At 44.9% G+C, this 992,753-nt stretch overlaps 69 protein-coding genes, 4 long non-coding RNA genes and 1 pseudogene across 131 annotated transcripts in view; 39 read left to right on the top strand and 35 right to left on the bottom strand.

Moving 5' to 3' along the window:
- Positions 1 to 25,746: 25,746 nt before the first annotated feature.
- On the top strand, positions 25,747 to 39,302 carry wnt4 (wingless-type MMTV integration site family, member 4). Its single transcript, XM_085923504.1, has 6 exons — positions 25,747 to 26,288; positions 35,952 to 36,033; positions 36,164 to 36,317; positions 36,478 to 36,609; positions 37,102 to 37,244; positions 37,323 to 39,302. The coding sequence occupies exons 1-6, from the start codon at positions 26,074 to 26,076 to the stop codon at positions 37,791 to 37,793; spliced, it is 1,197 nt and encodes a 398-aa protein (XP_085779630.1). The 5' UTR covers positions 25,747 to 26,073; the 3' UTR covers positions 37,794 to 39,302.
- A 2,838-nt stretch (positions 39,303 to 42,140) lies between these two features.
- Positions 42,141 to 48,478, top strand: rtf2 (replication termination factor 2). The gene is made up of 9 exons (XM_085924956.1): positions 42,141 to 42,293; positions 42,637 to 42,731; positions 43,130 to 43,223; positions 43,325 to 43,464; positions 43,690 to 43,768; positions 46,480 to 46,590; positions 47,194 to 47,248; positions 47,793 to 47,858; positions 47,952 to 48,478. The coding sequence occupies exons 1-9, from the start codon at positions 42,225 to 42,227 to the stop codon at positions 48,152 to 48,154; spliced, it is 912 nt and encodes a 303-aa protein (XP_085781082.1). The 5' UTR covers positions 42,141 to 42,224; the 3' UTR covers positions 48,155 to 48,478.
- On the bottom strand, positions 42,882 to 45,509 carry gcnt7 (glucosaminyl (N-acetyl) transferase family member 7). Its single transcript, XM_085924957.1, has 4 exons — positions 45,294 to 45,509; positions 44,476 to 45,217; positions 44,230 to 44,325; positions 42,882 to 44,131 (listed from the first exon to the last, which is right to left on the bottom strand). The coding sequence occupies exons 1-4, from the start codon at positions 45,507 to 45,509 to the stop codon at positions 43,896 to 43,898; spliced, it is 1,290 nt and encodes a 429-aa protein (XP_085781083.1). The 3' UTR covers positions 42,882 to 43,895.
- Positions 48,479 to 49,837: 1,359 nt separating the features above from the next.
- On the top strand, positions 49,838 to 63,383 carry tfap2c (transcription factor AP-2 gamma (activating enhancer binding protein 2 gamma)). 3 transcript variants are annotated; one of them, XM_085924784.1, is made up of 9 exons: positions 49,838 to 49,927; positions 50,226 to 50,326; positions 53,073 to 53,558; positions 54,610 to 54,661; positions 56,320 to 56,391; positions 57,093 to 57,315; positions 58,995 to 59,113; positions 60,169 to 60,310; positions 60,656 to 63,383. In XM_085924784.1, exons 1-9 carry the CDS (start codon positions 49,900 to 49,902, stop codon positions 60,942 to 60,944), a joined length of 1,512 nt encoding a protein of 503 aa, XP_085780910.1. In that variant the 5' UTR covers positions 49,838 to 49,899; the 3' UTR covers positions 60,945 to 63,383. The 3 variants fall into 3 exon arrangements, with proteins under 3 accessions (XP_085780910.1, XP_085780912.1, XP_085780911.1); XM_085924786.1 differs by lacking the exons at positions 49,838 to 49,927; positions 50,226 to 50,326 and adding an exon at positions 52,106 to 52,410; XM_085924785.1 differs by lacking the exons at positions 49,838 to 49,927; positions 50,226 to 50,326; positions 56,320 to 56,391 and adding an exon at positions 52,226 to 52,410.
- Positions 63,384 to 85,370: 21,987 nt separating this feature from the next.
- LOC147049538 (uncharacterized) lies at positions 85,371 to 88,735 on the top strand. Of its 2 annotated transcripts, XR_015067627.1 has the most exons (4): positions 85,371 to 85,470; positions 86,305 to 86,425; positions 87,050 to 87,151; positions 87,208 to 88,735. It is a non-coding gene; the product is annotated as an uncharacterized LOC147049538 (long non-coding RNA). The 2 variants fall into 2 exon arrangements; XR_015067626.1 differs by having other exon boundaries at positions 87,050 to 88,735.
- A 45,080-nt stretch (positions 88,736 to 133,815) lies between these two features.
- On the bottom strand, positions 133,816 to 212,764 carry cdh22 (cadherin 22). 2 transcript variants are annotated; one of them, XM_085924645.1, is made up of 15 exons: positions 212,532 to 212,617; positions 212,096 to 212,184; positions 199,351 to 199,423; positions 171,273 to 171,977; positions 167,052 to 167,346; positions 160,266 to 160,385; positions 157,260 to 157,427; positions 155,856 to 156,037; positions 155,053 to 155,309; positions 153,109 to 153,245; positions 147,847 to 147,968; positions 143,388 to 143,505; positions 141,026 to 141,175; positions 140,724 to 140,825; positions 133,816 to 135,709 (listed from the first exon to the last, which is right to left on the bottom strand). In XM_085924645.1, the coding sequence occupies exons 4-15, from the start codon at positions 171,477 to 171,479 to the stop codon at positions 135,171 to 135,173; spliced, it is 2,397 nt and encodes a 798-aa protein (XP_085780771.1). In that variant the 5' UTR covers positions 171,480 to 171,977; positions 199,351 to 199,423; positions 212,096 to 212,184; positions 212,532 to 212,617; the 3' UTR covers positions 133,816 to 135,170. The 2 variants fall into 2 exon arrangements, with proteins under 2 accessions (XP_085780771.1, XP_085780770.1); XM_085924644.1 differs by lacking the exon at positions 199,351 to 199,423 and having other exon boundaries at positions 212,096 to 212,764.
- A 49,141-nt stretch (positions 212,765 to 261,905) lies between these two features.
- tbc1d20 (TBC1 domain family, member 20) lies at positions 261,906 to 265,320 on the top strand. The gene is made up of 8 exons (XM_085925086.1): positions 261,906 to 262,287; positions 262,710 to 262,886; positions 262,967 to 263,047; positions 263,125 to 263,311; positions 263,571 to 263,672; positions 263,918 to 264,059; positions 264,232 to 264,410; positions 264,641 to 265,320. The coding sequence occupies exons 1-8, from the start codon at positions 262,236 to 262,238 to the stop codon at positions 264,897 to 264,899; spliced, it is 1,179 nt and encodes a 392-aa protein (XP_085781212.1). The 5' UTR covers positions 261,906 to 262,235; the 3' UTR covers positions 264,900 to 265,320.
- A 1,382-nt stretch (positions 265,321 to 266,702) lies between these two features.
- On the top strand, positions 266,703 to 276,755 carry LOC147049541 (N-terminal EF-hand calcium-binding protein 1-like). Its single transcript, XM_085924318.1, has 13 exons — positions 266,703 to 266,837; positions 268,165 to 268,189; positions 271,217 to 271,325; positions 271,683 to 271,708; positions 272,299 to 272,396; positions 273,283 to 273,419; positions 274,173 to 274,240; positions 274,405 to 274,472; positions 274,572 to 274,616; positions 274,888 to 275,000; positions 275,227 to 275,304; positions 275,389 to 275,480; positions 275,603 to 276,755. Exons 1-13 carry the CDS (start codon positions 266,703 to 266,705, stop codon positions 275,629 to 275,631), a joined length of 1,023 nt encoding a protein of 340 aa, XP_085780444.1. The 3' UTR covers positions 275,632 to 276,755.
- An 8,079-nt stretch (positions 276,756 to 284,834) lies between these two features.
- LOC147049542 (short-chain dehydrogenase/reductase 3-like) lies at positions 284,835 to 291,805 on the bottom strand. The gene is made up of 6 exons (XM_085924264.1): positions 291,462 to 291,805; positions 287,376 to 287,519; positions 287,079 to 287,198; positions 285,703 to 285,941; positions 285,500 to 285,625; positions 284,835 to 285,424 (listed from the first exon to the last, which is right to left on the bottom strand). The coding sequence occupies exons 1-6, from the start codon at positions 291,654 to 291,656 to the stop codon at positions 285,340 to 285,342; spliced, it is 909 nt and encodes a 302-aa protein (XP_085780390.1). The 5' UTR covers positions 291,657 to 291,805; the 3' UTR covers positions 284,835 to 285,339.
- A 5,555-nt stretch (positions 291,806 to 297,360) lies between these two features.
- Positions 297,361 to 301,280, bottom strand: klhdc7a (kelch domain containing 7A). Its single transcript, XM_085924261.1, has one exon. It carries the CDS (start codon positions 301,166 to 301,168, stop codon positions 299,108 to 299,110), a length of 2,061 nt encoding a protein of 686 aa, XP_085780387.1. The 5' UTR covers positions 301,169 to 301,280; the 3' UTR covers positions 297,361 to 299,107.
- A 2,737-nt stretch (positions 301,281 to 304,017) lies between these two features.
- igsf21a (immunoglobin superfamily, member 21a) lies at positions 304,018 to 405,615 on the bottom strand. 2 transcript variants are annotated; one of them, XM_085924180.1, is made up of 10 exons: positions 405,434 to 405,615; positions 374,118 to 374,230; positions 353,419 to 353,540; positions 348,067 to 348,185; positions 329,239 to 329,354; positions 318,501 to 318,981; positions 312,077 to 312,162; positions 310,905 to 311,097; positions 309,702 to 309,740; positions 304,018 to 305,243 (listed from the first exon to the last, which is right to left on the bottom strand). In XM_085924180.1, exons 1-10 carry the CDS (start codon positions 405,489 to 405,491, stop codon positions 305,164 to 305,166), a joined length of 1,407 nt encoding a protein of 468 aa, XP_085780306.1. In that variant the 5' UTR covers positions 405,492 to 405,615; the 3' UTR covers positions 304,018 to 305,163. The 2 variants fall into 2 exon arrangements, with proteins under 2 accessions (XP_085780306.1, XP_085780305.1); XM_085924179.1 differs by having other exon boundaries at positions 312,062 to 312,162.
- A 43,574-nt stretch (positions 405,616 to 449,189) lies between these two features.
- Positions 449,190 to 516,473, bottom strand: arhgef10la (Rho guanine nucleotide exchange factor (GEF) 10-like a). 2 transcript variants are annotated; one of them, XM_085923990.1, is made up of 27 exons: positions 516,174 to 516,473; positions 510,199 to 510,447; positions 509,099 to 509,126; positions 505,967 to 506,061; positions 504,763 to 504,834; positions 504,560 to 504,690; positions 503,601 to 503,696; positions 502,193 to 502,301; positions 501,601 to 501,701; positions 501,405 to 501,482; positions 500,162 to 500,341; positions 498,925 to 499,041; positions 496,998 to 497,090; positions 496,716 to 496,886; positions 494,391 to 494,536; positions 493,415 to 493,590; positions 490,727 to 490,842; positions 489,309 to 489,436; positions 481,424 to 481,524; positions 473,655 to 473,776; positions 465,893 to 465,979; positions 460,254 to 460,471; positions 459,778 to 459,935; positions 457,885 to 458,027; positions 453,602 to 453,773; positions 451,485 to 451,607; positions 449,190 to 451,306 (listed from the first exon to the last, which is right to left on the bottom strand). In XM_085923990.1, the coding sequence occupies exons 2-27, from the start codon at positions 510,440 to 510,442 to the stop codon at positions 450,756 to 450,758; spliced, it is 3,756 nt and encodes a 1,251-aa protein (XP_085780116.1). In that variant the 5' UTR covers positions 510,443 to 510,447; positions 516,174 to 516,473; the 3' UTR covers positions 449,190 to 450,755. The 2 variants fall into 2 exon arrangements, with proteins under 2 accessions (XP_085780116.1, XP_085780117.1); XM_085923991.1 differs by lacking the exon at positions 503,601 to 503,696.
- A 687-nt stretch (positions 516,474 to 517,160) lies between these two features.
- Positions 517,161 to 537,898, bottom strand: chd5 (chromodomain helicase DNA binding protein 5). Of its 3 annotated transcripts, none has more exons than XM_085924260.1 (40): positions 537,743 to 537,898; positions 537,381 to 537,593; positions 533,824 to 533,981; positions 530,563 to 530,784; positions 530,193 to 530,311; positions 529,273 to 529,508; positions 529,085 to 529,197; positions 528,871 to 529,000; positions 528,594 to 528,760; positions 528,121 to 528,342; positions 527,737 to 527,946; positions 527,302 to 527,513; positions 527,060 to 527,191; positions 526,887 to 526,986; positions 526,624 to 526,815; positions 526,308 to 526,508; positions 526,099 to 526,236; positions 525,617 to 525,738; positions 525,257 to 525,430; positions 525,009 to 525,150; positions 524,802 to 524,933; positions 524,619 to 524,736; positions 524,386 to 524,510; positions 523,894 to 524,143; positions 523,542 to 523,714; positions 523,290 to 523,464; positions 522,623 to 522,688; positions 522,235 to 522,323; positions 521,836 to 521,969; positions 521,589 to 521,733; positions 521,349 to 521,508; positions 521,179 to 521,249; positions 520,827 to 521,088; positions 520,465 to 520,617; positions 520,244 to 520,352; positions 520,043 to 520,175; positions 519,757 to 519,952; positions 519,515 to 519,678; positions 519,303 to 519,429; positions 517,161 to 519,174 (listed from the first exon to the last, which is right to left on the bottom strand). In XM_085924260.1, the coding sequence occupies exons 2-40, from the start codon at positions 537,445 to 537,447 to the stop codon at positions 519,056 to 519,058; spliced, it is 5,958 nt and encodes a 1,985-aa protein (XP_085780386.1). In that variant the 5' UTR covers positions 537,448 to 537,593; positions 537,743 to 537,898; the 3' UTR covers positions 517,161 to 519,055. The 3 variants fall into 3 exon arrangements, with proteins under 3 accessions (XP_085780386.1, XP_085780384.1, XP_085780385.1); XM_085924258.1 differs by having other exon boundaries at positions 522,623 to 522,709; XM_085924259.1 differs by lacking the exon at positions 537,743 to 537,898 and having other exon boundaries at positions 522,623 to 522,709; positions 537,381 to 537,728.
- Positions 537,899 to 538,760: 862 nt separating this feature from the next.
- On the bottom strand, positions 538,761 to 540,518 carry LOC147049547 (large ribosomal subunit protein eL22-like). The gene is made up of 4 exons (XM_085923894.1): positions 540,367 to 540,518; positions 539,945 to 540,058; positions 539,431 to 539,555; positions 538,761 to 538,944 (listed from the first exon to the last, which is right to left on the bottom strand). The coding sequence occupies exons 1-4, from the start codon at positions 540,376 to 540,378 to the stop codon at positions 538,803 to 538,805; spliced, it is 393 nt and encodes a 130-aa protein (XP_085780020.1). The 5' UTR covers positions 540,379 to 540,518; the 3' UTR covers positions 538,761 to 538,802.
- A 955-nt stretch (positions 540,519 to 541,473) lies between these two features.
- LOC147049548 (RING finger protein 207-like) lies at positions 541,474 to 554,869 on the top strand. The gene is made up of 18 exons (XM_085925024.1): positions 541,474 to 541,589; positions 542,535 to 542,725; positions 547,154 to 547,286; positions 547,357 to 547,501; positions 547,760 to 547,841; positions 547,999 to 548,074; positions 548,311 to 548,436; positions 549,062 to 549,108; positions 549,833 to 549,905; positions 549,997 to 550,065; positions 550,150 to 550,218; positions 550,302 to 550,408; positions 551,503 to 551,665; positions 551,725 to 551,910; positions 551,972 to 552,023; positions 552,323 to 552,440; positions 552,796 to 552,891; positions 553,239 to 554,869. Exons 2-18 carry the CDS (start codon positions 542,535 to 542,537, stop codon positions 553,297 to 553,299), a joined length of 1,794 nt encoding a protein of 597 aa, XP_085781150.1. The 5' UTR covers positions 541,474 to 541,589; the 3' UTR covers positions 553,300 to 554,869.
- On the bottom strand, positions 544,281 to 546,572 carry zpr1 (ZPR1 zinc finger). Its single transcript, XM_085925028.1, has one exon. It carries the CDS (start codon positions 546,384 to 546,386, stop codon positions 545,052 to 545,054), a length of 1,335 nt encoding a protein of 444 aa, XP_085781154.1. The 5' UTR covers positions 546,387 to 546,572; the 3' UTR covers positions 544,281 to 545,051.
- Positions 554,391 to 559,103, bottom strand: agtrap (angiotensin II receptor-associated protein). Of its 2 annotated transcripts, none has more exons than XM_085925025.1 (5): positions 558,740 to 559,103; positions 558,192 to 558,226; positions 557,931 to 558,039; positions 557,568 to 557,778; positions 554,391 to 555,551 (listed from the first exon to the last, which is right to left on the bottom strand). In XM_085925025.1, the coding sequence occupies exons 1-5, from the start codon at positions 558,764 to 558,766 to the stop codon at positions 555,427 to 555,429; spliced, it is 507 nt and encodes a 168-aa protein (XP_085781151.1). In that variant the 5' UTR covers positions 558,767 to 559,103; the 3' UTR covers positions 554,391 to 555,426. The 2 variants fall into 2 exon arrangements, with proteins under 2 accessions (XP_085781151.1, XP_085781152.1); XM_085925026.1 differs by lacking the exon at positions 554,391 to 555,551 and adding an exon at positions 556,071 to 556,543.
- Positions 559,104 to 559,641: 538 nt separating this feature from the next.
- draxina (dorsal inhibitory axon guidance protein a) lies at positions 559,642 to 567,200 on the bottom strand. The gene is made up of 7 exons (XM_085924583.1): positions 567,024 to 567,200; positions 561,184 to 561,584; positions 560,885 to 561,072; positions 560,700 to 560,817; positions 560,498 to 560,590; positions 560,328 to 560,417; positions 559,642 to 560,104 (listed from the first exon to the last, which is right to left on the bottom strand). The coding sequence occupies exons 2-7, from the start codon at positions 561,557 to 561,559 to the stop codon at positions 559,992 to 559,994; spliced, it is 978 nt and encodes a 325-aa protein (XP_085780709.1). The 5' UTR covers positions 561,560 to 561,584; positions 567,024 to 567,200; the 3' UTR covers positions 559,642 to 559,991.
- Positions 567,201 to 568,562: 1,362 nt separating this feature from the next.
- Positions 568,563 to 575,638, bottom strand: pank4 (pantothenate kinase 4 (inactive)). Its single transcript, XM_085924582.1, has 19 exons — positions 575,496 to 575,638; positions 574,933 to 575,015; positions 574,375 to 574,583; positions 573,943 to 574,126; positions 573,764 to 573,856; positions 573,465 to 573,618; positions 573,215 to 573,396; positions 573,066 to 573,147; positions 572,796 to 572,896; positions 572,048 to 572,203; positions 571,849 to 571,961; positions 571,661 to 571,748; positions 571,417 to 571,568; positions 571,230 to 571,285; positions 571,102 to 571,151; positions 570,877 to 570,981; positions 570,427 to 570,527; positions 570,286 to 570,354; positions 568,563 to 570,176 (listed from the first exon to the last, which is right to left on the bottom strand). The coding sequence occupies exons 1-19, from the start codon at positions 575,623 to 575,625 to the stop codon at positions 569,948 to 569,950; spliced, it is 2,337 nt and encodes a 778-aa protein (XP_085780708.1). The 5' UTR covers positions 575,626 to 575,638; the 3' UTR covers positions 568,563 to 569,947.
- Positions 575,639 to 578,319: 2,681 nt separating this feature from the next.
- LOC147049553 (transcription factor HES-5-like) lies at positions 578,320 to 579,233 on the top strand. The gene is made up of 2 exons (XM_085924584.1): positions 578,320 to 578,424; positions 578,528 to 579,233. The coding sequence occupies exons 1-2, from the start codon at positions 578,320 to 578,322 to the stop codon at positions 578,873 to 578,875; spliced, it is 453 nt and encodes a 150-aa protein (XP_085780710.1). The 3' UTR covers positions 578,876 to 579,233.
- A 643-nt stretch (positions 579,234 to 579,876) lies between these two features.
- Positions 579,877 to 582,801, bottom strand: LOC147049554 (uncharacterized). The gene is made up of 4 exons (XM_085923884.1): positions 582,792 to 582,801; positions 582,552 to 582,570; positions 580,945 to 581,097; positions 579,877 to 580,451 (listed from the first exon to the last, which is right to left on the bottom strand). Exons 1-4 carry the CDS (start codon positions 582,799 to 582,801, stop codon positions 580,214 to 580,216), a joined length of 420 nt encoding a protein of 139 aa, XP_085780010.1. The 3' UTR covers positions 579,877 to 580,213.
- A 1,659-nt stretch (positions 582,802 to 584,460) lies between these two features.
- On the bottom strand, positions 584,461 to 585,062 carry LOC147049555 (transcription factor HES-5-like). The gene is made up of 2 exons (XM_085924822.1): positions 584,958 to 585,062; positions 584,461 to 584,869 (listed from the first exon to the last, which is right to left on the bottom strand). Exons 1-2 carry the CDS (start codon positions 585,060 to 585,062, stop codon positions 584,543 to 584,545), a joined length of 432 nt encoding a protein of 143 aa, XP_085780948.1. The 3' UTR covers positions 584,461 to 584,542.
- A 3,267-nt stretch (positions 585,063 to 588,329) lies between these two features.
- Positions 588,330 to 588,837, top strand: LOC147049556 (transcription factor HES-5-like). The gene is made up of 2 exons (XM_085924868.1): positions 588,330 to 588,434; positions 588,523 to 588,837. Exons 1-2 carry the CDS (start codon positions 588,330 to 588,332, stop codon positions 588,835 to 588,837), a joined length of 420 nt encoding a protein of 139 aa, XP_085780994.1.
- A 1,951-nt stretch (positions 588,838 to 590,788) lies between these two features.
- On the bottom strand, positions 590,789 to 601,839 carry LOC147049557 (uncharacterized). Of its 3 annotated transcripts, XM_085924088.1 has the most exons (9): positions 601,025 to 601,839; positions 597,735 to 600,908; positions 595,896 to 596,283; positions 595,549 to 595,781; positions 595,367 to 595,469; positions 595,193 to 595,288; positions 594,564 to 595,072; positions 593,347 to 593,771; positions 590,789 to 593,128 (listed from the first exon to the last, which is right to left on the bottom strand). In XM_085924088.1, the coding sequence occupies exons 4-9, from the start codon at positions 595,698 to 595,700 to the stop codon at positions 592,233 to 592,235; spliced, it is 2,181 nt and encodes a 726-aa protein (XP_085780214.1). In that variant the 5' UTR covers positions 595,701 to 595,781; positions 595,896 to 596,283; positions 597,735 to 600,908; positions 601,025 to 601,839; the 3' UTR covers positions 590,789 to 592,232. The 3 variants fall into 3 exon arrangements, with proteins under 3 accessions (XP_085780214.1, XP_085780213.1, XP_085780215.1); XM_085924087.1 differs by lacking the exon at positions 595,896 to 596,283; XM_085924089.1 differs by having other exon boundaries at positions 595,367 to 595,437; positions 595,549 to 596,283.
- atrip (ATR interacting protein) lies at positions 599,969 to 605,719 on the top strand. Its single transcript, XM_085924090.1, has 17 exons — positions 599,969 to 600,333; positions 600,661 to 600,981; positions 601,138 to 601,220; positions 601,298 to 601,468; positions 602,202 to 602,305; positions 602,428 to 602,528; positions 602,598 to 602,672; positions 602,771 to 602,909; positions 603,008 to 603,124; positions 603,352 to 603,544; positions 603,619 to 603,660; positions 603,745 to 603,893; positions 604,411 to 604,547; positions 604,628 to 604,719; positions 604,793 to 604,867; positions 604,956 to 605,241; positions 605,462 to 605,719. The coding sequence occupies exons 2-17, from the start codon at positions 600,663 to 600,665 to the stop codon at positions 605,533 to 605,535; spliced, it is 2,157 nt and encodes a 718-aa protein (XP_085780216.1). The 5' UTR covers positions 599,969 to 600,333; positions 600,661 to 600,662; the 3' UTR covers positions 605,536 to 605,719.
- A 229-nt stretch (positions 605,720 to 605,948) lies between these two features.
- LOC147049559 (snaclec botrocetin subunit beta-like) lies at positions 605,949 to 609,350 on the top strand. Its single transcript, XM_085924092.1, has 7 exons — positions 605,949 to 606,383; positions 606,468 to 606,515; positions 606,606 to 606,633; positions 607,369 to 607,454; positions 608,054 to 608,182; positions 608,453 to 608,549; positions 608,666 to 609,350. The coding sequence occupies exons 1-7, from the start codon at positions 606,381 to 606,383 to the stop codon at positions 608,770 to 608,772; spliced, it is 498 nt and encodes a 165-aa protein (XP_085780218.1). The 5' UTR covers positions 605,949 to 606,380; the 3' UTR covers positions 608,773 to 609,350.
- A 276-nt stretch (positions 609,351 to 609,626) lies between these two features.
- Positions 609,627 to 614,102, bottom strand: LOC147049560 (tribbles homolog 3-like). The gene is made up of 4 exons (XM_085924430.1): positions 613,761 to 614,102; positions 611,826 to 612,101; positions 611,429 to 611,721; positions 609,627 to 611,262 (listed from the first exon to the last, which is right to left on the bottom strand). Exons 2-4 carry the CDS (start codon positions 612,099 to 612,101, stop codon positions 610,764 to 610,766), a joined length of 1,068 nt encoding a protein of 355 aa, XP_085780556.1. The 5' UTR covers positions 613,761 to 614,102; the 3' UTR covers positions 609,627 to 610,763.
- A 5,659-nt stretch (positions 614,103 to 619,761) lies between these two features.
- On the top strand, positions 619,762 to 622,710 carry LOC147049561 (purine nucleoside phosphorylase-like). Its single transcript, XM_085924431.1, has 7 exons — positions 619,762 to 619,887; positions 620,720 to 620,883; positions 620,949 to 621,052; positions 621,690 to 621,865; positions 621,936 to 622,126; positions 622,218 to 622,297; positions 622,437 to 622,710. The coding sequence occupies exons 1-7, from the start codon at positions 619,865 to 619,867 to the stop codon at positions 622,593 to 622,595; spliced, it is 897 nt and encodes a 298-aa protein (XP_085780557.1). The 5' UTR covers positions 619,762 to 619,864; the 3' UTR covers positions 622,596 to 622,710.
- Positions 622,711 to 622,847: 137 nt separating this feature from the next.
- LOC147049562 (B9 domain-containing protein 2 pseudogene) lies at positions 622,848 to 624,307 on the top strand (annotated as a pseudogene).
- A 1,201-nt stretch (positions 624,308 to 625,508) lies between these two features.
- Positions 625,509 to 626,567, top strand: hesx1 (HESX homeobox 1). Its single transcript, XM_085924993.1, has 4 exons — positions 625,509 to 625,542; positions 625,983 to 626,116; positions 626,197 to 626,298; positions 626,421 to 626,567. Exons 1-4 carry the CDS (start codon positions 625,509 to 625,511, stop codon positions 626,565 to 626,567), a joined length of 417 nt encoding a protein of 138 aa, XP_085781119.1.
- A 475-nt stretch (positions 626,568 to 627,042) lies between these two features.
- ergic3 (ERGIC and golgi 3) lies at positions 627,043 to 636,559 on the top strand. 2 transcript variants are annotated; one of them, XM_085923803.1, is made up of 14 exons: positions 627,043 to 627,217; positions 627,726 to 627,796; positions 628,285 to 628,372; positions 628,556 to 628,675; positions 628,753 to 628,849; positions 628,933 to 629,098; positions 629,262 to 629,319; positions 630,196 to 630,210; positions 630,923 to 630,954; positions 631,255 to 631,351; positions 632,637 to 632,701; positions 632,770 to 632,906; positions 633,002 to 633,057; positions 633,139 to 636,559. In XM_085923803.1, exons 1-14 carry the CDS (start codon positions 627,130 to 627,132, stop codon positions 633,216 to 633,218), a joined length of 1,170 nt encoding a protein of 389 aa, XP_085779929.1. In that variant the 5' UTR covers positions 627,043 to 627,129; the 3' UTR covers positions 633,219 to 636,559. The 2 variants fall into 2 exon arrangements, with proteins under 2 accessions (XP_085779929.1, XP_085779930.1); XM_085923804.1 differs by lacking the exon at positions 630,196 to 630,210 and having other exon boundaries at positions 633,139 to 636,557.
- On the bottom strand, positions 631,394 to 632,469 carry romo1 (reactive oxygen species modulator 1). Its single transcript, XM_085923806.1, has 3 exons — positions 632,307 to 632,469; positions 631,909 to 632,045; positions 631,394 to 631,620 (listed from the first exon to the last, which is right to left on the bottom strand). Exons 2-3 carry the CDS (start codon positions 632,043 to 632,045, stop codon positions 631,512 to 631,514), a joined length of 246 nt encoding a protein of 81 aa, XP_085779932.1. The 5' UTR covers positions 632,307 to 632,469; the 3' UTR covers positions 631,394 to 631,511.
- Positions 635,334 to 639,480, bottom strand: LOC147049566 (uncharacterized). Its single transcript, XM_085923805.1, has 3 exons — positions 639,140 to 639,480; positions 637,428 to 637,923; positions 635,334 to 636,842 (listed from the first exon to the last, which is right to left on the bottom strand). The coding sequence occupies exons 2-3, from the start codon at positions 637,915 to 637,917 to the stop codon at positions 636,331 to 636,333; spliced, it is 1,002 nt and encodes a 333-aa protein (XP_085779931.1). The 5' UTR covers positions 637,918 to 637,923; positions 639,140 to 639,480; the 3' UTR covers positions 635,334 to 636,330.
- Positions 639,481 to 649,144: 9,664 nt separating this feature from the next.
- LOC147049567 (uncharacterized) lies at positions 649,145 to 653,387 on the top strand. The gene is made up of 3 exons (XM_085925052.1): positions 649,145 to 649,702; positions 650,853 to 651,403; positions 651,988 to 653,387. Exons 2-3 carry the CDS (start codon positions 650,860 to 650,862, stop codon positions 652,515 to 652,517), a joined length of 1,074 nt encoding a protein of 357 aa, XP_085781178.1. The 5' UTR covers positions 649,145 to 649,702; positions 650,853 to 650,859; the 3' UTR covers positions 652,518 to 653,387.
- Positions 653,388 to 670,335: 16,948 nt separating this feature from the next.
- On the bottom strand, positions 670,336 to 690,055 carry mtss1 (MTSS I-BAR domain containing 1). 5 transcript variants are annotated; one of them, XM_085923901.1, is made up of 14 exons: positions 689,319 to 690,055; positions 684,282 to 684,343; positions 683,119 to 683,192; positions 679,556 to 679,640; positions 679,138 to 679,229; positions 678,976 to 679,050; positions 676,009 to 676,166; positions 675,841 to 675,948; positions 675,603 to 675,700; positions 675,441 to 675,516; positions 674,766 to 674,933; positions 674,235 to 674,345; positions 673,842 to 673,995; positions 670,336 to 673,288 (listed from the first exon to the last, which is right to left on the bottom strand). In XM_085923901.1, the coding sequence occupies exons 1-14, from the start codon at positions 689,388 to 689,390 to the stop codon at positions 672,192 to 672,194; spliced, it is 2,430 nt and encodes an 809-aa protein (XP_085780027.1). In that variant the 5' UTR covers positions 689,391 to 690,055; the 3' UTR covers positions 670,336 to 672,191. The 5 variants fall into 5 exon arrangements, with proteins under 5 accessions (XP_085780027.1, XP_085780026.1, XP_085780024.1 ...); XM_085923900.1 differs by lacking the exon at positions 674,766 to 674,933 and having other exon boundaries at positions 673,842 to 673,974; XM_085923898.1 differs by lacking the exon at positions 674,766 to 674,933.
- A 1,589-nt stretch (positions 690,056 to 691,644) lies between these two features.
- Positions 691,645 to 698,973, bottom strand: osgn1 (oxidative stress induced growth inhibitor 1). Its single transcript, XM_085925038.1, has 7 exons — positions 698,796 to 698,973; positions 696,191 to 696,256; positions 695,135 to 695,463; positions 694,971 to 695,062; positions 694,551 to 694,750; positions 693,905 to 694,245; positions 691,645 to 693,786 (listed from the first exon to the last, which is right to left on the bottom strand). The coding sequence occupies exons 2-7, from the start codon at positions 696,246 to 696,248 to the stop codon at positions 693,229 to 693,231; spliced, it is 1,578 nt and encodes a 525-aa protein (XP_085781164.1). The 5' UTR covers positions 696,249 to 696,256; positions 698,796 to 698,973; the 3' UTR covers positions 691,645 to 693,228.
- Positions 698,974 to 704,688: 5,715 nt separating this feature from the next.
- ccdc51 (coiled-coil domain containing 51) lies at positions 704,689 to 707,626 on the bottom strand. 2 transcript variants are annotated; one of them, XM_085924068.1, is made up of 6 exons: positions 707,534 to 707,626; positions 707,095 to 707,148; positions 706,868 to 707,012; positions 706,344 to 706,481; positions 705,608 to 705,979; positions 704,689 to 705,491 (listed from the first exon to the last, which is right to left on the bottom strand). In XM_085924068.1, exons 2-6 carry the CDS (start codon positions 707,097 to 707,099, stop codon positions 705,051 to 705,053), a joined length of 1,101 nt encoding a protein of 366 aa, XP_085780194.1. In that variant the 5' UTR covers positions 707,100 to 707,148; positions 707,534 to 707,626; the 3' UTR covers positions 704,689 to 705,050. The 2 variants fall into 2 exon arrangements, with proteins under 2 accessions (XP_085780194.1, XP_085780193.1); XM_085924067.1 differs by having other exon boundaries at positions 706,868 to 707,018; positions 707,534 to 707,625.
- On the bottom strand, positions 707,575 to 712,889 carry dnase1l4.1 (deoxyribonuclease 1 like 4, tandem duplicate 1). 4 transcript variants are annotated; one of them, XR_015067567.1, is made up of 11 exons: positions 712,723 to 712,889; positions 711,485 to 711,579; positions 711,318 to 711,406; positions 711,166 to 711,252; positions 710,991 to 711,103; positions 710,804 to 710,916; positions 710,462 to 710,619; positions 710,292 to 710,388; positions 710,158 to 710,220; positions 709,783 to 709,945; positions 707,575 to 707,723 (listed from the first exon to the last, which is right to left on the bottom strand). XR_015067567.1 is itself a non-coding variant. In XM_085924069.1 (10 exons), exons 2-10 carry the CDS (start codon positions 711,563 to 711,565, stop codon positions 709,779 to 709,781), a joined length of 1,038 nt encoding a protein of 345 aa, XP_085780195.1. In that variant the 5' UTR covers positions 711,566 to 711,579; positions 712,723 to 712,886; the 3' UTR covers positions 707,992 to 709,778. The 4 variants fall into 4 exon arrangements, 3 of the variants coding, with proteins under 3 accessions (XP_085780195.1, XP_085780197.1, XP_085780198.1); XM_085924069.1 differs by lacking the exon at positions 707,575 to 707,723 and having other exon boundaries at positions 707,992 to 709,948; positions 710,091 to 710,220; positions 712,723 to 712,886; XM_085924071.1 differs by lacking the exon at positions 707,575 to 707,723 and having other exon boundaries at positions 708,002 to 709,945; positions 710,091 to 710,166; positions 712,723 to 712,883.
- tma7 (translation machinery associated 7 homolog) lies at positions 707,656 to 709,570 on the top strand. Its single transcript, XM_085924073.1, has 4 exons — positions 707,656 to 707,820; positions 708,072 to 708,127; positions 708,274 to 708,361; positions 709,202 to 709,570. Exons 1-4 carry the CDS (start codon positions 707,805 to 707,807, stop codon positions 709,234 to 709,236), a joined length of 195 nt encoding a protein of 64 aa, XP_085780199.1. The 5' UTR covers positions 707,656 to 707,804; the 3' UTR covers positions 709,237 to 709,570.
- A 309-nt stretch (positions 712,890 to 713,198) lies between the features above and the next one.
- On the bottom strand, positions 713,199 to 735,513 carry flnba (filamin B a). 3 transcript variants are annotated; one of them, XM_085923245.1, is made up of 48 exons: positions 734,913 to 735,513; positions 729,959 to 730,065; positions 729,747 to 729,882; positions 729,573 to 729,670; positions 729,347 to 729,494; positions 728,800 to 728,918; positions 728,635 to 728,709; positions 728,400 to 728,562; positions 728,105 to 728,305; positions 727,708 to 727,845; positions 727,386 to 727,512; positions 727,104 to 727,240; positions 726,826 to 727,019; positions 726,495 to 726,608; positions 726,261 to 726,404; positions 725,384 to 725,507; positions 724,976 to 725,136; positions 724,667 to 724,757; positions 724,433 to 724,587; positions 723,994 to 724,111; positions 723,842 to 723,921; positions 723,487 to 723,672; positions 723,088 to 723,402; positions 722,898 to 723,000; positions 721,834 to 722,034; positions 721,562 to 721,735; positions 721,216 to 721,378; positions 720,987 to 721,147; positions 720,599 to 720,890; positions 720,362 to 720,515; positions 720,088 to 720,277; positions 719,518 to 719,765; positions 719,286 to 719,369; positions 718,945 to 719,053; positions 718,711 to 718,851; positions 718,245 to 718,373; positions 717,912 to 718,085; positions 717,469 to 717,831; positions 717,246 to 717,398; positions 716,928 to 717,050; positions 715,980 to 716,246; positions 715,686 to 715,823; positions 715,473 to 715,588; positions 715,270 to 715,402; positions 715,013 to 715,186; positions 714,646 to 714,864; positions 714,310 to 714,546; positions 713,199 to 714,226 (listed from the first exon to the last, which is right to left on the bottom strand). In XM_085923245.1, exons 1-48 carry the CDS (start codon positions 735,202 to 735,204, stop codon positions 714,039 to 714,041), a joined length of 7,857 nt encoding a protein of 2,618 aa, XP_085779371.1. In that variant the 5' UTR covers positions 735,205 to 735,513; the 3' UTR covers positions 713,199 to 714,038. The 3 variants fall into 3 exon arrangements, with proteins under 3 accessions (XP_085779371.1, XP_085779370.1, XP_085779372.1); XM_085923244.1 differs by having other exon boundaries at positions 724,433 to 724,599; XM_085923246.1 differs by lacking the exon at positions 734,913 to 735,513 and adding an exon at positions 733,969 to 734,181 and having other exon boundaries at positions 724,433 to 724,599.
- Positions 735,514 to 737,045: 1,532 nt separating this feature from the next.
- Positions 737,046 to 757,494, bottom strand: slmapa (sarcolemma associated protein a). 4 transcript variants are annotated; one of them, XM_085923294.1, is made up of 26 exons: positions 756,053 to 757,493; positions 750,627 to 750,774; positions 750,167 to 750,239; positions 748,600 to 748,636; positions 747,527 to 747,589; positions 747,253 to 747,348; positions 747,021 to 747,092; positions 746,785 to 746,925; positions 746,561 to 746,698; positions 746,199 to 746,367; positions 745,823 to 745,873; positions 745,255 to 745,416; positions 744,741 to 744,806; positions 744,334 to 744,393; positions 744,182 to 744,247; positions 743,813 to 743,893; positions 743,554 to 743,613; positions 743,266 to 743,388; positions 743,008 to 743,082; positions 742,667 to 742,722; positions 742,383 to 742,587; positions 742,006 to 742,123; positions 741,487 to 741,658; positions 740,805 to 740,939; positions 739,748 to 739,835; positions 737,046 to 738,523 (listed from the first exon to the last, which is right to left on the bottom strand). In XM_085923294.1, the coding sequence occupies exons 1-25, from the start codon at positions 756,248 to 756,250 to the stop codon at positions 739,752 to 739,754; spliced, it is 2,649 nt and encodes an 882-aa protein (XP_085779420.1). In that variant the 5' UTR covers positions 756,251 to 757,493; the 3' UTR covers positions 737,046 to 738,523; positions 739,748 to 739,751. The 4 variants fall into 4 exon arrangements, with proteins under 4 accessions (XP_085779420.1, XP_085779419.1, XP_085779421.1 ...); XM_085923293.1 differs by having other exon boundaries at positions 743,266 to 743,391; XM_085923295.1 differs by lacking the exon at positions 745,255 to 745,416 and having other exon boundaries at positions 743,266 to 743,391; positions 756,053 to 757,494.
- A 1,114-nt stretch (positions 757,495 to 758,608) lies between these two features.
- On the top strand, positions 758,609 to 766,981 carry dennd6a (DENN/MADD domain containing 6A). The gene is made up of 19 exons (XM_085923297.1): positions 758,609 to 759,288; positions 760,058 to 760,096; positions 761,012 to 761,054; positions 761,335 to 761,447; positions 761,906 to 761,986; positions 762,073 to 762,178; positions 762,282 to 762,361; positions 762,430 to 762,489; positions 762,550 to 762,605; positions 762,724 to 762,846; positions 763,071 to 763,166; positions 763,321 to 763,415; positions 763,502 to 763,567; positions 763,783 to 763,847; positions 763,914 to 764,003; positions 764,080 to 764,243; positions 764,328 to 764,430; positions 764,577 to 764,651; positions 764,742 to 766,981. Exons 1-19 carry the CDS (start codon positions 759,052 to 759,054, stop codon positions 764,871 to 764,873), a joined length of 1,824 nt encoding a protein of 607 aa, XP_085779423.1. The 5' UTR covers positions 758,609 to 759,051; the 3' UTR covers positions 764,874 to 766,981.
- A 450-nt stretch (positions 766,982 to 767,431) lies between these two features.
- Positions 767,432 to 774,205, top strand: appl1 (adaptor protein, phosphotyrosine interaction, PH domain and leucine zipper containing 1). 2 transcript variants are annotated; one of them, XM_085924358.1, is made up of 22 exons: positions 767,432 to 767,680; positions 768,386 to 768,484; positions 768,638 to 768,697; positions 768,916 to 768,987; positions 769,082 to 769,169; positions 769,237 to 769,278; positions 769,401 to 769,459; positions 769,533 to 769,679; positions 769,756 to 769,838; positions 769,908 to 770,069; positions 770,457 to 770,645; positions 770,750 to 770,792; positions 770,857 to 770,913; positions 771,004 to 771,095; positions 771,169 to 771,348; positions 771,670 to 771,722; positions 771,827 to 772,001; positions 772,112 to 772,148; positions 772,230 to 772,370; positions 772,461 to 772,511; positions 772,587 to 772,676; positions 772,902 to 774,205. In XM_085924358.1, the coding sequence occupies exons 1-22, from the start codon at positions 767,627 to 767,629 to the stop codon at positions 773,055 to 773,057; spliced, it is 2,130 nt and encodes a 709-aa protein (XP_085780484.1). In that variant the 5' UTR covers positions 767,432 to 767,626; the 3' UTR covers positions 773,058 to 774,205. The 2 variants fall into 2 exon arrangements, with proteins under 2 accessions (XP_085780484.1, XP_085780483.1); XM_085924357.1 differs by lacking the exon at positions 767,432 to 767,680 and adding an exon at positions 767,811 to 768,224.
- Positions 774,206 to 774,552: 347 nt separating this feature from the next.
- On the top strand, positions 774,553 to 786,603 carry il17rd (interleukin 17 receptor D). Of its 2 annotated transcripts, XM_085924576.1 has the most exons (17): positions 774,553 to 774,744; positions 779,197 to 779,272; positions 779,369 to 779,429; positions 780,636 to 780,758; positions 782,199 to 782,317; positions 782,487 to 782,607; positions 782,679 to 782,723; positions 782,817 to 782,971; positions 783,042 to 783,110; positions 783,177 to 783,231; positions 783,474 to 783,584; positions 783,647 to 783,831; positions 783,913 to 784,028; positions 784,134 to 784,415; positions 784,921 to 785,433; positions 785,496 to 785,746; positions 785,819 to 786,603. In XM_085924576.1, exons 3-17 carry the CDS (start codon positions 779,369 to 779,371, stop codon positions 785,932 to 785,934), a joined length of 2,322 nt encoding a protein of 773 aa, XP_085780702.1. In that variant the 5' UTR covers positions 774,553 to 774,744; positions 779,197 to 779,272; the 3' UTR covers positions 785,935 to 786,603. The 2 variants fall into 2 exon arrangements, with proteins under 2 accessions (XP_085780702.1, XP_085780701.1); XM_085924575.1 differs by lacking the exon at positions 779,197 to 779,272 and having other exon boundaries at positions 774,554 to 774,744; positions 785,819 to 786,601.
- Positions 786,604 to 786,954: 351 nt separating this feature from the next.
- Positions 786,955 to 796,833, top strand: arhgef3 (Rho guanine nucleotide exchange factor (GEF) 3). 11 transcript variants are annotated; one of them, XM_085924484.1, is made up of 14 exons: positions 786,955 to 787,031; positions 787,383 to 787,647; positions 791,152 to 791,214; positions 793,111 to 793,218; positions 793,285 to 793,596; positions 794,114 to 794,176; positions 794,255 to 794,351; positions 794,432 to 794,508; positions 794,773 to 795,030; positions 795,168 to 795,338; positions 795,411 to 795,600; positions 795,699 to 795,929; positions 796,189 to 796,266; positions 796,462 to 796,833. In XM_085924484.1, the coding sequence occupies exons 2-14, from the start codon at positions 787,630 to 787,632 to the stop codon at positions 796,617 to 796,619; spliced, it is 1,824 nt and encodes a 607-aa protein (XP_085780610.1). In that variant the 5' UTR covers positions 786,955 to 787,031; positions 787,383 to 787,629; the 3' UTR covers positions 796,620 to 796,833. The 11 variants fall into 11 exon arrangements, 9 of the variants coding, with proteins under 9 accessions (XP_085780610.1, XP_085780609.1, XP_085780613.1 ...); XR_015067593.1 differs by lacking the exons at positions 786,955 to 787,031; positions 787,383 to 787,647 and adding exons at positions 787,677 to 788,860; positions 795,997 to 796,112 and having other exon boundaries at positions 796,462 to 796,533; XM_085924483.1 differs by lacking the exon at positions 786,955 to 787,031 and having other exon boundaries at positions 787,307 to 787,647.
- LOC147049579 (uncharacterized) lies at positions 787,362 to 789,496 on the bottom strand. Its single transcript, XR_015067595.1, has 2 exons — positions 789,274 to 789,496; positions 787,362 to 787,686 (listed from the first exon to the last, which is right to left on the bottom strand). It is a non-coding gene; the product is annotated as an uncharacterized LOC147049579 (long non-coding RNA).
- A 460-nt stretch (positions 796,834 to 797,293) lies between the features above and the next one.
- On the top strand, positions 797,294 to 808,727 carry tasora (transcription activation suppressor a). Of its 3 annotated transcripts, none has more exons than XM_085924475.1 (28): positions 797,294 to 797,728; positions 798,287 to 798,432; positions 798,709 to 798,801; positions 798,933 to 799,005; positions 799,354 to 799,445; positions 799,521 to 799,652; positions 799,723 to 799,853; positions 800,085 to 800,116; positions 800,199 to 800,304; positions 800,395 to 800,504; positions 800,583 to 800,686; positions 801,020 to 801,092; positions 801,205 to 801,279; positions 801,721 to 801,899; positions 802,009 to 802,254; positions 802,563 to 802,749; positions 802,836 to 802,964; positions 803,434 to 803,591; positions 803,655 to 803,796; positions 803,965 to 804,321; positions 804,405 to 805,303; positions 805,389 to 805,511; positions 805,955 to 806,114; positions 806,201 to 806,309; positions 806,419 to 806,591; positions 806,739 to 806,879; positions 807,052 to 807,445; positions 807,518 to 808,727. In XM_085924475.1, the coding sequence occupies exons 1-28, from the start codon at positions 797,452 to 797,454 to the stop codon at positions 807,792 to 807,794; spliced, it is 5,118 nt and encodes a 1,705-aa protein (XP_085780601.1). In that variant the 5' UTR covers positions 797,294 to 797,451; the 3' UTR covers positions 807,795 to 808,727. The 3 variants fall into 3 exon arrangements, with proteins under 3 accessions (XP_085780601.1, XP_085780602.1, XP_085780603.1); XM_085924476.1 differs by having other exon boundaries at positions 803,661 to 803,796; XM_085924477.1 differs by having other exon boundaries at positions 802,563 to 802,743.
- ccdc66 (coiled-coil domain containing 66) lies at positions 808,672 to 815,004 on the bottom strand. 2 transcript variants are annotated; one of them, XM_085924479.1, is made up of 19 exons: positions 814,909 to 815,004; positions 813,534 to 813,592; positions 813,432 to 813,454; positions 812,847 to 813,101; positions 812,543 to 812,774; positions 812,390 to 812,448; positions 812,045 to 812,137; positions 811,830 to 811,964; positions 811,319 to 811,545; positions 811,002 to 811,086; positions 810,770 to 810,934; positions 810,610 to 810,682; positions 810,358 to 810,411; positions 810,117 to 810,273; positions 809,877 to 810,024; positions 809,486 to 809,520; positions 809,291 to 809,412; positions 809,096 to 809,217; positions 808,672 to 809,004 (listed from the first exon to the last, which is right to left on the bottom strand). In XM_085924479.1, exons 2-19 carry the CDS (start codon positions 813,544 to 813,546, stop codon positions 808,924 to 808,926), a joined length of 2,079 nt encoding a protein of 692 aa, XP_085780605.1. In that variant the 5' UTR covers positions 813,547 to 813,592; positions 814,909 to 815,004; the 3' UTR covers positions 808,672 to 808,923. The 2 variants fall into 2 exon arrangements, with proteins under 2 accessions (XP_085780605.1, XP_085780604.1); XM_085924478.1 differs by lacking the exon at positions 814,909 to 815,004 and adding an exon at positions 813,746 to 814,777.
- Positions 814,010 to 821,322, top strand: ip6k1 (inositol hexakisphosphate kinase 1). Of its 3 annotated transcripts, none has more exons than XM_085924491.1 (10): positions 814,010 to 814,289; positions 816,194 to 816,279; positions 816,498 to 816,669; positions 816,729 to 816,877; positions 817,078 to 817,204; positions 817,846 to 818,083; positions 818,193 to 818,389; positions 818,834 to 819,009; positions 819,096 to 819,329; positions 819,600 to 821,322. In XM_085924491.1, the coding sequence occupies exons 4-10, from the start codon at positions 816,761 to 816,763 to the stop codon at positions 819,987 to 819,989; spliced, it is 1,479 nt and encodes a 492-aa protein (XP_085780617.1). In that variant the 5' UTR covers positions 814,010 to 814,289; positions 816,194 to 816,279; positions 816,498 to 816,669; positions 816,729 to 816,760; the 3' UTR covers positions 819,990 to 821,322. The 3 variants fall into 3 exon arrangements, with proteins under 3 accessions (XP_085780617.1, XP_085780618.1, XP_085780619.1); XM_085924492.1 differs by having other exon boundaries at positions 816,732 to 816,877; XM_085924493.1 differs by lacking the exon at positions 816,194 to 816,279.
- Positions 821,323 to 823,181: 1,859 nt separating this feature from the next.
- Positions 823,182 to 824,893, bottom strand: rps23 (ribosomal protein S23). The gene is made up of 4 exons (XM_085924497.1): positions 824,742 to 824,893; positions 823,922 to 824,081; positions 823,440 to 823,560; positions 823,182 to 823,363 (listed from the first exon to the last, which is right to left on the bottom strand). Exons 1-4 carry the CDS (start codon positions 824,830 to 824,832, stop codon positions 823,217 to 823,219), a joined length of 519 nt encoding a protein of 172 aa, XP_085780623.1. The 5' UTR covers positions 824,833 to 824,893; the 3' UTR covers positions 823,182 to 823,216.
- On the top strand, positions 823,429 to 828,698 carry atp6ap1la (ATPase H+ transporting accessory protein 1 like a). The gene is made up of 7 exons (XM_085924495.1): positions 823,429 to 825,811; positions 826,898 to 826,920; positions 827,123 to 827,250; positions 827,417 to 827,571; positions 827,761 to 827,811; positions 828,046 to 828,283; positions 828,359 to 828,698. Exons 1-7 carry the CDS (start codon positions 825,540 to 825,542, stop codon positions 828,614 to 828,616), a joined length of 1,125 nt encoding a protein of 374 aa, XP_085780621.1. The 5' UTR covers positions 823,429 to 825,539; the 3' UTR covers positions 828,617 to 828,698.
- A 302-nt stretch (positions 828,699 to 829,000) lies between these two features.
- On the top strand, positions 829,001 to 832,789 carry pde12 (phosphodiesterase 12). Its single transcript, XM_085924490.1, has 7 exons — positions 829,001 to 829,847; positions 830,165 to 830,595; positions 830,845 to 830,950; positions 831,136 to 831,280; positions 831,341 to 831,419; positions 831,510 to 831,632; positions 831,987 to 832,789. Exons 1-7 carry the CDS (start codon positions 829,255 to 829,257, stop codon positions 832,328 to 832,330), a joined length of 1,821 nt encoding a protein of 606 aa, XP_085780616.1. The 5' UTR covers positions 829,001 to 829,254; the 3' UTR covers positions 832,331 to 832,789.
- On the bottom strand, positions 831,533 to 834,387 carry LOC147049586 (uncharacterized). The gene is made up of 3 exons (XR_015067594.1): positions 834,164 to 834,387; positions 833,232 to 833,475; positions 831,533 to 832,326 (listed from the first exon to the last, which is right to left on the bottom strand). It is a non-coding gene; the product is annotated as an uncharacterized LOC147049586 (long non-coding RNA).
- Positions 833,150 to 837,982, top strand: gmppb (GDP-mannose pyrophosphorylase B). The gene is made up of 10 exons (XM_085924496.1): positions 833,150 to 833,286; positions 834,189 to 834,417; positions 834,534 to 834,614; positions 835,029 to 835,077; positions 835,355 to 835,497; positions 835,631 to 835,789; positions 835,865 to 835,943; positions 836,792 to 836,919; positions 837,004 to 837,186; positions 837,288 to 837,982. The coding sequence occupies exons 2-10, from the start codon at positions 834,289 to 834,291 to the stop codon at positions 837,417 to 837,419; spliced, it is 1,083 nt and encodes a 360-aa protein (XP_085780622.1). The 5' UTR covers positions 833,150 to 833,286; positions 834,189 to 834,288; the 3' UTR covers positions 837,420 to 837,982.
- Positions 837,983 to 838,915: 933 nt separating this feature from the next.
- lmcd1 (LIM and cysteine-rich domains 1) lies at positions 838,916 to 844,588 on the top strand. 3 transcript variants are annotated; one of them, XM_085925233.1, is made up of 7 exons: positions 838,916 to 839,028; positions 840,923 to 841,008; positions 841,121 to 841,376; positions 842,175 to 842,324; positions 842,439 to 842,639; positions 842,735 to 843,048; positions 843,204 to 844,588. In XM_085925233.1, the coding sequence occupies exons 1-7, from the start codon at positions 839,011 to 839,013 to the stop codon at positions 843,205 to 843,207; spliced, it is 1,029 nt and encodes a 342-aa protein (XP_085781359.1). In that variant the 5' UTR covers positions 838,916 to 839,010; the 3' UTR covers positions 843,208 to 844,588. The 3 variants fall into 3 exon arrangements, with proteins under 3 accessions (XP_085781359.1, XP_085781358.1, XP_085781360.1); XM_085925232.1 differs by having other exon boundaries at positions 842,735 to 842,953; positions 843,204 to 844,202; XM_085925234.1 differs by lacking the exon at positions 838,916 to 839,028 and adding an exon at positions 840,688 to 840,736 and having other exon boundaries at positions 842,735 to 842,953; positions 843,204 to 844,202.
- Positions 844,589 to 844,787: 199 nt separating this feature from the next.
- Positions 844,788 to 848,993, top strand: LOC147049589 (monoacylglycerol lipase abhd6-A-like). Its single transcript, XM_085925235.1, has 9 exons — positions 844,788 to 845,060; positions 845,959 to 846,084; positions 847,010 to 847,169; positions 847,228 to 847,341; positions 847,518 to 847,650; positions 847,786 to 847,943; positions 848,015 to 848,069; positions 848,144 to 848,244; positions 848,432 to 848,993. Exons 2-9 carry the CDS (start codon positions 845,966 to 845,968, stop codon positions 848,597 to 848,599), a joined length of 1,008 nt encoding a protein of 335 aa, XP_085781361.1. The 5' UTR covers positions 844,788 to 845,060; positions 845,959 to 845,965; the 3' UTR covers positions 848,600 to 848,993.
- A 56-nt stretch (positions 848,994 to 849,049) lies between these two features.
- On the top strand, positions 849,050 to 851,602 carry rpp14 (ribonuclease P/MRP 14 subunit). 2 transcript variants are annotated; one of them, XM_085925239.1, is made up of 6 exons: positions 849,050 to 849,186; positions 850,210 to 850,322; positions 850,395 to 850,479; positions 850,916 to 850,992; positions 851,047 to 851,125; positions 851,455 to 851,602. In XM_085925239.1, the coding sequence occupies exons 2-6, from the start codon at positions 850,234 to 850,236 to the stop codon at positions 851,509 to 851,511; spliced, it is 387 nt and encodes a 128-aa protein (XP_085781365.1). In that variant the 5' UTR covers positions 849,050 to 849,186; positions 850,210 to 850,233; the 3' UTR covers positions 851,512 to 851,602. The 2 variants fall into 2 exon arrangements, with proteins under 2 accessions (XP_085781365.1, XP_085781366.1); XM_085925240.1 differs by having other exon boundaries at positions 849,066 to 849,186; positions 850,198 to 850,322.
- Positions 851,524 to 852,114, top strand: LOC147049591 (hydroxyacyl-thioester dehydratase type 2, mitochondrial-like). Its single transcript, XM_085925238.1, has one exon. It carries the CDS (start codon positions 851,524 to 851,526, stop codon positions 851,992 to 851,994), a length of 471 nt encoding a protein of 156 aa, XP_085781364.1. The 3' UTR covers positions 851,995 to 852,114.
- Positions 852,115 to 852,378: 264 nt separating this feature from the next.
- On the top strand, positions 852,379 to 861,045 carry pxk (PX domain containing serine/threonine kinase). 2 transcript variants are annotated; one of them, XM_085925229.1, is made up of 19 exons: positions 852,379 to 852,693; positions 853,943 to 853,993; positions 854,421 to 854,468; positions 854,767 to 854,953; positions 855,038 to 855,115; positions 855,187 to 855,260; positions 855,366 to 855,440; positions 855,510 to 855,614; positions 855,783 to 855,884; positions 855,958 to 856,119; positions 856,338 to 856,455; positions 856,560 to 856,638; positions 857,283 to 857,331; positions 857,408 to 857,485; positions 857,670 to 857,756; positions 857,819 to 857,882; positions 858,052 to 858,111; positions 858,593 to 858,622; positions 859,561 to 859,706. In XM_085925229.1, the coding sequence occupies exons 1-18, from the start codon at positions 852,403 to 852,405 to the stop codon at positions 858,607 to 858,609; spliced, it is 1,725 nt and encodes a 574-aa protein (XP_085781355.1). In that variant the 5' UTR covers positions 852,379 to 852,402; the 3' UTR covers positions 858,610 to 858,622; positions 859,561 to 859,706. The 2 variants fall into 2 exon arrangements, with proteins under 2 accessions (XP_085781355.1, XP_085781354.1); XM_085925228.1 differs by lacking the exon at positions 858,593 to 858,622 and having other exon boundaries at positions 859,561 to 861,045.
- Positions 861,046 to 861,701: 656 nt separating this feature from the next.
- On the top strand, positions 861,702 to 864,761 carry pdhb (pyruvate dehydrogenase E1 subunit beta). Its single transcript, XM_085925237.1, has 11 exons — positions 861,702 to 861,830; positions 861,911 to 861,970; positions 862,316 to 862,423; positions 862,532 to 862,594; positions 862,702 to 862,737; positions 862,815 to 863,005; positions 863,416 to 863,510; positions 863,572 to 863,682; positions 863,750 to 863,841; positions 863,923 to 864,064; positions 864,373 to 864,761. Exons 1-11 carry the CDS (start codon positions 861,792 to 861,794, stop codon positions 864,516 to 864,518), a joined length of 1,083 nt encoding a protein of 360 aa, XP_085781363.1. The 5' UTR covers positions 861,702 to 861,791; the 3' UTR covers positions 864,519 to 864,761.
- Positions 863,273 to 868,888, bottom strand: LOC147049594 (uncharacterized). The gene is made up of 5 exons (XM_085925230.1): positions 868,332 to 868,888; positions 867,655 to 867,866; positions 867,104 to 867,447; positions 866,638 to 866,887; positions 863,273 to 865,966 (listed from the first exon to the last, which is right to left on the bottom strand). The coding sequence occupies exons 1-5, from the start codon at positions 868,588 to 868,590 to the stop codon at positions 865,664 to 865,666; spliced, it is 1,368 nt and encodes a 455-aa protein (XP_085781356.1). The 5' UTR covers positions 868,591 to 868,888; the 3' UTR covers positions 863,273 to 865,663.
- A 2,630-nt stretch (positions 868,889 to 871,518) lies between these two features.
- Positions 871,519 to 875,928, top strand: ccdc71 (coiled-coil domain containing 71). 2 transcript variants are annotated; one of them, XM_085924832.1, is made up of 2 exons: positions 871,519 to 871,685; positions 873,972 to 875,928. In XM_085924832.1, the coding sequence occupies exons 1-2, from the start codon at positions 871,630 to 871,632 to the stop codon at positions 875,050 to 875,052; spliced, it is 1,137 nt and encodes a 378-aa protein (XP_085780958.1). In that variant the 5' UTR covers positions 871,519 to 871,629; the 3' UTR covers positions 875,053 to 875,928. The 2 variants fall into 2 exon arrangements, with proteins under 2 accessions (XP_085780958.1, XP_085780959.1); XM_085924833.1 differs by lacking the exon at positions 871,519 to 871,685 and adding an exon at positions 871,702 to 872,866.
- Positions 875,929 to 879,991: 4,063 nt separating this feature from the next.
- stab1 (stabilin 1) lies at positions 879,992 to 901,995 on the bottom strand. 3 transcript variants are annotated; one of them, XM_085924291.1, is made up of 69 exons: positions 901,756 to 901,995; positions 900,635 to 900,881; positions 900,387 to 900,472; positions 900,000 to 900,069; positions 899,806 to 899,901; positions 899,145 to 899,258; positions 898,866 to 899,053; positions 898,676 to 898,812; positions 898,450 to 898,577; positions 898,293 to 898,369; positions 898,083 to 898,208; positions 897,832 to 897,990; positions 897,423 to 897,494; positions 897,236 to 897,349; positions 897,113 to 897,166; positions 896,821 to 896,901; positions 896,580 to 896,738; positions 896,429 to 896,491; positions 896,276 to 896,368; positions 896,056 to 896,142; positions 895,795 to 895,906; positions 895,539 to 895,725; positions 895,141 to 895,234; positions 894,901 to 895,059; positions 894,622 to 894,717; positions 894,456 to 894,551; positions 894,310 to 894,357; positions 894,107 to 894,240; positions 893,895 to 894,006; positions 893,732 to 893,809; positions 893,563 to 893,664; positions 893,368 to 893,472; positions 893,148 to 893,282; positions 892,927 to 893,055; positions 892,777 to 892,830; positions 892,592 to 892,705; positions 892,167 to 892,362; positions 891,794 to 891,889; positions 891,659 to 891,704; positions 890,897 to 890,976; positions 890,633 to 890,758; positions 890,471 to 890,544; positions 889,885 to 889,956; positions 889,637 to 889,756; positions 889,512 to 889,559; positions 889,354 to 889,431; positions 889,110 to 889,256; positions 888,513 to 888,641; positions 888,284 to 888,343; positions 887,851 to 888,027; positions 887,702 to 887,791; positions 887,351 to 887,497; positions 887,050 to 887,106; positions 886,807 to 886,984; positions 886,505 to 886,654; positions 886,285 to 886,389; positions 886,105 to 886,221; positions 885,833 to 885,965; positions 885,431 to 885,491; positions 884,652 to 884,796; positions 883,959 to 884,092; positions 883,543 to 883,708; positions 883,350 to 883,456; positions 883,156 to 883,275; positions 882,837 to 882,971; positions 882,658 to 882,762; positions 880,670 to 880,819; positions 880,275 to 880,379; positions 879,992 to 880,165 (listed from the first exon to the last, which is right to left on the bottom strand). In XM_085924291.1, exons 1-69 carry the CDS (start codon positions 901,810 to 901,812, stop codon positions 880,097 to 880,099), a joined length of 7,686 nt encoding a protein of 2,561 aa, XP_085780417.1. In that variant the 5' UTR covers positions 901,813 to 901,995; the 3' UTR covers positions 879,992 to 880,096. The 3 variants fall into 3 exon arrangements, with proteins under 3 accessions (XP_085780417.1, XP_085780416.1, XP_085780414.1); XM_085924290.1 differs by having other exon boundaries at positions 889,354 to 889,428; positions 897,113 to 897,349; XM_085924288.1 differs by having other exon boundaries at positions 897,113 to 897,349.
- Positions 901,996 to 904,979: 2,984 nt separating this feature from the next.
- On the bottom strand, positions 904,980 to 915,654 carry nisch (nischarin). 7 transcript variants are annotated; one of them, XM_085924453.1, is made up of 27 exons: positions 915,478 to 915,654; positions 915,243 to 915,349; positions 914,866 to 914,949; positions 914,387 to 914,569; positions 913,318 to 913,366; positions 912,938 to 913,101; positions 912,771 to 912,866; positions 912,377 to 912,472; positions 912,147 to 912,299; positions 912,009 to 912,077; positions 911,683 to 911,868; positions 911,465 to 911,593; positions 911,259 to 911,372; positions 910,899 to 911,058; positions 910,642 to 910,736; positions 910,449 to 910,513; positions 909,830 to 910,374; positions 909,158 to 909,746; positions 908,774 to 908,946; positions 908,587 to 908,647; positions 908,171 to 908,303; positions 907,891 to 908,065; positions 907,549 to 907,671; positions 907,220 to 907,381; positions 906,839 to 907,005; positions 906,613 to 906,758; positions 904,980 to 906,541 (listed from the first exon to the last, which is right to left on the bottom strand). In XM_085924453.1, the coding sequence occupies exons 2-27, from the start codon at positions 915,321 to 915,323 to the stop codon at positions 906,217 to 906,219; spliced, it is 4,323 nt and encodes a 1,440-aa protein (XP_085780579.1). In that variant the 5' UTR covers positions 915,324 to 915,349; positions 915,478 to 915,654; the 3' UTR covers positions 904,980 to 906,216. The 7 variants fall into 7 exon arrangements, 6 of the variants coding, with proteins under 6 accessions (XP_085780579.1, XP_085780580.1, XP_085780583.1 ...); XM_085924454.1 differs by having other exon boundaries at positions 915,447 to 915,654; XM_085924457.1 differs by having other exon boundaries at positions 907,549 to 907,668; positions 907,891 to 908,041; positions 915,243 to 915,654.
- Positions 915,655 to 916,743: 1,089 nt separating this feature from the next.
- LOC147049598 (uncharacterized) lies at positions 916,744 to 917,922 on the top strand. Of its 2 annotated transcripts, XM_085925138.1 has the most exons (2): positions 916,744 to 917,184; positions 917,280 to 917,922. In XM_085925138.1, the coding sequence occupies exons 1-2, from the start codon at positions 917,132 to 917,134 to the stop codon at positions 917,809 to 917,811; spliced, it is 585 nt and encodes a 194-aa protein (XP_085781264.1). In that variant the 5' UTR covers positions 916,744 to 917,131; the 3' UTR covers positions 917,812 to 917,922. The 2 variants fall into 2 exon arrangements, with proteins under 2 accessions (XP_085781264.1, XP_085781265.1); XM_085925139.1 differs by having other exon boundaries at positions 916,746 to 917,922.
- A 735-nt stretch (positions 917,923 to 918,657) lies between these two features.
- On the bottom strand, positions 918,658 to 924,172 carry hgh1 (HGH1 cochaperone). 2 transcript variants are annotated; one of them, XM_085925029.1, is made up of 11 exons: positions 923,968 to 924,172; positions 923,487 to 923,596; positions 923,285 to 923,423; positions 922,935 to 923,072; positions 922,000 to 922,151; positions 921,642 to 921,742; positions 921,354 to 921,452; positions 921,193 to 921,284; positions 920,901 to 921,023; positions 920,356 to 920,525; positions 918,658 to 920,190 (listed from the first exon to the last, which is right to left on the bottom strand). In XM_085925029.1, the coding sequence occupies exons 2-10, from the start codon at positions 923,594 to 923,596 to the stop codon at positions 920,388 to 920,390; spliced, it is 1,092 nt and encodes a 363-aa protein (XP_085781155.1). In that variant the 5' UTR covers positions 923,968 to 924,172; the 3' UTR covers positions 918,658 to 920,190; positions 920,356 to 920,387. The 2 variants fall into 2 exon arrangements, with proteins under 2 accessions (XP_085781155.1, XP_085781156.1); XM_085925030.1 differs by having other exon boundaries at positions 918,662 to 919,168; positions 923,968 to 924,162.
- Positions 924,173 to 924,356: 184 nt separating this feature from the next.
- rbm12 (RNA binding motif protein 12) lies at positions 924,357 to 932,448 on the top strand. The gene is made up of 2 exons (XM_085923369.1): positions 924,357 to 924,494; positions 927,130 to 932,448. The coding sequence occupies exon 2, from the start codon at positions 927,158 to 927,160 to the stop codon at positions 929,867 to 929,869; it is 2,712 nt and encodes a 903-aa protein (XP_085779495.1). The 5' UTR covers positions 924,357 to 924,494; positions 927,130 to 927,157; the 3' UTR covers positions 929,870 to 932,448.
- LOC147049601 (uncharacterized) lies at positions 932,277 to 934,328 on the bottom strand. The gene is made up of 3 exons (XR_015067532.1): positions 934,178 to 934,328; positions 932,753 to 932,793; positions 932,277 to 932,565 (listed from the first exon to the last, which is right to left on the bottom strand). It is a non-coding gene; the product is annotated as an uncharacterized LOC147049601 (long non-coding RNA).
- Positions 934,329 to 934,380: 52 nt separating this feature from the next.
- Positions 934,381 to 940,793, top strand: cpne1 (copine I). Its single transcript, XM_085923370.1, has 16 exons — positions 934,381 to 934,545; positions 935,183 to 935,311; positions 935,776 to 935,955; positions 936,065 to 936,139; positions 936,207 to 936,278; positions 936,594 to 936,677; positions 936,774 to 936,863; positions 936,946 to 937,044; positions 937,122 to 937,208; positions 937,491 to 937,550; positions 937,695 to 937,828; positions 937,954 to 938,008; positions 938,493 to 938,547; positions 939,104 to 939,237; positions 939,302 to 939,538; positions 939,620 to 940,793. The coding sequence occupies exons 1-16, from the start codon at positions 934,528 to 934,530 to the stop codon at positions 939,728 to 939,730; spliced, it is 1,620 nt and encodes a 539-aa protein (XP_085779496.1). The 5' UTR covers positions 934,381 to 934,527; the 3' UTR covers positions 939,731 to 940,793.
- Positions 940,794 to 945,892: 5,099 nt separating this feature from the next.
- On the top strand, positions 945,893 to 952,241 carry rims4 (regulating synaptic membrane exocytosis 4). Its single transcript, XM_085924415.1, has 6 exons — positions 945,893 to 946,004; positions 948,258 to 948,402; positions 950,493 to 950,605; positions 951,031 to 951,132; positions 951,559 to 951,698; positions 952,023 to 952,241. Exons 1-6 carry the CDS (start codon positions 945,908 to 945,910, stop codon positions 952,239 to 952,241), a joined length of 816 nt encoding a protein of 271 aa, XP_085780541.1. The 5' UTR covers positions 945,893 to 945,907.
- Positions 952,242 to 954,293: 2,052 nt separating this feature from the next.
- On the bottom strand, positions 954,294 to 957,418 carry abraa (actin binding Rho activating protein a). Its single transcript, XM_085924572.1, has 2 exons — positions 956,823 to 957,418; positions 954,294 to 955,588 (listed from the first exon to the last, which is right to left on the bottom strand). Exons 1-2 carry the CDS (start codon positions 957,390 to 957,392, stop codon positions 955,151 to 955,153), a joined length of 1,008 nt encoding a protein of 335 aa, XP_085780698.1. The 5' UTR covers positions 957,393 to 957,418; the 3' UTR covers positions 954,294 to 955,150.
- Positions 957,419 to 960,446: 3,028 nt separating this feature from the next.
- On the top strand, positions 960,447 to 962,236 carry lsm3 (LSM3 homolog, U6 small nuclear RNA and mRNA degradation associated). Its single transcript, XM_085925141.1, has 4 exons — positions 960,447 to 960,601; positions 961,201 to 961,311; positions 961,487 to 961,582; positions 961,949 to 962,236. Exons 1-4 carry the CDS (start codon positions 960,581 to 960,583, stop codon positions 962,027 to 962,029), a joined length of 309 nt encoding a protein of 102 aa, XP_085781267.1. The 5' UTR covers positions 960,447 to 960,580; the 3' UTR covers positions 962,030 to 962,236.
- Positions 962,237 to 967,840: 5,604 nt separating this feature from the next.
- LOC147049606 (sodium- and chloride-dependent taurine transporter-like) lies at positions 967,841 to 979,885 on the top strand. Of its 2 annotated transcripts, none has more exons than XM_085923310.1 (15): positions 967,841 to 968,075; positions 971,607 to 971,836; positions 971,904 to 972,038; positions 974,126 to 974,214; positions 974,335 to 974,480; positions 974,759 to 974,891; positions 974,961 to 975,095; positions 975,169 to 975,272; positions 975,339 to 975,463; positions 975,552 to 975,664; positions 975,835 to 975,972; positions 976,522 to 976,624; positions 976,708 to 976,808; positions 976,888 to 977,077; positions 977,161 to 979,885. In XM_085923310.1, the coding sequence occupies exons 2-15, from the start codon at positions 971,608 to 971,610 to the stop codon at positions 977,478 to 977,480; spliced, it is 2,061 nt and encodes a 686-aa protein (XP_085779436.1). In that variant the 5' UTR covers positions 967,841 to 968,075; position 971,607; the 3' UTR covers positions 977,481 to 979,885. The 2 variants fall into 2 exon arrangements, with proteins under 2 accessions (XP_085779436.1, XP_085779437.1); XM_085923311.1 differs by having other exon boundaries at positions 967,842 to 968,075; positions 976,907 to 977,077; positions 977,161 to 977,461.
- Positions 979,886 to 981,363: 1,478 nt separating this feature from the next.
- The window catches only part of grip2b (glutamate receptor interacting protein 2b), a 19,266-nt gene continuing 7,876 nt past the window's right edge, over positions 981,364 to 992,753 (bottom strand). The window contains exons 2-24 of the mRNA XM_085923885.1: positions 989,665 to 989,800; positions 989,450 to 989,595; positions 989,232 to 989,318; positions 988,937 to 989,012; positions 987,322 to 987,467; positions 987,069 to 987,216; positions 986,861 to 987,006; positions 986,619 to 986,765; positions 986,397 to 986,549; positions 986,135 to 986,321; positions 985,891 to 986,036; positions 985,739 to 985,819; positions 985,410 to 985,473; positions 985,076 to 985,221; positions 984,757 to 984,901; positions 984,548 to 984,687; positions 984,160 to 984,363; positions 983,774 to 983,933; positions 983,540 to 983,654; positions 983,242 to 983,398; positions 982,910 to 983,121; positions 982,674 to 982,820; positions 981,364 to 982,495 (exon numbers count right to left, since the gene is read on the bottom strand). Coding sequence (XP_085780011.1) covers positions 982,355 to 982,495; positions 982,674 to 982,820; positions 982,910 to 983,121; positions 983,242 to 983,398; positions 983,540 to 983,654; positions 983,774 to 983,933; positions 984,160 to 984,363; positions 984,548 to 984,687; positions 984,757 to 984,901; positions 985,076 to 985,221; positions 985,410 to 985,473; positions 985,739 to 985,819; positions 985,891 to 986,036; positions 986,135 to 986,321; positions 986,397 to 986,549; positions 986,619 to 986,765; positions 986,861 to 987,006; positions 987,069 to 987,216; positions 987,322 to 987,467; positions 988,937 to 989,012; positions 989,232 to 989,318; positions 989,450 to 989,595; positions 989,665 to 989,800 — 3,230 coding nt within the window. The 3' untranslated portion in view covers positions 981,364 to 982,354. The remainder of the gene's footprint in view (positions 982,496 to 982,673; positions 982,821 to 982,909; positions 983,122 to 983,241; positions 983,399 to 983,539; positions 983,655 to 983,773; positions 983,934 to 984,159; positions 984,364 to 984,547; positions 984,688 to 984,756; positions 984,902 to 985,075; positions 985,222 to 985,409; positions 985,474 to 985,738; positions 985,820 to 985,890; positions 986,037 to 986,134; positions 986,322 to 986,396; positions 986,550 to 986,618; positions 986,766 to 986,860; positions 987,007 to 987,068; positions 987,217 to 987,321; positions 987,468 to 988,936; positions 989,013 to 989,231; positions 989,319 to 989,449; positions 989,596 to 989,664; positions 989,801 to 992,753) is intronic.

Below are 992,753 nucleotides of genomic sequence, written 5' to 3' on the forward strand. Positions count from 1 at the left end.
GTAAAGTGATGATTTGATAGAGGGGGGAAGTGGTGGAGACGTTCTGGTGAGGGGAGGGATGAGGTGTGTGGAGACGGGCCACGGGGATGGCAGCGTGTGAGTTAGGAGCTTTATCCTTCTAAATTAAACTCTCGCAGCCGGGGGGAAGTTAAGTTCTGACTGCTCTTTCACACCGGCAGCCCTGAACACACAAACTCACCACAATCTCCGACTCTGCTCGCCAATCCGCCACCAAAACAGACACACGCGGCATTCATACTCCCATGCAAGTGCGGTGTGTACAGACCCCCGTGGACATGTAAGTCGTTGAGGACTAAAAATAAATGACCATGGCGGCTGTGCCTAAAATAACCCACATGCATAAACGTACGCTTACTGCACACGACATAGATGCTATTCCCTTTAGATGATCCATCCTTCCATTTTCTATGCTGCTTTTTCTCACAAGGGTCGCAGGTGAGCTAATATTTGGGTCACCCGGCCAAATATCCATGGACATAAATCTCCCTTATGAATATCCGGCTTCAAATGAATCATCGAGTCCCGACTCCAATTTGTTTGTTATAAACCGAGTTGAGTTAAGGTCGAGCATTGGCTATTTCACATCGTAGCGACCTACTAGCATGTTCTCTCATTTGCTCTTCTGGTGTCGAGCTCAAGCGTCAAATAAAGAACGTGTATTCATTACAACAGAACCGTGTTTTGCCCTTAAAGTTACAAATGGACCTTTAATTGCTGTCAGTCACCTCGTTCAAGCTCTAAGCCGCCACTTGGACCCGCGTTGAATAGCGGAGGGCAGGCTGATGAAGGCAATGGCCGCGCTATAGGACAGAAGGGAACAGTGGATCCTTTAAGTCCACGTTGTGACAAACAGCCAGGTCAGTATGCTTAGCTTGCTGGTTTTTGCCGCCATTTCTCTTTCTCACTCTCTGTCCCAAGTGTTGCTTCTCATTAGGCTTATTGGTTTTGGCCACCACACAGCGGCACTATGCAATAACATGGCTAGTAAGCAGTGCATGCGTACACAAGCACACACAGTTTTTTGTTTTGGCACTGATCGGGTCCCCACTAAGACGAGCCTCTAAACAGCGGTGTTCAGCAGAGGCAATGTGCCGTTTGTATTAAAGTATGGCTGTGGTCATCTTGGAAGTGTGTTTGGGGTTGTTCCCTTGTTGAAGCGTAGCTCCTAATGCAGGCCCAGAGCACGAACTCCCACCACCACGCGTGACTGTCGGCAAGGCGCATTCGTCTTTATAGTCTTCGCATGCTGGACCTGGAGTACTTCGTTTTGGTCTTATCAGACCAAAGAACATGGTTCCACTAATCGAGAGGTATCATCCCATTTTTCCAATCAGCTCTTTGCCATTTGGAATTGCCTGGAGATACTAATGTTCCTCCACACATAGGCACGCACTCTCACACTCACAAATGCACACAGAAGCAGTGTTTGGTGTGTTTATGTTCGTCTGAACAGTGAAACCCGTTTAGTCTAGATAGAATCAATAATAACCCTTAAAGAGCTTGTCACTGCGAGGCTGCTCTCGTCCACACTGGGCCAAGTCAGAGAAAACATATGCCACGCGGCCCAACACACACTCCGTTACTGTACACATGCCGAACACACACTGTGGGAGACAAATGCAGCGTTCTCTCGGCGAGTGCAATTTAGAACCTTCCCCTCCCCTTGCCCTCCCCAATTTTCTGTCTGGGACAGCCTGTGGAAAACAGCAAGCTTACAGCCGCTCTAGGCTTAAGTTTCCTCGCTTGCTTCCCTCCACGCACAGGGAATGCGATAAACAATACAAGTATTCTCACTACCTGGCGCACGTGCGCGTTTGCAGACACATATAGGGATTATAAGTTTGGCTGTGCAAAACACAACGCGCCGCATGCTCGTTATTCAGCGGTTTTTGCTACTGCTGAAGCATCACACTGATTGTTAACCAATATTTATTGGCGGGGGTCGCTCAGCTGACCAAAGCAAATGGAATCTAGTTCAATAGAATCTATGTTGAGTATAGTTTACTATGCGTACTGTATTTTTATGGTTTCTCCAAAATTCACAGTCGTCATAATTAAGGCTTTAAATCTCAGTTTAGGCCAACCTGTATGCAGTTTGAATATTCTCATTCCGCTTTTATTGGTTGCCTTTTGTACGGATATTAAATTGAAGTTGAATCGACGTTGACCCACTTGATGTGCAGAAATGTGCCTTATAACCAGGCGTGCCTTATAGTCCAAAAAATACGGTGGTGATCATTTCTATTCCCCGCCAACAGAATAGATTCTATATTCGTCTAAACATTTTGGTGGTGCTTCTTGTCGTTTGAAACACATGTCTATCAATCTAAAAGTGAAGAGTGAAATTGAATTAAATCAAACTGACATACGTCACGCGAAAAAAAAAGTAGGCGTGACGTATGTCTCACTTTGGCCTGGTAAAGTTGCGGCTGAATTGAGAGCAGTGTGTGGCTGCCGGCGTGTTGCCGAGATTGAAGTGTGAGGTCAAAAGGTTACGCTTTCTATGGGACGTCTGAGGACACGGTGCCGCCTGCTTCGACCCAGCTGTCAAAACATATACACGCGACCATACGCACAAAGAATTACGCACCCCGAGACAACCGGGTGTCTTTGTATAAATGACTGTAGCATAAGCCAGCTGCACACACAGACACCAATAAACACGCGGTCACTAATTTCATTCCATAATTCAAACAAGTCAAGTCAATGAGCTGAATTGAGGGCAAGGGGTGGCGGTGGCGGCGGCGGTGGCGATGACGTCGCACATTTGCGAGATGGCTTATTTTTGCCTCTACGAGTTGAGTTGTACTTGTATCTTTGTTGAGTCTCACTCGCGCTATCTTGAGCAGACAGTATATGCATGCGTGCCTGCTCCGTTAGATTGGTCTGAAGGGAGGTGATGTCGAGACTCTTTAAGCATAACAAGGTAGCGGTGTCGTGGTTTGCACATCTGGCTTTAAATCTTAGCTCAGGCCAACCTGTGTGCAGTTTGAATGTTCTCGCTCCGCTTTTGTCCGTTTCTCAGGCTTTTCAGGTTTGCGCGGTAGGTCGACCGAAGGACATAATTGCCTAACTCATCTTTTGCTGTTTGACATTTTGTAATATCTGTATTGGGAGAGTCATTTCCTGCAAAAAAAACAAAAATGGAAAACTCGAAACTGCATGGAAGGAATGTTACAAGTCAAACTAATGAATCAATCAAGGTAAAATAAATTTTTCAACGAATTCTGCCCGTTCACAAACCTTACAATTCTTTAGATTAAAATCACATATTTGCCATAAATAGTGCATCATGAAACGTGACAGGTGGTGCAGGCGATAGTTGCTCAATGCAGGCGCCGTTTACCGTGTACTCAGCAACTCGTCTGGCTGCCGCTTCCAGTGGACGAGTACAGCAGCAGGGTTTACTTAAAGATGGGAGCGTGACAGATTCTGGAATGCCTCTGCTCTGCCCACAGAGAGCAAGACACGGGTCACACCGGTTTTACAGCTACGCAAGCCGAGGCGGCACAAATGGGCCGTGGATGAGACGGGCTCAGTCTTAACCTGACTAGATTCTGTCTGAACACTTCTGCATGATGGGCAGGATTCTCTAAAGGTTTGCACATGCCAAAACAGGCACAAACTTAATCGGGCATGCAAATGGATGCTTTATGTTTTACACTCAAGAAACATGCATGCTTAATATCCTAAAAATGTGATGTCATGACAAATGAACTATTTGTCTCTTAATTCCATCGTATATGTTGGTAATTGTGTTGGCACAAATGTTCACAGGAGACCAAATACAAATGGCCGATGGTCTTCTCCTGATACTCTTATGTCCCGGTTGCCAGTTCAGTCATAGTGCAGGTGGTTTGTGTGAGTCACGGTTCCTTTGGAGATGTTTCTGACAGCTTCTCTTGGCCTAGCTTTCACCTGAACCACAAACCCGACTGGACATTCAGCACATCACATGTTTTCATGTGCAGTCACAAAACGATAATTTGTAGGCGTTGCATAAGTGTCTGACACGAACAGAAAATGAGACGAAATGTAATAAAAATAATATAATAGCAAAAATGACAACGCATCCCTTTCCCACATCTCATTAACTGTGCAATATTTTGCTGACTGTCATGCAAGAGCAGAGTTGCCTGGGCGGGGGCCAGACAAATACTTCAACATGAAATGTGAGGAGGCCTATTAAGTAAATGAATAACTGATAAAATGAATTGATGACATTCAGTGTGAAACGGGCAGTCAAAAAAATTTGGTGCCAGACAGGCAGGCCACTCATTCAATCTGCGTTAGTGACAAACACACACAAACAGAGAGGGATTCGGCACTGAGGCATGTCCACAGCCCCTAGTGTCAAGTTCAAACTCCACAAGATAACAACTCGGATAGGTCTGCAAAACCATAGGTGGCTGCAACATGGCAAGGAATAGGAATGGGCATATCTAAATATGCATATGTACGTATATGTGTATGTATAAGTATGTGTGTGTGTGTCAAAGTCAAGTCAAAGTCTGCTTTATTGTCAATTTCTTCACATGTTAAGACACACAAAGAGATCGAAATTACTTTTCCCACCGTCCCACGGTGACTAGACACATTACACAACACATCCAAGCAAATAGCACAAAGAGTAAAAACCAATAGACAAGAGCGATGAATAAGTAATAAGCAAATAACCCAATAAATAAACAATAAATAAATAAATAGACAAATAAGAGGAGCAAAATGGAGCAAGCGTGCATACAACAGACAGCCAGAATATAGCGCAAAAGAATATATATATATATATATATATATATATATATATATATATATATATATATATATATATATATATTATACATAGTATAAGTATGTATGGAAAATGGATGGATGCATGCATCCACAACTTGCCAGAAAAACCAAAGACGTGGAGGCTTTTCTTCCCCCCCTCACCTTCTGACGGTAGTGGAACTATCATCCTTTCATCTCTCCACAGTATGCCGTTATTTATTTTCAAAGTTTGCTAAAGTTGGAAATTTGTGCTTGTGTTTGCTGGCACACAAACCGTCAGAGCCGCTCATCACTTGGACCTTCGCACGAATGTCTACCTGTCCAGAATAAAGTGATGCCCCCCCAGAGCACCACTCTCCTTTTACCGTGCAGTTTACAGTAAGGGAATAGTCAACATGCGGGCGATGTGTGCCGTGTGAGTCACTATAAATCATCGAGCATCTGATGCGAGTGATAACGGTGAGAGCTGTATGGGCTTTCCAACTTTTTTTTTTCCCCTCAAGTTGCTTTAAATCCGGGCAGTGTTTGGCAGAAGTGCCCAACATTCAGCATATCACGCAGTCCATCTCATAAACTGCATTTAACTATAAACATAAAAAAAGGCATGCTTTAACTGGAAACGTGCGTGTGAATCTGGAGAGATGACATTTCAGAGCTGAAACCACCTGGGGGGAAAAAAATAATGGCGAACACTGGAGTGACAATTCCATGTTAGTATGCTCCCTGCTTCTTGGGGTTTTTCTCCAACTATTTTGTTTTACTACGATATTGTTCGGAATATAAGGCACACTGGAGTATAAAGAGCAGTTTCAACGAACATGTCTGCTCTTGGAAATTTCCATCAATCGAGTGCACCGGCTTATAAGGTACACCAGTTATAAGGCACATGACTGCAACGTACAATCTGGCTAATTAAAGCAACCACTGTATGGAATTGAACCTTATAAAGGTATAGCAAGTGGATGGATGGTTATGTCGCAATATTTCAAAACATTTTTGTTTATTGCATTGACATATACCCTGAAATATCACGTCTGTGTTAATGTCAGGCTAACCTGCTCGTGAATCACTTGACATAAATGATTCACGAGCAGAGCTTTGCAAAGCAATAACTCTTGAGTAATTGCGGACGTTTGGCTTGAGAAAGATTGAGTCAATTAAAAAGTTGGCGAGATCTCTGCAAAGCTTTCAGTCTTGATTAGCATAACTTACCGGCTGAACAAGACATGTATTGTGAATGTCTGCCAGATAATCATCTTGACGATAATCATTTAGATTCATATGGCACCTTTCAATGGACTCTGTACCGTACTAATATGATCCCTAAAACTATTTTTACATGGACTTATTTGATTTTAATAATCTTGCAATGAACATTTTTCAGGCTTTTTGGGTATTGATTTTTTTTCTGACCTGCTGGTATTTGTTGGCTTGTTAGGTATGACTGAATAACTTTTGGTTGGACATATTGAATTTACAAGTTGACTGTCTTCAATGTTGCCAAACAAACAAACCAACCAACATTCTTCAATCAATTTAATATCTGATATCCAAGCAATTATAAGATCAGGTTGAACATTTTCCCAAATCACACGCCGGCTGTTTAGAGTTGAGACAGAGATAGATGTGTAAAACAGGCCACGAGCTGTCAAAAGCCGAGACGCGCTGCAGGACACTCTATAAATCCTCCTTTATGAGGACATGGGGCACAACCCATCTCCCTCCGGACCTTCTCGTGAATGAAGCACTCAGCTTTGACCTCATCTGGTTTGCTGCGTGAATGTCCGTCCGTGTTGAGCACAAGGTGTAGTTCCTATATTCAGTTTGTTTACAATTCTATTGGGACCCAGGCGGCGCTTTCCTCACTTGACTTATGATCCCACTATTCCCAGATCGTGACCTGTGTTAGTAAACGCACCGTTTTTTTTGTTTTTTTTTCAATACCGGAGTGCATCTCTGTAACTGGACACAATTACAGACTTTAACATGTATTTGGCCTATTCTTAAAAGTTTTCTCCATTGGCAAACAGTTTTACACTGTCATCAATTTCTGTCTATGTTGTTAGAAACAGCCTGAAAGCCTAATTCTGTCCAGACCAATGAAAATATTGACTTTAATACGGTACATAATTTGTTTTGCAGATAATCTCTAAATGTGTGGGTATGAGTGTGGAGAGCCTAATGACAAACCAGCCTTTTTCTGTCCCTCTCTTTAGTTCCTTTAAAGAGCATTTTAAAGCCGGGGACGTGACATCACGGTTGCACCGCGCCCTTCTGTGTGAACGCGTGGATGTGAATCAGAATGCAACGCTGGTGAAAACCATATCAATGAATTGGAGGAAAGAAACAGCAATAACAAAGACAAGAAACACCACAGTCACTTTCCACAACTCAAATGCGCAAAGATACTCAGACGCAAGCTTCATTTTGCTGCATGGTGTCACAGCTACAACGTGTTCCTTATGACTAAGCCGTCGAGCAGCATGCGAGTGTGTGTTCGTGTCTACCTAAAGGTTAACAGCCTGTGGTTTCACTCACATGCAGGGCCAGCCAAATAATTTTGGTTTGGCTTTAATATTGTTAAACACAGGATATGCACCGCTAGTGATACACGCTTGTATGCAGCAGGCACAGGTTCGACAATGCCACAACGGCCAGAAACAGTCTCTCCCCAAAGCCCACCTTAAGCTCATTTCAAATTGGCAAGTTGTATTAGGAAGGTCAACAGTACTTTATGAAACACAGGACTAAATTTGATGTGTGTGTGGGTTCTCTTATTGCTGTATTAGTGCACAGCATAAACAGCAGCTATGCTAATCTGAACCATCCAAGCATCCCACCGAGCTACGTATGAGCGCTGTTTTCTCAGCTGTTGTGGGCTGCTGGAGCTCTGTATGCTAGCCGCAAGCCACCACTAAATCTGGGCCCGGTGTTGCCCTACGACAAAGGGCTGCTTGAATGCAGAAGTTCTCAGTCGTACCTGGTCCAGATCTCAAGCAGGTTTTTCATTAAATCGACTGAAGTAAATGTATGTTCAATATAGATTGCAAGGTAAGAGCTATACATGCTAGAAACATGAGAATATAAATAAACATTTTGGGAGGTGCCTGCTACTTGTTTGGAGGTCAGTACGTCCCAAACCCCAACCTCAACCTCAACCCTTCAACAACAGGCTGCTTAAACACTGAAGTTCTCACTCATAACTGGTCCAGCGCTCAAACAGATTTCATTAAATCTGGCAGAGTAACCCACCACGGTGGTGTGCTATTTTAAAAGCTATGGTAGCTACAGAAAACATCCATTGCCAATTGTCTTGTCTGTTTTGCTGGAGTAATTTACACGACATATTTGGCGGTTGCCATCTGAAGTAAACACTACATGGTGAAAACAAAATAAAGATTAAAGTTGAATGTTTTAAAGCTACAGGAATGCCTGCTGGAAATGTGGCCAAGGAATCTGTTTCTAGCTGTCAAGGTGCACTCTACCCCAGTGGTGTAGCGTAAAGCAATAAATTGTACTAATTTGAGGCGCAACCGCTGCCGCCTTGGTAACCGAGACTCCCGATGTGGGAGTGCAGGTGACATTACGCTTTCTTTGACTTGAAGCCTAATCCCCTCCCCATGGACACAAAATAGCATCGTACTTGATGCGGTTGTGGATTTCTTTGGGGAGTATTCTTCACGTCCTCACTGCACGGTGCATTGAGCATGTTAACACCTCAGTGAATGTCAAAGTCTTGCTATTTTGCCCTTCAGGGGGTGTTGTTCAAAGATAATTTAGGAATCTTAACTTTCTAAATTATTGTCCGCAAGAACACCTAAACTCTCACCAGTCTGACAAAAATCATCTTTCAGCATGTTAAGCGTGTTTGCACGTCACGTATTTGCTGACGATTCAGCTTCCCTCGGTAATTGAATTAGGAAGTGTCGGGAACTTAAAGAGCCACAGAGAGCCTTGTAAGTAAACAGACATGACCTTTTAATCGTTGCCCGTGTTTGAAGTGAGTAAAGCCCCTCGGGCTTTTATGAGGTGTACTTCTCTCCGTGTTGTGCTGTGGAGGATTGAGTTTCACAAGAAGGGTTAGTCAGTTTATTTTAGAGGAAAGCAATGGAGGTGGATGTTGATGAGGAAAAAATGGAGCAAAAGTAATGACGGATGGATGCAGCAGTTGAAATATCAAATTGGGTCTCAATCATTTGTTTTGGTGGTCAAAGGTTCCAAGTTAGATTGAGATTTATTTCCTATAATGCACCAAGGAGAATCATATTCAAGATATTTCATCCAAGATTAATGTGGTTAACAGGATTTTTAGTAATATTTATTGACCAGGGCCGGTTCAGGCTGTCCCTTGCTTCTCATCTCAAAGTCAGATGTCATGTACCTGCTGGAAACTAAGTGAGCAAGTGTGGCACCAAAGGATTTCTAATTTGCTCTGCACCTAAAAAATTAGGCATTGTCATTTAAGATGTGACTGTAAAAGCCTCAAGTTTGAGTGGTGAAGTCACCATTGAAAGATTATAGTGTCGGGAACTTCAGAACAAGCTGCTGTCTGTCTTGGCAGTGAACATTCTGGACCAACTTTACTGAGGGAACCCGACTGGGTACATCTTTTTTCTTTTTTTAATCAGAGGGGCACACTTGACTTGAGATTTTATCCATTAACGATGGAAATTCAATTGCAGCTCTGCCAAATGTATCCAAGTGTATTTGTGACACACAAGTTTCTAATGGGCTCCTCAGTGTGAGGTCTTAAAGCCTAAAAGCCACACAGAGAATTTATGACAGAGGACTTGAGCCGCATACCTTAGATTTCTCTTCAAACAGATCCATCTCCACATGAGTACACGCACTCTATAAATCAACCTGATGAGCGGTGGATGTACAACTACGAAAACAAAAAAAGATAGCAGTACTGTTGCGACTGATTTGGTGGATCAAAAGAAGTCGCAATCACATTTTACACAGAATGCGCCCATCTCGTTGTCGTGACATGCAGCTGAGGTTAGGTCAGCGTATTGTTTTCAATATCAGAAGCTAATGTCGCTTTCACAGTGCATAGAACAAAAATTGCAGGGGACTGCATCTGCCTCAGTAAAAACCTACCATTTCTTTATTTTTTTATTTTCAGAGAGCTGTATTCCCCTAAAAAAATTAGAAGGTGGCAGTAAAGCTACCAAATTAATTTAGTTTCCATTTGTCATGGTGGTTCAAGTAGTAACCGCACTGCTGTCAAATTATAGGGCAGCAAAAAGATAAAAAAGGTTTGAGGAAGCAATCACAACAACTCCGGGAAGAGGGAAAATATGATGGAAGGCAAGTGTTGAAGAGTGAGTCAGGTCACCGCTTGGGCTCTGTGAGATTTTTGGGCCACTCAGCAGAAGGCCATCGAGAGGCAGCTGCCACACATTCGACGTGTGCTGTGAACTCGCTTGATCTCACTGTCTTTTTTGGCTGGCATGACCTACAAGACACTCCAGCCAAGTTAAACAGCATTCACACACACACACATTGGTAGTGCACTCTATTTTCAGTGAAGGATTCTCAGTTGTTTTTGAAACGTATTGATAAGAACCAACGACCACCAACGCCGCACTGATGGAACAGTGTCGTTGAATTTAACATTTAAGCGTCACAAGTTAAGTGATTGAGCAAAACAATGTTGACAGGCAAATGAATAAAACGAGTAAACCTGGTAACCGGAGCTCGGAATGCTCAAGCGTGTCAAGTGAAACTTTCTCTTACCGTTTGTGTGTAATTGTAATGTTAGTGTAGGTGTCAGTCAAAGAAATACTGGAAACTTAAGGAGTTACTTGAGTGAAATCATTTATTATTCTGGTGATATGCGCAGAGACAAACACGAGGGAGAGAGACTCATTAGGGAGGTCGTAAATCAAACGAGTAGTGAACCATTACTCTCCCTCTGTTTAAACACTGCTCTCAGTCTTATTAGCAAGATCCCACTCCAATTTAGGCTACAGCTACACCTATAAAGATGCTATCGGGAACTGAATAACTGTTACCGGTCGTACCAGGTAAATCCCCGGTGTGATCTTGTTGAGGTATTCCTGCATCAATCAGTTTCATTACTCTGGAAAGCTTTTTTCACGGTGCCATCCGTTTTCGAGACATCCAATAATCAGGATTTGTAACGCGATTTTCCACGGCGTTCAGTGACACTCCCATCAATCTGGGCATTCCTGGGTGGCAGCAGATGGCAGTAGAAATGAATGCAATTGTTTGTTGTTTACCTGGCCAACACAGGAGTTCCGTATAGCTGACAAAGCCTTGAAACATGCCACGACAGAGACTTATGAGTTGGGAAACAGAGAAACACAATTTTCTTCACAACTGTTTTGAACGGGGACTCCTGGGAGATTTGGGAACTATTCCCAGGCCAGGAACTTGCAGCCTTTATTCCTGTTTGGCAAAGTGTCTTTAAACAAATTGCTTAGGGTAGGGGTGGGGGGTAGGGTATACTTCTTTTTGCAGCTGTCCCTCAACAAGAAAGAAACATGCTTGGTTATTTTTGAAGATGGGAGATGTCATTTTTGTTGAACACATGTCAAATGGGAAGTTCGATGAATACGCTTAGACGTTTGTATTTACAAAAATTGGACGGTATGAGCAGGTATCAATTCCTGCACGTGTAAAGAACACCAGTGCCGCGTGGTGATTGAGCTTCATCTGACTCCATGGCGGAGAAAAGGATGTATTGTGCCCTTGTCTTGAACACGTCCACTTCTTCCACACAAGCACACCTTTCTCACAGAGTTAAAACCCACAGAAGTACACACAGGCACACTCGCGCTTGGGTTTTCCCACAGTGCTCGCAACTCCGGGGGGCGGGGGGGGGGGGGACATCATCGTAATCCTGAGCAGAGAATTCAGCACGTGATTGACATTTGCCTGGCTTGTCAGCACTTTTGATGCAGACATAAAAATATAATTAATTCTCTGTCAACACCATTGAAATGCACTTGAACAAATCTGTGTCAAGTGTATCCAATCTGTGAAGTTGATGGAATATTTTATGTATGTTTGTAAACAACCTGAAGAAAACATAACTACTGTTTGAAACACATGATAATAAAATTTCAGACGCACATTTTGTATTCTATTGTGCTTTTTTTTCAAGTCAAGTCAAGTTTAATAGGCAAGTCTCAAAGGGCTTCACATATACAAACAATTGACAATTATTCTCAAACATCCCCTGATCTTAAACTCCCAGGAGGGCAAGGAAAAACTAAAAAAAAAAAAAAACCCTAATGGGGGAAAAATGAGAAACCTTGAGAAGGACCCACAGATGGGAGGATCCCCCTTCCAGGATGAACAGGCTGCGATGGATGCAGAGAGGGCACATAAAATACATAATGTAAAACGATCCAAATAAAAAGTGGATGTCCAATTCAAAGTGAAGAGCTGCAGGAGGTGCCATCGATTGTTCTGGCAGTGTCTTTGAGGGGGGTAATCCACTGCAGTTCCCTCATCCTGATTAGTCCGCAAAAAATCCACTCAAATCTCTTAGATTTCTTCTCACTTATAATCCAAACGACTTCCTTCTGTTTTTCAGGTGCCCTAAAATGAATTGAAATGGGTCAAGTTTGCAGAAACATGAAAGTGTAATTGTAAAATGTATTGATTCAATTAGATTGTGCTTTTCTTTTTCTCCACATAGCTTCCTTTTGTGTTAATAGGAGAGATTTAGGATTGCACGCGTAATCTTTTAATGCTTTCTAAAGTGATATGTCATTGATGGGTCGAACCTTGTTGAACCTGAATGTTGGGCTCCAGCTGAATCTTATCTCCCCGCTTGTTCTATCCTTTACGGCCCAGCTGGTTCTTTTCTTCATGTGACTGGACTTATACAGACTATGGCTACTGGCGAGTCTGTACAGGGTGTGACTTTGTTCAATGTCCTGAAGATTGCAGACAAAAGGATAAAAAGCAATTGCCAAGTATACAGTTTAAGGCACGATTTTTTGTCTCACTGATATTGGGTTTTAATCAGATGCTGGCAAATTTAGATCTAATGAAGCGAACCTTCCATTTCCATCCACAGTTACTGAAAGTCGTAGTGGAAATTGTGAAATAATTCCGAATAATTCTTGACGGAGGCCTCCAAAAGGCAGCACGGAAAAGCAAAAAGCTTTCCTCATCAGTAGCTGACCACAATCCAATTAGATTTCCCATCTTGCTTAATTAACTGCAGATGTGATTTTGTTTAGTGAATATCATTTTCATTTTGGCACATTGGGAATGTAACAGAAATGCCTTGCAGCTGCTCAACACCTTACACTTCTTTATATAACAAATGCTCGAGTCGTAAACACATCAAACATTTTGATTGATTTCTTGTTTGTTTATTGTATAATTAAAGGATGCTATTTTGGAAGCAAGTTCAAATGAAAGGAAAAAAGAAGAAGAGTAACGTTTTCACATCATCGGTCCGAATGGAACCAAACGGAATGCCGGTCCAAGCTTATTTCAGTTTTACCTAAACAAAGCAGACAGACCTTTACGCAGGCTGCCGCAACATCTTTCATCATGAAGCTCGATTGCCAGAATAGACACACAACGACTAAACATTTCATTATGAGTTCCGTAAAAAGGAACGTTGACTCACAGGCACATTTTTCCAACTTGAGCTAAGACATAAAAGTGATTCCCATGAAGGTTGGTGGAGATGATCTTAACCAGATCGTCAAAGGAGATAAAACTTCATACTGAGAGAATGCTTAAGACACCTCTTATTTATTGGAGGAACACCATTGAAATAACAGCGCTCCATGTGCAACAATGCTGTAAAATGACTGCTAAAAAGCATTCCCAATTCAACAGGTCTACTTTTTAAAAAAAATTAAAATTATGGATTTATAGATGAAAATTTGGGTGCAACCTTGACCGAGCCTTGATTCTTCTAAGATGAACCAGACCAGAAAGTGAATGTGTGTGTGTGTGCAGTGCATGCACGGGTGCGTGCAAGAGCGGGAGGTGCTGAAGGGTCGGATTATGTTTTAACTTCAGGGCATTTCCCTGTAAATCTGCAGGGACCGCAGCGAGTATGAATGGTGCAGGTCAGATTCGTCTCAGGTAGCCTGGTGGAGTCCCCATCACCATAATACGACTACTCATCGGCCACGTCAGTTGACTGAGTCCGCATCTGCGAGTGCTTGTGTGGTTTTTACCTAATGCAGAAACAGCATCCCGTGGCGCAGCAGTTCCCACGCAATCCCATCGTCAAATTGGGAATATCTATGCCTGAAGAACAAATATATATATATATATATATAAAGTAATTTATTTTGAAAACCAAACTTGTGGAGCTCTTTCTGAGGAAATGTGAGCGGAGTCACGTTTGAGAGTAACTTGAGATTTCTCGGGGAACCGAGCTCCGTATTTTGATGTTTTGCCTTGAACATGCAGGTGTGTGTGTGTGTAGTTAACAGGAATGCGCTCCATGCAATGATTGTGAGATAAGATCTCAGCAGAGGGTTCAGGTGCTAACAGACAGACACGGAGTGATGGGCCACAGAGAGAATCCACAGTCGTGTATTTTCATTTCCATGTTAGGTGGCTCAAACTGACTCGCTAACAGGGAATGCTTGATAAATGAATGACCAAATAATTATTGGTGGTCAACAGCGCTTGTGATTCTCTTCAATTATATTTGTTCAAATATTTCTGTCCCTTATACTGCTATGCAGGGTGTCTTAATTCAAGACTGTAAATTGTCCAAATGAATGTAAGTGTGAGTGCGGAAAGTGGAAAGCGTGATGGCAGTGAGAAGAAAATATCTGCCAGCCTGTGGAACAGCAGCACGAGGAGGTGTTCTCCCCTCCATCACTGCCACCACACAGGTCTTACGTGTATTTTTTTTTATCACAGAATTTCAAATATCAGGAGGCTATGATTTAAGATGACTTGTCTCATTTAACACGAAAGCACAATTTAGGAGGGAAAGCTGGGAATTGAGGTAAAGTGGTGCGGTTGAGAGGGGAGGCATCATTTGAGAGCTGTGGATAAAGTTAATCTGTGTGAGAGCGCAGCGGCTCAGTGTCAGGTGTCTAACACTGAATGGGCCTGTGTCACTGCAGTATCACTGCCATACGGCCGGGCCCGATTGGAAATACAGGAATATATATATAAGGAAAACACCTCAGGAAGGAATGTGTCGATGAATTAGATGAAGAGAAATTCAAATGAGATTTATGCAAAACCAGGAAAAGTCTGGGGAAAAAAAAAACACTGGCGGTCATCTTTCTCACGTGAGTGTCTGTCATCAGCAGAATTCCGGGTCCTGAACCGGAGCCAATTTGTTGAGAATTAGTAACCTCTTCCGCCGTCTCGATTCAATCTGTCTGCCTTTTGTAGGCATGAGGATTGTTGACACAATACGGCGGTCTGACACAAACGCACGCACATGATCAGGAATGAGTGTAAGTCAAATTCTTTCGTCAATGCCGTTCAACATGTTTCAGCAATAACTCATTAGTTTCAGCTTGATATACTGAAGCATCACATTTGAGATATGTCTCCTTCCCACTGGGTTTCGACTGTCTACGGTTAGAGACAACATCATTTAAAACTTGAAAAGAAATGTAAGTCCAATGAGTCACTTCTCGCCGCTTTATAAAAAAATTCACATGAAAAAAAACATGCTAAAGATAAAGAAAAACAGATGGACATCTCAGTCATCAATCCTAGCTAATGCGAGCTCTTGCAACATTTGCCGACATCTCGTGTGGTGTCATGCATGCCGGAGGTTCACACCCCAAACTTTTGTGCCACTTTAGTATCATATTTGGTTTTGGTTGAATTCTTGGGTTTATGAGTTCGGGGGTACTAGGCTTTTAGAGGTTCCGCACGATTAAATTTATTGCCAGCACTACATCAGTGGTAGAATTTGCCAGATTTCTCTTCAAAGGTCAGGTTTTCTCAGCGTACCCTAGAAGGTCACTGTAAGTAAATGCAGATGAGCATTTCTCAATCAAAAGTCACAGATGTGTTGAAGACCACGTGTTTGGCTTAGGCATTGTCTGTCCCATCGTCTGGCGCGCATCAAGCCAATTTCCGCAGATTTTGGGAACTTTGACTTTCTTCACATTCAGAGCAGCAATGGAGCTCTTTTAAATTCTAAAACTATAGATGAGACATGTTTCCATTTTGAACTCTTCTTAAAGTGAGCCCCCGCCAGGAGCCCAGACCTCTCCAAACATTGGAAGATATGTCAGTGTGTGTGGTACTAATTACACCGATTCTGTCTACAAAACAGCTTCCTCATTTTTCACCTGCCCAACACACACATTCCGACCTGCCACGCATGTCCACCCCCCCCCCCCCCCCCTCCGCCTCCTTGCTTGCTGTCTCACCCCATCTCATTGTTTCCTGTTCATTTCATTTGTGTTTGTGTGGGTGCACACACGACCGCATGTGCGTATTCATGTGAGCAAGAGAGCAGAGAGAAACTGTATTGATGATGCATTGAGTGATATCCATCTGCACTGGGAGATGTCTAAGGTGTCACTCAGCGATACTCAGAAGCTATCATTCATCCTAAATCTGCCCTACAGGCCCAAAACACACATGCGCTCACTTAAGTACTTCACTTGCCATATTGTGATTATAACAGCATCTCGGTAGGTTGACACGCCTCCCTATAGCCCGCCCGGATGGACAAGACAACAAAGCTAGCGAGTCTGTGACTAGCACCCCAAACACAGATGCATAAAAACAGTGCGCCTGAGGCAGATTTTCAAGAGCATAGCATCATCATGGGTGGCGAAATTCACATTCACATTGTCGTGTACGTAAGAACACATGCAGACAGACACACAAATGCACACACGGAAATGCACAGCCAAGCGTCAGTGATGGATCAAATAAAGCTTCCGTGCAGTGACGGTCATACTTAAGGAAAACCATTAAGACTCCAGTCTGTGTGTGAATGTGTGAGGTGACTTGGTAATTCCATCCGAGACCCTCAAAGTGACCCCAAAACACACACTGACCCTCACCTCCTTTGCCGCTGCCTGAGGCCGCACACAAGCCAAAACATACACTCAGCCAAAACACCCACAGCGAGTAACACTCTGAACCGCAACACATACAAATATCTCTCTCTCACACACACACACACACACACACACACACACACACACACACACACACACACACACACACACACACACACACACACACACACACACACATGCACACACACACACACACATGCACACACACAAACACACACACACACACACGCATGCACGCATGCATGCACAGTATACCCCCCCACACACACGAAAACACAAAAACACACAAAAACACACAGATTTAAGTTAGATTTGCCCGTTTGCCTCTTCGTTCTTTATTTTGGTGGGTTACCCAATCAAGCATAATCCTAACAGACGATGCCACGAAAATAATTGTCACAGACATTTTCGTTAATTGATAAACCAACTTATTTTGTGTTTATATTTGTGATGGGGTCGTACAGCAGGAACATTCCACCAAAAAGAGATTCTAAATGGAAAAAAAAAAAAAAATCCTTAACGTAGCAAGTTATTAGCTGCTGAGATGGTTGTATATATCGTGAATCTTCCTGATGGCCTCTCCACAACATACTGTTTATTCAACTATGCCAAGCAGGCAGATCCATTGCAAGTAAAACCTAAAAATTGCACTTATTGCAGTCAGATGTGATCCTTTGCTTATCAAAAGCTACGATGCGAGCCACCCAGATATTCCATAAAAGCACATCTGCTCAGCATATGGCCACGCGGCTGTAATATGGAGTGCAACACAGCAGAAAGAGAGCGGGACGACGCTCTCTGATCCACGGGCAAAAATGAGTCAGTGGAAGAGACGCATAGTGGATCACCCCGTGAGGGACGAGGCAACCGTGCCTTGCAAAGAAATCAAAGTGACAGAAACGAGACGCATATCATGTTTGATGGACGAACATGCCACCCACACAGTACCATTTTTATATGTTGGTGTTAATCCATTTTCGGAATTTCCGCATTAAATCCTGTCATCCGGCTACTGTCTATCCACCATCTATGAAATACAGAATTTGGTTTCGACGCTTTTTTCCTGCTTTCGAATATGTCTTTATATGTGCCGTCCACAATATATATCCTTTTGTGTCTGAGTTTTTTCCTCACTACCAGTAAAGTCCCATTAATCACTGGCACAGCCATATGACGAAGCTGGACAGTGGATGGGGCCATATATCTGTAACTTGAAACCACAATGCCTCATCGCTTGTGAACACTGTCCGTCCACTATCGATCGCGCATCTGGATCTTATTGCCTCGTGCCCTCTGCACCAGACAGTCATCTGGAGCCCATGGAAAACGATTGAGGAGCAAACGTTAAGGCAGCCGTTACTGGAAGTGGGATTAATCGTGAGCATATCGGTGACAGGACGAGGGAACGACAGAATTTGACCACAGGCAGGATAATAATGGGTGGTCTGTTGGGTTGTGGATGGTGAGAAGTCTGGTTGTAATTGGGGAGTCACGTAGATTTAGTGTTGGGTATATGTTAAGTGCTGGAACATTGTACCTAAAAAGTAAGGTCATACCCGATTCACCGACTCGTCTCCCGAAAGAGTCAAGACGGACTCCAACAACTTCAATCACCCTCCCCCAAACTGTCCTCTGAGCTTTACTCTCCAACTCCCCATTTATTGACTCTGTGGTGATCCTCTCTACTTCTCAGGAAAGGAGAAGATCTGCAGTAAGACTGGCTCTCTACCTTGGCATGCGCTTGCATCCGGCCATGTTGAAAGGATTTCAGTGAAAAAATGGAGTGTGATATTCGGCTGACCTTCCAAAACCTTTCGTCCTCAATCCTTGGAGTATATTTTGCAACAAACTGTGATCGCTGGAATAATTTGATGACTGATCTTTTATTTTTCTAGATTAAATAATAGGTTTGGGTGCTAAGCGGTGGCCAAGTCCACTTTTAGTGTCCAAGTTTCCTCATCCAGATCTGAATGACTCATTACCACCACCACCACCCCAAGCAACTGCTGAGCCAGTCAGACGGCCCCAATTCGGCTCTGGCACCTCTCTTCCTGCCATTTCAAGGTGATAAGCCCCAATTATGAGTGCCCTCTCTGGGAGTTCACACACATATGAAAAAAGACATGCTAGCGAACAAGTGTGTTCACAAACAAACACACGCAGAGAAGTCTGACAGTCAGGTGCCCCAGACAACATTCTCTCGTATGATTGGGCTTAGTGAGCCATCTCCGCGCTCCAACCTGTCGCCAGTAGCTCTACTTGGCCTTAACACCCAGCCACTCGGTTATACAACACCACTGTGTCCGTGTGTGTGTTTCTCCGTGTGTGTGTGTGTGTGTGTGTGTGTGCGTGTGTGTGTGCGTGCGCTAAAACTGTCGGGATTACAGACGGGACCCCAACAGAGCTTGACATGGCTTTTCTCTCTGGAGCCCAGTGGTTTTATGACTGAGCTTGCTCCTGTGTGTGTGTGCGTGTGTGTGCATGTGTGTGTGTCTGTGTGTCTTTGCAAGCCAAGTAGCAATCATACAGTGACTTTCCAGAATGATTTCCCAATTTGACATTATATTCAGAGGAAGGTTAGAGAGACTGAGGGAGACAATTACATGTGCACTGATGTGTCACATACATATGGATGATTTGGGAGTGCAAGGCGAACTTCAATCATCCATGTCACATACGTGGTTGACATTATCCAGAAGGGGAGATCTTGCATATTACCCGTATAACTATTCCTGCCCATTTCGGCTTCTGAAATGTCAAGCCATATACATTTTCACTGTCCTGATTTTAATGCCACCCTACAATGGCGTAAAAACGCCATATTCGATCTACGTTTGTCAAGCAAAATACCAAAAGAGAAAGTGTGTGTGTGTGTGTGTGTGTGTGTGTGTGTGTGTGTGTGTGTGTGTGTGTGTGTGTGTGTGTGTCTGTGTGTGTGTGTGCATGGCAGTAATTGGGGATCGTCTGACTGACGCTGCATTTTTCCATGGTGTGAGTCCGACTGGGAATGCCAGAGCTGTGACCTCAGGCATCAAAGATCTAAATGGAACAGCCCAGTCTGCCAACTGATAGCACAACACAAAGTTACACGGAGAACAGCGCTTACAATTGCATCAACAACGCATCTACATGACATCAAGATTCGTTTCAGTTTCTACAAAAAGACAGGAATCGTGGAATCATGTCATTGCACTGCATTCTTACTATTAATGTCTAATGGAAAGTGCTTTGTTGTGAAAAGCGTGACATAAATAAAATTGTTAATTCCATTCTTTCACTTGAGGTCAGCATTGGTAACTTGTTTGTTGTTGTTGTCGTTTTCACAAACATTCAGATTATTTTGTCGTTTTGTTTGCATAGCGAGCCAGGGCAGTTGAAGAAGTGCGCCTTTGCGGTAAACACCCTTTGGCTGAGTCTTTGCAACAGTGAGAAATGACGCAGTTCAGCGCCCTAAGAAAACAGAAGCCGGAACAAAATTAAATTCTGCCATGTGTGTTTTTGTGCGGGCCAAAACGACATTGGCTTGGATGGTGAAAAGAGACCCATCAGCCCCAGCCGCCCGGAGCTGTCGAGTGTATGCCTGGAATATTCGCACTGACCTTTTGCAGCTGAATGCAACTACAAGCCGATTTCCTGTTCTAAGTAGAAAATGACTGATCATAACATTGGTGAGCATCGCCTAAGGAACTGGAGCTTTGAATCTGAACGCTGCCTCACAGGAAATTGGAACTCCGGGCGGCAACGTACGGTGACCCTGCTAGAGAAAAACGCGTATGCACGGTAACAACGTCTCCCCATTTTGCTCCTGAGTGATGCGTCGAAGTAAACACAGGCGTAGTTGCGGTTTCTGTCGAAAAACAGCGGAAGTCCCAGCCAGTAAACTTGTGCAAGGAGATTGCTAACCAGGGTAATCAACTGCATTTTTTTCTTTTCTCTCATATTTAAAAAGACTCATTTTTAGCGCACCGTTGTCTTCGCCTACTTTGTTTCCAACATATAAAGTCATTTCCAAAATTTAAAACACTTTACAACAATCCACGTTACGGTTTTGTCAAACCAGTCTTGCGTGCTGTTGGAAAAATTCTGAAAATCATCAGTACAACTTTTACGATCTGTGTCTCCATTGGCATTTGCACCAAGACCAGGAGCATTTTTCCCCCTAACCAGTTGAGTTAGTTGTGTGGTCAGAGCAGGCCCTTTGCTTGGAGCCAAAGCTCCTCCAAAGCCACAGACAAAGCCACAGCAGGTGGATGGGTTGCATTGCGGAGGAAAAAGGGGGGGGGGCATGGATTACAGGAGTCTCTGTGCCTCTCCTCATCACGCTCTTCGACTCTGAAGAAAAGGTTGATTAATCGGAACCTAATAGGATGGATGGGCCACACTTGCCCTTTCACTGTGCTTGGATAGGCCTTCAGGACACCAGAGACATAATACTGGAGGACAAGGACTCGTTTGGCTCACACGGTGAACAAAAAAGTCCTTATTTTTCCATCATGTCCGCTGAATTAAGAATGGGAATTGAAATGAGTCAGTACAGCGCATGCTGTACTCAACATTTAAACAAGTAGGCTTTTGCTTTAAAACCAGAGGCAAAGAAAATGTTGCCAGGCTGTGGGCAACGTATTTTCTGCCAAGTTTTCAAATTGATGTGATCTGACAGCTTTATTGTAACGCGGTTTGGAAAAGCAACCGGGTCTGTTTCTCGTGCAATAAACGACACAAACCAAAACATACGATGCAGATGGGTTCTTTTTTTAAAACGTCATGAAATGAGAATGGCACGCAGTGGAGCGCAAACCTTCGCCAAGGCCGAACAGCCCTAAATTTAGATCTGCACCTGATTGTGCAACATCATAAATAGCGACCTCTGGGTATAATGTCGACTCATTCACCGCGAAATAGCAAATATGGAAACATTTAGAAAATGCGGTGACCAGCAGTGGCTCATCGACCACTCTCCGAAACGTTATGTCATGTTCCTTTCGGATGTTTTCTCCAATCTTGTGATTTTTCACAGCAGTACCACTGTGCTTCAATATTTGCCTTAATGAAGCAGCAGATGTATTTTTTATTTTTTTTTTGCTAACTGCTGAGGAAATAGTATGTCTCCTTATCTTGCAGTCGTCTTGTTCTGATCAGATAGGGCACAGTGAAAACCACCGTGTCATTACACTGACGACAAGCTTGATAATAGAAGTGAAGGTTAAAATGGGTCACGGGCTGTAAAAGTTAAAAAGTGAATGGAGAAAGATTCCTTACAGATAACGGCTGTGTCCTTTGTGGTTTCGCGGTGAGCACACGTACTCTGCCTGTTTTCAAGGAAATCCATCCCCCTATCTTCCAAACCTCTTATCCTGTTCACAGTCTCTTGAGCCTGTTTTCTACACCCTCGATTGGTCACCAGTCAATCGCAGGGCAACGTGAGACAGACTACCATTCGCTCTCACATTTAAAGATTGCTTGTGATATTTGTGCATGATATTCAAGACTGGTGCCGTTTTTTTTTTTCCGCGGATGACAAGACGAGTCTCACTTGCTGTGTTTGACAGGCTTTGTAATGGACACCTCATTGGGTCTTTCAACCACGCTCAGTCTGGCCCCTGGACCTTCACAAGACCTCTGGGAGCCCTCCGTTGACTCCCTATTGTCTGCATAAGTGTGTGAGTGTAGCAATGTGTGTGTGCATGTGCGTGTCTTTGGATGCCTCCCGGGGGCCAGGGACTCCTCTTTGTCTCTGCTTGGCCTGCTGTCAGATTGTGTCTTTGTTATGACAGTTGAGCTGCTTCTATACAGACTAAATCACCTCTCTCAGCTGTTCATTTACTGACCTAACCCCTGACAACACACACACACACACACACACACACACACATATACAACTCATACTCTTCTACTTCACTGCACCAAGTGAAAATCTTCACATTTTCCAAGGAGGAGAACAGAGGATGGAAGACAACAAGAGGATGAGAGGGAGGGGCAGGCCAAAGGGCATTTGTGTGACCTTTGTGACCTTTGTGTTGTTGGTGGGGTATTGGGAGCCAGTGGAAACAACAATCCGAGCTAATGAGTAACTACACGCTAGGTGCGACGCACAAACAGGCAGAAAGGGAGTCCAATTTGAATCAGATTCATTTGAGTGATAGTAACCAAATCTCTGCTGTCAATGTTAAATTGAGCAGCATTCTAAGATTGTTGAGTCAGCCAAAAAATTATACTGTGTTAGAGGCTTAGGTTTGAGTGTTATCAAACCCCATTTTTTAAATCCGCAAGTGTATAAGGTCCACTGTATCTCAGGCTGCATCATGCAAAGAAGATAAAGATTGACACCAGGAAAGGGTTAGAAAGTGAAAAGAGGAAGAGACTTGTCACAAGTGACATAACTCTTGCTTGTGTTCACGTTTTCTTGATGCCGACATGTGAATGTGTGCTTTTGTTTGTGGCTCACAGGAGAGCAAATGTTAGAGAAGCATTGACGTTACCGGGGCGATGGCCCAGGAGCGTAAAGTCGACAGCAATATAAAACCTGCGCTTTACCAGAATGCCTTTGTGCCGACTATGTGTGCCAGATCCGGTTGCCATGGAGACGAGAGGTCGATAGGGTAACGCGTCCTGGCGCAGACTTTCTCTCTCATGACCCTCTTTGCAGTCTTGATCTGTCACACACAATCATACACAGATGTTCACTCAGGTGTCTGTTGAGAAGTTACAACTTATAATATTCATTCCTCAAGGTGTCAAAGTCAAGGCCCAGAGTTCAAGATGTTACTCACTAGGCCACGCCCCCTCGCAGACACAAATCCTACAGTTTGGGTGACTTTTGGCAGAAATAAACTTTCATGCAACCTATTTATTTCTTTACGTTCTCTTTTATCATGTATTGTGTTTTCATATTTATTTTCTGCAATACTTGCCTTTATTTAAAACAGGTCAAAGAATAAGGCCATTTTTATTGCAAATTCATTTTATTTACAAATAAAACGAGTTACAATCTGGAATCAATTCCTTTATTTTCGCTGTAGATTAACAACATTTGGATTTGACTTCAAAAGATGAATATGAGACACCATTTCGCCATTGTCACCATTCCAGCTTTTATTTTCAAGAATTTACATCTGGATCTAATACAGCAACGTAAATGATAGCATTATAGGACACAATTTTAGGTGGAAAAAAACAACAACTACTGGAACAGAAACTGGAAACTGATTTACATTTGTGTACGATAACTGCATCAATCCTGGGACCCACTCAAGTTTTGTATTCTTAATATATTTGCAGGCTGTCTACAGCACCGCTTTCAGTTGTTTTGGAGTTTCACTTGGCTCAAATGCATGCTCCTATACGGTCCAGTCAAAAATGTGCCATTTATTGCAGCAAATAAACTGCTCTGATGCGTTGGCTGTTTTATTTAATTTAATTGTTTATTCATTTAAATCAGCAATTTGTAGCATGATGAATTGTCTTCCAATCATTTTGATTGCAGACCTTTATTTTTCCTTACCGGACCTCTTTCCAAATTCTTTTATTATGTTTAGATTTTATAATACAGTGCTATTTTTCTTTATGAAAAACATCTGCCTGTCATTTGTTGTTTGATTCTCAGTGTCTCAGACTTACTAATTGTGATCAAGTGAATTTCTCGATTCAACTTTTTTGACACTTTTCCCCAAACTGTGAAGACTTGTTATATGATTATAAGGAGGCCTATTGAATTTCTTTCTTCAGCAGTGGGCTGCTTTGCTCACTTCCGCCCTCTGTTGGCTAACCAATTATTCCGCTGATGTCGGCAATCCCACGGGCCTAGCCACTATATTAACCGAACCTAACCACCAATATTTTAGTTTTTCTAAATATCACTTAAAAAATGGACTCAGCGGTTTTCCTCTCCTACTGAAAAAAGTGAAGAAAATATTTGTTCGGTGTGATATTCCACCCTATCTGAAAATCTTGAAATCTTGAAAATGGGACAAGTCAGCATTTGAAAGACCATTCTGACACGTTCCTCTGTGGAGACTAATAAAAAGCATTTTCATGTTTGAAACACTTTCATTGGGAAAATAAATCACATTTGAGCTAAAATATTTATAGTGGTCCACGGATTGGGCTGCTTTTCCTGCTGGTTGATCTACTGCTGGTCCCACTGTGCAATCACTCTGTCAACAACACTCGATGCCGGACGTTACAGCAAGTTGAACTGGAGGGATATACGATTATTGATTTAATATTGGGAACCATAAACACATTTAAAAAAATCAGCCTTTTCAGGTGTTGAGATAGACAGGCAACATTATGCAGTCATGAGAAGTCATGGTCGTCTTGGCAGGACGAGCATCATCTAGGGGACACATTTTGCATTCTTAAAATATTTTTCTCATGACAGCTATTAAGCTCTTCCTCCTCACGCTGATCAAGTCCCCATGGCTTCAACAGACCGAGACGTTGACACTATTCAATAGTGTCCCTCACATTTGTCATCTTATTTGGGATTTGCGGGGTTCGAACGTAGACATTTTGCTGCCAAAGCTTTAAATAGCCTGTTGACCGCAGAAAATTTGGTTGACTGTGTGACAGGGAGCGTGAGCCTCTGCCAAGAAGTGGTTTGAGGAGCGTGTGTGTGCATGTGTGTGTAAGTAAATGCGAGTGTGTTTATGTGAGTGTTGGAGAGGAGTGGGGATAGCTGGGGAGGGCATTAGTGAATGGCTGCGCTATTGCATCCTCCCAGGAGACTTCTAAAACACATAGTGCCGTCTACACACACGCACACACGCACACACACATACGCGCACACACTGGCTCGTGAACCCGCCCCACTCATCCCCCTAAAACTCCCTGCATGTCTCCGCCATACCTCCACATCCTCGCACCGCCCCCTCAACTAAAGTCACCATACACGCTCTCTTCTCTGTCAGACGCACCGACAGAGCCAAGTGTGTGTGAGTGCGTTCATGTGGATCTGTTAGTGGGCTACTCGCGCGCTTAGTGCGTGGTCCCCAGGGGCCCGATGACAGGATAGCCGCGTGGCGTGACTTAAGCACCATCGGAACTCTTCACTTGTATGGTTGCTCCTTATGTGTTCTCTGAGGGGGTGAAGGTGAATGCAAAGTTTGGCTAAACTTTTGGAGAGCATCCTATATCTTCCTCCGTCCCCTGTGGCAGTGGATGCGCTCAAGGAGCGACGGACGCGAGAAGTGCGCGGACGCGCTGTGAAGTTGCGCGGCTGTACGGCCGGACGTGGCCGAAGCGCTGGATGCGAATGCGATGGATTAACAGCAGCAGCCTCGTCCGAAGCGCTCCCCTGTTTCCCTCCATTCCCCACCCGGACAAGGACTCTCCATCACGGGATTATTTCCACTCTCGACGACTTTCTGCTCCCCACCGAGCTGAGATGACAGAGGAGTGTGTGTTGCGGTGTGTGCTGATGCTCTGCTGTGCGCTCCTCTCGGCCAATGCCAGCAACTGGCTGTAAGTTCAAATCTCATGTTTTCCTCATTTTTTTTTTTTGAAGAAACTTTTGATGTAGCACCTTCACGTTGACCCATTATTAGATTCTCATTAATTAGCGTGACATCACTCATCTTCCCATACAAGCGCGAGTTAATCGTTGAATAGTCAGAATTCATAATTTACGAAACTCCCTTTGTGCACGCCCCCCCCCCTCCAAAAAATAATTGCAAGCACCTTTTGCATCTCAAAAAAAAAATAAAAAAATCAGGCGTATGCAGCTTGTCGTTTTAAAACTGCGCAAATGATGACTTGCCGTTTTGCAAGCAATCTTATGAAACTCGTATTCCAATAATTATTGGCTGTGTAGACGAATGGGTGCAACAGGTCTCTTGCATCACACCAATAATTCTCGTTAAAGAAGCCTTAAAGGATGACGAAGAGAGACACAGTAGACAGGCAACAGATAATTAAAACTACAAATCCTAAACGCCATGTAAATGGCAGAATTAAGAGCACTTCTTCACTCTCTGGGATTCGAGCCAGCGAGACACACTTTGATGTGAGGGATTCTGTGCTTTTCAGATTTATTTTTCAAATCACAATGTGAAAAAGGAGGCAGTCCTCCAAATGATCAGTCATTCACCAGCCCATGTGTAATTTATGATAGCTTGCCTGTGATGCAAAAAGACTTGAAATAATGCTTTGGAAGTGAGGGATTCTGTGCTTTTCAGATTTATTTTTCAAATCACAATGTGAAAAAGGAGGCAGTCCTCCAAATGATCAGTCATTCACCAGCCCATGTGTAATTTATGATAGCTTGCCTGTGATGCAAAAAGACTTGAAATAATGCTTTGGAAGATCAATTCTGCAAGTGGACAGCAACCCAACAACGAAGATAAGGAATGCACGATGTATAATCTACCTTGTGCAAAGTGCTCGGGTCGCATGTGTGTGCCTGCTCTTCCTGCGCTCGGAGGGAGGCGGATGGGATGGGTTCGGTGGCTTTCTTGCATTCCTCTGCACAGGCGCGATTCCACGTCTCTTATCTTCCAACACGTTTTACTTCAGGAGGACCATTCCATTTCATTGCACAAAATCGAGGCCCCAGAGTGGCTTTCATGGGCCAAATGAAATAATACTGATGAGTTGTAGAACATGTCACGGCACGGTGCGCAAGCACGAGTAACCTTACAACCTGTAATTTGTAATTCATTATTCCGCTTGTCAATTCTGTTGAAACCGTGTACATTTAAGACTAATCTGATGTTGACATTAAGATAACTGCATACGGAGTGGCTGTAAGAAGAAGAAGAAGCCACGTGAAAGCTTTGCCAAACACCTTGAACTCTGTCACCGAGTGCAGAGTAATTGTGCTGTTTGTGACTGAAGGCGTGGTGACAGCAGAGGCATGTACAGGCAGGCTTGAGGAGCTGCCAGTCTGCTTGCTCGGTGGGATTACTCCTCTGCGATGGCTGTGCTGTGTGCAATGTGCGTGGAACTGTACACGTTGATGTTCACTTTCACCTTCCACCTTCAAATGCAGGTAGAGGCGCCCGACATACGACGCGCGCAATTAACTTGTTTCCGTGCAAGTATATGACGCGCCTCACAGATATCGCCGCATCTAACTTTTCTGATTTGATTTTTTTATATATATATTTGTGGACTATAATTCTCTCTCAAATGTACACTTTTTTTTTTCAATGCGTCCAATTTCCGTACTTTTACATTCGGGTGACTTTACTTTTCCGTTATGGGAACAGCAACCTGCAATCAGATTTGGAGGCAATTGAAAGCAGGTGCTGATGACTGATTCAATTCAAAATGTTACCAAAAAAAGTAAATGATTGGAAGTAAATGAGCTATTTTGACATTTGACAGCAAAATAAAAATAAAACTTTTTTTTTTTAATTGTAATATTGACAAACTCACTCAGTAACACTTCTTCTCACTGCGTACATATCTGTGTGCGCAACGCCATTTGGAGAATGTACTGGCAGGAGTGCTCACTGAAAAATGTTGTGATTTACTGTGGAAGAAATTTGGTTCTTTTTACAGGGGAGGTGTAAATGTTAGGTGGACCTGGCCCAGTGCAGGTAACAGCTGTGTCGAAGAAGAATTTGGACCTGTGGGGCCTCGTTTTAGTCATGCTGCAGCAAGAACCAATGCAGAGCAGTAAAGGAGATACAATTGCTGTATGGTGGTTCGCAGCAAAAAGAAAGTTTTGGAATTGAGATTTTTTGTTTTTTTTACATTTTTGTGCAGTCATTGCTGCTTTTAAATACTTCAGGGATTGACATGTCCCATAAAATTATAATTTTGAAAATATGATATGCAAGAGAAAAAACGTGGGCAGATTAGGAATCATCTAGAAATGTTAACTTGCATTTCTGAATAAATTTAGTTTTTACCCGTGTAATTAATATACATTAATCCCTTGCTACATCACGGTTCGATTATCGCGGCTTCAGTACATCGCGACCCTCCCCCCAAAGAAATTCACAAATTCAAAATAAACCTTCTAGATTGAGAAATTATGGCACAAAAAATCAAGACAGGGAGTGTCCACACAATTGCAGTACATTCACTTGTACCTTCTTTTATAAAAAAAAACTTGTGATAATAATAAGAGCTCTAAAAACATATTTACAGATGGAACGTTGTCATAAATAAAATGCTATAATAATAAGCGTTCCAAAAACACATTTACAGTATGTACACGTGTACCTTGTTATAAAAAAGGATATAATGATCAAATAGTTCTAAAATCATATTTATAGTATGTATACTTTCGCTACATATACATATGTCACACACACGTATCATATTTATATTATTTATACATTATTTTCTGTATGTCATTTGTACTCCATATCAATATAGTATTTACATGTTTGAAACTATTATATAATGTTCTAATGATAACATATGCACTTATATGGTTTAATATACACTTATTGATACACAAACAATGTATGTATGTTAAAAAAACGGGTGACACTACTTTGCAGACATATCGTGGGTGGTCTTGGAACCAATTATCCGCGATAAACGAGGGATTACTGCAATCCTACAGGAGAGCGACATTGTTAATTTATCAACTGTTAATTCATGACATTTTGAATGAAATCTTTATTAATAGTGAAATGGCAATGCTGCTCCATTATATCAATTAGCTACAATGGAATGTGGTGAACAGGACACGCATCAAAAAAAACAGTAGACGGCGTTCTAACATTAGATAGGAATACACGATGATGCAAATAATATTCCCCTTAATGTCCTACGAGTAGCGTGAAGGTGTTTTACATGTCATTGTTGGCTCAGTGTGTGTGCAGTTGAGCACATGTCCCATCTAACCATGGTGAGGTGCTAAAGAGATGCCAGCGTAACCAGAGAAAGCAGCAGAGACCTTGGCAGCACACGCTGGCGCCTCACACTTTGTTCCCCTTCACATGACTGCAATGAGGTTGCGACATGTTATTTCAAGCCCTCTTGTCACCGCCGGGCGCGCAATTATCATGGCACACTTGAATCAGCGGGGGGAATCGCTCGCGTTGACCAGATTAGGACTCGGATTAGTTGAGGGCAGATGGGAGCGACGGGGAACCGGCGAGCGGGCGGCCTCACTGAAAGATGAGATACAATTGTGGCACTCGGCAGAGAAGTGCGGCAGGCTTTCGGGAGACATAACACACCATCTGGCGGCGACCGAGGAGGCCCAACGAATGGCTGCATGTGAGCAGCTGATTGTGCACCGTTCTGCCTCTTAAGATGAGTGACTTTCACTGTGATTGTATTTCTTTTACGGGCAGCAGTGCCTTATATACAGTTTGTGCCAAAAGTATTGGAACAGAAGATGTTTCAGTTCTTGTTTGCGTCTGGGCTTCTGTCTCCTCCTCAGGTGGTAAAACGCATGCTATATTGGGTAAAGATCCAGTGATTGATTGATTGATTGATTGATTGATTGATTGATTGATTGATTGATTGATTGGCTGCAGACCGTTAGTTGAGCTAGTTGACCCAAAGCAGCGGCTAAAGGCTGCAGCTCATTTGTGATAGCTATCAAAAAATGTATGGCTGGGTTAAAAATATAAAAAGAATAATGCTTTTGTGTTTCTGTTTTCAGATTAGATGATGAGAATACATATTTCGCATAACTAAGCCGTGGCATCGTGAGGGTTGCAAGGGCTTGTGACGAATCAAATATTTGCACAATCTATCATCTGATCCAGCAGCTTCTGGGCATCTACTATTGAGATGTTTTTTTTATTATATCTGTTTTGTTGGTTTACGTCCAAAAATGTGAAAGTGAGTCGCAAACGGCGAACTCTTGCTCCACCACATTCTCATCAAGGCTGCAGAGGACAGTACGGGACCAAAATGCGCATTATTGTTTCGCATTTCTCCAGGCTGGCCTTAGTGCGTACGCACATACCTGACCCTTTCATGACCTACATCCGCATTTCATTCTGATCTAACGTTGAAAAGGCTACGTTTGAAGAAGGAGACTCGGCGGTGATGAGGTGGGAAGCAAATATGTATTCTAGCCTCCCACACAGATACGTCTTTCTCCATACAAATATGTGCGTACAACACAGAGTTTACACATGTGCGATAACTGTGTAAACAGAAAGCTGGATGGTGCGTGTCCACACTTGCCCACTTGGTGTGACTGATCGCAATTCCGCAAGCGAGGACATTTCTGCATCTTGCAAATGAATGAACTTGAGTCTTTTATGAACCCTCAAAGAAAAATGTCATACAAATTTGGCGTAACATTATTATTCTAATACTTTCACTTAGATCCTCCTAATAATGGAATCCAGTGGTGAGCCAGATTGGCCAGTCGATGAACAACGTTCTAATCCACACATCCTTTGTCTGCCACTTATTCAGGTGTGTTTAAGCCTTCACCGGCTGACTTTGGACAAGAGGCAGGGTACGCTCTAGACTGGTCGCCAGTTAAGAGGACACACACAGCCAAACGATTAACAAATAATTCAGTGTTTTTCTTCTTTTTTTTAAACCCAACACGATTTTTTTTGTAATGTGCGCACGCACGGACACCCACACAGGCCTCCAATGATTCCGAGCCTTATTGGGCAATGGCACGGATACCCTGGCGAGAGGTTAGTCCATGGGTTTTACTGTCTTTCATTTGTTTTCCCAAATTGGCGTGAAACGGTGGAGATGTGAATGTGTCTGTGTTTCTGCGTGTGAGGCTTGTGCTGTTGGCAGGACACTTTATTTTTAGGGGGCAATGAGCTCTAGTGGAGCCACCAGCATATAAATACACCCAGACACACGTGTAAGCACATAAACACACCAACAAACAAACATATTACCATAGTATCGGGCTTGCCTCACATTTTTCCGCCTATTCACACCGCCTGACTTCCACCTTCTTGTTTTTTTCAACTTCAAATATACCCTGCACACTTCATTCTGGATGAGGTCATTTAATTGACTACTGCAGAGAACAGAACATTTCTGTAAAGAGATTTTATCAAGGCAGATGTCACAGCACCTCACAAGTAGGGCGTCACAATAAACTAATGGCACAGCGCCCTCTACAGGTGGCAGTACATACAAGTACAAATGGTTACTGGAATAGTCTCCAACTTGAGGCTGGTACCTTCCCAAAAGTTTGAGAAAGTAAATCTAAATGCTAAGTTGCCCAACAGAATTCTCTCCATTACCTTTCTGTAGAGTTTACACGCAAGAAAAATGTGCTATTTCAAAACCACTGCCAAAGCATCGAACCAAACCGTGACCCTGAACAGGAGTAATTGATTTACAAAATAGATGCACAGAACAATTTTGGATGGAAACAATATAAATTGCCTGTTTTAAAAACACAACCATCATGTGGATTTCTCATGGTGTCCAACCGTTTCCCTTCTTGTCAGTATTTTCTGTGCAAGATAACAGCAAAAGTCATAAAAGTCTCCCCCGTCTGGATTTATCTGTTATTTTCACAAGGTTGCGGGGGGTTCCAAGTGGGAGGCTTGGTTCATTCCACCTGGCCCGAAGAGCATCCGTGGGCCGCTGGTGTGTTTGTGTTGTATTATGGCCTTCACAGCGCCGCCGGCTCCAGCGGGTTTAGGCCCGTGGGATTCATGCAAGGAAAGCGGGAGAGAGGGACGGGGAGGAGACGTGAGCTGCCAATGTGTTTCTCCGCGCTGCCCTTCTATGGGTTGACTCCTCTGCTTGTGGGCTGGGATATTTTGTCAACCTCGTGGAAAGAAAGCAACGGTATACAATGCAAAATGAGCAGATAAGAAGATGCAGGGTTGAAAGTGAAATACACCCGCTCAAGGTCTGTCTGTTCCTTTCCCATGACTTGACATGAAAACACGCATCCTGATAAAGTCTCATGAATAGTATTAAAAAAATCTCAGACAGAGGCCTTTATTTTGATCAACTATATGTATGAAAAATAATGTCCATCAAATGCAATGCCATTCTGAATGATCTGAAAAGTCAGCACTGAAGGAAATTTTCTCATTGCCTTTTTTTTTTAGTGCAGCTTTCTAAATTTTCAATGCACATGTGACACTCCAATGTGTCCCTAATAGTTACGTCTACACATCCATTACACAAAACACTAGCCAGTGTGTAAAACTGAGGGTTCAGGTGTCCCTCAGGGTCAAAATGAACTCACTTAGTCGCTGGCATTATTTCCGTGATGCTGGAAATGAAGACGCCAAGTCGCAGACTTTTTGTGCGCTTGCATACCAGACTCCCATCATGGAAACTGTGTCCGCCTTCATAATGAAGACCTTCTAAGTAAATCGCAATAAAGTGAGTGAGTGTGAGGTCACTTCCAAGTGTGTAGTGTATGCTGATGGGTCTGGCTGAGATGCTGTGGAGTGGCAAAGATCGGGGTTATCGCGCTGCTGAGTGCTGAATACTAACATTCATTGTCTGCTTGGGTCCAGCGTGGCCTTCAAAGAGGCAGCGGGAGAGGAGGATTATCGGCGCTGTTGAGAGGATGAGATGAGAGCGGAGCTGCAAAGAAAGAGGTGTTTCACCTCTCCAACTTTTGAAAGGATGACAGACAGGTTACCTGTTGCTCTGCAATTTGTCTTCCCATAAGATTGGAAATCCATTTCAGGCTCAAATTGTTGTTTTCATTAAAACAAATTAATCGGGTTTTTTTCAGTTTTGGGAATTTGATATTGTTTTGAATACATTTCTTTCTTTCATTTTATGTTTGTTTGTTAGTTTTTTTTCTTGTTTTTTTTTCGGTGTCCTCAATAGGTTTTTCTGTGTTCACCTGTTCTTGTCGGCCAATCAGCTCCCTCGGCCTCTCGTGTCTTGTTCAGGTGTTCCTCGTGGTCTCGTCAGTATGTTTGTATTTAGTTCCCTGTTACCTTTCGGTCATTCTTGCTTTTTGTTGTTATCATGGTCCCCTTTGTGATTCTGTTACAAGTTTTGCTTTGTACCTTGTTTTTTGTTTCTGAGTTTTTAATACTTTGGTCATTGAACTTATTCCCCCAATGATTCAGAGAATTGACTCCTTGAATGTCCATGAAGCTCAGAATCTGTCTGCCTTTGCCTAAATAAAATCCACCAAAATAGTGTTACCCCACCTGCGCCACAACTTAGACCTGCTTTTAGCTGGCAGTGTGTAATAGAAAATGTCAGATGGAACACCCAGCAAGGCACAACGTCCCAAGCACAATAAACTAGACTTTAAAAAGAAGATATGCCAGTTTTGTGCGCCTGTCTATTCAAATAGCCGCTCAGATCTTTCTTTTGAAGAAGTGTCAAACAAATGCTCCGCAAAGCAAAAAGCAAACGTGCACAGATTAAAGCTTTTAATACTGATCTGAGTCGTGAGCATCTTTGAGGTCTTGCGCGATTTGCGGATGTCACGTGCGACAAATTCAATTGAATATGATGTTCTCGTGGATGGCATTAAAACGGGAGATCTTTTAGCGTGTGCTGTAACAATTATTTTATTTACAAAATGGGAAAACCAATAGGTTAGTATTTAGAATATCCCAGTAAAGTGCTATCAATAATTTCAGCAGAATTTGCCAAGCCTTGGATATGTGCCACTCCATTCCACTGAGACAGACACACAAGGGCTTTGCAGAGGTATGTGTGGTCTTGGGAACTCATAAAACGGGCTTCAGAAACCTTAAGGAAAACCATGCACACTCCAAGAGAATAACAGCCTTCAAGTCCGTCCCAGGGCCATTTGAATGTACTCGCGTTACTTGTGCTGAGCTCTTTAGAGATGTTTTTAGGCTCATCTCTATAGCAAATTCAAGCCCTGCCTTCTGTTCTTTTCGCAAATGGTGTTTTGCATCTTCTGTCATCAAATGCAGCTGTTTTCCTCGCTCCCCCCCCCATTCTACATCTGTTTCCTTGTACACCGATGCGTTCTCTGTTCTTCAGGACATTTCGAACGAGTGTATTAGCTCCGACCAATGTTTTTGCACTGGCTCTTCTCTTACCTTCATGATCTTGAGCTTTCATATTGTTTACAGAATATTAGGTTGATTAATCAATGCAAGAGGTCACACACACCTCTGCAATCCTAATCAAAGTTAACATATGTTCCTATGCTTTGGCTTGCATGAAAATGCCGTAATTTCAGGACTATAAACCACACCAGCAAAAATTAGGGGAAATCCTGTTTTGTTAATATATAAGCAGCAATATCATGTGTTTTCATATTTAATTTCCATATATAAGAGAATATGCACAAATCAAAAAGTTATGAAAAATCCAAAGATAAATCACACTGGACTAGAAGGCACAGTCGGTAGAATAAAATGATAAGCAGTCTAAATTGTAGTGTACTGAGAATACATAGGCTCTGCTTATGATAAATGTGTTATTGTGTTTGTTAAATTTAAGATGAGCTTGATAATGGACTTTGTTTTGTCAAACTGTTGCTTCTGCCACATTTTTCAAACATGAGCAAGAGCAGGGGACTCGTTTCAGACTCAACAAGCAATCAAACATGTCAGGAACCTTTGAGCGCTTTAGACGGTACATCATCAAGGCTCCGACCTCAAAGGGGAATTCAGCGTCGGAAATTGTGAAAGCCTATTTCTGTAAAGCGCAGCTGGGCCTGCAGATATGAGAGTGAAGTGAGTTGGGGCGGTTGTGTGTGCATGTGGAGGTGAGGGGGGGGCATCAACAGCGATGCCATTTTCTCACACGTCTACAATTGTGTGTGTATGCGGTATATCTTTCTGACCTGTCTGGCCTAGAGGTGCTGTCTGTGATAAACCACTTTCCCTCCTCAGAGTGTAGTCACAGCCAAACCTTCATCCAAAACATTCTCACAACATCATGGGAACTGAGCCTGCAGGACAAAATCTGAATGACGGTTTATAACAAAGACGCGCATCCCTGTTTGAACCACAATTGCAAGCAAAAACTACACGCAGGAGACTTGGTGCAGCTGTTTTTTCACGACTCGGATGCTTTCCTTATCGCTTGATCCATTTTAATTAAACCCTAGTTTGTTTACCCACTTGGTGATTTTTGATTTACGTACGCATCTATAAGGTGCACTTAAAATAATTACATTTTCTTAAATATCGATGGTTCGGCTGATGGAGTTATTTGAAATTGATTTATTTGCTGAACTACTGCAGAGCTGTTGGCTTTTTATAAAATGATTTCCGTGTCTTTTATCTTCTCTTCCATCAGGTACCTGGCCAAGCTGTCGTCAGTCGGAAGCATCCGGGATGAAGAGACGTGCGAGAGGTTACGAGGCCTCATTCAAAGACAGGTGCATTGACCCACAATGCTGTTTTCCATTCGTACGAGTTTATTCTCAGTGTAGCGGTAGTTAGGATTTATTTCTTGGTACGTCGACTGCATTTGTTTGAGATGTCTTCTGAGATTCTATTCCGCTGCAGGTTCAGATCTGTAAGCGCAGCGTGGAGGTGATGGACGCGGTGCGCCGTGGTGCTCAGCTGGCCATTGATGAGTGTCAGTTCCAGTTCCGGAACCGTCGTTGGAATTGCTCCACTCTCGAGAGCATGCCTGTGTTTGGCAAAGTGGTCACCCAGAGTAAGTTTATGAGAAAAGAGCTCGATGAGTTCACTAATTGTCATACTTCTTAAACGCGGTCTTCATTTGTCCGTTTTTGTGCATAATGAGTCATTGTGTGTATGTGCGCGTGTGTGTGTGTGTGTGTGTGTGTGTGTGTGTGTGTGTGTGTGTGTTCTAGGCACCCGTGAGGCCGCCTTTGTGTATGCCATCTCAGCAGCCAGTGTGGCGTTTGCGGTCACAAGGGCCTGCAGCAGTGGAGAGCTCGAAAAATGCGGCTGTGACCACAACGTACATGGAGTCAGTCCAGAGGGTGTGTATCGCTCACTCCCGCTTGCAAATACATAAGCAGAAAAACGACGACGGCAGCAACACATCGAAGCAATTATACTTTGAATATTTGGAAAGAACAACTCTTGAATATCTAATTATCTGATGTTGAAAAGTTCAGAAAATAGCTTGTTTAATTCTTCCATTATAAAGCCCGAGCTATGTAGAAATATCAACTTAAGTACCAAAAATAAATAATGCTGTTGGTGAAATGTGTATTAAGTCAAAGTGGTGCTTGTGTGATTATCACTGAGTCAGTGTTGTGCTGGTGTCAGGCTGCGGTTGCAGCCAGACAGCAAAACAATGAGACCTCTTATAAGTCAAATGCAAAGCTGCTGACTTGTGGCTAACACTTTGCTGGTTCAACACTATGAGGATCACCTCAGACATTTCTCTGTCATTCGATACCATATTTTGGGGGGGTTAGCTTTTTTTGGGGTATGTATTTTAATGATATTCTAACGTCTTGTCGCAGGATTCCAGTGGTCGGGCTGCAGTGACAACATTGCTTACGGAGTGGCTTTTTCTCAGTCCTTTGTGGACGTGAGGGAAAGGAGTAAAGGCCAGTCTTCCAGTCGGGCCCTCATGAACCTGCACAACAATGAGGCCGGCAGGAAGGTAACTCATAGCGCGACCTGTAGAATCGCATGCAAAGTCCTTGGATTTATTCATTGATTTATTCTGTCAATTTTTCAGGCCATCCTGGCTCACATGCGTGTGGAGTGCAAATGTCACGGAGTGTCCGGCTCATGTGAGGTGAAGACCTGCTGGAAAGCAATGCCCCCCTTTCGCAAAGTGGGCAACATCATCAAGGAGAAGTTTGATGGGGCCACTGAGGTGGAGCAGCGCAAAATGGGCTCCGCCAAAGTCCTGGTCCCTCGTAACTCCCAGTTCAAACCTCACACTGATGAAGATCTGGTCTACTTAGAACCCAGTCCAGACTTCTGCGAGCATGATCCCCGCACGCCGGGCATGCTGGGTACAGTGGGGCGACAGTGCAACAGAACCTCAAAGGCCATCGACGGCTGCGAGCTGATGTGCTGCGGCCGCGGCTTTCAGACGCAGCAGGTGGAGGTCGTGGACAGGTGCAGCTGTAAATTCCACTGGTGCTGCTACGTCAAATGCAAGCAGTGCCGCAAAATGGTGGAGATGCACACTTGTCGATGATGAAATGGACACTGCTGACCAACTTCACAAACCATCACAACTAGAGAGCACACTGAGGACACGTAAAGCTCCCTCTTCGGCTGGGTAGGACCAAAGCTTTGTGCTACTTGTCGACGGAAACACGGCGAGTCACAGAGAAGTGCGTGGACATCCACTTCCTCATCGTGCCGTTTGTGTCGTCTCAATTAGAAAGCGTTGTCTCCCTCCCTCTACGTCTTCTTGTAATGTTTAACTTATTTGTTGAGACTGAGGATCTTATCTGAGATTGACTAAGAAGGAGGGAGCAGTCTGCTGGAGATAAGGAGAGACAAACAGCATCCCTGGATGGGTGGGGTTGAGGGGTTTGGGTCGTTGGGGGGGGGGGCTGATGGCACTCCGTCCTTGCTGCTCCTACTGCTGCTGCTTTGGGGACTCAATCAGTGCCGCACGTCAAGGGAGCATCAAGAAAAGACTGAACCAGTCGTACATGGACTTCACATGATTTGCTTTCTGTGTGTGTATGGCTGCACTGAGCTAAGATTTTATCACGTCGAGTTGTGTGGTTGGCACCACGCGGCGCCGTGATGCCGCTCTACTTAGACACACACATGGGGACACGTTTTCTGCCAATGAAAGCCACTATCATCTCCTTCCTCTCCTGTAAACTCACAGCATGAGCACTAATGGTTAAAAAAAAGAAGAAAAAAAAACACTCACACTCGGAAAATATTGCTCAATAAGATCCGTACCCATCAATGGATAATAGAGAAAAGAAATGTCCACCCTGTTTACACCGAGCGGCACGGTTTGGTTGAGGTCGGAATGAAATGAAGTTTTCCCGCTGTAAACATTTTATGACTGGTGCCCAAAAATAACTGAATTGTAGAGGACCACAGGCATTGCGTTCCACAGGTCATGGTCCTCTTCTTTGCGCTGGGTAGAAATCAACATCCTTCAGGTCGCAAGGTTATTGATCCCCTATCGTATGTGGTTTGCCGCATGCAACCAACACATGAATCAGACCCAACACAAACACCAAGACATTGGAAACGTGCCGGTTGGTCGCTGAGCATGCTCATCGTGCATGATGACTGAAGCACTTTCTGTTCGACCGCACATGAAGCCCCCACTCCGCAGCAACTGACAACATGTGACCACACGCGGCCAATTTGTCCCAGCGAAAAGCCACGCTTGCCTATAATAATGTGCTATCGTAATCATAATGTAGATCTGTAAACACTGAAGATTATAACTGCCTATGAATGTATGTTCATCTTGAATATATGCTGTGTCAAATACATATGTTGTCCCCGACTGCTCTTTTCAAATGTCTGGATGTAATCAAGAGAGAAAAGTAAGAAAAGTGATGATGGAAAAGAACGGATCCCCCACTAACACTGAATAGGCTCATAGACATTTAGCCTAGCAAGCCACACCCACTACGAAAGCGACGAGTCGGGATTTCCGGCCTACGTCGATATAAGAAGAACCACCTCAGTTTTGTTTGGATCCATTGTGACATTAAAAACAACGAAACGATGTTTTTGTTGAGACTTTCTTCGTATCAGCGCACAGCGAGACGCTACCGTGTGTGAGGTTCTCTCAAGGTAGCTCGCATCACATGACCGCAAAACCACATATAGATATTTAAGTGGGATTTGGAAGAAGCAGGGCAGCCGCTCACCGTCTGGTCTGCTTCGGATTCACGAAGGAACGGAGGCAGGAACATTGGGATAGACGAGGATTTCAGCCAAATGCAGACCACATGGCACGAGCTTTTACTCTCTCTGTCCCCATCAATATCACACACACACACATCCAGTGTATTCCACAATAACTTTGGTTCCATTGCGGTCCCCCACTGCGGTAAATCTGTCTGTAACAACGGCGACAGATGGGATCTGTCCTTCATTAAGCCACCATGACGGCTCATATAAGGTGTGGGTGGCCACACCGATTGGTGAGCTTGATTTTTCCGCACTACCGAGGGTTCGACCAGGTGTCGGTGAATTGGCGGAATGCATTTGAAGAGCCACGTTGCTTTGGAAGGGTTAACCGTGCAGGTTGCCTGGATCTTAATACCGCTCGCTCAGACACCCGAAGACGAGTGGCTTTAACGCAGCCTTCTCCTTGGCCCCTCGCAAACTCCGAGATCTTCTCAGGCATAGTTCTCATATTAAAAGAAAACAAGTTACACAAATGAGACAGATGGTTCTTGTTTGTGATGACAGTTGCACGACTTTCTCCTGCGGCTCTCCCACCTCCTGCCACCCCCACCTTGCCCCCCCCCCCTCCCTCTCACCTTATCCCTCTGAGTTTTCTTTCTCTGATATCTTTGATATTTTGTTTGTCACTAAAAAACCCTGAAGGCTCTCGTTCATATTTGCATGAACAGAAAACAAACGCTCTGTTCTCACAAATTAAGCCAGACTTTGATTAGTTTGGAATAATAGCCGACTAGACCTGGACCCAAGTCAAAAGTCAAACAAAGCTTGTATGCACTCACGTCACTTTTGTACGTTTTGACATAACACATTTTAAACAGGTCACAGCTCCAGTGGGCCTTTTGAGCTCAGTTTGCAAATCAATTGAAAGACCTCATCTGGAGGCTTTTAGGGCAACATTTATCCCAGCCGAGATAGATTAAGATTCAGATCGATCAGCAGAAGGAATGTCTCAAGCGTGACAGTGACAAGTTGTTTCGGAATGTTGATGGGGGCTTTACCTGCTGTGAGTCCATCCCAGCTAGCTTACCTTTACGTGCACACGCTCTAGTTACCTTTTAGCTGTGCGTCTGTCACCACAGAGATTTCACATGAACTACAATGAACCTTCCCTTCACACCTGGATACTAAATGTACTCTTACACCTGAAGACATGCGTGGCTACAGGTGAAAGGAGAAGGAGTATGTGTGTGCACGCGTGTGCGTGTTACATGTATCTTTAAGTCAACAGCAATCGGCCGTGTCAAAATGATCCTTGCGTTGACCGGTAAAAGTGTCATTTGATGGCCACCTGGCTGTCGAAGGCACGTGACGGCACAAAACACACCCTTGTGTCATTTAGAAGCGAGAGCAGCAACAGTTCACTACGTGACGGGTGGAGATGGAGGGTGGACCTCAATATTTTCACCGAGGTTGGTGCAGCTGAACAAATAAGAATTTCAGCGACGTGACAGTTTGTTCAAGTTTATCGTCAAGGTGAAGGAAGCAAGCCGCAATGAGATATTGTGAATAACACGTTTTTTTTTTTATGACAAATGATGGCGGCCGATCAAGGATGAAATATTCGATCATGTTTTAAATTTTCTCCAATTGCTTGATCTAAATGTGGGGGCCATACTAGCAGGCACTCGTAGGATATTGAAAAAACAGCTTAGCCCACCGCTTTTGCAAGTTTGCAAGAATTTGGAGCACGTTCATGGAGCAAGACCTAATGGTGATTGGATTCTCCCAGAGGACAAAACATTTTGACTCATTTGTCAAACATGATGAAGGCCAATGGAGGCCAGGTGTTATTCCTCCGTGAGCGTGTGTACGGGACGTAGAACAGAAGACGCAGACATAGCAGACGGCGATGCCCTTCGTTCAGCCTGCGTGATAATTAATGGCTGTCAGTGTCTCTTTAGTGGAAGAAGGTGTTGACAGCCAGCACTTGAGAAAGGCAAGGAATGTGTGAAGCCCTCAGAGATTCATGCGGGTGAAGGAGCGCCTGAGGTGAACAACCGTTCAACATCACTGATCAAACGTCAACTCGGCGCAAGCGATGCAGGTCGCCTCGCATGATGATGCGTCACCCTCATTTGCTGCCGTTTCAAGAATTATGTGCATTACATCTGTGCAGACTTTGTGAAAGTGTAGACTGATCTCTCACTATCCCAATGACAGATTCTGAAAATTGCACGGCTACATTTTTAAAGTACATTCATTCCATAACTACAAAACTTAAAAAAAAACTTTAAACTTACATAATTTTTATTCAGTGCTTTAAAAAAAGTTTAGAATTACAAAACTTTTCATGCAGTGCCTCAGTAAATAAATACAAATCATCTAAAGATCACTATATAACGAGCTGGCAGTTAATGAGTTAGGAAGAACTCCAGATGCTTGTGTCTCTTGAGAGTAGATCAAATAAATACTGATTCAGGTGCTGCACTTGAGTAAAAGCTAGAAAGAACAAATTATTTGCCGCGAATCATGATTATCTGAAATAAACAGGAAACTGAAGAAACATGATAGGTCTCTTTTTTTTTCTTCCATGGATTTGTAGTTCGGTACCGGCTCCGAACCAGTAGTTGGCAAAAACGCGCAATTTCGTTGTTGACATCGGCCGAAGGAAAAAGAAGATGACGTATTTCCGGTTCAATCCAGGAAGTGTCCCACTTTGTTGTTTATCTCGGTGGACAGAAACACTTCGACGTTACCTGTCAGACTTCTCCACTCTCCTTCCAAAATGGGATGTGATGGTGGTACTATTCCCAAAAGACACGAGTTGGTGAAAGGTCCCAAGAAAGTCGAGAAGGTTACTATGCGTCGTCTTTTCAATGTGTTGATTACGTGGGCAAATATTGCCAGGTAGCTAACTGCTAGTTAGCTAGTGGCTAAATAAACGTACTTTTTAACTTGCTGTCATATTGTAACCAATCCTCGTAATTAAGATCCACTTTTCTATGTAAATAAGTACAAGGTATTCTTCCTAGTGTCTATTTTTCATCTTTTGGGGTTTATGTGCAGGTCAAGGAGTCTCTTAAGATGTAACTGTTATTGTTCGTCTTTCCTGATATGGTTTCGGCGTGATCAAAAATTTGATCTAAACGTGTGATTTCACTTGCTGTGTGACTGAAGTTACCTTCCCTGCCGTGTAGGTTGACAAAAATGCAGAGTTGGCTGCCAAATGGAAGTACTGTGCCCTAAGTCAGGAGAAACTCAGACGTCCAATTGTTGCCTGCGAACTGGGAAGGTCAGTGATTTCGTATTTGTTCATCAATTGCGTTTTTGTCACAATACCAATTTTCAGTTTTTGATAGTTGCTACTCTACCTGTGTAAAGAGATACTGAAACAAAACACCTCAGCCAAAACGTACAATGTCAGTGAAAAGCTCAGGAATGAAAGATGACAAGACAGAACTTAAAATTCCAATTTTTATTCATTCAAAACAATATTAGCACTATATTAGCACTGTGTGATACGTAAATAATGAAAACAATCTCGTTTTGTAATATTCATTTGATGATGTCCTACAGTAATCAAAGCCTAATCGGGCCACTGATAGCACTATAACAGCAACTGGATTAAAAACAAGGCAATTAATATATGCACACTAAGGACACTTAAGGCAAAACTATTCTCTTTTGAAGACTTTATAACAAAGATGCTGTCATCGAGTATCTTCTGGATAAATCTGCTGAGAGACCCAACACCGATGCTGTCACGCACATCCGCGGTACCAAGGTATGTTTATGCTTTGTCTGATTTCTCATCGGTTGAGTATTCCACCCCTTTTCAGTTTACACGAGGAATCTTTGCATCCTTTTGCACATCTCTGTCTGTAGGACATAAAAGAGCTCAACTTGACCGATAACCCCGAGTGGGGAGGAGAGAGAAGGAACACCAAAGGAGACGTATACGAGGACGTCCATTGTGGAATGTTTATTTGCCCCGTTGTTGGACTAGAGATGAACGGCAAACACAGGTAACAAAAGCAAACTCGAGTCGGATGAAGTTGTGCGGTTCGACAATTCCCATCAATCGCACAGTATGCATCGTGGCAACGCAAAGTGGGAAAAAAATACCGACACGTGAATTCTGACTTCGGTTCGGGTTTTTCCATCATGTGAAATGTCTGCCCATGTGAGAGGAACTTAAACGCGCAGTACGTGTACATGCATTTTCATGTCGCCCACGTTTGTGTTCTCAGGTTCTGTTACCTGCAAACGTGCGGTTGCGTCTTCTCTGACCGCGCCCTCAAGGAAGTCAAGACGGAAATCTGCCACAAGGTGAATGCAATTTTTTAAGGGATGAGGTGCAATTTTAAAAAAGGGTTAAGTAAAACAATCTAACAGAACGTTGGCTGATAAACATTGCTCAAAGCAATCGTCACGTCATCCCTTTAGTTCTTGTTTGTTACTCCCCGGGCGACATGTCCTCGTCGTGGCACTTTCTCTGCGTGGCCAGCAGCCATGACAACTCTATGGGAACGCTGGCGTTGCTCAGCACCTTGTTCCTGTGCCACTGCTCCAGGCAGTCGAGGGCCTCTGGCAAAAACTGGCTCTCAAACTTGTTTGCGAACATTGCGTTGCTCCGGATGAGCCAGGGCAGGTCCTTCATCCCGTAGATGCAGATGGAGCGCACGTAACGGCCTGAGAAACCAGAGGTGATAAACAGAATACAGTGACCTCAGATTCGTTCGGTAGCAACAAATCAACCATAAATAGAGTGGAGTTGTTTTGTGGCGTACCGTGGCAGCCGTCATGCAACGTTCCTTCATGCTCCGCCCACTTGATAGCACGGACGCTTCCTTCCCAGCGACCACCTATGTTGTTGCCTGGTGCCTCTTCAGATAGAAAACAGAAGCAGGCAGAGTGGCTCAGAGTGTCGCACGGCTTCGTACAAGCGGAACATAACGGCGATAATAAAGACCGCTCATTCATTTGAAAGAGTCATTTGAAATTTGCGCCTTTGCTCTTCTGAAATCCATACTTACCTTTGATGTGGTTGAGCGTCACCCAGTAGTGCTCATCCGGACTGTATGTGTCTCTGGACCACTCGAGGAGGTCTCGAGCTTTGGGGCTCTCGAGAACAAAGTTGACGAAAGCTCGCGTGAGCGCGTAGTAGGCTGTTCCGAAATATATTTCAAGGTTGTGAGGAGGCACGTCTTTCTCGGCTCCCGCTCCAACGAGAGCTACGTGGGAACCAACGATCTCCTTGTATCGGAACTTGGTCCGTATTCTGATATGCGCCGGTTGCTTAATCCCCGGCGTCATGTTCTTGTCCCGCCACTCTTTGCTCTGCAAGTAGCGCACCAGCTCCAAGTTGCTCCAGAGCGGGAAGTCCTGCCCACACAGGTTGATCACTTTCTTCCAGTCGACTTCGGACGCGACCAAATCGGTCATGCAGTTCAAGTCCGCCTTCAGGCGTGAAAAGCCGCCGTAGGTAATCGTTTCGCTGCGGTTGGAAAGGAAGACGTTTTCAAAACAGCCCGCCAGATTCTGCACGGCTGCCCGGTACTCTTGCGGAGCCTTGGCGTCCACGTGGATGCAGTAGACATTCTGTGGAGCATAAATGGCCCGCAGTAGCCGGACTAAAAGTTCCAGTTCTTTGTGAACAGTCAGGATGAAGGCCAACGGGTACTCCTCCTCCTCCTGGCTCAGAGGTCTCGTGATGAAGTGAAGCTCTCGCATCAAATCGGAGCACTGAAGCTTGCTGTCGCTAACGTAGCTTTCGATCTGAGGGGGCAAGCGCACGACCATTTGCAATCCAACATCATCTTTGAGGAGGAAAAAAGGATCACATATCTTTTACCTGACAGTCACGCCGATGCCATTCCGTCCGTTCGACGGGAAGAAAGGCTCGACACTGGGCGGAGAAGGGGCGGCACGATGGGGTTGGGGTCGAGGGCTCGCTGGGCGTCATTTTTGTTAAGTGAATCACCAAAAAGACTGCGGCGCTCATCGCGAGGCACAGCAGGAAGCTGCATTTGGACCAGCCAAGCTGGCACACGGCAGACCTTCTTGTCATCCCGATAGCATAATGCTTCTACATTCTTTGGGCTCCCGTTCACTTAAAAAGAAAAAAAAAAAAAGAAGAGTGAGTATGAACTTATTTGCAAATACGACTCCAAGTACCTTGCCTAGTGAGCACCTTGATTAAAATAGCCTCACATTTTCTCTTTGAGATTTGTTGTAAATACACATTGCCCGTTGGGAAACGTTACCTCTGAAGCAGTCCAGCTGTTGTTCCTCATCAATAAGGCAACAAAAAGTCCATTCAGGAGAAAATAATGATAAAATAGAAAATGAAGTAGACCAACTTTATATGTCAGGGTTCTCTCCGACATGAGCTCTTTGTTGATCCCCCTGAGATCCAGATAATGCTCCCTACCTGGTTACTAGCAGGTGACGCACACACCCTACCCCTTTGTTTATCATCCTCCTGGTTGCCTGCTGACTGCTTTGCATTCTTTTCTTCTCCTCGGATGTTTAGTTTGAGTAAAAAGGCGCGCATATCCCGATAGGTCTCCCCCTTTTGGATGTCGTCCGCCCTGGACTGTGTGCGTTTTGTTAGCTGCTTGCTCAGCTTCTGCGATGAGCCCTTCTGTGTTGCGCAGAGCACATGGCAACAGCTCACGCCTACCGGGCCCGTATTGCCAGGACACAATGGAAAGCGGCCCTGCCCTCCTGCCGCTCGCTTACTGTGAGCTGCTGCACGTCGGGCTTGCCGTCTTGTTAGCCGGAGCGCGTTCTAACACTTATCAGTTGGCCGCATGTCATGTTGTGCTTCCCGGACCTGCCTTTGTTCTATTGTATCCATCATTGGAGATAAAAGCAAGCGATGCGGAATTATCCGGCGAGCGCTCGCTGCGCTTTACTGGATGTTTTGCCCTCTATTTCATTCATGTTGTTGCAATAAGATCTCAATCAGTAGAGATTGTCTTTCGACCGTTTGATGTCGCGTAACAATGTGTACGTCTGCCCTGTGCGGGTTTCAGTGCGGGGACCCCTTCCAGAACACGGACATCGTCGTGCTCAACGGAACAAAGGAGGAGGTGGAAAAACTGAGGGAGAAAATGGAGGCGAGGCGAGCCATAGCCAAAGCTAAGGTGACTTCTGCATTCAGCCGTGAAAACTCAAATGGTTACTGAAATAAAGGAATATCTTGTTTTGTCATCGTGGGATAGTGGGTAACGCAATTTTGATCTCTTTGTGTGTCTTGGCATGTAAAGTGATTGACAATAAAGCTGACTTTGAATTTGATCTTAGCATACAAAAGAAGTACCGTATTTTTCAGACTATAAGGCGGACCGGACTATAAGGCGCGCCTTCAATGAATGGTCCAATTTAAAACTTTGTTCTTAGATAAAGCGCACCATTAATGCATCATGTCAGATTTCTCATCCAAATCAAATCATTCTCCTTTTTATCTTTATTTCAATTTCACATGCAAAAAATCACTTTATAATCACAAAATAATGATCCATAGTCTATTTGATTCGTGATTCATAGTCTTCAGCGGGCCACTTATGATTGATTTCATGACACAATGCTTCGGGCCAGTTTAAATTTAGGAATTTGGTCCATATATAAGGCACACCGGACTATAAAGCGCACTATCGCCTTTTGAGAAAATTGTAGGTTTTCAGGTGCGCCTTATAGTCCGGAAAATACGGTAATGCCATTTTGATTTTTTTTTTTTTTTCTTTTAGAAATCAAAGAAGAGCAAAGCTGCAGCAAGTGCGTCCGCCACATCACAAGCAAAAGGTTTGTGCAAGCCGCAAGCAATTTTCCATCCTTATTTGGGCTTGGCTTCTGAATGGACATGATACTGGGGTATTCAAATTACTTTAAACAAATGATTTACAAGTGAGCCAACACCATGAATACTGCCCTTATTTATTCGTGCTCAAACAATCAGAGTTATCTTTATTGGCCAAGTGTGTACAAACACAAGTGATTTATCTCGGTAAATTGAGCCGCACGATAGCAAGCAATTAAACAAAAATAAAATCTATTAAAGGTAAGATTGTTTGAGATCGGTGGCCTCCCGACTCCTGCTCTACTCTGCTGGTGTGGTTTCCTGTTTGGCTCTGGGCTGCCAAACACCTGCACTTTATTTGTTTAGTGTGAGCTTCAGTGAAACGAGGCAACGTGTGCACCCTTTCCTCTTCCTGCACACACAATGCTTTCTTTTGAGCTTAGAATGCGCTGGACCTTTTTTCATTTCGCCTTCAATATGTCCTCTCGATCAAATGCATAACATTTCAGACAGCTTACATTCTTGCTGTGAATTCTCTACGCTCTGCAGATGACGCAAAAGTGGAGGAAGCGCTAAAGTGCTCACTGGAAAATGGAGGCGCAAGCAGCCAATCAGGTGTGAGAATTCATCCTGCTCAATCCAATTCAAGATCTGCATGTGTGCTTCCCGTGCAGCTTCTCATTGTTGCGTTTGCCTTCCTTCTCTCAGTGAAGGCAGGAAGCTCGGGAGCCTCTCACCCGTCCTGCGCCCTCAACGGCGACGGGCCTTTGGTGACCGCCTCCAAGCGATCCATCCAAGAGATGGAGGAGAAGTCGGAGACTTTCAAGTCCATCTTCACCACCCACAGCTCGGCCAAGCGCACCAAAGATCAAACCTCCAACTGGGTCACCCACACGCCGTACCACTTTTAGCTCTCACACGGGTGCAACCGTCCCTGGCATCCGGCCGCGTGTCAACTCATTCCCGGCGCCTACACCTTTTCTCGATCTGGACAGTTTTTTTAATGGCTCCCCAGGCTCCTCACACACTCTTGTTTAATTTGCATCATCCTCCACGCGTCCCCTCCTCCTCCAGGTGCATTGAGAATTAGTGGGGTTTATTTTTTACCTTCTCTGTAACAGCGTTACCCTTTTTCTGCTCAAGGTTTCGTCTTGTAAAAAGGATATGATAATTTCAGCCTCTTCCTTTGAAACAGTTTTTTTTGCAATCATAAAACGTTTTTCTTTTAAATCACACCATTGCTCAGGTTATCATGCGTACCTTGCTTTAAGTCTTTTTAGGATATCTATCCATCCATGCATCTTCTGTACTGCTTGGCCCCAAGGGGGTCACGGAAGTGCCTGGAGAAAACCCACGCAGGCTTGGTAAAAACATCCAAACTCCACACAAGAAGGGCATTGCGGTGAAATCTAACCCGTGACCTCTGAACTTTGAGGCAGACATGCTAACCTATGCCCTAATGTGTTGCCATTACCTTTTATGTCTCTTTGTATTAGTGCATCATTTCTAGCATTAGAAAATAGTCAAAATAAAGTCAGTGTGTGTGTGTGTCAAAAAAGTCCTCATTACAGTTTGTGATGAATGCATAACAAGCAGGACGTCAGCACCCCAGCAGTGAAACGTCACGACTCGCAATGTGCATATACAACCACAAGAGGTCAGCAGATGATTGGTCTTATTCTGTACTTGTGGCTATGTTGAAAAACCAATTAAATGACGTCATATATTACGGGCAACGTCCTGTACAGCCAACTTGGATGTCAACTGGGCCAGAGCAATAAAATCACGGAATAGTTGATTAAAATAAAAAGCTTGTATTTTCCATTCGTTATAATGCAAATCGAATACACGTGGGCTTCCTATAAACTACATTTGGAAAATCTTTATATTCGTGTGGTTTTGATTGTGATGCAGATAACTAAAACAAGTGTATGCGATGCCTCAAATCATTGTTTCCCGATACTACAGGCCTTTTTTTCACGCCCGAGCGGGCCATATTTTTTCTAGACAATAAAACAACAAAATCCAACCATTAATCATCCAGTGATACCTGAAAATAAATATCGATCATTTAATTCCAGTTAAAATTTATTTTTGCAACCATTTTAAATTAAAGATTTGCAAATTCTATTTTTATACTCTCTTTGTGCGTTTATCAATTGTTGTTGCTATTAATATCTTTGAACTGAAATCACTAAAAATATAAAAGAAATGTCGGATTAGTAAGAGGCAACGCTTGTATTCATAATTGCATGTACAGTGTTTCACTTTTATTTCAAAAGGCAGAAAGAAACTACCCAGTCAGTCCATGTTACAACCTACAAACGACTTGCAGAAATTTTACCGTTGCATATTTTCCACCAAATTGTTGCGCACAATTTGTTTATTTTATTTTTTTCGTCCTTTGTCACTGAAGTCATTTGGAATGCAATTAGTCAATTCCGTATAAATAATGGGGCAGTTGGGCGAGTTCACAGAGGTAAGTTTCTTTTCTTTAGAGGACATCCAATAGCCGAGCGTCGTGACGACACTTTGATGTGCTCATTAATTACAGTCAAAGCATTTGTGAGATCAGATAACAGGTTACTAGGGCTTAAAAAAAAGAGAGAGAAATGGGTGGCTTTTGAAAACGGATTCTTTGGGTCACCCTGAGGCGATGCGGCCTTCTGAGGGGGTGGGAGATGGTATGACTTCATCTTGAAATGTCCATGCCGGTGATTTTACCCAATATGATATATTCCATCGCGATTAACGATATAAGGAGAATATAATTGATTTGTGTCAGTATTTGACCGTGCATTCTCAATTAAAAAATTTCGCCATTTGGAAACGAGTTCAATCAGCTTCTATTTACAGGAAGGGAAACAAAAGAACATCAGACATGCTCGCAACAAAAAGCTTAATGTAGGGGTCAATGTTTGGATTTTACTCGATCAGGTGTGTTGTGCTCTTGGCTGGCGCATGCGCATTGATTGTGACCAGGTGAAGAGCGAGCTGCATGCATGTGGAGTTCGCGTGTGTTTCACTCACTGGCCGAGATCGGAGCCACGCAGATGTCTCTGCTGGACAGGATCGACTGGAGGGTGAGTACCGTGAAAGATTATTTGCATTTTAAATGGGATATATTTAAACTCTTATTTTACCTACCAATCGACTTGAGCTGTTTGGGCCTGTCATTTGAGTTATTTGACATAAGTGAATGTGCATTTTTCAATTAATGCAGTTTACAAATATAATCCGTTTGTTTCGCAAAGTAACGATGTTGTGAGATTGTTCGGCAATTTAAAGCAATTGATTTTAGTACATAACAGTCATTGTAAAGCCACAAATATAGTCAAACATGCAGCCTGAATAAAAAGATCTAATTTGTGACTAAAATTTACGCGCGCGCATTTTATTGAATATTTCTGCTTGTGCTCGCTTTTCCCCCATAGCAACCAAGTGGATTATTTAATGGAATTAAAACTAGCTAACTAATGAAAACAAATTATTATTTATTTACGCATGTCCGCTACTTAAACATTTATTCATCCACTATATTATGTTCTGACATCCGCAGAACCCTCTGCGGTTCGTAATGTCGTCAAAGAACACACACACGCGCACAAACACGCGCACACGCACGCACGCACGCACGCACACACGCTCACACTCACGCACGCACACACACACACACACACACACACACACACACACACACACACACACACACACACACACACACACACACACACACACACACACTGCTCAAAACATGAGGCCATGCGTGATTAAGTGCCTTTGAGTCGCTCCTGTCCACTCTGACGTCAAATAACATTTTAATCAGCGCCCATATGAGTTAATCTCGAGCATATTTGCTGTTCCCATGCACCCTGGCACCCTGGCACCCTGGCACGCATGCATTGCTCAACACCGGCTGTTCTCTCTCAAATTTGAATCTGAACCAGTTTGAAAGGACCTTTTAATGGTTCGGCAATCAGTCTACACATTCGTGCAGTTTGAAACATTTTTTAAATGCAAACAAATGTTATTTTCAAAAGTCTTTGCATGCCGAAGTTTCAAAGCGTGTTTATGTCGGATCTTGCAGAGCTCCACCAGAAATGCAAATGAGCGCAAGGAGTTTCGTGGTGAGTGAGTGAGTGACGCATGCTTCAGCCCCCTTTAGGCGTACTGCAACTTTAAACAGGCTCTCAACCACCACTGAAAAAGTCTATAAAAACACCTTGAATGCTCATTATTTAACTGAGGATTTCAGAGTCACAATTTGCGATCCATAGATAAATAAATAAATAAATAAATAAATAAATGAATAAATGAATAAATAACACCATTCAACGATTTTTAAGGAACTTTCAATACAGGATTATGACAAAATGGCAACACATTTAAACGAATTTAAAGAACCTTCAATACGGTACGAATACAAAATTGCGAAGAAAATATTTCTAATTGCGTAGCAGCAAATGAAAAATGGCAGACCGTAAATTGGGAAATAGTTTAGCTAATTTTAAATGTCAGAAGTTATTAGTTGGTCTAAATGATGTATCCTGTAATTTTGTTCTCCTTTCTGGCAACGGACCGACGCACAATGTTCTTATTGGCCATTTCCTTAGCCAATCAACGATCGCCGCTTTTTTTTCTTAACCAATGGTTGCAGCCTTGAGTTTCCCTTCCCGGTGACGTCCTAGTGCGCGGAAACGCCCACCCGTCTTGACTGCGCGACTTTGGAGAGCTGCAAAAGCAGCCTGTGCCTGATGTGCGCGTCTGCGCTGATTTGTCCATCAGAGGGAGTCAAGTTTCTTCTGTTAAATGCACAGCCTGACTCCGGTTGCTCAACAGACGCGACGAGCCGCTGCAGAGACCACAAGAGAATTCATCTTTTTCTTTTCACTGGCTTTTCGTGGAACAGTCTCCGGTTGGCGGCCGGATCGCTGTCCGCTCTTTCCGTTTTTATAACAGACGCTCGCCGGGATGTTCCCCACCAAACTGGATTAACTCCAAGGCATTGAAAGCAGATTTATTCGCTTTGCGTGTGCGTGTGTGTGTGTGTTTTGGTTATTGTTTTTTGTTTGCTTGTTATTTTTCGGGGGTGACAAACCCTTTTCCCCCGGGGGTCAACATGTTGTGGAAATTAGCAGACAATGTCAAGTATGAGGACGACTGCGAGGTGAGTTCGGGGACAATTTGAGTGAAGCACAGAAATTATATTAAAGAAAATGTCCAACTGTGTGGGTACTAACTTAAAATATTTTAACTAAATCTAATCATCCAGTCAAAAGCGCATATGAAGCAAATATATTTTCTGGACCATATATGCCTTTCAGCTCAACTGTTTGTTTAGATTCGGAGTTTGCACATTTTAAAAGAAGTAATTTGACATTTATGTGGTTTGTAGAACTTAAAGGTGTGCTGTTGCACCAGGCACACATGATATGAAGATTTGGTATTATGTAATATTTTCTGCATCCGACAAAAAAGCTCAGCAAAAACGCAAAACGTTGGCTAAATATCAGTGAATGTTCTCAAGCCATTTTAAACAGTGTGTTTTTTTCAAAGTTAAATTCTTCCCAGTTATTGTGCTGTTTTTTTTTATATAATCGAATAACAGCTTAATGAATCAATGGAAGGAAGAAAATAAAAATAAAAATACTGTGAATATATGGTTCCAAAACTTTATCACTGTTTATTTAAAGTAAAAAAAAAACACACACTTTAAGAGGCATTTTAATCTTTTGGGTTTCGCTCCAATTTCAAAACAAACCAGAAAAAAATATGTTTCAAGAAACCTTTCTGAGAATATAATTATATTTGTCGCCCTCCATCCTGCAGGAGCGACACGACGGCAGCAGCAATGGTAACCCGCGTTTGCCCCACCTGCCAGCGGTCAGCCAGCACCTGTACAGCCCGCCTCCCTCTCTCTCACACTCGGCAAGCTCAGACTTCCAGCCGCCCTACTTCCCGCCCCCCTACCAGCCCATCTCCTACCCGCAGTCCGGTGACCCTTACTCGCACCTGGGCGACCCGTTCAACATCAACTCGCTGCACCAGTCGCCGTCGTCCAACCAGCAGCAGCCGTGGCCGGGGCGCCAGGGCCAGGAGGGGCTGGCAGCGCACGGCCGCAGCGGCCTGGCCGGCCAGATCCTCGGCCTGGACGGGGGAGGAGGAGGAGGAGGCGGCTCGTCCGGGTTGAGGAGGGAAGGCTTCCGCCGGCCGGAGCTGCTGCCCCCGCACGCCCATGGCATCGAGGCGTCGGTGATCGGGGAGAACATGCATGGCATGCACGACATGCAGGGCCACGGCATGGACGACGTACAGGTGGGTGTGGACCCTGCACGCCTCGCAACCTCACGCCCCCCCCCCCCAAAAAAAAAACACGATTGCGTGGAGATCACACACCAGTGTGGTTCCGAGGCCCAATTTCAAGGGAGCCACATCCCTAAATCATTAGAGAATAGCCTACTTGTACAGTATGATTGGCTAAGCCTTTTCTACAAGTAGGAAGGAATTTCTTGATAGCGCACAAGTTGAAGTAGCCTGTTGCACTTTGCATTGAATTCATTTATGGAGAAATTGAAATTATTTTCATTTTATTGTTAAGAAGAGCATACCAGGAATAATCTAAAAAAAAATCAATGTGCTTCATACAAGCAAAAGGACAACGCCTGAAAGCATTTTCAAACACATTGGCAAAAGACATTCAAAAGCAAAGTAGATAACAAAAGTAGCTGATTAAAATGGGTAAAATTTGAAAATTAGATTTTGACGTCCCTAAATATGGGCCTCCTTTTACATGTTTGAAATTCTTTGCAATTAGGCTGATGCATGCTCCATAATCAGCATCATCATGAATTATTTCTAAATATACAAAATATTTAATTTAATGTGTAAGACTATCTTTTAAGTTACTTATTATCACAATGTAACATATGCACAATTTTTGGAAATCAGCATAAAAACACTGCATTTGTTACTGCATTTTTAAATTTGTATTCTGTAAATTAATTTTTGTGATGTGCCTATAAGCGAAAAAGTTAGAAATTACAATGTGTTCCAAGAACTGCATAAAAAATCTGCCTCTTGGGTGATAATACTTCTTGACACTCGTAAATTATTATCCCTCTGTAATCATAACCAATGAGTGTAGTGTGAATATGTTACTTAATTCATTAAACTCCATGCACAAACATTTTAGAAACACTTGTTTGATGTAATTCATTTGTGCAACCACATCCTGGTAACCAAACCAAAACGAAACCAAAATCATTTTTGTCAACGCCTACAGTTTTTGTATTGGCTGCCATTTGGTTAACCTGTGCAATACCTTCTTGATCTCATTTCCGATTGCGTTCTTTTTTTTTTTTATCAGCACGTGGACGACCACAGTATTATCATGGCAGATCAGACGGTCATCAAAAAAGGTACGTTTCCAAACACTCCTCCTGCCCTGCCCGAGTCAAACGTGAGGCTTCACGCCATCACTTCCAATGACTTGCAACTACTGCTCTTGAGTTGTACAGAAAGCAGAGTACAGACAGTATATCCTTCTGTGATCTTTCCCCCATGAGCCTTCATACCTGCGAGATGTACTTAGCTAAGCTCCTTACAGGGAAGGTGCTTGACAAGACGTCCAGTGGGTGGAAAGAAAGTGTTAAAATAATAGCATTTGGTTTGTCTTTTGAATCGGCCAGGGCGCGGCAGTGGGCTCGCATGTGAAGGACGGTTTAGTAATTTGTTGGGACACGAACTGTTTTGATTAAGGATCTTAATTCCCCAATGTTTTGTCATCAGGATTCCATTAAAGGGGCTTTGAGTCAAAGTGACTGCACGTTGACTAATAGCACTTGTAATCATAGACTTACGTGCAGAGAGAAAGATGGACGTCTTACGTAATCTTGGTTGTTGTTCTTTTGTGTTTTTTCTAATATTGCATTCATCGTGCATCCAACGTCAAGGAAACACGAAGTTACAATGCGAACTGTTTTTGTATTGTTTAAAAATTTTGTTACAGTGAGCTTGTCGTTGGGACTGCCACTTGCACAACCAAACCACCAAGCGGGAAAACCTGTTCCGCATGGAGGGAATTTGCAATGTTGTGAAACAATTCCCTACTCTTGGTCTGAGGGTTGCTGAAAATGCCGCTCGAGTTTGGCTTCTTTACTGTTTCTAATATTGATGCAATAAAGGCTAGGCAACACTGTACTGAAAAAATATCAACAAACAATTGATGAATGACTTTCACTAAACTTTCATAACATTGTAGTGTCAACCCCTAAAGATCTTTAGTTCTAGGTGATTTAAATTGACAATTGACTTGAAATCAATTAAAGGTACATTACTTTTTTATTTTTAAAACAAGTGTGGTGTTATGACTAAATAATCACAAATGTATTCTCATATTCCTTATGTGATTTTGTAGATGACATATGGAAGTTTGAATGTCTCAAAAATCTGAAAATGCTAACTTGGTCTTTAACATGTTTATTTTTTTATAAGCATTTCAAACTTTCCTCAGTTGCTATGGAAAAAATGAAAGGTGTTTGTTTATTTGGTATTGTCACAAAGATTTAGAATTTAGACTGAATATTCACTGATGCCCATGTTGCATTTGTTTTCATGTTTCATGTGTTCCCTATTGACTTTTGTCAAGGGGCTGAGACGTATTATGGGTCTTAAGCACCTCTCAAAAGATCTAAAAGAGAAAATAAAAACAATACAGGCTTTTGCGTTTGTAGATGGGAAGCAACGATGACTCATGGTGCGGCGTTCCCACGCTTGAGGGCACGCTGTGGGCCAACTAGGCTTCCCGCGAGCAGGCAGGCAGGCATGCAAGCAGGCAGGCAGGCAGGCAGGCAAGCAGGCAGGCAGGCAAGCAGGCAGGCAGGCAGGCAAGCAGGCAGGCAGGCAAGGGAAGGCAAGCAAGGGAAGGCAAGCAAGGCAGGCAGGCAAGGCAGGCAGGCAAGGCAAGGCAAGGCAAGGCAAGGCAAGGCAAGGCAAGGCAAGGCAAGGCAAGGCAGGCAAGGCAGGCAGGTAGGCAAGGCAGGCGCCGCATGTGTGACTCTTGTGATTTTTGTCTCAGTATTAGGACTGCGAGGGGCCAGGAGCCTTGATCGCGTACAGAGGACTTGTTATCAGGGGGGCATCCTTGCGGGTGAGGATTGTCGCCTCACTTTTGTGCTCTATGTTAGTGTGCTGTGCTGTGGTTGTATGTTCAGTGACTGTCAGTGCTTGCACGTTTTCTGTAGATCTTCAAGGATAACTGGAGTTGATGTACATGACTGTCTGTCTGTTTACGGAACATATTTGTGGGTGGTGGCTTACTGGCTGTTGAATGAAGCAATCTGTAGTTTACAACCATTGTAGATTTCTCTTGAGGTGACCCTGAGTTCCTCATATCATCATTCTGTAGCATTTACATCTAGTAGGAAGACCAACAATAACGCTAACCAAATAAAATGAGCAGAATCCACAAAATGGCGCACTTCCCCAGCAAGATTTACAGCAGCATCTTTGCCCTGAAACTTGTTTGTGGAGAGTTGTGCACCCAAACTCTAACACGAATGGCTTAGAAATGGTGCAGAAACTCAATAGTGTGGAAAAGATTCCATTTTTGCAGCCATGTTTGGACAATTTGAAAATGCAAAGATCTATTTTCTTTGTGAGGGGAGGTTTGAGAATTTGGTCCAAATGATTTTGCTCGAAAGCAGTCCGGTTCAGAGAGTTGTACTATTATGTGCCACTCCCTTCTAAATTTGAGTGCAGACACATTGCGCCGCATGATTACGATGGTTTTGATGAAGCACAAATTGTTACGACTCATGGCATCTTACCCACATTCTCCTCCCCACTCAGGGCCTGTGACTCTCCCCAAAGGCAATGCGCTGGGCCTCCCCTTCCAGAAGGAGTCCCTGCTTGGCATGGTGTCCAACCCCACGGAGGTGTTCTGCTCCGTCCCGGGTCGCCTCTCGCTGCTGAGCTCCACCTCCAAATACAAGGTGACGGTGGCCGAGGTCCAGAGGCGACTTTCGCCGCCCGAGTGCCTGAATGCATCGCTGCTGGGAGGAGTTTTACGCAGGTCAGAGTGCAAACCTTCCAAAACAAATTGCAAATTGGTGTTCCCATTGCAACTTTAGATATTTCTTTATTATTTTGCATTTATTTTTATACTGCCCCCAGGTGGTCAGGGCTTGCACATCAGAAGGAGCAGCACAATGTCTGATGAATGGAATCAAAAAAGTGGCAAAAAATAAGATGGACTGCCACTTAGTTAAACTTATGCACACATGTTCATGTGTGTTTACAGTGTTTGTGTGCCATCATGTGTGACAGTCCAATATACGTACACCAGACACTGGAAAATTTGTGCTTGGAGCGCACGTTTGCTGTTTCCCAAGTGCCTTGCGTTACTGCTGACATACAACAACAGATTTATAAGCATTTTTAAGTGGGTCATATAGCAAGTGGAGGGGGATTGTTTGCGGAGGGACGTTGCACACACACCAAAGGTGCTGCCCATTTTGCAGAGAGAGCTGAACTGCCACTCATGCAGAAAGTGAGTCGTGCTCTTATTGCACAGACAACGTTTGACTGCCGCTGTTGCTGCTCAACTGTCTTGTGGCATTTTCACTTGACAAAAAAGCGGGATGGTTGTTTTGGATAAAACTAACCTGTCTCACTAACTTGTCTTTTTTGCCCAAAGCCAAAGTCTTGCCTATTGAGGGATGATTGGCCTCCTTTTTAGTGTTTTTAGTGAGACAGGTTAGTTTTACCCTACTGGTAATGTGTTGTCGGAATTAGCGGAATTATCAAAGTCACTTTGATTCCAAAGTCGTCGTCACATTTCATAAATTATGTGCGGGCGGGACGGAAAGTTCCTCGACCGGCAGGTTCGTTTCAGTGCAGCGTGTCCCCACATTCTTTTTAATTAAATGCTTGGAAAAAGTCCAGGCTAATCAGTCTCAGTTAAAATGTCTGCTTTGGCTTCTTCGCGTGCTTGCACGTTGCTTTTTTTCCTGGGTTGTCCAGGTTCCTCCCACATTCCCCAAAACATTCATGAGAAAAATAATTGAAAACTAAATTATCCATCAGTATGACAAGTTGAGAGAGTGCACCTCTGCTCACCAAAAGTTAGATGAAATGTGGTGCTATTACAACTTGACCTATGAAAATGAATGGATGAATGAATAATTTGGTCTGGTGTGCCTCAGGGTTCCATACGTGGCCCTCTATCATTCAATCATGTGGCGATGAGGCTGATATTATTCTGTTAAACTAAATGCATGCAACTGATCAAGTCAAGTTGGTCAATGCACTTTGGTGTGGAAGCAACTCTATTTTGGAAATTGTTAAGGTGCAACAGTGATCCAAATTATTTTACACAGCTACGACAGTTGCGCATGCTAGGTTAAGGGTAATTGCCACACATTCACATGTCGGGGTAATTGAAGATGAATTTTCCATTGGTGTATAAATGTGAGTGTGAATGATTGTTGTCGACTGTTTATTTGTGATTGGCTGACGGACCAGTCCAGAGTGTGCCTCCTTTTTCACTCACAAAGGCAGCTGGGATAAGTCAATGACCCTAGTGAGGTTGAGCACTTTGAGAAATGGATGGATGAATCGATGGAATCATGCGAGCAGACTATTAAATGTCATGTTCATTTCTCAATGCACCGTGAAGAGATTTCTCTAAAAGTCAGCTGGGTGACAATTACTTATGTCTTTATGGGTGCGTGTATCTGGGTGTGTTCGCAGAGCCAAGTCGAAAAATGGAGGCCGCTCGCTGCGTGAAAAACTGGACAAAATTGGGCTCAACTTGCCTGCAGGAAGAAGGAAGGCGGCCAATGTCACTCTACTTACCTCACTCGTGGAAGGTGAGAAGCGTTACTCCCTAATTACTCTCTGGCTGGAATGTTGTTCTCATAAAGCCAGATTGTGGCAACGTCAATCATACTTTAACATCTGAACGCCATACTGCAAATGTCACTCAACAATAACAATAACTGACTCCAAACACTGCTTCCTCCCACATTCCAGAAACATGCATTTTGGCTTCTGTATTCCAAAATAAATACATATATACTATTTGTATTAATATATATATACTAACTGTATTAAGAAATAAAAATACAGAAACAAAATTGATAGTTGACAATTCTTCTGAAAAGACTCTTAAACCAAACCAAACCAAACCAAACCAAGACTGCTTAGCTTTATGCTATCAACCGATGCAAAACACCATAGACAGGCCAATGAATAGCCTCAACGTTGCAGCACTATAACCTCTTAAACCGCAGATTACACACATAGTTTGAGGGGAAACAGTCTGAAAAGAAAAATATGTTGTTGTGTAGTTCATTGAATTTATATGCATGAAATTGTCATCACAATAAAATTGTTAGGGAAACTAACAATTTATCGATTAATAGATAATTCTTTAATAAAACTCCAAATGTAGCCGCAAGTATTCGGTCTGCAGTTTTTCCACAATGTGTTTTGCTGCGACCTGTGCTAACTTTAGAATGTCTGACTGATCAGCTGACAGACAATCACTGCCCTCAAGTCCTCCCAAAAATCAAACTCAGCCTTTTACCTCGTTGTGGTAAACATAGACCGGTCATGTTTTGGCCCCACAGTGATCACAAGAATGGTTGCCCTCTGTTTTCCTCCTTGCTTCACTTTGATTCCAAAGTCTGATGACTGTGCGATGAGAATGTTTGGAGCCTGCCTGCTGCTATTTCCAGACCTCGCAAGTTGAATCGGGCCTTGTTATCTGGTGCGGCGCTCGCCGGGAGGCCCGGCTGACCTTAAAGCTTCAATGCAAAGCGCTCGGAGCGAATAGCTGATGCGGCCCTCGTGCGTGTGTTGACGTTGCTACCGAGCAAATCAAAGACGCTCTTTTTCATTCCACCTTTCTGTCTCTCCTCAGGTGAAGCCGTTCATTTAGCTCGTGACTTTGGTTATGTGTGTGAGACGGAGTTTCCCGCCAAGGCCATTGCGGAGTACCTGGGCAGGCCCCACGTGGAACGTAACGAGGTTAACTCTCGCAAGAACATGCTCCTCGCTGCTAAGTGAGTTGTAATCTTTTGTGCTAAGAACCCTTTTGCTAAATGTTGACAGAATTTGGGTTCTCAACAATCTTGTCTTTGATATTGAGGAGAATACCTGATAATTTTTTGTAATTGTCTTAGCTATTATTATGGATTTTATGCTAGTTTGGTGAGACGATCGGCAGCCAAAACACATATCTGAGGGAGGACTGATTTTGTTCATTTTTGAATGTATATTTGTGCAAATTTGCCAATCTTTGGTCCCATGTACTTGTAGTTTGAAGCCTGACAAACATACATTTTCCACTAAAAAAGCACAACAATATAAAAATGTGAAATGAATTGTAGCCATCCTCTTTTTCACAGGCAAATCTGCAAAGAGTTCACCGACCTGCTCACTCAAGACCGCTCACCGCTAGGCAACTCGCGTCCGGCGCCTATCCTGGAGCCGGGCATTCAGGGCTGCTTGACCCACTTCAGCCTCATCAGCCACGGCTTTGGCTCACCGGCCATCTGCGCCGCCATGACCTCGCTGCAGAACTATCTGAACGAGGCCCTCAAACAAGTGGACAAGATGTACCTGAGCTCCGACGCGCAGGGAGCCTCCGACGGCGGCGGCAAATCCGCCGACAAACTGGACAAGCACAGGAAATGAGACCCCCCCCCACCAGCTTTTCCCCTGTGAATTCCGAGACCGCCGCCTACCCAATGCCCCTTCCAATATAGTATTGTTACGTGCGGCTGTGTTCAAATTCACTCCCTAATCGCTAATGCACTATTTCATAATAAACTCAAAATAGAAATAATTCAATAAACGAGTGGGGTGTCGAAACTTTTTCATCCGAGGGCCGCATACAGAAAAATGGAAGGATGCCAGGGCTACTTTGACAGTTTTTGCCTTTCATATACTAAGCACATATAGAAACCCAATTTCATATTTTTAACCTGCCCCCATGTTGTGGATGTTTTTTTATTTTTTTTATACTGAACTCGATAAACATCCACAAATAGAGATTAGGGAGTAGAAAAGGAGTGAAGAATTCCGAACACAGCCATTGTTTCCGGCAACTTTGAGGCTGGGAGGATAAGCGCATGCTGCTATTCTCCCCCATCAAGAGGACATCATTTCGAGATGAGTTGCTGTGACCCCCCCCCCCCCCCCCCCTCCCCTTCCTCCTCAGTGGCGTCTGGAGGCAAATCCTCTGATTTCCTGTGTCTCGACAGACTTGCAAAAGGACAACTTTTTTTTGGGTTTAATTTTATGAGAAAGAGATGCAATTGCCCAGCGTTGTTTTTTCTGTTATTATTGCTCATGCTTTGTTTGTGTGACTGTGCGGGGAGGATTCCAGTGTTGTTTTATGCTGTCTGAATGGGTCACTCACTCAACAGAAGCCTCAGTGATATTGTCTTGAAGGAGACATATTTTGTTTTGGAATTGTTTCAACGTTTTGAAATGCTTTGAAGTTCCCAGGTGTCTCATTAACACATTTGGGATATACTTTTGACCAATACACTAAAGATCGAAACTCTTTGTGTCCTTTTTGACACAAATGACACAGAAATCACCTTGTTTTGAAAGGGCTGTCCCGTCTGATGTTTTCCTCACCCCGCTCACTCTACTGCGGGGTGCACCATTGCTTAAGTCATATTTGACTTTTTTTCTTTTTAACCAGTTACTTTGAGTTGTCTTTTGCAAGTGGCTATGACCTGGATGACTGTGGAAAATAATTGCAGTGGAAGTCGTTTTTATGTCAATTAAATTTTTAGAAGGGCTCGCTCACAGACGCATTTTCAGAAATAACAAGACAGCAAAAGATTTACTTGGTTGTGTTTTTTTCGCACTTGATTGGGCCACCCAAATATTTGTACATAATTGGAAAGTCACGTTTCCATCATATGACCCCTTTAAAAGGTCTTCGATTTGATACCAAATGTGTTTGTTCAGCCTTTTAGTGTTTAAAAACTGGGGTGCGAGTCAACCTATTGTTGAGTTAATGCCTATGTGTGTGCTTGCATCTGTGTGTGTGTGTTGCGAGCGCATGGATATACTGTAAATATTTTTTTCTAATTAGTCATTAAATCCCAATACATAATTTTATTCACACAAACTTGTCCCCCAAATGTAAATATTTTCTAATTTATGTTGTAATTTAATGGGCTGATTTTTTTTTGTAAATAATGGTAACGCTTTTTTTTGGTGTGTGGTTTTTATGATGATGTTTTTTCTAATAAATGGGTTAGGTTTTTTTTGTAAATCAAGTAGCGAGGTTAGCTCTTGTGGCCATGATGTACTATTTTTGGCTTTGGAAATGATGTAAAGATGCATACAAACAAAAGACAGCAGGAAGAATAAATACCGTTCAAACCTGAAGCTTGACAGCGACTCGCAGGTTTCCTTTCAACGCTATTTACCGAATTGGATCACTCATGACTTTCTGGAAGTCAAAAGTGGGAGCAAGAAACTGGAAACCTTTAATTGGTTCCTTTCAGGCGTCGTGTGACTGAGAGTTTATAATGTTTTTTTGTTGGATAGTTTGGTTATCTCATGTCTGTCTCTTGTTTCGTTGTTGGTGTGGTTTTACGAGGTTTCCTCCAACTGGCGGCGCCAGGTTTACAGTGCTGGGCTTGTAACCTTTGACACCCAGGAAAATGACCTGCTGTGTTTGCATGGGGCAAGCAAATCGCTCATTCACTCATGACTGCACTGAAGTCTGCATTTGAAAGGTGCATCATGGATTTAAAAAAAACAAAAGTAAAGAAAAAAACATCCAAGGCGTGTATGTCAGCCATTAACGTTGGTAGTTTGAGCCTCTCACCTCAGAACCTGCTCAACCAGAAGTGTCAGCATCTGCGTCTCAGCGGTTGACTGCCCGTCTTATGTTCGAGATCAGATAGTGGAAGGAGGATGTAGTTGTTGGGAAGACGACGACGTATGCTAAGTATCGACGAAAGTGTGTGTGTGGAGGGGCAGCCTTTGATGACCTGTTTAGCACAACACAGCCGTGAGGTCTTATTGGATGCAGTTGAGCGGGCTTGTCGATACTTTGCTGGGTGGGGAACTAATCCAACAAGGGAACCACTATATTACAATTTGTACAGAGTATAGATTTGATGGTGAACATGTGAAAATTATCTCATCTATTGACTGAAATTGTGTTTGCCTTTGTTCCGTCGTGTTTTGCGGATCCGATCAAGGAGGTCAAATTATATTGTTAACTATTGACCAATTTGACATAAAATGCAAAGTACTTGGTGATCCGATTCAACCAGGAGTTCAGTATTTTTCATTCTTCCACTTAAATTAAACATAAAATTGTTCTATGAAGCAATTGGGCACCTGTTCAACACAACCCTGTACCATTCCTTCTCATTTATTTTTCCAAATTCTTGGAAGAAGGTGTGTGCCGTGGGAGTGATTGTACTGCGACCCGCCCAATAAAACAGAGAGTGAGAAAAAAGTCAGAGCAAGCACAGACTTGCGTAGCTTACCTGTAAACTCCGTCACGTCTGCTCGTTAGACAAAAGAATCCCTCACTGCGCCTTTTATGTGAAACGGCTCAACCCGAGTGACCCTCCTGCTACACAGGCCGCAGCACATGACGCCCTCGCTGCGTTTGATTTCTTTTCTCGATTAGCCCCGTTGACAAGCGTGACTTCACGTCATATTGTTTGCTTGGAAACACCGAAAGCCGAGAGGACACAAACAATACAAGTCATACATTCAGGCCAGTCCTTCATAAATGGACTTTGACACCTTAACAAGTTTCTCGGATCCACTCGTTAGCCATAAACACGCGGGACTAATCGGCTGCCTTGCCCGTGTCACTGTTCCGATTCCAACATGCAGCAACACATTCTTGTAACCCCTCGAAATAATCTGCAGTTGAGCTTGAGTCAATTGCCAGCACAGGAAACAGATGGCCCCACAAATTTAGATGAGTGTGTCCAAAGGATAAGAACAATGTGAGCGTTTATAATTGAAGTTTTGTCATAAAAATGTCTCAAAAATTCAATTGAAAGACTTTTCACGTTTTAACAGAAAAAATATACAAAAGAAAAATAAGACTGGAGAATGTTTACTTTTTTTGTTTTAAATCAGAATTTAATTTTTTTGTATGATATTTTTGTGCTTCATTTTTGGGTGAGCGTGCCATGCAAGTATGTTACCATGACAACAAAGGACAAAATTACAGTATTGCGTACTCATTTACATTTTCGAGGCTACTATTTTGTGAGGAGCAACATTCATGGCATCTTTCTGTGGAGTTGTTGTTCTTGATCAAAATATGATTATAGCTCTTTTGATTTCTGCTTGGCTTGCTGTCTTTGCAGTTGTTTTAGCGCTAATTTTCCATCTGAGTCATCCTGTCCGCCCCCTTTGTGACTCACAGGTAAAACGCCTGCAGTCTGCGCTCAGGTCATCGTTGTCTGGAAAACCTTGCTTGATTTTTAGCTCATTCTTTTTTTTAAAAATATTGCAAAATAAAATCCAAACATCCCACCACAGTGAAAGCCTATGAATAATGAAATTGTGGAATCTGATGACATAACCAATGATGTCACTTTTTTAAATGGATCTGAGAGGGTATCAGGGTGGGATCGGATGGGTTTAATTTGTCCCCAAAAAGGAACTGTTGTGATGGTGTGGGGGTCTAAATGGGTCCACAGCCTAATCCCAGAGGAAACTGTGGAAGAAATTAATCTAAATTACAAGAATGAGTCTGGAGTCTGGAGGGGGCTACAAAGGCAGGGGAAGCGGGGCGTTTGTTTGAAGGGAGCGTGGTGTTGGTGGTGGGGGGCATTTCTTTTCTCCGACCAATTAGTCGCCAAGTGTAGCGCCGGACCCCCTCGGCCCCTGCGCTCCTCCGTGTACAGACAACAGATGTTGCCGGTTCTCAGGGAATGTGCGCCTCTTTGCAGGCCTGCTCGCTGTGTGCGTCATCTTCCTGCCTGGATGATGTCACATTGTCGACCAGGCACAGCAGCCACATGCTCGAGCCAAAACCGCACTTTATTACTGCTCCTTGAAGTATTTTATCAAAATATTCCACGCCTCAATCGCGGATCGATAGGAAAGGGGCATATAAATACAAATGAACGGGTTTTCAGAACGCCGCCTTTCATTGTTGACTGTAATAGGATTAGAGATTATGGGGGGGGGGGGGGGTGATTATTGATCCGTCTGCGTCTGCCTCTTTCTTTGCTTCTCATTGGGACCTCACACATGGTCCATTCCCAGGAACCACGGGATGAAAATACCTGTCGACAGGTTTACACCCGGGTTTGTTGTATGAGGAAGGCTCAAGACAACATTTGTGCAAAATCTCAGATTCTTCATGTGTATTTTTTTTCACCCACGGACAGTTCTGTGGTTTTCATGCTGGTCACACAACTCACTTAGTAGATGTAGTCATCCCAAGCAAAAGCCAAATGGAGTAGCGCACTGCCTTGGCAACAGTGCTTTTGCTCTTCTGCTTTTTTGGGGTGTCATAATCTGTTTTAGTTGATTTGGTTTTGTTATAGAATTTAGTTTCGTATTTGCTTTGTGTCCTTTGGTTTGTCTGTGCCGTTAGGTTCTTGGGTCCACCTGAGCGTGTCATTTCAGTACCTCGTCAACCAATGAGCTCCTTCTAACTTTTAGTCTTGTCCAGGTGTTCCTCATTGTCTCATCAGTTTGTTTGTACTTAGTGTTCTTCTTTTCATTCAGTTCTTGTTTGTTCATTGTCCGTGTCCTTGGCATGTTTAGTTGTTGTTGGACTCATGGTGTCTCAGTCCTTTCTTAGTCAAGTGTTTCTTACTCCTGCATCTTATTTTGGATTTGTGCTAGTTGTTGAATTATAGTATCTAAATTTACTTTGTTAGTTTTTTTTAATTAATTGCATTTTGTTTTGGAACATCCTTGTGTTTGGGTCCTCCTCCAATCCACAAGTAAAATCTGTTTGAAGAGTCGCAATTTCCAAATCTCATCCCTGTTGGTTATGAAAGAAGCCTTGCAAATGCATTGAACCACCTAAGATTTTCATTTTAATTTGTAAAAAAAACCACAAAAAAAACCGAGTTGTATAATTTCCTTTTTGGAAACCAGTGCTCAAGGCGTTTGATTAATTGGGCCATGATATAGAAATAAAAACATTCTAAGCTTTCATGATGATTATCAAGGTCATTTCCTCGTAAATGTTGATGGCCCGTATTACATAGTGTCGGGTAATTATGTGCAAAAGAATAACGAGCACAAGACTCTGAGCAATTTCAGAACGGGTCAGGCTCAACGGGTATTATCCAATCCCATGCCCATTTGTCTTATGTTACCACGTCACTGACCTTTAAATCATTCATGTTGACTTGTGTCACTTACAAACGATTTATGCCGGTCATAAGATAGCAAATGTGGGGTTATGCACTTTGGTGTTCTACTTGTGTGGATCAAACCACGTATGTTGTTTACAACGTACTGTCGCGTACAGGGCAACTGTTGTTTTGTTTTTTGGCTAGAGAACATTTAGGGCTTAGGGAGGTGTCAAATTCTTAAGAAAGGTGCCCCAATATTCATTTCTGTGGCACTTTCCAGTGGCTGGACCTGGGGTTGTGGCGCATACACCGTGCACGTGTACGGTTGGCCATGGTTCAACTGGAGGTAAAGCTCATTACCGTGGCTGTCAGTCCTTAAACAGCTGTACGCCACCGTTTGAGCTTTGGCCTCGGGTGCTTTGACTCTGACTGCTCAAATACCGGAGAGACACAAGCATGTTGGCTTGCTCTCTAAAACAAAAGAAGAATGATATGAATTGGATGTTTTTGTAGAGTAGATTTTCAATTTGTCAAAGGACTGAGACTTTTCACTCAAAGAATTTAAAGGGAACTAGCTTGGTCAGTCGTGTCTAATGTAAATGCGCAACAGAGGACGGCTTTGTTTACAATTTCGGTGATATCAGCTCCATGCGCCACATGCGCTCGTACGGTGTCGTCATTTCCACGACGGAGGATGCATTTATTCCTCACGCCTTGCATTTTGTCAGTTACTTAAAAGGGGCAGATTTCCACCCAGCCAAACTGCTGTCACGCTTGGAGAAACTCAATGTAGGGGCGCCATCATGTAAATTAGCATCACGGCTCATCACAAGCCAAACACAACTCAGTACAACTTGCTGACAGACCAATTTTAGGTGGCTCGCAGATGAATGACTTTATAGCGCGGAGCCGTTATTGAAACACGTCAGTTGGGCAATGTGCATTTCAGAGGTCCGAAAGCATCCGTATGGAAAGAGTCCGTGTGTGCCACAGCAAAAGAGAAAATGAAAAAGCCAAACACGCAAAGCCAAAGCCCCTTTGAACGGAGCTCTGTGACAGCAAATGCTTCCAGTATGGAGTGAATCATTGTAAAACCACATTCATTTCCTGCATGTGTTTATCCAAAGAGGAGGATGAGATACAAAGCGAGACCAGACTTGTTTGCAAGCTTGCAGCACGGCCGCTGTGTGTGTGTGTGTGTGTTTGAGGATTTGAGTGTGCGTGCGTGTGTGTTGAAAGGGAGATGCACTCATCCTGCTGTGGGAAAGGACATACTTAAGCAACTGGAAGTAACACTTTGCACCTTGGTAGTTTTATGACGAATACGTCGGACATTTGAGGATTGAGTCTGTTTTAGTTTCAGAAATTTGAATACATTGCTGTGCAAAAAGTCACAGGTTGTTCATACATTTGGTGTGTAATGGTATGGTATTCCCAAAAGATGTTGGTTTAGGGTTGGGATGCAGGGTTAGGCTTTGGGATTACGGGTTTAGGGTTCGGATTAGGTTAAAGCAGGGGTGTCAAACTCATTTTTGTCGCGGGCCGCATTGTACTCATAGTTTCCGTCGGAGGGCCGTTATGACTGTCAACGCATGTATTATATTCAGTGTAGGCTACACAACAAACGAGCTTTGAAATCAGACACTAGTAAATATTGTTCAAATAATTTTAAAAGATGCATGATAATAAAAGTTTTTAAAAGTGAAGAGAATTTGCAATTTTAGTATTGACACATGAAGTCAATGCGCAATTTGTCTTTGCAGGCCACATAAAATGATGTGGCGGGCCGTATGTGGCCCCCGGGCATGGAGTTTGACACCAATGGGTTAAAGGGATGTTTCAATGTGCTTTTACTCGGATTTAACTATTTAATCAAGTTAACAAAATGCAGTTCCTCTCAATTATGTTGGTTGGATTACTCGGGATCTTACATTTATCTTTTGATAATGTATATTTTTCCAGTAACAATGTTCCCCATTGTGAAGGATTTTTATTTATTTTTTTACTGATGCAGCTGGGATGATTTGCACTCGCCGATATTGTTTATTCTACAGTAAAATATGTTTCTTGAATCTTCAGGTTTCCTAAATTATTAATTTTTATGTTGAGTAAATGAATTAAAGTAATTAATTCAATGCCTGGAGGGATATCCATTCAGTTTGAATTGGAGACACTCAAGTTGAATGAAAGAGCAACACAATGAAGAATTAATGTCCGCAGGCTGTATTTGTGTACGTGAACATTGCGTGCTTTGTTCCTTAAACCGACAAACGTACATTTGAATAAAAGGCATGTTTGACCAACCCGCCCGTATTTCCGTCGCTCAAACGGCTATGACAAATCTAACCTTGGCAAATATGAAGAGTAATGAAGCGTGTTTCTTTCCTTTCTATTTGTGAGGGCGCCAGCTAAAATGCACCTGCCTTTCCGTCAGAGAATCGAAAAAAAAGACTGAGCGAGTTAAATGTGCATGACTTCCACGACACAGGCAACCGTTCTGCTGATGCAACAACCCTTGCACAAACTGGCACGTGAAAAAGACAATACACACTACACCGGGGAGAAGGAGAGCGAGTGACGGCAGATGTGTGAGATATCAGGCTGATAAAGTTACTATCTCAGCATGTTTACGCTGCGCAACCGCTGCTCTTCACTCTCTCCTGGTACTTATCTGATGAGGAGCCGCGATGCTCGACGGGGCCTTTAAATGTACGTACATCAGAATATGAATCAGCAGGACCTCTATCGGCTCATTGAACCGGTGAGATGTTTTCAAATGATTGCTTGGCTTTATTGGCAGGTTGATCGCAACACGATGTCAGGTCCAGGATCATGACCAAATACAAACACAGAAATACGGGAAACTTTCTTTTTATGTAAATGTAAAAAAAATGAGCAGCCGCAAAAAGGAACTCAAAGTTCTGTGCAGTTTCTGTCTTCAGGCGGGTAACGGCTGTTCTGGCGGATTTGACAAAGGCCCAGTTTTGTTAGAACCGGAGAAGCCTTTGAGACTAAAGGTGAGATAGCTTCAAAAACAAAAAAATTGAATTTGAGCCGTTATTATTCCGGCTAATTCTGAACAGACGTCAAGTAAAAATTGTGGCAAGCTTTCACAGGCCATAAAAAACAAAGACGTCAAGGTCGTCTTCAGATCAAGTTTGTGCGCTACCTGGTGCAAAACGCAAACTTGGCACGAGAGCGCTTCTTGGGTGTGGAACTAACTATGTGGACCGGAGCTGCTACGAGACACTCCATATCAAGTAACATTGTCTTTATATCGCAGGTCTTCATCTTGTTCCAATAAAGCTTGCCACCAGGATACACATCGTTTTGTTTCCATCAAGGGATTCATCAATAAGACGTGTTGAGTACACATAGATGTGTGTGTGCCAATTGTTTTTTTTTTTTTCCCTTTTGCATGCATGAGTGAGCCTGAATGTGCGATTACACAAGTGTGCAAGTGTATCTACGGTAGAAGCTTGAACGTACACTCGCGTGCAGTTCCTTGTGTGAGTGTGCGTGTTCTATGCTTTGTCCAAACAGACAGACACCAGTCTGCAGCAAGCGAGAAAAAATGCGCCTACTCAAAAATATCCCTCTTGTTCTGACACGTTTTATCATTTTCCACTCCAACCGCCTTGCTTAGGTTTTCACACCGCTGTCACTGGTGAGAAAGGAGGAAAAGGTGGGGCAGTTAAAGAATCCTAAAAGTTACCCCAACCCTAACTGAGTATTTGGGTCAATCTATCAGTTCCAACAATCAGTTCTTTGCAGGAGCCGATCTCAAAGTATTAACTTATATCCCGTGTCTGCAGGTAGACCGCAGTCCTTCTGTCGTTTTCTTTGCCTCTGAGGGACAACTTGGTCTCAATGGTCTCATCGCCATCTGATTTCCATTTCCTGAGTGTCCCATTGGAAGTTGTCGCAAAGGAGTGACCAAGGAACCCAGAAGGAAGGAAGGGAGGAAGTCGCTTACCGCTCGACCTTTTGACGATATGCATCTTAAGGGAACTTAAATAATCGGTGCGATGTCCTTGTACAATCAGGTGTAATCTCAGGATGAGCTTCGGGGCCACATCTTCTCGATTTTGTCTCGGAATTGAGATGTCCGTCTGTCCTCATTTGACACAATGATTTTCAGCCGCTGCAGCCATAATATGCTCTTCATGATGAAGAACGCACACTTTTCTGCCCCTCCTCCAAAGGTGCTAGTCTGTATTTTATATCACAAAATAATCCCCAAAATGCAAATAGATGTTTAATGAACATTCTTGTGCAATAAAAGAAGACATTTTTGTTTTGCGTGCAAATAAGCCTGAACTCTGAACTTTTTCTCACATATCTGACTGACAGCAAAGGCAATTTGTTTTTTGCATGCTTGGGTTCATGGCCTTGTGAGCGTATTCATCGGCACTTACATCTCTTCTTTATGACCGTTCTTGGGATGCCGCACATCATGTCATTGTGTTACGTGCCAGCGCAGGCCGCAGCTCATTGCTCACAAGTAATAAAGTCAACGCATACGTTGAAGGCAGCGTGAGAACAGAGAGAAGGCAAGCTGCCCCGTAATCTTCTGCAGTAGGAAGGGGAAGTTGAAAGGGAACGCTAACAAGTACCGTTTTATTGGAGCCTCCCCAAATGCCACATTCAACATGATTCACAAGTACCAGATGGGCACGTTGAGGGACCAAGATAAAGAATTTCAAAGTGATATATAACAACTCAAGAAATTTTTTTTTTTGTTTCAACAGGAGAACTAAAAATCAAATGACTGAGCCAAAGTTGTTGCAAAAGTCTGCATACCCCTATTATCAGGAACATGACTGCATTCAGTGAGCATCCACCTGCCACCACCTAAAGTGCCTCAGTTGAACCCCAAATAAAGTTCTGATGTTCTCGTAGCCTTTCCCTGACATTTTTGTAGTCACATCTTCCAACGTTAATGATTGTACACACACAGCTTCCACAGCAGGGCTCCGACGCTTTGTAGACTTTTACGTTCCACGGTGCATTGTGGCTCATGTAGACAAAGTATGGGTTGTGTGTGTTTGTGTTTGTGTGTGTGCCCCCCCCCCCTTTCTCTTTTTGGAAGAAGAGCAGAGGAGGAGGGCTTAGGGTTAGCATGTACACACATAAACATCCTCCGGGCAATGGGAGTCATCCTGGGAATATTTATCTTTGCTGGTAATGCAAAGAGGCAGCCAACCTCCAATCTGGCCCTCGGCTATTTTCCGTGAAATTTCCCAAATGGGAGGAGGGAGAAAAGTGGGAAGGAAATAAGGAAGGAAGGAAGCTAGGAAGCTAGGAAGGAAGGTGGCAAAGTAAAAAAAGATGCTGAACTCGTCTCGTCCATGACATCCACATGGGTGAGCGCGTGTGTTTGTATCGGCAATTTATAGATGTTTGCGTGTTGCTGCTGCATGAGTGTGTGTATTTGTATGTGCGTCGGTCCAGGCGGGTCAGGAGTGGGCCCGAGGCGGGGCGATGAGTCGTGTTGGGGACCTTGTGTTTGGTGTGTCTGCGAGGCAAAGTGTGGTAGGGTGATGAAGACGTGTGTGTATTTGTGTTTGTGTAAGTGCGCGTGTCAGTGTGTGAGTGTGTGGTTACGCTCCCACACCCCAGGCCATGCGGCATCTCTCAGGGTGCGCTTGATTCAAAGTGAATGGCAGCGTGCCGCGTGGCTCCATTGTAGCCAAATGACTTGTGACACTCCTCGCCTTGTTCCTCTGACGTCTGAGGACAGACAGACAGACAGACAGACAGACAGACACACACGCACGCACGCACGCACACACACACACACAACACACAGGCAAAGAAACGTGGTAAAGTCAACTGATTGCCCAGATATTTAGAACGTTTGTTACTATTTGTTGATTGAGTGTCCCAGTTGATGGCGAATCAGCTTCGAGGAAATCCGATTGAGCATTTATTAAATTTCCTTGCCAACTTTCCGTTTAAGGTCCATGTTCTCATGTTTTTGTCGCCACTTGTCCACACTTGTAATTCAGTGCACTTCGAGAATGTCTCGCTCTGTTTTTGGCCTTCTAGTAGATGACTAACCCTGGCTAGTAAAGAAGCACGCTGTGCTCGTGACGTGCCCGTCCCAATATGCATGCGTCACCTTCTCGTAGCTTTCAGAGCCCTACTTAAAGTACCAAAATGACCCAAAATAGTTTTACGCTACCTCGTGAGTAGTACAAAGCCAAAATGACCCATAATAGTTTTATGCTACCTCGCGAGTAAGGGCAGACAAGTGCATCGCATGGAAAACTCGACATCAAGGATATTGAATAAATGCTCAAACGGTCTGCTATACTTTCTTGTATCTGTTTGCACGACATGTGTTTTTCCTTAACATCTCTGACCTGCACCAGCGAGGGCCTGAGGCACAAGGAGGGGATGCACACACACACACGCACGCGCACATAAAGCAAGTGTACAGCTCCATGGCCGTGTGTTTAATGTGCACGGTGCAACATATGTGCACGCCAGGACTATTTCCAATGACAGTCGCTGTGTCCATTTGGGCGGCTTCAGAACTCTGTCACGTTGCATGAAGTCTTTGTCGTCCTTGCCGCAGGCTGGCGCCCGCCAAGATATGCATTGCTTTTGACTTGAGCCTTGTTTTTTTAGGACTCCCACTTTGGGTCGGGTGAAACATTGCGAGAAAATAACGGGCTGCTATTCCAGTTAAAAAAAATGGTTTTCTTATTTGTCATGTGGAAGGAAATTTTAAAAGCAATTGGAAATGAAACTAAAAACAATTTGTATATAAATGTGTCTGGAAATATGACTGCCAATATGAATGGGAACATTTCCCAAGGAATATTGTGGAATAAATCAGTTTGATTTTTGACTCTTTGTTTCCTTCTGTCAACGAATCAGCTCACGCGAGCCGGCTCTCTTGTACAGGTGGGCCTTGTCTCGTCATTGTGATGGTATTTAGTTTCCCGTTTTCTTTTAGTCTGTTTTGGTGCTTTGTTGTTGCTCATGTGCATTGTTGTCACTCATGTTAACCAAGCCATGTTATGTTGTATTTATGGTTCTTGCTGTTGTTGAAGACTTTGTGTTCAATACCAATGTCCAAAAAGTCAAAGGTTATGAAATGTTACTTTTTTTTATTAGATTACTCTTTGAGTTTATGAAAAAAAGCCACATGTGAAAACCAACCAACCCAAAAAAAATTTTTTCACAAGAATGTCACTATGTTACAGAAAGCCAAAGTTGTGAGAGGAAAGTCAGATTTGTTTGGAAAAAAGTTGAGTGGGATTGGGGAGCAATGAATTTTCAAGTGAATGTTAAAAGGCAACATATGAGTCAAACAGACACACTTTTTTCCATGAACAGAGTTTTACTTTTGAAACTTTCCCAACTTTATTCTCATCCGTATTCATCAAACTCTTCAATTTGGATCCTCTCACTATTAAATTGATTTTGATACTTGTGACGCGCACAGGAGCATCCTCATTTCACCCTGTACGTAGAAGGGCCTATTACAAAAGAGGCCATTATGTGTTGTGTTTCATCCGAGGGCAAATTACATACTTGTCTCTTTCTGTAAGTATCACAGAGAGAGACGCGCTATACACGGATGTCCTACCCTCTGGCCCGTTGTAACCCTCGTCTGCAAAACGGGACACCGCTAAGGGTGTCTTTGGAGAAGTCCGAAAGACCAACAGCAAACGTGGGAAACCATCGAAACTCGAAATTTTGGCGAGCAGAGATTTTCAGTAGTTTCAATAAGAGTATTTCAGTCATGTCTTTGAGAGGTTGTTGTAAATTTGGTCCCTACCAGCCTCTCACGTGATCCTCAGAGCAACGAGGTCATCATCAAAGTCCTCGTTATCCTTTCCGCTCCGGGTTCTTGTACCTCAGATGAGGGTGAATTAGCCAATTATTAGCGGAGTGCCCCTGGGAGGCGTTTGAGGCCCCCCAGCCTTCATTGTGTCACGGCTGGCGCACGTATTCAGGGTCTCAATTAGCTGCCTGCAAGAGCCCGAATGACGAGCCGTGTTCATCTCTTCCCTCTGAGTAGGTGAGGGAGATTTTAATTCAATTAGGATTACTTTCCGCATGTCCACTGTTCCCGCAAGCCTCTTCGTCTCGCTGCCTCCTTCTTTCGGTTTGGGAAGCTCCCAAATGAACAAAGCAGACAGTGCACCCATCTAACTTTATTTTGCCGAATGCTCCAGGCAACAGAGGACATGAAAGCTTTGTGTCTTCATAAATATCTGAAGGGAAATTCATATTATTTTTTGGGTCACTAAGTTGATATCTGGAATCTAGGTTTTGAATTATCTGAACATTTGGGGGGTAAACGGGCCTTTGAAGTCAGGAATAACCACCTCAATCTTGCAAGAATGTAGCTCAGCACGTATAAACTGTATTCGCAATGGGCACTTGGACCTGTTGCGTAAATCCATTTTTCAGCAGTTAGTGGAAAGGACAAAGCCTTGTTGTCTAAATGAGACCTCCTGCTTTTGTGGCTGTGTGTGATGCTGCAGAAAGGAAGGAAAATGATCTTTTATTGAAAAAGTGCCCTGGGTTGTGATGGATTAAAGATTAAAGATGTTTGCGTTTCTTGTTTGCAGAAGTCGCCACACGCACAAAAGCAGAGCTGTGTTTTGTTATATTTCGTTCCTGTTGCTAAGTGGATTAAATGCATAAACATGTCAGGTTCTGTTCTGGATTCCTGGACATTACGCCTGCCAGTGTAATTGAGCCTCATGTTCTGACCCGGGTTTGGAGGTCGAGACTCAGCAAGTCGAGTCTATCTATTATCAAGAGAGAGGTCAACGAGGCGTTTAACAAGCGTGTCTGCGTGCCGTCCAATGCGGGTCACATGTTCTGACTCCAAGTGAGCAGACAAATGAGAGGGGGGGGGGGGTTGTCTTGTCACATCTCCTCCCCCGCTGCTTCAAAACGTCCCGGGCAGTGCTGACAATCAGCCGGTGCCTGTCGCTTTGGTGTGGAAAATGCACAGTGTACAGCTTCGCCTGCTTCCTCACATTTAGGTACACTTCTTGCGCACCCTTCACCCAAACTAAACGGCACAAATCTGTGAGAATGGTGTGCTGAAGAGAACAAAGTGTAGGGCTCCCACGAATTGCGGCATCTTCATTCAGTCTAGACAAATGGCGACTGTAATCATTTGTTTTCGTGAAACTGGTCCAATTACACAACAAAGATTGAGAACCACTGCTGTACAATGAATCATATTGAAAAACAGTAAGGCCTTAACTGTCTCCAAAAAATTAGCCTCCTTTTAAACATTCCAAAAATGATCTAAAAAGCAGAACCAAAGTTCTGTTTGTTGATTAATTCTGAGTACCCCCCCCCCACCCCCCATCTGTTAGTGATCTCCTGGTCCACCACCGTGAGCACTGTGAAGAACGGGGGGTTGTTGAGAGCCAAGAAAAGTTTTTTTTTAACTGCATCCTAGTACATCCTGCCTTAATGAGGCCCCCTCTCTGTCTGCCCATCTGTCCCCAGCAGGATTGGTCGCACGGGGCCCCCGTGTTTGTGAGGTATGCTGACAATGCACAACACTGTGTGTTAGTGTAACTTCATGGTGGACAAGCGTCCCTTTTGCGCAGACATGTCATTTCTCACAGATTACTCCCCAGGAGGACAGAGATTAAGACATTTATCTCTCAGACCACACCCCACCACCACCACCTCCGATGACCCCTCTCTGGGGTATAGTCTCATTAGCTTGAGCTGCAGTGGCTTGTTAACCTCACTAATCGAAATGGGAACGAGTATAAAGAAGCCAAAGAATTTATTGCCAGGTCCGCACTTCAAAGAGGGGAGTGGGGAGGCGGCATCATCAAGTCGTTCGTGTGTGTGTGTGTTCCCTTGTTGGCAACAGTGTGAATTCCAGATCACTTTCTAATTGGCTATCGTTCCATTTTACGTCACAATCCTTGGAAGTACAAAACTTGTGTCGGATTTGCAATAGTAAATATTGACCAAAGTAAATGTTTATGCTTGTCAGCCGGGAATGCTTTCCAAAGCATATCAGGGAGGAAAAAGACATCCCACACCAGATGACGATTAATATTTTTGAGAAATCCAGTTATCGGGCCTTTGCTGACTTTGATTGTAACAGGTGCCCCACTTAAATAGTAAATGGTCTTTGACAACGTCTATCTTGCTTTACTGAAAAAAAAAAATCTCAGGTTAAACTTGCACGGGAGTGAACCCGCTGTCAGATTCCCCCGTAGTGGAGCTAATGTATGTTTTACAGGGACGTGTTGCAGCCTGCCTCACGCTCTGATCATCTACCAACACGAACACACTCCCATACAACAAACAACTTCGACCTTATTAACGTTTTTAATTGAGGAGTGACATGCCACATGCCTGCTTTGGCACAAACTTTACCACTCTGGTTTCAGATACTGCCACCATTTTTTCTTCTCATTTCAAAGGTCCTCGCTTGCATGATAAATGCATGAAATGCTTTTTTTTTTTTTGCCTTAAATGGACCTGACACTATTAACTTACACACAGACATTTTTGTGCTATGGTCCCATAGTCTCCTGTACATTTTTAACTAAACTGGTGCTTTCAAAAGCAATAAAGAAGTGGTGAAAAGCACATTCAAGCACATCGAGCTCCGTGGTGTGAGCGTGTTTCCTTGATAAAACAAATGTATTGACTGCTGATAATAGCCAAGCATTACGGAAACCGCAGCAGTCATTCAGCGCGGAGTTCTCCTCGGAATCTATTCAGCGAGGCCGGGAGTGGCAGTCAGCACTTAGCAAACGGCGAAATCCCCGAGGTGCAGAAAGGTACTTTGTCGAGGCGAGCGGGTAATCCATTTATTCAATGCTACATGTTTATCTTTTGGATCTTTGTGTCACTTACGCTGCGCTTGTGTGCTCGCCGTCGTACTCAGTGACAGCACAATCCTCTTTTTAGATGGGAGTCAAACAAAGCCAAACGCTTTGGTTTGGTTAGGTAGGCCTGGGCAGGGATTTGGCTCGTCCTGATTCACGGGCGCACACCACAATAGATGCAATGAAATCTGTTAATACCGAGCCCGTTCGCTATTATCCCGTGCCTCGCCTTTTAGGTGCGAGGCAATTCAGCAAGGATGATTGTTATTTGTACAGACAGCCCGACTTAGACACACAAACAGGCTGACTGACAGCAAATCAAGAAGGAGGGCATTTGGAAGTGCACGAGCCTTGAAAACTCAGAACGCATAGTTGGACTGTTTTTATGCATGGTCGGAATTTCCTAAATAAACACTGCCGAACATCAGGTCCAGTTATTCCTTGCTGCTTGTTGCTGTCTGTCTTGAATGGAAACCCTTTCAATTTTGGGTCACGACCTCACATTATAGATTCTTTTAATTGACCCAGGAATATTATGTCTGGAGAAATGACATTAAAAGCACATGATAGGCACCAATGAACAAACACATACTTTAGGCTGTAAATTAATGAGAGAAACAATTGGCCAATAAATACGGTGGGTAATAGTAACCCACTAATTGCCTTTTCTATGTCTTTGGCTCGTCTATTAATTTCTTTTTTTTGCCCAAATGTAATAAAAAGAAAAAAAAAATCAGTCATTGCACTTGTCACTTTGTGGCACGTCAAACAGCAGAGAATGTATTCAAGCCCGTGGCCAAGTGTGACCTTTTTAGGGGGCGCTCGGGCGCAGTTTTCCTCTAATTAAGTCGTCCTTTTTTCATGCATACGCAAATTCATACACGTACACACGCACACACATACACCACGAGATGCCTTGCTCATTAGACCGACTCCGGGATCAACAGATTAATTTAATCTGCATAAATGCAAATGTCCTGCTTGGGTTTTCTGAGCGCAATATGACAGTGGTTAGCACTGAGGCTAACCCAAAGGTTAATAGAAAACTCTAAACTATAAAAATGATTAATCTAACATAGAATATAATTATATAGCAATAACGCATTACATTATTCATCTGCATGATATATATATTTTTTTACTTCTTAGCAGCCGAAAGCATTCTACAGTACTTCTCAGGCAAGCGGCGCGCCTAATTGGTTTGAGACAATGACCACTTGATGACCCCATTAAGACGCTAACAAAATAATAACCTCGTCACTGGCGCATATTAACCCAATTCTTGAGGATCCTGCAACGAGGCCCGAGTGTGGACGACGCTGGCAAGTCTGTGCCAGCACGCAGGCGTGACAAAAGAAGTCTTCCTGCCTGCAGAGCTCGTGTGAAGTCAAGCATAGGCGAGGTTTTCCTCATTAGACATGCAAAACAACTAAACACATGTTTACTCTCATAGGCCACATGGAAACGTCCATTGACCAAAACACGCAATCCACAAATCTGTCAAACTGATTTGGGATCGGCTGTTCTTTTTTTTTTTTTTTTTTAGCTGTGAACATTTATCGAACAATGAATACAAGTATGAATTGTGTCACTGTCACCTGGACAGAAAGTTGCCTCAAAGATGCAAAAATAAAATGACTTGCCATAAAAATAGCTTCACATTCATGCAACTGAACCTAGATTGCCTTGTAGCTGTGCGTGCGCCCTCGTACATGGCGTCAAAGCACTACTGTGGCATTTCAAGAGCCTTTATGAGTGTGCTGGTGGTGATACCTACAAGGCCCTCAGTCGCACCAGTGGGCACGGCGGCTTCCACGCCCCGCACGCCGACCCGTGTCCTGTTGTGCTAAGCGGGGCCATACGGACGGTCGTTTAACAAGTTCCCCTCGCGTTTTTTTAAACAAACACGGCTTTCCCCCTTTTGCATCTGCCGCTAGCCCTCCCTTGGAGCGAGCCGCAGTGTGAAAAGGTGGGCCGGGGCTTTTGCGAGCAAGAGAGAGGGAGAGAGATTACAGTGAAGGGAGGAGTGAAGTGTGTGAGAGTGTTGACACACTACAGGCTTGGCCTCTAGTAAATACACGGGATATCACACAAGGGGGCCACTGGATGAGTGGAGCTGCCTCCCTGGAGAGTAGACACACCGGGCCTGCACTCATTAGTTTCCCTGAGTCAAGGCGGGAGAATAAAAGGAGGCCGGGCGGGCTTTCCCCTGTGACGCCGCTGCCGCCGCCACAAAAGAGGGCCTTCATGGGTGTGTTTCTCAGTTGGGGTCCCAGTGAAATGGAAATACTGTAATTGCCATGAGCTGATAACTAGTCACAGACTACATGAGATTCCAAATCAATCATTGTTTCAATTTGTGTCCTTTTTTTTAATCCTTTTTAAACAAACTTAAATAGTATTTAGGCTCTCACACACTGTTTCAAAGAGTGTAAGCAACCCGTGTGCTCCCAGCTGAGGCCTTTTTTTGTCTCGACTTTTGCTCGTCACGTTAAGCAAGACGGACGTGCCTGTGAGTTTCCTCCAGCTCGCCTAATTGTGAGCCACTGCATTGGGGAGCTACGGGCCTCCTTCCGCTTGCAGACTCCTTGAGGTCTCCCGCACTCAGCTAAACTGGCTTGGCAGCCGGCGTGTGTACGGTGCCAGACTGGAGGGCGAGTGTTGCTTCTGCACGCTTGAGACTTTTCTTGCAAGGAGACTCTGATGAATGCTGCTTATCTCCTGTTCTTTTGTAAAAAAAATAAAAAATATTTTGGCACGCATCAGTGTATGACTTGTGAAAAGCGCCCGAGTGAGGATTGTAAGTGAGCAGGACACCCGTCACAGGTCCGCCCGTGAGACCCAGTGACACCTGTCATCACGGCTTACATTGAAGACCTGCTACGTTGCACCTCCAGCCTTGCCTCCGTCACTACCACACCAGGCTGGGTCGGGGGTGCGGGGTAGGGGGGGGTCTGGATTAATAGATCCGCTCTGCATTCTCTTCCCTACTGGTAGCAAGGTTAGCGGGCACATTGTGAGCGGAGAGGAGGGAGCGAGGCATGAGGAAAGTCGGCCTGGTTTGTCCTTCAGATGATGCGTTTTAGGCCCTGTGGCTATGCGGCCCACATGACTGCGTGCTTGGGACAAAGAGGCTGTGTGTATGTGTGTGTGTGTGTGTGTGTGTGTGTGTGTGTGTGTGTGTGTGTGTGTGTGTGTGTGTGTGTGTGTGTGTGTGTGTGCTACTAGGATGCTCCACAACAACTTCACTGTACCAGTGTCACTTTGAGATTCTTTCAAAAACATGTAGTAGACAATTGAAATATTGTAATAAATACAAGATAATAAAATCTTGTTCCTCTTTTTCTGTGGATCACTATGTCAGTAATGTTGCTGTTTAAAAGAAATTGTGCCGGTCACAGTAATATCCAAAGCAAATTTTACCCAGGAACACAGAATTGCTAGCTTTAGGGCTGCAAAGAGCAAACTTTACATTTTTAGACTGAAATAAGCACAAATCTTAGTTTATTGATTCATTTAGGAGCTCAATTTAGACCAATAGGTATTCTATGTACAATTAAAATATGAATTAATTGTAAAAGTAACTATGCATTTATCGCATTATTCTTATTAAGATATACATTTTCCAGTGCATTGCAAAGCATTTTGAGTGCCTAAAAGTATACAAGCACTGCAGCATGAAGCCTGTACATGAAACCTCTTCAGGTATCAAATGTTGTCGGAACTTAATTGAAACCCTTTGTCTCGTTTTTAGTCTATGCCGAAAAACTATTTCATTGGGGGTTACTGTACTGCGGCTGGCGGTACTTCATATCCCGGCAACGCAGAGCCGATTATTGCTCGGCCGTAAGTCGCCATGCATAAAGTAGCCGAGACAGAAAGAAGGAAGGGCGGAATGAGGCCTGTTGGCTTCAGAAAGCATTTAACAACTTCCCCTGGAAATTGAAAGAGGAAATAGTTTTGGGCTGGATTGCAGCGGGGGGCGAATGAAGCCCATATGAGGACCAGATGAAGACCGAGCGTGGCCAAGCTGGCCTGACAGTGGGAGAAAGAGGGGGAAACCGTGGTGGGGGCGCGGGGGGGGATTTATGCTTTGATGTCTGTCGTTAACATGTTCCGACAAGAACAACAAAACATGAAAACACAAAGTGGGATCATCGTGTATTTGTGTACAAGAGAGTGTTTATGAGGGCATTTAGCAAACTTTTCAACATTCCCCCCTCCACCACAACCTCTCCACTTTAATTCTCAGCTCTGTTCCACACTAATGACTTCCATCCACTTTGTGTTTTCATTAAAACGTGAATATGTGTGTGTGAGTGTGTGTGCGCGCGCTCGTGAGTGTGTGTAGGCTTGTACATACTGTAACAAAACATGCCGACTCCCCTCACAATGGGGACAGACACAATTTTCTCAGCAGATGCTGACCAACGTCGGAAATTTGGGATTTTGTAGGAATTTACGTTATTAAATCTTTATAATGAAATAAAACTGTCAGTTAATGTAAAACAAAGAGTGCTTGAACTTGAACTTGGCAACTTGAAAGTGACTCAGGACCATCACCCAGCCTAGCTCTTGAGTCACTTGAAAAACTCAATAGTCTCTAATGGGTGCTTTGTTGTCATGGCTTTTGTTTTAGTCGTAAAAAATTCAATTGAGGTCCTGACACATTTTCACCTTTCCAACCGTCACGAACTCCAAACTGACTTAGCGCAGGTGTGTTCCTTGATGCTCGTCCTATTGCTTGTTTTGCAATCAGTCATGGTGTCATGCCCCCTATCCGCCGTTCTGCCTTAGTAAGCGGCGGTAAAACAGGAAGGCGACTGGGAAGTGGGCCAGAAGGCTTGATGATGAGCACGTGACATCCCAATGGATGTTTGGGCTCTTCTCTGATCCATGCACTTTTGGCTTGTAGTCTGGCATCTCGCACTGGCTGGCGGTAGGGCTTGGATTCTTCTGGTGTGCGGCCCGCCCGCCCGCCCGCCGCCGTGCTCTTGGATCAGCGCATGACTAAGGCACGCGTTGTGACATTTGGTGGTATTTGCATATTCATTTTTGACATTAAAAATCCTTCTCTGGTGCCTCAGGTGTTCTCCACGCTAAGGATCCAGTTCCTCGCATCCTCACTAAATGAAATTGACCCGACAGTGGGGCTGATAGCGAATCTGAACCACCCAGTTGGCGAGAGAAAAAAAAAAGGCGACAGAGCACTCAGGGAAGTCTAGCTCTGACTCACTCTGGCTTTAATCAGGTCGGAAAAGTTGTGTTGTCATGCGATGCCGAGTCAAACTCTCGCCCTCAGGTTGGCACGTAGGTCAACGACGGTGGACCCTGAGAGACTAAGTCCTGGTACACGCACACTCATACTTTGGTACATATTATACGATTATTTTTTATTAATTAAATGTTGGCGATCAAAGTAGTGCTTTGGCGCCATTTTGAAAACCATGTTGAGAATTTTTGCCGTTTTGTTCCCAGAAGCATTCAAGTATCACATGAGCTACACACGTAAAACAAAGTGGAAAGGAAGCTAACCGACCAGTGGCAGAAAAAAATAGACGAGGGGAATGGGTGAGCCAGACGGGAAAGGAGGGTGAGGGAGAGAGTGTGGGTGACCGCGGGGCCTGTTTGTGAAGGCGGCGTTGGCGGTTATGGGTTTGGCCCCGAGCACCGGAGCTGTCACTGAGAATTACAGCGAGGGTAAGAGTGTAAGCTGCCCCAACGCTGCTCCACGCAGCCTAGAGGGGCACGTGGGGTCGGCCGCCCGACTGCTTGAAGGTAGACGGAATGCCCGTTTGTGTCTAACATTTATCGTAACACACCTTCCGATGAGCTGACGATTAGTGATCGAAATTATTGAAGTGGTTTAATGTCTACAATTGTCAGCCCAACTGTTTTCTGAGCATACGAAGGCATAAAAAGAAAAGAAATTATTGTTGATTGTTTGTCTTAATTGTATTAAGCTTAGTTTAGATCAGCACGTTGGCTAATGAGCTATTAGCTGGCACATATTAGCTAAGCATCATGTCAACCCAATGTCAAAATGCAATATTTTGCTTTTCTAAACCTGCTCGTGCAACTTAAAAAGTAAAAGTGCAAGACTAGCGCTGCCTACAAGACAAAATATTTACTTTTGCCAGCGTCAACTCGATCTGAGATGGCATTTATTAAAGATGATTGAGCTTGTCAGCGGCCTTTGATAACTACAACCGCTAATGTGAGTGCTTCACCTTGTGGCTGCACTAATTGCTATTACGCAAAGCCCATGGGCAAAAGTGGCTGGCCAACCATGGCAAGTTGCCGTAGGCTCGTTTGGGGGGGGGGGGAAATGTGTCGTGCATTCCCAAAGATTGCAGTCATATATGCATTTTTACAATGCACTTCAAATACTTTATAGGCCTCTAATGAAGACACGTAACACGTAATGCACACATTGAAGTTATTCAAGAGTTGTTTTTTTGTTTTTTCAAATAATAATTTCGGGACACTTTGTTGGCAAAAACTGATATAACATGATAATTTGTTGGTAGGTTGTCAAAGATAAGAACAAATAAATGCCATTAACCAGTCCATAATTCAAAATAATGTAAAGACTGTTCACAAAATTTTGAGAGAAAGAGAGCCCCCTAGTGTTGCTGATGGGCACCACATTCATTTAAATGCAAATGATATCCTATTCGTAAATCAAAAATATAAATGCATAAAGACACACTGTCGTACGTATATACCATTTAGTAAAAAAATCCAGGTTGTAAAAATTAAGAATATCTTTTTTGTTATTTATTTATTTATTTATTTATTTATTTATTTATTTACAAATACAGTCATCAATACAGTACATACATACAAGTGGCATAGAAAAATGGATAAACAGATAAAGTGCAATACAGTATATGGTTTATATATTATAAATAACATTTGATATAATTCATAAAAGACACTCACATATACAGTCGAACATTAATATTTGTTTTTTTCTGTCGTGACCTTCAGAGGAATTCTTTTCAACTCATTCATTTTTTATGCAGCTTGTCCTGGTGCCTATAAATACTCATGAGTACTATGTATGTGTTGAATATTGTCACTTCCCCAAACTGATAAGAACAAAGTAAAACAAAAATAAAACAACACATCGTCTGTGTCTTTACTTGAAATGTCCGTTCGCAGAAAATAAAAAAAAAAACAGATGCAACTTAAATGCAAGACTGCAAATCCATTCACATGACATTGTGTCATGATTTACGTAATGGAAACGCTGTAGGGCAGGCATGAGAATGCGGCCACAACCCTAAGCATTCAGGTGTGGAATTCCAGGTCTACTAAAGGGTTAAAAAGGGGGTCAGGGGAAGAGGTCAAAAGGTTCTGCAGGTACCCCCGCAACCTTTTTCTCCCCTCTGTCACACGCACGCAGGCACGCAGGCACGCAGGCACGCAGGCACGCACGCACACACACACACACACACACACACACACACACACACACACACTTGCGCGTGCACATGGGGCTTTGAGAAGCTGTCTTTTGTCATGCACACACAGCTGGGCAGGGCTCCAAAATGCAGACGACATGCCAGGTTAAGTGATGGGTGTGGCCAGGTCACAAAGATCAGCATCTCTTTTAATTACCCAGGACATGCAGCCATATTTTAGCTTGCGTGCGTGTGCGAGAAAGCAGAAGCAGGGGGTTGGGAGCGCTTTTAGACTCAACAGCATTCCAATAACAACCTGCAAAGGCCGATTTGTGCCTTGCTATGGACTGACTAGAAGGAGACAATGTGCCTTTGACCCACTGGGCTCCATGACAACTATGAACATGGGCAAAGCATGAAGATGCAAACTTAATGAGTCGTCTTCTCGCCTACTTTCTTATTTCTTGTGGCCGGAGGCAACGGCGCGCTGTTCTGGAGCTGTTTGGAGCTGTTTGGAGCATTACAAACGGCCTCCAGCTCTTGCCGTTTCGTCTTGTGCTTCAGGTGCACAAATGCAAAGTCCCGCAGCATTTTTGTTCAACTTGTGTTTTACAAATTGGAACAACAATACTCATATGTAAGTATACAGTATGGAAGGAGATTAATGGCTTTAAAAAAACAGCCGAGGATGATCTGCTGCCAGCTGCTGGATTAAGATACGCTCATTTCTGGTAGTGATGTTATTGTTCTCTCTACCAGTACAATATGTTCCATTATTTCAGAAAGTGCAGCTCAAACACATCAACATTTAAATATATATTCAAATAAATTGCTCAAATTTTAAATCGCCTGGCATTGCCTGCAATTGCTTGGTCTTTGTTTGCAGTCAAAACTGAAGAATACGTACATGTGGAAGAGTCAAAATGTAAACTAGACCAAACTCAACTCTCCTGCATCATATTAGTGTTCATGATATTATCATTTGAAACGTTTTGGGGGACTTTTTGGCAACTCCCTTTTCTAGTCAGCTAACGAATGCCCCGTCGCCAGGTAACACCCCTTTTCAGCTGTTTACAATAAACACTGTGATAGGCATCACACAAGACCGGCCCCTCAGGCAGAGGAGAGGGAAGATTAACAAAGAAAGAGGGAGGAAAAAGAATACAACCAAATGCATCACTGTGATGATGTGTTTGAAAATGGAAAGGTACTTCATTAATAAAGCATTAGTAATGAATGCAAATTGTATGAAGAGAAATTGGCCAAAATTGTTATTATTATATTTCTGTTTACAGGTTAAAATTGATGAAATCCAACAGCCGATTTTTTTCAACTCTTCATATTTACACTGAGTCCATTGCGTGACTGCGACAGGGAAATATTTTGACAAGCTGACTGCTCAGTGCAACACAATTATGGTAAGGCAGATTCTTATGTGGAGGCCATCACTTGGAGTCTTCTTATCTTTCAGAGTGAGTGGCAGCGGGCCCCGAGGCCAAGCGGCGGCAGCGGGAGGAACGCCGAAGATCAAATCCACGCAGCTCTATGACGCGCTGAGGACGTTGAAGTGGCAGTAAAAGAAGTTGAAATTGGTAAAAGTGCTCCAAGTGTGTGTGTGTGTGTGTGTGTGTGTGTGTGTGTGTGTATATGAGAGTGTGTGTATGTGTGTGTGTGTGTGTTATATCTGTGTTGGAAGCTTCAGGGTAGGCATCAATGATGTATAGTTTATAAAATACTTTATATGTTGTATCATGCCAATAACAAATGTTCACTTTGCAAATATTCTTGCCAGGATTGTATAGGAACTTTAGCTGCCTGCTAATGTGACTTATTCCCTCGCAACAATTAAGCAGACTGACATTCAGTGGCGAGGGCTTGCATTCTGAGTACTGAGACTTGGAGATTGCAACAAGTTCCAACTAGACTGTATTCCAACGCACAAGAAAGGTTTTTGGGGTTTTTTTACAGTCGGGGTCACTGCGCATCCTCCCAAGGCCATAATGATGGCATTATGATCTCATCATCAATTCGCAGCTCTGAAAAATATCAGCTGCTACTTTTCATTTTTCTGATGTGACAATTTTTACATGTTACAGTGTATAACGTTTTGTAAACTTCTCACGAAAAGCTTTCTTTCACCAAGCACTCTTGACGTTTTCTGCTAATCAAAATGACGATTTTTCGTGGAGTTGAGTTGTGAATCTGTCGTTGTGCAGGAAGGGCCCCCTCCACAAATCAGGCATGTAACACCTTTCTTCTGCCTTGACAAGGTCATCGCTTTGCCTCCGAGGCACCAACGAGTTAGCGGCGGCTGTCAGGTGAGAACGCACTGATTATTTCATTGTTTATGAGCAAAATATTGTAAATGTCGCAGAGCCTTGACAGAAAGCGGCCAACCAACAGTCGTCAACGTCCTAGCCGCACCTGCAAATGACACATCTGCTTGGAATGGGTGAAAAGTGTTCACCACTTTGGATAATTGCTGCAAATCTGCCACAATGTGTTATGTTGTCGTTTTGAAGTCACAAAAGTTTCAAACTGAACGACAAACGTTGCTTATAATTTGCAGTTGTGAGAGGCTAAAACATCAGAAGACGTTATGCAAAATTGACTTTTGATTTCACTTGTAAAATCTAAAAATGTGGGAAGTCTCCAGAAAGCCCCAATAACACCACAAAATATCACTAGTTTTGTTGTGTGCCACTTTTAAAGAAAAATAGTTTCGTAATGTTTTAAATCAAAGCTTCTCTTTGACAACGACCAATCGGCACAGTGACACAATTAGCGACGAGCACTGTTGACGAGCGCTCTCCTCGGCCTTGATGCTGATGAGTCTGCTGGCGGTTAACTGCGGGCCAGCTTTGAAATGTCACTTCCAGTTGAATCTGTGGCGTGATTCATTTCGCCGACTCGCCCAGCACTGCATGATACTGAGCGTGCAGAAATGTCAAAGAGGATGGATTTTTCAGAGGACATGCCAGAGTTTTGTCATTTGTGTAGAAACAAACATCAACAGACTCTCAGTAGAGAAGATATCAAATGAAAATGCGAATGAGCAAAGAGATACTCACTGTGTATTGATGCTGCTGTGACCCATAAGCCTATAAGCAGATTTTTTATTTTTTTTTTAATGAGCATCACCTTCTCTCTTCTTCTTGATGTGAATGATTGAGCAATAGGGTCTACCATTAATGATAGGAATTGGATGGTGGCCAGTTGGGAAACATTTGGTTCGGTGTGCCTCAGGGCTCTAATGTTGGTCCTCTGTTCTTTAATCACGACTGTAATTCAAATCAAATGCTTGCAATTGCTCTTGCTATGTTTATATATGTCTATTTTTTCACGTATCCACTGCAACCTGGTGTGGCTCGGTGGCACACTGATTAGCACATCCACCTCATAGTTGTGAGGGTTTGATTCCACCTGCCCCCCCCCCGTGTGGAGTTTGTGGAGTTTCGTAAATATATTTAAATGCAACTATACAAAATCAGTGATCACTTCATTTTAATAATTTAATTCTGGTTATGTTGTATTTCGGTCACTTCGTCACTCTCCTTATTTTCAAATTCTCTCTCCAACTAGTCTTCTCAAGTGCAACTTAATGACTTTTGGTCTCCAGGGCATAACATGCGGCTAATTCAAATTAGCCACCCACTGGATAATTAGAGGGCAACGTTTCCAGACAGGCCTGTCATTATGTGTCATTCTTTTACGTTTATTGTCCAAAGGCCTATGGATGTGATGTGTGACTGCACATACAGTATCATTGTCATTCTTCAATTCAAATGACAAAATCGCAATTGATGCACATAAACACGCATTGTTCATGTATTTTAAAGCCAGTTTAATATAATGTTTGTTCACATTTTCTGTGATGTTCTTTTGATGCTCGGTGTTGAGGTTGTTGGTGCTAATTAATATTACCAGGTTGGATTTTCCAAACTTGTATGAGTTAATTAAAGGTGTGAAATGTTGGAGCCCAGCTGTCAGTTGGATGACAGGAATCTGTAACACGCACAACACAACACACTTTTGGACGGTTGAACTGTAAGAAGTTAATGTTGCCCGTTAATTAGGAATAGTCCAACGCAAACTTGAAGAGGATCTGCTCAGACTGGTTCCTGAGGTCTACAGACTGCTTGTGAGAATGAATCGTTCATTTACAATGTCGTGTCTTGTGATTACCTCTTTCGGCCACTTGTCCCGCGAAAGCAACCACAATTGCTTGAGTTTAAACCAACCAGGGTGGGTGTACTTTGAATATGATTATTTTCACATTTAACAAGGTTGCTAGTCCATCATTTTTAACCATCATGTTCGTTTGATTGGTATAAGTGAGAGTTAAAAAATATTGCATCTGTCACGAAAGTAGGCAGAGGACAAGATCCCAGGAGCGCTTCAGCATCAGCATTCTTTTGTCACATTGTGTGGTTTGGACACTACTAAGGCATCCCGACACTAACCCCCCCCCCCCATCAGCACCACTCAGATCTATAACTTTTCTGTTCAGGCCCTGGAGCTCTCCTCCACTTGCTGCTTTTGTATGAAAATGCAGCCTATGTGTCTCCAATAAATCTTCCGGAGTAATGACGCCCTAGCTAGGTGATTCATGAGCCGGCTGACAGCTCAAATTGCCGGTGTGAATCTCTGGCACGGCATGAGTCGTTCTCCCCGCCAACTCTCTCTCTCCCCCTATCTCTCTCTCTGGCCTTGGGCATGCAAGGCGGGTCTTGGGAGGGGGAGGCGGAGGTCAAAGCTTGTGCCGGAGTCAAAGCTTTACCCTGTCACCTCCGGTCTGAGCAGGATAATGGCGAAAAGAATTGCGTGCGTAGAGATTATCATCTTGTTAACCGAAGCCTATTCGCAGTGAACAATATGTACAAAAAGTATACAGTATTTTTATATTACACAATTTATACTAATTATCCAATGCAATACCTGAAAATGTAGGTTTAGAATTAAATCAGCCATTCATACTTTGGCCTGTCCTTGTCAGCCTCCCTAGATGTTTTTATGTGGACACTGATACTTTTAAAATTCAAACTGGTTTGTATAAAATCTTCTTAGCACCAGAATAGGAATAAAACCTGAAATACAATTTAAAATATAAGAAAGCATGCATTATGTAGAGCTAGCATTAACATATTCCCTTTTGTGCGCATCGATCCAACTGTCATAAAATGTGATTACTGTAAACATCCTTTGGTGTGCACATGAAGGGCCTGAAATTCCAAGCTACAATCGACTGAAGAGAATGCGGTTGTAAAAAAAAGCCATACATAAAGTAAATTCACATAAAGTTAATTATAAGGTACACTGACAGCTCTGGCGTTTGATCCCTAACACATTTGATGAGGTCCGGTGGATGGGGAGCAGAGCTGGTTCAGACTACCATGGGGCCCTAGGCAAAAATATGTCAAGGGGCCCCCCTAACTATAGTCGTCCAGCATTGTGCAAGATTTTCACTCATGTTCCATATGAAATTGACCACAGAAGAAGGGCAGTGGGTAGCCTAACCATATAAAGAGAGGGCTGACGTTGCCTTGCTTACCTGAATAAAATCAACGCTATGGAAATAGTAAATAGTCTTTTTAAAATATGTCTGCCTCCTCTTAGCCCAATCTCAATATTGCCTGACAAATATGTCACGTAAATAAAAAAAATAATAAATACAAATTGTAGAAAAAAGAAGTTGCGTCCTCCATATTTTGCAAACCTTGAGTCCTCTCCAGCAAAAATTTCCTGCAAAAGTTTCATTAAGTTGCTCAGCAATGGTTAACAAAAACGCCGCATTACTTCCTGAACAGAGGCTTAGGGAAATTAATGAAAGCTTTGGTGAACAAAATAAAGGCTCTTTTTGTTAAATCCACCATTTCCCCATCATGTTGTTCCAATTTGTGTTTGTCCTGAAGGACCCTGGTCCCATACGAAAAACACATTTCCACAGTTGCATCAGTGCAGCCATTCAGCTTTTCTCTCTACTTTTCATTTGTGTGCTCCCCTTTGACTTTGCGTCTACATCAAATGTAGTCATAATGTTTAGGACATCAAACACCCCCTTGAGGGGTTCTTGCGGTCGGTATTCCCAGAGACTTACTGGAACAAATGACAGACTGGAGCAGAAGGGCTTAGATGAAGAGATCAAGACAACTATTTTGTGGGGCTCAGCATTGCCACCACAGTTGTGCAGAAACGTGGACCACAAGAGCATCACACGAGAACTCGGACTCAAATTCAAACAATACACTACGTCACAGACAAACAAAGAGTATTATCCTGTCACATGAGGTGTCATTTATGAGAAACTGTGACAATGTCTATAAAACAACAACAAAATATCAATAACAACAACAAATATGTGGTTTAAATATATTCATTTAGGTCAAGTAAAGGTTTTTTACCCACTACAATGCATTACATTACTTTGCGGCCTAACTTTTGACTGCTTATTTTACGCTCATTTTACGTTTTTGTTCAATAAATATTAAGTTAAATGAAGTACTGGTCTCTGCTGCTGCTGTTCTACTCTATGCAACTGTACACCTGCTGAAAAAAAAACTTTGAACCTTTTTGAAAAAGTAGTGCAAAAATTACATTCCCTAGTATTTATGAGGGAGTAATTCAATTACTAATTCAATGAGTTTTAGGGAAAATTCAATAACTAATTAATTACATTTTGGAGGTAATTGGGCCAACACTAAAAGTGACAAAGAAAATCTTCAATCCATTTATTCATCCATTCATTGTGCCGTGTCTTGATGAATACCACTGGAGCACTGAAAACAAAACAAAAAACTTTGGATTCTTTGGATTTACTTAGTTCAGACGTTTACATCGATTGCACATGATAAAAATGTGTTAAACTAATCTAATTTATTTGAACAATTTCAAGGGAAACAGTAGAAAATTGTCAGTTTAATCATATGCAATAAAAGGTGTTAAAAAGTACTAATTTATAGATTGAAAAATGAACATTTTCCTGTACTTTTCGTAATGTTTACCTATTTGACTGACCATAGCACTGAATAACAGTATTAAAAAAAAAACACTGTAGGAAGACCATGACGAATTTAACCACTTGATGGCAATATTGTTGCAGTCTTGCTATCGGTGCATGTTGGCTCTGACAGGGGGAGCCACAGGCGCAACTTCTCTGTCAAAAGTCAACTCCTGCCTATCGGAAAGGTCCCAGGTCAATGCTCCATTCAACTTCTTGTTTTTGTAGAGTGGTGCACTGAGGTCATTTGGGACAAGCCAAACTATTCCTACAAATGAAGCAAACGTCTCGAAGCTGAACAATGAAGGCACAAGCTCTGTCTCCATCTTGTGGTGCTCAGATAAAAAGGACATTTTTACATTGGGTTGATTGGTCTGAAGCTTCCAAGTATATGTACATAACATAGATATGTTTAGGTCCAATCAGATTTCTCCCACCTCACCGCCATGTGATTCTAATGTGAATCATTAGTGGTGGTTGCTAAAAATGTTTGATTCCAAGTACCACTTAAAAGACCACTTAGCTTTGTTGGCTGGACTTTCACCAAAACATGTTTTTTTTTAAATCTCAATGACATGCCGAAAATTGGACAATAAAGTATCCATCACTGATTCATTGCTTGAGGACAAAATTATTTTGTCCTTGTTACATGAAAGCAAACATAGAACTTGGTGAGAATTTTTTTCATCAGAGCAGCAATGCAAAAAGAAAACGTTAAGCCTTTGTAGGCCACTTGAAATGTTTATTAGTATTTGCCGACCGGGGTATTTCATCTCAAACGGTCAGCTCCATGTTGCACCACAAAGCGGGGCGACTGGCAAGAGAACAGGTGGCGCTGTCACACAGGCGATTTGCCAGGGACTCTGCTAAATCGTCCCTTCAGTATACAAAATCGACTCTGGCGTTCTCCTCTCGGGTTGATGTCGAGTGATGGGCCGAGCAAATTAAGTGGAAAGTGCTGAATGACTAATGGCAGCCAGATGGAGAAAGGGAGGTGTGTGTAAAATGGTGTTTGAATGGCCAGGTTCTTAGTTCTCTAGTTCTGTTGAGCCAAATGGGTTGAGACAAATTGCATCTTTGATCCCCCTTGGGAATGAAATCCAGGACTAATGAAAAAAGATGATTTTTGACTGTTTTATACACTTCTGTGCAACGTCTGTCTCCCCCTTGTGGATTTGAGTTGAATTGCCAGCATACATTCGAATTTATGGGTTATGGGGAACTGTCCCATGCTGCTTGCTTTGGGAAAGACTAAAAGGCATGTTGCTCATTTTGTGCTGAGGCCACAGCTATTTCTCATAAAGAATACTGCTGCTGGTATTCTGGTGTCAAACAACGACATTGTCAAATGTGAGTAGATCCTTCTTATTAGGCCATAGCCTTGTCGAATGGAAAATTTGTGCTTTGCTGCTATCGTGAGGCAAACATAAACTTTGCTGGATTCGTTTCCTCATTCACTTCCTCCTTTGAAAATCTACAGAACTTTTTGTTAAGAAAAAGCTCGGTTAATTTTTGCTTGTTCATTTCCCCTTTGTTGGTCACCGGTTTCAAATTTGCATCTGTGTCATTCAGTGGTAATTACCAAAGCTTTGCACGGATGACAAATCGGTTGTTGCTCTCATTTCTGAGCCTGATTTACATTTTGACATATTAGCTATGTCATAGTCAAAGTTAAACCAAGTATGTCTTCTGTTGGAATATTAATGACCCAACTATAAGCTTGTTTTCCTTTCTTCTTATTGTCCTGACACCAACTTCTTCAATGTTGGCGGCAATACCGCGGGCATAAAAAGCCTTAATAAATGGAAAAGAGTCATCTGTCATTCCATCTAGCCTTGCCGGCACTTCTCATTCTTTTGTTTGGTGTGGAGTGAACTCCATTTAGTTTGAGATTTAGCAATCTCTGCGGCTAGAGTGACGTTTAAAAAGCCCACAGAGAGGAGAATATATTGGGAGCTTTTTACGATGCCTCCAACCATGTTTTGTGCTATTTTATGATTTTTCTTGTTGATGTTTATTTCCTACACAGCACTGCTAAATAGATTCTTTTTCCCCAGTTGTAAGAGAAAGCTCTGCAGACCTCCCACTGATGTGTCCGACGAGAGCGATGTTCCCACATCCCTGAAACAAATCCTACGAGTGAAAAATAGCAGACGTCACTTCTCCTGTCTGGGGGGGGAACCAGACAAGTGTTGTAGGCCATCGCTTATTCATGCACCTGAGAGAGCTGCACACGAATCTCATGCGAGCTGATCCCTTAGTCGGGCTATAAAGTACAGCCAGGCAGACTAAACCTCTTTGCAAGGCCCTTGGAAAAATCGGAGCGGATTACCCGCCTTTGCCTTGCCCCACATGGCCGTCAGAAGCCGTACAGGAACGTAAATCGTACGAGCTGATGTTCACGAAAAGCCGCAAAACCTAATTAAGGGGAAAGATGCCGAATGTACGTAAATCTGCAAAATAATCCAAAACAAAAAATCATTTTGGGAGTCACGCGTTTTCCAGAGAGCTAACATTGATTTGTAATGTGAACACGTAGTACAAAACACAGAGTATAATTTCCGTTTGCTTTTTTCACCGTCTCCATGTGTAGCTTTTTTCTGTAATGTGCCGGAGTGGTGGCCTTTCCTGAATCAAGATGAATTGCCCATCACTTTCTTCCATCTTGGTTGCCGTGTCGTCAATGCACGTGCTATGAAATGTACATGGGATAAGCGAAAGGTTCTTTGGCTGCCGTCGATGCTTTTTATACTCTCGCTGTTTATTTTTTTTATTATTTTTTTGCCTTTGTCACTTGCATTTCTCTTGTTATGTAATGATTCACAAGCCGACGGCCAATCAGCATGATCATTAGTCACCACTGCCCGACAACGGCTGACTCTTACTGAGGGCACAGCTCTAATAGCCGTGTGATGCATTACTGCAGCTGGGAAGACTCCAGCTACAAAATGCTCACGCTGAAAACAACAAATGAAGGTAAACACGCTTAAGTGGTATATTTGTATGCTTAAATGATACCATTACATTATTATTTGTTGTTTAAGTGCACTTCAAGGCTGGAGCACACATTTAAAGCTTTTTTCCACTCAAACCATTTTCACGAAGTTGAAAGAAGAGAACTTCTGAGAAAGTATAACCGCAATCTACTTTGAAGGTGGCGAGCTGAGCATTTCATAAGGACAGTTGAGCACTTCAACAAGTCAACACATCTATACGAGGAGGTCTTGGATGCACGTGAGGCTTGACTTGAATTTGCAAAAGCAGAGAGCGGAGGCAACGGCACCATTGAACAGTGTGCATCATTTCAATTGCCTCCAGCGATAATTGCCAAAGCTTCAGTCAAGTATGTGAGAAGATACTCACCATGCCATGACAACCTGATGCAGGGAAATCTTTCGTCCAGGATAGGAAGGCCTCTGGCTGGCTGAATGGAGATGGAGGAGGTGGACAAGCAGCTCACTCAGGAGATTCAGGAGGTAGGGGCTAGCTTGCCACTTTCTGACAACACACCAGTGTGTAGGAGTGTTCCATCAACACCAGGAAAATAATGAGCTGGAAAGCACCGCCAAAACAAAAGGCACACAAGCGAAGGGGCCAACACGGAAGGTCGGCGGCACAATTTCAAAAGCCAGAAAGATTCTGGTTTTCTCTACTGCTGATAAACCTCCATTTAACGCTGCCTGGCTATTTAATTGCGGCAATGAATAGAGCGCTTCAGTAATAAGCACTAAATGGGAAAATTGGCACACACACCAACAAAAAGAAAGTCTTTCACTTTTCAGACAAGTCGGCAGGTTAAGAATATAATATGGCAGGGGCTTTTGGAATTGTTGCTTTGTGGATTGTCGAGCTTTTACATGGAATTCATTTGACAATGTTACTGTGGTAAAAAGGAATAAACAGCAGTCCTGTTGTTTTGATTAAGCAACAGCGTTGTAGCCTAAAGACATTAAGCCAAATGCATGAAAAGGTTGTTCTATCTACTGGGAGGGGGGGGGTGATTAATTCCAAAGTCATCTCACGAGAGTTTGACAAGGTTAGAGGAGAAACGACTGCAGTGGAAAAACAGTTGAAGTCGTTGACCCCCAAAGAGGCGACCATTGGACCAGAGTTAATCAGATGCTGGTGAACCCTGAAATATTATAATGACGCTTCGCGGGGACAAGGTGGATACTATTTCACCCTCCGTGATTAGAATTGTTCTCTTTCCCTAATTGACGAGGAGCAGCAGTTTGACAGGAACACCCAACAGTTTATTAAACATAAACAATTTTTGTCCTGTCGTTGATGCAATTGTGTGCATAGTAATGAGAGCAACACTACATGCTTTTGCCTTTTCACCAAATAAAAAGTGGCTCATCAAAAAGTGATGACTTTGACACTGTGTTATTGTATGTAGGACGCCGCTGCGTCTATCCGTCTTGCTGTGCCCTAATTGATAACCTTGGCGCGTCCAGTCTTCTCAGCCACTGACTGATCGGCGGAACCGTGGGGATCATTATTAGCGAGATACCCGACTCCTCCGCCCCACCACCAAACGCTATTCATCACATCAAGACTTAATTGGATTGCTAATTGATGTGTAGAAAGCCATGTAATTGCACTAAAAGGCACTTTCTGGTGAGTGGCAAAGGGGGCGGCGGCAAACGCTTGCTCTCAGACAGCGTTTGTCCGTGGCGTGGTCACTCAGCGGAACATGTATGACCATGTGAAACAAGTATGAAAAGGGCGACAAACATTTAACCCCAGTGTCATATGAGGGTCAAAGGTGATCATGTTTCTATCGAATGTTGACTGTAATGTTAAAATTCCATTCTGTGCCCATTTGAAGTATGCACACAAGTGTATGACTAATGATTGACATCTCATATGTGGTCTCTGCTTGTTTTTTTTTTGTAGTATTGTGCACATTTTGAATATTTCGATGATTGTTTCAAGTACCACTAGAGAGAGACAAAATTCATTTTACTACATTATCTTTACACTTACAATAACGCACGCACACAAACACAAACACACGCACGCACGTACATATTCATTGAGTGAGTACGTCCTCAACAAACAGCTCATCTGTCTTCATTCTCTGTGATTACTAAGAGGGTTGTGCACTGCGGTCCACGTGCGTCCAAAGTGGAAGCGTGCAGCTAAAATAAACACGGTCGATGAGCCACGTAATGGAGCACAATGAGGCACCATTCAGGCTAATTCTGAAGAAACCTCCACATAACACAGCCATTCATAGGAAGGAGGTGCTTCAACTCAAGTCCTTTTGACCTTCTTTGTATCATTTGTACACATTTTGGTGTGTTCAAGATTGTGGAAGTCCTTTTTGATTTTCTGGAAGTTTTCCGAAAATAAAACGTTTTCATATTCCCTGCTGCTTTTTAATATACACTATGCATGTTCTGTGAGAGTCATGAATAACATATTTCGCATAAGCTGCTGTTGGCCTGTGCTACCAGCAACACATTTTTAATGCGTTCAACTTTTGAGTCACATTTTTGCAAGTTGCACATGCAATAGCTTGGGGCTTGATTTTTTTTTTTCTTGCCAATTTATTAAGATTGAAAACTAATAAGGTTGGAAGTTCTGTTGACCCACGGAGGTAACAATACAATATAAAGAATGATAGAATTCACAATCAGTGGAGGTCTTGCTACGAAAACGATCCCTGAGGGTGGGAGGATGGGCAAAAATTGCAAATTCTATTATTTCAATTTGCATTGCATAATTTTAAAAAAAGCTTCAGGGAAATCCACATGACTGACACAGCAGAAGAAATCATTTCCCTATGTCAGTAAAACAAGACTTTGCCATTCTTTAGGGAAAAGGCGCTGCCCAACCCAGTTGCACAAATGTCAACATCAGCTTCCATCTCCTATCCGGACAAAATCTCATCAACAAATATTTGCTGGGGCCGAGGACTTTGTGTGTGCTTCTGTGTGTGTGTGTCACCTGTCACCCCGTCACACATTGTCAGCATCCCACTCAACCGGGTGGCCCAAGCGCGCAGAGCCAGCGAGCTGTCAGGTGCAGGACATCAACACCTCATGGGGCAAAAATGTCAATCTGGGCCGACAAGTGCTCATCACCGTGCCGGAGATGCGACTAACATCCCCCTGGAGGGCATCTGAGGTGTGCCCGCGTGTGTGTTGGTGCGTGTGTGTTGTCAGCCGCACAAAAAATACTCTGCAGACTCAGATGCAGATTCCATGAGCCAGTTTTTATTTGATGAGTGATGGAGCAGAGGTGCCTCATAAATGCACTGACCTTTTGAACTTGAGTCCTAACCTGTATATTTTCCTACTACACTCATGCTAATGGTGGAGGGGAAAAAAAAGAAGTTGCTCCTGATGCTGCGTCATCAGTTGGTGAATGTGAGTGTGAAGCGCTTTTAGTGCCTGAGTAGGTGGAAAATGATTATTATGATTATTTTTTTTTTTATCTGCCGGATGCGCAGACAATGGGGTTGCTTGTTCTTTTCTTTCCCTGTCACACGCTCTAAATTCCTTTTCCCCTTCCACCTTTGCTGTCGCTAATGTGACAGCACAGACAATAGCTTGTGTGGCCTTAACAAGGTTCCCCAACTAATAATTTGTGAGAGCTTTTCATCCCATGTCCCCGTGTTCTGGATGACTTGCTGGTCTTTGAAGGTGCTTCGGACACAAAAGCTGCTTTCAACTATCCAGAATCTTTTGCCCGGGTGCTTCGTCTTTGCTCACCACGGGCCTCTCAGGGGGAAAAAACCTGCCCCGGTAATTGTGGCAAGTGGATGGCAAGAGAGACTTATAGAAGCCAGGAATCCTGCAGAGCATTAGCAGAATTTAAGGAGGGAATGAGTAAGCCATATCCCCCCATGCTGTGAACGTGTTTTGAGCCAAGTCTCCAAATTTTGTGTTGAGCATGCAGCCTGGATCTCCTCAGCGGCAATTTTGGATTCGGGCAAGTGCAAAGCTTGTTAAATTTTACATTTCAAATTACTTATTGATTTGCAAAATCGATCGTAGGACACAACAATGTTTACTATGCACTTTTCAAAGTAATTTCCCCAGCATCCTACTTTGACTGTGTTCTTGCCACCTTTCCCTAACCTTTCTCTGTAAACTTTTACAGGGAACAGCTGTGTGGGCGCGACAGTTATTTGCCTCATGCTTTTGTTTTTTGTTTTTAAACTGGTGTCATACTGTACATACTGCAAATGAACCATGAGTAAGGAGGCCCCTCACCGCTAGTTATTTACTCACAATGGTTTACATTACGATTGGCTGGCAACCAGTTCAGGGTGTCCCCCGCCTACTGCCCGATGACGGCTGGGATAGGCTCCAGCACGCCCGCGACCCCCGTGGGGACTAAGCGGTTCAGAAAATGGATGGATGGATGGTTTACATTACAACCTATCAAATTCAGGGTGTAAGTACAGCTACGTAGCTAGCGAATGCCAACAAAGATGTTCAAGTTCCTAATGAAATGGGGAAGAGGCCACCCATGCCAGATGCGTTACTCCATTTGAACCACCCTCAAAAGCTATTGTAGCAACAAGGTTTTATTGTCAAAAATCCATCTGGCACGGTGATGATCCACTTTGTGATCCCTCATTTGCCAAGACAACAGGAAAGAGAGCTCTGTAACTTCCACTTGTGTTTAATAGCTTTGGTGATTGTTGAGACTGAGTTTGTGGCAACTTAATCATTCGCTCAATATACGCCTGGTTGAATCATTAATGGCCAATGTTTATTCATTCAGTCCAGCAATGCGCTTTGCTAACAGTCAACTGTTGTCCGTTATGCATAACAAATGTCGGCTAATGTGAATGTGGCTAGGGATGGCAAGCAAAACACGTTGGGTTGCTAAGATAGAGAATATTTTTCACTCCAACCGGCTTGGTTTTCAACATTCCTCTTATCATGCAAGTGCTACACTTCCCCAGGTGCACAGAAGCGGCACAATGCAGGATAAAAGGAAATGGCTCTTATTCATTTTCAAAGGCACATTCCAAGCAGAACAAAAGAGCGCCGTTTACAAATCATAAAACCCGAAGGGAAATGTACCAGCGGGTGACATTGAAGGCAAAAAGTTGGTCAACGAGACCGTTCCAAAAAGGAGACGTCTAAAAGGTTTACGTCTTCATACTTGGACGAAGTGGCCAAACACAAAGCGGCGGCGGGTGTGCGCGACACATCATCACCACAGCAAACACGACACAGGCCAGTTTAGCAGCAGTGCATCAAATCTGTCTCCAGGACCTAACCCTCACTTGTCAGACAACGGTCTCGCCACACCAAGCTACCTCGCGGTCTTCCTCTCACGTTCCGTTCAGTCCGGTACCAACTCAAAGGAAATTAAGTTCAAGGCTTGAGCTCGCGTGAATTTGTTAATGTGGAATTATGTGAGCGTGGTGCGGCGTCGGCGATGCACACTCGGATGAGTTTTGTGTTTTGAGGCGTGAAGCGAGTTAAACCGTCATGACGGTGGAACATTGTGTTTTTGTGCTGAGTGGAAATGTTCAAGCCTCTAAGATGCCAAATGAGTTGTGTCATTTCACTGGCTTCAGCCATTTTTGTGACACGGTGTCACCTTGTGTGTAACTGACCTTTATTTACAACAGTGTTCCGGCATTTTCAGTTTCTCATCTGTGCTCTCCATTTGCTATGTTAAGCGATGCTTAACAGTAAAGACCAAGTCAATGAAAAACAAATATTTTGCCTCATATTTGTTTTACACTATAATAATTCATCATGTGGGATGCACCTCCCACTTGCATAATGCAACCTTCTCTTCCCATAAAAGTCATTTGCAGCAGTCGCCATGGCAATAACGGTGGCACATAATTAGGGTTTCATATCCCTCAGCTTCTTCCATAATTGCACGCTCCCAAGCAGAAATCTTCATTTGCATGTTTCTCAATACAAGGGAAACTCATTAATGGTAGACAATAAGGATTAGGAAATCACTAAGCACAACGGTAATGTGGGAGCTAAAACTCAATTGGGGTCTGGCGTCGTTGAGATTTCAAGCGCCTCCTCTTTGCGACTCCTTGTCACGAAGAATGGAGGAACATGTAGCTTTGCTGCCTCTGTCAATGGAGTGGAACAACTACGTGGAGTGGAGCCATTACCCAATGTCTGATGTCTCTTTCAAACTTTGACTTTGAGTCATTCGGATTGTACTGGCTCTCTCGTGGCAAACTATGTTATGATGCCTCTAGTGCCACCACTATTAAACAAATGCTTCAATGTCATTTGACAATGTGACTGACAAAACAATTTACAGGTAAAAATGGCTTGCAATTATTATTGTAGCCTACTTCTTTCACGCCAAGTTTTGATTTGTCGAGTGTCTGTCAACTGTCACCCCGTCCCACATTGCCAGCCACTTTGGTAAGCGGACATGCAAATGTGAGGCCAGCACAAGAGGACGACATGCATGAAGAAGAACACGCACCTTAGCTTAAGAGACACACCGCCAAACAAACTCCCAGGAGCGGAATACATTTATTACCTTGAGTTATTCTTTGAGATCATTTTTCAAATGAAGTAAGCAGTACTCTGTTGCTGTGATCGTGGCTGCGTTGTAAAGTGGGTGAAAGATTAATCAGGGAAAACTCTATTACTGAGGCTGGAATTAATGTGAGAGCAAGCAGCGGCATGATGAATGGATATTTTAAACATGGATTGGGGGGGGGGGGTATTTGCGCTAGGGTAAAAAATGCAGACGAGGCCTACGTGCTGTGACACAACTAGTCAGCAAATCCCAGTGTGAGCGCCCTGGCGCTCCCCGGGGAAGGCGAGTCCTTCTTTGGGGAAGGCGAATGCCACTGCCTGCTCTTCACCTAATGATAATAAAAGACATGATTAAATTGCTCAATTCCTTTCTATCTCCCGGAAACACATGACAACTTTCGTACCTTTCGTCTTGCTTGCAAGTTTTGAAAGCCAAAGGACCCCGTGTAGTGCTCATACTGTCAGTTAGTGGCTTCGGATAAGTAGATTGCACAGTCAATATTGTTTTATTATGTTCTTCGCTGAGCCTTTTACAGTTTGAGTAAGTTGTTATTTTTCTTTGTTTTGTTGTTTTGTTCACAAGGTTAAAGCGAAACGGGTACAGCGAGAAGCTCACCTTGAAGCTTCTAATGCTCGTGTCTGAATTCTTGTTCTGATTCTAACACATATTTGCCTTAGGGGTTCTTAAACAAATTGCTCTCACACACTTGTAATGAAATGGAAAATACAATTTTTCTGGCATGCATTTCAGGAATGCAGTCCTGCTTTGGTATGCATTGAGCCTTACATTGCAGATTGTTCAAACAGATGAAAATGGATGAAGGCTACGCTATTCAGTTCTGCCCAATCTGAAACAATCGAATAGAGATGATGTAACATTTGCTCTTGTGAGTCTGGGGAAGAACAATGAGCAAAAGAAACTTTTGTGCAGCTAGTCGGGTGGAAAAATATTAGAAACAGAAACTCGTCATTTGCCCTGCGGTAACTCAAACGAGTTGACTTCTAAATTCTACCAAGTTGCAGAGTGAATATTTCTGAGTCAAGCTCTCGAGCAAGGGCAAACTTCAATCGAGGCCGATTCATTTCAAACTCACGTTGAACCCAAGTGAACTGCACAACCTCGCCAAGTTGACTACTTAAGTTGGTGTGTGCACAAAAAAGCACAGTGTGTTTGCCATTTGCTTTTCTAAAACGTAACCCTATTGCTCTGTCAAAAACGATCAAAGCATCCTTTTGGAAGACGATACCACCCAAGTTGCTCCCTTTGCAGATACAAATGGCATTTTGTCACAGAGAAAATTTCCAAAGGAATAAAAAAGTAGACCACATAGACGTTGTTATGATATAAAAAAAATGTTGGTAGAAGTACCTGAAAGCTGCTGCTATTCCTCCGAGACCAAATGAAATACTTTTCAAACAGACTTGCAGCGCAGAGAGCCTTAGGTGTAAAAAAAAAGAATATTTAAACAAAATCCTCTGATGAATCTCACCTTTGCCAACCCAAGTTTGTTTACCTAGCCGCTTGTCTACGTCAAACTCTTTCGGAAGGGTGACTGTGACTGACAGCTGTGAAGCCAAGTGGCAAAAAAGGACCTTATTGATCATTCCCGTCGAAGGCGGGCGACTGCTGAGCTGAAGAAATCCAATGTGTCGAGGATGAGTGCGTCTTGACTGAGCGCCGCAGGTCAGGGAGTGACAACGGTTCAATTTTCTCTGATATAAGATACTGCATGAAAATAAAATCACAGCCGCTGCTTTCCAAGGTTAGTGGAATGACAGAAGTTTACCTTCAGAGAGGACAAGTGCATGAACAGACCACACTTGAATATTTTTTTAAGCAGTTTAATACTAAGTTAAGATTTAGTAAAAGATTTTTTTTTTTTTAACTTCAGTTTGGTAGTAGGTATGATTCATCTATAACTCAAATGCGCAAACATTAATTCAAAGGCGGGCTTTTTGAGCTTCGCTCAACTGAGCCTTCATGGTTCGTGTGAGTGTGTGTGTGTGTGTGTGTGTGTGTGTGTGTGTGTGTGTGTGTGTGAGCAAGACTCGGACGGTGTCATTGGAAGTGAAGCCGCGGTTTATTTTGGGACGCATTAATCTGTCATCAGAGGATGGTCCAAGTTGGAACATACTGTTGCCGAGAGGAACCCTTCAACCGGTGCACTTGTCGGATATGTGACCGAGTAAATACTGACGGGCAGGCTAGTGTTTATCTGAATGCCCTTGTTACACGGCTGGGACTCCATGTACTATTTAGTTTTGTTTATTTGTTTTGTATTTTTTGTTTCACCCAGTCACCGATTTCAGGGGTTCTCAAACTCCAAATTTTCCAAGACCGCTGTCATAATCTACTACTGTCATGATGTGTGTTTTTGTTGATTTAATTTTTTTTTGTCATGTTTTGTCATGTTTTTCTGTCCCTTGTTTAAGTGAATTGGTTCGTTCTTTGTGTCGACCAATTAGCTTCCTTCACGCGCTGGTGTGTTGTCCAGCTATGCCTCATTGTCTCGTCAGTTTGCTTATATTTAATTGCCTGCTTTCTTTCAATCTGTCTGTTTATTGTTGTTGCTGTCATGTTGTTTTAGTTAGGTCATGTTATTGGTTGTGGAAAGATTTTACCTTCCAATGAATACCAATGAAATTTTTAACTGACAGTCACATCATAATTTAATAAACAACATGCAGAGAATTTGAAATGTGATGAAGTATGTCTGCTCTTTGCTAGTCATGCTGCCAGGCACAAGATAAGGCCCTAACAAGAAAGGCAATTGTCTTTTGGCATTGTGTGAAATCATCCCAATCCAATCTCAGGGCTTCTTTGTCGACTAAATCGAAAATCGCCTTCCGTGAGGAAAAAGTAAAGTTTCATTAATTACAGGGTGTTAATATTGCTGGCGGGGTGCCGGTGATGAGAAGGAGTCTCGGAATGGTCTCTGTTGCGCTTTCTCTCAGGGGCTGTCTTCATAAAGGTACGTTTTCAATTCAAAAAGGCTTTTGTGTCATCATTGATGCAGAAATGTTTCTGCTCGAACGTACGAGAATGTGATATCACACTTGGGTTATCAATTCCTCTCAAGCGTCTGTGCCGGAGAGAACATAATAGGCCCCCCCCCACCCGATTATGTCAATTTGCTCCTCGCAGCATGACTCTACAGTGGCCTCCTCAGATTTTAAAGACCCAATACCCAGTGTGGTGCCATCTTGAGATAAATGTCATTCTTCAATGTCTGGCGTTTTCCTGATTGGGAAGAGGCGTCTTTTTTTTTAGCGCAAACGCCATTGCTGGTGATCTTAACTACTGGAGCCAAGTTTTAATGGCCCATATAATGTAGTCACTAATTGATGCAGTATAAAGGGCATGGAGCACTTGCTGTGAAAGGGAACTTCTTTTTAATGCAATCATGTCTTGCAAGAACGCCATTTTACAATATTAAATGTTGTGTCACACGGCCAGAGTAATGAATTACTGGTGCGATAAAAGACACCAGCTAAACGTATTTACCGAGTGATGATAATGAGTTGATTTGCTGGCAATTATGACACAATGTTTCCAAACGACTGTGCTTATTTTTTCTGTGCTTCTGGGGTTTCTCAGTTCTACAGGAACCTGATAATGATCCTGATTAATTGAATCAGGTTTGTTTAACGAGGGAAACTTCGAAAACATGCAGGACTTCGGCCCCTGAGTTAGACCACTGTGACAGTTGTGTGTTTTTCTTTCTTTCATGGCAGAGCACTGCGCCTATTGATTCTCAATATGTGACACAAGACGGCACAAAGGTTCCTGGGTTCAAAGACAGCTGAAGTAGCTTGAGGGTTAGGCTTCGTGTTTATTTTTTGTTGATGTTCAGACTCCGTATTTGGTTTTGTGTTTTCTATAATAGCTCATGAAAATTAGGTCAGAGTAGTAGGTAAAATGAGTCCCTTATGAGTGCCCTGATGAAATGTTTTAATGACTAATAGCCTGGCGTCAAGGTGCTTCTTTGACATCCCGACGAGACTTGAATGTATCAAACTCTACCTTTTGCCAAAATCTACTCCATCTGCATACATTATGACTTATTAGCTAAAATGTAGCTCCAAGCATTTATTTATTTATTTATTGTGTCCTTGTAATAACTTGCCCCTTGTAAATCAAAACACATTTTAAGGCATCTCATCAAGCGTTTTGGAGGAAAAGCTTTACGTCTTTATCAAGGTGAAAGTGACACAATGAAATGATTTCTTTAAACATTAATATGTGGAGTAGATATATATTGTTGATTCATTAAAGTTTAATGAATCAACAATATACTCTACCTTGGCAAAATTGCTTTTCGTACAAATGGGCAAATGTTGATTTAAAAAAAAAAAAAAAGCATTAAATTAGACGTCTTTACCAAGGTGAAAGTGACACGACAGGATCTATTCCTTAAAGTTATTAAATTAATAAATGATTCAAAGTTGACTAAATCAACAATATACTCTACCTTGACAAAATTCCATTTCATACATAACCAATTTGCAGGAGCTCTTCAGGTAAATGTTGATTTAAAAAAAAAGAAAAGCATTAAATTAGACGTGTTTACCAAGGTGAAAGTGACACGACATGATATATTCATTAAAGTTATTAAATTAATAAATGATTCAAAGTTTACGAAATCAACAATATACTCTACTTCGGAAAAATTGTTTTTCATACATCATCAATTTGCAGGAGCTCTTCAGGTAAATAGATGTTGATTAAAAAAAAAAAGAAAAAAAAAGGAAAAGCATTAAATTACATGTCTTTATCAAGTTGAAAGTCCATCCATCCATTTTCTGAACCGCTTAGTCCCCACGGGGGTCGCGGGCGTGCTGGAGCCTATCCCAGCCGTCATCGGGCAGTAGGCGGGGGGGACACCCTGGACCGGTTGCCAGCCAATCGCCGGGCACACAGAGACGAACAATCATGCGCACTCGGACTCATACCTAGGGACAATTTAGAGTCTTCAATTGGCCTACCAAGCATGTTTTTGGGATGTGGGAGGAAACCGGAGTGCCCGGAGAAAATCCACGCGGATTCGGGGAGAACATGCAAACTCCACACAGGGAGGGCCGGACGTGGAATCAAACCCGCACCCTCCTATCTGTGAGGCGGACGTGCTACCCAGTGCGCCACTGAGCCGCCCAAGTTGAAAGTGACACAATGAAATAATTTCTTTAATGAATCAACAATATGCTCTATGGCAAAAGTGATGTTGATTTTAAAGAAAAAAAAAAAGAGAGAACAGGAATATTTTGTTCTTGCAAGACTTTGACAAGTGGGTAAACGGGTGCCACAGGCGAGCCAGTATATGAATTATTGGAGTTCCCAAAATGTCTGGCGGGCTTTGCCAAACACACTGACTTGAAGACACAACCGATGTCCGATGACAAACGAGGGCTTGTGTAAATTTGTGTGTCAGCCACAGAAAGATTTGACATTGGTGCTCGCTTTAGCTTCTAATAAATATTCTTATGCGAACAACGGCAAAAGATTGAATGCCCATAAATAAGTAGCATTGTTCTTTGCTCACAACCGAGACATGCCCTAATATCTCTCCGTGATCTACCAATGGTGGGTGGAAGAATATGATTAGTGCCGTGAATTTACCCAACTATTTAGTGTTAAAAGGTAGAAAGAAATGGGCTTGTTTGTTTCTTGCACAACACAACTCAGTTCATTCAAGTTCTGTTTTGTATATTATGCGTCTGTTTACCACAGGCTTTCCTTTGAGCTCTGTTTCTGAACCCCATTTTCCCTATTATATTCTTTAAAAAATAGGTTTTATATTTTTAGACTGATGACACCCAACTCAACCTAATTTGCTTCTTGTCTGTGATATTAGAGAGAAGGCATAAATGGTCATGAATTCAGTTTTGATTAATTCTGTGCTAATTCCTCACGACTGCAATTTTTATGGTTTCATAGAATCCCACTGCCATCTAGAAAATATTACTTAATTTTGCATGATCATGGAATGTTGATAGTGACTCATAACAGAGGGTTCTGAATATACTGTGAAATACATAAATGTATAAATATGAGTTTTCTTTTAAAAAATACATCAATGTCTTATTCATATATATTTACGGAAGATGATTAGGGCCAGTGAAGCACAAATCTCAGACAATGTCATATGTAATTTGTTCAACATTTTATTTACAACGCTCACAAAGTCTGGATGGTTTCTGCTGAAATAGTGTTTTCTTCAACTTGCTTAAGTCCTCTCGTCAACGTGTAATGTTCGACATAATCCTGTCTGTACGTTTCATTATGAAGGCAGCTGTGTCGTTTGCAGAGCCAAAACTAGGGCGGCGATGAAATTCACAACAGACAATTCTGCCCCAAATTATTTGCGTACAAGCACAGCTTCTCTCCAAGTTTCGACATTGTGTGAATTACTTAGCCCTTAGCTATTCAGAATGATGCTATATATCCTGTCCTTGTCTGCGGCGCTCTGGGATTTGTGATCGCCAGCCGGGCGGATAACTGTGTGATGATGCATAGTGCTCCTTATGGAAGCATAAGCTGATTTCATATTGCTTTTCTCCTGACATACCAACACAAATATTTTATCTTCTTTTGTCTGTACAGGCCCGCTGGGAAGTAAAATAGTAAAGGTGGAGGAGCCGCCAGCGACTGCAGGTTTTTGCAATGTGGCTAAAAGGTGATTTTCTCCTTGGCGACATGGCTAGTTAGCAACACATTCATAAAAATAACCTTTGGGCAGTCCTTCTAAGATGACGTTGATCCCTAATTTAAACATGTTTTGTGGCTATGTCTGGAAGAACGTTGCTTTTTCTTGCTTGCCGAGACTGTAAAGCATGATTTTTGCATCAATTGCATAGTTTCAGATTGCAAAGCAGTTGTGGGTTTGCATATTCTAATTAGTATACTCAAATTGCTTTTCAAATTTTTATGCTCTCGGAATAATATCACAAGGACTTGTTTTTAGGATAAGAAGCTAATTTGCAATCATGAATAACAGTCAAAGAAATTAACAAAATAAAAGCGTCTCTGACAGGACAATAAAAACAAACCATCAAAATTTACTCTGCACAAGAAAATGTAGTGAAAGTCAAATTGTGAAAAACTCCACAGTTAAGAAGAGTCTTGTTTCTCCTTAATGGTGTCTTTGTTGTCGTTTTGTCACGCGTGCTTACGTTGATCTTGAACTGATTATTGTTGACGAGGATCACAAAATGGTTTGCTGACACCCTGCCATCAGATCTGCAGGCCCAAAATTAAAGCACGTGCAATGCGATGCCACTGCTGCTGCGACGTGCTGTTTGTTTGTTTCGCACGACTCCTAATCCATCCTGTGATGAAAGTGTGAATAAATTAAGAGCGCATCCATAATGAAAACACTCACTGATCAGTCACAATGCTGAGGCCAGTGACAGGTTTACTAGCCAAACAGAGGCGCAATAACTCCTTTCCTCATGAGACTTTAATGCTCGATTTTTATTGCATGTTTAAAGGAGGGGTGTTAAATTATTTTAATAGGCAACGCACTGCCTACAATTTGTAGCACTGTTGAATTGTAGAGGTTTGGACTCTTTTTTTTTTCACCATCATTCATCTAAATGGGGCACACAAAATGTTATTAACATTATGTTTGGCCAACTTTATAAACTTTGTACTCTAAGTAAGACGGAGGCTTCTAAGAAAAAAGGACAAGCTTTATTGAACCTTGTACCTTAGATGGACTGTTTTTTTGTCTGTGCTTGAAATGATGGGACAGCACTGAGCTGAAGGCTAAAAGCGAGAGTCATCTTTTAGCGGGCCACCTGCTGCATAAAATTGCTGCTTTTTGTGCGCATTTTCTCATGCAGCATATTTCCCATTTGGAGGGCCACGTCAACTAGGAAAAATGGAGACAATGACAAATATAATTTGCCAGTCAAAATATTTTGCGGGCGGTACGGTGGGGCACTGGTTAGCATGACCGCCTCACAGTTCAGAGGGTGCAAGTTCGATTCCACCTCCAGTACACCTTGTGTACGCATGTATGCATGTTCTCCCTGTGTGGGTTTTCTCTGGATGATTGTGCACTCCAAATTGGCCGTAGTTGTGAGTGCGAATGCGGATGGTTGTTCGTCTCTGTGGGCCCTGTGATTGGCTGGCAACCGGTTCAGGGTGTCCCCCACCTACTGCCCGATGACTGCAGGGATGAGCTCATGCATGCCCGGGACCCCCGTGAGGACAAGTGGTACAGAAAATGGATAGATGGAAAATATTTTTACATATATCTACCGTAATTTTCGGACTATAAGTCGCTCCGGAGTATAAGTCGCACCAGCCATAAAATGCACCATAAAGTGGAAAAAACAAACATATATAAGTCGCACCGGAGTATAAGTCGCACTTTTGGGGCAAATTTATTTGTCAAAATCCAACACCAAGAACAGACATGAACCACCAACAACAAGCTAAACGATATGGTATGCTAACGTTACATATACACAAACGAAGAGCTGAGAACGGGCCTGACGTAACATTCAGTTATTCAAATAAGTATTACATAAATAACACGTTTATCAAACCATCTGTGTCACTCCAATTCATTAAATCCATCGATCGTCCTTTATGTAAACAATGCCGCGTATGCGCCGCATATGCGCCGTGCCGCTGACATTGGATTTGTTGTAAGTTCCATTTCTAATTATTTCACTGACCCATATATATAAAGTATATTTCAAATAACTATCATATAACAACAATATTATCAAACCATCTGTGTCACTCCTAATCATTAAATCCATTGATCAAATTCTTCGTCCTTTATGTCAACAACGTCGCGCGCGCGCCGCACAGATCTAGTATATAACTATATTGTAGCGTGAACAAAGTACCAGGAAAGACGTGACTATGGTAAACGACTCTTTATTTAACAAAACAAGAGTTCAACGAGCCAAAAACTACTGAACTGTAACGAAAAAACATATACGAGTTGCTACATGAAATAAAATATATCAAATAACTATAACATACCTGCGATCGAATCTTTTGTCCTTTATGTAAACAACCGCTGCGCGGCACCGGTGACGTCACTTGCACTTCAAATGACAGTAATCCCTTGCTACATCGCGGTTCGTTTATGGCGGTTTCACTACATCGCAAATTTTTGAATTTTGAAAATTTGTGAAAAAAATCACATATAAGTCGCTCCTGAGTAGAAGTCGCCCCCCCCCCCAAACTATGAAAAAAAAACGCGACTTATAGTTCAAAAATTACGGTACATTGGTAGTTCCACGCTTGCGTACGTTTACACTATATAGTGATCTCAGTTTCCAAGTGAGGGTCGTCAAGTGTTCGATCCCAACAAATTCCTCTATTTGCTGAAATGGTTCCCTGCATTGTGAGTCGGAGGCCTTAGATATCTATCTCACATAGAGAAAAATGAACTTCCACTCTTATTTTGCTGTGTGAAAAAAAAAAAACTTTGAAAAGCTCTTTGATAAGTGCTGAATATTGTTCTCCCTTGGTAAAGCCTCTTCTACCACCAGGGACCCACAGTACCATAGAGGATGTGCAAAGCTGTTTCCTTTTAGAGGGAAGATAGCTGAAGGTCAACACATCTCCAGTTAGGGAGTTTGCCGGTAAAGATGTAAAACAAAATGAAATGAGGACTGAGAGTGGGAGAGCGTACGTCGACTTTTCGCCGGTTGCACAGAAGAAAGAAAACTGCATCCTTGTTTGTTCTCCAGGTCTCATTGGGCCCTATTTTTTTCTGCCAATCCACCAAAAACTGTCAGTGTTCAGTTGACCTGGGTCTCATTTCCTATCATCTTAATTGCCAGCTGGCGCGCAATGAGAAGCACTGAAGGTTGGTGTTGGGTCACACAAGTAGGAGGCCTCGTGGTAATCTCAAACTGCAAACTTTGTTACGCTACTCTTGTATCCATTTTTAGTTCTCCCCTTAATCCATAACAACACATAACAACCCGTATGGAAGCATAACCTTTTATTTGTGTTGGATTTTATGGATGATTCTGTTGTTAGTGTTTGCATGGATTAACATAACTAGTTTATCATGCATTGTTATGGCACAGCTGGCAACAGAAGTACCTGAAGAAGCAGAATTTACACAAAAGAATTGCCGATAGTTAAAATAATAAATGTTGTTTCTGAGGGTGTTTCTTTATGGCACTTAATTGCAGATAGGAGCATATTAAAGAATATCAGTAAACCTCCAACATTTTCAGTGATATGGGCCTACTGCAAATAATGAAAAACCCCTTCAAATTTGACAGCCTGCCTAAAATGTTTATTGGCTGTTTTAATAATTACAAGCAAACTATATAACAAACTACCAAACAACCCAATTTAAATTATCTTATATTATCACCCATTGCTCAATAAATGGATATAGAAAAGATTGCATCTAAAGTGCTCGCACGTGTCTATTTTGTACCCTATAATAAGAACAGTTCTCAATGAGACCTCCGGTGTTGGCTCGCTTTAGCTTTTTGATAGCTACTCAGAAGAGAAAAATAAAACACCTCTTCAATTCTTAAATACACATGCAGAAAATGCTCTACATGACAACCCAGGCTAAACTTGACTCATCTTCGATATGCAAAGAGCAGTTTACAGTTATGTTGTATCACTTCAGCATCCTTCCGTGACACAGATAACTGGGTTCCCATTAGTAAGGGCTTTGATTGTATTGTGTAAAAAAAAAAAAAGCGTGAGCCTTGTTGCTGTGTTTTCTTTTCTTGTGAAGAGTGGATAGTCTTTGTGTTAGCATCAGTTTTGGAAGGTTTTCTGCCATATAATGCTCTCATTATGCTCAGACAGACTGTTGAAATGATTCCAGGTGTCTAATGGGGTTGATTTGTGCTTTGTCAACTGTGTATCTGTGCCTGGCTGCTTCACCTCAGACAAGGAAGCACAGATAGAGAAGACTCATCATCGTGCTTTTGCAATGTCACAATCACAAGGCACCTTCATTTCTGGCATTTTCAAGTCTGGGGTGTATTCTTGATAAAACAATCAAGCTTCATGAAAAGTTCTCAGACATGACCATATCCCTCCTTCTATAAATATACATCAGTGCTGCTTGAAAGATTTTGTAGTAGATGTTTTGCCTTTGTCAACGAATGATGGCGCATTTGCCGCATTGCTTTCATAACGAAGGTGTTTGTGAGCGAGTGTGACCAATTTTTCACACGTCTCAGACAGAGTGACTCACAGGCAAGTGCCATTTGTGAACAGGCGGACGGCGACAGATTTCCTGTCCAGCCTGGCAAGTGTAATTAGCACAGTAGAGAAGACAGGCTGAGAGAGAGCAACTCCTGCCGGGGCTTGCCAGGGTCAATGGTTCAATCACGTATTCAGCAACATGGCAGCGCACCAGTGACTGTGTCACGCTGTCAGAGCCCATGCAAGACTTCCTCTTATTTGCCATGTTCAGTGTCGCGCCCGTGCACATGATGAAGATCAACATTGTGTCATTAGAACAGTGTAAAGTGTGTTACAAATCCGAGTTTTCAATAGCCATGCTTGGATACATAAAATGATTTTTCATTTTTGTGTGCATGTCTACAAACAAAGTACACACATGAAACGCAACTGGAAAAGGTCCCTATGAGTCAAGAGTCGTGAGTCATGCAGGAGTTTTGAACCCGAGGGAGCGAGCTCAGTCTGAGGGATGTAATGTGCCCCCCCACGTGCGCTCGCCCACTACCCAACCTTAGTCCTCTTCCTCCCGGCCAAGTGTGGCTCAGCTGCTCCAGCGCCTGCCTTGACCCTCCCTCTTCAGCAAAGCGATATTCTTTAAAGGCTGTCACCGGCAAGGCCAGTTAGCTTCTATTCAAGTCGACAGCAGAGCTGCCGGCCGAGAAGGCCAATGATCTGCTGGACGTCCGTTCGCTTGCAAACACCCAAGACTGTGTAACAATGACGGGCTCATTGCCACACACGCTTCACATTTTAAAAGTAAAGGGGTTGAAAAAACCATTAGCAGCAAATGACTCCAGAAATAATTACTGTATTTATTTCCAGAAATGTGTTTTATATTCGAGCCACTATTCATAAATAGTTCATATTTATAGAATTCGCGTGGAATAAAAGACACAAACAAGAAGACATTTCTTCAAGCAAATAATGATATTTCCTACCTTTCATCACTTTTTGTTTGCTTTAATTTCCAAGCCTTCCTCCTGTTCAATGCGGCCATGTTCATTTTGAAAAAGTGGCGCTTGTAATTAAGTACCTTAATTAGTCAGGTTCAAAACTAAATATGTGCAGCACTCTGTTTTAGAGCAGGTTTATCTTTTACTTAATTATAGACACATTTATTAAAAGAATTACAAATATTGTTATAATTCATATTCACCGTCATTGCCTGCATGTATAAAAAGCCACTAATTGGATTTTACCTCTTGGCTTTTTGACCCATCGATAGTATTTTTTTATTTTGGTTTAATAGCTAGGCCAATGGCACTTAATTGACGACACCTCCGGCTCTCAAAAATCTCATTACACTATGAGAGACATTCTTAGGGTATGAAGGGAATTTCCCAGAAAACAAAAATTGTAATCCTCTACTTCTTTAAAGCTTAAGAGAAGAAGTGTTCTAATTTCATATGTAATAAGCAGATGCCTGCGCGTGACATTTCTACTCATCCAGATGAGCCATGGGATTCATTGGAATGCATTAGCAGTCTTAATTGGCTGTAATTGAGCCGGGCCTGCAAGCGCCGCTACAAATTTCGGACCTAAACCCCATCTTAGCATTTCATTATTATCTCATGCTCAAATTTAATATATAAATGAAAACTGATGTTGGGCTTTTAATTATTATGCACAGTTTGTGTGCGTTCAGTAGAAGATGGAGGCTCAAGGTAGCACTGAAACGTAAAGAAAATTAACACTGGTACCTCGAGGTCCAAGTGACCTGGTTGTTTTTTTTTCCCTGATATAAGTTTAGCATTTTTGAGGAATGTATTTAGTTTATTTTGTATTACAAAAGTTGATGCTTCCTCTTTCGTAATTCCAAGTGCTCACGTATTAGGCCTAATGGTGATAAACTAAAGGAACTTAACAAGATGAAATTGACCCTTATATGGTGCTACCACTGCTGCGGGATAATCCACTTTTCGTGACCCGCATGCTTAGTCACAAGTATTGTATCATTTTCAGCTACGGAAAACATCATTCTTTTGTTTCAACTCCCAAGGATGTGGTAAGTAAGAGTGTTTTCATTATGCTTAAGTGTTCACGGTTCACAAGTTGCCTCAGGCTTCAATTACGTCTGGCTTATGTACTCCGTATCGGGGCTTAGGGCCACAACATTATGCATAGGAAATCAAAGAAAAGCGTTGTTTTCTCTTTATGATATTCGTTTTCCTCCCAAGCAACTTTTTTTTGCTCCAATTAACCATTTTTCAATACCGCCATAATAGTCATTTCACGGATTCATAAACTGCTATTAGCCTGAGAAGCTCGATTATATTTTGCTGAAAAAAAAAAGTGGTTTGATCATTTGAATCAGGTGTGTTGGAGGAAGGAAACATCTTGAACAGGCTCTCAAGGACCTCTGTTCTAAACATTGAAATAGTTCACTTGGGCCAAACACAAGCGATCTGGATAAGTGTGAACAAAATACAGTCAGCGACTCGAAAAATTTAATCTGAAGGTAAAGCTGATAACCTCTGCTTTAATGATCCTGACCAGGTCATTGAAATTAGAGGACCGACGGTAAATGAGAATGAATTGAGACATAATCCCCAAACACGGCAGACTTCATCGGACAGACACCGGTGATACATCTCTTTTAAAAGGTGCTTAATGTAGACGTGTGGACACTTGCCTATGACGAAGCCTATTATCTGTCACTTCTCAAGGTTAAAGCCGCGGGATTCGGGATTAGTAAAAAAGGCCATTTCTGCATCAGCTTGTTTTTTAGTATTATTATTTTTTTATCATATCTGAAACGGTTATGGATGATCAGTGCCAATATGAATGATGAGTCTTCTCTCGCTATTCAAAGGCGAAGCCAGAGGTGACTTTCAATTCCTTGGCCTGATAGGATCTTCATGGGGCTTGCACATGTAGATGCGACAGACAATAAAAATATGTGACCGAGACTCAAGGTCTGCTTGATTGCTTGTTCAGCTAAGAAATAGAGGGACTTTTCACCTTAAATTATCCTGCTGATATTAGGGAAAAAGGCAGCCATATCATTTGATGTACTTCTCAAAAACATCAATTATTTAGAGGTATCGTTTTAACACTGTGGGGATTAACCGTGGCGTGCCGACATTCTTCAATTTGATCTTTCAGGAACAAATTATAGCCGTCACATCTAGGACATAGCACACGCCGAAGTTAATACGTGCTGTACTTTTTCAATGGGATTTTTGTCACGTGTCTCCAAGATATGACTTCTCAATGAAATGATAATTGTGATGCTGGTAATCCAAATTTGTTGTAAACTAAAAAGTAGGTCAAAAGTTAGTCAAATGGGAAAAGTGCTACAAAGTAAAGACTGCATAGTATGCAACATTTAACTTAGCTTGAACAAAACCGTCAGAGTGCCTGAAACTGATTGGCTTGACGACGGTTCGTTATCAATTAGCTTTTGTTTTTCAGCCCACCTTCTTCCTGATCACACAAGTCGACTCCGAGGGTTGGAAGCGAGAGGTAATAGCCAACACCTAATTGGATTCCTTTTGCAAGTGAGCACAGGAGAAAATTAAATCAAGACTAATGAGCGCCAAACAACACAAAAAGGAAGATAAATGGTTCAATGGATGAGAGACAAGAGAAGATGGTGAACTTTCTGTCTTTCTAATTTTCTCTGCTCGACCAAGCGGGGACGCCAGAGAAGACTCGCTAATCAAACACATTGCTCTTCCATGTTAAAGGTGCGTTCATTTCACTATAAAACAAACACTGCTCAGGGCAAATCGGTACTCGGTCATGACCGATAGTGACTTTGTCGTATGTCGGCACACGAGAAGTAACATTGCTGGTTACGAGCATTCCGATTTTGAGACGTGATGACTTTTTTCTTTTGAATTGTGTCAAAATTCAACAATCTATTGTCAAAGTGATGAATATGATTCCATGTGATTTGACAGTGGTGCAAATACCGCAGCTCTGCTGAGCGGCTTACAAAAAGCTCAAGCTGTGTTTTTGTTGTTTTACAATAACTACATAAAGACAGTTTGTGCATTCATTAAGGACAATTCTAAAGTTGTCATCATATTGTTACGCTTAGTCTTGTTTGTTCCAAGTGGCATCGAGTCAACATCCGTAGCACATGTCGCTGAATGGCAATCGGCAATTACTCCCAATCAAAATCCAATTGTCCGGGCTCAAATCTTGGAGCATTTCATCTATCTCTAATGTTCTCACTTGGGATTTGAGACCTATTATCTGATTACTTTGTCCCCACTTGGTCTATTCTCTCCGTGGGTGGCACGAATGTACAATTACAAAGTTTAGATACTTGCGTTAATGAGATTAAAGAGACAGCGTGGGGTGGGGGGAGAGAACGTTTTGAGCTAGCGTCGTTTAGCCGACGCTCATACAGATGAGCTCACATGCCTCTATTGGACATGTCTGGAATCTTAACCAAAACGTTTTACAATCAACAACCCAGATGGTGACGAGACACATGGGTCAGCAGGCTGTGGCCTCAAAGGTCAATTTTCTCTTTGGCCTGTAAATAAAACATTCATAAGTTGCCAGCAGAAGTTTGTGTGGTGTTTGCTGCCTAAAGAAAAAGCACCGTTCTTTTGGTCTGATATTCTGTAACTTTCAATTTTAGTATGCTAATTATTTCTTTACCTCAAAATCTTAAAATCTCCTTAAAAGTTGTATTTTTTTTTTTTTTTAAATGTGAAGTTACCTTGTATAAAATCTGTCATAAAAAAAGCTGCCTTGCCACGTGTTCATACATTTTACTCTTAATTATTATAATTATTAATAAGAATAATCATAAACATCAGGTCACATATTTTTATTGTCCGTCCCATCTACAGTTTTGACTGCAATTTCTAGTTGGAGGCATCTGTATCATGGGGGAAGCCGAATAGAAACATAACTACAGTAAATAAGTGGCGTACCTGATTTATTAGCAGCGGCTGACTGGGCTGCAGGTGCAACTGAAGTGTGCGTGCACTACTATTTTTGCTCGCCCTCGGGCATGTACAACAATGTGAGCGGTTTAAAAAGAGATTTAAACAGGGCGACCTGGATGCAAATATAAATCAATGTATCCATAAAATCCTTTCTGTTCCTTAAGTTTGGTGTGGAGACCTAATTTTTATTACAAATAAACTTTAGGAATCTGTATGAATCGTTCCTGTATGTGGTTTTTTTCTATTTTTCTATTTTACTGAATCCAAACAAGCACAAAACTTTGGCAAATTCACTTATTTTTTTGTAACCGCTTGTTGCCCAACTGTTACCTATGGATTTAGACTTTTTCTCAAGAGGGACTGACTTCTTCTTTGAACTTTCACACATCCAACATGGGAGCAGTGAAGATCTTTTACATTAAAGGCTACATGAACTTTGTGCAGATTTAGTTGCACATTCCTTTATTCCTATTATTTAATATCTACTACGTTAACACGGATGTGCTAAGGTTTTTGTCGTTTTGTATCTGTTCACATTTGTGAACTTTTGTCTTATTCTGCCTTCATTTAATTCAATTGAAAGGTTCCTGTCAAATAGGTTAATGCAACTTTTCCTTACAACTGAAGCAGATTATTAAAGTTTCGCTTGAAACGTAAACACCTTTATTTCGGTTTTCAGCCTAGAACTGTAGTAACCTTTTCCATTCATCGATTCCATGAAGTGAAAATTTATATAATGTGAACAAGCCACTGAGGGCAGCAAAAGGTCAGTGATCAGTTATTTTCAAACCAAACCCAAGGTAAGCATTTTTTTTAAAAGCACAATTACTCACAATAACATTTGTAACAATGTTCTTGAACACAAAGACAGACAAGTCATCCTTTCCTTCAAGTCATCTTTTCCTTCTTCTCATCTTTCAGCAAGATATGAAAGAGAGGCATGCCAGTTCTTTCACGTTGGTCGAGGTGAGCGGGTCATAGCTTGGCCGTCCTAATTCCTTCCTTACTTGCCTCTGATGTGTACCTTGATCTTTTCCCAGATGGATTGCTCCATTAGCACCACCCCTCCCTCGCTGCCGGGCATAATGGAACGTCACTGCGTATCTATTTCTCGAGTGTTTGCAAACGTGTGCTGCCCTTTGCAAGCAACTGTGTTTTCTTGACTGCAAAGGATGCTGACTACCTTCATAAAAGGATGAAACCTTTCACCTCGTTTGGTGTTAAAACTCAATTCTGCCTTTTTCAGGTTATGTTTATTTTCTTCCTTTCAGTTACTGTCAATGGGGGCAAAGGGCTAGTCTTTAACCTCTATTCTCAGAGGACTTCAAGCACTGAGTTCAGCCCTCCAGTTGAATAGGAGGACACTATAATTTGCCATTTCCATGTAGTGGGGTGAAGAAGAAAAATCCTGATTGCTTTGGAAGATTACCCCGAAAGCAGATCGCTGGGCTGATTGAGACCAAAGGTGTAATGACGGGTGCTGTTGACTGAGCAAGTCCGCCTTTCTGCTCACATTATCAAGGCCATCAAAAGAGGACTGCAATTTCCCAGCCTTTCATTTCATGAGCTATGCATATCAATGTACCATTAATCAAAAGATAAAGTTCTTCCCTGAAAACCATCCTTCTTCTTTCCTTTTCGACACTGTAAACGATACCAAGGATTACCCCGGATATGAAGTGATAATGAATTCTGGATGTACCTTCAGGTTTTAATGTGTTGTAATTGATAGGACAAAATTAAGAGTTTTTCTGCTACTTCTTGGCTGTTGCTTAAAGATGCAATTTAGTTCCAATATTCAAGAACCTTCCTTTTGTTCTGAATGATCAATTGCACAAGAATGAATGAAGAAATAGCCCAAGATCACTATATGGAGATTGACAGACTCTAAAATGCCCCCCCCCCCCCCCCCCCCCCCCCCCCCCCCCCCCCCCCCCCCCCACACACACACACACCTTCCCTCAGGGTTAAGACTGTCTGCAGTTGGCAAATTAGAACAAAAATGCTTTGGTTGAAAGAATGGAATGGTGTCCTTCATCCATTTCACGGCTGGCCGGCGTGACAGGTAGGCAGCGTAAGGTGTGATTAATTGCTACTTTGTTCAACAAATCAATTAAGTTGGATGGAAGTTCAGAACCACCACAAAGGCCCGAAACTCAAATTAAAATTGCTGATCGAATGTCCATGCAGATTCATGGGAGATTGTGATAAATGTACGAACGTCATATGTTTCTGTGCTTTAAAGAGACACTCTGAAAGATCACGTTGGCACAGTGATGCCCAACAACTTGCTCTGGGAAATAATCCACTTCCATTTAAATTACCCCAAATTATTCAGATCTTGTCTTTTTTCAATTCCTGCTTTTCAGTGATTGACATGAGATGTATGTCATGAACATATGAACAAGAACAATAGCATATTGCCTCTATTGGTCATATCTGAAAATGCCGCCATTGGAGTAGTGCGCTCTGTGACCCATCACTCTCCCATCGTTGTCTGTAATTGTCCGCTGTCAGCTACTGGTGTGACATTTCTTTTTCAGCTGTCAAACTTTCACGGATCCCTCTGGAACAAAACAAGAGTGATGCTCATTTTAATTGACGTCTTCACTAGATGGCTATGGCAGCAGAGGTAAAAATAAGTTTGAAATGCTCGATATTACTTTCTTAGATTTTTCATGTGGGTGTCTGCTCACTTTTGTTGAATTGAATGACTGTTTCTTGAGTTATTTTGGCAAAGGATTTGGAAATTGGATGGCTAGATGGATGGATGTCTTCTTGACAGTTTCCTCATTTACAAAAGAAAAGTGCCAAAACTGATACTTGAAACAGATGGAAGCATTTGCAAACATTTAGAATCCGAGCAAAGCGCAAAGAACGAAGTGAAGCTAAGTACTTTTGTCAGAGCACAAAACGACAAGCTTGAAGAACGGGGAGGTGAGTAGCGCCCCTCCGCAGTGGACAAACAACACCAATTTATGTTCTTGTCAACAACTCCTGAACAACTTGCGCTGCCAATTAAAGTGTTCGAGCCAAACCTTTCAATCAGGAGAAGCAAACCGGCAAACAGGAGTTCAATTTACCGCTAAAATGGCTCACACGCTCGTAGAATCGCTGAGGTCACACTGTGAATCAACGCTGTTGATTCCTTGCTATTAAGATGGTCAAAGGGTAGTTTGAGCCGTTCCTTAACAAAGTTGAGAAAGCCTCAGTCTTTTCGCATTCCAATCGCAACAGTGAAATACGACAAGATGCTTTGCAAAGATCAATTACGTCGACAATATACAAGTATTCTGTTCGTGTTTGCAAGTGGATCAAATTAGCCGTATTACAACACACTCACACATCCACGCTTGACCTTCGTTGGACGTTTGACAGGCTAACTGTGAGAACCTCCACGTTTGTCCCTTGACATGACGGCAGAGCGCAAAAGCAGACAGACCTTGTTAGCTCCCTTTGCTAGAGGCTATTGATCCAATATTACCCGCCATTCTCTCCTTTCTTTAAGAGCACGACGCAATTTTGCCAGAACTTGAAATGCTCTTGAAAGTGATGAAGAACCTACGTCATGGAAAGGCTTTACTGAATGCTACAAACGGACAAGGTCAACTCAACGATGTAAAAGTGGCTGATGAAAATGCTGGAAGGAGATTGATTGCCTAGTGGTGTAAAATAATAATAAATAATAATAATAATAATAATAATACATATTTTTTATTATTATTTTATTATCTTTATTATTTTTAATATTTTTAATGTTTTATTATTTTTATTATTTTTATTATTTTCATTTTTACACTTAATGGCTTATGTAATTATTCTCTTAACACACTAAAAATATATGAGAGCGTGGAGGCCAAGAATAGAGCCTGAGCCGGATGATTAAAATGTACAATACGGGAATACGAGTGGCCTTCTTTATATTTTAATGCGCCCGACTCGGTAACCTTCTCCTATTCTCCGCCCACACAGCCTGTGGCCCTAAGCCACTGATTCAGACTTTGCTTTTTCATCAGTCAACATGTCCAAAAGCAACATCATGGGGGCAGACCCCGCACTGTCACAGGGAATATTATGCGAAATAAAAGCAAGGGAAGAGGGCAGACATTTTGCCCTCAGTTTGCGTCTGAGGGGAGATGCTTAAAATACAAAATGACTGCGGGCGGAAAGTACGAAAAGAGGGTTGACGGGGAAAAAAACATCCCTGACAGAAGACAGAGGTTTGTTGTTTGAGATATTAATTGCCTTTGTGGATGACTGCATGAGCAAGCCTTTTGTCCGGTGCGCTTCTTATTCCTCCCTTCCTCAAGTGCCAGTCTGCCGAGGTTTTGGCGCTAACGTAGCATTTTCCCCATAATGCCACGAGGTATTTGTACAAATGTGATACCAAAATGTTTGAAATTTAAACAAGCAAATTGTATGGATTTATTATGTCAGCGGTGCATTATTTATGTTCAGGATTTCTAATCCCATAATGCACTGCAGAACTAATACATTTGGTTAAAATTGTGGGAAACAATTCCATCAAATCTACATCTTGTTCTTGTACTTCTGCTCGCCAGGGGATACAATTTGAACAAATAAATCGCAATTAAACTGGAACTGAAAATATGATCACACGCACACAGTGATACAGTGCCTGTGAGGATTGGTCCCAATCTCCTGTGGAAAATTGCAAGCTTCTAGACACGAGTGAAAAGTAAATTTCATGGTTAGCTGTCTGCCAATCTCACACCTCTTCCCCCTTCACGCTACGTTCAGTAGTGATTGATGGAAGTCATCTGTCCCGACGCTGCAAGAAAGTTTCCTCGCAGCTCGGCATTAGTCCCTCCTGGCCAAGGTCGTGCAAGTTAAACCGGGCAAGTCTGAAAACGCCATTCTGCTGTCACTGTTGCAAAGTGGACAACACGCTGTTAGAGTGTTGTGTGCCGCATCGACTCGAGCAGGATGATGGCCAAGCGTGACTTTTGATATCCTTTATTTGCAGTTTTAATGTGGATTTTCAGAACAGAATGTCATATCTATAATTCGAAATACAACTCTAACCCTGACATTGGTAAATTACCGACCCTCCACCAAAGATGGAAAGCAAATGAGGGAAACTTGCTGTTACTGCTCCCTCACCCAATTCTAAACGCCCCAGGCGTGAATTAACATTTTCCATTCAGAGCAGAAAGTGGCTGGAGCTTCCTCTGCTGAGGGCTTGATGAACTCTCATCAACTTGGTGAGCTCTGTCGGCTTCAACGCTACCGTTTATATTTAGATGTTCATACACAGCCCGAGGGAGACGGACAATGTGTTGCCCTTATTATCATCTGGGCTGGCAAATTTTAGCACCTTGGCAGCGAACGCGCATCAGTGTTTTAGAATAAGAAAGTAGAGGGGAGAAATGTCCTTGACTACATCACTTTAAATCAGTGTTGACCAACTTCTGTTGAAGGCATATATTTTAAATATGAAAAAAGAAAGCAAAATACATAATGTCACAAAAAGTAATGTGTACATTTAAAATTAGACTTTTCACCAGTAATTTTGAAATATAAGGGGAGGCAGTCTGACTTTTTTTTGTTTGCTGTAAAATAATAGTGTGATTGCACATATACTAAGATAGGTGGCAGTGGTGCTTTTATTTTTCCCATCATTTATTTATTTATTTATTTATTTATTTATTTATTTATCTAATGTTCTTTTTAGTTCTTAATTTCTTATTTATGAGCAGACTTGGAAAGAATTTAATTATTTTTAGGTGTCACGAGTGTTTTTTTCTATATTTGCTGGAAGATCTACAAGGATAAAAAAGGATGCATTTCTGCGACTGGGGTGAAAAGTCATAGTGGGACATGTTGGTTTTATTGCTTTGTCAATGCTTTATCCGAGTCAATAATCAGGAACAACACACCGTTCTTCGCCTCAGTCTGTTTTCTTTCAAGGCAGAATTAATACTACAATATTTGCATATATATTCTTGTTGATGAGACTGAGGTCAAGTTGGCATTGACCTTTTATACTGAGCACCTTGCATTGATGCGGGGCTGCAGAGGCGGCGTTCCGCAACCCCCGCGGCTCACTTGCACTGAACGATATAATGACCCGCTCAATATCACAAACAATGTTATCAAGTACAAAACAATGGCCGCCTCCCGCTTCATTGATGCCGGAGATAATTGTTGCCCAATTTGCATGAGAAATGTCGGACTCTCCAGCAAAAGCATTCTTGGTGCTTTTATTTTTCTTGTTATACGTTGCTCCCACAATTAGGCACCAGGAGTTATGTGACCTTCAAAAATATCAATCGAGATGTTATTGTGTGATCAGGGGCCAAAGGCAACGTGGGCGTGCATGTTGTGAGGCCAACATTCATAATAAGTTGTATTATTGACCTTTGGGATGCATGTTTGTGCCCGCCGCTGCAAAGCAATGCAACTGCAATTCATTATCGTTCATTAGGTCGAACGTTCTCGGCCGAACGTAGGTTAGATCAAATTAATTGTGAAAAAGACAATTCGGCCCCTACCTCTCTCACCCCCCATCCCAAACCCCCTTTAACTCTTTCCAATTTCATGAACTCGCTGTAATTGATCTCGGACTGCCGCCCACTGGCTGGCGTCAATCCATCAGTGCTTTAGCCTACGCTGCATGTAATGCACCCCCACCCTTCCCCACTAAGCGAGGCGCAACCTCGTCCGGCTCCTCGTGTCCGGCCCTCTTTCAAAGACGGATTAGATTGACCTCCTCCAAATACACAGCAGCCAACAGTCGTCGGCTCTGGCGCAACAAGGTGAAAAATCTATACAAAGGCTTGCGCAGCCAATTTGTGACATGCACACATCCTCTGCACTCTGACTCGTATCGTGTCGCTGAAGAAATTCGTTTTCGTCCTTTGCCTTACAAACCTGACTCAAATTGACAGTGAGCCATACAGTCGGTTTTCTAACCAAAATTATGTCGGTATTTTTTTCATGTGTATTCAAGCACTATTTTTCTTCTAGAAGGTGACAAATAAAATAATAACTCAAACATTTTTCAAATTTGATTTCAAATGCAGAAGTGGCAAAAACACTTCTTTGTGTTTTTTTTAAACCACTTTACTACTGATTGAAAGCTTTTTAAGAAAATGTAGGATTGAGTGGAGAATCTTTTTTGTTCACACCCTTGAACCCGCCTTGGCATTCTTGACTTCTTCCCGCATCCTTTTTGTTTTCTTTTCATGCTCTGGATGCACTCCTCCGCCACACCAGACATGTCAATCAGAGCTCTGAGAAAGAGCACTCATCTCTCAGGGAGATTATATGTCATCAGAGGATGGGGGAATTTGCAAATCTCCTCTTGTGTGGCTGAGAGCTGGCGCCGTTGCCCATCTCCTCCTCGGTGATTAAAAGGGGAGATCGAGTGTGTTTGCGTCGGGCGCCGAGATGCTCATTACGATGCGCTCGCATGCGGTTGCAAACGTCCTCGGCCAGGAGCTGTAATCCCTGATGTGCTTAATGGGAGGCCAGCCGGACTCTTTTCGAGTGCGAGAGGGCCAGTCCAATATTCCTGTTCATGATGAGTGAAGTATTATAAAAACAGGGATGATGTTGGGGCCTCTGTATCGAACGTCCCAGCAGGTATGTTTAAACATATCCGTGAGTGTGTTCGTCCTCAAGTCAGTACCCCGTGGCATTATGGGAAAAATGCTTGTCGCCGAAAACTTCTCAACTCACTATGAGTCGGACTGCACTCCGAACTGGTCGCCAGCCAACCACACGCATCTGCACCAACCTATCCTGCGCAAGCATTGCTTCATGTACGTGCTCTTGTGTCAATCTATAAGATTTTAGACACAACCATAAGAATTTTCTTTATAGCTTTGTTTGGCCTTGGCAAAGGTACGAACTCAAGACTTCCTGATGCTGAACCGCTTCCTTGTTTTTGTCAACAGTTCGGCCTTGGTAGAGTCTGGCGGTGTGCCGTGGTCACATTGGTATTTCAACACTTGTGCTGTCAGGTGACAAAATATACTTTTTTATACATGAAGAAAAATACATATTTAAGGGGCTGCCAGACACAAAGCAGGCATCATTTGAATGCATGCCACAAAAATTCCAATCTTCCGATGAATGAACATAACTATCCATGCAACAATAGTCTGCTACCTAATTGAGAAAAAATTCAGTTTTCGAAAATACATCTGCTCTCAGGAGAGTAACGCTGTTGCCTGAAATCCACTGGGTTGCCCCTTTTTATCAATTAATTTGCTTAATACATTTTTCAACCTCCGGCTTGCCTCCTTGTTGCCAGGAGACTGCGAGTACTGTCACAGTCATCCATCCACCATCCTGGGCTCTCTGTGGACGTCGCTTGTTGTGCGCTGACATACTGCTTGTCCTCTGCAGCTCCCGCATTAGCCAAACAATTACTCACACCACAAATAGGGCTGGGGCCGCTTGGGACTACTTTTAAGAGGAACACAATTAGGACTGGGTAGGAAACGGCGCCATTAAAATCTCAAACAAGAAAAGTTAGTGGACATTCAAGCAAAGTATGTTGGTGTTTTCCACTGTGCTGGTGGTGGTTGAGGTAGTGACTAAGCTCCAGAGTTGGCATCAGTAGACGGAGTAGATTGCGCGATAAATGTAGTAATTTCATGGATTTACCAGGATGGTCAAAAACAAGCATGCTTTTGTCAGGAACGTAATATAGATACTGATGGATGTCAATGTTGGCAGTTTTAGCAGTGACTCTAAACCAGTGTGAAGAAAATAACCATACACAGTAAGGATTTTTACAGTAAAATATTTACCATGGCTTTTTTTTCACAATCCTTAGCCTAACCCTTACCACTAAACCCAAACTCTACCTTCAAATCATGACCCTAATTTCAAACCCAAACTATAAACCTGACCTGTAACCCTAACCCAAACTATAAACCTTACCCCTAACCCGTAACCAAAAACCTAACCCAAACTCTACCTTCAAACCTTAACCCAAATTTCAAACCCCAACTCTTAACCCTACCCATAACCCTAACCCAAACTATAAACCCTCTAATAACCCTAACCCATATCACTAACCCCAAACTCTACCTTAAACACCAACGACAAGCGGAGAAATGCCTTGAGAAAACTCTTGTTCTGAGCAAGCGCCACAGGTTCAACAAAACGAAAAATGAAATGAAATTGTGTTCCAGAAATAAATGAAAGCGTGTAATACTTAGCCAATGACGCATTGTCCCATTAGAACATATTTCTTGGGCACACCCGGCGTCTCCCGGCTGTGGACAGGAATGAAATTTCCTCAGGTCTCTTCAAAGTTCATTAGGCGGGAATGCTGGAGCCATGCCGAGCAACGTGTAAAGTATGATTATTCTTGACATTTGGAATGTTTTGCAGGAAAACACATCAAATCGCCAACATGCTGAAACGCAGCAATAACACGCCGTCAAGCAGAAACCTCCGTCCCGCTGACCTCTTCCCGGACCCATTTCACAGTCTAACAGATTGCTTTTCAGAAATGGACTGGAATTAGCTCTGACCCGGCGAGCGCACCACCGGGGATGAGATGGACTCGTCGGTGGCCGCGCGCCAGGTGAAGCCCGGAGAGGAGAGAGGGCGAGCCAAAGAGCCGTGTTCCAATAAATCACAATCTCGAGATGACTTTTATTCATCTATAAATCTCTTTAAAGCAGAGAAAAATGCTGTGGGACCAGCAGAGGCTTCTTGTAGGGAAGCAAAAGAGCAAGTCACTTCAGTCTACTGCAATGTTTTTCAACACGCTCAAAGTGTCATTTTGATGTTAGTCTGTGAGTCCAAATTGTAATGTGGAGCAGTTCCTACAAGTAAAACAAGCCTATCGTTACAAGACGGTTGGAGACGGGGAACGGCAAATGAGCTAATTAGCATGTGCTGCTAATTGCACTTGTCAACAGCCCCAATTTGCATAAGCAATGGAATACACAGATGGGGATGGACATATTTCAGAAAACTGACCACCATTCCTTCTATATGTTTTATTCGGCATCCCGCGATGAAGATCTTTTCTTTTTTTTTTTTTTTGTCAGGTACACTCAAAATATGATGTCTTTTGAACCAAGGTCCCCCAGGCAGCAGGGCACAATCTTGAGCACATGGTCACATCTGCTACAAGTCGCTATTCGTCTCACTCTTTTTTACTTGATCCTTAAGAACAATTCCTTTACATGTTTATTTGTAACATAAAGAACACTGTGTTACTTGAATATGAAATGTGCTGTAAATAAAGCTACCTTTGCCTTGCCTTAAGGCTGTTGGAAAACTTCAGTTGTTTTCTTTACATTCAATAACAAATAAATAAATAAATAAATAAATAAATAAATAAATAAATAAAACAAGTGATTCAAACAATTTGGTGCATAAAAAAACAGTGGTTGTCAAGTTTGCCAGCACGACACGCACAAAAGCATTCTTTAAAAAAAAAAAAAAAAGACCGAGACATTTAAGTGCCTTGAGTTAGACTTGAATCAGGTGAATCATTTGACTTGTATATTTAAATTCTGAGGATTCCACTTTGGATGCCATTCTGCAGCTACTTCTAGTGCAAAGCGTCCATCCATCTTCAGGCGCTGTAAAGAAATCACTCTGCATTCAAATGCAACAGCTCATATGCACTTTACAAGCGTAGTAAAGGCGGTGATGTATGCCTGAGGCGGAAGTGGTCAGTCGCTGAGCGGGCGCCAAATACATCATAAAGCAGCTGTGGCATTTGAAATAAATGAAATGATGTGGAGTATATCTGCTAATAAATGGGACGGTTTATGGTAATTAGTGGAACGCTTCCAAAAAGCCTCCTCAAAGTAGTTCACCATGTCAATTCAAGTTTGTTCAAAGTTTTGCTTTCAAAATGGCTTTTTTTTTTTCAACACTTCACTCTTAACATAAGAAAGACTAATGACCTGTTTGTCTTTGCCTCATAAGAGCACGGAGAGAATTATTTCACCCGCACTCATGAGCCGACTCTAATAAAAATTAATGATGTACAAACACTGGTAATTAATTGCACGCCACATCGGCTCCTGCACCACCATCTTAGTCGGCGGTGTAAAAAAAAAAAAAAAGTCCAGTTTTCACTCGGCCTTCCTTTGGATAACGGTAATGCAATGCCATTGTCATTATCTGCAGCTTATTCAGGGTAGAGAAGCTGAAATTTAAGCACGTGATTCTGTGACAGCCTTGCCAATGGCATTGTGTGTATTTGTGAGTGCGAGTGAAAAAATCGAAACATTTTATTCCATGATGATACAATTGTGACCAAAATAACAGAAATCAGAAATCTTTGAAATGCTAAAAACATGCAGTGTGCTAACCATATTCCATTTACTGTCTTTTATTGCCTGTGTGCGAGTGTGTGTTTGGCTTGCTGTGACAGCTTGTGCAGATGCTTGTCTACGCCGGGCTCCCATCGCGCTGCTCACCTAAACACACCGCAATAAAACAACAAAGCCTGCAACGATAGGATGGTTTCACGTGGAGAACAAGTGCGACCTTCTTGCCACAGGCCTTCCAACCACTGAAAAGTGAACACAGCAGCTTAGCAAACACACACATAATAAATTCCTGAGCGAAATTTAACAAAATAAATAGGTTTTTTTTTTTCATTTTATTACATTTGCATTGTGATTTTTCGCCGTGGTGCGTGGTTGTAAATATTACAGCGACCTCATCATTGAGGCAGTAATTGGCCTTGAGGGCGTTTTCGCTCTGAGATTTACAGTGTTGACTCAGTGCACGAGACGGAGAGGGATGATGACCAGGAGGCAAGTTCTACCTTGAGCGCCATCTGTCTGTAATACCGCTGCGCTACGCCCGAGGGTGCGCTTGTTTTCGTATAAAACTGGTGCTGATCAAAATCAACATCACAAAAAAAAAATTATAATAAAAGCTGCAAATGAGTTCAAAGTTAAATACACCTGAACTGCATCTGAAACTTTCACGTACCACTACGGGAGCCCTTCTACCATCCACCCATGCATTATCTAAACAGCTCATCCTCACAAGTCACGGGAGCCTTTGTACAACACTTTGAAATCACAGCTTGAATTGAGTTGAGTTGTCAAGTCGTTTGACCTCTCCGGTTTTGCGTGATGAACAGCATTCAAATAGGTTAGACAGGAAATAAAAGTGTTGAAAATAAAAGTGTCTAAAAAGAGATATTTTTCTCTGAAGTGATGACGGAGGTTGGTGGAAGGCAGGAACAATAAAATGCAATTACTTCAAAGCCATAATCCGGAGAATCACAAGTTATGTCTTTTAATGAAGGCATGCATGCTCATTTGGAGCTTTTCAAATGGCAAAGTGTTGAATCTCAGCACGTCAGCCTGCCCTCTCTTATTCTTCTTACCATTGACATTACCATGAACATGTCAACGCAAGACAAAGGTCAACAAAGACGCAGGTAATTGTTCTTGAATTTGTTCCACATTCTAAGCTATTTCAAAATCGGTTTACTTCCAAATCTTCAGAAAAGAGTGACTGGAAGACAAATGTGACCGAAAATTACTTTTAAAGGAGACATACCAATGAAGATTTTTTTTTCATCATTTCAGATGGTTCCCATAAGAATCGGTGACACGATTTCATTGAAGTACTTTACACCAGCGATTCCCCATATTATTTTCAAGCGGAACATACATTCCACATAGGAAGGGAAGAGCTGACATTTGAACCTCGATCCTCAGAACCATTGATGATCTTAACTAATTATGCTTTTTTCACTTTAGAGAAGGTCACGATCATTTTTGTTTAGGTCAGGTGTATTTTATTCATGCATAGCATGCCTGACAAAATGGGAGGTATGCATACACAGCATTTTATTGATGTGTGTAAGACAAATGCCTATCTCAAATTATACACAATGTATCTTACATTATATTGATCTGATAGATCAATAGAAAAAAAAGTTCTATTATTAATAATAGCCAGTCACAACGACATGGATGTCGGTGCAGTTTAAAATCTGCACACAAGCTCCACTGTCTTTTACTTGGCTACTGACATTATTTGTCTTTTCCTGATCTGAGCTAACAAGCTCATAAATGCTATTTGCTCACAAAGATATTGCAGCCAAATGTTGCCCAGATGTGAAAACAAAGTGTTGGTAAAAACACAAAAAATGATGGCACCCAACACGTTGGGATAAAACATTACATGTTTTTAAATCTGAAGATTTCCACAGCTTTCCACGTTTTCCATAGTTAGAAACAAAGACTAACAAAAGCTTGCATTGGTGGAGTTTGAACATAACAAAAAAATTATTTCAACCTGAGTTTGGTACGAGTGCTCATGTGACATTTGCAATGTGCAGAAAACATAAATTTTACATGTAGAATACAAATCAACCCCAAAGGCAATTTGAGGTGTGTTACCTTCTGCTACACTCCATCATTGTGCAAGCTGCATAAATGAGCAAGGGTCAAATTTATGATGTGCATTGTGATTGTTTATGTATGCAAAAAATATGGTAGCTACGTCCAGATGTATTTATGCAACAGTGCTGAAATATTGCAAAGACATAATGACTGCAGGTGCTGGAGCTGTATGTGCAAGTTAAGACCCTGTGACATTTTGCGAGGTAAAAAAAAAAAGCTTTGTTTTTAACATGAAGCCAACATTTCATCAATATGTTCAAGCGCATTTTGGAAACAAGTTTGCAAATACGTCACACAAGATAATGACAGTTTAGCTTTGCCTTGGAAAGAATGACGATCAAAAACGAATAAGCATTTTTCTTTTTAAATAACATAAAATAGAGTTTGAGAAATTGACCGAAAGCTGTTGTGTTAATTTTGCATGTTTGTCGGTGACCTAAAGTGCGTACTAGTAAGAAAAGTCATTCTAATCATGGTGAGGCTGAGTGACACACTCACTAATTAGAGCTCCAGTGGCGTTAGCGGGCAGAGGGCAAAACTGTCTCATTTTGACAATGATGGAAGATGAATGAGAAGCTTGTTTGCAGACAAAATGTGACTAAATGCGACCGAGTGAGGGAGGAAAGCCTCCGTCGCTTGCCCGTGGCACGCGCTGACTCATGGGCAGTTCTCCACTTTGGCGTTCGTTACGTCACCTGACTGGAGGTTATGTGACGACATTGTCTTTTGCAAGGTGCACAGGCTCCTGATGGCTGTGCCGCTGGTGACATTTACTTGGCTGTTGTGTTGCATTGTGCTGAGCCAAAAGTTAATGTTAATTGTCGCTGTTTGGAAGAGACCCGGAAAGGAACACGCTCATTCATAATAGTCCCTAGCCAGACAGCAGTGAAATGAAAATAACACATCCGTTTGCTATTAAGACTCGAAAGCATTCTTGGAATATTAAGACCTTTGAAAAATAAATACTTTTTTGAAATTATTTTTTCTCCTAAAAATATGACTTTTTCACACAAACAAAAAATATTTTTCTTAACTCCTTGGTAGAACTATTCATTTATTTTGATACACGAGTGCTATACAGCAGAGATGGGACCAAGTCACACATGTGCAAGTCTCAAGGAAGTCTCAAGTCTTAACCTTAAAGTCTCAAGTAAGTCCCAAGTCATTTTTTTTTCTTGGGCAAGTCAAGTCAAGTCACAGATTATGACAAGTCAAGTCCAAGTCAAGTCACCTTATTATTGCAATTTTACCCGCAGAATCGGATCTTAGTAACGTGAAACGACAAGATATAAGTAATTTTAAGTAACCATCATTGTCCAATGTGTCTAACCTGTTTAAAAAATATGACAATAATTTGAATTTGCACTGTAATCGCTGATATTCAGCAAAATACACCATGGAATCAAACAAAAATTCTAGTACCTATTAGTATTTATTGACAGCTCAATCTAAACAAATTAAAGTCTGTCGACAGTGTCTGACAGATTTGAATTGCAAATACTGGGCAGAATGGCTCTTCAAATGATGGACAAAGTTTTAAGATGTGGTGTGGCTGTCTGAAATGTTTCTGTTCCATATCTTGCACTGTGCTGTCTTTTGCCGTCATAAAGGTAATTACCATCGACGAATGTTCCCATGCTTGTGCATGTCTGATATAAAGGGGCATGATTCTCCAATAAACACGTTAGGTACGTAGAGAGGCCACGACTGATTGATTGACAGGGTAGTGATCCAATCATGACAACGCCATTCTCAGCCTGCGCTCCTACCGTGTTATCGATATTATTTTTTAAAAATGTATTATTAATTTTATATTCAAACTGAAAACATAAACTAAATAACACTGAAGTCATTCAAGTCATCGTGTCTCAAGTCAAGTCCCGAGTCTATAACTTCCAAGTCCAACTCGAGTGTCAAGTTTTTTTATTTTTTGTCAAGTCACAAGTCATCAAAACAGCGACTCGAGTCCAAGTCACAGTGACTCGAGTCCCCATCTCTGCTATACAGTTGAATTTCAAGTGGAACCAATTTGATTCGGTACAACTGAGTTTGAGAGGGTACAATGCATGATGCATTTTTTTGTTGACATTTTACATCTATAAGAAAGAACTTGTCAAGTAGGCTATAAAAGTGGGATTTGTTTCAGGTATTGCTCCAATATATTCTTAAGTGGAAGGATATGATTGTATTCGAAATGATGTACTTATCTTTTCAGCAAAGAACATTTCAAAAACTTTTTGTTGTCACACCTCTACATTTTGAATGCTTCAATGCAAGTCGACAAAGGTGAAAAGTCCATCAAGCAGTCTTGTGGCACCTGAGTTCCAATTTGCTCTTGACAAATGTGAATGGTATTAGTTACCCAGTGCCACACACATGATTGTCGTGGCCGCCTGGGCTTCCCTGTCGATTGTTGCGAAAAGCTGCTCTTTTGTTGTTTTGCTTTGAATATGAACACAGATGAGGAAGATGAAAGGCAGCTCGCGCCTCGCCGTCCTCCGATGGCCACGACAATTGCGGCTGCTTGGCAGAAGGCAGCCTTTGGGGAGCGGGGGTGGGATGACAGAAGGGTCTTTGTTTGATTGTGCATGTCAAATGCTCCGTTTGTTTGCGTCCAGGATCCATCTGTGAATCCTTCCCCTCTGACAAGACACAAATTGGAGCTGCACAAAGACTCGCAACTCAGGAGACTTCATTGCAAATGGATGATGATGCATAATCAAATGCACGTGAATCCACATGACGGGAGTAAACTTGTAATTGTAAAATGATAAAGTCTATTTTTTAAAATAAAACAAACAAAAATCAATGAAAATAATTTGCTGACTGCAAAGTTGTGAGTAATTTTTTTATTTTTTTAGGACAGGAACAAAATGTGTCTATTTTAGAAAAGACAGAATATTGCAAGGGAAAATAACCATGCAAGTTTGTGTATTTAACTGAGTCCACACAAATATGTTTTATCAAAAAATTAAATATTTATTTGGATTTTTCCCTCTTTTGATCAGTTTTCCATACATTGAGGTCAACATGAATTACAGGTTGCGACGTAAAGGACGTACCTTTAAACCACTTTCCCTTCATGTACATTAAATGAAGTGCAAAGTAAACATTTCATGATACAATATTTACTTTTTTTTTTAAAACACACAAGAACAAAATAATAGAACATCAAATTGGTAATTCAAATGTTTGCAATATTTGCGTTTCAAATTACCTTTGTCAATTAAAAGAATGACAAAAAATTAAACTTAAAAATTGTTTTGTACCTCCATCCCCAAAACACAAGTGGACAAAGAAATGCTCTCTTCCTTGTTTCATTTTTTTACAAACCAGCCATTTCACATTATGTTTTTCACAAAAGAGTTCATAGAAAAAAAGAAAATTCAAATATAGTCCAAAGTTACACATGACCTTCATTTCTTGTCTTTTTTGTCTTTTTATTTCACTTCTGGTACCAAATTCCATTTAAAGTCTGTGTAAATAAATAAATACAAAAGAAAATAAATAGATAAATATCAACGACCCTCTAAAAAATATCTGTTTTTTGAAGGGTTGTCTTGTGGCATCCAGTGTGAAAACAAAAAGGACCAAATGATGCCACCCATCTGAGACTGAGCACTAAGTGGACAAAAATATTGGGACACTTGATTTTTTTTTTTTCTTCTCAAATGAATGCATATTTAGTTGCAAAATTAACGCACATTTGGTCAAACTCGCTGTGACAGATGCTCAGGTTTGTTTCTCATAAAGAGTTGATCTTTGCCTCCGTGGCCAAGCGCTTGCTCACGGAAGGTCCCATTGGTTTTCCGATATCCAAATACAAGGAGCGTGGTTCTTGACGTGCTCAATGTGTAATGTCCATGAACTTCTGTTGATATTGGCACCATTTAAACAAAACAATGGTGTGCAAACTATGAAGAGTGTGGATTTTATTTTCTCCACTACAGGTGTCAAACTTCAACCCTCGAGGCCCATTATCCTAACCTGTGTTGAAAATTCTTCGAGTCTGACTCCTAATTGAGAAACTCATTGAAGAAAATGTGTGTCCCACTACTTTTATCCACATAGAGCGAGACACACTGAGATGTTCCTGCTGCTTTCAAAGATTTACAGGAATATTTCCTGCTGCTTTCTCCTTTCGTTTGCAAAACGGCAATTCTGTGAAGCTGACATCTCTTTTCTCTCACGCCTGTCACACTCAATTCCCAAATAAAGTCCCTCAGGAAAGCTAAAACCGGGTCGGAGACACCAAGTGAGATAAGGAGGTCTTTCCGTGGTGTGTTTTGGGAGAACACAGGATAAAGAAAGAGGAGAATAAAGAAGAAGTCTCTTGGCAGGACGGGACGCTCTGCTAGGACCCGTCCTCATCGGGTTTTCCCGGCGCGTAGTAGCCCGCCAGCTGCCGGAATCGCGGCCCCCAGTCACTGAGGTAAGAGAAATCCTGATCGGACGTGGTGGACAGTGTGTGGATGGAGCTGAGCGACAGGGCGGGCGAGCTCGTGCCCTCAAAGGCGTACGTCTGGAACGAGTCATACGGCGGCACCGACAGATCGGCGTCGGCTTGCTCCACCTTTTTGCGGATGTAACCTTTGAAGAGAGAGAAGTCAGCGGCCGAGCACGATTCCGTCGCCCCGCCCGCTAAACGATTCGCCTGAAACCACTGTGGCAGCGTGTGGATTTCCGAGACCGAGTCGGCAGAGGCGGCGGCGCTCTTGGACTCGGGGAAGTCGTAGAGGTTCCTGAGGGCGCTCATGTCGTAGGCCTGCGTGTCCTGCTCACCGCCGCCCTCGTCATTGTACTTGATGACATTGTCCCGCATGTCCTCCTCATCCTCAGCCATCCGCTGGCCTTTCCGGTGGCGTTTGAGAGTCAGGATGAGTAAGACGAGGACTGAGGGGAAAGGGGTAGAAAGGGTTACGAGAGATTCAGTAAAAGGACAGTCTGAAAAACATCTCGCCTCAAGTATGGAGGTTTAATCATCAACCCGTCTGAATCAAACCTTACAGGGGACAAACGGAAAACCGATGGTTTGGGGTGGGCAATCTTTTCTGCTCAAGAGACACATTTAATGATGAAGACGATGATGAGACATGATCTCGTTATCTTTTTGCTGTGTTGTGGTATGATTTCCTGCTGCCATCTTTCTCCTGTTGTTTCTATCCAGTCTGTAGGTTTCAAATGAACACGTCTTAATGCTTCTTCTTGTTTTCGGTTTGTATTTTCTGGTGGTTGTCTCAGTCCAATAAGTTTGTTCAATCGGTCTTCTTTGATTGTCTACTTTGGGTAGCTCTGATTTGGAAACAAACTGAATGAACATTGACAGAACATAGGCATAAAAAGTACACTTGATGTTTCTCTAATAGTCTGTGTTGTATAAAAAGACATGCCCTGAGCATGATGGATTTTCCAATGAGCGGTGCATTGTAATGTTTTAGACTTCTCTGAGCACACATACAGCAAAAGGGGAGGGGGTGAGTACGGGCATTTCTGTGTATTGTCAAGTTTTTCCTCTTGAAATGCATGAGCATTGATTTTGCAGCCTCACCCAAAAATATGATTTCATTGATTTTAAAAGAGGGAGGGAGGAGCTTTATATCAATACTCATTCAAGCCTGAAGAAAGTAAAACTGTGAGGATGCATCAGCACTTTAAATGAGCCAAACAAGCATAAAGAGCACAAAGATTACTGGTGATTACGACGAAACATATACGAGACAAAACAGCTCAGGCTCACTTAGCGCTCACATTATTCCAGTGTCCCAAAATGCCACATTCAAATTGCCATTTCTCTATAACTATCAGTTTTGTTTGGTAATACATGTTGTTTATTCCTAACATGTCGTTTAAAACAGCTACATTGACTGTGAGTTGACTTGCATCTGGTTGTCTTTAGAGTTGAACAATTAAGGATGCCAGCGGAAACGGATCATTACCCATCGGGCGCCTCTGTGCATCTTCGGGAATCAATGCCTGAAATGCTGGCGGAGATAAAACGACGATAAATAACACAGCGGGTTCTGGCCCAGACGGCTACGCGGCATTTGATGCTGCCAACACAAAGACAAACGACGAAACATGCACCCAGCGCGCCCAGCGCATCAACTGTGGCTATCTGGGGAATCTGCATAGTGCCGTTCTTAGATGGAAAAGTTCAAGGTAGCCCCGGAAGTTCAAATCTTTCCATCGTTTGCCTTTGGTCCTATGGGGGTGGTCGCCAATCATTTTTCAGTAAAAATATACACTAGCCTAAAAAGAAGCACTGTAGTCAAAGTAAACAAAATGTACACATATGAAGCAAAAAAAAAAAGTATTTGAGCCATATTTGTCTCCAGTGTGAACTTCATGACTTTTATTCTCGTAACATTTGGGGAAAACACAACCTAAATGTCTACAGTTGTTCTTTATTCAAGCGGGCAATTTAGTATAACTTTTGGTATTTTTCGCAAGCTATTTCTTCTTTAAAGGTGATCTCGTGCCAAGGACTTTTTTTTTTCAAAGTTACATTGCCTGACATGTTATGACCCGCAAAAAAAGTCCCCAGAACCCATGCCCCGAATTTTTTTTTAAGTGGCCATTTGAGGATCATTTTTGGCCATTTCGAGGACTCCCGCAAAGAGCAACTTGTCCAAGACATTTTGTCTGATTTCCACCAAATTCCCGCACTTTGGTATAAAATCATCTCAGCCATCGCTGATAATGGCCACAATGTGTGTAAAAGCTGCAAACGTTTCCTTTCCTGCTCACCTAAGGAGTCTTGTGAGATGAGAAGCAGCCTTACTGAACTTGGAATGTGGATGCTGCACACCACTTCTGGCTGATAACATCCAATCACATTCAGCTCGTATTGTTTGTTGGGCTCCACTGGGAAGGCCCTCCCTATAACAATTGTGTTTATTGTTCTCCACCGTGAATGGGCCGAGTTAATTGCCACGGGGGTTTGATGGGGTGGGGGGTCGTGAGGTGAATTGTAGCGCTCACCTCGACGCATACTAAAGCTGGCACGTTGGGTTCAGCCCTAATGAGGCAAGTGTTAGCAGGGATGAAAAAAACCCTCTCGACTCCATCGGCTGTGCAGATGCGTCTTGTGCAAATATACCGGACGCAGCGGATTTAACCTTGTGACAAACCCTCGCCGAAAGCACGGCAGCGCTGCCGATTAGCCACACAGTAACTTGAACCGTGTTAAGTGTTCAAGTTCATTACGGTGTTATTTTATTTTGATTTATTTCCCAACATTCCAAGGAAATTTACCAGAAATGTTCTACCCCTTTGCAACCCAAGTAGGAATCACGTGACCCTTCTGCCCTCGTCCACACAAATCTCAGTATCCCTCCCAAGCACGTGTACAGCTGTTGCGATAAGCACTCTTGACAAGGCGGTTAATTTGCCCCCGGGCTGCTCTGCGCCGCCTTACCCGGAAGTTCATCGCCAGCAGATGGTGAGTTAATTAGACCTGAGGCATGCAGATGCTGCGGTGCGCCAGCGCCGCCGATTCATCACGCCGGCCGGAGGAACGGTGTGTTTGTAAAGTAATTAGGGACAAATTTGTTTTCATTTTCAGCCGACAAGTGAGGTGGTCCCATTCCAGGAGTGTGAAGATGCCCGCTTGAAGTAGCTGTTGTGTATAGACAAGTTACACTCTGCAATCGAGCGTGCAGTCTCAGAATAATCCATCCATCCATTTTCTATTGAGCTTATCCTCATTAGGGCCTATTCCAGTTGATTTGGGGAAAGAGACAGGTATGGGACGGAACTCAGTCACTTCATTTGCTTGAATATAAAATCAATGTGATACGTATATCAGGTGCTGATAGCATATGACACCTCACCACACAAAAGTCAAGGGAGCTCAAGCTCTGCTGCTGCTGCTAAGCCACGTTAACGCTCCTGTGACTTGGGCTGGCCGGAAGTGCTTTGCGAAGACACTCCACTTCATTTTCTACCAATCAGTCAGCCCGAATGGCATTGATGTAATGGCGACAAGAACAACTCACGCAGTTAAATGGAACAGTCGAGCAAAAAAAAAAAAAAAACAACCTCCAACTGCTCATATGTTTACACTCATTGCGGTAATCTAAATATCCGAGTGTTTTCTCATACTAATGCAGTTGAGTTTATTTACAGATGGCCCAATTTGTTACTACAGCACTGCTTGTGTACTTTACAAGTAGTGTATACTGAATACAAATCTAATATTTTCAGCCATGTTTTGGGTGACCTCCACAAGCAGAAACCCATCTTTAGGGTTTCTAAAAAAATAAAACTCTATTAAAACCCCACAAAAAACATTACATTTGTTTTGAAGTATCGAGTGAATGGTTAAAAAATGAAATTCAATTGAAAAGCAATACAAAAGAAACATTAGATTTGTTCTGGAGTATCAATTAATGGTTCTGTGAATGTTGTCCAATATTTTGGGATGTGCGTAAGTGCTAAATGTCCACTAAACAGTACAATGGAATTCTCAGAAAAAGCAGAAACAACATGAATGGTTTTGTATTGCGTTTTTGTGTCAAGCATCTCAAGGCAAATACTTTTCATCTCATTAGGACGAGCTCTTTACAAGACACTGACAGCGCTCTGAGTCACGCTTGCGAACGGCGGGGCGTCGCATCATCCATCATTCAGGTGCGCTCACCTCTGGGGAAAAGACTATTCAGAATAAGACTATTCATGAAAAGTTTGCGCAGAACAACACGGAATCGCACAGGTCTCGGCGTGTACGACATGGTTGTGCTAGTACGAGCGCTTGTATAGTCTTGCCAGTGTCAACTGGATTGCTCCTTTTCACTCAATCTCAGTAAGAAAGAAAGTGACAAGCCGGAATAGCTCGCAATAGAAGACTGATCAAGGCCAGAAAGCCGTTGACATCATTCTGCTTAAGAAGAAGAGCATCCGTTTGTGAGGAATGTTGCTACAACTTTTCTGACATGACGTTTACTACAATAAAAATCTGTGAGCACACACATGCCATTTTTTCCTTGCATCACGCCTCGATCAAGATGGTAAAAAAATCAATATGTGTGTGCGCGGCTTCACTCTTTAACTGTCGCAGCCCCCTTAAGAAATCCACTGCTCTTGGTGAGTACCGTAATTTTCGGACTATAAGTTGCGTTTTTAGTCATAGTTTGGGTGGGGGGCGACTTATACTCAGGAGCGACTTATATGTGATTTTTTTTCACAAATTTTCAAAATTAAAAAATCTGCGATGTAGTGAAACCGCAAAAAAACGAACCGCGATGTAGCAGGGGATTACTGTCATTTGAACTGCAAGTGATGTCACCCGTGCCACTGATTTGGAGTGACACAGATGGTTTGATAATATTGTTGTTATCTGATAGTTATTTGAAATATACTTTATATATCGTTATATGGGTCTGGAATAATTAGAAATGCAACTTACAACGGGTCCGACGTGAGCATATGCGGCGCGGAATTGTTTACTTAAAGCACTCTCGATGGATTTAATGAATTGGAGTGACACAGATGGTTTGATAAACGTCCTATTTATGTAATACTTACTTGAATAACTCTGAATGTTACGTCAGGCCCGTTCTCAGCTCCTCGTTTGTGTATATGTCACGTTAGCATACCGTATCGTTTAGCTTGTTGTTGCTGGTTAATGTCTGTTTTTGGTGTTGGATTTTGACAAATAAAGTTGCCCCAAAAGTGCGACTTAAGCTCTGGTGCGACTTATATATGCTTTTTTTCACTTTATTGTGCATTTTATGGCTGGTGCGACTTGTACTCCGGAGCGACTTATAGTCCAAAAATTACGGTAGTTGACGTGACCACCGCTGGCAGGCTCACCCTAATGAAGTGTACTTAGCCATTTGTCACCCACCCGTTTACATACTCTGGCATACATTCATGAGTACCTCAGTCAATTCATCCATTGGCTTACCGATGAGGATGAGCATGCACACCAGCAGTGCGATAAGTGCCCCGGGGCTGAGAGCTGCACTCATGACATAGGCCGTAGCATTGCAGGACTGGATGGTTCCAGCTGTAAAAGAACAAAATGCACGATAAATAAAATCATTATCACATTGAATCGAAAGCATTAGTTCATTTACAATTGTGACCCTCCTTTGTTGTCTCGCCTTGAGCAGCTAACAAATTGTGTGCAAAAAGCAAAACAACCCAGATGACCTTTCAGCGCGGCCGCTAGCAATGGTGATGGTGATTGCTGCTAATGGTGCTCACCTGTGTCACAGCCGCAGATGTGAATGGTCAGAGTGCCAGTGGAGCTGAGCGAAGGGGGGCCGCTGTCACCCACCAGGATGGGCAGGAAGTAGATGTTCTGCTCGTGCCGGTTGAAGCCTGACCGCTGCGTCCGGATACCGGCGGTGGTGTCTAGGTTTTGTTGAAGGGGTAAAAGGAGACATATGACGCATTTATGTCGCAGGTTTAGACAGTGATGAGCTTTCCAAGACTCTTGAGACTACAAAAGCAAAAAAAAAACAAAAAAACATTGCTGTTCCAGCAGGGTGAGAGACTGCTATGGCAGGTGGACAAAGGTTGCTATGACAACGACAGAGATGCAGATTACCATCAACATGGTGTTTTCTGGAGAAAGCTTCCATGGTTGCAACATTTATCATGCTCCCTTAAACAAACATGAAGGCAAGGGAGAAAACCAGTAGAATAAACAGAAGTTAAACATCAGCGGTTTGTGTGAGAAGCTCATCATGGAGACATAGATGGATGGATGAGAATTCCCTCAGAGGCTTTGACAAATAGAGTCAGTGCGGCTTGGTGTGCGCACTTGCATAGGAGATATCGAGCAATCCATCTTCCAGAACGTACATCACCATTATCCATGCAGCTTCGGCGCACCTCTGCTACGCAAAAACGACGATCTTTCTATTAGTGCTCGTGCACACGAACATGATGCCCCTGAAGTTCTCCTTTGGACTTTGACATGCCAGCTTTTGTCGTTCACTTAAAGGCACCACCCAAAAGAGTAGTGCTATGTATTACCAAATACTATACGTTTTGGGAATTTTAAAAATATGTATATTATTTGGAAAGTAAATTCAATCCAAAAATTAGAAAACAAGATCCATAAATATTTTGGAAGTGCGTATGAGGACAAAAGAATGGATAACATGAAAAGTGGTTGCCGCATAATGCCCCAAGCTTAACTCTATCAACACCAACGCTATTAAAAATAACTTAATCGAATCAAGCAAACTGCTTCAAGTCACTTTTGTTGCCTTGAGTGGCATGTCAGGAATCAGCCGTGTTTGCGTTTCCTGACGACCGCTGACAACATTAAGAGTGTTTATCAGCAAGATGGTGGCAATGGTGTTGGTGATAGGTAAGTGGGGGACGGGAGGAGAGTGTGTGTGTGGCGGGGGGAGGCTCTTGTCTCTCATCATGGTGTGTGCGGAGGCCCGCACACGGCATGAGGAGGAGAAGATGCGACAGATTGAAAGTGACAGGTTGACAAATGTGTCCACCAGAGGAGACACGGGAGAGGCCAATAACGAGAACGGGTGGGAGGATTACAAAGTCTGTGCACCCCCCCTCGCTCCCTTCCCTCCATTCTCACTTGGGTATACAAGGCTCACTATTGTGTGAATGTTTTTGATTAGCTACCTGGCCTACCTTCAACAAGATGTAAACAAACACGTGTTTGGTTGGTGCTATGTGTAACCTTTACATGTATTTAATAAGACACGCACACCGTGTCCCGCAAGCACTTGCTGATGGATGTGTGCGTGTTAGCATGCGTGTGCGTGTATACAAAGCTGAAGAAGCTTGTGGGAGGCATCGTGCTGGCCATTTGTGCCTGCGTGCAGGTTCACGCTTGGGCTGCAACGGGCCCGGCTCGCAACTTGAGCCAGCGCCGTGACATTTCCCCATCGCTCAGGCTGCGCCAGTGACATTTCCCCGGTGTCACATCAATCTTGATTTAGCCGCGTGTCACGTCGGCTTAAGTCCGTGACTTTAATCGAGGATCTGCCCACATGTTGTTGTTTGTTTTGCGGGTGGGGCGACAACGTGAAACGGGCGAAAGGATCCGTGGCGCAGCGATAAACGACGTCTCGTCTAAAGTTGGAAAATAGTCACTCACTGTTGCTCAGGGTGTTTATTTGGGCTGTCAGTCATATTTGTTGGGGAATGGTTGTTGTCATTTAGGCTGTGCTTTGCGTACTTTTACACGCAACAACTTTGGGAACTAGGCCATTATGTATGACTCCAACAAGTACAACAAACTTGAAGGGGACATGTTATGTAAAAATGAATTTCGAATGGCTTGGAGGCAAATGGTTGTAAAATTCAGCAAGTGCCAATATGTTCCATTTATACAAAAATAAAGCCACCTCTACTATTTGATTGTAGACTGCTGATCACATCATTGTTGCATTTCCCGACTCTTTATATTCTATTCAAAGATGATATTATTGTATGTGTGTCTATAGTTATGTTTTTTTTTTTTGTTTCTTATTAAATGACGTTATATTTATTTTTGCTGGAATAGACTGATGTCATTTCCAATGAGGATTTAAGCTTCACCTTCTCCATTCTTCTCAAATCAGAAACTTTCACATATTGTCACCTTGGACATCCCAAAGGTCAAAGTGTCGATTGCCGGAGGCTTCCGGAGCCAGCGTGAAGTAAAAGTGATGTCCGGTCTGCGGCTCGTCTTTGTCCACCACACTGACGGTGTGAATTATCTGCGGAGAGGAGCAAGTGGAAGGAAGATAAAACGCTATGTGAGAAAGGTTAAAATCACACTATGGTTGCATTCAAATTGAGTAAACAATGCCACCGCATTTTAGAGACATCATTGAAGAGCTTGAATGGCTTTTAGTGAATACCTAAAGTCAGCAAAGTATTTCAGAAGAAATTTGCATGATAAAAAATAGACAGGGGCCAAACTCTTAAAACGCCCCACTAAAAGGCTTCCCGCAACATAAAGCGACAGGAAACTGCCGTCTACACTTGAGAAAGAAGCAAAATGCACCTGCAATATAAAAGGATGGGAGGAAATGAAAGGCACAAAATGTGGTCGGAGTGTCATCCAGCAATCTTCTAGAAGAAGAATGATCCGCGTTCAAAGATAAAACTCAACTGTGATCCAATTTGGAGAACTCTGCATGGACACAATGAGATGAGATACCATTTGCAGTGAGCTGTACAGACATCAAAACATCCCCGGACAGGCTCATTGACAATTCACTCAACTTCTCTGCGGATGACATACCATCCAATCCTCTGCAGGCGCACGACACAGTCGGCCACGAAACACTTGCCGCAATGTTTGACCAAAATGAAGAGACGATGGTCGGGGTGCAGTGTCTGCACTTGAGAAGATTGGTGGAGTGTATATTTTTTGAAGAACGAGTTCCGCATTGATTGAAATAGAAACAATTATTTGGAAGCATTGATATTGCGTCGATGAATGGCGCCGTCGGCATCATTTCGGGCCTCTTCTTGTTCTCAAAGATGTTTTTTTTCTTTGCCACCTGCACTTGCCAAGTTAGTTGATTGCTGCACCATACCTCTCTGACATTTCATGAAGCCGCATCCCGTCCCAGTAGACGGAATGGTTTGGCATTTAACCACAGGGCACGTGTGACTGATGATTTAACAGCAGCTGATCATACGCCAGCTGCGTTCAAACAAGCTTTTGCGAACAACTACGCGGCCAGCCAGCGTTCTCTTATAAAGACGTTTAGAAATAGCAACGCGGTCCTTTAATGAAGACGCCAGTCCCTCAGTGCACACCAATATTTTGTGTGTGATCTGTCGCGCACAAACAACAAACTCCTCTTTGATCCATACAAGCTAAAAAGTCTCTGCCAAAACAGACGTGGTCTCCTCTTCTCATCATTCTCCAAAGCCCTTTCAGGTTTGTGCAAGTCAGAAAGTGGGGGAGGGGGATGGGTGTCATAAGCAGGAATTTGGCTCCAGCCGAGAGATGAATGTTATAATATCTTTTGAAGAAATGTATGAAGCGAGCCTTGATCTGTGTTCGACATCAGAGTCCTCAACAGGGGCGCTAGTCTCAAGGCGTCGTCTGCGGGCGGGCCAACCAAAACTCGCTGCCAGGAAAACCAGCCACCAGCAAGGTTGCAACCAATCTTAACGAATCTCACAAAATAATTTCAACTAAACACAGTGAAACAACAGCAGATGACACAGTGGGTTTGATGAGTCTTTTCTCCCCTTTACAGGAGGAGAAAGGCGGAAGAGGAGGTGAGTGCCGGTTGTGTGGGAGTTTATCAAGTAGCCTGCACAGTTCCCTCAAGCACAATCACCTAATTAGACTTCTATCCCCTCTCTCCCCTTTCTTGACCCTCTTAAATCTCCTCATTGGGTTGGAAAGCTAGAGGGGGAGACTTTCCCAAAAGCGCAACCCTCCTTACCGGGACCTGTCTGACTGCTCAAGGTTGCAAGAGGACGCAAAGGCGTTTCCATTTCAGGGGAGCCACGGGACGCAGCCAATAACGAAATAGCCAGACATGAAATGATAGATGGGACTTTCATCTCTGAAGGCTTTTGTCAATACAATCGCTAGTGGCAGGGTGAAAACAAAAAAACATTCGAAAGTCACACTAAGTTAGAAATTGAAGGTGTAATTTCGAGTTGTTGTTTTTAGAGAATTCAGAATTTTTTCTTAGTCATTTCCTAAAGTTACCGAAGATAAAGGAACATTCTGTTCTTAAATGGATGTGTTGTTCTTAAATAGAGTATTATTCCTCTTGATTATTCCACTAGATCCCCTAAACTGTCTTCTTGATGTGGCAAGGCTCTCTGCTTTGGTAAAATCATTCGAATGCACTTTAGATTCATATTGGTTTGACAAAGAGGAGCTTAGCTAATAAGGCCGGTATTGAGTGTTTCTGAGAGCCAAGGTAGCTGCGGTCAATGCTAACGTCGGTAAGTACCGAGAAAGTCCATGTCAGCACTCTGTCGGGATGGCATTTTCAAGGAATTGATTGGAATTATTCGCTTCGAATTGTAATATAACAACTGAAACTGGTGGTGGGTGTGTCCCCTTGGAGGACCATCCTGCATTACCCATTTGAATTGCCGCAAAATGACTCTTGCTGTGGAATAAGAAAATATATTTGTGTGTGTGTGGGGGGGGGGGGGGGGGTGGGGGTGTCAGGCATTTTAAAGCAACCGAAGTATATTGGCGTCCGGTTCCCTCAATATAATCTTTTTTTGATGAAGATAATGTACACTACCAAGGAACCAGTGGAAGACTGAAGATACCGTAGCTGAAGACGAGCAATAAACCATGTGCCACGCTCCAGGAGGGAGTCTCGGACCATTTGCAAAGACAACATGGATTCCAGGAGCAGCCTTCTGTGAAAGAAGTTTGGAAACTCTTTGCCGGCAATTTGACAGTTGATTTGCTTTGCGTTGATGTGAAATATAGCAGGTGTTGTGTGGGCTCCAATGCATTCTGCCAACGTCTCGGGCCTCAGACGCTTGGCACTCAACAAAAGCGGCGCCAATGCTTTCAAACGTGCCTTTCTTTATTTATTTTTGCTTTTCACAGTAGCCAGATGGAACAGAGAGGAGTGAACATTCTCCGGGTGCGTGAGGCAAGCAGGAGAAGCTTAGCAAAATGACTTGACTTTGACTTGAAGCGGAAGGAAATATTTCTTCATTTACGCCACTTTCAATGAGATGTTGGCCTTAGAAATTCTTATGCAAACTCATACAAAAAGGAAAAAATAATTAAACCTGAATTAGAACCAACCTTTCTTCACATCCTCCAGCCAAGAGTAAAATAACATGACATACTTGTATATGTAATTACTGTGCATCTTGAAATTTGGAAGAAAGAATTGAATGTAACAGAAGACCAGCATTCTGTCTTCCCCACTTTCCACCAATCTCCTCTACTATGAACACCCGCAAGCTCCGCCGACGCAACCCATCCCTCGACCTAAATCATACGGCATTTCAGTCAGACCTCGGTTTCCTATGAAAATAATAGGGAGGCGGGAAAAGTATTGTTTTCCCTCAGGCCCCCTCTTGTGAATTCCCCAGTGACTGAAAATGAATGCCGGGAAGCCTTTCGCCAAAGGCAAACACATTTTCATTCAATCCCAGCCACAGCCATCTCCACAACACCATAAAAAGCCACAACAGACAAGTAAAAATGGATCCGAATAACCTTTTGCCTTTCACAGGTGCTCACAGTTGCTAGCAAAGCATTTGCTACTATTCATATGATTAACTTGCACCACGCTTGCGGGCCAGCGTGTTTGGTGCAGGACGTCTAATCAACTCTGTGATTAGAAGCTGAAGGTTAATGCATGCTTCCTCCAGTGGGCGAAGGAGGAAAAAAATGAACGTGGCGGGCGACGATGGGAATTGGGAAAGCGTTTAAAGCTCTGTGGATCAAGAGGAGGACAGACCTGAGCCTCATTACACATGTAAATACGTACGGCATCCAGCAAGGAGGCTGTGCTTCCTTTTAAGCCTTGTTTTTTTAATTACTCCTTTGTTTTCGACATGTAATTAGGTCCAAGTTAGCCCAAGGCATTTCTCCTCATGGTGTGTGGAGCATAAAACACTCGAATAACTCTTTGAATTTTTAATGGTTATCAGCGAAAAGAGCAACAACCCCTCAAAGCGGAAATGGTCTCACCTGTGCCTGTGACTTTTCACGCTGATTACACAACTTTTTGAATCATTGTATGTATATATATTTTTTTTAATGCAGGCTCTTGCTCTACTTTGATGCAGCGTTTTTGCACATATATATTGAGCACCACCACCCACAAGATTAGGTACACTCGGGTTTCACAAAGAAAGCTTTCTCCCAAAGCCAGACTAAAATGCTCATGTTGACATTTGAAAGGATTTTTGTCATTTGAGAAGAAATGGGTATGTGCTTGATCCAAATATTAGCCAAATAATTGTCCTGCTGGATTAGCATTTGTGCAAAAACAGAACAAAACAGCCTTTTGGGAAGTAATTGGATTGATTTGTGACTCAAAAAGCCATTGTGGTTTTTGCCATCGTGCTGCTGGAAATGGCAAGAAAATTACCTGGCCGGGCATGGCATCTTCACATATGAAGACTTCGTAGGGGGAGGCCAGCTCAGGAGGATTGTCGTTGACGTCCAGGATCCGAATGCTCACCGCCGAGCGCGACGCCATGGTGTAGTTATCTACATGGGGAACAGAAAGCGCAATGGCCCGTTGAGAGTCTCCTCTCGGTTTGAGCCAAGCTCGCATCAGTGACATCTCTGTTGGCCTTCCGCTCGAATCAATGCGGCTGTCTGCCAGGGCTTATTTGATTTCATAAGTTCGTCAGCAAGCGCACGGAGCAGCAGCACTTTGGCGGTGTGCACTGTCAAAACGCTGATGTTGACAAAGGAGGGCAGAGGTGCCGGCGTGCTGACTTTATGACAGGGGCCTAATGCAGACAAGAATGCGGTACTATTTGACCTGCTACGAGTACGGAAGCCACTTTTGAGCTCCTGGAGGCGACAAAAGGTGCCATTTATCAGAGAATAAGTCATAACTGGGAACACAACATGCTAGCAGCGGCTGTTTTGCTCGGTAAAGAAGCAGAAGGAAAAGTCGAATAGTGATTGCGGCAACACAGTACGGACGAAAGCGTCTGCGTTGGCTCACTCGTATAGGTTTTTAATGCGACGCCTCCTCCATTTGCACACTAAACACCTCAGGCATCTGTGAGCGGCGTCTGGAGGAATGCAGTTATATTCATTGTTACATTTTAAAGTTAATAAACAGAATATTGAGAAAACAGGGTGTCCCCCACAAAATGACTCAATCTCATTTGATTGGCAATTGCTCCCATGTTTCATCGGGTCTATACTCGAAACAAGTCAGCTATGCTAAAGATGACAATAAATTTTGCATAATATGATGCCATAAAATGTAGTCTATACAGAGAAGAAAATATTCTACAAAATATATATTCCTATACTCTATCTTCATCCTGCTCTCCTTTTTTCTCTCCTTTTTGTCATTTGAAATCTGCTGTTTTGGTTGCTTTCTTGTTAAATATAAAGTGGAGACCAATTATTTCAATTTATGCATCCGGCGATTCACTAATATGCCGAGCGTATGAGGAACACGTCGTGACAAAGGCGTTTGTTTTATTCATCAGGACATTTAGGCTAAATCACACAGGGGCAAGAACGCATGCACTTGGGCAGCGCGCGTAATGGAAGAAAATGTCATCGTGGGAGGTGTGAGGACATTATAATTAGCACAATCAAAAGCTGCTGCAAATTACTGTGACATCTCCTTGTATCTTCATTTGTCCAGTGTCTTCACAAAACGTACAGGAGGGGTCACATGACACCTAGTCTCGAAAAAAAACAAAAAAAAAAACAAAAACTAATGTATATACAGTGTGTGCGTGTGCGTGTGTGTGAAACAATTCCAGGTTAAAAATTAAAAAGAAATGAGAGCTAAATGAGAGCCATGTTTGCTTCAGGTGTTGTCTTGATATCCGGCTTGTTTAGAGAACATTTGTCATGAATAAAACGGCATTCAATCAGTGCACCAAAGTGTGAGAATCTTCCAAGAGGGAGGGAGGGGGGGAACCATCGCAGTGAAAAGTTAGATATTTGATGTCAAGGGTTTTAATGATGCCTACGCAGCCAAAACAAAACGCTTCTTTTGGACAAGAAGTGCTTGTCAGCAATCTATCTTCTCGGCTACCTTTCTGTTTACCGAACAAAACATAAGCCCTTGCCTTGGACTTTCAGACTTTGCACATAATAGCCAGCTCTTAGTAAAACGCAAACGAGAGCATAACGACTGTTGTAAATTAGTCCTACAAATAAAGCAATTACATTTTTTTGAGGGGTGAGGGTAGAAATATGGCTTCAGTGGCTCCGCCAAAACTCGAATATACACAGTAGGGACATTCTGCAGCTCTCTGGTGCACATACAATGTTGGGTTGTTTGGGCCAGCAGCTGATGAGAATCCTGGCCGCCACTAATAGTATAATCCTCATGTCAATGCAGCCTTTTTTTTTTTTTTTTTGAAACGGGGCCGCATTGTGGCAGAGCATCAGCGAGAACAAAACGACGGAAAGAGCTCCGCCGGCAACAGATATCATTTCTGTTCTGCTAATTTTGTCTCCTCATTATGTCGCCGTCCCCGCTGAGCCGCAATGAAAAGCAGCAATCATCCCATGTTACACATTAAACATTTCAATTTCCACAATTGAAAACAGATGAAACACTGTAAGAATTTCCCACACTTATAAGGGAACGGGGAAGGGGGGGCTTTGAAAATGTCGAGGGAGACAGATTCATTCGTGTGGCCCAAGTGGTGCTGCAAGAAGAAGAACAAGAAGAAGAAAAGGATTGTGTTTATTGTTGGCATCTTTTGGGCACTCACCAGCTGCTGTGCATGTTCCGGAGGAGTCACTGTGCTGCACAGTGGCACTAAATCATTTGGACAATTGTGGGGAAAGGAAAATAAAACATTTTTGACGACGTGCATGTCTTGGATGTGTGTGTCGGGCTTCCTACTGAAAGTAAAGACCTCAGGCAATTTCAGTCCAGGACTGGTACAATACATGGAATCTACGCGTTTCATTATTGCCTAAATTTATATTGAGGGACAAAATGCCAATTAATGCATTCAGCAAATTCTTCCATGAATGATGTTTGCACCTCTTGACAGAGAATTGAGTGCTGCTGATTTTCACAAAAGAGTTTCTGTGCGCATACAACACGGGCGTTAGGCTTGGAATTTTCCTCGTTGCATGATGTCATTCTACCACTGTGCACAGTATAAACACACAAGTGTCACATCAGTAATCGGTACAGCTCACAATTAGACCGGTCACGGTCATTTTTAGAGTCTGTGTTCAGAGTTTTTTTTTTTCCTCTTCCACATATCTCTATTAGGTGGAAACCTGTGCGGCATGACTACCTGCTGGCCTTTGGAGGAGCACCATAGCGGATAATTATCTATTTCATCCCGCTGCCGCAACCTCTTGATTGAATTTGTCATGGGGACAAGTGGTGAAGCATTACGCTACGTGCGTAACCTTTGTGGCTGAAGCGCCCGCCTTGATTTCTTTCCTTGTTCTTCCATGACATCCAATATTTGGTAAATGTTTTGTGGAGATGCCAATGGGAAAGCTGACCGTTATCAAGTGGGTGACATTGCACTTTTCGGAAAATAAATTGATAGTGTTTGATTGAATGCCACAGAAGAATTGCAATTTGGCAAAACACTCGAGGGTACTTCACATGACTTCAAAGGATTAGGTAATTTTTCTTTTCTCTTTTTGTCAACACGAGCATCAATACGGTTTTTATGCAATGCATCAAGGAACAGATATTTGAAAGTACTCACTGGCATATATATTCTTTATCATTTGCAAAAATCTATTCATATCACAGCAAAACACATCTTTTCTACACTCCAATGATATCTGCACTCCTACTACTAGTTTAAACATTCTGATAATGTGTAATAATGTGTATAAACAAGATAATATAAAAGCAGGCTGACATTTTTGCAGCACCGCCACCCGCCGTCGACAGAAATTGACATCAAAGCGCCGACGGGCTCACCTGACGGACATCGCTTGACCAAAACCCCAAACGGGCGGATGTGTCGGACAAAGAGTTGCTTGTTATTTACTCTGCGTTGGGTAAAAACACATGTTCTCGATACACCCACGCACTGCTCAAGCTTTAACCGGGCAGAATCGCGTTTTGATGTTATAAAAATCCAACTGCGCACATTTATTTGCCAGACAGACAATTTATGCTGCAGTGAATCTACTTTTCTCTTGAACACTGCAAGAGATAAAGACTTTCCAACTGCTCCTGCATCTATCTAGCGAGCTATCTATCCTCGGGGTGAACCAACCTGTCTGGGTAAGACGGGAAAAAGAATATTTCAGATCTGTGATATCATACTTGCTATCAGAAAATTATATGTCAGTCTATCTTAGCTGGGTGTGTTTGGGAAAGTGCTAAATAATACCAGGAGAACTTTTAATTGGATAAATGTGAAGATGTACGTACGTGCGTGCTGGAGGAGAAGGAGCACATCCTCATGCACTTGTGTGCCCACTGACATTTAGTGTGCATCTTGCACTTTCCTAGTCTGGGTTAATCCTGCAGCTCTAACGGACCAGCACGGTCGCAAAGCTCCTGTCACTTGTTCGATAGCGGTAATACAACAGTTCAAAGGTTGCAAAAGGACGTGCGGCGTAATTAAAGGTCGAGGGACACATGCTTTGACAATGTCCTCAATACGAGTTGGCCCTGTAGCGTGTGTGGCCTTAAAAAGGACTTATGATAGAAAAATGACTTTTTAATAGCTGGTAAACAAATAAGTGTGTGTCTGAAAGTGAGTGGTTGCTTTGGAATTTTAAGAATTGTCATTCGGGCTATTTTTTATTGTGACAACGGCAAAATCAATGTTCTCAGACTACAGTCAAGGCCACCCTCTCAAACATCCATCCATCCATTTTCTGTACCGCTTTATCCCCACGGGGGTCACGGGCGTGCTGGAGCCTAACCCAGCTGTCAATGGGCTGTAGGCGGGGGACACCATGAACCGGTTGCCAGCCAATCACAGGGCACACAGAGACGAACAACCATCCGCACTCACACCCACACCTAGGGGCAATTTGGAGTGCTCAATCGGCCTACCAAGCATGTTTTTTGGAGATGTGGGAGGAAACCGGAGTGCCCGGAGAAAACCCACGCGGACACGGGGAGAACATGCAAACTCCACACAGGGAGGGCAGGAGGTGGAATCGAACCCGCACCCTCCTAACTGTGAGGCGGACGTGCTAGCCAGTGTTCCACCGAGCCGCCCCTCCTCTCAAACAAGTCATGCTAAAATATACCAAGTGTACTACAATGGTGTACTACAAGTCTTTAATGAGCATAGCTTGACAATCTACGCAGCAATATGCTCCTGAAACGAGTTAGCAAAAGGGGAGAATTTGCCTCCTCTAGTACTACATCAAATGATGGGAAATTTGGAGTCGATTTCAGCACCCACATCGATAATTTAGACCCAAGAGCCAGTTTGAGACAGAGAGCTCCTCTCATCAGCCACCTCACGGGTTACCCTTTCAGTAATGAGATGGAAAATGTCTCTGGCTATCACAGCACAAATACGAATGTAAAAAGTTGCAATGATAATCATTCTGACACGGGAAGATGACATTTAAGACACTTTCACAAAGGTTGCCAGAGACGAATGCAATCACCCTCTTCTTAATAATGTCTCAATTTATAAGTCTTAGGATGCAAATATTAGATGAACAGCTTGAGGAGTCATACCGGATTCCACGGCCTTGACGGTGATGTTGTGCCAGCCGGCTGCCTCGCGGTCCAAAATTTTCTCCAGCGTGATGGCGCCCGATTCAGGGTTAATCTGAAAGATCATGTCCCAGTCGGTGCTGTGATCGATGGAGAACCTGGAGCAGACGTGTACGACGTAAAAACAAGAGGGCTTGGGAACAGGAATACAGGAAGATATGCATTTGCGTTTCGCATTCAGGAGACAAAAAAAAGAAAAATGGAACTTTGCTCTGTATGTACCTGTGCGTTGGCATGACTAAGAACACTTCAGCTAGATGGAACCTTTTGCCGCATTTGGCAGAAAAAGACTCGTTCCAAGGACGTGTACTCAATCTAGCCTTGGTATCAATAAAAATAGTTCAACTGAGTCTTCTGGTACTTCTTGTTTGTCGAGTGAGCATTAAAGATATACGCCAGACAAGGTCAGCTACGTGAACCGCTACACTGGCAAAATCTTGCAACCAACCCACGCTTTTTCGGTTTCTTTTTTCTTCAAGACTGAATATCTTTTTTATAGATTGCAGTGGAGAAGCAACAATCTTATGCTTACATGAATTGCTCCTTTTTGATGAAAGCGTCTTGCTTTTAATCCGCCAAGCTGCAACACCAAAAACTTGACCGACAAGCGCACCCCCCACCCGTAAACCATAAACAAGGATTTATCTTCTTAAAATTTGACAGCAATCTCTTTCTCTCCCATAGCTGCTGTCGATCTGGGTTCATCTTTTGACAGGTGCAGCTGTCTGCCAGCTGTTTGATTTACCTGCTGGAATATGTGCAATGCTTTTAGCTGCAGTCATTTGAAGCTTGCGGCAGAGCACCCAGGAAGCATTGCCATAAATTCTGCCGTTGTGTGTGTGTTTCTTTTACCCACCCTACCCGTGCTCTGGCTGCGTTAATATGCAAGACCTACAGAGTGTGTGCACGACTGTGTGCGCCAGAGGCCATGAGCTTGCCAACTTAGCCCAGTTGGTGGCTTCTGGCCAGCTTTCCCCTTTCTCCCATCCACTTAATCACCCATTCATTTTCTAATGCACACGCAAACACAGGCGCAAATGTAACACATACGCACGCGCGCACGCAGCCTCGGGGCTTCGGGCTGCCTGTGAACGACAACGCTGCCAGTGTGTTGTACTTTATTACACCTGGAACCCGGGCGCCTCATGCATTTTTAATGGAGGTAATTTGCACAGGCCCCGTGAGTGTGAGTGTTACACTCCGTCAGCGACACTGTCTTAGCCCTTATCTACTCTCCAGCTTCCCGAGGCCCGCAATTGCTCTTTCCAGGTGTAAACCCAAGACCTTGGTACAGGAGATTGCGCAGCGATACTGTCTCTTATCACGCACCGTGATCATAGAGGGAAAGAAAAAAAGAGTCAGACGATAAAGCGCCATCCATTGTGCAGTTTGAGATGAAATTGGCTGCCTGTGTAGACTGCGGGTTCTTTTTAAGCCTATTTTTCATAATAAAAATCTGGTTCCAATAAATATTGTACTTACATCCGGTTAAGCATGCAGAAAGACAAAGAATTGTTGCTTTGACACGACTGTCATCATATTCAGCCTTGGTGAGCCGCTTTGCATTGCATACAAATGAATAACTTGAAATTTTGGCAAGAGACTGCTGCCCCAAGGAGAAGCCTCCCATGGTCCCACTGGTATGAATACTTTTCCAAATTGCCAAAAAGCTTATTTCCATAGTCTCTGTCCAGCTCGGAGAGGCAAGTCCTTAGCCTTCTGTATACCAGCTGATTGGAAAACGACGTGCAAAAGCCAAGCTCTTAGCTCATTTAATTAAAAAGGTAATGGGGAGGTGTGGTTAAAGGTGCAAGTAGGTTTCAAGGACAGTGGATGCAAAATCCATCAGGGAATGCATCCATCATTCCACACGTCTCACTTTGCGTTTTTTTTTTTTTTTTATACCTGACAGGTTTATTCTTCACGTCAGGGTCTCGGGCGGTGACGACGCCAACCAGCGCTCCCACTTTGGTATCCTCCTGCACCTCCATGACGGTGCCGTCGGCAGGCTGAAAGAGCGGCGGTTCATCCACGTCAGACACACTGACGCGGACTATGGTCTGATCCCGGAAGGAGCCCAGATCCACGAAGCGAGGATCCACGTGCTTATTCACGGCCTCGACCACGACATTGTGTGTGCGCTTGGTCTCAAAATCCAACGGCTGTAGGGGGGGGGGAAAAAAGCAAGTGTGTTTTGTCTCAGTTCTTCCTCATTAGGAAGATATTGAGCCAAAACACTGGAAACCTAATTCACCCCGCTGTCACGATTATTAAACAAATAGAGTAACAAAGAAGTCAAATAATTGTGCACATTTCCCACAAAATATTGGCTCATTCTGGATAGGGCTACAACAACATTATCACAATTTCCTGGACGGGTTTGCAGCAACGCAATGTCAAGATATCGAACATTGCAATGTTTACATTTTTATATAACAACTTTATAACAACTTGAAAGTCAACCAGAAGATTGTGTTTGACTTTTGAAATTCCACAATATTTAGTAATTCCCTTTGGGCTAATTTTTGATTTGGATCAGTTCAAGGACCAAAACTGGGAAATAACTGTAAAAATCAAATGTTAGTCATTGAAAATCTCGGTGCCAAGGAACTACGTTGAAGTAAGTTGCGGAGCATAAATTAAACTCAAGTAGCTACCATCCTGTGGCCTCCACAGGTAATTATGAAGTATTTGGGGTGCTACGATACCTTCTTGATGGAGACGACAGCTTCTTGGGTGGTGGCGTCTGTGGTCACCCTGAAGAGCTCACCTCCTTCCTGGATCAGGTAACTCATGTCTGTGTTCTCCCCCATGTCTGCGTCGGTAGCAATGACACGCCCCACTGGCGTGCCGATGGTGGCGCCTTCTGACACCGTGAACTGGTACATCTCTAGTGGCCAGAGCAAAGACAGGTATAGAATTAAAAAATAAATAATTTTTGCAGCAGTTTGCTTGTAGAATACTGCAAGGGCAACCTGTCGTAATGTTGCACCGGATGTATTGAAACTGGTGTCAAATGTCAGTAAATTCATAAAAACAAAATGGTTTGAAGGAGGGCGATTATGAGAAAGCTTTGAATTTATGGACCTGCACTCGACTTGCTTTTCCCCCCTTTTTACCATGATGGAGTCAATTTGGAGTCTATCAGTGCGGCAAAATCATTACCTTTGTGAGGTTTAGCTCTCCGACAGCGCAAACATGATTTAGCAAGATGAAAAAGTTATGAATACAAAAGAAATACAATGAGGCATATCGAGTTCAATTTGGGCCAGAATGGTTCTGCTCCTCAGGCTGTAACAGAAGTAAAGTATATTTTGGGAAAAAAAGAAAGAATCAGCGTGTTCGCAGTACCATTCCCCTGTTAGATGTCATGATTGTCTTGAAGCCTAATGAAAACGTGCTAGGTTTTTGTTGGGAGATGTCTCGTGTCCTACATTGGAGTTGTAAAATACGCAAACAGGAAGATTTAGCTACTTTGAGGAGCATTTACTTTGGCCAAAAGAGACATTTCATTTGACTGCAGGAGCTAAATAAGAAACCCAGAGTGGCCGCCTTAATGACAAAACTCATCCAAAGAAGTCTCTGCAATTATCACTCTCAAAAGGCATTCGAGCAAAGTTATAAGTTCTCTTTTCTAAGGTAATTAGCCACTTTTGAGAGCCAGAAATACTGCCGTGTTGGTATTTGATAGTCATTATTTTAATTTGCATAATTTTATTTTATGAACACAATATTGGATGATTAACAAGCAACAATGCTTTTAAGGAGCCATAAAGCTATCTCTAATTACAATTTTCTGCTGACCACGGTCATCTATTTATATTTCTGAGACAACTTCAGTTATGTTGTTATTCAGTGATCTTCTTCAGACCTTGTCAAAGCCAGAAAACTTTTGATTGGCGGTCAGAAAAATTGTGCATGTGACTTGCCATTTATTTTGAAATCTCAAAATTTTACAATGAGATAACTCCTGTGTTTGTTTATTTATTCATTTATTCATTTATTATTTCTGTCTGTATGTCCATTTATTTATTTATTTATTTATTTATATGTTTGTTTGTTAGTTTATTTATCTAAATATCAGTCAGTAGGAGAACTTGTCGTCCACTCACTCTGCGGGAAACGTGGCGGGTTGTCATTAACGTCTGTGATCACTATGGTCACCGTGGTAGAGCCGGAGAGACCGCCCATTTGCCCTGCCATGTCGGTCGCCTTGACGACCAGCTCGTAACGATCTTGCGTCTCGCGGTCCAGATCTGCCACGGCTGTCATTATGATCCCTAATGATAGCCGGATGGGCGGCCAGCCAGATGAAAATAAAGAGAAAAAGAAGAGAAAGGGAGAGATTCAAGAGTGGACTGGAAAGCTACAATTCAGCACATCTGTCTATTATCATAACCTTCCTAAATATCATCATCATCAGGCAAGCGCTGTTCTCCCGAATCCGACGTATTCCATCTCACCTTGTTAGAAGATTGTGTCAGATTTGCGCCAGTGTGCACACATCATTTTTTTGACACCGCTGTATGAAAAGGAATAATGTATGCCAGAAAAACATGGGAGCGCATGAGCCATGCTGTTTAAAAAAAAGTCACGGATTTCCAAAGAGCAATGGTGGGACATGGAGAAAGCGATCAAACCTCAGCTTGAGCGTTAGGAAGCATACACACGCGCTTTTATGGAATGTCCTGGTAGTGAAATCAAATAATTTTAAAGGTTTAACAGGTTAGCCAATGGAGATACTTTGCTGATCCCCAAGGAAATTTTGGAACGTGTTGTCACAGTAGTGTGAAATGATACAAATACATGTCCTCTTTTTGACAACACAAATGCGTGGGATGAGAAAAATGTTAAATGACATTTGGTGAAAGTAAACCTTTTCCAGATAGTCTTCATATTTTGTTTCTGGTCGCACAGCATAAAGCTCTATCTGCTACATTATAGCAAAGGGCTGTGACCTTTAAAATCTATGCTTTGGGAATAAATTGCTGGCCATTTTTCCATTTTGGTCAATGGCGGCCATATTTTTCAGCACAAATTCCAGTTAAATATTTTTGACTGGGATATGTCAGTAAAAACGCATTGCAGAGTTGTTTCAACGCACTGCATAGTCATTGGAACGTCTTCACAAACTTGAAGATTGTTTCAGTAAAGTCGTTCAGACGTATTTGTAAAAAGTCACTTGAAGGCATTAGTAAAACGTAGGCTCAAAAGTGTAAGCGGGGTTCAGAGAAGTGTAACATACTCATTGTCCTTCTTGGAAGAAAGGAGACCTTCTTTTCTTTGGCCCTGCAGCATGAGCATCCAGCTGCTTTACTTTGCAATAGTAATCTAATTCCTGTCCTCGTCACATCAGAATTTATTGATGCATTTCTGCAGTTCCATGTGCCGTCATCTCGCTCCCTAAGGGGCGCCGCGCTACGGTGGGAATACAACTCAATGATTCAAGTCACAGTTAGCCCTTGACTCTGTCCGATGAGCAGCCAGGCCAAAATATAGTACATGCAGCAATGCAGTTAAGATGACATGCGCCCACCCTCCTCTTCGTTCATCAAATGCCAGAGTGGTTGCCTCCAAATCCAGAGGGAATCCAAGTTGAAGCCCTGATCAACATAATGGCGCAGAGACTTCATGTAGATAAGGCTTTTATTCATGGAAGCAGTCAGTTTAGCATGTGAGATCCACATTCCAAGCTACGCGGCACCGTTGAAATATTCTTCCAATTTTATCGGTTGTGACCGTGCACACTAACTGTGAAATAAAGCCCCAGTATGCATAATATTAATTTCATATAAAAGACACAGAAGACATTCTAATCTCTTTTTTTTTGTCTTTCCTCTCTCGGCTCACTAGACAAAGGAAATGTGGCTCTGATTTTGAAAATTATCTGCCTGACATTTCAACTTGCATACTGTTTCAAGTACTGCAGAAAGAAGCGAGAGCAGTCCAACATGAGGGTCACGGGACATTTGAGGCTCTTTGTCCATGTATATATGGGGAAATATGTTCAAATGTATTTTCAAATATGTTCGAATGTACTTGCAGATAAATGTGATCGTTCTTGTGAGCTAAATGCTAAAACCTTAGCATTATTTCATTTTGCCATAATGCCAGAGGGCATTGACTTTAGCATGCTCATACCTCATATATTACCCAATCAAAAATGTTTACAATTGCTGTTCCACGTGTCCCTAGTGTTGCCCTTGCCTCATTGACTTGCACCTATTAGGCTGGACCTCCATCTTCTAAAATCTAGAGTGGGTCGGATGAACAGACCTGAGTTTGTGAGGCAGGCACCGGAATGAAGCATCCAGTCGGGGGAACGCTCCCACCGAGTCAGAATCATTTATCATCCAGGCGCTCAGGTTGGCCAAATCAGACTGGTAGCCGCCAAAATGGGAATCATTAAAACTTTAGTGCTTTTCCCTGAGGAGGGAGGGGGATTCACTCCAAGCCAATGCTAAGCTAGTCCAGGCAGTCAGCTTGTTATATACTTAGAACACTTCAACCCAGTATAAAAATAGGGGAACATTCTAAAGATGAAAAAACCAAAACGATTATGGCAGTGCCTAGAGGAGACAAGCGATCCTGACATATTGATTAATTTGTTTTCAGTTACAGAGAACGTTGAGGCCACGAATGGCCTCGGGTAATGGTCTGCATGCATTTCACCAAGTCTGCAGACAAACAAATCATTATCTGCTCACATGCGTCTGTTCTGGCAATTGTCTATACAGTCCTACATTGACTCCTGATTTATCCTTCTTATTTGTCTTTTTTTGCAAATGCACTACCCATGGGGAGGAAAAGAGTATTAAATGGTATCATCACCGTGGTAATATTGCAACTTCACAGTATGGCTGTAAGGCTTGCGCTGCCAAGATCCCATGATGCTTTGCGTTGGCTTGTTAAAGGCTCCGGGGCAAGAAATCAATGAGATTCAACTTGTTTGCTCAAATGAGTGAAAGTCATTGAGTGAAACTTTATAGGGTGCCTTGTTTTGCTCAATTGCTTTTATGTTTTTACCCACAAAAAGTTATTGGTTGAGGGAATTGCGGCCTCTAATCGTTCCATGATTTCAGGTAAAGAAAAAAAAAATACATGGAGTCATTATTTACCTGTGTGCCTGCCCACAGTGAAGAACATTTCTCCATCCAGGACACTGTAGACCACTCTGGCACTGCTGCCATATGACGGGTCGTCAGCGTCCGACGCTGTGATCTTGAGAACAGACGTTCCTGTCGACACAAATGAACCGTTTCAGTTTCACCTTGGAAAGAAACTTTGTTTAAAGGTTACAATTAGACTCAATGTGATTTTTAAGGGTTACAACGCCCAGAAAAAAAGCATGTTTCATCTGCAGTGTAATGATGGTTTGTCGCGGTGATGCACCCAATTGTCTCGACTCTCTCATTAGCACACACACAGCTCTTCAGGATGAAAGAGAACATTAAGTCAATATTATCATTTGCATCAAGTAAAGACGCAGCACAAGGCCACAGCATAACGATTAAAGACGATTACTGCCACGCAGATGAGAAATGATGACATCCAAACAGCCTGGCGGCAAGACAATCATTTGGTAGTTTTTCAGCTTGTCCCATCTGTGGTCACTCAAAGCATTTGAGTCGCAGTACCCTAATGGACAAAAGGCTGGCCTCCTCAACCAGGAATTTTGGCTTTGAGTTCTAGCTTGGTTGATTATCTTTCTTCAAGTTTCAGTTTTGAAGCAACAGTATTTTGACTGATGCAAAGTTACATCAAATCATTGAGTCACATTAAGCAAAAGCTCAGCCCAGATTCTGCAACAGTAGTTAATATTGCACATTTTCATTTTAGGAATAAATTCACAAAAAAAAAATGACGTGAGGCTAAGGCACCTCAAGGACAAAGAGTTGGCCCTTTGTGTCTGTCACTGTATGGGTAATTACGGACAGCTGTGGTGTCCACCAAAGGTCACCGCTGTAGCCTTTCTCGGAGGCCTGTCACAGCACAGCTCGGCCACCGAATGGCTATATGCTAATGATGCTAATTAGTAGCGAGTGTCAGAGCGCTGTTCACTTCACGTCATCGTTGTGAGCTCCGAGGGGGAACTTGATCGCGGTGGTGGAGGGTGGGAGTATCCAGATCAGCTATCAGCATTTGGCATCTCTTTTACAGTGATTATTTGACTTACAAGCTAAATTCATTACGACCAAACTTGTAACTCAATTTAGTAATTGTGTATCAAATTAATTTCACCCAATGAAATGAATTTAAATGTTATTTATCTTTTCCAACAAAAATGTAAAGAAATACATTGGCTTTATACAACTCTCTTTCAAAATGGCTGACTCCCTGTTCAATTTTAGATATGGCTCCATGACACTTTTTCATGCTTTGTCTATGATAGACAAAATCTAACCAATCAGTGAAACTGGTGTCAGGGGAGAATTGTTTTTCTTTTCCCACTATTATGCATTTTTCATGAGGGATCGTGATCATGTTTTTAGTCTAACACCTTTTCACACATATTGAGACCCCCACTTTAAACACAACATCAACCGTCAGGATAGCTATGAATAAGAATGCCTAAAGGCTTTCCATCAGATCTCCTTGCACCAGTTCAGCAAATCAACTATGAGCATTTCCCAATGCAGCTCTGTGACAAATCAACCAGAAGGTAAATAGCACGTTGCTTTGCCTGACATGTTCCGAGTTCGCTCAAAGCCACAATGGAAGGAGATAAAGACAGCGTCAATCCCAGTTGGGCCAAGTGAATGAGATACCTGTCTTATCGTATTGAAAACATTAGACTGGAAAGACTTCTTTTTTATTATTGTTAATTCTGCCCACCTGCTTGGCCCAACTGCAGTGAGTGCAATAAAAGCATTTCCATCTAGTGGATTAGTCTCTTATCTTAATTTTCCCCAGGTAACCACGCTGGTTCGGGCTACTGGCTGCTTGCGCTGTCAGATGGCTTGGAAGAACTATATAAATGCAAATCATACTTTATTGTGTTTGTATTAAAACACAGAAGCCTGGCAGCAGGTTGGCGGCTTGAGGTCTAATTGAAGTTGGATATTTTACATACTTGGAGTGTCTGCTGGTGTCACACTGATGCAGATTCTATTGCTGAAAAAAAGAGAATCAAAACATTGAATGCACTCGAGTCAGCATTTAAGGCTGAGATACAGTCACTTCATTTGCAGATAGCAGACGACACCAGAATTGTACTTTTTGGGCTCCTTTTGGTACATGTAATTTCTCTGTTGAATGACGTTTAAAACATAGGTTTTCAATCAGTTATTTCATTAAATTTCATTTTATCTTAAGAGGACATCCATGTAACTACAACTAAAAAAACATGCAATTTCAGCATATATATAATTGTAAGTTAAAATACCAAGTTTAAATGCCAGATTATTTTACCAAGTTTCAAATATACGTCCATCTCCCTCCAAAAATGTTCAATTCAAAAAGCAAATAAAAAAGCAGCCCATCCAAGCTTCTCAAGGCTAGCCTCTTGAGGTTTCCGAAGCCCTTAAAACAGCATGACAATAGTTTTAGTTGAGTATACTTTTTCCAAGTATATTGAAGTCAAAAATTTGTTTTAAAGCCCAAATGAAATTAAAAAAAAAGAAAAAAAATTAAATCCCTGAAAAATCTATTTAAATCCAATAGGGAAATATTTGTACTTTGTTTCTTGGTTTGACTGCTGACTTGCTGCTGTACTGGTAACAACAGCGCAGGCCCTTTTCAGTGAGAGCGATGGTTCAATTAGAGCCAGGGGGCCCACTGCGAAAGCGTGCAAGAATGACAGCTATTTAAGAGGAGGCTTCATAAAATAGATTTGTGCCCCCCACCTTCGCCTTTCACCACGCCGGCGAGGGGGCCTTAACGGCCGCAGTGGTGAGCCTCTCACCGCCGTCCCATGAGCATGACTGCGCCCCGCCTAGCATTATGGATCATTTAGCCATCATAAAATCTGAGGTGTTTTCACATGAAAAGTTATTTCAACACCACTTTCGCAGTGATTCATTCCTCCCCTGGCCACACAAACGCTTTGGGAGTCAGACAGAGACAGGGCGAGGAATAAAGAAGTGTGTGGAGAGGGGAGGGGGGGCTGGGGTGTCATAAAGATCAATGGAGTGCGTTGGTACAGTGATCCTTTTTCGAGATCTTGACGAGGATTTAGGGAGAGATTTCATCCCTCCTGACAGAGGTTGTAAACCCAAGTTTGGTTAGCCTTTGAACTCAACGCTTATAATAGATTAGATCCATCTAGTATAGTGTATTTGTTTGGCTGAAAATACTTTGCGGTGCTGAGATAAAGCTGGTCAAAAGGGAAACTTCTTTAGCTTTTTTAGAGTATCAAATAAATCTATGAAATAGTATCGGATCAAAAAATGTATTACATATTACATTAAAACAAATATTGTGTGTTTAATGGTTAGCACCAGACGAGGCCCTTCTATGTTGAATTTGCATGTTTTCTGCATCCAGGGCTTATACTTTGTCAAATTCCTTTTAGGAAATGTGTCCAAATGATCCCCAACAGGAAGCAGAGACGGTAGACAAAGGGCCATGCTAAATTGTAAAGCTTTTTTGGCTCAAAAAATCAAATGTGGGCGGAACATGGGATCCGAGTGCCAGTAAATCACATTCATTTATTCACATCACATTGTTTTTCATGTAGTTTCAATTTCACTGAAGACAACGGCAAATTAATCGGAATTCACTGATCTTCAGCATTCTTTGTCAGTCAGCAAACTGCCAAAAAAAAACAATTGTTGGGGGTAGTGAATTTCACCACAGCACTTTCCTATTTTGTGCCATAGTGCAAATAAAGCAATGAAGTATACTTCTTAGCATGTTTGCACAGAAATAATCACATTACATATTGGGTGGCTCCATTACACCCCCCCCCCCCACACACACACACACACACACACACCACCACCCCACCATGGCACTAACTCACCCGTTCTGCAAGAGCGGTCCTCCTCCCTCCCAAACGCGAGCACTGATTCAGGCCACGTGCAGATCAGCGACAATCAATTACAGCAAAGCGCCACCGGTTGAGCGCATCGCGGCTCGGACGTCGCCTCTCGTCCGGTTAAGGACGCTTGGCGGAGACCATCGATTGTAAGTCACTGCTGCCTCCACCTGTCTCATCCATTGTTAGCATGACAGACTGGAGGCATCCTAATGTGGACTGCAGCACTTTGCCTGGAGTTATCTTGGTATGGCAGAGCAACACAGGCGTGATTAGCTCTTTAATTCTTACATGGCGTACAAAATTGGCAATGCGTTACAGCGCTCACAGACTGAGAGGATGGAGCCTAGAATCAAAATGATGACACTTCTACTGCTTGTCATGAGTCCTAGAAGACTTCACTCTGAGTGACCAGTCTGTGTCTTGGATTTCTACCACAGGTAGAGAGGAACCTACCATTGCAACCACATCAAACAGTAACAACAACATCCTCCACTAAGAAGTTTCCCGGGTGTCCCTGCAGGATGCAGACTAGACGTCGAGGTGAAAAGCTCAAATGTTCTAATGCTTCAAATGTAACCAAGCAGCCTTGAGGAAATGTGGCAATCTAGCTGTTTGGCTATACTTAAATCTGCAGGCTTTTTAAACCCTCCCGAGGCCTCACTCAAGCCCCATAAATATTTGAGCATTTACTATTGATGGGGAAGAGCGCAGGGGGAACAAGCCTGGCTGCTGTTCAAATATTAACGAGGCTTTCCAAAACATAAACATTAAGCCCAAATTCCAATGTGAACCACCTGCTACTGAGTCGTGCGGGAAAGCGGCTGTTGATACAGAGATGTAAAAGTCTCCCTTGACTCGTAAAAAAACATCATGTTTGAGGCAACAGAAAGCACTTTATGCCACCAAGGCATCCGCTCACCGTGGAAATACTATATTTAACTCGAGGAATATAAAAACTAATTGGCCTGTGCGACAAAAAAACTGCAGAAATGTAGACGATATCTATTGGGCAACGTGACGTGATCAGGAACGATTTTCCACACGTGTTAAAACGCTGCTATTCTGTGGTAGGAGCATAACTATCAGTGAATGTCTCCCCGATGTACCTGTCTGTTTATCTGAGGACACAGCCAGCAACGCTCCCCCCCCACTCCTTTTCATCCTATCATAAAGACGTGCACCCTTCTCAACAACATTCAATCAAGCATGAATGGCAAATTTGATTTAGGACTGCAATTTCATTAATCGCATATTTTTCAACAAAACAACACCCGGCCCAGTCGTTCACACTTCATCAACATTGTTGCCAGTCCTATTTTATCTGCCCTCTGCATTTTTTTTAGATTCAACCAACACAAACAAGAGTGTGTACACAAGTGTTAGTTTGGTTTGATAGCAAATGAATGAAGTCGTGGGGTGCGATTCCATGGCAGCTAGCGACTGATTATTATATAAATATTACAGCCTGCTGTTTTTCACAATGATTTGCTGCACATTGGTTGCTCCCGCCTCAAAAACAGATCATGTTATCCTTACCAGCTACGTACAAAAGCTTTGACGAGTGCTTTAAATTTTGTAAAGTATTTGTGGATCGCAGAGAAGCAGACTTTGAAATGGGAAGAAGGTACACACAGGGCTAAACCACATGAAAGATTACAATCAAGACTACTACCTTTCAATTTCAAACTTGTATATTTTTCCACCCGAGGGCACAGGGATTTCTCATTCAAGCATGTAGCAAATATTTCACACCTTTCATCGTTTGCCGCAGGATGCCTTGCCACAGAAATAACCGCGTCGCCACTGATGTCGGATAATGTCATGTTTGTGTGCATCTCCCCCGAAACAAATTGTGTTCAACATCTGAGGCTCCACCGTATTCTTACTGTGAAAGGAACTTTAGCTGATATTCAGGAGGTAAAAAGCTAGCAACAGCTCATCAATACGGCTCTGATATTAGTCATTCTTCGCAGATGAGAAAGCTTGCCTGTGAGCATTATCATAGTCGTGCACCGTTTGGTATTCACATATATGTTGTTTAAAGGTAAAAACGCAAATATTTTTTAGCAGGTCTGGTTCCTTTTGTATGCTGGATGAGTATTTATCTTTGCTTACTTTCAGGGACCTTCATCTGAGAGTCACAGTATTGCAGCTTGAAGCCATTTTTGAGGAAGGTCTTTATACAAAGTACGTATATCAGCCAAATTATTGCTTTTTGTGACGTGAGTTGAATCACCGACCACAATAGGCTTGCAAGCAGAGGAAAAAAAAAATGGACGCTCGTTGGCTCGTATATTGAAAAACACCTAAATTGAAAATTGATTAAGTCAGCACTTTTTATAGGTCAGTTTACAGTTTCCCAACAAATTTGATGGGAAAAAAAATCCTTTCTTTTGTCTTTAATTATTTAGACAAGTGTTTGTCCTTATGTTCAAAGTGTGCTGCTTTTGCCACCTCTAAATTGCTTCAATTCAACGTGTCTTTGACACTTCAGGCAAACCATTTGAATCTTGCCGTCCAGCCTCTCACTGATACGACCAATAAATAATGTGTTAGGTCAGTGTCTAAGGACTTCATCAGCAAGTGCCTCTATCATCGAAATATTTGACAAGCCCCACCTGCGCGGCACCTGTAATCATTTCCCTCTTTAGCACTGTGCCAGAACACAGCCAGACGGCTCACCGGGGAGCAATGCAATCATAAACGCCTCCCCACTCCACGTTTGATTGCTCGCGGTGGGTTGTAACCGACCAGTGAGGATGCACCGTGTCGCCATCACCTACAGTTTATTTTCAGATATTGCACTGAGCATTTATTTCTATTACACACTTCTTGCCTCTTACCTGATTTGATCCACGTAGAAACTAAAATAACCACCCATTCAAAAAGTTATTTAGGTGGCCCACTTGATTCTCGGTCTTACCTATAGGAGACAGTTCGGCCACACTGCCGATGTACGGCCCCTCCGAGAACTTGGGCTCGCTGTCGTTGATGTCTTGGACCTTGATGACAAACTCAGACTCTGGCTCCAGCGGGTCGTTGCTGAGGCGATCGCGGGCCTGCGCTCTCAGCGTGTAGAAGGCCTTCTCCTCGCGGTCCAGCCTCTCCATGGCGTGGATGTCGCCCGTCAGCTCGTCGATGATGAAGATGGTGCCCGCCCCTTCTCCGGAGATGGTGTACTTGATAGCGCCCTCGCCTTCATCTGAGTCAGTGTGAATCTGCAAGTGAATGAATATGGTTTGTAATGGCTTGGGAAGTTTTCAAGGGGCGCCGGCAGTGAAATAATATAAAACTAGATGGATTGTCATTTCTAAAATGATTTGTTTTGGTTGGAGTAGCACAAATGGACCAAAACCAAATTCTGGTAAAAGAGAGGTTGATGCAAAAAAAAAAAAAGGCCAAGCATCATCCAAGCCTCACAAATGAAAGACCTTTGAAAATACTTGACATACCTTCATATCAAACTTCATCTGTGTTTGATTTCAATGGCTCAAAGTCAGATCAAGTTGACCGTTCAATTCTTGTCATCCTGGCCCCGAACAGTAATCGCAGTCCAATTTCATGCACCGGGTCAGTACACCAGTCATCATTTAGGATGTGACAAAAGACTCGACTCTTCCAGTGGTAATTTACACCTTTTCTGCAAAAGACGTCTCTCCCAAATGAGGCGTTCAAAGTCATTCCGGCAGTTGTTAAAGGTAGACGAAATGAGAACCTAAAAGAGTCGTTATAAATCAGAGCAACAGTTCCCCCTAATGTGATTGGATGTTCAGACGCTCGCCAGACGCCAATACTGGGACGCTGCGCAGTTCTTAAATCCAACTTAACAAGAACCTCTCCCACTTGCCCTGCATGCATGGCCAGTGATTTTGCAACGTGAACCACAAGAAGGTAATATTGTGAATTTTAGAGAGCATCTAATGAACCAAATTACAGCAGGTATTTTTCCTTTGATGTACACCTTATTTCTTTTGTCAACTTTATTGTAAGTGCTCATCCATGTGCAGCGCTCAATATCAATCTGGCCTCTCTTTATAACGCCGCATTTCCAAATGAGATTGCACCGAGAAGAATGTGCGTGAAATGTTGTCACCGTGCGTTAATTCAATTGCACAAAGGCTGCCACCATGTACGCATGCAACTTTTTTACCAACTACACACCTCACACACACGCACACACACGCACACACACACACACTTATACACTTCATTCACACTAAATGAGTTCCTCATTTTGCTAGCATGATGTAATTCCGCCCTTCAGGCTGGATATACCAATCCGTCTGTCAGTCTATCATCTCTGGAGTGATGCGAGTTGGCAGCTTAAACACACACACACACACACACACACACACACATGCACACATGCACACACACGCACGCACGCACACCTGCACTGTTAGCTAAATGCTACTCTGTAATCTAAAGGTCAAAGCCAAGACACGATTTAGCAGACACAAAAGTTGATGTGCAGACAGCAATTCAGCAAGCTTCTTTATATTTCATACCTACAAAGAATTAGAAATCATAATTCAGGCACACATTTGTTTGCAATGTGAAAGATAAAAAAAAAAGGTGGGATGGGAGTCAAATCCCAAAATGAAATCCTCCATTTGCTCATCAAACTCTTGCAGGTTGTGAAGTGGTTTCCTATTCCCACAAAAGGAAACATTAGTTTTACTACAAGTATGTCTTACTTTTATAAGAGGCCCACAGACACCATTCCAGCCTTGTGCCCACGCACTTGCACAAGATAATAATAATAATAAATAAAAGGGCCTTCCAGTACAATGGAGGGCAGGTGAACAATGCAAACAACACTGACTAACAAACTAATACGATGAGATATATACTTGCAAACGTGGGAGGGGAGTGGGTATCGGGTGGGGGCTAGGACACGAGACGGCGACTGCAACTTTGCAGGGCGCACCGCTCTTCCTCAGAATACCTGGACTCACACTGGGAAAGGATTGGAGTTAGGGAGGGAAGCGTAAAAAAAACCCTCGGAAATAGGGTTGTGTATTGTGTCGTGTAATCATGTGAGTGCATGCAAGTCTCGTGTCCTCGACCAGCGAAAGGCAAGCCAAAGCAAAGTCTCTTGCCATGGAGACGACCTCTCTGCATCCTGAGCACTGACATGAAGCATCGGAGAATGAAGCAGTAAGGGAGATGGGGGAGAAAAAAATAAGAGGACTTGGACTTTTATTGTTTGCCGGTGAGGAAGGTGATGCAACAACTACCCAATCCAACCACATTATGTTTGTGAAGCTGCTCTTTTTACACATCCAAAGAAAAAACAGTACCCCAAAATGTTTTCGATATTCCAAGTATCACCATCACAACTAACTTTAAGATACATATAAGTACCATATAAGTTCACATAAAAATTGTACCCGAGCTAGCTTTGGCATATTCTTCCCAATTTGAGTCAAACCAGTTTTTCTTTAAGTCGTGTTTGAATATTTGTCACCTCACACAAATCAGACATTATTGCACACCTATTCTGTAAAGCAGAGAGCTGTTCTACCTGCTTTGCACGTCTTTTATTCCAAATTACCTCACAGTGGCACTTTTTGCCCACCCACGCTTTAAGCTACTTCAGAATAATTGAAATTATATTTGCAGGAATTCCGAGCGGAGGCGGTCAGTGCTTGAGCTCCTCCGCCTGCTTGCTTGATGGAGAGCGGCAAAGCGGTAACAAATTGGCTGTCCCTTATTTAAGTCTGTGTAATCAGGAGGTGGGGCTGCTACATTTGGCTGCCGCTTGTCAGTCCCTCAGATCTCGGCCGCTTCAAAGTGTTAACAAGGTGACTATCAGACACGGCAGACGTGGAAGCTGCTGCAGAGGAGGCAAGAGAGGAGGAAGTGGTAGTAAATGGTGGCCCAGTGAGCAGACAAATAAAAAAAAGAACGTCTGGAGTTGATTGGATGGAAGTGTAGAGGATGAAAGGAAGAACATCAGAAGGCAAAAAAGGCCGTTCTGACATAAATCTCAACCTTACAGTGGAACTTTTAAGGTCACTGTGCACACAATTACATGTGTCGAGCGGGAACATCACTGCTATGGTGTACCAAAAATGACCTATCAAAAATGACAGGCCGCAAATGACACATTTTACTCCGTAAAGGGCAAAGCAGGAACATTTTTATTTGTCCTTGTGTGATATTACGTCAGTTTGCGCTAACGTGTTACGTTTCAGCCAGTGGCTATGCTAGCTAAAGCTCTCGCTGAGATGTGCCGTGCTTTGTTTGCGGAGAATAACAGGAACGCCAATCGTAAATGTTACATCTGTTGAACATTTACTATCAGAATTCATGTACGCCATTTAACGCGATTAAAGTTACACTCCCTTTCTGAAGTGAAAGGCGATGTGACATTTTTATTCCATTTCCAGCTCTTCAAAAGCAGCCATATTTCACTCATTGGAATGCTTGTCTCCTCCGCACGCACTAAAATAGCACATTTTGAAAAAATGTATTATAATGGCTCTTGGATCGTTCACCCGGCGAGGATTCATTATCTAAATGTACTGATCCAAGCTGCCAGTTTAATGTGACGTGAGTGGCCTTTTTATTGGTAAATCAGATTTCATTAGTGGAGTAGCCGGGGTGTTAGACAGAGCAAGCTTGGCAACTCTGCTGACTTGGCTCAAGTAATATTAATGGAGAGAAAAAAAACGTTAAAAACATGTCGCAATCATCCAGTCGGCTCGGGCCTAATCCTCCGCCACGCTAAAAGCGTTGATTGCCGACATCCAGCTAAGTGCATACATTTGCATGAGAGAAGGCGCACTGTCACAGAGTATGTGACAAATGATGTGATAATTGCACACGTGTCAATCTCCTAATATCCCAATACTATTGCGCATCTAGACATCATTCTTCAGTCACCATTTGAACTTCATTATCAGAACTGAATTCAATTGTGGTGCGGGGATGCCTCGGCCACTTGGAGGCAGTCACAATTACTTATTAAGCCGTACTATTGTTTATCGTTCTTTGCAGAAGATAAAGATTATATCTTGATCATTCTGGCCAATCAAATATATTGTACAATAAATATTATTCAGCAAGGCAATTGTCACACCAAAGCAACTGAAAGCAGACCTTTTTGTAAATGTGTGTGACAAAACGAATGTCTTACCTTTCCAACATAGAGGGGCTCCGTGCCGGTGTACTCCTCTACCACAAAGAACTGGTTCCACACCCATCCCCGCTTCACTCGTTCCACGGAGGAGGCTCCTTGCTCCCCCCTGCTAGAGTCACTAGTCCGTGCAGCTTCACACCAGCAGATAAAGAAAGTCAATGCAGCCAGGAACGTCCAAGCGGCAATTGTCCAGTAAGGAGCCATGTCCAATTATAGGAAACACAAACAACTAAAAGAAAAGTCCAGTGAGGGTCCACGTGTAATTAAAAAAAAAGATAAAAAAGAGAGGAATAATGTCCACGTTGCAGTGAGGTGAATATTAATCCATTGGATCAAAGATGGTCAGTTGAATGATGGCCGTTTTAGATTATTGTACTGTAACATGACCACTCAATGGGATTCTATCTTTGACCCATTTCCAAGTGAAGTTTCACATGACAAAACAGGATCTTTTGAACTAAACAAGAAGATGCTCTCTTCTGACACCTTGTCTTTCTTTTTAATTCCCCAACAATCTATTTATCCAATCAAGTTAAATGTCTTCAAAATGTCCACCTCTTGTGTTCCAGGTGGTTTCATGGCATGCTGTCCAAAAAGTACGCTTCCTTGGAAGGTTGTTTGCTTGATAAACAGTAAAACTGTAGAATAAAGCGGTCACTCTTCAAATGTCTTGTCCAACAGTGATCCCAAGAAAGGCCAAACCTGTGGGACAGAAAATATGACACGATTACACGACGGGGAAAACAAAACAAACTAAATAATTGTGGCATTTTGAGATGTTAAAGTGAGCGGAGAAGCTTCATTTAGTCAGGCCATTGGCATATTTAAAAATAATTTTAAAAAAGTGCATGTATGGCATTTATGTGACATCATTTCGTGTTGCGCTGCCCTAAGAATTTACAATGTGTGTTTGCTTAGGATTATCGGTTATTTAATGTGTTCTCAACAATGAGCTTGCAGTCAGAGGTCATTATTTGCCTCGGACTGACAGAGCGAGCCTTCAACCTCAGACAGCCGATTAATTGCATGAGGAAGCACTAATTGGATGAAAGTATTAATCAATTAATTCAATCCAATGAGGCAACAAGCACCTAATACCTCAGACAAACACTGGAGAGCAGCTGGGGGGGGGGGGGGGCAAAGGATGAGGGGGGGGGGGGGGGGTGATCTCTGTGGTTCAGTAAATCCAAAGCCGGGAGGAACGGAAATCGGCAAAAGGAAGCCAAAATGAAAGCCTCACAGCGGAAATGAGAGCTTGACGTGTTATGCGAAGAAATATTTGGAAAATCACAAACGAAAAGGAAAGTTTTCTTTGGTTGGCCTCACAATCCCAAGGGGAAGACTACGCTAAGAAGGAACTCCGCCTTGCCTGCGGACGGTTTAACCGATTGTATTTGTGTCCTGTCCGGGGGACGTCTATAATCACACTGGCTTCCCGCTTGGCCCTGTAGCTTCCGGAAATAATTCCTTCTCAAGCTGTTGGTGGAGGCAATGTGCGTGTTATTGGAAAGCAGCGTCAAATCCCCCGGAGCAAACAACCTCGAGAGCGAGTCAAACAGCTCGCTTCTCTTTGCTCACCTGCTCCAGACGATGCGTCCAAAACATTCATGCACTTTGCTGGGATTTGGAGGCTTGGCAGACATTGTTGTGATGCAGAGCGTTAAGTCAGCACCCAGAAAATGCTCGATACACAAAGTGTGTTCTTGTGTGACCTGTGACACAAGTCAGCGCTAGCTCTGATTTTGACTTCAACAATTTGACTACACGTGAAAGCTGGAAAGGGCTGCGAGAACTTGGATTTTTCCAAATAACGACTTTTTAAACTGTTGCACCTACTAATGATCTCCTCTTAGCTATGGATTCAAATACTTCGTCGGTATTGTTACTACTAGATCTTAGTGCTGCCTTTGACACTGTTGACTTCAATATTTTGTTAGAGCGTCTTAAAGGTTGTGTTGGTATTTCGGGGTCAGCACTAGACTGGTTTCGTTCGTATCTATCAGACAGGACGCACCGAGTGGTCCATGGCAATGCGTCCTCTGAGCTCTATAAAGTTACGTGTGGTGTCCCACAGGGATCGGTGCTAGGACCACTTCTATTTAATATTTATATGACTCCGCTTGGGGACATAATACGTAAATATAATGTTAGTTTTCAATGTTATGCGGATGACACCCAATTATATATGCCATTATCAATGACAGATCCGCGGGACTGTTGTAATCTTGAGGCATGCCTTGCAGAGATCAAGCAATGGATGTCTCTCAACTTCCTTCGTCTGAACCCAGATAAAACTGAGATGTTGATAATTGGTCCAGCTCGTTATCAACATTTATTTAAGGAAACCGCTATAACTCTGGATAGCCGTATTATCACTCAGAGTGATACTGTAACTAATCTCGGGGTAATATTTGACCAAACGCTCTCCTTTCAACAGCATATTAAAAATATAACCAGAATAGCATTTTTTCACCTTCGTAATATTGCTAAGATTCGCCCAATCCTCTCGACCAGTGATGCCGAAATTATTATACATGCATTTATCACGTCGCGCCTGGACTACTGTAATGCATTATTCTCTGGTCTTCCCAAGTCCAGCATCAAAAGTCTACAGTTAGTGCAAAATGCTGCTGCGAGGCTGCTCTCACGGACAAGAAAATTTGATCACATTACCCCAATATTAGCCAATTTACATTGGCTCCCGGTCCATTTAAGATGTGACTTCAAAGTTCTTTTGTTAACCTATAAATCATTGCATGGCTTAGCGCCTTCATATCTCGTCGACTTAGTTGTTCCTTATGTTCCGTCTCGTAACCTTCGTTCGCAAAACGCTAGTTTTTTAGTGACACAGAGGGCCAAGAAAATGTCTGCAGGGGCTAGAGCATTTTCCATTCGGGCTCCAGAGCTCTGGAATGCCCTGCCAATGGATATTAGAACTGCTACCTCAGTAGAAACATTTAAGACACGTTTAAAGACGTATTTCTATGATGTGGCCTTTAACCTCTCCCCGACCCCACTCCCCCACCCCTCCCCGGCTGGGGAGGTGGTTAGGTGACACCCATGCTGACGATGGCTATCTAGATTCTCGTGGACCAATTCACCATGAGGGAACTGCAGTGGAATACCCTCCTGGAGGACACTGCCAGGACAATCGAAGGCACCTCCGACAGCTCTTGGCTTTGGCCTGGGCATCCACTTTTTGGTTTCCATATGATGTATTTTATGTGCCCTCTTTGCATCCATTGCAGCCTGGTGATCCTGAAAGGGGGATCCTTCCATCTGTGGTCCCTTCTCAAGGTTTCTCATTTTTCCCCTTGTAGGGGTTTTTTGAGTTTTTCCTTGCCCTTTTGGGAGCCTAAGATCAGGGGATGCTTTGAGAATTATTGTCAATTGATTGTCTATGTGAAGCCCTTTGAGACTGCTTGTGATTTAGGGCTATACAAATAAACTTGACTTGACTTGACTTGACTAAGATTTGTGTCGAAACACATGATACATGTCTGAAGATAATTGCTAAAATGATGTGCAAGGACTGAAGACTGGAGTGGTCACTTGTGGAGATACCGTAATTTTCAGACTATAAGTCGCTGTGTTTTTCTTAGTTTGGGGGGGGAGCGACTTATACTGAGGAGCGACTTATATGTGAATTTTTTGACAAATTTTCAAAATTCAAAACAAAAAACAAAAAGGGAAACTGCGATAAACCAACCGCGATGTAGCAAGGGATTGCTGTAATTTGAATTTCAAGTGACGTCAGCGGTGTGGCGGCTGTTTACATAAAGGACAAAGATTCGATCACGGGAAGACGAAGATGACGAAGGGCCCCACGTAATACCGGCATCATTAGCGGTTTTGTTTGTAAGTAACACAGAGGACGAAGAGTTTGAAGGATTTAATGATTTGGAGTGACACAGAAGGTTTGAAAAACTATTGTGGCTTTTACGCACGCCTGGTCCTACTCTACGGAGCTCTCTTTCACCTCCGTGGATGGAAGTCGGGGACCGGCGCTCGGTTGAACACTTTCAACTAAGCTTCAATGATAATCTGGCGCAATTGCAATTTGCCCTTGCTAGCTGGCCAGCTAGCAATGCCTTGACTGAAAATACATTTTCCTTTTGAATAGTAGGATGTATTTCAGCCACTGGAAGGTTTTCACAGCTCAAAATGTAGTTCTGTGCAAAATTCCAAAAGATGCTAAACCAAGTAGCAGTAGCTATGTGATTGTCATGTATTACTTGGCTCAGTAAAAGTTGGCAGACACTGCTGGAAACATACGCAAAAAAGTGCCAAGATGCAGATAATGTGCATTCTCAGCCAAGCCCGCATGAATCTTGGCTGGGACAGCAGCGGAGGCGGGAGAATGTGACCCGTTTTGCTCCCTTAGCTACAGCATTGCCGGCAGCCATGCCACACAGCAGAGATGACAAACTATCCTCATCATCATCATTAACTTGCATCAGTGCTCCATAGCGTCAACATCAATACGTTAACAAGTACTGTCCAAAATACATGACTCCTTTGACTCCCTTGCTTTGCTTAAATTGATCCCAAATACTACGTTTCAAGTTTCCAATTAGATATGTTCCAGCCGTGAAGTGGAAACTTCAAAGCTATAAAACACACGCCGTCATGTTTATTCCTCGCTGCCTTCGAGGCAAACGGCGTCAGGAGGATGAAATTAATTCATTTTGCCTATCTGCTGCCCCCCCTCCTCTTTTTTTTTCTTACAGTAGATGACTTAACAGGGGCATCAGGCAGTTTCAATGTGTTTAATTAGAGAGCATTTGTATTAAACATATTCGCGCACGCACCAGCGGCCCACAAGTTAGTTGATTTGTAAAGTGAATGTTGAAGCGCCGAGTGCTCGCTATCTGAACACAAAACTTATCCAATGGCTCTCTTCCTTCTTCTGTTAACGCCTCCACAATTAGGGGATTTCATTAAGTGTGTACACATTTACTCATAATTAGGTCTGAAACTAAGAAACGCTAATGAGGAAGTGAGACACATATGCTAGTGTGTTGTGGCTTTCCCTCAAATTTGGCCACCGCCACGCCTGTTTGTCGCCAGCCCACGCAAACTAATTAGCAGCGTGTCAATTAGCACCCTTTCCTTTTCTGGTCGCGGCCAGCAAAATGTAGGCTTGATGATGCAAATACGGCTGCCATACTTGTCCATCTCGTTTACTCCCATCCAAGGCATATTGGCAAGCATTGGGCAGCCATTCGTGACCTATTAAGTGTGCCGGATTGATCGGAGAGCTTGCGCAGGAGTCTCATCAGCGGGCACGACTAGAACGGGCCCTTTGACAGCTGGCAGCAGGCACATGACAGCCAAGCGAGAGTGGCAGCCGAGAGGCAGGGGGCCTTTCCTCGTCACACCTTCATTTTGTAATGGTTAGCAATTTTTTTTTTCTGCGACCTGCAGCGTGTACTTACATCAAAAATTGACATGGCCTGTGTGCTTTGGCATCTTTTTACTACTTACTTTTTACACTACAGTGGGTGGCCAAGCAGAAGTGAAGGTGACAAAATTGGTTATTATCTCTCACTTTCTTGTTTTCCCCCATTTTCTGCATGCAAGTCTACTTCGACCACCCCAAAGTCCTGAAAAAGAATTTGACTATTTGTTTCATCATTGCTATCTAGTGGCGAAATCAATTATTTCTTTACCTGTCATTGTATGTCACTGGCATGGACAGATGAAAAAATATACAGTTAGAGAAAAAAATCTTTAGACACAACAATCTGCTCGAATACATACACATACATACACACACACGCACACACACTTCTCGGAGGCAAGTAACAGTTGTAATATTCCAAACCTTTCTTTGGCCCTCTGCCTTTGTCTGACTGTGTGCTTCTTAGCCACTTCTACAAACATATTGCTTTCCAGCCTTCCACTGTCTCCATCCGAGTTGCTTTGTATGCTGGGCTTCTTTTTTTCAATTTTCTTTTCACTCTTATATTTCTTCTTTCGTTACTTTGCTTTCTCACCGACCGGCATCCCAAAAAGATGGAGCGGCCAAATTGAAAGAACATTCAGTTCGAGGACACGTTGCAATTTCACGTTAAAATTATTTTAATGATTTCCTTTTCATCTCGTGTGTTTTTTTTCTTCAGTTCACTCGGTAATATGGATGAGAGAGAAATATGTCAAAATAAGCCGAAGATCAATAATTCTGGCAAACACCCACACACACAGCATTTCTAGCAGACTTTTTAGTTAATTCCTTCTCTAATAAATTATGTCGAGGGTCCATCGTCTCATGGGATGCAATGCCGCGTGCAGTGTAAACCTCCCTTTCACCGGGTACATATTTACCCTCGACTTTGAAATTTGGGATCAGCCTCTATCACGAGGTGTTGATCCGGCACATTCGCTCACGGCGATTAATGGAAAGATGAACTAAAACCACCTCCAAAGTGCTCTCGAACTGTTTATTCCTCCGAATATATTAAAAGGATTAGCCCGTGTACGTAACGTGATTACGAACAACGCGTCAGTAGCGTGAACAGGCGGAAAGTCAACACACACGTAGATAGACCCTCGTTCTCAGAAGAGTGAAAAGGTGAGGGATAAACTAAAATTATCAAGTGGATTAAGAGATTACTTCAAAACTGCCTTTAAGATTTTTTTTAGTCGAGTAAAACCATAAAATATTGACAGCATACTTACACAAACTAGATTGAATCTAATTTGAATGTGCAATGTGAGCAAAATTGTGTATGTATTTAGTGCACATATGCTTCTAAAGCTATCTATAGCCCAAAACTTCAGAGTTAGAAGTGCTAGACAGGAGAGGAATTCATTGAGTGACCTGAAAAGAATTATGCATTCATCTCAAAACACTCCAAAATAAACGGAAAAGAAATTATTTTGTTATTGTGTCCCCATCATCAGCCTGAGCTACGTGATTATGTTTTCAGAACTATCTTTATTCATTTTATACAGCAAAACAATATCTAGTCAGATGGAAAACAAGGTGAAAATGATTTCACTTCTGCTGTCTATGTTTTCACTTTAAAAAAATAATTACAAGAATGGTCAGAAAAGTTGATAAACATAAAGACTAAATTGGGTGGACAAGTGCAAGGAAGGCTTTCTGATGTCTTTCTAATGCTCAGAGCACAACTGCATAGAGTCCAAATGTTTAAAATGCAAATATCCATTAAGTCTCCCTTGATGATCCAAAAAAAAAAAAAAAAAAGAATGAAACAACCCCACCACTGCCAGTTACGCTTTGACTTGCTGACATCCTGACAGACCTCCACCAGGATCACGCCGCATTTAACATTTGCTCGCGGCTGAGTTCAAGCATGTAGGTGGTCTCAGGGGCTCCGCGCGAAGCAGAGGGCACGGCCGCTGCCGAGTGTTGACAGAAACCGCCGCTCCTCATCTAACCGACTATATGGACAGGCGTCAGCAAGCCTGGACATCATCCATCGCACTCATGCAAGCGGAAGAGGCTTTTTTTTTTTTAACCTGACCATCTCTTCATGCTTGATACCACCTCTCTCTCTGCCAGCTGAAGCTGCGAATCCAGAGCGCTGGCGACCCGTGAGACGAGCGATTTGGTAAAGTGCAGCTTGCAGCCTAGTAGAGTGCTTTGGTGCAGCACGAGTGGATACCCACCACCCGCTTATCTGGAAAAAGTCCAACAGAGTCCAGGAAAGAATAAGAGGTATACCTCATAGACAATGTTGCAATGAGTCTAAAAACATCACGGATAGAACTGACTAAAAAATATCTCAATCTGCAACCCAGATTTTGCAGGCGTGCCATTATATGTCAAGTGGGGCTTGCTTGTGAGGATAAGCAAAGAAAATTGCGGTGAGGTGCAGCGCCAGATAGGCTGCAATTAGCCTAATCACAAGAGCGACGTTTGCACGCCACCGACAATATGTCACCTTCCATTAGGGGCCGCAAGCAAACGCAGGAGCCTTAATGCGTCGCAACGCCCGTTCGTTCTCCTGCACAGCTCCCCGGTGTCAATGCGCATCTCGCTCTCCTCTGTCACGCTCGGCCACATACCATTGACTCGCCAATACCACACAGACACAGAATACAAAGTCTACTCGAGAGTGAGCGAGCCAAACAATGGCGTGGTCCAATTGCTGCTGGGCTGTATGGGATTCTTGGCAGGCAAACAGAACTGGCTGTCAAAGTGTGGGGGTGGGGGGTGATTCAGATGGATGAAATGGGTCAAATGTTTCTGCAGAGGTACTTTGGGTCAAGCATTGTAAGCTGCGGCCAAGCAGAATTCAGATGCGGGACCCACACATGAGCCGTAAACTCGGCTTTAGCGACAGCCAGGGCGGTATTTTACATTTAGTGCGGAGCAGTTGATTCAATGCTGAGTTTTTGTTCCCACTTGGACCCGTGTCTGTCATTCACTGTCAAATCTTGTCATCATTCGTCAGAGAGTTTTGATTGAGCCTGACATACTCTGCATTGCAACATGGGGAGTTTGAAAAGCGGCAGGGCCAAGTGATATTTTAAAACTTGGCTCATTTGTTTGGAATCTCCATACAGCGTGCTTGAGTGCCAGCAAAGGCACTTACAGGAATGACTGCTGTTATATGTACCAAATAATGTCTGTGGGTATGAAACATTTGTAAATAAAAAAGCAATTTAACAAATAAACTTGACTGCTGCTGTTTGGACACTTCACGGAGACAGACGTGTACAGTCTTTACAGTCAGCCCTCGGTGACGGGGCTTGCTGAGCCAAGTGACTGTGACAAATTGGGATTGGAAACCATAAAAAAATGGGGGGCTTTAATAAGGATGGCGGAAGGGATTGGACCCTGGTGTCGGGTTCACTCCAATGAACAGACTGCGTGAACGCCTTCTGAGCCTGGCTTTGATGGCGGCTTTCATCCATCTGATGGAGAGATTTTGCCGATGCAAGTTGGAGCTGGGTGTCCTTCTTGCAACTGTGCGTGTGTGTGTATGTGTGTGTATGTGTGTGTGTTTGTGACTTTTTGAAATCGGTCCCAACTTTATTTGTGGGTGCACAACTTTAAATGCATGTGGGCAGAAAAACACGGAAGGTGATGAAATGTGCAGTGTTTGTCTTTTGGAGCGGTGGGAACAAACTTGTGAACGCACTGGTGATGAAATATGCGTTTCCAAATAGTACAAAATTTAACACTCTGTAATGTTGTTTAGTAACAGGATTACAACCCTAAGAGACGCCGCTGATGTAGTTCAGTGCAGTGCTTAACAAATGTATTAGACAAGGGAAGGAGACTCTCCAGTATTGTGAAGAAATTTGCTGAGATTTTAATATTTTGACAAGGGAAGGGGATTTTCAAAATAAATATTTATGTTTTTAAATGTGTGCAGGGTAGGACAAAATTTTCAAGTGATCAAGGCACTCTTTAAAGTCATGATATGATTCCAAAGAAGTTTTTTTCCCGTACTATGCCACCGTACACATATAAAGAGTGTTAATTACCAGTACACTTCTTGTGTTCGTTATTTCTGGAGGTTTTTTCCACCTCCAGCACCGAGTCAATCGGCACGTTTCTTCTTTTTTGTCCGCTTTTGCTGTAGTCTTGACTCTGTGCCATCCAGTGCGTTCAGGCATGAGATTGCCATTAAACCTGAGAGCGAAGCGACCCTGACTTTGTTTCTCTGCACCCCCATCAACATTGTGATGGTTTGATTGTGTGCTTGCCAAATTGTGCGTGAAGATCCGCCACTACAAATGTCGGTGTTTAATTTGTTGACCGGGCGTCCTTCATCTTCTGACCGGTGTTTGCGTAACGTTCAGTCAGGACACGATGCCACGAGTGCTGCCACCATGTTGGGAGCGCACAATAGGAAATGACAAGCGCATTTTCACATTTCGGGAAGCCTGCATTATGTTTGTGGAAAGGTCAAGCCTACAAGCCTGGGGACAGCTTGTATAAGTGCGGTAATTATGATGTCGCTACTCGGGAATCAGAGGGAGCTTCATGTCCGGTGTCAACACCCAGCACACGGAAGGGAAGCTATGTGAATCCGTTGGAAATGTCAGCGACGGGGTATAAGGGAGAGCGATTGGAAAGTCATTATTTTCTCAATTGTGATTACTGCCCTTGAAGAGTGAACGGTTTCCTTGTTGCCAAGTTAAAAACAAAGCGTGCTCCTCTTCTTGACGCTGACACGATAAAGGTCAAGCCTAATGACGTGCTTCGTTAGCATCCAGAATGAGGCTCGTCCGGAGCACCCACGGACGAGAGGATAGCGCACCTTTTAGCATCTCTGCTGACGCGGCACGCAATCTCGTTTGTCGTCATATATACACGGGAAAGGATCATTGCATGCTCTTTTCTATACTGCTTGTGCTCACTATGGTTGTGAGGGAGCTGCCAATCGCATGGAGAACTTGACACGAAGAAAATGTGAAATGCCTTAAAACATTGTTTTGGGCAGTACAATGCAAGTACAATAATTCTAATATAAAAATTACACTGACAAAAAAATATGGGTACCTGTACAAGATTTTATAGTGGTGACAATTTGTTTTCCATTGTTTCTGCATCTTGGAATAGAAAGTATTCTGCAACAAAAATCAATTGAGAGGGAAGCGGTGATGTTCCTGTAAATGCCTAAAGGTGTCCGAAGTGTAAAGAGGGTACCATAAATAGACTTTTTTTTAATTAGCGTGCTTTAGAAGAATAATTTACATGCGGATATTAGGTAATTAGAAGATGTTTGGGGCTTTTTGCACATATTGACTAACTCGTTTGTTTTCTGTGCGGAGACGGGCATGATTAACATCTCTCACTGCAACTTGTAATTGGCATTGCAGCCACTACTTGCCAAAGAAAGTTTCTTTCCCAGACAACTTTTTACAAATCAATGGAAATGGGGGAACAAAAAACAAAATGCATTTGCTACCAAGGATTTCTTTGCAAACTCTGTTCAGGTTCTTTTGCCATGGCAAGGTGAGTCCATGCGCAGTGATGTGAATGGTTTAGGAAAAAAAATAAGAAAAGAAAAGCACGACTCCTTCAAAGACTGTAAGAGCCTCTTAGTAAGTCTCACACTTCATCATCATTTGTCTCCATGCTTTTTTTTTTTTCTTTTAAAAATCAATGGAAATGTGCTTCTTTGTGATGATGAGCAACTATAGAAGTCTTAACAACCGTCTCAGGATATGATGGGATGCATTAAAAGATGTGAACGTAGAGTCAGGGTGAGGTGCACCGGTTGTTGTAAACAAATAGCATGCATGCATGGCCTGCTCGGATAAGTAAGGTTTTTGTCCTTTTGTCAAGCAACATTTGATGGGTTTCAGACAACCAAATACGTAAAAAGAGCTGCAAAATATTAACCATGTTTTATACAAATGCAACACAGAAAATAGGACTTGCTGTACATCAATTTTGTGTCCGAAAAAAATGTTCCTGTGAGATGACCCTTCACCTTTGGGTTCATGGAAATTGCACACATAATAGAAAGAACATGCAGTTCAGATTGACTAATTACAGCCACTTGGCCGTCTATTCGAGAATACGCTGCACACTGTGGGCCACTCTAGTTGCAGAAGAGGGCTCTTTCATTCTGGTATAATTAAACACGCTTCAGGTAGCTGAGATCTAAGGTCATAGGAAGCCCTCGGCGGGCATACCCATTTGGCTATTAGGATGGAAACATCAATAGGACTCTGAGCATGAACTGAGTTTGAACTGCGGCAAGTAAAGCAAAGATTGATGATGAGACAAAAATGAGTGTTATATATATATATATATATATACATATATATTTTCACTGTTGTCATAACAACGATGTTTTGCATGACGCATGTACCTGTTCTTTTATATACAATACACGCCCACACTTCCACCGCCCACACTTCCCCATTCAACTTTCTCATGGCGTTCCCTATTACGTCCGCCTTACAACAACAACACACACACAGGGCGGGGCAAATCTACGCCCACAATTCTCTCTATAACGTTCTCATGGCGCTCGTTAATAGGTCTGCCTTACAACCACACACATCGGGACCAACGCATGATAGGGCGCGCCGCACATTTTGAAGAAAATCTAGGACGTTAACCAGCGCCTAATAAAATAAAATACGGTATATATATATATATATATATATATATATATATATATATATATATATATATATATATATATATATATATATACCGGATATATATGTGATATATATATGGATATATATGGCATTGTAATTGTCATATATATAATATATATATATTACACACACACACACCTGTGTCTGAAAAGTTCCAGGACAGATGACATTGCGATGTTTATAGACCTTGAATTTAAAGTTGTAAACCAGTCCATGGTGAAGACTTGCTTTTATTCTGCTGCAGCATAAAAAAATGAGAAGTAGGTCTTCTTCCTTGTGATGTCAGCGGAAAGTAAATCATACCTTAGCAATCAACCCTTTCACTCTCCTGCTGGGGTCCCTGAACAAACTATCAAGATGTCGTTGGCAGAGTGTGTTCCAAGCGTTATGGACCCCGCCATTAAGTGAGTGGCCAATTATTAAGTCAGTCACAACTCCATAAGAATCCCAGCATGTGCAGTTTCAGATGCGTCTGGCTTGTCTCATGTAGCAGAAAGAATTTATAGATTGTACTGATTGTATTTGAGATTATATTCTATATGGAAAACAGGCTTGTGCATTCCTTCCTTTTAACATCCAATTTAAAGCAGCTCTCCAAAACATCAGCCAGCCACAAAAGGGATGAGATCCTACTTGGAGGAGCGAAAGCGCCAAAATAAAAGAACATAATTGCCCAAGGTGAATAGAATGGCAATTGACATGTCGTCATCTACTTTGAGGATAAACATTGTTTCGTGTGTGAGCGCACACAATGAGTGGAGAAGTGTTTGAATTACATTGAAGTGTTATAAACAGATTTAATGGCCTTACAATTAGACAAAATGAGGACCATTTTGTCCCAAATTTGCAAAAAGGTTAAAAAAAGCTGAAAGGTTTATTTTCATCCACTTCATTTTATCAGATAGGAAAAAAAATCTCAGGAATGGGCTTTCATTAGCCAAGTGCGAGTGTAGTTACGTATTTCGTACTGCTTTGCATCCTAAATTATCGGACAACAAGATGGCTCAATAAAGATAAAGGCCCACAAGACAATGCAAGATAGTGTATCAGCTGAATGTTTACTATAATCACAAAGTCCATTTAGCAGTTTGCTGTTGTAATAGACAAGACCCAATACAAATCTCAACAACTAATTAAATACTCCACTATGATGCCAACGGAGCGCTTCTTCTAAATGCTCGTTAACTCAAACTCCACTCATTTTCGAATGGACAAATCAACTTTCTTTTCTCTCCATATTGCCCAGCTGTATGTCCTTAATACAGTAGCGCGGGAAAGTCATTGCCATGTGACCCGCAATCCTTCGAGCGAAGGGCTAATGAGAATTGAAATAAGGGGCAGGCTCTCGCACGTCCGAGCGAGGACAATTACAATGACATTGCACGTCCGTGTCACCTTTCAGACTCCTTGGATTTCTCTTAATCGCGTGCAGACTGTACCTCCCTGCTTGGGTGCCATTAGAGAATTTGCCGGGCACTGATTGATGCCAAGCAGAAGACAGAAGGACAGCCACAATGAAGCGTCTAGGGTAATACGGTCTTATCAACAGAGATTGTTTTTAGTCTTCGTGAGTCGGGATCAACAAGTCTGACAGCCAAATGACTCGAGATTACGCCTTTTGACAGCAACCCAATCTTTGCTAACGGGATACTTCGGAATTATGAACGTTAGCAGGTTATCTTCCCTGGCCAGATGCTCCTCTCATTGTGGTGGAATGTCTTTATTTTGGTGCTTGGCCATTGTTTTAGATGAGTAATGTAAAGAGTACAGAGTGGGACTGTGAGATGAATGGAAGCACACCCCCATGCCGTGAACAGAAACGATGTCTTTCAAGTCATTAATATGCGCACTTCCCATTAGCAGACAAAAGATATTGAAGGCAATCAAGCGAGCTCATATGAAGACAATGCGTCAGGAGGCAAAAATGACTCTTTTAGTTGATCACAGTTTCTCATCCCCCAAAATAAAAAGCTTTGTCATCTCAAAACCCGCTGAGACTCTCGCTGTTTTCACCAATTTGGAGACAGCGCGTTAAGTCCAACGCCTCTGGAAATTGTTCACCGTGTCTGCCTTTCTCATCTCCTCTCTGTCTGGAAGACTTCCTTTGTCTCACCCCTCTCACTCCCCCGCCTACTTTCCCCAAACTATTCTGCCCAATAGTTATTCTCAAGTCATTATCTTATTTGTGCGTCTCTGCTCAGCTGTGAATCCACAAGGTATTCCTCTCTGTTCTCCATTAGCTCGGCAGCAGTCAAGCCTCTGCTGCCAATCACGCGGCATTGCCAAAGGAGAGACGGGCTAAAGAGACAAGATAAGGAGAGGTGAAGTGGAAGCGGGGGGACGGGGCGGGGGTAGACACAGAGAGAGAAATACGAAATAGCTGTGAAACAGACAGCGTTAGAAGTAGGGGGAAGTGATACGGGGGACTTGGAGATGAAGAGAGAGCTTTAGGGGCTAATAGGGGCTATGCGAGAGTCCAAATTATGGGTCAGGCACTTCACTTGGCAGCTGCCATGGAAACAACTCCCAAAGCAAAGAGCGATTCCTTCTCTTTTTCTATGTTCCAGTGGCAAAGTTTCAGATTGGATGAGCGGGACAAAAGAAGATTGGAAAGAATAGTTAAATGCTGATTGGACTTTTGGAGTGTAAACATCTTGAGACTGTGTGTTTTCCAGAATTGATTCCGATGTTAGCCCACGACCGTTAACCAGGAAAAGTGGAGAAAATTGTGGTTGAAGTGCTGTTAGTCATCTGAAGTACACCACACACTAAAAGCAGTAAAAAAAACATTTTCACTCGTCCTGTGGGGCGCTCCCATATTTTCAAAATTACTAAATGTACACCTAAGTGGTAGAAAATAGAGTTGTGGTTGAGGCAAAGGGTGAACAAATGCAGGCAACACTGAAAGCCCAACAATTTGAACTGCAGGATCCTTGGACATTATGCTTTGCTTGAGTGGAAATGTCGAGATGATAAATGTGAACGTAACGTACTTTGAAGCATTATGGGAACAAAAAACACCCTTACTGCGCTATCATTGAATGAGCGATCTCGATTTGTATTGGCTCTTGCAACAATGTCATACAAGTTTCGTATATCGCTGCCAGCTATATTTCTTATTGCATGTTAATAAATAAATGGCTGATTTTTATTTTCCTTTTTGCATCAATCTTTTTTATCAAGCAGGGGGTGAATGGTGTCAAGACTGCTGCAAATTACAAGCAAGTGACCTAATCATAATGCCATACAATGCTGGAAATGGACAACAGTATTCATCAGATTGAATTTCATTTTGTGGCATTTTAATAAAAGTGAGTTGAGGAGCTCCATTTCGACTAAATGAGTGTTTTGTCAACATTTTATTGCATTTATATGAACTTTTATTGATTGATTTATTTTAGTCTGTATCTACACAACTGGACTAAAAAGTATTGCCTCTTTTGTTGGAACAGTAGAAGTCATAGAAATATCTGTTTCCATTTCAGTAGCATTTGAAATAATCAAACAAAATAAATTCATTGCCATTGTCAGGTCATTCATTTCAAATGCGACACGGAGGGTGCAGTCCAAACCGCTCTACCCGCTCCTTCTTGTTTGTTCTGCTCCTCTACTTTGAGATTGGTAAATACCAGCCACGTCTGTGCACTGCATGGCCAATCAGATGGGGAGCTCCCGCTTCGCCTGCCCCGTTTGCACGGATTATTAATCCCTAATGAGTCAAGGTCGGATGCGTTAAAATGAAGTCAAGGGGGTAATAAACAGATCTCAGAATTTTCCCAAATTAATTTCCAGAGCAGAGTGTGACTCGACAGTAAGAGATAGAAAGAGAATGAGAAGCATGGAGATACAGCAAACACTATTGTAGATTGTTCAGGTCAAAATTGAGACACATTGACATTTAACAGGAACAGAACCATGCCAAAAGTCATTCTGTACTTTGCGTGCATGGAAACTGAACAGTCCATAAGAGTTTATGGCGGAACGTCACCACGGCACGGCGGCAAACACTTTAACTCTGTCACCCACCCTCTGTGTCGCACATGTGAATTCAGCAATCAGACTCGTGGAAGATTTAACGAGAGCATTAGCGTGGAGGACACAAGCAATCAGTGTCCTCTAAGTTTGCCATGTCCTTGTGCCAAAACAGAGCATTAGGTCTCATCCGATCCCACTTTGCCGGATGTTAACATTAGGGGCAAAGCCTCCACAATAAATATTTTAAACATGACTGGATGAAGGCCTGGCCGTGAGTCTCGTGGGGCCTCTGTTGTGTTCCTATGAATGGTAACAAAGTTGATATCCTGCTAGGGCAAAGTTGTTAGCAGCTCCTCGAAATTGAAAATCTCCTCTTGGGTTTCAAGGGGGCTCTTGTTTTCTTTTTGCAATAAGCAGTAAAGTAGAGGCTGATCACCCAGGGATAACTCTTGTGGTTTTATTCAAATGAGAGTCGTCTTGTTTTTAATGGTTTGCTGTTAGGAGGGTAAGAAAAATCAAATGAAAATAGTCTAAGACAATAAGATGGCTGCAAACATTCATAGCCAGCTACAGCCAGTCGGACCCTTGAGGTGTTTTGGGCAAATGTCAAGAGACTGGACCCAATTCGAGGGTGCCAAATCTCATTACCGTTTGAGTACTCACAAGTATTAAATTTTTCCTAATAACAACATCAGCAAAGAAATAATCTGCTGTAACTGAATTACCTCTTAAGAGAGGCCGGAAATATATATTAGCCACTTCTAGGCACATGCTAGACACATTACTACGCACACAAAGGGGTAAATGTCTGTTCTTGGTGTTGGATTTTGACGAATAAATTTGCCCCAAAAGTGCGACTTATACTCCGGTGCGACTTATATATATTTTTTTTCACTTTATTGTGCATTTTATGGCTGGTGCAATTTATACTCCGGAGCGACTTACAGTCCAAAAATTACAGTAAATCATTTCATTATGTGTTGCTGTTTTGTGAGCAGTAGAATAAATATGGTCGCAAAGTGTTTGTGTAAAGGACCGCGTCTGTGAATTTAGATTATTTGAGGTGCTTATTTTCTTCAATTCAATAACAAACTGGCAGCTAATTTCTGTCTTAAAGAGATGGAAACTTTTACAGGGAATATGCTATATTATTGCCAATTTCTTTGATTGGCCATTATTTTTGAGTTTTAGTTTTCTGATTGTGCTGACAGTTAGCCACCTACTGCTTTGGTATGGATTGAACAGCCGCTGAATGTTACTTTTATTGTTATGACTACAATGATGCTTGCCACCTGTTGTTTTACCAGTGTGTGCTTGAATATTGCAACTGAGAGAGCGAGTGGGGTGCACTTGACTTGTGAGTCCACATTCTGTACACACACGTGTGTGTGTGTGTGTGTGTTTGTGTGTGTGTATGTGTGTGTGTGTGCGTGTGCGTGTGCGTGTGTGAGTGTGAAAGAGTAATAATGTTTCATCTCTCCTGTCTGCTTTGCTTATGTTTTATTCTACTGTTAAAGTAGGACTTATTGCATTTCTCTGGCCAAATATTGCTTTCTGGTGTGTAACAAGTTGCACAGATATTGCATAAGGAGTTGTTGTTTTTTTTACTTAGTTTATTTGTTTTGTCACAAAGATCTCTGTTGGTGCAGGGTGAAGCCTCAATCAGGACAGAAAGACAAAGAAGCACAAAGAAAAAATGCTGAATAAAACATGTCCTCGGTCGAGATAATGATCATTGACGTTACCTGAAATGCTTTTGTAATTAAATTCGGACACATACAACATCTGGCTTCAGGTACAAAGAAACAAAATGTTTCCTTTTACAGTTGCATAAAGTATCTCTATACTATAAGTCAGTGTTTCCCAACCACTGTGCCGCGGCACACTGGTGTGCCGTGAGAGATATTCGGCCGTGCCGTGGGAAATTTTCCAATAATAGTTACGGAGCACATTGTAAATAGGATTGCCAAATCACTGGTCAGTTAGCGCAAGGCCTGGTCATCCACTTACTAATCGAGCATGCATGGCTAATCGGAGAATCTTGAGATTTCATGTGTCGGTCTGATTGTTCTGCATCGGCACATATTTAGTTTGCTGCTGTGTGCATTTGATAACAGTGACGCTCTGATGACGTGGTGCATTTGCGTACTGATGGAAATCCCAGTTTGTAGTTCAACCAGAGATCCTGGATTATTCATTTTCACCAACATAAAATACTCAGTCAAGTCATGACACCTTGACTGTGATCACCACTCAGCTGCCATGCCAGAACAGCAGTGTCTTTAAACATGACTTTGGTCTTATCGTCGCAATATTTATAGGGCTAGTCCAAAACTGTTAAAGTCAAGTTGAGAATTTTGGATTTTAATCACAATCACTTTCAATAGTTTATTCCTTACACTGTCTAAAACCTTTGTAAAAAAACTCACTTTTATTGAAAAAATACAATTTACAAAATCTAGTGTATTTATTTATTTGTATGCAATTATTCCACTTTCTCTCTCTCTCTCTCTCTCTCTCTCTCTCTCTCTCTATATATATATATATATATATATATATATATATATATATATATATATATATATACATAGGAATAGAACTTTATTTATATAGCACGTTCACAATGTCTTTTGTAATATAACACATTTTATTATAGAAGCTGGTGTAACGCCTAACAGATTTTTGTTGGTGGTGTGCCTCGAGATTTTTTTCCAATGAAAAAGTGTGCCGTGGATGAAAAAATGTTGGGAAACACTGCTATAAGTTACGCAACTTCTCCAAGATTATTGAGATTTTTAAAGCATGACATTTAGTTTTAACACACAGATACTTCACTGTGGGTGCTGCCGCTTGCACATGTTTGAAGCCGCTCGACAAGTCACAGCATCCTCACGCCGCAATGACCATTGTCATGGTAACAAAAGTTGTTCTCTGTGCTGGCCCTGCAGCAAGCAGGCCTGAACAGTGGCGTACGTATTTTCATTAGCCAGGATGACCTCCTTAAAACAGGCTTCGCTCAATAAGCCTTGTGAAAAATGACAAATGGTTTGTGTCATATCTTGATAGTTGGGGTGTTTTGAAGAAAGCAAATCAAGACACCAGGAAACTGTCTTTGATTATTAAAAAAATACATGCCGTTTCTTGCAGTCACAGATTAAAATGGATTAGAAAATAGATATATTGTTTTTTAAATGGCTATGCTTTCTGAAGAATTTTTTGCTGCTATAATGGGTACAATGCTACCAAAACAAACCTGTAATTGCATCATTACTTCCTGAAAGCCACAATACATTTATGTATTGTTTTTGCTTTGCTGACTCTTATTTTCGGTTTATTCATGCAAGCTTTCCCTCTACGACTTTATTCCGACGACTGAAACTACCTTATCCTGCCAGGAAGATTAAACGACATGAAAACATGCCTCTTAAATGTCTTATCTACTTCTAAAATGTATTCGGGTAATTGAAGAGAGAAAAAAAAAAAAGAGTTCCCTGGTGACATGAATTCATCATCACTAGCAATGAAGTGTCTAAATACAACATTGCTTTACAGAGTCTGGCATGCCATTTCAATTCAAGGCTGCACATTTATCAAAGAGCCACGGGAGGCTCCAGTGGTATAACAATAACAACAAACCTGAACACATCCACGCTGGATGTCAGAGACCAGCAAAATTTAATAATCAAACAAGATGATGCTCATTTGCCCACAAATATGCGCTCACAGACAAAGCTGCAAGGCAATGGGCAAAAAAAAAAAAAAACATTCCCTGCTGTTAGCCATATAATGACACTCCGCACTGACAGTAATAGCCTGGCAAGCAGCAGTGGGATATTGTGGTGCTGCATACATTGTAATCAATGCAGGAAGTTTGTACAATCACATGGTGACACCACAAAAGAAGGCCTTAGTATTCATGACACAGAAAATACTCAAGGCGGGAGGAAATCGTGTTCTAAATGTATTCCTAATTTGTGTATTCAGACCTGCGCAATATGTATATAATGTGTATAATTACGTGAATTTCACCTTGTGTTCCATTTCAATTACTGTAAATGTCTTACAGGAAAAAAAGTTTTGTTTTACATCTTTGTCAAATGTATTGAATGGAAGAATATCTGTCAAGTAATGTAAATAGAATCATCAGTCACATTGGAATCTTGGTATGTATTTTTTATCTGTAATTTTGACCTTATAAAATAATAGTTTCACTTGAGTTTAGCATTTTGGGGAAGGCAAGCTTAAGGCCAAGAAAAAAATTACATTTCACAAAAGTCCATCTTGGGGAGGAGCAATTAACACTTCCACTTCAGTACAGGAGTAGTAGTGGTGATATTCTCATGACACATATCAGCTGCTCCAAATTGACTGGAAGCGTTTGATAATGAAGACGCCACCAAAAAGTGACACTGAACGAGATATCAAGCCATATACGCACGCACGCACACACACACACACACACACACACACACACACACACACACACACACACGTACACACAAACTCACTACTGACTTTTGTTTGCCACCCTTGTTTTAAATCTCTGTCTCTCTACGTGGCACACACTTGGCTACAACCCGTTTATTGCCAAGAAGGTTGGACATCAGCCCATGTCAAGCACAACTACATCACAGCAGCATTGTGAAGCTCAACGGAGTGGATGATGCGGGTAAGTGACAGTGGCACCGCATGTGCAGCCAAACACAGCATTTCTTCCATCTGGCCTCACGTCACTCAGTGAGACGCGGGCTGTAATGTCTACAGGGAAACGCACACATGCGAGAGATTTGATGGAAGGATGGCAGAGGTGATTTAAGTGGAGTGAAGGGAAAAAATGTTTGAGCAGGTGGCCATGACACAACGCATGTATTTTCCTGGACAACAAAGGAAACTAAGTATATTGCTGAGGGGAACATTTCCTTTAAAATGAGCAGTTCTAGCTTTGTCATAACATGACGGAATATTCTGCTTTGCACCGAAGGAGGATAGACCTACACAGGCTATTTATTTGCAGCTGTATGTCTATTTTGGGAATCTCAGCTGCATTTGACATAATTTGGATGGGTAAATGATTCAGAAAATTGGCTGGAAAATAAATAAAGACTAAAAAGAAAATAAATTTTATTTTTAGAAATTTTACAATTATTTTCCATTTCCAATTTTGCAGACCACTTGCAGTACCGCCACGGACCACTAGTAGGCCGTGGACAGTTGACAATCCCTTGTCTACCAGAATTAATTGCAGCAAAGACGTCTGAGTGAAAATTACCATGAAGAAATAAACTAATATCTTTGACCTGGACAAAAAAAAAAGCATTGGGACTTTACTTTCTGATTTAATTTTCTTGTACCCTGCAGAAATTGAAGACACTCTGTGCCAGATACAACAAAGCAGCCTGACTGAAAAGTTGGCCGACTGCAGCATACAAGTACGGCGTGTACCTTGTGGACAGCTTTTACTGTACTCGAAAGCCCGTCCTTTGTAAAATAACGTCTATTGACGATCCGTCATCTTCAGTTGTCACCTGCCCGTTCACTACATGCGCAATCATATATTTTCTCTACTGAAAGTACATTTGTGTTGTTTGCAGTTGAGCAACCTGAGGTTGTCAAGAGACAAAAGATGGAGTTGGCCTCCAAGCATTACTCCATTAAAAGACTCGCCAAGTGGAGTAACTACCATGCTGAATGATGAGTGACAAGCGCGACTCAAAAAGACAAGCTCCATCTGACAAACACAAGCGCACACTTTGCGACTTGAACACATAGTACGTTCAATTTCACTTGAAGTGCTGCTGCTCGCTCAAGTCCTCTTAGCTCAGGGTCCCTGGGAGACCAAAACAACACATTAAGGAGGCTGTTTCTCTTGTCTTCTGTAATTTAGCAGCATTACGCAAAATGTTTGACATAATGTGTCAAGGGCACAGGGCAACAGCCATCTCGTGTCGTCGGGCCAAATAAAGTTGAGGATTGTTAGTTTCTCACAGTTCCCTTTGTTTTGAATCAATTCGACGCACCAAACAAGTCCATAGAAAGTATTTGGAAAAGGGCAGGTACGTTCTCATCAAAGTAATTTGACTGAATGATCACATCTGTCACAACCATTACGGACCCACAAAACATAGCCACAGGGGACACGAATCAACTCCAGCTTGTCTTGAAGACATATTGCCCGGTTTGGATAAAAATACCGAAATAGGAGGACCCGGGCTAAAATGTTAGCCTCAAATCCATCACAGCATAAGGCTTGACAAGATAACAGCCATGGCAATATTTTCCATACTTGGGTAATAAATATTAGAGAATGCCAAGCGTGAATGGAGAAATGGCACGGAGCGGACACAGAATGCGGTTCACGAGGCCTTCTGGCTAGCAAAGCACATGAGACGCCTTATGACCCCGACATCCAGTTAACTCAGTGCATAGCAACAAGATAGAACTTTGGGTTATGGGCCACATTCTGCTTCTAAAGATAAACAGATCACGGGGGCCTCGGTTTATGACTGTCAAAATACTCTATGACATTCTGCAGTTACGAACAATGGGCGGATAACCAGAATGCACAGTCTTGTTACAATGTTTCAGTTGATTCAGTTTTATAGTTACAGCATACAAGTGTTTCCTATGCAAATATCTAGTGTGACTTAACGAGCATAGCTGGTAGCGCTTATAGTATCAGCATAGCTAATAGCTCATGTTAGACGATAGCCCAAAATGAGGAAGATAGTACGATCTCATACTATAATAACTGTTAGCTGCTAGGTTAACATTCATCTGGTTTGGCATGCTTCTTGAATTTGGCCAAAATCAACTCATACTCAACAAAGCAGGAGAAAACAGCCCTTACACGAAGGTCATTTTTCATTAGTCTGGAGACAAGCGGGGGCCGATGAGGTAGTTGCAGACACAAAGACAGCTAAAATGAACCGGGGCGTAGAAAAGAAGGAGCAGAGGCTTGGCTTTAGCCATTGTTGGCTTCTCATCCTTCAGCGGAGGCGGCAGCACGGGACTCAATCGCATTCTCCTCATTCCTGACCACGCATTAGCAAGCAGGGGATCTTGTTTGCCCTGCTCAATTAAATTCCCACCCGCACATAATTAACAACTGTTTTGTCCACAGATCAATAAAAACCCTGTTCATTAAAAGTCCCTTTGCTTCCTCGCTTCTACTGTGTCGGAGGAGGTGGCAAAGCCTGCCAGTCTGCAATCTGGATTCTCGACTGTGGGTTGTTTCTTTCTTTTTTTTCTTCTCTCAGCTAGTGTACGATAGAAACGGAAGTCAAAGGAAATGGAAGGGCAGAGGATTTGGAAAAAGATTTTGAAAAGGAGTGAATAGACTCGTGGCACAGTGGAAACGCCAAAATGAGAGTAAGATGAGCTTGGCTGTTCATCTTCACAGATGAATAATGCTTAAATAATGCTTTAACGATTCGACACGTCGCAGTGCATTGAATGGTTTCTGGAGCAGAACGGTGGATTTGTTGTTAGCCTATCTGCCTCACACTTCTAAGGTTCAAGGTTTGAATCTTGCCTTCGGTCTTCCTTCCTGGAGTTTGCATCCAAATGTTTTCTTCCACGATGCTACCATTCTCCCACAATCAAATAAAATAACTTGAGCATCGCATTTAGAAAACGAACAGCAACCTGTAATCTTCAATTCGATGGCAAAATCGCTATCCGCGTTTCGGAGCGCAAAGACAAGGCGGCAGCACGCGTTGCCACTTTGCGACGATCGGATCGATACAGGCAAGAGCTGCTGGCGAGGACATGGAGTGCCTGGCTGCCAACCACCTGCCAGGGCTCGCACGGCGAGTGATTACAGTGCCGCTTGCTCCAATCTCCATTTCTTGAGAAGTATCATGCTCTCCCATCTGCTGTGCGAGCGCAGTGTCTTCTTGGGATACACTTTAAGCGCTTATACTGTCTCAAAGCCAGGCGTCTTGCTTTTATTATTTTTATTGGGTTTGGTGGAGCATCCATCACGTTGTTGTTGATGTTTCATGTTCTCTATACGCTTTGTCACAAGGCAAGTTGGCTCATTTATATCAGCAGAGGTAATCGTGTTATGGTTGAATACCCATATTCTGTTACAGGGCAGATATAGAATGACCTTGGAAGACAAACACACTGTACCATAAAAAGGTTCATTATGCAAACGGCAAAGCACACATATTAAATCTTTATTAGCCTAATTAAGCAAAGAAAAAAAAGGCCAGTGTCGAGAAGGGTTATTTGGATAAAGAGAGACAGAAACTTGCCAATTACAAAGCATGTGAGATAAGTGATGGATTGCGCGATCTGATGTGAGCTGTGAATGTTCACTAACCATTATTACTATATTTCAACAGGAAAAAAAACTCATCAATTGTGTATGAAATCATGGATATTCTGACTCATTTCAACCTAAACGTCATCCTCTGCATACTAGACCCGTGACGTCACAAAGGGATTTGAAATAGCAGATTACTTGATACAGATGGACAACGATCAAAAAAGCCATACGTTCTTCAAAGATTAAATCCAGGACCAAAACTAATCGCAATTTCTTTGGCCGAGGGCTGAACTTTCCTCTGCGTGATTGAAATCTGGATCACACCAGGAAAGAGCTGACAATGAGTGAAGGAAAGAGGAAGTGACAACAATTTTGGCACGTATTCTTCATTTGTATTTGTATGGAAGCACCCCATTTATTTTTTTTCTTGTGAGCCAATTTTTAATCATTGCATCCTTGGTAAACCTTACCGCATACGGATTCCCTTGTGTTGCATCCGGCGGTCTCTAGGCAGCGTTCATCCCTTTTTTCACTTCCCTGCTGGTAAACTGGTGTAAAATTGGCCCCTTTGAATTGTCGCCACAGTTGACTCCTCATTCGGAGCGAACACATTCAGTGCTCCCAACAGCTCCCCTATTTGCATGCCATACTGTACGCCAAACCAGTGAGGCTCAAAATATTGTAGACGCACTCCTGGTGGTATGCCAAAGAATCACTAACCAAGCGCAATTGCCTTTAGCTTGAAATTAAATATATATGGTCTGTTTGCTTAGCTTGGTGCACGAGGGAGAGGATGCTTCCACCCCCGAGATCGCTTTGCTGAGTTCTGAGCCAGCCCGTTTGGATTATGGGACAAATGGAGGCACGTTATGGCACAAGCATGAACAAAGTGTCGGCAAACTCTCGGGAAGCTCATAAGCAGATGTGTGACTAATGGCATCTTTGTAAAGGCGACTTCGTTAGGCCAGCGCTAATTGCCAGAACAACATTAATGCACTCGCCCAGTTGATGGAACGCCGTGATTTGAACGTTTGATCATTAGCTCCATTTAATTAGGCATACCTGCGCAATCGCATCTTCCTAACGGCGCTTTGTTACGATAATATTATGGGTGTGTGACCACTATTGTGTTGGATAGAATAGAAGTATGATTTCAGATTCAATGAACCAATTAATTAGTTAATCAATTAATCACTGTAAAATTTGACTTGGAGTGAAATGTTGCTCGACTGAGGCAATAATGAAGAGTGGATGAGTTGTCGTGGAATGGGGCTGTTTCATCAGTAATTTGTTAGATTATGTTGGAATTGTATCTCATTACAGACTTTATTCATTTTTTTTTTAATGTTTTCATAGCCCATCATTTAAATAAAGTAGAACATGTAATCATTGAAAAAATTTAAATAGTGTTTAACTTAATGGCAGGGCAATAACGATTCTTCAATGCATTCCCTATGATGGACATATCAAAAGTGACGTACATATGTTCACACCTCTGCAGTCCGACTAGTGCTTTGATTCGACACCCGCTCTGTCATACAAACATGGAGGAAAGATTGACACAGTTTTGATTAAGCCAGTGCATTAAAAAAAAAAAAAAGATTTAACTGTGGGTATTTGAGATTTGTAAAAGTCTCTCAAAAGCCTCCAAACAAGACATGAGGGGGTCATTTTTTTTTATTATTTGAACTTAATCCAAATCTTCTCCTTTCATCACAGTCATCCAAAGAGTGTTGACACAAGCAACATTTTAACATGAGCATACTTTGACAATAAAAGGCCCATTAAAAATGTACTTACTATTCATCATATAAACGTTTTACGATTTATTGGATGTTGCGGACTTGAAAATGATTTAATTACAGCATATTGACCACGTTTATAGCCGGATATATATATATATATATATATATATATATATATATATATATATATATATATATATATATATATATATTTTTTTTTTTTTTTTTTTTTTTTTAATATAAAAAGATGACAGGAGGTGGTAGTTAAAATGGCCTATTGAATCAAAAGAGTGATGCAAAAAGAGACGAGCGCGCGACATACAGACGACCATCTGCACAGTGGGTAGCGACACACAGGTCAGCGACTGGTTTTATTGCTCAAGGGTTGTGTTTATTTTTTTTCATCAAGGCTTGGATGTGTATTTAGCAAATGTGTGATGGTGTGCGTGTGTGTGTGTGTGTGTGTGTGTGTGTGTGTGTGTGTGTGTGTGTGTGTGTGTGTGTGTGTGTGTGTGTGTATCTATGTGTGTATGTTGCAAAGGTTGCTTTTGATCAGTGCTGGAGGATTTGAAACAAGTAATGCCTCATCCTGGCTGCATACCAGTGACACGCTTGTGACCGGAGTCTCCCTCTGCCAACTGCAGAAGCTGTTGGGTAGTTTTAGCAAGACTTTTTGGAAAATGTTTGTTTTGGGTGTAAAACTCCAGCACCCCTCGCAGTGCTGAACAGCATAAGTGGTGTCAAAAATGGATGGTTGGATGATTCTGACGATGCTATTGGGGTCAGCTAGCATCATACTATATCGTATCAGTAATTGACAACTGGGAACAAAAACAAGTCACAAGACAGGACAACCATCACATATACAGAATGTGATGTCATCTACAGCATGTTAAATAAACTATGAGCAGCGTAAGGGGAAAACCAAACATGGAATATTGTAAATGTTAAATTAGGATAGTTTTTACACAAACCGCTACACAATATTTAGTTAGTGCAGTCCTGCTCATTAAAAAATAATATGCACATTCTTGTTGTTGTGCTTCAATGCGGCATAATACTCTCATTGGGATGGAAGGCGTTGGATCACCTTCATCAAGTGCAGAGGTTATTGACATAATAAATTCAGTGGGCACGACTAATCCCTGCAAGACTCTTCTATTTTGATTTGAGCTGAATGAGACACAACATGCACACACAATACGTACACAAATCTATCAAATTATAGCATGCAGCGCATTCAATTATATCACACAGCAGATGGCGTAAACAGAATCAAACACACATAATCTCTATGATTGGATCTGCCCATGTTTCATATTAACCCTGATATCTGAGGACGCGGCACAGGACGAGACGTATTAAGACTCGGGGAGACCTGAGCTGATGATTCAGCACTTTTGGGATGTGCAGTAATCTACAGATTTGGATGTAAACAAACAGACACGGACCTTCGCGCACACCCGGCATAAGAAGATTGATTGGGAAAAAAAGTCTGTCATTGTCCAAATTACGTTGTGCCTCATTGTAACCTAGCGTAGCATATCAGGTTGTTTTTGCTTTCTTGACATTGGAAAAAGAAAATACAGCAAATATTTGGAAGTGAAATAAAGTCAAAACTTTGAACTTTGTCACCAGCTGTCTGGAAACATATTGTAACGGATGTAATTTAAAATCCTTAATGCCCTTGCTCGGGCCGTGGAAAAATAAATCCTGTAAAGTTCAAAGACGTTTGGTCAAGATATGTGAGCGCTAGAGCGTTAACATGAAACACGGTGGTCCAAGGTTAAAGCTTGTGTCCTGTAAAGCAGCTTGTTTTTTTTGTTTTTTTTCAAAATACAAGTCTCCAGAAGATGGATGGGATTATCTTATCTCGGCGGGTACACACATGACATCAGAACATAGTCGGGCAAAATCAGCGGTGTGCTGGTCAAGCAAAACTTCCCGGCCAGCGGGATTACACAAATAAAAGACTCACCAACCCTCAGCCCGATGACCTCGCCGCCACGCTCGAGAGATGACTCTCGGGTCCACGGCAGACCGTCTCGCTTCTGCAATGCCAAAAAGAGACCCCAGAGGGAAGTTTATTGTTTTTCCTGCTTTTTAAATGAATACATTCCCCTGTTATTTTCTAATGGAGGAGTTAGTGGCCAGGCAGGGAAGCGAGAGGCGCACTTTGGCAATTTGCTAATGGAACATGATGGAAAAAATAGTCTGTATGAAAAAAGTGCTATTGGTTGCTCTGCAGCGGCTTGGTGGGGCACTGAGTAGCACGTCCGCCTCACAGTTAGGAGGGTGCGGGTTCGAGTCCACCTCCAGCCCTCCCTGTGTGGAGTTTGCATGTTCTCCCCGTGTCGGCGTGAGTTTTCAATGGGCATTCCGGTTTCCTCCCACATCCCCAAAAACAGGGTTGGTAGGCCGATTGACGACTCCAAATTGTCCCTAGGTATGGGTGCGAGTGCGGATGGCTGTTGGTCTCTGTGTGCCCTGCGATTGGCTGGCAACCGGTTCAGGGTGTCCCCCGCCTACTGCCGGATGACGGCTGGGATAGGCTCCAGCACACCCGCGACCCCCATGGGGACAAAGCGGTTCAGAAAATGGATGGATGGATGGTTGCTCTGCGTGGAGAGGGCCAGACTAAATAATTATGGAAGTCAGAAGCTGAAGTGCTTTAAAAAATACAACACAATGGTTAATTGTCATCTTCATTTTGGGAATAGTGAGGAAGAGCAGGTACGATATTAGCCCTGAACATAGGTGATTACCATTCTGCCTCACCGGTGATGTCAATTCCGAGGAGGGGAAAAAAAAATCAAAATTTTTATTGCTTGCTGTGAAGCCAGATTACAAAGCAAAGACTCTGTCAGCAAGACGAAGCTTTTGGATTTAGCCCGCTTAATTCGGTGGAACATTATTTACAATCTCTTTTCACAGGAATGGAGGTCATGTAGGCAGGGCAGATGTGGAGTTGGCACACATTAACGTAAAGAACTTAGCCGTGTTGGCCTGCGCAATTTATGTTGGTGCACTGACATTTATGAAGCAGATGTTTCCACTCTTGTCACAAATGGCTGTCTGGCTATTAAACTCGTCGTTTATGACATGAATTATTAAGGTAATCATTGACACCACTTTTATCGGTCAATCTATATTATTGCCACTTCACAAAACATTTTGTTACATTTGCACTGGGCCATCATCAATTACAAATGTACAATTGTTGCAGTGATTTGGAACGGAGTGTGTTTTCTGGCAACGACTGCAAGCTTCAATCTAAAGACAAATATTATCTCTGCCTTTATCCAGATCAAAATGCAACATCTGAAAAGAGCTCAAGAGTTTTCTAAAAAAAAAAAAAAAGTTCTCGTGCTGCGCTCAAAGGCCTCACAGGCCCCGTTCCATATCCAGTATTTTCACGCTGTCTATTCTCCAGCGTCCCGTTTGGGCGCTTAATGAGACAGCATTTGATCGTAAGGGCTCATGCACGAGTAAACAGCCACACAACAAAGGCTTCAGTGCGCGTACGTACCGCGGCGACCCCCTACGCCGCCATTAAGGAGCACTTAAGATGTTATCACACGGGTGGTTAGCCTTCTAATAGCGCACCGTGTAGTCTTGCTCAGGTTTTGATCTTGCGTCGAGTGTCACGGGTCGATAAAAATCTACCGCAGGCACTCGATGGTCAACAGCAATGACCATACAAATTGATATGGGGGCGGGGGAAATAAAATTGTTTCCTGTTCATTTTCAGGCAGGGATGTGCAGCAATAAACTCAGAAAACAATCAAACCAACCAACATTGACACCAGTTCGAGCCTTTTGCTATGCTAGCTCATGTGGGCAGGGCGTTTTTGCATTCATGATGACAAAGGGCCCTTTCACTGAAATCGATTGCTGTGATTTCATCGAGAGCTTGTCTTAAACTGAGCACTACACATCATACGGAAGACATATGTTGTTGCTTCATGGCACTTGACGCTCCAAATTATCTCTGCTATCACCCGCTGCAAATGTGATTTCATGAAGATGCGTTACGGCTTGTGTTTGTCACATATAAAAGAGTCACTTTTAATTAGCCCGGGAAGGAAACTTTGCAAGAATAATAGCGAGGGAGTCTGGCCAACCGTCAAACGCTGTCAGTAAGGCGCGTCTAAAAGAGGAAGTATCTTTCACATCTTTCATCTTTATCCCCCTTTACGTATTTCTTTTGTTGGATTAATTATTTGGCATCCTCTGGAGAACGTCGCATGCAGTCTCTGCTGCTGTTCTTTATCAGCTGGAGCTTCGAAGGAGTTTAGCACAGTTCCCAATGGGAAGGCCTTCTTTATTTAAACACTTTGTGGATGGAGCCAGACAGGCCAAAACTAGTTACACACTCTTCAGAAGTACAAGTGCAGATGCCAGTGTAGAAAATACTCTGGTAAAATATATTTGCATAATATTTTGGCAATGTGGCATCATCCCTGGAACTTGAAAAAAGTAATAAAGTGAAGTAAGGAGTGGAAAATGCCATTCCAGTGGATCTAACAAACAACAAATAAATAGGAACAATTCAGTGGTGTGGCCCACATCTCCGTTTTCAAATGTCAAGACTCAAGGTAAATCAGACAACATATACTCAAGTTGGAAAGCTGAGAAATTTCCATAAGGCATTTGTGCGTGTTTACTTTTCAGATGTAACCCATCCTCCCAGACACACGAGGGTCCAAATGCCGTCTGCACGTGAACGCCACGTCTGCGGCCGACTCAGGGCAACCTAGCGGCGGCGAGTGCATACGGTCTGCTGCACAGATATGATATGAAACATGCAAGCCCCCCTCTCCCTTCCCCAAATCCCCCGTGTGTATGTTGTGGGTATTAAGAGCTCAGCGACGGCCACCCTGCTTTAGAAGTCTTTTCCTGAGGTAGTGCTTCACGAGGCGGCTGCAGAGGAAGATAAACACGCCGCAATCCTGCAGGCCAAGCGCCTCCTCGGCTCACGCTTTGCAGCTCTCCACCTCCGCCCATGGTGCTTATACCCCCACTTTCCTTCCCATCCCTCATTATTCAGACCCCCCGCCCCACCTCCTGTTTTCTGTCCTATCCGTCCCCTCCTTCCCTCAGGCCCTTTGGTATAATTCTGCTTTTCTGTGCCTTCTTATCCCGCTCCCCTCCCACTTCATGTCCGTCCCTTAGTCCTCACATCTTCGTCTCTTTCTTTTTTGGGGGGGGATTTCAGTAATGAACAAGGCTGGCGGCCTGTCTTCCCAAGGCTGGAGTGGATGGAAATGACAGCTATATGCATTGTCTCTGCATTTGGACAGAGCGTGCCACATATTGGGAAAGTGAGAGTCAGAGGTCCGTTATATAACTGGCAATTTGACTCCTCAGAAAATGATGAGGGGAAAAATACACACACACACACACACACACACACACACACACACACACACACACACACACACACACACACACACACACACACACACACACACACACACACACACACACACACACACACAGACAGAGAGCGGTTAATATGAAGCTTTGCAAGCATTCTTGTTCAACTGGCCTGTAGCTCCATCCATTCATTATATATTTACAATGAAAACAGAGAACAACATTGTGCTGTGGAAATTTTTCCAATTTCACTGAATTGGTTCGAACATTACCATTTACTGACTCTGATGAAGGCGGAAGTACATGCCGAAACATGTCAGGTAATATAACCTAAAATTAAAATTGTTTGTGATAAAAGAACCAAAAAAAGTGATTATCATTTACTTACTACAAGTTTTATTTCGAACTGGTGTGTAATTTGGTTGACAATACTGCCCCACACCTCTTAACTGGAACACGTAAGAGGGAGCACAGAACTCTTGTTCTGGTTTGCATTGGAAGAGTGTTATTTGTCTTCAAAACTGTTCATGGTCTCACCCTGAGCTGCTCCATCTCTGCCTCTGTTGCTTCCTGGAGGAAGCCTGGAGTGAATGGAGATTTTTTTTTTTCCAGTTAGGAAAGACCTCCTGGTGCACGAGTTTCAACAAGTACCCTCCTGATCCACTTTTAGAAGCCAAATCAAAACACATTTTTATTTCTTGGCATTCTACCCAGCTTGAGACTCTGCACTTGTTAGTGTCTCGTTTATTTGTATTCTTTAAATTTTGTTTTTATTTTATTGTTTCTAAATGGTTTCCTGATTCTGCTCTCTTTGAGAACATTTAGTTAATTTCGGTTATAAATTGTGATGAGATCATCACAGAATGCTTAATTGGCCGATGGAGGATTTATGATGGTGACAGTCTGTTAGGGAATTTGTTTTGTATTCCAAGCAAATCCTCTAGAAGTCTTTAAAATGCCAGAATATACAAAGCGTTTGATTCCGATTCTTCAGAAAATGGATGGAAGAAATATTTCCCTTTACAGATGAGATGCTAAGTCTGGGAATAGGCATATTATTTACTGTCAATCCCCGGAGGAGCACATGCAATTCCAAACTGCGCACGTCAATACTTATATTGCCTTGACACAAGTTCTATAAATAAAACGAGTGACTTCAATAAGGATGTTTACAAAAGGGAAAAACATGCTTCTGGTAGCAAAATAGCTTCAAATATACAAATCTGCTCATTACTGGAGTAAAGATGCTTTATGTCATTCATGAAACAAAAATAATTGAGCTGAGGAAAGAAAATGCTAAAAATGGAAGGAAGCAGAACGCTTTAGCCTGTGGCGCTTCCCCTTGTTTGCTTGTTTGTTTCATTCCTGAGATAGGCAAGGCACTAAAATGGCGTGACTGGAAGAAAAGGAGCAAGACAGGCTGCCATTTAAGCAGACTGTGACAGACGCACATGGAGATGGAGTGAAAGGCAGATCAGGGAGGGGCAAAGCGGCCTGAATCCAAATTAAGATGTTCAGAGCTCACTGTGACTTAATCTAGTTATATGGATAAAGGATTTCCCTGTGGCGGAAAACACTGCAAGTTATGACTCAGTGTGCGCACGTGTGCGTGTGCGTCGAGGTACTGAACTTGATTCTCAGTGTGCATCGTTGTGATCTGTTAATCTCAAAATGAGCCTCAAAAGTCAAAGTAGAGTGCCTTTTCAAAAATCAATCAGTATTTCACTTGTTACCCAAGTTTGCAAAAACGACTTGTTGGAGTCATATCGTGTCTAGCAGAGTAGTACCACGTATTCATTCGGTGTTGCTTTGAGATATCAGCGACACCACTTTTTGGTTGAACTCAACGCACATCAGGCGGCTCGGTGACGCACTGGTTAGCACGTCCGCCTCACAGTTACGAGGGTGCGGATTTGATTCCACCTCCGGCCCTCCCTGTGTGGAGTTTGCATGTTTTCCCCGAGCCCGTGTGGGTTTCCTCCGAGCACTCCGGTTTCCTCCCACATCCCAAAAACATGCTTGGTAGGCCAATTGAAGACTCTAAATTGTCCCTAGGTATGAGTGCGAGTGCGGATGGTTGTTCGTCTCTGTGTGCTATGCGATTGGCTGGCAACCGGTTCAGGGTGTCCCCCGCTTACTGCCCGTTGACCGCTGGGATAGGCTCCAGCACGCCCGGGACTCCCGTGGGGACAAAGCGGTACAGAAAATGGATGGATGGATGGATGGATGGATGGATGGATGGATGGATGGATGGATGGATGGATGGATGGATGGATGGATGGATGGATGGATGGATGGATGGATGGATGGATGGATGGATGGATGGATGGATGGATGGATGGATCAACGCACATCACAACAAATACAAGTTTGTCCAATCAAAATTTGTAATTTGGAAAAAGAGGTTTCAAGCTGCTATGTCCACAAGTTAAAGTTTCATGTCAAGCTTAACAAATCAAGAGAATTCTCGCTTAACAATTTTGCTTAATGCTAACAAACAATGTAAAAATACAATAGGTGCTGTTGTGCGCAGGAGGTCCAAAAGTCAGCGAGTACCGTTCGGATTGAGCCTTATATTTTTCATTCTGTTTCATTTTTAGAGAGGAAACCGAATGAAACAACGCCGCAAGCTTCAGACTTGACAAGCTTCAGGGTTGCTCAAGTGTCTGAACACTTCAAACGGCGATAACACAAAAAAAAAACAAATAAGCGTGTCAACGAGCTAACTTTTGTTTTATCCCACAAGACAAAAAAGACATGAGGGATAAATGATTCGGAAGATAATTGTCAGCCACCAGTTCTTCGTTCCCTACTGGCACTTTTGATGAAATTCATTTCAAGGAAAAGAAAGATCGTGTGTACAGTACTCGCAGCGTCATCAAACAGAATGACGACATGGGCGGCGATGAAGCCCCGAGATTTCAGTTTGAAAGCATCAGCTTCAAAACAACACGCTCTTTTCATCAAATTCCTTCTGAGCTCCAAAATCCATGCTATGAAAAAGCATTATTCAATTCATAGAAAATGAACGGCAAAGTGCTACAGTTCAGATGGCTCTTTCCATGCCGATGCAAAAGCAAATCAATGAAACATGGGCTGTGGGCTGGAAGTGAAAGAATTGGGCTGAAAGATATAACAGGCAATGGTGTGACACCAGCACCTATCCGAGCCGACACTCGATCGTTTCATGCGATGCCCACAAATGGAAAAATATAAGTGAGGGGGGGAAAAAAGGAAGCGAAAACATTTGAGGAAGAGATAAGACGAAAAGTTTAAATATTTGAATCACTCCCAAAATGTGGAAATTAGAGGAGAGAAAAATAGAATTTTTGGCTTTGAAATGGTGAAAAAAAAAATCCAGTCGTGTCAATTTAAACAGTTTAATATGGTTGAATGGTTTAAATCAATCTAAAAAATTAGGAGTTCTGGGAGGGGATTAACTTTGGTCTTCTATTTTGAAACTGTGTATACAAATAATAATTTAATGTACTATAATTTCAGTTGCAGACATCTTTTGCCGTCTAGCATAACTTTGCAATATGAATAGTTCATTACGCATATCAGCGGCCCCTCTTTACCCACAATGCTCTAAATTCTAGGAACGTATTACACATGAAAGGCGAGGAATAGACGTATCGAGCCGCCGGCGCTAAAACGGCCTTTTAATTAAGCAACCAGCGTTTACGGACAGAAATTAATTAGGAGTAGAAATCATTTTTCACGGGAATGGTTGCTTTCACATCTCATAGTAATTCACGCTCTTCTTAGCAAGGCATTCACAATTTGTTCTCTGTTGGCAACCAATGCCAAGTGCAGACAAGCAGCTGACGTTTGCATTTAGGGTTCAGACCAGGGCCGGACTGGGAGATTTTTTCAGACGCATCTCGAGGGTGAGGCTGCTTGGCACTTTACAGTAATCCAGAAGAGCTGACATTGAATTCAACAAACTAATGTGACAGACCGATGCCAGCTTTTCGTGACGGTGCACTTTAGCCGTAGCGTAAGTTCGTGACAAGCTATAGCTATCCTGCAATGTCAGGAGCACGCATGAATAAGTGGTCTTCGAGCAATGAACAAACCACATGGAAATGTCACACGACATGTCAAGTCAAAGGTTAAGCAGAGCTGCAATGTTCGAGAGGCAGCGAACACCTCGGACTGGGTGCCAGCCAATCACACACAAACATATAACTGGCAACGTGCTGATAAGAACACAACAATGGTTCAAGTCATCACCCTATGACGCACGAGGAAAAGCATCTTTGTGAAAAAGTTCTTGCTCGAAAAAAGAGCAGAAATGCACATGAAAAATGCTTCTCCTTTGATCAACTGAACGTCTCTGGCAGTCCATCTTCCCCAGTGAAATTTGAAGTCTGCCAAGCAACGGCGACTGCAAACTGCTTTGTGACTGACAAGTGGAGGGGGCGGCCAAAACCACTTGGCCATCCTAATGCCCTTCCTATCGACTGTATTGATTCCCCATTCTGCCAGCAAGCCTCCAAGCGGGAGGAGCACCACCTCGTGATGGTCAGCAAAGTCTGTTTAAATAGTTACAGAGCACAGCGGCTCACGCCCTGCAGTATTTAAAGACACGCTCACACACAGACGAAGCACGACCAAGATTGCAGCCTCACACAGAGGTCTCCCGAAGTCGACAAACGCCTCATCATAAGTCAGTCAGAAACAAGATTCCCTCCTGGCGATTGGTAGCGATAACCAACGGTCTGTGAGATATTTGAAAACGGGCCTCACAGAGAGACTTAAAAAAAAAAAAAAAGTTTATTGATCGTCAGTGGAAGAAAACTGGGTGCATCCGCCTGCACCTCTGTAAACGTCTAAACATAAATTTTGGCATTTTGTAATTTTTTCATTTTTAATGCACACTACATAATTTGCAAATTTATAAGAGAAGATTACATGAGAATAAAGAAAGTTGTAAATGTAAAATTGTGTTCTTTAGAGGTGGTGATGTGTGTGGTATAATGAGGCTCCTTAAAGTAGACAAAATATACAACGCAATGAGATACTTTGATTAATCATGTGGCAATGGAGAGAGCAACACAACTTAAGGGCGAGAACAAAAAAAAAAAGCTTTGTTCTCCAGTCAAGGTCTGCGGCATCTGTCGGAGAACATTCAGTGCAAACGACTTGATTATTGGCATGATGGCAAATGGCAGCACATCAAAACAGCAGCTGCGTGAACACGGCATTTGGATCCCAAAATGCAGAGCGTTGGCAGACGCCAGCAATTTCATCTTCTTGTCTGAAAATGAATTTCAAGCAAAAAGGTTAGCTCTCATTTCGACACAAGTTTGGAGATGGCGCTTCATCTGTCTGAAGGAAGCGCTCCACAAAGCCAACCGAGTGTTACATGAACACTGGAAGTGGCCAAATGTTAAATATTTGAAAAAAAAAAAAAAAAAAGAATGCTGGGATGTTTGTTGATGGCTTGTAATTGGCCCAAGCACCTATTTGCTCTGATTAAACGAGGACAAGCTCTTGCTTTACAAGCACTTTAACTGGATTAGTTTACAACCAGGGAGAAGCGGCAAACAAAATATTTTACGGAGTCATCGTAAAAAAAAAAAAAATACAAGACTCATTGTAATAACGTTGCTAAATTGTGGCAGTTAATCAATTGAACAAACGCTACAAAATAAAACGGTATTATCGTGGAACAAAATCTATGTATTCTGATTACGGGGCCTTTGAAATCAGAATTTTGCGAATATTTGGCTTTTATACTTCCATCCAAACTCACAATAGACATCTCACCTAAATTGTGAAGCAGTTTTATGACAAAAGAAGTCTTCCGGGTCTTCTTACTTTTGCTCTAGCTGAAACTTTCATAAACACTCTGAAAGCCTTTGATAAATGCCCGTTCAACCTGAGCCAGTGTTCAGCACCACTCCAAACGTACAAAATACCATAAGTGGCGGTCCCTGCTGTTGCCTCTTCAGAACACAAAAATGCTACTTCAGAATCTTGTCATAGCCTTTGGCTTTCATTTAACTTTGTTCTCGTCTTGTGTTGCCCCTAATTGCCAAATGTTGCCAATTAAGAATCACAGTGGACACAGTTAAGTGCAAAACAACTGTTTGGCAAAACGGCAATGATTGTTATAACAGCCGCTCAAACTACCAACAAGCCGCATATTAAGCGCGCAGACCGCTGTCATAGAGGATTATTTTGTCCAAACCATCTTTTTTTTAAGTCATTCAATGCTCACTTGCTTGCTTAATTTATATAAACCCAAAAACCACAAAAAGCAACTCCCTTGACAAAATTCTATGAATTTTTTCCATCTCATTTTTCAATATGGCATAATTACATAATTACAAAATAAAATAAATAAAAAAAGAATTTGGAAAAGCAGTCAGTCATTTTTTGAAATTTGGTTGTATGTTGTGCAATCCCCCATTTGTCGTCTCACGGTGAAAAATGGCTACATCCCTGGAGAGGTGACCCGCTAATGTAATCTACTCCCCTCCCCTTTAACCTCGCTGTAAGCTTTTCTCACCTGTCAGATTACTCTCGGGATGATGAGTCCAAATGTGTACACGCTGTCGTGTGCATTTATTTGCCTTTGTATTTTTCTCTACGATTTTGGGAAGCTCTGTGCTGCTGTCGATATAAACCGCTGAAACGATATTTTTGGGAAGGTCCCCCAAATCCCCACATTGGTGAGCTAATGTGTTACTGTCGTCATTTCACACGCGCAAAGATCTTGACGCCGTCTTCTGGCCGGCCAGCTCGGCTGCCACTAACCCTAAGCAACTTCAATCAATCTGTCTGCTCAACTAAATCAGCAGAATCGTAACTGTAATTGATATTTACAATGTAGAAAGACGTTATTTGAGCAGAGGGGGCAGCAAAAAAGAAATTGATGGCTATCGCTTTGATACAAAGTGCAGTTTGGAGTGCAGGGAAACACGAGCGGCCTTGTTTGTGTTGTCGCCAGCTTCACATCAAAACACAGGACACATTTCTGAAAAACAAATGGGGGGGATTTTTTTGTGTGTAGTTTTATTGGCTGCTGTACCTTTGAACGAGAGGATGGGGGGGGGGGGGTTGTTTCATGCATGAATGGGTGAAGAAGTATCTGCTTGACACATGTAAAAACGGCAAAACATGTAAGGCATACATGCTGAAAATGTTTGAGCAGCATTGCATCATTGCAAAAAAATGTTGGATCCATGAAAGCCTTTTTGAGGAGTTGTGTTTATGTTGGTGCTCCATTTGCTGGACAGTCTATGTTTAAATATTAAGAACTTCACTTTCCACACATTTAGGATCAACATTAACATGTTTTGAACTTGTTTGCTGCATGCTTTGGATGGGTCAAAAGTTGTAAAAACATCGAATGTAAAAATAGTGAATACGAGTTCAATCAAGGAGTACAAATTGGAATCTGAACATGAATGAGGTGCAGTAATTGATAGTGAGATAAACACAGGCTCAAAAACTGCAGTTTTAAGTCTCTGCTGAATACTTTGAATGACTAAAAAGAAGCAAAGCCATCTGTTCGCCAAAATATTAGACTGCTGGTGGCATTTGGGAATCCAAAGTGGAATTAAAGATAAATAGGAAGGTGGCAACTGGTTCAAGGACCTTTTTTTTTTTTAAAGAATCACAAATTGGTGCATTGAATCATCAATTTGGCCAATAAAAAAACTCCAAGCATGTGATGGGGGGACCTGCAAAAGGAAGTGATGATCAAATGGTAACCCTGAGTATTCAAGTGAGAAGCTCGCAAAACTCCGTAGACGTTTTTATAGGAAAGCCGCCAGCACTGCCGGGGGTTTTGTTTTGCTATTTTGAAAGCTAATTAGTTAAATGTATCCGCGCCGCTCCCTCGACTGTGTCACGCGTTGGGAAAATATTTTATCATTTCGGTCATTATTTCTGTTCAAAGGCTTGGAACAAAATGTGCATTCTTTTCACGTCAAAGTCTTTCGGTGCCAGGACCATCACAGAAAACACCAGAAGAGACAGAGATGAAGGTCGTACCGCTGTCAACGAGACAAAAAGAATGTGTTTGGAAAAACCGTGGCACTTTTGTGGCCACTTGTCAAACGCAATTAAGGAGAATAGCGTCAAAGGGCAAACACACTTGGATGCAAATTAACCACAGGAGAGTCCAGTTTTTATTTGGACACACACAGTATTGTGCAAAAGTTTGACATGAGATTAATTATTTTAGCAGTCTTGCAATGAACATGTGGTATAAGTGGAATTTCACGAGTGGTTGGCGTGATATGCTAAACTTAAACTTGTCAATGAAGATTTTATTTTCTCTTTCAAGTGGCAAAATTGTGATATGTGTCATGACTCATCTCAACGCAAATTGACAAAAAAAAATGGTGTAAATATAGCCATATGGGTTATGAGTCATGTGGAATCTATAGTAAATAAACGGATAAATCGGATATAAACCTCACATCCAAATTGGACATTTGGAAACGTTAGGTCTGCAGCCAGAATGAGAATCTCTTCCCAATTTGATACAGAAAGGAAGAACAAAAAAATTGAATTAAAATCCAGGACCCTGATGAGACCAAAAAATTATGAAGTACTTGTCAGAAGATGCCGTGAGATTGACAAGCGCTCAAGGATGGATGGACGGATGGACGGACCAACAACCACAACATCTACGAAACAGCACCTCTTGGTTGCCGAACTTTTTGCGTCATTACTGTATGCGCAATTTACTCACAAGGAGGCCGGCCTCCCTTGACAGCACTCCGGCTTTGAGGAGTAATTAATATCCTTTCCCGCTTGTTGCTTTGTCACATGCGTTAATCAGGGGCTTGGAAATAACGGATGGGAAGCAGCAGAGAGAAAAGATGGCAACAAGAAGCCAACTAAAACGAGACTATGTGTGTCAATATGATTATTTTATGCTCGTCATACATAATAATCGAGCTTTGATCAGTCGACATACAGGCAGCAATCTATGCGTGGAATTGAATTTATTTGGGCCCAGGTAACACATTATCATTGGAAATTGTACGGAGGTGGGTCTAAGATTAATTCACTGTGTTGGTGTCTTGAGTTATGGTTTTAATTTGCTCCTTTAGGATGCTCATAACTCAAAACTCACATCACATTTCCTCAGTGAAATGAAAGGAAATGCCATATAGGCGTTCATTGTGCTCCATCAGGTGTGCGTCCCTTGCTTGCCAGAGCGCAGTAAAATTCAGACAATCACACAGACACACATGACGTGTAATAAGCGACAATAATAGTAATATTGCTTGTATTTTGCAGAAGATAATGAATATACGTACTATATTTCAAATTATTTTGTTCAGACAAATAGAAATATAATCTTTAGGTGTTACCTGCTGCTGACAGTTTCGACCAGTTCGCCAGTCTTTCTCATCCGACGTGCTGCTGACGTGTCATTTATCCGTTGGCCGGCTCTGCAGACCTGTCAAAGTCCGCCGAGCCGGCCCCGTTATGAGTTATGTTGTATTGTCCGTCTACACGTGTTCAGTCTCTATTTGTGCTCACATGCCTGTTGCTTAAAAGGTTATAACACTGCAACACTTTCGTTAGCATATCTAGGGTCATCATGTGTTATCCTTAAGATAGCAGACTGGGCAAAGATAAAGCATGCAACTGGATGATTAGTTTGACGGTCTCGACAAAAACAGCTCAGAAGCTGTGTTTTTAAATAAGCCAAGTATTACACTCAAATGGAGTGGTGAGCCAAAAGTGCTGAGGACCCAGAGACGGAGGTTTCAGGGCAAAAATAAAAATATTTATCTTTCTCACGAAAGGTGATCCAAAAGTGGATTTGAGGGAGATGGGCGGAGACACTGGTTTGCCGTGGCGAGAGCGCTGACCACAGAAGTTTCACGTCGAAGCGTCGAGCACCGTCTCTCAGGGGGTTTTGTAGACAGCCTCTGACGAGATGATCTGGAACAGCTTGTTTGATTGAGATGAGCCACACCTGTGCTGGGCTGACTGCAGCCAGCACAGGTGAGGCTGGTTTCAGGCTGAGGAGGAAGTGGATTGGCATTTGCCCTTATTTGGCATGCAGAAGAGGAACTGGGGATGAGTGGCACAACACCAAGGCAACATTATATTTCCAATTGTCACTAAAAGCCTGTTAATACAGTTCAGGCCTATTTCTTGATGTGGTAGGATAGAAACCAATCGGCTTCTGGTTCAATTCAGATATTAATGGAAAGTGAATTAAGATGAACTTAATTGTCACACTGAAGTACAGAGAGTGTATTAACATTCATGGATTTCATTATAACACATAATAATATGAAATCTGTTTAGAAATAATTTGGCGGTAAATGTTATGCATTGTGATGGGTAGAAAATGAATTTTTTTCTTAGCAGTCTGTCTGGTGTGCAAATGCGTCATCTCTCTGCGGGTCCTGGGAGTTAAGTTTGAATAACTTCAAAACTCATCAGTTGTGGCATTTCCGGAGATTTATACAATCACTCCATAAATATCCACAAAGGAGCCAGTTAATGACTTGACCAGGCGTTATCAAAGGGGATTTTATCCCGAGGGTAATTACTTGCCGAAGGTTGTTAAAATCCTCTAAAGACGAGAAGAATGTTTGTGCAACAAAGAGCCGCTGTCTTCTTCGTGAGATTTATTTGGCGCCATTGCATGTCACCACGGTGAATGCCAGCCATCCCTCGTTGTGGCCGTTTAGCGCTTGGCTTGGCTACAATGTCACCTTCTGAGCGACAAAGCCAGCGGCATAGCAATGACACAGACGACAAGACGGCCGCGGCCGAGATTATTTTTCTCCCCATCGTCTCTCACGGCATGCTGATGTCTCACGTACACTAACTTCTATTTAACAACGTTATTTACAGAGGTGGGAAGAAGTCACACATGCAAAAGTCACGAGTAAGTCACAAGTCTTTATGTTTCAAGTCTCAAGTTACTACTTTGAGAAACCTAGTGAGAGCTCTGTCACTATATATGACTCTTTGATTATCGCCACCCTCCTCCCCGCACCGAAGAAAGCCGAAGAAGCGGAAGGAAAGAAGCGCCGTGCAGACTTTCAAGCAGTTTTCACTGGCCTGAAGAGGTGGTGGTGGGGATGTGGAGGGGTCATTCTATCTCATTTTCAAGCTCTTCGTCGCCTCCACGCTATTCCTTTCTGATCTGACTTTCAACCTCCCAGCATCACACGTCCCTGGGGGCATTCGACTTCTGGTCCTGTTTGATTCTGGCAGGCCATGTGTTGGCATTGGCTACAAGACCACAGGGAACTATGAATAATGGATCGGCAGCAGGCCCAAGTCTTCCTCCTTGGACTCCCAGCTGGCCCCTCCACCACCTCCACCTCCCCTCACTGCGTCTGTGAGTGGAATAGTCAATGCCACATTAACAAGTAATATTCATAAAGGTCCACTCTGGCAGGATAAAATTAACAAGAGATGTGGAGGAAAAAAGGTAGATGAAACTCGGGGGGTGGAACACAAGGTACTTGATGGCCTTTATTTTGTATTCACAAATACAAGGAGAGATGGATCACGACAATGAGCTTTGAAGCTACAGGTGGTGTGTTGAATTATTATCAGCGATACTCAGATGTAATTATATGAATCATATGACATGGCTTTAGGTGGCTCACCCCTTAGCACGGCTGCCTCAGTTCAAATTTCGGCTCCAGCCTTCCTCTGTGTATGCCTGGAGCCAGCTCCTCAATCTGTGCTCCAATCTTGTGGAGTTTGACCACATTTTCAGAATGTCGCTCTTATTTGTTGGTATTTTAAATTGTTTCGGAGCCGTTCGAGTTACCAGTTGGTGTGCAGGTTCACGGGGGTTGTATTGTGGATGGGACTCAGCAGGTCAGAGCGGCATGGAGGGCATTTTCAGAAGAACGGACAGAAAGCCCAACACGGCTTCACAGCCACCGGCTGCTCCTCCCTCGCTTTGCCCGCAGCGGGCAAGCAAATTCAAAAGACTGTGACAGGCACACGCAGGCTTGTCATTCAAAGTGACAAAGCCGTACGCCTCCGTGTCATGCCGTTCGTCCGTCATAAAGACACAGGTGGACAGAAGCGGCGTACGCACACAATCGCAAAATGTTGCACAAAGAGTGAAGAAGCCATTAGTGACACATTGCATCATGTCTGACAACTAAGGGAGAGAATTTGAAGCCTCCAAAACTGAACAAAAAGCCCAGTGAGATTTATTTTTTAAATCAGAATAAAGGTTGGTTAGAGGTGGGCCGCTCCTTCCAAATAATATTAATAATTTCACACCCCACAGATCCATCATAACAGTCACGCTTATTTTGTATATATCTTCAAATGTCTGTGTGTGTGGGGGGGGGACAATTCCCTGTTAGATGTTGAAAGTTGAAGAAAATGCCGCAGGAAGACGCAAACATTTTTTGTACTGTCACAATCAACTTTTGACAGACAGGGTGAAAATGTCAGCTGCCAAATCCAATCTGTGTCATTGTCCGATAGCCCAAATGAGCTGTGACACCACAGCGTGCCAGACAAAAAGAATCTCTGCAGCTCTTTGAATGAATATCAAATGGCGTGAGCTTGCAATACTGGTTTTGCCTTTTGACTCATAAAGGTAAGATGGCAAGAGGAAAGGTGAATCCCAGATAATAAGATAATTAAGAAGCATGTACACACATTTCTATTCATTTAGTTCACCTGACAGTTTGGCGTGTGAAATTATTGATTTGTTTTGCAATTGTCTAATGTTTAAAAATAAGAAAATGTTACTTCGGAAATTGCTGGTCTCAGTGAAAAAGCTTTGATGGGCAGTCCCAATTGGAAATGCCTCCCCCTCCCCCTCTCCACCAGGTTTTATCACCAAGGATTTGTTTGTTGTGATTTGGGCTGATGTACAAAACAAACTAATACGTAAATAAATAAAAAGTGCCAAACTGCATGATGATAGTAATATCCTGCCCACCGCGTAAGAGTGTCTTCAACTCCCCCGCATTGCAGAGACTCTTTTGATTGAGATCTTCAAATGCAGAATGGCTCCACGCACACACACACACACACACACACACACACACACACACACACATGGCGACGCACAACCCCCGCGCACATTTATTATTCAATCTTTATGATAACTACTTTTCTGGCTTTACTATCCAAACTTCCGACACGCCCTGTCACAGCCGCTGTAAAACTGATGAAGTGTTGCTTCTTTTGTTTGTCTTTTTACACACATACTCTCCAGCAGATACCACGGATGGCACTAACTGAGACAGCCACAAAGAACGCAAGCTCGGCATGACCTCCGCCAGGTAGCAAAATCCCTCCAAAGATTTTTACCAAAACGTACAAACTTTGCTCACAATGGTTGCATTGTTGAGAATATCGAGGCCTGAGGAGGGCAATTAGTATGTCCGACGAACAATACTTATCCTATGAACAGGATTTCAGAGAGGGCCTTCGCAGTGAGGGAAAAAAAAACTTGGATATGACAAGATAAACCGGAGAGACCCCCGCCGGTGATTAATATCTTCGACAGACATACCTGCAGGTTTCACTGCCTTTCCAATCATGGCGGAAGCTCCGAGCCAAGCGGGACGGCCTCGCAATCCCCGGCTCACGCGTATTGTTGCGTCTCCCGGGTATTATCTTACAAAGCCCATTAAGCTACAGAAACAAAGAGGAGAGAGAGACAGAGGGAGAGTGACAGAGACGCACGTACGGGCTCCTAACTGTACTCACGCACACACATGCATAAAAAGAAATTTAATCTTAGTAAAGATATGTATTATCAGTATAAATCCCAGCATGTCCGGATTACTGATACAGTATGTGTGCTTGCAGCTGTGTGCCATTAAAAACTGATGCGGCAAGGTCAGACCGTACATTTTGGGAGAAACAGAAGGAAACAAATTCAGCCGTACGCAAACAAACATAAATAAAGTCATGATGCTTTTGTTCTTTTTTTTTTCTTTGGCAAGCTTGCCAAATGATAGTTGGGCTTGGCTCCAGCTCATGCAAATGAGGACAAGTGCTCAAGAAAAATAGCTGGATGGATGGATGGATGGATGGATGGATGGATGGATGGATGGATGGATGGATGGATGGATGGATGGATGGATGGATGGATGGATGGATGGATGGATGGATGGATGGATGGATGGATGGATGGATGGATGGGCGGACGGACGGACGGACGGACGGACGGACGAATGGAAGACAGCTTGGACAGGCTCCAGCATGTCTGCAACACTTGATGAGTAAAAGCTTTAATGTTTAACTGAAACGATTATTTGCATTAAGTAAAGTCTTCTTAAGCATTTCCAATTTGGCACCACTTGAAATAATCTGTTTTCATCACCTTACTTGACATAAAGCAAATAATAATATTGTATGTATGAAGAACAACAATATTAGACAAATGGTGAGTGGAATAACAAGAGTTAAAAACACCAGTGTTGGTGTTTTCGTCTAATTTCTTTTTTTTTCCACATTCCAGGAAATATGATCACGCGCTGTAATTCTATGCTGCTTGAAAATGACTGAAGATGGCCGAGTCTTGCAGCTATACACAGTTTGGTGTCAAGAAGCTATCAGCACACAGAGTCATTTTTCCCCCTCTTCTATTGAGCTGTTCCTATGTTTGGAAATAATGTCAGACTCTTGCACAGAGTGCTGCGTTCATGCCGCTTATCAAGTCTTGTGTTCCAAAATGTGAGGTGTGCAATCTCTCCTTTTCTTTCCAAGATTGAAAGAAGAATTGAACACACTTCTGTACATCATGCCATCGATGATTGGATGGGATGCCAAGATTGTCGGCTTCTTCCCTCAAACACATTTCAGACGAGATCTGATGCGCTCCATGTTTATGCTCATCTCCACGGAACCATTGATCTGGATTTGTTTTTTTCCAGTTTTCTATGAAGCCTGCCCACTTGTGCTCCCCAACCTCATGCAATTCTTGTAATAATTATATAACCTTGTAAATAAACATTAAGTAAACCTTTTTATAAATAACATTTAAAACTATTGTTCTTCATGCATCAGGACTTGTTTATAAATTTTCTCATAGAAAAGATTGAGATTCCATTTTTTTTTCTTAGAAAAAATCTTGTGATATTCTGACTAAAATTTGTAAAACAAAATAATAATTTATAATGTATAATAATTGATAAATATATTAGCATTTAAATTGTTTTTTTTTCTTTTGATGCACTATGGCATTTTCTTTTACTCAAGATATTGAGTCTTAGCACATTTTTTTTCTTTCGAAAAATTGTGCTCTTGTAGTGTGGCTTTTTTTTCACTAAATGTGTTAATTTAGAAACAAAGAGAGTTCTAAACGTCTAGTTTCTCACGAGCCAATGAGGATTCCACCAATGTCCCACGTCATCTAAGGACCTTTTTTCACATACTCTTGGATACGTGTCGGGAGCTTATTATTATTATTGAATTGTTGTTCTCCATTGCAAATCTATTGATTATGATTTTGATTATGAGCAGCCATTTGTTTGTTTGGAAGCCAAGGGCATTGTTATGCGGCGCAGAGACGACACTTGATGGATGCAATTACTCAAACCTTTGCATTTATCTGCTGGTGTAAAAAAGACAACCGAGGTGCTGCTCATGGGTCATGCAATGTATTTTCATGCGTGTGATGCATCACATATGATCTACAAATGTTTATTTGATCAATCAAAGCTATAGACTTGAATTTGTACAATGATGTTTTATACCCAAATTGCCTTTTTTTTTTAGCAATTGTTACTGGGTTTTTACAGTTAACTGACTGTAATGCTCTCACATGTGGCAAAGGCAAGAGATATTGGCCGATGCTGCTGTTAGCCACAGCTCTCACCGATACACTCACATGGAGATCACTTTTATTCCTTTCTTTTTTCTAACCAATTTAATCATGTTAATGCAAATGGAAAGCACCTGAATAACTGTGGAGAGTTTTGATTTGATTGATTTCACATTTTGTCATTTCATTTTCATTTGTCATCTTTATTTTTTTTAATGCGTCGATTTTAGATTGTTTACAATAAATTCTACTTTTGGCCCCTGTTAGCCGGTTGAAATGTTTTTTTATTTGTTGTTATTTAGAGGATTCAATCATACAATATGGGGTAAACAAGCAATCCTAGATGCAACAATGTATTTTTTTCTATCAGATTTCATCATTCGTATCAACTTGTTTATAGTATTTATTTATTTATTTATTTATTTATTTATTTATTCAGCAAACTGACGAAAAAAGGAAGCCTTTTGGGTTGTCTGTACAGCCAGTCACTCACATCCACACCTCGTTTAAAAGCCGCATAAAAGAAAGAAGTAGCTCATTTTACATTTTACAAGGAGACCTTTTGGTGACAACTTCCCCGTGCGTCTACTGCAAGTTAGGCGACGCTCCCGTCGAGTCTGTTAATGTTAATCAGAGTTATTGCATTGCCTCTCAGTGGAAGCATACATGTTTGAGCGCAGACACACTACCGTAATTTTCTGACTATAAGTCGCGTTTTTTGTCATAGTTTGGGTGGAGGGGGGTGACTGGTTCATGTCTGTTTTTGGTGTTGGATTTTGACAACTAAATTTGCCCCAAAAGTGCGACTTATACTCCGGTGCGACTTGTATATGTTTTTTTTTCCACTTTATTGTGCATTTTATGGCTGGTGCGACTTATACTCCGGAGTGACTTATAGTCCAAAAATGACGGTAGTTTGAGTTGAATCACCACCGTCACTCTTCTCTCTTGCTCTTAGGCACAGGCTCTTGCGGCTGTTCTGTGTCACATTTGAGATTCTGAGAAAGTGAGGTTGAGTTTTCAAGACCAATTTGAGATACTAAGGGCTCGAATTATACAATGCTGTTTTGCCACAGTGCTTCATCAATTTCAAGAGTAGAAGTGCTGCCAGAGAGAATGAGCAAGGGAGAGAAAATCATAAGAGGAGCCAAGCGCTCGTCAGTTGCTGGGCTGCATTCTACAGCAGCAAAACAAAGGCTTAATTTTTGACAAACATACAAAGCGACTTGTCTCAAGAAAGCTGGAGACACAGCATGCACTTCAATGCAACAATTCAACAGACTTTGACACTATTCCAGGACAAAGCAGTCAGCATCGACCATTTAAAACCTGCACATTTCACATCAGAAAATATACAATACATAATATGTGTATTGTCCTTGCAGTCAAGTGAGACAATATGAAAAACAAATTGAACATGCGTCAAGGCAGCAAAAAATAATTTCCGAATCAATATTACTTGTACAGACTACATAATTTAAACCTTATTATGAAATATATTTTAGAGATGCTGAATATGAAATGCATTAATGTAGATATAGTTGGCTTGCCACAGTTGTTTTGCTCTGAGCAACCAATCAGAGGATATTAGCGTGCTCGCTCGGTCAGGACCAATTTTAAGTCAGAAACATTGTTGATATAGCTTGAGTCGCATGGGACCAGCAGATCAGATTGACTTAGTGACTTGTAGAGACTGACATTGACCAGACAGAAATCTGAGCGTACACATAGGCTTCCAAAGGCCACAAAATCAAGACAATAAATGAATAGAAGAAATAGAACAGAATAAATATGAGGATTTAGCTTCAATGACGCTGATTTTTTTGGTTGTTGTTTTTATCTGATTTCTCGTATCAGTAGACCGATGTGGTCAACTCCATAACGTAAGATCAGCCAGGAATGGAGCGATTATAATTGCGCGCACCTCTAACCCAGACAGTGAGGTGTTTTTTTTTTCATTAAGGCCATACAAGAGCATCTCTGGAAGTATGCGACAGCGACAGGACCTATCATAAATCTCATTTCAGGGACACTCTTTATGAACGAGCCTCTTCACTTGGTAAAATGTCACCTCGTGCTGCCAGTAGATAATCAGAGATGAGGCGAGAAGGAGGGAGGGAAATCTCCATCTTCTCTGTCAAACTGAGTGAAACTCGTATTCTTGGATGTTAAAGTCCCCATTGGCGAGCAGTGATCAAACAGAGTGTTTGCTTATTAAAGGGAAGCCTGCCCGCTTCCTGAGACGCATGCGGAACATCTGATAAGAGCCCAGACACTAATATAATCACCTTCTTCTCACCTTCCTTTAATCCCTTAATTTCAATCTCTCGCACACACAAAATGCCCTCACACTGACTGCTAAATGTGAGATACTTTTGATTTTATAGCACCAACATGTCACAATTGGAATGTCAAAGATCATTTGCACTAACACTTTATGGCAGATTTTGAGGTGATCATTTCTTTTGGGTTTCAATTTCGGGTGCCGCAACCTAAAAGGCCGGACTGAGGAAGACTACGAAGAAATACGCAGTGTAATTAACAACAAGATGAAAAGGCAGCTACCAAGCTGCAGACTGCAGTACGTAATATTTATAAATATCACGGAAGAAGCCGAGTCCATGCTTATGACTTTGGCAAATATACGATGGTTAATTCACTTCCTGTGTCAGTGTTATGATTAACTCCAAATGGGGGGAGCATTCAACTGTTTGTGGCATGCGGCATCTTATTTGGGAAACGTGCAAGGGAGAGTGATAACAGAAAGGCATTAAAAAGTTTGTTGTGTTTTTTTTTCGAGTTTCTATATCACAGATTTTGTCATAGGGCTCACAACATATCCACCGCAATCATGTAATCATGTTAATTGAAAATTCACAGATGCAATTGTTAGCATAAACATCACCTTATGAACTGCTCTACGAAACACGCTGACAAGGCAGGACATATCTGGTGTGATGTTTGGAATTTGCATCAAGACTAGCAATCCCAGTTGTGTGTCGTGATTTGCAAATACACACATTCAAATCATATTCCACGCATTGAATTAATGAAAAGATGAATTAGTGTGGCTAGAATCTGGCCATGCTCGTCACTTTCAGGTTCTTCATCTTATTGCCAGTTTGATGTTACATATTCATCCGGCTTGAGCTATTGACTAAATAATTCATGAATGAAACACTAAAGTGCAATTAAAAAGTATGTGTTTACTACACAGAATTATTCAAACAAATAGGTCAACGGAATTTTTCCAGTGAAAGTGAGCAATCGGATACCCCGTCCCCTGTACGATTACCATGATGACCTGGGCTTGGTAGTCAGTCGGTCAGTCTGTCAGTCAAGTGCCCAAAAAGACAGGACGACCTTTTTTATTCATGAAGGCAGCACTTCACCAACAAATATTGTGTTGACAACTTTACAGAGCAAATTATGTGCCGTTGGAGCCTGGCAGTTGCCAGAAATAGGCTCAAGATCTTTGTCCAGCCTGGCTCAAACTCAGTGCAGAATGATTATTACAGGATGCAAGTTATGTTTAATTTCACACTCAATGAGCTGACAAGCAGTCCAGAGAATCAACTCTTTGCATACACATCATTAAATAGTCAATTTTAAATTACAGTTTCAAAAAGTAACCCGAGCTGTTGCTTTAGAAAACGGATAACCTGGCCCAACTTGGCAACCTCCACACTTTCTGAGATGGCAGCCATGCAGAAAGGCAGCGCGCCACAACAAGAGCTCTCCGTTAAAGTTACGGCGGACCTCCTCTCGGGGGGATGAGGAGACTGAAGCGTGACGTCCGGCTGAACAAGTGGCTGTTTACAAAGCAGTTGCTCTTCCGTGTCCAATGCCAAGAGGTCGAAAGTGAAGTCAACCAAGAAGCGGAGGCCTGATATGGGAGCTCATCCCCAGAGACAGAGCGCTTCCTGCCTCAAGGAAATGTACATTCGCGGGAATGCAGATGAAGGAAAGACACCCAAACCAAGCCTTAAATGAGTTAAAGTGTCAATCAATAAGCTAAATGATGCTCTGTTGAGTAATTCTTCAAAATCTCTTGGACAAATGATTAAAATCATTCAGATGTTTATCTCCATGAACGACTATGGGCTTGACCCACAGAACTCCACCCGGTCATTCTGTCAACTTCCTGAAACACTCAATGCAAAGTCACTTTTATCCAATCAAGTCATTTTGGTCACCTACCTCTGCCAGCGATGTATTCTGACAGACTTTAAGCGACGGGCCTTGTTTGCTGTGGCAGAAGGCACAATGCAAGTGTTTAATCCACTTGTTGGCTTTCATACAACAAAACAACACGAACATCATTCTGCAGGCATTAAATTGAAGAAAAAGACCACACAAACAAAAAGTGAAAGCACAAAGTTGCAGGGAAGATGAGAAGAAATCAGATAGTGGGCCTTAATGGACGGCTCCAAGTGTGCACTCGGATGGTGTGTTGGGAAGTTCGAAGCCTGACATGAGCGAGCGCTTAGCAACAGATTTCACGCAGGACAGATGGGCACAGCAGCTGCCTTATCCTTGCCGCTGCCGCGTCTTGTTGTTCTTTTCTCGTTGTCGTTGGCACACACGAGTTGCGATTACGCGACAGTCTCGCTCGCATGCTGCCCACCAGGGCAGGTGGCCCGCATGTCTTTTAATACTTTAAATGCATTATGGTCATACGGAAGGCTTAAAGCTGCTTTGTAAACGCTAATGTATCATGATGCCATTATCGTGATGTCACAGCATGATTGCAGTGCCAGTGATGAGCACAAGACATATGGTGGAAAATTTGCACATGCAGCTTGATGCGTGCAACCTCGGCTCGACGTGAAGGCCCGTCGCTTGAAGTGTTTGAAGCATCTCTACGTGGGGACACGCTGGGGATAACTGAGAGCCTCGACTATCTTAAGTTCTAATTACCTATAGGCAAGACAAAAGTGTAATCCTCTTTGTTTCATGTTTAATTATAAAGTGTATTTTAACCAAATGGCAATAAATAGCCTGAAGCAAGAATTTGGGCTATTTTTTAAAGACTTGTTCATAAAAATACAGTTTTTGAAACCGTTTTTTCTTCACAACTCCTGACATGTGAAATGGTATTTTTTTTGATAGTCTTCCAAGTTTGTTTCCTTAGATTGAGGGGGCTCCAGCTCACCAATGACCTAAATGTGGACAAGTGCTATTAAAAAATGAATGGATGGCTTTCATCATCCCCAATCAATGTCGGACAGAGCAGCGTAAAAGAGGCTCAGGAATCACCTGCCACTTGACTCTTGGATTCACTGGAGGAGGACGGAGCTTGGCGTTGGTGGGCAGCCAGCCCTCAGCTGTCCATCTCCCAGGGCCTGAGAGTTAATTGGGCCACCTTGAGGGAGGGTGTTGAGGGGCTAATGAAGTGACTGAGGGCTAACCATCCCTGACCGCCAACAAGCCACGTGAAGACTTCAACGAGAGTGCTCCCCTGAGCGTGAACCGGCCTACCGCCAGTCCGCCGGATCAATTAGCAGCTTAATTGTGTGTTGGGTGGGGGTCTTGCGGGGTTCCTCCCGTTTTAGAGCTGTGTCCGTCATCTTTATTGCAACGCCGCTGTCGTCTATCCCACCCGTTTATCTTGCCCGCTCTCTCCGGCTCTACCCCCTACCGCCTCTCCCTTAACGTGCATTGATGTTGCAGCATGGTAAACGGTAATCAATGTCTTCACAACTGTGGGCTGCTTTAAATGATTATTTTCCCCCTGCCTCCCGCCGTTGCTCTCTCAGGAGAGACGCGTCTGCTTGTATTACTGGCGAGGACATAAATGCGTCAACTTGCTGTGTGCAGACTCGCAAAGTACATTGAATTAAACTTGTGGACTGGTGGCTTAATACTATCATAAGTGCTATCGGAAAGTGAGATTCCTGCTGCGTGCGTCTTTGATTTGTAGGCTAGTGTGGAAACCGCCTGCCTCAGAATTGGCAGAGTTGTGCAGTTTTTTTTTTTTTTCCTTGCGACATAAATTACAATCAACCCTTTCTGCCATTTGGGTTACTGCTCCATGGCCTCCACTGTAATGTACACACTGCTTAAACCAACGGCCCAATAAAACAAGATTCAGTCAGGAAGTGCATTTATTTCTCAAAGCTGAAACGACCCTTTTACGCAGACATTTACAAGAATGTCAGAAAAACGCCACGTCGATAAGACCACGTTTAGTAGGCTATCAGACCATAAACCACACAATGTGTGCATACAATAGCAACTGTCAGCCATTATAACAATTACACTATATCGTTTAGATACATTCACGCCAGTTTGTATCAATGTCACCTTTAATATTTAGTTGTAGGGAAAAAAAATCTAAGCACTATGGGAGGATTTTAGTTGGAGATAGACATGAGACGGAAGATATGATGTATTAAAAATGACACGATCACATAAAACGGCATAGTTTACTGTCTTTTTAATGTGGGTATGTTTGTGTGTGTGGGGGGGGGGGACATTTTTGCTGCACCTAACTCTCCAAGTCACCAATGAAGCAAGGTTCAATAAAAGGTCATGGTCTTTTCCTCGTACCAGCCTTCATTGACAGATTCCCTCACCTAATTGGAGTCACAGCTATCGATCGGCTCCATGTGGGGATATTTCTCTCACTTTTTGCCTGAATAGCACTTAGCTCAGCTTAAGTAGAGACCTCACACACACACACACACACACACACACACACACACACACACACACACACACACACACACACACACACACACACACATGCGCACATGCACACTTACGCGCTAGAGCGCACGCACACACGCGCTCTCTCACACAATACTGTACAGTGCACACACACACACACACCACAAAGAAGTACTTGAACATTTGTGACCTCTGTCAAGGTCACAAGTCATCATTAGAAGCAAGTCACCCGAAGGAATGGGTAAATGGAGATATCATCCAGCACAGAGAAGCTACAACTCAAGGATGCGCTGCATGTAAAATGTGGAAATCCAGTCCGGTCTGCTGCCAAAACACTTCCCATTCTAATCAAACATGACGTTAGATAGGCTTTAAATGTGACTAATAAGGGTTGCTAATGCGTGCGTAGCATGCAGTGCAGCAACGTGACAGCTTTGCTTTCCTGTTTATTTTCCGCAAGGGCGATTTTTGATGAAACAGCAGCCAGTTGCACGCTAATGCGCCTACTTTGCCACTCTCTCGCTGTTTGTTGCGCGGCTTTTCGCTGCCGTAGTCGGAGTAGCGCTCGGTGGCGAGCGGCCAAGTTACCCGAGCAAAACGCAGCCCGACTTGGCGCATCAAGTGGCTGCAACAAGCACGCTCTCGTTGAGTGAGCGCGAAACTGACAAGACGGGAGCTTTGTGCAGCCTTCAAGTGCAAATGTGAGGCTTGTGTAGCCGTGCGCATATTTGTCATCCTTGATACTGCAAGTCTCACTTCGCAACATCTCAACGCACACAAGCTGCAGTTAAATCCAAGTGGCAACAAGTTCTAAACATGCTCCACGCGTCTTTCTCAAGCAAACCAAATTATACGCACATGCATGCCAAAAGCGCCAGCTTACCTTTGCGTCCGACTCAAAACGAGGACTGTGTGCGTCCCTCTCCTGCCAGGGGGCGGCAAACGTGTACGATATCCCGTGTGTTGGTGGTCTTCAGAGACTCCGCGCGCGTCCCCTCCTGTCCTTGCATCCACGCCGCGCGTCTGGCGCAGGACGAGGCAAGCTGCTTTCGGCACAGCGAGATGATACAGAAAAGCCCCTGGTGGTGATGAAGGGAAGGTACAAAAAAGAGAGCGAGAGAGCAGGAGAGCGAGAGGGGGGGTATTTTTTATTTTTTTAAATTTTTTGCAGGCGTGCAGTGTCACAGCAGTACGTGTCTCCTAACCTTTATTGAACCAAGTCATTCATTTTACGTTAGAAAACTGCCACAGCACAGCAACAAACAAAAATGTCACACAAAGTTGGACAATTGGAAATCTTGTCTCAGCTGGCCTACTCTGTTCATACAATTGAAGTCAAATTATTTCAATTTAAGACTGTTTAATTACATTTCAAAATTAAATTCAAGACCAATTCCCCTATGTTCCCAATCTCCAAAGTCACTTGAGTCCTACCTCAAAGCAAATGTATATGTAAATCTACGAGTCAGCCAACTCTGCCATTTTTGAAAATGACAGGGACATTTGCACAGCGGGCACCACAATGGCTGTTCAGTAACACACATATGAGAGAACTGGATGCTATATTGAAGCTTTCCACGTTTCTTTTTTTTCCCCTTTGAGTGTGGGAGAAGGTGAGAGTGTCGAGTACGCCTGCTGCTTTGAAGTGGATCCAGTTAACCAGAATGTGTGTGTGTGTGTGTGTGTGTGTGTGTGTGTGTGTGTGTGTGTGTGTGCGTGCGTGCGTGCGTGCGTGCGTGCGTGCGTGCGTGCGTGCGTGCGTGCGTGCGTGCGTGTACAGGAGGACAATGTGTTGGAAGGTGAGGTTGACAAAAGACAGTGGTTTGTGCAATGCCATCACAAGCATCTTCCTGATGCTTCAGTCAGTTGGTTGAAAGCTGAAAAAATAAAAGTAAGGTCGTCATCAAAATTTCAAAAGGTGGTGCATTTCGTAGTTGACTCGCCAGTCATGTGTACAATACAGCTTTAATGAAGATCATTTCAGAAATTGTGGAGGGGCACCAGCACCCCATGACCTTAAACTGGCTGTACATTTGAACTCGCCTAAGTTGGAAATGCATCTTCATGCAAGCCGTTAATGAATAATTAAACGAAAGGTTCAGAAAATTGATATATGGATAGAAATAATTGGATTGATGATTCTATTTTTAAAATATCAACCTCCACTAAGAACCCAGATGAGACCCATCCCTTTTGCCCCCTAATCAAGATGTACTATGTCAATAATTCCAGGACTACTTTCCTAATTACACAGCCCTTTGGCGCCACCTTGGCTAAAAGAGAACATTCTAGCCTAAATTGTATGACCATCATACAGACTGTTGCGGACGCAACTGTCACAACGTCTTGTAATTGTGGCCCAATGATAGTGACAGTTTTGTGGCCGGGGGCCCGCAATCGCTAAGCACAGCCAGTCCCAGCGAGTCCAGACCATAAAAAAAAACAGCTGATCTTAAATCAGCAACCAGGACGTTTTATCTGTAAATAGCCAAGTGGTAATGTCAGACGCTAAATCAGGCAACTGCAAGTTGATTCGGAATCAAAGCTACGAATGGTTGCTCATTTTCAACCCGATTCTCTGGAAAAAAAAAAAGCAAAGTTTGAACATTCCAAAGATTTATCATTAAAAAAAGAGAGATGGGTGCTATAGAATAAAGAAAATTGGCAAGCAGGGCTGGACTGGCCATCTGGTGTACAGGGCAGATTCCCGGTGGGCCGGCAATTATTTTGGGGGAGTTAGGGGCAATGCATTGCGATTTAATGATTTTCCTCCATTTCGAGAGAGCCACCCACATTTCACATGGAGCAGCTCAAGAATCCATTTACCACGTTGACTGCAATATCACACGGTAGTTAGGAGTTGTCGCGTCTGAATGGAAACTTTATAAAATCTCTTCCATAAAGAACTTACAGGATGTCGAATGGTTTGCATGGCATACAAAGTTTGGGAAAAGCCGATTTCAAGTGAGAGTAGCAGCTGCTCATCAGTGAAACCAATCGACCAAGCTGGACTCTCCCCGCCACGTTTTCATTTCTCAAGTATTTTCGGTCTCGCAGCATCAGCACGTTCATCATGCCGGAGCATGCGGCAGCAAGAAACTTCCTGATATCACAGGAGTGCCGTAGCCCGGAGCTGGATCAGAGTCCCCCCCCCCACTAGGCGACTTGCTAATCTCCACTGATGTGACGCCATCTTCTTTCAAAGCGCTCGCCGTCTCCTTCAAAGACGAGCAGTCGGTGGAAAGAACACGAAGACTATTCATTCATTACAACACCCTGGATCAAAAACTATGTCTGGTCTCCTAGCGAGAGGAGATCAGAGAAGCTTGTGAAGCTGTTTTGGAAAAAAAAAAAAAAAGAAAGAAAAAGAAAACATGGCATAGCATAAATGGGAGATGTGAAGCCAAAGTTGCCTCATTGGGTTTAATGTCATTTGGTTAAACTTTGGGAATTGGATGTTTGCGATAAGACACGACAAGAATGAATTTTTCAGCACGATTCTCAGATCTCACTTGTTGGCTGGTGAGGATAAGCACAACCAAAAATGGACCGGCGGACATTGTTGGATCAAAAACGGCCGTTTTATCCAGCAACACAAATATCACCAGTTTTTTTGCTCCTTGGCTAACAACCCATCAATTCTTCTAACCACTTAGCCGTCAAATCAATCCCCAATCCATCCATCTGTCCATCCATCCAAACTGAAAACCGTGAGCACAGATTTTGTGAATCGCTTCACAATAATTGAGATGTATGTTCACTTTGGAGCCATCCTTTTCTTCTCACTCTTTAAATAGCAGGTCCAGCTGGCGAGAATAATCTGACCTCACACTGAATGTCGTGCAGCCATGCAACACCGGTCCCCAACAATTGGACGCAAGGTCACAAAGGGAGCAGGATTGTCAAGCCCGCTGGCGATCTGCACCTTGACGCAGCTCAGACGGCAATCAGTCATTCCCAAGTTTGCCGGTGCACCTCGTTCTGACAGAAGCGGGCGAACAGTGATGGATTGACTGAAAGGGAGATGGAGTGCTTTTTATTAAAAATAATGCAGCGTACCGACTCAACCAATACACTGCAGAGATGTCAGCAGCAACACGTTGGTAGCGCTTGGGACTTTTCTCCTGATGGCTGCCTGTAATTCAGTCGTAGTCAAATTCCAACAAGAATGTCCATTTATCGGCCACCGGCTCTATGACACCGTTTTCTATATTCGTCAACTTGACTTAAGAGTTAGCCTGTTAACACACGTGACTCTGGAAAAGAGAATTGAGAGGTGCTGTGTCAATGCATTTTTTCTCAAAACTAGACAACATGCAGACAAGTTGAGAAAAATTCATTTGGTACATATTAGAGTTGTCAAATCTACTCCCAATTCAGTGCACAATTTTGGCCTGTTAGATTGTTTCTTTGACAATGCTTTGGCCCCTCAGGTAGTGGCTAGCTCCTATCTCGGTTAAGAAAAGTTGCATAGAAAGTGAGACATTAGTTTTTTTCCTGGAACATTTACATTAAATCACATACCAGAGGAGTTGTATAGTGATGGCGAGGCTCTTTTTACATCTCATGTGAGACACCCTGTATTATAGAGCAATTACAGACATGGCTCATCTCTTCTGGCTTGGCTCTTAATTGCACTAATTCTCAGAACATGGTTGTTTATTTGATTTCCAGAAGCTTCAAGAAAAGACTCCGCTTCAAACCGCAATTAAGAAAGACTTCAAAGCATGCAAAGTGATGGCCTCTTTATTTTCTTTTTCATATGACATTCATATTTAAAAAACGTTTACGCACAAGATAAAGAAAAAAGCTCTTTAGGACAAATACAAGCACATACCATACATACAAATGCTTTTGTAGACTACGTATGGCGGAATTGTAAGCCAAGTTATTATCAGTGTTTGTAGCGCCATTAAGGGCCCCTCTCTATAGCTGGCATGTTATGGCATTAATGTTGATGGAGGTGATTCGCATTCTGCTGACTGGGCGTGAAGGGGCCCAGATCAATAGGGAATGCATGTCGTGTCAGGAAATGCAGTCATTAAATCTCGCTCCACTTTGGTGCCTGAGATCAGGTACACCAACAATTGCAGCAACAATTCTCTCTCTCTCTCGCTCTAGATAGATAGATAGATAGATAGATAGATAGATAGATAGATAGATAGATAGATAGATAGAGAGAGAGAGAGAGAGAGAGAGAGAGAGAGAGAGAGAGAGAGAGAGAGAGAGAGAGAGAGAGAGAGAGAGAGAGAGAGAGAGAGATAGATGAGTTCATCCTCACATTCTGCAGGAGCCTGATAATTGAATCACGTGTTTAACGAGGGAAACTTGGAAAACGTGTAGGAATGCGGCCCCCAAGAACTGGAGTTTGACACCTGTGTTCCTAAGTATTTCTCCCCCTACTTATAGAGTGAGTACTCGTGCCGCTTCTGCTCGTTTGAGGCTTCATTTTTGCATGACTCGGCAGAGGTGGCTCAGTGAAGCTGTACATATAAGCGTTCCTTCTTCCGCCTTCGGCAAGAGCGCGGTGTTGCATTCTTAGCGACTCCTCGTCTTCATTTGCAATAAATTGGAATTGGTGGAGAATGCGTGAGCGGACTGAAGGGCGCAGATGGCAGCGGCAGCTTCTAAAATTCAAGCCAATTGTTCTCAGGACAATGTTCTCAGTGGGGATTCAACTTTTGGAATGTTAGTTGAAAAAATGTACAATGTAAAATGTAGCTTAGCTCACTGTTTGCCTCTTTCAATGTAAAATAATACTTCTCAACTGTGGGCAGGGGCCACCAGCAAAAGAAACAGCCCAATTATTCCTCCATCCATCCATTTCTATACCACTTGTCCCTACGGGGGTCATGGGCATGCTGGAGCCTATCCCAGCAGTCATCGGGCAGTAGGCGGGGACACCCTGAACTGTTTGCCAGCCAATCACAGGGCACACAGAGACAAAAAAACATTCATACTCACACCTAGGGGCAGTTTGGAGTACTCAATCGGTCTACTATGCATGCTTTTGGGATGTGGGGGGAAACCGGAGTGCCTGGAGAAAACCCACGCGGGCACAGGGGGATCATGCAAACTCCACACAGGGAAAGCCAGGGGTGGAATTGAACCTGCACACTCCAAACTGTGAGGCAGACGTGCTAACCTGTGCCTAACTCACCGTGCCACCTTCCAAATATTCCTTCCTGAATTTTTTTTCCAGAATCCACTCCGACTATTTGACTTTGCAATTAGTGGATGCAGCTTCTTTGAAATTTGAAATATTTTCAAAGGCAGATATTTGATAGAACTTAATGGTCACTTGCAGCGCTCACAGCACATGCCAGAAAGAGATCACAGTTATGTTTCATGTTCCTTCTGTGTTTGATTTGTACTTTCTCAAGTCTTGAGGGTTGCGGCGGACACAAAAAGACTATCTTGATCAAGCGCATTAATAAACACGAATGTTCTAATGGCCACTACACGAAGAATAATGTTTGGCTGCAAAAAAAACAAGCTTTTAGCGTACAGTTTGATTCTCTTTCACAGACGATAACAAACATTACAAAGTAAAAACAGCGAGTCATTTAAGCAGGATGGATTTCAGCCGACGCATGGAAAAAAAGTGATGAAAATTCAACAGCTCGTCGGCCTACAAGCGTTATTAATTCTCCGTCAGCCAGACTCATATTCTTAAAGCAAATGAATTCTGCTGACCAATTTGCTTTTGTAATAGCCTACTCGTATGCCGCAGCCTTGCTCGCTCACTCTGCCGGAACCGGGAGAGACGAAACTATCGATCGAGGGCTTGTCACTGTATGGTCAAAGATGGATTTGAATGTGTTATCAGAGTTGATCACACCATCGCAAACTTCTCTCTGATTAGCTCTGTGACGACACAATTCTTAAAGAAGCTCCCGTCAAGAGTGAATCCCATTAAAATAGAGGATAATAAGGAGATGCATGAAAGGTTAACAACGTTCACCCAGATGTTACCACAGCTTTGAATAGGATTTGCACTTTTCCTATATTTCAAGTATATTATCGGGACAAAAACCTCACGTCTCTCAACCCGCTTTGAGTTACACTAAATACAACCCCAATCAAAAAATTGGATACAGTTGCAAGAAGTCTTTTCACACTGATATTTATCAATGTGAGCTCCTTTTGAGATTTTGCTTTTATACAATAAAACAGCTCAGATGAATGTCTGATCTCAGTGAATGGAGGCAAAAGGGCAATGAAACCATGTTGTCCTTTTGTGCTGAACTATGGCGCTGACATTTTACTGCACCGCAACATGATGCCTGCATGTTGAGAGCAGGACTGGCACCGTGCGCTGGATTGTGCTACGAGATGGAGGGCACAATTTCACGGCAGGCGCCATCGTGCTTTGTCATACATCCGACACGGCACACACTGGACCAGTCTTGAAAAAAGCCCCGCTTCAAAATTGTAAAAGAAAAAAATACTCAAGTCAAGTCCCGAATAATAAAGAAAACTCTATTCCTCGTCACTTCCAGCCACTGTAAATACATTTTTAGTTTCTGAATATAATGCTGTTTTATCTCTAACTGAGGGTCCATTTCAGGCTGTTGGACCTGAGCACAAGATGATAACAATGACGTTTATTAAAGCCAACAAAAACACAAAAATCAATAACCGGATGCAAATAAAGCACTGGCAAAAAAAAAAGCGAGAGCGAGGGGAAAATAGCTGACAAAGCAGCTAGCGAAGTTTACCGACGTGACAGAGAATTAAATCCCAAAACAAGAGCCAGGTGGCAGGCGCTCCGCAATTGGCTGACGAAGCATGAGAAACAGGTGATATGAAAAAAAATGGGCCAGCAGAAGAGAAGATACTGTTGAACAATACAAAATAATACAATAAAAATAAAATACTAAAGTAACAAGAACACTTAAATTGAAGTTACAACCCATCACATGAACAAAAACATCCATCCAATATCAATTAGCGCTGTCACGAGTTTACCTTTTTAAGTTCACTCTGTGTTGGACTTGCCTGTACTTAATTCACCTTTGCTTTTGCATTTGGGCCAACTGTTTGTTTGTTTGTTTGTTTGTTTGTTTGTTTGTTTGTTTGTTTGTTTGTTTGTTTGTTTGTTTGTAGTATTGAGTAAGAAAATGAAAAACTATTTTGCTGCCCGAGCAGAGTACCCGTGCTGGTGCTTTGCGGAGTTCAGCAGTTGGTGGCTAGCTGAAGAAATCCCTTTGATTCTGTTTGGAGCAGTTTGGAGGTCCTGTGCAAGTATGACACATCTATGACATTTTCAAGCATGCTTGGAGGTTGTTTACTCCCCAAACTCTTGTTTGCGCTTCCTCAGCTCAAATATTTAGACCGCAAGTCTCCAACACGTTGAATTGGACTAATTGGTTTTCATTTGAATTTGCTTTGCCTGGCTTGTTTCTGAGAACACGTTTTATCAATATTCCTTCTTCAGAGAGCCATATGAAAGTGTCACTCCACTACTTTTTTTCTTTTCCGTTTAATGCACCGATCCTGAGTGTACCCTGTAGGCAGCTATTAATGAGTAAGTCTTATTAAAGCTTAATGGCTGGATGGATGCCAGTAGGAGTCAGGCTCAGCCAATAAGCAGCACAGAGATTTTCTCATTCACATCGGGTGGAGGGAGGATTACCCCCACCTACCTCCTCTGCGATCTTCAAGATTCAAGAATTTTTATTCGCCATGTTCGAGCGTGCCAAACAAGGAATTTGAGTCCAGTACATCACAGTCTCTGTTCAACATTTAGGTGACTAACAACACTCAGGACATGTGAAAAAGACAAATGACAAATATTCTCAGCCATCTCCTGATCTTAAACTCCCAGCAGGGCAAGGAAAACCTCAAAACTCCAACTAGGGGAAATGAGAAACCTTGAGAAGATACCACAGATGGGAGGGTCCCTCTTCCAGGATGACCAGGCTGCAATGGATGCAGAGAACCCACATAGTACAAACAGTGTCGACAATCCCAAAAAGGTGTGGAGAGCAGGATGTTATTGCACAGCAATGACTTTGAGACTCTAAGAGTGATGTGATTTCATCAGAGCAACAGCCTGGGGGAAGAAGCTGTCTCTGTGTCTGCTGGTTTTGGCGAACAGGGCTCTATAACGCCGTCCGGAGGGGAGTAGTTCAAACAGACTGTAACCTGGGTGAGAAGGGTCTGTAGAGATGTTGCTTGCACGTTTCCTGGACCTGGACAGGTACAAGTCTTGGATAGTTGGGAGGTTGATTCCATTGATCTTTTCTGCAGTCCTAATTGTCCGTTGCAATCTGTAATTGTCTTGTTTGGAGGCCGATCCAAACCAGACAGTGATGGAGGTGCAGAGGACAGACTGGATGATGGCAGTGTAGAAGGTCTTCAGCAGCTCCCGCGGCAGCTTGAACTTCTTGAGCTGTCACAGGAAGTCTGATGACAAGTCTCATGTCTGACATGGGGGCGAAAAAGGACAATTTTGGAGTCAAAAGCCGTGTATGGCTGTGGTCAAAACACAACCTTGTGAAGTTTACCTTCACGTATTTGCATTTTAGCATTTGGCTGGACTACGAGGACGAACCTTTAAAGGTCACACGGAAATTTCCAATGTGTTCGAGTTGACAAAACTACGTTTGGTCATCTCCTGGTCGGGGAATAGAAGAAGTGGTGTGCAGACAGACTTCTGATGTTATTGAGAAGTCCTTAACCGATGTTGTCAAACAAGCACTAAGAAGAAACCGCTACAACAAACTATTAAAAAAAAAACATCCGTGTCCACTTAACCTATTTTACACTGGAACCAGTGAACCAAAACTAAAATAATGCACCTTGCATGCACCTTATGTCAAGCGATGATATATTAGTGGTGATGAATGTTCACTAGCAGCCTTGTTTCCCCCTTTTTTTCCCCGCAGCCGGGCAGCAATGTTGACTTGGAAAGGAATTGCTGTGTTGTGCCAAAAGGCCCCGCCATCGCAATAACAACATCGTATCCAGTCTTGTAACGGTGTTTGTGCGCCAGAGTCACTTTTATATGCATGCAGCAATCTGGCCAGCAACTGCTACTGACAACTTTGAAGATGGCAACGTGTTTTCGTGCAACGCATGAAGCTGGAATTCAAAGCTCAAATGCCAGCAACGTGAGCCAGATATGATAAATACTAATCCAGCGTGCTGCTCTTTCCTTTGATATCATTGTAAGAAATCTATTCGTATTTTGGAGTAGTGTGCAAGCAAGAGCTTGGCGAGCAGCATGACAACCTAGCGAGGGGGGGGAGATGTTGGGGGTTACCTTATGGCAGAAGCGCAGACCATGATTCATTTGTGACCTTTCTATGCGTCTCAGATCAAAACGAATGAACACAAAGATAAAAGTCGCATTTCATTTGGTTATGTCGCAATGTGTTTAAAATATTACATGTCAAATCAACGTTTGAGCTACTTGCGCTGCATCGTAATGCTCACACTGCGTTCTTCTGTATGGCAAACTGCAACCTTTAACAATTAAACACTTCTTTTGTCATATCTCTCTAACAGTATCAATCAAAATTGAGCCCGTCATTTTAGCAAATATCGTCAGAGAGGATCAAATTCTTCTTCAGTGAATATTAGAAAAAACATTGTATTAAAAATGGAAAGGTGACTGTAGCTTTAAATTGTAAGCTGTAAATTTTCAACATGATCTCTTTTGTAGTGCCACTTTTTAGACTTCCAACGTATGAATTCATATTCACTGTGGCTTTCTTTGTACAGTGGTGAATTTTTCTACTCCCGTGCTGCTGCTCGTCTGGCAAGGAAAGACGGGATTGCGTGGGTGTGCTGCTTTTAAAAGTGGGAAAGCAACAGAGATGTTACATTAATGGAAAAATCTGCACATTTCACAACATGGCTGCACATTATTGAAAAGAGATGATAAACGATAACAATTCTCATGCCCAAACTATTTGAGACCAACAGACAAAAATGTCCGCATTTTTCTCATCATTCTCGGTACAGCAAAAACGAAGCAGCAGTTATCCTCACGTTCAAAACAGTCAAACAAGGCACCGAAAGAGGCTCTTTCTGAAAGCCTTTTAATAAATGTCAAAAGGACAGACCGGTTCAACAGTGAAACAGTAACCTTGCTCACTCTTTGACAAGCACTCAAAAGTCCAAGTTACAACTGCATCTACATAAAGGTTGAAATCCAAATGATCTTTTACTTGGATATCATTCTTTAAGATTTCAAAAAAGAAGGCTTTTCATGTCTTGGTCGTTATAAGCTAAAGATAAGCAAGCGCGTGCATATGGAGAAAAATGAGATCTCACCTTTCTCAAGGCTATATCTGCATTTGTCCTACAGTCAAGATGAAAAACAGTAGTTCAGATAGAAAGAAGGTGATGGAGATGGATGAAAGGACACTGAAGCCTCCAGCCTTAACTTTAAAAGGCGACTATCATAATTGGACCCTTGCTTAATCATTAATGGGTCCTTTGAAACCTAAAGGCTACATCATCCATCATATACTGAATTTGTTTTTCAATTCACAGCAACCAGTTTGTGGGAGCGCTTCTTCATTCAGACCAAAGAGGTTGTATTTTGCCAGTGGCGCCTAACTACGGCAAATGTCCATGAGTTAAAACGTGGTTGTCTTGTCACCTTGCCAAAACAAACAAAATAGAAGACTTATTGCAGTGAAGACAAATATTTGGCCACCTGCAGGTTCTAAGAGCCGTGTTATTCGGCTGCAGTACAACCACAATAGTGTGAACCGGAGTAGAAAAAAAAAGAGTCTCGCTGCTACCACCGCTGACATCACCCAGAGCTCTAAAAAACAAATAATAATAGTCTTTGCCAGCCAAATCATGACGCTGTCTTTCAGGCAGTGAGTCAGCTGTAAGAAAGCTTCCTTATGCTCCTCTGACAGCCGTGAGCTCAGAGTGGGTGGCTGGGATCAGACCACGACCAACCGGGAAAGCATGACAGCTTCGATGACGCACAGTCGACACTATGGCCACTTACATCTTTGGCTTAGACTGATTAAATTCAATACTCGAGAGAGATGTACAATAAACTCTGCCATTACAAAAGGAGAATGCTCTTTAACTGATGTTGTCAGAGGTTTTATTCTTTCAAAACATGAAAGCCTGTTTGGCACCATTGGGCCCAACACTGTTGAGTCCAAAAGATTTTCCTAAGCCCAAAACCATGCCAGTGCTGCAGTACAATACACGAACCATCACCAATACCAAATGTACATTTTGACAATTTGAATAAGCATTGGCTAGAAATATTTTGTCCACAATCAGGAGGCTCGAAGAACATTAAAGGCATCGCCGGAGGCCGAGATGAAGAAGAATTGTGCAGGATGTAGGGGCATTGACCCGCTTGCTGTTACGAGAAGGAAAGCCAAGGGACTATTAACCCATAACATCACAGGCCGAACGTTAGGTGACCGATAAGATCCGCTGGCCCTGGGAATTGGAACATTTAATGTGATAGCAGCGCTTTCTCCCGCCCTTGCTTCAACCTGGACGTCACCTTTGTCCTTCGCACCAAATCGGTCAAATTACAAGCCACAATGACAACGAGCAAGGATCCTTTTATCAGAAGATGGCTAAATGATCCTGCAAGGTTTTCAGAGATGGGCGGTCAGAAAGAAAGGAGGAGCAAAAGTGGGAAAAGCTAGATTTTAACATCGTGCTGTTGTCTCATGCAAACGCACGGGTCTTTTATCTAGGTCTCAATTATTCAAGAAGAAAGCCGCCCCCCTACCCCCATCCTCCTCGTGAGAAGATATTGGACTCTACATTACCTTTTCGACAAGGGAATACGGGGACTGTAGTAGATTCCACCTGAGAGCCTGTCGCGGGACCCGGCGCTGGTTGCAGCCCTAACGACATCATCCATTTCTCTGGGCCTCCTGGAACACCACCGTGGTTATTTACAATTTATTCACATCTGTTGTGTTGAATTTCTTTGCAGCCCTTTCAGATCAGCGTGCTCTACTTTGTCTCGACGCAGTGTACAGCATACTGGAACAACATCGAAGCCTATGTCCATATACACACAGCTATTTTTAAATATTGCCATTTGTCCCCACCGCTCTTCCTGCTACAAAATATCTCGTCGCGCCCATTGTGCTCTAAATATTTGCGCTGTTGAAATGTGTGTTTTGAAACCACAGGTGGTCACCAAAGGGCCCTTTTAGCCAAGATAAATGACAGTAATTCTTTAGTGGAGACGAGTCAAAGTACAATCTCTCTAATGTGACTGCATTGTTGTACAAAAATGTTATTCAAATAATAATCATTGTAAGTGTAATCATAATATTAATACGAGTAATAACAGTCACAGAAATAATAATGATAATGTGAAATATGGGCAGCTCGGTGTCGCACTGGGTAGCACGTCCGCCTCACATTAAGGAGGGTGCGGGTTCGATTCCACCTCCGGCCCTCCCTGTGTGGAGTTTGCATGTTCTCCCCGAGCCCGCGTGGGTTTTCTCGGGGCACTCCGGTTTCCTCCCACATCCCAAAAACATGCTTGATAGGCCGATTGAGCACTCCAAATTGTCCCTAGGTGTGAGTGTGAGTGCGAATGGTTGTTTGTCTCTGTGTGCCCTGCGATTGGCTGGTAACCGGTTCAGGGTGTCCCCCGCCTACTGCCCGATGATGGCTGGGATAGGCTCCAGCACGCCCGCGACCCCCGTGGGGACTAAGCGGTTCAGAAAATGGACGGATGTGAAATATATTTGATATTTACAAATTGAGGGTTGGGCTAGGAGACGTAGATTTTGGACATGAAGACGTTATACCTTTAAATTACAACACAGGGTAAAATCTGCATTGCGCAAGCTTTTATTGGTTGGACTGAAAATAAAAGAAACTCTCAAAAACCTGATGTGGGTGGATTTCTTAAAGTGGTCCAAAGGGGTCAGACAAAACGAGAATCAAACCATTGAGGGAAAGTAAAATTCCCAGAAAGGTTTACCACAGAAAACATGTTCAAACAATTTCAAAAGTGGACATTCCCAGCAACTTAGTTTTCATTCATAAAAACATCCAGCAACTGGCTCACTGGGAATAACAAAGAAAATGTAACACAAAAAGAGTCACAAAACTAATTATAGAATGTAAAACCATAATATGAACCAACATTTACAGTCCCGTCTAACATAAACAGATACTACACAGCACATCAGGAAGCGTAACCGAGCGCTGACGTAAATTCAAATAGCGGCAGATGGCCAATTTCCTGAGACACTTCTGTAGGCAATTTCAATATAGCGGACACTAAATCATATGATATGAGCTCCGGCTTGTGTAGGGATTATATAGATCACGTTGTGGCGGCCAGCTGTTTGAGTCACCTTGATTGACCTTTCCTGCACGCTTGACACAACTCGTGAACATGCTTAATAAATTCCCACATCGCTCATACACGCAAGCAGTTGCCGGGCCGGCAAAGATCGGGACTGACTCACAGTAGACGCTAGAGAATCAATCGCCAGGATTACTAGCATGGACACTGTTGCCCGGACTGCTCTTTCACCAAGATTGCCTCAAGATCACACCACAGTGATGGCCTTGTTGATATCATATTTTAAAAAGCAGAATGGTCATTTTACGTTGCCCTTCCAGGACTTCCAACTTTTGCATTCTTTGTGACTTTAGGTGAAAATTTGCAAGTCAAGGATATTGGACGTATTTCAAGGAGACATCATAGAAAAACGTACTTTTTGAACAAATTGCATGGTCTTTAGTATGCCCCCTCGAGCCTGCCCTTCAAAAACAACTAAATATTTCTTATCATTACTGTAAATATGTCTGTTAGCTAGCTATTCCTAATTCTACCAGATTGTGGTATAAAGGTATAGCTAATTTACATACATACTACCACATACATTTTCCAGCCTTGACCTAAGGGCTAGGCTGGGTGAAGATCCATTTAAAGTCAGTCAGTTTTTTTTTTACGTGACAAGATAGTCTTTGTAGTTCATCGCCCACCATCAAGTCTAGATGGGTGCCGTCGTGTCAGCTCACTTCAAATAACCCAAAATGCATTTTTTTACTAGATCTTTGCTCAGCGACTTTGGAGGGGCCCCCTATCCTTCCCCCCACTCTCTCGCTCTCCGCCATCCCTCTTCAAAGCAGCGGAATAAGTGTGGGAATGAAGACCGTAGATTATCTCCGACGTTTGCCCCCGTGGCGGCAGCGAGTCACTCCATATAAAACTTTCGACACCAAGGCAAACAGTCAGCCTCGGCTCGAATCATCAAAAAGACGTCCAGCGTTAATGACTAGATGTTTTTGATCCTTTTGGGTGCTGCGGGTACCAAATTCTGAGAATATGCCTTTGACGACAAAACGGCTATAAAAAGATGAACACACCTCTGTGAAAATTCCAGGATTTTGGTACATTAAAAAAAAATACATAATTTAAAAACTTTTTGCACCGATGTGACCTCTCTCCTGCTCAATTGATTTAACAGAAAAAAAGAACTTTTTATGAGGGAGGAAGCAAAAAAAGAAGAATTTAAGTAAAGTGCTTGCATAAGTGTCCACACTAACTCAGGATGTAACTGTGTTGGACTTCTTTAAAAAGATACGAATATGGCTGACTTAAAATAACCCCCCACCCTTTTTTTTTGAGGCTATACAAACAAAATTGATTTGAATCGAAATCAGTCCAAAGGCTACAAAATTAGCTAGCCAGCACTTACTAAAGGTCATTAATCAAATTTTGGCACCCATGTTGCTGGTTTCTTTGCCCTCTCAGCATTGTCATCATCAGCAGCAGCGACAGGTAGTGTAATATGCACACACGCACACACTCACACAGACACATGCATAATATAAGCAGAGAAATGTTTTCAATTTTGGAAGGAACATTGACCTCCAGCTCTTTAAATACGTGTTCAGTGTTCACATTGAACTATAACTCAAACTCTAAAACAGCAAAAACAAGACTGAGAAAAATGCTTTAGAAAATAATTCATTACAGACACACAACCAAGAACGGCTCGCGAGGAACATGATGGCAGATTGAAAACAACCCTAACGAGTTATTTTAGACAGGTAATTCTTCCAAACACTCTTTGTGGAGCTGTAGTATCTCAGTCCTCTGAGTTATTCTCAACCACTATTAGTACTGACAATGAAGTTCGTAAGGCAGCCAAACGTGCAGTATCGATTAAAGCCCACTGTTATAACCATTATATGAAATTCTCTTGACAAAAGCTCCCGAGGAAGGGAAGATGAGGACGATCAATAAACAGTGATGCCGAACAAGAGAAGCTTCCTCGGTAAAGCAAATAAGACAGTACATGTTTACAATGGCCAAGGATGATTAGAATATGGTCACTCTCCGTACGGAATGTTCCGCTGGCCTAATGGAGGATGATAGTGCATATGGCTCTGAGGACAAAGCTCCATCTTTGGAATGTCTCAATGACTTTTGTCCGCAACAGGAGTGTTGTGCTTGCCAGAGGCGAGGCTGATAAACATGCGCGGCATCGTGGGGAAGAAAAGGTCAGACAGCCAGCCCGAATAACATCTCATTTCCATTTTCTACAAGTCCAAGTTGCGACCCACTCTCTCCGAAAGTGGATTCTCTCGTGTTCACAGATAAAGTCCAGTCTGGTCTGCTCAAGGACACCGCTGTTTTTTTTTGTTTTTTTTTTAATTATTATTATCTTCCCGTCATTGACAGCCTCAATTGTCATCTTTTACGACAGTGTCACAGCCCGGTTGACCTTGAAAGCTTCCTTTTCTTGAGGGAAGTGTATAGTGTTACAACTTTGCAAAGCATTTGAGAGACCTCAGAGCACAATGAAAGAGATTTTTCTCTCAGATATTTATTTCAGGCCGGCTCGGTGGGGCACTGGTTAGCACGTTCGCCTCACAGTTAGGAGGGTGCAGGTTCGATTTCACCTCCGGCCTTCCCTATGTGGAGTTTGCATGTTCTCCTCGTGTCCGCGTGGGTTTTCCCCGGGCACTTGGATTTCCTCCCACATCCCAAAAACATGCTTGGTAGGCCGATTGAGCACTCCAAATTGCCCCTTGGTGTGAGTGCGAGTGTGAATGGTTGTTTGTCTCCAGTTCAGGGTGTCCTCCGCCTACTATTTGATGACAGCTGGGATAGGTTCCAGCACACCTGCAATTCCCGTGGGGACAAAGCAGTACAGAAAATGGATGGATATTTATTTCAACAGGGGAACTATCTTGGGTTCGTTTTCTTTGGGCGACCTTTTCTCACAATCACACTCAAAATCAGTGCAAGGACAAAGAGGACTGGCTCTCTTTTTTTTTTTTTTGTTAAAGCAGGCTCAATTTAAAGGCTTTGTATTAGCGTTTTGGCCCGAATATAAGACGATGTTTTTTTTCATTGAAATAAAACTGAAAAAGTGGGGGTCGTCTTATATTCGGGGTCTAGACATTATACCCATTTTCACTTGTGCAGAGCAGTAAGTTCAAGGTTGCTGGTATCGACTGAGTATGTTGCTGTGATCGTGTGCGTCTTTGACACAAAGTGAGTATGTCCATTTCATTGTTACTACTGTCCACTGTTGTGACGTTTATCCGATCGCGGTTTGCTTCGTGTGCGGGCCGTTTGATTGACAGCTACAGCGCGCTCATAATCGACTGAGTATGTTGCTGTGATCGTGTGCGTCTTAGACACAAAGTGAGTATATAGATTTCATTGTTACTACTGTCCACTGTTGTGCCGTTTGTTCGATCGCGGTTTAATTTTGTTGTTTAATCACAGTAGATTGGTTTATTTACATTACAAAAACCAGAAGCCATTCATTTACAAATGTGATTGCACTTTAGTTTACATTTTTAAATGTTTAGATATTAAGATTTGAGAGACAGTTTTTGCATAATTTGAATGAGGCAAAATAACATGCTTTTTCTCTCAAATATATTGTTATAATCATTTGTTTCAGACGAAATTATTTTCTGTATAAAAATTAAATTTGGTGTCCAAAAAGTCTTTTTTCAAACTTGAGTCATGAAAAACCTATAATCGGGGTCATCTTAAATTCGGGCCAATACGGTATGTATATATTACACATTAAATGCACGCACACCTACCACAAAACAAAGCATTTCTTCACCGGAATGACGTAACAAAATCAGAATTCAACCACTGTTGACGAGCTAGTCAGAGGCATTTCATTAGAATTTACTTTTTACCCTGAATGGTCGTGGGAGTGATGGTGACTGACGCCTTTGAACACTGCAACTGGGAGCACCACAAATGAGCCGGCATGTCGTCGTGAAGGGCCACTCGCCTAATAACGATTCGCGGGACTTGGCGTGAAAGAAAGTTCTTTTCGGCTTTTTGTAATGCTTGTGAAAAAGAAACAAAATGCTCACCGGGGTACTTGTGGGTGGTGGAAAGTGATTACAAATGACAAAATTATTGTGTTTGTACCACCAGATGTAACTCCATCCATCCATCCATTTTCTGAACCGCTTAGTCCCCACGGGGGTCGTGGGCGTGCTGGAGCCTATCCCAGCCGTCATCGGGCAGTAGGCGGGGGACACCCTGAACTGGTTGCCAGCCAATCGCAGGGCACACAGAGACGAACAACCATCCGCACTCGCATTCATACCTAGGGACAATTTAGAGTCTTCAATCGGCCTACCAAGCATGTTTTTGGGATGTGGGAGGAAACCGGTGTGCCCGGAGAAAACCCACGCGGGCTCGGGGAGAACATGCAAACTCCACACAGGGAGGGCCGGAGGTGGAATCGAACCCGCACCCTCCTAACTGTGAGGCGGACGTGCTACCCAGTGCCCCACCGAGCCGCCCAGATGTAACTCAAAAAGGTAAATCACAAAGGTAGAGTATTTTGAGTGTACCGAACAGCTTGAAGATTTTTCCCAGCAAATTTTGATTATGCTCTCTCAGAGGAACACAAGTACCATATCTCAGCATTGCTCCAAAACCCGATGAACCCAAGCCTGTAAAGGCAATTGATTTCACACTAAGTGCAATCCTCTCCGTTCCAGGTGACATTCCGGAGCGGGCTCCCAGAAGGGAGATAGCGATGGACGACGTAATCCAACACAGCCTCATGAAAAGCCTCCAATCATCAGACGCACTAAATTCGCGAGGGGGTCTTGTTACAGTTAGCAGACTGGATCTGGGGGACTCCCTCGGCCTATCAGGAGGCCACGAGGCCGTTGGGAGCGTTCAAAGGTTGGACGATCCCGTGAGAGTTTTCTCATCAAACTGAAAACAGGGAAAATGCTCTTATCATGTCACGGTTTTGTCTAGACAGGGATTAGTCATGTTGGCTTCAAGCGGTTTTCTAACGGTAACCTTCCTAGGGACCTGGATATTCATGGCGCCTGCTGAAGACTCAACTGGAGAAGAGTTTAACACAAGCAAGCTGCTTCAGCTTGCTCTTGTCTGTGCAGAGTCCTTGTATGGATAGACACACTACACATTCACACACACACACACACACATGCACATGCTGGCTCCAGGGGTCGACGCACTACCACTCCAAAGTAATTTTCACGCTGTGACCATGCCACACGACGCACACAGGCTGACGGCCCTGGCCGTGTGTAGCCATGCCAGTCGACGCACAGCAAGCAGGGCTGCTTCCTGCCTGATAGTCTGACGGCTTCACTGGGCTCGACCTTCCTCTTCTTCGCTCCAACTTAAGAAGCATAACACTGCGTGCACCGTTAGTCGAGCGGATGGCACACTTACACACAAAAAACAAAAGGAGTTTAAGGGTGGTAAAAAGTCCAGGTATTGACATTTTCGTCGATGTGCACCGATTGCATTGTAGTTTTTTTCATGCAAACCATTCTACTTCTTTTTAATGTCTTTTTTTTTTTTATAAGCGAGGAGAAAGCAAAACTAAAACTGCATATTTTCTATGTCTTGCCACCAGACAGGAAAATTAGAGGTGGTCACAGAGACAGAGTGGTTGCATTGCAAAAAAATATAGCACTTTCCTAATCGGGTAGGGGACCTTGTTGCTTTTTCTGTAATTTTTTCAAAAGCCATCATTCAGCTCCACACAGCCAGCCGAGGTTTAACAGCGTGAGGAAAAAAATGTAATGGCTTGTTTTGTGCCGCCTGCCTTCTGTTGCTTCTTATCGCCATCATATCCAGTGATGTTTCAAACAGGATTGCCTAATGCGTTTGAAATCTACGATATGGACGCAGCGATCGGGAAAACATATTCAAACTTCTACCCGTATGAAATGGGTCTTTGGAAATTTGCAACAAAAGTTATAATAATAATAGTAACCTTTGATGTTAGCATTTTCTAATGTTAGCAACTCGCACAATCTTTGTCTTGATTTATTTTGGGTGTTCCGATCACACCGCCCAAAATGACGTCGCGTTCGCTCGCCATCATTGAACCCGCAGGGGAGCACAGTTGAGGGGTTCATTAGCCCACCTGGAGGGGATCAAGAAGACGACGTATCAGGCAACTCAAGGATTGAGGCGAATATTAGGAGAGATTAGGCTCGGAAACAGAGTGCACAGTTTCACATCCCTCTCATTGGCATTCTGAGCATGCAAGCGGCGCTGTAAGCAGGTGCGTCTTTTGCCAGAGGCTGCTGTTTAGATACAGTCATTTTCTGGCGTGATGGTGGAGGTCTCGGCGGGGCGTCATTTTGCACCTTTTGACCCCGTTAAACACCACGCATTATGCAAACGGCACAAGGGGGCCACGCAGCAGCCCACAGTTGCTTTTCATCGTCTTTGAGAAACACTCACCAGGTTTCTAATAAAACTGTGTTTGTTTTTGCTTTCATTGTACCCTGGTGGTGTGGTTTCTATTTAAGAAAGGAATTGACAAAAAAATAATTTCAAGACTTTATCCAACATTAATGGCAACTTTAACTTGTAAGACTCATATCTTTTGGGATGGGGGAAAATTTTCAAAACGGGAAGTAAATAGTCGCGCAAGTCTGCACACCCTCTTGTAAATGGCAGGTGGCCGTGTTCAGACATATCCGATGGAATGATGTGATGGCGCAACTGCCAATGCAATGACAAAGAACTAGAAGTCCTTCAAAACAGGTGAAATGATGAGCACAGAATTGGTCAGGAAGGCTGGAAAGAGTCAACAGGAACAAGAGAAAAATATTTGATTTGAGAGTGCAGACGTGTGAGAGGAGCTGGGCTGCCAGAGGGCTAGCTTGAGAGATATGATATGCTTCTGTACTTGTAGATGTAAACTGAATCTTGAGATTGGTCGCAGAATAAATTGAATGAATTTAATTTTCTCTCCGGTGTCTCATTCTTGTACTGTTTTGTTCTTTTGCGATGCACGATTGGTCACCCTAATGAAAAAGCAGCAAGAAGCAAACACGACAAAAGGTGACCTTCTGGCAACACTTAGAAGTTTAGATATCGTTTGTTTACATAACGGGATGTGGAATTTCTGATTACAGCAGAGGCATGGCGTCAACTTTTGACCCCCTTCTGGCTGTCTGTGAATGCGAGACACTAAAGAATATTTTGTCACGTTAGTCAAATCAGTTTTGTCTGCACCACAGACCACAAATACGCTCCGAGTGTGCTGTGCAATTTGAGCGACTTGCGCTTGTCAGTTATTCCTTTTCACCAAGAATGCTCAGCTTGTCTTTATGTATTTTTGGAGTGAATCTTGGCACCTTCACAGATCATTTGATACTATAAAACAAAGAAAGCGAGCGCTTAAATCATTAATGGCACAGCCCGCGATGCTTCCGATGCTTTATATTGACGTAAGAGTGCGCTTTGAATGCGTCCTACTTGGAGTGATGCGGGACATAAAAAAAAAAACAAAAAAACGAGATGACAAAAACAACTTCAGGATCCTCCGCACCCTGATCACTTCTCATTGCTTACAAAAGGGCTATCATCTGTTCCTGGACAGCCTCGTGTCAGCCGGAGTTTAAGAGTCCCAAAGCGGGCTGCAGCCAGACGCAAGCAACAGGGACAAATCTTTAGTTTGATCACTGGCAGATCTGGAACATTTTTTTTTTGCCATCTGTGCTGCTGCTGGTTCTCTCTCTTTTACTCTGGCTGCTACTTTGCCTGTTTGCTGCTGCATTATTTAGGCAGCGGAGACTGGAGATTTATATGTGGTAGACAGCAGATATTAGCCTTAGTCTCCAGAAGACCAGATGGCCAATCAATATTTCTCAAGCCATTAATGGCGAGCGAAGGAGGGAGATCTGTTATTTAAAAATGAGGCAGCAATACGATTGCATATAAAAATGGCAGACAGGAGAGTGGAGCACTCATACTCGTATTTTTTCGGCTTTTATCTACCCCCCCCCCCCACACACACACACACACACGCACACACACGCACACACACATACACACACACACGCACACACACGCACACACACACACACATACACACACATACACACACTGCCTCTATCTGCCTTCTTTGGCTCTTTTCCTTTGGCTATAATCGGCCTCATCTGCAGCAGATAAATTTCAGTCCCTCAGCGCGAGTAGTCTGAGAATCCCAACCAGCTCAAATTGACCCCAACAAAACATGACATGGGCATGGCAACCAACTGCCTGCAGGGATGATTGGTACATGTGGTTTGGAGTGTTAGAAGGGCAGCCATTTGGGGATTCTCTTGCCTCTGTCAACGTGCTGGAAACCAATCCGTCAAGTCTCTTTTTTTTCACCACTACATGGGGAAAATGGGGCACGGGAATCGGCAAGTGCCACAAGGACTTGCATGCAGGCCAACCATTTATTAGGAAAAGTGGCAGCGTCGGTGCAAGGTGAGATTTGTGGTGGTTTTACTTACTTTGGTGTTCTTTACTTTGTGATTAGATACGAATGGCCTGCCGTAGCACATAAGTGTCATAAATCCCATTTCCACATCTATCAGCCTTTAACTGCAATGCTGTAGCACCATCTGCTATAACGGATGATGTATTTGACGTCCAAATGCTTAAGAAGGCAACACTATGTCTTCATTTTCGTCTTAGAACTGACAAAGTCACTTGCACGCATGGTCTACAATATATGCCTTATTTTTCAAGTTCTTTTTTTAGAATGTAAACTCTTTGGCAGTTTAATACTTTCTCTGTAGCTAATTAGCGCAAATGTGTGCTCACAAAGGACCCTCTTGAATGCATATTTCTTGGCCCCACGAGTGAGTGCTTGAAGACAGACAAATAAACAAATGGCATACAAATATGCAAATTTTAACAAGACATTCTGTATTCTTCTCCAGGCTTCACACCAACGCACCATGGCAACTCGGCTACGGCCAGGTTTGTCGTCGTACACGAAGTGGTGACACCGTGGATGCCACAGCGTGAATAATGGGGGGGGGGGGGGGGGGGGGCACAAAGGGGGCAATGAGACCAGGCAGTTACTTGATTATGTCAAGTCTCATGTGTCGCTGTTGAACTATCACTATCCAACAATTGTTGACACATTACATTCATACATATTGACAATGCGAGACAAGCCAAGATTCACCCCTAATCTTGACGAATATATACGTTCTTGGCAGTAAATGGTTGGATTTCAGTTGACAAATGCACATTGGGGCAGGGTGTCTATTGGAGAAGAGGCAACCATATGAGTATATCCAATAGGATGTACCCATTAATAATTATAAACCTAAACCTTAAGGTTGGGCATGCATCTTTTTCTATGATAACATTTAAAAGTTATTTTGGTGATCAGAGTCAAAAGACAGCATGAATATCTTGAAATCAGGTTTATCCAAAGAGTCTGACTGGTGAAAGAAGAATTAAAAAAAAATAATAAAAGCATGTAGGAACACTGTTGCCAAGCTACGCATCCACATCAGACTTTGCCTAAACCCATTCCCTTGGCTGTCATTGACAAGTACAGAATAATTTACTTTAACTGTTCCTGAAAGACACAGGGCTCATTTGGAGGCCTGCAGGAAAACCTGCCTGCAGTTTTTAGACTCTTCCAGAAGGGTTTTTATTCAGCAAGCATGGCTGCATGCCCCAGATAGCACCCGTGAGGACAGTACAGCACGTAATAAAAAAAAACCCACACACAAAATGTTAATTAATGAAACCAAACCGCATTATATTGTAGCGTGCAGTCATGAAATGAAACATGAGCTTACAGGAAAATAAATATTTGCTCACGCAGTGTTGTCAAGCAGCATTTGGATAAGCGACATCAGTTTTATTGTGATCTGTCGGACAATTAACCTCCTCAAGTCAGCTGTGATCCCCAAGAAGAAGGAAGTCCAGCCAAAAAGAAACGCCTTGTTCCTTCAAGCTGTCGGCTTTTGATTAAGTTGTGTCTCTCGGACCCCCTTTTCTTCAGGCTCGCTCTTATTCCATTGTCAGAGAATGAAGCCAAAGTCAATCCTTTCTACTTTGCACAGGTCTCGTGGGGCTTGAAAGACGATTGAGTGTGCGTCTACACAACGCCGCCAGAGCTCTTACTCCAGAAACATTGTGCTGTCAAGATAGGGGAAAAAAAAGTTCTGCAATTGTTTTAGGTTGTGTATTCCAAAAAGCAGGTCAGCCGGCTGTTTGTGGCATATTAGAGTTGAGAAAAGGCACCCTAAAAACCTAACCTCAAAATTACACTGGCACAGTCTTATGACTTCCAATACAAAAACGTTCTCACAAATTTAGCCTATAAATGGAATTTTAGCATGAATTCTAAATGCGCACATTGATGTTTATTTGCCTGCTTTTATTGTTTCCTTCCCAAGCTCGTCACGTTCTCTCACTGCATGGCTTTCACTGACGCTTCCGAAACAGGTAAATTCAAGGACCATTTTAACAGGGCTTTAACTCGCCTGTGATATTTGTGTGTTATATTTACAGCTCGTATTCAAGTTAAATGCCTGGCTATCTAAAGCCTGCTAAGCACCTCCGCAAAGTTGCGCAGTGTAAATCAGCTGCCATCAGCCAAGGACGCGACAGCCTATCAGTGGCAAATTAAAAGTTGTTGCCTCTGTTTTGGACCCACGTCTATATTTTTTCCGCTGCTCTTCGTGACAGTTGCGGGCATGATGCCAACACAGGCTGGTTTACAAAGCCGTGGAAGGCTGAACGGATATGAGCCAGGGAAAGTATATCATATCAAAGTGTGATTATATACTATTCTATCTGAGCGGATACACCTTGATGTATGAGGCAATTGGGGACAGGCTGTCAGTACAACAGCCTCTGTCCTCGGGCCCTCGGCTTTCAAGGATGCCGAGCCGGTCACATCTAATTTCAGCACCCAAATTTCCTTCCGTGTTACTTTGATAAGAACTCCAAATGTCCTCTGAGGTGCAGTGCAGAATAACATGTGCATTGAAGATCCACAACAAGGAGAGGCGGTTATTTTCAGGAAGAGTCAGCTGGAGCGTGAACACCGTCTGAATGTAAAAAGGCAGAAAAACAGTCTCTCTGTCTAGTCAGCAGAGAGTTAGCAGAGCACTATGGATGATTGTGTCAATACAAGTGACTCTTTGTTTTATTGCCACACCAGCTCGCCATCTATCCATGGCGCGTGGGTTATTGACTTAACATTACGAGCGTTGTATTTGTGCCCCTGAGCACAACTTGGGCTAAAAGCATATTTGTCCATAACGGATCTATGACTCTGACTATTAATTTTAAATTAACAACAAACCTGAACAACTAACTCATCTAAAACTAAAAACGTTGCAACACATCAGCAACAATTCCGACATAAAACGCTGATACACTGATAGACAAAAGTAACAATCGTCATTATTACAAACATCCAAGCCATTACAATTTAAAAAAAGCCTGCTTTGTCAACTTGCAGATAAGCTAACCTGGGAACAAAGAATAATTTAACTGAAAAGTAGTTGGACTGCCAAAGGTTTCTCCACCAAGACTTGGTCGCCTTTCAAGTTGGGAATATATAAAGTGAATTAAGCGCATCTGATTTTAGAGTCGGTAAATAAGATTTTGAATCAGGATCCAATTTCAAGTTAGTAAATGTGACGTGATTGTGAGGAAACATCCATTATGCCGTGTCAGCAATATGGTCAGTCACGACAGTCATGTCCAACGATGAGAGTAGAGTTACAACTAGATTTGCCGACCAGTCAGCCAATGATATATCTAGCAAAGCTGGATGCCAGAACATGCCATTAACGTCTGACAGTATGTCATCCTTACATACCCAACATCCTGTCGACAGGCTCCCACATCACGGTAATGTTACGCTTCCCAGATGCCAGGCAGCGATGGACGAGCGATTGATGAAGTTTACGATTCAGTCCATTCACCGTTTTCAAGTCAAACAATAAGTTTTCTATGCAGCCCAAAAAGTACACGGTATACTCAGTATTCTCGTTTGTGGAACATGAATTGAAAATGGCCCCACAAACCAAAAAGGCCTGTTGCTAACTTTCCAAATAGTGAACTGTAAATACGCGGGGAATCAAACCAAGGAAATTAGCCGCCAGCATTTTAATCATGGAGAGAACATCAGGATTTCCAAATGGATTTTTTACACAAGCATGCAACCTCTCCTGGGGTACACACACACATACACCAGGGATGTCTACTACTTTTAAGCAGTTGTGAATAAATTCAGCTAAGCGGAAAAAAGCGTTTGATGTTGAATCCAAAGAGAGCATGGAGCTTTGTCATGATGTCAAGTCTTGTAATAACAAGTGTGCGGGAGGAATTCCACGGAATTTTTATGTGAACATCATTTCACTGCATCCGTCCGCCCAAATGGGCTTTTCATGAACCTGCAGAGTTGCAACAAACACAAAAAAAGAAAAAAAGAAAAGAAAGACAGAAAGACAGAAAGACAGAAAGAAAGTTGCATGAGGAGGGAACGACATCGGTCATCAGTGGCTCCTGGTCAAACCTTTTTTTTGGGCTTGTTTAAAAATGCGCAGATTAGGCCTCACTCATGTGCAAATGTAAATCATCTGGTAGGGAGATGAAAGGGTTTTCGTTCATTGAGCCCTTCGGTCGGTTTGGCTTCCAATCGGAATCCAAATTGCCCGAGTTCTCCCTGGGAGGATAAGAAGCAGACTCGCACGGAGCTCCAAAGTGCCCGTGCTGAACTTTCTTCTTCTCATCCCCAGATAAAGCGTGTCCTCAGCTACACAGCAATATTGGGAAACTTTACAGAGTCAAAGATAACAAGCCTGTCTTGACTGGATATCTTATTTTCTCATTCTAATATTTTTTGCAGTGTTTCCTCGCTGGCTAATTTCCGAATGGAATCGCACTACATGTTGAGTGGGCTTGAACTGAAAAAGCATATCCAACACTTGGGAAGGGTAACGTTATCGTGACGTGGGAGCCTGTTGACATGTAAGAATGACATACTGTCAGACGTTAATGGCATATTCTGGCATACGGCTTTGCTGGATATATCACTGGCTGACGGGCGGGCAAATCTAGTTGTAACATACATAACGTGCATAAAGAACGTGGTTTCAGATGAGATTTTTTCCAAAAAAAGGCTGAGGGCTTTAGTAGAAGAGTTGACAATTCATTTTGTTTCTTGCAGCCCAGCTCGCTTTCACAACATCACATCTTAAAATAAACATCATTAAATATAGCCGTTTTGGACTCTTTTTACAAGCGCTGCAAAGAACAGAGATAAACAAAACAAAAGTAATCCCAACTGGAATAAGCGAGCGGCGTATCATCTTTCACATCGCAAAGCGCCAGGGAACAAGTCAATTTTGTTAACTCTTTCAGAAGTGAAGCTCTTGTTAATTTTATGAGTCAATTACATTCAAATGCATCAGAAGTGCTACAAAATGACTTCAAGTTGAGAGGAAGGCAGAGAAGGTAAGGAGAAATCATCCTTATGAAAATTCACTCCAGCTTGTAGAGGCATCAATAATGAATGATACTTCCATTGTTGAGTCAAAAGCAGTTTTGGCCTTTCACCTGCACCTTTCACTCCCTTACTCACTTTTTTAATTTATCTCTCAGTGCACATTTTCATTTGGACATAAGATGGTGGCATCAACTGGGTTCTGTGGGCAGTAAGTAATTAGGCCAACCAAGTAGAAATTGAGCAACCAGGTGCAATGGTTGAGACGGTCGGTGCATGGGGAAGGCAGACACGCACTGGCGAGTAGCATCGCATCACTTTAAAAGCCTCAATATCATTCACAGGTGAATTCATTGTAGTTGTAGACCACAGGTGTCAAACTCAAGTCCTGGGGGCCAGATACAGCCCGCCACATCATTTTATGTGGCCCGCAAAGACAAATTGTGCATCAAATTCGTGTCATGACTAGAATTGCAAATTGTCTTCACTTTTAAGAATATCTTCTTTTTTTTGACAGTTTTTACTCGTCTAATTTGAAAACTGAAAATTGTCAGTTTGCTTTGTAGCTTTTACTGCATATAATATGAGGTGCTCATAAATTTATTTGGGTTAACGGTCATAATGGCCCTCCGAAAGAAGCTATAACTACAATGCGGCCCGTGAAAAAAACACACCCCTGTTTTCGACTGTCTAATATGTAAGTTTCTACATTTAGAAGACTATCTAAGTGTTTGCACTTGTGTATTTGACAATTTAGCTTCATGTGATTGATGAAGTCACAGGAAGGTGAAGGACCTGGATATAATTTTAATGCATTTTTCTTAGTTTTATTTGTTTCAAGGTTTTCAACCTGTTTCTGCATCTGCGTCTTAATAAAGACAATGAACTGAGTTGGGCCTACGTTTGCTTTCTTTCTGGGTCTTTTCAAGTTGACCCGCACTGGTTCACGGTAATGTTCGTGGGTTAAGGGTTAATTTATGTGAACCTGTGGGGGACACATAAGAAATGTTAGCCGAGGAGTGAATATTCGCATACTGTGTCATGTCAAGCAAGATGTATCCGTCAGTCATTGTTGACTGTCAAAAAAATAATAAATAATAAACTCGCACTACGAAAGTAAAGCCAAGAATGTTAAAGCTAACTTTAGGCAAGATTTGTGTGTGGGAGGGGAGGGGGGTCACCGTGTGTTGTATCAATTTACCGTTTGCATAACAAGAACCATTAAAGTCAAAGTGATTGCTTTCCTGTAAAGTGTCTATCCAATTAATTGCATTGAGGCCAAATCTAGTTGGACACTGCTCGTGGGTGTGGGAAAAATACATCTGTTTACGCTTGAAATCTCAAAGAACCAAGGGGGTGTTGAACTATTGTTATAAAAAAGATGAACTAAAAAGCAAAACATGGGTGTTTATACAGTATGTGCTGCTTTAGCCTTTAACTGGATCATGTCCTAATTCCACATCAACAAAACATCATCCTATAAACTCCATCCCACGAAAGGCCACCGCCCTCAGAATTGCAAAGCAGCTCCAAAGTGCATTATAAATCCACAGACAAAAGGCAAAACGCAGCGGACAATTAAGCGCAAGTTGCTTTTAAAAGGTCTGGCGGCCCACACGCCATCATTCAAGCCAGTGACACATGGGGTAGAATTGCGCTCATCAAGCATCAGCCACTCTACAAGTCCACTTGTGCTTAATCGCCAGGATAACAAGAACCAAGCGTAAAAAAAAAAAGGAAAATGCGATTAAAGATTTAGCATTGGAATTTTGGTCATCCAGGTAGCTAGGGAGAGATTCATGAAAATTAAAAATAAAAACTTGGACAACCTTCGTGAAAGAGCATGCAATGAACAACTTTGTCCTCGGGCTGGTACATAAATGCTACGTGAAGCTCAGAATTCTCTGCAGCTTCAACATTGTATCACAATGGCTGACTTATTACGATTCAGACTTTGACATTCTATGTGTTCGCCTATTGTGGTGACTCAAGAGTTGAACATAGTTTTCTTCACCATTTGGCTTCTATGCACAACCTTTGACTAACATCAATCAACATCAGAGCATTAACTGCCACCTCACACAATATTCCTTCCATTGCACCTTCAGTCTTTTGTGTCTCATTAAACAAAGCCACGGTAGGACTCAGGGATGTCAGGCTCCTCGATTATGCGATGCAAAGTGCGGCGAATAATTAAAGCTACAATCAGCGGTGTCGCGTCATCTTGCAGGCGGTCGTAAATTAGAAGCTGATTCCAGAGCTCATGCCTGTCATGGCGCCTCGTAATTATTGTCAAGGATGTATGTTAAAGTTCGTCTAGCACCCTATCTGTAAATGAGACCAAAAAAAAAACCTGGAATGGCTGACAAGCATCGGGACATTCAGATGCACAGCTTGGTTCTGATTTTTAATTACATCGACAGTTTGCTCTCATTCTCACACTTAAGCAGGCAAGAACTTTCGCTTGGTACTTAAATGGGAGTTAAAAAATGAACCCAACATCTATCTGTTAAAAAAAAAAGAACAACAATTAAATATGCTGTTAATTAATCTCAAATTTACGTATAGCTTGCAAGATGCTTTTGGCTTGAGTCAATGTTTACTTCATTGTGTGTTTGAGTGTCAGAGAGCCCAACAAATGATCTTAAATTTAGACAGACAATTTCATCCTAGCAACAAACAGTAAATGCATAAAATTGTACCTCTAACAAGAATGACCAGATGACGAGTTTTTCCACCAGCTCCCAAACTGTTTGGTGTGCATGTGTGTTGAGCTTTTTCAGGGGATTTCACTATTACAGCAAAAAAATATCACCAAGTGTTAACACTTGATTTGTTAACCTGTTAACTTTTTAGGCAGAAAGCTAAACAAACATTTGATCAGTTTTAAATTTACCTAATCGTGACACTTGCTGTCACTTGCACATAATGATGGCTCACTGCGTGTCACATATGAAACCTCCCCCACTTCCTGTTTCTGCCTTGAACTTCCTGGCCTGCCATTATATCATTTCAACTGTAAATTCTAAAATGTGCATTTGTAGTTCCAAACTTAGATATGACTCAAAATCGATGCACATAACAAACGCATTGTCCTCCATTATTTCGCTTTTGGTCCTGTACAACACGAGGCCAGGGAGGTTTCAAAATGAGCCTTCCTTCATATGCGTCACTCGGATGATATGACAGCCTTTCCCGTGACACCGGCAGAAGGGTAAAATCAAAGCGAGTTGCCAGCGGCGGTCTCCGTCACATCCCTGGAGATGCCGCTCGCCTCTGCAAGTGCGAGCAGAAGAAGAGGCTTGGACTTTATTCATCGATACCGCCCACTGTGGTAAAGAGTTTCAAATGGGCGGAATTACAGGATCAATAGCGTGATTAGCGGAGGCCTTGTAGCTGCAGTCTGTTGTTGGCAATCCTTTGTAGCTTGTACGATCCAGGTAGGCCCAGGAGAGAGGAAATGTTGCTCCTTCCTTCGCGCGTGAGATACATGCAGAGAGACTGTAGGGGTCAATGACCTTTTTAAAAGTGAGTGTGACTTGAATAATTTGAAGTTAGTAAACTTGATACACACTTGTGAAACAAATTTGCTTAAGTTACCTTTAATTGTATGTATTTACCGTATTTTCCGGACTATAAGGCACACCGGACTACAAGGTGCACCATTAATGCATCATGTCAGATTTTTAATCCAAATCAAATCATTCTCCATTTTATCTTTTTTATTTCAACTTCAGATGCAACAAATTACTATATAATCACAAAATAATGATCCATAGTCTTTTTGATTCATGATTCATAGTCTTCAGCGGGCCACTTATGATTGATTTCATGACACAATGCTTCAGGCCAGTTTAAATTTAGGAATTTGGTCCATATATAAAGCACACTGAACTATAAGGTGCACTGTCGGCTTTTGAGAAAATTTTAGGTTTTTAGGTGCGCCCTATAGTCCGGAAAATACGGTAATCAACTCAATCACATAAAAATCAAATAAAAATTATGAACAGAATCGGTGACAAAGGGCAGCCTTGGCTTGTACCAGAGCCCAAAGTATGTGTGGAGGCAAGTCCGACTATGTCTAGTCGGAACTTATCTGCCTCACACACCAGCTCGGGCTCCTTTCCAGCCAGAGAGGTGACATTCCATGTCCCTAGAGCCAGCCTCTGCAGCCGGAGATCGGACCGCCAAGGTCCCCGCCTTTGGCCGCCGCCCAGCTCACTTTGCACCCGACCCCTTTGGCCCCTCCTACAGGTGGTGAGCCCATGGGAAGGGGGACCCACGTTTTCTTTTCGGGCTATGCCCGACCGGACCCCATGGGCGAAGGCCCGGCCACCAGGCGCTCGCCTTAGAGCCCTACCTACAGGCCTGGCTCCAGAGAGAGGCCCTTTATTCTTGCTTGTCTTGTTTTATTTTCTGAGAAAATGCTATTTTTTGAACAGGGCTGATCGCACCACCCTGGTGACCTCAGCTGCCGATGTAACTATTGTCTGAATGTACACATTGTACTCATACAGTATAGTGGGGCACTTTAAGCTGTTTTGTTCAGTCTCACATAAAAGCCACAGAGACAGACTACAGAACTGCATATCGTCAACAACAACAACAAGAAACAAAAGCAGATCCGTTCTCCTCAGTTGCCACAAGAGAAGCTGTTTAACCTGGACATTACATTCTGTCAGAGTGCCGACGTAGCTCAACTAAAACAGAATACTTGCCTCAGTAAAAGATCATAGGATATTTTTCCTTGTGACATAATGTATGCTGGGATGGATTCATGAATTTAACATTCATTTTAATGAAAGATTTGAGATGAGTGTTCTGAGTTAAGAGTCCGGTTAAGGAATGATTTAAACTCGTTTTTCAAGGCATCACTATGGCGTAAAACCACTTGTCGTTTTGCGTAGTTTACATGAGGTGGATGAGAATAAGGCTTTTCCCCCATTGGCAACACACCTTCATTTAGAAGTGTTTTCCGCTCGTTGAATGTCATTACAGGAGCAAACTGGCGGGCCGCCCCCGGGATGAGAGAGACAATCGATGTTGCCAGTATCTTGGCTCTCCTAATCTTTGTCCCCTGGGCCAGCTTTGCTATCTGTAATAGATCTTAGGGGATTAAGGGCTCCCTTCTGGAGACACTTCCCTCTCATCCCTGAAGACCAGCGGGGTGCCGGTCACGCGGAACCAAGGCCGTGCCGACGAGACAGTAAGCGCGGGATATTAGAAAAGGCCACAATGCGGCTCAGTAGTGGGAGAAAAGCAGGAGTAAAAAAAAAAGAGGGCCAAAGAGACTTTGCGCGATAGGTAAAAGATGGCGCGCAGACGAGCCGCGTGGGAAGCAGGTAGGGGGAGAGAGGAGGGGGAGAGAGGAACCGAGGAGAGGATAAGCACCCGGTCAGCCGGGGGAAAGCCGAGAGCCCATGTAATTTCTGATTTCTCTAATCCTTCTGGCATTTATACTTTCAGCTGACAGATAATGAAAATGAAAAATGAAATGAAAAAGTTCCACTCAACCAAGGCTGGCCATGGGATTTTCTTTTTCTGTCTCTTTTGTAATGCCTCGCTGGGACCATGTGCTGGGTCAGCAAAACTCTATAAATAATATAACCTCAGGTAGACGTCTAAAAGTGTAGTGAGATATCTTAATGGATGTCCAGATGTAAATGCTGTTGATGAGTAGCTAGAGATCGATGGGTTTCTATGTTTATATCAAATAGTTTTTACAACATTCATTAACCAATAAAATAACTTTGTATTCATTAAAGCACTTTACTTTTGCATTGGAAATACAGATGTGCATAATTCCCAAGAGAACATTCTAACGTGGATAAGATGCAGCCAAATCAAGATTACATGAATTATCAAATGACGTGCAATTATGTAGCCATCAGCTATCATCCGTCCAGATAGTATGACAGTAATTTTAATTAAGGCCGCTGAAACGCAGAAGCTCGACACTCAGCTCAAACTGGCCCCACCTCCTCGTGGTCGAAAGATTGATCATTTCTGCAACACCCAAATAAAACAAGACCACAAAAGAAATGGCCGACTGAGGCCCTGTCTGAGGTCCGTACTTGCACACATTGGGCTGCTGGCACGTCTGAGCGTTGTTTGTTCGAAGTGACTCCCACAGTCCATTTGGGCTTTGTTTGATAGAGGGATGCCGTAATACATATTTATTATCATCATACCTGGATGCTAATGGGAATAAACCACTTTTGTCAAAGCAACCAGGCAGGGGTAGAGTAAAATGGATTAGTCTGGAGTGTTATTTCCCCCTTTGCTCGCCGTATTTCACTGAGCCAAAGCCGGTTGCGTATAATTCATAAAAACGCATATGGTGTCGTATTAAAAAAAAAAAAAATCAGGGTTGGAGGGGCGGGTGCAGGGGGCGGGATGCTAAATCCAGAGTTATGAAGCAGGAGCAGCGCTTGGCGGCCCGCTGCACCAAAACAACTTAATGTCAGCCGCTAATCAAGTTGCAGGTGTTCAAGGAAGCAAAAGAACATTTCACACATTTATTCAAATGAGCTGAGAGTCAAGGGCTCCAAATAAGATTACACGGATGGAAATCTAGGGGAGGCCGAAGATGAGAAACATCCACGTCAACTTGTGAAAAAAGTTCTTAAATTTCAGTGTACCTATAGAAATAGGGGCTTGGCTCTGCTGTGAGTTATGGGGGAAAAAAAGTGTTCGCCCTAAAAATTTCCATAATTTCCTAGATTAATGCCTCAAAGCCTACAAACTATGAGAGTTTAATGTCTCTTCAAATTATTTACAATATTACCCTTTAAAATAAACAGCCTGCAAATGTCATGATTTAAAAAATGCACTGGATGATGTCAGCCTAACTTCTTCCGCTAACAAGCCAGGCTAACGTGAACTCTACCACGACAAACAAAAAGTTTGAGGTTGTATCACTTCAACATGCTTCCTTGACATCAATGTACTACAGTGGAGCCTCGGTTTTTGACCACAATCCGTTCCAGAAGGCTGTTCGAGAAGAGAATCGTTTGAATTCCGAATCATGTTTTCCCATGACAAATAATGGAAAATAATTTTAATCCGTTCCAAGCAAAAAAATAAAACAAAAACCCGGCTTTTTAAAGCATTTTTTCATTTGCCCATTTTTGTCCGATCGCGCAACTGCGGCGCACCGCTGAACGCGCAACCGTAGCGCGTCGCCGACCGCACAACTGCACAGCGCTGGTCGCATTATTGTGACAGACATGTCGCTAAAATTTAGAAAATATTTCTAAAGTCCTGATGTACTTTCCAGAATTTAATTGGACCTCAGTGTGCAGGGAGCTTCATTTTGTCCGATTGCGCGCGCCGGGTGCTCACTGTCGCATTGCTTTAGGAGCGTCTTTCTGTTTTAGAATGACTTTACTGCTCCCACTTGCTTCCTTTGGAGGTATGATTAGAATCATCAGACTAACGAGAATGTAATAATGAACGGAGTCAGTTGGCATGCGGGTCCTCTTGGCTCATCTTTCGAGGTTCGACATCCAAAGCAAAAAAAATCTCGAATTATTTGTTCGAATACCGATTTGTTCGATAACCGGGATTTTGTAAAAACCGAGGCTCCACTGTACTTCCCAATTAGATGGGACTTTAATGCTATCCTGTGGCATATCAAGGAATTTCATTAAAAGCACAAAAGTGTGAAAAGTGGATAAGATTGATAAACAGATTAGGCATGAACGTGGTTCGCTAACTTGTGACATCACAATTTAGCAAAATTCATGACACCTTACTCTCCGTAATGTAAAAAGGCAGATGACAAAAGATTACTTTGTTGTTTAATTTTGCAGTTGGTGAGTGCTGTCAAGTACTCCAGATACAAATTTCCATCGCTTGTGTATTGTTTTTGTCATATGCTGCATACAGTCAGTATATTGACTACTTTTTCTGAGCAGTGTTTATGTGTTGAACTGCACACCTCGCTGCAGCTCCAGCAATAATATGCATTAAGGCCATCCGACATGATGGACGAGAGCGTCCACCTCGTAGGATATTGCCATTTTTTCCACGGAGGCTCCCTCCGTGCTGCCGTCTCTCGGGCCGCCGCTTAAAAGCTATAAATACTGAAGAGAGTGACACCCCTTTAACGTTTGCTCAATTTCAACACTTGTCCTGTGACAGCAAATTGTGCTGCCCCCACCACTCCTTCTGCAAATGCCACCATTTTTGCATTCAAGCTGCTTTTTATGACAGGGGCACATCCATCATAGGGTAAAGTGGGTAGAAAAAAAAGGAAGGAAAATTGGAAGTCAGTGAGTAGGTGTAGTTATTTCAGCATTGTTTATTTTGCTTTGCAATTGGGTACACCATTTATTATAAGCAACATACTGCAGATGAACATTGGAAAGCATTGCACTAACTCTTGCTGCATGTGAGTAAAATAACCTGGAAAATTAATCCATGCCTAAATTTAGAAATGTCCTCAGCACATCTGCCTCAATACGTCTGAAGTTCCTGGTTCAAATCTCAGGTTGAGGCTTCTTACTACATTGAAGAATCTAAATTGCCTATCGGCATGAATGGCTGGCTGACTTTATGTACTCTGTGATTGGTGTTAATTTTTCCCTCTTCTTTTTTATTTTGAAATTAAACATTGCCATTACGGTGACTGATCAAAAAACAGTATTTTTTTTCCCCAAGGTGTCAGCCTTGGTTGTAACAGCCAACCAGTGGTTGTAATTTGATCAACATTGCCATCTTCTGGTTTTTACGCGTCATCGCATGACTGCGTTACATTATTTAAAAAATCGTATATAACGGACAGCAAAAAAATTTTTGTTTGTTTGTTTAATTGTTTAATTGTTTAATTGTTTGTTTGTGTTTACCTCTGTACAATTATGTATCCAAGTCCGAACTCCTTGGAGACGAGTCTTTTCTCTACGTGTACAGTATTGTATAAATAAAGTTGTTGTTTTTTTATGCCTTGTGACTGCGCATGCGCGTAACGCGCGTTTTGCTGTGATGCTCCTGTAAGCCGCCGGTCGTCCATACAAACATGTAACGTCACCGGTTTCATGACGCCACCTCGGCTCAGCTCTCCGACTCATGATGTCCGCTTTGGGGGAGACGTTCACGTCAGAGGCGCCCCAGAGAAGACTAGTGTAGCGCGCCAGCTAAGGACGAACCAGGGCTGGCCCGTGCTAGCCTAATAGGCTTGCCGTGCTAACTGAGCTGATGGCATCCGCGGGAAATTAAGTCTAACGCTCAAATGTCACCGTGGACAGATATGTCAGCCTGAAGACGAAAAAGCTGGCAACAGTTACATAAAGCGAAGGAAACATGAAGACATCAGGCACCGCCTCGTCACTGATAAATGAGAATCAAAATGACGGTAACAACCCTCCACCCATTGGGCGACATTCATTGTGGGCAGCGTTGTTACTTAGCTTTATTTTATTAATTCTGAAGGTTTAAGTGAGTACCCGATTGCTAATTGCGCTTGTACGATTAAAGACGTGCATATAATTTTGAATTATTTGATCAGGTGACCTGTTAACTCAGTGACATTGTATGTGACGTCATCATCATGCGTCGGCAAATAATCAAACGTTTTTGAGTTTATACTTTCCAAAAGCACTCCAAGATGCTACAGGATGACACGCAATTGCTGCCTATGTAGGGAAGTAGTACATTAATTCAGGAAGTATGTTGAAGTTGTATGTCACCACTGAGAGACAATTTTTGTCACTGGAATTTACACAGACTTTGTCACATATGTGCCATAGTGGGTGATTGCATATTCTGTTTTGACAGACCGGCGGCAGAAAAAGATGGCCGACATCGCCCAGGCCCTGCAGGCAAGTCCGGCCGACATAGCAGCCCTCAGGAGGATGGCCATCAGTGAGGGCGGTCTGCTGACGGACGAGATGCGCTGTCAGGTGTGGCCGCGACTCCTCAACGTCCCACCCAATATCTTGGAGCAGGAGCCAGGTAATGTGCATGTCTTCCATAATACAGTCGTTCTTAACAGTGGAACTATTTGCCACATCTATCGCCCACTTTCCGCGTAGAAACGGTGGAGCGGGACAACAACAAGGATTACGACCAAGTGCTACTGGATGTTCAACGCTCACTACGGAGGTTCCCTCCTGGCGAGTACCCTAGAAACACAAAGAACTCGGTGATGTTCCCAAAGGTTAACCTGGTTAATGCTCATTTACGTGTCCAGGTATGCCAGATGAGCAGCGGGAGGGGCTCCAGGAAGAGCTGATTGACATAATCCTCCGAGTCCTCAAGCGTAATCCTCAATTGCACTACTACCAAGGTTACCACGATATCGTCGTCACCTTCCTCCTGGTTGTGGGCGAGCGCTTGGCAACGGCCCTTGTGGAAAAACTCTCCACGCATCACCTCAGGTAACATTTTGTGTGTGTGTGTGTGTGTGTGTGTGTGTGTGTGTGTGTGTGTGTGTGTGTGTGTGTGTGTGTGTGTGTGTGTGTGTGTGTGTGCGTGTGCGTGTGCGCGTGCGCGTGTGCGTGCGCGTGCGTGCGCGTGCGTGTGCGTGCGCGTGCGTGTGCGTGCGCATGCGTGTGCGTGTGTGGTGGAGGGGTTATGAAAATCCCTCTGTATTAATGGTTCTAGAATTAGAATTTTCTGCTTTGTGTTTTTGGCTAGAGACTTCATGGACCCCACCATGGACAACACCAAACATATCCTCAACTACCTAATGCCCATCATCGAGAGGGTCAAGCCCGAGGTGCATGATTTCATGCAACAGTAAGGCAAACTTTCATCCACGAAAATTTTCCACACTAAATTGACCAAGTGTAATTGAGCAGCTCGACCATAAAGCGCTGCTTCCACAAGGAAGAGGAATGTTGCCTTGGTAAAATTGGCTGAGTCATTATTTATCATTTGTGTTATCTGACAAAGCGGTGACATAAAAAAAAAAAAACAACCCACAGTGGGTGATTCTGCTGTTGGTAAAGGACACTTGAGCGACGCATGTCTGTCCTTGCCAGGGCGGAGGTGGGCACAGTCTTTGCTCTCAGCTGGCTGATCACCTGGTTCGGCCACGTCCTGGCAGACTTCCGCCACGTGGTGCGGTTGTACGACTTCTTCCTCGCCTGCCATCCGTTGATGCCCATCTACTTTGCGGCCGTGGTGAGTCCGTTTCGCTGACATTACCTCAACGAACGACGCCCGATACTGTATTCAAGGAGAGATTGAAATTTCAGTGTGATTTAGTGACTCCAATTGCACAACCGAACGAGAGCCAAAGCGTCAAGAGTCCCGTTGATTGTGGTTTGAAAGGTGATGTGCGTGTGTGCTACAGATAGTCCTGCACCGAGAGGAGGAGGTGCTGGAGTGCGAATGCGACATGGCCATGGTCCATCACCTGCTGTCACAGATTCCTCAGGATCTGCCCTACGAGACCCTCATCAGCCGAGCGGGAGACCTGTTTGTCCAGTTCCCGCCGTCCGAACTGGCCAGAGAGGCCGCCTGGCGCGACTAGTAAGTTACCATCACCCACTATTTCTCGACGTGGTGTCAGTCTTACAATCAGGTCCAGAAATTGAAGTGTATACAAATTGAATACAAAGGAGTTGCGCCAAGCATTAAAAAGGGAACAATTGAATATAATTGGACCTGAGTGTACCCTTTTGTGTAGCAAAAACTGCAGTGACACCACTGGTAAGCTAACGAGGTGGGCTTAAAATTGTAACCCTTTTCCCCCTCCCAAGCATGGCGACCGCCACGTTTAAAGACTTTGACCTGGCCTCGACGCAGCAGCGGCCTGACTCGGTGCTCCACCACCGCCGGCGGAAGCAACAGCAGCAACAGCAGCAACAGCAGGAGGTGGCAGAGCGCTCGGCGGTGGCCCGGCCCTCTGTGACGCGCCGCTTGGTGGTCATGGGCCTGACGGTAGCCTTGGGGGCTGCGGCGCTTGCCGTTGTCAACACCGCCTTGGAGTGGGCCCCCAAGCTGGACCTCTTTCCATGAGCCTTGTCAAAAAAAAAATGAAGGACCTCTTGAAGAACTGCTGCCATCTTGTGGCTCTTTAAGGTGTTTCACAAAGAGCACAAAAATGTCTTGTTTCGTTTTCAGAGGGTAAGTCCCACAGAAAGGTTTTTTCTTTTCTGTGCAGCATACAGATATATTTATTAGGTTAGTTTGTGAATAGTAAACCACAAATTTGGGGGGATTACTGTACAACACAACTAACAATTTCTTACCCGTTATTGGTGGTTACAATGATCTAGTTATTCTAATAGGAATATATTGAGGCCTTTGCTGCCAATTCGACACAAAGTGTATATTTACATTTGTAAGGTATTTGATATAAGGACAAAGACCAAATGAAAGATTGTTAGAGTCCTCGCCTATTCAATAGTTTCTTGTAATAAGCTGTACAGAAATGACACTTAACTCATTTCAAACATATTTCCACTACTCCACCGTCCGCCGCTTCTTTACAGCTGTACTTGGCACATTCCTCCAACTAGTAGTAACTAGGTCATTTGCTTTCAGTTCGGTATGGGGAAAAGATGGGTCAGTTTGAGCCGCCTCAAAGAAGAAAAATCCTGGGTGATGCCTACCGTTTTGAGACTCAGATTTTCGGGTGATGCCTACCGTTTTGAGACTCAGATTTGTTTTGTGCAATTTGTTGTGTCACGTCACAGCCAGTCAACTCCATTCAAATGTTGTGGGTTCTAAAATTGAATAAGCACTTTTTGTCACCACTGCTGGAAAGAGTACAGGTTATTAGCATGCAAGTAAACTCTTGCTCACCTTCACCTGTGAACACATTTTTTTTCAATCCTGTAAGTTCACCTGTACTTGCTGACACAAAACTTTATTTTTGACACTGCCAGCCACCTAACTAAAAATATTGTTAATATTTGGGGGAGGAAATATTTGTCATTTTGGTCTTTGCTGAAAAGCTCCGAGGTGTTTGCCATTCATTCATGTTGCAGTACATTTTTGTGCGCTTTTTTCACCCATATAATTTTATGCAATGTTGTATTGTACCGGAGACTACTAATAAACCATTAAAGTGCGCCTATTGAGCATTTTCTTGAGAATTTACAGTTCTCAGATGTCTAAACAGACTTCCGTTGATTTCACTGTACTTCTTTTTTGATCCTGGGGGTGGCCATGTTAACCAAAAGCAGGGGTCGGCAACCTGCGGCTCTTTAGCACGCCCCCAGCGGCTCCCTGGAATTTTTGCAAAAATGCGTGAAAATGGAAAAATGTTGTGTTTGTTTTTATATGGTAATCATGAAACAACCATTCTCATACTGTAAAAATGTATGTAGTTGTAAATATATTAAAAATACCGAATTTAAGAATGGCATCAAATAGCAAAACTGCGTCATGGTCTACGACACAGCACATGCGAGTTGTAAAGAGTGATTGGCCATGGATTCAAAAGCCAAAAAGAGAAAGATTGCTAATGAGAACAGAGGCTTCAAGAAAGAATGGACTGAACTATTTGCTTTCATTGCCAATGCATGTTTGATTTGCAATGAGAAGTTGTCAAATAACAATAAGAGGAATTTGGAGCGACATTTTCAGATAGAGCATGCTAAATTTGATGCCGATCACCCAGTTGCAACTGAGTTGCACACGCTTTTTGAATGTAGTGCTTTTACGCACAACTCAAAGCGGCCAATCGCAGTGCGTCCAGCAGGGGCCGCTCGCCCTTAAAAGTAGCGTCTCACCTGCACACCTGACACAAAACCTCTCAACACGTCATCCGCATCCTCAGCTTCCCGACTACGAGAAGATTCTTTCTTTAAAAACATGTTGGCGTGCACGGAGGTGATCACAATGTGTCTGCAGTCAGCCAAGCGCAAACATGTTCAGGCTCAACAGCAACAGCAACAGCAGCAGCAGAAGCAGCTCAACAGCGAACGAGGGCTCAGCATCCTTCATGATGTGAGTGCTGCATCCATCACAATTGTTACTTTTTCGTGGTTCTTCTGGGGTGGGAAGCAAGATGCCTGCTTAGGTGCTGTGGTAATAGACGTGTTGCTCTAAGTGGATTTGCTTTTGTGATCATGCAGTGACAAAGAGGCTTGAGGACATTTTATGTGTGTGATGCCTGCCACTCATGTGGTGCGGTGTAAGTGTGTGCATGTGTGTGTGGGGGGGTCTATAAAAGGGCATCATAAAGAGTTGCAGCTGCCACCACTGCATGACAATGTTATTGTCTTCATTTTACGATATTGCCCTTAAGGTTTCCAGATTATTTGATTTGTAAAAGGGCAATGAAGACTCGATGCCTTCCACCAACAATCCAGGCTAAACTTAGCTCCTTCCTGATATGCGAACTTCTTAAACAGTCAAGCTGAATCACTTCAATTTACACGACATCAATTGTTAATTTCCTACTAGTCTGTGCTTTGATACCATCTTACCGCATCTTAATACTGTAGGTGAATTTGTGAAGAGTCAATTGAGGGTTTTTAACATCTGGTGTCCATAGCAACTGAATTTTCAAAATCCTTTCTATAAAGTGTAAATGGTTTTGTGTGTCAAAGACATGCATGGTCTCAGCCAGTCAGAATAGAAAACAAGAAGTATATGACGCCCGCAGAGTCGACATCTGCCGCCATGATACGAGGAGGCATGCGGCACTCTGGGATGCAGAGCTGACCTTTTTGCATCCTCCTGTAAAAAGCTGCATTAGCAGCCTCTGACATCGTTGCTGATGAGCCAGAACATCTAAAATGTGCTTTCTGTTCCACCGGCTAAAAAGCGAAGAGTTCATTTGATATCAGCTCTCAAGAAGCACCTTGGCAAGATGACAAGAGGGCGGGAAAGGCCAACCTTGACATTGTCGAAACAGAAAATGAAAGCAGCGTCCCGTGTTATTAATTCCCTGACAGACGTGACATCTCCCAAAATGGCAAAAGCCACACTTGGAGTCGAAATGAGCTACCGTTGCCTCCCGAGGCTCATTTGGCTGCCATTCATCCATCCATTAGATGAGATTTAGTGGGGACTGTGACGTGAGTGAGGAGGTGTCAGGAAAAGCAACAATATTTCTTTGACTATGAGTCATTGCTGTGTGCGGAGGTCAATGAAAATTTCCTGCAAAAGGCCCAAAGCTTTTCAAACATTTGTCATGAAGATGTTGTCCTTTTTACCTTCCTTTTGTCTTGGGGATGTGATGCAACCAATGTTTTTTGTAATATGCACCCACTCACTCGACTGCCATAGTGATGTTCCCCTTTAATTCTATCTTCTGTCTCGCCTTTAGATTTTCCGTCGAGCGGACAAAAATGGTGAGTGTACATTTAGTGTTCTGCTCTGACGGTTTTGTGTCCATCCCCCCAAATTTTGCTTTATTTTTGTGTCACTCCTCCAACAGCCAGGCTAGTTTCTTTACATTTGCTGTCCATCACAAGAAATGTTTTACTGTCTTTCTTTTGTTGTTGGTTTTCTTGGTCTTTCCTACAGTATCAAAAACTAAATGGCCCTCAGGCCACAGTTTGGACACCACTGACGTGAAAACTGCAAGAAAAAACACAGCTTTTTAAATGACATGAGCAGACCCACAGCTTCCACCAACCCAGTTTCGTGTCAGCCTCATCCATAATATACTGTTGAAAATAATCTTCCTGCATGTGATGTAATAACTGGAAACGACCTGCTTTCCTCTGCCGTATGCGCCGCCGCACACGCCCTGCTCTATTTATTTTCTGTCTGGCTGAAATAAGGTGCCAAAACAAATCAAGAAGCAGCAGGCGTCAGCAGGGACGTAGTTACATTTACAGGTCATGTGATCCGCATGCTTCCAAATTTGCAATTATTGCCACGACTGTAAGGGATTGTTACAAGGGGGAGCATCGAGTCCATTGTGTACTCGTGAAGATGATTTTAATATAATGTAGTCAGCTGGGGAGAGTGTCACCACACCCTCGTGTTGTGGTCGATGCAAAGACGTAGCAGAACCAAAACAACAATCTTTGGTCATCCATCTCTGCCTGCATTGACGTGCAGAGAAAGGCTGAGCAATTAAATGTGCTTCAGCTGCTTGATACAAGGTGTAATTCACCAGTTGCCATTTATGCAACATAACAGCTTTGTATTGGGTGAAATGTGCACACTGAGACTAATTGGGACTAAAATGAGACTAGATTTTTATCATATTCAAAGAAGAATCATGATTTCAAAAGGATATAAATGCAAAGCGGTGCATGGAATCAACAAAATATTACACTAAAAACAAACAAAAAATAGCAAGGTTCAAGCCAACTCAAGGAATGAATTCACAAAAAAAGAAACCATAACGGCACTTTTCTCATGCATGATTCATTTTCAAACTTGGGCTAGATTGCAGCCAATAGAAATGAGGAGCTTTACTTTTTTGTTGTTGGTGTTTTTTTTTTCTTTCTGATTACCACTGGGATGTTTGGTGCCAAATTCTCCCTCAGCATTCTGAGTGAGCTCAGACCATTTGTCTTAGTGAAATAAAAGCCATAATGAGCACTGCAGCGCTGGGAGATGAAATGGATAAGCAGCAGCGTCCCCCAGCCGGAAAGCCGAGAAAGCCGCTGAAAATCAAACAAACAAAGGAAGGACAGAGCATTGGAAGTGTGCCTCAGCTGCCATCAAACAAGCTAATCCTCCACCTGGCCATGCATCTGAATGTCGCCTACGCTTGCGTCTGATACAATCTGGCCGCGTCCGTCACACGCTGCGGTGGGATCAAGAGCGCCCGTCTTTTGCTGTAAATTCTTGTTGCTTTATTAATTGCAACTTTGCATCTAATGTGCAATACAAAGGGAATTGCCAGAAAATGGTCAATTTTTCAATCTCAGTCATTCTTTTTCCACTTTCTCATGTTAGGTGTTTTGGCATGCAGTGTAGAGGTTCAAAGAGCTGAGCGGTCCCTGCTTGTTCTCTGAGCCACTGCGTCCCTCTAGCCCGCTGGTGATGACGTTGTGGCCTCTGGCGTGTGTTTGCAATTATTCATTCCCACCAGTGTGAAGTTTTGCAGGCCGTAATCAATCATGGTGCGTTCTAATGCAAATTGGAAGTGCAAGTCGTGTCGCAATCATGAACTGGTGAAGACCTCATCAAAACGATTAACACTTGCTTCTAAAGTACAGGCAATAAGTGTCGTCTCAATCCTCTTTTTGCATTAATCAATAGCTCCATGTATCTTTAGAAATAATTTATATAAGGCACATTTTAACATGTCATACAATTAATGCATAACAGACATGGGATGGAGTGGCAACATGAAGGTGTGACCTTTTGGTGTGTTATAAGAGTACAATGTAAAGAATAAATCAGTTTATCTACATTTTTTGCTTCAGTTCAATGGACCTTGTGCTACTCCCTCTACTGTGCACGCCTTGGCCACCAGGTAGCAGCATAATACAGACAAATGAATGTACGTACTTGATACGTAGATAGCTGCAGTTGCAGTGTCTATCGTATCTGGTGGGACAGAGAGGTCCACAATTTGTTTAGCAATGCTAATGCTAATGTTCCAGTGTGCACTGACTTTCTCCATCCGCGTGGTGCTGTTAATGTTTTAAAAGGAGGAGGAAGGCGAGGAAGCGCTATAGCTACGTAAGGAGGGGCTGATTTAAAGGAACTAAGGGGGCATAGGGGCACGTCGAGGCATCGCTTCAGGGCTGAGGTAATTACAAACGTCTTCAGCTGAACAGATGGCGCCCTTGAGCCTTCTCTCTGCCCAGTGGAACTTCATGACAGGATCGTTATTGAGGCGGATCTCTCATTGGGTTGGGAGATGCACCTGTCTGCCTTTTATTGCTTTTTGCCTGACAGTCTCCATCTGTATCCCACTATACCACTTATAAAATATATTTTTTAAATCACATCTCTTTATAAAAATAATTGACTAACCGGTACCCTCAAATTGCTTGAAAATGTCAGCATCTTGTGTCTCATTTACGGATGGACACAGGTGGTTGGTGAGCAAGGGATGATTTTTTGCAGGTGACAATATGACTTATCTTTTTACTGCTGAAAAATTGGCTCAATTTCTATCACACCATCCAGACAATCACTGGATAATTAGGAGCATTCGTGTTCAGCAACAGGCAAACCAACACTGGCTTGTCAATTATTGGCAAAATATTGGACTCGCAGGACAGAAAAACAATGATACACCATTTTGTCATCTTGCATTTATTCTCATGCTATCACCTATTCCTCAACCAGCAACCAGCTGCCAGCAGGCATGAATTCAAAGTACAGAATTCAGGAAAAGCGATGATATGCCGTGATGTTCTTTTCTAAAAACGTGACAGCAGCTGTCTGTGTTGTCTTGTCAGATGACGGCAAGCTGTCATTTGAGGAGTTCAGCGCTTACTTTGCTGATGGTGTTCTGACAACAGCGCAGCTGCAGGAGCTTTTTAACTCCATCGACGGGCAGCAGAATAAGTGAGTCTGATTTGACCGCCGATGCACTCGTACGAAGAACAGGATCCAACCTGTCAAGTAGTCTCCTAACAAGGACCTAATATTACAAGGGTACATCCTTAAAAGACACTCTAACAATGATTCATTTAGACAAGGTCACATATATACGCATTGTAAGAGACAATATGTATTTTGATTCAGTGGGATTACAATTCGATAGGGTTTTGTACGGCTGTAGCTTTTGTCACGCTTGTTATTTAATAGCATGCAAAAGATTTTTAAGGTGCAAACTGTACACACACAAACATACGTAGCTTGATGCTTTGTTGTTCATTTATTTTTTGGAACTGATTTCCTTTCCTACTCTGTCCTGTGTAGCAATCTGGACACTGACAAGCTATCAGGTTGGTGCTCTTTCTTTTGGTCAATTTATGAGCAATATACGGTGTGGGTGGGTGGAGGTGGCCTGAATAAAGCCTGCAAAAGTAGGGTGAAGCTTTGAAAGCATCGGTAGCTTTATTCATGGCAGCCATTTTATTTTGACATCTATATGTTTTGTTCATATTAATCTGCATTCCAACTGCTCCATCAAAGAGTGGTGTTCATGTCGTGGATTGGAACTGCAGTGCAATTTTTTTTTTTCCACCAGCTATTATTCATCTGTTTTATGTCTGTCAAGTACAATTTTCCTCGGGTATTTAGGAGAGGAATAAGGTATAAGAGGAATTTAGTTTTTTAAATGACTCTAACGACAAAAACTAATCCCTGTTGATGGCAGGTTTAGAAAGTGGCTTGGATTTTAAAGTCAGAACATATTTTATGCAGAGGATTAGGATTAAGGCCTGAACCTCATCTTGTCATGTTGACTGCGAAATCCATACTTTAGTTGCCTCAAACTCCAACAGAGTCGAATACACACAGTATGTATAGGCCGCAACATGACTACTGATTAGTTCCGATGCAAAAACACGTGACACTTTTTTCCTGTGCGCAGATTATTTTTCTCAGCACCTTGGGGAGTACCTGAACGTCTTCTCAGCTCTGGAAAAGCTCAATGTGGCTATTTTAAAGGCCATGTATAAAACTAAAGAGGTAAGATTTCATTCAGGCGATAGCAATGTTCAAGTTGTTGATATGGTAAAAATGGGCAATCTTTAACATATTGGAGCACACACTTCTCAGGAAACTTTAAATCAGATCCTCGCCAAATTCATAGCTTCTTGCATGGCCCCACACAATGACCTGAGGATAGCTTGAGCCGTGAACCATGAGTCAAGTGTGCTCATTAGAGGAGACAAGTGGAGGGAGAATATGTGCTGCATAATTACCCAAGCTGTCTTAATGAGCTCACCTTCCCTCTGTTTTAAAGGGGCCCGAGTTGCGAGAAAATTGCAAACCGTTTGGTGTGTGTCTCGCGTGTGCTTTGACAAAGGGCCCCCGCACTGTTGCGCTACCTGTCAGCAGCCAGGCTGCAATGACGTTTACGTTGAGGGACAGGAGCGGCAATTATCATGTCTATTAAAAGCCCGACTAAATCGAAGGAGTTTATGAGTCATTGGTGTGCCAAGATAATGAAGTGTAGCGTCGCAGAGGTGCTTATATATTTTGTAAAAAAAAAAAAAAAAGCAGTTTCAACTGCTAGACTGAAGTAGAAGTAAAACACACTGTTCATGAATCATTCTTCTAGCTGACATTATCTAACTTTAACAAGTACCGTAATTTTCGTACTATAAGTCGCTCCGGAGTATAAGTCGCACCAGCCATGAAATGCACAATAAAGTGAAAAAAAAAACCCATATATAAGCCGCACCGGAGTATAAGTCGCACTTTTGGGGCAAATTTATTAGTCAAAATCCAACACCAAGAACAGACATGAACCAGTAACAACAGGCCTCCCCACCCAAACTATGGAAAAAAAATGTGACTTATAGTCCAAAAATTACTGTAATTTTTGTGCGAACAACATGTCTATTTTCAGGAGTATCAGGACTCCAGCATCCTTGGCCAGTTTGTGACCCGTTTACTTTTGCGAGAGACGTCCGCTCAGCTGCTGTCCCTACAGAGGTCGCTGCAATGTGCCATGGAGGCTGTAGACGAGGAGAGCGCCTGCAGTCTGTCAGTACCAACCCTAACACTTTTAGCCATTGCTGTTGTTGTTATTTTTTATTCTGCCTGTAAAGTTGAGGGTACAAAACTACCATGTAGGAGAACTGCATGGCCTTGCACCCAAGCAGTGTGACCTCAATATTCAACCTACCCGTCATAAATATTAGGGCTGGGCGAGTACCCTTACCAAATATTGGTATTGATATTGGGCTGATACCGGCCACCAATACTTGAGACCAAAAAAAATATCCATTATCCTTGGCAGGAGTTTCCGTTAACCCGTGGAAGATTGACACATGGCTCCCATATCATTCTGAATGTATCGTCCAATTGGTATCTATATCTTTAGTATCTATAGAACGTAGGCGGAATAATGACCACGGAGGTCAAATAGTATCCAGTTGAAAAGGTTCCTGTTTAATTTGGTCAAACTGAAGAGAAAAGAAACCTAACCCTGCTGTTCCAAAGAAGTCATTGATGATGACGTTGGGAGCAAGCAGCGAGAAGCCTCGGCTAATGATTGCCACCTACGACTGTTTTTCTTTCAATTTATGTGGCCCCGGAATGGTGGAATGTGCAGAATTCCGGTTCAAACAGTTATCTCGCTAATAGGCCCGACAGTATATAGGTTGCATTAGTGTGTGTGTGCGTATAGTGTATGTGTGTGAGTGACTTGTAGAACTCATTTCTGCTGTTTAACATTCGAAGTTTCGAATGATTCATCAAGGCCATTGTGATCTTGCTTTCCATCCATTGTGACAGAGAAGAGGTGGATACGAGTAGGCGGAGCTCCGGTCTGCTGGTCCCCAACAATGTCCCCCAAAACATGGGTAAGGGGAATTTGAGTCAGGCAAGCTTTTCACAATCAGTCTTTCAAAAGAAAAATGTTTAGAAAACTGATGCTCCATGAATACATCCATGCACATTCCAAATAAACACAAAAACATTGGTGGTCATGAACATCCAACGATTTGCAGTCACTGTCTTTGTGTAGACGAGGACGCCGAGCGGAACGCTCAGCTTGGCAGGCTCCAGCAGCTGCTCGATAAACTGGAGTGTCAGGTATGGAACGTTCAGATCGCGTCCCGGATGCAAGCCTTGACGTGCCCCGTTCGTCTTGTACTTCATGTACTTTTGTCATTTTGTTGTCTCTTTCATCAGAGTCCCAAGTTGGAGCCCCTGAAGGACACGATCATGACCACAGAGGTAAGTCGACTGTCAGCGGGGCTGCAGTCAGCTGGAGAAGCAAAATTAGAAAAGGAAATGAAAAAAAAAAATTGTCACGCAGATGAGTGAGTTTGTTGTCATCATCGGTAACTGGTGACAAAAAGTACTAATTACAAGCGGAATACACAAGTGGATATCTGTCGCTTATAAACATAGGAGGTGCTCTGACTCACCGTCTACAAAGAAGGTTGACACATTGAAGGCTGCAACTGCCCTGAAATATTTTCATGTGTGCTCTCACCACATGCAGAACATTCTGTTGGTCAAAAGGAAAATGTTAGTGAACGACAACCATGTGGACAACTTCCGCAAAGTTCTCAGGAGCTACGTCGATGCAGCGTCGGCCCACTCAGATAACCTGCAGTCAGTATCCTGATTTATCTTTTATCTTTATTTTCCTATCCAGGTTTCAAATGTTTGAATAAAATGCACAAAGGCAATGAATTCCAGTAATCTTATCAAGTTTTGGGATCAATTTTCCTTACAACTGAATGTAGTGTGTGCATGCATGCATGTGTGTTACTTAAATGAGCAACTTATTTCATGGAAATTTAATGTTGTGCATCTCTTGATGTTCTCTCGACACCAGCGTATCCGTTCCGAAGGTACCGGGAAAGTCTTCTTATGTGATTTATGAGTTCTGGCGAGACCGCCTCTCTTGGATGAAGTCAGTATTGGCGCAAATCGTTTCTCAAATTCAATACAATTAATTTCCCTGAGAGGTCTTTTATGACCATTTCTTATTTTTCAGCTACCTGCAGTCCAACAGCAGCAAAGACTTCCAGCGCTGCGTCATCACCATGCTGGACGACGCTGAGGTCGTCTCGACTATGTTGCTCCCTGGTGTGTATGGGGATATGGACGTGCACTATTGCTAATAATTCATCACTTACAAATAGTAACGATGAAGCAATTTATTGTAAGAATGTTTGTGGGTGTTTTTGTTTTCTTTTTTGTCCCTGCAGCTTCCTGGTGGATTATGACTAAGAACTGAGTGTCACATCCCCTGCCTACAAGGCTGTCATAGAGACGCCGGCACATCAAAACCTACTCATCCGCATGGCCACACAGACGCACACACACACACACACACACACACACACACACACACACACACACACACACACACACACACACACACACACACACACACACACACACACACACACACACACACACACACACACGCACAAATACACAGGTAGTGAATTCAAAATGTATCCCTGTGTTTGAAGGCCATGTCGTCATCCCGCCTCCTCTGTGAGCTTCTTGTCATCTCACCAGCTCGTTATTTCACCTTGAGATGCTACACAATGTAAATACTGTATAATTATGGACTGGAAGGTTGTTGAAGACCTTTAAGCTCCAAAAATGCATGACAATGCCATTAATAATGACTGTGCTTTCATGGAATATGCAGTATTATCTTTATGTACATCATACTGGCGAAAGCAGGGGTTCGGATTTAAAAAAAACTTGCGGGGGACTTGACTTTGACTTCACTTACACTGTAAGTCTTACAGTGAAGAAGACTTCTTGAACGACAAGAAAAGGCTTTTTAATTTTCCTAAATGGAAAAGTAGTTGTGCAGCACCACCTAGCGGTTTCATTGTGATCATGCACATTCACGACGACTCAAGACGTTCAGAAATAATTGATAACAAAATAATAATAATAATAATAATAATAATAATAATAATAATATATTATCCATATTCCTGCAATTAAAGATTTGGGATTTTGATAACTGACTCGAGGCTCCCCAGACACATAGACGGACGGACCGACCGATGGAAGGGGATAGAGACAGACAGACAGACAGACAGAGAATTTGCATGCGCGTTTATTAAGAATGTACAGTATAGAATCTGTGGTGATCTATACTATAGATCGAATCACCACATGATGGCGGTTTAGCTGCTTTAACTGCGTTAACTGCATTTTGCCAGTAGATGTCACTGTTTCCAAACAACTTAGTCTGTCCAATAGTTGAATTTCATTGTAGCGTGCAGTCCGAACTAAACTGTATTTGCAAGTTACATTTTTGATTGCTTCTTTGCACAAGTCAATTTCTGAATTTGTTTTGATTTCCCAACACAATATTGTGAAGTAAAGAATATGGACTGATAATGTTGTCATTTTCTTTTTTCTTAAGTAGCACGGTACCTGTACAAATACACCGAATCAAACATTGAGTATGAAAACTAATTGCAGCAAATGTACAATTCCATGCAAGCAGTTCTCCTACAATTTGTATGTACAAAAAATTCATTCATATAAATTGGATGGGGTTTATTTTTCATCTGACAAGCTCAGGTCAAAACAATTATCGCTGTTCCTAGGAAGCCAAATCAACAAGAGGGCTGAGGAATCAGAATGTATGAATTTAACACATACAAAAAACATCATTCGAAAAGCCAAACAAGTTATGTCTGTCTGCTTAATACTAAAAACAAATAAAGTAAACTGAAGTGACCAAATCCAATGTAGTCGCTTCCCGAGGCTGATAATATATTTAGTGTTCGGACGCATGCCTTGCACTAAAAATACGAAAGAAAAACATTTCTATTGGTGAAGATCTGAAGAATAATTGCAAGTTCATTTTCCAGAGCATTCAACACGGTAAATAACACAACACAGAGCTAACAAAACAGCAATTTGCTCGAGATTGGACTCAGTCGAAAACTGTTTGCTTCCTGTCAATTCCGCAGGTGAGCAAATTCACCACGAGATTTATAGGTTCTCAGTGCAATGCGCACAAGAGTCCCTCTAGCGGCATGGAGGATAAATTACAACAATCCAAAAATAACATCCATCCATTTTCTGTACCGCTTGTCCCCATGGGCGTTGCGGACGTGCTGGAGCCTATCCCAGCAGTCATCGAGCAGTAGGCGGGGGAGACCCTGAACCGGTTGCCAGCCAATCGCAGGGCACACAGAGACGAACAACCACCCGCACTCATACCTAGGGACAATTTAGAGTCTTCAATCGGCCTACCAAGCATGTTTTTGGGATGTGGGAGGAAACCGGACTGCCCGGAGGAAACCCACACAGGCATGGGGAGAACATGCAAACTCCGCTCAGGGAGGGCAGGAGGTGGAATCAAACCCGTGACCTCTGAACTGTGAGGAGTATGTGCTAACCAGTGCCAAAAATAACACAAAAGGACAAAAACGCTCATACAAACACGATAGCATTTAACCCCAAAAATAACAAATTGACCCAGGACCCCTTTTGCGAGTGGAAAAGTCCCAGTTATTGAGCAACTTGCCCTTCTGGACACGATGCTTGACTTTAAATTTACTTGTGATTTGAGAAATTACCGAAAATCTTTGAAATTGACTGTGATGGTCTGAAATCACACTCTTTTTTTATATTTTGATGACAACCTAAAAGTCAAACCGTCAAATTTGTTGTTTTGACCACTAAAAGAGCATCAGGTCTCATCTGGCAGGTGTAAAGAGGACTGAGCATTGGAAGCAAACTTAAAAGGCCTTTCCTCTTCACGAGTATTATTGTGCTCTGGAAAAGGTATTGGTGGAATTGTAAAAACACCCCCCCCACACACACACACACAAAAAAAAAGAAGAGAAGGAAAATTTAGGGGTGAGGGGAACCGGAGCTGTGGCCTGCTGATGAACCCATCGGGGACTTTGCTTGGTGGGGTCATTCCAAGTTCAGGTCTTTCCCTCGCTGACTCTGCGAGAGCGGAGGAGCTGTCCATGGCTGAGGGGGCCTGCTCTTGACGGCCTCCAGCCCCCGCTGCCAGCCCTCCCGGGGGCTCGGTAACACAAACCCATTTCCAGCAGGAGTTCTGTCGAGTGTGCGCTGGTGGTGGGAGCCGCACTTACATGCGGGTCATTCCGAGGCTGCAGGAGACGCACCTCTGCCTGCTGATAAATATTCCCTGGCAGACGACTCGGTCCTTTCCACTTTGCGGTTGAAAAAAAATAAATTAGATATAGACACTCAAAAAACCTGTAATAAATAAACAATTCTAATATTAAATGTAGCAGAGTATAACTGGCTATGCTGAATTGAATTACATGAATTGAATTACCAGACAATCACTTCCTTTATTTAATGCACCTCTAATCCACAGTGTTGACGTCATGCTTTCTGGACCATACTTTTGCTGCTGTGTTGAAAAGTTTCTTTTAAGTGTGTGTACATTATCCGCGGTTGTCATCCATCACATCGTTTAAATCCGAACAAACAAATCTTTTTTGTTGTTCCACCCCATTGTTGTATTTTAAAAACAACCTTATGGATGTAAAGCGAATACAAATGATCAGGCGGCTTGCAGAATAGGCCCCCAAAATGTCAAACGGAGCCCAATCTCTCAGTGGATAATCGCAGAGCAAACAGCAAGCCCGGGGTGGGCTATTGCAATTTGCACACGGCGCCCAGCATGGGGCCTTTGAGTGGATAAGTGGTCCCTCCCATAATGTCAAGCCTAAGCCCGAGTGCGAGCTTAATGACACGCCGACTGGTGGGGTTCGAAGCCCCCGTGACATTTTTGCTTTCTACAGTCAAGGGAGGAGTTTGTTTATTTGGGGCACCGGTCTGCGGTGACACCGAATTCATTTGAGTTGATATTATTGATGACTCACTGAGCTCCGGTTTACTTCTCTGAACAGAATGACAGAATTGGAATAATAAACACTCCCAAATCAGAGAGGGAAGTGCTGAAATGGCCCGTGACTCATTAAAAGGGAAAAACATGACTTTTTGCTCACAACTTTAAAATTCTGTTGTACGTGACCTTGCTGATGAGGTCATCCTTTGAATCAGCTATGTTGAAGCATGCAGGATAGTGGTCTTCGAGGACCGGAGTTGGACCCCAAATATGTAGTTCATAAAACAAGCAAAAAGCGTTCCCCGAGGCAGCTTCTGTGCAGCTAATGAGATTCGCATCACAACTTTCCAACTGCCAGACATGTCCAGTGCACGGCCATAAACGAAATCCATTTATCTGATAAGGCCGCACGGTTCTTTTCCAAGTCAGCGTTCTTATTCCCTATCTAAGATTCCATCTTAATTAGTATTCTTATTTTGTAAGTGTGAAAGAAAACGTCATTTTCAAGAGCCCAATAAGCATGTTCGAGACGTCTGGAATTTAAAGACGCTTTGTCTGGATGTTGGCGGGCAGATGCCAGCAGACAGAGTGTCTTGTTGACAAGAGTGTGATAGAAATGGAGAGCGAGGAAGAGAAAACAGGCGGGGCGGGGCGAGCCAAGTAAACAGCATGAAGGGAGAGGTTGAGAGAAGTTGAGAGGGAGGAGGAAGTTGGAGGGGGCACGAGGGGGTGTGTGGGTTTGGTTTCTGTTCATGAGTAGAGGACCTCCCCATGAACTGTGCAGTCGCGAGCCGGGTCATTGGGGCGAGGTTGTCAGAGCGTGCCTGAAACAGTACACCCGGGGGTTCAGCCAGAGTTCACACACTCGCCGTGTCGCTCTGCCATGCAGCACGCACACACAAACGAGTGCGCACACCTCCAATAAGCAAGCAGCACTGAAGAAATGTGCTCGGGCCTTTCGGCTTTCAGCAAACAGTCTGTCAGTTTGCATATGCTATGAGTGACGTCTTGTTTTCACACCGGCGCCTGCAAAGTTTATGCCGAGGAGACACGCTCAATGTCAATACGCATGCACACGGGAAAGCCATACGGCGGCCTGTCGACGGCGCGTCGCAAACCGCAGCCAGGGAGAGTTTCTTTAATTTCACTCAGTGTGCTTTTAAAGAGGAGAGGCCACTAAGCCAGATTCCCCTCGGCGTGACTGAGCTCTTTGTGGGAAAGCTGTCCGCTTGATTCCCATTGAAGACGGCTTGGCCCATTGTCAAACCCAGAGCTTGACCCGCTGTTGAACCCAATTGTCAAACTTGCCGCCGAGCTCGGGACTTTGCCGGTGGGGGGAGCGGAGTTCAGCGTTTTGGCAGGCCGAGGTTAAAGTTTCTGTCGTGACTTCATAAACTGCAGCTAATTTGCGTCGTCCTGTCCTGTCTTTTTCAAGCTCTGGCCACTTTCAACTCTCTCTCTCTCTCTCTCTCTCTCTTTTCTCGTGCGTGGATTATGTGTCATTGGAAGGCTTTTGACGGACAGGCCCAGCTGTGGCAGTCAGGCGCCAGAGCACCACGCCCTCCAAGTCCAAGGCAGACACAAGGCCCGGGCCCAGAACAATCCTGCCTTTGTGAATCTACTGGAAATCATCAGCGGCATCCAAATGACCGTAAGCTGCAGATACAAGCCAGATGTTGGAATTCCTCCACTCAGTTCAATCGCAGTCCAGTCTGGCTCATCCAAGCCCGGCAGCGCAGCAGTGGCAGAGCGAGCAGTGGGCGGGTCTCCGGGATTATTCTGTTACACGAAACTCGCACGCTCAAGTCGAGCGTTTGCTATAGCCTCTGGAGGAGCTTGAATTGCCACCAAAAAAAAGACTTAAGGTCATGTTCAACTCACCATAAATGAGGAGTACAAATGTCACAAATGTCACCCATCAGGACTTTCCTCTTGAAAGGTTGTGACGATTCAGCTCCCACGAAATTTAAAAGACATGTTTACCATGACACGGGGACTCTTTGTTTCCTTTATAACCCGGTGTGCCCTATATTCAGGAAAATCCCCAAAATAAACCTGACACTATGCCTTATAATCCGCATAATGAGGCCTCCACATGTCTTTGGAGGAAAAAAGGTTTTTTGCCGTATGACATCAACAAGACAGACCTGTGCTGACTGGAGCATTTCTGGAAAAAAGGTTCTCCTATGAACCCCCGTCCTCTCCGCACAAGGTCTAAGTAACGGCTCTCTAGAGGGATGCTTTCATCCTGACGCACACACTTTATGTTTGGTCTGTTTCCATTTAGCTAAAAGTTCAGGTGTAGTTCAGCGAGGCCGGGCCGCCTGCCCACGTGAGCCGCATCCAGGCGCCGCACTTGGGCGGGAGGCCTTTGTTTGTGTAATTGAGCTCTGCCATCTCATTGCGGCTTGTGTGTCAAAAGAACCTGAGAGAGAAAGAGAAGTCTGTGAAGCGATGTCTGTGAAGCTTGTCATTCACCTAGGTCACCGTTGCCCACTTCGCCTAAGCCAGTGCAGGTCTTCTTTCTTTCGTGTAACGTCAGAGCTCCAACTTAGTGTCATGGAGCCACGCCAGCATCTCTGGTCCCAGGTCAAAGAGGCCGGCCTCCGAGGGTGATCTATATAGGGGGCAGGTGTTGATGAAGGTCTGAAGACGTCCTTGCTGACCTGACTGCTGCATGACCTCCATGTCCACACTCCAACAAAGTCTCATGTCGCGTGACCCACATGCGATTCATCTTGAACAAGACCAGCTCGCGAGCAAAAACAAAGGCGGGTCACCGAGTTCATTCGCAACGGTGACAGTCTTGCACAATTCGAATAACTAAATCTCTGAAAGACTGGGTCCATGTGAGAAAGAAGACTTTTCGGGAGCGTTGTCCCGCTCGGATGCCCGGCGAGCTTTCCAAATGCGACTATTGCGGCAAGGAGAACTTCGCTTGACCCTCCCACGCCCTTCCCTTGCGAGTGTCGTTGCCTTCTGAAAAGCAGCCTTCACTTGGCTTTGTTTGTCTCTCAGGGCTCGCCTCCCACTTTTGCGTCGCTAACTGTCCGCGCTGCAGAACACAACACTGGAAAGCACATGTGAAACACAGCCTCATGACCCAGAAGGACTTTTGTCTTTTCTTTTCTTTTTGTTAAATATGTGCTCAGAAAATGGACTTGCTTCTCCTTTTGAAATGTTTGCTAAAAAACATTGACAAGGCCGGAGCTTGGGGGTGGGGTGTGGGGGGTGTGAAGCCCTCTTGGAATTGCTGCGTATTTTCATTCTTGCCACAAATGATTACAATTTCTCTGGCGGGCTCAACAGGCCTGACAATCTTGAACAATTCAACAAAGAGTTCCAAACTTCCCATTTCTTTAAGAGCCAACTATATGCTAATGCTACCCCAGTCAAAGAGGTAAACGCAGTATTTGAATGATCTGGAGATGCCGTGACTTAAATGCCAGGCCCCATCTCATTTCTTTCAGTGGATATATCAGCGTTTACCAGAGAACAAGAATTTTTTTGTCATCTTTATTGTGGCTCCAGCTCGCTGAGCTGCCGCTGTTCTTGTCTTTTTGCCTCGATACGATGTTCTTAACGAGCCCGAGGCGGCGCGACACGAGCACTTTGCGTGCAGCCACAAAAGATTAGGATTTATTTCAGAACAAACGTTATTTGCCTACCCCACGCTGGAATATTTCTTTATGGCTTGACTACATTTATCTGCCATGCTTGTGTGTGTGTGTTTTGACTGACAGGCTCTGGGCTTGTTGCTCCCCTTGACCTTTAACACTAGTGTGTACAATAAATCTGGCCCTTTGACAGGTGGACTGAGGCGTCTCGGCCGGCCCCTTGCCGTGGGTTAGGCCCGGCTCTTTTTATCACGCTAGTCGCCTCGTGATGGATGAACCCCGAGTGGCGAGCGGGCCGGCGGTGGGGAGAGAGGTGGCCGAGGTGTCGAAAGAGGCGCCACCTCGTTGCCTCGGCTTTGCGCAACCTCAGGACAAGGTCCACCTGTCTGCGTGCTTTATTGCAGGTGATAGTCCATCTTTAACTGGAGTCCGATAGTGCCTCGAGTGCCGAGAAGGTAACATAAATTACCGACAACATCCCAGAAGTCCCAAGTTCTAGACAAATTTTGTCATCTCAAGTATTTACTTGCAGAAAATGGAAAACGCTGAAGATATTTAATCAGGAGCAAATAAGGTGCTTTGCTTTGCATTGTTGCTTTTGCATAAAGTCTTTGGCATTTAAAACACATTCCAGTTCCCTCTGCGGAAAGCCCATTAATAATTGCCATCTCGATTCGACATCTAATAATAATAAAACAATACTTCCCTTAAAGTCAGATTAAAACTAAAAATAGAAAGCACGGGGAGCATGCAGGAAACATTACAGTCTAAAAGAGTCAAATTCCTTTGAGATCAAGTTCGCGGTTAGGGGCTAGCTCAAATCTTGGCCTTTTTCAAATGAGCAACACTCAGGAGGACAAAAGCCAAACAGTCCAACATTTTAGATGTGTACACCTCTTACAAGCGACCAGATTGAGAACGTGTGTGACTGCTGACCAAATTTAACACACCTGCTAACCCAGAGGGTCACCAACTCCAGTCCTCAATCAATCAGTCCGCATATCTAGTCTGTTTTAGGTGCAGTGCCCTTGAGGACCGGACTTGGTGACCCCGGTGCTAACCAGTCGCACCTGAGACCTCGCAACACAGATGAGTCACATTACAAAAGGGAAGCATCACGGCTTATTGGGCTCAATTTGGACGTTTTCATGTGTTATCAGCAATTGGCTGTGACGTGAATTATTGGGAGTCCAAGCTTTGCTATAACAGCTGCTCACTGACCACTTATAAAATAGAAATAAAAAAATAAATAAATAAATAAATAAATAACAAACAAGCATAAACATTGTGGCATCAGGTCACAACTGACACAACAATGAAACCCCCCTCCATTTCTTGACAGAAGAAAATAAAATCGTCTGCTTCCACCTGCGTTGGGTCAGTCACCCTGGCGCTGACGGACTTCAGCAGGGAAAAGGGCCTTCCAAGCCCGCTTTGATTTATTCACTATTTGGCTAACCCTGCACTGAACCTGCCTCGGGAGATTTCAAAACCATTTTAGTTCTCCTCTTCCACATACGCCAGCGACGCGCCTCCTCGACCTATTTTCATCGCAAGGAGCGGCTCCGTCCCGCTCGGCTTTCGCAACAGCTCAGTCTGACAATGAGAAACAGGGCCCGCAGTGGGGGTCACCTCCCGAGCACGACGCGCAGCTCAGCGGAGAGGCGGGCAGGTCGATTACAAGCGCACTCGTAAAGCAAAGTGTGCAAACAATAGCCCGTGGGCCAAATAATCCCCGCCCACCGAGCATTACATCATCAAGAGTATTTGTTGCGTTGAAAAAAACTGAAACCACCATTGACAAATTAAACACGTTACAGTGATAATGTGTATTAAATCACTGTACACTCAAATGAACGTGTCAGCTCAAGTGAAAGCATTGCGCTTCTGCTGACTCACAGCTAGTGCGCCATCCATTTAATGTGCGACATTGACTTTTTGTCCCCCTATAAAAGAGCATTCATGGCCATTTTGTGGTGCATGAGATGGGGGTCAGACACGGTGGCCACGCCAAGTACGACCGAATACGTCTTAGATCATCCGAGACACTGATGGATTCGCTCATCGTGTTTCGGGAGAATTCCACCCTAGTCCAACCGTAGATAACGCCCACCGACTCCTCGTTTTATGTCTTTAACAAGATAATAGTCGTGTTCACCGAACACACGTGGGGTGTAAATCTCAAAACCGCTATTATCCTGCGACAGCCATCAAAATCCCGAACTGCACAAAAAGAGCTCTCTAGAACTGCATTTTATTATCTGGATTTTATGCAAATAAAAACAACAAGGAGTTAAAAAAAGATCTGACTAAAACAAGGGGCGCAGGTACGGACTTCCATCTCTGTCCATTATTTACAAAACTTAACGTCAGTCCTTCGTCACGTATATTCCACCCTGCAGAAGCAACGGTCCCTCCGCGATGGCGTCTTCACCACCTCCAAGCACCACGAGGTCCATAGTTCCCTTTTTCAACTCAGAATTGGCGGGGTCACCCGCATCCAAGCTCATGTCCTTCCTTTGAACGTGTTCATGCAGGTATAGCTCCCCGTAAACTTGTGGATTTCTTCAAGTGCACCTTGTGGCATGAAGCTGGGAAGTTGAGAACGGGAACATTAGCAAGTTGAAGCGAGACTGAAAGAAACACACGGCGGGACCGGAGCTCACCTTTTGAGAACGACAAGTGCATGCATGGTCCAGGGCAGGTAGAGAAAAGCCACATCTGCTCGAACCGCATCCACAGTTTTTTGGGCAACCACCTCCGGCCTCAAAGGTGGAAACAGCTGAGGGAATCTGCCAAAACATGAATTAGGATCACATGAAGACCAAATCAGGAGTCTCCGCATCTGTCAAGGGGGTTGGTTTCCCACCTGACTCTCATGCCCTGGAACATTTCCGTGTTGGTGTGGAAGGGAAGAACTGTGGTGCAGCCAACGCCCGGACAGTCCAGCAGGCCCAGCGTCAAGCTTTCCATGAAGGCCAAAGACGAAGCCTTGGAGGTGCAGTAGTCCACGGCCCCGGGGATAGGTGACTGGGACAGGATGGAGTTGATGCAGACCACGTGACCGTGCTGAAGCTCCAGCATCCGAGGCAGGAAGGCCTTTGTGGTCTGACACCAGAACGGAGGGAGGGAAGAGATATTATGACGGGAATGAATTATAGCCAGGAATCGGCCAAGAGTCAAGCCGCAGATTATTTTTCCATTTCCATTGAAAGGGTAATTGAATTTCCGTCTGCATATTTCCGTCTTTAGATCTCCATTTAGAATAATGATGCCATGACTTCCACAGGCCCCCTCGGAATGTCTCAGGAAATGAAGCCTTCAGAAGCATTCCGCTTAACCTGAACCTCCGAACTTGTCAAGCTTGACAAGTTTGAAGGCTCGCAAAGAGGGATTCTCAAAGTCCCCGGTTGAGCCTTTTATATCCTTCCAATCTACTTTTTCTTATTTCCAGCTTCGTGACATTTGCAAAAAAAAAAATAATTTGGACTAACACTAGGAACTTTTGCACATTTATTTTCTTTGTACTATTGCCAATATTTGATGTGATATTTTTTGTTAAATTGTTGTCTTTGCAAAGTGTTTTGCTATGGCCAAGGCCATTGGTAAAGATGTATTGTACTCAAGCTGCTACATCTACAACTGCCATTCCTCACATTATTTGTCCCTTCTGCTATCATGTGAAATATCATTAAAATTTTCCGCCTGTCATTATAAACCACAGGTGTCAAACTCAAGGCCCGGGGGTCAGATACGGCCCTCCTCATCAATTTATGTGGCCCACGGGGGTCAGATACGGCCCTCCTCATCAATTTATGTGGCCCACGAAGACAAATTGTGCATCAAATTCGTGTCATTACTAGAATTGCAAATTGTCTTCACTTTTAATAATATATATTTTCTAAATAATTTGACCAGTTTTTACTCATATGATTTGAAAACGAGTTATTTGTCAATTAGTTTTGTAGCTTTTACTGTATATAATATGAGGTGCTCATACATTTATTTGGGTTGACCGTCATAATGGCCCTCCGAAAGAAGCTATAACTACAATGCGGCCCGCGAAAAAAATTAGATTGACACCCCTGCTATAAGAGAATGGCATTGACAGATAAAGCTACATTATTCATAGTGGGGTCGGGGGGGAAACCCCAATAATTTTTAGTCCAATAAGGTCAAATCTAATAGTTGCAAATATCTTGAAGAAAAACACAAACCAAGCAACAACTCGATGATCTGTCTTACCCAAAATTGTCCCATGGTGTTGATGTGTTGTGATTTCAGTAGGGCATCGTCGTCGCTGTCCATCAGACTTTTGCCGTGGACCACAGCTGCGTTGTTCACTAATATCGTAACATCTCCAACCTGAGAGCCAAGAGAGGGGAAAACACAAAACATTGGCAAGTGTCTGCTTCGATGAGATAATGCAGTTTGCGCCACCGGAGCTGTCATCAACATTTTTCGCTCTCAATTTGACATTTCACTTGAAGTATAAATCTCTACACCAGATGGGAGCGATGAAGAGGCTCGGAGGCGGACTACCTTCTCTCGAACAACCTTGGCTTGCTTGTAAACTTCTTCCCGATTGGCCACATCGCAAAGAAAGTAGTGGCATTCGGTTCCTGACTGCGAGATCTCTGCCGCCGTCTCTTTGAGGCACTTCTCCGTGCGGCCCCACAGGATCACCTGCAACAAAAGTCACCACTTGAAAATGGAAGCGAGTCATGCCCAACAAAATACTGCGTGTGCCTTGCGCAATGTTTCTGGCACTCAGCAACACTCTTCATTGAGAGAACAGAGAGGCCATTTTGATTCCGACAAATAGTTTTCAGATGGATTCATTCCGTGTTTAGCTGCCGTGTGAATGGAGCATCTCTTCATCCAGCCTGAGACCAAACGAGGGGCCAGTCATCAATCTGAGCGGGGGTAGCGGTGGGCTGGGACATGGGGGTGCGAGGCTGGGTGGGGGTGGGTGTACTAGTGATTGGGCAATTAGATCTGTCAGTCTCCGGGGTCAGGGAAAGGTAATGAAATCAGGGGGTGAGCCCTCCTCATCTCTCCAAACACAAATTCTCAAAGAGATTACACGGCCTTTTGAGCAGATGAGCCCGCTCGCTCACTTGTGCTCAGGAAGCCTGAAAACGTGCGCAAAGTGCTGAGGGCGCGAATGTGCCATTTGGCCGCTTGCCCGCCGCTCAGAATATTATCTGAGGGGGGAAAATGCGGGAGGTGAGCGCCGCTGGCTAAGACCGTACGGGCCTATTAATGACATCGCCTCTACTTTGCAATGAGGGGACGCGCGTTTCAGTTTCAATTGTTATTTTCTCTCACTTCAAAGGCAAATGGGGTGGGACTGGATTGCGTGGGGGTGCGCCACATATTTACATTTATTGACAAGGGTATTTCGGTTACTTAGCGAGTGAAGTTTTGCCTCCGTGAGTGAAAATACAATCCATGCTTTTTATTGTCACCACAGGCTGCACCGGCAGGTTCTTGACCGTTTTCATTTCAAACTGCCTCACTTACTGACATTTGGATTTTGGCCTGTTTGACTGGCATTTCTCCAACAAAGAACTAAAAATTCAAGCCTCTCAGAATAGATGTTGTACGTAGGCCTTTGCATCTTTGCATGCTCGGCCGTTACCGTTGCTGATTGGCAGTGGGTGACAGTCGGAGCCTCAGCAAACACGGACATTTGACACCACCGGTTAACTCGAGTTGATTCGGTTTTTTGTTTGCCAGGCCAAGAGAGATAAGAGCAAAGCAGACAGGTTCTGATGAATACGTGAGAGCTTTTAATGGGATTGGCTTCTTGCAAACAATGCTGACAAAGAAGCCCCCGCCCCCCCAAAAAAAATCTCATTAAATGGCAGCCCTCTAACCGTGCTCACCTGTTAAAAATAAGCACATTTGATTGATTAAGGTTCATCAGCCGTCGCAACACACAGCAAACTCAAAGCAAACAAGGATTAGCGAAATTGAAAGGAAACAGTCGGAAAGCCGTTTTAATTAACGCCTGTAGCAGCCGCCTCTCAATCAGTTGAGCAAAATGGACTCTCCAAAGAAACGTGGAAATTTAGACTGAAATGTATCTTCGGAAAAAAACATCTTCAGTGTACGCTTTAGAATTTAAACTTTGTGATTGAAATTCAAGTTTGGGATGCTGGGATGAACTTGAACTGCACTCAAGTGCAGAAGAACTCAAGGTGTCTTGCAGTATGTCCAAATGTTCAATGTCAGCACATTCAGTCCATTTTGCTGAACAGTAAAATCCACAACAGGTGTTTGAACCATGACGACCACGTCCACTTGTAGTGAACAACTTCTGTTTGGCTCTTTTGGAACCTTCGGACCATACTCTGTGACTTTACTCTCAGGAGCCGCTCCGAGACCCCGTTTGAAGCCTCCCGTTGGTGTCACAATGTCAAAAAGGAAACCACCACTCAAATTTGGTTCAACTGTAAAAGTTAAAGTGGATGTTTCGTGAGTATTGGGGATGTTACACAGCTTGAAACAAAACCTCGAAGGAGTGCCCTTCGCAACTCGACGACAGTCGCATGTTGCACCCCCCCCCCCCCGACCCCATTTCAATTTCACACCCGCCACACTAAAAGGCTGCAGAGGAGGGAGAGGGGGCAGCAGGAGTTCAGGAGGCAGTCGCCTGCCGCTGTCTAATTACTGCAGAGACAGCAAGGTCACTTGCAGGGCAATACCCAGCTGGGAGTGGTGTGCTTCCCGCCTCCGACACACATACACACGCACGCACACACAACACACACACAACACACACACACACACACACACACATACAAACCTGTTGTCACTACTGTGGCTTGCAACCATGTTGAAATACACATTTTTAGGCAATGTAGCAATACTTTGTTATTGGACCTAGTAGGCATCATTACAATAGCTGAGAAATATTTTTTTTACCTGTTTACTTTCGCTCCTTAAATCTGAAAACTAATATGCATGTCCATCCTCCTCCTCCTCACATGGTCAAAAATGTATTTTTATGTTTTCAATCTTTGCAATGAACGACCTGGCATAAAGAGTGAAAAACAAGGACAGCAGCGAGATAGAAGAATGAGAACAAGGGCACATTTAATGACGGTGATGTACCATGATAATCAAATCAAGCATGCTCTGCTGATTTGTGGCAGATATTTCTGCCAGCCTAAAACATATGGTGCATTTAGGAAAATCTCAACAACCCAAATTTTGCGAGGGCTTTTTTCAACCCATGTATGTGCGCTTCTACTTGAATGAGTACTTTTGACACCTCTGCTAAGAGGTCTCTCTTTTTGGAAGCCGTCCCTACAAATTCTTTGGTTTATTGTTTTGGAGCGTCCTTCTGCAACAGTTCTCCGCAAAGCCCATCTCTGAGGATTCATTCATCAACTCTGCAGTTTGCCTTTCATGCAGCGTGGAAGTTTGCGCAGAGGAAAAAGGAAATTCTGGGCTGACAATCACAAAGGAGGGACAGTGGGGGGGTTGGCGCCGGTTCACATCAGAGGTTAGCCTCATTCAAAATGGACCCGCTGTTTCCTCTTAGCATCTACTAGTTTGTCGTGCACACTAGCGCAGGTGTTGTTTTCATTGCCTTCGCACCTTTGTGGCAGCCCAACAATGAGGCGCTGAAAAGCGGGACGACAGCTTTTGTTGTGCAGCTGCAACCTGAAAAAGACTTTTGAAAAAACGCTCTGGATTCCTTCTTCCTTTTTTTTGTAATCTTCCTTTTTCTGGACATATTGATAACCTAAGTGCATTGGGATCACATCGTTGCAACGTAACACAAAATCAGTCCCACCACTAATTCAATATGCAAAAAATAAAATAAAAAAATCCAATCACTGATGATGCTAAATATTATGATCACAGGCACATGGTTGGCAGATGCCAAATAAAGTGGGAGGGAGGAATGTTGATGATAAAAATGACAAGGACGAGGACTCCCAAAGGCTTCTGGAGATTTGGAGGCCCAAGCGGCAGCTCCTTGGGAGGCTTGAAGTACTTGAACATGAACATGAGAATACTTTCCACTGATGGGGGACTTGAGGTTGCCATCAGAGTCACTTTTTAACATAAAAAAAAGTGTTTGACCAAAAATTGAAATTGAAGTACGTGATTCTATTCACACTGTGACTGGGTGGCAACCAGTTACAGTCAGCTACCATAGTCTCCATGCAGCTCATCCGTGAGGCAAAGTGGTCAAATCAGTGTGCTCGCCTGTGATTGGCACTTTTGGAGAAGGTTGACAAAATGTTGAGTATTGTGGACATAGTTTGCATGAGAGCTGTTTTGCTTCTAGGATAATGAGTGTCAATCAAAAGGAAAGCATCGGGCAATCATTTGGATGCAGCCCTTGTTTTGGATCGGTTTGCCGACAATAATAACGTGTCCTCTGGATGACTCCTTCACATGGGTTTACGTGGAGCGCCTACTGCCTCCTCGACATGTCAATCCCACCTCAGCCCTTCCCACAACACGCGTCACGACAGCTCCGCCGCTGTCGGCCATGAAACCTTTGCGTGACCCCAGTTGTTGTGTAACACTCCACATTGCGCAGACACAACAACATGCGCGCACAAGTGGAACAAGTCAAGTGGTCGCTGCTATTTGGGTTACCTTCCTGGCGCCCTGCTTGGCGAACTCCTTGGCCAGGTGGCGTCCGATGCCGCGTCCCCCTCCCGTGATCAAGACCACATCGTCGCTCAGCTGCTTGCGTCTGCTCGGCACCAGACAGCGCACCGCGGAGCGCAAGACGTAGAAGAGCACTTGGACCGGGAAGAGGAGCACCCGACACGCGCTCCTCAGCTCCATGCCAGCAAAAAGTCTTGGCTAAACTGCACTTTTCTTTCCAAAGTTTCACCTGCCGCCCTCGATCATGCGCACTATGAGGAGAAACGGCAAAAACTCGCGTCCAAACTTGATGACGTCGACGGCGCGCCGCTTTGTTCGCTCATTCCGCCTCGAAGCCCACGCACCAAACTCTTGTGCGCTCCACGAGCCGCCGCGCGCCGCTTTTATATACGCGCGCCTCCTGCCGAACGTGGAGCGTGGAGACGAGCCGAGGGCAGTCTGCAAAGGAGCAGGAGGAGGGGTGGAGAGGAGGACGATTCGGGATGGGGGGTAGGGGGGGGGCAGAAACCCTGATTGACATACTCACTGGTGGAGAGGGCCTCCAAAAAGTTGTCACTTCACTACTCTCCAGGGTGCAAAAAAAAAGAGTTTACCTTCAGTGATAGATGCACGATTTAATAAGCGAAGTAAAAGCTTATTTTCTTTCCCATTTCGTTTATCAGGTGAGCAAAATGTCAAAGAAATTGGGAGTCAAACACCCAGTGCTCGCCTCATTCGCTGCAGACTCCACAAGACTTGTGCCATTAGTTAAATGAATGTAAACTTTATTTTTTATTTTATTTTATTTTTATTCATTCATTACTACATTCTACATTCAATAGCAGAGGTGTAGAGTACAGATAATTGAAAGTACATTAAAATAAATGCTCAAATAATTTGGGATTAAATCGTCCATCTCATCGTTGTTGTGCCTGCCAGTGTCCACAAATGTGTCATACGCCACACTACCGACCTTTGTACTATACCTTTTTTTTTTGGGGGGGGGGGGGGGGGGTGTATTTTCTATAAATAACCATAGAAAGCGTACAAATCCAGTCAGTGTATGTGTATTAATAAATATGCCATCACTGCCATCTACAGATCAGATAGAAAAGTTCAGATAAGGCTCTCTTTCTCTCCACCTCCTTCCCCTCACACCCTCCCCACACGTATACATTATTAACGGTAATAAAAAGTCAAATAAAATGTCAAATATGAACCAGAAGAGTCTCAGTGTGCATAAACTTTGCATCATTCGTAAATAATAAATGTAAATACTATTTTTGGTGTACTTGGGTTAACACAAGAAAAATATTAATCAGACTTCAGGTTGAAAGAATGACTTTTTTTTTTCCATTTGGTTCATTTGTGGTCTCTAACGTTATCAAAGGGTCCGGGAAAATAATTCATCCCTTCACGTTTCCAGGCAATAATGAGCACCATTAAGGATGATTATTTTTCATGCCGGCCTCCACTCAGCTCAAGGTAAGCCAAACATCCACATGGTCAAAGAGGGACAGACTGTGGCGTCATCACGGAACATGAACAGACAGAGAGAAGGCCTTTTTTTTTCCGTCTGCTAATTGGTCTCATGTACTGGCGCTAATTTAGACGTCCCTGGCGGGCTGAGGATTGAAGCAGAGCTCACAAAATGCTTGCTGGGCTTGCTTGTTACCTTGGCGGCTGTGGTGGAGCATCAACGGCTTAATTGGCACTGCTTGTTAGATGAGACGCTTCATTCTTTTTATCACCGTTTTTTTTCTCAAATTCTCCATCCCCTTGGCACATTTTGTACGTCATGGATTTATTCTGTTGTGTATTTTGTGTGTTTGAGAGCGATGCTTTTCAAACAGGGGGAATGACGGGAATAGCTCACTTGTAGCGAAAAGGCAAAAATCAGTTTGCAACAAATTACATGTATTTATTCCGCAAATAAAACCTGGTGATGATAGCTTTCCACATATAATGGCATACAAAAATTCTCATAAAATATAATTGTGCTTGAATGTGAAGTGTACAATAAATCTCAAGATTTTCGAGGCATTCCGAAGTGAAGCCTGTCCGCTTATACACAGCAAAAAACAACCAAGAATGGTGCAGAACAACACAATTTCATATCTGCATATTCTTTGACCTTTTGGGGGGAGGAGGCTATTGGCAAATCAGACGCTGGTTCTTTGCTTTCCTGCGGCCGCTGATATCCTACAGAGGGAGCTGTGATAAGAGATGAAGTCTGTGAAACGTGCAGTGAAAACCAAGCTCGTCTGCGCTTTTCTTTAATATCATCAAAACAAACGTGGCTTCTCGGGAGGGAGAATGTTCACATTGACTCTCACAATCAAGCATTCTGCGTGTTTTTTTCTCCCATTATTATTTGGTCATGTTGAAAGCAACACATGCGTCAAAGTGTCCCATGTTTCCTCTCCCGGGTTCTAATTGGGCCCTGAGTGCTGTGCCTGGGCTGACATGTTAACCACAGAGTTGTCACTTCCTTTATGTGGCAGACTTTGGAGTGGACATTTGCTGAGTGTGAGGCACAATAAAACAACACTGGAGAGGACACCTTAATGCATCCTTAAACTGTAAATTGAGGTTTAAGGACTGAAGTGTTCAAGAGGGATTTTGGTACCAGCATGCACTCTGCAGTCGCACGATAATATCAGACATCTGGCTTGAGGATGTTTCGACTCTTTTGACTTCAGTACGCCTTCACAGCTGCAAGGGCTGGTTATCAATTAGTAACTCTAGACCACAGGTGTCAAACCCAAGGCCCGGGGGCCAGATACGGCCCACCACATCATTTTATGTGGCCTGCAAAGACAAATTTTGCATCGACTTTGTGTCATTACTGAAATTACAAATTCTCTTCACTTTAAAATAAAAATTAGCTATTGCTTGCAATTTTCATTACCATTTGTCTTTTTAAGATATTTGAACAGTTTTTACAAGTCTCTGATTTCAAAACTAGTTACTCTTCAGTTTGTTTTGTAGCTTATACTGTGTATAGAAGACGTTGACAATCATAATGGCCCTCAGAGGGGAAACTTTGACTACGATTCGGCCCAAAATGAGTTTGCCACCCCTGCTCTAGACAGTTCCTGAGGACAATGCCCGGATCCTGACGGGACGGTGGTGTCACAATAATCGACTTCTTCATGACCACGGCAAATCTTCTGCATATTCTGCTGCAAATTCAACTACACCAAGTCGACCCTCGCCGCATCCATAAATCTCCTCTTTGGTCTTCCTCAGGGCCTTCTACCTGGCAGCTCAATTTTCACCAATTTTCCGCTGATATAGCCACTCTCTTTATCTGTATCTCTACTGTATCTCTTTTCTAGCTTTGTCTACAAACCGTCCAATCTGAGTTGAAATCCCCGGAAGAGGGTTCCCGAACCCGGCTGAGCAAATCCTGGAAATACGACCAAGTTGTGCTCGGCAGGCAAGTACATCCATCTGAAGCTCGGTCGGCACTGTGCTGTTAAACGAGGGGCACACGCTAGATCGTTTAATGGCCTGTTGGTCTTTCTACTTTCGATTTCTCACAACTTCAATGGCTACATCTGAGGAAGTAGCCTGAGGACACAATTTGCAGTCTAAGCGTTTATCAATGTGCACTGCATTTCATTGAGCCAAGCGTGTACATACACTATTTTGCATTCCGCAAACCTTCTGTTTTACTTAACTGCGCCTCTCAGCTCACCCGCGTCATACTGAGGCCTAGACGCGTCGTCTGTTTGAGTCGCCAACCACGTCGCACTGCATCGGATCGCAATAGAGCTGGGTAAATAGAAGTGAATAGAGAGCCTCCATCAAGAGCAAACAAGGAGCTGTTAGATGACTTCGGGTCTTGTCTTGTTGTTTTAGAAGGTATGCTCTGCAACGGCAGCGCATGGCGGAACATTTGCCGATGGCGGCGGTTTAACGGCAGCATATTTTAAGCACACAAAAGCAGGTGAGCCTGAAAATGTGTGCTCTGTTGGCTTCAAAAAGATAAAAAAAAAAGACATGAATTTGCAAAGAATAACCCGCAATCTACATTTGGCTGGTCTTCAGCCAGGGACCTAAGTGATGTCCTCTGCTTCATAAGAAATGAGAATACGTCGGAAGGGTGCCTCAAAATGGAATTAGTAGGTAAAGGCAAAGTCAAAAGGAAAAGGGTCGATAGATTATTGCTCCAAATGAAGACTTGATCGGTAGGTTCCGCTACAGCCCAGATACATGGATCAGGATCTGAACAGAGAAATGCCCGTGGAATTGTAGCAGGGTGACGATCGATAGTAACTAATCCTTGCGCAACACACGTCGCTGCTCCCCAACCCCCCAACCAATGAGCCGTTTGAGTGTTCATTCTGTTTGACACAGTTGACTCGAAAGCTAACGACAGCGGCAGACGGCCAGCTGACCCGCCCCACCGGGACATTGAGTTTGAGGCGAGAGCTGCCCTGCTGCGCCCTCCAACCACTCCTTCAAGGCTTTAACGCGCTGTCACCCGACAGCAATTCGGGCTTTTAATTCCAGCGTTACACTGATAGCCAAGATAAAAAGTCATTAGGGGAGCAAATTCCTAGAATAGCCGTCAAATCATCACTTGCTGCCAATTGCGAGCCTCTTGAAGAGTATTAGAAAAGACGAGGTCATGCACCCCATCGCTTAGCGGGGAACAATATTAAGACGACAAGTATGGCAAGCAATTTGAGCGTTTATTCCATATCCTTGATATCAGACAATAAATGCTCAAATAGCTTGCCATAGACAAGTGACTTCCAGGCAGCCCGACTTCAGCCACTGCTCGTCAAAGCAGCCATACAAAATCAACGTTATGCCGGAGCTGCCCTAAAATTAACAGCACTGGAAATTACCAATTATTTTTGTATTGTTTCTGTAATGGTTCAAATACTACCATTGAATAGCTTTTTGGGTGAGATTGTATTTTTAATTATAGAATATAATTATCGGTGTGAAGCATGAATATCTAAATTTTACCCTCCAAATAAATTCAATTGCAAAGCATTGTCCAAACAAGATGCCATATTCTCGTTATTTACTTTTTTGAACACCAAAACCTGCTCAAAATGTCAGAAATGTGTCGATTAAATCAAAAGGCTGAAATTAAATCATTTCTCTATGATGCTAGACTGTTTGTCTTTTCTTTTTTAAATGACAGATGATCGAATCAATGCCTTGAACACACAACTGGACTATAAAAGTTAAGGTTAATACAGGACACTCGCTTCCTCCTACCGCTTATTGTTGAAAGCACTTGTCGCTAGTCAACAAGCTTCTGAGACTGTTGTGCGTGAAAAGGGCCGACTGAGTCAGCAAGACAAGACCAGAGTTTGCGCAAGAGTAAAACAAACATCATTATACATGAGGAATTAAAAATTAAAGCCGTGCCCTGCCCTGGCGATGAGCAAAACACACCTCGGGGTTGTATATTTGATATGCATGCAGTAGTTGTGCTCGTGAACAATGAAAAGTGTGTCCACCCAGATGCCCGTTTTATTGTTGCAGAGACGTTAATGTCTGCCGCGACTTCCTTTATGGCCCTTCCAACCAAACACGCCTTGCTCTCGTCCGCAAAGCAGCAGTCACACCCCGCCCGAGTTTGGAAAATTCATGGCATTGTATGACAATGCTCAGCAATGAATGGAAATAAAAAAGAAAATTGCTTCAATGGTGTTGAAAGATTTAAAAGGGAATATGTTTATTTCATATTGGGTAGTAATATTATTAAAGTACTCATCACAAACACAGAAAAGTTTTCCAAGAGAAACATTTTGTTTTGAAACTGTCATACTGGGCACATTTCTGGCCTGGTACTTTGAGGAAACCCAATTTAGGCATTTGACCAAATGAGCCTCGATAGGAAAGACGTATCGTAGGCTGCCAATATCATCTAACCCGTTCAGAGCGTGGCAGAAATAAAACTTTGATGATTATTACTAGAAAGGGGGATGCAAAGGAAAGTAACATTTTCAGTTCCTGGGAAAATTGTTAGGTTTGAAGCCCATCCAAAGTGAAACTGAAGTTGGCTACCATGTGGACCAACACAGATCTCTATTTAATTACCTGAATGCCGCTGTGCGGACAAGTTCAGAGACAGCCCCGGGCATGTTCCTGTTTGCCTTGCTTCAACTGTTGGTTCATATTAAGCGAGGTGCTACTTTGTTGTTTTTATTTTATTTTAACAGCGAAGAACATGCTTCTTTTTTGCGGCGCTGTTCTGTCCAATTGCTTTCGATCTTTTCAGGTTCATTATCACATTCATGTCAGAGGGCAAGGGCATAAATTATGTCCAAGATTCCAGAGGATAATGATATGGAAATTTCTCCTCTCTCAACCACAGTGCTTGCCGTTAGTATTCCCAGCCAACTTGCACAGAAAAAAAAAGAAAAACGTGTTGATGCTGGAGCTGACCCGAGTCATCCAAGTTGACGTCTGCGGGGATACGTGCAACTCCCATCCCATTAGGAGCTTAATTACATGGAATCAAAGTGTTTAATTAGGAAGAATCAAAGACGCTTATGTTTGATGGTCAACCATCTGCGAGCAAGCGGCGGCCTCGTCGCTCGGCTGTGCTGCCGCTCGCCCGGGGCTCCGCGCATGATGTTGAGGGAGATGCCGTTCCGGAGCAGCCAGTCAAGCTCAGAGCGCTGCTTGCTGTCTGAACCACATGATGGTGCTGTAGCAACGCATCTCTCCGGGGATGCTGTCCGTGGTTCAACGAGCCCCCAATGATGAATATTTACATCCCTCACATTGCTCCTCATTTTTTTGCACGATACATAATGACCCACGCTGGAATACATCGCACATGCACAGAATGCCAAGTCTGTCAACATCTTCAGATGTTTTGAGGACAACAAACTAGAGCAAACAAAAACTCAGTCACATTTTCTGGCCACCAAAGAAGAGCGACCCCGCCTGCGCCAGATGCTTCCAGAAGCGCACCTATTTATATTGCATGACACCTCCATTAACATGCATTGTGTTTACACACACTCGCAGATAATTGCGTCCTCTTCAGGTCACTATGTCGGTTATTTTTGCACCCCGCATGCAAGCTCAGTGATGAATTGTGGTCGTACTGCCTCATTTGTATAATGTATACTGACTGCGACACTTATTCATGAGTGGGAGAAGCTGAACATCCGAAATGATGTAAAAGTCACTTAATGGCAAAGCGGAGCAGCAAATCTCATGGAGCAAACTGTTTGCGAGGCAGCGCATCCTGCGTTAATCTAAGCAAACAGTGGTCAGGAGACCATTAGGCTGCTAATGTTTCACATTTATGGTCAGAGATTGCTAATAAAAGGTCGGTAATTGCAATAACAGTATAGCATGGTGGGTGTGCTTTGCATGTTTGCCAGGAACACGTGCACAAAACAGACACGTTAAGATAATAATGTCTTTATGTAAAATATAATTTAGAACAGCACACCTACTTTTAGGATATACATTTTGGATCTAGCATGAAAAAAAACCCATCATCTATGCATCCATTTTCGCAGCTTCAGTGTGAAAGCGACTCAAATGACGAAAGGGATAAACCTCAAAGCTTATAATGGCCACGGTCAAAAAGTAAGCTGAAGGAAAGCTCGTGTAAACTGGTAGGCCCAACTTTGTCATCATTCCTGAATGAATTTGTGCTACACACTGGTCTGCAGAGGCCTCTTATCAGGGAGCGCCAGGACAAATGGGAAAAGCAGGCCTTTGGCCGCAGGGGCCACGCTTAAATCGTCATCGGCGAAAGCCGGCGAGATCTCGTCTGCCTCAAATCTCAAGGTGAAGTGACGGCTGATGCAGTAAACGCGATTGTCCAGTGCCACGCACCGGAAAGTGGGGCACCGTATTAAGCGCTTGGTGGCGCACTCATACCACAGTCGAGCTACGGTGTGGTAGCGGTACACGCTGACCCCCAGCAGAGGGTTGACTTCGAAGCGATACAGAAAGGGTCCAACGGCCACTAAGTCTACCGTCCTGTCTTTGGCGCCCGCCATCAGACTCCCCCTCCAGGTGTTGTTCTTGGGGCTGTAGCGTAACAGCATGTAGCGAAGGCTACCTCCGGACACAAACAACTCCCCTTTGCAAACCGTCACGTGATGGGCCACGGCGAATGTATCGTTGGGCAGAGAGGCCACAAAATCCCATTTGTTGGATCGTGGATCGTAGCGCTCCACAGAGGAGAGGCACTCCCCACCAATGGCGTAGATGTAGCTATCCAGGGCGGCTAGTTTGCAACGCGGCCTGGCTTCATTCATGGGACTGATCTCCTTCCAAATTTCTGTCAGAGGATTGTAGCAAAACACTTGATTGGATGGTATCAGTTGACTTTCGGTGCCTTGGCAGCCCACGGCAACAAAAAGGTAGTTATCCATTGTGCACATGGCACAGGCTTTGCTTATGACTTCCTCTGGAATGGAGCAAAGTTTGTGCCAGGAGTTTCCGCAGTCGTCATAGTAGTGCACAGAACTCGGGTTCCTTCTCGGCATCCCGCTGTTCCCTGAGCAGTTGAGGGAGTCCATATCTGCCACCATAATGAATGTTCTCCCTCTTGTTCGCCGCTTCCTGATTTCTTCCCGCTCAGCTTCAGTAAGTCGCCCATAAAGGTCAGGATCCAGGAGTACCAGCAGGTAGTTGTCGGACATCACTTCAATGGCCGCTTGCGCTACTGACCTCTGACCATGATTTTTGGCCAGAAAAAGGGCCTCCAAGCAGTTGCCAAGATTCAGTTGATTTTTTAGGCTTTCCACATCTGAATGGCGTACCGAGGGACTCCTTGCTACAGCATCTAGATGAGACCATTTGTTCACATTGTTTGTGGAAGGTCTGGAGGCACCAGTGTTGGTTGAGCGATAATTGGGTGGACCTAGACTCGGCAGGTCCGACTGCTCTGCAGCAGCTACATAGCTCTGTTTTCGTAGGGGTCCGGATGTCATGGATTCCTTCTGCTTTGTGTTCCTGAGAAATAATGCTTCCTCAGTAATGTTAGGTTCCACGAAAGGAGGAGACTCTGTGAAGAAGCTGCTATTGCTTCCATTCTCTGTTTGTCGTAACTTTCTTTCATTCTCCCCCAACATAATATTTGGGTCTGTGCTACAGTGAGACGAGGATTCCACATAGTAGTCATAAATCTTTCCACGCACTACCTGGTCTCCCAAACTGTTCGGCACCAGCTTAGCATCCTCCACCTTGACCTCTGCCTTGGATAGAAAGCTGGAGTAGACGCCATGTCGCTCCAAGTCCTGCCTTAGTTCTCTTCCCACACCCAAACCTACGTCCAACTTTTTTAAAAAGCGAGGAGATCTTCTTTCTTTTGTAGTCGCTAATCCACATTTTGCTGGTTCGGGAAGGTTCATAGCAGTGTCATTCGATGAAGATATCTTTGCTTCTTCGCTAAAATGTTGATCACTGTGTGACAAGCTACATGCCTCCTGGGTGGGATTAATTTCTCTCGTTCTTTCCTTGGCGTTAGATAATGGCTCATCGGTGACGGTAGGTCCGAGTAGATTACCATCAGTGTCATTAGGCCGCAGGGTTGTCTTGCATCTCTGGCAAGTCTGCTGTCGCCTGACGGGACTTTCCTCCATGCTCCTCGAGCTGTAGAACCTGTAGGCCAATGACACGAGAAGCACTGTCGCGACAGAAAGACTGATTTTCAGTAGCAGCTGCATGTTGAATTGGACTCCAAGAAGGTCTGTGATAGCCATGGCAGCAGCAGGAGCGACGGTTGACTGATCCTTTTGTCAACGCGGGTCAACTGACAACTGTATATTGGCTGGTTTCCATTGCAGAAGAGCTCAGATGATTTGATGACTGCTGCTCTTCGCCTCCAGGTGTAAAATGAAACCTGCCGAGGAACATTTGCATTTCATTGTAGGCGGAGCTCAGGTCGGTCACGCAACACCTGTCGTGAGTCAGGTGCTGATTCAACACACTGGAGCACACATTCAATAAAGATCAATATTTGGCTGAGACATTCATTACCTCGTTTACCTCATGAAACGAGACAAAAAGATCTAGGTGCTATTTTTGTTGGTGCAGCTTTTACTTGCCGTGTAGCCATTTAATGTTTTATCATCAACGGACTCGTTGTCCAGTCCACAGCTTTAGCTGCAAGTGGAAAGTCAGGTTTAAATAAGGGGTGTATCAAATACTTAGGAACCAGGATACATTTGTTTGCACAGTTATGCCACAGTGGGCTCTGTCAGAAAAAAATGAGATAACAATCATGCAGACCTTGGTAGACAGTCGATGATGCGAGCATTCGCGGCGGAAATTGACAGCTAGATCAATTTTCAGAAGCTGAAGTACATAGAGGTCCGCCAACGTCAGGCTGTCACGTGCCACTCTGATGTGCTCGAGTGAGGTTGTAGTCCACGGGAAAACTTGACTCTGTGGGAGGTCATAGCCTCTTAAAAGACTCAATAAAATCGTTGGAAATTGAAGCCTTTGACCATGAGTCCAGTCTGTAACCGAGAGGGTCTATGGTTACAAAATATGGAAATTGAGGATGATCATGCAAGAACCTGAAAAAGTTGTTTAGCTGCCCCAAGTCATCAAATATAGTACTTTCTTAGCGGTTGAAGTGGAAAAGGAAGGGCCAGTGTCAGCGATTCCAAATGGTCATTGTTTTGTCATGTGATAATTTCCAGATAAGTACATCAAGGAAACTAAAGTCGTCAAGCCCAGTTCGACTTGTGAATAATTCACAGGTAGGCCTTTGTGACATTCTGCTGATTGTCTTGATCTTTGTCCTTAGCTCGGATGAGCAGTTCAGACCAAGATGAGGATGACGGGATAGTCTGCTTGAGAGGCCGGCACTTTCTCCTCCTTCTCATAATGATTGATTATGCATCATAAACATGTTGGGACTCCATTTTTAGGTCAATTTAATTTACATTTGTATTCAAATCTAACATTTATCTTTTGTACCGCTTATCCTAACAAATAATGGAATTTTATAACGATGTACCCTTCCACATCCAGACATTTTGCAGTTTCGACATAATCCTGCGTTTCCTCCTTTTGCAAGAGTGGGCGATTTATACGACACTTTGAGAGTCAGTGTGATTGTTATGCTACACGTAGCTTTACCAAGAGTCACATAATCTATCTTTGAGGGTGGTTATTTGACTGCGCATGCTCGTTTTGCCCCATGTGTATAAAGATACCTCACATAACCTCCATAAGCCGCCTGTGACTTTAATAACCCGAATGAGTAACATTTTGACTACACATGTCCGTGATTGTTACAACATAAAAAGTTTTACGACTCACACAACTTTAATAAATGCTACATGTAAGTTTAAAATACTAGCTAGCATTTTTTTTTTTAAATTTTTTTGAACAATTATTGTTATGCCATACATATCTTTGACTCAAAGAAACCTAGCATTGTGCGTAAGATGTAATTTGCAAAATAAAGCTGCATAGAGGCTTTTTCAGTGAACACGTTTATATTTGTTATGTCACACATAGCTCAAACCTGCCCTTCCAAAACCGACGTCATTGTTGGGGCTTCATTTGGGGCTGAAAAAAATTGTTGCCTCCCATCAGATGCTTTCTCTTGCTTGTGTTGAGCCTTGTGTAATCAAGCTACAGAAGTAAACCTTTGTTTGCTTCACTCAGAATCTAAAACAAACCATTTGCCTCTAGATATTACAGGCTTTTAGGTCCTGAGCAGCTTTGATCAAATGTTGCAAAAATGGAGTCATATGATGTGCTCAAACGGAATCATATAGGACTTAATAACACACACGATAAACTCAAATTTCCACATCCGCAAATGCAGTTGAGACTGCTTCAATCTAATTGTTTTCCCATTTTTCTTATGAAGCATCAAAAGTACCTCTTGAATTCAAACTTATGATGAGCTGCAACCAGTGCACTCCACTTTCCTCTCAGAGCTCAGGCCTCTTAATTTGGCTGTAATTATGTTGGAAAGCAGCTCTCCACCTCACAGGGCCATTTTGCAGCGTTGTACTTTTGCAACGTTAGCTTTTACAACGAGACTGTCTAGCGGACAAATATCCCTTAAAACCTCACCAGTTCACGATTTAGCTTAATTAAGGTACTGTTAGTTCATCAGAACAAATGCATCATCTTTTTGTCAATTTTTTTGTATACTTGGGGTGTATTCAGACCTGACTATTTGGCCCACTTTAAAAGCACCAGGGTTTGATTCTAAACAAATCATGTTGTGGATTAAAGAACGGACTCTGGTGCGGTTCGCTTCAGGTGTGAATACAAACAGTGTAGATCCGAACCAACTCTAAGATAGATGCGCATTTTTGGGCTTGACAAGCCGGCCTGGTCATTGCTGTCCAATGGGAGCACATATCGTCACAAGCGTGGATGTGTTTAGAAAATATACTTCACTTGCACAATGTACAGTCTGAATGGGAATCGCACAAACCGCTTTTGGCCCGGACCAAACGTGGACTAAAGGATTTTTCAGATCTGAATACACCCTTAGAGAAGTCACAATTATTCGAAAAACACACAAACACGTCGTAAGTAAAGCCAAGGCGTGTCAGTTTGATCATCTCTCCACTTTAATACAGGTGAAATGAAACAAATGCAAACAACCCTGTTTTATCAGTCTGGCGTGGGGAGAAAACGGCGGCTAGCGTGACGCGACTAATCCCGGCAAACATCCGTGAGAGAGAGACAGAGAGAGAGACAGAGAGAGAGAGAGAGTGAGAAAGAGAGACAAATTGTTACACACACACTCACACAGACACACACATACACACAATGTAGGTCACTTAAGATAGCATGACACAAGAAGACAGCAGCAGTAGTGCCGCAAAAAAAACAAAAAAAAAGGAAAGAAAAACCAAATTAAACTCACATGCATCACAATCCTGAACACATTGGACATTTGTGAGTACACTTCCAGTCAGACTGGTATATACGTATATCTAAAAAAAAGTCTAATGACCTACAGAAAAAGCAGTTCTTGTTCTGTCAGCCAATGTTTAGCGCTGATGGATGAAGTTCAAACGGCTCGGCAAGCGTCCTTTACCACGACCCCATATAACGTCTTTAATCATCTGCATTATTTACACTGATGTACACAAAATACACTCAAAAACAGGAGACTTTTCCCCCCATTGCATTTAAATTCTTTTTTGTACATTCTGAGCCAAGAAAAAGAGGAACAAAAAAATAAACAAACTAAAATAATAATACTTGTATTGTGTATAGGTTGCTCTGTTGAAACGTCTGCATTGTCCCCCACCCACGCCATCCACCCCGCTCCCTTGTGGTGCTGATGGAGCAGATGGGTCTGGCGGCTATTCTTTATTTGGGGAGGGGGGGCACTTTTCACCAAAAAATACCCCAAAACAAAAAAATCAAATCCGAATGCCATCTTAACAGTTTGAACAAATTTTATTGGTCAACAGGCAGACGTGAGACACGAAAGAAAAAACGTGGGGAAATAAGGAGGGAGCTTATCATGTTTAACATGTTGTTCTTTAGATAGAGTAATGGTGGTTATTTTCGTTTCAAAAAATGGGAAAAGTGCCGTTGGGTGGCAGCACCGTGGCCTCAACAGAAGCTTTGTTGACGGCTAGAGAACACTCGCAAGGTTGTGGAAAGTAAGCTGATGTTTGCTTGTTGTTTTGAATGTCTGTGTGTGTTTGAGAATATGTTGAGTGTGTCGAACAAATGTGTGCGAGTGCCAGCGTACGGGTTTTCACGTCAGTTCCACGGTCACTGTGAGGACCAGAGCTATCCACGTGAGGCCGCCTATAGCGTTCTTGTGAGAGACTCCACCTGGAAAAAAAGGAAGCAAAGTTACTTTGAGACTGTGACAAGAAAGTGCCTTTATTATGCTTTGTGTTTTTTCCCATTTGGTATTTTGGTGGGCGGGCATCATTAGAACCCTGTAAATCTTAGAAGCTTCGCAGGCACACGGTCTACAAGGCAGAAAGAGGAACTTGCTGGCGTCAATGCAGGTAATTGTTAGTGACGGGAAAATGAAGCTTCACATTTGCTTCATGAACCAGTTGTATTATTATTAATTTTTACTCTTTTAGATGTTGGTTTAAAGCAGGGGTTTTCAACTGGTTTTGTCCAAGGGACCACCATTATAACCAAGAGGCAACTTGGGGAACACTGCTTTGGCGGAATATTGTTTTATTTTTTTCACCGAAAGAGGATAGACCTATACAGGCTATTTATTTACATCTGTATGTCTATTTTGGAAATCTCAGCTACATTTGACATAATTTGCATAGGCAAATGATGTGTCACGATGACTATGCATGATGTCAATCATGGCAGGGGACATTTTTCTTCCCCATGCTTACTTCCTGATGGAAAAGTTTCCTCCCATACATTAGTCTTTACTGCAAAGCGTTACGTCAGTCACTATGGCGGAACGCTTTGAAAAAGTTGCCTCTTCATATCTTTTTACCTGCCATGTTGCTCAAACTTGACATTTAATATCTCCTGCAAGCAAGCCCAATAAACTGCTTTCATATTCAAACCAACAGTTACGCATCATTAGCGTTGGTTCAATCACCCTCTGTAGGCACTACACATTAACAATGTAAATGAAAGGGTAAGCTCTCACACATAGTCATTTAATGAGAGGAGCGCTCGATGAAGTGGCAAATTCATTTTAATGAACTGAATGTGTAATCGCAGCATAATCCCTTTTGCACATGTGTGACGGCCACATTTGTCGCTGTGCATCGTGGGAGCGGCTTTAACGAGCAGATGGCGAGCTGAGACGACAGTGAGACACAAATCGACGAGAAGGAACCGTGAACAGACGTCAGCGCTCACCTGAAAGCGGACGTGCTAGTGAAACATAACTACATTTTAGGGTAAGCCTTGCATTTTTGCAGTTCTTTTTCACAAATGTGCCGATTTGTGTATTTCCTCAGCTGGTAAACTCTTTTTGTTAGTCTTGACAATGCCAAAGTCCTGTCTAAATAGAAAAAGTCATTTAGTAGCTGTTGTAAAAGAATCACAATGGACCCCTGCTGTTCACGAGGGAAAGCCACTTGGCAGACCCGTAAACAGCGTAAATCTGCCAATAATTGACTCACATTACAAACGCGTAGCTATTGGCGCTGTCAATCTTTGTAGCTAATTATTTGCACAAGCTTCTGTAATTTATTGCAACATTTACTACATCTACTTAGTTTCACAGATTGTTCTAATATCTTTGATTGATCCTTGAATACAATTCTGGAAGTGTTGAACAAAATACTCACAAGTGACTCAGCTTTACAGACATTTTATATTCTTCTCATAGAATTACCAACATTTCTCGCTTACAGGTTTAACTCTGCCCACAAGTCCCTTACGGCAGCAGCGTTGATTTGCGAGACCTCGTGGAGTTAACTCGATCAGGAAATTCTTCTCTAAAATGATACGCGTGATATGTGTGTATAAGTATACATTTGGATTCATGTATGTGTATTGCAAAGAGTTTGGCCCAACGTACTGCCTGACATTAATTATGTCTACTTAAAATTGTTGTCATCTACATCCAGTCTCTGTCCTTTATTTGCTCTTCATTGCATTTGCTGCCCTCGAGCTGTGGCTTGGGGATACAAATTTGAATATTCAAATGGCAGGATGAGTGCGTGAGCAGGTGCGTCACAGCAAGGACAGAATCGGGTCATACTCGCCACAAAGCTGCACGTGCGCACCTCACATGCAAGTTAAACTGGCCTACAAGGCCCCGGGAGGTCAACGTGGACGTGCCCATTCAGCCAATAGCTCAATCTTGGGCTCCTCGGCCATCGCTCTCGCCAACAATTTCCTGCAGTTGCCAAGTAAAACGTTGCTTGCTTTGTCAGGACTCACGCCGACTTTTCTCCTCAGGATGCTGCCAATGAACTCTCAGCATCTTTCTCAGAACAGCCATTCCAAATGATTCAGTTTGTCAACATGACAAGACTACAATTATGGAGCCCAAAAAAAAAAACATTCGGAATTTAGCGTTGCCCTAAAATCTAGGTCATTTTTTTGCCATTTTTTCAAGGGCTCCTCATAATACCAACACAATTTAAGCATAAATGCAATCGAAGTTTTCGAAATAAAGTCAAGTTGTAAAATTCTTCTGAGGTAGTCATTTCTTGTTTTGTGATGCACACATTGGCAGAGTGATACTACTCCCACAAACAGGCTGGCAGAATCTCAACGCGGTCTGAGTTGAGTGTGAAAACCAACAGATGGCCGCATGACTTGCGTGTGCATGCCGGTCGACTTCATGTGGACCACAGAGGATGCCTTCGCGGTCGGATGAACCCGCTTATGGAATAGTCACAGCAGAAAACCTGTTGTTGTTCAATGTTCGACAACACGCAAACATCAAAGGTGGATGAAGGTGCCAGATGAAGATACTATGTGCAGATTGATTTGCACATGTAAAGAGGCGCACTTCCCTGAAAATTGGGTCTCATTCAAGCAATTTCACAGAAAATATTCAAATGTTCCCTTTTTTCCAACAAGGATGTGACATCCACAACTTTGTGCCAAAGAGTGGGAGCTTGGACATGCTTTTGTTTACTGACACCAATGTGGTTTGGAGCTGAATATTAATCCAACTCATCTGTGCTCACACATCATCCACAGTCCCCCCTGGAATTGGGGCAAATTTCAACACCTGAAGCCAGTTTCACAGAGCAGCATGACATTTTCAGACTTGTCTATCATTTTGAGACCCACAAAAATGTCTCAAAAAGCCATGACTGAAAAGACAAAAGGAAGTCTGTTGTCATTTTAGTTCAAAGGGGTCACTTTTAGGGGGTCCTTCAATAGCAGAGTTTTCCAAGCGATTTCATTAAAAACTAGACCACCGAGCATGGTTTACTTAAAGACATAAAATTTGGTAAGCATCATAGAGGAGACCCACTCAAAGTTCTCCAAAGCCACACTTGATTAGACACAGGAAGTCTAGCAGGGCGCTTCAAAAATGAACCCCTGAAGATTTAGTCTGATGGTTCTCAAGATGATAAGAATCCAGCCGACTATGCTGGATTTGGTAGTCAGGTCTATTATAAGCAGACCCACAAAAAAGTCCAAAGAAGCTATGCATGAAAAAAAAAAGTCAGCAATTTGTGCATTATAAGCCCATTTCCAGGGGAACTTCATAAACGAACTTGAGATTTTGCCGGGTAGATGTTAAATGTGTCAAATCCATCCCCCGAAGCGAGTTTAACTGAGGGCCATGAAATTTGGTAGACATACTATCTATCATGAGTAGGCACAAAAAAAGTGTGTCACAAAGCCATCCTCAAAAAGATACAAGTCAGCCGTTTGTGCTGGAGCCAACATTTTAGAGTCATTTACGGACACTTCCAGATATCTTTCAAAGACAAACTCAGACCAATTTTAAACGATTGGTGGCAGTTTTAAGGCACAGATACATAACAGATGGGCTAAAAAATATTCGGGACAATTGAAGATTTTGTCATTTCATGTGTGGGGGACCATAATAGTCTGAAGACTATGAACGCAGCTCCACAAAATCCAAGCTTGACCTAATGTCATGTGTGAAGGTCATGTCCTGAAGATGTTCATTGACCCCCTCTACTGGCAGAGAGACAATCAAATTCCCCCCAACAGACTGATCTTATAAATCAAATTCACTCGTCTGGATTTTATCTCCATTTGACCGACTGTCGACGCAATAAGACACCTCACAAAGGATGCCAAATCCCGGATGTTTATCCAGGATTTGGTCCTTTGGGCTCGAGAGGATAATTTGTGCTGCACGGCCCTCTTCAAAAATCGTCATCTGCGTCTCTCACCCAGCTAAATTTAAAAATAGATGCAGCGCTGCTGCAAAACAATTGTCATTGGAGAGGAAGAGGAGGGCAAAAGTGTAGGAACAGATTGAAGGCTCATTGTCACAGATTTATGGAAAGCTGTTTGAGCTAATATTCGATATCCTTCATATCCACCATAAGCTTGATGTACTGGTGCAGTCTTTGTCCTCACTAGAAAGACAATTCAGCCCACTCGTTGAACAACTTTGGCGTACAAGGACGACCACTGTAAAGAAAATTCTATGGACTATTTGAGATCTGCACACAATGATTACAGTACAAAAGGCTAAGTGCTTGACGTTAACTGGCTGAACGTTATGATGTCACCAGTCTGACAAAACCTTTGCTTTTGCTAGGGTGTTAAAGTCAAACAGTTCAGTGGTGCATTTTTATCACACTCACCCACTCATAGTTTAGTCATTTGCGTGGTTGGAAAACTTACTGTTCTGGCCCTGCGTGTTTTTCATCATGCTTGGATTTTCTGTAGGAGACAAAAAAGAAAAAAACTTATTACTGGCACTGCTGTCTTCCCCAATGAGAAAGACTATTGCCTAGTAATGGAGTTGCAGAACACGGTGCAATACGAGTGAGATTGGAGTAAATGATTTTTTTTTAACTTTAATAAACAGGATGCCAAGTGATTGCAAAGCGAGGAAAAAGAAGGTGAAAGCAACACAGCTATTTTGGGATGCTAAGAGCTCTCATCTGAAGTGATGCGTCACCTGAATGCATGCCGCAAGAAACGTAGCGGCTTTTTCTGACATGCAACCACTTTATTAGGTTGACTTCTCAGGAGAGACAATCCAAAAGACAAACAAATGTTTGGATTTACCGAAATTCATTTTCATCTTTCAGATGCTATGAACACATGTAGTAGGGATCTACATGGACGGGGGAGGTGGGGGTGGCCGATGATGCGTTAAGGGTGCACCAGGTGGTCAGTAGACATCAAGGTTATGCCGTCCTGGCATTTCTTCCTAAAAGTTGTATTTCAATAAGGCCTGACATTTCGATCCTTGTTTGCAGGCATTTAACAGACCATCAAAAGAGTTGAGGCACTGAGTAATAAAAATAAATAAATAAATAAATAAATACATTTTTGGAAAGGGGCTCTCAAGGACCAGACATTATTGTGTGTGGTCGGTTTGACGATGTTCCATGAAACACACAATTCTGACAACCAAGAGCCGAATGTATGTGAAGGTTCTACTGGGATTTTGATGTCATAACTCCAATCCTGACACACCATTTTCCTTCAATCCGTGTGGACTCGCATGGCGGACTCCATAATGGTTGTTGTCTGTTGGGGCTCGTGCAAGAGCGCTGCTACAACGCTCGCCATTGATGGACTAAAACCCTCGTTATGAGAATAGTCATCTCTCTAAGTGCGGTCTTAAAAAGAAAGTGTTGTTGAGACAATTAGGGGCACAATCTTTTATTAATCGGAATCGCGCATTAACATTAATGATTTATTGGCAAAAGTGGTGGCATAAATCTCAACGGTATCTCACAGTTAGCGTAGATAAAACATTTTGGTGAGATTTTTTTTTCTGTGTGCTTAAATGTGTGTAAAAAGCATTCCAGCTGATTCGGTTAGGTTTGTGTGGTTGAACCTGATCTGTTTCATCTTAATGGCAAAACGTACCAAAGACTATGAGGCGGGTGTGCGTGTCCGTGGAGCCCAGAGGATTCTGGGCCGTGCAGCGGTACATGGAGCCGTTGAGCTCGGCCGGAACCCGTTCCAGGATCAGATCCTTGCCCTCTCGCTCGGTGCTGCCATCCAGGAGGCGCCCGCCCACGCGGGTCCAGGTGAAGAGGGGCTCTGGGAACACCTCGTTCTAAGTTCAGATGGAACAGAGGAATGGGCAGGGCCATTGCAGGGAAAGAGATTCAGGGCAAAGGATACATGAATAATACAGCCGATCCCCCTACTGATTCAATCTCGAGTTAACAACATGCATTAATAATCCACACTTCAGTTTACAACAGTTTATTCCCCTTGCTGTTCTTAACCCTCCAGTAAACATGTCTAAAAATAACAGCACGGAGCAGATTTTGACGCGTGTCACTGTGTTAGAGAAATATAAGACAGCGTCTGTGATTCACACACACACACGCACGCACGCACACACTCACGCACACACACACATACACACACACGCACGCACACACACACACACACACACACACACACACACACACACACACACACACACACACACACACACACACACACACACACACACGCACACGCACACACACACACAAATAATAATAATAGTTATAATAATAATAATACATTTTTGTACAAGACACCTTTCAAGGCAATCAAGGTTGCCATACAAACATAAAATAGCATACACAGTTAAAAGAAAAAGAAACACACAAATAAGACACAAATAACTGCACGTGTATGCACACACACACACGCACGCACGCAGGCACACACATACACCAACTCGGTTGTATGTGCTGGAACATGAATAGGGAAAATTTGAATGGACACATTTTTGTCGCTCACACTGGATTTAAGCAATCTAATGTTTGTATCGATGATGTCACGCTGGGCAAGAAACAGACTTGATTTTACTCCAATTGGCAGAGGATGGAAACAATTTGGGACTAACTGCCGAAATGGGCTGCCTGTGCTTGATTGGGCTAATGTTGAATAGTTTGTGGTTGGATTGGCAATCTGGTTTGTTCCTTCCATCAACATTTAACTAGAAAATAACAATTCATTCAAATGGTCTATTGCCATCACACATTAGATTGAATTGTTTCCCCGTATCAGGCTGCACTTACCCCGCGAGCTCCTACCTGGAATCCTTGCACAGTGATGCGCACCGTGTCCCCGACTTTGGCCCTGCTGGGGGTCATAAAGAGCTTCGGGCCTTTTGGGGCAGCTGGAGGGAGATAAAAAAAAAAACAGAGACAAAAGGTCATCACACAGCTCATGGCTAAAAGAAGCACCTGTTCTGTCAAGGGAGAAGAGTGACAAATACAATTTCCTGTCAATTAAGGTTGGCGGGAAAAAAGCAGGGGACCTCGCAGGTCCCTTTATCAGAACAACGACACTGGATTTATTCCCCTTCAGAGAGAATAAGGGACTAAATTGGGTGGATGCTCATTACTGGAGGAGAATGGGAGCACGACGGGTGGAGTGTGGAGGCGGCCAGATAAGGGACACTCATGGAGCTAATTCCCTTGTCTGGCTGTGGACAACCGGCCCTCTCTGCCTTCCATTTGGACCCGCTGAAACAATGTGGCACAGGGAGCACGGAGCTTCTAATATTACGAGATTATACGAGGTCAGGTTATTCCCTTATGTGCTGAGTCCTGATATGAAAAAAATGATTTGCATAATATTTGCAAAGCAAAAAGGGTCATTTTCATGCAGATCCGGTGACCATAAGATATCCTTTTAGGCCTGTTCAAGAAGCTCATGTGATACGATGAACAAAGTTAACGGCGGGCACCGCATGCCGAGCAGCGGCAATGCAGTTTTAGACAAATGAACTAATTAAGCAGGGATGAGCGTCGAGCTAAGGGCCCACTATCAATAACACTGCTTGTTCTCCATCAATTTGCCGCTTTTAAGTCTTAATATAAATCACATTAGACGCTTAGTTTCATTGATGAGTGGAAACTAAGAGACAAATAAATACAAGCAAATAAATGAAATCATTGGACGGCTATTTATCTGGCCTTGGAGGCAAATGAATGAATGCATTTGTAAGACTAAAAGGCATAAAAAAGATAAATGACACTCTTTTACTTGTAATAAAACAGAGCACGCACGTGGCTAAACATAAATGTCAAGTCTACATCCAAAAAAGCATCTCAAGTGCGAATTAATTTTGAGTTGGTGGCAGGTAGAGTTCCAGAGGTGGTGTCATATTATGCAAAATATTCTTTTTAATGCTTGTGTACAAATAGTTGCACGTCTGGCATGCATCAAGGAAGACATTAACCATCAAATCAACGTTTTGCTATCAGCCTATGTCTGGAAATGTGTCTGTGAAGCTATCACTGAAATCCCGCCCCACTCTGATGTAACAGTGGGGCACAAAATCCGAAGGGCTTGCTCAGAAACACGTCTTGAATATTAATTTGCCCGACACCAAACCACGACTTGGCAGGTTCTTGGCATTTTATAGAATGCACACACACAAAAAACACACAAACAGGTCAGTTTTTCTGCATTTAGTTAAGGGTGAGTAAAACATGGATGAATAAAACATCAATCTGTGAGTAGAACCAGTAATCAGAGAGGGTTCACTCTACATCCTCATTCATTACATTATTTTGAATCCCTGCACAGGCAAAACTGCATCAGCAAAATGGCTCCCAAAGTAGGACAGCGACGTTGACCGAAAAAAAATGATAAATCTGACATTTTCAAGATGAGAGAAAACATCACCATGCTTCCCTTGGCAAAGACGAAGCACGCGTGACACGGCCTGGCGTGTCTTCTCATGCCCAGGACGGATGGCGGTTCACAGGCTACTTCTGGCAACAGCCAGCGTGATCGGAGGAGCTTCTCGCTTTTCATGGTGTTACACACGGAACGCGTCGTGCATATGGCCGTTATAAAAAGATGATGGCCGATTTCTGGGATTCGGTCCAGTGGTGACAGTTGGTGTTCAACGTCAGCCACCCTTGATTAGGGCATCGGGCGCTCAAATGGACATGAGGCCAAACAGTTCCCACCAGGGAGTGATGCAGAACCCCCTCGGACTAGGCATTTGGACTTTATAACAGATGGTCAATAAAGGGTGTTCGGCTTTTGCCGCACTCCTTAGATGAATCGACTTGAATACCAATCAAGTAAAGAAAAGAAAATATTTGAATAATATATTGTAAACTACTCTGAATTTATTTTCATGGGTGGGTTTGTGTGATAATTAATGTGACAAAGCAGGGCACGATCATCTAAAACCAAAATTTTTTTTTTCTCCGAAATGTATGGGACAACACTAGACAGCAGGAAGACTCAAAATACAACATTAACAATGTTCAACAACAAGGTTCAAAATAAGAGGCATAATAAGAGGAAAGAAAACATAACTTGACTCATGACAGAAACATTGGAGAGCCAACCTGGCAAAACAGGCATTGAAATAGTACAAGATAATTGACCAGACAAAAAGGTAAACCTGGCTGAAAGGAGCTGATTGGTAGAGACAAGATGAAACGGAAACCTGATGAGCAAGTACAAAAAGAACAGTGACAATGTGTGCTTCAAAATAAAACTTCATGAAAACATGACAAAACATAAAACAAGATCAAGTTTAATCATAACCACAGATCAGGTATATATCTTTTTAGAAGAGCAGAAAAAATGGTGGAAAATTTCTAATGAGGAAACTTGTTTTGTTTATCTCTATGATGTAGTTTAATGCTGGGGCTCACAAATCCTTAGCTTGTTTTTCACTGTTGTAAAAAGTTTGACAGTCATATTTTGGCATTATGATCTCCTCAATACAAGAGATAGGGCCAAGGTGGGGCGCTCCAATCCAGCCTTACTAATCAGTGACAGCCGGATCAGCTCTCTATGCTCTCGATTGACAGGTCAAACTTCAGCAGTTGAAACAAAGGGAATAAATAATTCACAAAAATTCACTTTTGATTTTTGTACCCGCTACATGGTAAGAATAAACTTTATATGGGCAGGTGCCATTTTGTTCATCATTACACATCTAAAAATGACACCATATAACTCACAACTGCCCCTATTGACCTTGAACTCGTAAAATGAACTCAATCGTCTTTTTCTTGGCTTTACAAGCATCGTAGTTCACGCATGCCCAAAAGACAACTTTTTGGCCGTGCATCAGGTGTGCTTGGACATCAACAGGTGCGGCCAGCTGCACCTCAGACAGAAAAAGTTTAGGGCAACTGACGCATTTACTGGAAGAGCGGCTTGGTTAAAGAAAACGAAGGCAAGAAGCGCGTGAAGCATATTTTTAAAAGGCCTGACGGCCGTATCAGACAGCAGCTCCATCCAGGTGAATCCGGCCATGTAATACCTTTCACAGGTCCGAGCGGGAACACCAAAGCCACCAGATAAGACGTATTGATGAGTGGCCAACACAAATAACTGCACGCACGCACACACACACACACACACACACACACACACACACACACACACACACACACACACACACACACACACACACACACACACACACACACACACACACACACACACACACACACACACACACACACACACACACACACACACTCTCATCGTCTATTCAGATGCCAATGCCATCTGGAGCCGAGCATCTGCTCTTTGATTATCCCCGACTGGCAAAGCAATGGTGACGTGAGGTAAAGTTGAACCCGGCGCTTGCACTGCCAGTGTAACACTATTTCCGTTGGGCACCTTTGCTCGCCAAGACTCGACGCAAAAAGAGCACCTTTTAAATATTCAGGCACCGACCTGAACTCTCCTGGACAGACTCCAGGAGCGAGCGTGACGATTCGACGGGAGATGAGCGCTCTTTTCCAACACCCTGAGGCCTCTCGTCCCATTTAATATATGGCAAGCGCGTTGCCCTTCATGAATATTCAAGGCGTGTAATACAACACTGGTTCGATTGTCAGAATGTCGCTCTGTCTCGTGTGACGATATTAAATCGCTGAAAGATTTAGCGCTCATGGCCACGGAAAGGATTGGCAATTCATTTCCTGACGAAGAGCAGCTTGCACTTATCACGGATATGACGGGCAAGTTGTCACTAAAAGTAAATTGTCTGCATTTTCTTCACAATTCAGAACGATGCGTGTATACTTCCGTCTGGCTTCGTATATGTGGTACAGGCAGCAGATAATACAGTCATCCCCCCTTAACAGTTGCTTAACAGAATTTAGCTGAGTCAAACAAACTTGGCCTGATAGTTCAGACGGAGCTGTCCAGTCATATTTGGAAACTGACGGCTTAGCTGACAAACTAAAATGTGACATTATGCAAGTTATCCCCACCGGAATGTCACAATTCAGCAGACATTCAGAAAAGTATCAAAACAATATTTCAGAAATAGGCACAAAACTAAAGATTGACTTGGCTGGTTGATTTCATATCACGCCGGCACCACCGTTTTGTATGCAAGCCAAGAAGCCATTTTTCCACAACACAAAGTCTGAAGTGAATCAATCCATACGCCCGCAGCCTTGACTGAGGAGATTTGACTCTTTTGTGACTGAAGTGTTTTGTTTTGTGCTGAGGAACGTTCGGCATTCCAAATGCGCTCTGACTCAACGGCTCATCTTCTATTCTCTTTTCTTCTCAAAATGAAAATCAAATGTCTGATGAGGAACATGATAGTGATAAACGAGCGACTTCAAACAACTTGTCATAACAAAAGCGACGTTGACATTTAGCAAGAGTTTTTACCCCTCTTGTCGCCCCTCCGCGAGTTTGTCGTGGCTTTAATCATCCATGTTGGAGGGGGCCAGCTGTTAAAATATTTACAGCGCTGCGCTTCAGTCTGATGAAGACCGCTCATGTCGTCGACGCTCTAACTGACGCTGCTGACTCAGTTTTGGATGTGATGAACTACATTTCTGTTCTCTGGGAGGACGGGTCGGCGACAGCTACTGCGCTCCGCCAGGAATTATTCTGCAATAAAATCTCTCCTGCTGTCAGATACCCCCCCCCCCCCAAAAAAAATCATATCAACCCATTAGCGATGTGATTTCAAAGCCGCCACAGATTGTCAGCAAGGGAAAATAATGGAGCAATCAGACCCAAGTGAACTTCAGTAACCCACAATATCCATCATTTTGAATCAAAAGTGACCAAGCGGATTATAAGTGGAGTATCAAACTGAACACTAATAAGCGCTGTCAATCTGGACTGATTTACCGTTGACAACAGAAAGGAGCTCTAATTGAAACTCTGTAGACTCAGCCTAATTAGCCAGGTACGTGACGTGTGGGCTCTGGCAAGAAATCTTCCTGGCGCACAAAAAAAGTCAACCCGCCTCAAAAACAACACTGGACCCGGGAGTGCTGCAAGAAGAACAGATGTTACCGCTAGCGCTCGGTTGGTAAAACGAAACAATATTAACAGGCATCATCATTTATTCCATTGTTATGTTATTGATTTTTGACAGCACAAAAGTATCTCTTCAGTGCAAGTTTCTATGTGCACGATTATGAGTGCTCCTTGTGGATCATGATGCTCGTCTGCAGAATAATGACGCCAACGTTTCGCCTTTGAAGTGTTAATTGGAAATGCTGGGAGCCATCTTTGTTTTTAGTTTACACGGAAAATACAGAGGGGGGTTGTGCGTTCACCCCGTATAAAAACAATACTTTACCCCCAAAGTTAGAGTCTTGTTTGCAACATTGGATTTATTCTTTTTGATATTTTAATCTGCACAGAAATACCCCGCTGCTATTGTTCTGTCTTGTGAAAATTAATTGATGTTTTAAAGAAAACTAAGAGCTTCAGAGACGCACGCATATTGTGCAAAGAACCTTGTGCACTGTGTCTCTGAATCGTCATCCCACGTCTCCAATTCATCTTGTCGTTGGTGCGTTAAGTGAAACTGGCGGCAGACGGTGCCGAGAATTGGCCTGCCAGTCACTGTCGTGTTTCTGCGTTCTCACCCTTAAACTCCCAATCTGCAATCTTTGTTGGTTTCAAATCACAGTTCTGAAGATGAACAAAGAAGCAGTTGTAAGCAAGAGTTTAATAAGAGAAATGAGAAATGTAATATCATTAATTGTACAAGTGAATGTTGTCTGAGGATAAGTGAATGTTTTGTATGAGTCCAGACACAGGGTTGTGTTGAGCACTCTCAGGAGGCAAATCAAGTGGACCTTCACTACAAACTGCACTTGGCATTGTCTTGAAGGTGAGTGTCTGTTCTTGTTCTGTTCTTTTCAGAATTATAGTCTTCAAAGCTTTCCACAGTTTCATTGTGGCTCAATACCACCTTGAAATCAAATCTATTCACACTATCTGTAGCTCCATTGTGTATTTTTAGGGCATTTGAATTGATTACGACCGGAGCGTTGGGTTGATTTAGAAGACTTTTGCTTGTCATGTGAAAGACTATTTCATGTTGAGATTGGACAGTGCTATTTAGTGAAGGACCTAAGCCTTTTGGAAGTTTTCTTTCTGTTCCACACACTAACCCTTACCCTATGACCATACTTGCCTACCCCTGACCTTCGGCTCTGGAGAAATGATAGTATAAAAGAATCAAACAAAGCATCCTACCCAATGTGACCTCCGTCTGCATCGGCATTGAGAGCGCCGGGTGCTTGACCTCGCAGCTGAAGAGGGCGTCGTTGTCCAACTGCGGGTTGAGGGTCCACGTGAGCCGCGCCTGCACCACCACCGAGCCGTCGCTTTGTGGGATGTGCGTGTGGCTGAAGTAGTACAGGGGGTCTGTGCTGTGGACCCAGCGGGGGAACTCTCGGCTCACCACCGTCTCCGGGATGACCTCGGTGGCGGGGCTGGGCTCGGAGGCCTGCAGGCCCTGAGTGTGGACACGCTGCGGCCGTTCCGTATACAAACGCGCCAAAGGGCTCTCAGGGTCCAGCAGGGAGAGTGAGCGCTGCAGCTTGGTCTCATCCAGGTCCCGGCTGATGAGCGGCCTGGCTCCTCGGAAGCCCGCCGCGCCGCCGCCCTGATCACCAGCTGATGGCTGAATGTAGGAGATCACCTCGATCAGCTCACCGTCCCGCTTAAAGTACACCTTAAACACAACATCGAGAACAAGGTTCAATAATTGCTGCTTTGTGCGTGTGTATACCACCATATATTTTCCCTAGAATACAAGTGTTTGCAAAATCTGGTGATTATAAGCTTGTTGAGGCCCTCAAACCATCAATTCATTTGTACGAACACTCATAATAAATACAATGATTCTAAGCCCACTTGGTGCTCGGTCCTTAATCACATTGAGGACCACTGACTGAGGAAAGGTTGCCAGCAGCACCAAACAAAACCACACATGTCTGGAGTTTCTGGTCACCTGACAAACATATGGTGAAAATTGATCAAAACACTCAACAATGTGAAAGGACAGACAGCACGACTCGTTTGAGACCAAACGGGAGACAAGACCAATGAGGGTGGTCAGCGCTCGTTTGGATCTGGCCAAAATAACCTTGTCAAAATGTGGTAGACAACTGGTCCAAACATTTGGCCCATTCACATATTTTTGTTCTTGCTTATCCTTTATTGACCAAGTCTGTAAAAGTATATGCAAATAATTTATCTCTGGCAGTTGGATCCACCTATTGATGTGCAAGGCTATTTGGTGCCGGCTTACATCTGCTTTCTGGATCTGTTCGTAATTACAGTCAGCTTTTAAATGGTGATGCCATTTAGCATGGACAAAAGCATTGTGCTCTGTTCCAATTTCCTGTAACAGAACTTAGCTCTTGCCTGCTTTTCATTTCATTTTCATCATTTTACATAGTTATTGTGTTATGTTCTTAAGACATATCAATGAGTGGCACACATTCAAAAGAGTTCCTAGCTGTCTTCATATATGGGACATTCCCTCATCAGAGCACTGTAAGGATTAAGGATAACTGTAGTAGAATTTTTAGTCTGGTGAGCAACTTTTAAGGCCCGATCTCATGAGAGTGAGCGAGCGCTTATGGTGCTTCAAGTAAATCTAAGCCAGCAACAAGTATAGATTTCGTTCCCATGACAACTAGGGATGGAGTGAAGGGTAACTACATTTAGACTGCCAAATCAAAAGTTAGTTCTGCTTGAACCTTGTGAATCTTCAACCAGCTTAGCTACCCAGTCATAGGTGGAAAATCAGGTTCTATCAAGATGTTGTATTATATCATTAGAATCTGAACAGGAGCTTGCTCACAGGCATATATTCAGAAATAGGCGGATAAAATCAGATATACAGTCTTTGTATGTGGTTGTCGCATTTCAGTTAATGAACGGGCAGGTACTCCAGCTGCCTATATACAACCACTTAAAGGCTTCACAAATACTTGATACATACATACTTGATAAAGTTCTGGAGTGCAGCTCACGTACGCGTCGTGTATAATAATAGCACTGCGGACGCAAGTGTAAAAATTCTCCAGAAACAAGTCATGTTAATGCTATTATTCACATATGCCCTCTGTCACGTCCATGTCACAGGATGCTCACTCAGCCGGCAACTTTCCTCAGCCACACCCATTTTATCACTGTGAAGACTGTCACCCGCTCCCTCTTGTTACCCCATGTTTTTAAACCCTGCCCATGTGTTTCTCCCTGTCTACAGTTACTGTCCATCTGTTTCTGCTCTCGTTGTCCTGTCCTCCCCCCCGTCTCATGCGTAGGCTCACGGTCAGTACCTGTTTTTATGTCTCAGTTCCAGGTACGAGTGGACCTTCTGTCCCCGCCACTGTCTGTGAGCCTCTGCCTGTGTCTCTGTTCACCTCTCCTCCCATCTCTTCAAAAAACCCTGGCCCAAACTGCATTTGGTCGCCCTGCTCCACTCATTCATGAAACCCTCATGCACAAGTAATAATGGGGTTACTGGTATCCATGGAAACGCAGGCACCAACGCCGAGCGTGCACTATCGAGCGAGCGCCTTTGAGCCAGTGCACGTATCGCTCGGCTCCAAGCTAATGATGTCGCTTTCGTGGCACCAAACACGACCTCAGTGACAAGATGGGTAAAAAGTATTGTGTTGCCTAAAAATAAATTGCCTATATTACCGTAGGTGGATTTCAGGTTCTCTGACTGTACGTATGGATCTGGAAACTCGTAAGCTCAACTACACTTGCGAGAGTCGCAACGCTGCCGAAGGGGAGAAACAAGTTGTCAAATAAAAGAAGACGCATTGGCCACAAAGTCTGCTCAGATTGCATAGCGGGGGACTGCACACGCTGCCCCCTATGTGAATGTAAACATATCTTCTGCAGCAATTCCTTAAAGGCTGAGTGGTATTCATATTTGTTTGCACTCATTATTGCTGTTTTCACACTCAAGGTAGCGACCCTTAAGGTGCCAAGTGTCACTAGCGGCTACATAAATTGACTCTAGTGCATATATCTATGGATCATAGCGACTTTAGGGACGCTGCCATACAACTTTCTTTCAGACCGAGTAAAACCAGATACTACTTCTTCCAATACACATATAAGACAAGGTTTCTTGACATCTTTTATTGTATGCACTTTACCAGACTTTATTAAGCCCCCATTACTGTCATGGATTGCCCCTGAGATGTCTCCCACTAAATTCTTTTAGATATTCATTATTAGGGTTTAGACAGTCACCGTAATGCTATTTAGACAGGGTAGGTCTCTGCAAGGAGATCAGGCGGTCTAAATGAAAATGGATTTGTCAACAAGACATCATGGGGAAAAGTGTCAAAGACAAGAGACGAGCCAGTCCGGGAAATCAGTGAGATATGCCATTAGCAGAGTGGGAGTTATAACTAGCTTCTGGTTTTGCCTGTGTGATAGAACTGTTTCAAAAAATAGTCCTTCATTCATCTATTATAGAACCTTCAAAGTAGTTAATATATTTTTAGACTTTTATGACCAAAAATGCACCGGTGGCTTGACTTGAGCATTTGAGTTATTCAGTGACTGATTTCTAAACTCATCAAATATTAAATGGCCAACAATTGCCGTGGTTACTGCCACCACTTTGCGGTGGAGGTACCAAAAATATTGCTCGAAATATTACCTGTGGTCTCCATAACGGTTATTACCAATGGAAAATAGAAAGTATTTTTCTTTCATTTTCAACATTTCTCAAAGCTGTCCCTAAGCACCCTTTCTTGCTAGATGATGGAAGGGAACTGGAGGATTGACAGCTTTCAACTGGAGGTGAGAGACAATTTTCTGCCAGTATTGTTGTTACCCCTGCAGTTCTTCCCACTCTTTATTTACGAGGAGAGCTCTACGGGATGGAAATGTTGCTTGTGACCAAAATAGACGTGTATAAGTGTGTTAAGTGCACTCCGTGTGGATTATATTAACTTTTGGGAATGTGAATGCTGTGTTTATTTCTGTCATTGATTTCCTTTACCACTTCTTTAGTCAGACTCTCGGGGGAGACATTTTTGTGATTGTGTAGCATTCTGGGCTCACCTTTATGTCAAAACAGACCGGAGAAGTCATAGTCCTCGGATTTTCAGAGGATCGGTCATGAAAGTGTCAACCTATGAGTCTTTCCAGCAAAAAAGAGACAGCAGCACCATACTGTGTACTTTAAATATTGACATCATTCCAAGTCCATCTAATAACCTGTTCACATTATGTTCATTCCTTCAAGCTGTTAAAATGTAATTTTCTAAATATGTGTCTCAGTTTGGCAGGCGTTGATAACAACAAAAACAAAAACAAAACACTGAAAGGTCTAGGAAGCACAAACAGATTAATTTTCCTCAAGTGATTATGTAGCTGCCAGAGGATGTCGCTCACTGTGATTTGTGTCAAAAAAATAAACATTACATCTCCCACAGTGACATGGGCACATCGCTGTTCCCCGGCCGTGTGATTTTCCAACATTCAGCATGCAATTTATCATGAGAAAAACAAAAGGAAAGCTCCAAACAACCAGACATGTCTCATTAACTTGCTGCTGAAAATAGAAAATTGTAGATAACAACATAGCCCGTTTCCCTACCTGCCACGCTGGGAGGCAGAATTGTATGCTTTGGTTCTGTGCTAATAGCATTGGGGCTAGCAGCCGGAATGTTTTTTTTTTATTTAAATGTTCTGTTTGAATCAGTCATCCATCCCTAAAATATGAACTGGGGCTTCACTTTAGAGCGCCTCATTGTTGGCTGTACCTGCATACACATCACAGAGAGAAGGGAGTCGAGAGAGGTAAAAAAAAACCCAACAACAAAGAAAACTGACTTTCCTGATCCAACCAGCCACAATAGTACTCGGCAATTTTTCTAATCATTTGAATAGGGCAGGTTGTGAACAATATTTTTCTCTGTGGTGTTGAAATGACAAGAAATGTGAATTTCACTTTCCGGAGACTTTAAGCTTCACGTCGGTTATGCATTTAATTGAGAAGGCAATAACGCAACTCAGCTGTATTTATAGAGCACTTTAAAAAAAAGCACAGCAGCATATAAAGTGCCCAAAATAAAAACGAGACATAAACACAAAGACAGTTAAAACCTAACAACACAATAAAACACTAAAACAATGCCAATTCTCATCCTGAGTCACAAGCCAAAGGATAAAAATACGTGTTAAGAAGACATTTAAAGGTGGCCAGAGAGAAGGATTGTCTAGTGTTTGACGAAAGCTCATTCCAAACGGGAAACCGGGAACGAAAAAAGATTACGAGGCTCTATTTAGTCTTCGGGACCTCCGGCAGCATCTGGTCCGCTGATTTGAAGCAACGGTCAGTAAAAACAAAGTCCAGTCCCCATGTACTACCGGCATCATTAGCGGCTTTGTTTGTAAGTGACACGAAGGACGAAGAGTTTGAAGGATTTAATGATTTGGAGTGACACAGAAGGTTTGAGAAACTATTGTGGTTTTTACGCACGCCCGGTCCTTCTCGACGGGAGCTCTCTTTCACCTCCGTGGATGGAAGTTCAGTAGTTGTTGGCTCGTTGAACTCTTGTTTTGTTAAATAAAGAGCCGTTTACCAAATCCACGTCTTTCCTGGTACTTTGTTAACGCTACAATATGGTTATATACTAGATCTCTGCAGCGCATGCACGGCGTTGTTGACATAAAGGACGAGGAATTTGATCGATGGATTTAATGATTTGGTTTCATAATATTGTTGTAATATGATAGTTATTTGAAATATACTTTATATATTGTTATATGGGTCTGTGGAATAATTAGAAATGCAACTTACAATGGGTCCGACGTCAGCATAAGCGGCGCATACGCGGCATTGTTTACATAAAGCACGATCGATGGATTTAATGAATTGGAGTGACACAGATGGTTTGAGAAACGTGTTATTTATGTAATACTTACTTGAATAACTCTGAATGTTACGTCAGACCCATCCTCAGCTCCTCGTTTGTGTATATGTCACGTTAGCATATCGTATCGTTTAGCTTTTTGTTGCTGGTTCATGTCTGTTTTTGGTGTTGGATTTTAACAAATAAATTTGCCCCAAAAGTGCGACTTATACTGCGGTGCGACTTATATAGGTTTATTTTTCACTTTATTGTGCATTTTATGGCTGGTGCGACTTATACTCCAGAGCGACTTATAGTCCGAAAATTACGGTACTTGTGTGGGACCATGAAAAACAAAGTTGTGAGTTTGCATGTACAGCTAACCCCTGCAAGTACAAACTGGCAAACGCGTGGCTGAGCTTCAACGTCTTGACTCATGACTTGCATAACCCAAATAAAAACAAAAGCAGCAGTGACGCTAAATATGACTGCAGGGGTGATGTTCATAAAGTGTGAGGGATGGATCTTGGAATGCTATTTCTTTCACTGTTATTGAAACAGAGGAGCGGGCTCAGTACAGCCAGCCGGGCTGCTGTGCTGTCGATAACGTTTACTGTCACGGTTATCAACATCATCCACCATCGTCTTGTTCCTCTGCAGCATGCGCCCGCGATCAGCAGGTCCACGCCAGCTTCGTCACGCCGCAACAACATGTTCAACTCTCTGGAACAGTCGGCAAACATTAAACTCACGCCAGGCCCGCCTTTCAAATGGGACACTCGGGGGATGACAGCGGCAATACGTTGAGTTTTTCTCCCTTTCTACCTACAGCAGCTGCAGTTCCGATGGTGTTTTCTGCAGTGCGGGTTGGTGCGCTGCCTTGCATGATAATTATTCGTCTGCGGAATGCGGACGAGGGACGATGCCAAACCGTGAGGGCACGATAAATTAATGAAGTTTTGACTCATCTCAGTCTTTGCCACAGTTGCGATTTGGATGTACAGCATGAGCTACACTCACAGAGCATCTTCTACCAGCACGGCTTTACTAGGGACGGCCCGATCCGATCGCATGATTATCAGCTGATCAGGAATCATTTGCTGAATTTCAGTCGTAATATAAAGCTTGCCAAAAGTGAAGACCTCCGCAGAGCAGCTCTGAGATTCAATAGGCAGGGAAAAGGCTCGTCACAACAACTTAATCAGCTTTCTTTCATATTATTGAGCATCTTTATCAACCATCCTTTTCAATCAGTGCATGCTTTTGCGCTAAGAAGGTGCTAATCAGCGGCGCTGAGAGGCCATTAGTGCTGACATCATCATTACCATCATCATCATGGCAACGCATGGAACACAGCCGACCTGCTTTGAATTCACACAGCAAGGTAGGCTCTCAATATTTTTCAGGGGGGGGGGGGGGGGGGGTTTGATGGTGGAGTCGACACGTGTTCAGGGTGTGAAGAAAAATATTCACGTGACCCAAGTGGCATTTTGTGGAAAATACTAATGATAGTTCTTTTTTTTATCGCGTACTGGGTAAATGATAGTCTGAACTCTCAAACTGATGGTTCTTTGTTCTGTATTTTTACATGCCATGGTCCGTTTATGATTTGAACACACCTAAAGAGCTTGTGCCCCTTAGTTGCCAGGTGCTAAGGTGTTTTAACCACCGTGAGAACTCCAGTCGGCACTTACACCCCCACAGGCACACCCCTGTGTCACCGACAGTTAATGCAGAACTGTCTATAATAGTAATATATAATATATACACGTCTGCTTAATGTGCATCAGAAACAAAATACAGTGGAGCCTCGGTTTTCGAACACAATCCGTTCCAGAAGGCGGTTCGAGAAGTGAATCATTCGAATTCCCATTACAAATAATGGAAAAAAAATAACCTGTTCCGAGCAACAACAACAAAAAAAAACGTCATTTTTTTTCATTTGCGCATTTTTGTCCGATCGCGCAAATGCAGCGCACCGCCGAACGCGCAACCGTAGCGCGTCGCGGACCACGCAACTGCACCGGGCTGGTCGCATTATTGTGACAGAGCGGCCGCTGAAATTTACATAATATTTTGAAAGTCTTGATGTACTTTCCAAAATTTAAGTGGACCTGAGTGCGCAGGGAGCTTAATTTTGTCCGATCGTGCAACTGCAGCGCATCGCCGAACGCGCAACTGTAGCGCGCCGCCGACCGCGCAACTGAACCGCGCTGGTCGCATTATTGTGCAGAGCGGTCGCTTACATTAAGAAAATATTTTTAAAGCAGCAATATGTTTATCACTTCTAAGGTCATTGACAGTTTTCATCAAAAGGACGTGAAGCTTTCTGTAAATCGAGATGAAATGAAAGGTTTCCTAGCAACAAGGAATCATTTCCATAGGAAGGCAAACAAGCTTGTTTGCCGCAACAGAAAGTTAGCTTTCACGCGAAATATTTTATTTATTTATGTATTTACTTACTTACTTACTTACTTACTTACTTACTTACTTACTTACTTACTTACTTACTTACTTACTTATTTTAATCGAAGATAACAACATTAAATTCTTGTCTTGTCTCAAAGCCGCCATGTTAAGTATATGTCAGTCCTCATGTTGTCTGAACGGCACAAAATCAGAAATCACATCTTCTTGAATTGTTAAAAGGATTTAAAAATGCATGAATCTGCTGATGACAAATTACTTTTTTTTTTTTTTTTACTTGAATTGGCGCAATTCATCTGCTGCTGCTCTTATGGGCAGCTTCCCGAGCGCGGCGCCGCTGCTGCTCTCCTCTCCCCCAGGGGATGGATCAAAATCACATGGGGATGGGTCAAATCCAGAGGACGGATTTCACCACACCCAGATTTGTGTGTGACGATGATCATTGGGACTTTTTATTTTAACTAAACAGGTCAAGCGTCCACTTTAAAGCGTGTCGTGAATGATTTGCAATATTTGGTGGTGGCATAGAACCTTACTTCCAAAAAAATCAAGTTCTTTGCCTTCATGCTTGACTAAAATGTAAAATGTAAAACACGCTCTCACAAGCTTTGACTTCCTCTCGTGAGACACAGCGAGTCCTTTACCCACAGGTGTTCTCACTCATGCTGGCTGATTAAACCTCTTCTTGCGATTTAGCGCGTGCGCGCGTGTGAGCGGGCCACATCCGCTGGTGTGAATATGTTTGGCTGATGAGCTTTTTGACAAAAACACTCGATGAAGTTGGCTGACTTTTGCGAAGTTGCAACGCACACTATTTATGATCCGTGGGCGTGCACGCACACTGGAAGAACGCTGATAGCACAATTGCTTAGAAAAGCAGAAAATGGTGATGTGTTGTTATTTTTATGGCAAGTGATTGAGCATGCTCCTTGTTCAATCAGCAAGTAGTGAGCAGTAGATATCTACTTCTACCCCTACACACAAACAATAATTGCTCTCCCTTCATTTTTTTTTTGAAAGAGCTCACAAAAGGAGAATCCAGGGTTTTTGCTCAAACTCATCATTGTTCCACTTAGGCATAAGCCTTGAAAGTTTGATGAAAATGAGTAAAAAGGTGGACCCTTTGAAATTAGTTACTTGTCTGTTGTATTGCACTGAATATAACTGCTAACGATCCATCCATTAATCCATCTTCTTCCGCTTATCCGGGGTCGGGTCGCGAGGGCAGCAGCTTTAGGAGGGACTCCCAGACTTCTACTCTGGTACTCTGAGCTGCCATTTGGTGCGTAGACACAAACAACAGTCAGGACTCGTCCCCCCACCCGAAGGCGGAGGGAGGCTACCCTCTCGTTCACCGGGTGGGCAATAAGAATGCCCACACCTGCTCGACGCCTCCCACCATGGGCAACTCCAGAGTGGAAGAAAGTCCAGCCCCTCTCGAGAGGGCTTGTACCAGAGCCCAAACTATGTGTGGAGGCAAGTCCGACTATGTCTAGTCAGAACTTTTTTGCCTCACACACCAGCTTGGGCTCCTTTCCAGCCAGAGAGATGACATTTCATGTCCCTAGAGCCAGCCTCTGCAGCCGGGGATCGAACCGCCAAGGTTCTCCCCGCCTTTGGCCGCCGCCCAGCTCACTTTGCACTCGGCCCCTTTGGCCCCTCCTCCAGGTGGTAAGCCCATGGGAAGGGGGACCCACGTTTTCTGTTCGGGCTATGCCCGGCCGGGCCCCATGGGCGAAGGCCCGGCCACCAGGCGCTCGCCTTCAAGCCCCACCTCCAGGCCTGGCTCAAGAGGGGGGCCCCGGTGACCCGCGTCCGGGCGAGGGAAAACTAGGTCCATTTGTCTTTTTCATCATGAGGGGTCTTCTGAGCCGTGCTTTGTCTGGCCCCTCACCTAGGACCCTTTTGCCATGGGTGACCCTCCCAGACAACATAGCTCCTACAATCATAGGGGCACGCAAACCCCTCCACCACGATAAGGTGACGACTCACGGAGGGGCTTAATGCTAACCGTTAAAGAAACCTCAAAGAAAATGCCAGACTGGCTAACATATGCAATGTTACAACGATGCTTTAAGAAATGGCCATTCAAACACCAAAGGTTAATTTTTGGTTCATTTGACACCATACTCGTGAAACTCAAACCTTGGCTTGAAGCCTTGATTGAAAACCCAAACTAGAAACTCTAAAATAGACCAGGAAACCGCAATTATTCAATTAATCAAACAGTGAATGTGAGTCCCTTTCACACCTGGTCTACTGATTCTTTTAGTCCACTCACATCACAGAATTTTTTGGTGGTCGCCATGGCAACCACTCAGTTCCTTTTTAGAAGTCAGCGTAGAATGTGAATGATTCCGCCTCTGTTTCCTTAAAGTCAAGTTATTTAGGAAAACGTGTGAGCATTTATTCAATCTACCTTCTTTGACATCAAGCTTCTCTTCATGTCTGCATACTTCTTTGTCTTGAGACATTTCAAGGCACGCACAGAATCAGTTCCAAGGCCTGATGATGTCTTGCAAGAGCATTTTTTTTTTCACTACTGCCTTTCACCCTCGTATGACATCTTTGCAAAGTCGTCTGTGTTGTCAGCGTACCATGGGGCCGGACCTTCACGTTCTAACAAAATGGACTATTCAGTATTAGCAGCAGTGACAACTCACGGAGGGTGCGGGCTTCCCTCCCTTGGCGGTGCAGACCAGTGTGAAGTTCTGGGCTTGATATCGACTGAACGGCGCCGGCGTGTTCTCGGCCACCACTGAGATGTTGTTTGGAGGAGCTGAAGGAACACAAACACAAACGCACACATAAATTCAACATATGACTGTCTGAAAATGTTGGAACCCAAAATTGACAGCCCGTTTCTAGTTTGCACCCATACCATGAAGCTTCTTGAATAAACCAATTTGAAAGCCTCACACCCGCCGAGGCTGCTTAAATGGCAACATGAATATTTCAAAGCTGATTCAGGGAAATATCTACGAAGAGTCAAGGGCCGAGAGTTTATTTGCGCGGAGGGGAGGAAGGGGGCTCGAGGAGGCGGGCGTGTAAATAAAAGCATCCTTCAGCTTTTATGAGCTTTTTTTTTATTCATCTTTATCGAGCGGATCATTGAAGCCTCCCTCATTCGGAAGGTTGACGCAGTCACTCAGAAAAGCTCTCAGCTGATAAAACTATGCCGTCATGAACGCAATATTTAAAACAATGAACCAAGCTTTAAATCCAAGTTTGATAAGCTACTTTAAAACTGCAATCTGACAGCTTAACCCTGGTCAGGCTGTCTTGAAACTCAAATTTGAAACCCAGGCCAAGGTTTGATGAACTGACTTGGCGTTCTCGTCAGAGACAACCATCCGGTGGCCCCCGCGGGATAACGAGAAAAGGTCACGATGGCGGCTTTAATGCGTAAATCTATCAGGTGCTTTTAAAGAGACATGTCACAGCAATGAATTGATTAAAGACAGGTTGGGGATTTGGCCGCTGGGCCGCATGCCTCATGCGGCTGCACCCCTTAATTGCTTATTGATGGCATTCATATGCTTGTAAATTAACCTTAGGACACTCCATTAGCTTCCTGCCAACACGGCGTAGCGCGACCTGCCGACAAAATATACTTAACGCAAATAGAGACACAACACTGGCTCCTTGCCTTGAAGACTTATTTTCAAACCATGCGCCGGCCTTTAAAACCATCGCCTTTGTTTTAAAGCACAACCATGGCTGAAACCTCAAGCCTTGTTTCAAAACATAATCCAGTCTCAAAAGCCCAACCCAGGTTGAAACCTCACCTAAATTCCTTCCATACTGTACTGAAGGCATAACGGCACATTACAATCTATTTGGCTCTTAAGAGGAAAGAGTTTTCTCATGAATTTGATATTAATATTCATAATACCAACAATAACTATCAAATCCCAGCCTTGGCAGGCCAGATAATCATTTCTAATCCTCTGACAAGTACCTTTGCCAGCAAGCAGCGCTCTTGACTTGTTGCCGCATAAACTGCAGGAATGAATAATTGATCACGACACGCTCTTGTTTCCCACCACACAAGACCGAGCGTCGCCGGCAGAATAATAGCCCGGACGCAGATTCTGCCGTTTGTCCGAGTCGCTACTTGAGCTCTGCGACTGCGTTCTTGCCTCGATCGGGTCGGTTCCTCAGCATGTCATGCACTCACTCGCATCACAGTCAGAACGCAGCTGACATGTTCAAGCAGCAGGGCCGGCCGGCTGTGCAAAACAAGATGAAAACTTTTCAAAGAAAGGGAAATTTCAAAAGGCCAGAAACTTTTGGGAAAAATAAATCTTTAAACATCGAAGCGCGGATTTAAAAATTCCAACTCTCGCTTTCCGCCGACATAATGAAAGCAGCTCGGCTTTCATGCAGCGCAGAGGCAGAAACATCTCAGCTGGAATCGCAATTGTCTTGGCTTCTGATATTTTGCCGTGAATTGTTCATCACGTTGACTCACATCAGGTGAGCTCTTGTGACGCCGCCTGCAGATATGGCATTCATTTGTCCTCTCTGTTTGCTTTAAGACGGAATTTATTCAAGACTGTCACAATGTCTCAGTAGCAGGACTTCATTTTTGTCCTTAAGGCTACATCCCACGGCATTCCCAAACGCTGCCTTAAACCATTACACTGGTTTAGAACCTCAATTCAAGACTAACTATCCTGTAAAAATGCCTTAAAAACTTCAAGGCACCAGAACTTGATGACCAGGATTGAAGACCACTGCCAGACAGTGTTACAAGTATTCCAAAATAATATTTGAAGAATATCCTTGACGAATAAGTCCATCAGTAGCAGTCAACAGTTGTATTCCGAATAAAAACATCCACGGCAGCAAATGAATTAATATGTGGAGCTTTTTTGCCTTGATTTTTGCCCAAATCCTGCTATCTGAACGTGCCATACTGGTTTGCTTTGTGAAAATGGCTGCTGTGCCACAGGCCATTTAAACAACAAAGCTGAGCTGGCGGTGGCCAAAGACGTGAACGTGCACAATACAGTCAAGATTGGTATCTCGGCAGAAAGCTGCTCTTTTGGATCCTCGATAAAAGTCCAATTTGTGTCCTTACTATCTGTCCCACAATTTACTGTGTTTATTGTGGGGAAGGGGCATCGAAACAACAACGCGCCTTTCCTGTATTTTATCTATATCACGCTAATAGACACGCTGGGGGCGACTTGTTGCATCTTGTGTTATTCTCGTATTATTTTGGGAAGGTGCACGCCAGGGACAGCTTGCGTGCATGTTGCCGGCAATTACCAGCCATGCCTCGCCGAGGGAATCCTCTGCACCTGCACACCCGCTTTGGGTGTGCAGGTGCAGCTGATGTGATTTGGGCAGATGAGAAGCACCGGCTATGTTTTCATTAACGCCAATAACTCCGGCTGCCCATCTTATATTCTTAAATGAGAGCATATGGGCACGGTGCTGCCGAGATGATTAGTTCTGGCTCGGGATTCAAATGATGGTTTCCCCGCAAAAATGGAGCAAAGCAGACGGTCACATGTGATGTTACACTCTGCAAAGTAGCACGTCGATCAAGGCCATTGGTGAAAATAATGTTCTTTGTAACTGGAAACAATTCTTTCAACCGGCTATTCAGAGGACCTTGGATACAGAAAGCTGAGAGCTCTTTTTATTCAAGTGATGACAGGGTCTATCAGGTTGTGGTTTGCAATTTATGTTAGTACCTATTTATTTCTATGCAGGTCATTATCAGCTCCCTGCTGAACATTCAGCTAGTTGTGGATTCATATGTCATGGATTTATATTATGTCAGAAGATGGCTGTGGCTAATTGGAAAGATGAAATTGGTGTCAAGTGAGAGAAAGCTAATGAGTCATCATCACATCCAATATATAAAAACAAATATTTGAAATACATTTATTATATTTTTACATCTTTTGTATCTCTTAAGCTTTTATTTAATTGAATTTTCTTTTGGTTCCCAATATTTTCCAAGAATTTAGGTTTTATTTTAGGGTCAGATTAGCCTAGGCCACAATGCATTTCAGTGGGTGTCAATTATATATGTTCTATTTTTCTTTTTTAACTCACTGATCAGTGATGGTAAAAATCCTGATGGTGTCAAGCCTCATTCAAGGTCAAGTAAATATACTGCGGCCACTTGTTTTCTGTAAGACGACTGTCGGCTTTTAGGCGGCTGTGTGGGCCACTCGACGCTCACAAACTATGCAGGCGGCGCAGTCCTTTTGCCCCAGCATCCATTTCGCTCACTCCCTTCCATGATCCTTTTCACCTCCTCTTCTTTGTCCTTTTGCTCTTTTGCCCTGACATCAATCAGCATGAAAAGGGAGGGAGGGGGCGCGGGGTGGGGGAAACACGTGGCAAATGGGATAGGAACAAGAGAACATTTATTGCTCCCGCGAGAGAGCTTCCTCTGGACTCATAATTAGGGGTCTAAAGCTCCAGAGACAGCTGGACTCGCAAGAAACACTCCCAACATCCCCTTTGTACGAAAAGCCAGGCCTCTAGTCCACGTCTCTGGGGCTTCATTTAAAGCGGCTAGCAGTCATCCATGAATGAAATATAGATGGGCTAGATCATTCATAAACAAAAAGACAAGTTGAAATGTGTGTGTAAAATATTTAATATTAGTCATACAGTGGCAGGCGCCTCTGAGAACTTCGTCACCAACCACCAGCAAACCCGGAAGTCTGTCTTTGTAAATATTTGGTGAGGTAGATTAAAGAACAGAACCATCTCACCCCTGGCGGTGCGTAGAAGCGTCAGCACCGTATCCCCGAATGGATGCAGGCTTATTTATCTTTTTTAGTGACATGGCAGCGGTTTTATGTTGTCCCTCTAGGCATGAGACCAAAGAGGCGTGTCGCCTGTCTGCAGAGGCATCAGGAGTGGGGGCGCGTCCACACTTGGCAAGTGCTCGCCACGGATGCCATTACCTGCCGAGCTTGGCGACACTGATGCTAAGAGACAAAGGACCTGGGAAGTCTTCAGTGTCCTTCAGTCACAACACTGCCTCCACACCCAATTTGTGCTTCTTTGTGTTTCCTACGTACGACAATCAAAGGTTGAAGGGGAATTGGAAACTTTGGAAATTCTCTTTCCTCTTTGCAGACACAAATTGCAGACACAAAGATGGGGTCAGGGTGTCGAGTGGAAAGAGAAATATCCATTACTGCACATTAAGCAATTAGAAATTCAAATTGGCAAGTTAATTGACTCTTTCACCTAATCCATTCAAAGTTAATTGCTTGAGTCTTGAGCCAGTTGTATGATCCCGCCAAATCTCACAGGCCGGAGGATGTGAGGCAAGTTGGGGAAGGCGGCTGCGGGCCATGCGGCTGCTCCCTGACGTTCGGCAACATGCTAATTACTCAACGGAGGAATGCTCAAGACGCAGTCGGGCTCCAAATCCCGTTAATCTGAGAAAAACATAAAGCCACAGCCGAGAGGCTTCTTTTGCAGATTCTGGGAGGGCAGACGCTGGAATCTGAACGTTGGAAGCCTGAGATACAACAGACGTCAACAGACCTCATCTTAAACAGCTCCGACTCGAGGGGAAATTGTTTTTCATAGGTCAAAGCCTCAAATAGCAATTTAAGGACCACCGGCCACTTGGTTTACGTATGACCAGTGACTTGCATGTGCATTGATTACGGCTGTGGAATTTCAGTGAACTTGCGAGCAACGCGCCCGTGTGCTTTGGATTTTACTCTTGAAGAAAAGCGTCCATGTGTTCATATGGGACAGCATATGGTGCCACCGAGGCGTCACTGAGCCACAGCAGCTGCTTCGCCTCCCTCAAGTGGACGTCATTTTAGGACACTTGCGGCGCTCGCGTGCACCGCTAGTCCGCAAATGCTGCTGGTTCGTAGGGAAATGACGATTTCACGTCGTCACAAAAGGAATTAAACTGTTCTAATGTATCGATAATCACATTGTTTTTTATATGCTTTCAAAACAAGACAATTGATTGTATTCCTCAATATGAAGTTTAATGATAGTTTGACCAGTTGTCTAAATTGCAAAGTTAACGTAGCGTATCTGTCTTTGTGCGTTTTATGGTGACAGGATATTCGACATTGTGTCTTGAACTGAATACCTGACACAGTGCCATTCTCCTTTTCCCGATTTTAAAAAAAGCATAATGCTTATACCCAAATGTGTTACTTGCCTAATTGGGTGCATACTGGTGGCTTGCCAGGTGTGCTTGCGCTACACACACAAAAAATAATTGCTCCAAAAAAACAAAGCGAGCGGCACGCTTCTTTGAAAATGACGCTTTTTCAAATGTGTTGTCAAAAGGAAAGACTTGTCGAGTCTTTCACGTCTAAAAGTCAAGTCTTGTATTATTTTTAGCTCAGCTACTTCGGTGTTTTAAAATACACGAGATTGAGTCAAGTTCCATGACTCGAGTCCCTAACCTTTTTGCAATGAGGACGAAGGGGACAAACGGCAGTTTGAAGGCTATGAGCGGACAAAAAAGCTGTTTGTTTATTTCTTTCTCTGCCTCCACGCGAGCAGATGGGACTCACCCTGCATACTGGCCGGCATTAATTATGCTGTGGCTGGCGCCTTCCCCCCTTAAGTCCATTTGTTTTTGCCCAAGGACGCCAGCTTTATGGTAAGCAATCTGTCCCTGTTTCGCCTGTTTACCTTTCCTCTTCTCCAAAACACACTCAAGCCCCGACCGACAACACACCTACTTGGCAGCAGTTGAGTCGACGTGCAGTTATCTCCAATATGGCCGGGGCCGGGGTCTCTAACAAGTTTCTGAGTAAGAATGTCAGCGAGGCTTGGCTGCACATGTGACATGTTGATTGTGTTCAATTTTTAACAACCCCTAATTTCAAGGGCGAGCTGGGAGAATTCACGTCAAACGCCTTCAGCTCGGCAAACATGGAAATAACACGGGCTGCATCTAAGGACGGCGGAGGGGAATTCATATTTCAAGCTGACACGCAAAGGTTGTTGATGGCGACGTGATGACAAAGACAAATTGGAGACCGTGGAACAGAGATTTGAGTTTTTTTTATTTTTTAATACACCAGAATGATGTTGATTACCTTTATCTTTTGATGATGTAAGTTATCTCGCACAATTAAGTCCAGAAGTAATTAGATGGTGTATATTTTTTTCTTTCAGGATTTTCCATTGAAACAACAATTTTGTGGAGTTCATCCAGCATCTTGGATCTTTTCAATTCCTGCACGCGTGAAGCCTTTTATTGGGCCGCGGTGATATTTTATTCCAAATGCAATGCAAGTCCACATTGCAATAATGATGAAACGCGCTAAGGCTAATGCTAAATCCCCAAGGTGGCTGTTTACCATTTTTTCACTGGGCTGGAACAGCGTGTTGTCTTTGAAGCACCTCCAATAACTGTGCGAATAACATCTTAAAAGACGCTCGATGAAGGAACAAAATGCAGATGAGCACTTTTCTTCGCAATGTCCATGAATTTCCCCAGGGATGTGCTTGAAGTGTCCGACTCAAATGCATTAGACTGATACAAAGTGGCAATCGCGACCTATGACTGTATTTCCCGCTGTGTTTATGTTTGGCAAATATTTTATGCGAGCAAGCGCCACTCACTGCAGTCACAGCTAATATTATCTTGCGGCATCCCGCTGTACACTAAGCAGAGAGAGCGGCACTGTGTTGCGGGATCGGCCTCAAGTGACTCTTCTATTGTGTCACACTCAATTATTAAGCTGAAACGCCATTGTCCATTCATGCGGCGGCCTCAAACGGATGTAAAACGACGTCTCCCTTGCCAGAAAAAATATCGGCCACTCAGAGCAGGTTGTCATCATGTGCTAATGCTGTTGCGAATGATTGTCTTGAACAAAAATCCTCTTAAATGAATTAAGAGTCTCATGGTTTTTGGTAAATGGTAAATTGGTTAGTTTCCCACCCACCCCCAAAATGGCAAATTCCTCATTTAAAAGTTTTTGTTAATTTATCCCTGCCCTCTTTAATTTGCTGTTAAAAATGTATTACACTTGAAAAAAATACAATGATCATATTGGTGAATTTCTATTAAAACAAAAGTTATCGTCCATAAACTGCATTCAAAGAGACAGACATGGTGCAACTGCATTTTGCCAACTTTCATTTCCAACATTTACCTAGCAAACATTGGAACAAACTTCCCCCCTCACAACGACTTTAAACACATTGCGGCAATTTTCTCTTAGTGCAAACTCTCCTACTCATTTAGTGACAAGTGCCAGATGACTCTTTGGTTGATCTCATTTTGTTTGCAAAGCACTTAAACATAAGTGCTTACAGTTTACAGATCTTTATCGTTGTGGGAACTTTGATGAGATGGATTTATCCAGGAGATGAAGGTATGAGGCACCACTTTGCATACGTGATGTAAAGATGTACTTGTAAAAGGTGATGTTTTGCATTTTGACATTTCCTTCAATGAAAGACATAAGTTGATACGACAAGGACACGTAAAGACAGGCATGTTATTTGTAACGTCATCTTAGCAGTTGTCTACATGTGCTACACATGAAAAAAAAATAACAATATGCATGGAAATAGTATTGTGAGCCTCCCCGGTCATGAGATTTCATTTCCACCTGCTAAACATTCATGAATGAATTGGTGTTGATTTTGTTTGCGTCTGTGGCTGCACAGTTAGCAAAGCAACAAAACAGCTCTTTCCGCATTGAAAATATTCTTCAGGAGACTCATTGTACTGTGAGCTGTTGGCAAGCCAGTAGCCAGGGCTGAATGTTTTGTGACACCCCCCCCCAATGTTTGGCAGTGTCCATCGTCAGCAAATTAAAGCTAGCCCCTTTTTTTTTTTATTTCTCTTCTGACAAAATTAATCTTTGACTAAGGCAGCCTTGAGAATTACTCTGGCCACAAATCACATTTTGTACTTGAACCATTTCACACTCGGCAGGCTGGGAAACTTTCTCAATTAGATGTGAGGCCTTTGCTTTGAAATTTTTAAGGCTAGAATTAATTGCCTAATAGTTGAAAATCCCAACAAGTTTGCAAAGGGTGATGGGAGTCAGCGAACGGATGCTTTCAAATTACTAAAAATATTAAATAAAAAGTACAACCAAAAGTCACCTTGAAAAAGGTTGCTACCGAATACGCCTTTAAGCTAATGTGAAACAAATACGAGAACTATCATGTCTTTTGATTTATTGCCTTTTTGACCATATTTTTGTGCTTCATGTATAACTGACCTCTTGACCGACCTCTTTAGTGACTCATGCACACCTTTGTTGCCAAAACTCAAGTATGTATCAAAAACAACTTTTTAAGAGCTGTCTACTGCATTGCTTGCAAAGGATGCAAGGGTTTACAAATAAATGCAACATGTGAAAAATAAGTCAATCATGTTTTTGGTTCAGTGTGAAATAATGACCAGGGTACCCTCACTCTCATGTGTTTATGCCATTTGGCGGGCATTTACAGTTGACAAACATGAAAAGAAAAACTGTTGGGCGAGTTGAAGCAACTCCCGCATTCAACATGCAAAAGCCATAACTGACTTTTTGGCATTCTCTCAACGATGGTATCATGACTTATCACCTTGATCTTAACATTTTAGTGGCATTAAGCTAAATGTGACCTCTTTATTTGCTACTATATAGCCTTGACCTTAACGTTTTAGTGGCACAAATGAAAATGATGCATAATAGAAGAGAGCCCGTAAATGTCATGTTTAAGGCTCTTTGTTGCATGAAGATAGGCTAATAAAGTAAAACATACAGTATATAAAATCCAATGTAGCATCTGTCAAAAAGCGAGGCCCACATTACCGTGAGCGAGTCTACGTTGTTCTGTCAGTTCACAGCTAGTGCCAAGAAATGTCGATTTTCAACATCCGACACTGGCAAAATAATTCATACTACTTCGAGCTCAGACTTTTTGATGAGCTGTTTTAAATGGTAAAATAATGCAGCAGCAATTGCATTTAAGACTCCTAGTGAGTCTGGAAGCGGCCGTGCTGTGAGGCTTTTTGTTTCAAGGACCTGAGTGACATGTGCTAATCAATGGGAGAAAAAAAAACAAAAAAAACAACACAAAACAAGGCGGAAGTGTTATAATGCAGTCTGTACGTTGGTTATTTGTCTGAGCACATTTCCATGCAAAAGCACACTTCTCCATTTCCCTGACAGACGTGCGGATGCAAATCGGCGGCAACGTTTGGAGTCACTGAGAAATTGCCGGGTTTTCTTCTCACTGCGATGATTATTGGCAATTCTTACCGGCGCAGAGGAGGCGCCGCTTCGAGCCACCCAAGAGCTTAAAGTCACAATATGTTACATGGTACATTATGAAGATTGTAGTGCTTCGAACCGATGAGCACTGCAAGAAAATATCTAAAAATAAATGCATCACTGTAAAGGTGAAAATCTTTTGGAAACGAAATGGGCGTCAATTACAAAAAGTATTTGATTCTGTGTGGGCATTGGCCATCTGCTTTTTGGGGGCACCTGTGAAACTTCCAAGCACAACATATGCACAAATTGTTAGCACAGACTACCGAACATGAAATTCTGAGAGAGATGAAAGGTATTATTGGAAAAGGCTTTGGACAAAGCACTCGCGAAATTATGTGATGAAAAGTAATGGCTGAAGCGTCACTTTGAGTGAGCTAGCAAATGCGACGTGTTCATATTCATGAAAGCAAACGAGAACAAAAAAAGAAAAGAAAAAAGGAAAAAAAACGATTGAAATATCTCGGCTCTAATTGCAAATCGGGTTGCGCGCCCGTTTTGATTCCACATATATTCAGTCATAATAAGAGAAAGAAAGTGTGAATGTGCTTGGAGGCAATGTCACAGGCAGCGGGCGTGTAGCCAGCGCAGAGAGAGGGAAAGAAAGTTCATTATATGGAAAATAAGGAATCATTTACAGGGCACGCTTACCGTGGTTGGGGGCAATCTGACAAACATATTGACTTTGGCACACATGAAGCTGCATACTGTATATCGGTGCACCCACTCCCACTTTAAATTTTAGCTCTGCACATTCTTCCATGAAATAAAAATCACTCCACCTGAGTTTTATTATACAAAAGGTTACAATCCCAGAACAACACTAAAATTATTGTTGAATACTATTGCGTGTAATGGTGTCCCCAAGATTCATATCTTAGCCCACTGCTATTCGCTAGTATTAAATGAATTTATTCATTTTCTATGGACTCTTTATTGTATTCAAGGCTGTGATGAGAAACGGGAGCCTATGCCAACTGACTTTGGGTGAAAAGAATGAAGTACACATTTGTCTTGGTCGCCAGAAAACACAAAGAGAGAAAACATTCACATTCACACCGTCAATGAGTTGGCACATTACACATTATATTAATTATGTCTAACTTTTAATACAATTGGTTTCCCTTGCATACCCACAGAATGTTTCTCTAGACACTATTTGATGATGTTGATGTTGCGATTTTTTACAACTTCACTTTATTACACAGAGTTTTGTCAGTGTCAGCTTTTATGTAGCGAGCTATATCGGATAGTGTTGATTTATTTACTTATTATTGTATATTTATTGTATCGTTCATGTTATTGTAATTCAGTGCCTGCCTCTGTACAGAAGATAAATGATGCTGTATTTTTTACTTCATTTAATTAGCTGTTTAGTTCATTGATATTCAATGCTTCAGTACAAATTGTATGGTGTGATACTGTTGATTTATTTTGTAATGTTTGAGTTATTATTTTTCTTGAATTTTATTTTGCCATTGCTGCTACAGATGACAAATGTAGACCATTGATATTTTTTTATTCACTTATTTATTCATTTTATTTTTCTGAATAGTGAATCCTCAGGGGTTCCCGTAGGCAGACTGGATGAACATGAGTCAACAATTTATTACTGGTTCCAGAGGGAGGCAAGATGAGGCTTTTTTAGTACTTTGGCACTGCGACTGGCTTTTTTAATGTTATTTTGAACTCTTGCTGCATTACTCCCCGGGATGCCGCGCCAGTCCCTCCGAGGGCTCATCGGGTCGACACAGCAGTCAATTAAGTTGCAGCATGATGACGGCCAAAGTCACACTGCGGCGGCATATGGCAAATATGAAGGGAAAAGATTACATGTGATATAATTTGCCTCAGCAAAAAAGTCGATAGTTGTGAATACAAGTTGTGAACAACTTTTCCCATGAAAGGAATCGGTTTTATTGTACAGTGGAGCCTCAGTTTTCGAACGTCCCGGTTCTTGAACAAATCGATATTCGAACAAAAAAATCGGGGTTTTTTTTGCTTCGGATGTCGGACGAAATTCGGTTGTCGAACCTCACTAGATGAGCCGAGAGGACCCGCATGCCAACTGACTCCGTTTGTTATTACAGATTATTCGTGCGTTTCAGTTCCATCAAGAAGTCCTTTTCTATCGCCATCAAAGCTAATACCGAAAGTCGAGCCTGCCTTGTCGTATTTCTGGCATAAGTTTTAATTCGCTTTAGAGCTGAGACAGTCCGTTAAACAGAACCAGTGGACACGGGGATGTCCGTCTTGAAAATGACTTTGACAGTAAATCTGCAACCAAATCCATTTCTTCTCCTCCTTCAGCCATTGTGGAGTGACAAGACAGCTATTAAATCAACACAACAATATCTTTGCTTGTGCAGCCCGGTAGTTGTTGGCTCGTTGAACTCTTGTTTTGTTAAATAAAAAGCCGTTTACCAAACCCACGTCTTTCCTGGTACTTTGTTAACGCTACAATATAGTTATATACTAGATCTGTGCGGCGCGCGCACGCCGTTGTTGACATAAAGGACGAGGAATTTGATCGATGGATTTAATGATTAGGAGTGACACAGATGGTTTGATAATATTGTTGTTTTTTGAAATATACTTTATTTATCGTTATATGGCTCTGTGGAATAATTAGAAATGCAACTTACGAGTCCGACGTCAGCGGCGCATATGCGGCGCATACACGACATTGTTTACATAAAGGACGATCGATGGATTTTATGAATTGGAGTGACAGATGGTTTGATAAACGTGTTATTTTTGTAATACTTATTTGAATAACTCTGAATGTTACGTCAGGCCCGTTCTCAGCTCCTCGTTTGTGTATATGTCACGTTAGCATATCGTATCGTTTAGCCTGTTGTTGCTGGTTCATGTCTGTTCTTGGTTTTGGATTTTGACAAATACATTTGCCCCAAAAGTGCGACTTATACTACGGTGCGACTTATATATGTTTTTTTCACTTTATTGAGTATTTTATGGCTGGTGCGATTTATACTCCGGAGCGATTTAGAGTCCGAAAATTACGGCAATTAACATCAGTCTGTGATTCAGATATTTTTAGGCCAGCAGAGAAGGGCTTGCACGGTCTACCATTGGTAGGAATATCCACATGCAGTCATCATTGATTGTTTTTTTTAACAGGCCTCGAAACGCAGCTTCTTCTTCTTTGTTGTAGGGCAGTTTTTTAATTTATTTATTCGAGGGGGGGGGGGGTTCTGAATGTCTCCAAAACCTTTTGTGCATCAAAGATTAGTGTCAAATCTCAAAGAGCTAAGACCGCAGTGACAGAAACTCTTTTGGAAATGTCTGACATTTTTCACACCTCAAGTGTGGTGGGAGGCTAAAGCAAAGTGACATTTATGTGCCCCCATCTGGCAGATGACTTGACTATAGCTAATCCTTGTGAAAATAATAACAAGGAAAAATACTTCTCTTAAGACATCAACACTCTGATAATAATCGACTCCAACAAGTCACATTGACCTGAAGTACACAAAAAAGAAATCCCTGACTAACCACGACCAGAACAATATATCCCAATTGAATAGTACCGTTTCACAATTTTTGTTCATGTGTTGCTGTTTTAATAAAAGATCTCTGCTTCAATGGAAGAGAGAATAAAAAGTACTGATAAGCAAGCATAGCGAAGAGATATTGACCGTGAGCAGCTGGAAATTCATCACAAAGCTGGCTATAAACAGCAGACAGGTGATTTCATATCATATTTTGTTATAATTAAAAAAAAGAAGTTCCAACAGACAGCGGGAACAGATAAAAATATATCAAATCATCCCGTGGAAACGCTATTAGAGCCTGGGCGAGTTGCACAGGCCTTCTTTCATCCTTTGCCGCACTTTTTAGCTGACATTCTTCACGTCACAGATGCCCTTGAGTTAGTCTCTTGAAAGTTTAATTAAATTTAGAAAAAATATATATAAAAAATCCACACAAGCTCCTCAAGATGATGAAGCTATTCCCTGTCACAAGAGCAATATGATAAGACCGTCTGATAAGTTTTGTCAAACTTGTGAAAGCCAGACTATTTTTACGGCTATCGCTCGGCGCGGCAAAAAGACGAGGTATCAAGCGAAGGTGATAGTGAGGTAAATGGTCGAGGGACTTTAATCTGCTTCTCCTCTGTGGGCTCCCTTGATGGAGAGGAGGGTCCTGGTAGGGGAAGCGAGAGAAGACATCCGAAAGGGGGGAAACTAAGCTTCCACTTCACAGTGTGCAGAGAACAAAAAAGGAGACATCAGGGGAGCAGTTGTGCTCCATATTAGACATCCACGTCTCAGGATGAGCGAGGGAGCCATGAAAGGAATCATGAAAGACAAGACAAGGTTATTCTAAAGTGATGCGCTAAAAGACTCTGGGAACACTTTGAAGATGTATTCTTTTATGTTTTTAACTCTGTTTCTTTGTCCAAAATTGTGCTGATTTGCTCACAGTAGGCCCAACAAGTTTGCACGAAAAGCAACCTTGGTCATTGCTTTCCACCACCCGACTTTTCCATGTCACTGTTCTGTGTGAAAAGGGAGCAACACGGGCGATGAGGGACCGTCCGACTGGCAATTGACGGACGTATCAGAGTTGTAGCAGAAAAAAATTCTTTCTATGTGGGAGAGAGAATCGTGACATCTCAATTGTCCCATGCCACTGTGTACAAAGCAATTGTCACTGTCTCACAAATATACCAGACACCGGCAGGCAAGCTGAAAATGTTTTTGCCTGTTTTGGATCTGTAAAAGCAGCATACACTGTGCCCAAGAAAAAGAGCCCCGAAAGGATTCATATGCTAAAAGAGAGTTTGCAGTTTTAAAAGATTTGAATGACGTATCACTTCACGGTCACGTGCAAACATGCACGATACTACTTAGGCTATGTTGTTAGCCTGACTTAATTGTATCATTGTAGTTTGGCAAAACACTAAGGACAGGATTTTTGAAATTTGTCTCACTCTTGAGGCCAAGGACAGGCACCAGATGATTAACGCGTCAGACGGCCGCCGCTGCGCCGCCCTACAGGTGTTTAATAAATACCTCTCAATGTCACAAGCGCTCAATGCAGTTTGTCTGCTGCAACCGCTCACACTCACTCTTCCAAACTCTTCAAGATAAACGCCAGCGAGTGACAGGAGCAGCAGGTTGTGGTTTCAAATGAGAGGCCAGCAGAGTCGGGAAGAGATGACACGGTAAGACGGCAAAATTAGCCATGTTTGATGAACTGAAAATGTGAAGCGACTCTCCTCCGGGGCAGCGATTGCTTTGCCACCAGATCTTTATGCGATCCAATTTCATCTGTTATGATGCTTCATTGGGACCACTTCGTTTGGCATACTTTTTATTTATTTTTATTTTTTTTTACACTTGACTGGCAGGTAAAGTGCGCTGCGTTCACCACACAAAATTAGTTTTGCGCTTATTCATACCATTTAACTCCTTTTTGTAGCTGTCACGACAATTAAAATGTTTGCCACTTTGAGCCTGCACCAAATTCATTTTGTTGCCATAATTTTAGTAATGTGGAAAGTTGCTCCAACATTCCAACTTAGTCGTGTCCTGGAACCAATATTCAGAAATTCAGTCAGACAGATTCCACGGCACTGTACATCCTCAATTTCCATTTCAAACGCTCAAAATCAAGACGCGGCATCCAATACTGGCATGTCAAGACTTGTTGCAATTAAGACCACTTCTTAAGAAGCCTCGTGCACTCAAACATGCCAAAAGTTGATAGCACACATTGTATCAACACATATAGTCCCATCATATGGTGTCAGTGAGCACTTTTGCTGGTTTTGCCAATTTTGGTATGGGAATTTTAGAAACCGTCTCTGCTAGTTTTGTCTCAAATACACCTCTCTGCATGCAAATGGAGCGCTGTGCAAGCTCCGCTCAAAAAAAGCAACAGATTAGAAACTGAGGAGCAGATGATGCAAGCATCCGCCGCCTGTTTCCTGTTTGCTATACAAGCAGTGACTAAAAAGGCAGTCGTCGCGGCGGTACACATTGTTGCCTCGCTGATGGCGACAAACGTTTCCAAATGGCTCTAGGTCAGTTTTGACAAAACGACACAAAGAGGTTGCGCTGATTAAACCTTCACTACTTGTTTTTGTTGAATAATAAATATCTGTTGAAGTCTGGAAATTCTTAACCACAGCCAAGCATACCAAGACTTCAATGTCGGATGAGAAAATCCTTCAGGAAGCTTGTGAACTGTTTATTTTCTGCTTCACTCATCACCCCAGGGTTTAGCTCAAAGACAAACATTTAATAATTCATCTGCTCATTCTTGCTTGTGCCCCCCACGGGGCTCTGAGCCAGCAGTTTTATTGGCGCTGTCACTTTACCCAGTCATTTAAACTGAATGTCAAGAGATGTAATGAAACACACTGGCGTATGTTTCTTCTTTTAACCCACCACCACCAAAACGAGTGGGGGGGGGGGGCGGCTTGTTGGTAGTATGAAGATGCATTGATGCCGGAGGACAAGAGAACAATAAAATTAGGGCACATCGCTTGTAGCTGCATCATCTTGACGCTTACTGTCACGTCGTTGCCTTCCGCATGAGCCGTACAAAGTAAACAGAGTACTTGAATCCTGCTGGCACACTTTGAGACATTGACAAAAAGGTATGAAACCGACTAAGTGACAAATTTACACAAATCAGAAAGCCTTGAGCAAGGAGCTTGACTGAAGAAAAAAATCAGGCCACCGTCATTGGGTCGATGGCAGCCAACATGTTCTCCTCACGTTCTCTCCCTGGCAATCCATCAAGACCCGTTCGCAGGCTCGTCTGCATACAAGGTAACTCTGACGCCATTAATCCTGGCGATTTATAGACAAGCGGAGAAATATTCACAGCTCTTGATTAAAGTTGAGCATCAATTATTCAAGCAAATCCCGCTTTTATACGATGAGCAGGTAATTAGCCTCTCCACATCATAGCACTCCTCTCCGTCTGCTTATAAATACCAACGTATTATCTTCTCTGTGTTGTGAAAAGAGTTTTTTTTTTTGTTAAAAAGGGCGGTCAGCAGACAACGGGGTTCTCAAGGTCAAACTGGAGAACGGGGAGACAAATGACCATTCCTTGTCAGTTTTGCAATGTAGCATAGGAATCACTTTGGGTAATAACAAATAATGACCCAATCTTCAACACTGGCAAAAGACATATTGATTCCTCTCAGCTGCAAAGCCTGAAATTATGACCTTAGCTTCATAAAGATGGATATGTCTCTGTCTGCACGATGAAATATCTATTTGAGGTGATTGGTGACGGGTCAGAACTCTCACCCCGACGTAATTGAATCACAATATACTGAAATGCCACCATAATGTCCTTTTGAGACGTCGATCCCGCCGAAATTAAAGGCGCCACAGACAAGCGTGGCTACATATGTTGAGAAAGGCAAACATATACACTTACTACCGTGGCATTATTCATTGACATACACTTGAGTCGAGTGAAAAGTTCAACACGATTACTTGGTGTGAAATGGTACATGCACGATGGTAATTCAAATTTGAATGCTTTCTTGTTTCGTTTCGCAAAGCCCATTTTTAAGTTCTCAATATGTATTAGTCCAGCGTCAAGATAACCTGGGTGCAAAATGCTACCGATTCTCTGTGGCCAAATCTTGCAATGCCATTCGATAAGCTCGACTAACTGGAATACACATCAGCACAAATAGAGCATCGGAACGTAAACCTGACCTCAGTAAGTCACAGTTCACAATACTCCTGCAAGGCTCTCATTCCGCCATACAAGAATCCTGGCGTCAAACCCGCACGGGAACAGTGTTTTCAGGAAAAAACAAATAGAAGTTGTCAGTGACTACCTAATCACTTTATACTTGATACTTTGTAAACAGAGTGCAGTTAATCTTTTCCACCTATTTAAAAGTATGCCAATATTTTTCATATTGCGCTCACAGATGGAACTATATTTCAACGAGTGACTTCATTTGCATGCAAACTAAGAATCTGCTCTCCGAGCGATCTCGTTTGGCGCCCGCCAAGGTTCGGATGTTGGCGTTGATGAAAATATGATCATAGGGAGAGAGAAAAAAAATCATGCTGTCAATGCTGTCAAGTTTGATTGTTCTCATAATCAAATAAAATATAATTAAGAAAGGAAGATGAACTTGCTTTGCTAGGTCACCACTTGCTTGTTGTGTTTGGTAAGAATGTACTCTTGTGGAATTTGAAAATAAATGGTTTGCTGCGCTTCATTTATATTCATGCACCGCAAAAGCGAGTAATAGCTGGCGGTGCTTATGGGCGTACAGCGCATTGTAGAAAAATGATGTTCATAATTATGTCGCTGGAACTGTCTGGGGGTATTACTGTGCTTTTAAAAAATCCAATATAATCTTAATTACTTTACATTTTAGGGTCTATACATTATTGCACTGGAGGAATCATTGTTATGGCTGAAGGTGCAATTGTGCACGATAGCGAGGTGACTTATTTGATTTCATTTAAGGTCAACGAGTTGTTAGTGGAGTCAACATTGGAGAAGCGAAGCAAGGTCTTTTCCAACTTTGCGGGCAATGGAGGGTGGCAGGAGAAGGTGGCAGCAGTTCAGGGTTTAGCCTTTTCAAATTGGATGACTGCATGTCTTGGCAGGGGCATTCATTATAATGATAACGCTTATTTATGAATCCCTTTAAAAAATTAAAAGACTCTGTGTATTGCTTGGTATTAATTAAACTTTTTTTCCTTCCCTCTGCCTGACTCATTCTGGTTTCTAGCTTGCCTCCTCCGCTCTTTTACTTCCTATTGAACTTGACACACTAATAGGTTATGAATAATTCTGTTTCAGTTTAGACGGCAATTAGCCACCATGCCAGAGGCCATTCGTCTTCTTCTCAAGGAGAGAGCTAATTTAAAGGAAAGTCGGGGGACGCTTCGGTTGTCCGAGCGACTGCATCACTCATTCCTTTGCGTTCGACGCAGGTATGGAAAGGAGACCCTTGGCCACCACTTACCAGTATGACAAGAAGAGCTGGGATCTAACTTGAGTACGGGAGGCACATGCTCAAGCTAGAATTAGCATAAGTAGCTCAGCTCCCGTCTGGGCACGCAAAACTGACATCAGATATAGTCCTGACATTTGAAAGATAGCCAGCAAGCTTGTCTTGGCTTGTCCAAACATCTTGAGAATACGATCGGGAGGGGGGGGCGACCAGGAATAAAAGGATGTAAGAGGACAACAAAGAGTAGTACTCACACATGACGGTGAGGAAAACATTCCCTGATGCCAGGACGACCTTCTCCCTGGTTGCCCGGTCATAGATGCCCACATGGCATTCGTACGGTCCGTTGTCCAAGATACGAACCTCCGGGAGCCTGGGAAAACATTGTGAGTTAAAGCCAGTCTTTGGTTTTCCAAACAACTCCATTCATATTAATTCAGTTTGACAATTCACAAACATGTTTGATCTTGGAGTAGGGGAGGATGCTGGCATATCTGGAAAAAAAATCAAGCATAAGGACAGCATGCCAATTCCTTCTCAATAATTCCCTGATCAAGAATTGTCACAGAGTCCACAAAATCATGACAAGCCTTATTACACAGAATGGGCACCCGAAAGTTTGCATTTTCCAGCCAAAAATCTCAACAGGTTCCTTTCCAAGCTTATCTGCACTTTGTTATGAAACCAGCTTTTGCTTTCAGCTTCCATCTTTTTTGTTTGTTTGCAAAAAGTGAATGTTGGAATGAATGTAGTCTCAAGAGTACTGGGCTGTTTTGAGGGATGCTTGAGCATCAAATTAAGTACAGCTCACAGATAAATATGTTTAATGATCAGCCAAAACAACAGATACAGCCTGTCTTCATCTTAGTTATTCCAAAATTGAACAGGACACTGTCTCTGAGCTCCCGCACATGACATAAATATTTAGTAATAACGACAAGGTTATCCGCAGTGTCTCGATGTTATCTCGGCCTTGTTGCCGCAGCTGCTGTTGGTCCACTATCGCTTTCAGTACTGTGGTGACTCACCCGCGATTGTCCAAGGACAGAACGACTGGTAACAATACTCGTTCTGGTTTGTTTGCAAAGGAATGCGTGTATTTACAGGGAGAAGGACTCCCCTAACGCAATCCGTGTCACTGTTAGGATGCATTGTCCACTCCCTCTACATCCAACCAAGGGCTAGAAATGCTCATTAGGCTGCCTCGGTGCAATAGCAGTAGCGAAAATGGAAATAGCACATCAGAGTTAAAGTAGACGTTGAATGAATTCCAAGCAGTCTAATTCCAAACTTGTACCAAAATCCAGACGTCCCTCAGCAACATCTGCTGTCTGCTATCAAAATGTGTGACCTTCATGCCAATGCTTCTCATTCATCCACGGACGGCAATCATCAGGAGTGAATCAATTACACTTAGTCGAATTTGAGCGCCACTCGCTCAAAGACAGCTGGGATTAGTTGTTCCGGTGTCATCACAACGCTGAACAGAAGAGTGAAAGTGTAGGAATGGGCAGCTGGAGAGATAGTTCTGATGGTTCTACACAATTGTCTCAATCCTGATGAGAAACTTAAATGTGAGAGTCTAACAATGTTCCCAGTTTACTCCAATTTTGAAAGATCCTGTTGCTTGAGTTTCAAAGCCTTGGAAAAGGACTCAAGAACCTTTAACACACTGATAATATTTCACTTTTGCTTCTCATTTGTTCTTGCATACCTTTGGATCATACGTTCCTTCTTAAGATACGCTATTTGATATGATCTGTTATGACCCAACAGACTTACTAGAGGCCATATCAGTTAAAAACAGGCCTTTCTCAACCTCTCAAGCAAATACCCATCCTTCCAAATTCTTCAATGAACCCACCGATGCCTCCATCCATCTATGCTAAGACAACCCAAGCAAGAAGTCATCATAGTTGAGATAAGACTCGCTAAAAGCAAATACTTATTGAAATGATGAACAAATGTTTGAAAAACTAAAGTAGATATATTCCAAAGAGTGAGCACCGCAAGACATGAAGTGAGATTGTATCAACCTCTTCCTCGAGGGATAAGTATAAAATAGTCTCTTTTTTCCTTGCTCTCGCCATCGTATAAAATGATGAGCATAGCACTGTGAGTCTCTTCGGAGGGGAGCTAATTGGCTTTGTCTTGGCTGGCTACATCCAAGTAAACGCTGATGTAGCCCGTTGCTTTGTTTTTACACACAAAGCCCGATCTGGAATCCACAGTCCTGCATGACAGCCACATTCATGGATTCAAACTGAGACAAGACGGAAGAGATGGACAAAATCAAGGTGAGGAGGTGCCAGAAGAAGGGTGAGGAGACCACAAGGGGCACTCTGAGTTCAGACAGACTGATGAGTGCACTCTATGAATTTGTCTGTGAGAATCAGGACCTGGAACACTCTTGATAAATATTGTACAATTTTATTGAGTTATCTTCACATGAGTTATGATGCCAGGTATTGCATGTGTTAGATGACCAACGATGAGACTCACTTCTTTTTTGGTTAATGGATGAATAGATTTAACTGCGCTTAAACGTCAGTGTCAGCACATTCCTTGAGTTAAAAGTTAGGGCAAGGGTTTAAAGAGATTAACCCAAAGCCCTAACCATCAACTCTCAATTTGGGTACTCGGGCATCACTGTGGGACTTGTTCTAGAAACTTCTGCTTGTTCCCTCAATGCACCTGATTCAAATGATCGGGGTTGTTAGCAACCGTCTACCAATATTGCTGATAAGCTGTGTTGAGGAGGGCCACTTCTAAAATAGGGAGGACAGCTGCTCCCTAGGATCGGTCTTGCTCAACTCAGAGGCAGCTACAAAAGTCTCCTAACCTGGACTCACGACTCACTGCTGCAATCACGTGACACACAGTCTTCAGTCAAACAAATGTACGTGTTTGGGCTATGAAGATGACCAACCCACCCAAAATCTGAATAAACACTATCAAAAAAGGTTGCAGCTGTGCGGTATAGTGCTGTCCAAGTCATGAGGTCATTCAACTCTTCTTAGTGGTGAATATATTTAATGTACACGACAGGAGAGTGTGTTCCAAAAATACTCAAGCCATGTTGTTGCTGTCATGATCTGTAATTGATGTTGATTTGGTTTTGATTTTTTTTATTCCAAGTGGGGAATCCAGAAACTAAAAACTCCCCCAAAGTTTGGCTCGAGCCACAAGTGCTTCCATACATGATCAACCCAATAATCATGATGTAATCGAGGAAAAGAAAACATAGACAGAACAAATTCAACACGTCAGTCTCCGTGTGCTAATATTTTGGTTTGTCGAGGTGTGAAAAGGTATTGAATAAAAAAAACTCCTTTCTGGGTGAACCGTGCACAAAAAACTGCAGAGGGGGATCGATTTTCCCCAGGGGTTGTATTGGAAAGCTCTTTTCTATTTAGGAGGCCTGTCCGCACGAGTCTCTCGGCTGCCCGCTAATGCAAGCATATGAGTCTGACTAATGGAGCATGAAAAAGAGCAGCTCCTTCACTCAATCCCTCCATCAAAATAACAAGCACGGTGTCAGATATTTTATCTGGCCTTAAGCTTCATGGATGGAATAGCAACCAATGCAGGTTAGCTCCAACATGCATCGAGAGGGGTATAAACAGCAGGTGTGTCTCCCGGAGGGAAGAACGCAAAACAAAACTGGTGAGGATAATGTGAGCGAGCGCTGAGGGATGTGTGATTGGTTTGATTTAGATTAGACGAAGCGCTGATGTGGCTCGTCCCTCTGTTCCTTTGCCACAAAGCTTCGGCTCTGTTGTTTGCTAGCCTAAGCGTTGCATTCAGAGATTCAAATCCTGCATGAATGCAGGAGAAATGTGCTTGGTGATAAAACAGAGAAGGGGTTGTTGGATGGAGTGGGGGAATCATTAATACCGCCATTCCAGGGATTCCTTTGCCTTGTAAATCCTAATTCAATCCCGCCGCTCAGACACATGTAGACACAACAGCAATGAGCATGGAGATAAAAGAAAACCTTTTCGTCAGGGGAGCAATCGGAATCACAGGGGTTGACAATTCAGGCTTCTGACTGGTCTGTTGACAACAGCCATTTTTCGATTTGCATTCTTGTTCATTTCCCATTTGAATTGAAAGTGTGCATAAACCAATTGCCATATGACATGTAACATTTCCTGGTTGGCTGCAATTTGTTGTATTTCATAATTGAGTCATGAAGTGCGAACACCTGCATTGAATACATACACAAATTGCGATGAGCCATTTTGAAATTGTTTCTTGTGGGCGTAATTTTTCTGTGATTTTATATGAGCCACACAGACTTCCTCTGTCTTAATCTGAGATTAAGCACAATAGGTCCTCTAAACCCTGAGTGTCATCAGCGCCACGCGAGCGCTGTTATCTTTCCAATAACTAATCTGGATGCCGGCACTTGAACAGAGAGAGAAAAACATCAACAGTTGCTTTGAAAGATTGCGTGGAATGGCTGACAGTTGCAAAATCATTTTCCCGAACTGATCGTACAGGCAAAATGCGCATCCTAAAATGTGAATAAAGGTCAGTGCAGCGTGGTTGCTATCTGCATGTCTATTTTGAAATCTAACTTCTTTCCACTCTGTGTGCGTTCCCATTGTAATCATGCTCCCCTCCCAAAGGGAGAGTAGGCTTGTTCAGATAAATCATCCTCATTTGGGCAATCACACCAAACAAGATTGTGTGGGGGGTGAATACAAAGCCAGAAAACACACGAGAGACATAAACACAATCACCATTAAAGATGAAACATATTGATGAGGGGTGTTGTTAGAACAGAAAGCCAGATTCAAATGCAGCCATAAATTTGACATGCGGTCCGTTCTTCGTGTACCTGTTGAACGTGTTTGTATCAGCTGGTGGACCAAAGCAGCAGGATCTCAAAATGAGTAGACATTCAAGCAGATGTTGGGCATTGCTTTGAGACCCAAGGCAACCCTGAAATCTGTGTACAACATGTTTCCAAGGAGATGACACCCACTTTCTTTTCGTCTAACTCCAACTCGCTCGCATAGAAACCTATTCTTGAGTATGCAGTGCGGACCTTAACAGAGATTTAAGTACCACTAAGAGAACACTGGGGCCAGATGTTTTGCTGATTCCTGAAGATCGAAGCCTCTATCTTCAACAGAGTCTGTAATTAGTGTTTACCCAAGCTCAATGTCCTCATTACTGATGAAATCTCAGCCTCAAGTCGGTAAGAATATCAGTCCCGACCGAGTCGTGACGTGAAAGGCCTTTCTATATGCCTCTTTCACACTATTTTTATGCAAATGTATTCACTGGAGTCGACAGTATGCGCTTCGCAAACAGTGCAAGTGGGCTGAATGCACGCAAAGTTGAAGTTATTCGAGACCATCTCATGGAACAAGTGGGCCATTTGTGTCAGTAAATGTGGATCCGACCAAATACACCGCTTTATTCGTCTTTACATGGAGCATATCTGTAGGGTATATGTGCATTTATTATTTTTCTGTTGGTGGTTTTTGAAGTCCACTTTTTAATGCGGTATCGTATTTCTGCCTCCAAAAAGTGCAGAAAAAACGTCAAATTTGATATTGGAGGGTAAATTCTACTGTTGAAATGAGGCTTACCGGACGGTGGACTGGTAGACGAGGTCCTCACGCCTGCGGTAGTCCTCCATGTGAGAGTAGTTGGTGTTAAACATGGCGTCGTAGGTGAAGATTTTCTGCTTTATGGTGCCCCCGTCCGTGACCTGTGAAGCGAGAAGAAAGGGGAGAGAGGACAGGACACTCGTGATTCTTCTGCTGATGGATGGGGCGGGGCCAACCTTTTTGCACCTTGAACTTTGCCGGCACACAACCTGTTGTCCACGGGGTCCAGAGTGGAAGAGATATGTGTAATTGCCTCATTGATTAATGTTCTGGAATGATAAGTCCGTAGAGCTCGGAGCAACGCCGGCTCATCCAACATCTGCTTATTGGATCGCATCCGAGAGTCTCTCCAGTGTGTACACGGTTAAATGTGCAGACACGATTGGCATTGAGAGTGTTGCATTCTGCACAAATAATGGCTTTCTAAGAAGGATATTCAAAGGGCTGCACTCATCCTTTTATTTTCACGGGCAGCGCGATAGATGATAGAGTCGTTCTTTCCTTCCACTAACATCCACAGGATTGCTAAAGTCACTTAGCATGTGAATGACAGTGATTTCTTCTCTTCCCCAAAATCTTCAAGCTGCCATAAAAGGAAAAAAAAAGCCTGACAGGATTTTAATGGAGCCGCTAATGCTGCTTTGAAGAAGAAAATTGTTTGGTGGGCCTGGAAGCAAGCCCTCTTTGCCTTTTTCTAGTTTAGAAGGTATCCTTCACATCAAGCCAATCCCCTTTTCTCGGGTAAATAACGTCTTGATTAGCCGTTATAGTGTACACACAAAGACAAAGCCAAATCGTATTTACAAGAGCAAACAAATGTTTTACGGAGAACCGCTTTCCTCTGGAGAAAAATCATCGGCTCAGAGCTTAGCAAGCAAAAACTAAAAGTAGGATGATTACAGAGATGAGACCAAGTTTCAACAAAGTCTCCAGTTTCAGCATGTGCCAAGTGAAGAAAGGTTTGAGTCGACTCCTTTGAGGGGTTGACTGACTGACTGACTGACTGACAGTCTTCACAATCTTGACATCTTGTCTCGTCATTCGGAATGCTGGCATATTAGAATCAATTTTCTATTTTCTTCTCTATCTTTCAACCAAATCCTTTTGTCTGAAGTCATGTCCCACGTCTTTCACTCCTAAATAGATCAAGTTTCAAATCTCCTAGTTCCTGTCAAGTGATCAAAACAGTGATTTGAGCCAACGCAAGTCCAAGTTACATTGGCTTGAGTTTCCATTTGCGATAAATTAGCTTCATGCCAGTCACCAGGAAGAAGTGACTGATAGTTTGAAACTCTGAAAATTTGATACGAGTGCTTTGGCAGATTTCATCAGGCACCTGCAAGTGTGCGTGTCTGTTTGTTCTTAAAACCAGTCAAAAGATAGGAAGGCTTCCTTTTGGCAAGCAAAACACAGCCCGACACTAAAAACAAACCGTGTTTGGAAATTGTGCAGCCTTTACATCTTGGACCTCTGCACTAGGATGCATCTCAGTTAGCGGTGACCTTTTAGAAATGCATTCACACAACATCACGTGTTTCTTTTTGTATCGGGTGTATCATGCATGGTTCATATCATATTTTCAGAAAAGAAAATACAGGTGGCACTCATGGCTATTTCCAAAATCACATTTATTTGAACGTATGTGCATGCACATGCTCAGTTTGACAGCAGGCGAGCCAAAGCAACCAATGGCGTTCAGCCTTTCCCCGACTGTCTGTGAATGCTCGTTCACCAGCGCGAGTGAATGAGTGAGTTATCAAATGGCACCGGTGCAAAATGGCACGGAGTGACATTTTGCCGGTGTCATAAATAGAAGCGGGCGCTAAGTGAAGGTAACAATAACGGCGGCTGCAACCTGGGCACAAAAGGGGAGAAGTGGGTCCACGGCCAATCACATTTCATATGTTCAGAAGCTCATATGTTAACCAAAGTAGGCCATTACCAATGTCCTCGCCTGATTGCACCACGGTTAAATCATGCAATCTTTATACATCTTCAGAGGAATCGTTATCGCAGAGTGACGCTGAGCACGGAAGCTGAGTCGCAGACCAAAAATAGTACACATGAACTTTCATCATCCTTGAACATTTTGCATTGACAATTGTCACGGGTACAAAACGTCCTTTTTTGATGTCAACAACAAGGTAGCAGTGGCCCTCATGAAATCACCTCTTCCTGAGGCCAAATACAGTGCTACCTTAACTCATAACAAAGCAAAGTCAATCTTAACAAAAATACTGATCATCCATTCCAGCACCCCCAAATACACCGCATAGTAGAAATGAAATATAAATATAAAAACATAACAGTTTTTTTTTTTTTTGGGGGGGGGGGGGGGGGCTGTAGTTCCTCATCAACTCCACAGGTGGCAGTAGTGCTAATATTTTTCTCAATTTTTTTAGGCAAAGCCCTCACAAACCTGCTGATTGATATCAAAGTCAAAGAATGTACAAATCATCTGCGTATGCCCTCTGCCCCGATTCTAATTGCTTGCAAAGAGCCTACAGATTGGGATACGCGTAAGCGGACGGAAATTCGATCGGGAGGGCGTGCGGCGACAAAGAATACCATTTGATTGCCGTAAAGTAGCATCAGTCGAGGAGAGGAAAGCTTCTCTGCTACTGTTTCACAGAATCTAGGCCACGGCGTGCACACAATGCACAGCGCCTCCCCGACACGCAAGAGCGGCGTCACCTTCTCTATTCTGGACGGCGGCAGATAACGCATTCGGGGGTGAGAGGGGAGGCCACCACAGGTGGTTTAGAATAAGGGAGGCCTGCATGAGATTTCTCCAGACGCAGCGGCGTGGCTTTTACCTTGACGCCGCACGTTAACACAAAGCCTCCTCCGGCTGCCAGTCTGGCCACACGCTATTTAAAGTCACAGCAGCAGCACGGGCAGCCGCTGGAGGAAATTGGGCCCAATTCGCCACAGGACGACTGAACCTGAATTTCTGCATCATCATCACCGCAGGCCACAAGACCACAGTGAGGCCTAATACGGTCGAGTAATCCACTGCTAGATGCCGCAAATAGCAAAAGACTATTATTTGTCATTTATTGTCGGTGAATTTGTAAATAGTGAACCGGAAATATTCCTAAAGAGGCCCTCAATTAGCAACTCTCTAAGTGTACTTTGAATTTGCACAAGGGAATCACGGTTTTACACGCTTTTCTTTGTGATCTCTAAATCTGGTCGCTAATGCCAATGAGAAGCTGCTTCACTCTTAAAAATAATTATGAAACAAAAAAGTCTTAATGAGATTTATTCCTATTGAGCCGCTCATTAGCAGCCTGCGACATGCCGCGACGAAGGAGATGATCAGAGCTTTGTCATGAAGCAGCTTGCTACTTTTTGTCCCATCCACGCTAATTTGCCTAATAGTATTATCACATTATGGGTCTTTTTGAAACAGGCGGGGGGGGGGGTCGTGTAAGGGGTGGCAAGGCGCAAAGGGTGGCATTGTCTTTTGGTAAAATGGTGATAATTGGCGTACGCAGAAGAACAAATCAAAGGGAGGAATTCTTCATAACATTTAGACCTTGAAGTCTGGATGGCGAGTGAGGGAGTGAGAGCAGATCTGTGGGTCTCTCTCATCGTATTATCCTGTAGGATTAAATTATTAAGACATTGGATATATGACATAAAAAATTCACTTCATAAAAACATTGTAAAGTGCTTTGATTTATTACATAAAAGCTGTCCTACCAATTTTCAAATACTAATCCCAGTCGAAGCCACTTATGGGAACATTTGTCAAATAATGATTTGTGACTTCAAAATGGTTGTCTATTAATCACTGACAAAGAACTCTTATAAAGCCTTTTATTAGTGTGCCCTTATCATTGGCAGTAGTACCAAGGATTTTTTTTTCTAGTACAAGGAGGGATGGGGCCACACCTGGCGAGTGGGGCCGTCAGAAATCAGTGCAGCCCCAGTTGAGCGTCTCCAGCTATATACTCGCAGTCAGCTTTTTTTGCAATGTTTCTGACATGATATTAGAGCAGGAAAAAGGTTGGGGCGGACTTTGCAGATTATGTTCGCGGATTACGTTGGAAAGTGTGCCACAGAGGGGAAGACGGAGGCCGTGTTCGAAGTATCATTCGGGCATTTAGCTGTGATGCAAGCGTGTTATTGAACGCCATCTGAGACATGCAGGCGTGCTTATTATAGCAGTCATTGTGAGAGAGACGGGCCGTCAGCTGCGAGGAGGTGATGAGGGCAGCAAACTAGGTCGGCTTCTCCGTGTTGCTTGTTATAAAGAGCTCATACAATCCACATCATTAGGTACACCTGCAGTCCAGGGCCCACTATATTAGCATTTCTATATTTTTTGTTTTTCCTGAATCATAAGCATTTATCAGTCTGGTATATGTGCTGCATTGTAGAATTGCATCTTGATAACATTAGAGAATGATTAATTGCCCAACATTGGACTCATTGTGTTTATTATACCTTGGGAAGGGCTCCAAAAGGTAATTTCACAAATCATGACAAAATTGGGTACATCAATATCATGACATGTGAAAGGACCCTTATACAAAATTGGACAAGAAGTCAGACATTTTGGTTTTGGTGCAAATTCCAAGGGTCCTACTGGAGAATCTGCCTCAATAAGATCCAATCGCAAGTATCCTCAAGTGATAGGTGATGGAAATTTTCAAATTGCTTTGGTAATATGGCTGGAGCTTGGCGATAAAGTTTAGAGCCTAACATTGCTGCTCATATGTTGGTTTCAATTTGTTCAGCTTTTGGGTTGGATCTTACTAGGCTTTGAAGGTGATTAAATTTAGATGATGTACGAATGCACTTTTTAAAAAGTTTCTCAAGCTACAACTCCATTAGCCCTGTTTGCAAGCCACCGCTCTGGTGAACTTAAGAGAACGTCACTGACAAACGCAGTGTCTGAGGTCATTGACAACACTTAAATGGTTTGAGTTGACTCCCCCCAATGTTTTTAATGGACTTTAAAAACGCAGTGCACCCAATTTAAAGTTGTGCCTGTACCATATATGTTTTTCATTTTGATTTTGCTACCGGTGCAGTTTTGAGAATGTAGCATTTGCCATTTTCTCCTTCATACATCAAATGAGCTCAAAAGAGGTCATTTGGAGTGCATCGCAAATGCTCTGAAAAGACACAAGGCGAGACGAGTCTGCGTATGTTTGCGGCCTGCCTATTTTTTCTCCCCCGCAGCCGCAACCTGCAAGTGCTGCTTGACGGATGCGCGAGGAGCGCTCTTCGAGCCATTCATCACGAAAGCAGCTGGGGAGTGCGTCGCCATGCTAAAATAGACCATATTCCCCTCCTTTTTTAAATTGTATAAGTGAGTTTAGTATGATTAAGTGTCATCTTTGTTCCCGTTGAGGGGATATTCATCACTGGAACAATTCTCAGACAAATATCATCTGAAAGAAAAAAAAGTTCTTTGAAGGTAATTTTTTTTTAAATGCAATAAGCCACAGGGGTGATTTAATTTACCCTTGGAGAATAAAATATTGAAGTTTCTGTGTGGGATGAAGTTGGAATAGTCCACTTCTGTAGAACAAATCCAATGATAAACTGGAGTTTCATTTTCCATCCATCCATTTTCTGAACCGCTTTGTCCCCTAGGGGGTCATGGGCGTGCTGGAGCCTATCACAGCCGTCATCGGGCAGTAGGCGGGGGACACCCTGAACTGGTTGCCAGCCAATCGCAGGGCACACAGGGACGAACAACCATCCACACTCGCACTCATACCTAGGGACAATTTAGAGTCTTCAATCGGCCTACCAAGCATGTTTTTGGGATGTGGGAGGAAACCGGAGAGCCCAGAGAAAACCCACGCGTACACGGGGAGAACATGCAAACTCCACACAGGGAGGGCCGGAGGTGGAATCGAACCCGCACCCTCCTAACTGTGAGGCGGACGTGCTACCCAGTTCACCACTGAGCTGCCCGGAGTTTCATTTTAATAAACGTAATTACCGGTCTACTTGGGTAGCGTGTCGCTTCTTGAAATAGAGTATTTTTTTCTTGTTCAGTATAACCAAACTTATTACAAAATGTGTTTTCACCTAAAAAAAAATGATGATTGCACGTGTGAAAAAGTCTCGACTCAGCGATGCCGATTACACCGGTTAGAACCGAGACGTCTGTGTTTTGCTTTGTCTTGGCATTTTGCTGTCTGCGCGACACTCGGCATTGGGCTTATTTCATGCATGAGTAAAATTTTCAATTCCTTAATGTGGCATGGGCCCTTTTCCATTTTTAATAAGACATGCTTGATGTCAATTGGAGAGGCAGGCTCACATAATTAACTGTTGTGAGGATGACTCGGGCGCGGCGTTCTGTTGAGCTAAGAAACCAAAGATTTCATATGAATTGTTCTTATTTGACTTGTTAATGTCATGCAAAAGTCTTCCTTGGTGCCATTGCATTACAATGCAGTCAATGTCAACACATATACTTTGGAAACACATTTTTTACTTGCGTTGGACTGCGAATTTCATTTCCCCTTGCAGAAACTGTCCTGATATATTGTTTTGCTTTTTGGATTTGATCTCATTTTTATCTCGTGTTTTGTTTTGCTGGATATGTTGTTGTGCTCGCAAATGCGGTCCTCAGCCAGGCAGGTGTTCGTTGTCTTGTTGGCTTGTATTGAGTTGCTCGTCGGTTCAATGTTTGTGATTCTGCTGAAGTGCCACCCTGTAATGGCGAGTGTGCTTTTTGGTTCCTTGTTACTTTTGCATTATGTTAGGCTTTGCTCATTTTTTTTCAAACTTTTCCTGAGCCTTAATTACTTTTTTTTTATTGATTTCTATTTTGTTCAAGAACCCCCTGTACTCGTGTCTCACTTCAAATACTTCCCTGCACTTGAGTTCTCAACGAACGTCATATTGATTTTTGTCTTGCATCAAGCAATGAGAAATGAATGTAGAGAATTTAATCAACAATATCCTGCAAAAAAAACAAACATGATGCTGAATTTTAAAGTGTCACTCGTGTTTGAGCGTGGGTTTTTGTGAAAGCTGAACAGTCAATATTTTTCACACGTGCAGGTGTGCCTAAAGTTGTGAAAGTGAATGAATTTGAAGCAGGGGTGATATGAACAGATCCAATCATATTTTTTGTCTTGTCACCGGGGGGTGCCGGCAAGCCAGAAGCCTATCGGTGCATCTCGGCCACTTTACAATTCACTTTATCGGTTTATCACTAGCGCCGCCGCTAAACCAACTCTATTTATCCTCAGAATTAATTTGAGCTGTACGTTTGGGCACCATTCCGGCTCTGATAGTGCTGAGGCGACAGCTTGCATCGGAGATAGCCGCGCAGCTTTCGAAGGATGCATTGCGAAAGCCGAGTGACAGATTTATCAGACGCTGTAAATCGTGAGTGCTTTTCCGCCTAGCCGGGCCTTTTATGTGTCCATTTGAATGGCGTAATTAGAGCTGTAAACAAGACACTTTGAATGCCAGATCTGCAACTCTGCCGCATGGACGCTGTTTTCAGCCCTGCCCTTTCAACCTTACGCTTGCTTTTCTTCTCCCTGAAAGAATGTAGTACTCACAAAATTCACTACAGTACAATAGCAACCCACATGGGAAAAAAATAGAGCAACCAATCTGTGTTGTCGCTTCTCATGTTTAAATAATAGCGTAACAAAGTAGACGACACTGAACCTAATATATTTGCGAGGTCAAGGGCACTGCGGAAATCTATCCGCGAGTGATTTTCCGCTCAGCCGCGCACGTCCAGGACACTTATGTCGGGCTTGCATCCAGCTAGATTACAACAGGTAGTTTTTAATTGGGGACTTCCTTGCGAGAGCATGCTGGCAGATGCAAATCTTTTCTCACAAGCTAAACACTTTGGGCCGACTATAAATAAATCATCCTGCTCTCCATGTCCCTCTACTGGCAATCATTCAGATTTGGAGAATATTTCTATCATGCAATGTGAGGTTTATGAGACCGTGGAGTGTGGAGCATTTTTCCAATGTGCTTTGGACTTGTGTACACGGTGCAGGACGGGTGGAGCTCACTCAACTGTTACTTTGTCAACACGGCTAAGCCCATGTAAACCATTTTGTTGGTAAATGACTACTAATGCCACAAATAAAAATGCAAATCATGGAGACCTATTTGGCATAGCATTTGCTTTTATAGCGCCTTTTTTCCACTTGAAAAAAAAATTGAGGATTTCGTATCGCCTCTCAAGCTTTCCGTGTAAGTTTGAGTACGTGCCCCGGTGTATTTGCTCATGGTCATTTAATAATCTTTCATTGTCTGTCAAAACAAGTAAAATGCAAACCAAGTGTCACATGACTTACAAAAATAAAGGAGTCATTGACATTGCTGATGGCGCCATCTGGATTAACTATCTTGCAGATTTCAGCCGACTGAAAAGTTCATCAACAATATGAAATACAGCAGCGTTTGTTCTTCTACCCCTAGAAAGCAAACGCACTTGACATTCATCATCAGAACAGCAATTTATGGCTCTGTGATAAACTCGAGAGACCAAACACCTTCCAAAACGTACAGCGCCGCTGCTTTGGGATTCTGAATGAACAGTAACGTGTGAAATAAAAATATCTCCAGACACGATATCCATATTTCATAAGAGTAATGCAAGCCTTGTCGCTTCCATACCAACCAGCGTTTTCTCTCCGACAACATCGAGACTTGAGTCAATTGTGTTGCTGCCGCTCTAAATCAAGACGCAAACAAAATGCTTTTATCTTAACTAGGACGCCTCAAAGCGACGTTCATGTATCATACATCAAGCGCAAGATTCAGCTGTTCCTTAACTTAGAGCAGCTTTGTATCAATATTTACAATTTGTAGTTTCTATGTGACCTGAAGGTTATTTGGGTTGTTGTGATTCTTCTCTTTCTATTCCAGGATTCTCGTTGACTTTTAGGATTTTGTAAAGTCACAGCGTTTTTGATCAAGGAAATAAAATAACATGTTCTGCTGGCCACTAAATCAGGCCAATTTTATGGAACAAATAGTTGTTCATGCATGTGGGCGATTCAGGTCAGCAGAGAAAGCCTTGCTGGTCCTGACCAATTACAGTTGCCAGAGCTGCTGAAGTTTGGCTGACATCTGTGATGGCTTTGTTGGACTTTAAAGACATATATTTGCAGAAAAGCCATTTTTTTTGCTACTTTGTGCATTTCTGCTTTGAAGCTTTCCGTGACACAATGTCCTCGCAGTCTTGAATTGCACCACCTGTTGCTTTGAAAGCCTGAAAATGTGTAGATGTTTTTCACTTTGTCAGATGCAAATTTTTGAAACCGACTGGGCCTTGACAACCATCCGACTCGATTTGCTTCTTCAAAATGGAAAACCGCGTTGATACATGCTGTGTAAGCAATGGCTCGCATAATAAGACATTTAACTGTGTATGAATTTTGGCTACAAAACTTTAGGAAATATAAATTTGTTTTTCATATTTCAACTGTTCAAAGTGACAAACTCGAAAACCACGACTTAGTTTTCGATCCAAGCTGATTTTGCCCATTTTTCTCGACTGTACAAGCTACGCTGTGAAAAGCCATCAGGGCAGGAAATGAAGTGTTGACCGCTGCTTTAAGTGATCTCTAGCATTCTTCCAGGTGTCCAAATTGCTCATTGGCTGACAGAACAAGTGCACTTGTGCAAAGTAGCGAGCTGATGAGAAGGGCAATGAACTCGCGGTGCCATTTGTTCGGTCCTGAGTCCGGCGTAAAAATAAGAAAGTACGTGACAAGCTGAAGTGATTAACAACACAGAGCCTCCCGCCCGTGTCTGGGGGCCTTCGCCATGCTTTTGTGTAAAAAAATAAATAAAAAGGAACTCGACTGGAGTGATGCAATCTGGAGCCCTCGGAGGCGCTCGGCGTTAATGACCACGAGGAGCAATTTTGTGATGTCCTGGATGAATATCCTTTGGCCCCCCCCGCTGAGGCCCACTACTCTGATGCAGTTAAGAGTCTCAAACCTCGAGGTCAGCGTCTCATTTTACACCGACCAAAATCTATTAGAAAAGCTATCTCTCGGCACTCGCATTAAATTCACTGGGGAGGAGAGGCTTCTTGCTAATTGTTTTTTTTCTTGGCTGCACAACCGGCCCACTTCTCGCAATGCCAGTGGACCTTCTCGCCATTATTAGTGTAATTAGTAAAGGGGTTGTGCGTTTCTTAGGATAGTGTGGCAATGTTGGTAGTCTTGTTGTCACGCCTCGTACCCAGCCGTTCCTCCATGTTGTCCGTGTCATGGTTTCGCCCGTGTGCTCGCCCCTCCCCTCCTGTGTGCCCCTGATTAGTTTGATTATGCTCACCTGCCTCTTGTTACCATGTCATGTATATAAGTCCTGTCTGCCCCCCCATGCCCTGTCGGATCATTGTCTTTTTGTCCTTTTTGTTGTTGTCGTCGTAATGTCTTCACATTTTTTGTCTCACGTCCCTGTCGGTCAGTCATCTTGTTGGTTTTGGTTAGGAAGTCATGTTGGTTTGTTAAGTCATGTCAGTTTTGCCGAGTCTGTTTTGAGTTCCTCAAATAAACCCTGGTCCAAGCTGCACTTGGTCGCCCTGCTCCATTCCTTAATACTGACACTTGTGCTGTTAATCTGGAATGGAGTCTCTTTGCCTGATTCAAGTTGAAATCAACGCCCAGACGTTTTTGAATCTATCAAACTAGTTATCTTTGGATCCCCTGACTAAACCAATTGACAACACACGTGACTCTTTAAACTCCAAATATGTTTGAGCAAAGAGAACAAAATCTAAAGTGACACTTTTGGTTGGAGTTTCAGTTAAATTAGCACAAACACTCAAGTGGCCGTCACGGGAGATTGCAAAATGTGCTTGGTAAAAAAACGTCTCAAAACAATGTCACGTTCAAAACCACTGGGTCGTGCGCATGTCACAGAGCGGCAAGTCGGAGCGTTAAGTGCTTTACGTGACAAGCGGTCATTTGAGAGGACTCAAAAAACATCAATTTCAAGAGAAGTCTTGGGCGCTTGCTCTCGCACTTTGTTCAACAACACACTCCCATAAAAGTGACATGGTAGAATCATATTCTGTAGCGGTTCCTTTTAGGATGAAACCAAAACAAACGGTGGTCCATTAATGAATTGTATCTTGTCAAAATTAACGTTTCATTTCACAATACAAAACATCCAACTACCGTATTTTTGGGATTCTAAAACCCAACAGATTATAAGAATCAGAATCATTCAATCCTGTGATGGTGGGCTTCTTGGCCACCACAGGATTGAATGATTACAGACATGTCGCCCTGACATCTGTGGTCATGTAATCCTTTGAGAGGCTAGTGTTGAGCCACCTGAAATATAAAATAAGGGTCAGTTTCAAGGAACACGTCAATATTGGTAAATGTCCATTCAGGGTTTTAAGGCACATGACTTCACGTGAACAAACCAGTCCAGAAAATGAGTCCGACTTCAAATTGACACCCATGCAAAAGGCACACGTGATTGTAATTGGATCAATCGACTCTTGCGGGTGCCAGAAAGCTGAGTGTCGGTGCAAAGAGTGAAGAGTGTGTTTTGATGCGTGAACAGAATCAGGCGAGTTCTTTTGGAGGAGGCCAGCTTAGCCCGAAGACATTTCTCAATGGCATCAAAAGCAGCAACAACAACAAAGATGAAAACAAAGATGGGGAAGGGGTTATCCCCGAGACATTTGGGAATACCGACAGAAACGTGCTTCACAAGTCAACGCGACGATTCGCAAATCAGGATTTCCAAAGACGAGCACAAAGTCAAACAAAATCAAGTTGTTTCAGATATTTACCGTCTCAGCGTGTGACTGAAGATGTGACGTACATTCCCCGATCGATGCTTATTAACCGGCGGTCTTTAGCAGGTGCTGATAAGTGATCAGACCGCTGATAGCGAGGTTGGCCCACCCAATGTGTGGATCAGAGGCCGCCAGCTGATGTCCTTGAATACGCAAACATTTGGATCAGTGTTGATAACGTTGATCCATTATTTGGGCTCATAAAACACAAAGGGTCCGTCGTTTCGAGGAAAAATCTTTCTACTGCTGCACAAACGTTGCATCATGGACTGTTAATATTTTCCCCAGATGCAATTGCGTGACTGGATCACATAAATGTGCGATTACATCATTTTCAAAGCCGCCGTCATGCATACCCAGTGCCTAATTCACAAATCAACTCTCGTTTCTTCCAACTATAAGCTGCATTTTGATTTGTATCGGCGTCATGGCTCTGTTTGAAAATCAAATTGAAACCAACGGGGGGGCTATTTTTGATTTTGATCTGAAGTCACGTAAGAATGATTTCAATTTTTTTTATTTGCTTGAAATTAATCAGTGACTTATCAGCACGACGACTGTTTCTTGCAAGATAATCCCCGTACTGTTGAGACATTCACTTAAAAGCCGCTAATTATGTAACATTTCAGATTTGATCTCAGACATTTTGCAAAGCCGCTCATTTTTGAACCGTTAAGAAACACGGACGAAGCATTGGCCATCTGCTGCATCACGACATCCTTTGCTCGACATCCGAGCGGGACCCACAATCGTCACCCCAAACCCAAATTTCAGAATTTTCAAAATGAAAGGCTCATATCAGGATAAATTGCTTGACTGTTTCAGACCATTTCAATTTCAAACTGTTCAATTTATTCCTATTTTGAAAATAAAAGCATCCAGCAATGCAATTTTTGGAGTACAGCACAGCAGTTACGGTAGGCACATTAAATACTTCCCTCTGAATGTTTCTCGTTATTATTAATAGATATTTGTATTGTACTTTTTGTTTGTTTAGATTGTTTTGTCTGCCGTGTGCTGTCTTCATCTGTGCTGCTGTTTCACTTAATTTTTGCTTCAGAGTTCAATAAAGGAGATTTTATCCTCTCTTAAATAAACACATAAAGAGAAGTTGAACTGCAAGTCTAAATGCATTCCATTTTTTTCAAGGTGACTCCTTGCAGTGACTCTGACGCCATCGCATAGGCAAAACAATCTTCACCCAAAATTGACTGACTTCCTGCACAATTTCTGCAGACTTTGTAGGTAATGTTTTTTTATTTATTTTTATTTTTTTATTTTCCAAGGACGCTACTGAGTCACAAACCCATGACATGTGACTATTAGTATTTTCTGGCTTTTTGATCCTGTTGAAACTCGAAAAAGGTGGTTCATTTGTGCAAAGAATAATTTTGAACACAGCTGGTAGTCGTCTTATAAAAAAAAAATTATAATAATAAAATAACCATGGGAACAGTGTTCTGAAGCTCATCTAGCATGGAGATGATGTCCACATCCACTGCAAATGCCACAAAAAGTGCTCTGATCCACTCCTAATCACCAACTAATCGCTTTTCTGTTTGGTCCTTCTGCAGTGATAAGAATGGATTTTTGAAAGCCGGGATGATTTGGGTTTGAGGATTATAAATTTGGAAGAAGACATATCTTAGAAAAAGAAAAGAATCAAAACAACAGCAGTGTGGCAGGTGATTAATTCATGAAAATCCTCGGCACACTTGCATTAAGTATAGCCACACATCGACCTCAACCGATTGGCTTTCCATTTGGAATTGGTTTCGTCATTAGTTGGAATTCTTGCCATTGAATCTAACGGTGCCAAAATACTTCTAAAGTATTATTTATATATAAATATAATGAAATGCAACTGCTTGCGAGACATTCGTCATCACGCAATTGTAATTCAATCTACTAATATTAGTCGTTATGAATCACAACAAGTACCAGAATGTTTCAAATTTTGATTAATTCATCGAGTACTTCACTCGGTGTTCAGCTAACACACTGATGAAATTTGTTTGTTTTTTATATGCTAATCCTGAGTAAACTTTTTTTTTTGCTCCTATGAGCTGAAGAGCAAAAGCGTAATTAGGAAAAGTCAAATGGTCTGGTTAATTAGTCGGAGGGGATGCGCTTTGTACTTGGAGATGGCAGGAACAAAGAAGACATTATTTAGTCCGGGCAGCACGAGCAAGAAAGCATCCCATTTTTACATCAGTAGCATCCATTAGTGGCCCGCGACCGCTCTCCTTGTTGCTATTAGCATTTGGGGATGAAAAGGAGGCTCGCTCTCCTCTTTTGCTGACATGAAATGTGTAATTATCATCCGTGTAGAACAGGCTGCTTAACTGCCTCACGGGAGGGAGGTGGCGACGCAATGATCCGCATCACTGTGTCTCCCCTTCGGGGCGCCATATTCGTCGTTGAGTTGTGCTTCTCTGCTGTGCTTATATAATAAACATATTTGATATACTGTATTCATTTTGTTCTCACGTTGCCTGTATGCTATATATCACCGCTAATGTGAAAACACTTCACTCATTTCAATTTTGCCCGAATCTTTAGAAATGGATCTACAATGCGGTCTGGTTGGTCTTTCCTATTTGACGGCAGAGATGCTAAACAGATGTGGAAAATAGATTTCCAAGTGTTTTGTCATATGACTCACTAAGTGTGCAGGAGACGCTCAATTCTAACCAGGGCTGAAGCGTCTGCGCCAAGTTGGACCCCCAAACTGGCGCAACGGGAGAGTTCTGAGCGAGCCGACTGTTGCCTGGGCAACCCTTTCTTGCAGATTTTTTAACTTGGCTTCGAAGAAGGCCTACGCCTGCGTCTCTTCACAAAGTGAGAAACAGGATTAGGAAAAACAAACAACTCCTGTATCTGAAAGTACAGCGAGCCCCTTTGAAATAGGACGACTCCAATGACCTCAAATTTCAAGTAAAAGCTGGACTAGATAGCTAAGGCGAGGATTTATACTGCAAACTGTGTCATTAAGTAAGATCAGTTTCCTAGCACCGCAATATTCAAAATTTTAATTGCAAGAAAGAAAAAAGGAAATTGTGTCACTTGTATTTCAAGGCACCAATGTACAGTGGAAGCACAAATAACAGTGGAGCAAATTTGAATCTGATTTAATGGGTTGCTTCTCCTATCATTTGAATATCTGCTTCTTTATCGTCACTTTTTCCTCTTTGCTCAACTGTGTGGCGGCATCTCACAAAACCAGCAAAACAACAACACATTTCAGTCAGTCGAGGGACAGCAAGCCAGCGTGACACTGGCCTCAGGTAACACACTCCTGCGCTTCTTGGCAGACAGCGGACAAGTCATTTGCATGGATGCGAGATTGAGCTTGGACCCTGTTTGTAAACACCCTTAATTGGATTTATCCAAATGTGGGCCAAAAGGAAATCTGAGGAAGAAGATGCACTGAGCCTGTGCGTGGGCATCAAGTGTCTCATCCCACTGTCGGTTTGTTTTTATTTTTTTCTTGATGTTGATGCCGTGCTTGCACTTGCACTCAGGTCAGCGCGGAAATGTTTCCAAATATAATCCTTGTGTTGTTCTCCGAGCAATTAAGACAGCTGGCCCGTGTCATACACAGCTGGGCGGCGAGGCTATAAATGCACGTGGGAAACGTTTGTGGGCTGACAGGATCACGGCAAAGAAGTCGGTCGGGAGGAACGGCAAACGCCGCATTTGGAGAGCACAACGCCTACAAAGTGACTAATGGCTGCAATCTGTTTTCACACTGTGGTGGAAGCCGCTCCACAAAACTTGAGACGTCGCCGTTTGTCAAATCTTACACAAACTAATTCAACCATACAACCCAGAAAGGTGTCGCATAAATGCAAGGAGTTATTAAGGCCCAGGGTTTTATTTATGAGCATTTTTTTCTCTAATACTGTGGACTGAAAACAGCACAATTTATTTTGTCAAATTTGAATCTCAATTTGTTGAAAAGGCAAGCGACAAGTTTGAAAGTCCTCACATTTCACTGCAAAAAAAGACCTCATACGGCCGCTGGGAACAAAATGGAAAAGTGTTGAATGTGAAAGGGACCCAAATCCTTTAGTGTTATCTCTCTTGTTCTGCACATAAAGTTGAAGAGCGTTGTGATTAATTGTGGCTTAAAAGGTTCTCTAAAGAGATCATCTTTATCTTGACGCACACGCTCGTTTATTCCGACCACAGTCTGGAAGCATTGAAAATCCTCAAACAGAATGTCAGAATGCGGAAGCCGCCGGCGATGAAATATTCTGTCTGAGCGCAAGTCGGGCTGATTGGCTGAGCTTTGATTAGACAGAAGTATTCCCCAGGTGAGTGTCAGCCCGGGTTTCTCTGGAACCGGAGGTAAAACGAGAAGTCAACACTATTTAGTCAAATAAAAGGCTGAGACTAAAAGAAAGTTTGGCTGCCAAGCTGGAGCCGCTGATTTATAATTTATCGACGGTTATGCTGAGTCGAGGCCACCCGAGAGACGACGGGGCCCCTTTTTGCAACCACCTCTTCACATTCCTCGTGAGAACGCAGCCTTCTGATGCGGCCGTCTTCAGAAGCTGGACACAATTTCCTTGCCGTCTGATGAAATGATGTACGGCATCACATAAAGGAATGTCATCAGTGGTACAGGAGTGACTTCTTTCTGACCTTGACAAGGCCGATTCTCTTTAGAATGATCGCAGACAGAACAAAGTACAAACTGTTTTAGCGATGTACTCTGGTTGATGCGTTGATGGGCTGATATCCATCTTAGACATCTTAAATGCAGTATTCTGACTGTATTAGTTTGAATTTATGTCTGTCTCACAGTATGACTTAACAAAAATGGTGCAATCATTAATTTTCGGCTTAACTGTGGTGTTGTTTGTGTTATTGAATAGCTAACGTTGGTAGCTTTCACTCTGCTCTGAAAAATCAATATTGGTGTAGTTACTAGTTGGACTACCAAATCTTTATTTGCGGATTTTGTTTCAATGTAACTCTTCTAACATATGATGACTTTACAACAATATCCAATTTGTATATAAAGTATTGTAGCCATATAGGCACAGTTTCTGAAGTAGAGAATCAAAAAGAGTTCTGGGTCGTAGATTCACCATCCACCTATTTTACTGCGTCGCGTTTTTAACTATAAACACAGTGATGATAAATGACTGTTGAAATTCTTCTGTCACTATGACTCAGCCCTCGAGTGACACTATGACTGTCGTACGGCAAAGCATGGTCACGGTACTGATGTGTCACTGTGAACGAGCGCATTATAGCTGCATCATTCGCGCAATCATAGTGTTAGTGGACAAGTATAGAGTACTGCTTCCTCTTTCACAACAAGACCACGGCACTATGCCGCAGGGGTGGGATGCTCGCTGGTTGGCCAACAACGGAAACATTTAATTCACATGACATCCTTTGACACTTTGCTGTCACTCATTCTGATGAGGCCAAAAGTGCAGCAGGAGTCAACCGGCCCATTTAAACCAGTCTCCATCACGTTGATTTGAAATGCAGCATGTTGTAAAAAGGAAATACAGTACTCCCTCATTTATCACAAATAATTGGTTCCAAGACCACCCACGATATGTGAAAATCTGCGAAGTAGTGTCACCCTTTTTTTTAAAAAGACATAATTACCGTAATTTTCGGACTGTAAGTCGCTCTGGAGTATAAGTCCCACCAGCCATAAAATGCACAATAAAGTGAAAAAAAAACATATACAAGTCGCACCGGAGTATAAGTCGCACTGTTGGGGCAAATTTATTTGTCAAAATCCAACACCAAGAACAGACATGAACGAGCAACGACAGGGTAAACGATAGGTATGCTCACGTAACATAAACACAAACGAAGAGCTGAGAACGGGCCTGACGTAACATTCAGAGTTATTCTGATAACTATTACATAAATAACACGCGTAAAAGCCATAATAGTTTTTCAAACCTTCTGTGTCACTCCAAATCATTAAATCCTTCAAATTCTTCGTCCTCCGTGTCACTTACAAACAAAGCCGCTAATGATGCCGGTAGTACGTGCGGCCCTTCGTCATCTTCGTCATCCCGTGATCAAATCTTTGTCCTTTATGTAAACAACTGCCGCGCCACTGACGTCACTTGAAATTCTAATTACAGCAACTCCTTGCTATATCGGGGTTCGTTTCTCACGGGTTCCCTTTTAATTTTTTGGGGGGGTGGGGGGGGATTTTGAGAATATGTGAAAAAAAGTCACATAAAAGTCACTCCTCAGTATAAGTCGCCCCCCCCCAACAAAAAAAATACCCTCGATTTATAGTCAGAAAATTACGGTAAACCATATAAGTGTATATTTTATCATTAGAACATTAAATAATAGTTTCAAATATGTAAAGACTATATTAATACGCAGTATAAATGACATACTGAAAATAATGTATAAATAATATAAACATAAATATGATACGTGTGCGTGTGTGTGACGTGTATATGTAGCTAAAGTATACAAACTATAAATATAATTTTAGAACGCTTTTATTACTATAACAACTTTTTATAACAAGGTACAAGAAATATGTTTTTAGAACTCTTTTATTATTATAACATTTGTTTAATTAACAAGGTACAATCCTGTAAATATGTTTTTAGAACTCTTATCATGATAACTTTTTTTATAAAAAGGTACAAGTCTACATACTGCAATTGTGTGGACATTCCCTGCCTTCTGCTGGTGCGTGGGCAACTTTTGTGCCAGAATTCCTCAATTTAGAAGGTTTATTTTGAATGTGTGAATGATGTACTGAAGTCGCAATAATCAAACTGCGATGTAGCGAGGGATTATTGTCAACAAAAATCCTTCAAGGATGCGTTTGCAAAGAATGAGGTCAACAGGTGAATCGCTGAGCCCGACATGGGAGTGTTGCAAGGGGGGGGGGGGGGGGGGCAGCTGTGCCCTCTTTTCCAGCCGCAAGTCCAAATTGGTTTTGTGCTTTCAAACCTCCACAGCGGTTGATTGTTGTTTGCTGCGAGAGCAATTGCGGGGAGACTTTTGTCCAAAACACAGATTAAGGTTTGTGCTGTAGCCATGGAAAAAAAAACAAAAAATGGTTATCGTAACCATGGTGACTAAGATAACACTCACCTCAATTTAAAAGAGGAACCAAATAATTCAGCTGGGCTTTGTATTCAAAACAGGTGAGCTAGCTGCATGATCAAAATCCCACATTGGGCAATATTTTAAATCCTAAATGTAAATAATATGACAACCGCAGTAAAGCACAGAGTCTTACGACGACAATCGTCTTATTTGGCATGAAGCACACACAAGCCTCATTAAGACTCCTCCTGTTTTGACAAAGATAATCCATGTTGGTGTTATTGAGTAGTTGAAGCTATAAAGGCAAGAATGTGAGGCCGCAAATCAGCCAACACACGCGTATTAATTTCATGCAGTGGTTTTATGGCCCAAAATAAACTCCTACAGGCATACATTTCCTTCTTCGTCTGCCCAACAGAAATTTAATTACTGGCAGCAGTTACGCGGCATAGTAAACCGCTCGGGACTTTAATAACCGTCGAATCGCCAGCTGTGAACTATTAAGCAACGGCAGTGACAGTCAGGGACGCCTCCGAGCAGCTGGCCAAAGTAAAAGTCTCAAGTTTGACATGACAGAGGGACTGTGCACATGGGAGACGGACTTGCTGCATCACAATAAAATACCTGATGAAATGGTTCAGTCACTCACCATTGTTGGATTCGTTTGAACGTCAGTATGAGTCAACAGTCGTAGTACATGATTAAATTGCTTTGTAAATAAACATCATCCCTTTCTGACCCCAGCTTGTGACTCTAATTGGATTTGCAAGAAACTCCTGCACCCGAGGGAAAATAACCAATCAGAGCCAGAAGGCGTGACTAACCAGGTGTTGAATACTTGCAAACTTATTCGTCAGGGGGCACACCTCGAACTGACTCGTTACTTTGGGCTTCAGGGGTTTGACAAAAGGTATGGTGGAATATCCATCTTGGGAAATTAATTAAATACTAGTTTGCTTGCTAGCTTGCTTTGGCCACATTTATTTGCGATTATAACCATTTCATCTTTGATATCACTGTTGAATATTGTTAGATTTAATTATTCTATCGACTATTCCATTAGGTTTTCTCATAATTTTTTTTCGCATTAAATTGTATTATTAAACCATCTCACCCATGAATAGGGTTTATTGTTGTTATATCGTTAGTTGCCCATTATTTTGATAATTGACTAGTGGTCGATGAATCGAATAATTTTGATGCTTCTAATATTAGCCGATAATTACAACTGAAAAAGAATGCACCTTCTACCTCAGTAGAAGCATTCAAGACACGCTTGAAGACACATTTTTAAGCTATAGCCTTTAATTAACCTGAGTTGGCCGATTCGGCTGGAGTTTGTGTCCTCTGTCCTTCCCCAGTTTAGGTGACACCCAAACTGAAATAGGCTGTCTGGATTTCTTGTCGACCATTCGGGATGAAGGATCTGAGGCGGGCTTACCACCCTCGCAGACACTGCCATGACAATTGAAGGCACGTTCCTGCAGCTCTTCACTTTGAATATAGACGTCTACTTTTTGTTTGAATTGTTTTACATTATGTATTCTATGTGCCCTTTCTGCATCCTTTGCAGCCTGGTCATCCTGGAAGGGGTAGCCTCCCATCTGTGGTCTCTCCTCAAGGATTAAGGGATTTTTAAGTTTTTCCTTGCCCTCCTGGGAGTTAAGATCAGGGGATGTTGAGAATAACAATTTTGCACACGTGAAGCCCTTTGAGACTTGTCCGTGAATTAAGGCTGTATAAATAAACTTGACTTGACCTTACTCTTTTATGTGTTGTCAGATTAGAGCAAATTTTTGAATGGCAGGAGCACTGCTGCACTTACCCGATACCAAACGATTTCCCGGAGCCTCCCGTCGGTCTTGAAGTTGCACTTGAGGGTCACGGTCTCGCCCACGACTACAGGAGGCAGCGGCTCGATGGTAACAGTCAAATATCCTGCCAAGACACACGCACCGGGGGGGGGAAGCACAATTTAATGTGGAACTTGAAGGAAAAACCTCAAGATGTTCATGGATTTTAAGTGTGTAAAGCAGAAAAAGACGCAGCTAATGACTTGAATTCTGTCCCATCTGTTAAAGTTTTGCCACCTGCGCACAAAGATGTCTCAAGTCATCCTTCATAATGGGTTGACTGTTGGTTGCGAATGACAGTCCTCCTGTGTTTACTGGTGTGTATAATGTTTCTACGAGCTGCAAAGAATGGACAGCTTGCCTTTTAGCAAATAGAGATCTCAGGAAGGACCTCGAGTAGTTGAATGGCTTACATAGCTGAATTTGGTACACCTGGCATAAGATCAGTAAATTATCTGATGGCTTATAGCTGTAAAGCATTGCATGCTGATATTTATCATTTGCCTAACAAAAGTGTTTTTTAGAAATGTGTTTCCTTCGCATTAGCCAAGAATTAGCTTTCAGTTTCCAAAAGGTCGGTGACCCCTGTTTTATATGTTGTCTGTCTTCAGCCTCCACTGATGCATGTCAACAGCAGCATGGCTACTATGAAATAACATGAGAACCACGGGGGGTGAGAAATGGAAGAAAAGGTTTGAAATACATCCCTTGGCTGCGGCTTTCGCTTTTTCCAGCTAAACCCTTTGAAAAACGTGAGATTGTATTTGTGTCATTTGTGAGGCCTGAGACCTGCAAGCTTTCCATCTCTGTTTTGTCATGAATTTAAAAAAAAAAGTGGAAATTTATTGAAGGTGCATTATTTCTAGCCGAAGCTAATTGGTGTGTGATGAATAATTGAGAATCAAAATAAGCCAACCTAGTTTATTTTTTGCCTGGAAGCTCATATAAAGTCACATTCAAGGACAAGGTGAGAATCCGTATCATCGCGAGACCAGAAACTATTTTATCTGATGAGCTCAGGCCACCAAGAAACCTTGATGAATTGTCTTCAAACTGATACTGTATTTACGTTCTTTTCGTTGCTTGTTTGGGCGACTGCAATCCAATCGCTCCGTTTTCTATTCCAGCTAAGGCAAAGGAGAGCAAGGCAACAACAAACCAACACGGTGCAGAAAGTCACGCATTGACGTATTGTCACATCAGCGCATTCTTAACGTGCTCATTAACAGATGCTAATCAAATCAGTGGCGTTGGATGGCTCTTGTCTCCAGAGTCAAGTTGAATGGCTAAACCTTCGCTTATCCTCGGCATTGTGAAAATCCTCAACACTTGACACAAAGCCACATAAGCAGCACTCTGGACTCATGAACATTTGTCTTGTTGATTTGGCAGCAGAGGTGCTCAGCATGCATTCTTGAAGATAATAATAATGACTTGCTTTCTACAGTGGAGTGTTGGAACCCAGATTCAAACGCTGAACCTGATACGAGCCTTTGTTAACCACTCATATATGATATATATGTGTGTGTGTGTGTGTCTTGTGAGAAATAGGAGTGTATATTTTCGGCTCCAGGTTTTTTTTAAAGGTCTAGTGGTCTTTTCTAGTGGTGCAGAAAGGCATTATTCGCAATTCAGTGCAGCATATGGGTGGGGGGATGAAGGGGAATGACGTTTTGCCAATGGAGGAAACCCTGCAGAAAAGGATGGGGAGTTTTCAAAAGAGCAAATTGCACGGATGATGCACTCGTCAGGGCGCTTCACGTCTGGAAGAGTCGCAGCCCACTCTGCTTTGCGCAAGCTCAACGTTCCCACACAAGCCAATCGCGCTCCCGTCATGAATTTCACGCCGGCCGTGTCTCTCCATATGCCCATGCTAGAACGGGCCGCCATGTGCGTGCCACAAATCGCACCAAAGGTCAGATCAGTTTTCCTCGCAGTGGCGAGAGCGAGATGTGTCTTTCTCATCAAGAGGCCTGTGTTGTCGCACCAAGCCGCCCTGGTGGTGAATTGCAATCATTTGTGCAGATGGCAACAGTGCAACGGATGCCTTGCATCACTTGTAATGACAGTGAAATTGCAATTTATTAGTGTAGCTGAAGAGACAAAGAAAAATCCATTTGTCTTAAACCTAAGACCATTTGCTAGTGCGGAGCGGTCACGTGTATAATTGGCACATATTAGCAGCTGGCAGGGCTCCGGCTTGTTTTCATCTGAGGGAACGACACCATCTAATGAGGGCTCCGTGAGTCTTTGTCGCACTAATAATGGCAATTTGCAGAAATGCACGTGGGACAAACAAAAGACTTCCGCCGACGAACCGCCACCCATGTGTGTCGCTTGCTGCGGGGCTCTATGATTTATGACCACCTTTGTTGCAACCTGATAGGAAAGTGTTTGTTCGTCATTGGTAGGCTTTGTTACATGGCTCCTGTTTCCAAGCATGGCTCGCAAACATACGCTGCTAAAGGTTTTTTTTTCAACATTCGCATTAAGTTGACACGGATTGATGCATTTTCAAAAATGTTTCATTGTATTGCACTTAATCGGGCAAACAAAATGGTACATTTACAGCCAATATTCAGTCAAAATGAATATTTGACGAATCCTCCTCCCTCACCGGCCCTCAAAATGGCTTATTTAAGTTTTAATACATTATTCATCTAAACGATCAAGGGCTGAAAATAGACCATTTCCCTAAAATGGAGTCTGCTGGTGGTTCTTTTTAAGACTGGCGGCAAGGTGTGCTCACTTACCAGTAAAATCAAGCCGTGGCAGGCAAGGTGTGCTCACTTACCAGTAAAATCAAGCCGTGGCAGCAAATGAGTTGCAATGCTTGTCAATTTACAAACATCTACATGGAACTTTGAATGGACGCACCAACCGAAGGCTTCTTTTTCTTGAGGTTTATTCAAGAAAATCCATGTTTGGAAGATTTGCATTTTAGAATGTATTTATGCATGCATTTTAAACACCAAATTCAGGCGCATATGCAGAAGAGGGGAATGCATTTGGAGTCAATCCAAATTAGAATCGATTTGACAGTCGGCCAGTTTCACAACTATCAGGACCACAAGTAACTACAACCCATAAAATCCCATTAATTATTCGGAATAAATCAAAATCCATTAAGGATGCCAGATGAGTCTTTGATCTCTAAAAGCGTTGAAACACAGACACACACACACACACACACACACAAATGAGGTGAGACTACAAGAGGAGGTTCAGGGAAGCGGCCTCCTGAGAATACGAACCGTGGACATTTCACGGCCACGCTATCCGCAGAAAGATAAGATGTGAATCCACGAGCTGGCCACGATTGCTGATGTGAGGAAGATAAATGCGTCGTTAGCGGGCGTGTGTGTTTCCTCGGGAGACTTGTGAAGACTTAAATAATCAGGCCAGAAGAGGTGGGAGGTGCCAACACAAGACGCAAAGCGAAACACTGTTGCCAGTAAAGCTTCTTAAGATGTCGACTGAATTTCAAATGTGAAAGGATTAACTCTCGGCCGGCTTTTGCATTTTTCTTTGGCTTTTTGATGTTTTTTTTTAGAGGGGGGGGGGGCATTGTGACACTCATTCAAAACGATGAAGCGGCCTACAGTAAGTGGAGGCCTACTTCAAAATGGTAAGCGTCGCAGCTGTCCTGACGTATTATCCTGGAATAGTTTCATTTATTGGTCATTGTGCGTTTGCTGCTTCATTCCTTGCGGGGGGGCGGGGGACATAATATAAACAGTAATAGTCGTCATTATTCTCAGAGGATAAAGAAAGCATGCCTTTGAGTATTCCTATCGTTTATGTCTACTTGTTAAGACTGAGGCAAGTACGCTATCTGGTAGCCTGTTTATGATTTTATGACCGTAAATTTTCAACTATGAGCCACGACTTTTTTCCCAAATTTTGAACCCTGCAGCATATAGTCCAATGCGGTTTATAGATTATTTTTTCCGTAATTTTTGTGATGACTTGATCACTTTTATACTCTCGTAAAAAGGCTGTGGACCGCTGTTGTGCAGCACTGCTTTGCTCGTGCGCATGTGCGGCTTATGGTTCGGTGCGGCTTAAATAAGAAAAAAACTAAAATATCCCCAAATTTTAGCTGGTGCGGCTTATAGTCCGGTGCGGCTTAATATTTAATATTAATACATTAATATTTCATCTTAATATATCAAAAATCACGGTATATTAAGTTAGCTGATTCTCAGGAAATGTGGTTTAAATACACAACATGGAATTTTCTGTTTGACAGTAAATGTTCAACTGGGAGTGGCGATAAAACACCTTGAAGATGTTCTTTGGAAGAACTATAGGAACAACAGCTCGAATCTCGGAATCCACTTTATTAGAGACAGCTCCTAAACACAAATTGCTCTTGGTCTTGAGGAATACGCTTTTCAGGAATATCCTCGTGCAAAGAACCACATGCTGCTTCACCAAGAAATGATCAGATCACGTGTAACATGCTACCCTGTTAGATTTCCATAAAGCTCATGAATCTTACAACACAGATGACTTTGATTACCATTACTTCCACTCGAGGATGCATTATATCCTACCTTAAAGGTTTCCTCGTCCCTGTGTGTTTATTATTCATTGATATCCATTTCGATGATATAAAGAGGATCATTTTGACATAACTGGGTGGATTCATTGGAAAGAAAGATGTAATTGCATCCCTCCTGTCAGTCATGTAGAAATAACTCAGCCATCTGGCTCCTTGCTAAGTGCATTTCAAAAACATCTTGTCATCATCGACTGAGGGGTGAATTTGCGATATCTGCGCCGACAGTTGAAGGTCGGGCGGAGATGGGGGTGAGGAAGAGGGGGGAGGGGTTCGGAAGAGGCTTTTTGCAGCCAATGATGACAAATAAGTCATCTTAGAGACTGAGACTTCTGCCAATCAGAGAAAGTAGTCGCTTCACCCTCACCATATCTATTTTATTGTCACTGCAAAATAATGAAGCTTCTTCTAAAGCCCTTCACATTAACAATTGACCTTCGTTGAGTGTCAAAGAGTGTAAAAACCACTGAATAAATACAAAGCTTTCTTCTTGCAGTACTTTCAGGGAGATAAATGAGAGCCTGTTAGCTAAATGTTATAGGTTCTCACATTTGAACGTCCGCACAAAAGCCCGGAATACAAATGAAGCGCTGGCCAAGTAGATAACGTCGGGCGGGCGTGTAATTCGCCAAATCGGCAGCAGACACAAATACATTCGGGCCGTGTCAGAACTTGTCTGTTCTGCTCAAAAGGGTTATTTGTTTGCCTTGTAAAGAAAAGTGGACACCTGCGCTGGGCCAATACAAACCACGCTCCCCACCAAACGCTCCGAGTTGATTACATCCACCAAAAAAAGCAATCTTCCAAATAGCAGTTTATCTTCTTCTTTGCTGCTTTATATTCTGATTTGCGCACAAACCTGTTTGCAGTGGAATCATTGTTTTACACGGAAATACCGTTTGGGATAAACAATGTCTGCATGTTATTTTCACCCCATTTACAAAGTGTCTGCTTGTATTTACAAAGGAGATGTTCAATTGTGTCTTTAATAAGCAACAGAAGACTCAGGTGGCATATTAACAAAGAGTCTCAGAAGTAGCAATTTGTCATGGTAACGCTGAAGGGGGGGGGGGGCAGTGAGTAGCTTGATCCGTCGCCGTTTGTGCATTCTGTGCGCAAAGCTTCGCCCGAGCACGGGTCACGAGCGGTGGCGGTAAATGAGGGAGGGCGGCGTGGAGAAAACGGCTGCTTTGAATGTCAAAATTCAGCAAGAATGAAGTTGAGACGCTGCATGCGTCATTCTTGCTGCACATTCAAAGGCTTTCAGAGTTACAAGCTGTAGAGCTCGTTGGCCTTGACATCAGAGAACGCAAAAGGGAGGCACCTATTTAAGATGTTACATCAGTTACACTCATGTCTCGTGTGTTCCCTCCAGCGAGCAGATTCCTACTGTCAAGTTACGCAATGTGGTAGTTTAAGTCTAACTCAAGTCGTGTCTCCATATTATCAAATCAAAGTTGAGTCTTCAGTTTTAGCCAATAGTCCCAAGTCCTAAAATTCTATCCCCCATCCTTTGCTATTCAACACGACACAGGCATCGAGGCGATGCACGTTGGAAAAATTCCAATGAAATGAAGTGTTGCACAAAAGCCCAAAACCCAAGGACAGGACGTATGTCTTAATTGAATTTCACCCTCATTTCATTCGACTGCATGGTGACCTTAAGAACCTGTCCTTGAGCAAGGCATGTCCGAAATGTCCCTCTAGGCTTTCTTGCCCTTTGTGAAATCCAATCTTAGCTTTCAGTGACATTTGTTCTACATAGTTTCATCTCGAGATTTTTCCTCAGCAAATCTTGAGCCTCGATGATTGTGTCAAATTAGCAGAGATCAACAGAAAACTGGAAAGACTCTTTTGATGAGTGTCTGTTAATACTGAAGCAGTGAGATGCCTTCGTTGTGGCCTGATGTGACCTCGAGTTTTGAAACTCTGGCTCAAAGCTACCTGGACCAAGCACCTACTTGGCCAACAGTTTGGCCCCCAAACAAGCCTGGCGCCGGGGGCCATGATCCTTGCTTGGCTATAGCATCAAAAGGACGTTACGGGTACGCAGGATTTCCATCGGCGTTCAGCAGTCAAACGCAGCGGTAAGAATGAAACTCTGGCGCCCATTCATCAGCGCTGCGGCCCGGATTAAAGTCCTGCCAGACCCCCCGCCGCCTGCATCGCCAGCCCGCTGTCGACATGCTTTGTTTCAAACCTCCGCGGCCTCTTAAGATGCACGTTTCAACTGAGGCATCAAAGTCCTCCGCGGCGAGTCAACTCTCTAAAAAAGCGAAGGCATGTCGACGAGTCAAGCAAAGGCTCACCATTCGCCGTCAAACAAAGGAGAAAGAGGAGAGACACGCCCAAAGCCGATTACGTGCTCGAGAGGGCATTGGTGCGCTGATCAAAATCATGAAATAAGGTCAAAAACATCAGAGATTTGTGGTACTGCCACACGTTTGCATGGGGCAACAGAGATTACATCATTCGCCCACACGACAAGCTCGGACAAACTTTTGTGAGTCCTTTACCACACAGCTCATATCCTCCTGTTGGAAGTCAATCAAGGTCAATTATCTTTACTGTCAAGTCTAATTGACAGAAATGTATTGTAATTTCTTCGCTTGGATGCACCTCGCTTATGTTCTACAACTACCTCGGCGCTGTATGGTGGCATTGCAAACATTTCCCTAATTAACTATTAGCATATTAGCGCTCTAATGAAAGCTGCACCACACGGGCCGCACCGGATTACTTTTCCTTGATTGACGTTTGGCAAAATTAAGTATCATCAATGTTTTTGGAACGCATTATTTTTAATGGGATGGGAGACCATGCGCCAACCCTCGCAGTGCATTTCACTTAACCCTTTTAACACTTGAGGAATGGTTGGTACCTGCTGTGAGCTGCTTCTTTTGTTCATTTTCTGACAACGTCAAACTATTTCACAATTGATGAAAGACTGGCAAGTACCCTTTCACCGAGCTGTCGCCAAACCAAATTTCATACTTTAGGCTAAGTGTGTTCCGATTGAACTAAAAGGGCATTGTATTCTGCCAATCACAGGTTCTCAGCGTTCAGCACCATTGTTGTCCACCGTGGCGACATTTACAGTGATCAATAGGACACGTCTCATGTCCTGTGGTTAGTTCCAATTTGCTGGATCGTTGTGTATTCCCGCATGAATATTGTGTGTCAAGTGTCGCCCTATCATTGTGCTTGTATGTCTGGCTGTATTGATGCACTAAATCGGAACGAAGCAGTCATTGTTTTAGCAAGCTCCAAATATGGCAGTGATGAGTGAGAGCGGAAGCAAATGACTTTGATGTTCCCTGTAAAAGTGTATAAAGCAGCAGCACCTTTCCCAAGCGACACAAATTCATTCACCCCCACCAAACGCATTGCACTCTTCTAATTGTGCACTCTTGCGTGCCTTTAAGGGCTTTTCTTCTTTCACCTTCTTTAACCTTCGGGAGTTGATCCATTTCTAAAATGGCTGGCTTGGGGAAGCCAAACGGCAGGGAGACGCATCCTATCACTCTTTGCAGGAAGCGGCAAGCATTGGTATTCACAGCTGGCCCTCCGTTTGGGAAGGCACTTGGAGCGAGGATGCAGCCAAGTGCAACTCTGACACATGCGCCACCCACCCATAAACCCCCAAGCCCACCCCACCAAGCTCCACTGCTAAAAGAGCCACTGTGTTAATTGGGCCAAAGCGCATTAGGGAAAGGAAGGCAAATTAATGTAAGCAGGCATAGATAGATTACATTTGGCAGGTTCAGGTACCAAAGACCACGTTCGCTCTGCAGCATCTTCGCGCCTGGTCATGGCAGCCAAATGAAAGATCGCCCTGTAACTCTCCACTACAGGACGATCTCCAATATTCACCGCATAGCTTTACAAGCCTTAAGGAGGAATAGAAAATTGGCTCACAAACCACACAGACAGTTACGGTGCTCAATTTCTATCTCCAACTTGTGCATTTGGGAGAATCTCCTTCCAGATTGCTAGATGGTATTGGCAATGAACAAAATAAGTTCCAAACTCTGTTTGTATTTGATGGACATGTTTACTTAACACAGAGGCAGTAACTCGCCACTGCGAGCAATACACGTTTAAAAAAGGGGGAAAAAAGCAGCCGTCAATACAAAGAAAAAAAAACAAGGTATTGAAAAATACTTAATTGAGTAATGATAACCCCCTCCCCATCCAAAAAAAAATCAAAACTTGCAACAAAAAGCAAAGCAGGCAAGGAGGTTATTTTCTCAAATGCAAAATGCTACGTACAGAGTTTTCTGCCTACGGTGGGAAAGAAGGATGTGGCAGGAGCTTAATAATTTCAGACAAGAAACAATCTATCACAGATCCTTCCTTCAACTCCAGCTTTTCATGTTACAGGGCAGATAACTGATCCTTAGCAAACTCCTCCACAGAAGAAGGATCAATAAGTCATAAAACGCTGTCTGACGCTTGCTGGTCGCCACACAACAAGATGGCTTTACAGGAAGTGGCCTGATGTCCTTTGCTTCGTCCCACTTGTGTTGTGGGGCCCCCACGGTTGCTTTGTTACATTTGATGCTGATCACTCTTCATTCTGTCAGTCATCTTGATTGATTGACTGAGCCTCCAGAATCTGCAGTCTTCCCAGAACAACCACTGCAATAGCCGCAAAATTGGAAGCGATTCCATCTTGAAACGTTTTGCATAGATTTAAGATCCCAAAAGAGCCGATGCCGCGATGCTTCCACTGACGTCATTTGGATCCAATTGTTGTGTGATGATGTGAGAAAAAGCGTCAGCTCGATAGAAAAGAGCTTAAAAGTTTTTATTTACCGCAAGTCGGCGAGAGACAATATTATTTTTGACAGCTCCTTTCAAGCCTGTGAGGAGGCAATAATTGTGTGCAGCCAACGGCGCGTGGGCGCTCGGGCAACTGCCGACAGGTAACACGTGTCACACCGATGCGAGCTGCTAAACGCTCGGATACCTTCTCCACTCGCTCGCCCCTTCATTTTATTGGACGACGTGCCAGCCATTGTTGCTGTTTTCTTTCCGTGTCAAAAATAATTGAATTTGTCTGAGACGACGGGTGGCTTATACATATGACACCGCGCAAGCTGCCAGGAAATAGACAACGCAATCAAACAACGAAGATAATTATCTCTAAATAAACACACAGCCTCAGCCAGTATACGTACATACATACTAATTGACGGGAGGAATCGTGGCTTTAGTCAGTCATTCTCCCACACAACCATGGGGAGAGAGCATAAACTGCACATGGGAAGATTCAGAGCACAAAGTGAGATGGAAACGATTGATCTGCCTTAGGGAGCTCAAGAAGAAGTAATGTCAAATTACTTTCTATTACCAAAATAAAGAAATTTGTGATACGGAGGCAAAATGTAGACCAAAATGTAGAGAACTGGAAGTACTACAAAAAAGAATACAAACTAAAGCTTTGTCAATTGTGTAAATTATAAGATTGGAATCATGATTTGGATTGTCGCCAAAACAAACATTTTAGTTGTTCCAGATGAATGTCTGTAGTCTGGGTGTGATGGAGTGCCGGTTTGCGTTTTGATTGTAAATCAGGCAGGCATCAACGGTATGCGCGATGGGCCGAAATGTGCATCGTAGCCGTTTTGAGCGATGGCTGCGAGTGATCACATCAAGCTCCAAGATGGAGGACGTCCTCCTCCGCCACCCCGCCATGGCCGGCGAAGCTCATCCGTCTCTACTTTCCCTTCTAAGTAAGGAAGGAGAGCGTCATCCTTGGCAAAACCGTGAACCTACCCACAAGGTCGGCTAGCCACATGGGGACATTGGATTATCGCCATCGGGGGGACGAGCAATCGGGTGTGAACGTCGCTGCTAAAGAGAGCCTATAATTCTGGAGCGGCCCGGGCCGGTGAAGGACTGGGCCATTCCTAAGAATGGAAAATCTCATACATAATTTCAGAGCCAATAATTTAGGTCTTAAATTGTTTCAGCACTTCAATGCACGGGCAGATGTGATATTAATCAACCGCCATCTTCATCCCGCCCGTTCCGGACGCTGAGATATTAAGCAGGCACAACGGCACAAATGTGCGTTTGTTTGCCAAATTGTACCGAGCAGGTGTCTCCTAAACATGACCGAGTGAGACGTTTCGAAGAAAAAAAAAAAGCAAAGCTAAACTGGAAATGGAGTCAGGGTGTTGTGATTTTTCCGCCATAACCGTGAATCACTTTGAAGTACTGACATTTGCAAACAATTATCAGCGGCTGCCAAAAAGCCGCAGCTGTTCAAGAGCAAGCAGGTTGGCCATCGCTCAAGAGAATCAACTCTTTGACCTTGCTTTGGAGAGACTCTTGTTTCAGAAATCTTTGCAAAATCATGGCGCTTGTGGTGAACATATTCCATCCTTGACAAGGAACTTGAATCTGCCACGCTTTACACGGAATTGGCTCAAACAAAATAAGGACAGCCAGATAAGATCTTATATACATGTATACTGCAATGTATTTGTAATCGTTTAAATTGGCAGTTTACAATGAAGAACATAAGTGTTTATTTTCCATCATGCTACTTACACGACAGTACAAACAAGCTGATCCGTGCACTTTGAGCCCATCTGACAATAATGCAGAGGCTTTCACTCAGGCATTCATGTTGGCTATATAATCAAGCTTTTCAAGGGCTTTTTGTAAGCTCAAGTACCTTTGAACACAATTTTTTTGGTGATATTTTTGTCATTTTTTTATATTCCAAAGCAGCCAAAGCGATTCAACGTTCTTACTCCCAAAAAAAAAGAAAGAAAAAAAGAAAACCAACATGTTGATTTAACAACTGCTATTTCTAAAATAATCCAAACAAAACAAATAGGCAGTCCCTCGCAAGTGACGGAGCAATCACACTTTTCTCTAACTTTGCATATCAAAACAAATTAATGACGCAGCTTTTGAAAAAATGCTTTTCATTTGAGAGTACCATTGTTAAACACAAGCAAAGGGAATGAAGATCAACAGTACAAACTAATGCTCCTCAAGACACATAAAAACAAATGAAACTCAAACCATGAATCTAATTGTGACGCAAGCGAGGGAGAGCCATGCCATTCTGTCTTCATCACTTCTTTGTGAAGTTTTCAAAGTCACACGGTGAAAGTTGACTTACATTCCAAATGACACCCCCTCTGTCTCTCTCTGACAGGTGACATGTTATGTTCCAAATAACAACATCTCGGCTTTTGTACGCCCATGCGCAAAAACCTGCCAGTGACATTTAATGGCTTATTTTGTGCGCCGCCTGTCAGTTAACTTGATGACATAATGCTACTGTGGCTCGTTGACTGTGAGCCCGCAACGGCGAAGGAGGGAGGACAGGCCGTGGGCTCATGCTGCTGGTCTCTGACTTGTCACATTTGTGTTTTTACGGCTCTTAAATTGTAACTATTTGTCATCAACAGCTGTTGTTTTCCCTGGCTTACTTGTTTGACATCTGTTAGTTGGTTTCATATTTGCAGTTCACAAATTCACCTATTCATATTTTAATGCCAAGGGATGTTCATAGAAGTTATAGGAAGTATTTCCCTGTGCTTCCAGTTCATTTTTATTCTATATCGAATCACAAGTCATTTATGAAATATTCCAAGCTGTTATAACGTAATTGATGGTACACTTAATTGTGTGTTGTTTTTTTGTTTTTTACTATTCTCTGCAAATAGCCCATTAGCGCGATGTGTTTTATGGTGGCCAGACAAAAGGAGAAAACAGTGAACGGAGGTGTCCATCGGGAAATATATTTGCAGAATTTACAGTGCACGGAGTGCGCATCAAAGTCATTCAATGACGAGAAGACAGACACAATAAATATTATCTTTGAGCGGAGGGTGATGCAGGATGATGACACAAAGTCGTTTGGCGCGACTGTCACTCTGTCAAGGATTGACTTTGCAGCCAGCAAACATGCCCGTGTGACCCGCCGATGAACTGTGGGGCTATATTCCCCCAAGCCCGGGTGAAAATGACATCAGGAACATCGATGCCAGAATGGGGTGAGAGGGGCGGGGGGACATTTTGACATTGCCTCTCCAACATTCATAACGCTTAAAGGACATGGCGAGCATTCGACGGTGGCGGCCTCCCCCTCCCGTCTTTTTATGACGAGCTTAGCCGCTCGCTTCACAATCTGGTGGCGGGTCGGGCAAGCCTGGCTCCAGTCGTTATCTCCCGCAACCCATTCCATTTGACCTCTGCGCTTGACACACATTATTCACGATAGGAATAGCGCCTCCTCTGCTAGGGCAGAAGAAAGATGAGGAGACAAACAAGTTGAGCGGGAGGAGTCGCACAACTCCGGGGACGCACATGAAGCGAGCACTCGCCCTCCATTAAACGGCGTGGTCACCTTCAAACAAAAATAAATTGACCGCTGAGTGTCTCCGCCCCGTTGCCAACTCCCCGCCTGCTTCCTCATTAGAGCGTAAGTAGAGCTCTAATGAGCGGGAAAAAGTCGGTGTGCTGCGAGGAAGATGAATGGACCTGAGAGGCCGCTTCACGCCCCTCCACTGGAAGCTCCAATAACATCTCCATCCTGGTGGTAGGGGGTGCCTGCTGCTAAAGCCTCCATGGACCAAAGAGCCCTCCGAGGTCCTAAATCATGCAGCCAATTATCCTCAAAGCTGTCGTCATGAATGCAGTCCTTTTTACGAACAAGAAGCCCCATCGAAACGGACTGAAAGGCTGAAAGATTTTATCCTCACGTGAGTCCATAAAGCATATTCAGCAATATTCAGGGATGGGGATGGGGGCTCATTCAGGAGGACATAAGTGTATAAGTAAAGACTTTTTTTTCCTACTGAGCAAATGTTTGCTTGATGAGCCCTTTAGAAGACACAGTTGGTGGTACAAAGAGATTTGGAAATAAATATGCATGAGATGTTGTTGAATATTCATAAGAACTTGGGGTACTGTTACACACCATCAGAAAATAAATCAACATTTAAGAGGTGATTGGGCTCTTTGGGTCGGTCGGACTGGGTTATCACTGAGGTACGATTGGTCCCCCACTAACCATAAAAATGATACCAACTAAAATGAGTCCTTTTAAAATGTGGTCGCTTGTGCTCTTTTTTTAAGTATCAAAGAGCTTCTATGCCGACGGTTGAAACGAGAGGTTTGGAAGTGCGTTAACGTCGTCATTCGGTTTCCAGACTATATTTACAATGCGCTCGGTTTTTGCTCCGGTGTGCGCCTGCTTTCCATCTGAATGGACAAATGAATGTAATGAGTGAAGGAAGAGCAGATCATTGGGCTCCAATCACTTAGAGCCGACATTGGATGCAGAGAAGTGCTTTTTGCAGAGCAGTCAGCCGGAGAGACGCCACACTCTGAATCCGATGGCTAATGGATTGTTCACTGGGTTTCTGTACAGTACAGTACAGTACAGTACAGTACAGTACAGTACAGTACAGTACAGTACAGTACGGTACAGTACAGTAGAAGACAACACGGTGGTGGAAGCGGCATTACTGAGAACCGCTTCACCTCCAACCAACTGCTGGTACCGACCCAGGACAATTGACAGAGATTTAGAGCTTTACTGGCATTTGTTTTTTAAAACATATTACTATTATTCTGAACACAACTTCGAGTCTGTAGGGAAAGGTCTGGACCACTGCAGCCTAACACGAGACCGACTCCTATAATTGGGAGTCACATTATGTTTTCAGGTGTGAAAGTAAGTCTAATGAGAGGAGCTGTGATAAAAAAAAATATATAAGGCCTGAAATAGTCTCAATTAAGCTTTGGGATTGATGAATTGAGTCATTTGATGTGGTTGTTCACTTGCCCAAAGATAAAGAAAAAAAACTTTCTGCACGTCTCGCAGGAAATCACTCTTACGTGATGCTAATAGGCTGGAACACGTGGAGAGCTGGCAGCATGAGAGCACATATAAATATCTCGCTATCAATCAAAGCGCAGCCGGAAAGGTTCAAGCGCGTGTGGAGACGTCGAGAGTGACGCACCTCGGTATAATTCGTCTGTGTCAGCACACGCGCTGACGCTGACGACAGGGGCACAATTCGGACCTACCAAGATTGGTGAGACGGCAAATGACACTCCAAAGAGGGGTCGCCGTACCAGAATGTGTCAAGCTGATTGTCTTAAATTGTGATTTGATAAAAGTGTGAGGGTGACAATCAGGCTGACTTATCTTTAATTAGAAAAAGTAAATATAGGCAATTTTTCTGCGTCAAATTAAAATATTACGTAATCCTTTATTTTTTTCCCCCTATTTGATTTTTGCAAAGAACAAATGTTGCACCAACTCATTTTCTGCTTCTGCGCTTGTCTTATTTTCGCTCTTGGCAAAAAAAAGGTTTGTCCGTCGATGTTTTGCAGGCAATGCGTCAACTTGCCTTTGTGCATGCTTGGATAATTTTTGTGTGCCGACATCGCTTTGTCTGGGAGATTAATCACCTTGGGAAAAAAAAGCGGATTTGGAGGAGAGCGGCGACCCAAATACGGTAAAGAAGGGAGGACTTGTTCCTGACTGCAATGTAAAAACGTACATTTGCTTTGCACAGCGCGGCGTCATTCCTTTATCTTTGGGTGTGGATCGTGGAATAATGGAGATTTCTAAGGACAAGCACCTTTTGCCTGTAAACCTGTTGTAACACCATATGGACCGTCTTTCAGTAACAGCCCGATAGATTCGGAATACGACGGGACAAGACGTCAGTAGTGGTACTCGTTTGGATTTCACCTTGTGCAGTTTGATATCAAAGCGGGTGGTCGTTTTTCAAACTTGTTACCCGCCGATGGCAAAAGGACGGCGCTTCTACGAGCACTTTCGACCACAGTCAAGAGGAGTCAGTCGACATTAAAATCATTTCTCGTCTTGTCGTCTGAGACGTCTCTATCACGAGAAGCCTCATTTACCGACGCGAACGCATACAGTGGCAAGACAAAAGGGCCGATGTTTCATTTATTTGCTTGGAATGACACGTGTGATGGCCGCTACAAATACAACAGCTCTACATTTCTGTGTGTTTCTTGTGCTCTTGTTCCCGCCATGTTTTTTGTCCTTGTTTTCACCTGCGGCTCATTAGTTAAATCACAGCCCTCTCGGCCCGTGGCCTTTGTCTCGCCTCCGCGTGCCTCTGCCTGTTATGTTTCTTTCGCGCCGTGCACAGCATGCACTTTACTTGTCGAGGTAGCAATTAGTTCTTGTTATGGTGTTGCTTATGTTTTTCTTGTAGTTTTAAAGATCAGGGTCAACCTATGTTAGGTCGCCGTTGAATCAGGACACACACAGGATTCTTATTAATTTGGGTGACTACGTCTGGCACCTCAGTTGTGTGGCATCTCACATGAATGGCTTGCAAATTAAAAATTCTCAGTTGTGATTTTTTTGGGGTGTTTTATTATTTATTAATTTGACCGAGCCGCCTCCTTGCACCGTCAAGGTGACCCCAGTTTGTCTCCTCCACAGCTCAGAGGGAGCTCCCTTAAGGAACGTGCTCTGCTTATGATTCTAATGACGCCTGTCAATGGTGATGGATTCGCGCATGCGTGATCAAATTGCAAATATGAACGCCAGACGCGCCGCATAACCACTGCATGTGCTTTGGTTTTATGGGCAAACCCATTTGCGTTGTTAATCAGGATCAAATTTCTCTCTCATCCATTTCCACTGGCCTGGAGTGATAATGAATCATTAAACGATGCGTTTCGCTCAAATCCGTCTCTATCTCTGAAGATATCCCGAGATGATCCGCATTATTTCAGCCTCCGTCAAAGTGCATCGAGCACGGATCCAATTGTAAAGACATCAGCGGAGCAAAAATGAGATGAATGGAATCATGCTTGGCCTCTCGGTGGATGGAATGACCTTCAATTCTTTGACACGCTGCCACGATCGAGCTGCTGGACAAAGTCGTACAAAGCGGAGAGCTCGGGAGGGTTTAGCCAAAAGTGGGATCCGCCCAGGACGCAAACTTGCTCAAATATATTGTCTACACATGACAGAAGATGTGAATTTTGCTTTGAACTTGTCAATGATATGAAAAATCACTTTGGTTCTAAAGGCAACTCAGGTCAAAACAACGCATTGATTTATGATACAGCAAGCGCCATCTTGATTTGAAAGGTTAGTTATTTGCTGATGTTCAATGATCAAAGTTACATCCACAAAAGTGTTTATTGGTTGACCACAGGGTCCAACAATGAAATACTTTTGCAATCAGAAACAGTTAAGGGGGTTGGCCAATCAAAAAAACTTCAAAGGGCAAAATGGAATTCAATCCAAGCCATTCTGTTTTCCAGTTTATCAAAGCTTCTGGTGGGGAAAAAAGCATTCCTGCCCGGATAAACATGAGATGCGATTGACGGCTGACGCAGCAGGACAGATTGTTACTCGGAAGCCTCCTGGGAGAGCTTTATTGTGGCTCTCGTCTTGTGGATGGCACATTTTGGGAAAAAAAAAAAATATGTATGTATGTCTTTCTCAGAAACCATTACGTATTGTGTGGGTGCTCTGGGACTTTGATGAAAGATCTCCGTGACCAAGACAGCTTTCTCATGGACCAATTGGTCCTTCATGGGAGAGTATAATTTGCTCAAAGTATTTATGCGCATTTTAAAGCAGCATCTTCTTAGCCATTTTGTCCGCACAAGCATGTTTACTCGGGGGGTTTTCTGCCTTTTTGCAAGGTGGTGTCTAAAATCCATCGAGTGTTTTCCATCGAAAAAATAATTGAAATGTTTTCAATTAAATTTCCCCCCCAAATGCAGTGAGGAGAAAACGCATTTCTCAAACAAATCGCTAAATATTGATATGATTTTGTTGGCATGGTAAAAGCTTCAAGACAAAACTAGCAATGAATGATCGTCAAGAGCCACAAATCAGCCCACTCGACTTGAAATGCAGACTCCTTATACAGGATCCACTTATAATACACACCATGAAGCCATGAGGAAAATGGCATGTTTTTTTTTATTCAAGGCACAAGTAGGCTTATGCTTTCAATTGTGCTTTTTTTTATCGTCAACATGAAGAATGGAGATTTGAAACCTTAAACTGCTCAACATATGAATCTGCTCCTGGTAATCATGAAACTGTCAATTTGCCGAATCTCGTACATGAAGCCGTTAGGCTGAAAATGTGTGCTTAGTTGATTGTGGAAGGCTCGATTCCAAATGTGGCTTTGAATACAACTCACTCAGTTCCAAATGTGCTGGCGCAATTCTTCTGGCTCACATGGCTCCTGCATTTTTGTTGTTTGCCCGGCCCAGCCCGGTGTTTGTGTGAATATGCATGCCCAAGCCTTGCGTGTGAAAACGCATGAAAGGCAAGAATGTGGAAAAAGGAAAAAAAAATATTTGCATATGTTTTGGAAGACGTGTGCTGCACTCCGCCTTGCGTTTAATCAAGCGTTTCATCAATTCACTGCATACAGCGGTGAGAAAAAAAATGAATCCCAAATTATCCTCGAGCTTTTTGATAAATAGAAACAAGTGTCCTCACACTCATTTTGAGTAAACGTACACGTCTATTATGATATATCCAATACTGTATGTAGTTACTAGATCCATGAGTGATACCAAAGTAACAATAAATAAAAATGGCCGACTTCCTGTGCTCTTTTGGGCAAACATGTTGAGCATATTTTGCACTTCTAAGTGAAGCTGACGTGAGGTTCTGACTTTCCAAGACATTCCAGGGCGGATAGCAAGACTTTGTAGGTTACTCGATTCTCGACAAGCTTGTCTGTTCCGTGGTAGACTCACTTGCTGTATCTTTTTGGGCATGGCTTCTTGAGAATTTTGTTGGGGCGGGTTTACTGATGTCAAACGTCAAACAAATTTTACACGCCAAAATCAAATTGGCTTCGGGGGCTGCCTTTTTAAAACATTTCAGGGCGTAAGCACTGCTGAGACTTAACTTATGTCTTACTCACATTTTGGCAAGGTAGAGTCGCCAAGCCTGTGACAGGATGTCTGAGTGTGAGACAAAATTCAAATTCCTGTCTTTGTGGGCATGGAGACTTTTTTTTAGGGTCTATTAATGATAGATATGCCTACCAAATTTCACGCTCCAAGGTGAATCTGTATTTGGGGGCGAAGGTTTTCAGAGCATTCAGTTTTCACATGCCCCATATTGTAGAAATCAGATTTTAGTTCTCTGCTGAAGGACAGCATGAAGAGGATGGTACGCGAGCAGAACCTTTGGAGTTGACCCGACACAGGTGCTCAGTGAGCGGCCCCCCTGTTGTGATTCCAAATGTGCCCAAACCCTTGAAAACGACACAAGGCCTGCAGCTGAGCCCTGTTGTGTGTACAATCGAGTGGCAGGCGGGCCTCCGTGTCGCAGCTGATGGCGGGTAAAAGTTCTGCCTGCAAATCTCTATTGATTACCTTTTGCTGACGCTTTGCAGCTGAGCGTTTGGCAAGCGCTTGATTCTGTCAGAGTGCTGCCCAAAGCACAAATACACGTGGTGATGGAAGAGCCTTTCAAAGGCACGGGCGAGTGGACTGCAAACCTCTGATGCTCCCAACAGGAGCGTGACAGTATCGGACCAGAATGTTCCAGGGTAGGCGTGCTGCGGTATCAGATTCTGACAATGTCATAAATGTGAGCACAAAATATTCAGGTTTCACGGTATTGCACTTACAGATCGAAACTGTGTTATTTTGAAATGTTTGGGCAGATAACATGTTTACATTGAACAATTATTGAATGATTCCAAATGATGTATTTTTTTTCTGTTGAACTTTTACTTTTACGCTCTCCATTTGTCACTTCTGTCCAAATCAAGTCACAAAGTATGAAGTACAACTCCAGGGAAGCACTTTGAGTGGATGCGTGTTTTGTGCAAAAGACAGCAAGCTAACACTCAGTTTCTGAAGTGTGTTGTCAATGTCCCGCCCTCACTGACAAAGGACAACGGCGACTCAGAGAGTTCCATCCGGAGAGGCTGCGGAGCCTTTGAGAATATCAAATAGCCCGCAGCTCTCTCATGTGCCACTTTTTGTGCTAGCCAGGAGATGGTTTATTCTGAAAGGAGACGTTATGCCATTTCCTAGAAATAAAAACAGTTCTCAGGTGCGTTGATATCATATCTAACATATTCCAAAGATGAAGAATTGCAGCACCACTCTGGTGAAAGCAGGCAGTGTTGTGGGCCACACTGTCCTCAGCTGTGGGGCTCGCCTTGGCTATGCCAGTACAGTTTAACTTTATTTTCTGACATCCAAGCAGCCAAGACGTAAAGAGTCGACAATGTTTCTTCCACACTTCAAGGCCAAAGCACCTTGCAGGAAACCAAACAGCTATCACTTAAAATGGAGTCAACTACAAAGCTGTCAGCAAGTAGATTAAAGTATAAACAGTCCTGACGGTGACAAAATGAAAAGTAAAGTTTACAGAAGCAAAGAGCCAACAAAGATGGAGCAGAAGCTGCTGAGGTAAAGAAAGGCTTTTCAAACTCGAATCTGATGAAACAAAAGCAGACGCATCCGAGCCTGCCTTTATGACGACAGCCACCATTTTCTAAGTGCATTTAATCTTCTGAGGGATTTGGGGCGAGTATTCGCTTTTGGTCACATGTTGATATTCTGACGATGCTTGGCATTATTTTGATTGTGTCAGAAATGAAATGCTCAAATGAATTAATCAAGTGTGTAGAGTGCAGTGGGTGTTTTGAGAAACAACAAGCTGCTTTTTCCTAGCTAATGATTGTGCAAAATGTCCCCGTGTATCAGGCTCACACACCTACAAGCAATGTTGTCAACGGCTTTTTGTCCTAAGCATGCTGCTTTGTTTATTAAGCGGCACCCCACCGAGGCCTGGTGGCCTTGCGGTTTCGACTGCGCCCTCAATCAAAGAAAACCAAAGCGGGGCTTTCAAAGTCTTCCTTCCCGGCCGGCTGTCTTCTAATCCTCCCGTCGTCTGCTCGCGAGTGCGGCTCTGACAATGGGATTAATAGAAACTCGTGTGTAGCCTGAGATGGAACGGTGAAAGGGCTGGAATTATGCAGTCCTCTGCGCTGACAACTGGGAGATAAGCATGCTGATAGCCATCGGCGGCGTCTTGCACACTTGCGTGGAGTTGGAAGCACCTTGGATAATAGCAGAGGAGTGGGGGACTCCAAGTTGCCAATTTGAGGATTTGGGACTTGCTTGTCAAAAAAGTATGAAGGACTTGACTTGAACAACGATGTGATTGTTTGAACAGCATGCATTGATCTATGAAAATCTGAATTTGTCAACTCTGATTGGCTGCGCAAGGAAAGAGCATTTCCGAGTCAGGCGCGTGACGTTGGCGTAATGTTCGCTCAGCTGCGGGAAGCTCTAATGCGGGCATTCTCTCACGCTCCATCTCGCCTCGGATGAGCAAACGATGGCGGCCGGGTGGGGGCATCTATCAAGGCGAATAAAATGACAGCAAAGTATTTCAATTTAACAGGGAGGCCTCTTTTGCCAAACGGGCGCCGCGGCATCGCAGGCTGCAAATGGCTACACAAATGCAAGGTGATGACCAGCCATTTTCTTGAATGTGAACACAACAGCAGGAAAAAGCCAAGCAAAAGTCAAGACACATTTGGGCACTTGCCGTTGCATCAGCAAATATGCTGCACCGAGAAAGGTCACACGTTTTCTTTCAAATGTTGTCATAGATTTGCAATGTATTGCTTCTGCCAATGTTGCTGTCAAGGTTTCTCAAAAGTCAGCAGATGACTGGACTGAGCATAAATGATGAATACAATAATTGAGCTTCACGCAGTCATGAGCCAAGGCCCTCGGTTGAGGCATTAAACAGCTGGTGTTGGGTGTTTTTTTTTTTTAATAACATTTATACATTTTATCACAGTGTAACAAAAAGTAGGATAATTGTTTTTCTGAACAACAAAAACGGGAAATTCAAGCATCTAGTCTAATATGTGCGTGTGTGTGTGCGTGCGTGTGTGTGTGTGTGTGTGTGTGTGTGTCTGTGTGTGTGCGTGTGTGTGTCTGTGAAAGTCATCATGGCAGCTAGGTTATAAACAGGTGATTAAAAAAGAATGTGGAAATAACTATGATACAAAAAAAGGTTGAGCAAAATGCAAATATGAGTTCCAAGATAAGCAGTTTGGATGCTTTCACTTCCTGGGCAGCCGTGGGAGCAAAAAAGGTGACAACGAATGGAAAGTCACATTATTGCGATAGTCATGCATAAATGTATGGAGGAAAAGAAACACAGCACATCAGTCGTTTATTTCTTATCCAGGACATTCCAAAATGTTTGTCTTCATGAGTAAAAGCAAACACATCTAAAAAAAAAAAAACTTTTTGTCCTCAGCTCAGACCAGAAGTGGGGAGTAACGCAATATATTTTTTGCGTTATATTTAACAAAACAACCTTGGGCATAAATTATGCTGGCCAAAATATTTATTGCAACATACTAAATATTATTTGAATCACTGTTACACCGAGCGACACTCCACTCACGACTTTTGCTTTCATGGAATTATAATTGCTCTTGTGTAGCCATGGCAGTGAAAGAACAATAATCTTGCAGATGTGATGAAAATAATGTCTGATGGTGAGGTCATGTTGATGACGTGCCGCGTTTATCCCTGAAATCTCATTCAACAGCGACGAGCTTTAAAAATTTATCACAGTTTGAAGATTGGGTAAAAATTGCGACTTTGATTCCAATGCTAGTGTCAATATTGTGACTCTCTGTTTTGGATCAACACGTCATTCAAATGGCATCGTTGGCTATCATTCCCCTCCACTTCCTCGCGACACGACTTCATTGTTTGCCGCTAATCACATTCATTGCAAACGGGATTGGATCCGGCCTGCGTCAAAAGGTCTAATATCACGCGGGACGGATGAGTTTCTGAGCTCCGACGGCACGGTCACCCCGGATTGCAATCAACACGAGAAATGCAAGATTACAGGATTTACACTTTCATCCGCAACGGGGAGACGAAGATGACACATGACGGCGACAACAATAACGGAGGCAGCTGAAGCATGTGGTTTTCCAAACTTTGCGGGAAAAAAATTCACCGAAGCGATTGTTGCTGAGAGCTGCTATTTTCAAACTAATCTATTTTTTTTAATCATCACAACAGCAAAATATAAACTTTGACAATGCATTGTTCACATTATGTTGCCTCAAGATTGGAATTCTTGAAGTTGGTGGGACAATAACAAGTGAAACTAGCTCAAATACATCAGATACATTTGGCCAAGCCTGTTGTGTTCTGAATGGATCGCCATGATGGAAACGATTAATCTTGCGCTGAGAAAAGTGATTTGTCAACTCATATTGTATCATTCATGGAAAGACGATGCCAACACTGTTGTTTGTGAAGTAGGAAAAGTCAGGACAAGGATATGGAAGATCTGATGTTAAATTCTGCTCGACTCTGGGCGCCATTTACAAAATTCCATCTCCAAATGTGGAACGCGATCCCCAAGAATTGCTAAAACCTAATTTTAGGTTTCAATCCGCAAACGCCATTCTAATCCCAAACGCGATCATATCAAAATGCCCAAAGGGGTGAGCCGTAAAGCGCTCAGCACTCAACAACACGTTCAGACGAGCTCATTGCAACGACACCTGAATGAATCTTTACGACCACAATGTTTCCACACTGTTTATTAATTGCTTAATATTATCTCACCGTAACATCCTGCGGGTGGCCGCCCAGCCGCTCGCGTTGGCTCACACTGTATTTAATAGAACGGCTTCTCAAGCAGCACTAAAATTAATTGTGAGTCATTTCAGACGCTTGGCATGGCCGTTTCATATCAGAGATTGTGCTCAGGGAGGGAAATAGCGACTCGCATAAAAGTGAAGCAAAATGGAGGCGGCCGCTACAAGGCTCCCATTAAAAGTCACAACGGAGGAGACGCAATTAAAAAAGACGTATGTTTGCGAAGTACAGTTCCGTGCGCGCTCCTGTTTTGTTAATATGCATGTTAGGCGACGGCACGCAGAGGCCAATAATGTAGAAACGTTCTTTATCCGGTGATAGCAAAGCATTGAGTGCAAGGAGGGCAATCACATCGAGTGGCTCTGCTCGCCTTACATGCCCTGGCGGCACACGCAAACAATGGAGAGAAGAACATATTCATTTAGCGGGCTGACAGCGCCAAGGCACAAAAAATACATTTTGGTGCATATTCAAAAATGTCTTTTCAGTCGTGTTAAAAGCGATGATTTTGTTTTTTTTCATTTTGGCTAGGACTTTGTTTGAATAATGCATGACTCTCAACGACAGATAGGAAGTGGCTGTTTAGGAAGTCTTCAAATCTTCAGTGATGTGCCGCTTTGGATGCTGGCTTTTGATAGGTAACAAAAAAGGGTCTGGTTGGGTTTTGACAAACATCCTTCAAGACAAAAACGCAAAGAAAAAAAAGGTCTCCTGTACTTTCCAAAGTGTCACGGGACGTCCTGGTCTTCTTGAAAAGGTTTGTGCTGACGTTCCCATTAAAGATTACAGCCATGACCCCTCGCAAGATGTGTTCAGACAACAGGTCCATTGCCGCACGTCAGAAAGTGAGCGAGAGCAATGGCAGGCGGCCGACGGTGATGCAGCTATGGAAGGTTTCCGCCATCTTCACTTTAGACCGCAATCAACACTGACAGTTTTACTAGGCGGGTATAAATGATATCATTTTTTTGCTTGTGTAAAGATGCGGCGTAACAACCTCTGCGTTACCTTAGCATCATTGACTGACGTGAAAGGATACGCGGTTGTCATTTGGCTCTTGAATGTTGGGGGGAGGGAGGGGAGTGAATTCCCAATTTGCAGCAAGTGAATCAAAGGTTTGATGATGAATGTTATCGCGAGAGGCAGACGTACGTTCTGGAATGTCCCATCCTCGCTGGCAGGACCTACTTGTGCCGTGACAGATTGATGGCTTTTATTAGTAGTAGGCGAGTATTTTTAATGCGGGGGATGTTGTGCCCCGGGGCAACAAAATCAAAATCCCCAATGGCACAAATGGAGCAAGTCAGCATGCTTAAAGTGGGAATAATCTGCCAGCATGCATGCAGAAGCCACACAATCCTCTCCTCGCTTCCTGGCCCATCTGCACAACATCCAGTGACGTCAAGTGCGCAGATTATCAACTCGCCCCCGCCCTCCTCCCACGTCGCCCCCCCCCTCCCCCTCCGGGCTTCCTCTCCCATCTCATTCCCTTTTCCGTCCGGGCCTTCCGTGTTTTTGCGTCTAATCTCAAACTGCTGCCATGCTGCGTTTACAGACGCCCATATTAAAGTCCAACTTCCGATGAGCACGCAAGGGTGACTATGTAACAAAATGACATTCGCAGCCAGTTATTGATCACATTGCAAATTGCATGAAAGCAATTTTTGAGAGTGGAGAAAGACGACGAAATAAATCTCCAGGTGTTGTCAGATGTGATTTGTGCGGCTGCTAAATTGTCTGGCACAGCGTCGAGTCTTCATATTGAAGTACAGAATATTCACTAAACGTTACGATGAAATGCATGCAATTTAAATATTGTAAAATTGACCCAGAAAAAGCGGCCGCCGATCTTAAATATCAATTCAATCGTAAAAATGCATCTTATCCATCTTTGTGTGTGGAAAGGGAAAATAGTCAGTGATCCAATTGTGCCACTGAAGATGACAGGTGGTTTCAAATGTGACGGGGGGGGGGACGGGGGGGCAGGCTCTCGTTCCGTGGCTGCATGGGGATCCCGGTTTGCTTCAAACTCCCACACCAGCCAAAGACATCAAGCGGGAAGCATTACGTCTGGGAGCGGTGGAGAAACACAAGTTACTTCACTGATTTGGCCTCAAGCTCCGAGTTGTCTCGGCTCATGACAAGATTTCTCATTTGATCATTCTAAGCGCGCTTGGAAATTGCGTGGGGGTGTGAAGTGGGAGGGACTCGGAATAATAATTTTTAAAAAATCAGCTATTTAAGTTACATGGAAAGATTTGTTATCGGGCTTACGTATTTCTTTGCATTGCGGACCCCCACTACTCCGCCAACTATCCCCTCACGGCACACCCTGGGGCATCACATCCTCTTGAATGCAAATACCACGCCAGCGTGGCTGAAAATATCTTCATCGTTTCCTGGCATCGGGCTGAGTGCAAACATGCCACTTTGTCGTGTCGCAAATGTCAACTGCATGATTGCGTTTTGCGCGTTTTGGCTGACAGGCTCCAAGCCGCCACCAATGCTAATGCAGCCCTATCCTCCAACCTGTAGTTTATTGCCGTCAAAGACATTTTGCGCTGCTCGTTGGTGCCCTTTTCTTTGAAGCTATTAAAAACGCTCTCCGTTTTGCCAATGTGTGCTCAGCCCACTCTTCTTTGACGGAATTAAAGACGCTTTGTAGTCAAAATGATTTGGAATGAATGCATATATTCTTTCAGTTTAAGAAAAAAAAAGTTGTGCACAGGGGAACCGACAAGCCAATAAAATAAACCAAATAATCCTTTTTACAAATTGTTGTTTTCTCCTGTTTTATTTGAGTGCCTTTTTTTTTTGTCCATGATTCTTCTTATGTTATTGTGTCCACCTGTGCTGAACAAACCAGCAGCCATCTTGTGTCTTGTACAAGTGTTTCCCATTGCCTTGTCACTTTTGGTTTCCCGGTTTCCTTCTGTCCTTATCGCTTTGTTGTTTTGTGTTCATTGTCCAAATCGAGTTGAGTTTTTTTCCAAGTCATGTATGTTTTAGGCTACACTGACCCTTGTTATTTGGCATTTTTCTCAATTCTCTTATTTGGGTCATCTGAGGACCTTGTTGGTTTTTGATGACTCTGATGAAGGCGGAAGTACACGCCGAAACATGTCACGTAATGCAACCTAAAATACTTTGAGATAAAACAACCAGTGAAGTGATTGACAAGTAAAACAAAATGAACTTAGTACATCTTGTTTGTTTTGTTCTTGGGGAAAATAAGCACTTTTTTTTCAACACAAATTCTTACTGCTTTGTTGTGCAGTTATGTTTGATTGTCTTTATGAAAAAAAAAATGTTGGCCATCTAAAGTCCCTGAATCCTAACTGTTTGAGTCTTAGCCAGTTATGACCAGGCGTGGTTTTACAATTCAAATATACATATATTATACATATATTATCATTTTTGTACATGTTGTTGTGTAACCAACCATGTCGGCCAAAAAATTTGAGCGCTCCCACTCGCCAAACGCAGCAAACTTTAACTTTCAGGTGGGCCAAAGCTTGCTTGGCATAAGCCTCTTAGAATCACCTTTGCTTTTTGTCCTACTTTTGAGCAATCCAATAAAATCTGCCAGATTTAAGACAATCCCTTCCTCGCTCAAATCACGCCCACAGATTTTCTTGCTTACAGTTGAGCTTCACTTGAAGTCGTTAGAGCAAAACAGTCACATCAAGAAGCGACAAATGGCCTCAAGACGCGCATGCGCGGCCTACGCACCGTTAAGCACAACGGCTGAACTTTTTTTTTAGGCTTTTCTCAGAGGCTATTAGCACGCGGGCCAAAGTGCGCAGAGCTGCCAGCGGCCGTTGAACAAAAGCCATCCTTTTTGGGTCCCCAACCTGTTTCGGGTTTTCATACACTCTTATCTCATAACATTCAGCGAGAGTTTGAGCCACAGGAGTTTGCTCGGAAAGGCACAAATAAACCTTTATTTCTGGAGATGTATGCATAAAGAAAAGGACTGCTGGATTTTATTCCAGTCCACCTGGGTCAATCGCTGAGTGCTTTTAGGTTGCTCAACGACGACGCCTCTATTCTTTGATTAAATCACTTGCTATTACAAGGTTAAACGTTGTGTATTTTTTCGAAGCACACAGCCACGGCGTTAGACTGTCGCATTAGAGCTATCAGTAGAATACATAATGGAGTGAAGGACTAATGGGCATCGCTGAGCTGTGCGGCATACTCGCTTTACTCAAACTGGATTGTGCGGTGTGGATGTAAAAATGCCTCGCAGGAGGCTTGGCAAAAGTGCTTGCGGGGTTTAGGGTTAGGGGGGGCATGTAAAATGTTTCCTGCATAACTAGTCTAGCTCCCTAAAGGCATGTGCATAGGATATCATCCTCATTTGAACAGACTGCCAGACAGCATGAAAAGGTGCACTTGTGTTTGTACTGCTTTTAAAAAGTGTCTCAAATGTTTGAGCAGCCGTCACGTCAGCAGACCAGCGTTCAGTTTGGCAAGAATTGAAGAAAACTTCAATTTTCCAAGCCACACTTCCACACACCAAGTACAGTATACCATCTCGATAACCTGTGGAATTCCTATTTTTATTTACACAAAACATCAACCGTCTTTTGATTATATAGACACAGAGTCAAGAGGGATAAAGTTGTGTAAGGAACCGCATGCTGCTTCACTTTATGAATCTAAAAATCGTGCAGTTTGTTTCTTAAAACTTAAAACTGCTGGGTTAAAAATTGAACCGACCCAAGAAGTTGGGTCAGTTTGACCCAAGTTTTGCAAAAAATAAAATAAAATAATTGTCCAAAATATTGGCTGTCTTGGGTAAACCAATGTGACCCAACTTTCAATTTTTCATCTAAATGGTGTTGTTTTGAACACTTCCAAGAGTGTTTGGATGTCAGCCGAAACGCCAGCCGACTCCTCGCGCCATCAGTCTGCCATCTTTTTAGCATTTAGCCGTAAATGCTGGATTCTGCCTCGTGTCTGTGGGCGAGGCCACTCCAGCCCAAAGCGACAGGTTGAAATGATCTGAAGAGCACTGAAGCAAAGCCTGGAGGTGCTTTGCTAGATAGTAGCATCACCAGCGCAAGCCCTTCCCGTCAGCTGCTATCTTGTCAGTGTGTCAGCAGCAAACAGTCACGCTGCGACGCCAACCATTAGAGCCCAAAGCTTGCCTCCTCGCGTCATCCATCTTTGAAGCAAACCGTTATGTTTGCCAGATTATTTCTTTTTACATTTTTATCTGGTGGACTGAAGGGGTTTGGGATCAAATTTGCTAATCTTGGATCTTTTCAATTAAATGTGTTCATTGCACATTTACTCTTCTGATTGACTTAAGTCAAACCTCAATCCCTGGTGGATGTAACGTTTGTTGGCTGAAGAAAATTCACGTCTTCATTAAGAATGCTCATTGGCAATTTTTTTTATTGAGAGAAAAATTCAAAGATCTATTATGGACCTGCAGTTGCTTGAATCCCTCTTGCATGGTTCTGACTGATGACTGCACAAACAAGAGTTTTCTAAACGCTGCCAAAGTCAACTGCTCACAAATCATGACGAAGCAATTCAGCCTCATCCTGCCGAGAGAAATCAATTTAATAGGGGAATCCCTTTGGCACACCGCGCTCGTCGGGGACGTTGTTTAGGAAGGCTGAGGTACCCGAGTAAGAACAACGCCGGCCGAGAGCATCACTCAACCTCTGCCAGCTCGCCTCGACTTCATTCTGCCACGGCAGGTTTTCTGCGGCATCGAACCGGACGCCTCAGCCTTTGCTACCTCTCGCGCACCGCTGAGCCTCAGGCATTTGTGTCTCACTCGGGTCGTCACAGGTTTTCTCCCGCGAAATTGACATATTGAACACTGGAAAGCCCTCGCTAAGCCATCCAGTCATTCCAATTTGACCCTCAAGAAACAAAGAGTCTCAACAATAAGTGTGAGGGAATGACCACAACGGACATTTGAAAACATTCTCAAAAGATTTCATATGAATTTTTGAGGAAACCACATTTAATAAATAATTAGTTGTTCAGATAATTCAAGTGGGACTCTGGAAAATCCAATCCAAAAACAACCTGTTTTAATTGTCTTCTTTAAATTTCAATTTTACCTTTCAATACATCTCTAAAAAAAAAACTACGAAAAAAAATTGTCATTGCTTGGAGAGAATGCGAGCAAGGTCAGAAAGACAAAAAAGCAACAAAACCTACACAGTGAGAATTTTGATTAATCGAATGCTGGTTGCAGATGGCTATGTAGTTGAGCGCACTCCATGGCTACAACCACCGGTGGTTGCTCTTGAGCCACTCAACAAGATTGCTAATTCAAGAAATAACAGCAACATCGAGTCTCGGGTCTTCCAGGAAGCATTTTTCAAGTTTTGCTCTTCACCAAACACGTTTAATTTGTGTACTTGTGCTCTGGTGGCTTCAAGTTCCCAAGGATGCCCTGGGCAACTCAAGAAGCCAAAAGACATTTGAAAAAAAGTCCATCACAGCCGATATAATCCATCTGTCAACCTGAATAGAATCGGGTTCCTCTTAATGAACATTTGACCTACAGCGGAAGAGCTGAGATCAATCCTCATCATAACGCCTACTTGGCTCGTGCTGAAAAAGTCAATTGGACAAAAAGAAAAAAAACACAGGCTGAAAACAGCCCCAGTGTGCCGATACATCACAACAGAAACACGTCTGCACAACTAAATCACAAAATATGGTAAAGAGATGGTTTGCAATCTGTGCAAACCTTGCAACAGTAAAAAATTGTCGTGTCCCCTCAAAAGAACTCAACTCACAGCCAATTATGTCTAAACTGCTGGTAACAAAAGTGAGCATGCACACCCCTCGGAGAAAACATCAAAACTGGGCCCAAATTGTCAGTGTGTGTTGTCAGAATATATTTATAAAAGGCTCTTGGTTGTTTTGTTTATTTTCATACATTTGTTTAACTGTTCATAAGCCATTATTAACAGAAGCATGTTTTTTTGCTTTTGCTATAGGATGCTATAGAAAACAAGGTGGTGGGACGAGATAAGTTTAAAATGCTCTGAACTATGATAACAATAGACTTTTTGTTTTTTTTCTAAATTTTTAGCTTTATTTTGCAATGTTTATGTTCACAATATCAATCAATCAACCAATCATTCAAAAATACCGCTGGACGAGGCACAGTGGGGTGTTTTCTCTTGCCCAGCATGTGAAGTGACAACTCGGAAATCAGAGCTGGATGGAATGAGCACAGAAAGTGTCGCCATTCAATCCTGAAGCTTTTTTTCCAATCATGCAGCCACTTGTGTGATGCAAAAAATCATTTCATGCGCTGTCACTTGAACAACCTCCGAAGATACAAAGGTCAGAACGCTTCATATCAGTCAAGTCATTCAAGTCGCACACAGCATTCTTATTGTGCTTGTCTTGACAACACAAGTAGATCTTTTTGTGCTGCACAAAGATACTTTTATGCATATAGCCTACCACAGCTTTTCGTGAATAAAAATCTTTAAGAAAAAACACTGACTGTTTTGCCTTTGCGCTACTGCTCATGTCTAAAGTCTTCATGCCAACGTCATTGCTTGACTGCCATGACAAGCCTCAGTAATAAATTACAGCAACCTCGCCCCCATAAAAAAAAAAAAAAAATACAACTCAAATGATGTATTCGTCTCCATCTGCCGTAAGGCAAATGCCTTAATATTTTGGGGCATAAACAGATGCATGATAGTGAAAGGTGACAGACAGGAAGGGGGAGCTGCATAGCACCACACTGCAAATTCGGGATTTTCTTATTGCTGGAACTGCATCTCATTTTTTAGCCTATAAGGTGAGGCTGCAACATTTTTTAATTTCCCAAGTGCACCTGCAGAGGGAGTTAGGTGGGTCCGGAAAAGTTGACCTCCACCCCTCCCCTGGACTGTGCCCCCCCCAACCCCCCCCATACCCCCCACCCCCCACCCCACTTGTGCACAGTTAAGCTTTTGTGCAGCTTGGACCGGCATTTTTTTATAATGCATGCATCCATGTGTGTGGGTTGGGGAACGTGGGGGGCTTGTCACTTACCCACGGCTAAATCCAGTAGATCCGCGCACAGGAGCAAGCACAGCGAGAAGACGCTCATCGTTGCTCCTTTGTTGCGTTAAATCCCAAACTCCTCTGGCGTTTACATGCTCCCCAGGATGACGCGGCCGTGCAGTGCCCACCATTCCAGAGGTACGCGGCTGCAAGGTGCCCCCGAACTCGAACTAATGGTCATGATGCAAGTCCAAGTGCAGGCAGGCAGGCAGGCGGATGAGAGCGCGCACAAGTTGCGCACGGATGCGAGCATGCACGGTGTCACGGGGAGGAGGGGCAAAACGACAGAAAAGAGAGGGAGGGGCACAAAAAGAAGGGTGTCAGACTGGTTGTGGTCCCCGGTGTGAGTCCGCTTCAAACAAAAGGCGGCCGAGGCGAGCGCAGCCGCGCAGCAGTGACAACCCAAGAGGTTCGGATGGAACAGCCGCTCTCTCTCTCTTTCTCTCTCTCTCTCTCTCTCGCTCTCTCTCTCTCTCTCTCTCTCTCTCTCTCGCTCTCTCTCTCTCTCTCTCTCTCTCTCTCTCTCTCTCTCTCTCTCTCTCTCTCTCTCTCTCTCTCTCTCTCTCTCTCTCTCTCGCTCTCTCTCTCTCTCTCTCTCTCTCTCTCGCTCTCTCTCTCTCTCTCTCTCTCTCGCTCTCATCCCAACCCTCCTCCTCTCCATCCCGCTCCTCCTCCTCCTACCGCTCCTTCTCTGCCCCTTCACACAGACGCACCATCGTTTCCCTTTTATTTCTCACATTTGCGTTGGTAATCGCCAGCCTGGATTGGACCCGTTCTAATTTTGTCCATTAAGACGATTTAGTGTTGCCTGAAGGGGACAAAACCAAAACGGCAACAACGCAGCATCATTTAAATATACGTACAACATATTTTGCATATTTAAAATTTTGTAAATGTAAAAGGCAAGTAAGTATTTGGCCTTGCGCGTTTTTTGCCATAAATTCAATCAATTCAATCAATTTAGAAGTTTTATTTTGAGTTTTGAATTTTTTTTATTTGGAAAAAAAATCCGCGATGTAGTGAGGGATAACTGTATAATTAATTATACACAACACTTTCTATGAATCTTGCTTTCATAACAGCTGTAGCTGCAACAAAGCGCTTTACAGAGTGATTACCTGCTGCAACAGATGTATGTGTTTCATAAAGCCCCACAAATAATCTGCAGTACCTCACATGTTTTAGTCGTCTTGGTGACAGCACAATAGAAATGGTGCTGGGAGAGCATGTGTCACTAATGGTCCGATGTTGCTTTCACCATGCCAGAACCTCCAAGAAATGCCGCCAAGCTGACCTCATGCGACAAACCTCTTTGGCTCCAAGTAACACTTCCTGTAATGCGCAATCAAGTGTGAAAGGCTGTGCGGCAAAGATTGTCAAGTGAATGCCACTCACGTTTGCAAATGCCACCTGTCCGTATTTCCAAGAAAAACCTCTGACATTTACATATGTGACCAATTAGTTGTATGAGGCTGGCTTGCAGCTGTGACGCTCCAGGTCGAGGACACGCCCATCCAATGGCAAAAGAGTCTCAAATGAATGGAATTGTAAGCAGCGGTCGGACGCCATCCCGGATTAGAATGACCTCCAATCTTCGAAACACAATGAATAAAAATGTGGCAGGCGGGTGATTAATTCAAGACCAACTGCCTGAACATGTTGCCAGAGAATTTGAATTTTAAATGAAAATCACAAACAATTTGGAGGTGTTCTTTTTACGTCAACCACACCGATTGGAGTGATAGGCTTGCACTTGATGCTGTTTTTCTGGGAACCTCTTCTGCTGCCTTTTTTTTTTTTTTTTTTTTGGAAACGAGGCAGTTGATGTTGAAGCTGAACTCAGACGTTATTTTGTGGTCCTGAACAGAATGAAGTGAGGCGCCACAGGCAGTGCTGTCATCTCCAAATTCTCTCCATTTTGGTATCTTGGCAGTTAGTTTTCACGAGAAGGAAAAATGACCATCGACAAATTTTGTCGATTGAATGTGAAAAATATATGCGCTGAAACATTCTTTAGCATGCAATTAAATTAAAAAAAATGCTAAAATAAGTGTCAAAAGAAATCTTTTGGAAAGCTCACGTCCTTCCAGTCTTGGTTCTTTTGACCTTGGTTTCTATACGGTGTTTTTAAATCAACCTACAGTCAATACATTGTCATAGAGAAGATTTCAAAGCACAATCAATCCACTGTAGCAACACCCAGGCGAGTAATGTTTGTTCCTCTATTTTGCAATTGACGCATTTCTCGAAACTGTCAAGGTAATGAGGTATCGAGTCGGCTATCTGCTCGCAAAATCCAATTTCTGCATCTGAGGTATGAAGACGAACGAATGAAGCCATTGGATTTCCATTCTTAGGGAAGCTCAGTCAATATATCAAGGGAATAAAGATGTATTGATTGACAAAGGTGTGACCCAAAGAGACCTTCAACTACACATCAACCCTAACCCCCCTACCAAATGCTGTTTTCAGCCACTTTAGCCATTGGAAGCTTGTCAACAAGAAGTGAATCCCACCGGAGGCAGCGGCTGTTTGATGCACGGGTGTATTGGCACCAACAAGAACCGCCGTGGCCCAAAGGACTCCCACGTGACCCGCCCTCCCCTCGCCAATTGGTCGGGGTCGCTCTGAACTAACGTGCCGTCTCATGTCCCCGGTGGGTAGTGTCAACAGCAATTTTCTGGGGTAACGGACCCGTACATGCCGCCGTGGCAGAAATGGCTTCCGTGCACTTCCTCCTCCACCGTGAGCACCAATCAATAAACTTGGAATAGCCGCTGGCTTTTTTATTTTTTGATCTGAGGAAAGGACATGTCGCACAACTTTGTCTTTTTTGTCATCATAGGTTTGTCCTTGGACTGTCGAGTCATGCATTTATGGCTGCTCCACGGGGATTTCGCTACTTTGTAGAATGGGTCGTCCCAAACATTTTGAGTTTGTGGGAGAGAGCTTTCCACTCATATTGCTGATTGACACCCCTAAAAACTGTAGAGAAAAGACATTATGTAAAAAAGAAATGACAGCATAATGTCCTCTAATTTTTTGTAAGGGAAGAAAAAAATGGTCATCTTTACAGGAACCAAGACTATTCCTAAGGCTTATTGTGTCAAATTGGATTGTTCCATTAACACAACCCCCCAAAAAATGGTCAAAAAGACCTGAGTAGAGGGCCCGTCCATCTTTTTAACCCAACCTGGGCTATTTTTGACCAGAGTGCATAAAAGCCTTTCAGTAATTTCTATAAGTGGTGCAGAAGAGAGCATTTTGCTAGTGTGAGTGATGTGTGTGACGTCAGCACGTTGCCGCGTGCGTCTCTTTTCAATGCACTCCACAAGCGTCGAAGAAGCCACGGACGGCTCTGAGTGAATTACTAGACAAATGTGCAGCATTGGAATTGGCTCTTATCGGCAGCTGCGTCGCTCGGAATATCAATGTCAATGTGTCTTCTGCAGAGAATGCAAATGACCTCCTCGCAATCTAAAGACGTTTAATTTCTCATGTACAGTCGGAGCCTCTTCTAATTCTCCTAGTTAGGCCATCTAAATGGCTTTCATTTGGCCGGCGAGAAATATTTTAATAGGACACCAGCAAAAAGAAAATGATGTGACGAGCATCTGTGAATGCCGCTTTTGCCCCAAAAAGTCAAACAATCGGCAATGGAGAGTTCAGCACAACTGTACAGAGAGGGGGGGGTGAGCAGTTAAATAAAGAGGAGGAGGGGGGCTAAAACAAAAGAGACTCTGCCAACACGGATGCGTGATTTGACCCCGCACGGCTCCCTATTATTTATATCAGCCTATATCAAAGCAAGATTCTCACGGGTTTACAAAATGATCAGTTTGGAGCTGATTTTCCTATTCAATCAGCTTTCTGCTGCCAGCCACTTCCAATTTCACATTGATCTACTCGAAACGTTTGAGAATTATTCCCCCCGCATTCAAACAGAGCGATGGTCATTTGAGATTTTGCCTGGTCCATCGTGATTGATTTGATTAAATGTAAAACAATTTGGATGTCTGAGGATCGTCTTCAGAATGTGATTGTAGAGAAAATGGTTGTTTTAGGTCACAAATGTTTACGTAACTGCTTTCAAAGAAATTACTACCAATTGGTGTTAAACCTACAATAAAAGCATGGTTGTTTTTTCGGTGAGTCATTTTCTCAGTGGCTTTCTTGAGGCCCGCAGCTTTGAGATTCTTACATGTTGCAAATGCTCATTTTCAAAGAGATTACAAGACATATCTATCAGAAGCAGAAGTGCATGGATATTATGCATGGGGGAGGGGGGCTTGTGTTTGGGCGCTGGTTAGCTGGGTTCAACACTCACACATGTCCCAGTGAGGTCTGGGATTAAAAGCAATATCCTGCACAACGGGACAAAAGCCGACCGGTGGACTTCAATCGAGTGCATAATGGTATATTGAGATATTCTCGTTTGACCCACATGTCGGCAAGGTGGTCCCGGTGAAAACGTGGGTGAATGGCCACAACCACCAGACTATGAGAGATAAACATTTATCCACGTCCCAAAAAGAGGTCAGATGTTCACTCATATGCCTCCGTCTGTCACTTAGTCGACATGGCACAAGTTAATCAGCGGATTGGGGGTGAAATTTGGAGGCAGATGGCTGTAAGCCTGCAAGGTTGACCTGGTCAAATCCCGTCGTCGGATGGCTGCCACCGGACATTTGTTTACCTTTTTTAGAAGCCATTTTGCTTCTATCAGTAACCACTCGAGCGTCTCGTCTTGATTGGGAGGTTGATTTATAAATTTGACTTGTCTGCAATTAAATAAGGAAAGAAAGAAGAAAACTTGTGATAACTACTTACACTGAGTACGGAGGAGTCGACACCTCGTACCTCTGTACTGAAAGATATACGATTAATCACCATGTGGCATAAACATCACGCACGCTTGGCTAGAAATTTGATTGGTAGCTAACGCTAGCCGACAAACAGCCATGAACTGTTTCATCGGTCGTCAGCAAAGTCACTCGTTTGATATCATCATTAATATTCTTGTGCGCTGCCACAACCAGTGAAACCAATTCCCCCACTGCGGTGCTAGCAACAGATCATGCTCTGCTGATAAATGATCAAGCCAAACAAAAGCTGAATCATGTATACCTTTTTAATCCTCCACTACTGACAAAGTAGTTTTAATGAAGTTGCGATGAATGTCGCCCGCAGCTGATTTTCCAATTGAAACGCACACGCCACCACTAGCACGGAAGAATGCGACTCACTCTGCAAACTCAACATCTAATCATATTAACATGATCATTAGGCCAATAGCAAATAAAAACATTTATGAACAGCACCAACAAGAAAGCTGATTGCGTAATACCTTCGATATTGATTGCCATTTTATTTGTATGCAAAAAAATGATGCCGAGCTTTTTTATGGCATATCCTCAAAATGATCATCAAATGTTGGCCTTTAGCTAAATAAAATGACAGTTTATTGTCACCCATCTGTCTTGAATTGCGACATCTGATTGCAGCTCTTTTGGCTGAATTTCCCCAGGGCGCCCCTTGGGATTCAGTCAATCTGATGCCAGAAGCTGTTTTTTTCCACCCTAACTTTCCAAAGCATGAAAATTATTATTATTTCTTATGACATTGAATGCTAATTAGACTGCATTGACGTTTGTCATGAAGAAGTGTACCAGAAACAACTGACTGGCGATCAGTACTTAAAGATACTCACTTGGACTACTGTCTAAAAATAGAACCAAATCAATATTCCAACAGTACCTTTCAACCCGTGGCTCAAATTAGCCAAATACCACTGCACAGTATCAGAGGCCCACACACGTTGCGCACCCGCACATACTCTCCATTAAACCCATGAGAGTTGCTAATTAAATTGGCTAATTTGATCCCAGGTGCATCTCACCCAGAGAGGTGAGCCCGCTTCTACTCGGTTAATTAAGTCCAAACATTCCATACGCAACCAAGAAGCGAGTGTCGCTAAACACCCCGCAAACACACACGCACAAGGAGTCCTTTGTCGATCCATTTCATGGGAAAAGCTTCCGGTCTTGAATTTCACAGTGACAGTCGGTAGCTGAGTCACCCAATAATTAAACCTTTTTGACTTTAATTCTGTTAGATTAATTACTTCTCCGTTATATAAAAATACAATTCGGTGTTGTAATTTTTATAATGAGTTTCTGAGCCTAATTTCTTCACAAACATGTACGATAAGATGTAACACCCAATGCTTGTTGAGGGGGACAGACGGGGAGGGGTATGAATTTCCGCAGTGGAAATGTAGAAGATTAAATTCGAGAAATAATAGATTGAGGGAATTTGCTTTGTTCGGCTTGGCTAAGGGGGAATGACGCATCCTGTGCAGGAGTGGACGGATCATTGAGTGATGATAGAAGGAAGAACAGTTGTAGCTCGAGGAAGTCATTATCTAGTGATTGTGCAGATGGAAAATGTCAAGTCTTAAGGCACCCAAACACACAATGCTAATTGTCCTGGATGAAAAGCACCACAGAAGCCTTTGGACTTTGGCGTTCATTTGTTCAAAGCACTCCAAAGTGTTTAGTTTTGTATATTCCCAATGTTACGAGATGTGATCCTGGTCTTTATCCCTAGATCAACACTTCAAAGAGTAGAGGGGCCGTTGCGCAACAAATTTATGAATGACTTTCTGAAGAATTGGAAAGCAGGAAAGCTTTGTCGCTCTGTTTCTTTTTGTAACTATCCGACATTTTCTTGCTGTGTGATGATCCATGCGCTCTAAACAGATTTAGGGCTCTGCCACATCGCAAGGTCGGACACGGATGAAACGATGTGGTTTTCTCGGTTTTTCTTTCTCCCTTTTGACTTCATTCCAGTTCATTTTAAAAGCATGCTCGGCCATTTTCTTGCATGCTACTGTGTCAGGGAACATCATTTGGGATGGATGAATGGACGGACGGGCAGAGGGACGGACGGTTGCTATTTTAGGCTCATTTGAACCAGTTCCGGTTGTCCTTTTAAAGAGGCCATCCTCTGTGATTTTTTTTTGTCTGATTGCTACCATATTTGGCCCATGGAAACTGCATAGCTGGGCCAAAACAAAATTCAGCCTTTGTCAAAGCGAGATACCAAAGCCAGGCCGCAACGTTTGATGATTTGTTATCAAACTGAAACGTTTCAAGGTCCCACCTTGAAGAGATGCTTTAAGGGCAGCCACAAAATCTTTCTACTCAAATTCAAATAACCGTTCCCTGTGAAGGTTTTATGAAGTCACATCATTGTGAATCGGAGCGTTTGCATTGGGCCTTTTGGCTTCCTTTGCATTTTTCAATCAGCACTGACATGTTTCTTTACTGTACCACTTTGCTGGTATTTCTTTATGCTTCATTTGGAGGTTCTTACAGTATCTACCTGGTGCTCAGAGACAAGACATTCGAGGCTTTTTAAAATTTTTGAGGCCCACGCTGTTGACCGTGATTCAATTCAAAAGCTTTTTTTTCTTTCTGTCAAAACAGCAGTTTGAATGCACATTAGCGGAGTGTTTGTATGTGCAGGCAAAGCCATGTGGGTGTGATATGGATTAGTTGAAGGCAATTGTGCGGCCTGCTGCGTAGCAAAAAAGCGCAACAGGATTAATTCAAGGTGGGCTCAAGAAACGAAAGAAGTCTTTTACCTTGTTTACGCTCAACTTTGCCAGCTCTCATCAAGCTGGTAATGTAACTTTATTGAACAGCGCGTACTGCGAGCGCTGTCGGTGGTGTTCATGTCAAGGATATGCATCTAGAGGAAGAGCAAAGTGATACGCCTCCATTGCTTGCACAATGTCAGGCAATTAAGCAACTTTTATGACACCTTGAAAAGAAATACACATCCACGCTTTCAAAATGACCCTTCGGGGCCATGATTTCAATATTTATTGCCAGACAGAAGGGTGAGCTAACTAAAGTTGGGAGAAATTTACAACCCTACTTTGCACGAATGGACTCTTGTCTCTTCTGAATGACTCTCAATGGGAAACAATATTCCCAAGCACATCATCATTATACTTTGATAATATAAGATAAATGCTGCGGCTCTCACCTTGTTCTTAATTGAGTTGCTTCAATGCAGGAGCTTCATCGCAAGATCTTACCAGCAGATTTCATTCTTTAGACATTCCGTAAATCAGTTTTGTTTTGTTTTTTCTTCTGGTTTTGATTATGGCAATGCTTTGTTTCATGTTATGTCATATTATTAAGTCTACTCATTCGGTTTTTGTCCACACGTGTTCTCGTTAGCTCTGTTTGTAGTGCCCACCAATCCGCTTTCTCCATATTGCGTCTTGTCCAGGTGTACCTGGTCGTCTTGTTTGTATGCTCCTATTTCGCTGCATGCTTTCATGCATGCTGATTGTGTTGTTGACGTATTTCAACACAAATCAAATTTCTGTTTACAGAAAAGAACTTCCACCCTCTGCACAAAACCATGAAGCTTTCAAATGTCCTGCAAACAGAAATATTTTCACATGTGGGGAATCAATGGCAAATAGGAGTGGTTCACTCACTGCAGAAAACGGCGCTGGCAGACTTGTGCGTTTTGCACTTGACACTTACCGTGTACCCGACCTTCAGGTGAAGGACGGACCGGGTTATCTCTCAGCCCAGTGACAGGAATCGGCCGTGTGTCTGCGAGAGGATGCAGACGCCTGTCCTTCAGACGCGTTTGCTCTGAGACGGGACGGCTAAAATCGCCACCCCTCGGGGGATAAGTGTCTTTCCCATTGCCCACTGCTGGTGAGGAATGGTGAATATCCCCAGCTCAATAGATGTCTATCGCTAACGCTCATGTGTGCTCTCTGATTTTTGGGGGAAGAGTATGTGTTGGGGGGTCAGGCATTAGAAGTTCAACTCACGATTACAAAGGTGCTAACATAAGACAGATAGTTCCACCAAGGACAAAGCACCCGGCTGGGGGTTATGTATTAATCACTGGATAAACACAATACAGTAGATGGATGGATGCCGTCAACACCAATTAAAGAATGTGGAAAATGCTGCAGTAAATTATATATATATATATATATATATATATATACACTGAGAAGGGCAGCCCCCACACCAAGCAGCTAAATCCGATCAGAGGCGTGCTAGTGAATGACCATCACACGTGCACGTTCTCAGGGTTAGGAGAGGTGTCTGGAGTGTCTGTACATGGGCAGCGTACTGTAGAGTACAAATCCGTGACTGGCGGGTGAAGACCCCTCCCTTAGAGGGGGATTAATCGGGATCACTGCTCTAATCAGGAAGCACTTGGAAGGATTAGGTTGACTCTATCAAAGTTACCTCGAACAAATCTACAGTCCTGATACAAATACAACATTTTTACAAAATTGCTTTGACATTAAAGTAATGCGAAAAATGTATTGGGTGGATGGGTGTAGCATTTAGTGCAAAGCAAAACATTATACAGTGGAGCCTCGGTTTAGAACGTCCCGGTTCTCGAACAATTCGGTATTCGAACAAAAAATTCGAGATTTTTTTGCTTCGGTTGTCGGACGAAATTTGGTTGTCGAACCTCGCGAGATGAGCCGAGAGGACCCGCATGCCAACTGACTCGTTCGTTATTACATTCTCGTTACTCTGAGGATTGCATCAACTCTAATCATGCCTCTAAATGAAGCAAGTGGGAGCAGTAAAGCCACCCTAAAATACAAAGACGCTCCTAAAGCAGTGCGACAGTGAGCGCTCGGCGCGCTGCGATTGCGCGATCGGACCAAATTAAGCTCCCTGCGCACTGAGGTCCATTTCAATTTTGGAAAATACATCAGGACTTTAAAAATATTTTCTAATTTTCAGCGACCGCTCGATCATAATAATGTGACCAGCGCCGGTGCAGTTGCGTGGTCGGCGACGGGCTAGGGTTGCGCGTTCGGCGGTGCGCTGCAGTTGCGCGATCGCACAAAATTAAACTTCCTGCGCACTCAGGTCCACTTAAATTTTGAAAAGTACATCAGGACTTTTATAATATTTTCTAAATTTCTTCGGCCGCTCTGTCACAATAATGCGACCAGCGTGGTGCAATTGCGCGGTCGGCGACGCGCTACGGTTGCACGTTCAGCGGTGAGCTGCAGTTGCGCGATCGGACAAAATGCGCAAATGAAAAAATGACGTTTGTATTTTTTTTGCTTTGAACGTATTACATTTTGTTTTCCTATTATTTGTTATGGGAAAACATGATTCGGAATTCGAACGATTCACTTCTCGAACAGCCTTCTGGAACGGATTGCGTTCGAAAACCGAGGCTCCACTGTACTCATGTTTGTCGAGGTCCCCAAAACAGCACTTAAGTCCCAATAGCCACGTTAGCAGCAAAAAATGGCCTTTCGTCCCATCTTTGCAGCAACTCGCTTTAACTGTTGCGCCACATTAAATGCTTTCACACTAACCATCCGCAGGTTTTTATGACATCGTTAGCACTGTTAAATGCCAATAAGGCTTCGTTTCAGGAAGCTCGGCATCCCAGCTGCAAAGCCTGTTAAGACATAAATGTTATTTTACGAATTAAATTCACATTACACTGAAAGCCTTTCAACAAAGTCATGTGGAACTTGGTGGAGAAGACCAGAATGAAGCTTCATTGTTGTGTCAAAATGTGTTGTCCAGCAGCCTCGCTGTCCTGTATCATGATTATGATAATTTGCCACCTGTGTCAGCCGCTTATTGCTAAAGGTAATTTCCCTTCCAGTAACATCTCGGGGGCAAAATGTACCAGCGCTAAGTGTGGCAACAATTTCCACTCCATTTTAGATGGCAAATCTTGACACCGTCTCTCACCATCAACCCGACGCACACAAGATGGCATCGGCAGAAAATAAAGGTTCACTATTTCCAACTGAGTCTCATTTTGATGAATTTTCAAGTAGGAGTTCACCAAAGTACCAGCCATGGAATTCGCAGCCTCAAACCATCATGGCCGACCGACTCTCAAACGTGGGTCCTTCAAACGTTTGCCTGCCTCCATGCCCATTAAATTTCAAGTCCATGTGCCATCATGGTAGCTGGGTTACTTTTTCATATTCTTCCAGGGGCCACTGAGGAGTGAGTTTTGTGCGACCCCTAAAATAGAGAAACTATTCATGGAGGATTGCGACTGAGCCCTACTCGAAATAACAGTCTAAACTTACTGTCGCTTCTCCCCGACATACAAAGCTGCTCTTGCAGCCAATATGTACCACTTGAACGTACTTTCTTGACCCCAGTTGCTATTCAGACATGCACAGTCACTGCATCTTCTGAATGCATCTCAGGGCATTTCAGAAAGAGCTCACCAAACATCAACATGAGAGCTTTTCAACAAATATCTGTGAATACCAAAAGAAAGAAAAAAAGTTTAATAATGCAGGTGAATGTCTGAATCGTAAACATCAGAGATGTGGGCGATTACTGAATATAAAAGTCAAGCAGCATGCGCACAGTTCCAGAATCTAATGAGCTTTATTGGATGCTGAGGTCTCCCGAAAAGACTATTCGTTTGTTGAGAGAAGAAAATTCAACAGCAATTCCTGCTACTATGGCAATGAAACCTTTAAGTGCCAACTTCATGTGCAGTTTTATTTTTTGCTTCTGGCTACTCTATCAAGTGTGGCAAAATATGTGTGCTGGCTTGTAAATGTCATTTACTGCACTCGTATAACACGATAATGCGGCTCGCATGCATGCAGCACCTGCGGGATACGCAGTCATCGAGCAGAGAAACCTTTAAAGTACAACTCACTCTGACGATGAATTGATGACGTTACCTCAAATGCACTAGAAATACGATGCTAATCTAAATGAACAAAGTCAATCGATCAAGAAACGGGAACGACTGTCAATGTGCACATTTTTAGTCCGGCGCGCCTGCGTGATCCGGCGGCACCATAGCTGGCCTGTCCGCGCTTATCCAGACGAGAGGACGTCGGGAGTTCCACCGGCGTCCAAGCGTTGCCGTGTAGAACAGCAAGATAATGTCAACGCTGTCGGGATTAATCTGCTTCAGCTCAGGGCAGAGATTAAGGCCAGCTGTGAAAGTGGGACAACGTGGCATCAGGGTGTTTTTTTTTTCCCGATTGAATTTCACCGGCTTGAACAGCGCCACCAAGCGTCTTCATCAACTCGTCTTTTGGTCCTGTACTGTGTGAAAACAGCAACATTTACAATCATGTTTACTTAAAGTCATGTAATGGATATTTGGACTATTCAATTTTCAATGGGCATAACATGCATGTTTTGACTCGGACTCCAATTTTTCACTTCAAATGTTTCACCCGGCTCACATTGTCGCCTAACCGCGTGAACTCCATTGACAGTAAATGGAAACGCTCAAGTTGCGTTTGTCTGACCACAGCACTTGGCAGGTAATCACTCATCCACATTGCTGTCCAAAAGTTCCGTTTTTGAGAGTAAATACGTTTTTGTGTGGGAGGAAAATGTCAGCAACACTGAGGGCAAAAAATGTCCTTAAAGCAGTCGAAGGAAGGAAGTGGAGCTGTCTCCGAATGTATACAATTGTGTAATCCACAAATGGATACCTGAATGGAAATGAACATATTCTACGTAGTTAATTCATTTAAAAGCTACAGTAAGAGTGGTGCAATGTGTATTGTTTAATCATTAACGTCAAGGCTTTGTTGCTTGAGTCTAATCATATAAACTACTGATAAATAACACACCGGTGGTGAATTTATTACAGCAATCAAAAAGACTTGATGATCAATAAAAGCGCTTACAGCATTTTACCACGACGATCAGCAATGCAATAAAAACAGACCCACTGGATGCACAACGTTATTGCAAACTGCTTGCAGTAAATTAACAAAATATTAATGTGTAAAAAAGCAAACTAAAGATTTAATATACAGTAAAGTGAACCACATGTTAGCACAAATACATATGTGGTTAGCTTCCTTTATTTTAGCTTAGTAAGCAGTGGCTGTATGTAAGATTTATTGAGCGGTAAGTTTGTCCTTTGGAACAACTTGCATTCACTTGACATTTTTGCAAACTTTGTTTTGAAATGGCATCATCCACATGCGACGATTCACGGTGTCAGACACCGAAAACACATTGCGATAAAATCAGCGGTGCCTCTTCAGCTCTCCACTGGCTGCACAAAGGGCTTTTGTAATATTACTTTTGAGTTAGTATCAGGTGAGACAAGTGCCCCTTGCTCAGTTCTTGGGCATGGATTTGCTGCCCTTGTGGCTGAATGAGCCGTGGTCCTTCACTGAAGCATGTCCCGCAGGCTTTGTTTTGCTCAACGTGCTTGAATAAGAAAAATCTTTCATCTTGTTTTTCTTGAAGTAGGCAAACAGCCTTCTTTAATTGCTGATCTCACATTCTCAAAACGTACGTGGCTCATTTTGACAGTTACTTTGGAATGCGTTCTAAATAAGCAGAGTCTGGTGATTAACCTCCTTCCAAGTGACAACAAGAGATGGAGAAATTGAATAAAATTGTGCAAAAGCGTGACAATGTCTACGGCTGCTGAGACGTTGCTTAATTGAAGTGTCCAGATGGTTGCGTTGAAGCTCTGGCGCCGAATGGTGACAGCGGGAAGTTGGAGTCGCCGCGCTGGTGGCGGACTCGGTATGTAAACAAATATGCCCAGATGAGTGTGTTTCCATCTGTTGTGTCGCATTGTCTGCGCCATGCTAACAGTATGCTTGCATTGCTTGTTCAAGGATTTGTGATTTGGCAAAAGTCAAAACGCCACCTATGGGTGCTCTCTGAATTTAAACAGCACAAATCAAAACTCACATTATAATAGTCACATCAGTGATGATATTTGTTAACATTATCAATATAAATATTTAATCGCATAACAATACACATTCCAGCTTCTAGGGCCACTCCTGGTTTACATACGCCGCAACAGAATTTAATTCATTTCCAATTTCTGGTCCTGTTTAGGAAGTAAGATTTTTTCTTCAAGGTCCAGACATGTGCAAGTTGAATGTTCTCCACTTTAATGCGGTTCGCGGCAGACGTAGCCTAAGTGGAACGTACTCGAGCGCTTGATTCTAGTGTTAAACAGTTACGCGTCAATTTAAGGTTAGCTTTGCAATTGGCATGGCTTTTCCGTTGTTCTTTGTGAGAACGACACTTTTCTGGTTAGGCTAACCCTAACCCTTCTTCTACAGATTTTTTCTTTACTCCCTATATTTGAAGACTGATATCTGGACTTCCAATTCCTTTTTTGTCAAAATAGGTTTGTTCTCTGATAACAACATGATGCAGAGGATAGAAATGGAGTCGTTGTTTTTCACGACTTCCTCACATTGGTGTTTTGTATGTGTAATGTGGGGGGCAAAATTGCCTCTGCTGTTCCAGCCTGGTCTGACTTATACTTACAATCTATTTGAATCATCGTTTCCAAATGCAGACAGTGCAGCAGCATCAGCATAAAGCGTAATCGTCAATTCCATTCCAATGCTAATGGCAAATGGTGGTGCATTATCAGCGGGTGATTTGTGTCACTAATTAGATGCCAGGAGGCTGGAGATGTGAGATATGGCACGGGCCGAATGCGCCAGCCTCATCTGGCAGGTAAACTGGGGGGAAAAAAGCTCTAATGGCCTCGGATGACAAGAATAGCCGAGAGCTGGCAAAGCGGTGAGTGGCTATTACTCGTAAGAAACAGGCAAATGTTGCGAGGGAAGCATTATTTTTTTAGTGCCGGGTATAAATGTAAGAAGTATTGATTGTCTTGCTTCAACAAAGACCAAAACCGTTTTTAAGGAGGGTTTAAGGAACACGACCTTTGTGCATCCATGTTGTACAAATGAACGGAAAGGATGACTGGTATTGTCTCTGACATGACTATGTGTTTCGAGACAGTGAGGTTTTCAAATTATGATAGCTTGTGACCAACAGCGAGCACCAACATGTCTTGCCTTGAGCAGTGCGGTTTCAAATGTTGAAATGTGCTTTGACGCACTGCGCTGACGACACGGAGAGATGTCGTGTCGTCAGCGCCGTGGCGCGCAATCCCCGAGTTTTCAATCAAGCGTGGCGTTTATTGGCAGCTGCCCATGTCGCTAATCTTCCCACATGACGCGGCCACTAATCGAGTCTACCCTTGCGAGCCGCAAATGTGTTTAGTGAAGGGCAGATAAGACCTGTCAAATATGAAATCTATTTTTCTCACCGCCTCACCTCGGCGGGAATGTCCCGACTGATGTAATAGCCCGGGCTGATGTCAAGGCGTGAATGTTGGGGGTGCGGCGCGGAGAGAGGGGCCAAGTAGGTAATGGAACATTCCAATTTCATTGCTGCCCTCTGACTGAGGTTGTTTTTTATTTTTTCTTACTGTGTCAACCTCTATCTGCATGTGGCTAATCAGATTGTGTCGTACGTGTGGCTGTTGCCTGTTATTTTACTTGAAAGTGACTGAAACATATGTGCTCCATAGGTGAATTTAAATTGCTAACTTGAACAATTGCAGGAGGAAATCTGAATTTGGACAACATAAATCAAATTTGTAATGTTTAATCTGAATCATTGCGTTGAAAATCTAAATCTGAATTGAACAATTTGAATTTGAATTGATTTGTATGGAACTAAAGTCCAAAAACTCCCTGAGTTGTCATGAACCCGGATTGAGGATCTTCGTTTTATAGCCCGCATGCAATCTAGCACTAATCAACATCAATGTCTGGTTTTAAGAAACGTGTGTAACATCTTGCCGTTTCAACCGCACCCTTAGCAATGGCGGCACTGGCAGCTGACAGCTCATCCGTCTCCCGCTGCTGATTTATTGAGCCGTGTTCAGCAAGCGTTTGGGATCTCCAAAAGTCTGGCAAATGTGCGCCCCCATGCAGCCCATCTTGAGAGGCGTAAGGAGACGTCTTTCCAAGATTCTGCTTGCTTGTCATTCATTGTTTTTTTTCTTCTCTATCCGTCGGTTTGACAGCATCCTGGCAAATTCCTTCTTCCCACACTGGATTCTGTCTGCCGGCCATGAGGCCCGTTTATTCCTAATATGCAAGATTACAACCCCCAGGTTGGAAGTGTAATGAAGCATAAATGTCCAAAACAAATTGGGTTAGCTTCGAGGCTACAATTCTCCTGTCGCTCGTCCACAGTCGCCACTTTGAGCAGCACTCAGTTTTCTGCAACTTACAAGGTTTCCTCCTGATCGATTTTTCTTGGTGCTTGCAGTCTCCTCCTCGATAAAATGTGTCTCCTTGAGGTTGGTTTGCTTGCTTCCCACAGTCTCCTCCTGGATAAAATGTGTTTCCTTAATAATTTGCTGCCCTCTCTCCTCAAGAATAACCTCTCTCAATTATTTACCATCAAACTTCTTTTTTTTTTTTGAAGAGCAACATCTTAAGAAAGCAAAAAGGCACGGGGGGGGATTAAATAAATACAGCATTTTAAGTAAGCAGCAGGCTGGTTAAAACATGTTTGTGGTGTGAGTTCTCACCAGTTTTTATTGACGTGAGCTATTTGCATTGCTGCAGAGTAATAGCCTTGCTCTCCTCTTATCATTTTAAATGGGAAAACATCAGTGATGTGTGTATTTGTTTTTCCAAAGGCAGGAGGCTATGATTAGTTTTTTCTTTTTTTCCCCCCTTCAATGGAAAAGCAAACTCATAAACGAAATAGGAAGTAAGCATTTTTCATTTTCCCCATGTCCTCAAAAATATCCCTTCAGAAAATGTCTCAATAATAAAACAAAAAATAATGACACCCGCACACCATATTTCTCCTGTCCATGGAGAGGAAAAGGAGAAAAAGGAGCTCACCTCCTAAAAAAGTCGCTCAATAAACTGTATGTCATATGGTCACAGTGTCTTTTTCGAGCCAGCAATAGTTTGCCGGAAAGCAAAATGGACGTTCATTTTCTTCTTCCACTATCCATCCATCCATCCATCCATCCATCCATCCATCCATCCATCCATCCAAAAATCCATCCAAAAATCCATCCATTTTCTTCCGCTTATCCAGGGTCGGGTTGCGGGGGCAGCAGCTTTAGGAGGGACTCACAGACATCCCTCTCCCCAGCCACTTCATGCCTTGGCATCCCGGGGGATGCCAAGGCATTCCCAGGCCAGCCGAGAGACATAGTCTCTCCAGCGCGTCCTGGGTCGTCCACGGGGTCTCCTACCGATGGGACATGCCCGGAACACCTCCCCCATGAGATTCCCAAGCCACCTCATCTGGCTCCTCTCAACGTAGAGGAGTAGCAGCTCTACTCCGAATCTCTCCCGGATGACCAAGCTTCTCACCTTATCTCTAAGGGGGAGCTCACAATGCACCCAACCCCTTTGGCCCTATCCACAGCCCATGGAAAGGGGGACCCACATTTCCTTTTCGGGCCCCATGGGCAAAGGCCCGGCCACTAGACGGTCGCCTTCGAGCCCCACCTCCAGGCCTGGCTTCAGAGGGGGGCCCCAGTGACCCGCGTGTGGGTGAGGGAAATCTGAGTCTATATATCTTTTTCATCATAAGGGGATTTTTAAGCCGTGCTTTGTCTGGCCCCTCACCTAGGACCCTTTTGCCATGGGTGACCCTACCAGGGGCATGAAGCCACAGACAACATGGCTCCTAGGATCATTGGTACACGCATCCCCTCCACCACGGTAAGGTGACGACTCACGGAGGGGACTGTCAATGCAAACATCTTGAAATTCAAGTTCAAGCAGCTTCTGTGCAAAACCTTGAGTGTGTTTGCTCTTTCTTGCGATAATAGACTGAAAGGTCGCACAATGTGTTGCAGAACACATCTTAGCATTTTATTAGTTTGCTAAAGACCCGAGGTCTTTGTCTGCCTGAGTGTGGGAGTCTTTGAGCATGAAAACAATACTGATGAGCTGGAAGCTCTCGTGTGTCTAAATTTGGTCGATTGAAAATATTTACACAAATGCCTTGGGCGATGTGTTATTTTTATAGATCTAAACTGTTTAAAATGGCTCGTTCTCTTTAGCTTTTCGGTTTCATTAAATGTGATGGTTTTGAAAATGTGATGACTCCAGCCAAGGGTGGCAGAAAAGTAAATTTTCAACATGTGTGACTAACAATTTTTGATATTGTCTACAGTATATGTCTTAGCTATCAATCACTTCCACACCTACTACAGCTCAATCATAAAGAACTGTGATTATTATCTAATTGATTTAATGCAATTGGCTATGGAAAAAGATTCAATATGTTGGCATGCACAAATTTCACTACTTACATTCAAATTCATTTGACCTTCTTTTAATCAAAGCTAATTTTATGTAGTAATTTCAAAGTACTTCAACATTCGTATTCTGATTGCAGGCTAAGCACTCCTAAAATTTGAATGCTTGCTCAAATGTTAAAGCTAATGTGGCACACATTGATTGCAGGTCCTGATGGGTTTTTTTTCCAAACTGCAGCCTGTGTTTGTCCCAATTTACTGTCTGCAATGACAAACTGTGCCAGCGATCTGTCAATTAGAGCTTGATTACGCTAATGTACCTCCATTAAACGGCGTCATGTTATTCCCTCTGATAGCAACAACGGGGCTGCGGCCAAGGACGACGCCGGCGCATTCAACGACTTGTCTGTCAAAGCGCATCCACGTCCTTGCGGCCAACGAGACTCGCTCCTCCACCAAAGTGCCTCGCTCAATTATTTATCTATTGAAATGTGATGGCTGTCAAGAAGCTTCTGAAAGCTGATGGCAAACATCCTCAGTCACGTCAGCAGTCACAGTGATGTTTGCGCCAGCCCGCCCGCGGCGCGTCAACGCACATCTCCGCGGAGGAGAGGAGCACTTCACAGAGCCTTTGTGTGAGCTTTCGATCCAGCGGCATCTCCTCCTTGACCTTCTCCACGGATGCTTTAAATGATGAACCTCTTCCTCCCAAGTCATCTGCGGAGTATTTCTTCCTGGGGCGCAATGCGACAGCGACTCCGTCGCACCTGGTCCAAGGCGGGAAACGCCACGCAAATTCCAACCTTGACAGGATGATTTGCAGGATGCAGTTGGAAGTATCTGGAGGCAGCAGAAGAAGGCCGAGGCCACTCACTTGTATTTGCCTTCCCCCTTAAATAAACAAACACCTTCAATTAAAGCAGTGAGCAAAGATGGGTGATCCCTGAACTACAAACTGTATTTCTCACCCTGTTTTCAGCCAAGGGACATAAAAATACGAGCAAACAAATGTCACCAAGAGTCAATGTGCTAACAGTGACCTTGGTGACATCCAACAGTGATCTGAGGGAGACGCCTTCACATATATACATTAAAATATTTCACCCTTTGCAAAAAACTGACTTTTGGGGGGGATTGTTGACGTCCCCCAAAAAGAGAAAGAGAAAAACCAAACAGCGAGAGACAGCAAGAGGGCTTTTGGAGCGTTTGGTGCTCAGGCCTTAATTGGCGCAGTTTCAAAGCCAGCCGTTTGGATATCTCCTTGCCCATTAATTAGTCCTTCTTAACGCTATCGAGCTGCGCAGATGTGACCATTGTGGAGCGAACAAGGCGATAAAAGCTTCAAGAGCACAGAGACACCGTCAGGTCAATGCCTTCGACCGAGGCCTGATGGCGCTAGTGTGATTAACGCACGGCAAGGCCCTCATTTGCTCGTCAGAGAGGCAGCCTGTAAATATTTACAGATCGTATAGATTGTTCTCTTTGAGGCCAACGACTGGCGCGGAGAATGAAGTTATCCGCCGATAGGTAAGCCGCAGCTGCGTTGGAGCTGCGCGGCGCCGCCCGTCGAGCTCTGGTGTGCACCCACCCACCCCCACACACCTCGCATTTCCATCTCGTGCAGCCCATGCATTTAAATGGGATGTTTAACTGAGCTGCAGCGGCCCCTTGGCGCCCATGTTGGTCACTTGGACTTGAGCGCAAAGTGGACCTCACATTCTTTTAGCTTCTCTTTTCATTTAGTTGCCCCAAACATGATAAGTAAAATGTTACACAAAATGTTATACAGACAACATACAAAACTGTGGCTGCAGAATACTAATTCACTTGAGATAAAACTTTGTTTAGGTTTGACTTCTATGACATAATATGACTTAAAAGTGGTTCGGAACACAAATGAATGTCTATGATTATAACTTTCTATCCTGACCCAAAAAACTGTTTTTTTTTTTTTAACCCTTGGAAAAATCTGACTTCATACGATTACATTTTTTAATCTGACAAATAAAAAATTGTTAGTTCAATATTTTTTTTTCTCAAAAATAGGCCTATGAGCAGCAAATTAGTATTTCATGTGCCCCCCCTCGACCCGCCCCTCCCTTCATGTCACGTCTACGGCTGTGGATAGTATTTGTAGCTCCTTATCGTGTGTGTACATCTCTTGACACTGGACACGCTGCGCTACCTGTTTCTTCATCTGTATTCAGGCCACATGAGTGAGCACTGCGCTCATTTGAATCAAAACAATGAAGCCTGCAGATAAGCGCCTCTGTTATGACAAAAGACAAAAGATCACACATTTGCCTGCGTGTGTCACAGACCGACCCGGTGCTCTTCATTTGTCTGCCAAAAAAAAAAAAGTTAGCAAGACGGCAAGAGGGATGGAAGCCAGTTTACGGTTCAAAGGCGCAGTGAGTGAGCGAGCATTAAAATGACTTTTCAATAACACCCAACATTGACATTGGATTTATCCTGCTTCAGAAAGGTTGCGGATGTCTGCCGATTCCTTCTACAATTACAAGAAATGAATCATACCTTTGCATTTTCATTGAGTAAAAGGTTATCTCAATATTTGGGGGGAGCCGACACTGCAGTTCACATGGAAATCAAAAAATGTGGATTCGCTACTCCATGAGGTATTATTTATTGGGGAAAACATTTTGTCATGGCGGCACGGTGGTGCAATGGTTAGCGCGTCCGCCTCACAGTTCAGAGGCTGTGGGTTCTGTTCCACCTCTAGCCCTCCCTATGTGGAGTTTGCATATTCTCCCCGTGCCTGCGTGGGCTTTCCCTGGAAAAAACATGCTTGGTAAGCTGACTGAACACTTCAAATTGTCCGTAGGTGTGAGTGCGAGTGCGAATGATTGTTCGTCTCTCTGTGCCCTGCGATTGGCTGGCAACCGGTTCAGGGTGTGCCCCACCCACTGCCCAATGACTTCTGGGATAGACTCCAGCACGCCCGCGACCCCCAGGGGATAAGCGGTACAGCTGATGGATGGATTTTACCATTGTAAATGATTGTATTGTTGTGAAGATGTAAAATGGTTGTCTTAAAATATCGAATAAAAATTGCATACAAATATATTTTAATATATCACATTTCTTTATGAAGTCAAATATATTTAAAGTAAAATCACTTCTAAAAATAGTTTCCGGGCAGTGTATGAAATGATGAAATTAAGTATTGGAAATGTATATAATGATATTAGAAAATTTTAAATAGACATTCTGTTGAAATATTTCTAGCCTTAACTTGTGCTATTTGGATCGCACTTGTTGGACATGTATCTTAACTTGTGTAGGTTCTAAAAGGTTTGCTCTCATTTTCTTCCACTGAAGGCTCAAAAGCCACAAACTCGAGGCTGGAAGGGAACCAGAAGACCAACGAGTCCTCTTGTCCCGTGTTTTCTTTTTTGTTTTTCTCTCCGTACATGAAGACAATTACGAGATGTTCCTCTTAATTACCGCGCGTCCACTTCAAGTCCACTCCTCCTTGGCAGAACCTCACTCACTCACTCACTCACTCACTCACTCACTCACTCACTCACGGCTCAGCTTGCACTGCGGGGCTTTTTTACGGTTTCATTTATCAGCGGGCCTTCCTTCACCATTGCGTTGCGACTCTTTTTCGCTGCACTCATTTAATTACAGCCGTGTTGCTGAGAGCTATACGGCTCACCTGGATTCCCTGATCTGATGCCAACTAAGGGCCGCATCCATCTCAGTGTGTCAGCCGCAGTAATGGCCACACTTCCTCTTGTCTTGAGGGGTGCGCGATGACGCAGGGGCGGCCATTCAGTCCCCTTTCATCCCGCCGTTACGCTTATCGTCCATCACGGGGGAGCCGGGCGGATGAGCTCGCTTAATGACGGGCCTACCCATGCGGAGGTGCATCATGTCCTTCGCTTAAAGAGACCTGCTGATTTGGAGCCCGCCGCATTTTCCCAAAGGGATTTGTCACCGCTTGTGGACGTTTTAATTGGACCATTAACTTTTCCAAAGACTCTTCGAGATATCTTGATGAGCTTCCCCACCCTTGATACAAAGCCCCAAAGTCAGTTTTTGTAAGACTTGTATAAAGTCCCTGTGAATCAATGAAAGTGATGGGCAAAGGTCAATGGAGAGGACTGTTAAATTTGCTCTGCTTTATGGGAGTGCTCAACCTCAAGTGCTTCAATGTTTTGTGCAAACACACACACGAATTTTGGATTTTGGACCAAAACTGTAAGTAGGAGTCAAGTGCAGTTAGAGTTTTCAACACTTAAGATCTTCTGCTTGTGTGATTGGCTTTTTGTCTCTCTGTGATTAAGTGGTGAGCAGTTGAAGGTGTTGTCTGCCTTTCACCCAATGTCAGCTGAGAAAAGCCTCCAGAATCCCTCAACTCAATAGGACGAGCAATATACTAATAGATAGATGTATAATTGTTAGAGCAAGGTGAGGCAAGTTTTTGTATCGATTTGATGGGCAAATTTTAACATTAATAAAAAAGACATTTTCCCTTTCAGTGGACTTCTTCACTGACTTGGTTTGTTTTCAAAGCCGAATGTCTCACGTTGCTTTCATACAGCATTTCAGTCTTGAGTACTAATCCATGTTATCCTTCCTTTTTGCTGGCCGCAGCGCCTTTGGGAATACGGCTGATATCGGAGCAAGTAATGTTACGTTCAACGTGCCCATGCCTTTTCTCCCTCTCACTCGTTAACGAGAAGGAGTCACATCAAGGTGTCCGGGCGTGCGCTGAAAAGAAACAAAAGCAAAGGCATACATAAGCCGACCTCCCGTCAGGGTAAAAACAGCACGTCGATAAAGAAGGGAGGCAGCGGAGGAGAGCAATTCTGGCAACCTTATTGCAAATAACCAGGCAGATGGATGAGGTGAGAATAGAAATAGAAACACAATTGAGGCAAGACGTGTTTTTTTGCTTCCGCCTCCTGTGAGTGCGAAGTAATCAGCAAGGCAGAGTGTCATCGCACACCGGCCGGGTTTGAGATGGCATTATCTCGGCCCAAATTGCAAGTGAAGCCCCTCAATCTAACAGCCAAGAAACACACTGCGGCTGGGAAAAAAATGGCTGCCGTAAATGTATTAAGCGCGTTCAACACGATTTTTGTTTCAAATTGTTCGGGTGAAACAGTTTTAAGAAAAGCAGACAGCTCCTGTTTAGCATTTGCCAACCTTTACATCGGAAAACATTTAAATCTAACAAAAATGTCACGAAAAGGTTAGATACAAAATGACACGTGATCAATCAGTTTTCCCTCCCGTATCTACACAACTATAAATGAACAGGAGACCTCCTTCCTAGAAAAAGACACATGACAAACAAGTGTGTAAATATGATTTCACAGATGGCTGAGTGAGTAAATTGGACTTCCCCGCCCGGCCCCACAAACGTGACAACAAATTGCGGTTAATGACCTTGAAATTGGTGTCCGACGTGAAGTCAGTCGTATGAAAGGTTGACGCGGACGCTGCCCTAATGTGCCGCTGACCACCCGTAAGTCACTTTGATTGCATTTTAATGCAGCCTGCAAAAAAAACAAAAGCTAATGGCCTCCGTTGGGCGGGCGGGCTGGCTGACAGAGACGTACGGCTCCCGCTTTGGAGACGAGTCAATCGACGCCAAGGCCGCCGCCGCCAAGCACGTGCCGTCCTGTAGGAGGGATCGCAGCGGTCTGCTCGAAAAAGGCCCTTCAAAGGAAGGTAATTACTCCGCTGGTATTCAAAGCCCAGATTACCATGACGCGATATGATCTCTGCTTCCCTGATGCGCAAAATGAGCATAATGGATCTTGAGGGACCTGATAGCGTTGTTGATCAATACCAATGACTCACTTATTACACCGGCAGCTTCTCGGGCTGCCGCCTCTCAAACTTCATTTTCCAGCTCATTTTCTTGAATGAAGAAAAATCTACCTTTCAACATTTTGGCTGACGTAAGATATAAATCATGCTGCTCATGTTCACGCACTGTACTTACTGTGTACGGAGCACTCTGTAGCTCACTTTAAGCAAATTTAACAAAAAAATAAAACAAAACCACAATGCTGTTATATTGACAGTAAGTGTGAGTGTGTGTGTGTGTGGGGGGGGGGCTTCGCTGCCCCAGACAACAGCAGAAGACGTAATCATGGAGAGACACCTGTTGCAAAAATGACTCAAATATGTTGCGTAATTCTTTACAAAATAACTCCATCTTGTTGCTAAGCGGATAACTTTCCGTCAATTTTCCAACATTTCCTGCTGCTACACATCTAGTGCAAATGATCAGGATTGCTTCAGGGCTCTCCAGAGTTTGCAGATGAGGATCATTTGAATCAGTTGTGTTGTACCAGAGAGACACATACAAAGCAGGCAGGATTTGGCTCTTGGAGGATCAGGCTCCCCGAAATATTCATTTGGCAACATCAACTGTGCCAGCAAATAAATATAAAACAAGTTTTTAATGCAAAAACCATCTGGATTGCACACAACCCCATAATAGCCACATGAGTTAAACATACTATGGGTACACCGATGCAGTTTAGACTTTTTCTAGCACTCTACAAAATGACTTGGCTTCTTTTAACCTGTTTGCCATGCAGAATTTTTTTTTTCTTTTTCATCAACACAAGATACAAGGTCGCAGCAAAAAAACAGTTTTGTGCACTGCCAGACAAGTCGTCATCCACGTACAGTACGGCGTGCACATCAGTAGGATTGGGAACTGACTGATGGCTTGATGCGGCAAAGCTCTGGCACCGAGGCCAGCCATCAGCCGTCTATTAGCATCCGTCAGAGGGAGCGGGTCGCACTGGAGGTGGAGTGTTGATTTTACTAAGGAAGTGGAAAAGGGCGCTTGCAGATGGCTCAGAGCGCTGCAATTTGGGGATTGCACACAATGTAGCGGCCACATCATTATGATTATAGGTGCAGCTCTGGTTAGTAATAAAGAGGGCCACCTTCCTCTTGGGAGCTTCTGTAAAAAAATTAAAAAAAAACAGGATAACTGTCAAGTTGGTGTAGAATTGTGCTGACTGCAAATGTCAATGCTTGGAAAGTACAAGTGATGTCCTGCACTGGTGCCATTAGGCGGGCATGCCGAAGTCTAAACGAATGACTTGAAGTTGCACCTCTGGTTTCTGGAGGTGTCCAACGAGCCATCTAAATTCCAGCGGAGCAGTGACTTGACATTTGAATTTTGAGGTGACCAAACTTGTAGATAAAAGGCATTTTTCACATTGAAATGAAATTAAATGTTGTTCATCTGATCCGGTGGTTGGCGATAATCATCTTTTAACGTCAAGCAGATGTGGCCTAGTGGATTCGGTTAGTTATAATCAAAACAACGACCGGTCCAATGGCCTGCCTCGACTGCGGATGCCCGTGATATTTATCTGCCAGTTATTCACTGCTCCGACACAGCCGAGATTTGATATGTAATGTAATCGTTGCTGGCAAAATACTCCAAATGTTTGGAAACGTCAAAATTTGATGCGCCTCTCCCTCCTGAAAGAATGGAAAGCGCTCAATTTGCCTCAGCACCAACATTGTCTCAAAAAAAGCATTTGGAGACTGTGTAAACAAAACATAAAAAGAAGGACTCTGTTTGATCATTTGAAAAGAAAACATTGAACGTATCGAATCCCATGTAAACATTGGAAGAGCTAGTTTCAATGTCCAAGCAAGAGGCAGGCGGATTTGACAATGCGTTATTTTCCAGAGTGATGGTTGCGACTATCCAATCTCCCACTACAAAAAAATTCAATTGATTTTAATCAACATCCAAACAAGACACCAAAAGTAGCTCAACCAGAGCAATCACAATCTTCTATTCAACCCCAAAACGTTCGTGTTTGCCACAAGACGAGACTTCAATTATGTTCCACGCTAGCAGATGTTTTGGGCTTTTTTGGGGGGTTTTTTTACTTTGGAAATAACTTTCCTTGTTTGCGAACAGCAAGTTGTGCAAAAAGTACCAAAACAATGAACAGTTGAACAAATTACGTTGACCTGTAAAGTTCATTCTGAAATTCCACCCCATGTCATTGCTGTGTTTCAAAGACACAATTGCTCGGAATTGGCACACAATTATTTTATCAGCCAGGAATGTCGGCAAGACGCCATAAAGAGATGCTAAGCAGAGACACGCCTCCCCATCTCAGAAGAAGCCAATCTCTCTCTGCCCCTCCAACAATACTGGAACCAATTCAAAGGCATGTGATTCATACAGTATGTCAGCTGACAACACCGAAGTGATTAGCAACTAGCCGTGGCCGCTTGTGACGTCAGCACGTTGTGCAGTGTTGATGATGTCCTGGCATTTCCCACGAAAACTTTTGCAAATCCTTGTCGGCTTTAATATGCTTATATCCGTTCCAGCGGTGCTTAATGTGGTCATGCAATCTCCTACTCTTGCCATTCACTTTCCTCGTTTGGCTTTTCAGGAAAAGCTGGAGTGCCCAGTCGGCAGCTCGCCTAAACTCCACACGGCGGGCGCTAATCCCCTTTCAGTAATGGTGCGCTGTCTGTATTCCAGGTGTGTCATTAGCTATCAGATAAAGCTTTACGAGTGCTGCCAAAGTGTGGCTGTTTGAAAAAGCTAAGCTTTTGTACGCTCACTCGTCTCACGGCTTGCGCCGTATTGAATTACTTGTGCTGGGCCATCTTTTTATACTGCACTCCCAATGGCAAAACAGTCATTGAGATGAATGATAGAAAACTAACTTTCAGTTGCTCATATTAGAGTCTCGGGAGTGCCAAATGTTAAATTACCTAAGTAGGTCAAAAGAAAATGTATTTGAGCAAGCCAGTTGGAGTTTGGCCCACTCTAACGTCACAGTTGAGTTCATTTTTTTTCTTAACAGCCCCGGTAGTTTCTTATCCCACAAGCGGCATCCGAGCTAGCTGGAAATGTGTCAAAGCAGAAAGCTGAGCAGAGCTGCACTGTTGTTGGCTGCACACTTTGTTTGAAGACAGAATAGAAATGTTGACCTCATAATTAGAATAAAATGAACAAATGTACTTTTTGGTTTTAAAGTCTATTTGGAAAACTTCCAAATTCAGTTCCTGCAAACCTTTGACATTTCTATATTTCATAAAGTTGTAAATATTGTCATCAATATATTTTTCCGAACTATTCTGATGCTGCTCTAAGCGCATGCATGAAATGAATGTTTTTCTTCCCTTGCAGCGGGGTTTATAAATAGTTGCTGGAATGACAGTAGCTGAGTGGGAGCTCTGTGTATTCATACATGAACTCTCCCGTGACCTCTGTCAAGTGAACCAAAGAAAGAAGGTCAGAGTCCTTCACGCTTTTTAGCCGCAGAAAACGGCGTGTCGGATGCTATCTGTGAAATCCCACCAGCAATTTCCTCCGTTCTTTTTAAACCAGTTGTCCTTCTCGTCGTCGTTAACTCTGATTCTTCGCAGCTAATCTACTTTGCCCAAAAAAAAATCAGACAGAAAGATTAGGAAAGTATCGAGGAATGATGGCTTTTGTTTAGGGGCCTATGTGACAGTCTTGCAATCTATCGTATCCTTTTTTTCTTTTTCTTTGACATAATCTGCTTTTAGCAATGTCCATGTTGCTTCTCCATTCAACTGTCAGTCACTTTCAATGCGCCGCACTGTTGTCGTCAAATTGCCTCAACAGTTTGAAATGACCAATTACACAGTTGGATGGCCATTATGACCACGTAAGCCCCTGACACCCCCGCACCCTCCACTCACTGAGTCCTTTTTAAATGAGTTTTCCTCATGCAAAATCATCTTAAAGTTCTAATCGCATTATGCAAATGAGTGTAAATATCAGGGGGACAAAGATGGTGGAAATGAGCTAAAACCAAAACAGATGAACGGCAGCAGATTTTGTCATTGTTTGACATGGATGGATGACGGACGGACGGACGGACGGATGGCGTGCATCTTAGCACCGGCCCACTGTGAAGAAATCAAAACCGAGATGAGGGTGCTCTGTCACAAATCTTGAAGTTTCTGTTGATCTGGCACAGGCCTGCGTGGCCTTATCTTTGTGGCGTTGTCGCCACGGAAACCAAGTTATGAATAACAGCCTTGAACAATGCACATGCTGACTTTAGTCCACTTGTCAATTCGCATCAAATAAGACGAGTCCATGTTCAAGGCGACACATTTGTTTACAATGAAAGCCTCTCGTCTTGCTGTTCCAATGCAATCAGAGTCCTTGGGACATAATTCAAAGGAAATCAAATGTATGCATTCTGCACTATGTACTTATACATTCGAAAAAATAACAAGGCTAGTAAATTTTGAAAGCCTAATAACTGCTCCAGAGAAGGCAGGATTCCATTAAGACCATTAACACTGGGGGAGACCATTTTTGTCAGGTTGGGTTTTACAATGGTGTGCTCATGGGTACATGCAATCCTCTTCGTTATTTGATAGCTTTCTTTTTGCAGATTTGATGGCAGTGACCTGTTGGCATCCCCACACAGCTCACGCCACATAATTGCGGCTGCACAAATAGGTTGCCACGTAACTGTACATAAAATGAAATCACAATTAGCTCTTCTTTCTTACAACTGCAAATTAGTGGAATTTTTCTTAACGAATGGAAGAAGAGGGGAAAAAGGATTCCTGTGCTTCAAGCAAAACTGACTGCAATTTTGGAAGCAGCACACCAATTGCAATTCATCAGCATTTAAATCTAACTCAGCTAAATCTAACTTTTTTTTTTTTTTTTTTTACAAATTGTTCCCCAGCATAATGGGCTGGACACATGTGAATATGTGTGGATGTCAGTTACATTCTGCACCATGCTGGGTCGTCCGATATGGAAAGGATGCTGACTCCCTTCGCCTCAGATGAGCTTCACCAGGCGCATCTTTCAAAATTGGTCACGGTCGCTGACGGACAAGCAGACTGAGCAAATTAGAATTACTCCTCATTTATATGTGATTTCCATTTTTTTTTCCTCGTGGCTCTTTTGAATAAAAGAAGAGCCAGAGTTGGACTCAATAAGAAGATTAAAAGCAAATAGTGTATATATTTGTCAAATCCAGGGTTTGGGCGAGACTTTCTCGTCAGTTTTAAGTCGTCAGGCCCGGTTGCGACTGAAGCTTACTGAAGGAATTAAGTGTCCTTTTGTTGTAGGATCTCTGAGCCAGCCCTCGGGCTGCCATTTTCAAATTAAAGAGGACATTTTATTTTTTTCTTGTATGAAGCAAGGGGTGATTGCATGCAAGTTCTGTAAAGGGAAGATGAGCTCACAGTGGCTGCATTCATGCCACATAACATACAAGTGTTCATTTAGGGCCCATTGACACCATCAAGGGTGTAGCCCAAAATGCAGGGAGATGAGGCAAGTGCCTTATGTGATTTTATTTTCTTGTATAAATTGGTTAAAAAGAGTCAGCACCATATTGAGACGAGGGTGTGGCATTTGGCACCGTCAGCCTGCGCAAGGAATGACTGGCCGCACTGGCGGGGGCGGGGCCAGTGATCCCCCGCCAAAGTTGGCGGGCAAGATTAAAAACTGTGTGCTGGCACAAGAGCAGATGTAATTGGGTACTTAACAACTTTGGAATAAAATCGCTTGTCAGCTTTTTAGCACGTCACATGTAAGCTGCGACCGACCGGGGCGCAGGCTAATGACGGCGACAGGAATTTCATTAAACGCCTTTTGTCCCCTTCTACTGTTTGACTTGCTATATTTCAAATGCATTCCAACTCAATTTCTCGCAGCGAGTTTGATTTGAATAATTCCTTGCTTAAAGCCCCTTTTGAATTAATTAAAATGCCTGTTTGTACTCATAGACCAACAGATGCCCCGGTGTTGGTTTAGCATGAAACAACAGCAGCCTGGCTTTAATTGAACACTTCACCTGTAATACATTGTGTAAACACATAAAGACTCATTAATCTGCAGCATTGCGTTATTTCTCATATAGTTTTATTACCCGGGACAAGGCGGGTGTGTGTGGCTATGTGGAAATACACAGCAAGTCATACTGAGGAATGGTGTCTTTTAGAACATTGGCTCAAAAAGGAGTTCAAAAGAAGGGCTGGGCTTGTAAAGTAGGGTTTCAAGCCACCCCATCATCACGGTTTCCAACAGTGGAAAGGTAAAGGGTTCACATAATTGAAACATTATTCAATAATTTTAAAAAAGACAATTAGAGTTGCAAACCAGGTTTAGAGATACAAGGATGTAGGTTACAATGTATGTTTTAAAGTGCCAGGTCGAGTTCAAGTTAACACTGGGCGACAGTTTTGTTGTGTGGCCGGCCTTGGGCAGATTGAAAGACTCCCTCTGGAGATGATTGCTTCACAAGAATGTATACACGTCACGTGTTTAAAAATAGACAACATTAAAGAGATGGAACGCTTATGCTGTGTGCAAAAAGGCTAAAACACTAAAGCAGATGGAGGATGTTGTAAATTTGAACCTGTTTCAAATCCTGATGCCTCCTCTGCCCCTCCCCCCAGCCCCCTGAGGTCTGTTAACGCACGCTTGATAAGCATCCTCGTTACCTCCGTGACAAAGCCGTGAACCAAACAAACATCGGACCAGAACAAAGCTGCCCCTGCACGCAGCGGCCCTGATGCTCGCCGCTGTGCTCATCAGCCCGATAAACAGCAATAATCACAGTAATGATGTGTATCCCACGGCCTTCTGGGAGGGGCATTGTGAGGTATGGGGGGAGGGGGGGGGGGGGGGGGGTAATCTGGGAGGCTTGTGCCGATTTCCAGGGGATACCCGGAGTGCTGCGTCCGTTTAGATAAGGGCAGCCAGCCCCTGCGTCCCGACAAGAGCGGCCTCCCTCTCTCCGTTGGTGGGCTGGGAGCTTGCTTGAGTGTGATAAGATGCTCCCGAGCGCAGGTATTAGTTTTGTTCTGCACAAAGGAACGCCAATGAATCGCACGTGGAGGATGAACCTGGACGTGAGCCAGACACTCTGGGTGAGCAGATAAGCGTCGGTGCTCGGACAACAGGCTGTTCACCCCCCCCCCCACACACACACACACCCCCGCTGGGCCGGATGAAGACGAGCTCCCCATGACGTCCCATCAGGCAGTGGTCCCTAAGCTGCTCTTGTCTTGATCTGTAGGACGGTCAATGGCTGAATAAAGTCATCCTGGAATTTTTGCTCAATTATGTCTCTCGTTCACAAGCACTTTGAGCTGCGTGTTGTGTGTGCGTAATGGACTCCTTGGAATAGTCAACAAATGATACTTTTGGCGCATACTACTAATATGAAGATTAAAAGCGGTTTTGTGCCAAGATTGGGCTTTAAAAGTGTGGCGTATTTGTTTCGTCTTTGAACGAAAACATATCTTTGGTATCCTGTAAAGGCTCACTGACTCGTAATAGGATAGTTGCTATAATCCAGCGTTTCCTCATGAAATCAAAATAGGGGATGAACTTTGAGTGCCGCAAGAGCAATGTGGACATGGCTGACTTGAAAGTAAAAGTAAATAGGTCGTCAAAAGAAATCAGGCACTAAATGGGAATTGGGCATTAAAAGAGCCACGGTATAAACGGAGCCTCAGATAAGAGATAAGTCAGCACCTGCGCTGCGCTGCGCTGCCCCGCGCTGCGCTGCACGTTCTGCCCGGGCTGCACTTTGGTGATTTTGTGCCGGTACGATTTACTGTTGGGCCTGCACCTCTGGCTGTGTAAATGATCTCCATGAGAGGGAGGGGGTCTGTCACCAGCACGCCATACTTCAACACAAGCAAGCCAATTCTGATCAGCGCCTCCTAATGTGAAGCTTTATATCAGCACAGATTGTGTTGTGTTGTGACGAGTCATGGACTGCTCGGGAGGACATTGTGTCTCGCTAGAGGTCGACCGCTTCACTAGGCAACTGTACCCTACAGAAATCTAGAATCACCTCTCATTATACAAAGTCAAAATCTGCTTTATTGTCAATTTCTTCACTTTTCTTCACACAAAGAGATCAAAATTTCGTTTCCCACTATCCCACGGTGACAAAACATATTATGTATTATATATATATATATATATATATATATATATATATATATATTATATATATATATATATATATATATATATATATATATATATATATATCTAAGAGGTTATTATATATATATATATATATATATATATATATATATATATATATATATATATATATATATATATATATATATATATATATATATATATATATATATAATACATAATATGTTTTGTCACCGTGGGATAGTGGGAAACGAAATTTTTGAAAAATGTTGATATATATATATATATATATATATATATATATATATATATATATATATATATATATATATATATATATATATGGCAATTTATAGTCTGGAAAATATGGTAGTGGCCACGCATAAAATTATCATACTGGGTGTGAAGTATGTATTCCATATTTTGTATGTGTTGGAATGTGTGTTGGAATTATACTGCAGACCAATGGAGGCTACTACTGTATGCATCACTCTCCGTTGTGAGCCATTAGCATGAGAGTGGTCTCTCTCAAAGGTGATCCAGATGAGGTCCATGGACCATTTAGCAGGACCTCCCACGGGGCTAATGGGCTCACGTCTCATCATTTACCCATATGGCCCGTCGCGTGTGGCACCTTAGAACAATATTGAATATTCATAGGGTATTCACTTGATGAATTTGAAGACCTGTTAACATCTCTAAGAGGTGAGAGCCCTTGAACTAATGTATTAATGTTCTTTTATTGGAGCCCGCCGTGGAGATAATTGATGTCATTGATGAAAGATCAATGATATGATCATAAAGGATTACCCCCAGACACACAATCAGATAGCAGGCCAAGTGTGACCTAGGTGTGACTTGAATATGTACGCGTGTGTGTGCGTGAGTGTACATATATATATATATATATAGCTGAGGCATCGGCCGGGGGGAAATCAGGTTTCTTTTCTTTTTTTCTTCTTTACTTTCTATTCATTTAGATTTCTATATATATATATATATATATATATATATATATATATGAGGCAGACGTGCTACCCAGTGCTCCACCGAGCCGCCTTGTGCAGTTAATATGCAATAATATTATTCACACATAATTATAATCTTATTTCAATCTTAAACAGACGTTTATTTTTTTGTACATGCTTGTTTGTTTTCTTTTTGTTTTCACTCGGGTTCTGACTGGATGCAGCAGTGCCGCTCAATAAATCACTTGGAGCTTGGATGCTACTTTCTGACTCCCATATTCATTTTGAAAGGAGCTTGGCTCGCTGTTAACTTGTGTACACTTACACACGCAAGGGTAACAGCAAATCTTTAGCCTCCCCAATTAGCAGTGTGCCAACATCTTCCTGTCACGGCAAGTCACCAACATCCTTTTATCCTCTCCTTCTCCACTCGTGGTGTAACGAGATCCTTTTCAGCTTCCAAATGTCACTCGCGCGGCACCTCGGGCTGTCGTCTTCTGCAACTGGAACTCGCACTCATCACTGAGAATTCAAATGGATTAATTCAGCTGAATTCACTGCTGGGAAGCTTGTACTGCTCTTCGAGCCATTTGTTCCGTAATAGGCCGACCTCCTCCACCTCCTCCTCCTCTGAGCGGTCTGGGCCACTTATCTCCATTTTCAAATACACTAAGCTTCACCAGAACTCACCGTGCCCTCTTGAATCATGTTAACTGTTTCCCCAATTCCCTTATGTGCTAGACTGATCATCACCAAAGCAACCCCAAAGTGCTGCCTTCCATCCTGAGACCATGTGACCATGTCAAAGTTTCCACGAGTACGGCACTGAACTCCCAGTTGCTCCTAATGGTGCATCGTCAGTTGACCAATGAGGAAAAGGGCTTTGAGTATATTCTTGACGAGTGAAAAGTGGTTATTGCCTTGAAATATGAGTGACCAGACTTTGACCATGTTTGTTTTTTCAGTGTTTGACAGGCGAGCGCAACGTTGAGATGCAAACACTGTACGGGGGCAGCAAACTCAACTCAAGCAGCAGTAGGTGAACAATGTTTGAAAGGAGGCTAGATCAAGTGCACCGTCAAAGTCGACACAAATCAAAAACAATGTCTATTAACCAAACAATTCCGCCAGAGTAATGGTTATTACACAGCGGGTATCAGTGCTAAAATATTTCATTATCTGTGCTCATGAATGTATACAAGGAGTTCAATATTTTGGATGGAGCTATTGAAATAAAGTTTTCCACAAGATTCAACTTTGCTAACATGTATCTGTGTTTTTGAAGGGAGGATCTGATCCATCTCGCTCAACTCATAATTGGTTTGGTGTTGTTTGCCTATTCAGCATAAATCAGTTGAATGAAAGCAGCAGTATGCCGGCATCGCCAAGTGAAGCTGTCACAGCGCCGCTCGTATGTGAGACACACACACACACGCTTTGTAATCGGCTGCCTCCGTGGAAAGACAATGTACCTGTCAAGTCGCAGAAATGACTACACCCCGTCGTGCAGATGAGAATGCTGGCATCTGCAACATCTGCCATGATCTCCCGAATGAATCCACGCCTGGCTGCCTTTTGGTGTCTTTGCAAAATGGAATTATGCTCCGCGAGAGTTCAGTGAGCTCAAGTAGAGCTCTGTCTGACACACACAGTGAATCCATCTTGAAAGGTGAACGCACGCAATAGATTGGTGTCTTGCCTTCGGGTGATAAATAGAATAGAATGTACAACATTGGTATGATATTGTCTGTAATATTTGTCTTCTGATTTAGAGCGGAATAGATGTGTAAGGTTTTAAAGTCAGCTTTCAAGTTAGGCTGAGGCTTTAATTGAGGACGTTAGCCTTATACAGGGGTTTAAATGAAGGTTTCGAGACAAGACTTATATTGAAGTTCAAGGTTTCAACACAACTTTAAAATGAGGGTTGTAAGCTGACGTTCGAGTTTAAACTCGGGATATCAAGCCAGTACTATTGCGAAGGATCTGCAAACAAAAGTGTCAGCCGTGGTTTTGGCTATTCAGAATAGGGTTTCAAGCCAGTGATAGGGTGTCAAATTAACATTTCAAAACAGTGTTTGGCTTGAAACCCTGCTTTAAAATCCAGAATTCTTTGTTAGAGCAAGAACTCTACCTATTCATTCTGAGACAATTTAGCTGACTCGTGACCATCTTGTGTCACTTATTGTACTTTGTCATTCTATCAACAATGACTGTCACTGTCATCACATTTTGACATATTTGTCAAAAAGATGACATATTCATATCCAGGTGGCAGACAAGTATGACGCGAAGTGAAATGATCCTCGCGCTGGAAACACAAAGGCTGTATATTGCCGAGTGTTATGATCTTGCATTTTGATGTATACGGTGAAGATGTGGGCCCGCCGCGCTTGTGCTGCTTAATGGGCTCTCGCAGCCTCTTGACTGTTCATAAATCAGACGTTCAGCTTTGGCACCATAACAAATGGAGTCATCTAGGAAAATGCGTGTATCCATGAATCTTGAGTGCGAATGTGCACGCAAAGAGCGAGCAGACAGAGAAGCCAAAGCCTGGCCTGCAGTATTCGGCATGTCACCTTCTCCGTCTGAGCTGCCCGCTTTCACCTCCACACGTTCAGGAGCAGGATTATTATTATTATTATTATTGTTGCGAGGAAATGTTTGTAGCTGCACTGTGGTCAGTTTCTTTTCACACAGTATTTATGTCATTGTGAAGGGGTGAGTGGGGTCAGCAGGGCACCAGGTGACTCTGTGTCCAAAAAGATGACATTTTCAACCTTGGCTTGAAACCCAAAATCAAATCCTTAAGTCTAGATAGAAATCCTAACCTTGGTTTTGAAACGCTGTCTTCAATTAGGATGTGAGGCCAGAGTTGCAGTTTTTTGCAAGTCGTGCTTTCGTGCCAATGCGTCGCAGTCGGAACGCGTTGTCACATATTGATTGTTGTGCGCAAGGAAGAGGCTGCCTCGATGCCCAGGGAATGATTTGGACTGGAACAACACGGGCTCTTCATCATGCTTGTTTGGGGGAACAAAGAGCGCCACAAAAGCAGACAGACGATGAGGCGGCAGGAATGCAATTGATTTTCACTCTGTCTTGTGCCTTCAATTATTTAGTTTGAGACAAGCGAGCTTCCGTCTTCCCCCAAGGGGCCGCTTAACTTCAGCGTGGCTGGTGTTTCCCACGGATTCTCAGATCAAGCGTTACATTCTGGACTGAGAAGCTGCATGCGTGGTTGACATCTCCGACCTGTAATTTTGTCTGGCTCATTGTGTTGCTGCACCTTTTGTTTTCAAATATTGTGTTATGCTGTGTGCATTGACAAAAAAGAATCGCCTTTCCCCACCAACTCCATGAAGTGGAGCTTGTGGGGCGCCATCCCACTTGCTCCTCATCACTCTGGATTATCTTCTGCAGTTGCACATTCCCATCTGAGGCGGCCCCATGGCAACATAAGTACGTGTCAAAATGTCCACTCGGCCTGTCGGTTGTGTGTCATATAATTTGGCACAAACACAAACACACACGGGAGTGTCGTCTCCATCCGGTGGCTGAAAGGAACAAGCTGCTTCTTGTCTCGACATGGGACCCAGCGTCTGGAAGTTGTTAAGAAGGAAAAAGATGTCAACTTGTCATATTTAGTCCAGATGATGGAGGCCCGATGATTCTCACGTGTCATGTCACACAAAATCCCTTTTCAAAAGCAGGGGGGGGAAAAAAGTACTCAGGATTAGGTTTTCAGGCCACAGTGTCGAGTTTCCAGATTGGCGGTTTCAATGAAGGATTTCAGGACAGGTTCAGTTTTGAATTGATTCGATTCAGGTTAGGGTCGGAAACGCAGATTTTAAGACCGTGCTTATAACCCTCCTCTTTTTGAAGCGTAGGAGGAAAATGTGATTTATTGGACCGCCTCTTTAAGTCAAGAAGAGTGTTTATAAATCTGCTCGCTTCTCTTTTTATCCCGCTGCCATTTAGCCACTGTACGGAAAAGGTTACTGTGTCACGCAGTGCAGGACGGCGGCACGTGAAAGCATGAATAGCACTGACAAGAGCAGCCAATTATATTTGAACGAGACCTCCCTGGACAGCAGGTAGCACGCTGACACTGGCTTTTGGAATAACGAGGACTTTGGCGGAACGTCACTTGTGATGGGCGTCAGACTGCACGTTAAGCCCAACCTGTCCAAAACGGGCCAGAGTGCTTCTGTCCCCTGCTGGCCTGCGCTCGCACAATCTTACCAACTGACCCGGGATGTTTTCCAGTTGTCCTGTTTATTTCTGTTCCTCTGATTGACTGACAAGTAAGAGCTGACACAACCGGATGATTTTCTTATTTTTCCTTTTTTTTTTTTTTTTTTTTTTGCTCTGACAAAAATTAAGCATGGGCAGTGAACTCAATTCAACTCAAATTACAGTGAGCAGCAGTTTAGTATAGCGAGCAAGCAACACTTCCTCCAAAAGCGGCGTCGACATCAATATGTTGCCGTTGTGATTCTGTTTCAAATATGCAAGTTGGCTGTTATCATTAAACACTGTCACATCTCGTGATCGTTTGACACATCTAGGTTGTGTTTCTGTACACTGGAAAAAAATGAAGCGAGCTGTTGTCGACTTTGTTGTAACAAAGTATCGGGTCGTGCAAAGCCACCGAGTGAACTCGATGTGAACTGCAGCTGTGAAATCCGCGAGTAAGCGCATGCTGCTTTAGGGTCGCGACCTTCCCGAGCCTTTTTTGCCGTCCTCTTTCTTTCTCTTAGCACGTGCTCAGCAAATAATGCAAAGCCAACAAGCGTGCCAGGTAATAAATTCTCCGCTGTGCTGTAAATCCGCGCAGCAAGCCGGAGGAGAGGCGTGTCATTATCATCACAAACACAAAGAGAGAGCGCGAGGAGAGTTGCCTGCTGAGGGCTGAGGTGGTTTTCCACATCGTTGTTGGCAGGGTGGCTGCTTCATTTGCTCCCTGAACGGACAATCAGATGAGCGCTTCATGAAATGGCCCTCGCTAATAACGAGCCCGCAACGACCGCTGTGAGAAGTCGCAGAGGTGGCAGACAGGGTGGCGTGCAGCCTCATTTCACTTAAAACCAGAAGAGAAATTCCATTGGCAACTCAGCGAGGAGGAATTTCGAACCATGGCAAATATGAGTTTAGTCAAATAAAAAAAAATGTTGGGCAGAAATTTAAAAAAAAAACGGGGAACAAAACAACCCATTTGTTGCATTATTTTGTCAAACTTTCAACCTGAACCTTTTTACTGAAAAGCATCCTGGTGTGTCACCACTCTTTACGAGGTCTGATCTTTACTTTATGTACAACACTTTGTAAGCAGCTGTGGATGTTTTTTTTCTATCATGAAAATCGAGCGGAGTCATTACGAGCCGAAAGAGCTCGTCAGTGGTTTTGACTGCGCTTTGATTGCGCTCGCTTTGAGGGCAGGTGTGCAGACAAAACATCCCAGTTATGCCCCTCTCGCGGCGCCTTGGAAAACTCACCTCCACGTTGAAACCCTTTACCCACAATGCTAAGACAACCACATCCAAAAATCAGATCCAGTCTGTTTCCTTTGTTTGCTGCATGCTTACATCAAAATTTTACCGGTCTCCTCTTGCTGCTTTACATGTGAACTGATTTTTATGCAAATCAGAGAAAAAAAGATGTCATCTGCCTGAAAAAAAAAACAAGAATATTAAAGCTTTGTCCTCTACATTGTCCAAGCTTTGACAGACAAGTGTTTTTAATTAGTCTGCCAGTGTGCGGCGAGGACCGAAGCGGGCTCTAATGTGAATGTATAATTTAGCGCCATTGTACTACAAAGTGTGCAAATGAATTCTTCGTGTTGGGAATGTGCAAATGCCGATCCGTGTCCGCGATGAGGTCACGGAAGAGTTCTCAACGTTCTGTATGCCGACCTTGAGATGAAAAGAAACGAAGGCAGCGCGCATCTCTTCATTATCTGTGGCAAAGATCAAAAATACGTACGATACGCAAAAGATGCGCTCGGTCCTTCCGGTAGCAAGTTATACCCTTGATAATACACGAGTATAAATGTCAGTATTTCTTTTTCATGGTGACATGAATTCAAATGGTGTACGTTATTGTGATTGCATTATTTAGATCTCAATATTTATTTAGGGTTAGGGTCTTTTGCCAATCAGGTAATACATCCAAATAAATAATGCAATAAAGAACGTTCACCCACTAATAGGGAACGTGAGCTGGGTTTAGACCGTCGTGAGACAGGTTAGTTTTACCCTACTGATAATGTGTCGTCGCAATAGCAATTCATTTATATATATATTTTTACAATGGGAGGAACAGGAATGAGCATTTTGACGGCATCTGTTTGATCGACAAACGGCAGCCGACACTTTGCACTCTCTGTCCCGCGCACGTTGAGCAAACAGTCAAAGAAAACTCAACTCAAATCAAGTTCCAAGCAGAAATGTCTCCACTAAAGTGTGACATAGCGGAGGAGGTGCCAGCGCCAATATTTCTCTTGCCGCTTTTGGGCCGCTTGCCCAGGTTTGGATGAAGCTTTGGCTGGCTGCTGCAACGGACTAACGCAAAGGCAACACTCCAGGTGCAACAAAGAACAGACGCTCTAGTCCCAAACTAACATGGTCACTTACTCCATCTGATGATACCAATGGTAGCAACCTATTCCTCTATCCCAAATGTAAGCAGTTCATCCTTGCGGCACACCGACTAATTAAGTCATGGACGTAACAAACTCAAGTTATTAGTGAGAACAGTTCCCCCCCATAAGTGCCATCTTTCTCTATCTGCCCCTTAGCGGCTGGTAATGCTTCTTGTGTCGGCGGTGTTCTTTCACAATCTCGCTCTCTCGTTCACGCTACTTTTATTGGTTCCATCCATCCCGTTTGATTTCACAATCCCATTTGCCTTTGAATTCCCAAGCGTGCATGAGCATCAAATCAAATGTTATGCTGGAAATTGATCTCTTCTTCATTGTTTTACTACGGACAGCTTGATTGTGAATCGGTTTTCATTGATGGTGAGTGACGATGTTGCAGATTAGGCTGGGCCTGCAAAGGGACAACAATCAAGGTTTACAGTCGTCCCCGCTGCATTGTGAGAATTACCTTCCGGACCCGCCCGTGATCGGTTTAAATTCAAACAGTGGTTAAGACCAAGTCCCACCTACAAAAATACTTGGCACTCTGCCACCATGATTCCCAATGTAATAAAGGAGCAACTCCCAATCCTAATCCAAATGTGGCCACTGCCAAACACCCTCATCTAATTTTTAACACAATTCAGCAACTGCAAGAGCATTTTGACTAAAAATCACAAGTGTCACCGGATGCATTGATTCTCGATAGCTTTTAAGGAACTAAGGCTCTTAACTGCTCCCCGCCTGTGCATTTATTTTGATTAAGCAGCAAAATCAATCTTAATGAGCCTGTATGCGCATGAGTCGCCTTGATTCCCCCCCCCCCCCCTTGACTTTGGTCTGCCGGATGCAACGTTAACAACACTGGAGACGTAGCAAAAGGCTCTCAAAGTGGCGTCTGAAAAATGTGCACAGTCATGGGAAAGGAAAACCCATACGTCCAAATCTTGACTTTATAATCTGGGTTCCTTAAACCATTCTGGAATTCTGCTTTCTTCTTTTTGGTGCACACTAACCCAATATGTGAGTTGCACTGTGCATTGCGTTTTCCCTTGGCAGCGCTTCTGACGAGCACCCACTTAATGGAACTACGGGCGATCTTTGTCCGTTTTTGAATAATGCCCAAGCGCACATCTCTCCTCCCCACCCTTCCCTGCAGAGGAAGATATATATATATATATATATATATATATATATATATATATATATATATATATATATATATATATATATATATATATATATATATATATATATATATATATTTAACAATCGGTCAGTGGCATGTGGGGAGAAATTGGATGAATATTACAAAATAAATTCTAAATGATATCCTTTCGAGACTAACTGACCCACAAACCAAAAACCTCTGCAGCACGGTTCAATGAGCAACTAGACAGAAAGTCAAAGAATGAAGGAGATTGCTGCGTGGGCTGAGTAGGAAGAACTTGCATTTGCACAATTGCAAAGCCTCATCCTAGCCCTCAACCTAACCTCCCGGCTGTAACCCTAACCTCCCGGTTGTAACTCTAACCTCCGGGCCGTAACCCTATCCCTGACCCTAAACCTACTGTACTTGGTAATTTTCAAACAAAGCCCTTACAACACACGGTCTTTTTTTAAAGACTTATTGCATGGTGGGTTGTTTTTTTTTCAAATGTTATCCATGTCTCAAAGCCATACTTTGAGACCCTAACATTGACTACATCCAAGGTTTAAAATGACCATTTTGAACCAGTGCCCTTGAAACCCTACTTGAGACCCCTTACCGTACTAGCTTGGAACTGTACTGCGAATAACTAATCATCATTTCCCAAAACATAAACATTAAATTATGTCATCAGTACCTCCTGTAGCACAGCACCTGGGCACACACAGGCACACGCGCACACACACACCCGCGCACACATACATACACACACACACACTGAATGGCATTATACCAGCGGTGACCTCTCTTGAGTTCCACATGATGACAATGTTATAAATATTTTAATAAGCTATACAGAGAGCATTGTGAATAAAACATAGATGACTTGAGGAAGAGAAAGGTCCATTGCGGAGGTTTTACCTGAGGAAGATCCTTTTGGAAATGTGCAGCCACTGATGCTGATGTACACACAACCGAAATAATTTGTTTGTGATAAAAGAACCACTAAAATAATAATAATAACAACTACTCACAAGACATTTTAGCAGGTAACCCGAATTTGAAAAATCTAAATTGGAACGCCAACCGTTGCTTGAAACGCCAACCCAAGTAGGAAAAGTTAACCCGTTGGTTTGAAACCTTATTTTGAAATAAGGTATCGCTCTTGCTAACATTACTTGGAAAGCCTAGTTTGAAATCTTGCTCCTAGTTCCTAATTTGGTTCCTAGTTCCTAATTTCCCTAATTTGGAAACCTTGTTTGAAACCAAGGCTCGGTGGCACACTGGCTAGCACGTCCGCCTCACAGGTCGAGTCCACCTTCGGCCCTCCCTGTGTGGAGTTTGCATGTTCTCCCCGTGTCCGCGTGGGTTTTCTCCGGGCACTCCGGTTTCCTCCCACCTCCCAAAAACATGCTTGGTAGGCCGATTGAAGACTCTAAATTGTCCCTAGGTACGAGTGCGAGTGCGGATGGCTGTTCGTCTTTGTGTGCCCTGCGATTGGCTGGCAACCGGTTCAGGGTGTCCCCCGCCTACTGCCCGATGATGGCTGGGATAGGCTCCAGCACGCCCGCGACCCCGTGGGGACAAAGCGGTTCAGAAAATGGATGGATGGATGGATGTTTGAAGCCATTATCCTCGCCATATTTCTAAACACTAACTTTGGCTTGAAAACTGAAATTAAAGCCTTTCTTGAATCTCTAATTATGATTTTTTAGTGTGTGAGTGCTTATTCCAAAGAAAATACGTCCTGCGCCAGCTATTGTCGGCCCCACCGTTCATTTTTCACCAACTGATGACTGTATTTTTGTAGCATGTGTTTGCTTTCTGTGTAATCAGAACAAGCCCTTTCAAACCAAAGTGCCTTTTGAGATGTCTTTCTTCTTTTGTGTGAGTCTACTCAAAGTAAGATAAATGGCCACCAAATTTCATCTTGCTTGATGAAAATGGTTCCCAGGGCTAAATTCTTGGAAAAAAATAAACGAGAATAAGTGTGTCTTCCAACCAAATTGGTAGATTTGCCGTGGTTATTCCTACCAAACTTCATGTTGTCAACTCGCTCCCGAGGCAAAAATCTCGAGGCAAAGTTTGTCTTTGAAGGACTTTTGGAACTGCCTTAACCAACCAAGAATGTCGTCTTCTTCAAAGCAAAATATGAAACTTTCTGTTCCTTCTCTAGTCTCTTTTGTCTTTGTGTATAATTGGCTTGTTCTGATTACACAGAAAGCAAACGCATGCTACAAAAATACAGTCATCAGTTGGTGAAAAATGAACGGTGGGGTCGACAATAGCTGGCGCAGGCTGTATTTTCTTTGGAATAAGCACTCTCACACACTAAAAAATCATAATTAGAGATTCAAGAAAGGCTTTAATTTCAGTTTTCAAGCCAAAGTTAGTGTTTAGAAATATGGCGAGGATAATGGCTTCAAACATCCATCCATCCATCCATTTTCTGAACCGCTTTGTCCCCACGGGGGTCGCGGGCGTGCTGGAGCCTATCCCAGCCGTCATCGGGCAGTAGGCGGGGGACACCCTGAACCGGTTGCCAGCCAATCGCAGGGTACACAGAGAAGAATAACCATCCGCACTCGCACCTAAGGGAAATTTGGAGTGCTCAATCGGCCTACCAGGCATGTTTTTTGGGATGTGGGAGGAAACCGGAGCACCCGGAGAAAACCCACGCGGACACTGGGAGAGGGCAGGAGGTGGAATCGAACCTGCACCCTCCAACTGTGAGGCGGACGTGCTACCCAGTGCGTCAGTAAGCCGTCTGCAAAATACATTTCATTATAAAAGAAACATCAGTCGGACGACACTGGCATTAAACAACTTCAATGACACTCATGCAGTGGCGCTTGCAGCTTTAATTATTTGCCGTGAGCACACCGTGGGAAGAAAGGAGCACTTTCATCTTGCCATTCTTTATTTTCTTAGGCGCTCACATTAGGACTGAAACACACATTTTGCAGCCATGTGCATCAAAGTTGTTTTTAAGATACAAAATAGGATCGAAATGTGGGTAGTAACTTCAGGATGCTATGAGAAAAGACGTGACATTTTGCAGTCTTATTTGCCCATAAAATACGCACACAAACACAAAAAATTGCGTCATCTTTAATTCATTATGAGTATGACTTGTATGTACAGTACACACGAGGGGTTGGCAAATAACAGGTCAAAATACATGCGAGGCATATGCCGACATAAGCGCATGGTTCAATGGTGGCAATCCGTGTTTGTTGGGCGATCATGCATGTTTTCATCTGCAGGAGTACAAACACGTAAAAGGCGAAAGAGCTCGTTGCTCGCCACGAGGGCGTGTTGCCAAAAGTGCGTCCAGACGCTCGGCACGTGCATTTCCATTTAGATGACAGCCGGCAAGGCGGCTTTGCGTCGGCTTCTCAGCGGAACGATTCCCGCCGATAGCTGGATGATGAAAGGATATGGTGGCAAGCCTCGCGCGACGCCAAGGTTAAGTCAAGACTGGAGGCGGAGATGCAGAGCGGCGTAACCTTCGCTGTTAGTCGCCTTGTATCAAAGCCCGGATATGGTTTCCAGTGGTCTCCTTTACCAGCATTTTGGTTTCCTGATTAAGTGATGATGAAATGGTTACGAATAAAGAACTGTAGAATAGTGGACCCCAACCGGGCCGCACAAGAAAGAATAAATAACATAAAAATAGGGGGGGTTCAGATGCATCACATTTATACAAGAAATGAAAGGAAAACATAGTCAGTACTTTAATATAAAAAGTTAATTTTGGAGAGGAATCTTAATTTGAGGGGGATAACTTTTGAGACAAAAATAGTCTCCCAATACACCTTCAATTTTGAACCAAGATGACTTTCTTTTTTCTTATGGCAGCATCCTCATTTATCTCCCACCAACTCTACCTTCATATAAATAACTTTCATTAGTTTGACACAGATGACAAGTGCTACATGCTCCCAAAAAAATAGTGGACACAAATGTTAAAAAAAATTCATCTTAAAAATGTGCAACACAATTAAGTTCTTTTGTTTAGTGATCATTGATTAGCTCGTGCAAGCAGCTGGGATCACAAGGAAGGTACATCCCATGATGAGAAGAGTCGGCAATGAACCCAAAATGCGTCACAAATGCTTGAGAAGAACAAAGCGTCAAGGAAAGCGCTTGACATTGTTTTACTCCTGTCCTGCAGGTGGCACTCATGCAGATTCCAAGCCAATTGTCAACGGTCAAACATAGCCAGACAATTCTGCAATCTGTCCAGTCTGAAATGTTTAAAACGTGCTTCCCTTGAGATCCTAACAACCTTCCTGACATAGTTTGTGAGCATTTTACCTGTTTTGGCAGGACTGGCTATTATTTTGGGACAAATTTGGGCCAATTTGACAATCCGTGGACTGGCAAATACTAAAAAGTGAGCTGAAGTGCTTCCCTTGTGTTCATCGCATACCATTCATCTATGTGAGAGCGCCGGAGGTTACGTGTGTTGTAGTTCTAAGTTAGACAGTCAACGGCAGTTGCCACACCAGAAGGACGTTCTCTGAGGAGTCCCCGGCTGTCCGGAGCCCGGCGGGCGCCCCTTCCCGCAGCCTGCGTAATCCCCGTCCCCCGGAGACAACGGCGGCCGACACCACCCTGTCTTTGGCCCTGGCGTCCTTTTCCAAGGGGCGCCCGCGCGCCCACGTCTCGGGGTCGTCGCTGAGCTCGTAGATAGAGCCGTCCTCCACGCTGTGCTCCAGGGACTCCAGGGACGAGTCGGAGGCCTCATCGCCCGCGGCCGTTAGCGGGCGTCCGGGCAGCCCCGAGGTGGAGCGCAGCTTGTATTGCAACAGGACGCCGCGGCCGCGACCGCCGCCTCGCGGCCGGGTCTCGTCTGGGCGCTGCAGGGATTCCTGGGAGGAGGTGTCGCTGGGATCCTCTCCACCGCACGCAGAGTCAGGCCCGTCCTCCACCGAGTCCCTCTTCAGGAGGTCCGGAGACAAGGTGCCGCTGACGGCTGCCAGGAAGTCCACCGGCCCGCAGTGGGCGTTCAGCGAGATCCTGCCCTTTCCTGGAGGAGGGCAACGCATTTGAATGAGGAGGCGTACTGCTTGTTATTTGGAAAATGCACCGTCGCTGTATTATGGCAACGTGTCTTTTAGAAATGCCCTGCTAGCTGGACAATAATGTGTTACAACATGTCATCTTGGGATCGGCTTCTTCTTGAGAAGCAATAAATTGGCAATGACCTGTTATTTTTGGTATTCCCTCCAGTTTGGGAACCGGCAGGGTGACGATGAGGCCTCGGGCGGTGCCAACCCACAAGAGTCCTTGACAGATAAGCAGGCTGGTGACTCGCATGTTCTCCTGACCTGGAACATCAAAAGCAGAAAAGCAAAGATGAAAAACAAATGCAACGGGGTGCACCTTGCTCCGCCGTGTCCTTGTGATTCAAACCAGATTCATCCGCAATAAATTACGTAAAATTATTTCGACAAAACCGATCCAAATACAAACAATGGAGCCGAGAAAAGGATTGTTTTGCAATAGCTGACGTTGATGCTGCAACATTCAAGGCATTTTACACAACAGCAAGCACCAGATTCAATTTATTCAAAGTACTCGAAGCTCCAATCGACAATGAAAACTTTTGTTTTGGTTCCGGGCTCAAGTGGCAAGTGCATCATCGCATGAACATTTGTCTGATGTCTGCGTGTGTTCTGCTGCTCAACAAGATAATTGCGTACTCTAACTCTATTATTATCTGCAGGCTTTCAGGCAGCTAACAAAGGGCAGAAAAAAACATAGCCGCTATACGTTTTATTTTTGGCACTTCCTCCCGTCGACTCCCATCGGGGCTTGGTTACCTATCGATAGTGACGTCGGGCGTAATGCCTGTAATTGAACCACAGCGAGGCACGGATGACAATTTACATTTGTGAGCATTTTTAGCGGCTCGCTCACACATCGCTGTTCCTGCAAATGACAGAGCACTTGTTTGTCAAGCGAGCGTTTTGAACTTAGTCATGGCCCTTTTATGAGCATGCGTATAAATTGCAAGGAGAAAATTACGCGCGAGCTGTGGTCGACAGCAGCTCTTAGGTAAGCACGGACTTTACCCTTTGCGTGGACAAGCGGGGCTTCGGGACATCTCCCATTTCTTTCGTACAAAGAAATAAAGTGGAAGGAAGAGGCAGAAGGTTCATCAGGGGCAATGCGACAAAGTCCTCGATTAATAAGATGGTGAATGTTCAAATATGACTAAAAAACATTCTCGGCGCTTTGAGAAATATTTGAAAAATGGCTAAGAGTGCAAAGGGAATGGATTGAATATTGAATATTTGCCATGCCGGATATGTAATCTCGGCACATAGACAATCGTCATTAGCCGACTTCAAGTTTGCTGTTGTTGCTATTCGCCACTTCTTGCCGCAACAACGGGCAAACTTTGCCATAAATATTTCATGGCCGAGGACCAGAGAAGGCACGCGGCGGGTTACGTGTGGCATCTTAAATGGACCGCAGCCAAAGAAAGGCTGGGAGCGGGAGGGCGAGCGGCACCGGGGTTGCCGAGAGGATTTACGGCCCGGCGGATGAGATGAAACGAGCCGACGGGAAGAAAGTAGGACAAACACGGAGCATCGCATTAACTCAAAGGAGGCGCGTGTTTGGAGATATAAGCAGCGGCGCACGGGAGGCGTGGATGCGTTCGGCAGGTGTTTGCACCGACGCCCCCGAGGAAGCCCTTGCATCGGAGCTGCTGTTTCGTCTCCCCGATGACTCTTTCATTCATATTAATCCCCCGGCTTTCACCCCCCGCGGCTGCGCCGTGTCCCGGCTGCTTATTTATTCATGTCGCTCCCCCACGTGCAGGAGCAAAAGGGGCGACTTGAACGAGACGAGAATAAGAAAAGGGGGGGCTTTTGGTACCTGGACCCTCAGTAGTAGTACCGTCAAATTCAAATCAATATTTAGCTAACATGATAAAAACATTTAATATACGTAAAATCCACCTTTTACGTACGCGAGATGTTGATTCGGAAACGTATCGCGTGGGGATTACCTACAGACGTGTTTTCTTAGTTGAGGTTGCCCATCGCAAATGAAAAATGGTGACGTTCTTGTCAGGCCAATTCAAATCAAATTGGTTCAAGAAACAGATCCACTCCGCAAATCTTCCACGAACATGAGAAGAGCCATGGATGACGGATTTTCTTTCCAATTTTAGAGCTTTTAAGCGCATCTAATGATATTGCAGAAGAAATGATCCTAATTGAGTGAGTGCTTTTGTCTCCTCATATAAGCGAGTATCTTTCAAGAGGACGAGAGGAGTCATGAGCCAAAGTGAATGGCCGTATGTACTTACTGGTGTCAAGCAACGCGGAGCGCGTGGAGATGTTCATCTCCTGCAGCAGCTCCAAGGTCTCTGTGTGAAAGAGACGGATGGACGAGCCCTCAGAGAACGCCATCCACACGCCGCCGCCGGCCCGCGCCACATGCGCCACGCTAACCATCGGGTCGGGATGGACCTCCACTTTCTGTAGCACACAGAAGTACTGTTAGAGAAAGAAACAAGTACAGCTGCACACGTGCATTACTTGGTAGCAATCTCAAGGAAGAATTCCTAAAAGCAGCAAGCACGGGGCACTTGAAAATGCTCCGATCAGCCCTGAAATGGCCCTTTCAAACCAAAGCGCCTTTTGAGATGTCTTTCTTCTTTTGTGTGAGTCTACTCAAAGTAAGATAAATGGCCACCAAATTTCATCTTGCTTGATGAAAATGGTTCCCAGGGCTAAATTCTTGGGAAAAAAATAAACGAGAATAAGTGTGTCTTCCAACAGAATTGGTAGATTTGCCGTGCCTTCTATATGTGATGGTTATTCCTACTAAACTTCATGTTGTCAACTCGCTCCCGAGGCAAAAATCTCGAGGCAAAGTTTGTCTTTGAAGGACTTTTGGAACTGCCTTAACCAACCAAGCATGTCGTCTTCTTCAAAGCAAAATATGAAACTTTCTGTTCCTTCTCTAGCCCAGCTGTTGATGGACATGCCTACAAATGACTTTTGGGGCTGAATTTTCCCTCAAAAATCTTGAGTGTAAGTTTGCCTTTGAAAGACCCTGAAATGGCTGCCCTGGAGCAAAATGGCAGACCTTTTCTGGCATGGCTTCTTTTTGAGAAGTGCATATAAATTGGAGCGATGGGGGGGTTGGTGCCGACTATTCCAGGTTTTCTGTCCACGATCATGATCATGATGACACTAACAGTGAGCCTGCGACTGAAGTTTCCCTTTCCATTCTGCAGTTTAGCACACATCCAATGCCGACGGCATGTGTTTGCCTCATTTTCCCATCTTGGCTCCTCCGGCGCACAGTCTCGGGGCGCTGGTGTTTAATGAGCAGCTCAAAAACAAACGCAATTATCCTTATCGCGACAACACAAGCAGCCCTCGCGGTCGGCGGCGTGACGAGGCCCGCTGTGGGGTGTCATCTCGGCAGCCGCATTGCTGTCATTGCGCAATTAAGGGGGCGAAAAGGAGCGAAACGAGATGAGAACGCCGACATCACGTGCGTGCCACGTCGACAGGGATTAGCACCTGTTTGGGCGCCCTTGCCGACGGGCGCTTCTTTGTTTCAAACGCCAGCTTTGATGTGTTTTCTTTTCTAATTGGCTATTCGGCAGTGGGCGGCGGCTCAGCTCGGCTCGACTCGGGCTGCAGCTCGTCAAAAAACAAAAACCTTGAAGTGCGCGGTGGAGACGATCGCTCAGCCAGAGCCTTGGAGATGAAGAAAACGGCTGACGGTGACTCCCGCACGGAGCCATTGCAAGCCATTCGTAAAAACACAGGAAGCCGTCATTTTGCTGTCCACCGAATATTTGACACTCCCATTTGCGGATTTTTTAAATGAAGCCCCCTCCTGTAAGCCAGTTTCAGGTGGCATGATGAAATGTAGTAGGCACCCCCAAAAAAGTGTTACAAGAGACCATGTGCCAAAAAGACAGCAACAAATTTTGTTCTGAAGCAGCCATTTTAGGTTCCTTTTGGCAATTTGCAAGGTTTCTACACATGGCCCCTAATTGGACTTATTTGTGTCCCCCAAATTGCTACCCTGCTATCTCGGTCAAAGCTGATCAGCATCTTCAAGCGTGTGATAAGTTACAGCACACAGCCAACACCCAAAATGCATTCAGCATTTCGAGTGAAACCGCTTGTAAGACAGACAAAAAGCTTGTGGCTTTTCTCCGTTGCCCGGCAACAGAAGTTGTGTGAGTGGCAGCAGTTTGCCTCCACCGGAATGTCCCTACCAGTGAGATGGCTTTCAATAGATGTGGAGCGTGTCCAATGTGAAGTAATACAGCCGCAAGCTTTGCGCAGACGAGGTGGTCAGTCAAGGTTGACGGCGGCCACATGTCCCGCTCCCGCCATCCGTCAGAAGCGGCACCTCTAAACGCTGCGACTGCAGACGCGACAACGGGTCTGAACAGCTCATTAGTTCTCGGTCACGGCGACTGACAAGGTGTCCTCCGCTAGGGATGAGTCAAGTAATGGGAAGAGGAAGGAACGAGGTGTGGCAGTCACTATTGATCAGAGGCAGAGCGGCGGCAGACGTTCTGCTTTGTTCGCGTTTTCTCACCACAGAGTACCCAAAGACTTCCGTGAGCGTGCGTGTTTGTACGGCTCAAAGGCAAGAAGCAGTCACTGGCCTGAGAAAATACCGTAATATTCGGACTATAAGTCGCTCTTTTTTGTCATAGTTTGGGTGGGGGGGTGACTTATACTCAGGAGTGACTTATAGGTGATTCTTTTCACAAATTTTCAAAATTCAATAATCCGCAATGTACTGAAACCGCGAAAAACGAACCGCAATTGATAATATTGTTGTAATATGATAGTTATTTGAAATATACTTTATATATCGTTATATGCGTCTGTGGAATAATTAGAAATGCAACTTACAACGGGTCCGACGTCAGCATATGCGGCATTGTTTACATAAAGCACGATCGATGGATTTAATGAATTGGAGTGACACAGATGGTTTGATAAACGTGTTATTCATGTAATACTTACTTGAATAACTCTGAATGTTACGTCAGGCCCGTTCTCAGCTTCTCGTTTGTGTATATGTCACGTTAGCATACCGTATCGTTTAGCCTGTTGTTGCTGGTTCATGTCTGTTTTTGGTGTTGGATTTTGACAAATAAATTTGCCCCAAAAGTGCGACTTATACTCCGGTGCGACTTGTACATGTTTTTTTCACTTTATTGTGCATTTTATGGCGGGTGCGACTTATACTCCAGAGCGACTTATAGTCCGAAAATTACGGTATGGTCTTTTTGAGGGAATCTAGCACCAAGGCCAGTCCTGTTGCTAAGCGCAGAGCGTGCACAGGTTGATACTAGACAACATCTAGGAGAGAGGATGCTAATGGCTTCAGCGGCAATCCAGTTCTGAATGACTTCTTTTTCAGTTCAAGGAAAATTTCATCAAGCTATTTTGAGCTGTTCCGTTCGTAACCTTGCAACATAATCTACTGAAGTTTGGATCCTGATATGACAGCTTCATCCAATAGATAGATAGAGGGTGGGAAATAAGCTTGAAATTTGATGAAAGTTGAGGCAAATTTTTTGAATCTACAAACCTTTCAGATTTCACTCAACGGAAAATGAGGCGCAATTCACACAGCTTCAAAAATCATCCCAAGGTTCTTAAAGCTTACGACGGGGCATCTCCATTTTTATGGCGGATGATTTATCCATGCCTGACACGTCACTCCATTGGTTTGCGGCTTTGTCAGCATTATAGTTGATTGCGTAGCCACATGTACGCCAGTGCTGCACACGCACGTTGCAACCACCCCCTTCGGAGCCCTCGTGCACAAGCGGCATCAAACGAGACAAGCGTCGACGACTAGTAACGTTGATGTCGACGTCCGCGAGCAGATATTAAAAAAGTAAAGATGATACGCGCCAGCGAGTCTCCGAGGCCCGTTGAATGATATGTTTGACCGCCAATTCTGCCTGCCGCGAGGGCACATTAGTGAGGAAAACGAGGTTAGCTCAGGAGTAACCGGCGTTGACCCGTTGCGGCAGAGGAGAGCTGTCAGCTCGGCTCATTAAGTCCTCGCCTCCTAGGAGGCGAACTTCATCCAACCTGTCGAACACCATTTCTCAATTCTTTGGACGGCCTTTTGGGTCATTACCATATCGGAGGACCCGTGACAAAAGAACATTTCGCATTTCATTTTCTAAAGGTTTCTTTGCATCCAGCACAAATTCAAAAGAGCAAAGCAGCCCAAGGACATAATAACGCCTCCTTCGTGTTTCCTGGAAGATCACATCCTTTTTTTCCCTCATTATACAGTTTGGAGCTGATGAGACTTTCTAAAACTGGGGAGGTGTTCCGGGCATGTCCCACCGGTAGGAGACCTCGCGGACGTGCTGGAGAGACTATGTCTCTCGGCTGGCCCGAGAACGCCTTGGGATCCCCCGGGATGAGTTGGATGAAGTGTCTGAGGAGAGGAAAGTCTGGGAGTCCCTCCTAAAGCTGCTGCCCCCGCGACCCGACCCCGGATAAGCGGATGGATGGATGTTTAGAATATCACAGAAAAACTGTCCAGAGCAACAAGATGAAAAAGTGCTTTGATTACCCGAGTGTTGAGGCTGCCGATGTCAACCACCGTGACCGAGTTGCCACAGCTCGCCCACACCGAGTCGTCCAGCACCAAGAGGGTCCGCACCGGATCTGAACCCAAGTTCACGCTTCTCCCGGAGTCGGGATCCCAGAGATCATCTGGAAAATAATATGCAAATCATAAATATGACATGACGGGGCATAATCCATTGTGTGACACTGGTTGCCCCTCCCTGCAAAGCTTTCGGCAGCTTCTTGTGGCATTAAACGACCTAATAAATGAGTTGCGCTAAAATCAAATAGCTGAATTTTACCTCTGGCTCTGGGAATATGCAAGACAAAGAAATCAGTGTGTACCAAAAAAAAATAATCAAGCCAAACTACTTCCCGTTTGGCAACGATCCAATCATATAAAGGGAGACTGTGGATCATTTCAGCTTCATGTTGCATTCATTAGTATCGGTTTTTAAATTTCATCTGTGTATGTAATGGATACAAGTTAGCAAGTTAACGAGCATCATGTCTGCCAGCCAGTGTCCGATGATTTCATGCTGAAGTGAGTTTTGTTAAGCAATGACGCACTGCCCTTTTAATTTTGTGTAATCAAGTTCGTGAGAGCGTTTTCACTTTGATCCCGGTCTTGGTCGCCACCTCTCTGGCGTTTTGCTAGGCCACAAGCGAAGAAAGTGGACCTTTTCCTCCTTTGAGGATCAATCACGAGGCACGCTTTAGCTGCTGCCACCGAGGCGCCTGATGATAAATTAAATTACACAAGCGTTTCCGATGCAGCGCATTAATGAAGTCAAATTAGAGAGCGGGCCGCAACCGGCCATTTAATTAACATTTGGAGTTGTTTATTTCTGCCTTTCATTGCATTACAATGCCTTTTGACTCAAGCAGGTTAATTGCTTGACGTGATGAAAAGGTCATTTTTGCCACCTTTTGAGTAAAAAAAATAAATAAATCAACTCAGAGAAGCGAAACCCGTTGTGCCGAATGCGGCAAAGTGGTACATCAGCAAGCGAGCCTTATCTTCATTTCAAAATAGCTGCGGTGTTCAATTTTAAGTCTGCCTCTTCACTAATTGCGGGGCACGATGTAAAGGTCATTTTGCCCACTTGTGGGGGAAAAAAAACTTATAGATATGATTGGCAGACGTGCGCAAAGCACTCCAATGTCAGCCATGAATCTGTAACTGATGCGCCTCCCGAGTCTTGCGTCTTGCCTTTTGATAGGCAAAACTACAAACATTCCTTTCCCCATGTAATTAATCATCCTTGTTTTTGCTGGGGGTGCAGCGGGAGCCTGTTTGCCACGATATTGCATTTCCAGGTACGGAGGAGAGGTTGCTGCCGGGAGGGCGGGACGCCTCACTGCACCTGACATGTTTGGCGCATGCTGCTGTTTTTGCACTGACAAAAACAATGCAAAGGGAAAGGTGCTTTGCCGCTGATTTCGTGAAATGCGCCTCATTTTTGGCAGGTAACATACGAGCGGCAGATTATAAAAAAATATATATATATGTGATGAAATTCTCTGGTTAATTTCCACGATGAAAGCTGTCATTGTCTATGGGTTATTTCCAGTAGTTGTGTTGATTTCCATTGTCCCAGATGACAGTTATCTGGCAACAGTAGCGAGAGGAATTATGATGTTAATTATATGATCGATGGGGCCGTTGAGTTTTTTTTTTTGACTGCGCGTTAATTATCGTAGTTTAGTTTTATTTGTTTTGTGCCAGATGGCAGCTATCCTGAAGAACTAGCGAGAGGAGCGCTTGCAATAAGAATATGCTAGAGCAAGTTGCAGTGGCAACCCTTTGTTCATTCCTATTGTGCAACGTCGACGCTATGCGTAGTAAGTGTCGAGCCGATCGACCGCGTTCAATTCATAGCCAGGGAAAGCTTACCGCTGTTTCTCCTTCCGTAAACCATCAAGGTGCCATCGCGCAGGCCCGCAAACAGGAAGCAAGACGAGTGTTTCAGGCACAGCACTGGGCAACCCCGAGGGGTGCTGAGGCTCAAGAGGCACTGAGCTGCAGTGTCCGCACTGCCATACACCAGAATTCTGGAGAGCGACAAAGTCAACATTTGGAAACAGGTGTAGTGAGCAGGAAACAGTGTTAAAAGAACAGCGACTGCATTGCGCGACATGTTTACGATTGCTAGCCTCCTCAGCGTCATTCCGTAACTGAATATACAGCAGCGGCATGCGATCAATTTCCAAAAGCGAGAAAATAAAACGTTAACCTTAATTGTGCTTAGGGCTGCAGCTATTGAATATTTTAAGTATTCTTCCGATCGCTCTATCGATTAATCGTATGAAAATAGATTTAGCACGATTGAACAACAATGGCAATAAGTGTGCACGATTTTCTCATCTCACCGTCCGTCATCTAATCCGACACAGATGCTGGCGCCGCTTCCCGACGGGACTTTGTGAGCCACGACCTCCGCCTCCTCAGCGGGAGAAGCTTCTGGCACGTATTCCAGACAGCGGACAGCGGAGCCCACTTGCAGACTCTTGATGGCCCTCGGCACGGGCCTGTTGAGGGAGAATATCTCAATCTGGCCCTGAGAGGCTTCCTCCCCACCGGAAGCCACCTGCGGGGGGGGGGGGAAAGAGCCTGCTTGAAAATGATCTAATTTTGAGACACTCCAGTAAAAAAGGAAAAGAAGTTGTTTTGTGTAGACAGCAACACCCTCACAAAAATTGAAGTGAAGGTGAAATCTATGAGTGATGGCATGAAAACAAAGAGTTATTTAGTTATTATACAGTTTATAGTTCATGCTACTTATGTTGACAGTGTTGTTCAATAATGTTCAAATAAGAGTGTTCAAGCCCAACATATATCCACTGTTTATTGGTCAATATATCAGTAATCAGCATCGGTATCACCTTAAAGAAAACAGAAATAATCCATGGGGGAAAAAAACATACTCTTAGAACGAGTGCGAGTGCAAATGGTTATTTGTCTCTGTGTGCCCTGCGATTGGCTGGCAATTGGTTCAGGGTGTCCCCTGCCTACTGTCCGGCTGGGATAGGCTCCAGCACACCCGCGACCCCCGTGGGGCCTAAGCGGTTCAGAAAATGGATGGATGGATGGATGGATGGATGGATGGATGGATGTTAGCAGTCAATTTTCAAAATGTATTTTGCTGCTTTGATGGGAATGGTATGTGTTTAATTGGACGGCCTTCACCAGTCAGCAGTTTAAAGAAAGCAAATTATCTCCAAATCAATTTTGAGTTTGTCATTGACACACCCCTGCACTGGTTTCACTCTTATCTTTCTGGCTGTTCTCAATTTATCCAGTTAAAATCTTTCACATCTCACCCCTCCCCCGTGTCCTCTGGTGTTCCCCAGGGTTCTGTCCTTGGTCCCCTCCTATTTATCATTTATCTCCTCCCACTTGGTCAGATTTTCCGTAAACATAACATAAATTTTCACTGTTACGCGGACGACACCCAGCTCTATATCTCTTCAAAACCCCCTTTCAGCCTCACAACCTCCTCTCTCAGTGCGTGCCTTCAAGAAATAAAATCCTGGTTCACCTCAAACTTCCTTAAACTAAACAGCGACAAAACTGAGGTAATCCTTATAGGTTCCAAAGCTTCTCTCAATAAACAACCCTGTTTTACTCTCACCATTGACACCGCCTCGGTTTCCCCTTCCCCTCAGACAAAGAGTCTGGGTGTCGTCCTTGATTGCAACCTATCATTCAGCACCCACATAAACAACACTATCCATTCCGCTTATTTTCACCTCCGTAACATTAATCGCCTCCGCTCATCACTCACCCCATCCAGCGCTGCTATCTTAGTCCACTCACTTGTCACCTCTCGCTTAGATTACTGCAACTCCATCCTTTTTGGTCTCCCTCAAAAACTCCTCCATAAATTGCAACTGGTCCAGAATGCTACTGCTCGCATTGTCACTGGAACCACTGTCTACCATCATATCACTCCCGTTCTACACCAACTGCACTGGCTGCACATAAAACAGCGCATTGATTATAAAATTCTCCTTCACACATTCAAGGCCATCCATAACCTTGCTCCTCCATACCTGTCTGACCTCCTTCATGTACACAGTCCTACCCGGTCTCTCAGGTCTGCCTCCAGTATCACCCTCACTGTCCCCTCATTTCATCTGTCAACTATGGGGGCCAGAGCCTTCAGTTGCTCTGCTCCTCGCCTCTGGAATTCCCTCCCCCCGGACATCAGAAACATTGACTCCATCGAACTTTTTAAATCTCACCTCAAAACCCACCTGTTTAGGCAGGCATTTGTCTAAGTTTATTTGCTCTGCTCAATAGGTCTCTTTGCTTTTAGACTTCTCTTCTTTTAATTGTGTCGATTTTATGTGTGTTCGGCGACCTTGAGTGCCGTGAAAGGCGCCATACAAATAAAATGTATTATTATTATTATTTACAGCTGCCGGCTGCTCACGAATGTTAAACACGTGATCACTGAATACATTCACAAAGTCGTCTTTTTCACCGTGGGAGAAAAAAGCTCGAGTTGAGCTCTGAAAAAGGATCTGTGTTGCTTAGCAAGTTTGTAAGGTCAAGAAAGAATTGATTACGGGAGGGTTTTTTTCACAACTTCTGCTGACATTTGGAAGTTTGATGGTTAAGATGGTGTTGGTGTTAGATCAAGGTTGCGAGGTCATATTAATCAAAACTGTAAACCGTGCGGGAGGGGCTCTTGCACGTGCAGTGTAAAACGGCTGTTGAATTTCTGCCATTTGCTGAAAGATTTCGAGGCCACTGACGCCAACTGCGCCATCTCTTGGCACCTGCAAGTCCACGTGACGACGTCCGTATCGCGTTTATGAATCTTTCCTGCGCGACGCCTCGGCTCGCACGGAAACGCGAGCGAGCCCTTCTTGACGGGGGAAAAGCCAAGATTTGTTCCCCCGCCTAAATCACATCACGCCATGGCGACAGGAGCTAAATATAGTCTTTAGCCCCTCTCTTGCACGCTCACCCTTATTTGCATGCAATCATTTGTTTGATTTGTATCAGCGTGCAGGATGTGGACAGGAAAGATCCCGTGGGCCCTGGAGGATGAGCCAGAACAAATAATGCTCTGTTGAACAGGCTGGGATGAAGATAGCGAGGACTTATCTCGCCGCGAGGGGCTCAAGAAAAAGATGGTTTCAAGTAGCGCCTCTCCACCTACACGCTCCTTCTGCCTGCTCGCCCGCCTCGCAAATTCACACGCTCACGTTTCCCCCCCTCGTGACAGCCGGCGCTACGTTCCTGGCAAAGCGCTCGCCACTCATTTAGGAAAACTAGCGATGTGGAGTCATGATCTGGAGACCGTCCCGCTCGCCGCTCGAGGGAGAGGGGGGGCGCTTCCCAGATGCTTTGCCAGCTTTAATTAGATTGCTTTGGAGAGCAGAGCGGGCAACGGAGGCGCATGAGAGAGCCGGAGACGAGGGTCACCAGTCGTCGTCTGACGCTTTTTGGCCTCGCCGGCGCTCTTCAACACACACTTATGCAAATAGAAAAGAAAATGATACTGAGAGAGAAAATATGCGCGACTCGCAGGGGATTGGGGCGCAGACTCAAAAAGGCTTCATCCTGAGAGGCCACTAGATGGTGCTAAAACAATGCTGACATTTGCAACGAAAGCAAATAGGTGAGCTTTCCAACAAAGAAGAAAAGGAGACTTTGCAAATGCTGAAAATATGCGAGGGTTACTTGCAATGCATTTGAATGATTGTTACAAGTTTGCACTGCTACCTCTTAAAAAAAAAAAAAAAAAAAATAGCAGACTGCATCATATTATAGAAAAATATAAATCACGACAATAGTACACTTCATAATATTATAACAAAATCGAGAGGTTTCTTTTTAAAACATTATGTACAAAAAATTGCCGTGTTGAGCTCCTCCGGGAGTAGCAAATTTCTGTGGCACACACACGCACACACACACACACACACACACACACACACACACACACACACACACACACACACACACACACGCCACTTAAGCCATGTTGATCACAAACATGGCTTCATTTCAAAGCCAAATTAGCGGACCTTCTGACGTAAGGCACTTTTAGCCAATGGGAAGCGATAAAGAAAAAAGAAAAAAAAAAGCAAGGACAACCGCCTTGGTTATGTGTTCCAACGCCTCCGTTGCACTGTGAGATGACGGGAGATGTGTGTTAAAGATTGGCGGCGGTGTTCAAGGCCGCGGGCTGCCTGCACGCCGCGTGCTTCGCTGGTTGCAAAGGAAGCGACAGTGTGGCATTAGGAAAAGCGTTGTGCCCATTAACAGCTGCTTCAGCGAGTCTATTAGCTTGGCAAATTACAAAGAGAGGGTGCCGTGTGGCAACTCATTAGCCCAACAGCATGATTGCTCGCGTCATTTTCCCGCAAAACAAAAAACAGACTACAAAAGTCCGGTTGCCTCCGTTCAACCTGTGACCTGGAGGACTCAGCATCGACAGACATGAAGGAACAAAACCACACATTGGTATTCTTTGTATGACAGTAAGTTAAGATACTTTCTACTAACAAACCCGGTCAAACTCTGTTGAAGTTTTTCAGCAAATAGCTGCGTCCGTGACCCCATACAAAAACCAAATCTTTTAGTGAGTATTTTAAAACAAGTCAAGTCAAGTTTATTTGTATAGCCCTAAATCACAAGCAGTCTCAAAGGGCTTCACGTAGACAAACAATTGACAATTGTTCTCAAAGCATCCCCTGATCTTAATCTCCCCCACACAAGGGGTGCAAAGTATAGTTGAGTAAACGTCAATATTGATCGATCTGCAAATCGTCCTCGACAAGCCAAGCCAGATGAGGCAGCAACTCCCAGCAGGGCTGAGATGGAAGAAGCTCCCGATTGGACGTTCAGGGCTTCATTCATATTGCTCTTTGATTTTATTGCGAGCTGAAGCGAGCGAGCCTTTGGAGTTATTGAGTGTCAAGGCGACACTCATGAGAGTCAGCACGTCCTCAAAGTGGCCTGGTTAGGGATGGCTCGGGAAAATAATGCCTGTTAAGGGAAATCACGCGGCTGGGAAGTGTAAGAACACTTTGGGCGCGCTTGTCTTTCAGGCCGGGAAAGGGTCAGGGCCTGCCAAAACCCGGCTGGCCATTTTTTAGGGACATGGTCAAATTCTGTCGAATGTGGTTATTCTTATCGTATATTTTCATACTCTTTTCAAATATTTTCTGTCCGTTTTTCTAAGTTTCAAATTATATTTGAGTTATTTTGTTCACGGGCTAACTTGACCTGAGCGTGTGTCTTTATCCTTGTAAAAGTGGCATCAATGTTTTGAATGAATGATGGCACGTAAGCCATTAAAGTGAGGACACTGTTTGCTCATGGCCTGCCTACGCCAGCTTTTGCCACTTCCTGGGCCAAGAGAGGATTACCTGATCAGCTACCCACCACAAGCATTCCAAAAATAAATACTGCATTATCTCCTTCTTTCCCTTTGTTAGCCTTTCTTCTTCTTTCCAGGCAGCCGCAGCTCAACTCCCACAAGTCGGCCGGCGTTGTGATGTGGGCCGGCGTGCGCTTCAAAAAAAGAGTCCGCAGCACATACGGTAGCTACAACTTTCCTTCATGTTATCCCAACTCACAGTTTCCTAGCAACATCTGCCCGCTCTTGTATTTGGGCTACACGCTTGCGCCTTGACTCGCGACCTTACAATGTTACGTGAGCACATTCCAAACATCTTGTTCCCGTATTTCAATGAATGGAAATGCCATTAATCTGTTCCAGCAGGGTGAGCGATGGCCCATCTTGCTAGAAATTGATACGAGTCATCCTTAAGTCAAGCCACCTTGGCACTACTTTTGGAGTTCTATTCTTCAAACGTGAATGCAAATGAGAAGAACATAGAGAATCGTTTCAAAAGTAATGGCAGTAGGGTTAAAGCGGAAACGATTATGGAAAACAGTAGAAAGTGGATTCCTTTATCTTCTCATTGATTCTCTGTACTGTTGTTGAGTGTATACGGTGCCCGGCGCGTGTGTGCACGTTACTCACCCAGAGGAAGCCTTGAGGTAAGGATGTGCTGGCTGCTGAGAAGCCCAACACTGCACAGTGAGCAGGATTGTGGATGGCAGCTTCAAGCTACAGGAGACAAAATCAATATTGATTTCTCATACATCACTTCACCACTGTTTTTTTCCCCCTTATTTTTTCCTCCTTCCTTCTTGTTTCCAAGCTGTCTCGCTGCATTTTATCAAAGCGACGCGCACATTGGCGCCGGCTCTGACACTTTCCGCAAATTCGATTTGGTTCAAAGCTTCAGATAGGCCTTGGCTAAGGACTTTGTTATTCTGTGAGTGACTGATGACACTCCAGCCTCGTTGGAGGGCAACCACACGTGGAAGTGACATCAAAAGTGGCAACGGGTCACACGATCACAGGAGTACATAGCCAGTAGGGGGCGATATCTCGATTCCACTTTAAAAGTCGACGGAAAGGCCACCAGGCTGCCAAGCTCGGTAGTACAGTCATCCCTCGCTACTTCGCAGTTCATTTATCATGGCCTCAGTACATTGCGGGTTTTTATGGAAACAAATATTGCCGATATATTCGGTGCATCGCGGCTTTTTGCGGCGTCACTTGGAGCGCGGGGCTTTGTCTGCCCATATGAATTTACAGCACACTATTGGCCGGTAGGAGACCCATGGTATCATGTTGATCTGGATCCTTGCCGATGATTGGCTTAGAGCTGAAAGAGCAGTCTTAACCAGGCTTTATCTCTCCACACCTTTTTTGGATTGTCTACACAGTTTGTACTATGTGTCTTCTCTGCATCCATTGCAGCCTGGTCATCCTGGAAGAGGGACCCTCCCATCTGTGATCTCTTCTCAAGGTTTCTCATTTCCCCTAGTTGGAGTTTTGAGTTTTTCCTTACCCTCTTGGGAGTTTAAGATCAGGGGATGGCTGAGAATAAATATTTGTCATTTGTCATTTTCACATGTCCTGAGTGTTGTTAGTCACCTAAATCTCTGATTCGCGCTTCATTTTGTCGTCACAAACGAGGCAGGACTACCAAATGCAACACAGGCTCTTAATTTGGGGAAAGTTTAAAGGAAACTTTTTGTCCTGACCTCCTCTGAGCATAGGACACACACACACACACACACACACACACACACACACACACACACACACACACACACACACACACACACACACACACACACACACACACTGATGCAAGCATTGGTGCCATAGAACCAAACGAGTAGTCGTAAAAAATGTACAGAATTTTATCCAAACGCGCTTTCTGCCATATAGTGGCAATTGTTCGGCCGGTCACTCTTATGTCGCTGGCATCGATAGATGAGCAACAACACATCATTTGCAGTACAGTAACCCCTGCACACATTTTCACGTTTTGCGACCGGGCTTGGCTGCTTACATCGCAAATACTGAGGAATCCCTGTAAATAATCGCCGTAACAAGCCGAAAGTCGGCGGTTAATCTTGACCTTCTATTGAAAAGCTATGAAAATAATCTATCTGCACTGGGCTGATTCTTGTGATATTCAGGTGTGACTGTCAAACGTGGGCCATGCAACAGGCACTGCAGCTAATCGGCGGACGGACGAGGGGATTGGGAGGTGTACGCCTTTCGCTGTCATCCCTCTCACCAGTCAGCATCAATCACAGGTGATGTATTGTCCCCGGCAAACAGAGTCCGCCCCCTTCTCTCTTCTCCAGGGTATGTTTGTAAACAAAAAAGGTCAATGGCTTCTGTTTTCTCCATCCATTACGCCCAACAACGCCCCCCCCCCTCAACCACCATCACATCATGACTGCTTGTCTCCATCATTAAACACAAGTGGACTTTACTCCTTCCTCCGGAAAACTTTTTCAACCTCTCCCTCATGCTAGTCCTGCAGCACATCACAAGAAAAGACGTTTTTTTTCTTTAGTTGATTAATTACCAGCCATAGCAGTGGACCATATGGAGGTTGGGGGCACGAGAGCGACACTGCTGGGAACCGGACCAATGCCTTCCACTAGAGTTTTATCAGCCACGCGAGAATGGCAAATAAGTTCAAATTGCTTTGTTATGTTAGTAGTCCCCGGCGTATGTGTGCCTAGAATTATGTGACTAGGCTTTTTAATCTGTCATTACAAGGCAATGACTTGATGGATGGAGGGATGGAGGGGAACATGAGAGCAAACGTAACAAAAAGACAAGTTCAAGTTTTGTGCTTGAGGAACAAATTTGTGGTTGCCCTGCAGCACCACTGCTGCAACTCAAAGGTAAGGTGTACTACCTTGCTCGTTTGACCTGCAAGCACACAGCAGCTGATTTCCTTCACAAAATATTTCTTTGGTGCCATTTTGTGCCATCTTGCCATGTTTTGCCCAAATAAAAATGAGGGAAGTCTGTTTCCTGTTTTAAAAAGAAGCAAAAAGCAATCCCACCTGGCAATGCGCACAGGTAAATAGGCACGGCAGAACGTACATATAGGGGGCTGAAGCAGGCAGGTGAGCTAATTATTTGTCAATGTAACGAGAGGGCAGCCCCGTACGTGCCGGTGAGCCGAGACTCTACGGTCTTGCCCTGACCGTTACCCTGGGAGGGCGACTGCCCGTATGCTGGAAACAGGTGCTCTGCAGAGGAGCTTCTCAGGGAGATGAATGTCTATGATTAGATTCATTGCTGCGAGCCAAAATATCCATTCATCCATCCCACCATCCATTTTCTATAGTGCTTGTCCTTAGTATTAGGCTCAGCTAGAGTTTATCTCATTTGAATTATGGGAAAAGAACACCCAAACGGTCATCAGTCCGTGGCAGGGACTATGAGGACGAACAAGCATACTTATATCTTCAGACTGATGAACGATTCTTCAATGAAAGCTAGCATGCATATTCTTACAAGAAGGTGTGGGGAGGGGGGGGTGAACCCCCAATAGTTCACTGAGTATAATACAGCAAAATAAATTCTGTTCCTTTCCAACAACTCTGTAGTCAGAGTACTTTCCAACAGCCTAGCGCAACCTGACCTCCGCACAACAATATTCTTTACACGCCCTAATGAGCACTAACAGAACATTTCCACTGCTTTATTAAATGGCAATTGACCGGTGATGGCACCCTCGCCTTTCCCAATGGTGCCGCTGGCTCCTTGTGGCTACATGCAAGACGAAAGGCTGGCAAGCAAAATACTTGTATTCATTCTTGCATGGTATATTCCACAAATGGCGAGCGCAACATTCGGCAACGCCAGTGACATGACTAACAAAGTAATTGGGGCCACATTAAGCTCTACCAGCCTCCTCAAAAATGCAACAAATATGCTCAGAATGTGTTTTTTATTGAAAAAAAAAACAGAGTAGACAATGAAAGAAAAATGTCATTTCCTCAATTGCGAACGATATACGTGTTGTGTGATGGGCAATGGGTCCTTCCTTCACACTCCATGTTGCTGGCATAGCGTGACCAACAACTTTTGTGGTAATTACAAAAACAATGTGGGAGCAATTAAGTCCAATTTTCTTATTTAGCATGGCACACCTAATGGCCCGCTAATGAGCAGCAACTCGGCGGTTGCATTAGGAGTTCCGCTGGAGCAGACCGATGCATTTTGTTGCCCTTTTTTTTTTTTTTTTTTTTTTTTGTATAATCTGTTCGCCTCACAGACAGCAAATGCACACACAGCTGACAGTCGTCAAGCTGGGCCGGCAAATTGTTGTTTGCTCATTACGGTATGACCGATACGTGAAGCTCCCTAATGAAGCTCACGCAGCGGGGCGGCCAGCAGCAAGGTTGACGTTTGTGATTTGGTCATTTGGGGCGCACAGACACCACCGCAACCTGCCCATTCAAATTTTGAGAAGGAGGCCCGATGGGGCGGCTGTCAGCACCGAGACGGTCTGAAAAGCGTGCTAATCTCACTGGAGATGCCAATGAGGCCATTTTTATTGTGTCCTTCAGGATCTGCTTGCCCAGTAAATGTGATCCAAAATTTGCCACGCTGTTGCTATGCACATTCGGACATTCCCATTTTTCTGCAAACAAGTTTTGTAATTGTACAAGTGGGCCCAACGTACACTGATGATTGTCTTTCTTCTGTGCCTGCCAACAGCACTCCGCTCTCTCCGGCACAATGATGAATCCATCTTACAAAAGTTGAAAATCCCCTACAATGAGGCTCTCAGACTCAAGACTTCCTTGAAGGCCTAGTTCCACATTGTTGCCTAATTAGGGCGCGGGAATGGCAGCAAATCATGATCTTTAGACCATTTACATGCCCCCCCTGCCCTCCCTTCTGGGTGGACAATTTATTTACACGAGGAGTCTACTAACTCTCGGAGGCGCGGCTAAAAGCATCTCTGATCCACTGTAATTGGCACGCTAAATGCCACGGCAACTGATGAAGTCCTCTGCACTCTGCATGCAATTAAATAACTATTTTGGGGCGGGACTATTGGTGAGCTTTGGCTATTTACAACCTCCATCCCAGAATAGAGGGGGTTCATTTTAGGACGGAGAAAGTTGACATGATTCCAGTTTGCAGTTAAAGCGAGAAATTACAAAGGGGGGGTGAGGATGGAATGACTTCGTCATTAGAGCTGCCATCACAGTCGCAAATTAAAAATCTCAAATCCAATTCTCCATCCCTGCTCCAGCTGTTTAGTGAATTAATTAAAGATTGAGTTCCGCAGCGGGCTGTGATGACGTGACAATATTTGCATGATGATGGCAGTGGAGCTTCTTGGGATCTTTATTGATGCTCTTTTATTTCAACACACTGCAGGTTTCATGTCGGGCATGAAAATCTGGATTTCAAGTAAAACTTTGACTTTGATTTGCTTTTATGACAATTCAAATGTGTAAACAGTACATACAGTGCATTGCCCGGAATCATAAAAAGATATTTTGACAGCAAAAACAGTGTATCTAATTATTTACTAATTGCCAAAAATAGATGAACATCGTGTTATATTCAGGTGCACTCGTGCTTATTTACTAGAAAGTTGAGCCTATCTAATCACAGGGGACTGGCCCGGACAATTAATGGCCAAAATTGGCATGGAATAAAATAGATTTCATTTAAATCAGTTTTCATTTTTTGATTGCCAATTGAAAATGGAAATGGCGAATGATAAACAAGGGGGGGGACGTGAGCTGGAGTGCGGCGTATCAAAGATGAGGAAGGAGGAGGAGGAAGAAGAAGCGGGCCAGCACCTTCCTAATCCTGATGCAGCCCAAACCGATTTGTCATTGAGCACTTGAAAGCGTACATGATGAACCCCCTCCCCACACACACACCCCCTCCCGCACCCCGAGGTATTAGAGCAACGCTGTCATGGCGGGCCCGTCCTCGCTTAATGCCTCATAAACTGAGTAGGGCGGGAGCGTGTGGGGAGAACATGAGCCTGCACTGCTTGTACACTCTGTGCAGCTTTGGATGGCTGAAATCTTTGAACAGTTTCCAAGACAGAGGAGGAGGCTCTCAGCCAAGGAATTTGAAACTAGCAGCTTTCTCCAGTAAAAGCAGACATTTCTTCAAACTGGTGGAATAAAAAAGCGACAGCAAAAGAAATAAAACCTCTTGGATGGGTTGATGATCTTGCTGAGCGGACAAATTGTTGCCTTTGTGGCGCTTTTTCGCACTTATTTGGTTTACTAGTCTACGGTAGTGTTTGACACCTGTGAGTTAGAATACTCAAAATGAATGTTGGAGTGCATGTGGCACTCTTGCTAGTGCAGTCCATGCCGCAGTCATGTTCTTTAAAGCCCCCCCCAGCCCCAACCACCTTGGTCCCTCCGGACCCGTCTGCCAAAGACGTCTTCATCACTCAAAATGGCAGCGAGTGCAGAGAAAGCAAACGTGGACTAAAAAACAATCAGCGCGCACCGGCTCTATTAGCGCCGATAAAGCCGAGGCAGTGTGAGAAAGTTTGCAAGCGAGGGAGGGAGAAAATGAAAAAGATAAACGGGGAGTCCGTCTGCTCGGGTCCACTCAGCACCGCTGTGATAAGGTTTATCTGCGCTGGCAAACAAGTCGGGCCGGTCGGTTGCGACCGTGCTGCTTCTCATTGTGGGCTGAGTCCCACGGGGGACGTACATTTTCTTGTGCCATGACTTTTTTTTAAATATATTTCAGGTCATTTTGGCCTTTTAATCTCAAATTTCCTCCTTTGTCTTCTTATGTGGGTTTGCCTGCCAGGAGGCGCTGGATGCGGGGTGAAGAGGTGGGTGCGTCCCAAAGGTGAAGAAGCACACAAAGATGGAGACGAGGTGGGACGGGTGGCAGGAGGGGAGAGGAAAGGGGGGGGGTCACTGCTTCTGCTGCTGCTGAGTTAAGCCCCTAATCAGCGTCTCCTCTGCATGAAGGGCTTAGAGTCACTCCATTTAATGCCGGCTTCTCTTTAGTCAAAAATCGGAAAGTAATACTGCCGCTAACTTGCTGACACGCTTCCCCCCCTCTTCCTCCGCCATGTTGACGTGCATATTGTGCAACCTTGCAGCTGCACTAACGCGAGTCTGTTCGCACACGAAGCCATGGCTTCTTATCATACTTCGACTTTGACTTTATATTAAACATTTGTAAAACTATTCAAATTCAAATATTAATGTATATTAATACACGCAGTACATGTACGGGAGACAAGAAGAATTTTTCACTTCAGCAAAATTCCCACATTTATGCTTGCAGATGACAAAATGTCGTTTGTTTATAGTGGACTTTTGGACTCGGGTCTATTGCCATGGTAACAAAACCTGCACTCACTATTGGCCACACCCCCAAAACAAGCAAATTGCAGCAAGACAAAAATGCGGTCTGAAAAGTATAATTCCTTATATTGGAGTAACTTGAAAAACAACACGCAAGCATGGGAAGAACACGCAAGCTCCACACATAGTCCAGATTCAAACTCAGAGACTGTGAGGCAGACATGCCAACCACTTGGGCAATGCACTGGCTTTAAAGCAGCAGTGAGCCACGAGTGGATTAACTGTAGTTCCCTAATTGAACAGCAAAATGGAATTTAGCCAGTGTCGTACGACGGCATGTGAGAATGCCAAATTGTATCTTTACAAACTACATGCGAGCATCATTCGGCGGATGCATCTCGTAAGTTGACAGTTCGGCGCCGGCCTTTGCCGCCGGTGTGCTCAGGTGTTTCATTTCTGAGAAGACGAGCGGAACCTCGCGAGACCCGGCTGGAAACATATTCATTGACTCATCGCCGCCGCTTGCAGTCAGGTGGAACGCACCTTGGATATATACGTCTGGGAGGTTCGGACTAATGCCTCACCTACCACATCTAACCTTGGCCTCCCGCTCTGCGGTGAGGCGAGCAGCAGACGGCCGGCGTGGAGCTCTTAATGGAATGATGAAACATTGATTTACGCTCGGATGTCCCGCAGCCATAAAGATAATTGTGTGATCACTTTGGAACATTCTTCTCAGCTGGCTGGAGTAATTTGACTACCTGCCTGGCCTCATCCGCTATCAGCCGTCGACTTCCAGCATAACCGCATTAGACGGCTTGACGTGCTCTGAAATATCACTTTTCAGGGCCCCACAAAGTCATTACAAAGCATTCTGACGGATTTACGGAAGCACTCCCACAACTGTGCCTGTGGTCTTGTCTGATCTATGCGTCCTGACAGGGTGCATTACGGGTGCTGGACTCAAGTCACATGACTAGACTGGAGTCAGATTTCAAATAGTTCAATCTTGTGCATTCTATACACAGAGATTTTGTCAAATATTCAAAAACATTGAATAGTGAACCTTATGTGGCGGTGATTTGACTTACCTTCCTCTCGGGGGATTTGGTAGCAAAAACGGACATGTGACAAGCCAGAAGCGGACACCTAAAGGGTGTCGTCGTCTTGTCCTCGTGCTCGCCGTACAGCCAGCCGGGAGAATTTTCCTCTCCTGAAAAATACAAAGAAGACCAAAGTTAAAGTGGAGGTGTTTTAGATTTGTTTTCCTCACAACCAGAAAAATCAAAGGATGCCAGAGCCACTTGGACATTCTTTCCCTTCTGAACTGGTTACCATATTTTCACATAAATTACAGAATGGACACTTGTTCAAATCAGAGGGATTAGCAACTGAGAAAGCAATTTGGAGTAACATTAAAGGGGAAGTCAGCCTGAGAATTTGCTTCATCGTTAAATGTTCTGTGCAGGCCAACTAGTAGAAAGCCGTATTCGGATTCACGTTTTGTTTGTGGAATAGGAATTTAACAGTCAAAAGCCACCATCTCAAGAGGCAGGCATTTTGTCACTTGCTGTCGACTGCAAGGGTCTTTCCTTTAATTCATACCATTTTGGCACATTCCGCTTTATTTTGTGCTTTGTATTGTTTGCATCTGACTTTTTCAGGCCCACTGAGATTTTTGAAGTCAGGCTTCAGGTGGAGATCAGTCAAGTCATCTTTGGGGATGGCTGGAGTTCCTCCCTCAGCGTACTGCGAGAGCTGGTTCTCCTCTCATCTATGAGTTTTGGTATGAAGGGACAGCTTTGGAGCCGTCCGCGGTGTCATGGAGCCAGCCGCAACTCACGAGACGAGAGGAAGGCGGCGGCGGGCAGCAGTGAACACAAATTAGCCTTGACCTTCCATCTTCCGAACCCGGTAATGATGATGAATAACAGTAAACAACATTAACGAGCCCACACGCAACGGCAGGTGTCCTGTCGACGTCGTGCATGGAAGATTTGTTGTTGTTTTTTTTTAAAGAAGAAAGGCCACCTTGGTGCTTTTCAACTGTGATGCAACTTTTTAAAGACAAAATGGATCAAATACGTTCAAGGGGGGAAAAAAAATGAAAGAAAAATACCAAAAAGATTTTTGTTTATTGCTACTTAAGAACGTACAGTGCAAAGAACATGACCCGTGTGCACCCGTGGACATTACGGTAAGGAAGCATCAATGCTATTTGCTTCACAAGGCGACTTCATGGAACGATTGCGGGCGCATACATCATTGTGACGAGCATAGATTTGCCATAAAGACAGCCTTAATGTCAGCTGCTTGGTGGTAATTACCGGACGCTTGCATGACCTCGCGTGCCTGCAGAGCCATAACAACCAATCAGCAAGTGTGCCATCTAATTAGAATTCAATGGATGCATTATTTAATGTTATTTGTATTAATATTTTAAAGAAAAAAAGAGCACAGCCAAGGACACACAGCTAACCTTTGGACACTCACCCAAAAATCAGCATTTTCTTAATTGGGTGGGACACACGCACATACTTTGGCCTTAATTGAACAAAATGCCCCCAATTAACTTAATGTGGAATTTGTCTGCAAAAGTAGTCAAAGTCAAGGTTATGTTCATGCGTGAAAGCGCATGCGTGCGCACAAACACACACACACACGAGAGCCACGGCATTTCCATTATCCGCTGTGCAATGATAATACAGGTTCTAATTGACTGTACCACCGTATTTGGCAGACTATAAGTCGAACATTTTTTCTTGTGACTTATACTGAGGTGCGACTTATAAATATTAAAATTAGAGCTCCGATTGGAAGACAACGACAAAAAAGAAGTCGTCTTAGTCCACGGACACTTATGTGAGACCTAAGTAAGTGGACGTGGTGGAAAACTTTGAATATTAATGATGGCAAGCGCGCCTCCGATTGAAAGCTTTTGCTGATAAAGATTAATTTGCACAGCACAATTTTTCCGTTAGCCCCCCTTCCCTGCTTCGCTTCGACACCGCCTCCATGACACAAAGGCCAAAGATATGGACTAATTAAATACACCAGTGCAATTGATATTTCAGCATGGATCAATGCGAGTGCGGGATCTGTTAATTAAATCCTTGATAATGTTTACTCATCATAAACAGTTGCCACGTTTGAGCACAGTGAGATGGGGGGGGTGTACAAATGGGGGGGGGGGGGGCATGCATAAGATAATCACAGCCGTTTGACAGGGCTTAATTTCAGGGCTGTGCAAACATCCTTCAAGTGCACGGCCGCTGAAAGCCTCTTTTGTTCTGCCGCCTGTAATGTTCGGAAGGACCAAAAAAAAAAAAAAAAAAAGTTGGAAATGACTTGATTCATCGAGGAGATATGCTTCTACACCACAAAAGAGGACAGATGAGCGTTATGTGCGAGGGTAAGCCGATGTTTGAACTCACGCGGTTGCCATGGCAACCTGGCAATCTTAATATATCGACGCCGATGACAAGATACCTCGATTTGGCGGATGGGGGCATGGGGCAGGTTACTGCCGAGTGAAATTAAGAAAGAGTGTCAGTGTGCAAGCGTGTGTGTGTGTGTGTGTGTGTGTGTACACCTGAAAACAGGTCTTACGCTTACCATAGAGCAGTGATGCCCAATTTTTGGCAGACAATATTTTCACGGACCAGTGTTTGATGACGTCACAATTTTAGCGACAAAAACTTCTCAAAACAATTCTAGAAAATATAAATCAAATGTCAAAACCATCAATAAATCAAATAATCACCGACTGCACATTGTTTCAGGAGTTTTCTTTGCAAAAATTGTCCACGTTTGAACTACAATCCCATTTCCACGAAACAGACCAACCACAGCCTTTTCAGCCAATCATATAGCGCGACGTCATCAAAAGTGTTAGGAAGCCGATCTGAACACCAAGTGGATGTGGTGCCGGCTTTTAAGGTGTGGCGGATAAATTCAACAGAATAAAATGATACAACCGGCATAAAAACAATGGCAATGTGGTGCCAAAAGAAAGGAGACGCAGGTGTGTCGCAAAAAACTTTACTGAACATACTCGTAAAAACGAGAAATAGAAAGAATACACACAACTGTCCCAACACACCCTTCAACCCTTAGTTCTGTATGTGAACACCGATGCAACTTTACTCGCAGCGTCCTCATAACATCGCGCCACCAACATGAGTAATGTTATGTTTTTTTCACGCCACGAGGTATAGGAGAGAATCGAGTCCATGTTTCAAAATAAACGATTGGTCAGAGTCAGATAAATAAAACGGAAATAACGCAAGCTATTTATACTTTGGGGCAGCTCGGTGGGGCACTGGTTAGCACGTCCGCCTCACAGTTAGGAGGGTGCCGGTTCGATTCCACCTCCGACCCTCCCTGTGTAGAGTTTGCATGTTCTCCCCGAGCCTGCGTGGGTTTCCTCCGGGCACTCCGGTTTCCTCCCACATCCCAAACACATGCTGGGTAGGCCGATTGAGCACTCCAAATTGCCCCTAGGTGTGAGTGCGAGTGCGGATGGTTGTTCGTCTCTGTGTGCCCTGCCATTGGCTGGCAACCGGTTCAGGGTGTCGCCCGCCTACTGCCCGATGACCGCTGGGATAGGCTCCAGCACGCCCGCGACCCCCGTGGGGACAAAGCGGTACAGAAAATGGACGGATGGATGGATATTTATACTTTGTAGTGCGGCCCGGTCCCAAATGATCCGCGGACCCCCGGGGGTTGGAGACCACTGCCGTAGAGCACAAGTAGGCAACTCTGGTCCTCAAGGGTCTTGCATGTTTTCAATGTCTAATTTATATTTTTAAAACTTTAAAAATGTGTCACAAAATATGTTGTGGAACAAATCCATATTCTAAAACCTTTTAAATTTACACCACAAGTGAGAAACAAACTGAAATCTTTTGAGGGGAAAAATGAAAAGGAAAGCCAAAAATGCACAAACTCCATTTGCATAAATATTCACACCTACACTTTCACTACAGCACTCGTCTTTTGGGGTCGAGCTTGATGTGGCAATATTAGCTTCGCTGCTCTTGGCAAAAACACTCCAAATCTGCTCACATAGCGGCGGCATCTACTCTATTTGGCCAGGATATGGAAAGTTGTATTTTTCCAAGATCAATTTGAAATGTTATGCGATATTAAAGTTTACCAAGGGAAGAAAATAGTACATTTCAAAAATACAACTGTATTCACAATATATGACGCCTTACAGCCTGGAAAGGTCACCTTGGGACTATATTTTCTCCCCAAATGTTTTTGTTCTTAAAAATAGAGAAAGATTATTATTTCTGCAACAATTTCCCTTCAGATTCATCCGTTGTGATCATATCAGATCTTTTTAAGCTTTGGTATGGAGAATTCTAGAGATACAACTTATTTGGAGGGTGCTTGGTTATGCAATATTGCGGCCTATAAAAGCAGGCAGCCGCGGGCGAGCCCCCCCCGACCCCTCCGTTCCCCACAGCGAGGCTGATTGCATGTCTCAATCATTCCAACAGCCCCCGTCGTTTGTTTCCCCTCCCATAATGCCTCAGCCTCGCCACCGAGACCTAGACCCCAGCTCGGCGGGGAAGCCATTCATTCCGCAAGTGGCAAAGCCCGTTAATTAGGCAACGCCTCAGGCTAGTTCATAAAACGCCCTAGAAAACAGCGGTGGTGCAGTGCGTTAACGGCGTCACGTCAGCTTATACCACAATCAAAACAATTTTCTTTTGAATCATTTCACATCGAGACTAAATGCAACTGAACTGCACTTAAAGGCACACCATATTGGTTTGGGAAACCAAAAAATCTCAAAGTCACTGTAACATTCTTCGCATTTTGATAATTGAGTTGAGTGATGTACAGTACTTGAATACGAATAAAATCCAAATTTACCCAAATAAGAAGCGAGGTTCCCATTTATTTTTTGCCATCTAATGTGGGCAGGGCAAAGTTTTCTCTTCATTTGAAAGATTTAAGCAAATTAACCACGACGACAGGTTGTAACATTTCATAATTAAACAGTCACGACGTTCGGATGGCGGCTAATGTCGTTAAATGACAATTTAGCCAGAAGCCTGCCGCAGGGGGTGCGGCAATCTGCCGTTAATGGCCCGCAGCGCTGATATAACCTTTGACCACAGTTTCTTGAGGCAACTTTCTGCCGTTCAAATATGTGATGGATGAAAGTCACCCACAAAGATTTGAGGATCAATTGCGGATCTGGTAAACACAAAACAAAACAAAAAGCAAATATATCAAGCAGATTGTCGAACAAGCGACGGTGACGAGGAAAGCGCTGTGACGGCACACCAGCCGTGAAATTGAATCAACCACTCCTTGATTGTAATTACACTTGCTTAAATGGGAAGGCAACATGTGGGCGTGATACAATTAACGCCGAAATGACCACAACGGCGCTGATTGACGTCCAAGAGAGCCTCTTCCCATTCCCTGGATACTTGGAACTTTTGAGACGCATTTCCCATAAAATGATTAAAAATTGCCCTAAATAGTAATTGCAGAATACTTCTGTAGCATTTTGAAAATAAATTACATCTCAACTACTGTATGAAGACTGAGGCCAGAAAGTTAATAATCCATGCTTTGTATTTTCTCCAAGGCCTTCGTCTCTATTTTTCATCTTTTCGTTGACTCTTGCTTTTAATTGGAATTTGTTTGCAACATATTTACCGGGTGTGTGAATGGCGCTTAGGAAATGAACTTGCCTACCTTGCCTTACTGAGTGACATTGAAGTTTAAAAGCAGCGGATGGAGCAATATAAAAACTCATTTGACTGTCATTTTATGAAAGGCATCTGCTCTTGTATTTTTTTTTTTTTTTTCCTGACCACAAGGGCGGCACGCTTGACTGGCGGTTAGCACGTCTGCCTCGCACGCGTCTGAGGTCGACAGCGTATCCGGGTTTGCTCAGCGGTTCAGAAAACGGGTGGATAATTAATAGCATGAAATGGCAACTTTATTCTCATAAGATTACGATGTTTTTAGCGTGGAAAAATACATCTGTGATGAAACGTACTTTAGATGTAAGTCATTATTCTCATAAGACTACCTTTTTTTCCCCGGCGAAATATGAATTTGTTTTTTGCAACACTACAATTTTTTTATTCCCTTGATTGCTTAAGTGGTGCCCAGAAAGTTTGTATCCACGGCTACCTGAAATGATTTTGCCGTGACTGTGCAGTTATTTTGACACGATTCTGGCATCATTTTGTCTCTAACTATCCCCCGTAGCCACACGCTGTGCTGACGCCAGCGCCCCCGTCGAGCCACCTGCTGCTGGCCTGATAAAAAGGTGGGAGCCGCGGGGAATGGGGGGGACTCGCCCGAGCGTTCCACCGGAGAGCCTGCAGATGTGCTGCAGTGAGTCAAGAGCCTGTGGCTGACACCCGAGGTTGGCATTGTGCATCGGGGGGTCGGGGGGTTATTACTTTGGCACCATTTTGTCGCATTTTGGTGTCAAGGAACTACGTTGACATGAGTGAAGACTTTTCATTTCAATTCTAAACGTCACCATCTAGTTCAAATCATTTATTTTGGGGTAGGCATCAAATCCTGCCTGATTATTGTTATTTGGAGCAAGGGCTGAGCTCCTGCAAAGTCTAACGAGCAACCTGACGGCGGCTGATGGACCGAAACATTATGTCCCAAAGGTGTTCTATCGGGTTTAGATCAGGTGATCGTGAGGGCCATTCAATTGTGTCAATTCCTTCATCCTCCAGATACTGTCTGCATACTCTTGCCACATGAGGCCGGGAATGTCGTGGATCAGGAGGAACCCAGGACCTACTGTACCAGCGTAGGGTCTGACCATGGGTGCAAAGATTTCATCCCGATACCTAATGGCAGTCAGACTGCCGTTCTCTAGCCTGTAGAGGACTGTTCGTCCCTCCATGGAAATCCTCCCCAGACCATCACTGACCCACCACCGAACCGGTCATGCTGAATGATGGTGCAGGCAGCATAGCGCTCTCCTTGGCTTCTCCAGACCCTTTCACGTCTATCACAGGTGCTCAGGGTAAACCTGCTCTCGTCTGTGAAAAGCACAGGGCACCAGTGGCGGACTTGCCAATTCTGGTGTTCTATGGCAAATGCCAATCGAGCTCCACTGTGCTGAGTAGTGAGCATAGGGCACACTACAGGACATCGTGCCCTGAGGCCACCCTCGTGAAGTCTGTTCCTGACTGTTTGGGCAAAAACATTCAGACCAGGAACCTGCTGAAGGTCATTGTGTAGGGCTCGGGCAGTGCTCAACCGGTTCCTCCTTGCACAAAGCAGCGGATATCGGTCCTGCTGATGGGATGAGGACCGTTTACGGCCCTGTGCAGCTCTCCTAGAGTAACTGCCTGTCTCCTGGAATCTCCTCCATGCTCTGGAGATTGTACTGGGAGACACATCAAATCTTCTTGCAACAGCACGCATGGATATGTCATCCTGGAGGAGTTGGACAATCTGCGCAACTTCAGGAGGGTTAAGAAATCGCCTCATGCTTCCAGTTGTGATAATGACTCTTGCTAAAGCCAACACTTGTGGAAAAACAGTTAAAAAAGATCAAGAGGGAGGAACTTGAAATGGCCTCCACCTGCAAAAGCAGTCCTGTTTTGGGGACCATCTCGTTGTTTCCCCTCTAGTGTACCTGTTGTTAATTCCATCAACACCTATGCAGATGAAAGTGAATAACAACCCCCTCTGCCACGTGCCTGACCAAAACCTTTTCAGAAAAGTCTAATTGAATTCATGCCATACCCTGATAAAAAACTGTTCCTTTAATTTTTTTGAGCAGTGTATATCATAAGTTGGATCATATGAAAAATTAATATTTCATGCGTCTGTGTGCGCTTCCACCTACGTTGCGCAATCTTGGCCAAGTGCAGCCGGTTGACCCAGGAGATCTTGCTGAGCGGGTTTGGCGTGTTGAAGACCACCATGAAGCTGACGGGACGACCGGACCTTCAGGAGAACGACAACAAGACAGGTGATTTTTATTCACATTTGAAAGAGAGCCGATTGCCAGGTGCTTTTTTCCCTTTTGGCACATATCGCCCAAGAACGCAAGCGCGAACTTGTGACCGTACAGTAAATCTAGCCTAAAGGCTGCTGCTTAACTGTCACTTAAGATACTTTTTATAAGACCTTGTAGAGGCGTTGACTTGTTTATTGGGGGCCCGGTCGCCTAGGGCATATTTAAAACAAGTCGGCGTGGGTTGTGACTGCCAACTGATTAGAGCATGACCTCGGCGGGACTGTGGCGGTTTTAAGATCACACGTTAAGTGCGCAGTTGAAAGAAAAAGGCTTCGGGGTATATCCGAGTAATGGGGGACGGCGGGGGGGCACTTGATTTTGTGGGCAACATATGAGGCAACTTGGATTAGCGATCAGGGGCAGACTTTCAATCTTTCCGTTCCATCTTGGGCAATTAGAAAGCCTTTTCATTGATTGGCCGCTTTTGCCATCTCCCCAAACTTGGCAAAAGTTGAATGAGGACGACAGCAGTGCACGTGTGGACCTGTTCATGAATTAAGTGAACCTATTTGTAAATGTAGCGCCAGTACATCCTCAAGAAACCAAATTTGAGCGGATGGAAGTTGACAGTATGTTGAAAAATAAAATAGGTAGAACTTTCTCGATTATAAGATCTTTTTTTAAACCCTTAAGTGCAAAGGGACAGACACACATGGATTTTGATTTGTAAAGGTTTTGTTTTTGTTTTGGGAGATCCAAATAAATGAAAAGACATTCCATTCTGTCGCCCCTCGAGACGTCATGAATTTGGGGTTCTGCCGAGGACCTAAAAGTTGCGGCTAAGCGCAGCTCAGACGGCCGAAGGTGGCTGCACGCGGTCACACTGAGAAAAGTGCAGCTATCTATAGGTAATAGAGAGATAACCAGGGTCCTGGACAACACTTGGCTCTTTCATTGATTTTTAAAGGGACACAAAATGCTGCCGTTAGATGAGGTCAGAGAAGCGTGTTCCCTTGCTATCGATCATTCTTTTTTCATTGGAAAAAAAAACAAAAAAAAAACACGAGCATTGTGTTACTTTCAAAGCTTTCGGTCTCTGTGCCGGCAGCTGGCTGAGATAATTCACATTTCTTTTCGGACACACTCTCATTCCATGTCCATGTCCAAGGAAGAAACTCAAAGTTTACACTTGGAAATAAACGGAAACAAATGAGTAGGATTCATCTATCGCCGAGCAAAATGTACAGATGGCGCCGGTACCCGCCACAGATCAGAAGATTTCACAGGATGACAACGACCAGCGTGTCAGTACAACATACGAGCCGCGCTGGATGAGAGACGCTCATAAGAAACAATCGCTCATTAATCTTGAGTCCGTCTCTCGGGCATTCATGCCGTAACCGGGACAAACTGCTAATGGAAGACGAGCCATACATTAATAATGCGCTCTCTGTCACTACGTGATTTTTTTTTTCGACAGCTGGATTGACAAGCAGCCAAAGAGCCACCTAGCAAATACTATGTGGGCCAAAACAAGACAAAAAGAGCTACTGATGTTTCCGCAGTGATTTTGCCGCATATCAAACTTGAAGACAAACACCTCCACCAAATTTTGGGCTACCTTTGGCTGCAAAAAGCTCTGCTGTGAGCAGCAATGCACCACCGCTGCGGTTAGTTTTCACGGGCAACGGTTGCATCAGGAAAGGTTTGAAATCACTCCTTAAACGGATAACAGGTTTTTCTTTTCAACTACCTACGCGTACAACGATTTGAAGATAAAGATGAAATTATAATAGTTTCTTTCATATACCGATTTGGTGCAAAAGCAAAACTTAAACCAAAGTTAAGCATCCCAGATTTACGTATTGTTTGTTTACCAGGACATTTCGCCAATGGGCAGTTTCCGAGTAATAGCATGTGGTTTGCTTCAATTATTTTGGTGGTTTGATAAACAAGAAACCAAGTCCGCTTTGTACAGCGGAAATAAATTTAAAAGTTTCACAGAAAAATCTTTTTGGTCTGAGCACGCCAACGTGCCCGTGCAAATGATCAGAATGGTACCAGCCGAAAATAAACTCTGTTCCCCTGCAAAAAGACATAAATGCATTAAAATCACCTCGTCCTCTTGTGGCAAAAAGCTGGACATCACAAGGACGACTTTGATGGCAAGAAGAAAGCCAAAAGGAGAGATTTTTTTTGTGTGTGAGAGGCCGACAGGTGGAAAAAAAAAAAAAAAGTACATTTTTCATTTCATGGGACTTTAAGTTTAATACACAGAATTTCTGTCAGCAGGGCAACTGCTGCATGCTTGTCACTCCAAAGTGCTCGAGTGCGGGCGGGTCGTCGTCATTCATGGCAGCTTGTGACAATCACACGTGGGGATTTGCCCAAGGTGAAGGCACACACGCACGCGTGTGCAGGCACACAAGCATGCGTGTGCGTGCGAGTGTGTATGGTTGTGTGTGTGTGTATTGCATTTCATCATGAGCTAGGAGCCCAACTTGACCTTGCAGGTCCAAGTCACGTAGCAGCTCTCTTGCTTGCAACGCCAACAACAAAAATCGAGTGAGTGAACAGATGGTCGTGGCCATGAAGAGAAGTGTGTGTGTCATGAAGAGAAGTGTGTGTGTGTGTGTGTGTGTGTGTACGTGTGTCTGTGTGTGTGCGTGCGTGCGTGCGTAATTAAAGTTTGAAATTGTTTTTGGAGCCATGGAATTATGGTGGCGTACCGAGAAGCCTCCGATTCCATGGCCTGGTCCGTGTCTTTTTTCAGGAGCGTGACATCTTTAACTGGTGTTTAATGGCGTTGGAGCACAAGTGACCGATAAGGCCATAGCACTTAGCGCTCATCATTTTCTCACACAGCCTTTTGACCTCTGAAAGTGAATGCCCTTTTTTTTTTAATCTTCAGGTGTCTGTCATCTAACTTTAACACTAAAGTGTACCGTCAAGGGACATTAGAAACCCGCTAGCCATCTTTTGTGGATTCCCGCATCGTCATTGCTAATTAATTTTTGTCATCATCTACTCATCTATTGATTTATTTGGCACCAGTATCAACATACGGAACGTTCCAAAAATAACATATTCCAAACAATCTAAAACTGCATACGGACGTCCAACACATTTGGTGAATATGCCTGCTGGATACGAATGTAGTTTGACAATAAACATCATTGATATGTTTGGGAGAGATGCCCGGAACACCTCCCCATGTCCCACCGGTAGGAGACCCCGGGGACGACCCAGGATGCGCTGGAGAGACTATGTCTCTCGGCTGGCCTGGGATGAACTGGATGAAGTGGCTGGGGAGAGGGAAGTCTGGGAGTCCCTGCTAAAGCTGCTGCTCCCGCGACCCGACCCCGGATAAGCGGAAGAAGATGGATGGATATGTTTGGGAGAGTATATCCAGAATATCGTACCTGAAATTATTTATCTAACTGTAGCGGTTTTGTAAAAAAATATATATATATATTATATATTATATTAACAGTACAAAAATACATACAGGTTTGTTATTCTCCATTGCATGCCAATTGTAGTTGTTGTTTGTCTCTGACACATGCCATCTAAAAAAAAAAAATGAGGTACCAGAAGATGCCGATGCAACAGACACACCATTTGCTGTCTAAATATAGTCCAGGCAGTTTGTGAAAGAGGGAGAAGGAAGGAGGCGTGTGAGGGAAACGCAACTGCTCACTCAGTTGGATTCTTTTTTGCGACAGCTCGAGCCCGCGGGGCCTGCGACGTGATAACGCGGCCTCTGATTGGATGATTGACAGCCGCAGTGCATGCGCGCCACACCGGCAGAAGAGATGAAGGCGCTGGGAGGTAAAGGGGAGGCAGAGCAGGAGAAGAAGATGGAGAGGGTGGAGGGATCCAGCTGATTTATGACGGCAGGTGAGCGGCGAGGCGCAGTCGTGACACCGACGCACAAGGACAAGGCCGTACCAGGACGGACGCACGAGAGAGCGGCAGGCCGACATTTGCTCGCTCATTGAGAGCCTGTTCATCAAGAAGACGCCATCATCAGAGCGGAAACATGCCGCGTAAGAGCGTCAACGTGGATTAAAGGGGACATATTATGGAAAAATTTCTTTATAATTGCTTGGATACAATAAAGTCTGGCTATTCTCTGAGGATGTGGAACACACCCTGCCACAAAGGAAGGCATTTTCGGCCTTGGGGGCAGCGCTTCAATACCACAATGACCACACATTGTTAAAGTTTGATGATGGTGTGAGTGTGATATACACTCCCAATCATAATTGAGCTCAATGGGAAATATTTTCAGTCAGTAAGCATTAAAAAGGAGTAACTTTGCCACAGTGATTCTGTGTGTAAGATAACGGCTATCTTCTGTCTGTCCACCTATCACGCCATTCATCAAATCTTCATGACAGCCCGTCAAAATGCTGCGCCCGCTTCGTTTTATGTTTGTGGAGGCGGTTGGATGAATAACAGCAGCGTGGCAAAGCTTCCGAGTCGGAGGCTGCTTGAAGTTGCGGCGGTCTTTGGACTGACGGCAGCCCGCAGCTATTGACCTGCTGGCACCGGAGCTGAATTATTTTCTGCCTCCTCCACTCTACTATGAAAAGTTAATGCAAGAATTCGCATTGAATGTTTTTGCCGGGGCTAAATGTCACCCCCCCCCGCCATCTCCATTTTGGGGTCGCCGCATAATGCATGCGGATTAGTGCCCACTTTCTTTAATAATGCATTGTCTGCGAAAACACGGCGCGACTTGATCTTTGACCTCATCTCCCTCAAGTAATGCGTCCCAAAACCTGCACTTGCATTGATTTTTATTGGGTGGCCGACCGGGAGAGAAACGCTGACGGCGATTCTATCGGTTGTCAAGTTAATGCAAACTAATTCGATAAACTGCTTTAGACAAATACAAATATAGAGTGAAACGCAACCTTTTTGCTTAAAACTTAACTTGATGATGAGCGTGCTGTTTTATTTTAGTGTATTGTTTTATCTTCTCATTTGCTGCTGCTTGACTTTTAACTAAATCTGGCCCAATGAGTTGTGCACAAGCACCGGTACTAGTAGAGGCTCCAGTACCCGCGACTGCCACGTTGACGGAAGTTGAGTCTATTTCCTTCAGATCAGATCGCTACAAGGGCAGTCCATTTATTCGTCCACGCCTCTCTCTCTACTCCTCACGGGAGTTACGGCGAGAAGTCACCGTAGTGCGCGGTCACCGAGATAAGATCACAAAGAGTCTCCGAGGTGTGTGTGTGTGTGTGTGTGTGTGTGTGTGTGTGTGTGTGTGTGTGTGTGTGTGTGTGTGTGTGTGTGTGTGTTGGGGGGGTGCATTATTTGGGCGAGCCTCTCTGCCTGGATGAACTTCCAATGAGGTGCCATTAGCAAAAGGAAGATAAAGTGGCGGCAGCGTTGGGTGAGATTTGAAGTGCGCATCGGCGGCTCCCGCAGCGGCGCGAGAAGGCGCCATATTAATGAAGCGCTGTCACACATAGCGGCCTGCTCGCTGCCTTTGAGGAGGCGTGTCGGGATTCTCCCCACGTACGCGCTGTTTGCGGTGTGCAGCCTGTGATGTGCCTGCCTGACTGCAGAGCATCGCTCGCGGCCAGACAGGAAGGCAGCCGCTCGGTAGAAGAGGGAGGTCCCTGCTGCGCTCCCGCGCTCAGGCGCCATCATGCACGTCGCACGCCAAGTTCTTTCCGATGCCAAGTAGGCCTTTGTACATTGTGACTACGGAGGGAGATTTGTAGGAAATGTTAAAAGGAAAGTTGAGATGGAGACGTTTGGAAACACACAATGGAAGCAACTCATACCATGAAAAGCTGAGTTGAGTGTTTTCGAAATGCTTGTAGATGGAGGCAAAGCGATTAAAATAGAGCTGATCAAAGTACCAACAATGTTGAACATATACAATCATGAACCCGTGTCACATGACTATCAGCGGTTTCATGATTTAAGACAAACAACCCATCAATAGTATAAAATTTTGCTATCTTGCAGTAAATTCCCACAAATTACCGTAATTTTCAGACTATAAGTCGCGTTTTTTTTTCATAGTTTGGGTGGGGGGACGACGGATGGATTTAATGAATTGGAGTGACACAGATGGTTTGATAAACGTGTTATTTATGTAATACTTATTTGAATAAATCTGAATGTTACGTCAGGCCCGTTCTCAGCTCCTCGTTTGTGTATATGTCACGTTAGCATACCGTATCGTTTTGCCTGAACCATCATGTCTGTTCTGGGTGTTGGATTTTGACAAATAAATTTGCCCCAAAAGTGCGACCTATACTCCGGTGCGACTTATATATGGGTTTTTTTCACTTTATTGTGCATTTTATGGCTGGTGCGACTTATAGTCTGAAAATTACGGTTCATGTAAACATTTTGGCAAGGAGGCCGGCAAAATCAAGTCAAAGTTTGTACGCCTGCCTGCTGTTTTGCACTCCCTTTGTAATCTGCCACTGCCACAACCTGGGTGGCATCAGAATGGGCGCCCGCTGTGCAACCTGTCACCCCCCCCCCCCCCCCTGCTCGCAGCGCCCGCACCGGCAGGGTGCAAAAACATCCCGGCACAATTTCGTTGTAAGCACGCAAGCAGAGTTGCTTCCATGACCTGGCAGGAGTTGTCTCCCCTGGAGTTGGCTTTGTTGTCTTTTAATTCTCCAGACCAATTTTGTGGAGTCGCCATCTCCGGCTAGCATTCGGGCTTGAGGTCTGCCTTCACTTCACTGAACAATGCTACAACAATAATGACTATCTTTCCTGACTCTCTGGATTATTTCTAGTCTGCTGCATAGAGGGAAAAAAGGTCCCTGAGTTTGAAAAGCCCTCTCTCAGAAAAGGGGATCCCGCCTTTTTAAGGGACTCACGCGAGGGCAACATCTGGAGCCATCAAACACGTGTGTAAGCAGATCGGCCCAGCAGGTCCGCTGTGACAGTTGACGAGGGAAACGGGAGACACGGATGCGACCAATGTGTACAGTCAAGCTGTCACTTCAGCTCGGCAATGCAGGCAGTCGGCCCGCTTCGAGCGTTTCACTGCGAAGCTCAATCATTACATTTTCTTATTCTTGTTATTATTACTGTTTCTTTCAGAAAGACTCAAGTGTAGACATCGCAATCAATGTTCTTTTTTTCCCCTCACCACGCTGAATTCTTGCTCTTTCCCCCGCCAAACGCGGAAAAATGGGATCCATTATCCAACGCCATTATTTCATTTTCCTGCGTCCTAAGTCGTCCAAAATAGCACATTTGTTAGCTGCACACAAGCCATTAGGATTCCGGTCGCTAGTTTGTGGAAATGCTTTATGTAAGAAGAGTTTCAACAGGCAAAAAAACTGTCACAAAACCCAGCCCGCATCACAAGCGTGAGCCATGTGTGCTACATGTATGTCATGCTTACACACAATGACAAAGACATTTTCTGCAATAGACAGTTTTTGTAGCACACGAGGCTCAAATTTGGGATCAATCTACCTAAAGGTCTTGTACAATGTAGCGAATATTTCTAAAGGGCCACTCCAAAAAAAACGCTGACTTTTTTTCAGGTGTGGCTTCCTGTGACTTTTTTGTGGGTCTACAAAAGGTCATGTTGCTCAGTGAACATGTCTTAAGGGCTTGAATTAAATACAATGTAGGATACTGTAATTAAAGTTAAAGATTGAACTGCATGTTAAAAGTAAAGTACAAGATTAAAAAAAAAAAAAAAAAAACCCACCAATGTTTACTGGCGGTACCCCATACCAGTGTTAGCAGGGTATGATATTTGACTCACTTGTCTGGCCTGCCGGGCAGCTGCAGGCGTAAGCGGCATTTGTTGGCACTCTGGATCTGCTCTTCTTTGATGCGAATAAGCCTCTGCAGAGCCAGACACCAGTCCTGCGCCACGGTGGTGTTCAGGTTCTTTGATGGGAGACAAAAGCAAAGCAGAGTTACAACATGTTGCAAGGGGGCGGGAACAAATGGCGCAGTCATCAGATGCCGTTCGAAAAAGGGCCACCGGAATGTGGGAGGTGATTGCATGAAGCTCTTGTATTACATGACACCAACACGCATGTTGTGTACTCTGTTTGGTGGATCTCCTGGAGTCATTTTTATCATTCTACTGCAAAGTTGACTGTCATCATCCCAGCATGCTCACTTGGCAAACTTCAGGCCCTAAGTGGGCTCACGCTCGGTTTGAATGGCTTTAGCGTGAGTAAAAATTAAATTGATCAGACTGTCATCAGAATTTGAGAGGATGCAACTGGCGGGTCTCAATCAATTTTGCCTCTTTGGCTGACAGAGCAGCAATCTCCAGAGGACAATGTGCACGCTCTTGGCACATGAAGGCAAAACTGCCACCATTAGTTCAAGAGGCTCTTCTGTGATTGCCAGATATCACCTCCATCCTTCTTCCGCCCGCACTATGCGGCGGATGACGGCGCCACGGTGTCAGCTGCTGTTCTGATTTTTAACACTGCGGGATGAGTGGCGGCGCAGCGAGTGCGACTCTGGCATCAGCCTTATATCGCCCCCCCCCCCCCCCCCCTTGATGAAAACTTTTTTCCTATTTGACACTATGGCTTGGGCAACACAATGAAGGCAACTTCACTTCAACAGACAAAAGGAAGGTTTTCAGTCATTCACTATGGCGAGGAAATAAAAAAATTTGAATACGATTTCATGAATGTAAAACAGCAAATATGGTGAAAGTAATTCCCTGCATATTGAAGGCCAAAACAAAACCACATATTTTGTTAGGGTTGATAGATTAGTTTGATCCTATGATTTAGTTGGAATGTAACCTGTAATAATTAACTAAACTTGTCCTGTCGTAGTAGAACAAAGTACTAAGCTGCAGAGGAAGCAATCAAAGTTGTTCGGTTTACACAACGTCGTAAAACACCCCCTGCTCTGATTTGATCAGAGGCCAGGGGTTCACCAAACCAGTCAACTCTCACCCCTACCGTGCTTTCTCTCAATAAATACTCTTGCAAGAATCCAAAGTCAGACTTCGTTCGAACATCGCTGTATTCACAGCGACAAACGACCTCTCCATTTGCAAGTGTTCAAAAGGCATACTGTCTTCCATGTGGTTCTTGCAAATAAGTTAAAGTGAGAACCACTCATACTTGAAAACAATACTTTTTGGAATAAAACAAATTTTCTGTGAGAAAAAAAATTTAATTGAAGTTTAAATCCTAAACACACCTGGTAGGTCCCCTCCAGGGTGCCCACAAGTAGCGTCACGTCCTCCACCACACAAAGGTCATGCTGAAGCTCCTGCAGTTCTTGGTAGAGTCGAGGAGGACCCAGGATGGATTTCCCTAAAACATTCAAAATGGCCGTCAGACTACAATCGATGAAACCAACAAGCAAACAAATTACTTAAAACACTTTGGAGTAGCCAATTTTCTTTTAACACTTTACTATTCATGACTGCACAGCACACTCTGAATAGCAGGTGAGCTAATATTTAAAAAAATGAGCAACGCGCTGTCCACATGAAACAACGTCTGGAATACTGATGACAAAGAAGATTTGAAAAACTGTGAGTAGTTACGACAAAGTTGACATTTTGGCAATGCCGAGCAAAGCCACACGAGCACGAGGAGAACATGCAAAATCCACAGAGGAAAACCAGACCCCAAAGTCGAACGCCACACGTGCTAACGGCTAATCCTGCATATGAAATGATGTCAAGAGTAAAATGTATCTTCTCTAAAGAATGTACATGCTCTTGGCAAATGGATAAGGATTTGGTAGACATGGAAAACAAATAGGAGCGGTAGTTTTCACAAACTGCAGAGGTAGAAATGAAAAAGGTGTGCTGCGTAGCGGCTGTATCGATCTTCATCATTACGGAGTGGAGCTCCAGCCATGGAATGTAGAAAGTGTTATTTGGGCCTATGATGCCCTTTTCTGGGCCAAGAGGAGCGCAGGTGTCTTATTAGACGCAAAAGACAGCATCGATTCGTAGCCGGCGCTTCAAAGTCTCGCTCGCCTACTGCCGCCAATCGATGGCGTGCCTTCGACGACTGCGCGAATGCCTAATTAAATCGGCAAGGTGCATTTGACTGCAGAGGTGTTGCGCACCGTCACTGCCAGCGTGTAATAAACAAAGAGACAGATCACAGGGTGCTGTATGCTGGCTTAGTGGCCTCTCCCCGGGGACTTGTTGTCTATCCTGGTGAGTGGAAGCGGGAGGATGTTTGGATGGCCTTGAGATGTTCATTTAAGAAGCTCTATCGGAGGGCTTTGCTTTTAATGGCATCCCGAATTTAGGGAGAACGAAAAAGCCGCCCAGCGTGTAAGGAAATCAATAGGTGGGAAGAAAGAGAGCGCAGGATTGCTTGGACTTGTTCACAGGCAGAACGAAATTTTCTGGGGGGGGGGTTCCTCAATATGGGATTTCTAAGAGGCTTCCAGGACCTAATTTTGGGTTACTCCCAGAAGAACCAAATGGATTTTGCTACATTGGTTACTTCCATTCACTGGACATTGTGTGCTGCTCCTTCTGGTGTGTGCAACTTGGCCACGTGGGGAAAAAAAACAATTAAGGCATATGACGGACAGGTCTCGACCCAGAAAGCTACAGTAACTGTGGTTCTTCGATGAGGATAAAGAAAATGTCTGAAAGTCTTGTTATATTTTCTTTCTACACATAATAGATTTAAAGATGTCTTCTAAAAACATTTTCAGCCAATCTATGGCGTTTTGCATCGTTAGTTAGCATGAATCCAAGCGGACTTTTCTTGCATTTTTTCAAACTCTTCAAGAAAACATTCTTCATAACGACCAATCATGGCTCATCTGTTTTAATCCAAATAACATTAAAATACATTAAAAGCAAAAACATCTAGGTTTGAGGCAGCCATACACTCTAGTGCAGATGACCACAACGGTAGCACCTCTGCCTCAATTTGAGCTGGGAAAAACCCTCCCGAGGTGAATGTGCTGAGTTGTAATCCAGCGTAATCCCGTAAAGACGGGATGCGGGTTTTCACGCTCTCAAATGGTCGTGCGCGGGCAGCCGCCAGCCCAGAGCGCTGGCTCTAAACATCGGCTTTTCTGCAACTAAATCGCGCCGGTGTGACGGCATTCACGCTCGCCGATGGATTTCCAGTCTCTCCGCGGGAACAGGTGAATGGAAAGCCTTGTTTGATCCGCATCCAAAACCTGCCGAAACACATGGGACGACGAAGGCACTCCAATGGGGAGGAGGAAAGTAAGATTCGCACACACTGGCTTTGTTCTCTTCCTTCTAAATATTTCTATTGTGATGATGTACGCACGTCCACGGTCACATTCAATCTGGTCACGCTGTGTCTGAGTCTCTTGGCCGCCAGTTCCAAACTAACGCACATGGCTCTCTAATTGGGCCTGGAAAATGGCGGTACAGTCCGGCCAGATTGATGACGGCACTGCGGATGCGCTTGTGGTCTATCAGAGGAAAATGAGCCGGCGGTGACGCCGCGGCTCGTCTAGCCTGGCACCTCTGTCCGAGATAAAGCAGGTCAGGGATTGCGCCGGAACAAGTGGCCGTCATCGCTATCCCTTCTTGCAAAAAAATCAGTCCTCAATCAGAGTGACAAGCAGAGCGGACTCATCTGCAGCCCTGCGGGGAATACTCGAGGGCAGGAACAGATTAGCCGCGCCGAGTGAGCGCATGTGATGAGATTAACTCTTGGGTGTCCAAACTACGGCCCAGAGAACATTGGTGGTCCACACATCTCAAGATGGAATTGATGAATTGGTTTGGAGTGTTTAGTCAAGTGAAGTCAGACCTTTTCAGTGCAGCTCTGGCTTTTTCTGTATGCAGAACTCAACTCGACGGAGACGCATATGCGGCAATTGGATGAAGCGGTTGACGTGCGCTTGATCTCAGCTCGGGCTCACCTGAGGCCTGCGCGTTGCTTTGCCGCCTGCTGGCATTCTGCTGGTAGACGGCAGCCTCCTTGCCCTGGGAAACGTCCTGGCCCACCTCCACCACCTGCACCTGCTGCAGGGGGGCGCTCCACTTCATGGTGTACTTGGGCCCCACCGGGACCAGGCTGCTTATGTCTGGAGAGCCCCTGGTGGGGGCGACATTGCAAGCATCTGTCGGTGATCGGCCCACTTTCGCTTCCACGCACACAAAAAAATACGTTTTCGGAATTTCAGCACACGACGGCTTGAAAATTTGAAACTGAACCGGCTGCACACATTTTGGGTTTTATATGCTGCATTGGGTGCGACACAGTGCGGTTTTCCGGGTGTTTTTGGCAGACAATTGAAATGTATTTTTGCAATTCCGATGTGGCTCATCACACGTGTCGCCAACCCAAACTGGACGACATGCTGCGACGACGTGCTAATTGCCATTCATGTATTTGTGCAATCACGCAGACAATCAAGATTGTGTTGTTTGTCAAGAGACTAGAAGGTGGTCAAAGTCAACTTGGGGACTCTTGAGTGCAACGATACACGGAGCGATAATTACTATGACGAGAGGGCTGGAAGTGGCATCTTTAGCAAATAAAGAAATAAAAGAAGATTCTGAATGAAAACTTCGACTCTGTGTTTTAGTCGATCGATGATGGTTCTATCACAGATGATTCGTAGGAACGAGCCCAACTCACTCCTGCAGCCGTGGTTAGGCATTCTACCATTTTTGCTTCACAAACCGAATGAACTCCCGCGCCCTCAAATAGCACCCAAAAAGCCTCGCAGACATCTGCCGTATGCACGACGCCAGAATATTCTCAGAGCGTCGTCACATTGGAGCCTGGCGTAACCTCATTGCCATTTGCCGCTCGTCCCTCGAGGAAAACTCAACTCCCGCAAATACACAAGTAGAAAAAGCCAGCATTTTGCTTCTCCCAGCGGGACTTACTTGACATTTATGTTGGCACAGATTAGGACATCGTCAAAGAGGAAGACCTTGCGCTCCTTGGACTTGAGCACTTGTCCGCGCTCGCCATACACGGTCTCGATGAGTGTCTCGCACTGGACCAGAGAGCCTTGCTCGAGGTTCAGTTGCTGCGGGGGACAATTGAATGGCTTAGATCAGAGGAGAGTCCGGTGAGGTGACCCGCAAATGTAACCCGCAAATGTATTTTTCACCTATGTGAAAACCTTCGTGCATTTTGATGGGTTATCATGACAATGCCGCATCGCGCAACTGCGACTTCGATTTTGACAACCGGAGCGGTCCAGTTGCGATCCACCTTCAGAGAGCAATGACTGGATAAAGAAGAATATCCACAAACACGATAGAGACGCACTTTGCTGCGTATCAGGTTTGCTACATACACAATTTAAGCACCCAATAACAGCGTTTTATTCAGGAGGAAGCATTTTTATCTCTTTATCCCGCTTCTTTTACGAGTGTCTAAATCAATACGTCCGCCTGCTTTTTATGCATCACGCGCCCATCTCAAGCTGCCGGCAGTGAAGACCTCAGTCAAATATGGATTTTTTGGAATGTTTTTTTTTTCCTCCTCAGTATGAGCACTATGCAAGTTCATAAAAGAAGCAAACTATTTTGCGAGCAGAGAAGTCATCAATATCGAATCAAGCTATCAAAACAGGTATTATGAATACAGTAGCTGACTGCAAATATAGAGTTTTGTTTAACTTTCCATTTGTGTTATTTGTTAAGGAAAGAAAGGAAATAAGTGTCGCATTCTATACAATGAATGAGAAGTAAATTGAATGTAAAATATTAAACCGGTTGTGCATCATAATTAAATCACTGTGACTGCTTCGGGTGTGCGTGCTTTGGTCATCAGGGGAAGAAGAAACATTCGAAGAAGATTTTCACAACTATTGTAAGTGATTCAGTAAACACAGTAATATGAGTCACTTTTCATTGAGGATAAGGGAAATATGATTGTCTTTTTTGTTTACATTCGGCAGTCAAAGCAAGTACTGGTGCTATTTGTTAATCCGTCTATGGTGTTTTGCAATCTGCCCAAGTATTAAGCTTGCACAAGGCAAAATGTGAGCATGTTTTTAATACACATTATGTGATTCTCTTTCTTCTATGCTTAGTTGAGCAGAAAACCTGACTAAACAGCTTGAAGACTTGTTTTGGAGAAATTGTTCACGATCTGCCATGTTGCTGCTTGCCAACTTTTTACCTTCAAGTAAAAAAAAAAAATTAAAAAAAGGGTTCACAACGCCTCATATCTCAAGGCACCACTGTACTTCTTTTACTAGTATTTATTTAAACACACATATCTGTCCGTGTGAGCACTTTTGCCAATTTGAAGCAAGTCTCACAATACTGCCAGCAGCGAGTAGCTCATTGAAAATTGGATTTCAAGCCTTTCATAATGTGATGTTTATATGACCAAAAAGGCGTGTCCGCCACCCGCAGTGCGGGGAAGCATCTTGGAGGACGTCCTACTACCGCAGCGTCTACCCGGCGCTTCGCTTGCGGCCCGCGCCCATAAAGGGAGTGATTGGTGGTTTAATGGCTTCCTTCCTGTGAGACCGTATCCTTAAAGTCGGCAGTATCAGGACACAATGGGCTTTGCGCCACATTTATGTGTGTGGGTATGCATTCACACTCTGACTGTTATCTGTTCAATCTGGCCAGCGTAGACAGTTTGAGGCGCAGAATGAATATTTCATTGGACAGTTATGGGGGCAATAGAAGACGAGGCGCTTTTCTGCAGTGTCACTGCAGTGAATTGGGTGCGAGGAATAAAGGCGGATCGGCCCAATCGGCTCCACTCGAAGACTTGGAACACATCGGCTGACTGGGAGGGGGAAGTAGTCGGGGGGCTTTTGGAGCCGCTTCCGTTGGGGGAGCGTAAAAGCAAAGCGCTCCTCCTCAGCTTTCAATTAAATGTGTCATTTAGCGTCTAATTCTCTTTATACAGCGCAGCATTTGTTGAGACGTGCGGCTGCAAGATCTCATTTCGGGTTGCTAATGGAGAGTGGCTATGATAATAGGCGTCATTTTCTGGAGTTAATCAAAATAAAATAAAAATGAAAAAAAACACACCTCCCCACTAGGGATTATAGCCGATGATTAGAATTCCGGCGACTGTCTGGAATTGATTCTTGATAAATTGCGTCTTAGAGCCTAACTGAGTGCACATGTAATTGTTTGCAAGACTATTGGAGCGTTATGGAAAATGGATGCTATATGTCAGATTTTTCATTTGCACTCAAAAGCGCACAAAGATGTTTTCGTGCCATTGGTCACCTTACTGAGCAGACGATCACTGACGCTGCGCGCGAGCTGCTGCGTCTCAGCAATCTGGTCGGCGACCCGCTTCTGCTCGTTGAGCTTCTCAGCCAGCATCTCCAGCTCGGTGAGGGCGAGTTGCAGGGGCAGGCGGTCCACGTGGCCCTTGGGCGTGTTCTTCAGCATGTCCTGAAGGGAAGGTTGGCATTTTCACTCACGGGAGCGGCACTTCCCGTTTTAAATGTATGGCACGGATCTGTCTATGTGGCCCAAGCAGCGCACACATTATTCACTGCCTACCTGCAGAAGTAATATGAATTGGGGGAATCGCTGAATGGGCTTCACCATCAGTCCATAGAGCGTGATGCGGTCCAAGCTGGACGCCTGCTTCTTCTGCAGAGGACGGGACCAAAGGGGGAGAGGAAGACACAAAGGCACATTGTCATTAACAGAAAATAGATGACCTGCTGCTCTACATGAGTAATCGTTTGCCCTAAATACCTTAAACCAAAACGATACAACAAACTATGAAACAGCGTCAAATTAAATTCTCATGCAGCTAAGACTGTGTAATTTCTGTCGACAACCCAGGCTACACTTAACCCCTTCGAGTCATACTATAAAGATCTCAAATAGTCGAGCCATATCATTTCAGCACGCTTCCTTGGGGTCAATTTGTAAAAAGCCTACGGCTTATTGCGGTACGACTAAAGATGGAAGCTGGAGAATCCGTTCAATTCCACTAGTGGAGACGCTTCTCAATAATTCAAAATGCTATGAATAATAGAAAATACATAAGCGGCGGTGATTAAGGACATTGCAATTTCTTAATCAGGCCAGTGATGCTCAAAGCTCAGTGGCAAAGATGGCAGATCAAGCCCCGGCCGGGAATGCCTGGCACAATAATGTACATCACCTGACTGAACATTGAGGACAGGACCTGAATTTCTCTACGGATACAAAAGGCAGCGCCTGCAGTAATCCTGCCTCCAGTAATCATTTGTAGGAGGCATCAAGCGGAGTCACAGCCACCAGCCGGCAAATGGGAGCGCGGACCCCCGGCAGGGTTTCCTTTCTGATTTGTTATTCTTCGCGCTGTCACTTCCAGGTGGCCGGGCGACAGGAGGATCGAAGTGATCCGGCTTGACGCCATGGAAATTACAAGGTGCTAATGTTCCTCCGCCACCATTAGCTTGAGTGGTCCTTTTCTCGGAGGATCAGTAAGAGTGGTGGAGCTGTAGAGAGGGAATGATGGTGGCGGGGGTGAGGGAGCATTAGCAACCAATATGTCTACAGCAAGCCTCCATCTATTTTTGGTTGGCTTCTCACAAATTCACTCCTCAGCAGTACAAAAGGCATTCGGGGTCATTGCCTGGTTTGTGCAAATGATACAAGAAGTATTTCTGTACAAAAAAAAAAGGCACTTTATGGTGAAAATGCTACGAGGATAACTTGTGAGTTCATGTAGTTCAAATCAAAGTCAAGTTGAGTTTTTCAAGCACGTACAATTTCTGAGTCAGATCATGTGACTTGTTCACCACCAGAGAGATAACAGTCTTCAGTCTGCAAGCGACGTCACGCCCTTTCATCTGTACACTTTGAAGCGAGCATTTGAAGCAAAGATAAATAAAGCGTAGTGACTCACATGGCTGACTTTTGTGCAGCCGGTGTGGTTATTCTCAATTGCCCTGTAGTTGAATGGTGACAACTTAGGGAGGCCGTGACACAAGAAATAATGTAACACACAATGATTGCTTAGCTTCATTTTGTTCACTTTGACTCCACTACTTTTATGGACTGTAATTAGTAATAAAGGGAGCCGAAAAGGGAATAATGTGAGGCAGTAAGACATTTCCCACCGTAACACGGAAGTAACCATTCTCCGTCGACCTGTGTCAAATAAACACCCACTGCTGCTTCCGAGTAAATAAACTGCCCCTGGCTGCTATTTGAGAAAATGGAGTAGATGTCCCCAAACCATAAAATGTGCCTACATCTAATAGGATCTATTTTCACAAGAGCGGGACATTTATAAAACGCATAAAAAGGTAAGTTGTGAAAAGTATTCGATTGTCTTCTTCCAAAGCCAAGACGTATGCATTATTAAAGGGCCATCTGCCTCGGGGGCACGAGAGAAGAGTCACAATCGGCCCAAAACGCCGCCGGTGAAAACAAACAACACATCTTCATTTGAGGGGAAAAAATGGCGTGTAAAACCGAAGCTCACCTTGAGGAATTCCAGAAAGGCCGGTTTGGACAGGCAGGCCTTTTTAATGAGTGCCATGGCGTTGGTGAAGTTGTTCACGTAGTCGCTGTACACGTCCAGCACCATGGACTTGGAGAACTGAGGACACACCAAGGAGCAAAGCGGCTTGAGCAGTGTTTACTCTCTTCACTCTGACGAAGGTGCTTTCACACTGAACTTCATGCGATTTATGAGTTTAATTCATTCAGGGCATATGTTGAAAGGGAAGGGGGATAAAATAAGATACATGTGGCTTGTTGTTGTTTAAGAGCTAGCTAGCTATTACTGAAATGTTCTGGAGGCTAGAAAAAGAAAAAAAAGATGACAGAATATAACCTTCCAAAAAAATCTACTCGCATACTCTACGTATTTGCAATGCTTTCCTTGCGCTTTCTTCCTGGATGAAAAGAAAGGTCAATACCATCCTGCACTTTCTTTTCTTTCCCACCGAGGCCTCATTTGGCACTCGGTCTGCGGACAGCAATAAAGCAACACTGCGTGATGCCCAGCAGAGAATTAGAGTCTGGACCCCTTGGTGCTGATGGACAAATGAGTGGAGCTAATGGCTGCGGAGCTGCACAATGAAAAAGTCCTGCTGAACACGTTCATTTTGGGGCCACAATGGAAGCTCCCCTACCTACACACCTTTGCCAATTTTCTCAATCTAATTCCTGCAGCTCACTTGAACTGTAGCAGAAGAGAGACTAAAGTTTGTTTTTGTTTTTAAAAAAGAGAGAGAGTGAGAGAACGAGAGATAGCCTGGGAAGTGCAAAGAAATAAGCAAGCCTCCTCAGTGCAAGTAATGGTCCCGTTTGAGAGGTTATCACGGATGCTTTTTCAGTAACACAGGAAAATAAATAGCACCCGCAACAGAGTCGAGAAGGTGCCCCTGTTTTGATTAGCAACAGGAATGCTGGATGAGAGGCAGATAGTGACTCAGCTCAAACATTAGGCATCGATACCATTTATGCTCATTCAGGTGAAGGGTCACTGGAGCCAGCCATGTATTATTCACTGGGAAGTCAAGAAATTGTTGACATCATGCTCTGTGAAAGGCACAAATATAACTACCAAATGTTTCAACCATCCTCCTTGATAGAGGCAACTAACTCTCAGTTCTGAGATCTTCATAGTGCACGTTCAGAGATCACTAATTGGAGATTCAAACGCCAGATCTCCAAACTGTACTGCAAACGGAAAGACGGTTTCTCATACTGACCGAGGCGACGAACAAGTCTCCGATTTTCTCGCAGCTGTCCCATTCGGCCACGCGTGACGCCAGCGCGATCTGGAACATGGAATGGCAATGGGTGATCTCCCGGACTCTGTGGAATATGGGCCGGATCTTGCGAGGACTCAGGATGCGAGGCTCGGCCTCCAGCAGAGGTTTGTGGTAGTCCTACACACACACACACAGACACACACACCCCGCACACACCCCACAGACACGCACACACAGAGAGTAGCAAGTGAAATCGGTCAGTCTGCAATGCTCATCTAAGTGAAGACACCCATGTTCATGTTTTCCTCCAATCCGGGACGTGGTGGCCATGGGGAATTTCGGGAGATTCCCAAATGACTGATCTATTGAACTTGGCATCAACTATACAAGCTCCTAAATGTGTGTGTGGCCCATTAGTTTAGCGAACAAAAGCAAAGAGTTGTGACTCTTCTACTGAACAAACACAATAAGAGGAGAAAAGCGGAGCTGAGTGATTTCAACTTGTTTAGAAGTAGAAGGTGAGCGAGGCGAGAGGACTCACTGAGATGTTGCTCAAGCCTTCAAGAAGGAGCCTGCTGGCACATGTCTTCGAGTGGACATATGTGCCAGGCGGTCCCTTTCTTTGTTTTCGTTTGCACCTCCCCTCCCAAAAAATCCATCCAGCAGTGAAGAACGTCACAACCTTCAGTGTCTAATTGAGCTTGTGGACAAGCCGCCTTTTACCACTCGACTGGACGCTGTGACAAGACAGACATTTTTCCAGCGAGCTGCACATTGCAAAGCGTCCCATCTGGCTGTGTTGTTTGTTTGTCCCGCGTGAACAATCACTCATAAAGCTGTCACGGGATCGTCTTGTGTTTGATTTCTATTGTGCGAGGCGCCGGCTATCATGAACAACTGTCAAGAGGAGCGATTGCGTTAGTTGTAGGACACGAGCACATAAGCTCCCAGGTGATCGAATGTGCTATGGACTTTTTTTTTTTTTTTTTTTGACTCCGTATATTATTTCTAGTCGTTCTGTTCATTTCTACTGCACGAGGCGGCGGTCGTAATTAATAACAAGCGAGAGAGGAGAGACTGCATTAATAGCAGGTGTGCTTGCCCATGGCTGGATGAAATTTTTGATCTCGCACTACTGTTCAAGGTGGCGGTAATGACAAATAACTGGCGAGAGGAACGATCCCATTAATCACATGACAGGTCTCGGTTGCATGTGGCGGTGGAGAGTCCCCCTGCTCACCTGCAGGATCCTCCGCAGGGACTCCAGGTAGCTGCGCTCGCTCTGGATGATGGAGCCGAGAATGTGGCGTCTGACAACCTGCAAAGACAACAGTTGACGCTCTAAGAGGATGAGACGGCGCTGCGGCTTACGGATGCTAGTGCATATCACCGTGCGGCCACAGGTAGAGGAGGATGATAGTTTTAAAAATCGCAACCTGGTGGCTGGTCAGGCCCTCCGGCATGGCGCTCAGCTGCGGCGGCGGATGCGTCACGTCCGATATCACCACATCGAGGTAGCCCGCGTCGTCCTCTTCAACTGTCGGCACAAAGACACAAGTAAGGAAAAAAACAAAAGCAACAGACTTAACTGAAAGCCTCCCCCCCAAAAAAAAAATCATAATAATAATCTTAATGTATATGATTATTTCCAATGTATTAAAATATTATTTTCCTTAATATTTGTGGGGGTGACTATTAAGCGAAAAAGGGTTTTAAATGTTCTCGCCCACTTTTGGACCTTTGTGTGTTTTTGTTCTTGAATTTTCAACTTTAAATCGATACAACCCGCAAAAAAACAATACCAGGAGGTTTAATCCAAACAGGCTTAATTCAAAGTCTGCTAAAGTGTTCAACCTTGTCTTTTAACTTGTATAAATAGTTAAGAATGATAAAGGATTTAAAAGGTCACCGGAATGGTTAATAAAGAAAAACGATGGGCCCCACCAAGACTAGAGGGTTCCCAAATAGTGAATAGCTAAAAGCTACTAGCCAAGGTAAAGCTCAAAAGAAAGATACTAAGTAGGTTACCGATGGTGTCTTTCCGGTGAAGGAAGGAGACTTTGCGCATGACGGCCATTCTGGTCTTTTCAAGTCCATCCTTGGTGTTGCTTCTGGCCGCCTTCATGAGCTGCTGCACCTGGTTGGGGGTGCAAGGGGAGGGGGTCATCAGAGCTCTGCCATTGGCTCCATGGCCTATAAACAGGACGTGAACATGGTGGGAATCTCGACATCTGCGGGTCCCCCGCGAGTCCTAATCAGACCGGTGAACGAGATGATGGCGGCGCAGGGAGAGTCACGTCTGAGGACGAGTGTGTCAGAGTCCACCCCTGAGCCCGGCAACCCGACGCCACGTGGGGCTCAGAATACACTGCGCATCACATCATTGTCATATTTTTAGATGACACGCCAGGACAAGCAAGTCGTGCATTAAAAGATTGTTAGAAAGCGGTTAGAAAATGCCACCCCCCCCCAAAAAAAATAGCATTCAACAATGAAATTTTCATATTTAACGGGACAATAGGATGAGTTGCAAGCACAAGCAGCTGAAATAAACGGGAGTGCGCTCTGCCTCACCAGATATGCACCACTCTTAGAGTGGTGTCAAGAATGAATTAGATAACACTCAAGTTATTATTATTTGTACAATGCAACTTTCAGGTATCAGTCTTCTTGGAACTAATTTACACTGATGTCGCTCCAAAAAAATTGTTTTTGTCTACACTTTTTGCTAAATCATTGCCCCTTATGAAGCTAAAGATATGAGCTAAATTCCAAGCTTTCATGTAATTCTTCCTATCATAAAGCTTCAAACAATACATTAGTTAACTACGAACATGGGATTAAAGACCTAGCGACTAGTTCTTTAGTCAAACTGTAGCTGTAGCTGGACAGTTGTTCTTGAGCATGAGCAAATTAACTTAATTTCCATGTGTCTTGCAGTATGGCTTTTTCATTGAAGAGGCGAACTTGTCGCAATTCCATCATCAACTCGCTACTGGCTGGATTTTCTGCTGAAGATGGTTATTTTGTTCATAGTGGCTTACTTGTACCAAACTGCCCACTATTGGTTTGGAGGACCAATCTAGATCAGGGAAGCGTGATACTTGCAACTAGTAAATAAAGCAAGTCATTCTAAGTTAGCAAGATCGGTGCCAAACCTTTTAACAGTGTTGTGCCCCCTGCCATTTGGCACAAGCTTTTACAGATATTTTGGCTTTTAAAAAAAACCAGATATGGCAGATGCTTAGAATGGTAGCCACCATGCATTTTGAACCAACTAGCAGTTATCACATCAGTTGTCGAATTACACACTCATTTTTTAGAACTACAATAGACATGACAAAGATAAGGTCTCTGTGACATCCAGGAAAGGCTGAGTATGGCCCGAGAGTCAGCAGAGCCTGTTGGCAAACACGTAAACACACATTGGAGATACCTTGATGTCATAGTTGTGCTTGCCAGACAGCTTGATAGCCAGCTCACGCTTGGTCCGGGCGCAGCGCTCTCTCAGCCGCCGCACTTCGGGGGACAGCTACAGGTGAGGGAAGGGTGTGGCGAGTCACCGTTAAGGAAAAACAATGGGGAGGCAGCCGGAAAGAAGAGGGTAAAGGAGGGCGGCAGGGACGCAAATGATCAAAGCGAACCAAAACGGGAGTCAGACGGGTGACAAGGAGTGAAAGCATGGAGTAGGTAATGTGTTTCGGGGAGTTTGATTCATGAGACCCGTCAAAAAGGGTCAAGTGTGAAAGTAAAAGAAAAATCAAGCCCTGCAGTTCCACAGTGAGAAAGCAAAAAACACTTAACTGGATGAAACAAATTAAAAGCAATGTGTTATGGAACTACAAAACCTAATAGTTAATGTTTCCTCAGTAATTACTCCAGCATTCCTTCTTAAAGTCAGCTCCTCTTTGCTCAGCGGACTGAAAAGTGCACAGACTTTCCCAAAGGCCTCCGCACTTTAATTACCTGAGCAAGTCATTCTGTGTCTACACATATCACGCTTTTGTTTCCCCCTCTTCACGCTGCCATCGATTGAGCGTCCCTTGAATAACAAACTCTTGCACATAGATGGGTAAAAAAAAAAAAAAAAAAAAAAAAAAAGCATAACCTCACTCATAGTAGTACATAGAGCACAGGCCAGACGGTGAGATGTGACCACAGTGCCATCCAGTGGATGAAAGAGGAACAGATGTCTTTGTGACATGTTTTTAAATGGGCAAACTTCACCAAACACCGGCCCAAAAAAACAATCACAAGGACAACTTAGAAAGTTACTTAAAAAAAACTAAGATGAGTCCCCAACACGATCAACATCGCAGAATTGGTTGAGGGGACGTATGAAAAAGTCCCAGCAACAGCCCAGGCTGCTTGGTAGATGTAACAGAGCGTAATTACCTTGCTGCGTGTAGGCATTTTGCTCTCGCCGTCCGACTGCTCGTCGTAGCTCTCAAACTCGCTGGAGCTCCATCCATTGCCTGCACCGGATTGAGCGCACGAGTCCCGCTGAACGTCCTCGTAGAGCGTATCTACAACCATGGTATCAAAAAAAAAAGATCCCACATGAGCTTCCAAGTGGGTCGGGCACATCTTGCACGCACCTTCATCGGGGGAGAGGGGTTCTTCGCATGGTACGTCGTCATAGATGACATCATCCTCGACCTCACGTGTGGCTGGTGGAGAAATGTATGCATATTACGATTAAGTGACAATTTCACCTCAGAAAATGTTTTAAAACAATTTGCACTTAAAAATACATGCCAATGTGTTGTAATGAAAGTACGTGATCAGTGATTCTTTTGTGACCTACTACTCTCACCACTATCAAGGTCGGAAAAAAAAGCAATCCATTAATTTGCTATCCATGTTGTCGCACGTTGCAAGGAGTCTTACTCTCATCACTATGAGCCAAATTTAGCCCACTAAGCATTCATCGATTTGTCATTTGTCTGCGTGGCTTTTCTCCCGAGCCGCCCAACAGACGTAATCATTGTTTTCTATTTATCTGATTAGAAAAGTTTATTCCTTCACGGATTACACAGCCGATTTCCAAGCCAGCTCCCACTGAGAAAGCCGCTGTTTTTCCTACCCAAAAAAAAAAGAGGATTACCAAGACGAACGCCCGTTTGTGCTGCCGGGGGAAAAACGACTGCAGCTATCGGAGTGTGAGCCTTCAAAATATTTGGAGGGAAAATGGCTCTTGCACGAAGCAAGGAATTTAAGTCAAAAGCTTTCGAAATTACAATCATGCTCGATCCAACCCACCAACCCAGAACACAGTATTCTGATCAATACTGTAAAAGACAAATATTTTTTAAAAATATGTGAAATCAAGTACAAAGTGTTGCTAATGTTGAAGCCTGCAAGTATACAGCAGACCAATAACATTCAGCTAAAATGAATTTGACGGTCATGAAAATACCGATTTGTATTGGAATTCTCCTTTAGGTGGCAGTCTCTTGTTTCCAAGGCAACTTTTTCTTTGCAGTTGTCTTGCATAGAAATGTTTTGTAATTGATCCTCGCCCCGTCGTAATCGGATTGGGCTCAGGTCTGTGCGGTGGCAGAGGATTACGTATTTTGATAGAAGCCACTGCCTATTTCTGGCTGGAGAAATCAATCAAGTGTGAGAAGCGCTGCTTCTATTTAAGATCAAGCTCCCCTGCCGCCCGCGTTACCGCGTTGTCGCCCGCAGCCGCTTTAACAATCCAAGCCAAATGTCGGAATGAACTCGAATCCCGAGGCGAGGTCGGCTTTAATCTACGGCGGCGATACTTTCCGTTGTCAAAGTCATTCCGACGCGTACCTTCGGGCGCGTCCCCGGAGCTTTCCTTCTCCGTTTGCGCATGGCAGCCTCCCAAATCCTGCTCCAGCGTTATTGGCTCGACTGCTGCAGGGACCCTGCGAAATGCCACAACATCAGCACAGTGAGGCCAACAGTAAAAAAAAATTTTACTCCCCTCAAAAGGTTTTACGGTATAATTAATAAGATATATTATTTGTTTCATTGGCCAATATTAGTTTTTGGGCAAAATCAGACCAATTTTTAACCAATCATTAACTGTTTTCTAAACACATTACAACATAGGACAAACACCGCCTGTCTGCAGAGCAGGGAGCTTATGGAGGAGGGGGCGTGAGAATCTCTCGGCCAATGCAAATATGGCCGACTCTGGCCCAAAGTGGATGTGAAATCCCTTGGACTTCCATCTGTTTTTCTTAAGCCCGCCGCCCTTCCTCCTGTGCTGCCCCCTGGCCTCCAGCAGGGAGTGGTGCACATTTTGGAGGCCTGAGACCGATCGACTGACATCTATCTCCCTTTGAACAACTCCTGCAATGGAGTGCAAACAGAGGTGGCAAAGGTACTCACACGCTCCACTTAAAGGGGACGTCCAAGTGATTTTTTTTATATTTGGTAGAAGGCTCATTATGACTCGACAGTAGATAAATATAAGATAAATATGAGGTAACAGGAGGCATGATAAAAGGTGTTGATCATTTGGGCTTTGTGAGCTTTGCTGAAACTATTGTGTAATATCCACCTGTGTAAAATTAATGATTCCAATCCTTTATTTTAGGGAAAGTAACCAAGTAACTGAAAGATACTTGAGTAAAATGCGTAACATCAATGATTCAAATCCTTTACTTTAGGGAAAGTAACCAAGTAACTGAAAGATACTTGAGTAGAAACATAAACATGAATTTTCACTGTCACTTGTTATCCATTCTACAAAATTACTTCTTCATGGCACCTACTAGCTAATTCTTTTGCTTGTGCAGCACATGGAGCCAAGGCGACGGGAGGGCTTTACGTGAAAGATAAACGCACTTGAAAAGAGCTTCCCGAGAGGAGCGTGAACTAGAAAAAGAGTCAAGGTGAAGATAAAGTGCTGAAAAATAAAGTTGCACTCCGTTGTCATGGTTGCCTCTTGGTAGGCTTTGTGAAGACTATCTGTAAGCGTGTAAAAAAAGAAGGAACAAAAGTAAATGTTGGCCTTAAGGGAAGAGAGGAGCACTGCCTTTAGTAACGGCTACATTAAAAAGAGAGAAGTATATCGACAATAACAAAGGGAAAGTAATGTAATATTTTTCGAAAAAGTGCTGACACTCTTGACACCTCCATGAGGGGAAGTTGCTATTGATAGCTTGCCATTTTTGGAGCTCGACTTATTGACTGAGGCAACGGGGAAATTGTGGACTCTGCAGAAATTATTCCTACACAAAAAATAGCCAGGACCTTTTCGTGACTCCTCACACAAACACACGCGCATGTACACACGCATGCACACACACAGACACACACGCACACACACACACACGCACGCACGCACACACACTGGGCCCTGTGCAGCCCTCGCATTTACATATATGATGATGATGATAGAACTTTCTTCATCCCAGAGCGGAGAAATTTGCTGTCTATTTTTTTTCTAATTTGCTTTAGCATAGATTCATCACATTATGCTCAATTACTAACCCATAATCATACAACAAACTTGATTTTGACTTGTAGGCACCAAAATTTGGGTCTGCATAGATATAAACGCCACTCCGCTATTAATGTCCTGCACAGAACTAGCTTGACTAAATGAAACCAGCAACTCGATCTGTACGTTTGAAATTGTAAACAGCAGCGACCAAAATGTGTTTTTCTTGGGAAAGAAAATTAGATGTCGTCTCCGGTTCCAATCATGTTTGTAAACAAAGTCTGTTTCTCGCCTGCTTGACTTGAGTAAAATTCCAAAGTACCAAAATGTGTCACAGCAGCCCCTGTGACCTCACTCTCTTATTAGACACAAGAATGTAAACAGGAAGAAGATTCGCCATACCGAGCGGCGATAAGCAAATGAAGCAGCACAAATAAACACAAAATGGGGGCAAAACTGTGAGCTGATTAGGTAGCTCGACAATCTCGAAGAATAGCTGACATTAGCAAACACTGTGAAAACACAAGACAGTTTTGGTCCTCCAATTACACTTCTGGATGCTATATTGCCTGAACATTATAGTTTTATTTTGGTGTATGTATATGGAGAAATCATATATGGAGAAATCCATATGTATATGGAGAAATCATATGCAAAAGGTTCTAGCTAAGTTTTATTTTTATTTCATTGTATTTGATCTTATTGTACCTGTCATTGTTGTATTTTATAATTATTTTGTATTGTACACTTGTTCCGGTTAGAATTTTGTATCTGACTATGATCAAAGCCAGAATTGTAATGTATATTTGTTTGACACAGCTGTTCAATAAAAAAGAAAGTTGTGACTTTCTGTTAGCTTTCAATGCTATCGGTAATGTTGTTGGGCCACCTGAGAACATGTTGCATGAAATAGAAGCAGGCTCCAGAGACATTTCTTCTCTGATGCTCCATAAATCTTCAGTATAATAACAAAGCACATGCTAGCTCGAAATTATCTCGTTCAGCACTGTGGACTGACGTTGGATGCCAAACTGGCCGCTGTTATAGCCACGCCTGGGAAAAAAAACGATTTAACGTTACATCTTGACCACTGAGTACTATATGCAGTAGTTCTCCATCACAATTTTCAGAATTACAAATGACATCAATCCAAAATATATACATTTGAACAAAAAGAGAACCAAAGTATGCACAAAACTGTCTAGGTGGTACCCATCAAAGTGAGAAACAAGACTACACCCAAATCGGCTTGCACCTGGGTCAGTTTTCCTAGCACAGGAAAGTCCACAGGAATCCTGTCTACCAGACTAAAGGTTTCTGAGCACACTTCCTAGAAGGCCACATTTTGGGGCAACTGGGGCAGGTGTGTGTGGTGGGGGGTAATATGAAGCGACCACGTGAGTCATCATGACCACAATTCAAATTTAAAGATGAAGTAATTCATTGATTTCCTTCTGCCATCTCGACTTTACCGGGTTAGAAAGCATCTCTGGGATGTGATAGCGACTTACCCGCGAGATGAATCGGCACCTGGAACATCTGTCAAAAAGAGGAAAAGAGAAAGACACATTAATGAAAGCAAGCAGGATGACAACATTGACCGAGTGTGAATGCGTCAACATGGTTTGTCAGTTTTGTGGCATTGTTGTGTTTCTGGATTATTTGAGCCTTTCACAAATGTACTCGGGGCTTCATTTGGACTTGGTGGTGAAAGTGGCAATGTTAAACGTGATCTGGATAAAAGGATGTAGGCCAGAACCAGATTAATTTGCTTTTTTGAGGATCAACACGTGGCCTCGTAGCTCAGCGGTTGGTCTAGTAAACCAGTTTTGTATCGCTACTCTCACTGCTAGCTTCTCAAAGAACCATCAAAACAAGAAAAAGCACTTATTGCTCATTTTCTCCATTTCCGTGTTGTTGATGTCTTTTCAAATTTGGCTGGTCAACGGCTATTTTGACATCTGTTTTGATGGTCGCGATGACAACAACTCGGGGGGGGGACTGAGGCTCAGTGATTACACCACTCACATCATTTAAACCAGTGCATGGTCGTGTGAGTTCAATTCTCAGCGGGGCCTTCCATTTTATGAAACTGCAATGATGTCAGCCATCTGGTTTTGATTTGCTCTCTTTGCCAAAAAAATGTGCAACATTGGGTATGCGCGGGAGGCCAAAGCATCCCCAAGAGGTGTTCAGCGTTGCTAAGTGATTGCAGAAGCCCGGCGAGCTTATTTCGAGCCGGGTCGTAAAGTGGGACCGGGGTAGGACATGTGTGACTTTACTGCGTCTGACAAACGTAACGGTGGGTTAAACTAGTGTCAAGAGCCTGAGGCGTAAACGTGGGTGATTTGAAAAAGGGAGGCGTACTCTTCTTCTTACATAACAGGGGCCCCCTTACACTTTATTAGAATTCCCCCTTGCGTCACTAAAGTCCAAAGTCACAACACAAAACAGGAAGATGGGAAACAAAATGAAGGTTTGTTAGAGCATGTGCCAGGAATCAAACGGTACAAAATTCCTAAGGTTCATATTTTGTCAAACACTTGGAAGAGAGTCAACAGGAGCCAAGCCCTCACTGGAAGGTCCGATATCCCGGTAAGGAATGTCTCACCTTCCTTGCCACCGTTTCCTTCCTGTGTCGTGACGTCTTTGACGTCCCGCGGTGCGTCCTTGCACGTCTTAGGGACTTCCGGACCTGACAATTGAAGCCCGTGGCTGGCAACCCCTGGACCGTCCCCGGGGAGCTTCTCCTCGTCCTCGCTGTCATCAAAAACAAACTCCTCACCTTGCTCCTCTTCCTCCTCCTCCACCTCCTTGTCCTGCTTTGGCAGTTGCTGAGACAAGGCGGTGGACATGGCTCCTAAAGAAGACATTTAGGAAGATCAAACGTTGGAAGCCATTTTTACCTTGGTCAGCACAAAAAGAAATGACTGAGAGTGGAGTGTTTGGGTGGACGCACACCACTGAAATATTACTCTACAAAAAACCTGGCATTATGGCACAACGACACAATTAGGCCTTATATTCCGAAGACTTGTTGCCTTGGCAGATTTTCAGTGCAGAAGGAAATGTTCACCGTCACCATTGCGAGCAGCGAAGCAGGAAGAAAACTATTATTTCTATCATTCGTGATAAGACTTAACTGGGTAGAGGGAATAAGGCAGACAGATTGCGGGGGCCGGAATGCCCTAAGCTTCTTAACAAAATCATATATAATGCCTTTGAGATAAAATGGCCTATTAAAAACATTACACAACTGATGTTGATGCAAAAGCTTTGGGGCCAGTAAATCCAAATAAATCGCGGAAGCAGTAAGAGTAGAAAAAGAGCAAGACTGGTGTGACATATGGTGGTTAGCAAGTCTGTCTGCTAAATCAAAAGGTCTGAAGGCGGATTAGAGACGGATTAATTAAGACGTCCGCCCCCCCACGGCCACTAACTGCAGCGTCCGACCGCGGCGTCCATTGGTCGAAAGGAATCGTTACTTCTGTGGGCAGTAAAATTGAGATAATGTGCCTGGACTGCTTCTACAGTTCGAGCCCTCCTCTTACAGTATGTTTGTTTTTGCTACACCAAAAATGTTCAAGGGTCTGCGTAAACTGCTGCGTGATTAGTCGATAAAAAATAGACAGGGTGTGGCAAACAAATCAAGATGCATTTTGTTTCATTTGAAATCATTCTCTTAATATAATGTTGGAATTTAGAGAAAACATTTTTAAAAAAAAATAATTAATTAAAAAAATAAAAAATTGAAGAAATCTAAAAACATATTTACACAAACAAATCATGACGCATTTTGTTTAATTTAAAACAATTCTCTTAATATGGTGATGTTGGAATTGAAAGAAATTTAAAGAAAAAATGTATTTGAAAAATAAATTAATTAAATTTTAAAAAATTGAAGAAATTTCAAAATATATATTTTACGTAAATGAAGGTAATAAAAGAATAGGACTGTTTTTTGTTTTCTCTTCCATTTTAAAACTTGAGAATGGGTCAATTTGGCTTGCCACATCACGAGATGCTTAACTACAGTAACTAGTTTATGAGGTGCTAAAGGACACAGGAACATTGACCCCAACGTCAATGAAATGATGTTTCTTCAACAAAGCAGCACATAAATCAAGGCTTGTGATTAAATCGTACTTTTGGGCTGCAATTTACAGTTTCAAGATACACGGGCTAATTGTTTCTCGGCGATACAAAACAGCGATTTAACGCGACAACCTCTCTGCTCATATTAACATAAGCGCCCAGTGTCGCATCTGCTTTGCATTTTAATCAGCGCCTCTCTTGCCCACACATTCGCGGGCTCCAGCAGGCCAGAACGACGTGTCGATTGTCCAAAAAAAAAAAAAAAAGTTGTCGTCAGCACTTACTGTTTCATCTAAAAGTTTGTCACCATCTCATTACGGCCCTTGTAACATTCCACCATTGCTTTTGGACGATGTAGTTTTTGAATTCGGAATCACCGGCCGTGCATGGCTCTAACGTTTTTCAATCATTTGAAAGCCGACTAAGCAAAGTGTGCAAGTGCCTTCAAAAATGTTTTCTATTTACAAGCAGAGGAGATTCTGCGGCCGGTCTCATCCTCCGGTTTTGTCCAGCCGGCCCGCTCGCTGCCCCCAGCCAGCAACAATGAGCCTTCTGTGGGGAGAAAACCTCTGGTGGGCCTGGAGCAAAGCATTGTTTCTTCACTCGTCACCGCGCTTGCTCGTTAGCTCACAGGTCATTTAGGCCACGGCTGCAAGCTGTGTGCTTTGACGCTTCTCGTGTCAAAATAGAAGGACACTTCCTGTTCGTGGGACAACGACTGAAAGAAAAGTCCAAAATAAAAGCAGAACCAACTTTAGGCTTGGGGGGTGGAGGATGGAGGACTTCAATCCTCACAAATATGACCAAATATGGAAAGTAGTTGCAGGTAGACAAGTGGTCTGTTTCCTGGACACTGCCCATAAGCCCCTGAGCAAGGCTTTTCTCGCTGAAATTCAAATAGTAAACTGCAGTCCACGCATTTTACACTGTCTGGCTTTCAGACTAGTTTAACAATTATTTGACTGACTAAAATGTTAGTGTGGTCGTCCACGTCTCAGTAGAGCGAGATGTCATGTGGTGTTCCACAGGGAACGGATGGACAGGCGGGCAGATGAATGGATGAGACTTTAGCTCAGCGCTTCCTGAGTATACGTACTTGGACCAAGAGAAATATCACCTAGGAGCTAGAATGTCACAGGAACATTGTAGCTTGGTTGCCATAGCGACCAGGAATGAAACCAAGCTGAAGTCTGACCAGACCTTGAAGGTGAATATTAAATAATCGTAAAAAAGTGAAATAAAAGGCAGTCCCGAGTACATCTACTTATCTACAGAATCAATCCAGCTAGCTAGCCAGCTAACTCGGGGTCTCTCAAACTATTTGGGTCAAGGCATCCTTGAGATTTCTTGACTGCTTTCATCTCTGATGTACACAATGCAGTCAGTTTGGCTTTTGACGACGAGCTCCGGCATGTCCTCGCAACCCGAGTCTCGCTGACTAATTTCTGGATGTTTCTGCCGGGACGAACCGCCTTAGCCTGCAGTGGAATGCACGTGAGGTGTGACTGCTGTTATGGATATGTTTGCATTAAAAAGCAACAGAACAACGGACGCCTTCCAGTCCAGTTCAGTCTGCAAATAGGCTTATTTTTGCAAATGTATATTTTTCTTTGGCAATCATTCGGAAGTGACGCGTGAAAATTTAGATTTTGTGATTGCTCCGCCGTATTACTGTTGCGATAGCAAAAATCCATGAGTGATTGGCACGACTTGATGCACAGAAACAATACGTGTTAAAACTGATCCAGGTTCTCGGTGAGGCTTGAAGAACCAATCTGACAGGTTGTCCGTGCAGATTTTGTGGGATGAAAGGCTTTTGGATGAGTCATAAAAGGACTCCAGCTTGGACAAAACAAAGAGGCTGGGAGTGAACAGAGCAAATGCTATTCTTCTTTTTTTTAAGATGACATAACGCAGATGAAACTGACTCCTACACACCCATCTCCTGACCTACATACATAAAAATAAATCCCCCCACTGTTGAGCAAAGGTGGTAATGAGTGGAGTGACCAATGAACTGTAGCAATTGGAGCGGGATTGCCAAATGGACCAAAGCGTTCGAGAGAAGTGGCAACGCCGATTGCAGCGATGCCATTGCCGGTAGCAACACGAGCCTGGTTGAAAGCAGCAGAGTTTACTGGGCCGCTTGAAATACATGAGGAGCACTTAAGACTTTGCAAACAACTGTAAATCTGCCACCAGAGGCACAAAAAAGCGAGAGTGCAGCAAGTGACCGTAAAAGTCTCGTCTCAGAACAAATGAGAGCACCGAACAAAACACAAGCAGACGAGGAAATGCAACTTTTTAGACTTTACTCGGGGCAAGCGATTACGCAAGACAAGGCTCCAAAAGCGCTGCCAGGAGCTGATGATCCTGCAGAGTTTCCTTCCGCTTTGTCTGAAGACTTCCTATCTTGAAAAAGATCATTTAGCAAACGCCGGGTCCTTGAGGACGGTCCCAAAATGTCTTTGGTTGGCAGTCCAAGACTCAATAATCTGAGTGGGAGGCTACTGGCGCTCACAGACTCCTTGGCAAAGACCCAAGAACATTTACACACAACGCCTGTTGCATAAAATAACTCTGAGTCACAAAAAGTGAATTGAAATTCATTAGAAATGCTTGGAAAATCATAGAGAGTAAACAAAGCACGATATGGTTTTGGTCTAGAGATACATAACAAATGCTGAGAGACATCGTATCATGGCAACCCCCCCCCCGGGTAAGGTGAAAACATGCCCCCTTCTGATTGGATGCTCCCAATAGTCAACACAAACAAACCATATAAGGCAAGCTAAACCTCATTATACATAATTGTTATCAAACAAAATCATCACGTGTATTGCCTAAAATTTTTCATCCAGGAAAGACTTTTTGAAGTTTGGCATTTGTTTGTTCCTAGTTCACAAAGCATGTTTGGTGAAGGCGTGTTTGGATGACTTTGGTGTGAACGAGCAACGAGACTTGTTACAAACTGCAAAAAAAAAAAAAAAAGTAAGCCCGCTCAACAGAATTGGGACAAACTACAAAAAAAGGAGTCCGGGTACGCTCTCCTGCCATCCATCAGGAAGTCTTCCAGACCAGAGGCTCAGTGTTCCCTTCCCTTGTTGTGCAGCAAGCACACATCCCCGTTGTGCAATATTTCCCAGCCGGGTGCTGTTGTCAAGCGAACCTTCGAGCCTCTCAAAGGAGGCCTTTGCGTGCGTGTGCGGGCTTCCGGGGTGCCTGAATGGATTGGGCTAGAATCTGTGACTAAGAAGATAACAATGCCATACAGTGAGTCCGTTCACCCCCAGCACACCCCCCCCCCCCCCTCCTTCAAGATGGAGGAAATGTAAATTCTTTCCCTTTAACTTCCCAGCCCAGGACCCCCAAAGACACAGCGTGACCTCTGTCTCCAGAGGGGAAGCTCTCAATTCCTTAGCTTTTGTTGCACACTGGGCATTTGGGTTTCAGATCAAAAGATGAGAGGGTGAAAGCTTTTACTTTATGGTATGTAACTTTGTGACTCAAGACAGAGTCTGTGTGGCGGATGCGGCTCAAGCAGTAGAGTAGGTCGTTTAGTAACCGGAGGTTCGACGGTTTGTCCCAGCTCTGTCACATTCACATGTCGTTGCGTCCGAGGGCAAGACTCTTCACAGACCGTGCTTCCAGGCTTCAATTGGCTTACCTGGTTGAATCCAAAAAAAAAAAAAAAAAGCCATCCACTTTTCAAGTATTGCAACAAGTGACTGCTAGGTGCCTTTAAGATCGATTGCACAAATATTTCATTTGCAGCTAGGCAAACATGAAGAGCAAAGAGCTGTCTGTGGGAGAAAAGGAAACCATTCCGAAGCTGAGAAGAAGAGGGAAAAGCCATAAGAGCTATTTGCACAAACAACATAGCCAGTATTGATCTTTTGATGGGAAACCCAAATATCTTCAGTCCTAAACGACAAAGGTGTTGACCTTGCCCTTGCACTGCATGCGACCTGAGACTGGCCGGCGATCTCTCGCCAGCAGCAAGCTGGGATAGACACACATTGTCACTGTCATATAGAATCAGCTGTAATATCATAATTTTTCATTTTGTTTGTCATATTATTTGAGTAATCAAACATGGTATGATTATAGACAGTGACACTTTACCAAAAGCATTGATTGCCTCAATATTTGATTGGCCAAATTTGGACGTTTAACCGACATGCATGTTGTGTTTAGAGGAGACCGAAACTGCCGCGCAAGTATGAAAGCATGCATGTCTATTTGTGCCCGCGCCTCGCCCAAAGACATTGAATGGACTACAAGGGCATCCCCGAGTAGTGCATGGCAGACAGGCCTTTTTGAAAAGCGTCAAGCCACCACGAGTCTCATCCTCCTCTCATGGATGGAACGTTATCCCCAAACCGAGGCCCTTGCACCCCAAGTCTCCACCGAGCCAGCACTACTCCCACCCCCATCAATGATTCCCTCTCCCTGCAGCCTCTTTAAAATGCAAAGAAAAAAAGGGCTCACCTCTTCGTCCTCTGGCTTGCTTTATTCCTGCTAAACTCCCATCAAAATGCAACTTTTCATCACTGGCGGTTCCTTGTTTGGCGTCCTGCTGTCAAGTTGTCCTCGCTCGTACGTCACCTCGCTAGCCGGCTACGGTTGTGCGTGGTCGCGCCTCTCTCCGCAAAGCCCTCGCCGCCCTTTCAACGGCGCTTTCCCCCCCGTTTCCATCCCTTTCTGTCCTTTCTTTGCTTTGCCTCTTTGCTCCCACCTTCCGCGACCCCTCGCTGTTGCCCAGACAGCCGCACAAAAGCTCCGCGACTAGGGGAGCGCTCTCACGCGACGCCGGCCAATGGCGAGGCTGGTCAAAACTACGCAAGCGGCCAATGGGAGGCGTCGTGGTAGGGATTTGGACCAATCGTGACAGAGGTTGAGGGGGCAAAGAAGGCGGGTGGAAAGGAATTATGGCCAATCTGATTTGGCAGCCACTTCCGGGTTTCGCTTCACATTTATTAAGTTTAAGGGTGGGGGTAGTTAAAATTCAATCATAGTGAAGCGAAAGCGAAAGCAGAGTGAAGATTTTATTGCCAGCGCGTTTGATTCATGTTACAAATAAGTCTATGTGTATTATTTTCCCATTACTTTTGTGTTGTCATTGTGGCCGACTCATGAATTTAATAAATTGATGCATCATAGTTACAAAGATAATTACCTATATATACTTTTAATTTTAAAATGTGAAGAAATAGTTGTACGATTTAAGGTAATTACTACAATCATATACAAACAAATAATACAAAATAATAAATTACACGAGCCTAGTATTGTTATTGCGGGATGAAATTATTAATGATTATATATTATAATATAATCATGAATATCATATATATTAGATTGCGAATGAACATATGAATGTATGAATGAATGAATGAATGAATGAATGAATGAATGAAATTTCACCTTTTCTTCAGCACTATTAGCCAACAAGAAGCACAAACCTGTCATCGGAAGATTTATTAAAACACAATGAGACAAATCCACAGTACAAATCAAAAGATGACCGTTCACTTTGTCGTCCATTCGCTTTACCGCACAAGTCAGAAGAAGTTGCCCCACCAGCCCCAAAGTGAACCGCCATAGAAAAAGCTTCAGAAGCTGTGCATTCGCTGCAACAAAAGGTGCCTCGTCAAGGTCTTTTTTTTTTTCTAGCTTTTGAAGCCGTATTCATTTGAAGCATGTACATACGCAATATTTATAATATTAGACTGCAGTCTTGCTTTGTTTGTTTTTTGTAGACAGTACATTCATCCTGACTCCAGTTTGATTGCATTTGATCAGAATATGTTGTCGCTGATGTCCCTTTGAGGTGACGGCGCGGCCGACATTCATTTTTTATTTGAATTTTGACGCTTTATTTACAGGGTTCTGAGGTTTTGTCTGCAACACCAGTTGTTTGCGACAACAACAAAAACAACAAATAGTGCAACAAAAAAAAAATATTTTTCAAACACAGTTTTCACATGAAATAAATAGTATGCTTGGGGCATTGGGGTTCTTACACATCCATAACTGGATAAAAATTCCAGAAGGTCGTCATCTGACCGGACCTTCCGTCGCAATCATCTCAAAGGGGACATCATTCCATTTGTTACACACATCTTACGCATTGTGGAAATAGATTGTAAAAATGATGGGTCCATGGTCATTGTATACCAAAACTGAGCTTCATTTTAGGGTCTCAAGACAGGATTAGGGTTTCAAGTCTTAACGACAGATTTCATCTTGATGTGACAAACTGACACAAAACCATAAAACTAAAACCAAGGCTAGAGCTGAATTTAGATGGTCTTGAAACCAGCTGGCTTAGGGGGGCCGCCTTACTGTGGTTAGTGACAAAAAAATAGGGTTTGAAGACAGGAGTGAGGATTGCAGCTGAAGTTGAAACAACTGACGGTCGTGAATGACTGAAGCAAGAAGTGATGGCCGGGTTGCATTCTTAAAGCCTCTTAGTTTGGGTTTTCTAACTCAAACTGGGATTTCAAGTTATGGTTTCAAGCCTTTAAAATGGACAACATTCTCCATTTGACACAAAACCACAAACGATTGGAGATGACTGAAGCCAAAATTGAGCTTGGATGGCAATTGGGTTGGGATTTGGATACAGGGTTAGGGTTCCGAGCCTTGAAAACACAAATCCTACTGAATCAACAAGTCCAGGAGTGTGGCCAAACTAAGCTTTGATGCTCCCATCTCTGCCTTGAAACCACCTGGCTTTCAAGACAGGGCTTTCAGTTAGGGTGTCAACCAAAAATCACAAACACGGACTTTCACGGAGGACTGAGGACACAATATAGCTTTGATGGTCCCATCGCGGTCTTAAAACAATCAAAACCAAGTAAAAGGCATCTTTTGTGCGGGGGGGAAATATAAATATCAAGAAAAAAATCTCGGAATAACAGTCCCACAAATGAAATGACAAATTAATCAGTTTCAATGAGGGAGCAACAAACGCTGAAAAAAACGGAAAACATCACCAGTATCATACGCATAAAACACGCTGCAACGCATCAAAAGTCCTGCAGGTGTCGCTAATTTGGCCATCCACTTGAGGTCAAGACCATCGCGACCAGGGGGTGGCGCAATTCCAGCCTTTTACTGCATCCATGAAGAGACTTTGAGAAAATCAACGCTAGGTCAATGACAACACATACAGTGCTCATACGTCCACTGGGGAGAAAAAAAGGAGGGAAAAAGTCACATTTTACCTCAGTCCTGACATCTCGTCTGAGGCGTTTGAGTCAAAATATCAAGTTAAAAAACCTCTGCAAAGGTAAAAGTGCAATTCTTCAGATTCGATATGTCTGAAAATGAAAAGAAAACCAAATAAAATGAAAGGAGAGAGCGTCTCAGTCCTCGATGCAGATGACGTCGCTAGCTTTGCCGGACTTCAGGTCGGGCGTGGCCGCGTCTCGCAGGGACTCGAAGGTCTTCTTGTCCAGGTGGCTGCTGGGAGGACCGTTGGACACTGAAAGAAAACCGTCCACATATCGGATGGACCAAAAGAAAAAAAACAAAGCAAAGAAAAGAACACATCTTATCATCACCAAGCTTGCTCAGCATTTCTGTGTTTTGATGACAAATGCTTTTTCTTACCACTGACGTACGGCCCCAGAGGCATCTGACTGTAATTGACCATGGGCTGCCCTCCGGGTCCCCTGAATGCACCCCCGAATGTGCCTCCGTACAACTGGGAGCATGTGAAGCCTCCCTGGCTGAAAGTCTGATTCCAAAAAAGAAAAAAAAGAGAGCGTGAGGGAAACTCTTTTTGCACCTCTGTGTTAAGTTCAAAGCGTTCGAGCACTCACCTGTTGTGGCGGAGGATCGCCGCCCCGGCTGGTGAGGCGGCTTAGGATGCTGCGCTCTGACATCTGCAGTCGAGCCGACACGGGCGGGATGCGGGACAACATGTTTGGCAGCCGCGTCACATCGGCCTTCATGTCACTTAGCAGCTCCTCCAGCTGGTTCAGCACTGCGCACACACGCACACGCTCAAATTCGATTTGCTCACCAAGATGAAGGAAACGGCATCACTGTGAAAAAAAATGACCTTTGTGCAGCACGGCATTGGCGGGCTTGTTGCCACCCAGGGACTCTTTGGACAGGTGCTGGTGGGACTCGGCCAGACACTCCATCTCGGTGAAGCGCGTGTTGAGAGCCATGGCGGGATGCCCGGGGTCCTGGCTCATGTTGAGGTAAGCGGCACGCCGGAGCTGCTCCTCGATTACCAGCGCCTGCTCCAGCAACTGCACCCGTCGCAACACAGACATACCAAGAACACGTATTCAAACACACACGGCATCTTCACCCCCGCCTCCTGTTTATCCCCCACTGGCCTTGAATCGGCGGGCCAGGAACTTGTTCTTCATCTCCAGGTAGTTGCCCTTGTGCATCTCGCTCTTAAAGGGCTCATTGAGGATGGCGTAGCGTGGGTCGTTCTGGATGTCCTGCCAACGCGCGTAGCCGTGCCTGCTCTCTAGTCAAGGGGGCACACGCGTGCGTCAAGGCGCGCCACCCGTCCCCACGTTCAAGGATACGTGACGATGCCCGCCAGCAGCCAGTAGTCGTGGCGACGGTGCCAGATGTCGGGCATCTTGCCGGACGACAGCGCAGCTCGCTCTTCCGTCTGCCACAGCGTGTGCAACTCTGAGACGAGGACACATCCGATGAATGCGTATTAGCGCGCGTGATGAGCAGCCGCTTGCTTTTGTTTTGGCTTTTTTTTTTTTTTTGGCCTTCGATCCAAAGGAGCCGCCACCTGTGAAGCCTCCATCGGCGATATTGAACATGAACTTGGTTTTGAATCCATTCTTGTCCTCCTTCCTGGTCTCCTCCACTTCGTCCACTGTGTCTTTGTCACCGTTCAGGCGAGCATCTGCAGCTGCAGCGGCGTCCTCGCTTTTCACCTCATCTGCACCGACAACACACGGCAAATCATTCTGGATTTATTCAGGGGAAAAATTTCAAGCAAGAAAAATGTTTCCAATCTTTACAAGAACAAAGAGGCAGCTTGCGATTCTAAGAGAATAAATTTCGATCGGCCCTTTTTGGAAAGAACGACAAAACCAATGAATTAATAGCAGGTGGCTATTTTGAAGAGCAGTGTCACAGCCTACCTACCTGCTTTGCTCTCCATCTCCTTGCTTTCTCCTCTCTCGGGAAGCTTTTCTGAGTCTTTGGGCCGACTCTCACACGTAGGCCGAGTCTCACTTGTAGGTGAGTTCTGACTGCCTGGCCCATCTGCCTGTTTGTCCTCCTTGTCGTCTCGTCCCGTTTTCTCCTCAGAGGCGGCCATGCTCTCGTCGCCGTCTGCCGAGTCCTTCTCCTGACGTCGGCGCGCTTCCTCCTCCTCTTCCTGTGCATGTGTCGGCGCTGTACAAGTCTGTGCAAACGCGACAAATGACGCTGTCATGTTTTGATTAAAAAAAAAAAAAAAAAAAAAAAAAGAACGAAAAGAAAGAAAACAACGCACTTCCGGCTCCGACTGTTTCTTGCTGTCTTGCTCAGCTGCGTCCTTGTCCTCAGTGGGACCCTCTGTCTTTTCTACAAATACACAAAAGGACATTTGTTGCATTCGAGGGCACTTTGGAGATGACACAATCCAGCCATTTTCAGATCTACTATGTGGTAATTTTTGGTGACCTGGCAGGTCAGGGGTGCCGGGCTGCGTGGCGATCGGGCTGGCCTGCAACGGGGTGTTGGGGTCTGACGAGACGCTCTCGGTCAGTTTCTTCAGCTCCATGCCGATCGGGATCAGGTCCGGCGAGCTCAATTTTCCATTGACGTGCTCAAACTCTTGTACCTTCCCAGGTGAACAATGGCAAATAATCATTCACAGCTACACCGACGGCATGCTATGTTTGTAAGAACTGAATGGTTGACCTTTTTCCTGACTAGCGACATGACTCCAATTCTGGTGAGCACGTGCTGTCGTGACAGGCCCTCGCGCGGGACGCCGTCGGCGAACGTCTCGGCTCCGTCGGCGCCAGGCTCGCACAGGTGTCGCATGAACAGAGACACGTAGGCCCTGGTGAAGTCACAATAAGGACAAATGGTCATGTTTAAAGGGGAAAAAAAAAACGCGCCTTAAGTGTGTTTTTCATTTGAGTCACAATGGAGCAAGTTTCACCTGAACTCGCGCTCGCTCTTGCCTCTCAGGTCTCGCACAATCCAGTGGGAAGTGAAGGCGTCCTGCGGGGGCATGCCCCAGCGCATGATGGCGTTTAGGAAGGCTTTCCTCTGCCGGGCGTTGAAGCCCAGAACCTGGACAGCAACGCACATCACACATATACAATGCAGGGAAAAACTAACATCAAAAAGTTCAACTTTTGTCTCAACGCAAGGCAAATGAATTGGTTTGCAAAATCAAATAAGAAATACATTACATTTTCACGTAGGCCCTGAAAGGTTGCCCGAATTGAAACAATTTAGAAACCAACTTGATGAACAGATGATATATTTCGCAGAAAATCCAAAAAGAGGATGGGACAAATACTTTTAGAGACGCCTCAGGGCGGTCAGTTTTTACCTCGATGCTGCCGCCGACTCGGGCCAGCAGGGGGGGCAAGGGCTTGTCTTTGTCATTCCTCAGATGGCGGCGAGAGTGTCGGCGCCCACCTGCCACAAAGAAAAACAGTCGGTAAAATCAAAATGATAAAAGACATTGTATGACTTTCATTTCCGTAATCTAAAATAAATTGACTTATTTGGAAGAGCCAAGTTTAGCCTGGGTTGTTAGCGGATGTTATGGAGAGTCTTTGTAGCATGTTAGAGCCGAATATTACTTTATCGTGTTGTACGCACGGACCGGACGCTGCATTAGGTACACCAACAACAGCTGCAATGAGGAAAAAGCTTGCGTCGAGCCTTTGCAGGTGTCCCTAATGAACGTGTCCCAAATGAAAAGGGTAGGGTACCTTCCGGCCTCTCCTCGAAGTCTTCGTCCTCGTCCTCGGACCCCACCGAGTACTCCGACTGGTTGTCTGAAACATCATCCTGCCACTCTGAGCACCACACATCAGAAACAGCACAGTACATCGCTTCCGTCGGATGCCACCTGGGGGCGTCGCGCCGGCCAGCTCAGCAAGCGCGCCCTGGCTTTTGAGCAACTCAAAGAGACTGAGCTCGTTGGGTTGCGCGCTGACGTTCTGGACGTGGAAGCCAATTGAAATGTCTTTAGTATGAAAATGCAAGAGTGCAAAAGCTAAGCTGGACTCATTTACGGCGCTAAAAGAGGACAAGGCGGCGTCCGCATGGCATCGAACAACAAAGACAAACTTGCGGCACACGCATGTCACTTTCATTTGTGGGGACAAATCCAGTGGAACGCTTGCTGCTCGTCAACCTCGAAAAACAAAATATTTTCTCCCTTTGGAAAAAAAATGAAATAAAACATTTGGAGTAGGAATTTAATACATCTTTTAAAATACTTCAAATAGTGTTCATGATGCCCCTAAGTGACGCCAGATTTCCAGTTCCACTGGAACAGTCCAAAATGTGGTCCATCCCCCACATGACTGAGGCATGCCACGAAGACGAGCGCTAACGCTAAGCGCGTCGGCCTCGCTTGGCGGCGGCTCCTACCTTGGTCCTCCTGGGTGGTGTCGTTGTAGTTGACTTGTTTGCGGATGCGCTTGCCCTTGCCCAGGTTGCGGGCCAGATCTTCCTGCTGCTGCTCGTAGTGGTGGCGCAGGAGCTTCTCCCAATAGTCCGGGTCCACGTTCTCCTCCTGCTTGATAATCTCGCGCTCCACCTCCTCCTGCGCACACGCGTCTTGCTAAGTTAACGTAGCGCTCTGTTTTTGGTCTTAACCCCCCACAAATTGTCGTTCCTCACCTCCCCGTCCTCCTCTTTGACCACGTATTGGGCCACCTTGAAGGAGCTGAGGTATTCGTTCATGTTCTGGATCTCCGTGTCTTCCGTGGCGTCCTGGCTGCGGTCCAGCAGCTTGGAGATGGCGTCATCATCGTAGTGGATCACGTTGCCCTCCTCGCCGTCTTTGTTGTCGCCTGACGAAATATTTCAATGAGATTGTTAGACAACATAATAAACCTTGGTGGCGTTTATCGATTACTGCGGTTTAATTTCTGGCTTCGCAAGAAAAACTCGTTCGAGTCTTTTTTTTCTTATTTTTGATGAAGCCATCTCTATAAAAGTGGTATGAATCTATGAATCTAAGAATACGTACCGCCCATGTTGCGAGCCGCCTCCATCTCGTCCTTAAAGAGCTCCTCCGTGCCAAACTTGAGGATGTCGTCCAGCTCCTGCTTGGACATGGAGCCCGTCTTGGAGCCCAGACCGGGCCGCACCACCAGGTGGGTCAGCATCATCTTCCTCTTGGCCACCTGAGTGATCCTCTCCTCCACCGAGCCCCTCGTCACAAATCGGTAGATCATCACCTTCCTGTTCTGGCCGATGCGGTGCGCTCTGCTGAAAGCCTGAAAAAAAGTACAAAAAAAACAACAATGCGAGTATTTAATATGCTACTTAATATGCAAAATGCTCATGTATGAGCTCACTCAAGTCAAAAATAGAAAAATGACTACTTTCCTTTGAGCCATCTAGAGAGAGCCCAAAATAAATCAGGATAGTGTTTTTGAGCAACTAGCTGAGGATAGCTATAAATAGCAAATTGTGACTAGGTGGGGTTCCCTTTCTGAAAAAATTAAATCAGGCTCACTTGGATGTCATTGTGAGGGTTCCAGTCTGAGTCGTAGATGATAACGGTGTCCGCGCTGGCCAGATTGATTCCCAGACCTCCGGCTCGGGTTGAGAGCAGGAAACAAAACTGCTGAGCGCCCGGCGCTGCAACCCAACACAAGCCATTGATACAACACATTGGCCTGACTGCGGAAGAACGCCAACCCTACTCCACTCCACTGGGTTCCTTTCCCAGTCCTGAGCGAAACCCACCATTGAAGCGGTCGATGGCCTCCTGCCGCAGGCCTCCGGTGATGCCGCCGTCGATGCGCTCGTATTTATAACCTTCAAACTCCAGAAAGTCCTCCAGCAGATCCAACATCTTGGTCATCTGCACAAGAATCCAAAATGGGGGATGTAAAAGAAAGTACTGAATCGCACTTTTTCTGAACTGACCTGGGAGAAAATGAGAACTCTGTGGCCTTCATCCTTAAGCTTCTTTAACATTTTCTGCAGCAGCGTCAGCTTTCCCGACGACTTGACCAGCTGGTTGCCGTCGTACGAGCCGTTGGGCAAAACAGGAGCTTCCTTCAAAAGGAAGGAAAGGCCACGTTAATGACGCCACCGAGCTCTTCCGGGAAACATCTCGGCCCGTAGTCGTACCACAGCGGCCACGGGGAACAGGTAGGGGTGGTTGCAGCACTTCTTCAGGTCCATCATGATGTTGAGCAGGGAGACTTGGTTGCCTCCGCCTTTGGAGTTGAGAGCCTCAAAGTTCCGTGTCAAGATGAACTTATAGTACTTCCTGATGGGGAAAACGCACAAAATCACCCGCTGTTTGAGTTCAGGCTTCTCAAACTGGGCTCAGAGCTTGTGGTTTAGCGACATCGTAGCTTGTGGCCACCACTGACTTCTGCATGGGGCTGAGCTCCACTCGCACGATCAGCTCCGTCTTGGCCGGCATGTTCTTGAAGACATCCGCCTTGAGCCTCCGGAGCATGTGTGGGCCCAGCAGGTCGTGGAGCTTCTTGATCTGGTCTTCCTTGGAGATGTCAGCAAACTCCTCCAGGAAGCCCTCAAGGTTACTGCGCAGTAGTTCAAAAAAAAAAAAGATGACTCTCATTTAGGATCAAAAGCGATGCAAAATCATTCTCAACCGAAAATAAGTTACAGTATATCGACATATTTCGGACCAATCTCACTAAAAAGTTTGATTTATTAATGAGACTGAATGAGCAGAATGGCCAACGATTTTAAGTAGCTGGACGTACTTGAAGCGCTCTGGCGTGAGGAAGTTGAGCAAGTGGAAAAGCTCCTCCAGATTGTTCTGGAGAGGAGTTCCGGTGAGCAGCAGCTTATAGTAGATCTTGTAGCCATTGAGGATTCGGAAAAACTGCAAGGGACAAGCTTAGAGTTAAATTCTTTCATAAACTGCCTTCACATGAGGCTCATCAAAAGTGTTAGCTAGAATAGCTACGAGCTTAAATAAGACTCATTGGAACTAAACATACTATAACGTCATCTCCCTCCTTTGATTGTGCTCAAGGTGCATTCAAGGACTGTCCAAAAACAAGTCAGCTTAAAACACATAAAAAAAAAATGGTGATGAAATGAATCTAAAAAAAAGACAAAGAGTCAGCTCGATGGCACCCAAGATTTCTGATGATTTTTTTCCTCATCTGTACTCATGGTTCTGTTGATTGTTATTTTCCCTTGGAAGGGACACCTAGTGGTGGCGGAGCCTTAGTTTTACCTTGGACTGGTTGTTCTTCAGCCTGTGGGCCTCATCCACCACCAGGCAAGCCCACGTGATGGATCCCAAGATGGCTTGATCGATGGTAATCAGCTCGTAGGACGTCAGCAGCACGTGAAACTTGATGGGCGTGTCTTTCTGCCGGATGGCATAACACTTTGAGATCAAAGTTCCTCATTTTAAGAGCGAGAAAGTGGACTTTGAGGAACCTTCATGCGGAAAGCTTTGCGTCCCAACTTGACGGCGCTGTCCTCGAAGGTGAACTCGTTCTCCCGGATGATGGCGCGGCTATCTTTGTCTCCGGTGTAGGTGACCACGTAGAAGTCGGGGGCCCACATCTCAAACTCGCGCTCCCAGTTGATGATGGTGGACAGCGGCGCGCTCACCAGGAAGGGACCCTTGGAGTGACCCTGGATGAGCGCAACACACTCGTTCACACACACGTTCACACGCAGCACACTGGCGAGATAACGGCGAGCGTGAGGGGGGTAAAAAAAAAAAAAAGGCCTGCGGGTCTTGTGTGACCTCTTTGTAGAGCGAATAGAGAAATACGATGGTCTGCACGGTCTTGCCCAGGCCCATCTCGTCAGCCAGAATGGTGTCGGTGCCCTGCGCCCAGGAGAAGCGCAACCAGTTGAGACCCTCCAGCTGGTACGGGTGCAGCGTCCCCCCGGTGGCGTTGATGTACCACGGCTGGTGCTCGAACTTGATGGTCGGCTGCGGAAGCAAACCCGTCGTTATCGGCGACCTGCGCTTAGCCGTCCGTCTTGTCAGACTTGAGAGCTTACGTCGATGATGGGAGCATCCGGGGGGATCTCTCGTTTGGGCCGCTCGTCTCTTTGCGTCATCGCTTTGGCGGGGCGCTGGTCCTCGCCAAGAATTTGCTCCCTGGACAAGCACACAGAAGGTCTCGGCCTGCTCTGCGAAGCGGACTGGGATGCCAAGTGTGACTTTGGCGAACCTGTGGTCCCAGTACGACACTTTATGGCTGTTGTATTCCGGCACGTCAAAATGGTCCACCTCCCACGTGCACTGGTCGTAAGGGAGGTCCCGCCACTTGATCAGGTAGTGCACGTCGCCATCTTTGTCAAAACTACAGATACACGACAGCAACCGTGCAAATTATTTTAAGCCATGCAGGTTGTTGTTTCTCAATAAAGTTTAGATGTTTTTTTTTTTTTTACAGGCATGTAGCGGGCGCACCTGTGGTTGAGGATGCGGTGAATGACCATCCATTCGGGCTTGATGCCATATCGGTAGAAGCGCTCCTCCATAGCGGCGTATTGCGGGTCTTTGCTCTTGCGCTTTTCACTGTTGAGCTCCTCCTCGCCGGAGCCATAATCGTACGGCGGCGGCTCATCCATGTCGTTCTTGCGCTGGTAGTTGCGATACATCACCGTGTGGTATAGTTCCAACTGCGCAAACACACAACAGAATGAATATTTCGTCAATGATTGCTTTTTTTTTTTTTCAATACTTTTTAGGGTTTCAATTCCGAGTTAGTGTTTCAAAAGAGGCGTGATGCTTTCAAATTACGGCTTCAACCTTGTGTTTGGATTTCACAAGTTTTAGCTCAGCTTTAGAATTCATACAAAGGAAGAAGAAGAGGGAATGGGCTAGGGTTCCTAAAATTGTCACCTGCAGCTCGCTGACCCAAGAGCAGTGCCAGTAGGAGAGTCCAGCCCACTTGACCAGGAACTCCCGCTCGGGGCGGCCCTTGAGCGGGGGCTTGCTCAGGGGATCGGCAAGCGGGAGACCGTCTGGGCCCGCCGGCGGCTCGGCGGGCAGCGGGGCGTCGCCCCACGTCCAGTGCATGATCTTTTGCACTTTGCCTTTCAGGGGTGAGCACTAACAAGAAAGTATAAAAAAAAAAATTTAAAAAAAAATTAAATTGTTTCATCAGCACAAGAAAGTGCACTACTCAGATAGTAGAAGCGAATATACACACACGTTATTAGCAATCAAATAAAATTCTTGCATTTTTGTGGGCTCGTAGTTCATTAAATGATGTGACGGGCTCACCAAGCAGCGCGGACAAATCCACTCCCCGTTGGGAATCTCGGGCAGCGGCGGGTTGAGGCAGTGGATGTGGTAGGAGGACGGGCAGGCGTCGCAACACAGAAGCTCCCCGCCGTCTTTACACACTCGGCAAAATTCCATGTGGTCGTCCTCTTCCTCCCCTCCTGCTTCGTCCTCCTCCTCGTCCTCTTCATCTTTAGCTTCCCACTGGATGCCCTCCTTCTCCTGAGGGCATACCGTTTTTTTTTTTAAAAACAAATGCTTTGGTGCGATCCGGGGCCCAAGGGAAGATCTTTGGAGTGAGTGGAGGAGCTTCATTTAGACAAAAGTAAGTGTTTGCTGCCATTTTGTGGCAACGGTAGGACATTGAAGGCATCTTTGGAAGGCATCTTGAAGTATTCACTCAACTCCGACAGATATTTGTTTGCAAATATTTGGCACCGTACAGTGCTTAAGTACAAACTCTTGCTACTCACACAGTGGGGACAGCTCCATTTGCCCTCGGGAGCCTTCTCCAACTCTGGTTCCAGGCACACCAGGTGGTACGCCCGTGGACACGTATCGCACAGGATGATTTCGCCTCCCTGCTGACACACCTCGCAGTAGTCCTGGTGGTCCGTCTCGTAGCCATCGCCGTCTTCCTCTGGAAGAACAGGAGGAAGTTCCCAAATTATTGGATGGACGGATGGAACATAATTTTTTGGGGGTCACGAGGACTGCTTTGTTTTTTTCTCATTGAGGCTCCCATCCTACTTTTCCTCTTTTTGCGTCCGCGTCTGGCCTTTTTCTTGGTGGTGATGGGCCCCGAGGCGTCACAAAGCACCGAGGCACTGAGGATGCTGATGTCGTCAAAGTCTGACTCGTCCAGAAAGTCTTCGTCACTCTGACACAGAAGCAAAAAGTCAGTTTGCACAACAACTGGAAGGAGTAACAAAAACAAAGGGCGACGCATGCCAGCAAGGCTCACCGAGGATGTCTTCTTCTTCTTGCCACTTTGTCCCGACTTGGATTTGGTCTTCTTTGCTTTCACTTTCTTCTTCATGTCTTTTGCACTTTTGCTCCTTTTTCGAGCACCGGGCCCTGACCAGACACTCCGTTAGGCATAATCCAATGCAATGGTGGCCGAACTCTACGAATCACAGGCTTTCTTTGTACCTTTTCCCTCTTTGGTTTTGGCTTTTTTGATGGGCCCAAGCGGAGCGCCCAGCTGGCCAACAGAGGTGGGCGGTGCCACGGTGACCGTTTCCACGGCGGCGGCGACAGCCGCAGCCACGGCGGTGGCCGAGGCGCCCTTGAATGGGTTGTTGGCGCTGAACTCGCGCCACTTGGCTCCCAGGACCGTCATCATTTTGGACATAGGGATCTTGGGGTTCTTCTTGGCAATAAGAGGTCTGGCAGGAAACAAGACCATTCAGTCATGGAAAAAAATGACACTGGCACGTCAAGTTTTGGAAATATTTTCATGATTCATGTTTAACTTGGACCAATGAAAGCGTGTACAAAACGGTTTTGACTGTGTATTGACATTTCAGAAAATAAATCCACCTTTTGCCGAACCTACCCCTTAATTATGGCAGTATTGTGACGTTAGAACCATTGAAAATGGAAAGATATCCGTGCTGAGCGCGGTCACCTTTTGGGTATTTGAAATGAATAAGAAACTGAAGAAACAAGCTTGGTCTTGATGAGGAAATGAAACGTCAAACAATGTCCTCCATTCAAAGCCGAAGTGGGACTTTTCTACATTCATGTGTCTCTGCATGCCATTTCTGAAAACAAACGCACGTGGTGGCTTGGAAAACACTTTTGCTGTGTCATATTTGTCATTTGTCAGGCAGCAGCTTGAGCTTTGGCACGTCGGCCTACAAGAGACCGGCGGGTCCGAGACCCCATGTCCCCCCCCCCCCCCCCTCCCATGCTTTGACAGTCTTCCAGCGACTGCACACATTGGCCTACGCGTGTGCTTTAAACGTTACAGAGCGCCCCAGGTGAAGCTGGATCGGCTTGACACAAAAGCAGCAGTGTGCGCTGCTCCACAGACACGCAGAACAAAGCAAAAAAAGTTGGACGCTTGCCTGAGGAACTGGCTGAAGGCTTTGTAGTTGGTGATAGTCTTGTAGTCGTCCTCGGTGAAGCCGTACTGGACGTCCTCCAGGCCCCACTCGTGCATCAACTGGCTGGACGATTTGGGCTCCTGAGGGGCAGTGAAATTGATGAAAGGGCGTGTCTCGAAAAGATTACCGTAATTTTCGGACTATAAGTCGCGGACAGCCACCGGGGACGGTATAGTCCGAAAATTACGGTATTTATATTCTGCATGTGGTTAGGCGTGGGCTGATATTAGATTCCGAGCAAAGTTGTCTGATTGTTGTTTTCTCATCATGTGCGGGCTCACGTTCAGAAAAATCAGTTGTTCAAATTTGGCTTCACCGTTTCACAACTCACTTTCATGCCCCCGTCGTCATCGTCCTCATCGTCGTCCTCTTCGTCTCGCTTCTTCTTCCTGGGCTTCCTCTCTTTCTTCTCCCTGGGCTTCTTCTTCTTCTTCTTGGGCAGACCAAACATGCCAGTGTCGCTCCCTGAGCCTCGCTCGGGACGGTCCGGCTCATCCTCCTCCACTTCGGATGTGCGGTCCTGTTCGCTATCCACGTTCACCTGGATGCCTCCCTGAGGACCAGACAATGCGCATTGATTGTTCAGCTTTGAGCCATTTTAGGAAATCTGATTTTTAAGGCATCATACAGACAAGTTGCAGAGAGAATAAATTCCTGTATTGTTGTATACCTTTTGCGTAGGTGTTGCTGCTCTGTGTGTTAAAGTAGCAGCTTTTAAAAAGTTGATAATTACCTTAACAACATTGTGTGTAATTTGTTTTTTAATAGGAAAATAGCACTCTATAATACTGTAATAATCTATAATATTGTATTTTAAATAAGAGGACGAATGTAAGAAATTTCTGCAACCTTCTACACTGCCATCATCCAGTCTGTCCTCTGCACCTCCATCACTGTCTGGTTTGGATCGGCCTCCAAACAAGACAAGCACAGACTGCAACGGACAATCAGGACTGCTCTCCACACCTTTTTTGGATTGTCTACACTGTTTGCACTATGTGTCTTCTCTGCATCCATTGCAGCCTGGTCATCCTGGAAATAGGACCCTCCCATCTGTGGTCTCTTCTCAAGGTTTCTCACTTGCCCTAGTCGGAGATTTGAGTTTTTCCTTGCCCTCATGGGAGTTTAAGATCAGGGGATGGCTGAGAATATTGTCATTTGTCATTTTCATATGTCCTGAGTGTTGTTAGTCACCTAAATGTTGAATAGAGACTGTGATGTAACGACGTCAAATTCCTTGTTTGGCACGCTCAAACATGGCGAATAAATTCTTCTTGAATCTTGAATCTTGATTAATTAGCCTGGCTATGTTAGCATTAGGCTAACACACTTTAAGTCCAAGTTACGTGGTTGCTTTAAAATATACAATGCGTGAATCCCTTTGTTTTGTGTAGTAAGCTTCAACTGGGAGTGGCAATAGAGCGCTCGAAACCTCTGTTTGAAAATATTCGATTTTTTGTTTTTTAACCCAAGGAATTCCAAACTGCTAAGTCGGGTCACGTGTTTCTCGAGGCTACATGGTTGTTATTAGGCTACAACAAATCTAATGCTGCTCTTTTCCATGTGGAAGAACAAAGAGAACATCTATGTCATATTAGCGAAGAGACATCTGGAAGGCTGCATAATTCGAACACTGGCCAGGTGCAGGAAAACACATCCAATGTGTGTGTGTGTGTGTGTGTGTGTGTGTGTGTGTGTGTGTGTGTGTGTGTGTGTGTGTGTGTGTGTGTGTGTGTGTGTGTGTGTGTGTGTGTGTGTGTGTGTGCATGTGTGTGCTTGGCGCAGGCGGGTGGGCGGTTTTGCGTGCGTGTGTTCCATGTTAGCTTAGTATTTTGTTTCCTTTCACATCTGCATGCATTTTCAGTCTCTCCTGTTTGTATTTCTTTCATGCTGTGCATAATAAAGTCCGGCATGTGAGTGTGTGTGAGTGTATATGTGTGCGTGCGGCCTGTTGCTTCCACACGCAAACACACACACACACACACAGACTTGCGGGCGTTTTCGCTGTGGCGCAGTGGAAAGGCTCGCATTGCCGCAGCGCCCGCCAACCCTACCAGCAGCCTGGCAGTGTTGCCATGGCAACCACATTTGAGCAGGCTCTCTCTCTCTCTCTCACACCCCCCCCCCCCCCCCCAGTTTTGCTGCCGTTCTCATCGCCCACAAACACAAAATTACACACACACACACACACACACACTAAATCACACCACTGTTCATTTTCCTCTGGTTGCACATCTCACCCCCCATTTAATTTTCTTCTCTCACTCCTTCCTATTCTTCCGTTCACCCTGGGTACATGCACACACACACACACACACACACACACACACACACACACAGACACGCACAGCAGCTAATAGAACAGCGCCATCCAATCACATAGCCCCACATAACGAGCTTGTTATGCAAAGGCCCGCGCTTCTCCGCCACCCTTTGCCGTCTAGACAAATCTCATTTATGCATAGGAAGAAAAAGAGGAAGAGGGGGAAGAGGAGGGCAGTAAATTGAGAAGCGTAAATGGAAGAGGGGAGCCGAGGTGGCTGATGAAACGAGCCGGTGAGGGCGAGATGGAGGAGGCCCGCACGTGGCATAAGGGGCATAAGAGGACAATAGAGGAGGAAGGTTGGCCCCCTCGGAGGGAGAACAATCAGATAACTGCTGATAGCCTAATCAAATTAGAAGCTCCTGCATATCGCTTCTGCCTCGAAGGGGAAAACTGCAGTGCAGTGCGCGCAGCCCCGCACAAGGCAGCCAATGAGCACGTCGGTGAATATTGTAGTGAGATCCAGGGGAAAAAAAAAAAAAAAAAAACTCTTTGTCCTCACAGCTGAACTGTAAAATCAACACAGCGGGCTGTTCTGAGGCCCGGTTCAAAAACAGCTTCGCTTGGCTCCACACTCGAGCGCCTTTGTTTCACTGCCGATTGGATAAACAAGGAAATCCCGACTGGGATTCTTGTGACTAAAGGAAGGAAGGAAGGAAGGAAGGAAGGAAAGAAGGTGACGTGCGTGAGATGAGGAAAAGATCATTCGATCAAGTCTCACTTGGTCGGGAGCTTGGTCGGATCGATGAACGTTAGTTGCGTGTGCTTGGCGGGAAGATGGAAAGGAAACTTATTGGGTTGATGGACAGCTAGCTCGCTGGTGATACCGGAGATCACAACTCGACTCAACACTATTCGAGGGCAGCGACACCACGTGAAACTCAATTTTTGTCAGCAAAATCCTAAAAGTCTGAGGACAATCATACTGTGCTAAACAACAATTTCAAAAATGTCAATAATGTCATCAACTACAAAAAATGTTTTTTCCATTCAACGTAATATGAAGTAAGCCATAACAGAAGTATGTATGTGACCAGTATGTAGCATACTATAGCATACAATACAAAGTCTCTATTACCACATATAAGATGAAGTAGCATGTATTTTGAAATATCCCATGCAACGTAGGCTACGTGTCAACTAGTAATCAGCGTGCGGCAAAGTGAAAAAGGCCAAATAAAACACAAAATGAATTTAGAGTAGTTGTAATATAAATGTAGTGCTTTGGATAAATGGATAGTGCGAAGCATGTTGCGTATGTTGGCTCACCTCCTTTTTCCGCTTCTTGACTTTGGCCACCTTCCCCTCCTTCATCTTCTTGCTCTTCTTCTTCTGCTGCTGCTGCTGCTGCTTGAGGGAGTCATCATCGTCCGAGAAGAAGCTGCCGATGGAGGCCAGGGGCAGCACCGGGCGGGCGTCCTCTTCATCTGCGTGCGTAAAAACAGGCATGCAACACAACGGGTATTTACGACACGGTGGTCTCGATCGGCTTCCTCCCACATAGCCTGAACATGAATATTAGGTTGACAGTTCGAATGCGGTTGCTTGTCGAGAGAATTTGTGGCTTGGCTGGTGACCAGTGCGGCTGTACCCGGCCTCTCTCCCCCAGACTCTGTTCAGTTCACTGCCACTCTCATTTGGACAAACACAATAGAAAATGGGTGGATTGATTCTTTTCATTTGAGGGAAAATATTGAAATTTGGAAATCAGCCAGAGGAGCTTGTGTTCCTCTTTGATTCCACGAATGGCAAGCGGTGTTGTTGCAGGAACGAGTTTGAATGAACGGCCAGAATCAGGTGTCCGAATGGGACCGCAATCGCTCGCGCGGGAAAACGAAACGTCACAGCTGAGAGAAATGGAGCGCCAAGCGGGGAGCGGGGGACTCCCTCGGTTGGACCGCAGGACCGCTGAGCCTTTCCCAGCTGCCGCTTGTCGAAGCATCTGCGTACAAATGAGCCCACTTGCTGAGTCCGCCGGCCCGCCTCGCTCGTGTGCCGGGCCAACTACATGGCTCCAAACACACAACATGAATAATACAGCGTGTGGGATCAACCTGCCAACATTTGTCTGCCTAGCCGGGGGGGGGGGGGGGGGGGCGGCTTGGGTCCTGGTCCAAGCAGACAGAGCAAAACAAACAGTTTAGCAGCGCTAGCAGGAGGCAGCCCGACTCACGCGGTCACACTGCACGTTCCACACATATCAAGAGGAGACGCTTGTTTTCAGTACCTGGTCACGTATGGAGACGTTCAAGCCGTGAAGTCTCCTGGCTTCTCTCTTCTGGGGAAGCTATCTTGACTATTGCTTGAAAACTCTCTTGCGTGCACCGTTTATCAGACACTGTTAGCTGATATGAATGCGTACATCCAATATAACTGGATGCAGCTCTGCTTAGCTTTTAGCTTTGAAAAGCGCCTTTCAGTCGTGGGAAGAAATGAACATGACTCCACCAGGACACAAATATATGAGAGAACATAAGTCATTCATGTTTCTCACAACCATACTGGATTATGTTCCACACACCTTAAATGCACACATGCACCTGAACAACACTGACAAACTACTCAAACCCGCTCACAGGTACTGAAATCTCAAACGCATGACGCTGAACGGAAATACATAATTGAGGAGGATGTTCGGAGGACCTTTCACAAGAGTGTCTGAGAACGTTTCCGTAGTGTTTGTGGGAGGCAATTTGTGAATTACAGGCGAGCCGTTATACAGATCACAGCCTCTCCCATCCAGCGCGTGACAGCGGCAGTGATAATTTGCCGCCTTCAACACCTGCCTCCCCTCCTTCGCCGCTAAATGGCCCGTGACGTCCCCTCCCGGGAACGACATCCGGCTGAGCGGGAGGTTTTAGGGTGAAGGTCAGCAGCAGGTTGTATTAGTCACGGGAGCACAGCTGGGCCAGGCTAACAAGCCTCGCACAGCCCAGACAGACGACAGACTCACTTTTGACCTTCTTGGCTGCGGGAAGGAGCCGAGGGAGATTCATGAGGACCGCCGCAGTAAAGACACTCGGGCCCCGCGTGGAAAATCCATACCCAAAGTCTTACTCTTTGGAATTTGCCCGATGTTCTCACAGCAAAAATTAACCAGAGAGCAGCTTTTCTTTTCGTTGGCAAGTCGCGACACACTGAGGACAAGAACGAAACGCTCTCAAAGCAAACTGCAACTATTTGAGTCAGCCTACTGAAACTCACTCACACACACACGAAGGATTGTTTTGTTTTTGCTCTTCTTCATTATGAAAATAATAAGCCACTGAATCGGAATGTCATACACCCTCACGCACACAACTGAAACACACACAGTGCCGAAACACTCTTAGTGTGTTGTAGACAAGTTAATAAAGTGCAAGGAAAAAAACTTGTTGGCCATAAATATATGACGAAACTAGTACGCTAACATTAGCATGTAGGTTTTATTTCCAATGAGGCAATGAACTGCTGGAGCTAGCCGGAGTGCCTCAACCAGTGATGCTGATAACGCATTCATCAAAGGGAGGAGACGGAAAGGGAATGCAGCACAGGCAGATGGATTGAAATGGTGTCAACTTTCAGAGAGACCGGACGAAAATAGACACAGTTCCAATCAAAGGGGTGGGGGTGGGACTGGTGATGTTGGGGGTGGTTTGGGGGGCATCTTTCACATCTCAAGATGGAACCAAAACACAATTAAATGCAAAATTGCGGTCAGACGTTTTGTGACGCAAAGAGTTCAACGAGCATTACGGAATGAGCTATTTGGTTTTGCTCTGATTTTGTAGCGTAGAGTGTTGCACGAGAGGCCAGTTATTATTTAGGTGCACTCGTTACTGGAGGTTGGCAACGTGGTGCCAAAAGTGTGTGTTTTAACAAAAATATAAAAATTTCCATTCTTATGGGAAAAATTTCGTGACACCCAGACTTAAATCCCCGAATGGTTTGGGTCTTAAATACATTCAAGCAATGCTTGTTGAACAAAAAAAACACACCGGGTTCTGAGGTCTGAGTACTAGGGCTGATTAGCGCAGCCCAGAACTCAAAGCAAAGACGGTGAAGCGGCATGTAACCGTGATGCTGCACACAAGCGTATAAGCTGCCGACAAAAGTGTAAATACCCAAGTTTAAAAAAAAATGCTTTATGTTTTAATCATTCTTAACTATCTACTTTTGCTCTCTTTGCTTTGCCTTGAATGTCTTTGGCTGTTTTTGTGCTTTTGGCTGTGCACAGAGTTGCTTTGTGTATGAAATGTGCTACAGATGTTCTGCCCTGTCTTGCCATGCCTGACAAATGGTCGCTCCATCCAGTGGTCTTGAGGATCATGTTGTTGACTTGTTCTAAAGTTGAACGCATGAATGCGTCTGCTTTCTTGTCTTGGCTGTAGCACCAGCAACCCCACACACACACACACACACACACACACACACACACACACACACAATCCTTGCAATCAACTTTAAAGCCCGCCCCCACGCCATTGACATTGGAAGTCGGTGGATCCCTTCTTGCTTCCAAAAGCATGCAAGCAGTTTTTTTTTTTTCATTTCTTTCCACGCCACGACCCCCCCCCCCCCCCCCACACACACACACACACACACACACTCCCCTATTCTGTCCCCTTTCAAAAATCGTGCAAAAATAACAGCATGACTGTGCGTATTTTTGCAGCCCAACCCTCCTCCTCCTCCTGCTCTTCTTCCTCCTCCTCCTCCTTCTCAGACAAGCCCTTTCTCTTTGGGCCAAGATTCAAAGCGACGCTAAATAAACTGAAGGACACTCCGCCTCCCCCTTCGCCCCTCCGCCTCTCCCTCCCTCCCTCCCTTCGTCCCTCCCTCCTCACCTGGCATCTCGTCGTCAAAATCCATGTCGTCCTGCGCCTCGTCTTCATTGCTCAGCGACCCGGGCATCTTGATCTCATCGCCCCCTCCTCCTCTTCCAAAAAGCTCCTTTTAGGCTGACAATAGTGAAAGTTAACCCTCGGCACGCCGCTCTCGTCCTCCTCCACCTCCTGGCGCTCTTCCTCCCCTCGTCAACCGCCGCTAAATCCGCAGCACTGTGATGAAACAAAAACATTCAAATGTGATGAGGCGAGATCCGCTCACGGGGCTCTCTTAGCATAAAAACAGGGCTGCCAGTCTGGAATTAAAATAAGAAACACACACACTGAAGAAAGAGAAGAGGGGGGGAAAAAATGGAACACACATGCCCAGATTGTGACGTCTGGTCTGTTGCCATGACGATGCATCCCATAATTTCAGCCACAACTAGTTAGGCATGCCTGCAGAGTTCTACTACTAGTGCAAAAGATATCAAGAATAAAAAAAGGATTCCAAATGAGTGCACACGCGAAATTAAATAAAAAAAAAAAAAAACGAAAAAGGCGCCAGAGGAGGAAGGAAGCTTTCCCGCCAGACGTCCGCAGAATTGAGCGGCAAACTTCTTTGCTGCAGACTCGAAAAGAAACCCCTCCCCCGCCGCCCCTCCGACACAGTCACCCGTCTGCAGCCATATATGGAGGCTCAGTCATCTATGCACGGGGGCTCATGCATCCATGCATGTTTTAATACTTTTTTTTTTTTAATTACTGCTTCGCTAAAACCGATGTGGACCCAGACCGAGGAAGGGGGCAGGCTCCCTGGTTGTCATGGTTACCGCAGCATCAGCACGGGATGCCCAATGCACCCCAGCACACAGTCACACAGTCTTCACTCACAAGGTAAATGTTGCTTTTTTTGACAATGGCAAAATAAACAATAATTTCTTTGTCATTTTTGAACAGTGTTCGAGGTAAATGTTGCTTTTTTGGCAATGGCAAAATCATTTCTTTGTCATTTTTGAAGAGTTCAAGGGAAACGTAGATTTTTTGGCAAACTAAAAAAATTATTTCTTTATTATCATTATTGAACAGTTTTTTTTCTGTCTTTCATTTTCTTTGCACTTCTTGAATACTATTTTTTTCTATACTTTTTCTTTTGAAACACTTTTACTATTTAAAAGATAAAGCTCAGGTTTGATGTCTCAATCCAGCATGTTCAGCGTTGTGGTTGTATCTCATCCAACTGCATTGGATCATCGATGGCTGTTATATTCTGACCCCTGAGCCTAAAAATGATAATCTGACCTCGGTGGTACACCACCTCTGCCCAAGACTTTGTTAGTATATTTGGGAATTTGGGCACCTCTTCCTGGACTAAAATGAAAATAAAAGGCAGGATTACACTTCCATCTTTGGGACGTTTTATTGAACATGTCGTCGTCGGCTTTAGTCCTCCTCTTCCTCCTCTTCGTCCTGGTTGATCTGGAAATAGCGCAACTCGTAGCTCTCCTTGGTGTTGGCCACCACACGCAACCAGTCCCGCAGGTTGTTCTTCTTCAGGTACTTCTTGGTCAGATACTTGAGGTACCTGGCAGGTGCACCCGCAATAGGAGATATTATGACACAACAGCGATAATTTTTTTTTGGGGGGGGGGGGGGGGGATTTTGACTTGCATTCATACATTCCAGAGCCTGGTTTCGTTGCAGTTTTGTGAAGGGCACAAAAAACAAACGTTGCTGTGTGTCGCCCTCTAGCGGTAAGAGAACACACTGTACGGCAAAAGACTTCATGAAAATTGAGACAACAATCCTCCTTGAATTTGAGTCACTTTGAGACTTTCTTTCGGAGATTGTAATCCGTCCACGCACGCACACATACACACATACAATCCAAAATCAATTCATTAGTTAATTTCAAAAATGCCTGAAGAAATGTATGAAGATGTCAAGAAAACAATCATCAAGTCAGATTTGAGCAGGCGCAACCGTCGTAAATGGAGGACCGCACGTAGTCACGTTCAAAACTAACAAGGTGTTGATGACATTTCTTGTTTGTAGAGAAACACGCACATACCTTTTAGAAAAGGGAACTTCAGAGTTGACAGCAATTTTACTCTTGCTCCTATCGATGGACACCACGCCGCCGCCAAGGCTTCCCGCTTTGCCGTTGACTTTGATGCGCTCGTGCAAGAATCTCTCCTGTTGAGGGAAGAATGACAGCAAATGACACACACAAGACGGAGCCAACCGGTCTGGTGGTGGGCCAGTTGATTTGAGGCACATAAACTTCACCTCGCAAAATGAGAGGATGGGGTGGGTGTAGATGCTGGACCAAGTCGAAAGACAAAAGCTACTATTTCGATACAAAATGTAAGTTGGAGTTCTTATTTCACATCACAGTATGTTGGCCTCATCTGCAAGTCTGCCATTTGTTTTGCGACTTGTTTACATCCAGCAGACTATTTGCGTCATTTCTTCTTCATTGCTTTCCTACTAAATAAACACTTTTGCGCCTAGACCTCAGACAGAGACCTGAAATTGCTCATGTTACAGATGTTAGGCAAGAACAAGTTTTGAGCTCAACTCACAAAGTTGGCAGCGTCCATGATGCCATCCTCCACCGGATGCGTGCAGTCCAGCGTGAACTTTAAGACTTGCTTCTTCCTCTTGCCACCGGCCTTCTTAACCATCACATGCTTCTTCTAATGAGACACAACACGCAGCCAGTTAAATCCACAAGATACAGCTGAAGGAGACATACATAAATTGTTTCGTTATAAATCATCACGCTACGCAACACATCTAACTAGGCTGACTGGGTTGCAGCTGTTGCTAAGCTATCGTTAGCAATAACATTTTGGACAAGCAGCGCGAAACGAAGACGCCGAGTAGTGGCAAAACTCCCCCGATGGGCAGGTGAGACATTCGGCTATTGTCACACTCTTCCGGTGAGGAAACATGTTAGTATTAAGTTATCGCGTGCGGGTAGTTTGATCGCCCAAGTACTTACAATCGGCGCCATGGCTGACACGTTCAGCGAAAAGGAAGTAGGGGGCGCTGCGCAGGACGTGTCATACCTCCCTGCGATAGCCAGCTCGGATCGATGACTCGGTGGTCGATTCAGTTAACAACAACAATAATAATAATATCCATCCATCCATCCATCCATCCATTTTCTGAACCGCTTTGTCCCCACGGGTGTCGCGGGCGTGCTGGAGCTTATCTCAGCCGTCATTGGGCAGCAGGCGGGGGACACCCTGAACTGGTTGCCAGCCAATGGCAGGGCACACAGAGACAAACAACCATTTGCACTTGGGACAATTTGGAGTGCTCAATCGGCCTACCAAGCATGTTTTTGGGATGTGGGAGGAAACCGGAGTGCCCGGAGAAAACCCAATATGTCTTGTCACTGTGGGATAGTGGGGAACGAAATTTCAATCTCGTGTGTCTTGGTATGTGAAGAAATTGACAATAAAGCAGACTTTGACTTTAAAATTTCCGCCAGTGTTCACATTTTTAAATGATAAACGATTTTTAAACACTTCTAGAAAATATCACTGCTGAGCTATTTTTAGAACACCCCTGTGGGTTACTTATGTGATCATGTGATCCTTGCGTGGTGGTGACCCCATGGTGACCCCTGATTTATGCGTTGCCATATACATCGTTGGAGTAGTATTGACAAACCACCACCAAGGTAATATTTTCCTATTAGATATGGCATTGAACACAAAAACACCATATTGGTAAGTTTTTCAGTGACCAACAGTGGAGAGGTTCTCCACAAATATCTGGCAAATTCACAATGCTGAATGTTGAATATGCAGCAAGGGGGTTCACCGCCAATTCCGTTTTTCTACCAGTGGAAATTGTGTTGGCCGAATGGACGTTCCACTGCGTTTAGGCCTTACGATGCCATTTTCACACCTTCATTGGCACCCCACGTGCACTTGGACTGAGTCCTCGTCACTTATATGTCCCTTCCCTGTTGCACGGGGTGGTGGCATGAGGCGTGTGCCGTCAGCTGCCCGGCAGAGGCGGCCCGAGGGCCTACTATTGAAGCATTGTTGTCATTCCTGCTGAGGGGGGGGGCAGGCTGATAGCGCCGCTGAAAGGTAAGACAGCGGCTGGCCTTTGCGCTTGCTGGACACTTTGGCTTTGTTCCGTCTGAGCTGGTTTCTTTTGTGTTGTCTGTGGATTTTCTCGCGCTGAAAGCACCAATCCCATGTCAAGGTAAGAGCGCAGCCCCAGTTGTTTTTATTTTAATCGCTGTGGGAGTTATTTGATTCCCGCTACACTAACAGCAAGCTAGCTGCGACTGTATGAAACATGTTACAGTTTCTTGGCTTGCGGTGTGACTTTTAAAATAGACTTCGATCCCTTTTCTATAGTGCTTAACCGCATTTGGGTGACGGCCCGGTGAGACGAGAGGCAGGGGACACCCTGGCCTGCTCGCCAGTCACTTGCAGGGCAGTGAACCACCACATTTGATATATATATTTATATTCATTTAAATGTAATATTTATATTACATTTTATATATCGATTTTTATATATCCGCATCAGTAAGCTGTGCTTAGCTTTGACGTGACAGTGTTACAAACATCGTAGTTCAGCTGTGGCTTGAAAGTGGCTCTGGAATTTCACCTGGGCCAGCTTCTAAGTCATGAATGGAGATACCTGATGTGAAGCGGTTCATATGTAAATTAGCCAAATTGTGACATTACATCTGGCAACATTACAAAAGGGAGGAACATCAAAGCAATTTAATTATAAATCTGACATGGAACACACCCTTTACGGCACTGGTGTCAAACTCAAGGCCCGGGGGCCAGATACGGCCCGCCACATCATTTTATGTGGCCCGTCAAGACAAATTGTGCATCAAATTCTTGTGTCATTACTACAATTGCAAATTGTCTTCACTTTTAAGAATATCTTTTTTTTTTTCATCAGTTTTTACTCGTCTGATTTGAAAACAAGTTATTTGTCAGTTTGTTTTGTAGCTTTTACTGTATATAACATGAGGTGCTCATACATTTATTTGGGTTGACAGTCATAATGGCCCTCCGAAAGATGCTATGACTACAATGCGGCCCGCGAAAAAAATTACTTTGACACCCCTGCTTTAAGGGAAGAGAAGGAAAACTCGCTGACTCATTTGGGGCCCCGCCACAGATGGCCGGAGGGATCGTCAGCAATTTGGACAACTTGTGCAACGTGGACTGCGCCAATGTGCACCCCCTAGTGTGCCACCTTTGCCACCAGCAGTATCAGTCGCCATGTCTGCTAGATTGCTACCACATCTTCTGCGCCCGCTGTTTGCTGGGCCGGACCAACGACAGTCGACTCAGCTGCCCCCTCTGCGGGTAAGAGATCCAAGCGTAACTCAGGAGTCCAAAGCGCCATTATTGTAACTAGATGATTTTAAAAAAGGATTTATTCCACAAATAATGTTTGCCCACGGGCTACTGGAGATGTAATAGCTAATCAAAAATGCTACTTAGTATCTAAGCTTTTCCCAACCAAATGTGGAGAGACTCTGTTCCCAAATCCACACACAATTCACAACAAAATTGACTTTTTATATACTTTTACAATATTACAGTATCATTGAAGACAAAATTGTAGATTACAAATCCATCCATCTATTTTTTGAACCGCTTAGTCCTCACTGGGGTCACGGGTGTGCTGGAGCCTATCCCAGCCATCATCGGGCAGTAGGCGGGGGACACCCTGAACCGGTTGCCAGCCAATCGCAGGGCACACAGAGACGAATAACAATTTGCACTCACACTCCACACCTAGGGTCAATTTGGAGTGCTCAATCGGCCTACCAAGCATGTTTTGGTTGATGTGGGAGGAAACCGGAGTGGCCGGAGAAAACCCACGCGGGCCCGGGGAGAGGTGAGGTGGACGTGCTACCCAGTGCGCCACCAAGCCGCCCAGATTACAAATCAACCTCGGAAATGTTTTAAATAGACAAGTATTCTCGTCCAAATTGACCCAAAGCGTACTTACACTTGTGTGGATCATGAACAATACTTCAAGGATTCCTCCTCGAAGTCTAACAAATGAAGTGTTAACAGCCAGATGTCAAAGGTCAAGGGCTGATTGTCGACTTACAGCATGTGCACTCACGATGACACAATTGATGCAATTTGAGCCGAGCACAGCAACCCCGTCCGCTGGGATCCACGCATTGGTTGTGCCGCATTTGGACCGTTGGGGGAGAATTCTGCGGCTTTCGGTGAGTGTCGGTTCTACGTTTCGGTTGGCCCACGCTCAGTCAGGTTTGAGTGGCTGGAACAGCTGCCGGGATCGAGGAGTCGGTGTGTGTGTGTGTGTGTGGGGGGGGGGGGGTCGTCTCAGTCTCAGATTTAGCTCTACGAGTCACACCGCAAAAACAAAGTGTAGCGGCATTTGGCAACATAGCCAGCAGCTTACAGCAAATCAAACGCGGTCACATGATAGCAATCCATTTCATTCCGATGAAATGGTACAGCAACCTTCAAGCCGGGGTCACGCCGTGTGAGGCGGTCTTGAGCGTGATCATGAGTTTACCGTTAATATCAAAGAAAAAGTTATGATCTTCTGGTCAACTTTACACTTTTTTTAGAATTAGAATGAATATTTTTCAATCTGGGGAAAAATAAAAAAATAAATCCCTTTTTTGAGTACTCCAAAAGAATGTCATTTATGGGAACTACTCGCATGAAATTCAGATTTTCTTCCTGCCTTGTCAACAATATTGATGCCCAAATTCACTGGAAAGATGAGACGTAAATTCAAATTGTTTGCAGTCGCATTGATTGCGGACCACCGCAAACTATAATATTCAGGTCTGTCAATCAAATGTTCATGTGTGACTGTGTTTTATAATCAATTTGGGTTGATACGGGAATACAGAGATGAGCCATCCTCAAATGTTGATAACATCATGACACCTTTATTTCAAAAGCATTTTGGACTTCAATGTCAACACATTATCTTTGAAACATGAAGCATTCGTTTCAGTGGGGTAGGCTGTCTCAAACTGTCCCAAAAATTATCAGCAGGGCATCCAAATAAAATATGACACAATTATATAAGTGCCTTCTTGAAAAAAATGCCCAGTTGAGTTTTTTACTTTGAGTGCTGTTCTGATCAATTATGTTGGCAAATCTAAAGCAAGACAAAATCCTCGAGCTCCCTCTTTTCGCTGCACCGTAACCGAAAATATTTCTTCCTGGCCAATGAATAATGATCATGGGAACCTGGTCCGAGTATTTCATTGATATCCTACTAGTGCTTTGCATTTGCCATGTACAGGCGAGCTTTATGTCCTCACTATAAACAATTAAGGACCCAAGAAGAAGGACCTGGGCGCATGAGGAAAACTATGATACGAGTGGATTGATATGTGCAAGGTGAAGTACGAGATGTTATTTGCTAGAACTTAAAAGTTGTGAACGAGTGGCTTTGCTTTCTCTCAATAGTAGCTAGGCAGAGCGCCCTTGTTCCAATTGCACACAAGTGCACGAGTGACGATGCAACGTGTACACAGGCAAAGAAGCAAGAGCACTAGTAGGGTAAAAACATCAAATGGAACTGAGATTGTCCTGCTCAACTCAAAAACGTGATGTCATAAGACACAAACATGAGATTGGAGGTAAATCTGAGATTGACGGTTTTGGGGGCAGCGCTGTCTTTTCTTCATTCGTCCTCCTGATAGCCTTCCGTCTTCATGTCGTTCAGCCCGAGCTCTTCGTTCTGCTCGTACGTGCGCTCATACGTCTCCACGGTCATCTCCGGGTCGGCCTCGGGCGCGTACACGTTCTCCAGGTAGCTGTTGCCGGTCGGGTCGTCCAGGATCAGGTGGGCCTTCATCTGCCCTGCAACGATGCTGTCGATTTTGTCGCCGAACTCTGTCAGCTTCTGCGCGCGGGTCGAGTCGCCGCTGTCCCCAAATACGAAGGGATTCTTGGCCACCACCAGGTCCTTGATGTCTGTCAAGAGGCCCTCCACTGTGGTGAATTTGCCACACACCGCCGCCATGCCCAGCTCAAAGTCCAGCTCGGGGATGGAGACCGAGCAGGTCTCTGACTTGAGCAGGTCCCTCGTCATATCGGGCGGGGCGGTGATGTTCAGGATGATCTTGGTGCCTTTCTCCTCTGTGGCGCCGCCCGACTTGACCTCGTTGGTGCGGTGGCCACAGGCGTCGCAGTTGGTGGCCATGATGATAGCCTCCTTGAAGTGGGGGATATTCACCAGCTTCATGTTGGTGGAGGCCGGTGCGTTGCACTCGGGGCAGTTGGTGTTGAAGACCAGCACCTCGCCCCGCATCGTGTCCAGGTCGTCACCGGGCGGAGGCTCGTCGTCTGGCTCGTCATCGGCCCGCAGGCCCAGCTGCTTCTCCTGCTGCACGCTGCGCCGGAATGACGACACCGTCAGGGCCTCGTCCTTGAGCGGGGCGAACGGGTTCTCCACAAAACTGTTGCCCGACGGATCCTCGATCACCACGGTGAATGGCTCCTCCACATCTTTTAATTTCTTCAGCTTCTGGAGGAACTTGTGGATTTTGCCAGCCACTTCGGGGTCTGCTTCCTGCCTGGCCGCTTGGTCTTGCTCTAGTCCGGCTACGGCTCGGTCCAGAATGCCCTCCACTGTGCTTAATGCACCTTTCTGTGAAAACGGAGGAATCTCGAAATCCAGCTCGGGTATCCTGGTCGTTGCACTGTCCATTTTGACCACCTCGCGGTTTAAATCGCTTTTACTTGTGACTTTGAGCGTGTAGCACACGCCCTGCTCCTGAATGCGCCCCGCGGACTGGATTTCGGTGTTAGACCAACTGCAATTGTCACAACTGAACGAGCTGACGATGATTTCTTTAAAGAAGGGGATTTTGGTGAGGAGCAAACGAGTGGTCCCATTTAGGTAGCAGTTCATGCACAAGCTCTCGATCTCGGTGGGCTGCCAGTCTTCGTCGTCGGCGCTCAGGTCTTTGAAGACGCTCCCCCCTCGAACGTATTCCTGGGCAATGACAGACATCTCGTCGTATCGATGAAAATCTTTCTCGCTGGCTTATATGGTTGAAATGTCGTTTGGTGCTGAGCCGGTGGACGATTCTAGAAGGCACACAGTCAACACATGCGAGCAGTGACGTTTGCACTGCGTCTTCCGCATTTTCTTCTTCGGCGTGAGCGACTTGTGAAGCCTCTGCTTCCTCCTCAGATTTTTCAGAGTACTGCAACTGCTTTGTGCTTTCCTAACTTCGCTTGTCATGGAATCTTTATGAATTGATTTGTACCATTTCCACCATAATCTTCCCTCTCTCGGCTGCTTTTTTTTTTTTTTATCTGTAGGACACATTGGTTTCTAGGAATTAATATGAATATGCGCTCAATCAATAAAGTTGAGTTTTAAAGAATATAATGTTTCAAAACGTCTTACGTTATGAAGAATAAATGAATACTTTTCATTTATGACAAGTTTTTCCCTCTGTATATACTGTATACTGAATCCGTAAAATGAATAAATGAATGAATTATTAAATAAATATGTCAATATTATTTTCTAATTGAAAAACATAAGAGTGCCTTTCAGGTTGGCATTTTAGTTCATACAGATCATTTGAGGGGGTTTGCTTTTGACTTATTTTTGCTGATATGTATTCACTTTTTTCACGGTGCACTTATTAAGTGCTTTAGGAATTCAAAATTGAGTTATATTGGGCACTGGATTTAACTTTCAACTGTATGGGAATCAGATGATTTTATTACTTTTAGACAGTTGACATTTTTTTTTACTTTTTGCAGATATCTATCCATCATTAAAGGGAACAACAGCCTCCCGCCAGAGGACCGTCTGCTCAAATTCCTGGTGGATAACAACGCAGACGCTGATGAGATTGTACAGTGTGCCAACTGCGACCAGGAGAGCAACAAAAAGGTTCAAAGCGCTAAAAATGTTTTTGTCACAAGTTCTGATTGTGATCTTTCCAACATTGCTTTGTGTTCAGGACACAGGCGTGATGTACTACTGCAACACTTGTAACCAGCCACTGTGCTGCGCCTGCAGGGAGCTTACGCACAAGGCCCGAATGTTTGCCCACCACGACATTGTTACGTTGTCCAAGCGCAGCAAAGCCAAGCACAGGAAATGTGGTGAGTGATGCTTGGGAAAACTCGTCCATGATGTCAAATCTGGCAGTGGTGAGAGGTCAACAAGACCAGCAAGCGCTTCTCCGCTGACCCAACGACTATCAGAAGCACTGAACTACATTTACAACCTAAATTGGAATATTTATTCCATGACATGTGCTTCCATTCATTCCCAACAGTCTTTCCCATGAGTGCTTCAACAGTCATTTGGAACTTTTGAGTTAAACTCAGTGAATATGTATGTGTGTGCATGTTTGTCAGTTCTGCACGAGGAGCCCTACATCCTCTTCTCCACCGAGAACAAGTCCATGCTCTGCATCAAGTGCTTCAGAGATATGCAAGTGTGAGTGAACGCGCCGCACAAAACCTATTTGACGACACAACGCTGTCCTCATTCTGACATCATCTGACATCACCTTCCCTCGGTGTGTGCGTGTGTGCGTGTGTGTGTGTGCGTGTGTGTGCGTGTGTGTGTGTGTGCGTGTGTGTGTGTGCCTTAGGGAGAGTCGCACTCACTGCATTGACATTGAGACGGCCTACATGCAAGGATGCGAAATGTTGGACCAGGCCGTACTGGTAAGAGAGGTGGCATTGAGAGCTGTGCCCAGGTGGCAAAAGTAATCACACTTGAGTATCAGTAAAAAGGACTCCAAACTGTTTCAACTCCATACTCGATACTCGTAAAGTGTACCGATCCTATCAGTCTAGATCTCAACAGGAATGGGCTTCATCTCGCTAAGAATTCATTTGAATTAATTTGTTAGTGCCCCATCTGGACTTGCGTGTAATAATTTAAAAGTCTCGACTTGCAGGTTGTTAAGGAGCTGCAGACGTCCACCCGAGAGGCCATCTTCCTGCTGAGGTCCATGATAGGCGAAGTGTGTCTGAACGTGGAGGAGGAGGAGAGTGCCATCTGCTCTCTCTTCAACAGTCTGCAGGTAATCGAGTGAGTCCATCTTAAGTGCAAGCAAAACAGTTTTTTGCAAATGTGGTGACATGGATTCATGTAGAAATGCAAGGCGGTTAATGGCCCCTTTAGCAATGTGGACAATACAATGAATGGACTATAACAGGGGTGCTCACACTTTTTCAGCATGCGAGCTAAAACAACCAAGTCAAAATGATCTACCTACACACCACAAAAATGCAAAACATAAAACTATTTTCAAATGTATGAAGGATTCTTTGTATGTACAATGTATGTTGATGTACCTTGCATAATTGAATAGGCCACTATTGCACAACACACATCATAAATATTGAATTTTTTTGTAATTATACGATGATAGGCTGACAAAAAAAAAATTAACGTCACGCTGCGATCGACCAGTACTGCCTCCGCGATCGACCAGTAGATCGCGATCGACGTAATGAGCACCACGGACTATAATTTCAATCTCGTGCGGCAAAGAAAAATGTCACCACTGGAGGTCGCTGTGGAGCTAACTGCGATACAACCGAGACTGTTGACCATTGTTAAAGCGCAGTACACTTGGTGAATATTTTCACACTTGTGAGGATGTGTTGAGCCTTCCGAGCAGTCTATGCTTTTGCGTTTTGCAGGAAAAACTGGCTGAGAGGAAGAAGATTCTGCTGAAGACTGCACAGAGGTACAACAGACTCAAGTATCATCACCACGACCAACAATAAAAAGTAGCCCGAAAATGCTCACAACAAAAAAGTCAGAGGTTTTAACTTAAAATTGCCGTAAACCGATTTAACATAAACTTTTTGCTTGGTTATAGAAAAACAAAAAAGAAAACGGTACTGATATAATAGTTGGATTAAAATGTATTCCACGTACAAGTTAAAGATGACTGATTGGCGTCCATTTGCAATAAAACATTACAGCTATCAATGTTGAACAAAACAGGTCGACTATTTTCACTGATTTCCACCATTTCGGTTTGCGAGGAAAATGGTTCGTTTGCGCCCTACGGATGTTTTGTGCCATTGGATGGAAGCGGTCCAGCTCAACCGACTGCTGGGCCGGTCGCTTCCTGGAAGGCCGAGCCAGGCTATTTGAGTTGCGATTTACGTGCAGTTACAGGAGAGCACTGACAGATCGACTTGTCAACAAATGGGCCACGTCCACAATTGCGCCTCATCATAGCGCTGTCATGAAAAAAATGATTCGATTCATCGTTCCACCTCTAGAATCAATTCTATCCTGATTTGAGAGTCGTGAATGAGCAGTTACTCACTACCAAACGATTTCTGTCGATGGAAATATTCCAAACGTTTGGCGAGGGCTGAATATGTGCAACCTGATGAAATCCCTGTAATGTATAGCAATGACGAGGTGTGTGCGCGCGTGTGCTTGTTTGTGCTCAGCCAACACGAGGAGAAGGAGAAAGCACTCAAAGAGCAGCTCTCACACCTCACCTCGCTGCTGCCAACACTCCAGGTAGTCAACAAACACACACACGTCAAGCGTAATCTTATCTTGAAAGCTCCCATTTAAAATCTTGCTTCAAACTCTTCATTCGTGCTTGCAGGTTCATCTGGTCACATGCTCGGCCTTCCTAAGCTCAGCCAACATGTTTGAGTTTCTGGACATGGGTTACGTGAGTGAGCGAGAAACGTTCCGACAGCAGTCTTCACATGGGACCGTTCGATGGGCTGGATGAAGATGTTTTTTGCTTCCTCAGCAACTGATGGAGCGACTGAAGCGGATCGTCAAGCTTCCCCACCGCCTCAGACCGGTGCAGAGCAGCAAAGTCAGTACAAAGTCCAGCGAGATCTTTGCTTTGAAATCGTCCGACTTCCCACCATAACGGCATAGCGTCCACCCTCCCGTCAGATCAACACTGACTACCGCAGTGAGTTCGCCCGCTGTCTGGAGCCGCTGCTCCTGATTGGCCAGCGGCGCGCCCCTTCGGTGGCCGGCTCTTCCAGCGTGGCCACGAGGTGAGATCATTTCCGACATTGTGTTTTCCGTGTCAATTGTTCCGGGAAAAGCCGACGAGACGGCGGGAACATTTGGCACTTTGCGAAGCATCCTGACTCGCAATCCCCCCAAAAGGTTTGCGATTACACCGGACGACGGGGGTTTTGCTAACACTCTGATGCGTCCTGAATGGGTTTGTCGACGGCGTCTCGCTAAGTGCAGTGCGAAAAGTCCTTCGATTTTTCTGTGAAGTGAGTAGAAGTAAAAAGACACCCGAACAACAGATACACAACAGATAGAAGTAAAGAGACGTGAAAAATCAATTCAAGGACACAGCGACCAAGTCTTTGTACTTGGGCACTCTCACAAGAAAGAAAGGATTGAAAACAATCAAGTCTTCCTTCAACTTTGTGTCCTTCCCCACATGTAATTCCATCACGCCGCTCACCATTCAACACGCAGAGAGGCCCGGGGATCGGCCGCGACTATTTTTATCATAATTTCACAGAACCCTCTGGAATTAATCTGCGAGTTGGCACGTCACAGCGGCTTTGTTCCAGGCCGTTTGATGTCACTGGGCGGGCGAGGCATTTATTAAGAGCTGGGCGCGGTGCGGCGCGTCCTGGAGTCCGGCTCCGTGTCTTTAGCGCAGCTTTTCGTCTTCGAGCATCCGTGACGACTGATCGATAAATCAGCGTGAGTTGCCGCTGTGCACGTTTGTCGCTCTGCGCTTTTGACCTTCGAACGCCGGTATGCCTGTCGAGCATGACTACTTCTCGATGACCTTTCGATGGAATTCAAAACGTTGCATCCTCAGCTATTCATCAAAAAGATGATCAATTTGCTTTTAAGTTGAACCTGGGTCGTCAGTGCGAAGTTACCGCCAAAATCAAACTATCTGTAACGTGTTTGATTTGAAGGGTCGTTCCACCAAATTGGTGCCATTGACTTTGATTTGTGTCTTTTGGATTGAGTTCAAATGGGTGCCTCATTTTCCCGTACTGGCGCTCGCGGTCTGCGCCGTGTTGCTGTAAAATGGCCGAGCGTGCCAAAAGAAAGCGGCAGTGATGGATATTTTCCCCGCCTCACCTCACCTCACCTCACCTCACCTCAGGCTGCAGTCGCCTCTCTCCACGTCTCTCAGCGAGATGCCGCTCGGCTCCGTGTTCGGCAGGAGGCCCACGTCTCACCGCAACATCTGCACCAAGGTGCTGCTGGCCGAGGGGCGCGAGACGCCCTTCACCAAGCACTGCAACAACTACGAGAACTCCTACAGGGTGAGTGCCCCGGCCACCATCAACCGTGACGGTTCTAAAACGCACGTGCGTGCCTGCAGACGCTTCAGAGCGAGATCCAGAGCCTGAAGGACCAGGTCCAGGAGCTGCACCGAGATCTTACCAAGCACCACTCCATTATCAACACGGAGCAAATGGGCGAGATACTGGACCGCTCGCTGCACATCGACAGCCGGATTGGGTCCCAATACACCACGGTGGAGACCATGAGGGCCATGTTTGAAGAGGTTGTCTTCATCCTTTCCAGCTTTTCACTTTGACATGCTTGTCACAGTTTTCCTTTCACAGATTTGGGACGAGACCTTTCAGAGGGTCACCAATGAGCAGGAGATCTACGAAGGTTTGTCTCGGTTGACTGACTTTTTCTCCACACAAGAATTTATGTCGGTGATTATAGTTAAATTGTCTGTCTACATGTGTCACTGCACTGTTTATGTTCAAATATTCTTTCTGATGTGAACTATTTGCCTATGCTTAATGACCGTCGAGAAACCGATTCAAATAACCGAAACCTCAGCTGGGGATAATCTTTCAGACAGAATGAGACCTTTGCTGACCTCGATCGGTGCTCTCATCTGCCACGATTGTCGCTATGTGTGGGCACCAACAGTTTCATTTGTTCCGTTTGGACCTTTGCAGCCCAGCTTCACGACCTGATGCAGCTGAAGCAGGAGAACTCCTACTTGACCACCATTGCCAGGCAGATCAGCCCCTACATCCTCTCCATTGCCAAGGTCAAAGAGCGACTGGAACCCAGGTGGGGGATTGTGCTTCACGTATCTTCCACAATGTTTACCTTCCATCCATGTCATCAAAAATATTGACTTATTTAGGCATGAACTGATTTTCTCTTCATCCTCTGTGAATTAAATGTCAACAATTAAATGGGTTTGCATCATGTGCAAAGAAAATTAATTTTGGTGAGTTTTCAATTTAGCTTAGCATTAGCGTTCTGAGACAACAGAAATGCCTTCTTCTTTTAAATGCACTCAGCTGACACCTACAGGCCTGAAAAGGATACCGCTGACTCAAATGATTGTTCCGTATCCAAAAACGAGACATCGTCCAGTGTCGCACGTCATGAACATTTATTTTTTGTCAATATTTTGTAGGCTTCAGGAGCCCAAAGAATGCCGTGATGACCGCACTGAAACCATGTTGAAGATTTACAAAGACTGGACAACAATGGCAACAGAGAGTCAAGACAGGTAAACCCAAATCCATTATGCACATCTGTTTTTTAGATTAGATTAAAATGTATTGTCAATGTACAGCACAAGTACAGTACAGCGAAAAGAACTTTGGCATCCAACCAGAAGGGCAAAAAGCAGTAAAGTGCAGAGTAAAAAGTAATACTGAGCAGCAGAGCATTTGCTCTCAATAATGTAGCTTGGGGGCCCCAAAAAATAATGTACATATATCAGTCACACTCTGGAGACAGAAGATGGAGATTGGGTGACTTATCAGAGCACAAAATGGAAGAAAAAAAAAAAGTGTTTCGAACAACAAAAGCAAATCTGCAGCCTCACCGAGCAAGTCTTCTTGTTGCCAACAGTGACAAGCAGACACACGTCTCAGAACAGGACAGGAGCAACCGCCCGCTCATGCTCAAGTGACACCACCTCCTACCAAACCTGGAGTACCGGACAATCTCCGAGGAGCAAGGCTGGGGGGGGGGGGTTGTCTGTCAGCAGGCGAGAAAACTTTGCGTGTCGGCGCTAAGTGGCCACGTCACGCCGCCGTCAGGGCCGCACTTCATTGTCACTCTCCTCAATGTCAGGTAACATGTATTGACAGAGATGAAATACTAGCTGTGGAAACATATTTCTAAGTCTAAGAGCATAATAAACTTCATGTGCAGAGAACACTAGCAACACACAAACACACACAACTAATAATCACCAATTGAGATAACTCACAGGGGTAAATCTGGCGATGCAACGCAACCTACACGTCAGGTTCCGGAGAAGACATGACCAGGTAACAAATACTGGAAAGGGTGACGCAACAGGATGTCATCAACCATAACTAGTAGCTTAGTGCCCTCTAGTGGCTGAAAGAAATATCTGCCAAGAGGTGTCGCTCCGTTCCGAAGGGGCCAAGTGTTAATGACTTCATACCAACCCAGTGTACCGTGGAATTACATTTTTTCCGCATGAAGAATTATTCCGATAGAATCAAAGCGTAGGAGATCGGCAAGGTACGAGCCATGGATTGATGAAACCAAAATAAAACTTGCTTTGGGTTTTGGGGTACGGTTTCTTGAGACTTTTTGGCTAGTTTACTCAATTTCTGTTTTGGTGAGTCTAACTTGTCTAGCGCACAAACTGCCGTGGATAATAATAAAGTCGTGACTAATGGAAGGAAAAAAACGTATTTACATTTCATTGACGGCCGTGAAAGTTGGGAAAATATCGAGTCGTTGTTTCGCCCGAGGGAAGCGCCGAGAAGGTCCGAGGTGCACGTTCATTAAAAATACATTTGTGACAGGCCGGTAACAAACGACCGCGTTCCCGCGTCGCCTCCCCGAGGTCGTTCATCACGCCCGATCCGACAGTCCACCGACCCGCTTTTCATTATTCTCCCGCTCGGAAGGTTATTCTACGCCACGGGAAAGTTTATTTTTGGTGTTGCGTTTTGGAGTATCGGGGGCAAGTGAGAAGCCATATTGCATGTTTTCAGCCCGTAATTGAGCATTAAAGATGGAGGAGAAAGATAAAGTGAAAGTTTAATCATCTTCACGAAGGGGAATTTAGGTCAGCAACGAAAGAGAAGAATACAATTACAGCAAAAAAGAAAACCCACACATATGATTATATAATGAGCAGCCCTTTATTTTTTAAATCACGCTAACAAGCCCTTAAGTGACTGAAATCTTTTCAGATAGCATTGGCCTCACAACAAAGTCAAGTGTTTCAACGTCTTAGGAAAACAAGAAATACCACAATAACATCTTTTATTTGGTAACTGTAGGACAAATATATCGATTTTTTTAAAGATGTATTTTATTTTTTTGTTCCCTGTAATTCCATATTGTGATGAATATGATTTGGGGTTAGTGTGCTAGCGTGTTTTCGACTCATGCTGTGAAGTTTCCCCCAAACGATGTGGACATTGTAGTCATCCAAAATTCAATGTTTCTATTTATTACGATGTGAGGCTTGCTTATGCTTGTATAAAAATAAAACACAAAAGGTAGCATAAAATGTGTGTACTGTTTAAAACGTGACATCGTAACTTAATGAGGTCTTTCCTTCTGTTGCTGAACATCTCAGGGGGGGGGGAGGATGGCGGCCGGCGACCGGCGTTTAGAAATTGACTTGCTGTTACCGCATCCCCCCTCAATTAGCCACGAGCGCGCGCGCGCCCTTGACTCAGAGGAGTCACGGGTGCGAGCTTGCTCTTATTAATCAACAGCTCCGGTTTACTAACCTTCCCCCACCTCTACATTCCTGTCCTCCATCTCAAATCCTCAATGAATCTTTAGGGTACAAAAATGTCATGCTTAATAAAAAAAAAAAAAAAAAAAATATTTGTGTGTACCTAACAAACTGTTGAGTGCAGACTGTACGTTAAATACAATTGTTAATTAAGTCCCACATACTAGCGCCACGGCAAATTACAAAACTTTATTTAAGATAAAAATGCAACTGGCAATGAACAATATTGATGTGAAAACACTTAAAAAATATTAAGAGCAACAACCTGAATAATAGCAGATAGGTAGCGCTAGCGTGCGGGCGTCAGTAGGCCCGTGCCGGCTTGACATCCTGCGCCTGGTTGAAGGGGTTGGCGGTGCTGGTGGACGCGTCCTGTTGGGGGTCGATGGATTGGTACGCTTCTCTGTTTCGGCTCATGGAAGGGAAACCTACAAGATGTCGGGACAAATACACACCCACCGTGACAAGACAATGAAGGCACAATGTCACAGACTTGCACTCATGTCTTTTGTTGTTCTTTGAAATCATCACTTATAGACAATGTTCATCACATTTATTGTAACATGTGCAAAGCGGGACACGCCTTCAATCAGCAACAAGTGATTGAAATATCAACAGTGGTGCACTGAGTTCCTACTTGAATCTGTACCGTGCCTATGATTGTAACTCAAAACACTTCAATTCAACATTGAAATGAATGGAAATGCATTTTATCTGTTCAAACCTTCTTTTTAAAAAAACAACAACATACGTTTTTTGTAGTGAATATAGCATTCAATAAAATGTTACTTTATAAAAGCATAGAGTAATGAACTGATGAGATAATAGTCCATCTAAATGGTGTTTTGCATCATTTGTTAGCATTAACTTAAGCTGACTTTAAATGGAAAGGTGTAACTGTCTTTGTTATGTGTTTAGTTTGGCAGCAAACCTCTAGGCGTGGCAATAAACAGCTCCAAGACTTTTTTATTTTATTTTTTTATTTATTACGTAACTGCCACTTCAAACCAAAATGTTGGCCGCATGACGACTCGTATCTCAAAAAAACTTAAGTCGGGTTACTTATATATAAAGGCACCACTGTATTATGATTACTATGCAAATATTCACACACGCGGGGCATCTGGAGATTGGAGGCATGAATAATACATGATGAGAACAAGCACCGACAAAGTCGGAAAAAACACACACACACACTCACACTTATAAATACACAAACAAACGACAGACAGAAACTAAAAAGTGTCTTCTTTGTCCTTCCTTGTTCATGAGCTCACTTCCTGCGTAGAGGGGAATGGAAGGGAGATGATTGGCAGAGAGAGTGGGGGGGTTGGGATCGGGGGGTGTCAATAGCGGCGGCCGATAAATGCACTGTCAGCACTGTCCGTTGTGCAGCGACTGTCCACTGAGGTCTCTAAGTCTGAGGTCAAAGGTAAAGGGGAGGAGGGAGGGAGGGAGGTTGGGAGGAGGAGACAAATGAGGACGTGAGAACATTCCCAGACGAGACACACACGGGGGGGCAATGTGGCATGCGAGGAAAGAAGGTTGGAAAATCTTCCACATGAAACCATTCACATCCACACAAACATTTTGCTTCATTTTCAAATATGATGCATTTTTTGAACGCAAACAAAATGTATTTTCAGTCCCTGATCATTGTCTTTTTGGGTGTTGCTTTTACAAGACTACATTTTCTTTATTTGTCTGATGTCAGATTTGAAGTGTTGTTAAGATGAAGCGGTTAGCCGGCCGGCTGATTGCGAGGCCGTTAATGCGCTTTAGCCTGCGGGGAACTCCTAAATGCTCCCGGATGCGGCGGGGCGCCAATTAAAAGGCACATCAGTCGCCGCACAGCTAATAAGCATCTCAAGTCTGCCGGCTGGCATCGGCATAGAACATCAATATGTGCTTCAATCAGCCAGCGCCACACAAACACAAAATATTCGACTGGGCAAAAACTTGGCCTGCTTTTCCAACTCTGCTTTGTCAGAGTGGAAAACTGCATAATGGACACCGCTTCGCTTTGAATGTGTCGGATGAAAGAGGACAATGCTAACCCCAACACTAAACCCAATACTGCCAACAACTCATCTTGACACCACTAAATTAAAAAAAATAAAATCTGACCAAGCCTCAAGCCAAATGCACTTGCCAGAGCTTGTTTTGTTTTCAAAGATGGATTTGCCTTCAGCGATTCCTGCGGGATGAAACCAATTTCCGATCCTGCAACGATGGCTCGCGCTTTGCGTGAAACTGTGTCTCCACGGTGGCAAAGTGGCTTCACGTGGTTTCATGCCATTTACAGTCTTGTGATTGTAAATGATCAAGTCTGTAAAACGGACAGCGTGACAATAGCGCAGCCATCTCAAAGGCCTTCACTTGGTGTGCTTAGAGGCAAAGCAAACCGAAGCCTCACCCCAAGTCCGCCAAGAACCGTCACTCACCAAAGTTGACGTTGTAATCGCCTCCTCGCTCGCGGTACATCTGGTAGACAAAGAAGCAGGAAGCGGGCTTGAGCAGCAGGCTCAGGATGGCCATACCGGCGCTGAAGCGGAACACGTCTCGTCCCTTTTCGGACGCCAGCTCACTCAACGAGTAGTAGATGCCAAAGTGGATGATATCCGTCAGGATGGTCATCGCCATCCCGATAAGAAACTTGCACACGACCAAAAAGAGAGAGAACGTACAACTGGGGCAAAAGTGAAATTCTTGAAAATTCTACAACTTCATCACAACCTCAACTTTGAAACCAATGCCAAAGAGGCCACATGTTGGTTTGGGCATGAAGAAGGACCGGTTAAGCTCACCATCAGCACGGCATCGATGGAGTCCCTGTGAGCGATGGCCCACACACCCACGGCCAGCACGCTGAAGTTGCCCCAGGCGAATGAGGTGGGCAGCCACGCCATGCAGCCCCTGGCCACGCGCACACACACACACACACACACACACACTTGAACACTGACACAGCATAGACCAACATTGGGTGCTTGTGTGGTTGGTGACCTATGGAGGGTCGACAAGGGGAGAAATTCCTCAAGTTTGTGAAGAAAAGCGTGTTCACTCACCAGACTGTAAGCAGCCAGTGCACCAGAACGATGGCCTGACAGGAAAACAAATTATAATGAGCAATTAAAAAAGAATCATAATAAATTACTGTTTTAAAAAGTAAAGAATTGAATGAATAAATTGAAAGTTAGAAAACAGAATATGTAGAAATCAATGCCCATGATAATGACCTGCACAAAACAATAGGAAGATGTTCAAGAAGTCACACTCATTAAAACAATCAAAAATATTTAATATTTCAATATTATTAGCCTGATTGAAATATGATTCAAATTCATTTGACTGCCCCAAATATTCCCTTTTGGGCCCCCAAGCCGTCGTTTGTAAACCCAACCCAGCAGTGACGTAGTGATGGTCGAGGTGTCATCAACAACCTTTCGGGATTCATTTGTTGTCTTCCCGTCACGCCCATTTGAATCCCTTGGAATTCATTCGAAATTCTCACTGGCAAAGCTTATGCGTTTTTATTTTTTTATTTTTCTAGGTGTGCTGAAGTTCTAAAAGGCGCCACGGGACTAGAAATCAAGAGTTGAAAAAGCCGACTCACCTTTAGATTGATAGCAGGAATTTCCATAACAGGCAGCAGGGCTCAAAGCTACTTGAGAGCTTGAAAATGAGGAACCGCACAGCGCACAAACTTTGTCTTTTTTCTTTGTCAGCCTCCCTCGTCTTGCAAACACAAACCATGTGACGGCACCCTGACTACTTCCCATGTGACACGCACACTCTCACAACCGCCTTCCGCTAACCCCCCCCCCACCTCTCATTAAAACGCAAACATAACTCTTTTCCACTCTTTGATGAAAATAGAAATATTTTCATGTTATCGGAAATTCAATCTGATTATTCCGACATCACTTGCATCAATTTATTTGACCTAGGGGATGTTAACGTACGTAAACAGCGTGTGGCTCACAGGCGTCAAAGTCAAAGCCCGCCACATCATTTTATGCGGCCCGCAAAACCAAATAAACTCAATGTTACAGGTTTAAATGCCAAAACTCTAAATTGTCTTTCCTCTTAATAACAGTGAGATCTTTTGTTAAAGCCACACTTTCAAAGTGAATTACAAAATTGTTCAACTTTTTTTTTACAGGATTGTGTATGTGATAATATAAGTCCTTATTGGCCCCATGAGGGAAAGCATGATGACGATGTGGCCCGCAAAAAACATTTGTTTGACACCTCTGGTGTAGCTTGTTCACTCTTCAAATTTGTCAGGCATAGTTTTACTGTTATTTAATGTTCTTTTATTGTTTTGACATATTTTCTGTACGCCAGTTAAAAAAAAAAAAAAAGCTAAAATGTGACCTGAAACATTGCCTGTCCAGTAAATTTTTATGGTTTGTTTCAATTTACATTGTTTCCTCGAAGAAAATTGTTGAATTAGTTCATCATATGTGATAAATAAATGAATAAATAAATAAATAAATAACATTTTGACCACTGCTCATTTGTTATACAACAAATAGTTTAATCTTGGACGCAACCAAGTTTGTAGAAGCACAGGACACAAAATAAATATATTAGCAATATTTCAGGAGCGGATCAGTAAAATTGATGCGATGATGCGAGTTCAACTTCATATATACAAAATGCTATTTGTTATCACGAATCACCTTGCAGACGATATTCAGGTTGGGTTGGGTTACACTTGGGTTAAGGTTAGGGGTCAGGCTTATGGGTTTGGCGTTCCCTCGTGCTTGCAAATGTCTGCCCCTTTACATCCACTCGTCACCCGTGTCCGAGCGGTCGCAGTCGGCGTCTTCCTCGAGCGCGTCGTGGCGTCCTCTTCCTCCTCAGACGGTGATGAAACCCCCTTGGTCACTACTGACCGACTCGGGCACCACGCAGCGGCCCCGCCTTCTCGTCACACGTCGCTTGCGGTGGAATTTAGCATAGCAACGGAAACCTGTGAGGTCAGAGAGAGAAAATTGCATCAAAATGTAGGAAGGCGCCTTAAGTTGCTGTATGGGAGATTGGCATATAGTGAATCAGGATACAGAAAGGAAGAACAGAAGGAGTTGGGCTATGGGAATGCAGAACGTTCCAAATATTGAACGTGTAGGAAAAGGAATGTACAGGATGTTGGCGTCCAATCAATTTGGGTACAGCAAGTCCAACTCCATCCTCACCTTCCTCACACATGCAGTCGTCGTAGCATTTGTTGTTCAGGCCTCGGTTGTGAGCTTGGCACTCGTGCTGGCGCAAGTCGCAACACGAACCTTCGGGGGGCAAAGAAAACCTTTCAAATGACAAGCATTGATCAACGGGTTGGACAATTTGCCGTCGGATGGCGACTGACCAGGTAGACAGTCCAGATGGTGGTCACATGGTTCGATGTCATCGGTGGCTGCCGTGGTGTTCCCGCTGCTGAGGTTTTTACGCCGTCTTTTGTCTGGGGAGGGAGATGACTATAAAATGAGACCGCTTCGTCTCAACATTAGAGAAAATGAATTCAGAATTTGAACAAATGGAAAGTCTGTGCCAAGATTTTGGAGCCGGACCTTTCTTCCTGGAGGACGGCCACGCGTCCACCGGCTTCATGTCTTCGTAGTCGGTCCAGTCGAACAGCGCCATGTCCAGGGTGGGCATCACCTCGCCTTGTCCCTTCTCCCGTCCGAACTGGCGGCAGTAGCACCCATCGAACGTCAATGTTGATCAGATTTTTTGACGGCTTGTTTTGGATCACCTGTAGATCGCTGGAGGCCGGGGATAACGTCGGAGGATCTCCGTTGGTCACGGTGGCAACCATGGAGGAGCCGGAACCAAAAGTCACGGAGCTTAAGGAGACACCGTCGCCCAGAGGGGCCGAAAAAGAGGAAGACAAAGGTGGGCCTTCGTCCAGTAAGACCCCCGGCTGAGGCTCCGCAAACAAGCCTGCAAAACGGAAACCACTGATGTGCTTCAAATCGCGAGGTCCGCATATATGGAGAAATCGTCGTTTTACAGAGTGACACAGAGCAAAACAGACATTTTGCCCCCACCCACCTTGTCCATGACGTCCCCTGTCCCGTCTCCCCCCTTGTTTCCAGAGCTGCGATTGTTGGCCGTGTCCCCTTCCCTTGCGCGTACCCATCAATCGGTTCCCTCTCAGGCCGGCTCGGCCCTGCCCCGTTTCCACCCGCACCGGACGCAGACCCTCCAAGCCCATCCCGTCCTCCTCCGGCCGGCTGGTGTGGCGCGGCGTCCCGCCACGGCCCTTACGCAGGTTACCGTAACCCGGCGCGGCCCGCAGAGAGTGCCGTGAACGTCCTCCGGAGTTGCGCCTTCTCTTGCCGCGAGGGACGCCGGAAGGATCGGCGGCGAGGGAAAAAGACACCAGCGCCAAAAGAAGGGTCAGCGTCAAGAACGAGGAGGGTGCCATCGTCTCTCGAGCGCAATGGTGCCACCTGACCAGAGGAGAAAACGGCGGTCATGGATAATATCGCGCAAAGATGCATCTTACAAAACGACACCAGAGCTATCGCTTTCTGTAGACTAAAAAGGCAGGATCGGAGAGGAATTGATATTCAATCATCTTCAGCAAAAACTCAGCTCCTCTAAAAATCCTCCTGCTCTTCGGTTAGCAAATCAATACAAAATACAGATGTGCTTCCGAAACATGACTTTTTTTTTTTCTCTTTCCTGACACATATCCACATAACTCGGCTGTCCGTTTGTAAGTGAAGAGGCAGTCCATCTTGCCATTGCAGGATGACCTGGCACTTTGGAAGATAAGAAGAAGAAAAAAAAAGAACTCTCAGCCGTTGACGGCAGAACACAAAGTCCCAGCCGTTATTCGTGGCCTCATCCTCTGGGTTTTCGTCTCACATTTATCTCGAGTGGACGCGGGGTCACACGCTCGTGCTTCCTCCCGCAAACAAACGACTTGTGGGCGAAATGACACAAAGCGCAGTTGGCCAGGTTTTCATTACGCGAGTCAACACTTCAGTGAGGTGTGACGGAAGCCGAATGGGACGGAGAATGTCTGCAATGCTTTGTCCCGAGGGGAAACGACGGGCGCACTACTCTATTGTCCCTTTAATCTGCAGCGCTTTCCATTTGGCCTTTTAATGGAAAGTGTTTACTCCCTCGAAGATATTTGGACTTCACACAAGGGCGCGCAAAAAGAATGCGGTGGCCTCAGCAACAACGAGCGGGATCCAAGTTGAAAATAACTCTAGCCTCATTAGCATCAGTGTCTATTTTCCAAAAATACAATTTTATTCAACTAAGATGACATTTCTCCTCGAACCATATGTAATATGCATCATAAAAATTGTATCTTTTTAATATTTTCATGATTATGCTAATGAATGAATAGTTCACAGTTGGCATGCGATTGACTGCACTGAATGCAAAATTCTGGAAATTTCTTGTGCATAATAATGTGTGTAGTAAAGCCCACACAGTCCTCGTGACTGTCTTCTCGGTGTCAAAAGACAAATGGGGCTACAGACAATCAATGCGGTGGGAGTATTGATCTACTGATGATGGTGTGTGTGTGTGTGTGTGTGTGTGTGTGTGTTCATTACGCTAACACATCCAGTAGGAAATCTTTAGCAAGGACTTATCAGTTGCTTGGCAGCTTGTGTGTGTGCAGTGAGGGATGTGGACAGCAAAGTATGTTGGGGGATGCCCAAAGGAATCAAACGAGCCGCACGGTGAAGACGTTGAGGCGACACCTTTTTAGTCTTGAGACTTTTTTAAGCTACGTGAAACCGGCTTGGGGAGCTGATGATTTTTTTTTTTAATCCCCCTCGAATGGGCTTAAGTAATGTGGTGACTATTTTGGTCAGCAAATTCGAGTCTACCATTTTTTTTCAAACTGCGCTATTTTCAAATATGGTAAACGAGATTAATAACCTCCACTGGTTTGGTGGATCTGTTGCTATTTTATGAACACAGGTAACATTCATGAATTTACTGAAGTGGACCGCATTGAGGGTTTTTATCCATATTTTAAATGGAATCCGCTTGAATGGAAATGAAGCAAAGATGCATTTGTGTCTGGTGGTTTTCCAGCAGCGCGTCTCGCGGGTGGCTAGCAGCAGGTTGAGCATCTGTTACGGGGATACCGGGCCAAGGCGCTGATGTGGAACTGATGACTTTCACTCTCACACAAGCTTATCCATCAGCGTAACAGTCACTCATCTCACAGCCCCCCCCCCCCCCCCCCCCCCTCCCCAGGGACCCCTTTTGGATTCCCAACACAGATGTCATAAAATCCCCCAGTTAGGCATCTAAACCTCTTTATGAGCCAGGTGGAAAGTGTGCACGGCCTACTCACAACATAATGAAAGCTTGAAAATGGAGTAATAGATCACCCAGGCAACCGCGTGGACTATTATTATTATTATTATACTATCTATTCTATTTGCTTAAGAATGCAACAATTTCCTCCTCTAGGGTGGCGAGCGTAATATTGGGAGGCGATTTCGTGTGAAGTGATGGCTAATCTTGCAAGAAATTGCAAAAGACGCTCACTTAAGGTGGGGGGGGGGGGGGGGGAAGCGCCATAAAATCATAGAGATGCGCAAGAGGACAAGATGAGAAGGCGTGACAGCTAGGGGAAAAAAAAAGGAAGAAAACAAAACGCCTGCTGTGATGGAAAACCTCCAGCAGCCATCTGCTGCTCCTCTTCAATTCTCTCTTAGCAACCAAAAGGATGCAGCAGACAAAAGGATGCAGAAGCAAAGAACAGAGACCCTCCCCCGATCCAGGGGGGGGGGGGGGCAGGGCTGCGCTGGCGATTGCCGGTGTACAAAAGCAGGAGGTGTAATTAGTGCCTTCACATCCATGCGCTGCCCTGGCATAACTTATTTTCACCATAACATGAGATGTCTTAAAGTCCTTTATGAATCTGCCACCTACTGTCCATGAGTGTAATTGCATCTCAAAATATAGAGACAAACTTGAATATAGCTGGACAACATCACAACCCCACAGCCTCGCTAAGTCCAACCCCTCCGTTTCAAGTTGTGTAATCCATTATTGATGCTAACGTCCATCCTGGCTGACTTGGAATCAAACACGCTAATGGATGCTCGCTCGTGGCCAACATGCCATTCATTCACTAACGGCAACAATCTTCAACCTCACGCATATCAAAGACAATTTAGTGTTGTCCACGAACCAACATACTCATTTGGGGCATGACACTTATTTCAGAAGCGCATTCAACTTACGTAGCAACGTGTCTTTGTAAACACCCAGAAGAACTTAGTGTTCTGAACGAACGTAATGTTTTTGTAGACATCAAAGACAATGTGCAGTCTTTGTAAACATCGAAGCCAACGGGTCTTCAACCGATCTTACGTGTACGCTTTTTTTTAGTAAAAACTAAGAAATTTCAAAACACTAAACTAGCAAAGTCCAGAAAAATGAAACATGAGAAGGTTCATATACTGTATAACAAGGAACCAAAAACAAACAATGACAAGCAACAGCTAAAACAACAAACAAACAGAGCCTGAGTAAAAGCAGGCCACGAAATACAAGCAGACTGACGAGACAACGAGGCACACCGTGGGCAAGACACGAGTGGCCGAAGGTGAGCCAACAAGTGTGCATTTGTAAACATTGAAGACATTTTGTAGTGTTCAATGAATGCTCTTCAGTAACATCCATCCATCCATCCATTTTCTGAACCGCTCTGTCCCCACGGGGGTCGCGGGCGTGCTGGAGCCTATCCCAGCCGTCATCGGGCAGTAGGCGGGGCACACCCTGAACCGGTTGCCAGCCAATGGCAGGGCACACAGAGACGAACAATCATCTGCACTCGCACTCATACCTAGGGACAATTTAGTCTTCAATTGGCCTACCAAGCATGTTTTTGGGATGTGGGAAGAAACCGGAGTGCCCGGAGAAAACCCACGCGGACTCGGGGAGTACATGCAAACTCCACACAGGGAGGGCCAAAGGTGGACTCGAACCCGCACCCTCCTAACTGTGAGGCGGACATGTTACCCAGTGCCCCACCGAGCCGCCCTCTTCAGTAACATTGGAACACAATTTCACATCACATCACTGGCTGTGTTTACAAGGAAGTCAATTCAGAATCTCCAATGATCATCCTGACTTGAAGTCGGCAGTGTGAACCACTCTTGGCTAAAACACCGTCGCAGTCACAACGATGCCGGTGCAGAGCAATTTTCAATCCGTTGCTTATTTTAGCAGCCATTAAGTGCGTATTGGCTGTTAAAACGGGTAGCAAAGAAAAGAAGGGGAAAGAAAAAAAAAAAAAAAAAGAGGATGGCTTCATCACAGTGGAACTCAAAGAAAACCGAATGGATGAGGAGCTTTGCACAGGCTCCCCATGGGGCCCTTATCGAGCGTTTAGCAGGGCCTCGTGTGCACCCACGCACAGCAGGGGCACCCACCCCCCCTCAGCCTCCCCACCGAGGCGAGTTCCAATGCACCAGCGACATCGGCGGCTCCCCGCCGAGCCAAGAGCGGCAAGTAGACAAAAGGATGGAGCTGGAGGAGGAAGAAATATGAAGAGGAGGAAAGCAAAGGCTGCCTTTTTTTTTTTTTTTTAATGGAACGTGTGTGTGGAAGTTTTTTTTCCCTCTCCCAAAGCAGTAACAAACTTTGCGCTTGGTCGCCTGTGAAATGTGGACACCTGTTCAACACGGCTGCAGCATACATCCCCAAGTGAGGAGTGAAAAAAACTCATTGCAGCTTCTCAGGTTTGAGGTTGAAGGCCAAGCCAAAAGGTACGCAGAGGTAATCCATCGCATTCTGGCGCTTGGCTATTCATGAATTCACTTTTTTTCCCCCTGTGGGAACTCGCCCCAGCTATTGATTGCAAATCACCTTTGCGGCTTTTGTGCACTGTCTGAAAGAACTAGATGCTGGCAAACCGTGTTGAAATAGGAATCGGTGTCAAGGAAGTATGATGACGATTTCCATGGGAAGACATACTAAAAATACATCTAAGCTTCATGTTAGTTCTTTTTTTAAGCTTCTCTGTCACTAATAGGAAATCTCTATACTACAATTATGTGTTCTTTGTTGTTTCTGTACTCATATTGATTTTTTGGGTGTAGTATTTCCATATGTTCTGTCCATCCGGTAATTTACATCTGCTATTTTTTTCTGAAGGTCACAAAATCTGGTACAATCCCTCTTGAAGAATTTTTTTTATAATATGACAGTGGTTATTTATATTTTTGGTTGAAAAAGTCTCATTGTTTATTTCTAGTGGATAAAGTTAATATGCATTGTTAAACAGGTGACTAATCTAATTACAATGGACATATTGAACTACCTCCCCCACCTCAAGAAAATGGGGTTGGGCAGGGATTCATTGCATATTTATCCATTTTCAGACACCCCCCTCCCATTTATTTATTTTATCTATCTATCTATCTATCTATCTATCTATCTATCTATATATATATATTCTGGAGGAGGGTTTTTTTTTCGTGGAAAGGCCTTATCATGGTTCATCAAGATTCTTTGGGGTTAAGAACCCCCCCACCACCACAAATAATCGTTTTCCCCAATGCGTTTATAATGAGGTCAATTATACACTGACTGTTGCAATTAACTTGACGGCCCAGACAGTATACCCTGTGAATAGCGGGGGTCCACTGTTCTATGATATCCTGTGATTTGATATTTCATTTCTACTTTTAAGTTCAACTCATCATCAGGCTTTCATTAATAGTCTGGGATACGAGAAAAATCTGGTAACTCCGAACTTTATGCGGGATGAACTAACTCTGCACGACAGACAGAAAAACAAATAAGCACACAGATAGCTTTGCTTAAATGTGTCCAAAATCGCTACTGGAACATTGAGATATTTTACAAAACACACAAAAACGTCAAGAGCGTCTCACCTGCGTTTGTTGTTCGGATCAGCTGTGTGCTGGTGACGTCGTTGCGGCTGCTGCTGTCGTTGGTGGTTGGGCTCCGCCGGGCACAGTCGACACGGCTGCGGCTTCTTCTGTATAGGCAGCAGACGGCAAGACAAGTCACACGGCGAGAGTTGCTGGCGGCATCGTGCGAGAGCGAGCGCGCGCCTGGGAGCGCGTCCCCGTCCACGCCCCGTGAAGGAGGAGGGGCCAGGCCAGTATTGACTTTTTGTTTCTTGATTGGAATCTGAGGGTCGCGATTGGGGATGAGATAGAAAATGACGCCACGTTGAAAACATTCCAATCCTCCAAAAATATTCCAAGTGAAAGATTTCAAATGCAACAGTTTTCTCTATCTCGCAGTGGATGCTGAGATGACAGCATCACACGAATGCTCGCTCACAGGAGAGCGCCTCGTAGTGGATTGCTGAGACATCCCAGTAGGTGCTGTGTGACGCTACATCGTGAATACAGAGAGATGGCTACACGTGGTGAGAGCAGGAAAACACGCTCATCCCAGAAGATGCAAAGTTTGTCACATTGCATCTACTTGGATGTGCGTATGACATTGGCTTTCACATCTGGAGGAAAATGCTTGGCATTTCCAAAATAGGCCTAAGCAATGTCTGGCTAAAAACAAATTGTTGTTCGTATTATTCAGATTGTCTTATTTGCTTTAAGCGCTTAAAGAAGAGTGTAATATGCCAAGCCTGCAGTGGACAGATAAGTGCAACTTGTAATGCTGGAAGAAATGTGGCAAAGCTAGCGGTGCGTGTGTGCGCGTCTGTGTGTTTGCGCACAAGCGTGTTCTTTGTCAAGTCTTTTTTTTTATAAGCCCATAGGCCGCTTACTGCTTTTAATAAGCCATCAGTCGGATTGGGGAATCCGTTTTCACTTGAAATTCGTTTGCACGTCAAGTCGTGTATAAAACTGCAGCGCATTTCCTTTGAAAACATGAAGCCACGACCAAATATTTGTACAAGTCTGTGAAAGGAAGACAATTTGCTCGGTCAAATAATAACCCTGCTTTGGTGTGAGCTGAGAAACAACAAATACATTTTCACCAAGTTTTTCACCATTTTCTGACTTTGACCACTGCATACAATTACACAGTAGTCAATAGTGGCAAGCCAACATCATTTTTCATGACATATATATGATTAAGTGTAAAGGATATGTCATAGTAAACACGTTAACATTCAAAACACATATGGTGTATACTCACCAACTTGTGATGGGAATTTTTGGTTGAAAACGGCAGTGCCCGTGTCAGCCAGAATTTGTGTATATGTGTGTGGAGCGAGATGAAGAGCGGGGAAGACCCCCTGGTGGGCTCCCTCGTACATTTTGCAGCCTGCAGCTTCTCAGTAGGCATCAAACGCCTCATGTGGCGCAATGTCAAGCTTGAATGCTGCTGGCAGATCACGACCACGCGCGGCCTCGGTTGTGATCCACTTTCACCAACAAAACCCAGCATCATCATTCTTTTGTCTTTTAAAGAAAAGTGAATCCGGAGAATGACAAATCAAATATGCTTTATATACATTCTTAGAACACAACAGCTGTAAAGGTGCACTGTAGTGACATGCTCGGTTTACTATTAAGGCGCTTGAAATTGTTCTTTGCCACCCGAATAAAGGTAAACTGTGATCGGGATGACAGTTTTGTCACAGTACGACACTGCCATCTTGTGGAAGAGTTTATTCAGTGCAAACATTTATTGTGGATCCCGGTTAAGTTTGAGAATGACAGTTTTATAGCACGGTACGCGGGAGTTCAAAAGTCTTCGTTCCATCAGCCCCGAGGCACATTCAACACACTTTTGAGTAAGAAATGCATGAGGGCAAAAATAACACCCGACTTGATTGGAACTTCCCAAATCCTTAGTAACACTCAAGCTGGATTTAAACTGCAAGGTTTACATGACACCATTTCCTTTGCGCTCAAGCGACACAATTGGGAGCTGTTGTGGGAGCGTGAACAGAAACAAACACACTAAATTTCATATCTTCAGATCAGAATCAGGCCTTTTTCAAATGTGGATAAAAAAAAAAAACTAATTCGTATCAGCTGTATGTCAATGCGAGCACAAATAAATACATAAAATATATCCCAAATATAGCCACTCAAAAATATTTGAATTCCCTACATTTCACATTGATAAATGAAAAAGTCCATTTGAATTCAAGTTGACGGTTGACTTGCATGCTCAGCACAAGAAAGAGTACAAAAGCTGGCAGCTTCAAGGACTTGCTGTAGGTGAATCATCAAAGTTTGGCCTTGAAGCTGATGAATACAAAGAGAACTCAAATACACAATGACTTATTTTATTCGAAAGTAGGTTTCAGCCAAGTGTTTTTCTCATCTCATGCAGAAATAAAATGTGCTCTCTGTTGAGTTCATAAACGCAACACACCACTTTGTGATACACAGCTAAAAAAAATGCAGTGTTATCCTCACTTCAGATATCAAAAGGCTTGTGTGGCTCCTTCTGCGGAAAGAGGTTCTAGACGGCTCATTGAGTACTTGCGCTTGTCAAGGCTAATATTAGCAGCACAGCGTTGATGCATTATGATACTCGCGCTTTTAACCGCTTTGCCATGACAAATACCTTTTGTGACTAATCGCCGACTTATGGCAACTAGACTTATTTATGGGGGGGGGGGGGGGGGGATCTGCATATCGGTTGCTCAACGTAAATAAATAGGCTAAAAGATAGAAAGAAAATGATATTGGCACTGGAGTGGAATTAGTCATCTGGACCCGTAGTTTAAATCCAGCTAAATAAACAAAACAACAAAACAATAAAAGAATGATGCTTTTGAAATACTGTAAATGTAATACTTGGCCTGCGCCTGTAAAACATTCACTTATCCATCTGACATTCATTACGTTGAGTCCAAAAAGGCTCACACGGCGCCGGCCCCCCCGACCGGCACCTCATACTTGAAGACCACACTGAAGAGCTTCCCGCCGAGCCGATCGGCCAGCCAGGAGTTCTTGATGACGGCCATTTTGAGGCTCTCGCAGCTGAGCGTGGCGTAGTAGTTGGTGTGGATGGCCCGGCCCATGCCCTCGATGATCACCAGGTCGGTGTGACGCTCTCGCACCACCATGGCCAAAGCTTTGTCCAGGCGGCTGAAGGTGACGCAGCACACACACAACAAATCCGTCACGTGTACGCTACAACAAACACCCGTCTGCCGCACGTGAGATGAATTAGCCTGTGACTGGCATCTCAAGCTACCTTAGATCTAGGCAAGGAGAGCTGGAGCCGCTCTGAATCAAGGTCAATCTGTCATCCCTCAGTCCCGCCCTGATCACAAGATGGCTGATGATCTCAAAGTGACAAGACAAAAAGTGTAACGGGGTCTTTATCGGCACTCACTGAATGACCGAGTCCATGGCGGCGATCCTCTCGGTCAGAATCTGCAGCTCGCCGTTTGTGACGTCGTTCAGGGCCGGACCGGAGTTGCTAGCCAGCACCACCTACGCGCAGCAAACCAGAAACAATAGTTACAAATGCGAGCGATGTAGTTTGACTGGAAAAATAAAATACAAATGGTCATCTGGGTTTCATAAAAGCAAAAAAGTGTACCGACATAATTCAACAGAATGTAAAAAGAATTGAACAGGTCAATGAACATGGTGCTGTCCATTCTGGTGTGCATAACTTGGCCACCTAGGGGCAGTATAATCAAGACAGAACTGACATTACACCAGTAATTGGGTGTAATTATCATCCCTAAAAAAGCATGTAGGCACGAGCAATTAGGAGTTGTGTCCCAATACTTTTGTCCGGGTAGCATACATGGGTAGCCCCTGGTCTTGGTCTTACCTCCGTTCCGCGAGAGAGAAGCTCCCTGACAAAAGGCATCACTCCTAGAATGATGTCTACGCCGCTATTATCTACGAAAAACAAGGCACACTTGTGAGGACGCCCCTGTAAGACACAACCAGGACGGATTGCATTCAAGCACTCATTGGCCAGCCAGAGAACGAGCCAGCAAAACAGGAAAAACAAGAAATAGGACGGCCGGCGAGGTTACAACAAACAATTGACCTTAAGTCTCTGGAGCCATTGGTCATACGAATCCACCAGCCACGGCCGCTCTGAAGGAAGAACCAGACAAACAAATGAATTGGGATGGCCGTTACCATCTTGTCTTTTGTTTTGTGTGTCATTACCACCTTCCAGCTGCCTTTTTGCCTCCTCAAAGCCAAACTCTGGGTCTGATTCCAGGACGCTGCACAGAAGGAAGGGTTGAGAGGCCTCAGCAAGTCAATCATTAGTAAGTCATAACATCGTTGAACAGAATGTCCATCTTGATGTCTTCCTTCAAATTGTTGTGTTGCTCCAGATTGGCAGCGCACTCACTCGGAGACGGCCTTTGCTCCCCAGTCGAACACATTCCCGGCCAGGACGCCCCGGACCAGAGCGAACTGTCTCTGCTCCCAGTCCAGAGCCTCCAGAAACCCGACGGCCTTTTGGTAGTACTTGAGGGCGCTGTCGTTCTCCTTTTGTTTGATCTAAACGCGTACGCGAGAAAGGCCGAGGCGATGTGAAACATTAAAGATGTACGAAGGAGCAAAGATTTTGGGGGGACAGACTGCGCTCCAACCTTGGAGTAGGGATCGGGAAAGTTGAACTCATTTAAACAGTGCTCCCGCGTGTCGAGCAGACTTCTGACCGTGAGAGAGCCGTAAGCGCTGGGTGACGAGAAAAATCGCTACGTTAGCCGTGGACAAAAAATAGCTCTGCTAACACCGGCAACCATTCCAATGCGGGTGGAGTGTAGGAACATCTTACAAGGGTTGGTGACGCAGGGTCTGAAGCTTGTGTCTGTACTTGTGGCGGAACTTCTCGGCTCGCTCCGCCGATTCGGCCATGTCGGGCTGACTGGCCACGGCTCGCTTCACCACCTACGCCCGACGACAGGAACACAAGTCCAGAAGGCATCCTATTTTGTTCCCTGGCTTAAAGAGGAGGATTCAACGTGTGATCTCACCCCATCGAGGGCCTCCTCAAAGCAGTCCAGCCAGTATTCGCGGGCCGGGGCGTCCTCTGTGAGGTCCACCGTGTCGGGGATGTAGGAAGACGGGTCCTGCAGCAGATGGAGATTCACCAGCTGCCTCTCCAGACGGTCCATCTCAAGCATGTCGAACTGGAGCGTCCCACAGATAAAATCAATCAAAAAGTGAACCAAAATAATTCTGTAAAAAAAAAAAAAAAAATCGAGTACAGGTAAAGCCATAAATAAGTTATTGCAACATAGGAAGGGGTCAATATGGGACGAAAAAAAAACAACGTCAAGTCTGCCAGGCCTCTCTTGAAGGCTGAGTAGTTTTACATCATTGCAGTTTTAGTATTACATTGACTGCGCGGCTAATAAGGGTTTGACGATAGATTCATTCGTGTTACATTTCGTTTTAGAAATTACAACAGCCACAAAAGATAGGCGGCAATGTTCAATGGTCAACTGGACGCTTCACGCGCTGCACAAAGAAGTAACAGATGCAAAACTCAAACCACGTGCACAAGAAAATGTGCAAGCGGGTGAGTCAGCGGCGCACAAAGGCGAGGCCCGGCGGAGGTACTTACGGGAAACTGAAGGACAGTGGGACAGAAGAAAATAAAAAGAAGAAGATGATGATGATGATTTCATGATTAAATCAAAGATGACAGGTAAAGATTTCAAGTAAATTTAACGGAGGGGAAATGAGATGATGGTTACGATGGGCTGTCGGAAGGCTCACCGTTCCGCTTCGTGCTCGTTGCATGGGGTTCATTTCCGGAGAAATACTCATCAGGCCGGAGCTTCCCGCGTAATTCTCCCCCCAGCTGTACTGGTTTGGATCTGGAGCAAACACAGGCCGTCAAGCTTGGAGTGTGATACAACATATATCATCACTGTGTGACAACCAACAATCGCCTTTCGGGAGCTTGTATGCAGCTCCGATTGTTTTTAAGTGCTCGAGTTGAGTTGCGAGAACAACGGGCAAAAACAAAAGGTTTTGTCTTCTTACTGTCTTCCTCGGCTCCTTTGAGAAAAGCCCCGATGGCGCCCAGATAGCCTTCGTGTCTGAGGAACAAGGCCTGCACCTCGCCCTGCACACGCACACACAGTCAATGAAGCTCGCAACGTGTGTAACCTCGGCTTCGAAGTCAGTGTTGCCTTGGTGAAGAAGTTGATGCTGTAGGTGATGGTGTGCATGGTGACCGGATGGCCCCGAATGAAGAAGCCCCCAAAGTAGACGCGCGGCAGCTGGTGGAGTTTGGCATAGAGACAGGCCAGCTGCCCGATGTCGTTGCTGATCATGTGCAGCAAACTCTTTGCCATGTCCTCTTTGGAGAATTCTGAAAGGGACCGCACGGCAGAGCTACACTCGCCCGCCGGCCACAACATTAGGTACGCGGCGACTCACCTTTGTCGGCCGTGGCGGACTTGCCGAAGCTGCTGGCGATCAAGTCACCGGTGAGGCCCAGCGAGCCGTACGATCCTCCGTAAATGTCTTTGACCAGCATGTCCACGCTTGTGTGCTGCCCCTTCGAGGCCAGTTGGAGCAACTCGTCAAACCTCTGCGGGGCAGGGGGAAAACATTCAGTCTGAAATTTGGGGACCCGATATGCTTTCGCACTCAAAATAATTTGGACGCTGAACTGTCGCGACTGCTGAGCTGCTTTAATTCATCTGAGACTTTTGACAGTTAAAAATAATGAATACCTTTGTTTTGGTGAGTAACGCCCCGAGGCCCCAGAACGTCCCCCCGCCTATCGAGCTTCCTCCAATACGCTCAAATTTGTCCTCCGATTCCACCTGTCAGCAGGACGAGACAGTAAGAAAAGACGAGCTGCGTGGATCCGTTTTCCACTCGTCACTGTGAGTTGGTAACGACTTCCAACCTTGACGATGGAGACCCCGGAGCCGATGTTGACCAGGAGGTAAGGGAAGATGTCCGGCTGGGTGGTCTGGAAGCGGAACTCCGAGTCGGCGTGCTTGGCGTACACGAAGGCCTCATGAGGGATGTTTCTCAGCACAAAGTTGCATCCCTTAATTAGACACGTCATCTCGTCCTCCTTGTCCACCCTCATACCACAAAAAACACTTTTTTTTTCCTCAAGCTACGACGCATAGTGACAATGGCGAGCATAGAGCAGGAAATTGCAACATAGGAGTAGCCCAAAAAATTGTGTGTGTCTGCCTCAGATCCTGGCTCAAATTGGACAATTAAAAACAAAAATGGCTTTACATGAAGAGACTCACCTCCAAGCCACAAGTAAGTAAACTATATCTTTTTATATTGTAAAGAACAAATTTGTCATCAATAAACTCACTTGAGTCCCAGTTTCCTTTCCAGCAGTTCTTTGAATTTGTGCGCCCCGCCACCTGTGGCCTTGATGACTTTGGTGTCGGTGTTAACCAGGTGGTCTTTGATGAAGTCCAAGCAGGTTTCAATGTAGGCATTCTCAAACTTGATAAAGTGCAGCCGCGCCGTCACCTCCTCTTGAACCGAGATCTCGTAAAGTTTGTCGCCGGCCGCCTCCTGAGAGACAAAAAAACGGCAACGTGAGCATCTGTGTCTATTACACCTTCCTTCGCTTTGGTGATTAATGGTTCAGACATGGCTATAAGCAGCATTTTAACATGAATAACTTGCACACAAGAAACACTAAACTGAGCCAAAAACTTCGGCTTCAAAAAGGTTGCAATCATGAACTACTCTTTACGTACCAGTAACATTATAGTATAGACATTTTTAAATACACACATCTCGGTGAAACATTCCCAGGACTTTGCAGACTCTACGTCAACAACAAAGAAGTCAACTATGGAGGGGAAAAAACGGGGTCAGATAATAAAGGTGGAGTGTCATAAAAAATAATAATAATTACCTTGGCCGAGTGGTCGAAGGAGCGAACTTTGGCCACTTTGTGCTGAACTGTAGAATAGTAGGCGAGTTTGGTGAGAGATCCACCTGTAGAGAAGAAGTCAAAAGTGGAGATTCATAAAGACGTGAGCCAAATAAACTGAGGCGGCAACATAAACAACTCAGCTAGCTTCAGCTGCTAAACTGAACTGCTGAATTGAAAATGTATTATTATTATTATTATTATTATTAATAGTAGGCGAGTTTGGTGGGAGATCCACCTGTAGAGAAGAAGTCAAAAGTCGAGATTCATGAAGACGTGACCCACTTCATGAAGCGTCAACATAAACAACTTAGCTAGCTTCAGCTGCTAAACTCCGCGCTCGTCGAGGATACGGAACAATTAAATTCCATGTGTTTTTTATTTCAAAAGAAGCATCTTAATGTGAGATGGTTTGGATAAAGGAAGCCTGTTTTCAAACTGACTTGGACTTGTACTCTCGGTCCTTGAACGCAACACTATTTGCGCTTTTATTTCTTAGTCGAACCGGCGTTAAGGTGAAAGTAAACGTGCACATTTGCAGGTACCTATGTCTATGGCAAAGCGTTTGGCGTTCTCCAAATTGCGGAATATCTCGTCTGGAGGTAGAGTGATGCTTTTATCCATGGTATGGTGACGGCTCGCGTCCCTGCTGTCAATAAGGCTACATTCCGCCATAGTCAACAACGTGCTGACGTAGCCAGGCAGGCGTACGTGCACTGGACCAATCAGCGAGCACGCAAGGTTTGGTGGGTGGGGTCCCGTACATTTGGGGTTTAAAAACGTTTTAAAATGTTCGACAACATATGATAACATTACTATTAGGTTGATATTTTAATGTCATTGCTGTTGATGGAATTAACAACAGGTACACTAGAGGGGGAGTGAAATCTGATGTGTTTTCAAAGTGTTCCTTTCATTTTTTGGAGCAGTGTTTTACAAAATACGAGACCAAAACTGTACCAGTGAAAATGAAGCTTTCTCAAGAAGCTCTATACGGTTTATGTTATTATTTCTTTAAAAGCAATCACACTACTGATTACTTTAGATTTTAAGTTGAGTTTTTTTTCATGTTCTCACTGCGTATTTGCCATATCATATTTTAAAATTTTAGTCAGAATCGAGTTGAAAATACAATCAAGATAATATACTCCAGAATACATAACCATTCTGGCTGTACAAAATATCCATAAATAAAATATCTGCTATTTAGGTTCGTTATATACGGAAGAGGATTAGGGCCAGTGAAGAAAAAAAACGAGGGGTGACAGGATTCTGACTTTAAAGTCAGAATTCTGACTTTATTCTCAGAATTCTGACTTTAAAACCATTTCATGCTTTATTAAAATGTCTAAATCCATATTGCATCAGCAGTAATGCTATCAACCACTAGAGGTCAGCAATGTGTTTAGCAAGAGGAAAAAAACGCAATGGATGGACGCATGCATGGATGGATGGATTCATGTTACTGTAAAAATACCCCGGCCTGGTGGCCAAGTTTTCCCCTTTTTGTATGTTTGCACTTTGCAGTCGTTTAGAAGGCACGACGTGAGTTTAAATAAAGGCATCTAACTAGTGGCAGGGCGTCAACCAAATCTCCCTGTGAAGTGTGTCAAATCCCCTCAGGGATGGGAGGAGAGGAGCGGGGCTGTTTAGTGGTGGTGGTGGTGGTGGTGGTGGTGGGGGTTGTCCATGATTAATCACACCTCATGCACTGTGACTCTGCGCTTGAGACGTTCCCACACTCCTCACAGGATTGAGCCCACGCCCGCTCAAGGGACATGTGCCTCGTTAAATGCTAATTCGCCCTCATTCGGACCCCCCCCCCCCATCCTCAGACACATAGTCCACCACCACCACCCACTTGTGCCTCTCCTCCTCCTATTCCTCTTCATCTTTAATGTCGGCTGCTTGCTAATGAGAGACAGGAATTTGGGCAAATATTTGGACGTTTATAGAGGCTCTGCTGGTTGCAGACAATGCAAATTATTTGGAGTGAGCCCATAAACCAGGATTAAACACAAAAGAGCTCCACAACAACCGTTTTGGGGAAATTTGCATTTATGGGATGTCATTCCCAATGCGTAGATGACACTCATGCCCAATCCATGGCCAAACAAATGAGCTTGACTACAATATATGCTTACAACTACAAAAACATGAATTACAGGCAAAAGCTGTATTTTTATTTTTGTTTTGCAATTCCCAGGAAAAAGAGAATTCAATTATATTTGGACTGGAAATGTGGATTATAATGAATGATCCGCTTGATGTAAACATCTAAGGAGACCAAATACCCCCCTCCCATTTTGTCTATTGTGCCTGTGGGGCTGTGAGTCTCTTTGCTTGGCCTTTCCCACACTGGCTTCCATTCAACACACCCGTGCGGGACAAAGGAAGTGTGTCTGCTTGCACATCACATTGATGACAGCGAGACTCACTTTACGGCTCCACTCCCACCGTTCCTCAATGGGGTCTCCGCAGCTTTTTTTGTTCAAGGGCCGACAAGAATGCAGACGCGTACGGGATTCCCAGCCGACTATTTATGTCGCTTGTATTCAGCCTTAATGAAGAAAGAGACGCCTGTCACTCATTGTGCTTAATCGCATGAAATGGCGTGTGAGAGTGCTTGTTTCATCAACTATGATATGGACACGATGAATTCATCGATCGAGTTGGATTTCACGAGTGACTCCCCTCGATTCTACATTTCTGTGACATTTGATACATTTCGTTCATCTGTCCGTAGTTGACAAGCAATTCAAATCCTCCTGACTAAAAAAAATGCACAAAATCCAGGACATTTTGTGAACCATTTTGTCCAGGACTTCCCAACGTGGCCCTAAACAATGCAGACATATTTACCTCCATCATCCACCTCCCTCAAAGGATTCGACAAAATTATTCGGCTCATTCTTCAAATTCACGTCTTATAGTATTATTCCACAATTTCCACGACATTTGACCTCTTTCACTTAAACTTAGTCCCATTAGTGCTCAGTCATGTTTGTGCCACATACGTAAGAGACCTTGGCCCAAAACTTGAACTGTGAGGCAGACGTGCTCGCCACTCACTGTATATGTTGCTGCCGCAGACAAATATCATTTGCCGTCAAATAATTGCAGGAATAATCCAGTTATGGGACACGTGCGTGCCTGCCCGCTCAAAGTCTTGGAAAGCAGCAGATGTGCCACCTACAGGATCAACACTTTCACACAGAGCTCAGTCAGACCCCCACTTGCCCATCAGTCCAGCTGCCACCCCGAGACGTAACTACTATTGTGACGCTGCTCTCTGATTGGCTGCCTGCCAGCGTGAGAAAGCTCAGAGGCCCACATTGATATGGAGATGCGGGACTATAAGTAGGAGGCATGAAGAGCGGGGAGAGCACATTGTGCGTGGACAGCACATACACGCAACCAGCCATGGCACCTGCAAGCCCTCTGCAAGACTCTCACCTGACTCTCACTCACAAGGTACACAAGGATTACTTTAATGCTGTTTCATGTGATGCATTTTTGGTATTTGGATGTCAAAATTTGAATTCCATATCCTTATTTTCATTTGTTTCTGTTTCAGATCCGAAAGCCTCTGGTGGAGAAGTTGAGGCGCGAGCGGATCAACAGCAGCATCGAGCAACTGAAGACTCTCCTGGCTCCGGAGTTCCTCCAGCAGCAGCCTGACTCCAAGATGGAAAAGGCAGACGTGCTGGAAATGACCGTATGCTTCCTCCGGCGACTCCAATCCGTCCGTGGCGGTTACGCCAAATGCGCCAGGGAGGCGGTCACGTTCCTTTCCGAGGAGCCAGCCGGGAAGCACTTGAGCCAGCTGCGCTCTTCGTGTGAGAAGAACCTGAGAGAGGAGGACTTGTCTGCTCTGGAAAAGGAAGAGAGCTCGGCCAAGGGCGCTCCCTGGAGGCCCTGGTAGACATTGAAACAAGTTCAACTCGCCTTTTGTGAAGGCCTAAGTGTTGCTGTGCAGACAGCTTTTGCATTATTGTTCTTTTTGTTGAAAAAAAAGTGTTCATTTGTGTAGTAAATTGAACTATTTTCATTGGGCATGCATACACATTTTATGACACCGTTGAATGGTGTATTTGGTTTTCCCTCTATGTGGGAGCATTGGTCATACATGTTGAACATGTGTCCGATTTACATGTGTGTTTTAGGGTCTGTGCAGATCACAGCAGGCACACGCACACGCACGCACTCACACGCACGCACGCACGCACGCACACACGCACGCACCTTCATTTGAGGCGTCACAATGAATGTATTGCTTTCAAACCAAGGCAATCGCAATAAAGCAATCATGAAAAAACAACACGTGTCTCTGGTGCTTCTTTTTATTTTCATTTCATTTTTATTACCTTTTAGACATTTTCTTCTCACCCTGTGGCACGAAGCTAAATTGTAAAATTGTGAGTGTGAGTGCGGATGGTTATTTGTCTCTGTGTGCCCTGCGATTGTCTGGCAACCGGTTCAGGGTGTTCCCCGCCTACTGCCCGATGACGGCTGGGATAGGCTCCAGCACGCCCGCGACCCCCGTGGGGACAGGCAATATGGAAAATGGATGGATGATTTTAGTGCCTTTACAAATGGGAATGCTTAAGATGCTATAGGAATTAAATTTTTTAGTTTTTAGTTTGAGTTTTTCCGATTCTTGTGGATGGCACATACTGCCTTACATTTCAGAGGTTCTGTGTCTGAATCTCAACTCCCGCACTACAGTGTGGCGTTTGCAGTGTGTTCTGCAGGTATACTCTGACTCACAAATTCAAATCACGTTAGCTTCACTAAAGACTCCAAATTGCCCTTCAGTGTCAAAAAGAGGAAACAAGTGAGGCGCTCATACATTGTGCATCTTGCATTATTTATTCTTTCATTTAAAAAAAATGTCAATAACACAAAACAAACTGAAAGCATACAACATATGCAAATAGGCAAAGTCCTTTTAAACAAAATAAAAGGTATATAATGCAAGTGAGCCCTTGAAACAAGGCAGGACATGTATGGGAAATGCACTATGCCACATTTTCACATGACTAAGCACATTCAGCTCCGAAGGCAATCCAAAAAAACGATTGCAGCCTTAAGAAAAAAGTTCAATTGAAAACAAAGAAAACACAACCATAAGACACTTTGAGTGGGGACAAAAATAGCAGCAAAGTCATCAACGATCCGCAACCAACGCCTCCAAAACTGCCTGAGTGAGGCAAACACGCTTTGCGGATGAGTCTTTGTGGAGTCGATTGTTAATGAGAGGCTAGCAGCAAAGTGGTGCCAGGTCCTCGTCCGCGTCAGTGAAAAGCCGTAGGAGTTCCCGGGCGGGTTTGGAGTAACCCTGGTGAGAAAGCAGTGTCCTGCGCAGCGTCAGGAAACACTTGGTCTTCTCCAGGAGCTCGGCCAGCGGGAACCCGTGCTGCAGTACCAGCTCCTCCAGCAGGGTGCGCACTTTTTCTAAGCCGCCGCTGCATTTCTTCTCCAATGTGTGCAGCTTGCACCTAAACAAAAGAAGAAAAGCATTTCATCTTTGTCAACTGGTCAAATTGGGACTGATAGAATTTTCTGAAAAATGCACCCAAAACAGAATCAAATGTTGACCCTGATGTGGTGCTTTATAAACATTGATAACAAATGTATCCAACTCAGAGCTGTTCCTAATACTTTGGTTCATTATTTAGCTCTATGCATTTTCACCCGAATGAAAGGATGTTCCTAATGTTTTGACCTTCACTATGGGGACCAAAATAATAGCAAGGATTTCACTTGCATCCAACTGGAGGCTGTTCCTAATATTTTGATGCATCTGTGTCCCTCCATAAAGCTACAAACGTTAAAAACAGTTGACGGTCAGATGTAGTTTTGGCTGTTCTAATATTTTTACCCACTTATGTCACTAAATAAGGGAACCAAAATATGAGGAGCATGACATGAAATGCCACAAAAATAAAAGCAAACAAGATGCCAATGAGTGTAGCCAAAGTGGTGCCTCACCTGAAGAGCTGCTCCTTGATGCTGTCCTGAAGTTCGAGGTCTACGTACAGAGACATGATGTCTTGTGCTTTGGAATCCAAGTGAGTGCGATGAGACGTGCCAATCCGGCGTGTCTCATTTATGTTCACCGGCAGCCAATCACAGGCCGGTGTGCTGCGGGCGGGGGGACAATGGCGTGAATGGCGTGTTAGACGGAGCAGGTGGGCCGCCAGTCGGTTCACACAAGGTCAGTGGGAAAATGTTCCTCCTCGGGTGGACACGACCCAAACGACCGACACCCCCTCCACGAGACCCCCAGATGAGGCCTGAGCGTGAGACTCAAGCGTGCGACAGAATCTCACTTGAAAACAGCCACAAGAAAAAAATATTGATGAAATATGGAAAGGATGCTTTACTATTTTGGATCGAGTGGAAGTGTCCAATCATAAATGATCATTCCAAATCGCATCAAAGAATGTGGAATAAAATGATAGATGATTCTTCATGAGTACCTGCCTTCCTTCCTTTCTTATATTATCTTTTCCCTTCTTTCTCGCTTATTTTCCAACAGCTTTCTTTTTGCTTTCATACTTCCTTCTTCCTATCTTTCTTCTACCACCCAGCCATCTGTTATTTCCTCCTCCATTACAGTGAGCTTACATCCCTCCTTCATTAATTTCCCCATAGCTCCTTCATCATCATCACTCCTTATCACCATTCTTCCATCCTTCAGTCTTCCTGCATTAGTCCATCCATCCATCCGTCCGTCCGTCCTCCATCCATCCTTCCATCCATCCATCCATCCATCCATCCATCCATCCATCCATCCATCCATCCATCCATCCATCCATCCATCCATCCATCCATCCATCCATCCATCCATCCATCCATCCATCCATCCATCACCATCATGTTCCTTCCTTGTATCTTTCCATCAAAACCTTTTCCTCAATTTATTTTTCTTCCTGTCAGCCATCATTTTCATCTTTCTTGTCAATCATTCCATCATGTTCTTGTGCTGTTGCCATGGTAACAGTTACATGACCTGTGTGTGTGTGTGCGTGTGTCTTGAGGCTGTTGTGTTTCCCACGAGCGGATCATGGTTGGGCGGTGGGCAGATGGCGGCTGAGTCAAATGGCCTCCCGTACAAGCCTGGGAATGGCGCTGAGGCTTTTGTGGGACTAGACACACTTCTATTGTGATGGCCGCTTTTCACCAGTGTGGGAAGTCGTGTGTCACCACGGCTCCCAGGTCCCTGTGTGGAGGGGTGGGGGCACAAGGGGGATACGGGACGGCACTTGGGCATGCCCAGTCACGTGCAGGGTGGGGGCAAAAATGAACCTCTGCACAGATGGAGCAGAGGTAATAACCAAGATGAGAAGTGTTTACAACAGGAATGGCCACACCTTTTCAGCTGACCGAGTCAAAATGATCTACTTACAATAAAAATGCAAAACATAAATGTATTTCTTCTATATTATCATTATTTAAGTTATTATCATTAGTATTTATGATTGTTTATTCGTTCTTTCCTTTTTCCCTTTTAGGATGAGTAAAGTATTTTTGTAATTGAATTTGAAACATACATGAACCCACATTGCACAATACAACTCACATTGGACATTTACCTTACTCTGATGACTTGCACTGAATGGCATTGAAGAAAAATCACATTAATAAGGATAAGCTTGCCACCTTCATAAACAGAACCAAAACAAAAAAATGACACAAAATGATATGAAATGTAATAAAACAATGATTAACGTCGCTGTACGTACGCATGCGCAAAGTGGGCAAGCTACTTTCGGGTTAGCTTAGCACAGAACTGCACAGAACATTTACAGAAGAAATTAAGTGCAGACTCTTACCAGCTGCCATTTGGACGTGAAACCACGTTCAAGGCAACATTTTTGAAAATGATATACCGTAATATTGTGTATGTGTCACGTTAGCATACCGTATCGTCTAGCCTGTTGTTGCTGGTTCATGTCTGTTTTTGGTGTTGAATTTTGACAAATAAATTTGTGCGACTTATACTCCGGTGCAACTTATATATGTTATTTGCATTTTATGGCTGGTGCGACTTATACTCCGGAGCGACCTATAGTCCGAAAATTACGGTAATAATAATAATCATCATCATATCATGTTAAATTATGTTATGTTCCTATTATCATTTCTGCCTGAGAGTAATTTCATTTTGGGGGTGTTGTGTGCATTTATTTTTATGTCCCGGGGTGGTAAGCTACTTCATATAAATTCCGGCATTGACGAATGTGAATTCTTTTTCTATTTATGTTATTTATATTTACTCAAGCATCGTTTTTATTCTTGTCTCCGATTTTTTATTTTATTTCAATGAGTCAAAGTTGGATGCCTATATTGATAGATGAAGAAGTTATCATTATTATAATTTTTGTTATATTTACCAATAAAAAAATAGAAAATCTGAAAATGCTATGCAATAAATTGGTAATACAAAAGCAAATCACAACACAAAGTGTTTACGGTGACTTTTTGTTTAGTGATAAAGACTCAGCAATGTGATGAGACATAACACAATCAATTGGAAACACATTTGTCTTTACAAAAGACACTACTTGTTCAAATAAACAAAACAAAGACATTGATGTGACAAAAGCCACCTTAAACGAGGTCAGAATGTTAATCTGACATTAAACTGAGAAGACAAACTTTTTTTGATCTTACAAGAGGAATCAGAAGTTTTCACAAGTGTAACACTCATGTCTCAGATTGAAGTCCACCGAATGGACAACGAAGATCAGTATGATCCAGAACATTGCTATAAAACACAATGTCCTCACGTTTGCATACAACAATGTATCAAAAGGTCTTACAACAATCAAAAATACAATTGCTAAACCAATCAGAATTTTCATGCCACATACATGATAAACATGTTATTTTAAGATATTATTGCGATGTTATTTTAAGATATTATTGTGATTGTTTCCATCGGAAAAGTAACCCAGCAAAAACTGCAGATCAATGTGATCAATAACATTATGGAGTAAACATCATTGGCATACAAAAATGTATGAAAAAGCTTTAAATAAACAATGAGTATTGCTTTTCTTTCCATGGGAAAAGTTACCCAGAAAAAAATAATCATGATCAAATGTGGTACCATATCCATAAGGTCACAAAATAACCTTGCAAAATTACAATGTGAGTCATGCAACATGCATGATAAAGAAGACCTTTGCTATTTTACCCATAGGAAAATAACTCTAGCAAACAGCTGAGATCAATATGATCAATAGCACACAAGAAAATGAACATTGTGATCATGTAAGAATACATGAAAAGATTCACAAATGGTTCATAATGATTGTCGAAGCAATTGGACTCTTCATGCAACATGCACAACAAGATATTATGATTGCTGTTGTTTCCATAGGACATCAACCAGCAAGACAAAATGATCAATATGAATGATCAATAACAAATGAACATTTTGTTATTTGAAAAAAATATGGAAAAGAAGAAAATTGCAAATACAATCAGATGTGATGAATGCATCGTGCATAACACAAGATATTCCGTCGATACGTCGTTTCCATCGGAAATAAAACAAGTGGGAGTCAGTCGAGTCTGTCTACCAGGGCCTCCAGAGGGCGCTGTGGGACGAGCGCGCCTCCTTGCTGTTGCTGCTGCCGCGGCCCGGAGAGCTGAGACGAGACAAGTCCTCCTCCGCCACGCTCTTCTCCCCACAGGAATACCCGAGCCGGCCAAAGCGTGCCCCGGCCGGAGTGACGGACTGGAGTCTCCTGAGGACGCAAACGGTCATCTCCAGGATGTCCGCCTTCTCCATCTTGGAGTCTTTGTGCTGCCGGAGGAACTCGGCGGAGAGAAGAGACTTGAGCTGCTCGATGCTGCTGTTGATTCGCTCTCGCCGAAACTTTTCCACCAGAGGCTTTCGAATCTGCAAAGGGAATAAACCAGAATGAGGACGCTTGTCCAGCAGCGAGTGCGCGACGATGATGAAGAGGGGACGATGGAGATGAACGTACCTTGTGAGTGGGAGTCAGGTGAGAGTCTTGCAGAGAGATTGCAGGTGCCATGGCTGGATGCATTTGTGTGCTGTCCATGCACAGTGTGGTCTCCCTGCTCTTCATGCCTCCTACTTATAGTCCCGCATCTCCATATCAATGTGGTCCTCTGCGCTTTCTCACGCTGGCAGGCAGCCAATCAGAGAGCAGCGTGAGGGGGGGGGCACAATAGTTACGTCTCAGGGGAGCAGCTGGACCACTGCAAGAGACCTAAGGGAGGCTTTGTGAGGGCTCTGGTGGGAAAGTGCTGACCCTGTGGAGAGCACATCTGCTGCCATCAATGACTTTGACCTGCCACACATCATTATGAGTCTTCATGATGTCAAACAGGGAGAACGCATTCCTCTATGTGCATTCTTAAGAAATAACCAGTTGGGTCATTTATTTTTTATATCAGTGGGAGTTGTGTGACGTGTCTGTTTTGACCTTTGTCAAAATGGTCAAGTTAAAATATCTCCTCGTCGGTAAGGAAAGCGTCGCATTTATTTTCGCATCGGCGCTCACGTGTCGCCTAAAAGTCAGCTGTCTTATAAAATTACCTGTGTTTGTTGTTTTCAAAGACGCAGGAGGTTTTGAAAGCCAAGGTATGGAAAAAAAAATGCTAGAAGTAATTACAGTTTTCGATCTGTCAATGTGAACGATATGGGCTGCATAATGACATTCGCTCGCATTGTGGCCGCTGTGGGAAAGCGCGCCAGAGTCTCTCTCAGGGCAGATGATCGACAATTGAAGCTGACCTTTGACCTCTGAGCTGAGCACACAATCATCAGCTCGTCAATATGACAATCATAAATGACAACAAGAATGAACGTATAGAACATGAGTCAGCAAAGAAAAAAAAAAACTAAAAATATAGACATTTTCTTGTTTGACGTTGTAGTAAAGAATATTTTGCAAGTCGTTTTTACAAACTGACAATATTTTGCCTGTGTCCCGTTTTTGCTCTGTAAGTTTTCTTTTCTACCTGATCTCGTTAAAGCGGTTCCTTGTGTCTACCAAGTATCTCTTGAGCTTGAAATGAATTAAAGTCGACTTAAATCACATGAACACAAAACGATTACGATTACTAATACCTGACACTCAACTTCAATAGAAGATATTTTTGTTTTACTTGTGTTCTACAATCACACCTGTTCGAATACAGATTTTTACTTGGGACAATTTTAGATCTTTTGAAGCTGCCCCAGCCACTTTCCTATTGTCCAGGTGTGCCTTGCGCTTTGCTTGTATTTAGCTCACTGGTTTGGGGCGCCACCAGCAGGCCGCTGCTCTCCAAACTCCAAAGGGATTTGGCACGCTTCAGGAAGCAGCTGCTGTCATCGGCCAATGGCGCCCGTTCCCTCCAGATGTCATCACTTATGCGTGTGACTCCATTGACACTTGGGAAAACGGTGACCCTGAGAGAGCACATCAATAGCTTTGACCCGGCACACGCCATGATGATGCTCGATGGGTGGGGGGGCCGTCGCTACGACAACTGATGATGAGAAACAGTGAAGAAAAAAAAATCCATCCAAAACTTGCCGTTAGCGATCTCACACTTAGCAACTAATCGATGATCAGATGAATTATTGACTGTTTTGAGAATCAAGCAATCGTTTGGTGCCATCGCCAAACTTATTAACATTTTCTGACATGTTATGGACCAAACCTGGAACTGAATAATGATGAATTTATGAGAAAAGAATGGCATCACTATTGTGTTGTATTGCCTGAGTTAATTTTTAAAACACAAACGCACACAGATATTTGGAGGCACCGCTCGAGTCGCTACTGAGGCACTTAGAAGACATTTGAACATTATCCCAAGATGCTAACAGATGCGTGTGCAAATCGGATGGACGTCAGCGTGCGTGTTTGTGAAGTCGCGTCTCCAGGGCTTTTGTCCCTGGGGGATTCCTCAGGGAGGGCCTCCCCCCCTCCTCCGGTTCCCACACTTCCACCAACGCACGCAAGCGTGTCTCATTAGGCGGGCGCCACTAAACACGCCCGCAGGGACGTCTTGACGGACAAACTTGATTTTTATGAGTCAACTTGTTGTTTGTGTTGCGGGACTTTGGTTTTTGTGGAGCTTGTCAGACATGCAGCAATCTGATGGTGACTACTGTGAGCTGCGAGCAGAAGCTCCGGTCCGCTTTCCCTCACACGCTGTTTCAAAAACAAGACCAAAGACACGGAGGGGCACGAAGGCTGATCGGGTTACACACACACACACACACACACACATCTGGAGGGAACGGGCGCCACTGGCTGATGACGGCAGCTGTTTCCTGAAGTGTGCCAAATCCCTTTGGAGTTTGGAGAATAGCAGCCCGCTGGTGGCACCCTCCTCGTTGGTCATCACCACGCACTTTCGCACGCTCATCATGTCAGGCTTTCAAAATGAGTCAATATAGAACAACAATGATCAACATCTTTGCCTGGTGTCTTGGCAAGACACGGACTAAAGCAGTGATGACCAAATTACGTTAGTATCGTCTGCATTTTCAATTTGAAATAATGTCCTGTTTGAAAAAAGGGATGGAAATTACAAGTGTCTTTTTATCGGAATGTATGAATTAAAAACGTGTGTTTAAAAAACAAACACACGTGCTAAGATAGCAGATGTGACATTGTAGCTAGTTAGTTAAATTGGGTTCTAGTTGGATCCTGATTGTGTGCTCATCCCATAGCCAGAGGTCAAAAGTCAGCTTCAATTGTTTCTCGTCTGCCCCTGAGAGAGACTCTGGCGCGCTTTCCCACAGCGGCCACAATGCGAGCGCGCGTCATTATGCGTGCGGCCCATCATTCACGCCGTCAGCTAAGCGGAGCGTTTGGCGTGTGGGGTCAACTTTGGCCCGCGGGCTCACGAGCGCTTTCCCGCCGACGTGTCTCGTGGGGCAACAAGTGGATCTTCAAACACACTTGGACAACACACACGTGTTTGATAAATGTGACTTTCCCTCCCAACGAGGAGATATTTCAACTCGACCGTTTTGACAAAGGTCGAAACAGACACATCACACAACTGATATAAAAATGACCCGACTGGTTATTTATTAAGGCTGCAAATAGAGGAATGCGTTCTCCCAGTTTGACGTCATGAAGACTCATAATGGCGTGTGGCAGGAGAAAGTCATTGATGGCAGCAGATGTGCTCGCTACAGGGTCAGCACTTTCCCACCAGAGCCCTCACAAAGCCTCCCTTAGGTCCCTTGCAGTGGTCATTCTGCTCCCCTGAGACGTAACTATTGTGCCCCCCCCCCCACGCTACTCTCTGATTGGCTGCCTGCCAGCGTGAGAAAGCTCAGAGGCCCATATTGATATGGAGATGCGGGACTATAAGTAGGAGGCATGAAGAGCAGGGAGACCACACTGTGCATGGACAGCACACAAATGCATCCAGCCATGGCACCTACAATCTCTCTGCAAGACTCTCACCTGACTCCCACTCACAAGGTACGTTCATCTCCATCGTCCCCTCTTCATCATCGTCGCGCACTCGCTGCTGGACAAGCGTCCTCATTCTGGTTTATTCCCTGTGCAGATTCGAAAGCCTCTGGTGGAAAAGTTTCGGCGAGAGCGAATCAACAGCAGCATCGAGCAGCTCAAGTCTCTCCTGTCCGCCGAGTTCCTCCGGCAGCACAAAGACTCCAAGATGGAGAAGGCGGACATCCTGGAGATGACCGTTTGCGTCCTCAGGAGACTCCAATCCGTCACTCCGGCCGGGGCACGCTTTGGCCGTCTGGGGTCTTCCTGTGGGGAGAAGTGCGTGGCGGAGGAGGACTTGTCTCCTCTCAGCTCTCCAGGCCGCAGCAAGGAGGAGTGCTTGTCCCACAGCGTTCCCTGGAGACCCTGGTAGACAGACTCGACTGACTCCCATAAGCCGTTCCCATGTCACGACCAGAACTTGTTTTATTTACGATGGAAACGACGTATCGACGGAATACCTTTTGTTATGCACGACGCATTCATCACATCTGATTGCATTTACAATTGTCTTCTTTTCCATGTTTTTTTCGACTATGAAAATGTTCATTTGTTATTGATCATATTGATCATTTTGTCTTGCTGGGCGATGTCCTATGGAAACAACAGCAATCATAATATCTTGTTGTGCATGTTGCATTAAGAGTCTGATTGCTTTGACAATCATTATTAACCATTTGTGAATCTTTTCATGTATTCTTACATGATAATGTTACTCGTTCCAATCGGGAAAAAATAGCCAAGGATCTTTTGCAAGACTGTTTTTCATGCATGTTGTATGATCTATTCTGGTGAATCTCATTTCTTGAGATTTGAATTATGATATATATAATTATATATATATAATTATATTTGCCTTTTGTGAAAGAATCCATTAAGACATGCAATCACTGTTGTTTAGTGATCATATTTTTCGTTTGTCATGCCATGATGATGTATTATTATTTTGTCCTTTCTGTGGACATCAAGTTATGATCTGCTTAAGGGTCAATGAATAATAGAGTATTTTATTCATAAAAGCTTTGAGTTGAAAAACAGTATGATCTGTTGCAATGTTATTGTTGCAAAGTAACAAACGTATAATTAGACGGAGATTTTTTTAGTCTTGAGCCCACTTGTGTTCTTATGTTGTGATGCATCATCACTTGCTGCAATATGACTTCTTGAGCAATTAAAAAAAAACATTGTAATGTGAAAATACGTTGTCATTTATGTCATTTTCATACAAGTCAAAACATATAAATAGTATTTCAAATCATGTTTCCCCAAAGCAGCAGTCGCTTGTGATCCACAATGAACCCAGCAAACTGTTTAATTTAAAAATGTGTGCACTGTGGATGGACAGTTCTTTTGAGAGCATGCTGGTACTTAAGACCATATTTGTCAGAAGAAACGAATTTATTTCACACCAAAAAAATCCAATCTGAATCTGCCTGAGGTCTAAATGACCCAGCCATGTGTTGCTGTTGCCGCATGGGTTAACACAGAACAGAACCAGAGGGCCACAGCTAATTAAAATCTCTTATGTATTCTTATTCTTAGGTACATCGTATTCCAAAAGGTACGCTGTAAAGATGCTGTAGGCTCGAATGGATGGATGGAGGATGGGTGGACAGATGAACTGATGGATGGAGGAGGAGGTGGATGAGTGTGCCGTGGCCCAGCAGCGAGACTTTCCGCTCCAGTGTGCTTTGAATTTCACATCATATGAGGACACGCTATTGGACATGCTATTCTCAGCTCCTTTGTCCTTGTGTTAGTTGTAAGAGAGCAGGGTGGAAAAAAAAACATTTATTATTCATAGTGTTTTGCATCACAGGCTGGGATGAGAGATACCCGGCGATATTTATTTATAGTTGTACTAAGTTCATTTTGTTTCATTTTGTTGTTTGTTTGTTTGTTTGTTTGTCTGTTTGTTTGAAGAAAATAAACATCAGCGTTGGATCAGGGAGGCCATTGAGATCCGTAAACGAGGCCCGAGAACCATCAACAGGGACGAGGTAGCCTACATGCTCTCCACCACCTGGAGCAACATTTTGGAGAGGTGAACGGACAGTAGAGGGCGTGTCAAATCTGACAGGTGAGTCACGCCTTCATCCATCACCTGATAAAGGCGCGTCACAACCACACCGGTGACACTCTGATGAAGGCGGAAGTACACGCCGAAACATGTCAGGTAATGCAACCTAAAATCAATTGTTTGTGATAAAAGAACCAAAAAAATGATATTTATTTATTTTATACGCAAGTAGGGATTGGTGGTGAGGACGTATGATTAAATGATCAATTCTTTGGAAGACGGCATCATTCGTCCGAGTCTTGCTAAAAAAAAAAAAAAAAAAAAAAAAACTCAACTGGAGCTGGAATTATTGTGTCAATGCGATTTATGTACAGCCTCCAAATCAACAGCAATAGTTGTACAGAATCAAACATGAAAGCTTCAGATCTTATTTCTGCTGGCAATACATTCGCCAGTACCCCCGCTGGCCGCATGTGACCAAATCAATAGGTACGCAATTACGCACGACCGAGTGACACAAAACAACAGTCAAATTTAATTAGGAGACAAGAATAATCACACAATTTGTGTTCACTTGAAGAAAAAAAAATCGGAGTCCCATCTTTCTGGAAACCAGACAATGTGCAATAAAATCCTTAAAGATTACCAAAACAAATGCAGTACAGTAAGAAAAATATTGAAATATGTTCAAACACATCAAGTGTTGGTTTTTTATTTTTAATGATAGTTGATAAATAAAACATCAACACACTCACACACACATACACACGCACACACACACACACACACACACACACTCGCACGTGTTCTATCTACAGTCATCCACTGGCCTCAGTCCCTGTGAGAGAGCGATAGGTAGGGAAAACCTCTTATAACTTTGTATAAAACGAAAAATGTGCAAAAATCCTTTGTTATCTTAGGTCCCTCTTGACATATAAATATCTACAAGGATCTTTGTGCAGCTTTATTTTGGGGGGGGGGGGGGGGTCTGCCTTTAAAATTGCAGCGCTGAGACTGAGGTATTATTGCACGATATCCTGCCTGTACCTTTGACCTGCCGACGCATCCAGATCCAAGCAGCTTGATGCACACTAATCCTTTCAGTCCGTGCATTGTTTGTCAGTAAACATGTGGGCAGGTACGGTGTGTAAACACGCAGCCGCGTCAAGCCAGATGTGCCGTATGCTCAAAAACAACACAAATGTGAATTGCTTGCACAATTTTTTGTTGTCGTTTATGACATTTCTAATCCCAGCTGCTCTGAAATATTGGTTTTGTTGCAAATAGTAGCATTTTGGGTCCTCAACAATGAGCAATCTGAGGAAAGCTGTTTGTTTCCATATCAAATTAAAAAAAACAGCAACCCGATCGGAGCAAAATAAAATATTTATGAGAATCCGAATGCCAGTCATTAAAGCCCAAATAAGAAAAGTAGCAAACTTAATTCAAGAGGATGAAAGGTTAAACAAATTAAATGAAATGGTGCCAAAAGAAGACTTTTTGTTTGGTGGTGTGTCGTGACGTGAGATTTTGGCTCAATCAAGTTTGAGCAACATCGCTCTACGGGGCTTTGTGTGTGACCCTTACATGAGGATCAATATTGGAATAAAAGTTGAAAAAAGGTGCTGTACCCTGGGGTGCTTGTGTGAATTTGGTCAACAACAGTGCTGCTAAAGTTCTGAGACCACCCGCGCATTACGATCAGACACCCGCAAAGAATGAGGAGCGGGTGGGGGTGTTGGCCCATTTTAGACGGTGGTGACGGTGAGCAGAGGGCTGTGTGCCAGCAGGGGGTGCTCGTGGCTGTCCAGCCGGGTCCCGTGTGCCAGCAGCTCCTCTACCGTGGTCCAGTCGTCTAACATCTTGCGGTTCCTCAGACGACTCAGCTTCCTCTGGCTCATTTCCAGCACCGTGTTGCACCGCCCGTCCGTCAGCGCACCGCCGGCCCGACCGTCCGGCATGGGGGAGCGGGGCGGTCCCGAGCCAGGGCCAGAGCACGAGCCGCATGGCCCCCCTCCCCTGGCTTGCTGCTGCTTCTGCTCACGGGCCAGCAGGAAGTGTTCTCGCCTCTCCGTCCGGCTCCAGTAGCGACCCAGCAGCATGTCGGCGCTGGTCTCTTCGTCCGTGCTCATCCCGCTGCGCTCATCAGCCAGCTGCGATGCCCGGTCCCTCAGCAGCTGGTTCCTGGTCACGCGTGAGGTTGTGCTGGCTTTGGGCAGCGCCTCCACTTGGTCTTTCTTTGCATCCGAAGCAGAAAGAGGGACAGCTCCCGTGTGGCCCTCCAGGGTGCTGTAAAGGCCTCGGGCTCCTCCGCCGCCGCCGCCGCCGCCACCGCCGCCCTGGGACTGGCGAGTTGCCGGCTTGGGCCAGGTGTCGTTGATGTCACCTGGCTGGGTGAAGTGGAGCGGCCCCTGGAGTTGCTGCTGCTCCCTGCCTCCTCGGCTCCTTTGCATCTCTCGCTCCGCTTCCTCTTGCATCTGTGCCTCTCTCTCCAGACTTTCCTCCATTTGTTCCCGTTCCATTTGGTCGTCTCGCTCTGCCGCCAGAGGGTCAGGCATCAAGCTCATTTGCTGCCACCATTCATGGCGGGGGTTGGGGTTGGCGTTGTAACGGAGCTCGTGAGCGCTGGGCACTCGGATGTGCACTGGGTGAAAGAGAAAAGAGGATGTGACATATTTTCATCTGAGTTTGGGCATTTAAATGACAGCTTTGGTGGCTCATCATCTATGAGTGGCCCGCAGAATAAATTGAAAACAACTTTAAAAACAAAGGTGGGGGCTATTATGTTTTGATTTTACCGGTTAGAAGTGGCCCCTGGACTGCTGAGAGTTTGACAGCCACGGTTCAAAGAATATTTAGTACCTGGGTATCGCTGTGCAGAGAGCGGGGAAGCCATAGTGGCCGCACCCATCTCGGTTTCCTCCGGTAGCCCCGTCTGCAAGGCGCCATGATGAGATATCCCTCCGCAGTGGTGGAGGGTGGCCGCGCAGTAGGAGGGCGAGGCCGGGTGGCTGGCCCTCCGCCGGTACTCTTGCTGCGGGGGACGGTGGTGCAGGGTGCGACTTCTCCTCAGCATCCCCAGCGAGGCGGAACCCTGGTGGTGCGGCTGCTGCACAGGAGCTAGCGGCCTCCGGTGGCTGGAGGGTGTGCTGCAAGTGGAGAGAACCGGGCCACTCATCCGCGGCACGGCCGTGTGGCCGTGGGAGGGGTTGAAGAGGGCCCCGCTACTGGAGCTGTGGCGGTTCAGACAGGGACGGTCCGCTTTGTGGAACTGGACTGATGACACCCTGGAAACAATTGCCTTTGAATGAATACGGTTGCATGAATGATGTTCTGCTTCATGGGCAGCACCACGATGGATGAGTGGTGAGTGGGCACATCTGTTCTGAGGGTCGGGGTTCAAATCTTGGGGTTTGCATGTTCTGTATGATTGCAAAGTTTTTCTCCTACAAAGACATGCATAGAAGCATATAATATCTATTAACTCTGAACATGCCGTCATTTTTGGACTATAAGTCCCGTTTCGGATTCGATCACGGGATGACGAAAATGACGAAGGGCCCCACGTACTACCGGCATCAGCCGCTTTGTTTGTAAGTGACACGGAGGACGAAGAGTTTGAAGGATTGAATGATTTGGAGTGACACAGAAGGTTTGAAAAACTATTATGGTTTTTACGCACGCCCGGTCCTATTTATGGAGCTCTCTTCCACCTCCGTGGCTGGAAGTTCAGTAGTTGTTGGCTCGTTGAACTCTTGTTTTGTTAAATAAAGAGCCGTTTACCAAACCCACGTCTTTCCTGGTACTTTGTTAACGCTACAATATAGTTATATACTAAATCTCTGCAGCGCACGCTCCTCGTTTGTGTATATGTCGCGTTAGCATACCGTATCGTTTAGCCTGTTGTTGCTGGTTCATGTCTGTTTTTGGTGTTGGATTTTGACAAATAAATTTGCCCCAAAAGTGTGACTTATACTCCGGTGCGACTTATATATGTTTTTTTTTTTCACTTTATTGTGCATTTTATGGCTGGTGCGACTTATACTCCGGAGCGACTTATAGTCCGAAAATTACGCTACCTGAAAAGTCCACGGTTTGGCACCTCCAAGCCGGCGGCCCCAGCAGCCTCGTCCATTTCCATCTGCATGCGCTGACACGGCGGCTGCATGGTGAGCGTTTCGGGGATGGCCTCCAGCAGCTCGCGGTGGCTCATGGGGCAGCTGTCGCGTCGCTCGCATGTCTCTCCCTGGTGCTGCAGCCTGGCGTTGTACAGCCGCATGCGCTTCTCCAGCATCCTCTGGAAGTGGCGGAACTCGCCAGTGCTGTAAAAGCCCGAGTCGCTGAGCTCCGACGACATGAAGGACTCGGAGGAAGGTGAGCCGCCGCCACCGGGTCCGAAGACCCCGCAGCCGCCGGGGCCCAAGGCGCTGTGGGAGTGGCAGTCCTCCAAGCCGGCCTCCTCTGTCTCCAGGCCCGAGAGGTCACCTTGGTGGAGGGACCCGTCGGTCCAGCCCAGGCCGCTGTCCAGTTCGTGGTGGAGGGGCAGGAAGCCCAGAGGCTTGTCCAGCATGAAGTCGTCATCGTCCGTCTGCGAGGAAGACAGTTAGTGTGAGACGTTGGCTTTGTTGCCGCGTTATAAATCATTTGTAGTAAATATGAATCCTTTTTTTCATGACCCTGCACTATGACAGAAAGTCAACCTCGTTACCTGGCTATGGTAGCCTTTGGGCTCGTCGAGGTTGATGTCGCAGCATCCCATCAGGCAGTTCTGCTGCTTGGTTCGCCGCCCACTCACTTCTGGATCCTGAGTGAGCCAGCACGCATCAAAAGTGAACAAAAGGACGGACGGCTACAAGGTGTCCGTATCGATCCACGCCGTTACCTGGTGGCTCATGTCCACAGTGTCCCTCGGAGAGTTGGAGAGGTACCCGTAGTGTCCTCTGTCGCAATGATCTTGCGGTAGAGACAAGTGGCCAAAATAATGTCTGGGAGGAAGGAGACCAAGTTTTACAGCTTTTTTTTTTTTGCAACAGTCAAACGCGTGACAATGAAGGTGCCGCTCACCTGTCCTGATAGGTTGGGCTGGGCGCATTGAGCCCCGCTGACATTCTGGGCAGGGGCAGGTTGAGGTGCTGCAGGTTGAGGGGTAGGGGCCCCCAGGTGCCCCGGGGGTCGGCCTCCACGCCGCCGCGGCCCCTCTGACTCTTGACCTGCATGGTGACGGGGAGCTGACTCGCCGCAAGGATGCGCAGGGCGTCCCGTTGACTCAAGTGCGCCAGACTGCGCCCGCCGCTTAGCTGAAACCACAAAGGTGTTTATTTGAGGGAGGGAGGTGTTTAATTTGTCTTCAGTTGATTATGCGCCCGGAATGTGAAGTGTTTATAGTAATTACAGACAATTAGCGTTACAACCTGCTATTTTCGGGAGCCGCACGCAGTTGAGGGCTGCCGTCTATTTATGTAGTTGAATGAATGATATTTCTGGATATTAAGAACTCTGGGGATCAATAACCTGAGCAGTATCCATTGCAATGGCTTTTGAGGAAAGCCTCTATTTGAGGAGAGGTGTTAATTTGTTGAAGTGGGTAACACAACTGAGCTCCATAAAACCTGACCAATATTGTCAAATCACTGGAAGCAGTCTTCACTATTATGACTTCTTGGATGATTGTGCTCAGGTGCTCCAGTTGCAGCTCGTGAGCTTTATCTTGTCTGGAGGCAAACAGCAGGTGTTCCCTACACTTCCTTCCTCCACCTCTTCTTCCTCGTCTTATTTTCTCACGTTGTGTTCTCGTCAGAGCTGAAAAAAAGAAGCCCACCCTGTCACCCTGATGTCATTGGCCGCTTTGCACATTTGAGAAGTGCGATTCAAGAACCTCGCCGAATGTCTTCTGGCAAGCGTGCCAGCGTCGCCCATTTAGTTGCGCCGCACACGACACACACACACGCAAACGCGCACGCACACACACACACGCACACGCACGCACGCCGTCACCCACATTCGTAGCTACCATTTTAACCGCGCCACAGTCGACATTATGCAACTGGGTCAGAACGCGGCGTTCTGCCTACAGACGCGCACGCAGCCTTCTTTCTGGGTTTGCTGCAGCCGTGTGACGGGAGTTAGACGGACGTGTTGGCACACGCACGGACGCGGACGGCTCAGCCCATTCCAAGACGCATGAGCTGCTGCACATCACATCTACGTATGAGTCACCAACTTTTAGCTACATACCCATACAGGCACGCACACAATTATTGAGGTCAATGCATTTATCAGCATATTCATTGTTGAACTTAGTCATACTCAAAGTGCGTCCTTATAGCTCGTCTACATTGAGCAGCTATCTTAGAGGTAAAACATAAATGCCGCCACAAAAACAAACAACTCCTGCAATGGTCAGAAGAATGAATTATATCTCTGGTGGGCCGTTGGCCTTAATAATTGTCGATTTCAACATGTAAATAGACACCAGAAATGTAAATATTAGTCAGGTTATTTTGAGCTGTTAAGTGCCTGGGTGCGTCATCGACTTCAACAAATGAATGCCTCTTCTTAGGAAAGGAAATAACAGGTGGTAGCGCTTAGCTGCAGCAATAATCATATTTCCTCATGTAGAGTTTGGCATAAATCAATGTATTGATCATTGTGACCATCCCTTTCATTACTAAACATTAAAGTGAGTGAAAAGTGAATATTATTGTCTTTTCAAGGCAGAATATTTGCGCTGAACATCATGAGATGTGTCCCTGATATTGTGGTGCGGCCGTGTGCACACACACACACACAAATACACACACAAACACACTCACATACACATTAACACACACACACACACACACACATGCAAAGACTGATCTGAGAAGCACAAAATGGCTGACGGAGAGCATGTTTCTTTGCTATTAGCAGATGTACTGTAATGACCTGAATATGTGCTTGCATCTCGAATAAGTAGCAAACACTCATGCATATAGATAGATAGATAGATAGATAGATAGATAGATAGATAGATAGATAGATAGATAGATAGATAGATAGATAGATAGATAGATAGATAGATAGATAGATAGATAGATAGATAGATAGATAGATAGATAGATAGATAGATAGATAGATAGATAGATATGCATGAGAGATTGCTACTCATTCACGATATATATGCGTACATACTCTGCCAACCTGGAGAGCCATAGAATGCTCCCATTTCACCCACACCCCCCTTTCCCAGATCTGCGCTCGGTGGTACTCACCGCTGGGTCGCCCACCCACGGTCCGGAGAGCCAGCAGCCCATAGTGGAAGATGCAAAAGCACCCGCTCGCCTCCTTGCGTCTGTTGTCTCGTCACAATTCTCCAGCGCACCCCTGGTCTATTTCCTCAGCATCTCCGCATCAAGTGCATCCCGCCCCTCCCCCTCCTCCATCATCTTGGCTCTGAAAAACTCGCTGTCGAGCCCTTGAACATCCATGTAGCACTGCGAAAGCCTGAAAGTGATGTGCAAGGCTGGGAGTCGGAGAGGAGCTGGGGGGGGGGGGGGGGTACACGCATCACGGGGAAGAAGGCGATTGGCCGCCTCCTCGGACTGGGAGCCAATGGAGGGCTGCTGCGGGCTCCCTTCGGGATGTCAGCGCCTCCGAGGGAGAAGCGACGTGCGCAAAGAGGGGTTGCCTGGATGCGGAGACAAATGCAGAGGAAACACTTCATCCATCTTTGCAGAATATGTATTTTTTTTTTTGCATCATATGCAAAGATCGTGTAAAATAGCCAAACCTGACTTTTCATGTAGAGACACAGTCAATTAACAGTATCAATTCAATGACGTCAAGACCACCGTCTGGAATTTCCAGATGGTGAAAACTGCTTTCTTCAAAACGGGCCAGGAAATGTTTGTTAAATGCCATACCTCTGGCCCATATAAGGAATAATACCAATACAAAGTTGATCCAATGTCAGGTCAGGGGTGCAAACGTTGAACATGGGACGCTCACTTTTTTGGCCCCGTTGTGTTGAAATCTGTTGAAGAGTTAAAATCTCTATTTTTGTGAACTGAGTAAAATGGTTTTTTTTTTTCTGACTCTTAATTTGGATATTCAAAGTGAAAAAAATCTATAATTATATAAATATAAAATAATATATTTTATTGAAAAAGTCTTTCAAAGCGGTAATTCAAAAAGGCACGTTCGCATATTTTCACTCTAATACAAAATGATGTATTACGGTACACTGAAATGGTCATGAGCATGATGCTGTTGGCGTGGCTCTATTTTCCTGTCGATTCCGTATAAAAAGCAAAAATGAAGGAATGGCTAATCTGCTGATATTTCACAGATGCGGCAATTTTGCGGGATCTCTGTGTGAAAGAGGCTGCTGCCTGTTCTTTCCAAATCACACTGCCTGTAAAACATGCAATTGTTGGGCCTTTTTCCACATGTTGCCATTCTGTAGACACAACACAGACTCGGAATGGGCCAGACAAAATCAGCCAGGCAATTTTCCACCTTTGCAAGTAGTATCAGATGCGTAACAGAGGTGGGATAAAGTCACGTGCGCTCACAATGATAAACCTTGCACGCGTGATGCCTTCTTTCGCAATTACCGATCCTGCCCTGGTGCTTTAGTTGCTATGGATACCAACTAAAGTAAATGTGTGTGTATGTGCAGATGTGTGTGTGCAGATGTGTGTGCAGATGTGTGTGTGTGTATACGTGTGATGGCAGTAATGGATCACGGTGTCTTTCGCTGAGCTCTGCCACTTCTGAGCTAGAGAACGGAGGCGGGGAGAGAGATAGAACGAGATGGTGTGTATGCATGTATCTCCGAGCTCTCTCACATGCACGCACGCACACAAACACACACACACACACACACACACACACACACACACACACACACACGCACACACAGTGTTTCAGACCTGCCTATGTCTATAAATGGAACACACAATTGCTGTTGCTGAGTGAGATGCACGGACACTCTTCTGTTTATGAGGAGCAGGACAGCATCCAGCAGATCACTTGGGAACAAACACAAGATAAATAACGATAGAATTCCCCACACATATATTTAACAACCAAACTGATACAAAGCAGTGGAAAATGTAGTCTCACAATTGGGGGTGGTTTCTCTTCTCACAGCATTTAATAAACAGATAAACCAGTGACTGTAGCTTTCTTTTTCCACATTAAAATACTCATACAATTTTAAAAATGATTTAACAATAATAATAATAGTAATAATAATAATATAAAATATTCGGATTAAATTTGGAGAGCATACATTAAAAACGAGTTCTAATGAATAATTTTAGGCTAAAAATGGCTCACGAAATAGACGCTGTTTATAATGTAAGGGACCTTACCATGCTGTAATATAACCAATAAATACTATAAACGTGTTTTGAGGCTCCCTTTTTTTTTTTCTTTCCTTAATGATACCGTTTGTCTTAACCAGGTACTCGTAGCAGCAGTGTGTGGGCTGTTTTCTGATTGGTCGAGGAAAAAATCCGAGTCGTATTTTGATTGGTCAGATTAGCAGCCTGCTCTGGATGAAAACTAGTTACTTCTTTGTGGTAGTCACGCTCTTTGTGTGGTTTGAACTTCTCAATGACGTCTTTAAAAAGTACATTAGCTCGATGGACATTGTTTGAGTGACAGAATGATGCGGATAGTCGGCGTACCAGTGGTTAAATATCGTTCGAACATCTTGTTGACGGAGATTGTGCCCCGTTAGCCGAGCAGCAAGCTAACCTGCCATTCAGAAGAAGTTTGGGTGATAATTTGGTGGATGTGCTGATTAGAAGTTTACAGCATCGGACTCAAGGGTGACAACACATAACAAAAGATCACTAATATGTGAGTGTAGTGGTTTGATGTGCATTTTAAGCAAACTCTTGGTTCAAACTGAGGCAACAGTAGCACTATTGCAATCATTAGCACGCGGCCTCCACTTGCACAAACAAAAACCTTTTGTGTATGATGTAAAGTATTTACGTGCATTTTATTGTTCTCCAACGTCTGCTTGTTTGAATCTTACAATATGCTAAGATACGCAAGCGAAACGTGAGCCCCGAGTTTGTTCAATACGCCACAACAAAAACATACACACGTGTGTATCATTGATTGTGGATTTGTGCTTTGGGCGACGTTCTCGAATGATCGCACATTCTCTTTCACACACAGCCATGGCCTGGCCTCCCAGCAAGCGACCGCGAGGCCCGAACCACGATGTGCCGAGGGCCGATCCTGTCGAAATCGACCCCTTTGGGGATGAAGAGGACTTCACTCAAGATGACCTGGATGAAATCGACATCATTGCCTCACAGGCCATTGGCTTGGCGCCCGCGTCGGCTTTTGGCTCCAAAGAGGCGATCAAACCCGAATGGGACCAAGCGCACTGGTCAGGATTCCATCCCTCTACCAGGCCGCCACTGGACAGAGAAAACGCGGGCGGTCAAGGTAGCAAGGGAGGACATTTGGGGTCCCTTGGCAGAGAGCCGACTGGTGGGTTTGTGCAAGCAATCTTTCTCCAAAATTGTGCACACACCTTTTGAGACATTCTTGCTTGCTGGAATTTCATGAGGTGTTTGTCATGTAAAATATGAGCCTTGGCTGGGAAACACTGATCTGATCCTCGTGGCTTTGTTTGTGTGTGTTCAGGCAACAAGGCTGGGCAGACTGGTGCCGAACGAGATGACTCCTACACTCTGCTGGAGGCTCAGCACGCGGATCTCCGGAGGAAGGTGAGCGGGCGCGTCTCAAAACGTCCAGTGTGGAGGATGAGCGCAGCAGCGTGACCTCTGCGCTGTCTTTGTGTCAGCTGAAGGAGGTGGAGGAAGAGATTGTGTCGAAAAACGGCGAGATCCGCCTGCTCCGGGACTCTCTAAAAGGAGCCCAGCAGGAGAAGGAGACCCAGAGGCAGGCTCTGGCCCTGCTGGAGAAGCAGAAGCAGAGAGAGCAGAGCGACAAGGAAAAGGAGCTCCACAAGAAGGCAAGTAGAATCAAGATTATTGAGGATGCACCTGATTACAGATTTATCCTCTGCTAGTCACTGAAAAACTCACCAATCACTGTTTTGTGGTATTTGCGTGCCGAGGCACCATGTTGAAATGAGTTGAGTGCCTTCGGCGAGATAAAAGTACTGGTGGTGCTTTGCCAAGATCTTGCTGTCGTGTATGTGTGTTGTGTTATGTTATCAAAGTCAAAGTCCGCTTTATTGTCAATTTCTTCACATGTCAAGGCACACAAAGAGATGGAAATGACGTTTGCCACCGTCCCACGGTGACTAGACACAGTACACAACGCTCACATCAAATAGCACAAAGAGTAAAAACAAACAGACAAGAGCAACGAATAAGTCATAAGCAAAGAACCCAAATAAACAATAAATAAATAAATAAATAGACAAATAAGAGCAGCAAAATGGAGCAAGCGCGCTAATAGCAGACAGAGCCAGATCATAGCGCCAAAGAGCAGGACGTCATGTAGCAGAGGGTGGAGGGAATTCAGGATCCGGACAGCTTGGAGCACCAAGCTGTCTCTGAGTCTGGTGGTGCGGGAGCGCAGGCATCTGTATCTCTTCCTAGAGGGCAGAAGTACAAACAAAGAGTGAGCGAGGTGACTCACATCACATACAATTGCGGCCGCTTTGCGGGTGAGACGGGAGGCGTTATGTTATGTTGTGTGATGTTGTGTGACCCTGTGAACAAACGTTTTGAGCACAGGTTCAGTCGCTGCAGTCGGAGCTGCAGTTCAAAGAAGCCGAGATCAACCAGATAAAGAGCAAACTGCTGAGTGCCGACAGGGGCAAGTCGCCGTCGCTAAACAGGTCAGTCGTTCCGCTTCGTCCGGGTGGAGTGAGGTGTAAAAGGCGAGCTCTGGCCTGAAGAAAAAAAAGAGCGCAAATCATGTGGCACGCTAAGCATGCGTGTGTTTCTGTGTGTTGCTTAGCCCCAAAGTGCCCAACGGGCTTTCCCAGCTACGCGGCAGTAGCAACTCCTCCTTGCCGACGGGAAGCGGCCTCAAAACCCCCGGCAAGAAACGCACAAACGGTGAGTCGCGGTAGCTGTCGTCCAGGGTGACGTCCCGACGGATGTTTCCGTGCCAATCTCGCAATGCAGAAGGACTTGACGAGCGGGAAGTAGCCGGGGCCGATCCGTTCCCGTCCGAGCGGCCGCCGCACCGGCAGCACCCGGGTCTGTGCCACACGCGGACCTTTGGCGCTCACTCCGACTCTCTTCATTTCTTCATCTTACCTTCCCATTTGTGTTGTGTTGCTTGCCTTTGCTCGTAGGAGGCGTCCTGTTGGGCTTGTTGCTGCAGCAGCCGCTGTCTCCCGGCAGTCTTTGCCTCTCGCACCTGCTGTCCGTCCGCCCGAGCGACGTCTGCGTGGCGGCGGGGCCCAACTCGGCCACTGTTAAGAGGGACGTGAGGTATACCCCATACGTGTCGAGACATATTGTGTGATCTATGCGGGAGCGCGTGTCAACCAAACTTTGGCTTTCAGCTGCTTTTCTGTCTTTGTGTCCAGGTCAAGGAAAGGCGAAGCCCTGCGAGCGACCCTTAGTCCGATCCAGAGTTTGGCCATAACAGGACTCAACATGCTGAGTCAAAGCCAACCCGTTGCAGCAGAAGAGCAAGAAAATGGGTGCTCAGTGTACACAAGTGTGCTCCGTATCGCCCTCTAGTTGTTAATTGCTGTGCACGCCACACAGTACACAATCTCGCGGTGCAAGAGCTGAGATGATCAATTCAATTGAACTTCACTACATTCCATCAATCTGTTCATTCTGCTGTCTCACCCCTTGAGTCATGCATGTACCGTATACATTCCCTCCAAGTGTTGAAAAATGAAGCTGTGTGTGCGCCTCTCAGATGTCCCGGGGCTGTGCTTCTCCTCCCGCTGCTGGACACGCACTTATCCCGCCTCTGCCAGGCGCTGGATGCACGGGACGAGGCCTCCGGCTCGTCGACGGAGCGATCGGACGAGGCGGACGTCGCTAGTGCGGAAGATACGGGGCTGGCGGCGCTGAGGATCCTCTACCTGCTGATAAGTCACAGCCAGGAGGTGTGCTGACACGCCGCTGCTGCGTGTGTGGGCGTGAACTGAGAAGCCCTTGGGTGTGCTTGATGTTCCCACAGGTGGTCCAGGCGCTTCTCCGGACACCGAGTGAAGCCGGCACGGTAAGCGAGCTCCAGACTAATGTATTGGGACACAGAAAGCGCAAAGTGCCAACTTTGATGATCATGGCCGTCAATGAATCACAGACCGGCGCGACCGAGGCACTACGCTCCCACCACGCCTTGCTGCGCTCAGTGTTGCGCGTCCTTGACGGAAAGTCGGAGGAGATGGTGGTTGACGCCGTGAAGGTCGCCGGCATCCTGATTGAGAAGACGCCGTATGCGCATGCTGACAGGTAGCCATTTTGGAAATATGTATGCGTGCATGTCTATCACTATGTCGGAAGTCATTCAAATTCTAAACATTAGCCGGCGGGCTAAGTGGCTTTTATTCAAGATTCAAGAGTTTTGATTCGCCACGTTTGAGCGTGCATGACAAGGAATTTGACTTTGGTACATCACAGCCTCTGTTCAACACTCAGGACATGTGAAAAATGATAAATATTCGCAGCCATCCCCTGATCTTAAACTCCCAGGAGGGCAAGGAAAAACTCAAAACTCTAACGAGGGGAAATGAGAAACCTTGAGAAGAGACCACAGATGGGAGGGTCCCTCTTCCAGGATGACAATGGATGCAGAGAAGACACACAGTACAAACAGTGTAGACAATTCAAAAAAGGTGTGGCGAGCAGGATGTTATTGCACAGCAGTGACTCTGAGACTCTTAAGAGTGGTGTGAGTTCATCAGAGCAACAGCCTTTATGATTTTTCAAAAGAAATAATTCACACGTTATCCGGCTGTCTGTCTGCCAGGTTGGCGTACGTGCTGCAGGCGCTGCTTGCGTGCGTGTCGGCCCACCGCAAGCCGCGTGTGCTCGCCGAGTGCGCCGCCGCCCTGGTGCGCGCGTGCGACCACAATGTGCTGACTCGCCAACTCTGTTCCCATCACGGTGAGCTTTCAGCAAAAGCAATCCATTCTGTCCGATCTGCCACGTGACGCCGTGTCAATCTCACTCGTGTGTCTGGCCAGAGCCCTGCGTCCTCCTGAAGCTACTGCAGCACGTGAGAAAAAGACCCGTCAGGAAGGCACCGCACGCCCAGCTCACCCGGATGGCCTTGCAGGTGCCCAGCCGCTCCCGGCGGGAGGGACACTTTGTTGGAGACTGCTCAAACGCTCTTCTTTCTTCCCTCCGAGGTGGTCCGATTGTTGAACCGCCTCACTCAGACGGCAGAGAACTGGCAGAGCAGCAGCTGCCAGTGCTACATCGAGGTAACACTCATGATGATGATGATGTACCAAGATTGGCCAAAACATTTGCCTCACCCTCGGCGTCCTCGCATGTGTGTGTGTGTGTCAGGTGGTTCAGACGTCAGTGCTCATTCTCCACCGTCAGTGGTTGGACCTCTACGACTCGGCAGAGCTGCCGGACACATGGACCGACGCGGGCTCCTCGCCGTCGCCGCCCTGGTGGCGCGACCGGCCGGCGTCACTGCTGCGCGAATGCGTGCTCCTCCTCCACTGGCTGCTCCACCATCACGGCGGGTTCTCGGCCAGCTGTCGCCCACTGCTGCACATGTACGACCAGGCCGTCCCGGCCCTGCGCGACGTCCTCAAGAGGATCCCCGAGCTCAGCGAGAGCGAAGGTGAGCTCAAAATGAGGGGATACGTGTTTTTCTTCGATTTCATTGGCTGATTAAGAGGCCAAAATAATACTTGGCATGTACGTCACAAATAAATAGAATTGATTGTCATTTTTTGAGTGTCAATTTAAAATAATAATAATAAATCCACAGCTTTTGTGCAACATCACATTTTTGGATGTTTGGATGTCTCAAGTGACACTTAGTCCTCCTTGTTTGTCAGAGCTGGCCTTTGAGGAAATCTCCCGTCCGGAATGTGACGATACAGATGACATGGACACTGAGTCTGGCTCCTGATTGGCTCGCCTTGATGGACACTTTTTGTGCAATAAAGTCCAGTTGAGACAGAAAAAAAATGAGCAACCAGACTCTCATTTTAAAACATGATGTATGCATTCAAATCACAGGAACCGGTTTTCCAGTCCCGTGACAATGACTTTGCTTACTGGGTTGCATCAGTACGGAATGTACCTTTATGTCTACCGTGAGTAACTTTGCAGGAATGCAGTCCTCGTAAATTGAGGGTATTTTTTTTTTTGTTTCAACGTGTGTCATTCTGATCCTTCTGCTTCAGTAACATGATCTGATGGTTGAAGAGGCACTCGTGTTTTTTTGGGGGGGGAATATTTTATTTTGTAGTTTTCAACAAGTTATACAAGAGAATATATCTACAACTCCAAACCCTTACCCCTACCCAGCCACAAACCCACTGAAGAGGATAAAAATAAGTCAACAAACCCAAAAAAAAAAAAAAAGGTTTGAGGCAAGAAAGACAACATTAATCAACAATGAGCACTGACAACATATCCATTACAAAGCTGGCAATGTGTCCATATATGTTAAATAGAGCTGCCACATCTCTTTATAATGTTTATAGTCATTCCTGATTATATATGTCATTTTTTCCAGTGGGGCACAGCTATTCATTTCTGAAATCCATCTTCCTATCAAAAGTTGGGAGTCTGATTTCCATGTGATGGCTATACAACAATTTTTGGCCAGCAGATGGCTTTTGTTTTTTTTTTTTGTTTTTTCCTCTTTCATTTTTTAAGTAGAACTCGTCAAGTGAGTCATGTGACATGTCAGCCAACATTTAAAAGGATGGCTCCTCCCTATCCTCCACATTGAGCATCTCTACTGTAATGGTAACTTTTTTCCCTCGCAAAATCATCCTGTATTCTAAAGGCGAACGATAACAATAACTTTTGTGTATTTGTGTCACTCTGCAGATGACGTCTCCTCTTGGCTTGCTGCTCTTCATTTGTGGAATCGGGAATGTGAGTCAAACTCGACTGTTGAGAATTGTTCAAAATGTACATTTTTAATATTTCAAATGTAACACCATCAGCTTTTCTTTCTCATTACAGTATGCTGTACTACTGGCACCCCCGCAAAGTATGTAGCCTATCTTGTGACTTAACTCATACTTGCTTCTCAATAATAATCTTGTCAGGTTTCAAATTTTATCCAATGGTCCAACCACTGAATATTGCACTGTATCCAAGATTTCAATGATATAATGTTACCTTCTCCCGGTTCTTGTATCTTGGATGCTCGCAAGTCGCTATGCTAATAGTAACTACCAGAAGACAGCATTCCTAGTTGAACTATGCCAGAAAGATGGAGTACACAGCTGTGGAGCCTTCTCTGCTGGCTTGCAGACGAAGGTCTAACCTCTATTCCCAATTGTCCCACCTGCCTCAGCCGCCAATAGCGTTGGACAACTATCTTTGTCGAATAAAGCCGTCAGGAACTTAGCGATATCGCCCGAACAAATTCCAGACTTGCTGTCTGTTCATTGATAGCTTCCTGAGACTTTTTTGGTGTGGCTTCATCAAAAAATTCATGTTGATAAGTAAAACTGCCTTTGGGGGGGGGGGCTGAATTTGGGAACTTGAAGCTAAAAGGGGCTCATTACAGCACCTTGTGGCACACCCTGGTTGACGAGAAGGGGAGAAACTCACCATGGTATGAGAGGAATCAAGAAAGAGCTGTTCATGAAGACATTAAAGAATGTGTGGGGGCTGTTGAGACATATTTCATTGACACCTAACTGCTTTGGCGGCATCTGCTCAGACGTGTTGACTACTTTAGATTGGATTGAATGCAACTGGTTGACTTTTGTTACAGGTGACACCAGATGCCCTCCAGGCTGGATTCAGCTGAACAATCGTTGTTTCCTGGTCACAGGGGCTCAGACGTTTGATGACGCAGAGGTTGGCAAGAGAATGTTTGACGCTGTGATACAGTCTTTGTCATACTAATGGCTCCACTCGCAAATTTTTCGAGTCCTTGGTTGGATGAGTTTTTTTGTTTTTTTTTGCTCCGGCCGCAATCTTGATTTGGCAACGAACTCCACTCAAGTCACCACCTAATAAGCAGCAGTCGAATGGTGAGAAAAGCAATTGAATGAAGCAACGTTGCTTCATGCTGTTCAAAGCCAGTTGAAGCTTACGGTCGAACTAAACCAAGAGTAAAAAAACAAACAGACAACTAGCTCGATGCTTACGTGTCATTGAAAATGCTGTTGACCGATGAGCAACCTTTAGTTGCTGTGTTATAACTTCAAACCCTTTCAGTCATTTGTTAAACACAAACTGAGTTCTTACAGGATGCTATATTCCTTGCAAAAATATGTTTTGTGAGCAAGGGGACCAGATTTGAGGTATTTATTTATTGATGTATTTTCATAAGAAGTCGATTAGAGACAAGTGTGTTAAGTTCCAAACATGATCAGGCCATAAATGAAACTTCTATCAGCTGTGAGCACTCTACTGTGCACAAATGTTGATGTTTTGTTCTTTTGTCCAAGCAGCAGTCCTGCAAGAAACTGGGTGGCAATCTGGCCTCCATCCAGAATGATTTCGAGCGGGCCGTGGTCGAAGAGCTCACCACGCTGACTCTCGATGCAAACGCCGTCTGGATCGGACTCTCTGTAGACCCTGTGAGATCAAAACGAAAAGCCATTTTTACAATTGTGAACAGCTACGAGATTTTGCGCAGCTTAGCACACATTGGGAAATATATATATATATATATATTTGTTGTTACAAATACAAACTGTATTTGTAACAACAGTTTATTCTTAATTGAATATTTCCCTGCTGGTAATTTGGTTTAAAAAAAAAAAAAACCTTTGAGTTGGGAAGCACACATTAGTTGCCCGCCTCCTTCCCTCTCTTTTGAAAACTTGTTCCAAATATTGTTCATCCAGAACGGCTTGATGTGGACTGACGGCTCAGAAACCGATTTTGCCAGCGCTCAGTTTCCTGGCATAATTCCTGTGGGCTGCTACGCCATTATTCCAGACGGTAAAAGGATTCTTCATTCACCTTGATAATGGAGAAAGTCATGTCTAATTCTGTCCTTTTATATTCTGTGAACATGGATGAAAGATGCTAAAGTTTGTGTGTGTGTTCTATTCCAGGCTTTGTATGGACTGTTACCGATTGTACCTCAATCCTGCCCTACATTTGTGCCCGGGATGTGTTCCAGTGTGTGTCACTATGCCTGCAGGAAACTTTTATTTCCTAACCTGCCATCATACTGCAACATTTTGTATTGACCCGACGCCAATCACGACCCAGATTTTCAAGATATTAGGGGAAGGTCAATAAGTGGGAGAGAATTTCCTTGATCTTCGAATGGTTAAAAAGGGTTAATTGCTTGTATACAAACGCTTGAATCAGAGTCATTCTCCCTAAATGGCGTTACAAATGGATGTCAATTTGTGGAGGAATTCTTGATCTCATTTGTGTTTTGACCCAAGAATGTCAATTTCATTTGATAAATTCACTTGAGAACTCTTGAAAATTGCATCGTGTTTTATCTTCAAGTTCTTTGGTCAAGACTTTGGCCTCAAGATGATCAACCAATAGTCAATTTGTTGAAATATATGTGCAAAAGTTATTTGAGAGCATCCATGAATCATCTTGAATACTTTTGAAATGTTAATGATGAACCACACGTGCCAAAGTCATATGAAGAGGACAGCTCAACTCACAATACACAGACTCAAATATATACACTTGTATATTTATGTCACGTCTTTTTATTACAGTTTTTTGGTGGATTATTTGTGAAACTGCTAAATATGGGACTCATGAAATGAACTTTTTTGCCTTTTTCTGCTTCTTCTAATACCATCCATCCTTCCATCCATTTTCTGTTTGAATGGGAATTTATGCAGGAGATCGCTTTAGTCGTGTATGTGGTTATTTCATGTTTTCATTTTTTTTGTTGTTGTTTCTAAATGACATTTTTTGTCATCCATTTGGTTAGGTAGGGGTGATGAAGAAATTGTGAAACTTCCATTATTCTTAGCAATCACCCAAAATTTGATGCAGTAAAACAGGAGACAAGACAGAACATTTTGCAAAACATTTTTATTCACTGCAGCTGTTAAAAGTGGGCAACCACTAATAATTATCAACTGGGGGGGGGAAATTACAACTGGACATGATGTCACACATCACTGTGGAGCAAACCGTTTTTTATGGCGGGGATGAGAAGGGACTATCTTGGAGAAATGAAGCAAAATGACAAGAACTGAGGTAGACAAGGGAGCATCGTGGTGTAGCTCCCCGGAACGTAAACGTGAACATGTCAGGCTGGCAAAACGCTACCACTGACAGGTTGTCATTTTCAAACATGCCTTTGAATGTCACACAAATTGAGGACAGTTAAGAGGAAAAAAATCTGTAATTTTCACCCCCCCCCCCCCCCTCCCAAAGGTTAATAATTACTTGCATTTGCCACAACCTGGTACAAAATCACTACTCTAAATAAAAGAAACTTTCCCCCATCAATTCGTTCCAAGGTACAATGACGCCTCAAGCTGGCGCTAAAGCACATTTTTAGCCAACTGAGATTTGGCGCCACCTTGTGAAATCTTGGGGTATTTCAACTACAGTGGCTGTATTCAGAATCAGTTATCGCTCACTTCTAGGCATGATTACCATGACCACCCTAACCACTAAAAAGTGGATAAGCTACTTTCTGGACATTGTAAAAGCACTACAAAATTGATATTTGTTGTGCACATTATACATAATCGGTGTGATATTGAACTTCATTGAAACGTTTCAGTTTTAGACCAAAATTCTGCTTTCCCACCATTTTGGCTTGACCGCCATCTTTAGGCATCAGTGAACAATGATGATGTGAGTTGTGGACTTCCATTGAGACAAAAATTACACTCTGCCACCGTCTTGTTGTCAAGGCACAATGTTGAAGTGAGTACATGACTTTCATAAAGGCGGAAAACTTGTGGGACCTTTGTAACTATATCGAATGAAGTGGAGGCCATTCATTGACCTAGAAATTTGCCACTATTTTGTGGCCAATCAATTTTGTTTGGAGGGCCGTGGGTTTTTGTTCAGGCTGAGAAATGAAGCGCTTAGCTGTTCCTTCTTTGAGACAACAAATGAGTATTTTGTGTACAGCATTTTGCTTTTTCAAAATGAGCTGATGTTGTAGAAGGCACTCGAGGCTCAAGTAATCCAGGACGCTGGAGTAGTGTCAAGTCAGAGATTGTTTTGTTGGTGCTTTTGGGTGCACGTCGGCACCACCTGGTCACCACCTTGGTCGTCCTTGTGCCTCCACTCGGGCCCTCGGCCCGCGCCGTGCTGCGCCGCTGCCGGCGGGCGGCGAGCGCTCAACCAAGGGTGCATCAGCAGCTCGGACACCCGCAAACGTTCGACGGGAGACTTGCGCAGCATGCATGCAATCAAGCACTTTGCCGGCGGCGAAAGCCAGACGGGGAGGCTGAAGGCCCCGCGCCGGATCTTGGCAAAGAGGGCGGCGGGCCGGGTGTCCTGGAAGGGGTAGCGTCCCATCAGCATGGTGTAGAGGGACACGCCCAAGCTCCACACGTCGGCGGCGCGGCCCGAGTATGCCGCCTTGCCGCTGGCCAGTAGCTCGGGGCCCACGTAGGCGGGGCAGCCGTGGCGGTCCGACAGGGAGTCCGATTCGCCGCTCTGGAGGACCACGCAGTCGTTGAGGCCGAGGAGGGCCACGCGGGTCCTGCGAGAAACAACAACATTTGGCTTTGAAACGCAATGAGGGCGGGACGAGGGCTGAAAATCCCATTTTAGATGATCGAAAGCTGATGTTTGAGTTCCTCACGGCAGTTAACTCTTCGACAGTGCCAGCCCAAAATAAAAGACCTCAGCAGCCACCGTGAGCTCACCTGAATCTGTCGGTGAAGACGAAGCGGCGCAGCTTGACGTCCCGCAGCACCACGCCGTTGCGGTGGCAGTGCGCCACGGCCTCCAGCATCTGCGCAAACAGGAGGCCCGCTTCGTCCTCGCCCAGGCGCTTGTTGCTGCGCACGTGCGCGTGCATGTCTCCGTGATGGGCGGGCAGGAACAGGTAGGCGCCGTCCGGCCCAATCACCGTGTCCAGGATGCCGCAGATGTTGCTGTGGCGACTCAGACGAGCGTAAGCCGCTAACTTCTCCTGGTGGTTGGGTAGGGGCGAGACCTGTAACCATGGAAACCGGCCGGGTTAAGTGAGGGAAGAGGGGGGTGGTCCACCTAACTATGTGGTCACTACTGTGGCAAGTAAGGAATGCACGCAAAAGTTACCTGACAGGTATACTGCCGCTGTGTGGTGGAGTGCACCGCTCTGTACGTGTCCTCGCCCTCGCAGCGCTCAAACAGGAAGTAAGGTCCGACCCTGACTTTGGATTGGCTCTGGCTAGACTTAGGGGAGGGACTTTTAGCCCGACTAAGGTGAAACACCGGGCTCGTGTCAGGAGGAGGAGGAGGCGAAGGAAGGTCCCGACAGAGCCTTTTACATTTGCGTGACGCATCCTGGGGCTGCTCCAGTAATCTCTTCAAACGGCGCTCGGCCACGCTCATCTGTAAGCGGAAGAGGGAAGGAAACAAGCTGGGAAATCAAAATTCCCTAAAAAGTCCACCCTCACCACAAGATGGTGGCAAAGCGCTACTTTAAAACCATCGTTTCACAAAAAATGTTCAAAACACAATTTTAAGAGCACAACTATGTTGAGGTGAGTTGAAACAAATTTAATTTAGACATAAATAGTGTTTTGTCGTCATGAGGTGTCATCTACTTACAATGACAGACCTTATTAACTGGGACATCAATAGCAGGGGTTGAAAAAAAGCATAAGGTCTACAATCTTCTGAGAGGTTGCTGCTGTTTTGGTTAGCAAATACAATTCAATGGCCGCCTCCAAACATCTGAGCTGAACTTAGTGCTTGAAAAGTTGTTAGCATCGTTGTGAAGGTCTAAATTTCTCGACTTAACGGCGCCCTCTTGTTGTTCCCGTAAATATTGGTACAGTAAAAAGCGGGGAGGGTATCAACTCCAACTGCGCCCCCTCACGTGCGAAGGCGTCTATAGGCTGCAATGATGCAACTTCCTGTAAGCTGTCAGACGCTTTCAGATTGTTGCATCAGGGCACAACGCTTTTATAGTTTGAACCCTTTTAAATAGCGCCGACCGCACACAGACACATTTAGCAAGCAATCAACAAGCGCACTCCTATTCCCCGAAAACGACTTTGCTTTATTGTTTTCCTTTTTTCAAAATAGATATTGTTGACTAACGTTGCTGTGGTGAAACACGCTGAGTCACCATGGTAACAGCATCCTGTGACACGCGCACAAGCTCGGGCGAGGTTGGTTTGTTGGACTTGCAGTTTCATTATGACACATAAAATAAGTGCCACGTGACTGACACTTTATATCACTTTACAAACACAATTACGCATCAGTGGAAAAGTTTATAGGGTTGATAAACATTTTGTGTTTGAGTAAGAAGAGGTTTTGCGGGTTGATTATGAACGCACATTTCTAGAGGTAAAAAGTTTGTAAAGTTGATTATGGGTGTGGCGTAGACGAAAAGAATTGAAAGAATATTTCCTAACTTTTGCCTTGGATTCATTTGTTTTAATTAGGGCAGAAGGATTTTGAAAAATAATTGGATTATGATTTTTTTTTTCCCCCTCAATATAAATGTTTTGGTTTAAGAGATAAGGCTTCTGCTCAAGTAAAGGCAAATGAACCATGAATAAATATGAAAGACGTTGTTAACTTACAAAACACCTTTGTAGGTTTGTTAGGCGTTCGGTACAAGTCAGTGATGATGCATTTCTGACAATTTGGCTTTTTTTTCTGTGGGCTATTTTGCGACATTCTAGTGGACCACGCGTTACGAAACCCCGCATTCAACTTGTCAACAAACACACTAAACAATGTGAATTGAATTATTGTTGCTGCGTATCATTTATATTCGACTTTGAGGCAGATACAAAAAGCTACCAAAGACACCGAGCTGCGCTGCCTTATGTATCTTTACAACGAATGGTTACTTTACAGGAGCGCAACGTGAAGCATTTTTTAATTCCGCATTTCTGCTATCTTTCGCTTTTGGAGTGTTATATTCTACCACTTGTGATCCACGAACTACACCTTGTCTAAGTCCAGTTGGCAAACACAAATAGCTTTTTGAATTGAAGTTGAGCTCATTGAAAGAGCCTAAAAAGAAATTACCTTGGACTGGAGGGGACCACCGGATCCAGAAGATCCTGGCGAAGCTGGACAACAAGTCCCGTTAAGGACGAGTCGTCGAGGCCATAGCAGCAGTTGCGTCCCGGGTCAGGCTGAACGGACTTGGCCGGGGTGTGACGCCCGCTTCTCGGTTGCGCAAAAGAGCGACAGACGCGCGATGAAAAGCAAGACAAAACCAAAATATTTTACATCCGAAACAGGTAACGCCAACACAGATCACTTTTAGATTTGGTTTTTGTGTGTAGTCTGGAACGGGTTTTGTAGAACTTTCTCGTCGCATTGAGAAAATCGAGAAGCGGACGAACGCCGAGCGACTTCGCCTTTGTTTAGTTCCACTCCTCACGGTGTGACGTCACCACAGGGGCGGGGTTTACATGTTGCAATCCACAGTCGATCCGTCGTCAGACAGCAGACACGTCACTCACGCGTCGATCATAATGTGAAATTCACGAACAAAACTAATGACATCAGTGTCCGAATCGACCTTTTACACACTTCCTACTTGAAAAGATCACTTATCAAGCCATAACATTGATTTTAAAACGATAAAAATACGACATCTACGGGTCATTTGCATCCAAACTATTACAAATTATTTGGAGAGATTTTCAGTAAAAATTTTAACATCCTAGCGATCACCAGTGGACGGAATTGGAGGATAAAACAAAATCTCATTATTATAACATTTTTTTCTGCAATGTGTGTCCCATCACAACCCATCACTGTGCTCAAATTCCACAGCCTGAACATTTCCGCTTTAGTTACGTAAATTCAAACAAAACAAAACAAAAAAACTCATGGACACAGTTTTGCAACCCTAAATGTGACACCATCAAGGTGTGCTTGCTTGGGTTTGGTGAGGTGTGGAAGGGCACACCCTTCCCAGGTCCAACACATTTTTTGTCCCCCCCCCTCCCCACTAAAATAATCTGAGGACATTTTCTCACAAAGGGAAGAGAGGGGTGATAGTTGCAGGAGGACAGGATATGCACAGGTTTATGCAGAAACTACAGGAAATGGCCTGGCTTTTAGGTTTCCTTCCTGTCGAGCTCACCATTCTTTGTGAGTGTTTGTGTGTGTGTGTGTGTGTGTGTGTGTGTGTGTGTGTGTGTGTGTGTGTGTGTGTGTGTGTGTGTGTGTGTGTGTGTGTGTGTCATCTCCAGTCTCAAACTCAAACTTGACTTGCCTGATTGAACACATGTGCTCATTCTTATTTTATATAAAACTCGATCCATCAATCTATACGTGACCGTTTTTCTCAGCAGTATGACATTGGCTAAGCCTGTCTGTCACGAGAAGACCCACAAAAAAAAGTCTCAAGAAGGAATATCCCAAAACACACGTGAAGTCCGCCATGGTTTGAAGCGGCTATTTCTGCAAAAGCATTCTGGATTTTGCAAAATCATTTCATATTTCCTGTGCCATAATCAATGTTTTGAGTATTGTTATTGCAATTGTTTATATTACTATTTTCGCAGTAATAAGTTCTGCTCGCCTTGTTTGGACACACACACACGCGGGCGCGCACACACACACACACACACGCACACACACACACACACACACACAGCAGGTTATCTTCACGTGGTTAGTGTGTTTTTGTGCCACATGATGAAATATTGAAGAAACACAGGCGCAGTGTATGCAGAGTGTATGTGTGTGTTTGTGTGCGCGTGTGTGCGAGCCCGTTAAACTTGACTCTTATTCATAAGCGACGTGATGAAATCAGAGGCCAAGTGTCTGACTTAACTACGGCCAGAGCGACACGCACATGTAAGCACGCACGTACAGCCCTCACTCTCTGGATTGCTGTGCCACCTGCGCTGCTTTGATCCCCACCCGATGCCACTTCCTGTGATTTGAATCTACTTCCTGCCGTGCACTCTCTTGTCTGCGTAGCTCCAGGGCATCCCACCTTGGAGAACCCCCCCACTGGCAGCTCTGAGAGAGGCCTTGGACTGCACACGAGATAAAATAAACCTCTGAGCAAACTGTTCATAGAAGTGCTCCAAAACGCTCCAACGGAGGCGTCTCATTGGCTGTCCCATCAGGCTAAATAGAATCAATAATATTGTGAATTATATATATTTAGGCCAAATATTTGAAAGACTAACATGTTCCAATCGCAACCAGTCCGTTTTTAGATTCAAAGCAGATTCAAACTAAAGTCCCAAGACATCATAATTGGTGTGAACTGTCATTTAATTGGATGAATGGTTTGTTAATTAGAACCAATCGGCTCTGCCAGATCCGAGTATTGTGATGGAGCGGTACGTTCTAACCTAATTAGGGAAACATCAAATCATTTGCATATAATTCGCCAGCGTGCATTCAATCAGCGTGTGCGTGCGTGTGTCCGAGCCTGCCGCGAGGATGAGGTGAAGACCGCTTTCTTAATAAGTCATTAGTGGCGGGCGGACATAACGAAGGAAGGACTGATGCAACCTACCTGGGGAGACGCGTCAAGACTGACGCCGGGTTGCTCGCTGGCTTACTCGCTCCCTGGCTGGAGTCTTTTCAATCAAGCCCGAAGTGGCAACATTGCAAGACAGACTGACTTTATTGCACATGATTGCCAAACGCTGTTTGTTATTTACGACGGGATCGAGGCCACGCGTGTCACTGCTTGCTTTTTTTCAAGCACTGACTCATCTTGACGCAAAAGCTGGACTGCAAAGTTTGGCTGAGCAACATCCACTTTGGTAAACGTGTCTTTTATGAGTAGATGTGCAAAAAAAAGTCTCCCAGAAAACATACAGGAAGTCTTCTCATCATAATTTCTTCTCCTGTTGTTGGATCTGCACTCACGGGAATCCTAAAAAAAATGGCCGCCTTTACCAAAGATTCTACTCATGACAGCGGTGTTGATCGACATTGCTCGAGGGTCAAAGGTTGCACACGCATGCACCCACATGCACGCAAACACGCTATGTCACCGAGGATGGAGGTGACATCCCGACAGTTACTGCCGGTTTCATCACAGAGACAATCCGAGACAGCCCACTGTGTATGGGAATGTGTGTGTGTGTGTGTGTGTGTGTGTGTTAATACCCACAAACAGAGGTCATCATGGATGACGCAAAAGTGACATAAGACGAGACTCGCAGTGCCGTCTGCGTGCATGTTGCAGTTGAACACGAAAATCTTCATCAACACCCAAATATAAAATACTAATACGTACATTTAATCAATGCATCATTTGTGTGCGTGTGTGTGTGTGTGTGTGTGTGTGTTGTGTGCGTGCGTGCGCGCGGGTGTGTGTGTGCTTCCATTCTTTGATTGCTCTCCTGCCCATCAAATGCAACTTTTGGCAATAGCCTTCACTCACTCACTCACTCACTCACTCACTCACTCACTCACTCACTCACTCACTCACTCACTCACTCACTCACTCACTCACATACACACACACACACACCTACACACACACACACACACACACACACACGCACACGCACACTCTTCATCTCCCACTGAAACAAACAAAACAAAATAAAACACACACTGGCTCCCTCCATCACCATCAGGCTGCTTTCTGTCGTAACGATGTGCAATCAACACGCAACGCTGACCAACACACACATGCTTTCTCTCTCTCTCACACACACGCACACACACACACACACACACACACACACACGCACACACACATGTGGCTGGTTGAAGGATGAAGTCAGCCTGTGATTGCAGAAGAGTTACAGTATTGACTCATTCCGTTCACGTGTGTGTGTGTGTGTGTGTGTGTGTGTGTGTGTGTGTGTGTAGGTGTGTGTGTGTGTATGTGAGTGTGTGTGTGTTGTGTGCGCGCGGGTGTCGGCAAGACTTCAATAAGTAACACTGTGTCATAATGGCTCGTTAGTTAGCCGCCATAATATTTTTGGATGCAATTTGTCATATGCTAAAATAACATTGTGACATTTAATTTCCCCAAACAGGTTATTAATCCAGCATGCACGTACAGTAAGTGTTTGTTTAATAATTACCTTGAAGGCGTTCCTTTTCACTTGAATAATTTTGAGGGGAAAATCGATTTAATCAAAACTGCGGGAACTTTAAAGATCTCGACAAAAATTTGGCCAAAGTCGGTAAAATGACCACCTTGATGTTGAACATTGTAAAGGTTGCTCCCAGTTTGAACAAAGCAATCATGAAAATTTTGTCCCAAAAGGTCAAAGGTGTTTGATGGCCCAACATGTTAGTCATTATAGCAGCAGCGCTGACGCATGTTCACAAAAAGTTATTGTGGGGTTCTATAACTTTGACGAATGGTATAGAAAAAGGAAAACAAAATGAAAAATACTAAAATGACCCATTTTACAAAATAACACAGTTTTAGTTCACTTTAATAATTTTTTTTATCTCCAAATTAAAATTATTCAGGAAGCCAACATGTTTATCTTATCTAATATTAGGGTGGAGAAATCCCTCTGTCTAGTTCAAAACATTGATTGTTTTGCTGCAGTTGATTTTTTGGTGGGGGTGGTGTGGGAGCAATACTGACCACGACCACCAGAGGACGCCAAAGCTTTAGCCAAAATGATGTCTTAGTTTTGGCCACTTCTAACCACCGACCTCGTTTCACTTGATAACGATGAACCCTTCTTAAGGCGTTTACAAACATGACGGGATTTATTTTTTTTATTAACGAGGGGCGCTGAAGGCAACACAGCAGATGTAGTCGTTCTGAAGGAAAATACTTAAAAACCTTCGTTTGCCTTTATTCTTCCAAAAAAAGGCGTCTCGAACTAGATTTAGGGTTTTAAATCTGCAATTGTGACTGGACTCATAAGGACAAGATGAGGATGTCAGGTCATAATGATGCTTTGACGTAAGACTGAATGCCTCACTGTCTGACTGGCACACATAGTTCACATTGCTGGCTGGCATTGTGATGGACATGCGGCCCAAATACGAAGAATTTCAACTGGAAGCTAACATGTGGTGACCACAATTCAAGGTCAACAAGCTCTTTTTTTTTAATTATTATTATCACAGAGACACAAAATGTTTTTACCTTAAATGCGGCTGTAGGAATAAAATAGCTATATTTGAATGATTGATTTATTTGACACAGTTCACTACTGTTATCGATGACATTGTAAGAAAAAGATACGTCACGAAGAAGCCTTGCGCTTTTCATTGACATAAATGTTGCCCATAATCCTTCAATTTCAAACATGTGCCTCCTCTTGAACTTTCCTCATTTTTTTCTCCCTGAGGCCATGCCTTTAATTTCCTCGTAACCGCCTACAGTGCTCTGCTCATTAAGCCGCTAATGTGCTTTCCTTGCGGCCCGACGACAATGCTGCATTTTTTTCCAGTATATCAAACACAATTATCACACATTGTTACAATGACACACACAATAGTGAAAATTCAACGTTAACGTGGGTTGAATGGGATGGACATTGCCGTGTTTTCTTTGTCATTTGCGTTTGAGGTCATCACGGCCTCAGGTCAGCTGATCACAGTAGCATGTGCAGTGAGTTAGCGTGTTAACTGTCATGAGACGGGGTGCAATCTCATTCCAGTTGCTTCTCATTAACCATGCCAACGCTGCTGACCCACGTGCCGCACGGGTTGCAAAAGGAGCTGTTCTCGGGTTTTTGCTAGCCGGAGATGGAGGCCAGCTCAATAAGAAAATGGATCTTGAGATGATTATTTTTCTACTTTCACGAACAAGTTATGAAACAAATCAGATTTCCTTGAGTCGCTCTACTGCACTGATGCAGAATTTTCTACATATTGATTTGGCAATTGATAAGTACTATCAAGGTCCTTCTCATTTACTCGTGTAACTGTGAGAGTAAATTGATTATTTCTGTAGTAAAACCACAAGTCACCCCCACATTCTTGTCTAGATAGGAATACACACACACACACACACACACACACACACACACACACACACACACATATTGATACGAACAACGCCTTCATTGATTGGTTGCCGCTGTTGAATGGCCATCATGTTGGCCAATCAGAAGAATGCAACCCGTTTATATGGATGCTGATTGGAACCATCCTCACACTCCATACACACGCACACACACACACAAACACACGCCAGTCAAGCGCCATCCATCATGCACAGCAAAGAACATATCAGGTAAGAAAAAAAGTTCCTTTTTTTTTTTTACATCGTATCTTTCAACATCATCATTGAGTTCTTTTGAAAATCATCTCGTGCAAGAAAGGGGCTGTTGTTCAACATGTCTTAACAGTTTTAAATATTCAATATTATTTAAATCGTGATTCTAAGTGGAAATTCGATTTTCCAGCCTGGGTTTTGATTTCAAGGTAGGATTTCAAGTCCAACTTTAGGTTTCATTTTTGCCTTAAAGCCAGTGTTGGGATTTCTAAGTTAAGGTTGGTGTTTCAAAGTAGAATTTCAGGCTTAGAGCTTTAAATGAGGGTTCAAGACAAGGTTGCTGTGTCAAAATGGGGTTCCAGACCAAGTTTTAGGTTTTCAAAACAGACTTTTTAGATTGGGATATTTTCAAATTAAAGTTTTCAAGTAGAGTTTCTACATGTATCTCTAATGTAAGCAGCATGCCCCCAACCCTCATGAGGATAAACGCTTCAGATTATCAATTGTTGGTCTGACAACATTTGATGTAGAAATGAAATGTGGGTTTCACATTTTTCCCATTTTGACCACGTTTAACCTCATGCTGTCACAAGGCGGACACGCTGAAAGGGGAAAGTACGCCCCAAGAGAAAAAAAAGTCAAACGGTAGCTCCCATGTGGACACATTTCCCGCCAACACCCCCGTGATGCTCACCGTGTGACCCGCGCTCACGGCGGGGCTTGAAGGAAATGGATGGGGAGGGCAGGCGGACGCACACGGGAAACGATAAAAACAATCATGACATGAGAAAAGCAATATGCCAGGTTAGAAACATCATCGAAACCCCCTCGGCATTTGTGTCCATGTTAGCCACGATGAATACCAGAAGTCGGCGGAGTGGCTTGAGTCTCACACCAAACATCGCCCCCAAGTGGCCATCATCTGCGGCTCGGGCTTGGGCATGTTGGCCGACGCCCTGAAATGCCAAGATTCCTTCCCTTACAGCGACATTCCAGGTTTCCCGCAGAGCACAGGTAAACTCCCCAACTCGGGCGGTAAATTTGAAACTGGGATTTTCTTTGACGATGTCACCCTTCAGTTCAAGGTCACGCCGGCCGGTTGGTTTTCGGGGAACTGAAGGGGAAAACGTGCGTGTGCATGCAGGGTCGATTCCACATGTACGAGGGACATTCGCTATGCAAGGTAACACCATACACGCACCGCGGCCTAACTTGCATCTTGCTGTCGTGATGCTCTGCTGACAATCCCCCCCGTTCCCTCCTAAACAAGGGAATGGTTGCTCATCATACATTCTTTTGAAGGGCAGGTGTTCAAGAAGGCTTTCAATGTTTTTTTTATTTGAACATTTCCGTTTAGGGTTTCAAGGCAATGTTGGGATTTCAAGGTAGGATTTGAAGTTAGGATTATGGTTTGTAATAAAACCGAAAAGATCAAAGAAAAAAAACCTGCAACGAAAAGTTGCTGGCGGCTTCGGTGGGATACACGTCTTTGTTAGCTCACCGATAAGGCTAACACTTCAACACTAGCGTTCTGTTTGACACAAAACAAACCTACTTGTGATGCTAAAGTAGCCACCGATGCTAATGTGTCACTTGAGTGAATCGCATGCTGCATTTTGGCAGGCAATTCAATGCAGCTATTGTTCTTTCCCCGTGCGAAGCTGATTGGCTTCCGAGTCGTTCTCATTTTAAAACTATTTGTCCTCAAGTGCTCCAACCACCAGCATCGTACTGATTGGACATTATGTATTGTTTTGTTCTAATACGTGTCATTATGTAAAATCTACTACCTCTGATGTGCCACCTTTGACATCTTTCAGACCACCTTTCCGGTGCGAGTCTTCAAGCTGCTGGGCGTGGATACCTTAATCGTGACCAACGCCGCCGGCTCGTTAGCTGACGGCCTACGACCCGGTGACATCATGATCATCAAGGACCACATCAACTTCCCCGGCTTGGTGGGTCTGAACCCTCTCAACGGACCCAACGACGACAAGTGAGGCGGACGCACGCGGATGAACTCCATCCTGGTTGTTTTCTCGCTAACGCTTTTGCCGTGTTTGCAGGTTTGGGCCGCGCTTCCCGGCCATGTCGGGATGCTACGACAAAGGGCTGCGCTCTCTGGCCATGGAGATTGCAAAGCAGATTGGCGTGGCCAACCTCACGCAGGAGGGGGTGTATGCCATGGTAGGGGGACCCACTTTTGAATCCATCGCTGAGGCCAGACTGCTGCATCGACTGGGCGTAGATGCTGTCGGTACGGCACACATTTTGTTTGATCTATTATAACAGATTTATAACTTATTTGATTTTGCGTGCACCTCAACAAACATGCGTGGTGTTTCCAGGCATGAGTACTGCTCCCGAGGTCGTCATGGCGACCCACTGCGGCTTGAGGGTCTTCGGCCTATCTCTTATCACCAACAAGGTAAACACACAAATGAGCCCTTTAGGTTGCACCTCGTTCTATTTTAAACATTTTTAACTATTCAGCATTTTGAGATTCTACGCAACCAACGGTATTCCAAATAAAATGCTTTATTAAGTTGACTCTGTGTTTGCGTCAGGTGGTGAAGACTTACGAGGACCCAGAAAGTGTGGACCACCAGGGGGTTTTGGAGGTGGGCCGGCAGCGCTCACACACGCTGCAGCAGTTCGTGACCGAACTGGTCGCCAGGATGGAAATCAACAACAATATCAGCGGCAGCAGAAATAACACTCTTTAAGAGGAGACACCATTCTCTTTTTTTTGTACAAATGTCACATGGTACAGCTAACCTCTTTTAATCAACCTTTGTTATTTCAACATATATATTTAGAATAAATATTTATACATTGTAATGCGGGGTGATATTAGTTGCAGGGGTTAAGAAAATGTTTATCCATCCATTTTGTGATTTTTATGGTCAACTGAAAAATGGATACTGTTTGTTTGATCTTTGTTTTTACATCATCCTTCCCGTTTTAATCGCTGCCAAGCCACCAGTGTGGCTTCTATCTGCATAACAATATGTATCTGGGGTGGTGCACAAGGCAGCCTCTCAATAATTAGCAACTCGAGATCAATTATGACAAGACTAATGACTGAATGCAATTTGTCAAAACTCCGAGGTGTGGCGCTGCAGTTAAAATGGAATTGCCTTCACGCGGTACGTAAAAAATTATCATCACTCTTGTCTTATAGGAAAGCGATTCTTTCTTCACACTATCTACTGCAAAATTATCTTAGATGACGACAAATTCACTCTTCCTATCAACGTCATATATTGCACAGATTCGTTTCTTGTGCATCTGGGGGCTTTATCTAAGTGGTGAAGAAAATTTGCCTGACAGAATTTAAAGAGGGGATACAAAGCTTGGTTGCCGTGACGACATAAGCTGTTATGCTAAGCTAATAGCATTTTGGTGAAAATGGCGGAGGTTCACATCATCGGCCAGCTCGTCGGAGCAGCCGGTTTCCCCCACAACAGCCTCTTTTGCAAATGGGGATTTCATACGGGAGGAGCGTGGCGTCTCCTCTCGGGCTCCAAGCAGGGCCAGACTCAGGTAGACGACCCTCAGACGGGGGAGACGGCGTACTGGAGTCACCCCATCGACGTCCATTACGCTACCAAGGGGCTCCAAGGCTGGCCCAAGCTTCACCTCCAGGTGTGGCACCAGGACTCGTTCGGCCGTTGCCAGCTACTTGGATACGGCTACTGTCACGTCCCCTCCAGCCCCGGGCATCACAGAATCAGCTGTGGCACCTGGAGGCCGCTCGGCTCGTGGTGGGAGCAGCTGTCGCGAATGTTCATCGGCGGAGGCCCGCAACTCCGCAGCCCGGACATCATCTACACCGGGGCGGATAGATACAGACTTCACACCGAGACCATGGGCACCGTGGAGCTGGAGCTCGGCGTCATTATGAGAAACTTTGACAAATATGGAGTGGAGAGTTAACAACAAAAGAACCTTCCACATTTCTACCTTTTTGTACTTCGATTCAAAATGTTTCTACTATTTTGTTATTTTAATAATAATAAAAAAAAGGGATTGGATGTTGACTGCTGCTTCTACAAAAATGTATGATATGCATGATTTCACAAACAATCGCCACCAAGGCCTACAAGAATGCAGGCTGGGTTAAAAGAATATATGTACACTATTTAAACTACAGGAAATATTTAAGCAAATAAATAATGACATATGAATGGGCTTCGAACTACGCACGACATTGGAACCTGAACCCGGGCTATAACCCCTAATTTGAAACCTGAACCTAGTCTAGAAACCTTGACTTAAAACCTAAGCCTCACCTCGGCTACAAATCATCTTTACTTGAAGCCACATTTTCAAGCCCAAACCAAGACTGGAAACCATAAACTAAAACCTAAACTCTGGCTTGAAAACCTAAAGTTGTTCGAAATATGTCAAGAAGCTATATTTTGAAAGCCGCGTATGAACTTCTGTCCTGTTTTGAAACCTTACTTTTGGAATTCATTAAAGGTTCCCGAGTGGACCTTCCCTGCTCCTCTATTTGTTGATCCAAGCTTTCTTTACTGGCAGTGAGGATCAAATAAACAAGTGTGCCTGTTGGTTTAAAGCTGCTCTGGGCCTTCATTAGAAACCAATTTTCCCCTGAAAGATTCTTTGCCTCCCCGCTGCTTCATCCTGCATTCACATGCTACGAGACTTCATCTGCATGACAACATGGTGCAGATTGGCCTAATAGCATTATCACTGGATCACTCGTATTGGCCGTCATTAACGCTGAACTCGTTTGCTGATTTGAATTGCGCCGGCGTGTTGCTTCCGTTAACTGTTATTGTTAATAAATAACGTTACTTTCCAATAACGTTTGGGAAAAAAAAGGTATTGCTTTACTTTGTCTTTAAAAACAAAAAGCAAGTTTATATATATATATATATATTTTTTTTTCTGACTACTTTGTTTTGTAAATTGTACCTCCTATTTTTTGTTCATTTCAATTGGGATTAAATGGGATTTTCGGACTGAGGCAATATTGAGCAACTTGGACTTGAATCTGTCGAGTGTGCTGCATGTTTGTGTGTGTTTGAAAAGAGGGAGTACTCAGCAACATAGACTGCTACGTTAGCTTAGGTCACCGCTAGTGAAAGACAGAAAACACTGTTTTAATGACACAAATAGTGTGAAAGTGACCTCTCCAGCACAACGTCTGTACTTGTCATTGCACGTAAAACGGAACAAATGCAGATTGGCATGCCCCCTGACCCCGTGTAGTAGCTCTAATAGTTTGTTGAGCTAAACCTACTTAGAATGTAAATGCGTTGTCCTTCACACACGCATTCGCCGGATTAGCCGAAACCTCAGGGAATCTTATTCACATGGAAACAAACGTCTTCATTGTTATTGGTCATCAGCCAGTCTCAATAAATCCTTCCCCTTCCATTTAAGAGTGAGGCATGTCATCAGAGCTTCTTCACACGTTCCTCACACATCCTCAAGTTGCCAAGAGCTTTACATTTGGAGAGCATTGCATATTTTTGAAAACATGTACAATGAAGGCAAAATAGCATTGATCTTATAGCGTTACCGGTCAGTAAAAATCGACTCTTATCGTTGCAAAGTTTTCTATCGAGCGCATTTTAGGTTTAGTGGGCAAACGAGCAGGAAGAGGCATGAAACTCCACAGACCTTGGGACCAGACAGCAGGTGGGTGAAGCCAGTTTTACACAGATATCCAAGAAACCTGCAACTGTATATTTCACACAGAATGCATCAAAGTCTGTTATTTACTCAGCAACCCAGCAATCTGTTGAGGAGACTTCTCCGGCAGTGACAATGGTCAGAATTGAGAAATATTGCGAATTTATTCACATGAACTGTTCATTTGGTGTCATTTCTCTTGGTTACACTGCTTCCGGTATGGGTGTGTCTGTTTTTTCTTTTTTTTTGTCCAGTCAAATCTCCTTTATTCGAATCTGTCCAACTAATCTGAAAATATATACAATGTATGTGTAAACAAGGCCTGGGAGCTTCTTGTGTAATTCTCATTAATTTATGAGAGTCAGTGCAGTTTCAGATTGTGCCGATGCATTGTATTTTAATCATCAACAAATGCATGAGCACATGGTTTTCCTGTTTTCACGCAGAGGCGGAGTCAGACGAGGAGAACAAAGCTCACCATCAAGAACATGGTCACCATCCTCCCTGCTTGAGCATTCAGAGTTTGACGTCCAGCTGGTACGTCGGACGCCGACCTCGGACTGCCTACACCAGCAGCCAAGTAATCAAGGAACCCGTAAGCAGCCTGGCCGTATAAATTATGGATTGTCTTGACCGTGTTTGTATGTGTGTGTGGGCTAGGTGAATGTTATGGAAGCGGTGTTTCAGGTAAACTTTTATCCGGGCATCCACCTGAGGGAACATTTGGCCAGAAGCTTGGATTTGGATGAGGACCGCATACAGGTTTGGAACACGCACACACACACACACACACACACACACACACACACACACACACACACACACACACACACACAGAATATGCAAGAAAAACAACAACTTTTTTTCCCCTTTCTACACTATAGATATGGTTTCAGAACCGACGGGCCAAATTAAGACGATCCCTCAGAGAAAGCCGACTAAGAATGGTTCAATCGGCCGTTGCTCATCTCGGGATGAAAGTCATTGATGAGCTGAGGAGAGATGATCTCGAGGTTGAAGTTGAGGAATGACATTTCTCCATGAATCCATCCATATACAAAACCCCATTTAACTCGCAATTAGTAATAATACATACCTGTCATCTTTTCTAACTGTTGTGTGATCAGCATGATTAAACAGTTTTACAACTGGTCATTTTGGAATACTGTATACGTATTGATCTACACTGGGATCAGTGTGTGCGTGTGCACGCGCGTGTGTGCGTGCGTGCGTGTGCGCGTGACTGCGCGCATACGTGATTGTATCTCTGCTTTCTGAGCTAAATAAAGCAGAATTTTGGTCATTTTTCATTTGATAGTTATTTTGAAATCACGGTTTCTTTCAATTTTCTTTGCTTGTATTTTCTTTAATTTATTTATAGTCTGCTCTAGTATAGTCTATATTTTGAAACAATTGTTTTTCAATTCAATTCTTTTCAGTCTGCAACCAAAATTCGAGGGGGCGGGGTAGCGGTTAACGCGTCCTTCTCTAATTGGTCCATTTTCCCGGAAGTGGAAGCCCTCGGACTGATATGTGTGATCGGAGTGCAGCGATTGTGTCGGTGTCAATGCTTTGTGGTTTCCGATACGGAAAATGGACACACTTAACAAACTCAAACAGTTTGACGCCTATCCCAAGACTCTGGAGGATTTTCGGGTGAAGACGTGGGGCGGCGCGGCCGGTGAGAAGCTTCAATTTTGTCAGAGAGCGAAACAGTCATTTGCTGCGCTAGCTGGTTCGGCTAACAACAAGGCTAGCCGGTTGCGTTTAACCTCCAAGTCAAACTTGTTATGAGTAATTGTTTTCAACGTCAACCTGTGCGTTTAAATGCATATACGGCGGGAGTCACAAATTGATGGATTGTGCTAACTTTGTGTGAAAGGTACCAAAACAGTGGTGTGAAAGGGGCTGCTGAATATCAAAGTCTACATTTCCCCACAAGGCTTTCTCATGTCGTTCTGTTTATTCTGTGTGAAAAGTACCACGCCGTAGTTCTGGGGTCTATCCCCCTATTTAGGACTCGACATTCTGCTCTGCATAAACGATATCGAATTGCCGAAAAGGCGTTAAAGCGGTCTCTTTTGAGGAGTACTGAAATGGCAGAATGAAAGGCACTGCAGTCGTATAAGTATCAAAGCTTTTAATTCCGAAGTAGGGTTTCACTAATCAAATTCTGTCTCTCTCCACAGTGACAATCATCAGTGGCATTATCATGTTAATCCTCTTCATTTCTGAGCTGCAGTATTATCTCACTAAAGAGGTGAGTGTACGTTTCTCGTGCAGGATAATTCATAAATATTAACACCTTAGAGGTACTATTGACTTAGTAAGAGTGGTAGTAGTGCTGCTCAAGCTGGCTGTCTTAGTTGACCATGTTCAGGATTGCTTTGCAGGACCGGTTCTACGGGATCAAAATTGGCCAAAATTACATGGCAGAAATACATCGAACATCATGTTCTTGTCACTTAAATGGTGTTACCTAAATGTTGTTAGTCACTTAAAATACAGAGACTTGAAGTTGATTCTGATTTGATCTCTGAAGTTGACCACACACCCCATTGAATGAATGGCAATTGAAATACAATTCAATTTCATGATTCAAACTGGCATTGGTTGGCAGCAAGTGAGTCGTATCCCACAGAGGCTCTAGCTAAGCCTAACCCGAATGGCTGTAGAAAATGAATGGGCTAGAAATCACTCAGGGGCCCACGTCATTAGGTACATCTGTCCTCTTATGTTGGCCCGCAGGTGCATCCCGAACTGTATGTGGACACGTCCCGAGGAGACAAGTTAAAGATCAACCTTGATGTGGTCTTCCCTCACATGCCCTGCGCCTGTGAGTAATGCCTCGGAAACTCCGCTTCATTTGTGGCTTTTTTTATTCATACTGAAATTTCGCCCAAAGGCTCAAATACAAATACACTCTTTCACATACTGCTGCTTAAGGCTCAAATACACTTAAGCAAGATTTCTGTGAGCAGATTCATATGTCCGCAATGTCCCCCACCCCACCCATCAGATCTCAGCATCGACGCCATGGACGTGGCCGGTGAGCAGCAGCTGGACGTGGAGCACAACCTCTTCAAGCAGCGGCTGGACAGAGACCTCCAAGCTGTCACGAAGGAGGCGGAAAAACATGGTAAGATGCTCTCCGCCATGTACTGAACCCGTTTTTCACCAGACAAACCGTTGACATCGGCTCGGATTTCCGTATAGAACTCGGAAAAGCTGACAACGGCCAAGCGTTTGACCCCGGCACGCTAGACCCGGATCGGTGCGAGAGCTGCTACGGCGCCGAGACGGAGGAACTCAAGTAAGGAGGGTTTTGTTTCATTTTGGGATCTTTCGGCACCATTCCTGTGGAAAAAAAACAAACAAATGGTGTTTTGCGCCCAGATGCTGCAATAACTGCGACGACGTGCGTGAGGCGTACCGGCGCCGAGGTTGGGCCTTCAAGAATGCCGACACCATTGAGCAGTGCAAGCGAGAAGGCTTCACACAGAAGATGCAAGAGCAGAAGAATGAAGGCTGCCAAGTGTACGGCGTTCTGGAAGTCAACAAGGTAACAACACCGATACAGGCGCAATTTCAACTTCCTTCGGTGCGTATGCACGATGGAAGTAGAACCTGAAGAAAAAGCAAGCGTGCTCGGCTTTCAGCGTGTTGACAAATTCTTTTTCGTTGTTGACGAGGCTTAGCGCACATGTTTCAACTTTGACTTTCAGGTAGCGGGAAACTTCCACTTTGCTCCAGGAAAAAGTTTCCAGCAGTCGCACGTGCACGGTAAGGACAGCCGTCAGCCTTCTCTGCTCATCAATTCACGAAGCTTTCTGAACTCTGAATGAGGCCAGATTGTAAGAATGGCAACAGGGGTCACTTTTATCTTCCACCATTCTTCACTCGACATCGCTGACAAAAAAAATAAATGGAGCCATTCTTTAGCAATTTGGCAGGAATTTGCTGTTCAGTAACTTTGGATTGTATGCATTCTCTCTCCAAGTAAGGCCACCTTCACTCCTCCCGTCATACCCGGGGGGCACAGACAAGAGACCATTCGCACCTTTGGACATGTTAGACTTGAATGAAGCAAAAATGCTTCTTATTAAAACGTGAGAGGAAGCACTGGTGCAATGGCGGCCTCCAAACTGAAAGCAATCAAGAACCTCCAAAGTGTTTGGCCCTCCACCTCATCACCATTTCATCCCATTAGTGCGAGAAAGTAGGAAAACTAAAAACACCGTGAAGGCTAGCAGGTGCCACTCAATTTGAATTCAAAGACAACAAAAGTCAGCCTTTTATTCTGACTCTTCAAGTGCTGTGAGTCAATGAAATAAATAGTGCCTTCTTTGTTTTCTTTCTGTACTTTCCTGCTTTCACGCCAACACATTTTTGGTGCTCTGCAGCGGAGATGAGACGGGAAGCACATCAGCCTTCATGTAGCCCCTCAATTTTTTTCTCTCTGGTGCTGCACGATCGATCACATTACAAAGCGGAATGAATTCCTCATTGTGGCAGAAACGTGATGCTTTTTTTGAGCACACTTTGATTGTTGACACATGCGTTGAATGCGGTGCAGCCCCAGCGAGCGCAAACATGACTTGCGCTGTGTTATCTGCCCAAAAGTCATTATGTGGTGTTTCTTCTCTCTTCTTCCTGCAGTGCACTCTGTGGAAAGTAAGTCCATCTTTTCCTTGCAGACTCTTCTTTTTTTTTAATTCTATTGCAAGATGACTGTTTATTTTCAAGTGCTGCTGCTACAGACCATGTCTACTTTCTTCCTTTGAAAGTTTGATGCTCAGTGAAACCATTTAAATTGTAGCCTTTATTAGTGCAGTGTCTATGAAATAACTAAAATGACTACTCATCAACCCAAAAGTATTCAGACACCCCCCTTTCAAATCTTATTTTGTTGAAATGTTAGCCAGACATTTTCTGTTGAATTTATAAATATTTAAATTTGGACATTTTTCATGAAAACTATAAAATGGATTCTTTGTAGAAATTGCATGTGAACGCTGAACTGAAATGCTTTAGAATGCATTTAAATTGAGAGTTGCTGTCGAGGTGCTTTTGGACCAAGTTAAAAAATGTAAGACTAATGAAAGCGCACGAGAGCAACAGCAGTACAAATTCACTTCTTTGTGAAGTTGGAGATTTTGCAATGGCAAATGTCTGTGAGATCTTATGATGCTAGTTAGTGGCCTCTCCAACCATTTTTCCTCTTGCTGGGCCACTGCAAGAAAAGAGAAGCTTGCATCCCCACCGCATGTGCACCTCACTGCTAAGTCATCACACAGATTCCAAGTTGTCCACTGGTTGAGCTCTTCAAAACAGGGTCCCAAGTCATTCATTTTGATATACGATATTTTTTCTTTTCTTTCCCCAGTTCATGACCTGCAGAGTTTCGGCTTGGACAACGTAAGTAACTTACTGTCTGACTGAACGCAGAATGTAACATTTCAATGAACTTAAGTCTCGTATGATGCAAGGAAGGTACTTTAAGAGTTAAGTATTTAAGTGCTACTTTGTGTTATAAAAATAAGATCTGCTGGTTTAAAGGAAGCTCCTTGACATTAAGATGTCAAAGCAATATTTATAGCTTGGGAATGAGCACAAAACAGCGGATGATTTTCAGGTTTGCAAACATGCAGCAGAAAGCATTGTACCCTTTATGAACTATTTGAATTTGTTGCTAAATATGGATAACCTGTGCTTTAGATCAACATGACCCATTGGATCAAACACCTGTCGTTCGGGAAAGATTATCCCGGGATCGTGAACCCGCTGGATAGCACGGAGGTTACGGCGCCACAAGGTCAGTTCGGCGAGAGGGCAAAAACTCTACAAAGCACTCTGCCATGTTTAGTTTGTTTTTAATGGAAGCGATGACGAGGTCGAGCGGACCGAAATGCAGCCGCCGTTGCAAAAGTCCCACAAGTGTTGTTGGATTGCACGGCAAAGCCGAGTTGTCGTCCTCAGCAGCGGATGCCCATCCCGATAGCCATGAAGGTGCCGAATGTGCCCCCGCTCTGCATCATGGTCTTGCCCACTCCTCCCATCAACTCCCGGCCTCGCATACCAATTCTGCGGAGGAGTTAATAGTCAGTTTATCGGCAAGGGTCGGGATAAGCGTTTCAGATCATGGCTAGATGGGTGGTGATTTCAAGACTTACAACAATACATTGCTGAGAAAGGACAGAGATGTCTTTGGCCATTGTAGAAAAAGTTCAAATTGGGATTGGTGTCAAGTAAGAACATTGGGGAAAATACATATTCTTAAACAGATTTAAAGAGCACATAATGAAACAAAGTGCTGTACATCAAGATTGAACATAAAAATAATTATTCTAACCAGAAGATTAAAATGTATACCTGAGACAGGAGAAAGTACCGAACATGGCCCCGGCAGCCATGCCCACAGCGAAGCCCATCATGAAGCCCATCTTGACCCGGTCGAAACAGCTGGGCTGGGCCTGGCCCTGACCGTAGGGTGCGACAGCCACGGGCATCTGGACCAACAAGATACCAAATAGATCACTTTAAAAAAAAAAGATGTGATTTTTGCAGCCGATACAACACAGTCGATTGTACGGTACTTTGTTCCTTGCCAGAAAAAAAACAAACAAAAAACAAGTGGACTTGACCCTGCTTGCATGCCAATGTTCAGCAATACCATTTGCGTGCTAACTCAATAGCATTAGTGGGCTAACGTATCGTGGCCTTGAGAGAATAATGCGTTTTTAAGAGCTAAAAAATCAAATGTTCTTTACCTCGAATAAATGTTACTAACGGTAGCTTGTTCAGTCGCTCCTCGGTTGAAGATTTCAGACGTACTTGAGCGCAGCAACGTTTAAACGCCTATCTGTCAGAGCTCCTCCATATCAGGATGTAGGAAGGAGAAGACAGGAAGTGACCTCGCAGGATACAAAAACGTGAAAGGAATGCAGACAGCGTCGCTTAGTGGCGCTTTGCAGTGGTGCAACCTTCACGCTCGAATTGCCTCCCCTATTCCTATCTAGAGAATCACTGTAACGGAGACTCAATTAAGGTGAATATAAATGCGTTACCCTTATGGTTTTCCTGTGTTTCTTGTCCCACAGCCTCAATGATGTACCAGTATTTTGTCAAAATCGTCCCCACCATTTACCTGAAAACTGACGGAGAGGTAAGTGTTTCATTACGCCAACATTTTTGAGCCAAAACGAAGACGTGCGCTATTTGTCTTATCGGCAGGTTGTAAAAACCAACCAGTTTTCGGTCACCAGGCACGAAAAGGTGGCCAACGGCTTGGTGGGTGACCAGGGCCTACCCGGGGTCTTTGTTTTATATGAGCTCTCACCCATGATGGTGAAATTCACAGAGAAACACAGGTAGGTGTCCACATACGCCTCCTGCAAACAACAACAAATTGTCTTTTTCGTGATTTCGACCAAGTAATGCATTCTTTGTCGTCATTGTCCTTCAGATCTTTCACTCACTTCCTGACCGGAGTGTGCGCCATCATCGGGGGTGTCTTCACAGGTTCGTCTCAACGTCCGACACCTCCGCTTGGTGTCGGGGATGAATTGTCAGCGGTCTGTTTTTTTTTTTACTCCACCGCAGTTGCCGGCCTCATTGACTCTCTCATCTACCACTCGGCGCGTGTCATTCAGAAGAAGATAGAACTGGGGAAGGCCTCCTAACCACAGCGCCTCCCGCCAGTCTCCCTGTGGCCCCCCCCCCCCGAACATGACGCACGGGGGTCCAGAGGCAGGCAGAGGACCGAGCGTCTTTGCGTCGTCTTGTCAGACAGACGGAAAGACGAATGGAGAGGCAGGGAAGGACGTTGGAACATCAGCCGGGTTTTCGACAAGCGCTAGGCCTCCCCCTGCTGGCTCAACATCACTGGAACAGTCCAAAGTGTCAGTCAGATGAGCAAGGAGGGTGCGCCGTCATGGAAACAACAGCATGGCCTACGGTTCCGCTCCTTGATGTCTTTTCATCTTGGTCCCTACCCCCAACTCAAAGGTTATGTTCATCTTGCTTTGTGTCTGTCTTTGAATTGGATCCTTCCTCTTCTTTGTGTCCACTGGATTGGGTCGCTTCATTGAGTTTCTTGCCTTGTTCTCGTCTTTTGTTTCGGCACCTTATTTTTCAATCTTTTTTTTTTTTTTTCCTTCTTTTATAATTGTCGGCATCTTTTTCCTCTGTGCCTTGTTTGCATTCTATATGTAGATCGCCCTCGCCTTCTTGGACCAGGTCTTTTTTTTTTTTTTTGTCTCGTTTTGGCTTCCTATCTTGTGGCTAGGTTGTAAGTTTTGTCCTTTGACCCCTGTCTTTTTGTTTGCATCCTATGAGGGGTTGATTTGTCTTTTTGTCCTCCATTGCCGTTTTTGCTTCACGCAAAGTCAGTTTCCCCATGACGTTCAAATGGTCACGTCAACATTTACTTTGTTATCCCAACATGTGAGCGTGTGTGGCTCGAGATCACAAAGTCAATTGCACACGATTCGATTTCCTTCAAATGGCCACACAGTATCACAACAAGCGTGAAAGGGAAAGTTTGAATCATACGTGAATAATCAGGCAAGTAAGTAAATGATGTTGATCAGTAATCCGGGCAAAAAGGTACCTCGCTTTTTATTTAGAGTCGTCGCTGCCCAAGTTTTGTCTCCATTTTAGTAAAGCCGAGGCAGTCCTATGCCGTTTGTACGGAGGTTCCTACGTACTATTAGGTGGTGAGTTCAGGTAATGAAGACCTCTGAGAACTTCTCCAGTGTGAACAATGCAGTCGGTGGGGGTACGGTCTGTGCTGTTGAGTGAATGTGTGAGGGTATTTATATTTTGGTTGTCCTCAAAACGTTTTTTAAATGACAAACAATAAATGTGGAAGACACAAGCAAACTGATCCTTTTTCTGTAACCTGGTTAGGATTGGGGGAGAGTTGGAGTTGATCTCATTGAACGCCTGGAGAGCGAGCATATGCTGTTCGATCAAATTTGTCTCTTCAGCACAAACATGTAACACGAAGGTCACAAAGGCATGCAAATGGAATGCTTTTATCCAAATTTCTATCTAAAGGTAAAATACATGCCTAATCCCCAACGTTTTTGTAATGCAGTGCAAAATGCTACCACAAGGTGGTGGTGTCCTTCCCGCTTCCTGTTCCAAGTAGCTCAAGCGGTTGAGTAACTTCCCGTCAGTATGACGCCAGCAGATTCCTCACGGGATACTTTCGTCCTGGAAATGTGATTACGCTATCGGTCAATTGTGTTTGCTAGGCTTTATGTGTGATGCCCCCCTCGTGAGTGGTCAGGAAACCAATCAAATTGTTTACACCAAGTGTCACCAGCATTTTGGGCTTCTTTAGAACAGAAGCAGGTTCGGCTTAAAGTAAGATACTCCTAACAATCCCGGCCCGGGGGTTCGGTGTCCTGTCACGCGATTCAAATGATCAGATCATCTGCAAGGTCGGCAGAAGCTGTATGACGATCTTGATCATTTCAGAGTCAAATGCATTTTTCCCTTTCTTTTTTGGCTGCTCCCGTTTGCAGATCAATAGTTTCCACATCACCCTGTCTTCTTGTATCTTCCTGTCCACATGCATGTCCTCCCTCACCAGATCTATAAACTTCCTCTTTGGCCCTCAAGGATCTATAAAAGGAAAGAGCACAAAGAAAAGTAGGCCAGAGAAGTGGAAGGAAGAGAAGGATGTGTGAAAAGGAATGAGGATAGAAGGAACTGCTTCATTTCCGCAATCAATACAGCATCCCTTGTAACTGAATGAGAGTAGTATTTAGGACATCTTGGCTGACAAGGCACTTTATTTTAAGGCATCGAAGGTTGCTGTCAAGTTTATTTGTAGTCCAGAAGGAAAAAAAACAACAACAAATGACTACTAATGATCTCATATAACATTTATTTGAGTCATATAATGGAGACTGGGCACAATCAAAATGGGAACTAAAGGTGCTCTCTGCATGACTTTTCATTCACTCATCCACTTGAAATTAGTCTTTGACTTGTGTAGTCATCAATGGCAGTGAGTGAATGAAGGAACTGCTTCAAAGCTTGTGGAAGATTGTATAATATGGCTACTTTCAAAAAGGGGAGAGAGGTCGGTGCTCCTGTGATATTTGACACCCCACGTTTGCTTTGGTAACAAACGATCCATTCAACGGGACAGCATATCTTGGTGAACATCACAGTGTTAATCAGATCAATTATGGCTAACTTTGCACTTTAAGCACACTTGGAAACAATGATAAAGAACTTTCTGAAATGATTAAACCTGACAGTGTGGAGGGATCGCTGGTTGCTATGGCTACAAGACATCCTGAATAGATGCTACCCTACTTTCCAACAAGTTGGCATTTGGCATTTTTTTTCTGATGGAGCCTTCGCCTTTCTTTACCATTATTCATACACCCCCCCCCCACCCCCCAAAGTCATCGTCTGAAACGTGACTTTGAACTTGATTGACGATGAGCCTACTCTCATAGGGACGGGAAACAGGTTTAGAAAGAGTCTCTGGCTTAGAACCATATCAGGGGATCAGAAACCCATTGCAGGAACAGAAAGCCTTCTCTCTCCCTTCGGGCAGGATGAGAAACATTCAAACTTGCAGAAGTACGGTCGACAAAATTTGACCAAACACAGTCTCTTCATATGGCAGAATGTTGGCAGCTTGAATGTGGGAAATCTGGCGAGCTATACGTGTTCTAGCTCCGGCAACGTTTTGAGACCCTGAATGACAAGAAAGTCAACAACTCGCTCTGGTCGCTCACAGCAAAGTCCAAAAAGTCTCTTCCCTTTTCACCAGCGGACCGGCCGTCTGAGTTGCCGCAGCCGTGCTTTCAGCTGCTGCTGTTTGGCGCCCAGTCGCTCCCGCTTGGCGCGTAGCCGGCGCTCGTGCTCCTCGAGGCTGTGGATGCAGTCCCGGGCCTTCTTCAAGATCACCGCCTTGGAGGCCTTGTCGTTGCGAGACAACTCGGGGACGTTGTCGCGTAGGCGCACAAAGCAGTTCTTGAGCTCGTTGCGCCGCTGCCGCTCCATCACGTTGTGAGTCCGACGCCGCTCCTCCTCCTCCTCGTTCTCAGTTTCCGCCAAATGCCGTGACGACGAGTGGTGGTGGTGATGATGGCGGCGGCGGGAGTGCTTGTTGGATGAGGAGGCCGGCGGAGGAGACATGGGAGGAAGCGCAGCGTAGTTGTGCTGCAGCTGGATGTCAAAGTGGAGTTGGCGCTGGAGAGCACCACGCTGCTCGTCCTCGTCGTGCCGCTGTCTGGACGGGCTGCGCCCCACAGTCACCACGTCGATCTCCTCCTCTGACAGAAAAAAAAAAAGAAAGGTAAGACTTCCATCATGCTCAACACGCCAACAATTTATCTGCGTTATTCAAAGTGACACGGCTACCTCAAACGACATTTTGGACAAGCGTTTGGCATTATAATAACAGGAAACTTAAAGTTAAAATTATATTACGATAATTCATACGTACTTTTTAAATGACTGTCAAATGTTCTACATTTAATATCTTAATCTAAAACTGTTGTGAAACCTAAAATAACATGAAAATGTAAAACTATAGTTTGAATTTATTTTTCAGAAATGTTTACATTTTTTTTTAAAACCAATGTATCTATTGAAAATGTTCTCTAAGAAATACCTTTTATATAGTTAATCTTATTTAATCAAGTCATTTTGGGTTCATGTTTTAAAACAAACATGATCAGTGAAACAACCGGCCACTGAACAAACAAGGTCACCACATCCTGTGTGGTTCATAGTTAGCATTGCCGCAGGGCTCGGCTCTGAAATGACTCATTAGGAGCTCAAGGATGGAGCGCACACTTATTGAGCTCAGACAACTGCCCTTAAAAAGCTTGGATGCCGCAAACATTTGCTCTCACCTGAGTCGCTGGACGAGTACGTGGACACGTCTCCTCCGGTGGAGCAAGAATCGGACGTGACCTCGCCCGTCTCCCAGCCGGTCTCCTGGCTCCCCAACAGGTTCTGGCAGTCCAGCGTGGAGCCGACGAGCCCTTCGAAGATGCTGACGTCCATGTCTGACAACATCTCCTCCAGGCTTTTGTCGGAAGCCAGGCATGGCCAGAGGCTGTCCTCGCCGCTCTCCTCCGCCACCGCGGGGGACCGCCCTCGCCCCCCGCCGCCGCCGCCGCCATCGTCGTCGTCGTCAGAGTGAAAGAAGCCACAGTTCCAGTTGAGCTGCATGTCGTGATTCTCCAGGAGCATGTCGGACACAAAGCTCAGCTGATCGCCCTTGGAGAAGCCGGCCTTCACGGGAGGCGACTGGAGATCCTTCAAACTTTGGCAGAACTCATCATCCAAGTAGGAGAAGGCTTGCGGCAGGCACTCCATATTTCTTTCCAAAATATACATGGTCTCCTGCAGGGAGAGTTATCAAAACACAGTTATTCCCAAACCTCCACTGCCATCCTCCAGACATGACACACTTTCAACTTTTGGCAAACAAACAGTTTGAAGCCTTTTTTTTTCCTTCTTCCTTTTATACATAAAAGAACTGTTTCACGGAGAACTAGTGAAGAGAGTTGTGCAGCCACAATTTAGCATGACCACAAATGATGGTTTCATGTGCACGTTATCTATACTGTGTGGCCACTCGTTCAATTTGCCAGCATGTCAGCAATTTCACACTTAAGTGCGCAAACGCCGCCGCACAAAGCAGACACGACATTTGCAGCCATTGACTCCGCTTGTCTGCAGGGCGTGGAGGGAGGGAGGGAGGGAGGGAGGGCATGTCACAATCACATGGCGCCTTGGATGTCGAGCATGCTTGCGATGCACAACAAAGACACACTGTGTGCTGCAGGCACACACACATCACATCACCGAGTTAAAAAGAACCAGCGTGGGATTCAAACGCATTACACAAACATAGGTGAGAAACAATCATCAGGAAGTGACAGGAATCCGTTTGTTTGAAATGTGCGCATTTTCTAATGAGGATTTTTGAACTAGGAGTTGGAACGCCCTGGTACAAGCATGCAACCGGTGTGATTGATTTTCTATTTGAACTACGTTTCAAACACAACGACCCCTAATCGACTCTCGAAAACATCATCTAAACTTGGTTGACACTCAATTTGCAGCGCGTGGTTTGATGCCATTTAGCAGCATTTTACAAATGCGCTTTCTTAGGATTGTTCCGCAATGGCTCAAATGGCCATGTGGACGACAAACTGTGCGTGCTGCACCCAGGTCGGAGAGTTAGCACCGTTCAAATACACGCCGATCTACTCAAGCATCGATTGCGCACAATGAGTAGAAAGTGACGCTGTACTCGAACACTTTAGTAGACTGTACCAGCGAAGGTTGCACACGGACAATGAGTTTGATTGTTTCTGTAGGAATTGTTCTTATTAACTTTTAAAAACCAAAACATACTAACGCCGATCTACTCGCTAACACATAACATACACAAATGCCCCACAATTATTTGGGATTGGCGTGTTATTTTGCTCAATTTAGCAGCAAATTTAAAATATGGGCGGTTCCTAACAAGGGTTTTGTATATGCAGAATAAAATCGTCTACTCTAGTGTCTTGTCATTTAAAAAAAAAAAAAAAAGACGCGTTCTTACCCTGCACGTTCAAAGGGAAGAACAGTGGACGTTCAACAAATTGTCCGTGTTTAAATCCAAACCTGGCGACACCCGGAATGAGGCCGCGTGGTGCGGAAGTCTTTACAAACCGGCTACTACTTCACTGAGTAGGCGTGGCCCGCCCGAGGAGCCGCAGTGCTATTTGATGAAGGCGACTCGCCGGTATCCCTCCATGGCGAAAAACCGCGCCAAAATGTTCAAACGAGCCCTCCAAGCATGAACGTCCTCGTAACCTATCAATTCTGAAACGTCATGAATCGGCCTTACTGTTTATACTCGCTCGGAAAACTGTCGGCGAAAGTGTCTGTGTGCAATCTCCCCTTCAAATCGGGTCTAGTTAATCCAATCCAGCGGAGGGATACTTACCAAGGGGTTGGGATTCCAGGAAATGAAAGGCGGTAAAAAGGGGATACTGACGCACGTGGATCGAGCGGAGATGCCAACTGTCATAGACATAAATAACCACTAGTGGGCCTCGACTGTTTGAGGACAAGCAGATCTCGTCGCCATCTTTAACCGGGAGTCCCCCGCCTTTGCTTCCATTCATTTTTTGGATTGCGGAACACACTCATTGACAATTTTATCATCGGTGCTTTTGTAATATTACTTATTACAGTAATCATTAGATTATCTGTAAAGCACCGGGTGAGGTACGATGACGGTTGCACCCGCCTACGGTTTAAAGTTCCTGGCGGATTGTTGCATAGTCCGTGAAGTAGGCACACATGCGCGTAACCACCCCCCCCCCACACACACACACACACACACACAGAGAAAGCGAGTGTGCAACGCTCGCGGTCTTCCCGTCCTTCCCCCAAAATTACGAGTTTACTTGTCGCCAAAGCGTAATGACAGACTTCCTACATTCCCGAGAAGGCAATGTGAGCGCATCCATCCTCAATTCTGAGCCCGCATCGACCCAATGAATAATAATAAGAGAAGGGTATGTTGAAAATCTTCTTGCAAACTGTAATCCAATTCCACTTTTTTTTTTCCCCCTTGGACTTCTCCTGGCAAGAAAGCTTGGACAGATAGAGGAATCCTACAGTTTGTCACAGGTGTTCCGCAGGGCTCCGTTTTGGGTCTCCTCAGGGTTTGGCTGCTGCTATGTTTGTGTTCAAAGCAGTCGTTTATTGTCACACTTGAACTCTTCCACACAATTGAATCATCAAATTCCTCGTTGGCCTTTTATTTTTTTTTGACTTTTGCTGACCAAAATGAGAAGCTGCGTTTGGTTTGGCTATTTCCCAAGGTTGCGCGGAATGCGACGGGCCTGTAACTATTGTTCCCCCCAGCGCGGGAATATTCCCGGCGCGTGGCCGCAGAGACCACCGTGTGGGGTTGCTTCTGTGACGGCTTCCTGTGGTTTGGGTGGAGTTTGACAAGGAATTCTTGACAGGATCGCCAGCGTCTGTCTGTCTTACCTCGGGACGCTGTGGAAGGAATCCATGTGGTTGCCATTATCGTGAGAATCATTCTTTCAAAGTCAGCCAAATGACCTCTAAATTTGAAATGCAATCAATTTCACCAAGTTCAAACCCTAATTTGAAATATGTCTTAAAAGTAGGTATTGTTGTTTAAGACCTTAACTTGATCTTAAAAACCCCAACCTTATCTTGAAATTGTACTTTTAGATCCTGGCCCTGCAGGGAAGCCCTAACTCTTGTTTACACCCCTAATCCAGTCTGAAAACCCAAATTGAAAACCCTAACTATAATCCCTGCTTGAAACGTTTTTTTTAAACTGGCATCAAGCCTTGAAGCCCTACTTTTGAAGGCATAACAAAGACAATCCCGTATCCGGACGTGCTACCCACTGCCCCACCGAGCCGCCACCAAATATATATATATAATAGAAAAAAAACTTTGTTTGAAGTTCACATCCTGTAAATTACAGAAAGTAAGGAACGTATGTATCTCTATGTGTCTCTAAGGTATAATGACAATAAAAACAATAAAAATAACAATAAAAACAACTTTTTATTGATTATTTCTTGGGAATTTATTTCTTTTTCATCTCTCTGATGTAATGCATTTGTTTTATTTTCTGCAGTATCTACAGTATTTATTAAAAAAGTCAAAGTCGGCTTTATTGTCAATTTCTTCACGAGTTAAGACACACAAAGAGATCGAAATGACGACAATAGCGATGAATAAGTAATTAGCAAATAACCTAAATAAATAAACAATAAATGAATAAATAGACAAATAAGAGGAGCAAAATGGAGCAAGCGTGCCTACAGCAGACAGCAAGAACATAGCGCAAAAGTACAGGACGTTATGCAGCCAAGGGTGGAGGGGGGGAGAGAGTTCAGGATCCTGACATCTTGGAGTATGAAGCTGTTTCTGAGTCTGGCGGTGCGGGAGCTCAGGCTGTCATTGTTTTTTTTTTTGGCTGTGGAACAAATTGAACAAATTACAGTGTATTTTTATGAGAATATTTGATCCAACGTACATACGACTATTTCAACATGCAAAGTACGTCCCGGAACAAATTAAATTAGTATGTAGAGGTTTTACTGCATCGGTCTGCCTCGGTGAGTGCTCGAGTGTGAATTGTTGGTCTGAAAAAAAAAGTGCTATTGAAGATCCCTATTTGAAATCATGATTTGAAAATCCCGATACCGATTGAACCAACAGCCTTGAAAGGTCTTCCTCGGATCTGGGTGGTAACAGTTAAGTTGGTCAAAGTATGTCAAAGTCCACCAATCAACGGCGTCCGTCGTCATCAAATGCGTCAAATCTCAGAGCATTTGTACTTCAAACTGTGCTTATTGCACATTTTGCAGCACAGCTCAGTGAGAATGATGAATTTCTTTTCACTTTTTTTGTATTTTAGGGGATGTGTGCCAGTTGAGATAATCTTACAAAACCCTGGGCTGGATTAGGAGGAAATCAGTTGCACTGTGTGTGTGTGTGTCTGTGAGTGTGTGTGTTAATCAGTAGTTGTGTTAGGGCAGATAAGTGAATCCTGAGTGATGATCAGACTATCAACAGTAAACAGAAATCACACTGTTCATCCCCAGAGTGCTATCAGCAGCTACATGCCCCCCCCCCACACACACACACACACACACACATAGTCAAGTCTCGGTGGTTGTCTTTTTTTTCTCATGCACACACACACACACTTGACACACACTTGAAAGCATCATTGGGGACAACCCAAAGTAAAAACTCTAATTTGCAAGTGTGACCAAAGCCCAGGCATTGTTCTGAACCCCAAGCCTGCCTGGGAACCCGACTTATTGCAGCTTGAGACTCAAATTTAAAAAACACTATTTTAACATATTTGGGGGAGAATATTCCCAATCCGACCACACACACACACAGAAAAGTGAATCAACAGGAAGGCTGCAGGAGACAAAATGTTCCTGCAGTCTGCAAACGCATCACTTCTCCATTCAGTGTGCTCGGAAGCCTCTCGTTTGCCGTTTCATTCATGACTCGGAAGAGGAAGGGGCCTCCCGCCACGCTCTCACTCTTCCTCTTTCTGCCACTGAGTGATAGCAAGCCTTATCGTGAACGTTATGCCGCCTATGTCGCAAGCGGTATGGAGGATTGTGGGTTTGTTACGCCACACCACTTTAGACAAACGTTTATTACCGCATGTTTCTATTGCTCAATGAACCAGCGGTTGATCGTATACGCAATTGAGGTAAATCGACAAACAAAAACAAATATGAAACTTTGACCTCAGTTCTGCTAGCTATCACATACCACAAAGCACCATACATAGACGGGCTAATTACCGTAATTTTTGGACTATAAGTCGCGGTTTTTGTCATAGTTTGGGGGGGGGGGCGACTTATACTCAGGAGCGACTTATACGTGATTTTTTTTCACACATTTTCAAAATTCCAAAATCCGCAATGTAGTGAAACCGCAAGATTTATGGCTGCTGCGACTTATACTCCGGTGTGACTTATAGTCCGAAAATTACAGTAATATCATTTAAGTGGCAGGGGGCTAGGGCTAGGCGATGATGGGAAAAAATTATTGAAATCTGATGAATAAAACGACCTCACAGATATTCATCCCCGCATGTCGAAGCCTATACTGTTTTCTTGGTGCTGTTCTTAGTTCTGTTTATTTTTTTTATTTTGTGGAGCTGGAACAGATGAATTAAGTTTGCATTCTTTAAAAGGGAAAGATGAGATGAGACATGCCTCGAACTTTGGCCTGTTTTACTGCCGCTTGTGCTCTCACTAAGTTCACCCGTAAAGGTTAATTTTGCCTCAAGTACCTATTTCAACTTGTTACCTGTGAACTTTGAACTCAGGCAACCCCCGGAAGGTCATGCTGAATCATTGCCAAAATGAAGCAGCTGTCTGGCAAGCTCCTTCCCATGTGTAAGAAGATCAAATAAATGTGATGGAAAGTCTTTTTGTGATTTAGCAGTCTGACCCCACCCGCCTTGGAAAGGTTAACCTGTTAAAGGCGCTCTAAGCCAACAAGACCCTGTGGTGAAGCTCAAGTCTTTACGTGTAGGTTTGCGAGAGCTGGAGGAGCTACAAAGGCACGACGAAGCAACAGACAACTCCCAGCCCAATGAGAAAGGCTGACTTGAACTCGTCGGCCCAATCCGACGACGCACATGCGAGCGACATGTGAAGCCGTGGACGTCACAGGACACCGTCCCAGAACAACCGCAGCAGGATTCTGAGAACTTGTGGAACGATCAAGGGGAGGAGGCGGGACGGAGTGGGAGAGCCAGGTTAGTGTGGTGGAGTGGTGTCACTCGCCCGCGTTATTTTTAGGCTAACTAGAAAAAAAAATGGAACACAGTTGGAGCGGGCTTACATTTCTGCTGCAGAGGGAACTCGTCCCCGTTGAATTTCTTGGAAAGCAACATATGCGACTCTGTTTGCTAACCAGAACAGCAGCACCCATCGAGGCACTCGAACAGTCTTGATTTGTCTGACAGCGATCTAAAGCCAACGTAAGCTGTTCCGTTTCCCGTCAATAAAAACAAATTGGTGTAACAAACGGCATCAGTTGTTGTCACCATTTTGTTTCGATAGACTCCAACAGTTTGGATTTGAACGAGCAAAAACTAGGCATCCGTCCTCAGCTCTTTTTATCCCGCTAGGCTTCTGTATTCGATTAGCCACTAAGTTCAGACACTGCAGACACATTTTGACTCTTCCCCTATTTGGCAGATGTGTACACATGCACGCTTTTTGCACACACGCATTCCTGCGCAGTTCCCTCTCTCCACGACTGGGCTCAAAACCAAGAACACACCCCCTTCCTTCTTTCTGCACACTTGTAAGATACTATTTACAATATAAGAATGGCAAAAATGTTTCACATGCTAACATATGGCGAGAGGTTGCAACTTGAGTTCAGAATCAGCTATGGCAACTCCATATTTATTGATAAGATGACGATTAAAATGTGTTGCTAAAATACTCACAAATGCTATGCTAGAGCCAGAGCAGAGAAAGCCATTGAGGTTGGCCATCTATTTGAAATGAATCTTGACCATATGCTAACCACATATGCGGCACTGAAATGGTGACCTTTCGCACCGCTTCTCCCTGCACCCCCACAGGCCTGACTGAAAGTAAACGTGCTACCATGTCACCAGCTATCGGGTGGACGCAAGGCAACACCGCTTGCAAATTTAGGCAGGAATGTGTTGGCCAATGTCCCCCCCCCCGACTCCCATTCTTTCCATTTTATTATAGTGGTGACGTTGGGCTGGAGTTACCCAGACCGGTTCCCAGTCAGTCTCGCCCGGGGCACGTAGAGACCTCCGGAACGAGCGGGAGTTCTGAATGACATGCTCCTAGCGCATGAAACATGAAACCGTGATGATGAAATCCGGACCTTCTTTCGCTCATGCTGACGAGCACGTGACGGACTAGGTCATTGGGCGCCGCCTCCGCGTTTCCCAGCCCCGAACACAACACGAGCGTGAAATGGAAGTGTGCTCCTTCTTCCTTTTCATGGAAGGATGCGTAGTAAAACTGCAGATGTTTTTGAGGCTGGGCGGGCCAACATCTGCAGCTCTGCTCCGAACGGCATGTGTGGTGCCCTAGCCTAAAAGGGCAAAGTCTGTCGTATGTACCAAATCACAGCAGATCTTGTCTCTGGACACTGCTCACTTGTGAAGCGATCAAGTCAGCCCCATATGAAGCCTGACTGAACCCCCGTATGAGCAAGCGGTGGGCGACAGAGGCAGGGAAATTTTCGAACCTCCACCAAATGTAACCGTAACCCTCCATCGCGCACCCTAACCCGAACCGCGGCCCCCACCTTTGCAGTCCATGTCTGGTGACAGACATGACAGCAGCCGAGCTGATCTGTCTTTCTCTTTTCAGGTGTACCCCCCCCCCCACCCCCCACCCAAAGCATGTCAGCAAATAACTGCCTCCAATATTACTCGATGTAGAAATGTTGGAATGCACCCTTGAAATGTTTTTCCTTATTCAAGGTCTACAAAGAACCATCAGTGTGAGTCACACTCTCAAATGGCTTTATTTTGGACCATGTTTGATATTTTCCATTTTTCTGAGGGAAGTGAGGATGCTTCAGATGTGAGTCAAGTTCAAAATGTCTGTTAGTCTCGAAAAAAACAAAAAACACCTTTGTCAGCATTTGCTCAAAACAGAGACGTCGTCCTGACAGGAAGTTCTAGCTTGAATTTGTAAAGTCCATCAATTGAAGTGATTCTACTCCCACGAGCTTGTTAAGCAGACACCGTCCGTCCTGCTCTCGGCTTCAGGTTTGTGCGCGCGCCAAGTGAGAGGCTGCAGTCCAATTAAAGCATAACTCAAGCAGGCCGACTGCACGCAGAGTCCTAATAAGGACGAGATGAGTGGTTGGGCGCATAGCTGCTATGCTAGCACACCCCTGCTCTGCTATGTGGCTGCAATCCCACCCTACTCACTTGTGTGTCCTGTTACAGAGTTTAGCAGGCCAGGTGGGTTCATTCACCCCTCACGCTCCATTTCATTCCATCTGTGAGGTGAATGAAGCTGGGCTTGTTTCTAAAAGGAAGCCCAAGCCTAATCCGACCTCTGGTGACCTGGCCCTGACCCTACGTGTGACCTAAAAACTAACTCCGACCTGATTAGAACATGTTATGAGGCGAAATCATCACCCTCAATGAAGCATGACCCAAACCCTGGCCTTAAAAATCCGTTCATGACAAGTCAGACTTGATGTTTGGATTAGAGTTGCTGAAATTTGTAGTGCGACTGCAAACTGTGCGGTTTGAAGTTGAAAGCTAATGGGCTCTCTTTTTATCTGCCAGCAGATGCTGATTGTTGTGCAAGCGCAAGATTCCTTGTGCGCATTTGCTAGTTTGCCAGTCCGGTTTGCTCCGAGACAGACTGTGTCCTTGGAGATGCACCTAATTTTACTGACAAGGTGATTTTTTTTTTTTTTTCAAATTTAGCTACCTTGTTAGCAACACTTCTCAGTGGTGAGTTAAATTTAGAAGACGTTTTTATCACTCTACAGGGACTTGAACCCCATTTGCTAATATTACCTATTGTGACCTCTCTGACCCCAACCCGAGACCATTATTTAGTACTTAGTATTATTAGCACTCCTCTTAACTTGAAAACGAAAATAACTTGAACATTAACTCCGGTCCTAACCCTTACCCCAACTCTGCCATCAATCCAGTTGTGTATTTGCATTCATAGCACGGTTCACAAAGAACACGTTGTGTCATGCAGAATTGCGCCGAGTGGAAAGCAAACAGATTTGCAACTGACATGGATGGAAGCAGCCGGAAAGCCGGCGCACGACAGACAGCGCCTGCTCCCCACTGAAGTCAGTCAGCCTGTAGGTGGCACATTAACCCACTTCTTGACTGGGCCGCCTCCCTTCTTTGTGTGAGAGAATGCGCCTCCAGCCCCGCCCCATCACAAATCTGGAGCAGCATCTTTAATTGGAAAGATCACGTTGCAATTTGCTGCCATTTAGGGAGATATAAAAATCCATTTGCACCCAGCAGAAATAGCTCCCATGTGTCAGTCTCCCTGCAAGGCTGCAATTATGGCCTCTTTATATTTCTATTCTACTATTATGTCTATTGTGGGCTACATGCAAACACAAAGCACAAGTACACACAGCACGTTGTGTGTGTGTGATGGGACAAACATGTTTGGCATAAAAGCAGCTTTCAAAAAAATCTCAATTTAAAAAAAATAGTCATGAGAATACAATAGATCAAAATGAATGCATCTATTGTGTATTATTAAACCAAATAAACAAGGTGCAAACACACAACTAGCAATATATTATTCAGTTACAGTGAAACTTATGTATCTCGAATAACACTTGAGATTAAAATATGAATATTTTCTCAAATAAAAAAGGCATTTTAAATCAAATGAACTTCTTTAAAACTTCATTCAAATGAGTCAAATTACCTTTAAAAACAAACAATTTTATATGAAGATGAAATCAAATTGTCCTCATTTAAAAGAAATAATGAAATGATATATTTAATAACAACAACAAAAGACTACATACATTTGATGTTCTATTTTAATGGTTATTTCCCCTCAATTGTATTTGGGGGTTTCCCCCAGTAGAGGGTTTTCCAAACTTGATGTTCTGGGTCATCAGTTGGAAAGCATTCATTCTTACGAGCTCTTTTATTTTTCATCTCATAGAAAGACTGTTTCCATTTTAATTTTTTTTACATGCATGTTTGGAGACGTTCATATGTGGCGCACAAGTTGCAATGCGTATTTTGGGTCCCGACTAGTAGTAGCAGCGGAAGGCTTGGCTCGCAGCATTCCTTGGAGCATGCCGAGCAATCACGTGCAGCGGGGCCACGCCAGCTCCAATTGGCTGCACGGGCCAGCACGTGTCCCCCCCCCCCCCGTTATGTAAGGAGGCAGGGGAAGAGGACCAAGAAAGTGGGCTGCGAGACGGGAGCTTGATTCATGCCAACTCGGACACACTTCACCTATGTTGTCACGGGACACAAAAAAAGTGGAGCAAAGTAGAGAAAATCAGGACAAAGGTGGACTCATTTTTTGTCATTTGAGAGGAAGAAACAAAAATCAAGTCACATCAACTGCTTGTAGAAAATGACAGAGTTCAATATAATAGAAGAAATGAGGAAACATTTGCATCAAAATACCAAATTGCACTTTGAAATGGATGCACAACTTAACATGGAAAAAAGAAAAACATAAAACAGTGATCCATACATCTCGGCTAGACCTTTATTTTGGAGTCAGCCAGTCCAAGTTCTCCCTCCAGCATCTCCAGCTAGACCAAAATGCTGCCGCTAGCCTCCTAACTGGAGCTCGTAAGAGGGAGCACATGAGCCCAATTTTCCATCCATCCATTTTCTGAACCGTTTTGTGCCCACGGGGGTCGCCGGCGTGCTGGAGCCTATCCCAACCGTCATCGGGAAGTAGGCGGGGGACACCCTGAACTGGTTGCCAGCCAATGGCAGGGCACACAGAGACGAACAACCTTTCGCACTCACACTCACACCTAGGGACAATTTGGAGTGCTCAATCAGCCTACCAAGCATGTTTTTGGGATGTGGGAGGAAACCGGAGTGCCCGGAGAAAACCCACGCGGACACGGGGAGAACATGCAAACTCCACACAGGGAGACCGGAGGTAGAATCGAACCAGCACCCTCCTAACTGTGAGGCGGACGTGCTACCCAGTGCAACATGATTTATTATTATTATTATTATTAGTGGTTGTGGTAGTGTTAGTAGTAGTAGTAGTAGTAAAACTCAAAAATCTCGACGATTTTACTTTTTCAATTTCGTCTTTATTTGATTTGTTTTCGTATAAAACCTTTTGTTTTGAAAAACACATGTACAACTTTTTTCAATTCATAATAAAAACACAACAATTTACTTCTTAATTTACTGATGAAATGATATTAAATGATATTTTGCATGCGGTGTTGCAATGGTGCTGAGTCAAGTACTGCCACTTTAAATAACGACGAAAGCAACAGACAGGCGTTGGCAAGAGACAGACGGACCGACCAACAGACAGGCAGAGAGACAGCCGGCTTCTTCTATCGGTCCACGTGTGAATGTGCTAACATTTACCGCCATCCTTTTCCTTGAATCGCAGCTTGCGCCAGTATCCTTGCGCCGGCGAGACGAACTAGACCCAGCTCCCACGATAGATTCAACGGTGCCGCTTCTCCCGCCGCGTTCCTGCTCAGACCTGATGCAATTGCCTATTCATGCCAATGATTAAATAATCGGTACTAGGTCGGTGCATCGTGGGTAACGATTTGGCGCGGATTTTTGTCTGCGGACGCACACCGGCGAGCCGCGCCGATAAAAGCGCTGCGGCCACGTCGGCCACACCCACTAAGTGTGCTAACAGCTAGCCGGTCGGTCAGGACAACTCGCCCCGCACCATGCTTCCTATGTGCCGGTTCAACTTTCCACGACAGCAACTGGTCTTCGCCGCCGAATAGTCGCCGTTCTCCTCGGGTCCTTCCTTTTTGCGTGGACTTTGACCTTCGTGGATGTTGTTCTTCCACTTTGTTGAAATCCGACCGTCTCTTTGAAGTTCAACTGCTGGTAAGAACGCCCGTTTTTTTGGTTTTTTTTTTTTTGTCTTGACGTCGAGTAGATTCAAAGAGTAGCTGACGACAACCGGTGCTGCTTGATGGAAAAGCTTCGGAAACCGCTCCCCCACGCGTGGGAACACGGAGTGTAACAAGCGTGTCTTTTTAAATGGCGAGAAATGTGTCGCGCAAAGGCGCCGCTTGGTGTCGTCTGCGTCCAAACCCTTACAAGAAAGGCTGCCATTTTCACAAACTGCTTGATTCCTCTAATCCACGCCACGCTCGGCAAATTGCTCCAAATGTGTTTTTTGTGTCATGTATTGGGAAGGAAATCGGCGTCCGTTTTTGGTGGTTATTACGCCATCAAATTGCCCCGCAGTCGCACACGTGGATCCCGCTTGACTCCGCACTAGGGCGTTCTGTAACTCATTGCGGAGGAGCCAAACCCTCATTAGGAAATGCGCATTTTTTTTTTTTCTGCTCGCTCCTTCATTGCTCTGAAACGGGCGTCTTTCAATGCAAACTAAGCCATGCCTGGCTTCGCCTTTTGTCATGGCGTGGACGTGTTTTGGTGAAACTTTCCATTTTACAAAGACGCGTGCATCCTGTTTGCACACAAGGGGGTTCAAAAAAAACTGAACCTCCATTCATCCGGATACAAAACGTAGTACTCGTGTGTGTCTTAAATGCATTCCCCCAAACAGTGTGGCTTTGTCCACGGCGAGCATGAAACGCATCCATCCATCCACGCACGCAGCATGTGATTGTGATATGACCTCCACGCCCTGCGGACACGCGCTGCTGGTGTGGCGGCTTCAATGCGTCTGCGTGCAAAACTACTACGAGTGTGTGCGTGTGCAAAGTGAAAGTTGTCATTTGTTGACCTCTTTCTAGCTTTTGTTTGAAACCGTAAATTGTGGAGAGAAGGTGCTGCTGACCCCCACCCCCAGCCCTCTTCTCCAGCTGTTGCTCTGACGTGGTGAGAAAAAGGGTGTGGCCTTCTTTCAAGGGTTTAGCAGCCATGAAAGGAGTGGGTGGAGCCCAAGTGATGTAAACATGGAGAAAAGGCAGTTCACTTTCACTCTTGGATTAACTTGCTTAGTTAGCTGCAGTTGAAGATTTTAACAGATTTTCTCTTCTTTTTTTTTTTTTTGTGCCTGCAGTTTGAAGATGTTGCAAAGCTTCGCCCAGTCGCCGGACTGGCTCTGCTCGGAGCCGCTGCTCTTTGACGAAGAAGAGATCTGCCAAATTCTGATGAAGGACCTGCAGTCGCTGCCCACTCCCCCGCAGTCGCCCCCCGTGAAGGAGGGCACAGCCAAACCCCTTTCTAGCGGGGACCAGCTGAGCTTCGTGTCCGACATCCTGCTGGAGGACTATGACATGCAGCTCAACTGGAACTGCGCCTTCATCCACGACAAGGAGGGGGGCGGCGGGGGAGGGGGTCCCCCGCGCTCCCCTATATTGGAGGAGGAGAGCGGCGAGGACAGCCTGTGGCGCTGCCTGGCATCGGACAAGTGCCCGGAGGAGAAGTTGGCAGCGGCCGTACTAGGCTCCAGCCCGCTGCTGTCCGACATTGACGGCAGCATCTTCGAGGGGCTTGCCGGCTCCACGCTGGACTGCCAGAACCTGTTGGGGGGCCAGGAGACAGCTGAGGTCACGTCTGACTACTACTCTGCGGGAGGGGATGTGTCCACGTACTCGTCCAGCGACTCCGGTGAGACCAAATGTTTTGCTGCTCTTTCAAAAGCCTACACACCACACACATGCTTGGCAACGTAATGGCTTTTTAAAGGCGGTATGGGTGGAATCTTGGCTGGTGACTGACAGCTCAGCTCAGCTCAAGTGTGGGAGTGCGCTCCGCTCGGTCCATGAACATGTCATGACTCATGCAGTTCTCCGGCATTACTAACTGTTAACCACACAGGAAGCGGTGAAGCGCTTTGTTCAATGTTGAATTGATTTGGCTCATTTTCTATCATTAAAAATACAATTGTAGGGAAAAGTTTTTGTTTCAAAATTTTGGATGACTAAAATCACTGAACCTATATTTTAAATGTATTCTTGTTTTACAGATTAAAACCAATTAGAATATTATAGATTAAAATAGAACATTTAACGGCATCGAAATAAACATGTTAAATCAGTATTTTTTTTTATTCATGACTTCATTTCTTTACTATATTTTTAATCATTAAAATAGCTTTCAATTTATTTTTTAATTCAAAAGATTTTGAAATCGCTTTTGGGCCACTTTTGCTGTCGAACGCACTGTTAAAGTCCTGACTTTTGATTTTTCAGAGGAGGAGATCGACGTAGTGACGGTGGGGCGCTGCCCGTCGGCCCGCCGGCAGAAGCGGCAGGATGAGGAGGAAGAGCGCTGCGCTCTGCAGCGCCACCACCTGGAGATCCAGTTGCAGCACAACTACGCCGCCCCCCGCCCGGCCTCACCGCCGCCGCATTCCTCGTGCAACAAACGCTCCCGCCCCAGCTTCCATCACGCCTCGCCATCGACCCGCCACCACCAGGCGTCGTGGCGGCACCCGGCCGAGACGGAGGACGAGGAGGAGCGGCGGCGCACGCACAACGTGATGGAGCGACAGCGGCGCAACGAGCTCAAGAACTGCTTTGTGCGCCTGCGCGACAACGTCCCCGAGTTGTCCCGCAACGACAAGGCCTCCAAGGTGGTCATCCTGAAGAAGGCCCGGGACTGTATCCACGGCCTGGAGGAGCACGACCGTCGGCTGCATGCCAAGCGGGACAAACTGCGTGCCAAGCAGGAGCAGCTCAAAGCACGGCTGCGGCAACTCCGGACACCCGCGCGCTCGTGAAAGATGGAAGGAAATGAGACTTTTTTATTTTTATTTTGTACAAATGACTTGACATTTTGCTTTCAGGAATGAGGAGCACGTGTATGCACAAAGACAGACTTTTCAGTGGACTTGAGACACACACACACACGTTGCGATGCCTTGACTGCTGACTGTTTAAATACGCACACATGATGAACGAGGTCAGTTCTTGTTAGTGAAACTTGAACCTGCACGTCTCTGCAAAGGTCGGCATTCTTGCATGTGGAATTTCAGGGTGAAGCAAGAAATGAGGTTGGGCAGGCAGCCCCCGGGCTTCATCCCCGCTTCATCCTGAACTTTCAGGCCAAATTTGCGAGTCATGTCTTCAGGATGTCTTGTAGCCATAGCAACCACCAATCCCTCCGCCGTCACAGCTTTTGACGGCCTTCGGGTCTTAACGGGGCAGGTCGAGTTCTTAGAATTTTGTGTCAGTCATTTTTGGACGAAAAGCTACCTCCGCCTCAACAGCCCCGACCGCCCGTGACCACCATCATCACCTGTACATTTTTATTTTTTCTTTATTTCAATGTCCATTCTGTTATTGTATTTTAAATTATTGTGTTTATTCTTTTTCTTAAATTGTTTTCGTTTTGGTAGTTGAAAGGTGATTTAAAAAAAAAAAAAAAATTCTCCCATCAGCACCTTTTTTTTTTTTTTTCTTTTTTTTTTTTAAATCAAAGAATAAGAGCTGGGAACTGTGCCTGCATGGATTCTCTACATGCACATACAACGGTTTTGTATTGTGCCTTTTTTTTCCCCCTCAGGAATGTAAGAATATGAAATTCCCAAAATGTACCTTGTGCTTTTTTGACTAAATGATTTTGCTTATGAATTAAAATTTTTATGGTATCACTTCATGTCAGTTGCTTCATGTTGTGCTCTTGCTCTCTTGCAAGGAATCTGTGTTGTACTTTGTCGTGCGTAGCTCAGAATAGGCCAAGCTAGGTACACTTGTATAAATGAATTTGTATGGATTCTGATTTAATTCTATTTTTCTAGCATAAAATTGGGATGTCATTCCTGGATTAGAATTCCTTATGATTTTAAATCCATTCATCATTAGATGAAGACTTGATTCCAGATGTTTTTACTTCACTTTGATTTAGAAATGTATCTGAACTTTGTCTTTCCATAGTAGATTATTTTTCTCATAAAATTAGGACCTCACGTAACCTTAAATCTGGACAGTGGTCCAATAAAATCGGATGCTTTTTTTTATGTGGTGTAAGTGAGGAAAATGATAATCACCAAACTATCCCAACATGAGTCCAAGAAGCGCTTTTCACCTTTTTCTTCTCCGGGTTGGACATAAAAATGAGATTTGACAGCTTTGTCTCAGTGAGGCTCCTGCCTGCACTGACATGACAATCATGTATTGTGCAAACATGTGGTGTGTGTGAGTTATGTAGGCCAAGGTCAGAGTCACTTTTAAGATAACAAGCAAGTGAACTGATCAGATGCTGTAAAACTCTTGAGTGATTTTCACTCTGAGCCAACAACACACTTTGAAAACATCCTTTGGATTTGTGTCAGTGCCCGGTCCGTCATTTTTGAACTCTTATCGTCATTTGTCGGGAAGATGACCGTTCTGTCAGAAACCAGTTTGGGTTTTAAAAAATGACAGACTGTCTATTATGTTTCATTTTTTGTGGACGATCAGTTGCCATACGTAAGCTTTGGTCTTTGTCACTTGAAAGCCAGATGTGTGACGTGAGAGGGGAATTTTGCAGCCTCCAAACTTGGCCCCTTTGGTGCTGCCCCTAGTTTGCATGCATTGAGCGGGACACCACCGTTTCACCTCGGGCTCCAGCAGGCTTTGTCATTTCGAGCAACGAGGCAAGAGCAGAATGAGCCGAATGCGTTCAATATCAACATCAGTGTTGGGAAAGTTCATTTTCTACATGAACGGGTTAAGTTCACAAAACCACAGGCAACCCCCACTTTGGGCTCCTTCAACCTCGCTAATACACCCCCCCCCCTCCCCCCTCACCCCTACAACGATCAGCCATCTTGTTTAGGGGAAAACCTGGCCAGCTGTGTTTGCTGTTGTCTTAATATAGTTTGAAAGAAAGCTGAGCAACGGAGGGGGGGCTCCCTAAAAAAGACCCCACCCTTGTTCTCTGTGTCAATGGCAAGTCAGACCCGCAAGTAAAAGTGTGTGCAAGAAAATGCACATGTCCGTTAAGTCATGCTTGAGTGAAGCGCCAAAAGAATTGCAACAACGATGCCCCTCGCATGTGGGCAAGCAGAGCTCCGCTCGGTGCTTTTTGGAGGACGTTGTTGACGTTGAAGTAGTCTGTTGCATATCAAACCAAAGTCCCGCCTGGTCCCTGCGTCATTGCACTGACCATTCACACGTCGGTGGCAACAAACACGCCAGCAGCTTCACATTTAAGGTTCTATAAGGTTTTATGGTCTGTATTTATTGTCTTTTAGTCCAATTAATCCATTAGGATCTCATATTGTCATTTATTTTATAGGCCATTTTTCCTCGGAACAAATTCTGCTTTTCATATTTCCTATTAATGGGTAGGCATTTTCATCTCCTAACTCTTGAACTTAACTTGAAGCGTACGTTATCTCTTGGCCACTGCATATTCCAGAATCTATTCCAAATATTATTCAAAATACTGTTGCATGGAATATATTACTGTGACAAACATTTTTGACTCGAGTTCCTCTTTGAATGCATCTCTGTAATAGCACCAAAACGTCGACAGGAAAACTACAAATATGGAACCAAACATCTTCTAAGGCACTAGTTGAACGATCAAAGCGTCTCGCCGCGTCACTCGAGCAAACTTGATGACTCCAGGTACGAGGGCTGCAAAAATCCATTAGTGACGTTTCCACCTTAGTGCATAGAAGCAAAAGAGAAAAAAAAAACAGTGGGATTAGGCAGCCATGCTTCCTGTTACCAGCCTGACTGCACTTGAGGGTCCGACATCTGTCAAAATCGCCCTAGTTTATGCAGAAGGCAAGTTTAGAATGGACCATTTGTTTCCACACAGCTGCTTTGATATCATTTCTACTGTACTTCTTTTTTTTTTTATCAGATGTGCGTGATTTTGACATTTTGCTCTTCCAATCATCCGATTAATTCTTACTCATTATCACACGCGCAGACATTATTTACAAGTGAAATTTGATATTTGCACAAAATTTGAAGTCTCAAAGCAGAATGCAACGCTGATGCTAGCAAAAAGGCAGTACCAAACGGTAACAGCCACAATGATGAGCGCACAGCTGCAACACACACACACACACACACACCCGCCGCACACGTAACACGTGTATGAACAGTTTGAAACATTTGTCAGTGGACCATACGAATGAATGGAGTCTACTCACATGCAACATGTTACAGACAGATAAGAGTGCGCAACTGTGCACACCTGACCCGAACACATTGATGCGTCACGTTGCCAAATTAGCATGAAAAATGACAATGAATTATACCTTTGAATAAATTGATAGAAAAAGAGATGGAAAGATGGGATAGATTGATGGACGTGTTTTTGTTTTTGATGGCATCGTCGAGAGTGGCAGCCTCCCAACAAGTGTTCTCTCTTTTTCTCTTTATTAAAAGAAGGGATTCTTTTCTCTTTTCTCTTTCTTTTTATTTGTAGTATGGAGTTGGCCCGCAACGATGTGTGGCCGTGGTCAGGGCCGTCCCAAGGTTTGGATGTCCATTCGGCAATGCCGGTGCCTTCTACCGCACCTCGGGGTGTGCAGATCGGTTCGGATCGGATGGTTTTCTCTGGCAGTATGGGTAAAATGGATCAATGTCCCGCTCATCCGGCCAGTGCTGCCGGGTCGGGCTCCCGCGCCTCGGCCTCGACCCCTGTGAGAGGTCCGTTCCCTCGTGCTCGTCGGAACCCGGATGTGGCCGACCTTTGCCGTGCTTGCCCCTCCTTGGTGTCTTTCAGAGCAAATTGTGACATGATAGTGGAAGCATATTGCTTGGCTAGCTCAATTGCTGATCTTTGACATCATGCGTTTGCTGGGTTACGTGTGAAGGCCAGTGGCTGATGCAGCATGCCAGCACTGCAGTAAATTTGGGGGCTCATTACAATCAAGTGAAGATAAATCTAAGCTTTGTGACAGATTTGACTAAACAGAGGCAGAAACAACATTGAAGTGTGTTGGGGCATTTGCACACTTGTATTTGTTTCTCATGAGAATCATTGATTGTCATTTCTTATCAAACAGACAGACAGACAGACCGATAGCTAGAAGGAACAATGGTCAATGCGTTTGACTTCCAAATGTGCCCCCTCTTAAAATGTCCCTCCAGGTGAGCTCTTGGGGGTCCCTCAGCAGGAGGCTCTGCCGCCACAGTGACGAAGATCAGCTCAGACACGGCGTTGAAATGGAAGTGTGAAAGTGGGGGCGGGGGCAGAAAGGCCAGGCCATTTGAATGCAGCTATGCAGGATCATCTGATGGGCCGTGAACGAGCTCCCCCTCCCCCTACACCTCCCATAGAAGAAACCGGAGTCACTCTTAATCTAGTGGGGACACCATTCTGAGCCACTTCACTGTCAGGCCGTAATCCGCTCCCAGGGGATTGCAAATGAGGGGGCACAAAGGTGATTTGGCCGTCGGGGGTAGAGCAAGTGGAGTGGGGGTCAGCAGTTAATGATCGGAAATGCTCAATGGGTCAAAGGTCTTTGAAGGATTCACTTCCGGGAAACAAAGGAGTCCTGTTCTTTAGGACCTGTGATGCCTCCAATGGAAACCTGGCATTTGGGATTCAAAGCAGCGCTAATCTTGGGCGTCGGCGTCATATGCTAAATGCAATTAGTTTTGTGTGCTGGAGACTTTCATATGTCCAAGACTTTTCAATCACGAGCATTTACGTGACAAAGTTGACATCTTGGAAAACTTAAGTGTTGCCATTACTGTGCAAATATCAGAACGGCCTATTATGCAGGGGGGGGAAGCGACAAGCTGCATTTACTCCTTTACCTGTGTCGACCCGTTGCAAGTGAATGGAATCACGAGCCCCCTGAATCAAACCAAATCGAACGTTTCCACTCGAAACTCAAACCATCCCATAATTGTATCGAATTGCCTTTTGCACATGGCCTCACAGTTCTGTGACGTTGGTGGCCCCTGATTGACAGTCACAAAGTATTTGTACTTGGATACTTCTGCCCAGTGTAAAAAAAAAAAAAAAAAAAAAAAAAGGATGGACTTTCCCATACTTGAAAGGAATCCAGATGCTGTGTGGATAAGAAGAATGTGAGAATCTCAAGACAACATGGACAGATAGCGCTTCTGGGATCACATTTACTTCATGTGCCCCCCCAACACACCCACACACACCCAAAGACATACACGCAACATTTTCCCAAGAAGCAGCCATCTTTTTCTCTGAATGCGTCCCACTGCCACCTATAGCCAAAAGCGCCTTTGAAAAAGCACGCTATAGAAAAAGAGACTCGGGGTAGGGTGGGCTTTCCGGGCTCTGTAATGTGCTGCGAGGACCACCCCTCACTCTTCATGATTGTCCGCTCTTGTTTTGAGCGGGCACCTTGAAAGTGTCCTGACTGGTCATCGTGGCTTGCACACATGATCAAACGTCTGCCATTGTTTTGGGGGGTACAATGGGCCTTGACAGCAGAGGTGAGGGTGGCGGGGGTCCTCTACACAAGAAGCTATAACAATAGGTTAATCCCACCGCCCTGCCCCTTCTTTGGGGTAGCCCGTCTTAACTAATCACAAGGTAGTCTTCGCCATGCATTCCGTTTCAACCATACGCTCGGATTACCCAATGCACCCAAAAAGATTTGTTGTGTTCAAGAGCCACATTCCATTTTGGAAAGGGACAGATGGGCCAGGTCGTTCATAATGAGATTTAAAAAAAAAAAAAAAAGTTAAAGTGTTAAGACATTATAATCTTGATGTGTTGTTGGAAGTCAATATCAACTCTGTACCACTTAAAAAAACACTCAGGATAATTTTCCAACAGGCTGAAACAGCCTTTCAGAGGCTTGCCAATATATATATATATTTTTTTACACGTGCGTATGTGCGCACTGCTGCGGGAGACCACTGGGAAGAAAGTTCAAGGAAAGAGAATATGAAAGAAAAAGTTTGGGTTAAGAAGAAGCTCTTGGCGAGGTGTCGACGGTTGGAATCAAATGAACTGTTGGATGGTGATGCGGTTGCAAGCAAATGATCACAACCAATGCAAAACAGCTGTCAGTCAGTCAGTCCGTCTCACATCTCGCCGTACTTCCAGGAATCGCGCAGACACATCGAAAGCCAGTTCAGGCGGTGCATACGCTTGGAGTACAGCGTGTGCGCATCTGTAGCGGGCCATGCATGCATACATGCAGCGGCACGTGAGGGGCCGTGTTTGACTGTTTGGCCCCTTAGCCAATGGCGTTAGAGGAAGCTCTGCTCTCGGCCAATGGGAGAGCAGCTCTGAATGCGAGACGAGGAAGAGAAGGAAACAAAGGCGATGAGGCCACTCGAGATAAAGACAGAAGAAAGTTCAGAGGTGAAATGTAAATTTTCACCTTGTGAATTTGGACATTTATTTTGCAATTTTCCAAAAGCTAACAGACACGTTTTGGCAACCTCAAAGTACACAAAAACAAGCCCAAGTGAGTTTCAAACCAGGAACCTCAGGCTTTGAGGTAGAACACTAGACCAGGCATGGTCATTGTATTGTAGTCAATAATTCTTTCCAAGGGCCATTATGACTGTCAACCCAAATAAACCTCATATTATATACAGTAAAAGCTACAAAAACAAACTGACAAATAACTCGTTTTCAAATCAGACGAGTAAAAACTGGTTAAAAAAAAAAAGATATTCAAAGTGAAGACAATTTGCAATTCTGGTAATGACACACAAGTTTGATGGACAGTTTGTCTTCGCGGGCCACATAAAATGATGTGGCGGGCCGTATCTGGCCCCCGGGCCTTGAGTTTGACAACTATGCCAACAAAAATTTCAAAGATTGCTGTGGATGGGCTAGCGAACAGCATCGATCTCATGGTTTTAAGACCACTGAAGCAACAGATATACAAACACACGGGTGGAGCAACACGTGTCGAGAGAAAATATCTCGTATCGAAGTAAAATGTAATAGTATTAGCCTTTCGAGGTTGTGAGAAGATAGAAAAGGCTAAGAGTTGCAAAGGAACACAAAGGAGCAAACCTGACACTGATAAAAAACCTCGCTAACCTTCTTGGAGGAGGCAATAAAGTTGAGCAGATGAGGTTTGCTGCTGACACTACACTTTTTGTGCCCCCCCCCCCCCCAACACACACTTTTATGCACCCTGCAGATGGTCTACTTTCTTTTAATGGCTTGTCATACACAAACAACATTAAGACGAACACATGCAGTCATTCAAAAGCCTCCCTGTGCATGTTGTGTGGTGATTGTGCTGAGAGTGACAGATGCTTCCGTTGCAGCAATGTGCCAACCAACGCACACCCTAACCGCTCTGCGGGGGTGTCAATACTCCCTTTCACGCTACTACACGCGGTCACACAGAGAGATACCTCAACACACACTTTCATTTTCTCCTGGTATGGCCCCTGCAGCCTGAAAAGCGAGCTTGATCTTTCTATTTCAGTTCACTTCAATGAGTAGTTGGCCACGTCTCACCGGGAGAAGACGAGCTGGGATGCGCTAGAGTGGTTTTTTTTTTGTCGGTATGCCTCTGCAACAACGGGACCAAACAAGTGTCTGGGGCCAGGGAAGTCGGCTGAAAACCCACGCGGACACGGGGAGGGCCGGAGGTGGAATCAAACCCGCACCCTCCTAACTGTGACGCGGACGTGCTACCCAGTGCACCACCGAGCCGCCGATTCACCTTTTAATGACTGATATTTAAGAACGCGTAGCATAGAGACTTTTCGGTTTGTTTTGCATAGACATTACCACAGATGAGCTGCAAATTGACGATTATAGTGCCCCTTAGTGGTCGAGGCGCACACACCAGAAGGAGCAGCGCATGCTCTTTGAATTAAAGCATGAAGTCAATTGGCAAGTGAAGGTAGCATTAAGTTAGCTCTGATGCTAGCAGCTTAGCAAGGCATTCCCAGCCATCCCGCAAGTCAGGTAGCAGGTGTCAGATAAACGACAGGAATGTTCCACAAGGTTGCCTCACCCACGCATGCAAATCTCAGGCAAATGTTGACCCTTGGGCCACGACTCCTTTCAATGCGGCGGAATTTGACAAGAGGAAACTTGGCTTCCCGCCCCAAAACACATTTCTGCAACTTGGAAGCACACACAGAGTGGCGCGCATCTCCAGCCGCCGCTGGCTGCACAATGTTATGCTTTCATATTACAAATTCACGTAAAACCCTGAACACACCACGACAAGACTGAAGGGAAAATAAAGTTTAAACACGTTCAAGTTGAATCTTGAAGTCAAAGCAGCCACACCTAAATGATTAGGAAGATGAGCAAAGAAAGTGGAAAAGTACCAGAAGAAAGTTGCATCTTCATGAAAGTATGGAAAACATGCAGTTCACTTGAAAGGCCTCACGAGAAGGCCCTGCAAAAATACGCACGCTAGATTTTGGGACGAGAAAAGCCCCCCCTCCCACAAGGATTTTGTTGTCCACACCAGTTTGGTGCCATTAAGCGTAACGCTTGCACACCAGCTGCTCGCGGCGGCGCCCCCAAAACGGTTACGCAACTCAACTGACTGTACACAAGGCTCACTACAGCTTTCCAGGGAATGTGTGTGCGTGCGCTTTTCGAGGAACCCCAAAGTCCAAACTGTCGAATTGGAAGGGTTGCTTGAGTAAAATACGACCAAACTGTGTCAGTCAAAACATTTTCTTTTTCACATTCAATTGGTGAAGCTGCAACTTGCTGCTGGGGACACTTTGTGCCTAAACTAATCTACATTTTCCCTCTCTTAACAATATACTCATTTAGCCCCAAAACATCTGGTTCTTTAAGTCACTAGCCCCCTCGAAACACACACACACACATTCATATGGGGGTCGTAATCACCCCCCGCTCACAAAACGAGTATGTTAAAACAGAAGGAATTTGCTTGCAGCTGTTGCTGTCACTCAAGCATTTTGCATGCAGTATAAAATATACGTTCACACGATGCAGGAGCTCTATGTAAAGGTTGGAAAAGTGGAGTGGTGTGTGTGTGTGTGTGTGTGTGTGTGTGTGTGTGTGTGTGTGTGTGTGTGTGTGTGTGTGTGTGTGTGCGGGGGGAATCCTCAAGAAGGCCGGAAAGACTTGCAGAAGTCCAGCGTGAAAGTGCTGAGGTCTGAAGCCAATCAGATCACATGACGTGGAATGTCGGTCGCGGAATGTTCGGCCCCCTCGGGAGACGCTCCGGGCGCCGCGTAAAAGTTAAGATGTCACCCAGCTTTCTTCATCTTCTTCTGGACGTGATCCCAGGGCTGATGAATGGCAATTTTAGCGCAAATGCCACCTGCAAGGATGCAAAGCCCCCTTCGTTGCTTAACTGGCATCAGAAGAATGAAGTGCATGAAGGAACGGGGACACGTTAAGTCACAAGTGAAGGACACAAAAGTCAAAAGCAAAAGAGGCACACAACTGAAGGAAGTAGAAGTCACAATTGGATGACAAGAGGAGAAAGCAAAAACAGGATTCAAAGGAAGGATGTAAATAAAGAATACAAGATAGGGACAAATGACAAAAGGATACAAGTCCACAAAAAGATGTGTACGACAAAATATATACGTATACAGATGTAAATGTAAGTATTCGGGAACTTAAACAAACAAACACACACACACACACACACACACACACACACACACACACACACTGGACTCAGCATGTTGGAATGAATGGAATACCCTTCAAGCGCTCCAATTGGTGGAGAGAGTCGTGTGGGCGGCCAAGAATGCAACCATTGGCCGGAAAAGGAAGGCAGGAGTATTTGAACTAACCTCAACTCTCAGCACAGCTGGCAGCGGAATTTGATATCCCGGTGACTAACGGACATTTTTTTCCAATTTGACATCTGAATGACTAACCTTTTTCCCGTCTTTGTTGCCACCGACGAAGGCAAACATTCGGTGCCAGGAACCACACACACACACACAAATGCAACTTAACCACTTATTTGAATTCACTCACCGGACGTGAGTTCCCACACATGACAACAACTTGACTTTTGCTACCACGATACTACAAGACGTTTAAGCGGGCGGGCGGGAAGGGCACAAGGGAGGGATGCAAATGAAGGAGTCAAGAGGACACAACCAAAGGCAGAAGCAGAAAAAGAAAAGGGATGAGCTCAGTCAAGCGATCAGCGGTGCGGCCGAGCCGAGCCGAGTCGAGTCGAGCCGAGCCGAGCCGAGCCGAGACAACCACGTGACAAAGGACAGGCTTGCCGGGTTGGGATTCTGCGGCCAGTATCTCCTTCCACCCACCATTCATCTGCACACGCACGCACGCACGCATGCACATCCTGCAACTGGAACAACACGTTGGGGAAGTTTCATTCATTCAGCCGGCTCATGTTTTCTCAGGGCACTCATTCACTCGCTGCTGTTTTCACAAGCGCTTGTCTGCACACACATTCACACATTTTATACACATGCTCCAAAAATAAATACATTCACCAAATCGCTTGCATTTCTGACACATTTTGCAGATTGCACCCACTGACACTAAGTGTGTCAAGATCACACAGAGGTTGACCGTATTTGAATGTGTCCAACAAAAGCGCTGTATTGTTTTCACAAAAAGTCAAAGACACACTTTACAGAATAGACTTTTGACTTTTGACCCGCTTAAGACAAACTTCACCAACAAATCAGGTTGAGACAAGCACAACATCAACAAACCACCTTGCGTGACATCCAATTAAAGGTCTTGATGAAACCTTCTACATCTTAATATGATCACTTAATAACCAAAAAGTGACTTTGCCATCATTTTTATGCTAGGTAAAGCCCTTTTATTTGGAGTAGCATACAAATGAGGAAACGTCTTCATCTTGGTTTGATTCGTGCATTAGTGCCATCTTCAGGATGGGAGTTTGAGATGACGAAAATAATAAACTGTATTTTAGTTTAATAATAATGTGTGTATTCACTCGTCTTCATAGCATTATAAACGTGATATGTAAGCTTTAAGAATAAACAATAAAAGTCAAGATATGGTTATTAGCTTGTAATCCAATTAGCAATTTAACGTGAAGTCACACAATTTCATCTGGTCTGTCGAAGCAAGTTTTAAAGAAAAAAAAACAACATTCAATGGCAGAAGCCTTTCTTTTTTTACAGCTTCTCCCACGGGAGCGTTTTCTACTTCCAAGAAATTCCCGAACCTTCTGCGAAAAGCTTGAATGGAATTCCTCGAGTGGCTTTTTTCCTCCTTTTTTTCTTATTTCGAGCTGTAAAAGAAAAAGAAGCTGAAGGCTTAATTTCATCCTCTTTCTTCTCTCTCTGGCTCTCAGCTCCCTTCATTTCTTCCTTCATTGCCTTCTTTCTTAGCTTTCTTTGCTTCCTTTCCACCTTCACCCGCTTGCTACTTTTGCTTTTTATGTCTTGATGTTCCCTCTTCATTCTCTCCTTTCTTACTTTTTGCCTGGCTATAACGTCATCACGTATTCATCTTTATCTTTCACACATCCAGCAAAGGCAGGATATTTTATCAACCATCTCTCTCATAAAAACACGCACACATGCACACAAGCCTGCTTCACACCGAGATTTTTGTCACATAAGAGCAAAAATAGAGTAGCGGGTGTTAATATACATACACAATTAATTTTGGCACAGAACCCAGCAAAGGCCAGTCATTTTCCTAGACCACACAAGAGCTGCTTTCACATGGTGAGTGCATATGTTTAACTAGCCTGTCTTTGCTGGGTTCTGTGTGAAGGGCTAAGGTGGATCAAAATTTGATAGTAATCATAATCATAATACATTTTATTTCTAAGGCCCCTTTCAAGGAACTCATGGTCGCCGTATAGACATAAAATAGCATAAAAAAATGACCGGAGGTAGTAGGTCTGATGCAATAGTTTGGCAAGATCTCTGTAAAAGGTGTGTGTGTAGGCATGAGTGTGGGAAAGTCTTTTGAGGAATGAGTGAATCACACTATCAGCTATGTGTGCGTGTGCGGGCGTGAATGTTTACATATGCTTATTGCAATCGCTTAATTGATGAAGCACTCTCAGCGATAAGTTGCTTGTGTGTGTGTGTGTGTGTGTGTGTGTGTGTGTCCACCACAATGGCGTTTGCATCAGCGCTGATGGTCTTACTGCACGGCTACGCACACATACACACTAGGCCTATCCATTTTCCAGTGATACGCACATGACACGTAGTGGGGCTACGAGGACACTAGCAAATCAAAGAAAAGAAATAAGTCAAAAAAAGTGCACATTTTCAATGAGAAAAATGTCATTTTCACAAAATATAAACTACAGACACATTTCATTTCATTATCAATGTTGTAGTAGAGCAGACAAAGGGGCGGGGGGGGGGGGGGGGGGCAGCTGCTACGGGCCTAGCGACTTCTCAGTAGAAGCTGGTGTGCATCCAAAAGCCAAGATGCCACGTCAAGAGGAGGCGGGATGATATTGGATGAGGCTGTGTGTGTGTGTGTGTGTGTGTGTGTGTGTGTGTGTGTGTGTGTGTGTGTGTGAGGGGGCGCAAGGAAGGAAGGAAGGAAGGAAGGAAGGAAGGAAGGAAGGAAGGAAGGAAGGAAGGAAGGAAGGAAGGAAGGAAGGAAGGAAGGAAGGAAGGAAGGAAGGAAGGAAGGAAGGAAGCGACTGTAACGTTCTCATACACACAATTGAAAAGGTCTCAAGTGTCTGAAAGATTCTCCCAGGCACGACCTAACCTTGGCCATACTTTGATACACGCTACTGAAAGGATGTCTGGCAAAAATATTTCCAGCCACTTCCCTCATGTGCTCACTACATAAACGTGTCGGGACACATGACAAAAATGCTCTCACACATGAGTGAAATGCTTTCTCATGCTTCGCATTATTTTTTACCTCAATGATGTTAGCAACAAGCCTTCATTCACATGATGCTGGCACGGGAAAACCACATATTGGGGTGGGGGCATTGAGGGCAGTGGCACGGGGTGGGCCGGGCCGGGCCAATGCAGGGGGCTCCTACATGGCCACTTTTATTTTGGTAGTATAATTCCCTCGGCACACACACAAAAAAAAGGACACACAATTGCGTCTGGGCCTGAACGATCCGGAACAAAAGGAATCAGCCATGACCCCGTTGTGTGAACTTGTGTGTGTGTGTGTGTGTACGTGCAGGAAACAATGTCTTCCTCGCTGTGTGTCATGTGAAGGCTCATTAATGATGGTCTTTGTTGTCAAGTTCAAAGTTCAGCACGAGGTATTGCATTTCGGCCCTTTCTGTCATAACCTTCCATCCCTTCAAAGTCGCCATTTCCACCACACTGGCACAAACTGAGAAGGCCATCCATCCCCTTTAAGACTTTTTGTAAAAGCTGCCATTTTCGACTTTTGCCAGAAAGGTTGTGAACTGGAATCAATCGTCAGCGTACCCATCTCAGGCTCGACTTGCCAGATGCTGCGTCTCTGTGTGAAAGCGAAGGCGGTCGCTCCAAAAGATTTCCAAGGCATTTCCCTCGTCCAGCCGCTCTCAGAAAGTAGCCGCTTGAATGTGACCCCTCTTGACCCCTGTCTCATATCTTGACCCCATGTTTGCTGCTCCTCATTGAGACACCAAGGTCAACCTCCGCTTTGGACCAACTTTTGGGTCCCTGTCTTTCTGGGAGTTGTTCATCTTTCAAGGGGACGCTTCAAAACAAAACGGCAACCTTCCACAACTTTTCGGACGTGGTGTCCAAGGCAAAAGAGCCACTTCAAGGCAAACGTTAGACTTTCTGAGTCTTCTCAGGCTTTGCTCCTGACCCTTTTTTGTGGGCCCACTTATGGTAGAAAGGTCAACCAAATTTCTTGTGCAACTCCCACTGGCGGCTGAATTCTCAAAAGAATTCCAGCGGTGGATATTTGTTGGTATGCCCTCCCTCGGAAAGGCACCGCGTAACGTAACATGGTTTATGACAAGCAGGTGTGATAACGTATCGTGTGTGTGTGTGTGTGTGTGTGTGTGTGCGTGCGTTTGGGAGTGAGTGTGAGGGGGCAGTGTGGGTGGGTCTTATCTTGCAGCTGAGGTGTGACTTGGATTTCACATGTCCAACGACATTTTCCACGAAACGGCGCTCTTTGCTGAGTGAGCCTGGCTGGAGGTCTCACACAAGACTCCTGACCATCAAGTGGGTCCTTAAAATATCCAAGGTTGCTCGTGTGTCTGCGTGTGTGTGTATGTTTAAGTGTGTGTGTCGGTGGGTGTGAACATGTGAGTGCATCAAGATGTATCACACAGTTGTTGGTAGGTGTGTGTACACTTGCACTCCCGCTTGTGTGCGTTAATATGAAACGCGACTTGTCAAGCAAGCGTGGACGCGCCTTCCGCTGAAAGACAAAGTGTTTGCTTTGCCGCAAAAAACGGGCAATGTGTGTGTGTGTGTGTGTGTGTGTGTGTGTGTGTGTGTTATTTAAAAAAATGGTTCTTTTAAATTCACGCATCAAAAAATAAAAACATTTGTTCATTCCTAAATAAAAATGACAATGTCATAATTGGGTCAATATAATACTATTTTTTAAAAGGAAAACGGTTATTATATCCATAATTACGAGTATTTTTTTGCATTTATTTTACAGCTTCTTCTGTACGGATTTGTTTTTCCAGCTTTCGTTCAATTTCTTTTTACACGCTAAATGTCGTTAGCGTTCAAACTGTAAATGCTGGTGGAGCGCCCTAAGTGTTTCCTTTCATGGCCAAAGTGCACGCGCACGCGCACGCGCGCACACGTTTGTGAATGAAAAAGTGCCGTCAGCGTGTGTGGTTGGTTCCTTCCTTCCTTCCTTCCTCCCTTCCTCTACTCGGCTCCCTTTGAACTTGTGCGCTCCCTCTCGGTGGAATGCGCAGTTGGCGGGAGGCCAAGCGGCCGCTGGCGCTCCTCCGAAAAAAAAGACAGCACGGCAACAAGTGTGAGGAGCAGTGAAAGGTCATTTCTTCAAATAGCGTCTTATCCTCAGCTAAACGTAACCTTAACTAAACTGGCGAGCTTGATAATTACTTCACCCAAAATTCAACACTAAGCTTTCGGAATTTCATATGGCCAAATCGCGTGGAAAAAATCCATATCGGTCAGGCCTTAGTCATCAAATTAACAAACAAAATAGAATGATTTTTCGCATGATAATTCATAAGAAACCTTTTAGCGTGTCTCATTTCGCCACCAAGGGCAGTATAAACAGTCACGAGGACTGAAAAGAAAAGAAGAGTTTCACAGCTACTGTTAGTGAATTGGTAAGCTGCAATACTCGCAGAGGATAAAGAATATATGCCAGTGAGTATTATGTTGGCTATCTGAGGCCTCTTAAATGCCTTAGCTGGTCTATGGTGTTTTTCCCATTATGTGTTACATGAAGCTAAAAGTAAACAGAGAGTGGCAAATAGCTTGAAGCCTAAGTTTTAACTTTTAACTGCTGCTGGTTGTGAAGTAAAAAGGTCATGGGAATCCAACAAGGCACAACAATTTGCATACTTGATGATGTTTTGCAGTAAATCTTATCATCACTTTCCGTATGGAAACTAGAGAGAAGTTTTGATTGAGTCAAAAAGTGTGCTCCAGTGGAACAAGTCATTCAGTCTCTCACTGAGTCACTTCTTACAGCACACACGAGGCCCCGCCCCCGCCGCTTGCCAATTGGCTGAAAGGCTCGGAACTTTGGCGGGCTTTTTCCTCTCCTCGTGACTAGCGCCACTGTCGTCAGCGTGGAAGCACGCAGCGGGTACAAAAGTTCAGCGGGGTAGTTGCCACGGCTGTGCATAAATCTACCCCCCCCCTTAACACACACGCGCACACAACGCCCACACTCACCGAAACCACCATCTGAGAAAGTAAAACTCTACTACAGACTGGTTTTTTTTTTTTAAATGATCTGTACGTTACACATTCAACTAGGTCTTGACTCAAAAAGAATGCTTTTACTCAAATGTAGATGGGAGGGAGGAGGCATCTGCTTGAGGCCAGCGAGGCTTGTATGAAACAATGTTTGCAGTGTTTCATGTTTTCACATTGTGAACATTCCACACAACACCATGATGCCACCACACAATGGCTGTGCGTCGTCGTCTAGGTGATGCCCACAATCACCTCGACATTCAAAGGGCGACTTTGTCAAGCACCTCTGCTCTTGGATCTTAAGAGCGAGTAGAAACATCAGTTAGTTTGATTGGTTGGTTTTTTACATGTTATCTCCCTCAAGTCTTTGCACAGCGCGCCCGGCCGGCCGAACGGCCGGCCTTCTGCTTCCTTTTGGTCTCGCCGCCACTGTTTGGTTAGCGATAAGTGGCGGTGGGGGCAACAGCGGCTCGATTATCAGCTAACCTTGAGTTCGTTAGCACCGCCGCCCGCTGTGTGATAGGGGCATCTCGTGAGCTCTGCTGAAGGTTTTTATGGCAGCAAACACACCAAGAACAGAAATGTGGTAGAAATGAATGAAACATGAAGTCAAAGGTCAAAGTTGTGTGAAAATTGGCATCAGTTTTTTCCTTGGGGTTTTTGTGCAATCTTCATTCCTGAAAGTGTGTCAGTGAAGTGTTGAGAAAAAGGTCAAGAAAAAAAAACAATGACATTGCTGTTATGAAAAGTTGGATTTTGAGGGCGAAAAACTGATTTGTTTCATTTTGGAAACAGTGAAAAAGTGAAGTGCTGTTAAAACAATTCAGATACACTATACGTGAAGTATTAGTTTTTGATGAACTTTCACAATTAAAAATAAAAATGTTTTTGCTATTGCGGTGTGCTGTGAGGGCTTCAAGCTTTGAGTTGCGTCACGGTGCGCTGCGCCCCCTACTGGTACGAGCTGGCACGCTCAGCTGGTGCAATGTAACTGCAACAAGCGACAGCCACATTTGTGCCGAGTCACCGTGACGTGGCCGCTGAGTCAGTCACTGGTCCAAACCGAGCCAGCCGTGATTCACTTTCCCAATATGCTTGTGATCACTTTCTCTCCATGACAAGGCCGGAATTGCGTCCAACCTAAGGCCCTGGGTCCAAATCTGGCCTGTCACATCCTTTTAGGTGGCAGCAGCAGCAGCAGGAGGAGGATTTGGGCCAATATGATGTGCTCATATTGCTCCAGTAGACCACTTTTTATGATATGGTGCTTCGAGTGGCGTGGAAAGTTTTTTTCTCTCATGTAAAGTATGTGCCATAGCCAAAAATGATGCCAGGGAAATGTTTGTGCATGTGACGCAATGAGGCGATTTGACTTGTACACGGTTTGGCCTGGCTCCTGCTGAGTGCATCATAACATCCATTAGAGAAGATTGGATGTTGCTATTTTAAGGAAAAGTGGAGGGGGGGGGGGGGGACGCCGTTAAGACGATGAGTCAGCATCTGCACGAGCAAAGAGGTGCGTCAGCGTACAACATCAATCTACCTGTTGTCATCGGTGTTATTGATGGACACGCTGCTTTAGGAAAAGGTCACATCATTAGAGACGCCTGAACATTCTAATGATGCAAGAAATTGAGTTCCTCTCAGTTTACTTTCTTAAGTCACAGGAAAGCAAAAATGGCCTCACCGGCAGGGCGCGGAACAGGGTTTGAATCCCTTTTGAACGACCTTGACTGACCTTTGGGGGGGGGGGGGGGGGGGGGGCAGAATCAAGAATCAATGAGTCAACTCTCCTGTTGTGTTTGTTTCAAATATTCATGGAGCAGCGTGACCTGCTCCATGTTTAATCATCAACGGAAAACTCCAGAAATAATTCAATAGACAGTAGGACAACAACCTAATTACAATATTGAGGCTTTTTTGTTTTCAATGCATTTCTAGAGCGGTGGAAAAGGAAAAAAACACACGTGTGTGTATGTGTGTGTGTGTTTCATCATTAGAAAAATGAGAAGTATACTGACTTGTAACAAGTAGCATTTTCTTGCTTTTAATCATGTTTGCTATGCACTTATAAAAAAATAAAGTTAACAAGAATCTACACCTTTTTCCCAAATCAAGCCTCAACAATGAAAGTTCTGAACTCCTCTTTCCTCAGCAACAGCCCTCCATTCATGCTCAGACATCATATTGGATTTCTTTGGACAGCAAACACAAGCGGCGACCTCCATTGCGCCTCAATTATTTTACGATTCATCTCCAGCATTTAACGATTGATGCGATTTATGAAGCCCATCTCTGCTGCGCCAAACAAGCACACAAATACACAAGTGAGGATGAAAATAAGACAGCAGTATTTTTTTTGATGAGCCCGCCCTCTCGATATAATTATGATGTGATGACACGCGAGGAGCGTGACGGCACTGGAGAGGAAGGAAAAAAAACGATAACCGAAAAAGTACATTCTATTAGTTGGTGCCCTCGCCAGGACATTTTAAGGATCTTCTACAAAAATATCACATCGGCGTCATACCTGACGGAGCCGATGCAGAAAAATACAATATGCATGTACAGATATTTCAAGAGGAATATGTACAACCAGACAGAACAAGAGAAAGTCATTTGAGCTGTAACCGCGGTGATCACTGGCCAGACGACAAATCAAAACTTCAACGTCCAACAAAGACTAAAAGTCAATTCGCCAAACCTGCACGGCATAAGCGGCACAAAAGATACTTTTTTTTTTTTTAAACTATTTTTTCTTTCTCATACTAAATTAAAAACAACACTGAGTATTTGAAAACACCTCAAAGGAACTTTTTTTTTTTTTTCTTCATAGAACTGTTGCATGAACTGAATAAAAGCTTCTCTAACCCTGAATGAACTCCATACCAATAGCAAAGAGCTCCACCTTGCGGCCAAAACGAGTAAAACAACGGGAACATTTTGAGCTTTCCTCCTAATAACCCCGCTATGAGGTCCACAAAGAATAAAACTACACTTAAAAAATTAAGCACTACATCTCAACTGGGAGGATTCTGTTCATTCCCAAAACTGCTGACTCCGCTCCTTTTCCTCCAACTTATTTGCAGTCCTCATGTTCAGTCAACATTGATGGAAAGATCTGCATTGAAAAATAAAAGAAAATGGATCCGCATTTGAAAATACAAACGACTAAAGTAGGCCTAAGTGCCATTCGTGCGGTTATCTAAAGAAAGCTGAACCAGTTGGGAGAAGCGCATCAAGCGCACCCAGACCAGACCAGACCAGACAGCCGGACTTCTTGCAAGCAGGAAGTGACTCCTCACTTACTAATAAAGACTACAAAGTTCCAGGATTTTTTTTTTTTAAGTTGAACTTTCCATATGAATTCACAGGGTTCAAGTAAATGACTGTTAAAGATATAAAAAAAATGTGGCTCTTAAAAAAGAACTTAAAGCATTTTTTTTGTATTGTTTTTTGCATTGTGCAAGCCAAAATAAGAGTGAGCAACTCCAACATCCACAAAGGAGAATTGGGTACTTCCCTCGCATGTGAAATTGGTGAGCTGAATTCCAAAGCTTCACTCCTTGTGGAAATTGACACAACATTCGAGAAATTGACTGTAACTTTGCCAGCCGACTAACAAAATTTCTACGTCCTGGTCAAAAATGCGAATCAAAAGGCAGAAAAAAATAGGCGCAAATCAGGCAAGCAACGTCTCAATTGTGATTGACGGGCGGGGGAAGCAGGGGGGCCGAGCGGTCGTTGGTCAGCGTCCTTTTGAGCTTCACACCCTTGATCAGCTTCAGCATGTCCATGTCTCCCCTCGCTTGCATCGGGACGTCCAGATCTTGGTCCGGGTCCTGGCTGGAGAGCGGCGGGGGCTGCTCCTGAGTCAAGTAGCCTGGGATGGAGTCCTCTCGCTGGGCATGGGAGGCCTGAAGCTGGGCCTTCTGCTGCTGGAAGAGCTTCTGTTTGTGCTGCTGGTTTTGAAACTGGACTTGGGCCTGGAGCTGGACCTGACTGTTGATCCGGTGCCGGTTGTGTTTGTGAAACTGTTGATCGTAGTGAAACTGCTGCTGGATTTGCGCCTGGTGGTTGAGCTGTTGCAGATGCTGCGGCTGGATTTGCGCCTGGTGATTGAACTGTTGCAGATGATGCTGCTGCTGCTCCTGGATTTGCGCCTGGTGGTTGAGCTGTTGCAGATGCTGCTGCTGCTGCTGGATTTGCGCCTGGTGGTTGAGCTGTTGCAGATGCTGCTGCTGCTTGGCAACAGCGCCTTCTGGCGGAACGGTGGGTACCGGCACCGGGATGGGCATCTGACCGGGCACCAGCTGATAGTACGGCGAATACGAGGACGATGAGGTGGAGGACAGCGGCAGGGCGCTGAGGCTCTGGGTGGAAGCGAAGAGTTTATTGTAACCAAAACCTCCTCCCGAGGTGGCGATGGACACGTTCTCGTCGCTGCCACGGGTCGTGGCCCCCGCCGGGACCTGCGGCGTGCAGATGGGAATGGGCACGCCGCCGCTGATGGTGCCCCGTCGGTACGCGGGCTTGGTCGACGGCTTGCGCCGGATGGTGGCCGTGTGCGAGGAGCTCCCCGTCGGCTCCGTCTCGGCCAGCAGGCTGACGGTGGAGGCGGGACGTTTGGACTGGGCAAACTTCCGGTACTGGATGCCCAAGTCCGAGTTCCTGGGGATAGTGGAGGACTTGTCGAAGTCCGACTGGGCGCCGCCGCCCCCGCTGCCGACGTGCGACAGGTGGTGCAGGGAGATGGAGTCGCTGTCACCGTGCAGGGAAATGGACTCGTAGTCAACTGGAAAGGTAGAACGTGACACACGGGAGTGACATCGGGGTACCTTTGTGCTCTTTTCAAAGTCGAACTTGCTAGAAGAAATAACGCCTTTATAAATAACTTTCACAAGGAACCAAGAGAATGCAATGCCCTCAGCTGTCAAGCGGCCAGGGCGCATCTGACACACACAGTCGACGGCGGCGTGCACTAATTGCACTTTGTTCAACTTTCTTTTGAATACTTTGAAATCAAAAGGTAAGATTGAAGCGGATTCGTGCCATTTCCATTCATGTGGTTTCAAGTGCAAGTCAATTGCGACCCAAGCTCATTAAACTGCAGATGGAGAAAAAAAAGGGAGGATACAAGCAGGATGAGGAGGAAGGAAAAGGGAAAACAAACAGTCAGCAAGAAACATACCATAGAGGGGAGGCTCTCTCTTAACAGCTGGAAAAGAAGGAAGGAAGGAAGGAAGGAGGGAAAACAGCAGAGAAAACAAAAGCAAAATGATGGACCCAAAGGCTCCAGACAGTGGCGAGTGCGATTCAAAGTTGCGTGCAGGCGTGTGGCTCCTTACCGTGCGTGTGAATAGTGTCCTCGGAGCAAGACGGCGTGGTTGTCTGCGTGCTGTAGCCACTGGAGCAGTGCAGTGAGTCACGGCTGCTACGCGCTGCATTCGCCGTTGTTAAGGCGCCCAGAGTCAGGGCCAGCTGATCCCGGGCAGAACACGACTGAACGGACCAACGTGAACAATTTTTGGAATGGGGGGGGGGGGGGCATCTTGATGACACATACTCAGGGAGTACTTATTTCTAGGCTTTATCAGCAAACCTTTTTCCAGACAATGTCACAAAGAGCGGGCAAAATGTTTGCCTGTGCATTGTGATGAGGCACAACTGCCGTGTGTGTGTGTGTGTGTGTGTGTGTGTGCGTGTGTGCATGCACGAGTGGAGGCGCACATATGAAGTACCTGGCCAGACGCAGACATCGCGCGGGCCCTCTCGCTGTGAGGGGGCGCCAGGAGGCCGTTTTGGCCGCTCATGCCCGCAGAAGCCAGCTGATTGGTGGAGCCCACTGCATCCTGACGCACGTGCACACAAACGTTAGCTTGATGAGCCAGCCGCTGACAACAACAGAACGACAATGAAGACAAGGGATGCTAAATGCAGCAGGGGAATGAGACCAAACATTGGGATGTGCCCCGGATGTCACCAATGATGGTGGCATGATTGTTCTGTATGCAAATATTCATTCTTAATGAAACATCAAAAGAAACAAAATGAAAAAGTCACAGATGTAGTTCATTTGAGCCTCAAAATTGGAAAACAGATAGTTGTGTGTCAGATGAAAAGGTAACCAAGCAAAACGGCAGACTCTTTCATTTTGGATGACTAACTGCAAAGAAAAGGGTGGAAGTGAAGGTCAATGCACAGATGCGATGGGGCGGACAGCTACCACCATGCACCACACCACAAAAAGCCAGAAAGCGAGTACGCCTCACAGCGGTCATGTCCCGGCGGCTGACGCGGCGGCCCGGCGGAGGGCGACGGCCGGCATAACCGCACCGAGCGTGGCCCTGTCGGGCGCCCGGGCGAGAGGGGGCGCTCCCTTCGCTGAGGGAGCGGCCATTTTCGGCGCTGCCCGTGGGAAGATAGCGGCAGGAGCGCTGCTGCACACAGGAGAAGCAGCGTGTCCTTTTTGGGCCTTTCATTTCGGAACGGCCACTTAGTCAAACATTAGCGGGTGTGCTATTGAGTAAGCGGTGGATTTTCCCAAGTTCTCCAGAATTGGACTTAAGGTGAACATCAAGTTAAAAAAAAAAAAAGTCTCATCAACAGATTTTGAGCAACGATGGTCTCATCTCCATTTTTCCTGGTACTTTCTTCCCTTGCCATGGACAACTTTGATAAATTCAATAAATTGTGCAGCCTTATGTCTTTTCATTATTTCCTTTAAGAAACGATCATGTGGCTAAAGTTTCACTGAATCCGTGGATGAACCCCCCAACGCTTAGAAGATAAACAAACCCAATGCACTCCTAAACATTATGAAAGTCAACCAAAAGCCTCTAGAAGAAAAACACAAAAAAGCATGTTCATCGAACCTTGTGAGATTCCAAGTCAGGGAGCATAGAAATGTTCATTTATCACTCACACATGGCGCTAGTTGCCGTTACCTGGATGTGCATGCCGTCCACAGCACAGCTGATAGAGTCCAAGGAAGGGACGTGCCGCACCGACCCAGACTGGTAGCTAATTAAAGAAAAGACAAAAGAGTGTTAAAGGTCACACCAAAAAAGAAAAAAAAGGTGAAATGAAGTTAAGTCCGGGCATGTCACCTGCTGACGCTGCTCTTCCTGGACAGCGTGTTGCTGGGAGAGGCCGGCGGTGTCTGGTAGGTATAGCTGAAGTCAGAACCTTTAAGGTCCAAAATCACCTGAAAAAAGGAAGAAAACGCACAATCACAATCAGAACGCCACGGTAACTCGATGACCAACAACAACTTCAATTTTCCACTAGGTGGCGCCATGTCCAGAGAGAAAAAAAGGGAAATAGTGAAACGAGGAGGACACGTACCTGCTCGCTGGCCGGTGGCAGTTTGTTGGGCTCGGCTGTCAGCGCGGTGAGATCGTCTAGGATGGTCTGCAGATGGGTCACCTCACCCAGTACGTTGATCTCGTGGTCCTAAATGGCACCGTGGTCAGCACATAGCGGCAGAGGTGCGCGTAGCACACAAACACTGACCAGCACGGGCTTCAGCATGGTGACAAAGGTGCAGTAGCGCGCCCGCTCTTCAATGAGCGCCCGGCATACGGCCCTCTTCTCCGTCTCCTCCAGGACGGCGTAGCGCACGTTGACGTCTTGCAGCGCGCTGTCCAGCTGCCCACGCACAGCATCCTTGCCTGTAGACAAACATGCAAAAGGCATTGCCAACTGATGCAAGTGCATGGATGCGCTCAACAATTCCCACAGGTCCACGTACCCTCCCCACCCTTAAAAAACGGTTTGTTCCTTTTAAGTCTCACTAAGTGCCAGCAGAGGGCAGTGCACACTGTGCAGTACATGGATGGGCAAAGACAAACAGTACTGTTTTTCCATATTTTGAATTGGCTTCCAGGTTGTTCTGAATGTCATCATTTGCTACAAGACTCAAAGTGGCGCCGTTAGAAAACCTTCATATACACGTCACAATGAAATCGTATGTTTTTGGATTTGCACTAGTGGGTTTGTTTTTAGGCATGTAGATGTGCAAGCGATGACTCCAGTTTGAGAATCCCTGCTTTAGCGGGCCCACAAAGCAAGGCTGCTTTGTCTTCCCGGTTTATTGTTATGCGTGTGATTGTGCGCCTGTCGTTAGCCATTTCCAAAATTTCTAAAGCAACCCAACCTCGCATGGGCGAGCACAGGGCCAGCAGACATTTTTGTTGAACAGCGTCTGCGTACGGGTGCACCGCCGGGTCAGTAAGATCATTTTCACCTAGCCAACAAAAGCTCCATGTGGCCAAGTCTGCCTGAGGTCTGACCTCCACAAACGCTCCTCCAGAGATGCACGCACGCATACACACACACCGACACACACGCGTGTGGCTGTGACTTGGCAACGGCAACAATACACCGAACCGACATGAATGGGGGAACATGACTCCTGCTACGCTGCATGGGGTGAAACAATTTTACAGAAAAACCACACTATGAAACGTTCCGCGAGAAAAGGGGGGGGGGGGGGGGGGGAGATTGTAATTGCACCAGATTGAAGTAGTCAGTGTCGAGCTTTACAAACCGTACATTTTCTGTCCCCTCAAAATAGCTCAACACACAGTCATCAGTGTGCAAACTGCGGGCACAAAAGTGAGTACACCCTTAAAAGTGAAAATGTCCAAATTGGGTCTAGTGTTTATTGCGCAATAAATAATAATGCAGCTATTTGAATTTGTGACGCCCATATCAGTTTCGTTTTCCAACAAAAGCCATTAGAGTGAGCGTAAACAGCCTGCAGCACTTGAGAGAAAGCAGCAGTAGGCGAGAAAAGGCCATGCTTGAGAAGCACTTTCGTTGCACCTGAAACCAGTCAGTCTGCATTCTTGAAACCCGCACACACACTGACTGGGGGACTGACTACTAGCCCGGGGCGCCCTTAAATGACAATCCACAACGATAACTAGAACGCATGTCGGGCAGTCTCATCTCGGCAGATGGGACGAGGTGCATCAATCGCAACGAGCCGCACAGACACAAAATGGAAGACGGCGAGCTTTCTGCGTGCGTTGCGCTCAGCTTCACGCTCGCTCGTCTTTGGGAGATTGCGTCTGTGGCCCGACGACAGCCCGGGGCGACGCTTTATACTTGCGGGCTTTCTCGCTTCACTTGAGAGTTCACAAATAATGTCTGACCTCGTCGTAGTAACACACGCACACTGACCTCCACCTTTAAAGCTCCCTCACCTCCTCCCCCGTCATCTGCTTTTCGCTACGAGCAACTTGAGACGCCATCTGAAGTGGTCGCATACCGCATAATGATAGAGCTGGTGGACGCGCAGGCAAACGCGGATCGCTCCGTAATTATATTTTCGGCCGAGCCCATCATGAATGAACTGAAGTGAACCGACTGAGGAGCAGAGGCAAAGAAATTGACGTGCAAAACAGCAGGAGTGCCTAAGCAAGGAGCAGCGGTGGGAAGTCATACAGCACAAAAACTTGCTTGCGTTGCTTCAAGTCCCTTCAAAGTCAAAAGAAACGTCGTCTCTCCTTTAGACAGAGCATTTACCACCTTGTCAAATTGGAACGATTAAAAGAAACAAAGCGGTAGGGCTGTCCACTGTATGCACGAGCAAGCACGTTTTTCTCGGGTTGGCGCGACTGTCAATGAAATACCTCCGTTGCAGTAGAACCTGCAAAAATCTTTTACTATGCCCAAAAAATAACCACGTTGCATCACAAAATATAACCGCCAATGGCTGAAACGAGTTGCATTTACCTTGGGAGGGTCGGCGGTGTCACTCATTGGGTATGCGATGTGTTTACCAATGCTGTGTGTGTGTGTCCGCGTGTGCGTGTGTGTGTGCACGCTCTAGAGCTTGAGGAGGTGTGTCTGAACATGTGTTAGGGCGTTGCCTCTTTGCTCCGATCATAAAAGGCCGTAGGCAATCTTCTATAATAATCTGCCAAGTGGTAATCTTCGGTTTTGGGGATAATGTGGCCAGGTGTTGCCATGGCGATCGCCGGGTGTGTCACGGGAGTGTCCTTCCACGCAGAGATTTAATTTAGCAAAACCCTTTAGAGTCAAATATTCAAATTCCTAAATTTCACTGGCTGACTCTTACGCCACTCACGAAGGTCAGGCGACACCATTTGAAGCCACACACACTCAAAGTCAAAAATTGGAATTCGTAATAATAATAATAATGATGTAAGAATTGTAACTTTTTTTGGGTGATATTTTTATCCTGGAAAAGACGCCTTAATGTTTTACAAAAATGTCTGAGTGATGTGATGATGTGTCCCATTTGTATCAGGACATTTCATTGGTCCAACGCTAAGGAAGGGAGAAGTTATGCGTGATATGTTTTATCACCATACCTTACCCCACACATTTTTTTTTAATGAGACAACACAATTGAATGCAAACGATTTAGAGTTTCATGTTGCATTCAGCATATGAATGAGTATCAGTTTCTGTCAATGCCACATCAAACAAGCTGTGTCTTCATCTTACCTTTTTTGACCTTCTTCTGCAGTTTGACGGTATCGGATGACTTTTTCTTGATATCTGCCCTTGCCTTTTTATACTCTGAAATGAGAAAAAAAATACATGCACGTATATGCGCGTGAATGCGGCGTTGCGGGCAGACATTTTTTCCCTGCCTGGCTGACAAACCTTTGGCGTGATCTTTGTCCAGCTGACTGGCTGCTTTCTTCCATTCGTCCATCTTCAACTCCAGCGGTGTGATGAGACTTTCTGAGAGTGCTCTGGGAGGGCAAAAGATGTCATTGTGAATCACCTTTTGGTCATTTGACAGAAGATGACATGGAAATGCCTGGCCGCTATTTTCCGACCTTAATCGAGCCACTCAAAGTTGATGTACGACCGCACTTTAAAATTGAGGCTGATGCGCAAGCTAATCTGCTACCCTCGCGCATTTCAACTCATGACAAGCCTCCTCTTGATAGGAGCAGACGTCACCGTCTGGCATTCCCACAATGAGAGAAAAGGTGGCAGACACGTTTTTGTGTCTCCTCCTTTGCCTTCAGGTGTTTGAATACGTCACAACCGCAACAGCGCGTGCGTGTCTTACGTGGTGAAAAGCTTGAGTTTGGATTCGATGCTGCGGTGTCTCATACACATCCTGGTTAGCGCCGAGCCGATCTCCTTGGTAGCGCCTGCAAAACAAAAAACATCCATGAGATGCCACAACTTTTTGTGCTTTGAAATGTATTCAAAATGATTTACACTGGTTTGTCAACCAATGTTAGTTTTAATGCGTCCGTTGAAAATAAATAAAGGTTGCCCTGAAGTAGATTGTAGTTATTAATTAATTGGTTGGTTCATTGTGTTATGAGTAACTCAAGGGTGAGGCAGCCATTCAGTTTTTAAAGTAACAACGGAGGCTCGCGAGAGAGTCTTAGTGGGATTAATTTGAGTGATTCATGCACAAATGCAGGCAATACATTTCATCAGCACGTCATCTTTTATGAAGTCAAAACAGGCAGCGCAACATTAGTTCAAGCAGGCTGGATGGAATAACGAAAGAACACGAGTGGAAAAAAAACCTGCTGACTCATAGATGGAATTATGTAAATTCCAGAGAGAGGGGGCGGGGCAACCCCACTCAAAGTGGCACAACTCTGGCAAATGAGAGCGTTCATGCAAATACAAGAAGTGATTGATGTAAGTGAACATGGAGCAACTTTTTGCAGTCACTCCTACGACCTACACCTAAAACCTGCTGCAAGGTGTGGCGAGGTATGTTTGTTTTATTTGCCTTTGCCTCCCTGTCACACTCGAGCCATTAAAGTGACTGCAGCTGTTTGAATCCCGCCACCGCGGTGCACAGAGCACAGTTAACGCTCCAGGCGATCCAAACAAGCCCAGCGTTTGTCATGGGACAGCAACATCGAGCGTTTTCCCCTCCCGTGTGTTGCTGTTGTTTATAAAGCGCACAGAATGCAAATACGGTGCTCAGGTCATGTCAAGTAACAAAACAAGAATAACCGAACTATCTTTTAAGTGCTTTGCCATCATTATGTGTCTTCTGTAGGCAATTACAAGCGCCGATTTCCATGATTTGCTGTGTCCACTTGAAAGATGCCCTGTCACTGCGGCAAGAGACGCCATCATGAAATGGCCCATTAGGAAAATCAAATGATGGCTCTTAAGTAGAATCTCCAAGCTCAAGAATTTAATTTTTGCCGTTAGACGACATGGACGAACGCGAGCCTCGCCTGCAATGAAAAGAAAACAGCCTGTGTGTTCGTGCCCTTCCATGGTTAGCTGAATGGAAGCGCACGTAAAGGTGAAAGGAAAATAAGCTGCGCTCATCATTTCCAATTTTCCTTCCGAGAGGGGAAGACAGAGGCCAAAGTGTTGGGCTGCCTGGCCAAAGCTGCGTTTTTCCGGCTCATAATGGGACTCATTCAACAACAGCTCGTCTGGCTATGTGTGTTACCGTGGCGCTACTCGCAGAGCGCTTGCCGCAAAACCTCATCAATCTTCCCGTCTGCTTGTATTGAACCACTTATTGATTCATTGGCCGGCTTTTCGGGATGAAGTGACCGTTGTCCTTTAGCCACAGACGTTAGGAAATTTTCATAATGGCCCGTCAGCACCTTGTAAGCATGCGTGTTTGCTTTTGAGGGGGGGAGCCTCGTGATGCCAAGATGTCAACCGGTCCTGGGTTGCCATGGGGATGAGTCATGCGGGAATACCACAGAAGGCAAGGAGGAAGAACACTTTTTTAAAATCATCTGAGGATGATAAGTCATGAAATCTGGTGCTTTTTGTTTTGCAATTTGGTGCTTCCCGCTCTACCGATCATTTTTGTCTTAACAATCCCCGCCGAGAAGGCCCAACTCAATCAATCACTTGGGGGGAGTACGACAATCCTGACAAGACCATTTGAATATGACGTTTACAGTCAGATTCTGAATTCCAGTTCATCTCTGGGGATGGAGGGGTGATGGGGATTCTGTAACATTCATACTGGATGACCAAATTATTGGCAATCCCAAGGTCCACTGGAGTTTGTGCGAAAAGCAAAAAAGATATATTATTAAGGGGGGAAAAAAAAAAAAAAAAAGCTCGATCAGCCGCTTCCACTCAGTAATGCCAGCAATTTTCAGAAGACTTTGACGACATTAGCACCTATTGAATCCAATCTTGACAAGAGTGTGATATCATCAGCCAAGCCACAAAAACACACACATGGAACCCAGAGAGCCATGTGACATCATCCAGCGTGAAACACACACGGCGCCATCTCGCAGCTTCTATTTGTGGCCACCAATCAATATGGATGAGCGGGCAAATTGGGACAGTGGCTCTTTATTCCCCATCGCATGCAAACGGTCACTCAAGTTGCACACATGGCCTTGGAAGCTCCCCGTGAGACCCACGCAAAAGTCTGTGAGCCTTGTCGCCCTTGTGCAAGTCAGCTGTTGGACAAACACACTCAGTTGGACAAAGCAGCTGACGAGCTAAAGTAGTGGCCCAAAGGCCGGAGGAGGAGGCAGCTGTCTACACACACGCACACGCACACACAGGTGGGCGAATACGCTTGGTCAACACGTACACACACGTGTGACGGCCCCCATTATCCCGGCTAACACTTAGCCTACAGCTAACAGATGGCAGCGGCTTTCTTTGCGAGCGGCGCCAAGGCGGAGGAGTTGCCACACCGCAAATGCCACAGTTGGAGCCGCTGTGTTTGAGATTTTCACACTTTGAAGGACACTGACGCCAGGTTGAGGACGTGCTTCTGATTTTTTTTTTTTCTTCCTGGATTCTGCCTGCCTCGCAAAATAAATCCAATGGGTTTTATCATTTGAAAATAAACATGACGTGACGTTAAGCTAAGGAATCAGCAAAACAAAAGCTCGATTTTTACAAGCGTTAATCTTGTTTTGCTTGAGCTCGATTGATCCGTCTCGTGATGTTCTGAGCGTGACCAAAAGCCGCGTCTTCAGAGAACCTCTCGGCCTCCCAGTGATGACCCGCATGACCCATTTAAGTGAAAACTCGAGTCTGTTTTCACAAGAACACTTCTTCAAAATCAAAAGCCTCCTTTGTTCTTTGCTCATAACAATTCATAACGAGTGATGAGTCTTTAAAACCCAGCAAAGATGCTACAAACTTTTTTGCAAGAATCACACCATTTCTGATTTTTTCTTTTGTCCACACATTTCCAAGGACGTCCACTCGTTAGCACTCTGAGTGTTTCTGTTGTACTCTCAGATCAGTAGTTGAAGCTGCTCAATGGCGAGAGGCGATTGTCACACGACGTCAGAATCTGAACACCATGATGAAGACGAGCATAATTTCCCCTGAAAATGGAAGTACGCTTGCCTGCGTTTTTTGTGATGTCATCCTATTATGTAATAAAAAGACAAAAACATTCAGGCATGACGGCGCAGGCCTGCTGCTGCTGTTGCTGCTGCTTCCTTGGAGGGGAGCGGCTACGATTGGCCTCCCGCCCACATGCTGGATTTTATTTGAATACCAACTGCTCTTACATAATCGCAGCGAGTGTCTTAAGGCTACAGCTCAGAGCTCCCCTTGCGCAGCTAAAGAATCAACACAGCGCACAGGAGAAGGCTTTTCTGCTTGACAGTCAGACAGACAGACAGACGTGTTTGTGTTTACCTCTGGAGCCCATCGCCATGTCTGCAATCTTCTGAAAAGCATCCAGGAAGGCACCCGTCACCAGGATGGTGGTCCTGAATAGTGCGACAGACAGCAAACATTTTTGACACTCACCCAAACATGGAGCAAATGGAACAAATCCAAATGCCATTGCAACCAGTCATCACTTAGGACACCAAGGTGTAGTTGCAATATAAAAAAAAAAGAGGAACAGGTGTAACGGCCGGGCACCGTGTCAGAAATAATTTGGGGAGGGAGCAAGAGGGAACAATTGAATCATGCTTAAACGTGGCGGGCATTAGATTTGCCAGGAAATGAAAGATTCTCAAATAAAGAAGATTATTTACACAGTGACTTTGCGGTTCCTCCTTAGCAACTTAAGCTGACTTTCTAATCAAACTGGATAGATGTTCGTTTGAAATGAAGTGAACCCACAGCCAAGCGCTTATCCCCCGCTAGAGGAGCAGCATGTGGCTGGAGCAAAAAAAAAAAGAAAAAAAAAGACCAGTGTGTCACGTATAGTGGAACGCTTGCTGCTCTTTGCTCAATTTGAACACACACAACATCTCAGCAGCAAACAAAAATGCCAAAGGGACTCAAACGAGGACACTAACATCAAGCAGCCCGCCGCCCCCTCCCTGACTTGGTCACTCTGCGGATCAGTTATTGGATGACTGACTGCTAAAAGCCACATGAGAGACTCTCAAAGGTCGAGTTGGGCAGTGCAACTGGAAACCCGCTCGAGCCACATCATTATCATCAATGGGCCTATTGTCTGTTCTGTGTGTTAGGTTATGAATGCTACTCTAGCACTGCATGAGCAAACACACACAAGGCCATGGCTCTGAGAAAGCTATCCAAGAAGATCAGATGACAGTGTCTGTGCGTGCTCTCATGTAAAGCAGAGCAAAGAAGCAAAATGGCTACCTGCGTTGCTGTTTCACAACCAGTCTGGTCTTTAAAATTTTGAAATGCAGCACACCGCGGTAGCGTTCAGCAACATCTGCCCGGCGACAGGTCTGGGTCCCAAAATGATTATCCATTTACTTGATTTACTGCGTATTTAATGCTCCAATATTAGAATATCATTTCACCAGACTGCTGCTGGAAGGACGTGACATGACAAGTGTCTGCCATTGCTCTCAGTTTGCGACGAGTCGTACCTGAGCTGCGACTGGAGTTTGACTCCCTTGCTGGCAAAGTCCTCCCACGTGGGATAGCTGGCCTGCAGAAAAACAAACAGCGGTGTTTACACTCGTTTCACTCAGCAACAAGTTTATTTCAAAGCAAACAATGCAAACAAAAAACAGAACACAATAAACAAAGCGCACAAAGACTAGCAAACTAGGTTTGAAATGTTTGGAATGGGGAAAGCCCGAGCAGAGTTTAACCGGTTCCTCTCATCCAGGATCAAAATAAATAAATAAATAAATAAAAACAATTAGAATTTTCTACACATGTAACTGTTATAAAAGGTTATCTGTCCAACAATTAAGCAATTCAACTATCATAATATTGCTGCAAAAGGAAAGCCACGTCACACACAGGAATAGTTCAGATAGGAGAAAGCTTTTTGTTTCAGCAAAAATTTGAGGATAGGTAGAATGCCGCTCAGATGCTATCATGCTAGTAAGGGAGTGGTGCAAATACCTTGGTGGTGAGTGATTTACAAAAAAATTAAAAAAAAGGGACACTGGATGTGGCAAGGTTGAACGTGAGCACAGTGGCACCTTTCGGGGGATTTACAAGTGTGGCCAGAGGAGATTTCTGCACTTTTCAGGCATGGGGTTTAAAATGACAACTTCAGATCATCCGAAATTGTTGATGACTAATCAACAATGGAGCAGAATCGAGAAAAATCGAATTAACAGCCGGCGAGCTGCTCATATGAAGACAGCAGACAAGGCTAGCATCTTTGCCGCAGGAGTGCGACATGGCCGTTTTGACGGATGATGTCATCCAAGGTGCCTTTCGCATTGCGGGCGCTCGACGCGGCAGCTGCTCAGCCACAGATTCTCTTCGACCCATCTGACCTCTAATGAAACGCCTTCAAGCGTCTCGCGTTGTGCCGATAACGCAATTCTTCTGCCACCTCGAACGTGTCCCCATTTCGCTTGTCGTCAGAGTCTTTCGAGTGTCTTTCTCCCATGAGTGTCACAAAATGGCTGCATCAGAGCTGAAGAAGCAAACCGGACCTTTCATCAATTCCCCTGTGCCTTTCACACAAAGTGGAACTTTATCATGTTGGCTTTTGTACGGCGATCTCCAGCAATGTCTAAAACGGTCGTGGGAAAGTGACGACCGCTGCCGACCCGGGCGGTCACCAGAGGCGAGTCGCGGCTGTTAAACTTGACACCCCGGTCCTGACTTTTGGCTCGCCTGCATTGTGCTTTTGCTACAAAGCCATTTCTGGAGAAAATTCCAAATTCATGATTGATGTCCACGATGCCAATTTGGAAAAATTGACAAAGCAGTCAGTGAGAACAAATGAGAGCGAGAGGACGCTTGGGGCGACATCCAAAGATCTCCTCAAGTTGTCAGGCCACGGCCGGGATGCGTTGCAAACGCTCGTTTTGAATGACTGTGGGCTCTGCAACACTTCTTTCCACTCTGCTCCACGAGGAGCTCCAGCTGCTACGAGGAGAGGAGCCCTGTACTCAATCGAGAAGAAACCACAGTCTTGTTGTTTCGGAACATTTGCGAAGAGCTTTGGAGTATTTTCAGCGAGCGAGGGAGGGAGGGAGGGAGGTAGGATGGGGGATGGCCAAGGAGAGTGAGAAGATTATATACGCATCCTGCCGGCGCCTTTTTGTCAAGCTGCGTCTCGATCCGTTGCACGCGCCGAGCCCGAGCGAGCTTTTAAAGCCTGCGCGGCTGCTCAAACGGCAGCTTGAGAGGCTTGTTTGAGTCCGAGCGGGACAAAAGGAGCCAAAGCGGACGGCCGGGGCGTGTCAACACCACGTAATGGTTTCTTTGGAGACGTACCGCAAAAGTATGAGCTTGTTGCCAAAGTGAGCGTCGCGCCGGCGCACACTCATTCAGCTCAGACTGGACGAGTCACCGGGGCCTCGTATCGCCATCTGCTCAAATAGAGCGGCTTTGCTTTCTCCGTCCATCGCAGAAACAAACTTCAAGTGTCTTCTTACTCATTTACTGACTGAAAGACTGCCAAGCAAACAACAAATGTAACTTTGTGCAAGGATTCTTCACTTAAAACTAGTGCTGACTTCTCATGACACAGAATTGCTTCAAGTACCTAAGTGGATCAATCAGCTGGGTGGATTCAGGTCTAAAGGTGGACGAGTAGTCATCAAGCCCGACTGTGTCGATAGCTCACCGTGACTTCTGACTTTATTACCCCTTCAAACGGGAGTGCTGCTACAAGCGCAGGACGTGCGTGTGCGTGCGTGTTGGTGTGTCACAGCACCCCACCCTCCATTGAGCGTCACTCATCCGTCTCGCTACCTGTCGACTCATGTCCGTCCATCTCTCGCCATCCTCCTGAAATGGATCACGGGGAACAACGCGGCTGATTTCGGAGAGGAATCCAGACTGGGATTGTCAGGATGATCCAACGGGTTTGTTACAACTTGGCTGGAACATTGGGTGAAACCACAACTTTTATTCTTTTGGCGATATCAAAAGACGTGAACAAGCAGCAGCAACAATAAAGGCCAAGAGGTCCTCAGTTTGCAACAGAGATTTTGTCATAGTCTGACGCTGACGTACACGATAAGAGAATTCATTTCAGTAAATGAAAAACCAAAACTAGGAAGCATCTAGCATTGGCCCACAAGTTTGCAAGCAAAGGCAAGGAGTATGAGGGACCGTTGGACAAGGACGCTCGCTCGGCGGTCAGATGTGCTTGAAGGCACTATCACACCAAGGCAGACATGAAACGACATGAAAGCACAGTTCAATTTGCAAATGTCATTCAAGACACGACTGAATGCTTTGGTTTTTTTTTTTTTAAATGTTAATATTAACAGTGCTTCGTTTGGTTTGGAACTCATGTGACAGTTCAGCTAGTTTTACAGTTGGGATGGGGAGGGTTGCTTCCAAATCTAGACAATAATCCAAAGGTTCCAGTGTGCAAGTAGTCAGTTGTCAGACTTTTGCCATTCCACACACACACACACACACACACACACACACACACACATCAAGGTTTCAATTTCAGTCAAGAGGCAAGGAGGAGGAGCAAGAAGAGGAGGTCCACTGTTGTCGAGAGCGACGTTGTCCTTTCAAGTAAACAGCTAACAAGCATAAATTGAATCCTTGTGAAGCGCCAATGACTGCAGGAATGAGAGGAAAGCAATGCGGTGCACCGATGGCGGGGGGGGGGGAAGGAGTGAGGGATGGATGGATGGATGGATGGATGGATGGCGGAGCGAAGAAGCAGAAATGTGTGGGATCCTGGCGGGAGATCGCTTTTAGCGCTGCTGTCACAAACCATGCTAGTTGGTCTGCTCAATCACACACATTTTTTCCATCTGAAAGGGCAACAAGCAACACTTTGGCAGCCAGCCAGCAATTCTTCTCAAAAGAGACTTCAAGTCAGTCACCGCCACTGCCTGTCGACTGAACGTCAACAACAATATTGACGCGTGACTTGAATGTTAACGAACACGACAAAATGCCATCAGACGGGCTAACGGTGAGCGCCGGTGTCGCAGTGTTACCTGCCGCAACTGAGGAGCTATTTTTGGAACAGACCACACGTCGGTGACCCCTGATTTAAGCGACAATGTATGACTTTGGACTGCGGGAGGAACCCGGAGTCGACGGATCAACTAGCGGCTTCTTCGTCAACGGGGGCGTGTGCGTATGAGACTAATTAGCGTAATGACCCCGACAAGCTCAGGCAGGTTCCGGACAGACCGATCAAAAGCAATCGAGTCAAGTCGCCCCGATGAGAGATTATCCTGACAGAAAGGCCAATTAATTGGATAGGCAGAAGGCGAGAGCCAACGCCATGCTTGGAACACCGCTATGGATGCCCCCCCCCCCACCCCACCCCACCCACACACACACAGTTCTTCCTAGTTGTGTTCCAGTACACGTGAGTCACGTCTGGCTCTACAAGTTCCATCAGGTAAGCAACAAATTGCTTGGCGATCGGCACGAAACCCGAAGCTGCTCAATTTTCTCTCCTTTGTCAGGCAGCTCTCGGATATCAAACACAAAATTTAGCCAACAGGTGTTGAGAAAATGGTCTCGTGAAAATGAGTCATTTGAGGAGCTACCGTTACGCAAGCCTAGTCGAATTTGTCGTCTGTGTCATTATCGTGTCACCATCGAGATGGTAAAAGACTCTATGGCAACGTCACGTGCTACGCTGCACCGGGCTGCCTGATTGCCTAGCCACCCTTGACCCCCGTTTTCACATGGCCCAATTGGAGTTGGAAAACTCAATATAACCCAAACCAAAGTCCAGCAGCTTACAGTGTGTCAAATTTGGCGTTAGAGTTAATGCCCCACGAACACAAAAAACAGACTTTGCTAGACTTTACATTTGTATCTCCTAGTATGCTTTTATCAGCACTTTCATCTATCAATTTATTCATATTAGTTGAAGCACTATGTAGCAAGTACTTAATCAAATGCGTTCAGAATCATCCTATTTCTGTCTACTTGGTCGGGGTCACCATCCTCAAAGAGCGACAGTATGACTTTAAAAGCCCCTTTGTGTCTTTGTTGTGTTCAAAGCTATGCTATGTGCTTGAGTTGAAAACACAGGTTGAGTTTTAGTACATTGTTTAGTACATTTAGTACATTCGACAGTACATTTTAACTGGAAGTAGGAACGAACAGATTGAAGAGTAAATCATGAATAATTGAACTTGAAGTCGAGTTAGACAAAAACAAACTTTACGCATACAAGTCAAAGCAAAAAGTGGTTAAAGGACGCAGGGCACCAACGTCCGCTTGTCTGCCCATCCATCCATATGTTGAAAAAAAAACTTGAGTTGAAACGTATACAATGACTAAAAAAAGAAACTAGTAAAGATGGATTTCATGCGTGTGAGTAGCGACTGCTTTTACTTGAACGAAACACATTTTACTATTCGAGTTGCTTCGAAACAGAAAAGCCAAACAATGTGCGTGGACAACGCGGAACATACTGAACAATGTCCCCTGATGTTGCGATCATTCAAATGCACCAAAGTGTCATTTCGGTGCCATTTCAACACGATTACCTTCATGTCGTTCATGATGAGCTGGAAGAGACCTCCCAAGGCGCTGCATTCCTTCTCTATGCCCGCATCCATTTTCCACACGGGCAACAAAAAGGGGGACGTGAATCCAAATGTGTCTTCTTTGGAAAAAAACAGTTTTCAAATACTCCCGATGGTAGAATCAATGAAGGCCTTTGGAAGGGGTTAACACTACACAAGCCGTGGGACAAAGTCTACTTTTCGTCAAATTAAACCGCCCCCAAAAGTGCAGCAGGAAAAAAAAAACACACGAGGAGGGAGATGAGACGCTCAGCCGATGCTAGTCCCCGGCCAAGCGGATAAACGTCCCGGGAAATAGCACATTTTGCCGGACTGAGCTTGCTTGGGAAACGCTGAAAAGTTGGTCGCTTACGGAGGGCTAGCTAACCGCGGATAGGTGGCTAACTGCGCTAGCAACCTGTAACTACGAGTGGCGACATGGCACCGCTCCGATTCTTCGCCTCTCCGTCGTTCTCTTGTCCTTCTTCCTCTTCTTCTTTTTATTCTTTTGTTTATTTCTGGAAAATCAATAATTGCGTGTCATTATAACCCAGCGGTGCGTCGACGTTGCCTTGTGACGAGATTCAGACGCCGTTTTTTTTCTTCTTCCACTAGTCCAACGGACAGGGAGTCCTCCCACCTCCTTAGCTCCTTAGTGAGAGTGGGGCGCGCGTACGTGTGCGTGCGCGTGTAACGTGGATGTGTGCGTGTGCGTGGTTTTCATGGCCCGCCCAAGCTAGTCGCTGCCAACAAAGTTTATATCCTTTCAGAGTTTTCAAAATAAAACCTCATTAATTGTATCGTCATTGGTCCTTGAAGAGTGTACAGTTGTACTAATTGCAAAAAAAGTAGCAAACCGGATCACCCTTTAGTAGGATGACTGAAAGTTTTTTTCATCTCCCACCGTGTCCGCCCTCACGCCGAGACCGTGGTTTTATTTTGAAGTCCGAGTGGAATCCGGTCATGAGTCCTGACAGTTTGATTTTGCGTATCCGGGCAAGGTGGAGGGAGGTTTTTTTGTGGAGTGAAGACGTGTGGGCGTCCCGGAGGGGCGGGGAGACACATGTGATTTAACAGTCAGTCAAGTTATTAGTCATCAGCCATTTTTCATTTTAATAAATCTAAATTACTTGAGTACTGTTAGGTAGAATAGAATAGAATAGAATAGAATAGAATAGAATAGAATGCTTTTACAGTATTGTCATTGTACAGTGGAGGGGCAGTGTGCGTGCGTGCCCGTGTGTCCGCGTGTGCCCGTTTGCCCGTGTGTTTGTGTGTGTGTGTGTGTGTGTGTGTGCGTATGTGTGTGTGTTTTGCTGAGTCATCGCCTGGCAACAAGCTGACTCACTGCCCAGTGTCACCATAGCAACCAGCGCGGGTGTGTTGAATCACTGGGGCCTTCTAAATCCTAGTCTGGTTTCCATGGAAACAGTAATGGGAAGAGTTTTGTTGTGTGTTGTTTTGGGTAGCTTATATATATTGGGACCACTCGCTGGTCACTGTACAGTCTTGCAAACCATTAGACCCCAAGGCTATCTCAGTTCAATCGTATTATCTTTAAAGTTCACTATGGTTGCAATTCATCTTTAACAAGTGTTTGGTTTCAAAGATTTATTTAGGTGCATGCGTGATACATTTAATAATAGAATAAGAATTAAATTCTTATTGAACTCGTTTTTTGAAGCACATTTTGTTCTTTTACTATTTTAACAGAGCTAGAGTTAAGCATTCTTTTGTAGGTAGTACTTGGTTGTTCTTGGAAGGTAGTACTCGAAAAAAAGTATTGTGCCTTGTGTAACAGTGACTACTACGACCTATGAAATTACTTCCTATGAAAATTTGTTTTACAAATGTTTTAAGATTGTATCTACTGCCAATCAATTATCAAATTACTGAATGGGACAAACGTTTAGCAACAAAAAGGGTTCGCTGAAATAATTCATGCAAATTGTTTAACTCTACCGTGTTGTTTATAATTGATGTATTAATAAAAAATACTGAATAACATTTTTTTTCAACTTAGCCACCTTAGTCTCAGTTGCAATTAATCAAAATCCTCTCTCCTGGCTCAACAAATTGTGTATTGTATTGGGTTTTTTTGTTGTTTATGAAAATTGCACACCATAATATTGTAGTATAAAAACATAATAAAATTAACTAGAATGTAAAGAATTAAACAATCTGTGCATCATGATTAATTCATAGCCCCCCCCTTCTGATGTATGCAAGGTTTTTCCAAAGCAGGCACACAATCGACCTAATGTAACGAGGGCTGATAGCCCCAAAACTCATAAATTGGGTCACAGACTATGTTTGCATATTGGTGCTTTTAATATCCACAATTAAATTGGATAAAGAACATGTTTATATGCTGTTACAAGAATCACATTGTCTTGTGCATATTCCAAGCAATATAAATTATTACTTTTACAGGTCATTAATGGCAAAGACTTTGAGTCAAGCATAAAGCAAGTCGAAGGAAGAAAGTCAGAAAAGTGGTTTTTTTTTAGGTAAAGGAAGTGTGAATGTGAAAGTAGTCCAAAGGGAAGCAAAAAAAAAAAAAAGTTAGGAAGAAAAACAGGAAGGAAGGCCAGGAATAAAAACTAGTAGAAAAGGAGAATGGAGGAGTTTAATCAAAGAAAGGATGATAGTAAGGATGAAAGAATTACAATAAACTGCAGGAAGGAAGCAAGGCGGACAACAACAAAAAACATTAGTTTTTATCAAGTGTATCACAACATTGTATATTTTCAATAATGCAAAAGTGTTGTGTAAACACGATACAGAAAGGGAGTCGTGACAGTGTGTCTAATCATGGCTTTGGTCTTGTAAGGACGAATCCAGACACCAAGCATATCGTATCTTATCAAAAGGACAACACAATTAAACAGGTATTACAAAAGAAGTTACTCCCAGTTCCAGTTCGGACTGACTTGTTTTGGTCATGCGACCCGGTTGTAGTAGGTAGGAAGTGGTTCTTAAAGTGGTACACATTGGTCCCTGACGCCCACAGTGAGGTAACTTTAGCTGCGCCCGGGGGGGAGGGCGGGGCAAAAAAGGTGAACAGCACCAGAACCTTTTGGGTTCACACCCAATTAAAGGCAGCAACGACAACACAAAACTGATAGAAATTGCAAAAACAATTTGCAAAAAAAATACATTTGTGAGATTTATAAGAATACAACTACATCTTTTGTTGTAGAATACTGTCATTATATGAGACTAACTGTGTATTTTTGAATGTTTACCTAAAGAGGGAAGTCTTGTTTTAAGTGAATTTCAAAAGGACAATTTTATTCTCAAAATATTACATTCCTTTATCCCGGTAAAAACGTGCAAAATTAAAGGTAGGTAGGACTAACTGCTAAATTATTTGATTAATTAGTCATTTCAATTATTTTATAGGCCTGCCAGCCTTTTTTGCTATTTCATTAAGTCAATTATTTATTTTATTTTTCTATGAAGAGGGGGGGGGGGGGGGGCAGTAGGGGTTACCCTATTTTGCCACTTTTGTACTTTAACGCCATCATGTGACTGAGATGAGTTGAACTTTACTGCCATCTGTTGGTAACTGTAGGAAATTACAGCACACTACAACAATTTGGATGAAAGTGTACGACATATGGAATGAGGGAAGGAACCGTGCCACAAATAGCAAAAGATTACGAGTGACGCCTCCAAACAGATTCAGAAATATTTTGAGATGCTACAAGATTGTGGCGAAGCACTACATTTCTGTGCAATGGCCTCACTTCAACAACATTGGCGCTCCAGCTACAGCTTGCAGAACCCTGGAGAATCTCAGTTTGAGAAGCACTGCTTTGAAAAAAAAGGCAAATTTAGTTTTTTTTTACTTGTTTGAAGTCCAATTGCACAACAATCGAGGCCGTGGCTACGATCGGGCCACTTCCGTGAGGGTCTGCGTGGCCGCCTGCCTGTCCACCCACTTGTCAGCCAGTCTGTCCGAGGATCTCGGCGCCCCACCGCCGACGGCCCCCCTCCGCCCCTTGGCAATATCGCTGGCTATGGCCAGGGCGCCGCCCTTAAGGAAGCGCACAAAGTTCTCGCCCACCAGCGGGCCCATGGCGTACATGCCGGGCCCGTTGGCGCCCAGCACGCGGTTGGTGAAGGGGTCCACGTCGATGGGGTTCCTGCGGCAGGTGACAGCCTCGTCCGGGCGCAGGCCCAGAGGGCGGCCTTGTTCGGGCAGGAAGGATAGGTTGGGGTGGGCGCCGATCAGCACCAGCGCCTTGGATACTTGGACCACGCTACGTTGGCCCGAGTCTGACTGCAGGACACATTTGCGGTCTGGCCAGAAGGAAACCACGCGGTGCTGAGGGAAGCTGAGGTAGCCGGCGTACGATGAGGAAGAGGACAAGCGGGGAGACGAGGAAGACGTGTCCAGAGGGGATGCCGGTTGGTGCTGCTGCTGAGTCATCATCTGGTGAACCTGAAGGCGGTCGCGGCAAAATGTCAGCGTCACCGCGTTTTGGTTGGAGTGCGTGGAGGTCGCGCCAAAGTCAACTTCTTTTGAACTGGACAAGCAAATCATAAACAAAGCTCCTGACCTTGTGGTACTCCGGGTAGAGCATCTTGGGCAGCTGGTTGAAGATGAGGCCCGGGTCGGTGACGGCGCGGCGGAAGGCGTGGTAGACTGGCGTGTTGAGGTGGTGGGCCGCCAGCACGGCGTCGGCGGCCGTCAGCCCGGCGCCCACCACCAGCACCGGGTCCGACGACTCGTCCAGCTCACCGCGGGAAATGGCGGCCTCCAGCTCCCAGAAGGAGTGGCACACGTAGGGCAGCGACTCGCCCTCCACACCCAGGCGGGCGGGGATGTCGTGCGTGCCCGTCGCCAATACCACGTTGCGGGCCAGCAGGGAGAAGGGCACCCGCTCCACGGAAGAATCGTCTACCAGAGCAAGAAAGATGGTGAGCTCAGCTGCATGTTTGCCCAGCGATGAGCTTAATGTGCTACGACTGAGGCTAATTGCTAATACAATACGCTGAAAACAACACTCATGCTAAAATGCAAATGCTAATCTCTATGTGGCCAGTGAAAAGTAGCAATTTTAGCTTAGCATTTCAGGACCATGTTCATTTTCATGAACTCATGATTTAATCACCCCTATAAGATAAATGTTAGAAAGGTTCCGACATATGTTGATGCTGGGCATCAATACTATAACTTTGGAAGAAGCAGTTCATTGCGCCTACCCGCAAGCTCCTCCCACTCTGGGCGCTGCAGTCCCTTGATCCTCCAGCAGCCCAGGGGGTCGTGCTGGTCGGCGGGGCACCTGCTGACTGAGGTGACGGTGGTACCGCAGGCAAAATTGTGCTCCAGCGCCATTTGGGACACATAGTGTTGGTAGTAGGACGCGATCTCGGCCGGCGTGGCGCGGTCGTTGCGCACGTTTCTGTCAGAACCAACAAACGTTGTCAGGTCATTTGCATGACCTTCTTGCCATTTATGGGTTGGATTCTTGTTTTGGTTCCGGTCGCCGCGTGGTTCTGTTTGTGTTCCAGGACTGCTAAAATGTTCACCTGGGATCCACGCACAGAAATTGCCGCATTTTCTGGTGGATCAAGACAGGTGATCCTTGGGATCGTAACGAGAGAACGCGGTAGGTGCTTCACCTTCTCTTGTCTTTCATCCAGTCCTTCAGTTTGAGCCCAGGCAGCTCCATCCAGTTAGCGAGACTTAGCGTTAGCATGGAACCCTCCATGGTCTGAAAGCACACAAAGGAGGATCAAGCGTCTGGCCGTGACGGGATTAACGGAGGGGCGTGCGAGGCACGTACGTGCCAGGCTCCTCCCGGAGGCCCCTTGCCCAGCACCAAGTGCGGCACGGCTCTCTCCGGCTCGTAGCGCCACTCCAGCGGGGATGCGTGGTCCGTGCCAAAGTCACTGTCGGGCAGCAGCAGCGAGTCGAAGAGCACGGCCACCGGATTGGACGAGCGCCCCTGCAGACCCTCGCTCAGGTACTCCAGGTCCCGCTCCAACAGGGACAGGCCGGGATGGTTGGCCAGCTTGTCGTGAAGCAGCGGGTTGGGGTGCGAGGCCCCTGACGACAGGTAGGGGGTGTAGCCCGACAGCAGGTATGACAGGCAGATCCCTGAAGGGCCGTTACCTGGGAAACGCAGAAGGAGAGGAATGTTGCATCAGGTGTCCAGCGCTCTTCTGGTTTGTTGGAGACAAAGACTTTTCTGTTTTTCATCTTCTGCCCTAACATTGACATCTGCCCGCATGCTCCAACATACCCAATTCCAATGATCCGGATCATTATCAGGTGTGTCGGAGGAGCAACACATTCAAAACATTTCGGAGAGCGGGCCTCGATATGCGCGCGACTTGAAAAGTTCAAAGTGAACTTTTGGGCAAAGTCGACATGATTGTCGTCAAACGTCTCCTCACGCTGCAAACTTTTGAATGCTGAACCCACCGTAGCAGAACTTTGCACTTGTGCAAGAAACAGACAAACGTGGCGCGTGGATGGTGACAACAAACATTTGTAATACCGCATTGAAGCAGGTTCATATGATAAGCGCCAACGTCTTTGAACATTTGACACTGCCCGCAAAATGGCGCTGTGCACCAAAACCGCTTGGCAAGGATTCATCAGGTGTCATTAGCAGAACAGGTATTTCAGTCCCAAGTTCTTTTTTGAGACTAACCATTTTGTCTTTACAAAGGTTTAATTACCTGTATCAAATGCAGTTTGCAGCAGTGCCTCGCCAGAATGTAAGCAAAGCGACACTTTGCTCTCGTTTGCACCGGTTATGTACTGTCATTTGTTTTGCATATGCATGTGTGTGTGTCTGTGCCTGCGTGTGTGTGTGTGTGTTGTTTCCACTCACCTATAATCACTACAGGCAGAATCTCTCCAGAAACGATTTCCTTGTCGTGAAGCTCCATGTTGTCGACTGAGGACAGAAAACAAACGCATGAGGACGCTTCTCTTTTTTTGTCACATCATTACCATCACCTTTGTGAGCTCGGTTAGTGGATCAAACTTAACCCGACCCCTCCCCCGTGCAATGCAAGTGAGCTCCTGACTCCTGTCATCTGCCGCACAGTTAAACATGGCAACGTGACGCTGTGCAAACATGCGTACGTGGAAAGACGTGCGCATGCGCGCACTGAATTTACTGTTGCATATTTTTAGACATGCACATTCAACATTGCATCTGTGAAACTCATTGAAAAGTGTTGAACTGGCAATGCATGCTGGGAAATGGAGGCAAAGGCAGCAATCTGCCGAGTCATGCTGACTCGGCCAGGCGAGGTCACAACTAGTGCTGACTGGCTCATGCACAAAAAAAGCAGAAATCGAGATTGCGGCCGAGCCAAGAGGAACAAACTGCTGCAATATTGGCGGAAGTTGACACAGACACAGACACACACACACACACACACACACACACACACACACACACACGACTACACATTCAAACGAAACACACATTCAGACTGACACAGTAAGACACAAGGTCACAAAAAAAAAAACACACCATCATAATGACAAACACAAATCCACCATAATAATGCACTCACACGTACACAGTGACGAACAAACACACACTGACATGATTGAACTGGTAGAGTGGGTCAGCCTATCAAGCAGAAGATTGTGGGTTTGATCATGAAGCACCTTTGTGTCCTTGTGCAGTATACTGCCCCCCGCCCCCAGATTCTGAGTTGACAAATGGGTCAATGACTTTTTGAGTTGGTTTCAAATACATTAAGCATTTCCTCCAAATGAAACCGACATCATGTAGGCAGGGAGGTGGATCTTGCAGTTTCATAAGTGTCTGGCACAAAGCCGGGGTCGGGGGGCGGCTTACAGCTGGAGGGTCCCCTGGAAGGAGCCCGTCATGGAGGCCTCCTCCTTCCCGTCGGATTATATAACCACTCCTTTCCTCCTGGCCAGCCCTCAACAACACTGCGCGTCCCGGCCTTGCCATGGAAACCAACCCGTAGGGGGCGGGGCGTCTACTAAAGTCACTTTTCACCGGTTGGGAGGAGATGTGGAACATTCCACAACGTATTCATTCCATGCCGTTTGGAAGAGATACAAGATGTGGCCTTTTAAACGCTTGCACGTCAGAAAGGAGAAAAACTCTTTTTACTCATTTCTACTTTAACACTGCGAGCAAATTGAAATTTGTGTAATGCTGATTTTGGAAGAGGAGTTTGTTTCATTTCAAGTGGCCGTGCGCTGCACGTTTCCTTGTCTCAGGGCAGGAATTTCAAACACCCCCCTTTTAGATAACAGCTAAATTGTTGGTTGACTAATATAAATTATTGCGCCTCTAAAGGTAAATGTCACGACATTTCACATTCATGCTAGAATCATCCGATACATGTTCCCTCGTCAGACATTGGTGACTGTTTTATTTTCAGGAAAGTAGCCATTGCCAGCTTTGCATGGCCAAAGAGCTGCTTTCACTTTTGAAACTTTGCGAGGCCACACTCGCTCAGCCAGACTCAACTGTGACCCAACTCGTTCTGCAAACCGCAACAGTGCCAATCAATAGTGTGCTAATAAGACGTTAAGGAGCTAAAGTCATTGGGCTGCTTGTCCACAGCGTTTCATCTTTGGGCTTGCCGGCCACCTGTCGTCCAGACGGCTAGACGGAGAACCAGATTGGAATTATCTGCCAATGAGGGCATAAAGCAGCCGCTGGCAGAGCTTCTGTATACAAACAAACACAAATGATTTTTCTCTTGACTGTGTCAAAAGATTTATGTGTCACAACGCCATCGGAGCCGTCCAGACGTTTGTTACTACTGGTAATTTTGCAATGCAAATGAGACTTTGGAAGCTAAACCACCGATTCATGCTTTGCTTTCTTGTACAGACTGTAGAATTTCACAGATTGGTTGAATGCAATAAAGCAGTAAAAGTCGCTGGCCTCTTGGCTCCGTTCCTGCCATTGTGCCACTACAGTACAAGTCTCTTATGGCTTTGACACACTTCTACCTCTTGCACTTGTACCAATTAAACAATTGTCATTTTTCAACATGCATTTTTTACGTGTTGGTTTGATTCAATCATAAAAATAATTATTATTGTTATAGGTAAATGAAGGTCATCGTGGGAATTTGAACCAAAGATAATCCCGCTGGTTTACGCATATTGGGCATGTTAAATGCAGCGGCATCGTGATCCAAGTTACATAATCATTATGACATCATATACGGTACAATCCAGAACGGTTTTTGTAATGGCACTCGTCACGATGTCTGATATTATGCTAGGTAATTTACATGGAATTTTAGTTTTTAAAATCAACTATTAAGTTTATTTCGTCAAGTGTGTTAGCGGGGTCCCCACAAACCGCTCACTCACACCTCACGCATGCGCAATCCCCCCCAGGCCATGATGCTATTGCGGGTTTACTACGCATGCGCACTCCTCGAAAATTCAACCCAGCCATCATATTAGCGATAATCACTTACCGGTATTTCTTTCTTCTAATAGTTCCACCACAAATAAGTGACCGTGTTCGTCTTCTTGCCTTCCTGTGTGGTCAGTTGCTCGTCTGCCGTCTCGTAGCTAGGCTTTCTTGGACGTGTACGAGCGGCGTGAAGGTGGCCGCTCGCCGCCGCACACTCACACGTTATATAGCGCCATGAGCGGTTGTGTCGCGCTCCGCCCCCACCCGTTGCCATGGTTGAATGAAGATCGTCTATGGTCAAAAGAGGCTCCACCACATTATGAGGGCTAAAAAGTAACATCAGTGAAACAAGTGTGAGGGTTCATGAATTTAGCAATCATGAATGAATCACCAGTTTAAACCAAAAAGGTCTGACTTCCTGCTCGGTTTTGGGCATGGCTCATTAAGATATTGAAAGTGTTGTCTTTTACCACTTTCCAATAATCCTCTTTGCGATTCAAATCATGGATCCTTGTGTCCTCTTATGATGGACATTTGCATCAGTCACACTAGTGTTGGAGGACAATTTCTTTTGCTCATTTGTGTTCCAATTTTCTAACTTTCCAAGAAATCTTAAAATGATCATCCAACTTTGACACAAGCAAGTAAAATGACCTACTTCTATATGCAGTTTGGCAGGATGGCTGTATTGGCAACCCCTAATCACTCGATGCAGAAGCAGGTATTAGCTAAAACCATTAACGGCAGTTTAAATGTCGACGCTTATCATTTGCGGAGACCAAGTTATTGGAATGCAGATGTCTGCTGTCAAAACTGTAAAGCTACAAAGATTTCATTGTAAAGTCCCCCCCCCCCCAGAACAGAATGTACTGAAAGCACATTGACCCTCAAAAGTGACACATTGACCTCGTGGACATGACTCTTCAATCATGTGAGCTCAGGAGATTTAATGATATTTCCATTCCATTTTATTACATATTTATGTATTTCAACGCACTGTTGCGGTTTGCAATGTTTGGATGGAGACTTTGGAACAGTTATGATACGCAAGCTCAAGTACATCTACAGTATTATGAAAGGCATGAATTCAAGTCGCTTAGTCCGCAAGTGTGGGTCTGCGTTGCTGTTTTTGACGTAATACTGAGTCAAGATAGAGATTGGTCTATTATCTCATCTGGCTGGAGGCCAGTCGCTCATCATCAAAAGATACTGTTTATTTTCATGGTTTTAAATTGGACTTTCAGCTATAGCGCTAGTAATGACCTACTTTTTGTGAAATAGGACTAGTCTCAGAAAAACCCTTTCAAAAAACATCTTGATCTGGCCAATCCAGCTGATGCTACTGGTGCATAACTGAGTGCAATGAAGTCTTTCAGGTTTGGAGCCTTCTTGACAACCAAATGTGGCATACAGGGCTGAATCTTCCCCCCAAAAAAACTGTCTTAGGCAAGTTGGTCTTTAAAAGTCTCGTGAAATGGTCAAAATGACAGACTTTTGTTGTTTTACACCTTGGCTCAAAACCAAAATAGCTGCTCTGTTTCCATTAGTTCCTGGTATTTGTAGTACTCGGTACTAGAGAGTTCAACAGTATAAAAGTTGACCTCCCACCCATTGAATGGCTCCCAATTGCCAACGCTGCTTCCTCCTATGTGTGAGGATTAATAATCATCTTTTTACACAAGGATCATTGTGACTGTCTGGAAATGATGATGTCATTGTTTACTAATGCCACTCACTCAGCTTGTACAACAATTTCTTTTGCATTTTTCCTCACTATGCCATTTCCTCCAGCCCTCGCGCGGTCGATCCACATGACGTGTCGCAATTTTTACTGTCACTTGTAAAATTTCTGCTGATAGTTTGCAGTTACTTATTAAGGAGTCGTCGTCTTGTATTCTTCCACTGAAAGACGGTGTTTAGCCTTTTGGGGCTTGTCAGTCATTCACAGCTGAAATCAGTCGTTACAGAGGATTTTCAAGATTCAAGATCAAGATTCAAGAGTTTTTATTCACCATGTTTGAGCGTGCCAAACAAGGAATTTGACTTCAGTACATCACAGCCTCTGTTCAACATTTAGGTGACTAACAACACTCAGGACATGACAAATATTCTCAAACATCCCCTGATCTTAAACTCAAACCTCCAACTAGGGGAAATGAGAAACCTTGAGAAGAAACCACAGATGAGAGGGTCCCTCTTCCAGGATGACCAGGCTGCAATGGATGCAGAGAGGACACAGTAGAAACAGTGTAGACAATTCAAACAAGGTGTGGCGAGCAGGATGTTATTGCACAGCAATGACTCTGAGACTCGAAGAGTGGTGTGAGTTCATTAGAGCCTGGGGGGAAGAAGCTGTCTCTGTGTCTGCTGGTTTCTATAACGCCGTCCGGAGGGGAGTAGTTCAAACAGACTGCAACCTGGATGAGAAGGGTCTGTAGAGATGTTACTTGCACGTTTCCTGGTCCTGGACAGATAAACGTGCAAGTAACATCTCTACAGACCCAGGTTGCAGTCTGTTTGAACTACTCCCCTCCGGAAGGCGTTATAGAGCTCTGTACGCCAAAACCAGCAGACACAGAGACTTTTGTTTAGAGTCCTTGCTAAAGTTTGTCAGGGAGGACTCAAAGTGTTTCTAGTCCTGGTTAGCTATGGGAAAAGCCAATGATAGTTGCATTGCAAATAATGCTGAATACAGTTAAGTTGGTTACTTACATGGCTTAGAAAAAGCCTCTTAGGCAGTTACACAGGGGACGTACATTAGTTGGCTTGAAACTTCTCGAGTGACCGAGTGATGTTCTCTCCGTTCATCTGTCACGTCATCTTCAGTCATTTTGTGGGTCTTCTGATAGACGTGGCCACCCAATTTTATGTATGTCAAAGCGACCTTCGGGGGCTGAGATCTCTAAATGTCTCAGAGACTTCTGTGAGGTGGCATTAGCCAAGGTACAGTTGACACTTGGATTGGGCCTGCTCCATATGTTACGTAAGTAAGCCCCGTGTGAAAGTGACTCTGAAGTGAAGTGACAAATGGAAGTAGAGAAAGCGGAGGCTTGTTTGGACATTGTTGAGGGTCAGAGGTAGAGTATGTTTGGGCCCCACTCGGTATCAGTGTTGATACACTCCAAACACCGCAGTCAACAGTGTTGCTAAGCGTCGGAGCCGGACTTTCAAGTCGGAGCCTTTGTTATAAACATCAGCGGACCGACAGGCAGAATGTTTCTGGGTCATGTTCCACTGAGCCACTTTCCCTGGGAATGATTGGACGCCCACCTATGGCCTCTTCTTCCAGATGTCTTTGACATGCGAGTGTGAAATATGCAGCATGAAATCTGAGCGCGGCAGTTTTCCGAGGACACCGCTCCCCAGTGGAAGCACTTCACCTCCATGAATATTTACAAAGCGTGGAGACTTCCATTTACTAAATGGTAAATGGACTCCACTTGATCTTCTCCGAATGGTGACGACGACACGTGTCCCGTGATTGACGGCAAACAATCGAATGTGTTCAACCAGTCCATAATTTGTCATTTGGATTTTACATTGTCTATTTCTATGAGTGATGAGCGAGTCTCGATAGCCAGTATCGATATCGGGCCGATAGCGACCCTATTTGAAGGTATTGAGTCTGTATGGATGCTGTCGATACCAGCCGCCGATCCGCGGTGACTCCACTTTTGCAGTAGTTGGGTTTTTCCTGTGTTCAATCAAATCTTCAATATCAAAAGCACCACAGGTATCAGGGAGTACTCAAAGACGGAATACTCGTAGTGATATCAGTCTGTAAAAGAAGTGGTATCACCCATCCTTAATATGAATACATTGTTGGTCTATACAGTATGTAGCCTGCAGTTGCCTGGCAACCAATCACAAGCTTCTCCATATGTAACCTGTGACTTAGTGGCAAACAATTGCATGTTTGTTTGTACAATACATTACATGCATGTCCTGTCCTGACACATTTTGTCTCTGTACCTAGTTGACCCGTAAATGGCAATCAACCCATAGGCTGTAAATCGATGGATGCTTTTGTCTGTCCGGCTACCAATGGGCACTTCACCCATATATATGTGTGCGGTGAAAATGGGCAGACAAAAATCATCACGTGTTGATTCAAGTTGACGTGGACAAGTTAAACAGACAGCGCTGTGCAAACACACTCCCAGCCCATTCAAATGCAGAATGAGCCAATGCCATGTCATTGCGCGCATGATGGTGCTTGCTTGGGACAAAATGACCCCCCCCCCCCCCCCCCCACAAATTTGTATAGCACCACACACACACACACACACACGCACACACACACACACGCGCACGCACACACACACGTATACATGGTCATGTCTAGACACTCATATCTTTGATCCTATGACACAGCGTCAGCAAGGATGGACACACACACACATGCAAATCCCTCACTCGGTTGAACTCGTTGACCTCCGTGCTGCCAAAAAAATTGATGTGATTTTCACTTGATATTTTTATCCCTCAGTCAACTATTTGCATTAAAAAAAAAAAAAAACGTGGACTCCTCAGTCTAACAGATGGCACATGGTGAAAGTTTCTTTTGCAATGGTTTCTATCACTTAAAGTGTTTGGGGAGTGAAAAGGAAACTGTCTTGTAAACCAGATTAAAAATAAAATCAATTATGAGGCTTTTGGGAGCCTAAGATCAGGGGATGCTTTGAGAATTATTGTCAATTGATTGTCTATGTGAAGCCCTTTGAGACTGCTTGTGATTTAGGGCTATACAAATAAACTTGACTTGACTTGACTTGACTTCATAATGGCCATGCCCTGCTCAACTGTCAAATAGTTCTACGGCGACACGGAAAACTCCATGCCAGAACGAAACTACATGTTTGATCTGTGAAAAGATTACCGGCTAAATGCTTTCCAATCCAGGTTTAAACCTGAGCTATATTATGCGCCAAACTTTTCCACATGAATAATGTCACAACAAGGAGTCATTCAGTAATTAGTGGGGTCATAAAAATCTTGCCTTGGGAAATTATAGGTCTTGTAAACATAGTAGTACTGCTTTTATCTACACAGCGTGACTACTTTGCCCCCCACGCTAAGTGAGATCGGAATGATGATTTGGGCTAAGAAAAGATTGCAGCTGCCGCAGAGGATTCACCAGCACACGTACGCACGCGTACAGAATGAATATGACACCACTTGGAATGTACCTGAAGGCAACACGGCGCTTAACAAGTGTCATTTGAACTCCAAGTGAACAGGAAATGTTTTGTCGGAGTTACTTTTTGATGTACAATTATGTCAATATTGCCTTCTCAGCCACCCGCCGTAAAATGAACCAATTGTACAAACTAATTAAGTCTGTAATATCTGCATGTGAACTATGAGTCATGTGTTACATGTTGCAAGGGTGACAAATTGGTTCCTTTACCTCTGCAAAAAGAAAATATTAACACTTGGAAAAAATGAAGACATACACCCTCAACTTGACGAGTAGTGGAAGCAGTGTTGTCCCCTATGGCTGGGTTCCGGTGTTAAAAGGGAAATGATGGATTTTCCGCTAATGTGCACATTTTAAAACTCAACAAAAATGTGAAGGGTTGATTCTCAACAGACCCACATCCGCAGTTATAAGAAATAATAGATGATTTTATATAAGGCTGTTCTTTTGTCACGTGAACATTTTTTTAGATGCTACCTGCTGACAGTTTCAACACGTAACATCTAAAAAATTTATGACGCATCTGAGAAAGACTAGAGACAGTCGAAACTGTCAGCAAGTAACATCTAAAAAATGTTTTTACTTGTCTGGACAAAAGAACAGCCTTGTCTAACATGGAGACATGAATAATAGATGATTTTGGTTACTTTGGGGTTGTAGGTTTTTCCCCAATTGGAGTTGGATTTTTGTCATCAAAAGGACTTACCACAAATATAGTGAAATAAACCAACAAACGAATCATTTTGAAAGACAATTTTGTTGGCCATTTTTTTTAATCACTGTTGCTTGTGTTGACGTCAGTGACCGTTGACAAGCTTCCATCGTCTTTACTGCCCTCTGCTGTTCACAAACGAGCAGAGCAGAAATTGGTCTTCATTTTAATCGTGAGTCTGTGGTTGGTCCCAGTGCAACGTGACGTCATAATAAGGAAATGTTGGGAAGTCACACATGTGCAAAGCATAAGTCAGTCTTGACTCTTTTTTTTTTTTTTTACCTCAAGTTTCAAGCAATTTCTTGGCACTTTACGTTTCTTGACTGAACCTCAACTAACTCGAGTCGACTCTTGTGACTCCCCATCTTTGCTCCAGTGTGTTACGATGTCAAGGGGCCCTAAGCTCATCCTCTCAGCAGGTACACGGCCATGACGGTGAGTGCGGCGGCCGTGTATGCAAAGGCGGCGTTGTACAGCGTGGCGCGACCCATTCGCTCGCTCAGCGTATTCTGAGTGCCCTCGACAGTCCCCGGCGACCGCTCGGACCCCCGCCGAGAGCTGCTTTCCAGGAGTTTCCTCATGTGACACAGCTCCCCACGGACTCCGCCTAGGCTTTGCCTTAGCTCTGACACTTGGGGTAGAAGGGAGTCCAGGATCGGCGAGTGGTCGGTGGGGGGAGTATCGTTACCTTGGTGGGCGGAGGCCCCCCGCAGGGAGACCCTCAGGCTATCAATGAGCGCCCCCAGTTCATCCTGCTGCGAGCGATGGTTCCCGGCTTGGACTTTGAGGGCGTCCTGCAGGCTTTCTGGACCCTTCTGGGCCTCCAGCAACAGACTCTTGAGCTCCTACAAAACACCACCATTTGGATGATGTAATGTCATCACGATACAAAACGTGTAGGAATGGGGAGTTGAAATTTTTGTTTCAAAATGCAAGCACATTTTTTGTAGGGCATGCTCACCTGCAGGCGCACGCGGTTGACATAGGTGGAACCCATGACGCCGATGAGCGCTCCCAGCACCGACCCGACGAGCGACCAGTTCTTGGTGCGCTCGGCCCGCGTGCGCTCCTTCTCGTGACTCTCGCGCACGGCGGCCGAGAAGGTGGCAAAGGCCTCGCGCTCAGCCGCCTCAGCGTGACCGTGCGCCGCGCGTAGCCGCCGCTCATCCCGCAGAAGTCGATGCTCTAGGGTGGCCAGCTCCAGGTAAGCGGCCTCCTCCCGGGACACGCGCTCCAGCCCGGCCCGCGCCTCCTTCAGACGAGTCTGCACTGCTTCCAGGCTGGCGTGGGCCTCGCGCACCAGTCCCCTCGACGCCATGAACGCCGCCTCCGCCTGAAACCTCATACGGGACGGATTAGCCTTGCCAAATGTCGACATTAGAGAGCAATTTTGGGAAACAAAAATGCATTAGGGATCAGCTGAACAGGTTCAAATTGGATTGTGTGAATCAGTCAAAAATAAATACATTCGAGAAAGCCCAAAAACACCATTTGGGGAATTTACTTCTGTTGTTGGGTAGGGATAAGCTAAAGTCGGGACTGCTACAAATATCTTTCTTGTGGCTTTTATTTTCTGATTCTAGAGGATAAGGTCAATAATTTCAAGTTGTGTTTGTTTTTGTCACCAACAATGTTTTTTAAAATGTATTTCATTTTTTGTTTACGATTACTCCCGACCAGTCTGGGTGTCTACTGACCTCTGTGACATTGGTCTGAGCTTGGCGGACCTCGACGAGCCCGACAAACTCCTCGTACTTCTGCCACCAGCTGTTCATTGTGGTGGTGGCCATCAGGGCAGACTTCTGGCCCCACTGCTGCCCCAATCGACCGGCGTGCTGGACAAGAACAAATTTGTTTTAGTGTGTGAAATAGTGTCTGATGGTACTTAGACCTGACAGTGCCATTATTAGTATCATCATCAACTTGTTTAGACAGAGATTTGGAAGAAGAAAAAGTGATACCTTGACTATCTAGCTGTTGTATTTATAATCAAATAGCTTTAGCAATAGCAAAATAGCAAATCAAACTGCACTGTAACTCCGTTCCTGTTTTATTTAGATTTTCACTGATTTTAATTTGAATCAACTGTTTTGAATGTTTTTTAACTGTGCCTTGATGCTTTTAATGTGTCCTTTATCTCTGATGCCTTTCATGACTTATGTGAAGCACCTTATTGCTGAAAAGTGCTATACAAATAAGCTTGCCTTGCCTTTTGACTTACCTGTAGGGCAGACAGCGCTCGCTCCTTCACGCCATTGGGACCGGATGGGCCCGGACTGCCGCCACCGTAGGTTCGCACCAAGCGCAGCCGGGCTGGCAGGGGTCCGAGCAAGAAGAAATGCGACCAACAACCGGTGCCGTGAACTCTGTACCTGACACAATTGAGAATCGTCCAAAATCCGCAGCAAGGAACTAATTCTAATGTTGCATTATTTCATTGGAAAGCACCTCATGGAGAAGCAAATCAGAGATGCAATTTGTCCCCAGCTACAGCGATACCACCTGTAAGTGATATTGTTTAACAAAAAGGAATTTAGATTCAGACAACCATGATGAAAAGCATCCTAACAAACTATTTTCTTCAGATCCACTTTTGGCATATTGCAGTTCGGACTCAGTTAGTTAGTGAGTTTAAAAAAAAAGTGTGTCCTGCTAGTATACCATTTATTAATGTTTATACACTTCTGCTTAGATATCCTTAGTCTATATTTCGCGGTCTTGTTCTTGAGACAGTCATGAATAATGACAAAGTTTCATGTCTTTTTCTTGAAATTAGCCAGCTAGCTGCTGCATGTGTCCTCTACCCATTTCCAATGATTGCAAACCTAGCATTTATCATTACGTTCTTGTCTTGCTTGGTCACAAGATAAAAAACAACAACACATACCTGTAATATTGTGTGTTTCCAATACAAACATGTCACTGGGAGGATATTTTCAGCGTCCCTAAGGTCATTCTGAAGTGAAAAGCTAGACGATAGCATTTGAGTTTTGATCAGGCATATGATGGGGCTTCTATATCTGGGTTCAAAGATTTTCTGGCTGAAGGGGTCCTTGCGGCGCGGCTTCTTCGTGACACTATAGAAAGAAGGCAGCACATCTTTATTATCAGAATATTACATCCTTTTCCTCTTTTTTTGCACTTATTAACGCCATAAAATGTCTGGCAGAGAAGGTGAGACGTCGCTTTAGATAGCTGCGAATGCGTACCATGACATATTCATGTAAAAATAACCTTAAAAATCATTAACGTTACATTATTGTTGCATTAGCTGGCTAGCTTACGTTGCTAAAGAGAGTCGCGTTAGTAATGCAATGCATTTTTTACAGTAGCATATTTTGACACATTGCGTCAATTTATTAAAGTCGTGTTCACATCTGCCAGTCGGTTGTGTTCTGTATTGACAGTAACCCATTTCATTTCAGGAGGCAAAAAGAAACCACTGAAGGCGCCCAAAAAACAGGCCAAAGACGTGGACGACGTAAGTCTCTTAAACGTATAATGATGTTATGTTGCATTTGTTATTTAGAAAATGGTTATGCAAGCATTAGGTTCGTTGCAATTATTTGTGCTGTCCAGCTGCACGTAGAAATTCCCATGACATTGAAGTGTACTCAATGTATGCAGGACGACGTTGCCTTCAAGCAGAAGCAGAAGGAGGAGCAGAAAGCCTTAGAGGCCTTGAAGGCCAAAGCCTCTGGCAAAGGACCTCTCGGTATGAACACAATTGCAGAATTTAACATATAGATCTTGGGATAACCGCAATCAAGTTGGCACGAGGACTTGAATGGACTTGTCTACATTGTCTTAAATAATAGTAATAAGAATAGATCGGTTTTATATAGCACTTTTCTAAACACTCAAAGCCGCTTTGTATAGAAAATTCACGCTTAATCGTGCACACACACACACACACATGAAGAGTTCGGTGTTATATGCAGAGTTGAAGGTTGTTTAGGGCCTTGTATGTGGTGACAAGGATCTTGAAATGTATGCGCTGTTTTATGGGGAGCCAGTGACGAGGACAGGGGTGACGTGCTGTCTGCTGGGTGAGCGGATGAGCAGAGTTTTGAACACATTTCAGTTTGTGAGGGACAGTTGAGGGGAGACCATACAGGATTCTATTGCAGTAATCCGGTCTGGAGGGGATAAATGCATGAATTAATATCTCTGCCGCAGGGGTGGAAAGAAAGGGACGTAGGCGTGCAATGTTTCGTAGATGAAAGAAGGATGGTTTGGTAACGTGGTTGAAAGGAGAGTGGGGTCCATATAAATTCCAATATTTTTGACGAGAGGGGGAGGGAGTGACAGTGGCCGTCAATGCAATGTGACGTTGTGGTAGATGGGGAGGCTAGATTTAGGACCCAAGATGATCTCCGTTTTGTTACTGTTTAGTTTGAGAAAGTTTTGAGTCATCCGGTCGTGAATGTCTTCACTGCACCAAAAAAAACATCAAATGTTTGACTTGAGAGCAGCGTCGACACCAGATGGTGTTGGCGCAAGCGTTGATTGTTTAGCGCTCCTTATCGGCCATCTTGTCTTTTCCCTCCATCAGCCGGCACCGGAATCAAGAAATCAGGCAAGAAGTGAAGCCTCCCGATGATTGCCGCCTGGGCTTAATCCGACTGCAGCGTGTCCGGTTCGTTTTGTTCCGTTTTTTTTTTTTTTTTTTTCCCTGCGACGGTTCTCAGGCAGTGTCAACTGGAGTCAGTGTACAGCTTTCACACTGTGATGTTTTCTTGTAAACACTCGTAGACCTAAACACTGACCGCCCCTTTTCAAATAAAAGGTTGGTCTCCTTCAACATTTTTGAAATATGATGTTAATAATTACATAAATGCAAGGGGCAAAACATCACAATGTGTTTTTTGTTTGTTTTTTTACTGTAAATGGAGGAGAGACTAATAAAATGTTTTGAAATCAATCAACTGTGCTTTGTTGGTTTTATACATCTATGTTATATGGTTGAAATCATTAAGAGAACCTCTAGGACTGTAGAAGCAAAGTTGGACATGCTTCTGTTTTGCAAATATAATAACGTCACCAGACCAAGGCCTTTGGGGACATCCCGATTTGACTTGGAAACGAGACTCTTGGCTTCAGTGTTGAACATTTTGCAGTGTGTCATCATCTCACAGCATTTTGCAGCTTGAGGTTGGCTCCTGGCGTGGCTGTTCATCTCCTTGCTGCATCTTGGCCAGCTTCAGCTGCAAAATTTGAATCTCCAGGTTGAGTTTCTCACGCTCCAGCAGCAGGTTTCCTCGTTTCAACTCCTCCAGTTCATTGTCCGAACGCGGAACTGCTGAGGAAGAGAATTATTTTTTTTTCAAGTCAAAGCCCACCCAGCAAGCCCTTATCCAAGAGTCGGACCCTGAACCTCAGAGGTATGGGGCCAACATGTTAACTGACTTCTATGTCACCGTATTGCTGTCTAGTAGTAATACCTTCATTTTGCGTGGGTGGCGTAGTGAGAGACCTCAGCTCGACCTCCACCGGGTAATGGTCACTCACCTTTAGCGCCTGCAAAAGCGACAAGCTCGATATTCCACCGTGACAAACAGCGTTTGGAACATTCTTAGAAAGAAGGAGGAGGTGTTTGTCGAAAATATCTTGGCTGATGAGCCACATGCTGCTTCACCGCACACCTGCTCATTGCTGAGATGGAACGCTTTTTGGAAGTTGAAGGGTCTGGCCGAATTTGGCACCACGGTGCGGAGCATGTCGTCGCCGTAGACCACGATCCTGCAAATACACTTGTGAATTCCAGGCTACCGTTTGTTAGCATCTCTTCAGCGTTCGGGGACTGGAGTCTTACCTGTCGTACGTATGCGTGTTGCCTACATTGGCCGTGGTGTCGACGTCATCTCCAATTAGCCAATGGAAGTTTTTATCGCTGCGAATGCGGATACGCTGCAACTCTCTGTTGGACACGTACGCGCCATCCGCGTTGAAGTCGCCCAAGATCATCACGTTCTGTCGCGTGAGGAAATGATGAAGATGAAAAGTATACATGCATCAAATTCAGTAGCAATTGTCCAAAATCCCGAAAGTTGAAGTCTTCTTCAAATCAAAATGGCAGACTTTTTGGGGATCTCATATTGTCGAGAGAAACCGTCTACAGGAACTGAATGGTCAACAAGAATGAAAAGATCATCACATCAGTCCTCCACTTCATCTTGACATGCTGAAAGACGTCAAAGAGCTCGTCCAGCTCCGTCTCCGAGTCTTCCGGTTTGGTGTGGACGGGAATCATCACGAGGTCCTTCAGCACTGCCGGGAAAATACACGCACGCACTTTGACAGTGACGCCGAGGCCCACCTAAGTCGAGGTTGACTTTTGCTACCTGTGTCGTGACATCGGAATCTCAGGATGTACGGGTCCCTGGCGAAGACGTCGCCGCCATCCATCACCTGGTCGTCAAACTGATACGAGCCCACCAGGTCCACCGGATCGTCCCTGCGCGTAGCCGCACACACATTGGCCACAGAGTCCGGTGACCGTGACATCATCGCCGTTACCTGTAGAGAAACATGAACTGCTCCTTGTAGTGGGATCGTCCTAGCCGAGTGCTGATCTTCAGAGTATAGTGATGAGACGCGTTGGGCCTGCGTGCGTACACACACGCATCATTTTCCTTCCTTTGGAGCATTTCGGACTGCTGCAGACGTACGTATTGAGCGCATTCAGCAGAGTTTGGACCGATGTGCCGCTGATGTCCACCACCTCCAGGATCACGATGATGTCATAGCGACGGATAATCTGGGGCGTGGAGGGGGGGGGGGGTATATTTCAATACGATCACCAAATAGTCGGTTGTTGTGCATGCACGCATGTTACCTGCACCAGGATCCGAAGTACCTCGGGGTCAGACACTTTGCTTCGTCCAAACTTCTGGATGTTAAACGATGCTATTTTCATGGCGGCGGCTGCTGCTAAAAACAAGAAGGGGACGCAAAGAAGAAGATGGAGCTGTATGTGTCTGAACACGCAAAAGGCATGTCAAGCATCACGCTATTTACGCTTCGCGAGCGCTTTAAGTCCAATTCTGCAGAATGGCATTTTGAAGAGCAGCTGTGGCGCAGGCCCGAGTCAATGTAAACGTCTTTCTGGCAACACATGTGAAGCAGCTGCCAGAAAGCAGGAATCTTATTGGAGGGCTTCGCCGCTCGACACCAGTGATTCTCAAACCTTTTACACCCACGCCATCTTCAAAAAAGTACGACCAAGACAAAAATACAGCAATATAGTAAGTCCAAGTGTCCATCAACAATCAAAAAGAGGTTTGGGGTCTACAAATTAGCTTTGATATTAGTGAAAACACTGCTCTTAAATGTAGGAAGACTATTTGTGTGCCTCGTTGCTCGCCTTAAGTGCATGCACTGGCAGAAGACTGTGTGTGTGTGTGTGTGGGGGGGGGGGGGGGGGGGGCAGTGGACCGCCCTTCACATAATTTTGTTATTTTACATACACACTTTTTTTTTGGTGCCTTCAAAGACGAGTAAACGCAAATTTAAGGCTTGCATTCCACTGCCCATTGTTAAATGTTCATGGTTGGCCCAGAGGTGTTAGCAGTTCCTGGAGACCAAGAGAAACACGAGTGGATGAAAAGTGTCATATATAGACTCAAACAAACACGACACACGCAAACAAGATTCTGCCCGGACAAGTTCGGAGTTCTTAATCTTGCGGATAATCAGATCGAAGCAACGGTGCGTGACAACACACGCAAACAAGATTCTGCCCGGACAAGTTCGGAGTTCTTAATCTTGCGGATAATCAGATCGAAGCAACGGTGCGTGACAGGAATGTCCACTAGGACCTCCTCAAAAACAAATGTCAAGCCTTCAAAAACAAATGCAGGCGCAATCCCAATTGAATGGCACATGTAGGATACAACTATTACTTGCTGATAAGTCTTGTCATTTTGGCCATGAAAAAAGTTCATGTCAAACATTTGAAGCCTCTACATGCCATATGAACAAGTGAGTTTGAGGTTGAACACAACAATGGCCTTCCTTTTCTTTACTATGGAGGTTGGTGAAACATTTAAGTATGAACAGGAAGTAGTTGCTCACCTGCAACTGGAGGAAAAGGCCACCAGCTCGTTGTCGTGTGTGCTGTTAGCCAGGAAACACCAAACAATATGCAAGCTCAGAGCCAAGGGACACACACACACACACACTTGACAAAGGTGAGCCGCAGCCCAGCGATTGGTCCAACGGGACAACATGCAGAGGAAACGTTAAATTTGCCTTCTGTGTGTGTGTGGAGGGGGGTTGGGGCCGGCCGGGGGTCAAGTTGCATGAGATAACAGTGACACGCCCACACTTAACCCGCCAAGTATGTTCCTCCAGGAAGTTGGGTTTATTTTTCAGAAAAGAAATATCTGTAGTCATTGATTAGCTTCGCAACGTGTATCGCACTCGCTTGAAAAAAAATGTTGGGTTTGTTTTCCAGAGAAATCTTAAAAACAAACAAAGGCATTTTGTAATAAATAAATGTCGATGCATTTTCTTGGTTAAACTATGAATGAAAAAAAAAAAAACCCCACTTAGTAATCAGTTCATTTTAATGATCAAATGTACATAGTGACACATGAGAAGGCAACATTCAAATGGGACAAGACGAGCTGAAACCACTCCGCGACATTAAAGTAAACAGCGTTCACAGCCGGAGCAAAAGGATTGTGGGAGACGTAAAACATTAGTAGTCCCCTAAGCGAGCCCAACAAAAGCTAGCTCACATGGCGTTTTACGCTTCTCCCTGCTGGACTGGAGTGTGACACGTCACAAGATGTTTCCAGTTTTGGCAATATTTGGAGCTAAAAAGGCATTCCAGTTTATATGACATTTTTAGCAACATTTTTAGCATTGTTTCAAAATGAGAATGTGTTGTTGGGTTTTTGCAGATTATGAAAATATGAGTATATTTTTTGTCTACATATCGTGCACCTTTTGTCTTCAATCACATCAGTTAGCGTTATAACTCCTGCAACATTGAAACTGGTTTTATTGTATGTTGAGTTTTAGAATAAACTTCAAAAAATGGCTTGCGCAGTCTTTTGCAAAGAATTATTAGCTGCCTGCTAAAATTCTCCTTGTTGGTTCAAAAGGTACTACTGTACAAAATGCATGGTCAAAATGCCCCCCAAAATGGTTGACTACTTTTTGGCCTCATTACTCTTCTTCAGCGCTGTAGATCAAAATGTCAAATATATTAACAGCAACAACAACAACAAAAAATCAATGCTAAAATAAATTAGCATAATTAGCATAGTGTTGTGACGACGATCGTTGTAATCCCACATTTTAAATATAGAAAGAAAAAGAAAGGGGGAAATGAGCCGCAAAAGGGGCCCCGCACCACACTTTGGACACCAGAACCGGCCACATCAGGGCACGACAACGTGGAAGGGCGAGCCAGGGATGTGGTCTTCGCCCCACTTGACCACCAGCACGTAGTCACCGCGCTCGCGCAGCACGTAGCTGACATTGTAGTGCAGGTCGCCCAAGTGCTTGATCAGGACCTCCTCGCAGGGAACTTGGGGACCGTGCACGCCGACCACCAACATGTTCTTACCTGGTGGAGGCGTATGATATCATTTTATATCAGACAGCATGTATCAAAAGAAGAGCAGGCCCCTTTCAGATTGAGTGACTCACCGGCCTTGCTGCAATCCACCGAGAAGCTGCTCTTCTGACCCACGTAGGCCTTGCTCAGGCCCGTGCCTCGACTCAGCACTTTGCTGGCGTCCGAGGCGGCCGACCCGCCCGTGGCGCTCTGCAAAGACGCGCCGCTGCTGCCGCCGCCGCTGCTGCTAAGCACTGACGCTTCCACAGAGGGTTCAAGGGTCAGTGTCGACGAAACGCTGGTGTCGGTCACGTTCACCAATGGAGGACCTGAAAGAGGATGCTGGCTAAGACCAAAAGATGGAAGATGGCGTCGCGTGACGAGAGCTAAAGGCATAAACTAGAAGAGGAGCGAAAGAGCGTGCCGACCTGTGACTTTAGCCACGAAGGGGCTGCTGGCAATGTGGTGAGGTCCACCGTACTTGACGGCAATGACGTAGCTGCCGGGCGCCAGCGGCGTGTAGAGCACCTTGTAGCCCTCCGCCACTTCCAGGCACTCCATCTGAACTTTGGACGGGCCCTCCACCGTGACGGCCACTGCGCCCTGCCCCGCCATCGTGTTGTCGATGATAAACTCCGATTGGACACCTGCCGGCGAGAAGCACGCACACTCAAAACCTGTGTAGATAAATCACCTATCAATATGTCTGGAATATGTCATTGCTTTTATTTCTTGACAAACTCTGATTATTTTCTTTCGGAATACTGGAAGATGGCGAAAGGAAGATTTCAAAACCTGTGGTGCCTTTCTCCAGTCCGCCACCGTACGCCGAGACCAGCGCGGCTCCTCCAGCCTGTTCGGACGACCCCACCATAACGCTGAAGGAAGTCACACGGCCCTGGGGCCCGTACTTGACGTCCACCGAGTGGAGACCTCGCTCCCGGGGGATGAAGTGGATCGAGTACTTGTCTGGGATGGAGGGCAAGGCGGGTCTTTGTGGTGCACGCAAGGTACATCGACCGCGCGCACACACACACGCGAGGTCGACGCACCTTCTTCCAGATGTTTGACGGCACACTCCTCCTGAGCTCCAGAGGGGCTGGTGACCTTGGCCTCCGGTTTTCCTTTAGCTCCTTCCATTGACACGGTGAAGGCCGACGGCTGATTCAACTTCAGACCGGACTTCTGCAAATGCGCGTTTGGGATTACATTCAAGTTTTTTTTGTATTCATGTTAACCGACGTCGGCAGCCCACCTGAAGTCCGGTGACGATCATGCGTGGGGTGTCGTAGGTGGAGGCCGCCACGCGGACCAGGTAGGGACTGTCAGGGATGTGCTGATCATTGAACTTGACGGCAATTTCATAGTCGCCTGGAGAACCACATTGGTGTCGCACACAAAAAGGCTATCAAAGATTTTTCTTTTTTTCTTGTGTTTGTGTGTGTGTGTGTGTGTGTTGTTTATCTACCGGGCTCCTGCGCCACGTAGGAAACGCCACAGGATCCATCTTTGCGGTCGTCAAAGGAGATCTCGGCCCTGCTGGGACCCTCCACGGCCACAGACAGGCCCCCGGGGCCGGCCTCTCTAGTCCAGATACTGAACTCGGCTGCAGACACAATAATGGAGTGAGTGGGGCCTCATTGAAGACAAAGAAACCAAGAGGGCCAACTTTGCACTGGCAATCTAGAAGTGGAGATTCCGTCAAAGAGGTCGGTCGCTTCACACCAAAAGGTCAACTCTCCTTTCAGGGTTGGCTGCGTACCTGGCTCTCCCACCAGTGCTCGCTCCAGTCCAGGGCCTCCCGCTTTGACCTTGGCGGCGCCGCCCTCGCCCAGCGGCCCCACAGTAAACTGGAAGGGGCTGCCCGGCACGTGGGTGCCCCGGTAGCGAACGCTCACTCTGTGCACGCCCATCTCGGTGGGCACGAACTGCACGCAGTATGTGTCGTTGCCCGCGGCAACCAGCTGAGCAGGCTGAACGGCGCCCGACGGGCACGTGACCTCGGATGCGACATCGCGCATGTCCAGCGCTGCCGACAAAAACACAAGTAAATGAGTCCATTGGATGTCATTTTGTGTTCATTCATGTTTTTTTGTGTGGAGGGCAAGGAAATAAATGTCCCAAATTTAAGCATACATCAATTTGAGCAATGTTGTTCACATTTTCTATCTATTATTATAAAAAACATAATTGCATTGTTTGTTGTTTATGTATGCTTATCATGGTTTGACTTTTTTTAAAATCCAATCCAGTTTTGAGCATTTATGAGGGAGAAGAGGGTGAACTAGAGCAGACTGTTGAATAAAACATTGGCAGCAAACCTCGGCCATTTCCCCACTGGAACATCGGCGGACTCCGCAGAAGTGAGAAGAAAAAGAGATGCCAGGAAGTAAGGAGCGACACAAGGTCAAGAAGAAGAAGCAGCGCACTGGAAGAAGATGAACATGAAGATGATGATAGAGAGACCAGAAAGCAAATTGTGGAGAGAAATTCGGGAAGGGAAGAAGGAAGGAAGGAAGGAAGGAAGGTCGGGAAGGAAGGAAAGCAAGACATGAATTGAAGAAAACGTTGCTTCATAGTAACATGTCAACTTTCATGGTTGTTGGTGTGGTTCATACACCAAAAAATGTTACATTTTAACACAACTCAATCCTTGGCTGACAAAGTATTCCTTTTATTTGCATCTTCGAAAGATCTGTCATTTAGGTACCTGGTATCTTGAGGCTGAGGTCACAGACGCTGCCCACGTCTGCAACGGGTGCTGCCCTCTGTTTGCGGGTGATGCTCTCCCGGATTCGACCTTCGCCTGTCACCTGCACGGTGAATGGACTTCCTGTCCGACACAGAAGCGCAAAAGGTCTTCAATTCCATGACTGGCATATCAGAATTAAAACAAACATGCAATGGATCCTGCGGGACTCCACCTCCTAATATTACTCTTTGACATAATTCACTTGAAAAAAAACCCTAAAAGACCAAAAAGGAGAAAAAGTGGCCAGTGGAGCTCATCTGGCTGTTTCCTTGGTACCTGGAATGGGCTTGTCAGAGAAGCGAATGGAGACGATGTAGTTTCCGGGCTCAGTGGGGCAATAGGAGACGCGGCACGTGCCGTCTTCCATGTCCTCCGTCTGGATGTCCACCTTGCTCGGACCCTCGATGGCTAGCGCCAGCCCACCGTAACCTTAACGTAATATGTCAGCATGATGTCACTTTGTCAAAGAGGTTCCCTACCTCGGCGGCGGCCATCTTACCGGCGTCGCGCGTATCCACCATGAAGCTGGTGTCAGCGAAGGTGCTCCCTTGAACCAGGCCGTCACCGTAGGCCCGAACGCGCCCGGCGTCTCCGATCTCAGATTGCACGATCATGATGGAGATGGGGCTGTTGGCCACGTGGCATCCGTTCTTGGTGATGCTGACCGAGTGCTCGCCCACCTCGCGGGGGATGAAGGAAATGCCCACGTGGTTGTTGGCCATCCTCTTGAGCAGGCAGGGCTCCTCGCGCCCCGACGGCGCCGCGATGCCGGCGCTGAGGAGACTCAAGTCCGTCTCGTCGATGTTCAGGAAGAAGTCGGCCGACGAGCCCAATTTCACCTGCGAGCGCCGTTGTTTGTCCTCTGTGGCGTATGTAAAACACTATTTTCTTTGGAAACTTTTTTTTTTTCTATTCTGCCCAAATAGTCGGCACGGTACAAACCCGTGATCCTGGCGGTAAATGGGCTGCCGGCAATATGCTTGTTGTTGTACTTGACCAGGATGCAGTAGTCTCCCGGCAGCGTGGGAAGGTAGCTGACGCTGCACGTGCCGTCCTTGTTGTCCAGGCAGGTGATCTCCGCCTTGGACGGACCCTCGATAGCCAGGTCCAGGCCACCTGGACGCATGCAGAGCGGCCAACAACATTAGCAGCAAAGAAAAAACACCACTGAAAGAAACAAGCAGTGGTTTCAGTCTTCAGCCTTGAGGGACACCAGAGCGTTAAAAGGTGTACTTTGATCATCTAACTTGTCAGTGATGATTTGTGGCCCGATACCTTCAGCCGCGTCCTCTGTGTTGACGGTGAAGACCGAAGTCTTATTAGCCACGCCGTAGCTGAGGCCTGCGCCGTAGGCCGTCACACTGGGACTACTGGAGTGGTTCACGTAGAACTGAAGAGGGGACTCTGCAACAGCAACACACACACACATATATTTTCATTACATAGGAGGGAATTTTCTCATTAGTTTGACAGTAAACTGAGAGTTTCAGTCAACAATGTGGCCTCCACCTGCAAAAGCAGTCCTGTTTTGGGGACCATCTCGTGTGTACCTGTTGTTAATTCCATCAACACCAATGCAACTGAAAGTGATTAACACTGCCACGTGCCTGACCAAAACCTTATCATTGAATTCATGCCATACCCTGATAAAAAAAAAACTGTTCCTTAATTGTTTTGAGCAGTGTATATGGATCAATTGATGAATTTGCCTTTTGGTGTGAAAAATACGATCCTTCCATACCTGGAATGTGCACTCCGTTATACTTGATGTGCATCTCGTGCAGGCCGGCCTCGGTGGGAGAGTACTGCACAGTGACCGTCCCGTCCAGGTTGTCCGTAATCAGCGGCTGAGCAGACTTTCCCGATGGCATCAGAACCTGGCCTGAAAGACATATGGCAAGAGACACATTTTATTTTTTTTTTTAAAAGACTTTTCCAAAACATTTTCAATGCATTCATGCATGCGTCTCTCTACCGGTGACTTGTCCCCTCTTAAAGGCGAAAGGAATGACCATGTGGAAGGGTCGGAATGCGCTGCCGCCGCCGCCACCGCCGATGCCATTGCCGAGCTCTTCTGACGTCACCTGAGGGGGAGGAACAGTGAATGTCACTCAACAAATACGACCATCTCATTGGCCAGTGATAGAAAGCGGCATCACAAGACGCGTCGTAGCCAAAGTGTGCGCACGCAGACAGCCGTCACCATGGCGACCGACCTGACAAGCAAGCTGCATTCCAATTGGTTCATGCAAATGAACCGTAAAGATGGAAGGAGAGCGGTCGAGCGAGTTGGAAGGAGTGCGTGTGCGCGTTTACCCAGGGCTGAAAGCCAAGTCCTGGTGGAGCACCTTGCTGCTGGATTGACGTCAGTTCTTGCATGGCGGGGACCTCATTGGTCGCCTGAGGACACCACAGGAAGCTTTGAAAAGCTGACAGCCAACTTTATTTTGCTGCATCAAAGGGCTGCGGTGCTAATTCTTTCGTATGTGCAGGGGACAAAAAATGCTAGGCTGGGAGCGCGGTACGGCTTTCCGGCTGCTTTCCATACCTTGACTTTGAAGGGACTGCCGGGGATGTGCTGCCCACCGAAACGCACGAACATAATGTAGTCGCCGGGCTCCTGTAGCGTGCAGAAAGCGTCGAAAGTTCCATCCTGGTTGTCCTTCACTGCGGCGTCCACCTCGCTGCCGTTGGGCCGGACCACCACGCAGTTCACTTTGCCTTTGCCCGCACCCTTGGTGTTGACCAGGAGGAACAGCTCCTGATCCACTTCCCCTCTTGGGTCCACTTTAGGCCCTGATGTACATAGCACATTGGCTTCCAATGTTAGTTTGAACCATCTTCCATCAACTTGAACTTTAGTGTTAGAGTCAACATTAGCGATAACGTTGTTAGCATATTTCCATCAACTTGAACTTTACCGTTAGCTTCAACATTAGCTAGAACATGACATGTAGCGAGCCTTCAAAGTTGAACAGGCTGGCATTGAAAAAAGGAAAGTTAGCAGCAACGTTAAAGCTAATATTGCAAACTAATGACAGAAAACAGTCAACCTTTCAAGAAGATGCAAAGAAAGGTCATTCTAAAACGCTACACGTGGTATTTGCTAGTGACGCACCGGTCGTGGTGCACTTGCTGGCGTCTCCCGTCACCACGGCTTGGACTTTGTAAGGCGAGTCCAGGATGTCGTCGCCGCCGTACTTGATGACGATGGTGTAGCGACCCGCTCGGTCGGGCACGTACGATACGTTGTACGTGTCGTCTCCGTTGTCGTGGATCGTGGGCAGCTTGGGTTTGCCGTCCTGGTCCTTAAGACAGACAGCACAGACAGACAGCGGTTGCTTGCGGTGGATTTTCTAATCAATGCAACTCGACATGTGTGAAGTACTGACAGTGATGAGCACGCTCAGTTGTCCCTGTCCGGCTTTCTTGGCGTTGATGTTGAACTCAACGGGGAAGCTGGCGAGAACTTTGCTGGTCAGCCCGGGGCCGCTGGCTTGTACTTTATGGGCGTCGTGGGTGGGAAGCACTTGAACGGGGAACGGACTATAAAAGGGGAAGAAAAAAAAGTTGCAAGATGAATGCACAACAAGCAGATGAAAAATTCAAAGCAGTTCCACATGCAGTACCTTCTGGGAATGTCCTCCTCAGCATACTGTACAACCACCGAGTAGGCGCCCTCCACAGAGGGCGTGTAGGACACTGTGTGGGTGCTGTCCCTATTGTCCAACACCTCCACAGGTTCTGACAAGCCTTTAGGGGTGCGCACAGCCACCACGAGCGGTGCCAGGCCTGCCTCGCTGCAGTCCACCGTGAACATCTGCGGGATGTTAGCCCGAACCCCCGGGGCCACTCCCGGCCCGTAAACCTTCACTTTACTAGGTTCTACAAGGTCCTCGACTGGAACTTTGAAAGGGCTTCCTAAAAGCCAAAATAGAGAGTTGATTTTGAAAGTACTTCAGATGTTCCTCTTTTGTCAAGTTGATCAAAACATGAGAAGTTTCCTGCCTAACTCACCGGGGATGTGCTCTCCTCCATAGAGGATGTTGACGTCATAGAGGCCTGGCGTGAAGGGAATGTAATCCACACTGCAGCTACCATCTTTGTTGTCTTTGCACGCCATCTTGGACTCCGACGGACCCTCGACGGTGATGCCAAGACCACCAGTGCCTGCCCCCCTACAAGTAGCACTTTTCTTAGACCAAGACGGGCTTGGCGCACCCCATCGGCGTGTAAGCGCCTTTACCTGGTAATGATGTTGAAGGAGTTGGTTTTATCGGTCAGGCCCTTGTTGAGGCCCGGCCCCGTGGCCATCACTCTGCTGGGGTCGCAGCCGTCAGACACGCAAACCCTCGCCGGGCTCTGTAGAACTGGCGTGTCTTCGTAGAGAATCTGGACACTGTGCTCACCTGAAAGACAATTGGACGTACCATGTGCAAAGGATTTAGGGACAAAAGTTTCAGGCCCCGACAAGTCGGCTGACTAAATGGGCTACAGAGGAAATCTAATTGTGGACCAAAGTTTAGCGCATGACCATTTTTAGATGCCACCAGTAGCCGTTTGTCGTCTTAAGCATTTTCCCGTTGCATTACCGTTTTCATATGGCGTGTATTCGATGCTGTACGTCCCGTCCTTATTGTCTTTGACCACGCAATCCGTCAGAGCCCCAGACGGGTTCCTGACCTCGGCTTTCACGCGGTTCCCACCCTTCCGGCTCAGAGGACGAGCGTCCACCGTAAGCGTGGTGGTGGCTTCTCTGAAGACACCTGCGGGGCAAATGAGGGAGGGAGGGAGGAAGGGCGGGCTTTACGTTGACCATCCAGGCGGGACACCGGCGTCAGCGAGCGGGCAATTAATTGCGTACCTTGTCCGTCCACTCCGCAGCCAGACACTTTGACTTGGGAGACGTCGATGGCTGGGACCACCCTCACCTTGGCAGGGAAACCGGGAACGGCTTTGCCGCCGTACTTGAGCAGCAGAGCGTATGTTCCCGAGGTCAGAGGAACGTAGGTGACCGCGTATGTCCCGTCTTTGTTGTCCATCACTTCCGTCGTTGCTTTCACACCTGGAACAAATAGTTGAGAAACACGGCTATAACCCTCATAAAATGGAGCGATGACTACTTAGCCAATCAAAAGCCGAGAAAAAACGGAACTGCTCGTTCGAGAGAATGTCCCACTTCCTACCGAGAGACTGGCTGATTTGAGAGGGAACGGACGGGTAGGCCGAGGCTAGGACGGAGCGGATAGCGGAACACAGTGAGAGAAATCGATTACAAAAAAAAAATAATGATAAATAAAAAAAGTACAACAGATTGTGAATCTTTTTTTGATATTGATTTTTGATATTGCGTCGATATTGTGATATCTTTTGATGCGATTGTTCGGGCGATCAGGCGTTTTGACATTGTGATATCCTTTGATGCGATTGTTCGGCCGTTATTGTTAGCTATCTCACGGAGATAGTTTTTTTGTTTCCCTTTTTATTTTGGGATTTTCATTCAGATGGATTCGCTTGGATCAATGGCGAGCCTTCTCAGTTGGATCTAAAAGAAAAAAGACAGACACTTTGGATGCCTTCTGACCCACACCAAACCAGTATCTCATTTGAACACTCACTCAGGTCCATTGAAGTAATTGATGGTAAATAATGATTAAATTATCCTTCGTATTCATTTTTGATGAACAGTGAACAGTATTTAAACAAAGACAGATTTTTGATATACAACCGTGTTTAGAAACCAGCAGAATATACAAAAGATTGAAGATCAATGGGTGCGGCAGAAATTCAAACAAAGCAAACAAGGTAAAGGATTCGCAGCCCAAGTCTGTTGCCTACCTAAACCGGCTGCGGCAAAAAAAAAAAATGAACAGAAGGGAAACCCAAGTCACAGAAACACACAGAGCTAGGTTTTCAATTGTGTCAAACCTGCAGGTGCGGAGGCAGAAGACGGGTCTGGAACAGCCTCCAGGCTGAGTTGACCACGTCCAGCATGGGAACAGTCAACGTAGACCACATTGGCCTCTCCCACCTGCGTGCACAAATGTTGATCTTGACATGTCCAATAATTCAGATCAATCCAGTTGAGGCTCTCTCTCTCTCTCTCTCTCTCTCTCACCTTCGCCTTGCTCAGGCCCAACCCAGTGGCCACCACCTTGCTCGGATCAAAAGGCCAGTGGATGTCTGCTCGAAAGGGCGAGCCCGGGATGTGGACCTCCTCGAACTGAATGTTGACCAGATATTCTCCGGGTTCCGTGGGCAGGTAGGAGACGGAACAGGTCCCGTCCCCGTTGTCCGAGCACTCGATTTTGGCCTCGGTGGGTCCCTCCACCGTCAGACCCAAACCACCTGTGCCGGCCCCTTTGGTGTCTATGGTGAACTCGGCGTGGTTCCCAACAAAGCCTCCTTTCAAACCTGGACCGTGGGCCTTCACCTAGATGGAAATGGAGAACCCACATTTTGTCCAGATTGTTAATGGCAGTGGAAGACAGATAGTTGTTGGTTGGTGATTTGGTACCTTGCTGGGATCCGGAGGCAGCAGGCCCTCCACTGGGAAGGGGCTCCCCGCGATGGGGTGTCCGTCATAGGACACATTGACAGCGTACACCCCCTCTTCCGTGGGGGTGTAATCCACCAGATGCACGTCGGCTTTCCCAGGCACTGGCTCCACTTTGCATGGCACGTGCCGCTGGCTGGGGCTCAGCTAAGAAACAAAGTCGCATGGCCGAATGAGTCCACAACAACAAATACATCAAACAGATGAGAGTGGACAGTTAAATATCAATAACTACCGATGGATTAGGACAGAAAAAAAAGACATTAGGATCAATAAATAAGATTAGGATGGATTAAGAGATTTAGATGACACTCACCACCTCAACCTCCAGGTGTCCTTGTCCTCCGGCTCCCTTGGTGTTAACCAGGAAGTGCTGTGCTTGGCCCACCTCCACACCTAAAACACACCCAAACATGAATTTTTTCATCCTGCTGAAAAGATTCATTGAAATTTATGAGGATATTTTACGTCCGTCCAGATTGTCAACGGCCACGTTGTTGAGGTTCAGGCGTTGCGCCACGCCCACGGCGAAGGGGCTGTTTGCGACGGGGTCCCCGCCAAACGTCACCCCGATGCTCATCGGGCCCTGAGCACATGAACATGTATCGTTTGGAAGACATTTTTTTAAAAATGCATTATCATGTGGAGTAACTATCACCTCATTAAAAATGGCAGTCAATAGATGGGAAATATGATTAAAACATGATTTTTTTTTTATATCTCAGTTAAAAATGGCATTCCATATAAATGTCATTTAGTAAAAAATGAGCAGTTGAATTTCATGCATCAGATTGATTTGGCCTCACTTGGCTTTCAAGGAACAAACGATTGGGCAGACTGTGGCTCTAACGACACACGACGTCGTCATGCCGGCAACTAATGATGCGTGCGCGCCAATGAGTCTTACCGGGGCAACCGGCGTGTACTTGACAGTGTGCGAGTAGTCATAGTTGTCGATGATGTCAAAATCATCGACGGGAGATGAGAAGGTGACATCCAGCGGTGCCTTTCCCGCTCCTTTTGTCAGGACCGTGAAGTGGGTGGGTATTCCGCTTTCCACACCTAGACACGACACTGGCGCAATGTCAATGTCCCGAAAGGAAGTGATGTCATCACGCACGTCTTTTTTTTTTTTTTTTACCCGTGCGAGCCAGTCCGGGGCCCGCGGCTTTGACCTTGGCGGCATCATGAGAGGGGTCTACGTTCACCAGGAAAGGACTCTGGGGAACTTCCTGGGTGGAAACACACATGGAACCAGTATAAAACTAGGTCAAGGTGGGCATGTGGTGGATATCAAAAGTTTACACACCCCTGGCATGGAAAAAAAAAAAAAAAAAAGTGTGTGTGTGTGTGTGAGGGGGCGATCGTATTTTGGGGCTGTGATTGGATGATGGTGAACACATCCAGATTGACACTTTCAAGAGGTGTGCAGACTTGCGCGAGCGACCACCTTGTCAGTGAAGAGCACTTTGACGGTGAGCTGTCCCGCGGTGGGCGGGATGTACTTGACGGTGAAGGTGTCGTTGGCGTTGGGGATGATGTTAAAGTCCACGTCGGCTTCCCGGTCACCCACCATGTTGCTGTCACACTTGATGCCCACGCTGACGTCACCTGAGGAAACAACGGAAGACATTCAGGAGGTCTGAGAGTCAATGGCAGCGATGGAACTGCCACAATAACAGGAATGAAAAGACTGCTGATAACAGAAACGGGTCAGACTAGGAGAGAGAAGCTGCCAGGAAAAGATTTCCCCCCTTTTTTTCATTGACCCTGGCTTTTCTGGCTAAGCAGCATTTACTCGCAAACGAGGAAGGAGGTTTGAGAGCAGATTCACAAATTGTCTTTTAGTGTCCGTTACCATCTCCCGCTCCGGAGCAGTCAATGGTGAAGTGAGTGGGCTCGCCGGCTTTGGGTCCTGTCCTCTCCACTCCCGGGCCGAACACTTTGACCTCACTTGGGTGGCTGCCTTTGCCCACGTTCACCTGAAGACAAGCGACACTTTATTGAGTGACATTTTGCGTGCGCTATCTGACCAATTGACCCCAATCGAGGATCAATTTGAGGATCAATTTGAGGACATTAGCAACACTTTTTTTTAGTGACGTTTTGCGTGCACTATCTGATCAATTTACCCCAATCAAGGATCAATTTGTGGACAACAGAAACAAATCAGAACGGCAAACTTTGATTTCCGATTGTCCCCCGACGATGTGAATGATTGCAAAGAATTGAAATGTTGAATGTTTGACTTACGTCCAGGCGCTAATGCACGATTACTATGGCTCCATTTCCAATCATCAATGTTATTGCCATTTTGTGGTTGTCATTCTTTTTTAAGAAAAGGACAGACCACAATTCCCGTTCAAGCCATTTTATTTTGACCATTTCTTTTTCCATAGCAAATTATTGTACACTTATTCCCTGAGGATGGCATAAGTTCATTCATAAAATTGTGGAATGGTTTGAAATGTGTAAAGACGCACACCTTGACGTCATCTCCTGATTATCTTGGGGACTCCAACCCCCCCCCCCCTTCAACTCCTTCATTTTCAGTCTATTTTTAAGCTCCGTTTACAGGTCATCGTAGCAGCAGCAGGAGCGTGTTGAACAGCGGTGCACCTCAATGCTCAAAAGCTAAAAAAACGCCGCCCCTCCACGACGCGCGTGATGATAATGATGGCTTTCTTGCCGTTTTTCGAGAAGTCCCCCGCTGGTTGTGAGGGGCCGCTGCTTACCCTGAAGGGGCTCCCGGGGATGCTGACTCCTCCCCAGGACACAGCTAGCGTGTGCTTGAGGGCTGAGGCAGGCGTGTAGGAGCACGTGTACTGGCCTTCCACTTTGCTGCGCACCTTCACCTCGACGGGGAGACCCTCGGCGTCCTGTCAAAGGAACGAGAAGGTGACTGTGCTGAATAACCTTCATCCATCTGTCTGTCTGTCTATCTACTGTCCATCCGTCCAGCTCGATACCTGCGCTATGATCTTGAGTGGTCCGTTGCCAGCATCCTTGGCGTTGATGGTGAACTCGGTGGGCTGGTGGATCAGGCAGCCGCTCTTCTCCAGCCCGGGCCCAAACGCTTGAACCTGTCGGGTATGGGCGATAACGTATCAGTGGCATCTCAGTGGGCGGAGCTTATTCCCAACCTTTAGCAGGCCAAGTCATTACTTGTACAGTGTCATTCCGCCTACGTTACAGGCATACACAGAATAAAGAAGAGACATGTTATTTATAGTCAATCATTTTCAGAGCAGTTAAGTGAAATTGCATCTGGCCATATTGCACAATTACAGGTCTGCTGACCTTGTCAGGGTAGTTGCTATGGCGATCGGGGAGGATGTAGGCCATGAAGGGGCTGAGCTCGATGTCGTCGTCGTCGCAGGTGACGTGGACGGCGTACTCGCCCGGCTCGGTGGGCCAGTAGCGGACGTTGCACGAGCCGTCGTTCTGGTCCTCGCACTCGATCTTGGCCTGGGACGGACCCTCGATGGCAAAACCTGAGCGCCGAGCGGGCCGGCTCATTTTTCCCCTTCTCTCGTATTGACTTTTTTTTTATCATCTGTGTGTCTATCTGGACTCACCCAGGACTCCCACATCACTGCCCACAGACTCCACCACAAAGATGGCAGGTTTAGCCACGACACCCCCTTCCAGACCGGGTCCCCACGCCCGGATCTGTTGCGGCTCCGCTTCCGGACCCACGGTGACCTCGAAGGGACTGAGGAAACAACACAAGGGCTTCTTTCACAATGTCTCCGTTTCAGACGGTCAAATCTCAGAGCTGGGTTGTGTGCGTAAATGAGACCTGGCTTAGGCCTGAAGCCATCAGCGGCAGCTTTTTCTTGCCATCATGCGCCGCTCACCTTTTGGGTATTTGCTGCCCCGCCCAGGAAATGGAGACGGTGTATTTGCCCGTAGAGAGTGGGCAATACTCAAAGGCATGCACTTTGTCCTGACTGGAGATCTGCTTCACGCTCACCTCGCTACTGTCTGAAAGATAAGACGCACTATTTTGGCGTAGGCATAAACGGCGAACCGACAGACCGACAGTGGGGCCAAATTTGAGAATCCCCCCCCCCCCCCTTTACAATCAAAGTCCGGGCCGATCATGAGATGCAAGGGCTCAAAAGATGTGACCTTTTCCCTGGTGTCAAATTTTCAAAATGAGTCAAGGTGGCCACTCACTGGGATCTTTTAGGAGAATCTTGAGTTCTCCACTGCCGGCGTTGCGGGTGTCCACCTTGAAGTCTCCCACCTGTTTCACTCGCATACCCGACGCCTGCAGGCCGCGGCCAGTTGCTCGGCACGCCCCCGGTAGGCAGGCTGAAGGAAAACAAAAAGGGCGAATGGAATATTTGCTGGCTACTGTAAATGACGTTTGCCATTTTGTACTACTGTCGGAGTACGGCGCTCTATAATTGATTAATCCTATATAGTGAGCGGGGAGTCGGGAATGCTGAATGATTCGGAACTTGACAGACTGGTCAAATATGCCACAATCACGATGGAGTCGACTTCAGGGCTGAAATGATCAGATTCTCCCTCCTCATCATCCGGCGGACATTTGAATGCCAGTCCTCACCTGGCCCCACGTCGACCACGAAGGGGCTCTTTGGCACAGCGGCGCCCCCAAAGGTGACGGCCAGCGAGTGCGGGCCGACCTGCGTGGGTCGGTAGCTGCAGCGGTACAAGTTGTCGCCCTTGTCCTCCATCATGACCTCCACGCTGTTGTCTCGGCCTTGCGGGTCTTTGATGCTCACCGTCACGTCTCCCGTGCCTGCGCCTGAAAAGACAAGACCGACCGGAGTTGCCTCCCAAGCTGCTTTTTTTTTTTTCCCCAGCAAATTCTGCTATGCGTTGTGTTTGAAAAGAATTACCTGCGGTGTAGATGTCAAAGTGCGTGGGCTTGTTGGTAACATTGCCCACGGGTTCGATTCCCGGTCCTTTCAGTGTCACCTTGGAAGCGTCGCCCAGCGCTTTGTCCACGCCCACCTCAAAAGGGCTTTTGGGGATGGGTTGCCCCGCAAACAAAACTGTCACCTAGCACAAAGTCAGGACGCCTTTAGCACGTTGTGAAAAGATGCGCTTCTTCGCCCAAACGGAAGAGACAACCTTATGGGTTCCGACCACTTGAGGCACGAAGGAGACGGCGTACGTCCTCTTGGCATCGTTGGGCTTCACCTTGAGCTGAGACGGACGGACAAAAAAAGGTTATCTGCTGATTGGTGGACCCAATCATTTCAGGAGGAAGGAGAATGAGGAAGGAAGGCGGCTGACCTCTTGTCTGGTGCCGTCCGGTTGGTCCAGATAGACTGTCACCAGACCCTGCCCGGCGCTGAACGTGTCCACCGTGAACAAGGCGGGGCGGAGCACCCGGTTGCCTGTCGGTTCGATACCTGAAGACACACGCGGCATTACAAGTTCACAAATATTCAACATTTCTTTTTTTTTTTTCCTCTTTTGGAGAATTTCAAACAATTCCCAGGTCATCTTCAAGATAACAACTCTTTGAAAATCAGATTTTTAGGTCCATATCTGACAACACCACCACGGCTGGTGCTGTTGGTTTGATGGATTTCCTTCTCGGGATGTGGAGGGCAAACCACAAGGCTAACCACTGTCAGGAGCTCATTGTTCTCGACTCGGCGCTCGCTCGCTCACTTCCCGTCATTGTAAAGGCACACCGGTGCTTCCAGTAGCTAGCGGTCGGACCTCGGGGGGAAGTCTAAGTTTCATTTCCTCCAAAACAGGCAAACGACTCGAGCGGTGAAAATCAACACGACGACATGAAAAGATCTGGAAACGTGGCGTGGATGTGGACTACCTGGTCCGTAAGCTCGGGCCTTCTTTGGGTTGAGTTTGGGTTTGAGCGGTGCTCCGGGCTTCAGTTTTGCTTTGGGGAACTGAGACAAGTACGTCATCACCGACATCTCGTCCACCTGTGGGTTAATGATCTCCTCTGGGGTGATGACCTGAAAACACACATACTCATGTGGGTGAACACTGCGGGCGGATGTGTGTTTGTGTTACAGCAACGGCGGGAACGGAACCTGCGGGATGCCCAGCCAGTCGTCAGCCAGTTGCATGGCTTCTGTGGCATTCTCAACTGGCTTCACTGGATCCCAAGTCTCCCAGTCTGGACACAGCCCTGCAAAAAAACAAACAAACGCATACACAGTAAGATTTCCCCCTTTAAGATTGTCGGCAATGGGGTTGTAGCGTACCTGGTGCACAGCCGTCCACCAGGGCCCCCAGCGCCTTCCCTGTCCTCCAGTCCTGGTGGAAGTTGGTGATGGGCATGTCGGGGACTTTGTTCTGGATCCAGCCCAGAAGACGCTGCTTGGGGGTCTTGGAGTCAGACTGCAAGGTAAATCCCAAAAGTTGGAGACGGGATGCTAACGGCACCAAACAAAAACTGAAAGCGCGCTTGTTTGACCTCCTCGTCGCCCTCCCACATGGGCATGGAGATGGAGTAGTGCAAGATGAGGGTCCACACCAGACCCAGAATCAGCTTCAGATTACCGTCTACGATGGCTTTAGAGTCTGCACCCAACAAATGACATTGATTGCTTACATTCATATGATACTGCTGCGTGTGTGTGTGTGTGTGTGTGTGTGTGTGTGTGTGTTTTCAAGTCAGTCTAACCTCTTGCTTACGTACAAGTATATGACAAGCGTGAATGTGCAAATGGAGAAAAAAAAAAAAACAACAGCGGTAGAAGTATGAAATCGAATTCAATAGAGACTTCTTCATCACCTTCCTCATTTCCATTGATCAATGGTCGGCTGAAGGGCGGCAGGGTGGAGTGTTCATTTGGGCATGTTCAAATAATGATGCTTTTTAAGGGACGCTAAAGTAAAGGTGTCAAATTGAGCATATTTAAGGATGCTAACGTATGATGCTAACTTCAAGATCGCAAAAAAGAAAAAAGAAAAAGCAAGCTGCCAACTAAATAGTAAAGTACAAACCCTAGCATTGAGTGTGCTCATTTAATGATTTATTTTTTTCTTTGCTGATCAACTTCCTGTCGTTGGGAAGCAAGGTGTGTCACACTGATAAGAAGCAGCCATTTTGGGTCTACTTTTCACCTTTATAGAAACACACACACACGCACACGTGCAAGCTAATCTCCCTCACACACTTTCTTTTGCACCACACACACACACACACATATTCTCTCCCTATACTAATGTGTTGCAGTTCCCATAGCAACAGGTGTTGTTTGATGGCCGGCCTCCAGCTGCCTTTGTCAACACTTGCTACTGGGATACAGTGGGCGGGGCTAAATTGTGCTAATGTGACAATATTGTGATTTCTAGTGCCAGGGTGGAGTAAAAAAAACAGAAAACACTGTACACATAGAAGTGGAACGCTGGTTCTATGTGGGATCTTAGTATGTTGTTCTGGAAAACTCTGAATAGAAATACATATCTGCCATTTTTTACTCAAGGTCTACAACCCACTTTTGGGTCATGATCCAAAAATGGCCAATCACTGCGCTGAGGATGCTGAGAGTGTGTTTCTGAAGAAAAGACTTTCACACATGGATGCCAACATGAGGAAGCTGACGTTAATGACGTTAACACAAAGCTGTTAAAATGAGAGATGATGAGATAAGGTGAAAGTCATACAAGAAGGGCGCTGACACTGTGTTAGCAACCTTTTTGCAATCTTCCAGATACACTATATGTGCACGTGATGACATCACTGTGTGTGTGTGTACATGTTAATTACAGGGCAGCCTGTGCATCTGTGTGTGTGCATGCAAGTTATATTTCCCTGGTGGCTGCTAATTTATGCTAAAATAAGCATCCTAAAATAAGATGCTACTGCTAATGCAAAATTCTTGAGTAATGGCACTCACTTATTAGGACAGTGCTTAAGTTAAGGCGCTACTGCTAATGCAAAGTTCTTGAGTAATGAATGGCACTCACTTGTTAGGACAGTGCTTAGGTTAGGACACTAGCACAAGCGTGCCAAAATATACTTACTTACTATTGATGCTTAAGTAAGCAAAGAAGATTGCTTCAGGGTTGTAATATAAGGTTGTTAAAGTAAGGCTTGGTGATAAAAGGGAACAAATGGAGATGCTAAAGTCACAAGACAAAACAGTTGACTATGGAAAGTTGAGTGACTTGACTGAAAGTGAGGAAAAGATCAGGTCGCTCGCTAAACAGGATGTGCAGCTATTACAATGCGTGTGTGAGCGTGTGTGTGTGTCATTCCACAAAAGTGACATCATCTCTGGAACCACCTAACCCCCAATTCTCACACAACCCCCTGCTAACATACACAGATGTATGCCTCAAGTAAACATACACCCAGAAAAACAAACTTGATGACATCACCACAAGACTTAGCGTTAGCGCATTAGCATCATTCACAATGACTAGCGCTCAGATAAAACCACATTGTTAAGGATGCTAAACAGTTGTGCGCAGTTCCAAATGAACTTTGGTCAGTCATACTTGAATGTGCTCGACGTGACAACATTGACAAGATCGTCATAGCACCAAAACAGTGCCATCAGCGGTACACAGAAAAGGAACCCGACTGCGTGCGTGTATTTGTCGTCACCAGACGTTGTTGGAACAACATGTGTTGAGTTTATACCTTCAGCAAGCAAGCAAGCAAGCCACACCAAAGTCAATGCACTTGACCCCAAATTTGTATCAATGAGTCATTTTCATAACAGCAAAGACACACTAAGGACCATTGAATTTCACTTTGAAAAATAATTTTACTTTTTTTTAGTATTCAAATGACTGGCACGTGTTAGCATTCTTCTGAAGTGTTCACACCTCCAATTTCTTGTGGGTCCCAAATCAAACTTACATGTTTTCTAAAGATGCCAATTACATTTTTTAATTATAATTTCTTTGCCAATTGCTTAATAAGCCTTTTGTTTGAAAAAAATAACACAGATGCAGGCCTAGTCCAGGGAAATAACTGATAAATGCAGGAATAACATGTAGCGAGTTAATGTGGCACTCATCAAAAAAAAAAAACAATAAAAAAAAGAAGCCCAGCAGGAACTGAAGTCAACTAAACTTTGGCGCTTCTATATTCCTGCCGCTAAAATCGTCTTAGTTGGCTGCACAAAGTCCGTCATGACTAAGTGTCGCTAGCTAACTTGCTAACAAAGATAAACTTTATGGTGACAATGACCCCATTCCACATTTTACACTACAGGGAAGTGAATTCCAGCAGCCTATAGGGTGCTTTGTTTAGTCGTGTTGCCATGACAACTGGAGCAAACCTGCTACTCTGACCTCGATTGCTATCTTAGGGTGTGTGCGCGCACGCGCACAACGAATTCAAGGTGTGTTCACAGGGGTAGAAATCCTGCTTGAAGTGTTTAAATAACACGACTAAAGTAAGAGTTGATAAAGATGATCATAACGTTAACTTCAGAGTGCTGATTTTAAAAAATAAGGATTCTAATGTGAGGGAGTTGACATCATACTAAAGAAAACTAACTGCGAGAATTTCAGTATATTTTGGAGAAAAAAAGGTAAATATTGTAAATTGTGAATGCTAAATCCAATATACCTACAATCCTACTAACTTTTATATAAGGATCTAATATAAAATTCTTAAAAAAAAACTTAAAGAAGGCTAATGTGCAAATGTACCGTACAACCTTAAGAAGAAAAGTAATGTTAGCTTTAGCCAATGGGATTAGCCTGTCCCGCATTTCTGGTCATCAATCTTCAGAGGTGTCATTAGGGCTCAGCCACTAGCTACCTCCGAAACCGGCAAATTTGCCTTCGTGCCTTTCTTCGCTGTCAGAGTGCCATTAATTGAACAACTTTTGTTTGGTCAATTATTGCTATGATTGTAAAACGTGTGCACACCCAAGGCAAATAATTCAACCATGACGCAACACGGGGTGGCTCCAGGGGTGCATGACAACACCCTTTTTCACGCACACACGGTCATTTCACCATGCCAAACAGTGACAGTCTCGCTATTGTCAATTCAGCAGCAACAAACCATGTGTAACATTTTTTCCCCCTTCCTATTTAATTGTTGAGCTGCGAAATGTAGCAGCAGACGTGAAGATAAGACGTCAAAGCTTATTAAAAGTTCATGTTAACATGGAAAACCCACGCACACACATTCGCAATTAACACTTTGTCCATTAGCACTATGGCGCGTCACAATGAATTTTCCATTTGCTTCTTGAAAATGCATTGAGATTCAAAACAAGTCTTGTAAAGTCTTGTCTTAAAATGTTCTTGTAGTGCCGAACAACTTTTAAAACGTCATTTTTTCAATTCATCTCTGGACAGAAACAACTAAAATATGTTTTCCTTTTTTTTTAGTGATCCTTGGATCAAATTTGCCTTTCATTTAAACATATGCAACGCCGATTCTCCATAAATTAATTGAACAGTTGTGATGAATTGACGTCACGCAGTAAAAAAAAAAAAACAACCCACAGCCTTTGGAGAGGACGCAGCTGCGAATTTGGATTTTGGACACAGCATGAATGTGCTCAGTTTGAAGTCCAAATGACAGCATGCATTGAGACAGCTGAATATAATTACAAACAAAAAAGTCAAACAAAGCCATGCTCGTCCAGTCTATCCACTTTGATAATAAAACTAAATCTAACTAAGATAACTCTTAGCTTTGTTGTATAGGGAGTGACCAATTGTCCAATTGTCTTGATTTGCCCCGCCCCTTTCATATACCCAGCAGTCATGATGAGGGTACCCAAAAATGTGGAATCATTCTCACAAATTAATGGTAGACTGAGATCTGAGCAAGATAAATAGATGATCGTCTTTTAAAGCCACTTCATTCTTCTAAACTAATCAAGTAAAACAAATCATAATAGTTTTTTTTCTCTCGACGCAAATCCCCCCAAATCCTCAAACTGCCTCAGGGAACTATTTTACTACAAGGGTTTACTAGATTTGTGTGTGGAGGAAAACCACACATTTTGAAGTATCATTTAATTTAATGTATTTTTATTTTTTATTAAATCTTTAAACACACATGAATTTGCAGAAGCTACAATCTCATTCACACGCCCAACCACAAAACGTGCCAAACTCCATTCATAAATGCGCCACCCACTTTAAAGCAAAGTGAACGAACGCAATGAAATCGCCCGTTGTGCACAAGTCAAACAATTCATTTCATAGCTTTATTTAGAACCGAATAGAAGAGGTGTTCGCTTTGCACTCCACGTGACTCATTAAGTTCCAGCAAAAGTGACAAGGTTGAAAACAAAACAGGATCCCATCCTATGTTCTTGTCACAAAGTGACAAACTCGCCGAGAGGTGAACCAAACACAGCAAGCGAGCGAGCGTGGCCGGGCAACCGTAGGCTACGCCGCCTCTAGTAGAACTTTCTGGAGTTCCACGAAGGACTCACCAATGGAGACGAGCTTGATGTTCTGGTTGTCCAGGAACTCGAGCGCCACTGAGACGTTTTCCAACTTCATCTGCCTGAAGTTGGGCCTGGGGTGGAAGCGGCGATGCATCTTCTGGTGGCTGAGGACCTCCAGCAAGGCGATGAGCCGCAGGCCGTCGCCCAGGTCCAGCTGCAGGTCCACGATCCTCTTATTGACGCACTTGAGGTGCTCGTTGATCCAGCGCGTAAAGGTGTTCTGCTGGATCTTCTTCCACGGTGCGTCCTCCGCCAGGTCCTTCTCTGTGGTGGGCATCTTGCTTTGGGCCGTGAGCACTATGGGCACACTGGTTGGCTAGGCGGGCCGCTGCGCGGTGCTGCCTCCACAAAGAACAGCTCGACTCGGTCTGAATTTTTTTTGGGTTGATCCAAGCCGGAGAGACTGGCTTGGCTGGGTGCGTTCACGTGTCGCTTTCCAGAAGTCGGAATGTTCGCGTTCGAGTTATCGGGCTCGTTCAGGCGGACAACGCGATGACTTTGGACCGTTCGTTGGCAGACAGTTAAACGGTGTCATGCGACTTGAAAGCCGCGACTAGGCTATGTGACGAATTTGCAGACGTTTCGCTCGACGCCTTTGACTTGCTTATTGATTGGTCTGCGTTACGTCCAATTTTAGGGTGAGACTGTGAAGGCAACACCACTTTGGATGACGTCAACATTCGGACAAAGATCGTTTATATAAGATAACGCTATTTTGAAATGTTTTTGTGCAGGTTGGGCTCACATAATACCGCGGAAGAGTGATACAGCTTTTCTTGACTACTCTTTGTGACATCTTGATTGTTTTATGTTCGTCCTCCTTTGAAACTTCGATATAGTTTTGACTTTTGTGAAAAATGTTGATTGCCTTTATTAAATTCGGGCGACACAGCAGTAAGAAAAAAAAGGATTAAAATTATCCAATTGAAAACATAAGTGAAATGTATTTTATTCATATTTTAATTAAATTCATGAAACGATTTGAAGAAGTTTTAATACACCCATATTTCTTGAAGTATATGTTAATTTAACATTTGTAAATGTCAATTATATCTACGGAGCGAGTGTCTGTCATACCCAAACTGTTGCGTGATCATTGTCATCCATTAGGTGTGGAGGGCAGATGCGTTCAATGACCTCAGTAAAAATGAGTATCTCGGCAGGTCTGGGCTGGTGATTTAATGATGGCTTGCTCATCTGACGCGAAATGAATACCAAAACTCTGTATGACGGGACCGACAGATGTTTTGGAACCACAAAACATGAAATCACATATAGACTGATTTATGACAGTTTGGTGGGAGAAGAATCCGGACGCAGTTGTGGTGGGTCAGGTTGCTACAACTTTATTTCAAACATATATATATATATATATATATATATATATATATATATATATATATATATATATATATATATATATATATATATATATATATATATATATATATATATATATATATATCCCCCCCCCCAAGCCCTCATCTACACAACTCCCCCATTGTCATGGCTAACAACGGATCTTTAACAAAATAGTTCTAGTAGCACATCATTGAATAGCATTTTCATTTTACAATTTTCTCTTGCTCTATCCGTACACTGTAGTGTTTCTCATGATAATTCCTTTATTTTCTTCTTTTCAAACATGGATGTGACGAGACACTACACAAACAGTGATACACGGTGCTACACAACTTCCCGCACGCGCACACAAATGCGTGCAAAAAAAAGGTGCTACAGCTAAAGGTCCTTTTGTTGACATGAAATTTGGCGCTTGGACTTCGGAAGCAAGTTGACATGAAGTTTATGCAAAAATTTGACAAGGTGGAAAGGACGTTTTTGACTTGAAGGTTGACAAACTTGTAAACTGACAAGTTCATGTCAAACCGAAGTTGGTCGGAAGTTGACAAACTTGAAAGGAACTTGACAGACTTAATGTAAACATGGAAAATTTTGATGTCACGGTTACAAAAGTTGATGTCAACAGAAAGTTGACCAAGTGAACATGAAGTTGTCAAAACTTGAAAAACATGACTAGTTAACAAAAGAGACAAATCTAAAGTTGGCGGGAAGTTGACAAACTTGGCAATTGGAATATCTGACAAAAGTTTTAGAATGTTGAAAAAAAAAAAAAAAAAAGCTGAAGTTGACAAAGTGACGGTGAAGTCAATGTGAAATGGATCAAGTTGATCCAATTTCTTTTCTTGCGATTGATTGAAGTGTGAAAATGCGAGAAAAGAGCACAACACAAACATTGACGCACTGGCAATCTGTGTGAGCGTGCGTGAGGTTGTGTGCACACATTTCTGTGTTAACTTACATTAGAGGCACTTTGACCCCCCTTTTGAGTGCCCTCAAAGTTAACATAAAAACTTTTTTTTTTTTTTTTAACCATATTTGATAATTTGGCTTCAAGTTTCAAAACCTCTCTCCCACTCCCTCGGAAAGAAAAATCAATAATGGGGGAAAACCGGTGGCCATTTCAGATGTCATTAAACATGGCCAACTTGGAGCCGAGCCGAGCTTCCACTAAAGAACTCAAATTTCTCTTCTTAGGATAAAAATACAATTGATTTCTTTCTCTGTTAAGGACAGCATTGATATTTGTTTCAAATGGTCAAATCTGACAGCCATGAGTTACCACGTTGTTGCCACTTAATGAGTTTTTCTTTTTGTTTCTCTTCTGAAACAAAGTCGTTTTGTTGTTTTTTTTGAAAACTTGTTACCATTTTTGTCAGCAACCAAAATCCTGCATCTCAAAATGTTATATATAACAATAACTGTGTGTGTGTGTGTGTATGTGTGTGTACACACACACACACACACACACACACACACACACACACACACACACACACACACACACACACACACACACACACACACACACACACACACACACACACACACACACACACACACACACACACACACACACACACACACACACACACACACACACACCTATTTTGGGGGGTTTAAGATAAAAGCAAAACAAAACAAAAAACAACAAATGATGTATTTAGTTATTTATGCTAGTCGACAGAAGAGGAAAACAAAATGATTGTGCCGCGAGGCGGCTTTCTTGGTGTGGAAGTTCGGCCGGCCTTTCTTCATGTGGAAGTTCGGTTGGCTCCGTGGCAATTTGACAAAAACAAACGGAAAAATAATCACCACGACCGAGAAAGAGCACAAATGATTAAAAAATGAGAAAACCCCCCAAATAAACGAAACTTCCCGCCATTCAACAAAATAAATCTGTGAGAAACCACAACCTTTTATATTCCCTCTACAATTATGTACAATTTGACTTTATACAAGTGACGCAGTGGCGCACTCCTTGCAAACAATGCACGTACGTGTGTGTGTGTGTGTGTGTGTGTGTGTGTGTGTGTGTGTATGCTTTTTGTAGGGTTGTGACTGACATTGTCTGGCCCACACAATAAACGGGATGTGCGTGTGCGTGCGTGCGTGCGTGCATGTGCGCGAGACCGAGTGCTTCAGGCCGAGCTGCTTTTGGAGAGGTTGGGGTAGATGATGGCTGCCGTCACGGCGACCATCACTGCGATGGCCGGCATCCAGGGGCTCCAGCCGCCCTGTTGGCACACACAAAATGTGCACATGCACACGCAAACCACCACGGCGACACAAACACACACACGCAACAATGGTTTTGCGGTTAGCAGCTTGTATGTGGTGTCAATTTTGTTAACTAGGACAGGAGAAGGGAAAGAAAAGTGTTAGTTGGACCTTGAAAGACCCTCAATGTGGAAAATATTGAGAATTACAAGGCTGCCGTTTGGACAAACAAAAGCCGAGCGCCAGTCATATTTAATGATGGCCTTCTCGTTGAGACAGACGAGTCACGTCTGTGCTCGTCATTGTTTGGACTCATCCTGATGTCATCGCATCGCGGATGAACACGCACGCAATTGAGCCAACTTCCAGCGTTGCTCTAATTTTTATTTTTAAGGGTGTATATATTTTTTTCCCTTTGCATTTAATCTGATGGACTTTGCTTTGTGCTCTGAGTGAAACTACAGTCTTGGTACCTTGAGGGTTTGCTTGCATAAGAGATACAGGAAGAATTTGAAACAAGGCAAAAAATATCAAGCAGACTGGAAAACAAATTCAAGCAAGGATGTAAAGCAGGCGCAAGCGTGAGGGGAAAAAGAAGGCGGGGGGGGGGAGCTCGGGACAAAATGGAACTCAGCTCCTTAGGGACAATGTTTTTCCAAAATACGTCAATCGCATCTTTTGGGTTTGGAGATTTTGAGGAGCAGAGTTCCGAGTGTGCGACGCGTTCACCAACATGCGTGTGCGGTGTCGGGATGAGCAAAGAATGGAAGGAAAATGTCCTCTAGGGAGTTCAGGGTCAAACTCTGTGACAGTTGAAGGATCCAAAAGAAGATCACAGGTGCCGCGTGAGGAGAGTTTCAAATGTGTGTTTCAAATGTGAGCCCCTGAATGCCTCGGCCAATGGAACATTTTCACATCGCGGAGAAAGAGACAATCTTTATTGGCCCTTTCTGCAACTCTGTGGGCATTTTTGCCCCCGCCTTCTTCATCTACCCGTAAAAGGGCCACTGATACAGAATGGAAAGACAAAGTCAATCCGGGAAATTGAAAGTCATTCATTAAATCCCAGCATTCAATAGAGAAAATTGGAGAGAAGACTTCTTGTGACCAACCCGTGTCAGTAACTTGGCAAAAGAGGCGGGGTGAAAAATGATGCCTTTTAACAGAAAGTTTCAAAAAGGGTCCGGAAGCGAGACAGGGAAGGGGGAAACTGGCAGAGACGGACACACGTCGGCATGTACCTTTCTACCACAACTGGCCGAAACACCAGTAGAGCAGAGCCAGGACAAGACCCATGAAAATGGCTTGGACAGGCTGCAGTATGGATGGCTATTGGAGGGGAAGGGGGGGGGGGGGGGGGGGGGGGGGGATAGGGATAGGGATAAGAAGAAATCAGCCGGCAAATAAACATGGGAGGACACAGCAGCGGTGGCAAGGGAAAAGGGTAAAAAAAAAAAATTGTGAGGGTTGCCCCGCAGTCATTATGACATCATTTCCTCCACAAAAGTCAAGACCTCACTACTGCAGGAATGGCCACAAAACCTTTTTTTTGGAATTACTAACCCAAGGTTCCACTGCATACCTCTGTTAACTCAATAATTAAAAAAAATGTCAACGCAATTATAACGACCATTAACTTTCTGTGACTTTAGAATGTGCGAGGTCAGACCTGGTAGCCAAAATTCAAATAGGTTTCATTCGGCCACCTGTTACGATCTGGTGGAAAGGCCACATCTGCAGACATATGGTAAGAATTGACAAATAAATGATGTCAAACCCTTTGTTTATCCGGCCACGAGATTGCGTTTATCCGAGCTAAACATCCTGATGCAGGGTCGGAAGAGGAGGAAACTACGGGGGGGTCAAACCCGCGTTTGCGTCACGTCAGCCGAGACTAGGCTGTCGGGTCGTGCCGCCACACCTCAGCTGACCTCACGCTGACGCACCGACTATGATGGTTGGCTGTGTGTGTGTGTGCTATCACCATTACAGTCTAATGCAACGTCATATAACGAACGTCAAGGGTTTGAATTTGGTCTTGAAACGTCGAGCGGTGTCACGGAACAGATGGCCGACAACCGTCAGAGGTTCCATTGAGTCGTCCAGGAGTGCGACTCTCAGTCCGAAAATTACGTTACACACACACGCAGGCCACTTTTTCTGCTGCAAATGAACAAGACGACTAAAAGCAGGGAAACATCAAGAAGCCAACCCAAAAAGCAGCTACGGGCGATTGCTCGTCTTAGCCCCGACATGCACCCTCATAGTAGCTGTGTGCGTGTGTGCGCGTGCACTCACAGAACTGTTCTTGTCCTGCAGCAACTTCAGGTTGCTCCTGCACTGCTCCAGCTCCTGGTGGATGTTCGTCTTCTCCTGCTCCGTTTGCTCGTAGCGCCGGCGGAGGTCCGACAGCAGCGACTGCGTGTCTTCATACTGTGACACAAAGTACGTCTACGTGTCCTGTCATATCATTGAGTGGTCCCCCCCAACCTTTTTAGCACCATGGACTGGATTACTGTCAGACAATATTTTCATAGACCGGTGTTCTATCAATCTAAATCAAATATCGAAAGCGTCACTAAATCAAATAATCACAGATTATGGATGATTTTTTTTCCCCGCAAAAAATGTTTGAACGACAATCCCATTTCCCCAAAACAGACCGACCGCAATCCTAAACATCATTGTACTGTCTTTCCAGCCAATCATACGGAAGTGCGTTACCACATAAACACCACTATCCCATTCCATAGGGGAATTCTGTATGGGAACACCACAGTATAATATCATAATCAATTCTATGGAACTTGACTTGCAGGGTCCTTATAACTTGGTGCCAAAAGCATAACACGAGTAATGAGTTATGTGATGTCATGTACACGTCACCGAGGTGTAAAATAATGCAAGCTATATATTCTTTCTTGTGCGGCCTGGGGACTACCGATCTAATGAACAGACGATGTTGTGTGTGTACGTGTACTTCTTTCTGCAGTGTGTGCGTGCGGTCCTGCGCCCGGTCCAGCTGGCTCTTCAGCCGACTCTCGTCCTGCTGGTGCTGGTTCTTTAGAGAACCTAGCTTGCCATGCAGAACCTCTTCTCGCTTCTCCAGAGACTCCAGAACGCCACCGAGGACCACACTTTGAGCCCTGGTGCTGCAGAGACCCGAGCGGGGAGGGAAAAACAAAAGTCGCTTAGTTCAATGCAGTCACTTGCAAAATGGCACCGAGCTCTACAGTTGGTCCAAAATCACATTTTCAGTATTTGTGTAGCACAGCAAAACAAAAGAATGAGCGGGGCAAACAACTCTGAGCTCTTCATAGCCAAAGCGTCTCCTTTGTCATCAAATCCTATGGTTACATCCCGATTTGAGTTGACATCTAATTTGGCAAATTAGTAGGGGAGCAGCAGTTACTAGTGGCATCTTTTTGTCGACAGTTTTGATCCCTAATCTCGGGGAAGGGTGAGATAGCGAAGGTTCACTGCCTTCGATCGGGTGTACCTGCACAGTTCGGCTTCCAGGCAGTGCAGTTTGTCCGCGAGTGTTGCCTTCTCCTCCTTCAAACCGTCACAGTCCAGCTGCAAAGACGCACACCTCTGTTGCAGTGTGGCGCATTCCCCTAGGACCAAAGAGGCCAGACATACTCGTTTAGGACACCATTCCCCGAGCCAACGGACTTTACAAAGGCAAAGCTCGTGGCTAGTCCTAATTATCCCTGCTTTGTTTAGTTGGACTGGAAACTTGAACAGCTCGAAGCCATCCTTTTTTTTTTTTAAGAATTGTTAACTAGCTGCAAATCGAGTTCATTGCCACCGTACTGCGTTCATACTTAAGTGGGGATGGCCTTGTTTTACTTTTAATGTGGTCCTGTGGCATACCCTGCAGGTGGCTTGTGTTGTCGCCTTGCTGCCGCTGCCGCGCAAAGTCCTCCTGCAGCCGGCCGATCTCCTCCTCATACTTGGCGGCTGTGCTCCTCCAGCGCTCCAGCTCGCGCCGCACACTGCCCAGGTCCTCCTGCTGGGCGGCGATGTCGCGCTCCCGCTCTGCCGTGGCCGCCTCCATGGCATGCCGCAGGACGAGGATCTGTGACAGGCGGGAGGGAGGACACGCGCCAGACGTGAAATGGTTTGTGAGGAGCCGAGACAAGCGGAGGGGCAGCTACCTCCTCCTGGGCGGAGTTGAGGTCCTCCATGCCGGCCTGCAGCTTCTCGAGCTGAGCTGTACATGCACAAAACATAAGGCAGAAGTGGAAGCTCAGGTCAACGGAGCAAACTGTAGAAGCCACGAATCGTGCCCAATTTTATTTTAGAATGTTTTTTACATTTTATTCCTAATATTTGTGTACTTTACATCAAATTTTTGTCAGATATTTTAATACGTGTAGTATTTTGTATCGTAATGTTTTAGTGATGAGCATCATCTTTCTCCCTCCCACCACGTTGTAGCTTTACTTCTATTTGCATCAACGCTTAGCAATCACACTGCATGTGTGCATGTACTAACTCAGCAGGTACTGGATCTGTTTGGTCGACTCCTCCGTCTGTTGAGAATTAGTCTTCCTCTCCTCCTCCAGCAGAGCTAAATAAAAAAATGAAGGCATCCAATTTACATAGCGATTCTCTGGACACTCAAAGACACTAAAGAGCGACAAGCGACCCTGCGGGTTCCTGAGCGACCAGCTGGGGCTCCCACATGCACACATTATCATGTCCAATGGGCTAGAATGCAGATTGTAGTTATTATCGCAGAATTTGTTGTCACCTTGAAGCTCCAGACATTTCTGTTTGCCGGTGTTGGCTAACTCCTGGGCCTCTAGAAGCTCCCTGTGGAGGTGGTGGATGACCTGTTCCGTGTCGCTGGGCTCCAAGCCGGCCCGATGCAACTCTGCTACAAAAAAACAACAATGTAATTTACCATCACAAAATGTAAGAGCTTCATGATACTGGTCGTAGTGGTGCACTAATACTACCTGGAGCACGTACGCCTTACGAGCAGATTCTTTTTCTTTCATGAGAACACTACAAAAACATTGCCCATTGCCACTGTTACCTTTGAGCAGAGGTACTCTGTTCAGCGGTTCGTTGAGCTCCTGGTCGTCCATATTGCCATCTGAAACGGTTTTCATTCGTCATTTTTTCCACTCACGACATTTGATCTCTTATTATTCACTTCAATTACTTTTTTAATCTTGTGAGTTGCACAGGTAAAGTGAAGAAAAGAAAAACTCTCCTAGGTGTACAGTATGAAAGACTACCTCAGGAAGGACACAACAATTTATGACAATGTCTTCCAAATGAGTTTGGCTGACCTGACGTATCGTCACTGCTGCGGTCTTTGCTAGGACTCAGGGTATCCGACATGTCCGACTCTTTGGCATCCATCTGGCTTTCTGTGGACGCACATACAAGTAGTATTTGGTGTCAAGGAAGGATGTTGAAGTGATGCATCTTGACTGAGGCAAAAACCTTTGAGGAGCCAAGTTTAGCCTGGCTTGTTAGCAGAAGTTAGCGTTTCTTCGCTGCGTGCCCGTGCTTTTGTGATTGCATTCTTTTCTGAATCATCCATTTTAAAAGCCGTAGAAATTATATTGTTGTCAAATACGCTAGAGTTGAGAATTAGTGTTCATCAAATTGAAAATGTCATCTCATTTTGTGATTGCGGGAACAGCAAGGTTTACTTTTGAGTCGAAACGGGCTGGCGAGCATGTCGTCTCCGTCCGTCTGGTTGTTCTGTAGGTGGGCATCTGATAAACACGCAGACAAAACGAATGGCATGAAGCAGCAATTGTGGGATTCATAAACACAACCCCTCCTCTTCAACATTTCTCACCATCCAAGTTGGCCAGTTTGTGGAGGGATGAACTGACTGCTTCTTTCAGCTGCTTCACCGCTGCAGTAAGCAAGCAAGCAACCGCGGGAAATTAACAACACAACTGACTTCTTTAGGTGGGCTAAATAACAGTTTCATAGTTTTCCAGCAGACTAGAGATAACATTTTAAACTTTTCAGTGCAACGCGACATTTCAAGCATCTTACAGATGAGCGTGCAAAAGAAATTCCCATGCGTTGAAATAATCATGCTACTATGTCACGAGCTTCCACCGCTGACGAAGAATCCAAGTGGAGGAGTCCAGCGGCAAAGAAAGAACACCCTTCTCCAAAAAATGGGGAAAACTCCAAGATAAAACAAAGTGCATATAAAGCTGAAAGGCGCCGTGAGGTTGGATTTGTACTCACGCGGACACTCAATCAACTGTTGGATTCGAGTGGTGTCTCCTCCGCTGTTGTTAACGTGACAGTTGTCTGACAGAAACAGAGAAACCGGAGTTACTTGTTCATCGCGTGTTCTCTCAAGACAGAAGCTTGTGCGACACAAAGAGCCTCCAGATAAGGCAGCGAGCGAGTGACCATTTGTGAGGAACACATAAGACGGATGCCACAATGGAGATCTGAGGGGGTATTCGTCAAAATGGCAACAAGAAGTGGATGGACAGAACGCAGACAAAGACGGCTCAAGTGACAAACTCAAATATCGATCGGTTCAAGACTTAGTAGGCAAATTGTTATTGGTCACTTCTTGTTTGTGTTCACAAAGTGTTGCCTTGCTTCAAAAACGCTACCAGAACTTCAAATGAAAAAAAAAAAAAAAAAAAGGATGCGTGGCTCGCGGCACATTCAGGATTCAAGAGAAACTCCTAACTAAGACTGAGACTGAATGAGGTCCGCAGATTGAATTGAATATGTGGACTACCATCCACATCTCCAACTGCACCATCGTCCGTGTCTGTGTCTGTGTCTTCATCGTCCTCATCCTCATCTTCCTCGCGGTTCTCGGGCGGCCGCCGGTTCAGCTCGTCCTCGGCCGGTCGCTCCTCTGCGGGCGCCGTCGTTGCGGGGGAGGTTTCGTCTTCATCTGTCACGTGACCACATCACACAAACGCCAATTTGCAGAGGGAGCCTTCACTGCTCGTGCACCTACGGGGTTTCAGTGAGCTCATTCCAACACCAGACGCCAATCAGCAGCCCAACCTTGATCTTTTTTTTTTTTTCCAACCGAGACGCATTAGAGAATCCACTTGAGAAAGTCCAGGAAGCACCGTCGTTTCACAAAGAGAACCCAAACACCCTTCCCTGTCATTCTTGAGACAAATGAACCGGCTTCACCCAAGTTGTGACACTTGAACCGTGGACAGGAGCGGCAAGAGGAAGAACAAGACGTGATGGAGAAAGACAGAGCAGCATGCAACCCGCAATCAAACTTGCCGCATGCAGGAGCGGAAGAAGTGAGCCAAATGGCCGGAGGAGACACGTGGACTCACCCAGACTGTTGTTTTCCTTAACGCTTTTCTCCTGAAGCTGCTCTAAGCGCACTGTTGACAACAGCAAGGGAAAGAGAAGAGAAGTTGGCTATCCCAATGGCGGCCATTAGTGTGTTGCGGGGACGCTGCCTTGTTATCCGAGCACCCGACAAAGCATTGATTCAGATGTCAAACTGTTTTTTTGTCATCGTGCCACATTGCCAACCATTTTCTGCTCTTTTGTTTATGACTTGAATGAGTTTCCTCTCTGGTGTTCTGTTAACTTCATATTTAAATCAGCCACACGTAAGCACGAGGCAAGGCTGGTGGCACAGGGGCTCAAGTGACAAATTTGCAAATGTGGCGGTATCATTTGGAGGTAGTGTGTCTCGGGTACCCTGCAGGGCAGCGAGCCTCTCATTGGTGAAGTCGTTGTCGGCCTGCAGCGCCTCGATGCGTGCCTGAAGAACTTGTTCCTTCTCCTCCATCTCCTCGATGCGCAGCTCCAGCTCCCTTTTCTCCGAGGCCCCACGCTGGGTCAGCTCCTCTTGGCGCCCCTCCGCTGTCTGCCGGAGGAAATTCATGAGTCCAAATGATTTGAAGAGCGTACCAGTTGGAGAATATAAAAGCTCAACAAATGAACTCCACAACGCATGGACGGCCACTGGACTGAGGCCGGAGCAGCCGTGGGCTCCTGTTATGCATTCCAGTTGACATTGGAGGGAGTGTGCTTGGTGACAACCCGTCACGAGGCCTCACCTTGATTTTCTCAGTGAGCTCTTTGATCTCATTGACGGCAGTGTTGTACTTGCTGGCCAGCTCCCTCAGCTCTTCCTGGCTTCGCTGGGACATTTCCTTCAGGTGCGTGCACTCGTCCTCAGTGTTGCTGAGCGAGCGCTGCGGGCGGGGATAGTGACTAACGACTTAAAAAAGCGCAGAGCTTTGCGTTCGCGGGCCGACAGCGAGCAAAGCGCGGGTCGCACCTCCACCTCTGAGAGCTTCCTGACCACCTCGATCTTTTCCTGCAGGACCCGCCGCAGAGACTCCTTGGCTGTGGTCTCGTAGTTGTGTTTGTCCTCTTGCAGGGCCAGCAGCTCCTTACGAATGCCGTCCTCTGTCTGGGACTGACAGCGGATGCCAAAAATGCACTTTGGTTATGGATCAATCTTGAGATGACAATGTGGAGACTCCAGAGAGAAAAGAAGGAAGTGTGGCTCACCTTAGAGTAGGCCTGCAGCTGAGTGCCCATCACCTCCAGTCTGGACAACAGACGGTCTTCATCAATCAGTGCCTGACAAAGGAAAAAGTGTTTGGCTCCATCCATCCATCCATCCATCCATCCATCCATCCATCCATCCATCCATCCATCCATCCATCCATCCATCCATCCATCCATCCATCCATCCATCCATCCATCCATTCGTTCGTCCTTCCGAAGAGGTGGTTCCCACCTGCCAACTGCTCTCCGAGGCCTCCTGAGTAGTGGTGAGCACACGCTGCAGCGTGGCGAGCTTCTGCTCCAGCATCTGCTCTCGGTGTAAGGCCTCCTGTCGCACAGGCAGAACCAGAACAGTACCGAGTCAGCTCGCAACAACGGTATTGTCTGGCTTAAGTTGAACATTTGTTACCATTGAATATCTCTATTTTTGTGCGATAAGAGATAAGGCAGCTCATTTGTTTTGAGGCGAAAGAAAAAGGTGCGGCCGTTAGATGTCGCTGTGTTACCTGTAGATACTGGGAGAGCTGAAACAGTTCCTGAGAATACATACTGGGAGTGTTGGCTGCAACCTAGAAAAGAAACACAAAAATACAGTTAGGTGACAGACAGCCCATTGAAAAGCTCAAATATTTAGTATTTGTCACACAAATTCAAAACGGGAATGCTACATTAGCTTACATAGCTAAGAGGCTAGCTACTGTATTGGTTTATTGAAACAGTACTTTGCTGTTTTACATGACAATGATGCAACAATTTTGCAAACACATTTTACACGCACTCGTAAAAATTGCGACTTTTCGGGCAGAGTGTCCCAATTTGGCAAACCGTTCATTCAACATAGTAGCTTTGTGCCACTTGATGCTCAAGTCCTAGTTATTCAACGCAATGGAGAAATTGTTTGGAAATGCCCCTCAAAAAAATGTATTCAAATATTATGTGAGTATTTGAATCCAGTAACAAAGGTCAAAGTTCAAGCAGTCAACATGAAATGGGCCTGGATGTGAAAGGCGACTGAGAGCCTCATGCCACTTGGTTCAAATGAGGTCAGTCGCACACGCTACATTCCTTACACAGGTTACACTGGCCCCCCCCCTGCTGTTCTTTTGACAGTTGGAAGACACAGAACAGAACACCACAAGCTCTTCTTTGTAACCTTTACAGCCCAACTATGCTAAGCGGACGCGATCTGCACACTCTCACTCCGCCCACTCGTGGAAATTTGTAGGGGAAGAAAGAGAGTGGCAGCGATCCACACATTCCCCACATCAGCTGACCACTCCACACGCACGCACACACCAGGGAAAATGAGAGAAATCCTGGCCAAGTGTATGTCAGCACTACACGCCCCACCGCACACACACACACACACACACACACACACACACACACACACACACACACACACACACACACACACACACACACACACACACACACACACACACACACACACACACACACACACACACACACACACACACACACACACACACACACACACACACACACACACACACACACACACACACACACACACACACACACACACACACACACACCAAGCACGTTACGTCCTCACCTTGTCTACAGGCAGCGGCAGCGGAGCCTGGATGACACTGCAAAGACAGAGAACATTTGGTGAAATCAGATCAGATGGGAGGGGAAGACACACAAACAACAGCAATATTGCCAAGATAGTCATTGTTGACAATCGCTCAGCTCATTTACTGCTTTTCTTGAGTGCCAATTGAAGCGCGTGCACAACGTGTATATAAATGTGTACTCTGCTTTAGAGCACTTTCTCACTTAGTCAGCAAAAGATTCAAAGATGTCTAAATAACAAACAAGACGGTGAAGAGTTGTTGTTTTTTTAAGTCACACCGCCATATGTGGTGCCTGCACACAAGACAGGCAAATGTACCACTAGAGCATCAGTGAAGTTAAGGAGAGCCTTGGTGAAGTGAAAACTTTCTGCACATTATATTCTGGCAAAGTAGTGTAGTAAAAGTACCAATGTTTTCCCTCGCATGATAGATAAATAAATGTGACGAATAATCCGGATTCCAATGTTGGTAAAAAATGATTCTGGTGACCTTTTAGGCCATAATTGCCCAGCTGTTACTTAAGAAAAAGATGAAGTTGAATGTGTGTCACTAACGCCACTTAGCAACATATCTATGATGGCTGACTCAGGCGTCTGTTAATGTGTAACTGACTGGTAACACCTCCAAAAACAACTCTGAGCAAATACAAGTGTCCGTTCGCTGGCTCACACATATTAAATTGAACTTGAATTCAAAAAGCAGTCGGCATTCGTTAAGGCTACTCAATTATGTCAGCTCCTAAACCAAAAGACTCAAGACCAAAATCGGTGTCAAGTTTGCTGGGTGGGGAAACAACATTCCATTTCAATTCAGTGTGGGACCTTAACATCACAAAGTACAAGTCAAATAAAAGTGCTGCTCGGGCTTGTGGACAAACGGCCGTTACCTGTCTTGCGTTCCTGCTGCGTTCAGCGGATGGCGCACCGACACAGGGCGGAGATCAAAGTTCACCCTCACTATCGGCGCCTGACCAACTAGCTGAGATTTCTAACCTGATTTTCCAAGCAGCCGTTTGCAAACATCAACGTTCTCTCCTTATACACTCGGAAGCCAGATGCAGAATAAACTGATGGTCCTCCTTGAACTTGTGCAAGCTCCGCCCCTCGAGATGAGCAGTGCGTGAACAAGCGTACTTCATGACTACAGCTAACTGGGGGGGGGGGGGAATGGGCACACTGACTCACCTCATCAGGTGATGGAGGCGGACTGCTTCGGTGGACTCTACATGGTTGGGGGGAGGTGTTGTGCAAAACAACTACAACTCTTTTTTTTTTTTTTTTAAGTATTGTAAATATCTAAGATGGGTCTGGATGATTTTACACAATAATTTGATTTTCTTTCTCAGCATGTCGCCACTGGCGTGCACTGCTTACACTAACAAGCATGGCTGTTGACAGAGGAGCTAATATCTGAGAGAAATAAACCCTTCTATTTTATTTAAAGGCCAGCGTTGAGCACAAGTGAGATAGATTCGATGGGCTTTTTGAAGAAAGCCAATCAAGCGACTCATGTCGGAGCTTAATGGATCCGTGTTCTACTTACTCGCTTCGTCGGCGTGCCTCCATCCCTTCAGGCAGGAAGAGTTTGATTGTTGACACAATGCAGCCATGTGTGACTGGAAACACACAACAAAGTCACACACAAAAAAAATAAACATTAGTAATTTCAATTCAATTTTTAATGTCCCCTGTTTGTGAGCCAAGTTGACTCCAGATTGTGGTGATTCTAGAAGCCATTTGGAATGAGGTCATGGAGGATGAACTTTGGCTGAGACACTCATTTGAAAGGCTTGGTAGTGGAGCTGAAAATCTGACCAACATGTCCATATTGTGTGCATGTGTGTGAGCTTTGAGGTGAGCCACAAGGTGTCCTTAAGGGCAATCCCAGGTCTGACCATTCAAGTGCTGCCCGTTTGCAGCAGCACATGCAGGTTAGCAAGGTCAGCTAACTATTAGCGCTGCCTTAATAAAGAAAACTTTTGAGCAGCCAAACCACAGTATACCTTTGCGTGTGTTCTCCGTGACATCCACACCAAATTGAATGATGTCTCCCGAGAGGACCTCGCAGGGCGGACTCTCCTCCGAGCCCCGACTCAACCGCTGGCTGTTAATGAAGGTCCCATTGCTGCTTTTAGTATCCTGCAGGTAGAACTGGGAGGAGAAAAAATAAATAAAATACTTTTTGTGAATTAAATGTCTCAATATAGTGTAAAGCGGCTCACGGTCGTCAAATCTGAAAATTAACATGAGCATATCATCAATGTTGATTTTGCTTAGAAAGGAAAAGTCCTTTGGGTGCATAAGCAAGACAGAAGATAAAAGTTGCCAAAAACACAAGGGGGCTTGGACTGCATAAGCTTCAATGGGGCAATCTGAGATAGATGACGGCGATACAGTCACAAGAAGACTGGAGTAGCAGTCGAAACTGTCAGCAAGGTAAGAACTAAAAACTTTTATGGTCTGAACAAAATCATCTGTTTATATAGATCTACAGTCACGTTCCAATCCTCCCTTGGCTCATCAGTACGGCAGTAATATTAGTCATTCAATACAAAGGATTAAGAAAATATGATTGCAATTGGCTGGTAGTTGTGGATGTACGATGCCTCTCAGCCCGAGTCATCCACAACCTTATTGGGGACAATAGATGGGTGGAGACAGTCTCTTTGAATGTTCTGAACTCCTGCTTCTTTACCTGTTTTGGCCATCAAGCAAGTTGCCGTACAGTGGACATGTTTTGCTTCTTGAGACGCCAAATTATACACACGACTGATGAGCTGATGTGAATCAACAAGTTTTAAACTGATGAATGAACACTTGATGTTGATCACGTGGGAATCCTTCAGCACGGACAACGTTTATTAGCACGCTTGGTAAACATTGCTCCGATGCAGGGCGTTTCACAACACAGACGCGGCTCTCCTCGAACAGGAACAGCGGCACAGTGTGAACAAAAAAACCTTGACGCCAACAACGACGACGGCAGCAACTCGTGCACTCCTTTCTTCATTCGCACGTCGGGCAGCGACGGCACGTGAATGTTAAGCGTGTACTTACGGAGGCAAGTAAACACATCAGACGAAGCGCGCACGGGCTACTGGTCACACAGACAAACACACGCAATGTGATGTAAGCGCATGATAGTGGGTGGGGGGGGGGGAGAGCGCTTCATCCATCACCTCGTCATTGTGACTGAAAACAAGACAGCGTTGATCTACTGGAGAGGGAGGAGAGAGTTCCACTGAGCTCACCATTCATCAGACTGCAGTGTGCCCACCCGCAGCACACACACACACATGCGCACACACACTTAGCACTTGTCCCCATGGTAACATGGAGACAGGGAGGAGGGACCTAAGTTAGGGCGAAGGCGCTATATAAATAAAGATATCTTGTATTGTAGTCACACATTCCACCCAGCAAAATCTGGCAAAACTTTATGGGCTGGAAAAATTCATACAGCTTCATAGACTTGCACTCCGTCAGCGTTCAGCAACAAACGTCCGCTCATAAAATCTCGTTGCATCTCGTACACACAGAGGATGGAGAGGCGGTTCAGACGCACACACTGCGGACGTAAACTCCACGGCCTCGTCATGTTGTACCTGTGTGCCTTTAAGAGGTGGGGCCTGGCCTGGCCTGGTAACCAATGACTTTGGAGAGTTGGCTGTTGTGAGTGCAGGTTAGCAGCTAACCGTTAGCCAGTGTGCATACTTAGGTTAAAATTGTTTTTTTTGTTTTGATAACATTTGTTGAATAAAGCGAGACCCGTGAATACACTTTTTTTTTATGAGAACATCTTAAACGTAAGACATTCTGTGTCAATGTCAAAGTGAAGCAGACAGCTTCTTTTTTCTGTTGTCATGAATGCATCGCTTGTCAACCCAAACTGGCATATTTCATCGCCACAGCCGCCAGATTTCTACACCCACTTTTGGGACGTTTCTCTGGAATACGAAACAGACGCCGTATTTTCCTTCCTCCATCATGAATGGATGGAAGGGTCGAGTTCTACAAACCGTGTAGTTTCCCCGAGGGCCGCCGTCCGTTTTATGACTAATACATAGAGCCTTCCTTTGGGACAAATCGGCCCTCGACCTCTTCAACGTCCAATTGGATCGTTTACATCAGAGGTGCTCATTACGTCGATCGCGATCTACTGGTCGATCGCGGAGGCAGTACTGCTCGATCGCAGCGTGACTTTAATTTTTTTTTTTTTTGTCAGCCCATCATCCTATAATTACAAAACAATTCAATATTTATGATGTGTGTTGTGCAATATTGGCCTATTCGGTTATGCAAGGTACATCAACATACATTGTACATACAAAGAATCCTTCATACATTTGAAAATAGTTATATGTTTAACATTTTTGTAGTGTGTAGGTAGATCATTTTGACTTGGTTGTTTTATAAGTAGCTCGCATGCTGGAAAAAGTGTGAGCACCCCTGGTCTACATTTAAACGCGCTTGGGGGAATCTCCGTGTGGCCGCACCTGAAGCCTGAAGCAACTTTGTGACTCATCAACAGTAGGGTGTGTTGCTGATTTATATATACACAGCTAAAACACTGTATGGGTGCTGAAAACATCCTAGAACAAAAGAAAAACCGTAGTATCGCCATCCTAACCTATGACAAACTGAAAAGCAACGGTTTGGCAACTCCGATGGCCGTATTCCTCGGATGTCCCCATTTTCTAATAGGTCAACATCAAAGTATACACGGCATGGAAAAAAACCTTGAGAAAAATGTTGTCAGTACAAGTGAGCACACGCTGGCCTGGCATTTACGTGCCAACAAGTACCAGAGCTGATAACCCTCACGTGCTGTTTATCGTCTACCTTTTCTCAGCATTCCTCGCTCACGTGACCAAAACATGCAGGACTTAACTCTAAAGTGGCGTAAAGTGGGCAAACTGGAGATTACAACCTCGTGGATGAATCTTGCTCAAAGACGTCCTCTTGGAGGATTTGCCGGTGTGATCCGCTCATCTGGCACGTGGATGAGCCAATGACGCCGGGGGTCGTCAATCTGCTTTAATCTGATACAGATCTGCCCGAGCGGACCACTGAGTGGCTTGCTAGCAAGCTTCAGCTTCTGTGGGGTAACTAAGACACGGCGCCCTTTAGATGGTGCCGTCTTAATATGTTTGGATCCGGGGGAGCCCTTACGGAGACAATTCTGTTTTTTTGCTCATAATATGGAAAATGTAACATAACTGCCATGCCCGAAGCTTTTCATAATGTACAAGCCATGTTTTAAGCACCGCACACTCGCACGTCAGGTTTGGTTGCCAAACACTCCTACCTTGAAAAAATGGTCACTGGCGTTGAACACAGATGAACACAAAGTAAAACTGTGGCCGACGTGATCAAACTCTCAAAGTGCAAAGTCACATGATTTTTTTTTTTTTTTTAAAGGTTGTTTTTTTTTCTGCAAGAGGAAGCGACAGTTATTGAGCAAAGCCACCGCTAGCTAATTCCTGTGCGCATCTGACAACATCTAGTGAATATTAAATGCTCCACAGTTGGCATGCCAATATACTTTGAAATGGTGAAAATGAATTGACTATATGCTATATTACAAAAACATTAGTCTGGTCGTGGGATGAATCATACATTAAGACACAACTATTCAAATGAACCAATGGAACAATTAGATCAAATATAATTAACATAAAAATGACTACACATCGGGTATTAACGATTCAAAAATCGAGACACGACGCTTAGTTGTATTTGTTTGTTGTTGGCACCCGAACGCTAATCTGATGTGGATGCGGAAAACTCAAATTCCCAAGTGTCCACATGGCCCACACTTGGTCTAAGCCTGCGACTCCCCGGACCTGCTGAACCTGTTCGGCGGCTGAGTGACGACAGAGGCACATATTATGCACGTCTGCTACAGACCTCTGATAAGTAAAGTTTAAGAACCCCCCCCTCCCAAAAAAACCACTTTAATGGGGATGAAACCACAGTGAGCTTTGTTTGTTATTTACAGTATACGAGACTTTACACCGATTTCTTGGGCTGGATCAAATAGGGAGAAATATTTCGCATATTATGCAAAATCCACGATTGGGAGTAATGTCAAAATTTGCTGGTCGATCCATGACATTGATCAGATGCGCCGGTAAACAACAGCGAGACCATAAAAGGCAGAAAAATATCCAGCTGTTGTGAGCGGTGTAAAAAGAGCAGCAGTCGTGACATGTATTCCGCCAGAATGAGGCGTGTTTGGTTAAATCGGGTCGGCCCGGCCCAGTTTGTCCGCAGGATTAAGGACTTGCAGGTAATTTGTCAAGCAGGCATAACTTGAGCGGCAAATATTTTGGCACGCTAGTGCATAAATCCCAAAGCGTTTGAAGGCCTTTTTTCCCTTTGGCCATGTAATAATGAGGAACCCAGCGCGTGTCTTTATTTAACAAGTCCTCTGGATGCTAGGGACATTTTCCTGTGCTGCTTTGAGATTATTTATCACCTTCCACAACACAATGCTGGATTTGTCTCTGCCGCAGGACCGCATGGCAGACGTGTGCCCTTAAAATAACCCAATTTGTTCGGCTTTAATTAAAAGTTCACACTCTGAGGGGGAAGTCTGCCCAAGGGATGGCAGGTCAAAAAAAAAAGAAAAAAAAAAGAACTAAAGCGAGAGTGTGTTGGTGTGTGCGTGCATGTGACAGGTCTTCTGGTAATTTAAACATGACTCAAGACTCTGAGCTGGCCATTTGTGGAGTTGCCGCCCGACGACGAGGCGATCGGGCAGGATTGCCAATAGCGATATTGGGCTGGTCTGCTTTTTCCATAAAGGCACTCCTTGGTTCCTTTGATGCAACTTTTCCTGCTTGATGCGGTTCTCTTGGCCAATTGTGAACACAAGAATCTGGCATAGATCCTATCAAGTGCCCAGACTCGTTTGCAAACGATGCAGGACGCACCAAGTTCGGGGACCAAATTCAGATACGGATTTTGGTTGAGTGGAGAAGTGACAGTGAAAAAGGCTAAAACATAGATGTCAGGGACTGAAGCAAGGGAAGAGATGACCTGCTCGCTCGAGATGGTTTAACCAGATGAAATAGTGAAGACACGACTCGTCAATCGAGATTTCCGCTCCAATTTCAGCGGGTAGGTAATTCCCAAGTACTGGCACTTGAACAGAGAATTCGCTCCAACCTGCTGAATGTCGACTACTTTTTGGAGCTCTTTGAGAAACCACGAGAGCAGGAAGTGGTTATACCCAAAGTACCCCCCCCCCCAAAGTACGGAACAACTATTCATGTTAAACCATTCATTTAGATTATGAAGATGAGTTTTAAATATTTGAACTGTTTTGAGATCAGGTTTGTGTCATACAGTCATCCCTCATTTATTGTGGAGGGTATCAAATGAGAACCAAACAGAACCGTGATCTTCAGTACCTAAGACTTACCTTGCCAGTCTTGTGGTCAAACCAGACCAGGGCGTGGTTCCTCGACAGCACCTTGCAGTCGAAGGTGGCGTTGTTCTGCGTCGGCCGGCAGCGAGCCACCGACCGGCCGATTTTGACGGGCTCATCCAGGTACACATGCCTCTCCTGGAATGGGTGCGAGTTGGGTCGGCAGGCGAACACGGCAAGAGGTGAAGGCATTGATTTTGGCTTGAGGGTGTTACTCCAACCGGACACGAGGGACAGCTTGTCTTGATCCAGAGTGGCAGGAGTTGGTGTTCCAATCTCCCAGACGAATAATCAACTATATCAGGGGGGGGGGGGGGGCCTGAGGCACTAACTAATAAACATTGTCCACTGTGCACGACTCAGGTAGAAAAACAATGCCCGTCCGTAAGCATAACGACAGATGCCATGTGTCAAGACTTGCATGACTGAGTACAGAAGGGACAGTCTGGCAAACAGCCCCCCACGTCCATCAAACTAGACCAGAACTGAAGCAAAGAGAGAAGGAAGCTTCCTGCACGACTACAAATGTAATCTTGATGACTTTCGTTAATCTGTCCAAGGATGAGTCGATAGAAAGTCCAGGCGCCTCTTCTTACAGTGCAACTGCATACATTCACTCGTTTTTTATAACTAGAATTGATTTGACATTTGCATGCAAGTAAGGGACGAAAACGTTGCTATTAGAACTTCATTCACCAAGCAAAAGGTATTCGACGAAGGCAGAGTTAGAGAATGAAGATAATTACCAGGTAGAGAAGTCAAATCACTTCCGTCCTTCCGTTAAGTAACCGCCGTTTGAATGATATATTTGGGGGGAAAATAAGACACTCGCTGGTCGGGATGAGCAGTGCAAACTACAGGGGGTGGGGGGTAATGCTAATTGGAGAGCTCGCCAGTAGTAGTGAACAAGTGAAGCGTTAACACGGCTAGGCGGCTAAGCTAATGAGTGCTCGCAAACTTATCCTTCGGGCCCCCAAAGCCTCTCTGCGTACCCTTCTCGACCAGCTCGCTTAACACGTGGGAACCAAATGCCATTTTAGTCGCCCTCGCAAGGCGCTAATCCCCGTCGTTCGGCTACAAGCGACTCGGTGAGAGCTGCCTTAGCTTTCAACAGCTAACCGGCTAAAGTGACAGTCGGCGGAAAAATAAAAAACAGTGGGGGAGTTTCTTCTTCAAGCCCTCCTGCTCGGATACACGGAAAATCCCCGGCGCTGGCCCGCTGAACGGCGCTGTCATTCGCTTCCCTCGCTCCGGCTCGCGTCTCCAAATTATAGTCGTCGCCTCGGAGCAGTTTCCTGGTCGGAACATAGAAGTTGTCCTCCTCCGCGAGTCGCGGCCGCCATCGTGTAACCAAAGAGCCGACAACTGGCCGTGGTGCGTTCACAAACCCAATGACATCAACTTCTACTGGCTCTGGCTCCTCTGCTGAGCTCATCAAATCCCGCCATACATTTACATACGGTATTGGATGAGTACTACACGTATTTTAACTAATCGTGTGAATGAGGGCATTATATATGAATTACATTTTGTTTTTGAAAATATACTCGATAAAATGTGTATTTGTCCGTTCTATTTGATATTACAGGTGACTGAGGAGGAAAGACAAACTTGAAAACGTACTTCTCGGCCACCGTAGAGTGTTTATGTTTAATGTTGTGTTTGAATTTTAATGACATTTGGTATATATTTTCGAAGGAATGTACATCATATTTCTATCATGTTTTATTTCGCTTGCGTCGAGATTAGGCGGGATCCATGCTCGCATGTCCAATACATCGATTTCAAGAACCCGTGAATAAACTTGGCATAATCAAAGAGTAGAAGCATAAAATAATAATAATAATAATAAAAATAATAATAAAAAGAAAACCCATTTTGTTCTCGAATAATTTAAATAAATTCCCAAAAAAAGACCACTATGAGACTGTCATTGTTTGAAAGTGGTGATGGGCAAGGTTGGTGGTGGGTATCACATTCCGCTTATACGGAGGTCAGGAAATGTGTGTGATACATTGTGGAGATCTTGGAAGCTGAGAGCAAATCAATGCTGCCTGGGAACGTTGCGCTGTACGAATTGAAGGATAAGCCAGTGCTCTTCATTATGTTCCACACGTCACAAAGTTCTCATAGAAGGCAGTTGACCTAAGGATTTATGTGGACATTTCTTTGTAAACTTTAATATACAAATAAGAGACATTAAATGTGTCCATAGACTTTACCAATACAATCTGCTTTGAGATTCATAAATGTGTGTATGAACATATGAAATTCTACAGACAATACGTATATACAGACTGTACAATAGTTTAATATAGTTTTAAAATGATACAATAATTTGTTGCAAATTATTTTGTAAACCGCAAAGTTCTCGGTCGCCCAGTTTTTTTTACCAAGATACTTTTTCGGCGGCTCGGTTCCGCACTGGGTAGTACGTCCGCCTCACAGTTAGGAGGGTGCGGGTTCGGTTCCTCCTCCGGCCCTCCCTGTGTGGAGTTTGCATGTTCTCCACATGCGTTTACTCTGGAGACGCTGGTTTCCACCCACATCCCCAAAACATGCTTGGTAGGCCGATTGAGCACTCCAAATTGTCCCAAGTGCAAATGGTTGTTTGTCTCTGTGTGCCCTGCGATTGGCTGGCAACCGGTTCAGGGTGTCCCCCGCCTACTGCCCGATGACGGCTGGGATAGGCTCCAGCACACCCGCGACCCCCGTGGGGACCAAGCTGTTCCGAAAACGGATGGCTGGATATTTACTTTTCCGAGCTTCCATGTTGTAGCTTGAACATAACTCGGGTACGTCCTTGCGTGATGACGTAAGTTAAACGTCACTCCCGACTCGACCTGAGCATCCCGGGTGGCTAAGCTAGGTCGCTAACTGTACCGCAGTTTGGCTTGTGTTGATTCCCACAAGAAAAGCAGCACAAATATCACTTTTCATAAGTGGAAGAAACAGTCAACATTCTTCCACGTGTCCGCATCGGACCGGCCGCCATGGCTTTGCAAGGCCCGGAGGAGCTGGGGGAGCCGGTGGAGGAATCAGAGGACCTGGATGACCATGACACCAGTAGTATCTCCCCAGCCGAGGAGATACCGCTGCCCGCCGGGCCCGGGGGCGATGACGAGGATCCCGTGGGGAGCACCGTGCTGCTGCATTGGGACCGTTTCTCGGCCTGGTTGCACTGCATTTGCGTGGTGGGCTTCGACCTGGAGCTGGGACAGGCGGTGGAGGTGAGGAAAGACCCGCCGAGGTCAGGTTGCTCATCGGAGGAGGGAGTCCGCTGGGAAGGGTTCCAAAAATTAGCTTTTAATTCAAGGCTCCGATTAATTCCTGGCCTATAAATACTAACCACGCAATGGTTTGCTTACTGCTTATTTACATCAGAACCAGTTGTCGTGTTAACAGACTGGGTTAAAAAAAAATTGAAAATAAAAAGTCATAATATAAATAACATGACTTATTTCAAGTGCTTATAAAACAGGAAAATTTGACTTGGCAAAATATCATGAAACAACTAAACGGCCACACACAAAAAAATCTTAATCACAAGGAATCATAAACATTGAAATGAGGCAGCATCACTCAAGAACATGAAAATTGGACTTTTAAACAAGTAATCAGAGAACCCCTTAGCGATGTCTTGAAACTATTCTACAGTACTATTTCGCGGTTCAAGTACTCCTTTGTCTAAATGGGTCTTGCGCCCTACCTCACACTTATTCTGTCCATGTGCAATATTTGTACTGTGAGGTATAAAGCAAGTAATATTCCATGAATAATTTCAAGGGCCAAGTGTTTCTAGTGCTTCTTCTGAACCCTAGGCAAACAGTGAGCTGATAATCTGGGAACACAAACTTTGCAAACGCTACGCAAGAACCCAAAAAGGATTTTGGGTTCCAATTTGTTTTGAAAGCTAAATATAACCTTGCTGAATATCTGAAATGTTGCATTTTGGTGTTCTTCATTTGAGTGTAAGAACTGTGTTTATCTGTCCTCCAGGTGATTTATCCGCATCATTCCAAGCTGTCAGAGAAAGAGGTGAGGGAGGTCACTTGGAGATTTGTACTAGGGATGCACTGATACCACTTTTGAGAGAAAAAAAAACAAACGATACAAGTACGAGTACTTTGATTACAGTATTTGCCGATACCGAGGACCGATACAAGTATGAGTTGCATTGACCTTGAAAATGTGAAAAATATAATTCCACCAAGCTTAAATGATACTTTTATTTTTCTATGCAACAAGCAGCAAACGTTACAGTTGACAGTGAATGACAGTAACAGTCAACACTTGGCTCACTTATCAATTACTTTCAAATAGAAGCCCGGCAGGTTTTCTCGTCTTCCTTGCGCATGACTATTTTCTTTGAATTATTTTCTTTCTTCATATGACATTTGTGTTATTTTTTGTGTGCTAAATAATAAAAAATAAAAATACTTCAAAAAACTATATATATATATATATATATATATATATATTAAGAACACCTCTTCTACATCCATCCATCCATTTTCTGAACCGCTTTGTCCCCACGGGGGTCGCCTATCCCAGCCGTCATCGGGCAGTAGTCTGGGGACACCCTGAACCGGTTGCCAGCCAATCGCAGGGCACACAGAGAGGAACAATCATGCGCACTTTGGTTGAAGTTTACCAGCAAAAAAATAATTGAAAAAAATGACATCAACTTAACTTTAAGAACTGCATAACCTTGTTTGTTCAATATTTTCTGTTAGCTACACCAATGCCTATTTGAAAAAATGTAAGCGGAAGGTTCTTTTCTTGCATGTAAAATGACTCTTTTTGGAGTGAAATTATCGTCAATCCACTGTGCTGTCAAACTAATGTCATGAGTACGAGTGCAAAGTTGTGGTATCGATGCATCCTTAAACTGTACGATCTGGTCTGTTCGGACAACAAGTAAACCCAGTTATTGTTGTGCTCACCTTTTAGAAAACAAGCATTTGCTACCTGTCCTTCCCGGATTCCAACTCTGGTAGGTTTCGGTTTGAGCTTTGAAACAAATTTTGTACTAATCACTCACTAACCAGCTCAGTGGCCTAGTAGTGGTGTCATACCAAAGACTATAAAAATGGGACCCATTGCCTCTCTGCTTGGCACTCAGCATTAAGGGTTGGAATTAAGGGTTCTTTTTAATCCAATTCATTAAAAACTGATTTCCAGGTTTGACAAGGATTGTTAAAATAATCATTGGTGTCAGCCCTGACATGTCCCCTTCCGTAGTTCCTCATCGGGCTCCTGCTGCTTGCTTTCAGGTTGCCTTGGCGACACCCAATTTTGCTTCCGCTTTCGTCAAGGCTCCAACAGGAAGTCGTCACTGGGCTGCTTTCTGGAAACCAGTGACAGGGATGCGCCGCCCTGCCTCAAGGTTGCCACACACACACGCACGCATGGACATACCCTTAAGTACAACCTAAGAAACGACTTCACTTTCTAAATGCCACCAAAATAAGTATAGCAAACCCTCATCCGTTGCAGGTTGCGGTTTGTTTTCCCACTATTTTGCAGATTTCCGCTTTTTGAATCGTTTTTACAGAGAGCGAGGGCTGTCGGTTCATTGACGACGATCTTATGGCCGTGATGATTGATCTATGCTGTGAGATGACAAATTAGGTTTGTCGTGTGTAGAAATGATGTGAATTTGCCAAATTGTGACATCACAGTGTTAGAAAATTCCATGAGGGGTTGCTGCAGACACATTTTCATACATAGGCAAAAATAACACGTCGTTTTATTTGTTTCATTTCACAGCTGGCGATCCAATTATTTGCAGGCAAACCTTCAAAAGTTCCAGTTACCTTATAAGTTGTATACGTGTGTTCACAGAGGGAGCAGGGCCATTATTATGGTTATGTGTATTTTCGGCAAGTGCGGGACAAGTCTCTAAAGAGAGGCTACTTCCAGAAGGTGAATGCAAGCCACATGCACACACGCGTATAATTCTCGAACGACTGTCCTTGTGCTCATCAAACATCACACTTGTTGTGCTGCAGTCTCTGGTCCTGATCAGTAAGCTTCCCTACGTGACCTTCTTCCACTCGCTCCTCAAGATCATGGCTCCGGAATACTTTGAGAAGCAGGAACCGTGTCTGGAGGCGGGTAGGGGCTCGACTCCCACATTTTGCATTTTTCTGACACGCTTGCAAAAGTCCAAACTAGTCGACGATTAAACCCGCCCACACGTAGAATTTTTGCCTCACAGCTTGTAACGATATGGATCGCTGGCCCACGCCGCATCCAGGGAGAATTCTCACGCTGCCCATCATGGGCGTGGTCATCAAGGTAAGCGCGGCGGCGCAAGGGTCAACCCAGAAACCACGATGGAGTGTTTTTGACATGTGCCGCCGCAGGTGCGCATCCCCACCTGCTACGACAAACCGGGAACGTCACAACTGGTGCAGTCCACGCAGGTGACGACACTCACAGGCGCAGCCATAAAGTCTCTCCTCCAATGATTTCTTATTGTGCAGAGTGACAGTCTGGTGTCCATTGTCCTGCCCACCATCCACGAGGTGGACCTCTTCAGGTGAGCCCTCCGGTCCCACGAATGTTGTCTGGTGATATTAGTTTTGGTTTTCGTCCCACTCTCGTGCAGGTTTGTGCTCGTCAAGTCAAATGTAACGCTTGGCTTTGTGTCTGCGCAGATGTTTCTTTCCGGTCTTCTTCCACATCCAGATGCTGTGGGAGTTGGTCTTGCTGGGGGAGGCGCTTGTTGTCATGGCGCCCTCTCCCGCCGAGTCGTCTGACACCGTGCTGGCGCTGGTCAGGTGGTTCCCAAATTCCATTCGTGCTGTTCCATTCCTTTCCTCAAACACTTTGGGAAAAAACTGTGAGAGTGAGCAAAATAACGACATATAGCTAAAGATGCGGCAACATTAGTTCGGATCATGGCAGACAAAGAAGGAATGCTCCAAATGTTACAAAAAGGGTCTAAGTGATACAAAATGACTCGGATGAAAGTCAAGTCCACATTGTATTGTGTTGCGTGCAGCTGCGTGTCTCCTCTACGCTACTGTAGCGACTTCCGGCCCTACTTCACCATCCACGACAGCGAGTTCAAGGAGTACACCACCAGGACGCAGGCGCCGTGAGTCGAAATGTGTCACACACACACATCAAATCAAGAAATCGATCCCTGTTTATTTCTACTTACATACTTTGAGGAATGTGCTCACGTAAGCAATTCAGTGCGTGTCAGCGATTGCCGAGCCACGGTGATGCCATTTGAAATCTGCCCGTAGACCCTCAGTCATCCTGGGAGTGACCAACCCCTTCTTTGCCAAGACTCTACAGCACTGGCCTCACATCATCCGGATTGGCGACATGAAGCAAGCAGGTGATTAGACACCCGATCCCAATCTTAATCAGATGGTGCTTAACTCCAGCGTATTTAAAAAAAATAAAAAACTAATCCCCGCACAGGCGAGATGGCCAAGCAGATGAAAGTGAAGAAACTGAAGAATCTGAAAACTCTCGACTCCAAACCCGGTAAATCTCTTTGTCTTCTCCGTCTTGACAAAATTGGGGAGGAAAGGTTAACTCGAGCTGGTCACTTTGGGAAAAATCCGTTCCTTCAAAGATGAGATAGGCTGATTCTTGGACTCTGCTCATCAGACTTTTTAGAATCACTTGGAACTTGATCGATTCAGTTGACTCATGTGACTCACCCAAGTTAGTGGACTCACTGTGTGTGTGTTTTCCAGGTGTGTATACGGCGTATAAGCCGTATCTCAACAAAGATGAGGAAATCATCAAGCAGCTTCAGAAGGTAAATTAAAGATGCCACATGTGCCCCAAACCTGTTATAAAGATGATTTATTTGGGGGGGGGTCAGGGTGTCCAACAGAAGAGACCTTCGGCGGCTCAGAATGCAATTCTGCGGCGCTACTTTCTGGAGCTGACGCAGAGCTTCATCATCCCCTTGGTAAATGCCGATATCGCTAATCGGCAGTCACGAGTGAGATCGCCCCGCTGAAAATGGTTGTTTGCCCGGCGAGCAGGAGCGCTACGTGGCCAGCCTGATGCCTCTGCAGAAGTCCATCAGCCCCTGGAAGAGTCCACCTCTGCTGCGGCCGTTTGTCCAGCAGGACTTCATGAAAACACTGGAAAAGGCCGGCCCGCAGCTCACCTCCAGACTCAAGGGAGACTGGATCGGACTGTACAGGTACGACCACTCACCTGTGCCCGTCCAGGCGGTCCTGACTTGTTCTCGACATGTTCCTCACAATTTCCCCACATTGTTCTCCAGACACTTCCTGAAATCTCCCAACTTTGACGGCTGGTTCCGCAACAGGAGAAAGGAGATGACACATAAACTGGAGGCCCTGCACCTGGAAGCGCTCTGTGAGGAGGTGAGCCCCGCGGGGGTGGATAAGGAGGATGGAGAAAGCTTATTCAGGTCTCATAGAGCTGGAGTTCTCCAATTGTTTACGTCTCGGGGTGAAGCATTTCCCCGTCCAATATTGCAGAGTTTTTTTTCATGTTTTCTCTATGTTAGGACCTGCAGCAACGAGTCCAGAGGCACTCGGAGGTGGAGACGGTGGATCTGGTCCTCAAGTTGAAGGACAAACTGGCAAGTTGAAAAAAATGGTATCGCGAGAAAAGGTCCCCGAAACAAACACTGACTCGTGTGGAGTTTTGGGTTGTCGTTTTTCCTCCACAGAGTCAAGCCGAGAAAGAGCGTCTACCCGTGGGTGCCGGCACACTGGCCAAACTGCGAGCTCACATCGACGGCATCATCCTGGCCTTGCCCGAAGACCTCCAGGGTATCCTCCACAAACCCACCACACCCTGAACTTTGACCCAAGAAAAAAAAAAAAAAGACATGGCCACCTACCACATGAAGAACGCTCAGTGTTTTCTCATCATTTCCAAATGTCTGGAGGGATTTTTGTCCACAAATTGAAAAGGCTTTTAATCATTTTTAAAGACTGCCTTTCAAAGTGCACTTCTTAACATTGTGTACGTAAAACAAAAGAAAACAGACACTAGTATTCAAGCAACAATGGTGGTGCTTTTCATTTTTCAACTGAACTAACATCCAGTAAACAGCACAACAATTTTACACCAGCCAGCGACGCACTCGCTTCTGCAGTGGCTAATCGGGCGTCTGCATCTTTTGCCCCAAAAAATGAAACCTCACCAAATTTGAGAGATTATCTACAACAGTATTTTTTAGATTTTCTTTTTTTCTTCTCAAAGCCACACCAACAACACAGCAATAATGCAACACCAGCGACACGCTCGTTTTCACATCAGCCAATCAGGCTTCCGCATCCTTGTCACATGACCGCACCAGGATCCTACTTTAAGTCACCGTTTTTGTCAGTTCTATGTCACACAGCAAATTTTGATGGAACATTTCACTTGAAATCAATGTATCAATCTTGAATTAGTACACAGTAACCATGGCATAAAAATGTCGGGAACTTTCCACTGATCACGCAAAAGATTCCGTTGACCTGACAGAATCTTTCCATAGGAATTGACTGGAATTCCTGAAAAATTTCCAAGATCAATTCTGGAGAATTTCTGGCAATTGACAGAGAATGTTTCCAAAAATCTTCTGATATTCCGGGAAATGCCAGGAAACACATAGAAAATATGTCAGAGACTTTCTGGAAACTTTCCATGGTCAAATCGGCACATCTGTTTTAAATGCGTTCATTGTGTGCCTGTTGTGTTCTCAACAAAATTAGCAGAACATTTCTGAAAATTAAAATGATAGAATGTTTCTAGCTTGGGAAAGTCACTGTTGGAAATGTTGCCGGAAGCATTTCAAGCACAGGATATTTGGTGGAAAGGTTTTCCATCTCTAAATGATCCTTTGAATGTGTCCAAACTGATGACATGGCCTTAATTTATGCTCACGAAGATAACGATGACATTGTTTTATTTCCCCTGTAAATGCCTTTAAAATCTCTCAGGAAGTCTCCATAAATTTCATTCACACTCGATTTGTCAACAACAAAAAATATTTCTTATTTCGACTACCATTTAACAGCATTATGGGTTATTTGTATTTTTTTACTTCTACCATTTTATCAGCATTGTTTTTATTTAATTTCACTTTTAACATTTCATACTTTTTGTACAATTCTGGAAAGGACAGTAAAACATAATTGCTTGACTATATTAATAATTTTATCATTTTATCTTATTATTTTATCTCATGTAATACTCTTGTGAAAAATTGGCAGGCAATTTATGGAAACTCTGGGGAATTTGGCAAAATATTCCAGCTGAATGTCTTTTCATAGAAAGTGTCTGAAAATTTCTGGCTGTTGCTAAAAAATATATACAAATACATTTGTAATGAATTCCTGGAAGCTTTTAAGAGGAAAATTCTCCCAAAATTCTGTAAACTTTACCTGGGAAATTTAGTAAAAATTTTCCAAATTTTTCTGGTGAACTTCTGATGCAGAGTTTCAGGAAACCTTTCTTTGGAAAATCAGTTGAAATTTTGCAAAAGTTTGAATCCATTCCTGTAGAATTCATGGTAAATGTCTGGTGAATTGCCCGAAAATATTCATGGGAAATTTGTTGGAAAATTCTCAAGTATTTCAGCTGCATTAATAACCATAGTTTATTTCACATAATCCATACATGGAGCAGGCAGTCTTTTTTATTCATAACAAAGATGCAACAGTAGAGGACTTGACCTTTTTGTACAAATTAAAATGTACGAATAATTATTTTGCTAATAGCACATGAGCTAAAGATGCAGATGACTATGGGAGGGATTCAACCACTACATTGAACCACTTGTGTGATATTGTGGACGAATGACGTGAAATGATCATTTCATTTGAAAGTCGACAGTTCATTTTAAATGTGTTTTTATTGACCCAAAAAATATTATGCTTGAGTTATTCGTATTCTAATAAAATGTTAATTCAGCCACTCGGTCAACGTTTTATGTTGCTTTTGTTTTCTTTTCAAGGGCAAAACAATAACGGATTTGTGTGGATCAAATAATGATTTATTGCTGTAAAAAAACAAGGACTAGACATTTATAAAAATATTGTAACCCCATAATGAACCATTATATACACCTTTACAAAAAAAGTGTGAAAAAGTAATATCCTACTTTGATATTATTAAGAAGCATGAAATACAAAAAACGGCAACACTTATACACAGTTCATGGGAAATTTTACAGTTTTATTCATTCATAACATTTAATGGAACATTGTAACGTTGAAAAAAAAAAAGATCAATTGAACTTTCGTTCAACGCGGCCGCCATTTTGGCGCTTGTCGCCTGGATATACGCAACAAGGGCGATCCCGCACAGAGCCGCAATGGCGACGTTTTTCCTTTAAAAAAAAAGAGCCAATGAAAAACTTGGACGTTTTTCTATGTCCAATGAAAGGTTTGGACGTTTTCATCGTCTAATCAGAATCCAAGAGACAAGGCGGAGTTGTTTCTGGCTGTTGTAGTGGATTCCGGGTTGCCCAAAATAAAAAATCTTCAAAGTGGGAGTTGACGGGCCAATTTGTGATTGTCATTTCTTTCGTCAACTGTCATCTATCATCAAGCAGCAACCATGCCCGGAATAGAGAAGTTGCCTCTTGAAGAGACGCTGGAGGACAGCCCGCAGGTTAAGGACTTGTGAACTGCTTTTCATTTATACGCTAACGCTAGCCGCGAGCTGCTATGCTAACAGCAGTGTTTGTCAACAGCCTAGCCACATGCTAACTAAGAGCTGCCTGGCGTTGTGAGACGGAAGGCTGAAGCGAAGTCAGCCCAGATGGCATATCAGCTGATGGATATTTTCCATCAAGGGAGGGTCTCCTTTTTTGGGGGCTGCAAGCCATATTTGCGTTTAATTACTTTCGTAGCTGTCTGGCTAGCTCCTGCCTGTCATCTTGATGTCTTTAAGTGAATGCACAATTTGTGGTGGTGGTTTTTCATAGAAGGCGAAGACGGCGACCTTTGCTGTGACGTCACACTTCCTTTTACTGCTCACAAATCAGTCCTGGTTTTGGAAAGCCGTTAGTTGGATACATTTTTTCAGTGTCCAGGCTGAGGTCCATGCACTAGAATCTCTTTGTCCTTACTAGTAAAACACCACTGGTAGAATGTCGGTGTCTCACCAGTTTTGGGGACTTTTTTTTCCAGCTCTATCACATTCCTGCACACTAGTAGGGCAAATCTGAATTTTGATTGTGTTTCAATGTACTGTTTTTGTGGTTGCACCGTTGCTACATGTAACTTTGTTACAGCTGCAGTTGTTGTAAAGTGTGTGACAAAATGAAGTTGTCTTGTATCGTATTTTTCAATGAAATATTATTTGATATTTCAGACACGCTCTCTTCTCGGAGTGTTTGAAGAGGACACAGCAGCCATGTCTAGCTACTGCTCCAAGCTTTATAAGGCCATGCACAGGATCTATGATGCCCAGGTGTGTGTGTACATGTGTCTGTGTGTACTTGTGTGTACGTGTGTGTGTGCGTGTACACACACACGCGTGAGCGCCATTGACAGGTACAAAAGGAACAATTGATTATGGATGTCTTTGGTGATTTGTGCATGTGATGTTTTTTTTCCTTCTCAGAATGAGCTGAGTGCTGCAACACATCTTACCTCCAGACTGCTGAAAGAATACGACAAACAGGTTCGGATCTTTCATATTAATGTTTTTTTTTTTTTGTCATTGTTTCATGACAAGGCATTTTGGGTGTCTTATGAAAGCATTAAAACACACCTTTTCAGCGATAGTCATACGATCACCGTCATCATCCTGGCCGAGATCAGGTCATATTGTCTTGGTGAAGCATCATGTGGCAGATTTTTTCTTTACCTATGAGCGATAACCCAGTTTGGCATTTGCAGTGTTTTCCTTTAGGGCGTGACGATGAAGTAATGAGTTCCACCCTGCAGCAGTTTGCCAAAGTCATCGACGAGGTGAGCATATGCCAGCCACATCTTCAGTCTCTTCCTCTTGACCATGTGCTCAAGCCTCTTCTTTTGTTTTCTTTTCTTTTTTTTATTTGGCCAGCTGAGCTCCTGTCACGCCGTCTTGTCGACACAGCTGGCCGATGCCATGATGTTCCCCATTACGCAGTTCAAAGAGCGAGACCTCAAGGGTATTTGGATGTTAGATATACATCATTTCACTTTGAGACATAAAACGTCACTTATCTGTGCCTGCAGAGATCCTAACTCTGAAGGAAGTCTTCCAAATATCCAGTGATGGTACGTTTAGAATTTTTCAGATTCGAATTTAGAACATTTCGAATTTTTGGAAGCAGACAAAAACACTCAACCAGTATCCTCAAATATGAGCAAAAAAAATGAAAAGAACATATTTATTTCAGATCACGACACGGCCGTCAACAGATACAGCCGCCTGTCCAAGAGGAAGGACAATGACAAGGTGAGCCGCCTGTCAAGACGCGTCGCAATCGCAAGCCTGAGGAAACTGACACGGCGGGCGCCGTGCGCGGCAGATGCGTGCCGAGGCGGTGGAGGACGTGTACACGTCGCGCAAGAAGCAGCACCAGACCATGATGCACTACTTCTGCTCGCTCAACACGCTGCAGTACAAGAAGAAGACGGCGCTGCTGGAGCCGCTGCTGGGATACATGCAGGCCCAAGTGGGGAGGGAGCGTTGCAACATGAGCGCATCGGAATGCTTCCGTTTCAGCATTAGCTTCTCTTCTTCATCCGCAGATCAGCTTCTTTCATCTGGGCTCGGAAAACCTCAGCCAGCAGTGGGAGGAATTCTTAGCTACCATTGGGACCAGCGTCCAGAAGTAAGATGACGCAAATATCCGACGCAAAATATGTCAGTGAGGGGAAGTTGAACTGCGCGCTTGCATCAGCGTGCGTCGGGAGATGGAGGAGGAGGCGGGCCGCATGCAGCAGACCATCGAGCAGATGGAGAGGTCATGTGACCCGCTGTACGCGCCTTGCGACCCGGACCCGCTGCAGTCGCCCGTGTGTCGCAACCTCACCCAGAAGCAGGGCTACCTCTACATTCGCAGGTAAGTACACTCCAAAAAGGGACACGCTGCAGTGCTGGCCCACGAAGCACTTTTGAGCCAGTCAGTCGGGTTCATATCTTTTTTTTTTTTAATTAAGTCTATTCCATTGTTGATAGCACAACCCCGTTGATGTCCACTGCTGACACCAACAGCATGGCCATGGAGCTACTTTTCAAATGAGCAAAATGAGCGATGTCTCGGACTTTTCAGAGCTCTCGAGTCAAACAACGTGAACGGAATCATTTCACACTGTTGTGTTTTTCTTGAAGGAAAAGGGCAAAATCGATTGGAATCACAAATTGCAAACGGCGGGTTTTATTTGAAGTGTTAATTGTCGGCCAGTCGAATGAATGGCAAGTCTAGTCGAGCCGCGCTCCCCGCCCGCAGCAAGACGGGCCTGGTGTCAACGTCGTGGGAGCGCCAGTACTTCTTCACGCAGGGGGGCAACCTGATGCAGCAGGGCCGTGCCGAAGTGGCAGGCGGCTTGGTCACCGACCTGGACAACGCCTCCGTCATGGCGGTGGACAGCGACGACCGCCGCTTCTGCTTCCAGATCACGTCCTTCGACGGCAAGAAGTAAGGCGCCGCCCGCCGCTCCTTAGCCTTCTTTTAGCATCATTCATCACGTTCCTTCTGATGGAGTCCAAAGTACAGTTTCTTGATTTGTGTCGCGCGCTCAGAGTGGTGACGCTGCAGGCCGAGAGCAGGAAGGACTGCGAGGAGGTAAGAGGGAGTCCGAGCCTCCGCTTGTGGTCGATGGATCCTCTCTCACCGCGTCTCTCACCAGTGGATCGCCACCATCAACAACATCTCCAGACGCATCTACCTGAGCGAAAACGCAGAGGTGTGGGGAGTCTGTGTGCGTGCGTGCGTGCGTGTCATGACTCCTTCATTCACAAGCGTGTTCTCAAGCGATGTCGCATTGCACCGACAGGAATTGGCGGCCAGAGTCAATCAATCAGCTATCGAGGCGGTGACGCCATCACCGTCCTTCCAGCAGAGACACGACAGCATGCGGCCTGCCAGGTTAGTAGCGTGCTTTTAATGTGTGCCAGAGCGTACGTGTTCCACGCGTGGAAACATACTCGCATCACGGCAGCAAGAGCCACGTGGGTCGAACCGGCAGCATCAGCTCCATGGGCTCGGAGCCATCGCCTGCCCTCTCCGTCCTGTCCTTGGACGCTCTGGTTGCCCCGGGAACGCCGATCCAGTTTGACATCATTTCCCCCGTCAGCGAGGAAAACGCCACACACGGCAAGACGGCGTCACAGGCTGGAAGGTAGCGCTTTGCAGACACAAAAATATAGATATTGTGGTTCTATCATGAAAATATGAAGTACAACAGAATAGACATTTAGATTAGTGGGTGACAAATTTGTGATCTTTAGTTTTTATTGTAACTTTTTAAAACATTCTACATTCATTTCAACACATTTAAACCAATCCGTTATTTTTTAAAAGTTGGACAATTACTTTCATTCAATTGTTAAAACCTAATCATAAATATCATTTGAGCAGTTAGTGAATTTCTTTTACATCAATGTAATTCAATCAGCATGATTATATTTATATGATAATAGTTGCGCGTGCATCCGCACAGGAGAAGTAATCCATTCGGCGAGTCGGGCGACAAGGCAGCGGAGGACAGCGAAGGTACGCTACGCTCTCGGAGAGCTTATTATTGACCCCCCTGTGGCCTGGGGATGAGCTACAAGTCTTCATATTTCATCTACCTACTGTATTTTGGGGCGTTCCAGACTCTATCTTACACCAGCTCTTCATCGTCCGCTTCCTGGGCTCCATGGAGGTGAAGAGCGCCGAGTCGCCGGATGTCATCCCCGAAACCATGAGGCAGATCCTGGCAGCGCGCGCCATTCACAACATCTTCAGGATGACCGAGTCACACCTGCTGGTCACCTGCGACTGCCTCAAGTAAGAACCTCATCTCTCTCTCGTCAAATAAAAGTGTCAAAGTCTTTTTCACATTCATTTGTATTGTGTGTAGAACTTTTGGGCGAAAACTAGCTTCTTTTTCTCTGCAGGCTCATCGACCCGCAGACACAAGTAACGCGACTCAGGGTAGGTCGGCACTGCCCCACGTCACACGTAGGCCTCTGCAGTCAACTGAATGTTTTTGCATGTTTTTTCCCCCCCCATCAGTTCCCTTTGTCCAGCGTGCTGCAGTCTTCGTCCCATCAGGACAACAAGCGACTGTTTGGATTTATTTTGTACTCGGTCAGCGGGCACGCCGACGGACGAGCCATCTGCTATATCTTGGAGTCCAACGACGACGGCGAAAAGGTTGACCTTTACAATGAATAAATAAACATTTGACCTGAAAATTCGTTCACATCAAATATCGTCACTTCATTGCTACTTCTTTTCTTTCAGATCTGCGACAGCATCGGGCTGGCTAAGCAGATTGCCCTTCATTCTGCGCTGGTTAGTCTTTACCCTTTAAATGAAATTATACGGACTCAAAATGTGCATTTTTGACCGACCGGTGTCACGTCGTAGGACCACAAGGCAGCCGAGAACCGCAAGGAGCAGGACAAAGCCAAACAGAAGCAGCAGGAGGAACTCAGCAAGCAAAGACAGATAGAGAAGGTGACTTCCTCTTCTGCCTTTTTTACCAGATCGAACCCTCAGTACTCTTTTGCGACTCAAAATGAAATCTGATTGGACTAGGCAAAAAAAAAAACTTTTCCTAGACAACGTAGAAGACTAACACGGAAATAAGCAGAATAGAAAAATTCCTGATGTCAGAGGTGGCCACCTGCACAAGTTACATGCATGCAATTATACAACGAAACTTTTGGTGGCATCATCCAGGATCTGGAGGAACAAAGCCGCCTCATCGCCGCCTCCAGCCGTCCCGCCAACTCGGCAGGGGCAGACGGAAACTTTGTGGTACTGAGCAACAACCAATCGGAGGACAGCCGTGCCGGCGGGGAGGAGGGCCAGAAGAAGGACGAGTCCGATGCCTAGCCACACGGCTAAAAATGGGTACGAAGCCTCCTCCCATCCGTCCCACGCTCAGGAACCAAAACCCACCCGTCCTGGCTGCCTGGGGATGATGAAAAACCAGTTCATCACAGACTCTTTTTGTTTTTATCGACGTTTTAAAAAGAAGCCTTTTTTTTAAACTCGTGCAACTATAGATAGCCAACCTTCTCGATTCCTCTCTCTTCTCCGAATAATTTTGTCCACAGGTGAGTCCTTCCAAGCATGTTGGCATTCTGCACATTTTTAAAAGCAGCCGGTTATTATGTTGCACTTTTGAGGCTGAATTCATGTCAGCGTTTGAGCCACGGCACATATTTTACGTGACAAATTTTGCAGCCTACTGCCAAACAAAAGTTTTTTCACTGCGTTAAAGAAGCCCTCACATGTTTGTAGTTCAGCATTCACTTATTGGGAGATTTTTATTTGAACTCGCAGTCCTCCTCGGGGGTAAGGATGTTATGTTTGTTGAAATGAGTTGAAGTGATTTACTTAAAAGTAACATTAACGCCATCTTGTGGTATCTAGAGGCAATTACATTACAGTATAGATTGTTGGGACATGGTGTGCGTGTATGTGGGAGGGGGGGGCCTTTATTACTTAGCAATTTTTGTTCTTGGGGTGTTTGCTCCCGAACTGGCGAATGTGTGTTCCAGACAAACTCACCATTAAAATCTGCAACTGAAAGCAGAGCCTCCCAAGTCTGGCAGAATCACATGATTAACGTGGTTCCTTCCTATCTGTGAAATGGTCATCCATGAGATTTTGTTTCCATTGTGAAATACGTGCCTTGGCCCAATATGGGATTGGGAAACACTGATTTTGAGACACCATTGACAAAACAAATAAAATAACTAACACACACACACACACACATACTTTTAAGCGAGTAAGACGTGATGATGATTAATGACAAACAATGCAAGTTTCTGGACATACACAAATAGAAGAAAACGTTTACTGATGAGCATGTGAGACACTTTGTTGGGAGTTTTTGTTTTGTTCTTGTTGACCATTGGCCACTTAACTCATGCCATGATCTTGTCGTGTACATATATGCCTCAATGTCTCAAGTTGTCATTTAACACACAAAATAATGCTTTTTAAAGAGGAAAATAAACTCTAACTCCACCCGTTTGGATTGATTTTTGGGAAACCGGAGTTCCCGGAGAAATCCCACGCGGGCTCAGGGAGAAAATGCAAACTCCACACAGGGAGGGTCGGCGGTGGAATCGAACCGGCATCCTCCCAACTGTGAGGCGGGCGGACGTGCTCCCCACCGAGCCGCTGTGTTGAAGAACAAATAATTCGAACCCAATGAAACTAGTAATTCGCGTTTTCCACTAAAATGAGGTTGGCTCCCCGCTTCAAAAATATTTAACAATATCATACAATTATGAGGGAACAAAATCAGCGAGTGCCGAACCGTGAGTACATCGAGTTCCACTGTACTTCAGTCAGTTTGACGCGCATGCGCATGGATACCTGCACGCGTATGGGTTTTGTGAGTGCGCCGCTGGGACTGCAGAAGTTGTTCAGACTTCGGAGAGGAATGGCGGCTCCTCGCGCCCTCTTCGTCTGTCTCCCTGCTTTTCTCCTCATGTGGAATGTTTTATGTGAGGCTACGCTTTCGGGCAGCAGGAGGAACAACCAGGAACGATGCGGCTTCAAGGTAATCCTGATAGAAATCCACATTTGGGAATTGTGTTATTGTTGATGGTTTAATTTGTCACCCAGCGAGACGTGCACACGTTCAGGTGTCACCGCATTTAAAAAAAAAAAACTCTGTCACACACTTGTTTCACTTCGTGCGTAATACTCGTTAAATTGAATGTGCAAAGTTTAATTACATTTAACTTGGCTTTTTATTTTTTTCAGCATTCTTCTGCCGTAGCGCGTGTCAATTTACCTGTCGGAGACTGTTGCTCATGCCGAAGTGAGCTCGAAAACGTGGCGTTTTAAAGACTAGTTCAAACGATTGTAATTTCTTAAACGGTCAGTTCGCATCGTTTCTGGCCCCTTAATTCGGCTGAAGTGTAGTTTGGACACGGTTGTTGTAAATCTGTCAAATTGATTGAAAAGTTGAAGAATGACAATTGCGTCACTTCCAAACCTAACTGGATGCGTCGTCGTCGCCGCCGTGTGAACATGTCAACATTTGTATTGTTTTAACATTTGCGTTTTATTCCTGTGGGTGTAACGTGGAAACTTTGATTTCTGGAGATTGTGAATGTTGCAGAATGTGACGGACGGTATGTTGTGTCTCATCATGTCCATGTTGTAAATTTGGGGTGGGCAACATGAAAAGGTTGAGCCCACCGATGCTTTTGTGGCTTTGCTTGATTGCAGGTAGTAAAAAAAAAAAAAAAAAGAGTTGACTTCCTGCAATTTGATTGCTTTCACCGGCTCTCACAGGAATCACTGTGGACCGTTTGGCAAGCACACGCTTCCAAAACTTAACAAATCTTTTTGTTGTTGTTTTTTTATAAGGAAAAAAAAATCCACATCTGATCAGACTTTTGTTATTTTGTCGCCCCTCCAAGTTTTCATGACTCCGTGTGTGTGTGTTTTCTTTCTTTCATATATGTGCGTGCACATACGTGAGGTCATCATCCATTGGTGTGTTCGCTATTGTTTGCTTGAGAGTGCACTTTTTTTGCTGATTTGGCTTTACTCGAGCTATTAAGGATGTTGACATCTTTGATACCCCAACCCACATTTGCAGCACTTCCGATATCGTTCCACCCTTGGATGATATTTCGCCATATTGCATGTTAACGCTCAATAACTACAATAACAAAACGACATATTGTGTCCACCATCTTGTGTGTGTGTGTGTGTGTTTGGGCTTGTTATCTGTATTTCCCCTTTTACCCTTTGAAGTGTTGTCTACAGGAAGCCTCACACTGTTTACCCTCGGAAACATTCCTTCCTGCAACAACCCCCTTTGCACCAGCCGACACACACACACACACACACACACACACACACACACACACACACACACACACACACACACACACACACACGAACGACTGCTCATTGTGGGGGTTTGAAGCTTTGCTATTTAACAGGTGTGAAGTCGTCTTGAGGTGTGTGTGTGTGTGTGTGGGGGGGGGGAGTAAGAGTGTGAGGTTTGGGATAACGACCTACTAAAAACATGAATGTTATTTGCATGCCAGGCCTGTAGGTGGCTGTGTGGGCCGAGCTGTCTTTCGGAAGACAAATGAACAACATGGATGCTTTTTTTTCTTGTTTTCCAACAAGCTTCAATTGGAAATGTAAAAAAAAAAAAAAAAATAGCAAGCGCTTGTCCTGGTTTTTGAAGAATTGACCATTCTCCATCATTTCCTCATGTTTTGCGCCCGGTCTCTGCTGATCCGAGCTGCCCCACCCTCGCTTAGATCTCGGCTTAGATATCCCGCCTCCCGGATCGGATTGCCTGCCTTCACCTGTGTCCTTGCAAAAACATCCCTTTGTGTTCGGCAAAGGCGGATGATCTTCGCCTTCTCTTTTTCATCCCTCGTCTGCGCGTGTGTGTGTGTGTGTGTGTGCGTGCGTGTGTGTGTGTGTGTGTGTGTGTGTGTGTGTGTGTGTGTGTGTGTGGTGCGTGTGTGTGCATGTATGTGTGTGTGTGTGTGCGTGTGCGTGTGCGCGCGGATCTGCAGGAGGACGCACAGGGAAAATCAGTCCACTTCCTACTGGCCCAAATCACAAGTTTCCAGGCAGGTTCCTCGTCATCCAGGCTCTCAGCACCGCGGGGGCTTGTATGTTTTTGGTATCAGAGAACGTTGACGTCTTTCCCGTGTGAAATTTGCCTACAAATATCTCTTTGGACTCTGCCGTCCAGATGTTGGCAGAAGATAATGAGGAAAAAAAAAACTCTGATCAGTTTGTGAATTTCTTGATGCCACCGCAAGAGACAGTTTGGCTTATTGGCTGACTGGTTCCCGTTTGTCGCAACAACAAAAGAACCCAAAGAAAAAACGATAGCGCTTTATTTGTTGCAACTAATTTTGTGCACCCTCAAGCTGCGGTTGGTGAGCTCCAGTTAGTTTGAAAGGAACGACGCATTGGTGCCTGTTTGTTTTCATTTGTTACTTAATGGATGATTTGGTTCGACGCCGTTTCCTCTTTGCACGGGAGGTCTGGAATGGATTTGTTCTCCGTTCGGGGGGGGAGAAAGCGGGCCCCGGCTCGGCAGGGGTCGGCTGCTGGGGGGTTATTGAGGAGCACTCATGCAGGAGGTGCGAGCTGCAGGTTTTGTTCCTGTTGCTGGGAAAGCTCTGCTTGGCTGAACACACACACACACACACATCTTCAGGTTGCATTATTGTACTACGCTTTTGTGTCGACTAATTCCTCCTGCACAGCTGCTGATCATAGATTTACGATGAGATTTTTTTCTTTCTATTTTTTTAACACACGCACAAACACACACGCAGACACACACACACACAAGGACACGAGGGGGAAAAGACTTCCCGACCTCATGACAACTCCAGATGTGTCTCGAAAATAAATGGAGGAAGAACGAAGGTCTTGCATTCCAGGGCAGATTTCAAGTTTTTTTCTTTCCCAGAATGCAAAGTGCACCTGGACGACCTTCATTGTCCTCCAGCAGCAACACCAAGCCAGCCGCTTTGGTTTGGTTTGAGAAATCCAAGAAAAAGAGCAAATCAGACAGTGGTAATGCAAAACAAATCTTTTAGGACCAAGTATTGAAAGCGCACATCTGGAAGCAAGTCCAACGGCAAAACAGACCCGGACGGACGTAATTCTCTCGAACCCGATTCCTTCGTCTCCTCTTTCCTTCCCAGCAAGGCCCACTGATTATTGGCCATCTTTCTCCCATGGCCCTCCAGTCTCAGCCTTCTGCCCTCGTGGCTTTGCTGTGATTGATCGCCGCGTCTTCCACAAGCTCAGGCTGCAATTAGTTGGGTGATTAGCTCAGGAAGTCATTTTTGGGGTGGGGTGGGGCGGGGCGGTTCCGCTTAGCTTTAGTCTCTTTTTGCCTCGGGCATCACCTCTCATCAAAATGTTTAGTTCCCAGATGTGAGGGGTCAGCAATTTTGGTTTGAAGCAACCATTTTGGCCTCATTCCTGGCAGTACGCGTACGATGACAAACATTTTGGAAATTGGCGCAAATGACGAGACACCAAAGAAGTTACTCAGTTGTATCATTTGAAAGTTACCCCTGAACACGAGGGACATGAAATTGGGTTTATCGTACGAGGATGCAAGAAAAAGTGTCGAGGCCCAAACCGAACGAGAAGTCGGCCGTTTTGGCGGACGCCGTTTTGCAAAATAGGCCTGTTTTATTTTCACTTGCTAGTTTGATCGTTGGTGGGGCTGTGAGCGCCTGTTGATAAATCCTGGTGGCGAGTTTTTGGGGTTTTTTTTTTGCTCCTTGATTACAATTTGGAAAAAAAGCAATACCACCGGTCTATCTGAAAAAGGCGCAGGCCGTTCTCGGGTGTCAAGGTGAAAGCGGTGCTTACAAAACACTCGGGCCACGTTTTCAAAAAGCCCCTCCGGTCATTTCCACTTCCTGCCTTTTTACTACTTAACTTTTCTTCTGCTACATGAGCGAAAAAACAATTGTGTCCCGTAAATCACAAGATAGACAAGTACTACTTTTGGGTGCGTGCGTGCGTGCGTGCGTGCGTGTGGTGATGCCTTGTGTGTGTGCATGTGCGTGCGTGTGTGCACATGTGTGTGGTTTGTGTTTGTGTGTCACGTCCTTGTCCGCCAGTCTTTGTGTGGACGTTTGATTTTGTGCGCGCGTGCGTTCTTGTGTCACAACCCTCATCATGCTGCCTTTTTAATTGCGAGAAGGTTTTATCGCGTGTGCATCAAAGTCTCGTTTGATGGTTCATATCTGCCGTGTGTGTTTGGTTTGAGGGCAATGAGGGTGTGCACAAGTTCATAACCACCAACACGTGTACGCGCACGCCAACTCTTGAGTTACGCCGGCTGGTAATAGGCATTACAACTCACACACATATACACACGTGCACAGCGGGAGATCCATCTAAGTGCTTTCAGGTGTTAACGTGTGCTTGTTGTGTACGTGTTAGTGTGGTCTGACACCTCTAACAAGCCGGCTGGCGTCTGACGCAGGTCAAAGTTGTAAAAGCGCTTTGAAGGTGGCACGGCACGGCGGCGAGTGGCTCCCGAGGAGCCGCCTCTGATTCACGCAAGTGTAGCTACACCAGATTGCACGCTGCCTCAAATAGAATTAGAATCGGATTTTGTTTGCGAGGACTAATCATTGTTATTTTCTCTCGCGCAGATGCCGATGCAGTCCGGGTCCGACGGGGGTCGTAGGCCGGCGGTCACGCTCCGAAGCGACAGTGAGTTTCACTTTTCCGTTATGTTTTGCCCGCTCAGATGTTTGCGGGCAAACCACAGACGTTTTGCAAAGAAGTTCAACTTCCAGCGTCATCAGAGCTCAGCATCAGCGTTTTCTCTTCACGATGCTTCACACATGAGCGCACTTCCTCCTCTTTTGTCCTTGGGAGGGTACAAGTCAAGTTCCTAAGCCGTGTCCGATTCCCGGCCAGCCACCCTTTTGTCCGTGAGCGTGAGCGAGACGCACACCCTTTTGTGTGTGTTCCACTTTCACGTTGCCTTTTTCGTCCACGTTGCTTTAAATTTGCTTCCAGTTTGCCTTGGGAGAGGTCACGCTTGTATGATGTCGGGCAGGTCAGGGTTCAGAGGTCAGCTTGCTATGAACTAAAGAATCCAACATAAAAGGGAAAAGGTTTGAGGAGACCTTTAATCGGCCGGCAGCGTGCAGCTCAGGGCTGATTTACATGACAATAAGGTTTTGTGGCAGGCAGCCCAGTGGCGTGTGTGCGCCCGCGTAGAGATACTTGACTGCCTCTTCTTCCCCTTGGATGAAGAATGTGTCGGCGGTGATGTCATGGAAGGAGATAAAATGCACTTGGACCCCCCCCCCCCCCCCTCAGACGGTTCCAGATGAGCGGCTTTGATGACATCATGGAAAAAAGCAACCTTCTACCAAGGACCAGAACTGTGCCACTTGAGTGCAAGGCGAACCTCTCCGGTCATTTTCTTGCTATTCATTCTGCTAAATAGTTTAGCATCTGTTTGACCTCCTTCAACCCTGAACGTGACCCCCCCCCACCTCCTCCTCCATCGTCTTCTTCCAAGCGGATCAGTGACTCATGTCACATCCGCTGAGCTGAAAGAGTTCCTCCATCGTTCCCCCGACCCCACCCCACCACCACCTCAGTCAAAGAGGAGCAGTGAATTGTGTCTGAGCTCCCGTCCGCCTTCCTCTCCTCCTTTCTTGAACCGGACAAAGACTCAGTTTGTCACGATGAGGTTTTCAATCCTGGGGTAGGGTTTCAAGCAAACGTTTGGGTTTCAAGCTAGGATCGGGCCTTTCCACGAGCTTGTGAAATGACCGCGCTGGTGCTCCAGCAGTCTTTGGAATGGCTCGTCGTCAAGCGAACAATGGACACAAAGGTGTCAAATGCTGCTGTTTGTTAGCTTGCGGTACTAACGCTTGTGTTTGCTCGTGTCTTTTCCAGACTGCTCGTCCAACTACCCGCTGGGCAAACACGTCATTCACGAGGTGGCCAACGTCTCCTTCACGCATCTGGCCTGCGACCACCAAGCTGGAGTCGTGGTCCACTGGTCCGCCAGTCCGCTAGGTGTGCTAGCTACCTCTCGCTCAAAATAACCCAAGTTGACGAAACCAATTTGAAGGGAAAAAATCAAATGAAAACTTTGGAATAAAGCGAAACAAACTGAGCTCCATTTTCCCGTTTCAACTTAACAAAACAAATGAAAACGAATAATAATCCAACCCATCAACCTGAAGGAGGACAGATGGGGTGTTCATGTACATGGCTTTGATGGTAACTGGCTACCTGCGTGCGAGTGCCAAGGAATGTGTGTGCACACCGCACGCGTGGGTCGGTGTGTGTGTGTAACTGGAAACTGGTGGCTGTGACAATGCAGCCAGTTGTTTTCCCCACAAAGAGACCCAAAGATCCCACAGAGGAATTCGGCGGCCCAGCCGGCCGGCGGTGGCTGAACAACGGGACGACTCTCTGTCCTCCCGCAGTCTTCCTGCTCACTCAGCGTCCAACCTTTACAGGTAGTTCCAAAGAGATTGTGATCTTTGCCCAAGGGCTGAGTGGGACTGTGCCCCAACAAGTCGAATCTTTTCTATATTACACATTTGAGCTTCATTTGATCGTTGAACTCACAAATTAACAAAATGACAAAAGTAGAACTAAATATATTAAGTAAATTAAATAGGATTTAAAAAATCTGAAATTTGTTTCAGTTCTGCTCAGCAACAAAAAAGAATCAACATGCAATTCTAAGTCTAATCCAAGTAGCAAGGAACCTACTGCCATTTGTTGGAATCCGTCCAGGCTGCAAGAAGTCGAGCGAGATTTTTAGAATTTGGAATTCTGCCTGCAAGAAGCGACTCGCATCATCTGTCTGCATTCTGACAAGCAGCACTAGTCTCTGACAAATGTGCTCTACCTTACAAAAGGAACTCAATTCCGCTGATTTATTGCTGTAATTCGTGAATGTAAGGCATTATTCAGAAGAAGCTAACCAAGTAAGTAAGGAAAGGAAAGGAAAGGAAGCAAGAAGGTTGAAAAGATGCCCAGGAATCTGTCTGGAGATTGAAAACCCTGTTCTGCTGTCTGGCTAATGAGAACAACATGTCCCGTGCATGGAAAACTCTCATTACAAGAGTCAAAGCAGCTTTGAGGGGGATGAAAGAGAGTGGGGGCGCAGGTGGAGGAGGCGGGGGGCAAGCTGGGCGTGGATGACAACAAAGAGCTGGGGGGGAGCAATTTGATGGGAAGGGAAGGAGCTACGTATGCCAAAGAAGCCAGGACTCCTTTGACACGGTGATCCGGCAAAGAAAGCGATGGCACCACGCTCGTTCTTTGGCACGGGGCGCCTCCAAAACCTCCCCCAATTCTGCCAAGTTGCCATTTAGAAGTAACAGCTGCCCTAAAATCAAAAGTGACAAAACAATTATGCATGTGGGAAAGCTGTCTCTCAAAATGACACAGCAACGTGAAAGCACAATGTCCACTGGAATATCTGACTTGTTCTTGCAGGAATCGAACACATCAAAGGCTTCCGGGTGTATCTGGAGGACAAGAACCCAGACGGAAAACGATGCCAACATCTCCTCCTCAAAGACCCACGGCAGCTCAACTTCTCCTACAAGAACACGGTGAGACCAATACGGGCTTCTTCTTTTTTTTGGTAGCTTCTTCAAATGTGGACGCCCCTTGGGCGCTTTCAGATCTGGTTGAGTCTCAATTTTTGCGAAGGCTTAAAGGTCGGCAGTGGCTCGACGCAAATATTGGTCAATTCTTTCTTTGTCCACCTCGTCGGCGCAGAAGTTGAGCAGTCAGCCGTTTAGTGGCTTGAGCTTCGATACGGACTACTTGGTGCGCGTGGTGCCGTTTCCCACGCTGATGAACGACACCTTCTTCCCGCCGTCGTTCCTCAGGACAAACTGTAAGTGCGCTCGCTTTGGTTTTGAACGCATTCAGCCCGCCCCACTTTTTTCCTCCTCTGTCGCCTCGTAGCCTGTGAAGTCCTGCTGGGCTCGGAAAACCCCGTCTGCAAGCCATGTGAGTTTCTCGCCGTCGTCTTGACGAGACGTGAGGCTCGCTCCCGCAAAATTCCTCCACGCGAGTGGGACGACGGTGCTTCCTCTGTCGCAGTCTGGAAGCCCAAGACCCTGAGCGTGTCCCAGCTGGGCTCCGAGTTGCACGTCAGCTTCGAGCAGGCGCCGCCCTCCTTCGCCTTCCACCTCTACTACGTCTACTACAAACTGCGGCAGGACGACGGAGCCTTCCGACTGCGCCGCTGCCAGCCCGTACGACAGGCAGCGTCCGGAGCGGACCCGCCCTCTCTCTTCCGTCACGCTAAGTCAATGTGTTGAACAGGACGCCGGGCGGCCGCAGAGCACGTGCATCCTGAGGGACGTCGTCACTCCGGGGACCTACACCATCGAGGTAGTCAAACGCCGCAACCGCCACGCTCCTTAACACTTCCGTAACGACAATTTTCTTGCGCGTCAGCTCCGGGACGAAAGCAACACCACCAGGCGCCAGACGCAGTTTTACGTCAGCCAAGGTAAGGCAGACGCCAACCCCGAGTAGACATTGGATGACTTTTGGATGGAGCGAAACATGACATTTTGATTTTCAACATCCCGTTCAGGTCGCTCAGCATAATATTTGCAATTATTTTGTAAAACGTGTATATATATATCTTTCCATGTTTTGTAGATTGAATGTAAATATAATGATACTGTGTCGTATCAAAGTGTCAATTTTGCTATTGTGGGTATGTGGTGCGCTTTTGTCCCGCTGCAGTGCACTGGCCATGGGCGGGACCTATCCGTGCCATGGCCATCACCGTGCCGCTGGTCATCATGTCGGCCTTCGCTACACTCTTCACCGTCATGTGCCGCAAGAAGCAGCAAGGTGAGAGGAAAAAAATGTTTGCAAGAAAAACCATGACGGCCGGACACGCCACTCCTCCTCAGAAAATATCTATAGCCAGCTGGACGAGGAGAGCAGCGAGTCATCCAATCAGAGCGCGGCATCCAGCGCCGACAGGCCACGCCCCCGCCCCAAAGTCTTCATCTGCTACTCGGACCGCGACGGAGCCAAGCACGCCGCGGTGGTACAGAGCTTTGCCTACTTCCTGCAGGATTTCTGCGGCTGCGAGGTGAGCAAACCAGGCCCGCCCGCCCGCCCGCCGGGTTGGCGCCATTAGTCTCACTTTTCCATCGTGTGGGCGGCCGCTCAGGTGGTGCTGGACCTGTGGGAACATCTGGAGATGTGCAGGGAAGGTCGGATGTCGTGGCTCAGTCGGCAGCTGGACGAAGCAAACTTCATCATCACCGTCTGCTCCGTAGGCCTGCGGTGGGTTGAGGCACAATGTGGAATGATAGGAGAAATCGACACGCTACTTCCGTTAGCATATGCCGTCCTCGTCTGGAATAATTCGCTCGGCCTTGGTCCCCACAGCTACTTCATGGAGCGGAAGAGCCGCCGAGGAAAGACGCCGGTGGGTCGCCGCGGCAACAGCGGCGTCTGCGATATGGATTGTCCGGCGGGGAGATCCAGCAGCGGCGCCGGTGGCGACCTGTTTGTGGCGGGCGTGGCCATGATTGGTGAGAAGTTGCGGCAGGCCAAGCAGCAGGAAAGCGAGGAGCCCGCCCACGCCGGCGAGCTCCACCGCTACATGGCCGTCTACTTTGACTATTCCACCGAGAACGACGTTCCCACCGTCCTCGCTCTGGCTCCCAGGTAGGCAAAAAGAGGACAAAGTGGGGGAACGTGCTCCTTCATTAGTGTTGCCAAACAATGTTCGCTCAACAGTCAATGCTGGCAATCGGTTCAGGGTGTCCCCCGCCTACTGCCCGATGACGGCTGGGATAGGCTCCAGCACGCCCGCGACCCCCGTGGGGACTAAGCGCTTCAGAAGATGGATGGATGGATGGATGGATGGATGGATGGATGGATGGATGGATGGATGGATGGATGAAGGGATGGAAAATAGTGTTATTTTTTTTGTTTGATTGAAAACACAGGATATAATTGATTTCAATTTAAATGTACTTTTCTCATTGGTAGGTATTGTTTGTCCAATGTTTGGATAAATGTTGGAAAAGTATCCATTTATAAAATGCTAGCTGATTTCATTATCGCCATGAAATTGAATGAACTCCATTTCGCTTTCTTTAACGGACTCTGCTCTAACCTCCTAACGGTGGAATGACTCGGTCTTGTTCCGTTGTGTGTGTGTGTTGAGGTTCAAGCTGATGGATCAGCTGCCTCAGCTGTTTGCCCGCCTGCACTCGGGCCACTCGGGCCTGGCCGAGCGCGACTCGCAGCCGCTCAACATCTCGCGCAGGAACTACTTCCGCAGCAAGTCGGGCCGCTCGCTCTATGTGGCCATCTGCAACATGCACCAGCACATCAGCCAAAACCCGGACTGGTTCCACAACCTTCACGCTTCCTGCTCGCCACCGCTTCCCAGCACACCCGCCGCGTCTGTCCGGGACGACGAGGCGCCCTCTTCGTTCTCCCGCCCGGACGGCAGCCTGCTGGTTCTCAACCAGGTGCTGGCGAAGACGCCTGAGGGCAGCCAGGAAAGGTCCAGGAAGAATGCGCTCTTGCTCGCCCCTGCCTCACCCTCGGACGCCGTCAGCTTCAACCTCAGTCTGGGCCCCGGCCTGAGTGCCGTTCCCGTTCCTGCTTCCTTTCCCGGTCCTGCTCCAGCCCTCTCGCCGGGATCGCCTTCCAGGCTGGAACACGCTTCCAGGTAAATGCATGCACAGGCAAGATTTTGGTTTCAGAAGTCACCTGTCTGCGTCTTTCATTTAGAACGTCCTCCGTAATCTTCCCGGAGGAAGCGTCGCCTCTGCCGCGCGTCCCGGAGGACGAGGCTCCTCCCGCAGAAGCGTCGAGTGAGCCCGCCCCCTCTGAGCCGCCGCCGCCGCCACCTCGCGACTCTGGCATCTACGAGTCGTCTGTGCCTTCCTCGGAACTGTCCATCCCCATGATGGACGGCCTGTCTCACGAGCAGGCCGACTCGTCGTCCCTGGCGGAGAGCGAGTCGTCCTCATCCGGCCTGGGTAAGCTGGCCGATTAGCCGCCGCCGATGCTTAAGTCGTCACACCCTCCCGACTTTTGGTTTGATGCCGTAGGAGACGAGGAGCCGCCGGCAGTCACGTCTCTGGGCTGCGGCACCCCCACCGTTTGTAAAGTGGAACTGCACCACTTGGAGAGAAGCGCATTACAGGAACCTGTGGCCTCACTGTAACATGAAACAAATTCTCCATTGGACGTTCTGGGATGCCAGTAACCATGGTGATCAGGTGTGAAGGACAATGCCTAAGGAACTTTTGCTAACCACAGCATTTTTTTTCCCCACTTTTGAAGTTTTGTAGTGCCTGCGGACTGGTGGGAATTTTCTTTCTTCCTGAAAATGTTCCTTTCCAGGAGAAACATCCAGAGTGGATATTTGGCACACAGGCACTTTTTCTGCCCCCGAAAAGTTGTTTTTTTTAGGAATATTGACTCGACGGTAGTTCCCAATGTTGATGGAAAAAAAAATTTCATTCACATTTGAAGACGCCTTGTGCTATTGCTAACACTTGGAACGTAATTGGACATAAAAGTGAAAAAGGGAACACGGCAATTCCCACTTGTACATAGATTTTGTATTTTCATTTTGCCAGAGGTATGTTCAAATTTTTTTTTTTTCTAGATTTATTTCCATGCATTATATGGCCAAGTACTGTTTTATAGTACGTGCCTTAAATGTAGAAAATAAAAAAAGGCATCTTGTAACACTTACCAGAGCTTTTTGGTTGAATTCTTCAACAGTAATTAACTGGAAATTGCGGGGGGGGGGTTCAGCTAATTTCATTTTGAGAAAATTAAGTCGAAATAGGGGTAGTTTTAATTTAAAATTTAGAAAGAATGAATTCTTTTTATTCCAATAAAGCATTTCTTACTGAAATTTAAAACTGCCTATTTCCTTCTTTTTGTACAGTATTTATTTGTAAAGAAAGGTATTATATATATATAATTTTTCAAAACGTTTTGGCATTTAATTGCCACGAAATATTTCGATTATTTTCTTGAATGCGTCTTTTGTTTCATGAAATAATTCCAGTTGTTCCATTAAAAACAACAAAATAATGTGCAAATATGAAAAGACCCCAGACATGCAGTGCCGTCCAAATTCCATTTGGTAGGAAGGCGGAACTTGAACTGAAACTCAAATGCCCGAGAGGGGAGCGAAGCATGCCGACTGAAGTCAAGCTTGTCTTTCTTTGATTTGCTTTGAGCAGGCGAGACAAAAACCAGAGGAGACGTTAGAGCGTCGTTGCGCCTTCGAGCGAACGTGCAGCCGTAAGGTCCGCCTTAACAATCAAAGCCAAATTTTGCTAGTTTCTTTTAAATATGTATTTTAATTGAGTTTTTTCCCTCTTCTATTGAATTATATAACAATTTTTTTCCCCACTAATTATTTTCACTAGTTTTTTTTCCTTATACAATCAAGACAATAGAAAATAAAACATGATTTGATGATTCTCGGTCCAATGTAGAATTTTTTTTTTTTTGCAGTTGTAGCTCTTATTTTGTGAAGAGTAAAAATGTGTATGGGAAGCGGCTCCCCCAGAATTCCTCTAGCTTGACGTGAGCCATTCGGCTTCTTGACAGTTGACTCACTTTTCTTTCTTCTTGTTGTGCTTTTGACAGCGTGGCGGACTTTTGGACCCTAACTTTGACATCCAGCTGCCATCGAAGGCTTTTCTTCTTTTTTGGCGTCTTCTGAGCGCAACGTGGAACTTGTTGTGGAACTTGTTGTGGAACTTGTGGGGCTTGTTGGGCTGTTTGTTACTTCAGTTGTTGTTGTTTTGTATGTGTGGAGCGGCGGCTGGCGATTTTGGCCGGCAAGTGAGCAAGGAGGGGTCCCAGTGAGGAGTCCCATGCAGGCAGGTGGTGGATGGCAGCCCCCCGCAAGGTGAGCAAACGCTCACGCATCTTTCCAATCAAGTTTACGCTGTCATCAAAAAAGAAACAAAGGCATGAACGTCATTCCTCATGTCGTCATAATCATCATAACAATTGAAATGGAATAATCGTAATGGAAGACATAGTTTGAATGTGATGGAAGTCATTTGCGAAGCAAAAAAAAACCCTCTTCAAAGTTTTTTTAAATTGTTTTTTTTGTTGTTGTGGTTTAGTCTCCTATTTTCTTCTTTTTGTCATTTTTAAATGAATCTAACAAAATCAGACTAAAGTCAATTCAAGCACTGCGCAAGGAGAGCCACGGTCATTTCATTTGCCCAACCAAAAAACAGTCAAATGTGAAATGAGAATACTGGCAAGGAGCTGGCGTAAGGCATGACTCAAGACCGGACGCTCACGTGCGGACAACTGACTGCACTCACTAGGCCCTGCCCCTTAAAGGCACACATCAACACACCATTCCTGCACAGTACGTAAAGTAGGAGGCGCTTTCTTGTTGAGAGCCTCAAATTTGGACTATTTGAATACGTTTCTTTGGTCATTTTTGTCCTGTGAGGGTCATGGATTTCCTTTTCCATACCTGACTTTTATCATCCATCCATTAACTGTGAGGTGGCCGTGCTAAGCAGTGCTCCACCGAGCTGCCTGAGTTTTATCAGTTTGTTGTGATCTTTTGGTCTTGTTTTCAATTCTGTTTTTCAGGTTATCTTAGCTCAGCGTAGTATCCCAGCAGGCTGGCTAGCCGCCCGTTTCACGGGTTGGCACTTGACGGTTACGTTGCCATTCAAACACGAAGAACAAGAACTAGCTCAGTGGCTTCGTAGTAGAGTGTCTGCCCCGAGACTGGAAGGTTGTGGCCGGGTCAGACCGAAGACTAGAAAAATGGAACCCATTGCCTCCCTGCTTGGCACTCAGCATTAAGGGTTGGAATTGGGTGGGGGGGTTAGAGTGCTCGCTGCTCCCCTCTCTCTCCCCCAGGGCAGGGGATGGATCAAAATCACATGAACTGCAGAGGACAAATTTCGTGTGACGACCATCATTGGGACTTTAACAAGCGGTGACAATGTCAAAGAGTGTTGAAGACGCTTGACAGAACTCGAGCCGTGCGCAAGGTGAGGCTGACGCCCATCTTTGCGGGAATGCCGTCTATCCACTCAACAACGCCAAAGAAATATGTGTTTGTTCACGCAATCATCAAATGGCAGGTATGCTCCACCACTGCTTCCCTGCCATGTGCTCTGACCATTGTCAGATGGCCAATGTGAATGAACACGTGATTAGCCGCCATGTGGACAAACAATGGTGAGGGAATGAGGACTAATTCTAGAAAATGGATGGTTAACAAATGTATGACGTCATGATTTTATGCACTTTCCATGGAAGGCCACCAGGTGGCAGTGCAGTTAACCCTGACTCATCCCGAGCGACTGTCAACAGGGGCCAAATTTTCTTTCGTTAGCAATAAAGTTTCTTGTTAAACAGATGGATAATAAGATAGCATTCATATTTGACCTTTGTCTCTCTTCAGGCCGCAAAAGAAAATGTCTTCTTTTGTTTTCCTCTCGGATGAGCGCTACTTCACACACGCGCATCCACGTTTACACGGTGTACTAAGTACCTTTTGCCCCTCCATGTGTCTGTCCACTGGTGTAAGTTGACTGGAAAGTGATCCAAAACGTCATTATGGCCTCTTTCATTTCCATCTATTGTTTTTAGATCCAGAGTTAGTATGAGTCTTGAACAATGAGCTCAAACTCAGCCCCTTTGTACAATGGCAGCACGTGTACTTGTAATCCACCTCATGAGCAGCCTTTTGTTCTCAGGAATGAAAAACAACAGTCAGACAAGTTTGAAAAGTGATTTACGTAACAAAAATCCATTGACACTTTTTTCCTGCATAATACTGGAATTGGGAGTTTTTAAAATGCCTTTAAAAAAGCTAAACACACTTGCGGCTGTCATCCTGGCAATACTCACTGAGCTGAAGTCTCCCGTGATTGTCTGACATCAGGTGTGATTTGAAATGAGCTTTTGGGCCATTTGTGGCTTGTGGGTAAATGTAAATGTCAGCGGGGTCAACCTGGCTTAGACATGAAGGTATTTCCTTAATGGCCTTGTTGTTGTCCTTGCGCTGGGCTCTCGGCAGCTCCCGAAGCTCCTAATTTTAGCCTGTTTTTCCCCGCGCCGCCGTCACGTCCTGTTTGCTCGACGGGAACCGGCTCGGTGCTCGCGCACAATGCTGGAGGGTTCCTGTTCTTTGGTCAGCGCCTGACGAGAAGGCTCGGTTGAGGGAGAAGTGAATACAAGAAGAAGAAGGAGAGGGAAGCGTAGTTTGGCCGCATCCCATGTGACTGCATCTTAATTGCAAATCGAGTGTCAGTCACGAGGCGCCGATGATGGGCTGCTGTCTGTTTCTTTACTATCGGGTGAGTCACAAATTTCAAAAGAGCTGAACCATTTGGACTTGTCACCAGGGTTGCCATGGTAACCTGGATTGAGTAACTGAGTTATCAAATGGATGACTTGATTTATGAGTCCCTTGTGCTTTTCGGGTCATTCTGCAAACTCAAGTTGGTGGACTGATTCAAATCATAGGAATCCGCAGTGAAAGGATTTTTTGCCATCACACGAAAATCAGCATTTGAACTACAGAAAAAAAATGAGCACCTGGTTACGTTACGTTAGCTAGTCCAACTCGTGAATCTATTTATTTTTTTAACTTCTCAATTGTTCTGCCAGAAGCCAAGACATTAGTCAAAGATAACCTGTCATCTTACATAATGTTCAAAACAACAAAGACCTCACTCACACACACACAGAACTTCCTGACTTTGTTTTGATTGGCAACACAGCTCCTCTGTTTGTGTCCTTTCCTTGTATCCTCTTCTGCTGTCTTCCCACATGTTGCAGTATTTTGCTTTGTGTTTTGTTGCCATGGCAACCTGCAGGAAAATGCGTCAGCCATTTCCGGGTAGTTCAAAGCTTCCAAGGTAGTTTCCAACCATGGTGTAGTGTACAGGTGTCAAGGTAAAGGCCCGTGGGCGACATCCGGCCCGCCACATCATTTATGCGGCTCGCAAATCCGATTTATGAGTGTCAACTCAATGCTTCTTGTTAAAATGTTCAATTGTCTTTCCTCTTACTAACAATGAGATATTGCGATGTTCTTTTGTTAAAACCACACTTTCAAAGTGAATTAGAAAATTGTTGAACTTTTTTGACTGGATTTTATGATGTGTATGCGGTAAAATAAGTCATTGGCCCCATGAGGGAAACCATAATGATGATGTGGCCCGCAACAAAAATGAGTTTGACACCTCTGGTGTAGTGGTACACTCACTCGCCTGTCTTGTGTGCAGGCACCATGACTTTGATTCCCGTGGGTGTGTCTTGTAATATGCTATTGTGTTAAAAATAGAACATCTGAATTTTCCAGGTCTCCAATGAAATCAATGAATTGTACTGAAAAGTGATTGAATGTTTTTGTGCAATGCAGAAGAAGAGGAAGCAGGCCAGTAGAGATGCCGACTCGCTCAGCCTCTGCACTCTGGACATCAATGTAAGTTCTGTTCTTTACCATATTTGGGTTCCTTGCTCTGTTAGCATCATGCTAAAAACTTTAATTGTGGGGGGTTGGCGGTGGTCTCAGGTGGGTGTGCGGGCGGGCGGGCAGTCGCCGTGTCCCCCCCCCCCCGTATTGGGCGTGTCGTGCACATGTAAGTATTTTTGGAGTTTGAGTGCAGCCGCCAGTTCCTTCCCGGGCGTTTACCACTTTGTTGAAAGCAGCACAGGATGCATGCAAGCCCTGCCCACCACCACCACCACCTCACTCCTCTTCACTCATACACACAAGGACAAGATTGATGCATTCATATTGAAAAATGTGAACTCATTGAATAAATAGCTAATTGGCTTCAGTGAAAGTTTTGTTCCTTTACCTGATTAAAAATATCCTGAATTACTATTGCCCATCCAGCCAGCCATTTAGGTCTTTATTTTTTTTAACATTGACCTCATCTCGGACTGTCCTGGCTCATCCATGGGAGCTTTCAAAAGTGACACGTGAGTTGCACAGCCATGGTCATCTAAATTCATTATTGACGTGTTTTTAATGAACACGTTGCCAGGCGGGGTCACATGCTCCGTGAGCAATTATTGGCTGGCACACAATTGTGAGCCACTTCTTCATTGAGCCCTTCTACTGGCTCTCACAAGGCCTCCTCAGTTCATTTTACAGACTTGGCTCATGTCATGGACTAGGGCCATTGTTGTTGGTTAAATACAACCCAAAAAAGTGTCAATTTGCAGTCAATGGCGGGTGGCCATTTTGTGCTGAGGCTACATGGCAACGCAGGAAGGTCACTGATTCCATGACTCGAGGGCAAGTCACTGCCACAGCGTCAAACGATGGAGACCACTCAAAATGGGACATAATGGCCACGCTTGTGTTCCTCAGATCACTCACACACACATGCACACAATGAAAGATGTGCAAATGATTTGGATGTTCTCAACCTTTCACAAAGTAAGAAACCTTTTCTGATGGAAAGTAGGACACTTTTCGTCCAAATTCTGAGAGAAAGTAAGGAAAAGGTGGGAATGAAGGAAGGAAGTAAGGGAGGCAGTGAAAGAGTGACCAAGTGTTGACTCACAGAGAACAAAAAAACTGCATCGCACACAAAGCAAGAGAGAGAGAGAAGCTTCGGGTGGGAGGGATGGGAGCGAGCGCTGGTGATCCAGATGTTGCTGTGACCAGCGGCAGAAGACTTGAGCAGTTGCCGCTCTCTTGGATTCGCGATCATTGCCAACTTTTTGTTTGGGCATCATGGTTGCCGGGCAGAAGCGTTTGGGTCTACTGCTACACGGCTTGAATTTGACGTCGTCCGTGGAGATCAGCAAGCAAGTGCCGGTACAGTAGGACACGCTTAAAAAGTCTTTCCTGTGGTCTTTTGGAGTCTCTTTTTTTTTTTTTTTGTCATGACACCAGTTGATTTTGTTCTTCTGTGGATTCCCGATGATTGCAAATGTGTTGCGTCCATGCACCTAATGTTCTGTTTCAAACATGGTCCAAAGTGTTGTAGGCCAAGGTTCCAGTGACCTTGAGCGTGAACCTGCTGGATGAAATGGTCAATGTTATTGTCACACTCGATTGATTGCCTTGTGAATAAAAGATTGGAGCGGGCTTTGAAGTCATGACCTCAGCATACCATGAGCGTGTTAGCTTTCCCATTAGCATGTAGCGCTAATAACGCTTGATAAAGACAGTTGGATTCATCGCAGAGCATTTTTGTTCACTTTTTGACATTCTTAGCTGTCATGAGTGGCAAAAGATTGAAAATGAAACCACCTCAAACTTGGAGGACCAGAAAGACGTTTGCAGAGGGCTACTGTCATCTCGTGGTGTTTGTACGTCTTGCTGTAATTGATGTCGTCAAAGTAGCGTGTTGTTTTGCAGGAGCCGATTTCCAAGCGCAGCAAAGCCTTGGTCTCCAGGGTGACGTCCTTAGCCAGCCTGCTGCCTATCAGGACGGCGCCGCTTAAAAGGTTCGGCCAGACGCTGCAGGTGAGCCTCCAAGAACAAAAACATTATTTGGAGTTTTCTCCTCTGACGAACGCACAAACCCTGCAGCGTTCCATCAGCTTCCGAGCAGAGCGAGCGCTTCCGCCGCCGCCACCTGTTCCTCCTCCTCCTCGGGCTCCTGCCGCTCCCTTCTCCTCCTCCTCCTCTTCCTCCTCCATGAAGACGCCGGTGACCTCAGCAGCCAAGTCCAACTCCTGGTCTTCCACAACTTCTTCTTCCTCTGGCTCCACACTATCCAGGGTTGCCATGGGGACTGGTTTAGCCGCCAAGCGTCGCGACAGCAAACTCTGGAGCGAGACATTCGATGTCCACTTGGGGGCGACCCAAACGCTCAGCCCCAAAGACATCAAGCGACAGGAGGTCACTTTTCATATCATACTAAACCTTTACACTTAAGCAGCCATTGTCTTTGTGTGTGCCAAAATTGAAAATGTCTATTTATTTTTGTACATCCTTCAGATGCTCAGATGGGTCTGAAATCAACTGTAAACAGTTATTGAAATCCTTTTGATGAAGATTTTGAAATATGGATCTGAAATATTTGTATTTGTAAATATTTTTCCACAAGTCATCCAGCCAATCAGAACATTTATCCCACCCCATCACTTGTTGATAGGAGATTTTGACAGTCAGCGAGACAAAAAAAACCCCATTAATTCCATACTCTTCATACTTTTTTCTGACTTTAAAAACAGGATATATTTTCTCTAAAATCAGGTTGAAAATATGGATTTATTTTCGTATGATTTTTTTTTCTAAAATAAATATTTTAATGAAAAAGACTGGAAATATTGAAAAAAATAATGATAAAATCATTATTTTGAAATGAATATAAAACAATTTCTGTTGTACCAAAAACAAAATGTTTACATTGCAGGCTATTTTTGAGCTGGCTCAGGGCGAGCAAGATCTAGTGGATGATCTCAAATTGGCAAAAAAGGTCAACAAAACACTTTTGAATTCTTTCGACAGATACAACCAGTCCCAATCATAATGTGTGCGTGCGTGCGTTTTGCAGGCTTACCACGACCCCATGCTGACGCTGTCCATCATGACCGAGCAAGAACTGAATCAGATCTTCAGTACTCTGGACTCACTGATCCCTCTTCATGAAGGTAGCGCACGCCCTCGATGTCCTGATCCAGTCGACATGCCAACACACAAATGCTGAGCCAGCATTTTTGTCCGTCCCCAGACCTACTGAGTCGCCTCTGCCAAGCCAGGAACCCAGACGGGTCCACGGAACACGTCGGACAGATCCTGACCGAGTGGGTGAGGGAAATGTTCCACATGTTGACCTTTTGGGTTTGAGACCACAACCGTGTTTAAGAATGAAGCTGCCCGCCGTTACTTTGTCATAATAATCCAAAAACAGACCATTTTAAAGGAGTAGAAATGGGTAACAAGTGGGTCATGAACGGAGCTGACTGACCATTTTCCGGTTTGTGGGATGGAGAGCAAAAACACGGCATAAATGTTGTCATCTATCAAAAGTGTCGTCGTCAGCAAACGATATACGTGCGTGTGCGTGCGCAGCTGCCGTGTCTGTCATCGTACACGGCGTACTGCAGCAATCAGGTGTGGGCCAAGGCCTTGCTGGACCAGAAGAAGCAGAACCTGCGGGTACAGGACTTCCTGCAGCGCTGCCAGCAGTCGCCCTTCAGCAGGAAGTTGGACCTGTGGAACTTCCTGGACATCCCGCGCAGCCGGCTGGTCAAGTACCCGCTGCTTCTGCGCGAGATCTTCAAGCACACGCCCGACCACCACCCGGACCGGCCGCATCTGGACCAGGCGGTGAGGAAAAAGCCCAACTTGATACAAATGAAGTAGAAGAACTGACTGTTTTGATTCAATAGAAACGAGATAAGAAAATACAGATTTGAGTTTTTTAATCATTTTCCCTTCAACTGCACCGGGCGCCATCCTCACAGATGCTGCTGGTCCACGGCTTGGTGGCAGACATCAACAGGCGCACGGGCGAGTCCGAGTGTCAGTTCTACAAGGACCGGCTGCTCTACACCGAGGTGGGCCACAGGGATGCCCTCATTCAACGCTCCAGGACGCTCAGCTGCCACGGCGAGCTCAAAAACAACAGAGGACTGGTCAGCAAAACCTGCAACAGCTGCACCACCAACGCCGAGGCAACCATTTGACTTTTTCCCTTCCGTGCGTAGAAGCTCCACGTGTTCCTATTCCAAGATGTGCTGGTCATCACCCGCGCCGTGGCGCTCAATGAGCAGCCCGCCAGCTACCAGTTGTGCCGGCGACCCATCCCCATCCGCCAGCTGGACCTGGAGGACCTGGAGGACGGCGAGATGAGAGTGGGCGGCTCCATCCGGGGAGCTTTCAGCAACAACGAGCGCAGTCAGTAGCGACGCCGCGCCAAAAGTCTCAAAGCCGGCGACAGCCTCAGACTTTTGATTGTTACGTGGCGGTCCTCATGTTTTGTGTCCCGCCGGCAGCAAAGAACTTCTTCCGCGTGTCATACCGGGTTTCGGACGGCACACTGCAGAGTCACTGCTTCCAGGCCAGCGACGCTTTCAACAAGCAGCAGTGGCTCAACTGCATCCGCCATGCCAAGGAGGCGGCACGGGCCCAACCGCCACGCCAAGACGCCTCACCTTCGGCAGATCTGGAATCAGAGGAGGGGATGGACCCGGAGATGGAGGACAATAAAAGGCTGCGCGAGGAAGGTGAGAACAGGACGGCAGGAGGTGATCTGGAAAGTCATAAATCATCCTGTAATTCATTGTCATAAAGGTCACAAAGGTCATCATGAAGCTGTTAGATCAGGGACTACTGATCATATATGTAATCATGGACGTCATGAGAATGAGGCAGGTGTTGCCCACTTTTGGAGTCACAGAGAGTGATGAGTAAGGGATTCTGGCACCTGTTGAGGCAATCCGTCAGTCCAAAAGCTCCGGTGTACTGAGTTTGGGTTTCCCGCAGCTGATGGAACAAGTGCGGTGAAAGTCTTGGCGGGAAACTTTGGGATTCAGCCATCTGTTGACGCAGTTGTGGAGAAAGGTTCGTAAGTACAAAAGTCATTATGGGTACAGGTGCACCTACCTGTGTCCATGCGTTGGTTAAAAAAAAAAAAAGGCAGTGGGTGAAGCTACCCCTTCCACGAGAGTGGTCGTCTCAAAACTGAGCTGTTACACGTGAGGGCACAAATGCTTAAGCCCTCCCTTCTCCAGTTGACCAATAACCCCTCTCTGGCAGGAAAAGCAGAGACAGGAAGTGAGGCGGCTGCGGGCGTGGAGACAGGACCGGTCGAGCTGAGGGTCAAAATGGAGAACGACATTGGTGAGAGCCACAACGGTGATGCCGAGGAGGAAATGGAGGAGGGGCTCAACAATGACGAGTACGTACGATGCTGATGCTTGCACTTCGCCGACGACCAGAAAGGTCTGGTTACCATGGTAACCAGGGACGACAATACCAAAGAGACTTTCAACCAAATCCACTGACTGCAAGTCACCTTAAAAGCGTGGAAATGCTGCCATTTTGACCCCACCCCACCCCCCTTATTGTGTATTTGTGGAACTGCTGTAATATTAACATGGATGTCGGAATAAAGCCATTCCAATTTGTCACGTGTCACTTGACTGCATCAACTTCATCAAATCCATCCATGAATTTTGGAAGCTTTTCATTCTCATGAGGGCACAATATTCCCATTAGAACAGGGCTGTCAAACTCAAATTGACAGTGGGCCAAAATTTTAAATTGAACAAAGCCAAATGAACCTTTTAATATGGAATCAAACAAGTTTTGATTTTACACTGAATATTGAACAACCAAGGCTTATATAACTTTAAAGTGCAGGCGTGCAAAATCAAGTTGATAATAACACTAATAATACTAACAATAGTAATAATAGTAATGATAATAATAAGGATCATAATAAAACATATCAATGGCATAATAAATACATAAAGCGTTGCGCCACACGTCTAGACATCCAGGAAAACTTAAGCTGCTAATGATGTTGCTGCAAAACACGTCCAACAGATGGCAGTGCATCATAACTCGGAACTCAATCTGCGGCTAAGTCTCAGCGAAGAAGTACTCGGCGGAAACATGGAGTCGCTTGTGTTTACGACGATGCCACTGCCATCCTGACGCCCATCCCTGCAAAAAAGAAACCAACGACGACGGCGTCTCAGTGCAGTGCGGCTTGCGAAGAGGGTCAGAACCGGGTCAGAGGTGATGGAATTCGGCGTAGCCCGACGGGTGGCGTATCCGCCGCCAAGGAGGGTGTCCTCGGACTACCGCGGGGCTAGTGTTAGCGCGCAAGATGGCGAGTGCGCGAGTGCGCTCGTCCCGACCCACGGAAAGCCTCTTCCCAGCCAAGTGGAAGCTCCTCCAGGCGCCAGCGGTGGCCCGGGATCACCATCGTCCGTCCGGCGATCGTCACTGGTTGTCCACCAGAGGCACATGCCGAAAGAGCCCGACAAATTCCAAATCCCCAAGAAGGAGAAGAAAGGTCGGTCAAGTAGCGGACCGAGACCGAGCAGTTGTCATTTTCGTTCATATTAAAGCAAATCACGTCTCAGTGAGGAGATGCTAGCCAGATAGCTTTGGAGTTTAAACGATTTCATGACTTTCATGTTTTGTAATTGGGGATAACTTTGATCTCGTCCAGGCGTTCTCAAACCTTTTTCGTAAGGCTGTAAGATGCAGTGAATGTTTCTAAAAGGTTTTTCTTGTGTCAAAGAAATTCTGAGGTCAAAACTGTTGGCGAATGTCTTTGCGACTTGTTGCCAATCATGAAAAACATTTTTGTTTTGTTTTTACTTGGGCTTGGCCATGGGGGTTATGAGAAAAGGTTGTATTAAACACACAAGTGTATATTCAAATGAAGTCTGAAGGACTAAATTGCAATTCACCAATGAAAATAATGTGCTCACTAAAGCAAAACGAGTATGGCGCAGTCATTCAAAAAGATGATTGTGTATGTTCTCACTAAGAATGAACATCCGTCACTACCTTCTCTTGAAAGGTGTCGTGAAAATGGAAGCCATTATTATTGTCATTTTTGCAGCTCTGTTGAAGCATATCTCCAGTGAGTCACGAGAATACGAGGGCGTGAAGAGCATCCTGACGGCAGGCCACGTGGACACGGCCTCGGCAGCCTGCTTCACCTACAGCTGCATGCGACTGGTCCACAGCGAGCAGCTGGAGAAGGAGGTGCGAGCCGGCATTCTTTTCTACACCTTGCTCACCTCCTAGATGGGTTAAGATAAAAAAAAAAAAAAAAAAGTACTTTTTTTAATCTCAGGAAAGACATTTTTTTTATCTCACATGTAGAAGTGTGACAAGTTCGTGTGTGGGAGCTGACACAATGTTTTCTTTGTGTTTGTTTTCATCTCAGGATTGATTTTTTTTTTTTTATCTCACGTAGAAATGTGACAAATTGGTGTGTGGGAGCTGACAGGATGTTTTCTTGGTGTGTGTTTGTGTCAGTTTGTAGAGAAGAGGAGGGAGATGAAGGCGGAGGGCCGTACAGATAAGGAGCTGGAAGAGAGTTACTGTTTCCTCTCGACCGACGAGGCCAAGGTAAGCCTTCGTAATAATGTTGCAATATGTACAAGTTGTCTTCTTATGCATTATTTTCAATTGTGTGTGTATATGTGTGCTGATGCCTTTGTGTGTGTGTGTGCTGATGCCTTTGTGTGTGTGTTTTGTAGGTTCCATGGCAGTGCGAGAAAGGCCTGATTGTGGGTCAAAACTGGCAGTCGGGCCTGGGAGACCCCAATAAAGGTACGAGCCAAACATCAAATGTAACGACAACAGGGGTGTCAAATCATAGCTTCTTTCAGTGGGGGCCATTATGACTGTCAACCCAAATAAATGGATGAGCACCTCATATTATATACAGTAAAAGCTACAAAAACAAACTGACAAAGAACTCGTTTTCAAATCAGATGACTAAAAACAAGGTCAAATATAAAAAAAAAAGATATTATTAAAAGTGAAAACAATTTGCAATTATAGTAATGACCGACAAATTTGATGCACAATTTGTCTTTGCGGGCCACATAAAATTATGTCTGTGTGTGTGTGTATACGTGTATATGTATGTATATATCTTCCTCTCTTCTTCTGCAGGGGTCTATTTGTGCAGGTATTCAGATTTAATTCAGGTTCATCCGTTCCACCACGGAGCCTCGGGTCAGATCATCGTCTTCAAAGTGATGAAGGTGAGTCGTCGCGCGGTTCAGCCCGCCGGGCGTTTGGGTGTCGTTACTGAACGTCGGGCGCGTGTGCGCTTTCAGGGCAAAGTCAAGAGCATCTATGAGAACATCAAGAACGTGCTGGACCCCACGCCGCGCTTCGACAGCCACCTTTCCAAGAATGTCAGCAAGGTCACGTCAGTCAGCTCCTACCGGGCCTTCGAGTACACCCAAGTGAGCAAATACGGAGGCTCGCCTCTTCAACACGTCTTGCGCGTCCACTCACGCCATTTGAAATTTCTAGCATTACTTTTACGAGTACGACTTTGACGAGCTGAAAAAGCGCCCCCGCCAGGTGTGCCCGTACGCTGTGGTCTCCTTCCACTACAAAGGCAAAGACTCACTGCTTCCCAGCATCCCTTTGGCCTCTGTCAGGTAAAGGCACGCCGGCCAAATGTTCACCTTGACGTACATTTTGACACATTTCAAACCCATCCCGTCCTCACACAAAAAAAAAAACTGCCTCTCCTCCGCTGTGTGACGGTTGACGACAAGGCGCCCTAAAGCTGTCGTGCCAGTCTGACTGTCAAGTTAATTCCTTCCGTCTTTGTCTACTAAATGTTTGGCACATATACGGAGTGACAAGGAGGTGTTTTTGTGGCACAGGGCAAACAGCTGGCCAGGAGCAGCCAGTAAAGGTGAGCCATCGGCCTCTTTTTAATTTCACGCTCGAAGGTGTCGGATGGTACAAAATGGCTGCGTGCGGTCTCGTCCCTCCAGAGTCGGTGCAGTTCACCGTGTGGAGTGGCGACCTGGTGCACGACGCCAAGATGGTCTTTCCCGTCTCCCTGTGTTCCTCATGGCTGCCCTTCCTCCCACACAAACTGTGAGTAGATCCTAGCAGCAACTGTCAAACACCGTTAGATATTGCACCTTCACTCGAATGAGCCGCAGATGAATTCTTTTGGTCGTCCAGACCCGACAGGCTGAAGTTGGGACGCTTGATGAGGCTGGACGAGGTGGTCAAGCTGCTCCCGCCTGAGCTCTTTTCCTACAACCTCTATGGCAGCAGCAGCAACAAGGAAGGTGACGCAACGCAGCACGCAAGCATGTTCTTTCAAGCAGATGATGTGATGTTATAGCTGTCCGTCCATTTTTGTGTAGTCGTGATGCGGGGGCATCATTGCAGCCTGCTGGAGGTGGTGGACCGTAGTCGCTCCAGCAATAACATGAGCAGGCTGCTGCAGGAGCTGGAGGATAAGGGAGTGGTGAGTAGCCACACAGCTGTGAATACATTCAGAACTTCTGCTTTTTAGCTTCAAATAATGTACTTTAGTGCTACTCCAAACGAAACACAAATACAGAAAGGATAAAAAAAAAAAAAGACTATTTTGAAGAAATACAATGAATTAAATCCTAAATGAAATATTTGACCAAAAGATTAGAAAATAATACGAAAAGCTGTCCCATGTGAGATGAAATATATAGACCAAAAGAGAATTCCTTCAATATTTGACGGACAAATGTGAATGTAAGAGAGAAATATTTGACAAAAGCATCGAAGATATAGGTATTAGAAACCCCCTCGCGCCCCTGTGCAGGTTTTGGTGAGCACGCTGACTGAGCGAGGATTCCTCTTCCTGCTGTCCAGTGCTCAGATGGTCACACCCTCCGGTAAGAAGCCAGACCATCGCATTCAATGATGCCCATCATCATTTCATTATTTTGCTCCTATTAATTGAATTCTTGAATGATGTAACTCATCTTCCACATGTCATGCGTTCAGAGAGAGGGGAGAGTTGGAAGCGACGTCTCCAGGCCTTGTTCGTCTTCCCTGAGAGCAGAGATGTGTACAAATCCGGTGAGGAACAAACACAACACCGCCATGCCATACCACAAACCTAAATCCATATTGTACAATAAATATGAGACGTACAGTACATCATATTTACTGTATTTTATAAGGCGCACTTTAAAGCCTTTCATTTTCTCGAAAAAACAAGGTGCCCCTTTTAATAAGGTTTGCCTTTTGTGTGGACCAAATTCCAAAATCTAGAGTTATTTTCTGTGGCTTCCGTAACATACAGGCTTAATATGTAGACCCAATCAGAGGACATTACGTTTTACGTCGATCGGGGCAGTAAATCTATATCAGTAGACTGTACGTAACACGTATTGATGAATAAATATCGTTTGCGCGACACAAACGGCATTAGGACCCTCTACAATTAGGACCCGTCGACTCAAAGAGGCGCAACTCAAGCTTTCTGGAAAGCCAGGATCATTTCTTTGCTTTGTTTAGCATCCAGCTGCGCCACCCCCTGCCGCGGCCTCAGCAACGGCGGAATACCAGGACTGAAGCACTTTATCCCGGCGCTGCATCACGCCCTGGTCAAGAGCCACACCCACCCCGCCTCGGAGCTCTCCACCGGCGTGGAGTTGCAAGCGCAAGAGTACCTGGTTGGCCAGAAGGATGGCAAGGTATTCCTTTGGGGCGCTCGTTTCTCCACAAAAGTTTCAGAAAAGAATCCTAAGTTCAAAATTTCTATTCACCCCTATTTCAAACTCCCGCCACCCCCGACACTCGCAGGTGCCAATGTACCGCATGGGCGAGTACGACGTCCAAGTGAACGAGAAGGCTGCCGGCTCTCCGGCGCCCAAACGTCACCGGCTCAGCACGGACGGCTTCATGCGCCCGTACCTTCACAATCCGGCCCGCTACCAGCTCGCGGCGACTCATGCCTCCAAGATGGTGGAGCTCCATTGCACGCGCTCGGAGCTTCCAGAGCCCAGGCCCGGGAAAGGGCAAGAGCCAGCCGGCAGCAACACCCACAAGGTAACCAAATCTGGAATGAGTGCAGAGAAAATGCAGTTGCATCACTGGAGCAGATCATAATCATAAACATCAAGCTAGTGTCTAAATTTGAACACTTTGATTGGTTGCAAGCAGAGTCCGCTGTGTTCGTGCCCACAACGGCGCAAACCACCCATTGTGCAATATTCCGTCCAAATGACCTGCAGATTCAAGCCGCACCTCGCACTAAACAAAAAAAGGCCCACCTGATTTCTCTATGATTGGGAAGAAGAGCCATTGATTTGAGGGAGACATCAGTTTCTCAATTTAGTCATGGGGAGTGTGTTCAGTTGCAGCAACTTATGGACTTGGTGATGACCTGCAAGAGGAACGCCGAGAACGTGGTGAAGCGAGAGGAGGTGCGAGGAGAGCCCAAAACACTGGCGGGAAAGCGAAGGATGGAACAAAGGGTGGGCGAGCGAGCTCTTAAGTACTTGAAGGCCTCACACGAGCCGTCGGAATGGGAGAAGAGTCCGGGTGAGGTCGCTGCACAGGTTGAATCCGAATTTTGCGTGCACCCATTTCATGTCAAACATTTTTTTTTCTGTGCATTTGCCTGGCAGTGGAGGGCAGGCAAACCGCAGCACTCCCCGGCTCGCTCGCCTTCGCCATGGAGTCGGTGGGTCTGGCGGGCGTGGCCGTGCAGGATGACGGATCCGAGCTGGCTGGCAGACTTCGCAAACTGCTGACAGGCGAGTATTTTCTTGAAGACTCCTTAACATTTTGTTACACTGGACGGATAAAAGAAATATCAAGAAGATTTCAAATAAAAGGAGGATGAATGAGGATAAATAAGTAAATAGGCGCATGTTTTTCTCCCTCAAGATATTGAAATGAATCATAAATTGAGCAATAAATAAAGACTTGCAAGGCTAATATATATACTCCCTGCAATGTGCACGCTCACGTACTCATTACTTTTTGGTCAATTAGTGAAAGGGAAAAAATGGATGAAACAAACATTTATAAATTCATAGGTTTCAATAATAGTTTGAAGAAGTAAGAATATCATATTTTAATTCAGATCAAATCAAATGAATCACTGTAAAGCAACTAAAATGTACTGTAATGAATATTTACAAATGTCAAATTGTATGAACAAAAATGAAAGGGGTCAAAGTGAAAATTGAAGTCACGCTGCCACTAAATGTCTTGCACCAGGTCTCAAGCAGGCTGCCAGAGTTGCATCGCAAAGAAGCCACAGCGGCAACGGTTGTGAGGAAGGCCGGGCTGAGTCGTCCCCCTTCGAGCGGCTGGCCGCCAAAATGGGTCTGCCCGCCAACTGTGATATCGACCTGAGGAAGCAGGATGAGTTTGAGGTGGGCTGGAGACCCTGGGCCGCAATTCTGTCTTCTCTCTCGCTAAACGCCGGGCGTGTGCAGGAGCAGATGGCGGGCAGCGTGAGTAGTCTGGAGGGATTCAGTCCCGGCGGCGAGGGTTACCATCACGATCCGCGAGGAGGAAGCGGCGTGGGGAAGAGACCGCACGACGAGGACATCCCGTGGAGACTCATCCCCATCACAGGTGAGCGAATCCTCAAGCTGCATTGGTGGAATCGATGGAATCCACAGCAGCCTTGCAGCAGGGTCAATACACACAATAGAGCTTTTTATTTTCTCAACTAGAATTCAAAAAACTACTGTGTGTTGACATTGATGCATAAGATCTTGTCCCCGTGTGTCTGATGTGCAGGTCTGCCTTCTGAGAAGAATGCGTGTAGGGAGCGGAAGCCCCCCCAGGACCCTCGCCTCCATGCCGCCGTGGCAACCCTGCCGGAGCAAGCGCCCTCACCCAGCCCCATCTCATCCCCCGGGGCCAGTCCCCCTCAAAGTTCGTGGGCCGAGCCCAGCCCCGCTCCCTCGCCTGAGCCCAGCCCCCCTGCCTTGCCCGGCTGCTGCCCTTCCCCTGAGCCCCCAGAAGCCCGCCGTCCCCCTTCTCCCACCTGGTTCCCGTCCATTCTGTCCTCGCCCGACTGCATTCAGGCATCGCAAAGAAGCCATGCGGACGACCAGCAGCAGGTTGCTCCCCCTGGCTCCAGGGAGTGCAAAGGTTTGGCTCTGCACTTTCTTTCACGGCCTTTTTGGCAAAGATTAAGGTGATGATTTTTTTTTTTTTTTTCCGTCTCACCGCAGCTGATGCGTCGAGTGAAGTCTCTAGTGACACGTTGGCGTGGAGCAGCATAACTGCAGAACACAACACAGACAGCAGAGAAGATCAAGAGCCCTCCACACAGGCTTCCGCAGAAGTGGAGAAGGAAGCCACGGACGTGGTCGACTTGACCGTGTCTTCGGAAGAGGATGAGTGCGCCGTGCTTTTGGTCTCCTCGCCCCTCGATCTCCGAGGCATCGACGCCATCCTGGACAATCACCTGGGCTACTTCTCGACCGACTTGCATCTCCTCCTGCGGGAGGAGAGCATCAACTGCAGACTCCCCGAAGCGCTGCCTTACCGTCCAGCCGAGACGCCAAGCGCCGCCCCGCCGCTGGTAAGGCCCTTTTCCCAGTACGTGTCGCCGTACCACCCGTGTCCGCCGGTCCAGGGCTATGTCAGCTCGCTGCAAGAGGGCTTCAGCGGCATGTTGCTGGACTACCGTGACCACCTAGCAAGCCACGAGCCCGAGTCTGCGCTCGCCAGCACCGTCGGCGCCTTCGTGTCCAGCATTAGGGCCGGAACGGACGAAGATGGAATGGAACGAACCGAGGCGGTGAGAGAAAATGAAGCGGGGCGACCGTCGCTGCCCGGCGGACAGCTTTCGGACCCTCCGCCTCACGCCTCGGTTGACTCGCACACGAACCACCAAGCGTCCCCCGCTCAGTCCACGCAATCCAACTGCGTCTCCACATCTTCGGAACTGGAGCCTGGTCCGGGTGCCCTCCCGCCGGCAGAGGCGCTAAGCAGCGTCATCCGGCAGCTGAGGCCCGAGGTGCTCAGCGACCTGTGTGACATCATTAAGGATGTTCAGAGAAGCTCCGTGATGCAGTTCTACGTGCACGCCGTCCAGCCGGACGACCAGCTGGTCAGGGACGTCAAGGTAACGTACAGACAGGGTTCTTTTATTTGATTATGTATTTATGATTGCACTTTGACTCAAGTCTTCCTGTGTGTGCATGTTGTAGGAGTACCTCACGCAGCAGGGGCACACGGAGCAAGATCCCGTTTCCTTCTTGAAACAAGAAGCCTCCGATGCAAAACTTCTGGTCGTCATCAAGAAGGAAGACATAGCCGAGCACCTTCACGAGGTGATCACATTGGCACATTTACAAGTTGGCAAGTCTGGGAGTCCCTCCTAAAGCTGCTGCCCCCACGACCCGACCCCGGATAAGCGATGGATGGATGGATGGATGGATGGATGGATGGATGGATGGATGGATGGATGGATGGATGGAGAAAAAAAACAATTGTCCCCTCTGACCTCCTATGTTAAGATGACCCTTTAACTTTAAGAGGGAAGTCAAGTTATAGTTTTTAATATCACTCAATAGTTTTTTAATATAGTTGAATAGTTTCCAGCACAACTGCCTGTCCTTTAATATCACTCAATAGTTTTTTTGTTTTTTTTTAAACCAAATCACCAGCAGGGAAATATTCAATTAAGAATAAACTGTTGTTACAAATAAGCAACATTTAGTACAAAATAGTATAAATAAACAGTTAACACGGATGAATGAATGATCCTTTTCAGATTCCGGGACTGGTTTCGCTCAAGCAGCACCAGTCGGTGGTCTTCCTGGGCATCGACACAGTGGAGGACATCAGGACGAACGCGTGTGAGCAGCTGTTTGCGGGCGGCGGCTGCGTCCTGTCTGAAGACTTTGTCCTCAATCCCGACCTGGTCACTCCCGGTAGGATGTGCCAACAGGGGGGGGGGGGACGGGGGGGACGCCGTCTGCTCGCGGTGACTTAGCTTATGGCCTCTCTCTCATTGCAGATCAACTGGAGGCCCTCTTGGCGCTCCTGTGGCAACGCAACTCTCCGGAAAATGTTTGGAGGTGGAAGATTCACAGCAGATCCCTCAAGAAACTGAAAGAACAGGCCAGGTACAAATTTGCCCACAGCCGCCTTGGCGGAACATTCTCGAGGCGAACTCGTTCTGCTGGTCCGGCTAACCAGCATGACGCGGTGCTTTTGTGCGCCGTGGCCGGGCAGGTTCCGGAAAGACGCCGCCGCTCTGCTGGACGTGGTCCTCGAGCACCAACGACGGAAGATCGTGGAGGTCCTGCCGCAGCATCACTGCGACGACGATAAACCGTCCAACCTCCGCTGTCTGATCCAACATCAAGCCAGCCACACCTGCTTCAGACACACCATCTTCCTCAGAGGTAGCTTCCCATTCTAGTTGTATACGCGCATCCAAGAGGTCTAGGTGAAGCTTATTTTAGGTTCATGCTGAAATTTTACCCCAAAAGTCCAATCTCCCAGATTTAGGCAGTAGTGTCTTCATATTTCTTTTTCTTTTTTTTGTCCAGTGCATAGTTTGGACTTTATGCAGTTCTCCAAGAGTGGCATCATCGCTGCTGGCGTGGACGAGATGTTACACAGTTTCGACGCGCTACTCGGCCAACGCAACGACAAGCCCGCTGTTGCCGAGGACCCGCAGACAGACAAAGGTCCGTTTGTCTCGCTCTTTCATTTTCTGCTAAGTGCTGTAACATTTACTTGAATGTGCCCTCAGCATTAGGGCAAAGAAATTCTTTCCAGTTCAAATCACCAACAGAATTATTTTGATGTCTAAATCATTTCATTCACCTACAATGTGACTCTTTCATATTTATGTACTAGGTACAGCCTGGAAGTTGAGCGTCGATGACGACACAAACGGCGGCGGCGGCGCGGAGCAGCCCGACCCGAGCCTCACCCACGCCTCGGAGCAGCAAGTTTTGGAAGCTTCGCTGGCGGAAAGTGAGACCCATCACTCGGAAAAAGACCTTGAAATGCTGCACATGGCCATCTCGCAGCTGAGAGCGCAGATGCACCAGAAACCGGGTTCTAACGGCGAGAGCAGAGCCTTGCCGCCGCCACAGCCGGCGCTTCCACCGGCCAATGAGAAGACGGCTGCAGATTCTACCGATGACAGAAGAGAGGAGGTGGCAGCGGGGTCTTCAAGTTCCAAAGAAGCAGATGACCGAGTCTCCTCCAGCACAACCGCCTGTCCCGTGGAGGGCAATGCAATTGAGTGAGTCAAAGGAGCCCTTTCTAACCTTCTTGCAGCCAAAATGACCAATTTTTCTTCTCGTTCCTCCTGCAGACGCAGAGTGTCTGATCCCGACTGGTTGCAAAAGCAGGACAGGGACCTGCGCCCTCGCCAGACTCGGTCCCGTGCCCCTTCCACTTTCAGCCAACAACAGCAAAGGTGGAGGGGTGCCAACCACTACCAGAACAACCACAATTACCCAAACTACCAGAACCAACGTCAGCAGCATCCCCAACACTACAATTTATGTTCAGACCCGTACAGGTACCCCCCCACATGGGGCTTTCCGGGACAACAAGGGGCGTACGGCGGGTATTGGGACGGGCAGTGAGAAGGAGGAGGGGGCTTCAATGGCATGTAAGACCCCCTGAAGCAGGGCTGTCCGAACCTGGTCATCGAGGTCCGCTGTCATGCTCGTTATCAAGTTTCTTCAGAGCTTGTTGAGACATTTGAATCATGGGGGAACCATTTCAAATGTGCAGAAGGGGACTGAATTCAGTTCATCCCTGCCCTAAACCAAATGACTTTCTTCTCATCGCCCCAGAACTTGTGACAATGAACAAACCTGCCACCTGTTCTGGCTGCAGGGGGCGCTGCAAAAACAAGACACTCAGGTGCTCAAGCGGATCCGAAAGCTGTTCTTTGAACGGAAAACTGGTCGATATTGTTTTAAGAAAGACTGTTGTCGTCCTTGGTGTTAGCACGTTGCTAACGCAGAGGCGCATGCCTCTTCACTCCAGAACAAACGTTACCATACAATGGACCTTTATGACAACTGTGTGTTTTGATCCCCAGAAAAAGGTTTTGTTAGAAATGGACTTTAACTTAATGTTTTTCTTTTTTTTTTTACTACTGTTTTAACTTGTCTTTTTTTACAGATTAAAACCTCAGTAAAAAGCGAAAAGGTTAAATTTGACATTTTGCTTTGATTTGACAACTTATTGTCGTGATTTTGTCCGATAGGTCGAAAATTTGACACTTTGCGGGAACATCTCAAAGCATGTCTGAAAACACACAGGAAGGCGGTTACTTTGGGCATTTTCACGCTTCTCTCAAATTGTTTGAAACCTGACATCCTGAAGCCTTTCATTTGGCAACATGACATGGTAGACATCCATCACGGGCAAGTTTGCTGACTTGCCACAAAACAGGGCTTGTACAGCAGAACAGTGAAAATTGACAACTTGCCATAAAATAAGCTCAAAAGGTTTGCTTCAACTTTTATTTACAAGTGCAATAAATTAATCTGGAAATGCAATTTCAAACAATGTGAAAGACAAGTGGCCTTTTCACACCTATTTATTGGCGTTGGGCCTATTACGCAGAACCCAGCAAACTGCATTGTTGCCTCATCGGTGGTGGGCGACTCTCGAAACACGTCGGTTGCTGTTGGCCGCTGAACACCGCCAGACTTGAAACGTAGGAAGAAAAACGTGAACCCGAAGGAATGTTGTGCCCGTCTAACATTTGGAGGGAGACAATAGCTCGTTGCCATGACGTCGAACCTCACTCTCCAGCTCCTTCTGCTTCTGAAGCAAACCCTGTGCTCACACATGCAAAACACTTGACTCAAATTGTGTTGACTCACTTCAGGCGGTGTGCGTGTGTTTGTGTGCGCAAGAGACAACACACTTGTTGTAGTTGCGTCAGGCCCCTGAGGATTTCCTGCTGTCGCTGTTTGCCACGCAGGCCAAGAAGAGCTCCAGGGGTGGAAGAGCACGAGAGGGCGTCAGGAGGAGGTGCCCAGCTTGGCGCTGCTCAAGACAGGAAAGTATTGCCGTTAATACGCAACAATAACTCTGTGTGTGTGTGTGGGGGTGTGTGTACCTGTGTGGGCGTGAGGAGGGGGCGCAGCAGACGTCTCAGTGGAGTCCAAGTGGATGACATCATTGGTGCGGACATAAGGGATGAACTGCAAGAAAGGTTGCGTGATGGGTGGAGAGCGCCCTCTGGAGGAGAACAACAGAAGGAGACTTCTGACAACCAGATTCACTGGGTAGTAAGTCGTCCGCTGTGTTTCACCTTTTAGCAGAAACGCTCATATGATCAGCATCCACCTGCAAACAAAGACCAAAAGGAGGATATCAGAACTAGTTTGCTCATATTTTCTGAGGAGAAGCTGAATTTCGGAGGTTTTAGACAACTTGGAAGTCAAACAAGGATAGTTATTGATGACTTTCCAATTCATTGTTGCACCTCAAATTATTCTTGCGTTTAGCATACACTTTGTGTCATTCACAGTATTTATTTGTACTTGCTTTTACAAACCGGATTCGGTTGAAGTTGGGAAATGGTGTCAAATGTAAATTAAAAACAAAATACAACGATTTGAAACTCCTTCTCAACCCATATTCACTTTGCGTTGTTTTCAGTGGCCTTGTCGTCGTTATGACATCATCACGGTGGCGCTCACCTTGTGGCTCGGAGGCCGACTCGCGGGGAGGCAGTTCCTGTGCTGCAAACTGAGGATCTCCTCCTGCCTCTTGAGTCGACTCTCCCGCCTGCTCCTTTGCAGTGTGGCCGGGTAACGCTCCGATGCGGGAACGAAGCGTCGACTCGGCCTGAACGGACAGAGGGAGACAAAAAGAAAAAAAAAAGTGGATGACTGACACTGGGTTGCGGTGGAATGAGCCAAGCTACACTTTTTTTGTACCTCTGCGTGTTCCACTCTGGCCTCCTGGTCTCTTTCCTGGTCTCGTAGACCCCGCCTCCTTTCCCTCCTCCGGACACGCCGGCGTTTTCCTTTCCTGCTCTATCCTGGCGGCCGCGAGGTGGGGGGCACTCTGCTCCGACGGCTGGAGGGGCCGCTTCTACACGCACGTACGTGATTGGGTAGGCGCACGTGCACGTTACTAATCATTGAATGCATTCTTGCTACTGATGTCGTCTTTTACCCGTCTGCACGGCCGTGTCTCTCTTGTCCTCCGCGCTAGCGGCCGCATGTAACGCTGCACAACACACACAGACAAATGCGCACTTGTTTTAGATTTGATTGGACCGTGTGCGCTGGTTAGGAGAAAAACTTTGACAGAACAGGGAAACTTTGTCATTCTTGGAGCGCCCAAAAAAAGTCAACGTCACACTTGACACACAAACAGCAGAGTTTGATTGACAGCTGTGTGTGCAACCCTGCTCGACTGACTCACTGTGCACATCCGTTGGCTCCTTTACTGCTCCGTCATCACCATCATTATGTTGCTTCTTTGGTTGCTCTTTCTCCTACGCACACACGCACACACACACGTTACTGACGTCCCTCCGGCTCTGAAAGAAATCGAAACCGTTGGTGCGGTTGTTCTTGGCAACCTTGCATTTCTCTTGATGCTTGAGGTCCTCCTCCTGGTACCTGTTGTACAGCAGGTTCCTCTCCAGCGTGATTCTGCTCTCCTCCGCTTCCTCCTCCTTTTTCCTCCTGGCCTCTTCCTCCTGCTTCTGTCGCCGGCGCTCCTCTACCTGAGCTTGGATGTCTCTCTGGATGAAGCGTAAAGATGATTGATGAGCTAAGCAAAGAGATGGGGTGCGGGAAGCGGACGCTTACCTGCTGCTCCAGCTGCTTGAGCCTCCTCCTCTCGCGCTCCTCCATCTGGACGGGGTCCAGCAGGGCCGTCATGCTCCGAAGATAGCTACAAAATGTGTTTTTTGTGTTTTGACTTTGATGAGCTTGGTTAACTGGGGAGTTCCATTTAATCCAATGGTATAGAAAATAACGCTGGTGACAGGAATGGGCTGAAATGTTCACTCTGGCTACAGTGAACACTTCAAAATGGAGAGTTGTGTAGTGCGTTGCCTTTTCGGGTGGAGGCATCACTTCTTGTGGATTTTCTCGATCCACAGCCAAAATTCAGTATGCAGTACCTGCTCTTGGTGGGGTAGTCGCTGCTGCTGCTGCTGCTGCTGGCGTCCACGCTGGCTCGGCCTGCACTCTCTGCTCCACAGCTGCTCAAGGCGTCCCACGTCAGGGACAGGCTGGACGATGCCTCCCGGTCGCCAGAGGTTGGGGCCGTGGGAGGGGCAAGAGTCACTGCGGGAGGTTTGCATCGCAATGACTCAAAGTGTGCTGCCCACAGCTCGTGATTTTCTCTCTACACAGGTGGTAGACGGACAAAACCATACGGGCGCAACTTAGCTGCAGTCATAGTGATTCTTTGCAGAGGATAAAGAATAGATTCCCATGTTCAGTTGCCCATCTACAGGTGTTCCCGCACTGGGTTTAAATAGCCATCGCTTACAAAGTTGCGACTACCTCGACACCCACGCTATGGCACTGCGCACTAGCATTAAGCTAGCAGTATATGGTTTGCTTAACAGCAAAATGTTTTTGTTTCGGTTTTCGAGTAAGCCTTACAGTGGTGTTTTTGTGTCGCACCTGATTGAGAAGCATTTTCTCTCGCCTCCTCCGCTGACTGATCTCGTCCCTCTGTCGGTCTAGACCCTCCAGCCAGAGCCTCCTCTGCTCCTCTCTCCTCTCCCACGCCAAAGCCTCCTCCATCGGAGTTACCGCCTAAACACATCCATGTTTTCAATTCACAAGACAGACATTAAAAATACTCAACAAGATGGGGTGATTTTTGTTTGTTTTACCCCGAGTCTAAGGCTTGACCTGATGGCTGCCGGCTGCTCTCTGTGGCAGCCCTCCAGCTGAACTGAAGATGCGCTTCTTGCTTCTTGCTCTGCCTACAGGATAAGCAATCAAGCTTGCAATATTGGATGAGGATCTGACGACGGTGTCTCATCTTATCCTATCGTCCTAATGTTAGGTAACACCCGATTCCAACGCAAGTATTGCAAAGTCAATCAAAGGTGTGACTCAAGTTGTCACTTTGTGGGAGGGAGATTGTTGACACACGTATTCTTGCACATTTGTATGAATAGTATTGCAAATGTTTGGTGACGAAGAAGCCAGTCTCATTCCCATGTTCAGCCTACCTGGAGCCTGAGTGAGGTTGAACAACATTGTTGCTGCTTCTTCAGGGCAACCTGCTCGTCTATAACACACACACACACACACACAAGGAAACAAAGTCACAAAATGGCTCCCCGAAGTGTCGTCGGTCTGTCTTTTCACTATGCCATCCTGACCGGACACTCTGTGCTCCTCTGCAGTGGATGGGTCGTGGCCGGATGGCTGAACATCACTGAGAATGTGTGGCACCTCCTGGCCACTCAAAGGTGCCGCTCCCTCTTTCGGCCCTTCCTCATCGAGCGAGTCCTTTAGTTTCAACTTGATGTTGAACGTCTCGGCCCATCTTTCAGACTGTGTGGATATTCCTTCGGCTGAGGTAGAGCAGCTTTTCCGGAACTCAGATGTCACCTCCGACATGTGCATACAACAGATTAGCATCACTCCTTGCGAGGCAAGAATATTTCAAAGTTAGGACCTTACCTTGGTTGCAGTTTCCACTCTGGTGGCCGCCGCCGCACCGTGCTCCCGTGTTTTGGAGGCCGGCTGAGTGTCTCGCATTTTGTCCGCTGCCCCGCTGGAGGTTTTGCTCCCTGCCGCCTGTGCCTTGGCACCTCTGGGAGCCTTCGAGTGCTGCACGGCCAAGCGCCGCCCTATCGAAGACGCTGGCCGCACATTGGCCGCGCAGGGTGGCTGCCTGCTGTTCACCATGTAGGTTTGGTGAGGCCTGAAGGAATTCTGCAGAAAACAGGTCACATCTTGCCTTTTAAGCACCGTCAAAGAATGAGAAGCTTCAGTGGTTGGCTTATTTTTACACTTGTTGAACTATTTAATCAATCTGCGTTCCATTGTTGGTGGTCGCACTGTTTCAAAATCTGTTCATCGCACGTGAGAGAACACCCCTCTACTGCCTGTGTGTTGTATAATAATGTATTTATATTACATAGATATTTTTTATTCTAACACTACCGAAGGGGAAAAAATTGATGACCACTGTTCAGCTGTCCTGGCTGTTCAGTACAAAGCTATGAAAGCAAAAACAGATCAACTGCTAGGAGGGTTTCAGACCTTGAAAAGATTCCTCTCGACGCCTGTGGTGGTCAAAAGAAAAAGCTAAAGTTATTTCCAAACAAAGTAAACACATGGGGATGTAGGGAGGGTCCTGCTTACCGTGGTTGACCATAATCAACTTGGGTTTTCCATTTTGAAGTTCAAAGAGCAGTCCGTCTCTGTTGTCAAAAATACATCCACATCACTAAATATCCTATTTTCTTCCCAAGTTGGAAAATGTCATTTACGCAGGAGTATGTGCGCATTCTTCCGGATTCCACTGCGACATCCATTTAACGTGCTAGCATTAGCTCATCTCAAAATAGACTTACCCGAGATACATGGCAAGTTGGAGACATACGAAAATCACTACAAAAGTTAATTGAGGACGAACAGTGTTCCGTTTACATGCACAAATAATAGTTTCATAAAAGATGTTTGTTTTCGTCTTCAAGATGTTTTTCTTCCCCGTGCTTCCGGATGGTTGCTGACAATTAGTGTTGGCTCCTGAGTGAACGATTCGTCCAAACGAACGAATCTTTTCAGTGAACGAATCGCTTCCGAAAGTGATTCGTTCTTTTTTCAGTTCATATGACTTCAACCAGTAAGTGTCAGTGTTGGTGACTGAATGGAAGCAAGCGGTTAAGAAAGCGTTGAGACGTGTTGTATTTGAAAACTAGCTATAGGTGGCGCCAAATCGCCACCTCAATGCATTACAAGTGTAAAAAGCAAAACAGTCTACGTTAGCATTGCCTGTCATGACGTTAGCCTGATGCTGAATGTTTTTCATCCCACTCGCATCACTCTCGGAGCTTGAGAACATCCAGACATTTCTTGCTCAGTCTGCCAAGCACTTTCGCCACTCACGATTGTCAGGTAAGTTACGATTGCCAGTCTCCGTTATCAGCTCAACTGGAGGAGGGGAACGTTACCCCAAAGGCTTTGGCGTTAACGTTTCCCCTCCTCCGGTTAAGCGGCTAGCCGCCTAGCTTGGCGTTAGCACGCCGCGGGCTCCGTTACAATCCAATCACCAAAATAACGAAATAACATCAGCCATCTGCTACCCCATCGGGTACTCAGAGATGAACCACTACCGTGTAGATTAGGAGGAGTGAACGCCAACCACGTTTTCAATAATGTGTTATATAAAAGCGGAAAACATTCGACACGGCTATTTAGCCATCGAGCTAGCGCGTTGCCAGGCTAAGGTCAAAAACCTTGGCCGGTTTTGACAGCGAACTTAATTTAACACGCTAAGACAAGGAAAATGTTGTCTGGCGGACGATGACGACGGGGATTTGTGCCCAAAAAGAACTCTGGGAAGCAAGATGGGGACATTGTTTGGTGAGGATGTGGGAAAGTTTTCCGGAAACAGACAGCACGGCAGCGCAACGACAGTCATCCCTTGTTATTCGCGGCGGCGGATGGGGAGCAGGACCCCACGCAAATAAACACATTTTGCCAATAGTGACTCGATTTCTCAGCAATTACTGACCGTCAAAATGTTTACTTCAGCAGGGTACAACGTAACAAGAGTTTGGGGACTTGGATGATAGATTCAAGAGAAAGTGTGTGGGGGGGTATCTGGTTCAAAATGCCCGCTAATTAGTGTAAAGCAGCAGATTAAGTCCTTGATCCTTTTGTTTCGCCTGCTACTCTCAGATTGGCTGATAAGTGTCAGTTAAAAATATCCTCCCATTAAATGGTTTGGGCCAAAATTCCCAGTGGAACTTTCAATTACCAAGCTGTGATTGGTGAAAAGCACAGGTCCATTTTTTTGTGTGTATATGACAGAAAGAATTCATGTGATGAGCAACGTGGGCAAGATAACAGTCCGTAATCTATTCATCAATTTTGTGATTTTATTTGTGGCAAAAGATTTGGAGGTGTTCTGCTATAGTCATGGAAAAGAGTGCTGTCATTTGTTTTGATTCTCAGTTGATTTAAATGAAAGCCTTGGCGTAGCTAATGAAGTGTCCGGCGTGCAGCTCCTGGATGTGGCTGGGCTAAGCTTGTCAAACAGCGGAGGAGCTCGGCGATGCTTGTCTGTTTTCACAGCTCTGAGCGGGTGCCGCCAGGAGTCCACTCCGTTGCTGCGCTAAATAACTTGTCCGCATCCCGCTCGAGTTCGCTCCAGCTGCTTTCAGTTGACCTCATTTCAGACAACATTAAAAGATTCAGCGCAAGTTTGTTTCAGACTTTCTGTCGGCGTAGCTTTTTCTTGGTCTCTGGTTTGGTCCAAACATGTCAGAAATTGAGTAGAAATGTTGATTATAATATTCCAAGGTAAATGAAGATGGGTTTTTTTTTATTATTTTGATGATACATGGAGGATTACAGAAAATTCCGAGAGGCTGAATTTGATGGGTTTGGACGATTGGAAGCTAAACAATGGTATGTAAATAGTTTGGCAATCAGTTAGTTGTCAATTAGCTGTCTTCAGGAAGCCTTCCGAGAAATGATGAGTTGTCATAATTGGGGTTTCATTTATTTCTTCAATGCCGCGTACGTTCCAATTGCGGACCACGTAATGCCTTTTTTCGGGTCGCTCGAAGGAAGGCGTCGTTCACGTTAATGTTCCCCCCGGCTGCAACGGACGAGAACAAGTTATCGAGAGGCTGCGCTGAGCAACAAACGAGAGGCTGGAAGTCGAGCGCTTTTCCATGTCCCTGCGAGTATTGAGCCCGCTGACTAGCATTCAATTGCATTGCCAGCCAATTGGCTGACAAATGCGGATGCTGAACATTTCCGTCCAGCTTAAACACGCTCCTTTTGTTTAGAGCCATCGCTGCGTCCCGACTGATGAGGCGGCGTAACAGCGCTTTGGCTGACGTGACGTGCCGTGACGTGATGCCGCGGCTCCCATGTAAGTCCAGCCGGGCTGGGGGCTTCTTTGTGTGCGTGCTCGGCCCGGATCGATTGCTGACCGGCAATCTAACCATGTACACTGGTGAAGATGAAGAAATAAGGCACAAGTGGATCGCAGCCAAATTGCTAAATTGTGAAGTAGCTTCACCCGCTTGCTAGCCGCATTGACTGTCAGTGCAAGTTGTAGCTTTGGATGTCCTTTTTCTGTCTGCGCAGGAAGTGCTGACCCCAGCACGGTCCTGAGCCCAGCGGGCGGCGGAGCAGATCGGAGGACTCGCGAGGTGGTTTTTCGGTCTGGCGCCGCCTCCCCCTGGGGCCGGCGTGCGCTCCCAGCAGCCCGTGGTGCCCTGCGCCCCGCCGTCACCGCCCGCCAGAGTCCATGTGCCAGGTAAGGGTGTGCTCTTCACACTTGCCTTAAGAGCACCACAAAAAGCGCCCGACCGTCAGCAGGAGGAGGTGCGGTTCGTCTGCCAGGAGCCATGTGCCTCCCGCACACCAACAGCATGGACAGCAAGTTACAGGGGGCGGGGCCAGGGAGTGGCACACCACTTCGATCCCGAGGAGGAGGTGTTCCACTGGAGCCTTTTATGCACCAGGTGAGGAGAAAGCAAGACAAAAAGTGTTTGCGGAAATGCTGTCAGACTGGCAGTTGGATTCTCAAAGCCGTCATGGCTTTGTGGAATACAAAGCCATGACGGCTTACACTTAGTTGTGCAACTCCTCTTTGTTTGCACTTTGACTATTTTGCTCCCCGGTGGCCAAGGCCTGCACTTTTGCCAAATGTGTGCCTTTTTAGGTGGGAGGTCACACCAGCATGATGCGCTATGACGACCACACGGTATGCAAGCCTCTAATTAGCAGGGAGCAGCGCTTCTATGAATCCCTGCCTCCAGAGATGAAGGAGTTCACCCCCGAGTACAAAGGTACCCGCTGACACGCAAATGCATGCGTACTAAGTCGCCTTGCCTGATGCTGCACCTTTCAAACGGATTCATGGCATTTCCGTTCATATCAACTTCTGGTTACGTGTCAGTTTGCACCGTCAGCGTGAAAGGGGCTAGCTACCGAGGCCCGTCTTGCGGGTCCCGTGGGTGCCATGACAACAGCCGTCCCTCAAGTATCTATATTTATCCCCGGATGTCTTCCCGCTGAAGACGTCTGACGTAAAAGCAGCAGACAAGTGAGCGGGCGTTTCGGCCGCATCTTTGCTTGTCGCTTCATATTTGTTTGGAGATGCTGAAGACGTCTGCCTGGGCTCAGCAGACACCGGCAGCTAAAAGTAGCAAGATAATGACATCAAGCACGTTCTTCCCAGTTGGCCTCATTTTCAACCACCTCTGGCTGTCGGCCCCCAGGTGGCCACATCGGAGGCTGCACATTGCGTGTTGAATTCAAGCAAAAAAATAAATAAAAATAGGGCAAAACCCATTTTAGTGGCATCTTCATGCCTTAATACCGCAACGATGTCAATAAGAAGAAAAACGGCCACATTGCGCCCCGTCTCGGTGCTCTCGTGTGCATCTTCAATCCAAAGAACTCGGTCACATCTTTTTTGTCCCACCAGGCGTGGTGCTGGTGTGCTTCGAGGGCGACTCAGACGGCTACATCAACTTGGTAGCCTACCCGTACGGCGAGAGCCAGAATGCCGAGGCGGGGCCCGCCGAGCACGAGGAGCGCGAGCCGGCCGAGCGGGAGCAGCCGCGGCGGAAGCACTCCCGCCGAAGCCTCCGCCGCTCGTCCTCGTGCTCCGAGCACAGGGAGGAGCGCCACGACGTGCCGCACGACAGCGACTCTGCCGACAAGTACGCCTCGCGCTGACATCATTGTACACAAAGATGAACCAAAGTGTGAAACGTCGTCATATGTCATTCTCGATATCTACGACACCTTTGCACTTGCCCCTCGTCTCAGGTCACACGGCAGCAGCGTGGCGGAGTTGAAGAGTCCACGCTTGGAGCCAAAGATCCACCTGGACCTCCCCTTTCAGATGCTGGACTGGAACAGTGAGCTGAGCTCAGAGAAGATCAGCCACAATCCCTGGAGCCTGCGCTGCCACAAACAGCAACTCAGCCGCATGCGCTCCGACTCCAAGGACCGCAAGCTCTTCAGTATCCTCCTGCGCTGCCCATCCATCCATCTTGTACCGTCTGCCGTGAAAGTCAAAGGGACTCTTTTAGCAATTTGGGCTTGTGACGCCCATTTTCAGGTGCCTAAAGGTTACCCTTGCTAAAGTTTTGCTGAAATTGCTTTCTTCCTTCATTGCTATTATTATTTCCCCCTTTTTTTTTTATCATCATTATTTCAAGCCTACCCAAAAAAGCCGCGTTGCAACCGACACAGGAAGTATGTCTTTTTTTTCCTGAGCCGTTCATTTTTGGATGGTTCCGTGGGTCCTTCAAAAAGAAGCTTCTCTGAAAGACTTTGTCGAACTTCCACCAAATTGAAAGAAAGGCCAAACCTGACGTGATGATTGCACTTCATGCCTTCGTTTTCACCCCTTTGCAGCTGTCACCGCTTCCGTTGTAGCTCCTTAACAGAGGTGCGCCTCCCAGAGTTCCTTTTGCTGGAAAACGTGGTCCACCACTTCTCGTACCCGTGCATCCTGGACCTGAAGATGGGCACGCGGCAACACGGCGACGACGCCTCAGAGGAGAAGGCGGCTCGGCAGATGAAGAAGTGCGAGCAGAGCACCTCGGCCAAGCTGGGGGTGCGACTGTGCGGCATGCAGGTAAGGCCGTCTCGATCGACGGCGGCGGCTTGCCGCGGCGGCGGTGGCGGCGGACGCGCGTTCACGCAGACATTGTTTGTCGGCAGGTGTACCAGCTGAACACGGGCCACTACCTCTGCAGGAACAAGTACTACGGGCGCAGCCTGACGTCCGAGGGCTTCGGCCAGGCCCTGCAGCAGTACATGCACAACGGGCGGGGCCTGAGGCGGGACCTCTTTGAGCCCATCCTGCACAAGCTGCATAGCCTCAAAGCGGTGCTCGAGCGCCAGGCGTCCTACCGCTTCTACTCGTCCTCGCTGCTCATCATCTACGAGGGAAAGGTGAGTTGGTTTTTTTTCTTTTGGAGAAAATTCATGGATTTGAGGTGCTCCAGATGGTACAAGAAAAAAAAGGTGTCATGCTTTTATGATTGTGAACCAAATCATGACAGAATTGGGATTTATTGCTCCCAGCCCTACCGCGTCGCATGTTGCCCATGAGAACCGTGTTGTATATTTCTTACTCAACTCGTCACTGAGACACAAAAGCCCATTTTTGGTGGATGTGGATGTATATGTCACGGTGCTGATGTTTGTCGCCTTTGCTCGTAGAAGCCCGACGCTCCCGTCAGTTTCAACTCTGGCCAGCCGGTCACCAGGCAGAAGACCCCGGAGGAAAGCCACCGTGGCAATCCCGGGGTCCTCACGCCACAACCGCCTTCGGCCGGTGACAACCCCCGCGCCGAGGATTCCCTGCCCCATACCGCCTCCTATTCCTGTCCTGCGCCCGCCTTGAGCCCGCTCCCTCAGCCTCCCTCTGACCCCTTGCCACCTCAGCAAACCCCCCTAGTGGACGTTCGCATGATCGACTTTGCCCACTCCACCTTCAAGGGTTTCCGCGGCGACACGGCAGTTCACCACGGACCCGACCGAGGCTACGTGCTGGGTCTGGAGAGCCTGATCCAGATCCTGGAGGATCTGCAGGCTGAAAACCAACAGTGAACACGCAAGTGTAAATATGGACGTTTCCCCTACACACATTCCCTCCCTTGGCAGTTGTCGCCATGGCAACACCGTGTATTCAAGCAAAAACGGCCGGGAAGTGGAACAGTGGACAAACTGTTGAGGCTCAACTCACATTCACAGACTCTCACACCTGTCAAAGCAGACATGATTTCTCCGAAGTCATTCTGTTCTGTACTTTTCCGCCATCAGAGGCGCTTGTGTCAAAGGGCAACAGTTTTGAGTATGCTTACATTCTGGATCTCAGCTCTGACGCAGCGCTTCGGCATCCAAAAACCTATTCACGTCTCGATTCGACGGTACCGGCCTGGCAATTTGACACATGCAGCTTTTGTAGCAAATCCGCCTCAATCAGAAGTTGAGCAACACACGCATATTTCCTTGTAGTTGAAGAAAGGCAGGACAGCCCTTTTTTTTTTTTTCTGGGGTGCCGATACATTTAAGATCACGACCATTTGCTGTCTTTTGAGGTAGAGCCACCAAGGCTTGTCATTTTGGTGGGAGGGAGGCCAGGCCGTGTCTTTGGCTGAGTTCCACTTGAAAAGCGACAGGCTGGCTTCTTTTAAAGCAATAGACTGTTGTTTTTGTCTTCTTGCTTTTTCCTCAGCCCGGAAGAAGAGGAACATCACCCTTTATTTTACGAGCCTCTTGCCATCAAAAGATGTCACGACCTTACAGGTCTCAGTCCCGCTTGAAACAACGCACTTCCCGGTCCTGTGACATCACCACCCACTTGTCTACGGGACCAATCAGTTGTGAGCATTTGAGGCCATACAAGCGGTTGGTGTGCCCCCCCCCCCCTTAAAAAAAAAGGGGGGAGAGAAAGGAAATGTTTTATTTTTGGTTGTTAGTTGAGGTGATAATTTATTTTTTTATTGTAGCTTTTACCTGCCTGAGTGAATGTCATTTTCGTGTCTTTCCCAAAGTGTAAGGGAAAAAAATAGAGAGAGAGAGAGAGTAAGAGAGATATTGTGCAACAGACAGAGAGAGAAACATTTCAGGGCTGTTTAGCAAGCAGTATTATTTGATTGGTACTCATCAGACACTCCAGCCAAACAATGTCTGGCATCTTTTGAATGCATTTCCCGCAGCATTTGATGCACTTGTATGTTACATGTTTTGGACGTTTTGAAAGGAACAAGGGTCCCCCCCCACGCCTGCTTACAATGTGACATTCGAGAACCTTGGCCACTCTCCCCTCCACACACACACATGCGCACACGTTATCGTGACTATAACTTTTTTCAGCCGTCACAATCCCAAACTGGTAGAACAGTGACAGTGAGATTAAAACTTTCCAGATGGTTTTGGCTTCCTGTTGTATTTTCTTAAGGTAAAAAAAGTCACGTCAGTATCAAAATTTTGAATTGTGCTTCATATGAGAGCTCTGAAAGGAAAAACGTTTTGAGTTGAAGTATCACGGACTTTTCATTTGCAGTGTAACTTGCTGTATTTTGTTGTCAATTTGAGTTTTGACATTATGTTCAAATGTGACAATATTTTGGGGTTTCATTATTTGATCACATGCTTGACAAGATTGACATGATGGAAACGTGTGACTGTGTGGTTTGCAGCAAATGGATGAGTCGTGATGTGCGTTCATTGTTGAGTTGGCCGTGCAGGTCGTACTCACGGTACAGGATGGAGTTCTTGAGTGACGTGGCCAGAGGCAGGAAGCTCATGAAGACGGGCGAGTGCAGACGCAGTCGGCCCATGCACAGGCGGCAAAGAGGCTGCAGGTTTTCTGGGGAAGGGATGAGCACACGGCTGACCGCTGGCCAAAAAGTCAGCATGACTGCATTATCTTTTCGGAATGCAGCGACTGGGAGGGATCATGGCAGTACTTGATGTTAAAATCCGCGTGTTGTAGTTCACCTTGCAGCCTGCAGATGTCGCCCCACTGCTGCTGCTCCATGACGGCCGCCTTCAGTTTGCTGCACATGTTCACGTGATCCACGTGAACAGACAGGTGCCTCAACCACGACAAGGTGATCACCTCGCAGAAGCACGACTTGATAATCATAATAATAATATCATAATTGACAATCATATACTCCGTGCGTTATGAGCAAGCGACCTACCAGTGTCTTTAATGACAGTGTTGGTCCAGCCTTCGTAGTCATAGGGCACGTGCGACCCCCGTTGCCATAGGGACATCACGAGGTAGCCATGGTTACACAGCATCCTCACAACCACCTGAAGTAAGCACCGTTGACACTACCGAAGGAAAGACGCGAGGAGTCGAACCTCATCGTTGAGCGCGTACTCCAAGGCCGAGGGGAAGTGTTGTCTCCAAAATTGGCAAGTGTTTCAGCAAATGTATGTTTTGGTTATGTGTTAATCTAATGCTAATTTACGACAACAAATTGAGATGAATAATTATAGCATAGTTACCTTTGGTTGCCTTTTGTTGTCCTTGTGACCTTTTGAAGATGAAAGTAGTTGAGCTTTTGAAAGCAAACTTGTTTTCTAACTCAAATCTGATATTCACCTTTAAAGGTTCATCTCGGACATGTTAGCGCTGTGTTGTCTGTTGCTATAGTTAAGTGAGCAGTGACTGGTCACATGGCTCAAAGTACAAGCAGGTCAGTGCCACTTGAACTATTTGCAAAAACCTCTACTGCACCTTCTTTGCAGCCTTGGATAAGCCTTTTAGTATATGCCTTTAGTCTTCGAACATTTTGTCTTTTTTCTGTGAATAGGATTGAAGCTCTTCTGTTCTACTGTGACAGCATTCTTCCGAATTTTGATTAACTAGAAAAGTCGGTTTGGGATTTAAAAAAAAACATGTACATTAGCCTAGGATTTTTTTAAGTACGCATCTATAACTTGGAATGAGACAATAATTCGACAAGAATGGTATGTATTCATATCCCATAACAATGTGAAAAAATGGTAACAAAAAAGACAAATGTACAGATTTAGCACCAAACTTAGACTTTAATTATTAACAAACATGTTTTCTTTCCCGTTTTGTATATAAAATACATCCTTTACTTTGTAGGAAAAAATCCCAAAGTAAAATTGCGTATTACGTTAAACTGAATTTTGGCTAGATGCAACTTCAGCTCACTCTCCATTTTTTGTTTTTGGCCCATTCTTTTTTTGCATTCTGACCTGTCTTGACAAGAGCTCAAAATAAAAAGAAAAAAGGACATCAGACTTGGAAAATATGACGTGACACCCTTTATTTGCTTGGCTGCCTTTTATGACCTGGGTCTCTCCTTCTTGCCTTTGTATAGCGCCAGCAGAGACACGTTAGCCACTTTGACCACCTTGAAGCGAACTCCGGGAATATCTCCCACGGCGTGCCCCTTACGACCGAAGCCTGCCACCAGGACCTCGTCATTCTCCTGTGTCCGTGACCACACGGGGAAATTAGGGTACAAGTCTTGAACAAAAAATAAAAGTCCGTTAATGAGAGTTCACCTCGATAAAGTTGAGGCAGCCGTCGTTGGGGACGAAAGCGGTGATCTTTTTGCCGTTCTTGATGAGCTGCACCCTCACGCACTTCCTGATGGCCGAATTGGGCTGCTTAGCCTCCACACCGCTGCGCACACAGAGTACGATCATTTTTTCGGACTATAAGTCGCAGTTTTTGTCATAGTTTGCTGGTACTTTGTTAACGCTCCAATGTAGTTATATACTAGATCGTATCGTTTAGCCTGTTGTTGCTGGTTCATGTCTGTTTTTGGTGTTGGATTTTGACAAATACATTTGCCCCAAAAGTGCGACTTATACATGATTTTTTTTTTTCCACTTTGTGCATTTTATGGCTGGTGCGACTTATACTTCGGAGCGACTTATAGTCCGAAAATTACGGTACATGTTATAGAAATGGTTTTATTTGTGGTCCATTTTTACACATTTCACCAATTGATGGGTTTCTGTGTGTCTGTGTTTGGACGTACACTTTCTCCAGCACGATGCCTTTGGCGTGAGAAGCCCCTCCGAAGGGGTTGGCCTTGAGGGCGGTGCCCAGGTGAGCCTTCTTGTACTGCTTGTCATGCCATTTCTGCTCACGGCGGTGATTACGGAGCTTCCTGGCTGTGCGCAGACCACGACACTTTCCTGTGGAAGGTAACACACCGGTTACCATACCAAAGACCAAATCCGATCATTGCAACACTAAATAAATTCACCTTGGGTACCTCAACACAAATTTCAAATTTGAATTACTTTTAAGTTATTCTTGTTTTTCCATCTTTATCCACCCATCACATATCTTGTTATCAAACAGGGATGAGAATGGCAAATGTGGAAAAAATACTGAAAAGTAACAAATTCACATTGTGATGGTGTAAAAACACTGAGTTCTCCGTGCAAGTTAACAAATGGAAATGTGACGAAAGTAGAGCCAAAATGCTGCCGAAAATAAGGGATATATATATATATATATATATATAAACATTTTCTCAACGGATTTACACGATGATGATGATGTCAAGTTGAGTTTTTCCGAGCCCTTCTGGGAGATTAAAATCAGGGGATGTTTGAGCATATTTTGAGCTAAGCTAAAATGCTAACGACGCTAACGGCCGAGTCATGGCCGCCCCACGTTGCGGAGCTGCGAGACAAGGAAAATATTCCATTTTCACGCCCCTTAAGACGTTTGAACCTAATCAAAATAACATCAAGAGTACATAAGGTGATGGTGTAGCGCCTCGTTGGGATATATGGACAAAGTGTCAAGGATTGGTGGGTGAAAAAGGCAAAATTCTTGAAGCCTACCCATGGTTGCAGGAGCGAGTCTGGGAAGGAAAAGAGAGACCCAAGATGCACCGCTGCAAAATGTCCACCATGAGGACCCCGGAATTGGCATCCGCGCAGAACGCCTGATTTTTAGGAAATTTGGGGATGTGCGGAGTGGTTCTGAACCGCTTTGTCCCCCCTACCTATAAAGCAGCTATGTGCAATTGTTTTTTTACGTTCCTGAAACTAAAATAACACAAATTGACACATCTATTTACATTTTAAGAATCTTGACTGTTTTTGTAATTTATCTGATTTGACTAAATGTTCATATTTGCATTATAAATGAATGCAAAGACGTTTGCTCCCACTTAGTTTTCTCACACTGAAAAATGTCAACTGTTTTAGTTTAATTGAATGGACTATTTTATCTATGATAATCCCTCAGGAGGGCAGCATTGCCCCCTGTTTTTCTTCTGTTTTGATTGGAAAGTTGCCAAATATTTCCATTTGTAAATTATAGTCATGCCATTTCAGTTTGCTGCGCACGCATTTATGCATGTACGCATCTATACAGTAAGCAAAGTGTTAGAATTTTCCACCAAAGCTTTCTAATAGAATGTTTAGAGGGAGAGAGAGAGAGAGAGAGAGAGAGAGAGAGAGAGAGATAAAGAGAGAGAGAGAAAGAGAGATAGAGCGAAAGAGAGAGAGCGAGAGATTTATATTTCAGATGGATGACATAGCCTACAAGTGTCTGGAAAATCAACAACTCCCAATTGCGCGTATTATTGAATTGAACTAGACTTGAAATGCAGCAAATGTCATAACTGTGATCCGATGCAAAGGAGATGCGGCTGTCCTGACATCTGCTTTCCGATTGGTTGCTTCCTCCGTCTGTCAAGTGGATTAGAAGTGTGTGTTGGAGGGAATGTGTCTGTGTGTGTGTGTGTGTGTGTGTCACAGTGCATCACAGCACATCGGCACGGCACAGCGATGGCTCCCAAATCTCCGGAATCCTCCTGCCACAGCATCCTTCTCCTTCTGCGCCTCTCTGTGCTCCTTTTTCAGCCGTCGTCGTCTTCCTGCCGTGACCCACATCCACCTGACAGGTAGGCGAGGACACGCAACTCCTTCACTGACACTAATCTCATTTTTGAGCTTTGAGATAGCAATGAGCGAGGGGCAGTGTTCTTCTGCTATGTGCGTCTTAATATAGGATAGCTTGCAGCCGCCTTTTCTAAAAATGCAGTGTTTGATTTCAAAAGGCTTCAAATGCAGAAAAAATGATGATCCAAATTGTCAAGGATATTTCAAACAGCCCCAATGCTCAAGAACCCAAATCATGTATTCAATATTTTATTTTTGTGATGGATACATACAAACATATGATTTAATACATCTTGACTACAAATGACATATTTTGTCAATTTATCTATGCCGGTGACTGATGGTGCCAGAATTATTTTACAGTATATGGCAGAAGGTACAATTAACTTGTGTATTAGGCCCAAATTTTACATCATTTGTGGCTCAATGAAGACAAGATCCTCATTATTTAAGTTTCAACACATTTTGTAATTTTTTTATTTACTGGTCTGGCATGAGTTTTTTTATGTCAAGTATTAGTTCAAGCACAACTATTTGCATTAGTTGGACATTTAGGTCATCTTCCAGTTCATTGGCAGTTCAAGGCAATAAATTCGATTTGATTGCAGGAGCTCATTTTAACGTGTGATCTTGTGCATTATCATCATTGTTTTGACCACAAAAACAGTTTCTTCTCTGTTTTCACAATTGTCTGACAAACAACTGCTGACATTTTTGTGGACTGGCTGGCGTTCACCTTGCACTGCTGTCAGTGGAGGATACAAAATCTGCTCTTGGCTCAGAGCCTCCTGCCCGTGTGTATTTATGTGTTGTAATGATTACATAATCCAAGCAATCCCCGCAATCCACAGTGAATTGACCCATTACTCCATAGTCAGAATGTTTTTTTTTGTGGGGGGGGAGGGGTTGAATTTGCATTCACTTGTCTGGTAATGTGGTGCACAGTTAAAAAAATAATTTTGCATAAGGTCCAACATTATAGAGATCAATTAATTCTCCAGGCTTAGCGAGCTCTTAAATCAACTTTATTTCGGGGAAGCAATCAATTGCTGAAAATGTGCTAAAAGTAATATTATTTCTTGTTCCAGTGCTGTTGCAGCTCCAGTCCATGGTGAGTACTTTCAGTTAATAATAAAGATGTTGTTGCATTATGCTGCAGTGGCTTAAAACAAATATCCACTACTTGTCAGTAATATTGAACAATCGAGTACATTACATTTGCATTTAATCTTACTAAACCATTATTGTTCCCGTTTTTTTATTGAACATTTACGCATACGCAATACATTTTGATGAAGGCATTATTTGAGTAGGTGCAGATGGAATGGTGAAAGTGGATGGACAGCTGAGGACAGACGAGAGTTTGACACTACATGAGGTCACAAAAGGGAGGAAGTTACTGCAGACACCAGGATCCGCACTTCCCTTCCCTCCCCTCAAGGTGGTGTACATCCAGTTGCAATTATTTGTAGCCCCTTTGCATCTGGGCCCATGGGGGAAAGAGTCAACCAAATTTGGTTGTAAAGTTCATTAGCACCAATTACTGGCCTGGAGTGGAACAGTACCTTGAAGTACTGCAACACTTAGCTCTCCCGTGTGTCAATCAGGTGCTGTCCAACGGGAGGCCATGCGTGATGTTCCAGGCCAGGAGGTTGTATCTGCGTTACGAAAGGCAGAAGCAAGTGGACCTGACCGAGCAAGCCTTCTCCCTGCAAAAGTCTGTGGACATCAGCCAGTCGGTGTGCCGCCAGGACTCAGCCACGTATGTGCTGCATTGATGTGCCAACTTGGATGACACTACTCACAAAAAGAAAGTTCAAGATCAGTCAAAAACCCCAGCGTGCACAAGATGTTCAATGTGAACTTGTTTCGAACTCGTTTTTTTTCCCCCACAATAAATGAAAGACAAAAATTGAATGAGACACTTTTTCTGTTTTTGTGTGCTCACCAGGCTAGTGATGAGGTTTGGAGATGTGGACGATTTGAGAGGCCTATCCATCAGGTGGGAAATTATCGGTCAATATTGTAAAAATACATAAACTTTGTCTACTTTGCTATGTTTCACATTCTTAGCTATATGCTTGCCAGACTTAAGAAAGTGAGAGCGCACACTCAGGCCCAACAATGAGGTGCTCCAGAGCAGTCCCAATGTATTTTCAGGCTGTATGGCCTAAGCTAGCTACTTAACTGCTCGTCGGGAAGCATATAACTGTGAGAACTTTCTTCTTCTTGCCAGGATGCAGCTCTCCAACACCTTCTATGAAGCTTCGGGCCAGTGGTGGTTTTCTTTGGACAGCGTCTCGGTTGTCTACAACACCTCGCAGGAGGCTGTGTTCAACGCCAGCGAGGTGTATGCACCGTCCTCGTCCTCTTACCATTGCTCGCATGTCAGCAGCCTGGAACGCCACAGCGCGCTCCTAAGGCCCGGCAGCGACGACGCCCGCCGCTGGACGCTCATCTTCGCAGACTTCCAGGTACCCTTCCCACCAGCTGGGACTATCCTGGGTTCAATTGTATTTGAGTGTGAAAACCTTTGCGCCCCTGGTCAGATCCAGGCCTTCAATGTGACTTCAGGAAGGTTTTCCCCAGTGAGCGACTGCACCACCTTCCTGACGCCTGCAATCCTGATGGGTCTGGTGACGTCGCTCATTCTGCTGCTGGTCCTGGCCTACGCCCTGCACCTGCTTGTCCACCTCAACCGCATCGAGAACGACCGTGAGCGCAAGGTGCACGGTGACTTCCTCCGGACTCCGGAACAAATGGAACGCTGCTGTGCCGAAAATGTAGCGGATAAAGATGTTCCCTAGCGAAATGCAGGCTTTTATAGTTTTAGGGTTTTATTATCTGATAGCAATCGATTTGTCCTTTTTAATAAATGTAATAAAGATATTTTTACCTACATTGAGGGAGCTTTCTTTTATTTTATTTTCTCCTGAGAAATAGTTTTGAAACTTTAATAAAACAATGTTATAAAACATTCTGTCGTTTATAACATAATAGCTTTTATGTAACAGAATATTACAACTGGTTCAAAGATTTAAACTGTTGTTGTTTTTTATGTCCACGTAATACTGTGGGGAAATAAGAACTTTCATTGCAAAATAGTTCTGTACTTTGAGGCGTATTTGTGTACCTATTTCTCCGACCACAAGGGGGCACCAACAGTTTTTGTATGGCTGGTTACGTTCCAGAAGTACAAACACACAGCTTCCATAACTAACATGACAGTCTGCAACCTTTTAGTACCTTCGTTCATATTAGTTGTAGTAGTCGTTTTAAAAGTATACCTGATAACGAATATATCCAATTCAATTTTGTGTTAAATCGCTTAAAAACTAACCAAATCTGCACTTTCCTCAGCTGGTGTCACTAGGAAGTAGACAGCGAGTTCCGGGGCATTGATGTCGCCTTTAGCCCGGCTTTGGAGTAACACGTCCAGGTCTTCATGTTCAACAAGCTCACCGTTGCCCTCCTTCCATTTTACCGTCGCCTCCTCTCCGTCTCATCGCCAGCGGCTTTGACCCGGGAGTTCCGCCACCTTGGCAGCATGGAGCCGGCCGCGGTGAGATGCGTGGCCGGGGAGCCCAAGATGACCATCTCGTTCTGCCTGGACGGCAGCCAGAAGCACATGCAGCGGGAGCAGGACGAGCCACTGGGGAAGCTCCTGTCCCGCATCGCCTGTACCCTCGCCAAGAGCAAAACCAAGACAAAGAAGGCGAAGAGGAACGCGAGGCAGCAACAGGAGGAGCGGCCTGCGGCCGCGGGGGACAACCCGGAGCCCGCCGTGGTTAAACTCTTTGTGGACGGCGGCGAGGTGCCGGAGACTGTGCTCAACGCGGAAGCGTGGAGGGACGGGGCCGTGCTGCAGCTCGGCGACGTCCGATACTCGGTCCGCCGGAACGAGCCGATCTTCACCACCGCCGAGCTGCCGGTATCGCTGCTGGCTGGTTTTCCCGTGTGTCCCAAGCTGGAGGTAGAGTTCGGAGAACTGGACCTCTGCGACTTTACGTGGTACAAGGAGCAGAGCCCAAACTCCAGGTAGCAAGGTGCAGACCAAACCATTCCAATTTGGATCAAAACCCAGAAATTCTAGATGAGAAACATGTGTAACATTCAAAATTGGACTAATGAGCTTGAACCGAATTTCAAAAACAAATGCAAATGTCATGTAGCTAAAAGTTAAATACAACTGAACCGGGTTTGAAAAAGTACCAAGTAAATCTACATTTGTTTATTGAGTTTTGCAATCTTTGAAAGGAATGAAAAATTCAAATTGAGTATGAGTAATGACACTTTCCATATTTTAGGTAAGCACTAGCCAAGAAAATTGAGTGTTGTGTTGGTTGCAATTGCAGTCCCAAAGCCGGTGGGGAAGGCAGGGCTCAGGACGTGGCCTGGATCCAAGTGGGCCGCAGCAGAGTCTACGTCCCATCCAACCAGGACATCGGCTGCCGGCTCAAACTACGCTGCACGCCCAAAGACGGCCACGGGCGTGACGGGCAACCTCTGGAGCTCCTCTCCGCTAGCGGCGTGGAGGCAGGGCCGGGTGCGTGCACCTTCGATGGGCGCCACATGTACACGGCCAAGGAGGCGGCGTGGCCACGGCTGCGCGTAGTGTCCTACAACATCCTGGCCGACGTCTACGCCCAGACAGAGCTGTCAAAGACGGTGCTGTACCCCTACTGCGCCCCGTACGCCCTGCAGCTAGATTACAGGCAGAACCTGATCAAGAAGGAGCTGACGGGGTACCGCGCCGATGTCATCTGTCTGCAGGAGGTGGACAAAGGTGACGACATGTGCTTCATTATCTGTTCGGTTTTAGAGAGACTTTTTTGGAGGTCAGTGTTTATTTTCATGCACTTTGATCATTGAAATTGTCACCACTTGTCAATTTAGTGGTTTTTTTTTTTGGTCATTTCACCTATTCCAGGTCAGGCTGGAATGTATTCCTGAGAAAATAGGCATTCACTGTCCAGATATTAGCCGACAGCCTGACACTTTTAAAAAAAATCTTTTTCTCCCCCTCACATGCCAGGAGTGTTTTTGGACAGCCTGACTCCAGCTCTCGACGCCTTTGGTCTGGACGGCGTTTTTAAGGTTAAAGAGAAGCAACACGAAGGATTGGCAACCTTCTACCGCAGGTTTGTTGTAGAAGACAGATTTTAAAGAGGGGCAACACAGTGGCGTCACGCTCAGAACCGCCTCTCAGCTGAAAGGTTCTAGGTTCACTTACGCCGGTAGAAACATGCACGTTAGCTTTGTGTAAGATTCTCAATTGTACGTCGGTGCCCCAAATGAGGACAAGTGCTCGTTTGTTCTCCTTTAGGACAAGATTTAAGTTGCTGAGTTGCCACGACATCACACTGAGCGAGGCGCTGACCTCGGACCCGGTCCACGCGGAGTTGCTGGAGAAGGTCTCGGCCGACGAGGCCCTGAGAGACAAGATCGTAAAGCGCTCCACCGCCTTGCAGGTATTCAACTAGCGCCACACACACTGTTGGCGCTCTTAATGCTTTCTGGGCCCCCTGCAGGTCAGCGTTCTGGAGGACCTCTACCAAGCAGGCAGAAAGATATGCGTGGCCAACACGCACCTGTACTGGCACCCGCAAGGTACAGTTTCTGACCAAGACAGCAGCAAATAACTGAAGCATGCAAACAGTCTGAGCCACCTCCCTTAGCAATCGTCTTTTTCCTTTGAAGGCGGGAACGTCCGCTTGGTCCAGATGGCAGTGGCTTTGCGGCACCTGAGTCGCGTGATCGCCGAGGTGGCCCCAGAAGCTCCCTTGCTTTTCTGCGGTGACTTCAACTCCTCGCAGAACTCGGGTAACTCAACACCCTACACTTTGTGTGCATGCGTGTCAAGAGGTGGCTGTCAGTCTGCTAGCTTCATGCTAACACAAAATGCAAAACACCTTAGGTGCCTTCATGGAAATTAGTACGGATGTTGCGGTCATTAGAAAACCTTCAAACGGCTTTTACAAACCGGATTCGGTTAAAGTTGGGAAATTGTGTCAAATGTAAATAAAAACAAAATACAATGATTTGAAAATTCTATTCAACCTATATTCAATTGAATACACTATAAAGACAACTATAGACAACTAACTTATACTACAATAAGCAGCAACGCACAATAGTCACGATAACTGGAGCTGAGTTCTTCCTGTCCCACCTCAGGCGTCCTCCAGCTGGTCACCAAGGCCTCGCTCCCCCGGCAGCACGCTGACTGGAGCAGCTCGGGTCCCCGGGAGGGGGATTTGCCGTCATCTTTGGTGGCAATGGACTTGTTCTCTCCATTCCCATCCCTTCTTAGCGCCTGCGGTCCACTGGCCTACACCAATTACGTGGGCGGCTTCCAAGGCTGCCTGGACTACATCTTCATCCAGCCGGAGTGCATGCGGGTGGAGCAGGTCATCCCCATGCCAGACCACCACCTGATCACCACCTACATGGCGCTGCCCAGCGTGGCCCACCCGTCAGACCACATCGCGCTGGTCTGCGACCTATGCTGGGAGCCCTGAATACAACAGATTTAAAGGCCAAATATCATGGTAATAAATTCGACTGTTTTATTCATTTAGTTGTGTTCTATATGAAGTGGAACAGCGATGGGTTTTGTCTGAATTCCTCGTTTTGACGCTGTCACTTTTGGACTTGTTCTGAGGTGCGGTCGCTTTAAATGCAAATGAGATCCTTCACACCAGGCCGCAAGATGTGCACCTCCCTTTCCGGTCGCCATTTGTAGTTTTTTTTTGTAGTTTTTTTTTTTGCCGAGGTAGCATTTACTTTTGCTTTTTACTTTATTTAAGCGAGGTAGCGTTTACTTGCGCCGCAAACTTTTTGATTGATTAAAAGATATCAAATGTCCACACAACCATATGCGACACGTATGGTTGATGATAGTCACCGTGGGACGGTGGGAAACGTAATTTCGATCTCTGTGTGTCTTAACATGTGAAGAAATTGACAATAAAGCAGACTTTGACTTGACTTTTGACTTTATATCGGGTAGTTTTGACAGTTCCATTGAAGTCCACTGATTGAACAATGTTATATATATATGTATGAGCAAAAATGTACGATTCTTGCTATCCCCGATGACACCCCAAATCAATGTCTCCAACCTCAAGCGCATTTTCCAAACTAACATTCTGGCAAGTTTGCCGGAATATTAAAAATAATATTAAGTGGAAAAAAAAACCTTATTAATAGTAAATAAAATATCAGTATGTGGTCATTATTTTTATTGTAATTCATTTTATCCATCGTTCTTTTGGTTTCAGCCCGTAAATTGTGTGAAATGTTTAGTTTATGCGACGTTAAGCTTTTACTTTGAAATTCACAAAAGGATAAAGGAAACGGCTTGACATCGGGTGGACAACCCGGAAAGCAAACAAGAAGCTGGGATTTGAATTCACCTACGTGTCACTCTGGGAATCGATGAATGGCTCCCTAAATCAACCGTGGATCCTGAAATGTGAGTTTTCATTCCTTCAAACACCAAATGACGATAACTCTAGCAGTGATAATACGACTATAATGATTCCGCCACAGCGGGAAGCATGTTAGTTAGCCACCGTAGCTCACATGAACTCCCTTCAATCACTGTGCGGTTCTTTAAATGGACTCTACGAACACCTGAAGTCCAGATTTCATCTTGAGGTACCTTGGGGAAACAGCAAACACAAGATATAGCTCGTTACCCACTTTTGTCACTTTAACTTTTAGTAGCTGCAAATGATGAAGGTATTATAGTTCCAGAGTCAAAGTGCTGCCGAATTAGAAATGACATTGTGCATATCGTAATGCCCTCAATTGAATTACTAGGAAGAGTCGCGGATGTACTTCCAGCACATACTTGAGTCAACTTTCAAGCTGACAGTCGAAACAAACAACTCAACTATGCTCATTGGGTTTTCCAAACTAGCGCAGTCCAGAGCGTGGAAAACGAGAGCGCCCGAGACAATGAAAGCATTTTTTTTGTTTCATGCACATGTCGGCACATTCAACCGTCACACATTGCCCCCCCCCCCCCACACACATTCTGTCAAAACGGTTTCTAATGAAGAGAAATGGCTGTATAATAATATCAGACTAAATAACACGAAGAAAAAGTCAAACTGCTCACCCCACTGTCATTAAAAAGTCATTCACAAGCGATTCAGTAAAACGATATATCTTTGACGTCTATACCGGCGTAGGAGTGAATTATATAAGGAGGTAGAGAGAAATGGGAGTCAGGCATTGCACTTTGCCTCTATTTTAACTGTCATAAAAGACTAAATGCAAATTAATCTGGATGAATCATCACGTAGAGTTTTTCAAAGGGACTTTAGTGAATGCATTTGTCCTACCTTCCTACATCACAATACATTTCAGACGCTAAAACACAAGGAAGAAGAGAGGAGAAGCCTGGGACAGACTGATTGTTGACGAGCCCCGGTTGCCACGGTAACAGTCACTGAAGACATCGGCGAGCATGAAGGCTTTGATCCTAGTGGGCGGCTACGGCACCCGACTGCGACCGCTCACTTTAAGTGTGCCCAAACCTCTGGTGGAGTTCTGCAACAAGCCCATCCTCATGCACCAGGTGGAGGCCTTGGTCAAGGTAGGCTTTATTTTGACAGCAGTATGTGTGTGTCATTTTGTTCATCCATACCTTTGTTTGCATCTGGCTGCGTTAGTGTGTGCGGCAATCCCATGTTTGTTTCCATCCGTGTCCAGGCCAAGGTGACGCATGTGGTCTTGGCGGTGAGCTACATGTCTGAGCTGCTGGAGCGAGAAATGAAGGTCCAGGAGCAGAGAGTAGGTGCAACACACTCTCACTACACACAAAAAGTTAGTGGTTTGAAGTTTAAACCAAATAAAAGGATTGTGATGGGAAAATGTCAGATAAAGGCAAACAAATAAAGGAACATAACCATTGTGGAGTGAGCACACATCTGCTGGAGTCTACTGGATGGATCGCTAATTATGAAATCAATATATAATGTGAGAGACTGTTTAATTGCGTAAGCAGCTGCCGTTTTGGTTAACAACGGAAAAAGTTAGGTCTCATTTCTGAAGCCACAAATGTGAAATTGTCTGGCCATGTACAACCTTTGAGTCTTCAGTGTATTTACTTTGAGCAAATACTGTCAGAGGTTGTCGATGTCCTCAATCTATGAAGGCATCTGTGTGATCTTTAGACCAATGTTTCTTTCTGCTTTTCCTTCTCAGCTTGGAATTCGAATCTCGCTCTCGCACGAGAAGGAGCCTCTTGGAACGGGTGAGGGTTGACAATGACGTGCGTCCCGAACATGTCAGATTGAAAACTTTCCTTCATCGAAAATAGGGAATAATATTCATCTACTGTCCGAACCGCATTGTTATCGGTATTACAATTGTTGTTGTTTTTTGTTACAAAATATTTCATACAGACAAAAAGAGGAGTGCAATTGAGCCTAGAGGAACTCCTCCGTACCTTAAGAGTTCACAGGCTAAAGTATTCCGATATCTGCTGACAATGTTTTTCTTCATCAAATATGCCACACCTTGGGAATTAGCTGGTCCTCTGGCCCTGGCCCGCAAGCTGCTGAACGTGGACAACGAGCCCTTCTTCGTCCTTAACTCGGACGTCATCTGTGACTTCCCCTTCCAAGACATGCTAAAGTTTCACCGCGACCACGGCAAGGAGGGCACCATTGTGGTGAGAGGGAGGGAGGGGGCGTCATTTCCTAGATGTTCTTCAGTGTCGCATCCTTGTTCACTGACTGCACGTTTTTTGGATCGAACCAGAATTTGAGCTTTATCACCGAATTGTCTTCAACATTTGTGTGAAGGTGACCCGCGTTGAGGAGCCGTCCAAGTACGGCGTGGTGGTGTTCGAGACGGAAAATGGCAGGATCCATCGCTTTGTAGAGAAGCCGCAGGTGTTTGTGTCCAACAAGATCAACGCCGGCATGTACATCTTCAATTCCAGCATGCTGGGCAGAATCCAGGTGGAGAAAAGCGCGCCCCGAATCAATCGTCCGTTTCTTGTTGCATAAAGTTGACGACTTGACTTTTGTGCGCAGTTGAGACCGACATCCATAGAGAAGGAGATTTTCCCCGTCATGGCCGAAGAGGGACAGCTCTATGCCATGGAGCTGCAGGGTAACTACAACCCAGTATCGTTTCTCCTCACTCAGAGTACCGCATTGCAGTACAGGAAAAAAAAAAAACACTGAAAAGTTGGATGTACATGATAGTGAAGGTCCAGTTAAGTTGAGCCGTGAAGATGAGTGTGCATTTGGCTTTCTTCTGAAAGTTCACTCAAAAGGCCAACGTATGCATTCACGGTCTCTTTGGTCTCCTCAGCCCACGGCTCCACCAGACGTAAGTTTGCGTTTTATTTAATCCCACCTCAAGCCAAGCACTGGTACCACAAAATAAAACCAGAGGTTTGCGCTAGATCAGAACCAGATGGACTCGGTGCTCAACTGGAGGCTTCTGTTATCTGCTACTCGAGATCACCTCCCCTCATCTAGTTTTAACTAGAACCTTCTGGTAGGTAGTTGTTCAGCCTTTGTCAAGGACCTACACAATCCCTCTTCCTTGGCCCAGAATCAGAGACTTTTAGATTTACACAGAGACCTACATCAAGTTGTAGTAAAAGACCTGGACCATAGACTCACTCGTATGTGGAGTGGAGTCAAAATCCTGGACCAGGTTCATAAATTGGAGCCTGTGCAGACGACTTAAGGCCAGAGTAAAAAAAAACTAGACTCAAGATTCCTGCGCCAGAGTGAAAAACCTGCACCAGAATCAACGAGTCCAGTCATGACTTCAGTCCGTGTTTGTTTTTACTCTTGTCAAGGTCTTTAACTCAAGTTGGACTCAGGTCCAGGGCCATGACTGCTTTCAAGCCATTTGGGCACAGATTATGTCCACATTTTTGAGTGCGACTCGTGTTCCTCACGCACGGCAAATAGCCACAATCCAAAATCTGATTTTGGGTGCAGGCTTCTGGATGGACATCGGACAGCCCAAAGACTTCCTGACCGGAATGTGCATGTACCTGCAGTCGCTACGGCAACACGCCCCTGAGAAACTGCGGAGCGGGCCTGGTTTCCTTGGCAACGTGCTGGTGGTGAGTGAGACTCTTATCGGTCATCGGCCTGAATCGGGTCATACGTGAGTGATCCCGACGGGACGGAACTTTCTGCCCCCGCAGGACCCGACGGCTCAGATCGGCGACAACTGTACCATTGGGCCCAACGTGACCATTGGTGCTGGCGTGGTGGTGGAGGACGGCGTGCGGGTCAAGCGCTGCACCGTGCTAAAAGGGGCCCGAGTCCGCTCGCACTCCTGGCTGGAGAGCTGCATCGTGGGCTGGAGCTCCTCAGTGGGCCAGTGGGCAAGTCCAGACTTTTTTTTTTTTTTTTTTTTTTTCCCCCTTCCATGAATAAATTTCCCTTGTTTACGGATTCTGCGCTTTCCATCCTCTTCCCCCGTCAGGTACGAATGGAGAATGTGACGGTTCTGGGCGAGGACGTGCTTGTCAATGATGAGCTCTACCTGAATGGCGCCAACGTACTGCCGCACAAGTCCATCAGCGAGTCAGTTCCAGAACCGCGTATCATCATGTAGCCCCAAAAACTTCAGCGACATCATGAATGAAGTCTACTGAAGTGTCAAACTGGATCACAGAATCCAAAGTCTGCGGTTCCGTCAAGAAAGAACAGTCTAACCTTCCCCGTTTTTGATGGATCTAAGCACTGCTCATGTGACAAGGGTGGCAGGAAAGAGATTTTAGTACTGTGCACTGAGAAATACTCAGATGGACCACTGGAGGGCAACAGAGTAACCGCTACGTTGGAACCTCCCTCAGAGGTCCAATTTGGTCACCTTGCATTTGTTCAACTTTCAATGCAATTTTCTTCCCCGTAGGAAAATCATGGAAATGAAGGTCATCTGTTACAGGGGAACAGTGGGCATCGTGAAAGGAACGTTTCTATTTTAGCAGACACGTAGGCAAAAAAAAAAAGTGGTTGATTAGTAAATGTGTCCAGTTGAACTGATGAAGCTCTCTGCTCATATATACAAACTTTGTGTGAGAGTGTCTAAGTACCGACGATGACTGATTGTTTGACTTTGTGGATGTTGCACTTCTGGGGTTTCAATGTAGTGTGGTTCTTAAAAAAAACAAGTAAGACTTACATGCGTCATTAATCGTGTCACGAATCGCCACGCTTCATTCCACATTCATCATGCTAACGTTTTGTGGCAATTTTAAATGTGACCTGAAGATGGCGCTCGAGTTAAGGGAACGCATTCTCTGCCGATTTCATTTGAAACGTGTTCAACTTGATTTCAATTCTGAGGTCATTTTGGCCGATTTTCTCCGCCCCCCCAAAGAAATCTATTAGAAGAGGAAGCTAAAACTATTTTTGACGATTACTGTATATTAGTGAGGTTTGATGAAGGTGATATGTGAGGCTCTTTGTGTCTTGATTAAATGGATGAATGGAATAGAAAGGTTTGTATTGATCATTTTCCTGTCCAATATTTATCTTTGTGTGTGTGTGCATGCGTGCGTGTGGTTGGTGCAGTGTGGTCAACCACTAAATTTTAAAGCTCAGGCTTGTTCATGCTGTGCAAGCCATTCTGCTGTGTTTCCCTAGTTTTTCTTTTGGAATATGTTCTGCTATTTCTACTTACTCTACATATTTTAGGCACACAATTCCTTTTCAAATGAATGTTTTGCATGCAGGTGACCTCTTCAGGTCACAATGTTCAGTCCACAAATGACGGTGTACACCATGCATTCCTATGACCTCCACCAAGGAGGAGGAGAACTTTGTAACATTTCCATTGGCGAAGTGTTTTGATTCCCCCCCCACCCAGGTTTCCCCTTATATTGGTTTGTTAAGCGCCGGCCAACATTGTGTGGGGAGCAACGGTTTGGAAGGCCGGCGTGCATTGGGAGTTGGTAGGAAACGCATTCCTGCAGTGCCAGGCGGGCTAGAACACAGTCAGGAGGTGAGGAGACCTGCCCACTCGTGTGTTTATTTGTTTGAGCTTTGTTTTTGGTGCCGATAGTGGGCAGAGGAGGAGGAGGAGAAGAAGGAGGAGGGGAAAACAAAGTCAGGGTGGGCGGTGTGGACAGGAAACCGGGTTGACAAGCCAGGAATTCAAAGTCTCAGTCTGGGTCGGGAGACGAGACGAGACAGACGCGAGCATGGACGCCGTGGCCAAGGTAGGAAATCATATTTTTGTCACATTTCCAAGAGAGCAGTATGGGAAAACTGCACATGAATAACACAGCCCTCCCAAAACGTGATTCGGCTATTTTGGGGGAAAAAAATCAGATAGTTCAATCTTGCCAATCTATTATTTGTACTTGTTATTGGTACCTCAATCCTTACAACAACAAAACGTTGAACAAAACCTTGTCCATGCAGATGTGAAGGTGAACAACAAGAAAAATAGTCCGCAGCATTGTGTTGAACCAAAAATCACCCTAGCATCCTCAGAGATGCAAGAAAACCTTCCCAGATTACTTTTTTTGTTCAGATTCTAAATCTGCATTTGATTTCTCTCCAGCACATCATCACATTTTTCAACGCATTGTAAAATGTATACCATGCATGCTTTTTTTTATAGGACAAACATGAGCGAAAAAGGTAAATATCTCAAACATTTGATTTGATGGATAAAAAAACAAACAGATTTTTAATCGGTGTCAAAAATACATTTAGGGTCACAAGGTTGTCTGATAAAAAATTTCTGTGATCACCTGATGGATCAGTATCACCTGTTAGGGGCTTAGCCCCCCCCCCCGTCCTGTCACCCCTCAACTATCCTTTGTATCCAAGAGAGACACAACACATGCTCTGAGGTTTATTGTGGATACGCTGGATATGTAGCGATGACTAATTTAGCCTCCGCTGATTTCAGATGTGCTTTTCATGTTGCCCGCTATTTGTATTGCTCCACAAATATGAAGGATACATAAAACTGACGTTGATCAAAAGACAGCTCAATTGAAAGTACTTAGTTAACACAAAGGTGTCAACTCGTAAAAGATGAGGTCCAGGTCCTCACCTCACCTCACCTCACACCCTGCCATCAAACGGCTGAACAAACTACAGCAGGCATCTCCAGGCTTGAGGAAACAAACGCTTCATTTCAAAGTCTTCCTTGCGGTGACTAGATTTGGACAAAGTCTCTCTCTTTTTTTTTTTTGCACTTCCATCACTGCTCTGGACTGTAAAGAGCAATTGGGCATGCCACTCTGTGACCTTGAACTTCTTATCTCATTAGCATTTCCTGCTCGTTTCCGTCACATAGTTGGCGTGTTTGGAATGACTTGGCCGAGCCAAACTCCTCTTATCGGGCTTTTAAATATAGACGCCCTTCCCCTCGTCGCCTTTCTGATTCAGCTCGGATCCTCCTCAAACATATTATTGAACCAAAAACATTTGTACACAAATGAATTTATTGATATATATTCTTCATTCAATGCTCGTGTTTTTCCAAACATCAAAAGACAGTTTTATCCGTCAATAAACAAAATGTTCAGGATACACCTAAAGCGTTTGGTGCTTTTACATGTTCTTACTCCTGAGGCAACATGACACTGACCCGAGTGCCAAGTTAGCATCAGAATGAACGCCACCACACTAATACCCATTGAGGCTGTCCAATGTCACAACATCAGCCAGAAGATTTCAGTCAAATAAAGTCCGGCCCGCTTTGGCTCGGTTCAGGTGGGCCGTTCGTGGCCCATGGCCCTTTTTTTTTTTTTTTTTGGCCTCCAACAGTTAAAAATAAATGTCACTGTAAAATTGCACCGCTTGTTTCCACAGACATCACAGACCATTCTGAGTCTTCAAATTTTCCAAACCAACGTGTTATTTGAAAGTTAATTGAGAAGAAAACGTTTCAAGTCTACCTAGCAACAGGTGACATCAGCCTTCAAGCAATTGCTTCCATCCAGCTCAGTCAGAAGTTGCGCCGCTCTTTTCTTTAGCCACACAGATGAAATTGTACTTGTTGTCAACATCCCGAAATGAGCAGCACAAGTGATTGATTGATTGATTGATTGATTGATTGATTGATTGATGTATTATGTTTTCTTCCCCCCTCAGATGTCTGTTGAGGCGAGTGCATCAAATGCAGCTGTGTGTCTCATTTGTAAGGACGGCTGTCCTGGATTGCAGCCACATTCTTGGAGGTGACATCTCGTTCATACGCTGAACTTTTGTTTGATACACCAAAACTGGCCAAAAATCCCAAAACTGGCAAAACGTGATTGAACATCATGGAAGCTTTGCGGTCATTTTCAGAAAAGCATGCGTGGCGTGCGGCTGCAGCACCGTGGACCACGCCCCCGGTACCCATGCCGATGACGACCGGCGAATGGGGCGCCTGCTGGTCGACTCACCCTGTGCCCACCTGACGGCCAAGGTGAAAGGGGGCGGCGGCCTTCGCCTATACAAAAGGAACCGCATGATTGTGACCAATCCGGTGGTGTCACGCAAGGACCCCACCTTCAGCACCACCACCTATGATTGGGCGCCCTTCGGCCTCAACCAGAAGCTGGTGAGGAATGTCTTTTTGAAAACGTCAAGATCAATTTGGAGGTTTGAAACGTGTTTATTTCTAAACTGAAGACAATGTGGTTTTTTTGTTTTACATCAACATCAACAACTATTCCAAGTGAACAAATCTCAGCTAACGATGTAAGCTGGATGCAGTAACTCTGCAGCGATGCTTGAGTTGAGCAGTGGCACCTCCCTAGTAGGCCTGTCTGCTTTCTATTAAAAAGCCTCAAGTCTGTTTCGGGTTTCACAGCCCACCATTGCAACTTTGGGGCGGTGGGGGTGCGGCATCATTGCAGCAGAACATATTGATTCAAATGTGTTACTCATTGAAGTAGAAGAAAACAAAAAAAAGCATTCCAAGGGCAACTTTGGACTTTTGGGCCATTAGTCACGACTGCGCTGCTGTCATCTGATAACCTCATAAAGGGAGTCTGACTGTGGGTGGATACATCAAATGGGCTTACAAATAAGAGAGACTGCTTGGAATATCTTCATGCACGAATCTTGTGTTTAGAATCTTTCATAGGGAAGTAAAATTGAAATAACACGGGATCAACAACAGATCCCTGTGGAACGCCAAGTCGTCGCAACCAAATGACTGCATCTGTCTTGCCTCACACCAATTCAGGGAAAAGAAACATTAAGGTCACCTTCTCAAGGAAAGCAAGGTTGTCAAGTTGAGAACCTGACACTCGCGTCTCCTGCCCTGTTGAATTTTTCATGCGAAAGGGGCTTGCAAAAAAGAAATGACCAGAATTTTAAAAACCCATGACCATCAGAGTTGCCCAATACATAGGCCAAGAAGTACATGGAGCTGATTCCGGAGTGCCAGCGTCCCATCTCCGGGACGGAGGGAGCGGCGCTACGTCGCAGGCGACTCCTCAGCCAGCTCCCCGCCTATCACCAGGACCCCATGTCATGTCAGAGCCTGGCCGGCAATGACGAGGTGAGCTGACCGACGCTTTTGTCCCTTCCCGGCTGCAGATAGCAGTTACTCTAGCCTGACTCCAACTAACCCATCCAAGCTAAACCTTGGGCTTGCAACTGATATCTGTCGCAGGTGTCCGCCATGCTGCTTTTTGTGAAGCGCTACAAACTGGAGGCGCTGGGCGTGGGTGAAGTAGCATTGCCCGGTGACAGAAAAGCCCTAAGGGAGGTGGCCAATCAGAGGGAAGCCAGTGAGCAAAACCATGGTGACCAATCCAACAGCACCGTCACCCCTGAACAGCCCAGCGATGGCCCAGAGAACAACACACAATACGTAAGCATTCTCTTTTATCCTTTAGAGAGCTACTAAGTAGAGTGGGAAAAAAAAATGGAGACATCAAAGCACTATCGTACACTCTGTCTCGTCAGCGTTGCTCAAATTGCGGCGGCCACGTGGCGTCGGACAGCCCGGCAGTTTTTGCCGAGCGCCCTGGTTACGACACCGCCCTGTGGCATCCCGCCTGCTTCACGTGCGCCGAGTGCGGCCAGGGATTGGTGGACCTGGTCTACTTCTGGTCCGAGGGGAGGCTGCTGTGTGGACGACATTACTGCCAGAGCATCAGGCCGCGCTGTTCCGGCTGCGATGAGGTGAGGGGGAACGGTAGAGGTAGGATCGAGTCTGTCGCCCACTGTCCCCGAGTCAAGCCACGCTCACGTTTCGAGCGAGTCGATCTAATTGAGTCGTAAGTAACTGAAATCCAAATCTATTTATGCATTTCAAGTCTGGATTGTTTTCAATGTATTTTTAACACTTGAAAGCTTTACGTAGTAATGTATCTACAAGCTCATGTATTTTATTTTCATGACCTCTTCATCCTATTTCTTGTGATTGTGTCAGCTGATCTTTAGCAAGTCTTTCCACTTGGCACAAGATGGCAGCGCGTGGCATCATCATCACTACTGCTGCTGGAGATGTGGACAAAGCCTGGACACCCCCTGCCACCACTGACCCACGCACGCACGCAAAGGACAGGATAGGACAGTGCTACCTTGATTTACACTTACCCTCTTTTGGGTAGAAATCGGAGAGGCTGAACTGGAATATCGATCGCTCAGTCAAGGTATAACTGTGCACACTCCAAGCATGTTGCTTAGTACCAGTGGCGTCTTTCAAGTTTCCAAGAGCACCACTTGGAGTGCTTAACAAGACTTTATTGGTATGATTTATCGGCTCGTAAATTGCAGGCAGAGTGACGTGATCCAGATTTGAGCGCTGGCCTTTGGAGATGTTCAAACGAGCTCATATTTGACATTCAAGCTTGCCAGACAAGTGAATTGCATGTGGACAATCGCAATGTGGCTTTTTGTGGCATCCGGAAAGCTGATGATTACAAAGTCGATTCAAGCGTTGAAGCATCTGTTATTTTGTAAATTGAGGTTTCATTTATTTTTAAATTCCATTTTAATCAATGCATTTCAATACAAATGTCAACGCAAACTATTGCAAGAAAAAGAAATGTGTCGAAAAACAAAAGAAAAAAATATGTGTTGTTTAAATTAACAAAAATATATAGAATATAAGGTAATGCATAAATACAAAGGCTTTACCTCTAACATGGGCTTGCTTTTTCTGTAGTTGAGTCAACATACACACCAGCCATGACCTGAGAAAATTGCTTAATTGGCTCCAAATTACATATTGCAAAAGTGCTCGCATCTTTTCCTGTTTGACTGTTTTCATGACAGTAAAACGCTTGAAATGTTTCTTGTGCTCATGATTGGACCCAAATGTTCTCAAGTCATCTCAAATGATTTATTTTCAAGGGAGTTAAATTATGGACAGAAGTGAAGAACTCGATGTGTTTAAGAACAAATAATTGAAGGATGACGTACTGCCGGCAGTAATGTCAGCTTTTCACCGCGTTCTTTAGCAGGTATGTCACCAGCCAAAGAAAGCACTATTGAAGGATATTTTTAGCTCCTAAATGAGACGTTTACTTGCATTTTCACGCACAGGGATCCGAGAATGTTAACTAAGGTCACTTGACTTGTCTTGACTGAATTAGGCATTCAAGACTGATGTTGAGGTGGTAGCGCCCTCGCGTGGGGGATGCCGTGTATGCCACATGACGTCACATTTACATCCCCCTCCTTTTCTTGACATTGTCACTGAATCCAACGCGCCGTGTTCATTCTACTCGCTAAAGAACAAGTGTCGATTCAAATTGGTTCCCAATTTTCTGTTAGTGAACTCGCCATGGTTGTTGTTTGCTGAAGTTTCCACACATGTCCAATATTCTTTGAACGCAGCTCAGCGTGCCCATCGTATTTATGTCAAATGAAAGCTTGGTCCATCATAATGCTGATGACCGGTTCCACCTCACACAAGTTTTTTTTTTGTATACGTATATCACACGCAACACCATCATATGCGGGAATCGAGCTCATGCTGAAGACAGGCAAATGTGTGAATGTGTGTGGGAGTGACGAACGGTGTGTGACCCAAAAAAAACAACAATAATAATAATCCAGTTATTGGCCTTTAAATGTCGTCTGTACTATTTCCCACCGTTATGAACGCAACGCAGCTTGACTTGCCCTTTAAGTGTGGATGAAAGGCGATTGAGTAATTCGATGAAAGAGGACGACAAGTCTGAGGAAGAGGAGGACGGACATACAGCAGACCGAATGGAGGACATTTGCCTTCCAGTGTCCATTTACCGGTGACTCGTCGCGTCGTAGCGCACTCGGCCAGGTAAGCGCCTTCAGTAACCATGACATGTTATTTACATTTGAACATGGCGTAAAAAAACAAACAGCGTTTGCAAATATTTGGCGGTTGTTTACTTAAGTCACTTTAAAACAATTGTTTACTTGAAGAAATGACTGGAAGTATATTCTGTATTTATAACGGTTTCATATATCTAAAACAATTTCTTCATGTAACTAATCAGTGACGAATTTTCATATTTGACAACAGTTGACACAGTTTCAAGTAGCTGATAACGTAGACACGTCATAGCACCTTTGTCCTAGTAACTAACGTTCTCTTCATGCACACGACCGAACTGAAAAACAATATACTAATGGAAAACACATTTCCAAAATACAAAATTAGCCAAGGGATTTTTTTTTATTTTTTTTTACAGAATACTTCAAAATAAAACCAAACTGAAAAGAGCAAGAGCAGGTACAATATTGGATCTGTTATAATGTTGGTGTTATACTTATATCAAGTCAAGTCGGGCCCTAAACGAACATTTTCAGTTGTATTTTAAAATGTCACATTTGCACATAGACGGAGCATGTCGAACTGCAAAGCTTTAGAATTTTATTGAAGCGTGCTGTGGCAATAGGCAACCTTTCAACTTCTACAAGTCACAAAAAAAACCTTTATCAAAAAAATGTTGCCTGCATTTTTTTTGTCCTAAGGGTATATCTGTAAGACCGTCTCACTCAGCTTGTCTGAAAATTCAAATTTCAAAACCACTCTAAAAACCAACAATCTACAGTGTAGATACTTTGGATTTGAGGTTTGCACAGCTTTAAAAAAGATTAGGCAGTGAATTTTGTATTGTGAGGGAGGGAGGGAGATACCAGGATTCAAGAGAAACCAATGTTTTACAATATGAACGTATTTATTATGTTTACAGTGCAACAATGGAGGAGAGCGGCGTCACCGTGATGGCACTCGTCGGGACCGTCCTGGCACTTCCCGTTTTGACTTTCTATTTGACCTTGTGGCTCTGGCCTGCTACGATCATCCAGGCCTACAACTGGTGAGCATGTGAATACTTTAAAAGTGACTTCAGCTTCATTTGGAGCGGAAAATGTGCAATTAATTGCAAATGATTTGTGACCTTTTCTCATATTCCACGCTGTCATGACATAGGCTCTTATCTGAAAGGCAGCCATAGAGTCCCCTGAACTTTGCCCTCCCCCCTCCATGCACATGCACAGACACAGTGTGTGTTTAACTAATCATTGTCACGCCTGCTGGGATGAATGTATTTCAGATCGAAAACCACAGAAAAAGACCAAGTCATGTTAGGGTACTAACACAATGGAAACTGGGACAGCTTGAAAACCACGGAGAAAGCCCAATTACCGTAATTTTCGGACTATAAGTCACGTTTTTTGTTTTGGAGCCCTCTTTCACCTCCGTGGATGGAAATCAGGGGCCGTCCGGGGGCGGTGGATGGGGCTCGGACATGGCTTTTACGCACGCCCGGTCCTATTTATGGAGCTCTCTTCCACCTCCGTGGCTAGAAGTTCAGTAGTTGTTGGCTCGTTCAACTCTTGTTTTGTTAAATAAAGAGCCGTTTACCAAACCCACGTCTTTTCTGGTACTTTGTTAACGCTACAATATAGTTATATACTAGATCTCTGCAGCGCACGCGCGGCGTTGTTGACATAAAGAACGAGGAATTTGAACAATGGGTTTAATGATTGGGAGCGACACAGATGGTTTGATAAGACATTTTGCCTCTCAACAAACAAAGAAACTTGTAGTAATTATTTCAAAGATTACGTTTTACATGATTATTCTAAAGTAACGACAGTGTATTTTTGATCTACTTTACCTACAGGGGCCTCTGGTTGAGGCACCTTTAGGTTTGTCCTCAACAGTAGTATGGGTAAATGTGAGCCATGAATCGAATTGTAACCTGGGATTGCTTTGACAATCTGTTCTGTCTCCTGCAGGTTCATGCGTTACAAACTAGGCCTGGTGGTCCGCTACTCGTACAGCGGGAACTATCGCTTCTGCTATTTCAGCCGCGGGATGCCAGGGAACGCCACACCATCCTTGCTACTCCTGCACGGCTTCTCCGCTTCCAAAGACATGTGGTTGCCCTTTGCCAAGGTAACGTGCGTTCTTTTTTTTTTTTATGTTTACTTCATGCGTTTGCTTTCCTGACCAGTACATCCCCAGTGAGCAGCACATGCTATGCGTGGACATGCCGGGACATGAGGGGACCAGCCGCACCGGGTCTGAGGACTACAGCATTCCGGGCCAGGTTGCCCGAATCCATCAGGTGCGTGCGAGCGAGTGTGTGAGGGTGTTTGTCTTGTACACGTGGCAAAAGTAATCATAGTCTACTTGAAGCACCGATACTGGTGTAGTCACAGTAAAATAGACCAGAATCTACAAAGGGGCACTGAACAAATGCAAAGTCTGAACATAGAAATGATGTCCTTTCTCTGTGTTTAGTTTGTGAAAAGTGTTGGTCTGGACAAAAGACCCTTTCACTTGGTGGGCACATCTATGGGGGGCAATGTAGCGGGCGTATACGCCGCCACCTACCCAGCGGACCTGTCTGGTGTGACCTTGATGTGCCCTTCAGGTAAACTGGCTACCTGGCACATTGCTGAGCTTGAGATAATTGGGTCTGGTTAGCTAGGCTCGTTTTGGAAGTGCGTGTAAGGCAACGGCGGGAACAAGATCTGTTTGATGGTGATGAAGGTTGTTCCTTGTCCAGGTTTGGTGTATCCCACTGAGTCCGAGTTCATCGCTCATCTGAAGGAGCTGGAGAAGAACCCCGAGGGGGCTTCTATTCCTCTGATTCCGTCCTGTCTGCAAGAGCTAGAGGACATGTTTCGCCTCTGTTGTCATAAGCCCCTCAAGATGCCGCGACAAGTAAAGAACTTCAAACGTGGCTGCATGCTGCCAAACATAGGTGCTGACCTTGGATGCATTTCTGCTGACAGGTGCTGCGCGGCTTACTGGACAATAGGATCCGCCACAACCACTTTTACAGCCAACGTGCGTCACCTGCTTACATTGCTAAATGCATTTTTTTTTTTTGTCTTGATACACCTGCTTGTGTGTCTTTAAAGTATTCATCGAGCTGGTTGCAGAAAAGTCTCGCTACTCTCTGCAAGAAAATCTACATTTAATTACGTCACCGCTGCAAGTACTTTGGGGCAAGCAAGACCAGGTAATATACACATGACATCAAGATCGCAAATCAGGAAAAACACTTTGAGCAATTGTCGCACCTTCTGATCTTACGCAAGAACGACATTTTTAGTGACAATTAGCAGTCCAGTAGGTTCCGCTATATTGCCGCTTCAGAATGTTGTGGCACTAGATTTTTGTGCGTGATATGTGTGGTGTTGTTTCAGGTTCTAGATATGTCCGGGGCATCTGCAGTGCAGGCGGCGGTTCCCCACAGCCAGCTGTTTTTCTTGGACAACTGCGGCCACACCATAGCATTGGAGAGGCCCAGGAAGGCGGCGCAGCTTGTCATGGACTTCCTGTCTGCACAGGATGTGAAGAAAAAACTTTCCTGAACTGGAGATTGATTTACTGTAGAATAGAAATTTTATGACTATATAATATAGGATTATTATGAAATAATTATTGACATCCATGATACTGTACCAATAAGCTGTATGAGAAATATCCATCCATCTTCTTCCGCATATCCGAGATTGGGTTGTGGGGGCAGCAGCGTTAGGAGGGACTCCCAGACTTCACTCTCCCCAGCCACTTCATCCAGCTCATCCCGGGGATCCCAAGGCTTTCCCAGGCCAGCTTAGAGACATAGTCTCTCCAGCGCGTCCTGGGTCGTCCCCGGGGTGTTGTGTACTGTCTAGTCACCGTGGGACGGTGGGAAACGTCATTTCCATCTCTTTGTGTGCCTGGCATGTGAAGAAATTGACAATAAAGCGGACTTTGACTTTGTTGCTCTCTCGCTCTCTCTCTCTCGCTCTCTCTCTCTCTCGCTCTCAATCGGCAGAACTCATTCATTTGAGACCAAGCACGATAGAGGGCAGTAGTTAACACTTCTAAACACTATTACACGAAGAAGAAGAAGGACGCGCAGGCGCTGATTGAAAACATCAGTGAAACTGTTTAGCGTATTTATTTAAACGAGGTAAGTTAACGACACAAAACAGCATTTTATTAGCTAAAACAGCTATGATCCCAAGCCTCAGTTTTTTTTTAAATAAATAAATAACTCGTTTACACCCTGTTTGACCTCGGTGTTAGCTCGCTCTAGTTTGGGCTTTTAAGACTGTCAGTTAAAAGCATTCTGCGACGTTCAAAAGTGCACTTTCGTATGCTAAATGAAGGTCCTCGCAGACGCTCGTAAATCACACAAAGCTTGTGTCATGTAATGTCTAATAAATGATTCTGCATTTACTTAATGTGGCTCTGAAAAACAACACAAAGGTCAAAAGAACATTTCTTTTAGGGGTCACTGGTCCAAAAAGGGAACGAACCTACGTAGCTGAATCAAACTGCTAGACTTCCAGACTTCCCGAGTTTAGCTTTTGTTTGGCATATTCGTCACTTTATTATTTAATAAAAAACAACAACACACAGGCACAAACTGCATGTTGGAAAGGAGGAAGTCACAGTCATACTGCTGGTACATCCATTCGTCCATCCATTTTCTATACCGCCTGTCCCCACGGGGGTCGCGGGAGTGCTGGAGCCTATCCCAGCAGTCATCGGGCAGTAGGCGGGGGACAACCTGAACTGGTTGCCAACCAATGGCAGGGCACACAGAGACGAACAACCATTCGCACTCACACTCACACCTAGGGACAATTTGGAGTGCTCAATCTATCAAGCATGTTTTTGGGATGTGGGAGGAAACCGGAGTGCCCGGAGAAAGGCGGACGTGCTACCCACTGCGCCACCGAGCCGCCCACTGTTGGCACAATTAAATCTGTAAATTTTAAGGGTTAGGTTGTAAGATGGGTTTGTCATATGGACTGTGTTTTGGGATCATAGTCTGTGGCATAATTTCAGACAGACTGAATGAAATATAGCCAAATCTGCACTTTTTCCCTTTTTTGAGGGGTGGGGGGGTCAATAACTCAACGTTTGTCGAATACGGTTGGTATGATTTTGCCTTTTGTGTATTGATTTTGTTTAGTGCTTGTTCTAGCGCAACCACCGATGCTTGAATAGGATGAATCCCGAGAGCGCGGATGATCCCGTAGTTTACCAAAGCGTCGTGTTGAAGGACGTCGCTCCGTATCAGTACATGAATGTCTGCCTGTAAGTCAGTGGCGCTCTTTGGCTTGAATGTGACTACTTGATGACTGGTACTAATTTTTGTCACTCTTCAAGCGTGCTGGAGGACAAGTTGACCAAACTGAGTGCAGTTGACCTGAAGTACTTTATCATCTCTGGCTTGAAGAGTCTGCACGGAGAAGTAAGGAGTGGAAATTAATTGCGGGTCTGCCATGGGAATGTTGTTTCATTTTGATTCTCACTGTCAGAGAGGGGAGAAAAGACCCGGCTCCTCGGGGTCCCGTGACTGATGTGGACTGTCAAGAAAAAAAAATGTATAGTTGGCAACTTGGAAATGAACTGACTTTGCTACAATGGAAAACCTTTTTATTGAACAGCACACACTTTGTGCGATTGTCAAACAACAAGCGGATTGCTGCAAATAATGGGTGCGACGAATGAAACTGAACATTTTGAGCGGCTGCTGGCAATGACCTCATTTTTTCATTGCACTTGTGCATTTTGACTTCCCGTTTTGCTTTCCATAAAAAAAACTTCAAAGAACAACAAGACGACCAATAATCGGATTGATAAGCAAAATCAGCCACGTTTATTGTTGGTGTCTTTGCACGCTTCAGGTGGGGGCCGCATTACACTTTGATGTGCTCAAGTACGATGAAGACACCCTCACTGCTTCCCTGCGTGTATCCAAAAGGTGAGGAAGTTAAAGTGTAAAGAGAGTGTTTTGCTGATTTTTTTTTTTTTTTAGTGGGTTGGTGAAACTGTGGAGCTCGTTGACACTGCTGGGCTTCTACAACAAGCAGAGCTGCGCCTTTCGAGTCCTGCAGGTAAGATAGCTGCTTTCTCGCTTTTGCTGCTCTTACAGTTGCAAACATTTGCGAAAATGATGTCGCTTGCTTGATTTTATTTGTATTTTTTTTTTTCCGAGACCTCTCTGCTTTAAGTTGTAAGAGTGTTGAAGTAGCTGTTGTATGAGACTTTGTGATTACTGTCCCCATCTTTGAAATTTCTCTTAGCTCCTTTATGGTGTTTAAATTGTATGTTAGCATCAAGCTAGCAGACTTTCATTGAGACTGATATGATTTGTTTGAACGTTTTGGTGTTTGTATAAACATTCTTGAGTTCTTTTTTGTGACTGTCCTTCCCAAACACTCAGGTGTCGCCATTCCTGCTGTCGCTGACTGGAAATAGCCGTGAGCTGGAGCTGGATTGACGTCACAGGACCATGTGGAGTCAAGTCAGAACTCTGCTGTCCTCCTCCATATCGACGATGATGACGACGGCGGCAGCAGCACGGCTCCACGTGGGCCAGCGCGCCTCCCTCACCAAAGTCTTCTCGGCTCGCCACGTGGAGCTGTTCGCCGAGCTAACGGGTGACACCAACCCACTCCACCTGGACGCCACCTACACCGCCTCCACCGCCTTCGAGGCCCCCGTGGTCCACGGCGTCCTCATCAACGGGCTGATCTCAGCCGTGCTGGGCACCAGGATGCCGGGCCCTGGCTGCGTCTTACTCTACCAGGAGATCCGCTTCCCGGCGCCGCTCTTCGTTGGCGAGGAAGTGCTGGCCGAAGCCGAAGTGCGCAAGATCAAGATGTCGTTTGCTTTCATTGGCGTGACGTGCTCGGTCAAGGACAAGGTGGTGATGGAAGGGGAGGTAATGGTTATGATGCCTGAGGGGAAGCAAGTGAAGTGATGGCTTTAGGGTCACTTATTACGTTTGAAAAACATCACGGACAGCCCCGAGCTTGTCTGTTACATGGTTTATGTTGTCCACTCAAATAAATAGAGCATGTCATTCTGCTTTTGAAAGAAATATATAGATACAGCTACATGTTCATTTATATAGCATGTGTCGTATCAAAATGAGTTGAAACTCGCACAGGTAGATTTGGAAATAACATGAACATTTTCAAAGTTGTCCTTTCATCATTCAAAGTTTCTTTATTGATTAACAATTGCATTTTCATGTCATAAACACTGCGAAGCCCCCTCGTGAACGTACGCGATAAAGACGTCATCGATGTCAGAAATAAGGCCGAAGATTTTGTTTTCGGTTCTATTTTCGGTTCTGCCTCCTTTCCACAGGTGGCAGTAGAGTGTCATGCCCACGATTGCTCCGGTCAGGTCTCATTTCAGCAGACGAAGCATCGTTGAGTTTTCGTTACGCAGAAGCGAAACTAGTCGGTCTCTGTCGCTGGACATCAGCGTCAACCTTTTGGGTCACTACACGTTGACAGCTGCGGGCGCTTGGATTGGACTCTGGCTGTTCACCCTACCCCAGAAGACCGGGATGTCTTTCCTGGCGAAGCCGACCACTGGCCGGCTACTCCTTGACGACACTGTCCCGCTGACGGCGACGATCGAAACCAGCCAGAATTTGCAGTCCCACACAGTGAGCGTCACCTTTTTTTTCGGTTTTTCTTTCGGTTCTTTCGGTTCTTTCTTTCTTTCTCCGATGCTAAAGTCACCCGGTTGTCTTGTGTCACACAAAAGTACAATTGGCTCAGATAAGCGCGGCGACGCAACAGTTTGTGACTGTCACCTCTTCCATTACCGGACGCGTTGGTCGTTGTTAGTAGTGCGATACGTGCTTCCTTCCGTTGTTGAACGGACGCGTTGTTCCTTCACAATACTGTGAAGTGACACTCGTCGACAGATTTCTCGATCCCATTACCGGACACGTTCGTCCCCCATTAGTGTCATTATTCCAACTAGACCGCTGAATATTAGCTGGGGAAAATTGGGTCCGCATTAGAGGGAGTTTGCTGCGGTTGAATTTCTGCCACCGCGATGACTCAATTTCCTGGAAGCTTTTGTAACAATGTTTAAAGAATTGCTGACTGTGAGCCAGGGCCCGTTGATTTTATTGTTGCAATGCCTCGAGCTTTTCCACGATTATTTGGTACACAGCTAACGAGCCGCCGCTCAATTGAAAAAAACAAAACATAACAGATCTTGCATGACTTCGCAACGGGTTGTTTTCGTGTCCGATAATGGACGCACGCATGAACGGCTGTTGACAAGATTCCGGCTGGGATCAGCTGAGGCTGACAGTTAGCTTAGCATGCTAACGCCAAATACCAACCAAACCGCCCTCTTAATTCTTCAGGTTCACCAACTAAAGGAACGCTGCGCGGAAAGTCTGGCCATATGCAAATAAAAAGAAAACACATAAGAAAATCCGATTCATCTATTTCAGTTCTACTTAGCTACAAAATTGACGGTGATATAATTCAGAACAAAATTTGTTTTTTTATTTTCCGGTCCGTGATTTGCTTTATTTTTTTCTAATACTAAAGTTTTTGAAGTTATTTTTCTTAGCATTAACATGCATCAACTGCCATAGAAGTAAGAGAAATATCTAGTTTGTCAGATTATCTTCAATTGAATCTAACTACTCTCAATCTAATTTACCCCAAGGGATGAAAAAAGTAGCCAACTGTTTGTTCTTTTGACGGCGCGCATAACGCAAAAATATTCCACAAGTCTGCTTGTTTGCTCGTAACAAGCTTAATGCTAAGTCACAATGCAAAAATGTCTTAGAAGTGTTACTAGTTCTCCCTGTCCATCCTTCTGATGCGTGGAAAGGAGACTCTACTCTTTGAAATTGCAAGTCCCTCATTGTTCTGTGTGCGTGGTAGGAATACATCATCCGAGTCCAGAGGGGAGTGTCCACAGAGAACAGCTGGCAGGTAAGACCAAAAGTGACTTCAAACTGTCTTTTCCATCTGTTTGGATTAAAGCATTAGTGTCAAACCCAAGGCCCGGGGGCCAGATGCAGCCCATCGTATCATTTTATGTGGCCCGCGAAGACAGATTTTGCATCAACTTTGTCTTATTACTAAAATTTCCCAATTGTCTTACTTAAAAAAAAAATAGAGATATCGCTTGCTATTAGTCATTTTAAAATATTTGCACAGTTTTTACTATTCTCTGATTTCAAAACTAGTTCTTCATCACCTTGTTTTGTAGCCTATAGTGTATATAGAAAACGTTGACATTCACAATGGCCCTCCGAGGGAAACTAAGACTACAATGCGGCCCGTGACAAAAATGAGTTTGACACCCCTGGACTAAAGAATATATATGTGTGTGCGCGCGTTTGCGTGTGTGTTGCAGGTCATCCGGCGCTACAGTGATTTTGACGTTCTCAACAACAGCCTGATGGTGAGTATTTTTTCCTATACATTATTTTTTCTACATAATAAATCTGCTGCAAGAGCCTCCCCCCCAAAAATACATGACAAGACAGTATTAAATCTGATGAGTATGGAAACTGAATGGGCCATTCTGAGGAGGTCGCGCCCTTTGACCTCTGCAGTGAGCCCATAACAGGATGCCTGCCGTAAGGCTTTCTGCTGAGGTTTTTCTCCCTCTTCCTGTTTCTAATGACAATTCTGCGCACAAGCACGATTTGGGGGGAGAGAAAAGAAGGAAACACTTACCATGCGCTTGCACTCGGCAGGTGTGTGGCGTCAGCCTTCCTCTCCCAGCCAAGAAGCTGATCGGCAACATGGACCGCGAGTTCATCGCAGAGAGGCAGCGCGGCCTGCAGGCTTATCTGGATGCCGTTATTCAGCATCCTCTGCTGTGCGCCGCGCTGCCCGTCAAAAAGTTCCTGGACCCCAACAACTACGCTGCCAACTACACTGGTGGGATCCCTGCCAAGTTTGCCATTTCATTTTCACAGAAGAACAGCGAGCGATAGCCTGACTTGTCTGCAAAATGTCTTTCAGAGATCGCCCTGCAGCAGGTCTCCATGTTCTTCCGTTCAGACCCCAAGTGGGTGGTGATGGAGCCCCTTCGAGACGTTGGTAGACCGCCGCCGTCATTGCACGTCGGGCTCGATAGCGACCATCCAATAACACAATCATCTTCTTTTGAGGCTGGAGGATCAGGAAGAAGTATTTCCTTGTCAAAAACAAAGAACAAGCCAAGGAGAGGTACCTGCTCGGCTGGGTGGGTGTCACACCGCTACAAAGTAGTGCAGTGCCACTGTATATTGGTGCCTTGCGATGCCCCTGGCCACACCCAAAACACAGCGTAATGTGGATATGCGTTTAGGTGGACTTGGGCCCTGACAAGTTCCTGTCCGACAAAGACCTGCAGTCCATCATGAAGCTCCTCACCAGCCACTCTGTACGTACGCCGCACGTAATGGGCCGCCTGGGCTGAAGCGTTCCTAACCGCGTGGTGTCTTCTCTCCAGAGTCCGTACCTGTGCCCGCTGTTGTTTTCCAGCACCAGCGAGTCTTCTGCGCTTTTCATCCGACCTTTCAGTGAGTCCGGCTCCTTGCGAGATCACCTCTGTAAGGTAAGAAGCTTCGCAATTCCCAGTTTTCCCAAACGCAGCGTCAAGCTAAGCCCACCGGCCGACGAGGGCTCGAAGGATGATATACCAGTCGATCGTTGGAGGAAAAAAAGCATTGGCCATCAAAGTCAACTCGAATGTTACTGTGTGTTTGGTATGTTTGTGTGCCAGGTGAAGCCCAGAGAGAACTACCTGAAGAAGTATGGAAACCCCAAAAAGACTCAGCCTCTCGAGCTCTCGCACATCAAACTCTACGGCCGACAGATACTGGAGGTACACGCGCACGCACGCACGCACGCGCACACACGCATCCCTCAGTCGCCGTAAACAATTTGTGGGCGCTCAGGGCTTGCGACTGGTGCACGAGAGTGGCCTGTTCTTCGGCCACCTGCATGCCTCCAACGTGATGCTGGAGCAGGGCGTGTGTCGCCTGATGGACGTAGAGAACGGCGTGCTGGGAGTCCCTTCGGCCCTGCGACCTGCCGTCACCCACTTCCGAAAGATTAACGTAGGTCCTTGCGTGATCTCTAGGAATTTTAGATGAACACGTTCCTTCTATCTTAGTTGTCATGTTTGAAAGTCCCGAAAGCGCTTTCACAAACGGCGGCGCTCAAATCTTCCGTGGGCAGCCGGGTTCGCCTCTCACGTCTCGAATGAGTCGCAAAAATGTTTTACCGTATGGAAAAACATTTGGGAGCTAAAGTAGCAACGTGTGCGTTTGCGTAGACAATTGAAAGCATGGACGTCTTCTGCTTTGGCCATTTACTCTACGAGATCACGTACGGCCGACCGCCGGACAACGTCCCCGTGGACAATTATCCTACCATCCCCTACACCGCCGTGGGTAAGTGCACGCACACACACGCACACACAAACATATTGTATGTTTGTATGTGCAACCTTTGTTTCTCCATTCTGATGTGGGGGTGTTTTTGTGTGTGTGTATAGTGTCGGTGCTGCAGTCCATCTTGTCGACAGAGGCCTGCAAGTCAGGGATGCCAACAGTCGCTCAGCTCATTCAAACACCGTAAGTTTTCTTTAGATTTCTTAAAGAAGTGGCAAAAGCATCCACCCATATTTTTGTACAACATATTTGTAACATAATTGTGCTTGTAACATCTACAAAATATTTTTTGATGTCCAGTATGAAACATTTGCAGTTTGCGTCTGTATGCGTGTTCTTTGTTGTCGGGTGTTTGAGGTTGGTCAGTCGGATCCTGCTGCGGCGATAATTCAGGACTGGTTGTGTCCTCCCTTCATTAGGCGGAAGTTTCACAAATGAGGATAATTGGTGTCCCTCAGCTGGACTGCCAAGAAGAAGTTGACTAAATTGGTGCATGGTTTGATGTCCTTTAGCTGGACTGCCAAAAAAGAAGTTGCCTTGTCTTCCCAATGAGATTGATCTCTCGGCCCCCTTCTCCTCTGCCGTGGGGGTTTCCCGCCGCCACAGCTCCACATGAGGTCACGGTAGCCTCTCTAGACCTTCTCAGCGAATGAGAAATGAAAAGCAATTATTGCGAGCAGTACTAAAATAGCTTAAGCTCAGGAAACACCAAAATAATAAGCGATTGGTTGTTGCTGAATTGGCCCAGCTCGTTTATATTCTGTCAAGAGGCATGTGAGGAGGATCCAAGGCATTAACTTGTATTTTTCTTGTTTCCGCTGGCGCAGGCTGTTCAGCGACGTTCCACTTGTGCACTCGGAGAAAGTTGCCATCCGCGTAAGAGACTCTCGCCTCGGATAAAGCTTCTGTTTGTATCCGACATTTTGTGGCATGTCGCGCGTGGTCCGTCCAGGTGCCCAGCAGGCTGAAGGAAGCCCTGAGGGCGGCCAAGGAGCGTGTGGAAAAACGTCTGCAGGACGAGCAGAAAGTGGTGAGTTGATCTACAAATAGATGGCAAATTGCTCTCGCCGGGTCCCGCAATCTTTTCACCTGCGTGACATTCCCACGGCCTTATTCCCAGCTAACTTTTTCCCTGCCGTGACGGATTTGAGTGCTCTGACGTGAATGGGACGAGTCAAGCCATTGGTTTGTTTGTTTGTTTGTTTTGTTGAAAGCTGCACCAGCACAAGAGGCTGACCAGAGCACGCTCCCATCACGGCTCAGAGGAGGAGAAGAAGAGAAGGAAGATTCTGGCCAGGAAGGTACGGTGACCTCCGCTTTTGGAGCGCAACGCAAACCTTGCTGACGTGTGTTCCCTTTGCAGAAGTGCAGGCAGTCTACAATTGAAAACGACGACGACATCTCTGTCCGGAACAACAATAACTCTGGTGGGAAAAATGACCTCATATAAAAGGGTTATGATGATGATGTTGTTTTTTTCTTCTGGGAGTCTTTGAATATCATTTATTCTTTGCAATTTTGAATATGAAGTGAAAAGAGGCCATTGAAATTGTTGAAATGAATCAATACACGTTTCTATCCATGCTTTGTCCTCAGGCTCGGGCGCCAGTTCCCCTCTCACGTGTCCCTCGTCCCCCACGCCGCCGCCCACCGCAGGTCGGTTCATCCCTCGTTTTCGTCCCTCGTTGGACTTGTCTGTCCTCTTCCTCCTTGTATCAAGTAGTTTCCTCTTGGATCTTTCTGTCTCTTGAAACTTTCAATGTTGCTGCAGCGTCTCTGGAAAATCCACCCGTCGCTCCACCGGGTAGAGATCTTTTTAAAAGTAACATAACAAAGGACACAGTCTGAAAAGAGTAGCATGTTACGTCGTGTTTTACGGAAGCTAATATCTGCATATGCTAATGCTTATGAGTATTGTTGTCTGTCTACATGTGTAGCTGCAGCGTGTAGGATCAGGTTAAAACCACCGCAATGTTAATTTACTAGCTCGTCTGCGGCTTTTTGCATTGCGTGTCAACACTGAGCTAGCAAATTTGAGTTATGTCATCATCCAAGTCGGCGTCTCTTGTCCTCCTCTTGTTGCTGACTGGTCGTTTAATTGTGGTCTCTCTCTTTATGCCGTGCCTCTCCACCATAGAGCATGCTTCATTCTGACCGTGTCATTGGGGTAAAGTAAATGTTTTTATCCCCCCACCTTGTTGATGATGATGATGGTGTTGGTGGGGGTCACTGATGGTCTTAAAAAAAATATAAAAAGCTGACATACTTGTGAGCTTCTCAGCAAGCACTGTTAGCACTAACGAATCTAAAGGATGCTATTGAGAACTCAGTGTTTGGAGTGGCCTGTGAGCTAAAAAAATAAATAATACAACTATCGGTAGCGACACCTTGTCTACCCCTAAAATCCCCCAAAAAGCAATTGATTCCAAAGTAGAGAAGGAGTCAACCAGTGCCATCGAAGCCTATGAGAACTCGACGAGATCTCAATGGGAGTGCGAGTACAGCTTGCTCAGAAGCATTTGGTTTAAGCGCCTCACAATCTGCAATAGAAGGAACGTTACGGCACACAAGACCATTCCAAACGATAACTTGTGATTGGAGATTGTGACCTCTGTCTGTCTGTTTCTTCGCTTGGAGCATTGGCATGCTGCCTTTTTTTTTTTTCTTTCTTTTCTGTCCTTTTGTGCGCTGAGCTGCTGCCACACACTGTGAACAATCACTGAGGTGTTCCACAAAAGGCAACTCATCAAAGTCCTCCTTTTGGGTTGTTTCACCTTTTTCATTTCCAAAACATCCAAGGTTTGCTGAAGTCCTCTTATAGCTACATGCTACATTGAGGTACACAACAGCCACAGTTGAAACCAGAAGTGTCCATACACTTTTTATTTCAGGGTGTTTTTAAAAGTCAAGTCATTTTGGTCATCCTTATTGGCTTACAACAGAAAAAGTTGAGTCTGATTTCAACAACTTCTGATTTCAAGCACACATGCTAACGTTCAACGGTGTTGCCAAAGGAGCTGATGCTGAAGCGCTTTTGTTGCATTTTGTGCAGGAAATGTTCTCATGTGTGTTCTGTTCCCTTTGGGTCGTCCCCCTTTGGTTCAGGTGGTCCTCCTGCGCCCCCTCCTGCGCCAGACACCTCGTCCTTGTCCTCGTGTTCCTCCTCCGTGGTGGCTCCCCTTCCCGGAGGTCGCGCTGCCCTTCTGAGCTCCATCCAGGCTTTCAGCAAAGGAAACCTGAAGAAGGCCCAGACTCGAGAACGCAGCTTCTAAACGCTGCGGTCCTCCAACGCTCCCTCACATGTGAAGACAAATCCTGTGCAAAACAATCCAAATGTTTCTTGACATTGGGAAAGGCGGTCCCCGGCCGACGAATGCTGGAAATCTGAATGTTGACCTTGTGCGGTGAAGATAACATCCAGTTTCTTTCTTCCGGATTGTTCTCAATGCCAACATCTGTCGTTATGGCGCCTTCCTGATTCCCGACCTGCAACTGGAACATCATCTGCCCTCTGCGAGGAAGCGTTTACAAAATTCAGAGTTGTTTGTATGCCTCATAATAATATTTTCAGAAATAAAGAATCTGCAGTTTTGAGAGGCAAAATGACCCAAAAAAAACAAAACCACGAAACACTGATTTGGTTATTATCAAAAGAGGTATTCTCCTAGTAAATTAAAGAAATAATTTAAATTGCATTTTATGCAACTCACTGCTGGGGATTAAAAAAAAAAAAAAAAAAAAATTGCTTTCTTTTGTAAAGTGCCCAATGAGAGCATGTTTCTCAGATTTAAGTTTCTAAACAGTATAGACATTTCTTCTGATTTTGTATTTATATATGTTCAAAATGCATGTTTTCGTTGGCATTTTCTTTCAGTATGTCCAAAAGCAAAGGCCTTAAAAAGCAGTGAGATAATGTACATTGAATTTCTTTATGATGTAGAAGTTGTAAATTGAAAGCACCTGCCCCTAAGGATATATTTGGAAACTTTCTGGTGGAAAAAAAAATTTTTTGTTTCTATATATACTTTAGAAAATGGTGATGTGTGGGTTTTCATTGGGAATGATAGTTTTGTGAGATCTTTTTTTTTGTCAATGAAAATGGTATATCTTTTTGTTTTAAACAGCATAACAAGCACAAAACGTTTTGAGTGAAAAGTGACGGGACTTTTGAGACATACAGCCTATTCAAACATGCAGAAAGACAATTTGAGCTTAACCACACAACTCTGCTCGTTCACAATGTGGCAATTGCAAGACTTCCATTGACTTTTTTTTTTTCCATTATTGTTGCAATGTTTCTTCTCATTTCATCACAAAATGTTTGCACCATCAGAGTTTTTATTGTGCCATATATATATGTATATATGACATGATCCTTGTGCCTCGAGATGAATGTCTGAATGTGTGTAGGATTAAATTGTAATTGGGGTGGGGCATTTTTGTAGGTGGTTATTCGAATGTGTTTGTGGCTTATTTTTACGCCCTGTTGTATTCCACATGAATTGTGACCGAATTTTCCTCTGCAGCACTTTACCGTTTAAAGGCAAACTTTGTGACGTCATCATAAACAATAAAGTCCCAGATAGTGTTTGATGCGTTGATTCTAACACGCCGATGTGTCATGAAAGACTTGAGTTCTCAAAGGCCACCTTTGAGTTTTGAAACAACAGATTTTCACATGTATTTGTCAAATGATAATATATTCATCCCACCGCGGGGAAATTGACTTGTCACAGCGGCGCATACAAGTGCAAGAATACAAGTGCCACATTTTTAAAAAAAAAAAAAGGATAAATAACAGACAAGGACAAAGACAAGTGCCGCTCACAGAGACTAAACACAATTTGATCAGGTGCCATGCATGTTGTAGAGGCTGACAGCAGAGGGAATGAAGGACCTGCGGAATCGTTCCTTCTTAAAGCCTGGGTGTAAAAGTCTGCTGCTAAAAGAGCTGCTCAGGGTGTTGTCCATGATGGATTTCATCTTAATTAAGCATCATGGACAACACCTCCATGACATTGAACGCTCCCTGAGCAGCTCCTTGAGCAGCAGACCTTTACACCCACGGTGTAGGAAGGAACGATTAATATACATTATACAAACAATTAGTTTCTATTTTTAAGGGAAAAGAAACACGCTCAGTTTGAAAACGGAATAAATTTTACATTTGAGTGGAAAAGGATTACAAAGTGAAAATGTAGTGTGGGTTTCGTGTGGGTGTTCTTCACTCCGTAAGGTGGTGCGCATGCGCAACTTGCGCCATTGGCGTGTCCTTGGCTAATGCGCCTCCGCTAGTGCTAGCCCCGCCTTCCCATCGGCGAAAGGACACGTTCAAGATGGCGCTGTCCGTGAAGTCTGTTCTCCGCTCCGGAAGGGTACATAAACGTCAAAAACACTTCAGATGTGTCGTTGGCGTGATATCTTGAGTTGATCTCGTCTCTCTGACGTCCTACAGAATGCCGTGTCGATCCTGCGGCGACGAGCATTTCACAGGAGCGCACCGGCAGCGGTTCAGGTCAGTGTTAGCAGCGAGCATGCTAACGTCACTCCCCCCCCTAAACTAACATCTGGTTTGGTATATTTGCATCACTTTGAAATGTTTCTTTCCATCCTCGGAATGGCTGGCTGTGATTGCCTTCCACCGGCCTCCTTTCTTGCCATGTGTAAAAATGATTTCACTCATTTTTTGGTGAGAATTAAGCTTGTATTGCTACTTTGAGAGCTGAAAAGGTTGCTAAAATGTACCCTGGGGAGGGAGCATATCATTACGTGACAACCCTTTGTAAAAATGAAATTTAAAAAAATCCTTATGACACAAAGTGTCAAATGGTTATCTTTTGCCGTTGTGCGCTGTCCTCAGGTGACTGTGCGAGACGCCTTGAACCAAGCCTTGGACGAGGAGCTGGAGAGGGACGAGCGCGTCTTTCTGCTGGGCGAGGAGGTGGCCCAGTATGACGGCGCCTACAAGGTGTGCACACGGGCACGTCCTTGTGCAGCCATCCTGAAAACGGCCACGCTGGTCGCTAAATGCCACGCTTGCCGTTGAGCGGCAACATTTGTTTCCGTGTTGTCGTAGGTTAGCCGCGGCCTGTGGAAGAAGTACGGCGACAAGCGCATCATTGACACTCCCATTTCAGAAGTAAGCACTTGTGTAAATGCTCACCGTAGCAACAGCAAATGTTATTTCATTTTCAATTCCGGAATGTCTTGAGAGTTTTGTGGTGATGAGCATCAGCTGTGTTCCAGATGGGATTCACCGGCATCGCGGTGGGGGCAGCCATGGTGAGTGTCTCTACGAGCCGGATGACTTTCATTTGACCAGGAAACTTTCAGCTTAAAGATCGATTTTTGTCTTCCAGGCAGGCTTAAGGCCCATCTGTGAGTTCATGACCTTCAACTTCTCCATGCAAGCCATTGACCAGGTCATCAACTCGGCGGCCAAAACCAACTACATGTCGGCGGGGCTGCAGGCGGTGCCAATCGTCTTCCGGGGGCCCAACGGAGCCTCGGCTGGTGTCGCCGCGCAGCACTCGCAGTGCTTCGCCGCCTGGTGACTCGTTACTACTTCCTGTCCGCTCTCCGCATTCATTCCTCCCGCGGGATGTTGCGGCTTTCGTTGGCGTAGCCTACAACTCGAGTAGTAAATAATCACCGTCGTGAAACAAGTAGAAATCTCTTAAAGCAAAAGTTCAAAGCAAAGTAGCTCACTAAAAGAGAACAGCGCAAGAACTTGGTTTGAAAAACACTTGGAACGACCTTAAGCGCTGATAGAAGCAAATGAATCGGTCTAAAACGCAAATATTATGAATATAATGCAATAAAAAAAAAATATTTTCTAAAGAACACAACGTTTGTCTTCATAGAAGAGTGGACAAAAATGCATGATAAGGCCCAAGCAAAGAATTGACAGCAAAATCATTTTCAAATGTTTTATTGTTTTGTTCTTTCTGCGCTCCTCAGGTACGCTCATTGCCCGGGTCTGAAGGTGGTCAGTCCGTGGAACTCGGAGGACGCCAAAGGCCTCCTGAAGTCGGCCATCAGAGACGACAACCCGGGTGAGTCAAATCAAACACAAAGGCGGAAATGACGACGCTGACAAAATGTGCACGCGGACAGTGGTCTTCCTGGAGAACGAGCTGATGTACGGCGTCCCCTTCGAGATGTCCGACGAGGCCCAGTCCAAAGACTTTACCGTGCCCATTGGCAAGGCCAAGGTGGAGAGGCAGGGTGAGAAGCCGCCTTCGCATGCTGTTGTCCCGAACAGCGGAGGACCTTCTGATGTGCCATCATTTAGGTTCTCACGTGACTTTGGTGTCGCACTCTCGCTACGTCAGCCATTGTCTCGATGCCGCTGCCATCCTCGCCAAAGAGGGAATTGAGTGTGAGGTACAAAAGCAAACGTCCAGCTTGTTTCTCTCACGTTTTTCAGTTTGAACTTTTGGTAGCAATATTTTTGTTGTAAATCAGGTGGTCAACCTGCGAACCATTCGCCCCATGGATGTGGAGAGCATCGAGGCCAGTGTGATGAAGACCAACCACTTGGTGACGGTGGAGGGTGGCTGGCCGCAATTCGGCGTGGGAGCAGAGATTTGCGCCAGGATCATGGAGGGTGCGTCGCCTTGTCTTGTCTGACTTCCGCACGTATATCTGCTTGTCGTTATTCTTTGACGAATGATCCATCCATTTTCTGAAGCGCTTAGTCCCCACGGGGGAGCCTATCCCAGCCATCATTGGGCAATAGGCGGGGGACACCCTCACTTCAATCCCTGTGTCCCTCACCTGCTTTTTTTTTTTTTTCTGATGTTGATGTGCGTAAGCCAACGGGAGTCCACATTCGTTTTTTTTTTTAATGTGGCATTGACCTCTTTCCGATTGGCCACAACCAACTTAAACAAAAGCCGTTTGGTCTGTGTTCAGGGCCGGCCTTCAACTACCTGGATGCTCCGGCCACCAGGGTGACGGGCGTGGACATCCCCATGCCGTACGCCAAGATCCTGGAGGACAACAGTGTGCCGCAGATCAAAGACATCATCTTCTCCATCAAAAAGACCCTCAACGTGTAAAACCTGCTTTTTAAATGAACCTATAGTTGACCTTGAAAGCACGAGTTCCACTCCAATGTGCACCTCTTTCAAATCATGAATCCAGTTATCAGTTTATTTATTAGGTACCATTGGGGAGCCCACCTGTTTAGCCGAAGCCACGGGTGGTGACGTATAAAGCAGGCCAGACAATTTTCTGGGGCTCTTTGGATGTTGTCACGGTAAATGACTGTTACAACAATTAAAGAGAAATACTTCCACCTATGACTTGTGTTTCCAGAGGTTATTTTTAGAAGTTGGAGGAAATTATAAAATGGAGTTAAAAGACAAAATTTCGCCCACAGTGATATCCACCATCTTTTATAAAAAATGACCATGTTTAGTAAGGCTTTTTTTTTTTTAACAAGTATAGCAAGCCTTTTTTTTAAAAATAACATGTATATTAATAATCAATTTGAAACCCTACTTTAACACTGTAACCCTAGTTTTAAACCCAACTTTGAAATCCTAACCCTAATTTGAAACATGACTTTGAAACCCTTCTTTAAAACCCTAACCCTGCTTTGAAACCCTAAAACTAATTTGAAACCCCCACCCAAATTTGAAACTCTACTTTGAAACCCTAACCCAATTTTAAATCCTAACCCTAATTTGAAACCCCAACCCGATCTTGAAATCTTACTAACCTCACCCTAGTTTGAAACGCTAATTTCAAACCCTTAATCCATTCATGTGGTAGAAAACGATATAATCTGCAGCCACATCTGCCCTGGTCAAGCAGGCTGACGAAATGCGTGGCAACAGACGCAATGTCCACCACCAAGCGTCCGCAGCTCGAGGACACATCAAACGGGACCTTCCGATGACAACTGCTGTATCTCTAATCCACGGCTGTGTATCCATGTAACTAAATATTCTACAATACTTTTTTTTACCTTAACAGTTCATCGACGAGTTGCAACTTCAAAAAGAGACATTGTAAAATGTTTCTATTTTTGCTATTTACAGGGTTAATTTTATGCGTCCTTGCATCAAACCTATCCAGTCTTTCATTTTTTGTATCATGTAATCTGAAGAAATTCAGAGTTCCTCATCTCCATTTTGACTTTAGTTTGAATGTGACACTTTTAAAACCTCCCGCGTTCCTGGGCTGACTTGAGCTTTTTTCAGGGGGCCGACAGGTCGGCCCGTCCCACCTCCGAGTGTCCCTTGAGCAGGCCCAGCCGCACCACCACCACCTTCCTCTTCTTCTCCTCCTCTTGCTCTTTTACCTCCTCCTCGTTATCCTCCTCTTCTTCTCGCTCCCGCTTCCTCTTCTTCTTCCTCTTCTCCAGCTCCACTCGCACCTGCTCTTCTTCTTCCTCCTCCTCCTGGTCGTCGTCGTCCTCTTCTTCCTCCTCCTCATCTTCTTCCTCCTCGACATCATCTTCCTCCATGTCAATCATGTGACCTTGATTCTCTCCTCCATTCTATCCGGAAAAAATACAAAATGGTCTTCATCAATCGGTGGAGGCGAGTGCTGATTGAGGGCCAATCGTCTGCTGCAATTTTGATTGATGACATTTTATTCGTTACGTATCTTTATATCAGGATTTTCTGACGTTTGTTTCTTCTCTTTAAAACATTTTTGACAGGAGTGTGACAATTTCTAGTTTTAGTTCCAATGGCAGGGCACACAGAGACGAACAACCATTCGCACTCACACCTAGGGACAATTTGGAGTGCTCAATCAGCTTGTTTTTGGGATGCGGGAGGAAACTGGAGTGCCCGGAGAAAACCCATCAAAATATTGTAATTTTTTTTTTGGTTGCTTTTTTAAATAGATACTGACGTTCTTCGCGTAAAGCAGAATTGTGTGCTTATAAGAATTGCTTTCATTTAAAAAAAAATTTAGTTTTTCATCTTTCTTAATTCAGAATTAATAATTATTTTGTTTTGAATGAGCATAAAACAGAGTGATATGACACTACAATCGTTTTCTTTCAAAATGTTACTAATTTCAACCTTAGATTCGACTTTAGATCTATAAAGGAGTCTGGCTGCTCTGCAATTTGCGCGGAAGGTGAGAGTGGATGTGTCTGTCAACGGAATGTCGGGGTGAAAGTGGCTCCTGTTTGCCTTTTGAAATTTGCAGACTCACCGTCTTGTTGACACCGGCGGCGCCATGCAGCCGGTGCAGGCGCAGGCGCACGGTGTCCTTGTTCTGGCACAGACCCAGGCTGTTGAGGGTGTCCAAGGCGGGTCCAGAGCAGCCCTGCAGACGCAACTTGGCCCCCAACGCCGCCTGCAGGAAGTTGTTGGTCCAGATGTTCCTGGTGAAGAGCGGCACCGCCAGCGTCAGCACACTGCGCCGCAGCACCTGAAGCTCCGCCTCCGACGCTGACAGCTGGCTAAGCACGCGCAGGCACACAACAACACATTTAACTGATTTGATTTCTCCCACATCAAGCAGAATCGTTCTTCTTTTTTGCGTGATGCACAACATTCGGTGTGACTCATGATCAAATATCTCCCCCCCCCCCCCCCCCCCATTTCAAACATTTGAAAATTTTGGAGCCAATATATTTTTGAAATGATTGACAGTCATTTTTTTTTGGCAGACTTACTGCCTGCTCTTGACGAGGGCACCGACGGTGGGGAAGAGGGAGCGCAGGCAGGTGGTGACCAGCGGCGCGTGCTCCTGCGCCCAGCTGAGGCAGCGCGCCCACGGGAAGAAGGAGAGCAGCTTCTTGCTGGACACCTTCTGGTGGAAGGGGCTGTCGGCGTGGCGTGACAGCGTCTTCATTTCCTCGCGCAGCTCGCGGCTCAAGAAGTCCATCATGGGCTTGCGGGCGCCCTTGGCCGACCAAAGCGTGCGGAAGGCCGAGCGGTAGCACGACTTGCTCACCAGCAGCGCCGCGCGGCTCTTCTTGCCCATACGCTGGCCTTTCTTCCTGTGGCAGCTGCTCGCCTGCAAACCACAATTGGTAAAGGTCAAAATCTTTTCAGATGGAATGTTCTGCCCTCAGGCTCGCATTGACAACGTAACAAGCCGCAATACGAGCCTGAGGGCACTTTGACATCATTTTTCAGTCAATGTCAAAAAGGCTCTTTGCTGGTTTTTGTTTGGGTGAGACAATGTTGTGCTTGCCCTAAGAGGGCACGGCCAGCGCCTCACCTGTTTAGCAACGGCAGGTTTGAGCCACAAGACCCTCTTGCCATTGTTTTTGCGCCAGCATTTGGTCCTGATGACCTGCGCGCAGGTTTCACACACAAAGGACTTTTTGCCGATGGCGCCAGCGTCGGGGAAGACCCACTGGGCGGCTTCCGGCGTGGTGAAGGTGAACACGGCCCTCCTGTTGAAGCCTCGGCCCTGCCGCTCAAACTGATCTGTTGAGCGAGAGAGAGCAAAAAATATAGTCATTCTGCCAATACCCCATAGAAATCTCTAACGACAAAGTAACGGTGGTGTAAAAATTGCGGCCGGGTCATTTAACAGGCAAGTACCTACTTAAATATAGCTGCCATTGTTAGAAAATTGGGAGAGAGGAAAACCTCCAACAGCGCTCCAGGTCGAGTGAGGAGAAAGGTTGCTCCAACACTGCGATAAGAACTAGGGCATGAGAAGATGCATACTGACACCGTTGCTACCCTCAACCAAGCAAAATTCTCATTTGGATTTGAAATGGACCTTTTCTAAATTTGTCATAGAAAGAAAGCGTACGAGGGATGCCATATCAGTCAATTGGACAGATGGCTGTTGCTCAGGCCAGGCATGCTGGAAATGGTTCGACTGTAGTTCAATTGACACCGAAATAAGTTAGATGATCAAAAAATACATTTTCCATGACAGACCCTTGCAGCAGGAGCACATATTGTCCTCCTGGCCCTTGGTCCGCCGACGTCCACGATGGACTGGAGCTTTGGGGAGCTGGTTCTTCTCCTCTTCGTCATCCTCATCACCCCCGGCGCGCGCTGGAAGTTCGGCGGCGGTGGAGCTGTCAGCGAAGTCAGTGTCGGCATAATCGTGCTCGTTCGACTCGGATGGAGGAGCAGAGGCGGCCTCGTCGTCTTCGTTGACCGCCACGGTGCTCTTGGCTTCTTCGCTCGTCATCGCGAAGCGACTGGGAACTTCTCAGAGAGTTTGCAGTATCCCAGAGGCCATCACTTGGCTCACGTTAGCCACGAGCTAACACGTCCAACCTGCCGCAGTGAAGTCCCTACAAATCGCCCCCGCCGAGGCGAGGCGAGGCGAGGCGACGTCCTCGCCCTTAACGTCTTGACAAGGTTTGCTAAGTGGCAAGTGGCAACAGCCCAGTTTGAAAAGAGCTCAAATGTGGGAAACGGGAAGCGACATCAGACTAACTTGACTTCCGCTTTTGTGTGCGCCCCTAAGTGATTTTGCCGCCTCTACGCGGAGGGCGTTGGATCTGCAACTTTATCAAATGATTTTTTTGGACTCTATTATTTGTGGTGTTGCGGCTCCGTGGAACACGTCCGCCTCACACTTAGGAATGTGTGTGTGTGTGTGTGTGTGTGTGTGTGTGTGTGTGTGTGTGTGTGTGTGTGTGTGTGTGTGTGTGTGTGTGTGTGTGTGTGTGCGTGCGTGCGTGCGTGCGCGCGTGCGTGCGTGCGTGAGAAAAATAAATTCTGATTATTTCTATTGTGTCCTGACCAACAGGGGACAGCATGTGAGGCTGGGGACCATCACATCTGACAGCCAGACCACCAGCACTGGCCCTTCCCCAGGGGTGCTTACTCTCCCCACTGCTCTTCTCTTGCTCCACCAACGATTGCTCCTCAGGCGACTCTCTGTGAAGCTCCTGAAGTATGCGGACGACACCACTCTCATCGGACTGATCCGGGACAATGACAAAACTGCGTACAGACAGGAGGTGGAGTGGCTGGTCCACTGATGCAGCCAAAACCACCTGGAGCTGAACCCGCTCAAGACCGTGGACATGACAGTGGACTTCAGGAAAGACCCTTCGCCACTTCCACCCTTCACCATCCTCAATACTGCTATTCCCACCACAGAAGGTTTCTGGGATCCACAATAATCTCGGGACCTGAAATGGACCGGCCATATAGACTCTGTCAGGAAGAAGGCCCAGCAGAGGTTGTACTTTCTGAGACAGCTCAGGAAGTTCCACAGGAGCTGCTGAAGACCTTTACACTGCCGTCATCCAGTCTATCCTCTGCACCTCCATCACTGTCTGGTTTGGATTGGACGCCAAACAAGACAAGCACAGACTGCAATGGACAATCAGCACTGCAGAAAAGATCATTGTTAGAGATGTTCTGACTCTAACTTATTTTGCAAGAACCACACGGGAGACAGTATGCCCATTAAGCACTTGCAAGCGGAGAGCCTGTTCGTTACTGTAGGTACAGCAATGTTCGAACAAACTCTGCCGTTAGTCTCTTACAAGAGCATATCTATTGAGAACAAGTAGGGTGAGGGTGACATTGGACATGTTTGGTGGTCACCTCAGCAACTGGTTAATCAGTGCAGAGGGCCCCAGCTCATTGTTTTACAAGGCCGTGGAAACAGAAACTAGTGGAGCATTGTAGATGACTAACTAAGCAAGAAAGTGTTTCCACACCATTTGGAAAGTTTCAACAACTGAATGGTTAAACTTTTCAGAGTCAAGGAAAGGTAAAAGGTTTAAACAAATAATTCTAATAATAATTCTAGTCGACATTCCAACATAATCATACGATCAAGATAGTTTATAAACCCTAACAATAATCTGGAGCAACCTCCTATCTATCCAAGACGTTTACCTGTCCAGGACCAGGAAATGTGCAAGTAACATCTCTATAGATCCTTCTCACCCAAATTTCAGTCTGTTCGAACTACTCCCCTCCGGACGGCGTTATAGAAACCAGCAGACACAGAGACAGCTTCTTCCCCCAGGCTGTCGCTCTGATGAACTCACATCACTCATAGTCTCGGAGACATCACTGGGCAAAAACATCCTGCTCTTGCCACTTAAATGTCATATCAGATTTTTTATCCAAATTAAATCATTCTCCATTTGATCTGTTTTATTTCAACTTCATATGCAACAAATTACTTCATAATCACAAAATAATCTTCCATAGTCTTTTTGTTGTTTGCTATCACCGAGTGAACGGCGGGGACGTTTAGTAGTTTGTAGAGTTAATACAAAGTCCGTATTTTTTAGTTTTTGTTTGTTTTTTTGCCTTTCCTTGTGCAGCGTCACTTGCAGCGTCTCTGATTTAGTCCTTGGTGTGAGGACATTTGAATGAGGAATTGTCTGTGTCACTGATTATCTTGCAAACGGACACTCGTGTGCGGGTGAACTGCGAAGGGACGGAGGAAACACGCTCACAACCGATCATGAGCGGTGGGTGGCTCATCGGATCGGTGCAGCGTCGGCAGTAATGCGGACTCTGTACCAGTCTGTCGTGGTGAAGTGAAGTGAGAGCTGAGCTAAAAGGCAAAGCTCTCAATTTATCGGTCGATAAGTCGTGACCGAAAGAACGAGATCCCGGATACAAGCGGCCGAAATGAGTTTCCTCCGCAGGGTGTCTGGGCTGAGAAGAAGCTTGGTCATCCGGGAGGGACTCGGAGTAGAGCCGCTGCTCCTCCACGTTGAGAGGAGCCAGATGAGGTGGCTCGGGCATCTCATCAGGATGCCTCCTAGATGCCAAGCTTGATGTGGTGGGGCACTGCCCCAACTTGATCCAAGAATTGTGAAGAATTTTTTTCTTTTTTTCTTCCCTCATAAAAAAAAACTATCTGCTATGTTAAAATGAAGAAAAACAAATATTGCTGTGGCCTGTTTTCAAGGCTTTCCGCCTCAAATACGAAAATAACTAAACCACCGCCCTCTGTTTATGACGTCACTGTTCAACCCTGGTGTCATATTTCCAGCCTTATTTGTTTTTATGAACTTTAATGAGTTTATGTCGAGTACTGTTGTCGTTGGTGCCATCTCGTTGTTACGTCGTATTTTTTCTAAAGGTAATTATTTTGGAGTCATTCCCCACGTTTGTCGGGCCGGTTCTCCCCCCACCCCACCCCACCCCACCCCACCCTCTTCTTGTGTGGCTTTGTGTCCCGCCCCCTCTCCTTTCTCCCTGGCTGCCTCAGTCAGCCGCTCCGCCTCAACGCAGCCATTTTATGGTGGAGCGGCAGCGCGCGGCGACCGGAGGATGCCGAGACAGCGCGGTTAAGAGGTAATTTCGCCTTGATCTCTCTCTCTCGCCCGTCGTTTGGTCGAATTTAATACGTCCCACTGGCTACGTCGGCCGTAGCGAGTGGAAGGACGAGGTAACGGGGCTAGCTCGCCGGTCGGAGCCACACCACCGCCGCGGAAGCCTCCTCGGCCGCCTCGGTCGCGACGGGAAACTTGACGCCCGCAAGTCCGTGAAAGAAAATGAAAGAAAGAAAGGAAAGGAAACGAAAAGGCACACCCTCCGCCCTAACCGTCCAAGTTTGCTAGGTTGTCAGTGTAGCGCGGGGGAGCCCCAAATTGAACACTTTTCTTAAAAATATGACCGGAGTCTTGTTTTGCGGGCGCCGTTCCGATAGGGGGCCCCCGAGATAAGCGTGTACTGGATCTAATCATGGCTTGCTACTATTTGCGTTTGTTTTCTGCTCACAGAAGTTCTAGTCACACTAAAGGTGTCCTGAGTTGAAAACTACATGTGGACTTTGCACACAGACGTGGCAACACTGCTTGAAAATTTAAATTTGACCAGGCACTTCTTTAGGTTCTGATGTTAGGCTATGGTGCAATGATTTGTGTGAATTGATGCATCCAACAACGTAATATTTTGATTTCTCCACTTCGGCATCCTTGACTTGTTTTGGACTACAAAAGTCTCTCCGATTAACACGGCAGATTTGCCATCGTTTGGCCACACCCATTACCTTGTTTGTTTGGTTTGTCCCGCCCCAACGGATGTGATGTAATAGATAAAAATACGTCATAGAAAACTGAACAAAGTAAAGAAAGCTCCCAAACAGATCATAAAAGTATCTCTGCAGCACCTTTTTCAAGAAAATGAATATAAAAGCAAAAAACGTGGGTTTTCCATGATAGGTCTCTCTTGCGATTGACAGCTTTGAAAGGAAATCCTCCCATATTGCAAATAGTCAACATAGCATCATCATAATAAAGCATTATTATTATTATTCCCTCCAAAGCCCGCTACAGTTCAATTTGATTACTTTTGGAGTTGCTGATTGTTGACAGCTGACTCCACCCACATCGGACCTTTAACTTAAAGAATTTTCATCGCTTTTTGACCAACTGGAATTGTCGCCCTTTTGGGATATCACTTGGAATTTCCCTTTTACTCTTTTGGACTTCTTTTGTCTTATTTCCAACATTGGACTGAGATGTTCTGTATCCGTGAGTAGAATCATTATATCTATGCAATCTGCTTGTTTTCTCTTATTTGTTTATTGCTTAACCATTCTGGCTATTTCACATTCTATTTATCCATCCATCCATTTTCTGAACCGCTTTGTCCCCACGGGGGTCGTAGGCGTGCTGGACTGGGGAAACATGTTACGTGACCGGGACGAGGGTCTTGACCTGAATGAATTGAGTGTTGATTAAAAAAAAAGATTTTTTTTTTTCCCTGTGGGGCCCAGTACCAAATAACCCACGGACCGGTACCGGTCTGCGGCCCGGTGGTTGGGGTCTTCTGTTCTAGAAAATCGTTGCCTTAGTAACCATCGTCGGTGGTATGTGCTCGCTGTACAACTAAGACAAAATGTCTTAGATACCTATGGGATAATCAGGGGAACTGTGTTGAAGTTAATTACAGTCTCATGTCTTGTATCTGGTCTTTGAGTACCGTAGCATCGAAATTTTCACAGAACAATCGGGAAGCATGACAAAACTCCAAACTGAAATATGAATGCAGAGAATCTTTGAGTATGTCCGCAGTCAGATGCAATGGCAGAAAGCTCTACAAGTCCTATACTGAAAAGTACGATTAGAAAGCCCAACTTGGCTGCAAGGAGGTTCTGTGGCTCCACAACATCCAGAGAAGGAATCACGTAGGATAACAACGATGGCCAGTTTCTGGTTGTTTTAATAATAATGGCTTACATTGGCCAAGTCTTGAATAATATGATGCAAATCCTTCCAAAGTGTTTCTTGTCTGGTGCTGGACACCTCTAACCTGAAAGCTAATCTGTTTTGGACAATTGTACTTGATCCTGGTACACCGTCAGTACCAGCATACTTCAGTGTTAAAGGCCCTATACTGCCGGTTTCTTTTTGATCTGTTCCAGTGGTTGTCCCCTTTGACATCAATCGATGTTGTAAATTACACTGAACCTTCGTGTACAACCAGTCAGGAGCTGTCAGTTAGTCCTCCATTTCCCTTTGACCCGATTTAGATTTTACCTTCTTGGAGTCTTGGGTAATCGACTGAGTAACCCAAATGAGGATGGTCAGTTGAGTTGTGTTGAGTGATTTTTGTTTTCTTTGTTTCCTTGGCCAGGATTGCTAACATGGCTGAGGCAGTGCAAGGTCCTGTGGTTGGCCGGCCGTCGGAATTTGCCAACGAGGAGGAGCGGGCGGTTCACACCTGGTCTAGAATTGCGTCAGCCGGCCACAGTGTCCTCCTGGAAGCGGTGAAAATCCTTACCCCCACGTCCAGGGATCTCTCCAGTACCGATGAGCTGGTCACCTTCCTGCAGGAATTGAGCAAGGAGGGCCACAAGCCCACCGTACTGCGTAGCAAGGACGTCTATGGCTACCGCTCTTACACAAACCAGCCCTTGACCGTGGGCATGATCAAGCCACCTAGCCGGAATGTCAGGCTGACACCCAAGAAGCGGCGAAGGGTTCGAGTTAAGAAAAGAGAGGTGCATCCTTCCTGGAACCTCTTTCAAAGTGGAAACCCCAGAATCCAAGGAGTTCGACCTCCGGAGCAACTGATGGACCAATGCACTAGTGCCTACAGTAAGAGCTCCGTTCGGACTTGTGAAATCTCTGAGGCTCCCCAGGTGCAATCGTGCCTCAGGCTGACTAATATTAAAGGTTTGTCTGGTTGCCACACAGCCAGACTCCAGATCCAAACCACGTGGGACATACCCCATAAGACTCCCCCAGCTGTCTTTTTGCAGAAGCAGCCCCCTCCAGCACTTTCAGGAATACCATTGCAGCCTTCCCAGAATGGCGGTGGGGCGTCCACCGGAGCCGTGGCCTTGTTCAGCCAGAAGAGCTTGTCTTGCCCCATCAGACTGGATGGCGCTCTCATCGGTGACTCTGCACCTGTATTCTATGCCAACGGCAGAGCTTTCCCACAGACTCACACGGAGCTCACCAGCAATGGCTGGGTTGGCAACGTCCTCCACCAAAATGGACTAGGCCCGAAAGAACAGTCACATCCCACCCCGCAAAGAAACCGCTGGCGAGATAAGAAGTGTTTGCGCTCAAAGGTTGTGAAGGTGGACGACTCTCGCTCGGTGGACGAAGCTCGATCCAAAGCACAGAAAATACTGCAGGTCAACCTGTCTCCCGTGATACAAATCCACCCTCTGAACCACGTGTTGAGAGACTTCCGACACCGGAACTGAAACGGACACTCCCTCCGAGCATATGCATTGTTTTATTAGTGTCTTACACATCTGTCAATTTTGACCTGGATACCCCTTTGCAGCAAAGTTCTTTCATGGGTTTCTAGTCTGACAGTTGGGATTCCTTGAAAGGCATTAGAAGTAGGGAGTTGATTTTCCTAGCAGGCTGGGAAATGACTTAACGTTGAATACTGGTACATTTTCACTCTCGCCGCAATTCTGTATTTCCATTGGATTTTCACTTTTTCAATCCTCATGGTCTTAATATGGTCGAAGTACCATTATTTGGATAGGATTCCCACACCCAGTTGAAGAATTCCACCGTTTGCTTTCAGGATGGAAGGCAACACTGTGCTTCCGTAAAGACTTAAGAACAAAAGACATAGCGGCAGGCCTCCAATAAAACCACTTTGCTAAATTCTGCAAAAACATGGAGTTGGTCTTCCTTTTTTTGTTGGGTTGTCGTAGGGTGGTAAGGGAATGCATTGGGATCCACTTGAGTGTGGTGGTGGTGGTGGTGGTGGTTTGCTTCCTGTTTGGGTCAAAGGTTTTGTTGCCCTCCACTGTTCCTTTTTAGTTCTACCTACAAACATACACTGTAGGTAGTATTTTGGACTGGCTGTTAGAAATATTAAAATGTTTGCAAAATCTGAGTCACCTTTTCAATATGTATACAAGAATTGATCTGCTGAAAAGTTTCCTTCTGTCCAACGCATTTCCGTTTTGTTTTGTTGGGTATCAAAGTTGGCTGTTTTACGCTGCCCACCCAAATTTTTTTTTCCAAATAATTCTGTTTATCTTGTATGTGAAACGTGTGTTTGAAAAAATCCGGTTTTGAAAAATCTTTTTTGTTCAATAAAACTGTTTTGAAAACCACTCGGAACATGTTTTCACCACTCGGAACATGTTTTCATTTGGGGCGAACTCCCATTTTATGCTATGTTTTAGGACTGGAACATAGCAAATGTGCTGTTCCTCAGGGTTTAGTCATAGCAACCGTCTCTGGCCATATCTTTAAAAGTTTTTTCCTTTATTGATAATATGCTGGTTATGCTTACATTTCATTGTTGGCACGTGTCTTCGACAGTTTTTCACATTCTGTTCCACGTCATTTTGCGTTTTAGCGGTGAAACTGGTGCTAGTCAAGTCAAGTTTTTATATAGCCCTAAATCACAAGCAGTCTCAAAGGGCTCTGTCCTCTGCATTTAACCCATCCCCATGTGATTTTGATCCATCCCCTGGGGGAGAGGGGAGCAGTGAGCAGCAGCGGCGCCGCGCTCGGGAATCATTTTTGGTGATCTAACCCCCCAATTCCAACCCTTAATGCTGAGTGCCAAGCAGGGAGGCAATGGGTTCCATTTTTATAGTCTTTGGTATGACCCGGCCGGGGTCATATTTTGCTGCCGGCTGATTTCTTTTTAATGTAGAATCTGCAGGATTTGCTTCAAAACACTATGCTTAATTGTTGGATTATTTTCATTTTGAATATTCATTCTTCCCAAACGGCTAGTCGCCATGCGGTCAAAGAGGTCGGTCTACGTCTTCGGTCTTCACTTCCTCCCCCCAGTGGGTGCCGCCGCCAGTTTCGCTTCTCTGGCTTTTTGTGTGGTGGGGGGAAGGGAGCCCGAGAGGGAGGAGCACCAAGCGTCGATGAAAACATCGCACCACTACACTGCTTTGATGTTTACTCGTACAACTACTTCCGCTCCCTATCCACAATATCATGGCTTATTTGGTTCGTGTTGCATATCATCGTTACCCAAATAGATGGAAATGTAAATATTCCATTCAAAAAAACCAACCAAAATGTTTGCACAATTGAATAACGATTTTTATATAATGGATATTAAAGTCACTTAAAAATCCCAATACAGTGATATGGGGGTAAGAAGAGTGAAGAATTGTTGCGTTCAGATTCCTTCACACATTTTCTACTCCTTATAGGGAGATGTCAAGGACTTTTCTTATTCCTCCACTGTACAGTGGGGCCTTGGTTTTCGAACGTCCCGGTTCTCGAACAAATCGGTATTCGAAGAAAAAATTCGAGATTTTTTTTGCTTCGGATGTCGGACGAAATTCGGTTGAACCTCGTGAGATGAGCCGAGAGGACCTGCATGCCAACTGACTCCGTTCGTTATTACATTCTCATTACTCTGAGGATTGGAGTTTAAGATCAGGTGATCATGCCTCCAAAGGAAGCAAGTGGGAGCAGTAAAGCCATCCTAAAACACAAAGACGCTTGCTCCTAAAGCAATGCGACAGTGAGCACCCGGCCGGCGCGCTGCGGGCGGTTGCGCGATCAGACCAAATTAAGATCCCTGCGCACTGAGGTCCACTTCAATTTTGGAAAGTACATCAGGACTTTAAAACTATTTTCTAAATTTCAGCGACGACTCGGTCACAATAATGCAACCAGCGCGGTGCAAGTTGCACGGTCGGCGACGCACTACGGTTGCGCGTTCGGAGGTGCGCTTCAGACAAAAATGCGCAAATGAAAAAATGCTCAAAAAGGCGGTTTTTTTGTGCTTAGAACGGATTAATTTTTTTTCCATTATGTGTAATGATAAAACATGATTGGAATTCGAACGATTCACTTCTCGAACAGTCTTCTGGAACGGATTGTCGTAAAAAATCGAGGCTCCACTGTATAATTTAATTCTTCAGTATATTTGACTATAAAAAATCCTACCAAGCAATGAAGGACTCGGGACTGTGCGAAAGAGCGACAAGACAGCCTCGATTTCAGCCTCCAGGGTTGGGGGAGGGGGACACCATTTTACGAGGAAGAACAGAAAAAACCTGAGTGAGGAGAAACGACATGGCCGGAAACCAACATGGCTGCTCTGCTCGCACGTGTTGATTATGACCAACCTCCCTCCCCCTTTCTTCCTTTTCCTTCCCAAAGAAAAAACAAGGAAAAGCTTCAAGCCAGCTAACATGAGTCAGTAAAGAATACACGTACAAGTACAGCTGATTGCGCAAGTCTAAGATATTTGATCACGTTCGATGTAGTTGTCAGTATTTCCTTTCCGCGGCTCAAAGCAGTGTTTTGATCATTGTTGCATTTTATATTTTCACATTCCAACATTCATTCACAAATGCCAACATTGATGTTAGCATTTTCAGAATCCATAGCGTTTGTCACGTTTTATTCAATGAATATGATTTCTAGATTTTTGAATTGCGTTCATCCAAAAATGGTGTCGCAACAAATAGCTTCCGATGTGCCCTTTTGTTCCATGCCTAAAATGGCTTCTGGAAATCGTCACTTCAGACTATTTCTTTTGGATCAGACGACAAATTGTGTTCTGCGTTTGCATCATGTTTACATATTTGTGCGGACATCATGACATCTCGGCATGTCACCGCAAACAGTGGGAGCTCTTTTGTGACGAGCTCAGCACATTGGCAGTGCCGACATTCTACACTATCAATGATTCACGACACCATGCAAACTGTGTGTGTGTGTGTGCTTGTTTGTTTTTGTGGGTGTCTGTGTTATCGTGTATTTGAAGGTGATTTTCTTTACATTTACGTGCGCCCGTGTTTGTTTTTGTGTGTCTTTGTGTATTTGAGGGTATTTTTCTTTACATTTATGTGGGTTTGTTTTTCCATGACTGTGAGAGTGTGTGTGCGTGTTTGTTTTTGTGGGTGTCTTTGTGTCATTGTGTATTCGAGGGTGTTTTTCTTTGCATTTATGTGCTTGTTTTTCTATGACTGTGTGCGTGTGTGTGTGTGCATGTTTGTTTTTGTGGGGTGTCTTTATTTACATGGCTGCTTTATGTGCTTCTTTTTGTATGACTGTGCGTGTGTGTTGCCCCAAAACATAAACACCACCAGAGAACCTTGAGGAAAATACTCAGGATTAAATGGGAGGACAGACGCACAAACATCAGCATTTTGGAGGAAGCCAGGATACCGAGCATCACCACTTTAATAATGCAGCACCAACTCCGATGGACAGGACATCTCATCCGCATGGCTGACACCCGCCTCCCCAAACAGATGTTATACTCCCAGCTGGAGAGAGGTCCGCGAGCCCCGGGTGGGCAAAAGAAACGTTTCAAGGACAACCTCAAGACCAATCTCAAGAAATTCCAAATAACATCTCAGGACTGGGAGCGCATCGCCTTGAACAGGAACCTCTGGAGGGCAGCGGTGCAAGAAGGTGCAGCACATCACGAAAAGGAACTCCGCCGTGTCGCAGAAACCAAACGACAACTCCGTAAGGAAAGACAAAAACTGGCTCCAGCACACCCACAATCCATCACCACTTTCTCCTGCCCATACTGCACAAAAATATGTGGATCCCGGATCGGGCTCTACGCCCACCTGCGGACCCACAAGTAGACAACCCTGAGAAGAAGACTGTCATACTCGTCTCGAGTGACCGCCGATGATGATTGTGTGCATGTTTGTTTTTGTGGGGTGTCTTTATTTACATGGCTGCTTTATGTGCTTCTTTTTGTATGACTGTGCGTGTGTGTTGCCCCAAAACATAAACACAAACAAGATCATGACTGTGCAATAACATCCTGCTCGCCACACCTTGTTTGAATTGTCTACACTGTTTGTACTATGTGTCCTCTCTGCATCCATTGCAGCCTGGTCATTCTGGAAGAGGGACCCTCCCATCTGTGGTCTCTTTTCAAGGGTTCTCATTTCCCCTAGTTGGAGTTTTGAGTTTAAGATCAGGGGATGTTTGAGAATATTTGTCATGTCCTGAGTGTTGTTAGTCACCTCAATGTTAAACAGAGGCTGTGATGTACCGAAGTCAAATTCCTTGTTTGGCACGCTCAAACATGGCGAATAAAAAAACTCTTGAATCTTAACACACTTAAACTGAGCTGTTTGTCCTCAGTAGTTTCTGTTATGGTTAGCAACTTTGTTAAGAGTAGCTTGTGAACTGAGATGATTGGTCATGCAATGCATGGTTGGTAGAAAACGATTAGTGCAAAACTTTATTGACAATCACTTTGTCTTCCTGTTTGATTTTTGAATACACAAGACACGCCCGTTACAAAAGCTCAACCGGTGAGCGCTTTCACTGATCCAGGTCCAGGATCTTTGGAGGTTCCTCGGGTTCTTCCGGCTCCACCCTCTGACTGGTCTCCTGCCGTATGGAGGGAACGTCACAGAAAAGAGGAAGGAGTCAATAACTGGTGGCATGAGTAATGAGTGACATCACCAATGCCGGTCGGCGTAGCGCCAAAACGACTCACCCCAAAAGGCTCAGCGAAGGCTCTGGAGCCGCTATACAAAGGATTGGGGATGGAGACCAGTGCGGGTTTGGACAGGCTGCCCGCCGCATTGTCCTCGTCGTCATTCTGTTACGCGAGAGGACGGATCATTAGCTGTTAGCAGCGGTGGCTGTGCAATGACCTCATTTGAGTGCTTGTTCCATTTCAATCAGTTGATTTTTTTTTTTTTAAATCCAATCATATTTAATCCTCCATATGTTGCCACTGGCTATCCAAAATGCTTATAGGTAAATTGAATGGACAGATGCCAAATGTCTGCCACTGGCTATTAGTCTTGTTAACATCCGAGCATCCCCCCTCCTCAATTGTGTGTGTGTGTGTGTGTGTGTGTGTGTGTGTGTGTGTGTGCAACTTACTTTGAAGTACTGAAATCTGAATGCATCCGTCTGGTGTTTGAAGACGTAGTATCCGATCCCTGCCGCCACGGCGGTCAGCAGCAGCAACACCAAAATGGCTGACACGGTGCCGCTGGAGTGGGCGTAGCCGTTCGCAGCGTGGCGGGAAACCTGGATCGCCCACCGCACAATCACATGCACGCGTTAATCAACCAGATAACGCCACTTATGTGAAACGAGCTGGTAACCATGACAACCGGAGGACAGACCATTCAGGATGTACTAGAATGGGGGTTTTAAAGAGGAGGGGAGGGGTTAAGCAGCAACAGAAAAACAGAATACTTTCCAAATACTGATATTATAACCAACAAAAAGTAGTTCATTCTCAAAATATACGTTTTATGTGATTTTAAGATACTGTGAGGATAAATCTAAAAATGATGAGTAAATTCAAATGTATAATACAAAAAGTGTACCTAAATCAAAGTTGAACAAATCTTAAGAAAGAAAAAGGTAAATGCGTGGAACTCAAAGGCTAAATAGAAGTGAAATGATTGTCTGGCCTACCTACCACCAAAGGGTAGTGGCGTGCTCATTTGGTAGTTATTTATTGTCAAGTGTTGTGATGGATGTATCCCATGGTTGATGATGTAACCTGAGGTGATGTAATGAGATGAGATGAATCATTGATCTACGTGTGTCGAAGCGATGGCATAAGGCAGGGGTCGGGAACCTTGGCAATCGGATCTTTTTCTTCCCTGGGACACCGGTCGAGACCGGCGTAACTCTACCACGTTCCTGCTTATCTGGCCAGTGCTGACTGGGTCCCTGGCCTTGGCCTCGCAGCCGCGACCCTTGTGGGGAGTCCGCTCCCTGGTGCTCGTCGGAATCTGCGTTTGCCTGCTTTGTGATGTTTTCAAGGTCCATTGGGCGCCGTTGAACTGGACTGCCTGTCTATGGACCCCGTGGAGGCTATTTTGTGTGTTTTGGGGTGTTCTCTGATATTGAAGGGTGTCGGTTGGCCGCTGTTACTTTTTTCCCTTTGTCTTTTCGCTTTGCTTTGATGGCTTTTATCTTTGGCGCTTACTGGCTTTCTTTTTGACGCCGTTGTGTGGCAGCCTTATGAGAGAGAGAGAGCCTATCGAGTTGCGCAAGCTCATGCCATCTGTGTGTCTTTTGTATACCTGCTCTGTGGTATGGATACTGCTGGGGCTTGAATTTCCCCACCCCCCGGGATCAATAAATGTTCAATCAATCAAGTTAAAAATGTTATTAATTGGAATACATTAGTACACTCAAAAAAATCGTTGGTCTTAATTAAAATACATCATTTAATTGTCTTTAACCTATTGGGTTTTTAAATGGTATGGCTCTCATGGGATATTATTTTTAAAAAATGGGCATTTATGGCTCTGTCAGCCAAAAAGGTTCCCGACCCCTGGCAGAAATGTGTGTGCAGGTTGTTCGCAGACAGATTGGCGCTGTTGTAATCCCAAATTCCGGCACGAGAATGTGATCAAATTGGCCTTGTTGAAATTCCAAATTTAGACAGCAGAGGGTGCCAAATCTTGACATGAGACCTCTCCAAATTTGCACAGTGACACACAACTATAGATCCAATGCACTTTTAGTATTTTTGCTGAATCGAACCCGCACCCTCCTAACTGTGAGGCGGACGTGCTACCCAGTGCTCCAAATTCAATGAAGGTGCACTTTATAATCCAGTGCACTTTACAGTGCAGAAAATACTGTAATCAACTGTTAATCAATATTACATGTATGATGATTGAGGATGTATGAAGATGTTCCCTTTGGGCCAAAACATAATCTTTGGATATAGTAAACCTCAAATAAATGAGAAGTTAAATAGTGAAGCAACCGACGAACACAGTAAGAAGCCATGGGGGCCATGAGAGAAGATCTAGGTATAAGGTCATAGAATGGTCTAAAATATCAAATAAGGGGAGTCGGCTTTTGAATAAACTCGCTTTTGACATTATCCAGCTTACCTGAGGCGGAGGAGCCGTTAGCGGCGCCTCAATAATGTGAATGATCCCGTTGACGGCTGGGATGTCCCAAGCCAAGAGGAGGCGCTGGTTCACCAGTTTACAAGTCTGATGGTGCAAGTGGGAAAAAATGAAATACAAATAAGGTTAAGTACGGAAATTGGATTGTGTTGTGGTCGGACCTCGTTGTTGCCGTGGGTAACAGACAGATCAAAACCCAGCCTGGACGGAATGACTTCCTGGTGTCGCAGCTCCTTAAATGCTCGTCTGACGTGATTGGCAGAGATGTGATACTCCACGTCTCGACCCGAGAGCACCTAACGCTCGCGTGAAAACGAGACGAGGAAGAAATGAGTTGTGCTAATCATTATTTTGTGCAAATGAAAGAGAATGACTATAAATCACCATCTTGTATAACTAGAAATAACTCAAGAGAGGAAAAATGATTGCAAATGATGACCGGTAATAATTTAGAAGAGAGTTGGAAAAAGGCGCGCTCACTTGGCCGGGGCTGAATCCGTCGTCGTGCGGGACAAACAGCGTCACCTCCGACTGCCTTTGAGACAAAAAATCCACCAGACGCTGGCCCTGTGTGGACAAACCGCCGTAGTCCAACAAGGACTGAAATTCCACAAAAAAGACATGTTGAGATGGAATGAAGGCGCTTTCGGCTTTGAAGACACAACGCGCAGCACTTTGTAAAAGAGGCTGAAGTTGCCGTAGGCCGCCAGCACGTTAATCAGGACGCTGTTGCAGAAGATGCCGTCCCCGTCGAAGCCGTCGGGACACTTGCACTCCACGTCTGCGCACGGCAACAAGCGGGAAACTCGCGCTAAATCTCAAAATGTCGTTATGCCCGCATCTGATTTTTCAATGGACGGTAGTTACCTGAGAGCCTGTAGCAGTAGGCGTCGTACTTGCTGCTCTGGTCCACGGGATCCTTGTAGAGGACCACGCCAACGTGGTTCTCGCCACACTTCATGCTGGGGAAGCGCGTAGGGTAGCCCACCTTGCCGCCCTCCAGCCAGCCGGCCACGCACCGATGCATGCCCAGCTGCAAGCACAGCCGCTACGTCAATAAATGCACACTGGACTAAACACAACACCAGAGGTGCGCATGTTTTTTTGCACATTTTTAAAATGTTGAGGCCTTCAGTCATAAACCCCCCCCCCCAAAAACAAAATCCATGTTCATGCACTGATATACATGTAGTGCGAGTATGCAGGGGTCCGATAGTTTTTAGTATTCCACACGCAATTCCTATTTGTTAGCCGATTGATGGACAGCATGGGTACATGTGTACCTGTTGTGCATCGCCCAGCTGTTTGAGGTTGGCCAGGACGCCCCCGTCGGCCTGGCACGCGGCATCCGCCTGGCTGAAATTCATCTTGTACTTGCCTTCCGGTGAACGAACGTGGAACACTCCCGCAGTATTGGCTGAGAACGCAAGCGCCACATCCAAGACCACATTAAGTACGCTAACAGAACGATGGCTCAGTGCCATTGAGACTAATCACACCAACTGTCTGCGAGATGACCGCATCACTCATTAGGGTTATGTGCTTGAGTCAGAGTTTATGCGTTACCGTGGTAACAGAAGGGCACCAATGTCCCCAGAATATACTTATGAAAACAGGTGAGACGTTACCAAGGTGACGCGTAACCAATGTCACATGATGGCTGTTACCGTGGTAACAGAAGGTGGTCCCCGAATACACCCGCTTGTTGCGTTACCGTGGAAACACATGAGCAGGGAAGTAATGTGTTACACTTTAAACAAACCACACTGATATCTTGAGCAGGTGCAGAAAAAGTCGTAAGATGTCTGTTGTCATGGTAACAAAATTCTTTTGGAAACGTTACAGACACCTTGTGGAAAGGTCACGAGCATAAGACATCTCGTGAAGACTTGTTGCATACAAGAGCTTGGTTTCCGTCGTAAACAATGTCATGGCAATGTCACTGCGATGGCACCAGAGCCAGACAAAAGCGTTACCGTGGTAGTGCAAGTCCTTGCAGGAGGCCACGGGATGACAGCCACCGTTGTCCTCCAGGCAGCGGTCGACGGGAGGCAGAACTTCCTCCAGGCATTGGATTCCGTTGCCCACGTAGCCCACTAAGCACTCGCACTTGCGCTCATTCTGCAGGGAAGACGATTACCGCTAGTAACGTGGATGCTCAGAAAACCCACAAATACAGTAAAGCCAAATAAAGAAGCTCATGCAAATGTCAGGTGGCCATTACAAAAGCTAATGCTCAATACTCACTTCAGAAGCTAATATTGGAGCTTACTCAAAGCTAACATTGAATGCTAACATTAGCAATAACTGACTTTGGGAACCTAGCTCAGTAGCCTAGTGGTAGAGTGTCCGCTCTGAGACTGGAAGGGTGTGGGTTTAAACCCCGGCTGGGTCATACCAAGGACTATAAAAATGGGGCCAATTCCCTCCCCGCTCGGCACTCAGCATTAAAGATCGGAATTGGGGGGATAGATCACCGAATAATTCCTGGACGCGGCACCGCTGCTGTTCACTGCTCCCCTCTCTCTCCCCCAGGGCAGGGGATGGATCAAAATCACTCCGGGATGGGTTAAATGCAGAGGACAAATTTTACCACACCCAGATGTATGTGTGTGTGATGATCTTTAGGACTTTAACTTTTTAAGATCAGAAGCAAAGGTGCGCCAAAACCAGAAGTGGAAAGCGTGCCGGCGGGACATTTCCAAGGCTAAACCTCAAACCACGAAAAAGCGACGAGTGAGAGGTTCGTACCCACCGGGCCTGTGAACTTGCAAGATGCAAAGTCGCTGCAGCCGCCGTTTGTCTCCTCCACACACCTGGAAAACATGTCCATCACTTTTCTGGTGTTGAGCAGTCCCATCTCCCCCTTCTGGCCAAAACACACTCCAAAGCGCTGACCTTTATTAACAAGCAAAATTTGAATATTTGCAGGATGAAACTGCATTCTTTCTTTCGTTCATTCATTATTAATTCATTCATTCCGAATAGTCTTTTCCCAGCTGCACTTTTCCAATATGTCGCGTCAGTGAATTTCTATTCATTTATTTGGACCGACCTGATTTCAGCTTTAGTGTGTTGCCATGTCAACCAAATCTATTGAGCAACCTATCCCGGTGCCACATACATTCCGCACGAATCCCTTTTCATTGCCATTCACCTGTTTATGGCGTCGCATACGTGGCCGTCGCCGCGATAACCGCTGCGGCAGGTGCAGTTGACCCGCAGTCCCGTCTGGGTGCAGTCAGCGTCTTGGTGACAGCCGCCGTTGTACTCGCCGCAAAGATTTGGAGCTGCCAGGTGGTCGTCAAACAATGTCATTGGCGCGTAGAAGAGAGGACGACAAGTCAGGCGTTTATCAGCCCCCCGAAATGGAGCGGAATGAGTAGAGCAAAAGTTTTGGGACAATTATGATGGGGTGTTGAAACTCACGTGGCTCGGGAGTGCACGTGGTGCCATTGCCTTGAAAACCAGACTTGCACTGGCAGCCCACCCCTGGCAAACAATCGGCCTGAGCGTGACATGGACGGCACTCTTCGGGGATGGAACCTGAGAATGGAATTGTCGCTCTGTATAAAGTACAAAATGCAGGAAAGCTCGGATAGCACTCACCCAAGTCGATCTGGCAGCGGTCTCCTTTCCAGCCCGGTCTACAGACGCACTGGCCCGAGCCTTCCACGCCCTCGTCGCACGTTCCCTGCTGACCGCACTGGCACGCTGGGAGAGAAACGCACATGCATTTCAAGGGAAAGATGAGATGACGCGTTCCAAGTTGATTTTCGTTGAGATGCTTGAAGTGCGGCAAGCTTATGATGTCACGCAAACGTCAAACCTGTGCAGTTGGCACCGTAATGTCCCGGCGCGCATATCTCACACGCGTCTCCTTGAAAACCGACAGGACAGTTGCAGACGCCCGTCCCTCGTAAGCCGTCGTCGCACTCGCCGTGGCCGCTGCACGGTGACTCCACGCCGCCCGGACACACTGCAGAAAAAGACAGATTGTGAGATACTGAAAGTTTTGTGATTAAAAAGAAAATGGTAGTTTTACAATCCAATTCAAATAGTCTTTTGGAGAGGAGAAGAAAAAACAAGTGAGATGTGTGTGAAAGTCAAGCGTAAAAGCTTACGCCTCACCCTGACAGTCTCTGCCAAAATGGTTTTTGCAGCACTTCTGGACCCAACCTGGGAAGCGGCACACTCGCTTGCAGCCAAAGGTTCTGAGCGAGCTGAGCGGGTTGTCCAGTTCGCCGGCCCAGCGCGTGTAGCCCAGCGAGTACTTGCTGCGACTTCTGAAGCAGCTCTCCATGCGGCCCTGAAATATGCCGCACGTTTCATCTTCTCCATTTCGGGGCGAGAAAGCTTGGAGGGTCTCCTTACTGTGTCCTGGTGACGGATGGGGCAGAGTGGAGGGGACAGACAGCGGCCGCAGTGGCCCTGTTTGGACACACAAGCGCGCACGTTACACTCTCTGTACTCGGAGGGAAGAAAAAAAAAAAAGGTCAGCATTCATGGTGTGTGATAACTGATCAAGACAACGCACGAGCGGTCGTGCTTGTCTATGTTGGCAAGGGGCGTGGGTTTCACACACTCTGGAATTGTGCCATAATTGAACATTCAAATCTTGCCAGCAGCCTTGAGACGGCAGACATGAGCACTTCAGGGAAGACAAGGTACTTACAAAGGTGGTTCTGTTCTCCACAGTGTCGCAGTGCGCCCCCAGGCCCGGGGGCTCCAGGAGCTGGTCGATGCCGTAGGCCACACCCTCATCAAAGCTCAGGTAGCGCTCCACCACCCTGGCCGCATTTTCGTTGATCAATATGTTGCCCTACATTGGCACAAACACACAAAGAAGCAAGAACAACGCACTCAGGGCTGCTCTATATTATTTTGTGTTTCAATGGAAAGTTTTCGCTGTCTTTGTGGTTGTTGCCAGTTGCTAAACGTGAAGCTGTTGTATTGCAAACTAGCATCTCCACGTCTCCAGACAAGTTATTACCGTAATAACAGTGTTTGTGTGTTTTTTTCTCACCACCAGGTTTTTGTCACAGCTATACTTGATTCTTGATCCGTGCATGGTGCGTAAGGACGAGTATTTATTTGGCCGACTGACGTCCAGAACCTACACACGCACAAATATGTCATGTCGTCCAAGCGGCCATTTTAGTGGAGCCATGTTACCCTGGCAGTGCGTATGATGTGTGCTTTGACAGTGGCGGCCAGCTCCCCCTGGTGGTCAGGACTGGAGAGCCAGCGCTGCCTTTCAGGGGGGAGCGAGCTGAGGGCCCGGTCACTGGGCCAGAACATCGTGAAGGGCCGGTGGATGGACGACTGCAGCACTGGGAGCAGGCCGGCGCGCTGGACCCGCAAAACAAAATCAAAACAAAAAAACTCGTCAAAGAGGAAGAAGAAAGTGAGGCCGTGATGCTGAATGGTTGGATGACGGGCAGCTTGATAAATGGAGGTGGAGGAGAGAATGATTGGCACGATGGATGCCAGAAACATGACGGATGGATGGATGGATGGATGGATGGATGGATGGATGGATGGATGGATGGATGGATGGATGGATGGATGCGGCTGATATGACAGCGGGAGTTCATCACGGGTTTACCTCGATTAACTGGTAGAAGCTGCTGTAGCCATAAAATTGAGCAGCTGCAGTGAGGTTCATCTGGAAGGAAGGCAGGCAGGAAAGAAAGAGAGCTGGATTTGTTGATTTACAAGTATGTGTGCGTGCCGTGTCCTCACCATACAGATAAATAAGCGCAGGCACACAAATGATAGCAAATGAGCACACAAACAAACGTGCACAGGTAGTTGTGGTGAGTTGCGGTCGGCACCTTGTCGATGCGTTGTTTGCTGCTCAGCTGGTAGGGGGTGAGCATGCCGCTGATGCGGTGGATGACCCCGTTGGACGTGGTGTAGTCACTCCTGACGATCCGAGAGGCATTGTTGATCCACACCGAGCCCTGACGCGCGCAAACACGCAGATGTTAGCCAAATGCTCGCTCACGCCACTGTCCTTGAATCGTTTATCCAACTTTTGAAATAGTCCAAACGTGGGCTGAGCGCTCCATGTTGAGACGTGACGATACATCTGGCAAAGTGTGGACACACTGAGAATATTTTCCGGAGTCAAACATGACAGAAAGCAACATGAGCTCTTCCAGTGAGCTCTTTTGCATATCGAGTCAGTGCAAGTGGCACAGACAGAAGCCGATTTGTGACAGAGGGATGATTAACATGTTGGAGCCCGGTGACCTATTCGGGATTGATTGTCACATTTGCTCAAGGCGTGGCATTTATTGCTCAAAGAAACCTTTCTGGACTTTTTTTTGCATCCTTCTAACCAAATCTTGCCAGACTACTTGCTTACAGAAGTGTTAATGTGTCAGTCAGTCAGTCTACGTCTATGTCTGTGTCTGTGTGTGTGAGACCTGCTGCAGACTGAATTTCAACGTGTGTCCTGATGTGGAGACGGCCTGCTGGGTGCTCTGGAGGTCGTTGAAAGTCAGCTTCTCGCAGGAAACGATGTGGTACCGCACCAGATCACTGAGACGCCCAAATAGCTTCCACTCCATAACCTGCACCAACACACACACACACAAACGTATCCACGTGCGTGTGAGACGCATTCAATTCGAGAAACGAGAGTCAAGATGGCGGTTGATGAGTACGCACGACAGGATAAGAGTCGTTGTCGATGGGGACAAAGACGGTAAATGGCCCGTCGCCGAAGAGACTCAGAGTGTTTGACTGCTAGATGGAACAAAGACAAAAAAAAAAGTTGAAGTTGTCATAAGGTAGAGCTTTTTTTTTCTTTTTCTTTTTTAACTCACAGAGAGCATGTAACGGAAGAAGGCGTTCTCCGGGTTTCGGAACACCTCCTGTGTGATGACGACGAAAACAAGTTGTGATGGCGGCCCAGCCAGCTGAGCTGGAAGTTCGGAGTCATGTGACTCACGGCATTGGTGTCGCCGCGGCAATCGATGCCGTCGCCTATGTGGTCTCGGAAGCAAGTGCAGTTCCTCTGGCCAAGTCCCAAATACACACAGTGGGCATATTTGCTGCAGCCGCCATTGTTCTGCACACGCACAATGCAAAAACGCAAAACACACACACACACACACAAACGTACATGGAAAAGGTACACAAATAATCAATAAAACCTTTTTTATCCAAAACACACACAACGTTCACACACAGACGTACGGTTCTGCAAGGGTTCGTGGGGAAACAGAAGCGGCCGGTCCCAATGAAGCCCATCGGACACCTGCACGCCACCTGGAAAAACCAACCCCAAAATATCTTCAACCCAGCATCCAACAGGAATCACATCATTCAAGAGAAGGTGAAGAATGAAATTCGTTGGGGAGGAGAAAGAATATGGTTATCTTGTCTCTCTGCATTTGTTGCCATTTGCTTAAAGGCTAACAACACGGCCACATCGTAGATGCTAACTGTTAGCTGGTGTGCCTGTGGAGTTTCCCATTGTATCATGCTAGTGGCAGTTGTTGGACAGGAACATTTAGCCTCTTTTTTTTTTTCTTTCTTCTCGAGAATATGCACTAATTATATCACTTAACTCCCATTTGTTGTCAAATCAAATTGAAGCTCACAAGTCAAATGGTCCCCCCCATCTCAGAATGATTCCTATATGGGATCACTGGTAGCTCAAGGGGAAACTGTTTTTGGAGACAAGTTAGTCTCGAAAGGAGAAAAGTGCCTTCCACTCGCAGTCCGCCACATGATTGGCTCATTCGTTACGTGACATCATTGCAGTTAGCTGCCGTCTTACGGTGTCGGGTCCTGTTCGGATGCAGTCGGCCGACTTGTGGCAGCCTCCGTTGTTAACCAGGCAGCCGTCCACTTCTGAAAAAGGCCAAGTTCACCCGTCAAGGTCGGAGTGCGGGAACCGGGAAGGCCAACATGGTGTATGTGTAACGATGACATGACTGACCCAGGCAGACCACGCCGTCGCCAGTGTAGCCCCTGTTGCAGGTGCAGGTGCGCACGCCCGCCGACACCGTGGCGCAGGTGGCGAACGGCGAGCAGCCGCCATTGGACAGGCTGCACAGGTTCACCTCTGAGGGACCAGAAGCGCAAATCGTACAAGGGGGACAAAGACCAAAAATAAAATAAATAAAAGTGGTTCGGAAATGAACTGGAGTAGAAGTCATAGAAAAGTCGTGGAAGCAGTTGAAAGAGAGAAAGCGACTGTTACCTTGGCACACGCTGCCATCGCCTTTGTAGCCGGCCACGCAAACGCAGGCGGCTGCGCTCCCCTGCGGTCCCGTGATGCAGCTGAAAGGAAACATGCCTGTCAGCCATTTTGCCGTCCGTCCGTCCGTCCGTCATCAGTCCGTCCGCGAGAATGATCGTTAATTACTTCATCTTTTGTACTCTGGCCAACGTGCAAACTCCTCACAAGCGTCACCCAGCATTTGAAAGTCATTTGACGTATTGATGAAACTCAAAAGACACGAGTTCCATTTAGGACGTTGACCAGCGACATGTCTTTGTACGGTTGATTTTTAATAGAACAAAAAATGTTTGGTCGCCAAATCACATTGCCTGGAACTAGCCATCCATTCATCCATTTTCTGTACCACTTTGTCCCCACGGGGGTCGCGGGCGTCCTGGAACTTATCCCAGCAGTCATCGGGTAGTTGGCGGAGGACACCCTGAACGGGTTGCCAGCCAATCACAGGGCACACAGAGACGAACAACCATTCACTCTCACACCTAGGGACAATTTGGAGTGCTCAATCAGCTTGTTTTTGGGATGCGGGAGGAAACCGGAGTGCCCGGAGAAAAAACAGGCAGGCACGGGGAGAACATGCAAACTCCACACAGGGAGGGCCGGAGATGGAATGGAACCCTCAACCTCCCAACTGTGAGGCGGACGTGTTTCACCGTGCCGCGCTGCCTGGAGACATTTGAACCAAAGTGGTGACACACACACGCACACATGAATAAAACCTACTTGGCGTTCTCATCACAGACTCCTCCGCAGGCATCGTCCTTGATCTCTGCCACACACAAGCAGAAGCACAAACACACACACACAGATGAGATGGGAGCTTACGCAATTGGAGTCGCTTGCGTACAGCCGTCTTACCGATGGAGCACGAGGCCCCCTTCCATCCTTTGTGACACTCACATCTGCCGCTTCCCGACAAACCGTCGTCACATTTGCCGTGGTCACAGGCGCACTCTGGGAGATGGACACACGCAGAAACATAAAACAAGTATTGGCATACGTGCACACGCACAAAACACACGTCTGCCCTGCATTTTCAAAAGGAAAGTAGTAGTTTCCCTTGATTTCATTGGCATTACTTTTTGCACATCTGTGACACTCTGTGGTGTGCGTGTTTGTTTTTGTGAGCGGGTGTGTATGTGTGCCATGTGTGCACGTGTGACTGTGCACGTGTGTACGTTTGTGACTGTGTCCACGTGTGCACGTGTGTGTGTGTGTGCGAGCATCTCACTTGAAGTGCAGTTGACACCATAACGTCCCGGCTCGCAGACCTCGCAGGCGGTGCCATGGAAACCCTCGTAGCAGCGGCACTCCCCGTTGCCACCCAGACCGTCCTGACACTGGCCGTGATTGGAGCACCAGTTGCCCACCTCTCCCGGGCATTTGTAGCACTCGTGCCCGTAGTAACCGGGGCAACACGACTGATGCTGCGGGTACACGTCGGGAGGCTTCATCATCACAAGCGCGGGTTAAAGCTAACGTGTTAGCTTCCCATCAATTTCCATCTGAGTGAGGGCATCCATTGCAATTTCTATACTCGCTATGTGTTAGCATTTCAACCATCCTCTTGTGAAAGGCAACCCAACTCCAGGTCACGCTCCAAAATCTTATCAAATGATTTTTTGTTCTCGAGTTGCTAGCTCAAGCAGCGGCTACCTTGGCGACTTGCAGACATTTAATGACGCAGCCTGGCATGTACTTCCTGCGGGTTCCGACACGCTTTCTGTATCGACAGTTGGACCTCATGTTCTTCGGGAATTGCACCGTGACCTGAGGCGGAGCAAAAACACGCACGGAAGAATTACCACGGCGGTTGGGATCGGCGTGATTGACGGACTCACCGGCTGATATCTGTTGAGGCAGCGGGGGGTCCCGTCACAGGCGGTACACCGGCCCTAATCAGCAAACGGACCAAACGTGCTATGACAATGCCAAACAATCACAGGGTCTCTCCTGGGTCTCAGCAACCCTCCCCCCGATTGAGCGCTTACGTTGACTTGCACCATAACCTCCTGGCTGCATCTGTTGCGTCGCACGGTGAGGACACGCGGGAGGACCATGATGATGCCGTACTGCGTCTCGCTGAAGGTGCCGTCCAGCGGCACGTCGTTCACCAATGTCTGGAGCCGTCACACGCAATGACAGGGCCAGCCAGCCTCAGTCAGTCAGAACAACATGAAAGGCGCGGGAGGTCACCAAATGTTTTTCTTACCTGATTGTTCGAGTCCAGGTGGAACTGTACCTGGTAATCGGCGCCCAGCAGAGTACTCACGAGTAAACCGTCATAGATTCGTTTGGGGAAGAGCAGCTGTCTGAGAATCACATGATACTTGAACACGTCGGCGTCCTGCGGAAAGGAACGTCTTAGCGCCTCTCAGTGGCATTTGGCTAGCGTGTCCGGCCGGGGCTGGCTGGCGTGACAGGCCGCCTACCATCTGGGTGACGTTGGCTTCACTCAGGTATTGACGGATGGCGTCGTCGGTGGGCAGCAGAAGGGTGAACTCCTTCTGCTTGACTTCCTCTGATAGATTGTACATCTGACAAAGCGGGGGTGGAAAAACACAATTAACAGCAACAAAGCATACGATGGACACAACACGCTACAAAACACACCCCATGTGACCCACCAGAGTGTATTGACGGAAGAGACTGAAGTTTGGCGATGATTCCAGGAACGCCTTAAGGGTGAGCGGCTCAGGCGGGAGGTCAGAACGGGATGGAAACAAAACCTGAAAAGATACCTCATCCGTTTTTCACGCTCAGCTCGCTCGAGCATCCTCGATGAGCCGTTCCCACCTTGTCGATGATGTGGAAGTAGCCGTTGATGGCCGGCTGGTTCCGGGTCACCACGGCGGCGCCGCCGATGAGAATTCCCTGCGATGACACCACAGCAGAATCGAGTGGGCCGCAACTGGGGTAGGCGGAGCCAATCTTCCAAATGCAACTGCCAAGCTGTTACCTTGCTGCTGTTCTGGATCTCCCATTGGGTGGGCGCATGCATGGAGGGCAGCTTGAGGCCAATCAGGCTCTCCATGTCTTCCACCGAGTATCTGCCTGGCAGGAAGTGAGCCCTGCAAGCGGGAAGTCACATGGGAAGTCAGCAATCCAAGGGTGCGAGCGTGCGCGTGTGTTGACATTTCTGTTTTTGTGTGCGGGCGCCAGCTGACCTACCGCAGGATGTGCGGGAGGTGATGCCTCGTGTTCCAGAAGGTGACGTCGGCGTCGCTCATGTTCTGCTGCACCTGTTTGCTGGGGACCAGCACGGTCACGTTGCCGCTCAGGTCCTCGGCGGCTTGAGGGTACCTCTGCGGGGAATAATCAGCAGCTCAAACCGCGGCGTGATGTCATTTGAAGACATGACGGCGTTTACACACGTGGATCATAAAGTACAGGCTGCTGAAGATAGGATTCATGTCCAGCTCCTGAACAAAGAACATTTGACAAAGTTGCAACTCTCATGGCGTAACAAGACAAACAAGTTGCTCGCATTTGATGGATACAATCGTAATATTGTTTTGACCTCCATCAAGGTTCCGTAGCAGATGATTCCGTCTCCTTCGTAGCCGTCGGGGCACGTGCACGTGCGGTTGCCGTCCTCCATCTGATTGCATTTTGCCTGCAAATCCATTTCAAGGCTTTTCAGATACGATGATGTCACGGCACCTTTGGATCAGCGCGCTCATTACCAGGGCGTGGCAGCCTCCGTTTTTGCTGTAGCACGGGTTCACCAGGTCACAATCTGCGCCGTTTCCCATGTAACCCCTTTTACACACGCACTCGCTCTGCAGACACACACACACACACACGCACGAACAATCTGCATGTTAAGAGAAACCAAAGATTCACAATGGAAAAATGCCAAATGAGAGTCCGGAGCTCTTTATAAGGAAGACAGCCTTATACTATGATTCATATCATAGAAGAAATCCTCAAGCATCATTTCAAGAGCTGTATTTGAAGCTCACCTGTCCGGGTCCAATGTGGTTGCAGTCCGCGTTTGGGCTGCAGCCTCCTCGCGCGGCCGTCTGGCAGTTGTTGATCTCCACGCAGATGCGCCCGTCGCCCGTCCAACCCTCCACACACACGCATGACACGTTGCCCGGAGACAAATACACGCACTCTGCCTGCCAATGAAATCAGGAATACAAATGAAAAGGCAAGCGCTCAAGTCAAGATCCCGCAAACATTTCTTTTGATTGGCTAACGTTGGCGTGGCAGCCTCCTCTGTTGCTCTTCAGACAGCGGTTGATGGCCGCGCACGAGTGGCCGTCACCTTCGTAGCCGTCCCGGCAAACGCACCTGGCGTGAAAGCAAAGAGTTGCAGACTTGCACAGGCGTACGTCACATTAGCATAGCGTATCGTTTAGCCTGTTGTTGCTGGTTCATGTCTGTTTTTGGTGGTGGATTTTGACAAATAAATTTGCCCCCAAAGTGCCACTTATACTCCGGTGCGACTTATATATGTTTCTTTTTCACTTTATTGTGCATTTTATGGCCGGTGCGACTTATACTCCGGAGCGAATTATTAATGATTATTTTGTGGTAGTGGAGCATTTGCTCCACATGGCGGCTCGACTTTGTCAAGTCAGCGAGACGTCCTTACATGCTTTGGAGGCCATTGTGCGTACAGTACGCGTTGATGTGGCAGTGCTCCATCAGGCCGTCAGCGTTGCAGGGTGTGGCCGCTTTATCGCAACGCTCCCCGGAGAAACCCTCCAGACACGAGCCGCGTCGACACACGCCGCCGCTGCCCGGCCGGTTGTCGCACACGCCGTGGAGGCAGTGACACTCTGTCAACACGCAATGCACACGCATATCCGGCTGAGTGTCTGAGGCAGATGGGGCGGGGCACACCTCACCTTCGTCGCATTGCTCTCCGTGTTTGGATGGATCAGAGCAGATGTGGCAGGCCACGCCCTCAAAGGCCGATTGACAGCTGCAGGAGCCGTTGCCACGGACGCCGTCAAAGCACTGTAAACAATGGAAATCACGTGTTACATGATAGTGCCAGTGACTAATGTACTAAGAAATGATAGCAGAAAAAACCCTAATGAAGAGACGCGCCCGCCCCACTACTTGAGAAGGGTCACTGGAAAATGAAGCCAATTGCCGCCGCTAACCGTTCCTTTGTCGTAACAGGGATGCTGGAAGCCTCCGATGCACGGCTTGCAGTCAGGTCCAAAGAAGCCATCGCAGCACTCGGGCGTCTGCTCCGGAACACCACACAATTGCTGTCAGCTTGACGTATGCCAAATATTGTCAAAGGCCATTCTTAGCGAATTCATCAATTTAGTCGGACAGTGAAAACATCGTGAATCAAATGTTTGTCGGTCGTCTGACCCGTGTGGTGACGTTGCAGTTCTTGGCGCAGCCTTTGCTTGGCGACCGATGCAGAGGGGACGGCGTGTAGTCGCAGCCGATCAGGTGAGTGTTCTGAAACACGTGCCATTTAGTTGGACGGTCGGTCGGACGTACGTACAGACAGATTTTTACCAGTTCGGTGCTGCCGTCTGGACAGGAGGTCTCGTACAGGTAACTGCAGTGAACGCAAGGGCCCTGAAAGACCAAAATGAATTTGATTTGTCATTGTGCACAATGTCGAGGTGAGTGTGTGTGTTTTGTGTGCACATGTGCAGGGCCTGACTTGTGTGATTTGGCTTTGGACGTGGTCGCATCTGTGCGGCATGATGGGCAGGATGGTGGGCGGGTAGAGGAGGCCGTCAATCACGTGGATGATGCCGTTGAGCGCTTGGTTGTTGGGCGTCAGCACGCGCACGCCCTTGTCGCCCAGCAGAATGTCGCCCTGAGGAAGGAGGGCGAGGAGTGGCCGAGGGCGAGGAGGGCGCCGTCGCATTAGCGAGCGAGCAGTTGGGGGAGCAACTTACCTCGGCGGACGTGGAAATGCTCAGCAGCTGATTGGCTGTCGTCTCGATGTTAGGAAGAGACGTCAGGTCGTCAGACGACAGCTGGACGGGGACGTAAAAAAAAAAAAAAAAAGAAAATTCAACACAAAAACTCACTGGAAGTTAGTTATTTGGACTTTAATACCTCATAAATGGTTGGTTATTTTATATTTCAAAATTGTATCTTCCATTGTTTTGAATAAAAAGTGAAAATGTGCCCAATTTCTGCACATCTTTGAAAAGAACACGTTCTGTGATTTGTGCGCGTCCTTACGCTGCCCTTGGTATAAATGTGGTTCCGCAGCAGTTGCTGAAGTTTGGCCTTGGCCTGAGGACCAAAAGAAAGAAAGTTGACCGAGCCAAGTGCACGTCGCGGCGGTATCAGCGGTTGTCGCACGTGATTGAGCATGTAGAGGATGCTTCCGTCTCTGGCGTTGTCCACGGCCAGGTTGCTGGGGATGAAGACGGTCAGCGGGCCTGGTCCATTCAGGGGTAGCACTGCGCCGCAATTCTGCACACGCACAAAAAAGCTCTCGGACGGCTTCCAAATCTTCTCATGTTTTCAAAATGTCATCTCGACTCACGTCGACAAGTGACAGGAAGCGGTTGAAGGCTGGCTCTCTTCTCACAACCTCCCCGATGTTCATTGTTGAAAACTGAAATACAAAAAAGATGATTCATATTTTTATTGTTCTTGCGGTACTGTTGGAATAATTTAGGTGAAGCCTTGGCCTGCCAGACCTGGAGGGCTCATCTTTTACGAGTTGACACCTTTGTGTTAACTAAGTTCTTCTTATTTAGCTCATTTAACTCATTATTTAATAATGATTTAATTATTTATTTTATTTATTTAATTCTTTATTTAATTAAATTATTTTATATTTAATATAACTCATTTATTTAACTCATTATTATTGTCTGTTGTGTTAGTTTACCAAGAAGATAAACTTAGCATGTGATTTCATGTCTGACGGTACATCTGCCGTACCTTACCTTATTGATTTCTCCCGGCGGAAGAGGAAAAGTTGCAGGCCAGTCGTCGGGGGTCCCTGCGATTGGCCGGTCGATGATGTGGATGACGCCGTTAGCCGCCGGCAGGTCAGCCTGGACGACGGCGTACGTGCGCATGGGGTCGTGCAGCATGATGAAACGCTAGCCGGACACAACACGCAAATGCATGCACCCATTTGAAAAGAGATGAGTAATTCCACATTTTTTTTTAGGGTTGACAATAAAAAGCCTACCTTGTTGTCCTTGCTCCTCAATTTGGCGCCTCCGTACATGTTGAACTGTCGGCCGTCCGTCATGTCCCGCAGGAGGTGCTGACCCAGGATCAGGTGGTTGCGACACACCTTCTGCTCGTCCACGGACTGAGGGCGCAAAGCGGCAAAGGTGAATATTCTCCGTCATCGTTTGACCGGTGCCAGGTGCAAAGACGAGCCCGAGCTTTGTACAGTCAGAGATGTTTGGAGCAGAGGGACGAAAGCTGTGAACGGTCCGCTGTGAGACATCGGCGAGAAACAACCTTTGGCTGAAATGCAAAAACACAAATACAATTGGAAGATGACGCACGAGCGCGCCTCTGCAACGTGGGGAGTATAATGTTGATACCAAAGAGGTCAAGGGCCCCCGTGAGTTTCCCTTTCTGTACTCCGTTGCGATTCAGGTCCTGCAGACGCTCCATCAGGTTACCGAAGCAACGTCGCCCATCGCTGATCTCGCCTGGCGTGCACACACATCTGACCAAACAAACAAAAATGTACAAACATCAAAATGCAGTCATTTAACACTCAGCACAATTTAAGCACCTTGTCAATAAAAAGGTGCAGTGTCCCACCTGGCTTTTCCATCCAGTCCAGTTTGACAGACGGCTGACGAGTGGCAGGTGTCAGACGCGCAGGCCGAAAGCAGTCTGCAGCCTGACTCGGCGGAGCCCCCCACAGGAATCATGCCGGCCATGCACTCACAGGCCGCCTGGGAGGCAAAATGGGTCAGCCACGTCCCGTCCACCTGGCCGTTAACCGCACCTTGTTGGGCCCCTTGAAGATGCAGACGGTGGAGTTAAGGGGGCAGCCGCCGTTGTTGACGCTGCAGGGGTTTCTGGGTACGCAGACGTGGCCGTCGCCGTCAAAGTCGGCCTTGCAGGCGCAGCTGACTTTTGATCCCTGCGTGGAGCACTGAGCGTTGACGTCGCAGCTGCTCGACACGCACGTGCCTAAAAACAAGAAAACAGTCAAAAAAAACAAAGGAAGGACACCGCATCAGATCACATTTCAAAGAACCAAAGCATCAGCCGCCATGTTTACTTGCGCATTTGTTCTTGAGCGTCTTCCTGTATCCTGGCAAACATTGGCACGTGGCGGCTTCACCTTCTCCTGAGCAGTACGAGTATGGACTGCACGCGCTGCACCTGTTGTTCACTGAACATCAAACATGATGACTAAGATGTTTGGAAGCATTGACAAAGGCGTACGCAAAAATAAAGACAGAAAAATACAAACATGGCGGCTGTAGCGCCACGTTGTCCACGGAGCCTGCCATGTTTTACAATAGTGTTTGATTTAAAATAATCTATCCATCCATCCATCCATCCATTTTCTGAACCACTTTGTCCCCATGGGGGTCGCGGGTGTGCTGGAGCCTATCCCAGCCATCATCGGGCAGTGGGCGGGGGACACCCTGAACCGGTAGCCAGCCAATGGCAGGGCACACAGAGACGAACAACCATCCGCACTCGCACTCATAACTAGGGACAATTTAGAGTCCTCAATCGGCCTACCAAGCATGTTTTTGGGATGTGGGAGCAAACCGGAATGCCCGGAGAAAACCCACGCAGACACGGGGAGAACATGCAAACTCCACACTCCACACTCCACAACCAATGATTTTTTTTCCAATCAATATCTCAGCATAATTGCAATTGTTTGCTCTATTTAAATGTTCATCTAAGATTTTGTTCCTTGTTACCTTGGTCACATCGCTTGCCCGTGTACGGCGGCTGACAGAAGCACCGGCCGCTGCCCTCGGGGCCTTGCTCGCACACGCCGTGCTCACAGTCGCACGCTAGCGCAAAACACATAACGCAACACATACGTGTCAAGCATACACACAGAATAACCCAGCGCAATCAAATGCAGTCTTGTGTGCATGTGACCTCTGACCTTTGTCACAGTCGCTGCCAAAAGTGTTCTCTTTGTTGCATGTCTGGCAGGCAAAGCCACTGAAGCCTTCCTGGTAACACGAGGCAGCAGGAGCGGGCATTACACAACAACAGGAACAGGAATGCGAAATGGCAGGATCGGGTCCTCGGAAGCTGCAGGAGCAGGTCGTAGTAATAGCGGCAGTAGGCCAGTGCATGAGAAGCGGCAGGAACAGGCACGTTAGAAGCAGCCGTAACAGGCAGTAGTAGTAGTAGCGGGAACGGGAATGAAAAAAGTAGCAGAAACAAGCCTTAGAAGCAACAGCAATAGTCATTCGAGGCATCAGGAATGAGGAATTAGAAGCCAGAGCAAAAGCAGTAAAGGCAGGCGTGCAGGAACAGGACTCACGTCACAAACGCAGGTCCCGTTGCCAAGATCACCATCCATGCAGGTTCCGTGGAAGTTGCAGGTCTTTCCCGACCAGCTGGGACAGGCTGCGGGCCACAGTGGCAACACTTGGGTCACTGACAAGCACTTTGTTTACGTCAAGCTTTGGCCAATAATCACTGAAGCAAATTCAAGTCAAAGACATTTCTTCATTAAAAAATACAAAACACCAAAAACGATGCGTGGATGACATTTTTCAAAGGACTTACGGAGACAAAGCGGCCCCCAGTACTGCGGGCAGCATTGCGGCTGCATGAAGTTCTTGACGCAAAGGCGGCGACAGCCGTCCAGCAAGACGTCTTTGGCGCCGATCTGGACCACATAGCTGCAGTTGCTGACACCGCCGTTGGTGAAGCCGCGTGGGCACAGGCTGCTGGTCACCGCCGCGCAGGACGTGCACGTGGTGTACACGTCCAGCCTCTGCGGGATGTCGCAGCGGCCGGGCAGCGGTGACGTCTGGCGCAAGAAGCAGGAACAGGGTCAGATGTAGCAACAGTAGAAGGCAATAGCACCAACACTGACTGGTTACTCTGTAGAGGCATTTTTGAAGCCTCCCCGAAAAGACTTTCATATTTTCTCGACAAAAATGTCTTCTGAAATTGAAGTCAGTTCTTGAACAAATATGCACGACTTTGTGATGACTAGAATAAAAAAAAATCGGTATAATTTTGGAACAATCAGGCCTTTCTCTTACATCACAGCAAAATCTTTTTTCCCATAATTGATACTGCTTTGCAGTATTCTGATACTTTCAAAATGTGTATCAACATTCTGAAAGAATTAAAACAATGGGGGGGAAAAAAGACGAATCAATATAATATACATTGAACAACTCAAGTTCATGTTGATATGACCCAAAAACTACCGTCATATTGGATTTTCTTTATTTTGAATTTGTACAACTCTTGATTTGATCAAAGTCAAGTCAAAGTCTGCTTTATTGTCAATTTCTTCACATGCCAAGACACACAAAGAGATTGAAATTGCGTATATTACAAAACATCCAAGAAAACAACACAAAAAGGAAAAACAAGAAGGCACATACAATGAATAAACAAGAGCGATCAATCAATCAATCAATCAATAAATAAATAAATAAATAAAATAAGAGGAGCAAAAATAGAGCAAGTGTGCATACAGCAGTCAGAATATAGCACGAGAGTAGTGCAAGGCAGCCAGCGTGGCCCAAAAGGTCAGGACGTTACGCAGCCGAGGGTGGAGGTGGGAGAGAGTTCAGGATCCTAACATTATTACCATATTGATGAGTATCTCCCAAAAATATAACTTTAATATCACAAATATTCTGCTTAAAAGTAAAATTGTGTCTTACCTGTAGTTGCAGCGATGTTTGTAGCCCAAGTAGTTGTAATAGCAGCGGTAGTAGCATGGTGGAGTATCCCCGAAACAAAAAAACAAATCAACCATCCAGTTACAAGACAGGAAAAGAAAAGCTCAAAATCCGCCACAGACACCGTGTCAAAAAGTCTGTGTGAGAAGTTTTCTGCTGAAAGTGACAAAAGTGCGCACAAGCGCGGCAAGGGAGGCTGTGGCCGGCCGTTCGTCGTGTTCTCGTGCTGTACGGGCTGTACGGGCCTCCCTCTCCTTTCTAATCAAGGAAGAGGCGGGAGGTCAAATGAAAACACACAACACAAGCAAGCCAGTGACACATTTCCTCCTGCCCACTCATGGACTCATTTTCATAGTGATACATCAATGGCGTGGAAGAAAATGTCACTTGTGAAAATCATCCATCCATCCATTTTCTGAACCGCTTGGTCCCCACGGGGGAGCCTATCTCAGCCGTCATCGGGCAGTAGGCAGGGGACACCCTGAACTGGTTGCCAGCCAATCGCAGGGCACACAGAGACAAACAACCATCCGCACTCGCACTCATACCTAGGGACAATTTAGAGTCTTCAATCGGCCTACCAAGCATGTTTTTAGGATGTGGGAGGAAACCGGAGTGCCCAGAAAAACCCCACACGGACACGGGGAGAACATGCAAACTCCACACAGGAAGGGCCAGAGGTGGAGTCGAATCCGCACCCTCCTAACTGTGAGGCGGACGTGCTACCCAGTGCCCCACCGAGCCGCCCTGTGAAAATCATAATTCACATCATTTGTTCCACAAGAACAGATATTAAAAATTGTCTCCACCTTCAATAGCAAAATGACTATGATGTATTTATGCCTTGTAGCTTGTTTCCTGAAGATACCAATTAGATTTTCCCAGGAAAAAAACAACCCTTATATCATAACCATCCATTTGTCTCGTTAAATACTGTGTGGCTTTTTTTGTAAATAAAAGTCAAAGAAAAACCAACAACTTGTGCATTCAACACAATGAAGTCATTGGTCAAATTAAAGCCAGGTTTGTTGTTTCTTTGGCTGTGTTCAGATTTACATTCACCATTCAAATCATGTGTTCATTGATTTGCGGCAACTTTGACACTTTTTGACTGAATTCAAAAACTGCTGAGATTATGTCTAATAAGCACATGTACGAATGACCCACCTCATTTAAATCATCCATTTTTCTATTTTTTATTTGAAGTATTCCGCTAAGAACAACCTGCCTAAGCATTTGTCTGATTGAGCGAATATTTGCTGTCACGTTTGGAGCATTTTGTAAAGTTGAGTGCGCAGAGAAGGAAGGTGGCAGGTTTTGTAGACAGCAGCCCCATTACAAGAAACTAACAGGAAGTTTAGGGTGGATTTCCCTTCCCTCGCCGGTGGCGGAGGTCCCCGCGGGCCGCGCCAATTGTGACGGATTTCCTCCTACGAGCTGACACTGCGACTGCGCAAAAAGAAAGAAAGAAAGGAATGCCAAAGCACTTTCTTTCCTGGCTTTAATGCCGACGTCGGGAACCAGCTGACAAGATGTCAAAGTTCACGCTGCCGGGAACAATAGCGGGAAGTGCACCAACGCTCCGATGCTGACAATTGAAATAGTTTCCCCAACTTACTAGGATGGAAGCAAGCAAGCCAAATCATTACTTTTTTTGGCCGAGTCATCCAACTTGGCTCTGCCTCCAATTATAGAAGCATGAATCTTCCTAATTTAGTGTCATCCATCTCACTATTTTGTAAATGTAGCCCAAATTTGATGGCAATCAGATTACATTTAGACACTATTGCAAGCAGTGTTCTGGTTGAGACCCACGAAAAAAAAAAAACTGCCAGGTGCCCCTCAGCAAGGCAGCAAGAACAGTAAAGACAACCAGAGCTCCAATTTCCTGTCTGTAAGAATATCTTCGATCAAAATGTTGAGACAAGCAGAAGATTAGGGGAGACCAAGGCGAGGACAAGCTAACATTCCCTCGGAACCTGCTGGCTGGCTTGAAAGTTAAGACGGATTGGCGTTGATTCCAGGCCGACCTTGTTACCAGCGCGTCTTTTGCGCTTATCTGACCCAGGGTTGCTGATAAAGTTCATCGGCGTATCGGAGCTCGCCCAATTTGCAATGAGAAATCTCATGCACACGACGCAACGGACGCCTGGATAAGATTAGCATTGGTCTGTTGTGTAACAACACGCGGACCATGAAGCGGTTATGAAAACAGCAAGTACGACGGGAAGGGGATCCGAGCGAGGGTCTTAACCTTGCAAACGTCTCTATCAGCTAATAGTCTATCAGATAATAAACTGCTGACGTGCAAAAAAAAAATCCCCGCCAAAAAAAAAAAAGGGACAATACGAGCCACCGAAAAACCCATGTCACACAAACTCAGCAGATTCTGCAGCAGAGTACGAGACCGCCGCCAAGCCTGGGGGGGGGCTAACTGGTTCAAAAAGAAAAAAATCACAATGTGATCTTGAGCAGACTACATCCTGGCGCATCAAAGACAAGGAACAGATGGGCAGTAGCATTTATGCACGGAAAACAAACTTCATGGTATATTTTGGTGCCAGGAATTGAATTCAAGTCAACATTTATCAGGACAATTTCAATAGTTTATGATATAACTTCAATCCCATAACAACCACAACAAAAATTATTATTTTTTTTAATTATCCCCCCCCCCCCCCCCCAAATTCTATTGATGCTCGTTGATAAGCGGATGGTGTGACCTTTTGCCCGAGTGGACGCTTGTCCCTCAAAGCGGAAACTGAGCGGTGCATCACGGCCAAGCTGAAAGGAAGCGCAAAATAGTAGCGAGGCGGCCGCGCTGCACAGTCATCAAGATCACCGCCGCCGCTGAGACCAACGACCATGATGAGGGCAAGTTCTTTTTTTTTTTTCTACGGATGTTTTTCACAGGACAAAGACGAGTCAGCATTTTAGCAACAGACAAGAACTCTGATGGCAATATTTACAAGGTTTCAGTCTCTAGTAACTGACTTTAATCTCTTTTTCCGAAATGTCTTACCCCCAAAATATGACCGCGTGACTGTTTTACTTGACTTTTACTTTATAGTCATATTTTTTCCCCTAAAATAACTAAAACCGTCTCTAAATGTGAATTTTTTATTTCATCTTTCCAAATTCCCGTTGACAATAAGTATTTTTACAAATTAGACTGTAAACAGTGAAGATATTGACAATTACCAAGATGTTTTGATGACTTTTACTTGAATTAATTTGTGTTCACCTCGACTAGAGGACACGACTTCCAACCAGTTAAACATAAAAAAAACATCAATAAGCACAATACTTAAAATAATACTATAAGTGATAATAGCACACAATACACACATGTTGTAAATAATAATAATAAAAAAAAATAATCATCATTCAGACTATCGAGTTACAGCTAATGAACATTTTATTAGGTACACGGTGTCAGGCCATCTAATAGGGAAATAAAATTCTGCCTAACAAGGAGAGCCTTAGCTTTATGAAGGCAGATTATGGGGTATACAACTCTGGTGAGTGTGTCAATTTACCTAAGAATCAGTTTGACTAGTAAAGCGCTTCCCCATTTTGTTCAGAAAATCTCAAAAGTGCAAAGAACTCAAATGTTTGGTGCATGGTACTGTTTGCGCATATAGTGATTGTCCAACAGTGCAAAAGTTTTTTATGGTGGGTCATTTGTAAACTGCTCAGCTTTTGCAAACAGTCCATTTTTTGTTTGTGCAAATAATGAAGAAAGTATTGAAATCAAGCAGTGTGCCGCACGCCCCCTGCTGACAAACGTCTGCCTGGCTGACTTCATGAAAACGAACTTAATGATGCTTGTCTGGGAGTCCATCACTCAGTGGACAGGAACGGAGGAAGCAAGATAGTAAAAGTGCTGCACTGTCCATTGTTCGCTCATTTCCCTTCTAGAACGCGCTCGCTCAGGTCTCACTGTAGACAAAGCAGCAAGTAAGCAATAGAAAACTGACAAAATGAAGACAGTCGCTTGAAATCACAAGGTGCAACTCTTAGGAGTGAGTGCAGCATAGCTAAGACCTTGATGAGTTTTGAGCATTCATTCAAAACATTCTTTTGTGAAAAAGCTCAAAATTCTTCAAAACGGATCACTTTCAGCGTTTGAGTGAAAAGGGCTCTCTACCCAAAGGTAAAAGAAGTGGGACAACATTGCAAGCCAAACTGACCACACTTGCTTTGCTACCCTTGTTTTGTCTCTTCATCTCCATCAGCCAACAAACACAAGACAAAAATATTTTTCCTTCAGGTCGCTAAGTTGGAAATGAAAGCTTTCTTGACATCACCAAAGGCATTCGTGTGAAAGAGGCTAGGAGAATGCCACACCTCTCGCCACCATGGGTGAGCCATTCATTTGTAAGTCCCTGCCTGCTTCAAGGTGGCGCCATTCCCACCGCGGTCCTTTCACCGGCACTCCAATCAGCCCGTGAGCTCCACGGGAAGCTCTCGGCTACACAGCGCCTCCCACTGGCGAGCCAGCACGGAGATGAGTCTCTCGCGCCCGTCGGCTCCCGGCACAAAGACGCACCACTGCACCTCGCCCTCGGCAACGCCGCATTGGGCCGAAGGCGGGGGCGGATCCTCGCCCTCTGCCCTAAAGTGGTCCACGGTCAGGTGGCACAGCAGGTCCGGGCCTGGCAGGTCATCGAACACCAGCGTCAGGGCCTGAGGGTACATTTGGTAGCCGAAGAGAACCCGGTCTAAGTCGCGGATCCGCCGCGCTTCCCTCAACTGGTAACGTTGCCTGTGGGGGGAGGGAGGGCTGAAAGATTACAGACTGGCGCAGGGTCGGAGGCCACAGAGCGGGAACTATACCTGGACGGCGGCTCTTTGGCAAAGTCCGGAAGAGGGTAGCTGACGTAGTCTTCGTCCAACAGGAAAACATCTGTGCTGGTCAGTATCAGCGTCCGGGGTTGTAGGACGGGAGATGTGTCGCAGGCTTGACCATTGGCAAACTGAACCTGGGAGTCAAAAATTCCGCTGAGGCGTGTTTTGTACTGATGGCTGCAGAGCAAAAAAGAAATAAAAAAATAAAACACACCTGAAACACCAGCAGGTAAAGCAGCACGTTAAAGGAACGCGAGGACAAAGATGAAGAGGGCGTCTTCCTCTCAGCCACGATGAAAGTCAGGTCCCCCATCTCCTCCTCGCTGGGGTAAATGAACTTCACCCTGCTGCTGTGGACCAGCTCGTAGTTCTGCATCTTGCCTGCAGGAGGCAAATTTCAATCCAAAACAAATGGTAAAAACACCTTGATGTTTTTTCATTTATCTCTGACAATTTCTATCGCATCTGTCTAAATATGTTTAACCCAGACCTGATTGCATTTTATTCTCTGGAAGCAGAAGAAATTTGAGATCTACCGATCGAGATAGTAAATCATAGATTGTCGCCACTGTGAAATTAGAGTCCCGATTGTCACCTGAGCTGGTGCTGGTAAACTGCGAGTAGAAGTCCTGCTCGGAGGGCTCTGGAGCAGGAAGCTTCTGCCGCAGACTCAGTGCGGACATCAGTTCCTGCAGGAAGACTCCTGTGCCGTAACTGTCTCTGCTCAGGCAGCAAACAATGTGCTCGGCCGAGCGTCCTGACCAGTCAAAATGAAATGTTGAAAAGAAGGGACGACGACAACAAATGAGTTCAACATTTGGGACAATCATTGAAAAACTAAAACTCTGATTGAGTCCTTCACAGTGTCGTAAAAATCAATAAGGTACTAGGCAATGGCGTGTGAGCGCCATGTTTAAGACTGACCTACAAGCCTGAAGTACTGATCGAACAAGCCCACGTTGACAGAGAGCAGATCAGCCAGTCGAATGGTCAAGCAGCAGCAAAGGTGCACGTTTGGGTCCGGACAAATGCTCATGTCCGTTTCTGCTAGACAAGATGGTCACAACAATGACGCTCGTCAGCATGGTTCCAATCATCGGACATTGATTTTGAGTCATCCTTATTTTGGTTTGACACCCTCTCACCGAGCAGCAGAACCCACCTCGGCGGGCAGCCATTTTGCTACTTGTTGTCACCTAAAAATGACATTGCAGCTACTCGAGGCTCAGGTTTGACACGGATGTTGATTTTGAGGCACATGGTTACCTGCGAGGTAGTGGCCAGTGGCAACAGAGTCTTCCAAGAGGAAGTAGACGCTGTCTGTAGACAGGAAGAGGCAGCAGGCGAGTTCCGTCTCCGGCGCGGCGTAGAGGACGGCGGACAGCCACAAGACATGTCGAACCTCGTCTTCCTCTGACTTGAAAAATGACAACAACGGGACCTTGAATCACAAATCACCCAAAGTAGGTTGGCACAAATTCCGATGCTAAATGCAAGGTCTCCTCCACAGAAAAACCTCGTATCAGCTCAAGGCGAGCATCCTTACGTGTGCTATGTGCTTGCGGAAGTATGTCAGCAGCTGCTTGGCATCGAGCCCAGCCAAGAGCTTAAGCCCTGGGGACAGACTCTGGGTGAGGTGGAGGGATGGCTGGTTTGCTTCCAGTCGGGGACCAAAGGAGCTGCAAGCAGAGATGGATGAGAAAGCGGGACCGGGCAGGGGAAGCGTGCACTGTAATGTAAGATAGGATAGGAAGACTGTACTGGTTTCATAAAGCCAAATAACACAAAAAATGAAAAACAGAAAGACAGACAGACAGTGTACAACACTCAGTGTTGATGTCTGCCATTAAGGGGCGTGGCCTACTGAATGACATCAGCTCCCTGCCCCTTGCAATTGGATGTTATGTCACCCAGAAATGAAGGGTCAGTTAAGCCTAAAGCCAAAGTGGCTATGCAGCTTACCTGCTGGTGCTGTACGCTCTTGAACAACAACAGCACTTTTCAACAGCATTTCTTTTGTGACCTGAGAAAGCAAAGCAAAGTTGAGCCAATTTTCTCCATCTAAGGTATCAGTATGCCAAAATAATCTCACCCATTTCAGGAGAAAGCGGCTAAGGATAAGCACTCTCAAATGAAAGGCCATCATCACCTTGCGAGTCTGGCCAGCATCTGCACGGGAGCGGCAGCGCCACCAGCTTCGGCCCCTCCAGAGCCACTCTCCGCCGACTCAGCTCTCCCAAGAAGTTGCTCTTGTCCCGGGCCAGCGGGAAGAGCAGCAGCAGGCTCCCACCGGCCAGCAGCATCTCCGCCGTGTGGCCCAATCTGAACATGACATCACGGGTCCAAATCAAGTGAATATCTGCCGGTTATTATTATTGATGAGCATCATGTGGCAAGTGTCATAATTTCACTCTTGAATGCATTTATGTTATTTATGAACATGCTCGTTGCGGGGTGTTGATACTTTATGATCCTATCCGTTTTAAGTGGCGCCCTCCAGTGGCATTTATTGGCAAATCCAAAGGCCTTTTACCTGCAGTGGTGTCTAGGGTGGCAGCAGGACTTCCCACTGGTCACCTTTTCAGTCTGAGTTCTCTGAATGGGGTGAAGCACCACAGAGCTGATGGGTACACGGAGCAGCCCGCACGGAGCCTGATGAAGGCCAGCGGTACTCCGCTCTTTCTCCGCAATCTCTCTGACATCCATCTTTAGCACCCAAAGGTGTCGGTGGGTGAGGAAGAGGAGCGACGGGAGCTCCTCGGTGTGTGACGGGTGGTGCGGGGCGGAAGAGGGAGAGGGGGGCAAGAGGAAGCTGAGGTAGCCTCCCTGAGCTTCCCGACTCTCGTCCGCTTCCCAGGAGTTCAGGAGGGAGCGGGGTAGAAGACCACGAGTCTCCGCTACCTGCGTGAGCCGCATCAGTCTCTGCAGCTCAGCCCTGGTTCTCAGGAGCTCCGGGGCCTCGGAGAAAAGGTAAAAGCGGGCGGCGCCGTTCTGGGGCTCTAAGGCCAGACAGGAGGCGGGAAGCTCGGCGTGTGAGGAAAGCAGCAGCTGGGAGTAGGGCAGCAGGAGGCTCACCTCAAGCCTGGACACAAGAGCCTTTGTGGATGCACTCTTGTCTTCATCTGAAAAAAACAGCATGTCAGCAGCTCATTCCATTCATCAATGGTACCATTCTTGACAAGCTAAAACACGTTTCTTTCTTTACCTGCATCCGGAATGTTCCCTTTGCTATCGTGTGACAAGCGCAGCAAGCACAAAAGTTTGTCCATCAGCACCACGCACACTACGCTCTGTTCCACATCCTGCGTCTCCTCTTCCAGCTTAAGACAATAGCACCAAAGCACACTGTTGACAGTCTCTTGCTGCTGCTCCTCCTCCTCATCGCATGGGTCGGAGGGACTAACGCTGGGATGACGAGACGAGTCCCGAACGGAATCATCTAGTCCCATTTCAAAGTAGCCATCCCTGGAGAGCTGACCATCATCCACTTGCGTGCCCTCCACGTATGATGAAACCTCTCTGGATGGGTATACTTCCTCATCCTTCTCCCCAGCTTCCGCGATCCTCTTGTCCGGCTCCTTGAGAGCGGCGTGGAGGCGCGTGGACAGCAGGCCTGTGAAAAGCCGGTCGGTGACGGTGAGGGAGAGGAGACGAGAGGTGAGCAGCGGACACCAGGTGGCGGTGCAGCTGGGGCAGGTAACTTCAGGCAGACTAGAGGAGGAAGAGCAGCAGGAGGAGGAGCACGGGCAACTGCAAGAGGAGCACTATTGACAATTTGTTTTTGTTTTTTTATGAAAGGAGCGTGATCACATTTAGCCGCTGACCATGTAACCGGGTTGGCGGGGGCGTCGTGTCCACGTTCGGAGTGATTGATGGCAGCGTCTCCAACCTGCACCCAGACATTCCAAAAAATAATCGGCATGGACGTGACATTCCAGATGCATTTTTCAGTCACACTCTTCACTGCTTTTATCTACGCCAAGATGGTAGCCATGGTAACAGGTCGGGGTGTCTGACCTGGGTGGTGTCGGCGGGCAAGAGGCGCGCGTCGGAGGAAGTCGGGAAAGGCAGGACGGTCGGCGGAATGGCGGCTTCTTCTCGGCTCGTCATTTCTTCAAACAAGACACGAGAGCGTCAGTCGACTTAAATACCTTCGGTGGCTTTTAGTGTTAAGAAGTCGTCAGGGCAGGAGCTCTAGCGCGGAAGCGAGCAGCAATTTCAAGTCGACACCACCGTCCCTCAGCCAATGGCAGAGTGATGATGCACATGATTACCTCGGCTGGTGCAGGAAGAGGCTTGTGCGGAGGTGAGACAATGAGGGGCAACAAAAGAGGTGCAGCAAGAGGAAGAGAAGGGAGAAGATGAAGAGGGTGGAGAGAGAGGAGGAGAGAGACGAGGGGGTGCAGCCGCAGACCGACCGGTCTCCTCACTGATCTGACGAGAGGACAGAGAGGAAGAAAGCATTCAGAAAGCAGCCACCGTCCTAATCATCAAAAAGAAAGGCTGACATTTTGTTCTTGCGCAGAGAAACCAGCAGAATGGCCGCGTTGGCAAAATCCCGAGAAAATGATGGGGGAACGTGGAGCTTCATGATCATTTGATTGCTTTTGATTGTTGTACATGACAAATGCTACCTTTTTGTCGCTGCTATTCATGCGGTCTTTGACTTCTTTGGCCTTCTGAATGGCTTTCAACACCTCCACCGTGTCAAACTCCTTCTCTGTGGTCACTTGACCATCCAGACACACCTGAGGCCAGACGTGGGAATGGGTCACTCTCACACTCACACACACAGTATTAAGTGTAAGAGCCCACTTTTTCCTCCGGTCAACAACACTACCTCTGCTGCTCGATCTCCAAACTGGGCCAGGACTTTGGTTCTGTAGTCAGGTATGATGCAAATCGGATTGGAGGAAAGGTTGATCTTCTCCAGGCATGGTAGCGAGCCGATGTTCTTGATTTCTTCCAACTGCAAACGCACAAACAAAATTGACGTTCCTTCCTAATGCATGCGCCCTGGCCAGCTTGGGGGCAGTGGTTCCAAAATGTGATGCTTACTTGAGCTAGTTGGTTGTGGCTGAGGTCCAAGTGGACCAGCGAGTAGAGCTTGCTGAGGCCCGTAAGGTGCTCCAGCTGGTTGCCAGCCAGGCTGAGTGTCTTGATGTTGCCCAGCCACGTGTGAGCTGCCTCCAGAACGCACAATTTGTTGTAGGACAAATCCACGTGGACTAGATTGTACAGATGCTGTAAAACAAGGCAGGTGGCAAAATTCTGTTCATCAGCCCTTGAGACAATAATAATACCTAAAAAAAACTTGTTTCGGGAACTCTCAAAATTAGAAACGGCGTTCTTTTTCTCGACAGTACAGGAGCAGTGATTCATACCTGAAGGTTTTCCACAGAGGAAAGACAATTGTTGCTCAGATCAAGAAACTCCACCTCTGAAATCAGTTTCTATATGGGTGATGCAGTGAAGAAGGTCAGAGGAGGGGAAAGGTCCCGCAAACACCAGGCGCGTCTCACCACTGAGTCATCGATGGCGCCGATGGAATTGTGGCTCATGTCCAGCGTGGTCAGGTTGCGCCAGCGCGGCACCACGGCGGTCATGGGGCAGCCACGCTCCGAGCCCTCGGCTTCCCACTGAGGGAACTCGCTGGCTTCCGGAACGAGGAGTAGCTGAGCCCACAGCACGTCGATTAGCACATAACACGCGTTAGGAGGTTAGAATTGCACCAGAAAATTGAGATTAATACCATCATGCTGTCCGTGGAGTGGTGGATATTCAGAGTGAGAAGGCTGGACCTCAGAGATGACAAACCTCGAATTTGCTGAGCTGCGCATTGGCTGATCTGAGGATAGCCAAAGACAAGCAAACTTGAAAGTCACATCATTTGAGGAATTTGCCTAACGAGCACTCCCCATGTCAAGTTTCTCTGCCCGTCTACAATGTGTAAAGCATGATCATGACAAAGACAAAAAGGTAAGCAGAGCTGCGTCACGTTTCGCTGGATGCCCAGATTAGCTTGGCCCCCGCGAGTAATCAAAGCCGTTTGAAAGTGTTAGCTCCGCCCACGGTTGGCAAGGGAGCAAGGACCACCCACACATTGCTCAGCAACATGTGGGGCGGCTGAGCGTGAAGACGTTTACCTCAATCTGAAGCAGTGACTTGAAAAAAGACAGCTCAAAGGGCAGATTCCTCTCCAGGATGTTGCTGCTTCCTACTGGGCCACTGGTACCGCAGATCTGGATTGTGATTTGCGGCAGTTGGAAAAAGAAGACAGGAGCCAAGTGGCGCGGTGAGGAGCGCGGCTGACCTTGAGGTAACGCAGCCGGCAGGTGAAGTCCAAGATGTGACCCAGGTCGGTCTTGGCGTCGCCGTTGCAGCACGTGGGCTTGGCCAGACGCAGCTGCTGGGAGACGGCGTGGAGCTGCAGTGGCCGTAGGGAGAACACCTCGCCAGCGGCCAGCAACTCTTCGCCTATTCACAAGCACCATTTTTGGCAGAGGACCTTTTCGTGACCAAATCGTGTGCTCATCCTGTCACTTTTCAATCGTCAATCCAAATGATGCTAACTCATTCACTGCCACGGGAGGTTTACGCTTGTGAATTGGATTTTTGAATCCCACCCGACTTAATTGTCAAGTACTTCTTTCAACAGGTGTGTATGTTAGAAAAGAAAGGATGCAAGCAAACCTTTATGGAACAACTCCTCGGCTAACGCGGCTGTGATGCCGTTGACCTCCTGAGGGAGGAAAAACAATCAAGTCAGAAATCCTTCAAAAGCCATTCAAGTAGAGGATATGTTCTGGTCTTCAAATGACTTCTTTTTTGGTCCAACTCTTGTCCAATTTTTGTTTTTTATACATCTGCCCAGTGCAATTGATGTGCATTCCTCTGAAGCGTGTTGTGAACTGTGCAAAAAACGGCAAGGCACATTGCAACCTCTCATTGCCAACTAACAACAACATCTGAGTAAAAAAACTTGGCAAAAGTCAGACCTTCAAAATTAAAGCTGGGACAAAATGACAATCTTTCTTGGGCTACATGGTGGTTTATTTTAGCTACTCAAAAATGAGCACAAAATCATTTGAAAAGGTTGTAGTGACATGCTTTTATTTTGAAGGGCTGAATTTTAACACAATGTCCTTGTTGTCTGAACTTAGCATACAGCAAGTCTTCGTTGAAATTGTTCATATCGGCTTGCATTGTGGAATTTGCCTTGGCATCTGTTGTGCCCATTTTAGACAACAAGACAAAGTTGGGACAAAGACAGAAAGGTGAGAAAAATCATGGAATCAAGAAAGAGCTTGGAAAAAGAGGATTCACGATATTGGCCTCCCTCCTTCACTTCCAGCCCCTACCTAATGCACAACTCTGCTTTCATGAATGGTAGCATTGTTGTTTGGTCTTGCGGCCGTCGTCGATTTGCACACTTCAAGTGACGCTCACATGGTGATGCTTTTGCCAACGTTGGAACAAGCGGCCTACTATTTTATTTGCTCCTTGACCAGATAACACAGCGACATCACGACTGGCTAAGATTAGACACAGCTTGTTGGAAAGATTCGCTACACGACAATAATATCAAGTGAATTCATTTGTTCGGGATGATGAAAAAATAAAACAAAAATACTGCACAACCATTGATTCAACTATTGTATCCTTTCAAAAGGTGAATGTTTTTTTTTTTACAATAAAACAGAAATAAAATATAACTACCGAACCCGAGAAACGAATAAGTAAGGACTACCACGAGACTCACGTAAAGGTTAAAGTGAAGAAATGCGGCGAGGGGAGTGGGCGTGGCCTCCGGGAATTGCTGGAGCAGCGCCTGCAGGTAAAGTTCTAGCTCCTTCTGCCGACGCTCCACCAAGCTCTTGGAGTTCTTGCCCAGTATCTTCTTGGGCGGGAGCAGATGCCGGTCTACTTTGTTCTCCGCTGCCAACTGAGGAGAAGAAAACAAACATGACAATACTTGCGAGAAGGGCCACCACTCACACCCGGCTGCTCACACGCATACTAACCGCCTCCACCTTATGACGGTCAAGGCACACACCCAACACTCAGTACAGTGGTTTACGTTAGGCTTTATGTTTGAAGCCTGAAATGTCGAAAGGTTCAAGGGGGCCGAATACTTTCGTAAGGCACTGTACATGGCAAATACTTTTATACGAGTATAGTATCCAAGTCTCGATTTATCTGTTGTGAGAAAAATATTTGAGGTCTGATTTCAATGTTTACCTTCTCATGGAGGTCATGGAAGTCGCTGTAGCGATGCTTCACCACCCACTTGTGCTCTCCATCCAAAACTTTAATGATGTACACCTAAAAGCGCAAAAAAAGTCACTGTCATTAAACTGAAGCTATGGAATACTTTTGGAATCCAGTGGCTCCAGCATACTTGGTCAAAGATGTTGGTGATAGTGACAGCTTGCTAAGCTCGTGCTAGCTAAGCTTGCTAACCCCTTCCGCTTGCAGGCAGCCAGCTTGCAGACACAAAGCGAACGCAAGGACGCAACAACTCGAAGATTCAAACACGCCAGGATAGATACAAGTTTTTCTCGCCAGTACGCCAGGATAGATACAAACCAAGCTCAGAAGCGGAAGCCCAATCTTACCGTGTAATTTTCCACCAACTCCGAGCCGACAATGCACACTTTTCTTTCCGACAGCTCCTCATTGAACGGGACAGGTTCCATGGTCGTGCCGGAATAAAGACTACGCTCTGTCGGAGATAAAAATTGGTCATTTAACTCGACATTTTGCGGCGCAGCTGGAATTCACTCCTTCGCCATCGGCCGCCATTTAATTTGTTGTCACACCAATATGGCAGACGCGTCAACGTGTTGCTACCTCCTTCAGCTCATTTCCCGTATTGCAGTTCCTTTTTTGATCAGGTGTGACGTTTAGCCGTCTAAACCTTTTTTTCCGTGTTGAATCGATTTGTAAATACTCGTTTGCTGTGTTGACCGAGAAAATGCGACTTCACTGTCGTTCCCGCCATGATTGTGTTGCAATGTTGCAATAAAAAGAACACGTGTCGGTGACGTATTGAAGTGACAGCGACGTGACGCTGCAAATGACCACGCCCAGTAGTGGCTAGTCACGTCAAAATAAGGTCACGGTAACTCAGGTTTGACTCGTATATGTAAAACGCATCTCAGCCACATAGGGTCGCTAGACACCACGTTCATACTTGATGGGCATGAACTGGACCTACGTCTTTTCATGATCTCACAGATTAGTCGTTTAGAAAATATTTGATAGTCTATTGCGTGGGACTGAATGATGGAGATGAAGGCAATGACGAGTATAAAATGTGTAATATCCTTTCACGTTCAATTAACTATACTCCCTTTGTCCCACAAAATCACAGTTGCAAGTTTATTTCTGACTATAATACACTTGACAAGTTTGACACACACACACAGGCCAAATAATTAGATACAAGCATGTTTCTTCTACAAGCGTCCAATGCTCCTAACTAGCTTTTTAACAATGTTCGCCAGAATTGAGAAGTTCCAATTGGTTCTTTGAAATTACTTTATTTGTAATTTTCTCTTTCTCTGTTTGTCTTGTCGCGTTTTTGTCCAATCAGATTTCAATCTGTGGCGCTGGCTTCGCTCATAGAACGTTTATGAAACTTTAAGTAGTTGCGTCTTCGTCCAATCAGATTTCAAATACACATTTTTTCCCGTTTACTGATTGGTTGACCAGAGCAAATTTTCTTAAATTGTTACATTAATCTGGACGAGCAAAACACGAATGTAACGCTCCCTCATATAAATAGTAGTGACTTTCCCCCTTATGAAATATGATTTAAAAAAAAGAATCACGAAAACATACTTTTAAAAATAGTTTGTTGGGGAAAACAAGCGTTCCTAACGTGTCCAGCGACTGCTGCTGGTGTCAATCGGGAAGTAGGCGGGGCTCCAATCAGAGCAGAATTGGATCAAGTTTCAGAAGTGGATTGAACCATTTGTGTGAATGAATGGGCCACCATCATAAACGCTAGCACGTAAACAAACGTATACATACGTGGTAAGACTTCATAGCACGACGTAGATATAAGATACGTAACGTTACTACATATATGAAGCGGCGGTAGTCGTGAGGAGGAAAAGAGAAGACAGGAGAGGGTGGTAGTGGAGCTCCACCCCCGCGTGGAGTCCCCCATTGGATCGTTCAACCCCTTTATTTGTCCTCTCAGCTCTGTCGGCGTGATAGTTCAGTTGGCTGCTGAGAGAAGGGCCAAATGTCATACAACGAAGACCAAAACTTGATTAAACAGAAAACAAGAAAACCATCGTAGAAACAAAAAAAAAAATTCGACATTATTAAAGCGCCTACTTGGTAGCTCGCTTTCTAAACACCTCAGTTCAGTCGACGCTGCGCGCAGCTCCTGTGAGGTAAAAAAGAGGAGCGTCGCAAAGGCCGAAGAGGGCGTGACGCGTAGCCCGAGAAAGCTCGCAAGCAAGCGGGCAAACGAGGTGAAGACGAGCAGGCTATGCACCAGCCCAAGCCAGACGTCAAGAAGAAAAGCCGCAAAACTATCAAAAGGTAGACTGGTTGGGGTCGTCGGCGAGACACTGAAAACGTCCTCTTTGTTGAGGATGTGAACAAGGAAAGCAGCTTGAAAGAAGGATGCTCTACAGGGAGGTGTACGGGCGAGAAGCCCGGCGGGAGGCCCGCAGCGAGAAGCGCAGGGCAGTTGGTGTCTGTTTGAGAGGACGCAAGAAGCAGCAACAGCATCCTCATCATCACGCAAGACTCCAGAGGCCCACCAGCAGCACTAGTTTGCAGCGCCTCCGGCCCATCAACGTCCAAGGCAAGCGAGCTCGGGGCATGCGCGCCCCCAAGAACACCAACCAGTTCCTCATGCACGAGAAGTATCAGATGATGCACATGCGTTCCGATTCCGTGGGCAGCGACACCGGTGGGAGCTGCTCCGATAGCGAATCGGAACTCACCGACATGGACTCATACCTTGGAGCCCTGGAAAACGCCAGGGGGGCGCTGCCAGATGGTTCGGAACCAGAACATGAAGGGGCTACAGGGACACGCCAGGACCAGGTGGTCCAGCATGAGGACAGCATGCAGTACTTCCCGTCCGAGGACGACCTCCTGCAAAGCCACAACTTCATGCAACGGGACTTTGCACAGTTCTGTGATTTTCTGACGTTATAAAAGTGCAGGTTTGTGCTTTTGTCTTCAGGAGTTGTCAACAAAAAGGTGTTTTGTACAATACTTTGAATTTCCACTTGGAAACACAAGTAGAATAAATTAAACTGGAAGAAATTGAGTTTTTTTTTTTTTTAACCTATCCGTCATTATTTGGTGGGAAACTCGCTTATTCGACGTTTTGGTGCTCAAGCTAAGGCAATAAGAGTATTGGTTTTATGGCATCTTGGTACTGAGCTGAGTTAAATAGCTTCATTTGTGCGGTCCTGTTAATTATTATTATTATTAATCTTTGTACGTAATTTTGTTGAAACTTTATTTACACGTAAGTAGAACTTTCCATCATTAACAGTCAACATTTTGTCAGGTTTATGCTGATGTAAAAAAAAAAAACCTCACAAAGGCCGTTTTATTATTTGAGATGGAACTTTGTCAAAATTCAACAACCCGTTCATGCCAAAGTCATAACAGAATATTGAGGAATCGAGATGGAATCATACAACAAAAGGTAAAATACATCTACTGTAATTTAGTAAGTTGTACACGTGCAAAATAAATGTGATTATCGAAAAAACAACTGGACGTTTGGTTTACTGTTGCTGCTACTGTTGTCCCACACACGCACATTGCGTGGTGGGTGCGACTACAAGCGGCCAATCAGCATTGAGCTGGCTGCACGTGATCCACTGATGCCCTGTTAACAGGAGGAAAACCAAAAATGAACAAAAGTAGGTGTGTTTTTGTACAATCAAGAAAAAAAAAATTTTTTTGCAAGTAAAGAAAGCCTAAACTTAGCCCAAATAGAGTTGGCTATTTTTATTTTTAATGGATGTTTTACAAGATAAAAGTAAGAGTGTCAAAACACAAAGAAGTCAGAAACTTTTTTTTTTTTTTTACATTTAATATTTTATCACATTATACAGCACACAAATAGTGCATAATACATGACACCCACGAAACCACGCAAGGTGTCACGCTAACCTGCAGTGTGTGTTTGCAATGTGTGACTTTAGGCTGGTCGTACAGGTCTCGTTGGCTCTGCTCTCATTCCACTCTATTTTCAGAGAAATCTCAGATGCTTCAATATGTGCGCTAAGATGTCGGAGATGTTCTACCAGCCAAGTGCCTGATCTGATTTCCTCTTATATGCCAATTCCCCACCTTATATCACTGGCTCAAGAGTGTCTCTTTTCCTTTCATTTCTTTGATGATAAAAAAAAAAAAATAACACGCTACCGGATTTTGTTCAGCCACCAATCAGACAAGGTGTGCTCGGTGTTGCCAGGAGGAAGAGAAGAAGTGGACCGGAGATAGTTTTTCACTTGGAGTGGAAAAGTACAGCAATCCCCTCAAGGGGTGGAGCCTGGTGGGAACAGCCAATCAGAGCCCAGATAAACATTTCAATTGACAGTTATGGCATGCAACTAGACGAATAGACGAAATCTGGTTTATTTTTTTCCTGTGTTGTCAACTTGAAGATTGCGTAATTTAAGAGGCATTTAGTATTGCTGCATTCAATGCGGTAGCCTCATTTTAAATTGCTCATTTTAAAAGTCATCACAAAAAGGGGGAAGTTATTCATTTTTGACTCATTTGAGTTTTCCCCATGACACTGGCAACAATACACTCAAAGTGAGTTACAGTTCCATAAAAACGTACAATAACTAGATATAATCCTCAGAGAAGACCAACAAAAAGTCTAAGCGTCAAGGGCCATGCGCCTTGAGGACCCAAACACAGGAGTGAATATGGTAACCGCAGCGGCTAATTCGCTACAGCGTGACCTTTGAGGGAGCTTCTCTATTTTGAAATCGCTCTCACCGTGTGTAGAAATAAGTCACTATTGTTATTACTCAAATTTGGCTCTGTTCTCATCCTTGATTGCCTGAAGGACAGACAGATAGTTTTTTGTGAACTTCCAACAAAGCATCGTTTTCGGTGGCTCTGGTAATGATATCACATAAGCAGTGAGGTGAAAGGTGTTCCGGGAGCTTGTCGCAATGAAAAAGTGAGGGGAAAAAACAACAACAAGGAAATGAAACGTCATGTAGTAGCGCTAAATGGGTAAAGCGTTGGCGCCCTCTGCTGGCTAAACTGAATTACGGCAACCTCATCCTTCTTGCAATGTGATGAACTAAAACTTATTTGAATTTGGAAATATTTCATGCCTGTCCAGCGTCAGTCACAGTCTTGACGTCGCAGGTGTCAATCTTAGCTCGGGAGTTTGTATGTTCTTCATGTTTTCCACGGGTACTCCGACTTCCTTCAACATTTCAAGAACATCATTGAAGACAGCTTGTTCGTGTGACTGGTTGTTTGTGTCGATGTGTTCTACGATTGAATGGCGACCAGTCGAGGGCTCACCCAAAGTCTTGAATGAGCAATCTATAGAAAGTGGACGAATGGGCGATGGCCTCTTTTATCAATTGTAATTGTCCGCTTTTGGCACAGTTTTATCATTAAAGATCCGTGTTTAGGAAGCATGCAACATCTTGGTCATACGCCACATCATAAAACGTGCTTATGAAGATATTTCATAATGATTCGTGCCTGCTGTTGGTCTGCTCTGCCTTTTGGTGTTTCTACGTCCTTTCCTCTTGCGTTTCCAGCTCCTGCTGCTCCTTGGCATCTGCCTCCTTCAGTTTTTCCTCCACGTCTTGTGGAATGTTGACCTCCAGCAGGTTCTCCATGCCCTGCTCCGGCTCGTCCCCAATTAGCACCTGCAGATGGTACACAAAGAAACTTTAAGCTTATCCAGTTGCCTAAGATGGAAAAAAAAAAGCTGGATTCAACAACAGCACCAATGTGCCAGTCCTATTCAAAATGGTTTCAGACTGTTGGCGTTTCATGGGGTGCCAGGGGGGGCTCATTTACAGGCGTACAATGTTTGATGTGATATTGTCTCTTGTATTATTTGATGTTTTTGTAAAGCATGGGGAAAGCTGCTGTGAAAGCACTATAAAAAAAATGTCCAATCTCTTATTAAATTTGGCCCGTTAAAGTCAAAGTCCCAATGATTGTCACACACACATCTGGGTGTGGTGAAATTTGTCCTCTGCATTTAACCCATCTCCGTGTGATAAAAGTGATCATACCTCAACCAGTTTTTCACACGCACTGGTGACTTTGGGGTTCGTCTCCCACCGGTGGAACTCCCTCATGATGACGTACACATTCTTGTCTTTCAGAGTCTGTCGGCCATCTTTAGTCGCCGTCAGCTAGCGGACGGTATCGATGTGAGCGGGAACACAGGCACAATATGCTGAGAACATTTACTCAAGGAAAATGAGTTGAATCAGCACTTCAACTTTTGCCAGAGTTTTCTTGGACACAACTCTCAATAGTCCCACTTATGTATAAAGCGTGAGTACGCCATTTGTTTGTTACCAGCATAAGCATTTCCAGGAGCATCTTCCTGATGTCGGGGTCCTCTTCTCTCTTCTTGTCCTCTGGCAGGTACTGAAGGTCCACAGGCAGACCTACACCACCATGACATCATCATCATCATCATCACCACCACAACACATGCGACCAGGCAGAGCTTGAACCTTCATTGTCCTCATCGCTCAGCTCTTCCGAACCGGCCAGTGGAAGCAGCAGAAAGGGCAGGATGTCCACTTGCTCGCTTAGGAGCCACTCGTGATTGGCTGCAGGAGAACGGTCATGTGACGACAACTGAGGAAAAATCACTTTTCTTCTGCTACCGTGAATTCTAACGACCCAAAAAGTCCCAACATCTCAAGGACAAATAAAACCACAGACCCTTCTTGAGTGTTTTGTAGCATTGAAAAAAGTGTCTATTTGCCATCTCTCATGCTGACATGACAGCTTCTCACCATAGTCAAAGCAGCAGTTGCGCAGGACGCCAATGACACCGCCACGTCGCACCGCAGACGCCTGAAACTGTGTGAAGGGCAACAAGCGTTGGACCACACACCTGCAACACACACAAATCAATTACCCCCACCAAAATTGATTCGAATGATTGGAAACGGCAATCAGTACCAAAGCACATTTCCGACGAGCAGCAGCGGTGCCTCGCTCGAGAAAGATTTTTAAAGTCTTTGGTCTGACCCGGCCGGGGTTTAAACCCACAAGCTTCCAGTCTCAGGGCAGACACTCTACCACTAGGCCACTGAGCTGGTTGAGGTGCTTTTGCCCCCTCCCCCATGTATAGCGGGTAACACAACGGACCTGTCTTTGTCCATCAGGAAGCGTCTGGCGTCGGGCAACTGCGTGAGATTGGACAGCAGCGGAGCCAGATAGTGCAGCTTGGCGTGGGGGTTGTAAGCCTCCGTACATAACATGTCCACCAGCTGAGCCAGACCAAGCTCCTCTTGGAGCACCTAAAAAAAAAAAACAGCGTTTCTTCTTTACCTTTAGTGTCTATTACATCCTATTAACAGCTGGCTCAAAAATAACGCAGTTTATTTTAAAGTCTATCAAGTTTGATTTAATCCAACGTCTTATCTGGTGAGAGGCTTAAAGTTGGGCCGGTCTAAAGATTTTAGGTTAGGTTTCTTTTAATCTAGCCAAAAATTTGGGTGACTATAAAGCAGGGGTGTCAAACTCGTTTTTTTCACGGGCCACATTGTAGTCGTAGCTTCTTTCGGAGGAGGGCCATTATGACTGTCAACCCAAATAAATGTATGAGCACCTCATATTATATACAGTTTAAGCTACAAAACAAACTGACAAAGAACTCGTTTTCAAATCAGATGACTAAAAACAAGGTCAAATATAAAAAAAAAAGATATTATTAAAAGTGAAGACGATTTGCAATTCTAATAATGACACACGAATTTGATGGACAATTTGTGTTTGCGGGCCACATAAAATGATGTGGCGGGCCGTATCTGGCCCCCGGGCCTTGAGTTTGACAATTGTGCTATAAAGTCTGGTTTGCGCAGGTCTAGTCTAGCCTAATAAAAAATAAAGTCTAGTCTTGTCTGACATCTGGTCTTTAATTTAAAGTGTGGAATAGTACAAAGTTAGTTTGGTTTAGTCTGTAGTCTGCTGAACTGGTTTTGTTTTGATAGTGACAGTCTGTAATGAATATAATTGACATCACAGGCAAGGTCATCCGAGCTGAAGGTGTTTGTAAATCGCCCAGTGGGGTCACAGCGAACCTTGAAGAGTATCTTGCATGTCTTCTCGTGGCGCGTCAGGTTGGACAGGATGGTGCAGATCTGGTCAGAAAAGTGGTACTGCGGATCTTTGAGGTTCCTGACCAGCGTGCGGACCATGTCGATATCTGTCAGCAACACCTGACCGGGTGCAAACACATTTTGAGTTTGGAAAAGCCAAAAGTCACAACCACTGTTGTGTGCTTTGAAGGAGCGTGGCCTTTGGAGCTGGATTTTATTTTGTGGTTGGTGTTTAGAGCAAAAATATGAAAATTGTATCAACTTGATGTCCCAATATTCATGGAACCAAATGTATCTTTGAATGATGCAGCAGCATGTACCAGGTACGTTACCTGGTGAAGAGTCTCGTCAGCCGACAGGTTGATCAGGATGTGGTAGCAGTCCTTGGCGATGGCGATAGACAGGTCAGACGTCAGAGCGAACAGAGCGGCTACGAGCTCAGGTTTGGTGCGAAGGAAGCGGCAGCCATCTCTGCATAAAACAGCACAGTTTAATGGCAAAATCCTGATCATCATTCGCCATACTGACACTCACCTGTTTCCTGACAAGCCCAGGATGTAGCTGGTGGTGTGGCCTTTGACATCGGGCCGTGTCGCAGGTGTCAGGAAGGAGAGCAGCTCGGCGGACTCAGAATCGCTCAGCATCTTCAAACAAGCACAACATAAAATTATGAACCTCGAGTCTTAATGGACATATCATAAAGCTTGGAAAGCATTCGCTCGAGACTGACAACGAGCAATTTACAACGTTCTTTTACTTCCCACTTGAGGAGTGTACAGTTTTGAAACATTCTTGTGAGATACAAAATGATTTATGAGATACCTAGTGATTTCGCTGACACTTTATCGAGAAGAAGCAAATAATTTAGGGACAGACTGCGATCATATTAGGAAAAGCCGTAAGAAGTATTGGTATTCATGCTAGGCTCGTTCGCGGTGACTTGCACCGAGGTGAAAAGCGACAAGCTTGACTTGGACAGCGATGGTCGAACGTGCAGTTTCATAACCATAACTACCTTCAACTTGCTATACAGCCGCTGGTCTCATTCTGCTCGTAATTCGTCACTTTAAAACGCGGAATGTCACGTGTGTTTACAACCCTCACGTGTGGGAAACGCATCCGGGAAACACATCTGCAACGGAAGCTTCTACGGTAAGCCCACTTGGACAAAGAAGTAGCCGCGGATGGAGGATATCAAATCTAAACAAAACACAGAAAATCACAACTTTTGTATTAATGTGGCCAATAATGCTTTTTTAAATAGTTAAAACTGTTTTCATAGAGCTCTAAGCATTCTATCCAACCACACATTTTAATTCACTCATCGTTTTCGAACGGTAGATGGAGACAATGCGCTGACTTTAGCTTCTCGCGGTAAGTGCAAGCTATCGCGTTATTTCCGCCGACATTTCGTGTGCAGACACCGCGGTCTCTGCCTGCGAGCTTTATCCCAAAGCCATTTTATTTTGCAGAGACTGAAGTGAGAAACCAAGACGTCGGTGCATGAATCAAACCTGAGTGTGTTAGTTGACAGATTCCTTGGTAAGAATTACTAGAAGAAAAAAATGCTTCGCTAAAAGATTTAGGACACAAGACGCCGGAAAATTGCGACTCTGGTCCGCTACCATCCACACACACGCACACACACACAAAAGAGGTTTGGCTAACAGCTAAGTAGCTAATGGGGCGTCTCATGTTTTTTTACGTTAATGCGATTCTATCAAAATTAGTTCTCAATATTGTTATTATTAGTATTATAAAGTCCAAATACTGTCTTGTCTATAATTATGCTTAGTTCAATCAAAAAAACGTGTTTAATTCGTCGTTCGGGATGATACAATACTATAAGTAGCCGTGCTCAGATCGATACCTATCACATCATCGTTTTTGCGTTCTTATTATTGTGTCAATTAGCCGATGTTAGTGTGTCTTTAAAGTGATGTAAGCCAAGTTTTTTTATTAGCTTCTAGCAGCGTACAGGGCTGGTAACATCAAATCTGCCAGCAAAAGGAGGCTAGTGATGGATTGAGCTGTAATTTTTTTCCAAACTGTAAAATTAAATAAATGCTCGAAAAATTCCCATATTGGGTTGTTGCCTTAGTGGGTCTAATGTGTATTGAATGAGTTGGATCCAAACAAATATCCACATTGTGTCTGTTTACACACCAAAGTGGACACATTTGCTGGGTTTTGAGGCTGAAGTCATTAAGTTTCGTTGCTGGCTGTGCTCCCAATGATCTGCTGTGTCTTATGAATGCGCTTTTCCTGGCCATTTAAAAGGATCATGTGTGTCTACTGTTTGCTGGGTTCTGTGCAATTTACGATGGAAGCTTTTCTCTTCACTACACCGGATGCTTACCTTCTTTCATTTTTTTTCGGTCTGAAAGTGCTTAGTGGTTGATGTACTTTGGTCTGGTGCCCACTCAAAAAAAATTTGTGGTTTGCTTCTGTAGAGGTGTTGCTGATTACCATCAAGAGGTCCAGCCAACTTTAGCACACAAGGGTGACCTAATGGTTTATGATTCCAGTGCGGAATGTCATCGTATGGACAGCTTGGCTCTTCTTGCTATTGACTTTTCCACTGGAGGTACTTGGTCCAGAAAAAGTACCTGGGGTGGGGTTGAACCGATACTAAAGGGGCATTAGTTGTTTTTGTTTGTGTCGCTGCATTTAGAGTTGCACCGTTCTTGTCTCCTTTTACGTGCCCTCCTCACTGCTCTCGCCATGCCGCCGAGATGTGCTGTGTACTGCTTTTTTCTTTGGATTGACCCGTGCCGTGTGGTGCAACGTGGCTGTGAAATTGTGGTCTGCCTTGACAAAATATTTGGAAATTTGCGAGTTTAATGCACATTTGCATATCCCCCCCACAGAAATAAATACGCTTCCGAGGAAGGGACGTGGGCTTTGGCTTAAAATGCATGGATTTGACCCATTTTGACTGCTAAGTCAAGGTACCACAGTTTTATTTTGGGCAATTCCAAACAGTTTTGGCCTCTTAAAGGTACGGGCTTGGTCAACATCCCTCACAAGTCTGTGTCTTGATGGCATGATTTGTACGGGCATTCCTTGACTTTGGCTCTAAATTCAAGATGCTTGAGTGTATAATTTTGTTGAATGTGGTTGTAGTGCTCTTGAGCTGTGTTATGAGGATTTTATCCGCAATGTCAGCGCTGCTGTGTGATTTGCTGTTGAGCTGCTGGTATTTTGCTGAGTGGTGGTTTGCTCATGCTAACGATGGGCGATTTTAGTCAATGATGTGTCTGATCTGTTCTTTTTTTTTTTTGCCATTTCTGGTAGTGCTCTGCTGTTGTGGTATTATGATCATATGTGTGCTGTTGCTGATTTTTCTTTTTTTAAATATGGTGGCTATCTGTTATAATTTACTGTCCTGCATATTTAGTTCTTGAGAAAAGAGTTTTTTTTTTTAGGGTTGTACAACTGTCAAGGCTTGGTTTTGGTGTTCAGCAGAATGCCCACATCCTAGATAGCCTAAAACTATGAAGCCAGTTGAGGAGCATTGCAATTGTTTGCATCTCATTTTACAATTAAACCAAATGTTGTTGTTTTTACAGTGCTTTACAGTTTTTGAGGAATTTCTCTCAAGTTTTCTTTGAGAAATAAGCTATTGTTTGTTGTGTTTATTCATCTTGTCCATTCTCTGCATTGTCACAGTTTTGCTTGGGATTTAGATTTAAGCGGGGAGCTTTTGGGAAATTAGGCTGAACCGGGTCACTTTAGCTGCTCCAAGAGAAGTGTGGAACCTTAAAGCTAGCCTCTCACCAAGAATAAATATGAGACACATTTTAGCACGTTAGCTCACGATCTTGGCACAATTTTGTCCTGCTACATTTATTCTATGATATTATTTCTGTACACCATTCAAACTGTTATTGTCGGCTATTAATTGTGTTCTGGAAGCTTGAGCTCATCACTTTCCAAGTAGTAGTCTAAATTCAAGTCTTATAGATGGGCTTGGAGTTGAGCTTTGTTTCTCGTTCTTCTGCAAATGTTTCACTCTTCACCCCTCATTCTTCGCCACAGAACTGCTGGTTTCCAAATGTTTGGTTCGAGTGCCCCCCAAATTCTGCATTGTCATACTATGTTTGCCGGGCATCTGGAAACCACGGGTCTGGTCTACTTTGCTTCTGATCTGACGGCAGTGTTGCTCTCTCCCCAGGTTGTAGGCCTGTTGATTAGCTGTCAGTATGGCGGTAGTCATCAGACTGCAAGGTCTGCCCATAGTGGCCGGCACCATGGACATCAGGCACTTCTTCTCTGGCCTCACTATCCCTGATGGGGGCGTGCACATCGTGGGTGGCGAGCATGGCGAGGCCTTCATTGTCTTTGCCACCGACGAGGACGCTCGGCTGGGGATGATGCGCACAGGTGGGTCCATTAAGGGCTCCAAAGTGTCATTGTTGCTCAGCAGCAAGACAGAAATGCAGAACATGATTGAGTTGAGCAGGCGAAGATTTGAGGGCGGCACGGGTGCGGTTGAAACCACCACGCCCACGGCGGCTAATCGCCAATCTTCCGTGGCAGCTGTACCTGCGATCCAGTCGGCCGCAGTGGGGCGAAGTGGTAGCCATGGAAACCCCGCTTTCACTAACACTCCCGCTGTGGTGGCTGTGACCTCTTCACAAGAGACCCCAATTCACAAAGCCGCGGCTAGCCTGGCGAGTATGATGCCTAACTTTCCTCATTCTTACAACACCGCCCCCACTGTTACAACGGCCCTGACCTCCCTCAACGCGGGCTCTTCGCTTATTGCCCCCATGCCCAACATGCCCTCCATGTCGGGGATACCCGCGTTAGCCGCGGTTCCTCCTCCTGTGTCATCCCTACCCCCTGTCCCTACTGTCAGCCAACTTTCCCATGGACCTCCTGTACCGCCAATGTCTCACCTGTCACACATGCCCTCTCTGCCACCTTTCAACCCCACCATGCCCCCGCCCGGAGGACTTGCCGCAGGCCTCCCCCTCAGTGCCCCAAACCCAATGTTGTTCAACCCCCTCTCCCCTCTTGCGTCTCTGGGACTCCAGGCTCACATGAAGGCCGCCGCAGCCACCATTACCGTGTCCGGTCCAGATGAATTGTTTGTCCTCTTGCAGAACCTCGCATTCTCTTGCTCAGAGATGGAGATCAGGGAGTTTTTCCAGGGTCTGGGGGTGGACGGAGTGCGCTTTTTGAGAGACGGATTGGGACGTCCGACCGGCAGAGCCATGGTCAAATTCTTCGCGCCCCAAGATAGTTTTGAAGCTGTGAAGCGAGGCGGCGGCATGATGGGTCAAAGGTTCATTGAGGTCACCCCGGGCTCTGAGAGGCAGTGGGCCAACCTCAATCACAGCACAATGGGCCTGACTCCTCAGCATAGCGCCAAATCAAGCATTCACCCGCAAGACCAGCAGCAGCATCATCGGCGTAGTCAAGCCGTCGACGTTGGCCGCGATCAGCGGGGGAGGTCCAGATCGCCGCATCGACAAGAGTATTGCGTTTACCTAAAGGGCCTCCCTTACGAGGCTGACAAAAAACAGATCAAAGAGTTCTTCAAGAATCTGTCTGTGGTGGAGGACACTATGTACATTGCCTATGGCCCTAATGGGCAAGCCACAGGAGAAGGCTTTCTGGAGTTCAAAACGGAGCAGGACTACAAGGCTGCACTGGCTTCTCACATGCAATACATGGGACCGCGCTTCATCCAGGTACACCCCATCAGCTACAAGGGAATGCTGGAAAAGATTGACTCCATTCGTAAGCGTGAAGCCATGCAGAACGATGGCAAGAACCAGGATGGCCACAAAACACAGAGAAACTGTGCACATATCACCAACATCCCTTACAATATTTCCAAGAAGGACGTCCGTGCCTTCCTGGAAGGCATTGGGATTTACGAAGACACGCTTAAGGTCCTGACCGATGCCCACGGCAATGGTTTAGGGCAGGCAGTCTTCCAGCTACAGACCGAGGAAGACGCCCGCAAAACGGAACGGCTTCACCGGCAGAAGCTCAACGGCCGTGATGCGTTCGTTCATCTCGTGACCTTTGAGCAGATGAAGGAAATTGAGAGAAATCCCCCACCCCAAAACAAGAGGGGCCAAAGAAATCAACACCAGAACCAACAGCAAAGCCAGAAGCAGAGCCAGAACCAGCTCCTGCAGGCCCAGGCGGTTCAACAGCAGCCCCACATGAATCCCTTTACAGGGGTTGGCGGCGAGGAGTTTAACTTCCTCAGAAATACAATGGGTAACCTTAACAGTTCCCCATTTGTGGCCCCGTTCTCTACTCCTGGAAACGGTGTGACGGGTCCCCCTCCCCTCCCTCCGTTGGCGGTAGGACTCGGCGAAGTCAATCTTGCCGTTGCCCCGCCGCTAATTGCGGGTCTTCAGGGAACTCCCCTTCTGGAACCCCCAGGTTTTCGACCGGGCGCGGCAGGGGTGCCTATGTTTGGTCAGGATGGACTCAGAGGCTTGGTGCCCTTTGACAACAGCAACAGGAAACCAAGCGGAGGAGCGCAGAACAGAGGCGGCCCTGGGCCTATCAACAATCACCAGGGGCATCAAGGGGGCGCACCTCCCGGCGGACCTCCGGGTTTCAACCCAGGTGCGGAGGGTCTCCAGACTCCCACCGGAGCACCCAACAACCCTAACAATCAACGCTCCTCTGCTGCCTCTGCCGCCGCCCCAACCATCGTCAAGCTGCAGAACATGCCATTCACCGTCACCGCCGACGAGCTCATGGACTTCTTCTATGGCTACGAGGTGCTTCCGGGATCCGTCTACTTGCAGTTCAACGACAAAGGCCTGCCCACCGGCGAGGCGATGGTGGCCTTCCAGAACCCAAAAGAGGCCGCCGCCGCCGTGATGGACCTAAACGACCGGCCCATTGGCGCACGAAAAGTCAAAATTAGCTTGGGTTGAGAAATCTGAGAAACCCTAACTGAAGCAGACTGACTGACAGACTGAAATGTTCCCCTTTCAGGCTGAGCTGGTTCTCTTCGGGTACTGGTGGTGAGAATTTGCTGGCTTTTTGTTGACTGGTTGCCAGCGGCAGCTCATGCATTTTCTACTTGGTATTGAAAATTGGCCACTGTAATTGTGATATGACCAGAAAAATGCAATTCCACAGCACACAGCTTACATCATCTGGAGCCGTTAAGAATCAACATATGCAATTAAAATGACAAAAACATGTGACTAACTGAATAAAATACACCAAAGTAACCCAAGATGCTGATAATGTAAGGAGATAGCTACTGATGTGTTTTGCTGGTCCACGGTTTGCTCTGACCAGCCAAAAGTGCTGACATTAGTGAGGGGCCAGCACTCTGGCCTGATAAGGAGGACTTTCAAATGTAGTCACATGAGCTAGCGATACTGTTTGAGAGAGCCTGGGGCAGATTGTTCTGGCGACACATAGAGGTTAATATCCGGTTAAACAAAAAGTTAAACCCGTGTCGAAAACCAGAGAAATACTCGAATGGACAGTTTGGGAAAAGGCCTGCCAATAGAAGATGCTGTAAGCCTGGCCTCATTTTCATGATTGTTTTAGCTCCAAGTGCTTCAACGGTTCAAATTCACAAAACACCCAAGAACAAGTACTAATTTTTGCCACTAATTCTAAACCGGCTCATACCATCTCAATGCGAAAGGGGTCTTACTGTAAGTAAATGGTATCCCAGCCCTCAACCCAACTTTTTTCGAAAGCATAGCTCAACCCCCTGAAGATTTGTATGTTCCATTTTCGAGCCTATTTGAAGGCACTCGATGATTACGACGATGACGAGTTTTGCCCGGGCAAAACGCTGAATCGTGTTCTGTCGCTATGGTAACACCCATGTTGCTACCTCGATGTGTCCATGTTCCCCAGCTGAGGTTGTTTCACGTTTGCGGTTGCTATGCTAATGCCGCTACATCCTGTGTTGCTATGCTAATATCTACATGTCGTTGTTGTGGTAAAACGAGTCACAGATTGTTCCCTTGCTGTCATACTCAATGATCTCCACTGTTGTGCTTTGCTTTTTCCACGACAGGTCTGCTTTTTTGTTTCTGTGCTCCTGTGTCATGATGATGATTAATGATGATGGAAAGCAGCTAATGCATTGTTACTGCAGTTAGCTGCAAAAAGGTGGACATTTTTGCCAATTCTCCAGTAGATTTCCATGGATAATGAGTATGAAGACAAATTAAAATATTCCCCAATTGTACCTGTCCTTTGGAATTCATGGGAATTGAAGGTAATAAATGAAAATGCCATTGCCTTGAGACATGAGTGACTCGTATTAAGAATTTTGGCAGATAGGGGCTATCATTTGGATAGCTCTTTGGTTTCAACTTTGAGCAAGAATTTGACAGATGAGTGCTGTTTGCTAGGGGCGAACTTAACTTGCTTCACAACAAGCAACACTTTGTGAAGTTAACTGTCTATGAAACGAAATTGCACATTATTTAAAGCAACCACTTCATTGACTCAAAGTTAAAACGTCCAGCGCAGACAGGATATAACCAAAAAGTACTTGCGAGCATCTATTCTTTATCCTCTGCAAAGCACGGCTGTTACTGCGGCTTCATGAGAAGCTGGAATTACATCAATGTGCTGTAGAGCCGTATATCTGTTTTTAAACTGTACAAACATGGACGGCCTCACCAGAAATGAGAAAGATGATTTGCGATACATACAATGATTTGAATTTGTATCTTGAGGCACCAGCTCATAACTGTAAAAACCCTTGTCCTTGTCGGCTTGCCCGTAAATCGAGCTTGAAACATCCATCGGATCAGATTTATCGGGCAATATTAGCTCTTTTAAAATGGTCCAAAATGGACTTCTAAACTCATCTCAACTATGAGCTTGCAACACTCCCCACCCCAGATTTTGGCAGATTTTGCTCTGCCAAGTTAAATTAAACAAAGTCTTGTAAAACGGACCGTAAAATGTTTCCCCGTGTAATTCATCTCTTATTATTTGATATATTTTTGTATGGGGAAAAACAAATCTAAATTGGTCACACCCTACGAAGGTTCTCTTTTTGGAGACAATGTTCCATCTTTTGGTTTGTTCCCTTCAATTTTCATGGAAAGTTTCCAACTTTGCCATTTGCTTGAATTTTGCGATACCAACTGTCACCTGTGCTTTTTTTCTGGTGTACCGGCACATTGATGAACATACCGCTATGCTGTGAAGTGGGACACACTTTTCGTTCTCTTTTTCATGCTAGACATGTTCGATCGATTGATGACATGTATATTTTTTTGTCAACAATGATGTTGCTGTGTTTGGAGACCCAAACATACATATGATGACTTCTACACAAAGTAGATGTGAGGACTCTTGAGTGGGCAGATTTTTAGTTTGGTAGCTTTTTTTGTTGTACGTGTTTGGACTTGAGATATTTTTACTTGTTACTATGATTTTACACAACGTGCTTGATACATACTTGTGTTTTTTGGCTAATAAAAAGGATGTACAGGAGGACGCTGTCCATGCCCTGCCGACTTGCTGCTCTTTCGTCGTCTCATTGTTTTGCCATTACTCGCTGATTTCTGCCGTTGTCTTGATGTCTTTTTGGAATAACTTGTTGAAGCTGACAACAACCCAAAGGAGTCTTGGGGCCGCACTGAAATGACAAGGGGGGAAAGTTAAAAAGGAACAAAAAGGGCGAATTGCCAACAGCGCAGTAGGCCTAAGTATGACTACTTAACGTTTAATATCGTTGCAACGCAGCGCTTGAATCGGGAATATTCAAACTAAAATGTATTCCACTCTAAGAATGAAATACAGCTAATAGTGGTTGTTTTGCCTACCATTGGTGGAACTTGTCACACTTTCAGAACCTCTCATCAACCTTTATCGAACAAAAGATAGACAAAATGTTCAATAACAGTCGTTTAATTTTTCCTGTAAAATAAGATTTTCCTCAGATTAATTGATAAATGTAATATTTATATATGCACATATAATTATTCTTATTACTTTTATTTGACTTTAAAATGATCCCAGGTTTTAGTTGGTAAACCATAATATTATTGCTGTGCAGGACTCTAATCTTCCAGTCAAGTTTGCTTCTAGAATTTCAGACAGTACATGTTGATTTTTCATCTATTCGTACCAGTGCGACCAGTAAGTAAATCGGCACATTTTATTTGTTTGACTGTCAAATGTGTTTTATTGCTGCCAGATTTTGGCTCCACTTTTTAGCCTGTTTGTTAGTAATATAGTGAGAAGTGGTGGACTGAATGTTTCCTTCGTCGCAAACAAAAATAAAGACTAGAGCCTTGTGAGATTATAACTTCAGTGTGCAACAAATTTAACAATTGTAATATTACTCCTTTTACATTGTTGCTTAACTCTCATAATATTACATCTTAATTCATGTAATATTTGAACATTCTCGAAATTGAATGACTGTTTTTTTTTTAGCCCTCTTTGCTGTGACGCTGTTATACCTGCATGAAAAGACCAACTTCAAGTGGTTTGTCAACAGGCTTGATTGAAGTCAGGACTACATTTTTAGAAAATCAGAAAAATAGCTACCAGGCTGAGTGTTTGTTGGATGGCTCCACTAAATGTGAGGTCTTGCTGCTGCTGTCACTTTTGATGCACAACCTTTATAATTGTCTTGATGTCTGACTAGATGTGTTTACATTAAAAATCTTAATGTGGCATGCATAAAACAAACACTTCAAGGTCTAATTTAGAACGACTTCAGATGTATTGATGCTGTGAAGATTGCAATTTTAAATCAACCGTTCCTGTGTCGTGTGTTGACTTTTTACAATATGCAATATATTAAAAAAAAAAAAAAAAGACCAGTAAAAACAGTTGTTGTCGGTGCACAGAAGGAAGTGAATGCTTCTTGATATAGGTCCAGTGAGCATTTCTTTCATTCGCTGAAAAAAAAAAAATTGAATTGCTATATACTTCTTTGATTTTCATTTTTGCTTCTTTGTGATATTAAAACAAATGGGGTAAAAAGCATACGGCGATATGCGGAAGTTGGCTTTGTGCGCTCCATCCGCTTTAACTATATGCCCTTCAATTTAATGGCTCAGAATATGTTTGGCACATTTGTGAGTGGAGCGGCACGTTATGTTCCTGACTTTTTATCTGTTGTCATTTTAGCATTGAGTGAAAATACACCGTCGCTGTTTACACATCATTCTGAGGAGGAAACTCTTCGCAAGGTGTTCAAAGGGAAGCGGGAAGTTAAATTACAAGATTATGCTTACCAAGTGGGACGGAGAATATCATTTGAATATTTAACGTACTACCACTCCCCCGGTTTAATAAGTTTATTTGATAAGCATCATTTTCTGATCCCCAAGTAGATAACGGTGATGGTTGGTTGAGCTGTGCTTTGTTTTATTCTGACTAGTTGAGTCCGGAAGTCGTCCTCTAGGATGACGATGATCCTTTCTGTCCAATCAAGGGGGCGCTTCGTTTAAGTTGTTGTCCAATCAAAACAAGAATTTGCTGACTGGTTGAAGCTTCCTATGTCAATCTTTTCGGTCTGCCTGGCAGCTCATCCGTCATTTTGGACCCAAAATTGTGGATTTTGTTATTAAATTCGTCCAAACTGATGTTGAAGTTAAGCCAGGTAATTATTTGTTTGTTCTGCATACAGACAATTTCATGAACAGCGTGTGTTTGTCACCCCAGGTTCTCGATGTGCGTTCCACGCCCTTGTTAATCATGGACGCGATCAAAAGAAATGAGGATCTCACTTTTCTCCGGTTTACGACTAAATTATTGTCGCATGTTAAATGTGTGTGAAAGTTCCCCTCTACGTCGCTTTTGTAACAGATTGAATGTATTTGTCTTATTTTTAAAAATGTAGAAAATGCCACTTTCATAATGGGGCGTGACCGTGTACTTCCCGTGTCCTAGCTGAATTTCGTAATTCTCGCCATTGTATTTACGTTTCATGTTCCTCCTTTTCCTAGTATGGTTTTCATCAAAAGTTGTGATATAGTGAGCCACTACGTTTTTTATTGCAATGCCAACACTCAGACTCGTACATTTCAGCACTTCCACTACTAATTTTCACTGCGTTTAGAAAATTCAACCTGGTTAAAAAAAAAAAAAACTGAATTCTTTTTTTTTTTTTTTTTTTTTTTAATTGATCAAAGCATATCATCTGGATTGTTTGGTCTCTGACTGAATGAAATTTTGTGTTGTGTCAAAAATCTAGAGCTCTAATACCTAAAATTTTCCTAAATGGTGTTTTGACACAGATGGCGGACTGCATGTCTAAAGTGGAGCTGACCGTCTCCTGTTCGGACCTGTTGGACAAAGATGTGGGCTCAAAGTCTGATCCTCTATGTGTGCTGCTGCAGCGCTCTGGAAAAGACAGCTGGACTGAGGTAATACTGAGGAATCGTTTGTCTTTAGGCATACATTACCTGTCAAACCTTTGGAAACACCTTCACATTCAACCAAGGGGTCAGGAAATTCCAGCTAAGCTCTTGGTAATGCACAGCTATGAACTGAAAGTCATTCCAGATCTTCAAATGTCAGCTAATTCATAAATCAAAAATAAAAGCTGTTGTCTGGCCAAAAACTACTTTCAAGAATATTAACTATAAAATATATTCCATTTAAAAAAAAAAAATTTTTTTTATAATGTTGACTAATATTTGTAATAATTAGTTTGAAATCATTGAAGTGATTCTATGAACTAAGTGTAGGTTTTGAGCAATATTTGATTGAAATAACGCATATTTTCATCTCAGTCCTCAAATCTTAATTTATGAACTAAAGCGATATTTGTGCACAGGCTAGTCGTCTGCGTCTTTGTCATTTCTTGACATTTCTTCTGTCCTATTAGCTGGGCCGCACTGAGCGCATTGAGAACACCTCCAGTCCGTCCTTCAGTCAGCGCTTACGTCTGGACTACCACTTTGAGACAGTGCAGAACCTCAAACTGGGCGTCTACGACATTGACAATCCGTCCCGGGACCTCGGCGACGATGACTACCTGGGAGGTGTAGAGCTCACCCTGGGACAGGTAAACACAGATAAGTTGAGATGTTTGAACCCTGACGCCGTTCCCTCCACATTTACGGGAGGAAGACTGCACGATCTGTGAGTCTGCGTGTGTGTTATGTTTGCTTCAGATCGTTTCTAGTAAAACTCTGACCAGACCACTGCAGCTGAAGAAAGGGAAGCCTGCTGGCAAAGGAAGCATTACGGTATGTAGGCCGTCTATACTGTCATATATTATCATTTAATCTAACAGTATCACATTTTAATGCTTAGATCACCGCAGAGGAGATAAAGGACAACCGATCCATTCAGTTGGAGCTTGAGGCTAAAAATCTGGACAAGAAGGTAACTGCCTAATTAGTTTTTATAATAGCATTTTTATCGCAAAACGATTGGACTGTCTCACAAAGTACCACGTGGGACGGAGAATATCATTGGAATATGTAAAAATAAAAAGCACGCAGAATTCTCTTGTGGACAGCAGAATCCTTTGTCAGGTTAATCACCGGAACTCTTGCGAATCCAGGGCCGAAGGGTCCAAAGCAGAGTCGGCCCGTCACGCGGTCACAACTGTCTTTGACTGTCGTCGGCACGCTCGAGCAAGAGCCTTGTCCGTTATAAAAGAATGATGAGTTGATTCTTGTCTTCACGTGTGCTCAGGACACCTTTGGCAAGTCTGACCCTTTCCTGGAGTTCTTCAAAAAAGGAGATGATGGAAAATGGCACCTGGTCCACAGAACAGAGGTGCACGCATGCTCAGATGGATGAGGAGGAAGATGTTTTTGACAAATGACTGCATTTGTGTGTGTTTGTCTGTTCTGTTGTCATGTGCGTGTGTAGGTGGTGAAGAACAACCTGAGTCCCAGCTGGAAGAAGTTCACGGTCCCTCTGCAGACATTCTGCAGCAGCGATCTGGAAAGGCCTCTCAAGGTTCCAGCCAATTGGAACGCGGCTGCGCAGCCAACTTCCCGCCCCGCCCTGCCACCCTTGATGCGCCCTTTGTCGCCCTCAGGTGGATTGCTCTGATCACGATAGTGACGGCTCGCACGACCTCATTGGCTCTTTCACCACCAAAGTGTCGGAGCTGCAGAAGGCCGACTCCGGTTCACCGGTCGGTTGGCAGATTTGGACAGCGGACCTCAAGATTTTGTTTAGTGACTTGCTTTTTGTTCCCGCTTTGTCCTACAGGTGGCGTTTGATTGCATCCATCCAGACAAGCAGAGAAAAAAGAAGAGCTACAAAAACTCGGGCGTGGTCTCAGTGAAGAGCTGCAAGGTACCACGGACTGATTCACTCGCACTGTTCATCTCCGCTAGCATCTGGTTTTCTCCACGCTTCAATTTAATTCCAATCATCAATGACAGTACGTTGTGTGCTAATTGAATTCATTTGCAACGTGAGTTATTCTACAATCCTAAGCAGTCACTTTGATACCATTTCCTCATTTCTGATCCAATTCAGTGTTGTTGCTGCGTTATGTCGCAATTGCCTCCAACTGATGGTGATGTGGTTTACTGAGGCACATTTTAACTGGACTTCCTGTTTGTGATGTCACAGTTAGCCACGCAGCACAGCTTCCTGGACTATGTGATGGGTGGCTGCCAGATCAACTTCACTGTGAGGGCGCTGGTTCCAACTCACTCACTCACTCACTCACTGACTCACTCACTGACTCACTCACTCACCCACTCACCCATTCACTCATGCACGCAGCGTGTTGTGATGTATCTACTCACTCGGGATTTGTGTGCGCGTGCCTAGGTGGGCATCGACTTCACAGGCTCCAATGGGGACCCTCGCTCCCCCAATTCTCTCCACTACCTGAGTCCGGATGGAATGAACCAGTACTTGTCTGCCCTGTGGTCGGTGGGGCAAGTCATCCAAGACTACGACACGTCAGTACCACTTTTGGCACAAATGGGACGTGCGCATGAAACAACACACGGATTCCGTAACATGGACACATTGCTCGTAGTGTCTACCTTTTGGCTAATGGATTTTTTTGGTCTCTCTTTTTCAGTGATAAACTCTTCCCTGCGTTTGGTTTTGGAGCAAAACTTCCTCCTGACTATCAGGTGCTCACAAGTCCTTTTTGTAAAAGGAAGAAATAATGGATGCAACAATTATTTGACAACCAGTCCATTTTTCAAATGAATCACCATTTGATAATTGCCTGGTTGTTTTGGATCATGCAAATCTCCCGATTTCAGTCGTCGTCTGATTTCTCAACTTCTCCACCAAAGCAGACTGATTTTGTTAGTATTTTTCAAATGACGACATTTGCTATCATCTGCTTTGACTTTGGAAGACAATTGTCACCTTTTATGCCTATTTTCTGACATGGACCAAACGCGTAATGGAATCATGAGTATTGCAAACAATTTTTTGGGGTCTCTATATCAGTTGAATTTAAAAAAAAAAAAAAAAAAAAAAATCGACAGAGTAATCAATTGAAGTATTTGGTAATAGTTTCCCTTGAAGAAATGCCGCAAGCGAGACTGAACAAAATTGAATGTCAATGATGCAAGTACATTTGTGTTGACTCTGTTGGTCCCGCAGGCCGCCAATCATGAGTTTGCCCTCAACTTTAACCCGAGCAACCCTAACTGCCAAGGTACTAACAACATTTTGCTTCTTTTTGTGCAAACGTCAACACGTTGCAGCGGGGGCGGGGCGTAAATAAGACCAACTCTCCTTATGTTGTGCACAGCGGATAGATAAAAAAAAAACATTTCATCTTTTCTTAAAAATATGACCTCAACGAAAATATTTTTCTCCCAAAGTTAAAAGTTTCATCAAACTATTTATTTCCACAAACATGAACATTAAAAGCCACATTTCTTTTCTCAAATGTGATTTGTCATTTCTAGAAATAGAGCATTTATTTTGCAATATTGCACTTTTTTTCTGCTTTTAAACTGACCATACTCTCAAAGAATACGACACTATGCAATAAATGGACTTTTTTCTGCTTTTAAACTGACCATACTCTCAAAAAATACGACACTATTCTCATATACGTATATATATGTTTTGCTTTCAATAACAATTTAGACTGATTGTTTGCCCCATTATGTGACGCTTGCTGCTGTCTTTTTCAGAATCACGACCATGCGACTACTTTTTTCCCTAATGTGATTGTGAAATGTGTGTGTGTTTGACTGGGGCAGGCATTCAGGGCATCGTGGAGGCCTACAGGATGGTTCTCCCTCAACTCCGACTCTCCGGGCCGACTAACTTCTCCCCCATCATCACTCACGTGGCCTCTATCGCCTCGGCCGCCGCCCAGAGCAACAGCGCATCCGTAAGGACAAAAAGGCCCGCGATGGCGCCGAGCCCCGCGGACTGATGACGTCTCCTGTCCGCAGCACTACTTTGTCCTCCTCATCCTCACCGACGGCGAGATCACCGACCTGGACCAGACCCGGGACGCCATTGTGCGCGCCTCGCGCCTACCGCTGTCCATCATCATCGTGGGGGTGGGGCCGGCCGACTTTAAAGCCATGGAGCTGCTGGATGGAGACGACGGCGTGCTAAGGTCCACAGTGGGAGAGGCCGTCGCCAGAGACATCGTCCAGTTTGTCCCCTTCCTCAAGTTCAAAGACGTGAGTGCAACCACGCCTTAACTGGTGAACCATACTTTTTTTTTTTTAAGTGAAATGTTGTGCTCCGCTTTGTCTCGGCAGGCCCCCCTGGCGACTTTAGCCCAGTCAGTGCTGGCCGAAGTGCCCACCCAAGTAGTGTCCTTCTTCAAAATGAGAGGCCTGCAGCCACTCAAGGCCCCCGTTAAAGCATGAATGCCCAACGTGCCACATTCCACCGCCTTCAAGCATTCCCGCCACAACGAACCAATCGACGACACTCAAGTGGTGGCCAGGAGCGAGTTTGCCTTTTTATATGATTCTTTTGTTATGTTTTAAAAGAAAAACGCTGAGACCATATATCATCCTGAAATCCACAAATAACGGATGCTTCCTAATAACGCCCATGAAAGAAAGTGAATAAGTGGAGGATCGAATCAAAAAAAGGTTTCCCAACAAAAACACGCATATGCAGGGAGTCTGACCGTTTTCATCCAAATTCTCAGAAATTTCTTATCAATCTCATAGCCTGATTAATTTTGAAAAAAAAAATTCTGACCAAATGAGACCACATATAAAAGCTAAACACAATCTATTTGTTTCCCTCAGCCTTTGGAATGTTGCCACTTTCATTTTAATTTTGCAATTAATTTTCATTATCTTCAGTGTGGTCCTCATACACCTTCCTACAAATAGCCTGTTTCATACTTTGATACTAGTGCTCGAGCAACTTGACACATTATTTTTTTTGCTTCAAATGCACGAGTAGTATTTGTAGTCATTTTCTTTTCCTCCTAACTATGCAGCTGACGTCAATATGGCGTCCTCTTTTGTTTTCATGGCAACACGGGAAGTCTAGATGACTATTAGAAGTGCAACACCGGATGTTTACAACGTAACATCGCCGTGTCTTGCTGTCTTTTATTAACCAGGAATCGATTACTTTGCACTTTGATTCATATTCTCTCTCGATACTGGAATTTTTGTTAGCTAAAACTTAATAATAGCTTTACAATTTGCCTTGCCTTATTTCTAATGCCTTAAAATAGTAACCATGCAGGTGTTGGCACCCATGTGACCGTGGTGGAGCCAAAATGACTGAGTAAACATTTCACAAAGTGTTGTATTGTGACAATTAGTGTTTTTGCCACAAACACAAAAAGGATGTAAAATGAGCAAGTGGAATATCGAATGTAAGCCAAGTGCCTTTGTCAAAATGCTCAAGTTTAAAACGCAAGCTCAACACAAACACGTCAACGCAACAGTGCCAAAAAGAATTGCTGCTGCTTGATGCCAAACATGTTTTATCCCAACTTTAGTGTTAATCTTACAAAGAGAGTATGTTCTGTGTAGCTCCAAACGTACATTTACAATGACACAGCTCTCTTTAGATAAGTTCCAATGCAAATGCTTCAACAATGAACCCAATAAAGCAATAATGCTGGAGGAAAAAAAAAAAATGACAAGAATATTTGGACTCTTTCTTTTCTCAACCAAAAGTTGCCCTCAATAATTTAAAGTGAAAGCCAATAAAAAAAGATGACGTACACGTTTCCATGGTGACCATCTCCAAGAGGCGACTGCTGTCAGACGGGAGTTCATCCCCGTGTCAGCTGACACAAATTTGCTTTTAGTGTGCGATTTGAACAAACTCTCAAAGCACCCGCTCATGCGCTAATATGTCCGATCAATGCTTCAAACAAGGCTTAGGCCTTTCAATGCTGGAATATGCTTGTGGTTAACCTTTTCAATCATACTTTCAAGACGGGGTCAGGATTCATTTCAAACAGGACTCGCCTTGAGTTTCAAGTTGGACTTTCATGGTTTCATTAGGGTTTCAAGCAAACATCTCCATCTCCTCGGTACCGTGCCTCTTATGACGTTTACATATGTGTGTTGCAACTACCTTTGTCCGCCACCAGGGGCAGTAAAGACTTTGGTCAAGCGCTCCTTCACAGTGTTTGCAATACTGGAAATGGTTTTGTTTCGGTTATAATTCAGACGTTGACAACAGAAGTAACGAGTGAAATTGAAAGCTTTCATCAAGACCTTCAATTTGAGGTGCAACTCGATGGAGTTTGTTGCACTTAAGAGTCTTGACTTGGCTACCTTTGAACTTTGACCTTCAACAGTCTCCTAAACTGTACATACTAGGATATGTAAATAGGTGGTTATCAAGTATTTCCAGTTAGTAGCAGGGCTGGGTGTACGATGTACCTCTGTGGTCGGCATGGCGATGTCAGGGAGGCGTCTTCAATCACGCCGCCAGCGTCGTGATCAATACCTTCTGAAGCGTCATAACTTACAGCTGGCTGCTGGGGCCTCCCAGCACCTGAAAATCAATCCAGTTGCTCACAACGAGCCGACTGCTGAGCGGCGTCACTGGACGACGGCTATCGATTACACACTGCTCCAAAAAATTAAAGGAACACATCAGATTTCAATGGTGAAAACAAAAAGTTGGATGTCTCAGAAACAAAAGGATGCCACATCTTTTGATGGAAATAAAAGTTTTCAGCCTACAGAGGGCTCACCCCAAAAATCAAAGTGAAAAAATGATGTGGCAGGCTCGTCCATTTTGCCTAAATTCAATTTCTGCAATTCAAAACTCTTTTCAATATCTCGCGTAGCCCCCACATGCTTGTATGCATGCTTGACAACGTCGCGGCATGCTCCTAATGAGACTTCAGGAGGGTTAAGAAATCCCCTCATGCTTCCAGTCGTGATGACGACTCTTGCTAAAGCCAACACTTGTGGAAAAACAGTTAAAAAAAGATCAAGAGGTAGGAGCTTGAAATGGCCTCCACCTGCAAAAGCAGTCCTGTTTTGGGGACCATCTCGTGTGTACCTGTTGTTAATTCCATCAACACCAATGCGACTGAAAGTGATTAACAACCCCCTCTGCCACGTGCCTGACCAAAACCTTATCATTTAATTCATGCCATACCCTGATAAAAAAAAAAAACTGTTCCTTTCATTTTTTTGAGCAGTGTATAATCGACAGCTATTAAGTTACTTTTGAATTTGAGCTGGCCCACACATTCATTTAAATGTGATCAAACACTCATTTTGAAGTATTGCATCCCTTTGCATCTCCTCTACCTGAAGAAGTGAGAAAATGTGCGCAACATCTCACAATTCTTAGACGAAAAGGCAAGGTTTGCTGCTTTCAAGCTGTTTATTTGTCACTCTCAGACTGGTTAAAGTTGACCCCAAAAAAAAGTGCGCATCGAATGACACGACCGCATCGCGTGTGACAGCTTAGAGTCCGAGCGAGCGATTGGGCCTCACACTTCGCACTTTAACGAGGAAATCCATTGACGTCGTGCGGCAATGAAAGGCTGGTAACGCTGCCAGATTGCCTATCCATCACATGTCGGGGGGCAGATCCCTGGAGAACACCGTCGCCAGCCATCCGACCTGGAACGAGATGGATGACGGACAGAAGGAATTCATTTGTCTATAGGGCTCTGGAGCAGGGCACCAACGTCAGCTATCGTCACCGTCGATACAACTAAAGACACACAATGTGTCTTTGAAGGTCGCATTGACTGATTACCTAGTTGACTCGCCATCTAACTGACCAAACAATTCACTAACCAGCAAAGCAACAATGACTTACTGACTTCTGGACAGCAGAGAAAGGGACTTCCTGCCAAACGAATCAATTAACCCACTGAGTAACTAACGGACTCTGACGGACCTCGTGGACTCACTATCCAACTAACCGACTAACCCATTTATTTGCTTAAGGCCTAATCGACTCACCAACTGACTAAATGACTCAGCCACCCACTAACCAACCAACCAACTAACTGGCTGACTGATTTACATACTGACTGGCTCACCTACTAACTGCCTTGTACACAGACTGACCCAGTTAACTATCTTTCAACGACTGACATACCATCCTTCCGGTGACCAACTGTCTAATTCAAGGACTAACTACTTGAGAAATTTTATTTCAACTGTCAAGCAGGTGACATCTTAGAATTGTTTTACTTGTCTGAACAAAATAATCTGCAGTATATACCTGAGAAATGGACTGAATAAGTCATTTTTCTTCTTATGATGACGCAGTAAGTTAGGAAACATTTTTTTCCATCTTGCTTGCATGAATCTAATTTAATCGAATGGTGACACATGCCCTCTTGCTAGTAACTAACTAACCGATCATTCGCTTATTTGTTTTCACCTCCAAAAGGATGCTTGATATACAAAAAGCCAATGATCGATCAAGGTTAGAAAGTTCCTCAATAATTGCTAGTCCCATAGGAAATCAATCAAGTCAAGAACAAGAAAGTGGGGGGGGGGGGCACTTGTCCTTTTCTTTGGTGCCATCAAAAACTAGACGCACCTGCAAAAGCTCAATTGTGGAGCTAATCCCATCAGTACAGACGTCTCGGGTGATTTGGCAGACGATGAGCTCGCTCTTCGGGGATTATTGAGGTGATAGAATGCGACGAAGTTCAGATAACAATGAGTCGCCGCTCTACTTTCAGAATAAATTGGGTCTGAAGCCTCGGCCCATTTTCACCCAAAAACCAGGCTGAGGCGTCTAAAAAAGAAAGCGACCCATTTTCTTTTTTTTTTTTTATTATTATTTTTATTATTGACATTTTGGCTGGCGGCTCGTTGGCACACTGGGTAGCACGCCCACTTCGCAGTTAGGAGGGTGCGGGTTCCATTCCACCTCCGGCCCTCCCTGTGTGGAGTTTGCATGTTCTCCCCGTGTCTGCGTGGGTTTTCTCCGGGCACTCCGATTTCCTCCCACATCCCAAAAACATGCTTGGTAGGCCGATTGAGCACTATAAATTGCCCCTAGGTGTGAGTGAGAGTGCGGATGGTTGTTTGTCTCTGTGTGCCCTGCGATTGGCTGGCAACCAGTTCAGGGTGTCCCCTGCCTACTGCCCGATGACGGCTGGGATAGGCTCCCCCGTGGGGACCAAGCGGTTCAGAAAATGGATGGATGGGTTTTATAACCCGTTGATCTATGATTTCCCGTAATTTTTGGACTATAAGTCCCAGTTTTTGTCATAGTTTGGGTGGGGGGGCGACTTACACTCAGGAGCGAATAATATGTGATTTTTAATACAAATTCTGACTCTGATTCTGACACACGCACACACACACACTCGCTACCTGGTAATCCATCATGACAGCCTTAGTTACATAACAATTTTATGCACGCGCGGACACTAAAATGAGTTCAACTCCTGGGTTTCTTCATCTCTAATGGGACCAACACACACACAGACACATTCACACACTCATTGACTCATGGTGTATGACGGATGTCTTCCAGAGACGATGTGTGACGTCAGTGTGACTGCAAACAGTCACATAGTGTAAACATTTACATTTTTTTATGAAAACCAGCCTGATTCTTTAAGAGCCAGAAGGGATGACAACGTTGCTTCTCTGAACGTTGTACGTGTTTATTCATCGGCTGAGGCGGTGACATTTTGCTGAGGACTGAAAACGGGTGCAGATGCATGAAATAGCAAAATGAGCATCTCCTCCTGTCCCGTTCTCAGCTGATTGTGACAAGTTGCCCAGTTACCTTGGTGACGCCTTCTTTTCTTGATTTTCTTTTATCGGACAACATTTCATTCAAAGGACTTTTTTTCCTGGACTATTATATTGTTATATTTTTTTTTCCAAGAAACGTACTCTAAAAATGTAACAGTGCGAGTGCGGATGGTTGTTGGTCTCTGTGTGCCCTGCGATTGGCTGGCAACCGGTTCAGGGTGTCCCCCCCCCCCCCTACTGCCCGATGACGGCTGGGATAGGCTCCGGCACGCCCGCGACCCCCGTGGGGACAAAGCGCTTCAGAAAATGGATGGATGGTTGTCTTCCAGCCAACAGCCGCGCCCCCGTCCCCCTTCCTCTGCCCATGATTGGCTGACTCCTCTCCTCTCCTCCTCCTCCTCTGCTCTCTTTCAATCCTGTCTGACTCTCCCAGACGAGCATCACTAAGCCCGGGAGGCGATCGACGGCCGCAGCCATCACCTCCAGCATCTGTGGTGCCAAAGATCGGTGTTTTCCCCACCGTGGAGCGCCACCCGTACAGCTCTGCAAGGTCTCCTGAAACGGCGTCACTTGGGAGCACCTGGGAGCAAGGAACAAAGCATCCTCTATGAGAGCTCTTCTTCCTCCCCCTCCTCTTCTTCATCGTCCTCCGTCTCCTCGTCCTCCTCGCGCCACTGCACGCCACCGAGCTTTCCCGGCTGGATTGGAGGGTCTGCCGCCGCGGGGGGCAGCCGACCACCGCCGTGCAAGACGCCGCGTGCCGTACTCCGCGTGAAGAATGCCCAGCAGCCGCGCTTGGCCAAGCCGGCCGACCCGGGCCCGGCGGCGGGCGGGGGGTCCACCGGGGTAGGCGGCCTCTACATGGAGCGCTCGCAGAGCCGCATCAGCCTGTCGGCGTCTTTCGAGGCGCTGGCCATCTACTTCCCCTGCATGAACTCCTTCGATGAGGACGACGGAGGTACGTACCGGCATGCACGTGACACTCTCTGTAGCGGCTGTCCGTTTTGCGCCTATTCCACTGATAACAGAAAAGACACTTTTTTTTTCTAATTCAGACATTTTCTCAAAATCCACCTTAGTCTTCTGTATAAAGGACTTAAATGCTGAAAAAGTCATGTTGAAGTCCTATTTTCCAAAAATGATCAAGGGTTGAAAATTTGAGGCTATACGGACAATCGAGATGAACACTTCAATTTCTAGGCAGTCCAGGACAAATGTCATCAGGCCAACAAGATTTCTCCAATTTGCAATTCTCCTGAATTTTGTGGGCACAACTCACGCATGGACGAGCAACAGTGGAAGCTCTCCAAAATCCACCAAAGTGGCAAAGGGCTTGATAGTGACCCGTGCGAGTCGCATGATTGACACATGTTGCGCAGCAGCAGCGGCTCTCAGAAATTAGTTTTGACGAGTCAACATACTGGACGTGGACTTACATGCATGCATTTATTTGATGTGCAGTACATATGTTTCGAAATATATACATATTTTCAGTATGTATATGTCAAACAATGCATTCGCACCGTATCCAAAACCCGAGTGACTAATATCGTAACCACTGACGACATAGTTCAGTATCGGTACATCTTGCTTACGAAAATAAATACCATTTACATTCTAAAAGGCATTTGTACGCTTTTGGTTCCCAAACTCTTACGGTGTTTCCAATAAGTGTGCAAATCTCACGGGAACAAATGTGGCTGCCTAAAAAAGAAAAAAAAAACATAGTGTCAAAAATGGCATGTTGAAAAAACATGCTTCATTCAACACAGCTGAAATTCACAACGTGTCTTACCAACGACGTCTCCTACTACCTTTGGCTCAAATTGGCAATGTTTCTGGCGTGCAATCCTACATTTGACGGCAGTCCACCGTCATCGGAGGTCATTGAATGCACGCGCTGTACCGTATTGGCCCAAATTTAAGACGACACCCTCGTTTTCAAGACTCAAGTTTGAAAAAAGACTTTTTGAGCACCAAATGTCATTTTTAGACAGAAAATAATTACAGTACATCTTCAACAAATGATTATGACAATATATTCGAGAGAAAAAAGCATGTTATTTTGCCTCATTCAAATCATGCAAAAACTGTCTATCACATTTTAATATCTGAGCATTTAAATATGTCAACAAGCAAAAAACATCGTCTTATATTCAGGCCAATACGGTACTTTTTCTCCTGGGGCGACGGGAAAGCATCTCGTGTGCATGTGGTTGCTTCTGTTCATGTTTTCCAACTTTAATGCTAGCTAGCATGCCACGCCATTCCGGTGGGGCTTTCTCATGAAGCTGTCCACGGGAGGTCAAATTGATTTTGTCATGGGGAACATGCATGAAGACTGCAGTTTGAAGTGCAGATGGCCATCTTGTTTCAAAAATGCTCTTTTGAGAGGACGCGCCTGGCTGGCGGAGGCCCTCACGTGCTTCATCATCCCTCCTCCTCCTCCTCCCAGTGGAGCAGACCTCCTTTCCCGGCACCCCATCTTTTACTCCTGACTGTTTTGGGTCACCCCCCCCCCTCCCCATCCCCTTCCTTGTTCCCGTGCACGTCATCTCCAAAAATCATCAGTGGGCATCCATTTGTCTCAAAGAAAGAATGAAAGAAAAAATGAAAGGAGATCATGGAGGGATGGATGATCTTTTTCTTTTATGCTGCTGTGTGTAATTTTACGAGTGAATGTGCACACGCACTCCATTTTGCACAAGTGTGTGCAGGTGCATAGCAAGTGTGTGTCTGAGCTCGTCTGCAGCTGATTAGAGCTCAGACTTTGAGTAGCTTTTAATAGGAGACACCAAGCGTCTTTGTGTGTGTGTGTGAGAGGGGGGGGGGGGGGTCAGACTCTGTCTGTCCCACTTTTTGTGAGTCTGAGTCAGTTTGAGTGAGTGTCTGAGCTGTAAGGAGGAGACACTTGTGTCCTAAAAACAAGGTCACGCATGGACACACACACACAGGGCACCTTGCTTGCTGCCATAATGCCAGTGTGTTATGTCGCAACAAGACGTGTTGTCGTGTTATCGTTGTTTTTTTTTGGGGGGGGGGGGGGGGGGGGGTTGTGTGTCTCGTGTGTGTACGTTTTGCTTTTTCATTTGCTTTGTGTCAACTTGGAAAAATGATTTATAACATTTTTTATTCAAGGTCAGCCAGTGAAACACGATTTTAAAACACTTATATCCTGTGTGCATGTGTGTGTGTGTGTGTGTGTGTGTAGTGGACCCAGACGGGCGTAAGTTGAAGGGCGCTATCCAGAGAAGCACAGAGACTGGCCTGGCGGTGGAGATGCCCAGTCGGCCGCCGCGGCAGGCTAGCCACGAGTCCATCGAGGAGAGCATGAACAGTTATGGCTCGGAGGGCAAGTGAGTTCGCCGTCCGCCACAAGGTCGCAAAAGTTCCTCCGCTGAACAAATGCCAGTTCTGCGCTGGCATTTATGGTCTTTTGATATCAACCGGCTTTTTGTGCAAGGAACAACACATTTTCTTACGGCTCTGAAACGTTTCTTTTTTTATTTAATACGCGTCCCACTCGCGGTTTGCTGTGTAAAGCCAGGTCTGACCTTTTTTTTCATTTTACTGGACTCCCTGGAAGAGCAAAGCATGCATGGTCTGGCTGGTGACAGAGAACGTGTGTGTCTGTCAGCGTTGTGTTGCATGTCTTGAATGGTGGCTGCCATTTGTCCATTTTGACGGACTTGTAAAAGATTCTACACAGGTGGCGTTCCCTTTCAGCTTAGACTCAAATAAACACTTTTGGCCACTGGAGGCACAGTACATCATCAGCGGTACCAGCAGCAGGATAATCAGCAGCATCATCCCAATCTACACAGCTTGTGTTCACTGGAGGCTTATGACATCACAAGTATAGCACAGGTCGTTGCCAACCGAGCTATGAAATCCTGCAGTTACATAAGAGGGGGTTTGGTGGGGGCTTTCAAATCTCACTGGGACGGAGGGTGGTGGTGGCGGTGGCGGTGGGGGCCAAACTCAGCAGAGGACGATTGCATTTCACGCACGGCACGCTCTGTTTGGCTTTCTATTTCTGACTAAGGCGTTTTGGCTCCAAATGTGCAGCAAAACATCAAAGGCCTGCGGGAGGCACCCGATGGAAGGCCGGCAGCTGATTATGTCGGGAGCCAATGGCAAAGATGCACACAATTGCCATGCTAAGCTAAGTGACGCGAAAGCAGGATCCATCGAGTGATACCTGCTAGCAAACTAAGTCGAGCCGAGCCGAGCCGCATCGGCCCAATTTGTCATGAAAATGTCTTGATTGGACATTTTGCCCTCAAAGAAACACAATCTTTTTTTTTCTTGGGAAAAAAAAATGTCATTTGTGTGGGTTTGTTGAATTTTATTGAACTGACTTCGCTCTTTTCCCTAGAAAATTCCAAAATAAACTTTGTTTGTGTTGTTCTTTTTGAAAAAAATCTTCAAATAAGTTGTTGCCATTCCTCCTGCTAATGATGAGAGTTGAAGATTGGGATCTGCTGCCTTTTTCTTGTCCGAGTGCACTTTGGTGATTGCACAATCCATTGCTACTGCTGCTACTGCTGCTACTGCACAGACAGAAAAATGAGACTTTTGGCTGCATTTTCATCAGTTGGCAATGCTTTCGCGCGTGCTATATGTCAAGCCAATGTTATCCCCAATCCGCTGCTTTTGCAATTCTGGGCGATGGCGGAGAGGAGAACCAACGCGTGCGCACGGCTCTCTGTTTGCTTGTGGCTCGCAGGCCCGACATTTATTTTGGAAGGAACTAGCGTGTGGCCGTCACCTATTGTGAGCAGACTTACAAACAGCAAGTGGTTGAATTCCATTTGAAGTGCCCATTTTTGGGCTTTGTCAACCATTTCAAGTGTCCTTAACTGCTCTTGAAAAATTTGTCCTGAAGCCAGTTTGACCTTGCTCCAAACGTCTTTCATGGGTCGATCCATTCAAAAGTCTCAATAAAAGAAACCCTAAGTCTGGCATTTTGGTTTGAAGCAGATGCATGGCAAAAGAATCCTTTTTGTGACCATTCAATTCAGACTAAGAAGTTTAGTGGCCTGCCTGCAGTTTGTTTGCTCTGCACAAAATCCATGAAGCCAGACAGATGACTTCAGATGTCACATAATGAAAAGTGGATCAAGTATGACCTTGGATGTGTGTGATGCTTTTTTTTTTAATTGTGCTGGATTGGGTGGCAAGTGTGCTGCTACTAAACCAGAGCACTTGACAAATGTAAAATATTAAAAGCTTCGTGTCAACGACTAATCTTGGCTGAGGGATTTTGTTGCACCGTAAATTATTCACAAATGACTGCTAGGATGCTTTGCGCTTAATTAAAAGGCCGGTCCACTTGCTGCTTCTTCCTTTTCCTCGACAAGAATCGTCTCATAAAACATTTGTCCACGTTGTGTTGCTAAATCTGCAGAAATATGCGACCGTGTGTCTTTTTTTTTGTCTTCAGCCTCAACTACAGCGGTATGTGCCTGGCCTCTGACGCCCAGTTCAGCGACTTCCTGGACGGGATGGGACCGGCCCAGTTTGTCGGCCGGCAGACGCTGGCCATGACGTCCATGGGTGAGATGGGTCGTTACGTCGAGCGTGTTACCAAATGGGAAGCACAAGCCAGAGACGCTCCACCACGCCACCCTTGTCCACCCTTAAACATGTTGGGTTTAAACTGGACAAACCCAGGAACTTGACCCAACTATGGGTTGTTTTGTAGAAAAAAATCGGTCAAAAAGTTGCCTTGTTTGTCAGCTGGCGGCAACAGGCCACGCGCTACTTCAGATCACGTATACTTTTTTTTTTTTTGAAATCATGAGTTTGTTTTTGTTTTGTTAAAATCATTAGAGTTTGGCGGCGTGGTTAACAACACACGTCTCTGTGCTGTGTCAGATGTACATCTTTATTTTCACAGGAACTTTCAAATTGCAAACTGATCGTGTTCTCGTCTGGCTCTTAAATGTTGCGACCGGGCGATTGTGATGAATGGCACGCAGGTGACGTGGAGATCGGCCTCATGGAGAGGAACGGAGGTCTGGAAGTGGAGGTGGTGCAGGCCAGAGGACTCACCATGAAAATGGGCTCCAAGGGACCTCCCGGTAATTCCCTGGACACAACACACACAGCAAGAGAAGCCGCAGGTTGCATTGTGTAACGAGACTATTCAATCTGTGCCGTTGCGTAATGTGGAACGCTAAGCAGTTGCATAAGAACAAAGCAGAAACAGAGCAAAAACACAAAAGAGCATGACACCTTAAAAAAAAACTGAAAACAAAGTCACTTTCACCTCCCTGTCTGTTTTCTTGCCGGATATTTGTGAAAACAACAAGCAACATTGCTGTTAGCATTATTAGCTGGCGAATGCTACCTCAACCTGTGTGAAAACAACAGCAAGGAACATTGCTCATAGCATTATTAGCAGACTAATACTATAATTTCAACAAAAAATCAAAGCCAATGTATTTTCCTGAGATGATTTGCGTGCCAAATTCAATAGGAGTGTGGTTTTGCTGTGTTGCCTGTAGCGGCCTACATCAAAGTCTACTTGTTGGAGAACGGCACCTGCGTGGCCAAGAAGAAGACCAAGTCGGCCAGGAAGTCTCTGGATCCTCTTTACAACCAAGTGCTGGTCTTCTCTGAGAGCCCCCAGGGGAAGGTGGTCCAGGTACGTCACACACCGACTTCATATGGTTAACGATGAAATTAATTTCGCTGTTGTGCTTTGGCAATTTGCCATCACCCATCTGTCCAAGTGCATCAAATTTAGTCTCCCAGAGAAGTTTGTCTTTAAAGAACCCCGGGAACCCTTCAAACCAAAATGGGCGACTGCCGGTGGCTGATCGGGAGGGCTTTGGTTCTCTTTTTTTTTTGCAGGTTTATTTGTGATAAAATTGTTTTCCAAAATTCAAACTGACTTCAAGAGCTCAATTTCCCTAAGCAAGGAAGAAGAATGTGAAGTGCTTTTGTTTGTTTGCCGTGCTCCTTGCAGCTGATCGTTTGGGGCAACTACGGGCGCATGGGGCGCAAGTGCTTCATGGGGGTGGCCCGCATCCTCTTGGAGGAGCTGGACTTGAGCAGCACGGTGATCGGCTGGTACAAGCTATTCCCTACCTCGTCCATGGTGGAGCCCACCAGCGCGCCCCTCATGCGCCACTGCTCGCAGTTGTCACTGGAGAGCGGTGTGGGTCCCTGCTGCGAGCGCCCTTGAGACATTCGGCACAGGAGCCAGACTTTGGACTCGCCGGCCGGGGCTTCCTGCCGCCTCCTCTTTGGACCAAGGCGACGCTGCAGGCTCAGCATCCCGCTCTCACATGGTCTCCTTCCGCAGCGTCGTCGGCATCCTCTTCTGTTAGTGCAAGGCTTTGCAAGCATTTTGGGAGCTTTTGGAGGAGCCTCCTCAACGTCCACACGCCAGGTAATGTGCACCCCAAAGTACAGTAGCCAAGTTGACCCTTTGCAAGAAACTCATGTTACAATGACATATCTACAAGCTAATCTTCCAAAGTGATAAAACCCGTTGAGAAATAAAACAATAAAAGCAATTGACACATTAACAATTTAGAATTGCATTAGAAAAAAAAATGCTATTGCCTGTCTGAAAGAAAAAGCTCATACTGTTTTTAGACGGAAAAAATGGTAAACAGTATAAAAACAAAGATGTACTTTGTCGAGGTAAAAACTTGCTATCTTACGAGCATGAAGTGCAACGTTCCGTTGCAAATTAACAACTTTACTTGCAATATTAAAAAGCTTAAAAGTTTTTCAAAGGGAAAAAGACCTAAGCATAAGCGAATTCAAAAAAATACTTGATTTTACAGGACATTACAAAAGTTAATACAATTGCAGTCAAATGAAAAGGGACTCATATTTTAAAAAGTAAATGAAAATATGAATACATTCACCAAATTAAATCCAAACAACCAAGTGTGCAAAAATATAAAACTAATTTACAAAGGTTGAAAATGTCATTAAACAAGGAAAAAAGTGAATGTAAAAAAGAAAGCAAAAAAAAAAAAGAATTACAAAATCAAAACAAAGTGTTAGCTAACATTAGCCGTGCTTGTGACATGTGCCCCAGAATATTCATTCCACTCTTATGTTTTGTTTCTTGGAGCACTTCGAAAGCTTGTCTTGTCGCGTAATCGTATACATTGTATACTTTATTTTGCCGAAGCGCTAATCGTCGTACACGTGCCATCTTTGACCAGCAAGTGTCTTTCTTCACTTCATTGGAAGGTAGCATCATCTTCATGGCGCTGCGAAAGGCTTGGACACATTGGTAATGGTAACTTAGCCATTAGCTTCACGTTAGCATGAGGAGAGGATTTAATTTATATTGATAAGTGTGAGCTAAAGGATTCAGCCGGTCGTAGTGTTAGCCGCTAGCATCTGCATGCAGTATAATGCGCAGTTAGCACGGCGAGGCTGTGCTGAGGGATCAAACACAATGTAGCATATTTCTTTGCGATTTTATTTTTTATTGAATAAAACATGTTTGAGATCCCTCCAAGGATTTAATTTTAGTTTTTTTTTTTTTCAAATTAAGTTTTGTCCTCAGGTTTGTCAGTAGCAGTACTGCAGGGAAATTATTGTTATTGTGTGAAGGCCTTCACACATTGTTATTCTACTTTATTGTGTGAAGGCGAAGGCCTTCACACATTGTTATTAGTGTGAAGGCGAAGGCCTTCACACTATTGTTTTTCTACTTTATTATTATTAGTGTGAAGGCAAAGGCCTTCACACTATTGTTTTTCTACTTTATTAGTGTGAAGGCGCAGGCCTTCACACTGTTATTCTACTTATTTTTTTTTTTTCTTATTAGTGTGAAGGCGAAATTTATTCAATTTATTTCTCATCATTTATCATCATTTATTTCCCATTTTAACACATCAGTTTACCCATTTATTTTATTCAACATCATTTATCATCATTAAATTCCCATTTTCCTTTTTCCCTTTTTTCATTTCGTAAAAAGTAGAATAACAATCGTGTGAAAAGTCTTCGCCTTCACACGCAATTTCTCCAGAAATTGCAATTCTAGTGATTATTACTACCGTTATTATTATTACATTTTTACGAAAAAAAACAACAACCATAGGCTACATTGTGAGAAGCAATAAAATACCAAAGCTGCCATAATCAAGGTAGTTTTCCGAAGCCCATACTAACATGCTAGCCTGCAACCGGAATCATCATCAGTCAGAATCACTGCTTTTTTTAACAATGCAAAAAATGTATTAAAAGAAATAAAAACCACAAGAGATTTAGATGTTATGATATAAACATTGAATATATTTAATAAATGTAAGGAATTTTTGTGTTGTTTTTTTTGTGCCAAAACATTTTATGAGAAAATCCCGTTTACAATTTAATATACTTTATATTTATTATTGCTCTGAAGTCACCCGATGTAAGCTGTTTAGCTGTCAGCAGCTAGCGTAGCAACAACAGAAAACGACAGTTTTTTTTATGTCATCTGAAGAAAAACATTTCACGACAATATAATGGTAATAGTCGGTTACCTTGGCCAAACATAAAGGAGCATGTCGACTTGTCGTTTTGATGATGTCGTCTTCTTTTATTCAATGTTTTTCCTAAAAGGGCAAAACCTTCAAAAGTTCATCTGAATGTCAAAGTCGAGGCCTTGGCGGAGGTCTGCTCTGCTGGGTCTGATTGTAGCGCTCACACATTATGCGGAGGCCTTACACGCACATTAAGCGGAGGCCTTACACGCACAGCGGACATGTTGCCTCTGAGGACTAACATCCATGAAAATTGGAGAAAAACAAAAAAAAAAAATCATCATAAGCATCAAAGTTATTGAAAATGTCAACTCAACTAATTATTCATAACAAAAGTCATTTTCTTTTGACTTGATTGTGATTGCTTGGATGCACATTTTTGTGACTTGGATTAAATAAATAAAGTACAATGAAAAAAAAAACATGGCAAGAAAACATGTTTATTCCAATTGTCGTTCAGAATGTGCAAAGCGCATTATTCTCCCAGCTTGGTAAAGAGCCAGGTCAGAAGTTCAATCAGCCATGAAACAAAAACGAGGAGGAATTTCCTAACTTAGTTCCACATCTCCGTGGACAAGGCGGGTCCTTCCAGGAGTCAGTCGGTCACGGTGATGAGCACGTGATCGTCTTGTCCTTGCCACAGCATCTCACCCTCAAAATCCAGCATCTTATGCTTGCGGCAGCGCAGCAGGATGCCCACCACCTTGTCGGAGATCTTCACGTAGCGCTCAAAGAGGCGACCGAAGGTGACGGCGGCGCGGCCTTGCCCGTCCCAGAAGCCCATGTCCCGAATGATCCAGACCATCTCCTCCATCTCTCTGTGGATGTGCTTGTGCGCACGCTGGCCCCGCTCGGCCGTCTTGGAGCCCTCCTTGGGGCGACCGTAGCCGCTGTCGCCCTTGCGCAGGCGCTGGCTCATGGAGTAATGCTGGTCAAAGTCCTCACTGAAGGGATTGAGTTTCTGGCTCTCGGTGTGCTCCTCAGACCAGCGCTGCCAGCAATTCTTAATGTCGCCCACGGTGGACACCTTGATCTGAGGGGAGACGACATGATCAGCGTCCGGCGAGGGTGGCAAAATAAATACCAAGACGGCTCGTATCCAAACAGCCAATGGCAGGGCACACAGAGACCGACGACCATTCGCACCTAGGGACAATTTGGAGGGCTCAATCTATCAAGCATGTTTTGGGGATGTGGGAGGAAACCAGCGTGTCCAGAGTAAACCCATGTGGAGAACATGCAAACTCCACACAGGGAAGGTCGGAGGTGGAATCGAACCCACACCCTCCTCACTGTGAGGCGGACGTGCTACCCAGAATGTAGTTTCTCTACTTCCATTTTGTAGGCGCGAACTTGCCGTTGTTCACACTGAGTGGCCTCCTTCTCATACTCAAAGTGCAACTTTGCTCGTGACTCTTAGTTGTTTCCATATGACAAGTGGCTCGGTTCGTCCAATTCAAAGTGCACGTTCTTTCAAGCAGCTGTCAGCTGTCACTCAAAGCCGTCTCGACATTCTTACCTCCCTCCCGCTGCACCAGAAAGTCACGCTTGAGAACATGTTGTCCTCCAGCTTGATTTACATTTTCTAGTTCTTTCTTTTTTTTCTTTTTTACAGCTTGGCCAGCAGGCAACTTGCCTTGCCTTTTTATAGGACATGACGACTCAGCTCGGAGTTAAGTTTCTCCAAGAGACGTCAGAGCAATGGTGGCGTTTTGTGCGGGAATGTTTACATAGAGTGACCAGATTTGGGTTTCTGAAAAAGAGGTCACCTTTTTTTTGGAGGTGGACGTGGTCATTTTTGTGGACAGGGTGGGGTCTTTTTTGGGGGGTGGGGTCATTTCGTAGCAAAGTGACTAGATTTGAGGAGAAGAGCGTGACATTTGTGAACAATACAGAAAAAACCTGGAATCGAGTGAAATGGAATTGTATTGACAATGTACAGTACATGTATTATGTTTGAGGTAGTCCAACAAAACCCCCAACGATTTTTGAAATTCTCTCTTAAGGCTCAAAAGTAGGACACGTCCGGGAAAAAGAGGACGTCTGCTCACCCTATGTTTACGCCCTTTGGCAATCCAAACAAGTCAGAAGATGACAATGCAGTTTGAAGTCACACTATGCGGTTGCGCTACAAAGTGATGTTGTCATTTTACGGCAGCACATTTTAAAGTTGTCGACTTGCGCCGTAACGCCACGACGTAACGCCACGACGTTACGACACGCTGTAATATCAGGCTGCACCGTGCTTTGCGTCATCATCGCACTACCTTGGGTTTGCACTTGATATCTGCGGTTTTGGCACTTTCTCCAGGCGCCACCTCATCCCCCAGGCCGCTGTCCTCCGTGTCCAGGCTGCTGCTCCTGGAGCTTAATTTCCTGTCCTGCAGCATCAACTTCTTGTCATGGATAATGCCTCCGCCCCCTCCATGCAAGGCCCTCATGTGGCGCCGCCGCGTTGGCGACTCATTACCCAGGAAGGACTTGCTTTCTTCAGGACCCGACTCCATCTTCTCGCGAATGATGTTGACCACATCCCCGCCGCACTCGCTGAGTTTGGGTTGAACACTTTTAGAGATAGAAGCGCTACGGATGGGAGTGGCGTCATCGCCCGAGGCTGTTTCCCTGGGTTTCGAAACGTTCACCTTTTGGCTACGCTGGGTTGTGTCCTTCTGGTCCACAGAGCAGGGCATCCACCCAGCGGGAGCGGCGTCCTGTTTGTCGGCATGCTGGTTGGCCCAACCCTGCCAACTCTTGGCCAGACTGGACACCACGGCAGCGCATCGAATTTTCCTCACGGTGCGTTTTAAAGCGGTGGCCTCTGGTCGGGGGGCACTCATTGTTCTAGGAGCCCACTTGGTCTTGATTGAAGGGATGCGGCTGAGGATGTCCAAAATATGCCGCTTATGATTCTTTCAGTTCAGCTTCCAGGTCTTCCCGGGAACGGCGGCGAGCCCTCCGGATCTTCGCTCGCTCACTCGGTCAGTGGGTGAGACGCCCGCCTGGGGGCCCTTTAAATAGAACCATCAGCGGAAAGGGTGGGTGGGGGACATGTGAGATGTGAAATCCAGTGGGTGTACATTAGCACGCACACACACACACACACACACACACACACACACACACACACACACACAAAGCCCAAATCTACAGAACAAACATAAGCGCGCACAAGTGCACACAATTCGTGTATTTGGATGTGAGGTCACCGAGGATCTAAAAATAACTCCAACCTGTTGACTGGATCCCACTGAGACAAATTCCTTCGACGACCTCTGCGTGTGCGTGCGTTTGGTTTATTGGTCACACACACTGTGATGTCTGCATGTCTATAATGTTACGAGCGGAACTATTAGTGCACTGTACTCCATGCTGACTATATTTGTGTTATATTTGGCAATATGACATTATGGATTATATACAGTGAGTCTGAGCTCATGAAGAAATAATGACATGATCTCCCATCATGGTTATTATAGTTTGTAAAAATTAATGAAATAACCAGATCTAAATGGAAAAAATGTATTTCTGTTTTCCAACTTTTCTGAAAGTGAACTTTGTTTTCATCTTTCATTTTAAATGTATTTTGTGTGTTGTTACACATCTACTTTTTACTCTATTTTTAGTAACATGGTTTTTAAATCTTGCACTCAACAGATGCGCCACGTTGAAAAAAATACTCAAAATAATTTCAAGAATTTTCCAGAGTGGCTCTAAAAACTAAAGTGACTGAATTAAACAAAACAGAAGTGAAAAGGAAACAAGCACTAATAAAAAATCCAAAACTATTTGAACCCTGCAACTCCAGATTTGACGGCGCAACATTACAAAATTGAAGATCTTATTTCACCAAATGTCAACGCTAATATCTAACATGTATTACAGTCATTTACAATACAAATTTAATTTCATATCATTTTTAATGGAAAATGATTCTTCTAACAGTCAGACTTTTGTTGTTTGAGCTTCAAACGTTTCCTCCTCATTGGTGCACTGATTGAGCTGTCCAACTGGGCCCAAGCCAGTTTGTCTTTCCATCATGTGCCTTTGCGAGTTCCCTGTCTGATGCCAGAATGTTTGCCCATCCCCCGGCGTGTACCCCAAAATAGACACCAACAAGAAGTGCGTAGCTGTGTGCGCATTTCGTTCTCGCTTAAAATTTAAGGGACAAAAAAAGAATACCTTTCTCTGTTTCTGTCTTTTGTGTAGCATACACATTTTTATGCAAAGTGGCTGTTTCTTTTTCAGGCTTTAACCATTCTTGTGATTTTCCATCACCGTGTACTTCTTTTTCAGGCATTTGTGTGCTTTGTTTTACATGCCGATGTGTCTAATGCTACTGCTGTCATACTTTCATTTTCAGCCTTTGCTGCTTTTTTTTTTTCTAATATTTTCTTTTTGTGGCTCGTTGCCATTTTCATGACTCTCACTGTCTCTTTTCCAGGCTTTTGAGTAAGCCTTTTAGCAGTTCTCTCACTTCTCTCATTCTGTACTTTTAAGGACCACGCACTGTTCGTACAATCTAGTTGACAAAAATTGCAAGATTCAAAATGTATTTTGGGTCCATTTCTCAAGTATGCATGCACCTCAGTGACTCACAGTTCAGTGTACAAAAGTGATGAAAAGAGTTTTTTTTTTAAATATATTTCCATCCATCCATCCATCCATCCATCTTCTTCTGCTTATCCGGGGTCGGGTCGCGGGGGCAGCAGCTTTAGGAGGGACTGCCAGGTCGGAGCGGCATCTTCCCCCACCATCGTAGCCAACCCACCACCAGGTGGTGATCAGTTGACCGCTTCGCCCCTCTCTTCACCCGAGTGTCCAAAACATGCGGCCGCAAATCCGATGACACGACTACAGCTCACTATGCACCCGACCCCTTTGGCCCCTCCTATAGGTGGTGAGCCCATGGGAAGGGGGACCCACGTTTTCTTTTCGGGCTATGCCCGACCGGATCCCTTGGGCGAAGGCCCGGCCACCAGGCGCTCGCCTTCGAGCCCCACCTCCAGGCCTGGCTCCAGAGAGGGGCCTCGGTGACCCGCGTCCGGCCGAGGGAAAACTACGTCCATATTATATAAATATCCACAAATGTCCATAAATATATTTCAAGAAGTTTTATTTCAAATCAAATTGAACAAACATCAAGCGTGGACTCCTGCTTGCGGTGCTGTGGCGTTACCTTGTGGCCAAGGTCAGTCATGACAGCTCCTGCAAAAAGTTAACGCAGCCGTTAGCAACATCAGCATACATGTTCACGTTGTCATTTTGCCTTCTATTAGTTGGTTATTTTCTTGCTTATTTGATTTATTGACAAGTCAGTTAACTTTTATGCGTGTGACTGTTTGAGGGATTGTGGTGTGGCAGGGTTCTCTTCCAACACAAAGCCAGGGTTGGGGGGCTGAGTGTGGAATGGGTAACACCACTGCTCGTCTGCTCTGCCTCCTGACCTACCACAACCAGAACCAGTACGGCAGACTGGACTGGACTGGAATGGAGCGGAGGCTCTCACAACAACAACAAAGTCTTCGAGAAGAAATTTAAAGAAAGAAATTTAAACCCTCTTTCAAGCACCCAACCCCCCCCAAAAAAGTTATTGAACCGGAAAAACCATCAGTACCTCACCACGTGCTTTCTTCATTTGGACAAAAGTGTTTCAAGATACTTTTAAAGAAAAAACTTCAAACAATCGACCAATACTAATTCGATAACTTTTGCGCCAATTGTGTATTATAATAATGTATTTGAGGACCGGGATATACCGCACATTACACGTGGACTACTATACACGTGGATTACATTCACAGAAAAATCGTGTTCATCCTTTCATGCGGACCCTCTTTCGAATCAAGTCGAGTGACACTAGAAATGTGAGGTTGGGAAGATACTTACTCGGACGGTCGTCGCAGACAGCCTCAATTCGACGACAAAAAGGGGGACAATAAAAATGGGCTGCTAGACGAGCGGAAGTGATTTGAGCGAGTTGAACATCGCGTAAACGTCACAGTGACGTCACCACGACTCAAAAATCATGGCGGACGAAGTGGAGCAGGTCTGTGCTTTCATTGCTTGATGAGTTGTTTTGAACTCACCATACGCTTCTACGAAGCCTCGCTACAATCAGTGCTTTTGAACCTCGCTGTTATTGCTCCATTTGAGCGTCTTTGTGGTCTTTGCGTGTCCATTTTTGTGGCCGTTTATCCTGGCGATGGACCATTGAACATGCTAGCTTAGCGGCGTCGGCCTCGCGTTGGCGTGTCCAATTGGGGTAGCAAGAATGACATTGGGGATGTAGTTCTTTGAAAGAAACGCACCCCAAATGTCTAAAAATGCTTTCACATTTTTTTCCAGCAACGGCGTGATAGTAATGAAATTTGCATGGCGTTTAGTAAGTTAGCTGTTCAACCCAAGGGGTCAACTCAAACAAGCACACAAGTGTGTGTTCACGTATTAAAGGAATAATAATCATAGAAAATGACCCAAGTTGACAACCGATTAATCGTGTCATAACAGTAGTTTTATATAATTTTTCAAAATGTCAGAATTTGAAACAAACACCAATACAAAACTACTCTAAAAATATATAAATGCTATCAACAAAGAAACCACATTTGTATTGTAAATCACATTCCCTTTGTCCGTGCTCTTTAGCAACCGAGCACCAACACCGTAGAAGAGCCCCTCGATCTGATCAGACTCAGTCTGGACGAGAGGATCTATGTCAAAATGAGGAATGACCGAGAGCTGCGAGGACGGCTGCATGTAAACTACCCACACACACACACACACATGCACGCATCCTCGCTTGCAAGGCGCATGTAAACTACCCACACACACACACATGCACGCATCCTCGCTTGCAAGGCGCATGCATCCACACACACACACTCACATCTAAAAGCTTCTTTGTGGATTGTGTTATTTTGCTGCACATCAGGCATACGATCAGCACCTGAACATGATTCTGGGCGATGTGGAGGAGACGGTGACCACGGTGGAAATTGATGAAGAGACGTACGAAGAACTATACAAGGTCTATATCTCATTCATACTTTATTATTACTTGCTAATAAGATCTATTCATAGATCATTTAATGATGGAGGTACATTCGATTGGTTGAAAAGTGGGTTTGGAAATAGCTAGCTATCTTATCTGCTCGGTGGATATGCCTGTAGTTATTTCTAAGCCGGTAGAAAGGAAGCTCGGGAGCTTTGTAGGTCAGTGGGTAGCAAAGTAAGAAGCAAGACTAGCTGGGTAGGTAGGTAAGTAGTAAATGCGTCAAGGTATGTAGTGGGTGGCTCGTTGCCATCCTTGTGATCTAGGTGTTTTCTAGTTGCCATAATGGTGTTCAAAGTGTGTCGGCGTTCAATGTCTCATCTGTCTTTTGTTTTTTGACAGTCGACCAAGAGGAACATTCCCATGCTGTTTGTCAGAGGTGACGGCGTTGTCCTCGTGGCGCCACCCCTACGGGTGGGCTGAGCCCAGGTTCCTTTGAAAAAAACAACCTGAGCTATTTTTCTGTTTTCTTTTTTTTTTTTTTTATATACATAGCTTTTTGAGACAGCAATTTGAGCATTTTGGATTATGTCTGCATTTTTTTTAGGCGATGTTGATTCCTCATAAGTAAATAACCACCACTTTGAGTTATGAGGCTGTGATCGAATAAATATGCCTTGGTGACAAAAATGTTTCGCTTTTGCGTGATCAATATGAAAACAGTTGTAGAAATATCAACTATGGTGAGTGCTTGTCCAAACGGTACCTCTATTGTAGTGTTGGGCTTTGACCACTAGGTGGTGACACATTTCCTCTTAAGTATGCATAAAGCCACAGTGAACAGTCCATAGTGAGAAGGTCTTAAGTTGATTCCTCCAAGAAGGTTGCTACCTAGACAGAAAGGTGTGAAATTGTAGCTATCTCCATTAGCTGGCTCAGGAGGGAGCAAGAGGGCAAGGTGCAATGGAAAGTTGGGAGCAGGTTAGCTTGGTAGGCTGCCACAGGTGCTGGGTTCTTATTGTGGGGCCACATTACAAGTCTCTTCAGTATCTTAGAATAGGCGTCGGTATGGACGCTGCCAAGAAGAAAGCAAAGCAAAGGCAACAACAATGTGTCCTTGAACGAGACCTCATAAACACTTGCGTCATCCACGCGCGCCCGCACGTACGCCTGAGCTGCCCGTTCGTCCGTCTGTCTGTCCACCACGTCCGCATTCACCCCTTCACATTGTCCCACAGTTGTCACTCCACACACCAACTAGATTTCTTTCAAGGAACAACTTTACCGCTTGAGTGACTTCAATGACCAAATGACTAAATTGGACTGTAGGCAAGGACCTAGATACAGTCAGGTCCATAAATATTGGGACATGGATACAACTCCTGTTCTTGGCTCTCAACACAATGAGTTTGGAATTAAATGAAGATGTGCTTTAACTGCACAATTCCAATTTGAGGGAGTTTACAGCTGAATTGGATGAACTCTGGGAATGACAATAGTTTGCATACGTGACACTTTTCAAGCGCTTTGGACACACCGTATGGTGTCCAAGCGCACTCAATTTATCATTAGGATCATATTGGATTGTTCATTCTTTGGACTATGGAATGGTTTTTGGCACAAATACAGTTAGTAAGCCATTCTAGTTGATTAAGGACTCACTGTCCAACTGGTGTACGTGGATTTGGGGTGTGAGTCCAGCTGTAGCTCTGAAGCGTTTGGCAGAATATGAGCAGATCCTCAAAATGACCCAAAACGCTTCTGCAGCCAAGTGTGCAGTCAAAGCACATCTCGTTTGCAGCAAAAGATGAGAAATGTGTCCTTGTGCAGCTTGTTATGAACCTGAGAGACTTTTACATGGGAGCAGCCACACCGGCTCCCTAATTGTTAGCTTGTCTTTAGCGGCTAGTTTGTGCTTTGAAGTGCTCTGCAGACCAAACAAAAGCAGTTGGCCTCTTCTTCCCTCCCCCTTCTTTGGCTGCTAAGCTTTAAGCCCCCAGCAATAGCGCTAATGCTAATGCTTTGTCCTCACTCACAGTAATGAGGCTAAATTCCTCTCTTGGCATCATGCCGTCGTCTCGTTGTTGACCTTTTGTCGTTATTATTGCAATCGTGTCACAATGTTCGTTTTTTACTTGGCTAGTGTCAAAGTTGAGAACTAAAAGTGTGCTGCTGTTTTGGTTAGCCATTGTTTTTGTGTTCTGATGCGCTGTGATGTATTAACCATCATTGTAACATCAAGCATTAAAATCTAACTCACTTAACATGAATTTTGTGCCTGGAAGGGAGATTGGGAAGTGCATCCTCCAAGGCCTACCAGGAGGTGGGAAGGTTGCTTGATCACAACTCCTCTTTTGGATATTGTGGCCGTGCCTCTACTGAGTTGGAACCATTTTCGACTTGAGGGGTGCCCACGCGAAGCCAAACGCCCGCCCGCCCGCCCACCTTGCACATCAGGCCCCACTAAGGGCTTTGAGTGGGCTATAGCAAGAAACAGTAGCTCGTGGGTAGCTATGCTAAAATGATCAAATGCAGGATTTACCATAACAAACAGCAAGAAGTGACACGAAGAGCAAATACATGTTAAATATTGACCAGAGGTAATAAAGACACAACTTTAAAGTCTAAAATGCATATAAAACAATTCTAAGGTGATAATAATTCAAGTGCTGGCGTAAAAATTCCAATGTTCTTCAAATCAAAGACACTATAAATGTGGATGCAAATAAAACAATTCAAAGGTGATAAGCAAGTTAGAATGGCATCGTCAAACTGCTGACCTGAAAATAAATCACGTGACGACACGTTACACTAGACAGAAGCACAACAGTAAGATTATCTTAGCATGATGCCATTAGCTTAGCATGTGGACAACATGACCACTGTCCAAAAGACTGCTAGCATCCACGCCAACATGCCCCTTTTGTTTCATAGCCGTTAAGAGACAATGGGATTCCCACGCAGTGCACACCACTTCTTTCTTCTTGAAAGCACTCAACAGTTAACGTCAGCCTTTCAAAGACTTTTTTCTTTGAGCCACCGACATCTGACAGAGTTGGTTGGTGCACGACACATTTTTTTCCAACATCCTTTGAGTTGGCCCTCTCCTCTAACAAACATCCCAAAATCCATTCAAACAAATTTGTAGCATCTTTTCACAAACACCCTAGATTAATCCATTCGTTGTTACATCTCGAGTTAAAGTGCATCATTCTTGTAGAGGGCATTTCAAGTTGTTGTATAAGGAAATTTTGAAGTTGGGGGAAAAAAAAAATCTAATTTTTATTGAAAAGATCTCTCAAGTGATCTAGAAACGTCCAGAATTTCCACACAGCTATAAAATGACACTGAAATGTTTCCTTTGCGAATTAATAAAGAAAGGCAACAGCTGAGTGTACTAGGACTAGCAACCTACGTCCACTACCTTCTTTTTCGTTCCTAGCTTATAGCTAGCTCCATCGTATCTTGCTAAAAAAAATTCCTACATCATTTGAATGGGCCGCCAGTTTGGACATGTATGTTTAGGCAGGCTGCACGCAGTCAGACGCAGCTTCCCCGCTGGTCGTAACCCTCCTGCGGCGTTTAAGCAAATAACACACAATATGGCGTGCTCGGCGGGGGTGCGCTGCCACCAGCGGTTTGGCCGCACCTACACGGAGGTTGGCGCGGTGCACCGGTGCAGACGTAAACCGAGCGGGCCTCCTCCGCTTTCTCCTCTTTTGTTATTCATGGGGGATCACTTTCCCAGCATGCTCTGCTCTGGCAGGGAAGCAAACACCCCGTCTGACAGATGCTGGCCTGACTGTGGAACCTCCAAAAGTCAAACAAGATGTGATGAGGACATATCAACAAATTTAGCAAAGTTCACGGGACTGAGTTGCTTAGCGTTTGCATCCAAATCAGGAGTTATTGTGCTACTATTGATACGGAGAGTTGTTTGGAATGTCTCCCAATCGGGTCTCAACTCATTAGTCAAGATGTCAAGCCATTAACACGCACGCCTCTTAGTTCGGACGGTGCACATCGTCGGGAGGCCAACTGGCACAAGAAGGAGTCGCCACCTTGTGGGGTCACCGGGGTCGGGTCTTTAGTGTTTGGCATGTGTTGCAAGGTGACACACGCACGCGCACACACCAGACCGACTGACCGACCGAGCAACAAGCACAACAGTAGATGACCAAGCAGAGGTGGACAACAATAGGAAGGTCTTTGAAGAAAGTTCACCTATTGCACGCATTATCACATTGACCTGCTTGTGTGACAATCATTAAAAAAAGGAGGCCGGCGCCATAAAGTCTCTGAAATGAAAGATGACAACTAGCTGAGTGTATGCAAAAAAAAATGCTTACATTGTTCTCTGTGAGGCCATCTAACACTTATTAACTGTGTGTAAAGCGCTCAAAGTGTCACCGTGCCCTGGTGTGCTGAATCCTGAGCACAAATTGGGACATTTCAAAACCATTGTCCTCTTTTTGCACACTTCCCAACCTTTGTGTACTTAGCACGTTTGCACTTAAAGTGCTGACCTGGCGCTCACCAAACAGCGTCCTTTGCACTTGGCTCTCTTCTTAGTCACTTTACCGCACTAGTCCTTTGCACTTGGCTCACTTCTTAAAGTCACTGAAAAGTCTTCCAGTCATACACTCACTCACTCGCTCACTCACTCACTCACTCACTCACTCAGGGTGCATTTGTTTCATTCCTTCTTGGAGAATGTGTTGATCCTTTGAGTGGCTTAAGCAAAAAAAAAACCTGAAAAAACAAAAGCAAAGGTGAGAGCGAGAGGTGACCTGTTTGGAGGTTTGCCCTCTGAGTGGTAGAAGCGGCGGCTCATTGGAGCGGCAAAACGCTCCACGAAGGACACGCCGATTGGCCCGACGGCTAAATCCGCAAGACCCCCCATTGGAACGATCCCCACCCCCCGGCTCAGGGGCCAGACCACAATGGAAGCTTTTGTTGGTCACGCCGCTCCTCCTCCAGCATGGCTTGGCTATCAGCACAGCTTTTGGGTGGAGGCATGAGGTGTGCATCTTGGCTCACCACGTCTGTGACAACGTCGAGAGATGCCAACACCTGGCAAGTTGGACTTTTGGAGTCACCGAGTGAACGATGAATGGACGGCATATAAAAAAAAAAAAACACGGTGACGTTCAGCTCGAGTCAGCGCCGCTCACGGTGCCGATCAACACATTTTTGTTTGTTGTTATTTATTCAAAAACGGAGTTAAAATATTGGATAGTGAGCTAATTATTACTGTTTGACCAAATTGAAGGACTTGAATCGTTTGCTGAATTGCTTAGCAAATGGTGTCTCTCTCCCTCCCTCCCTCCCTCCCTCCCTCCATCGCACAATACCATGGCGACACGTCCAACGGCTGTTTCCACGGTAACTTGATGATGACGATGAGCAGTCAGACGATGACAACGTGTGCGGCGTTGTCACTCAGATCAGCAGCTGCTGTAGAGCAGGAAGAACATAATCTGGATTTTAATCTAATCCCGGGCAGGCAGATGACAGGCGCTAATCTCTGGCAGGGCATGCTGGTATTTCAAATTGTGCTAACACGTCTCGAAGTTCTCATTAAAAAAAAATGGCATATTTATTTTCTTCATTTCTTGTATTCTTGCTATGATTAAAGGTGATTTATTTTCAATTTCATAAACGGATAGCGGCCGGATGAAAGGATTTGTAACAATTGCTTGGTGAGGTGGCGAAAACAACTTTGTTGGGATGTGTTTGGAATGTTTGTTCAAAAAAAATGACGTGTTGTTTGAATGACAAAATGCTGCATTCCAATTCAGTCTATGTGCCTCGATGGTGTTTGAAGGGCAAAATACAAGCAGGTACTTTTTGTCTGGTTTGTTGAAACATAGTACATACGAAACCTATCTCACATTTGAAAGTCAACATTTCCGGGGGAAACCTCAACATTACTGTGCAAACTTGATTTGTCACCTGTGACGTTTGCATGCAAAATCTGGCGTGACCACATATCGGCTGTCTTTGTTTTTGTAGGTTTTTGCACATGTATCTATCTATTGATTCTGACTTTTGAACCTAGCTCCTTTCCCTCCGTGCACCTGCCCCTGTGGCGGTGATGCAGCATCTGGCAGCATCTGGGGCGTTCAGGCGCACCTCGTAAATGACAATCCACCTCCATCAAGCCGCCAGAACGTATCGCGGCGCACGGCCGGCATTCCGCGAAGCCGCGAACGCACCGCCGCTCTCCTGTTGCTCCGTGAGGAGGAGGATGGAGGGTGGCGGAGGGGGAGGGGGAGGGAGGCCCGGTGATTTTCCACTCGCAATGGTATCACGCCGGCCCCCCCCCCCAAATCGGAGGAGACAAAGTTCACAGAGAGGAGCTTATAAGGAGGACCCGCTTTTTGGGAGACTCTCACGTCTCAGTCTTGACATCGGAGGACAAAGAGGGACTTTTTCTTTTTTTTTTTTCTTCCAATAAAAAATATCTAGCAAAGAAGACCACCCCCACCCCCATAACAAACATTTAGAAATTTCAAAGAGGCAGCAGGTAAGCTATATCCATCCTCCTCCTTTCTCCTCTTGTTCTGATTTTTTTTAAATTCGTAACATCGTTTATAGTTGATGTCCTTTTTTTTGGGGGGGGGGGGGGGGGGGGCGGTTGACATTGAATGCCACGCACGCCGCTTTTGCTTGTTGTTTTTGAGAGGTGACATTGAATATTCCATAGACGTTCTTGTGTCAAGTTTTGGTGGCGTGAAATTGAATGCAACACAGTTTGTGCTGGTCCATTCATTTGGCATTCTCCTCTTTTTTTTGGCGGGGGGGGGGGGCAGCGCGTGCCGGTTGTCTTCATTTGAGATTGTCTTTCTGGAGAGCAACGCGCTCTTATCTCGAGGGCTGTCATTTTAGATGCAAATATGGTGATTCATTGTATTCCCGCATGACCTTTGTCTTCACTTTCTTTTTGCCCCCCACAGGCATCTCTCACATGGCAGCTTGGGGGGGGGGAAACTATGATCTAAACTATTTATGATGATTGTCTGAAAAAATGTTTCATCTGCTTATGATGCCGATGATGATGATTATCGTGTTGTTAAACGAAGCCAATGAGGACTCGCGCAAAGCACAAAGAGGGAAAAAGGCAATGCTCCACCCCCCCTCTCTCGTTCCTTCTCTGTCTCTCTCTTCCCCTTTTGCTTTCTCTCCCCCTCTTCTTGCTCCCTCTCTCTCTCTCTCTCTCTCTCTCATTGTCTCTCATTGTCTCTCATTGTTTTTCCTTCAGTTTCACAGACCTTTTGACTTTTCTCTGACGTCTTCTCGTCACTCTAGCGCGCTCTCGTTTGATTTGTTTGGAGTCCATTCTCCTTAAGATGTAGTCTCTCTATAGTCCGACCTTTTGATTGTCCGCCATTGTCATAGTCCATCTCTCGTTTTCATTCTCTTTCTCTTCCTTGAAATCAAAGTCAAGGTACTCTCAAGTAGATTCAAACGCACTCGCAAATACGTTTGAATATACTTCTGGCTAAATGCTAGCAATGTAGCATTCTTTGCGTGATGCTATGGCAAAGCGCCTGAAGCTTTGGGAAGTTACAACTTGGCCTTCCTTGCTGATAATGTGGACCTTTAATCCCCCAGATAAATCAATTTATCATTCGTCCTTCACTGGATAATAAGCATTGCAAAATGTGTAAAAAGATATAAAAGGCAGAAGGAACATCTTAACCTACTTGTGATATTTTGGGACACCACAGCCCTTATCAAAGTCTGCTATGCACTTCTCCATAAGGTGGGAGAAATTGTTTGTAAAAGGAGGGAAAAGCAGACCTCCAAAGGTTAAACAAGCCCAAACGAGTCGAAGACCATAGCAGACCTTGACAATTTTTCTCCAACAAACAACTTCATTGACTTACGTAGCCACCTATCATTCGAGACGGCAATGCCTGCAACCAAAGGAAACATTCTCAAACATTGTGGGCAAACAACAAAAAAACAAACATCTACTTAGTTTCTTCCCAAAAGTATCTCAGATGGATTAATGGAAAAAAATGCTCAGCAACACAACAAAAATAAAGAAATAAAAATGGAGGAGAGTCCTTGAAGCGGCATTAAACTCTATTTGAAGGTCAAGCCAAGGAAGGATTCCAGAAGCTGCCGCGAGGCTCCCCCTTCCCGTGGATGCCGAGCGGGCAACATTCAACACACACAAAAATTTGCGGAGCTGTCCATCCAATTGTCCTCCAATCTCATCCTGGTCAGTTGGTGTGGAGTCCAAACAGCAACTTTCAATTCAGGGCCTCAAAGAGAGGAAAAACTCATAAAAATACATCTTTGATCGTGTCTTGAAGATTTTTACTGAGGTAGCGGTTCTGATATCTGTGATATATATGCCAGATCTTTGCCGAGATCTGTTAGTTGTAAAGACAAGCAAAGTCATAACGAATGAATGATGCTGCACAGGCTCAGTGCTGCCGCTAGCATATTGTGACACAACGTGGTACTACAACCCAAGGCATGAACCTTCCCATATTTCAGACTTGCAGAAGAACCGAGCCGATGAACAGAAATAACGCTTGCTTAAAAGTCAGCAATGTCAGCGCAGGAAGATGACACTTTTGATTGTGGTCGTTGAGGGAGATGCTCAAAATGAGACAACTGAGAGCAAGAGGAGGAGGAGGAGGAGGATGATGATGACTGAGTACTCGTTCAGCCCAGTGGAACTAAACATGCTTAAAATAGTGGAGGGCGTTATATAAGAGCTTTGTGTGTGTGTGTGCGCGCACACGCACACGCACACGCACACACACACACACACACACACACACACACACACACACACACACACATACACAAACACACACATCATGCGGTTCTCACGGCTGTGCAGCTTGTTTGGTACGTTAGTCCTACAGTAATCTTAAGCAGTACAGCATTAGTGTGCATGCATCCAATAGATAGCAAATTCTCATGATCATTTTTTTCTTCAAATTAAATATCCTGATAATTTCACGACTTTTGTTTTAGTCTATTTTTTTTCACGGAGTATCACTTTAATTTAAAGGTAATTCTTTATTATTTATTTCAAAATAAAAATGATGACTCATCTACGTGTTTGTCTCCTAACTTGGTTATACTTTGCATGAATTAGTTTTGAATCCATAAATGTTGATTTCAAATCTTGGAATATTGTGACAGCTTTTTTGGATCAAATATGACTTTTTTTTGTTTACTAGCATCGACAAAAAGCGCAAGAATTGTTACGATATTACCTCTGCTCCATTTTGGAATTGCCAGAGTTCCTCAGGAAGTGCAGCAGCAGCAGCAGCAGACAGAATGGCCGGCCATTGTTTGAGCACAAACGCACGGTTTGGTTATAAATTAACCGTCGGGAAGCAGGTCACTTTGGTGTATCATTAATTTGCGTGGGGGAGGCCCAGAAGCGCCAAACACTTTGGACGCTATTGGTGTTCCCACCCGAGCCACGCAAAAAGCCCGCTAGAAGAGTCAAAGCCCGAAAACGCTGAGCCAAAAGTGTAAATGTTACAAAGATGCACAAAGATGGCCACTTATTAGTTTGGTCACATTTGAAAAGGAGTGTGCCGACATTTGAAACACGACGCTATACCTTCACACATAGCAGCCGCTTGAAATGAAAGGCAAGTAATGCCTCACAATCACTTCACCAGTGTAATAATAAGGAAAAGGCAAAACGCTTTGATGAAAGCTGTTTTCAACAATTTGCTTTGGGGCTCCAAAGTCAACAGAAAGTCTAGCAGGTGTCTTACAAGTCTGAAACTTTGAGCCTTTCATATTTAGTATAATATCAGTAATAATTAATAATACTAATATTTAATATAAAGACATCCAAGCGGTAAGGTGAACGTTTCGTAACACGTTGTCGTCATCAGCAAATGTTTTGCTAACTTATGATGACATTTTTTTTTCTCCAAATAAAACCAAAAAAATGTTTTTGTGACAGGTCGATTCATCTATTTGGGGACCGGAGAGTAAAAATAGCGTACATCCTCACTGTCGGTCAGTTGCCTGGGTTGCGACACTCTTTTTGCTTGTTTGTCTCCAGAATGGCTCAGAAGGAAAAGCTCCAATGCCTGAAGGACTTCCACAAAGACACGCTCAAGCCGTCTCCTGGCAAGAGTCCCGGAACGCGGCCCGAAGACGAGGCTGAGGGCAAACACCCCCAGCGAGAGAAGTGGGCCAGCAAGCTGGACTTTGTTTTGTCGGTGGCTGGAGGATTTGTCGGTTTAGGCAACGTCTGGCGCTTCCCCTACCTCTGCTACAAGAACGGCGGAGGTAAGTAAGCTCACGGCGCCCGCTCTCTTATCGAGCGAGTGAGCTTTTTACCACCTGTGCCTTGCAGGCGCTTTCCTCATCCCCTACTTCATCTTCCTGTTTGGTGGAGGCCTGCCGGTCTTCTTCTTAGAGGTGGCGCTGGGCCAGTTCACCTCAGAGGGCGGCATCACCTGCTGGGGGAAGCTGTGCCCCATCTTCACGGGTAAGTTCTCTTCAATGGAACCAAGATGATGTGTGGCCGCCACTTTTGAAGCACCCTTCCTGAATGGCCGTTGCAAGGAGCCTGGAGCTCAGGTTTTTGTCTCTCAGGGACACATTTGGCATTTTGGAACGCTCCCTCCGACCAACGCACATCCTTTAAATTGTGCTATTTGGGTTTGGGCTAAATCTGGACTTGATGTTCTGGTCGGTTTAGGAAGTGGGCTTCTTAAACAGAAAATGGATTGGAACATTTTAGCTTGGGCATTTAAGATTTGGCTTTCCTGGGTTGGTTTTAGAGGATGAAGTGGTCAGGGCTACGTTTGTTTCCATGAAATCTTTAGAATAGGAGTTTTTGTTGTTGTTGTTGTTGTTTTGGCGTTCAGGTTTGCATTAGGCTCGGTTACTCATACTCCATTTCCAATTGGTCGATTTGCAAAAAAGAGCTTCGCTCGTCGAAATGACAGCTGCGCCGCCGATGGCGAGCGCAAAGACTTGCACGGCCTTCTCGGAGCCTACTCGTGTTACGCGTCCTCTGCTCCGACGGAGCAGTGGCTGTTGCCAGGCGACGCCGTGGCCTGGTTTTGGGCTCCTTCTGAAAAGGCCAATTTGATCCTCGCCTTACAGCGTGTGTCTCGTCATCTCGCTCACACTTTCTTCCCCTCCCCCGTAGCAAAAATTGGGTTAATATATTCATCACTCGCGTCTGCTCGGCGCCAAGTGGTTAATATTCATGACGCCTTTGATTGCTCTTTACAATATTCACGCCGACGGGACGGCGTTTGGTCGCTCCTTTGATTGGCTTGGTTTCAGTATGCAGGCGCAAACACGCACTGCCGCCCGACACGATTCACAGATTGTCCTGGATCACGGTTGCCAAGGCAACAGAGTGCCACCGTATCACAACGATGGAGCGGGTGGAAAAAGGGAGAGACCAAAAGGGGGAGAGAGGAGAAAGAGAGGGGGAGGGAGTGAGTGAGTGAGTGAGTGAGTGAGTGAGTGAGTGAGTGAGTGAGTGAGTGAGTGAGTGAGTGAGTGAGTGAGTGAGTGAGTGAGTGAGTGAGTGAGTGAGTGAGTGAGTGAGTGAGTGAGTGAGTGAGTGAGTGAGTATGCTAGTAGTGGAGAATCCAGGTTTGAGTTTGGTGCTGCATTCACCATCAGACTTGGTGTATTCTTGGGCTACAAAGGATAGTCAGACATGGATGCAATTTCTTAGCACTTTGAGATTCCTATGGCATATCAAGTGCCATCCAAATAAAATGTATTATTAGCATTTTTCTCACGGTAGCTGAGTTTGCGGCAAATTCAATTGTGGAGGAACATGTTATTTGCTCAACACGTACAAGGTCAACTGAGGTGGTGATGTCAGTGACTTCATGGAGGACCACACTGCGTGCGTGTGTGTGTGTGTGTGTGTGTGTGTGTGTGTGTGTGTGTGTGTGTGTGTGTGTGTGTGTGTGTGTGTGTGAGCGCCTGCGTTTGATCAGTATCAGGTCATGTGAGCGTCGGTACACAAAGACTCACAAGTGCACCCACGGACTCACACATGCAGACAGATGGCACAAAGAACCTTGGAGGACGTTCTTCCGAGCAATAACATTCTGTCTTGTTTGCAGGTCACAAGTGACTTCTTTGCTCTGATGGCGCAAGATGTTGCTCCAGTGACAGATTGGTCGAGAGCAGCTGATAGAAGAAAGGCTGACATTTAATAACGAGACATTCAAGGTCTTGTCAATCACGCTCAGTCGACGCGCAGCGTCGACGACTCGTCAATAACGCTCAGTCGACGCGCAGCGTCTTTGAGAAGTGCTCAAACGGGCGCGCCTTTCAAAGCCGCTGAGCAAGTTGCACTTCATGCTGGCCAGGTAAATTGTGGCCAGTGGCAGCCATGGCAAAATCTGACAAGCCCCTCCCCCCCCCCTTGCGTGTGGCTGCTTCGCGTTGCTTTTAGGTTGGCAAGTCTCATGGGGTGCAGTTTGTCAATGTATTCGATTGCTTGATGTTTGCGCCGTGCTCCACACGGTGAGCTCGGTGAGCCTTCCACTGACGCTGTCTCCAAACGCACCGGCGTCCCTCCCGGTGTCCTTGCAGGAATCGGCTACGCCTCTATCGTCATCGTGTCCCTGCTGAACATCTACTACATTGTCATCCTGGCCTGGGGACTCTACTACCTATTCCAGGTACGACCCGCGCGCATCCACATGGAAAGGAACGTATTGCCTCCGACGGCATAATTGAGTCCAAGTCGGTGTATAAAGTCCAAGCTGCAAAGATGTTTTCTGAAATCTTTGCACCGTCAGTGTTTCCAGCCTGAGCTGCCGTGGGCCAAGTGCAACCAGCCCTGGAACACGGAACGCTGCATCGAGGACACCTACCGCAAGAACAAAAGCCTCTGGCTGCCTTCCAACTTCTCCAACTTCACCTCCCCCGTCACAGAGTTCTGGGAGTACGTAATTTAGGCCTTAGCTTTGTCTTTGGGGATTTATTCCTGTTGGGATTTTGGATTAAGGTTTGTGGCTTGGGGTTTGGGTAGCTACCTTAGCTTCAGGGTTTGACTTAGTGAAAGATAATGGTTTCGTCTTGCGGGTTGGGTTATGGTTTGTGGCTTCTGATTTGGGGTTCAGGTTTGTGTAATCTGTTTATGGCCTAGGCAGGGCTAACCTTCAAATCCGAGTTGGGCTTGGCGCTTCCCATGTTAACATGTGTGGTCTTCCTGTGGCACAGACGCAAAGTTTTGGGCATCAGCGGCGGCATTGAGGAGATGGGCCCCATCAAGTGGGACCTGGCTCTGTGTCTCCTGCTGGTCTGGGTCATCTGCTTCTTCTGCATCTGGAAGGGCGTCAAGTCCACCGGGAAGGTTAGGACGTTACAACGACACGTGGACGTCATGCCTCCTTCACGACTTGTGATCTTGCCTTGCCTTCAGGTGGTGTACATCACGGCCACCTTTCCGTTCGTCATGCTCATTGTTTTGTTGATTCGTGGCGTCACCTTGCCCGGGGCCACTGAGGGCATCAAGTTCTACCTGTACCCCGACCTCACCCGGCTCAAGGACCCCGAGGTATGGGCCGGTGCGTTTCGGCGAGCCTGTTACGAGGCTGCCCCGCCGACGTGTCCCCCTGCTCCTCTCTCAGGTGTGGATCGACGCCGGCACCCAGATCTTCTTCTCCTACGCTATCTGTTTGGGTGCCATGACGTCCCTCGGCAGTTACAACAAGTACAAATACAACTGCTACAGGTGGGTACAGAGCCTCCCGCTCGTACGATCGATGAAGAAGCGATGGATTGATGACACGTGTCACAGGGACTGTTTGCTGCTGGGAGCCCTCAACAGCGGTACCAGTTTTGTGTCGGGCTTTGCAATATTTTCCGTCCTGGGCTTTATGGCACAAGAGCAAGGTGTGGACATTACGGACGTGGCTGAGTCAGGTAAACTTTGCTCGTTTTGTGACTTTGGCTCACCTGATTCTGATGGAATGCCCGCTTCCTGCCGCCTTTTGCCGTTTGCACCCCTCAGGTCCCGGCTTGGCCTTCATTGCCTACCCCAAAGCCGTAACCATGATGCCTTTCCCCACACTCTGGGCCATCCTCTTCTTCATCATGCTCCTGCTGCTTGGCCTCGACAGTCAGGTTAGCCATCCCCTTGCCTAAAAATGCTTGTGGCCATCCAGTTGCAGTTGGGTTCAAAGCTCTTTTTGTGTTGTGCTTGAAACCGTGACTTAAACTCACAAAAGGCCACAGCGGGATCCTCGGCGGAGGTTGTGCAAGCTTCAATGTATTGTGTGTGTGCGTGCTTGCAGTTTGTGGAGGTGGAAGGGCAGATCACATCACTGGTGGATCTGTATCCGTCCTTCCTACGGAAGGGTTACCGCAGAGAGGTCTTCATCGCTATCATGTGCTGCATCAGCTACCTGCTGGCACTCACCATGGTCACCAAGGTAACGCAGCTGAGGACGCCGGGCTCGGCTTTCTGCCCGCGTGGCCAAACCGCTTCGGCAGTCGCGGGAGAATCTCGTAAATGTCGTTGCCTTGAAGGAATCAGTCAGATGTCTGTCACCTTGAGTATTATCTGCGCTGTCTGTTTAACCACCGCACAGACGTGCGAGTATTTATGACAGTAGTTGTACTAAGTTCATTTTGTTTCCCTTGTCAATCACTTTTTTTTTTGGGTTCTTTTATCACACACGCAAAAAAAAAAAGTCAAAGTATTTATGACAGTGCTTGACTTTTCTCATATTTGTTATGTTCTAGATTAGGAGCCTCCAATGAAGAGAAACGATTGTGTAGTCGTTGGCAGGTCGGAGATCCGCTAGTCAAAACAAAAGAAGAAAAAATAGACATCGTTGAAAATGCTTGCCTCGGAAAATGTGGCGAACGTTTGAAAAGATTCCCAAAGTCAACATAAAAGCGATGCGACGCGTTCCGTGTCTGCGGATGACCTCGCTCTGGCGTTTTTTGCTCAAATTGTCAACTGGTGTTTGCTTCAGGGTGGCATGTACGTGTTCCAGCTGTTTGACTACTATGCAGCCAGCGGTGTGTGCCTTCTGTGGGTGGCATTCTTTGAATGTGTCGCTGTTGCCTGGGTTTATGGTGAGTACGCCCCGCAGCCACAAACCATCTGCTAACATTTGGGAAGAATCAAGTGTACAAAAGGTGCTTGACCTTTTGTGCAGGCGCTGATAACTTTTACGATGCTGTGGAGGACATGATTGGCTACAGACCCAACCCTTGGATGAAGTGGAGCTGGTCTGTCATCACTCCCTGCTTGTGCTTGGTAAGGAAGGCGGTGCACATTTGGCCCTCATCGAGACGTCACTTGAGCCCAAAGCTCAAACTCCCTCCATTATCTGAAGACACTTTGCGTGTGCGCAGAGCTGCTTCGTCTTCTCTCTGGTCAAATACAAGCCGCTGACGTACAACAAAGTGTACGAGTATCCCGACTGGGCCATCGGAGTGGGCTGGACCTTGGCCTTGGCCTCCATGATTTGCATCCCTATGGTGGTGGTCATCAAGATCATACGATCAGACGGCCCGCTCATCGAGGTGAGGCGGGGAGGAGGGCTTTTAGCCGCCCGACAAGCTGGCTACGTATTGGGATGAACCTTTTTGCGGCCGTCTCGTTGCAGAGGATCAAGGCGGTGGCCGCCCCGGTCCGAGGCGGCGCCAGTTCGCGCCCGGCCGACCACCGCGGCCCCCGAGAACTGGGCTACCACGCCGACCCCAACGGGAACAAGGGACTGCTGATGAAGGGCCCCAGCCACACCATCGTAGAAACCATGATGTAAAAAAAAAAAAAAAGAAGAGCGCGGGATGGAAAGTTCTCCATGAGATCGCTCTCCTCTACCGCCAGCCTCCCAAATGCTTCTTTCTCCTCAAGCTAACGCTAGCTAGCCGCCTTCTGTTTTGTCGTCAGTCTGTCCGCCCGTTTCTCCGTCTGGTGGAATGAGGGAAAAAAAGGATTTGAAGGAAGAAAATTAAAAAGTAGTTGCAAATATTTTAGAAACACTTCATGAAGGAAGTTTCTTCCTCTTCCTCTGGACAAGAAGGCGACATTGGAGTCTTGGAATCAAAAGTTCAGAGTTGGACTGAATCCCATAAAGAAAGCCGATTACGGTGGGAATGTTTACGGCACACAGAGTGTTTTAAGTGGCAGCGCCCACCCGCTACTACACAATCATCCAAAGGTCCAAACCAGGGCTGTCCAATTGGACACTTCTAACCAGCATTGCCGAGAACTTGAACAAAGCACAGACAAAATTGGAAGATGAAAAAGTGTAGAGGACTTGTGAGGCCGTTTTTCAGCCCCCTGAAATTTGGGCTCATAAGAATCGGGGTTACGCAGCCCGTCTTGACCTCCCAAATCCAATTGATAGAAAATGCCAAAACACGGGAGGACCCGAGCCCTACAATATGGCACCCATTTGGTTTTCTTGAAGCAGCACCTTTTTGCACAATTCCAACTCACAATTGGGGCTACGATAAGTTTTAAAATTCCATTCATGTGTGAAAATATCTTGCCATAAATGCAATAAACGTCAGCCATTCTGATTAGAAACTGCACTTTGGGGGCCACAAATTGGGATGGGGGCCATGAATTTGGCCAGATGGGACCAATTTGGAGTCGCCTGAGGCGTGAGAACCATTTCAAAGTACTTGAGGGCGGCTCGGTGGAGCACTGGGTAGCACGTCCGCCTCACAGTTAGGAGGGTGCGGGTTTGATTCCATCTCCAGCCCTCCCTGTGTGGAGTTTGCATGTTCTCCCCGAGCCTGCGTGGGTTTTCTCCGGGCGCTCTGGTTTCCTCCCACATCCCCAAAACATGCTTGATAGGCCGATTGAGCACTCCAAATTGTCCCTAAGTGCGAGTGCGAATGGTTGTTGGTCTCTGTGTGCCCTGCGATTGGCTGGCAACCAATTCAGGGTGTCCCCCGCCTACTGCCCGATGACGGCTGGGAAAGGCTCCCCCGTGGGGACTAAGCGCTTCAGAAAATGGATGGATCAAAGTACTTGACAGCATTCAAACATCTGAAGGCTTCCAGTCCGCTTGGGCAGAAGTTTGATTTGAGAATCTCCCCGCAACCAATGTTTGGACAACTCTGGTGCGCCAAATTGGAAAATATATTTTCTCTGCGCTTGGTGACCATTTTTTATGTGACAAATCAAAGCTGTGAAAAGCCAAAAAAAACATACTTTAACAAAGAATGCGCTGAATGTGTAAGTATGAAAAGTCCAAAGCGGAATGCCTGCCGGTTGTGAAATGCACCTTAACGCGCACAATGGCCGGCCATAAAAGCTGCCGTACAAATGTATTGGGACACAAAGTTTAAATTGCCAATTTGGACAAATGTATTGAAAATTTGAGAATGTTCATCATATTTTAGAACAAAGTGAAAACAAAAAACGGTAATGTGGGCGTTAGCACAAAAAGTAATTGGACAAAAAGAGTGAAAATCTGGACCACTATTGACTGTTTTTATAAAAATGGCTGAATTGTAGTATGCCCCATTCACATATGCATATTTTAATTCAATGACTTGTTGATCGGTGGCAAAATGACCTCAAAAGAATGTTTTGATTTGCAATATGTCTTATTCCCATTTGACATAGGTGCATTATTCACCACCACATCGCCATCTGCTAGACTTGCTCTAATTATGAAACGTCTCAAAACGTTTGTCTACCGAGTTGACTTTTTTGGTACTGTACCATCTTGAAAATGGTCTACCAAGTTGACTTTTTTGGTACCGTACCGTCTTGAAAATAAGCAACGCGCACACATGGTAATGTCAAGCTGATATCAAGCTAACACCAAGCTAACATCATGCTAGCATCGCTAAACATTCTTAATATTCAACTCAGATGTGACTGGCGTCATTTCGTTCAGTAAATGCTTGACATTGTGATGTGTGCTACCCAAAGAGTTCATCGCTGCTTTTTCCCCTCAAAGGAATTCACGTCCCTAAAATATATGATTATGTTAGTTTACATCAATGTTTTGAGGTTTTTGTTGCTTTTTTGACTGGTAATCTTTGTGATTTCAATCCACGTTACCAACACTGAGTGGCGCCAACGAGTGTTGCTAACGAGCTTTCCCTTCAAACGTTCCACTGGTTTGATGATACTTTCACGTTGAAGCACATCGCACTACTTTTCATCATCGCCGTCGTCGTCGTCGTCTTATGCTCAGCCCGTTCTGGGTTTCCGTGGCAACATCCGTCATGAGAAAGTGACAACCGTTTTCAACCAGCTTTTGTTACCTTCCACCTTTCTGTAAGCTTGAAAAGAAGTATCGAACAGGTTTCAAAATGTGTACTTTGTTTTTTGTTGTTTATTGATTAAAAAACATCCTGGCAGTTTGCTTTGTCATGTAAACTGATTTGTATGTCATTTAAACCCTAACCCTGGAATGAAACCCTAATTTGAAACCCTAACACTGATTTAAAATTCTAGTTTGAAACCCTAACCCTAATTTGACATCCATCCAATCATTATCTTTAGTGCAAGGTTGCAGGCGGGCTGGAGCATATCCCAGCAGTGGGCGGGGGACACCCTGAACCGGCTGCCATCCAATCGCAGGGCACATTGAGACCAACAACCAATGGCACTCGCACTCACACCTAGGGACAATTTGGAATGCTCAATCGGCCTAGCGTGCATGTTTTGGGGATGTGAGAGGAAACTAGAATGGCCGGAGAAAACTCACGCCCCAGACAATATGGCTCCTAGGATCATAGGGGCACGCAAACCCCTCCACCACGATAAGGTGACGACTCACGGAGGGGCTCATTTGACATCCTAACCCTAGTTTGAAACACTACGTGGATGGATGGATGGATGGATGGATGGATGGATGGATGGATGGATGGATGGATGGATGGATGGATGGATGGATGGATGGATGGACTTTTAAACTCAAAAGAAATAAAAGGGGAACAAATGTTGCCGCTGCAACTTTGATCTGATGGCTGGCTGGTCGCCAGCTTCCCCAGCCAGCTTTCTAAACGCCGTTTGGTGGGAAGTAAAGTTGGTGGTATAAAACTATTTTCTAACAGGGAACTTTACAGAGGCAAAATGACACCTTTGAAAAACCCAATCTTGTTTGAGGAAGAAGCTTTCCTGATTTTGAGTGCTTCAATGTCATCCCGTCAAAAACAACACACACATTCCATCCGACGTATATGAGTTCATATGAATAACGCAGACAAAAAAAACTTGTTCTTTTTCTTTGAGCGGGATTGCTGCAAAAGATCATTGGACGTGTGAACAAAAAAGTGGCTGAGCGGGCTTTCAGCTTTGAAGTGGCTGTGTCATCTGCAAAAAACGACTATTTCTAGTCAATATTGAATGTCTTGGTTATGCTACCCCGAGGTGGCCAAAGCATGCACATGCACATGCACATGCACATGCACATGCACATGCACATGCACATGCACATGCACATGCACATGCACATGCACATGCACATGCACATGCACATGCGCCTGAGCAGCCCAATCAAGTTGCCAATTCACTAAATAGAGGATGACCCTTGTAATATTGGAGGACATCATCCGCATATCATTCAAACAAAGTCGAGACTTGAATATTTTACAGTGATCATCCTTTAGTCCCAGAAAATGTTCACTTCCAGAACATTAAGATGCATAGAAAAACACACACACGCATTACAGATACATGAAAACCAACGCAAGACTTTTGGAAGGCTTTTCTCAAGATTTGTTTTTTTTTTTTTGCTTTACAAAATGTCTTCATGTAAAAGGTTATGACAATTTACACTACAGTCTTCCAATTTGTGCTTTCTTATGTTTTCTCACACACACACACACACACACACACACACACACACACACACACACACACACACACACACACACACACACACACACACACACAGGATGTGAGGTTGAGCATTAGTTCGATGGTTTTTTTCTTTTGATACTTTTTGGGTAGGTGCAAAATGGTGCGCCAACTCCATTTGTAAATGTGTCGATTTCTTTTGCTCTTGACTTGTTTTTTTAGGAAGAAGGGGTGCGCCCAAAACTTCGACTTCTTGTGTTTGTGCCATTAAGCATGGCGGGGGTGGGCGGTGAGCATGATCAGGCTGACGAGTTCATGTGACAGACGTGCAGGTCCCTCTTAGCGCCGCTAATCCTCAAATAATTGCCACATTCCGGAAGTCAACAGTAGCACTTGATGTTGATGTAAAGCTGCAGGAAGGAATGTGTGTGACTAAAAATATAGGGGGGGGGGGGGCACGGTGGTGGTGGGGAGACAATTGGTGGATTTCAGTTTCTTGAGGCCGACCTCATGATTGTGCAAGTTTCCGCATGGAAACGCAAAGCCTCACAGAAGAAGCCTGCAAATGAAGCTGTACATGTAGAATTTGGACGGCCGCAGGCAGGACGTCCATGGATAAAAATCTTTCAATTTAGACAAAAATACTGGGACTCATCCCGCCCGGAAATTAAAATGTGCTCGTACACAAATATTGGGACAAAACTGAACAGAAGTCTTGAGACACAAATACGACTTGAACAAACGCATTGAGACAGGCAGCTGTCTTTTGGAAACTTACTGCACATAAAGCCTTTTCCCTTAGCGTGCATTGTACCACGTCACGGTACAATGCCTTCAAGATGACACTCTGAAAGTTCTCGCGACACGAGGAGAAAGCCGGCGCTTGTCGGCTGAAAACGCATCGCCTTGTTCATAGAAGGCGTTCAAAGAAAATAATTCGACAACTTCAAGTCTGCAGTTTAAGATGAACAGCTCAACAAAGTTTTGTTTTTCCTCTCACAGTGACGTTGACCTGAGCGCACGTGCTACAGGTCCAGAGCGCTGCTGTTGTCCTCGGTGCCATCCAGTGGGTTGCGGCTGATGACCAGCTCCAGCCGGTCGCCGGCCTCCGTGATCAGCGGCAACGCCAGGCAGCAGTCAAAGTCCCGAGTTCTGACGTGGTTCACCTAAAACAGATAGATAAAAGATAGAAGATAGATAGAAAGATAGATAGAAGAAGATAGAAAAAACTTCAAATCCACCACATCAAATCTGGAAGATCTTTTAGCCAACAAAGTCATAAGTCTGACTGGAGTCAAGTCGTGTGGAGCGAGAGATCAGAAAAACTATGACGACGGGCGGCACCTGAAGGATCCTGTCGTAGGGTCGGAGGCCCGAGCGGTCGGCCGGTCCGTCCGGACGGACCATGTTGACGTAAACTCCCTTCTCAAGGAAGCCGTCAGACACGCTGAAGCCAAAGTCGTCACTTTCGGGATCTTTCATCACAGTGACCTGCAGGGGGCGCCAAAGCCGAACGGACGTGAGTGAGGCCGGGCGCCATTGTCAACTTCCGCTCGCATCGCTAGCCGGCAGCCGCTGACTTTGTGCAACTCCAGAGGCGTGGGCGACAACAGCCCTTGCATCTCCTCCTTGATGCGCCGCGACTCCCAAGTCCTCTCAGAAACCTTCAAGGAGCCGGCCTTGGACTTGGACTCCCGCTCGTGCTGTTGGAGTGGTGCCATGTCATCCCGGAGGAGGCAGGTCCCCACACGGAACAGTTCGTCTGGGTGGAAGCGCAACTCTGGGTCACCATCTGCCAGGTGGGGGGTGGGGTGGATGGGTTAGCTGCCAAAATGCTGACTGAATTTAGCTTTTCATGTCAAAGAAGTGCAATAAAGGTGCAGAGACATTGGCCTAAGTGAGGCTCACGCACCTTCATCATGGAGCAGGTGCAGCTCCTCGTGCAGAAGCGCCCCCTGATGGAGGAAATTTGGCTGCGAGGGGCTCATCCGGCCATGGCTGAGGATGGCATCGCTCGCAGGTTTGCTGACACCGCCCAAACTGATGGCTGTGCCAGTCATGATGGACGCCTGCCAGAAACCAATCACATGATGGTGGATTTCTTTGTGTGACTTTATGTGATTGTTTTCCTTTTGTGAGGTTTTAGCTGTATTTTTGATTTGTTTGTGTCATTGCTTTGTCATTTGGCTTTACGCGATCTGGTAACTTACCTCGATTTCTCTGAGCAGCTCCGATTGGCCGCAGGTCTCCAAGTCCTCCAGGGCCTGACACCAGAAACTGTCGTCGGGGTCCAGCAAAATTCCCTCTGACGGTTGGCCAAGGAATCTGATGGGGGGGGGGGATTATGGTTGGCTAAAGTTCATATTCCCGCAACCCTTGTGAGGATAAGCGGTTCAGAAGATGAAAGAATGAACTTCAGCTTTTGCTCTCTCTCTCTCTCTCACCCCAACGGTTTTCCCCACTCATCCTCGCTGAAGCCGCCGTCGCTGAAGGGGTAATTTTTCAGGCAGCCAGCAGGGGACGAAGTGGTGTCCTGCTCCTGCTGCTGCTTGGCGCTGCGCCACTCATGAGGGTGGCCAGTGGAGGTGTGTTGGCTGTACGTGCCTGCGCCGCGGAAATAAATCAATTCAACTATATCCTGAAGTACACACACAGTTAAGGGTTTTGGGACGACGAAAAAGGGTGATGGTTAATGGCCGTCGGTGTATGTGAAGTTGCGTGCTGGATGTATTAAAACCGTCTGCTTGGAAATCTACAGATTTATTTGTTTGACAAAAACATTTCATTTCTCTTTTTTTCGCATTTCTATGACTTTTTCAGTCAACCTTACCCTGGCTACAGTATCCGGCGTCCAGTCCGGAGCCATCCCAGGAGTCTATGGCAGAGTCGACGCTGGGGATAGTGGTGGCGTAAAGTTCTGACAGTTTGCCGCTCTGCTGGCTCGCCATCAAGTCGGTCAAGTTGTCGTCCTCGCCGTCGGTCAGCTCGTTCTCCGTGGCGTCGTCTGCGTCGCTCTCTTTCCTGTCGTCTGCGTCTTAGCGACAAGGCAAATGGAAATTAGAACGAGGGGAAGAAAAAAACGGAAAGCCAAGTGAGTCCTATGGGGGAAAAAGTTGTTTGAGAAAAAAAAAATGAAAATGAAAAAAAAACCTCATCTCCCACCACCAGCTTGACCAAATTGAGACTTCCAGAGCTGCCACACTCTTTGGGCATCTTACTGTCGATCATTTTCTTGATCTTGAGCGTGACGCTTTCGCCGGCCATCTGCAGGAGGTGGATGGCCTCGCTCAGGGGTTTGCCCTTCAGGCTCACGCTGTTGATGGCCAGGATGCGGTCGCCCACGTGGATTGCGCCCGTCCTGCCAAAGGGAGGGAAACGTGTCGAGCCAAGCTCCAAAGTCAACTTTGGGAGCCTGCATTGCTTGTACCGCTCAGCCAAGCCACGTTTGGTCAGTCCGGAGATGGTGATGGGGTCAAAGGGTTCCTCCGTGCCCGAGATGGTGATGCCCAACGGGCCTCCGTAGCGCTTCAGCTCCACCGTGTAGATGATGCTGCCAGACATCTCCTGCTCTTCTGGAACACACACACATAAAATGTTTCACCTTTAAATAATAACATTTAAAATGGTGACTCAAACTTGATTGCAAGTGTGGTCAATTGATGGTGTTTTATCACAAAATGCTTGAAGTGCCAGGTTCTGAGTAGCTTTTTTTTTTTGTCAGTGGGTCGCAGATGCCGAGGTCTCACCCGAGTTGTCCTCGTCCTTGCGGATCTTGAGCTTGACTAGCTCCTCGCACTGCTGCAGGATTTTCTCGGCCTCCTCCCACGTGCAGGTTTCCAGACGCACGTTGTCAATAGACAGAAGTTTGTCACCCGGCTCTAGAGTTCCCGTCCTGAAGGAGTCCAATATGATGACGACAGTGGAATCGCACAAGTTCAAATAATCACTTCTTCCTGACAAAATAGGTCCTCACGCTCCATCACACAGCGAGGAGCTCCTTAAATGAAAGGACGCTCCACCCCAAGTGTGCGACAGACAGACAGACAGACAGAGAGGTCTCCAGGTGGGACAAACACTTACCTGTGTGCCATGCTGCCCTTCTTGATGTCGGAGATGATGAGAGGCTCTCCTGCCTTTTTATTGGCTGCAGACAAACAAAAAACATTTCCTATATATATGAAGCCTCAGAATCAGGATGGCGAGTGTGTTTCACTCCCCAAATAGATCCTCTATTTTACCATATGTGGGCGCTATTGTATTCTCTGACAGCCCAACTGAGCTAACCAACTGGCCAAGAACATTTCCAACACAGCAACTAACTCGGCACAGCAGATACCTCCAAAAGAAGTCTTTTTTTTTTTTTTACAGGTAGCAAAAGTAAAGACTTGGCCACGTGAGCTTGTTCTTACCACTGATGGTGAGTCCCAGCTCGACGCCCCTTTTCTTGGGCAGTTTGACATGGAAAGTTCCGCTACTGGGCACCACAGACTCTGCGGGCGCAGGGCGGGACGGGATGCAGTCAGTCCGGTTCCCGTCACAGGCCCCCGTCGGCCTTACGCACCTGCCACGTCAAACTCGATCTCCAGGACAACTTTGTTGGTGAGCGCGGCGTCGCGGAGCAGCTGGTTGGCCTCCTCCAAGGTGCCGTCCTCGGTGGCGATGCCGTTGATGGACAGCAGCCGGTCGCCCACCTGCAGAAGGCCGCACCTGCCGAGCGGCGGCGACGTCACCCGCAATGGAAGATGTCTTCGTGTTCATTGATCCCCCGCAGCTAATTAGCAATGTTAGCAGCAATCGGGTCTCACCTCTCGGCCGAGCTGTCGGGCTCGATGAAGCGAATGAGCGGTGGCGCCGAAAGGGTCTCGGTGGCAAAGATTCCTCCTTGCAGCTGGACACCAAAGCCGTTGAGGAGGTCCCCCGTCAGGACGACTTGGCTCGTCTCCACGTGGACCACCTGACCGCCCGGACCCACCGAACTGGACGCCAGCGACACTGACGCACACAAACAACTTTTTTTTTTTAAGCAATCTTTATGTCGGCAGCTGCCAAATGAAGACACCGGCTCACGGGAGCTTTTGTGGTCCTTCTTTCTGTGTCTGCGCTTGAGCAGCGAGTTCCGAGGGCTGGCGGGGGCGACTGGCCTCGGGAGCGTATTGGAGCCCTGGCTGCTGGGGGCCGACGTGCTGCTGGAGCCCGCCGAGAAATTGGCGGACACCAGCGCTGCAGACAGAACAGGAGGCGACACGTTCGACCGCGCACGGCCGCCTTCGCTCGAGGGTGCCTGCTCACACTTGCAGTAGTCCAGGTGGTTGTTGTTGGAGGAGGTCCACGACTTGTGCGGGCCGCCACTGACGTTACAGTTTGCAGGTGGTGGACACAAGTTGGCGCAAGGGTCCCACGAGTAAGGGTGAGGGTGGTCCAACTTGTGAACCTTCACTGGAACATATGTGCGCACACACGCAAATGTCATGTTTTTCTCCCGACACGTGCATCTTTGCCTTTTGTTCAAAGTTAGAGAGTGAATCTTGCACCGGTGTCATGCTGCGCGGGGAGCGTCTCCAGCCTGACCAGCTCGCCAGTGCTGGCCAGCAGCTGCGTGGCCTCCAGGACATTGCAGTGCTCCGTGGACGTCCCGTCGATGGACAGCAGGTGGTCCCCGACGTGCAGCGCTCCGCATCTGAGCGCAAGCAGCGTCATCGAGATTATTTTTTTTTTTTTTGGGGGCGGATACGTCCGTACCTGTCCGCCACACTTCCGGGCTTGACCCGCTCGATGACTACGACTCGCTTGCCACGATGGCCGGCCGATGCCAGGGTGATGCCGAGCGCGGCCCCCGGAGACTTGGCCATCTCCACCAGGAGAGGGCCCGACGCATTGGTCGACGTGTCTGTTGGATTGAAAAAGTTTGCAAGTGTCAGCGATTGGAATTGCGCTCCATTGCTAGGCGAGCAAAATCGTCTTGGGGGCACGCTTGGGTCATGTGCGGACCCACCCATGACGGGGACATCGTACTCGATGTGGAGCAGAGCTTCCTGCCCACACTGAGCTAACACGCTGAGGGCGTCACTGTGGCTGGCTCCGTGGAGCGGCGCGCTGTCCACCTTGAGCAGGCGATCGCCCGGGCGCAACGTGCCCTCCCTGAAAACACACGGTAGCGAGCAGATCAAATATGGAGGCTATGGACCAGGGCCAGCCGGTTGTAGGAATGCACATCAGAAATGTGATTTTTTTTTTTAACACTGTTATTGTTTTCTTCACAGCAGTTGTTAGCTGTGTGTCCAGATCTCAACCTGGAGAAGTGGATTGCACTCTATCAGGCCTCTACACTAACTGTCCAGCTTGGGTGTCCCACCTGAAGACTAAAGCTTCTGCTGGGTCACTGAGGCACGCAACCCCCCTGACCACAATAAGGTGGCATTCCCTCAGGGGGGGGAACTGAAAAATAAATGAAGTCAAATAAAATATCCTTCATCCAGATTTGAACAAGCAATTTCAACAATCTAACATGACTGAGGGGCGGGGCTTCACGTATACCGCTCATTTGTCCTCAGTCTGTTAGATGCCACTTGAGAAACAAATAAAGAGCAGCATATTCCCCATTTGACTGCACAAATATATAAATATATGAATGTTATATGAACTATTCTTTTCGTTGTTGTTAATCATTTTTGATATATGATATTTATATCATGGGACGCTACGACGGGTTTGATGGAGTTTTTACTGAGGGGACTGATGAACATGTCTTTCTATCAGTTTGATTGGAGGGGGCAGGACATCTGTTTGAGGGGGCAACTGCGTAGAGCCGGCCCCGCTTTGGCCAACCTGCCACTGTCGACTTTTGGGCAGTCATGCCTGTCAGGCCTACTAAATTTTAGAGGCAAAGTGGCCTCTGAAGTTGAATGAAAAAAAAGTTTGTTTCACACGGTTGCCATTTTGAGTGCAGTCAGCAGACGAATGTTGCCACTTGCACTGTTTCTCGCGACGTTCTCTTCCTCCACATTTTTAAGCCTTTTCCTCATCAACGGCAGAACTCTTAAGGGCGTGAAAGTGAGGCTTAACTTTCCTCTCGGCTGGGATATAAAGCAGCGTTAAGGCCACATTTCCTCCAGGCTGACCCACATTTTGGAGGCAATTTTCCTTGCTCAGCTGAGCCTCGAGGAGGAGATAGCGAGGCCGTAGCGAAAGCCGTGTCTTTATGCCCGGGTCGCTCTTGAGGAATGTCCAGCAGGTGGAAAACGCTCTGTTGAAGATGCTTGGCTTTATGAAAGACATTGTGAAGAAATCAAAAGGTCAACGGTGCCTCAAAGACACATGAAGACCAATGAAAGCTGGTCATCATAGGCTTGTAAAAACAAACATCAAAGACAAAGTCTGCACGTCTACACCAACGGGAATACAAAAAGCACTGATGCCTTTTGAAAGGAATCATCTCTTCCTTTTTTCTGTTGCTGCTGTCCCACTTTGACTTTTCTTTCAAAGACACAACAGAGTAAAAATAGTTTGCAGTGTCATGCTGTTGGAAGCTGAGGAGGAAGTTGTTGGCATATTGTTCTTCCTATAAATGAAAGCATTCAGGCGTGTGTGCGCTCGCGTCGCGACCTTACCTGTCTGCGGGGCCGCCAGGGCGCACGTACGTGACCACCAGGGGGCGCGATTTATGCCAGTCTTCGTGGTTGCCGCCTGGGGACAGAAAGGCAAGACGCTAAGATAACGTAGCATACGGGTCACAAAATGAGAGGACAGCGTGGACGAACGGACGGCTAGCGATTTACAATGACCATCAGTTACAACCGGGAGCAACCTTGTTAGTTTTAGGATCTCCAGCTCTTTGTTTTTGGCAAGTTAGAGCTCATTTCCACCCAAAACCTTGTCATCTCTTCTGTGCTGCGACTGGTTTACCTCTCACCACGAAGCCAAAGCTGCTCCCTTCTTTCTGCAAACAGATGTCGATGGTTTTGGAGATCACATCTGACGTGCTGTCTGGTGCTATGAGAAGAAAATAAAACATTGAAGAATTCGTTTGTAGTTTTGGCTGGTTTTTGGAATGAATTTGTGCTTTTCAATGACTTGATGCCTTTTGGTTGCGTGCCCTCAACAACCTTGCTGTGCGCGCACACCTGTGGGCGGCAACTGGTACTCCACCTCCAGCAGGACTCGTTCTCCCACGTTTTTGAGGAGACTGATGATTTCCTCGTGGCGCAGTTTGGTCAAGTTGATGCCGTTGACCGACTTGATGTAGTCGCCCACGTTCAGCTGGTCGCTCCTGCAGTTCACAACAGCCATCGTGTCCACGCCCTCGTCCGCCCTCCCGCGTACGCGCGCGCGTACGTACCGAGCGGCCAGCCCGCCTGGCCGCAGGTTTGAGACCCGCGGCTTGCCGTCCTTGTCGGTTCCTCCCGAGATGGTCAGGCCCAGCGTGCTGCCTTCCTTCTTCACCAACTCCACCATCGTCACCCCCCGCAGTGCTTCTAAGCAAAACGCACACGCGTACAAAACCAAACATATGCCCTCACACACACACACGCACACACACACACACACACACACACACACACACACACACACACACACACACACACACACACACACACACACACACACAAACACAAACCAGGTGAGCTGGAGCGTTGCTGTTAGAGATTAGCAAAATGAGCTGAATCACTCGAGGCAACATTCAGGATCAGTGAGGTGCTTCCCCTCCCAAAAAAGTGCACTGCAGTATTCACTGTAGAATCCCACTGGGTGTCATATTTGCATAAAAGTGGAGTGTACTCGTCGAGAGATTAACTCTCCCACACACACACAGATGAGCGTGCATGCTACATGCCTGGTATACTGTGTCTCCTCAAGGTGGCGGTGTGTTCTGGTCCAGAGACCTCCTTGGTCTTTCCATACGGTGCATCTTCTGCATACAACAGCAGCACGCACACAAGCCGTGAGGGAGCGCACTTCCAACGCCATGCTGAGGACACCAGTGACAACTGCTTGCAAAGGACAAATGCTTGGATCGTTTTTTTTTTTCTCTCTCTCACGCACACACACATGCCACTCAATGTTTGGTTAAGGAACTGGATACCAGTTACCTCACATTTACGTAACATGTGTTGAAATGTTGAGGTAGGACTAGTTACTCGTTGAAATATGAGGAGCGTCTCCGAGCACTTTATCAAGTGGTTGTCAGCAAAGCCTCGCACGCCGAGCCACACCTCCCTCCAACTCTCCTTCATTGTCAAATGCTCGCATCCTCATTTCCTAGATCACTCACATCCCGTACTCTTGCAACCTTCCATTATCACATCAGTGCACGGGTTCCTCTCTTCACCTCACAAGCGCACATCCTTCTCGATGCTCAGCCTCCAAGCCTCCTGGCGTCCTCCAAACATTCTCACAAATCCTCCCCTGCATCCTCACGTCCTCGCGGCCTTACATCCTTGCCTCCCTGTAACCTCACTGGCGCGTATCCTAACTTTTGAAAGCTCACATAGCCACAGCTTCTGACATCCTTGCAAGATAACATCTTCATATCCTTGGCTCCTTTCCATCCCCAACTTCAAAGAAGACTGACCCTCGGGTCCTATCGATGACTTTTCCATCTTACCCAGAAGAGAATAAACAACCCAATCGTTTGAAGAAAAGCTACTTTGGTTTTATGTAAAACTCTTTCGAGAACTTTACACAGTGAACGCAAAAGCGCTTGATTACAGTCATTATGATGCTGAAAGTGGCAAAAGTGACATGTAATTAGCCAGCGTCCACACAAAGCGCCACTGTGGTTAACTCATGTTGACGCACGCACGAACGCTCACACATGCACGTGCAAACACACAGGCGCTCGCTCTCTCGCTCTCTCGCTCTCTCGCTCGCTCGCTCTCCTGTGAGACGCGTGCCGCCCACGGTAAGCAGGCCAATGGAAAGAACAAGCAGTAATTAAGAAGCCTAATGGCTTTTGTGCTGTGCTTAATTGCAGCCCGATGTATCGGAATGGGGGGTGCTGCTGGTTCACGGTTCTCTGAGTTTGGGCTGTTGGATGCGGAGAGCGCCGTCATCAATCCAGATCACATGTTGCTCTTTTTGTCTACACGTGTCACATGTGGCGGGAAGACAAATGAAACTTCAGAGAGTCGCCCAAAATAAAAACACACGCAGGGCGACATGCTCTCGTTCTCGTCTTTTGCTTTCTTCTGCTGGCCGCCGCTTTGAAGCCAGGGAGAAACATTCCCCAGCGCAGGAAACGCCAATGACAAGGCAAACAAATGAGCGTGGATGGAAGAGAATGAGAGGATGGAACGCAAGTGAGGATGCAAGGAAGGAAGGATGCAAACTTGTCAATAACGAGTGTGGAGGATGTGAAGGCATCAGAATGGAAGGACACAACCATGCAAGTTTGGAAGTATGTGAGAGCGGAAGTATGCAAGGAAGGAATGATGCGAGAATTAAGAGATGAGTAGATGCCAGGATATGAATGAAAGATTGCAAAGATGTGAGGAAGGAAAGAAAGGGAGCAAGGGAACAATCAACAAAGCGACATGGTCCCCCTCCTTGGTGTGCTGCGTGCCATGATGCTCAGTTTGAGATGAAACCACCTCATTAGCGGCTTCATTAGCCAATCTATCGATCAGGCCGGATTTCCCCCGAGGCTGAGTGAGTGTTTGTGTGCAACAAAAAGGAGCCATCGCCCAGGTTGACTTGTTTGCTCCCGCTATGCTCGCTGGTGCACGAAATAGGACGACACTGGACTCGTTTGGTTAATAACCCCACACGTGCTCGTTCAAATGCGCGTCACTACGCTAGCGCTGCTCTATTAGCTGCTAACGTAACACATTTAAAATAGCCTAACTAAACTGTCAAACCATCTACTGACCCAACCTAAAACATTGCCTACCAAGCTAAATCCTCAGCTATCCACCGACCTGCCCACCTACTTCACTATGAGCCGACTACCTCATCATCAAAGTATCCAACCACATACCGTAACCTTCCCAAAACCCCGCCTAACTAACTAGCCACTGATCAACCACCACCCTACCAAACTAGCTATCTATGACTCTCATGTAGAATTAGCCAGTTAACCTCAGAATTGAGAAAGTCGCCAATTAAAATGCATAATTAACAACAAAATGTGAAATTTGTCAGAAAACACAAGAAATTAGCAAGCAAATGTGACTTTAGCTGGCAGATTGACAGCAAATCAAAATACATTTCCCAATAATATTGTGGATTGGTATGCAAACGTGGATGAGAAATTAGTCAACAAACATATGGAATTAGCCAAGAAATGATAACAATCAACAGAAATTAGACAGCAAAACTGTGGAATCGGCCTACTAAAGTGAATTTCACCAACCAACGTCAAATTAGAAGGGAAGACATGAGAAATTATTTGAGGAATTTGCATGGAAAACACGAGAGATAAGCCAATAA

This window comes from Syngnathus leptorhynchus, chromosome 11, assembly GCF_054491065.1.
Source record: "Syngnathus leptorhynchus isolate UIUO chromosome 11, UIUO_Slep, whole genome shotgun sequence".
Classification (NCBI taxonomy): Eukaryota; Metazoa; Chordata; class Actinopteri; order Syngnathiformes; family Syngnathidae; genus Syngnathus; species Syngnathus leptorhynchus.

Excerpts from the sequence above, each read along its gene's own strand:
- gcnt7 (XM_085924957.1), bottom strand. The coding sequence starts at position 45,509 with ATGACAAGAAGGTCTGCCGTGTGCCAGCTTGGCTGGTCCAAATGCAGC. Across the intron at positions 45,218-45,293 it reads GGCATCGGCGTGACTGTCAG|ATCGAAAGCTACGTTAGCGA; the intron begins GTAAAAGATATG and ends TTGCCCCCTCAG. Across the intron at positions 44,132-44,229 it reads GTTGCATGACGGCTGCCACG|GCCGTTACGTGCGCTCCATC; the intron begins GTACGCCACAAA and ends CTGGTTTCTCAG.
- LOC147049557 (XM_085924087.1), bottom strand. The coding sequence starts at position 597,776 with ATGGGCTGCTGGCTCTCCGGACCGTGGGTGGGCGACCCAGCG. Across the intron at positions 595,470-595,548 it reads AGCCCAACCTATCAGGACAG|ACATTATTTTGGCCACTTGT; the intron begins GTGAGCGGCACC and ends CCTTCCTCCCAG. Across the intron at positions 593,772-594,563 it reads CCAAACCGTGGACTTTTCAG|GGTGTCATCAGTCCAGTTCC; the intron begins GTAGCGTAATTT and ends AATTGTTTCCAG.
- LOC147049598 (XM_085925138.1), top strand. The coding sequence starts at position 917,132 with ATGCACCAGCCCAAGCCAGACGTCAAGAAGAAAAGCCGCAAAACTATC. Across the intron at positions 917,185-917,279 it reads AGCCGCAAAACTATCAAAAG|GGAGGTGTACGGGCGAGAAG; the intron begins GTAGACTGGTTG and ends GATGCTCTACAG.
- LOC147049542 (XM_085924264.1), bottom strand. The coding sequence starts at position 291,656 with ATGGAGCTGAGGAGCGCGTGTCGGGTGCTCCTCTTCCCGGTCCAAGTG. Across the intron at positions 285,942-287,078 it reads ACACCATGGGACAATTTTGG|ACCACAAAGGCCTTCCTGCC; the intron begins GTAAGACAGATC and ends TTCTGGTGTCAG. Across the intron at positions 285,425-285,499 it reads GCACTTGTCGTTCTCAAAAG|CTTCATGCCACAAGGTGCAC; the intron begins GTGAGCTCCGGT and ends TCAACTTCCCAG.
- LOC147049567 (XM_085925052.1), top strand. The coding sequence starts at position 650,860 with ATGTTGCAAAGCTTCGCCCAGTCGCCGGACTGGCTCTGCTCGGAGCCG. Across the intron at positions 651,404-651,987 it reads GTACTCGTCCAGCGACTCCG|AGGAGGAGATCGACGTAGTG; the intron begins GTGAGACCAAAT and ends TTGATTTTTCAG.
- gmppb (XM_085924496.1), top strand. The coding sequence starts at position 834,289 with ATGAAGGCTTTGATCCTAGTGGGCGGCTACGGCACCCGACTGCGACCG. Across the intron at positions 834,615-835,028 it reads TGAAGGTCCAGGAGCAGAGA|CTTGGAATTCGAATCTCGCT; the intron begins GTAGGTGCAACA and ends TTTCCTTCTCAG. Across the intron at positions 835,498-835,630 it reads GCAAGGAGGGCACCATTGTG|GTGACCCGCGTTGAGGAGCC; the intron begins GTGAGAGGGAGG and ends ATTTGTGTGAAG.
- rims4 (XM_085924415.1), top strand. The coding sequence starts at position 945,908 with ATGGAGCGCTCGCAGAGCCGCATCAGCCTGTCGGCGTCTTTCGAGGCG. Across the intron at positions 950,606-951,030 it reads GCTGGCCATGACGTCCATGG|GTGACGTGGAGATCGGCCTC; the intron begins GTGAGATGGGTC and ends AATGGCACGCAG. Across the intron at positions 951,133-951,558 it reads GGGCTCCAAGGGACCTCCCG|CGGCCTACATCAAAGTCTAC; the intron begins GTAATTCCCTGG and ends TGTTGCCTGTAG.
- LOC147049553 (XM_085924584.1), top strand. The coding sequence starts at position 578,320 with ATGAAGAGCGGGGAGAGCACATTGTGCGTGGACAGCACATACACGCAA. Across the intron at positions 578,425-578,527 it reads ACCTGACTCTCACTCACAAG|ATCCGAAAGCCTCTGGTGGA; the intron begins GTACACAAGGAT and ends TTTCTGTTTCAG.
- rpp14 (XM_085925239.1), top strand. The coding sequence starts at position 850,234 with ATGAATCCCGAGAGCGCGGATGATCCCGTAGTTTACCAAAGCGTCGTG. Across the intron at positions 850,480-850,915 it reads TGAAGAGTCTGCACGGAGAA|GTGGGGGCCGCATTACACTT; the intron begins GTAAGGAGTGGA and ends TGCACGCTTCAG. Across the intron at positions 851,126-851,454 it reads GCGCCTTTCGAGTCCTGCAG|GTGTCGCCATTCCTGCTGTC; the intron begins GTAAGATAGCTG and ends CCAAACACTCAG.
- LOC147049594 (XM_085925230.1), bottom strand. The coding sequence starts at position 868,590 with ATGACGAGCGAAGAAGCCAAGAGCACCGTGGCGGTCAACGAAGACGAC. Across the intron at positions 866,888-867,103 it reads GCCCTCGTCAAGAGCAGGCA|CCAGCTGTCAGCGTCGGAGG; the intron begins GTAAGTCTGCCA and ends GCGCGTGCTTAG. Across the intron at positions 865,967-866,637 it reads CCGCCGGTGTCAACAAGACG|AATGGAGGAGAGAATCAAGG; the intron begins GTGAGTCTGCAA and ends TTTTCCGGATAG.
- cdh22 (XM_085924644.1), bottom strand. The coding sequence starts at position 171,479 with ATGGCTCCTTACTGGACAATTGCCGCTTGGACGTTCCTGGCTGCATTG. Across the intron at positions 140,826-141,025 it reads CATCTGCGGCTGTGACACAG|CTGGAACCATCCAGTCCTGC; the intron begins GTGAGCACCATT and ends GTTCTTTTACAG. Across the intron at positions 135,710-140,723 it reads GTGCATGCTCATCCTCATCG|TCCTCGTCTTACTCATCCTG; the intron begins GTAAGCCAATGG and ends CTTTCCCCTCAG.
- abraa (XM_085924572.1), bottom strand. The coding sequence starts at position 957,392 with ATGAGTGCCCCCCGACCAGAGGCCACCGCTTTAAAACGCACCGTGAGG. Across the intron at positions 955,589-956,822 it reads ATATCAAGTGCAAACCCAAG|ATCAAGGTGTCCACCGTGGG; the intron begins GTAGTGCGATGA and ends GTCTCCCCTCAG.
- LOC147049556 (XM_085924868.1), top strand. The coding sequence starts at position 588,330 with ATGAAGAGCAGGGAGACCACACTGTGCATGGACAGCACACAAATGCAT. Across the intron at positions 588,435-588,522 it reads ACCTGACTCCCACTCACAAG|ATTCGAAAGCCTCTGGTGGA; the intron begins GTACGTTCATCT and ends TTCCCTGTGCAG.
- LOC147049561 (XM_085924431.1), top strand. The coding sequence starts at position 619,865 with ATGCACAGCAAAGAACATATCAG. Across the intron at positions 621,053-621,689 it reads AGGGACATTCGCTATGCAAG|ACCACCTTTCCGGTGCGAGT; the intron begins GTAACACCATAC and ends GACATCTTTCAG. Across the intron at positions 622,127-622,217 it reads ACTGGGCGTAGATGCTGTCG|GCATGAGTACTGCTCCCGAG; the intron begins GTACGGCACACA and ends TGGTGTTTCCAG.
- igsf21a (XM_085924179.1), bottom strand. The coding sequence starts at position 405,491 with ATGAGCGTCTTCTCGCTGTGCTTGCTCCTGTGCGCGGATCTACTGGAT. Across the intron at positions 329,355-348,066 it reads TGTTTTCCTCACCGTCATGT|CTCCTCCAAACAACATCTCA; the intron begins GTGAGTACTACT and ends GTGTTCCTTCAG. Across the intron at positions 305,244-309,701 it reads AAACACGCAGGGCCAGAACA|GTGGAGTCTCTCACAAGAAC; the intron begins GTAAGTTTTCCA and ends CTTTTTTTCCAG.
- LOC147049566 (XM_085923805.1), bottom strand. The coding sequence starts at position 637,917 with ATGTATATTTTGGAAAGAAATATGGAGTGCCTGCCGCAAGCCTTCTCC. Across the intron at positions 636,843-637,427 it reads GTACTCGTCCAGCGACTCAG|AGGAGGAGATCGACGTGGTG; the intron begins GTGAGAGCAAAT and ends TTTTTCTGTCAG.
- LOC147049591 (XM_085925238.1), top strand. The coding sequence starts at position 851,524 with ATGTGGAGTCAAGTCAGAACTCTGCTGTCCTCCTCCATATCGACGATG.
- LOC147049547 (XM_085923894.1), bottom strand. Across the intron at positions 539,556-539,944 it reads TCATGGACGCTGCCAACTTT|GAGAGATTCTTGCACGAGCG; the intron begins GTGAGTTGAGCT and ends TTCCCTCAACAG. Across the intron at positions 538,945-539,430 it reads GAAGTTCCCTTTTCTAAAAG|GTACCTCAAGTATCTGACCA; the intron begins GTATGTGCGTGT and ends TGCACCTGCCAG.
- stab1 (XM_085924288.1), bottom strand. The coding sequence starts at position 901,812 with ATGCTACTACCGCTGCTATTACAACTACTTGGGCTACAAACATCGCTG. Across the intron at positions 892,706-892,776 it reads GCCTCAACAGATATCAGCCG|GTCACGGTGCAATTCCCGAA; the intron begins GTGAGTCCGTCA and ends GCTCCGCCTCAG. Across the intron at positions 887,498-887,701 it reads GCTGTGACAAAAACCTGGTG|GGCAACATATTGATCAACGA; the intron begins GTGAGAAAAAAA and ends GTGCCAATGTAG.
- draxina (XM_085924583.1), bottom strand. The coding sequence starts at position 561,559 with ATGGCACCCTCCTCGTTCTTGACGCTGACCCTTCTTTTGGCGCTGGTG. Across the intron at positions 560,591-560,699 it reads GCCGTCCTCCAGGAAGAAAG|ACAAAAGACGGCGTAAAAAC; the intron begins GTCCGGCTCCAA and ends CTCCCTCCCCAG. Across the intron at positions 560,105-560,327 it reads CGACTGCATGTGTGAGGAAG|GTTTCCGTTGCTATGCTAAA; the intron begins GTGAGGATGGAG and ends CTGACCTCACAG.
- LOC147049559 (XM_085924092.1), top strand. Across the intron at positions 608,183-608,452 it reads TCGGACTCTCTGTAGACCCT|AACGGCTTGATGTGGACTGA; the intron begins GTGAGATCAAAA and ends TTGTTCATCCAG. Across the intron at positions 608,550-608,665 it reads CTACGCCATTATTCCAGACG|GCTTTGTATGGACTGTTACC; the intron begins GTAAAAGGATTC and ends GTTCTATTCCAG.
- LOC147049548 (XM_085925024.1), top strand. The coding sequence starts at position 542,535 with ATGGCCGGAGGGATCGTCAGCAATTTGGACAACTTGTGCAACGTGGAC. Across the intron at positions 542,726-547,153 it reads CTCAGCTGCCCCCTCTGCGG|ATATCTATCCATCATTAAAG; the intron begins GTAAGAGATCCA and ends TACTTTTTGCAG. Across the intron at positions 551,666-551,724 it reads ACTACGAGAACTCCTACAGG|ACGCTTCAGAGCGAGATCCA; the intron begins GTGAGTGCCCCG and ends GCGTGCCTGCAG.
- nisch (XM_085924453.1), bottom strand. The coding sequence starts at position 915,323 with ATGGAACCTGTCCCGTTCAATGAGGAGCTGTCGGAAAGAAAAGTGTGC. Across the intron at positions 912,078-912,146 it reads GCGCCATCGATGACTCAGTG|AAACTGATTTCAGAGGTGGA; the intron begins GTGAGACGCGCC and ends TCACCCATATAG. Across the intron at positions 907,006-907,219 it reads GTTTACCAGCACCAGCTCAG|GCAAGATGCAGAACTACGAG; the intron begins GTGACAATCGGG and ends TGCCTCCTGCAG.
- atrip (XM_085924090.1), top strand. The coding sequence starts at position 600,663 with ATGGCCTGGCCTCCCAGCAAGCGACCGCGAGGCCCGAACCACGATGTG. Across the intron at positions 601,469-602,201 it reads AAAAGGAGCTCCACAAGAAG|GTTCAGTCGCTGCAGTCGGA; the intron begins GCAAGTAGAATC and ends TTTTGAGCACAG. Across the intron at positions 602,673-602,770 it reads GCCGCACCGGCAGCACCCGG|GAGGCGTCCTGTTGGGCTTG; the intron begins GTCTGTGCCACA and ends CTTTGCTCGTAG.
- lmcd1 (XM_085925232.1), top strand. Across the intron at positions 841,009-841,120 it reads TTGCAGCCACATTCTTGGAG|AAAAGCATGCGTGGCGTGCG; the intron begins GTGACATCTCGT and ends GGTCATTTTCAG. Across the intron at positions 841,377-842,174 it reads TCGGCCTCAACCAGAAGCTG|GCCAAGAAGTACATGGAGCT; the intron begins GTGAGGAATGTC and ends CCCAATACATAG.
- pdhb (XM_085925237.1), top strand. The coding sequence starts at position 861,792 with ATGGCGCTGTCCGTGAAGTCTGTTCTCCGCTCCGGAAGG. Across the intron at positions 862,424-862,531 it reads AGTATGACGGCGCCTACAAG|GTTAGCCGCGGCCTGTGGAA; the intron begins GTGTGCACACGG and ends GTGTTGTCGTAG. Across the intron at positions 862,738-862,814 it reads TCGCGGTGGGGGCAGCCATG|GCAGGCTTAAGGCCCATCTG; the intron begins GTGAGTGTCTCT and ends TTTGTCTTCCAG.
- tbc1d20 (XM_085925086.1), top strand. The coding sequence starts at position 262,236 with ATGAAGACATCAGGCACCGCCTCGTCACTGATAAATGAGAATCAAAAT. Across the intron at positions 263,048-263,124 it reads ACTACGGAGGTTCCCTCCTG|GTATGCCAGATGAGCAGCGG; the intron begins GCGAGTACCCTA and ends TTACGTGTCCAG. Across the intron at positions 263,312-263,570 it reads CTCTCCACGCATCACCTCAG|AGACTTCATGGACCCCACCA; the intron begins GTAACATTTTGT and ends GTTTTTGGCTAG.
- chd5 (XM_085924258.1), bottom strand. The coding sequence starts at position 537,447 with ATGCCCGGGTCGCTGAGCAATGAAGACGAGGCGCAGGACGACATGGAT. Across the intron at positions 526,509-526,623 it reads TCTATTCGCTCTACAAAGAG|GGTCACTCCAAGGGTCCCTT; the intron begins GTCACACAAGAC and ends GCGCTCATCCAG. Across the intron at positions 521,734-521,835 it reads AAGAGCGAGCGCGAGTTCAG|GGCCTACGTGTCTCTGTTCA; the intron begins GTGAAACTTGCT and ends TGACTTCACCAG.
- pde12 (XM_085924490.1), top strand. The coding sequence starts at position 829,255 with ATGTTCAACAAGCTCACCGTTGCCCTCCTTCCATTTTACCGTCGCCTC. Across the intron at positions 830,951-831,135 it reads TTGGCAACCTTCTACCGCAG|GACAAGATTTAAGTTGCTGA; the intron begins GTTTGTTGTAGA and ends GTTCTCCTTTAG. Across the intron at positions 831,281-831,340 it reads AGCGCTCCACCGCCTTGCAG|GTCAGCGTTCTGGAGGACCT; the intron begins GTATTCAACTAG and ends GGCCCCCTGCAG.
- atp6ap1la (XM_085924495.1), top strand. The coding sequence starts at position 825,540 with ATGCAAAGGAGATGCGGCTGTCCTGACATCTGCTTTCCGATTGGTTGC. Across the intron at positions 825,812-826,897 it reads GACCCACATCCACCTGACAG|TGCTGTTGCAGCTCCAGTCC; the intron begins GTAGGCGAGGAC and ends TTCTTGTTCCAG. Across the intron at positions 827,251-827,416 it reads TTCCCTTCCCTCCCCTCAAG|GTGCTGTCCAACGGGAGGCC; the intron begins GTGGTGTACATC and ends TGTGTCAATCAG.
- arhgef10la (XM_085923990.1), bottom strand. The coding sequence starts at position 510,442 with ATGTCCACCGCCTTGTCTCAGCAACTGCCAAAGCAGGACAAGGAGGTG. Across the intron at positions 504,691-504,762 it reads ACCCCTCTCCCCCGATGAAG|ATACGCTCTACGAGGACGTT; the intron begins GTGCGTGCAAGA and ends CCATGGTTGTAG. Across the intron at positions 500,342-501,404 it reads CCCTGCGGAGGATCCTGCAG|GACTACCACAAACCTCTGCT; the intron begins GTGAGCAGGGGG and ends GTGTGTGTGTAG.
- agtrap (XM_085925025.1), bottom strand. The coding sequence starts at position 558,766 with ATGGAAATTCCTGCTATCAATCTAAAG. Across the intron at positions 557,779-557,930 it reads CCATCGATGCCGTGCTGATG|TTTCTTATCGGGATGGCGAT; the intron begins GTGAGCTTAACC and ends GTCGTGTGCAAG. Across the intron at positions 555,552-557,567 it reads CGATTACAACGTCAACTTTG|GTTTCCCTTCCATGAGCCGA; the intron begins GTGAGTGACGGT and ends GACATCTTGTAG.
- rps23 (XM_085924497.1), bottom strand. The coding sequence starts at position 824,832 with ATGCCAATTCCGGGGTCCTCATGGTGGACATTTTGCAGCGGTGCATCT. Across the intron at positions 824,082-824,741 it reads ACTCGCTCCTGCAACCATGG|GAAAGTGTCGTGGTCTGCGC; the intron begins GTAGGCTTCAAG and ends TACCTTCCACAG. Across the intron at positions 823,561-823,921 it reads GGCATCGTGCTGGAGAAAGT|CGGTGTGGAGGCTAAGCAGC; the intron begins GTACGTCCAAAC and ends CTGTGTGCGCAG.
- rbm12 (XM_085923369.1), top strand. The coding sequence starts at position 927,158 with ATGGCGGTAGTCATCAGACTGCAAGGTCTGCCCATAGTGGCCGGCACC.
- hgh1 (XM_085925029.1), bottom strand. The coding sequence starts at position 923,596 with ATGCTGAGCGATTCTGAGTCCGCCGAGCTGCTCTCCTTCCTGACACCT. Across the intron at positions 922,152-922,934 it reads CATGCAAGATACTCTTCAAG|GTGCTCCAAGAGGAGCTTGG; the intron begins GTTCGCTGTGAC and ends TTTTTTTTTTAG. Across the intron at positions 920,526-920,900 it reads CGTGTGAAAAACTGGTTGAG|GTGCTAATTGGGGACGAGCC; the intron begins GTATGATCACTT and ends TACCATCTGCAG.
- lsm3 (XM_085925141.1), top strand. The coding sequence starts at position 960,581 with ATGGCGGACGAAGTGGAGCAG. Across the intron at positions 960,602-961,200 it reads TGGCGGACGAAGTGGAGCAG|CAACCGAGCACCAACACCGT; the intron begins GTCTGTGCTTTC and ends CGTGCTCTTTAG. Across the intron at positions 961,583-961,948 it reads CGTACGAAGAACTATACAAG|TCGACCAAGAGGAACATTCC; the intron begins GTCTATATCTCA and ends GTTTTTTGACAG.
- ccdc66 (XM_085924478.1), bottom strand. Across the intron at positions 811,546-811,829 it reads AGAAAATGCTTCTCAATCAG|AGAGAAAATCACGAGCTGTG; the intron begins GTGCGACACAAA and ends CCACCTGTGTAG. Across the intron at positions 809,521-809,876 it reads GTCGGCCTCCGAGCCACAAG|GTGGATGCTGATCATATGAG; the intron begins GTGAGCGCCACC and ends CTTTGTTTGCAG.
- dennd6a (XM_085923297.1), top strand. The coding sequence starts at position 759,052 with ATGGCTTTGCAAGGCCCGGAGGAGCTGGGGGAGCCGGTGGAGGAATCA. Across the intron at positions 761,987-762,072 it reads AGAGAGGCTACTTCCAGAAG|TCTCTGGTCCTGATCAGTAA; the intron begins GTGAATGCAAGC and ends GTTGTGCTGCAG. Across the intron at positions 763,568-763,782 it reads AACTCTCGACTCCAAACCCG|GTGTGTATACGGCGTATAAG; the intron begins GTAAATCTCTTT and ends TGTGTTTTCCAG.
- LOC147049541 (XM_085924318.1), top strand. The coding sequence starts at position 266,703 with ATGTTGGCGTGCACGGAGGTGATCACAATGTGTCTGCAGTCAGCCAAG. Across the intron at positions 266,838-268,164 it reads GGCTCAGCATCCTTCATGAT|ATTTTCCGTCGAGCGGACAA; the intron begins GTGAGTGCTGCA and ends TCTCGCCTTTAG. Across the intron at positions 274,473-274,571 it reads TCGATAAACTGGAGTGTCAG|AGTCCCAAGTTGGAGCCCCT; the intron begins GTATGGAACGTT and ends CTCTTTCATCAG.
- il17rd (XM_085924575.1), top strand. The coding sequence starts at position 774,568 with ATGGGTTTTGTGAGTGCGCCGCTGGGACTGCAGAAGTTGTTCAGACTT. Across the intron at positions 782,318-782,486 it reads ACTTCTCCTACAAGAACACG|AAGTTGAGCAGTCAGCCGTT; the intron begins GTGAGACCAATA and ends TCGTCGGCGCAG. Across the intron at positions 783,111-783,176 it reads CGGGGACCTACACCATCGAG|CTCCGGGACGAAAGCAACAC; the intron begins GTAGTCAAACGC and ends CTTGCGCGTCAG.
- zpr1 (XM_085925028.1), bottom strand. The coding sequence starts at position 546,386 with ATGTCTGTCATTGCCCAGGAATACGTTCGAGGGGGGAGCGTCTTCAAA.
- LOC147049606 (XM_085923310.1), top strand. The coding sequence starts at position 971,608 with ATGGCTCAGAAGGAAAAGCTCCAATGCCTGAAGGACTTCCACAAAGAC. Across the intron at positions 975,096-975,168 it reads CCCGGCTCAAGGACCCCGAG|GTGTGGATCGACGCCGGCAC; the intron begins GTATGGGCCGGT and ends CTCCTCTCTCAG. Across the intron at positions 976,809-976,887 it reads TCACTCCCTGCTTGTGCTTG|ACACTTTGCGTGTGCGCAGA; the intron begins GTAAGGAAGGCG and ends CATTATCTGAAG.
- LOC147049589 (XM_085925235.1), top strand. The coding sequence starts at position 845,966 with ATGGAGGAGAGCGGCGTCACCGTGATGGCACTCGTCGGGACCGTCCTG. Across the intron at positions 846,085-847,009 it reads ATCATCCAGGCCTACAACTG|GTTCATGCGTTACAAACTAG; the intron begins GTGAGCATGTGA and ends TGTCTCCTGCAG. Across the intron at positions 847,342-847,517 it reads AGGTTGCCCGAATCCATCAG|TTTGTGAAAAGTGTTGGTCT; the intron begins GTGCGTGCGAGC and ends CTCTGTGTTTAG.
- hesx1 (XM_085924993.1), top strand. The coding sequence starts at position 625,509 with ATGAAACTCCACAGACCTTGGGACCAGACAGCAG. Across the intron at positions 625,543-625,982 it reads ACCTTGGGACCAGACAGCAG|AGGCGGAGTCAGACGAGGAG; the intron begins GTGGGTGAAGCC and ends GTTTTCACGCAG. Across the intron at positions 626,117-626,196 it reads CTGCCTACACCAGCAGCCAA|GTGAATGTTATGGAAGCGGT; the intron begins GTAATCAAGGAA and ends TGTGTGGGCTAG.
- ccdc51 (XM_085924067.1), bottom strand. Across the intron at positions 706,482-706,867 it reads GAGCGCTGTCTGCCCTACAG|CACGCCGGTCGATTGGGGCA; the intron begins GTAAGTCAAAAG and ends GTTCTTGTCCAG. Across the intron at positions 705,492-705,607 it reads TCAACCGCGTGCGCCTGCAG|GAGCTCAAGAGTCTGTTGCT; the intron begins GTGAGCATGCCC and ends GGTGTTTTGTAG.
- appl1 (XM_085924357.1), top strand. The coding sequence starts at position 768,162 with ATGTCGGTGTCTCACCAGTTTTGGGGACTTTTTTTTCCAGCTCTATCA. Across the intron at positions 768,485-768,637 it reads ACAGGATCTATGATGCCCAG|AATGAGCTGAGTGCTGCAAC; the intron begins GTGTGTGTGTAC and ends TTTCCTTCTCAG. Across the intron at positions 769,279-769,400 it reads CTTCCAAATATCCAGTGATG|ATCACGACACGGCCGTCAAC; the intron begins GTACGTTTAGAA and ends TATTTATTTCAG.
- cpne1 (XM_085923370.1), top strand. Across the intron at positions 937,209-937,490 it reads TCTCAGTGAAGAGCTGCAAG|TTAGCCACGCAGCACAGCTT; the intron begins GTACCACGGACT and ends GTGATGTCACAG. Across the intron at positions 939,238-939,301 it reads CCCAGAGCAACAGCGCATCC|CACTACTTTGTCCTCCTCAT; the intron begins GTAAGGACAAAA and ends TCCTGTCCGCAG.
- LOC147049555 (XM_085924822.1), bottom strand. The coding sequence starts at position 585,062 with ATGAAGAGCAGGGAGACCACACTGTGCATGGACAGCACACAAATGCAT. Across the intron at positions 584,870-584,957 it reads ACCTGACTCCCACTCACAAG|ATTCGAAAGCCTCTGGTGGA; the intron begins GTACGTTCATCT and ends TTCCCTTTGCAG.
- wnt4 (XM_085923504.1), top strand. The coding sequence starts at position 26,074 with ATGCGAATGCGATGGATTAACAGCAGCAGCCTCGTCCGAAGCGCTCCC. Across the intron at positions 36,034-36,163 it reads GAGGCCTCATTCAAAGACAG|GTTCAGATCTGTAAGCGCAG; the intron begins GTGCATTGACCC and ends ATTCCGCTGCAG. Across the intron at positions 36,318-36,477 it reads TGGCAAAGTGGTCACCCAGA|GCACCCGTGAGGCCGCCTTT; the intron begins GTAAGTTTATGA and ends TGTGTGTTCTAG.
- pank4 (XM_085924582.1), bottom strand. The coding sequence starts at position 575,625 with ATGGCGGAATGTAGCCTTATTGACAGCAGGGACGCGAGCCGTCACCAT. Across the intron at positions 573,857-573,942 it reads CCGGGGTCTCCATCGTCAAG|GTGGAATCGGAGGACAAATT; the intron begins GTTGGAAGTCGT and ends TCCTGCTGACAG. Across the intron at positions 571,286-571,416 it reads GGAGCAAAGGCCGTCTCCGA|CGTCCTGGAATCAGACCCAG; the intron begins GTGAGTGCGCTG and ends CCTTCTGTGCAG.
- flnba (XM_085923244.1), bottom strand. The coding sequence starts at position 735,204 with ATGCCCACCACAGAGAAGGACCTGGCGGAGGACGCACCGTGGAAGAAG. Across the intron at positions 719,370-719,517 it reads GCAGTCCCTTCAAAGTCAAG|GCGACCAATGAGGTCCCCGC; the intron begins GTATGGAAAGCA and ends TGGTGTCCTCAG. Across the intron at positions 718,852-718,944 it reads TAAGAGGGGACAAGTCACCG|GCCAGGTTCTGATGCCATCG; the intron begins GTAGAGAGACGC and ends TATGTCTTTCAG.
- ergic3 (XM_085923803.1), top strand. The coding sequence starts at position 627,130 with ATGGACACACTTAACAAACTCAAACAGTTTGACGCCTATCCCAAGACT. Across the intron at positions 627,218-627,725 it reads GACGTGGGGCGGCGCGGCCG|TGACAATCATCAGTGGCATT; the intron begins GTGAGAAGCTTC and ends CTCTCTCCACAG. Across the intron at positions 632,907-633,001 it reads AAATTCACAGAGAAACACAG|ATCTTTCACTCACTTCCTGA; the intron begins GTAGGTGTCCAC and ends ATTGTCCTTCAG.
- klhdc7a (XM_085924261.1), bottom strand. The coding sequence starts at position 301,168 with ATGGCTATCACAGACCTTCTTGGAGTCCAATTCAACATGCAGCTGCTA.
- slmapa (XM_085923296.1), bottom strand. The coding sequence starts at position 756,250 with ATGCCTTCACCTCTTGCCGTGTTCGCCTGCCGACCCAACTCGCACCCA. Across the intron at positions 750,240-750,626 it reads CACGGAGAACACACGCAAAG|TCACACATGGCTGCATTGTG; the intron begins GTATACTGTGGT and ends GTGTGTTTCCAG. Across the intron at positions 744,394-744,740 it reads ACAGTTGATTGAGTGTCCGC|CGGTGAAGCAGCTGAAAGAA; the intron begins GTGAGTACAAAT and ends TGCTTACTGCAG.
- ccdc71 (XM_085924832.1), top strand. The coding sequence starts at position 871,630 with ATGGTGGAGCGGCAGCGCGCGGCGACCGGAGGATGCCGAGACAGCGCG. Across the intron at positions 871,686-873,971 it reads CGAGACAGCGCGGTTAAGAG|GATTGCTAACATGGCTGAGG; the intron begins GTAATTTCGCCT and ends TTCCTTGGCCAG.
- ip6k1 (XM_085924491.1), top strand. The coding sequence starts at position 816,761 with ATGTGCCTCCCGCACACCAACAGCATGGACAGCAAGTTACAGGGGGCG. Across the intron at positions 816,878-817,077 it reads TGGAGCCTTTTATGCACCAG|GTGGGAGGTCACACCAGCAT; the intron begins GTGAGGAGAAAG and ends GTGCCTTTTTAG. Across the intron at positions 818,084-818,192 it reads GACAGCGACTCTGCCGACAA|GTCACACGGCAGCAGCGTGG; the intron begins GTACGCCTCGCG and ends CCCTCGTCTCAG.
- pxk (XM_085925228.1), top strand. The coding sequence starts at position 852,403 with ATGCCCACGATTGCTCCGGTCAGGTCTCATTTCAGCAGACGAAGCATC. Across the intron at positions 854,469-854,766 it reads TTCTCAACAACAGCCTGATG|GTGTGTGGCGTCAGCCTTCC; the intron begins GTGAGTATTTTT and ends TGCACTCGGCAG. Across the intron at positions 855,441-855,509 it reads AGCTCCTCACCAGCCACTCT|AGTCCGTACCTGTGCCCGCT; the intron begins GTACGTACGCCG and ends TCTTCTCTCCAG.
- tma7 (XM_085924073.1), top strand. Across the intron at positions 708,128-708,273 it reads AGGCCAAAGACGTGGACGAC|GACGACGTTGCCTTCAAGCA; the intron begins GTAAGTCTCTTA and ends CAATGTATGCAG. Across the intron at positions 708,362-709,201 it reads CTCTGGCAAAGGACCTCTCG|CCGGCACCGGAATCAAGAAA; the intron begins GTATGAACACAA and ends TCCCTCCATCAG.
- osgn1 (XM_085925038.1), bottom strand. The coding sequence starts at position 696,248 with ATGGAGCTTCACGACAAGGAAATCGTTTCTGGAGAGATTCTGCCTGTA. Across the intron at positions 695,464-696,190 it reads TCTGCCTGTAGTGATTATAG|GTAACGGCCCTTCAGGGATC; the intron begins GTGAGTGGAAAC and ends TGCGTTTCCCAG. Across the intron at positions 695,063-695,134 it reads CTCCGGGAGGAGCCTGGCAC|ACCATGGAGGGTTCCATGCT; the intron begins GTACGTGCCTCG and ends GTGTGCTTTCAG.
- dnase1l4.1 (XM_085924069.1), bottom strand. The coding sequence starts at position 711,565 with ATGAAAATAGCATCGTTTAACATCCAGAAGTTTGGACGAAGCAAAGTG. Across the intron at positions 711,407-711,484 it reads TACTTCGGATCCTGGTGCAG|ATTATCCGTCGCTATGACAT; the intron begins GTAACATGCGTG and ends TCCACGCCCCAG. Across the intron at positions 710,620-710,803 it reads AGATGAAGTGGAGGACTGAT|AACGTGATGATCTTGGGCGA; the intron begins GTGATGATCTTT and ends CTCACGCGACAG.
- mtss1 (XM_085923901.1), bottom strand. The coding sequence starts at position 689,390 with ATGGATGCGGGCATAGAGAAGGAATGCAGCGCCTTGGGAGGTCTCTTC. Across the intron at positions 679,641-683,118 it reads CATGGCGATGGGCTCCAGAG|GCGCTACCAAGGAGATCGGC; the intron begins GTAAACACAAAC and ends TTTGTTTTGCAG. Across the intron at positions 675,701-675,840 it reads TGCCACCGGCCAGCGAGCAG|GTGATTTTGGACCTTAAAGG; the intron begins GTACGTGTCCTC and ends TCCTTTTTTCAG.
- rtf2 (XM_085924956.1), top strand. The coding sequence starts at position 42,225 with ATGGGATGTGATGGTGGTACTATTCCCAAAAGACACGAGTTGGTGAAA. Across the intron at positions 43,224-43,324 it reads CGCACATCCGCGGTACCAAG|GACATAAAAGAGCTCAACTT; the intron begins GTATGTTTATGC and ends CTCTGTCTGTAG. Across the intron at positions 43,465-43,689 it reads GAGATGAACGGCAAACACAG|GTTCTGTTACCTGCAAACGT; the intron begins GTAACAAAAGCA and ends TTGTGTTCTCAG.
- romo1 (XM_085923806.1), bottom strand. The coding sequence starts at position 632,045 with ATGCCCGTGGCTGTCGCACCCTACGGTCAGGGCCAGGCCCAGCCCAGC. Across the intron at positions 631,621-631,908 it reads GGTACTTTCTCCTGTCTCAG|AATTGGTATGCGAGGCCGGG; the intron begins GTATACATTTTA and ends ACTCCTCCGCAG.
- tfap2c (XM_085924784.1), top strand. The coding sequence starts at position 49,900 with ATGCGGCCTTCTGAGGGGGTGGGAGATG. Across the intron at positions 56,392-57,092 it reads TCAGGGGGGCATCCTTGCGG|GGCCTGTGACTCTCCCCAAA; the intron begins GTGAGGATTGTC and ends CTCCCCACTCAG. Across the intron at positions 57,316-58,994 it reads CTGGGAGGAGTTTTACGCAG|AGCCAAGTCGAAAAATGGAG; the intron begins GTCAGAGTGCAA and ends GTGTGTTCGCAG.
- arhgef3 (XM_085924481.1), top strand. The coding sequence starts at position 788,795 with ATGCCGTCTATCCACTCAACAACGCCAAAGAAATATGTGTTTGTTCAC. Across the intron at positions 788,861-791,151 it reads ACGCAATCATCAAATGGCAG|AAGAAGAGGAAGCAGGCCAG; the intron begins GTATGCTCCACC and ends TGTGCAATGCAG. Across the intron at positions 795,601-795,698 it reads TTTCAGCAACAACGAGCGCA|CAAAGAACTTCTTCCGCGTG; the intron begins GTCAGTAGCGAC and ends TCCCGCCGGCAG.
- LOC147049560 (XM_085924430.1), bottom strand. The coding sequence starts at position 612,101 with ATGAGCGTGGCCGAGCGCCGTTTGAAGAGATTACTGGAGCAGCCCCAG. Across the intron at positions 611,722-611,825 it reads AGCGGCAGTATACCTGTCAG|GTCTCGCCCCTACCCAACCA; the intron begins GTAACTTTTGCG and ends CCATGGTTACAG. Across the intron at positions 611,263-611,428 it reads GTCTTCACCGACAGATTCAG|GACCCGCGTGGCCCTCCTCG; the intron begins GTGAGCTCACGG and ends TGTTTCTCGCAG.
- LOC147049554 (XM_085923884.1), bottom strand. Across the intron at positions 580,452-580,944 it reads ATCAAGGAGCAGCTCTTCAG|GTGCAAGCTGCACACATTGG; the intron begins GTGAGGCACCAC and ends TCTTTTGTTTAG.
- tasora (XM_085924475.1), top strand. The coding sequence starts at position 797,452 with ATGGAATTCGGCGTAGCCCGACGGGTGGCGTATCCGCCGCCAAGGAGG. Across the intron at positions 800,687-801,019 it reads AGCTGGAGGATAAGGGAGTG|GTTTTGGTGAGCACGCTGAC; the intron begins GTGAGTAGCCAC and ends GCCCCTGTGCAG. Across the intron at positions 801,093-801,204 it reads TCAGATGGTCACACCCTCCG|AGAGAGGGGAGAGTTGGAAG; the intron begins GTAAGAAGCCAG and ends TCATGCGTTCAG.